General features: G+C 40.1%; 11 protein-coding genes, 4 long non-coding RNA genes, 6 other non-coding genes and 1 pseudogene across 35 annotated transcripts in view; 11 read left to right on the top strand and 11 right to left on the bottom strand.

Annotated features, from left to right (window-relative positions):
• Window positions 1–193004, bottom strand: part of LOC134209544 (calcium uniporter protein, mitochondrial) — a 567109-nt gene extending 374105 nt beyond the window's left edge. The window contains exons 1-3 of one of the 12 annotated variants that reach the window (XM_062685527.1): window positions 192298–193004; window positions 192182–192252; window positions 191638–192099 (exon numbers count right to left, since the gene is read on the bottom strand). In XM_062685527.1, coding sequence (XP_062541511.1) covers window positions 191638–191850 — 213 coding nt within the window. In that variant the 5' untranslated portion in view covers window positions 191851–192099; window positions 192182–192252; window positions 192298–193004. Of the gene's footprint in view, window positions 1–191637 lie in introns of all 12 variants that reach the window. The other 11 variants (XM_062685532.1, XM_062685528.1, XM_062685533.1 and 8 more) reach the window with 11 other exon arrangements.
• LOC134214624 (ranBP-type and C3HC4-type zinc finger-containing protein 1-like) lies at window positions 95748–97729 on the top strand. Its single transcript, XM_062693947.1, has 3 exons — window positions 95748–95877; window positions 96227–96990; window positions 97047–97729. The coding sequence occupies exons 2-3, from the start codon at window positions 96229–96231 to the stop codon at window positions 97356–97358; spliced, it is 1074 nt and encodes a 357-aa protein (XP_062549931.1). The 5' UTR covers window positions 95748–95877; window positions 96227–96228; the 3' UTR covers window positions 97359–97729.
• Window positions 105039–106887, top strand: LOC134214623 (ranBP-type and C3HC4-type zinc finger-containing protein 1-like). Its single transcript, XM_062693946.1, has 2 exons — window positions 105039–105966; window positions 106036–106887. Exons 1-2 carry the CDS (start codon window positions 105199–105201, stop codon window positions 106345–106347), a joined length of 1080 nt encoding a protein of 359 aa, XP_062549930.1. The 5' UTR covers window positions 105039–105198; the 3' UTR covers window positions 106348–106887.
• Trnah-gug (transfer RNA histidin (anticodon GUG)) lies at window positions 120284–120355 on the bottom strand. Its single transcript has one exon. It is a non-coding gene; the product is annotated as a tRNA-His (tRNA).
• Trnah-gug (transfer RNA histidin (anticodon GUG)) lies at window positions 121221–121292 on the bottom strand. Its single transcript has one exon. It is a non-coding gene; the product is annotated as a tRNA-His (tRNA).
• Trnah-gug (transfer RNA histidin (anticodon GUG)) lies at window positions 121505–121576 on the top strand. Its single transcript has one exon. It is a non-coding gene; the product is annotated as a tRNA-His (tRNA).
• On the bottom strand, window positions 163068–163139 carry Trnah-gug (transfer RNA histidin (anticodon GUG)). Its single transcript has one exon. It is a non-coding gene; the product is annotated as a tRNA-His (tRNA).
• Trnah-gug (transfer RNA histidin (anticodon GUG)) lies at window positions 163352–163423 on the top strand. The gene has a single exon. It is a non-coding gene; the product is annotated as a tRNA-His (tRNA).
• Window positions 177497–178360, top strand: LOC134214622 (uncharacterized). The gene is made up of 3 exons (XR_009979857.1): window positions 177497–177699; window positions 177765–177875; window positions 177934–178360. It is a non-coding gene; the product is annotated as an uncharacterized LOC134214622 (long non-coding RNA).
• Window positions 181600–184727, top strand: LOC134214982 (uncharacterized protein K02A2.6-like). The gene is made up of 2 exons (XM_062694250.1): window positions 181600–181866; window positions 182805–184727. Exons 1-2 carry the CDS (start codon window positions 181864–181866, stop codon window positions 184725–184727), a joined length of 1926 nt encoding a protein of 641 aa, XP_062550234.1. The 5' UTR covers window positions 181600–181863.
• A 37856-nt stretch (window positions 193005–230860) lies between the features above and the next one.
• On the bottom strand, window positions 230861–232224 carry LOC134214621 (uncharacterized). Its single transcript, XR_009979855.1, has 3 exons — window positions 231542–232224; window positions 231329–231475; window positions 230861–231258 (listed from the first exon to the last, which is right to left on the bottom strand). It is a non-coding gene; the product is annotated as an uncharacterized LOC134214621 (long non-coding RNA).
• A 5573-nt stretch (window positions 232225–237797) lies between these two features.
• Window positions 237798–239817, bottom strand: LOC134209515 (uncharacterized). Its single transcript, XM_062685496.1, has 2 exons — window positions 239776–239817; window positions 237798–238191 (listed from the first exon to the last, which is right to left on the bottom strand). Exons 1-2 carry the CDS (start codon window positions 239777–239779, stop codon window positions 237821–237823), a joined length of 375 nt encoding a protein of 124 aa, XP_062541480.1. The 5' UTR covers window positions 239780–239817; the 3' UTR covers window positions 237798–237820.
• A 580-nt stretch (window positions 239818–240397) lies between these two features.
• LOC134209513 (bifunctional heparan sulfate N-deacetylase/N-sulfotransferase) lies at window positions 240398–853232 on the bottom strand. 3 transcript variants are annotated; one of them, XM_062685493.1, is made up of 9 exons: window positions 852277–853232; window positions 712818–712849; window positions 502531–502597; window positions 378260–378875; window positions 371637–372590; window positions 311564–311767; window positions 261181–263026; window positions 260760–261112; window positions 240398–242042 (listed from the first exon to the last, which is right to left on the bottom strand). In XM_062685493.1, exons 5-9 carry the CDS (start codon window positions 372353–372355, stop codon window positions 241940–241942), a joined length of 3225 nt encoding a protein of 1074 aa, XP_062541477.1. In that variant the 5' UTR covers window positions 372356–372590; window positions 378260–378875; window positions 502531–502597; window positions 712818–712849; window positions 852277–853232; the 3' UTR covers window positions 240398–241939. The 3 variants fall into 3 exon arrangements, with proteins under 3 accessions (XP_062541477.1, XP_062541476.1, XP_062541479.1); XM_062685492.1 differs by lacking the exon at window positions 502531–502597; XM_062685495.1 differs by lacking the exon at window positions 502531–502597 and having other exon boundaries at window positions 852489–853232.
• On the top strand, window positions 343796–345519 carry LOC134214620 (leucine-rich repeat-containing protein 15-like). Its single transcript, XM_062693945.1, has 2 exons — window positions 343796–343942; window positions 344002–345519. Exons 1-2 carry the CDS (start codon window positions 343932–343934, stop codon window positions 344957–344959), a joined length of 969 nt encoding a protein of 322 aa, XP_062549929.1. The 5' UTR covers window positions 343796–343931; the 3' UTR covers window positions 344960–345519.
• LOC134214619 (uncharacterized) lies at window positions 627005–627791 on the bottom strand. Its single transcript, XR_009979854.1, has 3 exons — window positions 627652–627791; window positions 627351–627587; window positions 627005–627293 (listed from the first exon to the last, which is right to left on the bottom strand). It is a non-coding gene; the product is annotated as an uncharacterized LOC134214619 (long non-coding RNA).
• Trnaa-ggc (transfer RNA alanine (anticodon GGC)) lies at window positions 661207–661281 on the bottom strand. The gene has a single exon. It is a non-coding gene; the product is annotated as a tRNA-Ala (tRNA).
• Window positions 771609–776147, bottom strand: LOC134214618 (uncharacterized). 2 transcript variants are annotated; one of them, XR_009979852.1, is made up of 5 exons: window positions 775989–776147; window positions 775491–775931; window positions 775329–775418; window positions 775055–775193; window positions 771609–772043 (listed from the first exon to the last, which is right to left on the bottom strand). It is a non-coding gene; the product is annotated as an uncharacterized LOC134214618 (long non-coding RNA). The 2 variants fall into 2 exon arrangements; XR_009979853.1 differs by lacking the exon at window positions 771609–772043 and adding an exon at window positions 774632–774824.
• Window positions 853233–857596: 4364 nt separating the features above from the next.
• On the top strand, window positions 857597–860242 carry LOC134209498 (uncharacterized). Its single transcript, XM_062685479.1, has 4 exons — window positions 857597–858307; window positions 858405–858994; window positions 859058–859238; window positions 859296–860242. Exons 1-4 carry the CDS (start codon window positions 857777–857779, stop codon window positions 860151–860153), a joined length of 2160 nt encoding a protein of 719 aa, XP_062541463.1. The 5' UTR covers window positions 857597–857776; the 3' UTR covers window positions 860154–860242.
• Window positions 860243–869106: 8864 nt separating this feature from the next.
• Window positions 869107–872077, bottom strand: LOC134214614 (intraflagellar transport protein 88 homolog). Its single transcript, XM_062693944.1, has 5 exons — window positions 871644–872077; window positions 870776–871588; window positions 870370–870714; window positions 869357–870299; window positions 869107–869301 (listed from the first exon to the last, which is right to left on the bottom strand). The coding sequence occupies exons 1-5, from the start codon at window positions 871782–871784 to the stop codon at window positions 869156–869158; spliced, it is 2388 nt and encodes a 795-aa protein (XP_062549928.1). The 5' UTR covers window positions 871785–872077; the 3' UTR covers window positions 869107–869155.
• Window positions 872078–904066: 31989 nt separating this feature from the next.
• LOC134214613 (DCN1-like protein 3) lies at window positions 904067–906553 on the top strand (annotated as a pseudogene).
• Window positions 906554–926877: 20324 nt separating this feature from the next.
• On the top strand, window positions 926878–942545 carry LOC134214611 (cuticle protein-like). Its single transcript, XM_062693942.1, has 2 exons — window positions 926878–926978; window positions 941455–942545. The coding sequence occupies exons 1-2, from the start codon at window positions 926961–926963 to the stop codon at window positions 942007–942009; spliced, it is 573 nt and encodes a 190-aa protein (XP_062549926.1). The 5' UTR covers window positions 926878–926960; the 3' UTR covers window positions 942010–942545.
• A 161686-nt stretch (window positions 942546–1104231) lies between these two features.
• LOC134209068 (uncharacterized) lies at window positions 1104232–1107032 on the top strand. Its single transcript, XM_062685049.1, has 3 exons — window positions 1104232–1104665; window positions 1104708–1105985; window positions 1106030–1107032. The coding sequence occupies exons 1-3, from the start codon at window positions 1104232–1104234 to the stop codon at window positions 1107030–1107032; spliced, it is 2715 nt and encodes a 904-aa protein (XP_062541033.1).
• The last annotated feature ends 46401 nt before the right edge of the window (window positions 1107033–1153433 follow it).

Raw genomic sequence — 1153433 nt, 5'->3', positions numbered from 1 at the left:
CATCGCTTACGGAAGTGAGTCCAGATAAATTATATTTTGTAACTAAAACGATATGCTATCCCAAGACAATCGTGGAGATGCAGAGGTATACTCGGTCTCTAGTAGCAACGAGAGTCGGACTAACAGTGCTTACCTTCCTATATGACGGCCGGCACCGTTATTGACTTTAAATATTTGAGCTCCCGAAAACGTGTACTTTGAGAATGGGTAGCAAATACCAAACCTAATGTATTGTGTTCTCTGTCCAACTTTGCAATTTCTAGTCAATCACGGAATAGCAACTCACACTACGAATTGTCCGGTGATGCTTATGCTCATGCTGGGGCGCCATCAAGTATATCCACTGAATTGCAAAATAAACTTGCCTCCATCACAATGGTTTTTGTCTTCCATACTAGACCTGTACACATCGAATTGAAATCGATCTAGGTAGAGTGCGACGCTGCAATCAAACAAACGTTTGACAGTTAGATGAAAAATTATAATCCGAGCGAGATCGGGCAAGTTGGTCTAGTATTCAATAAAGTCTAGACCCAACAAAATTAAAAGTTGACGCAGGACTTATTCAATTGAAAATATGCTGTTTCAGCTGAAAAAGAAGCTTATTCAGCCTGAATTGTTTGCTGGGGAACCACTAGATCCTCCGTTGTACAACGTATGCTCGGCCAAACAAAACAATATTTGTTCAAACAAAATGCATCCGACGATTAATTATTCAGAAAATAAGGGAATTTTTCTTCAGGAATTCAAGAAATTGCTCCTAGAACTTCTTTGGCAGTAGGTACTAGAATATTTCAGTCTGAAAATATTTCAGAACTTCATTTAAAAATTGTTTGGAAACTCGATAATAATTTTTTAAATTCTTTATGAACTAATACGTCTACTTCTAGAATTTCCACAGAAAATCTTTTTGGAAATCGTTCGAAAATTCCTTCTGTAAACTCATCGGGAACTCCACATGAAATTCGAATTTATATAAATTTTTCTTTTGAGTTACAAATCAGGAATTCCTTTGCGAATTTCCCCAAAAATACTACATGCATTGATCATTAAAATCTTTTATGAACTCTTTTGGATATTCCAAAAAAAATCCGTCATGAATTCTTCAGCAGTTCCTTGGAGAATTCTCTAGAGCAGAGGTTCCCAAACTGTGGGTCGCGACCCCCAGGGGGGTCGTGGGCTATTCAGAGGTGGGTCGCGAAAGACAAATCTTAATTCATAATTTTGTTACTATTTTGTCCCACAAATCTAATCCATATTTAAAATTAGGATCTAAGTAATGATTGGATGATTAAAGAACAACAAATCTGATGAGGTCAACGACCTCGACCGAACTCAATCCAAAACCAATCCTTATCCAATTCGAATCCAATCTAAATAAAATCCAAATCTATTTAAAATCCAATCCAAATCTAATTTAAATCCAATCCAAATCTAATTCAAATCCGATCCTAATCAAATCGAAATCCAATCTGAATAAATTTCAAATCCAATCCAAATCCAACCCAAATTCAATTCAAATCCCATCCAAATCCAATCCACATCCAATTAAAAAAATTGACGAAATTTTGACAAATACAATGATGGGATAAAAAGCAATTTATTATGATTTGTCCAATCTAACGCGAACTCATTTTTATCTAATTTCACAAAATCAATACATTTGGTACCTGGTGGGTCGCAAGCAATATGGGATTCTGCTAGGTGGGTCGCATATCCAAAAGTTTGGGAACCTCTGCTCTAGATAAATTTCCAGGAGAACATATAAAGATATTTCTGGAAGAGTTTTTGAAGAAATTTTGATGTATATTCCAGTAGGTATTTTTGAGAGAATTCTTGGAGAATTTCTAAATAAGTCTGAAGAAAAAGGGGGGTAATTTTCGAAGGAAGAAGTTCTTTTTTTTTCGGAGGAATCCCTAAATAAAGTTCCCTAACAATTAATTTCCCCATTTTTGAACGACCCTCCGAAAAAATCCCAGGACGAATTTTGGGGTAGGAATTTCTGTAAGAATTCCCAGAGGAATGCGCGTAAGATTTTCTAGATGTCAGGGCTGGTAGCGATGAATGCCGTTCAAAATAGTGACTTAAGTGACCAACGATGACGAAAAAGTGACCAAATAGTGACTTTCAATTGCAGAAAAAGTGACCAAATAGTGACTTTTGAATGAAGGTTTGAACCGGCTATAGAGCTACAAGTTGAATTAGCATTGTTTCGGTATAATTCGTAGATTGCAAACTAGTGTTTAATTTTTGAAATCCTAGAATACTATCAGAAATCAAGAAAAGGCAAAAACAACAAAAGCATGAGGATTACTGCTACTGGTCACGCCGATCTTCATCATAAGGAGGGAGAGGAGGGAAGTAAGAAGCCAATGACTGCGCCACTCTCATAAGTATCTCGGAGTTGGATATAGAGGATGGTATTCGTTAGATCAGCCAGAAGCTAGCAGTGCGGTGCCTCATATTAAGTAACACACCACCCGGTGTCATGGGAACGGGTAGTTAGTTACAAGTTGTGTCACAAAATTATGTTGATAATTACAACAATCTTTTTTAGATTAATATGAGCTCAAAGTTTTCTGTATAACAGCCAATGAATGATATAAAATGAGCTAATTGATTCCTAGACCGTGAACTATTTGAACTCACAAATCTTATAAATCTTTGGTAGGACTATTTGTTTGAAAAATATAAAGTAATTAAAATAATGCCTGAAAAATACGATTTTACCTGGTTTAACTGGTCTATGGTTTAATAACAAATTTAAATAATGTTTTTAGATTTTAAACTCTGAACTTTGAATTCTGAGGAAAATCTTTTATTAGAACTACAGAAATTCTGATGAACTTTAAATTTCTAAAAAGCAGACTTTGGTATTAAAGTTGATTAAAAATGTGCGAGTTAAAAAATCTTTTAAATCTAATTAGTTTTTTGTTTTATTTTAGATTTAAGAAAATTGATCATTTTATATACCTTCACACTTGTTTTTTTGGGTATCTATTTTTAATTGTTAATAAACATAATATTGTTATAGAAATTCTATATTTCTGAAATTCAAGCCACTAAAAGTTTTAAATTTAGTGGCTAGAATTACTTCTGACATAACTTGTTCAGTAGTCGTTCGATAACTCCAACATGTTTACTTTTCAGTTAGCGAATGCCGTTCGATAACTGCAACGCATTCTAGATGTTGAACGGTTGTCAATCGACGGCAGATGCACTAGAAGTGAATCCGATTGGGCAGCGCAATGCAGCTGTCATAGAGTTTGACATTGTTCCAACTATCGCAAAACTGTTCCAACTGTCGAATTGAAGTTAAAAAGCATTTCAGTTAAATGACTTGCAGTTATCAAACGTCTACTGTTCTACAATGTTTTTTGCGAGACTTATCACGAAGGGTCGCAAGGCGACTTTTACAATCATAAACGGATTTAACAACCATTTAACAATCATAATGTACTTTCTGTCATCGTTCATTACTTTCCCTGACGTTCAGATACATCAAACATCATTGTCATGTGATGTAACTGAGGCTGCTCATTATTTTTATCACCGGAGGGTATTAACGCTCACCAACAGACGTGGTTCTGGATCCGCTACTCCTCAATTCTTTAATTGATGTTAAAATTTCGCATTGTAATAATTTCCATTCGTGAAGAAAAAGATCATAGTTGATTTGAATCGGAAATAACCTCACGATTTTCACAACACACTTGGAACTTCTTTGATGCATATTTCCCAAATTTAATATATTGCTATCAAATTCTCATTTGATTTGGTTGATGGTAATAGGTAAAAATAATTTTTATTTTGAACATTTACAACAGGCAATGCAAAAATAGTGACTTTAGTGACCATTTTCCGAAAAATATGCAAATTGAATGCAAATAGTGACAAATAGTGCAAATAGTGACTTTTTAATGACTAGACTCAAAACAGTGACCAAGTCACTAAAAAGTGACTCGCTACCAGGCCTGAGATGTAGATTTCGCAATTCAATTTCCATAAGAAGTTCTTCTGAAATTGGACAATTTTCCGGAAGAATTCCCGGGAGTTGGGTTTAGTGGAGCTCTATGTGAATTTCAGAAGGAATTCAGAAGAAATATCTGAAGAGCCTCGTGATTATTTCTGTAGAGTTTGCGAAGTGATTTATGAACTGTTCTTGGAGGAGTTTCTGGAAGAACTCCAGAGAGAATTTAAAGAGAAATTCAATGAGTAAATATTTAAGAAGTTACAAGTCTTCACGGTGAGTTCTTGAGCAAACATCTTGAAGCATTCGTATAAAAACTTCCGGAGGAATTCCTGAAATATTTTTAAAGGAATTATCGGCCAAATTCTTTGAGACGCTTCCAGAGAAATTCCTAGAGGAACTTCCGGACGAATTCATGGATAAACTTATGGAGGAACTTTCGGAGGAATTCCTGGAGGAACTTCCTGAGGAATTCCTGGAGGAAATTCCGGACGAATTCCTAAAGGATCTTCCCGAGGTATTCCTGGAGGAACTTCTGGAGGAATTCCTGGAGAACTTTCGGAATCCCTGGAGGAACTTCCGGAGGAATTTCTAGAGGAACTTCCCGAAGAATTCCTGGAGGATGTTTTGGAGGAACTTCCGGGGGAATTCTTGGAGGAACTCGTGGAATTAACGGAGGAATTTGTAGAAGAATTTCAGAAAATTTCTATTGCTTGAAATAAGCTCACGCCGCCGCCGATTTCCAACGGTGTACCGCCACCACGCCACCGCAGCTGGCTGATCTATCACGCCGACGCCGACAAATTTTCAATCGGCACACAGGTCTATTCCAAACACCTTTGTAGAAGACGTTAACTCTCACAGATTGCGAAGTATCTCACCTAACCGGTAACTCCTCATAAACTAGCGCCACCAAGCAGATTAATTCCTAAATAAACCTGTTTCTACATGACTTTTAGCAGCCGAACAACTTTGTAGAAGACGCCCGGGTAGACGATGAAAGCTCAATAAGTTGAAACTCGCTAGCTCACGTGAGGGTATTCTACCGGGTCGTTAACGCTACTTCAATCACCCCTCTACTCAAGGTGAGGATGATTCTGTACTTCGCAGGAGGGACCTAAGAGCTGTCGATAAATCGATAAAAGGTGTCTAATGTGTAGGATGGGCAAAGCTATTTGATGTAGAAAGAGGGGGGGGGGGTATCTATACATGCAGTGATCCAAGAAGGACGAGGCTTGATGGTCCCTTCGTGGACCCGGGAGGACGACGCAACGAAAATGGTGAAAGACCTTTATAATTCAGGGCTGCTCTTTCCTTCAATGGCTACACCTGAGGTTTACGATTTTAACAATTTATTTGTGACGTCACATTTGGGGGTACTTGCGCTTTGTTGGAATTGGTTTTTTTTCTGGTGGAGATGTGGAAAGATGGCCGATCAGTCTTGATCTAGCCGGCTTGGTGTTGTTTGATGAGCCGATTCAGTCCGGAGATCATTCCACGGACGGGACGAGTGTGGCACTGGGAGATTGATGACGTGGCTTTTCCGTACCGGTGTTGAAAGATGGCGGCCACACTTCGGCCAGCGATGACCCTGCTTTATCGAAGCCAACTGGCACTCGCCATATTTTTCCGGAAATCTCCGTGGCACTGCACTCTCGAGACCTTGGAAAAACGGTACAAAATAAAAAGGTTCCTTTGTCGTGGACCTTTTTCTAAAAAAAACGATTAAAAACTAATCGCGGAGCGAATGTAAACACCGCGGTGCACCGGCACCGGCAGCAGCAAACTAATAAGTAGGGTGGTTCAAAAAATAATTTTGCTTCGCCACACTCAGTTGATTATGATTTATAATTTGGGTGTCATCCAATGGTTTGGGCTGATTTGAATAGAGGCTTACCGTGCGCAGGTCGTTTCAGGTTTGTATGACAGTTGATATTTTTTTTCCTTGAGCAAGGGTAAACGGAAATCTGCAACCAGACACCTGAGGAGGTACTCAGGTAGTGTGGGGATGGGTATGTAATGTAACTCTTACCCGACCCACTAAAACCAAAACCCTTTCGCCAGTCCGTACCCCCGGCCCGCAATTAAGCAATACATCAGGGGGGGACTATTGAGAACGCTCACGCCTATGCTAACGCACTTGATGTTAATACACACAACATCGACTTCAAGGGTGGCTACCTCACCACCCGTCGATCGCAAGCTATGATAGTAACCTAGCGGTCCGTATCATAATCTCACGTTGGAGACGAGCACCCCGACAACAACCACCGCGCGCGAACCGCAATGACCTCTATATCTACATACTGAGGTCCCCGCAGCCCACCCGCGACATGTTGGTTGTCGGGGTGAGCAAGTGTTCACTGCATCACAGGTGCCCTTACTGCACTCGTTGGTTTTGTTCAAGACGCCACCACCGCTGCAGTTTCGACATAATCTGTTGAGATGCTGTGTTCACCGCATTCCATATAGCTTCTTCCCGGCACATCCTCTCGACGAGGTTGTCCGGGGTTGTATCCATACCACTAATAAGCAGCATGGTATTGCGTTCTAGCTCGAATCGCGGGCATGCGAACATCACATGCTCTGCCGATTCTACCTCACCTACACATTCAGGACACTCCGCAGAATCTGCGAAGCCAAACCTGTGTAGGAATTTCTTAAAGCAGCCATGTTCAGACAACACCTGTGTTAGGTGGAAGTTGACTTGACCATGCTTCCTATCAACCCAGTTGGACACATCTGGAATCAGTCTGTGGGTCCAACGACCTTTGACTGCGGTGTCCCATACTCTTTGCCATTTAAGCAACGAAGCTGCTCTCTTGACACGTCGCACTTGCACCGAGTCCCTTTCGTTGTAGCACTCCACATCCTCCTCTAAGAGTGTGTCGATCGGCATCATTCCAGCTATAACGCACACCGCCTCATATGATATGGTGCGATATGCGCTCGCGACACGTAAGCACATCAGCCGGTGTACTCTGATCAATTTCTTTACATTGTACTCGGCTTTTAGTGCTACGGCCCATGCCGGCACGCCATAACGGATGATAGACAATGCTACGCCAGCTATCAGCCTACGCACTTGACTATGCACCGCCGATCTGTTGGACATCATTCGTGATAAAGATTTTATCGCCAATGAAGCCCGCTGACATGCATAATCGACGTGGCTCGTAAAATTGAGCTTATCATCGATCATCACGCCCAGATGCTTGAGAGACCTCACGGAGTTAACTGTGCAGGTCCCTACTCTTATCCTCGCCTGTTGCAGCCCATGACGGTTATGCACTACCACGACTTCTGTCTTGTGATGTGCAAGGGACAACCGCCTCGAGTTGAGCCATTCCTCCACTCTGCCAATCGCGTATGAAGCCTTCAGTTCGACTTCGTCGAGAGTGTCACCTGCTACTTCTAGCATTACGTCATCCGCGAAGCCTTCTATCTTTACTCCGGCCGGGAGAATTAAGCGCAATACTCCGTCGTACATAATATTCCACAGAACCGGTCCGAGGATCGATCCCTGTGGAACACCCGCGGACACTACGATCGACTTTTGACCGGCATCAGTGTCGTATAACAGCACCCTATTCTGAAAATAACTTTTCAGTATCCTGCACAGGTAATCCGGAACTCTCAATCGGTGCAGGGAGTCAGCAATTGCTGCCCAGCTAGCATTGTTGAACGCGTTTTTTACATCGAGTGTAATCAACGCGCAGTACCTAATACCTCTTCTGTTTAGACCTCTCGCTATCTTGGCCGTATCCGTTACCGCTCGAATTGCTTCGATGGTAGAACGGCCCTTACGGAAGCCATACTGGTTGCTAGATAAGCCACCAGCACACTCTGTATAGGCCGACAATCTATTCAGAATGACCCTCTCTAGCAGCTTCCCAGCTGTGTCGAGTAGGCAAATTGGTCTGTATGCCGAAGGATCTCCCGGCTGTTTGCCAGGCTTCGGTAATAGCACCAATTTCTGCCGTTTCCATCGATCTGGGAAGTTTTCTTTCGTCCATGCATCTCTGGAGGCAGCTCCTGAACATATCTGGATCAGCAAGAATGGCATGTTTAAGGGCCAGGTTTGGAATACCATCCGGGCCTGGCGCCTTATTGAGCTTAAGTTTTCTTGCTGCTACGATAAGCTCTTCGTTAGTCACTAGCGGTACCACGTCAACTGACTCGTACGGGGTAGCGGGCCAGTTCGATGATCCATGCCTCGGAAACAACCCGTCGACTATTTTGGCCAACATCCCCGGAGATTTCTCAGGTGGCGTGGTATTAGTCCTAGCCATCACCATCCTGTATGCATCTCCCCATGGATTGTCGTTTGCCATCCTGCACAGCCGCTCGAAGCAGGCTCTCTTACTACATTTGATCTCGTAGTTCAGAGCTCTGCTCGCTGTCTGGAACACCCTGCGTCTCTCGACCTTATCAGCATCTGTTCTGGCACGTCGCAGCCTTCTCTTTGCTCGAAGACAGGTTCTACGAAGGTCTGCAATTGTGTCAGTCCACCAGTACGCAGGTTGCCGATTTCCGGGAGGTTTGGTCCTCCTAGGCATCGTCACATCGCATGCACGGGTTAGTACATCGATTAACTCGTCGCCACTTAATCCCGTTGTTCGCGTCTCCCATCGTAGTGATTCCTCCATGAGTTCTGGGTTGAACTGCGAGGTGCGCCATCCTAGATCGGCTTTGCCGATCCGCCTTGTGGTTGCTACGGGGGTATACCGGATCATAAAACGAATTTCCTGATGATCGCTGGAGGTATTCCCCTTCATGAACCTCCCATTCTGGCTCCACCGTCCATCCCGCGCTGCAGAAGGTCACATCGATGCATGAATCACCGCTCGGTCCCCTGAAAGTTGGCACTTGGCCTTCATTCAGCAGGACTACGTTTAGTACCGCTAGCGACTCTAGCAGGGTATGACCTCTGGCGTTTGTGGACCGGGATCCCCAGTCCACTGCCCACGCATTGAAGTCGCTTTCAGGTTCGCCTCCTGCGTAACCTTACTCAGCTTCGGGGTCGCTCCCGTTACAGCCATCCTTTTGCGGAGTTCCTCGACCTGGCTCTCCGCCAGTCGTTTGCCCTCGGACAAGAGACGAATTTTCAATTCCGCCTCCTCTTTATCCTTATCCGCCTGCTTCCGCTCCTTGACGAGTTTGCGGAGCTCTTTCTCCGCACTCTTACTGGCCTCTAGTAGGGACCTCCACTCCGTTTTGGCCTCAACTACTAGGGCACAGAGTGCCTGTACAGCAAGTTTCAAGTCCTTGCTGTAGTTAACCCGGTTGTCTAGGAAGGACATAATCACGTCGGATACCTCCGTGACTACTTCCATCGTGTGACCACCGTGTTCTTCGTGGTTCGCCATCACAGATTTGATGACGCGGGTCAGGGTAGGGCCGTCCATCTTTACTTCAACCGGCATCTCCTCAGACCCTCCACGGGCTTCACCATCTCCTTCCCCCGGCGATCTTTGGGGAGACCTTTCCAGGCCACTGCGTCTGGTGAAAGGGTTCTCCTTACCACCATTCGCTTCACCTCCTTCCTTCGTCGATTTTATTTTAATGGGATTACTCATGTCTGATGGGTCCCCCTTGTGGCTGCTGTCGAATCCTGCTGGTGTAGTCGCCTTCACGATCCCATGGTTATCTATACATACCTTGCGGCATGCAGGGAGGCCATGCGAGGGTTGACACTTTCGTGTTCAGAGCCAGATCAGCGCTAGTCAGGGAAAGCATCTGAGCCTACTCCCACTCAGCTGCCAGCTGAGCGACAGAATTGTACCGCGTGCTGCAAGGCCAGCCACGGTTTTAGGGGACGGAAGACAGCCTGGCCATTAGCCCATTCGCCGTTTCAGGTCGGTGTCACCCGGCCTTACTAAGAGAATAGAATAACCAGACTACCAGCCCTCGCGTTCACAATATCTCAATATCCAAAACAAGACCAATAAAATGCAACCAGTATACCATAATCAGGATCTTACTGGAATCAATCCTGATGTGCCAATGGCACTCCCTGGGCTTGTGCTTTTGAAGCGGCACACAGTCGCTTTGCTAGAGTCTGCTTACGGGCACTTGTGGTTTTTTGGTAGGGATTTTAGCAGAGCCCACTGCTAAATCCCACCACGCCCTAGGCAGTTCTCCCTGACTCGCAGACAGCTGGGGAGGGGTCGTCAAGCCCTTGGACATGGTCCATGCTGTCACTACTGTCCCTGCTGCCCCCAGGGATATGACGTTGATATGGCGAGGTTGAATTTAACATTATTCTGATTCTTGCACTCCGTCATTGGGCGATGGCGAGGGGGGAGACCATATGACTGGATGAAATATTTAAGAGCTTCAACTCCATAGACAATCCATATTGAATGGTCGTTCCAATACTTGGGAGTCAATTTTAATCGAGGTTGCGATTCTTTCGCATGATAATTAGGCTTATCAGAAGGCATCAGTGAAACGTGCTATTCAACAAAATACCCAGAATTTGCCTGTGCTATCTATCGCACTAGGGGCAGATACTTCTAGTCTAGTCTAGTCTACACTATCGTACCAGGGGCAGATACTTCATACAAAAAGTGTGACATAAGGGTAAGTGTATAAAATGCTATATTTGCGTTACGTAATCAATGGATCTTTCCTGCGGTGCGGTTTTCGTTCAAGTCTCTGGAATGTTGCTTTCAGCTATGTGGGTTCTCTTTTCGCCAGCGTTTGGAGGGGAGGCGCCGTAGCCAGTGTAATAAAAGGTTTACTAGTTTTCATACAAACTTGAACCGGCTTGCGCTCAACCAGTTTTTGTTCAAATCGGTTTTTTGAGGACACTCGGAGCATGGGACGGAATCGAGTGAGCGTGGTGGTGCTGGGTCGTTTTATGAACCACCCTACTAATATTCTTTGTTTTTTTTTATAAATACGACACCAATACTACTACAGTATATGAAAGTTTTTATTGTACCAATACTATCAAAGCTTTGTTTTGGTACTCAACCCACCTTCACCTTAAATGAAACAGGGCTGTGTATCTTTTACCCGAACTCAAACTGCTCGAACGTCTATCGCATCTGGTCACACTTGGTATGACGTGAAAGTGAAACACGCATTCACTCGTGAGACGATCCTCGACCAGTGAGTGTGACAGTTCCGAGGGGCAATATTTGGATAGGTCGTATCGGGAGGGATTGGTGACGGAAATTCACTTGTGGTGGGGCCAACAAGTCCATATTGGAACCGAACGGTTACAAAGTAAACCGTGATATTGATAACACAGCATTATATGAACTTGTTTGAAATAAGAGTAAAAATAACAAGGGGAAATAACAAAAAATCGCACCGAAATACAGGTAAACTTCGATATAACGTACATATCGATTTCAAGTTTGTACATTATATCGAATTGTACGTTATATCGAAGCATGAGTGATCATCCTTATTTTGCACTACATAAATGTTGTACTATCATGTACTTTATGGGCGAATTTTATTTTTCATCTAATGCTCAGCTAGCAGTGTGAAACAGCTTTTCTTGTGAACAATTCCTACAAACTTCTTCGTTGCTAAGAAAAATGACCCGAAGAATTGTATTCGTCATTTTATTTCTATATAAAGTACAGGAAATAAGAGGCTGGGAGGCACTGGAAACACAAGGCTTGCTTTTCGTTGCACCGTTTGTTTTATTAGTTGTGTATCCGCGATCTTTAGTGGATTTAAACTAGGGCACGATGGGGCACGTGACTCGCCAAATTGAATATTTTCAAAAATATTTAATTATATACGCCAACATTTTTCTTTAAAAAATTAGTTGATATCACGGTAATTTTTATCAATTTTATTCGAAATTTACGATGGAATTTCTAGAGAAGTTCCTGAACAAAAGTCTGGAGAATGTTATGATTTTTTCATCGGAAATTCCTTTGATATTTTATTCAGATTCTTTTAGGAATTCTTTTCTTCAATTAAATAATACAAAATACCTGAATTCTATCCGATATTTTGTTGGATGTATTCTTACAGAAATTTTAAAACTTCCTTGAAGGAATTTTCAACAAAATGTTTGAAGGAATTTTTGATGGAATTTTCAACGAAAAAGTCAAAGATTTCCTAAACGGATATGCCAAGAAATTCCAAACGGCATTTTCAAAAATCAAAAGAATTCTCCGAAGAATTTTTCGCTGGTATTACCGAAAAACAAATTTACTGAGAAATGTTTAAAGAAATTCTGGAAATTCTGAAGAAACTTCCAGAGGAAATTCCGAAGAAATTTCTGAAAAAGTTGCTGGAAAAACTGAGGAATATTGCAAAGTAATTTCCTGCAGAAATATTTGCTGGAGAAAGTTCTAAACGAATTTCTGGAGGACTTTTTAGAAAATCCTGATTTTTTTAAAAAAAATTATTAACGTCTTTTTTAATTTAGAAATTAAGTTCGACGCTAACAGGAATTTCTGAAGAAATTTCCTAAGGTATTTGCGAAAGAATCTCCATAGGGATTTCCGGTTGAAGGAACTCTTAAATGAATTCCTAAAAAAATCCTCCCGAAGAAATTCCTAAGCGAATTTTCAAAACCCTAATAATTTCCCGAAGGAATTTGTAAAGGAATTCCAGAACGAATCTCCAAAGGAATTTTTGAAGGAATATCCGAAAGAATTACCAAAATATTTTCCGTAGATCTTTATAAAGGAGTTTCGGAAGTTTTTTCCGGATAATGTTTAAAAGGAATTCGTGAATATATTTTTAAATGAATGATTCGAAAAATTTCCTAAAGAATTCCAGGAAGAAGTTTTGAATTCCGAAGGAACTCATTAGGTAGATTTTGAAGTAATTCTTAAAATTCATTCTTTTCGAAGAAACATTGAGGACGAATTTAAAAATGATTTTTAGATTTATTTCCGAAGTTGTTTCCGGATGATTTGTCAAAGAAATCCCAGCTAGTTAAGCTGTCTTCAGAGCCCTGGCCTTCATCGCAGCACTGCATCACTCTTTCCTTCCTCTTCTTCCTTCCTTCCTTTTGTGGCTGTGCGGGCTTATCGGTGGTATCGCCGGGTGGCTTGGAGATCTTTCTCGCATCTTGCTTCGTTACAACTCGACCAATAAAAACCAGATTAATCCACCTAGCGTTGGTGGTGCCTTTCTCGCATTTAGTTGAGACACCAACCTTATATGGGGTTTATATGGTCCGATGTACCATTTTCTTCATAACTTTTAAACGCAATGACCGATCGTTATAAAATTCAATAGTGATCAACAAGGCTTTGTCCCCTGTCGAATGAAACTTGTTGCGAGAAAATCGGTTAAGGATTACTATACGAAAAGTTGTCTAATGTTTTTTATAGCTTTTGTGCACACACATACACACACACACACACACACACATACACACGGACAGACAGACATGTGCTCAGCTCGTCGAGCTGAGTCGATTGGTATATAATACTATAGGTCTCAGAGGCTTCTATAAAAAGTTCGTTTTCGGAGTGAAATGATAGCCTTTCGGTACAACTTAGTTGTACGAGAAAGGCAAAAAGGCGATCGACTATCAGCGGAAACAATGCCAGATTGGGCCAACTATGAAACCAGGGAATTACGGCAGTTCTTGCTGGGGTTTTCAACGTTAAGACCGTGGGGTTGTCCTCAACGCCTTCTCTTGTCGCAAGTCCTTTCTCTCTACCCTTCAACTTCCAACTTTGGCAACTTTGTAACATCCGTTCGCTTTAAAATACTTTGGAATAGTGACCGCATCTCAGGATCAAGACCTACTTTTTCGTCTCTTTTTCGTCTCATAGTATCGACCCAATTACGCCACCCCTTAATGGCTACTTAACGAAGGTACTTCTGGCCTTCTGATGTTGGGTTGGAGGACTATGGCGAGTGGTTGGATGCGGTCTTATAGGGTGGTGGAGGCTAATCATGCCCTGCTCTACTGCAGTTGCTAGAGTACTGGGAAAACCTACGAGACGAGTTTTACCTGCCATTCACAAACAATTAACGCATTAGACTACATTTTCAAGAATTTACTCAACACTCATCACTTTTATTCTAGAATTTTTTGAGAAATTCCTAGGATGATTTCTAAAAGTTTTGCTCAAAAAGTTTCCGAAGGGGGTCCGGAGGTCTTGATTTTCTTGAAAGAAATTAAAGAAATAATACGATGTGAAAGTATGGACCTCATGTCTAAGGGAAATTCCGAAAGAATTCCTGGAAAAATTTCCGTAGGAATAACTGGATTCATTTCAGGATGATGATTCGAAGAAATCCCTCCGGGAATTTCCGGAGGTCCTGAAGAAATTTCCGAAGGAATTCCTGTAAAAATCTAGGAATTCCTTCGCAAATTCTATTTCGAGTTCCTTCTTAAATACCTTTAGGAATTGCTTGAAAATATATTCAGGAAACTCCTTCGGAGATTCTTTTCAGAATTCCTTCGAAAATACCATGGGACATTCTTTAAAATATTCTTCCAGAAATTACTTTACGAATTTGTTTCGAAAATTTATTCAGTTTCTTTTAATCCCTTCATGAATTAACTTTGAGATTCTTTTCGGAACTATTTTAGAATTTGCTACAGGAATTCCTCTAGAAAATTCACCAGAAATTATTTTGGGAGCTTCTCCAGGAATTTCCTCTAGGATTAATTTTAAAATAATCTGGTACACATTTCAAGTCTGGATCTACAATACCAATACTTCACTCGACATTAGCTGACTTAGACCTGAAAACAAACTGTCATCAATTCTGACTTTGACATATATCAACTAGACATGCCTAAAACCTCATTAACTCAATATCATCCAATACCTCGGGAGAATTCTAAGGATAGTTCGAACTGAGGAAAACAGTAATTAATGCCTCTAGCTGATAAAATTAGACTCCATACAATAATGTTATCCCTACATGAATGATCATAACAATTTAGTAAATTATTTTGTAATAACTACCCAAATTTAAATTATTTTTCAAAGTGTACGTTATAACGGGGAAAAATGTACGCTATATCGAGTGACGTTATATCGAGTGTACGTTATATCGGGGGTACGTTATATCGAAGATTACCTGTATCATCAAAATATTAGGTTTTGCCATTAATAAAAACTTATCAATATCTTGAGCTATTATTTTGTCCTTGTTAATAGCAAAAACTTATTTTTTATGATATTTTGGTGCAAATTTTTGTTATTTTCGCTTGTTTTTTTTTCTTCCTTTATTAATGTGAATTTTTAAATTTTTAGGTTCTTCACTCATTTTCGCTTGTTATTTTTACTCTTATTTCAAACAAGTTCATATCATGTTTTGTTATCAATATCACGGCTTCACCCTGACCGGTATCTAAATCTAAAAGATTGCGATATAGCTCACCTTGCTTGTTGCCCTATTTACTAGCGCGCCAAGCGGATGATTTCCAAGCTAATTCTGCTTCCATATTGGATATTACCACCCGAACACCTTTGTAGAAGACGACAACTTCCCCAATCTCGCAGATTGCGAGATATCTCACTTTACAAGTAATTATCATACACTAGCGCCGCCAAGCGGTTTTATTCTGAACTAATTCTGCTTCCATATTGGATATTACTACCCGAACAACTTTGTAGATGACAGTAACTTTTTAAATCGTACAGATTCCGAGATATCTCACGTAAAAAACAATTCTTTATACACTCCCAGCAAACACAAGATCGTATATCATAGCGAATAAGTGTACAAAGTGGAGGCCATATACGTACACTTGGCATGCAGTTAAATTGAAAAAATGCGCCTATATCGCCTCAACCTTGTATACTTATTCGCTATCATATATGACTTTGTGTTGGCTGGGCTAGCGCCGACAAGCGATTGAATTCCAAAATATACTTGCCTCTATCGCAATGGTCCTTAACTCTCAAACAACTTTGTAGAAGACGGCAGCATTCTAACTCCCACAGTTTGGGAGATAGCTCACCTGACAAGTAATTCTACATACACTAGAGCCGCCAAGCGGATGAAATTCAAACTAAAGTTACCTCTATCATGATGGCTCTGACCGCTTGAACGACATTGTAGAACACGCCAGTTTACTAAATCTTACAAATTTGTAGATATTTGGCCAAAAATCAGCCGTATCATCGAGCTTCCGGAAGTTGCTTCAGTAAATTGTCCCTTGGTCAATTATGGTGGCAGAAAATTTACATGTGTTGCTCAAAATACAATCTTGAAAAGTTTGTAAATTTTGTAGTTTTGTTTTTTTTTCTCCTAAATTCAACTAATGTTGTAATATTCTAAGACTTTCAAAAATTATGCATATTTGGAATCTTTTAAATAAATTTGAAAAATTCTGTTGGTTATGTCAGTTGTAATCATTGTGATTTTTTTACATTTATATTAGTCTAAAAGTCAGATAGTCAATGTCTCGAAAGGTAATTGGTACTGCTCCTAGACTCCATCTCATAGCTCCTATGTTTGTCCCATGAAAAACAAAGCAATGATAAAGAATTTGATTTGTTTCTCTTTTTTGTAATTTTTTTTTTCAGCGGTGAGTTCGCATGTAAGCAAAAAGATGCGATGAAATCGGTGCTGTGTTTCTTTGGTTCACGATGAGATGCATGTTCACTCAATGATATGAAAAAAAAACGGGACCATTCCCTTATATTGCAAGCCACTACCAAAAACAAACTCCTCAAAGCCCCAAATATCAAGAACTGCCAATAACACATTAATAAAGTTAAAAAAAAAAAAAGAACTACCAATTCATCCACAAAGTACGTCACGCATTTAGGGGAAAGCAGCATGACGGTTCATACAAAAGATCTAGATGTTTTATACAAAAAGTGTGACAATCGCTCATTTTCGCGTGACGTACATTATGGATCTTCCCAAACGAGAATGACACGTGTCTGCACTTTCACTAAATACGACCGAATTTGACCGTAATTACCGGTATTCTGGCTCACACACGAGGTTCTTCCGCCCACACTCCAACCCTTTTCGATTTGCTCAATATTTAATAACCTCCACTTGCACGCCGGATCGATGAACCAATCACGGCGAGACGCGATACAACGCTCGCACAATTTTCCTAATGGAAATGTAACCACATTTCCATACGCCATCAGCCACCAACAACCACAACGCAATCAACCACCCACCCACACGGTGGAGCGACCCGTTGAACGGCTACGATGATCTGCGGCTGCTGGAGGGATGGTGTCCACCAGAACAATAAAAAATTCCGTGGCCAAATATTCATGGCCAGATTTATGCAAATGAAATATTTTCATGGGTCGTAACCGAACCGTGCAGAAGTGGTGCATTCTGCTAAACATGAGCGAAATAGAAGTCTTATAAAAATGTAGAAATATTTGATATTATTGTATGTTATGAGAATTCAAATTTGAAATAGAGGAATGGGGAACAGTTTGAAGCGAAAACTTGCACTGGATTTACTTGTGGGAATTATAAATGATGCATAAAAGACTATGTATTCTGCTTAATGCACCCAACCGGTAATTGTATAAGCACCTACCAAAACCTTTATGAGAACTGGCCATGTGCGAGGATGCTAGATTCTTATACAAATATTGTATGAGACCTTACGATTTTGATAGCTTTTCTTACAATATTTGTTTATGTATACATTCTTTGTATAACAATTTCGCATATGCCCAATTCTTATATAGGTTTTGGTAGGTTCTTATACAGAATTGTTAGAAAATCTAACAGTCGCACTCGCTGGTTGGGTGTGTTATTCATTAATTGATATTTAAGCGAATTTGGTCATGATCCGTTGCTTGGTTAGGCAGTTATGACTTAATCAAAAATGATATTTCGATGTGCAGATATACCTTTCGTCACCCCCACCCCATATAGTTTTTAATCAATTCTTCATGATGACTTCTCCATGGGGTTTTGAAGACATGATGATTGGTAGAAAAATGACATTCGTTTGGGCGAAGATGCTTTTTAGGATGAAGACTTAAAGAAAAAAAATCACATTCGATTGAAAACATAATAACGGGGCGAACACATTTTAGTAGCCGATGGTAACCACCACCGAATTGAAAGCTCGCGAGGGCAAAAGAATCTCTAGTTTATGAAACAGCCATGTCTGGAATTTTTCCTATTTTGCATTCTTCGGTTAATGGTTGTGCTCGTTCACTCGGTCAGAACGAGTTGATTGCTGCTGCTTCAGATTTCAAGTGGCGCTCACAGCTCACAGTCCTCGTTATGGTGGTTCATAGGAGAACTGCACTCATCGCCACGAAAGAGTGTGATGGGGAGGTTTTAGCAACCGCCCAGCCCCTTCACCCTCAGTATCAAATGGGAAAAACTCGAATGCTGATAATGATAGAACTTTGGAGATTGTAGTAAGAGTTCTAGAAATGTGAAGAGATTGAATGCAAATAAGTATTTAGAAATATTGTTAGCTATTTGTGTGCCTTGTTAGTGTTTAAGATATTGAACATGCAGCGAGCATTAAATGAAGCTCGAAATCGATACATTTATGGCGGATTCAATTTTATTGTAAAGAATCAATCAAACAAAAATTTTCTAAATGAAAAAAAAAAAATCAAAGCGCATGTCAATCATTGAATTGCTGAACCGTCATCATTCATCTTCAATCAAAGGATAACCTTCTTGAATCTATTTCCATCTTGAAAAAGGATGTGTTTTTTTAGAAAGACATTCCTCATTTTCCCACAGCTTTCCATGCATAAGGACTTTTTTCACACGACAGTTTTCCTCCTCCTCGAAGGAAAACCGGCAAACAGGATTTCCAAAACCGTAACTCGATTCCCAATAAGGGCAAAAAGGATGGGGAACGGGAAACTTGAACAACATTTTCCTTAATCTTTTCCAGATTGAGCACTTCGAACTTTGAAGCTCCATCTATTATTATTGTAAGGGGTGACATTTTCCTCCCTTTTCAATACACGGCGGTGCCAACCCCCGATCGCGTCGCCCACGATACTCGTTTCCAGCACGCACCCTTAACGAATTATTCATTTGCAATGCGACATGGCGTGTGACACGGTCCTAAGGAGATGGCACACACGAAACCGCAAACCATCATAACATCCGGGTGGCGGTGTTCGGGTCAAAAGGTCGAACTGATATTAGACAACAAAATAAGAAGAAAAATCTAAATGATTTCGCACTGTACACTCTAACTTTCACCTACTCAGTGACTGAATAAAATTGTATTGCCATATCTTTTCTTCCCACGGATATTTTACTCAATTTCCGTCAAAAGCAGGATTACTCATAGTTTTGAGTTGTCCTGCTTTTAACGGAAATTGAGTGAAATTTCCGTGAGATAGAAAGAGAGAGCAATACAATTTTACTCAGTCACTGAGTACGTGAAAATTGGCGTGTATGTATATTTAAACACATTTGTCATTAGAAATTTGAAAAAGTGAAACTATCTTAAACATTATACTTGCATCTTAACACCCAATTGCGTTATAATGATCTTCAAAATCTGATTCATTGTAACTCGCAAGTTTTCGCCAAGCTTTGGATATGATGAAGATTAAAAGTATCCTGAGAACATCTGATTTTAGCATCGTAATCTAGATAAAGAAGTTCAATTTCGACACACAGAGTTTTCCATTATGATTTATTTTACGACAATTCTTAATTTATTTACTAGGTGCATTGTATATGAGTTCCAATATCATTCTAATAGCAACGCCCAGACGTACAAATATTAACTTATTTCCAATTTTATTTTCTCACTTCCGTTCATTAGGGTTGAAGCACTATATTTCACCCCCCTAAAATCACGTTTGTCTCGAAAATTGTCGCAAAATGCAAAACATCCTAAATATTATGTAGATTTTGGAATTATAAGAGGCTCCCGAGCCCCTTGAAAGGAAGTTTGCGAGCCTCTTGAAAGGATACTCCCCGGGCAGAAGCCATGAACAGAATAACAAAAGATGATATGGACTTGATTGATTTAAGAGATAAAAGAACAGGCAACAATATCAAAAATTTGCACCGAAATATCATTTAAATATCGAGATATGCTATGAATAAGAACAAACTAATGGCACATGATATATATACATGATCTTACAAATAGCGTAAGTTGATGTCCTCATGATATTTTAGTGCAAAATATTGATATTGTCGTCTGATCTTTTATCTCTTATATCAGTCAGGCTCATATCTCACTTTGCTATCTTATCATCATTTGATATTAATGAGCTATTTTTGTCCACTCGGGTCCCGGTCCCGGTTTGAAATGTGGCTTCCGAGCCTCTTGAAAGGAGGCTTCCGAGCCTCTTGAAAGGACGCTTCCGAGCCTCTTGAAAGGAGGCTTCCGAGCCTCTGGAAAGGAGGCTTCCGAGCTTCTTGAAAGGAGGCTTCCGAGCCTCTTGAAAGGAGGCTTTCGAGCCTCTTGAAAGGAGGCTTCCGAGCCTCTTGAAAGGAGGCTTCCGAGCCTCTTGAAAGGAGGTTTCCGGGCCTCTTGAAAGGAGGCTTCCGGGCCTCTTGAAAGGAGGCTTCCGGGCCTCTTGAAAGGAGGCTTCCGGGCCTCTTGAAAAGAGGCTTCTGAGCCTCTTGAAAGGAGGCTTCTGAGCTTCTTGAAAGGGGGCTTCTGAGCCTCTTGAAAGGAGGCTTCCGAGCCTCTTGAGAGGAGGCTGGAGCCTCTTGAAAGGAGGCTTCTGAGCCTCTCGAAAGGAGGCTTCTGAGCCTCTCGAAAGGAGGCTCTCTGAGCCTCTTGAAAGGACGCTTCTGAGCCTCTTGAAAGAAGGCTTCTGAACCTCTTGAAAGGAGGCTTCCAGGCCTCTTGAAAGGAGGCTTCCAGGCCTCTTGAAAGGTGGCCTGAAGCCTCTTGAAAGGAGGCTTCTGAGCCTCTTGAAAGGAGGCTTCCAGGCCTCTTGAAAGGAGGCTTCCAGGCCTCTTGAAAGGAGGCTTCCAGGCCTCTTGAAAGGAGGCTGAGGCCTCTTGAAAGGAGGCTGAGGCCTCTTGAAAGGAGGCTTCCAGGCCTCTTGAAAGGAGGCTTCTGAGCCTCTTGAAAGGAGGCCTGAGCCTCTTGAAAGGAGGCTTCTGAGCCTCTTGAAAGGAGGCCTCCACGCATCTTGAAAGGAGGCTTCCAGGCCTCTTGAAAGGAGGCTTCCAGGCCTCTTGAAAGGAGGCTTCCAGGCCTCTTGAAAGGAGGCTTCCAGGCCTCTTGAAAGGAGGCCTGAGCCTCTTGAAAGGAGGCTTCCAGGCCTCTTGAAAGGAGGCTTCTGAGCCTCTTGAAAGGAGGCTTCCAGGCCTCTTGAAAGGAGGCCTGAGGCCTCTTGAAAGGAGGCTTCTGAGCCTCTTGAAGGAGGCTTCCAGGCCTCTTGAAAGGAGGCTTGAGGCCTCTTGAAAGAAGGCTGGAGCCTCTTGAAAGGAGGCTTCCTGAGCCTCTTGAAAGGAGGCTTCCAGGCCTCTTGAAGGAGGCTTCTGAGCCTCTTGAAGGAGGCTTCCAGGCCTCTTGAAGGAGGCTTGAGCCTCTTGAAAGGAGGCTTCAGGCCTCTTGAAGGAGGCTTCTGAGCCTCTTGAAAGGAGGCTTCTGAGCCTCTTGAAAGGAGGCTTCAGGCCTCTTGAAAGGAGGCTTCCTGAGCCTCTTGAAAGGAGGCTTGAGGCCTCTTGAAGGAGGCTCTGAGCCTCTTGAAAGGAGGCTTCCGAGCCTCTTGAAAGGAGGCTTCCTGAGCCTCTTGAAAGGAGGCTTCCTGAGGCCTCTTGAAAGGAGGCTTCCAGGCCTCTTGAAAGGAGGCTTCAGGCCTCTTGAAAGGAGGCTTCTGAGCCTCTTGAAAGGAGGCTTCTGAGCCTCTTGAAAGGAGGCTTCCAGGCCTCTTGAAAGGAGGCTTCCTGAGCCTCTTGAAAGGAGGCTTCCAGGCCTCTTGAAGGGAGGCTTCGGGCCTCTTGAAAGGAGGCTTCCAGGCCTCTTGAAAGGAGGCTTCCAGGCCTCTTGAAAGGAGGCTTCCAGGCCTCTTGAAGGAGGCTTGAGGCCTCTTGAAAGGAGGCTTCCAGGCCTCTTGAAAGGAGGCTCTGAGGCCTCTTGAAGGAGGCTTCCAGGCCTCTTGAAAGGAGGCTTGAGGCCTCTTGAAAGGAGGCTTCTGAGCCTCTTGAAAGGAGGCTTCCAGGCCTCTTGAAGGAGGCTTCCTGAGCCTCTTGAAAGGAGGCTTCCAGGCCTCTTGAAAGGAGGCTTCCAGGCCTCTTGAAAGGAGGCTTCAGGCCTCTTGAAAGGAGGCTTCAGGCCTCTTGAAAGGAGGCTTCCAGGCCTCTTGAAAGGAGGCTTCTGAGCCTCTTGAAAGGAGGCTTCCAGGCCTCTTGAAAGGAGGCTTGAGCCTCTTGAAGGAGGCTGAGGCCTCTTGAAGGAGGCTTCCAGGCCTCTTGAAAGGAGGCTTCTGAGGCCTCTTGAAAGGAGGCTTCCGGGCCTCTTGAAGGAGGCTGGGCCTCTTGAAAGGAGGCTGGGCCTCTTGAAAGGGCTTCGGGCCTCTTGAAAGGAGGCTTCTGAGGCCTCTTGAAAGGAGGCTTCCGGGCCTCTTGAAAGGAGGCTTCCAGGCCTCTTGAAAGGAGGCTTCCAGGCCTCTTGAAGGAGGCTTGAGCCTCTTGAAAGGAGGCTTCTGAGCCTCTTGAAAGGAGGCTTCTGAGCCTCTTGAAAGGAGGCTTCTGAGGCCTCTTGAAAGGGAGGCTCTGAGCCTCTTGAAAGGAGGCTTCTGAGCCTCTTGAAGGAGGCTGAGCCTCTTGAAAGGAGGCTTCTGGGCCTCTTGAAAGGAGGCTCTGAGCCTCTTGAAAGGAGGCCTGAGCCTCTTGAAAGGAGGCTTCCAGGCCTCTTGAAAGGAGGCTCTGAGCCTCTTGAAAGGAGGCTTCCAGGCCTCTTGAAGGAGGCTTCCAGGCCTCTTGAAAGGAGGCTTCTGAGCCTCTTGAAAGGAGGCTTCCGGGCCTCTTGAAAGGAGGCTTCCGAGCCTCTTGAAAGGAGGCTTCCAGGCCTCTTGAAGGAGGCTTCCAGGCCTCTTGAAAGGAGGCTTCCGGGCCTCTTGAAAGGAGGCTCTGAGGCCTCTTGAAAGGAGGCTGGGCCTCTTGAAAGGAGGCTTCCGGGCCTCTTGAAGGAGGCTTCTGAGCCTCTTGAAAGGAGGCTCTGAGCCTCTTGAAAGGAGGCCTGAGCCTCTTGAAAGGAGGCTCTGAGGCCTCTTGAAAGGAGGCCTGAGCCTCTTGAAGGGCTTCCAGGCCTCTTGAAAGGAGGCTCTGAGCCTCTTGAAAGGAGGCTTCTGAGCCTCTTGAAAGGAGGCCTGAGCCTCTTGAAAGGAGGCTTCTGAGCCTCTTGAAAGGAGGCTTCTGAGGCCTCTTGAAGGAGGCTTGAGCCTCTTGAAAGGAGGCTTGAGGCCTCTTGAAAGGAGGCCTGAGCCTCTTGAAGGAGGCTTCCAGGCCTCTTGAAAGGAGGCTTCCTGAGCCTCTTGAAAGGAGGCTTCTGAGCCTCTTGAAAGGAGGCTTCCAGGCCTCTTGAAAGGAGGCTTGAGGCCTCTTGAAAGGAGGCTTCAGGCCTCTTGAAAGGAGGCTTCTGAGCCTCTTGAAGGAGGCTGGGCCTCTTGAAAGGAGGCTTCCAGGCCTCTTGAAAGGAGGCTTCCAGGCCTCTTGAAAGGAGGCTTCCAGGCCTCTTGAAAGGAGGCTTCTGAGCCTCTTGAAAGGAGGCTCTGAGCCTCTTGAAAGGAGGCTTCTGAGGCCTCTTGAAAGGAGGCTTCTGAGCCTCTTGAAAGGAGGCTTCCAGGCCTCTTGAAGGAGGCTTCCAGGCCTCTTGAAAGGAGGCTGAGCCTCTTGAAGGAGGCTTCCTGAGCCTCTTGAAGGAGGCTTCCAGGCCTCTTGAAAGGAGGCTTCCGAGCCTCTTGAAAGGAGGCTTCCAGGCCTCTTGAAAGGAGGCTTCCAGGCCTCTTGAAAGGAGGCTTCCTGAGCCTCTTGAAAGGAGGCTTCTGAGCCTCTTGAAAGGAGGCTTCTGAGGCCTCTTGAAAGGAGGCTCTTGAGCCTCTTGAAAGGAGGCTTCCTGAGCCTCTTGAAAGGAGGCTTCTGAGCCTCTTGAAAGGAGGCTTCTGAGCCTCTTGAAAGGAGGCTTCCAGGCCTCTTGAAAGGAGGCTTCAGGCCTCTTGAAAGGAGGCTTCAGGCCTCTTGAAAGGAGGCTTCTGAGCCTCTTGAAAGGAGGCTTCTGAGCCTCTTGAAAGGAGGCTTCCTGAGCCTCTTGAAAGGAGGCTTTGAGCCTCTTGAAGGAGGCTTCCGAGCCTCTTGAAAGGAGGTTTCCGAGGCTCTTGAAAGGATGCCTTTGAGCCTCTTGAACGGAGGCTTCCGAGCCTCTTGAAAGGAGGCTTCCGAGCCTCTTGAAAGGAGGCTTCCGAGCCTCTTGAAAGGAGGCCTCCGAGCCTCTTGAAAGGAGGCTTCCGAGCCTCTGGAAAGCAGAGATGCATCTTGAACAGAACATGAGCCAAGAGCGTGCCTTGGTGTTCTTAGTTTTGAACTCTGAACACAGTTCAGTGTGCACTGGGTTGGTACGCAAGCAAAACGATCATGGTAACTAAGATTCCTAAGATTCCTGAAAAATGTGTAGCATGCCGTCGCTTGAATTTGTTTTCCTAGGATACAAGTTGCTAAGTTAGGTAAGTGCTCTTGAACAGTGTGCAGTGTTCAGAACATTTTGAACACGAACACGCGTTCTCGTGTTCAGATGCATCTCTGCTGGAAAGGAGGCTTCCGAGCCTCTTGAAAGGAGGCTTCCGAGCCTCTTGAAAGGAGGCTTCCGAGCCTCTGGAAAGGAGGCTTCCGAGCCTCTGGAAAGGAGGCTTCCGAGCCTCTGGAAGGGAGGCTTCCGAGCCTCTGGAAAGGAGGCTTCCGAGCCTCTGGAAAGGAGGCTTCCGAGCCTCTGGAAAGGAGGCTTCCGAGCCTCTGGAAAGGAGGCTTCCGAGCCTCTGGAAAGGAGGCTTCCGAGCCTCTGGAAAGGAGGCTTCCGAGCCTCTTGAAAGGAGGCTTTCGAGAGAGGCTTTCGAGCCTTTTGAAAGGAGGCTTCCGAGCCTCTTGAAAGGAGGCTCCCGAGTATCTTGAAAGGAGGCTTCCGAGCCTCTTCAAAGGAGGCTTCCGAACCTCTTGAAAGAAGGCTTCTGAGCCTCTTGAAAGGAGGCTTCCGAGCCAAAGGAGGCTTCCGAGCCTCTTCAAAGGAGGCTTCCGAGCCTCTTGAAAGAAGGCTTCCGAGCCTCTTGAAAGGAGGCTTCCGAGCCTCTTGAAAGGATGTTTTCGAGCCTCTTGAAAGGAGGTTTTTGAGCCTCTTGAAAGGAGGCTTTCGAGCCTCTTGAAAGGAGGCTTTCGAGCCTCTGGAAATGAGGCTTTCGAGCCTTCCGAAAGGAGGCTTTCGAGCCCCTGGAAAGGAGGCTTTCGAGCCCCTGGAAAGGAGGCTTTCGAGCCGACCGTTTATTTGTCTCGATCAGATAGATTACATTGAAGATTTTTAAAATTTGTTCATTCGACGCTTTGTCCTTTTGTTCCACAGCCCTTCATACAATGTACTGTTTGGGGTGGACAGGATTCAAAAGTATTTGATTTACTGATCCTCGTGCATATTATGTAAAAAACAAAGTTTTCGAATTAAAAAATATTAAAACTTTATCAATGTGTTTTTATCGCAATTGTAATACATCCGCCATCATGCTTTTTTGTTCCAGGTGACCAGCAAAGGTACCCCCAGGTTAAGAACCGCTGATGGCCTTCTTTTCAGGGATTTCTTGGATAACCACGTGTTTACGCACCAGTTCATGTTCAGTTCATGCACCAGTCTAGAGTAGATTACCGATATCAGTTAATAACGATAAGATTTCACTTCAATTGCCCGACTAGTATGCAACCGCAATTACTCAGAAATACTTCCAGTATTTTCCCGCCAATATGGATAAATGAGATTTAAGACACAGAAGACCAATGACCGATGTAAATAAGCACATTGTAAGAGAAACAATTAGCTGTTAGATTCCATACATTTCGAAGGGTATTTAACCCTATTTCGTAACTAAGAAAGGAGATAGTTCGTAAAGATAGTTAGTAAAGATAGTTCCTAAATATAGTCCGCATAGATGGTCCATCGTAATAAACGAGTCATAGTGAAATAGATAGTCATCATTGTTAGTTACTGTAGTGTCGCGCCGCAGTTATTCCGTCAAGTGTTACAGTCCAAGTTTATGAAATACAAGTCAATGTTCATATGCCAAGTTAAGTAACTGTGTTCAGTAAGAATTATAAATAGACGCAATCTGTTCTATGTAAAACCGTGTAATTCTGACCCGCAAACCATTTAAACAGACTAGTACCGCTATCGTTATTCAATCATCATTTGTGGAACTCCAGTGATAATCAGACACCGACAATCCACCAGAGACGCTCTTATGTGCGTTAACACCACGGCACATAACATATTTAAAACTGGGTCAAAGATCCTATCTAGATCTACGCGTGTAGATCTAAAGTCCTTTATTTCTGGGATTTCTTGGATAACCAAGAACATCGTCCATACATATATTCTCTTCTGTGTTCCACAATGGACACAAAACATATTCAGAACAGAACCATATTTTATGAATTTATGTCTTTTTGATTTAACACGGTGTATACTGCCGCTAACCGCAAGTCAGACTTATCTGTATATGGCACCCATATACAGATAAGTCTGACTTGCTGTTAGCGGCAGTATGTATACCGCATAAAAAACTAATTTGGTGTACTTGTTGAAATCAAAAAAAGATATTCGTAGAACAAATTTAAAAAACGGAAGGGTATTTTTGATTACCAATTTCTAATAAACTACGATTTGTTTATTGTGCTAATTGTACGCAAAGGAAAGTAGGAACTCTAAAACACATGTTACATACAACTTAGCTTGAGTCAGTAGTTGGGCTAGCGTTTAAATTAGATTTGAAAACCAAGCAGGACAAATTACGATGGGAATCAGCTCACTGCCCCATATAGCGAAAATTAATACATGTTTAAAAAAAATAGTAAGATAAAAACGTGAACTATTTTATTTAAAAAAATCGCATTTTTTTAATAATGCTTAAGAATGTGTACGTGTATTGGTCCTAAGTTTGAGGGTTTGATAAATTTTCCGGCATTTGTTTATTTTGCCCTTTTCTACAAACGGACAAAAAATGGCTTGACATTGAGACTATTATTTTCAGATGCATTTTTCATCCGAAATCAATGATTTCTAATAAGAGTATTTTAGGATATCGTATGGCGTATGGATGCTTACTGAGTGTATGATTATTGAATATAAAGAGATAAAATATTGCACTAAATCGTTAAAAAATCTATTTGTTTTTCCAAGGTGGCGAAACATAGTACATCTACCCTTTAACATATTTCTTATTTCGACTTAGACCCCTTCGACCTAACGGCATTCATCCGCATCACGTTGGCGTGGAGTGCGTCGTCGTTCATCGTTCATATTCATAATTCAGAGAACGTGCTATCACGATCAGCGCGTCCCCGGGACTATCACCGACGGAGGCGCCGCGGCAAAAACGTTTCTAAGTTGTATACATTCTGATGTTTAGGTGGTTTTTCCTGCTGCTCTCTGAACTAACTTCTGTTGATATCCCAGAAGGTGTAACCCGAGCGAAGAGTGCCGGAAAACAGGGAAACGTTGACAGAGTGCGTGTGCGGTGGGTCGAACGCGATTGATTTAATGATGGAAATCCTCCACCACCAAGGTCGAAAGTTCAAATACATAATCTTTGTGCATGTGGGGGGAAATTGAAGGAGTTGGTAAGAGTACTCGAACACTGTGTGCTTGCACTGATTGTTGTTATACAAGCCCTTAATGATGATGTCTCCGGTGTGGAAAATCGGCTAAATGTTGCAGCTGGTATCAATTAGTGAGGAGAGGAGTGATCAAACGGAATGCAAAATGGAATGGAAAAACAAACTTCATCATGCTCCATTTGTTTTTCGAAAGAACCCATTAAATAAATTGTGAATATTTTCAAGCTTATTTGGAACTCGGTTTCACTTCTTACTTTGCGTTTTATCCAAATTAATTTTAGGCTACTTTTCCAAAATAAAAAATTGCAGAACGCCAATTGCAAGCAAGAAACTAGCAACGCTATATAAAAAGGTGAAATGCACCCCGAATGAATTTATTAACTGAGCACAAACTTCACCTGACCCGTTGGCACCTACTTAGCATATAATTCATTATATTTTCTCGGGGCACCTACTTTTGAACCTTCGCTGATGTGTTCGATAAGACAAACAAACCACTTCGAACGATATCGCAAAATGAAAATTTTATGTTATCACGGCAGTAAGACAAATTGGATAACCCTCGGTCCGGTTGGGTCCGGTCCGGTCGAACCTCTGTTTCAGTTCAGCACAGTTCAGCGGAAAACCTCCGAGCCCTGAATATATAATCCTTTTGTGTCGCCCCAACCGACCGGGTGAGCTGGAGAAAAGGGCGCGTCTCGCCCGAGCAATGACCGTAATCAAAATGGAATTGTATTGCGGAGTGGCGGCGGCGGCGGCAGCACTAAATCGAAAGCGTTCAGTCTGGTACTCATGTGAATTGATAACGACACCCGGAGCACGAAGGGGAAACGTTAGGTCCCGGGTCCATTGGAGAAAGGGTCGATCTCTTTCGTTCGGGTGCCAAGCCCGGGTGAAATTATTAACGGAGTGGGGTCACAACAAAACTATGTGTGCGGACAAATTTGAAGAGCAGGTAAATTCCTGTGGGACTATGAATATAAAGTGGTAAAATTGGGTTTCCAAGGTATGAGCCTTTAGTAATGTTTGTGGGCGAATGTTGAATTCCGGGATTAGATACGGGAAAAGGATTCGACGGTTTATTCCAGGAAAGGATTTAATTCGATTATTCAGTAATTCCTAGACTGAATGAAAAATAAAAAAGATTGATTTTGTGAGGTGGATTATTGTATTCGATGATCGAAATTTCATTTTCATTTTGCAGCATTTGGTGGGGCAATGAGAACGCAAGTCAATCCAAGGCCGATAAAGGAGAGGGTAATGAAAGAAGAGTCCTTGCAGATCTCTTGAACGCCATGGAATAGGATAAGGATGAGTTGCAGTGAAGTTCGGATCTGGAATCGACTCGACACTAATGCAAAATGTAAGTGAATACAAACTAGTCAATGTCTCAAATGATAATATCGAAAATTTAAATGCAACGTTTTTCTAGCTTTCAAATAACTGTTTAAAAGCAATTTTGACGTAGTTTGAAAAGTCATATAGTCTATTTATTAGGTTATTTAGTTTGTTAACGTTATGTGACCAAGTTTAAAAATTAAAAAACTTATTGCGTATTAGTGTTCTATTTTATAACTTTTATCTGTGCAGGATAAGAAATAATTAATTCTGTTTGATGATGATGTTCCCGCCACAATAGCAGTCAAACATGAGTCCTAAACTTGCGAGAAAATGTTATAAGAAATATGTTTTAGCTTTTGGTGGAATGTCTTCACTTGTCATAAAACGAGTATTATAATAATAGAAAATGTCACTTGATTGTTGCTGCTGGCTGATCGCACGATGATTTACCACTAAACTGCAACAGACGCCATTGTTAAGGTAAGATTGCGTCTGCTTTCCGCGAAGTTCTAACTGAGGATTGTAGCCAAACATGCAAGTTGCTTAATGCGATGCACGATGCTTACGATGCACGCATCCCGGCTAGAAGCCATGAACATAACAGAATAACAAAACATGATATGGTCTTGATTGACATAAAAGATAAAATAACAGGTAGTATCAAAAATTTGTACCGCAATAAAATTTAAATATCAAGATATGCTATGGATAAGAACAAACTAATGGTATATGACATTGATCACTTCTTACAAATAGCATAACTTGGAGATCAAGTCATAATATTTTAGTGAAAAATATTGATATTGTTGTCTGTTATTTTATCTCGCATATCAGCCATGTTCATATCTCATTTTGCTATCTAATCAACATTTTATATTATTGATTTACTTATTTGTTCAGACTAATGCAGAAGTGGCCTGTGTGGTATATAAGAGTCTTCTCCATTCGGCTCGGTCCATGGCTACACGTCGCCAACCACGCAGTCTACGGAGGGTCCCCAAGTCGTCTTCCACCTGATCGATTCACCTTGCCCTTGCTCAGTCTGATGTAGGCTTCCTCCATCTTCTCAAAGTTACGTGCCATTATATCTATGTCGTCGGCGAAGCCAAATAGCTGGACGGACTTATTGAAAATTGTACCACTCATGTTAATCCCTGCTCTTCGTATTACCCCTTCCAAAGCGATGTTGAATAGCAGACACGAAAGACCATCACCTTGCCGTAACCCTCTGCTTGTTTCGAAGGGACTCGAGAATGCCCCTGAAACTCGAACTACGCACATCACCCGATCCATCGTCGCTTTGATCAACCGTGTCAGTTTATCCGGAAATCCGTTTTCGTGGATTAGCTGCCATAGCTGGTCCCGATCGATTGTATCATATGCGGCTTTGAAGTCGATGAATAGATGATGTGTGGGCACGTTGTATTCGCGGCATTTCTGCAGTACTTGGCGAATGGCGAACACCTGGTCCGTGGTGAAGCGTTCGCCCATAAAACCCGTCTGGTACTGCCCCACGAACTCCCTTGCAATTGGTGCTAGTCGACGGCATAAAATTTGGGAGAGTACCTTGTAGGCGGCGTTCAGCAATGTGATTGCGCGGTAGTTGCTACAATCCAGCTTATCGCCCTTTTTGTAATCCAAAAATTCCCTGGAGTATAGGTCTTGAGGTCTACCCGCGTGTCCGAAGGGCTGTTTATCTCTTTTTAAAAATGCCCTTTATGATCTAATCAACCAAATTCAATACGCATTAAGCAGCCGTTCCTTTCCAGGTCATCCAAGGATTCCCTATGCTCCTCAGCCGCGATTTCATCCCAAATATGTCCTCCGAGTATTTGTCTTTCACTTGCGTCTCAAATGTAGGCATATGAGTTGTTCTAAGATCTCCAAATTGTCCTGGAGTTTGAATCAAATGGTCTACCGAATCAACCAAGTCTTTCCTGATGTCCCCAGCCGCGGTAACAACCCAATTATGTCCTCCAAGTATTTGTCTTTCACTTGCGTCTCAAATCCAGGCATATGAGATGTTGTAAGGTCTCCAAATTGTTCTGGAGTTTGAATCAAATGGTCTACCGAATCAACTGAGGCTTGCGTGATGTCTCCAGCCGCGGTATCAACCCATTTATGTCCTACGAGTATTTGTCTTTCATTTGCGTCTCAAATCCAGGCATATGAGACATTGTAATATCTCCAAATTGTTCTGGAATTTGAATCAAATGGTCTACCGAATCAACAAAGTCTTCCATGATGTCCCCAGCCACGGTAACAATCCAATTATGTCCTCCAAGTATTTGTCTTTCACTCACGTCTCAAATCCAGGCATATGAGTTGTTCTAAGATCTCCAAATTGCCCTTGAGTTTGAATCAAATGGTCTGCCGAATCAACCAAGGCTACTATGATGTCCCCAGCCTCGGTAACAACCCAATTATGTTCTCCGAGTATATGTCCTTCACTTGCGTCTAAAATGTTGTAAGGTCTTCAAATCGTCCTGGAGTTTGAATCAAATGGTCTACCGAATCAACCAAGGCTTCCACGATGTCCCCAGCCGCGGTAACAACCCAATTATGTTCTCCGAGTATCTGTCTTTCACTTGCGTTTTAAATCAGTCATTCACTTGCGTCTCTAATCTGGGCATATAATATGTTGTAAGATCTCCAAATTGTCCTGGAGTTTAAATCAAATGGTCTGCCGAATCAACCAAGGCCTTCATGATGTCCCCAGTCGCGGTAACAACCCGAGCAGCACAAGTCAGAAAAAGATGGTTGTAGCAATTTGATTGTGACTGAATCCGGTCACATATGAATTCGGCCATGCCCTTTTTGATCCGTTGCAGATCATCCATGAATATCATCTATCCCTGAAATATAAGCCTTACGGTCAACACGCGTAATCAAAATGCTGTTGGTTTCAAATTCCAGCACATTCCGTCCTGAAAGGGTTGAAATGCTTTTAAAATATTTTTATTAGTGTTATACTGAAAACTTTTTAATACGTAGGGTTATAATCAGGGTTCATAATGCTCACTCAATCTCAGGAGCACATGATTTTCCCTCACGTAAGTTTTCGGGGAGAAAACGCTTTTCGGGAAGGAAAAACAGCCTGGAGAGTGATAACAATTTTTCGCTCTCTTCGATTGCCGCCAAACGTTGATTTGCTCTTTTTCTTCCATATTCGAGTCTTATCGTGGCATCATTAATGCAATTGCTAGTAGCTTATGTGGAACAAATAACTTAATGCTTTCATACAGATAGCGTGATGATGTGGCTAAAGTAAGCGCATCCCCAGAGCTATTGTTGTTACTATTCTGTGTTCGAATCCCGGCGCGACCATACAATTTTGTAATTGTTCTGCGATAATTCTCGCGAAAAGTGAGTGAGAGGTGAAAGTAATGAAACGAAAAAGGATTTTCATCGTATAGGCAAGACTTTCGTTTATTTTCCAATGCTAATTCTAGAGAAAAGATTGATGGGTGAAAGATGATCCTCAACATAAACTACGAAACAAGATTTTCCCTTGGCCCGTAAAACGCTTGCTTTGGTCTCATTGAAACGAAAAATCGAAACCCTGGTCATAATTTTTAAATACTACATGCTCAGCACCATTTAGGTCCTATTTCTGTTCCCGATGTTTTATAAGATGCTGAATCATTAGGCCGAAGGTCATTAGGCCGAATCGTCATTAGGCCGAATGGCCATTAGGCCGAATGAGAACTGGGGAGTAAGAAGTGACTAGTGCGAAGTGAGTAACAAGTAGAACGGAAGAAGAAAAAAAGAAAAAGGAGGAAGAAGTAAGAAGAAAGAAGAAAAAAGGAAAAAGAAGGAAGAAGTAAGAAGGAAGAAGGAAAAAGGAAGAAAGCAGAAGGAAAAATGAAGAAGGAAGAAGGAAGAAGCAAGAAAGAAGACGGAAGAAGGAATAAGGAAGTAAAGAAGGAAGAAGTAAGAAAAAAGAAAACAGAAGAAAAAATAAGGAAGATGGGAGAAGCAAGAAGGAAGAAGAAAGAAGGAAGAAGAAAGTAGAAAGAAGGAAGAGGGAAGAAGGAAGACGGAAGAAAGAAGAATGAGGGAAATAAGAAGAAGGAAGAAGGAAGAAAGATGAGGGAAGGAGAAAGAAGAAGGAAGAAGGAAAAAAGAAGAAAGGAGAAAGAAGATAGAAGAAGGAAGAAGGAAGAAGGAAGATACAAGAAGGAAGAAGGAAAAAAGGGGTAAGGTGAAGAAAGAACTTCTCATTTTTCACTTTTTGCTTCTTTTTGCTAATTCGGCCTAATGACCATTCGGCCTAATGACCTTCGGCCAAATGGCTTTCGGTCTAATGGCCTGACATCGTTTTATAAATGGACGCAATACAACACAACCAAATAACTTCAGTTTTAGCCTTCAGAAAACATCAACTAATTAAATTTTCTCTAGTTAGTGAAGTTTGATTTTAGCTTATGAAAGGATCGATCGAACGCCAACATAAAGTTTTCCTTTGCTTAATGCAGAAAGTATAAAGAACTTATGTTCATGAAACTTAAAAAAAAAATACCGAACATACTCATTTAATATCTAATTCCAAAAATAAATTTTTATTTTATAAGTTGAATTGATATATTCTTATCTATTGGAAATTTATACATATGACACTTACACGTAGAAATTGAAATGAATTTCTGGTAGAATTTTACATAGAGAGTTAGGCAAGTTGAATTGCATTTCCCGTTGAGCTCACTCAAACTGATACATATATTCCGTTGAATTGGTTTCTCATTTCTGATGAAGTTCAGAATGAATTTTCCGTGAAAATTGTAGGATTCAATTAGATTCGTATGGCTATATATCCAAATCCAAATTCAAAAATACCACGTCAATTCACGCCGCTACCGACTGCTATCGAACATACGCTCAACTATGTTCCCGACTTATTTGCCCTCTTAGTCTTCATTGTCTGTCAACACTATTCTCGTTATCTTCTCTACTTCGTCATCTTTATCTTCTCTGTTTTGTATGGCTTTTCTTCGCCATTGTCTTATATTTCATCGCTGTCACCTGTGTCTTCCCTGTTTTTTGTCGATTTGATTTCTTCTTCTCTCTATTTTGTTTGTCTTCCTGACTTCTTCGTGTTCAAAATCCGTCCTCTCTTTCTCTTTTATCTTTCCATTTCTCTGATATTGTATTTATTTCGTTTTGTCGTCTTCGTTTCTCATTTTTTTAATTTTGTGACTTCTTTGTCCATATTATCTTTTCTGACTGCTTATTCACTTGACCTCTCGTATTTCTAATTTCCGAATATCTGATCAATTCAAATCAACTATGCATGCTTGTTGCTACGTGACAAATAATTAGATTTCAGTCTTTCCAAACATCACACTTTTTCCCACATTATTTCTCATTAGGAAATAGGTCTTTGTTCTTTTTGTTGCCGATAGCAATTGTCATAGTTCTTCTCCATCTCCCTGAAAATGCTTAAGTTGCACTCATAACTTAGTCTGTTATCATGCCCAAAAAAAGGATATTCTCACTACAATCTTCGAAGCCTTCACTAACAATGCCAAACTAAACGGTGCCAGCAGAACGTGTTCCGGTATCATTGTAGCCGACGGGAAGATGAAATGATGTGTCAGAAAGGATATTCCGACGACGACGGTGAACGACGCTGATGATGGGGATAGCAGAGGGCGGATCGGGTTTTCCCCTCTCGCACACCAAAGTTGTTGACGTGTATACTTTCGCAGTAAATTGGTTGCCGCGTTGGGCCGTACAGTTTTACGATCGCTGCACGTGCGTGTTTGCGTGCTCAGGATGAGCCTACAGCCGCATGAGGCGGTTGTAGTTACGATTCCCAGGGGAGCAAAATGTTTATTAAAGACACGTAATCTCGGACGAGAAGACGTTTAGTCAATCATTGTGCTACGCATTGGAAAGGTAAACCACGCGGACTACTGACGGGACATTCCAAGGTCAAACTGGGGAGCTTTTCGATGAACTCCTCACCACGGACGATTTATGAGCTGCAGAAAAGTTTTTCTTTCGACGAAATCATAATCCGGTAGGAAATGATCTACTCCGAACATCTAGCGCTCCCCGTCACCAAAAGACATAAATTTCTCCGATAAAAGCTTCATCTCGATGAGTGGCTGAGGGTGGTTATCAGCTGTGGTCCTCTTACAAGTATGGCAGAGAAAAGCTATAGGTCCAGTGGAAGAAATTATCATCTGCCGTAAAAAATAATAATACAGATGATTCGTAGAATTCATATGTGTATGACCAAAATTTCATATGAAGAAAAAAAAAAGTAAAACGATGCATTGAGCTAAGAGCCATCGTTTTCTAGATGAATTGATAACTCAATCGACAAAAAAACGAGAGCTCGGAAGACTACATTCAGGCGAATTCGTTCACACTCCCAGTGGCATCGCAGTTTGGTGTGGTATCACAGCTGTCACTTCACTCAGTCCAAACCGACCAGACAGACAATGATGGGAAAAGCAAGATTAGAAGCGTGGCGGTATGCAAATGAACTGAAACAATTCAGTTGTCTCTTTTCGAAATTTTGTTCAGCAGACCGTGTGAGACCATCGTTTATGAGTTAATTTCAAGTTTTTTGTTTTGTTTTGGATCAGGTCTGTTATTGATCTAGAACATAGACGCATAGATGCAAATTTAATTATCGTGGTAACTATCGGACTAACGATCGACACCCGGAGTAAAATTTATGTCTAGTGACTGCCAACGAACTTTATTTAATTTCACCAAACAATTTGCATATCTTGGAACTGATCCTAATGAATTTGAGCATAAAATTCAATTATCCATTCTAATAGGGGAACTGTTCGGCACTTCATCGTATAGCTCCCATTTCCATCCCATCAAAAACAAAGCAATGAAAAGAAATTTGATTTGTTTTTTTTTTTACTTTTGTGGTTTTTTTTAGCAGTTAGCAAAACGAAGAGACCAGATTGATGCTTTCTCTGTTTTGCGATGAGATGAATGCCAGTTCAGTGAGATGGAAAACGGAACAGTTCCCTTACTTCGAACAAACCTACGAATATTAATCAAAACTATAATTTACCGAAAATGTTGTTGGGACTAAGCCACCTTCAGCACGGTTTGTTAATTCATCTCCTTACTTACTATTATACAATAGAAGGGTCCCACAAACGCATGGAATAATTTCTATTTAGTGCAACTAGCTCGTCTTTAAAACAGAATAATTTGAAAATCAAATAATAATTTAATGTGTTATAATCGACAATGCTCGGGTACTTATTCAAAAGGACGTATGTGATTTTGTAAACAAAGATTCAAACGTCGATTTGTTTATTCTAATGGCCCTCCCACGCAAACCATCACCACAGACAGGTATGGGAAGCCTTCGGCTACCTGTTGGTGGTGTTGGTTTGCGTGGGAGTGCCATCAAATTGGACAAATTGGGGTTTGAATCTTTGTTTACAATATCACATACGTCCTTTTGAATAAGTATCCGAGAATGGATATATTTTGTGAAATTGTTTGATTCATAATATAGGATAACTGAATATTTCAAAAAAGCATTTTCCCATGATACAAAATTGATTTTAATGCTGAGATTTCGTGTATGTACATTGTGTCTCCATCTCCATTTAATGTGAGTCGCCATAAAGCCGCCGACATTTAATGCGCCAATTTGTGTGTCTTCCCTTCCCGTCCCCCTGCAGCAGGCAGCAGAGTAAGAGATAACATTCCGGATGCCGGCCCTTTCTGGCGAACAAATTCATGCAAATGTATGCATGCGTTCCGGATGAATGAACTTACCGCTGGCGAAAGCTCCACTGTTCAACTGTTCAAGGACGACCCCGCCGGAGACGTTATGCAGGACAATTTGATCCCTCCGTGTTTAGACCGCTGGATTTCTTGGAAGTCCGCCATGTCCTGATTGGAATTTCGATCGGAAAACAGTTTTTCCGTTCGACGGGAGGGAGCCGCTGACGTGTGTTCATTCAAAAGTTTACTCACGCAACAACCATCCGGTTTTCGTTCGACGAGGGTAAAGGCAAAAGTCGGAAAACTTCTCGCGCGCTTTCAGGCCAGCAAACGATCAAAAGGAAATACCCTCCGAAAAAGGTTGCGTCGCGTTCGTTGGTCGTCGCCCGTCCCGGTGTGTAGGTACTTATGACCGAGTCGTAAATGTTACGAGTGCCCATTAAATAAGGCTTTACGCTGTTGCTTGAAGCGCTTTGAACATTGGACTTCCTGAAGCAAGCACGCCGAAAGAACCGACCAACTGTAGGAGAGAAACAGTTTTACAATACATTCATAACAGGGAGATGCCTGGATTCGTCAAAGTGCCCTGGTCGCAATGTTTAACGCGTCGTTAAACTACTTTATATGCCGGAGAATCGATCGCTAGTCTTTGGTTCTTGTGTTAATCACTGAATTAAGAATTCATGGAGTAATTTGAATTCTTATTTTCTAGAATAATAATCTACCTACATTGAAATCCAAACAATCAGATATAATTTGATAATTTTTTAATTGGAATCCCTTTTGAAACAGCTACATTTGTTCGTCGGATTGAAATTTCCGATTTTGTCATCTGCCTGCTACTCCCACTAGTCGATTGCTCATCGATTGGGATTTATAGTGATTATGTGCTGTTCTTCCGTGATACTGATATATACAATATGTGTTTATATCTATTCCTTATTATAAGGCATGATCCAATGAAAAGTTTTTCTATTTTTTTTCTAATTTTACGATAAAATTACTAGTTTCTCCTTAATTCAATCTTTGAACACTTTTACAACACACATACAGCAATCTAAAGACCAAGGTCTCCCAAGAATTCCCAGGATCTTAGGCTTTTATTCCTTTACGCGTAAACTGACATCTTTCGTGGGGTGTGGGGTAGTACGGATATCAACAGTAGAGGTGAATGGTTACTAGAATATCTCTCTTCCAATAATAACTGGGAACAATATGAGCAATATTTAAATTCAGACCCATTTACAAATGGTGGAAAAATTGATTTAGTTCAAGAACTGAAATGTTTTCCCAAAAGGTAAATGATAAAATTTTAAATGCGTCTCTAACAGAGACGTTCCGTGGTGGAACTCAAAATTGGAAAAACTGCGGAAGACTTTTTGTAAAAAATTTTAATAAAGCAAAAAGAAACTCGAATTGGACTCCGTATAGGAGTGCACTTGCTGAGTACAATAACGAAATAAGAGAATCAAAAGAAGATCTTGGGCTCAAAAGCGTGAAAATATTAGCAATACTCCAGAAGTCGCGAGACTCCAGGGGGCACTTACAAAAGATCATACTAATGAACTAAGGAATCTAAAAAAAGAGGATGAATTTTCCACACAAACTTCTGGTGAAATTTTATAGTTGATTGTGGAAACCCATTTTCCTGGATCGTTTATGTGTGTAAGTAGACCCAACAACAAGTGGTTCGTTTGAAATTCAAAGATGTTCGGCTAGACCAACTAAAATGTCAGATGATTGAAAGATCCGAGTGTGCCTTGCCTGTGAACAGACGTACCTAATTTTCACAAGTTGGGCTGTCAATTTTTTTGTTTTTTCATGGATTTCACCTAGAGTTTCATCAAATAGTAACATTGGTATCGGTGAAAAAACGGCTAGCTAGGACAATACGAACCGTAAAAGTATGGTTCTACAAGGGAAAAGCGAAATCAGCAAGCGTTCCGGAGCTTAAATTTGATTTGAACCTCAACCATTTTCGAACATGCATCTGAAAAAATGTCGGAGGGATCGCGGATCAAGATATATTACGATTTTTACGAGATCTGCTCTTGGATGTGCAAGGAATGAAGTGGAGTACCTACACGTAAAAAAATAACCTTATATGTTATGGCAAAAAACCATTCGAAAATACTTATACTCTTCATTATGCCACCTAATGAATGATCCCATATCAAAAAGCTAATAACATTCATAACTTAATGAAAAGTATAAGTTTCCGAATGTATGTGACTAATGCGATGTATAAGTTTTTTCTTATACATGTCATTAAGCGCCTACTTTGGCAAAAAAGTATTAGAAATATTAATAATAAACAACATTAAATTTTTTTACGTGTAATTTTAAAGTGGCTTTTTTATGGAAATTTAGAAATCCGGTGATGTTGTCCAATCATTCGATTGTCTATCTATTTTTACTGTTTCTGTTCGGAGGATGGCTTTTTCAGTCTAAAGTATCAAAACGATGGTTTATTTACTTGCCCGACGTTTCGGCCGATGGGTTGTGGCCTTTTTCAAGGGTCGCTAAAACATGTAATTACATTTAACATATAACATAAAACATAAATGTTGAACTCACTATAGTCTATCGTCTATCGTAAATTATTGTAAACCACGTTCGATCAGTGGTGGATAGGGTGCTTTTCATGCTTGCCTGAATGTTGAGTTAATGAGTGATTACAATTCGAAATGTGTGGTAAATTATGTAACTTACTTTTTGTAATTTTTTGAAAATAAAATGTTTAAAACTGGGTTTGTTTGTTAACATACAACAACTGTAACTGCTATTTCAAAATGGTAGGCACATTAATAATGGGTAATGGTCATCGTTGATGGTTGTGTGTCGTGATCATTATTTTGGGTAATTTGATCATGGTTGCATGCAACATTTGGCATATTGATATTGTTCGGATGTGTGAGTGTTCTTCTTAATGTCGACTTTTGTATAGTGTGCAACAGACCAGCGTAAGTGGTACTGAGACCTTGCACATCTGTACGATGGTTAACAGTATTGGTGTTGTAGGAAATATGACCCGTATTAGGGGAGTGATGATGATCTGTTGGTCTTATCTAGAATTTTGGGATGTGTTAGGTTGAACGTATGTTTTCTTCAATGACATGTTTCATAAGAGCTGTTTTGGCACCCGATACTAAATCTTCTTCTGTATGTGTGTTGCTGTTTTGGACTGATTTTAAGTGTTCGTTTATATTGCTTTTGTGTCCACTAATACGTGTTTTGAGCTGATTTCTCGTCCAATGTATGTTTTTTGGCAGTCTTCGCATGATAGACTGTAAATAACATTGCATTGGTCGAGAACATCAACGGAATCTTTGACTGGTCGTAGGATGTTTTGGGTTTTACAAAGTGTTTTGTATGCGATTTTAACATTTTTATAATCATTTTTCAGGATGCTTGGACTTGGACTAAGGTGTGCGATGTATGGAATGCTTCTATATTCTAGACGGGTTGCTGTTGACTGCAGAATGTTGTTTTGCTGAGGGATGGTGGGTGGTATATTGGTTGGAGATTCCAGTTGCGGTGTTGTGTGGGTGGTGTCATCTGTGTGGCTATGGTTATGCTGTCGATTATGAGGTTGTAGGTTGATCATGGTAGATTTGACTCGTTTGATAAGTCTATTGATGAGGGCTGATGGATAGTTGTTCTGGCGTAGTTGTTGGAAGATGGTGTTGGAACCTTTTTGTGTCGATGGATCTGTTGTTAGGGTCATAACTAAACGAAATAACTTCGCGAAATTTTCTGCAACGTTGAGCTTCATTGTGATGGGATGATTTTGTATCAACATTAGAAACTTGTTGGTTGTTCATGACCCTCGAGACCCGCATGATCGAAAAATTTGGCATAAAATTAGCTTTTGTTCAATGCAGAATTAGTGAAACACTCTTGAAAACGATTCAATTAGCGAACGGCATTTGCTTTCCGGAATGAAATTGTGCTACTCATCTGATCACCATCCTAAGTTCTAATTCTCATTAGCAACAAAGTTTTAAATATATTCATCTCGTTGCCGGTGCATTTAATCTAAATATTTCATGTTTTCATAGAATTCCATACATAAATTTTCATATATGAGGCAACCAAAGGATTTTGCATAACGGCTTTTCATATGCTACAACATATCCTAGGATTTTGCGCGCTAGGCGTGTCCAAATATTATTTTAATATAGTATATAGTAGTATAGATCAGAGATAAATCAGTGAGCGTGGGCTGATTTTCTATGTGATAAAGAATAAAAAATGGCATATATTTTATTCTTAAAGTTAATTGTTATTCCTATTTATCATCAGGTTATTTGAATGAATGGTCTCCTAATTTATCTATTTTCTATTTTTTGTCTATTATATAACAATATTGTAATGAATTTCTATAACTTTCTTCTTCTTTTTCTTCTTATTGGCATTACATCCCCACACTGGGACAGAGCCGCCTCGCAGCTTAGTGTTCATTAAGCACTTCCACAGTTATTAACTGCGAGGTTTCTAAGCCAAGTTACCATTTCTGCATTCGTATATCATGAGGCTAACACGATGATACTTTTATGCCCAGGGAAGTCGAGACAATTTCCAATACGAAAATTGTCTAGACCGGCACCAGGAATCGAACCCAGCCACCCTCAGCATGGTCTTGCTTTGTAGCTGCGCATCTTACCGCACGGCTTAGAAGGGCCCCTATATCTAAATGTAGGTAGTTTAAAACACCGTAAAAAATAACTGACAGTTTTAATTATTTAAATTATAACTATTATAAAACTGAAACAGTGCGCTTGGGAAATTTGCCTAAGGAATTTTGTCTCTCTCGTCAGCTGCATAACATATTTTAAGCAACCTCGCGTCTTCTGTTTAAAAAAAGAAAAAAAAAACAGGGCAGGAAAAAAGAAACACAGAAAAAAAAGACAGGAATACCGTCTTCCAGACCAGAGGTCGTACAAACTGAACACTTAACACCTAGCATGAGACAACGGACAGGACATTTACACAACACCCAGTGGACCAGTGGAGAACTTTTCGCTTTAGGAGAAATTTTCTCCTTACTGGGCGGGGGGGGGGGGGGATCGAACCCACACTCCATAGCCCATGCGTTTAGACGATTGACGTTGCTAACCGCACGGCCACGAAGCCCATCCAGAAAAGGATAAGATTCAAGAAATAATATGCCTGAAGACAAAGGCAAAGAAGATAGGTTTCCTAGACAAAACGACAGAAGAGTCAGAGACGATAGAAGGCAAACGAGTAAAGATTAGACAGAGAAAAGTAGAAGTCAAACGACGGAAAATACAAAATGACAATACAAGAAGATACAAGCTATAGAGAAGGCAGAAAAACCAGAGAAGAATCAGAAGGCAGAGAATGTAATACAATGAACATAAAGGAGAGAAAAATCCTCGGGAGCTGACATCTGATATTCACGCAGTTCCAACCGCGGCAATTTGCGCCGGAAGGAGTTATTTAAGGTAAAAGTTAGTTTTAAAATAATGGAAAAATTGAATAATTTTCATAACCTACGCAATGCCGTCTGAGCTTGACGACCGACTGGCTAATAGCTTACACAACCTCACTTGATCAGTACCGTTGCTGATGAAGAATGTGTGTAGCCGCCAGACATTCTAAATACTCACGCTCCTCTAATGTGAACGTGTACTATACGTGTACTATATATGGAAGTGTTGGCTTGACAAATGGATTGCGAGTGCCACGGTGTGTTTGTCCGAAGAAGCTTATTTTCAAAAAAAAAAAACAGTATCTCTAAAACACTTGTGGGGTTTGAGTATATTACCATCAGCGTGCGATTATACATTAACACCTCAGCGTGTCGATCAATCCGCAGCAAGCCATGACTCGTCCTCTTCTGGTCAGACCTCTGTGGCGTGCACACGCACCCACGGAGAGCTGCTGTCATAACATCCACACATTTTTGGCGATCCTGCCAGGTTATTTGTTGGATCCTGACGCTGATTTCCAAAGGTGGAGTTGAATTCAATTGGTAATGCGCTAATGTGCTAAAATATCTGATGATTAAAAATAACACAAGGCAATGGGTTTGTATTGCTACAAAGCGCGTCTGAAGGACCGCTGGAAAATGGATTGTGGTTTGGAAAATCACAAAGCGCGTCAGGAAGACCGCTGGAAAATGGATTGTGGTTTGGAAAATCACAAAGCGCGTCTGGAAGACCGCTGGAAAATGGATTGTGGTTTGGAAAATCACAAAGCGTGTCTGGAAGACCGCTGGAAAATGGATTGTGGTTTGGAAAATCACAACGCGCGACTGGAAGACCGCTGGAAAATGGATTGTGGTTTGGAAAATCACAAAGCGCATCTGGAAGACCACTGGAAAATGGATTGTGGTTTGGAAAATCACAAAGCGTGTCTGGAAGACCGCTGGAAAATGGATTGTGGTTTGGGAAATCACAAAGCGCGACTGGAAGACCGCTGGAAAATGGATTGTGGTTTGAGAAATCACAAAGCGCGACTGGAAGACCGCTGGAAAATGGATTGTGGTTTGGAAAATCACAAAGCGCGTCTGGAAGACCGCTGGAAAATGGATTGTGGTTTGGAAAATCACAAAGCGTGTCTGGAAGACCGCTGGAAAATGGATTGTGGTTTGGAAAATCACAACGCGCGACTGGAAGACCGCTGGAAAATGGATTGTGGTTTGCAAAATCACAAAGCGTGTCTGGAAGACCGCTGGAAAATGGATTGTGGTTTGCAAAATCACAAAGCGCGTCTGGAAGACCGCTGGAAAATGGATTGTGGTTTGCAAAATCACAAAACGTATCTGGAAGACCGCTGGAAAATGGATTGTGGTTTGAAAATTCACAAAGCATGGGAGACCGCTGGTTTGCAATACCACAAGGCGTGTCTGGGAGACTGCCGAGAAAAAAATTGACAATCTAGAAAATCCCAAGGTGGGTCATGGAAGCATTTATTTTGGTTAAAATAAATTTAGTTTGAAATGTATAACTTAGCGACTTTAGTGTACATGAGACTACCAGTCAAGCTAGTTCTATCGAAATCTGAGAGATATGGAGATCTATAGTATGCTTCAAAGTTGTTTGGAAGGCTTAATATATTATCTCGAAGTTCATTTTGGAGTTTACTGACTTAGTAGTCGTAGCGGAATTACCCGTTGGATGAGATATCCAACATTCACGAAGCTCAAAAACGTTGCCAGCATTCACAAAGTCATAAGTTTGGAGTTATTGGCTAATAGTACTGGTTAACATAAGTCTAAAATTTAGGTATATACTTATGCTATCTCATTTAAGTATAATATCTCTGCGAAATTTTAGATAAATATCATATCCTAGGCCAAATGTTCCCTAACTATTTGTACATGCGACCCACCTAGCAGAATCGCATATTGCTTGCGACCCTCCCAGATTGGCTTTTAGAATTTGGATTAAAATGAGTTCGCGTTAGATTGTACAAACCAATATGAATGGCTTCATATCCTACCATTATATTACTTTGAATGGATTTGAAATTATTTGAAATTCTAACTGATTTAGATAGGATTTAGATTAGATTTTGGTTGGAGTTGGACTTGATTGGAATGGATTTGAATTGGATTTGAAACAGATTTGGATTTGGAACGGATTCAGATAGGATTTGGATCGGATTTGGATTAGATTTTGATTGCATTGGATTTGGAATGGATGTGGATTGGATTTGGATTGGATTCAGATTGCATTAGGATTGGATGTTGATTAGAATTGGATTGAATATGGCTTGGACTTTTATTGGAATTGGATTGAATTTGGATTGTTTGGATTTCATTGTATTTGAAAAAATCTCAAATTGTTTAGTTCTCCATTTACCACATAGATCCAAATCTGATGGCTATGATAGATTTGTGGGACAAAATAAGGACAAAAGTATGAATCAAGATTCGTCTTTCGCAACCCATCATTGATCAGCCCACGACCTCCCTGGGAGTCGCGGCCCACAGTTTGGGAACACATGTTCTAAGCGGTTGTTAGCAAGTTCAACATCGATATGTTGAAGGTCAGCTTACTGGTATTACTATTTATGAAGCTGATAAATGGATTTAATGGACGGTATAAGATATTTAGATTATTGCTACAATATAAAATGTTTCTTGTGAGATCAAAACCATAACACTAGGTACCAATTTAGTTTAACATTTAAACGATACAACCTATTGACTTGCATTTCGTTATTCTGCGATTGAAAACCACGATGATCAGACAAGTTTATTTTGGAGTTCAGTTTTTAAAGGAAATTATCGCTTTCTCGAAAGCAATATGTTCATCTTCGTCTCGTGTAAATAACTTAAAAAACTCAAAGGTGCAGCTCAATCGGGTTGTACGCAAAGATGACGTTGAACTACGTAGCTGTATATAATGTACAGGTTTTCGACTTCACTGTTCGATTAGACCAAATAAAGCGTTTTTTCAAGCCCAGGGTGAATCTATTTTCGTTGTTTATCCTGTGCTCCTAAGATTGAGCGATCACATATCCAAATTATCAATTGAAAAAAACTGGTTAGAGAGTAAGTATTGTTCGATAATTGTATCTCGATTAGAAGCATTGGTAAGTGCTACTTTTTGAACTTATTTTTCTACATAACACCAAAACACAATTCCAAACATCCGATTGAACTTCATTGTTGACATTAAATTGGTATTAGTTAGGTTTACATCTGAATGATAATCAATTCCAAAAGTACCGCTGTACCGCTGCAACCGACGCAAACTGGAACAGAGACTAAGCACTAAGTCAGTCTTAAAGCTCGGTGCCTCATTACAGAAAAACCCATCGTAAAAGCTGGGCTGTCAACGGCGTTTCTTGGTCAGGTCATCCTATGGAGGAAGTCAGAGTTGACGCGACAAAGAAGTTTGACGGCTGTCGTCAAACGCCCCCAAGTTTTGAGAAAAAACGCGCGTGTAACTTAGAAATGAACTGCATCAGCTAAAAGCCCTCTAAGTTGCAATAATTTGATGTCTATGCTGACTTGAGGTTTCCAATCAGCCTTACGAACAATGGCGCAGAATCCAGAGATGGCGAGATCGATTCTTGATCCGATCTAGGATGTTTTCGGAAGGGAAACATTCTCGAAATAGCGTATCCATTGACTTTGCGACACAAGATGGCAAAGATGCAAAGGCAGGCATAAAAGCTTTCAATTAAGGTCTGAGGGAAGGGTTTTCCGTTAAAAAAGCACGTGGTAGCACTCTCTGAGAGAAAATTGCCCAATTCATCGCGCCAGAATGACGCTGTCAGTGTCGCCAAAATTATTTCATCATTATGCAGTTTACAATTGCTTGAGAATTTGCGGTAAACGGAGAACAGCAGCAGCGCCGACCAATCACACAATGAGGAAATCAAAATAAACAAACTCCAGCTGGTTTTGGAAAATGAAAACATGAGCCGTTTCTAGAGCAACATTAGAAAATATCGTGGGAGGATTTCTGAACAAGGTTTCCACACAAGCTTTGAAAAGTATTTGGGTGATAACAGTGGTGCTGGTGTAAGTAAGACAAATAAGACAAATAAGACAAATAAGACAAATAAGACAAATAAGACAAATAAGACAAATAAGACAAATAAGACAAATAAGACAAATAAGACAAATAAGACAAATAAGACAAATAAGACAAACAAGACAAATAAGACAAATAAGACAAATAAGACAAATAAGACAAATAAGACAAATTAGACAAATAAGACAAATAAGACAAATAAGACAAATAAGACAAATAAGATAAATAAGACAAATGAGACAAATAAGACAAATAAGACAAATAAGACAAATAAGACAAGTAAGACAAATAAAACAAATAAGACAAATAAGACAAATAAGACAAACAAGACAAATAAGACAAATAAGACAAATAAGACAAATAAGACAAATAAGACATATAAGACAAATAAGACAAATAATACAAATAAGACAAATAAGACAAATAAGACAAATAAAACAAATAAGACAAATAAGACAAATAAGGCAAATAAGACAAATAAGACAAATAAGACAAATAAGACAAATAAGACAAATTAGACAAATAATACAAATAAGACAAATAAGACAAATAAAACAAATAAGACAAATAAGACAAATAAGGCAAATAAGACAAATAAGACAAATAAGACAAATAAGACAAATAAGACAAATAAAACAAATAAGACAAATAAGACAAATAAGACAAATAAGACAAATAAGACAAATAAGGCAAATAAGACAAATAAGACAAATAAGGCAAATAAGACAAATAAGACAAATAAGACAAATAAGACAAATAATACAAATAAGACAAATAAGACAAATAAGGCAAATAAGACAAATAAGACAAATAAGACAAATAAGACAAATAAGACAAATAAGACAAATAAGGCAAATAAGACAAATAAGACAAATAAGACAAATAAGACAAATAAGGCAAATAAGACAAATAAGACAAATAAGACAAATAAGACAAATAAGACAAATAAGACAAATTAGACAAATAATACAAATAAGACAAATAAGACAAATAAGACAAATAAGACAAATAAGGCAAATAAGACAAATAAGACAAATAAGACAAATAAGACAAATAAGACAAATAAGACAAATTAGACAAATAAAACAAATAAGACAAATAAGACAAATAAGACAAATAAGACAAATAAGACAAATAAGACAAATAAGACAAATAAGACAAATAAGACAAATAAGACAAATAAGACAAATTAGACAAATTAAACAAATAAGATAGATAAGACAAATAAGACAAATAAGACAAATAAGACAAATAAGACAAATAAGACAAATAAGACAAATCAGACAAATAAGACAAATAAGACAAATAAGACAAATAAGACAAATAAGACAAATAAGACAAATAAGACAAATAAGACAAATAAGACAAATAAGACAAATAAGACAAATGAGACAAATAAGACAAGTAAGACAAACAAAACAAATAAGACAAATAAGACAAATAAGACAAATAAGACAAATAAGACAAATAAGACAAATTAGAAGGAACTTCCGGAGGAATTCCCGAAGGAACTTCCGGAGGAATTCCCGAAGGAACTTCCGGAAGAATTCCCGAAGGAACTTCCGGAGGAATTCCCGAAGGAACTTCCGGAGGAATTCCGAAGGAACTTCGGAGGAATTCCAGAAGGAACTTCCGGAGGAATTCCAGAAGGAACTTCGGAGGAATTTGAAGGAACTTCCGGAGGAATTCGAAGGAACTTCCGGAGGAATTCCTGAAGGAACTTCCGAAGGACTTCGAAGGAACTTCCGGAGGAATTCGAAGGAACTTCGGAGGAATTCCCGAAGGAACTTCGGAGGAATTCTCGAAGGAACTTCCGGAGGAATTCCTGAAGGAACTTTCGGAGGTAATTCTGAAGGAACTTCCGGAGGAATTCGAAGGAACTTCGGAGGAATTCGAAGGAATTTCGGAGGAATTCCTGAAGGAACTTCAGGAGGAATTCCCGAAGGAACTTCCGGAGGAATTCCAGAAGGAACTTCGGAGGAATTTCGAAGGAACTTCGGAGGAATTCCGAAGGAACTTCGGAGGAATTCCTGAAGGAACTTCCGGAGGAATTCGAAGGAACTTCCGGATGAATTGAAGGAACTTCCGGAGGAATTCGAAGGAACTTCGGAGGAATTCCCGAAGGAACTTCGGAGGAATTTCGAAGGAACTTCCGGAGGAATTCTGAAGGAACTTCCGGAGGAATTCTGAAGGAACTTCGGAGGAATTTGAAGGAACTTCCGGAGGAATTGAAGGAACTTCGGAGGAATTCTGAAGGAACTTCCGGAGGAATTGAAGGAACTTCCGGAGGAATTCCCGAAGGAACTTCCGGAGGAATTCGAAGGAACTTCCGGAGGAATTTCGAAGGAACTTCCGGAGGAATTTCGAAGGAACTTCCGGAGGAATTTCGAAGGAACTTCGGAGGAATTCCTGAAGGAACTTCGGAGGAATTTGAAGGAACTTCCGGAGGAATTCCGAAGGAACTTCCGGAGGAATTCGAAGGAACTTCCGGAGGAATTCGAAGGAACTTCCGGAGGAATTGAAGGAACTTCGGAGGAATTCGAAGGAACTTCCGGAGGAATTCGCGAAGGAGCTTCCGGAGGAATCCCCGAAGGAACTTCCGGAGGAATTGTCGAAGGAACTTCCGGAGGAATTTCCGAAGGAACTTCCTGAGGAATTCACGAAGGAACTTCCGGAAGAATTCCCGAATGAACTTCCGGAGGAACTCCCGAAGGCACTTCCGGAGGAATTCCCATAGGAACCCCTGAAGGAACTTCCGAAGTAACTCCTGGAAGAACTTCCGAAGGAATTCCTGGATGAACTTCCGAATGAAGTCCTGGAAAATCTTCCGGGTAATTCCTTGAGGAACTTCCGAAGGAATTCCTGGAGGAACTTTCGAAGGGATTCCTGGAGGAACTTCCTAAGGAATTTCTGGAGGAACTTCCGAAAAAAATCCTGGAACAACTTCCGAAGAAATTCCTGGAGGAACTTCCGAAGGAACTCTTGTCGGATTTTTCGAAGGAATTCCTGGCGGAACTTCCGAAGAAATTCCTGGAGGAACTTCCGAAGGAATTCCAGGAGGAACTACCGAAGGAATTCCTGAAGGATCTTCCGAAGGAATTCCTGAAGGATCTTCCGAAGGAATTCCTGGAGAGGATTTCTAGAGGAAATTCCGGAGGAATTCCTAGAGGTACTTCGGAAGAATTCCTGGAGAAACTTCCGAAGGAATTTCTGGAGAAACTTCCGAAGGAATTCCTGAAGAAACTTTCGAAGGAATTACTGGAGAAACTTCCGAAGGAATTCCTGGATAAACTTCCGAGGGAATTCCTGGAGAAACTTCCGAAGGAATTCCTGGAGAAACTTCCAAAGGAATTTCTGGATAAACTTCCAAAGGAATTTCTGCAGTATCTTCCGAAGGAATTCCTGGAGAAACTTCCAAAGGAATTTCTGGATAAACTTCCAAAGGAATTTCTACAGTAAGAAATGGAGAAACTGGAGAAACTTCCGAACGAATTCCTGGAGAAACTTCCAAAGGAATTTCTGGATAAACTTCCAAAGGAATTTCTACAGTAACTTCCGAAAGAATTTCTGGAGGATCTTCCGAAAGAATTCCTGGATAAATTTGGGAGAAATTCCTGGAGAAACTTCCGAAGAAATTCCTGGAAGAACTTCTGAAGGAATTCCTGGAGAAACTTCGAAAGAATTTCTGGAGGAACTTCCGAAGGAATTCCAGAAGGAACTTCGGAGGAATTACTAGAGGAACTTCCGGATAAATTCCAGGATGAACTTCCGGGGGAATTACTGGAGTAACTTCTGGAGTAATTCCTGGAGAAACTTCGAAGGAACTCCTGGAGGAACTTCCAGAGGAATTTTTGTAGAAACTTCCGGAGGAATTCCAGGAGGATTTACTGTAGGAACTTCCGGAGGAATTACTGGAGCAACTTTCGGAGTAATTCCTGAAGGAACTTCAGAAGAAATTCCTGGAGGAACTTCTGGAGGATTTCCTAGAGGAGTTTCTGGAGGATTTCCTGGAGGAATTTACGGAGGAACTTCCGGAGGAATTCCCGGAGATACTTCCGGAGGTACTTCCGGAGGAACTTCTGGAGGAATACCTGGAGGGACTTCTGGAGGAATACTTGGAGGGACTTCCGTAGGAATTTGTCTTGATTATCTTATTTGTACTGTTTGTCTTAGTTGCTTTATTTGTCTCTTTTATTTTGCTTATTTGTTCTATTTGTCCTATTTGTTTTTTTTATTTTCGATTATTTATCTCATCAAATTCCAATATTTGATTTCAATTTATATATTTCGTATCCTCGTGTTCCCAAATAGGAATACGCTTTTTTCTAGTGTCACGCTAGATACAAAGTTGACGGACTTTCTACCGCTCTCATCGCTCCTTTCCTGCCGTGCGCCACAAGAAAATGTGCTGTTGGCTGCTCTCCCGAAATGGTAACTTTTGTATGGAATTTAAAAAACTTGGTTGAAGTAAAAAGAGCTTCCTGCAAAATTTATTGCGGTGACATATACTTTTTATTACATCAAAATGATCGTTGAAAAAATTCAAAACTTTTGTCAGTTGGGTTCTGCCAAATTCGGTTCCTTTATGTCTCAAATCATTGGAGAGGGGTACTGAGAAGCGAAAATTTCAGTTGTACAATAGTAAAGTATTTAGAGCTTAATTCAAATTTGGGAAAAAGTAGGTCCATGGAATTTTGTTGGAACATTCCTTGATAAATTTCAAAGAGATTGTCAGTTGGGATAAGCGAAATTCGTTCCCAATTCCGAGTTATAGACATTTTAGTACGAAAATAGCGCTCTACCGCGAGAGAGCTTCCCTCAGACCTTAATAGCTAAACAAATGCTTATGGATTGTTAAGTTGAACAGCAGGCCAAGTTTCAGTTGGAATGTAGTGCTATGGAAAAAGAAGCTTACGATACACTTAGGGTTCTTTCACTAATTTCGTAACGCTGAGGGGGGAGGGAGGGGGTCCAGCTGACCGTTACGATCCAAACAAAAAAAATTAAACCTTCCATACAAAGTGTTACGTGGGGGAGGGTGGGGATCTAAAATCACCAAATTTAGCGTTACGTTATTTTAGAAAGAACCCTTACGAGATTGACTGATTCGCCGGAACCGATTGCTAAACTGTTAGCAAGTTTTCAAAAGTAAATAATTATACATGTAAATATTGTAACACTGGAGTCTTTTTTCACGCGGAGGATATAAGCCGCGTAAATTAAAACAACGTAAAAAAAACTGTAAATCCCAAAATTCAAGCGAAATATAATCGCATAAAAAGTGTATAAAAAACTGCGTAAAAAACGACTTCAGTGTACATCGGGTATGAAGCGTTGACTCTTTGAAAAAAATCGAAAATCCGTCGGAAACGGCTAAGATATAACCAATTAAAGTCTATCATATTTTCATGACGTTTTTCGAGTTTTTACAATTGTGAAGTGTATCCCAATATAGAAAAGTCAGACGTAGCTCCACGTAAAAAAAAATGCTTTCTATGCTAGAGGATTTTTTTTCCTTTTTTAATGAGAGAAGAAGGGAAATGTGGGGTTTGAGTAAGTCACCATCAGCGTGCGATTATACATTAACACCTCAGCGTGCCGATCAGTGCGCAGCAAGCCATGACTCGGCCTCTTCGCGTCAGACCTCCGTGGCCTGCACAAATACCCACGGAGAGCTGCTGTCATAACAGTTCGCTCCGGCCATTTGGGGCCGCACACTTTGGAATATTTAAACAAAGTAATCGTAAAAACATTGAAAACTTTTTTGGTCAGTTGGATAGATACAGTTTGTTTATGGAATTATAATTTTCGATCTGTTTTTACCCATTTATAACAAAAATAATAATTAAATGTGTAACATTTTTTAAACTAAATTTCACATTTTACAGTTACACCTTTCAAGCTGTGTTTAATTGGTTTGATTTTTTTAGTTTATGCTCGCAGAATCGATAATCGTAATTAACAAAAAAAATCTATTTTTCGACCTTGTGCCAAAATGACGCTCATCCGCAGCTATCCGCAGCTGGATTCTCGTCCCGCAGATAGTATAGACCCCAAACTAAACTGTGGTGATGGTCTCTTGAGACTGCTCGGCCCTGCTTGTTAGATATAGTCTAACTTAGGCAAAAAAGACTTTTTTTTAATAATTGCCCATTTTTAACTAATTTTTATTAACCGTGCAACCTTAACAACGTACCCTTTTTAAAGTTTAGACAATTACCTTTCCAACGGTGTATTAATTTTCAAAATTGGACAGTTATTCGCTAAGATTCGGCTATCAAATAGTATACAAGACTCGTCGTTCAAAGCAAATTAATATTTCTATTTTTGGCCATTACTTTCCCCATAGTGGATTGGTTGGGCACCTACATAAGAAAGGTGCAGAGAACTCTACGACCTCTCATATGTGCAACGGGAGGTTTTTTTTAATTGCTAGTGTGGAAGGTTATACAGTAGGAATCGTTTTGGGAGAATGTGAAACACAGAAAAAACTAAGATACACCCAACCGGCAGTTGTCAGATTTTCTAACAATTCTGTATAAGAATCTACCAAAACCTGTAACTGGGCATATGAAAAATTGTTAGATTTTTATACAAAACATGTTAGAAAAGCTTACAAAATTGTTAGATTCTTATACAATATATAGACTAAGAATAGACTAAGAATCTAACAATTTGTTGGAAAATCTAACAACCGCCGGTTGGGTGTAGAAATACAAAGTAGGAAAGGGACGAGCCTGAAATTGAACCCACGACCTCCTGCTTATAAGACAGAAGCAGTAGCCAGTAGGCCATAATTTCCCAAAGTGGTGGGTCGCAACCCCTCCAGCCTGTGTAAATCTTGTGTATAATCTCATCTCACTTCTAGGTGGATTAATCATCAAACTAATAACATCAAAAGATACGTCTTTTCATGTCCAAAAACTTTGTAAAAGACACCAAACATTTAAAATCAACGGTTTCAAAGTAATTCAATCGACGAAATTTCACACTGTGCGCTGTAATCATTTTTCGAGGATCATCTACAATGTGATAAATGCAGCATCAAAGCGAATGTTTCATCCAACCACTTCCCATAGGAACGCAATGAAAAACAACTTGCCAATCTTCAAAGTGAAACATACCTTTGCGTACGACAAACTAAAGTTGGAAACGAGCAAAAGTAACCGGGAATTGGGTTTTCGCCACATGAGACCACCACCGCCACCACCTTTATCGTAGGGTTGAAACATTTTCCACAACGTGATAGGCAAACCGCAAAACCCGGGACGCATGTGCGTCATTCGTATGGCAAGAAAAAATGTGGAAATGCTAATGCTTGGGTTTAATCTGAAAAATAAAATGATAGGAATCTAGGATTTGCGTCGAGAATTGTTCCGTAATCATTTGAATAATTTGCTCGAACGTGAATAATTTTCTGATTTTCGTTCGTCATTAAACTGAGGCGGCATACGTTCTAAGATGCGTGGAATATTTTCCTAATAGAATTCGTGCTTCAGAGGCAGCGTCAGCTGTTTTAGAAATTTTAGGGGAAGTTTTTATTTAAGAAAGATATTTACTCTCAAAACATATAAAAAATCGAAAACTCCAATGCTTGAGATGATTAAAAAAAATCTCCATCAGAAGTTTCTAAAAGCTGCCAAAGAAGCTTTGTTCACAAAGTTTACAAGAGAAATCGTAAGACGTTACAATTGATAGATTGCAAAATTGTTGATAACTTCAAAAAACACAACTACCTGTCTAAGCGATCCCACAGGTAGCAGTCAATTTACGTTGCATCATCATTCAACCGGAACCCTCCAATCAATCACATTCATCTCTTGGGGGACCAATCCATCAGCGGCGGAACCCGCCGCCTTGGAGGAAAATCGATACAAGTACTGCCGCGGGAATTGCTGCTATCCTATTCAAACGAGCGCCCGCCGCTTGCTGGAGCGAAGGCACATCATATCCGGCAGCCACCATACAATGATGACTGCAGGCAAGAGCACACCCGGTAAGGTGTGCTTTTTGCTCAAAAAAATGCCAAAGGCATTTCCGACAGTTGGTCGGATGGTTGGTGCGACCCGGCAGTGCCAACCGGAACCAACAGACAACGTCGATTTTCCATACCACACATCCGACGCCCGTGTCGCAACTTTTCTTTATCAGCCTTGGTTGCTCATCGTTCAAAGCTTCATTCACGGGCCGTGTTTGTCTTCTCAGTTTCTGAAATTTAATCGGGTGGAAAATTTTTGTGTATTCTCCGACCGGTGGCGTTGGGTGGGCGTACGATGGTGGTCCTAAAATGACGCCTCGAATAGGGTAAATTAAGTGCGGGAACCCTTTTCAGGGCCGGAAATTCAAACAACCGACTGAAGTAATTTACAAAGAAATTCATCTCAATTATTGAATAATCTCGGAACTGGTGGTAAATGTTACTACCGGGCCCCTTCAAGGGGCGACGACATCAGGAGCCTAAGTCTAGGGAGGACGCAGGTGTTGCTCCCATCGCTAACTGGGAAATTTACGGTAGGGTGGACGATTTTACACAGCACTTTATGACGGGTCATGAATATTCATGCTAAATCACCGCCCGGCTGCCAAGGAGTGGAGCAATGCTGGAGCATGACATCGAGATCTGGCGGTACTTCACCGACGCGGCCTAAGAGTGTCGATGAGAAGACCGCCATAATTTTGTGTGAACAAAGAACTTTTCGTAATAAGAACGTTGGTGAGGATGTGACATTTGAGTTTACTTTGGGTAGAATAATCGAAAGCGGAAGGAAGGTGATTTTCATCTTCATTATTTTAGAGGATCAATTATGTCACTGTTCGGTAAAAAAAATATTAACAGAATATTTCGAAGTCTGAAATACTAAAAAAAAAAGTGAAGTAGTAATGTTGTGGTCAGATTTCTGTTAATCCAATCAGATCCTTGGGATGCAAGTTTCTGAATAGATAAGTTTTTGAATAATAAAGTTCATTGAATCACAGTTTAATGAGAATTCATTCAAACGGTTACTTCAAAAACAGAAAATTTGATTATTGAGACTCAGACTCGGCATAAACTCATCAAAAAGTTTCAATGTTTAACTTAAATAAAAAAAATATGATTTTTTTTTTTAGGAATATTTGGTACCAGTTTTGCGAGATTGTATTGGCATGAAGTCGTTTGGCATAACGGCCATTAGGCATAAGCTTAGTTAGAGCTGTGTGATTGATGAATAAGTTTCTGTCTCACGCTTCCACGGGCGACCGATGAGATGACTGCTAGCTAGGGGCTTCCTATTTTTAACCATACATGGAATACTAAGGTGGCAGCCCCACGAGCGCGATGTAGGCAATGCGACCCCATTAAGGTCGACAAGACAAGCTTACTGAAGCCTTTCAAATACCACGAAAAATGAATAAAGAAGACAAAAGAAAATTAATTTATGGCAACCGACCCGGCCAAAGAAGAATAAAGAAGGTTTCTGCAAAAGCGAAAAAAATTTAAATGTTACACATCCACTAGCAAGATGATTTAACTTCCTTATTTTCCATTTAAGGGTATGCAGAAAAACTTGCTCAGTATGCATTTCTATCTTTTATTAGGAAAAGGATTCTTATTTGCCCATGCGTTATGAAAAGTATTTTTTAAGTATCTCATACTCATACGCACATATATGCAGACATCTTTTCTATTTGCCGAACTTAGTCTATTGGTATTATGGAACTCTGGCCTTTCTTTCAAGTCATATGTTCTCTTCTCAGACAAGACTGATGGATTTTTTTAAATAAAGAAGGAAAGAGTGGGAACATACATGCGTCATATCCTATCTTACCATCTTGTAATTCCGCAAGTCGTGCCGCACTTGTATGAAAGCCGTTCGAATTGAAGCATTCAACATTTGAGGCCAAAATCAACATAATGTTATATGGTTGTGAGCTTCTAAAAATCCAGTTTTTAAAAATTAAGAAAGAAAGTAGGAGAAGTAATTTTATATACCCGTTTTTACGGAAATAGGAAATTGGATCATTTGTATACGTAGTTAATAAAATTATGGTTGCTGAGGAGAACTAAGTTGGATCACAGCAAATAAGCGCTGGCAAAGCTGAAAACCGAAATCTGAACTGATTTAGAGTCAAGTAATAACGATGTCTCAAATTTGAGAATTTATGAATTTGGGAATTCAAGAATATAGAAATTTAGGAATTTGGGAATTCAGGAATATAGGAACAAAGGAGATTAAGAACTTGGGTATTTAAGAGTTCAGGAATTCAGGAATTGACGAATCTACAGAATTTACGAAATTAGTAATATAGGAATTAAGGAACTTAGGAATTCAGAAATTTAGAAATTTAGGAGTTTAGGGAATTTGGGAACTTAAAGTAATTTAAGAATTAGACAATATAGGAATTTAAGGATTTGGGAATTAACGAATTCAAGAGTTTAGGAACATAAAACGTATGAACTTCGGGGAATTTAGGAATATAGGAATTCAAGAATTTAGAAATTTAGGAATTCGGTATTTACAAATTAAGGAATTTAGGCATTTTTGAGCTTACTAACTAGAGAATTTAAGAACTTCGGAATTCAGGTATTCATAAAATTTAAAATTTATGAGTTTATAAATTTAGACATATATGCAATTTGGAACTTAGAACATAGGAATTTGCTAATTTATTATATCAGGAATTTAGGAACATAAGAACTTAGAAACTAAGAAATTCAGAAATTCAGGAATTTATGAATTTAGGAACATAGGAATCTGAGAATTTAGACACTTAGGAACTAGGGATCTTAGGAATTTAGAAATTTAGGAATTATAGGATTATAGGAACATGGGAATTTAGGAACTTAGGAACTTGAGAATTTAGGAATTCAGAAATTTGGGAGTTTAGGAATTTGAGAATTTGATAATTAAGAAGTTTAGGAATTCTTGAATTTGGGAATTTAGGAATTAAAGTATTTAGAAGCTTAGGAACTTGTAAATTTAAGAACTTAGGAATTTATGAAGGAATTCATAAATTTGGGAACTTAGGAGTTCAGGAATTTATGAATTAGGGAATTTTGAAATTTAGGAATTTATGCATTTAGGAACTCAAGAATTAAGAATCTTGGGAATTTAGGAATATAGGAATTCAGGAACTTAAAAACTTAAGAATTAAGGAATTCAGAAATTTAGGAGTTTATAAATTTGAGAATTTGGTAATTAAGAAGTTTAGGAATTCTTGAATTTGGGAATTTAGGAATTGAAGCATTTATAAGCTCAGGAACTTGCAAATTTAGGAACATAGGAAATTATAAAGTATGTAATTCATAAAATTAGGGAATTTTGAAATTTAGGAATTTAGGCATTTAGGAACTTAATAATTAAGGAATTTGGGAATTCAGGAATATAGGAATCTAGGGACTAAGAAATTCAGAATTTAAGGAAAAAATGAATTCAGGAATTCAGAAATCTAAAAATTTATGAGTTTAAGAATTTAGACATAAAGGCAATAAAGGAACTTAGGAATTTGGAAATTTATGAATTCAGGAATTTAGGAACATAAAAACTTAGGAATTCAAGAGTTTGAATTTAGGAGAATAGGAATTTAGGAATTTAGACACTTAGGAACTTTGATCTTAGGATTTTAGAAATTTAGCAATAACAGGATTATAGGAACATGAGAATTTAAGATGTTAGGAGCTTAAGAATTTCGGAATTCAGGAATTAAAGTGTTTAGGAGTTTATGAATTAAGGAACATAGGAATTTAGGAATTTAGACACTTAGGAAGTCAGGATCTTAGGAATTTAGAAATTTAAGAATTATAGGATTATCGGAACATGAGAACTCAGAAATTTAGAAACTTAGGAATTTAGGAATTCAGAAATTAAGTAGTTTATAAATTTGAGAATTTGATAACTAAGAAGTTTAGGAAATCTTGAATTTGGGAAAAAAGGAATTGAAGTATTTAGAAGCGTAGGAACTTGTGAATTTGGGAGCTTAGGAATTTATGAAGGAATTCATAAATTTATGAATATATTTTAGGAAAATATGAATCTTGGAACCAAGGAGTTCAGGAATTTGTGAATTTTGGAATTAAGGCCTTTAGGAACTTAAGAAGTAAGGAATTTGGGAATTTAGAAATTTAGGGATTAAGAAATTCAGAATTTAAAGAAAAACTGAATTCAAAAATTTGGGAATTTAGGAAATCTAAAAATTTATGAGTTTAGGAATTTATAAACATAGGCAATTAGAAACTTAAAACCTTAAGAATTTAGAAGTTTATGAATTCAGGAACTTAGGAACATTCCCGTTACGCTGGGATATGGATACTATGAAGTAGTGCGTAACGGCGTAAATCCGGTCATATCGCTAGGCTCGGTACAACACTGAAGCTGACAATATGACGTCCCTAACCCCGAATCCCAAGGTGTCAGGCGACCCGTGCTGAGGGGATGAATGACCTGGGGGTGAAACAATTACCCAGGCAGTTAACGGAGCCTGTAATGGTGGGTAGACACTCTTCGTGTTGCATTACGGAGTAAGATCTACCACACTGTGCTCTAGTTCTTGCTATTCTTGTAATACTTATGAGTGATGTACGGAAGAGTATGGAACGACTAAAATTTGCTTTTAGATGGCCCATTTTTTGCTCCTTTTGGATGGAGTCAATGGAGTAAATTGTAAAATTACGATCAATCTTAGGCTGGTTTCGAAGCCGACGACATGAAACTCCAAGCTCCAGAGCGCTGATTAATTAGGAAAGAAGCGGATACGAATTTGGTGGATCTGCTGAACCCTCTGACTGATTAGAGTTCTGTGTAAAGGTGAGATTAGGAAATGCCAAACGCAATGAAATCAGATCTCTATACAAAAACGAATTCGGAACTCATAAGAAGCAGCAAAAATATGTATGAACTTCAGTACCAATGCATGGTCAAAATCAGTATTATCCCACTTATTGTTGAGCCGAAACTGATTGAGGGGCGCGCCTTTGAGAGTTGGTATAAGCCATTTTTCGAAGGGTATAAATAGCGGTACCTTAATCTAAAGAGGCCTTACATTAAGCTTGAGAAATATATGAATAAAAATGACTACTTCATTTCTTCTCAATAGAAATGGAGCAGAAAGACATGCACTAAAGATATGACACGGGTATACTACAAAAGTTCAATGAAATGGACGCAGTGGTTCATCCCGAAAAAAAAAAATAAAAAAGGAACATAAGAACTAAGGAACTTTGGAATTCAGAAATTCAGGAATTTAAGAGTTTATGAATTAAGGAACATAGGAATTTAGGAATTTACATACTTAGGAACTTGGGATTTTAGGAATTATAGGATTATAGGAACATGGAAATTTTGGAACTTGGGAACTGAAGAATTTCGCAATTCTGAAATTAAGGAGGAAGCATTGAAACTTGTGAATTTAGAAACTTAGGAATTTATGAAGAAATTCATAAATTTAGGAACCTAGGAGTTCAGGAATTTATGAATTTGGGAACTAAGGAATTTAAGCATTTAGGAACCTCACCATTTAGTATTTTGAGAATATAGGAAATTTAGGGATTAGGAAATTCAGAATTAAAGGAAAAATGGGTTTAGGAAGTTATGAATTTGGGAATTGAGGAATTAAGAAATTCAGGAAGTTAGGATAAGAAATTTCTTCTAGACTTACTTCGAATTCCTTCTGGAGTTTCTCCTGAAACTCCTCTCGGAGTTACTCTTAGCATCCCCATGCAACCTAATAGTTCAGATAACAGTACATTTCTGGCTTAATCAGCTCCAAGGAGGATCTTGAATAGAATTCTATTCAGCTCACTTTTTAAGTAGTTTACCGAACTATCAAGTTCACATTAAGTTATTTTCAAGCTCCCACGTGGACATCAAAGTTCACAAAACAGTTCGGTGAGAGTCCTGTATAACATGCTATTCAGCTAGACAATGAACTTACTGTGTACTTTACGAAATAAAATAAAAACCACAAGGCGATGTACTGTAAGAACTATTTTCATTTTATTTTTCAATGATTGTTCGCTAGAACGTAAATGCTGTTCTTATTTAGGATGCGAGACTTTACGTGACGATGCGCCACAAGTATTGAACTCCAGTCCTCTTCTAATCCGGGATGCGTACCACTGTTCCATACGACCGACATGTAAAGTGTCAAAATTTTACTTCATAAGTTGATTTCATATATGACACTTGTGTCAAAGTTTACCATAAGTTCAATTAGGATACAATGTGAACTTGAAAGTTCGTATAATGTCAAGGTGGCACTAAATGTGAACTTTATGTCACAAAAAGTTCATACCGAACTGATTCTGAATTTGAAAGTTCACAAAAAGTTCGTACGGAGCTTGATTCTGAACTTTAAAGTTTAAAAAAAGTTTATGTGGACCTGATTGGCGGCTTTGAACAATTTGACGGTTCATATTGTTTTCTTTTTGTAACAGTTCACCTATGCTCAAGTTCGTACAAGGCATTATTCAGAACTTTTTTTTGTACTTGTGAAGTGAAAAAAAGTACATCAAAAATTATTTTGTGAACTTTTGTGCTGACAACAAGTTCGGTTTGTGCTATCGTGGAACTTGATATTAGAAGTTCGGAACAAGTTCCAAAGTAGCGTGATGTGAACTTTATAGTTCGGAATAATATTGATTTTTCAAGCTGATTAGAAGTTCGGTTAGTACTTGAACCGAACTTCTTGTTAGAAGTTCGGAACAATAATTTAAGTAGCATGACGTGAACTTTAAAGTTCAGATAAAGAGGAACGAGCAGTTTTTTTTTTAACTTTCAAGTTTATTAATAGTATTAATTTAAAGTTTAGTTCGGTTTATGAACAATGGAACCATATTCGAACTAAATGTGAACTTCTCAATTCAATCCTCAGGTGTAATCTGAACTTTTGGTTGCTTGGGTACCTTCTAAAATCATATTGAATCTCCTCCATGAATTTTAACAGAAATTCATTGTAGAGTTCCTCCAGGAAACCATCTAGGAGTTCATACACGGTTTCATTCTGGAGTTCCTATAAGAATTTTTCTTGCAGTTCCTCCAAAAAATAACTTCTAGAGTTCCATCCGGAAATCTTTTTGGAGTTCCTCCAAGAACTATACCAAGAGATCTGAAGCTCGTCTAATAATTTTACCAAAGATTTGTGCCATTGCCTTCACTGGCCTTTCTCATCATTTACCTGACGGAAAAGGAAGTGAAAAGGGGAAAGGAAGAGGAAGTGAAGTTGAAAAGGAGAATGGAACCATTTATACGAAAGCCAATTATGTAGACTCACACGCATTCAGCTAGGAACTAAAGAGAGGTGTCACAAAAAACACAGAGGACGTAACCATGGACGAACGTCAAAGACGAAACACAGAGTGCACTGTGAAAAACGCATAATGCAAATCCATACAGGTGACAATCACAAAGTACATTGTAAAAATCGCATAATGCGAATCCATATAGGTGGCAATTTGTTGAAAACTAAGTAAAACACATATTCATAACCCCATTTTTATTGAACCTCACGTTGAGATTGAACAAGAGTAGCCGAAGCCGTACGTCAAGGACGTGACACAGAGTACACTGTGAAAAACGCATAATGCGAAACCATACAGGTAACATACACAAATTACATTGTAAAAAACGCATAATGCGAATCCATGTAGGTGATAATTTGTTGAAAACTAAGTACAACACATATTCATAACCCCACTCTTATTTAACCCCACGATGAGGTTGAATATAAGTAGCCGATTATCTCGGAGAAGTAAAAAGTCAACTACGCCATAGCTCCGGTTAGCGCAGCGAGGGCTAAATACTGTGAAGGGGGACCTGATGCTTCACAGGCTCCGTTTGCGGTTAGGTTCTTATTAGAACCCCCTAACCATTCATTCGTAGGCACGGTAAGCATAAAGCCGCATCACACCGAGAATTAGGGGTAACCTGTATGGTGGACTTTAACCACTGGAACAGGCAATCCGTAATATTATTCTTAGCCAGATAACCAGCTGCCGACACCACACGGCTATCTAGGCTGTTCGTGGAGAGAAGTTGACATTGACTTTACGTCAACTCTCAATGTGGCCAAACAGCCGATTAATAACTTCTGAAGTTCCTCCAAAAGATCTCTTAGGAATTCCTCCTGGAGTTCCTCTAGACGTTCTTTCTGTTGTTGCTCTCAGTAATTCCTCCTTGCTGTTCATCTACATTTTTATCTGGAGCTCCTTCTGGAAATCGCAATGGAAAACCTCTAGGAGTTTCTCATGGAGATCCTCCAGGAACTTCTCCTAAAGTTACCCAAGAAATTCCTCCTGAAAATACTCCAGGAGTTCCCGCTGAAGTTCATTCAGGAATATCTTCTGGAGTTCCTCCAAAAAATCCTGTAGGATTTTCTTCAGGAATGTCTATAACAAAACTTTTATTTTATACAAACATAAAGATGCTCAAGCAACATGAAACAAATAATAAATTAAAATAATGCACGTTCTCTCGTGGTGCCCTTTCTAGAATTCCACCAAAAATTTCTTCTTGGGTTCCTGCAAGAACTCGACCAACAGATTTTTTAGAGATTCTTCAGAAATTCTTCCTGGAACCCCTCCAGTGATTACTTTCTTGGGTTCCTTCAGAAATTCGTCCTGAAGTCCGTTTAGGAATGTCTCCGGGAATTCATTGTGGAGCTCGTCCTGTGGTTCCCGCCAGGAATTTCTTTCAAGTATAACTCCTTGATTTTTTTTCAGAAGTTTCACCAGGAATTCCTCCTGAGAAATCCCAGGAGAAATATTTGGAGGAACTCCAGAAGCAATTCCTGGAAGAACTTTAAGAGTAATTTCTGTAAAATCTCCAGAATGGATTCCTGAAGGAACTTCAAGGTGAATTTCTGGAGGAGCTCCTGAAGGGACTAAGAAGAAATATGTGGAGGAATTCAAAAAAAAATATTGGAGTGACTCTATGACAAATTCCTGGTGGAATTCCGGGGGATATCCAGGTGAAAAATTTGAAGGAACTCCTGGAGAAATTTCTGAAGGAATTCCTGCAGAGTGTTAGGGTGGAAGTAGAATTTCTGGAAGAACTCAATATGTCTGGAAGAACTTATTGTTAATTGTCGACTGGAAATAAAGATGCCTATGTATGTGGCTTTCTCAGCTTGAGGATAATCAAAAAAATATCAAAATCTAGCCGATTTGATTATCCTCAGAAAATATCCTGAGAAAGCCACATCCATAAGCATCCGGAAGAAATTTAGAAGAAATATTTGGATGAGATCCAAGCGAAATTCCGGGAAGAACTCCAAAATGATTTCCAGGAGGAATCCCAGCAAACATGTTTTGGAGGAAATTCAGTAGAAATACCTGGAAGAACTCCAAAAGGAATCCCTGGAAGAACTTCTGGAGGAATCCTTAGAGGAACTTCTGGTGGATTTCCTGGAGAAAGTTTTGGCAGAATTTCTGGTCCCAAGGAATTTTCAAGGAGCTCCAGGATTCCAAAAAGAAAATCCAAAAGAAATTCCTGGAGGAACTTCAGGAGTATTTTTAGAGCAACTCCAGAAGGAATTCGTGGAGTAACAACAGCAGGAATTCCTGGGGCATCATCAGGAGGAATTCCTGGAGCAACTGAGGCCATCATGTCTCCAGGCATCCCCTCACTGGGAACATTACCGCCACGCTGTTAAGTGTCCATTGAGCACATTCGCGGTTATTAACCTGCGATACCAAGTTACCATTTTTGAATACGTATATCATAAGTTTAACTCGATGATATTTTTATGCCCAGGAAGGTCGAGGAAGTCCAGCCAGAAAATTTTCTAAACCGAACTGGAAATCGCCCAGAAAAGCCCATCCACCTTCAGCATGGCCTTGGCTTGCATAATAGCCGCGCATCTAACCGTACGGCTAAAAAAAGCCCCTTCAATATCTATGGATTTTAATTAAAGATTATTGTGGTTTACAAAAAATCAGGATTTTCCAATTACTTTCCGATTTTTGCATTGAACATCTAAAACTGTTACACTTCTAGAAATGCTCCTCTTTCATAGCATTACGATTTTTTTATGCACCCTTGGATATTTTTTTCCGAATTCCAGCTTCCCCATTATTCTTTCTCGCGTTCTACAGGGTAAATGCATTATTTGAGAGAAGAGATCATATCTGCCCATGCCTTACCATGAACCAATGCCTGATTTGGAAGGAGGAATCATAGCCTCTCTTGCCTTCTGCCGGGAAAATGCATCCTTCAAAGAAAGGCTCATACCTTCTCATGCCTTAAATCGAGCGAACGCCTGAAAAAAGCAGCCATATCCTCATCAATATTTCAATGAACTAAAACTTCTACATAATACATCAATGTCGAAGCACTAACAGCGAAAAATTTTATGTTGGGTAAAATAGCCGATAGGGGAGGAACAACCCGCTCCCACACTAATTTCTCGATTACACCTAATATATACCTACTTTATTTTCCTTACCTTGAGAGTGCATTCGGAAACTAATTAACTCTGTTTTTTGCAAAGCATGCCAACAAAATCCATTATTGTTGCTTAAAATCAGTTATTAGTGCAGTGTTCCAATAGTTCCGGTATTTCGTTATTCGTGTTAATACCATACCGTATACCGTAATACCGTACCACCGCAACTATAGGAACACCCACGACTAACGGCACTTTTACCCTGGTAGAAATAAATATGAAAAACTGTTTTAAAGCATTATAAAAAGATCTTGAAACCGGCCTCATCCTCTGCTATAATTCAAATAGGAAGATCCCTCCGGAAAACAAATTTCCTCTATTGGATTGTCCCATCCAAAAACCACTGTTCTTTAAACTCGTAAAAAACAAAAGGAATGCCTCGGACAAGCAAGCTAATGGTGCGATGATAAAAAAGAAAGCAGGGACCTGTTCAAATTTCCCATAGCAAATCCTCCTACTGGCGATATGAATACGCATCACTCAGTTTTTTTGCCTTTCTTGTACACACGGGCCTAAAGGCTATAGGATCCCTTACAAACAATGTTTTTCAAATAGTGAGATTGAGTATCATATATCAACACCATCGCAAAAAAAAATGATATGATGCCAGCTTTATACCCTTTTTCAACCACGAGTAAGATACCATGATCGATAGGTGCATTAATATTTTTTCAAGATTCCTAGCCGACCCTCGGTCTTCCAAAGACTGCGAAGGAATTCCGCACGAATCCTTGGAATGGAATTACCGGCTTGCTTTTCCGGTTTCTTTCACATCCAGGGGGTACTTTTTTCCTCCCTAAAGTTGGAGATAAAAGAAAGAAGCAATATTCCTACCGCAGCGCAGGAGAGAAAATGTGGAATGTCGCTTTCTCTTATGAACGAAAAAAATCTTACGTGCACGATTTCCCATTTTCATACCGCTCGTAGGCAGCGACAGCTAATTTAAAGGAACACATATTTTCCTTTTTGCACTCCAAGTAGGATATATTCTCACTAAGTAGACGGCACTCGCTGTGCACTCCCGGCGAATTAGATTGTCGAAAAGTTATGTCGTTCTACAGCGTAAATCGAATTCCGGCATCCGGCCTAATACGACGCGCGGTAAATCAACTCAGGTGAACGAAATAATTTGGCAGTCGCTCACTCTTCATAAGACGGTTGATGGGTGGCAGCTACCTGCTGCTAGCTTTTGGCCAGTTGCCAGTCACACAACGGAAACACATGTCCCCCGCAAGACGGTGAAAAGCGGTTACGGTTCGCGGGCGGAAATAGAGAAGGGGGTTTGTGTTTCCATCAGTAGTGAACCGGATCGAAAAGAAATATACCTACATGTATCACCGGTATCACAGGTTTGAGTGCGTCATACGAATAGGGCAAATAGATTCTAACCTGATTGACGAGGGAAACATTAGGGTTTCGGTAAAAAAAAAACAAACTATTAAGGACTTACTTATTGGCGTTCAGTGACTTACGACACGGGTTTCTATTTGTAGAATTGCGGTAGATTTACCTGAAACGGAGACAAAAAAAAATGCAAATATTAGGACGTGTTTTGATTAATACAAATGGAATAAATAAACACTGGGATCACTATTTACGTAAATCGATTTCTCAATTTACATTAATTTACATTTTCTCGCTCCCCTTAACCAATTTCAATGTACTCAACAGTTTTTCTAAGCGGTATTACGCAGTAATTTTGATATTTTCTATTTGTTTTCGTGATTAAAAATGAAGAACTAACAAAACAAGTTGAAAAATATTTTTCCGATGTATACTGAATTACCCAAACTGCCCTTTAGTCCGGAACATGCGATCTACAGTAGACTGGCCCAGATTACTATGGGGAGAAAAAATGTTGTCGAATTCCACGGGGCACCCCCCAGAATTGTGTCTTTGGGTGAGAAAATCAATCTCTGAAAATTTCAGCTCAATCGCTTGTTGCATAAGCTGGCGCATTTGATTTGAAGTTTTTATGGGGATTTCAGCCAAAATGTATAGGAAAATACACCTCCGTCACTCATTCGATCTGGAAATTGGTTCTGTTTGCTCGATTGACATCAGAATTGCAAACACGGCAGTTGGTATGCTACAGAACAATTTCACAGAACATTGCATGATGATTAAATGAACTTTTATATAATTTTCGGCTGATTTATTAGGAGCTGATTTGTGTATTTTTGGGTTTTTTGATCGAATCGCATCAGCCGAAACCTATATAAAAGTTCATTTAATCATCATACAATGTTCTGTGAAATTGTTCTGTAGCATACCAACTGCCGTTTTTGCAATTCTGAGGTCAATCGAGCAATCAGAACCAATTTCCAGATCGAATGAGTGACGGAGTTGTATTTTCCTATACATTTTGGCTGAAATCCCCATACAAACTTCAAATCAAATGCGCCAGCTTATGCAACAAGCGATTGAGCTGAAATTTTCAGAGATTGATTTTCTCACCCAAAGACACAATCCTGGGGGGTGCCCCGTGGAATTAGACAACTTTTTCTTTCCTGGGCCAGTCTAATCTACAGTTACCATGCGAGCTTTTTTCGTCACTATAAGCTTAGCAAAATATTCACCAATTCTATAACATATTCCTGAAGATCAAGAGACATGTTCAGATGGTTTTGGGATATCCCGGATCATCGAAACCGACCTTGAGTTCAGAACTTGTAATCTACAGCCACGAAACTAGCTTTTTTCGGCACTAGAAGCATGGATGGATATGTATTCAACTATGTCCATAACATATTCCAGAAGACCAAAAGACATGGTAAGATGGTTTTGGGACATCCTGGGTTATCCAAACCCCCCTTGAGCCAGAAACTTGCGATCTACCGCCACCACTTTAGCTTCTTTCGTCGCTTCAAGCTTGGATAGGTATTCAACTATATTCATAATATATTTGTCAATAGAGAAGTCGACAAGCTGGCCACCCTGCCATCCACCGTTCTGACAGCGATTGTGACAATCTGTGATAACGTTTGACGTCTAGACCTGTCGGCCATTCAGTGATAGACACGAAGCAGAAACACAAAGATAACTGCGATAATTATATTGAATTTATCTTATTAAACTATAGTTAATTGTTAACATCTAAATTAATTGTTTGAACAAGTTCAAGTGAATTAGTGGGTTACGAAAAACAATTTATATCTGGTCAACAGGTGGATTTGAACTGAAAGTTGCCCCGTAGTAACTGTTCAAGGTTAGTTGAGGTTATATCCGTAGAAGCCCAGGTAGCTCATGTGTCGATATTCCCGTAATTCACTCCGTAGCATAGTCTGAGGTCGTAGTCGTGTCCGTAGCCCGAGATCCAGTGAACTGCGTTGATAGAGTACCTGAAAGAAGGAAGGAATCGTGAAATTTGTACCAATGTAAATCAATGAATAAGATCAATTAGGTCTCCCGTGGTGTGGAGGTTGTAATCCATCATTAGGGTGCATAGGCAAAGACAGGCCTACCGAATTGTAAGATTGCATTTGATGAATTCAAACACCTATATACTTACTGTTAGAATTTATTCTTACAGTTGAAGCACTTCGGTCGTATTTTTGATCGTGTGGCGTAAATTTACGATCAAAATCCATGCATCATGTTCCTGAAACCCCTAAATAACCCCGATAAAAATCAAATGGTTATTCATATACGATAAACATTTTAGATGGGGGCAAAACTGAGAAAATGTAAATCGTGTTGAAACAGAAACCTGTGCATTTCTTTGAAATATATCAGTTACGGCTTAAGGTAAAACTGTCCAGAATCCAAATTAATTTTGCCTCGCATTTTCAGTGGCACCATTTTTTTTGTCTTTATTATCGAGACTTTCAGCCCGAGACTGGCTCGTCTCGAAGGAGGCTCCATTCTCAACAAAGAAGCTGTAATCTAATCTAATCTAATCGAACACAAACGCAGCCAGTACAAAGAAAGCATCCTGGACGCCCAATAATTTTTCTTGTCAATATTGAGGCTCACAGCATACCAGTGGTATGACATAAACTTCAAAGCGGCCAGGCCCACTGCGTTGTGTTTGCCGCAGAGATGATTCTTCGAGATGTATCGTGTTCAAGCAGTCACTTCAACATGATACATATCACGAATCTACAGGGGTTGAAGGATGCGTGGACATACCGTACCATACGCACCGCGTTCTTTTTAAGTTCTTATTTTGGTAGTTGTATATAAATATGTAGTGAACTGAATAACATTATAATAAGAAATTATATCAAATTTTATATATATATTTGTAGAATATAAGATCAACTAGGAGCCGAAGTTAACTCGGGATGTACATCTCTTGTAGAAAAAGCTAGAAATTGTAAAAAATTTAATAATTATTTAGAATGTTATGAGTATCAGATAGCAGGTCATGTGCCAGGACGTCGTCTGCATAAAGGTTACATGGCAGGTTGTGAAGTTTTCCTTCCTGGGATGTTTTGTAATGGCCTATGAAAATGTTAAATCATGAAAATATGAAGGAACATAATATAATAATATAAATATATAAAAGCATGAAAATATGAAATTTTTAGAATACGAAAATAAGAAACATAAAAATATAATGTAATCTATCTATCTATTCTATCTATATATATAAAAATCAATCTATGTATGTATGTTCGCTAACTACTTCTGAACCACTGGGCCGAATTCAACCAAATTTGGTACACACGTTCTCTATCCTCAGGGGAAGTTGACAAAGGGGGTGGGCCGGTCATTTAGAAAAGGGGGGGGGATTTTGTTTAGAAAACGAACAATTATGTGTAACTTGCATCTCCTAGGACCGATTTCAACCAAATTTTGTACACATATTCAATATAAGGAAACAATCATATGAGAGTGTAATCTTTGAAAGGGGAGGGGTCTGGAGGAGGGGTATTGTTCAGAAAACGAGCAATTCAGAGTAAATTATGAACCGATTTGAACCAAATTTGGTATACACATTCTCTACCCTAAAGAAAGATAACAAAGCGGGTGGGGCGGTCATTGTAAAAAAGGGAGGGTATGGGGGGAGGGGTTGTCTTTATAAAACGAGCAATTCAGTGTAACTCCCAACCCCAGTACCCATATCAACCAAATTTTGTACACATATTCACTAAGAGTAGTCGATCATATGGAAGTGTAATTTGGGAAAGAGGGAGGGTCTGAGGGAGGGTATTGTTCAGAAAACAAGCAATTCAGTGTATATTTTGAACCCCTGGACCGATTTCATCCAAATTTGGTACACACATTCTCTATCCTAAGAAGAAAATAACAAAGGATGATCATTGGGAAAAAGGGAGGGTAAGGGGAAGGGTTGTATTTAGAAAAGAGCAATTCAGTGTAACACCTAACTCCCAGGACCGATTTCAACCAAATTTGGTGTACACATTTTCTATCCCAAGGAGAAGATAACAAAGGAGGTGGGAGGGTCATTGGGGAAAAATTATGGGGAAGGGGTTGTCTTTAAAAATGAGCAATTCAGTGTAACTCCCAGGATAAATTACAACCAGATTTGGTACACTTATTCTCTATTTTTGGAAGATGTTTATTGAAAAGGTAGAGGGCCAAACAAATATATAAAAATAGATTGATACAAAGGAACAATTCTATGAGCGGTAGATCTACCTCTGTGGGTTTTGTGCTACAGCATTGGACATTTTAATTGAATAATTTACTTTTCAGTCCCTAGCAAAGCCGGATACATATAGCTATTAGCTATCTATATATCTCGGATACTTATTCAGTGATGTGACGTATGTGATTTTGTAAACAAAAATTTAAACGTTGATTTCTGCAATCTGATAGCACTCCCACGCAAACCATCGCCACATACAGGTAGGGGAGGTTTCGGCTACATGTTCGTTGTGTTGGTTTGCGTAGGAGTGCCATCATATTTGACAAATCGACGTATGCATCTTTGTTTACAAAATCACATACGTCCTTTGAATAAGTACCCGAGATATATAAAACTCAATGTTTGTATGTTTGTGTGTATGCTCCAGCCTAACTTCTGAACCCAGTACTGTATTGTTTAGTTATCGGTCAATTTAACCATTTGTCGAAATTATGGGTGGCCCAGTGACAAGCAATGGTTAATGTGTTTCCTTCTGGATGGTGGATGTGATCCCTTATTCTTTAGAAATAGACGTTTGCCCGGAATAAGGCATCGGTGGATGTTTTTCCTTCTTTAGAAATAAACGTTTGCCCGGAATATGGCGAATATGGGTTTGCTCCCTTCTTCAAAATCAGTCAATGTTTTCAAATGAAATCTGCCTTCTTCTGATCAAATGATGAAGTATCGATAAGAAAACGCAATTATCCTGTTGACCAATTGGTTTATTCATTTTCCGATTGTGAAAAAAAACTGCGAATCAAACTGGCAATTCCGAGCAAGGCCGGGTACATAAAGCTAGTAGAAAGAATAAAAATTGCCTTATGAAAAAAAATGTAAACATGAAATTAAAAAATGAAGATACAAAAATATGAATATTTTTTTTAAGCTTTATTCATGTGTTTTTTTAATTCTAGGATTAAGTTCAACACAGATAAAAAAATATGTATACAAAAAACATAAAATATTGAAAATTTGAAAATATAAAGAGTGATATTAAAGAATAAAATTTTGAAAATATGACAATATGTATGAAGATCTGAAAATAAGATAATATAAAAAAACACATAAAAACAATATAAAAAAGAAACACAAAAATATATAACATGGAAGTATGAAAGTATAAAAAATTTAATAATAAAAATATAAAAAGACAAAAATATGAAAACAGAAACATGCAAAATATAGATATATGTAAATATGCAAGTTAAGTTATAACAACATGAAAGTATGAGGATATGAGAAAGATAAAAAAGTTAAAATATTAAAATTAAATATTAGAAATTATAACAATATGAAAATATGATATGAAGTATGAAAAAAGAAAATACAAATTTATGAAAATACAATAGAATAAAATATGAAACTTGAAATTTAAAAATACAAAAGTATAAAAATTTGCACATATACAGGTATAACAAATGTGAAAGCATGAAAATATAAAAATATAAAAGCATCATAATGTGAGCATATAGAAGTATAAAAATAAGAAAAATATAAGAATATGGAAAATATGATAATATGAAAGTGTAATAACATGAAATTATATAAATATGAAAATACAAAAATATGAAATATAATAATTTAAAAATATTAAAATATCAAATAAGAAATCGTAATGTTAAATTCAAACAAATATGAAAATATGATAATATAAAACCATAATAATATGAAAATTTTAAGACACAAATATAATAAAACATGAAAGTGTAAGATTAGGAAAGTATAAAATACGTAACTAAAAAATAATAAAATGTAAAAATATGAAATTATAAAAATATGGAAACTTAAAAACTTAAAATGTTAAAATATGAAAAATAAATATAATGAAATATGAAAAATAAAGTATAATGAAATATGGAAAACAAATAAATTACTATAAGGTACACTGGGGGAAGTGGAAAAGGAAAAATCGATAGCGCATGTTTGAATTAGTGTCAAACCAGTTTAAATGATTTAAATGCGTTCAATCAAAATGGGCTATCAAAAACAGTCAATTTTGCACCAACTGTGCGGTAATTCATACCATTTTGGTCGCTTGAAATTTATGGAAATAGATTTTAAAATTAGGAGTTGTTTATCCACTTACCCTAGTGGGATGGGGTAAGTGGAAAACCCATGTTGCCTTGACCTTGACATATAACTAAAATCAATACGATAATTGCTCTGAGTATCTTTTGTGGAATAATTTCATTACCTTAACGGAATAGATCCTCAAAGAATTCTCGTAATAGCTAGGGGAGGGCTGGTTTTGCCTTCTCGGACACTAAGTGTACGTAAAGTCTATATGTTCGTCTCAAAGATGAACATTTTAAAGAAAAAATGGGACTTACAGGGTTATAAACTAATCAACTTAGCTTAACGAATTGAGATGATGTTTGTATGTGCGTATTTGTATGTATGTGTGTGCGTAAAGCACGTACAAAATTATCAGCTATTCTTAAAACCTTGTCCTTAACCAATTTGTTCGCAAAAAAATTGCATTCAACGGTGAAACTTGTTATGAATAAAAATTAATGTGAATTATACAATATATTTACCTATCAGTGCTATTTGTAACTTTCTTATACATTTTTTACATATGTAAAACATGTGAAAAGCATCAATACCGATACGTGGATTGATCAGGCATTTTCTCATTTATATTAGTCCAATCACCACTGGAATCCCAATGATAACCAAGAAGGAACATATTAAGATTCACAGCTATCGAAATAAACCCTGGAGGGAAGAAAAAAATTGCGTAATTAGAATATTATCCACTTCCCCCGCAGTGTTTGATACCTGGGGTAAGTGTAAAATCTTTGAATTATTTGCTTTCTTGGTACAAACCACTACCAATTGAATGGGATTAGTTAAATTGTATTGTAATGGTCACCTGTGATATAAATTCACTTGAAAAAAGAACAATTGGTGCAAATAAGAATTAATTTTATGAATGCAAATATCAATTTTTCGCCGAACCTAAAATTACAGTTCAAGCGTTAACCGTGTTAGTGTATGTGTTATAAAAATTTCAACATAGTTTTAGTGTGAGCATCAAAGTATAGCATTGCATGATGCTATGATGTGGTAAAAACTGTAAAGTATGTACAATTCCAATTTTCGAGTCGATTTTTACACTTACCCCCTTTTTCCACTTCCCCCAGTGTACCTTACCTACTTTTCTTAACATCGACTGGTTCACCTTATGAGCTACGTATTAGTCAAGATGAATACACTACTAGGTGCTCCAATCTGCCAAGAAGGCGGGGGTGAAAAATTCATTTTCAGTGCAAAACGATAACAAACCCGCTGGCTCTCCCATACTAAAATCCAAGATGGCTGAATCGTGAATTTGGCAGATTGGAACACCTAGTGGTGTATTCATCTTGGTATTAGTCCTGAGCAAGATGAATACACATTAGGGCAGCAGGGACTATTTCCAAGGGCTTGACGATCCCTCCCCAGGCCATCTGCGAGTTGTGGCGCCTGCCTAGGATGTGGTGGGGTTTGACAATGGGCCCTGTTAAACCTCTATAAAAAGCTGCATGAATCCGCAAGTAGGCTCCGCCAAAGCGACCGTGTGCCGCTCAAAGCGCACAAGCCCAAGTCCTGCTGTTAGGTGGGAGGTGGGACGCTAAACAGCCCTGACACGACGGCCTTCCGACGAGACAGGAGGTTTGCGCAGGCCCAATAAGCCGCCTTTAAAAACAACTGTTACGAACGACATAGAAGATAAGGCTTCACAAGTTGCGACAGGATAATCTACGATGAATTACATCCCCGCAACTTCGATGTCGTAGCGCTGCAGGAAATCTGCTGGACAGGACAGAAAGCATGGAAAAGCGGGCATCGAGCGGCTACCTTCTATCAAAGTTGTGACACCACCAACGAGCTGGGAACCGGCTTCATAGTGCTGGGAAAGATGCGCCAATGCGTGATTAGGTGGCAGCCAATCAACGCAAGGATGTGCAAGCTGAGGATAAAAGGCCGTTTCTTCAACTACAGCATCATCAACGTGCACTGCCCACACGAAGGGAGATCCGACGACGAGAAAGAAGCGTTCTATGCGCAGCTGGAGCAGACATACGATGGATGTCCACTGCGGGACGTCAAAATCGTCATCGGTGACATTAACGCTCAGGTAGGAAGGGAGGAAATGTATAGACCGGTCATCGGACCGGATAGTCTGCATACCATCTCGAACGACAACAGCCAACGATGCATATACTTTGCAGCCTCCCGCGGAATGGTAGTCCGAAGCACTTTCTTCCCCTGCAAGAATATCCACAAGGCCACATGGAAATCTCCTAATCAAGTAACGGAAAACCAAATCGACCACGTTCCAATCGACGGTAAATTCTTCTCCGACATCACGAACGTACGCACTTACCGCAGTGCGAATATTGAATCCGACCACTACCTCGTTGCAGTATGCCTGCGCACAAAACTCTCGACGGTATACAACACGCGTCGGAGTCGACCGCCGCGGCTAAACATTGGGCGGCTACAAGACGGTAGGCCAGCCCCAGACAACGCGCCCAAGCCGGGAGCGGCACCCCCCACCGAAGAGCAGCTAGGCGCAGCATCTCTTGAAAATGGCTGGAGAGATATTCCATGCACCATTGGTAGCACCGCAACCGCTGCACTAGGCACGGTGGCTCCGGATCAGAGAAACAACTGGTATGACGGCGAATGTGAGCAGTTAGTTGAGGAGAAGAATGCAGCATGGGCGAGATTGCTGCAACACCGCACGAGGGCGAACGAGGCACGATACAAACGGGCGCGGAACAGACAAAACTCGATTTTCCGGAGGAAAAAGCGCCAGCAGGAAGATCGAGACCGTGAAGAGACGGAGGAACTGTACCGCGCTAATAACGCACAGAACTGTACCGCGCTAATAACGCACGAAAGTTCTATGAGAAGTTGAACCGTTCACGTAAGGGCCACGTGCCACAGCCCGATATGTGTAAGGACATAAACAGGAACCTTCTTACAAACGAGCGTGAGGTGATCCAAAGGTGGCGGCAGCACTACGAAGAGCACCTAAGGGTGAAGCCAGAGTAAACGCGACGAGCGATGCGACGCGACGCGACTCACGTAAAAGAATAACAATCATTATCAACAGGCTGTCAAATTACACTGTCGCGTCGCGTCGCATCGCACGTCGCGTTTACTCTGGCGGGCACCTAAATGGCGATATGGCAGACAACGGTGGCGGTATGGTAATGAACCTTGGAGCACGCGCGCAGGACATGTGACTTCCGGCTCCAAATCTCCAGGAAATCCAGGAGGAGATCGGCCGGCAGAAAAACAACAAAGCCCCTGGAGTTGACCAACTACCAGGACAGCTGTTTAAACACGGTGGTGAGGCACTGGCTAGAGCGCTGCACTGGGTGATTACCAAGGTTTGGGAGGATGAGGTTCTGCCGCAGGAGTGGATGGAAGGTGTCGTGTGTCCCGACCAGAACAACATAACAGAAAAATAATAAAATTATAACTTGTTATGATATGTATAACTTATTATGATATAATTTTGTTATAGATCATCGTCGACAGAAAATAATGCAACTAAAATGTATCAAATTATGTTATGAGAATTTTTTATTTCTTCGTATGATTTTTTATATCTAATTCATATCAAAATTAGTGACATTTTTGCGGCATACGACTATTTGTATAATTTTGCTGCTTACGATTATTTGTATAATTATTAACTTACCCATATCACTTTTAGGTTATGTTTGAATTGATTTTATGCGAAAGGCGTTAATCGATTTGAGTTCTTGATTTACACAGCGAAATGAATTTAGTTATGCGTTTATCTTCCTTATGACAAATTTCAACATTAACACATAATCGAAGCGAGTCATTGATACCCCTTAAGACTTGAATGTCTGATATTTCATAAGAATACATGTTTTCGTATATTTTTGTAGCTATCAAGACTGTGCCTAGAACATAAGCATTTTTATTCGAATCAACCAATAGGTGATCGATATTTATGAAATCTCCGTTAAGAGAAACAAATGAATCATCATATCTAAAGTTCTTACACAAATATTTTGAACAAATTTTAACGCCTTTGTGATAATACTTCCCAATCTCGAAAAAATCGAAAAAATGTGTTTCTTTTATTTTCAGGAGAATAAAAGTAGACAAATTTCGGAATTCCGTTTATTGTATCTCATTTTGTTATAATTTTCATTTAAATCATATTATGATATGTAACTTGTGATTAGAGATGGTCGGGTTTCGGGTTTTCAAACCCGAACATTAACACAAACCCGGCGAGGTGGATCGATCAGGTGGAGGACGATTTGCGGACCCTCCGCAGACTGCGTGGTTGGCGAAGTGCAGCCATGGACCGAGCCGAATGGAGAAGACTTTTATGTGCAGCACAGGCCACTCCGGCCTTAGTCTGATAACAAAAAATAAAAAGATGAATACACCACTAGGTGTTCCAATCTTCCAAATTTACGATTCAGCCATCTTGGATTTTAGTATGGGAGAGCCAGCCGATTTGTTGTTGTTTTGCACTGAAAATTGAATTTTTCTTCTCTCCCATAAACTTGGCAGATTGGACCACCTAGTAGTGTATTCATCTTGGTCCTGAGCACAATTTGAAATATTCTCGGCGCAGCAAGCTGCGAATTTCATTCGAATAGGTTACAGTAGGTCTTCCTAGGTGAATCCTATTCGGCGGTGCTCAGCCATTCACAGCTACTCACAGTTTCGATTATGGATTGGCGATTACACTATGGGGACTATGGCGGACTTTAATCGGAAAATCGACTTTCACCAATCATTTTTTCACAATTTATTTTCGAAAGTAGATACACAAGATGAGAAAACCCCAAAATTTCAGGTCCCTAGGAGTTATAGTTTTGGAGATATTAGTTATTAAAGTTGAGAAAAGGTAAAAAACGCGGTTTTTCTTTTTTAAATCTTGCTTCACTTCATACCAGTTTTTGAAAGGTTTTTTTCTGATGCGATACCGAGGTTTATATATAGCATTGTAAAGATAATTAAAAGAGCTATCATATCGTATTAACAAAAATCGTGATAGCATGAAGGAAAAATATTTAAAAAATCAAAATACGTAAAAAAAACACTGACAATTTGAGGTATTTTCAACTTAAAAAGTCAGCCACTTTTTTTCCCCGCGGAGATATTTAGTTGGGGATCATATTTGGGATGTGTACTTTCAGATTCCCACGGAAAATCTTGCGCAAACTTGCGCCATTTTTAGAAAACGCGATTTGAAAAAAAAACGCGTGTGCTCCAAAATTTGTCTTTTTTTCCTTAGCAACACTTTTTTTCCTAGTGCATCACAGCAACACAAATTTCAATATTCTACTATAATAAACGTTCTTTACTATTTGTTCTTGATATTTTGTGAATAAAAATTCGATGTCGTTTGGAACTTTATATATATTGAATAAAGAGTCAAAATATTAAGCCCTTTTCAAAAGTTAGTCGCGAAATGACTGGAATTGTTACTTAACAACATTTCCCTGTTATGAAAACATTAAAAATATCTTATAAGCTCGAAAAAAGGAAGAAAATATTTTGGTCCGCCATTTTGGGGGGAGGCCCCATAGTGGATTGGTAGGTGTCGGAATTGGTGCTTACTCCGATGATTAGATGGACGGAAAGTTGACTTCGAAGATGGTCCACTGGCTTGCAGGACGGCGTGTAGATGTGGAATGGTGGCGACGAATACCCAACGGATGGCGGCAAGACGGTGAAAGGTCGTAGACAGCAGTAGTAGCAAAGGTAAGTCTCCGGTGGTTGCTTCAAATATGCTTCCAACCGACCCCGTCCTTGCTACGGCTCCATGCTTGGCCGAAACGGAAAACTTCAGCTTCTTGAAAGGCTTGGGGTTTACAATTCGCACACGTTTCACACCATAGCCACTTGGCTTTTACTCTATTTTTTAGCTTCATCCCTTTGGATACAATGTGAACGAATGGTATCAATTATTTATTTTGTATTATTATTTATTATTATTACAATCTCATCTCATTGGGGTTTTTCAATTAGGATGATTGTTGACGTTCTTTTAGTGGATATCTTCGCTGGCTCGGTTCATCTAATCTGTTGTTCATAGCTGGGGCAAGTTGCCGTGCGATGAATACGAGCGATCTCCAAAGCGTCGAGTATCATGTTGCATCTTTCAGCAGCATGACGAGAGGTTGTTTGGGGGACACATACAGACATCACCTCAATTCGTCGAGCTGGTTTTCCAAGCTTTCTGTCAAAGGTTCCGTTTTCAATCATTCTATAGCCTTTACGTATACTTAGTATACGACGAAGGCAAAAACATTTTTAGATGGCTACCATGTTTTGTTTGGTCGTGCTCATTCGAATGAGTGCAACCAAAATCAGGAAATCATACAAATTGAACAATTTCATATCTATGTATTTTGCTACAATCGCAATGGATCGGGTTACAGGTCGCGTGTCCATGCGGTTCGAAATTGCCAATCCTCGCATCCACGTTCGTTCATTCAGGGGCTAATAATCAATTTCCATTCCAGTAAGCAAACAAGCGAACACGAGGGATAATTTCCGGTTCAGGGCTCTAATTGAAATCCAATTTCATACCAATAAGCCGGTCGATGTGCAGCACGAGACTACCGCCGTTAAGCATACAAAGCAGGACATGTTCCTTGAACCTTTACAGGGAAGGTACGGTTCCGTAATATCAAGGGTGATGTCTTCTCATCAAAACAATTTTCACCAGGTAACGTGTGTAATTAGTTCCGACAAGTTAACGCTCCGCTCGTTGTTCACCAAGCCCCGTTTTGAGATCTATGCACCGATAACATACCGCAGTTGTACTGCTCATAAAAGCATAACTACCACATATAGATAGGAAATCAAGCATAGATGGGACAGTTATGCTTGCTGCAGCAGTATTGCGCTTCTATGACGTAATGCAGGAGAAACAACCACTACGACCAGTGAGCTTTAGCTCACACATGGAGATGCATCATCGCTAAAGAAAACGACTTTGAGTCTACAGGAAATGGGAACTATTCTTTAACCCGTCAACTGGAGGGCTTCCTCTCATCCAGAAGAAACGGAAAATGGCATTTTTTCACTTTCGCCACATACATAGGTCACAGCTTGAACCTGGTGGCTAGAGGATGAGTCCGACAGGAGTGCTATTTATGCATCCGACCGCGCCGTCGCCACGTCAAGTCCTGCTATACCGCTGGCTGTAGCCGTCGCCACTTTCACCATGACTTCAAGGGTTAACCACGTAGTCAGAGCGTACCTTCAACCTGCACAAGGTTAGTCATGTCAACCCCTCCACCATCACCAACATGGATTGGATGATGGTGTTATGGTTTTGTAGCGACAGTATGATATCAAGAAGGCAACGGGTGGCACTGTTCTAATGTAACTTTTTGGCAACGTGACATATATTCGCCCGGTTTGTTCCTACCCACATTTTGTGGAGTAAGAAGCTATATCTACCCGAAGCGTCGTACTCTGGAACAACAATAGTAACACACTGTGGTACTTTTACCTATTCAACTGCCAGTATGGGGCTGTGAAGTAGTATGAATGCAAATCTACATTAGATGGTTGCCAAAAATGAAATTCGGATTTGCATCGTAGATTGGTGCAATGAATCTCCTCAGTGTGAATTCCTGAGCATGGCATTTGATAGGTAGTTATTGGTTTGGAGATTGGAGGACCAAGTATGTCTTTGATTTAGTGGAGAATATCCCGTTTTCAATAAACACATTTTCATCAGTATCATTGCAAGGGATTATGTGATTACAATTGAAAGAGACAAGGACATCACGATGGTCTAAATGACGTACTTTCATAATCCTATTTCGATTCGGTGAAAAGCATGATTGCCGGGCACGAATGACTAAATCGAAATGGCCGACTGTGTGACCTGCTATTATTACTTGGTTCCATGTCAGACTTAAGAGTGACAAATCAATAGTCAGTCAGATACAATGTTGCTTATGGATAACCTGTTTCTAAAAACGAATCATTCCAGTTCGAGACAGCAACACGTACGGACGTGTTTTTTGCTCGCGCATTTTTTTCGAAGTGTTTTTTCTCGTTCTTTCGCTGTTTACGTTTTCGCTTGTCGCGTTGGCGTTATTTTCTCCCGGACCCGTCATGGGAGACTCGGTGGCCGATTCGGTCGCTGGAAAAGTGCCTAAGCGCACTGCTCTTGGAGGCGCGGGTAACCCCTCCAAGCAGCTTTTGCAGAGCAACGTGTTCTCGCCGTTGCCGCTTGATGACGCCGGCAATCCGCCGAAAAAGAGGAAGAAGCAGCAATCGCAGCTGCCGCAGGTGCAACCGGAGCGGAAGGAGAAGTGCCCGCCCGTGTTTGTGAAGGGCGATCCGCCGGATTTACGACCAAAATTCGCCAGCTGATCGCTAAGGGGCTGAAATGTACTTTTCGGCTCTGCAGCGAGGGCGTGAAAGTGATGCCGGCCAACAGGGACCATCATCAATCCGTCGTGGAGTTCCTCGAGGTCCACAAGTATGAGTACTACACTCATGACCACCCCGGCACGAAACCGCTCAAGGCCTTGCTGCGAGGACTTCACGACATGGAGGAGGAAGAGCTCCAAGCAGAGCTTGAAAGTTGCGGACTGAAGCCAGTAGCCGTCCACAAGATCGCTCGTCACGACAAGGCGAGGAAATATCGCGACCAGCTTTACCTGATCCATCTGGAGCACGGTTCCACTACCTGGAAGGACCTGAAGCTGGTTGGCGTTATAAATTACACCGTCGTTGACTGGGAGCGATATCGGCCAGTGCACCGCGATGTCACGCAATGCACCAACTGCTTTAATTTCGGGCACGGCACCAGGAACTGCCGCATGAAGCCGCGCTGCAACAAGTGTGGCGAACCCCATCCGACTGACGAGTGCGACAAAATGGAGGTGGCCGATCCCAAATGCGCCAACTGTGGCGACAAACATCGGGCCACCACAAAGGGCTGCCCAAAGCGAGCCGAGTTCCTGGAAATCCGGAAGAAGGCTTCCACCAGGACCATTCCGAAGAAGAACCGTGTTCCTGTAATCAACGAGGTGAACTTTCCAGCTATCCCGGCTCCCCGTCGTGTGATTCCAATACTCCCACCGCTACAGCCGCACAAGCGACTGGCAGCGGCAGCTGCATCGGTCCAAGCTCCAGCATCGTCGGCACCATCCACCAGCGAATGGCCCCGCTTCCTCCTCCTGGGTTCCGTCGGCAGTCGGAGAACGAAGCCGTCCCACCGGAAGAATCTGCCCGCTGTACACTCCGGAGCAACTGATGCCGATCTTCGCGCAGCTTGCCACTCGACTGCGCGGCTGCAAAACCCGATTCGACCAGGTCTTCACACTTGGCATGTTCATCATTGAAAATGGCTGCTAGGGTGGGCCTGGTCAACTGGAACGCTTGCTCGCTAAAGAGCAAAACAATCGAGCTGAAGGATTTCCTTGAGGAGAAGGAAATAGACGTGGCGTTCATCACCGAAACGCACCTAAAACCGGAGGTGAACATCAACATCCCGGACTTCCGCATCGTGCGACTCGACCGGCCGACCAGGGGAGGTGGTGTGGCCATAGCTCTTCGCTACAACATCAACTGTCGTCTGCTTCCAAGTTTCCAGCTCAGTGTCATTGAGGCCATCGGTGTCGAAATCACCACTTCGGTCGGCACAATCGCACTCATCGCGGCGTACTGTCCAACGCAAGCCAAAGCCGGCGATGGATCATCGGCTGCCCTTCGGAGGGACATCGTCAAGCTGACGCGGAGGCAAGGCCAGTATATCATTGCCGGCGACTTGAATGCCAAACATCAAGCCTGGGGCAACAGTCGCGGCAATCGAAACGGCACCATCTGAAGCAACGACATGGAGGAAGGCCACTACACGATCCTGAGCCCGGATTCCCCCACTCGGCTGAGTCGGTCCGGTGCCCACGCAACGCTCGACCTCTACGTAACAAACCTGAGTGACCACGTCTCGCAGCCGGTTGTATACCAGGAGCTCAGTTCGGATCACTATCTGGTGGTGGCGGAACTGGGCTCCTCGGTCAATCGGCACCAGCAGTTACGGCGGAACTACCACCGAGTGAACTGGCAGCGTTTCCAGCAGTGCGTCGATAACACCGTCGACTACGAGGTGCGTCCGGAGACGCCGGAAAGTATCGACCGCCAGCTGTGCGCTATCGAGGAGGCGATCACGGCGGCCCGAGAGCAACACGTACCGACGGCTCGGCAGGTAAGCAACTCCTTAAACATCGATACACTCACCAAAGATTTGATTCAATTGCGGAATGTTACTCGCAGGCAGTTCCAGCGTACTGGACTGCCTGAGCTTAAGGCATGCTGCAAAAATCATCAAGGCCAGAATGGTGGACCTCAAAAATAACGACTTCTCGAATAAGATCCGCACTCTCCCAGATTATGCTAAGCCGTTCTGGAAAATGACCAAAATTCTAAAATCCAAGCCTCGGCCCATTCCACCTTTGATCCCACTAGACAATAATGGCTCTAAGGATCGCTTGATAACTCCTGCAGAGAAGGTCGCTGAAATAGGTCGTCACTTCGTCAGCTCACACAATCTTGGGCAGAACATCGTCAGTCCACACGAAGCAGCCGTCAACGAGCATGCTAACAACATCCATTTGATTCCCAACGACTTCTCGGAGGAGTTGGAGATCTCAACTGACGAATTGACGGCCTATATCAAATCGTCGAAGAACATGAAGGCCCCAGGCTTCGACAGCATCCTGAATCTCGAGCTCAAACACATGAGTGCTCCGTTCTTTGAGCACCTCTCGCTGATCTTTAATCAGTGTCTCCGGCTTAGCTACTTCCCATCGTCCTGGAAGTCAGCGAAAGTCATCCCCATCCGGAAGCCTGGGAAGGATCCTTCCTCCCCAAAAGTTATCGACCCATCAGCCTTCTCTCAGGGTTATCCAAGCTATTCGAAAAAGCTATTCATCATCGGTTACTTGAGTCTGCCGAAAATCTCAACATCTTGCTCGAGGAACAGTTTGGTTTCCGACGCGGTCGGTCAACTGTACACCAACTGACCCGAGTTACCAACGTCCTCAGACGGAACAAGTTTGTCTCGAAAACATCCGCCATGGCCTTACTCGATGTCGAGAAGGCATTTGACAATGTATGGCATGATGGCCTGGTGTACAAACTACAACGCTACAATCTTCCCAGCTACCTGGTGAAAATCATCAACAATTACCTGTCGGCAAGGACATTCCGGGTCTCAATCAGCGGAGCGAGTTCCAATGCGCACAACATCGTCGCAGGCGTTCCCCAGGGCAGTATCCTCGGCCCCTGCTTTTCAATCTGTTCACCTCCGACATGCCAGAACCTCCAGAAGGCGGCATTCTGTCTCTGTTCGCAGATGACACATCCATCGTCTACAACGGTAGAGTGATCAGAGCGCTAGTGGCAAAACTCCAACGAGGCCTGGATGCCCTGACAGAGTACCTCACCAGCTGGAAGATCTGTATCAACGCGGCGAAGACCCAGGTCATCATTTTCCCCACTCCAAATCCCTAAACTTGTTCCGCCTGGGGACTGTAAAATCATCCTCAATGGCACGACCGTGGAATGGGCCAACGAGGCCGGCTACCTTGGCTTGACCCTCGACAGCAAGCTTATTTTCAGGCAACAGGTTGACAAAACGGTGACAAAGTGTAACGTCTTGTTGAAACTACTGTACCCTTTGATCAACCGCCGGTCGTCATTGTCCCTGAAAAATAAGCTTGCTGTCTACAAGCAAATCATCCTCCCTGTTATCGAATACGGCATGCCGGTCTGGGAGAGCTGCGCTAAAACCCACCACCTCAAACTTCAATGGGTCCAAAACAAATTCCTGAGGATGATCCTCAACACCCCTCCCAGGGCAAGAACATCCGAGGTCCACCGTCTGGCTGGGATAAAACCTTACATGAACGCTTCGGTGAGTGTAAAGAAAAGTTTAAGGTCCGTTGCTTACAATCGAATCAGGCTCCAATTAGGCCGCTAGTTCCAATCTAGGTTATCAAATTTCTTATTGTAAATATTAGTGTACATAGTAGTTAGGTTATCAAATTTAAAAAAACACCTCAGCGCCTCCTAAAGGCCGTCATGATATATCATATTAACACTTAAATAACAATGTAAACATAAAAATTTAAAATTGAAGTTGGAGGGCCAAGCCGGCCGAGCACTGTACATGTAAAAAATAATTGTAGAACAGAAAATGAAACAATAAAGAAGAATTTTACTACTTTTTACTACTAAAAAATAAAAGAAACTATTGCAAAAACAGGAATCTTCCGAACTTTATTCTAAATTTAAATCTGATTATTTGACAACTCAATTTCACTACCAGCGTTCTTAAACTAAGTACGAAAAAACAATAGAAACATGTTCATATTTTTCATCAACTAGATTTATTCGCTTTCGGATCAGTCATATGTCTTCTTTGCCGGGTGCAGCTTGCGGGAACGGAGCCTTCTTTGGCGGTGCTACCAACCCGCCGCTTTCGATGGGCATCCCACAGCCACTGGAAGGTTCGCCTTTCGCGCAACATATGCTGGGTAGCGCCGTGGCCCAGCGACATGGAGAAACTCGTCGGGACGGGCACCGGCATAGCCGTCAGGTCTATCGTTTGAATCCGGATGTCGCGCCGTTGGTCCTCGGTGAAGCAGTTGAGCGGAATTCTTACCTTGCAGGTGCCGTTTTCTCGGGTGAGTAAGGCTACATCGCGCCTCCGTTCGTCCGAGTGGACACGTACGTCCGCAAAGGTATGCGCCATTCGACTTTTGGACATTTGACGGCTGTGATAGAAAACGAGGAAAGAGACTCAGCCAGCTTATGGTTTCGATTGTATGGTAAGGAAACGTGTTTTATAATTTCTCTCAACTCTTTTATTTTTCATGATGGGTAGAATTCGTACATGATATACCATTAGGTACGATCCACTAGAGAAGAATGGGTAGAATAGTAGTCTGCTTTTCAAGAAGAATAAAGTAAATCTACTCAGTAGAATAAAAAGTTCATAAATTCATGTTTCGTGCATTTTTTCGGAACGTTCAATAAATCACTACACAACATTATTCCAATTACTACTACGAAGTTCTATATTTCTAGTGGCACTCGATCTGAATTTCAACACATTTTCAAACATAATAAATTATGCTGTTGTAAAGACCATTCCGATAATTATAAATACACTAAGAAATAGTCGACACATGGAATGGCGTTTGATATTTCATGGAAATGCCTTAATGAGTGCAAAACCCATATCAAATGGATTAAGCAGAAATATTTATGAAAATTTTTAAGCAATAGCTGAAAAATAGATTGTGCTAAATCCTCAAAACAATAGGAAGTAAAAATTCATTGAACATGACAAATATTCGAAACATTCTCGAATACTCGATGCTATATAAAAGTTAATAAAATTTTGGGCCATATGTAACCATAAAACAGTAGATTACTAGAAACAATTGGAACGCCGTCGGGACAAGTTCTGCGGCATCGCGGAGCTGGCTTCGTACTAAGCGCTCAGGCACACTCTGCGCTTATGAAGTGGGAACCTATGAGTGAGAGGATAATCGTTGCCAGATTTAGAACACGGGTCCGAAACCTTACTATAATCCAATGTTATGCGCCAACCGATGCTGCCGATCTGCAAGACAAAGAAAACTTCTACAGTCAACTCAATGTCGTCGTAGATAGAATTCCGAAGGGTGATATCAAGATCTGTTTGGGCGACTTCAATGCGAAGATCGGATCCGACAACTCGAACCATGAGCGCATTATGGGACGCCATGGTCTCGAAGAAATGAGCGAAAACGGAGAGCTGCTCGCAGAATTTTGTTGTAATAACGACATGGTGATCGGGGGATCGCTCTTCCCTTATCGACCGGTTCACAAGGTCACGTGGGTCTCCCGTGACGGCTTTACAGAAAATCAAATCGACCACATCTGCATCAGCCGAAAATGGAAACGAAGCCTTCTTGATGGACGGAATAAACGTAGTGCCGATATCGCGTCTGATAATCACCTCCTCATCGGCGAAATACGCCTGCGCATTGCGCGGATTCGTCAGCAGGAGGAAAGGGTTGGACGACGATTCAACACGTTGGACGACGAGATGCAACGGTGAAACGGTCCTTCGTTGAAGAACTGGAGACGCGTGCTGCAGATATTCCGGAAGGTGGCAGCGTGGAAGACCAATGGACCGCCATCAAGAATGCCTTCATCGCCACCAGCGAGAACAATCCGGGCGAACAACGCACCCAGAGAAAACAATGGATCACCGATGAGACCTGGAGGAAGATAGAGGAGCGAAGAGAAGCCAAAGCCGCGATAGAGCGATCGAAAACCAGAGGAGCCAAAGTCTTAGCCCGTCAACGATACGCGGCTCTTGAGAAGGAAGTAAAACGCTCATGTCGACGGGACAAGCGAGCGTGGGCAGACTCTCTGGCCGACGAAGGAGAGAGAGCCGCCGCAACCGGGGACATTCGCCTCCTCTACGATATCTCACGACGCTTAAGCGGGGCGAAGATGAATGTAACGATGCCTGTGAAAGACGCGAATGATCAGTTATTGACCGACCCAACTGACCAGCTGAAACGCAGGTTCGAGCACTTCGAACAACTTTTTCAAGTGCCAGCCAGGCCATCACCACCTCGGCATGATCTGCCTAGGATCCGACGTATAACACGCGTCAATACCGAAGCTCCATCACTGCTAGAGATTCAAACAGCCATCCACAGCATGAAATCGAATAAAGCCCCAGGGGTCGATCGCATATCAGCCGAGATGCTCAAAGCTGACCCCATGACATCCGCTCAACTACTGCATCGTTTATTTCGTAATATCTGGGACACCGCAGCTTTCCCGGTCGACTGGATGCAAGGTATCTTAGTAAAGGTTCCCAAAAAGGGTGACCTGACTGTATGCGATAACTGGCGAGGCATTATGTTGCTGTGTACCGTTCTCAAAGTTCTGTGCAAAATTATCCTAGCCCGGATTCAGGAGAAGATCGATGCGACTCTCCGGCGGCAGCAAGCCGGATTCCGTGCCGGAAGATCCTGTGTGGACCATATTGTCACGCTCCGCATCATTCTGGAGCAGGTCAACGAATTCCAAGAGTCCCTCTACTTGGTATTCATTGACTACGAAAAAGCTTTCGACCGTCTCAATCACGAGAATATGTGGGGCGCCCTGAGACGCAAGGGATGTCCTGAGAATTTCATCGGCCTCATCGAAGCACAGTACGAGGCCTTTTCGTGTAGAGTGCTGCACAATGGGGTCCTGACCGACCCTATCCGGGTCGTAGCTGGTGTGAGGCAAGGATGTATCCTATCACCGTTATTGTTCATCATCGTAATCGATGAGATTCTGGTAGGTGCGATTGACCGTGAACCAAACCGCGGGCTATTATGGCAGCCTATAATCATGGAGCACCTAAACGACTTCGAATTGGCTGATGACGTTGCACTCCTCGCGCAACAGCGCTCTGATATGCAGAGTAAGCTCAACGACCTTGCCGAGCGCTCCTCTTCGGTCATCAACGTCAACAAAACATCAACTTAGTCATCAACGTCAACAAAATCAAATCGTTGGATGTAAACACGGTGACTCCTTCCAGTTTCATAGTAGCCGGGCAACCAGTGGAGAATGTTGAAGCTTCCAATATCTTGGAAAGCAAATGGCGTTAGACGGCGGTATCAAGATCGATATACGCGCACGGATCAAGAAAGCAAGGGCTGACTTTGCGAGAGTTTAAGAAATATCTGGAAAAACAGGCAGATAAATGAACGCACCAAAATACGAATTTTCAACTCTAACGTGAAATCTGTGCTGTTATACGCTAGCGAAACATGGTGTGTATCAGTGGAGAACACTATCCGGCTGCAGGTGTTCATTAACAGATGCCTGCGGTATATAATTCGGGCCTGGTGGCCTCACAACTGGATCTCAAACAACGAGCTCCATCGTCTTTGTTACCAGAGGCCGATAGCAACAGAAATTCGGGATCGGAAGTGGGGCTGGGTCGGCCACACTCTACGTAGGGGCGAAAACGAAATCTGTAAACGAGCCTTAGACTGGAACCCAGCGGAACATCGCAGCAGAGGCAGACCCAGAGGCTCATGGCGGCGAAGCCTCAATGAAGAAATAAAAGAAGTCGACCGAAATCTAACATGGCAATAGGTTAAAGCGATAACTGGACTACGCTCTGGGTCGAGATCTTTCAAGTCGGCCCTTTGCATCACCGGATGTGTACAGGGTCCATAAGTAAGTGGAAATTCATTACTATGTGTGAAACTTTTAAATACATTCACTTGCGTCTTACATGAGATATTGTAAGGTCTCTCAAAATCCAGGCATATGAGATGTTATAAGATCTCCAAATTGTCCTGAAGTTTGAAACAAATGGTCTACCGAATCAACTAAGACTTCCACGATTTCCATAGCCGCGGTGTCAACCCAGTTTTGTCTTTCACTTACGTCTCAAATCCAGGCATATGAGATGTTATAAGATCTCCAAATTACCCTGGAGTTTAAATCAAATGGCCTATCGAATCAACCAAAGCCGTGGTATCAACTCAATTATGTCCTCCGAGGATTTGTCTTTTGCTTGCATCTCAAAACAAACAATATGAGGTGTTGTAAGATCTCCAAATTGTCCTGGAGTTTGAATCAAATAATCTACCGAATCAACCAAGGCTTCCATGGTGTCTCCAGCCTCGGTGTCAACCCAGTTTTGTCCTCCGATTATTTGTCTTTCACTTGCGTTTTCAACTCTTGCATGTATGAAGTTGTAAGATCTCCAAATTGTCCTGGAGTTTGAATCAAATGGTCTACCGCATGAACCAAGGCTTCCACGATATCCACAGCCGCGGTGTCAACCCAATTTTGTCTTCTGAGTATTGATCTTTCACTAACGTCTCAAATACAGGGGACATCATGGAAGCCTTGGTTGATTTGGTAGACCATTTGATTCAAATTCCAGGACAATTTGGAGACCTTACAACATTTCAAACGACGATATTTAAGACGCAAGTGAAAGACAGATACTCGGAGAACATAATTGGGTTGATACCGCGGCCGTTGACATCATGGAAGCCTTGATTGGTTCGGCAGAACATTTGATTCGAACTCCAGAACAATTTAGCGATCTTACAACATTTCATATGCCTGGATTTGAGACGCAAGTGAACAACAAATACTCGGAGGACATAATTCGGTTGTTACCGCGGCTGGGGACATCAGGAAAGACTTGGTTGATTCTGTAGCCCATTTGAGTTCAATCAAAGTTAATTGCCTATTTCCGGTGATTAAACCACCCGACTTGGACGTTAATTTACAATGTTATGAAAACTCATATGTGAATATGTACGTTATGTGGAAGATATTTATTTGGAGGTAACCACTTTCCCTTCGATGGGACTTGAACCCATGACCCTACAGTACGCTAGATTGGTGCTTTAACCAACTAGGCTACGAAAGACCTCCGTCGGCCTTCGCAACCTAGCGGCTACTGAACGAGCTCGAGATTCCCATATTGGACGCATAGTCAAATCACTCGCAATCCATTTCTGAAGCCAATACTTCCACATGTGTTTGGTACACGTCCACATTAGAGGAGCGTGAGTATTTAGAATGTCTGGCGGCTATACACATTCTTCATCAGCAACTGTACTGATCAACTTGATTGATAACTTTGATTGAACTGAACCTGAGTTGCGTGCTCTTGCCTACGCAATGCGGTCGGGTCTGAGCTTGACGACCGACTGGCAAATAGCTTACACAACCTCACTTGATCAGTACAGTTGCTGATGAAGAATGTGGTTTAATATATCAAATAGAGCATGCACCATTCTTAAAAAGAGATAATAGCTCGTTCGTTACGCTTGTAGACCTTAGGTCTTTGGCTACGCGTGTAGACTCCAGGAAATTCTTTGATTACCTGGAATGGAACAATAGTAGAAGGCAAATGATGAATTTACAAAGCATCTACTTTGTTCTTTGAGTTTCTAAAAGTGCCTTCTTATAGATTTACTTTTGGATGTCAATAATGTTTTAAATTTTTTTTACGTCACGTCCGTAAAAAGGAGGCCGTATAACGAAGTGACGTATAAAAAACTGCCGTAAAAACAGGGTTGAGCATAAATAAAAAAAAACCCTACTTAATTCACCAAGTAGTGATACTGCCTTTCTCGCATTTAGCAAAGACACCAACCTTATATGGTGCTAATATGGTTCGATGTACCATTTTATTTATAACTTTTAAACGCAACAGTCAATCGTTATCAAATTCAATAGTGATCAAGTAGGCTTTGCCCCCTGTCGAATGAAACTTGTTGCAAGGAAATCGGTTGATGATTACTATAAGAAAAGTTGTCTAATGTTTTTCTTAGCTTTTGTGCACACACATACACACATACATACGCACGGACAGACAGACATTTGCTAGTCGATTGATATATAACACTATGGGTCTCCGAGGCTTCTATAAAAAGTTTATTTTCGTAGTGAAAGGATAGCCTTTCGGTACAACTTTATTGTACGAGAAAGGCAAAAACGATTTGCAGAACAATTTTCATTCAAATTTCCCAAAAAGTGAAAAGAATCTTGTCTTGTGAATCTTGTCAAATGCGAATAAACAGGGAAAATCCGGGTGAGATGCCACGTTGGTATAAATGCCGCATTTTAGATATTTGGTAGAATAAACTTGACAAATTGCCAAAAATAGTACAAATGTAAATAGTACAATCCTATTTTGTTTGCTTATGCAAATGATTTACACTATGTAGAAACTATGAAAACTATTGAAAACTATTGAAAACAGTAAGCAGATTTTCTTTTAAACGGATTGATTCCAAGAAATATAGATTTTTAAAAATATGTTGCTTCTCACCTGGATGTTGAAAAATTCCCAGGAAAGAAATTATCTAAAAGTCGGTAAAAAAATACCGATAATCGAACTAAAGTGCACATACCTAAAATGTAGGTAATCATCGATTACCTAAAGTTAGGTAATGGTGGTGAACAAGGATGATCGTTAAAAATCACCGATTTCTGGACGTTACTTTTTACCGAAAAATAGGTTAATGTTGTTTGTTTTGGTTTCGTGGAAACGTTAAAAATTACCTATTATTAGGTTTTTATTCGGTGTTTTGTTTAAAGAAAAACAAATTTCATTCAATTATTCATGTTTTTATTTTCTTATCGATCGAATATTTGCAGCACAACACAAGAATTTCTCCTTACGGTAGCCTCATACCTTGACAAACTTTTCCGCTGGAATCCGGTTACATAGGATTTAAAATGGGTCGTATTTTCGGGTTTACGTTCGAAACACCCCCTATAAAATAAATGGGAATAAAATCCGTGAGAAACATTCCAGAGAAGTGAGGCTTTCCGGAATTTTAGGATAATACATGTTCTACAACTATGGTCAAACAAGATTCATGCCCGCATCAAATGTATCATTTACAAAGGGCTCTTAAGTGGTCCTCCACGAACATGAATCTCAGCCGCCCCAAAGTTTCAGGCGGAATATTATACATGGAAACCATTTTCAGGAATTCTGTAAATAAAAATAAGTTCCTGTTTTATCCTCAAAAATTTGTCCCTAAACAATCAACCACTTACCATCAGCTTTGAATCGCAAAATATTGTCTAAATAATGCAAATAATACAACAGCAGGAAAAATGCAATGGCGATAGCCGGAGATTTTTGAGCAATCAGCAGCAGCAAACATATTTTTTTACAAACGCAAGAAAAATCTAATTTTAGGTAAAAAATAACGTCCTTGCCTGAAAACGTCAAATACCTAGAAGTCGGTTAAAACTAACGTTAATTATCGTTAATTTTTACCAATATTTCAAGTAAACATCCAATACCTAATTTAAGGTAAAATAAAAACGTAATTTTAGTAATCTAATGTAAGCGTGTACAGTAACAAAATAATAGGGAAATGTACTTAACAGACTTAATAGGACATCATCAATCGCGTCTTCGGTAACAACAGTCATCCAAACTGGTAGCTCTTCGCCAGCTCCACAATATTTTTTTTAGCGACACTCCAGCCACTTATGGACTAGCGGGTGAGGAAAATAAAAAAAATTTTTTGGGAGAAGCGGAGAAAAACAATTTTTGTTTAATAACTCCAGAACGCAATGGACGATTGAGCCAATTTTTAATAGCAAAAAATTAAGAAGGATTGCGCGTCGATTGCAACCTGTTGCATAAGGATAAGGATAAGTACAGAAAAGTGTTTCTCACATTTTTTTGTACACACACATACAGACATCACCTCAATTCGTCGAGCTGAGTCGATTGGTATATAACACTATAGGTCTCTGAGCCTTCTATCAAAAGTTCGGTTTTGGAGTGATCATATAGCCTTTACGTATACTTGGTAATATACAGTAATATACATTAATAAATAGAGAAGAGCGTATTATAGAACCTAGAATATTCCACCTGAACTGTTGTGCCTTTATTATTGAAAAACGTAATAAAAATACATGAGAGAATAAATAACACAGATATGTGTTTGCTTCACACAAAACGGACCTAATGCAGAACAACACCAAGATGAGCGACAGTTACACAGCCACAAAAATAGCTCGTATGGTTTTACTGAAGCTTGGATTTCAATATTTTCAACAGTATTTGGTTCCTCATGAAACAAGGAATCTGTACAAATGTTTACATGTTAAAAAGGACCGTTATCACGATCGTACGAGGCATTTTTGTGCCTGTGTAACTGTCGCTCATCTAGGTGTTGTTCTGCATTAGGTCCGTTTTGTGTGAAGCAAACACATCTCTGTGTTATTGATTTTAAGCGTGTATGTGGAAACAACGTTGCTTCCGTCTTCTATGCTCGCATCAATATCCGATAATTCTCCACTAAGCCTTCACACGATGAGTAAATTTCAACTGGGCCAGGAGCACGTATATCTCCATCCAATATTAGTTCCTCATCGGCGGAACTTTCGTCGCTGGATCGTTCTGGTACTGGTTGCAAAACAACTATCTCCCGTTAAACCTTTTCAATGGTGATATGATCGATGGCAACTTCAAATGTTTTGAATTTCATCTCAAGCTATCAGAACCATCATCATTTTAGTAATAAATATATACTGTCGATAATTATTATTATATAAAACCTATCAGTATACCGGTCGGATGAAGAAAAATAATCATATTATACTCCACTGCACAGTTCAAAAGATCCTTCCACAAACAATCTCGTTGTGAAACACCGAAAGTGGCGAAAGACACATCCCAACTTAATTCACCGAGTGGTGATACTGCCTTTCTCGCATTTAGCCAAGTCACCAACCTAATATGGCGCTTATATAGTTGGATTCCATTTTCTTAATAACTTTTAAACGCAATGGTCGATTGTTATCAAATTCAATAGTGATCAACAAGGCGTCCTCTGTCGAATGCAACTTGTTGCGAGAAAATCGGTTAAGAATTACTATATGAAACAGTGGCTAATGTTTTTCGATTTTCGTGTGCACACACACACACACATACACACGGACAGACAGACATTTGTTCAGTTCGACGAGCCGAGTTGATTGGTATATAACACCATGGGTCTCCGAGACTTCTATAAAAAGTTCGATTTTGGAGTGAAATGATAGCCTTTCGGAACAACTTTGTTGTACGAGAAAGGCAAAACCATTTCGCTAATACGCCTACCAATTCTTATTGACCGATTTCGTAAACATGCTCAAGGAGGGATACACGAAATCGTTTTGTTAACGCTATGGAGGTACCGATTGAATGTGATATGATGTTCCTAGTTTGCAGTCATATGTCATATTGGTTTCAAAGCAGCCATATTGAGTCATGAACGCCAAAGCGTCATGAGTTTATTTCGTTTATTTCCGTGAGTGTGCGTGTGTTTAGCTGTTAGAACCTTTTTCAACAATGTGCGTCGCACAAAAAAAAAAGAATGTGACGATGAATTAATTTGCTCCTTTATGCAATGTGCAACCAAATGTTGTAGGGAAAAGTGTGGGGGAGGACGAGAGATAGAGTGAGTATGAGAGAGATAGAGTGAGAGAGTGAGAGAGAAAGAGTAAGAGAGTGAAAGAGAAAGAGTGAGAGAGAAAGAGTGATAGAGTGAGAAAGAAAGAGTGAGAGAGTGAGAGAGTGAGAGAGAAATAGTGAGAGAAGAGCGAGAGAGAGTGAGAGAGAAAGAGTGAGAGTGAAGAGCGAGAGAGAGTAAGAGAGGAAGAGTGAGAGATAGATAGAGAAAGAGAGCGAGAGAGAGAGAGTGAGAGGGAGAGAGAGAAAGAGTGAGAAGGAGAGAGAGAAAGAGTGAGAGGGAGAGAGAAAGAGTAAGAGGGAGAGAGAAAGAGTGAGTGAGAGAGAGAAAGAGTGAGAGGCAGAGAGAGAAAGAGTGAGAGCGAGAGAGAGAAAGAGTGAGAGGGAGGCAGAGAGGGAAAGAGTGAGAGGGAGAGAAAGAGTGAGAGGCAGAGAGAGAAAGAGTGAGAGGAAGAGAAACAGCGAGAGAGAGAGAGAGTAAATTTTCCAATTACTTGATTCGTTCTCGAGTCAGGCACAAAAATGTGGTTCATTTGCGTGGGAGCATTTGACCCTCCCCCCTCCACCCTAAATATAGAAGGGATAAGGAAGGATAAGAACTTTCCCCGGTATCCCTGTATCTCTCAAAAACTATATGATGCTTGTGCCGATTATAATTGCTATCGATTATACTGCTCAATTGGTTCAATCATTTTTAAATCATTTTTAGCACAAATGGCCCACCGTGCTAAAAAAAATTGTTTATTATTTTAATATGTTGAGTTCTTCCTGAAAAAATCAAGTGATTATCATGAAAGTGAGTTAATTCGGGCGTTAATGGGTTTAAATAATATACCGACATTGGTTAACTATTCAGTTGAAAATTCGATAATCTTGATTTTCGCAGAACGAAACATCGCTGCGCAGTCTTTTTTGCACTCAATCCTAATCGTCCGGTTCAGGCCCCACTTGCCATGCTCGTCATACGCCATATAGGGTAACTGTACCAGTTTTGGCCATATTCTTCATTTGGCCAGTTTCTTGCATAACTCCGAAAATAAAGCAATTTCCGTGGGATTTATTAGCTGTAACAAGAGATACATATATCCCTTATGCTTCTTCACTGAGGAAACTGATCGATAGTTTTTGGAAAATATGCATTTTTCAGGGTTGGCCAAAACCGGTACACTTGCCCTACTGCAGTAACAAGTATTGACAAAAAACGAGGGGATCATAAAAATAATCTCCAAATATTTCTCGCGAGAGGTTCAATTGATTGAGGGGGTCAACCTGGTTCTTTCATATATTCAATAAAAGCTGCATCTAGGTAACCTACCCTAACATTCGTAATCTTATCAATTCTAAGAATTATTGATATCTTTCAAAAGCCGGTCCGTCATACCCGGATTCAGTTGTGCCATTCAACCGAATCACATTCGATAGCAGCCTTTTGGCAAGAACATATTGACTGTTCAACAAATATCGTGTTACGTAAGTCTCGGGCGCTTATGGCACCTCCGAAGAAGACATAGAAGGACTAATACAGAGGCACCAATAGACGGTAAGCATCAATCGGCAGGCACGTAGGTGGTGCGATTAATTAGTTATATTATGTTGTTCATGAATCTATGGATTAGTGCATTTTTTTTTCAATCAGTTGTGTAATCGATCTATGGAGGCAGATAAGTCAGTTTTGTTTAAATTGAGTTTTTGCCTATTTCGAGCACGAGAATGAATTCAGTCTCATTGTTTGCTATTGTAAAACGAATGGTCTTTAAGTTCGGAAGTTATAGATGAGATTAATAAATAGGGCAAACTCGTCGAATAAATTGAAAAAATTCCACTGAACAAGCTTCTAACTAATTTTCAAAAACTTGAATGATTCTACATTTCATATTTTTGTTACACAGTGATGAGCTGGCAGGAAGACCCGGATGGAGCTGCAGGGTTCGGAGTGTTCGACAACGGGATTGATTTAATTGCAGAACCATTCAAATGTAGCACTTGCTTCGATTCAACAGACGCAATTGGAGTACTCTTGTTTGATTGTGCACACTGCGTTTGTATCACTTGTGTTACTGATTTATATTTCAATACCGATGATGAGATCATTTACTGCCCCAGTCTGGTAGATGATACGACATGCAATACAATAATATTACGTGAAAATGTTGAAAACCTTCTTGGCGAAAAGCTTTACAATCAGTTTGGAGCGACACCAGAGGACCATATGCAGACATTGGCCGACACTTTGAAGTTGATGGAATTGAGTGACGCCAATATAGTGCCAAATAACGAACCGTTCGAGTGTCCCATTTGCTTCACCGACATTGCGAAGGATCAAGGTGTGCTTCTACGTGACTGTTTCCATTCTTTCTGCCGCGAATGCCTCAGCCGAACTGTTATACATGCCGAAGATGTGATCGTGCGCTGTCCTGCCATGGTGAACAATGAAAGCTGTGAAACCTCAATCCGGGATTCTGAAATAAAACACCTACTCGGTGAGGTGCAATACAACGCCTATCTTAGTCGATCGCTTAGGACAGCAGAAGCTACTAATGACAAATCTATCCATTGTAAGACGCCGGATTGCATATTCTGGTGCGAAACTATGGACGGCGTCACGTCATTTGACTGCCCTGTATGTAGAAAGCACAATTGTCTAAAATGCAAAGTAAGTAATTAGATACATATGTGAAGCAACAGGCCATTCAAAACCCTTATTTGCAGGTGATACACGACGGAATAAGTTGTAAAGACTACCGGAACAGACTGGTCCAGGACAAAGCAAACAATCTCTCGGAAAAGGAGTTAGAAAATCAGTTGGCCGCCGGTACTGTTATGCGTTGCCCAAAGTGCAGCGTTTGGTTGACAAAAACAGCAGGATGTGACTTCATGCGGTGCACCATATGCAAAACCGGCATATGCTGGGCTACGCGGGGTCCTCGATGGGGACCAGCCGGAGAGGGTGATAATAGTGGAGGCTGTGGCTGCAAAATTACTAGAAGGTGCCATCCCAAATGCGGTGGATGTCATTTTTGACTGATTGACTGACCCCTAGCTATATTTCAACACTCGATTTGCATATGTATAATAGGTGTAAGATTCAATACGAGAAATGTATTGCACTTAACCATTTTCCTTTGTTAGGAGTCGATTCCACGACCATTACGATTTTTCTGTGATAAAAAATATGCATTCGCCAAAGGATGACTAAATGATTTACTTGATTAATTTATATAACTATTCTTACGTTGTAAGCTACCTGTGTTGATATTTTCGATGAATTTCAAATACACTTACTCACACTCATTCTCAGTCAGATGAGACTTTTATGGACAGATATGGACTATTTACCTCGATTGTAAGGATTTTTTGATCAATTTTTTTCTTTGTATTTTAGGTTTTGAAAGGCTGCTGTATGTGAAGCCATATTATAAATTGATATTTTAAATAAATTAAAGTACATTGGGGCAAATACAGGCCAGTAAGATATGTTTTAGAAGTTACTTAAGATACCGCACACTAAATCACATGATCAGCTAACTGGATTGATTGACACGGCCACGTCTTAACAAACAGGAAGGGAGAAATAATGAGCATTAGTAGGTGATCTCTGCTGTGTATTGGGGGGATACGTGAAGTGCGAATGGTCGATCTTTCACTATGAGAAGCAAGTGGTAAAATGAGGTTGCTGCATCTAGTTGTTAGATCATTGCTTCCAAACTATTTTTAGTGTGAACTCAAGTGTAGGAGAGTGTATTATTCATGAACATCCCGCAAATCAATTTGTACTGCACGTATTGGATTATAATTTAAACTCTGTCGGTATTACCGGTTCCGGCAATCCCGGTAAACAAACCCTATTCCAGACTCATCGTTTGGTCGAATTCATACAACCTAACGCGCAACGGAGACAGCGGTACAGAATCCGTTGAAGCTTCAGAATATGTGTTTTATCTGCTGACTTGAAGCATAAACTGCCGTATTCGAGAACCGAATGGTTGGTCGGAACAATGTGATAAGATCTTTGGGGTGCACTCCTCCCCAAGTTCCGGTTATGAAGTTTATCCGTTTCAGGCATTTCTATGTCAAACACACAATGTGCTTCTCGAAAGTGAATTATTTAGAAGTGAAGTATTAGGATTCTCTAAATTAGAAGACAGCGAGAGAGCGATTGTCTTACCCATTAGTTGGAGCGGAAATTTAACTGGCTTAAGTTATTTTGAAAAGACAACCATTTCAGTTTTCTCCGGAAAGAATTCGATACCGTGCTTCAAAGCCCACGTAGACAAATTGTCCAGGGTTTCTTCCAACGGTTCTTGCAGATCAACTGCGTTTGGCCCCGAGATGGATACAACGCAATCATCTGCAAGTTTCATCAATCTCTCTGACGTACAAATTGTAAAGAAGGTGGCTTTAACATGACCCCTGAAGAAGACCCATGTAGCTAATTTTTGTGAAGTTGCCATGTCACCATGAGAAAAACTCATACGCTTCTATGACAACAGATTGTATAAATAATTGGTCAAAATGTGTGAGAGTCCACACGAGTGAAGTTTGTCGGATAAGACATCGACGCAAACTAAAATAAAAGCTCTCTTAATGCCCAAAAACACTGAGCCCATTTGCTTTTCTTTCAGCAAAAGAAAGCTGAATTTCTGAAGGAAGCAACGCAAGACAGCCGTGCGTTCCTTTGCCCCTACGGAAACCAAATTGTGTATCTGACAACAATCCATTCGATTCAACCCATTTGTCTATCCGGAAGAGAATCATTTTAGAGAAGGAAGGACGATGGGGCGATATGAATTAAAATCACCCGACTATCGGATGGTAGATTTCAATACAGATTTGCATAAGAACCTTACAGAAACTGTATACAATTTTGGCATATAGGAAGATTTTAATACAATCGTTGTACTGAAATCTCACAATTTTGAATTATTTTTATCTGTATAAAAAGCTTACATTTGTTGTATTAAAACCTTGCAGAATTGTATATGCAACGATCTTATACAATAATTGTAAGATTTTTTTTTTGGGTGATTAAACGCAGGTTTCACGGGCTTCTGGAGTGCCTCACTCCAATCATACGACGCGACGTCTGGGAAGTTTTTAAGCGAATTGTACTTGATTCTAACCATCCCCTGAGTAAAATTGTTACATAAACGAAGGGGGCAAGCTAGAATTATTTATCCCTGTCACATTCGTTATTATGGCGCATAGAATGACGAATTAACCTATGACTATTTTGATTTTTTGCTTTCGATTTTTTAAATATTTAGAGGCATTCAAAAATATGAGTTCTTTAGGAAAGTTGATCTTAATTAAGTCGAACAATCGACTGAAATAATCAAACGAGTTTTTTTTTGTTGGGAAGGGAAAGACTGAAATTAGAACATTTTTGGTTCAGGTCTTGTGATAGACATTTAGATGTGTTGAATTTTTGAACCAATTAAAGTGGAATAGTTTAACGTACGCCAAGCTTCGGTAATATATCTTAATTTAGCTGTGGAATTAATCCGGAAATACTTTAAACACATCAGTTTTTCTCCTCCTTGTAATATTTTATCCGGAAGCTACTTTATTTACTTATTTAAAAGTGAGAAGTGATGAGTGAGACGTAACAAGACAAAAGTAAGAAGTGAAAGTGAGAAGGGAGAAGTGAAAAATGAGAAGTGAAAAGTAAGAAGTAAGAAGTGAGTAGTTAAAAGTGAGAAGTGAGTGAGAAGTGAATTAAAAGTAAATAGTGTGAAGTGAGTAGTGAAAAGTGATAGATGAGAAGTTGAAAACGAAAAATTTGAGAAGTGATGAAATGAAAAGAAGTGATAGAAATGAAAAGAAGCGAGAAGTGAAAAGTGAGAAGTGAGAAGTAATAAATGAGGAATTCGAAGTAAGAAGTGAAGAGTGAGATGTGAGGAGCGAAAAGTGTGAAGTGAATAGTGAGAAATGAGAAGTGAGTAGTGAGAAGATTGAAGTGGGAAATGAGAAATAAGAAGAGAGGAATGAGAAGAGAAAAATTAGGTGAAGATTGAAAACGTTTAGCCTAATATTTATTCCTTCCAACTTTCTTCTCCCTTTTTTCCTTTCTTTCTTTTGTTTTTCTTCCTTCGTTCTTCTTCTTTTTTCCATCCTTATTCTTGCTCTCCCTTTCTTCCTTCATCATTGTTCTTCTTTTCCTTATTCTTACTTCACTCTTCTGCCTTTCTTCTTTTTCTTTATTCTTCCTCTTTTTTTTTTCTTTCTTTTCCATTATTTTTCTTCTTTCTTCTGTCTTATATATCACTATTCACTTCTCGCTTCTTAACATCTCGCATTTTACATCTCTCATTTCTCATCTATTCCTTCTGTTTTCCTCACTTCTCACTTTCAACTTTTCACTTCACAACTAATACATCTCACATCTCACCATTAATTTGTCACTTCTTATTTCTCATTCTCCCTACTCACTTCCCACTACCCTAGCAGTCCAAATCAGACCGATTTGGTTGCAGTAGCTCATTTATGACTAAATTTGGTCGTACATGAGTGATATTAACTCCTCTACAACATATGTGCGACTCGGGTACTCAATACTCATTTCTCACTTTTCGCTATTCACTTCGAACATTTCACTTTTCACTTCACTTAATAAGGAAACCAATTTAAACTATTCTGCCAAACGGCGTTCAACCAAATGAACCTTTAGTCCAAATAGCATTCTGCCAAATGGCCATGTTCCTAGATGTTAGGAAAAGTATTTGATATTTTGGAAAAAAAAACCCTGATTGATCCACCTAGCGCTGTTTGTGCCTTTCTCGTACATTTAATATACTAAAAAAAATTAGTGAGAATTTCTTTGTGTGCTTTTTGTATATAAATCGTATTTTGGCCATAACTTTTTATTCCATAGTTCGATTTCACCAATGTTCAATAAGAAACAATGGGACAGGATTCCCCGTCGAATTGCAATTATTGCAAACCAATCGGATAAAGATAAGTGCCTAAAAGATGAGTGAGTTTTATTTAACGCACATACATGCACACCGAGCCTCTTGAAAGGAGGCTTCCGAGCCTTTTGAAAGGAGGCTTCCGAGCCTCTTGAAAGGAGGCTTCCGAGCCTCTTGAAAGGAGGCTTCCAAGCCTTTTGAAAGGAGGCTTCCGAGCCTCTTGAAAGGAGGCTTCCGAGCCTCTTGAAAGGAGGCTTCCGAGCCTCTTGAAAGGAGGCTTCCGAGCCTCTTGAAAGGAGGCTTCCGAGCCTCTTGAAAGAGGACTTCCGAGACTCTTGAAAGGAGACTTCCGAGCCTCTTGAAAGGAGGCTTCCGAACCTCTTGAAAAGAGGCTTCCGAGCCTCTTGAAAGGAGGCTTCCGAGCCTCTTGAAAAGAGGCTTCCGAGCCTCTTGAAAGGAGGCTTCCGAGCCTCTTGAAAGGAGGCTTCCGAGCCTCTTGAAAGGAGGCTTCCGAGCCTTTTGGAAGGAGGCTTCCAAGCCTTTTGGAAGGAGGCTTCCAAGCCTCTTGAAAGGAGGCTTCCGAGCCTCTTGAAAGGAGACTTCCGAGCCTCTTGCAAGGAGGCTTCCGAGCCACTTGAAAGGAGGCTTCCAAGCCTCTTGAGAGGAGGCTTCCGAGCCTCTTGAAAGGAGGCTTCCGAGCCTCTTGAAAGGAGGCTTCCGAGCCTCTTGAAAGGAGGCTTCCGAGCCTCTTGAAAGGAGGCTTCCGAGCCTCTTGAAAGGAGGCTTCCGAGCCTCTTGAAAGGAGGCTTCCGAGCCTCTTGAAAGGAAGCCTGAGCCTCTTGAAAGGAAGCTTCTGAGCCTCTTGAAAGGAGGCCTGAGCCTCTTGAAAGGAGGCTTCTGAGCCTCTTGAAAGGAGGCCTGGAGCCTCTTAAAGGAGGCCTGAGCCTCTTGAAAGGAGACTCTGAGCCTCTTGAAAGGAGACTTCCTGAGCCTCTTGAAAGGAGGCCTGAGCCTCTTGAAAGGAGGCTTCCGGTTCTCTTGAAAGGAGGCTTCTGAGCCTCTTGAAAGGAGGCCTGAGCCTCTTGAAAGGAGGCTTCTGAGCCTCTTGAAAGGAGGCTTCTGAGCCTCTTGAAAGGAGGCTGAGGCCTCTTGAAAGGAGGCCTGAGCCTCTTGAAAGGAGGCTTCTGGGCCTCTTGAAAGGAGGTTTCTGAGCCTCTTGAAAGGAGGTTTCTGAGCCTCTTGAAAGGAGGCTTCCGAGCCTCTTGAAAGGAGGCCTGAGCCTCTTGAAAGGAGGCTTCTGAGCCTCTTGAAAGGAGGCCTGAGCCTCTTGAAAGGAGGCTTCTGAGCCTCTTGAAAGGAGGCTTCCTGAGCCTCTTGAAAGGAGGCTTCTGAGGCCTCTTGAAAGGAGGCTTCTGAGCCTCTTGAAAGGAGGCTTCTGAGCCTCTTGAAAGGAGGCTTCTGAGCCTCTTGAAAGGAGGCTTCTGAGGCCTCTTGAAAGGAGGCTCTGAGGCCTCTTGAAAGGAGGCTTCTGAGCCTCTTGAAAGGAGGCTTCTGAGCCTCTTGAAAGGAGGCTTCTGAGCCTCTTGAAGGAGGCTTCTGAGCCTCTTGAAAGGAGGCTTCCGAGCCTCTTGAAAGGAGGCTTCCGAGCCTCTTGAAAGGAGGCTTCCGAGCCTCTTGAAAGGAGGCTTCCGAGCCTCTTGAAAGGAGGTTTCCGAGCCTCTTGAAAGGAGGCTTCCGAGCCTTTTGAGAGCAGGTTTCGAAGCCTCTTGATAGGAGGTTTCCCAGCCTCTTGGAAGAAGGCTTCCGAGCCTCTTGAAGGAGGCTTCCGAGCTTCTAAAACGAAGGCTTCCTAGCCCCTTGAAAGGAAGCATCCGAACCTTTTGGAAGGAAGCTTCTGAGCCTCTTGAACGGCCTTTTGAACGGAGGCTTCTCAACCTTTTGAAAGGAGGCTTCCAAGCCTCTTGAAAGGAGTCTTTCGAGTCTTTTGAGAGGAGGCTTCCCAGCATCTTGAAAGGAGGCTTCCCAGCCTCTTAGAAGAAAGTTTCCGAACTTCTTTAAAGGAGGCTGCCGAGCCTTCCAAACGTTTAGATTCTAGATTTTAGTCATTCAACTTTTTGTCCTTTTGATCTTTTGTTCCACAGCTCTTTATACACTGTGCTAGATGTAATAAGCCGGAATCAGAAGATTTTGATTCGCTGGTCTCCATGCATATTACGTACAATACAATTTGTTGGAATCGAATATTACACATTTATCAAAACTGTTTCAATAAGTTTCAATTAGAATTTTAATACATCTGCCATTACGCACTTTGAGTCGAGGTACCCCCTAGGGCCGGCAAAGGTACCCCCAGGGGTACATGTTGAGAACCGCTGTTCCATAACATACATTATTAGGTAAACTACCGACATGTAAACCAAATCTAAATATAGTTAAAAGAATACATATAACTATTGTTTCGATCGGAATTGGAAACTGCAATTCAATTTATCGAAAATTGGATTTACTCCGCCTTTTATGATATCACAGCTGCATGAGGATATCGCAATATGGCGCATGTCAATGTTACGTCAAGAAAATTTAAGACAACTGGGAATAATTGAAAGCATAATTCTACCCCCCAAAACTCCATGGCAACCTAGCTTAGCTAACTTGCTGCCGTAAAAGGTTTTGACTGGTTGAAAATTATTTCCATGAACTACCGTTTTGACTCAAATTCCGAACACTCGTTTTCAAATGGCCATTTTGGCTTTATTCGATCAATTTTCTCTACAGGATCTCAAATTCGATTGTAATCTTGATTCTCAGTACGCAAACCCGATGAAAGTTTTAGTTTTAGAGCGCTAAAACGGAAGTGTTTGGAGTCATGTTTGAGATTTGAATCAAAACGGCATGTAACCTAAGAAATCATTAAAATTAAATTAAATGCATTTATGTTACATAAAACTTCAGCTTGGACTCATATCCTATTATTAGATGTAAAAAAACGTTAACATTGTTGAAATAAACCAAATATTGTTGAATTTTGATAGATTAGAAAATATTCATAGCTTTTAAGGTTTACTAAAACTTTAATATCTCAGCCCCGTTACAGTATTTTTTCAATCTGTTTTCACGAAAACTTACCTTATAAAAAATACTTTTTGAATACGCGAAAAATTATTTTACGGACACATGGTGAATTTCTGCGAAAATTATGTAGAAATATTGCATTTTTATGATATTTAAATTGTTCTAGTGCTAATAATATTGCATAATACCAACCGTATTATCATGTATGATATTCACCATGGTCCACACAAAATTCAAAAAATGTTATACTATTGTAAAAGTAAATAAAATCTCTGTCGGACCCTTTACATTTTTTTTAAGAATTTCGGGTTGCTCTACATAAATGCTCCTGATGCAAAAATCTTTCATATGACGCTTGAGCACCATGACTTTTCGAACATGGTGTTTTTTTGTGACATCCTAATTGTCTTGCATTAGTACTACAAGGTGAATTAAACATGTAACAACACGACTCATGGTGAGCCAAGTACGATGAGTGAACTAACAATGAAGTAGAGTAATGGAAGTAAATAATTTACTCATGATGGTGGTACACATTGCAATGAACAAAGCCTAAAAAATACCCCATTTTCTGTTTCTGAATTCAGTTTGCCCCTTGCTCTATTCAGAGTGTTCTATAATCTTATCAATGCTTGTTGAGAATTGCCACTTATAAATATACGCGCAGAAACGGAACGTCATATTATGCCAATTATTACAAGCGATAGTGGCTTGTAGAAATTCGATCCATTCGGATGTGCAGAACGTATGTTTGAGATATTAAAATAACATTCATAAAATTGTTGAAGACACTGCATTGGAAAACCACTAGGGCAAGTCGGTGTTACGTGAAACCCGGAAGCCTTCGGCATTTGAGACAGACACAAAATATTAGCATAAAAATGAGCTGCCAGGAAAACGAGGAGGAAGCGGAAATCATCGAATCGCTTAACAACGGTATTGATTTCATTGAAGAACCATTCGAATGTAGCACTTGCTTCATTCTAACAGGACCAACTGGAGTATTCCTGCTTGATTGCGCACACTGTTTCTGCATCAATTGTGTAACGGATCTATTTATCGGCACGGATGATGAGATCATTACCTGTCCCAGTCAGGTGAACAATGCAACATGCAATACAACAGTATTTCGTACGGATGTTGAAAATCTCCTCGGCGAAGAAATTTACAATGCTTATAGAGAATCGAAGCGTTCAGAAGACCACATGCAAGCAATGATTGATCATTTGAAGTTGATGGAATTGAGTGATGCCAATATAGTGCCAAATAACGAACCGTTCGAGTGTCCCGTTTGCATCACCGACATTGCGAAGGATCAAGGCGTTCTTCTACGTGACTGTTTCCATTCCTTCTGCCGCGAATGCCTCAGCCGAACTGTTATACATGCCGAAAGTGTGATCGTGCGCTGTCCTGCCATGGTAAACAATGAAAGCTGTGAAACTATAATCCGTGATCCTGAAATTAAATGCTTACTGAGCGAGGTGGATTATGAAGCTTATCTGAGCCGATCGCTGAGGACAGCTGAAGCCAGTAATATCAAATCTGTTCATTGTAAGACGCCGGATTGCATTTTCTGGTGTGAACTAATGGATAACGCTACGTCATTTGACTGCCCTGTTTGTAGAAAGGTCAATTGTGTAAAATGCAAGGTGTGTTGCGATCTATTTTGTTACACATGTGAAGCCACATATTTAATATCCAAAACCTATTTTTTGTAGGTGATACACGACGGAATAACTTGCAAAGACTACAGGAACAAGCTTGTACAGGACAAAGCTAACAGTATTTCGGAAGAGGAGTTGGAAAAACAGCGGGCCGCCGGTACTGTTATGCGTTGCCCAAAGTGCAGCGTTTGGGTTACGAAAACAGCAGGATGTGACTTCATGCGGTGTAGCATATGCAAAACCGCTATATGCTGGGCAACACGAGGACCCCGTTGGGGACCAGCCGGAGATGGCGATAACAGTGGAGGCTGTGGCTGCCAAATCAGTAAAAGGTGCACTCCTACGTGCGGGGGATGTCATTTTTAATTGATTTACTAACGACCTCCAGGGATCGCAAATCGCTGGAGATGACAAGGTTGATCCTTGGTCAGTTTTTTGACGCTATTTGGAGAATGTTTAAAGTGCATACCCTAATAATGCCAGAAATAGTGATGATACCGGTCCCAAGCATGTATGCTTGTTCAAAAGGACGTGAATCGTGAATGTTTATACTTTGTTATGCCTGTAAATTAAAGTACAACTCATGATTTCGCGAGAATTTTGTATACGTTGTTGTCGTGCGTCTTATCGTTGGGCTATTCATGGGAAAGCCATCATACTAATATGATATTCTAAAAATGTTGAGCGTTTGTATTTAAATCGATATAACTTAATCTCAGTAGTAGTTTTTTGTACCATAATGATAATGCTGTCAAGTTAGTACAATTGTTATTCGAATCAACTAACAATTCAAATCAGTACAAGTGAAGAAGTTTTTAGATACACACCGAGGCGCTGCAGGTTCGCCATACTACAGCTTCTGAAAAAAGTTCTGGGCTATTTATACAAATGAATGCCAATGAAATTTTACAACACATAGTAGAGTATCAATTGTATATAAGTCAATGATTGCTATTTCGTCAGAAAAATATATTAAGCTCTTTTAGTGGAATGTATTCAACCGTCTAAGACGAATTAAGTACTGTCCATTTAATTCCACCAGTTAATTTTCGTTATCTTTGCAGATACGTATTTCGACCACAACTGTGTGGTCGTCTTCAGTGTCTCGTACTTGACTCGACTTCAGTCTTCAGTCGAGTCAAGTACGAGACACTGAAGACGACCACACAGTTGTGGTCGAAATACGTATCTGCAAAGATAACGAAAATTAACTGGTGGAATTAAATGGACAGTACTTAATTCGTCTTAGACGGTTGCTATTTCGTGCTTTCTCGAACTGGATAAAATCGATTGAATTTGTTCTGAGAATGGTTTGAATCTATGAACGGTTCAACGGCTCGTGTTTTTCAAATTCAAAGATCGACTAGATGACCTCTTTCAATGAACCTGACTATAAATAAGACGAGTTTGTACTACTCCAATGATTTCAAATTAAATGTGTCATGCTTACTTAACACTTATTTGTTCTGCTAAGGGCGACAGACCTCATTGGCCGCTCCTGGAATATCTCCGAGTGCTTCTGGATTCTGCAGGAGTGCACATTTCTGTGTCGACCAAAACATGTCGACAGCTTCTTTTATAAGTAAATTTTACGAATAAACTGTCAAGGGCGAAAGCCCTCAATGGGGGAGGTTTCTTCATCAGTGCTGCCACCTGGAAAAGTTTAGAGAAAAAGTAGAACCATGGAAATTTGACATGGCATGATATAGAAAATGAGAATTAAAATGTCTTTAGAACGTTATAGAAATTTTTTTGTCAAACAGTTTTTAGTTTGTGGGGTTAGAAAATCAACAATTTCAAGCATTAACTGCTTATCCGAAAACAATATAAAAATCGAGATATCTTGTCTATTCTGTGTGCTTTTAAAATTCTAACCCCGTAAACCAAGATTATTTTGAGAAACGTCCTTAATTTTTGTTTTATAACAAAAATATACTTAATTTCCTATACCACACCGTGTGAAATTTCAATGATTCTACTTTTTCTCTTGATGACAGCTGGTGGTCTTCTCTTCCCCTATGAACAGTAATCACGTACAGGCGAATTAAGTTACCAAGGAAATTCGAAGGAGGGATCAAATCCGTTTTCATACGACGGCGCTGGGTTCATAGTTTCTCACGAATAATCTAACCGGTAGGAAGAGATACATATTTTCATCTGTAGACCAAAATTTGCCACGCGACAGCTCTATTTTCATAGTTTCTCGCAAATATTCGTTTACTGAGCCTGTAAAGAACTATAGACTTCAATCACCGCTCCCAGTACCCACCGGAGTGCTCCGGAGGAACCTTTAGAAGAGGATATTTCCTGAGAGATAACGGGATTGGCCAATGATGTTTATTACAATCTGCATCATACGTTTGTTTTCAAGAAACCATGAAGAAAACGCTGAAGCATGACAAGTTTTGGTCTGACCATAGAAATATCTTCTCCTACAGGTTCCTCCGGGAGCAACCCGTCAGCTGCAGGAAGTGGCCAATAAGGCCTGTCGCCCTTCACAGACTTATTTATAGTGAATTCGTGGAAAATCACGAAGAAAGAGCAGTCGCAGAATACGGTTTAGAAAAAACAATAGATCATATCAGTTCGATCAAAGTTAATTGCCAATTTCCGGGGATTGAACCACCCGACTTGGACATTAATTTACAATGTTGTGAAAACTCATATGTGAATATGTACGTTATGTTAAAGATATTGATTTGGAAAATGTATTGGAGGTTGGAGGTAACCACTTTCCTTCGATGGGACTCGAACCCATGACCCTACAGTACGCTAGACTGGTGCTTTAACCAACTAAGTTACGAAGGACCTCCGTCGGCCTTCGCAACCTAGCGGCTACTGAACGAGCTCGAGATTCCTTAATTGGACGCATAGTCAAATCACTCGCAATCCGTTTCTCAAGCCAACACTTCCACATGTCTATAGTACACTTTCACGTTAGAGGAACGTGAGAACTGTACTGATCAAGTGAGGTTGTGTAAGCCATTTGTCAGTCGGTCGTCAAGCTCAATATCTTCAACATAACGTACATATTCACATATGAGTATTCACAACATTGTAAATTAATGTCCAAGTCGGGTGGCTTAATCCCCGGAAATAGGCAATTAACTTTGATCGAACTGAACCTGAGTTGCGTGCTCTTGCCTACGCAATGCGGTCGGGTCTGAGCTTGACGACCGACTGGCAAATACCTTACACAACCTCACTTGATCAAAAATACACAAAAATACGAAAAAAAAAGTTATGTTCGGAAACGTATGATTTTTTTTACTTTATTTTAGAAACTACATAATATGTTCGCGCATATTGAAGATCAGTTATGGAGTACTGCTTGCAGTTTTCGAGCTGGAAGTGCCCAAGGGCGATGAGTTTTGCCAAAAACTATTTAGCTGTATCGCAGAAAGGTTCGATGTCAATTCGTTCAAAAACAGTTTAAAATGGATATATGCAGTTTTCAAACAAATTATTCAAAAGTCTTGGCATTCTTTATAGAGCTCCATATGACAGTCCCTTAATAATTCTCTCTGAAATTCCGTTAAAGTTTCCGTTGAATTCCGTTGGAATATATTATGGAATTCTTTGTGTAATTCCGTTCGAATATATTCCGTGGGAATTCTTTTCAAAATATCGTTGGAATTTGCTCTGGAATTCTGAGGCCAATCCCTTTGAAATCTCGTTGATATTCCTTTCGGAATTCTGTTAGAATTCCCTTTTCGGATTTAAAGATACTTTTGACATATCTTTCAAAATTTCATTGAAATTACCGTCGCTAAAATCGCTTTATGAATGCTTTTGAAGTGTCCTTAGGAATTCGCTTGGATTTTACTTCGAAATAGTGTTGGAATTTGTTTCGGAATTTCCATCGAAGTTCCGTAGGAATTCTACTCAGAATTTCGTTGGAATATCCTTCGGAAAGCCGTTGGAAATTCCTTTCGAAGCCGTTGTATCTCACTTCGAAATTTCGTTGAAATTTCTTCAAAATTTTCTTCGAAATTTCGTTGGAATTTGTTACGGAACTACGTTGGAACTCATTTTGGAGTTTCGTTAGAATTCCCATCGAAATTCCATTGTAATTTACTCATAAGTAACGTTGGAATTCCCTCCGGAGTTGTTTTGAAAATCCCTCCGGAATTCTATTAGAGTTTAATTCAGAATTTCGTTTGAATTTTCTTCGTATTTCCAATGTTATTCCCTCCGGAACTGAGAATTGCAAAATTCACATAGAATTTCCTTCCAAAATTGTGTTGGAATTCCTTTCCGTTATAATATAATTTGGAATTCCATTGGAATTTCCTTTGGAATTCCGTTGCCATTCCCTTCAAAATTCGCTTGGAATTTCTTCCGGAATTTCGTTGGAATTTCCTTCGAAAAACCGTTGGTATTTTGATGGGATTTCTATAAAAATACATTAGAAATAACTTAGACATTTTCTTAAGAATTCCATTCGAATTTCCTTCGGAATTCCGTTGGAATTTCTTTCTGAATTCCTTTGGAATCCCCTTCGGAATTGCGTTGGAATTCCCTCAGAAATTCTGTTAATGTTTCCTTCGGAATCTAGTAGGATTCACGGTCTCGATCTTCCTGCTGGCGCTTTTTCCTCCGGAAAATCAAGTTTTGTCTATTCCGCGCCTGTCTATATCGTGCCTCGTTCGCCCTCGTGCGGTGTTGCAGCAATCTCGCCCATGCTGCATTCTTCTTCAGTTAGTAGAACTGCTCATATTCGCCGTCATACCAGTCGTTTCTCTGATCCGGGGCACCGTGCCAAGTGCAGCGGTTGCGGTGCTACCAATGGCGGATCGGATATCTCTCCAGCCATCTTCAAGAGACGCTGCGCCTAGCTGCTCTTCCGTTGGAAGTGCCACTTCCAGCTGCTGCGCGTATTCTTGGGCTAGTCTACCATCTTGTAGCCGCCCAATGTTAAGCCGCGGCGTCCGACTTCGAAGCGTGTTGTACACCGTCGAGAGTTTTGAGCGCAGGCATACTGCAACGAGGTACTAATCGGATTCAATATTCGCACTGCGGTAAGTGCGGACGTTCGTGATGTCGGAGAAGAATTTACCGTCGATTAGAACGTGGTCGATTTGGTTTTCCGTTTCTTGGTTAGGTGATCTCCATGTGGCCTTGTGGATATTTTTGCGGGGAAAGAAGGTGCTTCGGACTACCATTCCGCCGGAGGCTGCGAAGTTTATGCATCGTTGACCGTTGTCATTCGATACGGTGTGCAGACTATCCGGTCCGATGACCGGTCTATACATTTCCTCCCTTCCTACCTGTGCGTTCATGTCACCGATGACGATTTTAACGTCCCGCAGTGGGCATCCATCGTATATCTGCTCCAGCTGTGTGTAGAACGCTTCTTTCTCGTCGTCGGGTCTCCCTTCGTGTGGGCAGTGCACGTTGATGATGCTATAGTTGAAGAAACGGCCTTTAATCCTCAGCTTGCACATCCTTGCGTTGATTGGTACTATTGATACTTCTTACCGTGATTAATTTTAGTGATTTAGTTTTATGATTTTTGTAGTACTAAAAAAGCGCAAAAACGATTGGCTTATGAGACATATTCTGCCATCTGGAAACTTCTGTAATACGAATTGAGAACAAATATTCATACGTTTAAAAAAAGTTATTTTGACCCTCAGAAAACAAATAAAAAATACTACGGTTGTAACTTCAAGTGGATGTAATCCGCACGAAAAACAATAACAAAATTTACTTTGATACCACTTTAAAAATTTAAAATGGATGGAAACCTCGAAACAACGATAATGAAAGAATTCGACATTATCATTTTAATCAAACAATATGAACCATTGGAAATTTCTTTTGATAAATTTCATTTGCGATTCAAAATTCATGGTGAAAGTAAACATTTCAACATCACAAAATTCATGCGCCGTTGAAGCGCTTAGGATTTATGAAAAAAATGTTTCATAATTGCAAAAAATTTGCAAATAATGTTGTTACAGTTTCATTTTAAAATGCAGCCAGCGGGCTCGGTCAGTCTAAAGACAAGCATATCGTATTACCTGATAATATCTCGAATGTATTGGGTACTATAACTTGCGTTATTATGACGAATAATGATTGCGGGTACTAATTGTTTTTATTGCATTTGATAACTGGCTGATTGCGGAGGAACCAGAAAGTTGTTCTAAAACAATTGTGAAACAAAATCGATACATCGAAAAGAGATGATTTTTGTTCCACCTTCGCTTCACGATTTGGTATGGCTTTAGCTAGATTTAGCGCCAATTTTGCTCGCCAAATGTTATTTTAATGATTGCTTACCGGCAGATTCTGGAATTTTAGTCCCATTGAATACAAATTTCCAGAGATTTTTGCGTCCAAAGGAGGTGGAGAAAAAATATAAACAAAATGTTCCATGCAGAACCAACGATTGCAAATATCCTCTTGGAATGTGTTTTGGAAAAGTTGTTGCAAAACATATTTAAAACAAAACCTATGCACTGAATGGACATGATTTTTCTTCTATCTCCACCTCACGATTCGGCATGGCTTAATTATTGGATTCAACACCAATTATGCTCACCAAATATTATTTTTGTGTTTGCTTACTGTTTTAGGTGCCAGATTTAAAAATTTATGTTCCATATTTCCAGACATTTGTGCGTCCAAAATTATTATTTTGAACGGTTTAGGGTCATTTGGCCGAATGTCGTTTGGCCGAATAGTTGAAATACACAGGGAGAAGAAAGAAAGAAGAAGAAAGAGAGAAGGAAGTAAAAGAAAGAAGGAAGAAAGAAGAAATAGGAAGATGGAAAAAGGAAGAAGGAAGTTTTCAGTTCTCACTTCTCATTTCTCACTATTCACCACTCTTAATCTGAAGTCAAATTTTGGGTCGATAAAATGGTGATTGACGCATCATAATAGACTTTTATCTTGATGAAAATGGAAGAAAGTGTTTTAATATGCAAACCTTAACCTAACCTCACTTTACATTGCTAAAAGATACCACAAAGATAGAAAAATTCTTCGAAACTCACGACAAAAATCATTTTTGGATATATGGAAGCGTTATATGGAACATTCAGTGGATCGTTTTTATTTTTTTATGGATAGTTCTTGTACATTAAACGGTACAAAATAAAGGCTTTCATTCTGAATCCTCGTTCAAAAATCCACAAAAATACGAAAAAAATAGTTATGTTCGGAGGGGCCTTCCTTAGCCGTGCGGTAAGACGCGCGGCTACAAAGCAAGACCATGCTGAGGGTGGCTTGGTTCGATTCCCAGTGCCGGTCTAATCAATTTTCGGATTGGAAATTGTCTCGACTTCCCTGGGCATAAAAGTATCATCGTGTTAGCCTCATGATATACGAATGCAAAATGGTAACCTGGCTTAGAAACCTTGAAGTTAATAACTGTGGAAGTGCTTAATGAACACTAAGCTACGAGGCGGCTCTGTCCCAGTGTGGGGATGTAATGCCAATAAGAAGAAGAAGAAGAAGTTATGTTCGGAAATGTATGAATCCTCTTGAAATCTCGCTGATATTCCTTTCGGAATTCTGTTGGAATTCCCTTTTGGGATTTCCTTCAGGATACCTTTGCAATATCCTTCGAAATTTCGTTGAAATTCCCGTCGGAATTAAAATTTTATTCGGTTTTCCTTCAGAATTCCCACCACAATTGCGTTGGAATTTTCACCGAAATTGTATTGGAAGTCCTCCCGGAAATGCGCAGGAATTACCATCGGAATTCCGTTGAAAATTGTTTTGCTATTCCGTTGTTTTTTTTAGAGTTTCATTAAAATTTCCTTTTTTTGTGGAATTTCGAAATTTTCTTCGGAATTTCTTGCGGAACTACGTTGGAACTCGCGTTGGAATTCCCTCAGAAATTCTGTTAATGTTTCCTTCGGAACCTAGTAGGAATTTCTTTAGGAACTCCCGTTGGAATTTCTTTCGGATTTTCTTTGAAGTTTGTTTCGGAATTCCGTTCAAGTTTCCTTCGGAATTTCGTTGGAATTTCCTTCGCCATAGCAATTTCCTTCGCAATTCCGTTGGAATTTCAAAAGAATTTCTTTTCGAAGTTTGTTGGAATTTTTTTGTGAATTCCGTTCAAGTTTCCTTCGGAATTCCGTTCGAATTTCTTTCGGAACTCCTTTGGAATTCTTTCCGGAATTACATTGGAATTCTTGTCTTGAATTGTGTTGAAATTTCCTTTGGAAATCCGTTGAAGTTGGTTTCGGAATTCCTTTGAGGTTCCCTTCGAAATTTTGTTGGAATTTACTTCAGAATTTCGTTGGTATTTCCTTAACGTTCGAATTTCTTTCGGAACTCCGTTGGAATTATCTTCAAAATTGCATTGGAATTCCCCCTAGAATTCTGTTAAACTTTCCTTCGGAATTCCGTTGGAGTTTCCTTTCGAAAGTTCATTGGAATTTCTTCCGGAATTGTGCCAATAATTATGGAAAATCAGGGGTAGCATTGCGCATCTAAAAGTAAGTAAAAATGTTTACGACTTTCGTTTCGATCTCGAAACCAAATTATCGTTCGAGGAGGTACAAAAATAGCGAGATGTTTTGGCATTATGGATACTCGATAGCAGACTGGAAATCGACTCAATTCGAATGAAAAACGCTCGTCACCTTTATTGCTTTCGTATGTTGTTCGAGAGTTATTTCTTGATAAAAATTTATAACAATTAAGGCAATATGCTATTTCTAATTAGATTTATTTCGAATGCAATTTAAGTGTGGTACGTATCTGTTGATACAAAAGTGAATATAGCGGAAGTAAATGGAAGAGTGAAGTATTTTAAATGGTGGGACGCTAACCAGACCTGACACGACGATTTCTGCAATAGGTACCAGATGTTCGGCGAACACCTGGTCTGTGGTAGAGCGTTCACCCATGAATCCCGCCTAGTACTGCCCCACAAACTCTCTTGCGATTGGTGTTAGTCGACGGAATGAAATTTATGAGAGTACCTTGTAGGCGGTGTTCAGCAATGTGATTGAGCGGTAGTTTCTTCTCCAGCGTATCGCCCCTTTTGTACATGGGACACACGACACCTTCCATCCACTCCTGCGGCAGAACCTCATCCTCCCAAAACTTGGTAATTACCCAGTGCAGCGCTCTAGCCAGTGCCTCACCACCGTGTTTAAACAGCTCTTCTAGTAGTTGGTCAACTCCGGGAGCTTTGTTGTTTTTTAGTCGGCCGATCTCCTCCCTGGATTTCCTGGAGATTCGGAGCCGGAAGTCGTATGTCTTGCGTGCGTTCTCCCAGGTTCATTACCATGTCGACACCGTTGTCTGCCACATTGCCATTTAGGTGCTCTTCGTTATGCTGCTGTCACCTTTGGATCACCTCGCGCTCGTTTATAAGAAGATTCCCGTTTATGTCCTTACACATATCGGGCTGTGGCACGTGGCCCTTACGTGAACGGTCTCATAGAACTTTCGTTTTTCGCCCTCATGCGGTGGTGCAGTAATCTCGCCCATGCCGCATTCTTCTCCTCAACTAACTGCTAATATTCGCCGCCATACAAGCCGTTTCTCTGATCCGGGGGCACCATGCCTAGTGCAGCGGTTGCGGAGCTTCCAATGGCGGATTGAATATCTCTCCAGCTATCTTCAAGAGACGCTGTGCCTAGATGCTTTTCTGTTTGTGAGTGCCACTTCCAGCTGCTGCGCGTAGTCTTGGGTAGTCTACCGTCTTGTAGCCGCCCAATGCTTAGCCGCGGCGGACGACTCCGTGGTCGGATTCAATATTCGCACTGCGGTAAGTGCGTACCGTCGTGATGTCGGAGAATAATTTACCGTCGATTAGAACGTGGTCGATTTCGTTTTCTGTTTCTTGGTTAGGTGATTTCCATGTGGAAACCCTTGCGGAAGAAGACAGTGCTTCGAACTACCATTCCGCAGGAGGCTGCAAAGTTTATGAATCGTTGGCCGTTGTCGTTCGAAACGGTATGCAGACTATCCGGCCCGATGACCGGTCTATACAATTCCTCCCTTCCTACCTGAGCGTTCATGTCGCCGATGACGATTTTGACGTCCCGCAGAGCTGCCGTAATCTGGCAAAGTGACGTATACGCCATTTTCCAAAAATGGTGTTAACGAATAGTACTTATCGTACTCTTTAACAGAAAAATGGAAAACATGTATGTTGTAAAATGGCGCATACATCACTTTTTCAGATTACGGCAGAGTGGGCATCCATCGTATGTCTGCTCCAGCTGTGCATAGAACGCATCTTTCTCGTCGTCGAGTCTCCCTTCGTGTGGGCAGTGCACATTGATGATGCTATAGCTCCCAGCTCGTTGGTGCTGCCACAGCTTTGGTAGAAGGTAGCCGCTCGATGCCCGCTATTCTATACTTTCTGTCCTTTTCAGAAGATTTCCTGCAGTGCTACGACGTCGAAGTTGCGGGGATGTAATTCATCATAGATTATCATGTTGCAATCTGCAAAGCCTAGCGACTTGCAGTTCCATGTTCCAAGCTTCCAATTGTGATCCTTTATTCGTCGCCTAGGTCGTTGCCGATTGTATCGAGTCGTATTATCTTCTATGTCTTTCGTGTCTGCTACTCAACATCGCTTTGAAGGGAGTAATACGAATGTCAGGGATTGACACGAGTGGTACGATTTTCACGAAGTTCGTCCAGTTATTTGGTTCCGCCGACGACATTGATATTGTGGCACGTAACTTTGAGAGGATGGAGGAAGCCTACATCAGGCTAAAAAGCAAAGCTAAACGGTTTGGACTAGTCATCAACACGTCGAAGACGAAGTACATGATGGAAAGAGGCTCACAAGAAGACAACATGAGCTACCCACCAGAAGTTTGTATTGGTTGTGACGAAATCGAGGTGGTTGACGAATTCGTGCACTTGTGCTCACTAGTGACCTCCGGTAATAATATCAGCAGAAAAATTCGGAGACGCATCATGGCAGGAAATCGTACATACTTTGGACTCCGCAAAATGCTCCGATCGAATAGAGTTCGCCGCCGTACCAAACTGACTATCTACAAAACGCTTATTAGACTGATAGTTCTGTACATGAGACCTTGATGATGCTCGTTGAGGATCAACGCGCACTGGGAGTTTTCGAAAAGAAAGTGCTGCGTACCATCTATGGTGGAGTGCAGATGACGAACGGTACGTGGAGGAGGCGAATGAACCACGAGTTGCATTGACTGTTGGGGGGAGCATCCATCGTTCACATCGCGAAATTCGGAAGACTGTGGTGGGCCGGTCACGTGGTCGCAATGTCGGACAGTAATCCGGTGAAAATGGTTCTCGACAACGATCCGACGGGAACAAGAAGGCAAGGTGCACAGCGGGCAAGGTCGCAGAGCAAAAATTAAAACTTCAATTGTGAATACAAAATAAATGTCTGTGCTAACTAATTAATTTTGGGCGAGACGAAGTGCGACGGGTCTGCTAGTAAATAAATAAATAAGTTTCCATCGAAACACCTCAAACGCCAAATCGTAAGAAACCATCAGGTAAGTATTTCAGGAAACATCCGGAATTCAGACATCACATTAAGTGGAATTGAATAAAAACGAAACTACACCCAACCGGCGATTATTAGATTTTCCAACAATTCTGTATAAGAATCTACCAAAACCTGTATAAGAACTGGGCATATGCGAAAAATGTTAGATTCTTATACAAATATTGTAGAAGAATCTAACAATTTTGTAAGCTTTTCTTACATTTTTTGTATAAGAATCTAACAATTTCGCATATGCCCAGTTCTTATACAGGTTTTGGTAGATTCTTATACATTATTGTTAGAAAATCTAACAACCCCCGGTTGGGTGTAGTTAGTATTGATCTGTATAGGGGCCTTTCACAAATTACGTAACGCTAAATAGGGAGGGAGGGAGTCAAGCTAAGCGTTACGAACCATACACAAAAAATTAAACCTTCCATACAAAAAGTGTTACGAGGGGAGGGTGGGGGTCCAAAATTACAAAATTTAGCGTTACGTAATCACAAATGAATTCGAAAATCAAAAGTCTTTGTCATCATCACATATGACGTCCACCAGTTATTGAGATTTTAAGACCCCCTCCCTTCTCTGTCACGCTATACCTAGTATATGTACTGTCACCAAATCTTAGACCCCCTTCCCCCATCAAACCTGAGACATCATTTTGAACGACCCCCCAGAACACTACCTATGTTTTGTTTTCACGAATCTGTAAAAAATGGACTTGTAGTTTTTCGAACAAACTATTCAATTGTATATCTCTCGATAAGCACTTGGAATCTTCTTATCCATTCAATATTTATATATGATACCGTAGAAAATGCTCATATCTTTTGTGGAACATGTAATCCATTACCCGAAAGGAGAAAATGGAGTTCACCCGACGGCGGCGGTAGCAACTGAAACCGATGTAAAAAAAACAACGTGAATAATTCAACCAAAAAGAACCGACCTAGCTTCGCCGAAGCTGCACAAAAATTTATCTGTCGCCTGAATGTATGCAGTTCAATGGCAGCCGGCTTCCCAGCAAAACTGCTGCTGCCGACCAGAAAATGCTTGCCAATGCTGCAGCAATAAAACGGACAAGTTTGCTTAATACTAACTACCGCTCAGATGCTAGGTATGTGTATGAATAAAAATGGCACCGCGACGAAACGGTAGGAGGTCCCCTATCTTGAACAGGAGCGACCTTCAGGAATTGGAGAACTAACAAACTTCCTTGTGTATTGTATCAGGAACACACACAAAAAAAAACATTCGCGCATCACTTGAGACTTGAGATGCTTCCTTGCCGAAAGACGAATCCATTTTCTGGCAAACAACGTGCTGCTGGTTTGGGGAAGCATCTCCAGAGACCAACCAGCACAGGAACGAGGCAGCATAATTTGCTTTATGTTCGCCGACTTCGTCTGTACGGCGACGGCGCTGGTAGGAAACATAACCTAGTTTTCGTAACCGATCGGAATACTCCTTTATACGACATTGAGTGGAGGAAACAAATAATCCACTTAGTTTGGTGCGAAACGGCGAAATGTTGCTAAACTATGCTATGCCGACCGTTCATTCTGTGTTGAAAATCACAATTAATTGGAATAGTTTTACGAATAGAGTGACGTGACGTTCGAGGAGAGAAAAATTGTGGGATGCATCCTTTTAAAATGAACCGGCGAATGGAGATTCAAATGAGAATAGTCGAAATCGAGAATTTCAGCATCATTATACCTACTTAGTAGACACAGCCCAAATTAAAATCAGTGGATGGATATAATGTCTTGACGACTTTACTCGTCGAAACACATCAAACAGCATGAAAAAATGTATTCAATTTATTGCAAGGATATTATATGAAAGAATGTTTCATCGCAATGTGCCAAACATTCCTTGATCGAAGGACTCCTGTGCTCTACCTCTTTTCAATATGAAGCATCCAATAAATGGTACATACCTGCAAAGAAAAAAGAAAAGGAAAATAGTTGAATAAATAAACGAAAACTTCGACAAATCTTTAAAAACTCTCTTAAAATAAGAACTTTATCTAAGGAAACATAAATATGTTGGCTACCTTCTCTACCATCAATTAAACAAATGACCTTTAGTACAATCACTGTAGACAGTAATGACAATATCAAAGACATAAGGACAGTATCGATTTTCTCCTATCGCAGAGATCATCAAATTCTTCCACTTGCTGTGTTCCCAGCCGTCTGGAAAAGCCTAATTAAAAATTAAATTCAATCACAATACACCAACCAACGACGAGATAAAAAAAATCGACGTATTGTATTAACAGATGACACAAATACCAGAATTGAATATGCCCTTTGCCATTGTTTGTTGCTTCGAGCAGAGGAGGAAGAAGCTGATAGTGTCAACCGAACACAATAAAGCAATTATTGAATAATTTTGTATAATTTGCGATTACCATCGCAATTGATCGAATGATTCGTTTCATTGTTCGGATCCAGGATAATAGTTTCAGCGCAATGCCATCAGATTGGCGATAAAAAAATGCGGCAAGCCACGCATAGGGCCAACACATTGAATTATTTAAAAGGTGTTGAACAGATGTGGAGCAAAGCAGGCGAGCACCAGACGTGATGGAAATTTGTAGATGCAAGGTGGATAGACTTAAATGAGGACGACACCCGGAAAAATCGAAGAAAATTAAATGGAAAACTGGCAATCAATCTGGGTGAAACTTGAATTGATTGATACATAACACAATGGATATTCAGCCCTATTATCAAAAGCTTGTTTTGTAGTCATCCTATCTTCTCTACTTAGTGTACGAATAATCCAAAAAATCACTCCTCTCCGTGACAATGTCCACCATTTGGGCATTGCCGTGACCAGGATTCGAACCTGGGTTACTACGGCCACAACGTAGGGTCCTAACCACTAGACGATCACGGCTTTCGAGGAGATATTTTTGAATGCGCTCACCTGTCGTATACCTTCTACAGTATTTTACCATCGAATGCAATACAACACGGTAGAAAGAGCTTCGCGCACTGAACCTAGGTAAAATAATTCACCCATCCATACAGCCACACTACTGGTTGAAACCCAGTTCGTAAAGCCGATAACAAATGAAAACGGCTAGAGGCAAAAACCATCGACGATTCATTTTATTATCGTATGCTCATATTTATTGGTAACTTTTACATAAACACGAAATTGTTTCAAGAAAATGCTTTTCAAACCTTTATTACTATGGCGATATTTTTATGAGTATTATTGCAGTTATATCTTGACTCAATCAACCAGATTTTCTAGTAAGACATTTTCAAAAGAGCATTCGTGATTGCAACTTAACTGAGGAAAAAAATTTCTCAGTCAGCATTTCACCATTTATTGACAACGGTTATATTTAGCCAATATGTTGTATTCACGCTGAAAGCCAGTCAGTCGCGGAGCAGCTGCTGGCCGAACCGGAGCAAAACTGAAACTCGATGCATTTTTGTACCTTCCTCATTCCCACATACGTGTGGCGAAAGGCAATACAATATAAACCATGAGCTTTTGCATACTTGAGCTACGCTCTACAAGCTAAGCCCAGTAAGACCTAAACAAATATTGTGAATGTACGAAGATAAAGTACTGATGCATCAAACAAACAAATGAGATTTGAAATGTTTTGTTGTCACTAATTGAAATTAAGTGAATTGCTCACATTTATTGATTCAGAAATAGCTTTATTGGTCCGATGGATAACGAACTATTTTGAACAATAAAAAAGAATACATCCCCTTCCGTGACAATGTCCATCGTGGGACATTGCCGTGACCAGGATTCGAACCTGGGTTACTACGGCCACAACGTAGGGTCCTAACCACTAGACGATCACGGCTATCGAGGATTCGGTGGAAATAAGCCGTCTTTTCTGATGCATGTCAATGAGTAATGCGGGGTGTAGTAAATCACATGTATTGCCTTAATGCATTATTTACTTAGTTGGATCAATTTCAGACAATGCAATGAGTGAATACATATTGCTTTATCATATGTAAGGCCTTCAAATACATACAACTATTGAAAGCAAATTAAAATATCTCCTCGTTAGCCGTGATCGTCTAGTGGTTAGGACCCTACGTTGTGGCCGTAGTAACCCAGGTTCGAATCCTGGTCACGGCAATGTTCCATGGACATTGTCACGGAAGAGGATGATTTTTTGCCTTTCTTGTACACCAAGGTGTAACGAAAGGCTATATCTGTTTCATCTACTTCTTCTTCTATAGCACTACATTGCAACTGTAGCTTGGCCTGCTTTTCAACGAAGTATTCTATTAGCATTTCTTCAATTAATAATTGCAAGTTTTTCTATGCCCGCCATTGCATGAGATGTATCTTGTGTGGCAAGTACAATGGATACACTATGCCTAGGGTGTCGAGAATGTTTCTCACCCGAAAACATCCTGGCCGGGCCGAAAATCGAGCTAGCCATTTCCGGATTGGCAATCCTACGCCTTGGCTCGCAAAACCAACTGGAGACCAACCAACTCGAAATGTTCACTCTAAAAACGAATTATATGGAGAATCCTGTGCCATTGTTCCCACAATCAAAATGTTCCATGGAAAAAAATACAAAATTTCCAAAATCAATATTTGCAATGAACAGTTGCGAAATTTCCCACAAAATATATTTTTTTATAAGGAATTAAAATTTTTCCACAACTAGTCAATAAAAAGCAATAAAAAAAGAAGATTTCCATATATAAAAAAATCAAAAAGCAATGGTCGAAGCTTCATGGTACACGTAATTTAAAATTAGTCCAAAAAAATATTCAAAATGTTACCTAACAGGTACAAAGCCTTTGTTTTATCACAGACAAGCAGACGTACTGGGCTTGGTCAAAATGATAGGGCAGGATTTTTTTCAATATTCAGTTGACTATTGCTCAGTGAAATATTATCAGGTTCCTTTGGTTTTGGCATTATTCGGCAGGAAATTCAAAACATCTGAGATATGGATGTTTCCATGAACGAGGTGCGTTGTATGGAAATATTCGCTCAGAAATGTAGAAATTGTACGAAAATGTGTGTGTGGAGCGTAAATGACCAGATCCCCCTTTTCTTCACCCCCTGATTGATGATCCGACTGTCAACCGAACCGATTAGGGTTAAAATTTGAGCTAGTTTGTGTCCATTTATCTGTCAGAACATTGCTCACTTTACCCCCAGGCGACATGACCAATTTACCCCGTAGCATGTTTTTCAAATAACACCTAAACTAATAGAAACAATTAAAAAACTATCTTCCATCAACCAGTTCCGCTTCATAACAAGCAAAATGAACGATGTGAACGATATTTTGGTTTAGAACTACTAACTCAGAATTTTCATGGCTTAAATGCAACAGTGCCGAAATTACATCAAACTAGCATTTTGCGATAGCGCGCAGATTTTTGCTAAAATCTAGCTGTTGAATAGATATTTCATTATTTGAAATAGCTCGGAGAGCATTAAATGCTTAATTTATGGTGTAGCATGGGACATCATACGAGAGATCCAGAAAAAGGGGATAAAGAAGCCGTTACCCACTTTACCCCGCCTGTTCACTTTACCCCCGCTACCCCTACTCCACATCGCGATCTCCCAAATCACCTATAGGGAAGATGCTCCCTGAAGAACCACAACTCGAGCACGACGTTAAGCTACACCGTTAATGACGTCAAATACTCGGATGAGCATCTGAAATATCCCAAACCTAAGTCCCAACCCCGTCCATCCTGAAATTACGCAATCTAACCTTGAGTTGCCACGAGTATCTTGGTCTATGTCCCTTTCCCTTTACTAACTGTTGATAATAATGATATAGTTTGTAAATGTGGCTTGTTGAAGTTAATGCTGTAATGCATCTCCCGAACAAATTTGTATAGAAAAAAGAAAGTTTGAAGTTTGTTTGATAGTTTTTGAAAGTTTGATTAAAGTTTTTTTCGGGAACGATTCGGAACGATCTGGTATCATGTATTGAAACCAGGGTTTGAATCCAAAGGAGAATGAGAAAATATCTTACTTATTATGCCTGTATACTAGACCTCTTCATGTTTTCAAAACGTATCAAAATTTCAACTGGTCAACCCAGAATTACAATTCTTCTTACAATTACAATTCAATTTTCTTATTACAATTATTATTCTTCAAACAAGTTTGATAGTTTTCGGCTGATACGATTCGATCAATAAATCCAAAAATACACAATTCAGCTCCTAATGAATCAGCCGAAAGCTAAATAAAAGTTCATTTAATCATCATACAATGTTCTGTGAAATTGTTCTGTGGCATACCAACTGCCCTTTTTGCAATTCTGAGCTCAATCGAGCAATCAGAACCAATTTCCAAATCGAATGAGTGACGGAGGTGTATTTTCCTATACATTTTGACTGAAATCCCCATACAAACTTCAAATCAATTGCGCCAGCTTATGCAACAAGCGATTGAGCTGAAATTTTGACAGATTGACTTTCTCACCCAAAGACACAATCCTGGGGGGTGCCCCGCGGAATTCGACAACATTTTTTTCTCCCCATACTAAGCTGGGCCAGTCTAATGCACGGTCATCATGCTCATGCTCATGCTTACAAGCTCGAAAATCACTTTAACATGGTCAAAACGTGAACGGAACGAATCGTAATGTTCACAAGACTTGTAGAGTACACCAAAAACTTCCGTATAGAGGTTGTTGCGATAGTTTTCGGCGTTTATATAACTTGTTAGATTTTTTTCAAAATTGAAAATAGCCCAAAAACACTAAATCGACTTGACCCACCTCGAAATCTTATCCGAATTAGCTGAAAAATTGACAGGAGGCTTATTTTAGCATAAGATTTGTCATTCTGGGTTGACCAGTTGAATTTTTGATACTTTTTGAAAACACGAAGAGGTCTACTATAGGTAGCATACCGTGAGAGATGTTTTTCGGTAGCTGTTACGATAATGAACTGATGCGGGGGGCTACAACCCATGATAAATTTCTTTTAATAAGCCCCAATTGCGGGGGCACCTGTTCTGATGATGCATTCCAACTTGTTTTACACAGCTATGCGAAAAAATATGGTCCCCAACATGAAATGAGCGAGAACAACGCGTTTTATCAAACCCCATCGGTGGGGCCGCCTATCTGAATCAAATGTTCTTCCAACTTGTATACAAGTGCGATAGTTTTGTTTTCATGGCTTGTTATGAGTCGTAGAGATTTTTGCCTCTTTTTTATCGTTGTTCGTTATCTATTAAGAGCGATTTCTGCAATCCCTGATTGAAACCTATTTTTGGTCTACTTTCCGGTGGTTAGTGTGGTGATTTGCTCCTATCTGCTCTAATGCTGGAAATTGACTGCTTCAATGTTAGAATGAGGAAGCTGTTAATGCTTCAGACGAGTAGCATAGTATAAGTTGGATAACAATTCTAACCTCAAAATGATTTTAGCGTTCCAAAATTACTTTTTGGTGAAAATTTGAGCAACATACTAGTTTTTGTTCGGCATTTGAATGGGGACCCGCCACTGAGAGGCCCACCGTGCAAGCTTGAAATGGGAGACTATTCATAACTCATCGTCAATCAGATTAATCAGTGATGAATAACATGATCAACGAAGAGTTCACGAAGGAAAGAAACGGGGACAGTCGAGTACCAACCGTTTCAAATACAGGCGGTATATGAAACAGTGAAGTTGGGAGTGGCATTGCTAAGAAGATAAGAGTCCCTACTTAGTAATCAAACTTCTAGGGTTGGAACACAGATATTTCTTTCAAATGTCCTAGCTCTAATGCCTAGGCTAAGCGCCATCACTCGCTCTGTGAAACGAGATAAAATAAAATACAAAAAAAAAGAATCATAAACGAAAACTAGAAATCTTGAAGAATACTTACTCATTATTATTGATTTAGAAAGCAATAAAATGTTTTTTCTTAATTTGTTACATATAAGTCACACGTCATCACTTTTTCTAAAATCTAAAATCTATTGTGTCACTTGCAAAGATTTTTAATTATTCTTTTTAATAATGAATTTGAAGTAACGTATGAAGACGTTATAAATGTTATCGAAACATTTATGTTACCAAAGTTCGTACTATTTGTTTATTTGAGACACCATTATGTTTTTAACCACTCCGTCTATAATGACTTTTGGCTGCGCGACTATCTTCATGGTAGGCATGCGGCGCGAAGAAACCGAATAGATGCCGCGTCGTGCTATGTTAAGACGAAGACTATATTTTTTCGCTTTCTTCACACGACGAGAATGACTATTGTCAGCCCTGATTTTTGAATCCAATATAATTTGCTCATGCCCTTGAAAGTAGGCTTCCACGCCTCTTGAAAAGAGGCTTCCTAACCTCTAGATAGGAGGCTTTCGAGCCTCTTGAAAAGAGACTTCCGAGTCTTTTGAAAGGTGGTTTTCGAGCCACTTACAAAAGGCTTCTGAGCCTCTTGATAGAGAAATTCCGAGCCTCTTGAAGGGAAGCTTTCGAGCCTCATGAAAGGTGACTTCCGAGCCTCTTGAAAGGAGCTTTCCGAGTCTTCTGAAAGAAGCCATCCGAGCCTCTGGAGAGTAGGCTTTCGAGCCGCTTGAAATGTAGCTATCGAGCCATTTAAATGAGGCTTCTGAGCATCTTGAAAATACGCCTCGGATCCTCTTGAAAGTAGGGTCCTGCGCCCCTTGAAAAGCGGCTTCCAAGCATCTTGAAGGAAGGCTTCCGAGCCCCTTGAAAAGTGACTTCCTACCTTCTTGAATTGAGGCTTCCAAGCCTCTGAAAAAAGCTTTCTTAGCCTCTTGAAATAGCCTTCTGTGCCTCTTGAAAGGAGAGTTATAAACCTCTTGAAAGAAGTCCTCCGTGCTTCTCCGAGCACTCCGAGCCTATTGGGAGAAGTCTTTCTAGCCTCTCGAAAGAGCCTTCAGAGCCTCATGAAAGGAGGCTTCCGGGCCATTTTTTGTATCTTTATTAAGGAGACTTTCAGCCCTAGGCTGGATCGGCCTCTCAAATGGAGGCTTCCGTTCCTTCAGACTCAATATTTTAATTCAAAGAGCTGCAAAATGGTGGGTTGACATCAAGGAGGGAGCGCCCAACAGAGCTCTGGTCCCCACAAGTCCCTATCTCACGCTTCCACGGGTCGTCCGATGACAAAAGACCGCCAGCGAAGGGTTGTCTACTTAGCTGGTAGTGCAGCCTGGGCACTGTTAATTTTCTGACATCAGCAAGAGTGAGAAGGTACGCCTCGAGCGTCTGTTAACCAGGAGGTGCGGCTTAAACAGCGTCTGCCTGATACCCCGCGGCTGATTAATGAACCGTTGTATCGCGTCAGCTATACCTAAGGTGGTAGCCCCATCATCGCGATGCAGGTAAAGCGACCCCGGTAAGGTAGCTTACTGAAGCCTCTCAAATACCACGAAAAATTGAGATAGAAGAAAAAGAGAACGTTATTTTTGGCAACCGACCCGGCAACGAAATAAGGACTATGATTGGAAACTCGGTACCTGGAATGTCAGGACCCTAAATGAACCTGGACGAGTGAGCCTTCTGGCTCGTGAACTGCAGAAAGTTGGAGTGAACGTGGCTGCTATTCAAGAAGTCCGATGGCCTAGATCCGGAGAACGTGAATTCCGAGCCGTGGACCCCACGACCAATACTGCATTCAAGTATAACATCTATCACAGCGGCGGTGAAAAAGCAGAGCATGGAGTTGGTTTCGTAGTGATGGGCAAGCATATGAAGCGAGTGATGCGGTGGAAACCCATTAGCGAACGAATCTGTGTGTTGAGGATACGGGACAAATTTTTCAATTACAGCCTAATTAACGTTTACACACCGACAAACGATAAATCCAACGACGTGAAGGATACGCTTTATGAATGTCTTGATAAAGCCTATGGAAAGTGCCCAAAGCATGACGTGAAAATTTGTATCGGAGACGCTAACGCTCAGGTCGGTAGAGAGGACTTCTTCCGTCCCATAATCGGTAGGGAGAGCCTTCACTCCGCTACCAATGACAACGGCCTACGGCTAGTAAATTTTGCTGCTGCCAGAGGGATGGCCATCAGTAGCACCTACTTTGCACGAAAGAACATCCGAAAGCACACCTGGAGACACCCAAATGGTGAAACTTGCAACCAGATAGACCATGTTCTGGTGGATGGGCGCCATTTCTCGGATGTTATCGATGTGCGGACATTCAGAGGTCCGAACATTGACTCTGATCACTACCTCGTTGTCAGTAAAATTCGATCACGGTTGTCAACTGTATCGAACGAAAGATCACAGCGAACGATGCGTTACAATATCCAGCGATTGTCGGCGGAAGGAGTATCGGCTGAGTACCGCCAGAAGCTCGACGAACGGATAAGTGCAATCAACGTTAGCGACAACATCAACGATCTATGGGAGTCGATCCATGGAGCGGTGAGCACAACAGCACGAGAAGTGGTAGGCACTGCACAGAGGCGACCCAGGACGGGTTGGTTCGATGTGGAGTGTCAGAGAGAAGAACAGACGAGAAGAACGTTGCCAGAAGCCGGATGTTGGTGTCAGGTACCCGATCGAATAGAGATCGGTACAAGGAAGCAAGAGCAGCCGAAAAACAAACCCACCGCAGGAAGAAAAAAGAGTACGAAGAACAAGTTATTAGTGAGGCGCAGGAAAAAATGGAGCAGAACGATATGCGGAGGTTTTATGAGTCTGTCAATGGCGTGCGGAGAAAGACAGCGCCATCTCCCGTCATGTGCAAAGACCAACAAGGGAATTTGCTGACAGATAAAACTGAAGTGGCTGCCATGTGGAAGCAACACTTCGAGACTTTGTTGAATGGAGAAAGTGACGGTGCATCGGTGAACAGAATAAATATTAGCGACGATGGACAAGCTGTGGAGTCACCTACACTGAACTTCTCAAACATGGCAGTGAGCAGCTTTATGAAGTTCTGCACCATATTATGTCGAAAATATGGGAAGACGAGGAAATACCTGCTAGCTGGTTGGACGGCCTCATTTGCCCTCTCTTTAAGAAAGGACACAGACTGGAGTGCGCCAATTACCGAGGAATAACCCTCCTTAATTCGGCGTACAAAATTATGTCCCGTATTCTGTTCAACAGATTGAGACCGCTTGAAGAGTCCTTCGACGGCGAATACCAAGCGGGTTTTCGTGAGGGCCGATCAACGACGGATCAAATGTTTACCCTGAGACAAATCCTTGATAAATTCCGGGAGTACAACTTGCAGACACATCATCTGTTTATTGATTTCAAGGCGGCGTACGATTCAGTGAAACGGAATGAATTATGGAAGAGGCTTTTGCGCCTATTAAGAGGGAGACAGCGAGGATTGGACTCACGATCAATATCAGCAAAACGAAGTACATGGTCGCTGGCAATCAACGTGGGTTCATTAGTGGTGGTGGTAGCGAAATAGTGCTGGATGGTGAAAAATTTGAAGTGGTAGAAGAATTTGTGTATCTTGGAACATTAGTGACGTGCGATAATGATGTTACCCGCGAGGTGAAAAGGCGTATTGCATCTGCAAATAGGGCTTATTACGGACTTCGTAACCAGCTTAAGTCCCGTAGTCTGCAAACGAAAACAAAACTGGCGCTGTATACTACTCTGATTCTTCCGGTGGCTTTATACGGCCATGAGACATGGGCGTTAAAGGAGGCTGATCGGAGAGCTCTCGGAGTGTTTGAGCGTAAGGTGCTGCGGACAATACTCGGCGGTAAACAGGAGAACGGTATCTGGCGGCGTCGCATGAATCACGAATTGTACCAGGTGTATAAAGGGCTGGATATTATTAAGCTTATACAACACGGCAGACTACGGTGGGCTGGTCACGTTGCTCGTATGCCGGAAGAACGTCAAGCAAAGATAATATTTAGTAGAGAACCCGGAAGAGGCCGCAGGCTTCGTGGAAGGCCGCGTACACGATGGCTTTTTGCAGTCGAAGAGGACCTGAGGGCGCTCAATGTTCAGGGCGACTGGAAGCGATTGGCCCAGGATCGAGTCCAGTGGAGAAGGATACTCCATTCGGCGTAGGTTCATCGAAGAGCTGTAGCCCATCAAGTATCAAGTATCAAGTAAGTATTTTAATTCAAAAGCAAATTTCTAACATATTATTCAACATTTTGTTTCGAATAGATTGCATTGAACATTTTTTAAATTTGTTCATTAGACGTTTTGTCCTTTCGATCTTTTGTCGCACAGCCCTTCATACACTGTTTTGGTTGTGGAGGGCAGGATTCAATAAGCTTTGATATTTGTAATTGTAATACATCCGTCATTGTTGTCCGAGGTACCCCCTGAGGCCAGCCCGAAAGTACCCCAGGGGTACATGTACCCCAGGTTGAGAACCGCTAGACTAGGGAAATGGCAGGTTACGTCATATAACGTCTTATAACTGAAAAATGCAGCGACAGCGGGACCATCAGCAACCGCTGCATGGATGCTGGAAGAAATTCCGTAAAGTTCTCTAGATTATTGATACAAACTACAGTTGCAAATCACATGATGTACGGAGTTGTGAATATCGTATTCTTTGCAACTTCTACTGAAGGACCGATTCTTCACTGTTGTATACAAATCTATACAAACGCCATATGTCGTCTCCTCTACAGAAGCTATTTTGTATTCGACTTATTATGTTTTGTCGGGTTAGCATAAACTACGCGCTACGTATACAGAGGAGCCTCATTTGATCTGAAACAAAGCATACATATAAAAAACGACTTTGCTGTAGAAAAGGAAGAATTTACAGTTGTGCTGAATATAGACGGTACAATATTAATAATATGGTAAATGTACCGCGATAATAACACACGAAAGTTCTATGAGAAGTTAAATCGTTCGCGTAAGGGCCACGTGCCACAGCCTGATATGTGTAAGGACATAAACGGGAACCTTCTTACGAACGAGCGTGAGGTGATCCAAAGGTGGCGGCAGTACTACGAAGAACACCGAATGGCGATGTGGCAGACGAAGATGGCGGTATGGTGATGGACCTGGGAGAACGCGCGCAGGACATAATTCTACCGGCTCCGGATCTCCAGGAAATCCAGGAGGAGATTGGCCGGCTGAAGAACAACAAAGCCCCTGGGGTTGACCAACTACCAGGAGAGCTATTTAAACACGGTGGTGATGCACTGGCTAGAGCGCTGCACTGGGTCATTACCAAGATTTGGGAGGAGGAAGTTTTGCCGCAGGAGTGGATGGAAGGTGTCGTGTGTCCCATCGACAAAAAGGGCGATAAGCTGGATTGTAGCAACTACCGCGCAATCACAATGCTGAATTCCGCCTACAAGGTACTCTCCCAAATTTTATTCCGTCGACTAGCACCAATTGCAAGGGAGTTTGTGGGGCAGTACCAGGCGGGTTTTATGGGCGAACGCTCCATAACAGACCAGGTGTTCGCCATTCGCCAAGTACTGCAGAAATGTCGCGAATACAACGTGCCCACACATCATCTATTCATCGACTTCAAAGACGCATATGATACAATCGATCGAGACCAGCTATGGCAGCTAATGCACGAACACGGATTTCCGGATAAACTGACACGGTCGATCAAGGCGACGATGGATCGGGTGATATGCGTAGTTCGAGTTTCAGGGGCTTTTTCGAGTCGCTTCGAAACCCGCAGAGGGTTACAGCAAGGTGATGGTCTTTCGTGTCTGCTATTCAACATCGCTTTGGAAGGGGTAATACGAAGAGCAGGGATTAACACGAGTGGTACAATTTTCAATAAGTCCGTACAACTATTTGGCTTCGCCGACGACATAGATATTATGGCACGTAACTTTGAGAAGATGGAGGAAGCCTACATCAGACTGAAGAGGGAAGCCAAGCGGATCGGACTTGTCATTAACACGTCGAAGACAAAGTACATGATAGGAAGAGGTTCAAGAGAAGACAATGTAAGCCACCCACCGCGAGTTTGAACCGTGGTGACGAAATCGAGGTGGTAGAAGAATTTGTGTACTTGGGCTCACTGGTGACTGCCGAAAATGATACCAGCAGAGAAATTCGGAGACGTATAGTGGCTGGAACCTGTACGTACTTTGGACTCCGCAAGACGCTCCGGTCGAATAGAGTTTGCCGCCGTACCAAACTGACAATCTACAAAACGCTCATTAGACCGGCAGTCATCTACGGACACGAGACCTGGACGATGCTCGTGGAGGACCAACGTGCACTTGGAGTTTTCGAAAGGAAAGTGCTGCGTCTTACCGCGCGGCTAAAGAGGGCCCCTGAAGGTCTGAATAAATGAAATGAATGAGAGAAAATTGTATAAAATTTCCTTCAAAACTGTGATAGATTATTTTCTTTATTTCCCATGATTGTTATCGTTATTTATTTTCGCGCCGTTTAAGCGCACAAACATATATTTTCCAGGGGTCTGCATTTTGTTTGAGTTGAAATTTTTTTTTGTTGATTCTAATACGTACAGAGCACCTCTTGCGCTCAAAATATTTCAGCTAATTTGATACTCACTGAGAAATGTTGGGAGCAACACTCCTGCTCAAAATATTTCAGCGATTTTGAATATGCACTGAGCACTTTTGCGAGCACCACTCACTCTCAAGATTTTTTAGCGATTGTTAACACGCATTGACAACTTTTGCGAGCACCACTCGCGCTCAAAATGATTTAGCGATTTGGATACGCACTGAGCAGTTTTGCGAGCAAGTACAAGTACTTACGTGTCGTCCGTAATTAATCAGGGGTAAAACTGTTTTTTTTTTTTGCAAAATGCAAACGTGTTGTAAGTCATGGCCTACCAATGCTCGATTTAAATTATGCCACGTTGACGCGGTTGCGTATGGCGAATTCAAATAATTATAAATTCATGGTACACAGGTTTAAGAGATTGCATTAGCATTAGCATTAGCATTAGCATTAGCATTGTTACGGTGTAATTCGTAGATTGGACACTAGTGATACTCATGTTTTACTTTTGAGATCCTAATCTAGAAACAATAGCATGAGGATTACTACTCCTGGCCACGCCCATCTTCACCGTAACTAGGGAGAGGAAGGAAGTGTTGATGTAGTACTTACTTAACGAGAGGCCACCGACTTAGCGACACCCTCATAAGTACCACGGAGTTGGATAATGAGGAAGGTAATCGTTGGGTCAGGATTTGCCTGTAGCTGACAATGTGACCTTGGTAGATCTTATCCCGTAACACACCACGCAAAGGTGTCTACCCAGCATTACGGGTTAGGTACACAGGTTTAAGAGATTGTCGCTAAAACTCAACACCCTAAACTTCAAAATCCAAAATAAGTTTCTGCAGATGATCCTTAAGGCCGATGACATGCTCACGCGTGGGCGTGCGCGAACGCGTCCAAGACAAGAGAATTTTTCTTGCTAATATTCTGCTTTACGAGTGCTTGGACGCGTTCCGCATCACTCGACGCGTCAGTATGTCATCGCCCTAATACTAGGACAAGAACATCTGTGGTTTTGGGAGTAATTTTAAATTTCCGCAGGTATCTACACAACCAGCATATATGAAGTGGAGGATCCCTCCTTTCATGGAATCACATAATTGATTTCAAAACCTGGCATTTCTGTGCAAGATTAGTATCCCATCACATTCACATATCTTGTAATTATTTTCAGGAGACTCAAAATAACTAAAGATTTCTAACTAAAGTGTTCATCCGACATTTATTTTCGTTGTTTTCCCCCACGATGGACACACTCAATTCTGAGCAGTTATGCTTTCTGCTGTTCAGCGGAGAAATAGGGTTCGGCACTTCATCTCATAGCTCCCATTCACGGCATACAAACACAAGGCACTATCGACACGTATGTAAACATCAATTTTCGTTGTAAACAATTGACGTCACTGCTATCGCTGTTCGGGAAGAAGCAAGCCAACGCTCTACGATTCTATTAGGCCTTCTTTTTCACTCGTTCATGCTGCGATAGCAATCACGTCACTTTTGAACTGTCATTTTCTTTACGAGCCTACCTTGATCCTGTATACCGTGGCTCCCATCAACATCCCATCAAAAACAAAGCAATGAAAAGGTATTTGATTTGTTTTTTTTATTTTTGTGATTTTTGTCAGCAGTGAGCACGCATATTAGCAAAAAGAAGTGACAAGATTGGTTCTGTATTTTTCTGTTTTGCGATGAGATGAATATATGTTCAATGAGATGGGAAACGGAACAGTTTCGCCATCTGCTAAGAAAACATTGCTGAAAATTCAACGTAACTGTTGCAGAAATTCAGTTTTTATTCTCGAGGGCTCGCACCGTTGTAAAAAGTACAACCCTATCGAAAAAAGCACGCTTGTCGTACATTACGAAGGCGAGACTGCATAAATGATTCAGGACTAAGCGAGTTCCGGAAGGTTAAAATTAACTCTCCCGATGTTGTCAACCTAAAAAAAGCAGAGCTCAATGGTGCAGCTGCTAACCTGAAAGATTATTCTCACATGTACGCTGTACATGTTTACCATAATGGATAGTGCACCTGCAAACATACGCTCACCACCCACCAATTTACTCCAGATGACGAATGATGTTTGCCCGGGAGAAATATATTGACCATAACATTGACTAACGTCGGAAGACGACTGAACAAGTGGTCCGTTGCTTGTTCAGTGTGTGTCCGGCCATACCTACATGCGTTGTACTAATCCAAACAAAATTATTTTTAGAAGATATCACTAGAGGCTTGGGTCGAGTTTTCTCAGTTAATATTCGGAGAAAAAACGCATACCGTTAAATGGAGCAGCGTAAGACTTGCACCAATTCTGTTGTATCGAAATATTTAAATCAATTCACAAAAAGGATAGAAAATCTAATAAAAACTCATGCACATTATCAAAGTTACCCCAATTTTCGGTACGCAAATAAATATTTTTATTGGGTTCCTGGTGAATTCTTATTTGCACCGATACGTGTTTTCTTGATTTACTAGTGGAATATTTCAACTAAGTAGACAGCTCCCTGACTTTTTATTCAGTTCAGCAACCAAAAAATGGTTGATTTCAAAACAATCCCACTCGCAGTCGCACCACATCGATGACGCATTTGTGGGATTATGTCTCCCACTGCAGACAATGCCGTCTCGATGAATGCTTCATGAATGCTAAATGGGCAGTCAATTCTGTGTGCGACTTCAGATGAAACATAATGTTACAATCATTAATCACTGTTGGCTGAATTCGACATTGACTTTGACGATGAACGAGTATGATTATGATAGACTGAATAACTAACTGTACACTCAATGGGTTCTAACATCAAAACTGATTCAACAGCTCGGTAATCATTCTCTCACATTGTACATTGGTACATTGACAGCAGTCAAATCGTAAATCAGTAATGAGATTATGGAATTCTTCAACGTCGTTCTTATCTTGCAAAACAAGCAAAACCGGATTTTTTAGCATTCCTGATAGGAACCATTTCTCTTTTGCGGCTTTACGTTCCTATTGAAGTTTGGCACGGCTTTCAGCGTAGTCTTCTGAACAGAATCTCCACACTAATTATTCATGGAAAGCTTTTTATTGCTACCATCGAATTAATTTATATTCACCATAGCCGAGCTGGAAACCGAGCGTCTTTGCTAACAAAGCTACCTCTGCAATCCCATAACAGAAATCTCAAAGATTATCAGTGACGTCGATTCGGCGTTGGACGATACCTGGCGGCAGCACGTGCTACGCGACGGTCGCCAACTTTTCCCGATCGATATCAAAGCTCGCTGAGTCTCACGTCCAGCAATTAAATCTGCTATGAGATGCCTGATTTTCACAACCGCATCAATGATTTGTACTAAACGGCAAGGCCAGCTGAAGCATGACTGATTCACGTTTTATCAAAGTGACATCATCCAAGAGGCGGCGGTGGCGGCGGTAGAAGATGTTGTTAAGTTTATTGAAGAGAGTTACAAGGAAAAATGTATACCTAGATGACATTTATAGCATTTCTCAATTGTGACGGTTGTGTAGTGCTTTTTTATCTGGTCGCCGAAATTTGAAACAGTACAAACTCATCAGAACACGTGTTTTCATTTCGTTCGTAGGAAATGAGAGAAACAAGAATCTTTTAGAGGTGCTTTGAAAAATAAATTACATCATTTCTTAACATTTATGTTTCGTATTATTCTTTCCGGTTTTTGATTACAAAAATAAGTGCCATTGTTTGCACATCTATAATGATGTAATCTAGAGAACCAAAAATAAAATAAAATATTTGCATTTATCTGAGAGTTGAGGTTTCACTGTTGAGTTGAGGCTATACCAAGGGCTATACTGTTTTGACTCAAATCCCGAACATGACATTACGTTTTTAAAAGGTTATTTCAACTTTTTTATAGATTTTTTCTCCATAGGAGCCTGAATTCGTTCACAATGATCATCCTTCTTACGAAATACAGATACAATACAGATTACAGTTTTAGTTTAGGGCGCTACACAGATAGAAAATGTCACCGAATTTTACACTAAAAATCATGCATATAAGTGGAACGCTATTTACTATTATCAGCGTAATTCCACGAGTGACATAGCCTAAATGTATACAATATATGGCGTGAATCGTCAATATTGCTTGCAAGTTGTGAGCAAACTTGTTAGAAAGAGGATCATTTCAGCGTAGAATAGCAAACAAATTTGCATTGGTTCTATTGCTTTTCTCACCGAAGAATAGACTACCGTGCAAATTGGAACTACCAAAACAAATGCTCACACATCCAATTGTTTAAAAAATAGCGAAAGCACAATCCAAAACATCGTACAGTGATACATGCATCTTTATTCACACCCCAAAAAGCTCTTTATTGCAAGTAGAGACGTCATCCATCCATATATGGAGAAACTGGTGAGAACATATTTTGGTGGGACAATATTATTTGAACGGGAGTCGAACACGGCACCAAATTTGCAATAAATGGAGTAAATAAGCTAAACACGACCCGCGTTTTCCCAAAATGACCTGAATTCGGATATAAATAAATCCGAGTAAGTGGTCATGATCATTAGAAGTACTACAGCGTTGAGAGAAAGACTGTTCATATACTGCGTATGACAGGCGTATCAGCTCACTAGGTTACAAACTGAGTTAAAATTTACTTTGATAAAGCGAACAAACAAAATTTATACGAACTATATCCACATGAATGTATTCATAAACGGTAAATAAACAAATAAAGCTTTCCTCAATGCTAAACAATGTGCTAAACGTGTTATTTACTGTGAAGAAGTGTGAATAATTGTCAAATCAAATAAGAGAGAATACCGTTGCCAAAATGCGCCCCGGTGTTATTTATCGGCGTGAATCTAAGGCGCCGGAATGCTGCCAAAATTTTGATTGACTTCGGCGCCCAGAAACAGAATCGCCACACAGTGCGACGAATGTAAAAAATTGTGGAACAAAAATTATAATCTGAAGATTTGTTGTTAAGGACAAGCATCTCGGAGTCCAAAACAAAATTCACTCGCGCTTTTCAATACAATATTTGTAAATGCCGAAATTGTATATGCCAAAATTGTATACAATTTCTGAAACGGTAATGCCAAACATTATCGAAATCCTTCGTCTCTGAGATCATCTTAGATTGCTTGATACAGATTCCTCTAGAGATGGAACACCGTCGAATAACCACGGAAGAAACCAAAATGATCTTATGGGAGGAAATTGTTCGAGTCAGTGTGGAATTAAATGGAACATTACTAACTCGTCTTATGACAAGTAAAGATATTTCACGAAACGATCTGTTCGAGTTCATAGGCAAGTACTGTAGAAAACTCTCTATTGAAAGTCTGTCAAATACGAAGATGACAAATAATGACTGAAATAAAAACTATCCCTAAATAAATAAAAAAAATCATAAGAAAATACCAATAAAGAAATCAGGGTATAAGCAATAAGTAAATATAAGCTTTCCCCAAATAATTCAATATTCCCATAAATAATTAAGCATTTTCCACAAAACAAAAATAAATTAGCGCTTTTAAAAGCGAAAATTGCAATCAGGGGCAGTAGAGGCAATATGTACATACGGGACAATATGATCCACCCTCAATTTGAACGTTATTGACAAGTTTTATCGTGTAAAAGTTTCATGATCTATAAGAGAATGCTCCACATATGCTTCAACATAAAAAGCGCATTAAATTTCAATTCAAATATGAAAATACATTTGAAAATGTAAATTTTCGCTGCATAGGCAGAATTATTATAAGATTTGAAGTTTATAAATAAGGTTTTGACACACAATTGATTAAAACACAGGTCGAAAATGCATCTCAATCAAAAGATCTATTATAATTGAATGTTGTGCACACATGTTTGTACTGATACGCATCTTAATTTATCATACAACTTGTTTTTTTTTTTCAAAAACTGTGGGTCAATTGGGCAATAAATATGGGCAAACCAGCACAGAGCAAGATAGTAGACCTTAATATTCTAACAAGTTCAAATTGCAGTTGCCGAATACAAGAATATTATTATCTTTGTTAGATTCATTACGGATAAATTACAGCACCGCATTACTGCGGTCGGAACAGAAAAAATGGCTATTGACCAACTTAAATGTGTCTGTGCAAACGATGAAGAGTGGCAAATCGGTTCGGTCCACTGTTGTGCGGTTTATTAATCTCATTTTGTATAGAATACTCTAAACTGTTGTAGGAGTATGATATTCATCGATATTACAACACTTTTCTCTCCCACAAAAACATTTTGGATGGGTGGCCCATACTGCCCCAAATGGTGGCTCATTTTGCCCCGTATAGTCGGGAACACACAATAAAATCAATACATTTTCAAAAATGCAATGCAATTTCCAAACGTATTTTTCATCATTTATCGATGTAATATGAAAGGTAACACTCCCTAGTAAAAGTCAACTACATTTGAATGTTAAGAAAATTATTTTGAGCTTTTGTCGGTTTGAGTGTCTCGTACTTGACTCGACTTGACAAGTCGACAAGTCGAGTCAAGTACGAGACACTGAAGACGGCCTTACTGTTGAGGTCGAAATATGTATCTGTCAAGATACAATTAAGTGGTGGAATTAAATGGGATTGTACAAACTCGTCTTATGACAAGTACATTTGAATGATGATTTCTTGAGCTTTTCCGCGCTTTTCGGAACGATTTTCTTTAGGTGACCAATTATGACCCGATCACCTCTATAAATGAAGAATTTTCCATAAAGAAATCAAAATTCTTCAATGAAAAAAATATAAAATTTTCATAAATAGTATTAGCAATTAGGTCCTTCGTAGCTTAGTAGGGAAAGCACCTGTCTAGAGTACTGGTTTCGTGGGATCAAACCACCGGATGAAGTGGTTTGGTCACCCTCCAATACCGCTTCCGAACTAAATTTATCACATGAGCATATGCATAAATCGAGTTTCAGACATAGTAGTTAATAACAACTCCAGGCGGCTTAATACCCGGAATATATCCCGCTACACTGGGGATATAGATACTTTTGAGCAGTGTGTACCCGAGCAAAGTTGGTTAACAAAATAAGAGCAAATTGATATTAAGCTCTGCTGTTGAGATTATGTTGAAAACAAAATTTGGTGTCAATGGTTATTTAATATAAATTGATATCGCAACATGTTTCCAATATGCATTCCTCAGTTATCATAATGATAGCAGCTTTACATCAAATTATGCTGTCTATTATTTAAAATGTGTTTTACAAAAATTGAAAGCAATCTGCAAACAAAATATGCTGTTGTTGTTATGAATGCTTATAAAAATAATCTACTTGAATACTCATTTTGATATCAAATTAAAAATCTTATGATATCAAATATAGTAATCATGTTGATTTCATTGATGGTAAAATTTGTTTTCAGTATGATTTCACAGTGCAAAAATTTTTCTCATTTCTGCTGTGTTAACCGTTATTCCATACAAAACGAGATCAACAGGAGTAATCAAATAATTGACATCATGACAGCACATTTTGATTTCAAATTGATTTCAACCTTTGCTCGGGTAGCGGTGTAAATCTGGTCATATTATCAGGAGCACTTCAGCGCAGCTAATAATTCGACGTCCCCTAACCCCCAATCCTACGGTATCAAGCGACTCGTTGCATGGTCTGAGGGGAGAAATAAATAGCAGGCCGCTAACGGAGCCTGTGGGGTACCTGGGCACCCCCCACAGTATAACGTTCCTTTAATACGTTATTGCGGAGCACTGGCGTGGTAGACCTATTTTCTCGCGCGACTCGTGGGACCAAAATGTCGACCAAACCAAAAAAAAAACAAATTTGAGTGGAGAGAAAGAAGCATCTGACGAAAGGGTGGATCCCTTCGCCAGACGAAGTGGCCTTAACAGGTCGCCCCACCGAATGCCAGGGACAGGCGATACAGAAGAGCGTGGCAGGTCGGAGGAGCCGCCCATTGAGATCAAGATGGACGGAGCTACCATGACCAGTCACAAGGAGAGTGGAGGCCAGAAAATGGACGTAACGGACGTAATAATTTCCTCTCTGAACAACGGCGGGAAGTACAGCAAGGACCTTAAGAAGTCAGTGTTGACCCAGTCAACACAAGATCGTATAGGATGTCACATAAGATGCTAAAGTGGAGGCAATATAGGTACTTCCCCATATAATATGTACGTATATCGCCTCCACTTTAGCATCTTAAGTTGCATGATATACGATTTTGTGTTGACTGGGGACCCTCTGCATCATGGTTGTAGAGGCAAAGCAGGGGTGCGAATTCTCAATCTCATTAGCTGAGATTTGTAAGATATTGATACCATTTCCTTTTCACACTCACTTCCTAGTACTGAAAACTGAAAATAGTTAGCAGCAGCAATCAACGATAAAGTAAACAAAAGACCTCTTCTCCCATCGCACACGCAGCCCACAGTGATAGCAGGGGCGTCTAGTAGAGTTTTGGTACACATGTTCTACCAGCCTGGTAAAAAATATGCATCGAGCTGAGTGGTTTCGAATGAAAGTTGTGCATTTAACCTAATATTACAACCTTTTCTTGTACAACTCAACCAAATAAAAGAAAAGAAACTTTACAATGTTATGGAAACTCATATGTGAATATGTACGTTATGTGGAAGATATTGATTTGAAAAATGTATTGGAGGTAACCACTTTCCCTTCGATGGGACTCGAACCCATGACCCTACAGTACGCTAGACTGGTGCTTTAACCAACTAAGCTACGAAGGACCTCCGTCGGCCTTCGCTACCTAGCGGCTACTGAACGAGCTCGAGATTCCCAAATTGGACGCATAGTCAAATCACTCGCAATCCATTTCTCAAGCCAATACTTCCACATGTGTATTGTACACGTCCACATTAGAGGAGCGTGAGTATTTAGAATGTCTGGCGGCTATACACATTCTTCATCAGCAACGGTACTGATCAAGTGAGGTTGTGTAAGCATTTGCCAGTCGGTCGTCAAGCTCAGACCCGACCGCATTGCGTAGGCAAGAGCACGCAACTCAGGTTCAGTTCAATCAAAGTTAATTGCCTATTTCCGGGGAAAGTGGTTACCTCCAATACATTTTTCAAATCAATATCTTCCACATAACGTACATATTCACATATGAGTTTCCATAACATTGTAAATTAACGTCCAAGTCGGGTGGTTTAATCCCCGGAAATAGGCAATTAACTTTGATTGAACTGAACCTGAGTTGCGTGCTCTTGCCTACGCAATGCGGTCGGGTCTGAGCTTGACGACCGACTGGCAAATGCTTACACAACCTCACTTGATCAGTACCGTTGCTGATGAAGAATGTGTATAGCCGCCAGACATTCTAAATACTCACGCTCCTCTAATGTGGACGTGTACAATACACATGTGGAAGTATTGGCTTGAGAAATGGATTGCGAGTGATTTGACTATGCGTCCAATTTGGGAATCTCGAGCTCGTTCAGTAGCCGCTAGGTTGCGAAGGCCGACGGAGGTCCTTCGTAGCTTAGTTGGTTAAAGCACCAGTCTAGCGTACTGTAGGGTCATGGGTTCGAGTCCCATCGAAGGGAAAGTGGTTACCTCCAATACATTTTTCAAATCAATATCTTCCACATAACGTACATATTCACATATGAGTTTCCATAACATTGTAAATTAACGTCCAAGTCGGGTGGTTTAATCCCCGGAAATAGGCAATTAACTTTGATTGAACTGAACCTGAGTTGCGTGCTCTTGCCTACGCAATGCGGTCGGGTCTGAGCTTGACGACCGACTGGCAAATGCTTACACAACCTCACTTGATCAGTACCGTTGCTGATGAAGAATGTGTATAGCCGCCAGACATTCTAAATACTCACGCTCCTCTAATGTGGACGTGTACAATACACATGTGGAAGTATTGGCTTGAGAAATGGATTGCGAGTGATTTGACTATGCGTCCAATTTGGGAATCTCGAGCTCGTTCAGTAGCCGCTAGGTTGCGAAGGCCGACGGAGGTCCTTCGTAGCTTAGTTGGTTAAAGCACCAGTCTAGCGTACTGTAGGGTCATGGGTTCGAGTCCCATCGAAGGGAAAGTGGTTACCTCCAATACATTTTTCAAATCAATATCTTCCACATAACGTACATATTCACATATGAGTTTCCATAACATTGTAAATTAACGTCCAAGTCGGGTGGTTTAATCCCCGGAAATAGGCAATTAACTTTGATTGAACTGAACCTGAGTTGCGTGCTCTTGCCTACGCAATGCGGTCGGGTCTGAGCTTGACGACCGACTGGCAAATGCTTACACAACCTCACTTGATCAGTACCGTTGCTGATGAAGAATGTGTATAGCCGCCAGACATTCTAAATACTCACGCTCCTCTAATGTGGACGTGTACAATACACATGTGGAAGTATTGGCTTGAGAAATGGATTGCGAGTGATTTGACTATGCGTCCAATTTGGGAATCTCGAGCTCGTTCAGTAGCCGCTAGGTTGCGAAGGCCGACGGAGGTCCTTCGTAGCTTAGTTGGTTAAAGCACCAGTCTAGCGTACTGTAGGGTCATGGGTTCGAGTCCCATCGAAGGGAAAGTGGTTACCTCCAATACATTTTTCAAATCAATATCTTCCACATAACGTACATATTCACATATGAGTTTCCATAACATTGTAAATTAACGTCCAAGTCGGGTGGTTTAATCCCCGGAAATAGGCAATTAACTTTGATTGAACAGAAAAGAAACAATTTAAATGGAAAGGATTTACAAAACAAAATTTTAAACACTCGTAAGTCGTCCGAAATCTAATTTGTTAACAGTTGACGATAACTAAATATTGCTCATAATAGAGATCTATCAAATCGACTCTTTTCACCATTCGGGTGCACAGGACCCATCGCTTCTAGCACTTAAAAATTCTCACATATTTTGTTGTTATGACAGAAATATAATTAGCCATTATTATTTAGTATCTTCATTTGATGCTAGCCCAGATTGAGACCACATTTAGAAGCTGACATGAGTCACATTTAGAAGCTGAAATGTTTTCCAGTTATTTAATTTTTCAAATTTAGTGAAAACTATACCTTTTTCTCTTTGTTGATTGATTTTGATTATTCGTAAATAAAAGCATGATGTCTCTTTTGAAAACTCAAATATTAATTCAATATTGTTCTTGATGCTGAATTGTTTATAATGCATATTCATCAGGAGAAAAAAGAAAAACAAACCGTTCCCAATCATCGCAGTATAAACGAAAGCGTGCGCGGTGCGCCTTTCGGCAAAGCACAGCCCGACACTCCGACCGAGTCTAATCGAAGGTACGTCGCGCCGTTGATTGTTCTCGCAGCGCGTCGAACGGGTTGGACTCCTGCGCAACATAGCAGAACTTGCATCTAAACGTGCCTGCTCCGCATGCGAAAGAGGATGATGTGAGGAAACGAAGAATGCTGGCAACGCTCACGCTGGTTCTCCGCGCGCGTAGAACGAGTGAGCATACCAAGGAGGAATTTTTTTTCAAAATATTTGTCATGGCGCAAAAGTTTAAATTTGACTTCTGGCAGCGCTGCTGTTGGTTCTTTATTATGAATCATACGACTGGCAAAAGCTGTCTATGTGATGTGGTGTGGTGTTATTCGTCGGAAAACACATATTTAGCTGCAATTCGACTATACGCTAAGCATTTGGCGTTGGGGTGATCTGTCTACGCAATATTTTGTTTCGGTAGATATTAAACCATCATTGGAAATATTACGTGAAACTTTGTTTAAAAAATTTTACTGATTAATTATTTGCCCTAATAATTAATTATAAGTACATTAAGTTTCCTACTTCTAAACTAAAAATCGTTACCTATTCCATGAACAGGTAGAACGTATGGACGAGGCGCCTCTGAGTGACAGTCCATTCAGTTCACTCGCTCACAGTGACGGCCCTATATAAATGCATGGGTGAATACTATCACTTGAAAGAAAAAGACAGGAAATTTGTGCCGAATGATCATCAGCTTCAGGCCGCTGCTGGCAAACCGAGTTGGCTAAGCTATTCCTGCTTTGTCGTTCTGACTGAAAGGCGTCATCATTTGCGAAGAGGAGCAGAGAAAAATACAAAACAAAAGAATCGCAGTCAGCAGGCATTGTTGATAAATTGCACCACTGAGTGGAAGTCCTTGCTGCAGGCATGTAAGGAGGCGAAACGAAAGATCACCTAACTTACCGAAGAGAAAGAGTTGGCAGTGAGCCAAGCGGTGGAGGCCAGGAAGGAAGCCGAGTCGAAGATTCGAGTCCTTACGGAAGAAAAGCAGCTGGCAGAAAGCCAGACTGCCGAACTCCGCAGACGCATGGCTGTTACTGGAGCAACTCCAAAGCTTAGTAAGGTCAGCATGGCAACCGACCTGAAGGGAGCTAGCCTGCCGTAATCTGGCAAACTGACGTATATGCCATTTTCCAAAAATGATGTTAACGAGTAGTACTCATCGTACTCTTTAACAGAAAAATGGAAAACATGTATGTTGTAAAATGGCGCATACATCACTTTTTCAGATTAAGGCCACTCCTTACGGAGTCCAGGTTTCAAAGTGCTCGCGTTTTCGGGGGCACACTACTCGATACGGAAGCAACGCACAACTGTCATTTTTATTTTATTAAATCAACAAAAATGACAATTGTGCGCCGCCTCCGTATCAAGTGGTGTGCCCCCGAAAATGTGAGCACTTTTAAACTTGGATTCCGTGAGGAGTGTCCTTAAGGCAGTAGCGCCAAAACTAGGATAGGATGTGACAAGTAGTCAGTAAAAATCGTACCGAATTGCTGTCACAATCGTACCGGTTGCTGATTGGTTGAAAATGACAATCGATTACATCGATTGGTGGCGGCGCGTTTTTCGTAGGGCAGCATGTTGTTAGTTTGGCCGTGTTGCAGGTTTGTAAAGTTGATATTAAGCAAATTACGAGTGTTTTGTTTCGAGTTCCAGTTTTTTGGTAAAAATAAATTTATATTGAACTGCAAACGCCATATAAATTATTCTCAAGGGCTGTAAAGGTTTAAAACTGTTGATTTTAAGCACTATGATTCACCTTTCTGTCATTTTCGATCTCAAAGTCATATTTTCATTAGCGAAAACTTCTCTCTGTTGGTCTTTCGCTTCTTTTACACAAATGATGGATGTAACGGAAAGAAAAACATCAAGTTTTGATACATGATATTTGGAAGATTTTGTACTAAATTACTTTGGCTGCACTGGCGACCACCTCGTCAGAGCAACCGACTAAAAACAACAAGGCCACTTGAGTTGTCACAACCTATCCTAGCACCAAGCCGGTATTGCACGAGAAGAGGGCTACTAAGATCCGTCGGGAGAAGGTTGAGCAGGTTGCCGGCCTTAAGGAACGACGGAAACCAGTTCCTCCTTATACGAGGACTACCGAAGTGCGGGAGGAAGGCCTACCCTGAAGGGAAGTTGTGAATCCCAAAAATCCGTTCTGAAGGCTTTGCGGGGCGATAGAAAGCTCACTGGCCTAGGAGATTATGTAAACTGCATCCGCAGAACGCAGAAGGGCGAGATGTTCCTCGTCCTGAAGCGGGATGCTGTGCGAAAGAGTTTCGCGTATAAAAAGTTGGCAGAAGAGGTGCTGGGTGATGCGGTTCAGTAGAGGTAATCCAATGCAGAGGCCTGGATGAAATTATCGAAGCCGGTGAGCTGGTAGCTGCACTGAGAGATCAGTGGGGCGTTGAAATCCAGGATACCACGATTCGGTTACGGAAAGGTTATGCTGTGGCTGACACCAAGAAGGTACTGGATAAGGCTAAGCTGAAGGTCTTATGTTAGGTGAGCGCAAACCTACAACCTCAGGCCTGCTTCAAGTGGTCAATGGTCCTAATCGGAATCGGCTTTGCCGGAGGTGTGGAGCTGAAGGTCACAAGGCTCACACCTGCCAGGGCGCAAGGCTCACAACTGTGGTCCTGGCACAGACAACAAACACCCATCCGGTGGACAGACCTGTCCGGCCTCCAGACGGGCTCGGTCATGCAAGTAGCGCAGCTAAATCTCAACCACTGCGAGGCACGAGAATAAGACTGAGGTTGCCTTGCTGTCGAACCCGTACCACATCCCTGCTAAACATAGCAGTTGGGTTGCGCATAAGTCCGGAATAGTGACCATCTGGACTTGCGGAAGGTACATCATACAGGAGATAGTGTCATCTCCTGATAATGAGGGTTTTGTTATAGCAAAGGTAAACGGAGTTTACTTTTGTAGTTGCTTTTGTAGACTAGGGTGTTAGATAATCTTGTAGCGAGACTAACTGGTCTTAAACCATTAGTTGTAGCAGGTGACTTCAACGCGTGGACAGTGGATTGGGCCTCTCGGTTCACTAACGCTAGAGGCCATATCCTGCTAGAGTCTCTAGCGGTACTGAACGTAGTCCTGCTGAACGAGGGCCAAGCGTCAACGTTCAGAGGACCGAATGGCAAGTCATGCATCGACGTGGCGTTCTGCAGCGCAGGATGGACGGTGGAGCCTGAATGAAGGGTATACTGCTAGTGACCATCAGAAAATACGTTTTATGGTCAGCTATGCCCCCAACAGAACCACAAGAACTGCCGGAAGAATCACTACGGTGGGAAGATCGGACTTTAGGCCTTAGTGGTGATGAGTTATCCGATGCCCTAACACGAGCATGTGACGTAACAATGCCCAGGAGGACTATGTCAACAGGCAACCACGAACCAGTGCACTGGTGGACGAGCACGATAGCTGATCTTCGCAAAACCTGTTAGAGATAAGAAAATTATTTTGAGCTTTTAGTGGAATGTCTTCACTTGTCATAAGACGAGTTTGTACCATCCCATTTAATTCCACCACTTGATTAGTGGTGGCAAGTGGTGGAATTAAATGGGATGGTACAAACACGTCTCATGACAATTGTCTTAGAGCTAAAAGAAAGTTGCGACGTGCTAGAACCGAAGCGGACAGGGTAGACAGACGCCGGGTGTTCCAAACAGCGAGCAGAGCTGTGAACTACGAAATCAAATGTAGTAAGAAAGCCTGCTTTGAAGAGCTGTGTAGAATGGCCAATAATACTCCATGGGGCGATGCATACAGAAGAGTGATGGCTAGGACCATCAGCACACTTCCTGGAAAATCTCCGGAGATGTTAGCCAGGATCGTTGAAGGTTTGTTCCCGAAGCATGACTCATCGGACTGGCCCGCCACACCGTACGAGTCAGTGAACGTGGTACCGCTAGTGACTAACGATGAGCTTATCGCCGTTGCAAGAAAACTTAAGCTAAACAAGGCACCAGGGCCGGATTGTATTCCTAACCTGGTCCTTAAGCACGCGATTCTTGCCGCTCCAGATATGTTCAGGAGCTGCCTCCAACGCAACGTTCCATGGACGGAGGAAACTTCTCAGATCGTTGGAATCGGCTCGGCAGAAGTTGGTGCTATTGCCTAAGCCTCCCCGGGAGAGCCTTCGGCATACAGTTTGCCTACTCGACACAACTGGTTAGTTGTTAGAGAGGGTGATCCTGAATAGATTGACGGACTATATGAGTGTGCTGGTGGCTTATCAAGCAACCAGTATGGGTTCCGTACCATCGAAGCAGTTTGGTCGGTAAAGGAAACGACTAAGATAGCGCGTGCTTTGAATAGGAGAGGTATTAGTTACCCAAGCAGCACAAGTTGAGCAAATCCGAAATCCGGTCATATATAAGTTACTTCGATCGATTTGCAATATGTGTGTTGCTCGGGTACTGTGCATTGATTACACTAGAAGAAAAGAATGCATTTAAAAACGCTAGCTGGGCAGCTATAGCTGATTCCCTGCATCGCTTGAGAGTCCCGGATTATCTGTGCAGGATTCTGAAAAGCTATTTTCAGAACAGGATATTGTTAGTCGACACCGACGCTGGTCAGCAGTCGATTGAAGTGTCAGCAGGTGTTCCACAGGGATCGATCCTCGGACCTCCTGTGGAATATCATGTATGACGGAGTATTACGCTCAAATCTCCCGGCCGGTGTGAAGATAGAAGGCTTTGCGGATGATGTGATGCTAGAGGTGACAGTCGACACTCACGACGAAGTTGAATTGAAATCTTCATACGCGATTAGCAGAGTCGAAGAATGGATCAACTCAAGGAGGTTGACGTTAGCACATCACAAGACTTAGATTGTTGTGGTGCATAACCACCATGGGTTGCAGCAAGCGAGGATAAACGTAGGGACCTGCACAGTTAACTCCAAATCATTAAAGCATCTGGGCGTGATGATCGACGATATGCTCAATTTCACGAGCCACGTCGATTATGTATGCCAAAGGACTCCATTGGCAATAAAATCTTTATCGCGAATGATTTCCAACGGATCGGCGATGTATACAAAGTCAGGTTCGTAGGCTTACAGCGGGTGTAGCATTGTCTATTATCCGATACGTCGTATCAGCATGGTCCAAAGCACTAGAGGCCGGTGCAATGTTAAGAAATAATTCAGGGTTTTTTTTTTTTTTTTTCTTTTTTTTTTTTTTTTTTTACAAGGGGGAATGCCTTTACACCCTAACCCAGTACACTTGCTTTTTTGTTTCCAAACTTCCCCCCGGAAGTTTACTGGAGTGTCGGACTCGCCCCCACCGGTAATACCGCCTAAACTCCTTGGGCTCCACCATCGTTTCCCCAGGAACTACCTCGCAGTACTACTTCTGGGGGGACGGCAGTACTAAGCGTACTCACTCATTATCGCTCACACAGGCACTCGTCCCACGCGAGACTGACTCGCACCCCATTCACTCCATTTGAGTCTTACTTGGATGCTCTCCCGGACGCTCCGCTGCCATGCCTCGAGGTGTCAATAGCGGTAACTGCCTGGGCCTACAGATATTGCGCTACGACACTCTGCCTCAGCACGAGCAGATCAATCACACCACTGCCGAAGCAGACCATACGCTACCCTGCCGAAGCAGGGACACTCCCCATGCACCACATGTGCACAACTGTAGGTGTGTGGGTACAACCCACTGCTACCCTGCCGCCGAAGCAGCTTCTCCAAAGACCATTCGCTCCATGTGACCCTTTTCAGGTGCTCACTCTAACACTCCACTGCAATGCCTCGAGGTGTCGATGGGATACCTCGACTCCTGCCTCAGCATGTGCAGTCCATACTCAGACTTCTGCTGCGCTTTGAGGTGACAATAGCGGCGGAGACACGCTATGACACTCCTGCCTCAGCACAACCAGATCACTCACTCCCTGCCGAAGCAGCTCACGCGCTACCCTACCGAAGTAGGTACACTCCACAACTTATTCTAACACTCCACTGCCATGCCTCGAGGTGTCGATAGCGGTAGCAACGCTACGACACTCTTACCTTAGCATGTGCAGTCCATACTCAGACTTCTGCTGCGCTTCGAGGCTGCCATAGCGGCGGCGACTCGCTATGACACTCCTGCCTCAGCACAAACAGATCACTCACTCCCTGCCGAAGCAGCTCACGCACTACCCTACCGAAGTAGGGACACTCCACATGCCAGTTGGCACTCCTCCCTGGGCTTGTGCTTTGAAGCGGCACACAGTCGCTTTGATAGAGTCCGCTTACGGGCACTTGTGGTTTTTTGGGAGGGATTTTAGCAGAGCCCACTGCTAAATCCCACCACGCCCTAGGCCGTTCTCCCTGACTCGCAGACAGCTGGGGAGGGGTCGTCAAGCCCTTGGACATGGTCCCTGCTGCCCCATAATTCAGGGTACACCGGCTGATGTGTCTGTGGGTTGCAATCGCATACCGCACCATATCTTATAAGCTGGTGTGCGTAATTGCTGGGATGATGCCGATAGACATACTTCTGAAGGAAGATGTGGAGTGCTTCAACGACAGGGACTCGGTGCAAGTGCGACGTGTCAAGAGAGCAGCTTCGTTGCTCAAATGGCAAAGAGCATGGGATACTGCAGTCAAAGGTCGTTGGTGGGCTGCGGGGACCTTTGTATGTAAATATAGAAGCCATTGCGATTCACGCGTGGCGTCTCTTGTCGGGGTGCTCGGCTCCTTCGCGAGTTTATGATACAAACCGATAGGTTACTATCATAGCTTGCGATCGACGGGTGGTGAAATTACCATCCTTGAAGTCGCTGGCGTCGAGTGCGTAAGCATTCTCAATAGTCCTCCCCTGATGTATCGCTTAATTTCGGGTCAGATACGGACTGGCGAAAGGGTTTTGGTTTTAGTTGGTCAGGTGATCCCATCTCCACACTACCTGAGTTAACCTCCTCAGGTGTCTAATTGCAGATTTCCTTTTACCCTTGCTCAAGAAAAAAATACCCGGAATATAGGCAATTAACTTTGAATGAAATATTTTTGTCCAAGTTCGTTTATTTTGAAGGCTCAGGCGTGTATAATACTTTACGGAGCCGCCGTTCATTGTGATATGTGCAATTCAAGACAAAATTTTCAAAACGACTTATCTGCTTTTGTAAACAAAGATTCAAACGACGATTTGACGAATCTGATAGCTCACCCACGCAAACCAACACCATAAACAGGTAGCGGAAACCTTCACATACCTATTGATGTGGTTGGTTTGTTGGCTATCAGATTCGTCAAATCGTCGTTTGAATCTTTGTTTACAAAAGCAGATAAGTCGTTTTGAAAATTTTGTCTTGAATTGTTATCATCTTATTATTAAGTTAGTAAGATAGGGTTAGATTTACAATATTTTAGAAAGGACGGATCTCAGGACTCGAGATCAGGGAAGCATGGAAAATAATACCGGAAATCCACAAATTTGGGACGAACAAGCCCTTTACTACTTCTACCTCTAATAGGTTCTTGTTGGTTACGGTGAGGAACAAAATGGTGATAAGGTACACCGGGGCAAGCTAAAATGTGGGGTAAGTTGATACGGAAGCTGTAATTTAGATCGGAAACGACCGAATGCCCTGATTATTTTTTTTCAACAAAGTACTCCTCAAAACGCACCTTCTGACAGACATTCCCGGAAGATTGCAGCTACTAAATACAATCACTGCCATTGTTTATTTATCGCCAATGGCAAAATTCAAACCAACTTTTTGACGTGCCAATGAAACAGAGAAGAGTTTTTTCATCAAAATCTCACGCGAGGTAATTAATTTTTCTCGGAAAAGTATACGTAAGTAAAAGTAGGAAAATATACATTTTTAAGGGTTGGCCAAATTGGGCACTAAGGTGGCCAAAACCGGTACACTTTCCCTAATCGTTTTTTAATCAGATATTTTCTCAATCTTAATGTAAGGCCTCTTTAGATTAAGATACCGCTATTTATACCCTTCGAGAAATGGCTTATACCAACTCTCACTTGCCGCAATACAAGTTAGTACTATTCCAGTCACCAGTTGGCTTTGCAGGCAAAAGCGTAGAATTAAAAGAAGAAGAAGAAGAAGCAGAACTATCCCATTTGATTCTACCCAAACTCTTTTTCTCAGATTTCTCAAATTCAAATTCTCAGCAACAGTCGAATGAATGAGTGGAAGGAGGAGTAGTCTGACTATGTTATTCTATGTTTTGAATAATCATGCGATGTTTGTCGAAAATCGGACCGAAGTAGCTTCATGAAGTTAAATATTACAAGCTCTGCTTATGAAAAGTTGGACCATTCTACAGAAAACTTCATCGTGTTGCCCTTTTTCCGTACAACTACGTTCTAGGCATCCTAGACACTGTAATTCTTATGACTTATGTCAAGGAGGTACAACCTCCTGACGGCCCACAAAAGCACTGTCCATCAAAATGTTAATCGATTACACAGGATTAACCGTTTGGCAATAGATGCAAATGTATGCAGCATGTGGCTATTTCGTGAGCGGCTTAACTTCTCGTAGAACTTTAGTCAGTCATTAGCGCGTTACAGCTGTTCCATCATTGTCTTGATTTTCCCACTGTAGTTGGCAATTGTCTAGATTTTCACAATAAATAACCGTCTTCCCAATATCGGTGCGAACGACAAATTGTGCAGTCCAATTAATTACGATAAAGTTCACTACAGACTTTATGGCAGCTGCTGCTACCCATTTTCGTTCAGTTAGTCGACATTATCAAGCGACCGTTTATCACCTGCTGCTCTTTTTGTATGCATCGATTACGATTGCACTGGGAGAGCTAATAAATAACGCAACGCAAAGCATCAGAAAAGAGTAACTACCAACGGCAACACGTTCGACCACTGGTGGTGGATAGATGCGAACATTTTGATGTCGAAAGACCGATGTCACGAGAAATGGAAAAGTTCGAGCACGTGGTGATGATATTTTCCGAGCGAGCATTACCTCTATGTAAATCCAAGACAAAAACAAATTTAGTTTTTGTCATCTATTTTAATTATCACAACTCATTAGTAAGTGCTTTTTGCGCTAGAGAGGGATTGTAATGAACTGACCAAATAGACCAGAGAGTACCGGATAAACTGCGTCAGAACCAGGAAAAACAGGTCCTGACCAGTTCAACGGATTCGTTGACAAGAAAATTGTTACCTTCCCTTCTCATAAGAATAATGCAGCTATCTCGGGGAGGAAAATTTTCGATCCGCCGAAAATGAACGCGCTATCAACGAGATATTTTCATGTACACTCATATAGGTGACAATCGAGTGGAAGACGATTTTCCAACACAGCGACAACTTAGTAGGGGATCGGAAAAAGAAACCCAAGTGAAGTTGCTATAAATAGAAGTCTCATCATCATCCACACCGAGACGAAAAACACAGTCAGTGTTTTCCTAGAACGAGAACCCGGCGCGATGACAGCCAACGTTGTTATATTGTTGCAATTCTATGTATGAATGAAGTACAAAAACCCAGAATAATTCATCAAGAGGTGATGGTGCCAATCTTTTTTATGTTTTACATCTTATTTCTAGAACATATAATTTAATAGTTGTTTATCTGCTAACATGCAATAAGTGTGATACTGGTATTTTAGAGGTTTTGATTAAGTGCCTTTGATGATGATACGAATTAAAGTCATGATGAAGCGCTGTGCTGTGTGTTCGAAAGGTATTTTACGATTCTGACTCTGAATTTCCCTTTTGACCAACTTTTTGCAAACATAAAATCGATTCCGAATTTCTTGAATGATAGTCACATGCTTTAACCAGAGATCTTAACGAAATTTGCGGCGATGATCTCAGTTGACATAAAACTTTCCTATCGGTCGTTTTTTTTTCTCTTTTCCATAAATCCCAAACACCAATAACCATCCCGACGTGACCCCATCCCGTTCGCTATTGTATGGCTATGATCATACGAGCTTCGGTCATAACACACCCATTGACTGATGATGGCCCATCATTATATTGCCTTCATTTGAGACGACGAGTTACGGAATCAGCAATGTTTTTGCTGCGCGCTCGTTACACTATTCCTTGAATCGTCCCATCCGCGCGTAGCCTATCGCATCGAATATGCTTTGCCGACACTAAGACGCCTTAATCCTTCCACCGCGACCAGAGGATGTAGACGCCAAGACGGCGAAATCGGAGTGATGCTGTCATCGCACACTGGGCCCGAAACACTTTTCCAAATTTGAGAACATCTTACGAGCTTTGAATGCCAATTGTTGAGAACATGCTTAGAGATTGAGAAATAACTGGTAAGAGGGTCTCGTTTTGTTACTCAGGTCTATTCAAAACTTTAGACCAGGGCGACTAAAATATAATCTAACCCTGAAAAATTCAACCGTCTAAGACGAACTAAGTACTCTCCATTTAATTCCACCAATTAATTTTCGATATCTTTGCAGATACGTATTTCGACCACAACTGTGTGGTCGAAATACGTATCTGCAAAGATATCGAAAATTAATTGGTGGAATTAAATGGAGAGTACTTAATTCGTCTTAGACGGTTGAATACATTCCACTAAAAGAGCTTTATATAATTTTCCTGAAAAATTATAAATTCACTATAAAAAAATAGGAAATTTCCAAAAAAGAAATCAAGGTATGAGCAATGAAAAAAATTACGAACTTCACCAAAAATCACCACTTAATTGTACATTGACAGATACGTATTTCGACCTCAACAGTAAGGTCGTCTTCAGTGTCTCGTACTTGACTCGACTTGGTGTTAAATCTAAAAATTGACCCGTGGCTTCAAAAGATTGGGCAGGTCTGCTTTAGACAATCTCCTAGAAATAGTCTATGTCTAGAAATCTCGAAAAGTAGTGGACGTCATATTTGAATCGCCCCTACCTTCTTTTATTTGTTTTTCTTTGCCAGCGGCTCTCAACCTTTTTCTTTAGAGGTACCCTTCGAATGTATCATTGAGGTACCGCTTATTTTTATCGCTGTGAATGAAAATAAGCATAACGCATAAGTATGAAAAACGGACCTGAAAGCTGTCTGAAATTTTCGCTGTTCCGTGAAGCTTTCCAATTCAAATTAAGGTCTGAGGGGAGCTCTCGCGCGGTAGAGCGCTATTTTCATACCAAAATGTGTATAACTCGGAATTGGGAACGAATTTCGCTTATCCCAACTGACAATCTCTTTGGAATTTATCAACGAATGTTTCTAGAAAATTTTGTATACCTACTATTTCCCAAATTTGAATTAAGCTCTAAATACGAAACTACATTACTGTATTATACATCTAAAATTTTCGCTTCTCCCTACCTCTTTCCGATGATTTGAGGCATAAAGGAATAAAGCAAAACCCAACTGACAAAAGTTTTGAAATTTTTCAACGATCATTTTGATGTAATAAAAAGTATATGTGATCACATTAAATTTTGCAGGAAGCTCTTTTTACTTCAACCAAGTTTTCCAAATTCCATACAAAAATTAGCATTTCCGGAGAGTAATCAACACCATATTTTCTTGTGGCGCACGGCAGCAAAGGAGCGATGAGAGGGAAAGCAAGTCCGTCAACTTTGTATGTAGCGTGACGCTAGAAAAAAAAGTATTCCCATTTTGAAACACGGAGATACCAAATAAATAAATAGAAATCAAATGTAGGAATGGAACGAGATAAATAATTGATGGTAAATCAAAATAGAATTTCTCCGGAAATTCCTCCAGGAACTTCTCCGGAAGTTCCTCCAGGAATTCCTATGGAAGTTCCTCCAGGAATTCCTACAGAAGTTCTTCAGGAATTCCTATGGAAGTTCCTCCAGAAATTCCTCCGGACGTTCCTCCAGGAACTCCTCTAAAAGTTCCTCCAGGAATTGCTTCGGAAACTCCTTCAGAAATTCCCGGAGGAACGTCCGGAGAAATTCCTGGAAGAACTTCCGGAGGAATTCCCGGAAGAACTTCTGAAGGATTTCCTGGAGGAACTTCCGAAGGAACTTCTGAAGGAATTCCTGGAGGAACTTCCGAAGGAATTCCTGGATGAACTTCCGAAGGAATTCCTGGATGAACTTCCGAAGGAATTCCTGGAGGAACTTCCGAAGGAATTCCGGGGGGAACTTCCGAAGGAATTCCTGGAGGAACTTCCGAAGGAATTCCTGGAGGATCTTCCGGAGGAATTCCTGGAGGAGCTTCCAAAGGAATTCCTGGTGGAACTTCAGAATGAATTCCTATAGAAACTTCAGATAGAATTCCTGGAGGAATTTCAGAAAGAATTCCTGGAGGAACTTCCAAAGGAATTCCTGGAGGAACTTCCGAATGAATTCCTGGAGGAACTTACGAAGGAATTCCTGGAGGAACTTCTGGAAGAATTCCTGGAGGAACTTCTGAAAGAACTACAGGAGAAACCTCCGAAGGAATTCCTGGAGTAACTTTAGAAATAATTCCTGGAGGAACTTCCGAAACAATTCCTGGAGAAACTTCCGAAGGAATTCCTGGAGGAACTTCCGAAGGTATTCCTGGAAAAACTTCTGGAGGAATTCCTGGAGGAACCTTCGGAGGAACTTCCAGGGGAATTCCTGAAGGAACTGTATTGTTTTGTCTTCTTTGTCTTATCTATCTTATTTGTCTCATATGTCTTATTTGTCTTATTTGTTTTATTTGTTTTCATTCGTCTTATTTGTCTTATTCACACCAGCACCACGTTATTACCCAAATCCTTTTCAAAGCTTGTGTGGAAACCTTGTACAGAAATCCTCTCACGATATTTTCTAATGTTCTTCTAGAAACGGCTCATGTTTTCATTTTGCAAAACCAGCTGGAGTTTGTTTATTTTGATCTCCTCATTGCGTGATCGGTCCACGCTGCTGCTGTTCTCTCGCCGAACCACTGCATGATTGATAAATTTCTTCCCCATTGTTGCCTATTCTTTTTGTTCTCCGTTTACGGAAAATTTTAAAGCAATTGTAAACTGCATATTGATGAAATAATTTTTGCGACACTGATAGTGTCATTCTGGCGGGTTTGATTGAGCAATTTTCTCTCCCAGAGAGTGCTACCACGTGCTTTTTTAACGGAAAACCCTTCCCTCAGACCTTAAGTTATTACCAGGGTTCGGATTTCTCACTCACTCACGCGACAACTGATCACTCCACCATGCATTTTATCCGGATAAATTACAGTGCGATAAACTCCGGCACAAGCGATGGTGCGAAAAATTGTTATCCTTCTTCCCATGCTTCGCGAACATCAAATGCTGCTTACTTTGCCTCTCCAAGCTGATTGAATCTGACGATGCGCCACGATAAGCAGAAGGTTCAATACAGCAGTTTTTCCCATCGCTTTCAATCAATTCATGTGGCGGTGTGGTTTTAGTGGGCGTACTAAACATTTTAAAATTGTTTTGGGTTCGAATCCCGTTGCGGTCCTAAATTTTTGTAAATATGCTTGTAAAATTTATCTGGTGAGGCGACGAGAAGGAAAATTTGTGGATTAAAATTAAATTATCCGGCGATCCGGCGCTCACGAATTTATCACCCGAATACTTCCTCACATGGGGACCATGAAAAATCACACTCCGCTTAATGGATTAATCGCAGGTTTTTATTCATATGAGTGAGAATTCCGAAGCCTGGTTATTACACACCTTGAGGACTTTTGCCTCTTAAAGTGAGCCGAGTCCCTTGAAAGTACACTTCCGAGGTACTTGAAAGGATGCTTCCGCGGTTCTTTTAATTATGCTTCCGAGTCTCTTGAAATGACTCTTCGCAGCCTCTCGAAAAGAAGCTCATGAGCCTCTTGAAAGAAGACTTTCGCGTCTCTTGAAAGGAAGCTTCCGTAGGGCTGGTAACGATCACTGCCGCTCAAAATAGTGACTTTAGTGATCAACGTTGTCGAAAATAGAGACCAAATAGTGACTTTCAGTCAGTATTGAAAAAAAATATTAAATCCTTAAACCAGCTTTTTACGCTTTTTTTAAGTTCGATGTCGTCCGCAAAGTCCAGGAGCATATGCGACCGTGTGATGATAGTGCCGTTCCTCTGCACGCCAGATCTCTTAATAGCGCCTTCGAGTGCAATGTTGAACAATAAATTCGAAAGTGCATCAACCTGCTTCAATCCGTCTAAGGTCACAAACGAGGTGACACTTCGTCTGCAATCCGAATACTTGATTTCGACCCATCCAGCGTTGCACGTTTTCGCCGGCAAACCACGTTCGGACATTATCTGCCACAGCTAATTTCATTTCACTGAATCGTACGCTGCTTTGAAATCAATGAACAGATGGTGAGTCTGCAAGTTGTACTCCCGGAATTTATCAAGGATCATCCGCAGGCTAAATATCTGTTCCGTCGTTGATCGGCCCTCACGAAAACCTGCCTGGTATTCGCCGACAAAGGAGGAGTCTCAGTCTGTTAAACATGGTACGCGACAGGATTTTGTACGCCGAGTTCAGAAGGGTGATCTCTCTGTAATTGGCATACTCTAGTCTGTGACTTTTCTTATAGATTGGGCATACGGGTACGAGCCACTAGCATTCGACTCCTAGCAACATTTTTCTCGCCCGTCGCTGTGCAGTTGTAGTCACAGCTTCGTGGATATTTTCTCACAATCTGTTGATGTCACCAGATCCGGTGGCATCTCCTATCCGCTCGTCCAGCTTCTGGTGGAAGTGTTCAGCAACTCCTTCAACCGATAAGCGTTGGATATTGAAACGCATCGATCTGTTATTTCGTGAATTCGTGACGCTGGAAAGTCACGTCCGAGTTTTTGCAACTATTTTTATTTTCAATTCTTTATTTAGGTGTTTTGCCGTTCTCGTATACAAAGTATACGTAAAAGCTATAGGATCATTTCAAAACCAAACTTTTGATAGAAGGCTCGGAGACCCATAGTGCTATATACCAATCGACTCAGTTCGACGAATTGAGGTGATGTCTGTATGTGTGTATGTATCTGTGGGTGTGTGTGCACAAAAATGAGACACACTTTTTGGTACTTAGCATTATTCATTATTTGCTCGCAACAAGTTGCAGTCGACGCGGATTGCGGTCTAGTTGTTTCCTATTGAAAATTAGCCCGATCGGTCATTGCGTTCCAAAGTTATTGAAAAAACATTGTTTTTCTGCCAAGGGTGGGAATTTTTTTTTCAAAAACGAAAAAAAAATTTTTTTTTCAAAGACTGCAGCAATGCATTCAAACGTCCACAAATGCATATGTATTGATGGAAAAAGTAACATCTATCCACCTAAAGTGCTATTTCGACCTCTTTTCTTATTTTTTATAATGCGCGAGAAAGGCACCACCAACGTTAGGTGGATTGATCTGGGTTTTTTAATTCTAGATTAAGTTCAACACCGGATTTTTGCAACTACAAGGTAGTGATCCGAGTCGATGTTCGGACCTCTGAAGGACCTTACATCTATAACATCCGAGAAATGTCGTCCGTCGACCAGCACGTGGTCTGTCTGTGAGCAAGTGTGTCCACTCGGATGTTGCCAGGTGAGTTCGCGGATATTCTTATGTGCGAAGTAGGTACTGCTTATTGCCATCCCTCTAGCAGCAGCAAAGGTTACAAGTCGCAGACCATTATCGTTGGTAGCTGAATGAATGCTTTTCGTACCAATGACAGGGCGAAAGAAACTTTTCTTCCTATCTGCGCATTTGCATCTCTTTACATCCTGTGTTGGGCACTCTCTGTAGGCCTTATCAAGGCTCACATAGAACTCATCCTTCACATCACCAGGCTTATCGTTCGTTGAGGCATAGATGCTGATCAAACTATAGTTGAAGAATTTGCCCTTCATTCTCAACACGCAAATTCGGTCGCTTATCGGCTTCCACCGCATAACACGCTTCATCTGCTTCCCGATCACCATGAAGCCAACTCCTCGTTCTGCTCTGTCACCGCCGCTATAGTAGATGTGGTACTTGAATGAAGTGTTCGCTATGGGATCCACCGCCCGGAATTAACGTTCTCCAGTTCTGGGCCACCGTATTTCCTGAATTGCTGCCACACACACGCCGATCTTCTGCAGCTCACGAGCCAGGATCCCAGCACGTGCGGGTTCATTCAAAGTTCTCACGTTCCAAGATCCGACTTTCCAATCGTTGTTCCTTATTCGTTGCCGGGTCTGTTGAATCAATCCATTTGCTCTACTTTTGCCTTTCATGGTAACTGTAGAATCTTCGGTAGCAGGGTTGCGCTACCTACATCGCGTTGAAGCGGCTGCCTTCTCGATGCTGACACGATGCAGCATGATGTGCACATTTTAGTTTAGTGTCCTTCGCTGGCACTCGGGTGATGATCAGCCGCCCCTAACATGGGGAACAGACGCTCGAACAGATTATAATTTCATAAAGTGTATGAAAAACACATTTTTGGCAGGAGTCCGATTTGCTCGCAATAAGTTTTATACGACGGGGATTTTAGCATTGAATACAAATAAACATGAATGATGGGACATATCCACCTATCAGTGCTCTTTTTGGCTTTTCTTATAAGAAATTACCTCAAATTAGACTTTTTTTTCAAATAGCTCTAACTTGGAAATGTGCAAATATGTGCAAACTTTCTCGACGCTCCCTGAAAGATACTTTGACACGTGGTATATGTTAAGTAGCGGCGACAAAAGACTTTTTTCATTGTCAAAATCGTCAAATTTTCAGAAATTTTCAATCAAGTGTCTAAAAACAACAAAAGTATTTTTATATGAATGTAAAATGTGCCATGAGAAGGTTTTAGTATGACTATTAATATAAGGTACACTGGGGGAAGTGGAAAAAGGGGGTAAGTGTAAAAATCGACTCGAAAAATTGGAATTGTACATACTTTACAGTTTTTACCACATCATAGCATCATGCAATGTTATACTTTGATGCTCACACTAATACTATGTTGAAATTTGTTTAACACATACACTAACACGGTTAACGCTTGAACTGTAATTTTAGGTTTCGCGAAAAATTGATATTTGCATTCATAAAATCAATTCTTATTTGCACCAATTGTTCTTTTTACAAGTGAATTTATATCAAAGGTGACCATTACAATACAATTAAACTAATCCCATTCAATTGGTAGTGGTTTGTACCAAGAAAGCAAATAATTCAAAGATTTTACACTTACCCCAGGTATCAAACACTGTGGGGAAAGTGGATAATGTTCTAAACACGCAATTTTTTTCTTCCTTCCAGGGTTTATTTCGATAGCTGTGAATCTTAATATGTTCCTTCTTTGTTATCATTGTGATTCCCATGGTGATTGGACTCATATAAATGAGAAAATGCCTGATTAATCCACCTATCGGTACTGATGCCTTTCACATGTTTTCCTTATGAAAAAATATATAAGAAAGTTAAAAATAGCACTGATAGGTAAATATATTGTATTATTATTATTTATTCAGACTAAGGCCGAAGTGGCCTGTGCGGTATATAAGAGTCTTCTCCATTCGACTCGGTCCATGGCTACACGTCGCCAACCACGCAGTCTACGGAGGGTCCGCAAGTCATCTTCCACCTGATCGATCCACCTTACCCGCTGCGCACCTCGCCTTCTTGTGCCCGTCGGATCGTTGTCGAGAACCATTTTCACCGGGTTACTGTCCGACATTCTGGCTACGTGCCCGGCCCATCGCAGTCGTCCAATTTTCGCGGTGTGAACGATGGATGGTTCTCCCAACAGCTGATGCAATTCGTGGTTCATTCGCCTCCTCCACGTACCGTCCGCCATCTGCACCCCACCATAGATGGTACGCAGCACTTTCCTTTCGAAAACTCCAAGTGCGCGTTGGTCCTCCACGAGCATCGTTCAGGTCTCGTGTCCGTAGAGGACTACCGGTCTTATTAGCGTTTTGTAGATTGTCAGTTTGGTACGGCGGCGAACTCTATTCGATCGGAGCGTCTTGCGGAGTCCAAAGTACGTACGATTTCCAGCCACTATGCGTCTCCGAATTTCTCTGCTGGTGTCATTTTCGGCAGTCACCAGTGAGCCCAAGTACACAAATTCTTCTACCACCTCGATTTCGTCACCACCGATGCAAACTCGCGGTGGGTGGCTCACATTGTCTTCTCTTGAACCTCTGCCTATCATGTACTTCGTCTTCGACGTGTTGATGACTAGTCCGATCCGCTTAGCTTCCCTCTTCAGTCTGATGTAGGCTTCCTCCATCTTCTCAAAGTTACGTGCCATAATATCTATGTCGTCGGCGAAACCAAATAGCTGGACGGACTTATTGAAAATTGTACCACTCGTGTTAATATATTGTATAATTATATATTGTATAATTCACATTAATTTTTATTCCTAACAAGTTTCGCCGTTGAATGCAATTTTTTTTGCGAACAAATCGGTTAAGGACAAGTGCTTAAGAATAGCTGATAATTTTGTATGTGCTTTGCGAACACACATACATACAAATACGCACATACAGACATCATCTCAATTCGTAAAACTAAGTTGATTAGTTTATAACCCTGTAAGTCCCATTTTTCCTTTAAAATGTTCATCTTTGGGGCGAACATATAGACTTTGCGTACAATTAATGTCCGAGAAGGCAAAACCAGCCTTCTTCTAACTATTACGAGAATTCCTGTAATTGTAACTACTCATCACTATTGAAGGTCAAGGCAACATGGGTTTTCCACTTACCCCATCCCACTAGGGTAAGTGGAAAAACAACTCCTAATTTTAAAATCTATTTCCATAAGTTTCAAGCGACCAAAATGGTATGAATTACCGCACAGTTGGTGCAAAATTGACTGTTTTTGATAGCCCATTTTGATTGAACGCATTTAAATCATTTAAACTGGTTTTACACTAATTCAAACATGCACTATCGATTTTTCCTTTTCCACTTCCCCCAGTGTACCTTAGCTAATAAAATACAACATATCATACGGTGTAGATGTGTGTTATTTACGCATTTTTGGTATTCAACTCATTTTTCATTAGTGCCACTTTGACGCCTCTAGCAACAATAAAAGCCACTTTCAAATTAGTTTTGAATCAGTGCACATTAAAATGCGGTAAGACGCGCGGCTACAAAGCAAGACCATGCTGAAGGTGGCTGGGTTCGATTCCCGGTGCCGGTCTAGGCAATTTTCGGATTGGAAATTGTCTCGACTTCCTTGGGCATACAAGTTAGCCTCATGATATACGAATTATATCCGCGATTATCGGCCCTCCTTAGGCTAGCGATAAGTTGCGCGGCTAGAAAGCAAGACCATACTGAAGGTGGCTGAGTTCGATTCCCGGAGCCGGTAACGTCGATAACAAATGAAAACGACTAGAGGTAAAAACCATCGACGATTCATTTTATTATCGCATGCTCATGTTTATTAGTAACTTTTATATAAACACGAAATTGTTTTAAAAAAATGCCATTATTGTATTATTGAAGTTATATCTTGTCTCAATCAACCAGATTTCCTAGTAAGACATTTCAAAAGAGCATCCGTGATTGAAACTAAACTGACGAAAAAAATCCCAGTCAGCATTTCACCATTCATTGACAACGGTTAAATTTAGCCAATATGTTGTATTTACACTGAAAGCCAGTCAGTCGCGGAGCAGCTGCTGGCCGAACCGGAGCAAAACTGAAACTCAATGCATTTTTGTGCCTTCCTCATTCCCACATGAGTGTAGCGAAAGGCAATACAATATAAAGTATGAGCTTTTGCATACCTCAGCCACGCTCTATAGGCGAAGCCCAGTAAGGCCTAAACACATATTATGAATGTACTAAGATAAAGTACTGATGCATCATACCAAAGAGAGTTGAAATGTTTTGTTGTCACTAATTGAAACTGAGTGAATTGGTCACATTTATTGATTCAGAATTAGCTTCATTGTGCCGAAGAATAACGAACAACTTTGAACAATAAAAAAGAATACATCCCCTTCCGTGACAATGTCCATCGTGGGACATTGCCGTGACCAGGATTCGAACCTGGGTTACTACGGCCACAACGTAGGGTCCTAACCACTAGACGATCACGGCTATCGAGGATTCGGTGGAAATAAGCCGTCTTTTCTGATGCATGTCAATGAGAAATGCGTTGCCATGATGCATTATTTACTTGGTTGGATCAATTTCAGACAATGCAATGAGTGAATAGGCAGACAACGAAAACAATTACATATTGCTTTATCTTATGTAATGCCTTCCAATGCATACAACTATTGGAAGCATATTAAAATATCTCCTCGTTAGCCGTGATCGTCTAGTGGTTAGGACCCTACGTTGTGGCCGTAGTAACCCAGGTTCGAATCCTGGTCACGGCAATGTCCCATGGACATTGTCACGGGAGGGGGTGATTTTTTGCCTTTCTTGTACGCCAAGCTGTAACGAAAAGGCTATACCTTCTTCTACTCCCCTTTGGCACTACATTGCAACTGGAGCTTGGCCTTATATTAGCATTTCCTCAGTTGATAATTGCAAGCTTTCCTATGCCCGCCATTACATGAATATGTATCTTGGATACAGAATGAGGTATTATTGAGTTAATATCTCTTGCTGAGGAGGTACGTCCAAATTTTTCTACATTTTTTGTGGATTTTTTCGTGGCGTCAATTCAGTGTTTTAATAAACCCGTCGAAAATATCCAAAAACCAAACCACGTAAATAGCGACTCCAGTGTAAGTAGATTAAATGTAGTAAGATCAATCGAATGAGATTGAGCTTTTTCAGTCACCACAATCACAAACTCAAAAGCCAATATGTTTTCCCTCATATTCCGCCGAATATTTTCTCGCTAGCTTAGCAACAAAACATTTTTTTCGGCAGTTGAACCGAAATGCAATAGTTTGCTACAAAGGTTATGATGTTATCCAACAAAAACAGGGTTACGTTCCTATGTGAAACGCTAGCTCCTTACTCGGTTGAATCCGCCGTGCGTTAGCTCGGTCGATGAAATCAAAATTGTTCCTTTCCATAAGCTTCAGTACTCTAATGCCCTAGACCTGACTGGGCTGATAGCAAGCCGTAGATAGAGAGAAGACTGGCTTTGCCATTGCCACCACAAACAGTGTTGATGTGTTTCGGGCATTGCATACTAAATGTCTATTCGCGCACACAGTGTACGAAGTTATCTGCAACGTGAAAAATTTCAGCTATGGGACCGGCTGCGCCACACTGCTTGGACTCTCGACGACTGTATGTGTTTTCCACATGGCGCGTCGCGACTCGACGGTCGTTGCTCTCTCTCTCTCTCTCTCTCTGGTTCTACAGTACAGTGTCCAACTCTCCGCCGAGTTCCGATGGCGGGCATCATCAAAAAAGACGATAGAAATGCGATAGTCACAGTTCATGCATACTCCATAGGTCAGGCGCTCCACCGACTGGATTGATTCTGTTACTTTACTTCGCCGGGTGACAATCGCTTTGGTATAATCTTCATGGTACTGATACTTTGTGTACAAAGAATGGTATCAAACTAAGCTTTAAAATAAAAATGAACAGCAAAAAAATTAAAAAATTTCCGGTTAGAAATCCTAATATTGTTATTAGAAACTTTGATTTATCCACCTAGTAGTGTTGAAGCTTTTTTCGTGTGCTAAAAAAAGAAAAAATGTGCATATATAACAAAAGTCTTTTATGGCACAGATAATATTTTTGTTTATTCAGACTAAGGCCGGCGGCCTATGGAGTATATAAAAGTTGTCTCCATTTAATTCGGTCCATAGCTGCACGTCGCCAACCACGCAGTCTACGTCTACAAATCATCTTCCACTTGATCAATCCACATGGCACGCTGCGCACCTCTTCTGTGCCTGTCGGAACGTTTATACATATCGACAACCATTGGGTCGATACTATGAGACGAGGTCACTGACCTGGAAAAGGAGGTCATGACCATGGGATGCGGTCACTATTCCAAAGTATTTTGAAGCGAACGGATATTACAAAGTTACAAAGTTACCAAAGTTGGAAGTTGAAGAGTAGAGAAGAAAGTGTTTGGAACAAGAGAAGGCGTTGAGGACAACCCCACTGTTTTTGGGTTGAAAACCCCAGCAAGAACCGCCGTCATTCCCTGGTTCCGTAGTCGGCCTAATCCGGCATTGTTTCCGCCGATAGTCGATCGGCCTTCTTATTGGTCGAGTTGCAACGAAGCAAGGAGCGAGGAAGATCCCCAAGCCACCCCGGCAATACCACCGGTAAGCCCGGAGCGAATAGAGTTGCTCGCTGCCGGGTCGTCGGCCACAGAAGGAAGGAAGGAAGAAGAAGAATGAAAGAAATGGAGTGGTGCAGTGCTGCTAGGAAGAGGGGCTCTAAAGACATGTTAGCTAGCTTCAAAAATTACCCCAGGGATTACTTTGAAAAACCCTCCGGAAACAACTTCGGAAATAAATTTAAATTCCTACTCAATGTTTCTTCGAAAATTGAAAGAATGAATTTTAAGAATTACTTCAGAATATACCTCAGGAGCTCCTTCGGAATTCAAAACTTCCTCCTGGAATTCTTTCGGAAATTTTTCGAATCATTCATTTTGCTTTTAAACATTCTCCGGAAATACCTTCCGAGACTCCTTTAGAAATATCTACGGAAAATATTGTGGTAATTCTTTCGGATATTCCTTCGAAAATTCCTTTGGGGATTCGTTCTGGAATTCCTTTACAAATTCCTTCGGAAAATTATTACGGTCTTGAAAATCCACGTAGGAACTTCTTCGAAAGTTGCTTTAGATTTTTTTTTTTTTAATTCATTTAAGAGTTCCTTCAGGAATTCCACCGCAAACCCCTATGAAGATTCTTTCACAAATACCTTAAGAAATTTCTTCAGAAATTCTTTCAAAAAATTCTGTTAGCGTTAAACTTAATTTCTAAATTAAAAAAGACGTTAATAAAATAACAATAAAAATAAGGATTTTCTAAAAACTCCTCCTTAAATTCCTTTAGAACTTATTCCAGCAAATCTTTCAGAACTTTCTGCAGGAAAATACTTAGGACATTCCTTAGTTTTTTAGCAGCTCTTCCAGAAATTTCTTTGGAAATTCCTATGGATTTTTTTTTTTCAAATTTTCCAGGATTTCTTTGGACATTTCTGAGCAAATTCCATTAGAATGTTTTTCGCTAGCACCAGCTTTTCTTTCGATTTTTTAAGAACTCCTTTGGGAAATAGTTTGAAAATACCATTTGGAAATCCCTTTAGAAAATCTTTGACTATTTCGTTGAAAATTCCGCCAAAAATTCCTTCAAACATTCTTTTGGTAATACCTTCAAGGAAGTATTAAAATTTCTGGAAAGTACATCCAACAAAATGTCGGATAGAATTCAGGTATTTTGTATGGTTTTATTGAACAAAAGAATTCCTAAAGGAATCTCTGGAAAAAATATCAAAGGAATTTTCTATGAAAAAATCCTACATTTCTCCAGACTTTTATTCAGGAACTTCTCTAGAAGTTCCACCGTAAATTCGAATAAAATTGATCAAAATTGGCGTGATATTAGTTTTTTTAGAATAATCTGAGCGTATATCAATATCAATTTGGCGAGTCACGCGCCCCACCGTGCCCTAGTTTAAATCCACTAAAGATCGTGGATACTTAATAAATTAATATTCATTCAAACCGGGCAAAGAAAAGCAAGCCTTGTGTTTCCTGTTCACCTTAGCCTCTTATTTATTGTACTTCATATAGATATACAATGAAGAATTCAATGCTTCGGGTCATTTTACTTAGTAACGAACAAGTTTATAGGAATTATTCACAAGAAAAGCTGTTTCACACTGCTAGCTGAGCATTAAATAATAAAAATAATACTCGCCTATAAAGTACATGATAGTACAACATTTAAGTAGTGTAAAATGAGGATGTTTTTTTTTCAAATTTTCCAGGATTTCTTTGAACATTTCTGAGGAAATTCCTTTAGAATGTTTTTCGCTAACACCAGTACAACATTTGAGTAGTGTAAAATGAGGATGATTACTCATGCTTCGATATAACGTACAATTCGATATAACGTACAACTTTGAAATCAATATGTACGTTATATCGAAGTTTACCTGTAATTCTATTTTAGTTTATTTCTTTGATGAATCTTTTTTCCGAAGGGCTGTTTTCATACCACGTGGACAGATGTCGAACAGTTTTAGATGTGTACTTCCCTCCATCAGCGTACACATCTGATCATGCATTTTTTTCTTAATTTGTGTTAAACTGTTAACCATGGACATTTTTCCTACCCCTCTACCCGCTCAGTTGTCCACATGGTATACGAATAGGTTTTGGATATTGGATTTGACGAAAAAAATCATCATAAGCCATAATCCCAATCAATATGAAATATTAAAACGCTTGTGATCTAATGTGCTTATTCAAAACCAGGGATTGAACTGATCATTTCATTATCATTTAGTATTCAGCCAATAACTCATTTCAGAAGCGAAATTTTGAAAAGTGTTGTATTGCGGACTTCTAGCGTTGATTTCCCTCTACAACTTTGTCTAAAGGTACATTGCTCTATGTTTAATATTCACCTCGGGAAACGCTAGCATCGTTTTATATACTAAATGATAATAACACTTATTATCATTTAGTATATTGAGTGTTCCTTGCGTTTCACGCTGTTAGTATTAGACATAGAGCAATGTACCTTTGTTTAGACAAAGTTGTAGAGGGGAATCAGCGCTAGAAGTCCGCCATACAACACTTTTCAGAATTCCGCCTCTGGAATGAGTTATTGGCTGAATACTAAATGATAATGAAATGATAAGTTCAATCCCTGTTCAAAACCGGACTTTCGCCATGGAACGCTTAGAGAGACGAGAGAGCAGAAAATTCATTTAATCACCGCCTCTTTTCTTTTTATATTTTGTTCCGATTGCGCGCTCTTCAACCAAAGGCCGATGACATCACGCGGCGCGTAATGCAATGCGATTGCGGTGCGGAATGCGACGCGTCTGCGTTCAAACTGTTTGTTCAAGCGTTAATGCAAAACGCATGATGACACGCGTGTACCTGCCAGAGTGAACGCGATGCGTGACGCCGACAGCAGCGTCAAACCATTCCGTTAATACTTGTGACAGATATATGATGCGGAAATCACTGTACAGCATAAAATCATATATCTGTCACCCAGAATCACGGTGGTATTACCCAAGCAATGATGATTCTACGCTGATACGTACCCTGCTCTGCGCCCGTTGTATACAACGTTACAGGTACAGCGCAAAGCAAATTTGAATGCAAGCAATGCTAGTAACGCATACAATGGTGCCATCTGGTTGCGGTCACTACCAATTATTGACGTTAAAACATAATAAGAAAATGTTTTTTTTCTTGTTGGAATATGAAAGCGACCAATGAACGTTTACGTCGGCGATTTATTTGTATATTACATTTTTATTCAAACTACTTATTTTACAAATTGATATCACTAAATTTACTAAATGATTTATTCAGTAGGCATATATTTATAAAAATATTGTAACTATTTGTCCTGGTTATACTTGATGACCTTAAATCATGTTCTTTTGCCATTATCAGCTTTTTAAATTCTGAGTTTAAAACAAGTTTGGGACGCTGATGTTTTTTTTCTTAGTTTGTTGTAATTATTTATTATAAAAAGGAAACGTCAACATATTTTCTATTTATATCTGAACTAATTATTTCCGAACAATTAAATGAATATTTCATCACGTACAAGAACACTTCTTAAGTGTTTTATATTTAATTATCGATCAAAAAGGAAGATATTTTTTGTGTAAGTAATACTTAACAGCACAGATAAATCCAACAATCCTTTTACTAATTTTAACATGAAGTGTCCAGACGTCTTGGATTATAAAGGACAGTCTCGGACTCAGCCTGCTTGACCCAAATTGCCCGGAAAATGTCCCGCATTCCCACATGATGAATCTGTAAATTCTGGATAAGTTATCGAATTCGTAAGAAATTGGATTAAAAAAATGGTCCAGATCCGAAAAACCAGAAGAAAAAATCTTGAGCACTCTAGAGGGTCTACTGAACTTGGAGAATGGAGGTTTAAATAATTTTGACAATCTAGGACATTTCCGTATATATGTACTGAAAAATCAACAAAAGTTGAAATAATGTGTCAAACTCTGAATTACGAAATCTAAGGAATCTGAAGTAGTACCCGGGAGGTTTTAAAGAATGTGGGAATATTAAGAATTTGTAGTTAAACGTATCTGAAGATATTCTGTAAAGTTTAGATCATGACAATGATCCAATCGAAGCTCTAGTATCTAAAAACATGGGAGAAAATGTGAGAAATCATTTTGAAGTATCCTTAAATCTGCAAAGATCTACAAATCTACAAAGTCAGGAAAACGTCTTCAAAATCCGAAGAATGCGAAAATGCACAGTGATTGTTCAGACTGAACATATTTTGTAAGACAACGGACAATGCCTGGTAGACTGGTGAAGAATATTTGCATATCGAAGAGTTTCCACGATTGGAGCGGGAATCGAACCCTCACCTCATAACAACACAATACACTCAGACGGCCGCTGATAGCACAGCCACGAGGTCTAGGCTAAAAAAAATCACATTTAAAAAATATTCGAAAAATCCCAAGATTATAGGTTATTTTTTTATATCGAGTTTATATGTAAATGAGCAGTTAGTATTCACTGGTTGTTGTAAATTGAGGGAGAAAGGCTCTTTTCTTTCTAGGAAATTTAGGCGTTTTCTTAACTTTCCAGGACTCGCTTGGTCCTAAACCGCTCACGCAGTCCCGCTTCTGTTGTGAACGATAAGCGTGCTTTTTTCGAAGGTGTTGTACTTTTTACAACGGCGCGAGTCCCCGAAGGTTAAGTGATTTTTTTGGGGCATAAATAGGGATTTTGCGTTTTTTGTCAATCCCAATAATCATAAAAAAGCGGTACATATTTGTAAAATAATTTTTATACTGACAAATTTACTTTGTTAGCAATTTTACAGATAGTAGTGTTTCTTTACATAAATCGAAAATTCACCAAGTGTGTTTCGAACAACAATAAAAATAATAATATAATCACCAAAAGGCCGGATTTTAACGAAATATTTATTTAATATATTTAAAGGCTATGCAAAAATAGTAAATGCATTTTTATTATTTTGTTAGAAAATCTATATATGTAACGCAGATAATACGATAGTAACACAGCGAATGGTGAAAAAATATGTGTGTCATCCTGCTGCTGTACGCGGACAACATGATACGTGTATCAGTGTACAGAAATCATATGTCTGTCGATAGTATAAGTGCTTTCACGCGCGTGCATGCAGGCAAGAGTTTCTGGTGTGTGTTTTGATAAAATGGCGATTGACGCGGAAACATTGATTTCACTGTTTTTTGCGAAAAAGCCGCTGTGGGACCAAGCAATGAAGCTGTACCGGAACAGAACCATCGTGGACAAGCTCTGGAGACAGGTTTCGACGGAATTAGGAAACGCTACAAGTAAGTTCAAAACAAAATGAAAACTTTCCATTTGAGCGATTCCAAGCAACAGCATCAAAATTTAAGAAAATTTTTAATTCATGATTTTCTATTGAGTTGAAACTTTGCACAGTTTTTCAATTTCATCTAAATCGTCATTTTTCGATATCAAATCTTCATATTGAGTCACGACTAACTTTTCAAAAGGGTGTATGTGAAAATGGTTCAAAAATATTTAAAAAGCTGCACAGCAAAAACGGAATGTTCGATTGTTATGATTTTTTCAGCAAAGTTAGACAACTAAATGGTGATTCTTAAGAAAATGTGCACAGTAAAAAAAATTTTTTGCCTTTAAAAATATCATTTTTGTCACAAAAACTCAAATATCTCAAAACCCTATCTTTTTTCGAACGTAATTTTCTAGGGAAAACGGTCCATTATATTAGCTATCTACCATAAAAATTTGGTGATGGTAAACTAATAAACAAAAAAGTTATGACATTTCAAACATTTCACAATTTTCACATATAGTAAACAAAAAAATTTCCGTGTATTTTTTTTTTCAAGAATCGCAGTTTGATGCTGATTTTATTGTTAAGGGCCTTGCGTGAGTTAAACAAGTTGTTTGTATGATATTCCATATTTATGTATTCATCGATATTATGTATATTATATGTATAAATATTATATGTATAAATAAATAAAAATGAATTAATATTATCCTAAGTATTAAATTAAATGTGGCAGTTACACAATGTTGTTATAGAAACTCTAAGAGTTTTGGGTTTGAATTTTGGTATGGGTTATGAATCATAACTTATGATATCATGAAAACAGTTTATTAATACTTATTTTTTATTTATTTTTATTCAAATTTTTTAAAATATCGAACACTTTTGAATTATTATCAGCACAGTTTGAGTATAGTTTTGCTTTAATTTTATTTTCCGACAATGGAATGAAACAGTGAAATTTTTGGGTTCCTTGGATCGTTTTCGCGTTATTAAATTGCTCGCTGAGCTCTGAAGCCTTTATTTCGTACTCTTCAGTAGTAGTAAAACAAAATGATAATTTGGTTAAATCTTTTTCTTTTCTACGATTTGCCCAATCAAAAGTTCTTTCGCAGTTTTAATTGGATGCTCACGTTCTTTGGCTAAACTTGCTCTTGTGGCCATGCGCTTTATTGTTCCTCCAATAGCATCACAAGGACCTTTGCCATGTGATGTAGCAAAAAATGCCATTCTGCATCAATTCCGTACATTGATTTAAATTGACATAGGCTCGAAAAATTCTTACGATTTTTGTACTGCGACGCTGCTCCATCAGACATGAAATATATCTTTTTGACTTCTTTATGCTTATCAACGCGTAAAAAGTTAATCATTTTTTCAATGAACAAGTTTACGGATACTGAATCGTGTCTTAAATCTTCGAAAATTATAATAAAAATTATAATAAAACTTAAGTGTTCAATTTGCGTACTTCCATTAAAATAAATAACGAATGGATGAATTGTAGCTTGTTGTACGTTCCAGTGATGGGACTGCACTTCATCTTGCAATACAAAGCTGTAATTTTCAGAAAAATCACAAATGACTAAAAATTCACCATTTTGTAATGTATTTTTCGTATTTTTCAAAAAGCTGGATTGTTCTGTTTTAATGAAATCGTGAGGATTAAACTTTCTAATTTCAAGCAAAAATATGACACAAACTCATCTACAGGTTTTACAATAGTTTCTATGTCACACCTATCCGTGGTCACCCATTGCTCAAATGATAACTGATCAATATATTTTTCTTCAAACTCAGCGAATAAAGTATTTTCCAATGATGAAGAATCTGGACAATCCGAACAAGATCGTAGATAGCAATTTGATGTTGTATTTTCACACAAAAGACTACCAGTTAACATTTTAAAATCCTTTTGTTAAATTGATTCTTTTCAAACTATGTAAAATAAGATTAATATTCTCATGGGTTGTGCACACACACATTATGTGTTCCTGAATTGGAAAGAAGCTTACATTGTCTTGGCCGAAGGCTTGCAAATGAGGAAAAACCTATTTTAATATTATCGTGAATTTCCTTGAAGCGTGTGTACGCTTCTTTCAAAGTCGTCATCATTAATCGTTTTGGATTGCTTGACGCTTTCCATCTTTTTACTGATACATAATCTTTTTGACCAGGCATAGCTCGACTTACTTCATCATCTTCAAAATATTGAACTACTATTTCTTTTGTCTCATCTGTTAATGCAGTACTAGACCTAGTATTTTTGGTTGAAAGACAGTTATTCTTCAATTGTTTTGCCTCTTTTACTGTATTTCTATTGGTTTTGAACTCATCAATGGCATCCTGAATAGACCACGAACTTGGCAGCATCGACAAAATCAATAATTTTTCTTTCCTTGTCGTGGCTGCATTCGAGAACCTTTCCTTCATATTTATAATTACCTCATCGTAGTCTGTATTTTCCACATCATCAGGTCCTAATTTGAAGAGGTTTCTTCGTACAGCTTCGTTTATTTCACGGTATTTTTCTCCGGGTAATAAACGTAGTCCATCTTACTCCATTTAATCGGAGTCACTTTTATCCCAGCTATGCCCTCGTTAAAGCGTTCGATGTTGACCTTTTGGATACACTCATCTTCCGATTGATTTGTTGAAACAGATTTCGCTGATGGTACGGTGGCAAGGCTCTCAGCACTTAATACTTCTGGTGATTCCTCAGTTGTTGTCGATACATCTGGCAATTGCTCAGTTGCTGTCGTTTTCGAACTTCCTGCGCTCTGCTCAACCGATGATATACAGATTGCTCTTTTGTCAACGTTTAGACGGCAGGACGTGCAAATGCGTAAATTTGTATTCAATGTGGACATTGGAGCATAACCAGTCGCTTTCAGTTTATCTATGGTGCTTTCGGTGAGATTTCGTAACTCTTTTGAACACTTTTTTCCATCAAACGGCCTACAACAGTTGAGAAAGCGGCTACTCATGTTGTTCGTAATATTTCAATAAACAAAATCACTTTTAAGTTTTACTGACTAGTTTGGTGTCATTTGCTTGACTGAAGAAAAAATTACTATAAGATCTTTAACAACCTTAGTAGTAGTAATTTTTTGCTTTTTCGTGAGCATTGTCATGGTATGTACCTATCATGCATTTGTTGTTGTTGAAGATACCCGTTTCCTCCCGATCATAAAGTCTATTCTCTAAGAGGTATATTTTTGCAGGTAAACTATAGACGTACACGTGTATATAAATCTTTGATTTTGCAGCTTTTGTCTTAAAATAACATTTCTGATATGTTTCTATCAACGTTATTATCAACAGGTTTCAACACTATTAAAAGAATTTTTCGCCAGTCACGTGCAATGAAAATTATGACACTATCAATACTTTTGATCACAACACTGGATCGTGTCTAAGTTTCTTATAGATGCTATGAATAATTAAATCAAAATATCATGAAAACAACTTGTTTAAATCACGTTCCTTAACAATAAAATCTGCATCAAACTGCAATTCTCGAAATAACTTACACAGAAAAAATTTTTTTTACTAAGTGTGAAAATTGTGAAATGTTTGAAATGTCATAACTTTTTGTTTATTAGTTTACCATCACCAAATTTTTATGGTAGATAGCTAATATAATGGACCGTTTTCCTAAAAAATTACGTTCGAAAAAGATAGGGTTTTGAGATATTTGAGTTTTGTGACAAAAATGATATTTTTAAAGGCAAAAAAATTTTTTTTGCTGTGCACATTTTCTTAAGAATCACCATTTAGTTGTCTAACTTTGCTGAAAAAATCATAACAATCGAACATTCCGTTTTTGCTGTGCAGCTTTTTAAATATTTTTGAACCATTTTCACATACACCCTTTTGAAAAGTTAGTCGTGACTCAATATGAAGATTTGATATCGAAAAATGACGATTTAGATGAAATTGAAAAACTGTGCAGAGTTTCAAATATTTTCGAAATGGTCGCTCAGGATCGACTGACATGCCCCCGTGGAATGCCTCATTTGACATTTTTTTTAATTTTTTTTTTTCTAGCGGAAGAGACCAAAAAAGTGGAAATCGCTGCGGGATGCATTTGGCAAGGAGCTAAAAAAAGTTCCTGAAAAGCGATCTGGAGATGAAGCACCGTTAAATTACGAAACATACACCACCTGGCCGTATTTCGATTCGATGCTTTTTCTGAAAGATCAAATGAGACCCCGAAAATCCGGAGGAAACTTGCGAGTGGGAGACGCTGAAACGGTCGAGAACGAGGATCTGCACGAAGGCGAGCCGGGGATGAATGGGAGTTATCAGAATGACGTGATCGATACTCCTGAAACACACGACATCGAAGGCACCGACGAGACTCTCCCGCCAACCCCTCATAAAAATGGAAAGAGAGGAAGAGCACAACAGCAACTACTGGCTATCGAAGCAAAAAAGCTGAAATTATTGGAGCAAATGGTCCAGAAAGCAGTCGGTGGTGATGACGAAGATGAAGCGTTCTTCAAGAACCTTCTGGCGCATGTGCGAAAGCTGCCACCTGAGCAAAAGTTGCTATTTCGCATGGACGTTCAGAAAGCGGTGCACAAATATGTGTATTCAAAAAACGAATTGCTCAATAACCCGAATCGGACGGTAGATTTGTTTACAGCTTCAAGTTCAGCTGATGCGGTTGCGTACCAGCATTCTACGCCGGTGCGAAATTCAACTGCAATCCTCCCGACACCCGGATTTATGAGTTGCCGCCTGAACATAGTCAAGCTGAAGTGGTGGCTATTCAATTGGAAGGGCAACCACTGCAACGCTCTACAATTATTTCGTCCGCAAGAAAATACTATACAGTGATTACTTCACCAATTTCCAGCGCTGGAACTCAAAATTAAATCGAACGTCGAACGTGTTGTTTTGTTTTTGAAAAATTTATTTGCTTACGACATTAGTTTTAAGTTGAATTTCAATAAAATGGATTAGCATATAAACCAGCTTACAGCTTATTTGCGTTGAGAAAATTCATGAAATAATTTCTCACAAAGGTTCCAGTTTTCGTTGAAATTCTATTGATCTCGTTTGTAGTTCTCCGATTGACCAGGTTTAGCTCAGCAGCTTCCTCTACTTGTAGATCCAATCCTTCATGGTCAATAATAACATTCTGTAGGATACAAACTGCTTTCACTATTTCATCGGCAAATTCCGGCGTTGTTTCAATGGATTTCATCAGGAGTCTCCATTTGGTGGCCATAATACCGAAAGCGCATTCAACACAGTTCCTTGCTCTGGAGAACCGAAAATTGAAATATTCGCTCAGAGACAGGTTTGATCTAGGGAACGGCCGCAGCAGGTTCCTTAGTAAAGGATACGCTTCATCTCCGATAAACACGTGAGGCATAAGTGTAGAACGTTCGGGGTCCGGTAAACAGATATCTGGAGGAACATTTAGTTTCCCTTCGTTCATCAGTTTGAACATGTCGGAGCCGTTGAATGTTCCTCCGTCACTCTGCTTACCGTATCCTCCAGTTTGTATCATAAGAAACCTACTATTTGCGTCAGCAACGGCTTGCAGCACAACGGAATGAAATCCTTTGAAATTATAAAACATCGATCCAGATGCTGCCGGGCATATGATCCGAACATGTTTGCCATCTATTGCCCCAACGCAATTCGAAAAATTGAATTTTGTCCAGAACTCCTCAGCCACCGTCCGGAACATTTGTTCGGTGGGTTGTGGCATATAGATTGGTTGCAGAACTTCCCAAATCACTTGGCATGTTTCACGCACGATGGCAGAAACTGTAGACCGACCCATTCGGAATGAAAATCCAAGCGTCGTAAACGAAGACCCGGTAGCCAGATGTCTGTATGAAAGGTATTGAATAATTAGAAAACATAGCTCATAAATTGGTTCACGTATGGGTTACCTCAAGGTTACAATTAATCGTTCGCATGGTAAAATTGGCTCCTTGTTAAAATTTGTCCAGTCCTTCATCAGCTTAGTTCTGATCATATCCAGTATGTAGTCGAAAGTAGTAATATTCATTCGTGTGTATGAACGAAACTTGTCCGGATATTCACGAAGGCCTTGATAGAGTCTGTAAAACTCACCATCACTCCGTCTATTGGTGTTTAGTGGATGAACCGAAAAATCTCTTGGGGGATTCATGATGAAATCAACTGTACTGGGAGAAGCTAGAAATTCCTCGTCGGAAGAATCCATGTTTGATAACGGCCCGTAAACTGAAGACACAACCTTCGACACAACACTAGAGTTTGATTATTTTGACAGTTGCATTGCATGAGTTGTTGCACTGAACTATGGGTGACTTCATACCAGTTTACGGCCATAAAAATCAGTACCAAATTCGTTCCTGAACAAACTCCGTATATGCGCCATGTTCAATAATATCAAGAATGGCAAGAAAATTTTAGCTACAGATTCCATACTTATAATCTAATAGTAATAATTCACATTTTCATCCCGATTTATAACAAATAATTTATTTTAATTATTAAGCATTTTCCAACAGATGACGAAGAAAAGAAACGAAGATCAAGAAAAAGGCATTCAATGAATACGTTTGTCCCTCGAAGCAGGATTTTTTGCATACCTAAGGCGCTTCAAAAGCGCGTCACCACGCGCGTCACTATGCCATATATCGCATTGCTTGACGCTTGTATAAATTCGACCAAGAGACGCGTTGCGCATCGCATCACGCGCCACGTTATTACGGAGAAAAGAAAAATTTGGATAGCTCCGCGGAAATAACGCAGAGGACAATCCCCGCATAGAACAAATCTAGAGGAACATTTCTAATGGTCCTAACTAACATTTGTAAACAAAGCGAGATATTAGCGTGTTCACTCAACTGGGCACTCAATCTTAACGGTCAATTTAAATTGACATGTATTTATTCATTATTTTACTATTTTTTTCTTCCAGTGCAAAACGTCCAATCTGCATTATCGACAATATCGCGCAAATCTGTTGTCTGGACCTTTTGCAACTTGACGGTCCCATCTGAAATCTGTCAAAACATAATCAAAATTTCAGATGGGACCTTTGGTAACAATGTTGAAATTCTGATTTTTTTAAAATATTTAAAGTATTTTCTAGTGCAAGTATCATAAGACACCAGAGATATCAGTGCAGGAACAAACAAGGAACTTTTGAAGTAAGTAATACCCCAATTTGGTTAATCTGGTAGCTGTATTCATGTGATATAATTTGCTGTTTCAGATTCCATACTTCAGGGAACTACCAGTGGGGCGTGCCAATGCCATCAGAGTACCCAGGAAGAACATCCCGAATGAAATGGATAATTTCCCGTTTTATTTGGATACACATTCGGTAAGATTCCTATATGCTTCTTATTTTTTGTAGTTCTCATGATTCGTATTCTTTTTAGATCAATCGCACCCATTCTACAAGCAAGGTAAACCACATTGAGGAGTTAAACTCCGCTCTTTTAAGACAGATATAAACCTTCAATTCCACGGAGAAACTTTGGAGGACTTCATAGTTATAACCAAATGACCTCATTCGATTCTACCCCGTGTACTCTGCTAATGCATGATGTGCTTTAGATACGAACAAATTGAATCGAAACAGGAAGCTCTGTGTTGTTGCGCTCATCAAGGAAATTAATGGAAAGGATCATATAGTGCCGTCGAAGGTACACCGAAGCTTGGAATGTGAAGTTTTCGCGGAAACAAGTGTCTACCGCCACCGATGAGTTGTTGGCCGAAAGTGTTCCTGTACATAAATAAAACCAGTTCACAAACGTATTTCTGCTGCTAAAGCTTAAAAAATGTCCCTTGATGTTATATTTTAGTTGGAGCATTAATAAAATTGTAATTTATTATGTTTTCAATTGTTTATTGGATTTGTTTTATCCCATACTGGTTTTCAAGTTATCAGTACCATATATCATAGTAGTATTCATTACAGACTGCCTTTATCTTACAGAATATTATAATTGCTTGACTGTTTGCCGTAGATTGCTAACAAGGCCAACACTTTGCGAAAAGATTGATATTTGACCATTCACTCTTATGCAACTTGCTTAGTACTCTTGGTATTCTCTGGTTGTCGACAAGCCAAAAGAGATTTTGGAGACGGGGTCAGATGTGTTTTTACATATTGTTATTTCAATGTTTACTCCACGTTGCATATGGGTTTCACATAACTAATCACTAATCAGATTACGAGTTCTATTACGTGTTGAAGAGCATTCGCAGCAAATTACTCTTTACCATACAATAAATGGCGTATTCTGAATAGGCTATAATGGGCTATAAAGACATTCGCGAAGTGAAGCGTACATATATTTTACAATTTTTAGCGGAAGGTTACTATGTAATATAACCACTATTATACTGATTCAAGAAACAATAATTGGCCGAATTCTACGGAGCAACTGTCTGTTCTGCCAATCTAGGCTCGATCGAATAAATTTCTTGGACGAACGAACGTTGGAGCAAGCGTTGGAGGTGTATTCGCCCATAACATAATTGTTGCTGAAATGCATATAAACATTAAATCGAATGCGCCAGCTTTTGTAACAATCAATTAAGCTGACTATTTCAGAGGATTATGCTCAAAATGCACTTATTACATGCGAAAATCCAAAATATATCTTAATTTCACTGAGGTCCAAAGTAACAGTTATCATTGTATAATGTCCTATTTGACAAGTCCCAACTGATAAAATCAAAAGCAATAGGTCCCAAGTAACAAAATTGATAATAAACCATATCCACATTATGAAAAAGGCAAAACAGATATATTATTCGAGTTCTATGGCTGTTTTTACGTCTGAGAACCATTTAAAAACTGATATATTGTTTTTCGGTTAAAATTGGTATTAATTTTCACATTTGAATTTTCATTTCGAGAATTCTCAGCTCGAGGTTATTGTCAGATAGGTCCATTTGAAATGTTTGTCTAGAAATCATGCATAGTGTGCGTTGAATTGAGCTCAAATTTTTAAAGCAAATCAACTGTCATGCAATCCAATCATTCGATGGAGTGCCCATAAACATGAAAAGTTCAATTATTAGTTCTCTGTCTGGGTTTTGAATTTTATTTTCAGTGGTCCAGTTTCTTAGGGAAGCTAATCAGTGAAGTATTTTACATAATCTCAAATTTGAAATAATGCTTCCATATAGTCACACGTGCTAAAACGCTTACACTATTCGTAATAATTGGTTTTACGGCGTCTCATTGAACATGAAATGACCTTCCCTTTCGCCCGAAGGTCTTCGTGTCGGTTCGGTTTAAGAGACCCACCCAATACCAAGATTTGTACTAATGCGTTCTGAGCGAAATTATATCGCTTTAGTTGAGCCAGTTTGCAGATACATACACAAACACCCTGCAAAAGGTTACCAGAGCCCGCAGTCAAACCCCGCCACAAATCGCAGTACTTCTGCTGACCCCTGAGACACATACAATTTCAAAGCTTTTCAACATTTCATTGAATTATGTGTTTTCCGTTCAGTAAAGCATATTTTCTAGGAATCATGATTATAAATATAAACAAAACATCGTAAATATAGCATTAGTTGCTTTGATCACTAGCCTGGAAAATATTCATTGGAGGCGCTTTGGATTTTCCAGGATTCCAAATTTTTCTTGCAATGCGTAATACTATGTCATCAGCCAAACGCGCATGCGCTGTTTGAAGCGGTATGGGTTACTTACTCGATAGACGAATCCAAGTAAAAATAAGAAGACACACGACGGTGTTAACTTTGACAGATCCTACAGCGCAGCATAGGAAGATCATTTTAAAATGCTTATAATAAATTCTAGACAAAATGTAATTAAAATCTGATTGATGTACGATACGGAAAAAGTTCTCAGGTACTTATTTGGAAGCTTATCTCATTTTTTTGTATATTTTCCAAAAATGTATCTATCATAAACTTCGAAACTTTTTCCGTATCATACATTAATCAGATTTTAATTACAATTTGTCTAGAATTTATTATAAGCATTTTAAAATGATCTTCCTATGCTGCGCTGTAGGATCTGTCAAAGTTAACACCGTCGTGTGTCTTCTTCTTGTTTTTACTTGGATTCGTCTATAGGCACCAAACCGATGTGCTTTTCTGCATCGGCACCAAACCGTGCACTGCAAACGATGAACGCTTTGGCTACCTATACATCGCCGATTGCGGTTAGGGGAAGAGGCCCCAAAACGCCCCCCCGATGCAAAACGCCTTTTGTGGTTTCCGTCATATTTACCGTCATTAAGATGGCCGTAACAAAACTAGATCTAAAATTATGTAGGTTAGGCGAAAAAAGTTTCAAAATAGTGTATGGGAAGGTCGGAAAAACCGAAAATTTCCACATTTTGGAGAAACATCTAACATTTTGGCGAGGCAAAACGCCCTAGTGGCGCTAACCTACAATGTACTTGCGTCTCCACGCACTATCCATACCAGAATGCTGATTCGCCGACGCATGGTACTTTGCCAGCTAAAAGCTAAAAGGCGTTTTGCCTCATGCGTTTTCCGACATCAGAATATCACCACTTTTTTTAAATGGGAATATTATCAATATGATTGAGATTTTTGACAATTTTTGAATGACATCAACTAGCTATCTTGTTTAACTGTTGCATAATGTACAAATACCCATGAATAGCGTTACAAATGAGACAATAAAGCAGTGTTTGCTTAGCTAGGGCATTTTGCCCCCCCTTCCCCTAAAGCGGATGGCCTACACATACAAAATAATGCGTGTATGATGCATGGCAAAACGTTCTCTGCTAAAAGTGCACGTGTAGGACAACATGTGGCGGTGCGTCATCGTTTCGGTATCGTGGAGTAAAATATAACGCGCCCCCATCGTAGCGTTTCGGTTGCCTCATATCACATGTCGCCTGTAAAAATTCCGTGCATATTTTACGATCATGTATTTATTTATACTCAATCGTTAAATTTGTACTAAACACATGACAAATGCACATGATCCAAGTATTTGTATAAGAATGACAAGAAATCTATTGAGAGTTTAAATGTTAGGGACAAAATTGCTACCTGTGTGTAGGGTTTAGTGTCATGACCCTTTACAGTTGATGTCCTATCCCCTGATAATAAGTGACACATGTCTTTGACAGTAGGAGAAAGAGATGAAGGGAGAAGGTGATAGGGATGGAAAAAAGAAGGTGGTCAGTCAGTGTGTACGGGTTGCAAGATCAGGAGTGTACCGGTCGTGGAAATAAACGTGGAAATAAACGTTCTGTTAAATATATTAGAAAACCGATTAAAGTGTGTTCTCGTTTTCAACCGAAGTGCCCCTCACAATTTGGCGACGAGGTAATCGGACCATGGTGAGTAGTAAGAGGAAAAAATAAATAGTCATAAAATTGTAGCGTACCGAATTTTTTTTTTTTTCAAAATGGCGAAAATCAAGTGTGGGTATCTGATACGAATGCGTAGTGTGTCATTTAGAGATGAAGCAGCCTAGGGCTGAGTGAAGACAGCGATAATAATAATAAGTGTGTTATTTTGTATATCGGTAGTTGTAAATTGAGCAACCAGCAAAAAAAAAAGGGAAACGAAAATGAACGAAAAGGAGAGTACATGATACACGGAGGAATAGTGTATAGAGGATAAGAAATATGATGACAGTATTTCAGCAAGGGTATTGTTTTTTTGTTTTTTTTAGCTTTGGTTAATATATGCATGAAAGTTGAGAAACTATGTGTTTATGCTAAGCTGTGTGATCACGAGGTCCTGTGTTTATATTGTGTAAATATGTTAGAGACGGTGCCAGTCAGTAGTGGTTGTTGCTACTGGAGGTGAACAGAAGTGCTGCTCACGGGAACAAATTATATACGTACTTTTAGTAGTTGCTAAAAGAGGTGGTCAAAACATGATCACGGGTAAGATATGTCTATATCAGTTGCTATGAGAGATGACCAAATGAACTGAAGATGTGTGTGCCTATAGCAGTTGTTATAGGAGGTGATCAAATATGATCACGGGTGGGTGATTGTACCTATAGTAGTTGCTGTAGGTGGTGGTCAAATGAAGTGACCACGGGCGAACAATATGTCAGTACATACATGTTGATTAGTTATTTTCACAGAAATAAGGGTATGGGGACGGAACAAAATAAATTGAAACTTGAAACCCAATTATTGAATTTGTTGTTTTATTATGACACATTGTTTGATGGGTTGATTTTTATTAAAAAAAAAATAATAATAAATCTTTTGGAATGGGGATTATTGATTTAGGTTTTATTCAAATGAATTTATTACAGATGGATGATAGTCGTCCCGTTCCACAGTTTCGATGTGATGAAATCGAAAAACACCGTTTGTATAACGAGTGGAGACTTTGGAAAGGAGCACTCGAATGCTATTTTGAAGCGTACGATATTGTGGACCAACGAAAGAAGCGTGCAAAGCTGTTGCATTTGGGTGGTCCACAACTTCAGCGAATTTTTCAGAACCTTCCGGACCGTGAAAATTTTCCTTTGGTATCTCTGGAACGACAATGGTATGATGTGGCCATTAATGCATTAGATGGTTTTTTCCAACCATGTCGGCAAGATTGCCTTGAACGACATAAGCTCAAGCAGATAAAGCAGAAAGATGGAGAGCGATTTGCCGATTTTATGCTTCGCTTGCGCCAGCAGGCATCAGATTGTGGATTTGACAAATACTCGAACGAGATCAAGGATGTTCTAACGGAAATCTTTTTGACGGATGCAGTAATCGAAGGTTGTGCATCAATGGAGTTACAACGTCGGATTTTGCAACAGGATCGTTCTCTTACTGAAATTGAGTCTCTAGGAGTAGCTTTGGAGAGTATCGAAAGTCAAGTGAAAGACTTGAACGTGAAGCCAAAGGAATTTTCCAGCAGTCAACAGGCTTTCAAAATCACCACATCTGATAACAGTGACCGTCATCGTATGCAACCGGCTGCCCGTCGCGATTTTAGGCGGCCCAAATATCAGCAAGACAGTTCGTTTAGGCCGAAAATTTATCGGTGTTATAATTGCGGCCGTCGTGATCATATCTCTACTGACAGAAGATGCCCGGCACGTAACGTCGTGTGCCATGGATGCAAAGTAAATGGACATTTCGAAGCATGTTGCCGACTGCGGAACATAAAGAAGAAGCCATCGAATGACCAGGGTCGCATACGAGCAGTAGAAGAGGAGAAAACTTCTGAACCGTCTGTTCAGCAGAATGTTGAAAAGACGTATTATGCGTTCTATTCTGGTAATGATACCAATGTTCTTTCATGCGAAGTGGGTGGAGTAAGTTTGGATCTACTGGTTGACTCGGGTTCCGATGCCAACCTGATTCCGGATACAGTTTGGGATAGTTTGAAGCGGGCTAAAGTCGTCGTTCGTCAATGCACTAAGGGTAGCTCCCGAATCCTAAAAGGCTACGCAAGCGATTCGCCATTGCCCATCGTTGGTACGTTTATTACGGACGTTAAGGTTGGAAATAGATCAGTTTCTGCAGAGTTTTATGTCGTAAAAGGCGGTCAACGATCTTTACTTGGAGACAGCACCTCTAAACAATTAGGCATTTTGAAAGTTGGGTTAGATGCTTACCAAGTCTCGAGTGAAGTTAAGCCATTTTCCAAGATAAAGGACGTCCAGGTACAGATTCACTTGGACCCAAATGTGAAACCTGTATTCCAGCCTATCCGACGAGTTCCAATACCCTTCGAAGACGCTGTAAATCGCAAATTGGAGCAATTACTGCTCAAGGATATCATCGAGATAAAGGAAGGACCTGCTTCTTGGGTTTCTCCGCTGGTAGTCGTTGGAAAGAGCAATGGCGAGCCAAGAATCTGCTTAGATCTTCGTCGTGTCAATGTGGCGGTCCTACGTGAGAGGCATCCGATGCCTGTTGTGGATGAATACTTAGCCAGACTGGGCAAAGGGAGATACTGGAGTAAGCTGGACATCAAAGATGCTTTCCTGCAAGTTGAACTGGCGCCGGAGTCACGGGACGTTACCGTATTCATCACGAACAAGGGACTGTTTAGGTTCAAAAGACTTCCTTTTGGTCTCGTTACTGCACCCGAGATGTTCCAAAAGGTAATGGACCAAATATTAGCGGGATGCCAAGGAACTTCATGGTATCTAGATGATGTGATGATCGAAGGTGCCACACTAGAGGAACACGATGAGCGGCTGAAAGAGGTACGTTATCCATATTAACGATTCGTTTCATGATTTCAGTGAAAATGTATGTTATAATATCGATACTATGGTTTTCATGATAATAAAAATTTCTTGTTTACTATGTTATGTTGTCAGGTGTTGAAACGTTTTGAAGAACGTAGAGTCGAGCTGAACTGGGATAAATGCGTATTCGGGGTAACAAATATTGAGTTTTTGGGACACAAAATATCACCAGAGGGAATCGCTCCTGCGGATGATAAGGTAGTTGCTATCCAATCATTCCGACAACCGGAAAATGAGGCTGAAGTACGCAGTTTTTTGGGCCTTGCAAATTACCTAAACAAATTCATATATATGAATAACCAAAGGTTATTTAGGGTATACCCTATTTTTGATGAACCCCTTCGTATGCTGACAAAGAAAGAGTCAACGTGCGAATGGTCTATGCGACACCAAATGTCTTTTGAAAGTATTAAGGCTGCGATCACTGAGGTTTTGCGATTGGGGTGTTTCAATAAACAGCATCGAACTACAGTTATGGCCGATGCAAGTCCTACGGGATTAGGAGCAATACTGATGCAGACTGACCCAGCAGGTAACAGTAGAGTTGTTACTTGTGCGTCAAAATCTCTCACCGATACCGAGAAACGCTATTGCCAAACAGAGAAAGAGGCCCTAGCAATTGTTTGGAGTGTTGAAAGATTTCAAATATATTTGTATGGCCGCCAATTCGATATCTTAACAGACTGTAAGGCATTGGTTTACCTGTTCACTGAACGATCGCGGCCATGTGCAAGAATAGAACGGTGGGTTCTTCGGCTACAAGCGTTTGATTATTTAGTAAGTCATATATCGGGTGAGAGAAATTTGGCAGATGTTCTTTCTCGATTGAGTATGCTTACACCAGTTCCATTCGACCCGAGAGAAGAAATGTTTGTAAAACAAGTTGCTTTATCATCCGCAACCTCCGTTGCTCTTCGTTGGGATGAAATCGTTAAGGGATCACTGGAGGATTCAGAGATTCAGGAAGTGCTAGAAGCGATTGAGAAGGGAGTAACAGAAAGATTACCACTATCTTTTCGAGTAATTGCTAGTGAATTGTGTCGATATGGAGATGTTCTGCTACGAGCTGATAGAATAGTTATACCCACTTCGCTGCGTGATAGAGTAATCAAGATTGCCCATGAAGGTCATTTGGGGATGCGTACAATGAAATCTCATCTGCGGGGTGCTGTGTGGTGGCCAAAAATGGATGCCGCCGTAGAGGCATTCGTAAGGAAGTGTCGAGGATGTCTCCTAGTTTCAACCCCAGATCCTCCACAGCCAGTGATCCGAAAGGAGCTGCCAAGCGGTCCTTGGGAGGACATCGCGATAGATTTTCTTGGGCCGCTTCCAAACGGAGAAACTCTATTTGTTGCTGTAGATTACTACAGTCGATATGTCGAAGTCTGCGAGATGCACAAAACCACTACAAAACACACAATTGATGAACTAGGAAAGATCTTCTGTCGCTATGGCGTACCAGTTACCATCCGAGCTGACAACGGTCCACAATTCAACGCAGGGTGCGAGGAGTTCAAGAGTTTTTGCGATGAGTTCGGAATAAGGTTAGTCAATACTATTCCATATTGGCCTCAGCAGAACGGAGAGGTCGAAAGACAAAACCGATCGATCCTAAAAAGATTGAGAATCGCTCAGGAACTTGGCCAGGACTGGAGACATGTTTTGTGCCAATACATTCTGTCTTATCATGCTACACCTCATCCAACCACAGGTAAATCACCGTCGGAGTTGATGTTCGGTCGAAGAATACGCTCTAAACTTCCACAACTTCCTAGCAGCTCTCAGGCGGACGAAGAAATTAGAGATTGTGACCGAATGCAGAAAGAAAAGGGGAGAATAGCAACCGATACAAAACGTCGTGCACGCGAGAGTGTGATTGATGTTGGTGATAAAGTTTTGGTGAAGCGTATGCGTAAAGAAAATAAGTTAAGTTCAACATTCGCTCCGGAAGAATATATTGTTATTCGCAAAAATGGTGCTGACACAACAGTGCGTTCCAAAGAGGATGGAAAAGAATATCGTAGAAATGTGGCTGACCTCAAGCGGATTATACCAGACGACGAGCAATCAGTCCAGAAGGAGCAACAAGATTCAAGCACATTACGCCTGGAAGAAGTACATCGTCAACAAGCTAAAGCTAATCCAACAGACACGCCGAATCGCCCAACTTGTTCCAAGCGTGTACGAAAAGAGCCTGTTAAGTTCATGGACTATATGCCACATTAACATCGTTTCAAATAAAACTAAGGAGGGGTTGTAGGGTTTAGTGTCATGACCCTTTACAGTTGATGTCCTATCCCCTGATAATAAGTGACACATGTCTTTGACAGTAGGAGAAAGAGATGAAGGGAGAAGGTGATAGGGATGGAAAAAAGAAGGTGGTCAGTCAGTGTGTACGGGTTGCAAGATCAGGAGTGTACCGGTCGTGGAAATAAACGTGGAAATAAACGTTCTGTTAAACATATTAGAAAACCGATTAAAGTGTGTTCTCGTTTTCAACCGAAGTGCCCCTCACACTGTGCAGTGCACAGGTTGCACATGCGGACGCGACTCCTCTGTTATACCGATAATGGCACCAATTTCCAGGGTGCAGAGAACGTGTTGAAAAAGCAGATTACAGAAATACACGAAGAAATAGCGGCAACGTTTACAAACACAGATACTAAGTGGATCTTCATACCGCCAGGAGCACCTCACATGGGCGGTGCGTGGGAAAGAATGGTGCGGTCGATCAAGACAGCCATGCAAGCCGCGTACAACAATAATCGGAAACTGGACGACGAAGGTCTGGAGACTTTGGTCGTTGAAGCAGAAGGCATCGTCGACCGCTTACGTACCTGCCGCTGGACGCCGAGGAAGCAGAAGCTCTTACCCCGAACCACTTCCTGATGGGAAGCTCAAGAGGTGTACGACAACCTACAGTGGCCTTCAGTGATCCAGCTTCTGCGGTAAGAAATTCCTGGAACCAAATCCAACACCAATTGGATGTGTTCTGGAAACGCTGGGTACGGGAATACCTCCCCATGTTGACGAAGCGGATGAAATGGTTTGGTGAAACGAAACTCATTGCTGAAGGAGATCTTGTCTTAATCATCGATGACACCCGCCGGAATGGCTGGATCCGAGGACGGGTTAAGCAGGTAATGACCGCGAAGGATGGGAGAGTTCGTCAAGCCGTGGTGCAAACTGCGAGGGGAGCTTTAAGAAGGCCAGTATCTAAATTGGCTGTATTAGAGGTTGAGACGGGGTGTAAAACATGGACCGATGGCCAGTGTTACGGGGGGGAGGATGTTGCCGCTGGGCGCACTGACTCAGGCGGGTCATCCGAGGTGTTTTTTCGAGCTGAACTCCAGAGACAGCTGTCAACGGATGACTGACATCGGGGAATGACAGCGAATAATAAAGCCGAGTCATCGAGCATTGTAGAGTGTAAGGTACACCGGGGCAAGTTGAAACGGTTTTTTCAAAGTTGAACTTTGAAGAGCTGTAAAAAAATCACCCTTTGATAAATTTTGAATCCGTTTGTGGTGTTTGCTAGTTCGGGCCAAAGATTATGCATAAAAAATAAGCAAACTTACCAAACTTTTTTTTAAATCTTTTGTTTACTGAAATCATTTTTTATATACATTGTTTCAACTTGCCCCACATATCGGGGCAAGTTGAAACACTGCGCTATATACAGACATAACCTTATTTTGCCGTATTAAAAACAAAATATATGTACTCAGCGAGACTCAAGATGCACCAGGTTATAAAGGTGATTATACTGGCAGGATTCGCATAAGAGTCCCACGTGAATATTTTGATTTTCTTTCAAAAATTAGTTCAAAATTGTCTCTTGTTTAAGGGAAACTGATAGAATAGTAAGCTTTGTTCTAGAAATTTGAAAATCAAATCCCACTTGTGTTTTCTCATCTCAATATTTACTCTAATAAAAGTCACATTCCAGATTTTGATACTCTTTTAAACTAAAAAAAATAAATATGGTCAATTTTCCATTGAGTTCTCCAAATGAATAGAAGTGTGCGTGATTCGTTGTATTCCTCTCGAAGTGTTTGTGATGTTTTGCTGCAACTAGATTATCACCCACTTTTATTTTATACATCGTACACAGTGACATTAGTGTTGGTGATTCTTACTTTGGAGAACTCAATAGCATTATGTGGGTGTGGGGGGTGGGGTGGTGGTCTGTCGTTCTCTTACGCACCATATAAATAAAAAATCATTTATAATAAGTGTACGACCCCTATACACAGATAAAGAACACAGTAATATCTTGATTTCATCACCCCTTGTGAATTTTGGGTGATAAAATAGGACTAGTGACCAAATCGGATATTTTTTAAATTTCCGGTTTTATAATTTATTTCACAAGTTTGTGCCTTGGAAAGGCAAAACGAGTGCTCAGTACTCGTTATTTCTTGTTGAAAATGCTTACAGAATCTTTTACATGTACTCAGAAGTCATTCATCATAAACTACAGGCGGTAAAATTTATTTCATGAAAGTCGTTGTTGTTTGTGGTATTATTTCCGGAAATAAAAAGAACGACTAAAATTTTCAATTTTTTTTTGGGTTACAAAATCGGGCTGAAAACGTGTTAAAATCGGGGTAGACTAAATCAGTGAGTAAAAAAACGGGTCAACACTGTATAATGTCAAATTCTGTTTTTAAATCATTAATTTTTTTTTTGTGTTTCTCCATGTAAAAAAAGTTTAAAAAATATCAACGGCAAATTACTCAAATCAAAGAAAACTGACATAGGACTCTTATGCGAATAAGGTCAGTATTCAAAAAAGTCATAAACGTAATTTTCTGGGACCACTCTCCACTACGAGGAGAAGTAGAATAGAATCTCAAAACTTTAATCATGACCCCTTTTCATCCTATTTTTTAGTAAAGATTGTGGGTGGAGGATGGGCAGAAATTTATTAAATTTATTTTCAGAAGTTTGGACCTTTTTATAAATTTATGTTCTCCGAATGTATTTACGAACCATGTTGAATTCTGGGAAAAAATATTACTTTTAATTGCGAGGGTGTGGTTTTGAATCGTTGTTTCAACTTGCCCCGCACCACGCATTTCTATTTGCCCCGATGGGTTAAAAATGCAGAGCAATTTCAAACGACCATATTTTGAAAATTAAAACGGGTTTCCATCGATTTTTTATAATCATTATGCTTATTCAACATTGAATGATTGCCTACCATGCAAATTTGATGAAAAAACTCAAACAAACATCATTTTAAGACCTGTTTCATTGGCACGTCAAATAGTTGGTTTGGATTTTGCAAAGGGCGAAAAATAAACAATGGCAGGGATTGCTTCTAGTAGCTGCAATCTTCCGGGAATGGCAGTCAGAAGGTGCGCTTAGGGGAGTAGTTTGTTGAAAAAAATAATCAGGACATTCGGTCATTTCAGATCTAAATTACAGCTTCCGTTTCAACTTACCCCGCATTTCAACTTGCCCCGGTGTACCTTATACCGATTTCCAAACCTACCTAAACTAAATTCGTTCTTAAATCTGTTGAAGTTTGTTGCTACTTATTCTAGTGAATTCTACCATATTTCCTAGAAATAATACGAGTGCAACTGAAACCTTGAGTGGAGGTATTCCATGCACGCTTGTACACCGATAGTTTTAAAGCTGCACTATACCCAAAATCAGTGCTGCTAAGAACCCGGTGGAAGAAGTGCCCTCCCTCTCGTTCGTCGTCACAGTGACTTTAGTAACTTTAGGTCGAAAAAAGAGACTTTTTAGTGACTTGCCCAAAAAAAGTGACCCGCTACCAGGCCTGCACCAAGGGAAGATCCATAAAGTACGTCACGCAAAATTTGGCTATTTTCAACCCCCCCCCCCCTCCTTCGTCACTTTTTGTATTAAACCTCTAAAATTTTTGTATGATTCGTCACGCTGTTCGGAACCCCCCCTCCCCCCTAGGAGCGTGACGTACTTTGTGGATGGCCACCAAGAGAAAAACACTTTTCTACGTTTATTGTTTTCCATATGACGAATTTTGCGCCAATCCTTCTCTGGGGCTGGCAGCACCATCTCAGAATGAATTAAATGAATTAATTTGAATAGCGCAATCAACAGAACAACATGGAAGCTATTGATTGCTGTATTCAAATTAATTCATGAAAAAAATGTTACTTAGGTCCTTTTGAAAAGTTAAGCGAGAATTGTCAAAAGTAAAATTTGATAAGGACCTAATTTTGTTTCATTGATTTGTTTTAAAAATCGACGTAACTCTAAAATGACAAGACCTACAAAAAGTGTTGTAAGGCGGACTGCCGTAAAAAGAAGTTTTTTGGAAAAATATCCAAAAAATAAAAAACCAATTGCTACACTGAAAAAAAAAAAGTTTTGCAAAATTAAATCGATATTACAAAAAACCTCATCTCAGAAATCGATGAAATTATTTCTGCAGATAGGTATTTCATTTATCTAACTTTTCTGTGTTTCAAGTGTAATATAAGAAAATAAAATTTCGAATGGAAATATTGTGTTTATTATACAGTAGAAGAAAAGTCCAACCCCTTACTGCTTACCGTTTTTAAATAAATTGCTTTTAGAATTTTTGAGAAGAGTTTTGAAAACTTCTTCGTATGGTTCCCGTGGGGATTTTTTCGATTATCATCTTTCTGCTTTTTCTTCTTCATCAAAGCGCCAATACGTTTGTCTTATAGTTATGTAGCATGCTTTTAGGTCAAATAAGCTGATAGTCGTTTTCTCTCCTGATACCAACGGGTGATTGATTAGTCCTGTTATCAGTAACCGTTTATTGTGCAACATAAGTTTTGGGGTACACTGTATTAGATTTTGTTTGTTTTGGTGCACCAATCTTTGGCAGAGGGCGCGACCCCTTCCAACAAGCACTTACCTTGGCCACGACGATTCCGAATCCATTCGGCAGCTGTTCCGGATTTTTCTGCTGATTGCAATACGTCAGCAGTGAACCATGCCGAAGATGCAACGGTTGTTGATTCAACAGCTGGTGGAAGCTGGCCGCAAAGGTCTTCGGACTTAATCCTCCGCGGGACAGGTCCAGCTTCAACAGCATCTGACACTTTCTAACACAGACACCGGGCGCCATATTCCCGTACAAATATGTATACAAAACTGAACACAATAGACAACAAAACTGGCTCCTGAACAAAGCACTAAAACTGGAGAATTATTTTCAGCAAAACTTTGCTGCCGATCACTGTAACAAAATTTTAAACTTTTTCGGGAGATAAGCGCTTTTCCTTTCTACACCGGAATCACGCTAATTGACTCGCTTCAATTATCAACGAACTTGAACAATCACTATGACAGCTTCTTTAAATCACAAAAGAAAACACTGATAGGAAGATTTATTCCCGCGAACTCCTTTTTCCGGCTTGGCTCGTTTCTAATTAGAGCAATTATTACTCGATACTCACAGCTTCCTTTACAGGCGCCAGGAAAGGATACAAGGTAATACGAATCGCGTTTTTTAATCCACCGGAACCTGCTTGAAAATAAGGAACTTTCCCCAATTTACGACACGCAAAATTACTATTGAAATACCGATTCTTCGGTCAGACAGGAACGCACGATTCTCCCTTCCTCCACTATGTTGGCAGCAGAAAAAACTTCTCGTCACACCTTTTTAGTTCCGTTCAATTGTAGGTCTTTCAGCTGTCCCCTGTCTACCAGATCAGGCACCGCACAATCAGTCAGGATAATGAACGCACAAGCTCACGCACGGACCGCGACACGGCACCGGAGTTCGAACCCTTTTTGGTACCCGAACAGGCTGGACTTTTATCACTGCGGTTTTTCAATCGCAGAAATTCCAGACCATCACTGGCACCGCACAGAGAAGAAAAAAACGACACGACCGAAACGACACGACACTCGCAGGAACAACGGCGGCGCACCTTCTTCTGGGATCGGCGGACGATGATGGGATGATCAGCACACTCGAGTCCCGAATCCGAAAGAAGACTGAAGCTCACCGTCGGTGGGCGCACAGGATTAGGTCCGCAGACTTGCTGGCGCTCTTACTCCTTGCTGAGACTAAAATTTCCTCCGGGATATGAGGACGAAGTTTTCGGAAAATTCAGGAGAGCGAAGGATTCACAACCAGAAGGTTCACGACAACGACCGACGACAGGCAAACCGATTCTCCCGCAGGGTTTTGTTTTGCTCCTCTCCCGGATTTAGCGCACCGACAGACACTATATAGAGCCAAACGGCTTGAGACCAACACTACTCTATACTAAAATATCGAGGAACGCAGTGAAACACGCGGACGATGAGCTCATCTACCAGCGATTCCGATGTACTCGCAGTGTTTTTCTGTGCCTGTTTTGTCACCACCAGCTGATTGTTTTGATGGGGCCCTTGATGTGGCCGGGGGTTGCTGACAGACTCGAGTTGAGCGTCGGTGTGTGCGTGAGAGCACCGCACTTTGTTTTGGATTTTGATAACAGCGCGTGATGACAGCTAGAGTGTAGCTTACACTGCCTGATTAGCAATTGCGTAACGGTTATTTAAGGTTAGGTACGTTATATTCTATATTATCAAAGTAACGGTAATAATGTATAAAGAGCTTGTGTGCAGAGGTGTGCGCCGGTTCGAAAATCGGCAATGTTTGTCAGAATTTTGGAAAAATCATATGAACTTCCACAGAAAATTGATTTGAATATTATTTTCGGTTTTCTCACGTAAACTAATTTGACGTTTCGAGAATTACTTGGAATTCCCAAGATTTTTGGTCTCGAATTAGCAATTATTTAATTTATGTGTGGTTCTATATCGATTATATTAGGGTGGAGCTATTGCAAAAATGTATAATGGCGATACATAGATATTTTTTGGCAGTGTGGAATTTGTCGGGGAATTGTTCTAGATTTCTATAGGTTGATGCTCGGAATATAATATCCAAGGGAAGTTCCTGTTGAGTATTCTGTCGTATTCATCACTTTTGCAGCCGAAACACCTCACAGAACACTAATCAACGCGGTACAGTCCGTGTGTATCCGCGAGAAGAATCGTCAATAGACTGAAGAGTTCTTCTCCAAGCGAACCAAAGATCCTGTCACACACTCTCTTTGTCGCACTACATGCCAGCAGATCGGATTCGTCGTTCTTTTCTGGCGTGCACAATGATATACGATCATCATCACGCGCATCATCGAGACAGGTGGATTATATAAATATTTACATTATATAGCAGGAAAGCTACGGACAGTGGGTTAAACTCGTTCAAATATAATTAAAATAGAGTTTCGTTTAAGTTCAAGTCAATAGTCATCCATAAAATTTTAAGTACCCACTATATTCACTACATTCGCCTCCTTCTCTAATCTGAGCCAAACCAACATAGAATAAAATTATTAGTTTTCAAAACGTGAATCGAAAATCTAGGAAACATTTGATGAATGATCCAAATGTAGTCTAAACCCAATTCAAATCCATTTAATGCCTAAACTAAAGTCGATTCTACAATACAATTAAAATTTAAAATCAATCAAAATTTACATCCTATTCCAATCTACTACAAATCTATCTATATTCAAAACCAAATCTAGCAAAAATTCTATCGTTATCTAAACAAAATTCAAATCTAATCACAATCCCAATGCAAATCCAATCTATAGCCAATTCAATCAAACTAAAGTCTAAATAATATTCAAAGTCAATACGAATTCAATCCAATTCTAATCATGGTCCAATCCCCTTTAAATCCACGCTAAATGCCAACCTTGTTAAAATTCAATTCAAATTAAATCTGAATGTAATCCATTTATTTTATTAAATTCATTTAATTTCTTATGCAGATTCAATCATAATCTAATCCATTTCCAACTTCAACCAAATTCAATTTGAATCCAATCAAAATTTTAACCCAATCTAATTTAAATCTGAATTCAATCCAAATCCAAATTAAAATCAAACACAAACCGAATGAATTCCAAATTCCAATTCCAAAACCACATCCAATCCATATCCAAGGTAAATTCGAAACCAAATCCAAACCAAATTCATTCCAAATCTACTCCCATCCGATTCCAATTCGAAATAATTCCAAATCTTTTCAATCTGAATCCAATTGAAATCTAAACCAAATCCAACCCAATTTCTTTTCAAATGCAATCTAAATCCAATCCAATCCGAATCAAGTTGAAATTCAATCCAGGTTCAATTTAAAGTTAATCTAAATCGATTTTTTCAAACTTTATTTTCGTGTTTTTTTTTAAATTCTAGGATCCAGTTCAACACAGCTTAAATCGAATTAAAATCCATTCAAAATCCGGTTGATTTTAAATAAAATGCAAATTTAATCCAAGTTCAACAAAGCTAATCCAAATCTAACTCGAATCTAATGTAAATTTAATACGTAACCAGCTCAAAGTCCAATCCAATTTTTTTTCCACTTAAAAGCAATCAAATTTCATTCCAAACCCAATCAAAATTCAATCAAAACACAATCCAAATCTAATCCCAAATACAATACAATATAAATACAATCATAACTTAATCCAAATCGAAATTAATTATATCCAAATTTAATCGAAATAAAATCCAAATCCTATTGAAAATCCATTTCAAATCCAATCCAAATCAAAATAAATTCAAATCAAATTAAAATTCATTCCATTTGCAATCCATCAATAAAATCAATTCCAATTATAAGCTACTCCAAATCCAAGCCACATACAATTCAAATCCAACTAAATTTAATTTGAAACCAGTTCATCAATATTTTCCAAATAAAATACAATCAAAATAAAGCCAAATCAAATTAAAATATATTTCAAATGCAATTCAATCCAAATCAAAATCCAAGTTCAACGAAGCCTACCCACAACCAAATCAAATCTAATGTAAATCTAATTCAGAATCAGTCCATTCAAAATACATTCTAAATCAATTCTATTCATGTCCAATCAAATTTCATTCCAAATCAAATCAAAGTCCATTCCAAATCTAATCCAAATATAATAAAATTCAAACACAATCAAAATTCAATCCAAATCAAACTCAATTAAAATTGTAAAACCCATTGTAAATCCTAAATACAATCAAATCTGAATACAGGTTAAATCCAAAATTCAAGCCAAATGCAACCAAAATTTAATTTAAATCTAATCCAATCCGAATCAAATCCAAATCCCCATCCAGTTCAAATCCTAATCTAAATCAAATTCAAACCCAGTCCACATCAAAACAAAATCCAATATAAATCATTTCCAAATTCATTTCCAATCCATATCCAATCCGAATTAAAATAAAATGCAAATTCAAGTTTAACAAAGCCAATCTACATCCAATTCAAATCCAATCTAAATCATTTCCAAATCAAATTAAAAAAATAATGCAATCCAAATCCATTCCAAATCCAATCCAATCCAAATATTAACCAAATCCAAATCCAATTGAAATCCATTCCAAACCGAATCAGAATTCAATTCAAAACCAATCCAAATATAATCTAAACTAAATCAATTCCAAATTCAATCCCAGTTTAATAAATTCATTTTATTCAAATACAATCTATATCTAATTCAAAACCAGGCCAAATACCAACTAAATCTAATTTGAAAGCCAATTCAAATGCAATTGAAATCCAAATTCAATCCAAATCCTTTTCAAATTAAATCCAAGCAATCCATATTCAACCCAAATCTAATTCCGAATCCAATCCAAGCTCAATCTCAAGCTTATCCATTTCAAACTCAATTCAAATAAAATTCAATGAAATCTTAATCTAATCCAATTCAATTACAGTCCTCTTCTAACCTGGATCCAATGCAAATTCAATAAAACTCCAAACCAAATCCAATGCAAATTCAGTTCAATGTAAATCAAATTTTCATGAAAAATAAATGCAAACTAATAACGAGCGGAAACGATTCGAATTCAAAACAAATTCAATCCAATTCCAATCTAAATTAAACTCATTCCAAATCAATTTCAAATCCAAATTCAATGAGTTCCTCATCTAATCCTAGTTTAACAAGGTCAATCTACATCCAATTAGAATTCAATTTAAATCATTTCCAAATCAAAACCAAATACAATCCAATCTAAATATAATCAAATCCAAACAGTCCAAAACCAAACCAAATCGAATACAAGTTAATTTTAAATCCATCCAATCCAGACCGAATCCAATCCAAACTCAATTTGAGGTTAATTCATTCCAAACTCAATTCAATAAAATCTTAATACAATTTAATTCAAATTCAATTCTCTTCTTATCTGAATCTGAGGCAAATTCAATACAAATCCTATATGGAAATGCAACAATAAAATATTCACGAAATATAAATGCAATATGATAACAAGCGAAAAATGATTCAAAATCAAAACGTATTTAATCCATATCCAATCCAGAATAAATCCATATCCAATTAAAACCCATTATGCATCCAATCCGAATCCAATTTAAATCCAATTGAAATCCAAATCTATACCAATTTTAATCAATTCTAAATTTAATCAAAGTTGAACAAAGCCAATCTACATCTAATTCAAAACCAATATAAATCATTTCCAAATACAATATAATCAAAATTCATTCCAAATCCAATCTAAATCCATTCCATGTAATGTGAATGTAATCCAAATACAATCTATGCCTAAATCATTCCAAATACAGTCCAAAATCTTATCTGAATCCAACGCAAATTCAATCCGAATGCAATCTAAATTCAATCGGAATCCGATGAAAATCCATTCAAATCCAATCTAAAACAAATTCATTTAAAATTCAATCCAATTTCATTTAAATATTTTTGAAAATTGAATGTAATCGATTGGAAATTCAATGTACTTCAGTATCAATAAAATCCGTTCCCTTCAAAATTTTATCCAAATCCAATTCAAACACAAATCCGATCCAAATTATATTCGTATCTGGCCCCAATTTATGCCAACTAATGTTTTTGGAAAATACTAATTTTCGAGAATCAATACAGAATTTCAAGTTTGGATGTACGTATATATCGAAATTAGGAGACAAATATCATTTAAAAAATACACAATTTAAACCCTATTCAATCCAAATTTTATTAATAAAAAAACGAATTAAGAATCTTTACTTCGTAACTACTTCCAATTTAATCTTCATTTATTGTGTTTTTTTTAGTGAATATTATTAAATGTCAACTCAAATTTTATCTATGTTATGTTATATTAATTTCCATCAATTAATATAAAAACATCTTGAAGACCATCAACATTTACTTTAATTTTCGATCTACCATACAAAATTACCAGTTTTGTATGGTAGTCGAAGATTAGGCTTGTGTCTTACTCGTGCATTATTCGAAAAGATCACCCAACACAAAAAACATGTCAATTCAAATCAAAGCTTATCAGTCTCCTAAATTATTACAACCCTTTTTTTAGTACAGAACCACTCATCCACGCATTTGTTAAACACTGTTTTTTTTTCAAAGCTGGTAACCACACCACCTGTTTTTTTTTATAAGAATCCAGTTGGCACATCACGTAACTAGTTTTCATTTACCAAGCACTCGTCCTGCGTTAGAAGTGCCAAATGCCATCCGCACTTTTTTCATCTTATTTCTTTTTCTTTTGGCATGCAGGTACCCACTCGTCCTGCATGTACATTTTGTTTTCACGAACAGGTACCCACTCGTCCTGTTTACATTTTCGTAACGGAACCCAGTCGTCCGCACGTTATTTGTTTTTTTTATGTCTACGCGCAAGGAACCCACTCGTCCTGCGTTTGTAAATAGTGCCAGAACCCAAACGTTCGCACTTTTATTTTTGGCATGCAGGTACCCACCCGTCCTGCATGCATTAAAACTTAATCTTTTAAATGTCTTTTCGTTTACCACAATTTGCCTACCACAATTTTACCTACCAACTTCGCCATGTCGTATCCATCACTTTTGCAGCCGAAACACATCACAGAACATTACTCAACGCGGTACAGTCCTTGTGTATCCGCGAGAAGAATCGTCAATAGACTGAAGAGTTCTTCTCCACGCGAACCAAAGATCAGGAAAGCAGGAAAGCAGGAAAGCTACGGACTGTGGCACAGTGGGTTAAACTCGTTCAAATATAATTAAAATAGAGTTTCGCTTAAGTTCAAGTCAATAGTCATCCATAAAATTCCAAGTACCCACCATATTCACTACATATTCTTCGAAATGCACACAGAAAATGCTTCGGAATATTCAAAGGAACTCTATAAAGACAATGGACAATTAATTGCACTTGTCATAAGACGAGTTTGTACAATCCCATTGAAATTCCACCACTTAATTGTATCTTGACAGATACGTATTTCGACCTCAACAGTAAGGCCGTCTTCAGTGTCTTGTACTTGACTCGAGTCGAGTTGCAAAAATTTATAACGGCGACACATATTTCTTATATAGATATTTTTGGCAGTGTGGCACAGCAGAGTGTGATTGATTCACACTCTATACAAATCCGCCCAGCCCGTTGTTGGGGGCATAGAGTTTGAAGTTCTCGATAATAGAAAATGTGGGCTCGCTTGACTGTGGATATAAAACGGTAAACCACATGTGACGATTGGACAAATCAAGCATCCGAAAGATATTCAATTTGCAGAAAAGAGCTAACCGCGGTGGAGGTTGGTACTCGGATCTTGTTGTGTAGGAGTTATTACGCCAGATCACGCCTATCTAGAGAGTATGAGACACGTGAATTCTTTTTCGAAAATTTCATATCAATTTGTCCATTTCGAAACATGTTCTGTACTTATGTACAGCCAAGATATTTAACACAAAAAAATGATTTTGGTACGGCCGAGTTGCCGAATAATGTGCAACTAATTGTCCTTAGAGTTCCTGCAAATATTCCGAAGCATTTTCTGTGTACATCTAGAAAACAAACTCAACAGAAACTTCCCTCGGATGTTCCGAACATCAACCTGTAGAAAACTGGAACAATTCCCCGCAATTCTCATGTAAATTCCAAACACTTTTGCTTGGGAATTCCAATGACTTGGAACTCAAATTCGTGGACCAAATTCCCGAGGTGTGAGGCTACCTTAATCCTCGAAACCTCAAAGCAGTTTCCGTTGGGAAATCGAAAATATTATTCAAATGAATTTTCTGGGGAAGTTCATCTGATTTTTCCGGCGAAACTCAGACAATTCAGTCCCAAACGCAATACAACGAAACGGCGACGGAAACAGCAAATTTGACAGAAAATATATGGGCTAACTGTCTAATTTTCCGTTTCCGTCGCCGTTCCGTTGTATTTCGTTTGGGGCTTTATTCTCCCGTTAATTTCTTATGAATATAGCACTATTCAGCTATTTAACTATTTTAGTTAATACTATTGAGGCACTGGTGGTATAAGCGAGGGGCAATCAACTGCATAAATCAGTTGAATTGTAAATACTTGCATCTAAAAATACATTAAAAAATACATAAAAAATACAAAAATTCTTTTTAATACTTCAATTCAAAATAATACATCAATACGCCGACAATCCGTCAATACATCTTAAAGTACAATTTCAATACCCGATTAATACGTCAGCTCACCAAAAATACGTCAATGCCTGTCAATACCAATCAGTTTATTTTGACAGCGATGGCATTATTGTTTTGAAATGAAAAATCGCAATCCACATGATGAAACTGGAAGCAGTTCGACGAGCACTGTCGGGGGCAAATCAGGAATGGTGAACATATTTTTCTATTGGATATATTCATCATTCAGAAAGTCTCCGTGCATTGATCTCCCTAAAGTTATGGCAAAATAAGCACCCGGCTTTGGCTGTGGAATAATTGATAATTTCGATTTCGGGCTGCCTAGATTTCAAACGGACCAGGTTTTCACCCAAATAACCATGAAACAATGAAGGTATGCTTGTAAATAAAAAGCCCTTAAAGTGGAAAGGGCACTTTTACGAGCGAGCGGTTCATTACTTTGGCATGTTGAGCATCAGTAATGCATTGCTGATCTATAGTGTATGGTTGTCTGATAGCAGATAAATAAATGTATCTTCACATCGATAAAAACGATCTAATGTAATTTGCATGCTGATTTGTGATTGATTGTAGTTGTGCGTTAATTAATGCTTGAGCAAATTAGTATTTCATTATAGAATTTCCTCAGCTATTAATTGAAAGCTTTTCTATGCCCACCATTGCATGAGTATGTATCTTGTGTGGCAAGCACCGTCGGTGTGCGGCAAGTACAATAATAGATACGCTATGCCCAGGGAGTCGAGAATGTTGCGCACTCACAAACATCCTAGGCTTGACCGGAATCGCACTCGCCATCTCCGGATTAGCAATCCTACGACTTTGTTCACAAGGTGACCCAAACATGATCTTCACGCCTTTGTTTTGAAAACAATTCGATAATTTGACAGATATAAACATCAAATGAAAAAAATACCTTCAATAATACGCAAAAAATACATTTCATATAGTAAAAATACGCGGAAAATACAATTAATGATGAATTTAATACACTAAAATACAAAAATACTTCAATACGCCAAAAAATACGGAAATTCAAAATAATTCCTCAATACGCCTTTTCAATTCAGGCAGATGAATCGTAAATACGTAAGTTGACAGCCCCTCGGGTATAAGTAACAGTGGTACAAAATTTTTGAAAAGTAAGTCATACCTATTATATATAATTGTCTTCACCAAAGATAGTTGTTCTCGTCTTATAATAAAACGCACGTTTATGGATTTACGAGAATTATATTTTAGCGAACTTAACTACGCGACGGACTGCAGTACAATGATTCCATCTCTCTTGACTCTCAGTCTGTGTGTGTGATCTAACCAGAATACGAGGGGTATGCCGATATGACAACAATAGTTTTGGAATTATTTAGAAAAAATACCATAGGTGTATCTTTAGCTACCTTCTGGATGCTGAGTTCGCCATAGAGCTGAGCGAGCTCGTGCTTCATTCTTCGATGCAACAGACCATCTTCTCGCCACAGATGGTCTTAAGCACCCGTCTCTCGAATACTCTGAGTGCTTGCAACTCCTCCTCGAGCATTGTCCAAGTTTCATGTCCGTAGAGGACTACCCGTCTTATCAGCGTTTTGTACACTATAAAAAAAATACACGAGAGGACCGTGTGTTCTACACATGAATTTGCGCATGTTGTCAATACAAATCAATATCACGTGTAAAACAGATGACATGGCTCATTCAAAACTGAGCATTTTTTTATAAACAAACCACACGGTATTAACGTGTAAAGCAAATCGAATTCGGTTGCTCGACTTGTCATAGTCGCTTGTATGATATATGATATCTAAGAATAATTGTGTTGATTTTCATTTGAATTGTGAGTGAATTTCGTGTTTTCTTTCACATTTTAATAATGATAATGATTGCATATCCGTCCGGATTCCGATTTCCGTCATCGGATCGAAATCCATTTCAAGAAACATAGTTTTCCTATAACTTCGACGAATCAACAGTGGAAGTATAGAAAAACGTCTCGTTGGTTTTCGAACCTCTGACGGAAATTGATATCCGGACAGATAGAAAAAATCAAGTTGGTAAAATGTAATATCCACAGTGGGTGGTTGCATTTATTATTTTAAAAGAAGTTGAACCACACCAACTAATACTATTTTATGAGCTGAGGCCGGCGATTTTGTCTTCGAACAGGTAAGTGCTTTTATTTTCCGAAATCTGCAACCGGTAAATAAGGTTTTATTATCCACACAGATCACAAAAAATTCAAGTTACCTACATCTAAAAGAGCTGCTGCCGGAGAACATGATCGGTTCGGTGCTTATTCATGCTAGCAAGAAGCCGCCACGAAGTACATACGTCGCAAAGGATAGTCGGAAGAGGCCAGTATTGACGATGCGTCTTCGCCGTTTTGAGTATAATTCCATCTTATTTGATCCTGCTGCTGCTAAAGCAGGAAGTGAACATGCAATCAATTAGAAGTACCAAATTAGTATGCTCTGATGCGATTCAACATAAACGAGGAGCCACAGCAGGTCAGCCAGATTTTCCAGAGCAAGAAAATTTATTTTAAAATATTAATATATATGTATTAAATTAATGGGATTCAACCGTATAACGAAAGTCGTACTCCGGATAGATTAAATTAAACGAAAACAAATTATTAAAAAGAAGTAAAAAATCTACATTTCCTGTCGTTTAATTACAGTTCCGAAAAATATGGATTAATTTTTTCGTAGTTCCTTCGTAGATTTATAAATCAAACATTATACTATACTTGTTTTTACTTAAGATAGCAGATGAACTTCACTTTTTTCATTTATTTGGCAGGGTTGCATGTTTCACACATCTTCTGCCCTCCCGGTCACTCAACAATAAAATATCCCTTCTTTTTTATTCATAAATTAATAAGTGCAAATTAATATAAAATCAGTTCACTATTTACCTATAATTGAAATTGAAAATGTTGCGGCCTTTCGAAACATGCATGAACATGTTCGTTTTATTGAAATAATGACATATGGAGGATCGTCTGAATCGTCTGAATGCATACTCAAATTCGTTTGAAGTAATTCATAACATGTTTTAGATAAACATATGACATCGTGGTGTATCAATTATACAATTTGCTATAAACATAGTCATTTGAACTGAGTTTGTGAAGAACATCTCAGTGATGTGAAATACATCAGACTTGATGGTGTAATTTGGAATGAAATATCAACATTCTGAAACACACGAGTCGAACGTGTATTTGTTATGGTTATTCATGGATGTGCATATCATATGGTAGTGTATCAATAATGAATTTGGATGTATACAATGACATTTGAACTGAGGATGTCAAGAACATCGTAGTGATGTGGATTGCACTAGAATTGATGGTGTAAGCTGATTGAAAATATCCATATTCCGAAAAACATGAATCGAACGTGTATTTTTTATCAGTGTACATGACATATTTGGTGACACATTATTATCAGCCGTTAAAGGTACCCTCACACCTCGGGAATTTGGTCGGCGGATTTTTTCCCCATGTGCTTTTGCATATGCGATGTTTTCGGGATCAAAAACGGAAACGGGCACGGAAAATCAAAATCCCGGCGTCATTTAAATAACACGGGGACCAAAATCCGGCGGAAAATTTTCCCGATGTGTAAGGTAGTCTTTAGTAAGGATCCAAGGTAGACGAATTCCTCGGCCACCTCTAATATATCTCCGTCTATCATAACACTGCTTCCCAGGCGGGCCCTGTCGCGCACGGTTCCTCCCACAAGCATGTACTTTGTCTTCGATGCATTCACCACCAGTGCAACTTTTGTTACTTGACGTTTCAGGCGGGAAAATTTCCCATGGAAAATAATTCAAATTTGCTGCCCACGACGCCATGATGAAAAATCATCGAACACTACCGCCACCCCATAATGGCTCGCGAAGTTTTTGTAGCTTAGCCACCAACCTACGTATATTAACATTGCAGCGGAGTTGTGCCTTAGCTCATTTGATAGGAGCGATTGCCCGCAAAAGCGAATGACCGTTACTCGTTTCGGCCCGGGCTACAATTTCAAATTATAAAATCCACCGTTCTCTTGTTTTTCGAGCGATTTGTATGAAATTTAGAGAAAAGATGCATTAAGCCCTTTATTTTTGTGTAGCTTATTAATTTGGTTATTCTGTCCTTGGGGACGGTTTTATTGAGGGGGTCCCCTGGATCAAATGGGGTCAAAAATAGGTCAATTTCCTTTTAATCGTAGATAACTATAGTAGTACATACATGCTCTCAATAATGATGCAATCGTTTCCATTCATAATTTTGCAATAGTGGGAATGGAAACTGCACGTTTGGAGTGTTTGGACTTCCATAATCCGGTTACAGATGTTCTAGGAACCTGGTTTCCCCAGGGAAGTGTTAACCTAAGTAACCAAAAGTTCCTTTAGGAGTACGTTTTTCGCTTAAGCAGCTCAGTGAGGCTGATTAAGCGAAAAACGTTCTCTTAAAGAAACTTTTAATTACTTGCGAACGTTTTGATTTATTCTGAAACTAAATCGAAATTCATGATTTTGCAACGCAAATGCAATACCTAGAAGACATTTGCAGAACATCTGAGCGCATTGGCCACTTCCGGAGGTTCCCTGGGAAGCTGATGCCATAAGGGAAGTGGTCGCTTTTTGAGTGATTGTTAAACCCAGCTTGCGGCACATCAAACTTCATGATTTTCCAACACAAATATAATAAAAAATATTTGCAGAGCACTTGTGCACATTGGCCACTTCCGGAGGTCCCCTGAGAACCTGGTGCCCTAAGGGAAGTGGTTTCTTTTTAAGTCATTCTGAAACCCAGCTTGCAAAACATCAAACTTCATCATTTTGCAACACAAATTTCATAGAAGCCATTTGCAGAGCACCTGGGCACATTGGCCAATTGCGGAGGTTCCCTGGACACCTACTGCATTTAACAACCTTGGGTGGTTTTGAAACCCAGCTTGCGAAACATCGAATTTGATGATTTTGTAACATAAATTAGTAGAAGGCATTTGCACATTTTCAGAGCATCTCGGGACATGGGATCATTCACTAGAAACCTCCCCCTGGGGAAGCGATCACTGTTTGAAAGGTCCTGAAGCCCAGCTTGCTATATATCATGGCATCACTACATGATTTTGCAGCATGAATACAATAGACAGCATAAGCAGAACATCAAGACAAATTACATACTTCTTGAGCTTCGCGGGATGCTTGTGCAGTCAGAAAAATGATCACTTTTTTATGGTTCTCCAGCTTACGACATATCAAGTTTCTCCTGAAACCTGGTGTCTTCGGGTAAGTGGACATAGTTAGGTGGTTTTGAAAGCTATATAGTAGAGTGGGGCAAGAGTGCGCGTGGGGTAAGAGTACGTTTTTGATTTTTTGAAGTAATAAAAGAAGATAAACTAGCAGCACTGCATCAGTTTGACAGGTATTCTGGCCAACTATTATCATGCGTAATTGTGAACGATTTGAATAAACAACAAGGGAGATATGGAGTTAGATATTTTTTGCTCATTTTGCTAAAAATAATTGTGTTTCCGCAACTATAATTTCATTACCATACATACGTTCAATCAGGTGAACATTATACCATTTCGATAACCTATCGTGTAGAGTACCATTACTTGAATAAATTATTTTGTTTACGCTACGCGAAACCTAATATATTTCTGTCGTAGCCAAGCAAATCCGTCTTCCGATTTGCCTCTCACCAACGAAAACAAGCGCGGAACACCGAAGGATAATTCGCATGTTCACGCCTCAAAAACAGAACACTGAATGATTTTTATTTTCACCGTTCCTGTCAGCCTACTGAGATTGAATTTCAAATTTCTTCTCATTAGCTTCTTAGTATGCTGGCATTTCAAATGCCAACTACGATTGAATTTCAAATTCGTTATCATTTTTTCTATTAATGTCATTTTTAAATATTTTAGTTTATTTTATTATTTTTATCATGAAATAAGAAATACGTTCCACTTTATCCATCAATGTAACCAACAAATGCAAATGCATTTTTCGGACTCACTTTATTCCCCACAATATTCACCGTCTCTACTCTTTTTTTTTCGGTTGGGATTTTTTTTTTTGGGCTGTTAATACGAAAACATGAATTTAATTGTATTCTTTTTTTCATACCGGCGCAGTAGTTTATATATCAATAACAGCTGTTAATTTATTATTTATGGCTGTAACGCATTGACACTGTCCTTAAATTCTGTTGAAACTATTGATTTACTAAACCATTAACTAAACCAATCTTACCCAAATCTAATCCACATTCTACACAAATCCAAATCCAACCCAAATCCAATCCAAATCCAATCCAAATCCAATTCAAATCCAATCCAATCCAATTTCAAATAAAATTCCATCCAAATCTAATCCAAACCCAATCCAAATCCAATTCAAATCCAATCCAAATTAAATCCAATCAAAATCCTATCCATATCTAATCCAAATTCAAACCAAATCTAAACAAATCTGATCCAAATCCAATTCAAATCCAATCCAGATCCAATCCAAACCAAATCCAAATCCAATCCAAATCCTTTCCAAATCCAATCCAAATCCAATCCAAATCCAATTCAAATCCAATCCAAATCCAATCAAAATCCAATCCAAACCAATCCAAACCAATCCAAACCAATCCAAACCAATCCAAACCAATCCAAACCAATCCAAACCAATCCAAACCAATCCAAACCAACCAATCCAAACCAATCCAAACCAATCCAAACCAATCCAAACCAATCCAAACCAATCCAAACCAATCCAAACCAATCCAAACCAACCAAACCAATCCAAACCAATCCAAACCAATCCAAACCAATCCAAACCAATCCAAACCAATCCAAACCAATCCAAACCAATCCAAACCAATCCAAACCAATCCAAACCAATCCAAACCAATCCAAACCAACCAAACCAATCCAAACCAATCCAAACCAATCCAAACCAATCCAAACCAATCCAAACCAATCCAAACCAATCCAAACCAATCCAAACCAATCCAAACCAATCTAAACCAATCCAAATCCATTCCAAACCAATCCAAACCAATCCAAACCAATCTAAACCAATCAAACCAATCCAAACCAATCCAAACCAATCCAAACCAATCCAAACCAATCCAAACCAATCCAAACCAATCCAAACCAATCCAAACCAATCCAAACCAATCCAAACCAATCCAAACCAATCCAAACCAATCCAAACCAATCCAATCCAATCCAAATCCAATCCAAATCCAATCCAAATCCAATCCAATCCAAATCCAATCCAAATCCAATCCAAATCCAATCCAAATCCAATCTAAATCCAATCTAAATCCAATCCAAATCCAATCCAATCTAAATCCAATCCAAATCCAATCCAAATCCAATCCAAATCCAATCCAAATCCAATCCAAATCCAATCCAAATCCAATCCAAATCCAATCCAAATCCAATCCAAATCTCATAGATGTCAACCGAACTGCGAAGTAACTGTCAATCTAACGCACTGCATAGCGGATGAGTTCCAAACATAACTGATAACTGATCTTGAAATGGTAGACCACCTTCGTTTTTTTTATATTTCTCAATATTGCTTATTTTGCTCATTGAAACACAATCTATTTTTTTCTTTATCACTATTCTGTCAAGAATCTCTCTCGCCTATTGACACCCCTTTTTTATATGTGTGTAATTTTTTTCATGACTTTTCTTATTTTTTTTGCCATATTATTTTCTCGCGTTCTCTCTCTCTCTTTCTATTTGCCCTTAGCTTATCTTTTTTTTTTGCCTTTCTCTTTTCCAACTTAGGCTTACCATTTTTTTTTTTGCCTTTTGTATGGCTTACCATTATTTTTTGCCATTTTTTTCAGACTGAGGCTTACCATTATTTTTTGCCATATCTCGTCTGGGGTTTACCATTTTTTTTTTACCCTTCACCAATCATAGCTTATCTTTTTTTTTGCCATACTTTTTTACGTCGGGGCTTTCCATATTTTTTGCCTCATTCAGCTTTTCTTCTACTGCTGAACTCTCTTACCTTGTAGGGAGCAACGACTACGTCATTGTCGTAGCCAAGCAAATCCGTCTTCCGATTTGCCTCTTACCAACACGAACCAACACGAAAACAAGCGCGGAACACCGAAGGATAATTCGCATGTTCACGCCTCAAAAACAGAACACTGAATGATCGTTTATTTTCACCGATCCCGTCAGCCTACTGAGATTGAATTTCAAATTTCTTCTCATTAGCTTCTTAGTATGCTGGCTTTTCAAATGCCAACTACGATTTAATTTTAAATTCGTTATAATTTTTCTATTAATGTCATTATAAATATTTTAGTTTATTTTATTGTTTTTATCATGAAATAAGAAATACGTTCCACTTTATCCATCAATGTAACCAACGAATGCAAATGCATTTTTCGGACTAACTTTATTCCCCACAATTTCTACCTCTGTAATATTTTGTATATAAAAAAAGCAATGATTTTTCGTATGAAAGTGCACATTTCTAGGACCTCCTCCCCCTTTAAGAGTTACGTAATCTTTAAACATTCCCTAATAAATGTTCATTAAACATCAATTAAATGTTATTAACTCTTATTTGTGTTAATATATACTTAAAGCACATGATTGGATAAATGCGTACTCTTACCCCACCGGTGGGGTAAGAGTGCGTTTTTCACTTGTCTTGCAATAATGGTTCTACTAAAACGAATCTCAATAATTTCAATATTTTTTCCGCTGGGTAACATATAGGAAGAGTATATATAGGAAGAGTATATATCGGCATTGATTTGATATGCAGAATATGCATTTTTTTGCGTGTAGCAGTCAGGGTAGAAATATTTCACAGTCAATGCAGTGAAAAACGTGGATCTCAGTATTATCTGCAGTCGCCTTCATCGCCGCCGTGGTGAGTGCGACTGGGTGCAGCCGAAAAATCATGTCCAACACCGACAGTTCAATTTCGCATTCAGCCACTCACAAGTCGCTCTGACAGGCTGCTCAGTTCGCGCCTTACCGTATGACTGTGAGTGGCCCATTTAAACGCGTGGTGATTTTTTCAATTTGCTGGGTGAATGTGTACATTTTGCTGTGGTAAATTTCATCTTCGCGGCGCAGTGGGTGATGTGAGTTCTGTTGTTTACTTTTCTGCCTCTCCGGGAATGTGAGGTTGATTTCAAAGCAGGAAGAAAATAAAAACATGATATAGAAAAACATCACCTTCATCCAGTGCTGCCGAAAATTTACAACCTTGGTAGCAGTTCCCCCAGAATAGTTTTAGGATTCCTTCCACAATCTTTTGGATTTTTTTTACTGGAATTGCCCCATAATCTCTTTTGTGGTTTCAAAAAACGAACAGTGGGTAATGTCTGTGACATAACCGCTAAGTGGACGTAGGACTTGACTTTACCATGCCTTTAAGATACTTAATATGTCCAAATTTCTCACATCAACTATTTTGGATAAATAATAGGCGTTGCATACCATTCCTTGGCAAAATCTTCTCATCAAACCGACACAGAAATCAAATCTACCTCGAACAAGAATCATCAAAAACAATTCAGAAAGTATCTGTCCGGTCACGGAATATTAGCCTCGACAGTGGCAACCTTCTCACTGAAGGACTGCCTGAAATAAGCCACAAGTTGGCCCAGCAGGGGATGTAGGGCCTCCTACACGTAAAAAAAAGTAATTATTTTATTTTTTTAATTGGATACATACCCTTCATTATGTATAGCAGCATACATTTCACTAAACTGAATATAATCTTTATACCATATTTGCATACACTGTATTTAGCGTGTTCATATGTCATATTTCGCTTCGATGTGAAAAGTATAAGTTATTATATATATATAAGTTATAAGTATATTTAATGTATTAGTCTAAACTTATACATTCGATTAGAAACGTATTTGAGAAAAAAGCAGCGGCGCTGGAGCCTCGGCTGGAGCAACATGGACGATTTGGATCCGGTCATTTTTTTCTCTATAAATTATATTTAGCCCCGTGATCGTTTCCAATTTTTAGTTGGATAATTTATATCGAAAATGGTTATGCCGTTTAGTAAAATAGTATAAAAACAAATACTACCCGAGAGAAAAACAGGTACGTAGCATATGATAGAAATTTAATTCATGTCCATGCCAACACAATTTTCATGTTTCAGTGATTATGGAGGATCTCGCGCCGGAAAAATCAACATAATTCCCTAAACGGAACCCGCATCTATACGATAGTGATTGCGTCGGCCAGCAATTTATTTCAAATGAATGTTTTAGAACTAAAGGTAAGCTCACACCTCGGGAATTTGATCCAATTTTTTTTCCGAATTTTTATATTTCTAACACTACACGGTAACCGCAAAATACTCAATAATTAGTACAAAATACGCATTTCGGTGACCAACTGGGACTACCCAATAAATGAGTAAAACTCTTTTACTCAATAATGCGCATTCAAGCTTTATGTCAAAAATTGCGTACTTTTAATCCCACCAATAAATAAGCTCATGAGTGAAATAAACGCATTTTTAGTAAACAAATATATGGGCGGGAAAATGTTATTTTTTCAGACCGACTATTTCAGACGTAAAAGGAAATAAAACAAGTTTACATTGTATTCTTTATTAAAACATAGTTCCTATTTGTGATTTTTTCATCCTTCGTTGCGTTCGAATTCCATATCTTTGCCTTCCGGATGTGACGGGTTATCAACGTCCGATCATGGCTGTAGTTTTGGTAGGTGACATTACAATATGTGTTCCAAACGCTTGAAGTACGTAGGAACTAATGATTCACAGTCGGTACTCCGTAAGGAACCGGATTCTTCATTCTTGTTAAATAGTGAAACTGCTTGACATGGACTTTCATTTAATCCACATAACCTGGGAATGTGAGTTTAGCAGCCGGTCACCAGGCAAAAGATACCTATTAATGATTAGATAATCTATCAAAAACAAGGGAAATTTTATATTCAAAATAATAGTTCTTACCGAAAGCTTAAGAATTCCCAACTTTTTCCTTATCCAAAACTTTTGGTAACTGAACTGCAAAGTGGCGAGCACGCACGAATAGAAAACGGTTTGGTACTATTTTTTACGCATTTTTAGGTTGATGGTAAACTTATGAAAATGCATATTTTTTACTCCCTATTGAGAAGTAAAAAGAAGTCATTTTGTGACGTATACAGTATAAACTAGAAATTGCGTAAAATGTACTCATAAAAAGAGTATTTTGCGGTTACCGTGTATGATGTTTTCGGGATTCGGTGACGGTGAATCAAAATAACGGCCCCACTTAACCACACGGGGACCGAAATCCGGGGACAAATTTTCCCGAGGTGTGAGGCTTCCTTAAATATGTAAGTGTGCAATGAAAAGAAAACTTTTAATAAAAGAAAATGTTTGTTCTTTATACAAATACAAGTGTTTTAAAAAAAACCAAGAAACCTAAAAATGAAAGAAAACAACGGGAGAATCACCAGACATAAAATTAATTTATGAACCTAATCATTTCGTTATTGTTTCTCAAATGACGACCATAAATTTCATGTATGCAGGTTATTAACAACCCTAATCATGCATATGCACATATGACATGAAATGTATAAGTTTCATGTTATGTTAATCGTATGCAGTGTCGCATAGTATTCATTCCAATTAGACATATTTTTCATTACGAAATCGCAATGGCAAAAATGTATGTGTTTTGCCGAATACATTCGTTATGAAAATTTTTTTTCGTGTAATCCGTGCGATAGCGACTGAAGGAGAACATTATTTTTAACTCTTAGAGCCTTGAAAAAGGCTGTTTGCTTCGGCTAAGTCCAAAAAGTAAGAAAACGATCTTTTTAAATAATCGCGAATTTCTAGTGGTTGTATAAAAAAGACTGAATGCTCTGCGAGCGAATGCACTTTTCTTTTATACCTTACTAGCAGACCCGACGAACTTCATTTCGCCTAAAATTAATTCTTGAGTTATTAAGAAATTGATGTTTCATTTGTATGGGAGCCCCCTGTGCAAAGGAGGGAGGGGTCTCGAACCATCTTAAGAACCTTCCCCGGCCTCAAAAGCCTATGCATACAAAATTTCATGCCGATCGGTTCAGTAGTGACGTAGTCTATAAGGTTCAGACAGACAGAAATTCATTTTTATGTATCCAGTTTTCCGCGAGCGGTAATGGCCGCCAGCTTGCCTGTGGGTCAGTCTCTGATTTGACGTTTCTGGAGGTCAACTGCACCCACCGCTCCGAGCATTCTGACCAATGTTGCATATAAGAAGGTGCTGATTCAGTGAATTCGAGCCTTATTATATACCTCATTGACCAAAATGCTCGAATGATGGGTGCAGTTGACCTCCAGAAACGTCAAATCAGAGACTAACCCGCAGACAAGCTGGCGGCCATTACCGCTCGCGGAAAACTGGATATAGATTTTGAATCTTCTCTGCTTCCCAATTGGTGGGCTAATCAGCTAGTGTCTTGTATCCCGCTTCTTTGTCAGCCAAAGCGTCATCATCATCAACGCGTTCGAGAAGGGCTTCTTCTTTTTTACGCTTGTTGCTCGCTGCTGGCGTCTATTTCCTAACGGGACTTTTCGCTAGATACAGGCCAATAAGCCGGGCAAGCGAGCTTAGAATTGCAGTTCAGGTGGGAAGTACGTGTTCTTTTCTGAGACAACATTGTTAGTAGAAGGAAGGAAACACCCGGACATGGGATTTCGGGTGATAAGATTTAGAATTGGTAGCATGGGACGATCATTCAGTCACGTTCGCTTTATGTGCGGTCAGTATCAAACAATGTTTATCTACATTTTTTTTTATCAATGCCAAAAAATTCAACATTTGATGAAAAATCGATTGATAGTTTATTATTGTTTGAGCTGTTATCGGTGTTTTTTTATCCAAATAAGATTATGTGAGAGATTTGGACATCTTATGAATCTTTAAAGGCATGGTGAAGCGAAGTCCTTCGTCCACTTCGCGGTTAAATCAGAAAAATTATCCACTGTTAGTTTTGACACTATTTATGAAAATCACGCATAAAATTTTATCTCTAGAATATTGGATTTGGCACCCAAGTACAATTTGTATCCCGAAGGGTATTGAAAGCATTGATATTGATCTCTATTATTGGCTCTCTGAAGAACCGTTTGTTTTTTTGGACATACATGCTGCATCATGTGGCTTTTCTTTAGCCTGTCTCGGCTCAGCACCGATGCCGGCCGGTCTCGGCTCGACTCTGCTGCTGGTATCTGCTCAGGATTGCTGCTTTGTCGGGTCTGTAGGGTGGACTGCTGATGTACTGGCTAGGTTTCGGCTGATGATGGTGGCTTCGATGGTGTCGAGCCGAAAAAGCGGTCGGTGCAGACTTCATTCCCTGCTTAAAGGTGTGAGTGCTGTTCAATCGATGATGCGGTTGCTTCGCTTGTCCCGGTCAGAATGAAAGGAAAAAATCGCGTTGCGCTATTTTATGGCTTCTCGGCAGACCCAGCGGCTGCTCATTCGCTGGTGTCTGCACCAATGAGAACGTGGTAATGAAATTATGCAAGAATTATGTGGTACCCATATTTATAGGTTCCCTGGATCTCAATGTTTTTCGGGTCTTATCAAGCATGGACATGAAAGGCATACTTGAAATCTGTCGATTGAGGGGCTTACCGCAGAAATTCGTCCATTGAGACGAACGCTATTAACGTTTAAAATCTTTCAACACAGCGTAACGCGGTCGATTTGAATATTTTGGAATGACACCCGGTATAGTAAAGAGAGACGTAAGTCCTACGTCAAAACTTTGCAAGAGAACTCAGCGGAATATTTCGGGAGTTGTTTCGAGGTATATTTCCAGGAGGAAGGAAATCCAGAAGGAATGACTGTAAAAAAATGAATAAAAGCTTGATATAATATATTTAAGTACTATGACGGGTCTTCAGTTAGCTTTGCGAGCAAAAGCTTAGGATTAATCAAAATTGCCCTCCGAAGATGGCGAGTTCTATTCCCGATTCGGTCAAGGATGTTTTGAGTGGGCACAGTGTATCCATTGTGCCTGTTACACAAAATACATACTCATGCAAAAGCGGGCATAGAAAAACTTTCAATTAATAACTAAGGAAATGCTAATAAACAGTTCCAGTTCAAATGCAGAGCCATTGAAAAAGAAGATGACTACTTTTAGCAACGCCCGGTGAGAACTTAATATGTTTATGAAGTCACTATACCTAAAATAGAAACTACCGGTGGGAAGATGGGGCGCTATCCTAAAATAGCACTCGGGAAGGAGCGCTATTATAAGAATAACGATGAGGCCTCTCGTGGAGGTGCTCTTTTAGAACAGAAAATATGTGTTCCAAGTTTTGTGTAAATCGGTCAAGAGTTTCAGAAGTTATTTAAATTGAATTGTTCGTTTTCTAAAGAATGGGCTTTTCTACCAACCAACAAATCTTGAATATCAAAAGGGTAAGAAAACTGTAATCAATCTGAAGGTGGTGGATGATCACGCGGAGCGAGTTATTATTATGCATCCCAAGATATTTAAACACTCAGATCATGAGCGCCTCATCTACGCCCATTTACTTTACACATGGTGGCTATTCAGCTATGGCAACCCCATTCGGCGGCTTATTAAATTTTAAAGGCACAGATACACACCCTGTGTAAAAGCTTATGGGCGCGCTGCTACGCAATCACTGCTTGCGCGTTACCACTGAGAAGAGCTGAGCGTTTTAGAAGAGCGCGACAATAAGCTCATGCATGATTGCATAATAGGCATATGAGCACATAAAAGACTTGCTACTAAACACAGCAGACTTTTGAAAGCAGCGAAAGAAGCCACCAAACAAACAAAAGGCAGCACTAAGCAATTATGTCAGCAATCCATAGTTACTGCAACTACATTTTTTTTTCTTACAAAAATCGTGATAAATGCTAATCATTTCATGCCAAAACCATTACCTATAAAAACAAATCACGTTTGATGATACTTCGGGGAACAGCATATCGATACCTATGATGCGTACACAAGAGCAGCGTACTTGACCCGATACTAAAAATTAATTGGACAATCCAGCTTTCCACGCCCGCCATAATGGCGGATGCTATAAAAAGTTTGACATTAACTGTTCCCCGACACTGAACTGAAATTATCTTCTAAGTATGCGTTAATGCTCTCTGTCGCCAACGACAACCCAACATTTGTTATTTTTTCGACAACAATCTACTCGAGTATCCAACTTCAACATTTTGACATGTATCGAAGAGTACATTTTAATTTTTATTTTTCAGAAATAAATTATTTCAGAAATCTTAGTTTAGACATGGCAGCAATAGTCGAGGCAATAGTAGTTCGAGGTTATTCTTAAAATTACTTACGCATTCCCTTGCCCGTCAAGCTCGCCTTTAAGTGATGGTCAGAAAAGTATTCTACATCCGTTCTCACTATCGCACGACAGCTCACCATTGATGTAAAGAACCTACATTATATTTACGAGAGAATGATTTTGTTGAGGTTTGCTTTCGACCCCGGGAGATCTGCCCAGACCCAGAAGAAGAACTACCCAAGCCCCAAGCGCATAAGTTAGTCTCCAACAGCTTGCTATCTTCGGTGGTTCACTGAAAATTTGAATAGCTCTCCATTGTCGGAAACGTATGAGCCTTATCGCTACACCGGCTCATAAACATCATGAACACTATCGGCATGAAGCTCGTATGTAACATTTGGTTCTTGCGGCGGCTGTTGCAACCTCAGACCCGGGGCTTCGACAATTACTGCCTCCGCATGTTGCATCGATGAAAAGGGGGGCATTCTTTTTCAGCGAGGAACATCCGACAAGTACGACGTATTTCGGGATAAAACCTACTCCAAGTTCCCGTGACAAAACACATTTCCCTCTACGCCACTCCGATTTGTCTAAAAACTTCTCTCATCGTGAGTCAATAAATTCTATACAAAGCAGTACTTTTGATAATATTCTCATAATAAACTGGATGACAACGGTGTGTGTTCTTATGCTCCATGCCGATTATAGTTTGTAGAAGTTGAGTGTATATTGGGGTGGAAGAGGTAGCAACTCACCAGCTACGAAAGCTGAAAAACGCAAAACGAGAAGACAGACAACATACGACTATAGGACAGTGCACTGTCCCATGGGTGTTCTGCTGGGAAGACGAGCAGTCGTAATGACTCACGATTTTAGGCAAATCTGAGTAGCGTGGAGTGAAATGTGTTTTGCCTTAAAGAAAGTCCGGGTCCCAATTTGGAGTAAGTCTTATTCCGAAAGATGTCGTACTTGTCGGATGAAGCCCTTACACAATTCCTCGCTGAGACAAGAATTAACGAAGCTGCTGCGGCGTATCCTGCGATTCCAGTCAACTACACGCAACAGCCGGTCTAATGGCGACGACACACTGACGCGTCGAGCGATGCGGAACGCGTCCAAGCACTCGTAAAGCAGAATATCAGCAAGAGAAATTCTTTTGTCTTGGACGCGTTCGCGCACGCACACGCGTGAGTATGTCATCGGCCTAAAGCCGCATGCCGATAGTGTTTATGATGTTTATATACCGGTGTTGCAGCGAGGCTAATACGTTTCCGAAAATGGAGAGCTCTTCAAGCTTTCAGCGATTCGATGTTGACAAAATTAAACCGCCAAAGTTCGCCAGCTATTCGAGAATGACTTACGCGCACACCTCAGAAGCTGCCTTTTTCTTAAAACTAGGGATCCTATATTAAGAGATGTGCGAATACTTTTCCAGACGATTTAGCAACGCTGTTACTTTCGTCAACAAACGCTGCCAGCACTTGCCATGGCGCAAAATGTTGGAGCTCGAACATGACTTTGCGCATAATAGCATTTTCAGACTTCGTTATCTAACGTCCAACAGTGTATTATCACTAAAATAAATGTGCAATACAAATGAACAAAGTACCATGCATGAACTAGACTACTTCAACTTGCCAATGTAAAACAAATTGTTTATTCGACAAAACTTTTCATAAAATCTTTTTCATTACAATCGCAATACCTTTCAATCCGCAACAATAACGATGTTCATTTGGCTCAGATTCTGACAGCTCTCAATGCTCGATTGGCTCAAGATGGCCGCTTTCGCATATCTCTGAATGTAGGATCCCCATCAGCTTGGGGCTTGGGTAGTTCTCCTTCTGGGTTTGAGTAGATCTCCCGGGGTCGAAAGTAGTTTCAAATCAAAGCAACAAAAACATGCTTTCGTAAATATAATGTAGGTTCTTTACATCAATGCGATAGTGAGAACGAATCCAGAAAACTTTTTTCTGACCATAACTTAAAGGCGAGCTTAACGGGCATGGGAATCCGTATTTTTTTTAAATAACCTCGAACGGCTACTGCTGCCATGCCTAAACTAAGATTTCTGAAATAAAGAATTAAAAATTAAAATGTATTTACTCTTATGATAAATGTAAAAATGTTGAAGTACTCGTGTAGATTGTTGTTGAAAAAATAACAAATGTTGGGTTGTCGTTGGCGACGAAGAGCATTAACGCATGCTTAGGCGATAATTTCAGTTCAGTGTCGAGAAGCAGTTAATGTCAAACATTTTATAGCATCCGCCATCATGGCGAGCGTGGAAAGCTGGATAACCTTAGAATGATTAATATATGTTTAATCTTTGGCAACATCATTCGATGATTATTTATTTTACAATGAAGATAGCAAATTATTCATACTGAGCTTGATTGTGGTGGCCATTAGCGCTCGTAAAATGCTGGATAAAATGCAGAAAAAATATTTTGAAATATGGCTGCCACCTACCTAGCAGATATTTACAAGTCCGAAGATTAATCACGGTATGCAAATGAAGAATAAATTTTGGAAAAGCATTGTAATGCATAAAATAAAGAATAATTTATAAGCTTTGAAAGAATTAAAAGTAGATAAGGGTTAAAAAAGATTAAATATTAAGCTTACTATATAGGGATTCTGTTTGAAATATAAAAAGTCTCTTCGCAGCTTCCTAGAAGTTATCTTATTCTCTGAATTGTCGTCTGTGTTGACGACTGACATCAGCAGCCTGTTAAAAGTCTCAAGATGCTTTCTGCATTTAGTAATTGAATGAAACTTTTTGTGTCATCAAACATTAAAAATTAAAAAAGGAACAAGGTGTGAGTACGCGGTTTCCCCAAAGGCAACCTTAAAAAAACAACCTCCAAAAATATACTTAAATTTTATTAATAACATTTTTAATAACATTTTGGTTGTGGATTAAGCCATGTATTGAAAATAGTGTCTCTTATCGCGATTCTCAAATAAATTGAATATCTCTTCAAGATAATCTGTGTTTAACTCCGTTAGCTATTACAAACTTAGAAAAAAAATTTACATAAAAACAGTGACAGTTTAAATTAGTTGTCGACTCACCAAAATCGTAGCTCCAACGCCTATATCATATTTGTCTGAACCCGTACTCTAACTTTTTTTCTTCTCGAGGTCGGGACTTGATACCAGCTTTTGACCAAAGATTTCCAATTTTTTGGAAGCGTTATGGGTCCGCTCCCGTAGTTGGCTGACGCTACGGTCATTGGAATAATGATTCCAACGAATAACGCAAACAGCACAAATATAATGTAGTTAGACAACATTAGCAGAATATTAATCAGAGTAATTTGCGATCTGAACTGTTCGAGAGTTTACATCTGCAGTTATGGCTGCAAGTGTTGTTTGGAGCTAAACGCGCGGAACGACAATAATGTGCATTCGAAATCAAACTTCACCTATATTAAACGTTTCTGATAAAATTAGCGATACTACGTTTTACGATACGTAATATTGCTCGTCGAAACAATCATAATTCATAACCGATCATAACGAGAGCAAGACCTTTAAAAAAATCAACTCCACGGTGAAGATGGGTGGATTTGGTTCACGGGCCCGGTCCGGCAGGTTTTCAGGGTGTTCGCTTGCATCAATGCTGACACGGTTTAGAAAACTCGCAGAAAGTTTTGCAAGTCCCTAATAAACACATCTTCCTGAGGGATGTAATACTGGCATCTAAGAACCTGAACCCGAAAATTATCCAGACCGGACCTGAAATCGAACTTAGCCACCTTAGCATGATCTTGCTTAGTAGTCGCGCATCTTACTACACGGCTGAGAAAAGCCCAGTTATTCTATAAAGATCAATCACATGAAAATCTAAGAACTAGGACTGAAAGCCGTATGTGTTAATTGTTATAAATCTATTAGGTATATGGGAGCCAGGAAGAGAGCGATAAAATAAATTTTGATATGTTTGAAGCATGAACTCACTTTTGAGAGCCACGTCTATGTGATTAAAGAATATTCGCGAAATTGAAATTATGGAGAGATCAACAGATAAGTCCCAAATTATTTTTGGTCTTGCCTTGCTTGCCTCTGCAATCAATCGCAAATTTCAGTGCTTCTACAGTTCTATTCGAGTCAACATCACCATCAGAATATAAAATACAATGACTCCACATTTGATGCTGCTGTTAACCATATTGGCCATAACGTTTCCTGTTCAGATGCAACCAATTACGGCTGACCAAAGTGAGGACGATGTCTTCGTATATACAACGGATTCAACAGTGCCGGATGAAGGCGAAACATTTCAATCTTATGATGCTACAGCGAAAGTGGAACAGCACGATTTGGATTTGTCTGCAACAACGAAACCTTCAACAAACGCGATAGGCTTATCTGTACTGGACAACGTGCCCGAAACTAAGAAAGGATTTTTCACGAAGCTTTGGGAAAAAATAACGACATGGTCTTAATAAATAAATAAACTAAAATAATAAATATGAAATATAGCTTTGAAATATCTTTGTGAAACCGTTAGAAATGTTCAAATTGCAGAACATGTTTGAGTTTATTGAGAAAACTGCTTTATTAAAACAGAAGAGGCCGCTTACTGTTAAAAACGTCTAGATAACCCTTTTCTTCAAGTGTAACACAAAGATGCTTGGAAGACTAATAAATGGATTGCACTTTCTTCCGATCGCCCGCTACTCCGGTGAGTTTGAGGAAAATTGACACGAAATTCTGACTTAGAAACCTCGCAGTTAATAACTGTGCGAGGCGACTCTGCCCCAGTGTGGTTATGTAATGCCAATAAGAAAAAGAAGAAGAGCCTAACACGATGATACTTGTATGCCCAGAGAAGTCGAGACAATTTCCAATCCGAAAATTGCCTAGACCGACACCGGGAATCGAACCCAGCCACCCTCAGCATGGTCTTGCTTTGTAGCCGCGCGTTTTACCGCACGGCTAAGGAGGGCGAATAGTTCTAAGTTATGCAAATTAATTGTGAACACTTTTTAGTTTAATGAAATTTGAAAATCATCAAAGCCTTATCACATTTGTATCGAATTCCTCGATCATCATTAGCAAAACATGTTTAAATACCAAATTTTCAAAACGACTTATCTGCTTTCGTAAACAAAGATTCGAACGTCGATTTGACGAATCCGATTGCACTCCCACGCAAACCAACACCATCAATGGGCAGGTGAATGCTTGAACTACCTGTTGGTGGAGTTGGTTTACGTGGGAGTTTTTTTTTAAACTAATTTTATTCGCTAATTATCTAATACATGCATTCATCTTTTTTTTTTTCTTGTTGGGTATTTTAATCACTGCGACCATTTGTTAGATCCATTGTGATATATGCCCCATTTGATCTAGCTTTGTCAAGTTGACGCATCATTACTATTTAGAGCAATTGCATTACCTTGACCAGAGTGTATGTAATTAAGAGTGGCGACACTGTCAGAATTGGAACAAAATTCATCTGTCATTCCCATACAAAATCGCGTTCCAAACGAGCAGGAGACCTGTCAAATGCGGCACATGTCGCCACTCTTAATTACATACACTCTGACCTTGACTACCAGCGTTATCCCAATGCGGTTTCAAGGTTCTGATGAATCGTACTACCATATTGGGACTTGTTCCCCAAACTTCTGAGGGTTCTATCAGCCCCTTGTTGAAGAACTGTAATCTCTTTCTAAGAATTGCCGGACAATGGCATAACAGATGTTCCGAGTCTTCTACATGTATACCGCAGAAGCGACATACATCATCTTGAAGTCAGGGATGCCAGACATACAGACATGTCTGTATTTATACAGACTTTTGGTCTTGCATACAGACATCATACAGATTACAGACATTATACAGACTTTTGATTGAAGTTACAGACTTTTACAGACATTCAGTTTTTAAAAACTTTGGGCTGCCAAACAGAATCCTGTTGGCTTTCCAATTAAACCATTTTAGGTTTTCAAACAAAATCGCTATGAGGATTTCTTATGGAGTTCTATAAAGTTTCCAAGCGGTATCATTTTGAAATTCCGAGCGGAACCTTTTAGGCTTCTGAACGGGATCACTTTTGGATTCCAAAAAAAATCCTTTGAGAACTTCAAACGGAAAGATTCTTTGATTCCTTTCGGAAACCTAAAAAGATTCAATTCAGAAGTCCAAAATTGATTCATTCAAAGCCTAAAATGATCCCATTGAAAAGCCCAGAAGAATTCCATTAGGCTTAAAAGATATCCGTTTGTACGGATTTCCGTACAGAATTATGTGAACTTCTGAACGTAATCCTTCTGGGTTTACTAACGGAATCCCTTTGGAATCCCCTGAACGAAATTCTTTTGGGCTTTCGAAAGGAATCACTCTGGGCTTCCCAAAGAAATCTTTTTGGACTTCCAAACGCAATTCTTATGGGATTCTGGACAAAATCATTCTAGATTTCCTAACGGAATACTTTTGGTCCTTAAAAGTAAAATAAAAAAAAACTGATATTCCGGCAAAAATGATGTTTGTTAGCTGATTTTCGGCAAATTATTTGCTGATTTCCAGTAATTTTGACAGAAATCTTCTCAAAAAACATGCTTGCTGGGGCACGGCTGTGCGAATTTCGGTAAAAGTTGACCATTTTGCTGAGATACCGGTAAAAACATTAAGTGTGAAGGCCTTTCGCTGGGTTTCCGAACTAAATAATTTGGGATTCTGGAAAGAATTCTGTTATATTTCTGAACGAAATTCTTTTGGGCTTCCAAAACAGAATTTTTTTGGATTTCCGAACGGAACCTTGTTGGGTTTCTGAACGAAATTATTTTGTGCTTCACTTTCAAACGAATTCGTTCTAGGCTTTCGAAAGGAATACTTTTGGAATTCCGAGTGGAGCCATCTGGGCTTCTGAATGATTTTTTCATCTATTTCTGTACAAAAGATATCTTTTGGGATTCCAAAGCCTAAAAAGATTCCGTTCAGAAGATAAAAGGATTTTGTTCAAAAGCGCAAAAAGAGTTTCGTTCGGAAGCCCAAAAAAGTGTGAAGGACCAAAGGTTCTCCGTTTGTAAACCCAATAATGTCCGTTTCGTTTTTTGGGTTTCCAAACGAATTTATTCCTTCTGTGACTCACCTCCGAACCGAACTCTTTTGAACTTCCCAACGGATTTTCAGCTAGAAAATTGCGTAAATATTATCAATTTATGCTAATGTAACAACATACATATTGATAAGAACATTATTCAGAGCTTTGTAGTGGAATATCTTCACTTAGCATAAGACGAGATAGTATTATCCCACCACTTGATTGTAACTTTACAGTAACTTCCAAAATACGTATTTCAAGCTCAACAGCAACCTTACCTGTCTTCAGTATCTCATACTTGACTCGACTAAGCCTTACACCGACTTTTTGATTATTGAAACCTCGATATTCTACGCTGTCAAAAGTGCATGATTTTTGAATATTTTAATTCCTGTACCCAGTACAGGTTCACTTTGTTACGACTACCCAAGGTTTGGAGTGACTGAACATATTCCCAAACCAGTTTAGATCTGCATGTTGCTGATTTCAAAGCATTCAATGTTGCTTGACTGTCAGACATTATGAAAATATTTGAATGCCTATCATTTCTGCGTAAGCATAATTGAGAGCATTCAAGAATAGCCTGAACTTCAGTTTGGAAAACAGTTGGTCATTGGCCCATGGGAATAGGAATATTTATCTCTGGGCCAGTCACGCCTGCTCCAACTTGATTGTTCAGCTTTTAACCATCGGTGTAAAATACAATTGATTCGGAGCGAAGATTTGGTCCACCGTTTGCCCATGTATTTCGCTCAAGATTAATTATATCATAGCAACAATAAAAATTGAATCTTCTCCTAATCCAGTCACCATTGTTTGTGATAAGTGAGTTGACACTTATTTTGCTTAGAATACTAAGATGTCCTTTTCAGGTCACCTTCGAAGATGTTTGAATTTGCTTCTAACTGAATAAAATAATCTAATGGTTGCACGGGGAGCAAAGCATCTAGCGCTTTATTCGGCGTGCTTCTCATTGCACCAGTTATTGAAAGAGTAGCCAATCTTTGAAGTTTTTCCAACTTTTTCTGAACCACCCTTTCTTTTGTTTTTGGTCGCCATATTAATGCGGCATATGAAATTCTAGGTTTCACAATCGCCGTATAAATCCAATGAATCATTTTTGGCTACAGTCCCCACTTTTTACCGAATGTCGCCTTACTTATCCATAAAGCATTTGTAATCTTACTCAATGCTTCCTCAAGATAAAAGTTCCAATTCAGCTTACTGTCAAGTCTAACTCCAAAATGCTTGACTTAGTTTGAAAGTTTTAAATCTGCTCCTTTCAATTTTAAAGTAGGAAAAGAATAATTTCTTCTCCTTGTAAACGCCACCAATGTGGCCTTTGAAGGATTTATGTTTAATCCTTCTTTTTCACACCATAGTGTGATGAAATTTAGGGTAATTTGCATTCGGTTAGAAATAACACAGTCATATTTTCATCTCACCGATATAACTACACGGTTAGAAAAAAGTACCTAATATTAGGTACTTTTCATTCAAATCGGGGGTTCAGTGTGGGAACCCAAAATTAAGTAATTTTTTCTTGGAATTAAGTGAAATTCACTTAATATTACGCAAAATATACTTAATTTTAAATAGAAACTAACCAAAAGTTATGTAAATTTCACTCAACTTTTGTAAACATGAGATTACTCAACGTTGGGTTCCCACACTTTAATGCCCTTGTTGAGTGGTTTTGCTCTTCATTTTATGACAACAAAGGGAAGAGGAAGGGAGATGCAAGAGAAAAAAGTACCTAAAATTAGGAGCTTTTTTCTAACCGTGTATATCATCCGCGAAGCCAACTTTTTCGAAGCCTCGAGCCTCGAGTTGTTTGAGAAGATCATCAACGATTAAAGACCACAATAGAGGTGATAGTACGCCTCCTTGGGGACACCCTTATACGAATCTGTGTCAAAAGGTCGAATGACAAAAGGTCGAAAGGACAAAAGGTCGAAAGGATAAAAGGTCGAAGGGACAAAAGGTCGAATGGAGAAAAGGTCGAAGGGTCAAAAGGTCGAATTTGTATCATAACGTCGACGGTCAAAAGGTCGAAGGACAAAATGTCGTAAGGACAAAAAGACAAGGAATGAGTAGTGGAGGAGTAATGAGGAAAGACGGAAAAAAGAAATAAGTAAGAAAGAAGGTAGAAAGAAAAAAGAAACAAGGAGGAGGAAGGAAGAAGGAAGGAAGAAGGAAGGAAGAAGGAAGGAAGAAGGAAGGAAGAAGGAAGGAAGAAGGAATGAAGAAGGAATGGAGAAGGAATGAAGAAGGAATGAAGAAGGAATGAAGAAGGAAGGAAGACACAATGAAACAATAAAAGAAGGTAGACAGAAGAAGCAAATAACAAGGAAAGACGAAAGAAAGATGTGGGAAATAAAAAGGAAGAAAGAAGGAAAAAATAAGGAAGAAAGAAGGAAAAAAGAAGGGAGAAGAAGGAAGAAAAAATGAAAAAAGACGGAAGAAAGAAAGAAGGCAAAAAGAGTGAAGAAAGTAAGAAGAAGGGAGGAAAAAAAACTGTTTCCTGAAAAACATGAAAAAGAAAGAAAGAATTCCTCCCTTCTTTCTTTCTTTTTCAAAAGGGAGGAAGAAGGAAGAAAGAGAGAAGAAAGAAATTAGATATAAGGAAGATGAAATATGGAAGGAAGAAAGAAGTAAGAAAGAATAAAGAAGGAAGGAGAATGGAAGGAAAGAAGCATATGAAGTAAGAAGGAAGAAAGAAAAAGAAAGAAGAAATAAAATAGAAGTTAAAAGGGAGACAAAATAATAAAGAAGGAAGAAAAAAGAAGGGTCTTTCTTCATTTCGACCTTTTGTCCTTCGACCTTTTGACGCAGTTTTTTTGTTTCGACCTTTTGTCCCTTCGACCTTTTGACCCTTCGACCTTTTGTCCTTTCGACCTTTTGACCTTCGACCTTTTGTCCTTCGACCTTTTGACCTTCGACCTTTTGTCCTACAACCCCCTTTTACTGCTCTTGCACTAATTGATGAGCTTCCAAGGTTGACTGATATTTCTCTTTTTGATAACATCTCGCCAATCCAATCAACAATACATACATCGAAACCTCGTTTCAACATAGCATTCTTCATTGAACTGTGAGATGTGCTATCGAATGCTTCTTCAATGTCAAGGAGTGCTGCAAATGAGATTTCTTTTGCTTCAAAAGATCTTTCCAACTTGGTAGCTAGCTTGTGAAGCGCTGTTACTGAAGATTTTCCCTACTGATACGCCAACTGATTGCTGCTTAGAGGAGTTTTCGTTAAATAGGATGATTTTATATGCTCATCTATTAGTTTTTCCGCGCGGCTACAAAGCAAGGCCATGCTGAGGGTGGCTGGGTTCGATTCCCGGTGCCGGTCTAGGCAATTTTCGACTTCCCTGGGCATAAAAGTATCATCGTGTTAGCCTCATGATATACGAATGCAAAAATGGTACTGTGAGATCGCGTCCGCCCGCGGCTGCGACTAAATAAGACTGAGCTGTCACCATCTCAACAGCAATCATCATCATGAACAGTGTTGCTGAACACATAACAAATGCAAGAGCTACACATTTAATGACTGTTTACATATTGTGCATTTCATCATAAATTGTACGGTAATGCGCGTCTAATATACTACAATCCCCCTTTTGATATAAAAATGGCCAACATGTTTGGGTTATACATATTGAATTACTTAACGGTTTCACACCAACTCAAGATATCATCGCAAGTTATGCCAGACGAACTTCAGGCTAAATTTAAGTAAATGGTCATTGTATCTACTGTTGTCATGTGGTAAATGTCTCTAGTATAAATTCACCACCATTTGATTGAACTTGTTACCATATGATACATTATTATAGTCCAAACAGACTTGAATAAACTACAATGCACGCGTTCTAATCATTACTGCAATCCCACAAAGATTTCAAAATTAATTTCAGTGTCTTGATAATAGATTCCATCTTTAACTTCGCTTCACTTCAAATCACCAACTGAATTTCGATACAAGAACTGTCTTAGTCACGACTTATTTTTACCAACCCTTATGCCATGAATGACTGGCACTATATATCCACCTTTTACAGTATAATCCTATTGCTGCATGCCCTTCCTTCCTCTTCTTTCGAAATTGGCGACCATGTCCGGTGATTTTTCACAATTAGCATCTATTTTTGAAAATTACCCCATCATCTGAATGTCTCATGAAGCGCCCAGATGCTGATTCCTGCACTATTCCTGTAGATGAAACTTTCGAATGGATCTTTCAAATCTTTTTCTGAAATTATTCAACTTTCGCTACATAAGCCTGCTTGTGATACAAAACATCATAGTTTAATCAATAATGTTCACCGCTCACCACAATCCAATCAATAATGGTCATAATATTGTTAATCCAGATATTGTTAACTATTTCTATAAGTACTAGTATACCTGGCATGTTTCCATGTACTTCTACAAAAACCGTAAATAGCATTCAAAACATATCAGTATATGCGGCTTTTTGTGATTATCTTGCCTAGGGTATGAACCCAAAAGCGCTATCCAACGCAGACCACTTTTCGACCAAACAGTATCCAATGTAGTCTGATTCGATATAAAGGAAAGGACTTCTGATGAAGCAAACGTTTCATGCAACGTCTTCGACATTTAAACTTGTACCCACATTTCAAGTTATTGATGACCTAATAATTATACACAAACATAGCACAACGTGAAAATATGCTCGCCTCAGGGCGAACTCAAGGGCAAGTATAAACACCTCCTCTTCACAACTTCATATCTATCCTCCTCGAATAGTGCGTTTCGTCAACCTATCACACAATAAATCGTCAAGGGTATGGATTCAATAACAGTCTCCCACCTACATTGCGCACACATCAAGCCTAAACCTCCCTCTAAACCTCCGGTCATATGAAGTAAATCCGTACCTTAACCCTAACTTTGCCGTTCAAAAGTCGTACTCGACCGATGTAATCTCTTTCTTTCTTAGCTTCTCTTATGTCGACCGATTTATACACGAACAAACATGGTGAACAAGTGTTTATAGAATAATTGCCAATATTGGAATGAATCCCCTGCTAACGTGAACTGCCCGGCATTCAATCTCATTATTAACAAACACTTGTGTAGGTATATACTACACAAACCAAGAAACTCCAGAACTGAGTGGCAATTAGTGAATTTTAGCGCAAAACAGTAAAATGTGACGAACAAACCATAATCATACTAACACCAGCGGGCATACCTCCAACATACTACAAATTAACCCTTACACCACGACCACACACCGGTTCGAACTACTATGAATTTTTATGCATCGACTCTCATTATATACAGTTCCACGTATTTTAAAAGAAACTTTACTATATTATGACAAATGCCCTCGGATAAAGAATTCGACCCTTCTTCTACAGGGCTCAAGCAATTGCAGACAGAAACTGTCTTCTTCACAGCCACCAACAAAAATGTACCTCTCATGTGAAACTACCGAATCCAAAGATCACATTAAATCACAAATAGTCAGGTCTAGCCTCTTCGTTGCTACATCACAACCCATCTTATAACACACTTCTTCTTCTTCTTTTTCTTCAATGACTCAATATTCCAACTGGAACTTAGTATTCTATGCCCACCATTGCATGAGTATGTATCTTGTGTGGAGAGCACAATGGGTATACTATTCCCAGGGATCGAGAATGTTTCGAATCGAACTCGTCATCTCCGGACTGGGAACGGTACGCCTTCGCTCGCAAGGCTGTGTTGTTTCACTACATCTTCTGAATTTTCAATTAGGATAAAACCAGTCTGACCAGCCACATAGTCGGAAAAGAACTCTAAACGCACAAATCAGCATGCCTTATCACACCTACCAACGCCATGTATCAACCGTCTCGTTGAAATGCACAACTGAAGCCACTCCCATCGAAACCCAGTCCTCATCAAGTATTTCCACAATTTCCAAGCATGAAGTTATTGCAAAATAATGATATTCACCTGCTTTTATAATACATACACTCATCGTGCAGCCTACACGATGGGGCATTACTTTACCTGAAGAGCGTGTATTACAAAGTGTCGACACTGTCAGAATTAGAACAATATTCATCGTCCATTCCCATACGAAATTGTGTTCCAAACGATCAGGAGACCTGTCCAATGCGGCACATGTCAGTACTCTTCCTACTCCTACAGGACTCTACCTTTACCCACCGATGAATCTATCATTCTGGAATCCTTTACACCGGAACAAGAATCAAACACCGCCCACTCGCAAATTGCAGCTGCGTATCATATTCCTCAGCCAAAGAAGAAGCGCAATCTCCCTCTTTCCACTTTAATGACTTTACATCTCAAACCGGGACATCGTTGCCTCCAGCACTTTTCAGATATCTACATGGCGATAGTCAAGAGTTTGATAATTTCCAACCTCACAAATCTCAAGATAGGGTCATAATAGAATCCAGCCGCCTTCAACACATTCAACGTTGTAGCCATACATCTTACTGGTAATCCAAGCGAAGTTCCGAGGGTCTCAATAAAGACTAAACTCAGTCGAGAAACTTCCGATTAATCTAAATATCACTTTACTTCCGAAGTGCATCTTGAATCATGCACCTCCAATCCACTTATCTTACTGCGACGACAAAGCTACCATCGCTCTTAAGCAACTAGTCACGGCACAACACTCTCCACCAAATCAAATAATGTCTACTATGCACCAAACTAAAAATTGGTCTTCAGTAAGTGAATACATCACTGTCAATTCATGACCATATTTTCTCCAAATTTCCAAAATTTAGCTTCTTAGCATTCGATGCTCGGCAATACCTTAGAAAAGAACTTTGCGAAACACACCGATAAACACCCATGAGTGCACCTCTGCACACTCTGCCATCTCTTCTTTTTTTAACCTCCAACTAATCTTTCCTCTTAAATGCAACCAAATGTCAAGAAGGCTTGTTATGCAACAGGAGCATCTTTTAAATACTGATCTCTTCATTTTCATTGTAGTGCCAACAATGAACTTTTCCGTATGAATACTGATCCTCCACTTATCATAATTCATTCATTATTTTATTTCTTTTCTCTCCGAGGCCGACACTCACTGTCATCAACATGTATTACTCCTCTAACTTCCAAGTGCTCAGAGGAAATCCATGTAACATTTGCATGTCATTCTCATCAAAATTTTACATTTTCCTGCTTCAGTAAATCTCATTAACTCCGCGCTCTCTGAGAAAAACAACAACTATCCAAATCAACGAAACTTCATCCGGAAAACCAGAAGTCTTCCGCCCTCTCACATTTCAGGGAAACTCTCCGCACCACAATGACTACTGCAGAAATCACAGATACCGCCTGACAGCTCATCGTCCGGGAAATCCTATAAACTTCCGCTTGCTCCGCGAAAATGCCAAACATTTTCTCTATACCTTCAGAATCCACAGATTCTGCCAGATTTGCTTCATCTGGGAAATACTGAATATTTCCGCTTCTCCACGAGAATGTCAAACATTCTCTCGAACTTTGCCCCCTGGAGAATTCTTAAAATTCTCGCATCTAATACTAGGGGAATCCTGATTCCCGCCTACTCCAAGAGAATCACTCTGATTCTCGCAAAGTTCGCCCCACGGAGAATTCTCGCAAATTCTCGCGTCTTTTTTTTTCATCCAGTCGGCAGTGAAACTATCATTTTCACTCCGCAAAATCCAACCAACCAATATAACGGCTAACCAGTATCCACTGGTTCTTTTTTCGAAGAAAATCTGCAATATTTACCTTTTACGATCCCATCCTCGTCGCCAGTTGTGAGATCGCGTCCGCCCGCGGCTGCGACTAAGGGCCGATGTCCACGTAGCGGTTTTTCAAGCTGCGTTGACGCAGCGTTACTCGGCGTTGAATCAGGCTATGAATGCACACGACAAGCGGTAATTTGCCGCAAAACTTCTAACGTCAAACCAATCTGTCACGCCAAATGTCATCCGCCTGCCAGCTGTTGTCAGTTTGTCATTTTCCATTCTGTTCCAATATGAATCGAGTTATCGATTCACATAAAGACATCAAACGTGAAATATGTAAAGAATTACAAATTTAAAAGTTTGATTTTGATTTGTATGAAGCTCATTGCCCTCGAACAAGAATCAATGGGTAATGCTATTAAAAACATGTCATTAGCTTTTCCCTACATATATGATGGCAGACTAGAGCAAGTAACTCAGTATTTTCCCAAAATAAAAGTTCCATTGATACTATCTAGTAGAGAGTAGAAAAATCAATTCACTGTCGATTCAAAAGTCACCCATTATCTACTTCTAAAATGAAAAGTTCGAACTTCCGAAATTAATTGTAGAGCTGTGAAATTGAAATCATGCCACACAATCCGAAAACACGTTTTCAATACAGAGAGGCAAAAATTTGGCATTGCTTTGCTTTATCCCAATGTATTTTCTACAATTATAATAAATAATTATTGTTATAATTTCATAATGTTCTTTATTCTTTATTTCCAACTTAAATTTATTACTTCATTGGGTTAGATTAATCTTGAATAATTGTGGATCCAGACATTTAATTGTTCTTATCTTGAATCCATCATATGTTGTCTATGGGGTACGATTCTTTAATCATTTAATATATCGGCTAGATAGGGACGAATCATTATTTTGTTCTGGAATAAAAATTCAATAAACATTTTGGTCAGATACTGCAGCCGATTTTCACTCCACTGTAACACGGACCGACCGCAATAGCGTTGCCCCACAACACTAGAAGAGTCGCACAGATCCCGGAGTCTTACTGTGGCTCGCTACCATCTCATCATGTGGTCCCGTTTCTTTTTGCAATCGCAATCCACATTGTTTGACGACATCCTTCCGTCAACATTCCTAAAAACATGTTTATCTATCAGCAATAGAAAAGCTAACATATAGGAATCTCGGTATCGAACTTACATTTATTATTCTTCCCATGGAACTGGTATCGCCTGCCTTGGTGTAGGGTCCCGCGGAATACACTTTGTTGGTTGAATTTCGTCTGCTCCGTCATTCAGTCCAAAACTGTCACATCGCTGTCTGTTCGGAAATCAATTTATTCTGATAAAGTTGGTACAATCAACGTCACTATCGCACACATATTTCGGTTGACTTTAACACTATTCGCCAGCCTGGGATGTTTGCTTGTCACTTCTTTCCAAAGGTGTGTTGATCACGGCTGGTATTAACATAGGAGCGAAAGAAACATTTGCTGCTCCGAACTATTACTAGCACTATTATTTAAAAAAGTTAGATTTGAAACGTTTTGTTATTTGCAAACTAATTTGCGAAACCAAAATGAACTGATTTGCGAAGTATTTTTGTTTGTTTTGATTTCGCTCTGACAGATTCTTTCTGCAGATTTTCCCATTAGAAATCTTGTTGGAAAGAAAAAGAATAGAGAAATGTCAAAAACTACTCGCGTGCACGCTGCGTTCCTGTGGGGAAAAGCGGTGACTTTGCGGTAACTTTCGCCGCAAATGAGACGCGAGTCGACGCCGCGTTAACGCAAGTGCGTGTGCATGATTCTATGTGATGTTGGGTACTTCCTGCCGCAAATGCGTGGACGCCGCGTGCACGCAAGTTCAAAACCGCTACGTGGACATCGGCCCTAAATAAGACTGAGCTGTCACCATCTCAACAGCAATCATCATCATGAACAGTGTTGCCGAACACATAACAAATGCAAGAGCTACACATTTAATGACTGTTTACATATTGTGCATTTCATCATAAATTGTACGGTAATGCGCGTCTAATATACTACAGGTACCTTGGCTTAGAAACCTCGCAGTTAATAACTGTGGAAGTGCTTAATGAACACTAAGCTGCGAGGCGGCTCTGTCCCAGTGTGGGGATGTAATGCCAATAAAAAGAAGAAGAACACCTGGCGCCTTGAAGGGTGCAAAAGAATCAATCGCCCATTCTACTTTCTGTTCAGTAAATATTTCACTGGCCAGAGTACTAGCATCACTCCTAGTGCAATTCATCCCAGTGACCTTATTCGTTTGCTGAATATCTCGCCTGGCTTCATTTACACTAGTTTGCGATACAAATACATTCTGGTCTTCATGTAAATTGATGATAGAAAACGGGAAGTGTTTTTCAATGTTTTTGCATCATTACTTCTAATGTTTCATAAGTTGTCTTGGTGAAAGAACCATCATCTTTTTTAATAGTCCCAAGACCATTTGTGATTCTTAGCAAGGACTTTCTGCAGTCTGGCAGCAACTGGAGTACTTTCAATGTTTTCACAAGTGTGCCTCCAGTTTATCCTTTTGGATCTACGAATTTCTCTATTGTAAGTAGTGAGGTATTCTCTGTATTGATCTCATTGTTGTGTGCGTTTAGCCCTGTTAAAGAGTATCCGGGTTTTCTTTCGCATCGTTTGAAGATTGGTATTCCACCAAGGAACGTCTCTATTTGAAGAAAGCTCCTTAGCAGTGCAGCTGTCTTGAAAAGATTGCAGTGTCAAGCAGGAAAGTTGCTTCGAACTTTCTTCAAGTCCATCACAAGAGTTTAAAGAGGTGCTAACGTTTTCCGCCTCTATTATTAAATTTGAGTTATACAATTCCCAGTTAGTTTTCCAGGGATCTCTTTTGGTTTCTATGAGTTGATTTCCAGCCTCATATTCGAATAATATGTGCATGTGATCAGCCGAATTAAATTCGTAACTCTTAATAACTGATGGGTGGTTGAATGCCCATGGTGAAAACCAAATTGCTCATCAGCAAAAATAGAATTGTCATTAATATGAACCATCATTCTATTTAAAATAATCTTTTCAAATAGTTTGCTTATTGAAGAAAGCAAACTGATTGGGCGATAACTAGAAGCCTCAGCTGGATTTTTGTCCGGCTTCAAAATTGGAACAACTTTGGCGTTTTTCCATTTATCTAGAAAGTATGCCAATTGGAAACATTTGGTAAATAAATTAACCAAAAAGGATAAAGAGCTCTCAGGAAGTTTTTTGATAAGTATGTACAAAATACCATCTTGATTGAGAATGTCTTCGAAGCTCCGTGTAACCTGAATCTCAATTGGACTAGTGAGACCTAGACTAAGTTTTTAAGCCTTTTCGCCATTTGTTAATAAAATTTTATTTCCCTCTTTAAGCGCTGGAATTGGATTTTGAGGTTTTTTAAGGTCACTCCTTACGGAATCCAAACTTCAAAGCACTCGCGCTTTCAAGAGCACACCACTCGATACAGAAGCAACGTCATTTTTATAATTTCAAGCATGCTAAGCAAGCTAAATCAACAAAAATGACAGTTGTGTGCCGCCTCCGTATCGTGTGGTGTGCCTTCGAAAACGCGAGCACTTTGAAACTTGGATTCCGTGAGGAGTGCCCTTAAGAATTTTCGTTAATTTCCAAAAGGGTTTCGAGACATTATTCTCAAAGTTGGTATTTCTCAGAATAGCGAAACGTTTTTAAATTTCATTTTGCCAATCTCGCCAAATAACTTTCAACGCGGGATCGCGAGTTCTTTGGTATTGCCTTTGCCTCACATTTTTAAGACGGATCAGTAGCTGAAGATCGTCGTCAATAATAGTGGAGTTGAATTTAATTTCACATATAGGGTAATCAACTTGATTTGGACCCCTACACATTTTGGACCCTCCTGGCGACATTTTTCTGATTTCTGAACTAAAAACAATGCCGCTGATATTTCCCCCATTGGATTCAAGAAATTAACATTGATCAGCATTTGTTTCACTGGTTTCCCGTGCGAAAAAGCGATATTTAGATGACATTTCGAGGAAATGAGTTTGCAACAAGCGAGTAGAAGTAAGCACCGTAATAAATATACCTAGATAAGTACCTAGATAAATTATTAAACCTACGCATAGTATAAATAGTGTAAGCTGCGATCATTTTCTTCAAGTCGAGTTAAGTACGAGACACTGAAGACGGCCTTACTGTTGAGGTCGAAATACGTATCCGTCAAGATACAATTAAGTGGTGGAATTCAATGGGATTGTACAAACTCGTCTTATGAGTATCACACTTATTCTCGACTCTCGTGTTCGGTAATTTTGTTTACGGTTTTGCTCCGTAAACCAGAAAAATTACCGAGAAAATCAACAGTTCCATTGGATATGACTGATTTTCTGTAATTGTTCTGATCTACAGTAATTTTTAGTACTGGGTTTCGGTAATGCTTGTTATTTACTGACATTTCATCAGGAGTCAGTAAAAAGAAGTACTGAATTTCCGACACAATTTTTTACTGAGTTTTCATAAAAAAAGAATGACAACTTCAATCAAAACATTTTAAGCGCGTTTCGAAGTTCATCACGATGGCATCATGTTTCACAGTTTATCAACGCCACTAGAACGAAAGAATTTAGCCAATTTGGGATTATTCATCTGCTATAGCAACCCTATAACCAGAGACCGGCGAAGTGAAAAACTGTCGAATTGGCAACGTATGAAAATGCATCAAATCGCGAAAATAATACTGGCAGCACTTGAACTTTTTGCTTGCTTCTTATGGATGCCAAAAGTAAACAAGTCGAATTGGAACCGCTTTGGACGGTTCGATTGGAAACAAGATGGCGTCTTCGCCGATCTCTTATTCTAGTATTTCTAATCTGCTATTCATTGTTTGGCAAGAAAGTCAGAAAGTTGTATGCCAGTGGAATCTGCTATATAGGATAGCGCACCGGAATATTGCTGCGAAGAGCTTTTTTGGGAGGAGTTTTTTTGTTATTCTGGGACTCCTGTTTGGGGCCCAGAACTTAAAACTAATTTAACGTAACCTTAATGGCTCAGTGAAAAAAAATTAAGTACCAGGGAAAACTTTTCAAACATCTTTTCATTGCGCTGCGTTTCCAAATTCGCAATCAAATTAATGCTCTATAGATTTTTTCAAGTTTCGAAACATTTTTCTTTTATAATTTTGGATCATAATTTAGAAAATATTTTTCACTGAAAAATTCAGCAAACGAAAAGTAAACAAAAAGTTTACCGAATAACTCAGTAATAACATGTACTGACTTAATCGGTACTTTTTGACAATTCCGGACCAATTTTGTATTACCGAGTTTTCAGTAATTGAACTAATTACCGACTTAAGTCAGCTGTTCAAAAACTCAGTAAAATTTTACCGAGTTCGGTGATCAAAAGTTACTGTGTACCTATTCTATCAAAGCACTGTTTGTGTATATTAACTTCAGCAAATATTTAGGGTCTGTCTCATTTTGAGAATTAAACTTAAAAGTGGCAGTTCGAAAATTAAAAAATCACCCCTTTATAAGAATGGCTGGTGCTACCCAGCATTCAACAATTCCAATAGGACATCGATGGAAAATGATTCGATATCTGTCAAAAGTAATCTTGCTCTGCGAGCAGGGTTATTCGATAATTATTGAAATGACACTTTTAGGTTTAATTTCAGTTTAAAGGCTCCCCCAGACCTAAGCGATTTCATCGCCGCGACGGCGACAACTAGTCGCCGCGATTCTATCGTTGGGTCGCTGCAGGCAATGTTTGATTTACGCTTCCATATCAACGGCGACAGAATCGCTGTCGCCAAGCGATAGAATTAGAGATGGGCGCTCCGCTCAGGAGCTGTTCCAAAGATACGCTTCCTTACATTGAGCTGATGAGCCATGGATCTTTTTTTAAGAAGCCCAGCTCAGCAGCTCACTTTAAATTGATGAAATCATTGTCAAACACGCACCTAGAGAAACTCCCTCGAACGTACGCACTCGAGTACGCGCGCTGTTGTATTTTGTACAGCACAAACGAAAATACCACGCTCGCGGTACACAACACAAGCGAGCTTGTATGAGCATTCCAGTCCAGTACCACGCACGTGCTGATCGTTTATTATTTGCACCTCAAGCACCATCAAGCCAAGCGACAGCACCATCTAGTCAAGCAGCAGAAATCATTTCTGCTGCAGAGAGGAATAAGAAATACACAAGCAAAAATAATCTAGCTTGCCGTCTATTTCTTAACCCATACCCATATACTCGGCGCAACGAACGGACACACAAAAGATACCTAGTAGTGCGGTAGCGAACGAACCGTACCAAGCAAAAGATCCGAAGATCCGAACAACTCTCAGTTCCGCTCATGTCGTCGTCCAGCTCGAAATTGCTGTGACATGGAAGCGAGAGCTGCGTCACTAGCTCAGATCCGTGCGACACGGTTCTCGATCCGGATCAGTCGCGACCAATTCTAGCGAGCGAACCGTGTGGTTCAAACGAACCGAACTGGGAGCTGTGTCTTGCACGGAGCGGATCTTTTGCTTGCGACGAGTTTTCCCGCTAACATACTGCTACATGTGCACTCTGTTTGTTTGTAGCACCATGCTCTGTATTTTTTTACTCTCTTGTTTTTAGTTCTCTCGCATTTCGGGAACCAATATAGATGAATGGGCTCGCTTGTATGAAAATGTCAACTACGCATGGTTAGAAGGGTTAGAAGCGCGCGCAAACAAGGCATTGATTTAGGTACTGTACCCAGTATGAATAGAAAACTTATGACACGTGATATGGTTCATATACATATCAGAGATTAGGCACTGAATTATGCAAATAAACGATTTGAGAAATGTATCAACAAAATGTAACTTAGAATTATTAATAGAAAATAATGTTGAGTTAGTTTTTGTATAGAAATAAATGTGATGGTTCTAAATGAACTCCTAGACGTCAAAACTAGACGGTCAGAAAAAGCGTAATAAATGTTATTAGTTTAAAATTGTCGGTTTTTCAATAGAAATTATTACCTCACTGTAGCTTAACATTTTAAAAATTTCAAAGTGAGGTAAATAGATGAATGATGAATGAATGAATAAATTAATGAATGACATCAATTTTTCAAATTTTTGAACAATAATTAAAATAATAATATTAACAATTATGTTTTAATATATGTAGCATTAAAGAACTGAAGAGCTGATCCAAGGAGCTGACTCTTTTAAATGAGCTGAACGGATCAGATCCGCTCACTGCAATGAGCTGTTTTGCCCATCTCTAGATAGAATCGCGTCGCGTGTGTTTGGGGGAACCTTAATTATCCAATTGAGACAGACCCTTAGAAATAACTCCCTCTTTTAGTCTCTCCCAGTTTCGAATAGTTTTTCAAGAAGATCATTGTAAATAATATAAGCAAAATAAAAACAATGTAAAAATATTTTGCACCAAAAATTACACTGATTCCTAGGAATAGAAAACAATTTTATTTCATGCCTTATTTCCACCCACCCATTTGACCATCGAGTTCCATTTATTGTTAATCTTTTGTTTCATCTTCTTCCAAAGACTCTGCTCCTCCGGAGTGGGCGGCTTTTCTTTGGTTTTATTTTTCTGCTCATTTTCCATAACGGTCACTAAGTTATTGTGGAAGCCCTGCAACTTATCCATGGCGGATGCAAGAGCATCCATGAGAGACTCCTCTTTTTTAATAGTGGTGATGACGGTAGGTGTTTCATTTTCGGCTTTAGTAGGGCTCACGAGAAGGATGGCAATGAGGGCCACGCTGGAGACGCAAACCACGGCCACCGTAGACGGATGAAGCAACATGATTGACTTTCGCGAAGGCAGCTGCGCGAACCCTTGGGAGGTTATTTAAAAAATCGTTTGTTTTGAGAAAGTAAAAAAGCAATTTAAGAATTTGTTACGGGAGATGGTACTTCCTATTTACCACTAATTGCCATAACTGTGTGTTTGTATAAACAATTTTAGAAGTGATCGGATAGAGGAAACCAAGGGCCTTACAATACTGCATTAGTTTTTAGGCCTCCATTCTCATTTTCAACTAGGAAACTAAATGACTGGACAGGACGACTGGCACAGTGTTCGGAGGAGCGATGAGATAGCGAGGTTTGCATACCAAGCAGGAGTGTTGGAATATGTTTTTATCAGGTAGTCCCGGATAAAACAGTACCATAGGCTCAATAGTGTAAATAATTGAATTACCATATGCTCTACGGTATACAATAGAATATATTGTTTCTTGATGGTTGCACATATTGTATCAACACCGTGGATATAATACGTCAACATAAATAGTTCTCTAATGTAACAATACTTGCAATTGTTTTTGGAACATTGTTAATCGAAAATTTGTGCAAACATTTTGTATCAGTGTAAACTTTTCAACCCCACCCCTGAACGACTATCTTGAAATCAAAACCAATGTATCACCGGAAATAAAGGAAGTTTTTGAGTTTAAATAAATTTATCGCACATTACACACGCGTTTTTTAAATAATCGTATACAGTCCACAAGCTCTTTTTCGCGCTGAACTATCCGAATGACCAAACATTTTAGTACATAAGTTAAATCATTAATCACGCACTCTTGCCTTTTCCACGGTCCAGGTCAAAATGGACGAGAAGTTCTTGAAGCCCTTATAATAAGCAAGGTCTTATGGCTTCGTGACCGAAAGTACGTAAAGTATCCGAAGTAATTGCACGACTTTATCAAACGACGATTCTCATCAACCACGAATGTGGACCGCTTAAAGCGATATCGCGATATCCAACCTCCACCTGAATTTAAAACTTTAAGATGTTTCCAAACATTTCGTAGTAAAGTCACGGCATAGTTGTCGACAAGAAGCTTAATAGTTCTAGTTATTATATGAGCTTAAATTAGTTAAACGGAGCAAGAGAGATAATATGATAGAGTTATATGCCAAAGCTAATTGTAGAATTAAATAAGAAGAGTTCCTTACTCTACATGTATTAAAATAAAATAAAATAAATAAATAAAGTCAAGATGGACCACTTTTGGTCTAAGCCTGAAAGAAGCAGCAGACAAAAAATTAACCTGAAATGTGACAGTTGGATTGGTGATGAATGCCTCGAAGACATAGTACATGCTAGTGGGCGGAACCGATTGCAACAGAGCCCTCCTGAGAAGCAGTGTTACGATAGACGGAAAACACGTAAAATCGTACCATGATTCAAATTGGCGCGTCAACCCGTAGTACACGATTATCTGCACCACGAGTCTGGTGGGATTTACTCACACATGATTTGAACTATGCATGAACTTTAAAAATATCATCTTTTCTTAACACTGCTGTTATCATTAAAAAGAAATAAACATATTCAAACAGTCAAACACCCATCCCTAGATGAGGCATAACAAAACATGCCAGTCCTTATCAATTACTACATTGAATACTCACTCATCTCCGTTCCATTCTCAGTTCGGTTCAAACTTCCATCTAATAATCACCAACAAAATCAAAATGGTTCATCGAGTGCCAGCGTATTTGCTCCTGTTTGCAGCACTTTTGTTCGGAAATAATTTTCTGAAAGCTGACCCTATCCCAAACTACGATGAGCAAGACGACATGATTCTCTATGGCACGGATCCGTCGACGGATACAGAGACAGTCACGGCGATAAATTTCGATCGCTGGACATGGAAACCGTTGAACTCGACGGCCGACATCCATCCCGAGCCCGAGCACGATGGGTTCATTGATAGGATGCTGAACAGAATAAGTAGAAAGCTGAATTCTTCATACAACAAAGTGCGATCTTGGGGTCAATCGGCTAAGAAGAAATTTTGTTCCTACGAGTGTTTTAAGCAGTATTCCAGGGTTGCTAAATTTTGTAACAGCCAGGTGGAGCAGCAGTCTGCACAAGATGAATAGCGAAGGTGATAGCTGATGTTGTAGATCGATGGTCAGAATGTCCTAGTTTGTAATTTGTCATTTTAAATAAATGTTATGAAGCTTTTTTGAGCCCATCAAGTGTATCAACGAGGAATGTTTTCTCTATAAAAGAACTATACTAAACGAATCAATTTTACATGTTATATATTTTTAGCTCAGTAGTCTGCTTCGGTTCGGCTCTTACATTCAACACTGCAATTTCTATGCAGCTTCGGACTTCGATTCTTCCCTACTCTCTATATATACTGTTGTTGGTTGATGTTATATGAATGTACAATGACATTCCTTTTTTTGCCATACTATTTACAAGATTCATACTAACCATCGCATTCCAACAAAGCTACTTTTAGTGGGACCACGTTTTGTGTTTCAACAGATTGTTGTCTCCTGAAGACTTGTCCGAATAAGAGTGAAGATTGAAGAATAAAATTAAAGCGTTTGTTAACCCTCCAGCTGCTCTTGATACTCGCGTTTCCTCAACTTATTTTACAATTCGTAATTTTAGGGATTTTAAAAATAATGATTAACTTTCTTTTTTATGTGGGATCAAGATTCGCTGGGACGTAATTTTCAATGAGTTTCTTTGTTTTGGTAGATATGTAGAATTTTGCTCTTCCATTGCGTCCGTAATTTGCTTTATGATTTCTTAACGTTAATCGGATTTTCTTAGTAAGTACACAACTAGATTTCGCTTCAATTTGCATAGATTTCCATGATTTTGTTTGGAATAAGTACAATTTTGTTGGTTTTAGGAAAACATCTAACCTAGAGTTAAATATGGCAACCAAGGTTCAATTAACTCCTGTGGATACACGAAAAGTTTTATTTTTAAACACATCGTTTAAAGACAGCAATAAGATAGCGTCCGATCTAATTAATTAAAATCAATCCCTTTTTAAATAAGCGTATTGCTAAACTAAACCCGTTATTAGTTAAAGATAACTGCTTAAAATTATAACTTTGCATTGTTAACTAGTTAAAATCCTTGAGGGATGTAATGTACATCCCTCTTGATAGAGCTTTCAAGCGTTTTCCGTTGTGAACTGAAAGCTTTGCCTAGCGAGGACACCAACCAAAACTATTCATCGGAGGTAAACGGTTGAAAGCTCGAACGTTAGCACATTTCTAAAAAGAACAATACTTGATTTCGTTTGATTGGCTTCTCAAACTAAGCTCGAACTTATGGCAAAATACACCTAACCATGCTTAAGATTATAAGCTTAACATCGTTATTAACTTCAAGGAATGAACCACCTTCTTCTGATGTTCGAATTACTAAATATGGTCCGATGCGCACCTACCCATCCCACACTTGCGTCGTATTTTCATGTCTACCTGGAACAAAGAGGCATGAAAAGGCAGATTCAAACTATTCCCATCAACTTTGTACAACTTGCATTAGCGGGGGTGACCCTTAGTTCAGCCTATATCCTAAATTTTACATCTACAATTAGGTATAATCGCGCTTCCTTAGCAAACTAGCACTTGTTTCAACCATGACATGACTAATGTTTAACAGAACTGGGAACTACTATCGCCGTTGGATGCACTGGACCATCATCAGCTGCTGTTGCTGCTCGGGTTGTTTTGGTGGGGGCGTTTCCGCCGCTGCCTCTTCGTCAGTGGGGTCTTCCTCCTCCTGACGGTTGTGCTGTAGGTGCCGTAATTGTTAGGATGTCGTAGACAGGTCGTCCTTCAACCATTGCGGAATGGGTCGGGAACCGAGCTTCTTTAGCAGTTTGTTCAGGGCACTGTTGTGGTTTTGGTAGTACCTGTTGGTGGATAGAAACATATTTGGAATTACCTCATCTGTTCAAATTTATTTAGTGTAACTATTTTGTTTTAACATTGTAAATGTAAACCGAACATAAATGTAAAAAAAACATTTTTTGTGGAATCGGATTCATACTTGTCACAAGTAACTTGTGTGGAACACATTTTTATCGAGTCGAAACACTTAGGTGCTAATGAATTGCAACACTGTTGATTTGAATTTTCGTATATCTGGTTTTAATATCAACAGGCATTCTAGTGCCCCATAATGTTTGGTCTTATTTTAATCTTAATTCTATTTGTCAAGTCAAATCGATACACAATTAGGGCGTGTAGGCTATAGTTCGTGCGTCCAAACGGTAGACGGAGCATTATGTTGTTGCGTAACGATCGAGGCGACATTAATGTTAATTTGTTCAAGGATTCTTGGGCAGTCTACGCGACCTTCTAGAACATCAGCGAAAAACAAAGCCTTTGGCACGTTCCTTCGTAGGTACGTGGAGCGGTTCCAGACGAATTAAAGACAACGGGGCCTCCTTAGCCGTGCGGTAAGGGAAGATCCATAAAGTACGTCACGCAAAAAATGGCGATTTTCAACCCCCCTCCCCCCTTCGTCACACTTTTTGTATGAAAATTCTGAAAAAATTGTATGAGTCGTCACGCTGCTCGGAACCCCCCTCCCCCCTAGGAGCGTGACGTACTTTGTGGATGGCCCCTAAGACGCGCGGCTACAAAGCAAGACCATGCTGAGGGTGGCTGGGTTCGATTCCCGGTGCCGGTCTAGGCAATTTCCGGATTGGAAATTGTCTCGACTTCCCTGGGCATAAAAGTATCATCGTGTTAGCCTCATGATATACGAATGCAAAAATGGTAAACTGGCTTAGAAACCTCGCAGTTAATAACTGTGGAAGTGCTTAATGAACACAAAGCTGCGAGGCGGCTCTGTCCCAGTGTGGAGATGTAATGCCAATAATAAGAAGAAGAAGGCTTTCATAATTTGGAAGTCGGAAAGGATTCTTCCATGGGAATCTACAGAGCGCAAAGCGTAGAAAACGTCGCTGAACAGATTCAATCCTCTCGACGCCATTCATATAGTTCGGACTCTAGACTTCCGAGCAGTACTCTAAGATCGATCGGGATAGCGAGCAGTACAACGATTTCAGGCAGTAAAAATTTGTAAAGTTTTTGCTCATCCTCAGCGCCGTAGCGTGTTGTAATTTCATTTAAATTCCAGTAGTTTCACTTAAAAATTGGCTTTCTCAGTCTAAAAAATCAGGACGATGGTTTTTTACTTGCCCGACCTTACAGTTGTTGTATGTTAGCAAGCAAACCCAATCTTAAAATCTCTTCTCCAAAATTTTACAAAAATCAAGCTTGAAAAGCAACCTCTCCACCACTGATTAAACGTGGTTTACCTGTGGTGTTTTTACACTTTTATAATTTATTTCCAAATATTTCTTCGATATAATAATCCAATTTATTTAATTCCACGTATTTCATAAAAAAACTAATTCAATCTTTTCCTCCTTTTCCGAATCCTCACTCACTTTTCCTCTTTCACTCCAGTCTCCAGTGGTCTCCACTCTCTTACGGAAGTTCCATCACAACAGCCCCCCAGCAAAGGCAGCGAGGGGGGGGAGTCGGTGCGGTTGCTCATGGTATTCCTTCAATTAACCACGAAATGGTTTCAGTAAGCTGATATGGAAAAATCCCCGTTCCTTTCCAGTTGAAGGATTCTCCAATACAAATACATCAGGACGTAGGACTTTAGAGACAACAAACGGCCCCTCATAGACGAAGAAAAACTTTTTGGTTACTGCATCTATTGTGGACGATGAAGGGTTAGCTTTTACTAACACATAATCCCCAGGCTTGAAGAAGGTTGTCTGTGGCGGGGTATTCCTATTTCGTTTCTTGGCAGCCAGCGTCAAATGAACACGTATCTGATCCAAATCGACCTGTATTGGGTCGTTTGGTGATATGCGTAGGAAATCTTGAACCGCATCATTTGGTGTTTTTCCTAGTTGAATTTCAATTGGAGCATATCCCGTTGATTCATGTTCGGCTCCGTTAATCCAGTTGGCAAATTTCGTGAGCATTGTTGACCATGCTTTATGATTATGCTGACAATATGTACGACAGAGTCTGGAGAGTTCTCGCATTGTTCGTTCCACCGGATTTGCTTGTGGATGTCTTACAGAGGTGTGAATTAACCGTATGCTCAGCTTCTCCATCGTTTGAACCCAATAACTGGATGTAAATTGACTGCCTTGATCGCATAACACCGCCGAAGGGGTTCCGTAAACGTTGAAGTGTTTTTCCATCCGACGACACAAAACCTTGGCTGTTGGTGCTTTGATCGCATACAAGGTGACGAACTTCGAAAACACGTCGATAACCACTAGTACATGCCGTACTCCTGCTACACCGGGTGGAAGCGGTCCGAACAGATCGATAGACAACAATTCATTCACTTCAGAGGGAAGAATACTTCTTGTAGTTCCAGCTAAAGTGTTATTAGCTGGTTTGGACAATTGGCAAATCCGGCAATGACGAACATATTCCTTGGTCTGTTTCCTCATTCCTTTCCAAAACACGGACTTTTTCATTCGACTATACGTTTTGTTAACTCCAAAATGTCCCAGATGATCATGAAAATATCTTAGAATTCCTTCCGTAGACGCTGCTGGTATAAGCAGTCTCCAAACATTCACATGTTTCACTAATAGAAGTCCGTTTTCTCGACGATAGGTACACATGGGTCTATCTCGTAGGTCTCCTTCCACCATATCGCTGAACTCTTGAAGCAGAGGATCCTCCTTTTGTGCCTTTTCCAGTTGTTTTAACACTGATCTTAGTTGTTGTTCTTCCGGGGTAAGTCTGGCCAGGATAAAAGTGTACTTCTGTCTCCCGATTCCAATTGACCTTCCGGATGTCAGGAAAGCACATCAGCCCACGTATTCTTGCTGCCTTTGCAATGCACGATTTCGAAATCAAACTGTTGAAGAAACAAAATCCACCTTGTGAGCCTAGCGTTGAGCAAACGACACTTCTTCAAGAAGATTAAAGCCCGATGATCGGTAATGATCGTGAAGCGTTTTCCCAATAAATACTGGCGCCACTTCGTGACAGCCCAGCCGTGGCTGTATAGTTGATCTCTGCAGGTTTTAGAATGCGGCTGGCGTAGCTGACTACTCGAACTTGATTGCTCTCACCATGTTGGAAAAGGACAGCCCCTACCCCGGCGTATGAACTGTCGGTTTGCAAATTGAACTGTTTCCCGGAAATAGGGTACTTCAAGATTGTGTGTTCCAGAAAAAGTATCTTTACTCGATCAAAAGCACAAGTTTGCTCCTCTTCCCATTTCCAGCTGACACCTTTCTTCAACAGGTCATATAGTGGCTTTGCAGTAGCTGCAAAATTGGGAACAAAACGAGACACATAACTGACTACACCCAGAAAACTTTTTAAGTCCTTTTCAGACTTGGGCCTTGGAAAGTTGGTAATCGCTGAAACTTTTTTTGGATCTACTGAAACTCCATCTTGCCCTACAACATGTCCAAGAAAATCAACTTCCGATTGCGCGAAAATTGACTTACTGGCGCTAATAGTCATATTGGCTCTTCTTATCCTCGTCAGGACCTTTTCCAAATGTTGCAAATGTTCTTGAAAAGTTGTTGAGCTGATCATTACGTCGTCCAAATATTTTTCAATGAATTCGAGAACCTCAGTTCCCAGTACTATGTCCATCGCTCTGTTGAAACTGGCAGCCGATGTACAGAGTCCAAAGAGTAGCACGTTATACACGTAAGTACGAGAATCAAACATGAATCCGGTATACTTGCGGTGCTCTTTTTTAATGGGAATTTGCCAATACGACGCCGTAAGGTCGATTGTTGAGAAAATTTTGGCCCCTTCAAACTTTTGCAGAATCCGTTGCACTTCCGGTGGCTTTTCATTATCCTTAACCAGGACTTTATTGAGCCTTCGGGCGTCCAGGCAGGTCCGCACCTCGCCATTTTTCTTCGGTGTAACCACCAAAGGATTTACATACGATGTCGGAGCTCGAGAAATAATGCCCCAATTCTCCATCTGTCGAATTTGCGCTGCTACTTGTTCCATATAACAGTATGGTATCGGATAGTGTTTCACGTTGAAAGGAGTCTCATCCGTTAAAAAGATCTCATGTTCGTATAGTGCTGTACACCCCGGGGTATCCGAGAAAACGTCTTGGAATTCCTCGAGTAGTGTCCTCAGATCCTTCCTCTCTGATTCGGTCAAGTTTGCGTACTTCACACCATTCTTATCCTGTTCCTCGATCGTCTTCAACTGACTAACCAGCGACTCATTGTTCAGCCTTTGCTCCCGTTCAGAAAATGTCACTAAGACCTCATCATTCTCGGAACGTAGCAAAATATCTTTAGACTGGTGACAAATTTGGGCTCCTGTATCGTGCAAAAACATTTCTCCAAGAATGAGGTCACAATAAAGGTCCTTGACGATCACCAAAATAAGGTCAAAGAATAGCTTTTGTATTTGACCTGTGACAAAAATTTGCGATGATATTTTGCTGCTTTTCTTTCCCATAGCTCCTCGAACCAATGTGTTTGTGACAGGAAATTCTTCCATTTCTACCTTTGCTGCGACCAGGCGGTCAAAGAGGTGCTGTGATATACAGTTGATTTCACTGCCCGTATCAATCAGGCCCAGTACGGAAACTTCTCCAAAACGAACTCCAATCTTCGGCGATGGCCGATAAGGAATTTCTTCATTCGCGTCGTCTTGATCATCGTCCTCCAGTAGTTCCTTCGATCCCACAAAAACGCTTGCCGCTGTACGGAAGTTTGCTGCATTACCGTGACCCACTTCTTCTTCAACATCCACTACTGCTGTACGAATTTCCCTGGTATTCTGTCGACCGTTATTGTAAGCTGCATTGTTGTTACGTGTTGCGTTCGTGTGTTCCTCTGGTCGGTTGCGCCAAGAATTCTGCGAAGAACGATACGGTCCGCTATTTCTACCCCCTTTATATTGATCCTCTGTTTGCAACAGTGAATAGGCACTAGCAATATCCACGCACGTATGTATCAAGTAGGACACGTTGCGAGGGAAGTGTCTACTCAACTGTATTACTAGATCCCGTTCCGGAGGGGCCTGGTCAAGATATCGTGCTTTGGTGACCAATGTTAAAAAGTATTCGGTCATCCTCAAACCAAGTCGAAAATCGTATGACCCATACATTAATTCATCTCGAACGAGTCGTTGAGCACGTTGTCCCCAATATTGTTCTCTGAAGTATTGTTGGAATTTTCCGTAGTCAGCTAAGAGGTATCCGAACCCTCTAGCCCATGTTCTTGCTTCTCCTTCCAGGCATGACAATGCCATTTGTAGTCGTTCAGCCGCTTGTAGTACAAGATTATCACAATAGACGTGAAGTTCCTGTAAGAATTCCACTGGGTGGCAGTCATCGAAGTTTCCGTTAAACCTTGGTTTCAGTAGACTATTAGCAGTAATACCTCTGCCATTCACTGGAATCGACATTCCCACTGATCCGTAGCCAAATCCACTGTTCCAGCCGGGCACTGTTCCCATCGGAACCCCGGTGTTTCCGGGCCAGGCCGAGCTATTGTTGGTGGTTGGCATTCTCCCAGTCGCTACGTTTCCCGGTGTCAAACCCGGCGTCGCCATTCCCGGAACTCCTCCTGACATCACCAGTCCATTGAACTGAACACTTTGAATATCCGACAAGCGCCGGCCCAAGGATTGTACGGCTGTTGTTAATTGTTGAATGGATTGTAACACGGCCGGGTCCGTTTGTATCGCTGTACGCCCATTCTCCTCTTCTCCGCCTTCATTCACATTGTCTCCATCTATGTCGCCATCGATGTCTCGTCGCTGTTGATCGTGTTCCTCATTGGATTCGTTTGTTTGAACCTCCGTTAGTGCAGGTTGTGTTCCCTGCTGACGTGCCCTAGCGTTGGTGTAACCACTTAAATGTTGATGTGCATTGGTGGACTGGTCCTCATTTCCCTGCGACAAAGTTCCCGCTAATAGGTTCCGGTAATCGGATCGTGCTGGCATTGGTGGCCGTAAAACTGCTGGTTCCACACCTTGAGGTACGAAGGGAGGCGGCAGTATGGGTTCCCGCGGTGTGGAATTTCGATCGTTCATCGGCAGGTTTTCTTGCATGTTGCCATACGCCCACGGGGGTATGCCGCTAATGTTAAAGTTGGGATTCGGGAACATTTTGCTGATCCAAGGTTCCCTGTAAACCACAGACCAGGTAGATCCAACGACGACGTTTATAAACTAAGGAACGCTACTAACCTTTTCTGGCTTTCACATTAGCCTTGGATAAGTAAAATTTGCTGCTCAATATTCCAATCGTTGTGCTTGTCGATGTTCTATATTTGTTTTGCTTTCGTCTTTCTGTTTTTTTTATTGTTCCATGTCACATTGACAGTTACCGCTGTCACTGCTAACTCCGAATGTCGCTTCACATCTTTTAACTAAACTGGTATATTTCCAGGTTACGTCTATGATCGCACATGTAGTCCTTTTACACTTTTTAACCGTTTTCAGTACTCAATTATCTTTGTAGCATACTTTCAACTAAAACTCCTGCTTTTTTCGAGTTTTTAGTCTCAAACTCCAAATAACTGTCAATCACTCGATACAGTTCGCCTTATATTGCAGTCGATCCGTCTTTTAACGAATCATCTCGCCGGAGCCTCCAACTGTGGTGTTTTTTACACTTTTATAATTTATTTCCAAATATTTCTTCGATACAATAATCCAATTTATTTAATTCCACGTATTTCATAAAAAAACTAATTCAATCTTTTCCTCCTTTTCCGAATCCTCACTCACTTTTCCTCTTTCACTCCAGTCTCCAGTGGTCTCCACTCTCTTACGGAAGTTCCATCACATACCATTATTAACGATAGACGATAGACCTTGAAAAAAGCCACAACCCATCGGCCGAAATTGCGTATATGCGTACATTTATTTAAATTTTCAGAAAATCGTTGAAATTTCTAGAAAAGAGTTTAAGAAATGCTCTGGCCTTTTTAATACTCCTTACACCTATTAGAAGATATGCAGGTTATAGAGGCTTAATTAATTATGTAAAGCAAACATTTTATAAATTTACCACGCAAAAAAAGTATAATTTTGAAAATATCCCAGCTTTTATCATGGCTATTTGTTTTGAACATGCTATTTGGGCTACGAAATGGTGAGTTGACATCCGGGAAGGGGCGGCTAACATAGCTCTGGCCCTCACAAGTTCCAATACTCACGCTTCCACGGGTCTTGCAATGACTACTTACCGCCAGCTAAGGGTTGCGTACTGGTAGTGCGCTGGTAGTGTAACCTGGGCACTGTAGTCCTTCTGACATGAGCTAGAGTGAGATGGTGCGTCCTGTGGGGTCTGCCTAGGATGTGGTGGGGTTCGACAGTGGGCTCTGTTGAACTTCTATAAAAAGCTGCATGTGTCCCCAAGCAGGCCCTATCAAAGCGACCGTGTGCCGCTCAAAGAGCTCTAGCCTAGTCCTGGTGTTGGGTTGGACTTTAAACAAATTTGACCCGACTGATCGAACGTCTGTCCACCAAAGAGGTGGCGTCTGTTCACCAAGGAGCTGCCATCCGACGTATAAAACGGGTCAATACCGAAGCTCCATCACTGCTAGAGATTCAAACAGCCATCCAAAGCATGAAATCGAATAAAGCCCCAGGGGTCGATCGTGTTGGGTTTGAGTAAAGTGTCTTCAGCGTGTGTTAATAGATTCACATTCACACATCAGTGTGTCAATCGGCGAGCAGCAAGCCATGACTTTTCCTCTTCCAGTCAGTGGCGTGCACACGCATCCACGGGGAGTCGCTGTCATAACTTCATTCCGGCCATTTAGGGCCACACATTTTGGCGATCCTGTCAGTCTATTTTTTGGATCCTGTCGCAGATTTCATGAGGTGAGTTGAATTCAAGTGGTTAAATTGTGACGAGTGATATATTTCAGTCTGCAAAATCACAAGGCGCGTCTCGAAGACCGTCGGAAAATGGTTTGTGGTTTGCTAAATCACAAGATGCGTCTCGAAGACCGTCGGAAAATAGTTTGTGGTTTGCAAAATCACAAGACGCGTCTAGAAGACCGTCGAAAAATGGTTTGTGGTGGTGCATCTGAAAGCCTCGCCGTGGAAGACCGTAAGAAATTGGTTTGTGTTTTGAAAATTACATAATGCGCGCCTGGAAGATCGGTGGAAATGGTTTGTGGTCTGGAAAACTATAAAGCGTGACCGAAAATAATGTTTTGTAGTTTGTGAAACTACAAGGTGCGTATGGAAGACTAACGGAAAATGGTTTACGATCTAGAAAATTTCAAAGTCCAGCGAGCATTGATTTTAATTAAAACATATTAAGATTTCAAGCCACTTGGCGATGTACATGAGACTACCAGTTGAGCTATGATATAACGAAATCTGAGAGAAATGGAGAAATATTCAATGCTGTACTGTTCGGAAAGCCAAATATATTATCTAGAAATTGATCTTGGAATGTACTGACTTAGTAGCCATAGCGAGATCACCTGAAGGAGCAGATATCTTGGAAATTGAAAAATTAAAAATTAATATGGTTGCCGGTTTTTACAAAGCTATTCGGAAGTTCGAATTTATTATGCGTAAGATTAGTTTGGAGTTATTGGCTAGCAATACTACTTGATGCCAAAGGGTTAATAGTGTACTGCGAAACTAAAAATTGGATTAAGTGTACGGATATGGAATGGATTTGAATTGGATTTGGATTGGCTTTGAATTGGATTTGTATTGGATCGGATTTTGGTTTGGATTTGAATTAGAATTGAATTGGATTTACATTAGAATTGGATTGGATTCGGATTGGATATGGATTGGATTCGGATTGTATTTGGATTGGATTTCGATTGGATTTGAATTGGATTAGGATTGGATTTGTATTGGATTTGGACTGGATTTGGATTGGATTTGGATTAAATTTGGATTGAATTTGAATTGAGTTTGGATTAGATTTGGATTGGATTAGATTGGATTGGATTTAGATTGGATTTAAATTAGATTTGGATTGAATTTGCGTTGGATTTGATTTGGATTGAATTTGGATTAACATGGATTTTCTCATCTTTATTATGTTGTTCTTAAATCTTCTTAGTAATGAAGTTCAACACCGCTTAGTTTTGGATTGCATTTGGGTAAGATTTGGAAAGTTTTTTGGAAGAAATTGTCATTGTATTTAACAAACAAAAGAAGCCCATTGTCTTCGTAAATTTGTTGTACTCTAATTATCCAACGAAAGTATGAATCACGTTTTATCTTTCGCGACTCACGGTTTGGGAACTCACACTCTGAATCATTGTTCTGGTATTGAAACCATGATGTTGAGTCAAGTTTATTTTGGTGTGCAGTTTTCAATTTAGTTAACCGGTTGCTCAATTGCATCCAATGTTCACCTTCGTTTCATTTAAATAACCTAGGAGAAAAACAAGCATTGCATCCTATGCTGGAAGATTTTTTTTTGCGTTTTTAATGAGAGAAGAAGGAAAATGTTGGGTTTGAGTGAAGTGCCTTCAGCGTGTGTTAATAGATTCACACATCAGTGTGTCAATCGGCGAACAGCAAGCCATGACTTTTCCTCTTCCAGTCAGACCTCCGCGGCGTGCACACGCATCCACGGGGATTCGCTGTCATAACTTCATTCCGGTTATTTAGGGCCACACAGATCGCATATCAGCCGAGATGCTCAAAGCTGACCCCATGACATCCGCTCAACTACTGCATCGTTTATTTCGTAATATCTGGGACACCGCAATTTTCCCGGTCGACTGGATGGAAGGTATCTTAGTGACGGTGCCCAAAAAGGGTGACCTGACTGTATGCGATAACTGGGAGGCATTATGTTGCTGTGTACCGTTCTCAAAGTTCTATGCAAAATTATCCTAGCCCGGATTCAGGTGAAGATCGATACGACTGTCCGGCGGCAGCAGGCCGGTTTCCGTGCCGGAAGATCCTGTGTGGACCATATTGTCACGCTCCGCATCATTCTGGAGCAGGTCAACGAATTCCAAGAGCCCTTTACTTGGTATTCATTGACTACGAAAAAGCTTTCGACCGTCTCAATCACGAGAATATGTGGGGCGCCCTGAGACGCAAGAGGGCTCCTGAGAAAATCATCGGCCTCATCGAGGCACAGTACGAGGCCTTTTCGTGTAGAGTGCTGCACAATGGGGTCTTGTCCGACCCTATCCGGGTCGTAGCTGATGTAAGGCAAGGATGTATTCTATCACCGTTACTGTTCCTCGTCGTAATCGACGAGATTCTGGTAGATGCGATTGACCGTGAACCAAACCGCGGGCTGTTATGACAGCCAATAACAAGGGAGCACCTAAACGACTTCGAATTGGCTGATGACGTTGCACTCCTCGCGCAACGGCGCTCTGATATGCAGAGTGAGTTCAACGACCTTGCCGAGCGCTCCTCTTCGGCATGTTTAGTCATCAACGTCAACAAAACCAAATCGTTGGATGTAAACACGGTGACTTCTTCCAGTTTCATAGAAGCCGTGCGACCAGTGGAGAATGTTGAAAGCTTCCAATATCTTGGTAGCCAAATGGCGTCAGACGGCGGTACCAAGATCGACATAGGCGCACGGGTCAAGAAAGCAATGGCTGCCTTTGGGAGTTTAAGAAATATCTGGAAAAACAGGCAGATAAGTGAACGCACCAAAATACGAATTTTCAACTCTAACGTGAAATCTGTGCTGTTATACGCTAGCGAAACATGGTGTGTATCAGTGGAGAACACTCAACGGCTGCAGGTGTTCATTAAAAGATGCCTGCGGTATATAATTCGGGCCTGGTGGCCTCACAACTGGATCTCAAACAACGAGTTCCATCGTCGTTGTCACCAGAGGCCAATAGCAACAGAAATTCAGGATCGAAAGTGGGCTGGGTCCATTTTTACACTCTACAAAGGGGCGGAAACGAAATCTGTAAACAAGCATTAGACTGGAACCCAGCGGGACATCGCAGCAGAGGCAGACCCAGATGCTCATGGCGGCGAAGCCTCAATAAAGAAATAAAAGTCGACCGAAATCTAGCCTGGCAACAGCGATAGCCGGGCAACGCTCAGGATGGAGAGCTTTCAAGTCGACCCTTTGCACCACCGGATGTGTACAGGATTCATAAGTTGTAAGTAAGAAGAACACAGCTCGTATATTAACAGAACACACACTGAAAATAGTGAACCACAACACACATGAAACCACAGACAAAATGAAACTAACATTATTTAGGAATTGAAAGACAAACCAGTTTACTGCACAAAAGCCAACAAGGGCAATTCAATTGTCATTTTAGATAAAATTAGTTACGATAACCTTATGATTGAAAAACTTAACAATGGTTGCTGCAGGAAAAAAAGAAAAGATCCTTTAGCAGATATTGTGAAAAAAGTAGACAAACCCATCTAAGAATTCCTTGTTTATGAGGTTTCATCACCGCGAGAAACTTATTGATTGATTTTCATTGGCTTGGCCATGGCCATCTAAGAATGTAAAACGAAGCTAGGGATTTATTTTGCTACTACACCTCAATCTTTTTCCGATATTTATCTGGACCGTGTGAGAATCGATTATGGTGATGCCTGTAACTAGGAAGACACCGAGCCTCCGTGCATTGCAGTTTAATCTGAAGCAGATACTTTCTACGATACGATCCTAAGGCCTTCTTGATAGAAAAATTAGAACGTATTCAACATGTGAACGTTGAGCCCCAGAACCAGCCAAACCAAACCAAGCCAAACATGATGGAGCATGTAAGATTACCGCAAATTAAGTTGCAGACTTTTAACGGACATTTGAACGAATGGATTAATTTTCGCGATTTATTAACGTCTCTCATTCATTCGCACGGTGATCTGCCGGACGTTAAAAATTTGCACTATTTATAGGGCTTAAAGGGTGAGCTAAATGAATTGATCGATCCTCTAGCAATTACCGCTGATAATTACCATGCCGCATGAAAGTTGGTCACCAAACGATACGACAATAGCAAACAGCTTAAGCAAAGACAGGTTCAGTCCTTATTTAGTTTATCACACTTGGCTAAGGAATCTGTTTCGGAGTTGCAAGGATTGATTGAAGGCTTTGAAAGGATCGTTCATACACTAGATCAAGTTGTTGAGTTTCAGGAATACGAAGATCCACTTTTGGTCAATATGCTGTTTAATTGATTAGATCCGGTTACGCGTCGATCTTGGGAGGAACATTCTTCAACAAAGGACAAAGACAAGGTCGATGAAACGGTAGACTTCATATAAGCGTCGCAAGTATTGGCATCGATACCGACCAAAACAACGCAATCTAAGGTTGCTCAACCAAACGCTCCAAAGCAATGAGCCTTGGTGGAGCATAGCTTCAACTCTGCGCATGTTCCAACGCAATCATTTTCCAGTTGTGTATGCTGTTCGAAAAGTCATTTCTTGTTTGGTTGTCCGGTGTTCAAAAGACTGTTAGAGATCGCGAGGGAGTGCTTCGGAAACATTAATTTTGCCGCAATTGCTTTTAAGCCCGGACACCAAGGGAAGAGGAAGAAGAAGAAGGGTGACCAAGGTAATCAGTATGGAGCACGCACTCTGTTGGATTCGGGATCCGTATATATATTTGTTTTAGAAAGGCTTTGTCAGCTTTTGAGAGCAGTTCGAGTTAGAGCTAACACCAAGGTACATAGCATCGGTCAAACATCATCATTGGCGAAACATCTGATTCAGATCCACCTTCGATATAGAAGCCGGTTGGTGAAATTTCTGGTTTTACCTGAGGTAACGGTTAACCTTCCTACATCCACGGTGGATACTCAGGGATTGGTCATTCTTGAAGATGTACGGCTAGCAGACCCGGGTTTCTTCAAATCAGCTGGAGTGGATATGGTTCTAGGCATAAACTATTCTTCAATTTTTTCAACGTCTGTCGAAAAATGGCACTCGGAGACAACATGCCCACATTGATCAATTCGGTGTGGCGATACCCAGGGCGATGAATCTTGTTAACTGTAACATGTGAGTAGCTGATCGCTTGAAAGATCTGCTCACACGGTTTTGGGAATGCGAAGAGGTGGCAACTCCAATCAAATCTACCCCCGAGGAAGTCATTTGCGAGGAACAGTTTCTACGAACGGTCCAAAGAACAGAAGAACGACAAGGGACAGACTTCTGCGTTCTGAGGTGGATCACTGCAACTCCGGTGACCTGGACAACCTTTGCAGCTAACAGAGTGTCCAAAATTCAACCACTATCGGACGGATGCTATTGGAACCACGTTAAAGGCAAGGGAAATCCAGCGGACTTGATTTCGCACGGTTTGCAAGCTGCGAATAATCGGTGGTTGTCGGGACTCGACTGACTGCAGAATTCTCTAAAGAATTGGCCGATATGGAGTGTAGAAACCAACGAAGGAGGGAAAGAATAACGGCGTCGCTGCACTGTCGTTAACACCGCGTAGGAATCGTTCAAAAATTACGTCTATCGTTTTTCGGCATTTTCAACCCCCCTCCCCCCTCCTGTCACAACCTGTCACAAATCACTGATCCCCCTCCCCCTGTATGTACAACTGTAAATTATATAACGGTTCGTCTTTTTCGTACACTACTTTTACATGTAACTTAGTGAGAACTCTCTGACTCTCTTAATAGTTAATTAAAATATTTTTCTGCTTATCAAATTGTTTCTAAAATGTAATTAGATACTTTTTCTTGTTGGACGTAACATAAGACGAGACCCCCCCTCTCTCCCTGACACAAACTGTCACAAGTTCTAGACCCCCTCCCCCTCAAACTTTGGACGTAATTTTTGAACGATCCCGTAGACATGCGACGAGTTCAACCAATGGTACATCTCTGAGTTCGATTCTTACAAAGAATTAGTCCGTCGTACTGTGTACTGGTGGAGAATGATGGATCTACTTAAGCTAAGAGATAGAAGATGGAATAGGGAGTTTCTAACCACGGCCGAAAATAAAAGAGCTGAACAAGTACTAATACGCAGAGTCTAAATGAACTCGTTTCCGGAGGAATGGAAAGCTTTGTCCAAGGGATCCACATCTCCATTTAAATCGTCGCTTAGATGGTTTCACCCTTTTATTTCCAAGGTGGTCTATTGCGTATTGGAGGAAGGCTAAACTATTCCGAGGAGCCTGAAGATATGAAGCACCCTCCAATTTTTCCAGGTCGGCATACTTTCACTTTTTTTTATGTTACCAAGAAAGATTGTTGCACGCAAGCTCTCAACTGTTGCTAGCAACTAAGTTGCTAAGATGCTATCGGTCTAAGCCTTCCACAGCAATTTATGGGTGACTTGCCAGCTATAAGAGTGACTGTTTCGAGACCCTTTTCACGCGCTGGAGTTGATTATTTTGGTCCGGTATATGTTAGACCTGGCCCAAGGCGAGCAGCTATGAAGGCATATGTGGCACTCTTTCGTTTGTTTCTGTACGAAGGCCACACTAATGGAATTATTGTGCATTTAGACCAAAACTGTTTGTATGAAGGGGGAAACGCAATGGAGTGCGGCAACGGAACGGCAACGGCAAGCGGATTGTCGACGGTTTGTACTAAAAAATTCCGCATCATTGCCGCTGTTGCAAAACGCAATGCATGCGGATTTGCCGGACAGGTTTCATATGACGTTTCAAGTTTTGAAGAAATTCTTATTTTTTTAAAAGATGATTTTGATCATTTCTAGAGACGATTTAATTTCAATTATTTAAATAAAATTAATTCTAGTTGATTCAGTGACTGCTTTAAATATATCAGAGCCTCGATCAGAACAGTAGGAATCCTATTTTTTGATGTCTTGAACAGCCGGAAGTTCCTGCAGGAAATGCAGAGGCTCAGAAGTGTTACTCCTTCAGGAATTGCACCGGCAGTTCATCAAGAAATTGTTTCGGAAGTTTTTGCTGAAATCGCTCCGGATGTTCCTCTGGAGAAACCTTCAGAGTTTCTTCGAAGTTTCTTCAGTAATTCCTTCGGAAAATCCTCCAGGAATTCCTTAAGAAGTTCCTTCACAAATTCCTTCAGAATCCAGGAAGTTCCTCCACGAATTCCTCCGTAAGTTCCCCCAAGAGTTCCTCCGGAAGTTCCTCCAAGAGTTCCTCAAGAAATTCCGCATGGAGTTCCACCAGGAATTCCTCCAAAAGCTCCTCCGCGAATTCCACCGGATGTTCCTCAAGATTCTTTCGAAAGTTTCTCCTTCGGAAATTCCTCCAAAAATTCCTCCGGAAATTCCTACAAAAGTTCTTCCAGAAGTTCCTCCAGCAGTTCATCCGGAAATTCCTCCAGGAATTTCTCCGGAAGTTCCTGCAAAAACTCCTTCGGAAGTTCCGTAAGTTCTTCCAAGAGTTCCTTTGAAAGTTCCTCCAAAAGATCTCCCGGAAGTTGCTCTAACAATTCCTCCTAATGATTCTCCAGGAATTCCTCCGCAAGCTCCTCAAGATTCCTTCAGAAGTTCCTCCAGTAATTCCATCGGACATTCCTTCGGAGGTTCCTCCAGTAATTTCTTCGGAAGTTCCTTCAGGAGTTCCTGCGAAAATTCATTCGGAAGTTCCTTCGTAAGTTTCCCCAAGAGTTCCTTCGAAAGTTCCTCCAAGAGTTCCTCTGGATGTTCCTCTAAGAGTTCTTCAGGAAATTTCTCTAAAAGTTCCTCAAGAAATAATTCCTAATAGAGTTCCACCAGAAATTCCTCCGAATGCTCCTCCACAAATTTCTCCGGAAGTTCCTCAAGATTCCTTCGGAAGTTCCTGCAGTAATTCCTCCAAGAGTTCCTCCGGAAATTCCTACAGAAGTTCTTCCAAAAGTTCCTCCAGAAATTCCTCCGGAAGCTCCTCCGGAAGTTCCTCTAGATTCCTTCGGAAGTTCAGGAGTTCCTTAAGAAGTTCCATCAGGAATTATTTCAGAAGTTCCTGCGAAAATTCCTTCGTTGGTTCCTCCGTAAGTTCCCCCAAGAGTTCTTCCGAATGTTCCTTTAGGTATTCTTCCGAAAGGTTCTCCTGGAATTCCTTCGGAAGTTCCTCCAGGAATTTCTCCGGAAGTTCCTCTAGGAATTCCTCCGGAAGTTCCTCCAGGAATTCCCCCGAAAGTTCCTCCAGGAATTCCTCCGGAAGTTCCTCCAGGAATTCCTCCGGAAGTTCCTCCAGGAATTCCCCCGGAAGTTTGTCCAGGAATTCCCCCGGAAGTTTGTCAAGGAATTCCCCTGGAAGTTCCTCAAGGGATTCCCCCGGAAGTTCCTCAAGGAATTCCCCCGGAAGTTCCTCAAGGAATTCCCCCGGAAGTTCCTCCAGGAATTCCGCCGGAATTTCCTCATGGATTTCCACCGAAAGTTCCTCCAGGATTTCCACTGGAATTTCCTCCAGGAATTCCTCCTGAAGTTCCTCCAGGAATTCCTCTGGAAGTTCCTCCAGGATTTCCCCTGGAAGGACCTCCCGGAATTCCTCCTGAAGTTCCTCCAGGAACTCTTGAAGGATCTTTCGAAGATTTTTTCCGGAAGTTCCTCAAGGTATTTCTACGGAAGTTTCTCAAGGAATTCCTACGGAAGTTCCTTCAGGAATTCCTACGTAAGTTTCTTCAGGAATTCCTACGGAAGTTCCTTCAGGAATTGGGTCCTAAAATGAAGAACCGATATTCGATTTTATTTCAGGGAACGATGAAGTTAATCATCCTGAACGCGTCAGTTTCTAGGGATTTAGTTTGGATGAACAGTGGATGTTCTCTTGAAATTGGATTTACTTGTTGGACAAAGACAAGTAGAACGACGATTTTATTATTAATAATATAATCATTATTCATTAATGTTTCTTCGAAGTTTTCTCGATTCCCATAAATAATTTTATTCGTTTTCAGCAACCCAGGTTAATCAAGTGGTCCTGATTATGCTTTCATTTTGCATTCTCTGCAGTTCTCTGCTACTAAAAATAATACAAATTTGAATAAAATCATTTCATGCTAAAAGTAAACAAATCTTTCCGCAGCTAGGCATACCTCCGACGAGATTCACCCGGGAAAATAAAATTAATATTCAGCACTGCACGGTATTATCTGTCACAAAATCGAGCCTATTTTGTCGCCGACAATGTCGCTGGCACCAAATTGAAGTTCGGAAGTCGATTTCCACACTTCCAAACGCTTTTAGCATTAGCATTAGCATTAGCATTGAGCAATTCGCACAAATTCGTAGGTGGTACAAGCCAAGACTATTGTATGAGAGTAGCATTACTTTCATCCGTTACCTCAGATATTGATTTGGGACTAATCACTATCTCTTAGATGGAAGCATTGCACTTTCCAATAGTCAAGATCTGTCCTGGCCACGTCCTTGCGAATGCTGAGGAAGGGGAAGGATGGTTAGTTGGACGCCTACTTAAGAAAGATGCAGAGAACTCTACGACCTCTCATAGGTGCCACGGGAGGTTTTGGGATTGTGTGGAAGGTTATAACAGTAGGAATCGTTTTGGTAGAACGTGAAACACAGAAATAACTAAGATAGAAATACAAAGTAGGAAAGGGACGAGCCTGGAATTGAACCCACGACCTCCTGCTTATAAAGCAGAAGCGGTAGCCACTAGACCACCGAGCTCGTCACACTTCCAAACGCTTTTCCGACAATAAATTTTATTTTGACGTTCATGATATCGGAAGTAAAACGTCGGAAGTCGGAATTCAATTCAGTGCTGGCGACACAATAGTTACGGATTTATCCGCTGAGCGTTTCCTTCAGGCTTTAAGAAGGCTTATCTCGCATCGAGGAAAACCAAGCTACATTTTCTTCGACAACGGAACATATTTTGTGGGAGCAAATAACCAGCTGACTGAGCTGAGCAACTTCCTACCGAACCGAGACATCCGAGCAGGTATTACGAAAGGATGTACTGTGCAGAAGACGCAAAGTGGCATTTTATCCCTCCCAGTGAACCCCACTTTGGTGGCCTCTCGGTAGCAGGAGTACGGTCTGATAAAAAGCACTTATTGAAGGCCAATTCAAGACGAAACCGTTTTGATCGTGTGGAAAATGGGGCTCAGTGGAATAGATAGAGTTAGTTATCCGTAGATAGTCAGGTCGTTTTAGTTTCGCTTAAATAAAAAGCTTTGTACGTCGCAAGTGTTAATTATTGGAACCGGGAATCGAGGAGGAAACGCCGTAATTGTGCCAGAGTTCGTTTGAGTCGGGACTGTGATCACCTCATACAGTCCACCCAATCCCACCCGCTGAGGAATAGCGAGTTGAAGGCACCTCGCTAGGATAAGGATCCGTTTGGCAGGATCGTCATCCATCCACAACCCCGAAGAAAAGCTTGTTGGTCAGGCGCGCGGAAGTATTGTTATCGCCTAATGATTATTATGGCGAATCAATACGCAAGAACCAAAATGCATTAGATTTGTTTTAGAAACAACTCAAAAACACATCAATATATCCCCCAATAAAGTAGTAACAAGAAACTTAATTAATGATTTGAGTGTGTTACTTCTATGTGAAGTTAAGCGATTTACAATGATATGGAAATGCTAATATCATCTTCCAAACTTAGACGTACATGTTAATGATAGAATTAGAGGCGAAAGTATAGAATTGATAGTTTCGTTAGGATACGGCAGGCATGAAGTCGATTTGACAGCTGTGGAAATATATCAGCTTCCACTTACCTCTGTAGCCACTTGGCACTTTTGTCGTCCATTGGCGGGTACTGGCGGCCCTTGGACTTCCCTAGACACTTGTTCTTGTTTTCGTTCACAATCTGGCAGTAGAAGCCCTTCTTATTGTCGAACCGGAGGTGTTCGCTGTAGTCGAACGTCGGCGAGAGCTTCAGGAATCGCTGCAGTTCCATCATCACCTCCACCGGGTTGGATTTGAGCTGCTCGCCGTCGATTATGTGCAACTGCTGCTGCGGGTAGTAGGCCAACCATCGCTCCAGGTGCTGGGCATACTTGCCCGGATTGAGACACCGGTTACGAAGATCCCGCAACGGTTTTGGCGCCGAGTCGCTTGCCATGATGACCTGAAAAAATGATAATCAGTTTTTTGCAGACTTAACCAAGTTATTTATCGAAAAGAAAGAAATCAAACCTGATAGAAGCTGTAATTGTTAGCGATCGGATCACCGTGAGCCTTGATGTGCTGATACCATGAGTAGGCCCGCTTCGCGGGTGATATTAGAATTGTGACTAGTTTGGCGTGGGCGAGTAGAGCGTGCGCTCGGCGTGGGACCAATTCCCCGTCGAAGTAGGTTGCCGATTTCTCGAACATGTAGCGACCGTTGGTGCCGTTCGGTTGAACGGGGAAGAAGTTCTGATACCAGTCCAAACCGCGGTAGTAATTGTTTCCATTAAAGAACTGTATTTCTTCAAATGTATCCGGATTCGGAAGGTTACTGGCGACGGCGGGATGCAAACTAAGGAAGGTGTACAGGGCAGTGGTTCCAGTTTTCTGGGGTCCTATGACCAAGAACTTGGGCAGTGTTTCACAGCTTTTGTTGCGGGACCAGATCTTGATGTGGCGCGGATCATCACAGGGGTTGCCCCAGATAGGGTCCGTTTCATCAGGATGAAGTTTGAAATAGGTTTCTCCGAGCTGGAGTGGTGGGGCTGAGGTCAGTTTGAGATTGGTCCAACAGCGGATGAATTTTATGACGGATTCGAAAGTGTAGAGGGCAAGACGATCGCTACCGTAGTTCGACATATGGGTCATGAAAATGTTGATCGGATTGTAGACAATGGTTTGAAACAGTTCACCGCCTTGTATGGACTCATCGAGCTTGTCGCGACCTCCGGGGTAGCGATCGATGTACATGGTGTGAGTGAATAAGCCGCAGGTTTGACGAGGGAGGACCATGATGTTTCGGTGGATAAATCCTCGGCGTAGTCTAGCTGGTCGAAGGTGTGGATATTCTTCGGTAGAGGTTACTTTGATGTTCCAAACTTTTTTCCAAGCCATGTATAGAAGTTCGTGCGCGGGGTACACTCCAGAGTGATGAGGGGAAACCGAATATCCGGAATCACTTGGAATGCCCTTCTCTTTAGCGAAGTCTTTGTTAAGGATCATGTCGTTCATTAGGGTTGTCAAGTTATCATACAAATGTGGCTGCTGGTGGTTCCACATGTGTGAAAACCAAGTAAAATGCTGAACATTTCGTAGAAGCATGTCATCGCCGAGATTTTCATCATGAGTTCCATGATGGAAATACTTTCCAGAGAATCCTAAATTGAACCTGAATCCAGGAACCATACTACGAATCCGATTCTGGGTGGCAATCAGTGCGTGAACGTCATCAGGTTTCAACCGTGTGCCCTTCTCTCCGACGAAAATGTCATCGACATCGATCAGTATTCGTCTCTCCAAATTCAAACTCAATTGACCATGACTCAAGTAAGAGAGTGCATCCAGAAATAGAAGCCTATGCAACCAGAACTTCAACCCCGAGCCAAACAACACCCTCTGGATTCCATCAACCCTTCCGTGATCTTGAATAACCGTTGCCAACGGTGGTTGCACTCCATCGGTAGGATAGTCCTGAGTATTCCTTTGAGCCCATTCAAGTGGCTCATACGAACTGTGATTATGCTGGAAGATAGCCCAATCACCGCCAGGTAACGGACCCCATGCTGTATCCCCTGCCCTGGTCAATCTCAGCACAGGTGATCCCGGATTTAGACTAGCATCTCTCAGTCGAAGATTCGTATGTACAAATAGTGGAAACCCACGAAGTTGAGCTCCTACCAGGGTCTCCTCGCTTGGCGCTACGAACCCAATGATTCCAACCGAATAGTCCCTACAATACTTATCCAATAGCTGCCGGTTCCAATTGTCCATCTGTAGATACTTTTCTAGATTCTCGAACACAATCACTCCGTAACGTCCTTTGTCCTGGATGGTGAGCACCGGAACGTTCTTACCGGCCACTTCCACTTTATATCTGTAAAGATGAGAAGAAAATTATAAAACCCATTAGCGTCGAAACGACAATGTTACAGGCAGCAAGTTCATTCCGATCTTACTCAATTAACAATATCATAAATCATAAGTTTTCCAATAAAAGCCGGAGAAAGGGCACACGTTTTCCGGAAGGACAAGGTATCGAACCGCACACACTATCTCTCGATTACTTCCCTCACCTTCTCCAACATTGGAGCGCTCGAACAGATGGTGCGTTGTAGAATAGAAACATAGGAAATCGGATGGCATTCCCCTGCACCGACCGATAGTTCGATTGAGGCGAACTTTTCCAAGCTGGTTCTACCATTATATCATAAAACTGTGGCTTGTGAGCTCTCTTGGAAACTTATTCTCGGTCTGGGTAAACCCGGAAAGATGAAAAGCAGCAAAAGGGCAAACTTGTCTTGTGAGAGCTTTGTGGCCAAGCGGGGGCCATTTCTTACACACTCGCCTTCACTTTTCTGTTGCAGTTTCGGTTTCAAAGGGAAGACTAATTTGTGGGTTGCGTGACTTTCGATTCCTAAGAGGGGTATTTGTCAGGTGCTACCGAGTCTATCTTTGTATCAGTTGTGCAGTTGAACCGAGAAAGGTCGGGAAGTGCTAGGTTATAAAATAGGTAAGCTCGTTGATAGCAATAAATATTTTTCCAGAGTTCTTATAAAGTGATTTATTTGTCAATTATTACGATTATTTTTGTTTTGAGATAGAAACAGAAAGTTATTGAAATAAAGTCATGAGGATTCCCATCCGATACAGCTAGTGATGACAAATGACATATATGTCAATAAACTCATTTAGATGTATAAGCTTAATTGACTTAACTGATTCTCCGACTTATAATCACTGGCGAAGTTGAGCTGGGGCACGGTGGGGCACGTGACCACCAAATCGAATATTTCCCCAATAATTCAGTTACACACGCCAAAGTTGTTCTGAAAAAAAAACAAAGAAGGAAACTAAGAAGGTGTTCCAGGAATCCTTTGGAAAATTCTTTTATGAATTCCTTCAGTAATTCCTCCGGAAACTCTTCCAGAAATTTCCAAAAAACCTTGGGATTTCATTTGGGAATTCCTTTAGAAATTCCTTCAGGAAATTTGGAAGGAATTTTATATTGTTTGGAATTTCTGGAAAAAATTTCAAAGGCCTTTCGGGAGGTTTTCCAAAAGAATCCCTGGAGGAATGCTCAAAGGAACTACTGAGAGATTTTGTAAATTATTCCTGGAGGAGTTCCTGAAAGAATTTTCCAACAAAAATTGGAGACAAATGAAGCGCTTATACAGCCAAACAAATGCATTTTCGTCTGAAACACTAGCTTATTCAGCTTGAATTGTTTGTTGGGTTCTAAAGGGTTTTCTTCTCGAGAAATTTTAGAAGAAATTCCTGGATGAATTTCCAAATGATTTCTGGAAGGAATTTCCGTTAAACATTCTGAACAGATTAAAAAAAAATGAGTGAATTTTTGAAAGATTTTCCTAAATAGTTATGACAGGAATCCACGGAATAATTTGCCTCCAAACAAATATCTATTGAAATTTCATATAAATTTCTAAATTTCTACAGGAATTTCTTCAGAAACTCTTGCAAGAAATCCTTCAGGAACATTTGAAAGAATTCCTTCGGGAATTTCTCCGGGAATTCTTTCGAATTCAAGCTGAATAAGCTAGGGTTTCAGCCGGAAATGCCTATTTTTGACTGTATAAGCGCTTCATTCGTTTCCAGTTTTGTTGGAAAATTCTTTCAAGAACTCCTCCAGGAAGTATTTACAAAATCTCCTTTGAACATTCCTCCAAGGATTCTTTTGGAACAATATAATGGATACAACAATAAATGGAACAATATAAAATTCCTTCCAAATTTCCTGAAAGAAATTCTACGGAATTCCCAAATGAAATTTCCGGAGGATTCACAAAAGAATTTAATTTACTCTACAAGAGTGTTATAAATCCAATATACCAAAATGTTACTAGGGTAGTGAAACAGTATTGTTCTGCCAAAAAAAACCCGAAAGTTTCGGGATTGCAGTCCTCCATTTATGACAAGCAGTGCCTTTGTCATAAATGAGTTATTGTGGCTTATGTATAACCAAAACCTGTCCTATATGAGTTGACGCAACTAAATCGGTGTAAATTCGATTAATTTGCTCATAATACTGCTTTGGATATTCTGAAGCATAGTTTGGGACTTTACTTCAGGGATTGCTTCGGATTTTTTTTTCCAGAAATCCAGGTGATTTTTCATTTATCCAAAAGTTCGTTCGGAAAATTCTCCAAACATTTTTTTCGTAAAAACCTATAGGAATTTATTCGATTAGTCATCCAGAAATTTATTCAAGCATATCTCGCTTAACTTTTCAAAAGGACCTAAGTAACATTTTTTTCATGAATTAATTTGAGTATTGCAATCAAAAGCTTTCATGTTGTTCTGTTGATTGCGCTATTCAAATTAATTCATATTATCTTTCTAAATTTCTACAGGATGGAAAATCGCAGCTAGCCATGCGCGCGGATGGTTGCTTTTGAATTTGCTGTCACGTTTTTTTTTCGTTCCCTAAGAAATAGATTCGGCTGATGTTTATATTTTGTATATGTAAAAGAAGAAAAAAGTTTAAGTGATCTGAAGTTTGAAACTTACGCAGAGACCTTTAATAAAGTATATTTCTTAATTCAGTGCGCGAAATCGTTTGTGTTATTATTATGCGGGACAGTCCCGGATTGAGCCTTCTTGTCCCGCATTGCTATGCGTCCCGGAAAACGTCCCGCATTTCATTGATGAATCTATGAAGTTTGAAGAATCTATGGAATTCGTAGGAAATTGGATCTCGTGAAAATCTGTAACAGATTCGAATATTATCAGAAGAAAAAGATTTGGTGGCTTGTTCATCGGGTCGCGCTACATGAGCATGAAGTGCATATCTTACGAACATTCTTGAAATGGTTCCTATTCAGGCGATTCAACTGACATGGGATGGGCTCCATATGACAGCATCCGACTCCAAAACTTTCCGAACAGTAGAAGGTTCTGAGACATAATGAAGCCCACTTGTCGATTGGTTCTGGGGATGATGTCATTGTAGAGAACTTGGAAAGTAACTCAATGTCCGGAAAAGATATAGTCGAAAATGATCGGTTTGATCCTATACTGGTATGAATGATGTTGCATTTTCGACACTGAGGCACAACAAATTAGGCGAACACCAATCCGTGAAGGTACGCACCATATTTTGGAGCTCTAAGCAGTTCTATTTTGATGTTTATAAATTTCTGTAATATCTGCACACAGCGAGACATCGTTTATAAAAATCGAGAAAAGCAATGGAACAAGGTTACTGCACTGCGGAATTCCCGAACTGTTAAAAGTTTTGCAGAATATTTATAACAATGACGATCCTCTTAACTCGAAACAGACTGATAAATCGCCGAGTTTCTCCAGTTCAGCGAGGATAGCATGGTTCACTACATCGAATATCGCCTTTAGATTTATATACTCAGCATCAATCCCGGTTTCAGATGCATATACACCCGAGTCCTTATGAAAAGTTAAAAATGGGTAAAACCGGCATCGATGTAGTTTTTGTAGCAGGGTAACAGTGACTTCTGTAAAAAAAATATTCAAGCAGCATTGAACAGGGGCACTTTTTGCTGGTAGAAAGGATTTGTAAGATCTACGGATTCAAAAATATTTGAAGATATTCTGACGAGCTTAGGTCATGCCGGTCGAAAGGATTTAAGTCAGCTGAGGTTTAGATTGTGAAACATTTAAATTTTTTTAACTCAGAGAGTTTAGTGTATGTAATTGTTTCTATAAAATCGAATAGTAAAGCATCATACTGGGTGTTAGGAGAGAAATCTCTTTTGAAACGATTTGATATGTTTCAAACTATATAATGCATAAGGTGTCCCGGATTGGCCCCAGAAAAATATGGTCACTTTAGTATACGGGGATGTCTTTAATTAAATATGTGTGGCTCTGTGAAAATATCAGAAATTGATTTCGATTCATTTATTTATCTAAACAGATAACACTGAATCAACAATTTGACGCCACAATACACAGTTCGAGGCCGCATCACTCCATCCTCGAATACGCCACATGCCAAGTCGTTTTGCACCTGGTCTGCCAAACTCGCTCGCTGCGCTCCACGCCGTCTCGTACATGCCGGCTCGGGAGCAAACACCATCTTTGTAGGGTTGCTGTCCGGCATTCTTGTAACATGTCCTGCCCACCGTACCCTTCCGGCTTTAGCTACCTTCTGGATACTGGGTTCGCCGTATAGCTGGGCGAGCACGTGGTTCATTACTCGCCGCCACACACCGTCTTCTTGCACCCGTCTCTCGAATACTCCGAGTCCTTGCAATGCTCTTCGAGCATTGTCCATATTTCATGTCCGTAGAGGACAATCGGTCTTATTAGTGTCTTGTACATGACACATTTGGTGCGGTGGTGAATCTTTTTAGACCGCAGTTTCTTCTGGCGCGATTCGAATGAACTGGTTTGTTCGCCTGAAATCTTCACACAGTTTTGCACACCATCCACCGTTGCTTTGATCAGTCTGGTAAGCTTCCCAGGGAAGCTGTTTTCGTCCACAATTTACCATAGCTCTACGCGGTCTATACTGTCGAATGCCGCCCTGAAATCAATGAACAGATGGTGCGTTGGGTCCCAGTATTCACGGCATTTTTGAAGGATTTGCCGTACAGTAAAGATCTGGTCAGTTGTCGAGCGGACGTCAACGAAGCCGGCTTGGTAACTTCCCACGAACTCATTCACTAATGGTGACAGACGACGGAAGATGATCTGGGATATCACTTTGTAGGCGGCATTAAGGATGGTGATTGCTCGAAAGTTCTCACACTCCAGCTTGTCGCCTTTCTTGTAGATGGGGCATATAAGCCCTACCACTCCTCCGGTAGCTGTTCAGTTTCCCAGGTGGGGGCTGATTGGCTTCCATCGTCCACTGAACTGACGTAGCCATTTAAATGTTACACGTAGTGCTGCTCCCACCTTTCGATCACCACACGTTCGTCCGTCAAGATGTTCCCATCCTTATCCTGGCACATTTTGGCTCGCGGAACGTCATTGCGAGATGCGTTGAGCTCCTGATAGAACTTGCGTGTTTCTTGAGAACGGCACAGTTGTTCCATCTCCTCGCACTCCGCTTCTTCCAGCCGGCGTTTCTTCTCCTGAAAAGGGCAGGTCTGCTGTCTCCGCTTTCGTCTCTAACGTTTTACGTTCTGCCGGGTACCTTGCTGTAGCGCGACCGCCCAAGCTGCGTCCTTCTCCACCAGAACCTATCTGCACTCTTCGTCGAACCAATCGTTCCGTCGACTTCGTCCCATATACCCGACGTTGTTCACCGTTGCGTCGTTAATGGCTGCTTTGACTGTATTCCAGCAGTCTTCAAGAGGGGCCCCATTGAGCTCATCCTCTTCCGGCAACGCTGCCTCGATATGCTGCGCGTATGCAGTGGCGACATCAGGTTACAGGTACCGAACATTGTTGATGACGTATGGTTTTGGGCGCAGTTTAACCATCACCAGATAATGGTCAGAGTCGATGTTGGCGCCACGATATGTCCTGACGTCGATAATGTCGGAGAAGTGCCGTCCATCAATCAGAACGTGGTCGATTTGTGATTCTGTCTGCAGTGGTGATCTCCAGGTGTACCGATACGGAAGGCTGTGTTGGAAGTAGGTGCTACGAATGGCCATATTCTTGGAGGCGGCGAAATCAATAAATCGTTGGCCGTTTTCGTTCGTCAGCCGGTGAGCGCTGAACTTTCCAATAGTCGGTCTAAACTCCTCCTTTTGACCAACCTGAGCGTTCAAATCTCCTATGATGATTTTGACGTCGTGGCTTGGGCAGCTGTCGTACTCACGTTCCAGCTGCGCGTAGAATGCGTCCTTATCATCATCAGTGCTTCCGAAGTGTGGGCTATGGACGTTGATTATGCTGAAGTTGAAGAACCGTCCTTTAATCCTCAACCTGCACATTCTCTCATTTATCTGCCACCAACCGATCACGCGCCTTTGCATATCGCCCATCACTAAGAAAGCTGTTCCCAGCTCGTGTGTGTTGCCGCAGCTCTGGTAGATGGTATGATTACCTCTAAACGTTCGCACCATCGATCCTTTCCAACAAACCTCCTGCAGCGCTACGATGCCGAATCCACGGTCCTCGAGCACATCGGCGAGTATGCGTGTGGTCCCGATGAAGTTGAGAGATTTGCAGTTCCACGAACCGAGTTTCCAATCGTTAGTCCCTTTTCGTCGCAGTGGTCTTCGCCGATGACGGTCCGTACTCTCTTGTTGATTCTTCGTTGCGTATGTTTTTTTAAAGGCTGGCTTGCTGGCTGGCCTGACACCAAACCCCCTAAATATCTGGAGGGCCATTCCTCCTTATTCCCGGTGAACCATGGTGCACAGTTTCACTTAGAGCCCCTCGCTGGCACTCGGGCGATGATCAGCCGCCCCTAACATGGAGAACTGACGCTCAGTAAGATTTGCACCTCCGGAGAATAGCAAATTCCCTTTTCCTTGTCAGCATACGATCATAGTTCCCACCAGGATTGTTTACCCGATCTTCCTTAACTCATCACGGAATTCAAATTTCGAAGTACTCGCGTTTTAAATGGCACACCACTCGATACTGAAGCATGCTAAGCTGAAATTATAAAAATGACAGTTGTGCGTTGCTTCCGTATCAAGTGGTGTGCCCTTGAAAACGCGAGTACTTCGAAATTTGGATTCCGTGATTAGGATTCCGTGAGGAGTGTCCTTAAGGTTGCTCGTATTCCGGCCAGCGCCACGAGGGGGTAGGGATAGGAGTTGCTGGGTAAGAGGTTAGGCACCGCGAGATGGGCTCTATTGTATTCCTTCAAGTACGCGAATTACCAATGGTACGCTTTACCCAGCATTTGACGTGGTCATCATTCTTCTTCTTATTGGCATTACATCCCCACACTGGGACAGAGTCGCCTCGCAGCTTAGTGTTCATTAAGCACTTCCACAGTTATTAACTGCGAGGTTTCTAAGCCAAGTTACCATTTTGCATTCGTATATCATGAGGCTAACACGATGATACTTTTATGCCCAGGGAAGTCGAGACAATTTCCAAGCCGAAAATTGCCTAGACCGGCACCGGGAATCGAACCCAGCCACCCTCAGCATGGTCTTGCTTTGTAGCCGCGCGTCTTACCGCACGGCTAAGGAGGGCCCGTGGTCATCATACTGCTTCAAATATTCATATATTCGGATTCAGGGCTTGCTTCGAAAATTTATCCAGATGTTTGAGAATATTCATCCAGGTGATATTTCATAAATTTATCCAAAAGCTCGTTGAGAAAATGCTACAAACATTTTTCATAAAAAATACCCCTAGGAATTTATTTGATTAGTTATATAGCAATTCTTCCAGACAAACCTTTAAAAAAAATTTTCGTAAATTTCTCTAAGTATTCCATCACAAATCCCTCCAGTAATTCATTAAAAAATTTCTCAAGGAATTTCTCCGCAAAAGAATCTAAAAGTACATTCAGAAAATCATCCAGGAATTCTGTCGAAAATCCCTTAAATTTTTTTCAAGAATGCTTTTGGAATCTTCTTGAATGTTTTTGGAATTTCCTTTAAGAATTCCAGTAGCTTTCAGAAATTCTTCCAGGAAATTACATTCCTTCGGCTCCCGTTATTCCTCCAGAATTTCCTTCTGACATTTCCGAACGCCTTCCTAAAGGAATTTCCGAAGGCAATTCTGAAGGAATTTTCGACAGTCTTGAATTTTTCTGAGCATTCCGTCGAGAATTCTTTCGAAATTTCCTTCGGAGATTTTTACGGAAAATTCTCAGCAAATTACTTTGCAGAAAGAAACTCTTCCGAAAATACCTTTAGTATTCCATTCTTTAGTAAATTTCCGGAAAAAAATCTTATAAAAAAATGTCCGGAATAACTCCTGCTGGAATTTGGAAAGGAATTTTATTTTACTAAAAAGGTTACCTGAAGTAATTTTCTTAGGAATTTCTGGAGAATTTTCCGAAGGAATCTCTGGAGGAATGTCAAAATTAATTCGTAGTGTAATTTCTTGAGGAGTTCCCAAAGGATTTTTTGAAGAATCTACTAGGGGAAAAGACGGCTTTGGCAGGTTTTGTTCTATTATTGTTAGGGGGGTTTTTGTCGACCAAATTTTATGAAATTTGGCCACAAATATTCTTTGATATTTGGAAATAATCAGTCATAAAAAAACCCTGACAATAATAGAACAAAACCTGCCAAAGCCGTCATTCCCCCTAAAACATTCCTAAATAAATTTTCGAAATTCTAAAAAAAAATGAAGGTTTTCTACTGAAGGAATTTCGGAAGGTATTTCTAAAACATTTTATGTATGTATTCCTGAGGGAGTTTCAGAAGGATTTTCCTTAGGTATTTCCGAAGAAATTTTCAAAGGAATTTCAAAGCAATTCCTGATGGCATTTCCATAGGAATTTCTGAACGAATTTCCGAAGAAATTCCGAAAAGAATTCGAATTTTCTAATTTTTTAAATGTAATTTTCTTAGAATTTCTTCTGTGAATTTCCTTAGGAATGTTTGGTTTTATCTCCGAAGTGATTTCCGGATCATTTTCTGAAGAAATCTCTGGAGGAAATTTCGTAAGATCTTTTGGAAGAATGACCGTTTATCTAAATAAAGCACTTTCTCCTCTGATCGCCTTATACGGTGCAAACGCGTTCATTTAAATAAGGCATTATTTCCTATGTTCGCCTTATACCGGGCAATTGCATTCATTTAGAAGGCATTATCATCTATACTCGCCTTAAACCAGGCGAATAGTTCATTTTAAAAAGACGTTATGAAGTTTATCTGTTATTGTTCGAGACCTAACATAGTCCTACAACTGGTTACTTAAGCTGAACGTAACCTTATTCGCAGTAGAAATGGTTCACAGGAAACGTCATTCTCTGTTTTCCAAGCATTTTAAAGGTAAACATTTTGTCCTTTTGTTCCCTAGGAGCTGTCTTCATGCGTTTTTCGACAATAGAATATGCCCACTTATTATGTGAATATTGTGAATATTATAATATTATTGCGAATTTCTACAATGTTGAGATGGCATTCAACAAAGAGCCAACCGCGATGGAGGTTGGTACTCGGATTCTTTTGGCTTTCCTGTAAACGTGACCTTTAAGTGGTCTTGTTGTGTAGGGGTTATATCGCCTATCTAGAGAGTAGGAGTTTGTGGGTTCGAATCACACCAAAACACGAGGATTCGATTTCGCAAAATTAGTATTGATTTGTCCATTTCGGAAACATGTGCTGAGATTTTTTGTACGGCCGAATCACCGCATAATATGCAACTAATGTAAGTTCATTAAACCAAACTCAAGCAGGTTACAAAACTTTATCAGGTGAAGTCTTTCCGATTATTGAAATGTTTTACTGCCATCGGTATCCATGTATCATCGGTGAAGGTACTGAAATCCGAAAGCATCGTCTCGCGCGACTCAATTACCAACGATGATGATGGATGATGAATAATATGAACGAAATAAACTTCACAACCTCGAACAGGATGCTTTTTATGGATTATTCCCCCATTCCTCATAGTTTAGTTCATATTCTAGCAGCATGCACAGCAACTTTATTGAATCTGCAGCTGCAGTAAATGGGCTATAGAACTCAGCTAGGAAGCCATTGCGCCAATTCTTGTTTGTGGAAGTTCTTTCGTTTTCTTGCCTCACCAACTAGCTACGATTCTTGAAGTTTGATTCACAGACGCTGGGAAGTCAAATTATGTCCAATCGTATTTTCTTTGCTTTCGGGAACGGATAAAGTTTATTAGAAATAGTTGATCTGAAAATATTTGTATTCGACCAGTTATTGACGTTCAGTTCGTTTATAATGAACACAGCATTAGCTCTATGAAACGAGATTAACTGGAGCCCAATCAATCCTGGAACCAACATCTATTTGCCTCTAGCACTCGGAACTATTTGCAAATAGGGACGAACCCTACGTTATCTGCTGGATGACAACAAACTCCAGTGGTTAGTCTCAGAGTTATGCAGTCGGAAGATGATAGAAATTTGTACTCCTGGCGGTACGGGTGGTGAAAACCATATTTACAAGCTGAAAAGTCGTTTCGTTCGCAAGCAACGAACGAGTAAATGTGCAACGCATATATTCTCCCCCTGGGCTCCAGTCAACAGCTTGGTCGACGTAGACATTTTGAAAGGAGTTCCTTCTGTGCGAATCTTTTGGTACAACATAACTAAAGAGCACGGAACGCTTTTACGTACGGATCTGTAAACGGGCATCATAAATCTTCGGTTGCTTACCGGAAGCGGTTTATAGAGACTGTCCATGATAGAGTCGTAGGACGGGGGTGTTTCTCCACATTTTCCACTAGGCTGTATTGGCTGAATAGATATGTTTTGGAGCTCAGGCAACACTGATGAACTGCATGACACACACTTCACAAAATTACAAAGTTTATAATACTGCATAATTCACTAACCAATTCTACATATTCTGAAACAAATCAAATATACAACCATGTTGGCCTAACTACATCCCTGGCAGGCTGTTGTTGAAGGCTGGGGATGCAAAACCACAATAAGCATGTATTTGGTAGACAGGAGCATACAATTATTTCGTAGTTTCGAATCCAACCTATGCTACTGCAGGAGAATAACGACTTGTAGATTGAGGTTAGAATTGACAGACTGCATCGTTCACTCGCCAGTGCCAGTTTTTCATGCTGCTCAACTGGAGCATCCTCAGCAGGATGAATTAACATTTTGCTGATATGAGAGCATGGCAGTCAATAACAATTACTACAAACTCCTTCTGTTCTAATAAACGCTGATGCGGCGACTTTTCTTCCTAAGACCAACCGCACAGAGGCAAACAAACAAACCTTCCGTCGCAAACATGATACGATGCTGAAGCGTGACCCTGAATGTTGGCGTTTAATGATCTTTGCTTCGTAAGACGTGTCACCCCATGAGCACGAGCGAACCAGGTCAACGTATGTTCAAATTATCTCGCCCGAGTTAAGTTCAATTTAGCCCGGTTTGCAATAACATCGCATTATGAAGCAGGCGGTAAACGACTGCGACCGACATCCAACCAACCAACCAACCAGGGCAAGAAAAGCTTCTACAATGTCCACCTACTTGTGGTCCCTAAGTTGAGTATGTGTTGTAAGACAAGAAGTACTTTCCGCAGTCCGGTGCCCACTACTCTCTTCCTCTTGGACTGAATAAGCGACTCGGCAACGACGACGGGAGAATCGACTTCTTCTGGCAGCGAATCGTGGTGGAGTGTTGCGCGACGGGAAGTGCATCATAGTTTGTTCAATCCGAAGGCGACTACCGTTTTGCGGTGGATGTAGAAAGGTGGTCCCTCTTAATGGGCACGTTGTTGTAAACAATTCAATTATGTACATTTCGCTTCTGTTTTTATTCTTCCTGCGGATGTACCGTTTATGTTATGTTGAATGAGTATCCACTCTTCCTATACGCTTCGGCTTGTATCCTTATCGGAATTTATTGCGAACGAATAAATATTTCCAAGGTTACGGGTCCGCGAAGTTAAGCATAAGTACGTTAGGCATATTTTTCTCTTCTTAATGTCATGGGCTGTGTTTTAGCCTAACGTCCATTATGTCTAACGGGGTATACTCAAAGGTCACCGACGTGGGTACATCCCGTCAAGTATAAACTACGTTAACAAAATGATGTGGGACATACATATTTTAGCATAATGGATGCCACTTTACACTTCGGTAAATGGTCGGTTAAAGCTCTCAATCACAAATAGTAATAATTATAGGGTAAATGCATTGGCGTATCTAGCCTCTAGCCCCTCCATATATTTTCTATATTTTGAGCTCCTTTTTTAAAAAAAATCCAACGTCTTACCACTCTTAAACGAATAAATCGTTTTGACGGTGCCCTACACCTTGACATAAAAAGCACTTGTTCTTCAATCCGTCATGATAAACTTTAACTTTCCGGTAATTCACATTCCCCTCACACCAGTGTAAACATGGTCTAAACTCAATTTAGCGGGAACCTTTTCACGAGTCGTACGATGAATTTTTCCGTACTGTTTGAGAACCACTGATAGATCATTGTCTGAGATTTCTGGTGGCAGATCGAACACTCGAACGCAACGAGCAGTGCAACCAGCTACCATCATACAGACCTCCACAGTTCTCCCACCCGCGTACCTAAATTTCCGTGTTTCTGTATTCAAAGAGATTCTATCATTACCGTCTCCGAAATAAATTTGATGCAGATGCTACTGTTCTCTGACAATTTATAAACAGCCTCCACGTCCGATACATCGCATTCCAACTGCTTTACGAAATCAGCAATTTCTATCCACGATGGACGGGGTGAATCTATCGGGAAGCGGAATTCAACTGTATTGCAAAACACCTCACTCGTAACTCACGTCCTCAGATGCTTTATAATGATTTCACGGAGTTAACTGTGCAGGTCCCTACTATTACCCTCGCTTCCTGCAACCCATGGCGGTTATGCACTACAACGACCCCTGCCTTGTGATGTGCAAGGAATAACCTCCTCGTCTTGAGCCATTCCTCGACTCTGCCAATAGCATACGTAGCCTCCAGTTCGACTTATTCGAAAGTGTCGCCCGTAAGCTCTAGCATTATGTCATCCATTTATCTTCACACCGGCCGGGAGACTTAAGCGTAATACTCCATCGTAAATGATGCTCCACAGAACCGGTCCGATGATCGATCCCTGTGGAACATCCGCTGAGACTTCGATCAAGACCCTATTCTAAAAGTAATTTTTCAGAATCCTGCACAGGTAATCTGGAACCGTCAAGCGACACAGGGAGTCAGCTATAGCCGGCCAGTTGTTAAACGCATTCTTTACATCAAGTATAATCAATGCGCAGTACCTTGCCTATTCAAACCACGCGCTACCTTAGCAATTACCGACCGAATTGCTTCGATGATAAAACGGCCTTTACGGAACTTCACTGGTTGTTGGATAATCCATCAGCACAATCTATTCAGGATTACCCTCTCTAGCAAATTTCCAGATGTGGTTAGATAGATGATGTTTAGAAAGATACATGAATCAACGCTCGGTTCTCTGAACGTTGGCAGTTGGCTTCCGTTCAGCAGGACTACTGTTAGAGACTCTAGCAAGATATGGCCTCTAGCGTTGGTGAACCGGGATCGTCAGTCCACTGCCCACGCATTGAAGTCACCTGCTACAACTAACGATCTTAACCTTAGTAAGATGTTGGGGTCAATATGACCCAAAACGAAACTTCAAAGTAGAATAACTTTTTACCTGATAATCCGATCGTTCTGGAATTTCTTGACTTTTAATATTTTGTGGAAATGAAGCATCTGACATGAAAAAAGCATTTTAAGGTACAACAGGAACGACCCCACAAAAAAAGTTACGAATAAGATGTTAGGGTCATATTGACCCAGAAATGTAAGTGCTTATAGAACAGTCAAATTATAACCGAATTACAAAGTTTATATACCGTTTGAAAGATTTTTTTTTTTTTTTGGCGAAATTCTGGTACATGCACGGTGCCCCCGGGGAACCTGTAGGAGGGGACATTTCCGTTCTAGCACCAAAATATGCCGTGCGACGGCTCTTTCGTCATGATTTTTCACAAAATATATGATTATGCGCTCGAAATCGATGAGTGACCACATTGGCCACTCTTGGAACCTATGAGGTACCCTTGGGGAACCCGTAGAAAAGGACATTTCCGTTTCAACACCAAAATATGCCGTGCGGCGGCTCTTTCGTCATGATTTTTCACAAAATAGATGATTATGCGCTTGAAATCGATAAGTGACCACATTGGCCACTCTTGGAGCCTATGAGGTGCCCTCGGGGAACCCGTAAAAGGGGACATTTCCGTTTTAACATCAAAATATGTCGTGCGGCGGCTCTTTCGTCATGATTTTCCACAAAATAGATGATTATGCGCTTGAAATCGATAAGTGACCACATTGGCCACTCTTGGAACCTATGAGGTGCCTATGAGCCTATAAGGAGCCTATGAGGAGCCTTATGATTTTGCACAAAATAGATGATTATGGGCTAGAAATCGGTAAGTGACTGCATTGGCCACTCTTGGAGCCTATGTGGAACCCGTAAAAGGGGACATTTCCGTTTTAACACCGAAATATGCTTAAGTGACCACATTGGCCACTCTTGGAACCTATTAGGTGCCCTTGGGGAACCCGTAGAAAGGGACATTTCCGTTTCAACACCAAAATATGCCGTGCGGCGGCTCTTTCGTCATGATTTTTCACAAAATAGATGATTATGCGCTCGAAATCGATAAGTGACTGCATTGGCCACTATTGGAGCCTATGAGGTGCCCTCGGGGAACCCGTAAAAGGGGACATTTCCGTTTTAACACCGAAATATGCTGTACGGCGACTCTTTCGGAGTGTTTTCTCACCAAAGAGATGGTTATTCGCTCGCAATCGATAATTGACCACATTGCCCCCCCTTGGAGCCTATGAGGTGCCTTCGGGGAACCCGTGAAAGCGGACATTTCCGTTTTAACATTAAAATATGTCGTGCGGCAACTCTTTCGTCATGATTTTCCACAAAATAGATGATTATGCTCTCGAAATCGATAAGTGATTACATTAGCCACTCTTGGAGCTCCGAGGTGCCCTCGGGGTCCCTTTCTATGGGTTCCTCAAGAGTACCTCATAGGTTCCAAGAGTGACCAATGTGGTCACTTATCGATTTCGAGCGCATAATCATCTAATTTATGGAAAATCATGACGAAAGATCCACCGCACGGCATATTTCGGTGCTAAAACATAAATGTCCCCTCCTATGGGTTCCCCGGGGGCAGCTTGCATGTACCAGGAGTGGCCAATGTGGTCACTTATCGATTTCAAGCTTATAACCATCTGTTTGGTGGAAAATCATGTCAAAAAACGCCGCCGCACGGCGTATTTTTTTTGAGTTGAAACATAAATGTCCCTTTTGCGGGTTCCCCGAGGGCACTTCGTAGGCTCCAAGAGTGACCAATGTGGACTATTTTCGATTTCGAGCGCATAATCATCTATTTTGTGGAAAATCATGACTGAAAAGCCGCCGCACAGCATATGTTGGTGTTGAAACGGAAATGTCCCTTTCTACGGGTTCCCCAAGGGTATCTCATAGGTTCCATGAGTGGACAATGTGTCACTTATAGATTTCGAGCGCATTATCATCTATTTTGTGAAAAATCATGACGAAAGAGCCGCCGCACGGCATATTTTGGTGCTAAAACGGAAATGTCCCCTCCTACAGGTTACCCGGGGGCACCTTGCATGTACCAGATATGGCCAATTTCGTCGGAAGCTCTCTTATGCACCATACATTACCGTTTTAAGAGAATCTATGAAGAATTAGCGATCGAAAGGCATATATGGAGCGATTTTTGTGCTCCCCTTATATGACCGACAAGGTCCCCGTGGGAGTCGTTTCCCTGTGGCAATTGTCTCCAGAACCAGCATATCACCACATAGCCACAAAATTGATGAGTTTATCTTTCGAACGGTATATAAACTTTGTCATTCGGTTATAATTTGACTGTTTTATAAGCATTTACATTTCTGGGTCAATATGACCCTAACATCTTATTCGTAACTTTTTCCTAATATCCAAAGAAGGTTAAGCCAATTAGTTTCGCCGCAAGAATATCAACTATCCTAGAATACACCTGGTTAACCTGAACTTTCACAACTTTATAAATACCACCTGAAGTATCTTTGATTTTTTGTGATTTTTTTCGTGGGGTTAACTTATAGTTTCATTGACGCTAAAGGTCTTAATCGACTGAAACCCAACCTGTAAAAAAAGAACTGGGTGTACTACTTTATACTCCATCTAAAAAGGCAGTAGAAACTACAAAAGTATACTTCGTTTACCTTTGCTACGACAAAATGTACATCATCAGGAGATGATATCTAGACCAACATTTGAAAAGGGCGTAATAGCCAAAATTTATTCCTTATGATTCTTCGTCTACATATATCTAGATATGATGTCCTTGATGTCCAAGTCCAGATTGCCACCACTCCGGACTTATCCGCGATCCAACTGCCGTTTCCAGCAGGAATGCGGTATGAGTCGGACAGCAAGGCTACATCAGCTTTACACTCGATAACCGACTGTTGTAGCAGCAGTTGAGCTGCCTCGCAGTGATTTAAGTTTAACTGTGTTACCTGCATGTCTGGACCCTTCTAGAGGCCGGACAGGCCTGAACACCGGATGGGACAGATCAGACATCTTGGTGCGGCCTGAATGGTGAGAGCTTGGTGGCTTTCAGCTCCATACCTACGGCATAGCTTACTGCGATTAGGTCGCTTACACTCATAGAATTTATGACCGTGGCCAAGATAAATATTACGGAGAAAAAGAAAAAAACAATGGAAGGCTACGCGGAAATAACGCGCAGATAGCAATCTTCGCATAGAACAAATCAAACATATTTTAATTTACTTATGGATCCTGTACACCTCCGGTGGTGCAAAGGGCCGACTTGAAAGATCTCCATCCTGAGCGTTGCCCGGCTATCGCTTTAACCTGTTGCCAGGTTAGATTTCGGTCGACTTCTTTTATTTCTTTATTGAGGCTTCGCCGCCATGAGCCTCTGGGTCTGCCTCTGCTGGGATGTCCCGCTGGGTTCCAGTCTAATGCTTGTTTACAGATTTCGTTTCCGCCCCTACGTAGAGTGTAGCCGACCCAGCCCCACTTCCGATCCCGAATTTCTGTTGCTATCGGCCTCTGGTGACAACGACGATGGAGCTCATTGTTTGAGATCCAGTTGTGAGGCCACCAGGCCCGAATTATATACCGCAGGCATCTGTTAATGAACACCTGCAGCCGTTGAGTGTTCTCCACTGATACACATCATGTTTCGCTAGCGTATAACAGCACAGATTTCACGTTAGAGTTGAAAATTCGTATTATGGCCTCGTACTGTGCCTCGATGAGGCCGATGATTTTCTCAGGAACTCCCTTGCGTCTCAGGACGCCCCACATGTTCTCGTGATTGAGGCGGTCGAAAGCTTTTTCGTAGTCAATGAATACCAAGTAAAGGGACTCTTGGAATTCGTTGACCTGCTCCAGAATGATGCAGAGCGTGACAATATGGTCCACACAGGATCTTGCGGCACGGAATCCGGCTTGCTGCCGCCGGAGAGTCGCATCGATCTTCTCCTGAATCCGGGCTAGGATAATTTTGCACAGAACTTTGAGAACGGTACACAGCAACATAATGCCTCGCCAGTTATCGCATACAGTCAGGTCACCCTTTTTGGGCACCTTCACTAAGATACCTTGCATCCAGTCGACCGGGAAAGTTGCGGTGTCCCAGATATTACATAGTGTGCGTTGAATTGATTTTAATAATTAGAACAAATCGATTGTCATTAAGTTCCAACAATTTTAATGCGGTGTAGGTACATAAATCTATATAATAAAAATGAAATGGTCTGTGTTCGTATCCGCATAACTCGAAAACGGCTGGATGGATTTTCTCCATTCCTTCAGCAGATATCTTCATTATCGTTCCCGACGAGTTTATATAATATTTGCTGATGAGAAAATCACGGGTAAGATGGGGTAAATCGTGAAAGACTAAAACTAATAATCGTATGGAAATTTCGCATGGGAAGTTCACAATGCGCATTTTCGCCTACTATGCAGGACAACGTCTGCCGGCTCAACTAGTATGGAATAATTATACCAACACCAAAGACTAATTAGTCTTTGACAGTGCGCTACCAATGTGTTAACAGATTCAAAATGTAGTGAATTGATCCCTTGGTCCGTTGTATTATAAAAACCATTATATTAAAGTTAATTTTACCCCAAAAGTGTTCCTGATTATGCTGGTGTTGACTGCATAAAAATATAATAATAATGTTTTCCTATAGTTGCATGCACTAAAACTATTGTATAATGATTGGTTACGGGTGGCCTAATGAACCTGGATAGACCTTCTGCCTTACCATGAGGCCATCGTATCAGGTCTGTTAGAGAGAACTACCCAGCACAAGGATTCGGGCTAATGCGCTATGACCGAATCACAGTCGCTTTGGTAGGATCTGCAAGCCGATACTTACTAATTTTCATATAAGTCCTCTGTCAAACCCCACAGCTTAGACAAGCTCCAAAACCCGTAGTGGCCAGGGGAGGGGTCGTCAAGTTCTTGGGCATAGACCTCGCTGGTCCCTCAAATCCACAATCTTTACCTATCAATTTAATTGAATAAGTCTCTTCCTTCCAGATAATATTCATTGGAGGCGCTTTGAATTTTCCAGGATTGATTTTTTTTTGTTATGCGTAATACCTATAGTAGGTAAGCAGTTGGCTTATGTTCAGGCCTCAGCCAAAGAAGAAGAGAAAGAAGAAAAAGAAGTTAAAAATTTTATCTCAAAATGTAGTGGGACCACCAAAAATAATAAGCTTTGACTTTGCTGAAGACACATTGTTCCTAAAATATCATCTTCAAGGTGAAAATATTTTTTTCCTCCTAATTTCCCGGCGTGTCTCATCGTGCAATTGGATCAGCTACACAAAAACTTAAGCGGCAAAATTGGCAATTTTTTAATGACACGTGGTAGATTTACTGCAGATTCCCTGATTATTAAATATTAGGATTTTTGTTTTTTCACGATTTCGATTTTCTTACTTTCTCTGACATTACAAGACCTGATCCAAATTCTCTGACTTTTTCTGTATTCCGGTTTTTTCATGTTTCATTCAGTAAAATAACAAATCTATCAATAATATTCCAATTAAATGTGTAAGAAGGAGGCTGGGATCGAATCCTAGGGACATGTAACATGTGCTTGAAAAATGATAAAATGTTTAAATGATATTGTTCTAGAATACTTGTTAAATGTAAGCTACGAGGCGGTATACCACCTATACCACCTACGAACTTCGCAATAATTCATGAATACATACATCGACCTTTTCAATATAGTGTTTCTTACCCCATTCCAGGCCTAACATGCATACGACTGCATTAATTTATTGATATTTATAACAGAAAGCAACTTTTCCTGAATTTTGTGATCCGTGCAATACTGCAATGGGGTTCACTTCTGCTTAAAAAAATATTCTTGCTTCTTCTTCTTCTTGCGCTTTGAAAAAGCTTTTATTTTATTTAAATTAACGAGGTGCAGCACTCATTTCAGTCATAGCAATTGCATTTCCGGCACACTGAAGTTCCCGGCCTAAGCAAAATTTCACCCAATCTCTCAACATCTTACTCTCTTTCTCTCTCGGGACGGTAGAAAATATGACGTAAACAAAAATATGCACGTTCTACGGCAACATGATGCCAGATGGTATTATTCATAATAATTTTTATTTGGTTAAAAATATATTCACTTATCCAAATTCTTCCCAAACACTTAAAAAATATATTATTTCACTTTTTGAAATCGAGAGAATTATAAATAACAACGTCAATAGCGTCAACGTATTAGACAGTTTTCCAATTAACGATGAAGGATTATTTTCATACTAAAAAAGACTCCTGGTCTTTTGGCAGCACGGTGCGGCTAGAAGTTCTTATACCGAGGTGAATCTTTGTTCGGTTTGAGAATACATTTTTAAATGTATTCTAAAATGTTTATATAAGTTCTAGTGAAACGAAGAAATATCAGTGTTTATATGATAACACCGTTTTGTAACAAAGAACGAATGTTCGGACTCTACATTTTTATTTTCTACTAGCAGACCCGACGAACTTCGTTTCGTCTAAAATTTATTTATTCTCTGCTTAGTTCTCGAGTATTTCTGAAAATTTCTGTTTCTTTTGTATGGGGCCCCCCTTTCCAAAAGAGGGAAGGTTTTCTAACCATCTTAAGAACCTTCCCCGGCCCCAAAAACCTCTGCATACAAATTTTCACGCCGATCGGTTCAGTAGTTTCGGAGTCTATGAGGTTCAGACAGACAGAAATTCATTTTTATGTATATAGATAATTGGATCAATTAGGAGTGAAATGAATGGTTAAAAAACATTGAATATTGTGCGAAATTAATGGGAGACTTCTTTAAAATTATCAATCATAAACCTACGGCTTCCAAACAATACAAATCCTTAGTTTTCTGTGCAGTGAGCCGGGAATCGGATCCATAGGCCCAAGTAGTGATTTGCCCTAAATGCAAACAGATTTTGCAAATACCTACGAACTGGAAAATTTCAAAAGCATTGAAATCCTCATCCAGAAAGCTTTGAAATCCGCCATTCACTCGCTAATTACTGATTAATGAATGCAAAACCCAAAAAGTGCATTCGACATGGTTACCTGTAGAACTGTTGACTGATAGTGAACCCTCGCTCTAAGTGCTTCGATGCTGCACATGCATAGTGCAGTGATTTGGTTTCATTTACTCTGAAAAAGGCATGCATTGAACATAGTTTCAATACACGGATGTACCAATGGGATGCATACCTTCCATAGAGCGCTTTTCATAAACATAGATGAACCACTTTCTTTGTAGTATACTACCTACAGTAATTTAGCTGCATAAAGAATTATCCTTGCTAAATAAATAATCCTTTGAATATTTTACTTTCATTACAATCCCGTTTGGGTCTGTTCACAAATTACGTAACGCTTTTGGGGGGAGGGGGAGGTCCAACTTGCGTTATACTTTGTTACACTAAGGGATGGGGGAGGGGGTGGGACTACCAAATGTTACGCATAACACGAATGAAAATTTATTTGAATGTCTTTTTTTTAATCACTGATTGCTGTTTATCGTTATCGTATATTAGTCGTTATCGAAATCAAGCATTCTGACATAGCGGGACTGATATGCGTAAAATACCATGCGAATATTGTATTTCTCGTTCCGCACAGTTCCGCAAAACTATGTAAATGGTTATGATCGCAAATTCTATTTTCGTTTGTACTAGCTGCATTCTTGATATCCTTGATTTTTTATCATGTGCCGTCCCTATTCTAATAGTGTTCAAAAAAATACCAAAACCCAAATGCTTTAGAGAAGGAAAAAAATATGCCTTTAAAATTTTCTCAGTTACGGAGGGAGGGAGGGGGTACCAAAAATGTTACTTTTTGTTACGAGGGGGGGGGAGGGGGTCAAAAACTCGGATTTTTGCGTTACGTAATTTGTGAACAGATCCTTTGGTTATTATAAACCATTATATTATCGGCACCCCATCGATGAATAGATTTTCCCAAATGAATTCATTTAGCACCATTGAACTTTAATTGCCCCTGTGGAAGGCTGTACTGACGGGTCACGCGAGCGCTATCCATCCGCCGGCCGTTTTCATCGGTGGCTCCATTTCACTATGGTGCACCGATTTTCCAACCGAGTTGGTCGGTGTTCACTTCACTTCGCGAGAGCGTGAACATTAGTTACGACTAGAGCCGCTCCGATCTGACCTCATGAGGACGCATCATCTGCTAACTGGATCTCTACGGCAGAAGCCTATAAAGGCATACTATCTAATAGAATCTGGTTGCTCGTTCCTAGCTGGTTGGTTGGCTCGGTCAGCATGCGGGATTCCTGTCGTGGTTTCCCAATTGGCTTAGATTTTCCCTACCGAGCCGGGCCGTGCTAGCGAGCGTTTTCATTATTATGCAATTTAGCAGCAATATCAGCGTCATCTGAACAGTGACTCATCAGAATGGCCAACTTGAAATGACGATATTCCGTTTCCCAAATTGAATCTAGCTCAAAAGCTGGACTGTGACACGAGCTCGTTGCCTTTTTAATATGTAGCAAGCCCTTAGCTTGGAGATCTCGATATTAGAATGTTCGTGGAACCTATTTATTGGCCACTTACCAGTAGAAATTCACCGACAGTGCCCACGTGGTCCTTTGATCAAATATAGTGTAGAAGTAGGTAGACCATACAAACACCGGCCAGCCCAAAGAATTTAATAACAGCACGCCAGTGCCGACGCAGCCCGCCACTGGACCTCAGCAACGCAAGCTTCACTAAGAAGCTCAAATTTGGCTTGGGTTTGCGTGAAGGCGGGTCGAGCGACGGGAGTCAATTGTGAAGGATACGTACACTGTAATCTCTCTGTCTACAGAAGCTACAGGAGATTATGTTGCTACCGGAATTTGACTCAGCTTGACAAGATGCCACAAAGTGTGTCTTGCGGTTCGCAATGTGTTCTGCTGTCACATTCATATCCCGCGTCGCCAGGTGACGGCAATGAAAGACATTCTCCATTATTATGGTGTTGCGCGTGTTCATCTTATGCCAGCGAACGGAAGATGGTTCTTTGGTGGTCGAGGGAGATGGAGTTGGAGACGTTTGTTTGGACTAGTTTTCGGACTGCTGTATATTCAGGGCCGTCAGTAGCGGTAATATGCGAGGCGAGCTCAAAGTCCGGATCAGTCTAGAAAATTTTCCTCGACTTTCTTTGGTATAGAATATGTCGCTTCGTAATACACGAAAAAACGTTAACTTCTAATAAAGCAACTATTTTTATTTTCAGTGACCCCTTGGCCAAATATGAGGAGGACCTTCATCGCTACTACACAGTAAATACTTTTAAAAATTCAACGACGTGTAAATTTACAGTTAATCCTAACACACTAGTTAACTATCTATAACCAAATAAATTTGACTGAATTTTACAAGCAATTACAGTTCAAATGTATTTTGATTTAAAAGAACAGTAAGATCGAATGTTACGTTTATTTGTACGCACCAAATATGCGCATGAAAATACATTTTAAATCGCAACATTGTTTTATCTGTGTAGGTGAATCAATTTTATTGTCTAAGTACAATTTAGTCGTTAAGAATTAATAATGATTTTATTTTCTAAAGAAACACAGCAAATATAACTTAAACAATTCAAACATAATCATATGGATTCCATCAAATGTTGCATGCTTGATTTCCGATTTTCGAAGTATTACCCTCTATGCGTTGCTGAAACAAGCTAAAAATGTTGATTGTTATGGGATGATTCTGCGGTTTTATCTAGAAAAATAATGACAAAACGATGTTTGGTTATTCTACGTTATTTTTGGTTATTCTGGTTATTCTATTTATTCTACGTATATGCACTCGATTGAAGCTTATTGAGAGCTGACTGTAATCTGTACCCTGAAGAAAAATGCGAATACTAATGCAGCGCACAATGGGGAGAATGTTGCATGTTTCGGGCAAAATTCAATAACTCAAAAGGCCGCTGAACGAAAATTGTGACCAAGAACTTTTCTTAAACAAAATTTTCTCAGGAATCGAATGGGGGTAATTTCGGATTCGGCACGCCATTCCTAATAGGACTTTCTGGACGTTTTCCCCCAACTTCCCCTAGAACTTTGGTATTATGAACGGAATACAGCCGTTATAAGCAGTTTACGGCATATTTCTGATTGAATCTGAATGATTAGAATACTGTTGGGTAAGCGCAGTGTTATTCTATCTGGAGAGTGTGTTAGTTTTAGGGGAATACGGGGTAAAATAGTCTCATATATTATAATATATAAAAATGAAATGGTCTGTGTTCGTATCCGCATAACTCGAAGACGGCTGGATGGATTTTTTTCATTTCTTCAGCAGAAACATTCGTCATAGTTTCCGACGGGTTTATATGATATTTCCTCATGTGAAAATCATAAGTAAAGTTGAGTAAATCGTCAAAAACTAAAATAAAGATTCGTATGGGAATTTCGCATAGCCAGTTCACAACGCGCATTTTCGCCTACTATGCAGGACAACGTCTGCCAGGTCAACTAGTATTACATACATACAAATGGATTTCTGTCTGTCTGTCTGATCATTATTATATTATTGATTAGTTTCCGAATTATGCAGACATCTATGTTTCATTTATATGAGAGCCCTCCCTTCCAGAAGGGGGAGGGGTCACGAATCACCGCAGAAATATTTCTTGACTTCAAAAACCTTAACATGCCAACTTTGGTTGCATTTGCTTGATTAGTCCTCGAGTTATGCTGCAATATTTTTATTCATGTGGAAGCCCCCCATTCAGGAGGGGAGAGGTCTCCAAGCATAAGAATATTCTGGACTCCAAAAATCTCTTCATACGAGTTTTCACGCCGAATGGTCCAGTCGTTTCCAAGTCTTTAATGATCAGACAGACAGACAGAAATCCATTTGTATGTATGTAATATATGAGACTATTTTACCCCGCGTGCCGAGTCCGAAATTACCCCCATTCGATTCCTGAGAAAATTTTGTTTAAGAAAAGTTCTTGGTCGCAATTTTCGTTCAGCGGCCTTTTGAGTTATTGAATTTTGCCCGAAACATGCAACATTTTAAATTCGGTATCGATATCACACGGTGCCCCGATAGACCGTTATCTGCTTATTATTCTTATTTCTTATTATTAGACCTGTGTGCCGCCGCCGCTGATCATTTTCTAGCGCCGCCGCCGTCAAATATGAGTCGGCGCGCCGCAATTCTATCAAGTTCTTGCCCGAAATACACATTTTCAGCCACTTTTTATGACATTTATCTACTTCCAAGTACTTCTTCTTCTTTTCTTCAATGGCATTGCATATCCCACTGGTTTCTAAGCCAAATTACAATGTTTGCCCTTGGATGTCATGAGGTTATCAAGACACGATGATACTTTTATGCCCAGGGAAGTCGAGAAAATTTTCTAGACCGGACCAGTCGAATCAAAACCAGTCACCCTCAGCGTAGTCTTTCTTTGTAGCCGCGCATTTTGCCACACGGCTAAAGAAAGCTCCGGCTTCCAAGTGTGGAGAATTGTCGATTAGACGGATATAGGAGCGAAAACGCTACTTACTAAGGCTGCTATCTCCAAATAATCCAATGGTCAATGCTAATTATCGGGAATATTTCATTAAATAATTTGAAGAGAACTTTCCGGGTGGATTCTCAGAAGAATATCCAAAGATGTTTTTATAGAAATTTTTGGAAGAATTTTTGTAACATTTTCTGTAGGAATAATCGGAAGAATCTCTGAAGGAACTCTTTTAGGAATTTTCAGAATAAATCCTGAAGAAACTTAGAGAATGTTAAGAAAATTATTTTGAGCTTTTTAGTGGAATGTCTTCACTTGTCATAAGACGAGTTTGTACAATCCCATTGTACAAACCAAATTGTACAAACTCGTCTTATGACAAGTTCTAGAGAATGACAAAATAAAAATTCGAGTAGAGTTCTTGGATTTTTTTCTGGAAAAATACCTGGAGGAATTTCCAGTAGAATTCTCTAGAGCTAAATGGGTATAAAGATGGGTATGGGTATAAAGGATTTCCATCTGAATTTCGAAAGGAATTCAAACGGAATATAAGGAGAGTTCTCGAGTCTCTTATCAAAAGTTCTTGTATCTGTGAAATAATGTAATGGAATTCTCATGTGAATTTCTGGAGCAGCTCCTAGTGGAATTCCTGGCGGAGCTTCTGTTAGATTTCCCGGAGTAAATTCTAGAACAATTACTGGACGATTTTCCGAAGGAATTCGGGGTTAAACTTTCAGAAAAAAAAACTGAACATATTTTTGGAGGAAATCCTGGAATGAATTACTAAGGGATTCCTAAACACCTTCGTAGGAACTCGTGGAAACAATTTCAGATAAATTTCTCGATGAACTTCCGGAGGAATTCTTAGAGGAACTTTAGGAAGAACTCCTGGAAGAATTTCCTGAGCAATTGCTGGAGGAACTTCCGGAAGAATTTTTGGAAGAAATTCCGAATTAATTCCTGGAGGAACGTCCGGAGAAACTCTTGCGGGAACTTTCAGAGAAATTCTTGAAGTAACTTTTCGGAGAAATTCCTGTAGGAACTTCCGGAGGAACTACCGGAGGAAATTCTGAAGGGATTTTTGGGGGAACTTTCTGAGGAATTGCTGGAGGAACTTCCGGAGGAATTCCAGGAGGTGCTTCCGAAGGAATTCCTGGAGGAACCTTCGGAGGAATTCCCAGAGGGATTTCCGGATGAATTTCTGGAGCGATTCTTGAAGAAACTTTTGAAGAGATTCTTGGAGATTCTTTCGGAGAAATTCATGAAGGAATTTACGAAGAAATTCTTACAGGAGCTACCAGAGGAATTCTTGGAAGAACTACTAATAGAATTTCTGGAGGAACTACCGGAGGAATTCCTGGAGCAACTTTTCTGGAGGACCTACCTGGAGGAACTTCCGGAGGAACTTCATGGAGGAACTTCCTGGAGGATTCTCTGAAGGAACTTCCTGGAGGAACTCCCAGAGGAACTTCCTGGAGGAACTTCCGGAGGAACTTGCTGGAGGAACTTCCTGGCGAAACTTTCTGGAGGAACTTCCTGTAGGAACTTCCTGGAAAAACTTCTGGAGGAACTTCCGGAGAAACTTCCGTAAGCAACTTCCGGAGGAACTTCCTGAAGCAACTTTAACTTCCGGAGAAACTCCATGGAGGAACCTCCTGTAGGAACTTCCAGAGGAACCTCCTGTAGGAACTTCCGGAGGAACCTCCTGTAGGAACTCCCGGAGGAACCTCCTGTAGGAACTTCCGGAGGAACCTCCTGTAGGAACTTCCGGAGGAACCTCCTGGAGGAACTTCCGGAGGAACCTCCTGGAGGAACTTCCGGAGGAACCTCCTGGAGGAACTTCCGGAGGAACCTCCTGGAGGAACTTCCGGAGGAACCTCCTGGAGGAACTTCCGGAGGAACCTCCTGGAGGAACTTCCGGAGGAACCTCCTGGAGGAACTTCCGGAGGAACCTCCTGGAGGAACTTCCGGAGGAACCTCCTGGAGGAACCTCCTGGAGGAACTTCCGGAGGAACCTCCTGGAGGAACTTCCGGAGGAACCTCCTGGAGGAACTTCCGGAGGAACCTCCTGGAGGAACTTCCGGAGGAACCTCCTGGAGGAACTTCCGGAGGAACCTCCTGGAGGAACTTCCGGAGGAACCTCCTGGAGGAACTTCCGGAGGAACCTCCTGGAGGAACTTCCGGAGGAACCTCCTGGAGGAACTTCCGGAGGAACTTCCTGGAGGAACTTCCGGAGGAACTTCCTAGAGGAACTTCCGGAGGAACTTCCTAGAGGAACTTCTGGAGGAACTTCCTAGAGGAACTTCCTAGAGGAACTTCTGGAGGAACTTCCTAGAGGAACTTCTGGAGGAACTTCTGGAGGAACTTCCTAGAGGAACTTCTGGAGGAACTTCCGGAGGAACTTTCTGTAGGAACTTCCGGAGGAACTTCCTGAAGGAACTTCCGGAGGAACTTCCTGGAGGAACTTCCTGGAGGAACTTCCTGGAGGAACTTCCGGAGGAACTTCCTGGAGGAACTTCCGGAGGAACTTTCTGGAGGAACTTCCGGAGGAACTTCCTGGAGGAACTTCCGGAGGAACTTTCTGGAGGATTTTCCGGAGGAACAAAAACTTCCTGTAGGAACTTCCTAGAGGAACTTCCGGAGGAACTCCCTCGAGGAACTTCCTAGAGGAACTTCCGGAGGAACTTCCTGTGGAACTTCCTGGAGGAACTACCTGGTGGAACCTCCTGGAGGAAATTCCTGGAAGAACTTCCTGGAGGAACTTCCTGAAGAACTTTCTGTAGGAACTTCCTGGAAAAACTTCCTGGAGGAACTTCCTGGAAGAACTTCCTGCAGGAACTTCCTGGAAGAACTTTCTGGAAGAACTTCCTGAAGGAACTTCCTGGAGGAACTTCCGGAGGAACTTCCGGAGGAACTTCCTGGAGGAGCTTCCGGAGGAACTTCCTGGAGGAACTTCCTGGAGGAACTTCCGGAGGAACTTCCTGGAGGAACTTCCTGGAGTACTTCCGTGAGGACCTTCCGGTGGAACTTCCTGGAGGAACTTCCGGAAGAACTTCCTGGAGGAACTTCCTGGACGAACTTCCTGGAGGAACTTCCTGGAAGAACTTCCTGGAGGAACTTCCGGAGGAACTTCCTGGAGGAACTTCCTGGAGGAACTTCCGGAGGAACTTCCGGAGGAACTTCCTGGAGGAACTTCCGGAGGAACTTCCTGGAGGAACTTCCTGGAGGAACTTCCGGAGGAACTTTCGGAGGAACTTCCTGTAGGAACTTCCTGGCGGAACTTCCTGGGGGAACTTCCGGAGGAACTTCCTAGAGGAACTTCCGGAGGAACTTCCTGGAGGAACTTCCGGAGGAACTTCCTGGAGGAACTTCCGGAGGAACTTCCTGGAGGAACTTCCGGAGGAACTTCCTGGAGGAACTTCCGGAGGAACTTCCTGGAGGGACTTCCGGAGGAACTTCCTGGAGGAACTTCCGGAGGAACTTCTTGGAGGAACTTCCGGAGGAACTTCCTGGAGGAACTTCCGGAGGAACTTCCTGGAGGAACTTCCGGAGGAATTTCCTGGAGGAACTTCCGGATGAACTTCCTGGAGGAACTTCCGGAGGCACTTCCTGGAGGAACTTCCGGAGGAACTTCCTGGAGGAACTTCCGGAGGAACTTCCTGGAGGAACTTCCGGAGGAACTTCCTGGAGGAACTTCCTGGAGGAACTTCCTGGAGGAACTTCCGGAGGAACTTCCGGAGGAACTTCCTGGAAGAACTTCCGGAGGAACTTCCGGAGGAACTTCCTGGAAGAACTTCCGGAGGAAGTTCCTGAAGGAACTTCCGGAGGAACTTCCTGGAGGAACTTCCTGGAGGAACTTCCTGGAGGAACTTCCTGGAGGAACTTCCTGGAGGAACTTCCTGGAGGAACTTCCTGGAGGAACTTCCGGAGGAACTTCCTGGAAGAACTTCCGGAGGAACTTCCTGGAAGAACTTCCGGAGGAACTTCCTGGAAGAACTTCCGGAGGAACTTCCTGGAGGAACTTCCGGAGGAACTTCCTGGAGGAACTTCCGGAGGAACTTCCTGGAGGAACTTCCTGGAGGAACTTCCTGGAGGAACTTCCTGGAGGAACTTCCTGGAGGAACTTCCTGGAGGAACTTCCTGGAGGAACTTCCTGGAGGAACTTCCTGGAGGAACTTCCTGGAGGAACTTCCTGGAGGAACTTCCTGGAGGAACTTCCTGGAGGAACTTCCTGGAGGAACTTCCTGGAGGAACTTCCTGGAGGAACTTCCTGGAGGAACTTCCTGGAGGAACTTCCTGGAGGAACTTCCTGGAGGAACTTCCTGGAGGAACTTCCTGGAGGAACTTCCTGGAGGAACTTCCTGGAGGAACTTCCTGGAGGAACTTCCTGGAGGAACTTCCTGGAGGAACTTCCTGGAGGAACTTCCTGGAGGAACTTCCTGGAGGAACTTCCTGGAGGAACTTCCTGGAGGAACTTCCTGGAGGAACTTCCTGGAGGAACTTCCTGGAGGAACTTCCTGGAGGAACTTCCTGGAGGAACTTCCTGGGGAACTTCCGGAGGAACTTCCGGAGGAACTTCCTGGAGGATTTTCTGGGGGAACTTCTTGGAGGAATTTCCGGAGGAACTTCCTGGAGGAACTTCCGGAGGAACTTCCTGGAGGAACTTCGGAGGAACTTCCTGGAGGAACTTCCGGAGGAACTTCCTGGAGGAACTTCCGGAGGAACTTCCTGGAGGAACTTCCGGAGGAACTTCCTGGAGGAACTTCCGGAGGAACTTCCTGGAGGAACTTCCGGAGGAACTTCCTGGAGGAACTTCCGGAGGAACTTCCTGGAGGAACTTCCGGAGGAACTTCCTGGAGGAACTTCCGGAGGAACTTCCTGGAGGAACTTCCGGAGGAACTTCCTGGAGGAACTTCCGGAGGAACTTCCTGGAGGAACTTCCGGAGGAACTTCCTGGAGGAACTTCCGGAGGAACTTCCTGGAGGAACTTCCGGAGGAACTTCCTGGAGGAACTTCCGAAGGAACTTCCTGGAGGAACTTCCGGAGGAACTTCCGGAGGAACTTCCGGAGGAACTTCCTGGAGGAACTTCCGGAGGAACTTCCTGGAGGAACTTCCGGAGGAACTTCCTGGAGGAACTTCGTGGACGAACTTCCTGGAGAATCTTCCGGAGGAACTTCCTGGAGGAACTTCCGGAGGAACTTCCTGGAGGAACTTCCGGAGGAACTTCCTGGAGGAACTTCCTGGAGGAACTTCCGGAGGAACTTCCTGGAGGAACTTCCGGAGGAACTTCCTGGAGGAACTTCCGGAGGAACTTCCTGGAGGAACTTCCGGAGGAACTTCCTGGAGGAATTTCCGGAGGAACTTCCTGGAGGAATTTCCGGAGGAACTTCCTGGAGGAATTTCCGGAGGAACTTCCTGGAGGAATTTCCGGAGGAACTTCCTGGAGGAACTTCCGGAGGAACTTTCTGGAGGAACTTCCTGAAGAAACTTCCGGAGGATTTTCCTGGAGGAACTTCCGGAGGAACTTTTTGGAGGAACTTCCGGAGGAACTTCCTGGAGGGACTTCCGGAGGAACTTCCTGGAGGGACTTCTGGAGGAAATTCCTGGAGGAAATTCCTGGAGGAACTTCCGGAGGAACTTCCTGGAGGAACTTCCGGAGGAACTTCCTGGAGAAACTTCCGGAAGAACTTCCTGGATAAACTTCCGGAAGAACTTCCTGGAGAAACTTACGGAAGAATTTCCTGGAGGAACTTCCTGGAGGAACTTCTTGGAGGAACTTCGTGGAGGAACTTTAGGAACAACTTCCTGGAGGAACTTCCGGGGGAACTTCCTGAAGGAATTTCCGGAGAACTTCCGGAGGAACTTCCTGGAGGAACTTTCAGTCTTAATAGGATCATAAACGGATATCCATTCTAAACTTGATGTTTCGGTCACATTTCTATCAAAGGATAGAAAACAGTCCGTTCACTCGATTGATTAATGCCCTCATCATAATCGTTCGTCAATATCATCGGTGTTGCCAATCCGTTTTGAGTTGACGGTCTTTTCGAATTTAAATTTTAAAAATAATAAATAACCTCCTACACTTCTTCTGGAACGGCATTTGCTCGTCAAATATTTTTTTAGTTTTAGAGTTCTTTTTAGGATAATTTTCCTTATTGGCAAATTAACGAATTCGCTTGATTACCAATTCAATAGTTGCTCATCATTAACTTCCCTTCACATTTCAGAATCATCACGTTTACTAAAAAGCACATTTCAAACAATAAGGCATGCGAAAGAAGGATATGGAGTTAGACAGTAGCACAAATCAACAGTTCCCTTCGTTCTCCGGGTACTGGGGTTTTATTTAGTTCTCATTGTCGGGGTAAGTCAATCAGTCGAGCGAAACAAGATTTGAAAAAGCAAACACAACTATTGAACTCCCCTGAAGCGTAAATGTGTTCGCGTGGAACAACTTCAATCAGATCGATCTGCTAGCAGTGGCAGATAAGATAGAACTAGCAGATATAACGAAAGTTCCGGTTGTAAAACTTGCTCATTTCGTGCGCGATAGGGTTCGAACAAACATATCCGTCGGGGGTTCAATTCCTGTCTGAAAGTTGCTTTCATGGGTTTCCAGTCCTTGTCGTAAATTGCGTATGTTCAAACCAGATATCCATTCACTGCTAATTACAACTCGAATCGATTTTCTTTCCTCTTTAATCATAATTACGCTCACGGCGAGCCTTGAGACAAGTAAACTGAATGCCACTGCTTTCCATGTTCGACGGACTAAGAAGCTTTCAAGATATGCGAAAGTAAAGCTGTGAGTGAACACGTGTAACACCTCAACGGAAAACACGTGTAGATTTTCCGGTATCGTCCTTCTTGAAGCTCTCGGTGTCATTGGGACGTGTCCATAAAGTACGCCATGCCTTCACGAGGGTGCGAATCCATACACACATTTTTTGGGGCCCTGTTGAAAAAGCTTGATGATGATACATTTTTGCGTATCGTACTCAATGGGCCCTCCCTGATGAATTGGAAAGGAGCCCCCAAAGGGGAAGGCGAGTTGTTCTATGGTTGTAAACAATATATATTCAGCACTAGGTCGGATCTAATCTTCTGCAGTATCAGCTGCGAAAAGCACCAGTAACCGAAGTGAACAGAGATTTACTCAGTGTTGCATTTTGAACTGAACGCGTGCTAAGAAAAGCCGGTTCGTTCTTTTAATCTGAACTTGATCACAGCAATCTTGGATCATCGTTCAGAATTTTCATTTGGCTCTTGAACTCTGCGTTCAGTTCTTATTTTTGAACGCGTTCAAAATATCACGTAAGTAAAATTAAACAATCTGATGCCTTTATAAAGTCTTATTTTATTTATTTTTTTTTCAAATATTATACATATATAAGAAAGACTGAAATGAATCATAATTCAATCAAAGTAAATAAACTTATAACTAAGAGGCTTTAGTCAACAGGTAATCCAGAATTTCAATGGAAATTAGGAAAATGTTATGCAGCTTTGTACTTTCCGTAATAACAATATGAAAATGTGACTCAGAACATAACGTAGGTCAACTTTCTCGTGGTTTACAATAATTAAGGAGGATGCACGGCGGGGCTTTGAATTTGAAATCAGAGAATTTTAGCTGCTTATCCGGAAATTTGCTTCCCGGTCCTTAATATACGAAAAAAATTACTCAAAAGGACTACAAACAGTGGAATTGAATTGGATAGGACTAACTCGTGTCAAAGGCAGGTAAAATAGCTTCGATTTTTGAACAGCAGCCCTTCTTCCAGTATTTTGTATTGCTGTCTGAAATACTTTATCTCTACACATGGCTGTGAATACCAAATTGTTTCGTAGAAACTTTGGCAGCTTTAATCGGCCTATTTCATCGATAATTATTGGCTGATTGTCCTTGGTTTATGGGATTTGTAAATGGCGTGGGTCAATTATTCGCCCTATTAAATAGCATTCAATCGAAACATGGTCACCAATCCGAATACAATCGGTACTACCGCCTTAGTATGGTTGATCGGCCAAATCCTGAGTTAAATTTCCATAAGAGAAGGCGAACGAGGATGAACGAGTTCGATAGAATGCGGAAACGAGCCGTAACCTAATAGTGGTACCGATATCAAACTGATAAACCGCCAAAATGCGTAAGAGATTCAAAGCATGGAAACTTTACAATGGCATCTAAACAAATCATTTATTTTCTGTATTAAAACATGAAGTAGATAAAATCAGAAGAACGTTACGGGTGCTTTTTCTTCATACGTTTTCTCGAATCTTGACTCGAGGAAACATAAAGTTTCATCAAGTTCTAAAACTATTTTTTAAATAAAAAAGTCAATATTAGTTTTTTTTTGCAATTATTAAAAAATATATGGTTCGAATAGGAAGACACATGTTTATGGACTCTACTTGGATTATTTGGTTTAATCTCAGGGTTTGATTACATAGCGGGCCGAACAGAAAACCGGAAGCAGTGGAGTGAACGAACTGACAGACCTTTGAGCGAATAACAAAGTTCATACTGTGTTCAAGCAAAGCCTCCTTGGAGTTCAATTTTTTGAACGGAACGCGCGTGCTGTTCTTATGATCACGGGTTCAGTTCAATATTTTTGAACGCAAACTGAACGCGTTCAAATGCAACACTGGATTTACTTTCAGTATTTACAACACCGGTTGAGTTGAAGGTACAGGAAATGCAGCATCCTTGCGAGAAGAGAGGGTGTGTCAGAGGTTGATTACTTAACACTAAATCATCGTTCTGTTTCAGTGTACTGATTGTTTGTATACGTTTATCTACATGTGCCTCAGTCAGTCAATCAAAGCCAAACAACCGTAGCAGTTATATAGGACACAGTGTGTTACGGATTTGTTTAACATCTTTCGGCAGTATTTGCGATGCTACGTGTTTTAACTCACAGAAACTTTATTTTGTTTTGTCGATTTCAACTCTTGGTTATTGCGGGCTTTTGCAAAGCTCAATGATATTTTAGTATTCGCCACAACTAGTGATACGAACTCTCGAGGGTTGCCGAAGCTCCATTTCAATTTTGTGCCAAATAACCACAACGCATAAAGCCCATCGCTACTAGGAAACATCGTGCTTGTTAAAGGTTCACCAATTGAAGTGTAGATTACATAAATATGCAATCTATATCCCCCAGCCAAATAATGCTTTCGAACAAATGGACCCGGTATTTGCATTGCCATGATGCTTTTAGTCTCGAAAATGCTTTCCCCAATCATACCCATCAAACAAACCGAAAACCCAAAAATCTACCGATATCAATCAATCAACTACAATTCTGGCGAGAACCAATTCGAACGAATCCATTTTCCGGCAAAATATTGATTAATGTAAAATTCCACTCCGTCGAAGGCAAGTCGACCGGCTGGTGGTTATCCTTCTTCTTCCTTCCCGGTGGTTCCAACCAAGTTCCGTCCAAAACGAAACGGTACGAACATATTGACTCAAATTAGTGCACAATGGAACCACACTCGGTGCTCGATTATACTTTCCAGCTTGTCTATAAATGGGAATCTTCCCGCTCGATCCGTTGCTCGGTTGCAGTGTGATTGTTTGTTCGAGGCCGGAGTGCTAATGATTGGTTAAACGACCCGTCCGTTCGACGTACAACATTGTCTGCAAATAATTGCAGTTCCTTACTGCTGCTCGAACTAAATGTCAATGTGGCACATAGTTGCAGTTCTATATGGAAAAGTTTTTGATGACCCGATTGAGGCAAGTGTGCCAGCACCGAGTGCAGCTGACCGTATTCTAGTTGAGGTCTGCTGCAATTTGAACTTTTCACATCACGAATATGGAATTGATCAATAATAAAAAATCTTCTCGCCGCACAGTGCTAACATTTTTAACTGTCAATTAAGCATATCATGTGGACAATGTACATCCGACAATGAATAATTGAAACAGTTTTGACACTTTCTGTTTTCATTGCATAGACTGACTGAAATCCGCATCGATAAATCATGGATAAGAGTGCAATTTATAACAAAGAAAGTGTACAGCAGCTCAAACATTAGACAGGTAACTGTCACTTGAAAAAAAAATGCATTACTGAAAATGTATACGGTTACAAAATTGAGGGGGAAGTTTAGGAAGTCCGTTAGAGTTCTAATTCAGCAGGGAATATTAGACAAAAAATATCCACGAAAAATTTCACAGGATTTTGCTATAAATTTTGTGTGGGAAATATTCCTGAATTTTCAAGCGAAATAAGAAATGTTTTTCAGTCTTAGTAGGTTTTCTAGAAAATAAAAAAAATATTTGAATTTGAACCCAACTACCAATCACACTGCTATCAAAGCCCTGTCACTAGCAATGCTTTGTCAAATCACTAAACCCTATATAGGACAAAATACGCTTCTACTGTTCTCTAAAACTAGCCAAAAACGATTAAATTGTGTAATCCCAATACTAGACACACTAATTCTCCTCCAGAACATAACGTCAACAAAAGCACCAGATTACAGTTGCTTGCCTGAGACCACAAAGATTTGCACGCTTTCTTGCTACTTTGTATTCAGAACTCTCCCTCACCAAGCTGTGATTCCGGCGGCTCGAAATCCCAAGCAACTTTCACATTTCTCGTCGCAAAATCGTTCCAAATTAATAAAGGACATGAGCTCTTTACACGTTGTCCCACTCACTGGCCGTTTACAGCCACCACGCTCCTCGAAAACCACATCCTCTATTATATTCCGGAATCCGGACGATTCGGAAACCAATTGAGGGGCAGATGTAACCGACGCTAAGAGACAACGACAACGGCGGTGGCGAAAGAGCGCGGGTGGGTTCAAATGAGCTTCGGAAAACTTCTTCCCCTGTTTGCGTAATGGACTTGATTGCCTTTCCGGGCAAATGCAACGGAACAAGAGCCAAGCCCGGGTGCAACGGTCCTTGTTGCCGTGCCATTTCGCAAAGTGTGTCGTTGGGTTCTGTTGATCCAGGGGACTTTGTCCGCTTGAACGACTCGACTGGACTCGATTCGACTCAATGTCCTCACCAATGAACTGGGAACAAGTAAACATGCCCCGGTCTTCCAGCAGTCCGTGGTCCCCATTATTTGCGTGGGTAAATTTTCTTTATCTTTGCACCGAGGAGTTAGTTCACCCCGCACCCAGTCAGGGGGGAAGCAGCCTCTTGTGCTTTCGATTGGCCGTCGTTTGCAGCGCAGCTGGAACTGGAAGTGCATGACGGTATTTTGAGCCCCCGCTTCTTCTCGTGCACAACATGTGGAATTGCCGACGGTCGTTTTCATCGTCGTCGTTTGAGTTTGAATCAGTTGGAGCAACGTATTCCAGTGGCAATCGAAAATGAGAGGCTGGAGGTTTAGGATGAGGCCACGGGAGGCCATTATGTTACAGGCTAGGAAAACAGCGTTCTGGTACTTGGGCTTTGTACAGGAATAGAACAGACAGAAGGAAGGATTCTGTGACCGTAACTTACTTCCGAGGGCTCAAGGCAAATAACGGGGCAGGATTAAATATCCATATTTCCTACTCAAGCGAGATTCTGTTCGTATCCGAAAGATGTTTGCAATTCAAATGTGGAAAAATGTTATGTGTTCGGGTTGTGGTCTCGTTTAGTTAAAAAGAGTGTTTTGTGAATTTTCAATTTGTAAGAATATAAACTGGTATTTAAAATACACTCGATTATTTTTATACACAGGGTATGCGTTCCGTGTAAAAAAGTCTTCAGTTCAAAATTCGGAAATCCCTAAAAATCTATTTTTTATGATTTCTTGTCGAATCATGCGAAATTGATCCATTTTGCAAGCATTTTGTGTGGGATTTTTATTTGTATTTTGATAAAAATGAAAGATAAGCAAAGATAGAGGCTATCCTTAGCGGCTATTAGAGTTTCCATTTCCCAGCCATTTTCGTTGTCCCAGGATTCGGGATGAACTTGTTCGTATATCCCGGGAAATCCCGGGATCCCGGGATTTTTCGATGTTTCCTCAGAAAACTCATTTTTTTTTATTTAAAAACGATTTTATTCAATGTTCAGGTGTAGAGTTCATATTTTAGAAAGGCCAGATAGTACAGAGTTCAAATTGGAACTCTATTCAATTCTAATTTGAAACGATTCTTTCGAAAAAAAAATACGACTTCAAGAAGCAAATAATATTCACGTTTCTCTCGGAAGCCGTGCGCCAGCAAAATAAAAAAAACTGATATCCCGTTTGTTAGCTGATTTACGGCAAATTATTTGCTGATTCTCAGCAACATTGACAGAAATCTTAGCAAAAAACATGTTCGCTGGGGCTTGACTGTGCGAAAATACTATACTATGGCAATATGGGTATCAATCTTAACCGTTTTGCAAGACAATGTCATCCGGATATGATTTTGGGGATATTAGCCAACATGAAGGCAGTTCCGAGGCCCTCGAAGGAGCATCAGTCCGGATGTCATGATCCTACTTGTTTTGCAAAATGCTGAAGTTTGATACCCATATTGCCAAAGTTTGTGACATTTCCAGGGGATCAATATTCGAGCAACGCCTAACAATATACTCTTTGTCATCAACAGAGTTTTATACTGCCAAACGCACCTCGCAACTAGCCTTTATCAGAACCAGAACACAATATGACAAGAATTATTTGTCTTGCATCCACTGACATTTCCGAGAATACGATGCTATTTTTTAATCAGTGTTAGATTCTCGAATATTTCCATAAAAGCAGAAACTACGACAGCATAAAACCGAAGTTTGCTGTAGAGATAATGTAAAATAACGGGATGAAAAGTTTGCAACAAAATTGTCTTCTTTTTTTGTAGCTGACAAAACATTTCTAATCTTTGTCATTATTATCTCCGACAAAAACAAAGCTTTGTCGTTGCTTCTCCTTTGTCATTTGTTTCGCATGCCAGAAAATGACTGATGTTGATGCTTCCGGAGGCTTCCTCAAGGGCCTAGGAACTGAAGGTGGCCAATGTCCCCAGAATCAAATCCGGATGTCATGATTTCACTTGTTTTTGCATTTTTCAGCTGAAGTTTGGATATCAATGTTTCCAAAGTTTGTGACATTTTGAAAATGGCTGATTCTGATGCTTCTGGAAGTTCCCCTGAGGGTCTCGGAACTGACCTCAGAGTGGCCAATGACCCCAGAATTATATCTTTATGTCATAATCCTACTTGTTTTACAAAATGCTGAAGTTTGATACCCATATTGCCGAAATTTGTGACATTTTGAAAAAGGCCAATTTTGATGCTTCGCTAACATCCTCTCAGGGCCTCGGAACTTACACCAGAATCATATCCGGGTGTCATCCCGAGCAGCACACATGTGACATGTGACAATAAATTTTCGAATTGTGAATTGTCTCGACTTCCCTGGGCATAAAAGTATCATCGTGTGGTATGATATACGAATGCAAAAATGGTAACTTGGCCAAGCAACCTCGCAGTTAATAACTGTGGAAGTGCTTAATGAACACTAAGCTGCGAGGCGGCTCTGTCCCAGCGTAGGGATGTAATGCCAATAAGAAGAAGAAGATAATCTCTATATACAAATCTGCTAGCTGCGTTCCCGTCGGCTCGTTGTCGAGAAACATCTTCACCCGACATTCTGGCTACGCAGTCGTGTGATTTTCGCGGTGTGAACGATGGATGGTTCTCCCACCAGCTGATGCAAATCGTGGTTCAACCGCCTCCTCCACGTACCATCTGCATTCATTCGCCTCCTCCACGTACCGTCCACCATCTACACCCCACCATAGATGGTACACAGCACTTTCCTTTCGAAAACTCCTAGTGCGCGTTGGTCCTCCACGAGCATCGTCCAGGTCTCGTGTCCGTAGAGGACTTCCGGTCTAATAAGCATTTTGTAGATAGTCAGTTTGGTACGGCGGCGAACTCTATTCGATCGGAGCATTTTGCGGAGTCCAAAGTACATACGATTTCCTGCCATGACGCGTCTTTGAATTTCTCTGCTGGCAACGTTTTTTTTGTTCGGGATGAACCACTGCGTCCATTTAATTGAACTTTTGTAGTATATCCGTGTCATTTGTTTAGTGCATGTCATTCTGCTCCATTTCTATTGAGAAGAAATGAAGTAGTCATTTTTTATTCATATATTTCTCAAGCTTAATGTAAGGCCTCTCTAGATTAAGGTACCGCTATTTATACCCTTTATACCCTTCGAAAAATGGCTTATACCAACTCTCAAAGGCGCGCCCCTCAATCAGTTTCGGCTCAACAATAAGTGGGATAATACTGATTTTGACCATGCATCGGTACTGAAGTTCAAACATATTTAGAGATCTGATTTCCTTGCTTTTGACAGTTCCGAATCTCACCTTTACACAGAGCTCTAATCAGTCAGAGGGTTCACGAAGAGTGTCTACCCAGTATTACAGGCTCCGTTAACTGCCTGGCTAATTGTTTCACCCCCCAGGCCATTCATCCCCTCAGGACTTGTCGCCTGACACCTTGGGATTCGGGGTTGAGGACGTCATATTGTCAGCTTCAGTTTTGTACCGAGCCTGGCGATATGACCGGATTTACACCGTTACGCACTACTTCAGAGTATCCATATCCCAGCGTAACGGGACGCTGGTATCGTTATCGGCGGTCACCAGTGAGCCCAAGTACACGCATTCGTCAAGCACCTCGATTTCGTCACCACCGATAGAAACTCGTGGTTAGTGGCTTACATTGACCTCTCTTGAGTCTCTTCCTATCATGTACTTAGTCTTCGACGTGTTGATGACTAGTCCAATCCGTTTAGCTTCGCTTTTCAGTCTGATGTAGGCTTCCTCTATCCTCTCAAAGTGCTCTACGTCCTCTACGTGCCATATCAATGTCGTCGGCGAAACCAAATAACTGGACGGACTTCGTGAAAATCGTACCACTCGTGTCAATCCCTGCTCTTCGTATTACCCCTTCCAAAGCGATGTTGAATAGCAGACACGAAAGACCATCACCTTGCCGTAACCCTCTGCGGGTTTCGTAGGGACTCGAGAATGCCCCTGAAACTCGAACTACGCACATCACCCGATCCATCGTCGCTCTGATCAACCGTGTCAGTTTATCCGGAAATCCGTGTGCGTGCATTAGCTGCAATAGCTGGTCCCGATCGATCGTATCATATGCGGCTTTGAAGTCGATAAATAGATGATGTGTGGGCATAGGCACGTTGTATTCGCGGCTTTTCTGCAGTACTTGGCGAATGGCGAACACCTGGTCCGTGGTGGAGCGTTCGCCCATAAAACCCGCCTGGTACTGCCCCACGAACTCCCTTGTAGTTGGTGCTAGTTGACGGTATAAAATTTGGGAGAGTACCTTGTAGGCGGCGTTCAGCATTGTGATTGCGCGGTAGTTGCTACAATCCAGCTTATCGCCCTTTTTGTAGATGGGACACACGGCACTTTCCATCCACTCCTGCGGCAAAACTTCCTCCTCCCAAACCTTGGTAAGAGTTTGTATCAAATGGTCTGCCGAGCGTCTTTAATCCAGACATATGAGATGTTGTTTGATTTTTGTTTCGAACTGTGTAACATGGTTAACGTCGTGATGGGAATGATGTAGTCTGTTTATCAGTATTGCAAGATCTGTTCTTTTCGTACGCTTAAAATTTTGAATTTACTATTTTTCATGGATGTCATTACGTTTATCGGGATGGGAACGTTTATGGGTCAAACACAATTGATACGTTTGCGTGCGTTTTGACAGTTTTCCCATGGGAAAACCCTCTGGGTCTGCCTCTGTTGCAATGTTCCACTGCGTGCCAATCTATAATGCTTGTACTAATTTCGTTTCCGCCCCTATGGTGTGGCGTGACCGACTTATGTTGCTTTCATCATCTGATGACAACGACGATGGAGCTCCAGTCGAGTTGTGAGGCCACCAGGCACAAACATGTACCGCAGGCATATGTTGAAGAACACCTACAGTCGTTGAGTGTTCTCTACTGATACACATAATCTTTCGCTAGCATATAACAGCACACATTTTGGATTTAAGTGCGTTCACTTATCAGGTTTTCCAGATATTTTTAGAAAAAATATTTTAAGCTCTTTTTAGTGGAATGTATTCAACCGTCTAAGACGAGTTAAGTAACTCCATTCAATTCCACCAATTATTTCGATATCTTTGCAGATACGTATTTCGACCCTCCTTAGCCGTGCGGTAAGACGCGCGGCTACAAAGCAAGACCATGCTGAGGGTGGCTGGGTTCGATTCCCGGTGCCGGTATAGGCAGTTTTCGGATTGGAAATTGTCTCGACTTCCCTGGGCATAAAAGTATCATCGTGTTAGCCTCATGATATACAAATGCGAAAATGGTAACTTGGCTTAGAAACCTCGCAGTTAATAACTGTGGAAGTGCTTAATGAACACCAAGCTGCGAGGCGGCTCTGTCCCAGTGTGTGGGGATCAAGGATGTTATCGATCATTTAGTAATCTGCCTTCGATCATTTAGTAGTTTGTCAATAACTAATTTCAGAGGCCCAATTTCAAAATGTGTAGTATGGTGGACGCTTAGCACGATGTTTTTTCTACAACTCTCTTTAACAGGTGGATGTTCGAATTCCACTATTAAAGGAGTTACGGTGCTAGTTGCTATACTTATACTAAATGATAATAAAATATGCAATCATTTAGTTTAAGTTACTGCTACTAGCGCTAAAGCTCCGTTATTAGCGAAATTCAAACAACGAACTGTTAGGCAGAGTTGTAGATAAACCTTTGCACTAGAAGTACACCATACAACACATAATGAAATTTAGCCTCTGGAATGAGTTATTGACAAACTACTAAATGATCGAAGGCAGATTATTAAATGATCGATAACATCCTTGGTGGGATGTAATGCCAATAAGAAGAAGAAGAAGATTTCGACCACAACTGTGTGTCGTCTTCAGTGTCTCGTCCTTGACTCGACTTCGACGGTCAGATATTTTTCACAAAGGCAGCTGTTGCTTTCATGATCCGTTCGCCTATGTCGATCATGATACCACCATCTGACGCCAATTGTCTACCTTGATATTGAAAGCTTTTAACATTATTTTAACATTTATGAATAAACCTGCCGAACAGGAGCTCTCGGCAAGGTCGTTGAGCTCACTCTGCGTATCAGAGCGCCGTTGAGCGAGAAGTGCAACGGCATCATCCAATTCGAGGCCGTTTAGGTGCTCCATGATTATAGCAGCCTGCGGTTTGGTTCACGGTCACGATCGCAGTTAGCAGAATCACGTCCATTGCGATGAATAACAGTAGCGGTGTTAGAATACATCCTTGCCTCATACCAGCTACGACACCAATACGGTCGAGCAAGACCCCTATGTGCAGCACTCTACACGAAAAGACCTCGTACTCTGCCTCGATAAGACCGATGATTTTCGCTGGAACCCCCTTGCGTCTCAGGGCATCCTACATATTCTCGTGATTGAAACGGTCGGTAATCAATTTGTAATATTCATTGATTATAGTAGAAGTATACGGAAATGGCGAGTTCGATTCTCGGTCCGTTCTAGGATGTTTTAGGGTTGGAAACTTTCTCGATACCCTGGGTATAGTGCATCCATTGTACTTGCCTCGCAAGATATATACTAACGCAATGGCGGGCATAGAAAAGCTTTCAATTAATAACTGAGGAAATAGTAATACAATCCCAAGTTAAAAAGCAGGCCAAGTTCCAGTTGGAATGTAGAGCCATAGAAGAAGTAGAAGGGCGGTAAAACATCAGCGTTCGGAGTCATGTTCAAGATTTGAGTCAAAACGGTATGAGCTTGAGCTTGATTGATCGTCCGTGGTTGCGACTTCGTAAGGACCAGATCAGCACATCTTGTAAAGAGAAACAGCAGATTATTGCATAGAACTAGCATTCATATTCAATGTACAAGTACTGGTGATCTAATTTGTTAAGTCATACTGGCGCCTGCCAAATCAGAATGCAAGTCAATGTGCAATGTAGGGAGAGGAAATTATGATGCAATCACTCGTCCACTGCAGGTCCGCTACACTTACCACGAGTTCAAGCGGAATGTTTTGGACACAAGTCAGTCAAAAATTCGCTGGCTCGGTTTTGCAGAACCCCTACCAGTTGACGCACCAAGCGTCTCCATCTGTTAGAATGTTGATGTTCATATGATGATGAACATATCTACGAATCTCACACTACTGCCTCATAGAAAACTTGTGTGGACAAAAACAAACATGGGGCCGTCCAGAAACCACGTGGTCATATAGGGGGGAGGGGGGGGGGTTGGAAAATGACCACGATAAGCCACATGGGGGAGGGGTGTTGCTCTCGAACCACGTGGTTTTTTTTAACACGAAAATTTTTGGTAAATAACAATAGCGGTGTAAAAAATACAAATCATCAAAATTTAATGATTTATTCATTAAACGCAAAGCGCATCTTAGGGCCGATGCCCACGTAGCGTCTTTTCAACTCAGTGTTAAAAAGAATTTAGCATTAAGCATCGAGAAAACCCGGTAACGCAGCGTCGGTCGCAACGCCGATGCACATCTGAGTTATTTGGCCAACTTAGCTTTAGATCCTATTTCCATAAAAAAAAAAAAAATAAACGAAAAAGCAGGTTGCGTTTCAGTCTCAATTTTCACCAAAAAAATTGGGAAAGAAAATGAAAAATATTTTTTAAAACTCCGCCGCAGATGGTTTTGGCATCACGCCGCCGACACTTTTGCATCAGCGGACTGCAGCTACAATTTTAAAAACTGTTCAAGTTTTTACAATAATTCAAGAAAAATCTTCAAAAAAATGTCTTGTGGATATTCAGGAAAAATCCCGTAAACAAAAATCCTGTAAAAACTTTGACCTGATAATCCTGATAAAGTGCTAGCATTCAGAATGTTTTTGAACAATTCTCTCTGGAAAATTTTGCTTGTAAATTTTGCTACAAATTGGTCATGAAAAAAAAACAAAACATCTCCAGTGTAAATGCCGAAAAAATTCCATGTGAATTCTGTCTGAAAATTCAAAACAGTCTCGTGGGAAATACATATAATTTTCGGTGGAAAAAATGTTCATATTTTCATATTATTTTTTACATTCTAATGAATTTCTTCGACAAGTTCTTCCGAATCTTCACCAGAAATTCTATTTCATTTCCAAAATAAGTTTTTCGAACATTTTAGGGAGTGCACTTCAAAATGTTCAGTCTCCAGTTAGCCTTACGAGCAAAGGCGTAGGATTGCCAATCCGGAGATGACGAGTTCGATTCTCGTTCCTGTCTAGGATGTTTTCGGGTTTCAAACATTGTCGACACCCTAGGTATAATGTATCCTTCGTACTTGCTACACAAGATATATAATCGTACAATTGCTGGCATTTAAAACTTTCAATTTATAACTGAGGAAATGCTAATAGAATAAACTAAGTTGAAAAGCAGACCAACTTCCAGTTGGAATATGGAGCCATAGAAGAAGAAGAAGACTTCTAAATTTTTCAAGAAAAAATCTTCTGAATTTTCATGAGAAATTAAATAGCCAATGCCACATGAAACACTTTGATATTACCGTTGATTTTTTGTTTTTGGATTTTGTTTTCAAATTTGGAATTTTGAAAAAAAAATTTTACGCTCTTTGTGAATTCTATCACATTTTTAAATTTTCCAAATATTTTTTTTATTCGAGGCATTATTTAGAATTTCCACGGAAGAGTCTATGGATTATCTTCAAAAAATACTTTGGATTTTCAAAGAATAAATCTTTAGAATTCTCAAGGTTCGTGTTGATTTGGCACCATAAGTTCTTCCAAAATTTCATGGGAAATTCATTCTTCTTCGGAAAGTCATTTTGATTTCTTTGTAGGTTCAGCTAAACATTGCTTTAAATCTTCACCATGCAAAGAAGCACAAGAAATAAATTTTCACATCAGAAAATCTTTAAAATTTTGATTTAATTTTCTAAGGAATTCCTATTGGAATTGCTTCTAAAGTACAACCTTCACAAGTACTACAAAAGTGCAATTTTTTTCGTTATTTCCACTTGTAAAAACATCGAAATATCCTCGGGAAATTCATTATTGGTGTTTTAGATGAACTTTTTTTCGATTTTCTACTGGAAAATCTTAGGAATTTCCATCGGAAATATTTTGGTATACTCCAAATAATTTCTTTTGGAAATTAAAAAAACTGCTGAAAATTTCTAAGATTTTTTTGAAAAACGAAAAAAATTTCCATTGGAAATTTAGAAGAATTTCCTTTGAAGATTCATTAAATTTGCCCAGGATTTTGAAAAAAAATCTTTAGAGATTCTGTAAAAAAAGTAAGCTGGATTTTTTTCTAATTTATACCGGAAGTTCTTCGGAATTTGATGTTTATTGGAATTTTCATCGTAAATATGCATTTAGGATCCTTTTACGGATTCTTCTAGCTCTTCAAAATTTCTACCGAACCTTTTTTAGGAACTTTTCCACAGAATTTCGAAAAAAAGTCGTTGAAATACTGAAGATTTTTCCGTGGAGACTCCGAAGAATTTCATCTAACTATTCTGAAGGGTTTCCCTTGCAACTCCAGAATAATTATTCTTGAAAATTAGGAAGATCTTGGAATTTAAAATTCATCCAAGCAATAAATGTAGGCAATTATTTAGGATCAAGAAGCCTAGTTCTTATGATATTGAATAATTAGGCTAATTGATCGAAAAATTTAATAATGCACCTAATTAGAACATTTAGGTGCATTTTTAAATTTTTCGATCAATAATGCACAAAATTCTAGTAGTGCGTATGAAAAAGGTTATGACATAGAGAAGTTTGCATTTAAAAATCAACATGAAATTCTAAATAAAATGCTTTTAAATTCATAAAAGGGTCTTAGAACTAAGAAGAGTCCGGCGATATGAAAAAAGTGGCAGTGTTCCAGAGAAAACACTCCAATTCCTAAAACAATCTAGGGTAATAAATAGTGTTATAATAACGATTGAAATTGAATTCCAAAACAAATCTCAACCCTTTCAGGACGGATGGGTCATATATGTCCAGCGTTTTAGATTGTCTATTAAATCACAAAAGAGAGCTAGACCACCATTTTCTTCAGTAAAATTGTTCATCTAGATATTGGTTTTACAGAAAAAAATATGGGAGCTCAAATTTGACTGACCCTGAAAACTCAGTTATCCGAAACTTTGGGAAGATTTCGATTCTAAGAGCATGCAAATGAAGTTGAAATGTTTGAACCATTCTGAACACTCACATAAGATGGGTCATCCTGAACGTTAAGCCAGTGATTGCTCTCGGGTGATCAATCATGACATTTGTAATGTCCTCATCATCGGTATGTACCCAATCCGATGAAATAAGCATATGATCCTTTTTTCCATTAACATGAGATCTAAGAGACAAGGTACCCAAAATTATCTTGAGTCAACAAGTTGCACAATGACAATGAGGTTTGTTCGCAAACTTTTTTGGTGGGGCCTTACCCGAGCAGCACAAGTCAGACGAAAATGGTTGCAGCAACTTGAATATGACTGAATCCGATCACATATGAGTTGCAGTAACCTATGTGGAATATGTGTGCTGCTAGGGTAGAAGCACTGGGTTCACGGACTTGAATGATTAAGTAGTTCAAACATTACGACTTCCAGGACGTTTTTTGAAACCTAAAAGTATTGTATAACCTAAGTCGAGTCAAGTTCGAAACACTGAAGTCGACCTTACTGTTGAGGTCGAAATACGTATCTGTCGAGGTACAATCAAGTGGTGTATTAAATGGGAAGGTACAAACTCGTCTTATGACAAGTGAACACATTCCACTAAAAAGCCCAAAATAAATTTTTTGAATAAAAAGTCTGTAGTAGCTTGTACAAATAACAATTGTCATATCAACCAAATGGACCTAATGGGATATTATATCATACATCATTTTTAATTTGGTTAATTGGATAAATCGAATGATCCGAACTCCAAAATGATAATTGATCTATAATACATTCATTCTTCTATGAGTCGCTTATGAAAGGACCATTGACTGAAGCATATTCGAGATATGGAATAGAAGTTCCTTGGGAAATTATTCGAAAGACATCAGAGTTACCGAGAAAACATGTTTAGTATGGCATCATTGGATTCCACTAGTCAATATCAAAATAAAATTTCAATGAAGAATTAGAAATTTTGAGAGATGAGCCAGCTCTAGATTATTTATTAGAGAAAAAATAGAAATTTTCCATAATAGAATTGGAAATTGCCAATAAAGAAATCAGGGTATGAGTATTAAATAAATATAGAATTACTGCAAATAATGCAAAATTTCCATAAACAGTTGAAATTTTTCCACAAAACAATAATAAATTAGCACTTGTAAAAGCAAAAATTGCAATTATGTATTTAAAAAAATCACCAATAAAGAAATTAAAAAATATAGGGATATTTTGGAAAATTTCTAAACCATTACAATTTTTTCTCGAAATTTTTATAACATATTCGCGAGTCCGCATTTTTTTGTATCCTCCTGATGCATCGAAGGTATGCGAGTTCTAGATAACCTAATACCTGATACACATTACAACATGATAACATCATAAAAATCTTCGAAATAATGAAAATTTATAATTTCCATGCTGGGTTTTAGTTTAATTTTGAATCAGTTGAAATTGTCCATCTTCAAAATTGATCGGATTAACCATATGTTTTAGTTACATAGGGTTTTTTATTTTGTACTTGAAAAAAACCACGTGGTCAAAGGGGGAGGAGGGGTCTGACAAATGACCACGATAGACCACATGGGGGGAGGGGGGGTTGAAAATCTTCAAAAATATGACCACGTGGTTTCTGGATGGCCCCCATGTCAGACTTTCATATTCGCTGGGTTTTTATGTCATAAGCAAATGGAATATAAAACAGAAAACAACTACACCCAACCAGAGGATGTCAAATTTTAACGCAGTTCTGCATTTTTCACATGCTGGGTATTGCATCAGAACTTGGCATATACAAAAATTGTATAAGACTTAATCGCAGTACCCTGCATAATATTGCTTTGAAGAATTACGATTATTCATCACACAGTAAATTTAGTTTTTATTGCACCCTGTTATTCTTGTTATGTTATTATTTTAATGAAAAAAGTATTTAGGTCTGGCTTCGAATCAAACCTAGGCTTGTTTCAAGCATCGTCACAGTGAACCCATGCGCTAGCCACCAATTTCAATTTGATTACATATAGGAGTGATGGCTGAAAGCCAACGGATTAGAAGAAGTTTTCACGTAACAAATGAAACAAATTCTTCTAGATATTAATTTAAAAAATGTAAGCTTTTTTATACTGATGCTGTATTCAAATAATACAAAATCCAAAGATTTTAATAGAACGATTGTATTGAAATCTTCCGAATTTGAATTTGCCAAAATTTTATACAGTTTTTGCAAGGTTTTTATGCAGAACTGTATTAAAATCTGCCATCTGGATAGGTGAACAAACAACAATCATCAGTCAATTTCTGTGGTCCTGTAGGTCCATAAGCTCAAAACATTCTTTTCATAGTTGGCCAGTATAATTATTTTGATGCTGCCTCCGGTCATCTTTCTCACATATGTGTGTGTGGTTAGTGGTGTGCTTTATTTTAAGCATTAGTGTTATATGAAGTATACTAGTATCACATGTCTAATATACGAGTAATCAACCAAACGTTAATGTGGTTTTTTCTTATAATTGTGATTTGAAGTCTACTAAGATGCTCTTGTTGGAAAAATAATAATACGATGTTTAGACAATCCAATCAGACTATTACAAACTGCCACTTACTTGATCCGATTGTACACCAGCAGCTCCGCGATGTCCTTTCCCAGCCGGGAGTAGGTCGTTTCAACAAAAACTAGCACCTTTGGATCGATCCGCAGTCGCGCCTCGGACCGATGGTCGGGCGCTGCGCTGGCCTCGATGGTGGCCTTCCCATTCAGCATCCGGCAGTGTATCAGCGGAGCCGGTCGTGTGTCACGATGCATAAAGCTAGAAAGGAGATAAAGCGAACGAGGTTAGTATTCTTCTCAAAGCGATTTACTCGGCAGGCTGCTGAATGTCCAGATAACTCCGTTGATGTGAATAGGATTAAAATCTGGACGGCGAGCGTTTCTCCAGTGGAAACTAAACCACCAGTTGTGAATTTGTCACGCACAGGGATCTGTTCGAATCCAGCTAATTAAATGCTTTTCCCAGTGTTTCCGGCATGCAATTGTATGATGCCACAGAATGAACAAAGAAGTAAGATAATCCTTCCTCAGAGACAGATGCGAGAGCAACTTGCCTCACAATCAAGTTTCTACAAAGGTAAATCTTACCCAGAAGCTCTGGTTTTGGCACACGAGTAACCACACCTTACTGCACCATAGACTACAATTTAGCCAATCATAAAATTCCACACTGCACAGAACAGTTGATTCGATGTTGCTATGTTTCACAGCAGGAGGAATTGTGTAAAAAGACTCCAAAACTACAAATTTATTATTTTTAGTACACAGAAAGAAATAATGAAAAGTAATCGACGCGTAAATAATAAAGACGCGGAAAATTACACTATTCTGAGCGTACATGAATCTTTTCCAACAAGTTCGCCCTAAATGTATGCAATATACATAGCATTATGACACTTATTCGTATAAAAAGTGTCATAATGCAATACAAATTGCATACATTCAGATAAATTACATTTACGCTCTTTTTGGCATTCCCTTATGTGCATTACTTTCGTGTAAATTTCAACAACTTTTTCTATCTGTGTAGCACTGTAAAATTCGTATAGTCATGTATAGTCGTATAGTCATTCGTATAGTTAATGTAAGGCACATATGAATTAATTTGGCTCATCGATTGAACTTCCATCTAACTGGGAAGCAAAATATACTTAATTTTTGTGTCAAGAAAACAGCCGAAAGGCCGAAACCCTGAAAGATGATTAACTTCTTCATTTTCAGAAAATTATTAGCTATTTTATCCACACTTTTTCAATTATGCGCTCCTATTGTGTGTCCGTCGGAGGACACATCATTCTTGAGGGAAACCGGATAATTAAATTCCTACCTGACATTAAATGCATGTTAGGAATAATTTACAACTTATTGATCGACCTATTCGAGCTTCTGCTTTGGAACGGTCGATGTCTTAGGCAGAAAACCGCACAAACGAACATATCCATATGAAAGAAGCTGCACACCCATCCGCAGAACGGACAAGTACAAGTGTCTCACTTTCAGTTTCTCAGCGCCGCACTCAAATTCCTGCCGCATCATGTCATCTAATTGCATTTTATACGGCTGTCTTCACTCTCACCAGGCGGTCGTTTGGCTGGCTGATACCCATCCCGGAAGTCTTGACCAGTTCCGTGTATGTTTTGGTACCGATGGTCATAATCAGCAGATGCAGCTTCCAACCAACGCAACGGAACGGATAAATGTGTACGACGAGACCGAATCGCTCCGGATGGTTTTCACTGCCTTGCTTGGTTTATGCGATACGGCCAAACCGCAGAGATGGGGACATGACGCAGCCCGAAAAGTATCAGAGAAGTTCCCAAATCCGGGCGAGTTTACCATCCGGATGGGGACAAAGCGTTAAATGATTTGTTCGATAATTTGGACTTTTTTAATTTAGCTTTTCAGAGTGAGACGGAATCGGTATATTTGCTCACAGCGTAAGTTAGATAGATGGTAAATGTGATTTAAAAACGCGGGCATGTTCAAAGTAAATGGTCGAAATTCTGTGTTCATCATGACTATGAACAAAAGTTCACCTATGACTAATTGAACAAAAAGAAATCATAAAAATTATGGCAATCACTGAAAAACAAAACCTTAGCTCATTTTAAGAGGGTCCAAAGAACATTCTACCGAGAAAATTCCGAAGAATTTCCAGAAAAAAAACCCGAAGAATCGACTGAGTGAAATTCTGAAATTTTGCAGAGTAAATTCCGTAGGATTGTCTAACGGATGTTTTGGTGAATATTCACGGCATCGCATCGTCGACATTTACTAAAATTATCCCGGCGGGACGCCGAAAACGCCGCCGCCACCGAGCAAAATTACGACAAATGACGCCGCCGACGATTTCTGAACCGGCGGACAAATCTGTTCATTTTATTGGGAATGTGCCATATGGCTAAAAGCCAAAGGCTACTAGGTCGAAAGTAATCTGTCAGAATATGCTAGTTGACCGAACTAACCATAAAGCCGAAATCCATCTAGCCAAAAGTCATTTTGACGGAAATATCATTTGACCGGAATGGACATTGGGTCGAAAAAGTCGTTAGGCTGAATTGGTAATTTGGACGAAATTGTCGTTTGGCCGACATTTTCGGCCGTATGGCCAAAGGATATTTTCGACCAAATGGCCCTTCTACCAAAGAACTGTTTCAGCTAAATAGCATTATCATCCAAATCGCCTGTTCGGTTAAATTACTCTTTCTCCCAAACGAACAATTCGGGCAAATGACCTATTCGGTCAAACGACGCGAAATTACCAACTCGTCCGAAAGACATTTTCGACCTAATGGCTATTTTTGCCATCCAACTGTTCCGGCCGAGCGGCATTTTCGGCCTATAGAGTGCGCGATCGAACGTTTTCGTACCGGCACACAACTTTCGCGACATCCAGGCGATTAGTGCTGTTTCTTGTGTTTGGAAAGTAAATTAATATCTAGCTGATTTGTGTCAAACGTCCGTTTCAGAAAACTTGATAAAAACACCCAGAGGTTACTGTCAGCACTTGAATACATTTCATTCGTTGCAAAAATGTTCTTTTCAAAAAAAAAAAAAAAAAACACCATGAAAAAAAGATTTTGCCTGTTCAATGCTTACTCGACCCCGCTTCAAAGGTCGGATTTCAAAAAGGTCAAAAAGGTCTTTCATAATTTCTTGAAGCAGTGCATTTTCTCATCCCCGAAGACGATAACATAGGAAAATTAAATAATAAAAATACAGAATAATGGGTACAGAGCATCATGGCTGTTAACCAGTTGGCTGACAAATCCATTAAACTTATTATACACTGGTGGAAATAAGTATAAAGACAAGCTCGGTTTCCATACAAAATGGCCATATTGGGAAGTCGATATCTCGATTCTTAGCGATTCGATTGGGCTGATTTTTTGCCTACAAGCCTAAAATGACTTGAATTTTTATTCAATGATAGTTACATTTATGCATATATTCTGGTTATACGCGTTTCTGTTGGAAATAATTATAAAGACAGTTCCGTTGTATGGAGCTCCATATAAAAAAGTGGTGTCTTTATAATTATTTCCAGATTTTGAGGTCAAAATCAACAGAGATGTATACAATTTACTCAAAGATCGAAAGTTCAAGTTAAAAACAGGTGCCTAGTAAAATTTCAGCCAAATCGAATCGCTACGAATCGAGATATCGTTCCTCAATCATGATGAAAATGCATGAAAATCATGCTTGTCTTTATACTTATTTCCGGCGGTATATGAGCTCGCATTGAAGTTTTCGATTTCGTGATGGAATTTTATTATTATTAATATATTTACCGTCACAACTAGGTAAGGTATATTAAAAAGTATATCATCGGTTTAGACTCCGCATAAATAATTGTAAATTAGGACTACTAAGCTTTATAGAGAACGAGAGCACAAGGCTTCTTAAAGTTATTTTCTTCACTACCTCGAAGATTATATTTTTCGTGCTTTTCCCTACTAGAACTGACTTCATATTCTGCAATCATTGGAAACCCCTGTCTAACCATCCCCATTCCGAGCAGCCAGTGCTTGTTGCTTTCGTGAGTTGTGGTCCGGTTTGGTTCCGGTCCTGCTTCGATCCGGTCGATCGGTGATGCATTTTGCATGGAACATTTTCTTCCACAGATACAGACCACCACACCGGCAGACCGTGCCCGGCCGGAGTCGAGGAGAGTGTGCAGTACCGACTAGGAGTGTCTAGGCAACATGGTTGCTGTATCAACCGAACGGCCAACCAACCAGCCGACCAAATTTCATTGCATCTTGTTTCGGGGTTTTTTAATCAAAATTGATAGCTTAAGTGGAGTAAAGTGTGTGATAAATTTAATTAAAATTCGATACGTTTGCAATGTGTTCAGGAACAAGGAGTCCCATGCGAGGTGCATGATGTGCATGAGAAAAGCTTCATATTGAGTTTATTACTAGCGGTAGGGATTATTAGAAGAAATGAGAGTTTCATATGGGCATTTTAGTTATTATCTAAGAAATGGTTGTATAAATTAAAATCATCTCGAATTGACCGAAGATTTTGATCTGTGTGCAATGGTTTAAAGAGCATACAATTTCAACTAGATAGCATCATTTCGTTGAAAACATTTCGCTTGATATAAACGAACATTATATACAAATAACTTCTACGTGTATTTGCCTTTTCTACTAGCAAATCTATCCGAGTTTCCAATGCAAAGAAAATTAAATCTTCCTTCGTTCGTTTCCTCGCAATATAACGTTAAAAGATTTGATAATTCATGCAGCCAAGATTCTCTCGTACCACCTGGAGAACAAAATAACTATAGTATGAACTGAGTGTTGGATGTTGTAGCATAGTGAAAATTTGAATTTGCATGTTGAGGCCATGACTTGGTATAGGCAACAAAAAGAATTGAAACAATATTGTTTCGAGTTCTGAAAGAGGCGCAACTTCACATCTTTCTATACATAATAACGAAGTTATCGACAGAAAGCCTTTCTCCTGCATCCATCAATCTCCACCGGTATAGTTTGCTTTCAGTTTTTGTATCACTCCGGTATTTGTAAATGTACGGTTCGGAAAAAAAGAACGCTTTAAAATTTATTTTTGCAGTTTCCGTTTTTCCTTTTTGAATGAGGAAATGCAAAACCAGCAAAGGGACAGGAAAAAATTATAGTCAAAAACATGATTTTTTTTCTGTTGCGAGCACTGAGTGACTGCAAGTGTCTGACTGGCTGACTGACGGGTGGTTGTACATTTGAGAGCCGCGCCAAACAAGCTTTTCACGATGCCGGCTTTCCCGGTCGAGTCTGCCTCAGTTTGGTGGATTCAGTGCATTTTCGACGGTAAATTTGATTTGCTTTTCTTATTCATTGAAATAAAAAATGGGAACTTCAAAGCGAAATACACCAGTGATAATGCAGTCCGCATAGACAGAATGAAGATCTCATGGCTTATGAATGTAGTTCATGCTTGTTGTGAATGAAATAAATTTAAGCTTATTTTCTAATTAAACATTGAAGTTGATCAATTAATTGCATATTATTCGGCAACTCGGCCGTACGAAAACCATTTTTTTGTTAAATATCACAGCATATGTTTCGAAATGGACAAATTGATATGAAATTTGCGAAAAAGAATCCACGTGTCTTGGAGGGACTCGAACCCTCAACCTCCTACTCTCTAGATAGGCGTGATAACCCCTACACAACAAGACCACTTAAAGGTCACGTTTGCGGAAAAGCCATCAGAATCCGAGTACCAACCTCCACCGCGGTTAGCTCTCTTTTTTGCAAATTGAATATCTTTCGGATGCTTGATTTGTCCAATCTCCACATGTGCTTTACTATTGTATACCCACAGCCAAGCGAGTGCACATTGTTTATTAAACGAGAGGATCGCACTCCATGCCCCCCAGTAAGTTGATATTGAAATTAGCATCGTCAAATTTTTGCTGCCATTTTATCGGCAATAATAATGGGGAAAGATTTGTTAAAAACAAAGGCAACCGGTTCAGCAACAGCAGTAGCACGACGAAGTATAACAGTAGGAATGCTATGTCCGGCCAAGAGACAAAGGGTCAGCTCTTTGACGGCTTGGATAACCATCGCAGGCGATAATATAAACGTAGGGCAAATGATCGGATCAAACGCAGAAACCCACTACGTCCAATAATAAATTGATATGTCAGAATACAAACAGAGTGAAAACAGCATTGATTATCTTGATAAACTGGTAAATATCTTCAAAATACCTTACTAATTTTTCGCCTTTGCTCCAATAGTTGTGGTAGTGTTCCTATAGTTGCGAGTCCCATAAGAAAACAATGGGATTCGCAACCATAGGAACACGAATTAAAAAATACCGCAACTATTGGAGCAGTGTACCAATAATTGGAGTTGTCATTTTAGGGCGGAAAACATGGAATGCATGCGACGGAAGCATATTTCCATTAAAATAGATGGGGAAAACTATCGAATATATATCCAAGGTAAGCGGAATAAGTATTGGAATAATTCTGGGAAAATTAATAGTGTTGGAACGTGCTTAGTTCCTCCACTATTGGAACATTTACCCTATTCAGATTTACAACAATCAACATTTCACGTAGCAAACTCAGCCTCAATGTCAGAAGATGATTCTGACCAGTACTGAATTTTCAATAAGAGATGTCACGCGATGTTTACATATCTGCCCCTTTTAATATCTATAGAAACGCGAAGGATGAATGCTGCAAAAATTTTAAAAAATATTTGTTCCGTGAGAGGGCATGAAAGTATGCAATATCTGCTTTATTTCTGTGTTCATTACCATTTTCAACTCGGTGAATTGAGGAATATGTATAATCAATTTATCAACTGGTCACTACATATTCTTCGCAAGCATCTTTCTAAATAATTTAGAAATATTAATTTTTAAGTAAAGCACAACATCCTTTCATGACTGCCGTTCATGCAAAATTTATCAAAGAACCCACGATTCTTTCATTTCTTCTTCTTCTTATTGGCATTACATCCCCACACTGGGACAGAGCCGCTTCGCAGCTTAGTGTTCGTTAAGCACTTCGACAGTTATTAACTGCGAGGTTTCTATACCAAGTTACCATTTTTGCATTCGTATATCATGAGGCTAACACGATGATACTTTTATGCCCAGGGAAGTCGAGACAATTTTCAAACCGAAAATTGCCTAGAGGTCTAGAGGTCAAAAGGTCGAAAGGTCAGAAGGTCGAAAGGTCAAAAGGTCGAAAGGACAAAAGGTCGAAAGGACAAAAGATCGAAAGGACAAAATGTCGAAGGGACAAAAGGTCGAAAGAACAAAAGATAGAGAGGACAATAGGTCGAAAGAACAAAAGATCGAGAGGACAAAAGGTCGAAAGGACAAAAGGTCGAAAGGATAAAAGGCCGAAAGGGTAGAAGGTCGAAAGGATAAAAGTTCGAAAGGACAAAAGACCTAAAGGATAAAAGGTCGAAAACAAAAGGTCGAAAGGATAAAATGTCGAAAAGTCAAACGATCGAAAGTCAAAAAATTATCTCTTCAAAGTCAAAAAATTGAAAGTACAAAAGGTCAAAATGACAAAATGTCGAAGGAAAAGAGGGTCGAAAAAATAACAGAAGGTTGAATGAAAAAGAGGTTTCCCGTCTGAAGGCGGTCTTGGGCGTTAGAGGGTTACTAGTTGACTTCAAAATGAAACACAAACATTCACAAATCACGAAAGGGAGAGGGTTGAGCAAAGTGTGACGACCTATTCAAAATTTTCAGATGTTTCTTACAAAAAGTCAGACATTGGGGGAGCAGGAGGGAGGGTTGAAAATTCCCTATCTTTGCGTTACGTAATTAATGGATCTTCCCTAATGCAAATTTTGGCAATTCCATACCCCTCCCAACTTAACAGCGTAACGTACTTACTTGATACTTGACAGCGTAACGTAACGGTTTCTAATAATGAAAAAAATGTACATTTTGTACATTCGCGCATAGTTACATAAAAACAAATTTTGTGAACCAAAACGTATTATCTTTTGAGCACATAAAAATAAAATTACTGTCATTAGAAGATGGTATGTTAAGCTAAAATTATAAGTTTGAATCATCATTTTGATGAAAATGAGTGAAGAACTATTTTCATGAATTAAAATGGAAGTTAATAAAGCCTAGCAATACTTTGATAAAAATAAGAATACCCTATGTTTCAACAAAAAGAAAATTTTAGAATGAAATGTTTTCAAGTGTTGGTATTTCATATGCGGTATAAAAATGCGAAACTCGAAAGAAAAGGTTATGAATTAAAGAATGGAAAGAATCAACAATGAAAATAAGGTTAAACACAAATAAATATTAATGTGCGAAACTCGAATGACAAGCCTTTGATTAAAAGAAGGAAAAATTCAACAATAAAATATAATCAGGCGAAACACAAATAGGGGTAATGACGGCTTTGGCAGGTTTTGTTCTATTATTGGCAGGGGGTTTTTTATGACTGATTATGCTCAAATTTGGCCCAAACATTCTTTGCATATCAAAGAATATTGTGGCCAATTTTCATAAAATTCGGTCGACGAAAACCCCCTGCCAATAATAGAACAAAACCTGCCAAAGCCGTCTGTTCCCCTAAATATAAATATGTGAATCAAGAAAGAACGGCCTATGACTAAAAGAAGGAAAAATTCAACAATGAAATATCAAGGAATGGTTGATCAACACTCGACGTTTTGCCCAATTTTTTCGACCTTCGACCTTTTGTCCAACAACCGCAATTTCTATCTTTTGTTCTTTCAACTTTTTGTCTTTCGACTTTTTCACTTCCGACCCTTTGTCTTTCGACCTTTTGTCCTTCGACGTTTTTACTTTCAACCTTTTGACCTTTCGACCTTTTGACATTCGATTTTTTGTCCTTCGACCTTTTGGCTCAGATTTTTTTTGTTTCGACATTTGACCTTTCGACCTTTTGACCTCTTGGCTCAGATTTTTTTGTTTCGACCTTTTGTCCTTTCGACCTTTTGGCTCAGATTTTTTTGTTTCGACATTTGACCTTTCGACCTTTCGACCTTTTGACCTCTTGGCTCAGATTTTTTTGTTTCGACCTTTTGACCTTTCGACAATTCGACCTTTTGTCCTTTCAACCTTTTGACCTTCGACCTTTTGACTTTCGACCTTTTGTCCTTTCAACCTTTTGTTCTTTCGACCTTTTGACTCAGATTTTTTGTTTCGACCTTTTGTCCCTTCGACCTTTTGACCCTTCGACCTTTTGTCCTTTCGACCTTTTGTCCTTCGACCTTTTGACCTTCGACCTTTTGTCCTACAACCCTTATGACAATCACGACCTTTTACAGTACTGATTCTGACAAAAAAACAGATGCTCACGAATAAATCGCACGCTTCAAAATCACTCGTCGACTCCTTTTGTTCTTCAATCACCCCCTTACCACAGACAAACAGACATAACGCATTGAACATTCATTCATCAAATTAATCATCGTACATACTTTAACGACATCTGTTGTTTTCACTAAGTTTGGCAAATCAAGAACCAGATAGCGGTAGTTACCGAACGTCAAACTAGAGCAAATCCGATGTGCGCGACACGAGTGATCGGTTAGCCAATCAATGATTATTTAAATAAAGTAAATCATTCAACGATGAGAATTTCACAAGTGTTATTTCTGTTTGTCTGTTCTTTTACTATTTACGAAGCTCCAGAAAGAGTTATCACCATGACCTAAATTATTCTGGACTCTTAAAACATGACTTTTATAAAGTCAAGTCGTCGCTAGCGCGTTGCAATGGTCGAATGATGAACTATCAAGCAACGGTGACAACACTTTCGGTTGGCTTTAGATTCTTGAGTTCAGGAGGAGGTCGAAGTCGAATGTGCAATAATTAAATTGTTTTTCAATTCTATTCGCTTTTTGGAGAGGCAATGCGCCGGGGTCCAAAGGAACTGTGGATTGCGTAATCGGCGGCTAGGTGCGTTGAAGTTGATTTTCCGGAACACGCTACTGCAGTCAATGTTATCATGGATCATGTCAAAAATAAAAAGTCGTTGTAAATATGTTCGGCGTTTGGAGAGTGTTTACTAGCCAATGAGCGTACATCTGTGCTCATACGGTGGCAGGTTATCGGGATTGGTCCATGGCAGCTGTCGTAATGCGAATCTGACGAAACGTTTCTAGATGCTTTCTATGCGTGATGCATGAATCGCATGGTAAGGAGCCCATATTTGAACTCCGTACTCAAGAATGCTTCGGACCAATGAGCAGTATAATGTTTTCAAAGCATAAATATCATCGAATTGTGCAGAGTTGCGGCGCAGGAAGCCAAGCATAGTGTTGGCTTTGGAGATTGTCTTTGAGATGTGCTCGTTGAACCTAAGCTTACTGTCCAAGGTAAGGCCAAGATCCTTTATGGAGTTAACTCTCATAAGCCGTAACTGGTCCATCGAATAGTCAAATCTGATTGGTGAGTGAACACGGAAAAAAGTAATGATTCTGCATTTGGTTGCGTTGGCTTGCATTCCGTTTATCTGGCACCACGATGATAAGCGCACAATGTTGGCTTGAAGTGCACAGCAATCTAAAGCTGACTTCACGACTCGGTAAATTTTCAGGTCATCCGCAAAAAGCAGCTTGCACGAGTGTAGCTGATCGCAAACGTCGTTGATAAATAGCGCAAAAATTAAAGGTCCTAGGTGACTCCCTTGTGGAACGCCAGACGGAATCTCGAATTCATCGGAAGTGGCGTCACGAACCTTGACGAAGGCTTTTCTTGAAGTCAAGTACGAATGAATCCAGTTGATGATCCACGACGGTAGACCAAGACGGTTCAGTTTCAAAATAGCAAGATCATGCAGAACTTTATCAAATGCCTTCAAAAAGTAAATATACACAGCATCTACTTGTTGCCGCTTCTCGATGCATCCAATAACACTATTGATGAAGCTCATCAAATTAGAGATCGTCGAACGTTTTTGCATGAATCCATGCTGGAATTCTGATATAACGGATTTGACGGCTGGATAAAGCTTGTCATGCAACAGTCTTTCGAGTACTTTGGCCAAACAGTTCAGGTTCGAAATGGGTCGATAATTTTCCACGCTATGTATGTTGCCAGATTTGAAGATCGGTGTAATTGATGCGTGCTTCCAGGCATCAGGGAACACGCCATCCGCGAGTGATCGGTTGAAAATTGTCAGGGCTGGGACAGCCAGCGAGGCTGCACAGTTTTTATGAACGACGGTGGAATCTGATCTGGAGCAGGTCCCTACGAAACGTCAACTGCATTAAGAGCGTTAAAAACCGTGTCAAAACTGAGGTTTAGCTGCGGTAGATGGATGTTGAAGCTTCGTAACTCATCTAAATATTGTTGTGGCGGTGAATGGTAATCTAACTCAAATACACTGTGAAAGAACTCAGCAAAGAGATTTGCAGAAGTGTTGTCGGCGGAAGAATTATGATTACCATAGAAGACGATATTCGGAATGCCAGCTGACCTTTTGCGAGTATTCACAAAAGACCAGAACAATGAAGGGTTCTTTTTGAGGTTTCGTAGCATTTGTTCAATGTACTCATGGAAACGAACTTCATGCACGCTGTTATACATACTCAGCTTCCGCAAGTTGAACAGAATACTTATTCTCAGTTGACCTGGAACGAAAATAACGTTTACGGGCCTTACGTAGACGGTTCCGTAGTCTGCGCAGCTGCGGGTTCCACCATGGTTGTTGGCATTTTGTAGAATTCCCAGGCCAAATTAGGAAGGTTGTAATTGCCCATGTCTATCATGGTATCACGAGGGTCAGCTGACTCGAGGAGACGCATAAGGGATTCACCGTGCTAAGCGTAAATATCGGCGGGACTGCGCGGTCTAATATAGATGCAACACAGACAGATGGACTCATGTGGTAGCATAACTTTCACAATAACTTGCAAATACGACGCTGTATAGGAGCAAAAATTTAGTCGAGTCAGCGTTTGCTCTCAATTTCTATTCGACGCAGAATGATCATACGATCATCGAAATACCTAGTTCTGCTTTTCCCATATTAATAAGATAATCCATAAGCACAACTGTCCCTATGCATCGGCGGCAGTTCATTTCATCCGGATCGATATCTAACGTTAAACTTAATCATCATAGCAGTCATCATAGTAGCATCATCAAGTGGCCAACACGGTTTGTACTTTGTAGCAGACCGGGCCAGTCAATAGGGTAATTTTTTTCGCTGAGAAAAAAGCATGATAATAACGACCGTACATTTCGTATATATCGAAATATTATCGAGCCAAATCACAACTGTCACATATGACGAGCTATCAGCTTTCACTTTGTCCCCTAGAAAAAGCTGTCCGCGGTAAAGAAAAAAAAATGTGGAAGATGAACCAACTTACGGATCTTAGAAAAATCACCTTACGGACAAACAACAATCCAGAATTAAATTCGGAACAACAAAATTGTGCCAGGTAAGATATTCACAGTTACACAAAAGTTGGAATAAATTTTCAATCGGACAAATTACATTCTCTTTCATACGACCCGTTCGGCCAAATCATCCTGTCTGCAGAACGACCAAATTCGACCAAAAGACCTGGGGTGGCATTGCGCATCTCGATTCGAACGAAATTCTATCGAGTCGAACATGTTTGGTATTACGACTTTCGATTCGATCTCGAAAACGACTTATCGTTCGAGTATGCTCGAGGAGGTACAATAATAACGAAATGTTTTGGCATTATGGATACACGATAGTACACTGGAAAACGACTCAAGTCGAATGAAAAACGCTCGTCACCTTTGTAGCTTTCAAATGTTGTTCGAGAGTCATTTCTTGCTGAAAGTTTTTAATTATATTTGTAATTATTTCTGTGTCTGAAGAGAATAAATGTTTGAATGAATAAATAATGTCATTAGTATACCTACTTCTATAGTTTCTAGACAATATGCTATCTCTAATTATCCCTAAATCCGCGTAAAAACGACTTCAACGAAAATCGTTGTATTTTTGACGATTTCGATAACCCACTTGAAAAATATATAAAATCCGCGTAAAAAAACATGTTTATCCGAAAATCTACGTAAAAATAGTTGCGTAAAATTAACTCGCGAAGGGTGCATTTAAATTAAACACATGGAAACATCAAAGTAATTTATTATTGAATCCTTCTTTAGCTTTAAATTATTTATATCAAAATTGGATCTAGGGCATAAACTCAAATAAACTTTAAATTTAACGATTGTAACAATATATCAAAATCTTGAATCCAAAAAATCTAATATTTTAAAAATCCAAACATCTAATTCAAAAATCAAAACTCAACAACCTGCAAATCTAAAACAATGAACATTTAAAAATCTAAGATCTATAAATCTACAATTTCAAAAACACATAAATCAAAAAATATAAAAACAAAAAAAAATCAAAGATCTATAAATTTAAAAATTTAAGTTTCTAACAATCTTAAAAAATATCTTAAATTTCAAAAATACAAATATGTAGAACATAAAAATGAGATGAAATAATAATCAAAAATCTAAGAATTATTTTTTTTAAACCTTATGTGTTTTTTTTTTTCATTTTATATTAAGTTCCAAAAGTCCTCAAATCCAAAATTTAAAAATCTATAAATCTAGAAAACATATATTTAGAAATATTTAGCACATCTTTATGGTCGCATTGGATAGCTTCTTCTTCTCCTTCTTTTTCTTTGCTTGGATAGCTTATACAATCAATTTTGCGTTAAAATAATGAACCTATTGAAAACAATCGAGTAACAAATGATTTACAATCAAAAAGTATTTTTTCGTTTTCCACTAATTTTTGCTATGCCAAATAATTTTTGTTCTACCATTTTTCACATTTCACTTTCTATTGAGATCCTTGAAAAAAAGTCGTGGGAAGAAAAGGGTCAAGATGATTCGAAATTCCGCACTAGAGGGGGGGGGGGTGTCTACCATACAGAAGAAAAACACATTTCTGCATAACTCGAGAACAAATCGAACAAATGGACCCACAGTTGGCATGTGTAGGTTTTTGAACTGATTGTAGGCTTGTTCAACACCCCTCCCAGCTCTGCAAGGGCGGGGGTCTCATGAAAATGAAATACATTTCTGCATAACTCAGGAACTGATCAAGCAAATGAAATCAAATTTGCCATGAGGAGATTTTTTTAATACTATCTGATGAGACTTCTATGATGGTTCGAGACCTTCCCGCTCTAGAAGGGGAGCCTCCCATACATACAAATATAACAAACATTGCTGCATAACTCGAGAACTAATCCAGCAACTGTGTTTCAATTTGCAATAAGGAAAAACAGAAGTTTTGACGTTTGCTCTGCGATTACATTTGCCCCTTCTGAATACTTCATCGTGTTAATTAATTTTGAGCGAGACGAAGTTCGACGGGTCAGCTAGTTAAAAATAAAAAATACAAATTTAAAATTTATAACTAAAAAATTAAAATTCAAAATTTAAAATTTTAGATTAAAAAAAAGAAATTAAAAAAATATAAATAAAAATTTTAATTCAAAATATAAAAATTACAAACAAAAAATTAAATAGAAAATAAAAAATTAAAAATTTAAAACAGAATAAAAGGAATTAAAAATTAAAAATTGAAAAGCCAAATTAAAAAAAAAAATTAAAAACTGAAAGCAAAAATTAAAAATTTAAAATTCTTCTTTTTATTCTATGGCTCTACATTCCTTCAACTGGATCATGGCCTGCTTTTCAACTTAGTAGAACATAAAATAGCATATCCTCAGTTATTATTTGTAAGCTTTTTTGTTCCCGCCATTCATCATCATTTCATCAAAAATTACAAATAAAAAAATAAAAATTAAACATTAAAGTTTTCTGAAAATTCATATGTGAATATGTATATTATGTGGAAGATTTTTGATTTGAAAAATGCATTGTAGGTAACCACTTTCCCTTCGATGGGCCTCGAACCAACGACCCTTAGTACGCTAGACTGGTGCTTTAACCTACGAGAAACCTCCGTCGGCCTTTTCTCAACTTAGCGGCTACTGAATGAGCCCGAGATTCCCAAATTGGACGCATAGTCGAATTATTCAATCACTTCAGTAGCCGCTAAGTTGCGAAAACGTCGACGGAGGTCATTCGTAGCTTAGTTGGTTAAAATACCAGTCTAGCGTACTGAGGGTCGTGGGTTCGAATCCCATCGAAGGGAAAGTGGTTACCTCCAATACATTTTTCAAATCATAAATGTTCTTAATACGTGTTTACGTTGTGTATATTTGAAATTCTGATGTATCTAATGTAGTTATGTTTTCAATATCTATTATTTTGTTACTATTATTTTATAAGCAGTAGTCTGTACGACTTTGTCGAAGACAGAATAAATAAATAAATAAATAAATAAATCTTCCACATAATGTACATATTCCCATCTGAGTTTTCAGAATATTGTAAATCAATGTTCAAGTCAAATTTAATACAAAAAATCTTAAAACCGGAAAAACTAATAATCTAAAATCAATGGATTTGATCCAAATCTATAAATCTATGGAAAATCCAAAAATGTAAAAATATTTCAAAAACTGTAAATCTAAAAATTCAAATGTCCAAAAATTGAAAAATATAATAAAACTGATTTGATTTGATTTTGATGGGCTAAAGCTCTTCGATGAACCTACGCCGAATGGAGTATCTTTCTTCACTGGACTCGATCCTGGGCCAATCGCTTCCAGTCGCCCTGAACATTGAGCGCCCTCAGGTCCTCTTCAACTGCAAAAAGCCATCGTGTACGCGGCCTTCCACGAAGCCTCTTCCGGGTTCTCTACTAAATATTATCTTCGCTTGACGTTCTTCCGGCATACGAACAACGTGACCAGCCCACCGTAGTCTGCCGTGTTGTATAAGCTTAATAATATCCAGCCCTTTATACACCTGGTACAATTCGTGATTCATGCGACGCCGCCAGATACCGTTCTCCTGTTTACCGCCGAGTATAATAAAACTATTAAAAACAAAAATTCAAAAATAAAAAAAACTGAAAGTTTTACAATTCAAAATACATATATGTAAAATCTTAAATTCAGATATCTAAAACTTCAAAAATTGCAAAATAAAAAAAACAAGAAAAACTAAAAACTAAATAGCCTGAAAATTTAAAAATTTTATCTAAGCACCTGAAAATCAAAGAATTTTTAAATCTATGGATCCAAAAATCCTAAAATATAAAAGACTAAACATGAAAAAAATTAAAATAATCAAAATATTTAACATCAATTTAAAAAAAATGAAATTCTTTAGATCTGTAAATCTAAAAAATATCCAAAATCTAGAGATTTAAAAATTATGAAATCAAAAAATCTAAAAATTCAAAAATATAAATCTAAAAACCGGAAATCTAAAAACTTTAAAATTTAATAAATTAAAATCGAAAAAAAAATTAAATTAGAAAAGTCTTAAAATCCAAAAAGAAATAAACTAACAATTCATTGGTTTTGGGAGCGAAGACGTAGGATTGCCAATCCGGAGAAAGAGAGTTTGATTTTCGGTGCGGTCTAGGATGTTTGCGGGTGGGAAACATTTTCGGCCTAGTTCCCCAATTGGGATGTAGAGCAATTGAGGAATAAGAAGAAGAATTAATTTTAAAACTGCAAACAACTAGAAATTTTAAAATCCAATTGGAAAAATCTAAGAATTTGGAAATCTTTATATTAACGTACAAATTGCTGGTGTTGAACTTAATTTTAGAATTGAAAAAAAAAACATAAATAAAGATTTTGAAAAAAAGTAAGCAATGTTGAGGAATAAAGCATAATTTTTCTCTAGAACGTTTTTTTTTTGTATAAATTTATTGGACACTCTTAACCCAGTTGTCAAGAGCGAGTTTTTTGGTCAAACGTATTGCGTCGCAAATTGGTTACATCTCTTTATTTTGAGGCAGGAAAGGAACGGGTTTGAAGACTTAGAAATGCAGAAAGTCTTAAGATTCTGAAGATATTCATCGAACGGATAATGATCACAAACTTATATTTCTGAAAAGACACCTTTCAATCGCCGAAAGAAAAAAAAATGCGCTATTTGATAGATACTGGGAATAAACTACCCGATTTGAGCATGTTGATAGCGGCGTAGTAGCAGGTAACTTTTTACGAGCGTCACTTTTGACGTAAAATTAGGTGGTACTTTAATTTTACGTCACAACTTGACAAAAAAGTTAATGGATCTGAACGAGAATCGAACATAAGTCCACTGAGTGAGAGCCCAAAACGCTACCACTCAGCTATTTAAGTTTCTTGAAAGAGGAGTGATCGCAGTAAAACAGGTTCCACGGTTTGCACTGAACAAGTATTTCACTGCATCAAATCATCGACTGCTTGTGCGTTAGGTGCGTTGCACCGGTTGCTGTGTTTAGGTTCCCTGCAATGTAATTTTAAATCATCTGGCATTGAAGAATATATGATTCTGTTTATGTCATGTGGTTTTGTGTCATTTTATTGAAATGCGTCACCTGTAATATTTATAATTTTTTGGTGTGTATTTAATTGGTATCAAACAACTTTTCCTGAAAAGTTCCTACTTTTGAGAAAACCCGCGTTTGATATTCTGACGGTTAACTTTGCTGCTGTTCGCGAATATACTTCTGCGGATGAATAGGAAATCAACCACTGCATTTGATTCATTGATTCATCTTATTCTTCTTCTTCATTGGCATTACATTCCCCACTGGGACATTGCAGACTCGCAACTCGCAATAACGGCTATAGAGGGCCCCACATTGATTCATATAAACTGGATATAATTGTATAATTGGTAACACGTTCATATACAGCCGATACTTTTTGTGTAACATTTCATAAACAACTCTTTCATGGGCACCTCACTTTGTGTATTAGCTTGCACTTCTTTCCTAAAAAACTATAAATGCCAAAATTCCAAATTATTCCGCATAAATTCTCATTCGGAAAATTGTGCTAATTCGAAATTCTTCGTCCTCGCTCTCGATTCTGTTAAAACATTCAAGACAATGCCGAACCTGGTCACCGTTGATGCCACCTTCATACACCTTTTCCCCCATCGCATCGTTACGAAGCTCCACATTTGGCACCGATCCAATCTAGAACTGCACGGGACTTCATTATCTGTACGCTGTACATACATTGGCGTTAACATCGACCCCCGGACGACGACGACGTAGCGGAAGAACCGTAACAGGAAAAATGGATAAAGAAAAGCTCATTCCAACTAATATGGAAATCGCGGAACCAATTTCCTAAGAGGATTTCCAACGACGACGATGACAGCAGCAGCATGGCGAAGACGACGATCAACTTTGCAACTTTGCGCGGGACTTTCAGTTTCGATGATTTTTGGCGGCTGTTCACAATCAGCCGCTCCATGTAGCTGTGTGTAGATTACTTTTTGGCACAATGTTCGGTGGTGGCCAATTTTTACCTTTTTCGGCGCCACTAGTTGTACCGAAAGGTTTCGAGATCAATGAAAAGGTTACATTAGCAGTAGCACATTAGCGATTCCTGAACTTTTACTGACTGTACCAAGGTGTAACTAAAAGGATACTTATTTTGAATCTTGAGAAAAAATATTAAAAATGAAGAGAAATGACTACTTAGACATTTTTTTCTTTCTATTATTGGCCGAGGATTAATAGAACAAGTTCTTACAGAATTTGTGGATTGGTCCATTATAAACCTAAGCAATAAATAAAAACAAAATGTTTTAAATTTAATAACAAGTGTTTTTTTTAAAGATTTTAATGCATCGAGAATCTTCAAGAATAGCTGTGCCTCACTCTCCGCTGACTTAATTTGATTCTCTCACATTACCCCAATTCCACAGGAAAAAAAAACTGCGAAAATTCAACAGGGAAGCCGTGCGCTCTGTAATGACTTTCATGGGAATGGGTTATTACGGTCGGTGCATCTGCCGAGAGTAAAGTGGATTTTAGGTTTAATTTTGGAGAGATTATTTTGCATGCTGTTCCAGTAGGCAATTGTCTTTTCGGCATATTATAAGGGTGCTTCATGCTAGGAAATTGGGAGCACTCTTGAGGGTAGACTCAATCAAAGTGGGAGGTAAAAAAGAAAGATGGAAGAGAGACAATTATTAAGCTCTGATAGATGGGGCTTTTAGGAGCATGCTGATTATAATTTATTTGATTTTTTTTCCAATTTTGGGATTGTATGCCTTGTTTAGCAATTGGTCGAAGTTAGTAGATTGAACACTCGTGATGCTTATATTTTTCAATCAAAAATCAAGGTGGGTGTGGTCCTTGATTTAATTCTAGGACAAAATCACGAAAGCATGAGGATTACTGCTCCTGCTCATCTTCACCGTAACTTGGGAGGGGAAGGAAGTGTGGATGTAGTACTTACTTAATGAGTACCACATTGTAGCTGACAATGTGACCATGGTAGATCTTATATCGTAACACACAACGCACCAGACACCAGCGTTACGGGGGTTGGTCGAAGTTCTCAGGATCAACATCGAAAAATTTTAGCAATTTTTAGTAACTTCCAAATAAAATCTCGTAAAATGGGACAGTATTCTGAAATTTTACATAAATCTTCTATACTCCTATTACTTAGCATATTTTTGATAGGTATATTTAAAGAATTAAAGTAAAAGTTAATTAGACTTCTCTTCATGGTGAACTGAGTTTTTTGATTTCTACTTGAATTTCCGACATTTCCCAGAGATACATTTGATTGTTTATCTTCAAATTATGAGGAACGTTAACATAGTAGAGGAGCTTGATGAAAATCATTTTCAAACTACTAAAATAAACTTTTTTTTATTTCGATTATTATGTGCCATAGGAGTTAACTAGAATCAGTCAGTTTAATTAAGCTTATATATGCCAGCGCTGCCTAACTGATTTTAATTTTCGCTCGTTTAAACTTTTCTCCGCAACTTCCCCCCACGACTAGCGCTGTACTAAATACAATCTACGGCCTTATGCTGCTGAAACGGTGCATCTTGTGTGAAGCTGCGACGACAACGACGACGAAACCCGGTAGCGGAAAAGTCAGAAATTACTTGCACACATTATCGCTCGTTCTCCAGTATAGTAATCGCCCGTTTCGTGGTATAAACTAAACGAGTTGGCCAAAACCAAATTATTTTCGGTGCACCCTCGTTGCCTCTTTCATCACAAGAACCGTGTAAAAAACTTTAGACTGCCGAAAAGATTCGGCGGTTTCCTTCTGCGTGAAAGTAGGGGGAGCGAGGGGGCAACCTGACGGAATTAGTTTTTGTTTACCCCCCATGCCCCTGATTTACTCGAGTACGAATATGGCTTTTTAATACGGAGCAGTAAATGTAATTTCTGACTCGAGAGGGACGTGTATGGGAGGCGGGTCGGAGTGTAGGCGAAAATGGCATACTCTTGCACTTTTGTGTAGCTTCGTTTGGCTTGAAAATGGAGAAGTTTCCCACTGCCGGCGTCCAACCCCCTCCATTGAATGCTGAGTTTCGTTTCCGGAACGACGAATGCTTGCTGGATGTTATTAAATTCAATTAAAAATAGTTCCAGAATGGAATTTCCCAGATTGTTACAATGAAAGAGGTTTGGGTGGCAATAATTTTCGGCGAGAGCGTCCAACCGCATTGAAAGTTTCCGAAGAGAAGCTCTGTCAGGTGAACAAAGGTAAATTGAAAATATTTCAAGGAAGAAGAATAGAATATATCAAAGAATACGGTAAGTTTCTTCATTTCTATTGTTTTTTTTTGTTTGGTTGGAAATATATCAATTGGTAAAGCTTATGAAATCTTTGGGAATATTAGGCTGTTATGCTAATCATACACATGATAATATGCCAAATCCTCGAAGTCTCTTAGAAAACGTTGGTATGTACGCATTTAACAAAAGTACTTAAGTATTCCGAAAGAAGTTTAAAAATAGTTAAGATTTTTAAAAGAAGAGCGTTCGACAGAAGTCGTATGTTTGTCGGATGTATGTCGGATGTTTTCAGAATTTTCGACAGAAATCTTCAGGGCGCTAAACAAAATTTCCCGATGCTTCAAAAACATACAAAGTAAGCTCAATGACGTTAGCGAACGCTCATCATCGTCAATAAAATCAAATCGTTGGATGTGAAAACGGCAACTCTTTCCAGCTTCACAATAGACGTGCAAACACAATAGAATATTGTAAGCTTTCTAGATATTGGTAGCCAAAAATGGCCACAGACGGTGGTAAATACCGAGATTAGCATAGGCGCACGCATCAATAATGCAAAGTCTGCCTAGTTTGGAGCTTAGCTGATCATCGCAGCAGAGACAGACCCACAGCCTCAAGGTTACGTAGCCACCATTAATAAATCTCGCGCCTAGTTTCATTCATTTCTCTTCGTCGATATTTTCTTTTTATTATTGTACCGAATTGCGCTAGTTTGTCGATGATTTAAGGGTTTGGTATGATAAAGGATTATTGTATCTTACACCAGAATCAATAATCACGGTTGTAGCTTTTGAAACAATTGAGTTATAAACAAAATATAACATCGATTAAGAGAAATCGATCCATATAATTACGTCTCTGAAAAATAGAGGCGAAATTCCATTTCAACATCGGAATAAATGTCCGATCTAATCCATTTCAAACAATAGCAAAAAAGGACCATTTCGATTCGATTTTGATTGAGTATACTAATATTCCACTGCTATATTAGGACGGGAAATATTTTCGAATAGAGTGGTGATTAAAAAAGATGACGCCACAACATTTGTCGTAGAATTAAAATTCTTCTACGGATAAATCATCCGTCCTCGCTAACTAACACTCAACAAAACACTTTTCATTTTTTTGATGGGCCGCCTTCTTATTCGGCTCTACTTGACGCCCTGATTCTCTGGACAAAATTTCAGCCAAATCGGTCAACGTTTGGGCGGAGCTAAACTCGATGGAAGTTTATATGGAAAAATGTATGCGAAAATCAGTGATTTTCAGTTGGACGGTACAATTTACGATGAAGAACTATGATACTCATTCAGTTCTTGTAGAATTAAATGCAGAATGTTATGCTAAAAATATTAGAGTTCATTAGGCAAAGATATTAACATTTTTTTGGAGTGTTGTATGGGTGAATTTATTTCTTTTCAAAGGTAAAAGAAGAGAAATTTGCTCAAACCCCATTTCAGAGAAATGCAATTTCGCTTAGCTTAGCTTAGCTTGATTGACTGTACCCATCGTAGTTGCTATTCGTGATTGGCCGAGAAACAACAAATAATGCACAGTTCACCAATTGAATAGTTTTCTCGGGACTTGCTCTACATGCTTCTGAGTTTCTTTATTTCAAGACGAATAACGATGCCGGCCACGTTCTCACAGTCAATTAGGATAAGGGGAGGAAAATTAGTTCGACACATACCGGCCGCACATTGCAGAACACAGTATTTCGGCAGATCACGCGATCGTTCTGCTTTCCGAAACAACAGAAAACACGCACCGAACTCACTTCAGAGAAATGCAATTTCGCCGGGAAAAAACTAATCTTTTCGCGTTTAACATTCTTTATTAAATTCTTCATGTTCTGAATGAGTATCATAGTTCTTCGTCGTAAATTTCGCAAATCGTTGTTTTTGGATGTTTCTGCATACATTTCTGCATATAAACTTCAAACGAGTTAAGCACTGCCCGATTTGACTAAAATTTTGTCTAGAGCATCAAGGCATCAAATAGAAACGAATCAGATGGCGGCCCATCCAAAAAATTGAAAAAAGTTTTTTCCATTCCAATTTAAGCAACCCTACTAAGGAAATTGTCCGAAATTCTTTGGAAATTCTTAGGAAAAATCTATGGAAATCCTTGGGAAATTCTCTGAAATTTTCTCGGAAAATTCTTCAGAATTTCCTCGGAAAAATCTTTGAAATTTGCTTGGGAATATTTTTGGAATTTCCTCGGGAAATTCTTTGGAGTTTCTTCGGGAAATTCTTTGAAATTTCCTCGAGAAATTCTTTGGAATATCCTCGGAAAATTCTTTGGAAATTCTTGGGGAAAATCTTTGGAACTTCCTCGGGAAATTCTTCGAAATTTTCTCGGAAAATTCTTCAAAATTTTCTCGGGAAACTCTTTGAATTTGCTTGGGAAATTGTTTGGAAATTCCTCGGGAAATTCTTTGGAATTTCTCCGGGAAATTCTTTGAATTTTCCTCGGAAAATTCTTTGGAATTTCCTCGGGAAATTCTTTGGAATTTCCTCGGGAAATTCTTTGGAATTTCTTCGGGAAATTCTTTGGAACTTCCTCGAAAAATGCTTTGGAATATCCTCGGGAAATTTTTTGGCATTTGCTCGGGAAATTCTTTGGAAATTCCTCGGGAAATTCATTGGAATTTTCTCGGGAATTCTTTGGAATTTCTTCGGGAATTTTTTTGGAATTTCTTCGCGAAATTCTTTGGGATTTCCTCGCAAAATTCTTTGGAATTTCCTCGGGAATTTTTTCAGAATTTCTTCGGGAAATTGCTTGGAAATTCATCGGGAAATTCTTTGGAATTTCCTCGGAAAATTCTTTGGAAATTCTTGGGGAAAATCTTTGGATCTCCTCGGGAAATTCTTTGAAATTTTCTCGGAAATTTTTCCTAAATTTTCTCGGAAAAATCTTTGAAATTTCCTCGGGAAATTCTTTGGAATTTCCTCGTGAAATTCTTTGGAATTTCCTCGGGAAATTCTTTGGAATGTTTTCGTGCAATTCTTTAGAATTTCCTCGGGAAATTCGTTGGAATTTCCTCGGGAAATTTTTTTGGAATTTCCTCGGGAAATTCTTTGGAAATTCCTCGGGAAATTTTTTGGAATTTTCTCGGGAAATTCTTTGGAATTTCCTCAGGCAATTCTTTGGAATTTCTTCGGGAAATTCTTTGGGATTTCCTCGCAAAATTCTTTGGAGTTTCCTCGGGAAATGCTTTGGAATGTCTTCGGGCAATTCTTTGGAATTTCCTCGAGAAATTCTTTGGAGTTTCCCCGGGATTTTTTTTGGAATTTCCTCGGGAAATTTCTTGGAAATTCTTGGGGAAAATCTTCGGAACTTCCTCGGCAAATTCTTTGAAATTTTCTCGGAAAAATCTTTGGAACTTCCTCGGGAAATGCTTTGGATTTTCCTCGGGAAATTCTTTGGAATGTTTTCGGGCAATTCTTTGGAATTTCCTCGGAAAATTCTTTGGAAATTCTTGGGGAAAATCTTTGGAACTTCCTCGGGAAATGCTTTGGATTTTCCTCGGGAAATTCTTCAGAATTTTCTCGGGAAAATCATTTAAATTTGCTTGGGAAATTGTTTGGAATTTCCTCGGGAAATTCTTTGGAATTTCCTCGGGAAATTCTTTGAAAAATCCTAGGGAAAATCTTTGGAATTTTCTCGGGAAATTCTTTGCAATTTCTTCGGGAAGTTTTTTTGGAATTTCTTCGGGAAATTCTTTGGGATTTCCTCGCAAATTCTTTGGAGTTTCCTCGGGAAATGCTTTGGAATGTCTTCGGGCAATTCTTTGGAATTTCCGAGAGAAATTTTTTGGAAATTCCTCGGGAAATTCTTTGGAATTTCCTCGGAAAATTCTTTGGAAATTCTTGGAGAAAATCTCTGGAACTTCCTCGGGAAATTCTTTGAAATTTTCTCGGAAATTTCTCCAAAATTTTCTCGGAAAAATCTTTGAAATTTCATCGGGAAGTTCTTTGGAATTTCCTCGGGAAATTCTTTGGAATGTTTTCGGGCAATTTTTTGGAATTTTCTCGGGAAAATCTTTTAAATTTGCTTGGGAAATTGTTTGGAATTTCTTCGGGAAATTCTTTGGAATTTCTTCGGTGAATTCTTTGGAATTTCCTCGGGAAATTCTTTGGAAATTCCTCGGGAAATTCTATGGAATTTCTTCGGTAAATTCTTTGGAATTTCCTCGGGAAATTCTTTGGAGTTTCCTCGCAAAATTCTTTGGAGTTTCTTCGGGAAATTCTATTATGCATTCTTGATCAGCCACTAGTTGCAGAGAAAACAAAAAAACGGACGCCGAAAAATGTTCGTGAAGCTTTGCGAGTCTTTCGGGTTAATTTACAAAATGGCATAGGGGCCATCCAGAAACCACGTGGTCATATTTTTGAAGATTTTCAACCCCCCCTCCCCCCATGTGGCTTATCGTGGTCATTTGGCAGACCCCCCCTCCCCCCCATGACCACGTGGTTTTTTTTAAGTACAAAAATTTAAAAAAAAAACTTATGTAACTAAAACATATGGTTAATCCGATCAATTTTGAAGATGGACAATTTCAATTGATTCAAAATTAAACTAAACCCAGCATGGAAATTATAAATTTTCATGAAGCCGAAAATTTTGATTATGTTATCATGCTGTAATGTGTATCAGGTATTAGGATATCTAGAACTCGCACACCTTCAATGCATCAGGAGGATACAAAAAAATGTGGACTCTATATTTTTAATTTTTTTATTAGTGTTTTTTTTTTAAATAACTATAAAGCTCATCACTGAATATCCCTATATATTCCTTAGAGTGTTTGGGACCTTCCATAGCTCTGAAGCTACTGGAAATTCTTAAAATATTAACCTCAGCGAAGCATCTGAACTGAACACCTACAACGAAAGGTTTATCAGAGAATCACAAAGTTAATATGCAATCTTAGAGATGCAAGTAAAACCTCCTACTGTTGTTTCTTTTGAGTAGCATTCCTGTAGAAATTTCAGTATTGTTTTCAGAGTCATCAATATTAGAAATAAATTATTATATATATTTTTTTTGATTGTTCATTGCTAATATTGATTTATTCTTGAAAATTTTGCATCTTTTCGTTGAACACTTTGATTTCTTTATGGAAAATTATTATTTCATAATTGCAATTTTTGATTTTACAAGTGCTAATTTATTATTGTTGTGTGTATTATTGTTCTTTATTGGCAATTGCCTATTTTATTATGGAAAATTTCAATTTTTTCTCTACTAAAGAGATTTTCAATCCAGAGCTGGCTCATCTCTCAAAATTTCTAATTCTTCAATTTTTATTTTGATATCGACTCGTGGAAGCCAATGATGCCATACTACAATTATTTTCTCGGTCACTCAGATGGTTCTTTCGAATAATTTTCCAAGGAACTTCTATTCCACATCTCGAATATGCTTCAGTCAATGGTTCTTTCATAAGCGACTCTTAGAGGAATGGATGTATTATAGACCAATTATTATTTAGGAGTTCGGATCATTCGATTTATCCAATTAACCAACTTATGAATGATGTATGATGTAATATCTCAGTAGGTCCATTGGGTTGATATGACTTCAATTATTATTTATACAAGCTACTACAGACTCTTTAGGTTATACAAAACGTCCTGAAAGTCGTAATGTTTGAACTACTTGAACCGTGAACCCAGTGCTTCTAAGGCCCTACAAAAACAGTTTGCGAACAAACCTCATAGTCATTGTGCAACTTGCTGTTGACTCAAGATAATTTTGGGTATCTTGTCTCTTGGATCTCATGTTAATGGAAATTAGGGTCATATGCTTATTTCATCGAATTAGGAATATACCGAGGATGAGAACATTGCAAATGTCTTGATTGATCTGGTAGATTCGTGGGTTGAACTTGAGAGCATTTTGAAGTACCTTGAGCATCTCGTATTCCTTGGCTTAACGTTCAGGATGACCCATCTTATCTGACCACCCATCTGTTTAGAATGATTCAAACATTTAAACTTTATTTACACGCTCTTAGAATCGAAATCTTCCCAAGGTTTCGGATATCTGAGTTTTCATGGTCAGTCAAATTTGAGCTCCCATTTTTTTCTGTAAAGCCAATATCTAGATGAACAATTTTACTGAAGAAAATGGTGGCCTAGCTCTCTTTTGTGATTTTATAGACAATCTAAAACGCTGGGCATATATGACCCATCATTCCTGAAAGGGTTGAGATTTGTTTTGGAATTCAATTTCAATCGTTATTATAACACTATTTTTTAACCTAGATTGTTTTAGGAATTGGAGAGTTTTTTTCTGGAACACTGCCACTTTTTTCATATCGCCGGAATCTCCTTAGTTCTAAGACCCTTTCATGAATTTAAAAGCATTTTATTTAGAATTTCATGTTGATTTTTTAAATGCAAACTTCTCTATGTCATAACCTTTTTCATGCGCACTACTAGAATTTTGTGGATTTAGAACATTTAGGTGCATTATTAATTTTTTCGATCAATTATGATAATTATTCAATATCATAAAAACTAGGCTTCTTAAGCCTAAATTATTGCCTACATTTATTGCTTGGATTTATTTTAAATTCCAAGATCTTCTTAATTTTCAAGAATAATTATTCTGGAGTTGCAAGGAAAACCTTGGTAATATTGATAAGAAATTTTTCGGAGTCTCCCCGGAAAATCTTTACAATTTCAACGACATTTTTTTCCGAAATTCTGTGGAAGAGTTCCGAAAAATGTTCGGTAGAAATTTTGAAGAACTAGACAAATCCGTAGAAGGATCCGAAATGCATATTTACGATAAAAATTCCATTAAACATCAAATTCCGAAGAATTTTCAGTATAAATTAGAAAAAAAATCCAGCTTATTTTTTTTACAGAATCTCTAAAGATTTTTTTCAAAATCCTGGGCAACTTTAATTAATCTTCAAAGGAAATTCTTCTAAATTTCCAATGGAATTTTTTTTCGTTTTCCAAAAGAAATTCTTAGAAATTTTCAGCAGTTTTTTTTTTAATTTCCAAAAGAAATTGTTCGGAATATGCCAAAATATTTCCGATGGAAATTCCTAAGATTTTCCAGTTGAAAATCGAAAAAAGTTCATCTGAATCACAAATAATGAATTTCCCGAGGAAATTCCGATGTTATTACAAGTGGAAATAACGAAAAAATTGTACTTTTGTAGTACTTGTAAAGGTGGTACTTTTAAAGCATTTCCAGTAGGAATTCCTTAAAAATTAAATAAAAAATTTGAAGATTTTCTGATGTGAAAATTCCTTAAACTTTCTAAATCATTTCCTGTGCATTTTTGCATGGTAAGGATTTAAAGCAATGTTTAGCTGAACCTACAAAGAAATCAAAATGACAACCCGAAGAAGAATGAATTCCCGATGAAATTTTGAAATGATTTCGGGTTCAAATTCAAAAAACACGAACCTTGAGAATTCTAAAGATTTATTCTTTGAAAATCCAAAAAAAATTGTAGATAATCCTTGATATGATAATGCCTTGAATAAAAACAATAAGAAAATTAAAAAAAAATGTGATAGAACTCATAAAGACCGTAAAAAAATATGCCGAAAATTTTTCATTTCAAAATTCCAAAATTGAAAAAAAAGAATCAACGGAAATATCAAAGTGTTGTGGCATTGGCTCCATATTCCAACTGGAAGTTGGTCTGCTTTTCAACTTAGTATATTCTATTAGCATTTCCTGAGTTATAAATTGAAAGCTTTTATATGCTAGCCATTGCACGATTATATATCTTGTGTAGCAAGTACGATGGATACACTGTACCTAGAGTGTCGAGTGTGGGAAACATCACCCGAAAACATCCTAGACAGGAATGAGAATCGAACTGGCTAACTGGAGACTGAACATTTTGAAGTGCACTCCCACGGGACTGTTTTTAATTTTCAGACAGAATTCACATGGAATTTTTTTCGGAGTTTTAAGGAAAAAATTTTCAAAATTAACATTGAAGATGTTTTGTTTTTTTTTCTTTCATTATCAATTTGTAGCAAAATTTCCAAGAAAAAATTTTCAGAGAGAATTGTTCAAAAAAAATTCTGAATGCCAGCACTTTATCAGGATTGTATGAAGTAATGTCAAAGTTTTTACAGGAAATTTCTTTACTTGATTTTGCCTGAATATCCTCAAGAAATTCTTGTGAATTTTTCTTCTTAAGATTTTTTCTTGGATTATTGTAAAAACATGAACATTTTTCAAAATTGTAGCTGAAAAAGTGTCGGCGGCGTGATGCCAAAAGCCATCTGCGGCGGAGTTTTTTTTTAAATATTTTCCATTTTTCCTATCCAAATTATTTTAGACTGAATCGCAACCTGTTTCTTCGTTTATTTATGTATGGATATAGGATCTTAGGCTAAGATGGTCAAATAATGCAGATATGCATCGGCGTTGCGACCGACGCTGCGTTATCGATTTTTCTCGATGCACACCTACGTCTTTTTAACGCTGAGTTGAAAAGACACTACGTGGGCATCGGCCCTTAGATGCGCTTTGCGTTTAATGATTAAATCATTGAATTTAAATGATTTGTATTTTTTACACCGCTATTGTTATTCACCAAAAGTTTTTCGTGCAAAAAAACCACGTGGTTCGAGATCACCCAAACCCCTCCCCCATGTGGCTTATCGTGGTCATTTTCCAAACCCCCCCTCCCCCCATATATGACCACGTGGTTTCTGGACGGCCCCATAAAACAACCTCAGAACATGTTTCCCACGAATGTTCGAACAAGAATACACTTGTTTATTGTTATTGTGTTTATCTCAAGTTAAATTTATTCATTCTATTTGAAGAAAGCTTGAGCTTGATTGACTGCTCGTAGTTGCTACTCCATTATGACCAGATCAGCTGTTCTTGCACAGGGAACCAACAGATGTTTGCTTGGGACTAGCACACATCTTCAATGTACAAGTACTGGTGATCTCATTTGTAAGGTCATACTGGCGCCTGCCACGTCAGAATGCAAGTCAATGTAGGGAAGGGGAGGAAATGATGATGCAACTCGCCCACTGCAAGCCGAATATACCTTTGCACTTGCCACGAGTTCATGCGGAATTTGTTGGATTTTCTGGGTAAGGTTGAAGGGTCCGTCTTGGTTAACGAGCTGCCAATGTGATAGATAGGAGAAGGTAACTGATGGAATTTCTAATTGGATGTAGGAAACGAGCTCTATAGTTCATTTCCAATTCTAGCAGATTACTGTTAGAATACTCAAGTTGAAGGTATAGGAATAGTAATGGAAACGGTATGGAAGTCCATTTCCAGTTCTAGCGATTGCTAGAACATGAGAAATAAAGAGAAAGATACAAAGTAGGAGAATGGAACGGACCTGGGAATGAACCCACGACCTCCTGCGTATGAGGCAGAAGCAGTAGCCATATGACTACCAAGCCCGCTTATTCATTCTATTTGAAGAAACCACAAAAACTCGCGATCATGATTTTTACTCGCGAACAAAATACCGCCATAATTTATGTCTTTGCTCTGCCCATACTCTTGAACAAAGCAAGCGCCGGAAAATTGTAGGCAGTAGGTTCGCGCGTATGCAGCGTTTTTTGTAGGCCCAATTATACTCTTTTCTTACTTGTGAAGCGAGTATTTCCACGACGGCTTATAGTCTCGTCATCGCTAAGCCGTGCCCCACTTCTGGAAGAAGGTTAGGCCCTCTCGGTAACTGCACCCTGGAATGCCTCAGTTCTTTGAGGTCTTTGCAGCAGATTCACCAATTTGCCGATGAGAATTGCCTCAAAGCTGTTCGAGATTATTCGATCTCCAGATCTGATTGTTGTTGTAAGCATCCTATGTTGCGACGGATACATCCACTGAGAAAAGGCAACTGAAGGGGCTCTTCGTCAGTGGATTCGAAATGAAATTCAACATCGGAGCCGAATCAGGGAAGGTACGAGCCTTGTGCGAAATGTCTTTGTTGAATGGAGGAAACTATACAGCGGACTTCGATGACACGACTAACTCTGTTGTGCTTATTCGTGCGACTAACGCTGCGGCCAACGCTTGGATCGATGATCTTTTGGTCCTGACTGACGTTCTTCCCAAGAAACACCGCACAAATACGAATGAAAAGAGTGTTTCGACAGGGAAGCAGATTGGATGACATTTTCTGCTTGAAGCTATTCTGCTGGAAGTCGGCCGCCTTTGGCAAGGCAGATATAGAACTATCTGGCTTGCCGGAATTGAGTATACGCACGCGCTGATATAAACAATCGACCAGATCATCGTATCTTACATCGTCTTTCTTGCTAGTCTTCTCCTACGAGGTAGATGAGCTGCAAGTCTCAACAATACACCAATTTTCTCAGTTTGGATAGGGCGCGAACATGCGATAATCGTCGACCAAACCGTGGATGCGTGTTGCACAATCCGCAGGACTTTGGACAGAAGGCATCCATTAAAGTGACAAATACATTTACTATTATCTTAGTAGATTGTGATAACAAACAACGTTCTCCGTTCTGTATTGCAATAATCAGCTTGAAATTATGGGGCACACAGTTTGCAACATAGAGATCAATTACCCACACAAATAGACGGTTTCCTGTACTAGAACCGGCCCATTCATATTCCTACCCAATATAATAGCATTCCGCACGCACGAATGCACCGCAAAACGGCTTCCTGCCCACACACGGACCATCAACTTTGTAATATCTATTCATCAGGCGGCTCCTGTTGACCCGGGGCCAGAGTGTCATTAATTATTCAGCACCACTGAACGACCCAGACAGTAGTGCGTGTCCAGTCATGCCCGGCCAAATTGGCTTCAAAATGCGCAAATCAGAGCCAATCACTAAATTGCATGATTCGACGCCTCGGCTTCCCAACATCAAAGAGATGCTGTGCCAAAGTGTGAGTCTCCGCAACCATCCATCCGTCCGTCTGCCTCCTGACATAGACCTACATAGCTCGATGGTGGTTGCATTTCTATGTACCCGCCCCGTCGTATGCTGATTAATTCACACAACTGCATAGAATGTATCACGTCAGTGCCACAGTTTGAACCCGAGACCAGCGATGGTGATAATGAACGAACGACCTCGATGGCAATAATGAATTTGCGTTCCATTCTCTTTTTTTCGGTAAAGGGCGTTAACCACACAGTGCTTCAAGCGAATTGATCCGACGGACAAAATTGTCAATATGAGAAAATCCGTTAAAGCTTGTTTAGTCAATTTTTTATACAGGTTAAAAAACGAGAGATAATTGTTATTTCAGCGGAAATAAATTATTAAAATTTTAAATTATTGCTTCAAAATTGTAATACATAAACTAATTTTCCAATTCTACTATTTTTTATTATCTGACAAACTCAAAATTTCTGGCTGATAAGATAATCAAATTGAGTTTCTAATAATAAAACTGTTGAAAAGTAGAAAATTGTTCAACTGTGAGGAATCTACGACGAGGCTAACACTAGTTATTGGTAACAAAAATTGTATAAAAATCAATCACTTGATTCGGATTTTCCACATTTGCCCAAACGAGGCATTACTGTGCGGCACTGCTCGGCGCAACCGGAAGCTGTAGGGATCCATCACTCTTCACTGCCTCCGCTACTGCTGGGAATAGAGCAACAACAATGATTATCAGTTCAGTAGAACGTAAAGCTACTGATAAGAACCAGGCGGATCTGTGGATTCTGTGCGTCTGGGGAAAAACATTCCATTCTTTCAGTCTTGCTTCATTTATCATTTGAAACTGATCGTTCGCTTCACTGTGTGCTGAAGTCACACGCTTCACTATGAATTATTGGTAAATTGTTGAGAATATTGACTTGAAACCATTTCTAATAGAATAATACTTTTAACCAGGGCATCAACTATCCTGATTGTAATCTATCTGTCGCTAGCATCCTCAAAAAGCTACAAGTGCTCAATCGTCAACGAAGCTGGTTTCTGTTTCTTAGAGAATGTCATCGTCAACGATCCCATCAGTGCCCAGCACTTGGAATTTCCGAAACAACAAATCCTGCTCATAAAATCCGGTTCAATTCCGAACTTTTCAAAGGATATGTATACCCACTTTTCCGGAGTGCGGCTACTCCACATGTACAACAATACCGCCATTCGGAAGTTTCTGATAGCCGTCAGCAATCTCACAGAAATTAATCTGCAACGAAATGGTCTTCTCGAGTTCGAAGTTGAACCCACCGAATACCGAAATCTGAAGACGCTCACCATCGTTCACAACGCCATCAGCGTCATCCCGAAGAACATCCGCTATCTGGAAGGTCTGGAAAAACTCTTCCTCTACAACAACTCGCTCGAGTACGTTGACCTGGAACTGTTCACCAACGCCACCAACCTCAAGGTTCTCTCACTGTACGACAACTTCATCAAAACGCTAGACTCCAAGCTGGGGCTCCGCTTCGCCCACCTTCAAACCCTATCGCTCAGCAAGAACAAACTATCCTTCATCCCGTACTTCGCGGAAGCCTTCCCGGCCTTGAACGCCATCTCGCTACGCAAAAACCCTTGGAACTGCCGCTGGTTGGAGTTCTCAATGGGCCACATCGAAGCCCGAAGCATCCAGATCGCCCGGAAGGACACCGTCTGCCGGTACCTTTGGGTGGGGGACATCTGCTGCTACCGGACGGTTGTCGATTTTCTGTTCCAAGCACAGGGCGAAGAGCTGCGGCACGATCGGGAACAGCTGCTGAAGCTGGCACAGGAGAACCGGGAGCTTAGGGAGCTAGTGCAACGGTTGAATGAGAGTGTTATCAAGTTGGAAGAACGAGTGGTAGATAACAAAGTTCTTGGTGGTGTGTGATTTGTTGTGATCATTAGCTGGCGATGGATGATGTGTTAGTTATTAATAAGTGATTATCTCATTGAGTGACGAGGAAAGTGACGAAAATTTTGATGAATGACGATCTTCCTTGACCTGTGGACTACATTGTGCTGAACAATATTTGGAACGTTACTTTCATGTCAAATATAGTATTTACTAACTTTTTCAAATGAAATCATTACTCTATTTCAAGCACTGAACGAGTGGAAGACAAAAGGAAAGTATCAAAGATGCACAGCCAAGCTAGAAAACAATCATAAATATGTCGACGTTTGTAGTGGAAGTATAGATAATAATAAATGAAAAAGAATAAAACTACAAGTGCGTAGGCCTTGAGTGCTTGTTGTTCAATCCATATAAATCTTTTAACAAAGCTCAAACCGTATTTTTTGTCAAAGAGAAAAAAATCACCAAGCTTTAGAAGGGCAACAACGGACAATAGCGCCCCTAAGCAAATATCAGAATTTGAAAATGATAAATGTTGAAATGTATGTACTTTCGGTATACGGAATAAAAATGTGGACGAAAAACAAATTTTATTACTAGAAAACGACTTCATTTGAAAGTGCTACCTTCTCGTGTGAATTCAAAAAATGATGCGTGAAACGCGCCAGCCTCAAAAGGTAATCAAACAGCAATGTAACTGACAAAAGAATCAACTAACAATTAGAAGAAACAAAGTCCTATTCTCGTTTTATTTCAAATGAAAGCTTTGTTTTGTAAAGTTGTCGTGTAAAAAGCTAGAGTGTGGATACAAATTATGTGCATAGTATAATTAATTTGGTAAATTAGCGGTTTTTCCTCCGGATTCTTGAATGACCAGGAAAATATCTTGTAAACTCATTTTATTTTGTGAATCCCAATGGACATGTACCATTTTAAATCAGTCTGATTGATTTTCGGTAACGCGTGAAGATATAATGAGATAACCAAGAACACAAGCTTATAGGGGAACGGTTCGGCATTTCATCCCATAGCTCCTATATTCATTTCATAAAAAACAAAGCAATGAAAAGGAATTTGGTTTGTTTCTTATTATTGTGATTTTTTTCAGCAGTGAGCTCGCATGTTAGCAAAAAGTAACGACGATATTGGTGCTGTATTTCTTTGTTTGGTGATGAGATGAATATATGTTCAGTGAGATGGAAAATGGAACAGTTCCCCTACATCAAAAAAGCATATAACAGCTTGGCTTGATCTTTGGTTACTCATGTAGATCTTAAGGCCTCTCGATTTTTATTATTTGCTGCGACGCGGCAAAGCTGGAATAATAAAAATAACAGTTGTGCGCTGCTTTTGCTTCCGAATTGAATGGGGTGCCCTTGCTTTTTTGTTTTGGATTCCGGGAGGCTTGCCCTTAAGACTCAATTGTAGGGATTTCTTGGATGACCGAGAACCCATGTCATTAATTCTATTATTACTTCAAAGCGAGCGTATGCCATAATTAAACCAGCTCGATTGATTTTTTGTGACGCGGATAGATCTTAAAGCCCTATCCACGGATTTCTTGCATGATTAAGAACTTGAGAACGTTTGAGAGACGCGCCTTTCCGTCACGACCAGGGCTGACAATAGTCATTCTCGTCTAAAGCGAAATCGAAAAAAATATAGTCTTCGTCATAACATTGCACGACGCAACACCTATGCGGATTCTTCGGATTCGGATCGTCGTTTACTGTGGCATTTCGTGCTGCGACGATGATTATTGTCAGCCCTGGTCACGACTGACAACTTGTTCTTCTCGGAGGCGTTCCTCCAACGTTACCCGGATAAATGGCAACCGAACAATGCAACGATCATTGAATACACGGCATCGACAAACGGAAACAATGGACTCACGATGAGATGGACTGGCAAGGACAACAATAATGATAATGGAAATCTAAAAATAGATTCTGTGTGGATTCTGTACAGCAGAATACCACAGTAGATCTCAACACATTAGCGGTCAAGTAACACGAAGTGCCTAATAAATAAAGAAATAAAATAAAACACATCCCCATCAAGCACTACCACAGCACCAACACCACTAGGTTTTCCCTTATCTCTACAAGCCACCATGTCCTTTGTCTGGGTAGAGTTAATGGGTTAAGCTTATCCTCGCCCTCTCCCTCTTCAGTGGGATAAAAGCCTCCACTACAGCTCTGCGATCGATTCCAAAAAGGTCGATGTCGTGCACAAAGCCCAGGATCATATGCGACCGTGTGATGGTGGTGCCGTTCCTCTGCACGCCAGATCTCTTAATGTTGAACAATAAATTCGAAAGTGTATCATCCTGCTTCAGTTCATCGAAGGACATAAATGAGGTTGACGATTCGTCTGCATTCTGCAATCCGACTTGATTTCGAGCCATCCAGCATTGCACTATCAGTCTAATCAGTTTCGCGCCTAGTTCAGAAAGGTGATCCCTCTGTAATTGGCACACTCCAGTCTGTGCCGGCAGGCAGTTCTTTATCCTCCCATATTTTCTGGTTGATGTGGTGGATCGATTAATGCAGCTGCTCACTTCCGTGTTTGAGAAGCTCGACCGGGATCTCGTCCTTCCCAGCAGCTTTACTGTTTCTCAGCTCGTTTAGAGCCTTCTTTACATCGTCCAGCGTTGGTAGTTCCACAGCATGACCGTCGCCGACTATGTCCATCCTGCATCTTAATACATCTTCACTTTCACCGTTCAACAAATCTTCAAAGTCGTCCTTCCAACTGGCTGCCACCACAGTTTTGTCTGTCAGCAAATTTCCCTCTCGGTAATTGCACATGGCGGGCACTGGCGCAGTCTTATGCCGCGCACCATTGATAGTTGCGTAAAACCTCCGCATATCGTTTCTATTCATGTTCTCCTGCGCTTCAGCTATCACATTCTCTTCGTGTTGCCTTTATTGTGCGGTGGATTCGTTTCTTTTCTGCCCTTGCCACACTGTACCGCTCTCTGTTGGAATGGGTACTAAATAGCCAATAGTATTCGACTCCTAGCAGCATTTTTCTCGTCCATCACTCGCTGGCACTCAAGTTCTTACTGCTTGAATGGCGATTCTCGCTTTTCAAATCTCATCCTTACTTGTCGCTTCGCCCATTTCACCTCTAACTTCCTATGTCTTAATTTTCAGTTTACAATTCCCGATTGATTTTAAAATTATTTGGTGCTTTTTAGTGGAATTTTCGATTACTGCTTCGATTACTTGTCGTCTCTCACTTTCAACTTCCCACCACTCATACCTTCTCACTCGTGATTATTTTCTCACATTCCAATTCTTACTTTTCTTACTTTTTGAGAAAATAATTAGGCTATTTTTACTTTTTGATTAATGCTGATTTATAAATAAATCATTTATAGCACACGCCGTAATCAATCTATAAAATGCACAGTCAAGCATTAACTGACGAAAGCAGTCGCGTTGTCGCAATGCAGTTCGAGCACACGACGCGACTAGCCACGAAACGTTTGACGGCGTTTATGCAGGCAACGGAGGACAAATCTGTGACGACTTCAAGGTGCACAGCTTTAAGGCTCCTCCAGACCTAAGCGATTTCATCGCCGCGACGGCGACAACTAGCCGTCGCGATTCTATCGTTGGGTCGCTGCAGGGAATGTGCTATTTACGCTTCCATACCAACGGCGACAAAATCGCTGTCGCCAAGCGATAGAATCGCGTCGCGACTGTCGCATCGCGTGTGTTTGGGGGAACCTTTAGTCATGAGGCACACGAATAGTCCGACGCACACTTTTACCGACGCGCCCCGACCACTTAACGGACGTACGAAAAACGGTCCACAGTAATCCATCTCTGAGTGTATGAACGCGAACAGATGGAAGAGGTGCCATTATTTGTTGACCTAGTCATGGTTGATACCGGAAACAGGTAACACATTGACGTACCACTTTGCGTGCTAGTTGTCGACTCCGGACTGGCCAGAATCGCTGACGAATGGTTGCGAGTGTGAGCGTGGGACCGCCGTGATGTGTTCGAATATATCACGATCGGGCGATGATCCAACTGAGTCGGTGATCAGATGGGAGCAGTATCGGAAAGCGAGTGTCGAAGCAGGTCTTCATGTCCGCAAGTCTTCCGCAAAATCTGAGCAATCCAAACTGAACAATTTTTAGGTCTTTGAGTGGTGACTTCGACATTGGCAAAACTGTAGCAGCGTACCTTGTATGCGGCTATAATGACGAACTTCCATCGGGAAATTATCCCGTTGGGCTTGTCGTACGAGGATCTTGAGTGCATGTTCAGCTTCTTCAGGGTTCAATGAACCATCGATCCGATCACTTCGAGGGAGTTTGGCATTGTTAAAGAATCGATAGCATCGTGCTACTACCCGCACCAGCTTGACTAGGTGCGAAAAACGATCAAAGATTGTTAAGTCGATAATGGTACTGTGCACAAAGTGCACTGGACAAGCTTCTTTCTGCAAATGATGAGCATCCGGCATCAAAACCACACACTCGGGCCAACTGTCGACGGGGTCCTTGAGAAAACTTGGTCCATGCCACCACAAATCGCCGTCATTACTCGAAAAATACGATGAGCTGGATTCAGTTCCGACGAGACATGCCTCCACTTGGAGCCATTCGTTAGGCGCTGGATCTCTGCGATTCGATTCGATACGAAGACTTTCCAGACATTCGACTGAGATTTCAACCAGTGGAAAACAAGGCTGGAGTCCACCCAAAACGAAATCGGTTTCCCTCCGAAGAGTGTCAGCCAACCGGCTATCGAGCAGAGCGGCGAACAGTTTAAGTCGAGGAATTGACTGCCCACGTAGGGGAGCGACACGAGATTTGGCTGTCAGTAGATGGCTATGGCATTGTCCGAATTCGTCAGTTGAGACAACGTAGATGCAGCAGCCATATGCTGCTTTCTATGCATCGCAGAAGCAGTGCAGACATGGCTGTACTGTTGGTCCGACAAAAAGAACGATCAAACTGGTAGAGCTACGACAGGATCCATCGAATACGATTCGTATTTTCGTAGTGGAACTCTCAGGACGGTGGATGGCATGGCGGACGTGAATTCACCTCCTCCATGTGACCCAGACTTTCGTACTCCTGCAAAAACTCGTGATATGCGACATGAAGACATTCATCAAGAGCGAACCCTTTCTCCATAGACTGGAGACGATTAAGTGCGAGTTGGTAGGAATCGCCTAACATCGGCAGCATTTCCTCTCGCAGCGGAAAACGGACGATGTATCTCCCGTCTGAGTCTCATCCAACGGTTTGATTGAAGTGATCTTCATAGTGTTTCTCGTCGGAAGTGTAGGCTTTCTCGACGTCGAAGTTGTCGATTTCCCAAAAACGTTCGAGTTGTTTGTCGAGGAGGTCGTCTGTGCAAGCGTGACTAGTCTGGACTCCTTGGTTGGATCCGCGACTTTCCCACAGACGATGTAGCCCAGTACGGTTTTATGTAGGAGCGGGTATCCTGCAGCGAGCATAATTTGCTGTTGTCCCAGCAAAGAGAAGAACAGTTCACCACCGATGATGAGGTCGATCCTTTGGCTTATATTGAACTGAGGATCGGCCATCGAGAGATGGCGTGGAATATGCCAACGTGTGACGTCGACATGGTGACTGGGCAGTGACACCGTTAGCTTTGGCAGTACCAGAACGAAACGATGATCTCCGAAGCGTGATGCAAGCGAAATGGTAGCACCGAAATGAACGTTTACGGTGGACTGACCAATTGCACTAACCGGTGAATTCAGTTTGACTCGCTTTAATCGGAGTTTCTGGCGGAGTGATTCAGAGATGTAACTAGGTTGGGAACCACTTCCCAGCAAGGCTCTGGCGAAATGGTCATTGTTGTCGGCATCCTTCACCTTGTTCACTACCGTTGATAGCACGACCGTTTGTTGGTGCGAATGGCCAGTTATTTAGCACTTTGACAGGAATTGGAGGAAGGCGAATTAGTTTCGACGAAATAATCAACCGACGACGGAGTGGTGGAGGCAATACCGACCGAGTACGATTGTGGAAGCAACCGAAACGACAAACTCGCGAGTTGTGTGGCACTAGACATAACCGAGGGTTGGCGTACTGCGGTGTTCACATCGCGTGGCGAGATTTGGTATGATGGCGAACCGATTGCTTCAGCCGATTGACCAATTACAGCTGGTGTTGATTGGTTTGGTGCTGCTGCAGATGTCCCAGGAACCGTAGAAGACATAAACGGTGGGAGATGCAGCAGGGAGTGGTGCTTCTTGAAGCACTGTTTACAGGCACTGCTGGAACAATCCTTCGCTATGTGTGTACCCTTCAAGCAATTTATGCAAAGCCCATGCTTATTGACGAACTCGAATCGTTGTTGCGGAATCAGGCCTTGGAAACCACTGCACTGAAACAAGAGATGCGCTTGCTTGCAATAGGTGCACTTCTTCGTGTTATCTGCGAGATTTTGACGATTTGGGTTCATACTGGGTATTGGTTGGGTGGGAGAGCATCAGTGTTTTTATAATTCGCGATCTTTTGTGAATAAAATCAAGGAGTTCTTTGTAAGTTGGTCGCTCGCCTTCATCCACATGGGTTTCCCATTCTCGCAGTGTGCCAGGATCTAGGCAACTGCTCAAACGCTCGACGAGAAACGAGTTCCAATGCTCTTCAGCTGTCTCGAGTTTGTTTAGTAACTGAACATGACGATCGAAACTATCGGCCAACTCTGACAGTCCCAAAGCGGACTCCTTTTTCAATGGGTTGATCGCCAGTAGATCTGATATATGTCGCTTAATGAGCATATTTGAATTCTCGTAACGATCTTTTAACAGATTTCACGCAACTTGATAATCGTCGGCAGAAATATCAAGTGCGGAAATAACACGAGCGGCCTCGTCTGTCAACGATGCTCACAAATAATGCATCTCCTGTACTGCTGTCAATTGCTGATAAGAATGATTCAGCGAAACAAAAAGATCGCGAAATGCGACCCAATCGCCAATCTTGCCACAAAATACCGGAATCTTGATCTCCGGCAGCCGTACGTTTGTTATCGGCGGAGCCGGTTGAGCGCAAACTGACGATGATGCGCGGGGTGATGGGGGAGGAACAGTGGGAAATTTACATTGTAAAGATCCCTTCAGTTCGAGGTACAACAATTGGAACTCTCGCCTTTGTTCCGAAAAATGTTCCTCATTGTCCTCTAAAACTTCAATTTCCTTCTGTGTGGAAAGGAAATCACGCCACAACTCATCAAGGTAAGCAATTTGTGTTGCTAACTGGTCCTGTTGAGTGGGCTCATATGACCGATTAAAGTCATTAATCATCATCGCCGAGCCCAAAATGTTCGAACGGCGACGATGCAACAATTTTAATTTTGCCGCCGAGCTTGCGGCTTTACTTGCGCTTGCTTCCTTTCCAGCCATATCAATTCCAATCAGTCACCACCACCAAAATGGACATGTATTCTGCTTATTATTACGACGATCTTACTGTTACACAAACTGTCTTTGGAAACACATTTCAATTCATCGTCTAGCTTTTCTAATTATTTTGAGGGAATTTTCAGTTTGTTAATAATTGATAATAATATTCAATTGGTGTTTTACCAATAAATGCTTGTTGGCAATTCTCATTTCACCGAAATTTGAATGACACCAATGACACCGGATAGCACTCAAAAAATCGATGCATCTCTGGAGCTTATCGAATTCTTACTGTACAGATCCTAAAGTTTTATACTTTCACCAAAAACTAATTATTTCGCTGCTTGGATGCTGTCGAAGTTCACTAAACAGTTTGGCCCAACAAAGTGCAATAAATTCAACTGCCATCGACATCTGCGAATAATTATAAACGCCATTTTCCTTTTTACGCATTGTTGCCCTACTGTGAAAATCTTCGATGTCCTTTCCGTGGGGTGGAACCAACTTGATTACGGCATAATTAGTTTAAATTCATATTTTACTCTCTGCTCTCTCGCTGGTCGTGCTGTCATGATCAGCAATTAGCACCACCATGAACCCATTATCAGTCTTTCAAGTTTTAAGATTCCTCCCACAACTTGGTGGATACGCTCGGTTCAGTCCAGTCTCGAGAAAGCACGAAGCGCGCAAGCATAACGGATGATGGTGAGGATAATCAACTGGGGCTAGGCTATATCAGAGACGTCTCATCCAAGCCCACCGACAGCTCCGCCGCGGGAATGACTTCTTTGCCTTTGGTAAGTGATTTTCTCGCGATGGTTCAGTTTCTTGTGAGATGGTTGCCAAGCAATATTTTTATAGATATAATAAATTGAATCCAAGTGAATTATCGTCACAATCAATATCGCACATGATACAACCCTCATCATCGTCGTTCGGTAATTGAAAAGTGCAGACAAATCGCCAAATCTACTGGGAAAAAATAATTTACGAGTTATTACCCCCATCATTTTTGCGCCCTCATCCTCATCCGGAACAATATCCGATAAAACTTTAATCAGTCCATTTCCAGGACAAAAATTTACGATCAATTTCCTCGGCGACGAGCTCGGCATGCTTCATGAGCCGCCAAGACGCCACCCCACCAGCAAGCTGTTGCCCTCAGCTACAGCCGATCATCCAACATCGTCGTAAATAACCCCGAAGCGGATGAATAATAAATCCGAGATTTCTTCCTCCTGGGCCAGGGTCCCTGGGCAACGAACAAACGACCGGAGAAGGCCGTCACCCGGAAATATCGTTTCTTTTTGGGAAAGAATGCACTCACTCCTCGTTCCTCGTTCTGAACACCACTGCCCCCCCCAAAAAAGATGACACAAATCTCCACAAATGCAACAAGACGTACAATATGTGGATGGAGATCGTTCAGTTCCTCTCTGGCTCTGCTGCAGCAGCTGCCTGCTCAAAGCTTTTTTTCCCAGGAAGCGGAGAAGCACCCATTTTTTTTGTGCATACTTCCCCATCTAGGAAGGGAGAACCAAACCTTGTTCCTAAAGCGGTGCTTCCTTTCCGGACATAATGTAAATTTGCACATGTATTATTTATTTCATTCACTTTGTTACCGCCCCCACCGCACCGCACCGGCCAGAAAGCAGCTTCAACGATTTGCCCCATTCAACCGATTTGTCTCTGTGCATCTATTTTTCAATATTCGGGTGCACTCTCTGTCCCGGGGAGAAGCACTTCCGTTTAGTATTTCATTTACGATATCTGCCTCGATCCGCCACGGCATCCTCCCTCCCCGGAAACAAAACGAGGTTGCACAAGGAATGCTCCAAACGGAAAAAGATATAAAGAGCATTTATTGCATACAGCGTGCTGCGAGCTTTCGGAGCGCGGCGGGTCCTGTTGCTAGATCTGTCTGGTATACTCCGCCGGGGTACTCCGTTTCGGGATTGAAAACGCTTCCAGGTTCGTTCGCTCGATGTCGTCTTGCATTTTTCGTGAAAGATGCAAGTGAGTGTAGAATCGTGTAAGGGGGGTTTGGTACCTACCGAGGAATTTTGTGTTGTACATTTATTGTCTGCTGGAGTGGAATTGGAGTGCTTTATCATAGATATCTATGTACGTTCTGAAAGAAAAGTTTGGAGTGGATATAGGGTAACGATGGAATTAACCGGCAGGGTTTCTATTTCCGTCAATGACTGATTGGGAAGGCGATGAAAGCAATATCACTGTCCCTAATAATAATGCCGAGTTTGTGTTTTCCCTTTAATTACCTTGCATAATGCGCTCCTCGTTGTGGCGTGCAAATAAGAAAATGTTCATAAAAAAGGCTCATGAACTATGAACCATTAGAAGATGAGAGAGCTACCACCTATTTTGACCAAACTACGAAGACCAAACTTTTTAAAGCTCGGAAGCCTCTTTTCAAGAGGCTTGGAAGCCTCCTTTCAAGAGGCTCGGAAGTCTCCTCTCAAGAGGCTCGGAGTCTCCTTTTTCAGGAGTTTCGAAAGCCTTTTTTCAAGCCCTCTTTTCAAGACTCGGAAGCCTCCTTTTAAGAGACTCGGAAGCCTCCTTTCAAGAGGCTCGGAAGCCTCCTTTCAAGAGGCTCGGAAGCCTCCTTTCAAGAGGCTCGGAAGCCTCCTTTCAAGAGGCTCGGAAGCCTCCTTTCAAGAGGCTCGGAAGCCTCCTTTCAAGAGGCTCGGAAGCCTCCTTTCAAGAGGCCTGGAAGCCTCCTTTCAAGAGGCCTGGAAGCCTCCTTTCAAGAGGCCTGGAAGCCTCCTTTCAAGAGGCCTGGAAGCCTTCTTTCAAGAGGCCTGGAAGCCTCCTTTCAAGGGGCTCGGAAGCCTCCTTTCAAGGGGCCTCAGGCCTCCTTTCAAGGGCTCGGAAGCATCCTTCAAGAGGCTGGAAGCCTCCTTTCAAGAGGCTCAGGAAGCCTCCTTTCAAGAGGCTCAGAAGCCTCCTTTCAAGAGGCTCGGAAGCCTCCTTCAAGAGGCCTGGAAGCCTCCTTCAAGAGGCTCAGAAGCCTCCTTTCAAGAGGCTCCGGAAGCCTCCTTTCAAGAGGCTCGGAAGCCTCCTTTCAAGAGGCTCAGAAGCCTCCTTCAAGAGGCCTGGTGCCTCCTTTCAAGAGGCTCGAAAGCCTCCTTTCAAGAGGCCTCAAAGCCTCCTTTCAAGAGGCTCAAGCCTCCTTTCAAGAGGCTCAAAGCCTCCTTTCAAGAGGCCTGGAAGCCTCCTTTCAAGAGGCCCGGAAGCCTCCTTTCAAGAGGCTCGGAAGCCTCCTTCAAGAGGCTCAGAAGCCTCCTTTCAAGAGGCTCAGCCTCCCTTTCAAGAGGCCTCAGAAGCCTCCTTTCAAGAGGCTCAGCCTCCTTTCAAGAGGCCTGGAAGCCTCCTTTCAAGAGGCTCAGAAGCCTCCTTTCAAGAGGCTCGGAAGCCTTCTTTCAAGATGCTCGGAAGCCTTCTTTCAAGAGTCTCGAAAGCCTTCTTTCAAGAGGCCTGGAAGCCTCCTTTCAAGAGGCCTGGAAGCCTCCTTCAAGAGGCTCAGCCCCCTTTCAAGAGGCTCGGAAGCCTCCTTCAAGTTGCACGGAAGCCTCCTTTCAAGAGGCTCGGAAGCCTCCTTTCAAGAGGCTCAGAAGCCTCCTTTCAAGAGGCTCAAGCCTCCTTTCAAGAGGCCTGGAAGCCTCCTTTCAAGAGGCTCAAGCCTCCTTTCAAGAGGCTCAGAAGCCTCCTTTCAAGAGCTCAGAAGCCTCCTTTCAAAGAGGCTCGGAAGCCTCCTTCAGGCTCGGAAGCCTCCTTTCAAGAGGCTCGGAAGTCTCCTTTCATGAGGCTCGGAGCCTCCTTTCAAGAGGCCTGGAAGCCTCCTTCAAGAGGCTCAGAAGCCTCCTTTCAAGGGGCTCAGAGCCTCCTTTCAAGGGCTCAGAAGCCTCCTTTCAAGAGGCTCGGAAGCCTCCTTTCAAGAGGCCTCAGAGCCTCCTTTCAAGAGGCCCGGAAGCCTCCTTCAAGAGGCCCAGCCTCCTTTCAAGAGGCCTGGAAGCCTCCTTTCAAGAGGCTCGGAAGCCTCCTTTCAAGAGGCTCAAGCCTCCTTTCAAGAGGCCTGGAAGCCTCCTTTCAAGAGGCTCAAGCCTCCTTTCAAGAGGCTCAGAAGCCTCCTTTCAAGAGGCTCGGAAGCCTCCTTTCAAGAGGCTCAGAAGCCTCCTTTCAAGAGGCTCGGAAGCCTCCTTTCAAGAGGCCTGGAAGCCTCCTTTCAAGAGGCTCAAGCCTCCTTTCAAGAGGCCTGGAAGCCTTCAAGAGGCTCGGAAGCCTCCTTTCAAGAGGCTCGGAAGCCTCCTTTCAAGAGGCTCGGAAGCCCCTTTCAAGAGGCTCGGAAGCCTCCTTTCAAGAGGCTCGGAAGCCTCCTTTCAAGAGGCTCGGAAGCCTCCTTTCAAGAGGCTCGGAAGCCTCCTTTCAAGAGGCTCGGAAGCCTCCTTTCAAGAAGCTCGGAAGCCTCCTTTCAAGAGGTTCGGAAGCCTCCTTTCAAGAATCTACTGTCTACACGATCCTACAATCATCCATCATTTTGCGCTGATACATCATGGCTATGTCACGTTTTGCTGATGAAAACCTTAACCTCATTAGTTTGTTATTATCTATAGCAAATCTTGATATTTTTTAAATATTTCTGTGGAAAATGTTGACACTGTATCTTATTGTTTTATCTTTCACATCAATCGAATCCATAACTTATTTTGTTATTCAGCTTATGGCTTCTAGCCTTGTATTAGACCTGAAATTATAAGTTCCTAATACATCTGGTGTTTAAAAATTTCTCCGGCCAATCAAATGAAATGTAGAACGGGGATTTGCACGGAGTTCTAGTCATAATGTCCAGCTCCATACTTTTATTATCGTTGAGATATGGAAGATTCTAACTTAATTCCTACAAAAATTATTATAGTTAATTGAAAGCTCATTGAAAGCTGAGGTGAAATGAAATTGAGAAATGAGTTGAGCATTTTTGCCATCGAATTATAGTTATCCAAATAAACTAAGATGCTAAAACAACGATGAATATAGAGGATAAGCTTAAACAGTTCCCCATTCCAGCTTAACTGTCGTCGCCTACGGCAATTACTCAAAAAAGAACATAAAAATAACACTTTATTTACACTCATAAATTTCCATAAAAATCAAAAGACCCCATATTTCGTGCCATTTCCTGAGTTGTAATCCTTTAAACGGTCTACAAATTACTCTGGAGCTTATCAGTTAATCACCGAGCCGTGGCACACATCATGCAAATGGGCGCCTACAACCTCCTTTCAGCAACATGTTTATAAATAAACCAGCAAATAACAGAGAAAAAATGCCTGCTATAAGCTTTACGAGACAGGACAATAAATATTTTCCGATTCGAACCATTTTTTCCGTCCCATTTGTTTCGCACCATTATGCCACTTTGCTCCGATCGTCGGTCATCTGTTAGTTCATTGGCGACACCCCACCGCCCCCGTCAACGCAGCAGCAGCAGCGACGCTCGGTCGCGGGGAATCGAGGCGGACCGAGTTGAACCAATTTTTCATCACGCTTAGTGAATAATCGTGGTCTGTCATAAAATAAAAACAAACGGCGGTCATTTATTTGCGTTGTGAACTTTCGCAGCTCTATTGCCCCCTTCCATCCATCGTTTCACTCCGGACGATAGCTATATCCGCCCCCTATTTATGATTGAGTTCAGAATGCGCTGAAATACACAGCCCACAATAATAAACCGAGCCGAACTCTGTAACTTGTAAATGCTGGCCGGGAAAAGCCGAGGTAGGTGGTGGTGAATTTTCCAGTGCACTTAATGGCCTCCCCGACGATTTCGCACCGACACTGAACAGTGCTCGGGATGGTCGTATACAGTTTTAGTTATAAATAGTTAGGATTGTTTGCTTGGCGCGATTCCACCCCTTCGCACGGGCTCTCGGAGATTGAACACTACGCTACCGTCCAGCGCAGACCTACACTAAATGGTCACCGGTCACACAACCCTCCACCATCACGCAATCCTCGTCCAACGAAGCTTGTTGATTATTTTATCAACTCCGGAGAACTATAATCGACAGACACTGCCCCACTGATATATATCGGACGGGTCATGGTGGGATATCATTGAAAATAGTTGGCCAAAATTGTCCACACTTACTATTAGATCTAGAGGTAATATATTTTATAGCGATTGAACCTTATTTTAAGAACAAATGTTCGCTATTCAGCGAACCTCACCGGGTTGAAGTCCGAATATTGTCCTGGTTTCAAAGTGTGAAGAGATAAAAACAATTCGACAGTCGACCATTACCGCCAGCTGTACTGACAGGGGAAACCGGGAACGGTTTTATATTTGTGTGTAATTGAGTGAATTGTGTAATGCGCCCAAGACAGAGTTGACATTTGTGGATGACAGCGACAGCTCGGTCAGTTTGTACCGTCGTTATCCTTCCACAGTTCCAAACCGCACTGCCATTCCCGGAAAATCTGTCCGAATATTTAGTGATGCAAATGGAGCACATTTAGAAATGAAAATGGTCACGATTTAGTTTGATGGAGGAGGGGGCAGGGGTGGCGATATTAGTTGCAGTAATTGGATGGGAAAATAGCAATTCGGAACCGATCGATTGTTTTTGTAAATCTATTGGTCGGCAACGAGTGCGCATACCTTTTTGATTACCTCTGTCGAATATGTTTCATGCGGTTTATTAGCGGTATTCCGTGAAAATAGTGCTAGGCAACTATCATCTGACTATTATTCATACTTTGTTGAAAGCTGAAGAGAAACTAGTTGTGACAAATTCGGCATAAATATGAATTTCCAGACCAGCGGTTAGTAAAGGCGATGATGGATCAGGAATGTGCGTAATTTGGATTTTAGGAACATGAATCGGGTTGCGTGGTAATAGAATTTCACGAGTGTTCTGCACAGATACTTAGCATCGTTTACAGTATGGTACGTAATTTAGACAAGATAATAACAGTTTGCCTCAGAATGAAAATAGAAGCTTAAATTGGAATGGTCTGATCAGCAATACATCCAAAACAAAGTACTTACTATAGAGTGTCGAGCAGCCAAGCACGAAAGGGACGGAACAGTCTAGTTTTATTTGAATCCTTCACAGAAATCTTAATGTGAGTAGTCAACAATTTGATTCGAATCATAATCCCCTGATTTGGTAGTAGTTTTATTTAATGAACAATAATGGATTTCTGATAAGGATGAAGTGGAATCGAGAGTGAAACAATCAGAAGTGACGAAACTTGATGTAATTCCTGTTTTGCTGATGTCGTTTCGGTATCCAACAATTAAGTAAGAAGTGTTCTTCCCGGGATTTATGAAGTATAGTTACGAAAGTTGAATGTTGGCTGATATTTCCCCTATTTTTTAACGCCCATATTGCTTTGTTCGCCATTAGTCTATTTTGCTAAAGGCGAACGTGAACCAAAAAGCGGCACTCACTTAAGCAAAATAAAATGTTTGATTTACAAACTAATTCATTCCACTCATCCGCCCTGCAAATCAATTTGTTCATACACAATGGGCAAAACCAAAACAAACGCACATTCTGCATTAACGTGCGAGTCAAAATCCAATCCTCTAAAGAAGATTTGGATTCGTCGGACGATCACGTTGAAAACCTGGACGATATTCTATCTCGGATGCAGCTGATGTTCAATGGAACGAACTCTAAGATCTGACCTGCGGAGTGAGATCGCTGAGCTACGTGAGGAAGTGCGTCAATTCGAGCAAAATTGTTAGAACAAGTTACAGTTGTGGTGTGGTGTTTCCTACAAGCCGAATGAAGACTTGACTTCCTACATTACACTGGTTTCTATGGTACTAGGATTCGCGGAACACGGAATACCGCTTTATCATGCGAAACGTTTGGCGCGTCTTACAATAGAAGCAGGAGATTTTCCACCAGTGGTGCTACAATTTGCCTTCAAGAACGTACGAGACGACTTTTATCAAATGTATCTCTCTTCACGCTGCTTGTCGCTGATTCATCTAGGATTTAATGTCAATAAGCGCATATAAGGTACACTGGGGGAAGTGGAAAAGGAAAAATCGATAGTACATGTTTGAATTAGTGAAAAACCAGTTTAAATGATCTAAATGCGTTCAATCAAAATGGGCTATCAAAGACAGTCAATTTTGCACCAACTGTGCGGTAATTCATACCATTTTGGTCGCTTGAAATTTATGGAAATAGTTTTTAAAATTAGGAGTTGTTTTTCCACTTACCCTAGAGGAATGGGGTAAGTGGAAAACCCACGTTATCTTGACCTTCAATAGTGATGAGTAGTTACATATAACTCAAATCAATATGATAATTGCTCTGAGTATCTTTTGTTGAATAAGGGAAGATCCATAAAGTACGTCACGCAAAAATTGGCGATTTTCGACACCCCCTCCCCCCTTCGTCACACTTTTTGTATTAAAACTCTAAAAATTTTGTATGAGTCGTCACGCTGCTTGGAACCCCCCCCCCCCCCCAGGAGCGTGACGTACTTTGTGGATAGCCCAATTTCATCAACCTAACGGAACAGATCCCCAAGGAATTCTCGTAATAGCTAGGGGAGGGCTGGTTTTGCCTTCTCGAACACTAAGTGTAGGTAAAATCTATATGTTCGCCCCAAAGATGAACTTTTTAAAGGAAAAATGGGACTTACAGGGTTATAAACTAATCAACTTATTTTAACGAATTGAGATGATGTCTGTATGTGCGTATTTGTATGTATGTGTGTGCGCAAAGCACGTACAAAATTATCAGCTATTCTTAAGCTCTTGTCCTTAACCAATTTGTTCGCAAAAAAATTGCATTCAACGGCGAAACTTGTTATGAATAAAAATTAATGTGAATTATACAATATATTTACCTATCAGTGCTATTTTTAACTTTCTTATACATTTTTATTCATATGTAAAACATGTGAAAGGCATCAATACCGATAGGTGGATTATTCAGACATTTTCTCATTTATATTAGTCCAATCACCACTAGAATCACAATGATAACAAAGAAGTTACATATTAAGATTCACAGCTATCAAAATAAACCCTGGAGAGAAGAAAAAAAATGTGTAATTAGAACATTAACCACTTCCCCCGCAGTGTTTGATACCTGGGGTAAGTGTAAAATCTTTGAATTATTTGCTTTCTTGGTACAAACCACTACCAATTGAATGGGATTAGTTTAATTGTATTGTAACGGTCCCTTGTGATATAAATTCACTTGAAAAAAGGACAATTGGTGCAAATAAGAATTGATTTTATGAATGCAAAAATCAACTTTTCGCGAAACCTAAAATTACAGTTTGAGCGTTAACCGTGTTAGTGTATGTATTATACAAATTTCAACATAGTATTAGTGTGAGCATCAAAGTATATTCTTGCATAATGTTATGATGTGGTAAAAACTGTAAAGTATGTACAATTCCAATTTTTAGGCTCGTTTTTTACACTTACCCCCTTTTTCCACTTCCCCCAGTGTACCTTACTTGAACGAGAATCTATCTATTCTGGCCCGTAAAATCAAAGCACAGGTTATCAAGCTTAACAAAAGTGGTCAACTGAATAGTGTCTTTGCAGGGATGGATTCATCTTCATCAAAAGGACGCCGGATGATCAACCGCATTTGAAGTTGACCGTTGAAGAACTGGAGATTTTAGTTACAATCACAAATTAAAATTATTGCATTCCTTTTCTACTCACAATGACCCATGTATCACGTTCCAAATTTTCCCATGTTACATTCCACTCCTAAAAATTCAGAATTCAGACTTAACCTTTTCTTTTTTATTTATTACCAGACTAAGGCCGGAGTGGCCTGTACTGCACATAAAAGTCTTCTCCATTCAGCTCGGTCCATGGCTGCACTTCGCCAACCACGCAGTCTGCGGAGGGTCCGCAAATCATCCTCCACCTGATCGATCCACCTTGCTCGCTGTGCACCTCGCCTTTTTGTTCCCGTCGGATCGTTGTCGAGAACCATTTTTACCGGATTACTGTCCGACATTCTGGTTACGTGCCCGGCCCACCGCAGTCTTCCGATTTTCGCGGTGTGAACGATGGATGGTTCTCCCAGCAGCTCATGAAACTCGTGGTTTATTCGCCTCCTCCACGTACCGTCCGCCATCTGCACCCCACCATAGATGGTACGCAATACTTTTCTTTCGAAAGCTCCCAGTGCGCGTTGGTCCTCCACGTGCATCGTCCAGGTATCGTGTCCGTAGAGAACAGACTCTTGCGGAGTCCAAAGTACGTACGATTTCCAGCCTCTATGCGTCTCCGAATTTCTCTGGTGGTATCATTTTCGGCAGCCACCAGTGAGCCCAAGTACACGAATTCTTCTACCACCTCGATTTCGTCACCACCGATAGAAACTCGTGGTGGGTGGCTTATATTGACCTCTCTTGAGCCTCTTCCTATCATGTACATCGTCTCGACGTGTTGATGACTAGTCCAATTCGTTTAACTTTTCAGTCTGATGTAGGTTTCCTCCATTCTCTCAAAGTTACGTGCTATGATATGTCGTCGGCGGAACCAAATAACTGGACGGACTTCGTGAAAATCGTACCACTCGTATCAATCCCTGCCCTTCGTATTACTCCCTCCAAAGCGATGTTGAATAGCAGACACGAAAGACCATCACCTTGCCGTAACCCTCTACGCGTTTCGAAGGGACTCGAGAATGTTTCTGAAACTCGAACTACGCACATCACCCGATCCATCGTCGCCTTGATCAACCGTATCAGTTTATCCGGAAATCCGTTTTCGTGCATTAACTCCCATAGCTGGTCCCGATCGATTGTATCATATGCGGCTTTGAAGTCGATAAATAGATGATGTATGGGCACGTTGTATTCGCGGCATTTCTGCAATACCTGACGTATGGCGAACACCTGGTCTGTGGTAGAGCGTTCACCCATATATCCCGCCTGGTACTGCCCCACGAACTCTCTTGCAATTGGTGTTAGTCGACGGCATAAAATTTGGGAGAGTACCTTGTAGGCGGCGTTCAGCAATGTGATTGCGCGGTAGTTGCTACAATCCAGCTTATCGCCCTTTTTGTAGATGGGATACACGACACCTTCCATCAACTCCAGGGGTTTTATTGGTTTTCAGCCGGCCGATCTCTTCCTGGATTTCCTGGAGATTCGGAGCCGGAAGTCGTATATCCTGCACGCGTACTCCTAGGTTCATTACCATACCGTTGTCTGCCATATCGCCATTCAGGTGCTCTTCGTAGTGCTGCCGCTACGTTTGGATCACCTCACGCTCGTTTGTAAGAAGGTTCCCGTTTGTGTCCTTACACATATCGGGCTATGGCACGTGGCCCTTACGTGAACGGTTCAACTTCTCATAGAACTTTCGTGCGTTATTAGCGCGGTACGGTTCCTGCGTCTCTTCACGGTCTCCATCTTCCTGCTGGCGCTTTAAACTGGGGAAAATCGAGTTTTGTCTGTTCCGCGCCCGTTTGTATCGTGCCTCGTTCGCCCTCGTGCGGTGTTGCAGTAATCTCGCCCATGCTGCATTCTTCTCCTCAACTAACTGCTCACATTTGCCGTCATACCAGTCGTTTCTCTGATCCGGAGCCACCGTGCCTAGTGCAGCGATTGCGGTGCTTCCAATTGCGGATCGAATATCTCTAAAGCCATCTTCAAGAGATGCTGCGCATATCTGCTCTTCCGTTGGGAGTGCCACTTCCAGCTGCTGCGCGTAGTCTTGGGCTAGTCTACCGTCTTGTAGCCGCCCAATGTTTAGCCGCGGCGTGTTGTACACCGTCGAGAGTTTTGAGCGCAGACATACTGCAACGAGGTAGTGGTCGGATTCAATATTCGCACAGCGGTAAGTGCGTACGTTCGTGATGTCGAGAAGAATTTACCGTCGATTAAAACGTGGTCGATTTGGTTTTCCGTTACTTGATTAGGTGATTTCCATGTGGCCTTGCGGATATTCTTGCGGGGGAAGAAAGTGCTTCGGACTACCATTCCGCGGGAGGCTGCAAAGCTTATGCATCGTTGGCCGTTGTCGTTCGATACGGTATGCAGACTATCCGGTTCGATGACTGGTCTACATTTCCTCCCTTCCTACCTGAGCGTTCATGTCACCAATGACAATTTTGACGTCCCGCAGTGGGCATCCATGGTATGTCTGCTCCAGCTCTGCATAGAACGCTTCTTTCTCGTCGTCGGGTCTCCCTTCGTGTGGGCAGTGCACGTTGATGATGCTATAGTTGAAGAAACGGCATTTTATCCTCAGCTTGCACATCCTTGCGTTGATTGGCTGCCACCCAATTACGCGTTGGCGCATCTTTCCCAGCACTATGAAGCCGGTACCCAGCTCGTTGGTGGTGCCACAGCTTTGGTAGAAGGTAGCCGCTCGATGCCCGCTTTTCCACACTTTCTGTCCTGTCCAGCAGATTTCTTGCAGCGCTACGACGTCGAAGTTGCGGGGGTGTAATTCATCGTAGATTATCCTGTCGCAACCTGCGAAACCTAGCGACTTGCAGTTCCATGTTACAAGCTTCCAATCGTGATCCTTTATTTGTCGCCTAGATCGTTGCCGATTGTATCGAGTCGTATTATCTTCTATGTCGTTCGTAATGGTTGTTTTTAAAGGCGGCTTATTGGGCCTGCGCAAACCTCCTGTCTCGTCGGAGGGCCGTCGTATCAGGGCTGTTTAGCGTTCCACCTAATACCAGGACTTGGGCTTGTTCGCTTTGAGCGGCACACGGTCGCTTTGGCGGAGCCTACTTGCGGATTCATGCAGCTTTTTATAGTAAACCTCTATAAAAAGTAAACAGGTCCCACTGTCAAACCCCACCACATCCTAAGCAGGCGCCACAACTCGCAGATGACCTGGGGAGGGATCGTCAAGCCCTTGTACATAGTCCCTGCTGCCCCCAACCTTTTCTTGCTAGCTTTTGAATGTTCCTTCCAAATTATTCCTTTGTCTTCTCTCATTATGTTCCAATGATTCCTTCCTTCCTAATCATCGGTACGATGATGCATTGTTTAACGATATGGAGGTGTAACGTAATGCTGCTACTGCCGGTGGAATGTTGCTGTCGTTGGATTCTTGCTGTTGTTGGGCTGCTGCTGAAGATAAATCCTGCTTTGTTGGATGCTGACCGATGAATATAATCTAGTATGATACTATGACTGACTTTTACGATTTTCTTCAAGTTAGTCATGATAATGTTTATTTTCGATTATTTTTTATGTCTATATTTTGAAATAAAGCTTCATTTACTAATTCCCGTTATTTTATATTAATTTCAATTAATTATATGGGTATGGATCTGATTCCTCTACATTTTATTAAATTATTACCAATTACCAATTCTTATTTCTTAAATTCGGCATATATTTAAGGGCCGATTTCTCACCTCCGCTTAGTGCTTAAACCCGGTTTAAACGTATGGGTAAGCACCGCTTAAGAGTTAAGCGGAGGTGAAGAAAACGGCCCTAATTTGATTTTAACATCCTCAAAGTACCCGAAATCTTGAAAAAATAATTTCAATTAAAAAGAAACCAAGATCAAGTAGTTCATATATTCAATACTTTTTCGAAACTTGTTTCCATTCTTCCGCAAGGGTCAATTTTAGGGCCCCTTCTGCTGTCAATGTTTATTAATGATCTTCCATCCGTTTTGCGTTATTGTAGCATTCATATGTTCGCTCATGATGTTCGTTCAGTTGTACTTTTATTCTACGGATCAGTCTCTTGATGCTATGTCCAATTTAAAAAATGAAGATTTGAATCGTACTCTTGCTTGGTCAATACAAAAGCTTCTACCGATAAATTCCAAGAAAACTAAAGTAATGCCTATATCAAGAAGAACTCTAAATTGTACCCTACTAAACACCTGGGGCAGCAGGGACAGCAGGGACAGCATGATGTCCAAGGGCTTGACGACCCCTCCCCAGCTGTCTGCGAGTCAGGGAGAACTGCCTAGGGCGTGGTGGGATTTAGCAGTGGGCTCTGCTAAAATCCCTCCCAAAAAACCACAAGTGCCCGTAAGCGGACTCTATCAAAGCGACTGTGTGCCGCTTCAAAAGCACAAGCCCAGGGAGGGAGTGCCAACTGGCATGTGGAGTGTCCCTACTTCGGTAGGGTAGTGCGTGAGCTGCTTCGGCAGGGAGTGAGTGATCTGTTTGTGCTGAGGCAGGAGTGTCATAGCGAGTCGCCGCCGCTATGGCAGCCTCGAAGCGCAGCAGAAGTCTGAGTATGGACTGCACATGCTAAGGTAAGAGTGTCGTAGCGTTGCTACCGCTATCGACACCTCGAGGCATGGCAGTGGAGTGTTAGAATAAGTTGTGGAGTGTACCTACTTCGGTAGGGTAGCGCGTGAGCTGCTTCGGCAGGGAGTGAGTGATCTGGTTGTGCTGAGGCAGGAGTGTCATAGCGTGTCTCCGCCGCTATTGTCACCTCAAAGCGCAGCAGAAGTCTGAGTATGGACTGCACATGCTGTGGCAGGAGTCGAGGTATCCCATCGACACCTCGAGGCATTGCAGTGGAGTGTTAGAGTGAGCACCTGAAAAAGGGTCACATGGAGCGAATGGTCTTTGGAGAAGCTGCTTCGGCGGCAGGGTAGCAGTGGGTTGTACCCACACACCTACAGTTGTGCACATGTGGTGCATGGGGAGTGTCCCTGCTTCGGCAGGGTAGCGTATGGTCTGCTTCGGCAGTGGTGTGATTGATCTGCTCGTGCTGAGGCAGAGTGTCGTAGCGCAATATCTGTAGGCCCAGGCAGTTACCGCTATTGACACCTCGAGGCATGGCAGCGGAGCGTCCGGGAGAGCATCCAAGTAAGACTCAAATGGAGTGAATGGGGTGCGAGTCAGTCTTGCGTGGGACGAGTGCCTGTGTGAGCGATAATGAGTGAGTACGCTTAGTACTGCCGTCCCCAGAAGTAGTACTGCGAGGTAGTTCCTGGGGAAACGATGGTGGAGCCAAGGGAGTTTAGTCGGTATTACCGGTATGGTCGAGTCCGACACTCCAGTACACTTCCGTGTGGTAGTTTGGCAACTACAATGCACGTGTACTGGGTTAGTGTGTAAATGCATTCTCCTTGTAAAAAAAAAAAAAAAAAAAAAAAAAAGGTACTACAAGTTTTATGCCTTTGACTAACACCAATTGCAAGAGAGTTCGTGAGGCAGTACCAGGCGGGTTTTATGGCCGAACGCTCCACCACGGACCAGGTGTTCACCATTTGCCAAGTTGAAGAAAATTCACGAGAAGTTATCCCTGTCATCTACTTTGCATGCACTGCGGAAATTGTGTTCGTTGCGGTTATCAGAGGAGGGAAATTTGTTAGAACACCTGAATGATATGACGACATTGCACAATCAGTTGGAGGTGATGGGAGAAGGACTGAAAGACAGAGTGTTCATGGCATGTTCTAGTTTTCCGATGTCGTATGGAATTCTCATTAACGTGATTAACGGAGGCGGAGGTAACAGTGAAGTTTTTAAAAAGCAAATTGCGCGAAGAGTGGCGTTGTCGTCAAGTGTGTGGGAGCGATATAGAGAGCAAGGAACAGGGTGTCTGAAGACCATAAGTGGTAAAAAGACATTCGAGAAGAAGAAGAAGAAGGAAGTGGTTTGTCATTACTGCCACCAATCCGGACATTTCCGGTACAACATCGCATATGACAAGTGAAGCAAAGATGCTGACCAACGTGAACCGAAGCAAAAGTGTGGAGATCTGTTTGGCTGACGATACTCGCATCAAGTCCGGTGGGTCAGATACCGGGAAGGTAGTATCCTGGAAGTGGTAAGCAGATGAACGTGACACTCAACGATGTCTACCATGTGCCATCTCTCACAGGAAATCTGTTATTCGTAGGTAAGATTTGTGATCTTGGGTACAGTGTAGTATTCGAGAAAACTGGCTGTCCAGTCCTACGCGACAAGGAAGCAGTATGTACTCGTAGGCGAGAGAAGTGGAGGATTATATCGTTTAAAACAGTTTCCGAAGCGAGTTCTTGCAACCACTCTGAATCATTCAGAGCTGTGTGAACATTTGTGGCATCGTAGGCTGGGTCACCGGGATCCGAAGGCAATTGCAAAGATTGTGCGTCAAGAGTTGGTCTTCGGTCTTAAACTACAAAACTGTACTGTTGTACGCGTTTGCGAAGTTTGCATGCAAGGCAAAATGAGCCGAATTTCGTTTCCGAAACAGTTTCAGAGCAAATCGTCTACGGTAGGAGATCTTGTGCACTCGTACGTTGGAGGTCCAATGGAGGTTACCACACCCAGCGGTAATTGTTTCTACGTGACTATTTCAGCGGTTACACAGTGGTATACTGCCGTGAATCGCATATTTGTCCCATTTGAATAGGAAACCCAGCAAAGATGGGACAGATATGCGATTCACGGCAGTATACCTGCTGAAAGCGAAGGCAGAGGTTGACACAAAAGTTCGCGAATATTGCAGTATGGTAAAGAATCAATTCGGACGGTATCCTCGAATCATTCGGTCAGATGGAGGAGGAGAATATTCCAGCACGGCGTTCAAGAGTTTTCTGGCTGATAATGGGATTATTTTGCAACAAACTGCGCCGTATTCACCACAGCAAAACGGCAAAGCGGAACGGAAAAATCGCTATGAAGTAGAAATGGTTCGATGTTTACTTCTCGAGTCAGGATTGGACTGGGGTGAGGCTCTATGCACGGCAAACTACCTCCAAAATCGTCTTCCGTCATTAGTTCTGGAGAAGACACCATACGAGTTATGGCATAGCAAGAAACCATCGTATATGCATTTGCGTTATTTTGGCTCGGATGCGTACGTTCATGTACCGAAAGAAAAACGCAGGAAGTTAAAAGACAGTGATGGAGAAGTTGAAGTCAGTGATGAAGAAGAAAATCGTTTGGATATTTCTGACTATGCTAGTACATCCGAAGTAAGTTCATCATTCCATGGTTTTCCGATGGATGAAATCGCAAGGCGATCATCAAGATCTACGAAAGGCTTAGCACCTCGGCGGCTGATAGAGGAGATTTTTGTGACAGACACTCTTCCACTAGAGGAGGAGATTGAGTCCCGAACGCTTCGTGAAGCTTTCAGCTGTGGCAAGAGTGCTGAATGGCGGAAAGCCAAGAAAAAGGAGCTACGATCTCACGTGGAGAACGGAACATGGGAGTTAGTAGACCTCCACGCTGGGCGTAAACGAAATGAAACGGAATGCTGCTGGCGACATTGTTAAGTACAAGGCTCGTCTAGTTGCCCAAGGTTTCTGTCAAAAGTATGGGCAGGACTATGACGAGGTCTTCGCTCCAGTAATAAAGCAGAAATTACGAACACTACTGGCTATTGCGACCAAACGGAATTTGATCTTCAAGCAGTTTGATGTGAAAACTGCATACCTGTATGGAAATCTAGAGGGGGAGCTCTACATGCGACAACCAACTGGATTCGGGGTCAAAGGAAAGGTTGAAAAGAAGCATTTATGGGTTGAAACAGTCGGCTCGTTGCTGGAACCATAAGCTGCATGCCGTTCTCCAAGGGCTGAAGTTCAAGCAGAATCGAGCTGATCCATGCCTATGCACCATGATTGTGAACGGAAAACGTTTATATTTTCTAGTATATGTCGATGACATCATGATTGGATGCGAGGGCGAGGAGGAGATCGAAAAGGTTTACTTGGTCCTGAGGAAAGATTTTGAGATGGTACCAATCTAGGAGACGCGAACTATTTCCTTGGGATGGAAATCTTCAAAGAAGATGGCAAATACGGAATTTGTCTGGAAAGCTATATTGGACGAGTTTAAATGATCTAGTTTAAATTGGGTGACGCCAAGAATGCAAAGACTCCAATGGAGAATGGATTTATTAAAACTCGGGAGGACAGATCTCTACTAAAAACAAACACGCAATATCGGAGTCTAGTGAGAGCATTGTTGTACATCGCTGTATGTGTTAGACCAGTCATCTCAGCAAGTGTGTCTATTTTGGGAAGAAGTGTATGTTCACCGACAGAGGCTGATTGGGTAGCTGCTAAACGTGTGGTTCTCTATCTGGAAGGAACGAAAAAGTGGAAGTTACAATACGGAGATCCTGAAGGTGAGCTGACTGGATACTCAGATGCGAATTGGGCGGGTGATTTGAAAACTCGGAAGTCTACCACCGGAGTTGTATACATGTATGGCGGAGGAGCAATTTCGTGGACAAGCCGTCTACAGGATTTCGTAACTTTGTCATCGATGGAGTCGGAATATGTGGCGCTAAGCGAGGAAAGCCAAGAAGCGGTTTGGTTGTTGAACCTATTTGAAGATTTTGGAGAGCCGTCGTTCAAGACAGTCACGCTGTGGGAAGATAACCAGAGTTGCATCAAATTTGTAAGTTCAGAGCGGACAGCGAAGCGATCGAGACACAAAGAGACACGTCAGTGTTATGTTAAAGAGTTGTGTGATGAGAAATTGTTGGAGTTGCTGTATTGCCCCACCGAAGACATGGTTGCAGACATACTTACCAAAAGCGCTTGTACATATAAAACTGTGGAAGTTAGACGGTATGTTGGGATTGACCGTCGAAGATCGTTGAGGAGGAGTATTGGAAGGAGCAACGATCGAGATGCTCTTACCAACAGAGCTGTGCTGTCATGTTGGCGGTTTGCATCTGGCATCTGTGGGCTCGTTACATTTTTCTGTTTTTTCATTATTGAAATCATTGTTCGCGTGTTAGGATGCGTGTTTCAAATTTAGTTTATTTTAATAAAGTATTCTTGTTTAGTTGCTATAATTCCTCACATACTAGTTTCCAGTATTGAAAAAAAAATTCCCAAGACTACTATGCATAGCAAAGTAGATAGTTGTCTTACCCCTAATCGTAATTATTTCTCCGCGATTTTCGACACAAAAGCGTAAAACAATTCAATGCAAAAACAAAGATTTCTAAGCACAACTCGGATTTTCGATGATTCAGAAAGCTTCGGAGTAAGCATACATGAGGGGGGAAAATTAGCAATAAATCACTACATAAGTTCGTATCTCGAATTTTTCGGTGTTGCTCATGGCCCCAATGTATTCTATTCGCACGTGGAAAACGATTTGGAATTTTTATTTATGACCAAGCACTGAAGTTAAGGTGGTAATTCAAGAGAGCAGAGCAATTCATAAATTGTATAATTTATGTTTTGATGAGTTTTTATATGTGAATAAAGTTTCGCCAAACAACTTTGAATAACCTTATCAGTAAACCCATAGACTCGGCTTCATAAAATCCCTGCTCGTGACACTTCTGGGTTAATCGCTCTGTAACCACAACCATTTTTACTTACCTCGCAATCGGCGAACTGTCCATATAGTAATTGTAGCACAGCATTGAGACTATCGTAACTATAACTAGCGCACCGGCACATAACCGCAGGTTCAATCCCTTAGTCAGGTACAGGCAGCAGCGGGCCAGCACTGTCGCACTCCCGCCGGAAGAGCCGTGATGTTGCTGATGATGGTGATGATACTGCCGCTGCTGCGAGTGATGATGGCATCCGGTGGAATTCCCGCCGAAAAAATAATTTCCCTTACTGCTGCCGTTGTTGCCTCCGTTCGCGAAATGACTACTGCTACTATTACTACTGCTATGACTATTTACAGCACTGCTACCGATTTCCGATTCACCGCTGAAGCCGTGAATCGTGCAGGACGCGCCGCCGCCGGACCGTAGGGCCCCATATCCTCCGCTCGATGGGATGTGGTTCGTTTTGTCAGCTCCAGTCGTCAGTTTCAGGCCTCCACCGCCGCCGGGCCCAGGAGGGCTCCCACTGCGTCCCGCCGGCAGCAAACTCACAGCGGATCCCGTCCTGCTGTCCTCGTACTGCCCGGCGCCGTTGGTACTGTTTCGACTGTTTTCCATTGCAAACTGTTGCTGCAGATGGATACTGTTTGTCGTGGTCGACGTCGTTGCGGTTGGAGTCGTTGCTAAATCGAGTTGACTGCTGCTGCTGCTGCTGGCTGGTGAGGCGCTCCATAGTTTCGCACTGGAGTCGGATCCTTTCATGGTGGCCTACGATGGCCGCGTGTGACCTGCCGACGTCGTTGTCTTTCTCGGGGAATCGTTGACGTTTTTAGGCGGTTATTTTTCGGTCAATAGAATGTAAGTGTCTACTCGAGCGCCCCTTGGACGCTGTCCGCCAGTGGTCGATGGACGACGACGGGTAGTGAATAATCCGATGATGTGATGTAATTTTGGATTACATTTTGACTGGCTGATGACAGAGGATACGAAAGGATGTCTGGAATAGGAGAACGAATAGAGAGAATGTTGATATTAGGTTAATTAAGATTTCATTGACTGGCAGCTCAAACGCCGAAAAATCATCTTTTTGTTAAATAACTGCACAGCACATGTTTCCAACATGGGCAAATTGATACTAAATTTGCGAAAATGAATTCACGAGTCTTGGAGGGATTAGAATCCACAACCTCCTGGATTGGTATTCGGATTCTGATGGCTCTTTTTTTTTTTTTTTTTTTTTTTTTTTGTGTAACCCGTTGGCAGTCTCTCGACTCAAACTCTACTCCAGGTCCATCCCTGTTTTTCCTCACGGTAATTAAATTTGCTTCTATGAGCCGCTATTTTAGATCAATAACAGACGTTCCTAAGCCACGTTGCTCAAATGGTCACTATTAAGGTCTGATCCAAATAGTTTTATTAAATAGTCCCCTTCAATAACATGATCACTGTTTTCACCATTATAACTATCACTCATCACTCCAACTTAACACTAGGTCTATTCCCTGTTGATCCGGTGATTAAATTTGCTTCTACGAGCCTCTATTTTTGATCATTAACAGACGTTTCTAAGCTACGTTGCTCAAATGGTCACTGTTAAGGCCTGTTTTAAATAGTTTTCTACAAAATAATCTCGGTAGTATCACTTATTATCGTTTTCACCACCATACTATCATAATTACTATTGTCCCTGTCATCACCAATATCTTATTTACAGTCATGAACACACACACAATGAATCGATCTTCGAGCGCTGTTATATATCATATAAGAACCGACACTTCTACTAGCTTTCATTGGACATGTACCGAATATTTTACATTATTTCTAGTATAATTATAAAATAATTCCCACTTCTAGCACCTCAACTCAATATTGATTTTCATTCTTCATACTCACTGCGAACATGTTCCCATCCCAAATCAACTCTATCTTTTACCTAGCTTCTTCTGTCACTATGTCTACACCACCAATACCAACTTGTGTATAACCTTTTCACTAACACTTGCATAACCACACAACATCACCATTTTCATATCAACCATTTTTTCACAATTTCACCGAGATCAGCAATTATCACTACTATCCCTATTACAATGTTAACGCAAACTAAAACTAGTCAGTCATTTTTTTCTAAATTTACAGTTTCCATCAAACAAATGAAGCTCAAAAAATAATAAGCTTAAAATCTATCGCGAGAGTCAGTCTTATTGTAGATATGATGACAAAGAGAGAAAACTCGAATAGAAGTGCATTTTGAAACAATAATAACGCACTAGATTTTGATAAATATGACTCGTTTAAAATTTAGTTTGGAATCTATTTAGTCTATTTACCAGGCCACACTTCAGAACCGTGCGCCCAGCAATCATCAAAAATTCTCAACTTAACAACACCGAATACTGTTGCTATGGGCTTGTTGGTCTTCAAACGCTTCGAAATCGCCTCCGAAGAAAAATTCAACAGGTAGTAATTTTACAGACATGTCTTGAGCTTCGAATTTTGATAGGCTTAGGAAGGCCTATAATATATCTTTATGTCTATGGATCTACTGTTAATCTAGTCATAATTATGTCGAATGTTTCGCACTGTGTCATTATTACTCTGTCTGTCTTAGTTATTTTATGTTTCCTACGTTATTCAGTTCAATTCTATACTCATTGTAGATTATGTTACGTTTTGATGTCAGTTCATTATCTCTATTGCTAAAGGTCACCTCCTCTATCCTAGTTCAAGCGTATAAGTAAGCATCGCTTAAGAGTTAAGCAAACGTGAAAAAATGCAGAATGTCTTGTTGATATTTTCTACTGGTTAATTCCTACTTAGCTATGTTTAAGCGTGGCTACGACTCAGCATCATCAGGGAACGCCTCAGAAAAGTATTGCCGCATAGCAGAGATCATTATCACTGATGAAAAGGACCTCTACCTGTCTGCACCACCTTTCAAGGCCCCAAGATACGATGTCCGTTGAATCACATGCACATGCGTAAAATCAGTGCATCAATGCCAGATATGTGACGCGGCATCAAACAAAAATAGTCAACATGTGATATCACCATGACAGGATATGTCTTTGCTTGCCATCTCAGTACTAATGGGGTAAGCCCACCCATCGCGGCAAGATAACCTATCCGAGGGAGGGAGAAATAATGTAAGTCAAATGCTTGAGAATATCATTTCAACACCAAAGTCTCAAAACTACCCATACGCTGCTGCAAACAAAGACCCAAACGACGACCCGACGAATCCAACAGCTCTCCCATGCAAACCAACACCATCAACACGCACGCGAGGGTCTCTGCTACCTGTTGACAGTGCTGGTCCGCGCGAAAGCGCCACAAGACTCCCGAAATCGACACTCGAGCTCGAGTCCCCGCCCACAAAGACAAGTCACTGTTCAAACGAATGTTGCCTTAATTGACTCCCCCATCCTGGGCACAGATTCTTTCCGAAGGATACTCAATATAAGTTCCACCGGGACCGGGCCAAGCATCAGAGATTAAGGAAAATCAGATAATCCAGCATCAGGCGTCTCGCGTCTGTTATTTAAGCAGAGAAGATGTTATAGGTGATATTCTCAATACGGCCGTTCAGAATGGTTCAGCGGATGTAAATTATGGATCATTATTAGGTCTTGTAATTTTAAACAAAACATTCTGAATACACGCGATAAACTATGAATATTATTATATCGGAGTTTTTAATAAGGATCGCGAATCAAGTAAAAATACTGATAAGTATAAGTTTGTAATTACTACCGACATTGTATTTGTGATCAAAACTGACATTGTGTTTTAGTTAAAACTCAAGTATACTAAATACGTAACGGAATAAAGTAGTGTTATTAAAAAAATTATAATAATTTACATTATAAATTCTGATTAATATCAAGATACTGATCCAACATCACATCTTCAAGGGCTCCTCACAAGCTACACATTTCATTCAGGCACTTTAGAACGTCCATGTAGTAACTTGTTCACACTTGAAATCTGCCTCGACCAAGTTGGCAGAACGCGCCCTTACCCTTTCTGAACTCCTAATAAATCATCCGAAACTTAATAAAAAGTCATTTGATCATCGTATAATGTTCTGTGGAATTGATCTTTAACATATCAACTGCCTTTGTTGCAATTCTGAGCTCAATCGGGCATACCGAACCAATTTCCTGAACGAAAGAGTGACGGGGGTGTATTTTCCTATGCATTTTGGCTGAAACCACCATACAAACTTCAAATCAATTGCGCCAGCTTATGCAACAAGCGATTGAGCTGAAATTTTCAGAGATTGATTTTCTTACCCAAAGGCACAATCCTGGGGGGTGCCCCGTAGAATTCGACAACCTTTTGTTTCCTGGGCCAGTCTATTCACCACGATTCACAGAAAAATTCATGAATACTGCTTATGAAGGCCACGAGACGATGATTCTGCAACAACACGCCGACGACCACTAGAGATGGTCGGGTTTCGGGTTTGGAAAATTAGAACAATGTCGGGTTCGGGTCGGGTACGGGTTTGTGAGATGATAAAATGTCGGGTCTGAGTTGGGTGATTCGTTGCTAAATCTCAAGAAATAAAATATTGAATATTTTTTTGTTCACTTGTGGTTATTTTAAGGCTTATTCGTTGTTTGGGCCTGTAATATAAAATATCTAGTTTGAGTTTACAGCCAAAAAATTAGTTCGGATCCAGCTCGGGTCCAGCTCGGGTTTAGGACTGCAAAAAATGGGTACGGGTCGGGTTTGATAAGGTTTTTCTTTCCGGGTTCGGGTCGGGTCCGGGTTTGAAAAGAATTTATAAATCGGGTTCGGGTCGGGTTCGGGTTGATAAAATGTGAAACCCGACCATCTCTAACGACCACCACCGATGCCCCTACCGAGCAATAGAAGGGCGTTTGTACATAAAGTTGTGACAAAAACGTTCTACGCTAAGAACAAATGTAAACAATAAAACGGGACTTAGTTAACTCCTTGATGAAGGTACAATATATGGAACAGAAACGTCGGATAAAAACGTAAAACCCGTTTTTTAGCCAAAAAAGACTGAAAGCCATAACCTCTTATTTCATTAGATACAAAAAAGCAGTCCAGCGCACGCGAGCCATTTCGTTTGACATTTTACAGAGAGCGGTCCAACGCGGTACCAGCACCGCAACCAGCATTCAGCGCGCGCGAGCCAGTTAGTTCGAGATTCTTCGGAGAGCAATGCCATCGTCGACCTAATTGGTTCTATGGCGTAATTGTCGGTTTGCTGTAAATAATGATGCGACCGTCGTCAGCAATATCATAAAGATTTTTTCGAAATTCATCCAACAATGATGGCCATCGGCGGTGGTAGCAGTACTGAAGCGAAATTTTCTCGCATACCAATTCCGTCGTTTTTCAGGACCATCATTTTATGAAGAAGAAGGTTTTGTTTGTCGTATTGAAAATTGTAGGACAAATTCTATTTTTCGTTTTGTTGCTGTTAGTGACTGGAAAAGAATTTTTGCCAGTGGCGGCTGTCAACGAGTAGTTGCTGCAGAAAATTATTCACAAAGATGGCGTCTGTAATAAATAAGCGGCAAATCATTGAGTGGCTGTCGTCAGTGATAGCAGAATTTTGCAAGTGTAATTTTCTCTCCAATTTTTCACACGCTGCCGACAAACCTGCTTCACTAAGATTTTTAAACGCTGATTTCCATAAAAAAGGCAAACACGCGTGAAAAAACAGCTTTCTGAATTGAATTGAGAAGATGTGGTGGTTGAAGGGAATTTTAATGCCGAGAACATGTTTTGTTTACAAAACACAGCACAGAACAGATTACGATCTGTTTGTAAGGTAAGTATTTTACACTTCACATAATTTTGATTAAAATTTGTGAATGTGTCATGTATAGTATACAACCTTATATTGACATGATGTTATGATTCTCATTGCACTAAGAAGTTTTACGTGGTTTACGTATACAACCCCTCTAAAATTTTTACTGGTCCAAGATTTACAGCAAGAATAGAGCTATTGTGTTTGGTCCGGCCTTAATTGTTATCTCATTCATTTTTTAGAACATGCCATTTAGGAATTGTATGGGAATTTATTCTTCCATTAACAACCGGTCAGTAAAAATTAAGTTTAAAAACGGACATTGTGGGATTGAGCCGACAACAGTCTACTTAGACACGGGACGGAAGCTGAATTCGAGGCCTTTTCGTACACTACTATTATACTATGTATATAGCGATATTAAAAACTGAAACTGAAACAAGTAAGTCGAATCAAGTACGAGACACTGAAGACGGCCTTATTGTTTAGGTCGAAAAACGTATCTGTCAAAGATACAATCAAGTGGTAGAATTGTACAAACTCGTCTTATGACAAGTATAAAACTGTTTGTTTACTGGTTACTGCCAGTAAACACATAAAAATGGTAAAACCATAAACCCAGAATTTATATCAAATTGAAATTAGGCTTGAGATTAATAAGCTAGGATAAATTACTATTTCTCAGAATGTGCATTAATGCCCAAGTTTCATAATGTTGATCTACAAAACTTCTTGCAAAAATAGAAATAAATTTAAAACAGCAATGATTTCCCCTGTATACAAAAACCGATTCAAAATTTAAATTCAACATAACTTTCCAAAAATTCCCACACCCAATCCACAAACAATAAAATTACCCAACTCACCTTTCCCTGTACTCCGAAAAAGCTTCGAAACACTATGTTCTGCGAAACGCTTCACCCGGGACGTATATTTAGAAAACAGCTTCCAGCAAATTGAACCGGAAAAACTTTATCCTCCGATCTTTCCCCCAACCCACTCAGTGTCTGTCGAACTTTGCGTGATCCGTAATTTCACCGTGTCAAACAATACAGTTATCCGCCTCAGCGCGCTACCACCAGCAATGTGCACCCGCCGCGCACTTTTCACCCACACTGTCAACGTTCATCATCCTCGAGTGCCGGGTCTGCTGCATTCTTTGCAGCACGATGCGGCGACCACTTTTCCGAAAGTTTTCGCTCGATTGTCAGATTTCTTTTCAACACTTGGCTTCACGGCTGGAACAAACAAAACAAAGGCGTTCACACACACGGGCACCGGTTTCTGTCTCCACCGAGCTTAGAGCTTCCGACGAGGCAATGTTATGCGACTTGATTCTACGGGTTTTCCGGTCAAACTTCATCCACTGATTTAGCTCAAACTAGTTTCGTTGTTGCTGCCGCCGTTGTGTTGTCTCCGCATAAAGGGAAGTTGCTCCGGTTTTCACAACTTTTCCCGTCCATTTTTGACAAGCTTGTTGGTCTGGAAAGGAAAATGAAGAAAAAAATGTAAACGTGTTAAGAATGTTGAAGGACCACAGTGCAACCAGAGTAGAATTACAAGAACATTAGTTGTAAATAGCAATTTTGAAAATAATTTTAAAAAAATGTCATGAGTCACAGAGTTTTTGCCAATTTTAGATCCGCTTAGGTATACATTGAAGATACAAATTTATACATCATTTCTGGATTGAACAAACAGTAACAGACTTAGGGTAAGATGCGCAGCAACAAAGCAAAGCCATGCTGAAGGTGGCTGGGTTCAATTCCCCATCCGGTCTAGAAAGTTTTCGGGTTAGAATTTTTTTCGACTTCCCTGGGCATAAAAGTATCATCGTGTTAGCCTCTCATGATATACGAATGCTAAAATGGTAACTTTGGCTTAGAAATCTCGCAGTTAATAACTTGCTTCATGAAGACTAAGGTCCGAGGCGGCAATGTACCACTACTGGGGAATGTAATGCCAATAAGAACGCTTGAAAAGTCCTTTGTCAGCGAATACCAGGCAGGTGAGGGCCGATTAACGACGGATCAAATGTTTACCCTGAGACAAATCCTTGATAAATTCCGGAACTACAACTTGCAGATACATAATCTGTATGTTTATTGATTTCCCGCGAGGAGAAAAGGCTTATTGCTGCTGCGGATAGGGCTTATTGCGGACTTCGTAACCAGCTTAAGTCCCGTAGTCTGTGAGCGAAAAAGAAATTCACGCCTGTATAGTACGCTGATTCCTCCGATGGCCTTCTACTACCATGAAACATGGACATTAGAGCAGGCTGATCGGAGAGCTTTCTGAGTATTTACATCGGGGCAAGCTGAAATGCGGGGTACGGTGAAACGGGAGCTGTAATTTAGATCGGAATAAAAACCGAATGTCCTGAATATTTTGACGTAAACTACGCCTAGGGGGAAGACTCGGATACAGGGTGTGAAAGGGAAATTTCCAAATTCGAGACTGTCACGAAATTAGGAGAGATTCCAAACGCTAATAGCGTCTTTTTCTTTCGATGGATTTTTGAGATCTTCTTATCAATCGATTCAGAAACTCTTCAGCAATTTGCAAATTTTATCGATACTATTGATTATCAACGTTAAACTATTGAACATGTTATTTCTAATCTTTCCGAACCCGGTAAAAAAATCAAAATTAATCAATCCCGTTCATGCATCCCCAACACGGACATCAGTTTGATATAAGATACGGGCCTTTTGGCCCACTGCTCCGTTTTCCCTGTGTATAAAAAGACCCGTGTTTCGCGTACGCGCGTCATTTTCATTCAGAATTTCACGGAGAGCAGACCGGGGCATCCAGTGGTGGTGGTGCAGCAGAAATTTTTTCGCTACGGTGGTGGTGGAGGTCGTGACAACAGTAGTGCATCGTGGTCCAGTATTTGCTGTTAGTGGAAATAAATTGGTTCTTTTCAGAACCATCATTATATTTGGAAAGAAGGTGCAACCGGTAGGAACTGGAAAATTCCCCAATGAAATTTTCTAGCGTTATTCTGAGTTCGGTTACATGATGTTAGTGATTGAGAAAGTTGATTTTAGACGAACTTTCGTTATAGAACAAAGCATAATTGTTTGGCGTCGGTAGCGGAATCAAAGCGTCAGTGCCGGTCCGAGCATCGAGCTCTGATACAGGATGTAAAATGAAAATTTCAGAATAGGGAACAGCCATGAAATCATGTAAGATTTTGAACGTTAATAATGCATATATCTTTTGATGGATTTTCAAGATTAGGGTAAATCATGGATTTTAGACACCTGAATATTTTTTGTACTTTTTGCTATATTTAGCGAATTTTTTTATAAGATAATTATTTTGAGCTTTTTAGTGGAATGTCTTCACTTGTTATAAGACGAGTTAATACAATCCCATTGAATCCACCACTTAATTGTATCTTGACAGATACGTACTTCGACCTCAACAGTAAGGCCGTCTTTAGTGTCTCGTACTTGACTCGACTTGTCGACTAAGTCGAGTCAAGTACGAGACGCTGAAGACGGCCTTACTGTTGAGGTCGAAATACGTATCTGTCAAGATACAATTAAGTGGTGGAATTCAATAGGATTGTATTAATTCGTCTTATGCCAAGTGAATTCTTTTATTTACCTTTCATTAAACAAATACACCTGTGTTCAGAATAATAGCAGCGGAAGCCGTTTTTCATACAAAATGGTCAACTTTGACAAGCTGTAATTTTGTACCCCAATGACCGATTGAACTGAAATTTAGGCAGTGAACTACAAATATGTTGAAATTTACACATACCAAGCATAATTTTTTTTCGAATGACGCGTTCAAAAATTACGCACTAGGTCAAATTGTTCAAAATAATAGCAGTTTTTGTTTTGGAAATATCAGGAAAACAATTGTTTGGAATGTTATCAATTTGAATTCAGGTGCTGCGAGACACTAAGTATATTATTCAAAAAATATAAATTGGGGAATCTGACATTTGAATTGGCCAATATATCAAAAATAAAAACTGCTATTTTTTTGAACAATTTGACCTAGTGCGTAATTTTTGAACGCGTCATTACAAAAAATTGATACTTGGTATGTGTAAATTTCAACATATTTGTAGTTCACTGCCGAAATTTCAGCTCAATCGGTCATCGGGGTACAAAGTTACAGCTTGTCAAAGTTGACCATTTTGTATGAAAAACGGCTTCCGCTGCTATTATTCTGAACACAGGTGTATGTCTATTTCGCCTCATTCATAATCACATGTCGAGCTATATTTTAGTAACAAAATTAACAAAAAATATCCAAAAGTCCAAAATATATTCAGCTGTCCAAAATACCATGTCACCCTAAATATTAAACGGACTCGGAAACTCTCCATCAATTTGCAAATTTTATTGAAAATTTTGATTGTCAACATTCAATTGTCCTTTCCAAATCCAATACAAAATTCAGAACTAATCCCGTTCATGCATCCCCAACACGGATATCAATTCGATGTAAGTTACGGTCCTTTCGGCCCATCGCTCCATTTCTCTATGCATAAAAAGATCCGTGTTTCGGAAGCGCGCGTCATTTTCGTTCGAGCATTCACGGAGAGCGGACATGACGGTCCATCGGTAGCCATGAGCCAACATCGCAACATCGGAGGCGATTGTCGGGCGAAGAGCAGACTATGGAGTCGTTTTTAGCGACAACAACTTTCCGCAGTGATAGTGAAATCGAGTGAAATTTTCGTCCGGTTGCGGTCCGATAGGAAATTGGAAATAAATCGGTTCTTCCGAGGACCATTATTACATTGGGAAGAAAGTTGTAAGGCTGAGATTGTTTGTTCCAAGTGCAACCACTAGTGACCGGCAAATTATTAGCGCCCAGTGAAAGTTTGACAAGATTTTGAATTTGGTTACGTGCTGCTAGTGATTCGAAAAGCGTATTATTGAAAAAGCGTATTAATGGAAAATTGACTCGAGAATAACTTCCTTCAAAGCAGATGAGCTCGGACATACGCTTGACCCCTCCCCAGCGATTGCGGGCTTGGAGATGCCCTGGATGTTACAACGCTACACCTTCCTACACCTTCGCTTGACATCTCCTTTCCCAAGACTCTTGCATCATTTGCCAAGGCCAGCCATTATGATGTTAGGGGACTGGTGGGTGTGCGTGTCTGGTCTATCTCTATCCATATCTCTGCCTAATATCGCGTGCGACGCTAGTGTGAACAGAAATAAGGCACGCGCGCGCCAGACAGCAGCTTTCTTGTATCCAATAAAGTAAAACCATTAGCCCCGCCCCATTGGTAAACGTTACCGGCGAACATTTCGATTCACTGTTAGGGCGGAGCCCATCCCATCATTTTCTCCGTGCATAAAAAGGTTTTTCGGGCGCGCGCCATTTTCAATCGAGCATTCACGGAGAGCGGACACGACGCTCCATCGGCAGCTAGCACCGTGGTGATTGTTAGGTGGAGAGTTGACCATGGCTCCAACGATAGTGGAGCGTTAGTCAGAAAATGTATTTTCATGATTGGCATCAGTAGCAGTCAACTAAAATTTTCACTTTTGCTATTAGGGATTGGAATTGAGCATTCTATTTCTTCTTCTAAGGCTCCACATTCCAACTGGAACTTGGCCTGCTTTTCAACTCAGTATTCCACCAGCATTTCTTGAGTAATAATTGAAAACTTTTCTAAACCCGCTATTGGATGAGTATGTATCTTGTGTGGCACGTACAATGGATACACTATGCCCAGGGAGTCGAAAATATTTCCCACCCGAAAACATCCTCTGTATTTGCGATCCGCCGAAGGTTAATCGTTTTTTTTCTCAAAACCAAATTTTACACAAGATTTTTTTTAATGCTAGCAATCTATTCGGTTTTGAAGACTAAAAGATTGTTTTGGCAAGGGAGAATAAAAATCAGACAGACAGACACCGGAGAAGAAAACCCAGCTACCCAACCCACTGAAACCAAAACCCTTTACACTATATAGTCTAGTACGACTTCCTCGAGAGTGTCTCCAGCGACATCTAGCATTACATCACCCGTAGACCTGTCTATTTTACATAAGGTGGGACATTCTGTCGTAACACTCTATCGAAGATCGATCCCTGTGGAACCCCAGCCCATACTGTAATCAATTTCCGACCAGCATCGGTGTCGTACAATAGTATTCTATCCTAAAAGTAACTCCTCCTAACTTTTATACACTTGATTGCAGTACATTTTTAAAGATTTTTTCAGGATTTAATTTTCTGGAACTTTTTTAAATATGAAACATATACCCTTTTTTGAATAGTTCATCGTTTTATATTGAGAATTTCCTTGAGGAAATTATTTTGAATTCCTTCAGAAAGTTCTTTAGTAATTTTTTTTGAGATTTCATCGGCAAATTCTTTTAACATCTTCGGTAAATGCTCTGGAATAGCCTAAGAAAGTTTTGAAATTTTCTCGGAATATCCACAAGAATTTCTTCTGGATTTACTCAGCAAATTTTATGAGATTTTCTCGGGCAATTTTTCGGAATTTCCTCGAAAAATTCTTCAACATTTCTTTGGAAAGTTATGCAGAGCTTCTTCACCAAATTTTTCAAAATTACTTCAGGAAATTCGTCACAATTCCTTCGAGAAATTCTTCGGAAGCTCCTCGGAATACTCTTCGAAAACTCTTCGTCAAGAAATTCTTTGATATATCCGCAGACAGTTCGACAAATTCGTTATAATATCCTCGGCAATTTTCTCGGAAAATTCTTCGTAATTCCCTCGGCAAATTCCTCGTGTAACTCTCCAGGATTACTTTGACAAATTCCTCAGGATTTTCTCGGAAAACTCTTGATTTAATCATTGAAATTTGATCGAGAAACTCTTCGAAATTTCATCGAAATTTCAGTTTCATTCGGGAGTTTTTCAGCCTTCGGCAACAGCACCAATTTCTTTCTCTTCCAACATTCTGGAAAGTTACATTCGTCCAGATAGCGTGTTGTAGGCAACTCCTAAACATATCCGGATCAGCAATTATCATTTGTTTTGAGGACAATGCTTAGGATCGCATCTGGACACGCCATGCCCAGTTTCAAGAACGGTACTACATCGGCGGACTCGGTGTAGGAGGCCAAATCGATAAGCCATGTGGCGGTTCTTTTAGTTCACTATTCTACATATCTCATGGAAACGGACTCGCTTCGGCGTCTTTGAATATCTTCCATCACCCCAATCTGCACTCATCTGTCCTGGTACGTCGCTGCCTTCTTTTAGACTTTAGCTGAAGGCATGCAATCGTGTTGTTCCACTCCTATATTACGTGCTTATGAGCATGGACACTTGGACACACTCTCTTAGTAGCTCAGTATAGCGGTCAACTCCTCATCACTTAGTCCTATGCATGGTAACCTCCAAGCACACGGCTTCTACGAGTAGCTCCGGGTTACTAACTGGGACGTCCTCCATCCTGAATCAACAGCCCATTTCTGCCTTGTGATTCCACGAGTAGTATGGTCAATATAGAAGCAAACCTCTTGATGATTGCTAGACGTATACTGCTCTCCAATCCTCCATCCAGGCTCGGACGTCCATCCTACACTACAGAACAATACGTCGATATACGACTCGCCCCCTGATCCACCGAACGTCGATGATTGGCCATCGTTCAGATGAACCACATTCAACCTCGCTAGCGTTTCTAAGAAGATTTCACCCATGACGTTTGTCAAACAACTGTCCCAGTCAAACGCCCAAACGTCGAAGTCACCTGTTATAATGACCGGTTCTTTGTCAAGAAAAGGGTGAACTGTGAACACCGCTTGGAGGTTTTATACATTTTTCAGAAGTTTGTGGATCTTTCAAATTTACAATCTAAAAAGGAAAATTTAATCCACATTTTTTTTATTTAACTGAGAGTCATCTGTATAAAATGCCCTGGATCGGGTAAACGTGCCACCACATTTTCTAAGTTATAACTCAAATTTTGTCGCAAAATGGAAAGTAGCTGAAACCAATAATCATTTGTGAGCCCCCGCATTAAAAGAACTCGGTATACACAAAATAATTATAAATTTAAAATAAAATGTTTATTTTACAAGATGATGCAATTTGGGAAGTTAGACTCTTCTTCAAATATATGAAATCCTACTTATTGACGTTAGTCTGAAAAATTGACTAACGAGAAAAATGTTTTTTTTTTATTTAAAAGACATTTAATTTTAAAGAAATTTTTTCCCGGCTATTCATGAACCAAAACAGATACGGAATTCATTCAACTGTGTTGAATCAGAACAAACTTGTACTTTTACAACAATTTCTTTCCACCATCTGGAAGCTTTTTTGTTCAGTTCTTACCAGCTACTACCTACATAGTAGGAAGAAGAAAGCAAAAAAAACCAGCGAACATCTGCTGCCAGTTGTGGACAAAAGGTAATGAAATGCAGACCAACTGTGGACAGCAACAATCACGGATGGAATTGACAGGAAAAGCTGGGGCGGTAGAGACACTAAGGAAGCAGAAGTACGATAAAAATGCGTCGGAGTTTGTTTGCAAAAGTGCAAATAAATAACTTTTATTTTCTGGTTAGCATTACTCGAGAACGGGGCGGAACCATGTCGGGGGCTGAGAAAGTTTGAACAAAAGTTGTTACTCCCGGATAAGAGATAAAAACTCAATTGCGTTTGAAAGTGTACTCGGTTTACCACAGTGAGAAATATGATTAGGTACACACTGGATACTTGAATAAAAACTGGATGCTCAGTTTTATAAATGGATTTATAAATTCAATTGACACTGTTTATATCTGATATTTCAAAAGATTATAGATAAACAATAAGTCATAAAACGGTTGATTTGAAAGACTCAAATTGTAATTTGAATGGAACTCTGAGGCAACGAATGTGAAATCAACGAATAAACAATTTACAAATCTTTCACTACAGATTTTAGGGTCATTCAGAGTAATATTTTTCTAACGAAAACTTGAGACACACCACTACACTTCTTGCAAAAATAGTTTCTAGAAGCTCGAAGAGAAATTTAAGGTTGGCATAAAAAGTCGTTCAACTCTATGCTCACCACCTCCAAAAATAGCTTATGAGAACGACACAAACCTTTTCTACTAAACGACACAAGGCTTGTTTCTACTAATCACTGAATACCACTTATTTTGTAATGACGGCCAAGTAATGTGGTTTCTTGAGTTGCTACTTTGAATCAAACAAATCACAAAAAGCTAATGGTAAGCCACATCCTCTATTAGAGGCTGCTATCACTAAACTAAGCCATCAATCAATTCTGATAAAATATTTCTTGTCGTATCTGATTCAAACACATAAAATTCAACAGTTAAATCCCCCAAACAGCGGACACCATAATTCGGGTCTTTAAATCCGAAATGGACAATCAAAGCGTACCTATCGAGTTAATAGAAAATTAGCATCAATTTTATGGCACGGCGACACAATCAGACTCGGACAGCACCCACTACATTCCATTTTTTACGATCAATTAATCTCCACCACGACAGACGACACTCTCGAATTGAGTCTTGAATAGCCAAATAAAACTCGCCGTAGTTGTTCGATATTGGTAATAAAATTCATCACCGTCGTGATCTTGGTTGAGACTGAGTACGAAGTCAATCAAACAGTGAATGAAAACTTTCAATACCATTGAGCTTGCAATAAATTCCGCTCTGTCGTTTCCCACTAAGTTATAGTTTCCAAATGAGCTCAAATATTTAATACAGATTTCACTCGCCTTGTTCGGTTCTGAAAACTCACACTTCTATCACCATGTAACAGCTACACTCGACAGCTTCATGGAAGCCCCAAAGCTGCGATTTTAATTGCCAAAATCTCGCCTCCCAATGAATCGAATCCATGTGCTTCTAAGGGAAGCAAGGGAACCATTTTAACATGCACGCAAATTCCGACAGATGATTTGAATACCCAATTGCCTCTGCATGGTGTGTCAGTTCCGACAGCTATGGGTGCTAACTAGCCGATGGCGCGACGGAAGCCCAACTAGGTACGACGGTGGCCGTCATCATCGGAGCACATGTCGCGCCAATGGGGCATATGAAGCAGGAGCTTTCTGGAAATTTAATTACGAAATATGGTGTTTGATTCTGTGAGCACCATTACTATCAGATGAATTCTAATGGGCACCTTTTGAAACGAACAATAAATGACCAGATACAGCAGAATTTTGTTAGAATACTATTATTCTTTAGTGGGACTTATGGGCATATTTAATAATGCATGAGCGTGAAGCGATTCTTCGTGAAAGTAACTCGTTCGAGAATCATTTGTTGTTTTTTAGCATCAATGATGCACAATATATGAGTAACATATGAATTACTTGTTAGCGAGATTCTCGAGTTACTTGTAAATAATATGAACGACTATGGTGCTATACTTCGATACTTGATAGGCTCGAAGATTCCAACAAGAAGCACTGATGAACAAATGAACGAATCACTTCAAAGTGTTAACTCGTGCTCGCTCTTTGCTTTCAGTGTCATTTATAACAAGAACTTTTTAAACCCAATTATCAGTTTAATCACAAACGAGTTATACTCATCGAATTGTATTGTATATTATTTGAATACATTTACAGGCGGCGTATGAGTAGGGCCTGCTCGATTATAAAGAAAAAGCTTATTTTTATTTTGTTTGAAGAAATTTCAAGCTTGAAGTCTATTGATATAAAAGCAGATCCTGTGTTTACAAATAAACTTAACGTGTAATTCTTAAATTGTTTTGTTTCACAACAATTCACGCATAACCATCAACCTGATAAACAACAAATTCTAGCCCAAAAGCCAATGACGATGGTTAGTCGTGCAATCCGCACGCACAAAAGTCACAAACCTAATTCCCAAAAGCGTTGTTTTCGCCATTCTGATCCTATTTATTAGAATTTGCACGTGAACATGAATACTCGACACAAATGCATACTGGCGTGATTTCTGTTGCCTTCGATTTTGTTCTAGACTCTGGTATGACGGAACGGACTGAATGACCTTCCCTGTGAACCATATCCGGACGCTGGAGTTGTGACTGCACGATAGGCACCATAATTTCAGTTGGCGCGTCGCGTCGCCGGACCGTTCTCATTTGCTTTGGGGGAGGCTGTGCGAAAAGCATTCTACGAGGTGATACGGAACTATTTGAGCATGGGAATGGAATGCATCTGTTGGGACCAGGATCTGGCGTAAAGGGGTCCAATTGAGAGAGCTTTCCGATGGCACTACTAAACACCATAAGCTCGTGGGAATTATGATCGCCAATCTGTTTAGTGGCGGTTCGCTGGTTTTTGGGATTTAGGGATTTGGTCGCAGAAGCCACAATGTACCTTTGTCACTGACTTACGGAGGGGATCATGTAATAATGATTGATGCTCCGACTGAGTAACTGTAATTGACAGTAAATTGTAGACATGACGTGGTTAGACACGTTCGAACGTAATTGTTTCTATATTTTCATGCTAGTCAATTTACATGCTCAATTGTAGAGCAACTGGCTAAGACATTTCTTATTTGCATTTCAAATCAGTGATTTGTAGCTGTTAAAATTTGTTTACACTATTTTCAAGAGTTGAATCTCCCTTTGGTATAAAGCAGGACTGTATTTCACTCCGGCAAAAAGCCGTCACTCTACGTATTTGACTTTCGAAGGGTTATCCGTATGTAAACCCCGTTATGAATGTAAAGTTCAAAATGATTCCCTGTCTGATTTTCTGTGTTTTTTACAAGCTGAGCAAAAAGTAGATATGTCGAAGGCCATTTTTCTAGACATATTTATTGTTTTTACGCTTCCTGCTAGGTTGCAACAAAAGTGAAATATATTACAGGTGTGATGCGTCGGCGGGGTATTGGTTCAGGATCATCAAAACTTAAATTAGGAGCCATTTTTCTAGCAACTTCAACATGCACCGCAGTTTCGGAGGCACAACATTTGAGTAGCTAGAAAGATGGCAACAATGATGCAAGTTCGTCAAACTGTTCACTTGAAACATGCTTTTGCAAGGCGCTTCCAGACTTGTCGAATAGCAAACGCGCAATAACCATGTTGGATACGAAGCCTAATTTCAACGAAAATCGATAATATAAGATTCATTGGATTCACTACTAACTGGTGGAGACGCGTGATACGGCATCTAAGCCAAATCACACCAAACTCCAAAAAAAAAATAACCCATTTTTTGATCAAGTTTTCTTCTAGCAGATACACTCCCGGCCAAAAGTTTGGGTTCACCTTCGAAAAATACAGGCAAAAGTTTTTGGTCGTATTTACGCCGTCTTACATCCGATTTCGCGTATTGTTATCTCAATATAAAGAATATGAGTAGATCTTGCTAACAATTTTAAACTAACTAAACTGAAAAAACTAACAATTTTCATTTTTTATATGCTAAAATATTACATTAAGGTACAATTTTTTCTTATATTTATGTTGTAAAAATATGTGGATTTTTTCTCAAATTGAGCCCACAAAATATCGAAATAAAAAGTGGAACGAAACCCAATTTTAATCATCTTTGAGATTCATTGATAAAATTTCGGCGAAAAAATTTTGTTTTATTTAAAAAAAAAAAATTTACTCAAGTGCATGGTATGCATCGGCCAAAAGTTTGGGTTCATCCACTATATGGTAAACCGGTCATAACTCATAAGTTTGGGTTCACTCTCCGGATATGCGATTTAATTGAATTTTAGCCAAATATTGTCTGAAGAACAGTTCTTGACGTTTTGTTTGCAAACTTTCTTCAATGTTTATTTTGCCTAAATTTAAACTTTAAAAAATCTGAACCCATACTTATGACCGATGCATACCATGCACTTGAGTAAACATTTTGATTTTTTAAAATAAAACAAAATTTTTTCGTTGAAGTTTCATCAATGCATATCAAATAAGATTAAAATTGGGTTTCGTTCCAATTTTTATTTCGAAATTTTTTTGGGCTCAATTTTGAGAAAAATCCACATATTTTTACCACATAAATTTGAGAAAAATGTGTATCTTTATGTAATATTTTATAAAATTGTTATATAAATTGTTTTCTTCGAACAAAATATCGCAAGTCTGTCCGCTTGGTGTGGTTTTGCAGAGCCCGGACCATATACAGTTCTTACATTGTGTTGGCGAGTCCATTGCGTAGCGGTAATCAGCGGATTACGTTTACAATAAGAATGCACAGATTGAGGAGGGTTCATTTTAAAAACCACACTGGTGATGAACGATTGATTGATGGATTGATTGCAAGTGAAAGTCTTTAGGTTAATGATGTTGTTCGGCCAAACTGGTTATCTGGCCGAAAATTATGTTTGAAAGAACATGTTATTTGGCTGAGAAACTCGTTTAACTGAATATGTCATTTTTGCCGAAATGATCGTTTGGCAGGAAGGTCGAAAATGTTGTTTAGCCGAGCAGGTCAGATGATCGAAAATGTCATTTGACCGAATGAGTCATACGACCGAAAATGTCGTTTGATCATATGTCTCATTTCTCACATTTCATTTCCAACTTTATCCTCCTCATTTCTCACAGTTGGAGCATAAGCAAAGCATGCTTGAGAATGATTATGACCGTGCATTCCGTAGTTGCTTCTTCGTGATTCTCCTAGTTCTCACAGTTAGAAGTCAGTGAAAAGAAGTAAGAAGTGAGACGTTATTTTGACGTAGGACTTACGTCTCTCTTTACTATACCGGGTGTCATTTCAAAATATTCAAATCGACCGCGTTACGCTGTGTTGAAAGATTTTAAACGTTAATAGCGTTCGTCTCAGTGGACGAATTTCTGCGGTAAGCCCCTCAATCGACAGATTTCAAGTATGCCTTTCATGTCCATGCTTGATAAGACTCGAAAAAATTGTTTCAATAGGCATGAAACTGTTTTCAACGAAAAACATTGAGATCAAGGGAGCCTATAAATATGGGTACCGCATAATTCTTGCATCATTCCATTACCACGTTCTGATTGGTGCAGACACCAGCGAATGAGCAGCCGCTGGGTCTGCCGAGAAGCCATAAAATAGCGCAACGCGATTTTTTCCTTTCATTCTGACCGGGACAAGCGAAGCAACCGCATCATCGATTGAACAGCACTCACACCTTTTAGCAGAGAATGAAGTCATCGAAGCCACCATCATCAGCCGAAACCTAGCCAGTACAGCAGCAGTCCACCCTACAGACCCGACAAAGCAGCAATGCTGACGCTGAGCAGATACCGGCAGCAGCAGCAGAGTCGAGCCGAGACCGGCCGGCATCGGTGATGAGCCGAGACAGGCTGAAGAAAAGCCACATGATGCAGCATGTATATCTAAAAAACAAACGGTTCTTCAGAGAGCCAATGATAGAGATCAATATCAAAGCTTTTAATTCCCTTAGGGATAGAAATTGCAGGGTTGTTACGGAGATCCTGAAATATTTTCCGCGCCAAATCCGCGCCGACTAAAATCAAATCCACGCCATTTCCGCGCGACATCAAAATCCATTCTGCGCCAAATCCGCGCGACCTAAAACTAAATTCTAAGCAAATACACGTTAAATATCAATGTATTGATCAATGCAATATTGGCATTGATAATAAAATATGTAGAAAAACATTGATACTGACCGCACACAAAGCGAACGTGACTGAATTCTAAATCTTATCACCCGAAATCCCATGTCCGGGTGTTTCCTTCCTTCTACTACTAACAATGTTATCTCAGAAAAGAACACCCTACTTCCCACCTGAACTGCAATTCTAAGCTTGCATGCCCGGCTTATTGGCCTGTATCAAGCGAAAAGTCCCGTTAAGAAATAGACGCCAGCAGCGAGCAACAAGCGTAAAAAAGAAGAAGCCCTTCTCGAACGCGTTGATGATGATGACGCTTTGGCTGACAAAGAAGCGGGATACAAGACACTAGCTGATTGGCCCACCAATTGGGAAGCAGAGAAGATTCAAAATTAAGTAGTATAAAAGAAAAGTGCATTCGCTCGCAGAACATTCAGTCTTTTTTTATACCATCACTAGAAATTCGCGGTTATTTGAAAAGATCCTTTTCTTACTTTTTGCACTTAGCCGAAGCAAACAGCCTTTTTCAAGGCTCTAAGAGTTAAAAATAATGTTCTCCTTCAGTCGCTATCGCACGGATTAGAAGGCCCTTCAGTGGAAGGGCTGAGATACAGTCTACATCCCCTGCTCAGCCAACTTGTGGTTTATTTCAGGCAGTCCTTCAGTGGGAAGGTTGCCACTGTCGAGGCTAATATTTCGTGACCGGACAGATACTCCCTGAATTTTTTTTTGATGATTTTTGTTCGAGGTAGATTTGATTTATGTGTTGGTTTGATGAGAAGATTTTGTTAAGGAATGGTATGTAACGCCGATTATTTATCCAAAATAGTTGATGTGAGAAATTCGGACATATTATGTATCTTAAAGGCATGGTCAAGTCAAGTCCTACGTCCACTTAGCGGTTATGTCACAGACATTACCCACTGTTCGTTTTTTACTTCTCATTTCTGACTTGTTACTTCTAGTTTTCATTTTCACTGTGAGAAATTAGAATTTGAAGTAATAAGTGAGAAATGAGAAGTAAGAAATGAAACATCTCACTCCTTATTTCTTACTTCTCACAGTGAGTAGTGAGAAAGGAGCATTGTGAAGTGTGAAGTTCTACGTCTTATTTCTAACTTCCGATATTTCACGTCACACTTCTCATTTTGTACTTATCACTCCTCAACTATGATTAATTACTTTTTCACATTCACTATTGTTCAGCCAAACGACATTTACGACCATTTCGGCCAAATGATTAGTTAAGCCGAACTATATTTCCAACCCTATGTTTCTTTCGGCCAAATGACATTCTCGATTAATCAATTTCCCGTCTAATCGTTTTGGTCAAACGTTCAATTCGGTCAAATGGAATTCGGCTGGATGATTTTTGACCACACGTGTTATTCGGTCGACAAGCACACGATCAAATAGCTTTCGGCCGAATGACTTACACACTTCACTTGCGGTGAAGTAGATGATAACCGTTACAAATGAGAGTTTCACTTGTCAGAAGTGCATCATAAGTAAAAACACAATCGCCGCTCCTTCGCCTCTGCGTTAGTTCTAATAATCTCATTCTATTAACATGAGTAACACGAGCGCAATTCGTTTATCGATAGGGATGAAACAGCTGGAAAAAGTGTGCCAAATTTGGTTGAACCAGTTAAAGAAGATGCGGAAAAGCGCCAGCTTATAACGAGTCAGATAGATGCAGGTTTTAGAAATCAGAAGTTTGAAGTGCTAGAGGGTAAATTGGTTGCGTTCGATTCTCAAGCATTCGAAGCCGAGTTGCAGTCGTGTATTACTTTTTATTTATTACTTCACTTTTATTATATCTCACTTCTCAGTTCTCAGTGCTCTCTTCTCATTTATCAATTTCCTTTATCATTTCTCACGTTTCGCTTTCCTTTTCACACTTATTGCTACTCATTCTTGCCTTTACCTTCTTACATCTCACATCTAATTTCTATCTTTTGGCAACTCGCTTCTTAAAAGTGTTTAAGTATAGAAGATGCTCAAATCCGCTATATCTACTTCTCAAATATCCATTTTAATGCTTTCAGTAAAAAAAAACACGTAAAATCACGCCCATTAAGTATGATGATGATTCTATTATGAGTTCAGTGTCGCGTTTGATTTAAAACTTGCATGAATTTTGAGGAAATGAGTTTTCTTCATTACTATTTCTTACATATCAATTCTTACATTTTGCTCCTTGCTCCTAATTTCATTTCTTGATCCCACTTTCTCGTCTAAAAAGTCGCTTCTCACTTCTTACACCTCATTTCTCAATCCACAAATTTCACTTCTTGCTTTTTATTTCTATTTTTTTATTTCTCACATTTCTCACATTTCGTATTTCTCACTCCTCCTTTCTCATTTAGCTGCTTGCGTTTAATTCCACATTTTTCAGTTCTAATTCTTACCTATCATGTTCTGATTCTCATATCACAAATATCGTTTCTCACTTTTCACACACCATCACTCATAACTTCTAGTTTTTCATTTTCCACAATTCTTCTCTCACTTATCATTTTTTAAAATTATGAATAAAATTATTTATGGCACACGCCTTTATAAAACCGTTGCTCCCACAGACAAGCATATGTAATGCACGTTTTGGCTTGCAAACAATGTAATATTATAATGTGTGCTTTATTATGAAAAATTAAAAAAAAAACAACTTTTGATTAACTTGACACAATCCTTACTAATGTGCTCTCCTAGACTTATGTTAAGATTACTGAGAAACTGTTTTTATCTACAACCAAACCGAAGATTGCTTGCAAGAACTGCAGGGGTCTAATTTATACAATCTCTGCCTAAGCACTATACAAGCAATGCTATTTTAGCAGCACCATGGCCAGTTCATTGTATAAGATCGTTTTATTCAATATTAGCAGACCCGACGAACTTCGTTTCGACTAAAATTGACTAATTCTCTTATTTTTTTTTTACATTCGCCTTTTATTTAGATAATGTTTGATCATTTGATTCTTCGGGGGAGGGGTCTCGAACCACCATAGTAACATTTCTTGTCATCGAAACAACTTCATAAACCAAATTTGGTTCCGTTTGCTTGATTAGTTCTCGAGTTATTCAGAAATTTCTGTTCTATTTGGAGGAGGAGGAGGGCTCTCGAACTACCACAAAAACATTTCTTGTCTTCCAAAACCTCCTGCCTAATTTGGTTCCATTTTCATAATTAATTCTTAAACTTTGTATGGGAGAGGGTTGGAAGTCCCCTTTAAAGCGGCTCGTAAGCTTCCTTTCAAGAGCCTTGGAAGCTCCCTTTCAAAAGGCCTTTCAAAGGTTTCGATGGCTCGAAAGTCTGCTTTCAAGAGCCTCCGAAGTCTACTTTTAAGAGGCTCGGAAGCTACTTTTCAATACGCTCGGAAGCCTCATATCAAGAGACTTGGACGCCTCTTTTCAGGATACAGGAAGCCTCCTTTCAAGAAGCACTGAAGCCTCCTTTCAAGCGGTTTGGAAGTCACATTTTAAGAGGCTCAGAAGCCACCCTTTAAGAGGCTCGGAAGCCTCCCTCCAAGAGATTTGAAAGCTTCTTTCCTCGAAAGCTTTAGGAGCCTTGAAAGCATTCTTTGAAGAGTCTCAGAAGCCTTCTTTCAAGAGGTTAAGGATCCCGTTTCAAGAGGCTCAGAAGCCTCATTTAAAGTTACTTATACGCCTCTTTTTAAAAGGCTTGGAAGCCTCCTCTCAAGATTCTCATAAATCCTTTTTTAATAGGCTCGAAAGTCTCCTTTTAGGAATCTCGGATGCTTCTATTCAATAAGGCTCAGAAGCCTCCTTCAAGAGACTCGGAAGCCTCCTTCAAAAGCCTTAGATGCCCATTCTAAATGTTCAGAGGCCTCCTTTCAAGAGGCTCGGAAGCCTTCATTCAAAAGTCTCAGAAGCCTTCTTTCAAGAAACTTGGGAGCCCTTTTCAAGATGCTCGGAAGCCCCATTACTCGTGGCAACTAAAGATTAGATTGCGTAATTTCAAGATGGATGCTTCTTTTCAATGAGGCTTGGAAGCCATCTTTCAAGAGACTTGGAAACCTCCTTCCAAAAGCCTTAGAGGTTCCAATTGTTCCGAGGCCTCTTTCCAAGAAGCTCGGAAGCCCCTTCCAAGAGTCTCAGATGCCTTCTTCTAAGAGGATCCGAAGTGTCCTTTCAAGAGGGTTGAAAACCTGTTTTCAAGAGGTTAGAAAGTCTCCTTTTAAGAGGATCGAAGTCTCCTTTGATGAGCCTTAAAGGCCTCCTTTCGAATGGTTTAGAGTCCTCCTTTCAAGAGACTCGAAAGCATCGTTTAAGAGGCTTTGAAGCCTCCTTTCAAGATTCTCAGAAGCCTTCTTTCAAGAGGCTCGGAAGCATACTTTTAAGAGGGTCGAAAGCCTTCATCAGGAGGCTTAGATGCTTCCTTCCGAATGATTCAGAGGCCTCTTTTCAAGAGGTTCGGAGGCCTTCTTTAAAGATTCTCAGAAGCCTTCTTCCAAGAGGCTCGGAAGCATCGTTTCAATAGGGTCGAAAATCTCTTTTCGAGAGGTTCGAACGCGTGCTTTCGAAAGGCTTGGAAGCTTGATGTATAAACTTAATTTGAATTGGAAAGTTTCACGGAATAACGAAAATTTCAAACAACTTTTTGGATAGAAACCATGTGAATAATGAAGAGCCATATATGCCTTTAGTTTTCAGGTCCGTTTTTTCATATATCTTATTAGTTATTATTTTCATAACGGCGATAAAAATAGGGGGCAACCCCAATAAATGCAAAAGCTTGAAAGGAGTACCTTTCAAAAAAAAAGGTTGAGAACCGCTGATCTAGATTAAAAATACAGTCGCCTCTCCACATCTCGATATTGAAGGGACCATCGAGATAGGGAGAGATCGAGGAATGGAAGGAAAATTGAAATGGATACTAGATCTAAAAAAGGTCGTTGCCATGAAAAACGACAACAAAACAAATGTCATTTCTTGTTGTTGATGTGTTTGTTATTGTTCAAAGATGGTCTAGTAGCCTAAAAAATTCAACACATCGAGATAAGGAGAGTGAATCCAGAACAAAATATGATCAGAACACATCGAGATAGAGAAATATCGAGATAGGGAGAATATTGAGATGTAGAAAGCAAAAATGTATGTAGATTGAAGGGACCAAGCAAACCATCGAGATAGGAAAAGATATCGAGATATAGAACATCGAAACGTAGAGAGTCGACTGTAACACATAAACAAAAATTAAAAAAAAATTCACGCCGATCGGTTCAGAAGTTACCGAGTCTATAAGGTTCATACAGACAGAAGCTCATTTTTATGTACACTGGCCGGCATAATAAAGTGCCCACTTACCGTTTTTTATGCGCCAACTTTGGAGCTTGTGGACCGATTTTGCTGAAACTTTGACCATATTGATTCAGAGTTTAAAATTGTTATACAGTCAAACCTCCATGAGTCGATGTTCTATGACTCGATATCGACTCAAGGAAGCAAATTATTCCATATCAAAAAAATTTTTCTGGGTTACTGTGATGGTCCCTCCAAAGAGCTTTCCAAAGATTTCCCATTCCACATCTCGATATTTCCATGAGTCGATGGTCCCTTCAATATCGACTCATGGAGGTTTTACTGTAACAAGGTGTTTTTTGGCAAAAAAATGATTTTCAAATATTTTGAAAACTAAAACTCCTAATGTATAGGTTTCTCCAGCAAACATGTCATCAGTATACCTATAGAATTCAAAATATTTAAAAAATATTTTTTTTTACAAAAAAATCATAGAGTTAAAAATCAATATGATCGAAACTTAGGTATGGCAAGATTCAAGTTATATGAACTTTTATCAAATTTTCAGCAAAATCGGTTCACGGGCAGCCGAGATCTAGAGCTCCAAAGTTGACCATTTTGTATGAAAAACAGCAAGTTGGCACTTTGTGTATATATGTTGGCGGCCAGTTTAGGCCTCTTCATGTTTTCAAAAAGTATCAAAAATTCAACCGGTCAGCCCAGAATCACAATTCTTATGCTAAAATAAGTCTTCTGTCAAATTTTCAGCTAATTCGGATAAAATTTCGAGGTGGCTAAAGTCGATTTAGTGTTTTTGGGCTATTTTCAATTTTGAAAAAAATCTAACTACAGATATAAACATCGAAAACTATCGCAACAAGATCTATACGACAGGAGACTTATTTTAGCATAAGAATTGTGATTCTGGGCTGACCGGTTGAATTTTTGATACTTTTTGAAAACATGAAGAGGTCTAATGTACAATGATTAACGAACAGCCGGTTTCGGTTTCGGGGTCATTTCATATGAAAGAATCCCAGAGAATTACAAACATTTTCAAAAACCTTAAGTTTAGTATTCAGGATTCATCATTGTAGTCATAAATATTAGAAACAGAAACTCAGATATGTATTATGGAAAAGCCTTCAAAGTATTTTTTTCAAATAGTAGATGATGATGACTGATGAAAGTTTCATTTGCGATACGTTATTTCATCCTATTTATTTGAAACTACAGCTTCGGCCCAGTGTTGCCTGGATTCTATTAACATACCACAAGCCTCCTTGAATGGAAAACAAAGGGGAAATTTTGCACCACAATCCATCCGAAAAGATATGTTCGAACTTTCCTCCAGAGAAAACCGGCTTCTCTGTATGCAAGCTTGTTCAAAGATGAGAAGTTTCAGTCTTAGGCATTGAAAGTGATGAATGCAATATTGCTGCACTATCGAACAATGCAATAATGGTAGAACTCACTTGCAAACACTGAATCGTCACAATCGAGCGGAAAAGTGCCACTTGAGCATAACTGCTGGCTATCGATTCGCTTACACTACGGTGGCAAGTTGGTCGTTATGGAAGAAAATCGAATCCTTCCGCCAGACAGTATTAACTTTGCTTGAAAGGTTTCATTCATATATTGGAAAGTTTCATTCATATATTAAATACTATATTTAAATATATAAGATGATGTAGGCTAAAGTTAAAGAAAACCGCACATGTATCTGAAACTCAACTTTTCCTAAATAATGACATGGAAAGGTGAAACTACGTGCAACTTCCATCCCTAGGATGCTTAAAAGCATCGCTGGGCAGAGGAAAATGCACTTTTGAAAACCGCATTTATTTCACCTTGATTGCCTGTGTAGCTGCTGCGATGATGACCAACATCTCGTTCTTGTGTCCAGAGACCGCAGCATAGCGCGCCGAGCTCGGAAGAAATCTCGAATGGAATTCATGACTTGCTTGAAAAAATAAACCACCACCACCACAGCAGCACGCAGCGCAGCGCAAGCAAGTAAATGCAAATTCCATCACTAACTGCATTTCATTGCATCGCAGCAGCAGCAGCAGCGCAGCGGTGGATTGCAAGTTCATTTTTCTTCCATTACTGGCAAAGTGGAGGAAGTTTTTCTTTTTCCATTTTCCAGTTTTCGCTACTGCGATTATGCATTTGGCTTGGTGGCGGAGGGAAGAGATCGTTTCCGCTGGAAGTAACAACGGCAAATTGTTGCTGGATCATGCAAAACAAGTGGAATTCCTTCGGTGGCATACGAAAAGTTATTGCGAAGTAAGTGGTTGTAGCGAAGTGGTGGCAGCGACATTAAGTAGGAATGATGGAATAGTGATTTTTGAATTCCGAATTCTGAATATTTGTGGGGAAATTATGCAAAAGTGGCGTCATCGAAAATCATCAGCTTGTTATTACAAATGTTGAAGGAAGTCAAACTTAAAAAGAAAAAAAAAACTGAAATACAGATTAACTGTCGACTGAAAGGCATTTCAAAACCCAGATTGTTCCACCTCGAAGTGATATTGCAATATTATACAGAGAAACTCTTGTTATTTTTCCGCAGTATCAAATTTCAAACTCATCAAACTTTAAAGGGAGCTTTACGTACCGTCCAATGAAGTCAACAAGAATACCACACAGCATCGAACAAGGCTCGCAAGAATTCATAAACATAAAATGATAATCTAAATTGCATAACCTCAACACACCGACCAGCAAAACCGCCCGGGAAACTAACCAACTGAAGGTATTCGAACGGAAGTATAGTTTTCCTACTCTTATTCCCGGGGAGTCCTGTGCCAAGGCCCAGACATGCAATGCACTGCCACCCAAGTGTGCATATGTTTGATGGTTGCAATTTGCTGTTTCTGCTGCTGGTGCTATCTGCCAACGAACGAGACGCACACAACATTGGCACGTATTGTTGCACACCAGATATGCAGAATATACTGAGGTAGGATGCACTCTGTTAGAACCAGCATCCATGAGATGTTGGAATGCTGCTGCAGTCAGAAAGGTTCATATTCTACCTATTAGAGCTCCAACCGACCGACCGACCGACGAATCCAGGCGACACTGAGAAGGAAGTGACTTAGGTGCTAGGTGCATGGCGAAACTCAGCAAGACAAGGTGTACAAATTATGAGTTTGTCGCCAGGGAGTTGTAGCACGGATGAAGCAATTCTTTCTCTTGCTTCGAAAGCAGAACGTATCGAGCGAGTGTTGAAGCGGAAATATATCTACATTTGTGGGAACGAAAAGTTAGTGACAGCAGCGTTCGAGCAAATCATCACTATTTTACCGTAGCTCGACACAATTGGAGCAGGACAGAAACGTGTGGTGTTTCTAATGAATGCTATCGTTTCATCTGAAATCAATTTTAGTGCAGCAAGGTACAAGTCAGAGAATGCAATGCTAATAAAGAAATTCATGCCTACATTTTTTTCACTAAATAAATAATGCATGCTTCTTTATAATAAACCTTCCGAGACTCGCATAACCCTTGATCACTCTCACAGTCTCGCTGCCCTTGTGAACGTTAAGCGTGCTTTTTTCGAAGGTGTTGTACTTCTTACAACGGTGCGAGTCCCGGAAGGTTAAAGAACTAGCCTCGTAACTTCAACAAGTTAATGGTTTCTCGGGAGCTCTACCGCCTGCCTTAGACACAATGTTCTACGACAGGCGACTGCTTCACACTACTTTTGTTGAATCCTTCCATTAATAAGAAATTGGCAATGTTTTTTTAGAACTTTATTAAAGTGATTTTTTCATCACTTTCGTAATGGGAGTTCGACTGATCGGGGTAATTATGCTACGTTTCTGCAATGCAATCAAACGATAATTTTGATTTTATTCAAACGTTTCGAATACTTTTCGGGTCTTCTACAGGGGAAAGTCAGTGTTATCGTTTGATCACCAAGACTGCATAGCCGAAACGTAGCATAATTCGTCACTTTCTTTAGATGCCGGTGTGTGTGTGTGTGTTATTACAATCTAACTCCCACTGTCTGGCAGTGGCATTATGGATAAAATATTCGTGCAACCATTTTAATTTAATATAATTGCAAGAATCTTAGATCCTGGAGCAAGAAGGTGATAGCTCTATTGTGACTCCTAAAGCCCATTTCAAGAACGCAAGCATTCCGAAGCTATAGTCGTATACAATAAGCCCCGCGTGATTACACCCACATATCATATGGATATCTGAAGTGCATTCATACTTCCTGGATCAAAAATCAATTATTTGATCCTGGCGCGTATTTAGTAATGAAATCAATCAATATTTGGAAATGCATTTATGATTCATCATAAATTACTTACCATTTTTCCAACATTATCCCTACACTAAACATGTTTGCATTTGCATTCCTTGATCACATTCGAAAGACAGGATCATTCTCCTATAGCAGAATTCGTAAGACTGAACAAATATTATACGAACATAGAAAAGTGTTAACGCAATACACTGATTGCAAAAAACATCATAAGATGCAGAAATGATGAAGTTCCGTTCCGTTTCCGTAAGTAACGCCGAGTCGACACTATCAGATTAGAAGTGTAGATTCAGCTATCTATCTATCAGCTATCAGTGCCGCGAATTTTAAACAGCCAAACGAAGAATAAGTTTTTAAAAATCCAATCTACTAATAAAAATTTTCTTTATTTAAACATTGTTTGTTCTAAAATTATTTTTAAACATGTAAAGTGATCGGACAAGCCCCTCCAATTTTATTTTTTATCTTTTTAAAGTGATTTTTCAACATTGGAAGAGTTCATCACTTGGCCATCCAACTTAGATTTTAATTTTTTAATGTTGTTTAATTTCAGAACTCCGTGTCCTAGAAGGAGTGTTCAGGATCATCCTCAAGAACTTGTTTTGCACTTTTCGGAGTTTCAGATGATGAGTTTTAGTACAGCTCTTCCAGACCGGCATTCCATATTTGATCACAGGGAGGATGATTTGCTTGTAGACAGTAAGATTATTTTTCAAGGACAATGACGATCGACGGTTGATCAAAGGATACAGTAGTTTTAACAAGACGTTACTGTGACATCCACGAATTTACACTTATATCAAACAACGAAACACTACCGAATGTTTGGGTCCGGTGTACTTCAAGTGTTACTTTTCTCGCTCCAGCTTCTCGTTCATCATCTTCTCGACGAGCGATTTCTTTATTCGCAGCCTTTCTTCTTCAAGCTTTTCCCGTAAGCACCTTTCATCTTCCAGTTTTCGGAGTTCCCGGGCAATATTGGCTCTCCGAGCGCTTAAAGATCTGGAATCAACAGTCAGAAAGCTACCAGAAGGCACCCTCGAACTGTAGTTTTGTCCACACCTGCACACGATAAATGGAACCAACTCTTGCAGTTTACGCATTGGGCCATAAACAGTTCAGCTTTGTTGGGATGCCTACATACCACACAATCGACATCATCTCCGTGCTCGAGATCAATTTACGAAGGCTCAAAGTCATCCTTCTCCTCTGACTCTGGTACCACAGTCATCGCTTGAGTACCACTAGGGCGGGAGCTGGATCCACCCGTATCAGAAGCTGCTCAGGGTTTGGACCAAGTCTTCTGAACGAAAGGTCTCCGTATCTTGGTAACGATTCTTTGGAAATGTTATAGGGTTGATCTTTTCGGAGCTCATTGAAGCAAATATACACCGCTATACACCTTTATTCCCGATGTGATTAGCTCAAAGCAACGGTCTCGTTACTAAAGATTTACTTATTTTGCATTGGTATTCAACATCTCAACTGATATCAATGTTTGGCAATGAGCTCATTAAACTCTACGTAAGTTGCATATAAGTTTACAAAACATATATTGGCTGTAAGCTTTTCTCAGCGCAATACATGAACTGGAATTGGAATTTTTCTGTCTCTCATGCTTGGTAATGAGCTAAAACTCTACGCAAGCATTTTGTTTTTCTCGAAATTTTGCAGTGGCCATGAGTTTTACTCGGCGCAATGCTTCTACGTCTTCTTCTGCCCCTTCGACACAATGCATATACTGGTTTGTTCCGATTTACTGCTTGACAATGAGCTGGAACTCTACGCAAGTATTTATTTTTCCAAAATTTTGCTTTGGCCATGAGCTTCACTCGACGCAATGCATATATTGGCTTAACCCGTTATAGAGTAGAGTGGGGCAAGAGTGAGCGTGGGGTAAGAGTACGTTTTCGATTTTTGAAGTTACAAAAAAAGGTAAACTAGCAGCACTGCATCAGTTTAACAGGTATTCTGGCCAACTATTATCATGTGTAATTGTGAACGATTTGAATAAACAACAAGGGAGATATGAAGTAAGATAATTTGTTGGTCATTTTGCTAAACATAATGGTGTTTTCGCAACTAGTATTCCATTACCATACCATATATACGTTCAATCAGGTGAACATTATACCATTTCGATAACCTATTGTATGGTTCAGAACATCAATTGGGTTGGTTTTCCAAGAGGTCAAAATCATTAACTGTATATATATTGGGGCTGTGGAGTAAAAGTACGCAGGAACGTGTGGGGCAAGAGTACGCATATGAAGCTTCAAGTTCTGATGTCAAACCCGTATTTTCGTCCGAAATAAAACTACATGCGAAGCGAAAAGATCCACAACAATGAAAAAAAGGATAGAAATCGGATATTATTAAGTTCTCCTTCTAAGGATAAGCTGAAACCATTTGGTGTTAGAAGCGACTTAGCGAACAAAGCGCAGAAATGAAATCATGCAATTGTATTAGTTATTGATTAGTTTGAAAACACAATTTCATCTAAATGATTATTTCATTTCATCAAAAGACACATCCATAAGTTAGTCACTTTCTTTAGATGCCGGTTTCTCAAAAATCTGCTCCCATCTCTGCTTCGCATTACAAATTCATCCGAAACCCCTCCAGACTTCGCAATCAACTAGAACTCTCTCAGTGTCTTCCGCGTTAGTCACCCCAACTGTATTCTCGATTCAACCGGCGGACAAATCGTCGTAAAATCACTCTAAAACTGAAGCCATGGAACCACCAAAAACTTACGTTGTCTGTGCCCTGGAGTCATATTGATGATGATGATGATACTACCATCTATTGTAGCAAGGCACCTGCCGATAGCGCCATAAACTAAATAATATAAATAAATCTGATAAACGATTTGATCATGATTATACTATTGTTTGTATTTCATCATACTCCTATATGAAGGGTCAAAAATGGGTGGGGTGGTTCCATAAGCAGAGACACTTATGCGAATCCACGGGATGACTAGAGAATCTCTTTCCAGAAGAAAGTTCGTACATACACTAATACAATCTAGCCCTCGTTTGTCTTAAGAGCTGGAAAGGAAATAGTTCATCAAGAAATTGCCTTGTTTGAATCGGGGAATATGCTTCATTCTAGTTCAAAGATCGAAAAATATGCTTCTAGATTTCATGCTATATCTGATATCTGTGCCCTGGGGTCATATTAACCCAAAATTGAAATAACTATAGCTTTTTTATTGTTTGGCCAATTTTTGATTTTTGGGCTGTTGCAAACCATAATTTAATCATCTTTCAGGACGTTACCTAAGATTGATAATAGGTGGGTTGGTATCTCAAGAGGAGGGTTTTTTGTAAAAAAGGGTACAAAAACAGTTTTTTTTGCTGATTTGCACCTTTTCAAAAAGATTATGCAGGAAGGCGTGTGTTTTGACATGAGGCATTGATTATTTTTAGAACTTGGTCGCTAGGTGGTGGTATATATGAGATCATTATTTTAGACTTACTGAAGATATTTCGATTTATGGAATTTACTACATTGTAAATATGCCCTCCTCAGCCGTGCGGTAACACGTGCGGCTACGAAGCAAGACCATGCTGAGGGTGGTTGGGTTCGATTCCCGGTGCCGTATATAAAGTTTTCGTATATAACTTCCTGCAAAAGTGCAACATCTATGTCATGATTCTGCAGAAAATCTTTCAATAAAGACTTATGAATTGGGTTGTTAGTTTAGTACTGTTTAAGTTAATTGTTACTACATTGAATGTGTAATCCATTGTGTATCGGTTTGCAAGTGGAAATTATTGTTTGTTTTTTGCGAGTCGAGAAGACTGCATCGCTGTTAGGTCCTTCTCTGGAGTCACAAGAACTTTCTTAATCACCGGAACCATGTCATCTGACCCAGAGCCAGACGAGTCTGATCCAGCGATTTCTTCCGCTTTCGTTGATGGCTTTTTTTGTTTCTTAGCCTTTTCTTACCTTTTGGATCTTCCTCAACCTTACCCTCATCTGCTTCCATGTCCTTGCCCTCAGGTACGTCTTCAGTGTTTGCTCTGCATTCGGATCGACTTGATTCACTTCTGGTCCTGTGGCCTACCTCTGCAATCGACGGCTATTGCGATGGACTTCTTATCACACTTTGAGCGTATGATCTACCTGCTGCTACCTCAAAGCGATCGTTCACAGTGACGCGTTTTGGACAATTCGTTTTGACATGTTCAGTGTTTAGGGATCATTCAATAACTACGTAAGCACATATCGGGGGAGGGGGGGCCTGTAATTCTCTTACTCTTCATATAAACAAAAAAAATGTATGGGTAAAAAACTTACTAGGGGAGAGGGGGTCCGAAAAACTAAGAAAAATGCTTACGTAATTAATGAACGATCTCTTACGCAGACGAGACACTTACTTCTCAATCCGTCATAAAATACTCTGGCCTGAAAATGCTGAAAGGAAAATCTGCGCTGGAATCTCTGATGTGAGTTCAATGTGTATGCCGCGCACTCTGTTTAGGATGGGGTATCCAGCGTCAGCGCCGTATCGCTCTCATATCATGTGCTGTATCTTTCCATACTTGGATATGGCGGATGCCACGTGTTTATCCTCGATCTCGACTGGGAAACCAAAAACTCGTACATACTTGAAATTTCCCCGGGCTGATTCCAAAGCTACCGATGTAGTTTGTCCCTTGTCATACTGGAACGGATATGGTCTCAGACTTCGAACTAACTCCTGTTTCATTTGCTCATCTGTCCACTACTTAGACTGAATATTCCTTCGGTTCCCTGGCGTTCAACATGTCATTGATCCAATTTCGCTTTCGAAAAAAAGCAAAAATCTCCTGATCTGCAGGCATTTTGAATTTTGCCTCAAAAACAATCTTAACAGTTACCTTGTCTGGATTCCATTTTGCCAGGATGCGGAACTAGCCAGTTTGTATTATATTAGAACAATAGACACAATCGACTCAATTATCAGTTTAATTTCTATCTCCGACCACTTGAACCATACGTGTGTTAATTTCGGCTTCTGGACACGAACTGGATACGCATGTAGACCCAAAGGGCATTAACTACAAGGTTTTCTTGGAGGACCTAGAACATATTTTGTGATCGCATTCTATTATTTTGAATCGCTGGAGCAGGTTGAATACAAAAAAAAACTCTACCACAACATTAATGTTTGCCAAAAATACTACGCATCAAAATAAGGACTGTTCAGTTTATAAAGAGGACACGTTGTATTATCGATGTTTTTTAAACCATAAATCTTTTAAGAAATCTGTTTTGGTTCGTAGAATATATTATCTGACTTTCTAGACATGAAATCGAATTATCAACGAAACAATGCTAACTCAGAAGTTTGCGATATTTATAACAATCTCAATTTGTTGGATTTTCAACAGCTAAAACCGTTTATATCCCGTTTTTGGGCTGCCACAGGCTCTAATGTTTCTGGATATCGACAAATCAATGACAGTGTGTTTCTTACTGATACTTCTTAACTGTCAATTTAGCTTATACAAAATGTGTTGGGAAACTTATGTTTACGCGAAATTCGAGAAGCTTTGACAATAGGCATCATTTTGTTGGATTTAAACTGTTTTACCTCTTTTCAAAAATTACAGTTGATTGACAGTGTATTATAATAGGCTAGATGTACCAGTTGTGGCTATAGCACCAGTTGTCGCACTAGTGCTTTATATGCCAAATGGCCAATCAAACCACCGCAAACCAAGTTCACATCGATAAAGCATATTCATATGATACGATAAAACCTTTGATCTCCTCCAATTTTCGGATTTGAAAATGTCTCGACTTCCCAGGGCATAAAAGTATCATCGTGTTAGCCTCAGCCTCAGTGGAAGTGCTTAATGAACACTAAGCTGCGAGGCGGCTTTTTCCCATCCAAGTGTGGGGATATAATGCCAATAAGGAGAAGCTCGCAGCTGCTCGTCCATCAGGACCTCAGCTCGGTTCACTATCCGGTGGTGGCGGGAAGCGGGCTCTGCGCTGAACCATCATCAACAAGAGAAAAACTGTTATCGAGTGGATTGGCAGCGGTTTCGACAATGCGTTGATTCGTTCCATTTGATCGTCAGGTAAGCAACACCCCCAAATTAGTGATACACACACCAAAAATTTGATCCGTCTATCACTCGCAGGCAATAGGGTAACCGTACCCTTGGTGGAAGTAGCACCAATAGAGGAGGTACGGGAGTTTTTATTAGATTTTTCTGAATTATACACTTTATGAAAGTTTCAGTTAATGCGTTGTGCTATAAATATACTTTTTAATCAAACGGAACAGTGATCAGCGCCAGACTGTGCCAAGCCGTTCTGAGAAGTGAGAAGTCTGTTCTTCCTTTTTCTTTCTTCTTTCCTCTTTTTTATCTAATGCATACTTCCTTCTTCATTCTTCTATCTTCCTGCTTGTCTCTTCCTCCTTGCATGTTCTAACTATTTTCTTTTTTCTCCTCTTTTATGCCTCTTGTATCTTCCTACTTTCTTTTCTTCTTCTTTCTCGTTTCTTTCTTCTTTCCTTATTCTTTCGTTTTCCTTCTTTTGTTTTTCGTTCTGATTTTTTCCTTCTCGTTTTTCTCTCCTTCCATCTCCCTTCTTCTTTCTGCTGAATGAAATCTGCGTCTTCCTTCTTTCGTCTTTCCTACTAGAAGGTCATATCTTACACTAAGTTCCTATAACAAAATATTCCCCGTTACGCTGGGATATGGATACTCTGAAGTAGTGTGTAACGGTGTAAATCCGGTCATCTCGCCAGGCTCGGTTAAACACTGAAACTGACAATATGACGTCCCTAACCCCGAATCCCAAGGTGTCAGGCGACCCGTGCCGAGGGGATGAATGGCCTGGGGGGTGAAACAATTAGCCAGGCAGTTAACGGAGCCTGTAATGCTGGGTAGACACCTTTTTTCGTGGTGCATTACGGAGAAAGATCTACCACACTGTGCTCTAGTTCTTACTATTCTTGTTAATACTTATGAGTGATGGTCGGAAGAGTATGGAACGACTATAATCTGCTTTTAGATGACCCATCTTTTGCCACTTTTGGATGGAGTCAATGGAGTAAATTATAAAAACGTAACTCAATCTTAGGCTGGTTTTAAAGCTGATGACATGAATCTCAAAGCTCCAGAGCGCTGATTAATTAGGAAAGAAGCGGATACGAATTTGGTGGATCTGCTGAGCCCTTTGACTGATTAGAGCTCTGTGTGAAGGTGAGATTCAGAAATGCCAAACGCAAAGAAATCAGATCTCTATACAAAACGAATCCGGAACTCATAAGAAGACGCAACAATATGTTTGAACTGCAGTACCGATGCATGGTCAAAATCAGTATTATCCCACTTATTGTTGAGCCGAAACTGATTGAGGCGCGCCTTTGAGAGTTGGTATAAGCCGTTTCTGGAAGGGTATAAATAGCGGTACCTTAATCTAAAGAGGACTTACATTAAGCTTGAGAAAATATCTGAATAAAAAACGACTACTTCATTTCTTCTCAATAGAAATGGAGCAGAAAGACATGTACTAAACAAATGACACGGGTATACTTCAAAAGTTCAATGAAATGGACGCAGTGGTTCATCCCGAACAAAAAAAAATATATATCTTATAAACTTGGTGCAGGACGTTGTTCAAATAACTAAATTTAAATCAAAAATAACACTTGTTGTAACAAAAAGCTTTCAAATTGGGTTACAATTTTATCACAAAAATAACATATTTTAATAGAAATTTATAACAGAATCAGATACAAAATATATTGTTTACTGTGCAGTTGGAAATTTTTATTTTTGTTAGATTATTTTTCAAGAACATGAAACTAAGCCCGTTACAAATTAGGCAACCTTTTCAAATTATATCAGCGTTGTGATATATCTATGGCTGGAATACTTTGCTACACTCTTTTATTAAGTAAGCATTGTTAAGGTGGTGTTAAGCATTTTATGGAGCTAATCATATTATGATAAAATCTTGTTACAACATTTGAAAGATAGTGGCTACTAAGAACAAAATGTTATCAAAATAAGTTATAAATATGACATTGTGTTATAATTGTGTTCAGTTTTTTATGTTACGTCGGGTTATTTCCTCCTTTTCTTTCTTCTTCCTTCCTCTTTCTTATGTCTTTCTCCTTCTTTCTTCTTCCTTTCTTCTTCTGTCCTCCTTTCTCTCTTTTTCTTCTCCTTTTTCAGTATTCCTTTATCATTTTTCATTCTTCATCTTTTTTCCTTGTTCCTTCTTACTTCTTCTAGAGGTGTGCGCCGTCACCGCCGACAGCTTTAGATATTACTCCGATAGCGGCGCGTCGCTGTTAAAATTTCTATTAATTTCCCCACCGGTCAATTTTTTAGGCGTCTGCATTGTTCAATAACGTGTTCTATCAACACCAAATGAGAAATTTTGAAAATAAATTTCGGTAGAGATTCAGTAGAATTCCCGAAGAAATTTCAAAGAATTTCAAACAATTTGTCGTGGAAATTTTGAAAACTCTCTCCTGAATATTCCACAGAAGAATATTCATCGCAAATATTCCAAATTGACCTGATCATTCAGTCCTTCATCTTCACCCTCGTTATGCCGATCCGACAACACGGATTTACGCATTCTATGCCGCTTTCTCGAAATCAGGTATCTTCAGTGATGGCCACTTCCTCTGCGTCAAAAGTCCGAACGTCGTAGTCCGCGGTAAACAAATCCACCCTCTGATACTGAACCATTTTATTTAGCAGCATGGTCGGCACATTTTTTTGGCTCCAAAACCACCTTGTAAGAGTCCTTGATTGGTTTACCCATCTCCTTCAAGAATGTCTGCTGTATGCTCTGCAAGATTACCCTCTAATAGGTGACACAGTTGAATGAACTTTAAGTGAACTTTAAAGAAAAGTTGGAAGATTAATAAAATGCGATTCATGCTTATTAGTTCCTATTGTGTTCATATGCGTGATTTTATCAATAATTATTTTTATTATTTATTTAGTTTACATCTAAACAGATAACATTGTCCATGTTTCATGTCCGTAGAGGACAACCGGTCTTATAAGCGTCTTGTACATGACACATTTGGTGCGGTGGCGAATCTTTTTCGACCCAGTTTCTTCTGGAGCCCGTAGCAGTGCACAGTGTGCAAATTCGAGCCAAAAAACGGACGCAATTCAACCACGGTATGTACATTTCTGGAGATTACCTTAAAAAAATCACAAAAATCCAAAGAATCTGATGGTGCCGACCCCTTTGCCGTTAGAATACTGGAAGTGTCCTATTTTGTCCAATTTCCCCTACAAATAGACGTTTTTGCTAATGCATATGTTCACATCAATCGAAAAGACAGGGAAAACCTTGACTTGTGTTATGGAAATATCATAATAGGCCTCCCATATATTTTTGAACATGGATAAGTGTCTCATTTTGTCTAATACCCCCTATAAAATGCTTCAGATGATACACATTTAAGATTCGAGGAGATCATCAAATGAGTTCCTGTCAGTTATGGAATTCCGGACGATGAAGTAGTGTTATCCTCGGACAATTCACTGGGAATCTGTTTAGTGTCTGTTTTTGTCTGATGCCCCCTATAATTTAAAAATATTTTCAAAAGATAACATCAAATTCATTTTCATTTTAAGAAAATGTACTAAGATCCTTGAAGACTATTGTAGGCATATCAAAAAGCTATTCCTTTTTTGCAGGGTCCCTTCAGTGTCTCATTTTGTCCAATATCCCTTATACGTTGATCCATTTTTTTTTTAATTTATCAGAACACACAAATTTAAAGCTCGAGAAAATTTTGTGAAAATCGGCGAATTATCTGGAAAAAGAAATGTGGCTTTCCTAGGGGGTTGAATAGTGTCTGATTTTTCCAAATATCCCCTACAGTTGAATGAAATTTTAAAATCAGATAGAGCAAATCAATTAATAACTATGAAAATTATATTAGCATCCTTGCTTAATTAGTGGACATATTAAAGAGAGGTTTTTTTTTCCTTTTCAGAGTGCATCGTCCAGTGTCTCATTCTGTCTAATACCCCCTATACATTGAAATTCTTTTAATGCACAAAAACATCAATTACAGTTCGAGAGAATTTTGTGAATTGTGCTAATTTTAGCAAATCACTTGAATAATAAAATAAGGCCTTAGCCTCGGCCTTAGCTAATTAACGGGGAGCTGAGTAATGTCTGATTTTGATCAATATCCCCTATATTTAAATGAAGTTAAAATATATAGTAGAGCAAATCAATAAATAACTTAGAAAACTATATCAAGACCCTTGCGTGCTTGCTGAGTGTGATTCTTTTGTTTTGTATTTTTCTCTACTCCTCTTTGCCTATGACGGTGCCTTTCAGTCAGAAAGACAAAGCAGGAGTAGCTTAGCCAACTCGGTTTGCCAACAGCGGGCTGAAGCTGATTATCATTCGGCACAAATTTCCTGTCTTTGTCTTTCAAGTGATAGTATTCACCCATGCATTTATATAGGGCCGTCACATTCACGCAGCAGCGAGTGAACTGAATGGACTGTCACTGCGGGCTGCGTGTGCAATGAGAAAAGAAGTCTTTTGTTTACTTTATCTTTGATTGTTGCTGCTAACCATTTTCAGTTTTCACTGCTACGAAGTGAGTGTGAAGAGGCAATGGTATCAATATCCCACAAATTTCAGTCACTGAGATTGAGAAATCGCACCACTGATTCCAATAAAAACAACTCCGTAAAATTTCCTGAATACATTTTAAAGAATTCGGATAAAATCTCAAAGGATTTCACCAGGTTCCAAAGAATTTACCGATGAAAATTCGAAGAAAAATCGAAGGGAACGTTGAGAAATTTGCCGAATAAATTTCGATGAATTTCTCGAAGAAAATTTCGAAAAATTCCGAAGAATAGCGAACATCTTCCCAGGAAAAGAATATCCCAAGAAAAATTCGAAGAATTTGCAAAACAAATTTCGAAGGATGTGCCAAGGATATTTTGATGAACATTCCGAAAAAATTTTGAGCAATTTGCCAAGGAAATTCCGAACAAATTCCCAAAATATTTTTGCAAAAATTGCCCAGGATATCCCAAAGAATTCGACGAGGAAATTTCGAAGTAATTGCCGAAAAGAGTTTTGACGAATTTGTCGAGGAAATTTCGAAAAGTTTGCCGTGGAATGAAGAAGAATCTTCCGAGTAAATTGCCGAAGAAATTGCCAAATAAATTTTGACGAACTAGTGGAAGAAATGCTGAAGAATTTCCTCACAATTTTACGAGAAATTTGTCTAGGAAATTCCGAAGCATTTCGCGAGAAAAGTGCAAAAACGAACAGACCCAATTCGATGTTGGCAACATTCGGTTTTGGCAAAAAAAAACATTCAATATTGACAACACAATTTTTTTTTAGTATTTTTTATTTTAATATTGTTCATAAACCACGTAAATCTCATAGTTCCTGTAAAAAATAGGTTAGAGCCCTAAGCCGATAAGAAAAAAAAACGTAAAAAATCGCGTAATTCATTTTCAATGAAAACGATCAAATCTCAAAATTCTGATAAAACCCAGATTAATCCACCTAGCGGCGATGATGCCTTTGTCGTGCATTATATATCTAATGTATTAAAAAAAATTACATTGGAAAGGTCAAAAAAGCACTCTAGGGAAATATATCGCATGTTTTTTTATCGTTTTTCATGTTTTCGCATTAATGAATATGCATTGCCACCAATTCAATTTTTTTTTTCGATTCCTAATTTTTTTTCCCAAGGGAGGATTCGTAGGAAAACACAATGATATTTCAATAATTCCGAAATGCAATGTACGATCGGGCCAATTTTCAATAGTTAACAATGGGACCACATTTCCTGCGAATGCAATTTGTGGCGAGTAAATCGAGTAATGCTAAGTTCCAAAAAGTGTGTGTACAAAATTTGTACACATACACATACAGACACACACACACATACAGACATCACCTCGGTTCGTCAGGCTGAGTAGTTCGGTATATGGGTCTTCGGACCTTCTATCAAAAGTTCTGTTTTGGTGTAATCCTATACCCTTTCGGTACAACTTTGTTGTACGAGAAAAGCAAAAATTGGCGATTCATCTACTTGAGCCTGCTAGTTTTAATAGTAATGAACATAATTCGAAATTTATAAAAAATCACTCAAATAAAGAAAAAAAGCTTGATTCTGCCGAACATCACATCTCGCTTGAGAAACAGTTTAGCTACCGAGGAGGTCGTTTAACCGGACACCAACCGTTCCGAGTTACCAACGTCCTCAGATGGAAAAAGTTTGGCCTGGTGTACAAAGTACAACTGTACTGGATTTTTTTGGTCACCATTGGATATGATGATTTATTTGCATACGGCATGATCAGTGATGATTCGACGTCACTGACGAATGATCAAAGGAGGATAGCGTGCAAGAAAGGGCAAAACTGTAACTCATTTAAAAACTCAACTAGAGTCATATGATCAACAGGTAATTGAGTCTCAATTCGGCGGATGGTGCTCTTCAATTTTTATCACTCAAAATATGCAGGAAAAAACATTGTTCAGAAATTCGTTATGGTTCAGTTATCGGGACGATAATTGCATTCTCTGCTTTAGATAAACTATAAACAATAAAATGGCTGCTTTTTAATCAGCCATACATATTATTTTCGATTGACAACAGTTCAGTTTAACATTGGCATTTATGGCGCAATCCATAAATCTATCTTTCACTATCAATTTTCCTCCATTACCCTTTCCATTGACCAAAAGTGCATTCATTTTACTTTATTGTGCGGTACAATATTGCTCCCATAACAAAAAACACAAACAGTTTTCCAAACTATCCAACATAACAGTTTCAACTGACAGATAACATGCAATAAAATTTTATCACTCACCAGCATGCTGACTGCTGCTATGTGAACTGGCGATGTAGTCGTAGGTTGACGACAACTGTGGCGGGCAATTTCGCTACAATGGAACGAACTTTTCCTGTGCAGCACAGCATTATTGTAACGAACTGACTGTCGGATGAGTTGTTGCCGCGTACCTATTTATCATTTTACTCTCATCCCTGCTCAACCGTGTGATTTGCTAAAAGCATCGTAACAAGCTTTCAGGCAGGGGCAGCAAGGTCCAACTGAATTTCAGATGGTTTTTACACATTTTTTTAATTGTACTAATTGAAAGTCAACACTTATATGATGCATGAATAAGGACAGGAGAAAATAAAGTACAATTTATATGCGTTCTACTTTGCGCTACCTTCGATATCTGGAACGTTCTAATGCAGAATTTCTGATTCGAGTAACGCACATAAAGCTATCCGAATTCCCCAAATCCATTAATGCTGGCGGCCATCCTTTACTTCCATCAAACGTAACGGCAAATTCCAGTCACGTGCGAGGGAAAGTTTTATCCCACGCCTATATCCATTGTTTTATTATCCACTGCCAGCATGCCTAACCCGCCTATTTTCCGTGCTCCATCCGTGGCCGTGTCCGCAGTGCGATTGGAATTCCACTTCCGGGCGAATTCTGGTGATCCGAAAAATTGTGTTGACTCGAACAACGCCCGCAAATCAAACATGCAATCAACAGCATTCGGACCTGCTTGCGCGCGTCCCACGCTGTTAGTGACTGGATACTATGTAGATCTGCTGAATCCTGAATTTATGCAATTTATGCTGCACGTTCGTTCTTTCCGCGCTCTATCTCTAATCATCGTCGTGCTGCGACACGACGTTTGCGGCTGGAGAAATCACCACACCTTGTCATAACGATCGCCCTCGAAACGGAACGGGATGCGTGAGTTTTCCGAAACCGCGAAAGGCACCGAAATGTGACAATAGGGTGGAAGGAAGTATTTTGAAAAAAGCATAAATCATTTACACAGTCTATATTCTTGAAAAAGGCCCAATTTATCGTCCGAAACTTAGAAAATACAGTGACCGGCATAATAAAAAGCCCCCTTGCCGTTTTTCATACAAAATGGTCAATTTTGGAGATCTATATCTCGATTGCGTGTGAATCAACCTCGATTAAAAAATTTTTTGCTGATGCGCGGCTACAAAGCAAGACCATGCTGAGGGTGGCTGGGTTCGATTCCCGGTGCCGGTCTAAGCAACTTTCGGTTTCGGAATTGTCTCGACTTCCCTAGGCATAAAGTATCGTCGTGTTAGCCTTATGATATACGAATGCAAAAATGGTAATTGGCTTAGAAACCTCGCAGTTAATAACTGCGAAGAAGACGTAGAGAATGAAGACTTAGATGAAAAAGAATCTGTGATTCAATAGAAGATCTTCAAATAAAATTAAATTCAGCATAAAAATAGTTTTAAGAAATCGGGAGATTTAGAAACAATTTATGTATTTTGTTAGAATTTATTAGTTTGAAAAAATGCAGACACTTCATTTACGGATACGACTGGATACGACGTTTCGTGTTTTTTTTTCATATTATTGAATTTATTCAAATTCTGACGAAATACCAACAAACAGCATTGCTGCCCACACTTTCATGGAGAACGTGTTGCAAAGCAAAAATACAAATGCTGCTGCTCAGCCAAAACACAAATGTGCATCATACTTTTAACAGCACACCCTATAATCGATGGCTTGCGCACGCTTAGAGAACATTAGAAAGCAAGCATCAATGTTTTGAATACACTTCATTAACAAGCTTGGCGAAGGCATTCGTAAATGTTCTCGCCATCACCGTCGAAACCACGCTGCCGGCGGAATTTTCGCTTTTTGCTGTCGGTAAATCGCGGAATGCAGATTTGAAGCAGGCTGCGGTTGATTGCAGTTTTTATGGCGAAACGATGCACGAACGAAGTATTAAGCTGTGCGGTACGTGTTTCACGGGATTTGATTCCGTTGAAAAGATTCGTAATTATCGCTTGAATGCAGTGGAATGTAGATTAAGGCATCGGTACGAAAATAGAAATCAAAGGCAGTCAAATTACTTTTCATGGCATGACAATTATTTTTTTAATCGAATTTCAACCATTATTCTCTATTTTGGCGTAATACAATAGTTTAAAATTGAAAACACATTCATGAAATACTGGTATTGGTATGTTCACACATTTTTGAAAAAAAAAATAGCTTTATATACCACAGAATCCCATACAGATAGTTTTCCATCCCATATGAGATAAAAGCTGCAACTAGTATACAGCAGAAGCATCTCCGAGGAACCAAGTGCAAAAATAATTAAAGAAAAATCATGACTTCCATCCCCATCGCCTGCTTCGCGGGATCGTCAACGTGTCGTATCTAACCTTCCGTGCTGTGCCGTGCCGTCCTCGCAGCAAAATGAACAGAAGAGCATACCGTCCCCGATGCGCGCAAAGTGACGGGGGACCCACTCTCGAAGTTTTCCCGCTCATTTCCTAGTTTTTCATTTTGATGATCACTTGTTTCCTGGCAGTGCCATTATAATATTCGAAAACGAAAAAAAAAACGAACTGTCACTGGCATAGTGTGCCTGTCTGTCTCTACGTTTGCCTTTATAGCTGTCATTATCTGGGAATTTTCCTCATTGTGTTCCACACTGTGTGACATGCAGCTTACTCGTCGTTATCCTGGTGCAGTAGCTTCGACTAGAGGAAAGAAAACTGACATCTACTACGTGCAGCGAATTTCGTATGCAGGCATATGTTTAATGGGATTGTGATATTCCGCATTGAGGCTTGGCTCCAAATAAGATGGGAGAGCCGAGCATTTGTTCACATAAAAATTATCAAATCTACGTCAATTCTGGAAGAAACTTTATATCGTTTTTTTCTAAGCAATATTTGTCTTGAAATTTCCGTATATCCAAGGTGGTTTTTAATTCTATTTTTTCATCAAAAGATAGGTCACCTTAACAAAAATAATCGCAGTTTCAATGATGTTGTACTTTTTAGAATGGCACGAGCCTATGAAACAGAAAGCTTGATTTGTCTGCTGTGGAAAATAAACTCAAGACCGTTTTCAATTGTCCTATTTCATTTTCATTAGAATCACAAGATTGATTGTTTTGGAAGATATGTACCTAATAGAGAAGGATTGTGATTTATTGCAACACAATTTCCGTAGAAATAAAAAGAATTTTCTGTGAGAATTCAGAAGATATTTCGACAAAATTCAGGAGCGAGTAATTCTCGCTGAGACCGGTCCACTATTTGCACGAGGTTCTCAAAATGCCTAATTTTATGTTCATTCGAAAGCTTTTAACGAGTATATGAAGGATCTGAGTTAAATTCCTAAGAAAGATGGACCCCTCGCTAATTATGTAAGAAATCACTCCCCAAAACTGTCATAACTCCAATATTTCTCAACCAACCGTTGGAAAGAGAAAGAGTGTGGCCTTTGGCCGCCATCTCGCAATTATTTTTGAAAACTATTTTTTGCTACGTTCGCAATCACCGATTTCGAATATTAATTCATCGTTGGCAAAGCTTCGTGTCCAAAAATCTCAGGTGTATAATATTTCTGTCAAAAGTTATGTACGATTTACCACATTACAGAAGCGTCTCGTAAACAATTCTTCAACCTGTGCACCGTTTGATTAAAGTTAAATATTTCGAGAGAAACACGTATAAAAGAGACCTGAAATGGCATATCCCATATAAATGATCCATCTTCAAGCGTGATTCCCGTATGTTTCCATCCCACGTCCCATTTATCGAAACTAAACTTTAAAGTGACAGTGCGTAAAAAAAAATACCACCATGAGAATCGTTATGCTTTTTAATATAACAGATAAGACATCTAGCTTCTATCTATTCAATGGAACGGATACTTTTAATTCAAATTTTTTTATGGTTAATATAATATTATGACGTCAGCTCCTTGATTTCATACACTATTCCACGCAAAATATATTTTGAAAATTAAATTTTATTTGGAAAGCTCAAACCAATTAAGAGGTGAGCCAGCCTAGGGCTGCAAACCTCTATAATAAAGATATATAAAAAAAAAAAAAAAAAAAAAATATTAAAAAAAATTAAACCAATTTCAATATTTATATTCATTGTTATACTTTCTTGGTAAGCGATACGCTCTTTTATATTTCAGATTTTGCAGTTCAGACAAATTTACAATAGTCCATCAAACATCACAATTTTGTAAATCTGGTCATTTGTGTGTCAAGAAATCTAGGAAAATATACGCCCATTTCAAATGTTGGTTCATAAATATATTAGATTATGCTAAATTGCTTCCTAAACAATGTTTTATACGTCCAAAATGTGTAGTTGGTTTATGATAGGCTGCTGAACCTATATTTGACGCTGTAGGCATAAAACACGCTGATAATTTTTCACTCAATATGGTCATGGAAAAAGTTTTTGTTGGTGTTTGGTCAATATGGTTGTTTTTGTTGTTTCTTTTTTTCCATAAAAATGTCACAGGAACATTATTCCCAGAAAAGTTAGATAACTAAAATATCTATATGCAGAAAAAATTTCATCGATTTCTGAGATGAGGTTTTTTTGTAACATCGATTTTAATTTTTAAAACTTTTTTTCAGTGTAGAAATCGTTTTTTTTATTTTTTGGATATTTTTCCAGAGAACTTCAGAAGACGAGCTCGGTGGTCTAGTGGCTACCGCTTCTGCCTTATAAGCAGGAGGTCGTGGGTTCAATTCCAGGCTCGTCACTTTCCTACTTTGAATTTCTATCGTAGTTCTTTCTGTGTTTCACGTTCTACCAAAAACGATTCCTACTGTCATAACCTTCCACACAATCCCAAAACCTCCCGTGGCATCTATGAGAGGTCGTAGAGTTCTCTGCATCTTTCTTAATTAGATGTCCAACTAACCATCCTTCCCATTCCTCAGCATTCGCAAGGACGTGGCCAGGACAGATCTCGACTATTGGAGGGTACATTACTTCCATCTAAGAGATAGTGATTAATCCCAAATCAATATCTGTCTTAAGTTAACGGATGAAAGTGATGCTACTCTCATACAATAGTCTTGGCTTGTACCACCTACGAATTTGTGCGAATTGCTCAATGCTAATGCTAATTTTTCCAAAAAACTTCAGGGAATTTCACGACAGTCCGCCATACAACACTTTTTCGTAGGCCTTGTCATTATAGAGTTACATAGATTTAAAAAAATATATTTAAAAAAATAGGCCCTCATCAAATGTTACTCTTGAGAATTTTTGAAAAACTAAGTATGCAGAGTGGCTTTAGAAATGCCCACTTTATGCCCACCAAGTTTCATTCGATTCTGAGATGGGTTGGCGCGAAATTCGTCATTTAGCATATTGTCCACAGCTATGGGAAAACTCACTCACACGAACCACACCGATTTAAAATCCCAATCCATCAGCGAACACACGATTGCAAAATGAATGCTATGTACCATGGTACAAGAATCTTGAAATGAGTACCATACCATTTATTGTCTTTATCAAAGATAGTCTTGGAATAATTTTCTTGTTCTCTTGTACCATGGTACAAGTACCACAGGTGTGTCCTTAGTATAACCCAACAGCGAACCAACAAACGATTCATACCTACTGAGTGAACTTTTGAACGGCTATTAAAACGAACACGGTTTTGCCGAAAATGTCATTTAACCGAAAGCGACATACTGATAATATAGCCGAAAAGGCCGTTTGGCCGGTATGGCCATTTGGTCTCAATTGCCGTTTAGCCGAAATGGTCGATCAGCAGGAAGAATCATAAGCTGGACGAGAGTAATATGGCCAAAATATACGATCCGTTCGGCCAAATGGCTTTCTGCCAAACGACCATTCCAGCCACATAACCTATTCGACCAAATGATCGGTTCAGCCGAACGACATTTACGGCCGTATATCCGTTTCGATTAAATTACATTTTCGGCCAAATGACCCTTTCTGCCAAACGTGCATTTCGGCCAAACGACATTATCAACCGTATGCCAATTTCGGCTATTTGATATTTTCGGCCTAAGGCTTTGTTCAGCATAACGACATGATTCAAACAACTATCGGAAAACTTCGGCCAAACGGCCCTTTTTGTCATTTGGCCGAAAGTTATTTAGCGTACAGCCATTTGTTTCGAATGCCACTTGGCCTAATAACACGTTAAGCCGAAAATTATGCAGCAGAATTCCATTTAGCCGAAACGGTTATTAGGACGAAAATAGATTGGCCGAAAATGTAATTAGGCCAAAAACGACATACCGTCGTTAGGGGTAGGGTTCTTAGTACCGGCTCCTTTTTGTGGTACCGGTACTAAGAAAGTCCAGTACCGGTAGTACCGGGAAAATACCGGTACAAGAGTATTTTTTATTGATGTTGTATTATGATCTGAATAATTTGCTCCTTTTACCTTAAATCTAGAATAACTAAGAGGTACGTCCAGTCATGTATGTTATACTGTTTTCCGCAAGCGGTAATGGCCGCCAGTTTACTTGCGGATTAGTTTCAGATTCGACATTTTTGGAGGTTAACTGCACCTTTATTCTGTCCAAAGCAGTAAATAAGAAGGTGTTGATGAAGTAGATCCACACCAAATATATTCTAGTTACAACATAAAGATTGTCGTTTCTGTTCGCCCTGTTCCGCTCTTCGAAACAGCTTAATAATAATTTGGAATCACTTTAATAAAGTTACACAAATATGTTGGGTACTAACTGTTAAGTCGTAGATCAAAATTTAGGGCGCTCGCCAGCAAAAGAAATTCCGGACAGCGACGACAACGACAATCTTTATCTTGTAACTAATTTATCTTTTATCCACACTTTATTTAATTCATTGCTGAGAATACTCTTCACATCATGTGCAGTGGACCTCCACAAACGCCAAATCAGAAGCTCGCGCGGAAAATTAGATCGAACAATTTTTTTTTAAATTTTTCAACGGCACATAATAATTTATTCAATAGTATAATTTAGGAAATTGATTGCCAACCCAAGTAACATTTTAAGTTTTATAACGCTCTTGAAGACCATAAGTCACTCTACAAGAGGGTGATAAAACCAGTATAAAACCAAAATGTTACTAGGGAAAGGCCATTTGTTTGAGAAACCGCAGAGGAGACATTTTTGACCAAAATAATGCTTCGAGATATTCTAAAACTTTGCTGACAAAAGCACAATATATACTGAGGCACAATCACCATGCATGAGCTAAAACACATAAATAAGTGAAAAAAAAACCAACGGGGTTCGCTCTTGGTCCTCTTCGAGAAACGTCTATCAATCAAATCCCGTAAACGTATCTCATCTAAAACTTCATTCTTGGTCAACTGCTGCAGCGCCACTTTAATTATAGCAAAAAGTTGGATTGCGATCCTATTTGGGCAAATTGACATACAACTGCTCAATTTTCCATTGAAAACATAAGTCAAAATCATGTTTTTCTAGAAATATTTGGTCACTTTCAAGCATTTCTCCATATTTATATTTTATTCCAAATACTGGTACCTCGGTACCGTAAATACCGGTTCTCATTTGTGTTTGGTACCGGTATTTTCGGTACCGGTACCCAACCCTAGTTAGGGGTGACAATGGGTCAAATGGGGGTGAGAATGGGTCATGGTTTCAACAACTTGAAATGCTTGTAGATTAGCTTGAATGTATCTGAGGGGAAGAAGGCCAAAATATAAGACAACTTTTCGAATGATTTTGCTATCCGACCTCCAGGCTGCCGGTGAGAGCGATGACTCATGCTCACCCAAAACCCATAGTCACCTCCGATGGCGGTATTGTCGAATGAACATATGGCCGAACTGATATTTCGGTCCAAAAGGCGTTTGCCAAAAGGCAAATGCCGTTTAGCCGAAACAGTCCGTTGGCCGAACAGGTCATTCGAGATTGAGCTTGATTGATCGCCTTTAGTTGCTACTCCATTATTGATGATGATTGCTTGGGATTAATATTCATCTTCAATGTACAAGCGCTGGTGATCTAGTTTGTTTGGCAATACTGACGTGTGCCACGTTTGAATGCAGATGAATGTAAAAAGGGAAGGAATTGAAAAGACATTTGCCCTCGGTCAGTGGCCGAACATACCTCTGCACTTGTGCGGACTCATGCGGTTTTCTATAGGTTTAGGAAACTGGTATTTTATGGCAAAGGTTCGTCGGTTAACGGATTGGCGCTAAAAAGGTGTTGAAGTGAGGATAAGCTTGAAGGGTTATGAAAAGAGTATGGAAATGGTTTCGCATCCCTTTCGGTTCTAGCGAGAGCTAGAACCAATATGACAAAGCGGTGATTGCTGGAAATGGAAAAGGAAATAGGAAATAGGAAATAGTTTTAGCTAAGTTTCAATGACTGTCGCCAGTCGTGATTGGCCGAGAAACAACAAATATGCACAGCTCATCAATTGAATAGGCTTCTTGGAAATAGAAAACTATCCTCACTGATCTCTCACTGGAAATTCTTTGATTCAATACCAAAAACGATGTCGGCCACGTCCTCACAATTAATTTGGAGGGTTGGAGATGAAAATTAGTTCTACACTCATTGCTACAAAAGACCGAAGAATCCTCTGCATCCCCGTGAGTGCCACGGGAAAGGGAGAGTTGGTTAGATGAGAAGATAATCTATAGGAAGTCGCATTGGTAGATGACTGAATAATTGTTTTGCACGACGTCAAAGTAATTTACTCACCCGCACAAAGAAAAATTAAGCATTTCGAAGATCGCGCGATCGTTCTGCTTGGAAAACACGAGCAAACGCGCACTCTTCACTTTATGACCACACCAAGGGGTCGTACACTAATTACGTAAGCACTTATAGGGGGAGGGGGGTCGGTCATTTTCTTACGCTTCATATAAATAAAAATCAATTTGTATAGGGGGGTTGAAAAACCCAGAAAAAATTGTTTACGGCTCCAAACAGAACGAAAAACACGGATTTGCGTCCGATGAAGGCACGCCCTTGACAATAGGAAATCAATCTTTTTTTTGAGAAAACAGAACAGTAATACTGTTATTTGGCCATGCATCGGAGCCCTAGCCTGTCTGTCTTGCTTTTAGAATATCACCGGTACAACGCTGACAACCCGGGATTAAGATCTGTCTACAAGCCCATTTCAAGATAGAGAATTTGCTTAGTAATAAGAACTTCGGTGTGTTCCTCTCACTACCATTGCTCCAGTTCATGAAGAGTTAGTACGTATTTAAGCCCCTAACTCAATTTTTCCAGCAGTCAGTTCAGCCTAGGACCGGGTACCGAGGTTTTTTTCTCAACTAATTGCTTAAAAAGCTGCTTCCGCTGCAAACAGTTTAACCTCAAACGAGAGCTATTCGAGTCTTGCAACTGCCTGCATTAATTATGTTTTATCTCTGAGACTGCTGTTGGTAACGGGGTCTAAATACGAAACACGTTCAATCACGAATTAATTGATTTATTTTCCGACCGCACAAAACAGCACTTAAAAAATCTGCCACGAAACACGTTCAATCGCAACTCAGTCGGTTGGCCGAAAAGACCGTGAAAAAGTCGTTTGGCAGAAGAAAAAATAACTGGAAAAATAAAAAAAATTTAGAAAAATGAACAAATTAAAAAGAAATTGATAAAAACGCGAAAAAAAAATCTGGGAAATTACAAACATTTTACAAATTGCATAAGAATTTCCCTAGCAATTTCAGAAGAATTTCTCTTGCTAGATCAAAAGAAAATTTCTAGGAAACGATGAATTTCCCAGAGATTCTGAAAAAAAAACTGTTGTAATTAATGAGGATTTCTCAGAAAAATTCGTGCAAAAATCCTGGAAATATATTTTACTGAAAATTTCTCGGAGAAATTCAGAATATTCCTTCGAACTTAGGAAGAATTTCCTGGTAATGTTTGGATCAAGTTTCCTAAGAAACTTAAAATGTTTTTGCTTGGAAATTTAGAATAATTTTTCTTAGAAAACGAGAACAGTTTTTCTTGGTAACTCAGAATAACGTATGTAGGAAATTCTGAGAAATGGTGAATTGGTTAATGGAAGTAACTGTTGAAACTCGGAAGAATTTCCCTAGAGAGTTTAAAGGAATTGCTAATTGAAATGAATTTTACAGGTAAATTTAAAAAAAAAATCATCGGAATTCAAAAAAATCCGCAGCAAAAATTCGAAAAACTTTTCCGAGGGAATTCAGTAGCAAAAAATTTGACAACAATTTTACGGGGTAATTCAGAACAAGACAATTTAGAAAAGTTATCATTTTAATTCATTTTGTTCATCTATGGTTCAAAAGCACACATCCCTAGCAGCACACATGTTCCACATAGGTTACTGTAACTCATATGTGACCAGATTTGGTCGCAATCAAGTTGCTGCAACCATTTTTGTCTGACTTGTGCGGCTCGGGATACTACAGTTTAATTCTATTTTTGAAGAAAAGATAACTTTAATTAAAATCAAACATATCACATAACGTCATTATGCAGCAACTGTTAAGAAGTCTGTTGTAACCGTAAACAATTGCGGAGTGGGCAGATCTGTGCATATAAGTTGATTTCCCGGATATTATCATTGCAGTCAATGCTGTCAAGGAATAATAAAAAATATATAAAAACAAAAACACAAATAACAAATAAATCGTTGTAAATATATAAGTGAATTTTAAGAACAACAACGAAAAATGTAACTCAGGCGGGATTCGAACACACATTCGCTGAGTGAGAGTCCGTCGTGTTACCACTCAGTCATTTCTACTAGTTGAAGATGATAACAATGTTTTCAAAATTACAACCAATGTCCATGTTTTTTATGTAAATGCGTTTATAGAAACAATCTTGGACATACACGGTCGCTTTTTATATGATTTATCCTTTTTTTGCTGGCCTTCGGAATTATTAAAAAATTGAGCAGACCTCAAAAAAAAAATCATAAAAAAATGAAGAAAAATCAGAAGGTATTAAAAAAAGATGTGGGAATTGACAATACTGATAAAAACTAATCGCGAAAAAGGCGAAAGGCGCACAATGGGAAACAATTGTCCACAGCGCGAATAAATTCAATATCTCGGTTCGGTATGGGCATGAAGAACTTTCTGGGGAATCGTGCAAAGGTGGTTAAGTTCACTGCACAAAGCTGCAAGACTTCGTTTTACTCCAATGCCGCTTGATATGAACTTGTTTGAAATAAGATTAAAAATAACAAGCGAAAATAACAAAAAATGCACCGAAATGTCATAAAAATATCAGATTTTGCTATTAATAAGAACAAACTAATAGCTCAAGGAATTGATAAGAAGCAAAACCAAATATTTTTTATGAAAATTCGGTGCAATTTTTTGTTATTTGATAATCTTATTTTAAACAAGTTCATATCATGTTTTGTTATCAATATCACGTTTTACTGTTAATGAGCTATTATCGTCTACCCGTGTACGATAGCAAATTTCTTTAGTCATGTGCTTTTCCTCGAAGCATATGAATATCTATTATTAGCTCTTGCTTTGATTTTATTCTGTTATGCTCCTCTACCCAGGGTGTTTGCAAACCAATAATGAGTGGCACTTCGATGTTCACCCGAAGGCAGATTATCTGGATAGTTTTAGAAATATATCAGGATATAGTATTAGCCGCCATCAATATGGTCTTTATAGCTGCGCAGCTTTCCCCTAGGCAAATGAGGGCCCTCTTTTTTATTTGTATCCTCTTTCATTATATGTATAGTTCGGTCGTGGCAGAATTCCTAAATGTCAACATATTTTTAATCGAGCATTACTCATTATGTCACAAATGCCTGCAAGCATCCAGATAATAAGCGATCTGCACGATATTTCTTTGAATACATCTTGATTAATAAGTTCGAGTACACTTCCAGAATGCAATAAAATAGCGTAAAGAATTTTAATTTATAACTGAGGAAATGCTAATAGAATACATAGTTGAACAGCAGGTCAAGTTCCAGTTGGAAGGTAGAGCCATAGAAGTAGAAGAAGAACAAATTTAATATGTTTTTCAAACTTATGCTGCACCTCTGAGGTAAAATTGAAAACAATGAGAAGCCATAAATATTCAGTTTAGCTTAATTCGTAAATTTAAATTTATGTATGTTAAATTTATATAAATGCATTGAAAATAATCAAATTTTAAAAGCACCGTTTATATTTTTCACTCTTCGTCATTCAGATAGTGGTGCAATGATAAACCTTGAAAGAAAAATTGACGCTTCCATTCTCTTTCTATTTTTGGGAATGAAAGCTAATGTGCTCAATTTCGAAAGGTTTTTTTTATTTGCAATTTAATTAAATCCCATTCCGGGCTGTGTCATTACTAGTCAAACAAATATTTCTATGATCTCATCCTACATAGGGCGAGTATGGTGAACCGAGTTTCCACTTCCGTACCAACAGACTTTTATTCCTTGGCTTGAACCAATGCAGTTCCGAGAGCATCCGGAAGCAACAGGAACCGCAAGATAAACTTTGCTCTGGTATGCGATACGATATGCACCGTGCTATAAAAGCGAACTACTAAATACATCGAGAGCCACCACAGACAGTCTGCCTCATTGCTCAACAGATAGGAATATAACGAAGAAGGACCTCTGATCGTACTGTGTGCAAGTTCGTCAGTTAACTAAAGTTAGAGTCAATGATAGCAAAGTTGAATAAAGAGCCACGAGCATGTGGCGATAAAAAAAACTATTTGCAAGAAACAGTTTGCGTAAAATCTCGTCAAGATTTTGATTAATTACACTTTGCCTCCCCTTTGGGAAAATTTCAAAACATCTCCCTGCTGATTGAATGGTGCTAGAATTCTAGTGCGGTTAAGATTAATTTAATTTCTTAAAGCACAAACAGCTATTTAATTATAGTATCAAACACTTCTCGAAAATCGATTCATAGTTATTTCACAATTTCAATCGGGACACCTTCAATCCACTTAAAGGCCGTTCAACGGTCAATTAATTAGCCTAATTTAGAACAGCTCAGGATTACTCACGTCACATTATTCTCGCATCAGGACGCACAGTGCAAGGCCATTATTTTTATTTATTACGCTGACAGCGAAATAAACTGCCGCGAATCGCAAATCTGTCTTATTCAAGGTTGCATATTTTACCTAATTGATGGAACAATTCAATTTAGTTAATCCAATAAAGATGGAATAATTGATTCTCGTTCGAGAAATACTCGAAACAACCTACCAGTCTAGTCCAGAAGTTCATATCAATCCCATTTAGATATTTGTTTGTATCTGCCAACTGTGCAAACAGAAAGCTACAGGAAGCAAAACCAGAAAACGATATATGTTCAGCTGGTGTTAAGAATTGGAATGATTCAACTTTGAGGTTGAAATACTCTGTTTTTGGAGTTCTTATATTTTGTTCGAATAATGTGCCGTAGTTTTTTCGCATTTCAATAATTTGTGCAATAACACAAATTTGTTTTGTTTAAGGCATGAATTGAAAAATATGTTACCTGACAATTGATTATGAGTATTGAAACAAATGTATGAAATACTAACTTACAAAGCGTAGCATCGAACAGTGCAATTGAATACGGCCAACCGTTCCAATTCCAAATGGGACCGACATGTACATAGCTCAGGGCAGACAGAGCAAATGCATCAATTACCGTTGGGGGAAGCACATGTTTGATCAAAGGCCACACAAACCGGGCCAAATGCAAACACTGCAAACAGGAACGGCGGTTTGAAGGGAGGATGCGTTCACGAAAATCGATACAATTTATTACAGAGCTGAACACGTTGCGTGTGATTGTCAGGGCATTGTATTCGGATGTATGCAGTTCATCTACCACCATCGGCTTCATCATCACCTTTTGCAGTCCCGGTGGGACATATTTAACGTTTCGCTTGTTTGAACATGTTGGCTGAATAATACAAGGAATACGTGCACGCTTAAAATCAATAACACAGAGATGTGTTTGCATCACACAAAACGGACCTAATGCGGAACATCCCCTAGATGAGCGACAGTTACACAGGCACAAAAATGCCTCGTACGGTCGTGATAACGGTCCTTTTCAACATGTAAACATTTGTACAGATTCCTTGTTTCATGAGGAACCAAATACTGTTGAAAATATTGAAATCCAAGCTTCAATAAAACCACACGAGCTATTTTTGTGGCTGTGTAACTATCGCTCATCTAGGGGATGTTCCACATTAGGTCCGTTTTGTGTGATGCAAACACATCTCTGTGTTATTTATTTTAAGCGTGTGGGGTATGTGTGAATGCAGAGCGCGAGATTGTTCGAGGAAACTTTGTGAGACAGATTATATATTTATTGAACACACTTCTCCATCAATTTGCGATTAGGCCTACCATCATTGATTCGAAATGCGTGTCTAACATCAATCTTTGTTCACCCAATATAGACACACACACAGCTGTGTTTCGGTGTTATCTTGGAATTTGGAATGACTAACTAACAGGTTCTAAAGTTAACTAACATTCCTAAAGGTTCACTTTCCTCTGAAAAGGTTTAGAGACATACCGTTCCACACACCGTTTCTTTCTCCAAGATCATGGAAATTGTTATTTTCTCCTTCTTCTTCTTATCTTTTTTTTTTCTATATTTAAAAATGTCGAGTCAAGTACGAGACACTGAAAACGGCCTTACTGTTGAGGTCAAAATAGTGGTGGATTTCAATGGGATTGTACAAACTCGTCTTATGACAAGTTTAAAAATGTGTTTACATTTCCTTTGAGGCAATATAACTCCCAAACGATTTTCTTATTTTTTCACCAATCGATTCGTCTTGAGCTCGGCTGTGTTTATATATAAACAAAGACAGATATTTCACCTGAGATAGTATAGTTTTTTTTTACAAATTGTCACATATATGGATTCGCATTGTGCGTCTTTCACAGTGCACTCTGTGTTTCGTCTTTGACGTTCGTCTATTGTTACGTCCTCAGTGTTTTTGTGACACCTCTCTTAAGTCCCTAGTTTAATGCGTGTGAGCCTACATAATTGGCTTTCCTATAAATGGTATATCAATGCATTCGCATTGTGTGACTCATCCAGTATATTTTATGCTTCGCGTTTCATTGCGTTTTACAATATGCATCGTATGTATGCATTATTAAATGTATCCTCCTTCTCCAGAAACCTGTTCCATTATCATTTCCAACTTCACTTCCTCTTCCTTTCCTTTCTTCACTTCCTTTACCGTCAGGTAAATGATGAGAAAGGCCAGTGAATGCGATGGCACAAATCTCCCAAATTGAGGGGAACGCGCCTCCTGAGCGGGCTACGAAATGGTGAGTTGACATCCGCGAAGGGGCGCCTAACATAGCTCTGGTCCTCACAAGTTCCAATACTTACGCTTCCACGGGTCTTCCGATGACAATTGACCGTCAGCTATGGGTTGCGTACTTAGCTGTTAGTGTAGCCTGGGCACTGTCCTTCTGACATCAGCTAGAGCGAGAGGGTGCGTCCTGTGGGGTCTGCCTAGGATGTGGTGGGATTCGACAGTGGGCTCTGTTGAACTTCTATAAAAAGCTGCATATGTCCCCAAGCAGGCCCTGTGTGCCGCTCAAAGCGCACTAGCCTAGTCCTGGTGTTGGGTGGGACTTTAAACAAATTTGACCCGACTGATCGAGCATTTGTTCACCAAGGAGGTGCGGCTCCAACAGCGTCTATTCTGGCATCCAGCGGCTGAGTTTGAAATGCTATTTCCCAGAAGGTATACCTAAGATGGCAGCCCCATCCTGGTGAATAGGGAACCTTGAGCCAACAACCTACTGTTCCCGAAACACCAATTTGTTCGAGAATCCGATAATGAAAGAATACGGACTGATTTTACGGCGACGACTCTTAGCGCGAAACAACGGACACGAATAGGAACATGGAACGTTTTAACCCTAGCCCAGCAGGGTAAATTGCCAATGAGGCACGCCGCATGAAGCTTGAGATCCTGGGACTGAGTGAAGTCCGTTGGCCAAATTTTGGTGAACAGAGAACGCCGTTCGGGACAAGTTCTGCTATACTCTGGTTTACGAGGTGAACACGCTCCACAGCATCGCGGAGTTGGCTTCCTACTAAGCGCTCAGGCACACTTTGCGCTTATGAAGTGGGAACCTATAAGTGAAAGGATAATCGTTGCCAGATTTAGAATACGGGTCCGAAACCTTACTATAATCCAATGTTATGCGCCAACCGATGCTGCCGATCTGCAAGACAAAGAGAACTTCTACAGTCAACTCAATGCCTTCGTAGATAGAATTCCGAAGGGTGATATCAAGATCTGTTTGGGCGACTTCAATGCGAAGATCGGATCCGACAACGCGAACCATGAGCGCATTATGGGACGCCATGGTCTCGGAGAAATGAGCGAAAACGGAGAGTTGTTCGCAGAATTTTGTGGTAATAACGACATGGTGATCGGGGGATCGCTCTTCCCTCATCGACCGGTCCACAAGGTCACGTGGGTCTCCCGTGACGGCTTTAAAGAAAATCAAATCGACCACATCTGCATCTGCCGAAAATGGAAACGGAGCCTTCTTGATGTACGGAATAAACGTAGTGCCGATATCACGTCTGATCATCACCTCCTCATTGGCAGATACGCCTGCGCATTGCGCGGATTCGTCGGCAGGAGGAAAGAGTTGGACGACGATTCAACGCACGCCGACTGAAAGATGCCACGGTGAAACAGTCCTTCGTTGAAGAACTGGAGACACGTGCTGCATATATTCCGGAAGGTGGCAGCGTTGAAGACCAATGGACCGCCATCAAGAATGTCTTCATCGCCACCAGCGAGAACAATCTGGGCGAACTGCGCATCCAGAGAAAACAATGGATCACCGATGAGACCTGGAGGAAGATAGAGGAGCGAAGAGAAGCCAAAGCCGCAATAGAGCGATCAAAAACCTGAGGAGCCAAAGTCTTAGCCCGTCAACGATACGCGGCTCTTGAGAAGGAAGTAAAACGCTCATGTCGACGGGACAAGCGAGCGTGGGCAGCCTCTTTGGCCGAGGAAGGAGAGAGAGCCGCCGCAACCGGGGACATTCGCCTCCTCTACGATATCTCACGACGCTTAAGCGGGGCAAAGATGAATGCAACGATGCCTGTGAAAGACGCGAATGATCAGTTATTGACCGACCCAACTGATCAGCTGAAACGCTGGTTCGAGCACTTCGAGCAACTTTTTCAAGTCCCGGCCAGGCCATCACCACCTCGGCATGATCTGCCTAGGATCCGACGTATAACACGCGTCAAGCGAAGCTCCATCACTGCTAGAGATTCAAACAGCCATCCAAAGCATGAAATCGAATAAAGCCCCAGGAGGGGTCTATCGCATATCAGCCGAGATGATCAAAGCTGACCCCATGACATCCGCTCAACTACTGCATCGTTTATTTCGAAATATATGGGACACCGCAACTTTCCTGGTCGACTGGATGCAAGGTATCTTAGTGAAGGTGCCCAACAAGGGTGACCTCCCTAGCAGCACACATGTTCCACGTAGGTTGCTGCAAGTCATATGTGACCAGATTTGGTTACAATTAAGTTGCTGCAACCATTTTTGACTGATATGTGCTGCTCGGGCTGACTGTATGCGATATCTGGCGAGGCATTATGTTGCTGTGTACCGTTCTCAAAGTTCAAAGTTCTAGTTCTAATTATCCTAGCCCGGATTCAGGAGAAGATCGATGCGACTCTCCGGCGGCAGCAGGCCGGATTCCGTGCCGGAAGATCATGTGTGGACCATATTGTTACGCTCCGCATCATTCTGGAGCAGGTCAACGAATTCCAAGAGTCCCTTTACTTGGTATTCATTGACTACGAAAAAGCTTTCGACCGTCTTAATCACGAGAATATGTGGGGCGCCCTGAGGCGCAAGGGGGTTCCTGAGAAAATCATCGGCCTCATCGAAGCACAGTACGAGGCCTTTTCGTGTAGAGTGCTTCACAATGGGGTGTAGTCCGACCCTATCTGGGTCGTAGCTGGTGTGAGGCAAGGATGTATTCTATCCCCGATACTGTTCCTCATCGTAATCGACGAGATTCTGGTAGATACGATTGACCGTGAACCAAACCGCGGGCTGTTATGGCAGCCTATAACCATGGAGTACATAAACGACTTCGAATTGGCGGATGACGTTGCACTCCTCGCGTAACGGCGCTCTGATATGCAGAGCAAGCTCAACGACCTTGCAAAGCGCTCTTCTTCGGCAGGTTTAGTCATCAACGTCAACAAAACCAAATCGTTGGATGTAAACACGGTGACTCCTTCCAGTTTCACAGTAGCCGGGCAAACAGTGGAGAATGTTGAAAGCTTCCAATATCTTGGTAGCCAAATGGGGTCAGACGGCACGGATCAAGAGAGCAAGGGCTGCCTTTGCGAGTTAAAGAAATATCTGGAAAACCAGGCAGATAAGTGAACGCACCAAAATACTAATTTTCAACTCTAACGTGAAATCTGTGCTGTTATACGCTAGCGAAACGTATCAGTGGAGAACACTCAACGGCTGCAGGGGTTCATCAACAGATGCCTGCGGTATATAATTCCGGCCTGATGGCCTTACAACTGGATCTCAAACAACGAGCTTCATCGTCGTTATCACCAGAGGCCGATAGCAACAGAAATTCGTAGGGGCGGAAACTAAATCTGTAAACAAGCATTAGACTGGAACCCAGCGGGACATCGTAGCAGATGCAGACCCACAGGCGGCGAGGCCTCAATAAAGAAATAAAACAAGTCGACCGAAATCTAACCTGGCAGCAGGTTAAAGCGATAGCCGGGCAACGCTTAGGATGGAGATCTTTCAAGTCGGCCCTTTGCACCACCGGAGGTGTACAGGATTCATAAGTAAGTAAAGTAAAAAGGGGGTCTAAGGTATAGAAATCTCAAAAAGTAGTGGACGTCATATTTGAATCGCCTCTAAGAATAAATAAGAATTATTGGTCGTATTCATTATGACCAGAAACGTGCCTCAGGGCTCTTCTTTTGTGTTTTTTTGCAGTTTGAATGCAGTGCGCGAAGACCGGGATCAACCAACCCAGTCTGGGGAAGCAAGCGCATAACGAATACTCCAAACAATGCACCGAGAGGCGTTGGCAAACGTGGTGAAGGATCGTTCAAGGCCCTGAATGATCAGGGTAAGGATCAATTACTTAAAAGAAAAAGAGACAAACCACGCGACAGGAAGAGGTCTTTGGTGTTGGTTGGCGGGAGGCAGAGACGAGTGCGGTGGACGTGATTGATAACATTAGGAAGATGAGAATAGAATACGAAAGAAGAAGAAGAGCATGCACAGTGAGCAGGAGAATAGGGAAGTAGAAGAGGAATGTTGCTAGCCGGACCGACTAATCCTCTTTTTGATACGGAGAGGTTGTTTCACAACACTGGCGCCCAACGTGGGGCTTGTTACACTGGCGCCAACGTATAACATGCTCCACGTCACAATCATTTTATACTAACATAAAGATACGCAATTAACATGACACAAATAACAAATTAAAATAATGCACGTTCTCTCTTAGCGCCCCGAAAGCGATACGTCTAGGTGGTGCCCACTACGGGATATGACAAGGTTTCATATGATATCTTCGGTCCTTGTTTGTTTGCTGTATTCATAGCTGACCTTTTGTGTGGTATTATTATCCTATTTGGGCACCTCGAATCAATTAGTGGCATTTGGCATTAACGATTCGATGTCTGTGTCTGGAGCAGAGATTATTTACCATTTAATTGCAATCTAACACAAATGACTCAGACTCAATCGAATGTTAATAACTATTCAAACAAAAGCAATCGTAACACAACTTCCAACAAGGCACAGCATTTTTCATGGATCAATTCCGAGATCCATGAAAAATTCTTTAAGCCCCGTAACACTGGCTAGAGCGCTGCACTGGGTAATTACCAAGATTTGGGAGAAGGAGGTTCTGCTGCAGAAGTGGATGGAAGGGGCGATAAGCAGGATTGTAGCAATTACCATGCAATCACATTGCTGTACGCCGCCTACAAGGTACTCTCTCTTTCCTACATTGACATGCATTCTGAGGTGGAAGGCGTTAGTGTGACCTGACAAATGTGATCACCAGTACTTGTACATTGAAGATGAGTCCAAGCAAACATCTGTTGGTTCTTTGTACAAGAACAGCTGATCTATGTAGTTATAATGGTGTAACAACCACGGGTGGTCGATTAAGCTCAAACTCCTGCACATTATCATGAGGGCGTAGCTGCATTGATCGAAAAACACTTACGGGGACATAACAATGAACAATGACTGTTAAAATATCATAAATGTTGCAAATAAGTTTAACGAAAATGAAGAACAATCACAAGCGACGAACCCCCAAATATTTTGTAATCAAATAATCTTGGGAATAAACGTCGTTGCAGTAACCAGTCGATTTCTGAGGTCATGAAGTATGAATGCTGCAAGTAAGCCATCCGAAAACTTTTTTTACTGTCGGCCAGAGCAATTTTTAAAAATTTGTCCGCCACATAATGGAGCGAGGTGATGAATGCTTTGATGGCACGTGCTACTTGTATCGCGGAGAAATTTTATATCGTCTATGCTAACTAACGCAGTGAGATAATGACTCTCTCAGTGTACCATGGAAACTCCATATGATAACAAGATTTACTTGCTGAGGCATCGAAAATTAGGCTCGCCGTGTGAATGATAGAAAAGAATATGGGATCAAAAGCCAAATGTCCAAAACATGAATTTCAAAACCTATATACGAAAAACACTTTGTTTGCACTTTATGCTCATTAGATTTGCTTGGATATGATAGCTCAATCTCTTCGCTTTACTGCTGCTTTCAGCATGTCTTAGATCCTGTTAAAATTTATGAAATGGCGACAATTTAATTGAACATTATCTAAGGGGTCGTGCACAATGCACATATTACGTAAGTATTTTTTCTGGGGTTTTCGAATCCCCCTCTCCCCATGTAAGATTTTTTTCATACAAATGATTTTTTATTCATATGGTGCGTAAGGAAATGACGAACTCCCCATCCCCCATAAGTGCGTACGTAATATATGCACGGCCCCTAAATATCGAAAATTTAACGTGGGCAGGCTTTATGTTGTGTTCAGCAGAAAATTTTACAAGGAATAAAAACAAATGTGAAACATAAAACCTATCCACCTTTAAGTGCTATTTTACACTTTTCTTATATGCTTCTCAAATCTTTTGAACGAACGAGAAATGCACCATCACAACTAGGTGGATTTTTTAGGCTTTCGCAATTTCGGAAAACATCTAAGAATTGATATAAAAAATCTTCGAAAAATGTTTTCGTTTATCTCTCTAGGATTTCTTTTGAAAATTCCTTCTGCCATTGAAAAAAATCTCTGGCAATTACGTCAAGTATTTCTTTGGAATCTCTGGATTCTTGTGTACATTATTTAGGCAATTACATCAAAAATTCAATCCATGAATCCTTAATTCTTTCGAAATTTTCCTTGAAAAATCTTCCGAGAGGTTCAGAGTAAGTCCAATCACCTACTGAAATTATTGTTAACGAGGTAATCAAAATTGATTTAAAAAATCATCTGAGAGGTGCTGCGAAGGCTTATCTAAGAAAAATTCTATTTTTCTGAATATCTCCGGTCGGTGAAGAGAATCTGCGGATTTTTTTAGGAATACTCTGTGGAAATTTGGGTTGGGTTGTTTAGCAAAGAAAAATATGAGGTTTTTTATAGTTTAACGAACAGAGCAAGCTTTTCTGATCTCCAACATATTTTTATTTTGTTTGTAAACGTTTTATTTACATTTTTATATAGCAAACTATAAGCCATTTTAATCGTTAGAATGACACATAGAATGACAGTTGGCCCATGCAGCATAAGAACAAATTTTTAGCCATATACATTTAAAATGCAAATTAAAAATAGTTCCGGGGCTCCAAAAATTCGGAAAAATTGGGGTTTGGCTCAGTTTTTATGCAGGTTTAGAATATGTAAAAACATGTATACGCCTAAACTACCCAATTCTTGCGAAACTTCTCTGAAAAGGTATACAATTCTTACTAAAATTCTGGCAGAAATTCCTACATAAAATCTTTCGGAAAATCTCTACGGAGCTACTCCGCAGGAGTTCCTGCGAAAAAATCCTCAAGAATAATATATCGTTTAATTCCCGCAAATATATCTTAAAATTTGTGTTCCGAATGCTCTTCAGTAAGCCCTTCGTAAGGAATTTCATAAAGAAAGTACGAAAGTACGAAAGAACTCTTCGTGGAATTTCTTTGCGAATTCCTTCAGAACTTTTTTCAGGAATATCTTCGGAATTTTGCGGGAAAAACCTCGGAAATTCCTTCGGGAATTTCTGCGTAAACTAGTTTCTATTTATTGAGGAAATAATTCATCAACTCCTGTGGCATTTTTCTATGTGAATCGTGCAAACCTTCATCTTTATATGTAGATTTTTCTGAAAATTATCTCAAAAATTTCTGCCATTATTCCCTTTATAATTTCTGCGATAATCCTCTGACAAGTTCTGCGGTTTTTTATTCGGAAGACCCTTAAGAAGTTTTTTAGGGAATATCAGCGGAAGCCTGTCTGGAAATTTCTGGGTTTCCAGTTAGCCTTGCGAGCAAAGGCATAGGATTGCCAATCCGGAGATGGCGAGTTCGATTCTCGGTCGGATTTGAGGAAATGCTATTAGAATAATAAGTTGAAAAGAAGGCCAAGTCCCAATTTATATGTAGAGCCATAGAAGAAGAAGAATACCTCCGGGAACTCTTTAAGAAATAGGGAATTCAAGCAGATTTGGCATCTCCTGAAAATTTCCAGCAGGAACAGTGTTCTTCGGAGGATTTCCGCATGATTTTCCCAAAGAATTTTGTGGATGGAATTATAACAGAGAGTCGTTTCAATTTTCAAATAATCAACGTAAGTTGCCTCGAAGGGATTCGTGGTAGGTACAGACAGAAAAATATTGATATGGATCACCCATCCACCCACCCGACAATATAACGCCGTGTCGCTCGATACGAATTTGAGCACGTTTATCACTCAAACATTTAGTGCCATAATAAAACTATTACCGTATTCAGATAATGAGCAACATGACTAAGTCTTAATCTAGAGTAATTTTGTTTAAAATTTGACTTAAATGTAATCCGAAAAATAGACAATTACTATCCTTCGGTAAGACTAGAACCTACGTATCCAGTGAAACATTGTTTATTTTTTATGTAAATATATGGAAAAAATATCAAATGTAAATTAAAGGCCGTCATTACCACGTTAAACACTCGCTCCATTGCGTTCCATCGCCAGTATTTTCCTAGCATCTATTTTCCAGAGTCTATTCCAAACAAAAACCCATGCAATTTGCTCAGCACTTGGGTTCATTTGTATTCCCACATCCTTCTCCGATGGATCGTTTCGTTACCGCAACCACCGCCGTCGAGGATTCCTACCCATGAAAATGATTTATTCGCCGAAACGCATACGTATTGACCTCTCTCCTGTTCGTGCCCAATCCCCATTGTATCCACCAGCAGGGCAGCTTCAGCACCAGCACAACAGTTCAATCTGGATGGGTTGTGGTGAATTGATTCGAACTGAATTACGACCAGGCAGGGCAACTAATGGGGCGAGAGATAGAGAACATTTTCTGTGGGGAATTCATTCAATACGTCACGCAAACTTTTGGCTAGTCTTTGTCCAAAGTGTCACGCATCGTATTGTTGTGTTTTAAATATTTTTACTGATAAACGAATACAAACACACAGAATGGAAGGCCTTCAATATTTATTATGGATGCATGGAACGTACTAAATGGATGGATCCTTGGGGATGCACTTTGGGAGTAATAAATCAAGCTGGGCGGGTGGTTGGCTGGCTGGCTTACACAATGGATTTTCATTGGCCACCCAAAGTGAGATGTATTTAGAAACTGTAAATAATTCTAAATTACCATCGGGTGGCCAGGCGGGGTGGCCACCCGATGAAGCGTACTTGGGATCTGTTTCGGTTGGATTCAGTAGTTAACATTGGGATGGTTATGATTCAATTTCGGGAAAAACAGTGCCAGTGTTGGTTTATGAACGAGGGTTATAAACTGGGTGCTATTTGATTCCATGCAACAGGTAAAAATATGAATATTTATTTCCTCCGGCAAATATGACGCATTGAATTCTCAAGGAATCGCTATAAAACCTGTAACAATATTAAAAGTTTTGGATTTCAAAAATCAATCTTTTGTTTCACATTACTAATGAATTATTCAGGACGAGCATACCATTTTGAAGGGTCAACAATTAAATTTCTATTTGTTTCCCTTTATTTATATTTTTACTTTCCAGCCGCTTTATCTTGGAAAAGCATTATGGCATAATTGAAAAATATATAACGGCCTTACTTAGATAAACTTAGGTACCAACATGATAAACGAAGGTAGCCTATAGAAAAAACTCGACCCTGCTTCCATTCAAGTCAGTTTCTTCTTTGTAACAATGACAGCTCCAATTGACACAAGTTCAGAAAAGTGCTCTCATTGAAAAGCATGAATTGTACTTCTCGCGCGCATTTCGAAGTCGATTTTTCCATTTTCATTCCATTCCGGTTTCGTCATTCTCGACAGGAGGAAGAAAGAAAAACGGGGCAAACCTTCAATTTTATTCAAATAAATCACCTACCCTGGATGATGGGGCACTTAGTGCGATGCAGGCGTGCAGTGCACTGCAGCAGGTCCACCACATTCAATTCCGGAAGCAAACTAAGCTGGGCAAAAAGCAGATCAGGAGTCAGAAGTGGCCTCCGGGCGAAGAAACGAGAACACGATGGAGAAGCCACTTCTATTAACGGAAATGGATTTTGCGAGAAATGTGCGAAAATTGCACGGAGCTTTGAAAGGGTTAGCAATTTGTCAATCCTGGTCACACCGACGACGCGGGAAACTAAAAAAAAAGGTACGTTTTAGAGAATAGAAGAAGATTTCTGGCTGATAAATGACATTCGTTCGAAATCAATTTGAAGACCTAGTGAGGACATAAATTTCCAATTCGATCAAATATTTATTATTCTTGAAAAATTCTGCGGTTTTTTCGATTACCTGTTGAATTCTGATACTATTCTGATTGATGCATTACCTGTAATGGAGGAGAAAAATAAATTTATTAGATATTATCCAATGATGGAATGAGAATGTGAAGATTCAGATTACTTTATACCATTATTTCGTTTGTAAATCATTCAGATTCACGAATTGCAAACGAATTAGGATTTCGTAGGAAAAAATAAAAACTAATCATTACATTCATTTCAGTTGGAAATTGTACCCATTATCCAGCAGTATTTTAATTTCTCGAGATGAAAATTATACCCATTGACCTTTCGTTAGCAGTGCCATGTGCCAACAGCAGTTTATTCAACTGTGTAATTATCTTCGTAGAACTTAGCAATTTTCAAATGACCGCCCGGGTCTCCGAGTGCTAACCCTGTGGCAACAAGGTGTCAAGTTAAATTAGTTCTATTAGGTAGAAGAGTTTGTTCGTTCTTTTATCTGGCGCCAGGGTTAAAACATCTCATCATCATGATGGGTATACCTACCGAGTAGCAGAGATGGATTTCCCCTTTTCGAAGAAGTGCTAACGTGGAAACTATGAAACTTTGTTTTACTGCTTCGAGTTATAATCTCGTATTATTACATTAACAGTCCGAACGGATTAGTTCTTTGGAACGAGTATTATTGCTATTGATTTTAAGTAAATGGTCGTGATCTGTTTTTAAGTATGATTAAACGGGAGATTTATTTGGACTGGAATTCAAAATTTCCAAATTCCACTTTACGAATTATCATAGAGGATAAGAACAAAACGGAGCTTCAGAATTAGTTCATATTTATAACTATCAATTACATTACTTTTGTTAGTTTTCACATCTGCTTTAGATTTCCGCCCAACAAATGCATTTTCATGCAATTTCACATAAAAAAAGCAATCGATGCATCGTAAATAAAAGTCGCCAACAAACATAGAACAGAAGCATAAAAGCGATACCCATCCATTTTGATCGCCAGAACACGTGGAACATACGTGAACGAGCATTGAATTGACTTCCCCCACTGAGGCAGAGACCGTACGAAAGCGTGTACGTCGGAATCGGATTAAAGGATAATTTGGATGGGTTTAAATGGATTTCAAGGGTTTCAACCCCACTTCGCTGGATATTGGTGGTAATGATGTTGATCCGACAGAGAGAGAACGAAAAAAGGAAACAGATTGATGAATATTATTGGCAGTTTTTACCACACTCGCGCTGTGAGTGACCTCTTTTACTGCTTACGATGGGTGTCGTACCCACTTTTTTTTGTGTCAATGGTACATTGGAGCCCTCACAGCTGGAATCGAGAGGTGCCATCATGGGTGCGATAATCCAATTCAATGAGGCAATAAGTGCATGCATAAGAGTCCCTGGAAAATTGGTTTATTATGCCAATAGGATGGTAAAACGATAAAAACTATCTTAGTGTCAAAAGCCCAGATTGAAGAGCAACATGACAACTTAAATTTGTCATTTAAAAATAATTAGATTGGAAAACGTTTTGATTTTTTATTATTTTGTATTAGTTGCACGCTCCCAGTCTTGCCTGGAATCGCCAGATCGATTTCGCAGTCGCTGTTACAATCACAAAATTATTGAACCAGTTGCTCACCGCAGAAATGAAATTCTCGGATAAATGAGAAATGTTATTTTCGGGGAAATGTCATATTCGGAGAAAGGTATCGTAGGTCATTTTCAGTGAAATGTCATTTTCATGGTAACGTATTTTCGAGATGTATTTATATTCGGTGAAATGTCACTTCCGGGGAAATGTCATATTCGAGGATTTGCTTGCACCTCTAGCGTAGGAATTCCTAATGCGTTGGCCAATGATTGCGTTCTAAAACTAACTTGTGAACCACAATCCAGCATAGCTCTTCATTGATATAGTTTTCGATTCTGATCCAAGATTCGGAGCACTTGTGTCGTTTGTAGCACTGGATATTAGGTCGAATAGTCATTTGGTCGAAATTAGGTTTCCGATTGAATACCTACTAACAAATTAAAGATTGAAGTGAATTTTATACACGATACACTGTATACACGATCGGTTTTCCCTAACTTCGTTTCGTTTCATATTTGACGTTTTCACGACAACAATCATCTTTAATGTGCCTTCAATGTGGAGATAATTAATCACATTTTAAGTCAGAAAGAGATTATGAGTCTGCAGAAAAAATCAAAATTAATGCAGTATGAAATTCACTTTAAAACCGCCGCCGTATACTTCGCCATGGACAATTTTGTTGTTTCTCACTATCCTATGTCTTCTTCTTTTTATCTATTGGATTTGTCAATTTCGTCGTGTTTCTGCTCAGTAAGCAGATAGTTCACGCGGTCGAGTGAGTAAATAATTGGTGCGCGATCGGACGTTTTTAGGACGGTTTTTAGGTAGGACGCAGAACCAAGATGAATACACCACTAGGTGTTCCAATCTGCCAAATTCACGATTCAGCCATCTTGGATTTTAGTATTGGAGAGCCAGCCGGTTTGTTTATGTTTTGCACCGAAAATGAATTTTTCACCCCCGCCTTCTTCTCGTCCATAAATTGGGCAAACTGCAACACCTAGCTGTGTATTCATCTTGCGCAGAACATTCGTGAAATCCGAGTTTGTGGTTCTGTTTTTAAAGGTCGGTGAATAAGTGTGCGATTTTACGTGTATTGCATATGATGTGAAACATTTGCAAGATCCGGATTACTTTGTTCTGCTTTGGGCGGTTCGTAAGTAAATTAATGAATATATGATATGGAAATGCTAATATCATCTTCCAAACTTAGACGTACATGTTCATGATAGAATTAGAGGCTAAAGTATAGAATTGATAGTTCCGTTAGGATACGGCAGGCATGAAGAATGTTTTTATAGAAGTCGATTTGAAAGCGAGCGGAGGGCAATATTTGTGATGGCACATTTCGCACTACCTTCCCTCTGCCAAGCTCCCGTATGAAGGGGGAGGGAAGAATATCAGTGTGGAAGCTGAATATATTATTTTAATATTTTTTCAGCATATACTATTATTGAGAAACGCTCTATATTGTCGAATAGCCTTACCCACTAACACAAATTTTCCTTCCCGAGACATCTATGAAGGTAGTATGGGTTCCCTGCACTAGTAGATGTTGAACTAACATTCCTTCCCTTCCTTTCGTGATTGTAAGGACGAGGCCAGGTATACAACTGTTACTATATGAGAAAAGGTACTAATCCCAAGTACCAATTTGTGACAATATAAGGTACACCGGGGCAAGTTGAAACGGTTTTTTCAAAGTTGAAATTCGAAGCGCTGTAAAAAAATCACCCTTTGATATATTTTGAATCCGTTTGCGGTGTTTGCTAGTTCGGGCCAAATATTATACATAAAAAATAAGCAACCTTAACAAACTTTTCTATAAATATTTTTTTATATTTAAATTATTTTTTATATGCATCGTTTCAACTTGCCCCGCAAATCGGGGCAAGTTGAAATATTGCGTTATATTCAGACGTAAGCAAATTTTGCCGTATTAATAACAAAATGTATGTACTCAGTGAGACTCAAGAAGCACGAGGTTGTAAAGGTGACTATAATACTGCAAGGATTCGCATAAGAGTCCCATGTAAGTTTTTGACGATTTTGATTTTCATTCAGTAATTAGCTTAAAATTGTCTCCTGTTAAAAAAAAACTGATAAAATAGTAGGCTTTGTTTTAGAAATTGGAAAACAAATCCCACTTTTGTTGTCTCATCTTGATATTTACTCTCAAAAAATCAGATTCCAGATTTTGATAGGATTTCTTTTACACAAAAAATAAACTTAAGTATGGTCCATTTAATTGTGGGACAATTAACACGGATAAAGAATATTATGTAAACTTTTTGGAAAGATACCATTTTTTTTCAATTTATTAGATTTTTTTTTGTATTTCTCCATGTAAAACAAGTTTGATAAATTCAACGGGAAATTACTCAAGTCGGCGAAAATGACATGAGACTCCTATGCGAATAAGGGCAGTGTACAACAAAACCACAAGCGTATTTTCAGAGACCAAATTCTGGAGAACGCACTACGCTGAAAATTTATCAAATTAATTTCCTCCTACTGGTGACCACTCGGATTACTATTCAGGATGCTTCATTATTTGATTCACTTGTATATTGCGCAGTTGATTAATTCGGCTGTCGCTTCCTCATAAATGCACATTAATTAACCAGCCATCATATCTCCCATACACTCTTCGATTAGAGAAATAGGCAGCTGGGGAAGTGAAAGGTGGAGTTAACGAAATGTTTACATATTCTATGTTTTATTTTTCTGAGAGTCAGTGCTCAGTAGATTAAGAATATCAAAACTGCAGTTTAAACATGACCCCTTCTCATTCTAGTGGAGATTGTAGGAGGGGTGCATTCATGACGGACTGGGCGGAAATTTATTAAATTTATGTTTAGAAGCTTGCATGTTTTTATAAATTTATCATTTTCTAATGTATGTATTTACGGACCATGTTGAATTCTGAAAAAAAAATACTTCTAATTGCGAGGGTGACGTTTTGAATCGTTGTTTCAACTTGCCCCGCACCACGCATTTCTATTTGCCCCGATGAGTTGAACATACAAAGCAATATCAAACAACCAAAAAACAAAAATTAAAACGGGTCTTTCATCGATTTTTCATAATCATTATGCTTATTCAACATTGAATGATTACCTACCGTGAAAATTTGATGAAAAAACTCTTCCAAACATCGTTTTGAGACCTGTTTCATTGGCACGTCAAATAGTTGGTTTGGATTTTGCAAAGGGCGAAAAATAAACAATGGCAGGGATTGCTTTTGAAAGCTGCAATCTTTCGGGAATGGCAGTCAGAAGGAGCGTTAAGGCGAGTAGTTTGTTGAAAAAAAATTACCAGAGCATTCGGTCGTTTCCTATCTGAATTACAGCTTCCGTTTCAACTTACCCCGCATTTCAACTTGCCCCGGTGTACCTTACAGTAGATTGCTCAATTGTACAATTTGCGATTTGTACAATCACATATGCTATGCTATTCTTTTAAAATAAATTCGTTCACCATCAATATTTGGTCGCTTACCAAGGTTAATTACCATTTCAACTCACCAAATAATTCTTTTCCGTGGCGCTCACGGAGATGCAGAGGATTCCTCGATCTCTTGTAGCAATGAGTTTCGAGCTAATTTCCGTCTCATAATCCTAAATTGATTGGAAGGAGGTGGCCAGCATCGTCCATGGTGGGATGGTTGAATGATCTGCGGTTGCTAGATTTCCACATGTTGTGGCTGAAGAGTTGGTGTAGTGTTGAGTTTCTCTGATCAGTTCTTAAGCAGAATGGACACTTTTTCGTATAGAATTCGAATTCGATTTATATAGGGGAAATGTTCCGATCTCCATCTCACTGTACATATATCCATCTCATCGCTAAATAAAGAAATACGGCACCAAATTCGTCGCTTCTTTTTGTCAACATGCGTGCTCACTGCTGAAAAAAATCAAATTCCTTACCATTGCTTTATTTTTGATGGGATGGAAATAGGAGCTATGAGATGAAGTGGCGAACCGTTCCCCTATATTCCTGCTTTTCGCATTCTACTGGAAGAACCTGTGAGATGATTGCCTTATGAAGCTTGGCACACTTCGTTGGTACACTTTCATTTCAGCGTTTCCGGCATTCATTTTTCCAGGATGGTTTAAAATTAACTCACAATGCGCTTTGTCAATCCACGATTATGAACTAACAGCTGAAGTTCCTGGTCTGCAGCATCACCACGCTTGTTGTCTCAAAAGTTTTTATCACTGGCGTTCTTTTAGGAGGCATTTTGGTACACTTTGTTGTTAAGGTTTACTTGTGTTCAATAGTTTGGTTAATGGTTGATTTTCAATTTAGGATTCTCTCGTTTCCTCGTTTACTGGATTCATTTTCTGCAGGTTTCGCTTCTCTATCAAGGACACTTCTTCTTCTTCTTCTTGGCATTACATCCCCACACTGGGACAGAGCCGCCTCGCAGCTTAGTGTTCATTAAGCACTTCCACAGTTATTAACTGCGAGGTTTCTAAGCCAAGTTACCATTTTTGCATTCGTATATCATGAGGCTAGCATGATGATACTTTTATGCCCAGGGAAGTCGAGACAATTTCCAATCCGAAAATTGCCTAGACCGGCACCGGGAATCGAACCCAGCCACCCTCAGCATGGTCTTGCTTTGTAGCCGCGCGTCTTACCGCACGGCTAAGGAGGGCACAAATGCTTACTGGATACCGGACAGTACTGTATTGGTAATTACTTTGCTGTTCATCGGCTTCCAGGTTCGAAGTACAAACAAAATAGTGAGCTTCGAGGCCGTGCGGTTAGCGTCCTCAATCGTCTAGACGCATGTGCTGTGGAGTGTAGGTTCGATTCCCACCCCGGTAAGGAGAAAACTTTTCGTAAAGCGAAAAACTCTCCACTGGTCCACTGGGTGTTGTGTAAATGTCCTGTCCGTTGTCTCATACTAGATGTAAAGTGTTCAGTCTGTGCGACCTCTGGTCGAAGACGGTGATTCTGTCTTTTAAAAATGTTGGAACTCTCAAAAGTGGACTGTGTGGGTGCTTTTTGGATAGTATGAAAGCTGATCTGTGTGTTAGGATTTTTGCTCGCGTCACTGCAGTAATGGAGCCGGGTTGAAGCAGAGTACAGTATTGGACTGAACCAGTCTCGCTCGATTGGCAGAACCTCTATTACACTAAAAAACACTCTTCGGAAGGATTGACGTCACAAACGAAATGGTTTGCGGCCAACGCCGTTTCTGTTACTTGTTCTCCAGGCCGACGTACTTCAACGTGACCTTATCCTCACACTCACGTCCTCACTCGCCGTTCTGCTGTTGTTTGTACTTCGAGTTTTTCTTCCATCTTCGTCCGCATTTCGTACGGTTTCTTCTTCGTATTGTACTCTAGGCACATCTGATGCAAGTTTTTGTCCTTTTCCGGTTCCTCCTGTTGCTTCTTCTTCTTTTCAAGTTCCTTCAACTTCTCTTGCAGCAGGAACCGGAGTCATCATTTTCCTCCTCCATTGCACATTTGACAGCACCAGAAAATGTCCTTTTATTCGCTGTGACACCATCACAGCCAAAATGATACAACTGCTGATAGTGGCCAATAAAACAATATTTGCAACTCTGCTTCAACTGGACGGTCACAGGCCACACAATTAAAACTTTGCAAATTGAGATTAGGTTGGAATATTATTAAATTATTTATTGTTGGGCACTGCACAGCGACGCCAACGAAATGTTTTTTTTTTCCTCGTTTGTCGGGTGAAGATCACTGCGTCCAGATTTTAGGACTATTGTGATATACCCTTTTACTGTGAAATACGCAAGTTATCTCAGTAACATGTTTGTCACTGAGATACCTTGGTATCGACTGAACTCAAGACCATCTATTATTGATGAATAGAGATCCTGAGTTACAGTATGTGACTCCCCCATTCTGGCGAGACTAGCTTTATGAAGCCAACCACGTCCTTGGGGGATAAGATCCATATGTCAGCAGGCCCTAAAAAGGGCTTGCTGAGAACATTGAACCAACGTTGGGTGAGTGCACTGCAATAGCAGAGGATGTGTTCTGATGTTTCTCTCTCCTCGTTACAGAAGCGGCAATTTGAGGTTTGGATTGCTCCGATCTTTTGTAGATGGTATCTGCAGGGGCAGTGTCCAGTTATTAGACCGGTGTAGATGTTGAGATCCCTTTTGTTGAGACCTAATAGTTGTTGGGTTTTCTTGGGGTTAATCGTTACGAGCCTTTTGGATTGGCTCGTATGGGGAAGTGCATTCCAGTTTGATGTGATTTGACTGACCATATATTTGTTCAGTTCCATTTTTACAGAGCAGTCTGAGATCCCGCAGAAGGGCTCAGGGCCAATGAACCTTTCATTAGATCCATTCCTGGCTAGCTCATCAGCAATCTCGTTTCCCTCTAGACCCGTATGTCCTGGGATCCAATATAGGTAGACTCGATTGCGTATGGATAAGTTTTTCAAAGCCAGAATGCATTCCCACACTAGCTTTGAGTTACAAACGAAATGGTTGGTTTGATGAGGAGTGCCAGCGGGTGACGGACGAGAAAAATGTTGCTAGGAGTCGAATGCTAGAGAGCGGTACAGTGTAGCAAGGGCAGAAGAGAAACGAATCCACCGCAGAAAGAAAAGGCAACACGAAGAGAGTGTGATAGCTGAAGCGCAGGAGAACATGGATAGAAACGATATGCGGAGGTTTTACGCAACTGTCAATGGCGCGCGGCATAAGACTGCGCCAGTGCCCGTCATGTGCAATGACCGAGAGGGGAATTTGCTGACAGACAAGACTATGGTGGCAGCCAGGTGGAAGGAGCATTTCGAAGATTTGTTGAACGGTGAAAATAAAGGTGTATTAAGGAGCAGGATGGACATAGTCGGCGACGGTCAAGCTGTGGAACCACCAACGCTGGACGAGGTAAAGAAGGCTCTAAACAAGCTGAAAAACAGTAAAGCTGCTGGTAAGGACAAGATACCAGTCGAGCGGACGGAAGTGAGCAGCTGCATCAATCAATCCACCACATTATCCAGACAATATAGGAGGATGAAAGGGCACAGACTAGAGTGTGCCAATTACAGAGGGATCACCCTTCTGACCTCGGCGTACAAAATCCTGTCGCGTATCCTGTTTAACAGGTTTAACTGTTTAACTGAGACCGCTTGAGGAGTCCTTCGTCGGCGAATACCAGGCAGGTTTTCGTGAGGGCCGATCAACGACGGATCAGATGTATAGCCTGCGGATGATTCTTGATAAATTCCGGGAGTACAACTTGCAGGCTCACCATCTGTTCATTGATTTCAAAGCAGCGTAGATTCAGTGAAGAGAAATGAGCTGTGGCAGATAATGTCCGAACATGGTTTTCCGGCGAAACTGATTAGACTGATACGTGCAACGCTGGATGGCTCGAAATCAAGTATTTGGATTGCAAACGAAGTGTCAACCTCGGCTGCCTGATGACGACTGACAACTTGTTCTTCTCGGAGGAATTCCTCCAATGTTACCCGGATAAATGGCAATCAAACAAATGCAACGATCATGGGATGCACGGCATGGACAATCGGACACAATGGACTCACGATGAGATGGACTGGCAACGACAACATTAAAATAATAATGAAAATCTAAAAATAGATTCTGTGTGGATTCTGTACAGCAGAATATCACAGTAGATCTCAGCACAGTAGCGGTTGAGAACACAGACTGTCTACCAAATAAATATACGAATAATAAAAAAAAAAGATTTATTTATGGAATTCTTTGTATTTTTTCCGTCGAACATTGTTTGATTTTTTATTGAATAAATCACATTGATTTCGCGTTGGATCGGTTTCCGCCTTCGTGTATTTAAAAAAACTTTGCTTACAATAAATATATAGTCGCTTACCACGGTGACTTCCCATGAATTGTCTTCTCAACTATTGCTTTCCTGTGGCGCTCACGGAGATGCAGACTATTTCTGTATGTCGAACTATTTTTCTTCTCTTTATCCTAAATCGAATCGTTATTGGCCTTGAATTAATGGAACCCCAAATCATGTACAGTGAGAATAGCTTTCTAATCCCAAGGACTATTTATCTGTGCATATGTTTTGTTTCTCGGTCAATCACGACTAGCAACTACGATGTGTGCAGTGAACCAAGCTAAGCGAAATCTTTTAGAATTTCTTCCAGTAACCCAGTAACCAGTAATTTCATACGAGAGTCTTCGTTAGTTTTTTTTCAGATTTTTTTCTCGAGGATTCTTCCAGATTTCTTCAGTAATTCAGTAATTACGGATCTTTCAGTAGATCTTCTAGGTATTCCTCTTGAAGTTCCTGTAGGAATTTCTCCTGAATTTCCTCCAGGAATTCATCCGGAATTTCCTCCAGGCACTCCTTAGGAAGTTCCTCCAGGAATCCTTCCGGAAGTTCTTCCAGCCATTCTTCCGCAAGTATTCTTTAGGAATTTCTCCGGAAGTTTCTTCGGGAATTCGTCAGGAAGGTCCGCAGAAATTCTTTCGGAAGTTCCTTAAGTAATTCCTTCGGACGTTCCTTCAGGCATTCTTCCGGAACTTCCTTGTGAAAGAACTTCCAAAGGATTTTTTATTTTAGAACTTACTCGAATGATTAGCTGAAGTAATTTTATCAGGAATTGCTGAAGGAGCCTCTGGAGGAATACATGGAAGAACTTCCGCATTAGGAAGGAATATGCTACATGCATACATACATACTGTCGGTTATCCATTTCATAAAATGTAATGCATCAAAATTATTAGCAATCAACGAAAACTAGCATTTCAAATAAATTGAAGGGAGAAATATGGGCAATTACCATGTGGGCAGGAACTCTATTCCAGTCTTCAACGTGTACTATTCCATTGCAAATAAAATGGATAATTTTTTGTATGTAGTATATTAGAATAAACTTACATAGACTGTTGTGAAGTGTAATTTACGTGTCAATTTCTAAACTTGCTAATATGGAAAAATTGAAAATGCTTTCAACTCCTTCCAATTCATACTTCATACTCTGCACGAGGGAAGTTCATCATTCGCAAACATTTCCAGAGAATCATAAAGTCATTCGAGTTAACCAAAAGAACCACTTGCACAAAGGCCATAAAAAGAAAAGGATAGCCAGCTACCGGCGGGCACAAACTTGACCCAAACACGATTAAAAAGTCCTCCAGACAATGGCTGTTCGTTCGCTCGGTTCGCCATCCATCCACTCTCTCTTGCTGGCAGGCAGTCCGGTTTAGTGTTTGCTTCGAAACACATCAAGCAAGCGGTTGCTCCGGGTCCGGAATGGGATCTTATAGTTTATGTCTTCCGGGTTGAGCAGTTTCCTAGCAGCCAGCAGACGAAAATAAAAAAAAACTCCATTTCCAGCCCAGGCACAATGAATTGCTTTTCAGCACTAGCATGCGATTATTTCGAGGCAGCGAAGGGAATGTTCACTGAGATTAGAAAAAAAAAAAAGAAAATTAGGACTAAGAATGAAGAATTTTAATTCGGATTAATTACGTTAGAAATAAAATTACAAATTGAATAAATTCAGTTTCCAGATAGGGGAATGTTTCGGCACTTCATTTCATAGCACCCATTTCCATCCCATCAAAAACAATGCAATTAAAAGGTATTTGATTTGTTCTTTATTTTTGTGATTTTTTTTCAGCAGTGAGCACGCATGTTAGCAAAAAGAAGCGACAAGATTGGTGCTGTATTTCACTGTTTTGCGATGAGATGAATATATGTTCAGTGAGATGGAAAATGGAACAGTTCCCCTACATTATTATGTTTCGACGCAATATATACATCTACACTACATGTTATCCATTTTACTTGTTATATTCATAAAATTGAAAATCTATGCAAATGGAACATTGTGAGTCCTTTTACCTTTCTTCGCTTTTCACTTGCAGACGCTGAAATCGAGTCGAGACGGGTTGTCCCGGCTTCTTTCAGCTTTCCGGCTCCTTTTTTTCGCGTTCGCGAAACATCCGTCGGACAGCAGGAACTTATTCTTCGCGCCCGTGTTGGGCCACCACCACTCCAACCGAGAAGAAAAGTGCCAATTTAAATATTAATGACGATCGGGGGGCTGCTCTATTATTCGAAAGCGTACCTGCCCCGCCACGGTGGGAAGTTCCAGGAATAGATGTCAGCTATCCCGTCCTGTGAGAGGAATGACCTTGGGAGGGCGCCAATTTAACCGTTCGCCAACAAATGAGATTAAATTGTGCGGAAAAAGTGGCTCAACCCTTTAAAAAGAAAGCAGATTTCGTTTTGAAGATTGAAATCTTGCAGGAAAATGCACCACGAAAAGAAAAGAGATGCCGAGTCCCAAAACAACAGAACATTTGTACGTCACTACCGCCGTGGAGGAGTGAGTGGTGTCTATCGGATTTTCGATTGAGAGCTTTACAAACGTTTTTCATTCAAACCGTCTAGACGTCTGGTGGCCATAAATGAAGTTTTTGGTATGGAGTTTGTTTGTCAATGGTATGTTTTATTTGTTCGACTGTATTCTCTCTCGTGTTTGTGGATTGATGCCAAAATAGAAACGTTATTATGTATCAAAATCTCAAAAGATGATTTTTGAAAAGAAAGGCTGTTATCTTTACGTCGGGAGCGTGGCAATTTTGCTTTTTTTTCCTGATCATCTAAATTATTCAACACATATTAATTGCTTATATTCACTTATTATGTTTTTCACATATGTTGGTCATACATTGGTGCCACTCAATCAAAAATACGTCAAAAATAGTTGTATAAAAACAGAATTCTGAGTAAAGGTAAAGAGGGTAATTAATTGTATTGAGCTCCTAAGGGATAATTCTTACAAATGATGGGATTAGAAGCCGAGGACCACAAGTACAATTTCGTCAAATATCAGTTAAGTATAGCAAAAAATGCTTTGGTTTAAAAAATTTGCGGCAATATGTTGATATGATTTGTACGGTATTTACATATATTAAATGTAAAAAATCACAAAAATTCTGATTGTTTCTATCGTACGTACAATTTGTATACAGTGTTGTCCTACACTTTCTGCTCTTTGATTTTGCTGTTTGTATGAAACGAAAAATGAAAAGATTAAACAACTTTGCAATCCATTTTCTCAAAACCTTGTTTTTGTCACCTACATCCATTTGCGTTTGATTCCATTAATTGTTGTTCTGCAAGATGCCATAGAGTCAGAGTGTAAAATAATCGAAAATTTTTGGTGAAGTCCATTTTTCTTCATTTGTCAGTTCACTTCCGACACATTCATAGTCGGCTCTGGACAGTCAATATTCAGTTGAATATTAGTCATTGAATATTTATGCACATTTTACAAATTGATAAATTATCTGAAATCTGAACACGTTTCAAATGAGTAAAGTAATGTATTACATAGAACTGAATCCGATTTTCATCCGCGAGGCACTTTCAACGGTAACCATCAACATAAACAATGCTAATTATGTTTTTTTCTGCACATAGTAAACACACTCAGTGACAGTCGAATGAATGAGTTCTTGGAGTAGTCGTCTGACTATGTCATTCTATGTTTTGAATATTCATGCGATGTTTGTCAATATTCGGACCGAAGTTGCTTCATGAAGATGAATATTTTAAGCTCTGCATAGAGTTTATCACATTTCAGCAGAATCGTAATTATTTGGAAAGTCGGAAACAAATAACAAAAACAACCCATCCATTCTCACGAACAGTGAATCAAACATAAATTTGCAAAATCTCTTAGCACTCCCACGCAAGCTAACACCATTATCAAGTGAAGCACCTTGCTTTCCTGTTTGGGGGTGTAACTTTGCGTGGGTGTGATAGATTAGACAAACTGTAGTTTGTATCTTGCTTGCAGTAGCAATTAGGAAGGATTCCACACAAATTCGTTCTCGGAAATGGCAGCACCCTCTCTAATTTCAAAGAACTGTTGTGGGAGTAAAAACCTTGTACGATTAGGCAACTTTGAATATTCAAATATCAGAGCTATAATCGATCTTCCTTCTGTTCACTAGTTGAATATGTTCGGTGGTGATCTCTATTACAGACGCGATAAAAATTGCAAATAAACCGAAAAAAACGCAAAGTAAACTGTGCGTAAAATTTGCAGAAGTTTACTGAAATGGTAGGGACCAGAGTACATAACAAGTTTGCTTACAATATGGACTGTGGAATTACGCTGATAATGGCGTTACTTTCATGTGCATTATTTTTTATCATAAATTTCAATGAACTTTTGCATCTGCGTAATATAGTAATATAATGGGTTGAGTGCAACATCTTACTTTCCATTAGTGTACCCTCTTATTAACTTCAGCAATGCATCGGTTTAGCTTGCTTGTCTAGTTCTATCGGATGGTGAAAATTGTCTTCGCTAATTTTTCAAATTAAACTAAACAAAACATGATCAGTTTCCCAAATATTAGGGGAAACCAGGGCTGATTAACTGAGTGAATTTGGTGAAGAGGCCTTAAGGCGCATTAGGGTAAAGCCGAGATGCAACACCTTTTTGCCTTTCTCGTACAACTTAGTTGTACCGAAAGGCTATCATTTCACTCCGAAAACGAACTTTTTATAGAAGCCTCTGAGACCCATAGTATTATATACCAATCGACTCAGCTCGACGAGCTGAGCACATGTCTGTCTGTCCGTGTGTATGTGTGTGTATGTGTGTGCACAAAAGCTATGAAAAACATTAGACAACTTTTCGTATAGAAATCCTTAACCGATTTTCTCGCAACAAGTTTCATTCGACAGGGGACAAAGCCTCGTTGATCACTATTGAATTTTATAACGATCGGTCATTGCGTTTTAAAGTTATGAAGAAAATGGTACATCGAACCATATAAACCCCATATAAGGTTGGTGTCTTAACTAAATGCGAGAAAGGCACCACCAACGCTAGGTGGATTAATCTGGGTTTTTAAAATCGATATTTCTTCAAAACAAATTGAAACTCTAATTATTGATAGGGATCCAACTACATAGTGTAGAAGTCATTTGCAAAACAAAAAAGATTGGACTGTACTATTTATATTAAAAAAAAAAGTCAAATTCGAGTGAGATGCCGCACGTGGGATATGTTGGAGAAATGGCATTGTAATTTTTGTTCGGCGATGAACGATATTTTTAAGAAAGGCATTTGTTGTGATGTTTTCAATAGTGAGCGCGCATGATAACAATAAAAACGACAGATATTAAGCTGGAATCATTCCTTGTGCAAATATCATTCCTTTTCTGCGGTATTCTGGCAAAGCGACGAATATGCCATTTTCCAAAAACGATGTTAATGAGTTGTACTCATCGAGATCTTCAAAAGAAAAATGAAAAACATGTGTTGACGCCACTTTCCCCTAATTTGAGTTCCATTTATTATAAAGTCCTTTGAACTAGATATCTCTAGTGTACCAACAATAGGTCAAGAACAAAAAATATAGAGGCATCGCAAAACCCTTGTATTATAATGCCTATATATAATAATCCTTTGTAATCAGATCCATGCCAATTCCTACGAGTGAACCAGTATAAATAAGCTATCGAATGTAATAAAGAGAGAGTTGTATCGAATCGTTACCAGAGAACAGACATCTATCAGTGTTTTATTTGTCCAGTGTACAAGTCCAAAAGGAGATTACCCACAGAAGCCAAGGTGCCTTCCAGAACCAGCAATCGTTAGTTATTGGCGTCAACATTGGTCCTTGGAGCCGGATTGCGAAGGCACCTGTTTTGTGATAGATATATGAACTGTACCCAAAGTGCGCGAAAAGCAACAGTTTTTGTGCTAACATTTAGCAAGCGCTATTCAGATACTCATACCTGAACACGACACACAACCATATGATCGATTGTGTTAAACCATCATTTCGATCATCATGAGTCAGTGAGAAGCGTACGAAGCAGTACGAGCAGCAGAAGACAGCAGTGCAAGTTTGATTGTCTCGGGGTACGGACGCGTCGCTTTCTGCAAAGCATTGTTCAGACAAGTGAATACCGAAGTCAAAAACGAATTCCGAAACCAGTTACAATGGAAGTGATACCACAAGTGAGCAAGCTGGAAAAATCTCTACCATCGGCACTACGGCGTCATTTCCAACTAGTGCGATTATTGGACGCAGAAGTTAACCTACGGAGAACTAGTGCGAAATCAGATTTGATGCACATCGCTGACCGGTGCGAAAATTTGCGGCGTGCTTTCTTGGATGGCATTCGTTTGTTTCAACCGAACACTATGGTCAGACTCATCAAGATGGAGTTTCTGCGTGTTTGGTCGCAAGTATCCATCAACATTTACCGTGATTTGATGGTTGCAGAAAAAGTGGAGGATCCAGATGCCGGAAACCTTGTTGAAGCAGACTGTAAACCCGTCGTTTCCAGTGCACCAGTGCAAAGTACGAATTCTATTGCGAAGAAACCACCGACAGAGAAAGTAGTGAAGTGCTCAATTTGTCCTGAATTTCACAGCCTCACACAGTGCATCACGTTTAAGCGAATGGAATCATGGAAAAAGCGCCATTTCATGAGGAATCATGCCCTCTGTTTTTTGTGTCTTCAGTCCGGACACAGCAAAGCCGAATGCAGAAGTGAACAAGTGTGTGTGTATTGTGGTAACCGACACGCTTCCATTATTCACGACGTTATGAAGGCGATTGGATTGGCAGCTGAAGCATCTCGACGTTTGTCATGTGTAATTTGTAAAAGCGGACATCTATTGTTCCAGTGCGACCGATTTGGTGAACTGAAACCGGTTGATCGGAAAAATCTAGTGGATCAGAACCATTTATGCGTGAACTGCCTGCACTCGGGACACACAACCAGGGAGTGTCAACATCCCGAGAACTGTCGTCATTGTGGAGAACGACACCATTCGTTGCTGCACCTAGTATTTAGACCATCTGTACTACGCAAGTAATGCAAGAGTTTACAAATCATTGCTTTCAACATTATTTTGAATTTGATTAGGCCATAATCATGACCTTTCATTCTGCCAAATTGAATTGTGGCAATTTTTTGTTATTATTTTCTTTGGAAATAAATTTGGAGTTTTCCTAAATCGCGACACGAACATTCATTGATGTACTACCACCAAGATCCCTGCTCACTTGCCACAAGGTTATCTACGTCCTAGACCGTATATCAAGAGCGTAGTATCCATATGCTGAAAGGTCCGATCATCACGTCATCAAGTAAGAAGCTACTAGTGCTACATTTGGATCGGATTCACCACATTGTTCATCCATTTTGAATCATCATGTCTTTATCGATTGCTCCAAACGTCTGGAGTTCCATTCGACCTCTTTTTACCAAAGTCGAGTATAAAGAGATGGTTATGTGTGCACCAGTGAAAGCATGCAATATTCTTTCCGGGCACTCACGGGAAGAATTAGAGAAGGTTTGTCTGACGGCAATAGGCAAAACACCAACGGTCAAGTGGCTCCCATTCCAAACCAGTTGTTGGATGGGTTGTATGTTTCCTTCCAGTCACTTGGGATCCATTATGAGTGTACTAGGAAAGACATGATTGATACCAACATGGCCAGAAACAAGACTTCGAAGAACCACTAGTTTAGGAGGCAGTCAGCTTCCATCAAGTATTCATTGCAGTGGCAAAATGTGGAGCAGGGAATACACATCGTTCAGAAAATAAATAAGAATCAATGAAAAACCAGTGAACACTACCGTTATGTTAGAAATAAGCGCTTTAAAAACAAATAGTTGAAGTAAAAACAAACATAAAAGTTAAATTTGTTGGAATATACATATTCCAAGGGGGGCGGTCTATGTTGACGCCACTTTCCCCTAATTTGAGTTCCATTTATTATAAAGCCCTTTGAACTAGATATCTCTAGTGTACCAACAATAGGTCAAGAACAAAAAATATAGAGGCATCGCAAAACCCTTGTTTTATAATGCCTATATATAATAATCCTTTGTAATCAGATCCATGCCAATTCCTACGAGTGAACCAGTATAAATAAGCTATCGAATGTAATAAAGAGAGAGTTGTATCGAATCGTTACCAGAGAACAGACATCTATCAGTGTTTTATTTGTCCAGTGTACAAGTCCAAAAGGAGATTACCCACAGAAGCCAAGGTGCCTTCCAGAACCAGCAATCGTTAGTTATTGGCGTCAACAACATGTATATTGTAATTTGGCGCTTACGTCACTTTTTCAGATTACGGGAGTTTTGTAGCATGTTACAGTCAACTCTCCTTTACTCGATATTGAAGGGACCATCGAGTTAGGGAAGTATTGAGATAGAAAAGATTTTTTTTTTTTTTTCCAAAATATCAAACACTTTTCCTAACATGTCACAATAGGACGGCCCTATATGAAGGAGTGGCCAAGACTATCAAAAGGCCAGTAAGCGTGTAAAATGTGTTGAATACACAGTTATAACCTATATTTTTATAATCAAGACAGTTTTGGTTTTCATATTTTTTTTGTAGGGAGGGGCAAGGGGCGTTCAAACTGGTCCCTCCTAGAAATGACATTTTTACGTTTTTGGGAAAACGGGCAGCTTTGCCATATATCCGTCTCAAAAGAAACATATTTATATATCGTTACAAAGCTCTTAAACAGATCTATGCAACAGTCTTAATAATGTAATAATAGCTCCGTTCAGAATTTAGTTTTTAGTAGTTTTGTAAAAGCATTTTTTACGCAATATTTAACGAACAAAACAGTTTGGTACCCCGCAGTAAAACATCATGCACTACACTGTTGAACTCTTAGGCTTCGAGAACCATGAAGAAAATTTTGCCTAAATTCACCAATCATTTTGTGAGATACATGAATTTGAAAAATTCCCATTTATTTGCCTTTCTTGAATACAAAGTATACGCAGAAGCTATATGATCGTTTCAAAAACATTTAAAAGAAAGCGCGAACACCCATTGTTGTATATCTATCGACTCAGTTCGTCGAATTGAGGTGATGTATGTGTATAAGTGCGTTTGAATTTCTGTATGAATGTGAGCAAAAATAATCTTAACTTTTTTTAGGTACTTACCCTAAACCGATGTACTTGCAACAAGCTTCATTCGTTCCCTATCAAAAATGGGCTGGATCGGATTATAGGCTCAAAAGTTATAACCAAAATACATTTTCTTATAATGCAGGAGAAAGACAACATTACCACTAGGGGATTAATCAGGTTTTTTGGTAAACTTTTTTTTTCAAATTTCATCTGAGTTACTTAATAATAAACACCTTTCATACAAAAAGGTTTACGCAGTGAGAAGGGAAGGGGCTCAAAATTACAATTTTAACATTACGTCATTACTACACAATAGAAGCGAATTATAGACTTAATCATAACGTGTAGGATGAATAGTGTGAATAACTCATTGCAACAATACCTTTTATAATTTAAGTAAATCTTATCGAAATCTATTTAAATAAAAATGAGTTGAGATTTCCTTCCTGACGATTTACCTCACGAACGGATTGACCGATTTGCAATATTTTTTCCCCAATTGATTCGTTTGAGGTTCACAATGTTTGTATATACAAAAAGTGGCTGAATTTAACGGAGAAAGGTTAAAAGTTATTAAATACAATTTTGGGGCGAGTGTTAAGGAAAACAAAACAATCGCACGGAAATTGATCTAGAGTGCGGTGCTGCAAATAGTTCAGAATATGACATTTGCATCACAAATACCCAGGCAAAGCTGGGTGATTTTCGCTAATATCAAATAAATTAAATTCTATTTCGTTGATATCACAATATGAAGCTTAATGAATCTATTCTACCTTCCTTGTTAGTTCTACTCAGTGAATTTTCAACACCAGAAGCTAATAGTGCTTTTTTGATCATTTTAGGAAATCTGTGTTGCATCAATTTGTCTGTGACTTTAATAAACTGTTAAAACCTTCATATGGCCGTTAGTATTTTATTCAGCATCAAACATCAAGTCAAAAAGTTACCAAATTCCGTTGGTTTTGTAGAATATGACAAAAATCGATACTATGCGAAAAATTGGCCCCATACTCCATTAAAGCCACAGAAAACATATGTTTCTTATCTATCTATGTTTTTATGATGAATACCACCATTCATTGCATGAATAATAAAAATACCTCCTTTTTCCTATTGTGCATGTAGAAAAATGGTTCAGAATCATTTGGCCGAATGCCATTTGGATGAAAGGGTTATTTGGCCGAATGCTGTTCGGCCGAATAGTTTAAATATGTTTCCTTATTAAGTGAAGTGAGATGTTCGAAGTAAATAGTGAAGAGTGAGTATTGAGAAGTGAGAAATGAGATGTTCGATGTGAGTACAGAGTAGTGAGAAAAGGAAGAGGGTACTGAGAAGTGATATGTGTACAATAACTAGTGAGAAATGAGAAGTGACGAGCGAATGATGAGAAGTGAGATCTGACACTTGTGAAGTGAGAAGTAGGAAGTGAGTAGTGAGGAGAACAGAAGCAAGAAGTGAGAGATGATAATTGGGAAGTGGAAGGCTGGATTTTGATAAGTGAGAAATGAATGGTGAGATATTAGATAGCAGATAGAAGAAGAAAAAAGTAAAAAAGAAGGGAAGGGAATGAATAAGGGGTAAGAGAAAAGGAAAAAGAAAGAATAATAAGGATAAAGACAAAATTTAGAACAAACTAGTCGACCCGGCAGACGTTGTCCTGCATAGTAGGCGAAAATGCACGATGCAAAATATCCGTACGAATCTTTATTTTAGTTTTTCACGATTTACTCAACCTTACTCGTGATTTTCGCACAAGAAAATATCATATAAACCCGTCGGAAACGATAACGGACATATTTGCTGAAGAAATGAAGAAGATCCATCCAGCCGTTTTCGAGTTATGCGGATACGAACACAGACCATTTCATTTTTATATATAAGATTAGGAAGAATGAAGGAAGGAAGAAGACTAAAGGAGACTTACAGAAGAATGAAGTAAGAAGAAGGAATAGAAAGGAAATGACGAAGGTGGAAGCACAGAAGGAACGAAGTATGAAGAAGGAAGAAGGAAGAAAAACGAAAGAAAGGAAGAAGAAGAAAGGAGAAGAAAGTTATAAGGATAAAGGATTCATTAAACAATTTTCAATTTTCACACCTCACCGATTACTTCTCACTCTTCGGTCCTCACTTCTTGCTTTTTATTTCACATTTCTCACTTCTTACTTTTCAATTTTCACTTCATACTTCTCACTTCTTTATTTTAACTTCTCATTTCGCTGTTGTAGCTTCTCAAATATCTTACTTCTCGAGTTGAGTCACTGTCGTCGTTGGGTGCAGACGGAAGAGTTGTGCTCTGTGCAGCTTTTGTGGTTTTGTAGCTATCAGTATAGCAAACAATAACGCGCATTTGCTTCCTTTTGCGCGGTCGTACGCATTCTTTTCGCTTGTTGGTGGTGCACCGGCATCAAACCAACGTAATGAGTGACAAAATGTTTGTTAATACTATTCATTTTCGTTTCCCAGTGGGCAGTCGCCGGCTATCGTGGGCTGAAATCGCCAGCTATTTGAAGAAGCTGGATACAGCACACGACCGTTCGCTGTACGTTAAATTCGTTTCCCGCGATGCACTGGAAGAGTCGATGAATAAGAACACGGAGCCGAAGAAGTTTGTCTATTCGAGTGGGACGTCGGTTGAAGTACGGATGCAAATCGCAGGAATCAATATGCGGTACGTCCGTATATTTGATCTGCCTCCGGAAGTTACAGACGAAAGTTTATCCCAGGTTCTCGGATTGTTTGGGAAAGTCGATCGGCTCGTCCGAGAAAAGTTCCCCTTGGGGCACCTATGCACTGGAGTCCGTGGTGTATACATGTGTATACAAGTCGGAAAAAGTATAGTAAGTAAGTAAGTTCCAGAAGAAAATCCGAAATCAGAAAACCAGAGGTAGTCGGTGGTTCGTGAAAACACACATCCAGGGAAAAAATGGAAGGAAGAAAGATGATGTTACTTTAGAAAAGGTGGCAATCGCCATAAAGGAAGCTTTGGCTCATCCACCAGCGACGCAGCGACGGGCTCAACTGTCTGCGTCGGGCTCTGGTTCAAGTGCCGGTTCAACAACACACCCGAAGAAAAAATGCGTTCGTAAATCATATTATTAATTATATTTTATGTTACATTTGTATAATTTCTTTTGTTCTTGGCTCCGTAGAGTTTTAATAAAACAGCTGAGCCTCATAAATAAAGACAATGAAAAAAAAAAATCTTACTTCAAACTTCTCAGTTAAAACTCTTTACCACAGAGAAACAGACCTCCCACTCAACACAGGTTCCATCGTTTTCCTTTTTAACGGTAGATTCATTTTTTGTAGGTGGTCAATCGGTCACTCATGGCACTTCCGGTTGTATACTATTTAACCGAAAAACACTCCGCGGAATTTTTTTCGCGGTACGACATTCCACGGAATCAGTGGCGTAGCCAGAAAATTGGTCTGGGGGGGTGGGGTGGTTCTGAACATTTTTCTTCTCGAAAAAAAAATGTTGTCTCTGGGGGGGGAGGGAGGTTATGTCCAAAACCACCCCGTGGCTACGCCACTGCACGGAATGTATCAACTCTCCAAAACACATTCCGCAGAATGCACCTTTTTGCGAAAGACATTCCGCGGAATGCCATTTGGCGGAATTCAGTTAGAATAATTATCATTGAAATATTTTCCGATTGCCGAATAAAAGAAGGTAATGCTTTCTATGAATGACCGCATCCAGTCCTTAGCCGTGCGGTAAAACGCGCGGCTACAAAGCAAGACCATACTGAGGGTGACTGGGTTCGATTCTCGGTGCCGGTCTAGGCAATTTTCGGATTGGAAATTGTCTCGACTTCCCTGGGCATAAAAGAAAAGTATCATCGTGTTAGCCTCATGATATACGAATGCAAAAATGGTAACCTGGCTTAGAAACCTCGTAGTTAATAACTTTGGAAGTGCTTAATAAACACTAAGCTGCGAGGCGGCTCTGTCCCAGTGTGTAATGCTAATAAGAAGAAGACGATTCAGTCGGTATAACGCACAGTGAGTAAACAATTCCTTCTTGAAATGGACACGTTTGCTCGGTATAAAGAAAAGAATGGAGGTAGTCCCTTCTATGAACTAACGCATCTGCCCGATAAAGGGAAAAGATAATGCCTACTTTGAATGGATGCGTCTGTCTGTCTGTTTCACATTTTGCAAACCCGTAAATTTCCTTCATACCCGGACCTGAACCCCGAATAATTTTTTTATCTAACCCGAACACGACACGTACCCGAGAATTTTTGCATTTGTAAACCCGTACTCGACCCAAACCTGACATAATTTATTTATTTAAGCCCGCACATAAGTTTTGCCCGAAAATTCAAACTAGAATTTTTTTGTTCTTTTAAATCGAAAAAAATGTAAGCACAAATAACAAAACTGAATAAATAATATTCAGTGTTTCATTTCTTAAACCCGTACTCGACCCGGACCCGATTTTTTCATCTCACAAACCCGCACACGACCCGAACCCGATATTGTACTAATTTTTCAAGCCCGAACCCGTCGGGTTTAGGATTTCAAAAATCCAAAACCCGACTACCTCTATTCTGCCCCGGTATAAGGCGAATTTTTTTAAAACTTTATCAAAGTGTTTTTTTAATCTACAGATTAAGTTCATAATAAGGCGAAAGGAGTTGATAATGTCTTTTTTAAAAGAACGCTTCTGCCCGGCATAAGACGAAGAGAGAGGTAACGCCTTCTATTAATGGATGCATCTGCCCGGTATAAGGCGAAAGGAGTTGATAATTCCTTCTTTAAAAGAACGCGTCTGCCCGGTATAAGGCGAAAGAAGAAGTAACGCCTTATTTGAATGGATGCATCTGACTGGTATAAGGCAAAATAAGTTGATAAAACCTACCCGGTATAAGGCAAAGGAAAAGGTAATACTTTATTTAAATGGTAGCGTCTGTCCAGTATAAAGCGAAAGGAGGATGTAATGCCATATTTAAATGACTACGTTTTTTTCGGTATAAGGCGAAAAGAAGAAATAAAGGATTATTCATAAAAACGTCTATCCGTAACAAAGTAAAGAGAGGAGATCATCCCTTTATAATATCTGGCCCATCTGCCAGATAGTATAAAGGATTTGTAAGGGACAATTGAAATTTTGAAAACTACTCCCACATATTTTGGGAGGCCTACCTTAGCCGTGCGGGATGATGCTTGGGTGCCAACCCAGCTGAAGGAGGCTGGGTTCAATTTCTAGCCCGGTCTAGGAAATTTATCGAAACAAATTTTGTTTTCGACTTTTTAGGTGTAAAAGTTTCAACGTGTTAATCTCGTGTTGTACGTGTGGCTTAGAAACTTTGCTGGTTACAATTGTGGAGGTGAATGAACACTACCCTAGCAGCACAATTCAGACTGATCTGGTTGCAGCAACTCTATTATGACTTGATTTGGTTGCACATAAGGCACATAAACTCGTCTATGACAAGTATGTTGCTCGGGTAAGCTATTATTATTAATATTCCGCGAAATTATTCGGCGAAAAGGTAGCTACAAACCGCCAAATGTCGTACTGCGAAAAGTTACAAACCGCCAAATGTTATTCCGCGAAATTTTCAACCGTGAAAATGAATTCCGCGAAATAGTTTTCGGCGAAATGTTATACAATCGGCGCTTCTATCGGGTTTACTTGTGTTTGACGTTTGCACACTACCGCCATATGGTTGCTGCTTGGTCACACACAGTGTATTTAGCATTGGGCGATAATGCTTCCGTGACGATGATTTTGATTGCATTTTGTGCTAAGTGAGGCGTCTGTTTCTTTGTGTCTTCACTTCTCACTTTTCACGTTTCATATATTATTTCTCTCTTATTTCTTCTAATACTGGCTAAACGCTTCTCATTACTTTTCAATTTGGTATTCGACCAAATGGCATTTAGCTAAATGGCTCGACATTGCCCGATATCGTATATATTGCGCATGTGAAAGGATTTTGGCAACATCAAGCTAGCGATGTGAAAATGTATTGGGTAATTACTTCAACCTAGAGAATGTCGAGTAATAAATCAACATTGAAAGAAGAGAAATTGATATCAATTGTAAGCATACATTGGCGGAGAAAAATAAAGTAGCGAGAGTTATAAAAAGTTCACTAAAAATGTGAAAAAAAGAATGAGAAGTAAAGAATTGAGATTTTTTTACGTGCCCAAATATTACAAAATTATAAATACTACCTATACTACCTCCCATACAAATTTTATTATTAGGGATATAAAATGACCAACCATGACATAAATATTAATTTAATTTAAGTTAAAAATGAAGAATTTGTCATAAATATAAGAAACAGGAGCCTAATTTTGAATATTACCTTTCAAGACTAAAAATAATTCAGTATAGGAGAATATTAACAAATAAAATGATTTGTCACCTTGACACAAATATGGGAAAGTACTTCCAGAACCAACCTGTAAGAGAAAAAGAGAAATACAATTAATGTGATTAGTAAAGGCTAATGATTTATATCTGGGCTATCAAAGGATTTGATATAGTAAGATTTAGAGATGACCGTATCCTTGACAATTAAGCATAGCATAGCACAGCTAGAGTGTACTTAGTAGAATGAACACTAGTAATAATCTACCCAGATTGCTATCAGACATCAAGGTGGGTATATTCTTATATTTCAATCTAGGACAAAAATGAAAAAAAAACTTGTAGACTACTACTCCTGGGCACGCCCATATTCACCGTAAATTGAGAAAGAAAGGAAGTTTTGATGAAGTACCTACTTAACGAAAGGCATCCAACTCTGTGACTCCTAGAAAAAGTACAACGGAGTTGGATATTGGGGAAGGAATTCGTTGGGTCAGTATTTGCTGCTGCTGTAGACGACGGCACTCATAAGATTTACCGCAAAATCACCGCATGCGCCATCAATGCAAATAAAATTGCTGCACCAACCACCGACAAAAAGCACTGATTCCATATAATGAACTATAGTCTTTAATAATGGTTTTGAAATGGACCGATTTAATTTTAACAAAGCGCCTTTCCAATCACTAACAGTAATCAAGCTGCCACGCCAAACAACCGATGCCACCGAAACAACCATAGGAAAATCCGAATTGAGTGGCACTTGGGGAGGAAAATTTTGGAGCTCCGGTGAAGTAAAACTAGGAGTTTTTCTAAAAGAAATCCAGGAAGTGTAGTTGGCTGTAATTCTCCAATTAGAGATTCAAGAAAGATTTTTTTTAAGAAACGTGTAACTATAGGAATTGTACAGCAATTAACAACAAAAAACATTGAAGTATATTTGTGGGGAAAATTCAAATATATGTTCTCTTGGTTCGTGCTTTAACAGAATCACTAATATAACTTGAATTCGCCTAAGATGAAGTATTACGGGAAATTAAAAATCACCCCAAAAGACTAATTAATTATGTGTTGTGAAATTCCGTTCCAGTCAGCGATTATCTAACAACCATACAAAGAAAAATCTTGAGGGAAACCCCCTACAAACGCTCAGTCAAAGACCATTGAACCCCTTTGGTAAACATAAACGAATGTCGTCAGAAGAGAACTCGTTTGAAGCTGCACTTCTGCTCGCAAGTTCTTTTACACGCTTCATGGTTCGGAACATCTTTTGTGCCAATGCTAAGGATCCGGAGTATCGCATCGTTTTCTGCCGAGGAAAAAAACGTCTACCTTTCTTCGCGTGTGACATTGTTGGTCGTCGTTACGATTTCTGACACGTTGTTGATACCTACTCGAAAAATAATAATAAAAAAACTGGGGTGTAGCTTTCAGGCAGGATAAAACCGAGCACAGCATTGCGACAAATGTCTTTTCATCTTGGCATTTTTGTTCTTTGGACTGAAGCATGGAACAGCTACGACATCTAATATTTAAATGGGTAAATGTGAAACCGTCTACAGTTGGGTGCTTTCTTGGTTGGTTGGCCGATGAGCACCAGCAGACGAAAAGCATTGAACCAAAGGAAGCGGAAGCTTCGAGTTAAACTGGCAGAAGGTTCTCACCTCAACTCAACCGATCCCCGATTGTCCCGGGACGGGGACGCCGACGCGACGGGAGGGGCCATCTGGTTAAAGTGCCAACATTATTAGACACATTTACCGAAGGATGAGACGTGTTTCTCTCGTTTGGGTTCTCCATTGCGAACCGAAGACGGTTGACACCAACGACGACAAAGGGCACCGGAACCGGGTGAGTGTGAAAACCAGAAAATGCATTCCACCTGTGCCATTCGCACTCGTTGCTCGACACAATACAGAAACTCAACCGAACAGAATGTCGCCCGAGCGATTTCGACAGTTCCGGCTACCGGTGACCCACCTGAAACGATTCATAGAGCCAAGGATCGAGGTTGTGTATAACCGGGTGAGCAAAATGCGGAAGGAAATTCTTTTCGAATTACCATCGTCACATGGACTGCTAGGGAATCCGATGACAATGGGATAGGATGTCACTAAAGTGGACCCAAATGGTGCCAAATTTATTCGTCATTTAATTTAGCTTACTGATATCTGCTGATCTTTGCAAACGCAAATTTTGGAATATTGATCTAGGAATGTGGTCTTGATTACTAAAACATGAATGACCAGAGAACTTGAAAGATAAGATCGAGAAATTGATTTACAAATTTGGAAGAATACAAGAAATTTGAAAAATTATTATTATTAAAAAAGACAACATAAATTGTAATTATAATTCATCATTACTTAGACATAATAAAATGCACGTAATTTCAGATTGCTCTAAATCTACCGAAAAGAATCCTTTGAATGTATACAATTTTCAGCTGGTTAGATGCCCTCATATGTCCCACCTACAAAATAGAACGCAGGTTACAGCTTGCCGATAACAAAACAGGCGTACAAAATATTGCTACGCATTAGGTTAATTAGGATGAGGTCGCATAATGAGTCACTCATCGGCAAATATCAAATAGGTCGTGTGAGTGTATGAACGACAGAGCAGATGTTCACCCTTCGGATAATTCCAAATTCAATTCTAGGAATAAAACTTGCCAAATCCCCAACTATTTATTGATTTCAAGCAGTGTACAATTAAATGCAATAAAATGAGCTGTTGCGAATAATATTTGAAATCGGAATTCCGATGAAATTGATTAGATTGGTACGTCCAGCATATGCTGCACGAAATATCAACCTTGTTTGTGTGCACTCCTCCTGTGCGCATATGTTCTAAGGCTAGGCCTCTAGGCATATAACATACGCTAGAGTAATTCGAATTTCGGTTGAAAGAATTCAACAGGAAACCGACGATATCGTGTAAGAAACACGCCAATTGCCCGCGATGGAAGAGAACGAATTAGCGATATAATTTTGAATTTATTTTAGTCGAGTCAATTATGAGACATTGAAGACGGCCTTATGGTTGACGATGAAATACGCATCTGTAAAGTTAAAAGCAAGTTGTGAAACCAAATAGAATGAATATTTAAATTTAAGAAGTACCAATATTCTTTCAGTATATATGCCTCGCTTTCTTCTCGAAACATATTACCGAAGTACTGGTAATATCTGAGCTTGTTTACATTCAAAATTTCGTCGAATTTCGGAAGAGATTGAAAGCGATGGAGTTTTCCTGAAAACACCCGCCCTAAAAACTTCCGAACATCAATCTCAAGAACACACCGATAAGCACTTGAAAAGTTTGCAGCCCAAGTTCAGCACACACACACATGCACACACCATGACAAACTCAATTTCGGCGATGAGTTTCCCCTTCTCCAGCAAAATTTCCATCTGCTATCCTGATGGTAGAATATTCCATTCAATTGCTGCATTAATTGAAATGGAAGTGGCGCCGGGTTCTTACACTTCTCAAACCCTTGGATGCCATCTTGCATGCGGGAAACTTGTTTGCACGGCTGTAGTTTCACTGGATGGGAAACGCGGGAAATGTAAATATGTGGGTCGGTAGTTCATCGTTCGTGGAAAACTTCATTGTTTTGCAGCATCCACTTGACGTCAACGGTGGGCGATTCGACTATGCCGCTACAGCCGTCATCGGAGGAATTTACAGTGCATGGGATTCGTGCCATTTTCCAACTATTGTCCGGGTTCATTGTTTAGATTAGCAGTATTGTGTTAGTTATTGTTATTGATAGGATGTGTTCTTCGGAATTCATTGATTCAATAATTTTTAGCCACAGGAATACAGACATTATACATTTGTGAATATTTCGTCATACAATACAATATTTGTTATTTAACTTGCAGCGCGCGTATCATTTGATTGGAATATATTTGACGATCCAAGTCAAATTGAATAACTAATGCAATCAGTGCCTTAGGGACGATTAATTAGATCACTTGGCTGGCTCGAATTCCAATAAATTTTAATATTTCATATATGTAACTGAAATATAACTTTGGAGGAAAAAAACAATAACGAAACAAAAACATTATCAATAAATTCATGTGATAATCTGAGTCCTTCTATATGTTTCACGTATTGAACATTTAAATCATTTTATATGTATTTTGCCACTTATGATAAATTTCGCTTTCGTATTATGAATAACAAACCACGTTGCATTATTGGTTGCTGCATTAGGAAAAGATTTCAAAAAAGATAAATCAAACCTTAGCTGCACTTGCCTAACAATGAGAAAGACTTTATCACCACCAGTTGATTTATGTTGAGCTTTTTTTTATAATCAACAAGGAATAGGTGTGTCCGCAAACGGGACCTACAACAGGATGTAACGGTTCAACCAGAACCGAAAGACAACAGATTCCGTTCCGTCCGTTTGCATAATGTTCTTTTGCAAGGGGTGTTACACGTACAAAGCTTGTGTATGTTGTTGTCCAGCTGTTCCTGTCGTTTGTTACTGTCACCTGTTTTGCCACCATTTTTTATTCTCAACTATTTGCACTATACCAACTGAAAAGACGAGCATCAAAACGGCTGTACCGTGTTAGGGCATTTGTGCGGAACAATGGATAAGCCTTTTGTCCAAGAATTGCTTTACTGTACTGGGGACTGTTTTGTTGGTGAAGGGAGGACGATCAAACGAAAAGAACCGTGACGTTTGAATATCAACATTGCGAAAACCGAAGGGGTGATGCGCTTTGAAATGTTAGTAGCACAGATGGAAAACTTATTTATTTTAGCCTGATGTAGTTGTTGGGATTCGGAAATAAATCTATATGGAGGCGCATGGTATTTGAAGAAACTTGCAGGAATTAAATTATTAGAGCACAACTTGTTTACAATACTCTGGTACTCTTTCATGAAACAAAAATCTTTGAAAATTTTAAAAATCGTTGTGCCTGATTCCAATTACAGCAATCAGGAGGTATACATAAATTTCGCGTGACATCTCTCTACGAAAATTGAAAATTGCAGCGCAGGACGTTAATGGATTAAAAACAGCTCCAGGGTTTTAGGGACAATCACGATAGAGTCCAAAAATAGCTGCCCCAATGGCCGCCCTAACCTAACACTTACCTCATGTATTGGGGGTTCAAATCTCAAGAAATGATGGCCAACAAATCTAAAAATAATTTATTGGGGCGTGCTGTAACGCAGCGAAATTGATTTTTCGCAGGCTCTTGTATCTTGCTTCTATATTTATTTAAGAAGGCCCCTCGCACAAAGGCCTCTGAAGGGTAATTAGTGCGGTAATATTCACGGCTACAAAGTAAGACCATGCTGAAGGTATCGTGCGCAGTTTGAATAGATGCTTTCCAGTTATTCGTTATCGTCCGTGAGTGATGAACCAACGTTCTTCACTCACAACAGAGAGACAACCAACAACAGAGAGAAGGTTTTGCGGTTCGGACAGGTCAATTTTCCTGGTTTATCGCAACACGACCTGATTTTTGCGTCGGTTGACTTCGACATTTCACGGACCTCCAGTCAGTACCTACACATACCGTGATTATGTCAATTTTGATCCGCACCTTCTGGAAAATGCTATTCTCTCTGTTCCCTGGAATATGTTCTATGACATTGTAAATGCAAATGATGCCTCGGAATTTTTCAATGCTCACGTTAAAACGGTGCACGATTTATGCATCCCCCTCCGTGTTTGTTCCGGACGTCGGCGGCAAAATTTTTGGTTTTCTGACAGTGTACGTCAGACCCTTCTCGAACGTGACCTGGCTTACAAAGACTGGTTGCAAGCAGCCGATCACTTAAAGGATGAAAAACGACAGCGATACAAAATGATGAGGAACCGTGCAAATACAAAAATCGCGCAAGCCAAACAACAGTACCTGAACCGCTTCTTGGATGACCGAACTCCTTCTAAGACTCTTTGGAAACGTATAAAAGCCTTGGTATCGGCAAGGATAAATCGTCGCAACCGTGCGGCTTTCATCCGGATGAAGTTAATCGTACATTTGTTGCTAACTTCACTGGTTCGAGTGCGCAATGTAGGGCAAGACCAGTGCGACCGCCCTCACCATACAGTTTTTCATTTCGACCTGTGCATGATTGGGAAGTCGTCAACGTCATCTGGGATATTAAATCAAATGCAATAGGGTATGATGAGTTGCCCATTAACTTCATCAAGATCATCCTACCACTGGTTGTCCAACAATTAACGCATTTGTTTAACTTGCTCATTCATACGTCTACATTCCCGGATTGCTGGAAACATGCAAAGATTCTTCCATTGAAAAAGAAACCTCATCTAAACTGCATCACTAATCTGCGTCCAATCAGTATACTATCCGCTTTGTCGAAAGCTTTTGAGAAGCTTCTCAAACAACAAATGACAGAATACATTGAAGATAACAAACTTTTGTCGGAACAGCAAGCCGGATTTCGCAGAGGGCAGAGCATTAAAACCGCTGTGCTTCGAGTGTACGATGATTTGGGAAGCAAGATCGATAAACGAGGCTCTGGTATATTGCTGCTGCTGGACTTCTCTAAGGCTTTTGATACCATCCCTCACAACAAACTAGTGAATAAACTACAAGACCAGTTCAACTTCTCCTCTAGCGCTGTGAATCTGATGGTGTCGTATCTCCACAACCGGAGACAAACGGTTTACTGTGGCGATTGCTGCTCAAGTAGTGTTGGAGTGCCATCTGGTGTACCGCAAGGCTCAGTCCTTGGTCCTCTACTCTTCAGTTGTCATATCAACGATCTACCAACGGTACTGAAATACTGCTCAATACAAATTTTCGCTGATGATGTAGAGCTTTATATAGCTCGGCTTGGCCCTTGCACGCGAGAACTCGTCAGGATGGTGAATATGGACCTTGAACATGTCGCAGAGTGGTCACGGAGAAATAATCTTCATGTTAATCCAAGCAAAAGCAAGGCATTGTTTATCACAAGTAGACGTCGTACTGCTGGTGATTTTACCCCACCAGTCCCTGGAATTGAGATGGATGGTCAGAGCATTGGTTGGTCAGAAAGAGCAAATAACCTCGGATTCGTCTTTCAAAATGATTTGCAGTGGGATGGACTTGTTTCGCAACAGCGTGGAAAGATCTACGCCAGCCTGCGCACGCTGTACTGCTGTACCTCCGCGTCCCCGACATCTATAAAACTGAAGCTCTTCAAATCCTTGATCCTGCCGCATTTTATGTTCGGTGATATATTGCATGTCTGTCCTAGTGCGAACTCTTTAGACCGACTTCGAGTGGCGCTCAATTGCTGTGTACGCTATGTCTATCGGTTAGACCGCTATGATCATGTAAGCCATTTACAACAAAACCTTATTGGATGTCCACTACAAAGCTTTTATGCGCATCGCTCCTGCATTTTTCTGAGAAATCTAATGCTTACACAATCTCCAGCGGTTCTTCATGAAAGGCTTATTCAGTCCCGTGGTCGTCGTTTACAGAACCTAGTTGTTCCAGCTAACAGAACGTTATGTTATGGCAGTTCACTGTTCGTCCGAGGTGTGGTTTATTGAATTCGTTACCGTCCGCGGTAAAACGTTCTACGTCGGAAGCAAGTTTCAAGAGAGGCTGCATCGATTTTTGGAACCGCCTTAGATAATTGATGTTACAAATAATTAAATTAGTATGTAATGATTATGTTTTTATTAGGAAATTATTTTTGTATCGTTTGCCAAATCGGAGGTAGTAATTATCAAAAGATTTATATCTTACACTACTGGACAATAAATGAAATGAAATGAAATGAAATGAAGGTGGCTGGGTTCGATTCCCGGTTTGATCAGGAGAATTTTCTCGATTTCCTTGGGCATAAAAGTATTATCGTGTTAGCTTCAGTGACAATGGTCCAGTGGGGAATGTAGAGCCAATAAGAAAAAGAAGAAGCACCTGAAAGTGTGAGGTTGATTTGAAATCGGATTTAACTTTGTGAGCAAAGACGTAGAATTGCCAATCCGAAGTGACTATTTTCTTCCCGAGGAACAGCGAAGCTAATTGATTAGTGTTTGGAGGATCGTGTGTTAGTGTAACGCGTCGTTTCGGTCGTCCATAAAGTGATCCTTCATTTATTGCATCTGTCACCAGACATTCATGGTGTGGATTGCGCGTTCGATCGTGTACACGCTCGGTTCTTATCCGGTATCATTGTGCTTTGCGGTTGAAAAGTAAATCAGTTGGTACGCGTTTGATCGTGTTCCTGCTCGTTATGCAGGTAGTTTGTTCATCAGAAAAATATATTAAGCTCGTTTAGTGGAATGTATTAAACCGTCTAAGACGAATTAAGTACTGTCCATTTAATTCCACCAGTTAAGTTTGTTCATGTTCTGATATGTGCGGCCTATCGTTCGTTAAAATCATTGTAGAAAAACTAGCATGGTAGCATCACTAATCAGAGGGAATCCAGATCCAATGATGCCTACCAACTAACTGATAATCCTTCCTGTGGTTTTTGTGGAGACGTGTCTTCAAATAATAAAAAAACACCTACTAATACTCCCTCTTCCGAACTGACTACAAGGACGTGGCTGGCGCCGTTATTGATCATTTGAACATTTTAGTCACTTGCACAATTAGAATGCTTGAACAATCCCAGTCAATCATTCAGTTGATTCCTTGTGCAATTTCACTGATCTGGGTCAGTCACGGAGTAGCAACCATAGACATGTGTAGTCAGACAGAGCTAAGCTACGCTAAGCTCTGTTTCCCATTACAAAGTCTCATCGTTCAGCACATCCTCGAAGTTCCACCTGGCTGCGACCGTAATATTATTTGACAGCAAATGTCCCTATCGGTTATTGCAGGTGGTGGGCCTGGACACTAAAGCAGTGTTTTACAACGCGCAACTGACAGTCCGTAGAATATCGGCATATCGTTCCGATCCACGTTCTCCGTTCCACACTACACTACGGCACCAGAGCTCTGGTAATAATGGGGCAACAGAATTTTTGGCGTAATTGATTCATCTATAACTTGGTGTCAGTAGTAAGAACTACAATTGAGGGCTTAATCAGTCTAGCGATAAATCAATTAAAAAATGGTCAGGAAATTTAAAATATTTCGATTTTTTTTGCATTTTAACCTTTATAACGTGCAAAACAATCGTCTAACTCATTAAAAAGGTTTCTAGAAAAAATCTTTGATTTTTTTTTCCAAAAACATCCAGTTAAAAAAAATATTACAGGTATTCCGTATTCCGGAGGAATTCCCGAAGGAACCTCCGGAGGAATTCCCGGAGGAACCTCCGGAGGAATTCCCGGAGGAACCTCCGGAGGAATTCCCGGAGGAACTTCCGGAGGAATTCCCGGAGGAACTTCCGGAGGGATTCCCGGAGGAACTTCCGGAGGAAATCCCGGAGGAACTTCCGGAGGAATTCCCGAAGGAACTTCCGGAGGAATTCCCGAAGGAACTTCCGAAGGTATTCCCGGAGGAACTTCCGGAGGAATTCCCGGAGGAATTCCTGGAGGAACTTCCGGAGGGATTCCCGGAGGAACTTCCGGAGGAAATCCCGGAGGAACCTCCGGAAAATTTCCGAAGGAACTTCCGGAGGAATTCCCGAAGGAACTTCCGAAGGTATTCCCGGAGGAACTTCCGGAGGAATTCCCGGAGGAATTCCTGGAGGAACTTCCGGAAAAATTCCCGGAGAAACTTCCGGAGGAATTCCCGGAGGAACTTCCGGAGGATTTCGTGGAGGAACTTCCGAAGGAATTCCTGGAGGAACTTCCGAAGGAATTCCTGGAGGAACTTCCGAAGGAATTCCTGGAGGAACCTCCGAAAAAATTCCTGGAGGAACTTCCGAAGGAATTCATGGAGGAACTTCCGAAGGAACTTCTGGAGGAACTTCGGAAGGAACTTCTGGAGGAACTTCCGAAGGAATTTCTGGAGAAACTTCCGAAGGAATTTCTGTAGGAACTTCCGGAAGAATTTCTGGATAAAATACCGGGGAAATTCCGGAAGGAACTTCCTTAGAAACTCCCGGAGGTATTCCCGTAGAAATTTCCGAAAGAATTCAAGGAGGAACTTCCGGAGGAACTTCCAGAGGAAATCCTGGAGGAACTTATTCTATTTGTCTTATCTATCTCATTTGTCTTGTTTGTCTTTTTTTTTTTTTTTTTTTTTTTTTTTAACTAATTTTATTTGCTAATTATCTAATACATGCATTCATCTCTTAGACTAGGTGTTCCGTGTTTTCTTAACACTATCATCCTTATTTGCTATGTTACTTTTTAGTTATTATTAATACATTTCAATTGCCTCTGGCAGTTAGAATTTTTCCTCTGGTTGAATTGAACCATGTAGGAATTACAATGTTTTCAACTTAAACTAAACTTAACCTATTTTATACTAAGGGTACAAGGAGTTAATCGTTGCAATAGAAGATTGCAACGATTTTTGTTTAAAATTGGAAATTATTTTGTTGGACATTTGTTGCAATGTCTCAATATTAGAAATTCTATGAAGTCCATTGGTACCTATACCACGGAGGCAACTTCAAAATCATTTTCAAAATTTTATTTTGAATCCTCTGGAGTGCCTTCTTTCTGGTATTGCAGCAACTAGCCCATATTGGCACAGCATACAACATGGCAGGTCTAAAATTTGTTTGTAAATCAAAAGTTTGTTCTTAGGACAAAGTTTTGATTTTCTGTTTATAAGTGGGTATAGACACTTAATATATTTGTTACATCTGGCTTGAAGGCCTTCAATGTGATTTTCAAAGTTAATTTTTGATCTAGCAGAAGTCCTAAATATTTAACTTCGCTAGACCAATTAATTGGAACCCCATTCATAGTGACAATATGTCTGCTAGAAGGTTTCAAATAAGAAGCTCTCGGCTTATGTGGGAAAATTATAAGCTGAGTTTTGGAAGCATTCGGGGAAATTTTCCATTTTTGCAAGTAAGTGGAGAAAATATCCAAACTTTTTTGCAATCTACTACAAATGACACGAAGGCTTCGCCCTTTGGCTGAAAGGCCCGTGTCATCTGCAAACAAAGATTTTTGACACCCTGGTGGTAAATCAGGTAAGTCAGAAGTAATATGGGCCCCAGTATGCTGCCTTGGGGACACTATTCTTACAGGTAATCTATCAGATTTAGTATTCTGATAGTTTACCTGCAGTGAGCGATCTGATAAATAATTTTGGATCAGTTTAATGATGTACAGAGGAAAATTAAAATTCATCAATTTTACAATCAAACCTTCATGCCAAACACTGTCAAATGCTTTCTCTATATCAAGAAGAGCAACTCCAGTCGAATATCCTTCAGATTTGTTGAGCCGAATTAAGTTCGTAACTCTTAATAACTGATGGGTGGTTGAATGCCCATGGCGAAAACCAAATTGCTCATCAGCAAAAATAGAATTGTCATTAATATGAACCATCATTCTATTTAAAATAATCTTTTCAAACAGTTTGCTTATTGAAGAAAGCAAACTGATTAAGGATAACTAGAAGCCTCAGCTGGATTTTTGTCCGGCTTCAAAATAGGAACAACTTTGGCTTTTTTCCATTTATCTGGAAAGTATGCCAATTGAAAACATTTGTTAAATAAATTAACCAAAAGGATAAAGAGCTCAGGAAGTTTTTGATAAGTATGTAGAAAATACCATCATCACCCGGGGCTTTCATATTTTTAAATTTTCTAGTAATAGATCTCACTTCATCCAAATTGGTTCCCAACGAAGGGTCAAAAACATTCTCTTGATTGAGAATGTCTTCGAAGCTCCGTGTAACCTGATCCTCAATTGGACTAGTGAGATCTAGACTAAAATTATGGGCACTCTCAAACTGCTGAGCAAGTTTTTGAGCCTTTTCGCCATCTATATATATAAAAATCAATCTATGTATGTATGTTCGCTAACTACTTCTGAACCACTTGGCCGATTTCAACCAAATTTGGTACAGACATTCTCTATCCTCAGAGGAAGTTAACAAAGGGGTGGGATGGTCATGTAGAAAAGGGGGAGGGGTGGGGGGAGGGGTTTTGTTCAGAAAACGAACAATTCTGTGTAACTTTCAACTCCCAGGACCGATTTCAACCAAATTTGGTACAGACATTCTCTATCCTCAGAGGAAGTTAACAAAGGGGTGGGATGGTCATGTAGAAAAGGGGAGGGTGGTGGGAGGGTTTTGTTCAGAAAACGAACAATTCTGTGTAACTTTCAACTCCCAGGACCGATTTCAACCAAATTTGGTACAGACATTCTCTATCCTCAGAGGAAGTTAACAAAGGGGTGGGATGGTCATGTAGAAAAGGGGAGGGGTGGTGGGAGGGTTTGTTCAGAAAACGAACAATTCTGTGTAACTTTCAACTCCCAGGACCGATTTCAACCAAATTTTGTACACATATTCACTACGAGGAGGTAATCATATGGGAGGATTTGGGAAAGGGGAGGGTCTGGAGGGAGGGTTTTGTTTAGAAAACGGGCAATTCAAAGTAAATCATGAACCCCTGTACCGATTTCAACCAAATTTGGTACACACATTCTACATCATAAGGAAAAGATAACAAAGGGGATGGGATGGTCATTGGAAAAAAGGGAGGGTATAGGGGAGGTGTTGTCTTTGGAAAACGAGCAACTCAGTGTAACTCCCAACCCCAGGACCGATTTCAATCAAATTTTGTACTCATATTCACTATGAGGAGCCGTACGGGAGGGAAATTTGGATAAGGGGGTAGGGGTCTGAAGGAGGGGTATTGTTCAGAAAACGGGCAATTTAGTGTAACTTATGAACCCCTGTACCGCTTTCAACAAAATTTGGTACAAACATTTTCTATCCCTAGGAGAAGATAACAAAGGGGTGAAATGGCCGTTGAGAAAAGAGGAAGGGTAAAGGAAAGCGGTTGTCTTTAGAAAACGGGCAATTCAGTGTAACTCCTGACCCCCAGGACCAATTCTAAGCAGATTAAATGATTAAATCATTCAACTCTATGATTAAAGATTATGATTAATGAATTATAATTTTTGAAAATGATGACTGATAATGATTAATGATTAAATTCATTTTGACAATAATTAACGATTATGAATAATAGATGAAAAAACCGTTGGATTATGATTAACGATTACCGATCGTGATTAAATGTTGACACACTATGTGTATGGTTAATGATTAACGATCGATATGATTAATGATTGATGATTATGAATGATCAAATTGCATAGTGATCCATAATCGAGTAACCTTTATTCCAAATTTTAAAAGGTATGATAATTATATGATAATGATTCAAGATTAATAAATAAAAGCAAGGTATGCAATGATCCAATGTTCCAGCATAACTTCTGTACCCCTTGCCCGATTTCAACCAAATTTGGAACAAACATTCTTTTTCTTAAGAAGGCGAAGATGACAGGGATCGATCAACTCAACACTTCATCGAAATCATGGTTTGCCCAGAGAAAAGCAATGATTAAAGTGTTTCCTTCTGGACGGTAAATGTGATCATTTCTTTAAAATAGACGTTTTCCGGAATAAGGCATCGGTGTATGTTTTTCCTTCTTTAGAAATAGACGTTTGCCCGGAATAAAGCGATTTTGGGTTTGATCCCATTTTCAAAATCAGTCAATGTTTTCAAATGTAATCTACCTTCTTTTAATCAAATGATGAAATATCAATAATAAGACACAATTATCCTTTGACCTATTCCAATTCCGATGGTGAAAAAAACTGCGAATCAAACTGAAAATTCCCAGCAAGGCCGGGTACATAAAGCTAGTTTGTTAATAAAATTTTATTTCCCTCTTTAAGCGCTGGAATTGTCTTTTGAGGTTTTTTTAAGAATTTTTGTTAATTTCCAAAAGGGTTTCGAACTGGGATCCAACTTCGAGACATTATTCTCAAAGTTGGTATTTCTCAGAATAGCGAAACGTTTTTTAATTTCATTTTGCAAATCTCGCCAAATAACTTTCAACGCGGGATCGCGAGTTCTTTGGTATTGCCTTCTTCTCACATTTTTAAGACGGATCAGTAGCTGAAGATCGTCGTCAATAATAATGGAGTTGAATTTAATTTCACATTTAGGAATTGCAATGCCTCTGGCTTCGACAATTAAATTTGTCAAAGATACGAGAGCATTATCAATATCACTTTTGGTATCGAGAGGAATATCAACATCAAAATTCCTATCGATATACGTTTTATATAAATCCCAATCAGCTCTATGATAATTAAAAGTAGAGCTGATTGGATTATAAATGACTTCTTGTGAGATTTCAAATGTCACAGGAAGATGATCAGAGTCAAAGTCAGCATGAGTTACCAATTGGCCACACAGCTGACTTGAATCCGTTAAAACTAAATCAATTGTAGAAGGATTTCGACTGGAAGAAAGTAGGGCCATTGGGATATTGAATAGTATAATATCCCGCAGAACAATCTTCAAATAAAATTTTGCCGTTGGAATTGCTTTGAGCATTATTCCATGAACGGTGTTTGGCATTGAAGTCACCAATTACGAAGAATTTTGATTTGTTGCGAGTCAGAATTTGAAGATCAGCTTTCAACAAATTCTTTTGCTGCCCATTGCATTGAAAAGGCAAGTAGGCTGCAATGAAGGAAAATTGTCCAAAATTTGTTTCAACAGAAACTCCCAAGGTTTCAAACTTTGGTTTCAAACGAAGAAAATAATTTATGTTTGATACGTCTATTAATGACAATGGCGACCCCACCACAGGCACTGTCAAGACGATCATTTCTGTACATAAAATAGTTTGGATTTCTTTTAATGGAGAGTCCTGGTTTTAAATACGTTTCAGTTATAATGGCAATATGCACATTATGAACTGAAAGGAAGTTGAATAATTCATCTTCCTTACCCTTTAGAGAGCGGGCATTCCAATTTGGAACTTTCACACAATTATTTGGATCCATTGAAACGGAGTCCGATAACAATTTTTTGTGTGTACTTTATACCAACCTGAACAGCTTCAGGAATGGTATTTGCTTTGAACATTGCATCAATCATGTGATGCAATTGTTCAGTTAAAAAATCAAAATCGGAAGCAGTCACGCTACCTGAATCGGCAACATGACCGTTATTTTCCGTTGGGACATGGGTATAAACCTCATTTTGAGAAGAGAAATTTTGTCTACCAGCAGCGATGTTTGCATACGTAGGTACATTGGAAAAATTGGAATTTACTGAAGTGCTTGCTACCCGTTGACGAGCGGCAAAATTTGTTTGTGAATTGTGGTGGGTATGAATTGCTCGACCGGTAACCGGTTTCGAAATTTGAGCGTTTGAAAAATTTCTACCCGTCGAATCTGGGATCCGATTGGAATTTCCGTCATCAATTTTGCACGGGAATTCAAAACTTTTGCGTGAAGGGCATTCCCAGAAATTGGATTTATGATTGCCCCACAATTAGCACATTTAAATTTATTGGAATCTTCTCTCACAGGACATGCGTCCTTGGCGTGAGAGGTTCCACCACAAATCATGCATTTAGCATCCATGTGACAATGTTTGGTTCCATGACCCCACTTTTGGCAATTACGGCACTGGGTGGGGTTTTGGAAATTTCCCCCCATGGGACATAATACAGGCCTTTTCCAAACTTTTCATATTATTTAGTTCACTTTTGTTAAAATGAACTAAATAAAATTCTTGAGAAATGCCCTCTGGGAAGTACCAGAATGGGATTTCTTTTTCATCTTAATTACTTGGACTGGTGATAATCCAAGTAATTGAAATTTCAATTTTAATCTCATCCAGTGATTTGTCATCACTGGGAGACCTTTCAATACGACTTTGAACAATCGCTCAGTTTTGTCGTCGTATGTGAAGAATTTATGGCGCTTCTCAGTTAAATACTGAAGAAGACGTTTGCGATCGTCAAGGGATCCCGGCAAAACGCGGCAGTCACCTTTCCGGGCAATCTGAAATGAAACCTTGACCCCCTGAAGGTTACACAAAATCTCATTCGTAAAGCCAGAAAACTCGGCAACAGATACCACAATCGGCGGAATCCTTTGTTTTTTCGCATGAATCGAATCACCTGGGCTAGATTCGATTTGCTCAATATCATCATTAATCAAATCGAACTGATTGCTCAGTTCGATAGGAGAAAAAATATTTCCGACATTAGAGTTTGAAGGAATATCTGAATTCACCAGCTTCCTTCTACTTTTTCCGCGCTTTGGCAGGACGGTCTTGAAACCTTGTTTCTTAGAAGGAAGTGGAGAATTCAGAGACTCCCCCTTCCTCTTGTTTTTGTTAATACTCATTGCTGAGCGTGGAGACGTGACCTTCTAAGAGGGTTTTTCCCAGAACGGTGTCCCTGCAGGATTACCACCGCTTGTCGGAATTTTACTTCCGCAAACGGGTCCAACGTAAAACGAAGGCACGGGTCCTTGCAAAGATCGTAACGGGATCAGTGGGTACAAATAGCGCTGAGAAGCACTGTTGAAATTAAAATAGCTTCGGGTAGTATTAAAAACTTCCTTCCGCAAAGAGAGAAAGAACCGCACAGCACGAAAGCACGATGCGGTCGTCTTGTTTGTCTTATTTTTCTTATTTACACCAGCACCACTGTCATTACCCAAATCCTTTTCAAAGCTTATGTGGAAACCTTGTACAGAAATACTCTCAAGATATTTTCTAATGTTGTTCTAGAAACGGCTCATGTTTTCATTTTTCAAAACCAGCTGGAGTTTTTTTATTTTGATCTCCTCATTGCGTGATTGGTCGGCGCTGCTGCTGTTCTCTCGCCGAACCACTGCATGAGTGATAATTTTTCTCCCCACTGCCAAATCCTTTTGTTCTCCGTTTACGGTAAATTCTAAAGCAATTGTAAACTGCATAATGATGAAATAATTTTGGCGACACTGACAGCGTCATTCTGGCGGGCTGAAATTCTTGTAGAAATTTAAGAATGTCGGAAGTTGCTTCAGAATTTAATATGGAAATTCCGTTAAGAATTTCCTTTACGAATTTGTTTTAGAAATTCCTTTGGAAATTCCGTTTTTTAAAAAATTCTTCGGAAATATCCATGAAAAACCCTTATACCCACGAAAATTGTTTTTTGGAATACCTTTAGAAATCGTGTTATGAGAAATCTTTCGTAAATTTCTTCAGGAAATCCTTGGAAAGTCCAAATTATTTTCGAAAATACCTTGCGAAATTTCTTCGAAAATTCCTTTAGAAATTCCCTCGGAAACGCTTCTAGAGATTCCTTTATAAATTCCTTTGCAAATTCTTTTAAAAATTGTTTCCGAAATTCTTTTAGAAATACTTTCGAGCATGAGCATGAGCATGATGACCGTGCATTTCGTAGTTGCTACTCCGTGATCGACCAGAACACAATCGCAATTGCACAGGGAACCAATGGATGGAAGCATGGGATTTGCACTCCAACCTCAATGTGCACAGTCCGAGAGCTCTAGTATTTTGGAAGGTCGATAACGGCGCTGGCCACGTCCTCGCGGTCATCGGGGATGGGAAGGAATTGATGATGCAGTCACTCGCCCACTGCAAGCCGAGAACACCCGTGCACTCGCCACGAGTTCCTGCGGAATTTTATTGGAATTTGGAGTTAGGTTTTATGGCAGAGGTTCGTCTTGGTTAACGGGTTGCCAATGTGATAGTAATGAAGGGGTGGTGTAGTATTCTAATTGGATGCCGAAACGAACTTTTTCGCTCATTTTGAATTCTAACAGTTCCTGCTAGAACCAATCAAGTTGTAGTTATAGGGGATAGAAGATAGAAGCGGTATGAAAGCCCATTTCTAGTTCTTGCTATGTCTAGAACATGAGAAATATATGAAAAGATACAAAGTAGGAGAATGGAACGGACCTGGGATTGAACCCACGACCTCCTGCGTATGAGGCAGAAGCGGTAGCCATATGACCATCAAGCCCGTTGTTTCCAAAAAATTTTTTAGAAATACTTTCGATAATTTTTTTTAGAAATTTGTTTGGAATTCCTACGGAAGCCTATTCAGAAATCTTTTTAAGAATACAAACGGAAATTGTTTCAGAAAAACCTTCCAAAACTTTTTTAGAATAATTCTTTTTTTGAATTTCTTTATGAACTCTTTTGGAAATTGCTTTATGAATTCATACCGAAATTTAATAAGGAGCCCTTCCAATTTTTTGAATTGATTTTCATCAGCAATTATTTCAGGATTTTCTCAAATTCTCAAATTCTTCCAGTAATTCCTTGAGAAATGCCTTTCTAGGAAACTCCCATCACAAACCAAGCAATGAAAAGGAATTTAATTCGTTTATTATTTTTGTGATTTTTTTAGCAGTAAGCACGAAATGGGTGCCGTATTTGCTTGTTTAGCGATGAGATGAATATATGTTTAGTGAGATGGAGATCGGAACTGTTGCTCTTATTCTCGGAATAACTTCGAAATATCTTTTAGGCATATTTTCATAAGAGAAAATTAATTAAAAATTGCTCATGAAAATTAATTTTAAATTCCTTAAGGCTTTCGAATATTCATTTACAAATTATTTTGGAAATCTGAAATTCATTCAGACATTCTTTTAGGAATCATTCAGAAATTCCTTAAAGAGTTCCGTCGGAGATTTCATCTGGAAATTCCATTGACATTTCCGTTAGAAACTCTTCTAAAAATTCCTTTAGGATTTTCTATTCAATTCTTTAATAAATTTGAGGAAAACAATTTCTAACACAATTTTCGGTATAATTGCTGCAGAAATTGTAAAAGGAATTTTGTATGGTTTTACTAAAAGCAAGAGGAAGTTACGAAGGATATCCGGACGAATTTACAAACGCCTTTTCAGAGGATTTTCAAAAAGAGTTAATGGCGTAATTTTCTATATTATTCCTGGAGGGAATTCCTGGAGTGGAAAGAATTTCGGAAGGATTAAAAAAAATCGAAGAAATTTCTGGAGAAATTTCAGAATGAATTCTCAAACAAATTTCCAAAGCAAAACCTTAAAGATTTCGGAAAGATTTTGCAAAGAAATTTCTAAAGGAATTTCTAAAATTATTTCCGAAGGAATTCTTACGGGAATTTACGAAGGAATTTCCAATAGAATTTTCGAAGAAATACCTATCAGAATTTCTAAAGAAATTCCAACATTTATCCAAAAATTCTTTATGAAAAAAACATAACAGAACACATTCTCGGAAAACCAGTTTTTTTAAGCAATTTTGGCGTATATAATTAAATTTCAGAGAAAATATTCGATTTGGTGGGTCACATGCATCATCGTGCTCCAGCTTTGACCGGCCAGTGCCAGTCCACTCTGCTGTGGTTACTTTTTTCTTCTACCCTGGTACCGTTCCTGTTGAATCGGGAACCAGTCACCGGTTCCACACAGAATGGTTTGCGATTTAATTTCAACGCAAACTACGCACAACATAGCCGAGGTTGACATTTATTTTAAACTTTGAATAATTTGTTGAAACATAATTATGATTTTTACACTGCCCTTAAATTCGATCAAAAGTTATAGCCACGCCGTAGTAGCTTTATACATATTTTGACTTTATTTTGCGATACGTTCAAATGTTTTTGCCTATCTGCGTGCATGACTGATGTCAAGGCTACAAACTACATTTTTGTCTTAGGCCAGTTTTTTTTATTGAGGTTGGCAAATTAACCATTAAATGCGCAATGTTGTTTTAAAATAACCAACCAAAAATACGTTTAATGTTAATAATTTTAATGGTAGTTTACGTTGAAAATATTTACGACGATTTCTGAAAAAAAAACTCGCCTTGTGACTTTAAGGGTTAACAATTTTATTATCAACAATTGAAATTGCATTGCTAATAAAAGGAAGAGCATACAAATGTACACAAGATTCTGTCTTAACACGATATTTACAATATATGCATTATGTTTTTAAAAATCATAAATAATGCAAAGAAAAATCAGGGGATAATTGATATACGGTAAACATTTAGGAATAGCGTCGAATTGAGAAAATGTAAATTGTGTAAAAACAGAGTTCTGTGTATACCAGTTGAGTCTCATCCTTGTTTTAGGATGAATATTCATTTTATTTATCTTTCAATTTGGTGGAAGGCTAAGATTGTCTACAATTGATGTTTTCCACTAATAAATCCACAACAAATATTGGAAAATCTTGACGAAACAAACCTCCTCTAGAGGTGACCTAGCCTCTCTAAGGATACACAAAACAAACCTCTTCCAAAAAAGTTCTTGATTCCTAAAACAATTTGTTGAATCAAGACACAATCATTGAAATTAACTTTGCTCCAATCTCGGTGGGTAGTCCGACGAAGTTCACTTCCTCAAACATTCCCATAAAGTGTTTACAGTGAAATCAGATACGTCCATTTGCCGGGGTATAAAATGAAGCACAATAAAACGAAACAGTTCGATAAACGTACAAATAAATCGGCCGTAAAAATGATGATCATCAGGTCCATATTGACACCGGTGTTGCACGTGATAAAAGTGAAATCGAGCACTTCTTGGCGGCAATCGCAGCCGCCGCAACCTCGTGTTCACATGTTTTAGTGCTATAAAACGCCAGTATTCCGAAAAAAAAAATGGAAATCTCTCTGCACTGTGTGTGATGGCGATGAGATTTATTGACTACAGCCAGGGGAAAACAAAAAAAATGGCGTTAGTCCGCTTGAAAATCCTTTCGAATGCGATTGCATGCGTTCGGGCAATATCATTCAAAGGAACAAATTTTGAATCGCGTGTAACCTGCCCGGTTGGATAAGCGGGGAGAAAAAGTTCGACGATCAAAGCGAGGAATAGGTAGCAACATAAAATTATCATAATGGGAGTCCCTTTTTCCTCCACTTTCAGGGGTTCCATTATACAGACCCTCGAAAATCGGGAAACCGTAGTACGACATAGGATGTGTAAATGCAATTGCTAATGTCGGATGAAAGGGGAAAATGAGGAAAAAAACACCGGTGGTAGCACGTTAAAAGCTTGTGGCATTTTCGTAAATGTGTGAATGGTCTACGATCATGTCAAAGTGAAAGAAATTGTGATTTAAGTGGACGACATCATTTGTAACAGTTGTGAAGCTGATTGGGGCACGGTATACGTGGGTTGGGATTTGTTCAAGAATTGTATTTTTTTTTACTTTTTCAAAGAATTGCTTCTCAACAGATTATTTGTGCATGTGCGCAGAAATATCATAACCACCAAAATTCAATAAAACTAATGAACTAAAACTACCTTGATTCATATAGTTATAACACTTAGTAGTATCATAATCATTACAATTGTCCATCACTCCGATTGCCGTATATCAATCCCTTATCAAATGATCTATAAGTATACTTTGATTATTATAGGTGTCTATCGAAAAATAGGTGATTCACATTGTCACCAAGTATTCTCACAATATATCAATATCATTATTCGTCTTATATTACTAATTGAGGACGACTTGTGCTTTCCCTGATTTTATCATTACAAACTCCACTATTTAAATATAAAATTCTTACATTACGTGTACGAGAAAGGCAAAACAATAGTCTACCAACTAAAACAGATTAGCGTTGTTGTTGGAGCCAATTTTGGACATCTATGGCGTTCCATGTTTGACTAAAAGGGAAACGAAGCACAGAATTTTCACATTATTATTTCACCTAGACCCATATATTTTCTGACAAGGGAAAATCATCATTAAGCTCGGATTCAGGAAAAAATCCCATCATCAATAAGGCAGAAATTCAAAGTGCGCTCGTTCATACCGCAGATCGGATTCATATGTGCACTGGACACACGAACCCATCGGAAAACATGGTTTCCATTATCCAACCTGTCCGGATCAGGTGCGCTAATATAAATGAAGCGGAAAGTGCTTTCATCTGCTTTACACGTGACATCGACATGGCTATGCGATGGCGGTGCGGTGGCATATGATCCAGTTAATGAGAAAGGCTGCGGACGGGAGATTGGTCACTCAAAGTGTGGAAAGTGCATTTTAGTGTCATGAATCATAGCGAAAAAAGAAAAATATAACATTCGATTGCAGATATTGAAGAGAATGGATCCACTTTAAATTGAATTTTCGTGCAATCAAATCCACCACAATTAAAACACAATAAATTAAGCAAGGATTAGTAGCACGGAAGGTTTGAATCACAAATTAACTTAACAAAAACACACTTAGCGAAAGCACTTTTTTCATAATTCATTCCAAAAACTTTCATGCCAAAACTTATGAAACGAAACTTCGTGTTGTGGTGGCAATCGACACTATTTCTTGGGCCATCCGCAGCCAAATCAACCGACAAATCCTGGCCTAATGAACTGCTGCTTCTGACACCGAAGGTATTTCCGTATTGCGCCCAGTTCGAAGAAAATAGGCAGATTGCCGTCACGCAAGCCTCAAATGGATGGAACACATTTGCGTACCCGGCAATATCATGAGGGAGGATAATTTTTCAACATAATGCCACGCAGCCATTGGTGACAGGCGTTTTATCGGATTTACTTTGCCGTAGCCTTCGGTATTAGCACTTGTGATCCGAAGAAATGAGGGGCTTCATCCAGCTGGGTCCAGCCCCGACCCCCCAAGCCTGTGGGTTGAAAGCGAGCCAGCAGAATGTTGGGTTGGGCTGCGAGGATATCTAATAGGATTATCGCACAAAGTGATGGCTAATTGGTTCGATGGGAATTTGCGTGACTTGGTAGTATTAGGGACATTCCGATAGGAAGGACCGTTCATTTTCAGAATCGGTTGGTTTCCAAGCGTGGAAGCATCGTACAAATGTAAATTGCTGTAGAAACAAAAACCATAATACTCGGGAGTGACCAACTTAAGTATGATGAATGCTTTTTGATGTCATTTTTTCACAAAATTGTGCAAGTTTGTTCGTACTGTCAGATTGACAAAAGCAATTATCACGCTGAATTTAATTAGTAGCGGCAGTTTCCAATTAAACTTCTTCAATGTGCTTGTCATAAGACAAGTTTGTACAATCCCATTGAATTCCACCACTTAATTGTATCTTGACAGATACGTATTATATACGTGTACGGCCTTACTGTTGAGGTCGAAATACGTATCTGTCAAGATACAATTAAGTGGTGGAATTCAATGGGATTGTACAAACTCGTCTTATGACAAGTGAAGACATTCCACTAAAAAGCTCAAAATAATTTTCTTAACTTCTTCAATGTGATTTTTTTCTAATTAGGCAAAGGTAAAACTAGGTTTTTAAATGAAATATATGTGTACTTGATTTAAAAATGGAACATTTTTTGTTAGCAAGACAATTTTTTTTTCAACCGGGAAAGCTTATAAAAAAGTATAATTTACATTCATTCAAAGTCAAAATTGCAATGAGAAATGGAAAATTTTCTATTTAATAAAATTCAAGTTTTGTATAAATGAATCACAATTTGAATAATTATGTAAATTTTCCCCAAATTCAATATAGTTCGAAATCGTAGACGTCAACCAGGCAATCGATTTCAGTTGGTTTTTATCCCATCTGCACAACAACGAATCATCTTCAAGAACACATCAAAGGGAGGATTCACGTCAGCGCGCAACGGCCCCACTGAATCGTGGTTTCTCTGCGGTTCTCTTCACCTCGTTGGCTGCTTTATCCACTGGGTTTCAGTTTCTGCTGCATTTGAACTTTCTTGCTGAGTGGAAAACGAAAAAAAACGTGGATAAAAAAGAGAAACAATCTTTTTTTCCGCACTCTGTGCACTGTCATGAAAAGTGATCTTGTCCCAGAGCCGATTCGGTACGGTCCGGACTCCGAACAGGAAACCACAATGTTTCAAAGTTTAATTAATGAAAAGTCATCATCTGTGGGGTGCGGCATTCTGTTGCAGTTTCTTCTGCTGTGTATGATACTACTAGTTGATTTTATCCTCCTTCATCTCATTTTTTGTGAACTGGGCGCAATCAAACTGAGTAGTTTGATTTAAGAAAAAAAAATGTTTCGATTATGGTGGACACATGCACATTGATTGATAAACTTTGATTTTTTGTGCCAAGACCAAGCACTGTTCACCAAACAGCCAATCACCGAACCCATCCATAACCTTTCAATTTAATTGAAACTTATTTAACCGCATTGAAACGGAATCGTCAAAAGCTCATCAATTCTGAGCAGGTACTCAATTTTCCACCGCTGTGATCTTTTTTTCCTTCCGCCTTTCGGTCAATCAACTTCAACCTATCATCAAAAATATTATAACCCATGAAACAATCCTTGGACTACAACCGGTGTGCCACATCCGGTCCGGTCGGGGCGTCCGCGTGTGAGTTGTGGTTGCAATATCAAATGCTCAAATTGATTTATATCGATGGATTTTTTTTGCCTTGATCCTATTTTTCAACTATTGACTTTTTGAGATAACGCAAGCCCATGAAGGATGGACGTTGGCGAGGGGGATGTGCAATATGCATATTTCCGATTTGCTGTTTTCCCTTTTTGCGACGACGGCTGTTGGACGAGCGAAAACAAAAATTGGAAATCATAGATCCGTCGAAACGAAACGAATCAATTCAACGACGTCAATAAAATGCAGTTCGCTTTTTTCGGTATCCAGGCGGATGCAAATATTTATTTTTAATGTTCGGGATCTGAAAGGTGAATTTTCAAAGGAAAATGTGAAAAATGTGGGCGTGACGTGAGGTCTAATGTATGACAGGCATAGGTTAATATTGTCATTCATTTTATATTATACGAGTTACTTTAGAATCGTACATTTATATTATTCTATCTATTTTCCCGGAATGACGTAGGGGGAAAGACGGCTTTGGAAGGTTTTGTTCTATTATTGGCAGGGGGGTTGTCGACCAAATTTTATGAAATTTGGCCACAATATTCTTTGATATGCAAAGAACGTTTAGGCCAAATTTGAAAAAAAAAAACTCAAAGGTGCAGCCCAATCGGGTTGTACGCAAAGGTGACGTGACGAATTTTTTGGCAAGATTCTTTGGTTTCGTTTCGTTAGTCAATAGAAATGATATTGATTTGTTCCGGGCTACCATCGCTTGGCGACGATAGAAAGTTGCCCTTTGGCAGTACAACACAACCACAAGCGCGTCGTAGGGAGATGATGCAATGAGTTTGTTCAAATGGATGGCGTCAGTAGCAGTCAAATGGAATTTCCCACAAGATTTTGATTTGTTGTTGAGGTTGAATGACGACCACCAACGCAGACTTCAACCACCAATTCGATGATTTTCCTTTGAAAATGCTACCATAGCGCCTTCGTGCAGCTGTGTTCGCTCCGCTGCGACAGCTCTGCGTAAAATCTTATTCAACCGCTCTCTGCGAAATCCCGATCAAAATGGCTCGCACGCGCTGGAAAGCAGCTTTATTGTATTCAATAAATTAAGTCCGTTAGCTCCGCCCCTTTGTGATCTGATATAGGTGTAAATATAATGTGCACTCATAACGATTAACGAAGGGTAGCCCCGCCCCTTCGCCCCACTTCATTAGATATAAGAAAGCTGTTTTCGACGTACGCGAGCCATTTCGATCGGGATTCCGCAGACAACGGACCGTTCGGAGGATGACAAATTCTAGGAATCCTATGAAATTTTTTCGAAAGATTCTGAATTTGGTTATGAGATGTTGTTTATCTAAGATGCGTATTGTTGCGAGGAATGACAACAGAAATTTGACTCAAGACGAAGTTTCTTCATATTACAAAACATTATCTTTCGGCATCTGTATGTCCGAGTGACGTTCACCGATGGGTGGTTGCTGTAGATAGTTTCCACTGAGGTGGCGTCTTCATTGATTTTATACAAAAGCCACCATTTTATACAAAAGAAGGTTGATACGACTATCCGAAATAAACTTTCATCGAAGTGCAAAACTCAATCGTAAATAGCGAATTTGATAGCGCGTCGGAAGGAGATGATGCAGTAAATTTTAATGGATGGGATCACTAACAGCAAACAAGTTACCACGCCAAACCCGATGCCACCGAAACAGTCCATTTTCGCAATTAACTCTTTCTTTTCATAAAATGTTGGTCCTGACAAGAACCAATTTTTCTTTTCCCAATGCTTCTTTCTAACTAGCTGACACCACAATTTGTAATAAATTTTCAGCATCGGCACTGGCGGTGCGGGATCGCCACTGTGCTATTTTTATGGCCAACCCTTTCTTCATATGAAATACTGGTTCGTTGAGGTTGAATGATCTGCAGCAACACATCGAGCACCACCACCAATGCGATGGATTTCCTTTGAAAATGTTATTAGCGCCTCCGTGATGCTGTGTCCGCTCCGCAGCGATCGCTTTGATGCGTCTGCTCTGCGTGAAACCTTGTTCAAACTGAGGATTAGATCCAAACCAGCAAGTGATTGATTTTTGATGTCTGTGCTAGTGATGCATGTACGTGATTGGCTGGTGGACCTATTTCCAAACTTTTTATCATTTATCGATAATAAATATTTAAAAATCAGTATTTTCAAATAAATACGAAGAAGCGTTGACTCATCCTTGATCGAATGGTCCAAAAAAATTGAAAATCCATCGAGAAACGGCTTAGATATTAAAGTTTAAAGTCTTTCATATTTTCGTGACGTGATTTTCGCAATCGTAAAGTGTACCCCAATATAGTAAACACAGACGTAGTCCTACGTCATAAACATAAAAAACCCCTGCATATAATAGAACAAAACCTGCCAAAGCCGTCATTCCCTCTATCTCCGAAAATGAGACTTTGCCGAAAAAGACGTTTTCCTGCAAATAACATTTGAGCAAAAATAGCATTCGTGCAAAAATCGCAAAAAAAAAAATTTTCCCAAAAAAAATCATTTTTTTACAAGATATTGTTTCATCGAGAAATGAGTAAAATGTATTTAAAAAATCGACCAATAAAAACAAATTAAAAAAGGACCACAAAAGAGGTGAGAAGGAAGAAAAAAGAAGGAAGAAAAAAGAAGGAAGAAGAAAGATGGGAAAAATATGGAAGAAGGAAAAATGAAGAAGGAAGAGAAAATAAAGCAGAAGAAAGGAAGAAAAAAAGAAGAAAGAAAAAAGGAAAGTACACCCAACCAGAGAATCCATGGTTTTATTACAATCTTGCATTAATTTCATGCACAGATGGCATTGAGTCAATTTTGCAAGCAATTGCATTAAATCTCCGGTCACGAGAAAGTCCCTCTATCTAGCTTAGCGCTTTTCGTCTGACGAAGATTAATAGAGATAGCAATGGGTGATGTTAATGGTTTTGGCGCTATGGTTATTTGGGTCCTTGTCCGTCCTCAAGTTTAACGAATTCGGGAAGATCGTGTGAGTCAAAGTTCTACTGCCGTACACGAGTCATATATTTATTGCTGGTGGAACCAATGAGAGCAGGATGTATTGATCGAAGCCAACTAAACCGACTTAATGCAATGAGCTAGCATAACCAATATACCATTCGCTGAGCGGCGTGTATGAGAGATTTGAAAGAATGGCTATTGCAAAGAATGTCACAACATATTGTTTTGGGTTTAGAAGGAGAAAGCAGGAAGAAAAAGAAAAATTGTGAAAGGAGTATAAAAATAAAGGATGAAGAAATAAGAAAGGTGGAGAATGGAAGGACATAGAAAAAATGAGAAAGAAAGAAGAAAGAAGAAGGAAGGAGGTGGATGAAAGAAGTAGGAAAAATGTGGAAGAAATAAGAGGAAAGAAGGAAGGAGGAAAAGTAAGAAAAAATAAGGAAGAAAGCATAAGAAATAAAGAAAAAGGCAGGGGGAAGATGAAAGGAGAAAACAGGAAGAAAGGATAAGTATTAAGAAAGAAAGTAGAAGAAAGAAGGAAGAGCGACGAAAGAAGAGGTAGAAAGAAAGAAGAAGGAAAAACGAGGGAAAAAATGGAGGATGGAAGCAGAAGAATGAAAAAGGAAGAAGAAAAAGGGAAAAGTAAGAAAAAAGAAGGAAGAAATCGTAACAAAGAAGGTAGATGGAAGGAGAAAACAGGAAGAAGAAAGAAAGACGAAAGAAAAGGAAAAACGAAACAGGAAGATGAAGGATGGAAGCAGAAAGTATGAAAAAGGAAAAAAAGGCAGAATGAAGTACGAAGAGACAGGAGGGAAGGAATAAAGATACACTGTTTTAAATTTTTTTTTATGTGTTTTTTTAATTCTAGGATTAAGTTCAACACAGGGATGAAAGGGAACTTGAGGGGTTTCCTTTGCGGGCCAACCTTGGGTCTTGCCGATGGTGATGTAGCAGAGCTGAATTTAAGAGAGGGTCGGCCAGAGGGGCCGCCCTGCGTGTCAACCAAGGGCATTGCCAGTTGGCGTTATAATTTTACTAAAACTAATTATTCCTAACACTTTTTTAGCATAACAGTAAAATAATAAAAAAAAAAACAAAAAGCACGGTTGAAAACAATTAGAAATAAAATGATGACACACTACACAAAAGCCGAGCTAGACACGGGCGTTCCGACGTGGATAGGGTCATTTTGGTGCTGGTCAATCCTGTGAGGGTTAACCTCCTGCTCTGCTCTCCTACGACTACTGCATTCGCCTGGTTCCTTTAGGGCACCTGCTGATATTTGGTCGTTTCTCAATGTCCTGCTGTGGTCCCTTTTGATGCGCTGTTCTCCAGTGGTAACGTTTGCCTCTGAAGGATTGAGGTTATGGTGAGGCCATTATCCATAAGATCCTCGCCAAATTTTGCCAATTTACAAGAAATCCTTTGTTTTTCGACATTTCTTTTTGGAAAGGATCAGAACGCCACTTTGTAATGTGGCAGTATTCAGATTCCGAAAAATTCGGAAGGAGCCTGCGAAAATGCTCGATGATTTTTAATCGATATCCTTCGATGAAGGAATGACAAAATTTCGAATACGGATTGGCGTGTCTAGCTGTTGGTTTGGCGAGGTTCAGTTGTGGATGGGGTAGGTCGAAGCCCCCCCAGCCGAATCGGAGTGACGATCGCTGGGGGGTTGGAACTTATATTTTGGAAATGCCTGTTCGCCTGTGTGTCCCATCTACAAAAAGGGCGATAAGCTAGATTGTAGCAACTACCACGCAACCACATTGCTGAACGCCGCCTACAAGGTACTCTCCCAAATTTTATGCCGCCGATTAACACCAATTGCAGGAGAGTTCGTGGGGCAGTACCAGGCGGGATTTATGGGTGAACGCTCTACCACAGACCAGGTGTTCGCCATACGTCAGGTATTGCAGAAATGCCGCGAATACAACGTGCCCACACATCATCTATTTATCGACTTCAAAGCCGCATATGATACAATCGATCGGGACCAGCTATGGCAGCTAATGCACGAAAACGGATTTCCGGATGGACTGATACGGTTGATCAAGGCGACGATGGATCGAGTGATGTGCGTAGTTCGAGTTTCAGGGGCATTCTCGAGTCCCTTCGAAACGCGTAGAGGGTTACGGCAAGGTTATTATTATAATCTTTATTAAAGAGGTTTTTAGCCCAAGGCTAGTTCACCTCCGATGTTACGGCAAGGTCTTTCGTGTCTGCTATTCAACATCGCTTTGGAGGGAGTAATACGAAGGGCAGAGATTGACACGAGCGTTACGATTTTCACGAAGTCCGTCCAGTTATTTGGTTTCGCCGACGACATTGATATCATGGCACGCAACTTTGAAAGGATGGAGGAAGCCTACATCAGACTGAAAAGCGAAGCTAAACGGATTGGACTAGTCATCAACACGTTGAAGACGAAGTACATGGTAGGAAGAGGCTCAAGAGAGGTCAATGTAAGCCACCCACCACGAGTTTCTATCGGTGGTGACGAAATCGAGGTGGTTGAAGAATCCGTGTACTTGGGCTCACTGGTGACCGCCGATAACGATACCAGCAGAGAAATTCGGAGACGCATAGTGGCTGGAAATCGTACGTACTTTGGACTCCGCAAGACGCTCTGATCGAATAGAGTTCGCCGCCGTACCAAACTGACTATCTACAAAACGCTTATAAGACCGGTAGTCCTCTATGGACACGAGACCTGGACGATGCTCGTGGAGGACCAACGCGCACTGGGAGTTTTCGAAAGGAAAGTGTTGCGTACCATCTATGGTGGAGTGCAGATGGCGGACGGTACGTGGAGGAGGCGAATGAACCACGAGTTGCATCAGCTGTTGGGAGAACCATCCATCGTTCACACCGCGAAATTCGGAAGACTGCGGTGGGCCGGGCACGTAGCCAGAATGTCGGACAATAATCCGGTGAAAATGGTTCTGGACAACGATCCGACGGGAATAAGAAGGCGAGGTGCACAGCGGGCAAGGTGGATCGATCAGGTGGAGGACGATTGCGGACTGCGTGATCTCAAGATCTGTGATCTCTTATTTAAAAGTAGGCGCTTTAAAAGTGATCCCTTCTTACAGAATACGCGTTTGATCTTATTATAACAAAGTCAGATGCGATTCCTTCTTCAAATATAGGCGTTTTCCTGGAATAAAGCACTGATGAATTTAATCCATTCTTTTAAAATAGGCGTTGGCCCGGAATAAGGCATTAGTTTGTGTTATTGCTTCTTTGAAAATAGGCATTTGCCTGGATTGAGGAAATGATGGTTTTGATACCTTCTTCTGTTTGACCGGCATCAATCAACGAGAAATAAGATTTATTTTTTGGAAGTAGCCCTTTGCCTGGATTGATGGATGTGATCCTTTCCTCGAAAGTAATTCTGCTGTTTCATTTGCCGTCCTTTCGTAAAATGTCTACCATCAGTCTAAATTTATCAGAACATATCCTCGTTCTACTTTATCTATGAGAAAAAAAATATATCGATGGGACGGTATTCCGGACGCAATCGAAGATTGAAAATCGGAAATCTTCCGTCCAGCCACCACTCCCTCCGCACCGGAAACCATCCGTCTTCGGCACCCCGCCTGTCATCGCTACAAAAATTCTGCGCAGGTAAGAGGAAACATTGTTATCATGGCCATGCAATTTTCCCAGGTTTAGCATAAGCGATAACGATATCGATAGCGATATCGTCCAACCCGAATAAACTCGTTTATTTTCAGCAATTATTATTGATTTTATTTTCAGTAATACGTTTTAGAATACACTATTCTCGTACGTTTTCGATCATTTCGTTGGTAGATTGGTTGTTTCCGACTTTTATTCCTCTTCGGTAAGTGGGTATTGAGTAGAACAAAATTAAGGAAGTACGAGGGGCACCAATTGAAAAAGAGAAAGTCAAGCAAATCAACAGACTGGTCATCTCTCACACGCGAGAGTGGCGCTAAAGCCACTTTCGTTACAACCTAAAGCAGTAGATAATAAATCAGTGCGCGATCGAACGTGTTATCTTTCGGAACTTTGGGTCGTCTGCGAAGGGACAAAATCTGCTGCGAAGAGCAGATAATTAATTTGGCTCAAAGCGCAGATAATCAATCAGTGCGTGTTCGAACGTGTTATCAATCGGAACGCCGGGTCGACCGCGAAGTGAAAGAAAAACTGCTTCGAAGAGCTTAGTGCGCGATCGAATGTGTTATCATTCGAAATGTCAGTGAAAATAAATCTGCTTCGAAGAGGAGATAATTCTAGACCAACATTTGAGAAGCGCATAACAGTCAAAAATTATTCTGTTAGATTCCTCGTCTACATGTCGACCCCGGCACTTAGTGTACGAAGAAATATCCAGCAAGAAAAGCCTGTCTAGGTGCAGAATACCTCCAGGCGCTCGAGAATTAGACACTTCCCCTCTGCAAGTCAACTGTCAAACGCAAGGCTTCAAGTCACTGCTTGTCCGGAGGACTCAAACGCTTCCTGTTGGGCGTGCTCGGGACACATTACTTTTCACCGATGGACGACGGGGAGATGAAATACCAAATCTGGACATGTACGACTCTCTCGTCGATTTCGGGGAGCAATAACCCAACGCATCACCCAATCACGCCTTGTCGCATCTTGCCCAACAATTTGAAGCCGGTTCCCAGCTCATTTATGGTGCCACAGCTTTTGTAGAAGGTAGCCGCTCGATGCCCACTTTTCCACACTTTCTGTCCTGTCCACCAGATTTCCAGCAGCGCTACGACAGCGAAGGTGCAAGGATGTAATTCATCGTAGATTATCCTGTCGCAACCCCCGAAACCTAGCGACTTGCAGTTCCATGTTCCAAGCTTCCAATCATGATCCTTTATTAGTTGCCTTTAGGTCGTTGCCGATTGTATCAAGTCGTATTATCTTCTATGTCGTTCGTAATGGTTGCAGGCGGCTTACTGAGCCTGCACAAACTTCCTGTCACATCGGAGAGCCGTCGTGTCAGGTCTGTTTGGCGTCCCACCTAACACCAGGACTCGCGCTTGTGCGCTTTGTGCGGCTCATGGTCGCTTTGGCGGATCCTGCTAGTGGTTTTTCTAGAAGTTTAACAGAGCCCACTGTCAAATCCCATCACATCCTAGGCCGGCACCACAACTCGCAGATGGCCTGGCTAAGCCCTTGGACATAGTCCCTGCTAGCATTGGCATTAGCATTGTTACGGTGTAATTCGTAGATTGGACACTAGTGATACTGACGTTTTACTTTTGAGATCCTAGAATCTTATCCATCCTTATCTAGAATGCTATAAGAAATCAAGAAAGGGAGTGGTCATTGATACCAGTCTAAAACAAAAAATAACAAAAGCTTGAAGATTACTATTCCTGGCCACGCCCATCTTCACCGTAACTAGGAAAAGGAAGGAAGTGTTGATGTGGTACTTACTTCACGAGAGGCCACTGACTTGGAGACACCCTCATAAGTACCACGGAGCTGGATAGTGAGGAAGGTATTTGTTGGGTCAGGATTTGCCTGTAGCTAGCAATGTAATCATTGTAGATCTTACCCCGTTTCACACCACGTAAAGGTGTCTACCTAGCGTTACGGATCAGCCCTTGGACATAGTCCCTGCTACCCCAAAATACATCCATAACTCTTCCCAATTCATCGAGAACGAAGGCCTTCTGAGCGGTGCGGAGACTTCCCGCTAGTTATCTCAACAAGGTAAGTGCCCTCCAGGACTAATAAGAGAAAAAAAACTATGAATGCAGGTCGTTGATTCTAGAAGCAAAGAGAAACCAGTGGGAAAATTTTCTCGACTCGGTCAATCTCGACCAATCTGCGGTCTACCTCTGGGGAAAAGTAAACGCACTTAGTGGTAAGCCCATCTATCTCGACACACTACCGGTTTGTACCTTTCTCCAATCTCCCTGATCATCGCTATCGGAGATTATTTTGTCGGTTTAGTCTTCGCCAACAAATATCCAGCTGAGTTTCAGCGGACCATCACCAGCAGATCTTCGTCTCTGTCCAATTTTCGAGCTCCTACTAGATTTACAAAACGCCGATATAATTCTCCTCTTTTCGCTCCTGAGCTGTCCTTCGCCCTTTCAAGGAGCAACGGGAAGTCAAGAAATCATCAGGTCCCTATGGGATTGGTTATCCAATGATCAAAAACCTTCTTCCCTCCGCCAAAATCCAGGTTTCTGGAGTTGATCAACCAAACATGGTCTGATCAAATCTTTCCGTACAAGTGAAGGAAAAGCCTCGTTGTTCCCAAGAACAACCTTTCCTCCCGATATGTCACAAAGTACCGGCCTATTTCACTGACCGTTTGTTCCTCCAAGGTCATGAAGAGGTTTGTGAAACGGCGGCTCATGGACAAATTAGAAGCCGATGCCGGGATACGACACGGGCACATATTGCCCATACCTTGGAGATGAAGAAGGCTCGTTTCATATTATGATTGGTAATCAAAGCTTGAGGACCTTTCCGGAGGAACCAGAGATCCACGAAGCTCCACTGCCGGTGTCATTCTCCGTTGGGCCAACTCAGTAGGCTTTACTATGACAGTCTGCACATCAGCTATCCGGACCGGGCATTCACAAAGAGATTGTGGAAGTTCTCGGAGTCTCCGTTGACCGGAGCCTCTCGTTCAAGTCAAAGTAAGTTGTTGGCTTGTCGGACCAACAACAGGAAGTTCGTAGATTTAAGATTTCAACAATTAAAGATTTCATATGCAGTAGTTCATTCATACATTTATGTATACAGGCGCAAAAGAATTACACCTATAACGGAATAAAATATTTAAAAAAACACGAATTTACTTCCATATGAAAATTATTCATTCGAAAAAAAAGTTTTTTCTCTAGCCACACTTCTTTTCGGTCGCAGCCGTTCTCGCTTCAAGTGGTTACACTTACAATCAATCAGGATGTCTTTGACGACAGTTTCAAGATGTGGCTATCAAAGCAAGGGATGTAATACCTACTTGAGCAAATCCAATATGACATCCGTTCGGATGCCATTGGATCAGAATCAGAAATTAGATCGCGGTTGTCGCCGTCCGTCGGTGCTTCATCATGCAAAATGATGGAGTGTCATCGAAAATTGAATGAAGCTCTCGTGGGGACAGGTTTTGCTGAAGAGTGACATATATTGATGTGGAGTTCTATATGGGACGACAGGGTATAAATAAATGTAAAACTTTTTAGTTCGTGACATCGAAGAGTATAATTAAGAGGGTTTCAACAACTTTTTGTTTTAACCACACTCTTCAAACATGTTCGATATGATTCGCACTGAGATCATCAAACTTCTTAATTTAATTCTATTCGAATAAACCGTGGGCCCCGAAAATTGGAAGCTATTGACGGACAATAATTATAAGATAAAAAAAAATTTCTAGCATTTACTTCTACTATATCAAACTCGACCAATAAAAAAACAATGAAGAAATTTTCAAATAGGGAAATATTCAAATATTTTAAAATAAACTAAAAGAGTAAAGTAGACAACACACAAAGCTGAAAATAGTCCAAAGGAACCAAGAGATGCCCTGCTGCCTGATATCTGGATTTGCTTCGAAGCGATTCTCTACGGAAAGTTTCCATTAAGCAAAAAAGGGATTCATCACCGCCGGAGTAACATCACCACCACAAAAATCCAATGAATTTTCACCCCAGATAACCACAGATCCTTCTATCATCATCAATATCGCCCCGGATGCCAATCCCGGTCAAATTTTCACGTTCTCTGCTCAACCTGTTGCGTGCCGCCAGTTATTCGCTCACCAGACCGACCAGTCAAACCTCCGCCCAAACCCAACCGAAGTGGTAAGTATCAGTCCGACCCTACAGCAAATAATTTGCCTACCTATCGACCCAATCAATCACCTTTCCGGTAAGCGGACACCGCATCGAACATTCCACAACCACCGCCACCGCCACCCGCAGCGGGCAGCAGCAGCGTCCGAACGTGAAACGAAGCAAACCGAGGGCGGATGCCTGCCAATCTCAATCTCAGCCAACTTGCACCATTCGGATCGGAAATAGATTTTCCATCCGAGGCGGAACATGCATAAATCAGTGGGGAGAAAACCCTTTTTCCACACAGCAAATCAATCAACGGAAAGATGATGCAGAGCGAAAAAAAAGGATCCGATTTAGCCGTTTAGTTAGAATTGACGGATAGTTCAAGGTTTTCGATACTCTTGAAATAGGAAACATATTGCAACACATATGTACAATAAGTTTGTTTTATCTTAGATTTCATTATGTTATGAATGTTGTTCATTTCATTATTATTATCATTGCTAAAGAGGGTTTCTCTAATGAGTGAAACGTACTGAAACGATGAAAAAAATGAAACTCAGGGATGATACAAATCAAATACGAGTAGAAACTCGACAAAGTCATGAATCAAAAATCAGACACGATATCATCCGTTTAAATGACAGTGTGATTTGAATGAGTTTTCGTTTCGCTGATGATCATTGCATAATAGAATAATGGATATTTCTCTTGATTGATGGCTTGTGAGTGAAGTCAGATCTTTACTTTTTTTTGAAAAGATGTTTAATTTTGATACACATAGTTGAGTTTGCCATTTTAGGGTGTTTTTATGAGATATGTATTGAGAAAAAAGATTCGGCTGCCGGTGGGACTTGAACCCACACTATTCCATTAAGTACACGGACGTATTACCAATTATACAACAGCAGCCCTTGCGAGAAGTTGTTCCATAACCAGCTAATAACGATGGGATAACAGTCAATTCGCCATATCTATCGAATCTGCTTTACAAAAACGTGTAATTCATCCGCTAGATGGATGAATTACACGTTTTTGTAAATTCTGTCAATTCAGATTCATTTGTTAATTTACGTGAAGTAACCTTCTTTTGGGGTTTACAGTTAGCCTTGCGAATAAAGGCGTATAGGATGCCAATCCAGAGATGGCGTGTTCGATTCTCGGTCCAGTCTAGGATGTTTTCGTTTGAGAAACATTCTCGACTACCTGGACATAGTGTATCCATTGTACTTGCCACACAATATACATACTTATGTAATGGCGGGCATAGAAAGGCTTTCAATCAATAGCTGATGAAATACTGATGGAATGCTAAGTTGAAAAGCAGGCCAAGTTCCAGATGGAAGTAGAGCCATTGGAGAAGGAGAAGATGTAACATCCTTTGCAGTAACTTTTATGGTGCTTGCCAGAATCCGCGAAAACTCCGAAAATCGTTATAATCGTGCATAAGAACATTGTACTACAATCATTGTGTGCCATAAGCCGCCTCAACGGAGGATGCTACCATAAATCACATTGGAACCAACTAACCGAGGCTAAATTAAAAACCACTCCAGTACACTTGTTCTGAACTTCGGCATTACGATCAAATACACTTTCTCCCCAACTCTCACGCTGGACGCTGCGAAACTAAAATGCAATAAATTTGCCTTTGACAGGCTCACTCTGTGTGAACCCCAAACTATCCTCGCATATGTGTGCGATAACCAAACCAATCCAACAAGTGAGACCGGCGACCACCATGGAGAGATATGATACCGACAGCAGCGGGCCGAACCGCTGTTGTTGATCCTGATTTCGATACCGACCACCATCATCATCGCTATCATAGAGAGAAAGACGAAAAAAATAACTCTCGTTTGATTGAACCACCACCGCCGAGCGAGCTCGCCGTTTCTGGTTCTGGTCCATACGGAACACGGGTGTAGAACATGACACCCAACATGGGTCAGCGCAGAGTAGAGTAGTGGCACATTGGTCGAAACCCGGGCACCAGAGTGCAGTCAGAAACAGCAACTTGCCATCAACTGCAATCCGGTTCGGTCGTTAATCATTTCTCACGGATAGCGGGCCCCGGCGAACGCTGCCAGGGATCCCCACAACGATCGCAATAGATTACTATTTGGAAGCGGCTCCCGAGCGTTAAAATTTATGACGACCAATTGAGTCTGCTGCGAGGGTCGATGTAAGTTTCATTTCAGGATACGCGGCGCGGTCGAGTCTGACAGGCTCGGAATTTGAATATTACCTTCGGAAAGCCTGTAAGACAGTTTAATTAATTTTAAATCCCGGTTCGGGTGCCGCAATTGAGCGGACCAACGAGCACAACGGGATTCCGGAATCCGGAAATTTACTACAATTGATGGAAGTAGTTGGAAAATATTTTCAAAACATCAAATATGTAATTTTAAAATTGTCAATGATATTCACATTCGTAAGGTAAAGATAAAGGACGTAACATCAAAATGTAATCATTTCTGTTGTTCGTCTATGTATAAAGCTTTGTATAAAGTCGAAGATTGATTGCATTCTGGCTGTTGGCCCTTTTAAATTTTTGTTCTAGAAATGAGCTTATTACCCTGAATGTAAACTTAGTCTACGTAAATCTCAATTGGATGTGAAATCGAAAATCGAGCAGTTGCTGTCTATTCAATTGATCATGTCAGTTCGAAAACTTGCCTTAAAACTATTTTTTAGAGCAACATTTGCCGCAATTGACACAAGCATCAATTCTATAGTAATATATTCCATGGGAAATCAGAAATATTTTTCGCTGCCATTTTCGGTTTTATTCCACCACCTGTCATTCGAATGACCCATTTATCAATTGACAGATTAAAATCTCCTAATTGGCTAATTGGCTGATTATTCAGCGTTCAAATTAAAAGACGAAATTTATTAGTACAGGAAAACACCGACAATAAAATAAACTTGATTTTCTGTAGTGCAAGCAAACTATAGATTGAAAGCACATTGCTTTAATTTGACTGATATGTAAACAGTTCTGTTGCTATCGGTAAGTCAACTCACAAAAAAAATTAAGGTGTGCTTTTTAAGAGAACTATTTAGTAGTTACTTGTTTCTTTTTCAAAATTTAAGCGAGATATGAAATTTAATTTTCTGAGTCTTGATAGATCTAAACGCATAACTTTTGACTTTATTATTATTTTACTCATTCGTAGATTTGATGGCGTCATAAAACAATAATAACATATATTATGGCATCCTCTTCGCATGATATCCCATAGTGCACTATGCTGTGAAAGGATCGAAATAGATTCATTTAACTCAAATGGGGAAGTCAATATATTCTCTCACAAATCTGTACAGCTAGCATACCTTGTAGGGACCTCAATCTCAGTTAATTCATGCTTCAAATTGAAAATGTATGGCAGTGCGTGCGAACCTGGAAATAGAGATAGTAAATTGTTAAGTTGATTTGTTGTTGGAGTAAGTTGGAATGACAAATGTGTGGAATAAGCAATAATTTTCAATAGATTCCAATCGTAGAATTGGATAAATTACCAATGGAATGTGGGCGACTTTATACGAGAAGTTTCGAAAAATTTCCACGAGAAATGCAAAAATAAATTTCCACAGGAATTGCAAATAAAATTTTCCTGGATAATTCGAATTAATATTCGCAAAAAATGCGAATCTGAGGAACATTCAAGGATAATAAGGGTGAATTACGAAGGGAAATTCGAATGAATTTGCAGAATAAATTTGAATGAATTTCCAAGGGAAATGAAAATAAAATTATTCATGGAAAATGGGTATGAATTTCCACGAAAACACGAATTAATGTTCAATTGGAATTTGAATGAATTACCAAAAGGAATTTGAATGAATTTCTAAAACGAAAATCGAAAGAACTTCCTAAGAAAATGTAAAAAAATTCCAAGGGAAATAAGAAAAAAGGCAAAAAATCCAAATAAATTTCACGGGAAATTCGAAATATTTCCCCTGTAATTTCCACGCGAAACATGAATAAATTTCCGCGATATATAATTCAAATAAACATCCCTCTAATGATTTTCTACGGAGAATTGAAGTTTCAAGGGTAAGTCTGATGAATTGCCAAGGGAAAATCGAATAAATTACCAAGGTGAATTCAGAAGAATTTCCAAAGGAAATTTTGAAGACTTCCAAGAAATTCGTATGACAAGGATGACAAAAGAATATCGAATGCATTTGGCCGGGAAATCCGGATGAATTTTAATGTTAAACTTGGATGAATTTCATAAAGAAATTTTTGTGAATTAGAAAGCAAAGGAAATTTGAAGGTATTTACAAGTACAATTTGGATGAATTCCCTAAACAAACTTTGATGTGTTTCTAAAGCAAAGCATGAGCATGAGCATGAGCATGATTGACCGTCCACGGTTGCTACTCCGTTATTGCCAGGTCAGCTGCAGTTACACAGAGAAACCAATAGATGAAGTTTGGGATTCACATTACCTTCAATGTGTAAGAACTGGTGGCCCAAAAAATAAGCAATACCAGCGCCGGCCGTGTCCGTATGCAGGTCAATTGGGGAATAGGTAGGAAATTGTTGACGTGATACTCGCTTTGATAGAAGCCGACGAGTCATCTGCACTGCCACGAGAGATCACTAGGATGTTGGATATATGGGGTACACGCTTAAAATCAATAACACAGAGATATGTTTGCTTCACACAAAACGGACCTAATGCAGAACAGCACCTAGATGAGCGACAGTTACACAGCCACAAAAATAGCTCGTGTGGTTTTATTGAAGCTTGGATTTCAATATTTTCAACAGTATTTGGTTCCTCATGAAACAAGGAATCTGTACAAACGTTTACATGTTGAAAAGGACCGTTATCACGACCGTTATTTTTGTGCCTGTGTAACTGTCGCTCATCTAGGTGATGTACTGCATTAGGTCCGTTTTGTGTGAAGCAAACACATCTCTGTGTTATTGATTCTAAGCGTGTAGGGAGTGTAAACGGTATGCCGTGTATAGCGTGTAGTTTGATCGATGATAACAATACTCATTTTTTTAAAGCCGCAAAAAGCAAAACAAAATTTCGGTGATCGGCTGATCGTTCTGCTTTCCGCACAAAGCAGAATAAAACTATGATGACCGGCCGATCGTTCTGCTTACTGAAGAAAACATGTCTAGACGCGATTAAAACTTTTACTTTCTAATTAATTTACACACACGCACGAAGCTGAACAAAATTTCGGTTACCGGCCTATCGTTCTGCTTACCACACAAAGCAGAACAAAATGTTGATGACCGGCCGATCGTTCTGCCTACTGAAGAAAACATGTCTGGACGTGATCTCCGATCGTTCTACGTCCAATAAATAACACGAACAAATCTGCACTGAATTGATTGTTTCACTTTCCAGTTTACTCGCCCATACACTGGAAACTGGGTCCAAGTCCAGCACAAAATACGAACACACTTGCACTTTTTACGATTTATCAATTTATATTTATTCCGTGGATTATTCCGCAACGCAGAAAAAACTCAGAAACCGGTCGCACTTCAACACGATCTATCAAGCTAGGATGTGTTTCTAAAGCAAAGTTGGATAAACTTCCAAAAGAAATTAATTTCAAAGCGAAATTCAGATGAACTTCGAAGTGAAATTTGGATGAATTTCAATAGAAATTGGAGGATTTTTAAAATGACGTGTGGATGAATTTCCAAAACAAAATTCGAATGAACTTCACAGCAAAATGTGCGAACGCACTGCCATGAATTACAAACCGAAATTTGGATGAATGAAAATTTAGCAAATGAATCTCCTAAATTGAGATGAATTTCCAAAGGAAATTCAGATGGTCATTAAAAGGAAGTTTGTATGAAATACTAATGGAAATTAAAAGAATTTCAAGAGATATGCGGACGAATGTAAAGGCAAAAGTTGAGCTGATTTTCAAAGCAAATTTTAAATGAAATTCAAGGGAAAATTCGGGCGGATTTCTAAGGTAAAATTGAATGAGGGCAATTGGATCCTCTTATTCTTATTGGCATTACATCCCCCACAGGGAAATTGCCGCCTCGCAGTGTTCCTTATGCACTTTCACAGTTATTAACTGCGAGGTTTCTAAGCCAAGTTACCATTGCTGTATCCGTATATCATGAGGCTAACACGATGATACTTTTATGCCCAGGGAAGTCGAGACATTTTCCAATCCGAAAATTGTCTAGACCGGCCCCGGGAATCGAACCCAGCCACCCTCAGCATGGTCTCGCTTTGTAGCCACGTATCCTACCGCACGGCTAAGGAGGGCCCCATGAGGGCAATAGGATTTCATTTCATTTATTTAATCTACATCTAAACAGATAACACTGAACCAACAATTAGACGCCAGAATACACGGTTCGAGGCCGCATCTCTTCATCCTCAAATACGCCCCACGCTCGCCAAGTCGTTTTGCACCTGGTCTGCCCATCTCGCTCGCTGCGCTCCACGTCGTCTCGTCCCTGCCGGATCGGAAGCGAACACCATCTTCGCAGGGTTGCTGTCCGGCATTCTTGCAACATGCCCTGCCCATCGTACCCTTCCGGCTTTAGCTACCTTCTGGATACTGGGTTCGCCGTAGAGCTGGGCGAGCTCGGGGTTCATTCTTCGCCGCCACACACCGTCTTTTTGCACACCGTCAAAGATGGTCCTAAGCACCCGTCTTTCGAATACTCCGAGTGCTTGCAAGTCCTCCTCGAGCATTGTCCATGTTTCATGTCCGTGGAGGACAACCGGTCTTGTACATGACACATTTGGTGCGGTGGCGAAGCCCGTAGTAGGCCCGACTTCCACAGATGCGCCTTCGTATTTCACGATTGACATTGTTATCAGCCGTTAGCAAGGATCTGAGGTAGACGAATTCCTCGACCACCTCGAAGGTATCACCGTCTATCGTAACACTGCTTCCCAGGCGGGCCCTGTCGCTCTTGGCTCCGCCCACTAGCATGTACTTTGCCTTCAATGCATTCTCCACCAGTCCAACTTTTGTTGTTTCACGTTTCAGGCGGGTGTACAGTTCTGCCACCTTTGCAAATATTCTGCCGACAATGTCTATGTTATCCGCGAAACAAATGAATTGACTGCATCTGTTGAAAATCGTACCCCGGCTGTTACAGTCGGCTCTCCGTATGACACCTTGTAACCGTTCGCGAATGGTTTCGAGGTGATTTTAAACACGGTGGCTTAAGCGCCACTCTCGAAGAGAGACCACCGGTCGTGTTCCCTATTTGCCCGACTTTTACAGACCCTTTACCTCTGGGGACTCTCGAACGGTCGCTGGCTCCAAAATTACTTACGCTTAATATTCTTTCCCCACTTCCCACCTACCTGAACTCGCTCAACCCACTGAAAAAGAACGGAAAGCAACTTTCGAAGACAACTTTAAACTGTAGCCACGGCAAACGCAATGGGAGTGAATTCTCCCAGCCCCGTGAAACGCAATACAACTAAAACTCAAGCTAACTTCTTCAAATTACTTAACGGAATTTATTCTCTAATTCGGGTTGGACGTATCGGTACGGAATGGAAAAAGAGAGCTAATCATGGCCATGAAAATACAAGCTCACATACCTGCGCAGGGTTTTGCTTCTCGATGCACTGATGCGAATACTCCGCCGGGAAGATGGCGACGATGTCCTCCGACCAGGTTGTGGCGATGGCGGCCGATTGGCTTTGCCGCAGATGCTGCAGATTGGCGCGCAGCGATGGAGGTCGAGCTCGAGCGATATGGCCGAAACTAAAGATGCGGAGGGAGTGGCGGCTGGACGGAAGGCTTCCGATTTCGGAATCGAGAGGAATAACCGTTCCCTCAAGTTAGTAGCTTCCTTTCTCTAACGACCCGGCTTCGCGTACCTTTTCGGTTCACCGAGCGAGGACTAAAAGGAAGACTACTAACCGTCGGTTCGGGTTCGGTCCAGCGTACGATTAATGACGACGTACGGGGACCGCACTCTCGGGACTGATCCACGGGAATTGGCTTGGGGATCTTACCTTCGACGGTTGATTGGCGACCGCCGAGTTTTCGCTTTTAGACGAGCGACTTCACTCCTCCTCCGTTTAACTACCTTTACAGGCGGGCCTTAACGCACGCTCGAGCTCTCGATGTCCGTTGGACGAAATGGCGGGCCCTGTAGACGCCACACGTATTCCCGTACCCGACTCCGGTCGAATACACGAAATCCAGCCCGTACCAAAAAGCGCAATGCGCTGGAAAGTCCAACGCGAATTCGTTTTATTAACAAAACTTTACATTAAACATTTAAATTCGTTTTACCTTTTTGTACGTTTCACTAAACTAACTCGGTGTTCGCGGAATTAAAAAAACACGTCCTAATGACGTCTGCTACGTTAACTGTTAATTTTAGAAATTTGATTAAAATAGACACAGAATAATTCACTCCAATCACACTTTACCTATTAGTCAAACTAGCCAAACTCAACTTAAAATACTGAAAAACTTCGTAGCCTACTAGCAAACACTTGTAATCACCAGCCGTTCACTTAGCGAAATGATCGAGTTCTTGTCTGAATTTTATAAAGAAACTTATCCTTTGAAAAGTCGTCAATTATTTTAAATTTGCGCCAAATAAATTTGAAATGGCGACAAAGAGTGCGCGCCTTCGGTGAGTCGATAAAAACGAGCACATAAGAACACTACAACAGTACATGGTCAATTTCTATTTGGATAATAATTTAGTCAAGACACAAACCTCGTAATCGACATACAAATAAAAATTCAAATTTCTTTTCGTCCGGTCTTCAAATTATTAACGTAACGTAATGTTTCACTATTTAATTAATTCCAAATAATTTTAATTTATGATTTTACTTAAAAAGAGAAAAACGTCATAAATTCTTATTCTGACTTAATCGAAAATTGATCGCAAAAACGTAAAACGTTACAACCTTCTAGCGAAATGTTGAACAACAGGCACGAAAGCTCATCACCTTGTCTAAGCTCCCGGCGCGATTCGAACGAACTGGAGTGTTCGCCCGAAATCTTCACACAGTTTTGCACACCATCCACCGTTGTTGTTTTGATCAGTCTGGTAAGCTTCCCAGGGAAGCTGTTCTTGTCCATAATTTTCCATAGCTCTACGCGGTCTATACTGTCGTATGCCGCCTTGAAATCAATGAACAGATGGTGCGTTGGGACCTGGTATTCACGGCATTTTTGAAGGATTTGCCGTACAGTAAAGATCTGGTCCGTTGTCGAGCGGCCGTCAACGAAGCCGGCTTGATAACTTCCCACGAACTCATTCACTAATGGTGACAGACGACGGAAGATGATCTGGGATATCACTTTGTAGGCGGCATTAAGGATGGTGATCGCTCGAAAGTTCTCACACTTCAGCTTGTCTCCTTCCTTGTAGATGGGTCATATAACCCCTTCCTTCCACTCCTCCGGTAGCTGTTCAGTTTGCCAGATTCTGACTATCAATTTGTGCAGGCAAGTGGCTAGCTTTACCGGGCCCATCTTGATGAGCTCAGCTACGATACCAGCTGCTTTATAAGTCTTTTGCTGTTGGATGGCATCCTTAACTTCCCTCAAGGTGGGGGCTGGTTCGCTTCCATCGTCCGCTGAACTGACGTAGTCATCTCCTCCGCTGCCTTGACTTTCACTGCCTGTACTCTCAGCGCCAATCAAATGTTCCTCGTAGTGCTGCTTCCACTTTTCGATCACCACACGTTCCAAGACTTTGCGGCATGCGTTGAGCTTCTGATAGAACTTGCGTGTTTCTTGAGAACGGCACAGCTGTGCCATCTCCTCGCACTTCGCTTTTTCCAGGCGGCGTTTCTTCTCCTGAAAAAGGCGGATCTGCTGTCTCCGCTTCCGTCTATAACGTTCCACGTTCTGCCGGGTACCTTGCTGCAGCGCGACCGCCCGCGCTGCGTCCTTCTCCTCCAGAATCTGTCTGCACTCTTCGTCGAACCAATCGTTTCGTCGACTTCGTCCCATATACCCGACATTGTTCTCCGCTGCGTCGTTAATGGCTGCTTTAACTGTATTCCAGCAGTCCTCAAGAGAGGCCCCATCGAGCTCACCCTCTTCCGGCAACGCTGCCTCGGGAAAGGGAAACGGGAATAAATTTCCAAGGTAACTTCAGAGAGAGAGAGATTTAAATGAATTCCTAAGGGAAATTTGATTGAGTTTCCAAGGGAGATTCAAATGATCTTCCAAAGGGAAATTCGAATGAATTTTTGAGCGAAACTCGGATGAACTTCTAATGAATTTCGAAGAGAAATTCGAATGAATTTCTAAAAGAAATTCAAATGAAATGCTAAGCATAATTTGGATGAATTTCGAAGCATCTAAGTTGGATAAATTTCAAAGCAAAATGTGGATGAATTTCCAAAGCAATTACGGAATGAATTACAACAAGAAAATCAGATGAATATCCAAGGGAGCTTTGGATGAATTTTCAAGGAAAACATGGATGTATGCAAGACATACACCACTATAGGTGTTCCAATCTGCCAAGTTCACGATTCAGCCATCTTGGATTTTAGTATGGAAGAGCCAGCTAGTTTGTTTACGTTTTGCACTGAAAATTAATTTTTCACCCCCGCCTTCTTGTCTTCTATAAATTTGGCAGCTTGTATCACCTAGTGGTGTATACATCTTGGATGTACACACTCAGTTTTTATTTCCGCAGCTCGGCAAAAATCCGCACAGCCGTGCGCCAGCAAAATAAATAACTGATATTCCGGCAAAAATAGCGTTTGTTAGCTGATTTTCGGCAAATTATTTGCTGATTTCCAGCAATTTTGACAGCAATCTAGGTAAAAAACATGTTTGCTGGGGCACGGCTGTGCGATTCTCGGTAAAAGTTCAACATTTTGCTGAGATCCCGGTAAAAAAATTAAGTGTGTAGGTCTAAGAAAAAATCCAAGGGAAGTTTGGATAAATTTCCGAATGATCACCCAAAGGTAAATTTGAATGAATTTTCAAGGGAAACTCGGATGAATTTCCAAGAATAATTTGGATGAACTGAGTAAAAAAACCCAACTTAATTCACCGAGTGGTGATACTGCCTTTCTCGCATTTAGCCAAGACACAAACCTTATATGGCGCTTATATAGTTCGATTCTATTTTCTTAATAACTTTCAAACGCAATGGTCGATCGTTATCAAATTCAATAGTGATCAACAAGGCAAGTCAAACAACAAGTCGAATGCAACTTGTTGCGAGAAATTCGGTTAAGAATTACTATATGAAAAAGTGGCTAATGTTTATCGGTTTTCGTGTGCACACATACATACACATACACACGGACAGACAGACATTCATTTGTTCAGCTCACCGAGCTGAGTCGATTGGTATATAACATCATGGGTCTCTGAGACTTCTATAAAAAGTTCGATTTTGGAGTGAAATGATAGCCTTTCGGTACAACTTTGTTGTACGAGAAAGGCAAAAGGGCATTTGAATGAATGTATTCCAATTTTGTTATTACCAGTATGATCATTTTTTCATATCGAATTTTTATTCTTCGCGACTTTTGGGTTTACAATGGTACTTTGTACTTGGAATTAAAAAAAGTTAGACACCTAGCATTTTTTTGTATTTTTCTGTGCCTCATGATATCCCTAGTAACATTTTGGTTTCATGCTGGTTTTATAACACTCTTGAAGAGTAAATTATGGTCTTCAATAGCATTATAAAACCTCGGAGGTGAACTAGCCTTGGGCTAAAAACCTCTTTAATAAAGATTATAATAATAATAAGCATTATAAAACTTAAAATGTTACTTGTACCAGTAAAAAACTTCAACTTGAACTAGGTTTCGATTGACACCAGTCAGGGGTTCTACAACGACAGAATAGCCATGTATTCTTCAAATATATCGGCAACATCGGTCCCTATCACGCCAGAACGCAGAATAATTTGAGAAATATGTCTTCAATTTGTAGGCACTTTTCGGTGAAAATTAAACACACACTTTTCGGTTCACACAGTTTGAAACCCACACTGGTGGTAAACGACTGCTTTAAACGCTAGGAGAAGGATGAACGCTGCATTCAAGAGGAAAAGTAGAATCCTGAAAAAAAAAAATCCAAAGCTGGATATGGGATGCGATTCTTCAAATAGTTTTTAAAATTTCAAAACAATGTTTACTTGATATATTTAAAAAAAAATCAACAATCTAAAAATATAAAAATTCACGGTGACCAAAACCCTACTAAATATTTACTTGAAAACAATTTGATACACGAGGTTGGACTTTTGATTATCTATATTGTACAATTTACATACATTTATTTGACTGATATGTTTTCTTGAAATGATCCCAGAGAAACCACTACTTTTGATGTTTACTGAAATTCTATCTTCGTGTTATAAATCATTTCCAAAAAATATCTCAATTCGTTTTTTAAATTATTTTATATTTAATTGGCTAAACTTTGACCTTTAAAAATGTTCATGTTTCTACTTTTCCTTTGATGACAACGTTTATTCCTAGTGTAATGCAAATTTGAAGATGGTTGAGAAGCAGTATGCTTAATGTCATGTAAAATCAAATCAAAGATATAAAAATACCAAACCCAAACCCTACTGTAATACCGAACACTGGGGAAATCTGGATACACAATCACTTGTCACTACTAGGCAACGCAATATATTTATTGACACTTTCATAGCTAGACTCCTTCATAATCAAAACTCTTGTTTGCTCCTCATTCATGGCTTACTTGATATTCTCCCGATATCACACTCCCCCCTTACAAATAGTGTTAATCTAGTAATAATGTTTGTATATAGTTTTTCAGGTGATCAGGACGTTTAGTCTACGGCGGATGATTGATGGCTCTTCAGTTTGATTTTCCAGAACCGGTGGTGATGGTTGTGTCTCCTGATCGGGTCCTAATGTTTGTGATCCAGCTGATATTAGCTAGCACTTCTCCCAGCTTCCGATGAATGCTCTCACAATGTCCTCTTCCTGTAGTTGATTTCACTCTGCTTTTCTATGACTGTTGATTCTGCTGCCGTTACTTTTACTGTTACTGTTACTCTCCCAATTGTTGACCTTTAGTTTCTTCAACCCCAGATCCATTTCAGAATTTTGTCTCGAGATTTCTTTCGAACACTACACCAGGTAGGACTTTTCCTGTCGGAGAATGTTGGGAGGAATAATACAAGTACGCAGATCACACTTTAATCGCTTTAGGATTGTACAATTCATCTGCTCTACTCCTCCATTTGCCTGAGGCCAATAGGGCGTAGTTTTCTTATGGTCAATACCAAATTCCCGAAAAAAAAGTCTTATTAAGTCGTGCACATTATCAAATCTCAAAGTTTCAGACCCTCCGAAGCGAATAAAGATTTTTTTTTCCAATTTCGTTTATTTGGTAGGCTCAGGCGTGTATAACACTTTACGGAGCCACGTTTCTTTGAGATATGTACAATCGACATAATCTTATTATTAAATTAGTAAGAGAGGGAAATAAGCCAACGTACTCGTGGTGACTCGAGGTTAGGTTTACAATGTTTAAGGATGGACGGGGATTAGGATTCGGGAATCAGGGAATCATCATAATCAAGGAATTTCAGCAGCTCATCCGGTCATTTGGCGTCGGGGACGATGTGGTGTGTCGTCGTGCTCGAAGAATGATTCGAATGGGAGCATCTTCCGGACGGCCAGAGCTACGGCGCTCTACGGGACAGACAGACAGAGACAAAACAAAAAAAACTTTGAAGAAAAGAAAAAAAACAAAAGTATTAGACTTTTATGTCAGAGGAACAAAGAAAACTATAAATGGCTTGCATATAGACCACATCACGATCCCCCAAAACACCTCTTATCTCCTGGAAGGGTTGTTTACCTCGGGCCACTAGGGTATCCAATAAATGCTCTCTGGAGACGTCGTTTTCCGAGCAGAACCAAACTACGTGATCGATGTCATCATAACCGGCTCCGCACCTACATAAGTTGCTATCGACAAGGTTTATTCTGTACAGATGTGCGTTTAGTGAATAGTGATTAGACATAAGTCTCGACATCACGCGAATGAAGCCTCGACTTAAGTCCTCACCTCTGAACCACGCTCGCCCAGAAACTTTTGGAACTATAGAAAATAGCCACCGTCCAAGTTCGTTGTGTGTCCAATTTCTTTGCCAACTTTGAAGAGTACTCTGACGGACTAATGGGAAAAACTCGTTGCTCGAGAATTGTCTATCATAAACCTCACCTTCCTGTGCGCCCACCTTTGCCAGCGAGTCTGCCTTCTCATTGCCGTAGATTGAGCAGTGAGATGGGACCCAAACAAAGGTAATCTTGAATGATCTTTCGACCAAAACACGCATCTGCTCTCTTATGTTTGAAAGAAAGTAAGATGCGTGCTTAACAGGTTTCATCGACCGGAGTGCCTCGATAGAACTAAGACTATCCGAGAAGATGAAATAATGGTCTACGGGCTGATTGGAAATTATCCCCAAAGCGAAGTTAATTGCTGCCAGCTCAGCAACATAAACCGAACACGGTTCCTGAAGTTTTCGGAAGGTGGTTGAAGTTACATTGAAAACACCAAAGCCAGTGGATCCGTTAATGCGAGAACCATCAGTGAAATATCTGTTGTTGCAATTGACATGTTCATATTTTTCAGAAAAAATGGAGGGAATTGAAAGACTTCGAAGATGATCTGGTATTCCTTGAATAGCGTGTTTCATGGACAGATCGTATTCAATTGAGAAACTGTCATTGGTGAAGTCAACTCGAGGGGGAGTATAACATGGAAGACAAAGATCTGACGATATGTAGTTGAGATAAACTCTTAAGAATCTTGACCGATGAACCAGTTCAAGCATATTATCGAAGTTGTGTAAGACAAGTGTGTTACTTGTTCCACATTTGATTAGTATTCTTAATGAGAGCTCCCAGTAACGGTGCTTTAAAGGAGTGACTCCAGCAAGCACCTCCAGGCTCATGTTATGCGTTGAATGCATACAGCCAAGGGCAATACGCAAACAACGATATTGAATTCGTTCCAATTTGATAAGGTGGCAATCAGCTGCTGAGAGGAAGCAGAAGGAGCCGTACTCTAAAACAGAGAGAATAGTCGTTCTATAGAGTTTGATGAGGTCTTCCGGGTGAGCACCCCACCATGTTCCGGAGATAGAACGTAGAAAATGGATCCTTTTCCGGCATTTCTCTATCAAATACTCAATATGAAGTCTCCATGTGCATTTAGAATCAAACACGACCCCAAGGTATTTAGAAGATAAAGATTGGTTGATGTCATCATTCAACAGCTTTAGTTTCAGTTGAGCAGGGTACCGCTTCTTAGTAAACACAACCAACTGAGTTTTTTGCGGTGAAAACTCGATCCCCAAATGTCTGGCCCAAACAGTCAGATTATCTAGGGTACTTTGCAATGGTCCTTGCAAGACAGCTGCACTTGGACCTCTTAGAGAGACCACGGCATCATCTGCAAGTTGTCTGAGCGTGCATTGTCCTTCCAAACAATTGTCAATATCTTTAACATAGAAATTATAGAGCAAGGGACTTAAACATGATCCTTGGGGAAGGCCCATGTAGCTATTTCTGGAAGTTGTCAGAGTGCCGAGTGTGAAATTCATTTGTTTTTCTGACAACAAATTGTACAAGAAATTGTTCAATATAACGGGTAATCCACTACTGTGCAGATTGTCTGACAGTACTTCTATGGAAACTGAATCAAAAGCGCCCTTAATATCCAAGAATACTGAAGCCAATTGCTCCTTGTGCGCAAAGGCCAGTTGTATATCTGAAGAAAGCAACGCTAGACAATCGTTTGTTCCTTTCCTTTTTCGAAATCCAAACTGAGTATTTGAAAGCAATGCATTTTCTTCGACCCAATGGTCGACTCTTGAAAGGATCATTTTCTCCAATAATTTTCTCATGCATGATAGCATGGCAATCGGTCGGTATGAATTGTGATTAGACGCTGGTTTCCCAGGCTTTTGAATAGCTATTACTTTGACCTGTCGCCATTCAGGTGGCACAATGTTGTACTCCATGAAACAGTTGTACAGGTCAAGTAATCGTCTTTTTGCGATATCTGGGAGGTTTTTCAGAAGATTGAATTTGATGTTATCGCATCCCGGAGCAGAGTTATTCGATTAAAGAAGAGACATAGAAAGTTCCAGCATTGAGAATGGTCCACACAAAGAACCGGGATCAGTGACTGATTCTCGAAATAGCGGTTCTGCTTACACGGAATCTGGACAGATCTTTTTGGCGAAGTTGAATATCCATCGATTGGAGTATTCTTCACTCTCATTGGTGGAAATGCGGTTCCGCATGTTGCGGGCCGTTTTCCAAAGTGTTGTCATTGAGGTTTCTCGTGATAGTCCCTCAACAAAACGTCGCCAGTAGCTACGTTTTTTAGCCTTGAGAAGATTTTTGAGCTTTCTTTCAAGCCTCAAATACTCTTCAAAAAGCTCGGACCTTCCGTGTTTACGAAAGGCCTTGAAGGCATCAGATTTCTCAGAATACAACTTAGTACATTCATCATCCCATCCAGGAGTGGCTGGTCTTCTTATGACAGATGTACTTGGAACGCGTCGTTTCTGAGCTTCCAGTGCGCTTTTATGAATCAATTCGGTAAGGAATCGATACTCATCCAGTGGCGGAAGAATATCAGTTGATTCAATACCAATTTTACCGCCGATGCAAATTTTTGCCAGTCAATGTTCTTCGTGAGATCGAAAGGAACATTAACTGGCTCAGATTCTTGATAGCCACTTTTAATGGTGGTGGCTATCGGCATATGGTCACTACCGTGGGGATCTTGGATAACCTTCCACGTGCAATCTATCGATAGTGAATTAGAACATAAAGACAGATCAATACGGCTTTGTTGACCATTTGGTCCTATTCGAGTTACTTCACCAGTGTTCAAAATATTCAAATTGAAATCGTCACACAAATCATAGAAAATAGGCGCTCTATAATCGTCATACGTTTCGCCCCATCCAATACCATGTGCGTTCATATCACCCAATATCAATACTGGAGATGATAGAAGGGAGACTGCGCTCCAAAATGTCGACGATTAATAGAGGCATTTGGAGGAATGTACACTGAAGCTATGCAAAGATCTTTATTCTTCACATTTACTTGGCAAGCGACGATTTCTAAGCCGGGAACAGTCGGAATGGAATTCTGTAGAAGGAGTAGCATTTTTGATCCCCAAAAGAACGCCACCATAATGATCATCCCGATCTTGGCGAATAATGTTAAAATCGTGGAAGTTGATTTCTTCTTCAGAAGAAAGCCATGTTTCACAGAGAGCAAATACATCACAATCGGAATTGCGAATCAAAAACTTGAACACGTCCAATTTATTTTTAGACTATGACAGTTCCACTGCAGCACAGTGATTGTATCTTGTATGGCCGTATTATCCATCGAAAGATACAATTTCTGCAAGAAGGGCCATGAAACAGTCAATTGCTTCAGATAACTTTCTACTGTTGGAATAAAGAGGTCAATGATTGGCCTCAATGAATCCGGAATATTGAAAAGATTCAAAAAGCGGTCCACGAGGTCCTTAAAGGATATCAATCCTTGCTTGGACGAGATTCTATTTTCGGAAGTGCGAGTAGCATTTTCCTTTTCATTGATAATCCTAGCCGGATGTTTCTTAGGTACATCGGTTTTAGGCAATGGCGGGAATGTCTTAGAGCAGCAGGGATCTGCAGTGACAACTGGTTGCTTCGGGATTTTAAATAATCCCCCATTACCTTCAGATTTTGCCAAGCCTTTATGGATGACTTTTGTTTTCTTTCGGCGCGATCCTGGGGAAGACGGTTGCTTCCTCTTTTCGGGCGCGTGTACCTCCGAAGAATCATCCATGTCGGCTGCGTCAGAGTCCGATTCATCAATGGAGATGGAATCATAATAGTCACTTACTTGAACGGCAGCTGAAAAAGCAGTCTTTGCGGTGGCAGTGGCGGATGTGTCTTGCGCTTTAACCATTTCCGCATAAGACTGCTTGGAGCGCTGTACCAACGAGCGCTTCACTTTTTGGGTGCGTCGTTTGTACACCGGGCAATCTTGCAAACCATGGGCAGGATCCAAACCACAATAAGCACATTTTGTGGCTTGTTGCTGGTAGGTATCCTCCCGATGTCTTTTGGAAACATTTACCACAAAGTGGTTTGTTGTCACAAAACTCGGCAGTGTGACCTAATTGTTTGCAGTTGGTACAATTAAATACCCTTGGTACAAACAAACGCACCGGAAACAACATATTCTCGATATCTACATATTTTGGGAGCATCGAACCGGCGAACGTCACCCGAAGCGAGCCTGACTTAGCATATACCTTTTTACCATCTACTGTGGTTGCTGAATGCAATTCCTTGCAGTCCAGGATATCCACGGTAGATTGCAGAACATTCTTTAAGCGACCTTTCCTGCAAGCACATCCTTGCAAGTTAAGCTCGCTGCGTTGATCACACCTTCTATTTCGACCTCCCGCGAGGGACATAAACTAAATATTCAATGTTGTACGCCCTGTCGCCAGCAATTTCATTCGCCACCTGGTATGTAGGTGCGGTGATGCGTAGCTTGTTTCTGTTGATTTGATTGAATTCAAGCTTCGTAAAACGACGCGTCAAGTCTCGTTTGATGCCGAGAAAATCTAGGCTTTTCGCTTTCTGCCGAAAGTAAACAACCCAAGGGCCAGGCGAAGATGCCTGGTAAAACCGTGTGCGAACCTCTTTTGGTGGCTCACCGCCTCCCATAGTCTCTGCTTCCATTCTCACCCCGAGAGGTGGAAGGACAATTCTGTCTTATACTAACTTAAAACTATTAGCAAATCAGAAAAAAAAAACTAATTCAATTGATTTCAATCAGTCCCGCTCCAAAAGGGAGAACAATAAAACAAAATCTGCCACTTATCTGTGCTGCTGCTGTAGGTAGCAGCAGAAACAATAGCCTGCTTTACTGGCGTCGCCAGAAGCAGCTACTTCGCTCGCCGACAGTGATCGCCTTGGATCCGTAGGTAGGCACCACACAATAGACTCGCACTACCGAACAACACCCGCGATGAGACACAGCACACACGTCTGGCTCGTTCGAACTATCGGCACGGAATGAATAAAGATTTCATATAATGTTTTTGCTCGTGATTCTGCTTATATAACCAATCCGTACTAGAAGAGTCAATGACCACATCACACCTAGATGTTTCTGGAGGCATTCTGGTACGAAGCTTTGAGTGGACGCCAGTGTGCCTCATTCGCAGTGTTTTACGATTTTCTATACACTTTTATCTATTCTTGGCCACCAACATTTCTACCTGAAGCGCTGCTTCAATAATCATTAGTCAAACTGGCTGAGACTATTTCTGATTTGAAACATTCTTACCCTTCATTTAGCTTATGGTTCACCTTCCATTGTCGATTTCGCTATGAGGGCTACAGCTATCGGAAATGAATTATCCAATAAGTGGTTAATGTAAGACTCCGCTGTGTTATCGTAAATATTCTTGTTATTTCTAAAAATCGTCAGCTAAATTTGTAGCACTAAGTTCGTACTCGATTCGTACTTCACCTCGCAATTGAAGGATTCATTAAGCAAGTTGATGCGAAAGTGTTATATTGCCAATGAAACATCTAACAGCTAACCAATGTCACCTACTACTTCCTTATCGCCTCATATACCCTACGCTAGTTATCCTTCCTTCAAAATAAAAACCCCTTACGAAGGAGAGATCTCAACTGTTCTGCGTTAGCTGCTAAGTTTGGAACACATCTTCCTACATTAGCTTAGCTTAGCTTAGACTGACTTTACATATCAATGGTTGCTACTCCGTGATTGATCAGAGCTGGTGCGATGGAACACATCTTCCTACAATAGTTATTATAACTAAAGAAACTCCTCAACTCTGCTTCGATACTCGGTCCATGACTCGGCTTACGGTCGAACTGACACTATTTTCGCTTTGTAAGTGTCTTGAAAACTCAATCTCCTTCGCGTCGAATATTTATTTCATCGTTTAAGAGAATATTATATTGCTGTAACCTACACTGAACAGCTTGAAGTCACCTCTCATGCTGCTTGTAATAACCCAAAATCTACTATATCACTCAGATGACTCCGTTAAACTCTGTCAAGAATAATTTCATTGTCTTATGAACGATTTATGGGGCACAACTAAAACTAAACTTAAGTTTCCTATATCTGCCGCTATATGTTTTATAAATCTATAGGTCGTTTTTTTTAAGTAGTAATGGAGCGAGATCTTTCAGGTATTTCTAATCACAAAATCCAGATGACGCGATTCGAAAGGGTCCAACGCAGTTCGTTCGTTTTGTCGTCAGACGATTACCGTAGAATAATCCATTGATCCATCCATATTACCGCACTACGAAGAGCGATGCCAACTGATTAGACTCGAAACCCTTTGACAGCGACGCGTATATTTGCGGAGGGTTTTTGTATTTGACATTCTAAACAGCCACCTGGACTGTCCAGAGTTTTTGCAGAAAGCCAACTTCCTGTTCCAGCTCGTTGCTCTCGGCAACGTCAGCTCTTCCAGTATGTCAGGCACAATGTTTGGGCATCGGTTTGGGCTGAATCACCCGCTTGAACGTTAAATCAACTTAAGGCAAATTTTAAGTTAGCTTTTAAGTCTTAAACCAGTCTGTACAGTTAATACTGGAGATGAAGTTGAATAATTAAATACATTATTGGTGGAATGTGCTCTAATTTGAAATTTTGGAAAATGATATGGAGCACGACGGTATGCTTCCTGAACTGATACTGTATTTTCACGGAATTTTGGTGATTCAAATTGTGGACATTTGAAGACTGTACTGATATCGAAACCAACATTTAAGACCTGTAACGCCTTGTAATTTCATTGCCAAAAAGATATTGATGTCCGTCCTTTGCAACATTAAATTCGTTTCAATGAAAGCGAAACAATTCAAGTTTTTTGTTGGTATCAACAATCATGTCCCATATACGGTTCTCCAACCGTTAGTGATGATAAAAACGGATCAGATTTCTTCTTCTTTATTTATTTATTTTTTTAATTTTAATATTAAGTTCAACACCAAAACGGATCAGATCTTTAGATTTAGATTTAGATCTTTCAATTGTATACGATCTTTTAATCGATTCAACGACATTTAAGTAAAAAGGATTAAACAAACGCTTCATCAGCATACATTTATATTTTTATTCCATAAGGTCAACCAAGTTCGTATATATTCTTCCAATATTTTTTTGTTGGCACAATGGAAAACACTTTCACATTTCAGGACTGACGCCGATCTAACTGGATGACTATGAACCCCTTACATGCCTACGTTTTGTACGTGCATACTGGAATTATACGATGTAAAAGCTGCTGTTTCCCAGCTAAACCTAGTCCATAATAGTAAATCCTGATTTGATAATAAAATTATTGTTTATATCAATCCAATCACGTTTCCCGTGCTCTGATTGGCATTCTGATCGAAAACATGTGAAATTTGTTTCATAAATTCCTGCATTTTTCGATCGCTTCTTTTCAAACTTGTACTAAAGATTTCATCTTCATTTAGCAACAAATCTCTACTATGTACTCTACTATCTGACGAAACAAATGCCGTTCATAGATAAGTCTACGATACGGCTTGAAATGCCCATCTAGAGACGTGAGGCACCAAAACGAAGCAATTTTGAGTGTTTCTCATGATGCCCCTGTATTTTCTCAGATTCAGAATAATATTCAAGATTGCGCTTCCATACATTCCTTGCTAAACTCGAATACTTTACAATTTCAGTATTTTTTTTAAAGAACAAAAAGCTTCATTAGTGATAAAAAATGTTTCTTTTCGATCAAAAGACTAGAACCGCCATCCATCAGTGTATGACGAAATTCGCTTCCACAGTATCGTCAAACTCTATTTTTTTAACATCGCCGTGTTGCAATAATGCAAAGATCTACCATGTCTGACTATAACAAATACCTCCTTATCTGATAATGCGAAAACTGGTTTTTCTGAATTACGACGAAAACTACCTTCCAGATATTATGACGAGTGCCTCCTTTTTTGTTTATGACGAAAACCGCCTTCATCGAATTGTGACGAGCACCGCCATCTATTTTGTTTTAACCCATTACTGCCCAGGTGTACAAAAACTTGATCCAAATGGGATGAAACTATCTAGTCCATCTAGGTATGTCTTAAAATAGGGGGGAATTGTTAAATTTCCGTTTAGAATTCTTTGAAAGTTGAGATATCTTACGTATGAAATTTCATACGCTGGGCAGACACAGTACCAAAAATTGAAAACATTTGAAAATCCAACAAAATGGTTTTATTTAAAAAAAATCAACTTCAAAAATTATATTTATGAATTATTAACACTTTCGAACGCTGGATTCAGTGACACGGAGTGTGGTACTGGAAAAAGCACTCCGAAGGGTGCAAGCCAACGTCACACTTCAAGCAAATGTACGTCGTGCAGCGGTTGCAATATGCACACCTTCGTTGGGTCCTAGTCGGATTCGTGTTGATGAAATGATGTATTCCGTCGAACCTAGCCTCTGATGATTTCGAGTGTTTAGGCTTGATCTGCATGAACTCGATCCTTGCTGGATTGATGTCACTTAGAAGTCCTTCGCAAATAGATCTGACAAAATTGATCAATGGTCCGTTTCCATGACTCTTTCTGTAGATATGCCAAAGATTTACAACTCCACCATTCAGTCCAAATCGAATGAAGGGCCAATACCACTTCTTATTACGTATGGGACAGCGGTATAGCCCTTGTTGAGCATCAGAGATCAACACCACCCATACCTTTATTGTACATTTTACAAAGATGGGGTTGGAATAAAACTCCTCTTTTTTTCTCAGCCCTAATGTATCTGCTACATGTTCCTCCACGTAGGGCAATGTTATCGTCTTTCACATTTGTAGCCATATTGACAACATTATTATCATTCCAACGACAAATAGTAATATTTGTTTTGTTGTCACGCACAATGTCGTATGATCCTCGAGCCTCTTTTTTCAGGGAATCTAATGGCGCCTTTTCAATTCTATTGCCACGGATGGTTCCAATAATATTTATGTTCCTTCTGCCGAAATCTTCGAGAAGGGGCAAGCTGGTAAAAAAGTTGTCCATATACACATAACTTCCTTCAGTAACAACATCTTTGCTCAAGTTGGATACAACCTTCGATCCCAATGGTTCTCCAGGATCACGATCCGTTTTCCCTACAAAGTATGCCAAAAAACATTATTGATCCAAACAAATAGAATCTAAATGAATTTTCTTATCTTTATACGGGATGAAGTTGATGAGATATCCATCATGAGTACAAATGCACCAAAATTTGTAGCCAAACCGAATAGGCTTTCCTCGGATGAATTGCTTCATAGAGTTCCTGCCATAGTAAGGCTCCATAGCTTCGTCGATAGAGAAATGAGTTCCCAATGGCTGTCCCATGTTTAGAAACTTGTCATTCAATCGTTCTATCAAAGGTCGCACTTTGTATAATTTGTCTGACCCATCATCGAGTGAGTTGTCATTGAAATGCAGATATTTCAATATTTGCTCAAATTTATTCCTCGGCATAGCGTTGGCAATCAACATATTGTATGTATCTTCTTTTGCTTCCCAGTAGAACCGCTTACTTGGTACTTTTACGTATCCGGAAGCGAGCACGATTCCCAGAAATTTGTACATTTCCGGTACGGTCACAAGGAATCGTGTGTCTCCTTTTTGCAGTGCGTACTTATTTGTCTCTGTAGTGATAAAACCAACGAAATCTTCATCGAATAGGTAACGGAACATTTGAACGGCAGACCATTTATGTTTTGAGCAAAGATCACTGAGCTTAGGCGAATGTCGTTCCAGAACAACGGTTGCATTCTCATTCGAAGAAAGTTTCATTTTTTCCCAGTGTCTGGCCCTTCGCTTTTTGCTGCTGCTCGCGGAGCAGCAGCGAAAACCGCCTTCATCGAATTGTGACGAGCACCGCCTTCTATTTTTTTAATGACGAAATCCGCCTTCTTTCAATGGTGACGAAAACCGCCTTTTCCAAATTATGACGAACACCGCCTTCAGATATTATGACTCTATTTTTTTCATTGACGAAACTGTGTTTCAAAGCTGTAGTAAATATTTTACATTCTACGTGAAACTAACTATGACAATGTCATACAAAATAAATCTATCGTCAATTTCAAATGCATCTAATAGAATTTCCATTCAACAACTTATTCGTGTATCCACCATGAACACATAATATCTCATCCAAACATTCTTTTGTAACACTTTTGCCTTTCTCGTATTTTTTTTACTAACTTTACAGTACATCAATCACAAATATTGTGTGGACGTGTTGAATGAAAAACGAATTGATTCGAATATGGGGCCGTCCAGAAACCACGTGGTCATATTTTTGAAGATTTTTAACCCCCCCCTCCCCCCATGTGGCTTATCGTGGTCATTTGGCAGACCACCCCCCTCCCACCCTTTGACCACGTGGTTTTTTAAGAACAAAAAAAAATAGAAAAAATACCTTATATAACTAAAACATATGGTTAACTCGATCAATTTTGAAGATGGACAAAAACAAGAATTTCAACTGATTCAAAATCAAACTAAACCCAGCATGGAAATTAAAAAATTTCATGAATTCTAACATTTTGATGATGTTATCATGTTGTAATCTGTATCAGGTATTAGGATATCTAGAACTCGCACACTTGCGATGCATCAGGATACAAAAAAATGTGGACTCGCGAATATGTTCTAAAAATTTCTAGAAAAATTTGTAATGGCATAGAAACTTTCCAATTTATCCCTATATTTTTAAATTTTTTGGCATAAAATGCTAGTTTTCATTTTAAAACTAGAGTATTTAATATCTTTGGGTTCCTTTTGGTATTCTAGAATTTATTGTTATATTTTGGTATTTAACCCTTTCAGGACGATTTTTTTACATGGATTTAACGTACATATTTAGGGTTTTCCACTCGATCTTGCCAAAACCAGTATAGAAAGAACTGAAAAGTCGTATTTTTTTCGGGTGTCATAGGCCAAACTGCTCTGAAGTACATATCCTAGAAAGTATCAAAAATCATGCCAAGAAACAAAATGTCCTAAGCTGAGAATATATCCACAAATATCTATGTAATCATGAGACATGATATTACGGAGTTTTGAAACGACCCGATCAACCAAGTGCTGAACGATGTATCCGTACATCGCTAAGCATCCAAGCAGGTCCATTGAGCCGATGCGATTTCATTTATTACTTTCACAATCTACAATAGATGTTTTAGTGTTTTAGTAGTCGATGTTTTAAGATACGATATCATCTGAAGTAGAAACCCTGCTTAAAAATTTATAAAAAATTTCCATAACAATTAGGAAATTTTCAATAAAGAAATCATGGTATGAGCAATAAAAAAAAATTTCTACAAATAATGCAAAATTTTCATAAGCCATTAAGAATTTTCCACAAAACAAAAATAAATTAACACTTTTAAAACCAAAAATTGCAATTATGAAGGAAGAATTTTTCATAAAGAAATCGAAATGTTTCACGGAAAAAAATACAAACATTCCATAAATAAATCAGTATTAGCAATAAATAATTACAAAATTTTCCACAAAATAAATATTTTTTTACCAAAAATTAAAATCTTTCCACGAAAAAATCAATAAAGAGCATTAAAAAAAGGAAATTTTCCATTAAAGAATATAAAATAATATATAAATTGAGCATTTTTCCATAGATTACCTCTTCTTTAAAAGCGTTTGAAGTTCATGGAGAATGTTATCAATTTGATTACTTTTTAGTATTTTCCTTATGTAAATTTTCTTATTTTTTCATTGCTCTTTATTGATGTGAAAGAAACCCAGCATTGCCCAGGTGTTGCAAATGTCACAATGAACTGTTTGCAGCACCGCACTCTAGATCAATTTCCGTGCGTTTGTTTTGTTTTCCTCAACAGCTGATCCAAAATTGTATTTTATTGACTTTTTACATTTCCCCGTGGCGGTGGCGCACTATAGGATTTCGGGCGGTCATTAATCGAAAATGTCATGTCTTCCGAATTATTTTAAAATATTTTCTCTCCATTGTCAATACTCTAATTAAGAGAAATTCTGAATTTGAAGTCTCTAGGTGCACTAGTTCCAAAGATATAAGGTGGCAAAGTCAGAAATGGGTAAAAAAGTTAGCAAATTTTCTGAAAAAATATTTTATTTTCAACTATTTATTGAAATATTTTTTAAATGTTTTTTCTTCAATGTTAATACATCATTACAAAGGTTATTGTATAAGCTTTTAAATGGTGTGCAAAAACTAATGGTTACACTGTGAAAAAATTGAAAAAATGCGGAAGCAATATTTTTTCCAAAAACGACGCTATTTTCAACTTTGATAGTGAAGAACTTTTTTCCTCAGGAATCCCCAGGTTCTTTTATGATACACATCAAGGACAAAGCTTCGACTAAAATGTCCCGAAAGAATTTCTTGCCAGTATTTGCAATTAACAGAGTTAAGTCACTCTGATTTTTTTTCATTTGTTTTTTTACCGTGTTTTGCCTCTCTGTACTCCAAGGTTAATGCTCATTCCAAAACGAATGTTTGATAGAAGGCCCGGAGACCCCTAGTGGTATATATCAACTAACTCAGCGCGAAGAATTGAGGTGATGTCTGTATGTGTGTGCATGCGCGTCTGTATGTATGTGCGCAAAAGAACGCAATCGCCATTTTGACACTTATTTGTGTCCGATTTTCTCGCAACAAGTTTCATTCGACGGAAATCTAGTCCCATCGTTTCCTATTGAAAATGGGTCAGACTGAACTATGCGCTCAAAGGGTATGGTCAAAATACATTTATTGGTAATAACTTCGACTTTATTTATAACCATTTGAGCTCATTTAATTAACTTTTCAAAGGAGTAAATGAATAAAACCCCAATGCAATGCAGCACAACGGTAACGGAAGGATTTAACAGTTCGCTCATATTTCCTGTCAAATTTTACCGTTTCCGTCGCCATTCCGCTGAAATGCGTTTGGGGCTTGAGTGGTTTGAGTCATTCTCTAAACCTAATTTTCTGAGCTATTCATTAGCTACTGATGGAGAACTAAATATGAGATTTCATAATATGTAAATATTTATAAATCTCCTGGAATCAATAATTCCCGACATGTTTATTGCAAAAGTAAAGACGAACAATATCTTAGTTAGAACGGAGCGTATGAAATTCCTGCTAGTGTTCATGAATGTCTGGCTAATGGTAGGGAAATATTTATTCACTCATCTACACTTTGAGGTTCACTGGCTGAACAACCAGCGGAAAGTCAATATAAACAGTTGAAGAAATTTAGAACTCATAATGCAAGAAAATGATCAAGAGAGGCAAATGTTGACATTTTCCTTCGTGCCTTACATGAATCAGATCCATTTTAAGCTCGATTTGGATAACGAGGAGACGTTGGAAAAAATTTTTCACTTAGTTATTCTTATGCCATGCGTAATTTTGTAATATTTGAAGATTTTCAAAAGTTCTTTATCTTCTAATACTTTAGATGAATTTATCTCATCTTCCATCGTTGATGGAATTGAAGAAAATATCATTGAAGACTTAAACCTTGACACAGAAAAAGAATGATGCTGTATATAACTTGTAGAAATCATGAAAACAAATCAAAAGTAATTCAAATAGTGTTGTTATTTAAATTAAAAGAATTTTGCTTTTCGGAAGAATGGAGCATTCTTACATTCCACAATGAATGTCCACATTTTTTGAGAATATATTAATCTCATTTTTGAATAACTTGTACACGTAAAAATGTCATGGGATTGCGATTTCTAATTTGCTAATACCCTTTTTCAAAAGTTATTTTCAATTCTGATTATTTGATTAACATTTAATGCTTTATGATCCTTCAGATCCTAGTACTTTGTCAAACAAATTGTTCTAAATACAAATTGTGAGGCATGAGAGTGAGAACAAAAAATATCACGGAATGTCATGAAATTAATGTCATTTAACATGATCGCCGCCATAATGTCCATAAATTGCTGAACTTAGTTTTTGTACAGCCCCCTTCCTTCTCCTTAAGAAAACGCACGAAATTTCAACTTCCCAAATAGGTTTGCTTTGTCACGTTAATCGAACCTATGAAAAAAATAATTACGTAATTCATAGACGATCCCCAAAGGGGGGGGGGTTGGAAATTGTATATTCATGCTATTTCGACCATACACAGCTAAAACTAAGTGGAAAATCACTTTAAAAGTCCAATTTTATTTTTGACCGCTCGCTTGTATGGGGATCCCCCATAGTGTGGCGTGGCGCGGCGAAATTTTTTAAAAATATTTTTCCATTTTTACTTTCCAATTTTTTTTGTGGAAATTAAGACTGAATCGCAACCTGTTTTTTCGTTTATTTTTTATGGAAATAGGATCAAAGGCTAAGATGGTCAAATAACGCAGATATGCATCGGCGTTGCGACGACGCTGCGTTACCGGTTTTTCCCGATGCACACCTACGTCTTTTTAACGCTGAGTTGAAAAGACGCTACGTGGGCATCATCTCTAATATGTGCTTTGCGTTTAATGATTAAATCATTAAATTTTAATGCTTTGTATTTTTTAAACCGCTATTGTTATTCACCAAAAGTTTTTCGTGTAAAAAAAACCACGTGGTTCGAGAGCAACACCCCCCTCCCCCCATGTGGCTTATCGTGGTCATTTTCCAACCCCCCCTCCCCCTATATATGACCACGTGGTTTCTGGACGGCCCCTATGTTGTTTTACTCAAAATTATCTTTTAGAAAATATCCGGGCCAGGACGTATAGCAGCGAATTGTTTGATAATAAATTTCATTACCCACTAGCACTTTCACCTTTTCACAAAAATGAAATACATAGCACTATAAAACACGATCACTTACAGAATGAAAATCGAAAGCAAACTGGATCCTTTGTAACTGCCAAACTGGATCCTACTGTAACTGTAATTAGTCCAACAGAATTACAGATCCCAGAACTTGAGGTACACACTAACCTTGCTTTCAAACCTAATCATGAACTGACGGCAATTCTATCGGGTGCAAAATCATCAGTTGCCATGGTAACCGTGGAGTTTAAAATTTTTCACCGTCAAGCCTTTGCATGGTCTAGCCAAAATTTTTAATATTTTCATTAAGGGCTTGCATTAATTTTGCAATACTTTGTGCATTTCCCAATTATTATACAAGTGTACTCACATTTTCCTCGTCGCCAATGTAATACCGAAGACTGGGGAAATCTGGATACACAATCACTTGTCACTACTAGGCAACGCAATATATTTATTGACACTTTTCATAGCTAGACTCCTTCATAATCCAAACTCTTGTTTCCTCCTCATTCATGGCTTACTTGATATTCTCCCGATATCACACCTACCAAGTGAAGACTTGGGGAGTGAAAAGAACATAGGTTTGCTGCCGAACTGAGAAAGCATTTGCAAATCGAGAAGTTATTGGCGCTCTCAACAAATGTAAATTATGACGTGACGGGTTCATCTTGATATTTTTGTTTGTTTTGGAATTTAGAAGCTCATTTCTTATGAATTAAATCCACGACATCCTGCATATGGAGCAGAGCAATGCCATAAAAATCTTCGAAATAACAAAAATAAATGTCGTCATATTCGAAATTGCACAAGAGACCATATTCCCTCTATCCTAATATCGCTGTTGCCTATTATATTACTGCTACCAAAAATTTCGGACATCATTTGCGACCATCACACGTTTCACGTAATTGGAAAAGTTTGAACGCCCTCTGGAGACTTCTATACCGTGGTGCCAACCAACTAGCCTCACAGTTTTCCACTTTCGCTCTCACCACTGGACTGTTCCGATAGAAAAATCATCTTCCCTGCAGCGATCGAGGGTGGCAGCCTGCTGGAATCCTGCAGAGAGTTTCGGCTACCCACTATTTCGCGAAAACTACTATTTGTGTGCAACCAACGTTGTTGTCACGGTTTCCGTCGGGTCATAACTTTCCACGATGGAACCATTGCCACAAAAATCGTACATACATACACACACATCACCGGACAAACTCGTGGTCTGGAGTGGTGACGGTGGTAAACACACAAGTGAAAGTTTTAAAATGAAAATTGTCCCAAAATGAGATGAAATATAGTTCCTGTTGAACTGCGCCCGGTGCTTAACAAAATGTGAAAACTCTTTCCGAGGGATATGGCGAAGGACTCGAGACATTGAAAATAAAAAAAAACACATCTGATGACTAGAAAACGCACACCAATATTCCTGCAGGTTGGCCGGACGAGCGGCGCGATGTGCAAAAGTTGGTCGTTTGCACCTGGGAAGGGTGTTTACTGCAGCGTGGAAATTGAATAACATTTTCATTAGCAACTTATGTAGCTCGGGGAGTGCTGTTTTGTTGGCATGGCCGTCGGTGAATTCGAGCGAATAAACGAGGGCCTTCGAACTTAGCCGAATAGAACGGATTTAGTGATTATGTTTAAAGAAGTTTCGCCACAGATTAGACAACATTTTGAATCGTACGCATAGCAAAGAAGATCGAAATAAGAAGTATATTATTTGCAGTATAAAAAATGACCTTGGATGACTTCAAAAGGTGTTTAAAAAAACTGCCACCACTTTTGAAACTGAATTTGCCTTACGAAAGACTTGTAGTGTGACTTCGAGCTATCGATATGCAAATATACTTTATGTGTTTTTAACGACGATGCAACGAATTTTAAATAGACGGAACAAATCGTTTTTGTTTGTTTTCAGTTTGGAATTTTGTTTTGCTCATTGAGTTAAATTTGTATTGCATACAAATTGACATAAGTACTCCATTATTTGAGGAAAACATCATCTCCGTATTATATAATGATGCCAAATGAAGTAGTACTAAAGCAAATATCAAATATTTTTGTAAGATTCTCTATCGACAACAAACCAGAAATTACAAAGATGTCATAAAACATTTTCCATACATTTAAAAGAAATAAGTACTCTTATGAAAAATTCAGTTTTTCACCAAAACAAAATAATTTTTTTCCACGAATCAATCAAAATAAGCAACAAACAAAGTAAGCAAGATAAATACATTCTTCCTAGCATATGCATTTAACATTGAACATTGCTAAATTATTACTACCACCACTATTTCTTAATATGGAATTTCCTAAATTTGACTGCCTATCTGCAGCTTAAATTGCATTTGGTTTTGAATAAAGCCACTGAGCTATGGAAGATTCGCAGCCACTCATCTCAATTTTGGAGGAATAAATAAACCATCTTATCTCACCATATCCATTTTTTTTGTTTTCAAAAGTAATCCTTATAACAGCAACCATCGCGTCGTCGTTAGCCATCCAATGGAACCAATTTTTCACGATTGACTTTATCAGCGTGATTTACTGCATTCGCTCACTTCCCGACTGCACTGCTTCTTTATCCAATTTATCATTGTCGAACTAATGAACTGAAAAATCTGCTCCACGTTTCATTCCGGGCTTCTTTCGTCGGGCTCCATTGTTTTGTTATCCTGTTTTTCGGTGCTTTCCTCCGATCGAAAGATAGACCCCGTATACCAGAGCTCATAATGTACCTTCGTACGTCTTATAAATTTCACATAAATCGTTCATAGTAGCTCGACTTTTCTGCCGGTCGCCCTCCACCCCCATCCATCCGGAAGAACCAGCAGCACCTTCCCTGATTCGGAGATTTATGACAATGCAGTTAACGCTCTCGGCGCGTCCTTTACGTCACATCAACCTTACGACACCGAAGATATTCAATCTATCTTCTTTATCGTCCTCGTAGGGCGAGCTCATGAACCGCCACCGTCGACGGTCGGAACGAAGTACATAGATTATGACGTCGAAGCCAGGAGAGGGTCCAGGTCTCCGCTTTCATAATTGAATGAATATATCAATTTTCCCTTTGTAGACTGTACCGTGCTGTGTTACGTCCTTATCGGGATTCCTTCGGTTCCGGATGCGATGTGATGGCAGAAAATGCACGGTGAAAAATTTTCAAGCCCAGGGTCACAAGTTACAAATTACCGAAATCTCCGTTAATTTTTTTACGGTGTATCCTGTGTTATTCTCAACGCTCGATTGGAGACCAGTCCGCACTTTGCTTTCTTCCGGCGATCGGAACATACCGGGCCATCCTCGAACCCTTGAGGGCATCGTTATATGCGCTCTCCTCGATAAGATGCGTTCCAGATTACGTCCTCTGCCGGTACGGTCGTTCGTTCATCTATTCACTTGACTATCACCACCACCGTTGGGGATGGGAATGATTTTTGCTTTGTGGGGCCTTTTTCCTACATTTTTCAGCGCACCATACATAACGTACCTTCCTGCACTTGGTGTTTGTGTGATGGATACAAGCCAAAAGTCCCTCCGGTGGTGTTCCACTTTGTTCGTATATTTGCTGCAGCATGATACATATAGCAAGCTGATGAAATTTCCACAGGAGGGGAGGTGAAAGCATGAACCGTAAGATTGAGTACACAATAAAATGCAGTGCACAATCAAATTGAACACTTCTCATTCATTGTAATTTTTTCATATGTAAGAAGTAATTCAAAAATAAAGTAATTTATGAATACCTACAATTTTGAAAACCGGATCATAAATCCAATACCTATTAAAGCTAGAACAAATAACTTTTTTAATAACGGTTTCTAATCAAATAAACCAGTTTCTCGAAAAAAATGGTGTAAATGGGTTGCACTTGCAGTTCAAGACTATATAAATTGATTGTATAACGAGGTTTATCATTTAATTGAGATTTTTTGACGTAAACTACGTCTAAGGGGAAGACTCAGATACAGGGTGTAAAACCGAAATTTCCAAATTCGAGACCGTCACGAAATTAGGATAGATTTCAAACGCTAATAGCGTCTTTATCTTTCGATGGATTTTCGACATTTGCTTATCAATCGATTCAGAAACTTTCCAGCAATTTGCCAATTCTATTGATACTATTGATTATCAACGTTAAACTATTGAAAATGTTGTTTTTTTCCAAACCGGGTGAAAAATTCAATTCCGTTCATAAATCCCCAACACGGACATCAGATTGCAGTAAGGTACGGGCCTTTTGATCCACTGCATAGTTTTCCCTGTGTATAAAAAGCCCCGTGTTTCGCGTGCGCGCGTCATTGTCATTCTGGATGTCACGGCGAGCGGACCAGGGCGTCCAGAAGCGGTCCCAGTGACAACGGCTGTCTCAGCGGTGTGGTGGTGCGGATGAAATTTTTTCGGTCGGTGGTGGTGGCGGTCGTGGAAGCAGCAGCACATCATTTTCATCCGTGTCCCATCTTCGGCGGATCTGGCAATCGACGGCGTTCGTTGAGCCGAATCATCGGATGGCGGTCGCGCAGCCCAGTGGCTGCTGTTAATAAGGCACATAAGTGGCAATTAATCGGTTCTTCTCAGGACCATCATTATATTTGGGAGGAAGGTTAAGTTGAAATAATTTTCCTAAAGTGCAACCGTTAGGAACTGGAAAATTCTTCGGTGAAATTTTCTAGCGTAATTCGGAGTTATATGATTTTAGTGATTGAGAATGCTGATATTAGATGAACTTTTTTCATAGAACAAAGCATAATTGTTTGGCATCGGTAGCGGAAACATAGCATTAGTGCCGGTCCGAGCAAAGGCTGCCATCGGAAGATTGCTACAACAATTTATTCACTAATGTGGCGTTTGCAACGATTTGGATGTTGTCGGCACAACATGAAATTTTCCCGCGAGACTAATTTTGTATTTTTCCTGTTGATTGAAAAAATAATCGGTTCCGAGATGAACTTTATTCAAAGCGCAACGCTAACGTTGGTAGTTGAATCCCAAGCAAGTATCGGAAGGAGACCATGCAAACAATTGATTCGCATTATGACTGAAAAAAATGTATGGCGTCAGTATTGATGTTTGCTACAGATTTTTTGACGTAAACTTCGTCTAAGGGGAAGACTCAGATACAGGGTTTAAAACGGAAATTTCCAAATTCGAGACTGTCACAAAAATTAGGATAGATTTCCAACGCTCATAGCGTCTTTATTTTATTTTCGACATTTGCTTATCAATCGATTCGGAAACCCTTCAGCAATTTGCCAATTCTATTGATACTATTGATTATCATTAATGCTTAATTTTTTTTTTACAACAAATATGATTTTGAAAAAGTATCACCGGCGCGTGCTAACTCGCAATCTACATGCTGATACATTTACAGTTACATCAAACAACTGAAAACCGAAATACGCCACTCCAAAATTACGAGGTGACAATGTTAGAAAGAGTCAAAAGATAGGAAAAATAACACGGTGTGTAGTGCCTCCCCGAGTCACCTGAGCCACTTTCATTGATGGTAGCCGATCGTTAGTACTTCATATCAAATATCATATCATATCATTGCATATCAAAGAATATTGTTGTAAACAAAAACCCCCCTGACAATAATAGAACAAAACCTGTCAAAGCCGTCATTCCTCCTACATCATACAATCAAATTTAAACTGAGCGCTGCTAATGTTAATGACGACGACCGCGCGACCCACACCATCGCCGGGAAGAAAATTTCCGGTAGGAGCTCCGCCGATGCCGAAGGTGGTACCACAGTCTGCTCTCCGCGACATCTCGAACGAAATGGCTCGCGCGCGCGGAAGAGCTGCTTTCTTGTAATCAATTAAGTTGAACCTGTAGCCACGCCCCTTTGAGGGGTGTGTGACGGTTACACAATATTTGCAGCCATACCGGACAACAAAGAGGCGGGACTAATGAGCCATCTTTATTGATTATAAGAAAACTGCTCTCCCGCGCGCGCGTGTCCCGTTCCAGTTCGAGACAGCAGCACGTACGGACGTGCTTTTTGTTCGCGCATTTTGACGTTAACTACGGCTAAGGGGAAGCCTCGGATACAGGGTGCAAAACCGAAATTTCCAAATTGGGGACCGTCACGAAATCATGTCATATTTCAAACGGTAATGGTGACTTTATCTTTCGACGGATTTTCGAGATTTTGTTATTAATAGATTCGGAAATTTTCCACCAATTTGCTAATTGTATTAAAAATATTCATTATCAACGGTAAACTATTAAAAATGTTATTTCTTTTCAAACCGGGTGAAAAATTCAATTCCGTTCATAAATCCCCAACACGGACATCAGATTGCAGTAAGGTACGGGCCTTTTGATCCACTGCTTCGTTTTTCCTGTGTATGAAAAGTCCCGTGTTTCGCGTACTCGCGTCATTTTCATTCTGGATTTCATGGAAAGCGGACCAAGGCGTCCAGAAGCGGTCCTAGCGACAACGGCTGTGGTGGTGCGGATGAAAATTTTTCATTCGATAGTGGTGGCGGTCGTGGCAACAGCAGTACATCTTTACATCCGTGTTACAAGCAGCATTTTTGGATCTGGCAATTGACGGCGTGCGTAGAGCCGAATCATCAGATGGCTGTCGCGCAGTCCAGTAGTTGTTGTTGGTGAGGCACATAATTGGGAATGAATCGGATCTTTTCAGAACCACCATTATGTTTGGGAGGAAGGTTAAATTGAAATAATTTGTCTATAGTGTAACCGCTAGGAACTAGAAAATTTTTCAGTGAAATATTTTAGCGTGATTCTGAGCTCAATTATATGATGTTTGTCTAGCACTTAACTACTCTTCTTGCTGTGGATTTAATTTTGAACAATGATTCAGTGATTGATAAGTGATTGAGAAAGTTGATATAAGACGAACTTTTTTCATAGAACAAAGCATAATTGTTTGGTATCGGTAGCGGAATCATAGCATTACTGCCGGTCCGAGCGCGCGTCAGAAGGAGAAGCTGCAAATATGTATTCGCATGGATGGAAATAAAACCTTAAACAAGTAGCAGGCTACCTACTAGAATTATAATCTTGATGGGAAATTTCACTTGACAGTTAACGCTATCCACGCGAATAATTATCGGCAGCGTCTTTTTATAACGCGCGCTTGTGATTCTGCTACCGATGGAAAACAATCTGCCATCACTAAGCAATTAAGTTTTACTTTGAACAAAATTCATCTCGCCTCAAGTTGTGACTTAAGAGCTACTTTCTCTGATGGTAGCCAATCATTAGTACTTCAGACAAGAAAATTTAATCTGAGCGCGAACGACCGCATGAACCACACCATCGATGAAATTTCCGGTAGCAGCTCCGCCGAAGCCGATGGTGGGACTACGATGTGCTTTTCGCGACATCTCGAACGAAATGAGATGGCGCAAATTAATCGATTATTTGTTGTGATAATCGATTAATTTTAAAATCGATTACTTCCCAACGATTAATCGATTCACTAATCGACAAGAATCGAGAGTAATCGATTAATCGGGATTTTACGACAACTATTAGATTTCGATTACTTCAATTAATCGATTCATCGTTATGATAATCGATTAATTTTGATTCGATTACTACTCAACGATGATTCGATTCAATAAGCGTCAAGAATCGAGAGTAATCGATTAGTTACTAATCGATTAATCGAGATTTTACGAGATCTCTACCCGACTAGAACAGCATAACAAAAATTGAACACAATTTTAACATATTGTGATATTTATAACTTATTTTGATACAATTTTGTTCTCAGTAGCCTTTATCTTTCAAATGTTGTAACAGGATTATATCATAATATGATTTGAAAAATGCTTAACACCGAATTGCCCAACAGTAGGCAATTAAAATAGATGTAGCTAAGTCTCCCAGCCATAGATATCACAACGCTGATATAATTTGAAAAGGTTGCCTTATTTGTAATGTCGTTAGTTTCCTTTTTTTGGAAAATATTCTTGCTCAGACAAAAACAAAAATTTCTGATTGTTGATCACAATCTGGAGACCAATCACGATCTGTAAAATTTCCAACTGCACAGAAACAATATATTTTGTATCTGATTCTGTTATAAATTTCTAACAAAATATGTTATTTTTATGATAAAATTGTAACAAAATTAGATAGTTTTTCGTTTCCAGTAGTGTAGTATTTGATAGAAATTTAGATATTTTAACAACATCCTGCACCATGTTTCTAACCAATTTTGTTATAAAAATTTAGTATGACATAACAACATAGGATGATATAATTTTGATATGACCTTCTAGTCGGGCAAGCATCGGCGGAGTTGCTGAGCAAATTTTATTCCAAATACATATGGGATATTGGAAAAATTGGTTCTTCTCAGGGCTTCCATTCTTTACAAAGGAAGATTGAGGCGGAGCGAACTTTTCTCAAAGTGCAAATTAACCGCTTGGAGACGCCATAAAGTTGCCTGGCGTCCGTAGCAGAATCACGAGCGCGCGTCGGAGGGAGATGCTACAATTTCGAAAGTTTAATTCTTTCAAGATTCTTATTTGGTTTTGTTATTCCAGCCTATGGCGTGGCTCGTGTGGTCGTTAGTGATTCGAAATATGCATTATTGGGAATTAATCGATTCTTCTCATGGACACCATTTTAAACATAGGAAGATTGAGGCGAGACGAATTTGTTCGAAGTACGACGTCGAAGCAGAATTACGTTGCCGTTCGTAGCAGAATATCGAGCGCGTATTGTAGAGAGCTGCTGCAAATATGTATTCTTGCACTGGCACTAGATTCTTCATTTCACCAAACTGTTTTACGTAGTTTACGTCGGGCGGTCGTGTCTTGTACACAACCCTTATGATTTTTTGAAAATATTTACGAGAATATAATGTAGGGAGCCAAGAATTTTTCACACCCAAAAGCATCATGGAGCGGATCAATAATCAAACTCTCCATCTTAGGATTGGCAATCCCAGGCCTTTGCTCGCAAGGCGAGACCCAGCACATGTTTAAATGGACAAATTGATAATGATTTAGTGAAAAAGTGTCGACGTGTCTTGTTGTAGGGCTGGAAGCGAGATAAATGCCGTTCAAAATAGTGACTTTAGTAACCAACGATGACGAAAAAGTGACCAAATAGAGGCATTCCACGGGGGCATGTCAGTCGATCCTGAGCGACCATTTCGAAAATATTTGAAACTCTGCACAGTTTTTCAATTTCATCTAAATCGTCATTTTTCGATATCAAATCTTCATATTGAGTCACGACTAACTTTTCAAAAGGGTGTATGTGAAAATGGTTCAAAAATATTTAAAAAGCTGCACAGCAAAAACGGAATGTTCGATTGTTATGATTTTTTCAGCAAAGTTAGACAACTAAATGGTGATTCTTAAGAAAATGTGCACAGTAAAAAAAATTTTTTTGCCTTTAAAAATATCATTTTGTCACAAAACTCAAATATCTCAAAACCCTATCTTTTTTCGAACGTAATTTTTTAGGGAAAACGGTCCATTATATTAGCTATCTACCATAAAAATTTGGTGATGGTAAACTAATAAACAAAAAGTTATGACATTTCAAACATTTCACAATTTTCACATTTAGTAAAAAAATTTTTTCTGTGTAAGTTATTTCGAGAATTGCAGTTTGATGCAGATTTTATTGTTAAGGGACGTGATTTAAACAAGTTGTTTTCATGATATTTTGATTTAATTATTCATAGCATCTATAAGAAACTTAGACACGATCCAGTGTTGTGATCAAAAGTATTGATAGTGTCATAATTTTCATTGCACGTGACTGGCGAAAATTCTTTTAATAGTGTTGAAACCTGTTGATAATAACGTTGATAGAAACATATCAGAAATGTTATTTTTAAGACAAAAGCTGCAAAATCAAAGATTTATATACACGTGTACGTCTATAGTTTACCTGCAAAAAATATACCTCTTAGAGAATAGACTTTATGATCGGGAGGAAACGGGTATCTTCAACAACAACAAATGCATGATAGGTACATACCATGACAATGCTCACGAAAAAGCAAAAAATTACTACTACTAAGGTTGTTAAAGATCTTATAGTAATTTTTTCTTCAGTCAAGCAAATGACACCAAACTAGTCAGTAAAAACTTAAAAGTGATTTTGTTTATTGAAATATTACGAACAACATGAGTAGCCGCTTTCTCAACTGTTGTAGGCCGTTTGATGGAAAAAAGTGTTCAAAAGAGTTACGAAATCTCACCGAAAGCACCATAGATAAACTGAAAGCGACTGGTTATGCTCCAATGTCCACATTGAATACAAATTTACGCATTTGCACGTCCTGCCGTCTAAACGTTGACAAAAGAGCAATCTGTATATCATCGGTTGAGCAGAGCGCAGGAAGTTCGAAAACGACAGCAACTGAGGAATTGCCAGATGTATCGACAACAACTGAGGAATTACCAGAAGTATTAAGTGCTGAGAGCCTTGCCACCGTACCATCAGCGAAATCTGTTTCAACAAATCAATCGGAAGATGAGTGTATCCAAAAGGTCAACATCGAACGCTTTAACGAGGGCATAGCTGGGATAAAAGTGACTCTGATTAAATGGAGTAAGATGGACTACGTTTATTACCCGGAGAAAAATACCGTGAAATAAACGAAGCTGTACGAAGAAACCTCTTCAAATTAGGACCTGATGATGTGGAAAATACAGACTACGATGAGGTAATTATAAATATGAAGGAAAGGTTCTCGAATGCAGCCACGACAAGGAAAGAAAAATTATTGATTTTGTCGATGCTGCCAAGTTCGTGGTCTATTCAGGATGCCATTGATGAGTTCAAAACCAATAGAAATACAGTAAAAGAGGCAAAACAATTGAAGAATAACTGTCTTTCAACCAAAAATACTAGGTCTAGTACTGCATTAACAGATGAGACAAAAGAAATAGTAGTTCAATATTTTGAAGATGATGAAGTAAGTCGAGCTATGCCTGGTCAAAAAGATTAAAAATGATGGAAAAAAAGATGGAAAGCGTCAAGCAATCCAAAAACGATTAATGATGACGACTTTGAAAGAAGCGTACACACGCTTCAAGGAAATTCACGATAATATTAAAATAGGTTTTTCCTCATTTGCAAGCCTTCGGCCAAGGCAATGTAAGCTTCTTTCCAATTCAGGAACACATAATGTGTGTGTGTGCACAACCCATGAGAATATTAATCTTATTTTACATAGTTTGAAAAGAATCAATTTAACAAAGGATATTAAAATGTTAACTGGTAGTCTTTTGTGTGAAAATACAACATCAAATTGCTATCTACGATCTTGTTCGGATTGTCCAGATTCTTCATCATTGGAAAATACTTTATTCGCTGAGTTTGAAGAAAAATATATTGATCAGTTATCATTTGAGCAATGGGTGACCACGGATAGGTGTGACATAGAAACTATTGTAAAACCTGTAGATGAGTTTGTGTCATATTTTGCTTGAAATTGGAAAGTTTAATCCCTCACGATTTCATTAAAACAGAACAATCCAGCTTTTTAAAAAATACGAAAAATACATTACAAAATGGTGAATTTTTAGTCATTTGTGATTTTTCTGAAAATTACAGCTTTGTATTGCAAGATGAAGTGCAGTCCCATCACTGGAACGTACAACAAGCTACAATTCATCCATTCGTTATTTATTTTAATGGAAGTACGCAAATTGAACACTTAAGTTTTATTATAATTTCCGAAGATTTAAGACACGATTCAGTATCCGTAAACTTGTTCATTGAAAAATGATTAACTTTTTACGCGTTGATAAGCATAAAGAAGTCAAAAGATATATTTCATGTCTGATGGAGCAGCGTCGCAGTACAAAAATCGTAAGAATTTTTCGAGCCTATGTCAATTTAAATCAATGTACGGAATTGATGCAGAATGGCATTTTTGCTACATCACATGGCAAAGGTCCTTGTGATGCTATTGGAGGAACAATAAAGCGCATGGCCACAAGAGCAAGTTTAGCCAAAGAACGTGAGCATCCAATTAAAACTGCGAAAGAACTTTTTGATTGGGCAAATCGTAGAAAAGAAAAAGATTTAACCAAATTATCATTTTGTTTTACTACTACTGAAGAGTACGAAATAAAGGCTTCAGAGCTCAGCGAGCAATTTAATAACGCGAAAACGATCCAAGGCACCCAAAAATTTCACTGTTTCATTCCATTGTCGGAAAATAAAATTAAAGCAAAACTATACTCAAACTGTGCTGATAATAATTCAAAAGTGTTCGATATTTTAAAAAATTTGAATAAAAATAAATAAAAAATAAGTATTAATAACTGTTTTCATGATATCATAACCCATACCAAAATTCAAACCCAAAACTCTTAGAGTTTCTATAACAACATTGTGTAACTGCCACATTTAATTTAATACTTAGGATAATATTAATTCATTTTTATTTATTTATACATATAATATTTATACATATAATATACATAATATCGATGAATACATAAATATGGAATATCATACAAACAACTTGTTTAACTCGCCCTTAACAATAAAATCAGCATCAAACTGCGATTCTTGAAAAAAAAATACACGGAAATTTTTTTTTGTTTACTATATGTGAAAATTGTGAAATGTTTGAAATGTCATAACTTTTTTGTTTATTAGTTTACCATCACCAAATTTTTATGGTAGATAGCTAATATAATGGACCGTTTTCCCTAAAAAATTACGTTCGAAAAAGATAGGGTTTTGAGATATTTGAGTTTTGTGACAAAACGATATTTTTAAAGGCAAAAAAATTTTTTTACTGTTCACATTTTCTTAAGAATCACCATTTAGTTGTCTAACTTTGCTGAAAAAATCATAACAATCGAACATTCCGTTTTTGCTGTGCAGCTTTTTAAATATTTTTGAACCATTTTCACATACACCCTTTTGAAAAGTTAGTCGTGACTCTATATGAAGATTTGATATCGAAAAATGACGATTTAGATGAAATTGAAAAACTGTGCAAAGTTTCAACTCAATAGAAAATCATGAATTAAAAATTTTCTTAAATTTTGATGCTGTTGCTTGGAATCGCTCAGCTTCCTTATTGTACATACAAATGACGAACATTTAATTTATACTTTAGAGTCATCCAATCAACGTAAGCTAATACTGAAGCGCGGTGCCATTCTGAAGTTGGCAATACAGGATATCAGAACGGAAGGAAAAGAAGATCAGCGCTTCCAGCTCCTACACGAAGATCACAGAGTGCAAACGGAAGCGACGGCCGCTTGTGGATTGTCCAATGAATGGCAGGTCGAAACATCTGGAAATCATGATATATTAGTGGAACCAGTGCGTGTTGAAACACAAGATGCCTCCATTCAAGTTGATACTTTTCTTGAAAAAAGTTCGAAATGTTATCGAAATTCAAAGTGAGGAACAATTAACTGCTTGGACAGGAATAAGTAATTTCAAAATGATTGATGTGATAACTGAAGCGCTGCAGATGGTTCCTGAATCATCAATTTTGTCGAAATGGGTAATATCGCTGAAAAATGTGGTAATGTTGGTTTTCATAAAGCTGAAAATGAATCTGTCATTCCGCTGCATTTAATCTATGTACGACCTCTCGCCAAGAACTGCATCTCGATATTTTATTACAGCTGTTCCAATCCTAGCAGATGTTTAGCGGATTGCTATGCCCTGGCAAAGCACTGAAATGGTTTCAAACGATTTACGATTTCGATTTCCCTATCATTTCGCTAAGTATAAACACGTTCGGGCGGTGCTGGATTGTACCGAAGTTCCGATACAATGGTCCTCCTGTTTGCATTTTACATATTAACATATTCTCACTTTAAAGGAAAATAAACTGCCAAGTACTTAGTATCGGTAACTCCGGGAGGATGTTTCAGCTACTTCAGACCTGGGTATAGAAGAAAAGCATCGGACAAGTTCATATTCAATGGATGTGACATGGCTTCTATTTTTGAAGAACACGATGCCATGATAGATAAAGGATTTGCTATTGCTAAGGAATTATCTGAACACAACTTGCACCTGATTCGACCACCAATACTATTCGAAGACCAACTGACTACAAAAGAAGCACGCGCAAACGTCTCCATAGCTGCAGCACGAGTGCATGTTGAAAAAGCTATTCAACGATTGAAAAATTTTAGCATTTTGACGGATAAAGTGGACAGTTTGCTGGTATTTTTGTTGGACGACATTTTAATAATAGAGCGATTCCAAGCAACAACATCAAAATTTAAGAAAATTTTTAATTCATGATTTTCTATTGAGTTGAAACTTTGCACAGTTTTTCAATTTCATCTAAATCGTCATTTTTCGATATCAAATCTTCATATAGAGTCACGACTAACTTTTCAAAAGGGTGTATGTGAAAATGGTTCAAAAATATTTAAAAAGCTGCACAGCAAAAACGGAATGTTCGATTGTTATGATTTTTTCAGCAAAGTTAGACAACTAAATGGTGATTCTTAAGAAAATGTGAACAGTAAAAAAATTTTTTGTTTTAAAATATCGTTTTGTCACAAAACTCAAATATCTCAAAACCCTATCTTTTTCGAACGTAATTTTTTAGGGTCCATTATATTAGCTATCTACCATAAAAATTTGGTGATGGTAAACTAATAAACAAAAAGTTATGACATTTCAAACATTTCACAATTTTCACATATAGTAAACAAAAAAAATTTCCGTGTATTTTTTTCAAGAATCGCAGTTTGATGCTGATTTTATTGTTAAGGGCCTTGCGTGAGTTAAACAAGTTGTTTGTATGATATTCCATATTTATGTATTCATCGATATTATGTATATTATATGTATAAATATTATATGTATAAATAAATAAAAATGAATTAATATTATCCTAAGTATTAAATTAAATGTGGCAGTTACAATAATGTTGTTATAGAAACTCTAAGAGTTTTGGGTTTGAATTTTGGTATGGGTTATGATATCATGAAAACAGTTTATTAATACTTATTTTTTATTTATTTTATTCAAATTTTTAAAATATCGAACACTTTTGAATTATTATCAGCGCAGTTTGAGTATAGTTTTGCTTTAATTTTATTTTCCGACAATGGAATGAAACAGTGAAATTTTTGGGTTCCTTGGATCGTTTTCGCGTTATTAAATTGCTCGCTGAGCTCTGAAGCCTTTATTTCGTACTCTTCAGTAGTAGTAAAACAAAATGATAATTTGGTTAAATCTTTTTCTTTTCTACGATTTGCCTAATCAAAAAGTTCTTTCGCAGTTTTAATTGGATGCTCACGTTCTTTGGCTAAACTTGCTCTTGTGGCCATGCGCTTTATTGTTCCTCCAATAGCATCACAAGGACCTTTGGCCATGTGATGTAGCAAAAAATGCCATTCTGCATCAATTCCGTACATTGATTTAAATTGACATAGGCTCGAAAAATTCTTACGATTTTTGTACTGCGACGCTGCTCCATCAGACATGAAATATATCTTTTTGACTTCTTTATGCTTATCAACGCGTAAAAAGTTAATCATTTTTCAATGAACAAGTTTACGGATACTGAATCGTGTCTTAAATCTTCGGAAATTATAATAAAACTTAAGTGTTCAATTTGCGTACTTCCATTAAAATAAATAACGAATGGATGAATTGTAGCTTGTTGTACGTTCCAGTGATGGGACTGCACTTCATCTTGCAATACAAAGCTGTAATTTTCAGAAAAATCACAAATGACTAAAAATTCACCATTTTGTAATGTATTTTTCGTATTTTTTAAAAAGCTGGATTGTTCTGTTTTAATGAAATCGTGAGGGATTAAACTTTCCAATTTCAAGCAAAAATATGACACAAACTCATCTACAGGTTTTACAATAGTTTCTATGTCACACCTATCCGTGGTCACCCATTGCTCAAATGATAACTGATCAATATATTTTTCTTCAAACTCAGCGAATAAAGTATTTTCCAATGATGAAGAATCTGGACAATCCGAACAAGATCGTAGATAGCAATTTGATGTTGTATTTTCACACAAAAGACTACCAGTTAACATTTTAATATCCTTTGTTAAATTGATTCTTTTCAAACTATGTAAAATAAGATTAATATTCTCATGGGTTGTGCACACACACACATTATGTGTTCCTGAATTGGAAAGAAGCTTACATTGCCTTGGCCGAAGGCTTGCAAATGAGGAAAAACCTATTTTAATATTATCGTGAATTTCCTTGAAGCGTGTGTACGCTTCTTTCAAAGTCGTCATCATTAATCGTTTTTGGATTGCTTGACGCTTTCCATCTTTTTTTCCATCATTTTTAATCTTTTTGACCAGGCATAGCTCGACTTACTTCATCATCTTCAAAATATTGAACTACTATTTCTTTTGTCTCATCTGTTAATGCAGTACTAGACCTAGTATTTTTGGTTGAAAGACAGTTATTCTTCAATTGTTTTGCCTCTTTACTGTATTTCTATTGGTTTTGAACTCATCAATGGCATCCTGAATAGACCACGAACTTGGCAGCATCGACAAAATCAATAATTTTTCTTTCCTTGTCGTGGCTGCATTCGAGAACCTTTCCTTCATATTTATAATTACCTCATCGTAGTCTGTATTTTCCACATCATCAGGTCCTAATTTGAAGAGGTTTCTTCGTACAGCTTCGTTTATTTCACGGTATTTTTCTCCGGGTAATAAACGTAGTCCATCTTACTCCATTTAATCGGAGTCACTTTTATCCCAGCTATGCCCTCGTTAAAGCGTTCGATGTTGACCTTTTGGATACACTCATCTTCCGATTGATTTGTTGAAACAGATTTCGCTGATGGTACGGTGGCAAGGCTCTCAGCACTTAATACTTCTGGTAATTCCTCAGTTGTTGTCGATACATCTGGCAATTCCTCAGTTGCTGTCGTTTTCGAACTTCCTGCGCTCTGCTCAACCGATGATATACAGATTGCTCTTTTGTCAACGTTTAGACGGCAGGACGTGCAAATGCGTAAATTTGTATTCAATGTGGACATTGGAGCATAACCAGTCGCTTTCAGTTTATCTATGGTGCTTTCGGTGAGATTTCGTAACTCTTTTGAACACTTTTTTCCATCAAACGGCCTACAACAGTTGAGAAAGCGGCTACTCATGTTGTTCGTAATATTTCAATAAACAAAATCACTTTTAAGTTTTTACTGACTAGTTTGGTGTCATTTGCTTGACTGAAGAAAAAATTACTATAAGATCTTTAACAACCTTAGTAGTAGTAATTTTTTGCTTTTTCGTGAGCATTGTCATGGTATGTACCTATCATGCATTTGTTGTTGTTGAAGATACCCGTTTCCTCCCGATCATAAAGTCTATTCTCTAAGAGGTATATTTTTGCAGGTAAACTATAGACGTACACGTGTATATAAATCTTTGATTTTGCAGCTTTTGTCTTAAAAATAACATTTCTGATATGTTTCTATCAACGTTATTATCAACAGGTTTCAACACTATTAAAAGAATTTTTCGCCAGTCACGTGCAATGAAAATTATGACACTATCAATACTTTTGATCACAACACTGGATCGTGTCTAAGTTTCTTATAGATGCTATGAATAATTAAATCAAAATATCATGAAAACAACTTGTTTAAATCACGTCCCTTAACAATAAAATCTGCATCAAACTGCAATTCTCGAAATAACTCACACAGAAAAAAATTTTTTTTACTAAATGTGAAAATTGTGAAATGTTTGAAATGTCATAACTTTTTTGTTTATTAGTTTACCATCACCAAATTTTTATGGTAGATAGCTAATATAATGGACCGTTTTCCCTAAAAAAATTACGTTCGAAAAAGATAGGGTTTTGAGATATTTGAGTTTTGTGACAAAAATGATATATTTAAAGGCAAAAAAATTTTTTTACTGTGCACATTTTCTTAAGAATCACCATTTAGTTGTCTAACTTTGCTGAAAAAATCATAACAATCGAACATTCCGTTTTTGCTGTGCAGCTTTTTAAATATTTTTGAACCATTTTCACATACACCCTTTTGAAAAGTTAGTCGTGACTCAATATGAAGATTTGATATCGAAAAATGACGATTTAGATGAAATTGAAAAACTGTGCAGAGTTTCAAATATTTTCGAAATGGTCGCTCAGGATCGACTGACATGCCCCCGTGGAATGCCTCAGCTTGAACTTACTGATCGTATGGAAATCGGTTATATCGAAATGGTCACTTTAGCAGATGCTGATGGTTTACATGTCAACTCTAACGCAGAACACCATTCATTGTAAATGTTTTGATCCGTTTTAATATCCGGGAATATCCGGGTGGAGTGAAATTCCGGGTCCTTTTTTCTTGGAACATGACCGAACTGCACATTTTACGTATGAATCTTTGTGAAACTATCATATTGTGATTGTTGTTGTTAGGAACAATATCTTAAAAACACGAATTTACACCACTCACGAAACAAATATTTCTTGGATTTAGTGAAAAAAGCAACTACGAAAGCTGTTTTTTGTGTTTACGGAACATTATATGGGACTTCAAGTGATTTTTCTAGTAAAATCAGCGAAACAAAAACGAACATTTTTGCACGACTTTTGTTTACGTTTATCCTATTTTTCTCTAAACTTTTGAAGGTGGCGCCACTGTTCCACGACGGTCCCCAATTTGGATTCTGGTCAGGCAGCCACAACCTTGGCTCCACGGATTATTCGGATCATACGGCCAAAGATAATCATCCTTCCAATCGGAAACCTAATGGCCACACTGGTTAGCCATCAAGAATGCTTTTATTAATATTTACTGCCATGAACTGGAGCTAGTTTTGTAATTGGAATCGCCTGCATCTGCTGGAACAACAGTTGATTATCGCCTTGTTTTGCTTATGAGTTTGATTTTTAATTTTTGGAAGAGTGAGAATGGTTAAATATCTACTTTATTCTAGAGAAAAATGTGTGATAAGGTAATTCACCTAATTTGCAAGTCGAAGTTAAATGAAAATCGGAGAAATTTTACGAAAAGGTTGCTAATTATCGTCTATGTCGTCCGAATTATAGACACTATAGGTTCCATAGACGAGCTGAGGCGAAGGCGAGTGTAGCCAAACGAACTGTCAGTTAGTGTAGCCAAACGAGCATGACTTCACTATTGCAACCCAAACAACGCAGCGTGTGACGTCAAATTCGCGTGGTACACTGTGAAAAAGTGGAAAAACACACTTAATCGAAATAACCCAACCGTGCCTGCGCTCGTCTATGGAACCTATAGTGTCTATAGTCCGAATGGGTACGACACAATTGGAAAGCAGCTGCAGCTCTAACTGTTCCTGCTATAACGCGATTGAAGAAGGTTAAAGGACCCCGGTGAAAATCTCTGAACATACAAAATCAATGAACCAGTACAACAGTTGAGGGAAGCACATGCGAAGAAGCAGTTTGAATGAAGATAAAAATACATATTTATAGAGATCAAATTTATAGAAATTAATAAAAATTCAAATAAAATCCAATTTGCTGTGATCTAAATTCAGACTACAAGTTGATAAAGACTGCAGACCTAGCAAGGAACATCATATGCATAGTTTTCAGTGAAAATGATATAGGGGAACTGGGGGTAGGACGCCCACGTTAAGGAAAATGCCATTTTTATCAATGAAAACCACCATTTCAGCCAGTTTTCATCAGCGCATACTAAAGAACAGCATATCTGCGACTGACTACCGATGACAGATATCTAATTGTACATTTTATTGCACAGAAATTTGATTTTTAAAAAGCACCCGAAAAATATTGATTTTGAAACCATGCGGGGTGAGATGCGCCAGTGGATGGGTTAAAACGCGCATGTGTTTATCGTACTGATTTTCATTTTAATTGCCTACATTAAGGCAATTAACCGAATGTTTCAGCTGTTTCGGTCATACGAAATGAGCATGGGCGTACTGCCCCACACCGACCTCAGAAGTTTGAAGGCCCATCAAATCGTTTTAAGACCAATTTTGACGACGATTTCGTGTGGAACATAAAGAACACGAGTAAGCAGCATGGCTCATGGCTCAATTTTCAATTTACCAATGAATAACAGCGATAGAAAGACTAAATTTCACCGAGCTAGAATTGCATCAAAACACGCAAAAATCATTTTTCGAGTTTTTCATGTGTAACTAGAGAAAAATCATGAAATATATGTATCCAATGGCAATATTTTTCATTGATTCATCGTATAGACTATTTAAAATAATCACAATGGGGATATTTAACCTTATTCAGGGGTGGCGCGTTTTAACCCCTATGGGCGTGTTACCCCCACTTCCCCTACCTACTGAATCTGGTTCTACCGGAGATTTTTCAGCATTTTAGAAGTGTGAGCATAACTGAGATGTCCCTAGATACACCCGGGGAACTTGTATTGTAAATTATCATAACATTTTGCAGCAAACGTTGATTGCTTTATTCGATTTCTAAACAAAAACTCTTTCAGAAATTCCTACGGTAATTCTTTCAGAATTTCCTCCGGGAATTCCTCCAGAATTCCAAAATGACTTTCGGCAGGAATTCCTCCATGAATGTATCCAGAAATTCTTCTAATAATTCCTTCCTTAGAGAATACCTCCGGCAATTATTCCAGCAATTCCTTCAGGTATTCACCCGGAAGCTCATCCGGGAGTTCATTCAGGAATTTCTCAACGACTTTCTCCAGGAACTCCTGGAGTCGTTCCAGGAGTTCCTCCGGGAATCCTTCTAGAACTTCCTCCGGGAATCCATTAAGGAAATCCTCCTGAAATTGCTCCAAGAATTCCTCCGAGAATCATTTCAGGAATTGCTGCGGAAATCGCTCCAGAAATCTTTTGATAATACCTCTGAAAATTTCTCCGAGAATCGGTCCAGAAATACCTCCGGCAATCGCTAACGGAATTCCTCCGGAAATCGCACCAGGAATTCCTTCGGAAATTGCTCCAGGAATTCCAACAAGAATTGCTCTAAAAATTCCTCCGGGGATCACACCAGAAATACTGTACACTAATTCCTCCGGAAATCATTCCAAAAATTGCTTCGGGAATCCCTCCAGGAATTGCTTTGGAAATCCATCCAGGAATTGCTCAAAGAATTCCTCCGGGAATTGCTCCACGAGTTCCACCGAGAATCGCACCGGAAATCCTTTCATTATTTCTCTGGTAGTTCGTTCGGGAATCCCTTTAGAAGTTCTTCCAAAAATCCCTCCAGGAATTCCTCCTAAAATTCCTCCCAGAATTTCTCTCAAAATTTCTCCATTCTGGAATGCCTTCGAAAACTCTTTCTGGAATTCTCCAGGGAATTCTTTCGGGACTTCCTCCAGAATTTCTTCCGGGAATTGCCACAGGAATTCCTCCGGGAAGAATATCCAGAAGGAATTCCTGAAGTAATTTTTGGATGCATTTCTGGAGGAATTTCCGGAGGAGGTGCTGGAAGATTTCCGGAGCGATTTCTGGAGAAACTTCCGTGAAACTCGTGAAATTTTAGGAGGAATCACAGGAAGCATTCCTGGAGGATTTTCGGATGAATTCTAGGAGAAACATCTGGAGGAATTTCTGGAGGAGATTTCGTAAATGTTTCTGACGGAGAAATCCCTGTAGAAGCTCCTGGTAGAATTCTTGAAGGAATTTCCGGATGAATCCTCAGAGAAAATCTCGGAGGAATTTTCGAATATTTTTTTGTTGTAACTCCTGGAGGATTTCATGAAGCAATTTATGGAGGATATCCCGAAAGAATTCCTGGGAAAATCCCGGAGCAATTCCTGGAGAATTTCCTGGAGGATTCCATCGAGGAATTTATGGTGGAAATGCGGAAGGAATTCCTGGAGGAAATGAGGAAATCACAAATGACCTCCTGAAGGAAATCTTGGAAGAAATCCTGTAGTTATTTTCAAAGCAATTTTCAGAGCAATTTCAGGAGGAATTCCCGGAAGAATTCTCAAAGGAATTCCTGGAGGAACTCGTATTGGAATTCCTGGAGAAGTTCCCAATTCTTGGAGGAAATTCCGGATGAATTTTTGGCGGAACTACTGGAAGATTTCATAGAGGAATTTATGGAGGAAATCCCGGAGGAATTCCTTGAGGTAGTCCCGGAGGAATTCCAGGAGGAAGTCTCTGAGGTACTCTTGAAGGAAATTCCAGAATTCCTAAAGAAAATCATGGTGGAATTTCCTAAAGAACTGCTATTGGAATTCTCGGACGAATTCATGAAGAATCTTCCGGAGGAATTCCTGTAGGTATTTTCGGATGAATTCTCGGAAAAATTGCAGAAAAATTTCATCGAGGAATTAATGGAGGAAATCATTTGGGATTTCCTGGAGGAAATCCCGGACGAATTCGTGCAGGATATCCCGGATGAACTCCTAAAGGAAATCTTCCAGTAGGAATTGTCGGAGGAATTCCCAGAGAAATTCCTGGAGGAATTGGTGTTGGAATTCACGGAGGAATTCCTGGGGTAGCTTCCGGTAGAATTCTTGGAGGAATCTCCGGAATAACTCCCGGAGGAATTCTCGGTGGAATTCCTGTAGCAATTACTAGAGGATTTGTTTCCATTTGATGGTATTCAGCTTGAAAGCCTGTTCTTGATTCTTACGATCATCGATTCATACTGCAACCGTTAAGTTAAATAGGTTCGTCGTTTAATTATTTTGGGAGTTCTTCTAAAAATTTCTCCATGAATTCTTTCGAGAGTTCCTCCATGAATTCATTTTGGACAAGTTGCGAGAAGAATTCCTGTAGGAATTCTCGGAAAGAATTATGAAAGAATATTCATAGGAATTCCCGAGGATTTATGTTACCGTTTGATGACGATCCTCTCGAAAACCTGATATTGAAAGTCAATGTGAAAAATTATATTAATTTGTTAATTGCTGCGACCAGTTGTAAAGGACTCAGGACGAAAAGGCCATCAATAACATTGCAATGCCTGTTGCTGAGGAACTTGATCGATTAAAAAAAAGGTGTGAACAGAAGGGGATCAAAAACAGGGAGCCACGAACATCTGTCATTATGCGATGGCATCTGACAAAAATCAAAGTCAGCGGATATTTTAGATTATTTTAGAGAAAATAATGTAAATTGATTAACCTCTGTGATTTTCGCTGACTGCGCGAGTGAAAAACAAACTGTCATATTTGATAAGAGCTTTCATCGCTCACGCATACATTCACTAACAAAAAGTATGCTACTCACCGGGCTGCAACCGGGGAAACAAAATATCGTATGACACCCCCAGTGTCGCCCTGGGCACGGCACGGCGGTTTGATGTGAACGATTGCATTGAAAAAGCATGTAATAAATCGAAAGCTTTTCCCGGATGGGGAACCTCTCCCGTTGCGGACCGGATGCGTCATTTCAGGTCCCTTTTATATGCGTTTTTCTCGAAATACTTAACTTCAATCAAACGGTGCACAGGTTGAAGAATTGATCACGCGACGCCTCTGGTTTTAATATTGAGATGTAGAGAGTCTCGACTGTATGTATTTCGATTTTTTTTTCGTACATTTGTAGTTATCTTTTAAAAAAATCCCGAAATTCACCTTTCCCAGGCATCCAGAGTATATTAACCCCTTAACATTTGTTCACATTCATTTATAAGCAGTACCGCTCTTCTTGAAAAATCTTTTTTGCGACTGAATTGAAATGCGACTTAATGAGAACAAGTCAGATACTAATCAAGTTTCAGCAGGAGCATTGATACATAACACAACTTACGTTTTCATAAATGAAACTCTAATGCAAGTAACACCAAAATCTGTGAAAAGCTCAGCAAACTATGACAGCTTTTAACATCTCGTTAATTTTGCTTATGGAAATGGGAGTATCCGCTAAATAAAGCAATTCCAAGAAATTCATAACAACGTGATGATGGATGCCGTTGCCTCAAGCGGCACTTGAAAGGTTAGCTTTGCGTAGGCATGAAGAGTTATTTTGATTATGCGTGCTACCTATTCCAAACTTCGCGCCTTTTTCGAGCCGTTCGTAAATATCATCCGTTCTTCGCTACTTTATTATGCCAAGTGGTACCTACAGGGGATCAGTCGGCAAATGAACTAAACATTCATGTCTGCATGCCCACAATAATCCATGCCTTTCCATTTCTACCGAATAAACATGAAAACAGTTTCGGCATTTGGCGTTAAGGTGTGATTATTTCTCCACATCAAGAATTGTTTCTTTGTTTGTTTGCTAAACATACGAAACTGAATGGTTTCATTCTCTCCGCCCGACAGGGCATGAATTGATTTTCGCGAGCAATCCGAAGATTCCTACTCTGGAAGGACCTGATATTTCTTCTGAAGAACGCAGAAATTGAATCCTTTATTGCGGTCGTAAAATGCTGGATCCAAGCAATTGCCGACCTCTGTTCGCTAAAGGTCCTATTTGCGCTCGCACAAGGCAAGCGCGCTAGGGCCTAAATTGATACACCATTGTAAAGATGTCAACCGGGTCCCTTCTCGCCATTAGTTTTGTTGGCTGGTCGGAGGAATTGAATTCTCATTGGTGCAGATTACGATCCGCAGCAATTTTCAACCTCGTAGCTCGTTATCACCGAACAGCAATGGTAGAACAGCCTGTCAGACGAGGGTATATTTTATGATTTCCGCCTGCTGCAGCGATCCTTGACTTGTGGGGCAGCACCCCGGCGGCGTAGTCAGGGGTTAACAAAATCTGCTCATGTAATCGCGGCCAACCTAAAGCTAACCCTTGCAAAAGTTGATTGGAAGAGGAAATTATAAGCTTCTTCCATCGTGTTCGTACTATCTTTTGCTGAAGGGACGCCTATCGGTGCCGAACAATCTTCCAACACCCCGATGGAATCTCCTGAAAGTGCGCCGGCTCAGGGCTACGCGATATCAGTTGGACGGTCGGTACACGTTTTGTCTTAACAAACGGAGTGGCGGCCAAGCCGCAGCGGCAACAACTTGATTTCTCTCCGGATGTAGACCGGGATGGATGGGGGCCACCCATCTGGAGGGGATATTTTCGCTGTTTCCGACTCCAATTTCGACTCCACCGATACCAACCACCGAGGCGAAGTAAAGAAGAAACGAGCTTTTATTTCGCACCCTTCTTTATCCGCGCTGTTGCTTCGTTCCACGTTCCGGAGTTCTTTCACCCTTCACCAACCCGCGCACGAAACAGAGATAGGAAAACCCTCCGCCGGGCATCCGTTTTGAATATTTGAAATTGAGAAACAATGTGAAAATCATAAATTAAGTTTTTATTCGTTCAGACAGAGCGAAGAGCAGCGACGTCGTTCTTGTAGTGCTTCTGCCTTGGAATGCCCGGAGGGGGCCTCTCTCTGCATAGCGATACAGAACGGTGTACAACATCGTGATGTTGTTCCATCCCTTATCCACTGTGAAGTAAAAAAAGAGGGAAAAGTCGAACCGAGAAAGCGAAACGAATTTCCTCAGCCGATTTCCAGTGAAGTTTGCGTTGCGGCTGGCGAGCAGAAGCAGACGTAGCCGTCGGTGGGGTGCAGTTGGGTTGACCGGATACGAAAAAACGCTTTCTGAATTGCTTCTTTTCCGGGAACACGCTAAGCTGACGATCGATGGTGATGTTTTTGTGCGCGTGATTTCATTTCGGACGTGAATGGGAATGGATGCCTTCAGGCTGGCTGATGAAATGAATGATGATTATTATGAGAGGCATTGATATGACAACAATCTCGATCAATTTTGTGTAGGATAGGCGGAAATTTTGAAAGAGATTCTGTTCTCAGAAAATACTACACTTCGCATTTTCGCGATGAAGACATACCAAGAATTTATTATCACTTGAATTGTAAAAGAGACTTTATTGATATTCAAGATACTTTATACGATGCTAAGATATTGATGAACTGAATAACAAATATTAGTTTCATCAATTCATATTAGCTCATCGATATTGGGTTCATGTGTTTGTCATTTCAACGAAATTTGTTTAGAGCCGATTAACATCACAAATCCATTATCAAGTCCACTGAACAAATTGCCTTCGATTGCCGCTCTCCGTTCCTGGAAAGTCAGTCATCATGTAACTCGCTTTATTGACATCGTCAAACATTTACCTTGATGTGTTCGAGTGATGTCTCCTCCACCCACTTTTACCACCTAGCTCTGTGCTGTTGGTTGTCATTCAGCTCTTCTAACCACATAGTGCCCAATACCTCAAGAGAGGCCAGCGTCAAATGACTGTTTTATGTTGGTACTGAGCTACATCCCACCTTCGACACCGTCGTGTCTGGTGGATTGCAGAGTCAATCTCATTTCCCCGACGATGATGGTTGCTCACTGGGCTGCACTGGGCGAAGGTCACCTCTTTACCTGGCTGGTTGGCCCGACCGTCGCACGTGGCAGCGTCTGTTAAAAGCATCGAAGATGATTTATTTACCATCTGGAGTGGGACCCACTTGGGTCCACCACTAAAGCCGTTGTAAAGCCAGGTCTCATAAAATATTTACCGTCCCCATAAGCGAGCGAGATGGTCCGACGCGACAACGACACGTGCGAATGTGACTGCGACTGCGAAGGCGGACGGGTGAAAGCTGATCTCCGGCTGCAGAGCCGACTTCGGCGACGACAAAGATGGTTTCGTGTTCTTACGGCGGAATCTCCTTCACTTTACTCATTAACTATTTAACAACGGCGTAGGGGTAGGAAAACAGTAAACACAAACCGACGACGACGGGCTCTCTTACGCGAAACATCATCAAAATCAACAACAACCGCCGGCAGCGGCACTGCCGCCTCGCTACACTTCTCATTTTTAGTGCAGCTGTCAGGATGTGTTTCAAAAGCAGGCAATTGCTCTAATTAGACTGAAGTATCCGGCGCTAGTGTTTCTGCACTAACTCTTATCGTCGCTGGTCGGAGTGCTTGTGGTGTGGCATGTTCTACGTATACATCGACTCATAAAAGCTTCCCGCCTCCAACGACCAGCTTCCACGATCTTCCTCGTGGTGGTCCTTTGATGCGGTTGTTGCGAAAAAGCAGCAAGCCATCTTTGTAAAGAACCGTGTCTTACAGCATGAATAAATCTTTTACACCCACCTTCTCTGGTGAGGTGGCTTTTTTGTACTCTATTCATTTATCTACGACACGGAACGATACTCGAGCCTCGTGCTCACCCAGGTGCGTTCCGACAGCGAATAATTAAACAATTAAGTTTACGTCATTATCAAAAGTGAGTTTGGCATGCTGGAAAACTAGAGACGTGCCGGCGGTTTTGATTGATGTCACGCCATCAATTACCGTACTTCTGCGAAAAGCATTTTTTATCATTTTTCTTTTGGAATGTTTAGCAACACAACTTTTGAGAAGTTCAAACTAATTGTGCAATGATATGCCCTTTTCAAAGTGTGTTGCATCTGATCTGTGTATTGGTAGTTTTTTTTTATAAAAGCGCTAACCAAATAAGAAAAACATGTATGGATTTTAAATCAAAAGATTTATTCTGAAATGAGAAGAAATTTGAGAAATGTCAACGCCAAAGTGTTCTTTGATACCTAATCGCTTTCTTTTGGCTTGCTTGACGTCTTATGGTATATCTGCCTTTCCATTGGGTTTGTTTTGTTAAATATTTACAACGATATAAAAATATATCAAGCTACATGAACAAACCAGAAGATCAACAAAAGTCATGTGATGTGCCACTCTCCGTTTACGATTTTCTGAATTTATTTCGTAGCGCGACGGTCAACCGCACTCGGAGTTGAGAATCTTCCGTCCGACGACAATGTGCGGAATGTTGGTCCTACGAAAAGCAGTACGGATATAACTTCATCCTTCGTCCTTTGCCTCGTTTATGCAGTAACACCGTGGAGTAGATTTTTACAGCGAACGAATGAATAAACAAATCTCGCTTAACTTTTCAAAAGGACCTAAGAAACATTTTTTTCATGAATTAATTTGAATAGCGCAATCAACAGAACAACATGAAAGCTATTGTTTGCAGTATTTAAATTAATTCATGAAAAAAATGTTACTTAGGTCCTTTTGAAAAGTTAAGCGAGAAATCATCAAGAGTTACGGTGGGAATAAAATTGTTAGAAGTTTACTTAAATAGCTTTATGTCATCGCGCAATCAATATAGGGATCAGTGTTGGTTGAATCATACTCAAATCTTAATCATCAAGATTTTATGTGCGAGTTTTTCGTACAGGATCGCATCGTTTTGCTAATTTTCCGAAACATGATTTTGCTCTAAAAGGCGTCAAACCAAAACTCAATCGAGACGCACTATCTTGTTTACCTAGTCAATACATTGCGTTTGACAAAGAAGAACACATATCTTGCAATAATGCAAATCGTTCGTCAAATCATGAAGTTTTTTTTTCATACATTGTTAGGGATACTGTTTTTAAATGGTGATTAAAGAACGAGTATACTTCTTGTAACTCGAACGCCGTAAAAAATGGCCTAAGAACGGAACACTAAGGCATAGGGTTACCATTTCGGAGATAATTGGTTCAGTGAAGTTCTGCACATGGAATGGTAATGTTGTGCTAGCTAAGATTCTTGGATGTTTCTAAGCAATAAATAATAAATAGAAAAGCCATTCTTGCTCCAACCGTACTGATAAACAGATGTTTTATTAAAAATATTTATTTCAATGTGTTGCATAATCAAGCATTTAACATTTAGAAGAAACTGATGGTATGTATGGAGTTTCTACCATTATGATAGCATTCGGATCCTGGATCTCAAGAATGGAGCTTCTACAGGCTTGTGATAGCGGTCGGATCTTAGATCTACATAATGGAGTTTCTACTTAAAATGTAGCGAAAGTATTATTTTTCTGGAGAATCCTCCTGAAAAAGTCGAGAGCAAAATCTGTTAGCGGCGAAATCTGTTAGTCGAGAGCAAAATGACTATGCGGCCGACGGGGTACCCGTGTTCCTTTTTCAAATTCAAGTGGTGATATTTCAATGAATTTTTATAGCTGAAAGCTAAAACTCGGTGACATCTAAGAACCATAAAATGTAGCATCTGTGAGAAAATCACGTTGATACAGTGAGGAGGGACGTGGGGAGGGGCATCTGATTTTTTTACCACGTGGATGGCCGACAGGGTACCCGTGTTCCCATAAATTGATATTTTCATAACTTTAACAATTTTCAACCGATTTAGATAATTTTGACTGTTTTGGAAACAGAAACTCATATACTTTTTGCCCATTGTCAAGGTTTACAACTTTTGTTCATGGTTATGCAAGAAATCTTTGAAGTAAGGCTTAAGAGTCTACACACGTAGACGAAGGACTATCAACCAGTTTCAAATATATAACATGCTCATTGCGCTTCTTAGAATAGTCGGTGTTCACAGTATATATTCTGGGTCTCCAAAAACCCCTGGAGTAAGGCCTAAGTCATCCAAAAAATCCCTGGAATAAGATCTTATGGTCTGCTAACGTAACCAAAGGTCAATCGTGTAAAATCAAAAACGGTACATGATCTTCATGGTGCTTAGCATATAATGCTTCCACAGTATATGTATGTTCCGGGTCATCCAATGACCTTTTCTTAAAACATGTTTGCATTCCAAGTAGTTCTTGTTGCTGTCATTAATTCCAGGTAGTCTACGAACTTAGGGCTTAGAAACCTCGCAGTTAATAACTGTGGAAGTTCTAATTGAACACTAAGCTGCGAGGCGGCAATGTCCCAGTGGGGGATGTAATGCCAATGAAGAAGAAGAAGAAGTCTACGAACTCCATACAGTCAAGGTCTTCGCATCAATCTCCGTAATGGAGGCAGTTAACGAAGAATAAACAAGTTGCGTGACCCCTTCTTGGTATATGTTTGTATTCTAAGTAGTTCTTGTTGTTTTCGTGGGATACAGGTAGTCTACGAACTCTATAGAGTCAAGATCTGTGGATCAACCTCAGTAACGGAGGCAGTTATTGAAGAATAAACAAGTTGTGTGACCCCTTCTTGGTATTTGTTTTGTATTCCAAGTAATTCTTGTTGTTGTTATTGGTTCCAGGTAGTCTACCATACCATTCATTCCATAAATTCAAGGTCTGTGGATCAACTTCCGTAATGGAGGCAGTTGATGAAGAATAAACAAGTTGTGTGACCCCTTCTTGATATATATCTGTTTTTCATGTAGTTCTTGTTGTCGTGAGTTCCAGGTAGTCTACGAACTCCATACAGTCAAGGTCTTCGGATCAATCTCCGTGATGGAGGCAGTTATCGGAGAATAAACAAGTTGCATGACCCCTTCTTGGTATATGTTTGTATTCCAAGCAGAGTCTCTTAATTCTCGTATATACATGGATGAGACAGTGTGCCATGAGCTACAAAAGCTCACGTAGCACCGATTCTGTGCGACGAGAGAAGCTAGCGCGCATAAAATAACTGAGTGAGCGTGTCTCAAATTACGTCTCATGAGACTCATCTCATGCGCTAGGAATGCATAGTTGGCGTTACTTAGGCGACGATATTATTGAATGAAAATTTCCCGCCTAAGCTGTTTTACGCACCTCCGCTGTTGTTTGCAAAGGTTTGCCATGGCAAACAGCGCATGAGCTGATCGCATTGAGATGTCTCAATGCGACTCATCAATGTTAATGTGAGGTACACAAGCTTCGTGAGACACGCGTGCGCTTAATTTTATGTGCGCGTAGACGTCGTTGCTCAATCTCATCCTTTTTTGTACGCGTGCATTATGTCTGATTCCAAGTAGTTCCTGTTGTTGTCGTGAGTTCCAGGTAGTCTACGAACTCCACGCAGTCAAGGTCTTCGAATCAATCTCCGTAATGGAGGCAGTTATCGAAGAATAACCAAGTTGGGTGACCCCCATATGTTTGTATTCCAAGTAGTTCTGGTTGTTGTCGTGGGCTATAGGTAGTCTACGAACTACATAGATTCAAGGTCGGTGGATCAACCTCCGTAATGGAGGCAGTTATTGAATAATAAACATGTTTTGTGACCCCTTCTTGGTATATGTTTGTTTTTCATGTAGTTCTTGTTGTTGTCGTGAGTTCCAGGTAGTCTACGAACTCCATACAGTCAAGGTCTACCGAACAATCTCCGTAATGGAGGCGTTTATCGAAGAATAAACAAGTTGCGTGACTTCTTCTTGATATATGTTTGTATTTCATGTAGTTCTTGTTGTTGTAGTGAGTTCCAGGTAGTCTACAAACTCCATACAGTCAAGATCTTCGGATCAATCTCCGTAATGAAGGCAGTTATCGAAGAATAAACAAGTTGCGTGACCCCTTCTTGGTATATGTGTGTATTTCAAGTAGTTCTTGTTGTTGTCATGGACTCCAGGTAGTCTACGAACTCCATAGAGTCAAGGTCTGGGATCGACCTCGGTAACAGAGGCAGCGTTTGAAGAATGAACAAGTTTTGTGACCCCTTCTTGATATATGTTTGTTTTCCAAGTAGTTCTTGTTGTTGTCGTTGGCTCCAGGTAGTCTACGAACTCCACAGATTCAAGGTCGGTGGATCAACCTCCGTAATGGACGCAGTTATTGAAGAATAAACAAGTTGTGTGACCCCTTCTTGGTATATTTTTGTATTTCATGTAGTTCTTGTTGTTGTCGTGAGTTCCAGGTAGTCTACGTACTCCATACAGTCAAGATCTTCGGATCTATCTCCGTAATGGAGGCAGTTATCGAAGAATAAACAAGTTGCGTGACCCCTTCTTGGTATATGTGTGTATTCCAAGCAGTTCTTGTTGTTGTCGAGCACTCCAGGTAGTCTACGAACTCCATAGAGTCAAGGTATGTGGTTCGACCATGGTAACGGAGGTAGTTATTGAAGAATAAACAAGTTGTGTGACGCCTTCATGGTATTTGTTTGTATTCTAAGTAGTTCTTGTTGTCATTAGTTCCAGGTAGTCCACGAACTCCATAGAGTCAAGGTCTGTGGAACAATCTTCGTAATGGAGCCAGTTATTGAAGAATAAACAAGTTTTGTGACCCCTTCTTGGTATATGTTTGTATTTCAAGTAGTTCTTGTTGTCGTGGGCTACAGGTAGTCTACGAACTCCATAGAGTCAAGGTCGGTGGATCAACCTCCGTAACAGATGCAGTTATTGAAGAACAACTGGGAGGAACGGAAGGTAGTGGTTTTCCTCCAATACCTTTTCCGAACTTAATCTATCACATGTTGTGCATATGCATAATCGAGTTTCAGACATAGTAATAAATTTCCACTCCGGGTGGCTCAATACCCGGAAAATGGGCAATTAACTTTGAATGTACTGAACTCGAAAGGCGATCTCTCTTCGCTTATGTGGTCGGGTTGGGATCTGACGACAAACCGGCACAATCTCACACAACCCTACTTCATCGATCGCCGTTGATAATACTAAATACTCATCCTACTTGGTTGGCATTGTACACAAACATATATGAGAGAGTTAGTTCTGAGAATGTATTGCGAGAGTTCGGCTACATGCCCGGTGCTGTGAATTTGGTTTCATCAGTACCCGCTAAGTAAAATTTTACCGAATTCGGCGATTTATTTTAAGTGTGTAATAAGCTACAGGCAGTTAAAGTTATTTAATGAAAAACTTTATTGTTTGCGGCAAATTGGGTCGAAAACGTGATAAAATCGGGTTAGGCAAAATCAGGGGTAGACAAAATCTGGGAGTGACAAAATCGGGTCAACCTCATCTGAGTGAATGTACGCATTCCTAGTACAGTAGCCGTTTGATAACTGCAAAATGTTTACTTTTTAGTTATCGAATGCCGTTCGATAACTACAACGCACTCTAGACGTCAAACGGTTGTCAATCGACGTCAGATGCAATAAAAGTGCATCTTAATGTGTAGCGCAATGCAGCTGTCATTGAGTCTGACATCGGTTTGAAGTTTAGCGGTCCGATAACTGTTAAACTGTTGCAACTATCGAATTGCGGTTAAAAAGCATTGCAGTTAAATGACTTGCAGTTATCGAACGTCTGCTGTAGTTTTTGTTTTTGCCATGGTACTAGGTAGTCTATGAACTCCATATAGGAATGATCTGCAGATCAACCCACGAACGGAAGGCTATTGGTATATGTTTGCATTTCAAGTAGTTCAAGTTGTTGTCATTAGCTCTGGGCAGTTATTGAAGAATAAACAAGATGTGAAACCTCATCTTGATATATTAGCATTCCAAGTAGTTATTGTTGTCTTGTTGTTGTTGGTTCCAGGTAGTCTACAAACTTCATTCATATCACTAATATGAAGTTGTCTATTCTTTGGAAATGCAAAATGTAAATAAATTGGAACGATACAACTTCACGCCGAGAACGTGAGGGAAAAACGGGCTAATATCGCAAAGATCATGTACCATATTAAAATTAGATTAAGGACACTCCTCACGGAATCCAAGTTTCAAGGTGCTCGCGTTTTCGGGGGCACACCAATCGATATGGAGGCGACGCACAACTGTTATTTTTGTTGATTTAGTTTTGCTGCGTCGCAACATGCGTGAAATAATAAAAATGACAGTTGTGCGTTGTTTCCGTATCGAGTGGTGTGCCCCCGAAAACGCGAGCACTTTGAAACTTGGATTCAGTAAGGAGTGACCTTAAAGACCTTCTAGATATTCGTGTAAGCCTAGAAGTCTTACTCAATAAATTTCTAGGATGACCATTAGCATATGCCATGAACGCATTTTATTCATGGACCCCAAAGTCATGTACCAAATTTAAAACAGGCTGATAGATCTCTGGTGTAGATCCTAATGCCTTACTTCAGGGTTTTCTTGGATGACCATGAATATTTGAAATGGGTGCATTTTATTCTAAGTACCATAAAAGGCATGTATAACTATTCAAATAGGCCGAAAGAACTCTGGTTGCGCGTGAAGTTGTTGAGGATTGTTCAAGTGTTCTCTTGGATACCCATGAACATATGCAATGAAAGCGGTATATTCTATGTGCCACAAAGGGCATATGCCACTTTTGAAACAATCCGAAAGGTATCTGGTTACGTGTGAAGATCCTGAGGCCTATTCTAGCATTTTCTTGGAAGACCATAAACATATGCAATGGACGTATTCTATTCTATGTACCACAAAGGGCATGTACCACTTTTCAAACAAGCCAAAAGATCTCCGGGCACCCATGCAGATTTAAAGCCCTATTCCAGGGTTTTCTTGGATGACCATGAACCTATGCAATGGATGCAATCTATTCTATGTACCACGAAGGGCATGTATCACTTTTGAAAACATCTGAAAGATCTTTGGTTACGCGTGTAGATCTTAAGGCCTTTTCCAGGGTTTTCTTGGATGACCATGAACATATGCAATAAAGGCGTTCTATTCTATGTACCACAAAGGGCATGTACCAGTTTTGAAACAATCTAAAAGATCTCTGGTTACGCGTGTAGATCTTAAGGCCTTTTCCAGGATTTTCTTGGATGACCATAATCATATGCAATGAAAGCGCTCTTTTCTATATACCACAAAGGGCATGCACCACTTTTGAAACAATCTAAAAGATCTCTGGTTACGCGTGTAGACCTTAAGGCCTTACTCCAGAGATTTCTTGGATGACTCGGAACATATACTGTGAACGCATTCAATGCTAAGTACCACAAAGAGCATGTACCGTATTTGAATTTGCAAAATAGGCCTTTGGTTACGCGAGTAGATCTTTAGGCTTTACTCCAGAGATTTATCGGATGACTAATACCTCATTTCAGGGATTTTTGCATTACCCGAAGCATATTTGAAACTGGTTGAATGGCCTTTGGTTACGCGTGTAGACTCTTAAGCCTTACTTCAAAGATTTCTTGTATAACCATGGGCACAAGTTGTAAACATTGACAATGGGCAAAAAGTATATGAGTTTCTGTTTCCAAATCTGTCAAAATTATCCAAATCGGTTGAAAATTGTTGAAGTTATGAGAATATCAATTTATAGGAACACGGGTACCCTGTCGGCCATCCACATGGGTTTTTTTTTTGTTGGCCGCATAAGGGTTAATATTTTTGTTTTTTGGAAATGTCTAGTTATTATACACATACTTATTGCAACGACGCCGAATCCTTTCCCATTGGTCCTATTGAAAATTGGTAAGATCGGACTATGGGATCAAAAATTTTGGCCGAAATATTATTTTTTGTAATGAACGAGAAAGGCACTATTGCCAGTAGGGTGATTAATCAGGATTTTTTTGACTGTGATGCATACCAATAAGACGTTAATCAATAAAAAATTTAAACCAATTTACCTAAAGTGCTATTTTAGACCTTTCTTATGTGATTTTTTTCAACATCCTCCTTAATGCACCGAGGGAGGCATCCTCACTGCTAGGTGGATTGATTTGAGTTTTTTAGTGTCTCCTGGCTATTAGAATGAATAAACTATTCATTGTCTTTAAAGCTGGGTGGTTTTTATTCAAGCTTCTTTATTTTTAGCTAAGTTTTCAAGGGTGCCCACAACCAAACCACAAAATGGAAATGTCCAAAAATGTCAAATTTTCTAAATTGTCAATATTGTTTTTCAGTTCGATGAAATCATACAAATTTCTTTGCTAGTAGTAAGGTTATTCGTCTAGCTTTCCATTGCTATTCAAATGTCGGCATAAGATCAACCAGGGCCAAAGTTATGGACCAAACACAAAAGGATGCCCACAATCGAACCTCCTCCCCTATGAAGGCGAATGTGAGCAGTAGGTTGAGGAGAAGAATGCAGCATGGGCGAGATTGCTGCAACACCGCACGAGGGCGAACGAGGCACGATACAAACGGGCGCGGAACAGACAAAACTCGATTTTTCGGAGGAAAAAGCGCCAGCAGGAAGATCAAGAACGTGAAGAGACGGAGCAACTGTACCGCGCTAATAACGCACGAAAGTTCTATGAGAAGTTAAACCGTTCATGTAAGGGTCACGTGCCACAGTCCCAATATGTGTATGGACATAAACGGAAACCTTCTTACAAACGAGCGTGAGGTGATCCAAAGGTTGCGGCAGCACTACGAAAAGCACCTGAATGGCGATGTGGCAGACAACGGTGGTGGTATGGAAATGAACCTAGGAGCACGCGCGCAGGAAATGCGACTTCCGGCTCCGAATCTCCAGGAAATCCAGGAGTAGATCGGCCGGCTGAAAAACAACAAAGCCCCTGAAGTTGACCAACTACCAGGAGAGCTGTTTAAACACGGTGGTGAGGCACTGGCTAGAGCGCTGCACTGGGTAATTACCAAGGTTTGGGAGGATGACGTTCTGCCGCAGAAGTGGATGGAAGGTGTCGTGTGCCCCATCTACAAAAAAGGCGATAAGCTGGATTGTAGCAACTACCGCGCAATCACATTGCTGAACGCCGCCTACAAGGTACTCTCCCAAATTTTATGCCGCCGACTAACTCCAATTGCAAGTCAGCGTGGGGCAGTACCAGGCGGGATTTATGACGCTTCGATCGAATAGAGTTCGCTCCCGTACCAAACTGACTATCTACAAAACGCTTATGAGACAGGTAGTTCTCTACGGACACGAGACCTGGACGATGCTCGTAGAGGACCAACGTGCACTGGGAGTTATCGAAAGGAAAGTGCTGCATACCTGAGAGAGAGAAGACAGCTCGCTTTATTTACGTTCATCCTAATGTCACCGCGAACCAGTCACTGCAAACCGAAAAAGTAAACACTGCGATGTAACTTCAAATGGTCGTAACCAAAATTATTTATTTGTAAATTTATGTTCGCAACTTTTCTTATATCTGCTACACTGCCGTGTCAAGCATATCTGTCCCATGTCGAAAAATATGCAACTGAGAAAAATGCAATTTAAGGTGGAAACATATTTTTCAGTTTGTAGCTAAATTGCCCCATGAAATTTTGATTAATAAACGTATATCGATGAAAATAGTGTATTTCTAATGGCTTAGTATGTTTCAAAGGATAAACACTGTTTTTTAAGTGGAATTTATTCAGTGGGACATTTATGCTGCGAAATTGAAGACAAAATTGATAATTCCAAGCATATTTGTCCCAGTGCTAGAGTATCATCAGATTACTTTGCACTTAGCAAAAGTTTAGTTGGGTCTGGATAATAACCTGTTTCAAATTAGATGCATTATAAGGTCTTTTCAAAGCATATTGTTGTAAGGGGCCGTACAGTAATAACGTAAGCTTTTGGGGGAGGGGGCTCGCGCTCCATAGAAAAAAAATATGTATAAAAAATCTGACATGGGGACGAGTGTGTCTGAAAAACCCCAGAGATATTATACCTTACATAAGTATAAGGACAGTGAGAATTGGTTCAGGTCAGTGGCGTAGCCAGGGGGTGGTTTTGAACATAACCCCCCCCCCCCCAGAGACAAATTTTTTAGAAGAATTTTATGAAGAAGCATCAAAATCAGGTTCCGTGGTAACTCAATACCGCAATACTGCGAAGGTGTTTGATGATTCCTATGAAATTTATTTCAGATTGTATTACCACCTTAAAAAATGTGCGTGTCAAGCTGAGCCGAGATTTAGCTGACAGTCCAAGCCAATTCTCTAAGGCAACATAACAACGCAGAACAAAATTTGGCCTTTCAGGTGGCGCACACATTGATTGTTATTTTCTTGTTTTTAATTTAATTGTTGTCTGACGACAGTATTTATTTAATTTTATGCGTTTCGAGAGCTTCTCTCAGGTACTGTCGAAGCCGACCCTAGTGGTTTGTGTGTTAATTTGCACTCACTGAATCATCCCACCTTCAAACCATAAAGTAAAAACTTTCTAAAATGTGCCTGACATTGTGTCCCGGTGTACCACCCTCTCCCTTATACGCATCTTATTGGAAAATAGTGTATTTTTCTAAAGAAAACTCCATATTTTTGTTTTACGCCAATTCTTCGTTTATGAATTGGCACTCACGAAACTTTCACTACTTTATAGTATGAAGTCTGAACTTTCAGAAGAGTACTTGACATTGTGATTCGGTTTGCCACCTTCTCCCCTATACGCAATTGAAATCAGTGTGAAATTGACTTTAAAAGCTTCATAACTTTTGATATAGTTGTCGTAGCAAAGTTTTATATTTATCAAAACGCGTAGTTTTTTAGTGCTCACATTTTTGTAGAACATCACAAATCTGAGTTTTGTTTAGAAAAAAAGTTATACCAAAAATTCTAAATTTAAGGGAGTTTCCATAAAAAACGCTCATATCTCCAAAAGTATTCATCGTAGGAAAAAAGTTTCTATAGCAAAATGTCATATTTTTGCTAGATCTACAACTTTGCCGAAGAAACTTTTTTTTATCACGTTCGTGAAAAAAGTTAGATTTTCAACTTTTTCAATAGTAGGTACTATTGAAAAATAAAATCCACTCAAATATGGGCAATATTTTTGTGATTTTTTTCTCTGAAGACACTATTTAGATCACATCAGCCGTTTGGGCACAAAACAATTAAGTTCATCAAATCACGGGTTCCGACCATTGTGCAACGCCCGCTCCCACTGCCCACTCCCAAATACAAATAATCCTAAAATTGAATGATGTTTCATTTTTAACTGTTTTATTTTACGCTTAAATTATAATAAATGGTTTACAAATATTTACAATCACATCAAATATATCAATTGGTTCAATATGATAATATATATTATTAGTGACCCAGTTAAATCAGGCAGGAATATCTAATTATCCAAAACACATTCGCGGAAGAGGCCCTCCTTAGCCGTGCGGTAAGACGCGCGGCTACAAAGCAAGACCATGCTGAGGGTGGCTGGGTTCGATTCCCGGTGCCGGTCTAGGCAATTTTCGGATTGGAAATTGTCTCGACTTCTCTGGGCATGAAAGTATCATCGTGTTAGCCTCATGATATACGAATGCAAAAATGGTAACTTGGCTTAGAAACCTCGCAGTTAATAACTGTGGAAGTGCTTAATGAACACTAAGCTGCGAGGCGGCTCTGTCCCAGTGTGGGGATGTCATGCCAAGAAGAAGAAGAACATTCGCGGAATGGTCTCAAACCAGAATTCAGAGCCGTAAGGTCAAACGAATAGGCTGCAAAATAAATATTAAATTATATTTGTCAGAAATTAAATATTAAATATTCAACATGTGATAGATTTAGTTCGGAAAAGGTATTCGAGGGTAACCGCCCCTTCGGTGGGGTTTGATCCCACGACCCCAATTCGCATGACAGGTGCTTTCCCTACTAAGCTACGAAGGACCTCCGTCGTCCTCCGCAGCTTAGCGGGTACTGATGAAACCAAATTCCCAGCACCAGGTACCAGCCGATCTCTCGCAATACATTTTCAGAACTAACTCTCTCAAATGTATTTTTGTACACATGTCAACCAAGTAGGATGAGTATTTAGTATTGTCCGGCTCCTACACACTTGCTTCATCAGCAACGGCGCTCAATGAAGTAGGGTTGTGTGAGGTTGTGCCAGTTTGGTCGATGGAAAGTTCAATCGAATAACGAATTCAATTACTGCCTTTTCGCGACTGAGCCTGTTTACATGTCGTTGAAATTTAAATATATTTTGCTGTGTAGTATGTATACTATCACATAATCTTAACGACCCTCCCTTCTCCCTTCAACGTGTGACGTCATTTTTGAACGACCTCTTTGAAAATTCTAATTCCGTTTGCTTCAACATACCTATACAAGATTGGGTTTTAAACACATCTCCAGATGAAGACCAAAGGAAGAAGCAGATTGAACAAGCAACATTCTAAACTGGTATAACAAATACAAGTACAAACATCACCCCCTAAAAGTATTATTGCTGGAAAACTCAATATTGGAATGAAAAAAGATATTGAAATAAAATAACTTAAAAAGGTATATTTGTTCTTGATTTTAGCATAACATATCAAGGGGGCAGTGGGCCACAGGATAATGGTCAAGGGAGTCGCGACATTGAAAGGTTGGGAAGCACTGCTTCTCAGAATCCCGGGTAGTAATCGGGACACGCAACCAGACGATGCTCATCTGCTTTTTAAAGGATACAGGACTATATCACGTAGTTTAATATCTTCAACTTGAGCCACCCGAAAATTCCTGTTTCCTGTTTCGAGCAGGGGCGTCGCGTGGAATAATTGGGAACCTGTTCAAAAATGTTCATTAATCAAATAACATTCTTATTAACCCTTCAGCATGTGCGCGGTCCTGAAACGCCCGTGCAGGCTCGCTCGTATGAGGTTTTTTCGTTAGTGTTGTACACCAGTGGTTTAAGAGGTGGGGCGCTACCACGCTTTGTTTCAAAAGGCAACGTTCTTGCACCAAGGTGTACCCTACCAAATAACTATGACTGGCACTGGCGCCACCAGTGATTATCGGAAAAATATCTTTATAAAGCTCACTTTTCGTTGGTGGCCATTAGCAAGGGAAAAGCATCATGTAACCGATTATATTTTCATTGAAAAAGTGAGGTTATGCAGATCATTACACCTATATTTGAGCCACATATTAAACAAGATACAATTTTATTGCAGATTATTAGTAAAACAATGTTCCACATGCACAGACATCCTCGTAATGTATGAACTTGAACAAGCATTATTGAAATAGAAGAGCAGCAACTCGGCCACGTAATATGCTGAACAAAATCAATCAACTACCTACGTTCAAATAAACTATGCTGAACCAAGCTGCTCCCCACGGACTAAGTCAAATATGTACTGTTGTTACTACTGACATCCGTATCATGTGTAGTTTTGTATTCCGCGCATTCCATATTAGTTGAAGCGACAGAAGAATCTGTCTTTTGCTCGTTCAAATTTGAAGTTGAACAAGTTGCAACGAAATGTGAGAAGGCGTCGATATTATGCTCGCATTGTGTTGCAGCGGTTCGTTCCCAAACAGACGAACAGAGAGAAAATGTTCCTCAACATTCTCTCTCATATTTTCTCCTTCGTTCACGTCGTAAACTTGAACGAACTGCGACGCCGTTTCGTTCCAAGGTTTGTTGCATCGCTTCGTGTTCTACATTTAGACGGGCAGAGACAAAAAAGCACGTGTTTTGATGCAAGAGTATCTTTTTGTGCATTGGAATGATACAAACACCAAACGTCTGAATACAAAAAGGATGGCTACCTATTAGCCTATAATTCAAATGTGTGGACTGGTTCAGAAACAAAATTGAACGTAGCTGTTGCAACAGCTCTGTTTTCTGCTAACCAGTGCAACTATGTTTTTGAACACATGATCAAAATATAATCTTCATTAGTTTGCCTACCTGTGCAATGAACAGGTTGAACAGGCCGACCAGACGCCACTGGTGTCGAGGATAGATTTATCAGTCCCTTTGCCAAAGGCGAACGGGTTTTAGACGGATCTAAATCCTTATTATTCGATACAGTCCTATTCTCAATTCCTTTCGCTCACTTTTCTGAGTATACCTCGTTACCGTTAGGCATAAGTACTGTAGGCAGAAAGACATAAAATGACCCAAAGAACAGCCTATGACATAAAGAAGACAGAATTATGCCTAACGTCTTTTTGCCTAATGTCTAACGTCGCGGATCCCACATTTCTAACTCTCTATTTCTTTTTCTCGCGTACACCCAACCGGCGATTGTTAGATTTGTTTACAATTCTGTATAAGAACTTACCAAAATCTGTATAAGAACTAGGCATATGCAAAATTGCTAGATTCTTGTAAACATATTGTATGCGACCTTACAGTTTTGCATGCTTTTCTAACAATATTCTAACAATTTTTAGTAGGATCTTATTCAGAATTGTAAGCAAATCTAAAATCGATATGAAGGTTTTTATCTATTTAAAAATAGAACCCTCGAATTGTGCACATTGGTGATAAGAAGCAAATCCCCTTTCAACTGCTAGGACAACTTTGATTGATCTGTCAATCACAGAGTATCAACTACAAACTGTGTGGCCATCCTGCTTATGCTCATTTGCTGAATTTTTATAATCGTCTACGAAATTTGTTCAAAAGATTTCTCCAAATTTTGGAACATTCAAACACTGACGGCGCAAGATCGCAATAAAAATTCCGTTATTGAAACATATCGACCGTTAAGCGAGCTTCAAGTGAAGTTTTTTTTTTCCCTTTGCATCTCCGGATCGCAGATTAATAAGCGTCGACAATTGGTGAATTATTAGGCGCAGAGCAATAAATTTGTAGTCGCTTGGATGCGCACCAACAACGAAAAAAAAAGTCGACTCCAACAGAAGAAGCACGACAGATACGCTGGTGGTAGGTCCGGAGTCACGCGGGTGTGCTGAGAAGTCAATTTAGATCCGACCGACAGATTGGGCTGGTTCGTAAAAATGTCTATTCCGTGTTTATGTCCTTGATTGCCTTCCAGGGAAATGGCATGGAAAGTTGAGTTCGCCGCCCGGAAGGACTGGGCTTTTTTTTCAATCGTTCCTGGGACGGACTTCACAGATGGGCAAACTTTAAATTGAGGAGGGAATTCCGTTTACAAGTTGGAATTTGTTGTTTCAGTCGTTTGTTTGTTCGGCTGGATGGAAAGTTTGGATGTGTTTTAAATTGTGATTTACAGGTGAGTAAGATAGAACTTAATAGGAAATTATGACATCTTGTAATTGACATCGAGTGGCACATGGAAGCAACATAAAGGAAATTTCAAATTGACAAATCCATAAATCTGACTTTTTATGCGGAACCTTCGAGGTATTCTATCCCGAAGCTAAGTTAATTCAAACAGACCAGCAGACCGAAAAAAAATTGATTCAAACATACTTAGAAAAGTCATAGTTCATCGATAACATCGTTCCAGATTCGTTTCCTTACAGGCCGCATTTGCAACCAACACAAGCGTCAGAACATCTTCGGGGAAATGGAAATGTCTGATCTCAACACCACCCGAACTCATAAATAAAGATCCCGCACTTCGACGACGACGACGAAGAGAACGTTCGTCACATTGCCGGCTAGCCATGACGACTCCGTGTGTCAGACGCTATACCAGTTTTATCTCTTATAGCACACAAGAAGGACAACATCGATGTACATTACACACTATAAGGTAGTTACATGAAGTGAATGGAAAAGCAGTTATGTTACGTTCTTGCACAGATGAAAATTCACAAGAAATAGACGTCAATTGTTGACTAAGACAATCTTCAAGTATTCCTCCGAACCAGAGGTTTTCGAAATCGAATAGCTTACAAATATGTTTGCAATAAAATCAAAGTTAGGCTGTTGCCGTACGGGTGCAAGATACACTGAAGAAAATTCTGATAAAATTTTAATTTGTGCCCTTGTCGTGTCAGAGATTTCTTAAATACAAAGATCGGTAGAGCAATGTGATTGTAATTAATTTCTATTCCTCTGTAAAATATTTTCAAAGAGTAGTTTTTGATTTACAAAATTTCTCGTTATTTTTTATCTGTGTGTAAATACCAATGAAAAAGAGAAAATTGAAAACATCAACCTTATTTCACCAGAACCATATTCGACATACCGAATATGGAATGTCAGTCTCCCCAGGCTCAACAATCCCTGGGGTAGAACATATCCTTGTAAAGCTGCCGGTTCCGCTGAAATACGTCACTAAAGGGTGCAGCAGCGGGGGAACAACCACCAGTGGGAGATGGAAATCAATGAACCAATATTCGATCAGTTGCCTTCCAGATTTTCGGTTTAGGATTTTCGCCGTCGTCGCAGTGTTGTCCTTGTGAAGACGTCGGTGCCGTTTTGTGACTGCACTCAATTTCACTCGATAAAAGAAGAAATGCTAACCCTTGGACCACATCCATTCGAAAAGCCAATCCGAATGTTGCTGGGGGGAAAACATGTGGATTCCTTGTTGGTAAACGCAAGAAACTTCAACTTGATTTATTCGACCGAGCTTATTTTCGTGCTATTTTCCATTACGTTTACGAAATATGTGGAGAGTTGCTGCTATTTCGTGGCCGTAGTATTGGCGATGCCACTGGAGCGGTGAGATTTTGCGGTATAAACCGCAGGTTTCGTGACAAGAGGTTATTAAACACTGCAAGATTGCATCTTGTCGAGTTCTGAACACAGAAACAAGCTTAAATGCTGCCACTGGGTTGAATTTGTACAGATCGATTTTTTATGTTAATTCAATTAGAGCATTTGTAAATCCGAGAGATATGCAAATATCATATTGCTGTTTAACTATATTAATTGCTTTCAAATTGTTCTTATTATATTAGGATGTTAAGAAAGAATAAACACTTCTTAGTCAAACATTTTTCAACCAAACAGTATTCGAAAATGATGGATACTTCAACAAAGGTAAAAGTCGTCAATTAAACCAGTGGTAATTGGTCGCAAAAAAAAAAATGCAATGGAACAGTCGTGATTTTTTTTATAGCTACAAGTCATTCCAATCCAACTAAATTTCTATAAATTTTAGTAGTTAAAATACACCGAGTCATGAATAACGCTTATTACATAAACGATATCGCATTTCCAGCCCGCACTATGTGCAACACCACATTTCCTTAAGACCGAATGCCCACCAGTTATCAAATACGGCTAAAGCAAATTATGATGAACCTCACATATCTAATACCAATCCAATGGATTCAATTAGCAAGTAAAAGCCACTCTATATCAATTTCTCATGCTGTACTCCACACCGCACATCTTACATAAAACTGTGCTCCGCTACCATTTTTTTTTTCACTCAACAAAGTTGATTAAATAGAATATCTGCCAAAAGGAGCAAACAGCAGCCAGCGGTCAGCAATTAGACCTGCACTGGATCGACACCGGCATCGCCGCCACCGTCGATAAATCCGGATTAAATGCCACTCAATAAAATCTAATTACTGCGCTCTTGGAAGCGCGCAAAGCTTCAAAGCTGGGTTGGAAAAGAGCGCCAATATGAACGAGAACCATACCTTGTTGGTGGTGATTGCAAAAGCCGTTGCCGGTTCGGTACGACGCGTGGTCTATAGAAATCCACTAATGGTGCACGTTAGTTTCACCTACCTGAAACAAGATGAAAAAAATGGAATAAAAATGGCATTAAAAATTGGCGATTGAAAAGTAACATCATAAAAAAGCTATGATAAACTCGTTGCAGAGTTGGACTTGTATTTCAATTTGATTAGGATCTAACCATGTGTAGATTTAATGTGGACCCAATTAGGTAATATAATCAATATTTTAGAATTGCAGTTGAACTTGTTAAACATTTAAAAAGTAGATACTACAATGGATACTGAGTTGACTTTTTTTCTAATTTCATTTTACAATTATGGTATACGGGTGTGGGCTGTCCGGAGGGTCCGCAAATAATATTCTACCTCATCGATACACCTTGCCGCTGCGCCTTTAGCCTTCTAATAACCGTAGGATCAAAAACCATTCTCACCAGGTTATAGTCCGACATTCTGGCTACGTACTGGGCTTGACAAAGTCGTCCGATTTTCGCGGTTCAACGAAGGATGGTTCTCCGCCACCGATAATTCACAGCACCTTTCTTTCAAAGACTACTTCCAAAGTGCACGTTGGTCCTCCGCAAGTATTGTCTAGATCTCGATTTGGATCGACTTTGGACTGAATTTGGATTGGATTTGAAATGGAATTGCGTTGAATTTGGATTCGAAATTGAAAAAATAAATTTGGAATAAATTGGATTTGGAATTAAAAAATTGGATTTGGAATTGAAATAAATTTGGATTGGATTTGAATTGCATTTGGATAAGGTTTGAATTGGACTACGAATGGAGTTGGATTGGATTTGGATTGGATATGGCTTAGATTTTGATGTGGATTTAAAATTACTTCAGATTGAATTGGATTTAGATTGTATTTGTATTGGGTATGAAATGCATTTGAAATGAGTTTGGAATGGGTTTGAATTGGATTTAGATGAAAATTGGATTTGAATCACATCTGGACTTGACTTTGAACTTGAATTGGATTTGGATCGGAATTGGATTGGGTTGGATTGAATTTGGATTGGATTACGAATCGATTTTCATTGAATTAGGATTGTGTTTACAATGGATATGGATTGGATTGGATATGGCTTTGATTTTGACATGAATTGAATTTGGATTGGGCTTGGAATTGGGTTGGATTTGGATTGAATTTGGATTGGATTTGGATATGAATTAGATTTGAATTTGAATTTAATTTAGATTGGATTTGGATCGGAATTAGATTGGGCTCGGATTGGATTTAGCTTGGACATGAAATTGAATTGGAATTGACCTTAGAATGAATTTTTATTGGAATTGGAAATGGATTGAACTAGTATTGGATTTGTATTAACTTTGGATTGGATTTGAAATGGAAATAAATGAGATTTGGATTAGACCTGTGCGCCGCCGCGCCACGCCGCCGCCGCCGACACTTATTGACGTACGCCGACGCCGGTCAAGCTGTCGGCGGCGCGCCATACGCCGATTGGCCCCACGCCGCCGAACTTCGTATTTCACGCCGATGATTGGCCAACACAAAAATCACAGTATGTAGTGCGTTTGCATCTACCGGACCAAGGCAACCTATCAGGCATTGATTAAAAAGTTGTTATACCTTTAGCAGATTTGTTTTTATCTCTGTCACTTTTACCGGCATTGGCGTGTTAAATGCTAGGCCATCCAAGAACTTCTTGGCAACAGACCTACAAATCAACGAGCGTAGCAATGAACTTCTAATCTCATATGTAACTTCATGTGGAATAACCTCATTCTGGTCGCATTGGGTGGTTCATCATCTTTTCAAAGATTTGAATGTTACATATCTTAATTGGTCTAGTGCTTATATTTGCGGCTACAAGTCATAGTGTTGAAAGTTGAATTTGGATTCCCAGTCTGGTAGAATTTTTTTTAAATTCCCTGAGCATGGAGTATCATTGTGATAGCTTCGTGATATGCGAATGCAAAAATGGTAACTTGGCTTCTGGAGCACGATGGGACACGTGACCCATCAAATTGAACGTTTCCTTCACTCCTCCTTGTATACTTAAATTACCAGATTTGTTCTAAAAAACGGGTTTAATTTATTTTTATAAAAAATCCCAAAGAAATTACTTGGTTTTCCTGAAATAATGTACGAAGGACATCCCGGAGGAAGTTCTGAAAGAATTATTGAAGAAAATTCTTAGATTTTTTAGAAATTTTTGGATTTATCCCCGTGGATGATTGTCTGGAGAAAATTCTGAAGGAATTCTTGGAGGAACGTCAAACAAAATTCTTAAAGAAATTTAAGAATGTCGGCAATTTCTTTAGGAGTTCTCTTGGAATTCGTACGGAGATATCCGAAATTTCGTCCTAGAATTTTGGAAGCAAATGGCGGAGAAAATTCCGAAAGAAATACTAGATGAATATCCGAGGCAGAGTAGAGACACTTACGCGAAGATAGAGAGAATCTCCTTTCAACAGTGTAATCCAACAGACTAATAAAAAAATACTCAATACTTTATTTTGATAAACAATACTCAAATAAATTTCTGGGTTTTCTTGAAATAGGTTTCGAAGGAAGTCCTGGAGAAAGTTCTGAAGGAATGAACCTGAAGAAATTTCTTAGAGTCTTGAGGAATTTCTGGATCTATCTTCGTAGTATTTTTTGGAGGATTTTCTGAAGGAATCCCTGAAGAAAATTCAGAAGGAATTCTTGGAGGAATGTAAAAAATAAATCTTGAAGGAATTTAAGAATGTCGGTAATTCCTTTGGAAATTATATCTGATATCTGAAAATTTGTCCTAGAATTTTGGAAGGAAATGGCGGAGGATATTCCGAAAGAATTACTAAATGAATTTCCGGAGGAATGGAATGTCTTATGGAATACCTGGAAAAGTTTCAGAGGAATTATTAAAATAATTTCGGATTTTTTTCCAAAAGTTTGCGTGTTTTTTAACTTTATTAATGAAAAGTATGTGTGTATGTACAGTTATCCATCATTCTGGCTTGAGTCTTGCCCTGCATACGGCTTCTCCCAATATTACAGTCGAATTTAAAGAATTCTGCTTTCAATGCACTACTGTATGAAGGGCAAAAACGGAGGCGGCAGACCCATAAGCAGAGACAATTACGCGAAGCCCGCGGGATCTCCTTTCATCAGTGTAATCCAACAGACTAATAACTGAATTCGTAATCCTTTTTGAGCTTTTCGAGGGGTAGCTTCAAATCCATTACAACTGTGGGGAGTGTACCCATCTACATGGGTAGAAATTTTTATTTCGAATTCCAAAAAGAATTTTTGAAGGAATTCCTGACGGAATTGTTAAAATCAATCCTAAAAGATTTTTTAAAAGAATTTCCAGAAGAATTCCTTAAGATATTTCCTATGGTCCTAAGAAGTTCCGAAGCAATTCCTAAGGGAAATTTCAAAGAAAAAGCAAGTTTCATTTGTGGACGTTTTTTGAAGGAATTCCTGAAGAAATTCCCGATGGAATTCCTGACAGAATTTTTGAAGGTATATTATAATGAGTTTTTTGATGTCTTACCGTCTTCCTGAATATGTTTTCTAGGGAATTATTTAAGGTATTTTAAAGAAAATCTGTAGAAATTTTCGATGGAACTTCTGCAGTAAATTCTCAAGAAATTCTTTACCCGTAACGCTGGGTAGACACCTTTACGTGGTGTGATACGGGGTAAGATCTACCACGGTCACATTGCCAGCTACAGGCAAATCCTGACCCAACGAATACCTTCCCAATATCCAACTCCGTGGTACTTATGAGGGTGTCGCTGAGGGAAGAGCATCTCTTTAAGTATCATATCAACATTTCCTTTCCCTCCTCTAGTTGCGGTACAGATGGGCGTAGTACGGAATAGTAATCCTCACGCTTTTGTAATTTTTGTCTTAGATTGAAATCAAGGACTACACCTACCTTGATTTCTGATAGCAATCTGGACAGTAATTTCAAAAGAAACATGAGTTTTACTCCACTTTCATTTTTTCATTAATTTGGAATTTGAATAATTTCTTATTTTCGTATAATTATTTCCTCACTTTTCCATATTTATATGTTCTATATTTAATTAATTTCATAATGTCATATTTTTATACACCCATATTTTCAAATTTTGCTATTTTTTTATCTCCATCTATTTTTTTATGTTCATGCTTTCATAATTTCATTATGTTGTATTTTTATGCTGTCATACACTATTTTTGACTTATATATTTTCATATTTGTATTTATATATTTTTCAAATATGTATTCATACTATCACGTTCTCATTTTATCATTTATTCATATTTTCGTTTCTTCGTGCGTTCATATTTTTATATGTTTATGTTTTCATTTAGTTATATTTTCATATATCTTTATTTTCATATATTTTTATTTTCATATATAATTTTTTTCATATACATTTATATTTTCATACTTTCGTTTTCTCATATTTTCATTTTTATAGCATTTGAATATAATAGTGGGAAAGTGTGAAGTTATTTTCATATTTCACACTTTTTTATTCTTATGCTTTCATGTGTTATATTCTCATAATTTTGCTTGTTTCACTGTTTACTTCTTATATTTCATATTTCAGTTATATAACATATTTCCATATATTCATGATTTATATTTTCATATATCCATATTGTCATATTTTGATATTTTTATTTACTATCATATTCATTATTATTTATATTATCAAATGTTCATATAATTTTTTTTTAAATATTTTCATATTCTCATATTTTCATATATACATATTTTGATCCCTTCATATTGTCACATTTTCTAATATCTATTTTTCCACATTTTCGTTAAAATATTTATTAAAAATTTACTAAAAAATACGGGAAGATCGAGAGGGCACCATTTGCCTAAGACGTTATTATCTGACAAAATTTTAATACGTTTTAATACGTACTTTAGAAAAACGGGAGGAACTGACAAGATACAAAGGAAAGGTAACATTTCCAATACAATAGAAGAAACATATTTATTTTAATAATTTTTACCATTTGTATTTTTATAATTTTTGACACACGGTGATCTAGTGACGCTGAGGTCCTTCGGTCAGGGACACTGTGAACTATTTTTCAAATATTGTAATCCCAATCTAAATATTCATATTTCCTTTTCAGCTGAAACAAGTGTTGCTGGTGAAGTTTGTTTCACACCAAGGATCAATTTGCTCTCCTTTGATTTTCATAAATTTCTACGTTTTTTATACACTTATTCTTAATATTCCCATACATTTTCTCAAATTATCATGGAGCTCCATATATTTTAAATAATCTCGCATAAACATTTATAAACAATCTTCTTGTCATAAACGATTTACCTAACCAAATGACAATTATCTTCACTTTCAGAAACATTGGGTGCTGACGTAGATTCTGAAGACGCATCACATTACATCACACTCTAATATTACTGCAATTTATTATTTCAGTTATATGCTGCAGAATGCAAAATCAATGGAATTGTTTTGCCAAAATCTATTCATTCATATTACATTCAAGAACAAAACACCACCATTTACAATATCAATACCAATAAAAATATAATCACGCTTTTTCGCCAAGAAAAGCACCCCTTAATAACCCATCCAAATTCCAACTCCAGATACCTATGAAGGTCGCGCGAGTTCTCCGCATCTTCTTAAGTAGGTATCTAATCAACACTTCCCACTCAAATCCCCACTGATCGTAAGGACCTGGCCAGGTATTGAACAAAGGGATCATTGAATGAAAAACATGCCAAGCCCCAGGCTGTTTTTCTGGCGCATCTAACGTCCCTATCGACAGCCAACCCAGGATAGTGTGCGGTCAGATATGCTCTGCTATGCTAACTCCTGCAGTAAATTCTCAAGAAATTCTTGAGCATAGCTGAATATCCACAATCTCGATATTTTTCAAGTTTATCTTGGCATGTAGTCTTGATTATAGAGTCAAAACTGAGTTTGTTTTACTACTGTCCAAATTTTCGAAGAAATTCTCAGAAAAATATAGGAATTTCTATTTAAATTTCAATAGCTATTCGTTTAGAACATTCACTAAAAAATTCTTTCATTTAAAATTCTGTTAGAAAATCTCTCCAGGTTCTCTTTTAGTTAATCCTTCAAGAATTGAGTCGGAAGTTTCTCCAGGAATTTCTTCGAAAATCTCTTTAGAAAAACCACAGGATTTTATATGGACATTCATCCAGGGATTCCGTCAGAAAACCTTCCGGAAAGGCCTTTTATTTATTTTTCAGAAACTCCTTTGGAACATCCTCCAGGAAGTCCTTAGAAAATTCCTTCAGTAAACTATACAAAATTTCTGCAGGGATATCTCCGGAATGAATTATAATATGGAGGAATTTTTAAAGGAATTTTCGAAGAAACTCCTGAGAGAATTTGAGTGTAAGACTTATTTTAAATTAAAAAAAATAACACGTAAACAAATATTTAAAAAAAATGAATGAATTTACAAACAAAATTTCCGAAGGTTTTTCAAAAGAATTTCAGAAGAGATTCCCGAAAGATTTCTTAGAGGAATTTTAAAAGAAATTTTCGGAGATCTACAGGAATTTCTGGAAAAGTTGCTAAAGGAATTTCAGGAGGAATGTCCGGAGGAATGAAAAAAAAAATCCTAGAGAAAGTTCTAAATAAGTTCCAGAGGGAAATTTCGAGAGAATACCAAAAATATCTTCCTAGAGTTTCAAAAGAAATTGTTGAAGAATTACTGGAAGAATTTTTATAAGAAATTCCAAAAACAAAGTCCAGAACGAATTTCTAAGAAAAAAATCCTAAGTCTGATTTCAAAGGTTTTTTTCCAAAAGGGATTTTCGATTGTATTCCTAAATCAGTGTCCGTAGGTATTCCTATAGAAGTTCTTGAAAGATTTTCCATGGGAATTTTCTAGGGAATTCTTAAAGGAATTTTCAAAGGAACTACTAAAAAAAATTCCAATGAATTTCTAAAGAAATTCCCAAAAGACTCCGTAAAGGAATTTCCGAAACAATCCCTAAAGTAATTTCCAAGGAAATTCCTGAAGGAACTTTTGAAGAAATTTCGGAATGAATTTTCGAAGAAATACCCAAATAAATTTTCAAGGGAATTCTTAGAAGAAGTTCTGCAGGAATTCATTAGGGAACATCTTAATTAATGCTTAGAATTCCTTTTTCGAATTTTCTGAGGAATATCTTGAGGAATTTCCAAAAGAATTTCTGGATCCAAATTACTTTCCAATGTATGCTATTCCAATTATGTGCTGTGATGCGGCAATGTCCTAGTGGAGGATGTGATGTAAACTTTTGCTATGGACATACAAGCTACACCTATTAGGATGTTCACCCCATCAGTCTGACTGTAGCTAGTTATTGTACAAAAAAAAAAATAAAAAACATCATATGGCTTGCTGCGTGAAACTTTTTTTCTGAGCTCAAAATTCTTCACGCCGACTCACGCCGCCGCCACCGCCGAACATTGCTTACGACGTGACGCCGCCGACGCCGCCGCCGCTGGTGTAAAAATGGCTTTACGCCGCCGCCGTTCACAAATACTTCGGCGCACAGGTCTAATTTGGATTTGAATTGAATTTGGATTGGATTTAGATCGGAATTGGATTCGATTTGGATTGGATTACGAATGGTATAAGATTGCTTTTGGACTGGCTCAGTATTGAACATGGATTGGATTTTAATTGGCTTTGTATAGGAGTTGGATTGAATTTGGATGGACTATGTATTGGATAAGGATTGGATTTTCGTTAGAATTGGATATGGATTGCATTTCGATTGAAATTGGATCGGAATTGGATTGGGTTTGGGTCGGATTTTTATTGGAATTAGATTGGTTTTGAATTGAATTTAGTTAGAATTAGGATTTGAATAGTATTTATATTTGGATCGGATTTGGTTAAGATTTTCGAATTGCATTTGGGTTCGATTTGGATTGGATTTGAATCTGGATTAGATTCGATTACGAATGGAATAGGATTGGATGAAAAATTAGTTTTGAACTGGATTTGTATTGAATATGAATTAAATTTGGATTGACTTTGTTATGCATTTGATTTGAATTTTGATTTGGATTGGATATGGATGGAATTTGGATGGACTAAGTATTGAATATGGATTGGATATGGATTGTATTTGAATTTTGATATGAAATGGATATGAATTTTATTTCGATTGAATTTAAATCGGAATAGGATTGAATTTTTATAAGAATTAGATTGGTTTTGGATTGGAATTGGATTGAACTTTGATTTGAGTTGTATTTGGATTGGATTTGGTTCGCGTTTCAATTGGATTTAGATTTGAATTGGCTTTTGAATCGATTTGGATTTGGATTGGAATCAAATGGAAATTTAATTGAACTTGGATAAAAATTTGGATTGGATTTGGATTGGATATGGGTTGGAATTGGATTGGATTTGGTTTGAACTTGAGGAATTGGATTTGGACTGGGTTCGGATCGAATTTGGATTGGATTTGGATATGAATTGGAATCGAATTGGATTTGGATTGGATTGGATTCAGATTGAATTTGAATTGGATTTGGATTGCATTAAATTGAAATAAGAATGGATTTGAATTTGAATTAAGTTTGATTTGGATTGAATTGAGATTTGGAATGAATTTGGATTGGAATTAGATCGGTTTTGGATTATATTTGGTTAGAATTTGGATTTGAACAGTATTTATATTTGGATCGGACAAGATTTATTTTTGAATTGCATTTGGGTTCGATTTGGATTGGATTTGAATCTGGATTAGAATAGGATTCGATTGCGAATGGAATAGGATTGTATTGAAATTGGTTTTGGGCTGGATTTGTATCGAATATGAATTGGATTTGTATTGACTTTGTATTGCATTTGATTTGAATTTTGATTTGGATTGGATATGGATGGAATTTGGATAGACTATGTATTGAATATTTGAACGCTCAGGTTGGCCGACTAGAGGTTAGACCGACTATTGGAAAGTTCAGCGCTCACCGGCTGACGAACGAAAACAGCCTACGACTAATTGATTTCGCCGCCTCCAAGAATATGGCCATTCTCAGCACCTACTTCCAACACAGCCTCCCGTATCGGTACACCTGGAGATCACCACTGCAGACTGAATCACAAATCGACCACGTTCTGATTGATGGACGGCACTTCTCCGACATTATCGACGTCAGGACATATCGTGGCGCTAACATCGACTCTGACCACAATCTGGTGATGGTTAAACTGCGCCCAAAACTATCCGTCATCAACAATGTTCGGTACCAACGACCGCCGCGGTACGACCTAGAGCGACTGAAGCAACCTGATGTCGCCACTGCATACGCGCAGCATCTCGAGGCAGCGTTGCCGGAAGAGGGTGAGCTCGATTAGGCCCCTCTTGAGGACTGCTGGAATACAGTCAAAGCAGCCATTAACGACGCAGCGGAGAACAACGTCGGGTATATGGGTCGAAGTCGACGGAACGATTGGTTCGACGAAGAGTGCAGACAGATTCTGGAGGAGAAGGCCGTACCCGGCAGAACGTGGAACGTTATAGACGGAAGTGGAGACAGCAGACCCGCCTTTTTCAGGAGAAGAAACGCCGCCTGGAAGAAGCGGGGTGCGAGGAGATGGAACAGCTGTGCCGTTCTCAAGATACACGCAAGTTCTATCAGAAGCTCAACGCATCCCGCAAAGGCTTCGTGCCGCGAGCCGAAATGTGCCGGGATAAGGATGGCAGCATCTTGACGGACGAACGTGTGGTGATCGAAAGGTGAAAGCAGCACTACGAGGAACATCTGAATGGCGCTGAGAGTACAGGCAGTGAACGTCAAGGCAGCGGAGGACATGACTACGTCAGTTCAGCGGACGATGGAAGCTAACCAGCCCCCACCTTGAGGGAAGTTAAGGATGCCATTCAACAGCTAAATAACAATAAAGCAGCTGGTAAGGATGGTATCGGAGCTGAGCTCATCAAGATGGCCCCGGAAAAGCTGGCCACTTGCCTGCTCAAACTGATAGTCAGAATCTGGGAAACCGAACAGCTACCGAAGGAGTGGAAGGAAGGGGTTATATGCCCCATCTAAAAGAAAGGCGACAAACTGGAGTGTGAGAACTTTCGAGCGATCACCATCCTTAATGCCGCCTACAAAGTGATATCCCAGATCATCTTCCGTCGTCTGTCACCATTATTGAATGAGTACGTGGGAAGTTATAAAGCCGGCTTCGTTGACGGCCGCTCGACAACCGACCAGATCTTCACTGTACGGCAAATCCTTCAAAAATACCGTGAATACCAGGTCCCAACGCATCATCAGTTCGTTGATTTCAAGGCGGCATACGACAGTATAGACCGCGTAGAGCTATGGAAAATTATGGACGAGAACAGCTTACCAAGGAAGGAAGCTTACCAGAATGATCAAAGCAACGGTGGATGGTGTGCAAAACTGTGTGAAGATTTCTAGCGAACACTCCAGTTTGTTCGAATCGCGCCGGGTAATAAGGTGATGGACTTTCGTGCCTGTTGTTCAACATTGCGCTAGAAGGTGTCATGCGGAGAGCCGGGTGTAACAGCCGGGGTACGATTTTCAACAGATCCAGTCAATTTATTTGCTTCGCGAATGACATGGACATTGTCGGCCGAACATTTGCAAAGGTGGCAGAACTGTACACCCGCCTGAAACGTGAAGCAACAAAAGTTGGACTGGTGGTGAATGCGTCAAAGACAAAGTACATGCTTGTGGGCAGAACCGAGCGCGACAGGGCCCGCCTGGGAAGCAGTGTTACGATAGACGGAGATACCTTCGAGGTAGTCGAGGAATTCGTCTACCTCGGATCTTTGCTAACGGTTGACATCAACGTTAGTCGTGAAATACGAAGGCGCATCATCTGTGGAAGTCGGGCCTACTACGGGCTCCAGAAGAAACTGCGGTCGAAAAAGATTCGCCACCGCACCAAATGTGTCATGTACAAGACCCTTATAAGACCGGTTGTCCTCTACGGACATGAAACATGGACAATGCTCGAGGAGGACTTGCAAGCACTCGGAGTATTCGAGAGACGGGTGCTTAGGACCATCTTTGGCGGTGTGCAAGAAGACGGTGTGTGGCGGCGAAGAATGAACCACGAGCTCGCCCAACTCTACGGCGAACCCAGTATCCAGAAGGTAGCTAAAGCCGGAATGATACGATGGGCAGGACATGTTGCAAGAATTCCGGACAGCAACCCTGCAAAGATGGTGTTCGCTTCCGATCCGGCAGGTACGAGACGGCGTGGAGCGCAGCGAGCGAGATGGGCAGACCAGGTGCAAAACGACTTGGTGAGCGTGGGGCGTATCCGAGGATTAAGAGATGCGGCCTCGAACCGTGTATTGTGGCGTCAAATTGTTGATTCAGTGTTATCTGTTTAGATGAAAACTAAATAAATTAAATGAAATGGATTCGCATTATGCGTTTTTCACAGTGTACTCTGTGTCTCGTCTTTGGCTACTCTTGTTCAATCTCAACGTAAGTGTGGGGTTATGAATATGTGTTTTTCTTAGTTTTTCAATAAACTGTCACCTATATGGATTCGCATTATGCGTTTTTACAATGTACTTTGTGTTTGTCACCTTAATGGATTCGCATGATGCGTTTTTACAATGTACTCTGTGTTTCGTCCTTGACGTTCGGCTTCGGCTAATCTTGTTCAATCTCAACGTGAGGTTGAATAAGAGTGGGGTTATGAATATGTGTTTTACTTAGTTTTTCAACAAATTCTCACCTACATGGATTCGCATTATACGTTTTTCACAATGTACACTGTTTTGCGTCTTTGATGTTCGGTTCCGGCTGCTCTTGTTCAATCTCAACGTGAGGTTAAATAAGAGTGGGGTTATGAATATGTGTTTTACTTAGTTTTCAACAAATTGCTACCTATATGGATTCGCATTATGCGTTTTTTTACAATGTACTTTGTATTTGTCACCTATATGGATTCGCATTCTGCGTTTTTCACAGTGTACTCTGTGTCTCGTCTTTGACGTTCGGCTTTGGCTACTCTTGTTTAATCTCTACTTGAGGCTAAATAAGGGTGGGGTTATGAATATGTTTTATTTACTTAGTTTTTCAACAAATTGTCACCTATTTGGATTCGCATTATGCGTTTTTCACAGTGCACTCTGTGTTTCGTCTTTGACGTTCGTCCATTGTTACGTCCTCAATGTTTTTGTGACACCTCTCTTTAGTCCCTAGCTTAATGCGTGTGAGTCTACATAATTGGCTTTCCTATAAATGGTATATCATATGCATTTGCATTGTGTGACTTATTCATTGTGTTTTACAAAATGCATCGTATGTATGTAAGTATTATTGATTTAATTCTCCTTCTCCAGAAACCAGTTCCATTCTCCTTTCCAACTTCACTTCCACTTTCCCTTTCCCCTTTTCATTTCCTTTTCCGTCAGGTAAATGATGAGAAAGGCCTGTGAAGGCGATGGTACGAATCTCCCAAATTGAGGGGAACGTGCCTCCTGAGCCGACGTTCTGATACCTGATACCTGGATTCGATTTATTTTCGATTTAAATTGGATTTCTTTTGGACGTGGAATTAGGATTGGATATTAATTTGCTGTTGATTTGGGTTTGATTTAGATATGATTTGAATTGAAATCGGATTGCATTTGGATTTGATTGGAAATGGGTCAAATATGAATTGGATTTTGGGCTTGGTATAGATTTTGATTAGATTTGGATAGAATATGGAGCGTTTTGGGATTTGGGTTAGATTCGGATTGCATTTTAGACGGCCATAGAATGGATTTAGATTTAATTTGAATTTGTGTCGTTTTGGATTAGGAATGTCTTTTTTTATCTATTGCATTTATTTGACAGGCTCATGCGAATATAACACTTAACCAAGCCGAGATTATTTTTGATATTTACATTTACAATTGATATCATTATTATTTACAGTTAGTTTGGGGAATTCAGGTTGGGATTCAGGTTTGAGGTATTTCCAGGGCCGTAGCGTACGTTTGGCCGGGTTGGCCCTCGCCAAGGACGCCAGGCCTCAGGGGGGCGCCGAAATCAAGAATTACGGTATGGGAAACAGAACAGTTTTATTCGTTACATTACCAAATAATAACAAACCAACCACAAAGTCCAAAGGTCTATGGCGGAGATACAGGGGTTAGACAAAAAGGTTGAGATAGGCAAAATTTTGTCGAAGTTCAAATCAGCATAACTTTGCGTAGAATGATCCGATTTCGATGAAACTAGGACCTTCGGACGCGGAAACTCTTCTAGTATACTGTCCACATGCAAAACCTCAGATCGACCCTTGGCCACCGGAGATGTTCCGGGTTTTCCGAGGATATGTTAAAAATGCATTTTTTCTTCTGCTTGTCGTTTTATCTGACGTTTACTGCCATCATGTTTTATACTCTCCCTGGAAACTAGAACTAATATGCTGACCAATGCTGGCTGCAGATCGAAAATCCGTTAGGTATACGCAAAGATATGGCCATTTTCGTAAAATCGGTACGGGATTGGCCATACACCCTGAACAAATGTCACTTTCGCAGAACACCCGGAACCTGTTACAAATTAGCCAGAGAGTCTTACAGTCATCATAATGTATCTTTAATAAAGTATAGGATCTTCATCGTCTTGGGAAAACATGAATTTTGACACCCATATATGCATAGTTCAAAACGGTCCCAAAACCGGCACCTCCTGGAACGCCCTTGGAACCTGCTATAAGGGTGGCAGTGGACACTATCATTCTGGAAATGTTTCTGTAATCATCGTCTCGCAAAGCCATGAAGATAGATACCCATATTTGCATTATTCCGATCTGTTATCATTTCATCATGTTCCCGGAACCGTTTTTACGGAAATGACCATTTCTCTACGTAGTTTTGATGGATTCTTGATCTACAGCCACCATTGGTCGGCATATTAGTTCTAGTTTTTGGAAAAAGCATAAAACATGATGAAAGTAAACGTCACATAAAATTCCAAGCAGTGGAAAAAATGCATCTTGAACATACCTTTGGAAAACCCGGAACATCTCCGGTGGCCAAGAACCAATCCGAGGTTTTGCAGAGGGACAGTATACTAGAAAAGCGTACGGTTCTGATGGTCCTAATTTTATCAAAATCGGATTATTGTACGCAAAGTTATGATGATTTGAATTTCGACATAATTTTACCTATCTCAACCTTTTTGTCTAACCCCTGTATTTCAAGAAATCTAATCTTTCTACTATTTCAAATAAACAAGTCGAATGATTTGGTCTTAGCTTTGACTGCCATTCCGGTTTGTCTGAGCCTTTCGGAACCGGTTACAAGGGGCTAAGAAAAAGTCTAGAAATTTCATATTCAGAAAGTTATTTGCAATTTGTGGATCGGATTGTTTCCACTTTCGGGCACAATTACTGTTGACCAAAATTGCGAAAGACCTTTTGCTCTAATGACTTATATCGGCAAATTTGCTCATTTCATTCAGAAAATTTCATTTAGTCCGAAAATTTTTAATCATGGTCAAGTGACGGCCTCCTGCTTCCGATGTCGATTCCGCCCACTTCAAAGTTGGATTTTATCGACCCAAAAACGTACCTCCAAACCACTGACAAACCCATTCTTATGTTGGATCTTACTTGATCCAAAATCCGATAACGATTTCGATCATCGACCGATCCATTTCAGAGTTGGATTCTCGTGTTCCAACCATTTAACATATGTATATGATTTGTCACGATTTTCAAATCCCCCTTCTCTGCGAAGTACTTGCAAGTACGTCAGTTCCTTCCATTAAAAGCAAGAAACAGCCGTTAGGACTGTAAGTAAATTACTTTCAGCCATTTTAATGATCTTCCAGCCTGGATGCTTCAACAGATTCCATACGAGGATCCAGAAATGCCCACGACTCTGCGAAGCTCCTAACATATCTTACCATATTTTGCAAATAGTTACGGCTCTACGGCTCTGATTTAAGCTGCTCATCCGGGTATTTAACGTCATGACTAGTTTGGCGTAGCGTCGTGCTCGGGTTAAGGTTCTTCAGGGAGCATCTTGCGGGTGGCTTTGGTATATAGAACAGTTAGACAGAGACAAGAAAAAAACTGAGAAAGCAAAAAACAAATGAAAAAACATCGCGATCTTCCAAAACGCCTTTTACTTCGTATGCCACGGGCCACACGGGTACCCAAAAGTCGCTCTCTGGAGGCGTCATTTTCCGTGCAATACCATACTATGTGATCGATGTCATCGTGACCGGCTCCACACCTGCATAGATTGCTAACGAGCAGGTTCATTCTGTAGAGATGTGCGATTAGTGAATAGTAGCCTCGATATCGTGGGAATGAAGCCTCGACTTACGTCCTCACCACTAAGCCACGCTCGCGCAGAAACTTTTGAAACTATGAAAAAACAGACACCGTTCAATGGATTAGGATGGATTTTGTATTAAATAGTCTAAATAGTAATCTTAGTCCGTCGTACGAGTACGGAGATATGTTTTTGCCCCATTTTCAGCGTTTTTTTTAACATGTGCCATTACATCAGGACACTATTTATGATACAAAATTTGTTTACAAATTCAAAATTTTGCTTCTTCCATATTATTTAAATGAATAAAATAGTGTTTTTATTTCAATGATATCGTTTCATAACATGTAACCAGAAGAACAGCTGTTTGGTTCGTTTTTACCTTCGTGTACGACTCTAGTTATGCAATTATTGTTCCTCCGTACCTTTGTCGAGCATTTTTAACAACCTATCACAGAGCAAACTGCAAACCGGCACATAACCATCATCGTGCAGGGTTGTCTGCCTTCATATTTTACACCGTGGCGAACGCTTGATTAGCTTGCAACATTGTAGTAACGAAGTTAATTAGCTGAAGTTGCTCGGGAGAAAACTTTTTCAACTGTTAGTTATCGACATGTTTCAACCGGCAACGTGTCTGGAAGCCGCCATTTCAGAAAAATCGTGGCAATCTCTTCCTACGCATTTTATTTTTCACTCGCAAACTCGAAACAAAGTGACCTTTTGGAAACGATTTCGGCCCATGCCTCACCGAGTCCCAGAATCGAACGATATTCCCATTAGAGCTAATTAAAATGTTTTACACGTTCTCATCCCGCCGCTCGATCCGCGAACATAAACCTTCAATCCATGGACCGGTAGGTAGTAGCCGGAATGTCAGCAAGAAATGTTTGTTCAACGCGAACCACGGTTCGCCCCCCTGATGGACCCGTTTGAACAATCGGCGTGGCGGCAATGGCGCGGTGCAAGCGGAAACGAACGATAATGCCCGGCTACCAGGTGCGAAGAAAACACCGACACTAATTAATTAGATGCGAGCTCGGCCATCCTGTTCGCTATGGTGTAGCGAGCGATAATTATGGCCGTGAGGAAAGAGTTTATGCTGTTCGTTTTTCTGATGATTTATTTGGGTGATTGTTTTCTCGCAATTCTTAATAGACTCAATATAGCCGGAGCACTAATAGGTGGATTAATCAAGGTTCGGAAAACGAACGTTTTGAACGAGTTTTTCTAATTATTGATTCATAAATCAATGCCAGCGATGAAATAATAATGTTTTGAAAAGGTTTCATTTAATTAAATGCACAATTTGATTATCTCGCATGTTTATAACCTTTTCTGGAACTTGCATCGAATGGGAAAAGAATGCATGAGGTAATATCGATCTGAATCGACTGCTTCAAAAACAAAATCAAGTGTGAGCTTAGCAGTAGGAAGAGGATTAATATATGTATAATAATCTGTGATGTAATCGATGCGGTATCATAAGTATGTATAAAAACATGTTTCTAGAGCATGACAAAACTTTAACTTAATGAAATAATTTCATCTACTTAACCAATGATGAATTATTTTTTGTATCAATGTGTAAAAGTATAGTCATCTATCTGGATTATCTTTGTCAGAATCAGACCACCGTGATAAACCAAGATCGCAATTCTAAGACACATTCCTCGAAGACGCTTCAAAACTTCCATTTGATGTAGTTTGATGAATCATCATAGATAAAAACTTTCGCACTATACTGTACCATTTTCAAAACTAATATGAATAAATTTACCTCACTACCACCGGGGTGGTGGTACGCCTCCATATGAAACAGGTCCTAGAGCGCTGCATGAAATCCTTTTCGCTGTCCCTCCCAGACGAAGCTTCAATCGTGGGAAACACCACCAGCTGGCTGTTGCCGTCGAGTTAGTCTCGAAATGCGACCCAGTTGAGAAACAAATAAGCGTAATAAAAACATCAATTTATAAAACATTTCACCGCCGGGTCGCAGCGAACCGTCGCCGGTTCGGTGGCGTCGATTGCTGTTGATTGTCGGTTAGGTGTTATAGTAGGTGGAACGCAACCCCAGTTGTGGGGGTGAACGAGAGCAATTTTGAAACATAGGCACGTACCGGTTTCGAGATGGATGGAAATTGTTCGGTACAGTTTATATTAAAGGGAAGAAAATCAAATTGTCGGAGTGTTTTTTTTTGTGACGATTGCATTGCAATCGATTTCATTCCGGTTATTTTAAATATGAATGTTTTATAACTGGTACGGTTCAATGTGGTGAGTATTACTTTAAATAATAATGCCTTAGTTGGAATAAGAACAGCATAAAATAACACAAAATGACATTATCGAGATTGCAACGAGCTGCTTGATTTATTTTCCGTGCTGTCCTATAAACGAATCTCTTTTTAGGAGATAATGAAATTGCATTTAAGAATAAAATAAAAGGAGGGAAGGGAAATCATGGTAAATTGGCTCCGTGATGCCTAAATGATGAATGAGCCTATCAAATACGGATCCATTGGAAAAATTGTGTAAACACTTTAAAAAATCTCTATTTGTTTGTTGAAGAACAAAATTATCGAAATCAAGCTTCTAATCTTTTAATCTTCACGTCATATTTAGAAATTTGATTATTTCTAAATCATGTTTGGACATTTATGCTCCGTACTACTAAACACAATTCATATTTGTTTTTCTGTGAAGGCCAAAATAAAAAGAAAACAATTTAAAAAACAAACAATAACCCTCAAAATGTCAACTATAGCTTCCATCTACTTGTTTGGAGATATGTTCGACACCATTTATCCTACTTGTCAGGCACGACCTTCGAGAATGGGCTTAGGTCCCAACGGGACAAACATAATAGGATGTTAGAATACATCGATCAATCACCCATTTCCATTTCGAGCAGCCAGTGCGTCGGATGTGAGGAACACCCGAACCAGTCAATCTATCAAGTGAATAAATTAACTTCGCAGAGTCACGTCCGAAAGGAAAGAAAAACACAGGCTTGGGCCTGAACAAACTTGTTGAAGGGGTTATAGAGAATTATCCGATTCGGAGGAACAAAGGCTAACTTTGGTGGAACGGAAGCAATGTTCTGTGAAAAGTACGAAGCTCTGAATGCAAAACACACTGCGTAAGAAATATTTAGCATGCTAACCAAATTGAATAAGAAGTTACTTAATCAGAGAAATACTTTTATGGTAAGCAGCCATCAAGCCTATTCTGTCTTTCTTTATTTCTAGGTGCTGTGAAACTTTGCCATCACTACGAAATTTGGGTGAAATAAGGTTACATTTGAAATGGTGCAAATAAAAAAAAAATATGGTACATTGGGCACTATTCATTATCCGTTATGATCGAAATTAGTTACATTCAACGAACTACCAGCACTCTTTTTAGACTGTGTATTCCGATTAACACAGCTCAAACATATTCGTATATAATGCCGCAGAAGAGTCGCACTCGTAAGGATTACAATTTGAATCAGTACTGATTAGAATTTGAGCTAGGATAAATAGACGTGGCCAATTTCGAATTTTTTTATCCGAATTGTTTCTCAATTTGAGTTTTGGTTGAAATCCAAAAGCCTCTTCAAATGTACAATCTGAACTCTGTGATGCCATAATCTGGGCACTTTTTGAGTCGTGAACAGATTTATTTGTTTTGAAACAAATCCTGGCTAGTAGTGATAGTACACTTCACTCTTTCTCTGAAGTACTAAACAGCGAACACGTTTAACACAAAACGGCAACAATTTGTCAGAATTTCCCAACATCCGCCCGGCAACGGCAACTAGTTTTCCGAGAGCTAATAAATTCCCCCTAATCCTATTCGACCCGCTTCTGGACTGAGTTTTCCACAGCAGTGTTGATATCGTTGTCGGTCGGACACAGAATAGAAAAAAATGCAAAATATAACGCTAACACCCCGAAGAGCCCACTCGAATTAGGATGCAAAAATTGCAACCATTTTTCAGCCATATTTATTGCCACAGTCCCGACCGCGGACAAATGCGGGCACACGAGAACCGTTTGTCGCATCTATTTCATCTTTTTTTTTTTCGTTTTTTTCCATCCGAAACACCACCCTCAATTTGGAAGAGGGTTTTATTTTTCGCGACGAGGCGAGTTAAGAAGATTACCTATTCTACAGCACCCCGAACCGAGTCGACTAGTTCAGACAGACTGTATATAGAGTCGAGTTCGTTTCCGTTCTCGCTTGGTGATTGGCCTTCTTTGGCATTTGGGAACACATTTTAATAGAACGTGAAAAAAAATGGATTTAGCTTTGTTGTTGTTGCATGGTTGTTGTCTAGTTGGCAATCAGTCGAGCATCCGGCTCCCCTACAATGTCGAGAGTTCGAAAGTTCAAGATGGGAAAAAATTCCACAGCTGGATTAGCGCAATTCAGTTCATCTGAAAAGAACAGAACAGAGTAGGTCATATGCTTCCGGTTTGATTAAAATGGTAAGCATATTTTCCTATTCGAAAAGTTATACTTAATTTTTGCTCCTGATTGGCATTATTGTTGTTACTGTCGACAACAATGAAGAAGAATAACGACGTAATCCAAGTATGTACTAACATAAATAAGAAAGCCAGATTAATCCACCTAGCGGTGATGATGCCTTCCTCGTGCAATAAAAAAATAGTATTTTGGGCATTACTTCTGAGCCCATTGTCCGATCCGGCCAATTTTCAATAGGAAATAATGAGACAAGATTCTGCGTCGAATGCAATCTGTTCTGTTGCGAGGAAATTGGTTTAGGGTAAATGCATTAAAAGTGAGTTAGACTTTTTCTCGCGTTATTTTATGAGAAAAAGTATTTTGGGCATTACTTCTGAGCCCATAGTCCGACCCGGCCAATTTTCAATAGGAAATAATGAGACAAGATTCTGCGTCGAATGCAACCTGTTGCGAGTAAATCGGTTGAGGGTTAGTGCATTAAAAGTGAGCTTCACTTTTTTACGCGCTTTTTTATGAGAAAAAAGTATTTTGGCCATAACTACCAAGTCCATCGTCCGATCCGTCTAATTTTCAATAGGAAACAATGGGGAAGGATACTGCGTCGAATGCAGCCTGTTGTGAGGGAATCCATTTAGGGTAAGTGCATTAAACGTGAGCTCGAATGCAACCAGTTGCGAGTAAATCGGTTAGGGCAGCGGTTCTCAACCTGGGGTACATGTATCCCTGGGGGTACCTTCGCTGGTCCTAGGGGGTACCTCGGACAAAAATGCGTAAAGGCGGACATATTACAATTTCAATCAAAATTCATTGATGAAGTTTTGATAATTGTGTATTTTCTATTTCAAAAATTTATATTGTACATAATATGTAATGCGATCAATAAATCTCAATTGAATCCTGCCTTCCACAACCAGCACAATGTATGAAGGCCTGTGGAACAAAAGATCAAACGAACAAAACGTCGAATGAACAAAATGATTTTTTTTTTCACTAAAACTCGGTTGCTTCGGTTGCAAGAGGATTAGAAGCATCCTTTTACGCCTCTCGGAAGCCTTCCTCCAAGCAGCTCGAAGGCTTCCTTTCAAGAGGCTAGGAAGCCTTCTTTTCAAGAGGCTAGGAAGCCTTCTTTTCAAGTGTTTAGGCTGCCTTCTTTCAAGAGGCTCGGAAGCCTCCTTTCAAGAGGTTCGGAAGCCTCCTTTCAAGAGGTTCGGAAGCCTCCTTTCAAGAGGTTCGGAAGCCTCCTTTCAAGAGGTTCGGAAGCCTCCTTTCAAAAGGTTCGGAAGCCTCCTTTCAAGAGGCTCCGGAGCCTCCTCTCAAGAGGCTTGGAAGTCTACTCTCAAGAGGCTCGGAAGCCTACTCTCAAGAGGCTTGGAAGGAAGCCTACTCTCAAGAGGCTCGGAAGCCTACTCTCAAGAGAATCGGAAGTCTCCTCTCAAGAGGCTCGGAAGCCTTCTCTCAAGAGGCTCGGAAGCCTCCTCTCAAGAGGCTCGGAAGCCTCCTCTCAAGAGGCTCGAAAGCCTCCTCTCAAGAGGCTCGGAAGCCTCCTTTCAAGAGGCTCGGAAGCCTCCTTTCAAGAGGCTCGGAAGCCTCCTCTCAAGAGGCTCGGAAGTCTCCTCTCAAGAGGCTCGGAAGCCTCCTCTCAAAAGGCTCGGAAGTCTCCTCTCAAGAGGCTCGGAAGCCTCTTTTCAAGAGGCTCGGAAGCCTCTTTTCAAGAGGCTCGGAAGCCTTCTCTCAAGAGGCTCGGAAGCCTCCTCTCAAGAGGCTCGGAAGCCTCCTCTCAAGAGGCTCGGAAGCCTCCTCTCAAGAGGCTCGGAAGCCTCCTCTCAAGAGGCCTGGAAGCCTCCTCTCAAGAGGCCTGGAAGCCTCCTCTCAAGAGGCTCAGGAAGCCTCCTCTCAAGAGGCTCAGAAGCCTCCTCTCAAGAGGCTCAGAAGCCCCTCTCAAAGGCTCCAAGCCTCTTCTCAAGGGGCTCAGAGCCTCCTCTCAAGTGGCTCGGAACCCTTCTCTCAAGAGGCTCGGACGCCTCCTCTTAAGAGGCTCAGGAAGCCTCCTCTCAAGAGGCTCAGGAAGCCTCCTCTCAAGAGGCTCAGAAGCCTCCTCTCAAGAGGCTCAGAAGCCTCCTCTCAAGAGGCTCAGAAGCCTCCTCTCAAGAGGCTCAGAAGCCTCCTCTCAAGAGGCTCAGGAAGCCTCCTCTCAAGAGGCCTGGAAGCCTCCTCTCAAGAGGCTCAGGAAGCCTCCTCTCAAGAGGCTCAGAAGCCTCCTCTCAAGAGGCTCGGAAGCCTCCTCTCAAGAGGCCTGGAAGCCTCCTCTCAAGAGGCTGGAAGCCTCCTCTCAAGAGGCCTGGAAGCCTCCTCTCAAGAGGCTGGAAGCCTCCTCTCAAGAGGCTCAGAAGCCTCCTCTCAAGAGGCTCAGAAGCCTCCTCTCAAGAGGCTCAGAAGCCTCCTCTCAAGAGGCCTGGAAGCCCCCTCTCAAAGGCTCAGGAAGCCTCTTCTCAAGGGGCTGGAAGCCTCCTCTCAAGAGGCTCAGAAGCCTTCTCTCAAGAGGCTCGGACGCCTCCTCTTAAGAGGCTCAGGAAGCCTCCTCTCAAGAGGCTGGAAGCCTCCTCTCAAGAGGCTCAGAAGCCTCCTCTCAAGAGGCTCAGGAAGCCTCCTCTCAAGAGGCTCAGGAAGCCTCCTCTCAAGAGGCTCAGGCCTCCTCTCAAGAGGCTCAGAAGCCTCCTCTCAAGAGGCTCAGAAGCCTCCTCTCAAGAGGCTCAGGCCTCCTCTCAAGAGGCCTGGAAGCCTCCTCTCAAGAGGCTCGGAAGCCTCCTCTCAAGAGGCTGGAAGCCTCCTCTCAAGAGGCTCCGAAGCCTCCTCTCAAGAGGCTCCGAAGCCTCCTCTCAAGAGGCTCCGAAGCCTCCTCTCAAGAGGCTCAGAAGCCTCCTCTCAAGAGGCTCGGAAGCCTCCTCTCAAGAGGCTCAGAAGCCTCCTCTCAAGAGGCTCGGAAGCCTCCTCTCAAGAGGCTCAGGAAGCCTCCTCCTCAAGAGGCTCAGGAAGCCTCCTCTCAAGAGGCTCAGAAGCCTCCTCTCAAGAGGCTCAGAAGCCTCCTCTCAAGAGGCTCAGAAGCCTCCTCTCAAGAGGCTCGGAAGCCTCCTCTCAAGAGGCTCAGGCCTCCTCTCAAGAGGCTCAGAAGCCTCCTCTCAAGAGGCTCAGAAGCCTCCTCTCAAGAGGCTCAGAAGCCTCCTCTCAAGAGGCTCAGGCCTCCTCTCAAGAGGCTCAGAAGCCTCCTCTCAAGAGGCTCGGAAGCCTCCTCTCAGAGGCTCAGGAAGCCTCCTCTCAAGAGGCTCAGAAGCCTCCTCTCAAGAGGCTCAAGCCTCCTCTCAAGAGGCTGGAAGCCTCCTCTCAAGAGGCTCAGAAGCCTCCTCTCAAGAGGCTCAGAAGCCTCCTCTCAAGAGGCTCGGAAGCCTCCTCTCAAGAGGCTCAGAAGCCTCCTCTCAAGAGGCTCAGAAGCCTCCTCTCAAGAGCTCAGAAGCCTCCTCTCAAGAGGCTCAGAAGCCTCCTCTCAAGAGGCTCAGAAGCCTCCTCTCAAGAGGCCTCAAGCCTCCTCTCAAGAGGCTCAGGAAGCCTCCTCTCAAGAGGCCTGGAAGCCTCCTCTCAAGAGGCTCAGAGCCTTCTCTCAAGAGGCTCGGAAGCCTCCTCTCAAGAGGCTCGGAAGCCTCCTCTCAAAAGGCTTGGAAGCCTCCTCTCAAGAGGCTCGGAAGCCTCCTCTCAAGAGGCTCGGAAGCCTCCTCTCAAGAGGCTCGAAAGCCTCCTCTCAAGAGGCTCGAAAGCCTCCTCTCAAGAGGCTCGGAAGCCTCCTCTCAAGAGGCTCGGAAGCCTCCTCTCAAGAGGCTCGGAAGCCTCCTCTCAAGAGGCTCGGAAGCCTCCTATCAAGAGGCTCGGAAGCCTCCTCTCAAGAGGCTCGGAAGCCTCCTCTCAAGAGGCTCGGAAGCCTCCTCTCAAGAGGCTCGGAAGCCTCCTTTCAAGAGCTTTTCTAGAGGCTCTAAAGCCTCTTTTCAATAGGCGCAAAAGCCTCCTTTCAAGAGGCCCCGAAGCCTCTTTCCAAGAGGCTTGGAAGGATCCTTTCAAGAGGCTCGGAAGCCTCCTCCCAAGAGGCTCGGAAGCCTTCTTTCAAGAGGCTCGGAAGCCTTCTTTCAAGAGGCTCGGAAGCCTCTCTTCAAGAGGCTTAGAAGCCTCTAATAAAAAGGCGCGGAAGCCTACTCTAAAGGGACTCAAAAGCTTAAAAGAGCTTCCCTTCAAAGGGCTCGGAATTATGTTTTCAAGAGGATTGGAAGCCTACTTTCGAGAGGGGGTACCTCAAATCATGCAAAAGTTCGAAGGGGTACCTCTCAAGAAAAAGGTTGAGAACCGCTGGGTTAGGGGTAAGTGAAAAAAAATGAGCTAAAGTTTTTGCTCTTTTGGTGAGCACACACACACACACACACACACACACACACACACACACTCGACGCCTCCAAGGTAGTCAAGTTAGGGAGCGTCAAGGTGGGGTGGTCGGTATGCCCTGTGGGCATATACGAGCAACCCGAAGTTTGCTTCAAGTGCCTGGAACCGGGGCACAAGCAATGGGACTGCAAAGGCCCTGACAGAAGCAAGCTCTGTCGACGCTGCGGATTGGAGGGACATAAGGCACAATGCTGCACGAACCCTCCCAACTGTTTGATTTGTTCCAGCAAAGCTGTGAACAGCAAGCACCCCATGGGGAGTTCGAAGTGCCCGGCGTTTAAGCGTGCTGCAAAATCACAGTGCAGGTAACGCAGCTAGACCTGAACCACTGTGATGCAGCCCAGCAACTGCTGTGTCAGACAGTTGCTGAATGAGGGACGGATATCGCCATCATAGCAGATCCTTACCGGGTACCCGCCAGGAACGGTAATTGGGTCACCGATGAGTCTAAAATGGCGGCGATATGGACAACGTGGAAGCATCCAGTTCAAGAGTTGGTGTCTTCGACACACGAGGGCTTCGTCATTGCCAAAATCAACGGGGTCTTCTTCTGCAGCTGCTATGCGCCTCCTCGATGGTCGATCGAGCAGTTCGGTCGAATGCTAGATTGTTTGACGGCTAACTTGATGGGGCGTAGGCCGGTGGTGATAGCGGGGGACTTCAACGCTTGGGCCGTGGAATGGGGAAGCCGATCCACGAATCAACGGGGCAAATCCTGCTGGAATCACTGGCCATGTTGGATGTGGACTTGGCTAATGTCGGTACCAAAAATACCTACAGCTGGAACGGTGCCGAGTCGATTATCGACGTTACGTTCTGGAGCCCTGGCCAAACGAGTAGTTCGAACTGGAGGGTAGATGATGGCTACACTCACAGCGACCACCTGGCGGTTCGCTACAGTATCGACTATACGACCAGCATTCAGCGGACGGAAGAAGGGCGAGGCCTAGTCCTCGTATGTGGAAGACATCATACTTCGACGACGAGGTGTTTAAGGAAGCGCTCCGCCGCGAGCACAATACTCTCGGTCTGAGTGGCGAGCAGCTGGTAACAGTACTCTCGCGTGCATGCGATGCCACCATGCCTAGGAAAGTCCACCCTAGGAATGGGAGACCACCGGCTTACTGGTGGACTCAAGCAATTGCGAACCTGCGCCGCGCCTGCCTACGGGCAAGGAGGCGGATGCAGCGAGCACGCACAGAAGAGGAGCGTGTTGAACGACGGGTGGCGTTCGTGGCTGCTAGAGCCGCTCTGAAGACTGAGATTAGATCAAGCAAAAAGCCTGCTTCGAGGGCCTGTGTCAAAGTGCCAACGCGAATCCATGGGGTGACGCCTATAGGGTCGTAATGGCCAAGACACGTGGGGCGATGGCCCCTACAGAGCGGTCTCCAGAGATGCTGGAGAGGATCATCGCGGGGCTCTTCCCACGTCACGACCCAAGCCCCTGGCCTCCCTTCGTGGAGCTGCCAGGAGCCAGGGTGGTCGACGAGGGAAGAGTAACTGTGGCGGAACTTGCGGGGATTGCACAGTCCCTTAGTGTAGGTAAGGCGCCTGGACCGGATGGTATTCCGAACCTGGCCATTAAAGCGGCCATTGCCGAGGCTCCCGAGATGTTCAGATCTGTCATGCAGAGATGCCTGGACGAGGGAGTCTTCCCTGATGCATGGAAAAGGCAGAGCTTGGTCCTATTGCCAAAGGCGGGAAAACCCCCGGGGGATCCGTCGGCATATAGACCAATATGCCTGCTTGATACGGCAGGGAAGGTACTCGAGAAGATCATCCTCAACATGTTGTTGATACGCACGGAGGTGCGGATGGTCTATCGAGTAACCAGTTTGGCTTCCGAAAGGGTAAGTCGACCGTAGACGCTATCTTGTCGATTACCAAATCCGCGGAGATAGCTATCCAGCGTAAGAGGAGGGGAGTTCGCTATAGTGCAGTAGTGACTCTCGACGTGATGAATGCTTTCAATAGTGCCAGTTGGGCAGCTATTGCAGATGCGCTCCTGCGTCTTGGAATTCTCGAGTACCTGTACAAGATTCTCGGAAGCTACTTCCAGAATCGAGTACTGGTATACGACACGGAGGCGGGTCGGAAGTGCGTTGACATAACCTCAGGGGTTCCGCAAGGTTCCATACTGGGTCCGGTGTTATGGAACGTCATGTATGACGGTGTCTTGAGGTTGAAGTTCCCGGTGGGCGTGGTAATCGTCGGCTTCGCTGACGATATTACGCTGGAGGTCTACGGCGAATCGATCGAAGAGGTGGAGTTGACTGCAGCCCACTCGATCGCAATTGTGGAGGAGTGGATGAGTTCCAGGAAGTTAGAACTGGCTCACCACAAGACTGAGGTGGTTGTTGTTAACAACCGAAAGTCGGAGCAGCAAGCGGTGATAAGGGCAGGCAACTGCACGATCACCTCTGAACGCTCCATCAAACTCTTGGCGGTAATAATCGACGATAAGCTCACCTTTGGTAGCCACGTCAATTACGCCTGCAAGCGTGCCTCCACAGCTATAGTGGCATTGTCCCGGATGATGTCCAATAGCTCTGCGGTTTATGCCAGCAAGCGCAAGCTTCTGGCTAGCGTTGCTCTGTCCATACTGAGGTATGGGGGCCAGCAGGGCACGGCCCTGCGTATTAACTGCTACAGAACGAAGTTAGAAAGTACGTATAGGCTCATGTGCCTAAGAGTTGCGAGCGCGTACCGTACCGTGTCGCACGATGCACTCTGCGTCATCACCGGTATGATGCCTATTGACATCGTTATCGGTGAAGACATAGAGTGCTTTGAAATGCGCGGCACGAGAGGCATCCGCAGGACTGTCAGGTTGGCCTCAATGGTCAAATGGCAGCGTGCGTGGGACAGTTCCACTAAGGGTAGATGGACACATAGGTTGATACCGGAGATAGGTACGTGGGTCAAGAGGCGCCATGGAAATCACTTTCCACCTGACCCAGGTCCTTACAGGCCATGGTTGCTTCAGACAGTACCTACACCGGTTCGGACACTCGGCCTCGCCTGAGTGTCCGGTGTGCGTTGGTTTAGAGGAAACGGCGGAACACGTGTTGTTCGTGTGCCCGCGTTTTCGCACAATGCGTGACCACATGCTTGCCACATGTGGTCTGGACACTACCGGACAACCTAGTTCGGAGGATGTGTAAAGATGAAGTTGGCTGGAACGCCGTTTTATCGGCTATCGTCCAAATCGTCTCGGAGCTACACAGAAGGTGGCGCGTGGACTCGAGGGATGGCTAGTTCACGCGCAAATAAGAGGTGGTCCAAGGGTTCGGAGTCGGCTTCATGGGTCATACCGGTGCCCTGTGGTCGAACTCGATCCTTTTATCGAACAAGTGGCCGCGTGAAAAACAACATGGTATCGTCGCTTTCGCGAGCCCGAGGACGGAAAGGGGTCCTCGTCAAGGCTGGGGCAGGCGTAGGCACCGCGTCGGCAAGTCCCTCTGTGTGCTGGCGAATAGGCCCTATCGCAGAAAGGTCAATTTGGGGTGCACGCGGCATCATCATTCTTGATACCAGTCGTGCAGAGGGAAGCAGGCGCGAAGTCGACCCTGCCCACCTTCCGAGGACATAGGGCGTGGTAAGGCCACCTGGAAAGCCGGCAATGCGCTGGCACGATACCATGGTGTTCTTCTAAAAAAGCGAGTCACGATGTTCGATGCTGCAAGGACACGCAGCTAACCTCGAGGGTGCGTTATGCACTGGCCCCTTTGAAGCATTACTTTCTGGTTGTACCGAAGGGACGATGGGCAGCGGCAATGGAAACGGTTTAGCTGGTCAGGGATGCAGTCCTGCCTCCCTCATTGGAGGTGGCCCCTAACCCAGCACTTCCTGGTCAACCCAGGATGTCTGTTGAGCAGATTCCCCCTCCATTGTTTAGGAAGAAAAAAAAAACACACACACACACTCGGAGCAGCAGGGACGGAGCAGCAGAGTGATAATTTCAGGTGTCTGTAAGCAGATTTGCCTTCACCCCTATATAAAAAAAAAAAACACTCGGGGGCAGCAGGGACTTTGTCCAAGGGCTTGACGACCCCTCCCCATGGCCACAGCGAGTTAGACCGTGACCATCGCCCCTAACCCCTAATCCCAAGGCGTCAAGCGACCCGTGCCGAGGAGATGCATGGCCAGGGGGTGAAATAATAAGCTAGGCCTTTAACGGAGCCTGTGGGGTACCTGGGCACCCTCCACAGTAATTGTCCCTTATCGCGTCATGCTGGGCTCTGGCGTGGTGGACCTCTTTTCCCGAGCAACTCGTGAGACCAAAATGGAAAACCAAGTCAATTCTTCAATTAGTGGTAGTAGTGTAGGCGACAACTCCTTCGCAAGAGGTGGGTTGTTCAGGTCTCCGCCTAGGAGGCCAGAGGCAATAGTCGGCAGCTCAGTGCGTAGCGTCAGCGTGGGTGGCGACGGAACAGCTGGACGCCATCATCGACTTTGCGTCATTGAAGCATAATATCAGTAAGGACCTCAAGAGGAGCTTGCTAAAACTTCGAAAGTCGATGTTGGACGCCAAGCTGGAGAGGGCGGTCGGGACGGCCAAGTCTAAACCCGTGAAATCCGTGGAGTCGAGGTCTACCCAGACTGAGGCCCAAGGATTCGCGGACTCGGGCAAGGTCGAATCGACCGAGGGCGTGCCAGCGAAGACGGTGGTGCCAAAGTCTACCCAGACTGAGGCTCAAGTATTCGCGGGCACGTCGGGGGTGACTGCTCCAACGGAGCAGACACAAAAACGGGGGAGACAGTCTCCAGGGGATGAGCTCCCTGGGGGCCGCTCCAAAACGCGGAGGGTTACTACCCCGAACAAGGGTAGTGGGGCTGGGATGCTGAACCCCGGACAGGTACCTCCAAAATCGGGGGAGGAAGGACCTGGAAAGGTCCGTCCACCTAGGAAAGATGGTGGTAACGGATTACGGCAGGCTGAGAGCTCTCAGCCGCCTCAGACCAGGGAAATAGAGAGGGATGACGCCTCCTGGACCCTGGTCAAGAACAAGAGGAAACCGAAGACGTCAAGGGCCGAAAAGGAGGCCCAGGCGAATGAGGGTAGCAAGAAGTCTAGGCTTGGCGCCAATCGCTCCAGGGGCGATGCCCTAGTCATCAAGACGGACGAGGCTAAGTACTCGGACGTCTTGAAGGCGATGAGGAGTGACGTCTAGCTCGGTGAACTCGGCGCCGACGTACGTCGAATAAGACGCACCCGGACGGGCGAGATGATCCTCGAGCTGAAGCGGGGAGTCTCGCAAAAGGGCACCGCCTACAAGAAGATGGCGGAGGAAGTCCAAGGCGAGACGGACAAGGTGAGGGCACTCACGACGGAGGTGAATCTAAGGGTTAAAAACCTGGACGAGATCACCGGAGTCGAAGAGCTCGTCACGGCACTGCGGTGACAGTGTGAAGTGGAGACGCCCACCGCAACCGTTCGGCTACGGAAAGGTCTGGCAGGGACACAGGTAGCATTGGTTCGGCTATCTGCAGCGGACGCCTTCAAGGTAGTCATGTTAGGGAGCGTCAAGGTGGGATGGTCGGTATGCCCTGTGGGCATATACGAGCAACCCGAAGTTTGCTTCAAGTGCCTGGAACCGGGGCACAAGCAATGGGACTGCAAAGGCCCTGACAGAAGCAAGTTCTGTCGACGCTGCGGATTGGAGGGACATAAGGCACAATGCTGCACGTACCCTCCCAACTGTTTGATTTGTGCCAGTAAAGCTGCGAACAGCAAGCACCCCATAGGGGGTTTGAAGTGCCCGGCGTTTAATCGTGCTGCAAAATCATAGTGCAGGTGACGCAGCTATACCCTAACCACTGTAATGCAGCCCAGCAACTGCTGTGTCAGACAGTTGCTGAATGGGGGACGGATATCGCCATCATAGCATATCCTTACCGGGTACCCGCCAAGAACGGTAATTGGTCCACCGATGGGTCTAAAATGGCGGCGATATGGACAACGGGGAAATACCCAGTCCGGTCCCTTTTGGGTTATTTTCGGTAATTCATGAGGTCGTATCGGTCCATTGTTGGTCATCTCCGATCACCGTTTTATTTTACATCAATGTTGGAAACTGAGACGCACAACTGCCCAAAGTCCCCCATCACAATTGAGCCATTCCATTCAATGACCAGCACCCGTTCTGTGTTTGATGTCGGTGAAGAGGTCTTCCAAAAACCATATTCGGAAGAATCAAACCCTATTGTTTACATAGAGTCACCGGGGGACGCACACTTGCACACTTTTTGTAAATTTCATTAATCTTTCATTTGAAATTCCTTCCGAAAGATATGCCATTGTAATTGATTTGAAATTCTATATAGCATGATCGCCAATTAAAAATTCAATAAAGCTTCATTTTTACATTCCATTTTTGTCAATTTCAGGAATTCATTTGGCATTCCATTTATTGTGGCTTTCAATTTATGATTCTTTTGGCATTCGATTTCACATTTAATTAGGCAAGAAAAATCGTATTGAAACTTCAATTCCGCTCTTTTTCAACATAATTGTGCCATCATGAAGCGAATTTTGACACGGTGTTTCCCCATTTAGCTCGAGAACAAAACGCATTTCGGAAAGACATTCGGAAACGGCAGCAACAATGGAGACGGGTGGTTGTTCAACTGGAAGTGCGTTCGGGCTACGCGCGTCAAATAATTATTTCCACCTGCTTGGCGACGGCAATGCGTAATCAATCGTGTGCGTTTTCATAATTTTAATTGAAATTTCTGATAAATTAATCACAATGAGGCTTTGCACAGCACAAACGTGAGAGCCCATGGAGACGACGACGACGGGTACCGATATTCATAATAATTTCGAATGGGAATTCCGAGTGGCATCTATTAATGAGCGCGTAGCCGTGATAAATATGTGCGTGCAAATTGCAGTGCTCCATATTTTGAAGTTGGGTATTTTTTCTGTTCCGAGCCAAAGGGCCTGGGATATCGAGGTACAGGTGGTGGGTCGGAAAATCTGCTTCCTGACCTGGTGGCTCATGTTTCAAACATAAATGGGTTTGGATTCCGCTGCGGTTGGCCACACAAATTATGCTTCCCATTGAGTGTCCACCGGTGGCAATCACTCCAGTGTGGGTGTCAGATCTGTGGGTCAGTGCATTCAGAGCATGCCCCAGTGGCCATTCACTTGTTTGATACGATTTAACGAGGTGGTGTGAACAAAAAATGCAATTGAGTTCGGATAACTGTTAAAATGATTAGAGGTCTCTTTAATATCAGTTTCATATTCTACACACACAATGGATATCATTAAAGGTTGAATCTAAAATAATAGACATGAAGTCAATAAGGCAATAAAATATATTGATACTATTAACATCGATTTGCTCGATTCAATTTGAAATCAAACCCAATCAAATCTAATCCAAGGATAATTGAAAACTAAATGCTACTAGAATTTATTTCAAATAGTATTCAATTCCAATCCAAACCTAGCCGAAACCAATGCAAATGTTACATAAATTCTATGATTCAAATAATTCAATCCAATCACATTTTAATTTCCAATTAAAATTCAAAATTAAATATAAAACAAATAACAATCAAATTCAAATATAATTCATAATCAAACCGAAAAGCAAATTTCAAAATAGAGCCGACATTAAAGCACTGTTTGCTTTATCCTGTGCAAAACAAAATCCAAATTAAAAAAAGAGTAACACCTTTCAATTAGGGGCCTTCCTTGGCCGTGCGGTAAGATGCGCGTCTACAAAGCAAGACCATGCTCAAGGTGACTGGGTTCGATTCCCGGTCCCGTTTAAGAAATTGTTGGTTTAGAAATTTTCTTGACTACTCTGGGCATAAATGTACCATCGTGTTAGCCTTATGATAAACCGATGCAAAAATGGAAACTAGGCTCAGAAACCTCGCCGTTAACAACTGTGGAAGTGCTTAATGAACACTAAGCTGCGAGACGGCAATGTCGGGTGATGTAATGCCAACAACAAGAAGAAGAACACCTTCCGATTAGAATCGTTCTATAACAAAATCCTGCTCCATGCCGCACATAATTTACGCATCGTTACCCCTGCAGAATGGAACAACGGTCGTGCCGGCACCGTATAATCCAAAAATCAGCAGTAATTTGTCAAAACAAGATTTCTTTCACGGTCCTTTCGATCCACCACCGCAAGCCATCCATGTAGCTGCTGTACACCGTTACGAAGCCGTTGTCGCTGTAATTCCAGTACCGCATCATTCAATTCTTGTAAGGTACGGCGACACAGAAAGTTGGAAGGCAAATACAAATTACCACCCATTTCGACGAGAAAGCACGGTTCCGTTCCGTACACGGTAAGTTAGCAATATTGACGGTAAGCCTGTACGCAACCTCTATAGCCATGGCTGGCAGCCAGAAGCGAGTGCGTCCATCAGTAAAGTCGTCTTTGTCGACACTGCCGTCGTCGTTCTCCCATCGACAGATTGGTGAAACAAGATTGCGTTCATGGTAAACGAATTTTCTCGGTAGGCTTTTCGCTGACGAAAATCGAGTTTCTGACCTTTCTTTTCGCCCACGGAAAGGATAAAGTGCCATACAGTAAGCTCTGATTAATCCACGTTACATTGCGCTGAGACAGTTTACGATGGCGTAATTTAGAAAGCACTATTATCCAAAAAGTGGATTCAGCACAGTTTCCCGGGTGCGGGATCGCTACTAGTAGCGCAAAAGTGCGGACGATGATTGATAATCGCTCCTAAAGCTAAGCTTCCATAGTAGAACAACCAGCGTCGTCGTCGTCTTCGAGAGTTCTCTCCTGGGACGACTAGCAGGAAAAAAAGCCTACCGGTGCTGTTGGCTTTGTGAGGACGACCCGATGCGATGCTCTCCATGCTACTTCAACCGCGATGAACCAGACCAGCCCAAATCCGGGCTGAAATCCTAACCTAATCGTAATAATTGATGGCTCTTGAAGCTGTTGAAAAATGCGGCGAGTGAAGCGGGATGGGCAATGGGAAGACTTCTTGCTGAATTTTTTTTCTCCAATTCTCTGGCAGGACGGTCTCGACCCGGTCGTGCCACTTACATAAATCAAATTTTCCAAACGACCTCTACTTACCGGACTGAACCGTGTAGCCAACGGTCGGTTGTCATAAAACTCCGCATTAATCGGTACACTCTGATGGTCTTCCACTGAAAACGAAGACCCGATGGCAGCGTGAATGAAGTGAGTGATGGGATATTCTCGTGGAAATTATTATGATCGTGCTGACAGTTGCTCTTCGTTGTGCTGAAAGCAGATGGCATGCATGAATAAGCACAAATGAAAGCAGATTGGCCATCCAAATATTAGTTCGACTCATGAAACTGAACATGCTTATTTTGTTAATAACGTTTGGATGACGACGCTTGTAGGCGATACAACGAGCGATTGGCAAAATTCCTGTAAGGTGTAGGCGTTTAGAACAAATGAATCAGAACTTTGTGTAAGCGTTAGATTACGATTGAATAAGACACTAAATTCCATATAAAGCTTGCAGAATGACTGAAAATTAAGACAAAAACTTTCTGTTCATTAGATAAATTTATGAAGAGCAAATAAACTTGACTTGACCAGAAATAGCGAAACAGCACAGAAAGTATAAAAATTCACAGAATCAATAACGACGCCGTTCGAGTCCTTACTATCAACGATGAGAAAACGTCGCAAAAATGCACTATAAGCAGAGAAAGTTGTCATTCGGACATAATTTCCCGCAGAAATGCAGACAAATTTCCCGTGAAAATTCAAGAGAGTTGTCCCAGTAAACTTGTCAAGATACTCGAAACATTCCCTAATGAAATTTTAAAGAACTTACCGTGAACATTCAAAAAACTTTATTGTGGATGTTCAAAACACAACTAGGGGAACTCCTAAAAAGTTGTTCGTGATAATTGTAGAGAATATCACATGAACATTTCATAGAATTACCCTCTGGAAGACACAAACAATTTCTCATGAAAACTCCAGAAAGTTTCATGTGATTTTTCGTGGTACTTCCAGAGAGTTTTCTGAAAAAATACAAACAATTTGCCGTGGAAATCGCAAACAATATCACGGAGAAAACATTAACGAGGAATCAGCTTTTCAATCCGAAGTTTTTAGAATGGCCTTTTGAGCTCTGTCCCAATATTTCGGCAGGTTGGTGTTGCTTTTCATCAGGGATAACATGACGAATGAAACATATCAGTTTTACGATATGAAAATTTTAATTTATGAAACATGTCACAAAAGCAAGTATGCGGGTGGAGAAGACGGTGTGTGGCGGCGAAGAATGAACCACGAGCTGGCACAGCTCTACGACGAACCCAGTATCCAGAAGGTAGCTGAAGCCGGAAGAGTATCTCTTTTAAAAACTGGTTGATGTCATCTTTGATCTATAGAACCAATTTGGATATGTCTTCAATAACTGTTCAGTTTCAGGTCATCTAAGAATTTACTGGAGTATAGGATCAAGAGTCTACGCGCGTAACCAAAGGACTATCAACCAGTTTCAAATATATTACATGCACATTGGGCTTCTTAGAATAGTCTGTGTTCACAGTATATGTTCTGGATCTCCAAAAACTCCTGGAGTAAGGTCTCAGCCATCCAAAATAAGATCTTAAGGTCTGCTAGCGTAACCAAAGGTCTATTGTGAAAATTCAAAAACGGTACATGCTCTTTTTGGTCCTTAGCATATAATGCTTTCACAGTATATGTTCCGGGTAATCCAATAAATCTTAGCCATGACCTCTTTTTAAAACATGTTTGCATTCCAAGTAGTTATTGTTGTTGTCATTGATTCCAGGTGGTCTACGAACTCCATATAGTCAAGGTCTGTGGATCAACCTCAGTAATGGAGGGAGTTATTGAAGAGTACTTAAACTAGTTGCGTGACCCCTTCTTGGTATATGTTTGTATTCCAAGTAGTTCTCCCAAGTAGCACATGCAACATCTTCCTAACAGCACCTTGTTTCTATTCAGTTTCATTAAAGGCATTGGAAAAACATCAAAGCACGAAAAAGTTGCATCAAGATGTCAAAAAAGTTCGAATTCTGATCAATGCTTCATTAAAATTGCATTGCAGTACGTGTTTGACATTTGGAAACAAACAAACAAAGAATACTGCACTTCATGTTGCAAACACGAAACAAAATCATCAAGTTGCATATTTTTTACCATGTGACTTCAATGCGGCTTTCAAAATTTAATTGTTTGTTTTAATTAAGTTGCAGATAAGTTGAATGCGTCTTCATGTTTAATTAAGCATCGTTCGACGTTTTGAAAACTTACATTGGTGCAATCGAGTAACAGAAAACCTGAGTACAAAACTTCATAACCGTATGGTTTTTATGGTGAGTCAACATGCAGTCCCTTTGAAGTGTTGAATGGTGCTGTGGTAGAGTGAAGGACTATTAATCGCAATATCCATAAATCGAATCCAGTTTGTCCAGTGTTTTGCAACAATATTGCAATTCTACTGCAATCGAAGGATGTTTCGGTAGGTTCCACCTCTTGCGCTTTTCAGATTGCAAGAGAGTTATATTTGATGGCACATACGCAAAGATTGTTTCTTTCCGAATAGTTACAACACAATGAAATGTTCAGTAGTGAAACAATTTGTGCTGCTTGGGCTTGTTGTTGTCCTGGGCTCCATGTAGTCTACGAACTCCATAGAGTCAAGGTCTTCGGATCAATCTCTGTCATGGAGGCAGTTATCGAAGAATTAACAAGTTGTGTGACCTCTACTTAAAACATGTTTGCATTCCAAGTTGTTCTTGTTATTGTCATTGATGCCAGGTAGTCTACGAACTCCATATAGTCAAGGTATGTGGATCAACCTCCGTAATGGATATGGATATTGAAGAATAAACAATTTGTGTGACGCCTTCTTGATATATGTTTGCATTCCAAGTATTTCTTGTTGTTGTCATCGGTTCCAGGTAGTCTTAGAACTCCATAGGTTCAAGGTCTGTGAATCAACCTCAGTAATGGAGGGAGTTATTGAAGAATAAACAAGTTTTTTTTCCAAGTTCGTTTATTTGGTAGGCTCAGGCGTGTATAACACTTTACGGAGCCAAGTTTCTTCGTGATATGTACAATCGACATAATCTTATTATTAAATTAGTAAGAGAGGGAAATAAGCCAACGTACTCGTGGTGACTCGAGGTTAGGTTTACAATGTTTAACCTTCTGTCTGTGCTCAAAAAAACTTACGTTGTCTGTGCTCTGGGGTCAAATTGACCCCAAATTGAAATTGCTATAACTTTTTTAATGTTTGGCCGATTTTGAATTTTTGGGGCTGTATCGAAAGATAATTTAATCATCTTTCAGGTCGTTACCTAAGATTGACTATAGGTGGGCGGGTACATCGCGGGGAGGGGTTTTAGTGAACAAAGGTACAAAACCAGTGATTTTTCATGAAAATTTTATTTATATCCGAAAATCCTACCCATTTTGAACTGCACCTTTTTAAAAAAAGGTTATGCAGGAAGGCGTGTGCTTTGGCATGAGGCGTTGATAAGTTTAGAACTTGGCTGCCAGGTGGTGGTATATTTGAACTCATTATTTTAGACTACTCAAGTAATTCCGATATATAGAATTCTCCTCAGTGTAAATATTCTTATCGCACAAATTTAAAATTTAGTCAAATGGCGTCTTAATCAAAGGTCGTCTAGTGGGAATGGACTGTCTTGTGACGGAAGTAATAATTGAAAATTTTTCTAATAGGCGGAAAATTGACTGATCTTTGGTTACGTATGTAGACCCAAAGGCCTTAATTCTAGGGTTTTCTTGGATGACCTAAAACATATTCTATGAACACATTCTATTATTTGCAGCATCATTGGAGCAGGTTGAATACAAAAAAACTTTTGATGAGCTCTACCACAACATTCATGTTTGTCAAAAATGCTACAAACCAAAATACATCGAATCTCACATGGAACAATATACTCAAATATAACAGCTCGCTAGCGCCGCATCTTGGAAGAAGTGCTCATTATATTAAGCACCGCTTTGTAATTTTGAACATCCTGAACAATGTTGCCGAATATAACTTGGGTGTAGGTATGAGGGATCTTAAGCTAAAGCAATATTTCAAACATGCAAGAATATTGCAAATACACTAGCGCCGCCTATTTGTAAATTTCCTAATTATTTATTCCGTCCCATGGCAGTCCATTCCTACCAGACGAACTTTGTCAAAGACGTCATCTTAAAAAATTTCAAATTTCTGCGATAAGAATATTTACAATGAGGAAAATTCCATATATCGGAATTACTTGAGTAGTCTAAAATAATGAGTTCAAATATACCCCCACCCAGCGATCAAGCTCTAAACTAATTAATGCCTCATGTCAAAGCACACGCCTTTCCGCATAACATTTTTGAAAAGTCGCAGTTCAAAATGGGTAGGATATTCAGATATAAGTAAAATAAGCATGAAAAATCACTGTTTTTGTACCCTTTTTTACGACAACCCCTCCCCGCGATGTACCCGCCCACCTATAGTCAATCTTTGGTAACGACCTGAAAGATGATTAATTTATCTTTCGAAACAGTCCCAAAAATTCAGAATCGGCCAAACATTAAAAAAGTTATAGCAATTTCAATTTGGGGTCAATTTGACCCCAGAGCACAGACAACGTAAGTTTTTTGAAAAAAGTACACTGTAGCGCATATTTTCAAGATTTTTCGAACAAATTTGCACCTACGAGACAGATCTCGGCGAGTTTTAACAAACTACCAAAAATTAGGAGAATCGGTTGAAAACAAAAAAAATGGCAGCCACTCAAAGTGGCCTGGGGTCATATTGACCCCAGAGCACAGACAAAAGGTTAAGAATGGACGGGGATTATGATTCGGGGAATCAGGTAATCATCATAATCAAGGAATTTCAGCAGCTCATCCGGTCATTTGGCGTCGGGGACGATGTGATGGGTCGTCGTGCTCGAAGAATGATTCGAATGGGAGCATCTTCCGGACGGCCAGAGCTACGGCGCACTTTGAAGAAAAAGAAAAAAACAAAAGTATTAGACTACTATGTCAGAGGAACAAAGAAAACTATAAATGGCTTGCATATAGACCACATCACGATTCCCCAAAACACCTCTTATCTCCTGGAAGAGTCGTTTACCTCGGGCCACTAGTGTATCCTGAACAAAAAAGTTATGTGACGCCTTCTTGGTATATGTTTGTATTCCAAGTAGTTCTTGTTGTTGTCATTGGTTCCAGGTAGTCTACGAACTCCATATAGTCAAGGTCTGTGGATCAACCTAAGTAATGGAGGCAGTTATTGAAGAAAAAACCCAGATTAATCCACCTAACGGTGATAGTGCCTTTCTCGCGCAAAAAGGTAATAAATGTAGCCTTTACGCTTACACCTCGATGATGTACAAGAAAGGCAAAACAGTTACACCGTCTAATGTTATGATAGAAAATTTACACTAGTAGACGACAGATGGCGCTGCCAAAAGCTTCTCGAATTTCCTATGTTCGAATTTTGACTTTCGGACAATTTCATAGTACTATGAAACTGAACGAAGAGCATACTTACGCCTAAATGCGTGCAACACGAGCATCTTTATAGTGCGATGAAACTCTTAATGGGAAGCCACGGATAAAATATTCATAGATGCATAGATTATTGTTCTATGTGACTATGTCTCATCACTATTTTAATATTATCTATTTTTTGCAATTTGCAATTATTATGAAATTCAATAGTGATCAACAGCGTTTTAGTCTCTGTCGGATGCAACTTGTTGCAAGAAAATCGGTTAAGAGTTTCTATGTGAAAATTTGGCTAATGTTTTTTATGGCATTTTGTGCACACACACACGCACACACATACACACACACACACGCACACACGGACAGACAGACATTTGTTCAGCTCATCGAGCTGAGTCGAATGGTATATAACACTATGGGTCTCCGGGACTTTTATCAAAAGTTCGAATTTGGAGTGAAATGATAGCCTTTCGGTACAACTTAGTTGTACGAGAAAGGCAAAACGAGTTGTGTGACCCCTTCTTGGTATATGTTTGTATTCCAAAATTCCAAAATTGTCGTGGCTTTCAAGTAGCCTACGAACTCCATATAGTTATGGTTTTCAGATCAATCGCCGGAATGGAGGCAGTTATCGAAGAATAAACGAGTTGCGTGACAACTTCTTGGCAAATGTTTGTATTCCAAGTAGTTCTTGTTGTTTTCGTGGACGTCCACGAACTCTATGGATTCAAGGTCTGTGGATTAATCTCCATAATGGAGGCAGTTATTAAAGAATAAACAAGATGTGTGACCCCTTCTTGGTATATGTTTGTATTTCATGTAGTTCTTGTTGTTGTCGTGAATTCCAGATAGTCTACGAACTCCATACAGTCAAGGTCTTTGGATCAATCTCCGTTATGCAGGCAGTTATCGAAGAATAAACAAGTTGCGTTACCCCGTCTTGGCATATGTTTGTATTCCAAGTAGTTCTTGTTGTTGTCTTGGGCTCCAGTATATGAACTCCATAGAGTCAAGGTTTGTGGATCAACCTCCTTAATGGAGGCAGTTATTTGGGAATAAACAAGCTGTGAGACCCCTTCTTGGTATATGTTTGTATTTGAAATAGCTATTTTTATAGTCGTGAGCTCGGCAATGAAGGCAATTATTGAACTTTACAAACCTTTTGTGACCCCTTCTTGGTACAGTAATATCCCGATCTTATCACCCCCTTGGTGAATTTTGGGTGTTAAAGTAGAGAATGTGACAAAATCGGAAGTTTTTACTTCAAATTTATTTGTTTGGCAAATATGACTTGGAAAGGCAAAAAACGTGAATGGAACCCGTAATTTATTGTCGAAGAGACTTACAAACTTCTAGAAAGGTACTCATTCAGTGAACGATCACATCTCGATCGGACAAGTCGCATTTGTTCACTCGCGGTATATTTTTTACAGTTTTGTGTTTGATCGAAAACAGTTTTTTCTGATCAAAATGTCGAGTGAAGTCAAAGTGACGAATACGCTGGCCTTTGTGTTTCCTGCAAATGCCACACCACCTGCAGTAGCAGATATGGTTCGATTTATTAAATCGCTCAACGGTGACCGATCAGCTATGGAAGCTGCATACAAGATCTCGGATGAGAAATCCGTTTTCATTCGCTTCAAGAGCGAGGAAGCAATGAAATTCGTGTTTGCGAACAATGAGGAATCGCTTCCTTTTCATTACACAAATGGAAATAAAGTGATAGTACGTATGTCGGTTGCGGGAAGCACTCGATATGTGCGTGTATTTGATATTCCACCCGAAGTATCGGATGCCGATTTGGTAGCAGTTCTATCAACATATGGTAGGATAAAGCGCGTGGTACGAGAACGGTTCCCTGCTGAGTTTGAACTCGAGATGTTTACCGGCGTTCGTGGTTTTCACATGGAAATCGAAAAAGTGATTCCAGACATACTGTTCTTCCTGGAAATCGTACGTACTTTGTACGTAAGACGCTCCGATCGAATAGAGTTCGCCGCCGTACCAAACTGACTATCTACAAAACGCTTATAAGACCGGTAGTTCTCTACGGGCACGAGACCTGGACGATGCTCGTGGAGGACCAACGCGCACTGGGAGTTTTTGAAAGGAAATTGTTGCGTACCATCTATGGTGGGGTGCAGATGGCGGACGGTACGTGGAGGAGGCGAATGAACCACGAGTTGCATCAGCTGTTGGGAGAACCATCCATCGTTCACACCGCGAAAATCGAAAGAATGTCGGACAGTAATCCGGTGAAAATGGTTCTCGACAACGATCCGACGGGAACGAGAAGGCGAGGTGCACAGCGGGCAAGGTGGATCGATCAGGTGGAGGACGATTTGCGGACCCTCCACAGACTGCGTGGTTGGCGAAGTGCAGCCATGGACCGAGCTGAATGGCGAAGACTTTTATGTGCAGCACAGGCCACTCCGGCCTTAGTCTGAAAATAAATAAATAAAAAATTCTTATCGTCAAGGGCTCAAAATAGTCTACGAACTCCGTAAAGTCAAGGTCGGCAGATCAACATCCGTAGTTGAGGCAGTTGTTGAGAAATAGGCAAGTTGTGTGACCGCTTCTTGCTATATGATTGCAAGAGTAGTTCTTATTGTTGCCATTGATTCCATGTAGCCAACGAACTTCATACAGTTAAGAACTGCTGATCAACCTCCGTGAGGGAGCCAATAGTTGAAAAAAAATAACAAGTTGTGCAACCTCATCGGAGTGAATATATACATTCTAAGTAGTTTTTGCCATGGTACTAGGTAGTCTATGAACTCTAACAGAACTCTAACCATATTGAAATTAGATTAAAAACGCTCTAGTTATTTGTGTGAGCCTAGAAGTCTTATTTATTTATTATCAGACTAAGGCCGGAGTGGCCTGTGCTGCACATAAAAGTCTTCTCCATTCAGCTCGGTCCATGGCTGCACTTCGCCAACCACGCAGTCTGCGGAGGGTCCGCAAATCGTCCTCCACCTGATCGATCCACCTTGCCCGCTGTGCACCTCGCCTTCTTGTTCCCGTCGGATCGTTGTCGAGAACCATTTTCACCGGATTACTGTCCGACATTCTGGCTACGTGCCCGGCCCACCGCAGTCTTCCGATTTTCGCGGTGTGAACGATGGATGGTTCTCCCAACAGCTGATGCAACTCGTGGTTCATTCGCCTCTTCCACGTACCGTCCGCCATCTGCACCCCACCATAGATGGTACGCAACACTTTCCTTTCAAAAACTCCCAGTGCGCGTTGGTCCTCCACGAGCATCGTCCAGGTCTCGTGTCCGTAGAGGACTACCGCTCTAATGAGCGTTTTGTAGATTGTCAGTTTGGTACGGCGGCTAACTCTATTCGATCGGAGCGTCTTGCGGAGTCCAAAGTATGTACGATTTCCAGCCACTATACGTCTCCGAATTTCTCTGCTGGTATCATTTTCGGCAGTCACCAGTGAGCCCAAGTACACAAATTCTTCTACCACCTCGATTTCGTCACCACCGATGCCAACTCGCGGTGGGTGTCTCACATTGTCTTCTTTTGAACCTCTTCCTATCATGTACTTCGTCTTCGACGTGTTGATGACTAGTCCGATCCGCTTGGCTTCCCTCTTCAGTCTGATGTAGGCTTCCTCCATCTTCTCAAAGTTACGTGCCATAATATCTATGTCGTCGGCGAAGCCAAATAGCTGGACGGACTTATTGAAAATTGTACCACTCGTGTTAATCCTTGCTCTTCGTATTACCCCTTCCAAAGCGATGTTGAATAGCAGACTCGAAAGACCATCACCTTGCCGTAACCCTCTGCGGGTTTCGAAGGGACTTGAGAATGTCCCTGAAACTCGTCCATAAGCTGTTCTCGTCCATAATTTTCCATAGCTCTACGCGGTTTATTCTGTCCTATGCCGCCTTGAAATCAACGAACAGATGGTGCGTTGGGACCTGGTATTCACGGTATTTTTGAAGGATTTGCAATACAGTAAAGATCTGGTCCGTTGTCAAGCGGCCGTCAACGAAGTCGGCTTGATAACTTCCCACCATTCACTAATGGTGACAGACGTCGGAAGATGATCTGGGATATCACTTTATAGACGGCATTAAGGATGGTGATCGCTCGAAAGTTCTCACACTCCAGCACTCCAGAAAGGCGACAATCCCTTCCTTCCACTCCTCCGAAAGCTGTTCAGATTCTGACCATCAGTTTGTGCAGGTAAGTGGCTAGCTTTTCCGGGCCCATCTTGAGGAGCTCAGGTCCGATACCATCCTTACCAGCTGCTTTATTGGTCTGTAGCTGTTGGATGGCATCCTAAACTTCCCTCAAGGTGGGGGCTGGTTGGCTTCCATCGTCCGCTGAACTGACGTAGTCATCTCCTCCGCTACCTTGACTTTCACTGCCTGTACTCTCAGCGCCAAGCGTAATCCAAAAATTCCCTGAAGTATAGGCCTTAAGATCTACGCGTGTAACCAAAGGGCTGTTATCTATTTTTTAATGGTTCATGCTCTTTTTAATCCGTACGCCTGGAGCCGCTTTCAATAACCGTTCCGTTCCAGGTCATCCAAGAATTCCCTGAAGTATGGGTCTTACGGTCTACACGCGTAGCAAAAAAAAACAGTTATCTCTTTTAACAACCCTTTTTGATTTGAAGAGTCTAAGTGATGGAGTTTATACAAATTTTGAAAAAAATACTGTTATAAAGATATTAAAAAAATTAAAATGGTCATTCAAGAATTCCCTGTAGCACATGAGCCCATTAAATCCCAAGATGTCTCACAATCGGATTTTGGTGCTTTTCAAGTTTTGAATGGTGATTTTTATTAAAATAGGACGTATTCCACCGAAAATTGAGATTCTATGGTGCCGTTCCGAAAAAAATCTTCAATGTGTGTCGTCAATATCTGAATGACAAAACTCAAAAACTCAAAAATATTTACGCTATTAGACCAAGGAGTTCTTGAATGGCATTCAAACCTTGGAAATGATTATAAACCACCTAGTTTGCTTCTATGGACCAGAATCGGGGTGTTTCGCTAGAAGTCATAAGTGAGAAGTCACATTGTTACGCTGGTTGATCCGTAGGTCTATACTCCAAAGTGTTCTTGAATTACATACAAACCATGAAAAGAATAATAAAACAACCAGCATGCTGCTATGGACCAGAATCGTCCTATTTCACATTTCATATGGACCAGATTGGGGCTACTCCGTTAGAAGTCACATATAAAAAAACATAACGCTGGATGATCCGTAGGTTTATACTCGAAGCAGTTCTTAGATGATCTACAAACTTGTAAATTATAATAAACCACCCAGTGTGTTTCTACGGCTACTCCACTAAGAAATTACACATAAAAAGTGCATAGTTACGCTGGTTGACCCGTTGGTCTAGACTCCAGGAATTTCTTGGATGATCTACAAACTTGTGAATGATAATATTCCACCCAGCGTGTTTCTATAGACAATAATGGGGCTACTCTGCTAGAAGTCACCCATGAAACGTCCATCGTTACGTTGGTTGATCCGTAGGTCTATGCTCTAAGTAGTTTTTGGATGACTTACAAACCTTGGAAATGATTATTAACCACGCAGCGTGCTTCTAAGAACCAGTTCTAAGCGAGAAGTCCATCGTTACGCTGGTTGTTCCATAGGTCTATTCTCTAAGGAGTTTTTGGATGACCTACAAACTTGTAAACGATTATATCACCCAGCGTGTTTCTATGGGGGCTCCATTAGAAGTCACATATAAAAAGACCTCCGTTACGCTTGGTTGATCCGTAGGTCTATACTTCAAGGAGTTCTGTTATACTGCCTATAAGGCTGAGCTGGCCCTTATACACACAAATTCATGCAGATTTTGAAACCTTGTGCTTGAAATGACAGTATTGTAGTGCTGAATAATTCGACATTTTACATTTTAACATACAAATAATTTAATGAAACCTGACAAAAAACTCGTTTTGGTTTGTGTATGTGCACCACCTGATGGTGACTAAATTCCAAAACAAAATGCCCACTGAGTCAAACGTATGGGTCTAGAGAACCACTTAGTGAAAACCGCTTCTTGAAATATTGTGTCAAACCCGTGAAATCAGCATTACAAGTACTGTTCTATATACAGGACGCTGGGACTTTGAAGCATCTGTCCTATATTTAGGACGCTGGGATAATATGGATTAAGTTTTACACGCATAACCAGAAGTCTCTAATAACATTAAAAATGGTTGATGCCCGTAGACAAAAAAAGGATACACCTTCAACTATTGTGTTAGCTTACACCTAAACAGATAACACTGAATCAACAATGCTCATGCTCAATATGGGAAGACGAGGAATTGCCTGCTAACTGGATGGACGGCCTCATTTCCCCCCTTTTCAACACCCAAACCAAAAATTTCTGTCATGCTCTGCATAATTCGTTTTTATACAGTTTCTGCATATGAATAATGCAAGAAATGCATAAAAAAATCTGCAGGGTCTTGTATAATAAGTTTCATACATCATTTCAACTACCACATTCATCTTCCGCACTCTCCACTTCATGTAGCAACAAATAAAGAACAAGCGAAACATGCAAGAATCTCTCCATGCCGGTTTCGAACCCACACTCTTATAATATAATTACGTGTCTTACGAAAAATCAGCCGTGTGCAATATACACTTTGTTATTGTGGTAGTGAGCCACATAGCTGCTTTATTTCAGAAAATCGGTTCGTCTTGTTTGTCTGGTAGTGACTGGCAGCGCGGTCAACTTTGAGTGCACGGTTTCAGCGGAACGACGATTTTCCCCAGTTCTCGCATCAGTGTGAAGTGACATAAAAGTGACATCTGCCGGGTCGTCGTTGTCGAAGCGGATAGCAAACAAATGAGGTGTATTTTTTGGCCTGCTGCGGAATTGACCTCAGCTGGGCGTTCCGTTCGTGGCGGCCAAATTCGGAATAAAAGTTAGCGACGAAATTGCGACGGAGCTCTTGGAAACTGTTCTGTGGTTACGGATGCTGTAATATGCTGGTGATAACATCACGTACCGTATAACGCTGGCTTAGCGCTGGAAAGCAAAACAGGCGACGTTTTTATGCAGCAACAAGCGGGGGATGGCATAGTGAACAAAATGGACTGCGAATGCCAATGGCAACAAAAACGTGGGCTTAATTATGTAGGACAGTGAAATTTTGTGACGAAAAGGAAGTGCTGCAGATGATTAGTGGTGATGAGCAGACCGGATAAATGATTCTCTTTTAGGGAGCCGACGGACAGGAACAGTTGATTCATGCTCAATTTTGAATGCCGACGGTAATCTAGTTATCCGGCATTCTCTAGAAAGTGAACTCGACGCCGAAGGAACACAACAACACATCCCAAGTAACCAAAAGTTTCTTTGAAAGTAGGTTTTTTGTTTAATCAGCTTGACCGAACAGATTAAGCGAAAAACGAACTTTTGAAGAAACTTGGTTACTTGAGTGGGCTGCAAATTCCAATGTCGGTGGCCTTACAACTGTCACATCAATAGCAGAGTGGAAGCGAAGTGCAACACCATATGGAATACGCCGACGGAAGCAAGCCATCTTTACTGATAGTGGTCACAAAATTCTTCAGGTGTGCAGGTGTGGCGGAAAGCAGTACCACCGGAGGAAGCACGGCTAGTTCAGCAACAAGTTCGATTAATTTATTCAACCATTCAACCACCAATAAAGCAACAGGTAAGGCAAGATTGATCTGAAGACCAAAATTTACAGATACGGATGAAATTATATTTGTTTGGCTTAGTTCATTTTGTGTATACAGTGCAGTTGATGATTCATACTGCCTCATCACTAATGCAAACGCCTAGGTTTGTAAAACCAACATAAAGCACTGCAGCGGGTCTTGTTTTTTTAATGCACGAACTGTCACCTCAGTTTGTTTTGTTTTGTCCGTCTGCCTCACCACTACATATAACGTTCACGCGAAAGGAGTTATCACACATGCATACACAGTTTCTAAATCAGCACCAACACATACAACCATTAGATTTATTTTTTGTCACGAACACACATGTAGTCTTGAGTGACTAATACATGCAAAATGTCTCCAAAACACAAATCTCTTCCTTATACAACGTGCCGCAGTTCGAACATATGCAATTTTTGCATATGCCCAATTCTTATACAGTCACTGCATATGAATAATGCAGTATTGTATTAAAATCTAGCAGACTCTGGTTGGGTGAATGTAATGCGCTAATTGCCGAGGAATAACCCTCCATAATTCGCCGTACAAAATGTCCTGTATTCTGTTCAACGAATTGAGACCAGACGAATTGAAGATTTCTTCGTCGACGAATACCATACCAGGCAGGTTTTCGTGAGGGCCGATCAACAACGGATCGAATGATTACCCTGAGACGAAACCTTGATAAATTCCGGGAGAACAACTTGCAGACACATAATCTGTTAATTGATTTCAAAGCAGTGTGCGATTCAGTGAAATGAAATGAAGAAATCTGTAATCTGTTGCTGGCAATTAGGTAATAGGGAACGATATACCTACCAGACGGTATTTCCTTTCGTTAGTCAGAGCGTGGATGCATGTGGAGACGCGTGGTACATTATAAGTCAAAGTCACTGAAGATTAAAAAAATGCAGTTTCTCACACCTTCCTGTGTAAGTTCATTACTGCTCTAACCTAACTACCAGTTTATGGTCTAGTTTTATTAAACCTATCTCAAATATGACAAATATGATGGAATACCGAAAAAGCGTTTTACCCGGGAAGCCCCCTCCGTAAATAAAATTTCAGCTAAAATTACGATTGTTAGCAGCGCACAAATTTTGAAAAGTTGTCTTACTTTGTAAAACTGAAAATTACCCAAAATTTTGGTTGAAGGAGTTGAATAAAATAAAGCACGTTTTCGTAAGCCACAACCAAAGTTTGTATGACGAACGAATAATGTTCAACCCAGAAAATTAATCAAATGTAGCTTACTGCTGCTGAAAGCATCTTTGCTTGATTTCCTACCTATTCTGCTTTCATGGGCATAAGACCTTTATTTCTATATACGTTTTCTAGGTCCCTATTAGACAATCGCTCAAGTATTTAGTATTCAGTAGCCAGTACTTTAATGACGAATGCCAGATTCGTGGTATGCTTAGTCATTCATACTTGACCGACAATCAAAGCTATAATGTGCCCATTCAGTCGGATATCGAATAAGAGAAATACCCACTGCGACACAGAAACCGACTTGTAACTTCAAATGCTTCGATATGCTACAGCCACATTGCATTGCAGACAGATATTCCTTTGATTTCCAGCTTTCCCACTGAATACCAGTTGGTTGTTTCTTCTGATTACCGTCCAAGAAAATCTCATTTCACCTAGCGGAGAAATCCACAAAACCCGATCCCGAACAACGCTTGGCATATCCAAAACGATGCCCGTTCGTTCGATGATGGTAAAGTGGACTGGTGGTTTCCAAAAGCTTCTGTATCTCATTCGATGGGAAGGACCCACATGGTAGTTGTTGGCGGTTTTTGAGAGTCCGAGTCCGAGAGTTGCATCGCAGCGAGAAATGACGACGACGGATGAATGGACGATACTCTGCACAGAGCCCATAATTCAATATACGATCAAAATAAGTAGCGTACGATGCAAACATCGACGCGCGGACCCATTGGAAAGCGGGAGCAAGTCCAACGGTGCTGAATAAATTGAAAGCTTTGGTGAAACATGAGTGTGCGGTAATGCTTGTGCCGCTCCGTTCTTTCGCCTTCGTGTATATATTTGTATCCTGGGAAGTGGACGCAGAGCGTGGTGGTGGTGGAACACCGACCAGAACATACACGTCAATAATATGGGCACGGAAATGTGTATAAGCAAGCGAATAACATGCAAATAAACACACACGTAGCTCGCGAATGGGCGACGTCGGGGCGTGCGGTGGGGCGGAGCGACTGATGCCGCAGCAGAGAGCTATCCTTGTTGATTAAACTGGATGCTGCTGCTGGAGGGGGACACGCGACACGAACAATCGGTGCACTATTTGTCACAGAACTCGTTGACCGTATGTGACGCTACTGCTGCTTCTGGACGCGCTGGTCGGGAACCGTAACGGCCGAGGGTATCACGGAGTCCCCCATCTGACCGCACGATTTGGAATGGTTCGTTGGGTTCGAACAAGTGCATAAATATCAAATACGGGACGACAGCGATCGAATGCTGTTGAAGTTGCTGCCGTACGGAATCCGTGCGCGCAATGGAGAGGTACTTCCGTTCCGACCGGCGGAATATGCCTGGAGCTGGATTGGCCTTAACGGGCAATGGGAACGGCGGTGGTCGATGGACAAACGGGAGACCGCCGCTGGTAGTCCGATTGATGACTGCTGTCGATGGCATGTTAGGGATAATAGAGCGTGAATAAAGAAAAAAAACACACGCCGGGACCTGCACATGATGATCCAGCTTCCTACAAGGTTGGATTAGGAAAGGATGACATTTAAGAGCGGGACATGTTATGATGCTGTTACAGTGACGAACTATTATGGCATGGTGCATCATCAATAACGAGAATGAATTTGCGTTTTTTCTATGACATGCTTCCACAGCTTCAGAATACTGGTTAAAAAATGTTTGCAAAACACTTCATGTGCTTCCAATTTGATGCTCTGTCGAATATGGAATTATTATAGAAGACGACTACTTATGACACTACAGTCAGTTGAAAAGTTGAATGGAATGATAGTGCGTAAAGCTATGTCCATTTGGAATCCGGAATAATAAAACATCTGTAGCTAGGTTACGGATTGACATACAAATAAGGTTAATACCAGTGTTGCGAAACTCTTACTCGTGAGTAAAAAAATACTCACTCTTTACTCATTTTGTGAGTAGTACTCAGACCGTGAGCTACTCACTAAATACTCATACTCACGTAGTGAGTAGGATACCAAACTCACAGCGAGTATTACTCACGCAGTGAGTAACTCGCAGGTGAGTTTGGATGCCAATACTCACATGTGAGTGAGCATAATTGCTCGTCAAAGTATTGTGAGTAAAGATGGTAACACGCATTTTGGATTTTTTTAACAATCTTACACAAAAATGAACTATGTTTTACCCAATGATGGAAGTGGAATTAAATTGTAAAGAGCCCCGCACATAGGAGGTCTTAACTAGCTGCATAGTAAATTCTGAAGTAGGTACAAAGCGTTAATGCGATTACCGTCAAGATAGTTGTGCGGTAGTTTTGAGCTGGGTGGTGCGAATAGAATCGATTTGGTTGTCAAACTGAAGCCGAAAATTCTATTGTGCCGGAGCCAAATAATGAAGATTGTGGTTATGTTCGTTTCTGATATAACTAGTTTATTTGTGGACGCAGTAGCGCCCGTGGCAAGTGTTTTTTTTTCAATCAAAATTTTCAACGTCTGTTGTCTGTGTTTTTTTTCATCAAATGCTGTGTCTGGTTGTCTAAGGTTGTCACTGGTTTTGTTTTCTGCATCTGATAGTAAAAAAAATTGAAGTGTCAAATATTTTATTTTTTGTGAGAATTTCCCCGCGTGCTGCGTCTGTTTGGCTAGTCAACGGACAGACAAACAGGGCTATTATATATATGATATTGAGAAGTATTGTTATTATATTTGGGGCAGAAATAAAAATAAACTTTGTTTGAGTTTTGGATTCTTTGTAACAAAAATTTTCACATTATATTTCGAATGGAAAATTAGTAGGAATGCAACTAAAAAGCACTCGTTACGAAGTTTTACGAGCTTCAGCGGGAAATGTTTGACAGCCAAGTAACTGCAAAATAATTTTGTTTATGGGAGTGATTTCAAAATATTCATCTACTCTCTAGAGTGCAGAAAAGCGGCTCTATCCGCAGCACCATCCGGTGAAAATATATATATATATATATATATATATTTTGAATCTTGCACATGGGGGAAAATACTGCTTACTTACGGAAAGAATATTAATCATATAGGGTCGGTGTACCAATTGTCGCCATACATAAGAACAACTTTTTTTTTAATATGTAAAAGGCATGTGGGTGGACTTTATATATCAAGCGAAAGGTTTTATTCCTGGAGATCCGAGAGTGCCTTGCATAAGAACTGACGTGCTTGACATTTTTTCCCGTTTCCTAATATCCGCGAATCCTGTTTTTTTTTTTAATTTTGGCTGTTCAATTCTCAGTCTGAAAAATTCAAAAATTCAACCCCGTTCGTGTTTAGTGAGGTTAGAAGCGAACACTGTTGCACCGTGGTGAGCTGAGTTAGAACCATAGATGTCGCGAAACCCTCTTTTGGATGGAATGGATTCTGGAACCCTTGATTTCAAGAAATTTAGAGAAGTTGATCAAGAATGACAGAATCGTGCAATGGAAAAAAGCAGTGTCAATTGGAGCGTCTGAAGCTCGAGAAAGAATGGCAGGACTTCGAGGACAAGCTAAAATAACAACAGCAACGAAACGAACAGATGTGGAAACCAGGCAACCATCAGATACGCTCAACTAACGACCGGTAGGAACACAACCCATTGCACCTTCACTGCAGACGTCTATCAACAAGAGGCAGAGCAAGTAGCGGATGTATCAACAGAATGCCAAGCCTGGATCCGGATCAAAGGGGCTATTTCTAAGACCATAGCGACAGCACTTAGCTTTTCAAAAATCTGAATGAATGATGCAGATAACGGTATGTAAATTGGTGCACCAAATCTCTCCCTCCCCAGCGAAACCCTATCGAGTAAGTACATTTCAATTTACAATCATTAGATACAAGACTTTACTAAGAACTTTGAGTAAAACTAAGTGTATTTTATTGGGGTTTAACTCGCGACTGCTCGTTAGAACTTCCATTTTCTGTTTTCGATTAAAGCAGAACGATACTTCTTTGTCGAAATCCAACGTCGCTTATCATGATCTAGACAATATATAGAGTACAGTGTCGGTGCAATTCAACGCATAATTCAATCAGTATCCGGTTGATGATGCCTGGTACACCATGGACACAAAATATAATCGTTTGTAAATTCTACGCACCATACTCCAGCATTAATAATCCGACGACTCGTTAGTCCGGATCTCGCTGATTCGGAATTTTCCGGATTAAATAGTATCAACACTTGTTTGAACACATTATACTGTCAGTTTTCAGATTTTTGCTGTGATTTTGTTTTGGTTTTTTTGTATGGATTTGACGGTCGGATTAACGAGAGGAACCTCGATAGTCCGGCCATACATTTATCGGACCAGCGGGGGTATATTGTATTAGATAGTGTTTATATAGGTGTGGAGTTGCATAGATCGTATCACATACCAAAGTGAATCCAGACCTATGTAACTGTTTTCCCTACCCATCCCTACTCGCAAAAATCCTTCCTGTGACAATCGTGGAGATGCAGAGGTATACACGGTCTCTAGAAACAACGATTGTCACACACTAATATTCCTTCCCATCCCCGATAGACCGTGAGGACGTGGCCGGCGCCGTTATTGATCATTTAATTTCTAGAGCCCTCGAATTGTGCACATTGAGGTTGGAAAGCAAATCCCATGCCCCACCCACTGGTTCCTTGTGCAATTTCGATTGCTCTGATCAATCACGGAGTAGCAACTACGAAGTGTACGGTCATCATGCTCATGCTCATGCTCATGCTCAAGCGAAAGGTTTTATTCCTGCTCCTTAGAAAAATCAGGAAAAGTTATAAATAGGCCTTTTCACGAGACGTTTGAAAACAGCTGATTTTACTGTCAATTGACTGTTCTACTATGAAAGTGACAGCTTCGGGGTTGTGAGCCTGTTCAGCGGTTGTAAACAAGTGCAGTCTTGGCAGTGTCACATGAAAAGGCCTATGAAAGAGACGATTCTGTTTTTACACAGAACGCATCCCCCGTGTAAAAAAAGAATCGGTGTACCTACTTTTGTGATTTTTCACCCCTACCTACATTGAGTATTATGAGTGAGCATCATGCGTCGGGCATGAATTTATTATTTAAGCTACAGTGTGGTTCAGTGTGTATTAATAGTATTGAGTCATCTTTATTAATACAATGTGATCGCATAGCTCCTATTTTTTAAGCTATCAGTCTTGTCACTTTTGCCAATCAGTAGCTTCAACGTTATTCTAAAAAAATTATAAACGCTTTTAACTGATTGAGTTTAAACATAATTTTAAAGTGCGTCAAATTAGGAATGACCGTGTCAAATAGTAAGTAAGTTAGCGTCAAATAACACACATCAGCGTCAAGTAGTTAGGCACCTCAAGTACCACATAAAAACTTATTATTAATCTAAGAAATAGACCTATCTTGAAGTTTTATTATTTGTACTCGCTCTATAACATAAAGAAGCTAGCTATACTATAAAGAAGCAGAATATTTTGTGAAGCAATTTTGTCCCATGTCCCATTTGCCTCAAAATTGATCCTGTGTATCCAGTAGGGATATAGCAAGTAGGTAAACGATCTACATCATGCGTAATACCCAAGTAACCGTAAGCATTAACCGACTGCATGCTAATGGCCTTATATTGGCATATGAGCAGCATGTAGGCCAAATAATAGCATTCTACAAGCATACATGTCTTATAATAGCATCGCTAATGCATTGAAGCACACACAAATATGGCATTAATAATAGCATTATATTCGCCCACAGTGCTCATATATAGTGCATTGAAACACTGAACAATTTCAAGGGCATATTTGCTGTTAATCTGCATTAACAATGCTATCCTCAAATCTATTTTTAGACATTGAAAACTAAGCTGACAATCATCAGCTACAAAAATAGCAAGGTCGTGAACAAAACTCGAAACAAAACTTTAAAAAATATTCAGTGGTACATAATTATAAGCTTTTTATTATTCTGAAATAATGCAATATGCATTATAAAAATAATTTGGTCCAGCAATTCATTGGCAAACCATAAGCATAACTCAGCATAAACCCTTTACGTTCTGAGGAAAAAGTTCACACGGAGGAAGGACTCGGTATTCTTCTGATTCCTCCTGATAAATCACTAAATTAAACCGAAGATGAGGTTGCTGGTTTGTATAGAAGTGGAACTCTGCAACTGAGGATTTGTTTATCTTTTCTTCCGGATTATAGGGTAACGGTACCAATAGTGGAGGTATTAGTAGATCCACAAAAGAAAATATTTTTTTAAAATTGATAATTATGGGAAATTTACTGCTTTAATATCTTAGTCAACAGATAAACTAATAAATTTGCTAACAAAAATGAGATATATGTCATTTAACATCAAAAATTACCAAATATTGCTTGCACCACTATGGGTACACTGTTCCTTTAGTGACGGTAAAATTAATTTTGGTTCCCATAGTGGTGCTATCCATTGGTTTCTTATGAGACTCGCCACTATTGGTGCAGTTGCACCACTATAGGTGCAAGGAGTCAATTTTGTTAAGGAAAATAATTGTTTTCAATAGTTTTTCAAGCGAAATCTTAAGACAAGTTGCATTTAACAGGATATTTAAAGCACGACGCATCAACTGAAACCATCGTTAACTATATAAATATGATAAATCTCATTAAAACCCCACTACCTCCACTATTGGTGCTACCTCCACTAAGAGTACGGTTACCCTAGTACCGTGTCGGAGAAAAGAGTCTTCACAGCCTTTTTACATCGTCGCATTTTGATTTTTGCCAGCATTTGGGATGCAACGAAACCCCGTTGGTTATTTAAAGGGTACACAATCCATAGAAATATTTCTCGACGTCTGACGCCGCCTCAATTTCCCGTTTGTTTCGCTCCAAAATTGTCTGTGGGAAAACAAAACAATTTAATAAATAATTCAGTCAGATGTTAACCAAACTTACATAAGTCAAACGACAGTACATTTTTTTTCGCTTCAATTCAGACCGGTAGGCGCTTAGCTTTTTGGTATTCGCTGGCATGTTTGGACCTTGCTTTACCTAATCCAAGAACCAGAAATAAACTTCCCACTTGCCTGTTAGGTGTCATAGTAGCCCTTATCGCGCTAAATGTTCAGTTCTTCCTTTCTCCAATGGTTTTAACCGACGCACAGTGAAGGAAGCTCAGACAGCTCATTACGCCTGCACGAAATGAAATGTATTTTCGCTATAACTAGGTATTTCACTTCGTCGTAAAACAACTTACCGAAAACGCAGGAATGATCGAGAGCACCAAATGATTCAAGAATAGGTTTTAAAATCGAAATGACTATCAGAATTGCCGCAGTTTATAACGGAGACTGAATCAATAAGAATCCATCAAAGGAACTTTAATGATTTGTTTTGAAATTGATGACGTTTCGTCTATCGACTTTTTAAAGCAGAGTTGCCAGTTTTACATTAAATAAAATTGAAGCATTTTCAGCAATATAGATATTATTAAATTTATCACAAATAATAATAAAATTTATAAATAAATAGCTTATAAGGATCGTGCAATATTTATGTGTTCATATATATGGTTATATTTTACGCCTGTATATGATAAACGTTATCTTGAAATATTTCAAAATGGAATGGAAATTTAACATCAATTGAAATCATTGTCACGGCTACAACATGCATACTGGCACCGCTGTTAATGAGAGCTTGATATAAATTGAATCGGTTTAAATTGGTCACATTTCACCGTATTCATACATATCCCGTATGGCCCAGGCAGCAAAGGAGTACTCCAGAGAAGAACAACTATACACAAGAGATACCTCAGTTCGAGACTAGAAGGAAGCTAAGTTAAATTACGATAAATTTAAGCCAATTCATATACCGAAATATTGTAACGAAGTGGCAAAGAAATATTGAAATAAGTTCTATTTTAATATTTCTTTTGCACGTCAATTGATAAAAGAACCGCTCATAATACAAAAAAACATTTCCCACAAAGGAGCTTGGAAAACATCAAATGCTTTCTAATAGCATTACCAGTGTTATAAACGGGCCGTCAGACTTGACAGGATCATTTTGCTGCATTATAATAGCATCAGTGGTGCTACAGAAGTGCTTTCATTATTGCATTATACTGGCACGCTATTTCGCCTTTTGTGGCTTTAAGATAGCATTATATTGGCATAAACTGCTTGCTTGCTTTAAAAGGCTGCACTGTAAATTAATTTAAAGCTATTGTAAAGCATGTTTATAATGCTTATGGTTACTTGGGTATTTATTACAGTACAAAATCAAAAGAAAATTGGTACAATTATTTTGCCTTGAAGTATTTTGTGAGTAAAAGTTACTCGTGAGTGAGTAAATAATTTCTTCATACTCACTCGCGAGTATGAGTATTACAGTTCAAACTCACGTGTGAGTATACTCACAGTGAGTTTGAATTGGAATACTCATACTCGCGAGTGAGTGAGCAGGTTTCAAGCGATGCTCACTCATTTCTCAACACTGGTTAATACATCGAAACAAAGGTAATTTACTGTACTTTAAGGAAAAAATATGAATGCAAATCATTTCTAGTTTTCTAGTGACAATTCGCACTTTCCTCTTTATTCCTCTCATCAAACGCGGCACACCTCCGGAGACAACTTCCTTGGCACATTTGTTCCACATTTTGGTCATCTGAGTCGCGTCCTGAGCTGTTTATCCACTTTTATTAGGCTTCCGCTTCATTATTGCCCAAAATGTATCGATGGGCCGGAACTGCAGGCAGTTGGGTGGATTATGTTGTTATTGTTGAAATCTACGTTATTATCACGGTACAACTGGATGACTTCCCGGCTGTAGTGGTAACTCGCCAAATCTGGCCAAAACTTCACGGGACCTTTATGGGCTTTCATGAAACTTAGTACGCGGTTTTTGAGACATTCTTTCTTGTACAGCTTAGTGTCCATCGTCTTATTTGTCACGAACACTTTGGTCTTTGCTATGCAGCTGCATATCTCTCGTCAAATCATCAGTTTTTTGGCAAGTTTGTCTATAAAAGCAATCCTAATCTCGCAGGAACAACTCCTCCTGCCGTCGCCATGGTGAATTTTTGGCCAGGAAGCTGTCCTAAATCCATTTTGACGTAGGTTCCACCGTCGATGAGCAGGATTATCAACGGTGTGCAGAATTTTTTCTTTCCTCTCGGCTCCCATCTGGAATAATTTTTGACTCGCTGCACGAAACACCATGAAATTTATACAACAGAAAGTATAGGTAGACATACCGCTGTAAAATAATTCTTGCAGCGTTCACTTTCCGTGCCGCTGCAATACAATAAATGATTCCGGATTCTAACTGGACAGAGCTTTAATATGGGGTTTGGGAGAGGTACGTCTTCACAAACATTAAAAAGTAGACAACAGTCAAAGTTAGATGGTGAAGTTTTGAAGCAAATGTGGTAGCGGTAACATGATGCAAAAGTATTTCAAAGAGCAAATTTGGGTTGATTTTAGAAAAATCAATTTCTGATATTTTTTCGGCAAGAGATGGGCCAGCCATATAATAAAGACATAAAAAATGCTGCTTTGAAAATTAAAAAAATATACTGTTAAGTGTTAACAAAATCAGAGAAAAAACTTGTATTCGCGATGCACATGTGTTCCATTTGTAGTTCTCGACCTCTAAAATGGACTAGTTACTGGCGTTTGTTGTTTGATTGGGAAACTTCCGAGATTATTTGGTCACAAAATAGTAAAGGATTCATCGTTTTACCGGTGCGAAAGCCACTTGCATGTTTGCATGAGTGCATATTTATATAAGTTTAAATACTAAGTTATTACGATAGGGGAAGTGTACCGGTTTTGACCACCTTAGTACCTAATTTGGCCAACCCTGAAAAATGCACATTTTCCAAAAAATATTCATCAGTTTCAACAGCGAAGAAAGATAAGGGATATATCTCCTGTTAGAGCTAATAAAACCCTCGGAAAGTGCTTTACTTTTGGAGTTATGCAAGAAAATGGCCAAATTAGGAACATGGCCAAAACTGGTACAGTTACCCTTTATCTGAAAGTCCCCATGAGTGTTGTTCAGGCAAAAATGGGCCTCCCCAAGGAAACGATAGGCAGGGATATTGAAAACTGTTCAGCAGCATATAAGCATAAAAGCATATGGAGACGCATGGTACATTTGTACGATGATTCATATTGTGAGCTGAACTGAACTTTTTATCATATTTCATCACATCCGTTTTATTCAATAAATTAACAGGTGTGCAAACGTTTGTATGGAACATGCATTAAGGGAAACCTGAACTCAATTGCATGTTGGGAGAAATAAGTTCTTGGTTAACATGTCGAATACTGCGAAACAGCGGGTTCCCGGGCATCTTCTAAACGATTTTTACAATTCTTTTATTTTTGTATCTTTATTTAAGGGATTGTTGGCCCTTGACCGCTTCATTTTTTTTTACAATTCTTTCAAGGTTGTCTCATCCACCTAATCTGCTAGTTTGCTCGTTTGTTATGTTTCTAGAGATCCTCATTTGTTTAAGCAAGATCAGCTGTAATACGGATGCTGTCATTTAGGATGTAGACAATTTCGATTTACCAAATTCAATATGAGTAAAAATTACCGATTCTGAAAAACTTCATAATGAGAATCAACCCAGCTTGTTCATGCAAGCCGTTCAAGCCCTTGCGTATTATATTGGTTTGTGGCAGATTCTCTTGGTTCATCAAATTGTTAAGGAGTTCAGATCAATAAGTCTACCAGGCAAACTTCGGTAAATTATATGAACGTTAAAAAATATACGGTATACGTCTCGAAAAAATGATTTTGAATTCTTAATTTTAAGAGTGGTCCACCGTAATGAACATTCTGGGTTAATTATGGTTTGATTCCATGCGGAGTCGAGCTTGTAGACCAGGGCTGCCCAAAGTACGGCCCACGAAACGGATGCGGACATCGTTTCCATTTTTTGTGACCCGCAGCGTGTAAGATCCCTCATTCGGTCCGGAGAAGCTTTTTTTTATTATTCATGATTTAAATACGTAAGTTTTAAATCAAACCTACCGCTGCAAAACCATTCAATGTAACGGTATCAATAGTGGAGGTATTAGTAGATCCACAATAGAAAATATTTTATTCAAAAATAGATAATTATTGGAAATTGACTGCTTTAATTCTTCTTATTGGCATTACATCCCCACACTGGGACAGAGCCGCCTCGCAGCTTAGTGTTCATTAAGCGCTTCCACAGTTATTAACTGCGAGGTTTCTAAGCCAAGTTACCATTTTTGCATTCGTATATCATGAGGCTAACACGATGATACTTTTATGCCCAGGGAAGTCGAAACAATTTCCAATTCGAAAATTGCCTAGACCGGCACCGGGAATCGAACCCAGCCACCCTCAGCATGGTCTTGCTTTGTAGCCGCGCGTCTTACCGCACGGCTAAGGAGGGCCCCTGCTTTAATATCTTAGTCAATAGATAAACTAAAAAATTTGCTAACAAAACTAAGATTGATGTCATTTAACATCAACAACTACAAAATATTGCTTGCACCTATAATGGGTACACTGTTCCTTTAGTGGCGGTAAAAATTAATTTTGGTTCCCATAGTGGTGCTATCCATTGGTTTCTTATGAGACTCGCCACTATTGGTACAGTTGCACCACTATAGGTGCAAGGGAGTCAATTTTATTAAGAAAAATCATTGTTTTTATTATTTTTTCAAATGAAATTTTAGGCTAAGTTACATTTAACAGGATATTTAAAGCTCAGCGTAATGTAAATTATGATAAATCTCATTAAAACTCCACTACTTCGACTATTGGTGCTACCTCCACGAAGAATGTACAATTATCCTATTTGAATTTAAAACGAAAAATAATATTCTACATAATTTGAAATGGGCAAGAGTCCAGAGCGTAAAATATTCATTTTCATGAAGTTACTTCAGTCCGAATTTTGACAAACATCGCATGATTATTCAAAACATAGAATGAAATAGTCAGATGACTACTCCACGAACTCATTCATTCGACTGTCACTGAGTGTGTTTACTACGTGCAGAAAAAAACATAATTAGCATTGTTTATATTGATGTTTACCGTTGAAAGTGCCTCACGGATGCAAATCGGATTCAGTTCTATATGATAAATTACTTCACTTATTTAAAACGTGTTTAGATTTCAGATAATTTATCAGTTTGTAGAATGTGCATAAATATTCAATGACTAATATTCAATCGAATATTGACAGTCCAGTGCTGACTATGAATGCGTCTGAAAGTGAGCTGACAAGTGAAGAAAGGTGGACTTCACCAAAAAATTTCGATTATTTTACACTCTGCAAGACACAGAAGGTTGATGTGGAACATCGCGTTTTCAATAAAGATTGATCAGAGTAGTTAATGTTCACGTTGAAAAAAAGAAGACTGGTTTGCTTAATTTGTTCGGAAATTTTTGATATACCTATTGAAGGAATAAAATAAGAATCCAAGCATTCTATGAAATATGAAATTTGAAAAGGCCCAGTTGATAGAACTTCAAAGGCGCAAAGCTGAATCAATTTAAATCTCCATTTAGGACGGAACAAATATTTATTTCTTCTTTCGTCCCATTGACCTTTCGATAATGAAGTGGGTGGGAAATAAAAATTAAAAGCGTAAATTGATAAAATCGAAAAACTCATCAGTTTTCTTAAAGAAATGTCTATGAAAGCTCAATATTTTTTTATTTTCCCGGTAAAACTTTGTAATCCCCTCTCAAATAATAAAATTTGGCTACAAAATTGTGAGGTAGCAATAGTTCGCGCGGAAGACGGTGAAGAGAAAAGTTCTCGCAGAAGATTTGAAAGCTACGTTACGTGAAAAAGCCGCTATTCTACTCTCTCGCAAACGTTGAAAATACTGACGTGAACAACGTGGCGAAGGTGGCTGTTTTCATAAGAGGAATTGATGGTCATTCTCGAATGACAGAGAAATTGGGAGCTTTGATCCCAATGCAGGGAATAGCTAACGGGAAAAACCTGACGGTTGTTAAAACCTGTATGAAGGAACTTTTTTTCTTCTTCGAAAACTTAAGTGACCTCACGATTGATGGAGCATGGAGGATGTGCCAAGAAGTCATTAAAAATCGAACCGATTTTCTGTCACAATCGTACCGATTGCTAATTGGTTGAAAATCAATCGATTCGGCGGCGGCGGTGCGATTTTGTAGGGCAGCACATTGTTAGTTTGGCCGTGTTGCTGGTTTGTAAAGTTGATATTAAGCAAAACACGTAACACGTTTTTGGCACAAAATTAATTTATATTGAACTGCAAACGCCATATTAACTTATCTAAAGGGTTGTTAAGGTTAAAAACTGCTGATTTTAAGCATTATCATTCACCTTTCTGTCATTTTCGATCTCAAAGTCATATTTTCACTAGTGAAAACTTTTCTCTGATAGTCTTTTGCTTCTCTTACATAAATAATGGATGGAACGGGAAGAAAAACATCATTTGTTGATACAAGATATTTGAAAGATTTTGTACCAAATTAATTTGGCTGCACTGGCGACCACCTCGTCAGAGCAACCGAATAAAAACCAACAAGGCAGTCTCAATTGAGTTGTCATATCCTATCCTAGGTAAAAACAATCACATAGGTATGGCGATATTTCCCATATTCACCAAAAGAATCGATATGCAAAACCGATCAATATTCCTCAAGTATTGACACTCGTTATTAAGACAATCAACTTTATCAACGTAAGCGAACTCAACCAAAAACAGCCACATTTGTTACGTTTTTCACGTCAGTATTTTAATCGTTTGCCAGAGAGTAGAACAGCGGCTGTGGCCGCGGGCCACAAAAAATGGATTCGAGGGTCGCATCCAGCCCGCGGGCCGTACGTTGGACAGCCCTGTTTTGAATGGATCTCAAATACAACGACGAAAACAAAATAAACAAAAAAGATTGTTTGAACGCAATAAAAATAATGAAAATATTTAAAAAGTTATATTTTATGCCCCCCCAGCAAGTGTGAATTCTAAGAATTGCCCGTGGCTTAAAAAGTTTGGGCAGGCCTGTTGTAGACCAATTGATCTGAACTCCAGAACATATGGGAGAATTTAAAACAACCGCATTTAACTAACTTGCACTGCACACTAGGGTGCCAATGAAAATCGTCTTTTAGAATTTCAAAAAATGCTTAACCCTTAAAGGCGCAAGGCGATTTTTTTAGAAATCGTCGGAAATATTTTTAACGTAAATAACCATTGAATTTTTTTTTCCAAGTTCGTTTATTTGGTAGGCTCAGGCGTGTATAACACTTTACGGAGCCATGGTTCTTTATGATATATACAATCAATATCATTTAATTTTTCAGTTAGTAAGAGAGGAGTAGAAGCCAGCGTACTCGTGGTGACTCGAGGTTAGTTTACAATGTTTAAGGATGGACGGGGCTATGGATTTGGGATCAGGGAATTCCAGCTTCTCATCCGGGTATTTGGCGTCAGGGACGATGTGGCGTGTCGTCGTGCTCGAGGAATGGTTCGACTGGGAGCATCTTCCGGATGGCAAGAGCTATGGTGCACTACGGAACAGAAAGCAGAGACTATTCACAAAAAAAAAAAACTTTGAAGAAAGACAACCATTGAAATTATTAACATTGAACGTATTTTCGGTTTGTTGTTTTAAACCAACATTGCGCATTTAAGGGTTAAAAGTTTCATCTCCTCGGAAAAGGCCCTATGCAAAATTTCAGCTCAATCGGACTTCGTTAGGTGTTTGACCAAAGCGTTCAAAGGTTGACTTTTTTTTAGCACGAATTTTTTTCAAAAGGGGGGGGGGCTTCCAGGAAAATTTTGAAATCGATTTTTTTTTTGTGTCTTTAGGGAGACTTTCAGCCCGAGACAGGCTCGTCTCCGGATCGAATTTTTATTGTTGGTGCCAAATGTCTTAAAAATGCATAAAACGTCGAGTGCGATCTCAAACAATATTTTTTAGAAAGACTACATGAGAAACAAATTGATCTTGGAAAAAAAATGTAATTCCCAAAAATTTTTGAAGTCCCAAAAAGTGCCAAAAGTTATGGCACCTGATCTCGACGTTGTATGCATTTCTAAGACCATTGGCATAAAAAAATCGATTTCTGGAAAAAAAAAATCTAAATCCCAAAAAGTAATTTTTCTTCAATTTTTTTTTCGGCATGACACCAGATCTAGACGTTTCATGCATTTCTAAGACATTTGGCATAAAAAAAAAATGATTTCGAAATTTTCCTGTAACCTCCCTCTTGGAAAATTTTCGTGTTCAGGGTATGAGCAGTAAATAAATATAAAATTTCCACAAATAATGCAAAATTTCACAGAACAAAAACAAATTACTATGACTGAAACTCGATTTGTGCAATTGCACATCATGTGAAGGATTTAGTTCGAAAAATGTATTGGAGGGTCACCACTTCCTTCGGTGGTGTTTGATTCCATGAAACCAGTACGCTAGACAGGTTCTTTCCCTAGTAATCCACGAAGGACCTCCGTCGTCCTCCGCAGCTTAGAAGGCTACTGATAAGATCAAATTTACAGCACCAGGCAAATAGTCGAACTCTCGCATTATATTTTTAAAACCATCTATTTCTCACGCATTGTTTTGTGCAATGCCAACCGGTTTCATGGGTTCCCCACTCCAATATTTGTGAACTAAATATTTCGAACGTTGTGTTTCAGGCATAGTAATTAATTTCCACTTTGGGTGACTAATACCTGGAATACAGGCAATTAATTTTGATTATACCAAAAACAAATTCACTTTTACAAGCAAAAATTGCAATTATAAAACAAGAATTTTCCATAAGAAATCAAAATGTTCCACGGAAAAAATACAAAATTTCCATAAATAAATCAATATTAGCAATAAACAATTACAATATTTTCCACATAATAAATATTTTAGTTCATAAAAAATGAGAATTTTCCTCAAAATAATCTATAAAGAGCAATAGAAAAAAAAACAAAAAATGCAATAAAATTGATTAATTTTTTCATGAACGCTTTCAAAGAAGGGGTCATCTATAGAAAAAAAAGTTTTATTGCTTTTTCATATTTCTTTATGAAAATTTTTATTACTCTTTATTGATTTTTTCTAGGAAAACTTTTTAATTTTTTTGTGGAAAAAACATTTTTTTTTATTGGAAAATTTTGTAACTGTTTATTTTATTTTTATTTTTTTTATATCTTTATTAAAGAGGCTTGAACTGTTTATTGCTAATATTGATTTATTTATAGATATTTTGTATTTTTTCCGTGGAATATTTTGATTTCTTTATGGAAAATTCTATTTTTATAATTACAATTTTTGCTTCTAAAAGTGCTAGTTTTATTTTTGGAGGTCATTTTGTTTAAACCAATTTTGAAAAAAATAAATATAATAAAAAAATAAATATAATAAATATAATATAATAAATAAAAATATAATCTCACTTTTAGGTGAACTAATAAAAAATAAAATGTTTTCAAATGATACCCCTTGATGTATGCAACATTCTTGCTGAACATATTATGTCATTTAAAACACGATTTCATACCGAAAAAGCTGACGATCACGTTTTCGGGTTTTTAATCAGGTTTTCGAAGCGCAGAAAAATATTTTTATAAATAATTGAATTCGAACAGGAACTATGTAGAGTAAATATCAACTAATAACTATCTGATTGGTGCAACGAGGACCGTAACTAGAAATCTGAATATCAATTATAGCAGGAATCATAGATTAAATTAAATGTACACAAATATCCAACTAACCTTGCTTTCACAAACGAAACCATCACAAAACCAATCATTTATATTTCGACATAATAGCGACAAATTAATTTCTTATTGATACCTCGTTTCCTGAAATTGAACCGCGTTCAGCGAAATTGGTTACAAAACAACGTTCCGTTGAACCACCCAAAGCAACATGTGTCCAATCAAATTCAATTTGTTGGAGGAGCTTCACGTCGATGCCACACATTTTCCAATCGGAATAGGGGACTCGCGGAGCACATCCTGACGCATACCGCTCGTTATTGTTTCTGTGTGGAATGTGTGAAACGCGACAGGAGCCAGCACTGGGGCCGTCTACCGAAGCAGAAATCGAGTGAAAAGTTTAATCTTCTAAATGCACTTTCCAGGCGAGCCATCCAACAAAACAAACAAACGGAACTGGTATTAAACAAACAAACAACTTCATTGTTACGAAAAGATGGGGGGCTTAGCTGATTTTTTACACTTCAGTCATTTGTCAAGGGGGGTGTGTGTGTTGTGTATGTGGTTCGAAGTGGATACATCGTGACGGGATTTGTTTTGTAACTTCTGGGAAGTAAAAGTGATGGAATGCTTGGAACCATTCTCGACAAGTGCTATTGTTTATTGGAGGATTTCTGCTGCTATATGGTGCGAAGGTACGCTGTTGCTGTTGCGGTGAAATGCGAAAAGCGGATTGGGATTTGCGGAATCATAATGATGCGACGGGGGTAGGGGAAATCCTACTTTAAACCACATGGCATCATGGCGTTGCGATTACCGCGCTTACGACAATTCTTCACGATGTGGAACCTTCGTTTTCTAAGACGAAACAGATATTGTCTGCACAATCCAACTTTTATTCTCCCATATATCTTTCACATAGATACGTTGTTTGTTATTTAGAAAACATATTGTACATTTGCAAATTGCTGTGATAGGAAAATTTAGAATAAATCATGAAGCTGAAAGAAGAATAATATTGAAGTTTACCTAAAGGATTGTCGTGTCCACAATGGGGAGGTAGTTACCTGCAAAAATAGAAAAATAATGACATTAAAATGCGGTTTTAAAAGTTTTTATAGTAAGTGATAACTGATAATCTGCATGTGAAACGCATGATTTGACGTGTTAAAAATATCAAACACAGTAATATCGTATGTCCAAACCATCATAAATGATCGTCGCAAAAATGCACCAACGGAAAACTCACAGTCCTCCGATTAATTTATTGCTCCCTATCCGTCACTTTAACAAACTTGCTCCACAGCTCATTCTCCAGAGGAGACATACCGCTACCGGAAAACTCATTCGAGGAAACTTGCTGCCATAAATATCAACACCTCTAGAGTTGCCTGTCACAAACACAGAGCACCATCACCAATCTGCAATGGCATCTAGCCGAAGCTGAAAGAAATGGCACTTGCTACAAACAACTGCTACTGCTGCTGCTGCTGCTGTGGTGCGTGGGAAATGACAGCCGGGTAACACACCGCACACGTACCTACACATTCGATGGAAAATGACAACGACGATGTCCTCCTCCGCGTGATGAATGAGACACACATTCCACATCCGTTCGACGGCGACTGCCTCCGGTAGACACTCGTCAATCAACCCATCAAGTAGGGGAATGGGGGGAAATTTTCATCGGCAGCACTAGACTAGCTTTTCATGCGCACATTGTACCCATTACAGTTTACTTCCAATCAATGAGTGCAATCTATTAGACGACTGAAGTCCTTGAAAAGAGGTATCATAACGCTACCATGGGAAGGACTGCTAGCTAGAAGGAGGTTTGCCGCCATAAGTTTTCCGGCAAGTATCTATGTTATTTTTTAACTGTTATATGGGGTAAAAGTTTCAATGGAAATTGTTAAAATAATGATGTTAGTTTGTTGTTGGGTATGACATATTGAATAACATTTCTATTTAAATTCGAACAAGTAAATCTTTAATCTTTGTCTCAAGCTATTGCTAGGTGTTCTGCCGGTACGACCTATGGTCGAAGACGGTGTTCTTGTATTTTTTGTTAAATCAATAGAAATTCCTATGAATACTAAAAAGAAATTGAAACATGGAAAAACTCGGATGCATGTTCCGCGGAAATTTGGATGAATTTCCCGCGGCAATTTGAATGAATTTCCCGTGGAAATTTGAATGAATTTCCCGTGGAAATTTGAATGGATTTTCCGTGGAAATTCGGATGAATTTCTTGTGGAAACTCGGATGAATTTCTTGTGGAAATTCGGATGAATTTCCTTTAGAAACTCGAACGAATTTGCGGTGGAAATTCGGATGAATTTCGGAATTTTATGTGGAAAATCGGATGAATTTCCAGAGGAAAATCGGATGAATATCCCGTGGAAAATCGAATGAATTTCCTGTGGAAATTCATATAAATTTCCTGTGGAAATTCGAATGAATTTCCTGTGGAAATTCGAATGAATTTCCTGTGGAAATTCGAATGAATTTCCTGTGGAAATTCGGATGAATTTCTTGTGGAAACTCGGATGAATTTCTTGTGGAAATTCGAATGAATTTCCTTTAGAAACTCGAATGAATTTGCTGTGGAAATTCGGATGAAATTCGGAATTTTCTGTGGAAAATCGGATGAATTTCGGAATTTTCTGTGGAAAATCGGATGAATATCCCGTGGATATTCGAATGAATATCCCGTGGAAATTCGAATGAATTTCCTGTGGAAATTCGAATGAATTTCCTGTGGAAATTCGAATGAATTTCCTGTGGAAATTCGAATGAATTTCCTGTGGAAATTCGAATGAATTTCCTGTGGAAATGCGAACGAATTTCCTGTGGAAATCCGAACATTTCCTGTGGAAATTCGAACGAATTTCCTGTGGAAATTCGAACGAATTTCCTGTGGAAAATCGAATGAATTTCCTGTGGAAAATCGACGGAATTTCCTGTGGAAATTCGAATGAATTTCCTGTTGAAATTCGAATGAATTTCCTGTTGAAATTCGTTTGAATTTCCTGTGGAAATTCGAATGAATTTCCTGTCGAAATTCGTATGAATTTCCTGTGAAAATTCGAATGAATTTCCTGTGGAAATCCAAACGAATTTCCTGTGGAAATCCGAACGAATTTCCTGTGGAAATCCGAACGAATTTCCTGTGGAAATTCGAACGAATTTCCTGTGGAAAATCGAATGAATTTCCTGTGGAAAATCGACGGAATTTCCTGTGGAAATTCGAATGAATTTCCTGTGGAAATTCGAATGAATTTCCTGTGGAAATTCGAATGAATTTCCTGTGGAAATTCGAATGTATTTCCTGTGGAAATTCGAATGTATTTCCTGTGGAAATTCGAATGTATTTCCTGTGGAAATTCGAATGTATTTCCTGTGGAAATTCGAATGTATTTCCTGTGGAAATTCGAATGTATTTCCTGTGGAAATTCGAATGTATTTCCTGTGGAAATTCGCATGAATTTCCTGTGAAAATTTTGAATGAATTTCCCGTAAAAAATTTGAATCAATTTCCTGTGAAAAATTTGAATCAATTTCTTGTGGAAATTCGAATGTATTTCCTGTGGAAATTGAATGAATTTCCTGTGGAAATTCGAATGAATTTCCTGTGGAAATTCGAATGAATTAATTTCTGTGGAAATTTGAATTGATTAATTTCTGTGGAAATTCGAATGAAAAAACTTCTGTGGAAATTCAAATGAATTTCCTGTGGAAATTCGAATGAATTTCCTGTGGAAAATCGGATGAATTTCTTGTGGAAACTCGGATGAATTTCCTGTGGAAATTCGAATGAATTTCCTGTGGAAATTCGAATGAATTTCCTGTGGAAATTCGGATGGAATTCGAAATTTTCTGTGGAAAATCGGATGAATATCCCGTGGAAATTCGAATAAATTTCCTGTGGAAATTCGAATGAATTTCCTGTGGAAAATCGAATGAATTTACTGTGGAAATTCGAATGAATTTCCTGGGGAAATTTGAATGAATTTCCTGTGGAAATTTGAATGAATTTCCTGTGGAAATTCGAATGAATTTCCTGTGGAAATTCGAATGAATTTCCTGTGGAAATTCGAATGAATTTCCTGTGGAATTGAATGAATTTCCTGTGGAAATTGAATGAATTTCCTGTGGAATTGAATGAATTTCCTGTGGAAATTGAATGAATTTCCTGTGGAATTCGAATGAATTTCCTGTGGAAATTGAATGAATTTCCTGTGGAAATTGAATGAATTTCCTGTGGAAATTGAATGAATTTCCTGTGAAATTGAATGAATTTCCTGTGGAAATTGAATGAATTTCCTGTGGAAATTGAATGAATTTCCTGTGGAAATTGAATGAATTTCCTGTGGAAATTGAATGAATTTCCTGTGGAAATTGAATGAATTTCCTGTGGAAATTGAACAAATTTCCTGTGGAAAATCGAATGAATTTCCTGTGGAAATTCGAATGAATTTCCTGTGGAAATTGAATGAATTTCCTGTGGAAATTGAATGAATTTCCTTTGGAAATTGAATGAATTTCTTGTGGAAATTCGAATGAATTTCTTGTGGAAATTCTAATGAATCTCCTGTGGAAATTTGAATGAATTTCCTGTGGAAATTGAATGAATTTCCTGTGGAAATTCAAATGAATTTCCTGTGGAAATTGAATGAATTTCCTGTGGAAATTGAATGAATTTCCTGTGGAAATTGAATGAATTTCCTGTGGAAATTGAATGAATTTCCTGTGGAAATTCGAATGAATTTCCTGTGGAAATTCGAATGAATTTCTTCTGAAAATTCGAATGAATTTCCTCTGAAAATTCGAATGAATTTCCTCTGAAAATTCGAATGAATTTCCTCTGAAAATTCGAATGAATTTCCCCTGAAAATTCGAATGAATTTCCTGTAGAATTTCGAATGAATTTCCTGCGGAGATTCGAATGAATTTCCTGTGGAAATTCGAATTAATTTCCTGTGCAAATTCGAATGAATTTTATGTGGAAATTCAAATGAATTTCCTGTGGAAATTCGACTGAATTTCCTGTGGAAATTCGGATGAATTTCCTGTGGAAATTCGAATGAAATTCCTGTGGAAATTCGAATGAAATTCCTGTGAAAATTCGAATGAAATTCCAGTGGAAACTCGAATGAAATTCCTGTGGAAATTCGAATGAAATTCCTGTGGAAATTCAAATGAATTTCCTGAGGAAGTTCCTATGAATTTCCTGTGGAAATACGAATGAATTTCGTGTGGAAATTCGAATGAATTTCCTGTGGAAATTCGAATTAATTTTCTGCGGAAAATTGGATGAATTTCCTGTGGAGAATCGGATGAATTTTCTGTGAAAAATCGGATAAATTTCCTGTGGAAAATCGAATGAATTTTCTTCAGAAGCTCGGATGAATTTCCTGTGGATAATGGGGTGAATATTACGTGGAAACTCGGATGACTTTCCAGTGGAAAATCGGAAGAATTTCCTGTGGAAAATCGGATGAATTTCCTGTGTAAATTCGGATGAATTTCCTGTGTAAATTCGGATGAATTTCTTGTGGAAACTTGGATGAATTCCTTGTGGAAATTTGGATGAATTTCCTTTAGAAGCTTGGATGAATTTACTGTGAAAAATCGGATGAATATCCCGTGGAAACTCGGACGAATTTCCTTTGGAAAATCGGATGAATTTCCTATGGAATTTCGAATGAAATTCGAAGGAATTTCCTTTGGAAATTCGGATGTATTTCTTGTGGAAGTTCGAATGAATTTCTTGTGGAAATTCGAATGAAATTCTAGTGGAAATTTGAATGAATTTCCTTCAGAAACTTGGATGAATTCCCTGTGGAAATTCGGGTGAATTTCCTGTGGAAATTCGAATAAATTCCCTGTGGTAATTCGAATGAATTTCCTATGGAAATTTGAATGAATTTCCTGTGGAAATTCGAATGAAGTTCCTGTGAAAATTTGGATGAATTTCCTGTGGAAACTCGGATGAATTTCCTGTGGAAAATCGGATGAATTTCCTGTGGAAAATCGGATGAATTTCTTGGGGAAAATCGGATGAATTTCCTGCGGAAAATCGGATGAATTCCTTGTGGAAATTTAGATGAATTTCCTTTACAAGCTCGGATGAATTTCCTGTGGAAAATCGGATGAATATCCTGTGGAAACTCGGAAAATTGGACGAATTCCCTGTGGAAAATTGGATAACTTTCCTGTGGAAATTCGAATGAATTTCCTGTGGAAATTCGAATGAATTTCCTGTGGAAATTCGAATGAATTTCCTGTGGAAATTCGAATGAATTTCCTGTGGAAATTCGAATGAATTTCCTGTGGAAATTCGAATAAATTCGCACCGTTCAATATCCTCTGGTGCATTAATGCTTAGCTACGCATATGGTCTAGGGCCACCAATGAAAGTGCATCTCTCTTTTTCATCCTAATATTTTTGCTCAGGTTCAAGTTGTCAAGCTTTTCTTCGCAAGAAAAAAAATTGATTGCAAATTCGCACTACTAGACAAACGCTGACGCGCTAGGGATGACGAATAGCCGGCGATAGTTGGCATCGTCACCGGCACGAGCGAAGATAGTTCGGATACGAAAGTGAAATGAAGTGTGGCCTATTCTTTTCTGACTTCTGCTTTGTCACTAGCCCTTTTAGAAAAAAGGGCGCAATTCGCTTGAAAGATTTTGTCGTTCGTTAATCTTGTAAACAAAAAAAGCCGGGATGGTAGGTAAAGAGTTGGCTTGCGCTTCATCATCTTAGAGCGAGAGATAACAACGGAATGGTAAAATTAAAACAATTTAATTTATTGTCGACAAAGCGATTCACTTTTGTGACTCTAACACTTATTCCTGAAAGAGCATGATATGCCCACTAGAAAAACGAAAAGCGAGAATTGCGTTTGAAGAAACGACGGAAATGTTTGTTATTATTTATATCAGTATCTTCTCGATTTGTGAGATGATTTGTAAATTGTTTGCTGTCAAAAAGAGAATTTCTCCACAGAAAACAAATAGAATGATCAGAATCACAGCAAATTTATCAAAAAAAAAACTGGAAAAACTTTTTTTATATTCATGCTTTTAATTTTCTTTCCTTCTAACTCTAGATTTACAGATATTTGAAGAATTATGAAATTTAGAAACGAAGCAGATGTCTTGCAATTACTGTCAACTGGGGGGAAGATAATCATTTTTAAGACAAAACATGCTATAACAATGTGTGTTTACATTTTAAATCGAAACAAATATTTTCAAAACATGTACTGCTATACGTTGCAATAATCAACAACTTTAGTTTTCTGAAATGCGTTCGCATTTATTAAAATAAATTAAATTATCACACATTTTTTGAATAATCTGGTTTGGGGTGAAGTTGATCAAGACAGCTCTACTAAAACCATTATGACCTAGTAGTCAAAATACATTAGGTTATTTGTATGAATGTTGAATTTACTACGTAAAGAAGTCTAAGAAGTCAATATTTGAAACGAAAATAGTGTCATTTATGACTATCTCTCTCTTTCTTCCACAAAACACATTTTCATGATTATAATCGAAAAACTCGGATTTCTACCTAGCGGTAACATTACTTGAACGGAAAATATTGTTGACTACCGTTTCATTAAAAAATTTGGCACTTTTGACTGACACATCAAATGATCATCTTCACCTCAATGATCATCTTCCCCCCAGTTGACGGTACTGACTTAGGTTAGATCTAAAGCTATTGTGACGTGCACTCCTAAAAATCCTACCAAGAGAAACCTCTTGAAAACCGAGATGAATGTTCGGTGAATAAAATTCCAATTTTCCATAAACCATAAGACAGCCAAGTGTAGCTTGAGCACAACACACGCAAACTACGTAGCAGTGCTCACAGTCAGTGACACGAACAGCACCGTTTTGTGCACTGTGGCGACTGACTGGGGTGTTGGGGGAGAGTTCGATTGGTGATAGCTCAGCGAGCACAGCGCTACTGACTGACTGGTGGCGTGGAAAATGCAAACCAAACAAGGTGACAGGAGTTTGCATTTCTGCTGTTTCCGTGCAAATAGTTGTTTCGAAAGGACTGAGTTTCAATACAGAATTCAATTTTCGATAGTTATTTTAAAGTTCTTCCAAGTCAGTTCGAAGGATTGATGAAACGTGTGATAGCCCATGCGTGCATACATTTTGAATTTCCCGAATTGTGCAAGGCACAATTTTCATTGAAGTAGCTATGTTGAATGCTAAGCATAATATGGCCAAGTTGGCCATCGATAAAAGTATGCCAAAAAATGATTGATCATTAGTTGGCCCGCACGTCAACCAAAATGAAATATCGCCGCTAGGTGGATTACCCAGGACTCCGTGAAAGCAACTACTATTTTACGTGCCTAAAGCAGGACACAAAGGAAAGTGGATGACAGAGAATCTCATTTCAATTTATTTAATTTGATGCGAAATCGGTTGACGGCTTTGCGTGACGATGCGCTACTTGAAGTGATTGTTTTTTTAGTCGTTCCCGGCTATGATCGGTTTTCAGATTTCCCACTATCGTTTTCAGTTTTTCGAGCTATTACGGAGGGTGGTGGTTGTTGTGTTTGCATTTTTCGCTATGCCATTTCGAGGATTATGGATAATGGATCGGAAACGAGAGCCGTTGCAAGTGGACAGGCTGTGGTTGCGTTGACGATTTAAATAAATCAGCTCAGCAGAGTAAACATAGCAGAGGAGGGTTATTGAAACTGATGGATTATCACTAAATGAAATGCGAAGTGGTAATTGAGTGAGTTTTTTTTGTCACGCAGTAGCATAATAATGAAAGGCGAAATAATACAGTCCACCCGTTCGGAGTGACAAAGGACAAATGTGCCAACCAGAGCAACCTGAAGGTACGACTTATCAAATCAAATTTAGCTACAAACTCAAACAAATCAAACCCTCGTTCATTTCCCAGCACGTCGAGCGCTGTGCAAAGTTCACAATCACGATCCATAATTCACGACTGTAAATACTGCGACGCTGACCATTTCCTGCTTCTACTACTATTATTTGGGTACTACTGCGAGCTGAAGCACAAACCGCCGAAAAAGCTCTCGTATTTCATTCTAATGAAACACGTTTCATATCGCAACAACCGCAGTCCACTTGACTCACGCACAAGAGTAAACGCGGTGGCCAAATATTTACCAAATGCGACGCCATTTGCCTCCATCGGTTCGGTTCCGCAGGTAGTTGGATTCAGGCGCGAGTTGGCTGGTACTTACTACTAGTACTAGTCGACGAGTCCCAACGGCGCAGAGGAAAACTTTGTTCGAAACCACGGATTATTTGGCAATGGTGTTACTTTTTCATCGCGAGTAGTCACGTACAAATGAGGTGGTTTCTGCCTGCCAGGTCGAGTGGTGTTTAGCGTGGGCACATGATTGTGATTCAAGTCGGATAATTCGCGGAGATCATTTTAGCGAATTGAATGTTCTAGGAAAAAAATAAATGATTTTTCCAATTTAAAGCAGAGTCAACAATGCGGGAGTTTCCGGCCCAGCTACTGGAATTAATTATTAACCGTTCATTTAGTTTCAATGCGTGCACTGTTTGCTACCCTACGGGTTGTGCAGAAAATTCATCGTGATGGTCATAATTATTGTAATTACTACAAATCAACATGGTGATGATGATAATAATGGTGCAGCTCACTTCCTCTCGGTTTTTTACTGTTTGCCCCCCGCTTCTGGGCAATTTAATGAAAACTAATGTGGTGTTAATTAGACTGTCGGATGCAAAACATTTGCCGAGAACAAATTCATTGTCTCCGAATACCGGTATTTAAAAGCATCAGGATAATAATCACAATACTATTTTCAGTTGGGAATTCCGAGTAGGTGAAAATAAACACTTAAATTCAAGAAATTTTACACATTTATGAAAACTTAAAACACAGATTTCAGTACAAAACAAGCAGACATGCCAAGGGATGGAGAGGACAAACCAAGACTACCTATGCAATGCGTTGCCGTAGCGGTCATTTGGCCGAATGTGTCATTGGGTCACAAACTGGATCTTAAACAACGAGCTTCATCGTCGTTGTCACCAGAGGCTGTTAGCAACTAAAATTCGGGATCGGAAATGGGGTTGGTTCAGCCAACGTAGGGGAGGAAACGAAATGTTTAAGCAAACATTTGACTGGAACCCAGCGAAACATCGCAGCAAAGGCAGACCCAGAGGCTCATCGCGGCGCAGCCTTTATAAAGAAATAAAAGAAATTGACCGAAATCAATCATGGCAACAGGTTAAAACAACCTGACCCGTTATGATCATGTGAGACACTTGCAACAACAGCATATCGGATGCCCGTCTTCTTGAGCAATTTAATGGTAACACAATCCCCACCAATATTGTTTCAAAAACTCATCCAAACCAGAGACCGCCGCTTGCAGAACTTGGTTGTCCTAGTTAATAACTCTGCCCGTTACGCCAACTCATTGTTTGTCAAAGGTGTGATACATTGGAACTCATTACCACACGCAAAAAAGCGTTCCTGAATTCGTGAACCAGCAAAAATACACCGTGATTTAAATCATGGATTCGGGCACACCAATCACGTTTTCCAGAACGTTCCAGAAAACGTGACTGTATTCCCGAATCCGTGACTGTTGTTCCCAAAAAAATACACAGTGAACTCGTTAGTTCACGAATTCATGAACACTTTTTTTGCGTGCAACTGCTTTAAAACGTTCTTCATCGGGAGCAATTTTCAAGAGAGGCTGTATCGAATTTTGGAATCGTTAACAATGTAACTATTTAAAACATTATAATAAGACATTAGAATAACACATTAGGCAGATATGATATCGTGATTTGAAACTGAAGTAGTAATTTAAAAGATTTGTATCTTACGCTACTGGACAATAAAACAAACAAACGAACAAGCAATAGCTGAACATCGCTCAAGAGGAAGATCTGTCGAGCCGGCCTTTTGTACCATTTGGGTTGCAGAGGAACCAGAAGTAAGTAAGTTAAAAGGAAGTTTGATAGTTGAAATGTGAAATGAAAGCTGAGAAGTAAGAAATGAAATCAGAAAAAATATTTAAAGCTCTTTTTAGTGGAATGTATTCAACAGTGTGAGACGAGTGTATTACTCTCCATTTAATTCCACTAATTATTCTGTTATCTTTGCAGATACGTATTTGAAGTCGAGTCAACTACGAGACACTGAAGACGACCACACAGTTGTGGTCGAAATACGTATCTGCCAAGATAACAAAATAATTAGTGGAATTAAATGGAGAGTACTAAACTCGTCTTAGATGGTTGCACAATAACTTGTATAAAAAAATATCAATTACAAATTAATCCCATGAGAATAAAAAATAAGATTTCCCGTCACTGACGAATGAATTTGGTTGCGAGTGAATCGGTGTAGGGTAAGTGCCTGAAAAATAGTTAGATATTTTTGCACACTCACATACCCGCATTCACACACACGAGAAAGGCAAAAATGTGCTATTTTTCAAATTCATGTATCTCACAAAATGGTGAATTTGGGCAGAATTTTAATCATAGTCCTGAAAGCTTAAGAGTTCAACAGTGTAGTGCATGATGTTCTACTGTGGGGTACTGCGGGTACCATACTGTTTTTTTCGTTGAATATTGCGTAAAATACGCTTTTACAAAATTACTAAAAACTTAATTCTGGACGAAGCTATTACTAAGTTATTAAGACTATTGCGAAGATCTATTTAAGATGTACAAATATGATACTTTTAAAACGAAAATATGGCAATGCTGCCCATTTTCCCACAAAACGCAAACATGTCTTTGAAGTTTGACCGCCCCCTCCCCTCCCTAAAGAATCTTGAAAATGAAAACCATCCCGATTATAAAAATATAGGTTATGAGCTGTGTATTCATCGCACTTTATACGCCCAAATCAAAAATTGGTCTTTTGGTAGTTTAGACAACTCCTTTATATGGGGTTGTCCTATTGTTAAATGGTAATGAGAAAAGCAGAAGCAAGAGTTGAGAAATGAGAGATGATAATTGATAAGTGAGGAGCAAAATGTTGAGTTTTAGGATATAAAGGTGAAAAGTGAGTGGTGATATAAGACAAAGAGAAAAAGGAAGAAGAAAAAAAACAAGTCGGAAGTAAGGAGAAAAAAGAGGCAATAAGTAAGAAAGAAGAATAACGATAAAAAAGTGATGAAGAAGGGAATAGGAATTAATAATAATGAATAAGAAGAAGAAAAGGAAGAAGAAAGAAAGACTAGAGGAATAAAAAGGGAAGGAGGAAGTAGCAAGAAGGAAGAAGGAAAATGGAACAATGAAGAAAGAAGAAGGAAAAATAAAGAAAGACGAAGGGAGAATGAGGAAGAAAGAAGAAATAAAAAAGAAGAAAAATGATGAAAAAACAGAAAAGAAGGAATAATAAGGAAGAAGAATGAAGCAAGAAGAAATAAGGAATTCTATTTCAGTTCTCGTTTTATCTCACTGCACATTTTTAACTTCTTACTTCTCATTTCTTACTTTTCAGTTCTTTTGCACTTCTCACTTCTCTTTTCGTACTTTTCCCTTCTCATTTCTCATTTATCACTTTAAATTTCTCATTTCACCTTTTTCACTTCTTTAACTAGTCACTTCTCCCTTTCAATATTCCATTACTTATTTCCCATTTCTCACTTCTAACTTCTCATTCCACGCTTCTCACTTATCACTTTTCTATTCCCATCTCTCACGTCCTATTTCGAATCTGTATCGAAAGGTCGAAGGACAAAAGGTCGAAGGAAAAGAATGTCGAAAAAATGACAAAAAAGTCAAAAACCAAATTGAATGGACAGAGACAAAAAAAAATATAAATTTCATCAATTTCACCTTTTAAAAAGTTTTGTGTTTTCTAGTTTAGAATTAATTTTTATTAAGATTTGAACAAGCATTGAAGTTTATATTTTAGATCAACATTAAAAAAAATTGAACAATTGAAAATTACAAATACAAATTATCAAAGTGCCACGTTTAACCTTCTGTCTGTGCTGAAAAAAACTTACGTTGTCTGTGCTCTGGGGACAAATTGACCCCAAATTGAAATTGCTATAACTTTTTTAATGTTTGGCCAATTTGGGATTTTTCTGGCTGTTTCAAAAGATAATTCAATCATCTTTCAGGTCGTTGCCAAAGATCGACTATAGGTGGGCGGGTACATTGCGGGGAGGGTTTTAGTGAACAAGGGTACAAAAACAGTGATTTTCATGATTATTTTACTTATATCCGAAAATCCTACCCATTTTGAACTGCAACCTTTTAAAAAGGCTATGCAGGAAGGCATGTGCTTTGGCATGAGGCGTTGATAAGTTTAGAACTCGGCCGCCAGGTTTTGGTATATTTGAATTCATTATTTTAGACTACTCAAGATATTCCGATATATAGAATTCTCCTCAGTGTAAATATTCTTATCGCACAAATTAAAAATGGGAAGAAGTGCTCATTATATTGAGCACCGCTTTGTAGTGCTAGACATCCTGAACAATGTTGCCGAATACAACTTGGGTGTAGGTATGAGGGATCTCAAGCTAAAGCAATATTTCATATATGCAAGAATATTGCAAGTACACTAGCGCCGCCTATTTGTAAATTTCCTTAATATTTATTCTGTCACATGACAGTCTATTCCCACCAGACGAACTTTGTTACAGACGTCATCTTTACAAACTTCAAAATTGTGCGATAAGAATATTTACAATGAAGAAAATTCCATATATCGGAGTTACTTGAGTAGTTTAAAATAATGAATTCAAATATACCGCCACCTAGCGACCAAGCACCAAACTAATCAATGCCTCATGTCAAAGCAGACGCCTTCCTGCATAACCTTTTTGAAAAAGTGCAGTTCTAAATAGGTATTATTTTCAGATATAATAAAATAAGCATGAAAAATCACTGTTTTGTACCCTTTTTTACGAAAACCCCTCCCCGCGATGTACCCGCCCACCTATAGTCAATCTTTGGTAATGGCCTGAAAGATGATTAAATTATCTTTCGAAATAGCCCCAAAAATCCAAAATTGGCCAAACATTAAAATAGTTATAGCAATTTCAATTTAAAGGTCAATTTGACCCCAGAGCACAGACAACGTAAGTTTTTGAAAAAGGACACTGTAGCGCATATTTTCAAGGTTTTTCAAGCGAATTTGCACCTAGGAGACAGATCTCGGCGAGTTTTACCAAACTACCAAAAATTAGGAGAATCGGTTGAAAACTAAAAAAATGGCAGCCACTCAAAGTGGCCTGGGGTCATATTGACCCCAGAGCACAGACAAAAGGTTAAAGGCGGTCTTTGGCATTAGAGGGTTACTAGTTGTCTTCAATAAATAAAATAATAATGAGGGTCCGTTCACAAATTACGTAACGGAAAATTTGGGCAATTCCATATCCCTCCGTATTTTACAGCGTAGCGTAACGGTATCTAATAATAAAAATAGATTGATGTATGTATCATCAATGTATCATCTCTTAAGTACATGTAAATAAAATAATATCATTAGGACATGATATGTTAAGCCAAAAATTAAACATTTCGAATGATCATTTTGATGAAAATGGGTGAAGAACTAGTTCCAAGAACTAAAATTTAAATAAATAACACCTAGCAACATTTTGATTAAAATATTGATTCGTCAATATACCTCTGGAGAAAACTCTATATTTAAACAAAAGCTAAATTCTAGAATGAAATACTATCAGATGAAATACCAATAAATACAAATATGCAAAACTCAAATGAAAAACTTATGATTAAAAGATGGACAAATTCAACAAAAAAAATTATTTTTATTTTAAAAAATAATAATAAATGATGCCCGACAGAACAGCCTATGACTAAAAAGGAATAATTAAACACTGAAATATTATCAGGTGAAACACAAATATAAATAAATATGCGAAACCAAAAAGAACAGCCTATGACTAAATTAAAAAAAAATCAACAATGAAATATCAGATTAATCACAAATAAACATAAATTTGAAAGAGAATGGTTGATTAACACTCGACATTTCGCCTAATTTTTTTTTAATTCGTCCTTTTATCCCATCTCACCTTTTGAATCTTCGACCTTTTGTTCTTGAACCCTTTGACCAATTTTTTTGTTTTGACCTTTTATCCTTTCGTCCTTTTGACCTTCGATCATTTGTTCTTCGACCTTTTGTCCTACAATCCGTATTTCTTATGAGATGTGAGAAATGTCTCATTCCTCACTTCTGGCTGCACACTTCAAGTAATTCTCACTACTTACTTCTAATTACTCACTCTTCACTACTCACAATGTAAGCATTTTTTTTTCAACTACGTATTCGACCAAACAGCACTCGGCCGAAACGTCCGACACCACCGTCAATATGTGCAATATGGCGATCGAACATTAGAAATCAAGCTCCCAACTGTGACCAAAGCCCCTAACAGAATTTTAGTGGGATCGACATATTCCTCTGTTTAATGTATCTTGAACAAGGATTGAATCCTACAGAGAAAGAGCAAGTCTCTCACTTATCATCTCTGTATACTTATACGATATGTACTATGTGTGTTATACCCCATGATAAATTTCTTTTAGAAAGCTCCAAACGTGGGAGCACTGGCTCTGACGATGCATTTCAACTTGTTCTACACAGCTGTGCAGTAACCAACATGAAAGGAGCAAAAACAAAGCGAGAATCACAATTTTTCTGTGGGGGCTGCCTACCCGATTCTGATTTTTCGCACTTGTATACAAGTTTTATAAATTTGTTATCATGGCTTGTTATGATTCGGAACAGTTTTTGCCTCTCTTTAATCGTTGTTCGTTATCTATTGAGAGCAATTTCTGCAAACTCTGATCGTGAAGATGTTACCATATTTCCGGTATATCGGACTATCGATATCCAACATTTTAGCATCGATATTTTTCCTTCAATATATCGGTCATATCGATATCGCTATATCGAAGCAGGAAAAGGAAACCAAAAGTAACAATAACATTTTTTTGCCAGACTCAGGCGTGTATAAAACTTTACGGAGCCACGATTCTTTATTATATCTACAATCGAAATAATTTTATTTTTTACTGTTAGAAAGGGGGAAAGGGGTACTTGTACTTGTACTTGTAGTGACTCGAGGTTTGGTTTACAATGTTGGAGAATGGATGGGGCTTAGAATTTTGGGTCAGGGAATTTTAGCTGCTCAACCGGACCTTTGGTGTTAGGGACGGTGTGCCGTGGCATCGTGCTCGAGGTATGGTTGGACTGGGAGCATCCTCCGGATGGGATTCTCCGAAAGTCCGAAAGTTTATTTAGCAATTCCACAGTTTTCTAATCCAAGTTCCAATTTTTGCATTCATCTATATCATGAGACTAACACGCTGATACTCTTATGCGATGCAATATTGGAAGCCGCACGTTGACATGGGCTACCTAATATAATTACCAAATGGATTAACCAGATGCTTAAAAACCAAGATCTCTACTCGACATTACGTCAAGCAACGAATAGGAAATTAAGTGTCTGCGGATGCTCTCAAGGGAATCTCGTTGCAGATACGCTATTGAGGTTACTTAATAATGGCGGTTTTCCTACCTATGGATTTGCCGACGACTATCTAACATTGATAGTGGGTTTGTGGATTACTACCTTATTCGACCTGATGCAAAACGCTCTTCAGGTAGTTGAAAGTTGGTGTCGCCAATATGTCCTTTCGGTCGATCCGAATAAAACATCTATTGTTCTTTTCACGGAAAAACGTGACCCTAATGGTATTCGTCCATTACATCTTTTTGGTTCTGAAATCAATATAACAGATCAAGTACAGTATGTGGGTCTAATTTTGGATTCAAAGCTTTCCTGGACTCCTAACATTAAGTTCAGAATCAAAAAGGCGTGTATGGCTTTCGGCCAATGCCGACGAACCGATGGGTTTACATAACAGTTGTACGACCAATTTTGGCTTATGGATGTCTTGTGTGGTGGCAAAAGGGGGAAGTGGGGACAATTCAGTCTAAATTAGGCCATCTTCAAAGGATGTGCCTAATGGCAATGGCTGGTGCGTTCTCTTCACCTCCCACGGCTGATCTCGATGTTCTCTTCGACGTGGCCCCACTACCCATACATTTCAAAAAAGGAGCATTTTCTTGTACTTACTGACTATGGGTACTCGGTTTTATGGAAGAGAATCCTGTAAACCGCAGTTCTACACACACTTCGTTGTTACCGCTTATGGTTAATTGGGACAAAATTTTCCTTGCTTCCATCTCACACACGTTAGTAGTTTCCTTATAGGGCATTTTCAACACAATTCTCCTCGCGGGATGAGTGGACATCTGGCTATTTGGAGAGAAGTATGTCGGACAGTCGGGGGCCCTCCTTAGCCGTGCGGTAAGACGCGCGGCTACAAAGCAAGACCATGCTGAGGGTGGCTGGGTTCGATTCCCGGTGCCGGTCTAGGCAATTTTCGGATTGGAAATTGTCTCCACTTCCCTGGGCATAAAAGTATCATCGTGTTAGCCTCATGATATACGAATGCAAAAATGGTAACCTGGCTTAGAAACCTCGCAGTTAATAACTGTGGAAGTGCTTAATGAACACTAAGCTGCGAGGCGGCTCGTCCCAGTGTGGGGATGTAATGCCAATAAGAAGAAGATGTCGGACAGCATTATTTGTTACACTGACGGCTCCCTCCTCGAAGGTAGAGCAAGTGCAGGTGTCTACTCGCGTGAGCTAAGATTGGAACAGTCCCACTCACTGGGTAGACACTGCACTGTCTTTCAAGCAGAAATATTTGCCATCATGTGTGGAGTGCAATCTGCACTGCAGCAACGCATTATGAGCAAAGTAATATACTTTTGTTCAGATAGCCAAGCAGCTATTAAAGCTCTCGCCTCGGCCAACTCAAGGTCGAAGTTAGTAATCGCCAAGGATGTTAACGATCATTCAGTAATTTGCGTTCGATCATTTAGTCGTTTGTCAATAACTCATTCCAGAAGCTGAATTTCAAAATGTGTTGTATGGTGGACTTCTAGTGCGAAGGTTTTTCTACAACTCTGCCTAATGGTTCGTGGTTTGAATTCCTTTAGTAACGGAGTTATAGTTATAGTTTCATTAACTTAGACTAAATGATAACAAAATTCCAATCATTTAGTTTAAGCTACTGCAACTAGCGCTCTACCTCCGTTATTAGTTGAATTCTAATAACGAACCATTAGGCAAAGTTGTAGAAAAACCTTCGCACTAGAAGTCCACCATACAACATATTTTGAAATTAAGCTTCTGGAATGTGTTATTGACAAACTACTAAATGATCGAACGCAAATTACTGAATGATCGTTAACATCCTTGGTAATCGCATGTCTTACTCAAATTGAGGAACTGAATTCAGTTAATACTTTACACCTTATATGGGTACCTGGCCATTCTTCCATAGCTGGAAACGAATTGGCTGATGAGTTAGCTCGTAATGAAGCATCACATAAATTTATTGGTCCTGAGCAAACTATTCCAATATCCAAGTGTTGGGTGAAGCTTTTGATCAACTCTTGGGCTGTCACTCAGCACAAATGGCATTGGAGTAGTCTGGTTTCATGTCATCAAACAAAATTGTACATCCGGGAGTCATCTCCGGTAGTAGCAAGCTATTGGTGAACGTGCTCCCTGGAGCCGACGTTTCGATACTTTATATGGTTGGACTGGGAGCATCCTCCGGATGGTCCGAGCTACATAGGTCTACGGAACATGAAAGCAGAGACAGAACAAAAAAAAAAGCTTTGGAAAAAGAAGAAAAAAAACAAAGTATTAGACTTTGATGTCAGAAACGCAAAGGAAACGCAAAGGCATCCCCCATTGGAACATTTCCGCCTCGCAGCTTAGTGTTCATTCAGCACTTCCACAGTTTTCTAAGCCAAGTTTCTATTTTTGCATTCATATATATCATGAGACAAACACGCTGGTACTCTTATGCGCAGGGAAGTCGAGACAACCCGAGTAGAAGAAAATAGCTCAATAATATCAAATGTTGATAAAATAGCAAAAGAGATATGGACATGATTGATATAAGAGATAAAAAATCAGACGACAATATCAATATTTTGCACTAAAATATCATAAGGAGATCAAGTTATGCTATTTGTAATAAGTGATCAATATCATGTGCCATTGCTTTGTTCTTATCCATAGCATATTTTGATATTTAAATGATATTTCGGTGCAAATTTTTGATATAGTTGCCTGTTATTTTATCTCTTATATTAATCAAGTCCATATCATGTTTTGTTATTCTGTTCATGGCTACTACCCGGGAATGCGCAAACGAAAATTGCCTAAACCAGCACCAAAAATCGAACCCAGCCACCCTCAGCATGGTCTTGCTTTATAGCCGCGCGTCTTACCGTTAAGCTAAGGAGGGTCCTAATAGACTACACCACGATCTCCCAAAACACCTCATATTCCCCTGAAGGTATGTTTACCTCGGGCCACAATCCAATATCCAATAATTGCTCTCTGGAGGCGTCATTTTTCGAACAGTGCCAAACTACGTGATCAATGTCATCGTAATCGGTTCCATTCCTGCATAAGCAAAAAAGGTTTATTCTGAAGAGATGTGCGTTTAGTAAGTAGTGATGGGACATGAGCTTCGACATCACGCGAATGAAGCCTGGACTTAATTCGTTACTTCTGAACCACGCTCGCCCAGAAACTTTAGGAATTATGGAAAATAACCACCGTCCAAGTTCGTTATGTGTCCAATTTTCTTGCCAACTCTGAAAAGTACTCTGATGGTCTAATGGGAAAAACTCGTTGTTCGAGATTTGTCTATCATAAACCTCACCTACCTGTGCGTCCACCTTTGCTAGCGAGTCCGCCTTCTCTTTGCCGTAGATTGAGCAGTGGTATGGGACCCAAACAATTGTAATCTTGAATGATCTTTCGACCAAAACAAGCATCTGCTCTATTATTTTTGTAAGAAAGTAAGAGGTGTGCTTAACAGGTTTCATCGACCGGAGTGCCTCGATAGAACTAAGGTGGAAGGGCCGTTTGGCCGAATACCGTTCGGCCGAATGCCATTTGACCGAAGGCCACTAGGCCGAAATTGTTTGTCCGAATATACCATATGGCCGAACAGACCATTAGGCCGAAAGGGTCATTTGGCCGAAAAGGTCATTTGGCAAAATAGGTTTGACGCTTCACTACTCACTTCTCACTGCTCACTGTAAAAAGTGAGTAGTGCGAATTGAGAAGTGAGACGTCTCTCTACTCACTTTCCACAGTGAGAAGTGAGACGTCTCATTACTCGCTTCTCACTTTTTACAGTGAGCAGTGAGAAATGAGAAGTAAGTAGTGAGACGTCTCATTTCTCGTTTTTCAAATGACATGTTTGGTCAAATGTCCTATTCGGCCGAATGTCCTATTCATCCAAATGTCCTTTTCGGCCTCATGTCCTATTCAGTTGAATGTCCAATTCAGCCAAATGACCTATTCGGCCGGATGACCCGTTATGCCAAATGACTTTCGGCTAGATGGGTTTCACCCAAATAGTTTGATCGGTCTACTGGCATTCGGCCAAATGGCTTTCGGCCAAACGACCATTCCCCGCTGCCAGCTCAGCAACCTAAACCGAACACGGTTCCTGAAGTACTCGTGAGGTGGTTCAATTCACATTGAAAACACCGAAGCCAGTGAAACCTTTCATGCGAGAACAATCAGTGAAATATCTGTTGTTGCAATTGAAATGTTCATACTTTTCGAAAAAAGGGGGGTAATAGTTATTTGGCGAAGATGATCTAGTATTCCTTAAATAGCATGTTTCATGGAGAGATTGTATCCAATTGAGGAACTGTCGTTGGTGACTCGATATGGATTATAACACGGAAGAAAAAGATCTCAAGAAATGTAGTTGAGGAATCTAGACCGACTGATCAGTTTAAGCATATTACACAGCTCAGCAAGATTTTGTCCTCAACACCAAATAATGTGTCCCTAGTAGATTTTGGCTCGCTGAATCCGAATCAGCTTTGCTCTAACACGTCGAGATTTTGAGATATACCTCAATAAATGTCGTAAAATCAATGATTTTGAGCATTTTGGGACAACCATCGTTAACCCTATAAAAAGAATTACTAGTCAATCAAGGTCCAAAATGGATCACAAACATCTAATCTTTCGAAATGTGCGTTGCGTTGCGTTGCGTTGTAACGGAGTATTTCGTAGATTGCATACTGATAGCTGTCATGTATAATCTTTAACTTTCTTACCCCAACTGCTTATGGATTACTATTTGGGAATTAATAGCAACCCAATTGGAGGTCCAAAATGATAAAGCATGAAAACTACCATTGCCGGCCACGCCCATCTTCTCCGTTACTAGGAAAGGAAGGAAATGATGATATGACATCTACTTAGTGAGAGGCCAGCGACTCACCGACGCCCTCATAGATGTCAAGGAGTTGGATGGTTGGTAGGAATTTAGTTTTGGAATATCATCATAAGCAAATGATATGATAAGTTTATTCAAACGTTGGGAGTGACCATGCTAAGAAATTTATGTCACTCCGTTTTCCTAGATGTTTAACTTCCTGGGATGGGACAAGGTATTAGACTTGCCCTGGCTAATAAGCCTAGGTTTAAGCGCCATTACTCGCTCTCTGAAACGAGAAGAGAAGAATCATATATGGAAAACCCCTCCCCGCATGTGCTAATGTTAAATTCAAATGTTTTGTTTTCCTCAACAGCTGACCTAAAATTGTATTCAAATGATTTTTTTTACATTTCCCCGTTAAGTTCACCAACTGTTTATATATACAAACCTTGCGGATCCCAGAACGAATCGATTAAGAATAAAATCTTGCAAATCGGTCAACCTGTTCGCGAGTCAAATCGTCAGGAAGGAAACCTCAACTCATTTTTATTATATAGAATACCAAATATTATTGATTAAAAGATGATAACTGAAATAACCAAATATTTAGTTTATCGTTTTAAATAAAAATTGATGAATATAAAAATACACACGTTGAAAATAACGAGAAGGTATAGTCGAATACAGTTGACAGGATATTATTCAAATAGAAGTGCATTGTAAATTGTGAATAGTATGACGAAGAGGATATGTGAGGATATGAAGACCAATAACGATCAATAAACAGTGTGCTAAATCTCGAAAAATTTGCCACACAAAGGGTGAGTTCAACAAAATGAGTAGCTTCCACGTGACGTACCTAAAAGATTCATAAGTAACTTATATAAGAAATTCGTTACTTATCTTATTATTTAGTCTTGTGCCAGCATCTTTCCCTTGATCCTCACAAAGCAATCGGCAGGTAACAGCCGGAGAGAAGTCCGGTGGAGTAAGTGAATTTAATTGAATATCCACTGTCGGACAGAAGCATAATTCAACTATCCCATTTTCACATGTTCATCCTTGATCCGAACCGAATCCTCTTCCCAGATCGCGAAAATTGCAGCTCTTAAGTTATCTTTTTTCTTGGGTTTCTTGAGATTGGTAGTTATTAAGCTAAGATATTTTCTTGAAAACTTTGACACTTCCACACAAACTCAATACAAGGATGCAGTAATACTTCTTTCATTATCCCTTCTGTTCACCACACTTCAAAGACTTTAGTTTATAAAATACTAATTATGTTAACATCCGCACAAATCCGCCAGCCGAATCGTAAAGAAAAATGACATAAATTTCGACGCAGGAAAAAAAAGCACGACCACTCGCGAGTCGTGTTTTATGCAAAATATGTTTTATGCAAGCCACTTCCGAAGACTTATATACAAACCTGGTTATTTTCTGTGAACGGTTTTGAGAGGAAAGTAACAAGAATTCAATATTATGGTTTGTCTAAGCAAAAAAAATAATATGTTTTCATTGAAGTAAGTTCTATTGAATGTAAATATGATATTGTATTTCCTCTGGCGCGATAAATTTCAATAATTGCTCAAGTGATATGGTGTATTTACTGTCAATTGAAGCTCCTTTATCATGTTCATTCGAATAAAGCAAATACGCGGCTCTATACCTATATTTTGATTATTCCTGCTATTTATGATTCCTATATTCCTATGGTAGAAATTTGGGCGGAAAACTATCAATTAGCAAAATCAATCAACGAATCGATAAGTTGCATTCGATCGTTCTTGTGTATGATTGCATACAAGCTGAAGCGACATTGACGGCTACGCAACAGAAACCGGAAAACGTCAACAACCTAATCGTGCGTGGGGGACTTTTCATTTTATTCGCGTTGAAAATGCTGCGGGGATGTTGCAATAATCCCAATGCAATTTCTTCTATCTATGGCCAGCTTATAACAGTGAAACGGGAAACATGTTACAGTTACCCGAGCATATGGTTGGATGATCCGCCAATTGATGTGATCAGATCAGATGTGCTTATACCATTTCGGATATTGATTGACCTAAAATAATGTTTATATACTACATGAAAGTCTTTCGAAAAATGCTAATTTCTTCAAATAAGCGGTATTAATCTAGCTATATCTCAAAATTTGGACGTGTTGGAGCATATCTGAGGACAGTTTCGAATTCAGCGAACCAAAATCTACTGAAGACACATCAATTGGTTCTGAGGACCCGCAAAATGTTAAATTTTGTTCCCCTGTGTTATCGAAGACCAATAACATTTAATTTTGTGAAAGAAAGTACTTCGAATGATAAAAGAAATATGCAATCCTAACCAGAGTAAGGATCTGAAATGCCGTATTTTCAATAGAAAAGATACTTTTTCTCGGAAGCACGGATGATATAGAATGAGGTGTGCACAGACAGTTTTGGCAATTCTACGCCGCTAAAAATGTGTCATAACCGAGCCAGTATACAAATTCTGTCCCAATGTTGATCCTTAACTTCTCATCCCAATTCAGTTGATCTTTCCCGTCAAAAACATCATCCCATTTCAGTTAATGCTTTGACTTCATTCAAGTGGATTTACCCAAAGAACACATATTTTTCAGGCCTCTGTTGGTTCAAATTGTTCTGAAAACTCAGGAGTGAATATGCACGTTATACGGAAGAAATGTATTGGAGGAAAAAGGAAAAACGGAAAATGTATTGGAGGTAACCACTTTCTTTCGATGGGACTCGAACCCACGACCGTCAGTACGCCAGACTGCTGCTTTCAACCAACTAAGCTACGAAGGATCATCGGCCTTCGCAATTTAGCGAAAACTGAATGAGCCCGAGATTTCCAAATCGGACGCATAGTCGAAGTACTTACAGTTCATTTCCCAAATCAAAGCTTCCACATGTGTGTACACATTCACACACAGTGAGCGTGAGTATTTATAATGTCTGGCGGCTACACACATTCTTCATCAACAAATGCATGATCAAGTAGAGTGTGCGCTTTGCCAGAAGGTCGTCAAGCACAGACCCGACCGCGTTGCGTAGGTAAGAGCACGCAACTCAAGTCCAATTCAATCAAAGTTAATTGTCTATTTTCCGAGTATTGGACCACCCGACTTGGACATTAATTTACTATGTTCTGAGTTTTCAGATATTTTCCACGGCTATTAGGTGTAATTTTTTGTAAACATTTTATATAATAAATTCTATAATTTCACTTTGTATGCGTTACGCAGGCGTGTTACGTATCAACCTATAAATAAATCTCCTAAATTATGAAATAAAATGCATGGTATTTGAAACAAATTCACTTTAATATTGAAAATATAATTATAACAAATGATTTGATATGAAAATATGCCTATTATTCTGATTTGTTTCAAAGAAACAATTGATCTTAATTGAGGAACAGATAGAAGCATGTGCCAAATTTTGATGATACTCATATGCTCAGGGAAGACAAGACAATTTCCAACCCGAATATTTCCTAGGACTATAACAGCCACCCTCAGCATATGCTAAGGATGGTCTTTCCTGCTCACATATTCTGGTTAATTTTCGTGGAAGACATATAAATTATAAACCAAGCAATAATACGAAGTGGTTCTAAAAGCTCACTAAACCTATCATCTAAGAAAAAACACCAAATTCCATGAACCAATTCACCTTCTCTCTGAATAACACCAATATCGGCTTAATAATGTACGAAAACTGACGGCACTGCCGTCCAGCCTCTTCCGCACATCGGTCGCCGAGTGGAAACTTTATCTTCTCAGTCCATTTTGCGCCTGACGTTATAAGAGCCTGATTCGATCTTTCGAGCTTTGACTTTTAGACTGTTGCACTTGCAGCATAATTGGGAACATTTCTGGAACTTCGAACACGATGGAAGCTTAAAACATAATTTTTAAGTATCCTATTATTTCAATACTTGCCGTCGAGAGGGAACGGAAACGGAAGGACCCATCCGAGCGGGCAAGGATTATTTTTCATAGTTTCATAAATAATTCTAATTAGAGTGAAAGTTTTCCACAGCGATGTGAAACGACGACGACGACGACGACTACGTGGCCGTCCATCGTCGTTCTCGCGTGACGCCGATCGATACGTTCGATGGCGGATGATAGTTGACGGAAATTGTGGGCTTCCTCTCTTGGTGTAGCAAAAGAAGCTTGATAGGACCGAGGACGGTTAATTATTATCGTTTAATGGGATTGCCACTAGCAAAGCGCATTGGAGTCAGCGGAAAACATTGTTACGAAGGGGTTCTGAAGAGAAAAAGTCAGCGTAGTACTTATTGTTATCAGACCGATGGAACAAAATGTACCTCAAACTTGTACAATGGAATTATTCATACACAACGAATCAATCATAAGGTTAATAATAGCATAGAGTTTATTTTTCAAGTAGTAGCAGTAGTTTGAAATGCAATTCCAGTTCATTAGAATCAATCTTCAACAACATCTAAACCACTTTGAAATTCAATTATGTTACCTGCAATCAATCGTAAAATTAACTGATTAGTATCAGTCGAGACAGAAGTGAATGAAAATGATATATTCAACGAAAATCCATCCATCAATTTACACAAACAAACAGCGTAAACCACATTATCACGTTCGATTGTCATCGTTGGACGTCATTTCCAATATCCGACCGTTTCCCAGTCCTAACTTCCATTTCGCAGAGCATACCCTTCGGCCTCGTCAGCGTGATTCCCAGGTAGAATCGATGGGTGCTCTCATCTTGACACGGATTGGAAAACGGATAATGCAATCACCTCTTCGGAGGAGTGCTCTTCAGGCACCACCGTATCACCACACGAGCACGTCATCATCATTGATACCAGACGTTTGAAAAAAAAGTACATTAATCCTCCTAAAAGTGATATGGAAGAATGACAGAAAGTATCTTATTTTTTTAATAAAAACTTAGTATAAGTATTTTGATCAGCTTGGTAATAATATTCAAAATTTGTAATAAATAAATTTTAAACTGATCTTAAAGCTTTTCAAAACATCTAGGTGTACGAGAAAGGTGAGATGGAAAGTGACAAAGATAACTAAGGAACAAAAAAGTATGAATCCCATGCTACGTGACAAATCTGTTGGATCGAATTCGCAACGCGCACGACTCACCACACATCATCCGCAGTTTGATTCTGATTCTTTGATATTGGAAATCCGATTTAAAAAGAATGACTGTTGGGTAACGAAGTCCTTGACTGGACGACATCAGAGATCAAAAAGCGAGACCATGATAAAGGGGGATGTACTGCAAGACAAGCTTTTTGATACTTAATAGAATTAGTCATGGATTTGAATTAGAATATTATAAGAATGAACTTTAGGCTTCTTCTCAACTGTAAGAACAAATTCGTTGTAGTATTTCACTCTGAATTCAATTTGAAAATAAAAGAAATCTCTGCCTTGAAATTCTAATAGAAATGTGAAAAATATGATTTTTTATAGGGCTTAGAAATTTTTCAACTGAAGCCGATAAAAAATGAATATGCATTATGCACCATCTTCACCTGTACTCTGACGACGTACTGTCAGCCGCTAGGGGAATCATAAACTGCAAATATCTGCCGAAAGCAAGACTCCATTGTCAGTACAACAGAAATGCCAAAAGGACGTTCCTTTTCCCAATAAAAATCTCCTGGTTTCAGGTGGTACGCTATTATTGCTGTTGTCGTCAACGTACTTCCCCCCCACACACACACTTTCCGTTGGAAAAGCAGCAAAATCTGAGCAGTCGTCGCTCGGCGGGCAGCATACCTACCTACCCTGCCAGAGTGTTGTCATCCTCGTCAGAGCCAACCGAACCGTGAGATTGGGGATGTGAAAATGCTCCCAAAGAATGCTACCGATGATGATGCTGCTCTTGAAGCTTTGCGCACTGAAAGAGGTGTGAAAAGACACTTGGGACAATTGTCACCGTCCGTCCGTGCAAGGAAAGTGAGCATTCGATGTCGTTGTCGTCGTCTTGAGTGAATGAGGTGGACAAGTGGAAGTCAGAATCTTTAAAATTAAGCGCACAATTGTGCATCGACTTCGCAACAGTTGGAACGTCGGAAAATTTGCAGCATCTGGTTTATATGGTGTTATACAGTAAGAGAAATATTACCACAAATGTGAGAAATATCACTATCATGGGTACTGTTATCTGTTTTTCCTTTTTATATTTTCCGTCGACCTGTTTCATTACGTGTAACACTCACCGACTCCAAGAAGACAACTTCCACACCTGGACTCTACTTACCGTGGGCCAGTATCAACGGTCTCACTACCTATCCAAGGGAAGGCGTGATCAAATAATTTTCGTCTTCGAAAATGCCAACAACGCAGGCTGGGTCGAATTTAGATCCACTGAGGTAAGATGCAGGCACGCGCATTATTTAACCACCAGCTTCCTCTTCATTGACATTACATCCCCCACTGGGACATTGCCGCCTCGCAGCTTAGTGTTCATTAAGCGCTTCCACAGTTATTAACTGCGAGCTTTCTTTGGCAATCCTACTTCTTTGCTCGCAAGGCTACTTCAAACCCAATCTCCAAACCGAAAATTGCCTAGATCGGCATCGGAAATCGAACACAGCCAGCCTCAGCATCGTCTTGCTTTGTAGCAGCGCATCTTACCGCACGGCTAAGGAGGGCCCTAACCACCAGCATCGTACCTGTATTTCTAATTTTTTTTTTGCGATCATTTATACACGTTTTAAATATTTTCTCTAGGCCTAGCTTGGCCTGTTTTTTTTTTGCTTTTATGCAAACCTTTTTGAAATAAGGCAAACATAAAAATTGAATGCTATCATTTCTATACGTAAATTTTATATATTTTATATTTATAAAACTGTACTCTAGGGCAGCGGTTCTCAACCTTTTTCTTGAGAGGTACCCCTTCAAACTTTTGCATTAATTGCGGTACCCCCTCTTGAAAGTAGGCTTCCGCAGCTCTTGATAAGAGGCTTCTTGTAGAGAGGCTTTCGAGTCTCCTGAATGGCGGATTTGAGTCACAGGAGGATTACTTTACATCTTGAAAGGACGCTTCCGAGCCTATTGAAAGAAGAATTCCGAGCTTCTTGAAGGGAGGCTTCCGAACCTCTTGAAAGGAGCTTCTTAATCTATGAAAATAAGGTTTTGAGCATCTTGAAAGGAGGTTTCTGAGACTCTTGAAAATAGGCTTCCGAGCCTCTTGAAAGGAGGCTTCCGAGCCTTTTGAAAGGAGGCTTCCGAGCCGCTTGAAAGGAGGCTTCCGAGCCGCTTGAAAGGAGGCTTCCGAGCCGCTTGAAAGGAGGCTTCCGAGCCTCTTGAAAGGAGGCTTCCGAGCCTCTTGGAAGGAGGCTTCCGAGCCTCTTGAAAGGAGGCTTCCGGGCCTCTTGAAAGGAGGCTTCCGGGCCTCTTGAAAGGAGGCTTCCGGGCCTCTTGAAAGGAGGCTTCCGGGCCTCTTGAAAGGAGGCTTCCGGGCCTCTTGAAAGGAGGCTTCCGGGCCTCTTGAAAGGAGGCTTCCGGGCCTCTTGAAAGGAGGCTTCCGGGCCTCTTGAAAGGAGGCTTCCGGGCCTCTTGAAAGGAGGCTTCCGGGCCTCTTGAAAGGAGGCTTCCGGGCCTCTTGAAAGGAGGCTTCCTTCTTCTTCTTCCTTCTTATTGGCATTACATCCCCACACTGGGACAGAGCCGCCTCGCAGCTTAGTGTTCATTAAGCACTTCCACAGTTATTAACTGCGAGGTTTCTAAGCCAAGTTACCATTTTTGCATTCGTATATCATAAGGCTAACACGATGATACTTTTATGCCCAGATAATTTCCAATCCGAAAATTGCCTAGACCGGCACCGGGAATCGAACCCAGCCACCCTCAGCATGGTCTTGCTTTGTAGCCGCGCGTCTTACCGCACGACTAAAAAGGCCTCTTGAAAGGAGGCTTCCGAGCCTCTTGAAAGGAGGCTTCCGAGCCTCTTTAAAGGAAGCTTCCGAGCCTCTTGGTAGGAGGCTTCCGAGCCTCTTGAAAGGAAGCTTTCGAGCCTCTTGAAAGGAGGTTTCCCGAGACTCTTGAAAGGAGGTTTCCGAGACTCTTGAAAGGAGGTTTCCGAGCCTCTTGAAAGGAGATTTCCGAGCCTCTTGAGAGGAGGCTTCCGAGCCTCTTGAGAGGAGGCTTCCGAGCCTCTTGAGAGGAGGCTTCCGAGCCTCTTGAGAGGAGGCTTCCGAGTCTCTTGGAAGGAGGCTTCCGAACCTCTTGAAAGGAGGCTTCGAGCCTCTTGAGAGGAGGCTTCCGAGCCTCTTGAGAGGAGGCTTCTGAGGCCTCTTGAGAGGAGGCTTGAGGCCTCTTGAGAGGAGGCTTCCAGGCCTCTTGAGAGGAGGCTCTTGAGCCTCTTGAAAGGAGGCTTCCGAGCCTCTTGAAAGGAGGCTTCCAAGCCTCTAAAGGAGGCCTGAGCCTCTAAAGGAGGCTTCTGAGCCTCTAAAGGAGGCCTGAGCCTCTTGAAAGGAGGCCTGAGCCTCTTGAAAGGAGGTTTCAGGCCTCTTGAAAGGAGATTTCCGAGCTTCTTGAGAGGAGGCTTCTGAGCCTCTTGAGAGGAGGCTTCCGAGCTTCTTGAGAGGAGGCTTCCGAGCTTCTTGAGAGGAGGCTTCCGAGCCTCTTGAGAGGAGGCTTCCAAGCCTCTTGAGAGGAGGCTTCCGAGCCTCTTGAGAGGAGGCTTCCGAGCCTCTTGAGAGGAGGCTTCCGAGCCTCTTGAGAGGAGGCTTCCGAGCCTCTTGAGAGGAGGCTTCCGAGCCTCTTGAGAGGAGGCTTCCGAGCCTCTTGAGAGGAGGCTTCCGAGTCTCTTGGAAGGAGGCTTCCGAGCCTCTTGAAAGGAGGCTTCCGGGCCCCTTGAAAGGAGGCTTCCTTCTTCTTCCTTCCTTCTTATTGGCATTACATCCCCACACTGGGACAGAGCCGCCTCGCAGCTTAGTGTTCATTAAGCACTTCCACAGTTATTAACTGCGAGGTTTCTAAGCCAAGTTACCATTTTTGCATTCGTATATCATGAGGCTAACACGATGATACTTTTATGCCCAGGGAAGTCGAAATAATTTTCAATCCGAAAATTGCCTAGATCGGCACCGGGAATCGAACCCAGCCACCCTCAGCATGGTCTTGCTTTGTAGCCGCGCGTCTTACCGCACGACTAAGGAGGGCCCCCTAAGGAGGCCTCTTGAAAGGAGGCTTCCGAGCCTCTTGAAAGGAGGCTTCCGTGCCTCTTGGAAGGAAGCTTCCGAGCCTCTTGAAAGGAGGCTTCCGAGCCTCTTGAAAGGAAGCTTTCGAGCCTCTTGAAAGGAGGCTTCCGAGCCTCTTGAAAGGAGGTTTCCGAGACTCTTGAAAGGAGGCTTCCGAGCCTCTTGAAAGAAGATTTCCGAGCCTCTTGAAAGAAGATTTCCGAGCATCTTGAGAGGAGGCTTCCGAGCCTCTTGAGAGGAGGCTTCCGAGCCTCTTGAGAGGAGGCTTCCAAGCGTCTTGAAAGGAGGCTTCCGAGCCTCTTGAAAGGAGGCTTCCGAGCCTCTTGAAAGGCGGCTTCCGAGCCTCTTGAAAGGAGGCTTCCGAGCCTCTTGAGAGGAGGCGCCCACGCCTCTTCAAAGGTGGCTTCTGAGCCTCTTGAAAGGAGGCTTCTGAGCCTCTTGAAAGGAGGCTTCTGAGCCTCTTGAAAGGAGGCTTCCGAGCCTCTTGAAAGGAAGCTTCCGAGCCTCTTGAAAGGAGGCTTCCGAGCCTCTTGAAAGGAGGCTTCCGAGCCTCTTGAAAGGAGGCTTCCGAGCCTCTTGAAAGGAAAAGAGAAATGTTTATATTTAAAACAGAACCGAATAAAAATTGGAATTCATAATATAAAAAATAGTTTTTACTTGAGCCAACTTTAGCAGCGAAATTTTCATATGAACAATTGTACTGCAAAATAAAAATGCATAAAAGTTATTTCATTTCTCTCCAAAAGCGATACAAAACAATCAAGCCGCTATTTACTGTTTACGCTGACACACGATAATCCTCATCACATGTTCTCTGCAAAAACGTAAAGTCCTGGCTTTTTTCTTCATTTATTTTTTTTCTTTTATTTGAGAGACTTTCGTCCAGTACTAGCTCGTCTCTAAATCCTTGTTTTCAGCACAAGATCACACAGAAATCATGCAACACAAATGAATAAGTCGAATTACACATGATTTGGTTTGAATCCTGCATGAGTTTTGAGATTTTCAGATTTTATGAACATTGTGACTTTTTTTTATTTTGGCTGATATTTTTAATTGAAATACAGATAATGTAATGGATTTCAAATTTCAATCAAATTATGTTGATATTTTTAGTAGCTATGCTTATTGTTTGATTATTTCAGTCTAGCTATTTCAGGAAACTCTCAGGAAACTTCGCTGTACAAATGTGAACATATAGGGGGAATGACGGCTTTGGCAGGTTTTGTTCTATTATTGGCAGGGGGTTTTTTATGACTGACTAGGCTCAAATTTGGCCTGAACATTCTTTGCATATCAAAGAATATTGTGGCCAAATTTCATAAAATTTGGTCGACAAAAACCCCCTGCCAATAATAGAACAAAACCTGCCAAAGCCGTCTTTCCCCCTATTTCAATCAGAAACTTATTCCACATTGCAAAATTTTTGGCAGTAATTGTAAACAAGACTTTGTGGTTTGGTATGAAGGATAATTTTCTAAAATCGTACCAAAAATGTTCTTTGGTCAAAGTGAGAAACGAACTTCTTGGTTAAATCTAAAATTATTATTTTATTCAAAACACTTTTCTACAACTCTGCCAAATGGTTCGTTGTTTGAATTCCACTAGAAACGGAGTTATAGCTATAGTTTCAGTAACTTAGACTAAACGATAATAAAATTCCAATAATTTAGTTTAAGTTACTGCAACTAGCGCTCTACCTTTGTTATTAGTTGAGTTCTTACAACGAACCATTTGGAAGAGTTGTACTTCGCAGCATACAACACATTTTGAAATTCTGCTTCGGAATGAGCTATTGACAAACAACTAAATGATCAAATTTAAACGCAAATTACTAAATGATCGATAACATTCTTGGTAATAGGAAAGCTAATTGTACTTATTCTACGTCTCGCGTGACTCGAGAATTATCGATTTTGACTATTCTCGCTTGGGACGATCGTATAATACGGTATACGATAATGGGAGGTATCGACAATTGTTACTTCATTCGAAACTCCTCACCGCATACGAGACGCAGAAAAAGCACAAATGTCAATAAGCAACCCTTATTTGATTTCAATTTGAGGTTAAATCTAGACCAACATTTGAAAAGGGCGTAACAGCCAAAATTTATTCCTTCTGATTCTTCGTCCACATATATAGCTATATATGTGGACAAAGAATTAGAAGGAATAAATTTTGGCTGTCACCCCCTTTTCAAATGTTGGTCTAGAAATAAGAATGCACAGCCAAACATATTTTGTTAATCTACGTTTATTATAAATGTCGTTTATTTTTTCATTATTTTCTTTTGTGTGGGTTATGATGAGTATGTTTTCGTTTAGTATTTCAACTATTGTTCACTCTTATTCTTATCGATTCCATTATTGCAATTGAAATGCAATGTCCAAAAAGAAAGAGCAAGATTTATTACCGGTTTCATAAAAGTAAAAGTGTGTTGAAGCAAAAACATAACTACAGCAACAGCAAGTTTTTCAATCGCTGAATGGCTAGCAAGGACTAAGATAAACTGTTACACTTGTTGTTATTCATTATTATTATTCACTAGCAGACCCGACGAACTTTGTTTCGCCTAAAATTGATTTATTCTCCGATTAGTTCTCGCGTTATGCAGAAATTTCTGTTTCATTTGTGTGGAAATCCCCCTTTCCAAAAGGGGGAGAGGTCTCACCATCTTAAGAACCTACCCCGGCCCCAGAAACTTCTGCATACAAATTTTCACGCCGATTGATTCAGTAGTTTCAAAGTCTATAAGGTTCAGACAGACAAAAATTCATTTATATATATATATAAAGATTGAACGACTGAAAAACTGAAAGACTAAAAAACAGAAAGACTGAAAGTCTGAAAGATTGAAACACTTTGAGGCTGAAAGACTGGAAGACTGAAAGATTTAAAGACTAATAGACTGGAAAGCTGAAATATCAAAAGACTGAAAGTCTGAATGATTGAAAAACTGAAAGACTGCAAGACTGAGGGACTGAAAGGCTGAAGGATTGGAAGACTGAAAGAATGAAAGACTGAAAGACTGAACCTCTTATAGATTGATAGGGACTGAAAGGCTGAAGGATTGGAATACTGAAAGATTTGAAAGACTGAAAGATATAAGAAGATTGAATTTTTTTTAAGAACTCAAGAAGAAAAAACTGAAAAATTAGAAGATTGAAATATTGAAAGACTGTAGGCTGAAAGATTGAAAGTCTGAAAGATTGAAAGACTGGAACCATGAAAGAGTTTTTGAAAAGAATAAAAAAGGAAAGACTGAAAAACTGTAAGACTGAAAGACTGAAGGACTGAAAAACTGATAGATTGGAAGACTGGAAAACTTAAAGATTGAAATGTTTTAATTTTTCCGCTATATTGGATTTTTTTTGGTGATAATGAACAGAAACAGCATTATTTTCCGTGACGCGTTTCGGCTTACTGACCTTCAGCGATCATCAGACGTCTATAAAAAGACATATATTCAAATTAACATTTTTTACAAACCTTTTTACACAAACATTTTGTTAACAAAAATTGATATTAAAAAAAAAAATCACAACGTGCTGGATGTAACCTGTCAGCATGGCCAGGCAAATTACACTAAATAGAATTTCCTTCCCAAGCTCTGCAAAATGGTCAAACTCTGCATATGGTCAACACCTCATCTCGTTTATCGCGTCATCGTTGTTGTTGTTATTCGTGTTCGATCTCGTCTGCAGTTCGCCACCCAGTCGATACAACAGTCCGTTGTATATGGAGTTAAAATTCCCACATTCTCGTTGCAGGTTCACCGCTTTGCTTTCCCCTTGCTGCTTGATGTGGAAGACCTTATCACCGAGAAAAGCCAATATATCGAAAAAATTAAATGAAATCCCGCGATGATTAAATCAAACAATTGAAGATTGAAAGACTAGAAAATAAAAAAAACAGAAAGGCTGAAAAACTGAATGGCTGAAGGATTGAACGACTGAAAGACTAAAGGACTGAGAGGCTTGAAGCTTGAAAGAGTGAGAAACTGGAAGACTGAAAAACAAAAAGACTGATAAACTGAAACATTGCAGACTGGAAGAATAAAGGAATTTTCAAAAAGTACTGAAGTATCAGAATAAAATCGAAGAATTCACTATAAGACTAAAAAGGCTGAATATGTAAATATTGAAAACCTGGAAGTATGAAAACTCGAATTACGATAGATTAGAAAGCTGAAAGAAACTTAAAAATTGAAAGACTGAGAGATAAAAAAAAAGAAAAGAATTAAAAACCGAAAGACTAAAAATCATGTAGATTGGAAGACTGAACAATCGTCAGTATTTGGCGCTATTCCTCCAGTTTCTCTGAACGTTTAGGGTCCCCAGGTTTCGATTCTAACGCTTGCAGCCAGCGTGTTCCACGAAGTCGCCGGCGTCTATCTGGTTCTCTGTTGAGAGATGTTTTCGCTATTCTTTCTTCCGAGATTAGCACTAAGTGACCAGCCCACTGAGGTCTGCCGTATTTTATACGATTCACATTTTTGCCTTTCTCGTATAACAAAGTTGTACCAGAAGCAGTCTTGCAAAATGTCGCGACCATCACCAGATGATCAGATATGAAAACAAAAACCACCACGCTTTTAAACGATGTTCTTTACTGACAATCACTGCAAGCGCATCGTGACATGTAGAAGCTGACACGTGAGTACCTTCGGTAAGCGTGACACCCAGATTGACAACCACAAGCTGAGAGCCATAAAGAGCATCAGGTCGGTCAGCTGTCAAAAGTGCAGGTGAGCACCGTTATTGATTGATTTTGTTGTCGTTTGATTGGACTGACGTCGATTTTAATTGATAAATTGGATAAATCAATAGTTAAATTAAGGGTTCATTCACAAATTACATAACGCTAATATGGACCTGGGGGCTGAAAGCCCCCACCCACCCTCTCGTAACGTATTTTGTATGGGAGGGTTCTGAAATTTGTATGGGCCGTATTTGTGAATGGCTCTAACTAAGTTTTTACCAATTTGATCCAGACTATCTTTTGAAAAAGGCCAAATTTTTTTTATTGATTTTTTCAAATGGATACAATCAAAAAACGACGCATCCTACAAAAAAATGTTATATGGGTGACTATCGCAAAATCAGTCAATGTTTCTAATAAAGATATCAGAAACAATTCAAATTGAGCCCTACACTGAAAAAAAATCAGTTTCAACAGTTTCAAAAATTAAAACTCGATTTGTGAAAAAACGCTTTTTTTGATTTGTATGAAATTGTGTCTCAAGATAGGTGATTATGTTCCCTACCAACCGTCCATACATGGCAAGCTGGGCACTTTGAAGGAAAAAAAGTTTTTCTAACAAAAACTTTTTCTTATCGAAATTATTTTCAGTGTATTTTTATCCGTTGCGATTAGTTACGACCTAAATATTGTACTCTGCTTGACTGTACAGGAATATTTAAATATATGTATGTATGTGTTAAATCCACTGGCACTCCTTGACACTGAGAAAAAAAATCAATTCCGACAAGAAAAAAAATTTGTTAGAAAAACTTTTTTCCCTTAAAAGTGTCAAGCTTGTGATGTATGGACGGTTGGTAGGAACATAATCACCTATCTTGAGACACAATTTCATACAAATCAAAAAAGCGTTTTTTTGCAAATCGAGTTTTAATTTTTGAAACTGTTGAAACTGATTTTTTCAGTGTAGGGCTCAATTTGAATTGTTTCCGATATCTTTATTAGAAACTTTGACTGATTTTGCGATAGTCACCCATACAAGATTTTTTGTAGGATGCGTCGTTTTTAATTGTATCCATTTGAAAAAATCAATAAAAAAATTGGCCTTTTCAAAAGATAGTCTGGAGCAAATTTGGAGAAACTGTGCAGGTACTTTTCTTTTAATAGCACCTCTTAAAATATTGCACAAAAGTCAATATAAACAATAAGAACACTTAAATGTTCCCAAAAATTCTATTTTGGCTTCATGCATTTTTATCACAGCAAAAATCCATTAATTCCGCTAAGTGCATTATTCCATTGCTGTCGAGCGTTGATTTCGAACCAAACACCGCATAGGTCAAGCGATCATCACGATAGTCAAGATGACATGGATATGACAACCACAACATCAGGAAAGTTTTCCTATCATTCATGCTGGTGATCACAGGCAGAAGAAGTGAAGACATGGTGAGTGACCAAGCGCTAGTTGCTAAAATGTCACTTTCATGGTGATCGTTACACCAAGCATGTGAGATCCACATTGAGCATCACAATTGAGTACTTGACACATGACCTGGATTTTGTTATTGTCACGCTTTGCGTGACTTGTACGGTGACACTTTGCAGCACTGACCAGAAGGCTATAATTTCACTCCAAAAGTGTGTATGTGTGTAGCCCATAAAATTTGTTTTTGTTAAACGGGTTTCATATAGAAGGGCTTGACAGATTCGAGTGCAACTGGTTTCATTCGACGGAGCAAATTTCCTAGTTGGACACTATTGTTTTTGTTTTTTAATAAATCAAGCAGTTTGAATTATATTTTTATTTTTTAATCAACAAAAACACAAATGCACATTGAATCATTAATCATTTTAGCCGTGGCGCAACCCACGGTAACCCACGGTAAGTAATTTTTAAGCAACGTACTAGAATTGCACCAAATCTTTTTATCGCCGAAATGTAGGCAATAAGCACTGCATTTACAACATTAATTCGAATTCAACATATTGAATCGAGAAAGGCATCATCACCACCGGTGGATAAATTTGGGTTTTTTTTGTATACTTGATACAGCTCATGATTCATGCGTCTGCGCCACACACCATTTTCTAGTTTCCCTCCGAGTATTGTACGCAGCACTTTTCGCTCGAAAACCCCAAAAGCTCTCCGGTCCGCCTCTTTTAACGTACATGCTTCATGTCCATAAAGGACCACTGGTAGAATCAGCGTTTTGTATAGAGCAAATATCGTTTCCGTCTGCATGTTGCGGGACCAAAGCCGGTTACGTAATTCATGAAAGGCCCTATTCAAAGCTGCCATACGTCTTTTTACTTCAAGGGAAACATCATTGTCACATGTCACAAGTGGTCCAAGGTAAACAAATTCTTCAACAACTTCAAACACATCCCCATCAAGCACTACCTCAGCACCAACACCAATAGGTCTTCTTCTATCTCTTGGGCTTGACTTGACTTGACTGAAATTCTAACTAAAATACTGTAATATGAAGAATCGTTAAACGCTTTCATACCTTCCTATATTTGTAACTCTCAATTGTTCATCCATAACACGAATCCCCATCAAAGTAATTCTTTCTTCTTGGTCCTCACACAAATTGTTGCTTCAATCCAAAACCCATTTTTCTGTTCATTCAAAGTTAGATGCCTAGGGAGTGAGTGCTAGTAGTGGACCTTTAACGACTAAAATTTACTTCAGTTGCTCCTATAGAGCAAGCCTCTTGACAAATTGTCGAAATCGAAATTACCACATTTAATTTCTTAGAATTTCTCCAGGAAATATTTAGGAAATAATAGGAAAATTTAAGGCGATTTTCCAAAATTTCTTCGGGGAACTAAAGGGAAAGAAAGGCAAAAATATCCCGACGAAATTCCAAATAATTTCGCTTGTAAATTCCGAAGAATTTTTGAAAGAAATTTCGAAGAATTTTCCAAGGAATTTTTTTAGCAATTCCTCGAAGAATTTCCGAAAAATTCCCCGTGAAAATATCAAAAGAGTTTTCCAAGGAAATACTGGACTATTTTTCGAAGAATTTTCCGAGAATAATCCGAAAACTTTCTTTAGGAAATATAGAAAATTTTGCGGATTTTTGAAGAATTCCTTGATGAAATTTCGGGATATTTTCCTAGAAAGAATTATCGAGAAAATTGAGCAGAATTTCCTGAGGAATGTTCGAAAGATTTTCCGTAGAAAATTCTAAAAAAAAAATTTTTTTTGTTAAAATGCCCGAGGAAATTCCGAAGAGCAAATAATTCATGAGGAAATTTCAAAGATGATTTTTATGCTCTGAAAACGCTACACTGCTCATAGGCCCGAAGCATCTTTCAGTACGGAGTTCAAATATGGGCTCCTTACCAATTACCATGCGATTCATGCATCACGCATAGAAAGCACTCAGAAGCGCTTCGTTAGATTCACGTTACGGCGACTGCCATAGATTGATCCCGATAATCCGTATGAGCACAGATGTGCACTCATTGGTTTGCAAATACTCTTCAAGTGCCGAATGTATACTACTTTTTATGTTTCACATGATCCGTGAACACAATACACCGTACTACTTACAGTTACAACCTCCTAATACATGCTGCAGATTGTTCAATGTATGTCATATGTTTGAATTTTATGTTGGTAAATTTTTCTCAATAAATAGGATTAAGATACATTAGTGATGTGTGGTATTAAACCAAAGATGAACAAATAAACAGAAATTCCGAAGTATTTACAAGAATTGGAAACTCCGAATAATGTCTATAGGATTTTTAAACAATATACTGAGGAAATTCCGAAAAATTCCTAAGGAAATTCCTGATATTTTCCCAAGTTACATGCAAAGATTTTCCCGAGGAAGTTTTGAAGGATTTCCAGATGTGTTACACTTTCTACATAACTCGAGAACTAACCAATTAAATGAAACAAAACTTTGCATATGCTAGATTTTTAAAACAAGGAATGCTCCGATGGTGATTCTAGACCCCTCCCCTTTCTGGAAAGGAGGGTTCTTATTCAAGGACAAGAATTCTCCAAAGCAATGCAGAACAATTTTGCGTGGAACGTCCGAAGACTTTCCCGACAAACTTCCGAAGAATTTCCCGAGGAATTTTAGTAAAATTTTCCGCATAAATTGGGTGGCTCAATACACGGAATATAGGCCAATTACATTGAATGAACTTATTTTTTTGTATTCAGAATTTAATTTTAAACGTTTAATTTGCGATTCGGTTTCTTTTGAATGGGCAAATATAATCGCAGAGCAAACGTCAAAGCTTATTTTTTCCCACTTGCTGAATTTGATTCCATTTGCTTGATTAGTTCTCGAGTAATGTAGAAATTTGTATTTCATTTGTATGGAAACCACAAACATGAGAAACACATCAACATCGGTCAATAACCGTCAAAAAAGCATCAAACATAGACTGTATCCCATTTTTCTAATCTGCAACACCGCACCACTTATTGGTATGAAAATTTCATGAAAAGCTTATCCTCCTAAAACAAATGTTTCCCACTATTTTATCTCCTCCTCAAAATCGCCATGCCAAGCAAGACAGTCTCTTATCGCCACAACCACAACCGCATCACCAGCATCATCATCATCATCTTCGGAAGCACCGACGACCGATGATGGAACACTATAAGCTTCCGGTCCCTTCCTATCATCGCCCGCATTCTGCTGCACTGCCTCCCTGGCTGGTGTCTCAAAACCAGACGATGTTGCGCAAGATGTGTGTGTGGGTGCGTCTGTGTGTATGTGATTATCTCCGAATGCACATCACCATCATCGCCGTCGGAACGTAGGTAGGTATCGGAACACATGCTTCGAACTCGACTCAAACAATGGCGCACACACAAACATACTCACACTTACCGTTCCCCAATTGCCACCCCTTAGCGAGCGCAACCAGTTTGGGGTTCCATTAGAGTGAATTATTGTTATGAAATTTCCGGCAAACTTCCCCATTCCAGGATCAACATCCGGGAAATGGTTTTGTGTGGGTACTTCATGTGCACTAGGGTATGCCAACAATAAACTGAACGCTTCACGGTGGAAAAATTATAACTAACAAAAAAGGTACCTATCTACGATAAATATAAAGCTTTTGATTTCCGATAAATCGACTTTGGATTTATGTGAACCAGATAATAGGGTCTTAATGTTCTGCATCGGTTCAAATTAATTCACTGAACGGATTAAAAAAAACTTTGAATCATCCCCCAAGCGGTGATAGTACCTTATCGTGCCTAATAAAAATAATATATTGGTCATAACTTTTGATTCCATAGTCTGATCTGGTGTCAGTGTTCATAGGAAACAATTGGACATGATTCCCCGTCGAATGCAACTTATTGCGAGTAAATCAATTAAGGATAACTTTCTAAAAAACAGCACGTTTTTTGCGCACATACATACACCATACTCAATCTCAATTCGTCGAGTTGAACCTGACTGGTATATAACACTATGAGTCTACAGGTCACTTATGAAAAGTTCGTTTTTGAAATGAAACCAAATAGCTTTTACGTACACTTAGTATACGAGAAAGGCAAAAATGGTGTACCCAGCATCCACTTTTCGCGAGTTACAGTTCTAGTGGTTTGAACAGCGAACGAGTAAGTTCGTGACTTGTGCTGCAGGAAGTTTTTTAAATAAACTCACAGACACAACCGCAAAAACAGATTAAACCGGACGTTTCGTTCTCAAGTTGTTCTACGTTCTTCACTTTGTTTCACATTCTCGCAGATGGAAACGACTTTCGGAACACTTTCGCCACTAAGGGCACCCTAACGCACATACATACCCATATGTATACTCTTAACTAACTCTAAGGTTGTTGATGTTTATCGTCGATTGCAACAGGCGGCAACCCGAGGTTTCCACTCCGAATAAGTTATAAAATAAACAATAGGTAAGTAGGTACATAGGTTTGCTGAATTTGCCGAAAGCATCAGGCACGGCACATGAGACAGCACCACCGCCGCGGCGGACGGGAAGCAAGCAGCTTTAGTTAGGAATTGGCAATCCTCTTAACGACACGTAAACCCGAGTAGGACCAAGATAAAAGCCACCAAATTGTCTTCCCAATAACCAATAATTTATGGCAATGGCACGAGATAAGAGAATGGGCGGTTTCGGCTGCATGAAAAAAGAAAAACAAGAAGTCGGAAGATTGGGAAAAAGATATAGTCAACATACAGACCACTAGACGATAGAATGAACATGTTGGTCGGGATTTATTCACACAAGAAGCGAATCAACCATTGACAAAGATCGATGAGTCTTCACTGCACGAGGCATTCTTTTGCAAGATACAAATTTATGTATGTCCGTCTTGCAGGTGATTGATGACTTGATTAAGGAACGTGAAAATACGATGCACTAAGCCTGTTGAAAACTAACGGACTAAAACATTTTTTTTTGGGATTGTGTGAAAGGTTATAACAGTAGGAATCGTTTTGGTAGAACGTGAAACACAGAAAGAACTAAGATTGAAATACAAAGTAGGAAAGGGACGAGCCTGGACTTGAACCCACGACATCCTGCTTATAAGGCAGAAGCGGTAGCCACTAGACCACCGATCTCGTCGAAATAGCACACCTTTTTAGAGATAACTATAAATGTATGACTAATTAAAGATGTATACTTATAGTAATATGATTATTCCGCCGTTTTCGGTTACAAAAATTAATATTTAAGCCTACGTTAAGGCAATGCCTTCGGCTGCTAGCATATGCAGCGTGGCATATTTGACGACATCCTGATGATCGGCGGACATCATGTCCAAGCCGTTGGAGTTAGAACAAAATCGTTATGTTTCCCTTAAAATCCGATAAATTCCCTATCATCGATTTTTTGGTTGTATTGAAAAATGAAAAACTGACAACGTTTCGAAAACAAAATCAGGTTTTCAGACACAAAAATAAGATTTGTATCGAAGCTATTTTTTAAGATAAAGAAAAACGACTACGTATGATAACAAAAAAAGTCTAGAATTCATAAAATGCAAACCGCCAGCATACAAATCTGACGAACCGATTTTGTTTTTTTAGATAGCGACGAGTTGTAATGTCTTCATTGCTGCTCGACGCATTGTCGATGACGCACACGACGATAGCTTTCGTTGTGCAACCAAATCGTCATAACGACATCGAAGAACGAAGACTTTATACCATTAGTCTTCAAGCGACAGCTGCCATGCGAAGATTTTTATTAATCCTTTGTAATAATGGATTTCAGTAACGTATGAAAGCGTTATGACGTGCAATCAATTATGTGGAAAAGTGACGACGAAAATCGTCATAACTTTTGACTGCGCGACTATCTTCGTGGTAGGCATGCGGCACGAAGCAACCGAATAGGTGTTGCGTCGTGCAATGTTATGATGAAGACTATGTTTTTTTTTTCGCTTTCTCCATACGACGAGAATGACTATTGTCAGCCCTGAGTCTAATCATTCCGCTATTGCGAAATTTCCTTGGTCGAACATTCAAATCTATCTGCTCCAGAAGACTTTCGCAGTCTATTTGTCCCTGTGGTATATTACCGATCGCCATCGCCCGGGTGGTGTCTCTCCTAGCGGTTGTAGGTCAAAAGGTCGAAGGACAAAAGGTCGAAGGTCAAAAGGTCGAAAAGACAAAAGGTCAAAGGGTCAAAAGGTCCAAGGGACAAAAGGTCGAAAGGACAAAAGGTCAAAGGGTCAAAAGGTCGAAGGGACAAAAGGTCGAAAAAAAAATCTGAGTCAAAAAGTCGAAGGGTCAAAAGGTCAAAAGGACAAAGGTCGAAAGGACAAAAGGTCGAAGGATCAAAAGGTCGAAGGACAAAAGGTTGAAGGATCAAAAGGTCGAAGGGACAAAAGGTCGAAAAAAAAAACTGAGTCAAAAAGTCGAAGGGTCAAAAGGTTGAAAGGACAAAAGGTCGAAAGGACAAAAGGTAGAAGGGTCAAAAGGTCTAAGGGACAAAAGGTCGAAGGGTCAAAAGGTCGAAGGGACAAAAGGTTGACAGGTCAAAAGGTCGAAAAAAAATCTGAGTCAAAAAGTCGAAGGGTCAAAAGGTCGAAAGGACAAAAGGTCGAAAGGACAAAAGGTCGAACGGTCAAAAGGTCGAAACAAAAAATCTGAGTCAAAAGTTCGAAGGATCAAAAGGTCAAAAGGACAAAAGGCCGAAAGGACAAAAAGTCGAAGGGTCAAAAGGTCGAAAGTCGAAAGGACAAAAGGTCGAAACAAAAAATCTGTGCCAAAAGGTCTAAGGACAAAAGGTCGAAGGTCGAAAGGTCAAAAGGTCGAAACAAAAAATCTGAGCCAAAATGTCGAAGGTCAAAAGGTCGAAAGGACAAAAGGTCGAAAGGTCAAAAGGTCCAAGGGTCAAACGGTCGAAACCAAAAATCTGAGTCAAAAGGTCGAAGGACAAAAGGTCGAAAATAAAAACGTCGAAAGACAAAATGTCGAAAGTAAAAAGGTCAAAGGACAAGTAAAAAGTAAAAAAAAGTCGAAAGAACAGAAGATAGAAATTGTGGTTGTTTTTTTTTTAATTCTTTATTAACGTGATTTTTTCAACGATGAGAAGTTCATCACTAAATTGCGGTTGTTTAACAAAAAGTCGAAGATCAAAAACTTTAGGGTCAAAAGGTCGAAATTAGGCTAAACGTCGAGTGTTTTTTTTTGTTCGGGATGAACCACTGCGTCCATTTCATTGAACTTTTGTAGTATACCCGTGTCATTTGTTTAGTGCATGTCTTTCTGCTCCATTTCTATTGAGAAGAAATGAAGTAGTCATTTTTTATTCATATATTTCTCAAGCTTAATGTAAGGCCTCTTTAGATTAAGGTACCGCTATTTATACCCTTCCAGAAACGGCTTATACCAACTCTCAAAGGCGCGCCCCTCAATCAGTTTCGGCTCAACAATAAGTGGGATAATACTGATTTTGACCATGCATCGGTACTGAAGTTCAAACATATTTTTGCTTCTTCTTATGAGTTCCGAATTCGTTTTTGTATAGAGATCTGATTTCATTGCGTTAAACGTCGAGTGTTAATCAACCATTCTTTTGCACATTTATGTTTTACCTGATAATATTTCATTGTTGAATTTTTCTTTCTTTTAGTCATAGGCCGTTCTTTCGAGATTCGCATATTTATATTTATTTGTGTTTCACCTGATTATATTTTATTGTAAAATTTTTCCTTCTTTTAATCAAAGGCTTGTCTTTCGAGTTTAAAAAAAAGTCAAAGAAAATTAAGGTGGTATTTAAAAAGCTGTGAAATTTCGGGTTAACCAAGAAATTAATAAATACCAACCGCTTAAAAAAAGCCTGGGTGTAATACATTTATTTTTATTAGAAACCATTATGTTACGCTGTCAAGTTGGGAGGGGTATCGAATTGCCAAAATTTGCATTATACGTGATTTTTAAACGTTTGTGTTTCATTTTGAAGTCAACTAGTAACCCTTTAACGCAAAGGTTCCCAAACTTTGAGATATGCGACCCACCTAACAGAATCCCATATTGCTTGCAACCCACCAGGTACAAAATGCATTGATTTTGTGAAATTAGATATAAATGAGTTTGCGTTAGATTGGATAAATCATAATACATTGCTTTATATTCCATCATTGTATTTGTCACAAATTTCGTCCATTTTTTTAATTGGATGTGGATTGGATTTGGATGGGATTTGAATTGAATTTGGGTTGGATTTGGATTGGATTTGAAATTTGTTCAGATTGGAAATGAATTGGATTTCGATTTGATTATAATTGGATTTGGATTGGATTTGAATTAGATTTGGATTGGATTTTAAAAAGATTTAGATTTGATTTAGATTGGATTCGAATTGGATGAGGATTGGTTTTTCATTCAACCTTCTGTTAATTTTGTCGACCCTCTTTTCCTTTGAATCTTTGTTATTTCGACCTTTTGTTCTTTCAATTTTTTGACTTTCGACCTTTTGACTTTCGACATTTCGTCCTTTAGACGTTTAATCCTTTCGACCTTTTATCCTTTAGACCTTTTGCTCTTTCGACCTTTTTATCCTTTCGACCTTTAATCCTTTCGAATTTTTATCCTTTCGGCCTTTTGTCCTTTCGACCTTTTGTCCTTTCAACCTTTTGTACTTTCGACCTTTTGTCCTTTCGACCTTTTGTCCTTTCGACCTTTTGTACTTTCGACCTTTTGTCCTTTCAATATTTTGTCCTCTCGACCTTTTGTCCTTTCGACCTTTTGTCCTTTCGACCTTTTGTCCTTTCGAACTTTTGCACTTTCGACCTTTTTGTCCTTTCGACCTTTTGTCCTTTCGACCTTTTGTCCTTTCGACCTTTTGTCCTCTCGACATTTTGTCCTTTCGACCTTTTGTCTTTTCGACCATTTGTCCGTCGACCTTTTGACACAGATTCCTCCTAGCATGCAAAAAGATTGATCAACTGGCGTCAGCTCTCATAGCTCGGTGGGCAAAACGGATCTCTCCATGGCAACTTCCGATGTGGAAATCGCAGGACGTTGGACCGATTCGATTCGTTCCGCGCCTGATGTACGCTGAGCTCCAAACCACAAAGCAGTACAACAGGGTAGAACGTATGCACAAGCGAACAGTAGATGACTTTCAAGCAATAAATGTCGGACAAATTTTTGGCAATCCTAAGTATCCTAAGTTTCGAGTGCCAAGTAGGTTGTAGTCGAAAGTGATCGGTTGTTTCATTCGAGTTATCATTATGACGGAGCACCAGGCTGGGTTTACGACCATTTTTGAGTTATGTGTGATGTCCGCTAACTTTGAAAACATGGATTCGAGATAATCGAATTACGCTCGGAGCGGTGGGGCACTGCTTCGATTTTGGCCTATAACATTGAAACGGAGTGTCTCATGAACCAATCGGGTAAAGTTAACGATAATGGCGACACTCCAGTTGGTTCAAAATTAATATTTACCTCCGTATTTGATGAAACAGCATATATACAGCATGATTCTTTACCTGTAAATAAGAGATAAAAGAAATAAAATGATAAGGCAAAAGTCAAACAAAGCTAAAAATAATAGAAAGCATGTCTTAGAAAACTGAAGAAGTTAATATATCGCAAATCTATGTTTAACATAGAATGATCGATCATGATATTATAATAGATGATTGAAGCATTATCTTACGAAAAATAATGGTGTACCAATCTACACTTTGATAGTTATCTACTATCGTACCAAAGATATCTTCAGTTGGATGCGAAGTCTTTATTTATAATTAATAATTTTAAATAAAACAAATTACACGAGTTATTTCTGTTTATTTATTTTTATTTCTTTGACAAGATTTTCTCAATGGCTTTTCCGTATACATATCACATTTTTTTATGATGAGCAAACTTTATATTTACATGCTCCTATATCAATAACATTCGCGAGACAGGCAATTTAGGCTTAGTTTGTGTCGTGTTTTGTTGTTATCCGGCGTGCTCACTGCTGAAAAAAAAATCACAAAAATAAGGAATGAAACAAATTGCGCACCAATTCTTTGTTTCATTGATCAGAATTTGAACAGAAAATTCTCCGCAGCTTCCGAAGAATAACCTTGAATATTTTCTCGGAAAATGCATCGGAATTCCATCAGGAAACTCTTTTGAACTTCCGTGAGAAAAATTTGGGGAAATTATTGGTACTCCACGGGAATCTATTCAAAATTTTCTTAAGAAAATCTTTGAATTTTTTTCGAGAAATTCTTCGGAATTTCCTTGGCAAGTGAATATTCTGGAACTACAAAAAAATTGAAATTTCCTCGGTAAAATCGGAAGTACTTCGTTGAGTAAATTCTCGGAATATGCTCGGGAATTTATCATAATTTCCACGGAAAAAATGTTTGGAACTTCCATGGGAAAATGTTGAGAAAAAAATCGGAATTTTCTCAGAAAATTCTTGGATTTTTTCTTAGAGATTTTTTTGAAGAAATTTCAGAAAAATTTCCTTTTGATATGGAATATCATCTTCCAAACTTAGACGTACATGTTCATGATAGAATTAGAGGCGAAAGTATAGAATTGATAGTTCCGTTAGGATACGGCAGGCATGAAGAATATTTTTATAGAAGTCGATTTGAAAGCGAGCGGAGGGCAATATTTGTGATGGTATATATCGCACGGCCTTCCTTCTGCCAAACTCCCGTATGCAGGGGAAGGGAAGAATATCAGTGTGGAAGCTGATATATCTCCACTGGCAAAAGAAAGGTGGTTTGATTTGCTCACATGCCATCGCGTGCGGAAGAGTTTTCTATCGACGAGTACTGTCTCTAAATTTCTAATATGATATCAGCATCTAGTCGAATGAGATTTTTTATTGCGCAGTTCTGTTTTCGCCATGCGTCCTCCAATTCCTTTGAAAATATTACCAAGAATTACTGAGGAATTTTCCGAGAAATTGACGGTGGATTTTTTTTTAGAATTCCTCAATTTTAACCAAAGAATTTTTCGTGGAAAATTCGAAAAATTTACGATTAATTTTCCAAGGAAGCCCTGAAGCACTTCTCCGAGAAATTTTCTAAAATTTTCCTAAGAACATTCCGAAGAAAATCTCGATTAATTTAATATCTGCTCAGACTAAGGCCAGAGTGTAAACGATAGATGGTACCTTGTAGGCAGCTTATCACCCTTTTTGTAGATGGGGTACACGACATTTTCCATCCACTCTTGCGGCAGATCCTCTTCTCATCCTCCCAAACCTTGGTAATATCCCAGTGCAACGCTCTAACCAGTGCCTCACCACTCAGTCAACACAAGATCGCATATGATGTCAAAAAAGATGTTAAAGCGGAGGCCATATAGGTACTTCCCCATACAATATGTACGTCTATCACCTCCACTTTAGCATCTTATGTTGCATCATATACGATTTTTTATTGTTTGGGCACTGTGTTAGCTGAATAGCTCTTCTAATAGATGTTTTTTAGCTGATTAATCTCCTCCTCCTTCTTCTTCTTCTATGGCTCTACATTTCAGCTGGAACTTGGCCTTTTTCAACTTAGTATTCTATTAGCATTTGTTCGCAAGGCTACCGTACACCCCTAATCTCCTCCTGGATTTCCTGGATATCTGGAGCCGGAAAACGTCCTACTCTCGTGCTCCCATATTCGCCACTTGCCACCATCGTTGTCTGCCACCACCTTTGGATCACCTCACGCTCGTTCGTAAGAAGGTTCCCGTTTATGTCCTTACACATATCGGGCTGTGACACGTGGCCCTTACGTGAACGGTTTAACTTGTCATAGAACTTTCGTGCGTTATTAGCGCAGTACAGTTGCTCCATCTCTTCACGGTCTCGATCTTTCTGCTGGAGGTTTTTCCTCCGGAAAATTGAGTTTTGTCTGTTCCGCGCCCGTTTGTATCGTGCCTCGTTCGCTCTCGTGCGGTGTTGTAGCAATCTCGCCCATGCTGCATTCTTTTCTTCCTCTAACTGCTCACATTCGTCGCCATACCAGTCGTTTCTTTGATCCGGGAGCACCGTGCTTAGTTCAGCTGTTGTGGTGCTTCCAATGGCGGATCGAACACTCTCGAGCCATCTTTAAGAGAAGCTGCGCCTAGCCTGCGCCTCTTCCGTTGGGAGTGCCACTTCCAGCTGCTGCGCGTAGTCTACCGTCGTTTGGGCTTACCGCCACGAGCCTCTGGGTCTGCCTCTGCTGGATTCCAGTTCAGCGCTTGCTTGCAGATTTCGTCTCCGCTGTTTCGTAACGTGTGGCCGACCCACCTCCATTTTCGCTCTCGAATTTCTGTCGATATCGGTTTTTGATGGCATTGTCGATGGAGCTCAGCATCCCGAATTATAAAACGTAGACATCGGTTGATAACAGTTTCTGCATAATCTCAGCTGATACACAACAAGTTTCACTGGCGTATAACATCACTGATTGCTTGAATATAGGGACTCGAAAAAGGATTAATTTGCAGTAACTAACCGAATATAAATATGTGCGCATTAACGATTGCGCCCTAACACTGGTTCTAAGCTTCGATGCAGAGTACACGGGCTTTGTTCGCCAGTGACAGGCTTATGAGGCCCTTGATCCGGAGTGATAATACATATTAGATTTTATGATTTCTTTGAAAAATTATTGCATAAGATTCATTCTAATTTGTATTTGAGACAAAAAGTTGATTTCCATCGACAAAATGATTAGAACAATATCTCACCTCAATTGAACGTCTGTTCTCTCCCACTACAAAAATCATAAACGATTGCGATTAATAATGTTATCTTTTTCCATCGGATCCCCTTGTCACCAGTCACCTGATAATGCAGCATCCATCCTGCAAGAACTGAATACAACAAAATACAGTACAGCACCGAGCAGGGTGCTATCCAAACCAAAAGGTACGTCAAACTCCCGGTAATTGTAAAGCTAGCCGTGATGGCAATCGGAGACCAGCAAAACAGCACCCCATTGTGTGGAGAGTGAACGAGCGGTCGGTAGTGGCAGCCATCTATCCCAGGATCCGACAGATATCTACACCCCGCTGCTGAATAGAGATGGTGGAATGGTGATAATAAAAATGAGACCGAATCCAGATGGAAAGGTGCACGGTACCATTAGTTGCCATAGTGACACCCCCCAAAGTGGAGTGTCACCGACGACACTGTATTAATCGATGGGGTGAGTGGCAATGTGCGAGCCACAAGCAGGACTAAATGATGGTTGTGCTTATTCTAGCTTAATGTTTCAAAGTATGGATGGCGGCAGTTAGCCTCCCTTAGTTGTTGGTTGATGAGGTCAAGTGAGCTAGATGGACTTTGTTGGAAGGTAATGGAATTGGTGTTTACGGTTACGGAGTCATTCGAGATAACTTGGCTATTAACCTGAAGTGCATAAATCGTGTCTAACAACTTGACTTCACAATTAGCCGTGTTTTTCACGCGTTGAACGCTTTTAAAGATCGAGCGACAGATCTTGTTTTCATTTCCGAAGAAGAATCTCAACGAATGTTCACACTTAACGGCTGCATGGGTGTCGACTTATAAATGATTGCTCTCACGGTCTCGCGCCGCTATATGTTGACAAGACTGCAGAATATCTGTCCGTCTGCATCTGGCAATAATAATGGTGGAACAAGAACCGTCTTTACCGGTGCCGCTGCTGCGCCCCGTGGAACGAAGTCGCATCGACATTGGCAACCAACAACGATGATGAAAATGAAGACAACCAAGACGTTGACGGTGACACTTTGGAAACACTTTCTTATATATGCAGTTCTTATCGCTGATATGCGATGCCATTCAACCATGCATGAATGAACGAACAGACAGGCAACTGCCAGTAGTGGGATTAGGTCCAATCTGCGACGCTCGAGCTGCGGCGACGACACGGTTCCACTGCAGAGACCTGACACGAAATGCATGATAGATGACGATGATGCTGAGAAATAGTTGGAAGAAGGGGATAACACTGTTATGAAGTTTTGATTTCTTCAAATCATGACACGAAAATGAAAAGTTGGTCCCATAATTCGGGGAGTAAAATTTGAAACTTTTTTTTTTATCTTTAGCATGCATTTCTAAATAATATGATCTTTTCGATTTTTCTCGAATTTAAGTTTTAAAATTTCCGGTTTTCTTGGGAGACATTTGGAAATCATCCAGGCTGAGATAGAGTAAATCGCTACTTCAGCACATATGTGGTCCCGTTCCCGGCACACTGTATGGAAAATTAATGTGTTGTGTTATTGCGAAGACGTAAGATTACGATAAATAATTTTTAAAAAGTTCCCCAAAAGTTGCACAATCTTAAATATTAATCCGCCTCTCAATCTACAACTGATTCGTTAATTTTAGAAATAAAAAAATGGATTCCAAACTTCCTCACTTCGCCTAAACGCAACTGTGCCGATGTCAATATTTTAACTTTTCCAAAACTGCTATATTACACCTACATGACATATTCTGATTGAAATTTGGTTTCTTTGTTCTGCAAGGATGAATTTCATTTCACTTCAAGCACAAACTTTGTATTATTATTATGCATTCTGCAAGGCCTTTTCAAAGAGCTTTGCAGAGCAGAAAACCAAATTTCCATGAAAGTATGTACTTTTATGTATTAAATTACATTTTTCACAACAAGTAAAATCCAAAAACTTTTGTTTTTCATTATATATATAGGGTAAATCACGACTTGGGCCTATGGACCCGATTCCCGGCTCACTGAGCTTGAGCTTGATTGACTGCTCGTAGTTGCTACTCCATTATGACCAGATCAGCTGTTCTTGCACAGAGAACCAACAGATGTTTGCTTGGGACTAGCACACATCTTCAATGTACAAGTACTGGTGACCTTATTTGTTAGGTCATACTGGCGCCTGCCACGTCAGAATGCAAGTCAATGTAGGGAAGGGGAGGAAATGATGATGCAATCACTCGCCCACTGCAAGCCGAATATACCTCTGCACTTGCCACAAGTTCATGCGGAATTTGTTGGAATTTTTGGGTTAGGTTCGAGAGGCAGAGGTCCGTCTTGATTAACGAGCTGCCAATGTGATAGATAGCAGAAATCAACTGATGGAATTTCTAATTGGATGTAGGAAACGAGCTTTATAGTTCATTTCCAATTCTAGCAGATTACTGCTAGAATACTCAAGTTGAGGGGGGTATAGGAATAGAAACGGAAACGGTATGGAAGTCCATTTCTAGTTCTAGCGATTACTAGAACATGAGAAATATAGAGAAAGATACAAAGTAGGAGAATGGAACGGACCTGGGATTGAACCCACGACCTCCTGCGTATGAGGCAGAAGTAGTAGCCATATGACTACCCAGCCCGCTTTATGGACCCGATTCCCGGCTCACTGCACAGAAAACTAATAATTTATACTGTATGGAAACCGTAAGTTTATGATTGATAATTTAAAAAAGTCTCCCATTTATCTCGAACAATATTTAATATTTTTCAACGATTTATTTTACTCCAATTGAGCCAATCATAGAAAATAAAAATGTAGATATCAAACATTCGTTCTTCGTTGCAACACCACTGAGCCGAAGAGAATCTTTCCACTTTTACAAAACGGTATCATCAAATAAACACCTGAAAATCGTCAAAGTGCTCCATACAATTATTGCTTGAAGCTGTTAATCACCACACAATAATGCTAAACTCACGCACTTCAATATCACTAGAACTTATCTAAACATATTAGAATACATTTAAAAATGTATCCACAACTCGGCCCAAGAACTTCTAGCCGCACCGTGCTGCCAAAAGGCCAGGAGCTTTTTTTAGTATGAAAATAATCCTTCATAGTTAATAGAAAAACTGTCTTATACGTTGACGCTATCATGTTATTTATAATTCTCTCAATTTCAAAAAGTGAAAAACAAAAATGTTTTTAAGTGTTTGGAAGGAATTTGGATGAGTGAATATATCTTCTCGACCAAATAAAAATTATTATGATTAATACCATCTGGCATCACGTTGTCGTGGGGCGTGAATTAGGCATCACGTCGCATTTTCTATCGTCCCGAGAGATAATGAGAGATTTATTTGTTGAGATATTGAGTGGAAATCGCTAATGCCGGGAATTGAATTTAAGTATGCCGGAAAAGCAATCGCTGTGACTAAAATGCGCGCTACACCTCGTTAATTAAAACCAAATAAAAGCTTTTTCAACGATGTTTTGTTATTTTTATAACAGAAGTTAACCCAATTGCAGTATTACACGGCCAACAAAAAGAAGGTAAAGTTGCTTCCTGACATAAATATCAATTAAATAATGCAGTCGTACGCATGTTAGGCCGGGAATGGGGAAAGAAACCCTAATTCAAACCTTATTCTCAAAATTAGAGACAGAAAAAAGCCTTCCAGTACAGTGAAACCGAATATCCATCCATCCTTAGTCTTGTGAATTAAAACTCTGAATACATTTCTGAATTCAGCGAAGAAAATCTTCAAGGTATGCTGGAAATGGCTGAAGGGTGCTGACTAATGTAATAAACTGTGTAATAAACCCTCGCGAGTAGGGACAAGTGAGATGTGACACGTGAGAAGTAAACAGTAAGATGTGAGAATAGAAAAATGTGAAACTATACCTTTTCTTTCCTATTTCCTTCTTTTATCTTCCTTCTTCTTTCTTCTTGCTCTATTTTTCATTCTTCTTTCTGCATTTTCCATTCTTCCTTCTTCCTTATTCTTCCCTTCACTATTTTTCTTACTTTTTCCTCCTTCTTTCTTTCTTCCTTTCTGCTTTTTTCATATTCCTTATTCCTTCTTCTTTCTGTCTTATATCTCACTACTTACTTCACCGTTCATAACATCATGATTCTCACCGCTTTCTTATTACATCATCTTACGTCTCATTTCTCACTTGTTACTGCAAGCATCTCACTATGTACTACTCTATGTAGCTCTCACATCTAACTACTCTGTACTCATTTTAAATATATTCACTACTTCCGTTCTAATTTAATATTATTCACTTCTCACTCCAAACATTTCAGTTCTCACTTCCCCCAATAAAAAAAACAAATTTTAAATGTATTTATTGCTCAGTCAGGCTGCTCAGTCTTACAATTTTATAACGAGTTTATTTCTTTATCCAACGTTACGGCACAGAAATTGTGTCTTCTACTAGGGGAAAATATTTTGAGCTTTTTAGTGGAATGTCTTCACTTGCCATAAGACGAGTGTGTGCAATCCCGTTGATTTCCACCATTTAATTGTATCTTGACAGATACGTATTTCAACCTCAACAGTAAGGCCGTCTTCAGTGTCTCGTACTTGACTCGACTTAAAATGTTTTGACTTAAGTCGAGTCAAGTACGAGACACTGAAGACGGCCTTACTGTTGAGATCGAAATACGTATCTGTCAAGATACAATTAAGTGGTGGAATTCAATGGGATTGTACAAACTCGTCTTATGACAAGTGACAATTTTCGTGCCGAAACGTCGGGTAAATAATAAACTTGTTACTCGATTTAGTAGCCGTTTAATAGATATAATTAAAGTGAAAAGTCGATCCATAATCATTAAAAATTCAATTTCAACTATTCGGCCAAATCGAAAAAAAAAACACAATTATAAAGTTTAAAAAATATACAAAACGGTATTCGGCCAAATGGCGTTCGACCAAATGATTCTAAACCATTTGATTCCAGTTCCATATTTTGCTCCTCGTGTTTGCGTGGAATGTGTTTCACAGCGTTATAAAATGTAAATTACTACGCTCATAAGCAGCGAGTTCATAATAAGAGACTTAATTTTGCAAAAAAGGCGTAATGTTGTCATGATAGTTACGCTACTGTCTTCTGGCTAAACAAGCGAAGCGTTGAAATTGCAAGAAAAAAAATCAAGAATAATTGCCAAAATTACAGTTTTGCAGGTTTTCCTATTCTTAAATTTTCATATTTTCGATGCTTTGTTTGGTTTGCTTTTGATTCTACAGTGAACGATCCCTTACTGGATATTGAAGGGACCATCGAGTTAGGGAGGTATCGAGATAGGGAACACAAATAGTAGAAATTTGTTGTGAAGTGAAAAATGTGAGGTTTGAAGTGCACAACAAGAACCAAGCAGTGAGAAATGAGATATTCTAAATGAGTTTGACGGTATGTCCATGGAACCGACTATAGCCACCGGACTCCGGAGATATTTCGGTTTTTTCGGAGGTAGGTTCAAACCCGTAAATTTGCGGTGGATATTAGGAGAAGTTGTGGTTAAAAATTGAATAATATTAGTAATCACAAATGAAGTAGGGCTCTTGTTGATTGGAACCATCATCATCATAAATATAATAGCCCTGTTTGTCTGTCCGATGACTAGCCAACCAGACGCAGCACGCGGGGAAATTCTCACAAAAAATAAAATATTTATAAATATATACTTCAATTCTTTCTTACTATCAGATGCAGAAGACAAAACCAGTGACAACCTTAGACAACCAGACACATCATTTGATGAAAAATATCACAGACAACAGACGTTATTTTTTTTTTATTTTTTTAATGCATGAATTAATGAACCCTTTATATTAAAGCAAAATACTTGCCACGGGCGCTATTGCGTCCATAAATAAACTAGTATACTGAGATTTGGAATCGGACCAGAATCAATTGAGATATGGCCATTTCTTTATAATCGGTTCCGATCGATACTTATCAAAGGGGTCAGGCCAAAACATCATTTTAATCTCGCTTTTTGATAAATCGTTCACTATGATTTTATTCTAAAAGGCCTCTAATGTGTCAAGAATGAAAAACCAATTGAATAAACAAATCCTGGAATCGCTGGGATGTCCCCGGAGAACCTGTGAATGGGGACATTTAAGTTTTAGCACCAAAATCAGTCATTCGACGGCTCTTTTTTCATGGTTTTCGATCAGGAAGCAAAATATAAATATAAAATGGTCCATTGACGGCTCTGACCGCTTCCAGGATCTACGGATTGGCCCCGGGGAACCTGTGGAAGGGGACATTTTAGTTTTACCACCAAAACCGGTCGTTCGACGGCTCTTTTTTCATGGTTTTCGATCAGGAAGCGAAGTACGAAAATAAAATGGATCATTGACGGCTCTGACCGCTTGCAGGACCCAAGGATTGCCCCCGGGGAACCTGTGTAAGGGAACATATAAGTTTTATGAGTTTTTCAGATAGTTATAAATCAGTTATTCGACGGCTCTTTTTATAGGTTTTTGATCAGGAAGCAAAGTATAAATATAAAAGGACCATTGGCAGCTTTGACCGCTTCCTGTACCTGCTGGTTGCCCCGGGGAACCTGTGAAAGAGGACATTTTAGTTTTAGCACCAAAATCAATCATTCGACAGGTCTTCTATAATAAAAGCAAAGTATGAATATAAAATTGAACATTGATGACTCTGACCGCTCTCAGGACCTAAAACTTCCCCCCGGAAAACCAGTGGAAAGGAATATTTAAGTTGCAGCACCAGAACCAATGACCCGACGGATTTTTCTTCATGATTTTTTATCAGAAAGCGAAGTATAAGTATAAATTGGACCATTAATGGATCTGACCGCTTCCAGGACTTACGGATTGCCCCCGGGGAACTGTGGAAGGGGATATTTTAGTTTTAGCACAAAAACCAATCATTGAACGGCTCTTTTTTCATGGATTTCAATCAGAATATGATGTATGAACAATAAATGGACCATTGACGGCTCAAACCGTTTGCTGGACCTACGGATAGCTCACGGGAAACCTGCCTACTTCATACTTTGCTTCCTGATCCAAAGTCATGAAAACAGAGCCGTTGTATGACTATTTTTGGTGCTAAAACTAAAATGTCCCCTTCCACAGGTTTCCTGGGCCAATCTGTAGGTCCAGAAAGCGGTCAGAGCCTTCAATGGTCCTTTATATATTCATTTCTCGATTCCTAATCGAAACTACTAGAAAAGAGCCGTCGAATGACGTTCCCCGGAGCCAATCCGTAGATCCTGGAAGCGGTCAGAGCCGTCAATGGACCATTTTATATTCGAACTTCGCTTCCTGATCGGAAACCATGAAAAAAGAGCCGTCGAACGACTGGTTTTGGTGGTAAAACTAAAATGTCCCCTTCAACAGGTTCCCCGGGGCCAATCCGTAGATCCTGGAAGTGGTTAGAGCCGTCAATGGACCATTTTATATTCATACTTCGCTTCCTGATCGAAAACCATGAAAAAAGAGCCGTCGAATGACTGATTTTGGTGCTAAAACTTAAATGTTCCCATTCACAGGTTCCCCGGGGACATCCCAGCGACTCCAGGATCCGTTTATTCAATTGGTTTTTCATTCTTGAAACATAAGAGGCCTTCTAAAATAAAATCATAGTGGACCATCTATCAGAAAGCGAGATTCAAATGAAGTTGTGGCCTGACCCCTTTGATAAGTATCGATCGGAACCGATTTTAAAGAAATGGCCATATCTCACTTGATTCTGGTCCGATTCCAAATCTCAATGTATGGTTCCAATCAGCAAGAGCCCTACTTCATTTGTGGTTTCTAATATTTTTCAATTTTTAACCGCAACTTCTTCTAATATCCACCTCAAATTAACCTACCTCCAAAAACCCGGAATATCTCCAGAATCCGGTGGCCATAGTCGGTTCCATGAACATACCGTCAAACTGCATTAATTTTCTAGTTCAGGCATACCTGAATTGTCAAAATCGGATGATAACTAAGGTAGTTACAACACATCTAATTTTACCCAAAATTTGCCTATCCTAATATTCAAACAAATGCAAATGACATTTTACAACACTGGTGGAAGTGCTTAATGAACACTAAGCTGCGAGGCGGCTCTGTCCCAGTGTGGGGATGTAATGCCAATAAGAAGAAGAAGTGAGGAGTGAGTATGGAAAAACAGAAGTGAGTATTATTAAGTAGGCGAGTGGTGAGAAATGAGTAAAGAGAAGTGAGATGTGATAGTTGCAATGCGAGAAGTAGGATGTGAGTAGTAAAATAAACAGAAGCAAGGGGTGAGAAGTGAGAGATGATAATTGAGAAGTGAGAAGCGAGATGTTGAGTGGTGAGAAGTGAGTGGAGAGATATAAAACAGAAAAAATACAGAAGAAGGAAAAAAAGTATCTCGTTTCTTACCTATCGTTCTTTGGTCCACACTTTTCTTACTCCTTCCTTCTCACGACTCATTTCTCATTTCTCACTTATCTCCTTGCACATCTCGCTTCATACCTTCCTCTTTTCATTACTCACTTCTCACAATTAATTTTTCACTTCTCACTTCACACTTCGCCCTTCTCACTTTACAATTTTAACTTTTTACTTCTCATTTCTCACTTATAACTTCTTATATCTTCTTATATCTAATTTCGCACTTATCACTTCTAGCTTCTAGCTTTTTACTTTTCACTTCTCCTTACTACTTTGCATTTCAAATTTCTCGATTCTAACTTATTACTTCTCATTTCTCACTCTCTTCTACTCATTTTTCTCATCTTAATTCACATTTCACATTCCTCATTTATCACTTGGAATTTCTCACTTCGAACTTATAACTTTTTATTTCTCACTTCACACATCTCACTTCTCATCTTCCAATTTTTACTTCACACTTCTCAAATAGAATTTTTTATATCTCAATGACTTCTCATTTCTTTCTCTTATAACTTTTCACACCTTACTTTTCATTATTCACTGCTTACTTTTCACTACTTACTACGCACTTTGTATTTCTCATTCCTCACTTCTTACTTCGAATTTCTAACTTCTCATTTCTTACTTTTCATTTCTTACTTCGAATTGCTCACTTCTAACCTTCTATGTCTTATTCTCACTTTTTATTTCTCACTTCTCGCTCATCACTTTTCACTTTATATCGTGCATGTGAACCGATGCTGACAACATCATGATACGCGCCGTGATACGTTAGTTTTCGTCACATTTTACCGTTCCGAGAGATTGTGAGAAAGAAAGAAATTTTTTTTTTAATATATGCCGAGAAAACTTGAAGTATGCTGGAAAAGCAATCATAGCGACAGCAATTATTATTATTACATATTTAGGAGACTTGCAGCCCGAGGCTGACTCGTCTCCGGATAACTGCAATTAGTACTGGCGGTCTTTATATCATTGAATAACGTTTTTAAACTATGATGAACAATGATTACTTATTTTTAAACATGTGATAAGCCCATTGGAATATTGCATGCCTATAAACATACAGGTAAAGATGCTTACTGTGAGAAATATCGATTGAACAATGCAACTCTACGCATGTTATGCAGGGAATAGGGTAAGAAACCATATATCAAGAAAGTGGTAAATGCGAACTTCAGTGATGTCCGATAATAGTTCCCATTTCAAAAGGAGTCTACTTTTTACGTTTATCTGAAAAATATTGCGATATGCAGAATAGAAAGCTAGAAGATACATAATAATTTCCTCGTGTTAAAAAAACAAAATAAAAAAATCGCTCCACGCTGCCCGCGTCTAATTAGTGTCGTTTGTAACCGTCCTGCATTTGTGTTTTATTTTTCCATCCAGAATATCTGAATCCGAGATCAATTGTGTACCGTGGTAAGGTACGAGGAATAGATGGATGAACAAATAAATCACTCGAAATATGATCAGATTATGAAAAAACCTGGCCTGGCTTTACATCCCCAGAGCCACGAACTTTTCAAACTTCTTCGCTGTTCGCTTTTGTAGCGTTGAAGTTAACATTAAAAACCCAACTTCATCCCAAATGAATCACCGGATTTTTATCATTATGACCAAATTTTGAAAAGGTAGGACTATCCCTTGTACAGTGTAAAAAAAATATAATTATGGCACAGAACAACAGCTACGTTTTAAATTTCTGGAACTGGCGGTGGTGGTGCAAAATCAACGCCTCTTTTCATACGGACCCAACGTGCAAGGAAAAACGGCTTACATTGGCCGGGACGGAAAAATTTCCTCACTTAATTTCGATTCAATTATTATATTGGTGTAATTATTGCCATGGAGCTCTGGAAAGCATCGCAGCTCATCAGCAGCAACAGCAGTAGCAACGCCATCAATAATGAAATGATGATAGCATTAATCGAAAGCAATGCGCTGGGAAAGAGCTTTCCCTGCGGTCGTCGCAGGACCAACGAGCGAACGTAAAAATTGCGCACAAACAATAAAGATAATTGAATTTCATTTCCGAAGGGTGAATCCAACTTCCAACAGTGGCACGTGAATGGAAGCAGATTCGCCGAGTGTGGGTGGGTGCGTGTGCTTGATTGAATCCTTGAATTTCCGACGTGATTTTTAATTTTCCGATGAACTGATCATTGCTACCAGACGGACCGGAGTCATTCCGGAATGCGATACAATTAAATTATTCCAGTTGTCTTGCTCGAACAACATGTTGTACTCATTGAGAGAAGCTATCATTTCACCCGGACAATTTTCGATAGGATTTTTCACACGAACTTAATTCGATCAATTCGAACTACGGCGAACTCATCGAATTTGTTTGGTTCATTTGTCTAAGGTACGAGTTTAACAGTACATATCATGCAGCGACTGTTGAAACCCACAAAAGTGAAATATTATGCGCCGTATAATATACAGCTAATTATAAAATTATTAAGGCAGATCCAATTTTGTTTCTAAAGCTTTGACAATTGTTTCAATAGAAATTCAGTAAAATCGCTTTGACTTGAATGAAAATAAAAAAAATAACTGTTCTTGATATCACAAAAAGAAATGATTCGCTAAGAAAGTCTTCATCAATATTACTCTCTCCATTATTGTGAATTATTCAAATTAGTACAGAAAACAAGCTCCAATAAAAGAGCTAAATCAAGTCTAATCTAAAGTTCTGAAGCTGTTTCTTGGAATCCAGTTCCATTCTGTTGCTGGCATTGTGGACCGTTATTGTTGCTCGCTCATCTGGAAATCCGAAATTACAATGCAACATCGCCACCGGCGCTCATTTAGAAAGTCAGCAAAGAGGGAACAAAAGTCAGCAAACATAATACAGTCCGATGGGTACCGAGTCCAAGAAGGGCAACGAATGGGCACGCCAGAGATTAGCACAGTGGTAGACCCCCGCCTCCCATCAATGTAAACATCATCAACGACGACATCGCGACGTTCAATCCGATCCAGGGAGCAACGCCGAGCTGAGGCCTATCACACTATGGTGATTACCATTAGGTGAGACACTCGGTCTGTAATTTCGTAAACGACGTCGGTAGGTGGTCCGTGTCCTTTCTGTTTGTATTTCTGACTTTCTCCTGCCGGTATCGACAATGCGCAGGAAAAGCCTCCGATTGATTCGTTCGGTTTCTGATGAAATCGATTTTCTCGCATACTCGGGCGTGAGGAAGTTCAACTGAATGTGTTGATTGGATCGAGGCACGTCTTTGTTTTCGTTTCTCATGGCATGGCATTCCGCCCCCTTGGAGAAGAGCCTGTCCTAAAATTTTTCATAGATATTAAGGGAGGAAGAAGAAATATTTTGGCTTTTATGAATGGAAAGAAAGAAATAATTGATTAACTATAGAAAAATAGGTTAACTTTTCTAAACATTGGCACATATCATCTGAGATTCAACATTTGTTGCAATAAATTATAATTCTATTTTCTAAGAAAGGGTTCGCTACGTTATCATTTTGATCAGACTATGCTTCCACTTAACATTAATTGAATGCTTTCGTCAACATCTTAGCCCGCGGCACTGATAGCAGCGATTTATGATTAATAACCGAGATGATCACCGTGAAAGCTGATTCAGATTTCTCGGACCGCGTTGTTATCAGTATTTGCCAACAGTAGCTTTAGCAAACATATGTTCCACTCAAAGCCACATTCCGCATCTCCACCGGCAACAAATCTCATCAATATTGGATTACCGTACTTCGACGAAGAGGTCAACTCTATTACAACAACACGTCCTGCGGCTGCGACAGTACGGTGGTGGTTGGTTGTACGGTGTTGCCCAGTATAATGGGAGTTTGGTGCTGATGATCGCTCCGGGGATTTCGGTCCCAATCAAAATGAAATTATAATTAATTTCCATAGCCAGCAGTCAGTGGCCGAACCCCATCCCCCTCCCGTCAACGTTCAATGCCCGAAAAAGCAATCAGCACTACCGAACTGGAAGCGCGAAACGCCTTCACCTGCCACCAACGACGGCAGACCAGACCATGCCGCACCGCATCCCGGTGTCCGGGGATGGATATCGAGCGCCAACGGAGCTATTATGACGACGCAATTACCACCAACCGAACGCAGTCCGTTGCTAGGACGAAAAGACTGCTTTAAAGGAGCTTAATTAATGGACACATTTTTTCCAGCGGCTAAGTCAATGATATTGGCCCATAATGAGAGAGGGAAAAAATTGCATGGTTGCTATTGGGGCGGGGAGTACTTTTTCACACGATCGAAGCGCATTGCTATGAATAAATCACATTCCGATGGCATTATGAATGTTAATCGAAACGATTATAATTAGTAGGAACACTGCGATGTAATAAAAATTAAAAGGTAAGTTCGTAGCTATGTATTTTAGCGACGGTGAAGGAGTCCTTACAGTATATAACTGTTCGGAGGTGCCTTTTTAAAAGTTTTCAGAGCAGCAATTGGAGAAACCAATAATAATAACGACAAGCCTTGATGGCAAACAAAGCCATTAGAGTCTTTTTGGACAAAAAAATTTCAAAATATTAGAAATTTTGCGGACAAAATAGACTTTTTACATCCTGATGGCGAGAAAAAAGTGTTAGAGCCTTGAGAGTCTTTATGGCGAACATAACCTGTAGAACCTTTAAGAGCGAACAAAACCTTTAAAACCGCAACCTTTCGGCATCTTAAAGGCCGTCAAAAACTTCAGAGACTTGAGGGCGAACAAAGCCTTTAGCACAACGAAAGCTTTTTAGACGAAAAAGAAACTGAGGGCGAACAAAAACTTTATAGTCTTGAGAGTGAACAAAACCTTCATAGCCTTGAGAGAGAACAATACCCACAGAGCCTTGATGGCGCACAAAACCTTTTGTGCTTTGAGGACGCAAAAACTCGTTAAAACTTGAGCGCTTTGCGGACGAACAAAACTTTTAGTAACTAGCGGGCGAGCAAAACCTTTTGAGTTTTGCAAAACTTGTTTCATTAAGGGGCGAAAATAACTTCATTTTTGTTTGTTTCTTTATTAAGGAGTCTTTCAGCCCTAGGCTGGCTCATCTCCGGAGGAACTTCAAAGTCTTGAGAGCAAACTAAACCTTCAGAGCTTTGAGAGAGAACAAAGCCATAAAAATCTTTGAGAACGAAAAACCCCTTTGAAACCTGAAGGGCTTTGTAAACAAACAAAACGTTGAGCACCTTGGGTGCGTGCAAAATCTTTAGGGCTTTGAGGGCAAAAATTGTTTATAACATCAAGAACTGTGGAAAAAAATAAACAAAACATACTGAGCCTTGAACAAGAACAATACAAACCGACATTTGATGGCAAGCACAATCGCCAGAGCCTTGAGGTTTTTCGACCTTTGAAACCTTGAGGGCTTTGCAGCAGATAGCAGCTTGAGGGCGGAGGGAAAGCAAACAAAACAAACAGAGCTTTGAGGGAGAGTAATACCCACAGAGCCTTGATAGCCATTCGTCTTTGAGGACGAAAAAACCTTTGAAACCAAAAGGGCTTTGCAGACGAACAAAACTTTTAGTACCTTGAGAGCGAGAAAAATGTTAAAGCCTTAAGGGTGAACAAAACCTATAGAACATGGGAGGAACAAGTCAAAACCTTTAAAGCCTTGAGAGCAAACTTTTCGGACGAACTAACCTATCAGCACCTTGAGGAGAGCAAGCATAAACGTTTGAAGCCTTGAAGGCGAATCGAACCTTTAGAATATCAAAGACGTTTTGGACTAAAAAAAATATAATAATATAAATATAAATAAATATAAAATATAACTTGATAACAAGTAACAGCCTTGAAGAAGAACCAAATTTGTAGATCCTCGAGAGCGAACAAAGCCATTAGAATCCATAAGGAGTTAAAATACTTTGTATACGAGAAAGGCAAAAAAAAGTTGAAACCTTGGGAGCTTAGCTGACGAACAAAACTATTAGCACCTGGAGGGCGTGCAAGCACTTTAAAGCCTTGAGTTCAAGCAAAACCTAGAACATCGAGGGCTTTTTAGACAAAAAAAGGTTCAACGTCTTGTCTGCGAACAAAAACTTTAAAGTCTTGAGCAGGGTTTGAATCCAAAGGAGAATGAGTAAATCTCTCACTTATCAAGTTTGTATACACTCTCGATAGGTAGCACACCGTGAGAGACGTTTTCTGGTAGCTGTTACGATAATGAACTGATTCGGGGGGCTACAACCCATGATAAATTTCATTCAATAAGCCCCAATTGCGGGGGGCACCGGTGCTGATGATGCATTTCAACTTGTTTTACACAGCTGGGCGAAAAAATATGGTCCCATCTTAAAATGAGCGAGAACAACGTCTTTTCGTTTCAGTTTTTTTCCAACTTGTATACAAGTGCGATAGTTTTGTTTTCATGGCTTGTTATGATTCGATGAGGTTTTTGCCTCTCTTTTATCGTTGTTCGTTATCTATTGAGAGCGATTTATGCAATCCCTGGTCTTGAGAATAAACAAAACATTCAGATCCTTGAGGGAGAGAAATACCCACAGATCCTTGATGGCGAACAAATCCTTTAATGCCTTAAAAGCGAACAAAGCCTTTGAAGTCTTCAAGGACGAAAACAAAACCTTTGCAACCTTGAGGCCTTTGCTAACGAACAAAACTTTTCGTACCTCGAGGTCCAGCATAAACATTAGAGCCTTGAGGGCGAACACAACAAGTAGAGCCTGGAAGCCTGGAAGGCGAGCTAAACATTTGTAGCATTAAAGGAAGAAAACCATTAGACATTTGAGGGCGAACAGATCTTGGAGGAAGAACCAGTTTTTCAAGGCTTGGGAAAAAACAAAAAAAATTGTGAAATTTGTGGACGATCCTAACCTTTCTAACTAGAGAACGAACGAAACCTTTTTTACAAGCTTGAGGACCAACAAAACTATTTAACCATTGAGAACAAACAAAACCTGAAGCGAACAAACCCATCGGTTCCGTCAAGCCGAACCAAATCTCTTGAGCTTAGAAGGGTAAATAATACCTGACGGTTTGAGGGAAGCTTTCTCGCAGTAGAGCACTATTTTCGAACTAAAATGTCTATAACTCGAAATTGGAGAGAATTTCGCTTATCCACGCTGACAATCTCTGGAATGTTCCTAGAAAATCTCGTGGACCTACTATTTCTCAAATTTGGATTAATCTCTAAATACCTACTAAACTATTGTACAACTAAAATTTTTGCTTCTCAGTACCACTCTCCAATTATTTGAGGCATGTAATAAAAAGTATAGTAACCGCATGAAATTTAAAAGGAAAATCTTTTTAAATATATCCCTCCTGGAATTCATCCAGATGCTCCTTTAAATATTCCTCCAGAAATGCCACTGGATATTCCTCCAGGAAATCCTCTGAATAACCAAACAGTAATTCCTCTGGATATTTCTCCCCGAAGTCCACTAGATATTCCTCCAGGAATTCGTCCGAATATTCCTCCAGGAGTGCCTTCGGATATTCCTACAGGAATTCCTTCGGATATTCCCCCAGGAATTCCTCAGGATATTCGTCCTCCGAATACACCTCCAGGATCTTTCGGATATTCCTCCAGGAATTCTTCCAGATATTCCTTCAAATATTACTTCAAATATTTCTTCGGATATTCCTCCAGGAGCTCCTCCGAATATTCGACCGAAATTCCTCCAGGAATTCCTCAAGAGTGTCTCTGGACATTCCTTTGAATATTTTTACATGAATTCGTCCGGATATCCGTCTGAGGATTCCTTCGAATATTCCTCCAGAAGTTCTTACGGATATTTCTTCAGGAATTCCTCCACAAATTACTCTAGAAATTCCAACAGGAATTCCACTGGATACTCCTTCGAATATTCCTCCAGGAATTTTTCAGGATATTCCTCCAAGAATACTTCAGATACTCCTCCGGATATTCCTCCAGGAATTCTTCCTGATATTCCTCCATGAGTGCCTCCGGATATTCTTGCAGATATTCCTTTTGATATTCCTTCAAGAATTCTGATAGATATTCCTCCATGAACTCGTCCAGATATCAGTCCAAGAATTCCTTAGACTATTTCTTCAGAAATTCCTCCTAGAAAAATATCTGGTGGAGTTCCTGAAGAAATATCCGGAGGAATTCCTCAAGGAATATTTGAAGGACTTCTTGGAGGAATTTCTAGAGGAATACCTGAAAAAGTATCTAGGAGGATTCCTGAAGTAGTATCCAGAGGATTTTTTGAAGGAATTAAACAATAAATAAATAAACAATACAAAATTCCTGGTGGAATATACGGGAGAGTTCCTGCAGGCACATCCGAAGGAATTTCTGGAAGCACTGCTAGAGGAATATCCGGACGAATTCCTAGAGGAATAGCCAGAGGACCTGGAGGAATATGCGGAGGAATTCCTGGTCGAATATTCGGAGGAGTTTCTGGAGAAATTCCGAAGGAATAATTGGAGGAACATTCAGAGGAATATCCGGACAAATTCCTGGTGGAATATCCAGTTGAATTCCTGGAGACATATCTGAAGGAATATCTGGAGGAATATCTGGAGTAATTCCTGAAAAAATATCCGGAAGAATTCCTGAAGAAATATGCGGAGGAATTCCTAAAGAAATATCCGGAGGTATTCTTGAGGAATATTTAGACAAATTCCTGACGAAAAATCCGCAGGATTTCCTAAACGAATATCCGGAGGAATGTTCAAAAAAGTTTCTGGAGGGATATCCGGAGGAATGTCTGAATGAATTCCTGGAAGAATATCCTTACAAATTTCTGAAGTAACATCCTCGGGATTTTCAAAGGTAATATCTAGAGGATTTCCTTAAGAAGATTGCTGTAGTAATCTTTTATGGTATTTTCCAAAGTTGTTTAAAAATGCGCATATGTTTTTATATTCCTGAATCAGCTGAAGTTTGTTTATTTTGATCTCCTCAATCCGTGATTGATCGTTGCTCCTTTTTTCCTCTCGCTGACGCGCTGCACGAGTGATAAAGCTCTTCCCCATTGTTGCCAGTCTCTTTGTTATACGTTTACTGCAAATTCTCCGATTGAGATTGTAAACTGAAAAATGATTAAATAATTTTGGCGACACTAACACCTTCTTTCTCTTGTCATAAGACGAGTTTGTACAATCCCATGAATTCCACCACTTAATTGTATCTTGACAGATACGTTTTTCGACCTCAACAGTAAGGCCGTCTTCAGTGTCTCGTACTTGACTCGACTTCTTCTTGACGACCTTCTTTCTGGCAGACAGAATCGTGCGATTTGCTCTCTCAAAGAGAGCTAACACATGCTTCAACGGAAAACACTTCCCCCAGACCTTTAGAGTATGCAGAGTGAATAAAACCTTTCGGCGTGAGCTAATTTCATACATTGAACAATCTTCCGAATTGCTCCTGTTGAAAATAACAGGATGATTTGTTGCAGCATGTTAGTGTGTCCCGAGCTCCCCATTGTATGCGGTTTGACTAGTTGTCAAAATATGAAATAGAACATATAGTAGATATCTAGTGCATAGAAGTTCTGATGCTATATTATAGAATTTGTTATGTGAAGCATAGTTAGCGGAGTCGAAACTTGTAGTGGAGCATGAAACTTAAATGTAAGTAGATTTGTAATTACAAAATCGTAACAATTATTTAAAGCAATAAAGTTGCAGTCTTGAAGCTGCCAAAACCACAAGCTGCTATCAAGAAGTATTCATTGCTCCAGAGAATCAACGCTAACAAACTTCAAGAATTTAATTTTAACCAAAGCTGAAGCAGCTATGGGGCATCCCGACGGTAAAAGTAGTATCCGTAAAGAACGGATGATGCATCGATTGAAGTTACTGGAGGAACAACATCAGCAGCGAATGTCACAGTATGAGGAAGAGAGTCGGCGTTCACGGGAAGAATACCAACGGAAGCTGGAAGAATTGGAGCAGGTTGGAAAGCAGTCTATCAGTAGGGTACATCTGTTCTACAAAACCAAGAAAGGTACGAAAGCTAGGTACGATATTAACGGAGAAGACATCATCGAAAAACCGCTGGTTGAAGCAAATTTGATGGATGAAAAAGTTGTGTCTAACCTTCAATTCGATATCAGGTGCTCTGATATTCCTATCAGAATCCCACAAACTATTCAACCTTACAGTTCGCCTCCCTCTACGGCTGTCATAGACGGTAATGAACAGATTCCACCTTCAACACATGTGAACAAAGTACGGTTAGCACCACCCTCCCAACTTGAAGTAAAAGTGGATATGGTGTCTCCCGTCTGTGTCACTTCTTTGCAAGCTGAAACAGTGTGTCTAGTTTCAGAACCTAATCAAAATAACCGACAGTTTTATCATCAAAGTGCAGAATTATCAGCAATGCGAGTAAACGAAGATGACAAACGGCTTCGGAGTATGGAGCCGCTTGTTCTGTATGTAACACCAGCAGTAGGGTGGCTCAAATTAGTATGGGAAAAACTTTTTTCCTTTTTTTTTTATGGGCCGCCCTCTCATTCGGTTCTATTTGATGCCCTCCCTGATGCTCTGGACAAAATTTTCAGCCAAATCGGTCAAGGTTTGGGCGGTGCTGAACTCGTTTGAAGTTTATATGGAGAAATGCATGCAGAAACATCCAAAAACAGTGAATTGCAGTTGGACGGCACATTTTACGATGAAGAACTATGATACTCATTCAGATCTTGAACCGCAAGAAGATTAGAGTTTGCCCGGCTATCTTATTAACATTTCTCTGAAGTGGAGTTTGAGAAAATTTCGTTTCTTTTGACTTTGAAAAGAAATTAATTCACCCCTACCATACTCCAGTAAAATGCTAATATCTTTGCGCAATAAACTCTAATCTTCTCGCGGTTTTCAGCATAACATTCTGTATTTAATTCTACAAGAGCTGAAGAGTATCACGGTTCTTCATCGTAAATTGTACCGTCCGACTGTAAATCACTGTTTATCGATGTTCCTGCATACATTTTTCATTATAAACTTCCAAAGAGTTTAGCACCCCTAAAACGTTGTCCGATTTGGCTGAAATTTTGTCCAGAGCATCAAATTAAACCGAATAAGAGGGCGGCCCATCAAAAAATAGAAAAGTGTTTTTGAGCCACCCTAACCAGCAGTGATGGTTGATACTTCCAGGGGTAGACGAAATTCTAGTGGTATATCGAAAAATTTCGTTATTAATTCCAAGTCGGCGACATCGAGATCGAACACAGTAGTGGTAAGCACGATCGCCAGTAGAGATCACATTGGCGGGCACCCAGCAGATAACAAGCTACCCGAAAGTATTTGTAAATCAACTCCTATCGATACTCCAATCCAAGAAACATTGTTTTGGGTTACTAATACCATGCTAGTCACTCAAGACAAATTAGATACCATGAGCGAATCCACGCATTTCAGGTCCTACAACAACAGTCTTTTCTTAGTTGATATTGCCTTACACACTAGAAGGTGCAGGAGAAACGAGAGAATAGAAATTTCGTTAAGAGAAGCAGTAATAATACGATGTGGATCGTTATCAGACGAGCCACATGTATTGGTCGTAGGAAGACTACATGATGTATTTGACTGCATTTCTCTCTACGCTGGGTGTCGCACGGGTTTCGATCCAGGAGGATCGTGTAGTGGTACTCGTAAGCATGACGTGATACATAGATTGTTCATCGGAGAGGAATACACATCAAGGAAACGGTCAGTGGATCACTCCACGCACTATCGAAGATTTTTTCTGCATAGTCAATAGTATTATCCAGTGTTGTTATCCAAATTATGAATAACATATCTAGAATTGGAACAAGAGCAGTTGTGTCCTGTAAAATGATGTGATCATGTTTATGATTGGTAACACAATGAATTAACTGGCATCTTGCAGATGCATCACTGCAAAGGGACAAAATTACTGATGCAGAAACTTTATTTCATTGTTTATTTTTAGAGAACCAGAAGCTTCTGATATGATGTTGAATATTAATCATGATCACATTGTTGCAAGAAACTAAATTATGTGCCTGCGAGTGCAAGTTCATCTATGTGAGCCATGCAAAATATACTAGGGTAGATGGCTATATGTTCATTTTTTTATTTTTATCAAGTTTGTTTAAAGAACGAATGCTTATGATCCCTACTGAACTTATGTTCTTTTAAAGGGTCGTGAAGTTCGACTTAACTTACTATGGTATCCTAACCACTAACGTACTATATAGTTATTTATGTTACACTTTATATGAATTCGCAGACTTTTCTTAAAGCTATGAATTGAATTCGAGTTTCTTATGCTTTCGGGGAACAGATTGAACATTCTTGGGCCTAGATTAACAAATCTTCTTCTTCCGATCTCCGTGCGGAACCCAGTTTGTTGTAAGAGGTGAGCGTATCTCGTGCGATGTTCATGGGGGGCAGCGTTGAAGGTCCAGTTATGATGAAGATTTACATTATTCACTACTTTATACATCGTAACTCCTGTTTGGAACGCATACAGTCCTAATATGGGTAGAATATTATTCTCCAGGGTGGTGTACAGCGTATTTGTTGGTTGTAGGAGTGGAAGTTTATAAATAGCCTTAATGCACCGATTTTGTTGAATTTGTATTTCCTTGAGGTACGTATTATAGGATGTACCCCACACCGCTATACCATACTGGTATCGGCTATGTATGAAAGCAAAATACATCTTCAGTAGTACATGTTGTGGAACAAAGGATGACAGCTTCCGGATGATTCCGCATAACGGTGAAGAACTGGCTATCACTTGACGGATATGGACGTCCCATTTCAAACGATTATCGATGTATACGCCCAAGTATTTAAAACTGGTTACTACTTCTATTTTCACTCCATTTATGATCAAATCTGGATAGCACGAAGTGTTGTGCATGCCAAATATCATAATTTTAGTTTTTTCCAAATTTAACGACAATAGATTATTTTCAAGGTATTCCATCATTAAATGCAGATCATATGACATATCTTGGTACAACTCGGTTAACGTAGAAGCTTCATATGAAATTGATGTATCATCTGCGAATAATCTTGGATGTCGTTTCAACTGTATATAGCTTCGCAATATCGTTCACATACACAAGAAACAACAAGGGTCCGATGTTGCTTCCTTATGGTACGCCGCGTTTCATTGGGGAGGCCTCACTTTAATTCCTGACACAAACACTTGTTGCTGACGGCCAGTCAAGTAGTTGTAAAGGAAATCATTCACAATTCCATGAATCCCGTATGCATCGAGTTTTTTCAGCAAGATCTGGTGGTTTACTGTATCAAATGCCTTAGAGAGATCCAGAAATATAACTCCTGCGGACTTTTTCTGATCCACCGAGCGAGCAATGTCATCAACAAGTTCCAAAACTGCTACCTCGGTTGACGACCCTTGTCGAAACCCAAACTGACGCTGACAAAGCAGCTTAGTAGTATCCAGGAAGCTGTTGATTCGTGTGCATATAAGCTTCTCAAAAACTTTGTTCATCGACGGGAGTACAGATATTGGTCTATAGTTATTCGGGTTTTTTGGGTCTCCGCTTTTGAAGACGGGATATACAAGTGCCTTTTTGAGGCAATCAGGATATACACCTGCAGCAATACTGTCATTAAAGCACTTACATAGTATGTGGGACAATGGTGCACAGTGTTGTTTCAATGCAGCAACAGAAAATCCATCTATTCCAGTAGCTTTGGAAGCGTCTAATCCAGTTATGATGTTTATAACTTCAGCCCTTGATGCTGGACGTAGATACATAGATCTGTTAGATGTCTTCATTGTGTTGAACTTATTGATGTTTCCATCCGAGGTTAGTTGGCTTGCCAGATTATCCACAACTGACGAGAAAAAGGAGTTAAAGATGCCTCCAATATCAGCTGCGTTGGTGTTTTCAACTCAATTTGTTTGAAGAACAAGCAGCTTTTCGTTTCTTGTTACGCTGCCTATTAGTTCATTAATTCTACACCACATCTGCTTGCGATTGCTTGAAGAGTACATTCGTTGATAAAAAGCCGATTTATCCCACCGTTTGGCGTCCGAGAGCTTCAGGTTTGCATGCGATAGAAGACTTTTGAAATGTTGATTCAGTGGATTTCTTTTCCATCTTTGGCGCTTCACAAAAAAAAACGACGTTTGTTCGTTGACTATGAGCTGATTGTCAAACCTAACCCGGACAGTAACGAGAGAGTAGGTGTACACTTATTTACACACTTACGTAGTGTAGGTAAAGATGTTGCGATGAAGAGTTGGCGTGGCGGATGATCACAATCACTGGAGCTTGTATGTGTACAGCTGATGTAGCAAATTATGAAGCATGTGGTGGTGAAGGGTAGCGGATGAGGCTGTGATGGCGCAGCGTTGGGTGAATAAAAACAACCAGCAAAAATATCCGTTTATTGATGCAGAAACAGCATTAATTTACAGTCGAACAGCCACAGCAAGGCTTTTTATGGTCTGCAGATTTTCAGCATAGATCAGTCAACGAACAGCAGCAGCAGCAATAAAATCATACAATAACAGCAGCAGCTGGTGGCTTAGAGGTGTTGGTGGGTATTTTCAACAGACTTTCAAGTGGCAATATGGCGGTCAGGCTCAGCAGCAGCAGCACAGCGGTGGAATTTCTTTGGAGGTCCTACGTACTTACTTTACGCACGCAGATGATTTTAGGTGGCAGACGGTAATTACCGTTCATGTAGCAGCAAGCAAAAAGCAGTGAGTGATTTTTAGTGGTAATTTGCGACTATTATTTGTAGTTTTCAGTCGGAGCACAAAGCTAAACAACTTATATGCAACAGGGTTGCCGGATTCACAGCTATATGTAAAAGGCATGCAAGGTATCGAATCATAGCTTAGGAATTATGCAAAAGACAATGAAGATTTCGGGACAACACGGGTCGGGGTATGTTGAAAATAACAGGATGATTTGTTGCAGCATGTTAGTGTGTCCCGAGCTCCCCATTGTATGCGGTTTGACTAGTTGTCAAAATATGAAATAGAACATATAGTAGATATCTAGTGCATAGAATGTTCTAATGCTATATTATTTGTTATGTGAAGCATAGTTAGCGGAGTCGCAACTCGTAGTGGAGCATGAAACTTAAATGTAAGTAGGTTTATAATTACAACATTGTTACAATTATTGAAAGCAATAAAGTTGCAGTCTTGAAGCTGCCAAAACCACAAGCTGCTATCAAGAGGTCTTCATTGCTACAGAGCATCAACGCTAACAGCTCCGGACGCACGTCCAGGAGTTTATCCGGAAGTTCTGCCAGGAGTTCCTCCATAAATTCGTCCGAAACTTCCTCCAGGAATTCCTCTGGCAGTCCCTCCAGGAATTCCTTTAGCAGTCCCTCCAGGAATTCCTCCGGAAGTTCTTCCAGGAAGTCCTCCGGAGGTCTATTTTAATTTTAATCCATTTTAAGCTACTGCTTTAACAGTTCTCAAATCACCATGTGGAAAACATTTTATTAAAGTAAAAAAAACATCATCGGCATTTTAAAAAATATTCGGCGGCATGGTAAATAAAAGGTCTAGAAAAAAATGAGTGATGTTACCGGATAACAATCAGTATTGACTCAGTTGACTCCGCTGTACGTCTCTAGATCCAGTCCCAACTCCTATCGATCAGTATAACAATACTCCATCCGTTCCGGAGCTTCCTTAGCGTGCCCGTCGTATCTGATTATGTTTTTTTGCACTTGTTTTCATAGCTTGCAGTGATTCGAAGATGTTTTTACTTTTATCATCGTTGTTCATTATCTATCAAAAGCGATTTCTGCAAACCCTTCCTTCGTTTCTTTCTAGTATAATAGAGCAGAGAAAGCTCATTCACTAATTAAAAAATCTGCGTATAGACGTGTTTACGCAACGAATGCATTTTCACACAATTTGTCTTTTTGCGAACATAACACAGGGCGGACTCGATTAACCGGAGTCATATATTTACCCATCATCCAAAGATAAAACAGCTGTAACGTACCCAATATGTGCCAGACTTATATTAAAGAAGCCAGATTGATCCACCTAATGATGGAAGTGCCTTTCTCGCTTTTCAAAGGGATCCAAAATCAAACATTTATAAAATTGGCAAATTCATGATGAAGTTCATCAAAGCACCGAGATTTTTCAGAAACATTTGTAAGTTCATTCTGAGTACGGCATTGATATTGGGACAAAATTCCACCAAATGCCTCCGGAATATTTATCTGAAAAAAATGGATAATCACCATAAATAGGCCATGTATGAATTACAACACCAGCTCCATACTCATAGTAAGAAAATTTGTGCTTGTCCTCACGATGAAATGATGATCCGGATTTTTTAAAAGATCACTGCAGAGACCACACTGGCCTTAGTTTGAATAAATGATATGAAATAATATCCATTCGAATAATATCATTGCAAATGGTGCTTTACAATGATATTTATTAATTTGGCATTTCCCGGATGTTCCGGATCTTCCGTAGCGTCATAGTAAACATGTTTAGACCTCAACATCAAATCCATACTAAGAATATGAAAACAAATGCATTTTAAAAATCCTGGTGCTTTTTCGATAAAATTCGCCGATTTGCCTTTTTGTGGAAAAAAAATATCCGTGCAAATTTTGAACAATTTCTTGTGGAAAGGCTGAAGAATTCCCTTTGGAAATTTTATTAAATTATCCGTGGAAATCCTCAAGGACTTCCCATTGAAGCCCAAAGAATTTCACTTTGAAGTCAAATTTTTAAGGTTTTGTTTGTTTGACCGAATAGTTCATCTGACCCAAAAGCGATATTGGTCGAAATGCTCAAATGCAGAGAGGGCCATTTAGCCGAATGAGGTTATATTTCTGTCCATATGACGATATGGCAAATGACATTTTCAGCCTTTTGGTCCGTTCGGCCTAACGACATTTTCGGCCTAACCACATTTTCGGCTAAACACCATTTTCGGACAAATGATCTGTTGGGGTTCGTATGACCACTTCGCCCGTTTTCAGCCAAATGACTTTTTCGGCAAAACCGTTTTCGACCTTATAACCGTTTCGCCCTAATGGAAGTTGGCTAGATAACTCTTGCCCTAACATGTTATTCGGTCAAGTGGCATTTGAAAAAAAGGATTTCCACCGAATGACTTCGACGAGAAGGACCGAAAGGCCACAAACCCTCCTGGTCGACATTTTTTGACCGTATTACTTGTTCAGCATGTGACATTTTCTGTGGAAATTCCGAAGAATCTGAACCATTTTCCTTAAAAATTTGAAACAAGTACAAAAAATCCTTGAAAGTACAAAAAATCCAATACCAATTTTTATGTGGAAATTCTATAAAATCCACTTTTGGAAAAAAATACTCTAAAGAATTTCCGTGAGAAGTTTAAAGAAATCTCCGTTGAAACTTCAGAGTATTTCCCGTCAAAATCCGAAATGCTTGAAATAATTGGCTAGGGATTAGATTTTTCCGGCGAAAATAAAAAATTCTTCTGTTAATGTCTTAAAAATATTCTGAAAAATCTTTAGGTAACAAACGCAATAGACAAAATCGCCATGGCGCTTCTCACTGCCGGTGGTTAAATAGTATTCGGCTTGACGCCGAAAACGCTGCCGACCAAAATTATGACAAACGCTGCCGCCGACGATTTGCGGATCGGCGCACATCTCTAAAGGTTACCAAAACCGTCAGAACCCATGCACGAACCAACTGGATATTTTCTAAGCTTTCATTTTACTGGAATAAGAATTATTTGAACAAAGGTTATATTTTCAGCAACATTGGCTAGATTATCCGAATGGGAATTATCCAGAGTGATTTTTTTTTTTCAACACTCCGGATAATTGAGTCCGCTCTGTAGCTTCTCACAGTAACTCCTTGAATCCAAAACAAAATAACAAAATAATCAATTCATGCAAAAAAAAAGTGGAACTCACCTTGTATTAGATTAGTAGTTGTTCTTCAGGATCTGTAAAAAAGAAAAAGAAAAAATTAGCTAGATTTTTTTTTATTTTCCACATGGTCATATTTTTCAATTTAACATTAAAAATAAACTTGTTTAGTAAGTTTAGTGTAATATCTTTACAAGGGTAGTGTATCGTTCATTTTGATTATTCAATTCAGTGCATATTTATATCCAGACAGAAACACAAATTCTATACTGCCTTCTGAGTTCCATGCAGAATCCATTGCTTGCCAATTGTTAAACTCGATTTCACAATTGCCATATGAAACGCTGCTGCTCATATTATTTAGAATGAATTTGATTATTTTTATCATAAAACGAATTCAATTTACAATATTTTATACGATCTTGCTCATAATTATGTTAATTCAAAAGAGCAAGTCATAAAATATCTTTATTTAATAATCTCCGAATCCATCCAACACCCACTCGCGGTGCTCAGCGGTTTAAGTGTATCCATCATTCTCATTTCAATGACAATCGTAATCTCTAATCCTCGACTCGCAACCTGCCTACTCCAAGCTTACCCAAATCGGATCAGATGATTTGACAACTAACAACGAGCACGAGCGCCCACTTCAGGCGGCCATAAAACTAAGACATTCTTGATTGCGCGGTGCTTCGAACTGCATAAATTACCTTTCCCAGCAGATAGCTACTCTTGTAAGTGATTGAAGTGCCTGCAGCTATTTGAAAAGCTCAAATCATTCTACCGCAGTTCAAGTGAACGCCATCAGCACCACCGATCGACCGCCGCACTGTTGATGCTGCTGCTCCGGCTGCAGCGCTCTGGCAGACATTAAATCATCACTCCAATTGGTGGAGCAATTTTTCACGTACCTACATGCGAAGTACCTCTCGAAAGCAGCATGAAAGTGCGATTGGGGGGAAGAGTCGTCTGCTGGGGCTGAGACCTTCTCGGCATGACAGAGCCGGCGGCGAAAAAAAAATGTATATAAATTACCACTCATCGATAATGTGCGCGTCGTTCGGGAACGTGGGTCGTCGTTTTAGAATAATGCTATACCCTTTCGATCACGGGAAGGATATTGCTATCGGTTAGCACTGAGTTTATTGGGAAAAGGTATGCCGTGGATATCATTCCCGAATACTTACTCAGTTTATCGATTTTAAGACATATGACGATTGTATTGACTTTTGAAAATGAAAAACGAGAGTACATTTTTCCGGAAGTTGAATCTGAATCGATGTCCCGTTTGCTTTGCAGGTGAAAAGATTGAAAATATTTTTAATCAATTCAAATATGTACCAGTTTTCCAAAATCACTAGTTAGAAAGATAGTGCCACTCGGAACGTGGATCTGTTTGAATTTTTCCACCGAAAAAGGTGTGGGATGCACAAAAAAAACCAAATAGTATGCAGAATGGATCTCCGAAGAGAAATTATGTTTATAAGATGAGATTTCGGGCAACAAATGCAATCTACGACTCCAAGCGAAGCGTGGATGGAGGCGACACACTCGAAAATGCGGTGCCCAAACTCCCACACAATACTCGATCCACAGTCGCCCGTCGATTGGTTCCTGCTGGGCTGTAGACGCACCGCAGAGCGACGGCCGACGTAGGAAAAGGGTTTATGGTCGTTTTATTTTTCGTTTCGAAGAAAAATGAACTTTCAGAAAGGTACCAGCGGGACAAATGAAACAATAACTGCTTTTTGAGACAATTAATAGCATACCCACACGGGACACGGGTTCGAAGAGTTCCCAGGAACGACAACCGGGTGCGCGGGTGTGGTGTCACAACTCTGCCGTTGAAGTTGTTAGGCACGCAATGCCCGGGCCCAATGTAGGTAGGCGCAGAAAGTTTTTGTCGTTCGCAGCACAATCTGCGGCATTGATGTGATTATATGCTATATTGACTCTGGTTGATGGTTCCTCGCCAACGTAATGAAGCAGCAGTATAATTAATGAAGTATCGGAAATTTCCAGTTCAAAAATATGTTCTTTTATTGATGACTGAAACATTTTCTACCTACACAAATTGGGATCAGAAATCATAAATTATCGAAGCCTCTCAGGCTGGAAGCTTTTATTCGGAATGGAAGTCGTTGAATTATCTATTAGCCAAAAAATGACAATTATAAAATGACTTGATGGGAGCAGTTTTCACGGCGACTAGCTTGTTATTGATAAAACTTCACATGAATGAAGAAATGATAATGACACTAATTAACATGTACAAGCATTCAACGCGAAATAAACTAACAATTATATTTGGGATCATTGAAACTTGGACCAGAATGGAGATGAACTCAGTGCTGCTATCAACTTGGGAAACATCGACGGAAGAAAACACTCATTCGCATGAGAAGTCATATACCCCGAATTACACAACTACCGACACTCCTCCTTCATTACCACGCACATACATTTCATAAATACGTTCATTTATTCCTGGAGTACATTCTTACATAGAATTCATGTGCACAGAACTTAAACACCGTTTATTACTATTCAACGCCAAGAAAATCTAGTTCTACAAATGACGCAGTCATAAAACCCCTCAATTTATTTCCCAACGGAGAATGCCATCGTAACGGGCACCCAATCTCCACAAACCGCATATCCCCCATCATTCCCCGAAGCTTAATTTTAAGAGCATTAAAAATTCAAGACCCGTCGCTCCGAGTCACATCCTAAGTACCTCAGGGGATGCACCGTGAAAATAGCACCAATTTAGTCCTCGAAACGTTTCCCCTCCTCCTCCAACACCGCATATCACGATTAAAACCCGGTCCGGGAAGCAGCAATTAAGTTTTCCCGAATGCATGTAAATTCCTCGGAAGGAAACAGGGAAAAAAATGTGCACCAACATTCCATTGCATCGTGTCGACGTCGCTGTCGTAATCGTGCCGTACCTACCTCACTCTAACTTACTGCATTTCTGCAGTCCCACAGCCCTAGCCGTAGCCGAGCTGTTATTATTGGTATTAAACTGTTGCACAGTAATCTCTCACACTCGTCCAGCGTGACATATTGGACAGAAGGACCGACCGATGTGACGGACGGGCACATGGTGCGGTACCGATTCGTACCAACGGGGAAAAAATGTGTGAAACATAATAACATGGGTGTAGACTGTTGTAGACGGAATGAATGAATGAATGGTGACGGTACGATGAAGACACATTTGCGCTGAATGAGAGACAACGAAAAAAATGTAACATCAAGAATGCTCATATATGTAAATTGAGCAGCGCTTCCACGCGACAAAGTCGATGATCAGCGGCGGCTCTGGAATGGCACGTGGAACGGAAGGAGCAACAGCGATAAAGACATGCATAAATTTGAATACATGCTACTTGGTACTGGGAAGATCGACCGACGATGGACTACGGCCAGGTCGGTGACGCAAGGGCTATCGCCGTTCGCTGTACTATCCAGCTTGTACGGGTGTGCGATACAATTAAGAGGTTGCCAAGTTGAGTCAAATGCGAAACACTTTTGTTAGTCGGTTTCGAACAGGGGTTTCTTTGCCACATAATTCTTGAACTTTACAGAAGTGGACTTCGCCTTTTAAACATCCGTGTTCATCATTTGGTTGCCGACAAAGTACTGGAATATCTCGACGTTGCTCGACTTTCAGAAATTTTCTAGCTACAGTAAATATGCAGTACCAGAAATAAATATGTCAACGCACCATGGAAAGAATCATTTGCCCTCGTCATGCAAAGTCAATAATCTGCAAAACAATGCACTGTTTTTTTTTTCTTTTTTTCCGCCGCTCTCCCCCACACCAAGAAGCTCTAATTTGAACTTCCTGGTAATGGACGCAACTATCTCAGCTTATTAGCTGGCAACAAAAAAAGCAAAAAATATTCGAATAATTTAAATTTTAAAGCTGAGAAGATAAGCAACTATGAATCTAAATACGAGAGTGAAAATAACTAATCAAAATTTCATAACAGAATCCCAGTGGAGATATTCTCCTTTTAAGGGATCCAGATGAATGACAGTAGCAAACGAAAAACTAAAAAACCAAATCATAACTCAAAATAAATACATCTACATAGAAACTAACTCGTTCGTAATGGCTTTTACATTTAAATTAAGAATTCATTGATTTTTCCTTCAAGATACTCCTTTGCTTTTAAACAGGTGTGGATTTGAGACATGTTTCAATTCATTAGGTAAAGCATTATGTTTAAACCGGTAGTCCTTACGTACACGAAAGCTGGACTACTGTCGACAACATCAGCTGTTCAGGATGCGCTTAACAATTGGAACCTTATAGGTCAACTAAAAAAATGGATTGCTTATGGGTCGCAAAAAGCAGTTCACGGCCACATAAATCGACTGGAGATGGAGACTGCCGTTTGTTTAAAGATTGAAAAAATCGCCATTGTTTGGTCACAATATACAGAATTGCCGACCAGGACTGCCGTAATCTAAAAAAAAATCAGAAGGGTTGTGTATAAGACACGACCACTCGACGTAAACTACGTAAAACCTCTTAGTGCAATGAGAATTGTAATATCCTGTCAATATTAGGCTGACACAATCTCAAAATTTAACAAAAATTATGTGAAGTGTAAAATATTTGCGTCACAAACAGATCGTAACCTGTTTTAGCATTAAATTTATGAATATTATGTCGAATTCGTTTTTAAACCTGGGTCAGTGCCAACCCGAACCCTGAATAAAAAGACGTTTTCAGTTCCACCTGTCATTGGATATGGTGGTGTGCGTGGCATCGTGTTTGTCTTGATTCGAAACATATGATCACCATACCGGACTTTACCAGGGCACTGGCAGTTTGTGGGCCACAACGAATCAGATCATGATAAAAACGATCATGTACGCGCTCTGATTTTCGCGAATTACAAAATTTACTTTTGGATGGATATATCTACCCCAGATTCTCTATTCCTTTCTGCTTCTTCAGGAATTCCTCCACTAGTTCATTCAGGCTTGTGATCGAAGTTTCTTTCCGGAATTCCCCCGGAAGTTTCTTCGGAAATTTCTTCAGGAATTGCTCCAGAAGTTCTTTCAGGAATCCATTAAGAAGTTCCTCTTCTTCCTTGAAGTTACGTTCGGAGCTCGGGACTTCGTTAGAAAAGTTCCGAAGTTCCTTCAAAAAAATTTTCGGAAGTTCCTTCAGAAAATCCTTGTAACATTCCTTCAAAAATTCCTTTGAAAATTTCTTCAGGAATTCCTCCCAAAAATCCTTCAAAAATTCTTCCGGAAGTTCCTTCAGTAAATCATTTGGAAATTCATTCACGAAATCCTACTCCATTCATTCCTCCAGGAATTCCTCTAGAACTTCCTCCAGGAATTCATCCGGAAGTTCATCCAGGAATTCCTTCGGCTGTTCTTTAAGGAAATCCTCTGGTGGTTCCTCCAGGAATTCCTCCGGAAGTTCCTCCAGTAATTCCTCCGGAAGTTCCTCCAGTAATTCCTCCGGAAGTTCCTCCAGGAATTCCTCCGGAAATTCTTTGTCCGGAAGTTCCTCCAGTAATTCCTCCGGAAGTTCCTCCAGTAATTCCTCCGGAAGTTCCTCAAGGAATTCCTCCGCATTTCCTCCAGGAAATCCTCCGGAAGTTCGTCCGGAAGTTCCTCCAGGAATTCCTCCGCATTTCCTCCAGGAAATCCTCCGGAAGTTCCTCAAGGAATTCCTCCGCATTTCCTCCAGGAAATCCTCCGGAAGTTCGTCCGGAAGTTCCTCCAGAAATTCCTCCGGAAGTTCCTCCAGTAATTCCTCCGGAAGTTCCTCCAGGAATTCCTCCGCATTTCCTCCAGGAAATCCTCCGGAAGTTCGTCCGGAAGTTCCTCCAGAAATTCCTCCGGAAGTTATCCTCAGCTGTGGTCAGGATTTTTCCACATAAACGAGAACGGTTCGAGCACCGCGTTTATGGTAAAACCCTTTCCGTTTATCGTTCGTTGGAATTCAGTGCCTGGCACAAGATCGATCCTAAAGCAATGGTTTATGTGGGAAAATCCTGACCTCATGACAATCAATGGTTCAGTAGAACCACAGTTGAGGATAAACCTGTAAGAATTGAGTCCCTGTGGAACGGACCGAAACGTTGGACAAGATTAAATGACAGTGTTTTGTTTTTGTCAAGACTGAAAAGCCATCTCCGAAGCAGAAAAAAAGGTCCTGAAAAAGGACCGATTAAGTGCGCCATTCATTCATTCGTGTACCATGAAGCTAACTCGACGGTACGGTTTCCTCAGGGACATCGTGAAAGTTGGACCAGATCGGGAATCGAAGAACCCACCAACCTTTTGCATGGTCTTGGATTATAGCCGTGCATTTAACCATCTAAATAAGAGAGCGAGTAGGAAGCGATTGGAGTGCGAGTCGAGTAGAGAGATAAGAGATAAGATAGTGAGTAGAATTAGATTAGAGAGCAATAAAAGAATAATAATAGAGATGTGAATAAATTGGGGCGTAATAAAATAAAGACGTGATAAAATAAGGACGCAATAAAATAGGAACGTGAAGAAATAGGAAAGTGATAAAATAGGAACGTGATAAATGCGATAGAACATGGACGTGATAAAAGAAGACGTTATAAAATCGTTACGTTAAAAAAAAGAAACGTGATGAAATAAGGAAGTTGTTTAGTGATAAATGATAAAATAGAGACGCAAATAAATAGGGGGTGAAACAATAAAGACGTGATAAAATAGGAACATGATGAAACAGAAACGTGACGAAATTGGGGCGTAATGAAACAGGAATGTGATAAAGCAGGAACGTGATATTATTGGGACGTGAATAAAAAGGGGCGTGATAAAATTGGTTCAAAACGTTATAAAATCGGTTTGAAAACATAATAAAATCGGCTAGAACGTGATTACCTCGGTTTCAAAACATAATAAAATTGGTTTGGAAATGTGATACAATCGGTTCAAAATTGTAATGAAATTGATTCGAAAACAAAACAAAAAACAAAAAAAAATGTCATAAATTCAACTTGAAAACATGATAAATCGGATCAGAAATGACTCATAAAATTACATTATAATATCGGTTTGAAAACATAATAAAATCGATAAAAAATGATCAACTCGGTTCCAAAACTAGACCAAATTGGTTCGAAAATGTGATAAAATCGGTTCAAAAACGTGATGAAATTGATTCGAAATCGTAATTACATAGGTTCAAAAACGTCATAAAATCGGATCGGAAACGAGATAAAATCGAGGATAACACCAGCCTACAAGGGGCCCTCCGTGCGGTAAGACGCGCGGCTATAAAGCAAGACCATGCTGAGGGTGGCTGGGTTCGATTCCCGGTGCCGGTCTGGAAAATTTTCGGATTGGAAATTGTCCCGACTTCCCTGGGCATAAAAGTATCATCGTGTTAGCCTCATGATATACGAATGCAAAAATGGTAACTTGGCTTAGAAACCTCGCAGTTAACAACTGTGGAAGTGCTCAATGAACACTGAGCTGCGATGCGGCTCTGTCCTAGTGTGGGGATGTAATGCCCATAAGAAGAAGAAGACCAGCCTACAAACGCAATAAAATCGGCTCTAAAAGGTGATAAAATCGGCTCGAAAATCTGATAAAGTCGATTCGAAAACGGGATAAAACTTATTCGAAAAGGTGATGAAATCGATTCGAAAAGTAATAAAATAGGTTCGTTAACGTAATAACATCGGATCAAAAACTCGATAAAATCTAGTCAAAAAGCGTAATGGAATTGACTCAAAAACTAGATAAAATAGGATCGAAAATGTGATAAAATTGGTTTGTAAACGTAATAAATCTGCACAAAAACGAAAATGTGACAAAATCGATACAGTTGGTTCGAAAACGAGTTAAAAACGTGATAAAATTGGTTCAAAAACGACGGCGTTCCACATCATATTAGTCGGCGTCGGCAACGGCGTGAATCATGGTATTTTTTATAGCGTTCGATTTTTTCCGGTATTCAACAGGAAATACCCTGAAATTTTCAAGGAAAATTCTTTAAAATTTCCCAAAGAAGCTTATTAGATTTTTTACGTGTTTAGAATGTACACGAAGGAAGTTTGACAGAAAAATTAGGGGCCCCCGCAGAAGATTTTTCAAGTTGTGGATTTTTTTCGGATTTCAACAGGAAATTGTTCAGAATTTCCAAAAACAATTCTTCGGAATTTCCACGGGGACATATTAAGTTTCACGAAAAACTGTTTTTCAATGAATTTTTTTTCGGAATTTCGAAGGATTTTTTTTTTGTATTTTTCATAAGAAATTCTTCGGCAATCACAAGGGAAATTGGTCACAAAGGGGAAGAATCGTTTGACAGAAAGTCATTCGGCGGATAGCCATTTATTCGAATGACACTTGGTCGAACAACATCCGAAAGACATCTAGCTGATTTCCATTTGGCTGAATTGAACGTTTATCCGAAACGGCTAAGGCCGATACAAATATTTAAAATCTATTTTGTCTCCCCCTCCCCCCCTTGGATTTTTTTTGCCAAATAAAATTCGGATAATTTTGAGGATTTTTGAAACATTCTATAACAAATTCGAGGAGTTATTTTTGATTATTTCATTTTAATATTTTTTTTTATTATCCCCCCCCTTGACCTTCCGGAGACCAGTAGGATAGAAAGTTTATTAAATATTTGTAACGGCCTAATTAGGTCGAAAACAGTCTGGCGGAAAATGTTGTTTGGCCGGAACACAACAGAGCTGGAAAATTGGCCGAAACAAGCCGTTTGCTATAGCAGGTCATTTGATCGAAACGGATTGTAAAGACTATTTAATCGAATGCGGCATACGACCGAACATGTAATTTTCTGAATGGCTAATATGGCCCAAAATTTGAACCCATTCGGTCAAATGACATTTTCGGCCAAATGGTTCGTTCTGCTAAACTACCATTACGACCAAATGACCAATTTCAGCCAAAGAATTTTTCGGCAAAATTACCTGTTCGGCCAAACGACACTTTCAACCACATGTCAATTTCGGACAAATGAACGACCATTTCGGCCAAACAGCACTTTTGACCAAATAACCTATTTGACAAAAGTATATTTCGGCCGTATGTCCTTTTCGGCGAAAGGACTTTCGGCCAGATGAACTTAAGCCTAACTAAGCCTAAGCTCGGCCTAATGACATATTCGGTCAAATAACTTTCGGTCTTGTGGTCATTTCTCGTTCAAAAGTTTGATTTCAATGAGAAATTCTACGGACATTAACGAGAAATCCTTCACTTGTTATAAGACGAGTTTGTACAATACCATTGAATTCCACCACTTAATTTTACCTTGACAGATACGTATTTCGACCTAAACAGTAAGGTCGTCTCCAGTGTTTCGTACTTGACTCGACTTACTGTTGAGGTCGAAATACGTATCTGTCAAGGTACAATTAAGTGGTGGAATTAAATGGGGCTGTACAAACTCGTCTCATGACAAGTAAAGACATTCCACTAAAAAGCTCGAAATAATTTTCTTTAGAGAAATCCTTGATAATGTCCACGGCTTGAAAGTGACAAACGTTAATCTAAGGGAAAAACGTGAGCAAATTTTATTCAAGTACGTGATAAAACCGAGTAGAAACCGTGTTGAAAAAGAGTTAAAAAAACTGATGAAATCGCTTGAAAAACATGATAAAATTTGTTCGAAAACGTGATTATACAATCAGTTCAAAACGTATTAAAATCAGTTTAAAAACGTTTAAAAGTCGGTTAAAAACGTTTAAAGGGATAATGGAAAATTTGATTAAAACATAGACAAATTTTCCTTGAAAACGTGATAAAGTCGACGGAAAACGTGATAGAATCGGCTCACAAGTGCAGACAAGTTTTGTTCAAAAACGTGATAAAATCGAGTATGAACCATGATGAAATGGACTTAAAAACGTTATAACATCGTTTCAAAAACGTGAAAATTTGTTCGAAAACGTTATACAATTAGTTCAAAAATGTGATAAAATATTCTCGAAAAAGTGATAAATAGGCTCGGAAACATGGATCGAGAGAAAAAAACGTGAAAGAAACGTGATAAAACCGTTTCGAAAACGAAATTAGACCGGCATTTTATTTGGCTTTGGCTTTTGGCCCCTAAGAATTTAGGAAATAATGAATTAAGGTTTTTTAATCATAAATGATTTAATGAATTAAAGGATGTGAACGTTTTGTACGTTAGCGCGCTTAAGAAAACCGATAGTGCGGTTTGTGTTTTCTTCTTCGCACTGCAGATATTTTAAATTAATGCATGAAGGATTTTGCTTTGCTCGGCAGGTCTGGTTGGAAAAGCCACAAAGGCAGCATATTTTTACTGTTTTTGACACAGCAGTAGTCATCATCAATAGTAGCGTGTTAAAACGTCGTTCGTTTTGCACGTCAGGGCGCTTGAGAATATTTAAAGAGCGGCTTGTTTGTTCTAAACGGATTGGACTAGTCATCAATACGTCGAAGACGAAGTACATGATAGGAAGAGGCTCAAGAGAGGTCAATGTAAGCCACCCACCACGAGTTTCTATCGGTGGTGACGAAATCGAGGTGGTTGAAGAATTCGTGTACTTGGGCTCACTGGTGACCGCCGATAACGATACCAGCAGAGAAATTCGGAGGCGCATAGTGGCTGGAAATCGTACGTATTTTGGACTCCGTAAGACGCTCCGATCGAATAGAGTTCGCCGCCGTACCAAACTGACTATCTACAAAACGCTTATAAGACCGGTAGTTCTCTACGGACACGAGACCTGGACGATGCTCGTGGAGGACCAACGCGCACTTGGAGTTTTTGAAAGGAAAGTGTTGCGTACCATCTATGGTGGGGTGCAGATGACGGATGGTACGTGGAGAAGGCCAATGAACCACGAGTTGCATCAGCTGTTGGGAGAACCATCCATAGTTCATACCGCGAAAATCGGAAGACTGCGGTGGGCCGGGCACGTAGCCAGAATGTCGGACAGTAATCCGGTGAAAATGGTTCTCGACAACGATCCGACGGGAACAAGAAGGCGAGGTGCACAGCGGGCAAGGTGAATCGATCAGGTGGAGGACGCAGACTGCGTGGTTGGCGAAGTGCAGCCATGGACCGAGCTGAATGGAGAAGACTTTTATGTGCAGCACAGGCCACTCCGGCCTTAGTCTGATAATAAATAAATTGTTTGTTCTGTATCGAAACCACAAATCAATTAATCAATGTGTGTTAGATAGGAATTTGTTCCGCTCGTCAATTCAGTTGACGTTATGCTTAGTCACCGTGGAAGTCGATATTTTTTTGCTGCTGAGAGCTAAAATGATTATTTGTAAATTAGAAATACAATATAACACCTATCAAATTTAACAGAAGAGCATTTAATATATTTTGAAATATTAAACTCGGGATTTTCTAACTAAGGAACCTATTTTGTACACTAAGTAAAAATAAGCTAAATCGAACTACACCTAGTATTTTTTACACGGTTGGTATTATTTAATTTTCCGGATAACCTGATTTTCACAGCTTATTAAATACCACCTGAATTTTCTTTGATTTTTTGCGGTTTTTTTTCATGGGCTTTACTCATAGTTTCATCATCGCTAAAGGTCGTAATCAACTAAAACCCACCCGTGTAAAAAAAGAACTGAGTGTACAAGTTATTTATAATGCACGATAAGGGCACCATCGCCCCTAGGTAGATTAATCAGTATTTTCTATTGTTGCAAATGCTCTAGTAGGTTGTAAGGACTTGAAAGACAAAGAAAATAATTACCAATGTATTCTAATTGCAGCTTTCTAAACAACGTTCTTCCATTTACAGTTGTGATTCCCAGGTTGGGAACCGGTGGTAAAGTCAGTTCCTAGCCTCTGGTTAAATGCACAGGCACGAATTCTACCAGACTTGGACGATTCTGCAGCGTCAGAAGTATCTGCAATAACAACATCAACAACAGCAACCACCCCAGTCGGTGACGATGATGAGGATTACATGTATTTAGCTTAAGTGAAATGGAAAACGATTTTAAATTGCAAATTGGTAGAATAAACTAGTACCGACCGAGTACAAATCTTAGCCCGAAGCTGCACTGCTGCTGCTGCTGCTGTTGCACTGCACTACAGACTGCCCATCTTCATTAAATCAGGTTCTGCCGACAGTAGTGGCACGAGACTGGCAAAAGCAGCGACAGACTCTGCGCTCGCCCTCCGGGACAGACTGCAAAGGCCCAGTCAGTATAGCGTTCCCGGACCGGACTTGGACGATGGCTAATGAAAGAATTTCTCCGGAAGGAAGTGAACGAGAGAAAGTCGAGAATATTAAATTACCATCCCACGCTCCGGCGGAGGAGCCCGGTCCAGAAGTGAATTTATTATTATCGTAAATTCAGCGTTGTCCGGCCAGGATAAGACAAGGTACGTACGTGAATAGCGAATTAGGTTGGTTGGTTGGTTGGATGTAAGCCGCCCACATAGTGAAGGCAGTCAGTGTGATAAAGTAAAAGAATTAGTTACAATTGGAAGGACTCCACTAATCAAATTGATTAGTGTTGCGGGAATTTGTCACAATGGAAAAATATTGCGTTGGATAGAATTATGACGTTATTATGTCGTTATCTCATAACAACTGAGTGAGATACAGTACAGTAATCATTCTACAATTAGACTTAGATGTGTCTGATTGTCACTGATTAATCAAGCGAAGGAAAAACGGTTTAGGAAGAATTCATATGAATAATTATGGCCGAATATTTCAGCCTTGGACCAAATTTATTTGTAGTACGTTTGACCCCATGACTATAAGTTAGTTGATGGTTTAGGAATTGGTTCATACATATAGTAGCACAGGAATAACCCAATAAAACGTGGAAAATTCAACACCATGGAAAAAATAATTAAAATATATTTAAACACTGAACATCCGGCTCCTCCCGCATTATCTATAAGCAGTCAGTGGTACTCCCACAGCTACACTTTTGGCACTTAGCAAATATTTGCTAAAAAGCCATTAATTCCTCCCCACCGATTTTTTCGACATTTCCAATCGATATGCTTGGGCATTATCCAAAGGCAACCAACCGGAAAATAGCCCGTCTGTTTACTGCCAGCACGCCTTAGGCATGCACGTTCAGCGTCGACGACTTGATTTATGATGTGCGAGTCATTAAGAAGAAGTGTGAATCGAAACTAACCCACCGCCCCACCACGTAATCTTTCCGCACTTCATATGTGCCACACATGCAGCTCCGGCCGGGCATGTTTACAAATTTTACTCCTCTACGTCCACATCGTAGGTATTCGATTACGATGACAGCGTCTTTTCTTCATGTCGTTGGATTTGCGCATTGCTTCATTCATCGGAAACCCGAAATGTGAACGATCGTAAACAGCAAACCCAAAACAAATGTTGACGAAAAATTTGCGATAACAGCTGCTTACATTCTGAAAACCATATGATATTGGCGATAAAATGCCACATAATAATATGGATAGAATTTAGGAGTCATTTTTTTTTTAATTACTGTATAAATGCTATTTCTAAAAGTAGGAAATAAGATAATTTTCTAAACCGACTATATTATATCAATCAAAATTGGGACTGATTCTGTTCCAGTGAAACCTTCATTGATACAGTTACTTACTTTACTATGAAATGGTAATTGCCGTTGTGTGTACAAACGACGACACTTAGTCGGCAAATTTATGCTGCTCCATTACTTGACAACCTAGCTACTGCTGACTTACGTTCTGCTGCTTGCGCTATCGCTAAATAAATGGAGAACCTGGTGTTACCCGTTTCAATGAAGATTCTCCAGAATAATTAAGTGTCGTTTTATGCAGAGTGACACAGCAGCGTAGACTTGTTTGCCTTTTTGGCGTTTTTCTTCTATCTTTAAGAATTTCAAGTGCGAGAAAGCAAAACACGATGTTTTTTTGTTGGAATGCAAAAGTGAAGCATCCGCAGCATTTAAAATTCGTTTTTTATTGGCTCATTTAGAAGCGGCGAAAGGTTAATGCACTTTATTTGTGGGGCTTCATTTCACAGCTCTTGTCTTCTTTTTATTGGCCTTACATTCCCCACTGGGACATTGCCACCTCGCAGCTCGCAGCCATTAAGTGCGAGGTTTCTGAGCCATGTTACCATTTTTGCATTCGTATATCATTCGTATAAGAAGAAGAAGATCTTGAGGCTAACACGATGGAACTTTCATGCCCAGGGAAGTTGAGAGAATTTCCAAACCGAAAATTTCCTAGACCGGACCGGGAATCGAACCCAGCCACACTCAGCATGGTCCTGCTTTGTAGAAGCGCGTCTTAACGCACGACAAAGAAGGCCCCACAGCTCTGATATTCATCCTATTCAAAACAAAGAAATAAAATTAAACACAAATTAGTCTGTTTCTTTTTTGTATGAGTTCTGCAGTTTTGAAACATTTGCAAAGAAACCGACGAAATTCGCGCTTCATTCTTCTATTCCAAGGTGTGATTATATTGTTACAAACAGGTGGAAAATCTAACAGCTTTTCTAGGAAAATTGGTATATGAGGTCGGAAAAACCTGGTTTTCCAAATTCTTAGTTATTATTTTTAACCTGTTGGAATCCTGGAGAGATTACAGTGAGGTTCCAGTGGGAATCCTAGGGGGATCCCAGGGGAAATGCTGGAGGGATTACAGGGGGATTCCAGGGGAGATTCCAGGGGGGATTCCAGAGGGAATCCTTTGGGAATTCCAGGGGAAATCCTGGGGGTATTCTAGGGAGATCCTGGGAGGATTCCAGGGAGAATCCTTAGGGGATTCCAGGGAGAATCCTTAGGGGATTCCAGGGGCAGGCCTGGAGGGATTCCAGGGGAGGCCTGGAGGGATTCCAGGGGGAGTCCTGGAGGGATTCCAGGAGGAGTCCTGTAGGGATCCCAGGGGGAGTCCTGGAGGGATTACAGGGGGAGTCCTGGAGGGATTCCAGGAGGAGTCCTGAAGGGATTCCAGGAGGAGTCCTAAAGGGATTCCATGGGGGAGTCCAGGGGGAATCCTGGGGGATTCCAGGGGGAATCCTGGGGGATTCCAGGGGGAATCCTGGGGGATTCCAGGGGGAATCCTGGGGGATTCCAGGGGGAATCCTGGGGGATTCCAGGGGGAATCCTGGGGGATTCCAGGGGGAATCCTGGGGGATTCCAGGGGGAATCCTGGGGGATTCCAGGGGGAATCCTGGGGGATTCCAGGGGGAATCCTGGGGGATTCCAGGGGGAATCCTGGGGGATTCCAGGGGGAATCCTGGGGGATTCCAGGGGGAATCCTGGGGGATTCCAGGGGGAATCCTGGGGGATTCCAGGGGGAATCCTGAGAGTTCCAGGGGAATCCTGGGGAATCCTGGACGGATTCCAGGGGGAATCCTGGACGGATTCCAGGGGGAATCCTGGACGGATTCCAGGGGGAATCCTGGACGGATTCCAGGGGGAATCCTGGGGAATCCAGGGGAATCCTGGGGATTCCAGGGGAATCCTGGGGATTCCAGGGGAATCCTGGGGATTCCAGGGGAATCCTGGGGATTTCAGGGGAACTGGGGATTTCAGGGGGAATTCTGGGGGATTTCAGGGGGAATTCTGAGAGGATTTAAGGGAGAACCCTGAGTGATTCCAAGGGGAATCCTGAGGGAATTCCAGGGGAAATCCTGGGAATCCTGAGGGAGTTCAGGGGAATCCTGAGGATTCCAGGAATCCTGGGGAATCCTGGGATTCCAGGGGAATCCTGGGGATTCCAGGGGAATCCTGGGGATTCCAGGGGGAATCCTGAGGGATTCCAGGGAGAATCTTGGGGGATTCCAGGGGGAATCCTGGGGGATTCCAGGGGGAATCCTGGGGGATTCCAGGGGGAATCCTGGGGGATTCCAGGGGGAATCCTGGGGGATTCCAGGGGGAATCCTGGGGGATTCCAGGGGGAATCCTGGAGGATTCCAGGGGGAATCCTGGACGGATTCCAGGGGGAATCCTGGACGGATTCCAGGGGGAATCCTGGACGGATTCCAGGGGGAATCCTGGACGGATTCCAGGGGGAATCCTGGACGGATTCCAGGGGGAATCCTGGACGGATTCCAGGGGGAATCCTGGACGGATTCAACGGGGAATCCCAGATTCCAGGGGAATCCTGGGGATTCCAGGGGAATCCTGGGGATTCCAGGGGAATCCTGGGATTCCAGGGGAATCCTGGGAGTTCCAGGGAATCCTGGGGATTCCAGGGGAATCTGGGGATTCCAGGGGAATCCTGGGGATTCCAGGGGAATTCTGGGGATTCCAGGGGAATCCTGGGGATTCCAGGGGAATCCTGGGATTCAGGGGAATCCTGGGGATTCCAGGGGAATCCTGGGGATTCCAGGGAATCCTGGGGATTCCAGGGGAATCCTGGGGATTCCAGGGGAATCCTGGGATTCCAGGGAATCCCAGAGTTCCAGGGGAATCCTGGGGATTCCAGGGGAATCCTGGGATTCCAGGGGAATCCTGGGATTCCAGGGGAATCCTGGGGATTCCAGGGGAATCCTGGGGATTCCAGGGGAATCCTGGGGATTCCAGGGAATCCTGGGGATTCAGGGGAATCCTGGGGATTCCAGGGGAATCCTGGGGATTCCAGGGGAATCCTGGGGATTCCAGGGGAATCCTGGGGAGTTCAGGGAATCCTGGGGATTCCAGGGGAATCCTGGGGATTCCAGGGGAATCCTGGGGATTCCAGGGGAATCCTGGAGTTCAGGGGAATCCTGGGGATTCCAGGGAATCCTGGGGATTCCAGGGGAATCCTGGGGGATTACAGGGGAATCCTGGGGATTACAGGGGAATCCTGGGGATTACAGGGGAATCCTGGGGATTACAGGGGAATCCTGGGGATTACAGGGGAATCCTGGGGATTACAGGGGAATCCTGGGGATTACAGGGGAATCCTGGGGATTCCAGGGGAATGCTGGGGAATCCTGGGGAGTTCCAGGGGGATCCTGGGGATTCCAGGGGGAATCCTGGGGGATTCCGGGGGGAATCCGGGGGATTCCAGGAATCCTGGGGATTCCAGGGGAATCCTGGGGCATCCTGGGGAATCCTGGAGGATTCCAGGGGAATCCTGGGGGATTCCTGGGGGAGTCCTGGGGGGATTCCAGGGGAATCCGGGGGGATTCCTGGGGGAGTCCTGGGGGGATTCCTGGGGAAGTCCTGGGGGGATTCCATAAGCAGGGAATCCTGGGGGGATTCCAAGAGGAACCCTGGGAGGATTCCAAGGGGAATCCTGGGGGTTAGTAGAACTGCAACATGGTTTTCGTCTCCGGGTTTTGGTCTTAATTTTCTCCAAAATAAAAATTTAGACGATTACCAAGGTAACTTCTTATAGATTTGAGTCCTATAGGCAAGGTCTACCAACCGATTATTTCTTTTCCGAGACGCATACGGAGGTGCAAAGGATTTCTCGTTTTTAAGTAGTTAGTGTCCTAATGAAACTCCAGGCAATGTACAGTTAGAAAGGTTTTCTAGTTTCAAGCAGAATATTCAATCTGTAAGCTGTGTTGTGTGCATATTCGTTGTTTTAGCCAATCATGAGTAGTAGCAACGAAGTGTACAGTCAATCAAGCAAAGCATCACGGCCTTGTACCTTGTAACGCAATCATTGTGATTCATTCGTTCGTGTTACTATACCAGAAAATTGAATTGAATTATCTTTATTTATTTACGAGATTTTCGGCCCTAGGCCGGTTCATCTCGAGCAGAAAAATTCTGAGACGCATCGGGGCAGGAAATCGTACGTATTTTGGATGTCGCAAGACCCTTCGATCGAATCGAGATTACCTTCGTACCAAACTGACTAATTACAAAACACTCATTAGATCACCCAGTCAACACAAAATCATATATGATGCAACATAATATGCTTAAGTGGAGGCGATATACGTACATGTTGTATGAGGAAGTACGTATATCGCCTCCACTTTAGCATCTTATACGGCATTATATACGATATTGTGTTTACTGGTCAGTAGTACATTTCGGTGACGAGGACCTGGAACATTATTGTGGAAAACCAACGTCTTCAATATAATAGTGCAGCTTACCAGCTGCAGATTCCAGTGCAGATGAAAGACGGTATGTGCTGGAAGCGAAAACGTGTTTCGGTAGGCCGGGTACGTAGTCAGAAGGTCGGACGATAACCCGGTGAAAATCGTTCTCTATAGTGACTCGATACGGGCACAAGAAGGTGAGAGGCACAGCGAGCAAGATAGATCGATCTTGTGTAAAGCGATTCACGGATCCTCCAAATGGCATGGTTGGCGATGTGCAGCTATGGACCGAGTGGAATACAGACATTTTTCATGTAAGACAAAAATGAAATAAAAACAAATCTATGGAAATGTTGCGTCTCCTATGATAGTCAAACTATTTCTGCCTCGAAATTTCAGATCGATATAAGGTCGATTTGGAAGACTTCCAAAATTGAAATACCGGCCCTCCAAAAATTTGAACGGGAGCGGATCATTTGGTATTGAGACAATTTGGCATAACGGAAAATTGGCATTTTTTTGTACTTACAAAATTAATTTTTAGACTTAGTACTGGGATAAATGTCATACTTGAAAATAGATATGAGCTGAGTACTGTATATGTTAATCCGTTTTGAAACGATATTACTCTTCTACTACATAAATAAGGTGCCCGCCAGAGTAAACGCGACGTGCGATGCGACGCTAGACGAATATGATTCTTTATTTAAAAGTAGGTGTTTGTTGGTGAGCCCTTATTCAGGGATAGTATTGGTGCTCGAATAACCCTGTCTCTTTCATAGTTAAACATTATACCAACTTTCCATTATACCAAATGACCCACACTTCTGATGCAGTTCAGAATAATGTCAAATGTACGTGATGCCAAATAATAGTGATGTAATTTGACAAACAAACATACACTTAATATACCGATAGCATATAAGTACTGTGCAAGTTATGCTAAAATTCGGGCCTTGGATATTTATTTAGCATGGCATGATAGAGTAACTTAAATTGAAAATAACACAAAACTCTCAAAAGAATTCCAATTCAAAAATGTATGGTCTGGGAAATTCTCCTCGTTTGTTGGCATTACATTCCCCGTGTCGCATGTAGCTTAATGTTCATTAAACTCTCTCCTACAGTTTTTAACTGCGAGGTTTCTAAGTTCAACCGCCATTCAATTTTCCACCTGTCACGAGACGAGTTGGTGCTATGCAATTTGATTCCACTACTTGATAATTTAAGAGTCTGTTTATTGACAACAAAAATAATAACAAATCAGACAGTCAACAAAGCATATTACATTGCATCACAGAGTAATTCCGAGGAAAATAACTCACTTGCTGCCTATAATCTGCCATCATCTTCCTCTTATCACGAACAATTGCTGCCGGTAGCCATTATTAAGACATCCTCCGATAACCCACCCACATCGCGTTGAATGCAGATTGCACTGCACAGAGCTAGAGCGCAATCATTCAACAGCCATAATGTGCACTGCTGCAATGACGCCCCCATGATGTGCTCCGTTCGCCTCATTTGCGAACACCTTTGCCAACACAAGTCATTATCGCGTGTTTAATGGCATGCGTATGTAGCTCACCTTACTGTTGAGTTGTTGGAGCGGGTTGGTAACTGCAGAAAAGAATCCAATTTCCTTCGGCAAGGTTCTTCTATCATTGGGATCATCACCGGGTCGCCCGTTCTGGTGCCACACTCCACCGGGAAGATGCTGCTTCTGATGCTGTATAGAAACAACATCCACAGCATCACCACCCAGCAATAACTAGCAAGCTCGTTACCCGGCGCGCGGAGCAACACTCGATGCGGTTCGAGTTCGACTTGCTGTTGTGCTGACAGAAGGAAAGGAGGAGGATTCCTTGCTTTCACACGTTTGTATCTCCGTGTAGTACTCAGCCGGCATCAACGACGGTCTTCCTCTGGCTGTCGAGGGATCCTGCAGTTTATATTTCACTTATTACCGTACTGCCTTCTACAGTCGAATAAGCGCAGCACCACTGGTTGAAGTAGAGAAGACATTTCTTTCGTGGCACATGGTAAGTGCGAGGCGAGGAGAATCTATTTTCCATACGACAAAGGGGAGGTTGGACGGAGCACACATTTGGTACGGTTACACGTTAAAGCTCAATTTGTGTGTATTCGGACATTTAAAGAGCGAGAAAATCAGAACTCGAGCATGAGATACCGACCTAATCAATCAGGCTGATATAAACAATTTAACAAGAAGCGCCCGGGGCAAATAAATTTGCCATTTATACTACAAACATTGAGCGGTCATACCGAAAATATCAAAAATAGTGAAAATAATCCAGTTGCTAGGCTAAATGGTTGGCGACGTGCGACTTTTCAGATAAATATTCTACGACGTTCTAAAACTTTTTAAGCAAGTGATGGCAAAACCTCATTTTTTTAAATTACATCCCGATTATAACAATACTCTTAACCAACAGTGTAGGGGCAATCATTTCCCTCTAGCACGCGTTTCGCGCTCGATTTCTTGGATGCGGTTTTCGGTTTCCATTATTTTTATCTCGTGCATCACATAGCTCTCCCCATGTGGGGTCGTGCACTAGAACTCGGGAAAAATTACTTGCGAGTTCTCGGGTTGGGAGGATATCGAATATACGAGGCAGCATCAGTTTACACCGCCACCGCATCATCATCTGCGTGTCTACGCGGTGACGGAACGCTGATAAGGTTCAATTTCCTCCAAGGAGCTGAACCAGAAGCGTTCGTTCTTCGGAATTGTTTGTGAAGAATTTGTATGCAATAAATCAGCCCTCACTCGTAGCAGCAGCAGCAGCAAGTGCCTGCCAGAGGTGGGAATCGAATTCAAATGAACGGCACCGTCGTCTTCGTTGCCGTCATCGATCAGGAATTCAAGCAACGCAACCTTCCAACTGGAGAACCATAGCCATCAATTTGTTCAAGTGCAAATCGAAGTAAAGCTGTTGCGGATCGAAATACGGACTGGGTGTGGCCACTCCCTGCTGATTGAGAATGGAGAATTGATCACTTCAGTTTACGAGAATGCATTACCCGATTGACGAAGCTGTAAATTGCGCAATTGAAAGTCAACACCATATGGAGGGAAATTGGTTCCAGCGATTGAGCGAGTGTCTAATGGATACATGATACTGGTGTGTTATCAATTTCGATAAGTAGCTACAACTGTTGGAGATATTCAGTTTCTTATAACCGTGAATGGTTTATAAGATAAAAAGTTTGCATTCTATACAGATGGCTTCGTAAATTTGTAAAAGGTTTGTTACCTACTCACGATTTGTGTAGTCATTAAACTCCTTTATATTCAACAAAAACTTGTATAAACTGAAGCGAAATACAAATCAGCGCGAAGGACTTCGTTCAGAAAAACAAACCAAGCAAGTCCAATTTGATGGAAAATTCTGTCGAATTAGCTAACAAGAAACTTTCTTTTTTTCCTTAGCGCACAAAAAACGCAAACCCACTTATTCTAGCTGTTTTTATTCTTCATACTTCTACACGCAAAAAGTGGTAGCAAAGACACGATTGAAAACACCTTTCTCGGTGTTTAGTAACAAGATTGCTTCCACCTTGACTTCAGTAAAAAAAAGGCTCACTAACTGGTAAATTGGTGGAAAAAGGCTTGCATTAATTATGCGAACGATAGCATAACCAGCTAAACAGGCGAGGCGTCCGATGTATAGCAAAAAAAAAAAGTGTGTGACTTGATTGTACCTCACTGCTCTACGAATTCCGGTATTTCATCTTGCTCATTGTGACTTGTGGTTGGTATGATACGCTATCAGGCCCGAAAGTCACGTCTAATTACTCACCTGGAACGAAAGGAAGAAAGCAAAAAAAAAAATCAGTATGGTGGTTTATGTCTTGAGAAAAGGATGGAACTGGATTGTTCGTAAATATGTAATATTTTTATTGATTAAATAAATATATCAAAGAAAACATTTTACTGAATTTTCCACAGTCTAAACATAATCAAATTCAAATTAAAGCAAAAATATAAATAAAGGAAAAAGTCAGTCATCAGATCCAAATCCAATTCAATTAAAACTCAATTCAATACAAATCTGAACCATTCGAGATTTAATTCGATGCCAATCGAAATCTATTCCAAAATCAATTATAATTTTTAATCAAAATTTTATTAAAAACCAAATCAAACCCAATATTAAAGTGGAAGTTTAAGTGAAAGTTTAAGCAAGTTTAATAATAGCAATAAAAACTAATCCGAAGACGATCCAAATCCTAGTTAAAGTCAACCCAAATCAAATCAAACTGAAACAGGAGAAACTGGGGAGAAAAATTTGGAATTAATTTTTGGAGAAATATCTAAATAAATTAAAGACAGAACTCCAAGAAATGGCTTGAGGATTTCCAGGAAGAATTTCTGAAGTAGTTCCTGATGGAATTTTCGAAGGACTTCCTGACAGAATCTCCAAAGAAATTCCTGACGGAATCTCCAAAGAAATTCTTTAAGAAATCTCCAAAAGAATTCCTGACAGAATTTTCGAAGGAATTCCCAACGGAATCTCCGAAGGGATTTCCGACGGAGTCTCCGAACGGATTCCCGACGGAATCTCCGAAGGGATTTCTGACGGAATCTTCGAAGGGAATTCCTGACGGAATCTGCGAAGGGAATTCCTGACGGAATCTGCAAAGGGAATTCCTGACGGAGTCTCCGAACGGATTCCCGACGGAATCTCGGAAGCGATTCCCGTCGGAATCTCAGAAGGGATTCCGTCGGAATCTCGAAGGATTCCGTCGGAATCTCAGAAGGGATTCCCGTCGGAATCTCCGAAGGGATTCCCGTCGGAATCTCCGAAGGGATTAACGTCGGAATCTCCGAAGGGATTCACGTCGGAATCTCCGAAGGGATTCACGTCGGAATCTCCGAAGGGATTCACGTCGGAATCTCCGAAGGGATTCACGTCAGAATCTCCGAAAGGAATTTTTGACGGAATCTGCGAAGGGAATTCCTGACGGGATTTCCAAAGGGACTTCCGGACGGAATTCTCATAGGAAACTTATTTCTATTTCTAAAGGTAGCTTTCTATTGGATCAAATCTGCTCACTTTGTTGGAATTCATTTCTTCTGGTTATAAAACCATTGGCATGATGTGGAAAATAAGAAGATAAAACATACCTTGCTTCCTACAGCACAATTTCCAATATTTAAATATTCACCGAGCATCGAACACCAATTACAACGTATACCCGACTTTTATTGAACGTTCGAGCTTTTTGACACGCTTCAAATCAGCCAGCCCAACATGCCACGCTTCAAATGCTTCGAACCAGTAAAACATAATGAATAATTAATGAAACAAAGAAGCATAATGGTCACAAAAGTGCTTCCATCACAAGACCAGAAGCAGGAGTTAGTGCTTCCCCCCAAAAAAAAAGTCATACCATGGGAAAACCCTTTCACACGAGTGGCATCTGGGTGGGCTTCAAAGCTGGACACCAAAAAAAAGCCTCACCACCCACTACTGTGTCACTTTCACCATACGCCATCGTCATCCGGCGACTGTCTGTCTGTCCAAATTGTCCGTAGGCAAACTTTCCAAGGACCGCCAACTAAAAACAAAGCAAATTTACTCTCACTGAGTGCGGCGGCGACGGAGGCGGTACCAGCGCCTTGAGCACACAAAAACACAGAGAAAGCGAAAAAATTCTTCAAAAGTGGTCATCCGGGTGGAAAGTCATGAGTGCTTGGTCGGAACCGTACCAGCAGCAGCATAGACACAACGAACTGGGGTGACGACACGAGCCCAGGGGCGGGACGGGTCGGCGTATTGCCTGGCCCGGAAAATTTTCGTGGAACTTTTCTTTGCTAAAGAATTTTTTTGTTTCCATCCATCCGAAAATCGCTTGTTTTCAAGGCAGGGGAAAGGGGGCAAAAGGTTCCGTTTTCGTTCCATTAGTTCGAATTGTTCAACATTCCATCTTCCATTGGCGTTTCGGCTTTTCCTTGCGCTCGGTGTTGGCTTCATTATTTTCCACATCGCCTGTTCAATTGTGTCGTTAATTAAGTCTAATCTCGCGTACCGAAATTTTCCATCGGCTGATTATTTTCAATGTGCATTGGATTTCGTGCAAAAATGAAGCCACCCGACGAAGGGTGGGCTGTGATGAAAAGTTTAAGGATTCGGTAGGAAGAAGACGTTTTGGAGGATTGGACAATAAAATGAAGGATGAATTTATCAAGTTACTATTTTGGTTCTACAGCTTATAGCTCCTATATTGACCTTATCGATAACAAAAGAATGAAAAGCAGATGAGCTTTTTTCATGTTATAATGATTTTTTCAGTCCTCGGCACATATCTTAGTAAAAAGAATTGACGTTTTATTCTTTTATTTGAGATGAGATTGGAGTTTTTGCCTTTCTCGTACACCAAGGTGTAACGAAAAGGCTATATTTCACTTCCAAGACGATTTTGTGATTTTGTGATGTGTATGAGAATGGAAACTTTGAGATCGAAAAAAAAATTAGAATGGATTATTTTCAAGATATTTTAAAGATCTCGAATATTTTTTTTAAATTACTTTCAACAATACATTTCGTCGCATAAAAGATAGTTTTGAACTTGAAAATTTTTGAAAGACGACTTAAGACACAAAAAAGTTATTCGGATCCAACATTTTCGCTATTATCAAGCGTTGCAATTGAATGAAGTAAATTAGTAAAGTCACGACATCGCGTCAGATGCTAATTAACTCGTTCCATGAATAAAAGATAATACAAGATCTACACTAAGTTTGTTTTGCGATGACAATTGGAACCAACACGCACTACAAACCGATGAATATCAACTGACAGAGAGATTATGTTGAATTCTCACAAATTTGAATTCATTTTATGAGCCTATACATCCGAATACATAATTTGGATCAATAGGTCAATTGACTGAATGATACAACTGAACTGATCGGTAGAATGGCTGATTCAATAAAAGCTTGTAGCAGGAGAAACAGATAGAACCGACCGAATCCGGCTAATTCTGCAAGTGGAGTGATGTGGCGCTAGTCGAGTGAGATGTCATCGAGGTGAATTGCGATCGTTAGAATTCCATTCTTACACAGTCGTGTGGAATATGCCGACTTATCGAATAAGTCGACTGTAGTATGTATTAGTCCGACTATATGAAAGATTCATTAGGCTCAATTCTTCGCTTGATATTGTTAAATAGTCATCATTGAAACTCCAACTTTCACCCCAATGCTCAGTACGTTTCATTATTTCTTTAAGTAATTTGAAACCCTTCGCATGATTCTTAGTACAAAGTACTTTTCAAACTATTGGTAATGTTTTCTTTTATAACCAATCCAATCCCGTATATTCCCATATATTGGATATTACGATCCATATTTGGACCTTTTCCATTATTACTGATTTCTTTCTTGCCCAGTATCCAACCGAGCACTAAGCCCCAACCAAATCAGCAATGATTTAGGGTCTCATAATGAATTTATTTTGTCCATAACCCCACGCAACGCTTGGTTTCAAACGAAGGCCAGCCCGAGAGAAGGCACAAGGGGGTAAACACGATGTAAGGTTTTGCGAAACATTTTTATTTGTTTTCGTTTCATTCCTCCTCGCCACCCGAAAAATGGAATGTGTCTTCCATTTCCGAGCACCAGAGATCTTCCTTCTCGCAACGGACAGATAAATGAACGAGGACAGGAAAAAAACCAAAGGACGACGACGTCTAAGATGGGCTCAATAAAATTTATATAGGAACCCAACAAACCGTACAAAATGACCCCCACCCCGTTGGGACCACTTGGGACAGGGAAGCAAACTGCGAACATACACAGACAAAACGACCAAAGGAGCATGTGGTACAACAACGTATGCGTCAGGCACTCTCGACGGCGATGACGACGACGACGACGACTGCGACTCGTAAATAACTTTTGTCCCTTTGTTCTTCCCGGAGAGCATCCAGTTTCGAAGAAATGGAACCGGGTTCATGTTGGCACCATTGTCGGTGTTGCTCCTCGGAAGCCTATAAACAATGTACACAATAAATTATACAACATTGTCGCGCTGATACATACTTTTCGGGTTTTTGGGTGTTCGAGTGCGAATTGTTAATCCCTCTGTTCTTCTTTATTTGGGGGGAAGTGTCAGTTCGTGGAGTCCATCTGGGTAGTCACTTCTTCCCATTTTTTGATTTGAGAAAACTTAATTAGGAAATGATCATTTTACGATAAGTCTGATATACTTGTTGAACGACCTTAACTTTTTTAATGTCATTTCTTCTATTGATATCTCCTATCTATCTTCTAAGATGTATTTGTACGTACGGAAATTTAAGGAATAATTTTAAGCGTTGATGAGAAGGCAGCGTATTTATTATAAACGACACCATTTGATTTTCTTTAATGGAAGTAAATCCTCGACACGATATTAATAGACCAATAATGAAAGACGTTTTGAAACCAAAAATACAAGAAGCAGTCGGCAAATAAGCTTCTTTCTTGCGTTATACCAACAAGAGCGACGAATTTTGCACAAAAGATAACTGCCACTACCACCTTTGAATACGGAAGAAATTGCCGGCAAAAGCGGATCAAATATTCCACCGCCACGCCGCTTCCATTTGCAATTCCCACCTACTGGGGTTGAAACGATTGTATTGTGTGCCCCAACAAACGGGGGCGGCGGCACAGAAAAGCAAGCCGATAATGATGTTCCTCGCGCTATTCAGCTCTGTTGGGGTTGAACGGAAGCCTATCAGTCTTGGATTTTCATCCCCCACTACGATTGGGTCGATGATTTTTTTTTTGCTGTCAGTCCAGATGGGTACGAGAGCGCGATAATTAGGTCGATGATGGTTCCTACCATCGGTACCTTTTTTTACTCGAGTTTACGTAACAGAACAAGTAACGAGAAAAGAAGAAATTCTTATCAGTCGTTCGCCCATATCGTATTATAAACCAAATATTTGAGATTCGATCCGGCAGCATGGCCGTGGGACTCTTTCTTGCCTAACCTGGCGCCCTGGAAGCAATCAGATGGAACGGCTTTGCTGTGCGGGTATTTATTCGCTATCTGCTACCGAACAACAGAGCAGATATGCGGCTCTGCTACCAAGTACCAACACAAAAGCGATACTATCGAACCGAAGGGAAGAGCTGATGGTTCGTAGGCGTGCTCCGGGAGCCAAATCGAGAGTCTGCCGCTGAATTTATCTTCGTAGGTCATCAGTTATCTATTATTTACATATGCCCGAGCTGTACACATATCTTGAATAAGTTTGAACATTTAATGCTGAATCAAATCGGCCTGATTTATATGTTAAGGAAAAAATATCGATTAATGAATCGATTTGGACTGGATAAGGATTAGATTTGGATTAAAATCAGATTAAGCGTGGATATGAAATGGATTTGTATTGAAATAAGGTTGGATTTGAATAAGATTTTGATAAAATCTGTGTAGGATTGGAATAAGATTTGGATTGCACTGGGATTAGATTTGGATTGCATTTGGATTTGATTTAGATTTGGAAAGGTTTTAGATTGGATTTGGATTGGATTGGATTTAAATTGGATTTGGATTGGATTTGCATGGGATTTAGATTGGATTTGGATTGGATTTGGATTGGATTTGGATTGGATTTGGATTGGATTTGGATTGGATTTGGATTGGATTTGGATTGGATTCGGATTGCATTTTAATTGGATTTGGATTGGATTTGGATTAAATTTGGATTGCATTTGGATTGTATTTGTACTGTATTTGGATTGGATTTGGGTTGGATTTGGATTGGATTGGGATTGGGTCTGGATTGAATTTGGGTTGGATTTAGATTGGATTTGGTTTGTATTTGAATTGGATTTAGATTGAATTGAATTTCGATTGGATTTGAATTGGATTTGGATTGTATTTGAATTGGATTTAGATTGGATTGAATTTCGATTGGATTTAAATTGGATATGGATTGAATTTGGATTGGATTTGGATAGGAATTGGATTGGATTTGGATTGAATTTGGATTAGATTTGCATCTGATTTGCACTGGATTTGAATTGGATTTTGATTGGATATCGATTGGATTTGAATTAGATTTTGATTGGATTTGGATTGTATTTTAATTTGGATTGGATTTGGATTGTATTTGGATATGGATTGGATTTGAATTAGATTTGCATTGGATTTGCTTCTTCTTCTTCTTCTTATTGGCATTACATCCCCACACTGGGACAGAGCCGCCTCGTAGCTTAGTGTTCATTAAGCACAGTTATTAACTACGAGGTTTCTAAGCCAGGTTACCATTTTTGCATTCGTATATCATGAGGCTAACACGATGATACTTTTATGCCCAGGGAAGTCGAGATAATTTCCAATCCGAAAATTGCCTAGACCGGCACCGGGAATCAAACCCAGCCACCCTCAGCATGGTCTTGCTTTGTAGCCGCGCGTCTTACCGCACCGCTAAGGAGGGCCCTATTGGATTTGCATTGGACTTGAATTGGATTTGGATTGGTTTTGGATTTGATTTGGATGGGATTTGGATTGCATTTTATTTAGATTTGGATTGAATTTGGTTTTGATTAGGATTGGATTTAGAATGGACCTGGATTGGATTTGAATTGGAATTGGATTGGATTTGGATTGGATTTGGATTGGATTTGAATTAGATTTGGATTGGATTTGGAAAGGACCTGGATTGGATTTGGATTGGATTTGGATTGGATTTTGATTGGATTTGGATTTGGATTGGATTTGGATTGGATTTGGATTGGATTTGGATTGGATTTGGATTGGATTTGGATTGGATTTGGATTGGATTTGGATTGGATTTGGATTGGATTTGGATTGGATTTGGATTGGATTTGGATTGCATTTAAATTTGATTTGGATTAGATTTTGATTGGATTTTGATTAGATTTGCATTGGATTTGAATTGGATTTGGATTGGTTTTGGATTTGATTTGGATGGGATTTGGAATGCATTTTAATTGGATTTGGATTTGGATTGAGTTGGATTGCATTTGGATTGTATTTGGACTGTATTTGGATTGGATTTAGATTTGGATTGAATTTGGATTGGATTTGGATTGGATTTGGTTTGGATTAGGATTGGATTTGGTTTGGATTAGGATTGGATTTGGAATGGACCTGGATTGGATTTGGATTGGAATTGGATTGGGTTTGGATTGAATTTGGATTGGATTTGGATTGGAATTGGATTGGATTTGGATTGGATTTGGATTGGATTTGGATTGGATTTGGATTGGATTTGGATTATATTTGGATTAGATTTGGATTGGATTTGGATTGGATTGGATCGGATTTGGATTAGATTTGGATACAGATTTGGATTGGATTTGGATTGGATTTGGATTGAATTTGGATTGGATTTGGTTTGGAATAGGATAAGACTTGGAATGGACCTGGATTGGATTTGGATTGGATTTGGATTGGATTTGGATTGGATATGGATTGGATATGGATTGAATTTGGATTGGATTTGGATAGGAATTGGATTGGATTTGGATTGGATTTGGATTGGATTTGGATTGGATTTGGATTAGATTTGCATCTGATTTGCACTGGATTTGAATTGAATTTGGATAGGATATCGGTTGGATTTGGATTAGATTTTGATTAGATTTGGATTGTATTTGGATTTGGATTGGATTTGGATTTGGATTGCATTTAAATTGGATTTGGATTGGATTTGAATTAGATTTGCATTGGATTTGCATTGGACTTGAATTGGATTTGGATTGGTTTTGGATTTGATTTGGATGGGATTTGGATTGCATTTTAATTGGATTTGGATTGAATTTGGATTAAATTTGGATTGCATTTGGACTGTATTTGGATTGGATTTGGGTTGGATTTGGATTGGATTTGGATTGGATCTGAATTGAATTTGGGTTGGATTTAGATTGGATTTGGTTTGTATTTGAATTGGATTTAGATTGGATTGAATTTCGATTGGATTTAAATTGGATTTGGATTGTATTTGGATTGGATTTAGATTGGATTGGATTTGGATTAGATTTGGATTTAAATTTGGATTGAATTTGGATTGGATTTGGATTGGATTTGGATTGGATTTCCAGTTGGATTTGGTTTTAGATTTGGAATGGACCTGGATTGGATTTGGATTGGATTTGTATTGGATTTGGATTGGACCTGGATTGGATTTGGATTGCATGTGGATTGCATGTGGATTGTATTTGGATTGGATTTGGAATGGACCTGGATTGGATTTGGATTGAATTTGGATTGGATTTGGATTGCATTTAAATTTTGGATTTGGAATGGACCTGGATTGGATTTGGATTGGATTTGTATTGGATTTGGATTGGATTTGAATTGGATTTGGAAAGGTATTAGATTGGACTTGGATTGAATTTGGATAGTTTTAGATTGGATTTGGATTGGATTTGGATTAGATTTGAATTGGATTTGCATTGGATTTGAATTGGATTTTGATTAGATTTGGATTGGATTTTGATTGGATTTTGATTAGATGTGGATTGGATTTGGATTGAATTTGGATTGGATTTAAATTGGATTTAAATTTGAATTGGATTGGACTTGGAATGGACCTGGATTGGATTTGGAATGGATTTGAATTGGATTTGGATTGAACTTGGATTGAATTTGGATTGGATTTGGATTGGATTTGGATTAGATTTGCATTGGATTTGGATTAGATTTGCATTGGATTTGGATTAGATTTGCATTGGATTTGCGTTGGATTTGAATTGGATTTGGATTGGATTTGGATTGGATTTGGATTGAATTTGGATTGCATTTGGATTGTATTTGTACTGTATTTGGATTGGATTTGGGTTGGATTTGGATTGGATTGGGATTGGGTCTGGATTGAATTTGGGTTGGATTTAGATTGGATTTGGTTTGTATTTGAATTGGATTTAGATTGAATTGAATTTCGATTGGATTTGAATTGGATTTGGATTGTATTTGAATTGGATTTAGATTGGATTGAATTTCGATTGGATTTAAATTGGATATGGATTGAATTTGGATTGGATTTGGATAGGAATTGGATTGGATTTGGATTGAATTTGGATTAGATTTGCATCTGATTTGCACTGGATTTGAATTGGATTTTGATTGGATATCGATTGGATTTGAATTAGATTTTGATTGGATTTGGATTGTATTTTAATTTGGATTGGATTTGGATTGTATTTGGATATGGATTGGATTTGAATTAGATTTGCATTGGATTTGCTTCTTCTTCTTCTTCTTATTGGCATTACATCCCACACTGGGACAGAGCCGCCTCGTAGCTTAGTGTTCATTAAGCACAGTTATTAACTACGAGGTTTCTAAGCCAGGTTACCATTTTTGCATTCGTATATCATGAGGCTAACACGATGATACTTTTATGCCCAGGGAAGTCGAGATAATTTCCAATCCGAAAATTGCCTAGACCGGCACCGGGAATCAAACCCAGCCACCCTCAGCATGGTCTTGCTTTGTAGCCGCGCGTCTTACCGCACCGCTAAGGAGGGCCCTATTGGATTTGCATTGGACTTGAATTGGATTTGGATTGGTTTTGGATTTGATTTGGATGGGATTTGGATTGCATTTTATTTAGATTTGGATTGAATTTGGTTTTGATTAGGATTGGATTTAGAATGGACCTGGATTGGATTTGAATTGGAATTGGATTGGATTTGGATTGGATTTGAATTAGATTTGGATTGGATTTGGAAAGGACCTGGATTGGATTTGGATTGGATTTGGATTGGAATTTGATTGGATTTGGATTTGGATTGGATTTGGATTGGATTTGGATTAGATTTGGATTGGATTTGGATTGGATTTGGATTGGATTTGGATTGGATTTGGATTGGATTTGGATTGGATTTGGATTGGATTTGGATTGGATTTGGATTGGATTGGATTGGTTTGGATTGGTTTGGATTGCATTTAAATTTTATTTGGATTAGATTTTGATTGGATTTGATTAGATTTGCATTGGTTTGAATTGGTTTGGATTGGTTTTGGATTTGATTTGGATGGGATTTGGAATGCATTTTAATTGGATTTGGATTTGGATTGAGTTGGATTGCATTTGGATTGTATTTGGACTGTATTTGGATTGGATTTAGATTTGGATTGAATTTGGATTGGATTTGGTTTGGATTAGGATTGGATTTGGAATGGACCTGGATTGGATTTGGATTGGAATTGGATTGGGTTTGGATTGAATTTGGATTGGATTTGGATTGGAATTGGATTGGATTTGGATTGGATTTGGATTGGATTTGGATTGGATTTGGATTATATTTGGATTAGATTTGGATTGGATTTGGATTGGATTGGATCGGATTTGGATTGGATTTGGATACAGATTTGGATTTGGATTGGATTTGGATTGAATTTGGATTGGATTTGGTTTGGAATAGGATAAGACTTGGAATGGACCTGGATTGGATTTGGATTGGATTTGGATTGGATATGGATTGGATATGGATTGAATTTGGATTGGATTTGGATAGGAATTGGATTGGATTTGGATTGGATTTGGATTGGATTTGGATTAGATTTGCATCTGATTTGCACTGGATTTGAATTGAATTTGGATAGGATATCGATTGGATATCGGTTGGATTTGGATTAGATTTTGATTAGATTTGGATTGTATTTGGATTTGGATTGGATTTGGATTTGGATTGCATTTAAATTGGATTTGGATTGGATTTGAATTAGATTTGCATTGGATTTGCATTGGACTTGAATTGGATTTGGATTGGTTTTGGATTTGATTTGGATGGGATTTGGATTGCATTTTAATTGGATTTAGATTGAATTTGGATTTAATTTTGGATTGCATTTGAATTGTATTTGGACTGTATTTGGATTGGATTTGGGTTGGATTTGGATTGGATCTGGATTGAATTTGGGTTGGATTTAGATTAGATTGGATTGCATGTGGATTGTATTTGGATTGGATTTGGAATGGACCTGGATTGGATTTGGATTGAATTTGGATTGGATTTGGATTGCATTTGGATTGCATTTAAATTTTGGATTTGGAATGGACCTGGATTGGATTTGGATTGGATTTGTATTGGATTTGGATTGGATTTGAATTGGATTTGGAAAGGTATTTGATTGGACTTGGATTGAATTTGGATAGTTTTAGATTGGATTTGGATTGGATTTGGATTAGATTTGAATTGGATTTGCATTGGATTTGAATTGGATTTTGATAAGATTTGGATTGGATTTTGATTGGATTTTGATTAGATGTGGATTGGATTTAGGTTGAATTTGGATTGGATTTAAATTGGATTTAGATTTGAATTGGATTGGACTTGGAATGGACCTGGATTGGATTTGGAATGGATTTGAATTGGATTTGGATTGAACTTGGATTGAATTTGGATTGGATTTGGATTGGATTTGGATTAGATTTGCATTGGATTTGGATTAGATTTGCATTGGATTTGGATTAGATTTGCATTGGATTTGCGTTGGATTTGAATTGGATTTGGATTGGATTTGGATTGGATTTGGATTGAATTTGGATTGTATTTGGATTGGATTTGGATTGGATTTGGATTGGATTTGAATTGGATTTGGATTGGATTTGGGTTGGATTTGGAATTAGCATTAGCATTACCATTAGCATTGAGCAATTCGCACAAATTCGTAGGTGGTACAAGCCAAGACTATTGTATGAGAGTAGCATCGCTTTCATCCGTTACCACAGTCCTGGCCACGTCCTTGCGAATGCTGAGGAAGGGGAAGGATGGTTAGTTGGACACCTACTTAAGAAAGATGCAGTGAACTCTACGACCTCTCATAGGTGCCACGGGAGGTTTTGGGATTGTGTGGAAGGTTAGAACAGTAGGAATCGTTTTGGTAGAACGCGAAACACAGAAAGAACTAAGATAGAAATACAAAGTAGGAAAGGGACGAGCCTGGAATTGAACCCACGACCTCCTGCTTATACGGCAGAAGCAGTAGCCACTAGACCACCGAGCTCGTCTTGGATTTGGGTTGGATTTGGAATGGACCTGAATTGGATTTGGATTGGATTTGGATTGGATTTGGGTTGGATTTGGAATGGACCTGAATTGGATTTGGATTGGATTTGAATTGGATTTGGATTAGATTTGGGTTGGATTTGGATTGGACCTGGATTGGATTTGGATTGCATGTGGATTGTATTTGGATTGGATTTGGAATGGACCTGGATTGGATTTGGATTGGATTTAGATTGAATTTGGATTGGATTTGGATTGCATTTGGATTGAATTTAAATTTTGGATTTGGAATGGACCTGGATTGGATTTGTATTGGATTTGGATTGGATTTGAATTGGATTTGGAAAGGTATTAGATTGGACTTGGATTGAATTTGGATAGTTTTAGATTGGATTTGGATTGGATTTGGATTAGATTTGAATTGGATTTGCATTGGATTTGATTTGGATTTTGATTAGATTTGGATTGGATTTTGATTAGATTTGGATTGGATTTGGATTGAATTTAGATTGGATTTGGATTGGATTTGGATTAGATTTGCATTGGATTTGGATAAGATTTGCATTGGATTTGCGTTGGATTTGAATTGGATTTGGATTGGATTTGTATTGGATTTGGATTGGATTTGAATTGGATTTGGAAAGGTATTAGATTGGACTTGGATTGAATTTGGATAGTTTTAGATTGGATTTGGATTGGATTTGGATTAGATTTGAATTGGATTTGCATTGGATTTGAATTGGATTTTGATTAGATTTGGATTGGATTTTGATTGGATTTTGATTAGATTTGGATTGGATTTGGATTGAATTTAGATTGGATTTGGATTAGATTTGCATTGGATTTGGATTAGATTTGCATTGGATTTGCGTTGGATTTGAATTGGATTTGGATTGGATTTGGATTGAATTTGGATTGGATTTGGATTGGATTTGGATTAGATTTGCATTGGATTTGGATGGGATTTGGATTTGGATTGGATTTGAATTGGATTTGGATTTAATTTGAATTGTATTTGGATTGAATTTGGATTGTATTTCGTTTGGATTTGGGTTGGATTTGGATTGGAATTGGATTGGATCTGCATTGAATTTGGGTTGGATTTAGATTGGATTTGAATTGGATTTAGATTGTATTTTGATTGGATTTAGATTGGATTGAATTTGAATTGAATTTGAATTGTATTTGGATTGGACTTGGATTTAAATTTAGATTTGGATTGATTTTGGATTGGATTTGGATTGGATTGAATTTGAATTGGATTTGGATTGGATTGGATTTGGATTGAATTTGGATTTAAATTTGGATTGAATTTGGATTAGATTTGGATTTGGATTTAGAATGGATTGGATTTGGATTGAAATTTGGATTAAATCAGAACCACAGTTTGTCATGAGTCTCACTCTATGGAAGCACATGATCCCTATTTTTCGCAAATTTTCCATTGAAATATCTGAAATATCGATAAATAACGATGAAATTCTTATAAATATGCTGCCGAATAGAAAAAGAAAATTTCAAATTGAAGAGCAAAAATCCCGTTGAATGGGGATTTTTAACATTTTTTTTTGTTTGCTGAAAACAGGCTCGAATGCAAAACTGTGTTCACTTCGAGAGGTAATGGTCAAGTCGATAAAAAACCACTACCAGAATTGCACAGTGGTTGTTGACCTTAGCACGATTTTGCATTGTGGTCGCAAATCTTTCCCAACAACGGGACAAACAAAAAAAATGATCAAACGATATCCCTTTCCAGAAACCCCAACTACATGACTGCCTCGTTCTGTACCATTATTGAACGCAACCTCTTCTCGCAGGATGCAATCCCGGGTCAAAGCTGAACGCCACTGAAGCGCATCGATTCCTAAAGGTTCGGTCACAGAGCGCTATCGACACCACCATCCCTTTGTCCGTGATCAACCGGAACGTAGCCACCCCACCCCCTCCATACACACAGACCCATTCGCCGTGTGGGCAATCAACCGTTCAGCGCCGATATCGATATCCTCCCTCGTCGGGTTCTGTTTATGATTTATTTAGGCCAAGCGTTCGCTAAGATCCTACGAACGTATACCAACGATGATGCTGGGACTTTCTTGGTCAAGAAGGCGGCCGCTCGAGATATGCGATGAAGCGTATGTTTGCTATCCTCATTAAATGGAGTATGCTGCGGCCTTCGCCTATAGTCGTCAGCCCCTGTATGGCGTTGGTGTGGTGGCGGGGCTACCTTCCCAGAAGTGCACGCCGCCGCGCCGCCAAACAGAACGGCCTGCGGCGGGCGAGGCGTACCGTGAGATCAAATCAAATTAGCACCCTTCAGAGCACTTGGTTGGTTGGTTGGGCTCCTAAAACCCATAACACCCTTTCCGAGCTCAGATTTAATGACTGTTTACAAGGACCTCCCACTGCTGATGCTAACTGGCTATGGGATGCGATGGCGGAAGAAACCGGAGAATGGAGATAAGCCGATCAAAACCTATACTTTCGTTGGTGCTTAATTGCCATCGGTTTTTTTTCTCTCGCGCTTCGAACTATGTATGCTGCTGCTGATGTCTGCTCTCACCGTGTGTCATTCGCTTTGGTCCACGTTCCCAGCGCACGTATCATATACCTACTCCTACACGTGTGGAGCGGCGGCCGGCATTGATATATTTTATTGCGATGCGATGGCTGGCACCAAACATGAAACGATCCACACGAATTGTTGAGTTGATGGCTATCTTTAACGAATTCGTTCCACCCACTTTTGGCGCACCGCACGCGTGCACACTGTTTCCTCGGGTGCATAAAACGTGATCGAAAATGTTTTGAACGAGACAATGCAGTAATATCGAATAAGTTAATTTACTTGAGACGACTTTATACCTTATGCTTCTCTCACAGATATTGTATAACAAACTCTCAAGATTGGAAGTGCTTTGCTGTTGTATTTGTGCAAAACTTTTATACTGATTTTTATAAGTTCTTATACAGAATATAATTGTATAGAAAACTGACATTTGCTCGTTGGATATGGTACACTGCCAAAAATATCTATATAAGATATATGTGTCGCTGTTATAATTTTTTTCAATAGCTTCACCCTAATATTACTGTGAAGTACGAACAGGATTCTGTGAATTTCAAATTAATTTCGATCCCGCTTTGAAACCATTGAAAACAACGCACGTCAATGTGCACCGAACTAAAAGGCGCACGTGAAGCTTTTGAGTAGGTACAGATGGAGGTATCAAACATAAACGAATCTGAATGATAGCGAAGCAACACCGTGCTGCATAGTGAAAAAAAAATCAGCCCACGCACTCTGCATAGGTACCGTAACCCAAGGTGTGGTTGATCAATTTTTAGCTACATTAGTGTATACCTTGCGAATATCCCCCAAAACATACTTTGAAGCAGTACCAGTGTTTCAATAATTGTGTGCTTTGTAAGTTTGTCATTAGTGAATCTGAATCAAGCATTCATTCACTTCAAATTAGTATTCCATAAAAGATTAAGCCTACACAATTATCTGGAAAAACAACACATTTTCAAGTGAAATATCTGCTTCTTTACAATGAAAACAAGGAAAACTTAATTTCGTTCGAAGCTCTCCGCTGATTGAATTGACCCCAGTTGCCGGTACCGGGAACGGCGGACGACCGGCTTAACGGAGAATAGATACATTTTATTGCGCCCGGATACATTGGCGTTCGGCGGATGCGACGGAAGAGTGGAATAGCTTCATCAAGAGCAATGATACTGTCCGAATTTTTCTCCAGCGTTGAATATTGGATACCAAGAGAAGTGGAATGTCTTTGTGATAAAGCTCAATGGGATTCGGGGAATGGCAATGAAGCCAGAACCGAATAGCGGTTCGTTCGTACGATTGAGCGGTTCTTATCTGGCGGGTGTAGCAAATATTCGGGACAATGACTTCATGATATTCCGGCATTTTTCAATGATTCACTCACATTTTTCAAGAAAAGTTAATTAATCGTGACGACTTAAATTTTTTATGTTCAATTATTGAGCCCATTCATTACCACGGTTACATGCGTTGGATTTCGGCTGATTACCACGAGTGTTCTTGTATTTATCATATGGAAAAGACAGCATTTTTTTCAAACAGTTCTCCACCTAATATTGTGAAGTGAAAAGGCAACAATTGTGCGATGTCAGCACAGAGAAAAAAAATGGTAGATATAAATTCTAAATGGTGTTCTGATTAGTTTTCATTGGTTTCATTAGTTTTCATTGGAATGATTGTGATGTGATAATAAAATTCAGATGAGTGTTCAAAGTAAGACAAATGAGGAGAAATAGGAGTACCGGACAGGGTACATTTATTGGAGATCAAGACCCTCAAGAACTTCCTTTTTAGGATGCTGTTGTTTTCCTCAAATCTGGAATAGTTCAGTGAGCTATGTTGTGAGACGCAAAGGAGTAGGATTGCCAATCTGGAGATGGCGAATTCGATACTCGGCCCGGTCTAAGATGTTATCGGGTTGGAAACTGTCTCGACACCCTAGGCATAGTGTATCCATTATACTTGCCACACAAGATACATACTCATGCAATGGCGGGCATAGAAAAGCTTTCAATTAATAACTGAGGAAATGCTAATAGAATACAAAGTTGAAAAGCAGGCCAACAAACATTGAGATTACATTACGAGAAACACATTCTCAGGGCTGGTAGCGGTAAATGCCGCTCAAAATAGTGACTTTAGTGACCAAAACTGACGGAAAAAGGGACCAAATAGTGACTTTCAGCTGCAGAAAAAGTGACCAAATAGTGACTTTTAATTTCATTTGCAGTGAAAAAAATTGACTTTTATATGAAGTTAATAAGGCCGATACAAATAATTTTCAAAAATTATGTCTCCCTCTAATATCTTTTGACCAAAAATTCCAATTTGAAGGGGCAATAAATTCCGCAAAAAACACGAATTGACCTTTCGGGCTTCTACCACTGGAAAAACACAATTTGAGGGCAGTCCAAATAATGGGCAATAATGTTTGAGCTTCGTGGCCGTGCGGTTAGCGACGTCAATCGTCTAAACGCCTTGGCTATGGAGCGTGGGTTCGATCCCGCACCGGTAAGGAGGAAACCTTTCGTGATCGGTTCTCCACCAGTCCACTGGGTGTTATGTGCCCTGTCCGTTGTTTAGGTGGTAAAGTGTTCACTGTTCAGTCTGTACGACCTCTGGTCGAAGACGGTGTTCCTGTCTTTTTATATTGGTTCGAACTTATTCGAAAAATCATACAGAAATTTTATTTTTTTAATTTGACTCACAAAGTTTATACATCTGAAACCAAAGAATCATTTTGAAACTTAAAGGATTTTGTTCAGAATTTCAAAAAGCCTAAACAAGAAGTTTGAGCTATCAACCGGTGAGTCAAACTCAACATAACAAAAATCTTAACAAATTCACGATTTTTCTTGATGGAATATCCAAATTTTATGCAGTCTCAAATGTCTAAATTGTCATCAGAATATATTTTGGAAAATTCTACTGTATCTATCAAAGCAGATCTCGAGAGACCATTCAATTGCTCCTTACGGAAAAAAATATGAAATAAATCTTTCTATGAGGGATCCCCTACGTAAGAAATGTTCCACTCATAAAGTCCTTTATCTCCATTTTGATCCTAAAAAAATCTTATGTTTCAAAATATATATGTTTGTGAGTAGAACATATTTATTATAAAAAAACTAAAAAGCTTGTTAGTTTTGGGTATGCACTAATGAGCATTACAACAACAGGAAATGTATCTACAATTATGTAAGACTGAGATAAAAACATCAGAATTTTATTGAAAAGATGCATTGAAATACTCAACAGTTCAATTGATAAGGTGTAGAGTTTAATAGTTTTTAAAAAAGATTTTAAAATAAGCAAGTTCTGCTATTAGTCTTGTGAATATATTTAGAATCTCAATCCCCTGTGCCCATCCTGCTTGCATCACATCACTATATACACAATTGTATCACAGTGACACAAAACCCCTTCAATTAAACGCTGTTTTAAATCTAATCTTCTTCTATATACATAAAAATGAATTTCTGTCTGTCTGAACCTTATAGACTCGGAAATTACTGAACCGATCGGCGTGAAAATTTGTATGCAAAGGTTTATGAGACCGGGGAAGGTTCTTAAGATGGTTTGAGACCACTCCCCGCTTTGGAAAGGGGGCTCCCATACAAACGAAACACCAATTTCTTCATAACTCGAGAGCTAATCAAAGAATAAATCAATTTTAGGCGAAACGAAGTTCGTCGGGTTCGCTAGTAATTAATAATAGATTCAGAGCGAATTTTAGGTCACTAAGAAGTTGCGAACAGATTTCGGCCAAAAAATATTAGTCATTTTTTTCTAAATCCGTAATTTCATTTTTTTTCTTCTTTAGTAAAGAGGCTCTCAGCCCTTAGCTGGTTGACCTCTGCCGTCATTTCATGTCCGTCATGAATAAAGCATCCAGTGCTGCAAAGTGTCACCGTTCAAGTCACGCAAAGCCTGACAATAACAAAATCCAGGTCATGTGTCAAGTACTCAATTGTGATGCTCAGTGTGGATCTCACATGCTTGGTGTAACGATCATCATGAAAGTGACATTTTAGCAACTAGCGCTGGGTCACTCACCATGTCTTCACTTCTTCTGCCTGTGATCACCAGCATGAATGATAGGGAAACTTTCCTGATGTTGTGGTTGAGCGATTCCAAGCAACAGCATCAAAATTTAAGAAAATTTTTAATTCATGGTTTTCTATTGAGTTGAAACTTTGCACAGTTTTTCAATTTCATCTAAATCGTCATTTTTCGATATCAAATCTTCATATTGAGTCACGACTAACTTTTCAAAAGGGTGTATGTGAAAATGGTTCAAAAATATTTAAAAAGCTGCACAGCAAAAACGGAATGTTCGATTGTTATGATTTTTTCAGCAAAGTTAGACAACTAAATGGTGATTCTTAAGAAAATGTGCACAGTAAAAAAAAATTTTTTTGCCTTTAAAAATATCATTTTCGTCACAAAAACTCAAATATCTCAAAACCCTATCTTTTTTCGAACGTAATTTTTTTAGGGAAAACGGTCCATTATATTAGCTATCTACCATAAAAATTTGGTGATGGTAAACTAATAAACAAAAAAGTTATGACATTTCAAACATTTCACAATTTTCACATATAGTAAACAAAAAAAAATTTCCGTGTATTTTTTTTCAAGAATCGCAGTTTGATGCTGATTTTATTGTTAAGGGCCTTGCGTGAGTTAAACAAGTTGTTTGTATGATATTCCATATTTATGTATTCATCGATATTATGTATATTATATGTATAAATATTATATGTATAAATAAATAAAAATGAATTAATATTATCCTAAGTATTAAATTAAATGTGGCAGTTACACAATGTTGTTATAGAAACTCTAAGAGTTTTGGGTTTGAATTTTGGTATGGGTTATGATATCATGAAAACAGTTTATTAATACTTATTTTTTATTTATTTTATTCAAATTTTTAAAATATCGAACACTTTTGAATTATTATCAGCACAGTTTGAGTATAGTTTTGCTTTAATTTTATTTTCCGACAATGGAATGAAACAGTGAAATTTTGGGTTCCTTGGATCGTTTTCGCGTTATTAAATTGCTCGCTGAGCTCTGAAGCCTTTATTTCGTCCTCTTCAGTAGTAGTAAAACAAAATGATAATTTGGTTAAATCCTTTTCTTTTCTACGATTTGCCCAATCAAAAAGTTCTTTCGCAGTTTTAATTGGATGCTCACGTTCTTTGGCTAAACTTGCTCTTGTGGCCATGCGCTTTATTGTTCCTCCAATAGCATCACAAGGACCTTTGCCATGTGATGTAGCAAAAATGCCATTCTGCATCAATTCCGTACATTGATTTAAATTGACATAGGCTCGAAAAATTCTTACGATTTTTGTACTGCGACGCTGCTCCATCAGACATGAAATATATCTTTTTGACTTCTTTATGCTTATCAACGCGTAAAAAGTTAATCATTTTTCAATGAACAAGTTTACGGATACTGAATCGTGTCTTAAATCTTCGGAAATTATAATAAAACTTAAGTGTTCAATTTGCGTACTTCCATTAAAATAAATAACGAATGGATGAATTGTAGCTTGTTGTACGTTCCAGTGATGGGACTGCACTTCATCTTGCAATACAAAGCTGTAATTTTCAGAAAATCACAAATGACTAAAAATTCACCATTTTGTAATGTATTTTTCGTATTTTTAAAAAGCTGGATTGTTCTGTTTTAATGAAATCGTGAGGATTAAACTTTCTAATTTCAAGCAAAAATATGACACAAACTCATCTACAGGTTTTACAATAGTTTCTATGTCACACCTATCCGTGGTCACCCATTGCTCAAATGATAACTGATCAATATATTTTCTTCAAACTCAGCGAATAAAGTATTTTCCAATGATGAAGAATCTGGACAATCCGAACAAGATCGTAGATAGCAATTTGATGTTGTATTTTCACACAAAAGACTACCAGTTAACATTTTAATATCCTTTGTTAAATTGATTCTTTTCAAACTATGTAAAATAAGATTAATATTCTCATGGGTTGTGCACACACACACATTATGTGTTCCTGAATTGGAAAGAAGCTTACATTGCCTTGGCCGAAGGCTTGCAAATGAGGAAAAACCTATTTTAATATTATCGTGAATTTCCTTGAAGCGTGTGTACGCTTCTTTCAAAGTCGTCATCATTAATCGTTTTTGGATTGCTTGACGCTTTCCATCTTTTTTACTGATACATAATCTTTTTGACCAGGCATAGCTCGACTTACTTCATCATCTTCAAAATATTGAACTACTATTTCTTTTGTCTCATCTGTTAATGCAGTACTAGACCTAGTAATTTGGTTGAAAGACAGTTATTCTTCAATTGTTTTGCCTCTTTTACTGTATTTCTATTGGTTTTGAACTCATCAATGGCATCCTGAATAGACCACGAACTTGGCAGCATCGACAAAATCAATAATTTTTCTTTCCTTGTCGTGGCTGCATTCGAGAACCTTTCCTTCATATTTATAATTACCTCATCGTAGTCTGTATTTTCCACATCATCAGGTCCCTAATTTGAAGAGGTTTCTTCGTACAGCTTCGTTTATTTCACGGTATTTTTCTCCGGGTAATAAACGTAGTCCATCTTACTCCATATAATCGGAGTCACTTTTATCCCAGCTATGCCCTCGTTAAAGCGTTCGATGTTGACCTTTTGGATACACTCATCTTCCGATTGATTTGTTGAAACAGATTTCGCTGATGGTACGGTGGCAAGGCTCTCAGCACTTAATACTTCTGGTAATTCCTCAGTTGTTGTCGATACATCTGGCAATTCCTCAGTTGCTGTCGTTTTCGAACTTCCTGCGCTCTGCTCAACCGATGATATACAGATTGCTCTTTTGTCAACGTTTAGACGGCAGGACGTGCAAATGCGTAAATTTGTATTCAATGTGGACATTGGAGCATAACCAGTCGCTTTCAGTTTATCTATGGTGCTTTCGGTGAGATTTCGTAACTCTTTTGAACACTTTTTTCCATCAAACGGCCTACAACAGTTGAGAAAGCGGCTACTCATGTTGTTCGTAATATTTCAATAAACAAAATCACTTTTAAGTTTTTACTGACTAGTTTGGTGTCATTTGCTTGACTGAAGAAAAAATTACTATAAGATCTTTAACAACCTTAGTAGTAGTAATTTTTTGCTTTTTCGTGAGCATTGTCATGGTATGTACCTATCATGCATTTGTTGTTGTTGAAGATACCCGTTTCCTCCCGATCATAAAGTCTATTCTCTAAGAGGTATATTTTTGCAGGTAAACTATAGACGTACACGTGTATATAAATCTTTGATTTTGCAGCTTTTGTCTTAAAAATAACATTTCTGATATGTTTCTATCAACGTTATTATCAACAGGTTTCAACACTATTAAAAGAATTTTTCGCCAGTCACGTGCAATGAAAATTATGACACTATCAATACTTTTGATCACAACACTGGATCGTGTCTAAGTTTCTTATAGATGCTATGAATAATTAAATCAAAATATCATGAAAACAACTTGTTTAAATCACGTCCCTTAACAATAAAATCTGCATCAAACTGCAATTCTCGAAATAACTTACACAGAAAAATTTTTTTTTACTAAATGTGAAAATTGTGAAATGTTTGAAATGTCATAACTTTTTTGTTTATTAGTTTACCATCACCAAATTTTTATGGTAGATAGCTAATATAATGGACCGAATTACGTTCGAAAAAAGATAGGGTTTTGAGATATTTGAGTTTTTGTGACAAAAATGATATTTTTAAAGGCAAAAAATTTTTTTTTTTACTGTGCACATTTTCTTAAGAATCACCATTTAGTTGTCTAACTTTGCTGAAAAAATCATAACAATCGAACATTCCGTTTTGCTGTGCAGCTTTTTAAATATTTTTGAACCATTTTCACATACACCCTTTTGAAAAGTTAGTCGTGACTCAATATGAAGATTTGATATCGAAAAATGACGATTTAGATGAAATTGAAAAACTGTGCAGAGTTTCAAATATTTTCGAAATGGTCGCTCAGGATCGACTGACATGCCCCCGTGGAATGCCTCGGTTGTCATATCCGTGTCATCTTGACTATCGTGATGATCACTTGACCTATGCGGTGTTTGGTTCGAAATCAACGCTCGTCAGCAATGGAATAATCCACTTAGCGGAAATTAATGGATTTTTGCTGTAATAAAAATGCATGAAGCCAAAATAGAACTTTTTGGAACATTCAAGTGTTCTTATGGGTTATGTTTACTTTTTGTTCAATATTTTAAGAGGTGATGTAAAAAGAAAAGTACATACGGAAGAAATAAACTACCCAATAGTGAGTTTAATTCACCCAACCTCGAACATCCGTACGGGAAGCCAAAATTGAGTAAGTGTGGTCGAAGTAGTTTGCCTTTACTCCCATGTTAAAAAAGTACCCAACGGAAAATTTATTCACCCAAATGTAAGTTTAATTCACTCAATCTCGACCTCAGGTAATAAAACTCAAAATTGGCTTCCCGTATTGAACTGGCGTCGTTGGATTGTTTGGCTCTTTTGTTTTTGACAACAAAAGAAAGAGTGGATGAAAGAGAAGAGAAAAAATAACTCAAAAGTAAGTTTAAAAATACTCAATTTTGGGTACTTTTTTTCTTCCGTGAGTTTTACCAAATTTGATCCAGACTATCTTTTGAAAAAGGCCAAATATTTTTTTATTGATTTTTTCAATTGGATACAATTGAAAAACGACGCATCCTACAAAAAAATGTTGTATGGGTGACTATCGCAAAATCAGTCAAAGTTTCTAGTAAAGATATTGGAAACAATTGAAATTAAGCCCTACACTGAAAAAAATCAGTTTAAAAAAATTAAAACTCGATTTGCGAAAACACGCCCTTTTTGATTTTAATGATATTGTGTCTCAAGATAGGTGATTATGTTCCCTACCAACCGTCCATACATCGCAAGCTTGACACTTTTAAGGGAAAAAAGTTTTTCTAACAAAATATTTTTCTTAGCGGAATTGATTTGTTTTTCAGTGTCAAGGAGTGTCAGTGGATTTAACATATACATACATACATATATTAAAATATTCCTGTATAGTCAAGCAGAGTACAATGTTTAGGTCGTAACTGGTCGCAACGGATGAAAATACACTGAAAATAATTCCGACAAGAAAAAGTTTTTGTTAGAAAAACTTTTTTCCCTTAAAAGTGTCAAGCTTGCGATGTATGGACGGTTGGTAGGGAACATAATCACCTATCTTGAGACACAATATCATTAAAATCAAAAAGGGCGTGTTTTCGCAAATCGAGTTTTAATTTTTAAAACTGATTTTTTTCAGTGTAGGGCTCAATTTGAATTGTTTCCAGTATCTTTACTAGAAACTTTGGCTGATTTTGCGATAGTCACCCACACAACACTTTTCTGTAGGATGCGTTGTTTTTCGATTATATCCATTTGAAAAATTCAGCACAACAAAGTTTGGCCCTTTTCAAAAGATTGTCTAGATTGAATTTTGAAAAACTAAGTAATAATATATCCACAGACAAACAGACATAACACATTGAACATTCACTCATCAAATTCATCGTCGTACAAACACTAACGACATCTGTTGCTTTCACTTAGTTGGGCAAATCACGAACCAGATGGCGTTAGTGAAGAAACGTCAAACTCGAGCAAATGCGATACGCACGCCACTTGTGACCAATTGGCCAACTAATGATTATTTAAAATGACCGGTAAATCAGTCAACGATGAGAATTTCATGAGTGTTATGTCTGTTTGTCTGTGATATATCTATTGATTTCTCGCTTAACTTTTCAAAAGGTCCTAAGTAACATTTTTTTCATGAATTAATTTGAAAAGCGCAATCAACAGAACAACATGAAAGCTTTTGATTGCAATACTCAAATTAATTCATGAAACAAATGTTACTTAGGTCCTTTTGAAAAGTTAAGCGAGATTTATCAATAAAAAAAAGGACGTCAGTCCAATCAAACGACAACAAAATCAATCAATAACGGTGCTCACCTGCACTTTTGACAGCTGACCGATCTGATGCTCTTTATGGCTCTCAGCTTGTGGTTGTCAATCTGGGTGTCACGCTTACCTAAGGTACTCACGTGTCAGCTTCTACATGTCACGATGCGCTTGCAGTGATTGTCAGTAAAGAACATCGTTTAAAAGCGTGGTGATTTTTGTTTTCATATCTGATCATCTGGTGATGGTCACGACATTTTGCAAGACTGAAAGCATCTTCCGATCGAAGAAGCTTAAAATTTTTCAACATTTTTTTTCTTTCCGCTACGATGCTCTTAACGAAACCTCGTCAATAGTTTCAAAAAACTTGAAAATAGTTATTTTTTCCGAGAAAAAGTGACTTTAGTGAACTGAGGTCGAAAAAAGAGACTTTTTAGTGACTGACCCGAAAAAAGTGACCAAGTCACTAAAAAGTGACTTCTTTGTCAGAGAAGAGAATTGGAAGCATCCTTCTACGCTTCTCGGAAGCCTCCATCCAAGTAGCTCGAAGCCTCCTTTCAAAAGGCTCGGAGGCCTCTTTTCAAGAGGTTCGGAAACCTCCTTCAAGAGGTTTGAAAGCATCCTTTCAAAAAGCTCGTAAGCCTCCCTTCAAGAGGCTCAGGCCCTCCTTTTAAGTAGCTCGAAAACCACATTTCAAGTGGCTCGGGAGCTTCTGTTCGAGTAGCCCGGAAGCCCACTTTCAGGTGGCTCAGAAGCCTCTTTTTAAGTGGCTCGAAAGCCTCTCTTCAAGTGGCTCGGAAGCCTCTCTTCAAGTGGCTCGGAAGCCTCTCTCCAAGAGGCTCGACAGCCTCATATAAAGAGGCTCGGAAGCCTCTATTTAACAGGCTCTGAAGCTTGGAAGCATGCTTTCAAGAGGTTCAGAGGCGTCCTTTCAAGATGATCAGAAGCCTCTTTTCAAGTGGCTCGGAAGCCTATTTTCAAGTGGCTTGCAAGCCTCTTTTCAGAAAGCGCGGTAGCCTATATTTAAAAGGTTTGAATGGCTCCTTTCAAGTGGTTCGGATGCTTCCCTTCAAGAATCTGGGAATTCTTCTTTCAAGGCTTGAAAGCGTACTTTCAAAATGCTCAGGAGCCTCCTTTTAAGTGGCCCGAAAGCTGCCTTTCAAGAGGCTCTGAAGCCTCCCTACAAGATGCTCTTAAGCCTCCCTTCAAGAGGCTCAGAAGCCTTCTTTTGAGAGGCTTGAAAGAATCCCTCAAGAGACACGGAAGCCCCTTTCAAGAGGCTCGAGAGCCTTCTTTCAAGAGGCTCGAAAGCCTTCTTTCAAGAGGCTCGGAAGCTTCCCTGCAAGAGAGGAAGAGAAATTCTTCTTCCAAGAGGCTTGGAAGTGTACTTTCAAAAGGAAGAGTGGCTCGAAAGCCGCTTTCAAGAGGCTCTGAAGCCTCTCTTCAAGATCCTCGGTAGCCTTTCTTCAAGAGGATCGGAATCCTCCTATCAAGAGGCTCTGAAGCCTCCTTTCAAGAGCTCGAAAACCGCCTTTCAAGAGACTCGGATACCGCCGTGCAAGAAGCTTGGAAGTAAGCTTTCAAGATGCTCGGAAGCTTTTCTTGAAGAGGCTCGGAATTCTTCTTTCAAAAGGCTTGGAAGCATACTTTCAAAAAGCTCAGAAGCTTCCTTTCAAGTGGCTTGAAAGCCGCCTCTCAAAAGGCTCTGAAGCCTCCCTCCAAGTGACTCGGAAGCCTCCTATCAAAAGTCTCTGAAGCCCCTTTCAAGGGCTCGAAAGCCGCATTTCGGGAGGCCTGGAAGCCTCCCTTCCAAAGGGACGGAAACCTCCTTTCAAGAGGCTCGGAAGCCTCCTTTCAAGAGGCACGAAATTTATTTTCCAAGAAGATTGGAAGCGTACTTTCAAGTGGCTCGAAAGCCGCTTTCAAGAGGCTCTGGACCCCTATTTCAAGATGCTCGGAGGCCTCCCTCCAAGTGGATCGGCGGACTCTGAAAACATCTCTCAAAAGCTCGAAAACCGCCTTCTATGAGGCGCAGAAGTCTCTCTTCAAAAGGCTAGAAAACCTTCCTTCAAGAGGCTCGGAAGCCTCCTTCCAAGAGGCTGTGAAGCCTCCCTTCAAGAGGCTCCCTATAATAGGCTTGGGAATCTCCCATCAAGAGACTTGAAAGCTTTCAATAGACAAAAAAGTCCTGTAGGAAGCGACCCTGAAAACTAACGGGATATATGACGCTCCATGAAGTTGGCTGAAATTTGCATTATAATGCAAAATCGGGTCGTTTTTCATATATCCTATCTACGCTTATTTTCATTTACAGCAAAAGAAAAAGGTGGTACCTCAATTAATGCAAATGTTTGAAGGGGTACCTCTCAAGAAAAAGGTCGAGAACCGCTGGTCTAGACGCATGTGCTACACTTTTCGTGATCGAAAAATTTGGGTGTTATGTGTCCTGTCCGTTGTCTCATGCTAGGTGTTAAGTGTTCAGACAGAGTTCCTGTCTTTTTAAAAAGCTCAGCATTTAAAGAGTATTGCCAGTCAGCAATTGGAACAGCGTTCACCATGTCATGGCAATGTCGCAGCCGTCAAAAATGAATCGGCGCGCCGCCGTAGATTGGATTAAAATTGCATTTGGATAAGATTTGGAATAAGTCTCATTGGCCATGCCGCCGCTACTTGAGAACGGGGCTCGGGGAAGCTTGAGCTTGAGCTTGATGTCCGTACATTTCGTAGTTGCTACTGATCAGAACAATCTTAATTGCACAGAGAATTAGTGGATGGAGCAAAGGAGTTGTTTTCTAACCTCAATGCGTACAGGCCGAGACCTCTAAACTTTTCAATGGTCAATTACGGCGCCGTCCACGTCCTCACGGGCATCGGGGATGGGGAGGAAATGATGATGCAGTCACTTGCCCACTGCAAGCCGAGTATACCTCTGTACTTGCAACGAGTTCATGCGGAATTTTATTGGAATTTGGGATATAGGTTATATGGCACAGGTTCGTCTTGGTTAACGGGTTGCCGGGTGATAGGCATGAATTAATGGAATATAAAACGAATTTTACGTTCATCTCTGTTTTGCCAGTAATTATTATCAATGTGCGAACTAAATTGCCTGATGACAGCAGTACGATTTCATAGAGGGATTTCTGGAACAAATAAATTCCGTGTGGATTCCAGGAAGAATTTTTGAGAGAAGTCCTGAAGGAGTTTGTGGAAAAAAATTAAATTGAAAGTATTTCTTAAGAATGAAATTTCAAAAGGAATTTCGCAGAAAAAATCTGAAGTATTTTTAGGTTAATTGTTTCCCATGAGGGAGAGAGAAAGTATAAAAAGTATTCGACAGGAATTTCTAGAGAAATACGCAGAGGAAGGAGTCGAGTGCTTCTTAAAGAAATTTATAGATTTTTTAGAAAAGAAGGGGTAAAAATTTCCCGAGGACTTTTTTTAGGAACATGCAGGTCCATTCCTACAGAACATTCTAATAGTCTCCTGAACTATTTTTCGGGAGAATTTTGGGAAAATACCTGAAGGAGTTTCCCGATCTATTTAAGGAAGGGTTCAGAGGAATATCAAGTGCATTTCGAAAGGAATTCAGAAGAAAATTCTGTAGAGATCTCGAAGTAATTTATGAAAAGTTCTTGGGGGAATTTCTGGAAGAACTCCTGAGAAAATTCCAAGGAAAATTTCTTATGAAAAGTATCCGTGAATAATTCCAAGGAAATCTCCATTTACGAAAATTATAGAACTTTTAAAAGGAATTCTTGGATGATCTACCGGAGAAATTCCTGCAGGAATTCCTGGAGAAACTTCTGAAGGAATTCCTGGAGGAACTTTCGGAGGAATTCCTGGAGAAACTTTCAGAGGAATTCCTAGAGGAACTTTCGGAGGAATTCCTGGAGGAACTTCCGAAGAAATTCCCGGAGGAACTTCTGGAGGAATTCCTAGAGGAAGTTTCGGAGGAATTCCTGGAGGAACTTGCGGAGGAATTCCTGGAGGAACTTCCGAAGGAATTCCTGGACGAACGTCCGGAGAAATTCCTGTAGGAACTTCCGGATTAATTCCTGGAGGAACTTCAAGAGGAACTTCGGAAGGAATTCCTGAAGGAACTTCCGGAGGAGTTCCTGGAGCAACTTCCGGAGGAATTCCTGGAGGAACTTCCGAAGGAATTCCTGGAGGAACTTCCGGAGGAATTCCTGGAGGAACTTTTGGAGGAATTCCTGGATGAACTTCCGAAAGAATCCCTGGAGGAACTTCCGGAGGAATTGCGGGAGTAACTTCCGGAGGAATTCTCGGAGAAACTTTCGAAGGAATTCCGGGAGGAACTTCCAGAGGATTTCCGGATGGAAATTTCAAAGGAATACCTGGAGGAACTTTTAGAGGAACTCCTGGAGGAGCTTCCGGAGGAATTTTTGGAGGAACTACCGGAGGAATTCCTGGACATATTTCCAGAGGAATTCCGTAAGTAACTTTCAGAGGAATTCCTGGAGGAACTTTCAGAAAAACTCCTGGAGGAGCTTCAGGAGGAATTTTTGGAAGAACTACCGGCGGAATTCTTGGACACATTTCCATAGGAATTGCCGGAGGAACTTTCAGAGGAATTGCGGGAGGAACTTTCGGAGAAACTTTCAAAGGAATTGCGGGAGGAACTTTCGGAGAAATTTCGGGAGGAACTTTCGGGGGAATTCCGGGTGGAACTTCCAGAGGAATTCCTGGAGGAAACTCCGGAGGAATTCTGAGAGGAACTTTCGGGTGGAACTTCCAGAGAAACTCCTGGAGGAAATTCCGGAGGAATTCCTAGAGGAACTTCCGGGGAAATTCAACGGAGAAACTTTTGGAGGAATTCCGGAAGAAAATTCAGGAAGAAATCCGGGAGGAACTATCGAATGCATTCTGGGACGAAGCGTCGGAGGAATTCCTGAAGGAACTGTCACCTGAAAACTACTTGTCCGAAAAATGGAAACCAAGAAAAAAATGTACTGTTTTTAAGGAACACTCTAATCCAAGTAACTGAAATAGTGTCAGTACATCGAAAAAAATCCCCTGTCATAAGACGAGTTCAATACAATTCCATTTAATCTCAACACGTTGTATTTTTTTACAGATACATACTTCGTCGAGTCAAGTACGAGACACTGAAGATGGCCAATACGAGACACTGAAGAACATGAAAATCTTAAAATGGGCCATCCTATTCTTCTATAGCACCATAATGATGACCTTACTATTCCGAACGACTTTGCAGAACATGTTTTCTTTAAAAAAAAATAGTGTTGGCGTAAAATGCATCTTTCCCCGTAAATATGTATACTTGACACCATAATGAATTTGTACCTATTCTCCAATCTCCATGGTATTTTTATAATATTTACCACCTACTATCTTCGCAAATGGCAAAATAGTTAGAGATTAGGAACAAAAACCATTTGACGACGGCAGCGAGAATCAGCGTTGGTATATTTTTATTGCTTTCAATTCCCGGAAAACTATTGTTTTTCTACTCTTTATTTCTGTGAATGTTGAAATGAATTCAGTTTTTCACTTGCAAAGTTATTAATGGCTTCTCCGGTCTTTGTATGATGAAATTAAACGTATAATAAAAACCCATTTTAATTCACCGAGTAGTGATGCTGCCTTTCTCGCATTTAGTTAAGACACCATCCTTATATGGGGTTATATGGTTCGATGTCCCATTTTCTTTATAATTTTCAAACGCAGCGGTCGATCGTTATTAAACTCAATAGTGATAACAAGCCTTTGCCCCCTATCGAATAAAACTCGTTGCGAGCAAATCAGTTAAAGATTACTATATGAAAAGTTGTCTAATGTTTTTCTTAGCTTTTGTGCACACACATACACACACACATACACACGGACAGACAGACATGTGCTCAGTTCGTCGAGCTGAGTCGATTGGTATATAACACTATGCTGCCGTAATCTGAAAAAGTGACGTATAAGCCATTTTCCAAAAATGGTGTTAACGAGTACTACTCATCGAGCTCTTTAACAGAAAAATGGAAAACATGCATGTTGTAAAATGGCGGTTTCGTCACTTTTCCAGATTACGGCAGTATGGGTCTCCGATGCTTTTATAAAAAGTTTATTTTCGAAATGAAATGATAGCCTTTCGGTACAACTTCGTTGTACGAGAAAGGCACAAAAATTGAAGGGAATTCTTCCAAAATGCTTAGAAAATTCTAAACTATTTCAACTATCCGGAATTTTCTGGCGAATTTTGTTCACATCTTCCACGAAAATCCTTAGGAATTTTCACGAGAAAATCTTCTGAATTTGTCTCGAAATATTTAAAAAAATCCCTGAGAAATTGTTCAAAATTACATCGAGCAATTTCTCAGAATTTTGCAAGAGCATCCCGAAGAATTTTCACGGATAATTCTTTTGAACATTCTCAATAATGCTGCCTGTTATTTTTTTTTTTTTATTCCAAGTTTCAGAATTTTTCAAGGAAGAACAATTTAGGCAAATTTTTCAAAATTTTCATGGATAATTTATCAAATTTTCTTCAGGAAGAATTTCCGAATTTCCACAAAAAATCCTTGGAATTTTCTCGAATAGCATAGCATAGCATAGTAAAGTTGTACTTCGTAGAATGGACACTAGTGATACTCATGTTTTTCTTTTCAAATCTTTATCCAGATTGCTATCAGAAATCAAGGTGGGTGTGGTCCTTGATTTCAATCTAGGATAAACATCACAAAAGCATGAAGATTACTACTCCTGGCCACGTCCATCTTCACCGTAACTTGGGAGGGGAAGGTAATGTTGGTGTAGTACTTACTTAACGAGAGGCTCCCGACACAGCGACACCCTCATAAGTATCATGGAGTTGGATATTGGGGTAGGTATTCGTTGGGTCAGGATTTGCCTTTAGCTGACAATGTGACCGTGTACACCGTAACACACCACGCAAAAGTGTCTACTCAGCGTTACGGGGGAATCCTTTGGAATTTTCTCGAATTGCCTAAAACATAGAGAAATGAGAAGTAGGACATGATAAGTGAGAAGGAAGACAATTTCGACCTTCTTCGTTTCCTTTGTTTTGCGAATTGATATCTCATTCCAGGCGCCATTTACTTGATTCTATGCACAATTTCGCAAGTTCTGGACCAACAAGAAGTAGGCAAATTAAAAAGAACTGTCATTTCGATTCGAAAGTTACAGATCGAAAGTTTTTTTTTGTAATGGCTCATGGAAAATGCAGAGATGAAAATATCCGCATCACGAGAACAACATTTACACTCTTTCGACTCCCAAAACTATTGCATTTTGGCAAACCTACTGCTTGTATTTTATGGCACCTACCTTGTTCTCGAGCAGGTGACAGAGCCAAAACAAAACGTGTGGTTGAATTTCATTTACGAACACTAATCAAGTTTTGCGAGTTTTCATAAGTTGTTCAAAAAGGTTGATTACATTTCAAATAAAAGCAATAACAATAAACAATGCATTTTTACTCGAAGTTACGTGTGAAACATATACTGTAGCCGATTTTTATTGAAACTATCAAGATTCGCCTCTGATGATTGAACGATTATTTGAGCCGCTTAACATTCGGCAATTCCAGCCACTGTATAAACAATTAATTGAAAAACTCGGTGTAATACCAGACTTAAGGCATCACAGAACTATAGTTCAAGTTCAGATAAGTGTATTGAAAGAAAAAGAAAAATAATGTACTGCAATTGTAGGAAGTAGACGTATTTTGTTGTAAATAAATATATTGTAGCATAAATGCTAAATTATCGACAAATCATTTAGATTTCATAACACCGTTATCTATACTATGAGATTAATTAATACTCAAGAAACTATGTAAAGCTGTAGCTTAATAGAGATTGTCTTCTGATTTCTTCAAAACATTATATATTCAAACAAAAAGGTGATAATCTTTTTCCCAGATTGTAATCGAAACCGAAGGCACATATTTACCCAACTCATTACACATCTATCTTCACTAGCCAATACAAACTCTTATCCGTCTGAACGTGATCACGGGACCGAGTGGTCATCGGACGACTTCTCAGAGCAGATCGTCGCACACGAGCTCAAGTAGGAGTGATAGGATGTCGCAGACATCGGCACCATCGTTTCTCATCGATAAGGTCACCACCACCAACATCATCGCCCACGGACTACGCAGCGAGCGCGAAGTTAATCGCCGGCGAGAACAATCAATTTGTTTGACAAGTTCAGGTCCATCAAAGCGCGCAACAACGGCGGCAGCGGCAACCGACAGTGGTGCAGGGTCACGGATGGATCGTCTCTCCGGTCCCCGCCTATTTCCAGCAATGAATAACATCACCTCATCAATCAAGCTATCAATCACGCAGCAATGCGAAGGTACTGCCTTGGATTGGTTCTCACTGGCTGACGCCAATTTTAGCGATGTTTGATTTTTGTCACTGTTTGCTAAACGGTTATGCTATCAGTCATTCGTTGCGAAGAAGGAATGTTGATTATTTGGACCCCAGACACGGTATGTAATATTAACTGTGGTTGTGGACACTAAACATTGAATACGCATAGCTGTTGTGGTATTATGGAATTTGTTGCTAATAGACAAAACAGAAACTTCTGTTTTTTTGGATTTCTATTTTTGAAACATAAAGTCCATCTCTTAGATAGGAGATTATGTGATTCATTTGTCTGAAGAAACTACCATTCACATGTGTAGTTCATAGTTCAACTTAAGGTGAGTTACGGCGGCATCCAAAAATGGCAGCCACAATGGCCGTGCTATCCATCACCTCGCGTTTTTGCTCGCACAAATGTGAATATTTCGGCGGTTAGCACATCTGGAAACCATTTTTTCTTGTATGCTGCAAGTGAGCAAAGGTGAAAAACTACTTTTTACTTTTGTCTGTCGCTTACTTTTCGAGTTATGTGCCCTTAAAAGTGCTATGTAGATTTTAAATTGGACTCCAACGCGATTCACCTTAAAATCGCTATACATATACGTAGATGCACAGAAAAAAATTAATGTTGAGTTTTAAATTGTTCCTCTCCAGAATGCTTTAGCTCATGTTTGGAGATATCTCTTTAAGCGCTATACAGCGGTATATTTTTCTGGTTCCAAAAATGATTATGCATATGAATATCGAACAAAACGATTACCGGGGAAAATAAATTGCCGAAACAAAAATCTATCTCCGGCGTCACCTGACGCGGCCAAATCGCTCGTAAAAAAAGACACCTATTCATGCAAATTGGGTTCCGTTGAAACACAAGAGCGCACGAAGCGATCAGCTGTCGCAAAACGAAATGCTAATATCGAACGAGTATAGTGGGAGTAGATTCCGATGATGCGCTTGCTCGCTGCTCGGTTGGTTGTTCTGGGACAATTTTATGTGCGGACAACATATTCCCACCTGGGTGAGGCAACAAAAAGCAAAACGCGAAGATAAAAAAATAAACACCAATTCATTCGGAAATGTAGGTAGAAAAACACCGATCGGATCGGCCATAAGCATCTCCAATTTCAATAAATAAACTTGCAAATTCGCTTTCAATAGTTATAGGGGAGCTGTCCTTGTTCACATCTCACTGTCTGAAAATTATAAAAGAAATAAGCACCAATTTGTCCGGTTCTTTTGGCAAATATTTCATTTTCATTTTTCATTTTCATTTATTTCATTTCTTGAAATAAATGTGTGGAAAAATCACCATAATGGGACACAAATTCAGATGAAACACAGGAGCAGTTACCCTATCTACATTTTTTTCGCATTCGATCGTTAGATTAAATGACTCAGAAAATTCGACACACATGGCCAGGATACCTGTTGTGCTGAGCGAATAATGGTTGGACGTCGTTGGATATTTAGGTTGAAAGCGGTTTCCCGACAAAAATCGAACATCACACCTGTTAGCAAAATGGACAAAAAATGAAACGCAAAAAACGGGACTCATAGCAGCGTCCATTATGGATTCTAAATCACTGCTTTGGAAGTATTATTTAAAAGTACAGGATGCAATCAGAAAAAAAAGTCAAACCATTGATATCAAAGGGTATGATGACGATGAGTATGAAACTTTTCTCATGAAATTTCAGCAGAATTCCTCGTGAAAAATCTAAGGAATTTCTCGAATTAAAAAAAATCCTTGGAAATTTCGAAAAATTACACGTAGAAGAAGTGCTTCGAATTAAATTCCCTTAAGAATTCGGAACAATATCTCCTGAAAGTGACAGTCAATTTATGCAGCCGCCACTGAGCATAACTGGGAAGAACGCTGCCCACGATTTTCGAAATTGCGCTTTGTATCCTTCAACAATTCAACATCACAAATCGGCTATTGCAGAAAAACCTTTTTCAATATTTTATTGACACATCCTAAATGAAAAAGACTGTAAACGTGTTGTTCAACCCCGAATGAGATTTCCAATTTCCCATAACACAACACTCTTTCATAATCGTTTACATTCAACGATTTAGGTCCTAGATGCTGGCTCAATAGTATTCGAGTTCGACCCGAAACCTATAAAAGAAAAGAGCTCATGGACGACCGAAAGTACATATGCAGCAGCAGCAACAGCAGCAGCCAACGTTCGATAAATCATAACACAATAATGTGATTTTTATTCAAAAGCGAACCTTTCTTACGACCGGGTGGATGGTGGTATAACCCATCGAGCTTTGGGATGTCAAATCAAAACGCGGGAAGAAGGTGGAATGTGATCGAGAACCGATATCGGAGTCAGCAACTCAGTCTCGGGCAGTCGATTTTTTTTCTCTCTCTGCGTTTTCAAAGGGTTCAATCTACGTAGAACAGAAAAGCGATGAGTGGGAGCAGTGCGCTTGCATAATCGGACCGAGAAAAATTCGTTTTCCTCGTCGTGTCGGACTGGCTGGCTTTGGTGGTACGCTCCGGGGGGGTTCCTCCAATAACTATAATCAAGCGCTTTGATTTGAATCTATTGGCAATTTTACTATGAAATGGAAATGAAAAGGAAAATCGGAATAAAAATGCTGGATTTCATTTGCCTGCCCGGGAGCAAGAACGGATATCAATTTAGGGAGAATTGGTATTCATATCGAAGACCGTGAATTGACATCGATGAGGCGGTGGAAAAGTGAGTACAAATTGCATATTTTTGTCTAATGACACATATGTTTAGAAATGTATCTTTTACAACGAAAAAAATCATAATTTATTGGCGTGATTGCTAGGATATAACTAGAGGTGTGCGCTGCCGCCTGCATGTTTGCATAGGCATGACACTGGCTACAATCTGCCATATCGCTTTTACACGGATCTTAGCAGATCAGCACAGATCGATCCTTGTGCAAGTTCTCTTCAATGCATTACGACAGTTCCGACATCTACAGGACGCACCGAAATCTGGCTCCGGGCGATATGGAGAAAGCTAAATTGTCACCCTGTTTTGCTGTGCTCGAAGAACTTCAACTTCCGGTGCAAGGATAGTTTGCCGTCGAATTGCAAAAGTCTGACCGGATCCGAAATATTCCCTCATCGACACCACGTTTGATACTGACCCGCTGCAAGTCAATGGTATACTGAATACTAATGGTAGGCTACTTGATATGGTTTTCCACTAGTTCACCGGAGCATCTTGACCTCATTGAACCTCCAGTCTTGTCCAATGATAATAATCACTATACACCGTTTGCTTTACTTCTCGGCGTGAGTGACAGTGACCTGATCGCATTGGATAATTTCGCCAACAATTTCAATTATAATTTCAGCGCTTATGATTTCAATCATTTCACGAATGTCACTATCTGAAGACTTTTGGGGCTTTTCAAGGCTATAAGAACATCGTCTGTATCTTTTTCCGTTGTCGAGTTATATCAATTTATTTTTTAAAAAATATGACATTAGTGAAATTGATAAAATTTGAGATAAAACTTGAGATAAAAAAAATAACATATCTCCAATTTTTCTACACAATAAATAAAATGAGTTGCTTTTTCAAATGCCGTATAAACATATTTCATATAATTTAATATTTTTATATAATTTAATAATTTTATATAATTCAATATAATATTTTACATAATTCTGCCCCAATCTAAGTTTACCTACACAGCAAAAAAAGTTGTTGAATATTACATCGAAATCGATGCAACCCGTCGATTCCATCGCTTGGTGAATATTACACTGCGCGATGTACTCGACAGCCTTCTGTGTAATAAACAGAAGCGATGTGATTATTTCTCGATGTACATTTTTTCCGACGTAATGCAAGCTATGTGAAAAAAAGCTACGTAAAATAGTGCGATGTACATGACATTTGTGACATTGAGTTGTTTTATGTTTTCTTGCTTAAATAAGTTTTCAGCTTAGTTTTTTTTTTTTAAATATTTGTATATTCAATACATCATGTCGGTTTAATAAATATAATCATTTTTAGCTCACTATATGCTCTGATCTATTATGAAGGCGTTCGCCTTGTATCCAGTCGCCTCCAGGGGTCGGTTCTCATGCAATGGCGATACACCTTGAACCGGTCAACTGATTCATCTTCTTCAGTTCTAAATAAGCCGATGATGATAAGTTTCTCCACGTTTTCGTCATCGTCGGTAGGTGCTGAGTCATCCTTGGGCCACGGCAGAACTTTCCGCAGATTGGGCGAGTCGATATTGGGCAATTTCCTTGCAGGGCTCGGTTCCGGATTACTTTCGCTGGAGTGATGTTAAACAGAGCGGCACGGAAGGCTTCAGCATTCGGAGGAACTTCGAAACCGCTGAAAAAAATGGATAAACAATTTAGCAGGAATCAATAACGGAGTTCACGTTGTTTTCATCTTAAAGTTTTTATCTAGTTTTGGCAGAAATTCCAAATGCAAATAACGAAAAAAAAACTCCCTGGGATTCCAAATATAAAAATCATAGGTTCTCAATCTAATCCTTCTGAGATTTCAAATTAAAGGCTTCTTTTCGGGATTTCAAATGGCTCCTGAGACATTAAAGGGAATCCATCTGGGCTTCCAAATACAATCCTCCTAGAATTCTAAATAAAATCCTCCTGAGATTCCAAATAAAATTAGGAATCATTAGACCGGTAGTCCAGAAGGATTTCCTTAGGAATATTAAAAGGAATTCATCATGAATCCTAGGAGGATTCCTTCAGAATCCCAGAAGTATTCAATTGGAAATCCCAAAAGAACTCCTTCAAAAATACCAGAAAGTTTCCCTATAGAACCCCAGAAGGATTCCCTCAGGAATCCTAGAAGGATTCTCTCAGGAATCCCAGAAATATTTTCTCAGGAATCCAAGAAGTATTCCCTCATCAGGAATCCCAAAAGGTTTCCTTCAGGAATCCTTCGGTAGTCCCAGAAGGGTTTTTTAGGAAACCAGAAGGATTGTTTCAGATTATCCAAAAATCTCAGGATTTCTTCAGGAATCTCAGGAGGGCTCTTAAAGAAACCCTAGAAGGACTCCATCAGAAGTCCCAGAAAGATTCCCTAAGAAATCATAGAAGGATTCCTGTGGAAACCCATGAGGATTCTTTCAAGAACCCCAGACATGGACAATGCTCGAGGAGGACTTGCAAGCACTTGGAGTATCCGAGAGACGGGTGCTTGGAACCATCTTTGGCGGTGTGCAAGAAGACGGTGTGTGGTGGCGAGCAAAGAACCACGAGCTCGCCCAGCTCTACGGCGAACCCAGTATCCAGAAGGTAGCTAAAGCCGGAAAAATGACGATGGGCAGGGCATGTTGCAAGAATGCCGGACAGCAACCCTGCAATCCTGCAAAGATGGTGTTCGCTTCCGATCCGGCAGGTACGAGACGGCGAGGAGCGCAGTGAGCGAGGTGGGCAGACCAGGTCGGGGACATTTGAGGATGGAGAGATGCGGCTTCGAACCGTGTATTGTAGCGTCAAATTGTTGATTCAGTGTTATCTGTTTGGATGTACACTAAATAAATGAAAATGAATGATTTCAGAAATCCAAGAAGGATTCACTCGGGAATTTCTCAGGAAACTCAGAATCCCAGGAGGGTGTCATCAGAAATCACAGAAGGCCTCCCTCAGGAGTCCCAGAAGAATTCCCTTAGAAATCCTTAAGAAATTTCAGGAGGGGTCCTTAAGGATTTCTTCGAGAATCCCCGAAAGAATTTATCAAGAATTTCCTAAGGATCCTCTTGAGAAATCCGGATAGGTTTTAGTCGGAATCCCTGAATGATTCCCTTCGAATCCCAATCCTTCTGAATTCCAGAAATATTCACTTCTAAATTTGAAAACAATTTTTTTTACAATTTCAAACAATTTTAGATCCAGGTATAATTCCATTAAAAAATCCAGGCAATTTGTTTCGAAACGCCTGGAAGATCTCCTTCATATTTATATAAGAATCTCTAAAGAATTCCCTTCGGAACAACTTAATCCTCATTATTAGCAGATTTCAGTTAGATTTCCTTCCGAAATCCCTCCCGACTCCTTTCAGAATCGCAAAAGAATTCTTTCTTGAAACCTTACGAAATACTCAAATAATTACTTCTTCCATATCTTGTAAAATTCTAAGGATTTACTTTCAAAGTATTTCTTTCGAAATGCAAAATGATTCCTTTCAGAATTCGGTATACCTATCGATAGGATTCCTTTCGGGATTTTTTTAGCCTTTTAAAATATTAACAAAACCGTAGGATTCGGTTCCGACTCTTATTAGGATAACATTTGACATATCAAAAGCATCGCGTCAGGAATCCATGAAGGATTTTATTCGGAATCCTAATAGGCATCAGTTCGGAATGCCAAAACAAATATGTTTGGAATCCCAGTAGGACAACTTTTAGATTCCTAAAAGGATTTATTCCGGAATCCCGAAAGGATTGCTTCCGGAATACCAAAAGGATTATTTTCGTAATCCCGGAAGAATATCTTTCAAAATCCCTAAAGTGTTTGTTATAGAATCCCAAGATCTTGAAAGGAATCTTTCCCGAATACCTAAAAGATTCCTTTCGCGATCTCGAAACTTTTTTTTGGAATCCCAAAAACGAAAATCCTTTCAGTATCCCAAATAGATTCTTTTCGGAATTCCAAAATTATTGCTTTCCAAATCCCCAACCGATTCCTTTCGGATCCCAAAAGGATTAAATTCCAAAAAGATTCTTTTCGGTTGTCATATAAGTAATTTCAGAATCACAAAAGCTGAAAATGAATACAAAATGATTTCACTAACTGACTGTTGTGTTAAAAAACACAAATTGGAATAAAGTCAGTTCAAAATAATAAGTCAATTCAATTCTACAGACCAATTCAGATTGCTACCTAAATAATAAATAATAATTATAATACATGCCTTCGCCATTCAGTTTTACAGGCAAAGTAAACAAATAATAACTGCCGGTTCAGAATTTGAGCGGTGTGCCGATATCGGGAATATCTTGTATTACTTGCACCGTCCAAATAAAACCTGATTGCTTCTGTTCACGAATTTTAACAACGCCTGCACACGATGGCTAAATATTGAAACAACCGGAAGGTAATGCTCTTCATTTCAATAACCTGTTCCAGGAATTCCGTGCTGAAATTTGAGAATTTCAACGTCGCGTGCACGCTCTGAGGCTGGCTCACAGTTCGGAAACCGTATCACGGGATTTGGTATGTATTTTTCAAAGGGCGGGAATTTCATTTTCCGTGCCCAAATCCCTTAAGTCTCACCTCTTTAAAAATGCATAAGTGACCAAAACCCGCGACGCGTTTTCCGAACTGTAAACCAGCCTTAATAAAGAAAAAAAGCAAAACTCAACTTACTGTTTATGCGTTTCGAAATAGATATCAGGCTGGATGGTGCTGCGTGATGGACGGTGTTATTCATCACATTATTCTTCATCATTTTCCTGCCGAGGTGTCTGCTTGCCTCGCTGCTTGCATAAGAAAACAAGTTCCGGTTCTGGATAAAAAAAGACATGAATAATTAAATTAGATAAGCTATGACAAGAATAACTAGTATATATTTATAAACTTATCCGAAACTATATTCGGACTTCGGTATATAGAATCTACTCTCATCTAAAACTGTACTCACCAGATCTCAACTCAATCGGCGGCCACCAATGGCGATTTTGTACGGCGAATCATGCCTCAGTGTACTAATCACTACACTTATTACGTTTTTCTGCAAAACGAGAAAACATCATCGTTAACTTATTTGAAACAAAATCAACTATTCCATAAAAAAAGTCTTCACCTGGCTGGCACAGTAGAGTCGGTCGTATCTGGCATGGGATAGTGCAGGATACTGCCCTAAAGTGCCCTTGAATAGGTTGTTTCAGCAATCGAACGGAACTCTACAAAAGCGAAATTGTTGTCGAGATACATCGGACAGGCTAAAACCAGGTTGTCGAAACCGGACAGCAGGTGTTCGCATGTGGGTGACACAGAACGAAATGTAGCTCATGTACAATCGACCAGCCAGTCGCAGGATAGTCGACACATTGTCCGGTACGCCCGTCTGAAATGTTGGCCAGTCGGACCGGCCGCCTCCATAAACCATTTAATGCACTGGCACGAAGTGATGTGTCCTAAGCCCGGTGGCGGTACATCCGTGTAAATAAAGAGTTTACAGCGCCGAGAACTTCGTTCACGGTATACTTATACCTACCATATGGGCGTCAAGTGTGATCTCGATCTGCGGAACGGGAAATTTTTAGAAACATTGTCGAAAACAAAATTCACAATTACTTACCAAAGTTTAGGAAAACCCGCAGAAAATTTACGCCAGAATGAAGCACTATAGAATAAACGCACTAATGTTGGTAGATATTTTAATTAAAAACGCTGTATAAACAGCATTTAACTTTAATTTATATAAATCTAAACTTTGTGACACTTTGCGATTAACAAATATGGCGCTCGATCCTCATCGATGACACGATGCAAACGAAAAGTGAGAAGTGTTGCTAGATTGAAAATTATAGCATTATCAAATACAATATTACATTCAATTTGTGTAATATGACACATACAATTTAGAACCAACTGGTTGCATCTGATTCTACGTAATATTCACTGTTCCAACATTTGAATATTACACAGCTGCAACGTAATGGAACTTTGTGAATCTCTTTTCAGTGTAACTTTGAGCTGATGTAGTATTACATCAAAATGGATGTTAATAAGCATTAAAATTCTGACGTTACATCGATTTCTTAGTACATTGCTTCGATTACGTCGATGGACATTACATTATTTTTTGCTGTGTACTCTAAATCAGCTAACTTAAGAGCTACAGAAAAAGTTTTTTTTAGCTAAATTTATTAGAATAAGCTGCGCTACAACTTTGTATAACATTACATGTCAGTATTCCGTGAAATATAAAGGGTCACCCTATTTTTTGATAGCACCATAATGATGGCCTTACTATTCCAAACAATTTTGTAGGACAACATTTTTTTCTAAAAAATATAGTTTTGGCGTAAGATGCATTTTTCCGCGAAAATCTGTTTCGTGAACATAGTGCGTTGCAAGTAAATCACTCATGTGAGTGAATGATTTCTGAGAGCACTCGCAATTGCAGTCACACATAGCAGCTTTTCACTTTTAGCAAATGTCAGCTTTACTTTCTTGCAAGTATAAACAAAAAGAAAAATCACGTTTTTTGACGATAAATTTAAATTTTATTCCGATTTTCGCAGTGCGGCACTTCAGCCTGAAAACCTTTTCACTTTTGCGATCGAAAAATTTGCTTGTGCTGCACTAGCAAGAGCAATTTTGTTTCTGCGAGTTGAACATTTTGACCGCTTAGCAGTCACACGCAGCAGTCAAGCGTTTGCTTGCGAGTTGCCATTTGTTTGCATTCAATTACTTTCAGTGTAGTCAGACATGCAAATATTTGACATATATCACTTTCTGTGAGCAAAATGCTCGCTGCGAGTGGTTTGCTTGCAACATCTGACGGCGCGTGATGACAAACTGTACTCGATTTGCAAAACGATTTTATGCCTAAAAAAATTAGCTTAAACCCAACAAGCCGGAGTTGTGACATATGCTTCAAAAATCGTCACAGTAGGGACGTTCCGATACTTCCGATATATCGGAATATCGATATTTTTGTTTCGATATCCGATATTTCTGTATCGATATGTTGCTTTCAATATATCGGTCATATCGATATTTTTGCTTTCGATATCGATATATTGAATCAGAACAAAGAAACACTAGAATAATAATAATTGCATTGTAGTTTGTGAAAGAAAATACTTCAAAATGAATCTGAAATGCCGTATTTTTAATGGTTTAGAGCTTCCCAAAGTTGGGGGGTCGCGACCTCCTTCCATAAGATTTACACAGACTGGGGGGTCGCGACCCACCACTTTGGGAAACTGTGATTTAGAGGATTTTTTCGGTAGCGTGGATGGTGTGAGGTTTGCTCTGCAATCGCCCATCACAAATAGTTTTAGCAACTCTACGCACCGTTGTGCAACATCTGTCATGCCGCCGTCCTTAAATCTATATGCGAATCCATTTACATATTTGACGTGTTCCTATGATAAATTAGATAAATAAACTTTAGAAACTAGGTAGAGCTTTGTGGAAATGGAATTTTAGAAGAATTGGAAAACATGAAAATTTCCTTCAAAATAATGCCGTAGGAATTGAAGAGTATTTCCTTTAAATATTTCTAGGGGTTTCCAGATGAAAATTTAGAGTTTTAACTTTTTGCGTAAATTTTGATGAATGGCCGTGGAAATCGAAGTGAATTTCCTGGCGAAATTCAAAAAAAAAATAATTTGAAGCAAAAAGATAATTTCTCGTGAATTTTTAGTTATAAATATTCTAATGGAATGGATTTTCTGAAAATTCCTAATTTTCTTTGATAATTGAATTTAAACTTTTAAACACTTCCTTGGAAACGGACAGAATCAGAATAACCCGAGGATAAATACAGAAAATTTGTCATTGGAATTTCAGCAAATTTCTCTAAACTTCAGTTGATTTTTTCGAGCGGACGGAAAATAGTTAGGTCAGTATCATACCGAAAACGCCGCCACTACTGGTTAAAATTACGACGAACGTTGCCGCCAATAATTGTTGAACTGGCACACTCTAGAGGCAAATTGGATTAAGTAAAAGAAATAAAAGTCATTTCTAATAATTATTGTGAAGGGATTATACGGAATACGATGATTGAATAAATACAACAAATATATTCTAAATAGGGGGAAAGACGGCTTTGGCAGGTTTTGTTCTATTATTGGCAGGGGGTTTTTGTCGACCAAATTTTATAAAATTTGGTCACAATATTCTTTGATATGCAAAGAATGTTTAGGCCAAATTTGAGCCTAGTCAGTAATAAAAAAAAAACCCCTGCCAATAATAGAACAAAACCTGCCAAAGCCGTCATTCCCCCTATGTTCATTTTTGAAACATCATATGATTTTCCGATATATCGATATTCTCATTCCAATATATCGGTGATATCGATACTTTGATTCGATTATCGTATCGAATCAAATATCGATATTTCGAAGTATCGGAACGTCCCTACGTCACAGCGTTAATTTCTAACAATTAACACAAATAAGAGGCCATAAGCAGATTGGACGTGTTGTTAGGTCCTGTGAGCAAGGCAGCTGAGCTCAAGTCCTGATAGCGGTCTAAAGCTTTATTCATTTAATATTGGGACGCACTGTTTATTTTACTGTAGCGCTCATAGTGGTCGGAACTGGAATGTTTTGACAGTAGTTTGTCTCCTCTTTTAGCAGTGGCGTCGCGTAACCTCACTTTTTACCTGTGCATTGAAACGAAAAATGAAAATTTTAATATTTCCACAGCCCAAATGAAAAATAAAATTATCAGAGTCGTTTTAACTAATCAAAATTTAGTTATTCTATAAATTTCCGCACAAAAATTCCTTAAATTTAAGTCCAGTGCACAGGTAGATTGAGGTTAGGGAAACGCCTTTTAGTACAGAAAATTTCGTCGCGATTCATTTTGCTTGCAGGAAGTTATACGCAATGGAAGCCGCGAATCGAAAATAATTTTGGACACCGGCTTCGACAATACAACGTGGCCAGGTTAATAAATCGCAAAATCGTTGAAATTGGATTTTGTGTTCCTGGACAAAAGTTTTATAAAAGTACTGGACGAGGTGATGTCCCGAGCAAGTTTTTGTCGATAAATTCGTAAGAAACATGATCTTAAAACATGATCTTTCAAGGTATTTGCTGTTGCGGACAAAAATCCCAGATTTTCGTGACAAACAAGACTATGAATTCCCAAGCAGAAGTGTCTTAAACAGCGTATTCTTCCGTACATCAAAGCCCACAAATAACCTGTTTTAGCATGATTTGGCAAGCTGTCATTACAGTAGAGAAGTGCTGCAGTGGTATCGAGATAACGGGTTGGATTTCTTCGAACAAGACGTCAATCCAGCCAACTGCCCTCAGTTTCGCCCAATTAAGAAATATTGGGCAATTGTCATGCAGAAGTTAAAGGAAATTGTAAAGGTGCCCTCCTTAGCCGTGCGGTAAGATGCGCGGCAACAAAGCAAGACCATGCTGAGGGTGGCTGGGTTCGATTCCCGGTGCCGGTCTAGCCAATTTTCGGATTGAAAAGTATCATCGTGTTAGCCTCATGATATACGAATGCAAAAATGGTAACCTGGCTTAGAAACCTCGCAGTTAATAACTGTGGAAGTGCTTAATGAACAATAAGCTGCGAGGCGGCTCTGTCCCAGTGTGGGGATGTAATGCCAATAAGAAGAAGAAGAAGAAAGGTGTCTAAGGATGTGACAGAGATGAAGAGATTGTCGAAAAAAGGCCGCTCAGGTAATCCAATAGAGTGTCCAAAAAATGATGAGTGGTGTTCGAAGAAAAGCTCGAGATTTCATAAAAACAAAATCGGAATAATTTTTTCGCAATGTTTCCTTTAAAGATCAAGAAATAACTTTCATTTTCAATACCTAACATTTTTATTTTAATAATTTGGCTCTGAAATAAATCAGTTTTTTTGCGTACCAATATTAAATGACTCAAACTTTACTGTCCGCTATCACTTGCCCTATGAAGCATAGCTTCTGTATTATAATGGACCATGGATCACCCAACATCGAAATTGGTATCGATCGATACCTCAAGTACCTTGGCGATCTTCCGGTTGTGAATAAATTGCCTACCTAGTCCGACGTTAGGACCTGGCAGCTGATGTCTCCCTTAGTATAACTGTCCACGAGCACACAAGTTGTGATGGTGAGCCCTACAGATGTAGCTCAGTATAAAACTGCTCGGATATCGGCTTGTGTCCAGGTTCGCGTAATTCTTGGTGACCGTTGGTCACCGATAAGCTCGTGGACAGGCTTTAGCACACCACGCTTTGATCCTATGTTGCCACCCAAAAAAACTTCTGATTTCGTCCTAGAGACTTATGTCTTTATCCAGTTGATTTCCTTAGGGTGGCCATGAAGTGTTTTCCAAACAAAGCTTCTGAAGAGGCAGACCATCAGCAGAAGCATGTTCCTGATTTTGAAGGCAACTTTCTGAGATGGTTTTTCTTTTACTCTTGCTGGTTCGATGTCTGAGAATACAATTTCCCTTTTTTTAGGATTAACCATACTTTATATAGTGTTCCGAATCTTTCGGAAAAAAATTGGAGACCTACCGGGGCTAATGCCTAGTCACTTAATAGGCTCTAATGCAGATTTATTGCTCTGATGCAGATTTATTACTATGATGCAGATTTAGATTAGATTATTACCGTCAACTGGGGGAAGGATGATCATTTTTAAGACAAAACATGCAATAACAATGTGTGTTTACATTTTAAATCGAAACAAATATTATCAAAACATGTACTGCTATACGTTGCAATAATCAACAACTTTGGTTTTCTGAAATGCGTTCGCATTTATTAAAATAAATTAAATTATCACACATTTTTGAGTAATCTGGTTTGGGGTGAAGTTGATCAAACCAGCTCTACTAAAATCATTATGACCTAGTAGTCAAAATACACTAGGTTAGTTGTATGAATGTTGAATTTACTACGTAAAGAAGTCTACGAAGTCAATATTTGAAACGAAAATAGCGTCATTTATGACGATCTCTCTCCTTATCCACAAAATACATTTTCGTGATTATAATCGAAAAACTTGGATTTCTACCTAGCGATAACATTACTTGAACGGAGAATATTGTTGACTACCGTTTCATAAAAAAAATTGGCACTTTCGACTGACACATCAAATGATCATCTTCACCTCAATGATCATCTTCCCCCCAGTTGACGGAAATGGTAGATATCTAGAACAAATTTAAAAAAAGTGTCACTTTTCAGGACTTTTAGGAGCTTACGGATAATCAATTACTGCGTACGTAGGGTCATAGAATGGTCCTTGTGGCGTTCAAAATCGTCCCTCTTTGTAACCAGTTGGACCACGTCCTGTAGATGGGCAGCATCGAACCCGAAACCGGTCGACAAAAAGGTAGGGCACGTCAGAAGAGATTTGGAAGTTATCCGAGGTCATGGTTCTACTGTCGATAGATCTAAGACATTGCATTGGTGAATACCCCTCATTCACTAACCGCGACAAGAGACGTAGAATACTCTCCAACTGCGTTGGCAAACTCATGAGATGGTCCGAGTTTGAACGTTTAAATTGATGGGGCTTCGAAGGCCATTTTTTGTGCTGCTGGTGGTGGGCGAAGGAGTGACTCAAGGAGGTTGTGGAGACGCCGTTTCCCTCCTGTAATGAAAGTTTCCTATGATTGTCTTTTGGAAGCACCAATAACAGATTGAGCATGAGATCGTGCTACATGGGGAGCTTGTAGCTCATTCGAATGTTTGAGATTAGTCTTGGTTCCCGTAAAGGTTTGCTTCGTCGTTATCTTAATTTTTATTACCGGGATCTCAGCAATTTGTTCAACTTTTACCGAGATTCGCACAGCCGAGCCACAGCAAACATGTTTTTCGCTGAGATATCTGTCAAAGAGGCCGCATGCTTCGTGGAAGGCCGCGTACACGATGGCTTTTTGCAGTTGAAGAGGACCTGAGGGCGCTCAATGTTCAGGGCGACTGGAAGCGATTGGCCCAGGATCGAGTCCAGTGGAGAAGGATACTCCATTCGGCGTAGGTTCATCGCAGAGCTATAGCCCATCAAGTATCAAGTAAGTATCTGTCAAAGTTGCTGAAAATCATCAAATAATTTTCCGAAACCCAGCTAACAAACCTCAGTTTTTATATTTTGCTGGGCACACGGCTGCCGAGCTGCAGAAATAAAAAATGAGTGTGTAGATTTTTTTCTTTATTAATGTAAGTTTCGACTCGATGGTTAGTTCTTCACTTCGCATGGTGATGTCGAGGCCGGAGGGGCACTCAGCATAAGGGAAAAGGGCCACAGAAGCCACCCTCAAATCCAACTCAGGGACCTTCGGTATGGAGGATTTTTGAAAAAAACAACAGTTACAGGTTTAAGCAACGAATTAAAAAACGGAAAAAACAGATAGCCTTAGCAATGAAAACATTCAAATTAAATAAAATTTGGTCCATTGGTAAAACTGGTCGAAACAGAAACGGGACATTACACGAAAGATATTAACATGGTAACCGTCAAAACCAGTGGGGAACACATCATTCGGTTGAAAATCAGCCAATCCTTTGGTGTTGTAGTCGGGATCTTATTGTGCTTGCTGCGCTGCTCTCCGGAGATGAATATTCTTGCTGGATGCGAGGGTGTCAGAATTTAGCCCGCGCGCTCTTCTCTGATCAAAGAAAACAATTCAGAACGAACAAGGAATCCGACGGTAACTATTATTCAGTTCGCCTGTTTAGCAGGACGATATGCGTATCGAAAATGAAATCCACTCAGAACGCTGCACTTCAGTGATAGTCTTTCGCCTATTCTGATAAACAGAAACTTGCTCAGCTGACGAGGCTTGACCAGAAAATACGGAGAGGGGTGAAATATTGTAGACAATGATTAATTTTGGGGGGCCCAACTGATCTATTGTAAAAAAAATGCAGTGTTGAAGAAACGCAAAGGTACTTAAGGCCCGGATTGGGGCTCCCGGGCTGCCCGAATACGGGGGAATGGGACTTACAACCTTGGATGAAAACAAGGAGTACCCGTGCGCCTCGGATACTCGGGAGACCCGAAAGAAAGTTGTGTCTAGATGTGACGCTATAGGCCTCCAGCTTTCAGAAAGCAGATGAGAGCGGTGGTACTGGCGGTAACGTCTGCAAGAGCGTCTCTAATGCTTGTGGGTATCACATACATCTCCCTGGGGCCTTGGTATTTGATTTGGGGTACTGGTAAAGGCAATGTTCTACTGAGTAAGGAAGATCGCAGACTTCACAGTATATTCGAAAGGGCCCTCATCCCAAAGTCGTGGGAGATCCTGGTGTGATAAGTTCGGAGCCGGGAGATGACCTGCGCGTCCATGCCTTTTCCTTTGCGGAGTTGCGTGTAAAATAGTCTCAAACTGCGGTCTCAGTCTTCCCACGATACCTTTTTATCCTGGTTTTGGTATCGTCCAGAGGGACGCATGTTGAGAATCGCTGACCTTGGTGTCCAGTTCCCGCAAAACGATCTGCGGTAGTATTGCCAGGTACTCCACAGTGCAAAGGATCGTGTTAGGGCGCTTGTTGGCAAGGATGCTTTGGATCTAGGGGTGTTTAGGCTGTTCGCTCTGTAAAGCAGAAATTACGCTGCTGTATATGTCCGGGAGGCTGTCTGAGACTGCTAGGTTTGTCCCTGAGACCTCGAACCAGACTTCACGGCCCGAAACCGACCTATCCGTAAACCTATGTTCGTGGTTCCTGTGCTCCCTATATAAAAGTTCGGACAACGACCTCTTGAGCGCCTCTGAGTTATTACCTTTGCGGAAGTTTCTAGCTTTGGAGCTGTTCATTGAGGCTATAGAGAAGTGCCAGCTCCTCGCTCCATGCACAGATTTTTATTGTATTTGTAATTTATGTGGTTCTTCGCAAAAACGTGGAAATTACATTACTTTTTATGGAAAATTTAGAAATGGAATTAAGAAGCTTCTGAACATAAAAAACCTTGTTGATTTTTGAATTTTTTATATTTTTTATTTTCGTTATTAAAAAGACTTTCAGCCCTAGGCTGGCTCGTCTCCGGATTTTTGAATTGTTTGGAAATCAGTAATGATGTAAATTATAAAACCGGAATTTTGTAAATACAGCTCGATTGTTCGAAACCCATGCTTCCAAGAATACAATTGTTCCATAAGATTAAGCACAACTTTGACCCCGAATAAACATATTTCTCACAGTTGTGAGTTTTATCACATACCGCGAGCTCCTCCATCGAGACTCGAACATAAACTCAATCTCCCCTTTCGCTGCGTGTCCGGCAGTCAAAACAAAATGTTTCTACATTGTTGGCATCCCGCCCGTCGTCGTCATTCACGGTACTCGTCCCGCACTGGAAGCAACTGAACTATGAATAGGAGTTCAAGCGCGCGTGTAGCGTTTTTCACTCCAAAACAGAACCACCTCGTGCGGAAATGGAATCAACAGAGAGCAGCAGCCAGCAGCCACAGCCAACAATATAATGGTTGCAAGATGGGAGTATGATGTTATGCACAGAACTATTTTTCCTTTAGTCTACGGTGGAGGCTAAAAATAGCCGTTCCATGAATACACAATTAAAAGACCGTGACCCAGTTATCAACCCGTATGCTGTGGTCGCGTAAGATGAGTTGGAAAATCAATTTCGGTCGCAATCAGGGTTGGTGCTCACTACCAACCCGATCCTAGTGGTCGATAAAAACGATCGAATGATGTTACATTGACTGGTGGAAAAACAATTACGAAACCATATGATAATTTTATTATTGCGTGTGACACAACACTAAATACGTCAATGTCGCTTAATTCCGATATAATTTGCTCCGGATATCGATTGGATGTGATAATTAGGATGGAAAAAGCGGCGATTACCTGAGCGACCCTTCGGCCGGGACCGTAATTTATGGCAACAATTCGAAACTAATTCCTTCGAGGAAAAGCAAACCCAGCTGGGTGCAATCAAAGTGTAAACAATTCCACCGGTCGGTCGGTCCCGGGTGCCTGCTCACATGCCTTTGATCCAGCCATAAACGGAGCGGGCGCGATAAACTCACGACACGTTTGATGCATTAATGATGGCAATTATAAATTAATTGCTAGATGATAGCCTCTGACAAGAGGGGCCGTCCCTAGTAGGGGAGCCCGTCGTGTAGGTACAAGAGAGGCGCCTCCGGTTTCGCATTTTTTCAATGTTCTACTTGTTGTTGTTGCTGTCATGCCGTCGTCGTGCGGTTGGAGATTAAACGGAAGCAAAGCTTCTCGCTCATTTATGTCCAGTCCAGTGCGGCCCCAGAACTGTGTGTACTTTTCTGGTTGAAAATATTTATCTTGAACCGTTGTTGTTTGCTTGCGGTACAAACCACCCGTATTCCTTAATCGCCTCCGCCTTGGCCGGGACAGACCACAGATCGTCGCCCGGGTATAATCCCTTTCGTTTGAACAAAGCATGGGTCTCTGTGGACCGGATCCGATTCCAAGTGAGAAAAATGCTCAAACATCGGAATGACGACGACGACGAACGTGATAAGGCGCTTTCAAGCGCACGAGAATTTAGATTCCCAGTGCGGCAACGACAAAAACCGGTAGAGCGGGGAACAACTCGGATTATATAAGTGGGTTGCGTCGCCGTCGTCCGGGAGCTGTCTCACCTACAACGGTCCGTCTGTTCCGGAACAGGGAAACATCAACAGCCGAGAAGATTTGTCGTGCCGTTCTGGATTATCGTTTCGCATCAAAGTTGCGACGCAGCGTTGAATGTTAATAAATTCGTTGAATCGGACCGGTCATGGGGCAGCAGGAGGAAGCTGCGCTGCTGTTGGAGCGATATAGGAGACGTAGTTGTTTGTTCTTTTGTCGGAGGCTTTTTCGAGGGTGACATAATACACTGGGAAAAAGCAGCGACGATGAGGACTGTGATCTGCCGCTGCGCGCTGGCCATGAGAGTGCGGGAACGACGCGTGGGATTAGAGCTTCGAGGGATCACGTACAGAGTCGTTCGTCGTTGTCACAGTTGGTGGTGATGCTTTCGAATAATTTCAAGTTGTGCCATTTGATGGCCGAAGTTCTATTTTATGGACCCTTTGTTCGACTCGTCCCGCTCGATCTGTGTCGCGTTGGTTTGGGTGTTGCCTGAGAAAGAGCTTACTTGTGAAAGGCTCTAAATATTCCAGGTGCGTGTCCCACAATTCAGAAAGATGTGAATTGTCTTGTTAATGGATTACATCTCATTCCAAAGGTACGAATGAGGAATTTTTATATTCACGATGACGAGAAACTGGATAATCAGAAATAAATGGTTCGTGCTATCGGATTAGTAGTTATGAAAATGCGGACGAATTTTACGTTTTGGTATGACTGAAAAAAAAGAATATTTTTGCACTTTCTTATCTTCAGTTATTAAAATAAGTATTGATCTTCTTCAACGGCTCTACATTACAACTGGTACTTGGCCTGCTTTTTAGCTTGGTATCGTATTAACATTCCCTCAGTTATTAATTGAAAACTTTTCTGTGCATAAGTATGTAAACCTGAAAACATTCTAGGCCGGATCGAGAATCAAACTCGCCATAACTGGATGATAATAATTCGATGAAATGCCTTCAAACAAAATTAATTCTTGAAATGTAAACTTTTAAAATTAGATGTGGAGTGTAATCGACGATCATTTGCAAATGAAATCTGTGGGGCCTACCGATTCTAGATTTCGCTTAAAACTAACCAAGCAGTAAAACCTTTGAAAATTTAAGAAAATTTTAATTTTAATATATTAAAATTTTAAATATTTTTTTTTATATTTTGAAAAAAATATAAGAAAAAAACATAGGGTGGGTGTACCAATGGTCGCCATACATAAGAACAACTATTTTTTTAAAAAATAAATAAAAGGCATTTGGGTGGACTTCTATATCAAAGCTCCTCACAACAGCTGTGAAAACCACAATAAGATTTGTTATAATCCTCAAAATTAATTAATCCATAACAGGAACGCATGCATAAGTTGTGGCACTATTCTTAATTTTGGTTTCTTATTTGGCAAATCCCATTGCTTTCTTATGGGTTGGCCAAGTTGGGACCACTAGTGCGACAGCTGGTGCAAAGGACGTCAAGGGGATCAAAAATTAAGGAAAATCAATTTTTACAATTATGCTTTGCTTGTTTTGGAGGAGATCAAATGTGTTATCGTATCATATGAATATGCTTTATCGATATGAACTTGGTTTGCGGTGATTTGATTGGCCATTTGGCATATAAAGCACTAGTGCGACAACTGGTGCTATAGCCACGACTGGTACATCAAGCCTATTAGAAATAAATAAATTCAGAGTTGTCAAATATCAATATTTTTGAATTTGCAAAGTTCTAAAAATAAAAATTTTAAAACCCTGAAATTGAGAAAAAAAAATGCATATTTGTGGTTGTTACTATTTTGATTTACCAGAATAAAAAATTAAATTGAAATTGAAATTACAAAAATAAACCACTGTATGATTGAGTGGGGTTGTTAAAACATTCTCAGTCGCAATATCGGCGCCGGCCACGTCTTTATAGTCAGGTAGGATGGTGGAAATAATATCAGAAGGCAGTTTTTACTATTTGAAGACCGTATTTACCTCTGCGTCTCCACAAAAACCACAGAAAGAAATATTAGTAAGTTGAAGAGATTCACTCTGATGAGTGATGCGATCGTGCCAGCTTTTTTCTTTCTTTGTTGGGAACATGATACCACTGCGACCATTGATGTATTATGGTGTGTGTCACACAATAATTTTAACAAACTACAGTGAACTCTCTCTAACTCGATATTCTGTAACTCGATATTTTCTCTAACTCGATGAAATTGAAAGTCCCTTGAATCTAGCATATTGCGCTCCCTCCGTAAGTCGATATCTCCCTTACTCAATATTCTTTAAGTCGAAGTAATTTTCCAAGGCATTTTCTCCTCGCTAACTCGATGTTTTCAGAAACAGTACATGCACGACATAATTAGAAGTTAGAAGTGAGAAATGAGATATGAGAAATAAGAAGATGAAAGTGAAGAATGAGATGTGAGATTTGAGACGTGAAATATGAGACGTGAGATATGATAAGCGAGCAGTGAGAAATGAGATATGAGAAATAAAAAGATAGAAGTGAAGAATGAGAAGTGAGATATGAGACGTGAGATATAAGACGTGAGATGTGAGAAGTGAGAGAGGAGAAGTTAGAAATGAGAAATTAAAAGTGAGAGATGGAAAGTGAGAAGTGAAAAATAAGAAGTGAGAAATGAGAAGTGAGAAGTTTGAAGTAAGAAGTGAGAAATAAGTAGTGGGAAGTGGAGAATACAGAGTAAGAAGTGAGAAATTCGGAGTGCGAAGAGAAGTGAAAAGCATGAAGGTAGAAGTGAGAAGTGAAATGTGATAAGTGAGAAGTGATATGTCCGAAGTAAGAAGTGAGATGCGCGAAGTGAGAAGTGAGAAATTAAAATTTAAAAGTGAGAAGTGAGAAATTCAAAGTTAGAAAAGAAAAGTGAGAAATGAGAAGTAAGTGAGGAATCAGAAGTGAGAAGTGAGAAGTTTAGAGTACGAAGATCAAAGCGAATAGTGAGAAGTGAATCGTGAGAAGTGAAAAGTGATGAGTGAAAAATGAGAAATCAGAAGTGACATATAAGAAATAATAAGTGAGAAGTAAGAAGTGAAAAATGAGATGTGAGAAATGAGATGTGCGAAGTGAGAGGGGAGAAATTAATAGTGAGAAGTGCAAAGTGCGAAGTGAGTAGTGGGAAAAGGGAGATGAGAAGCTAAATGTGTGAAGAGAGAAGTAATAAGTAGTGAGAAGTGAAAAGTGAGAAATTAGGAGTGAGAAGTAAGTTATGAGAAGGGAGTAATAATAAGTGAGAAGTGAGGACCGAGGAACAAGAAGTGAAAAACGATATTCTTTATTTTTCTTCTATCTTTTTTCCTCTTCCTTCTTCTGTCTTCCTTCTCCTGTCTTATATCTTTCCACTCACTTCTCATTACTTAACATTTCGCTTCTAACCTCATAATTATCCTCTCTCTTTCTCACTCCTTGCTTCTGTTTTCCTCACTACTCACATCCTTTTTCTCACTTCGCAACTATCACAACTCACTTCTCACCACTTTCTTCTCACTTCTCATTTCTCACTTCCCACTACTCACATGTTACTGCACGCATCTCACTAATCAATACTCACTTCCGTTTCTCAGTACTCACATCTCACTACTCTGTACTCATTTAAAAAAATCTCATTTCTCACTTCTCAGTTCTCGCTGTTAAACATTCACTTAAAACATCTCTCTTCTCACTTTACTTAATAAGGAAACAAATTTTAACTGTTCGGTTAAACGGCATTCGGCCAAATATAAATGTGTTCCCTATCTCGATACCTCCCTAACTCGATGGTCCCTTCAATATCGAGTAAGGGAGAGTTCACTGTATTTTTCGACCGCACAAAGCAGTACGATACCGGATAGCATGAACTTATTGCATAGCAATCAGAAACACAATCACACTAAATTATGAAAAAAGGCAAAAATATTATGCGAGTTTAAATATGTTTTAAAATAGGTTTTAAGTAACAAAAATGAAGTTTTGCAAAAATCCTAAAAAAATATATCTTGGAATTTAAAAATATACAAATATAACATTATGAATTATGGAGAAATTCAAATTTTCGAATAAATGAATATGTTAATATGCAATGTAATATAAGGCCGTTACAAATATTGTATAAAATTATAAGTAGTAAAAAATTAATATGAAAAAAATAAATACTCCTCGGATTAGTTACAGAACGTCGGTCAAAATTGTTCAATTTTTTTTGACTCTCTCAAAATATTATGTTTTGAGAAGAAGAAAAATCAGAGGTGGGGACATATTTTGTTTTTAAATACCGTCATCGGGGGTGACAATGTCTCTAGTAGGGAGTGAAAATGGGACATCGCTCTCCCTGACAGTCTGGAAGTCGGATAACAAAATCGTTCAAAAAGGTCTTTTATATTTTAGTTGTCTTGCCTTCAGATACATTCAATCTGTCCTACAAGTCTCGCTTAACTTTTCAAAAGGACCTAAGTAACATTTTTTCATGAATTAATTTGAATAGCGCAATCAAAAGAACAACATGAAATCTATTGATTGCAGTATTCAAATTAATTCATGAAAAAAATGTTACTTAGGTCCTTTTGAAAAGTTAAGCGAGAAGTATTCTAAGTACTTGTAACAGTAACTCAAACTCACAATCATTTGACCAATTGCCAACCCCGATGGCGGCACTTGTATCGGCCTTATGGAAATGTTTAAATTTTGAAATTAAAAAGGTAAAATTTGAGGAAGAGAATTAAATTTCCATCTAATTTGAACAGAATATTGGTGCAAAATATTTTGAAATCCTGGAATTTGATGCAAGTTTTAAATTTGAAAATATAGATATTGGGAAATCTACTAATGAAAGTTTAGAAATTTCAAAATTTAGAATGATGGAATTTTGATTATAAAACATTTTAAAATACTACGATTTAGTGATACCCTCATTCGATTTTGGCAACACGTTCGCAACATTTATGTTGCCGTAATAAAATGGTTTGTTTCTCCATTTTTTTTTTAAATCTTTAATAAGGTGTTTTTTTTAAATAGGATTAAGTTTGAACTGGTTTCTCATCATACTTCGCATAAATTTACTTATTGTGAAGCTAGATATACTGTGACACTTTTTTACGCGAATTTTGAAATCTAAGCGTTTACATTTTTTTACGTCGGTTTCGGGGTCTAACCAATTTTTTTGAAATTCAGACGATTGTCGTAAAAAAAATTGAAGGGTTTTTTACGTCGGTTTAGGGGTCTAACCAGTTTTGTACGAGGATTATGATATGTGGTTAATAGACAATATAAAAAAAATGTGCTGTCAAAATCAAAAGGGGTCTAAAAAATAATAATAATTTAAAAATTTCAATCTATTTGTAATTTGAAAAGATTTGAGCTTGAAAAAATTAGAAAATATGAAAATTTGAAACACTGAAATCTTAAAATTTTGAATTATTGAAATTTTAAATTTTTAATGTTAAACTTTAGAAAGTAAAAAAAAAACTAAAAGAAAATAAATTGAATTTTTAAGCTTTCAAATCTAGCAAACTATTTTTTTTTAATTTTGAGATTAAGATATAAGAAGATTATTAAAATATTAGAATTTTGTAATTTTGAAATTTTAATATTTTGGCGTTGCCTTTTTTTCAATTGAAAATTTGAAATGAAAAAATATAGAAATTAGGCTATTTTGGCCCCTGCATTTAAAATTAATAAAATATGAAAATCAAAAAATTTTCAAGTTTTAAAATTTCAGAATTGAAAAATGAAATAAAATTTAAAAAAATGAAACTTTGAACAGCCTGAACTTTGGAAACTAAGCAATTAAGAAGTTTGTTGTTAATTTAAAAACTTAAAAATATTAAAAATTTGAAAAATACAAATATGTTTAAATTCTAATGAGTTAAAATTTGGGAGTATTAAAACTTTCAAATTTCAAAATTATCAATTTTTATTATTAATAATTATTGAAATTTCATGACAATGAATTAACAAAAAAAATACAAATATTTGAAATTTAAAATTATGAAGCCTTGAAATTTTGGTAGAATGGAATTTTGAAATTTTACTTTTACAAATTATTGAAACTCTAAAAAATTTCTAGATTTTGAAAAAGTTTAAAAATGAGAAAAATCTTCGAATTTTCGGATATCTACATTATTAAGTAGGGGGAATGACGGCTTTGGCAGGTTTTGTTCTATTATTGGCATGGGGTTTTTTTATGACTGACTAGGCTCAAATTTGGCCTGAACATTCTTTGCATATCAAAGAATATTGTGGCCAAATTTCATAAAATTTGGTCGACAAAAACCCCCTGCCAATAATAGAACAAAACCTGCCAAAGCCGTCTTTCCCTCTATTGAAATAACAAAATAAAATAAAAATTACACTAAAATTAAGAAATTCTAATATGTATTTGCATCTTTGAATTTTGAAATTTTTCAAAATTATCAAACATTGAAATTGTGAAATTTAAAACATAAACCATAGAATTCCAATTCAAAAATTATTAAATTTTGACAGAACTGAATAAAACGTGCGATATAAAAAGGTGTCAGGTCAAGAAGTGAATAGTTAGTAATGGAAGTGAGAAGTGAAAAGTGAAAAGTGAACTCGGAACAGAGAACTTCTTCCTTCGTCCTTCTTCTTTCTTCCTTCTTCCTTATGCCTTCTCCTTTCTTCTTTCTTTCTTCTTCTTTCTTTCTTATTTCTTCTTCCATCTCCTTTCTTCTTTCTTCCTTCTTTTTTCATCCTTCTTCCTTCTTTCTTCTTCCTTCTTCTACTTCCTTCTTTCTGTCTCCTTCTTCCTTTTTCCTTTTTCCATCTTACTTCTTCCTTTTTTCTTCTTCCTTCTTCCGTTTTCTTTCTTCCTTCTTCCTTTTTCATTTTTCCTTTTTTCTTTTTCCTTTTTCCTTTTCCCTTCCTCCTGCTTCCTTCTTCCTTTTTCCTTTTTACTTCTTCCTTCTTCCTTTTTACTTCTTCCTTCTTCGACCTTCCTTCTTGTCTTCTGTCTTCTTCCTTCTTTTTCTTCCTTCTTCCTCCTTCCTTTTTCTTTTTTCCTTTTTCCATCTTCCTACTTTCTTCTTTCTTCTTTTTCTTCCTTCTTCCTTTTTCATTTTTCCTTCTTCCTTCTTCCTTCTTTCTTCTTCCGTTTTCTTTTTTCCTTCTTCCTTCTTTCTTCTTCCTTTTTCCTTTTTTTTTCTTACCTTTTCCATTCTTCCTTCTTCTTCTTTCTTCTTTCTTTTTCCTTCTTCACCCTTCCTTCTTGTCTTCTGTCTACCTATTTTCTTCTTCCTTCTTTCTTCTCTAGTTTTACAAGTTGAAATAGCTCCAGGATACCTCGTAACATCATTACAGACACACCACAGAATTCGTACGACATCTGCGACACTCCAAACTCTCCTTGAGTACAGATCCTAATGTTCAAATCGATCAACATGCAGATCTTCGATGTCACAACTAGTTTTATGAGTTGGAATAGCTCCAGAATACCTCGTAACACCATAACAGAATTCGTTCGACACTTACGACACTCCAAACTATCCTTGAGTACAGATCCTAATGTTCAAATCGATCAACATGCAGGTCTTCGATGTCCCCACTAGTTTTATGAGTTGGAATAGCTCCAGGATACCTCGTAACATCATTACAGACACACCACAGAATTCTTTCGATATCTACGACACTCCAAACTCTCCTTGAGATCAGATCCTAATATTCAAATCGATCAACATAGAGATCCTCGATGTCCCCACTAGTTTTATGAGGTGGAATAGCTCCGCGATACCTCGTAACATCATTACAGGCACACCAGAGTTCGTTCGACATCTATGGCACTCCAAACTATCCTTGAGTACAGGTCTTAATATTCAAATCGATCAACATGAAGATCTTCGATGTCCCCACTAGTTTTATGAGTTGGAATAGCTCCACGGGATTTCGTGACACCATTATAGACACATCACAGAATTCGTCCCACCGCTGCCACCAATGTAATAATTTAGGCCGGCCTAACATCCTGAAGGATGCCAGCCGGCGGTAACGTGGTCGGTGATATATGAATAATCCGTCTGTACGCTTTAGCTCTCGATTCAAGACTGTCTTTATTTTACATTTTGTTTTATAAAGAAATCTTACATCTACCTCCCACGATACATAAGCATACTTAAAGATAAACGTTTTTTTTTTGTTTACCTCCCTTCGGGTATGCTTCTGCCTGTTTCGGTTCGCCGCGACAGGCAGACAGCATTATTTCCAGTGCATTTTATTAGTCAGGCGGCGCAACCGCTTTGGTCCCTTTCGTTGATACCATTAGTTTCAGGGTGAGAGTGGTGAATCACCACATCTACGACACACCAAACTTTCTTTGAGCGCAGATCCTAATATTCAAAACGATCAACATGAAGATCTCCGATGTCTAAACTATTTTTACGAGATGGAATAGCTCCACGTAACTTCGGTACACAGTAAGATATACATCATATACATCACGATATACCATTATAGATACATTACAGGATTCGTTGAACATCTTCGACACTCCATACTGTCCATGAGTACAGATCTCAATACTCAAATCGATCAACAAGAAGATCTGCGACATCCCATTTATTTTTATGAGTTTGGATAGCTCCACAGGACTTCGTTACACCATTATAGACACATTGTAGAATTCGTTGAACATGTACGACAATACGAATTGTCCATGAGTTCAATTCTTTATATTCAAATCGATCAACAAGAAGATGTACGATGGTCTAGCATGAATTTACCGCCAAAAAATTGTATGGTGAAGGACATCTAGGGATGATCAATATAGTACGTACAATTACTATTTTCAGCACCCCTCTCCCCTTCGCCACTTCTTGTAATGAGCCTCTAGTTTTTTTTTTATTATTCGTCACGCACTTTGTGAATAACCACCTTACACAAATTTCATCAATAATGAGAGCATTTCTCAAAAAAAAAATACAATGACCTGTTACCTGTTAGTCTACTGAATACTTTTTCAATGAAGAAGATTATTATTGAGAAACTTAGCTATTGATTCCTTTTGGTACACTGCTTTCAAAAAGTTTACTCCTAGTGTGCTGCATGTTTGCAGCAGTGCACCAGAGCTTAACATGTCGATTCGAAAGTTTTACTGAAACGCCTTCTGTTGACGATCTCGCAGAATCACATTAAATGGTTGCAGAGGAACTGAGAGAGAGATTTTTTTAGCAACATGATTTAGCTATTACATTTAATTCATTTTGGGATAAGTATGGAGAAAAGCATTTGACATGAAATTTTGTGATATTATTCATACGTAAATTACTTTACTCTTACATATAAATGTTAGTCTTAGTAACATCCACTTCCGTGCAATACTGAAACCAATTATATTGTCGATTGAATGTATTGCGAGCTTTATTCAGTTCTTGGTACGCAATCCTCATTTATTGGTTAGACTGTCATCTCATGATACCCCTTGGTGGTTTCAATACGTATAGAAATGGTAAACACTTGGGTAAACATATCGTATAAAATATATAATATGTATAATAAGTATGAAACAAGTAAGTATGAGAGTACCAACGCCTTCAGGGTGCAACTTACTCTAATTCTGATCGATTATGGAGTAGCAATAAATCGCTTGTATAGCCCAGCCGGTCATCAAGAGACGCCGTGGTACCAAGCTTTATTCTATAACACTTCTTTTTCTTCTTCTTCTTCTTATTATTGGCATTACATCCCCACACTGGGACAGAGCCGCCTCGCAGCTTAGTGTTCATTAAGCACTTCCACAGTTATTAACTGCGAGGTTTCTAAGCCAGGTTACCATTTTTGCATTTGTATATCATGAGGCTAGCACGATGATACTTTTATGCCCAGGGAAGTCGAGACAATTTCCAATCCGAAAATTGTCTAGACCGGCACCGGGAATCGAACCCAGCCACCCTCAGCATGGTCATGCTTTGTAGCCGCGCGTCTTACCGCACGGCTAAGGAGGGCCCCTCTATAACACTATAGATGATAAAAGGAACGAAAAAATTGTGGATGCGATGTTTGTGATCACAATAACACGTTTTTTTTTCGTACTTACGTATTGTGTACGTAATGATGTCCATTTGAGCAATTCCAACTAACAAGATTTTTATATAATGGTGTAATGATGTTCCATGACGGTTCTCCAACTAACAAACAAGCTTCAGAATCCATGAATCACCATGTTGGTCTTTTAGACCTCCAATATCTGAACTCATGTATGGCGCCGTAAATATTCCGGGAATGTTATGATTTGTATATACTGGTATATTGATGTCCCATGGGGTTTCTACAATTGACACACACGCTCAGGATCCTATCCAGATCCTATCTGAACTCAAATATCGTTTGGAGTACCGTAGATATTCTTGGAATGTTTCAATTTTCATATACTGGTGTAATGATGTCTCATGGGGTTTTTACAACTAACACATAAGCTGAGTAGCCTTTGAATCACTCTATTGGTCTTGTAGACCCCCAAGATCTGAATTTAAAAATGATTTGGAGTACCGTAGATACTCTGGGAATATTGTATTTTGTATATACTGGTGTAATGATGTTCCATGAGGCTTCTCCAGCTAACACACAAGCTCGGAAATCAATGAATCACTCTGTTGGTCTTGAAGACCTCCAGTATCTAAACTCAAGAATAACTTGGATTACCACAGGAACTCTGGGAATCTTGTGATTTGTGTATACTGGTGTAATGATGTTCCATGGGTTGCTCCAACTAACGTACAAGCTCAGGACCCTATGAATCACTCTGTTGGTGTTGTAGAACTTCAAGATCTGAACTCAAGAAAGGTTTGGAGTACCGTAGATATTCTGGGAATGTGGATGTTTTTATATATTGACATAATCTCGTCCCATGGGGTTTTTAGAACTAACACACAAACTCAGGAACCTATCAATCACTCTGTTGGTCTTGTAGGCCTCTAAGATCGGAGCTCAAGAATTGTTTGGAGTACCGTAGATATTCTGGGAGTCTTGTAATTTGTATATACTACTGTAATAATGTTCTATGGGGCTCCTTCAACTATTACACAAGATCGGGAACCTATGAACTGCTCTGTTGATCTTGTAGACCTCCAAGATCTGAACTCAAGAATAGTTTGGAGTACCGTTTATGTTTTGGTAACACTGCGATTTGATCAAAATAGTTTAATTATGCCTCAAGTAGCAATGCCAACTTCAAATAAGGATTGAGGCCCGTAAAACGCTTTGTTGTTTATGTAGATCATCAAGATCTGAACTCAAGGAAGGTTTGGAAGCCCCAGAAGAATTAAAAAAATATTTCTACTATTTCATGGTTTGCATACGTTTTTGAAGCAGAATGTCCAAAATTTATGTTGAAATACAACGAACAAAAATCCGGATTGAATCGGTTAAAGCAGAATCTAAAATTTTAAAAGACATAGTAATACAATTATTGAAATTTAGGAATATTTATATTAAAAAATTCTACAGAATAAAAAATTTAAAAACCTGAAGTTTTAGAATTTCTAAATTTCAAAATTATGGAGCCGTAAAATTTGAAAAAAATCTTTAAATTTCAAGTACCGTTTTGATTCATATTTCGAATACTTAAGCAGATTTTTCACTTCGGAGGTCTTTATGGCATATGAATTAAAATATTTGAATAGATCAATAGTTTACATCAGCTTGATATTCATGGTTTATTGATTGTAACTATCAATACTGAATGATTTTATTCTGCCAAACTTTGTCTCAAATGCCGAACACCCATAGTAAAAATTGTCTTAAATTCCGAACCCTTTGATTTTAATTCCGAACACCACCAGCACTAAAATGCAAAATTTCAACGTTATTCCGTTGTTGGACAATTAGAATGTCTTTGATCTGTATGCCTGTCAAGAAAATTCGTTTATATATGTCTGTTAGGGATTTGAGTCAAAACGGTAATAGAAATTTAAAATTGAAAAAAAAAACCTCAAATTGGAAAATAATCAAAAATAAAATTTTAAAACTTTCCAATTTCATTAAAATCTTGATTTTTTTTTAGAAAATATCAAATTTTATAAATTTTGAAAAAGAAAATTTTTATTTTTCGCATGTTTTAAGTTGAAAATTGAAACCCAGCTATTCGAGATTATCCAGAATTCAACAATTGATGGCCAACACGTATTCTTGTCATGAACGTTTACTCGAACGCATTACAACTGAATTGTTAATCATTTCTGAATTTGGTATGAAAATGTACAATCCATTATGGATCTTTATACTGGTGTCGGCTTCAAATGGTTGCATCATTATCTAATAAACAGGATCTCAAGGAATCAACTTGACATAAAGCTAAGTACTCACTAACGATGGATATTTCTCGTTGTATCCGACAAGCTTGTTCTTACCTGAAAAGAAAAAAAAAAACATAAACAAACATCAATTCAACTGTCGTACATTGAAAAAATAAGGAATTATCATATTCAAACATAATCCCACAACTTCCGGGAATAAATAGAACAGTGTAATCTTCTCCCAGAACGTGCACAACGATGTTTGATTTTACTGCTTTTGCTTCTACTGCTATCGTCCTTCATTCGGTTTGTTTCCTCACTTGCACTTGCACATCTTCAGTTCAAGTACGTACATACTTCTTGGTCGCACGTATAACTCGCTTTCATTCGCTACCACTACTCGAACTGCAAAACTTCAGTTCAGAAAAGGAAATATTCCACCACTAGCCCTTCCGGCTCGCGCGCAAGCAAATACGTGCCAATTGAACCCGGAGAACCCAATCCGGTCGCGCAGGAATCCTACTACGACTGTGGACAGAAAAGTGTGGATAACGAGGAATCAAATTATTACTGTTTGCCCAGACAAAACGGAATCTGTACTCGCTCGGCCGTCTTTGCTGCTAAGCTGAAATCAGCAGCAGCAGCAGCAGCTCCACAAAATCCTCAGGTTTATGCGACAAGAAATGCCGAAAACTTTGTCCATACATCCCGGGAATTTATTTGCCCTGTCGGGGGCGATTGAAATTTGCATTAAAACTGAAACTCCGCCGGGTTGGGTTATAACGCAAATTTGCAACTCAAATGCACGAGTGACAATATTTCCAGGGGGTATCAATTTATATTAAAAAAAACCTCTCCTATGCAGATTACAAATATGGAAGAGAAGCAAAAAAAAACACATAACACGGAAACTGAAAGTGTATCCAAACATAAACACAGCAAACAGGCAGCAACTCCGACTCTCGGTGATTGAGCTGAAATGATGAAAAGTTAGCACCATTCAACGTCGTTCCAGCAAGTCGGAGCCCTAAAAGAGGTGGATAACAGAACAATAACAAAATAAAATTATGCAAAACGAAGTATTAAATTGAATTTTGAAAATTAATGTTTTAATAGATCAATTTGAAAATTACGTCTTTAAGGCGAATAAATAAAAAAATAAACAAATGCAAATTCAAAATTCACACAAAATACATTTATTTAGATTTCGTCCCTAATTCACTATTTATGAAATGACGCAACCATTTAACACTTTGCAACTCCCTTCTACTCGGAACAGTTACCGGCGATAAACGAGAAACGACCGGAACGACAGGTTGGAAGTAAGTTTATTTACATTTTATGTTCGAGTCCCTCCGTCCGCTCCGATCCTAACCCCAACCTACCCCGTTGTGTCATGCCTTGTGTCCCGAAAATAAAACAACCACACATCTATATCAGCATTTATGATTTTATGGAACAACGCCTGCGTGGTGTTCCGTACCCCTTCCTCCCTGGTTTGGTTTGGTCGCCATTCGTTGGATAATTTATTCGGATGTTTTTGGAATGCGTTCGATTCAACTGATTGGACAGGAAGGATGGGAGTGCGACGGAGCGAATGTCGCCAGATCAATTCGGTTCAATCAACGGAACGTTCCGTTGCTGTCCGAAACGCAAAATTAGAACCCAACAATAACGAAAAAAAAATACTGGGGGAAAAAATACTTTCTCCCACTGATGGTGTTAAAAAATACTAACATCGGTATGGGGATTTGTCGGATCAAGCCGGAAATTGCCACTTCCGTTGCAACTAAACAACGCTTCTAATCGATTAAATATTTCATGTGGCTGAATGTTTTATGGAGAGTGAGTTTGCAAGAGCAGGAACTACTTTGCCTCAGCGGAATGAACTTGGTGTGAACGCTTGGTCATTTATTTACTTTTGATTTCGACACAGGGTTTATCTATGGCATGAGAGGTAGGAGAAAATGTAATTCCTCAACTCATAGTTTGAGCGCTAATACCTACATAAATTATGAAGAGGCTTCAACTTGAAATGGATCAATCAATAGAAACCACGTTTTGTAGGGTTGTAATTAATAAGACAAGCTTAGGAGAGTTCAAGTCAGTAGGCCCCTATAGTGAGAACATTTCACAAGAGACTCGGTGATTAATTTAATTAAAAAACTTAACTAGGACGATAATCAAACCCATAATCATGTTACTTATTTTAAAATCATCTCATTTACCAGGGGGCTTGACCAACCAACCGATCAAATTTCAAGTACCGTACGTAATTCCTAATTGGCCAACACATGTGTTGTTGTACACGGCGAAACAAACTCAAAAAAAATCGACTACATTTCCTGTTTCCTTCCGAGAGCGCATAAAATTTTTCGATGTCCGTGACCGCAAACCTACCTCGGTGCGATGCGGGAAACACATGTCATTCCATTCGTTTACCTTTTTTCCACTCCTCGCAAGAGGAACCATTCCGGGGCGAAGCCAAATAATCTAGTCGAGCACGAGAGGCACGCTTCTAGCGTTGGAAACTCGGACGAAGGGGTAGCCGAGAATAAAGGTCATGAACCCTTGGGTGTGGAAGCGTGCTGCTGGCCAACTACCTGAGCACCACGAGTCGAATTTCTCGTTACCGTTCGAGTGCGGAAACAGACGATGACGACCGATGACGACGACGACGACGGTGCGAAGTGAAGTAGGATTACCCTCGTATTCGTCATTGAACGTCGGCGAGGTACCGTGAAACGGGGGTTGATTGATAATGTTTTCACTAGTCACAACATCACCCATTAAAGCGTAAAAAGCGTAAAACAAAATTATCTTAGAACGGTTTCACATGTAAATGTTTATAAATTCATTATTAATCTATGAGCAAAACACGTGCACTCTTGAGTTCCCGCCTCAATTGTTCGATGATTTGAGAGATTTTTGTACAAAAATACAATAACACGCTAGTAGGTTTTGACTGTGAATTTGTAATTTTAATTTTTAGATTGACTGTTAGTCACGGGAAATAGCATTGACACTTTCAAGTCATCGCCGACGTTTCGATCCGGGAATGGGATCTTCTTCAGACCCCGATGTCAGTCAATTTGTTAATTATCGCTACCATCTACCAAGGATATTTTCGATCATTTAGTATTTTGTCAATAACTCATTCCAAAAGCTGAATTTCAAAATGTGTTGTATGAAGGACTTCTAGTGCGAAGGTTTTTCTACAACTCTGCCTAATGGTTCGTTGTTAGAATTCAACTTATAACGGAGTTAAAGCACTAATTGCAGTAACTTAAACTAAATGATTGGAATTTTGTTATCATTTAGTCTAAGTTACGGAAACTATGGCTATAACTCCGTTACTAGTGGAATTCAAACAACAAACCTTGAGGCAGAGTTGTAGAAAACCCTTTACACTTGAAGTCCACCATACAACACATTTTGAAATTCAGCTTTTGGAATGAGTTATTGACAAACTACTAAATAATCGAACGCAAATTACTAAGTCATCGATAACATCCTTGACCGCTACTTTCTTACAGGGGTTTGTCTTATTCTGTTTCATGTGAAATGTGTCTGGCCTAATGGACAAAAAATGTAAATCACTTTTTGGGTTTTGTTCACTATCTTTTGTTACACACTATAGTGAGTCAGTAATAATAAGACAAACCACTGTAAGAAAGTAGCGGAAATTAACAAATTGACTGCCATGGTGGCCTGAAGAAGACCCCAATCCCGGATCGAAACGTCGGCGATGAAGTAAAATTGTCAACGCTATTTCCCGTGACTGAAAGCCAATCCAAAAATTAAAATTACAATAGCACGCGTACTAGTGCATGTATTTAATGAAAAATACAGCTTTACTGCTCCGGACTTTTTATCTAATAGTTTCAATGTTTATTCTATAGAAACAAAGGAATAAAAATCCTTATTTTGTGATTTTTTACAGCAGTTTATGGATTTCCCAGCATTGAACTGATGCTTTATTTCATTATTCCAAGACGAGGATCATTCGTTACAGTTAGATTGATAATGGATCATTTTTTCATAAAATTCTTTACTGTTTGCACCTTTTATTGCGCGTGATTTTTATATGTTCAAAATAATAGTAGCGGAAGCCGTTTTTCATACAAAATGTCCACTTTGACAAGCTGTAACTTTGTACCCCGATGACCGATTGAGCTGAAATTTTGGCCGTGAACTATAAATATGTTGAAATTTACATATACTAAGTAGCATTTTTTTCGAATGACGCGTTCAAAAATTAGGTCAAATTGTTAAAAAAAATAGCAGTTTTTATTTTTGATATATTGGCCAATTCAAAAGTCAAATTCCAAAATTTGTATTTTTTTAAATTATAAACTTAGTGTCTCGCAGCACCTGAATTCAAATTTATAACATTCCAATCAATAGTTTTCCTGATAATTCCAAAATAAAAACTGCTATTATTTTGAACAATTTGGTAACATATTTGTAGTTCACTGCCAAAATTTCAGCTCAATCGGTCATCGGGGCACAAAGTTACAGCTTGACAAAGTTGACCATTTTGTATGAAAAAAGGGCTTCCGCTGCTATTATTCTGAGCACAGGTGTATGTATGTCCTGTTTTGAAAGAGCTACAGAACTTATGACTATAGAATATTATCTGTTACACATAAATGTGCGCTAGAAACTAGGTAACTTTTCTGGAGCTTGGTGTGATTCAGCACAACCATGACCTAATCCACAATCCACATACGTTGAATGGCAAAATAATAAACACGTCACAAGCGTGTAGCTAACGATTTACAATGAGGTTTTTATGTTAGAATTTCTCGTGGAAATTCGGAAGAACTTCACGAGGAAATTAGAAAGAATTTACCAAAATAAATCAAATGTGGTAATTCAAATCAATTTACCAAAGAAATTCGAATGGATTTCACCAGGAGACTTGAATGAATATTCCGAGGAAATACGAATGAATTTTTCGAAGAAGTTTCAATGAATTTCCCGAGGAAAACTGAATTAACTACCGGAAGAAATTCGAATACATTTCCTAACGAAGTTTGAATGAATTTCCTTCTTCTTCTTCTTCTTATTGGCATAACATCCCCATACTGGGACAAACCGCAGAGCGTTAATGAATAAAGCTTCCAATGCATGATTAAATTTGTTATGATTAAATCATTCAACTCTATGATTAAAGATTATGATTAATGATTTTTTCATTTTTGACAATGATTAATGATTATGATTATCGATTAAATTATTTTTTGGTCAATGATTAACGATTATGATTATTGAATAAAACGTTTGGAGTATGATTAACGATTACCGATCGTGATTAAATACTGACACAATATGTCTATTATTGATGATTAAAGATCGGTATGAATAATGATTAATGATTATGAATAATCAAATTGAATGGTTTGCGTATTGATCAATTATCAAGTAACATTTTTACCAAATTGGGTTATTAAAAGGTATGAAAATTAAATGATTATGATTTAAGATTAATGAATAAAAGCGATGTATGCAATGATTAGAAGAGATGATTAACACCCAAAAGGCCAAGCTCTTTGAGAAAGCGATTTTTGATTTTAAAAAAATCATAACTTTTTTATTTTTGTCCAATCTTGATGAAATTTTGACACAAGGTCCAATTTTTATTCTAGTTTTGGCTACACACTGAGTTTTTCGGAATTTCTGGATGGTTCCGGAATTATTCCAGATTCCTTGGGGTACCAGCAAACTGGTGTTTGGGGTAGTTCGTCAGTTACGCAATTTTTCTCGGTGGAACCCAGATAAAACAGTATGAATCAATATTGCCACACTAATAAGGACTCTCATAGCGATTTTTCCGAAAGTAAGTCTTCCATACGGACATCCCCAGGAAGCTTCCAAATGTCCCCAGGAACCTGTAATGGGGACAATTTCAATTTTGCTACGAAACATGTCGTGCGACGGCTCTTTCTTCACAATTTTTCATGAATATACTCGCTGTTGTTATAAAAGTGGTCTATGGTCAATTTGGCCACTCTTGTGACGCCCGGAATGCCCCCAGGGAACCTGTAAAGGGGACAATTTCGATTTTGCTCCGAAACATGTCGTGCGACGGCTCTTTCTTCATAATTTTTCATGAATATACTCGCTGTTGTTATTAAAGTGGTCGAGGGACGATAATTGGTATCACTCCTTGCAGCAGCTTACGTATTTGTGTATAGCATTAACCTATCAATCATCTCCTCGTCGAAAAACTTCATAAATGCTTTTTTAGGTGAACTTATTTTACTTAAACTTAGATTGAAATTTTTGTCACGTTCAAGTTTTGCATCATTTTTACGAACTTTCCGCTTTGTTGACCACTTAAAATCTACTGATTTGTTAAAAAAATGTCGTTTCATCCTCTTCGTATGCAAACGGATGCTCTTCAAAAAGCTCTTCGTCGCTGTTCAGATCACAGACGAATTCGTTGACATCAGAATGCACGTTGACTAGATCCGTCTCCAATGAGCTCTACATTTTTACAACAGGTCAATCTCAATATCGCTTGACAACTGGATTTGAAAATTGTATCGATACGAAGAAAAGTAAGATTTAAAATTCAGATAAAAACAAGCCCTTTTGCATCTATATACTGTCGCAACCGGCTTCTATTTGCAAAAGGCTGTAAATGATATATCACCGAATACTTTGTGTTTCATCTATGCCCACATAATACTATACAATGGGATTATAGAATTCCAAGAATTTTGACGATGACAGTCATTGATTTTAATGCGGCACCAGTCAAAATAGGAACAAATAGAAACAGGCTTTGCTATAATTCACGCTTGACATCGTGAGTATATATGAAAGCAAGTAGAATTACGGTATTCGTTAGAATGTTTAAAGTAAAATCACAGCCAATGGCTGATTATTTCATAGTTACAAGTGATGGGTGTTTTGAATAAGTAATGAAGCATTCTGTCATTTCTACCTGATATTCCGTATATTGTCCCTTACGATATCCTACTAGCCCTTCGCTGCTTGCAGTAGCCTCGGAGTAATCTAAATGTGCACACATAGAAATAGTTTAAAGAACTAGTGAAGCTGTCTTGAAGTCGGAGGAAAAGTAAATTTTCAACCAGGACTTAGGAGCTGTTCACAAATTACGTAACGCAAAAATCCGAGTTTTTTACCCCCTCCCTCCCCCTCGTAACAAAAAGTAACAATTTTGGTACCCCTCCCTCCCCCACTTAACGCGTAACTGTAAAATTTTAAAGGCAGATTTTTTCCTTCTCTAAAGCATTTGGGTTTTGGTATTTTTTGAACACTGTTAGAATAGGGACGGCACATAATCAAAAATCAAGGATATCAAGAATGCAGCTAGTAGAAACGAAAATAGAATTTGCCATCATAACCATTTAGATAGTTTTGTGGAATTGTGGTGTCGAGAAATACAACGTCCTTTTAGTATTTTTACACATATCAGTCCCGCTATGTCGCCAATATACGATAACGATAAACAGAAATTACTTCAATCAGTGATTAAAAAATACACATTCAAATAAATTTTTATTCGCGTAATGCGTAACATTTGGTAGCACCCACCCCCTCTCCCACCTTTTAGTGTAACAAAGTATAACGGAAGTTGGACCTCCCCCCCCAAAAAGCGTTACGTAATTTGAGAACAGACCCTTACTGGGGAATTTTAGAAGCAGAATTATGATGTTTCAAATATTCAAGAAAAAACAAAACTGTGTGAAAGTTTATTGAAAATAATGATGGAATTCATACATACATATATTTTTTTTCCCTTAACACGGTAATCACTTTGACGTAGTGTGTTACGGTTTACGATATATCGTATTTAGTCCTCACTACCAACAGCAGTCTCAGAAATAAAATATAATTAATGTTACCCTGCAGATAATTGAAAGACTCGAATTCCGAATCCCGTTGGAGGATAAACTGCATGCAACGGAAGCACCTTTTCAAGCAATGAGTTAAAAAAAACCTCGATGCCCGTATCCGCTGAACTGACTGCTGGAAAATCGAGTTGGGGTACGTACTAACTTTTCATGAACTTGAACATATTATTACAGAATTTGTTTTCAGTCTATGTTACATATTACAGAATATTGTGTATTTGGACAACATATTTTATTCCTGTGAGGCTTTTTCAAATAAATTATGTACTTGTGAGGACATTATTTCTACAGGTTTTATCGCCTTAGCTGATTTTCAGTCTATTGCTGGAAGGTTCGAATAAAATCGATTTGTCGAGTATCGCGTATTTGTGCGCCCTCATGCAGCATGAAAAGATAAATCTTAAGAGCGAGAAATTTTTGACAACTAAGTATGTAACTGCAAAATATTTTTGCTCATGGGAATATTTTCAAAATACCCCTTCACTCGCTTGAGATCAAAAAGACGACTCTTTCAGCAGCACCCAGGTCTATAGTACATTTTTTTCAGTAGCAGACTTGACACGAGAAATAAAGAGCTTAATATATTTTACGAGAAATTGTTTTTTTCGCCATAGCACCTTTCGCCTCAGTTGACGACATGTTTCGGAGCAAGATCGAAATTGTCCCATTTAAATGTTCCTTGAGAGCATTCCGGGTGTCCCAAGAGTGGCCAAACTGTCCAATGACCATTTTTGTAAGAACAGCGAGTATATTCATAACGAATTGTGAAGAAAGCGTCGTCGCGTGTTATGTTTCGGAGCAAAATCGAAATTGTCCCCTTTACAGGTTTCTTGGGAGTATTCCGGGCGTCACAAGAGTGGTCAAACTGACCAATGGCCACTTTTATAACAACAGCAAGTATGTTCATGAAAAATTATGAAGAAAGAGCCGTCGCACGACATGTTTCGGAGCAAAATCGAAATTGTCCCCTTTACAGGTTCCTTGGGGGCATTCCGGGCGTCACGAGAGCGGTCAAACTGACCAATGGCCACTTTTATAACAACAGCGAGTATGTTCATGAAAAATTATGAAGAAAAAGCCGTCGCACGACATGCTTCGGAGCAAAATCGAAATTGTCCCCTTTACAGGTTCCCTGGGGGCATTCCGGGCGTCACAAGAGTGGCCAAATTGACCATAGACCACTTTTATAAGAACAGCGAGTATATTCATGAAAAATGTGAAGAAAGAGCCGTCGCACGACATGTTTCGGAGCAAAATCGAAATTGTCCCCATTACAGGTTCGCCGCGGACATTTGGAAGCTTCCTGGGGATGTCCGTATGGAAGATTAACTTTCGGAAAAATCACTATGAGACTCATTATTAGTGTGGCAATATTGTTTCATACTGTTTGATATGGGTTCCATGGAGAAAAATTGAGTAACTGGCGAAATACCCCAAACACCAGTTTGCTGGTACCCCAAGGGAATCTGGAATAATTCCGGAACCATCCAGAAATTCCGAAAAACTCAGTGTGCAGCCAAAACTAGAATAAAAATTGGACCTTGTGTCAAAATTTCATCAAGATTGGACAAAAACAAAAAGTTATGATTTTTTAAAATCAAAATCGCTTTCTCAAAGAGCTTGGCCTTTTGGGTGTTAATGATTACACTCAAAACAATTATGAATATGATTAGTGATTAATGATTAAATATGAAATTCTATGCTTAACGATTAGTGATTAATGATTGAATCATATTTTTTGTATGAATCTGATTAATGAATAATGATTAAATAATCCATTAGTCATTATTTATGAATAAATCTATGATTAATCACTAATGCTTTGGGACAAAGCCGCCTCGCAGCTTAGTGTTCATTCAGCACTTCCACAGTTATTAACTGCGAGGTTTCTAAGCCAAGTTACCATTTTTGCATTCGTATATCATGAGGCTAAAACGATGATACTTTTATGCCCAGGGAAGTCGAGACAATTTCCAATCCGAAAATTGCCTAGACCGGCACCGGGAATCGAACCCAGCCACCCTCAGCATGGTCTTGCTTTGTAGCCGCGCGTCTTACCGCACGGCTAAGGAGGGCCCCTAAAGAAATTCGAAAAATTTCCCAAAGAAATTCAAATGAATTTCCCGACAAAATTCGAATGCATTTCTCAAGGGAAATCGAATGAATTTCCCGAAGTAAGTAAAATAAACTTTCTGAGGAAATGCAAATAAATTTCTCCAGCAAATGCGAATGTATTTCCTGAGGAAATTATGAATTACCCGAAAAAAAAAAAGATTTTCTCGAGAAGATTCGAATGAATTTCCTCTGGAAATTTAAAGTAATTTCCCGAAAAAATTCAAATGAAATTCTTAAGGAAATTCAAATAAGTTTCCCGAGAAAAAATGAATGAATTTCTTGTGGATTTTTTAATGAATAAACCGATGTCATTAGAACGGCAAAAGGAATTTGAATGAATATCCGGTAGAAAATGGATTGGATTTCCCGAAGAAATTTAAATGAGTTTCCCTAAAAAATTATTTTAATGAATTCCCGAGGAAATTCGAATGAATTTTTCAAACAAATTCGAATAAATTTCTCAAAAGAAATTCAATAAATTTCCCCCAACGAAAATCAAATGAATTTGCCGAGAAAATGCGACCGAAATTTCCGAACAAATTCGAATGATTTCCCGAATGAAATTCCCAAGGAAATTCGAATAAATTTTACGGAGATACTTGAATGAATATCTCGCGAAAATAATGAATTTCCAGACCAGAATTTCCAGCTCGAATGAATTCCTCTAAAGAAACCGAATGAATCTCTCCAGGATAGTCTTATGATTTTGCCAAAAAAATGGGCATGAATTTTCCGAAGAAATTTGAATGCATTTCCCGAAGTATTTGGAATAAATTTACAAAAGAAATTCAAATTAATTCAACGATGACATTCCAATGAATTTATTGAGGAAATTCGAATAAATTTCTCATAGAAAATCAAATGAATTTCCCTTGGAAATTCGATTGAACTTCAACAGGAAATCCTAATGAAGAGGAAACTCGAGTGAATTTCCCGAAAAAAATGTGAATGAATTTTTCGAAAAAGTTCGAATGAATTTCCTGAGAAAATTCTAATGAATTCCCAAAAATATTCGAATGAATCCCCAGAAGAAATGCACATGAATATCTTAAAGAAATTTGAATGAATTTCCCATAAACTGCGAATGAATATCTGATCGAAAAAATATGAATGAATTTTTTTTGGAAATCAAACGAATTTGCCGAAGAAAAGAGATCCTGACGAAATGCGACTTCCTAAAGAAATTCGAATGAATTTCCTGAGTGAATTCGGATTAATTTCCCCAGGAAATTCGGATGAATTTCTAAAAAAAAATGAAAGTTCTCGAGGAAATTCGAATGAATATCTCAAGGAAATTCAAAACGATTTTCCCGAGGATTGATCAAATGGATCAAATGATTTTCCTGAGAATATTGGAATGAATATCTCTAGGAAATTTGAATGAATTTCCCGAATAAATTTTAATAAATTTCATAAATAAATTCGAATGATCTTCCCGAAGAAATTTGAATTAATTTCTCGAAGAAATTCAAATGAATTTCCCTTAGAATGAATTATGAATGAAAATGAAATTTTGAATGAACTTGCCGATTAAAATCAAATGATTTTCCGATGAAATTAGGATTAATTTTTTGAGAATAATTGTGAGATTTTTTCGAAGACTTTGGGATGAATTGAAGTTGGAAAGAATTTTGGAGGAAAATGAAGTAGTTCGTAATAATTTCTCGATGAAATTTGAATGAATTTGCCGAAAAAATCCGAAGAATTTCTCGCGGAACTTCGGAAAAAAATCGCGTTTAAGTTCTTCACATTTCCCCGAGATAAATCGAAAGAAAAATCTTATCAAAGTTCTGTAGAATTTCATGTCAAAACTCCGAAGAAATTCCCATCGAAATTTGAAAAAAAAATCTACGAGAAAATTCGGAAGAATTTTACGAGAAATTTTGGAAGCATTTTCCGAGGACATTCGATAGAATTTCTAGTGAAAATTCCAAAGAATTCCGTTCTTCGACGCAACAGCCTTTTATATCGAATAACAGAGAGCCACTATGCCAAAACGGAAAATCAGACGTCAGTGGTGATGACGGGCAGATTTTAATGAATGTTGTATGCAGATAAACAACGCTAACTTGTTGATAGGAGCGATATAAGGCTTGCAAATATTGAATATTTGGATAGTTATTTTTGATAATTGAGGGGGTTAGAAGCAGGGGGGTGACATTTTGGTCAAAATTAAGTTGACTATAGCAAAAAATGCTTTGGTTCTCGAGCTTTGCGGAAATATGTTTACATTGTACAAATTAATGTTTAGGGAAGATCCATTAATTACGTAACGCAAAAAATGGAATTTTTCAACCTCCCCTCCCCCTCCTATGTCACACTTTTTGTATGAAGCATCTGAAAATTTTGTATGATCACACTCAACTCAACCACCTCTCCCTCTTTAAGCGTTACGTAATTTGTGGTCGTTCCTGTCCTTGAAAACGCGTGTAGATTCAAATTTGGATTCCAGGACACTTGTCGTCAATGAATTTACTTGAACAGCGAATATTCACCAAACCCGTTTGCGGACCAGCGGTTAGGAGGCGGATGTCAACCTTAGCCCGGTAGACAATGGTAAGCTATAGAGTTCGTCATCAGAAGGTTCGATAATTCCCTGATATCGACGAAGGTGAGTTGCATGATTGTGGTGGATGCAATCGTGCTAATAACTCCGAGCGAAAAGGGCCTCAATATGCTCGTCCGACTTCGATTGCATAGTTTGTACGACATGAGGGATATCAAATGTACTAGAATTGAGTAATAATGAGTGGTACTTCGGAAACGCCGAGCGCCCGGGCAGGGAAGATAGATCGGGAACAGCAGCATCTGAAGGAAGAGAAGAATTTGCTCTTCGATCTCAACCGAGAACGGGTACAAAGGGAGCGTTCTTTGAACAAACGAGAGCTACAGGAGAAGCTGAAACGAGTACGACAGTTTATTTCCCGGACACAAATTGTTGAGCTGGCAGGACGAGGAAGATAGTGTAAGCAGTATGCGGATTTGTCAGAGGAGTGCGAAACGAACAGCAGATTGGGTAAGGCGAAATAAGAGCTCCGGTGAGGCCGTCGTTACACAGATGCCTGCGCCAACGTTAGCTGTTACTCAACTGGAAGAAGCAAATCCTGGGAGCACACAGAGTGTACATCCATCGTCGACACCGCTGAAGACTGTTGGTATTGTGGCTCCTCAACCCTAGTGCCTAGCTAGTGCCGACCAAGTCGGTACAGGATCAGAGGCGAAATCGATCTCTTGAACGGTTCAATGAACCTCGAATCAAGAAAAATATGAAGATTCGGTTGAAGGCGGTGTTCAAGTAGACGCGATTGAATCCAATAAGGACAAGATGCCGATCGATCTTCCTTTCGTCGATCTCCAAGCTTATTCGAATCTACTAAACGTTGAAGACGTTTCTAATACTGGAATCAGACAAAAATAAATCATTTTGGTGCGCACTGTTCACTGTTCACGGCAACGTGAAGTGGATTTGGTGCATCAGATTTCTTGTGCATCAGATTAAAAGTTTGAAAATGCAGCACGCTCACGAGCTAGAGCTACTTCGGGAACCGGAAGCAGATTTGAGAACTCAACTGAAGCAACATGAGCCTGATCGAGTAAAACTGCAGGTGCCGACAAAACTTGAGAATGAAATTCGGGGTTTGCGAGGGATAGACGAGCCAGCTAGCACCGCACTAGGGAGCGGAAATGCGAAGCGACTCGCCTGCTGAATGAAATGGTGTCCAATTATTGGGATAAGCTCAACGAAGTGCGACAAATAATCAATCGTTATAAAGTCAGAAGATGGCGAATGTTCTACTCCGTTACTCCCTCCGCTGACATCTAGGGTGGAACCTGATATTCATCCTCTATCTAATGCTTTGATAGAATTTTGTTTTGATGAAGGTCAGCAAGAATTTGTAATTACAGGGTGTTCAATAAGTTCGAATACACTTTCAAAAAATGTTTAAAAATTGAGATTAAATTATTTCTTTTCCCGGTTGCATTTTATTGGAAGTATTGTTTATTAGGAACGTTTGTAACATTTCTTTTGGAATGACCTCTATTTTGTACTTTTTCACGAGCTTCAAACGTTTCTAAAACCCATCGCAAGCGGCACGCACGGTCTGCATGGGCATTTCGTTCCAGATTTTGAGAATTACGTCTTGAACTGGTCCAAGTTACTGTCCTTGTATTCGTACAGCTTTAACATAATAAAGGACCAAACAAAAAAGTTAAGAGGGTTCAAATCCGGGAAGCTGGGAGGTCGCAATGTTTTGTCCAAAAAGTCGATGAAATTGTCCCCATATTAGGCTAAAATCGCAATTTCCGTATATAAAGGGTTATCGTCCTATTGGAACACGTAGGGCTTATCCCCGTCTTAGCACCGGGCCACTGGAGGTCAATCGTCCCATAAACCTCAGTTTTGTAGTACGCCGCAATGATTTTGACCTTCAAAAACGGCTATTTATGATGCCCCAATCCATTTTCAACGCGCGTAGTAAACAAACAACAAGTGACAGAATGTCAACACCACACACATGCGATAGCGTATATATACCGCTAGCGCTGACACCAATACCAATACAGAATATGTACATTGGGCTTACAAACACAATGATCAACAATTTGTATTCGAACTTTTTGTACACCCTGTAATATTTATTTGCGAGCGTCTTAGGGAAAAATGTTACACGGTTTAAAAAAATTTGTCTTCCTTTTACTTAGTGGATAATCGATAAACTTATCGATAAACAACACACTGAAGATGTCCACAAGTGGTGGATGAAATACGTATCTGTGTAGATACCAAAAAACGAATTGGTTGAAGTAAAAGGAAGACAATTTTTGTTTAAACCGTGTAAGAATTTGTAGCTTTATCCGGAAGGAACAACATCTCCGCATCTCCCAGCTCCGAATGCGTCTCCTTACATGTCGAGCATCAATCCACAGTTGGGTTTCTAGGCTCCAGCACCTAAATGAGTGGGCTCACACAGCAACAGACAGCTGCTAGACAAGTAGTGAGAACTTCCGACTTTCTCCGAAGATCCGATCAATTGGTCCTAAATATATTGTTATCAGCATTCGTCGGCAGCTTGCGGGTACGCCGATTCGGAGAACCTTCTACGCCTTCAGCGCAGCCTCAAAGGCACCGCCGGCAGCTTCTTATTCTACCCGTCTGCCATATCACAAGGGTTGACTACTCTGCAGCCGGCCGTCCGGAGCAAATAGTCAACAATATGATTGCGAAGGTTCGAGCTACCTCTCCTTCAGAGCCTGACCTAGTTAGCTACAGTCTAGTTGCGCAGAATATTTGCGGACACCTGAAAGCAGTTGATCGGAAAAACACTTGGTCAATCCGATTTTGCTCCAAGAGCTGATGAATGATCTGCCAGCGACAGTGAGGTTTAGTTGGGCTGTCTTCCAGGAACAAGTTGCGGTGGTGGATCTAAAGGGTATCTGAAGGAAACTTCAAATTCTCGAACAAAATCGGAAGGGTAAACAGGTCTGCAACTCGAAGCGTCTTCATAGCGTTAACTGCCCCATGAAGTTGTTGCTTTTAGAGAAAAGTGCAATATAAAAAAATAAAATTATTTCAAGGTTGATTTTCTTTCGCTTTCTTCAACTTTCAGGTAAAGAACAGCTAGTTTTTGGTTCGGTGTATACTTTAGTTTTATATTAAGTTTTCTCTCAATAGCTTAATACCTGCACCTTGCCATGGTGGAGCACTCATAAGGTTTACGACAATGTTAGAACCCACAGGAACTGACTTCTTCTGCTATTTTACCCAACGTTTCTTCAATTTCAGCACGATGTACTTTCGTGTTGTACGAGGTCTGTCCTTCAAGGGGACTCAAAACTACTCAATCTGCTGGAAGTATTTTGATGCAAACAACGTTAATGCCATTGACACAGTGAAAAGCAATAGGCGTTTCTAAGAGGCACTCGTTTCGGTAAACGGTATCCGACATGACATAATCCCACAAATGACAAATGCTGTAAGTGGGCTTCGTGGCCGTGCGGTTAGCGACGTCAATTGTCTAGACGCATGTGCTGTGAAGTGTGGGTTCGATTCCAGCCCCGGTAAGGAGAAAATTTTCCGTGACGCGAAAAGTTCTCCACTGGTCCATTGGGTGTTGTGTAAATGTCCTGTCCGTTGTCTCATGCTAGATGTTAAGTGTTAAGATGTTAAGTGTCGTCTGAGATAGAAAAAGGCGCTTCGCTCTCAGTCTTATGACGATCACGACATTGGACGTAACACCATCCTGGCCTTCATCAGGTCGCCTTAGCCTACTCGACCCTAGTGGAACATCATCCATTGTTTGAATCCCACACACTCAGTTCAGCTCGGCATATTTTGATTCTTTTGCCGAGAGCCGCACCGCCGAGCGCTCGGTTCGTGACTTACTGTCGATATCTCAGTTGAAAAATAAGTTTGTTTACTGCGGCACTCAAAGGAGCGACCGTAAACAAACGATCATTCAGCCGATATTCCAGTAAACGAACTTAAACCGAGATTTGCACAGCCGAGATCGGTGGAAAAATTTATATGTGCATGTGTCCGATTTTCTAATTCGAAAACCTTTTGATATATTGTGAAGACATTTTACCAATGAAAATATTACAGTTTTAGCTATTTTCAGATGCAATTTTATTAATCTAATCGGACACTGAAAACCTACGAACTTATCAATGTTTTCCATTTTTTTAAGTACAAGGTCTTATGTGAATCAATTAATCGTTTGCAGATGTATAAAAACATAAATAAGGACTGTATCGAAAATAAGATATCCACATCATTTTATTCGAATAAAATCAGATAAATTTTAAAAATTTATTAAAATTTGTCTAGCAATATATGTTTATTCTGTTTGTAAAGTTTCATAAAAAAATATAATACTGAATGAATATTGCGCTATTCCAACATTTATTCGAGCATTTTTCTTCCTGGACACAAATCGGCATAAAATTGCCTCGTTTTATAACATGATTACTTTCTGGTCCAAACTCCGGTCACTTGATTTAGATTTTCTTCCTTTTCCGACAGGTTAGCGAACGTGTAGTATTCCCCAAGCTTGTTGACTATGAATTTTTACCTTTGGGATGGATTGCGAAACGCTTAGTCAAATCATCCATCTCGATGCCCTTCTTACGGAGCCATGTGTCCAAAACTCGAATTTCAATATCACTTTCAATTTGCGATACATCGGAAACAACAAATTTTCAACAAACAAATTCTGACTTGAAACTTAACATATGAATACATCGATTGCAGGGTAAAACAAATCAATACCTTGCGGAGCTTCTGAGTAGTATCACTTTGAAAGTGGATAACTTATTTTCGATACAGTCCTTATTCTCCCGCTAGAATGAAACTGATCTAAACTCTCAACCGTTGATCAACCTGACGCCGGACTACGGTCCGTATGCCATTACCACGTTGCGGTCGGTTTTCGGGCTAGGCAAGGAAACGAGCGGTACTTGTTGAGAGGCAACTAGGGAAGGAGTGGTGCAAAGTCGGAGACCGGGCCGGTGGTGACGACGGACGGTGAGCCGACGCTGATGATTGGCAGACGATTGAGTTTACCGGGCAGCCAAAGTGGCGACAGAATTGGTTCCTGGGGGCGATTGTGCGTTGCGTACGGTTGCGGCCCATACGGTTGCCGTCTGGAAAATGAGGATAATGTAATTTAATTGGTTCTGAATGAAGGAAGGGATTCTTTGATGAGTCAGGGGTTTGGGAGATAACATTGTTGGGGAAATTGGATTAATAGGCGATTAGGACATTGAAAATGAGGAGTTTCAAGTTTCGTAGGCAGGACTGGCGAGTTTGTGACTTGATTATTCAGCTGCTATAAAACATCGTGATTAATATCAGTCCTGTTATCAAGCTAAAATCAAAATTCATAGATTCATTTACTAATTACTATATATGTACGTAAATCTATTTGTGAGTTTTGACAGCTGAACAAGTTCTCAAATAAGGCTACTGTTTAGAGCTCTTTAAATTTCTATGAAAAATATGTTTGTCTTTTGAATCTTCTCAGATACCCATCTTAATTACATTAATAACGATCTCACAATGTCACAAACTTGCTCCTGTACCAGAAGCCAAGAAAATTTCAATCCACCTGTGCTGGAAAAGCGCCCGAACTTTGTGAATGTTAAACACGCCACACGTATTCGAGAGCACACAACAACATCGACTATAACAATAGCCGATAAACTCGTGCCAACAGAACCACCATCATTGATCGGTGTCGTATGGATTTCATGTTCATGAATTCCGCCCACGCCGCTCGGGTGCCATGACAAACGAAAACCAGGTCGAATATAAAACTCTGGTTTATGTGAAAAGGACTGGACACGGGGTCATTACAAGGGGTTAATAGCTTGTCGGATGACAGTCAGGTGCGACAAGGCTTGTAATCTTCATTAGGGCGCTGTCCATTCCGCTGAACGGCCACATTCATGTCGAAATGCGAAACAAGAATTTCGCAAAAACAACACATTTGTACAGTTATACATCATTTATTTCCTAGTTTTTGTTTTTTATCTTTTGTAAATAGCAACATGTGTAAGCTACCCTTTATTTAAAATCCAATGAAACCAACTGATTCCCATTCCCTTATTTAACTATTCGACGTGCATCTTTTCAAACCGCATCAAAATGTCACTGGAGAAAGAATCGTCTGACATTGCGTTCCCGTCTGACGCAGTATGACAGAGATGTCATAATTTCCGAGAAGGTGTACCTTCCCAGAAGAAGCGCAAAAACCCATTCGAAAAAGATAGCCGCCTTTTCGACCGTGTCCCTGCTCTTCTCCTGAATGTCGGGCAAAAGGTTCGCCAATAGAGTAATGGAATTACGTCCACCTACTTGAGAAGCGTAAGAGTGTTCGACGATTTCTTCTCGTGTTGATTTTTTTTCGCTTTGTCACAGCCGAAAAAGTAATCATATCAAAACGGGCCCGAAGCCAGATCAGATGATGTTGAGGTACGGGCGGACTGCGCCGAGCGGATATAGAACAAGAGGACTTATCGCCTAGTCATCACCTAACAGCCCATAATGTGACATCCGAAAACGATCAGCTCCGGGTTAGGTTCTCGAACGATATTAAGCGATGGGTGTTGCGTGACGCTGCCGAAGGCTGGTAGGTCATTATGTCTCGTTGTTGAGAGTGGAAGAATGGTTAAACGATTTCGTTCAAAGTTCGATAGGTTTTATGACGAATTAATGTGATTCAAAAGAAATTAATTCATCATAAATCTACCGAACCTAAATCGAAATCGTTTAACCATTCTTCCACTTTCAACTACGACATAATGATTCACAAGCCTAGGATGGGCGAATAACGGTTCTAGCAAGTAGTTGGAATAGAAAGAAAAGAGCTACAATTGATACACTTGAATATTTTGAACTGAACAGGATTTGAATCTAGATAGAAATGAAAAATTGTGAATTGCGAGAGACATCAATCCCATCCCATCCAAATTCAATCCAATTCCAATACGAAAGCAAATCAAATGTACCCTAAATCCAAATAAAAATCCAATCCAAATTAATTCCAAATTCAATCCAAATCAATTTCATTCAACATTCGATTCAATAAAGATTAAATTCAATTTAAATGTAATGCAAATCAATCCAAATTGATTGCAAGCCGATCCAATCCAAATGCAATAAATATGCAATTTAAATCCAATTCCAATCCAAATCGAAGTCCAATCCAAATCCAATCCAAATGCACTCTAATTTAAAATCAAAATCCAATCCAAATCCATTTCGAAGCCATTCCAAATGCACTACAAATTCAAAACAAAATCCAATCCAAGTCAAATTCAATCAAAAATTGATTCAATCAAGAACCAATTGAATACAAATACAATGCAAATAAATCCAAATCCAATGCAACAAAATGAATACAATGAACTTTGCCGAACCAATCCGAATTCAATCCATATCCAATTGAAATCTGATCCAAGTTCACTTCCAAACAAAATCTAAAATAAATCCAATGCGAATCCAATCCAAATCCAATCCACAACTAATCCCAAAATATCCGAATCCAATCTGAATCATATTCGATTGAAAATCGTTTTAATTAGGAACAAATTGAATCCAAATTCAATGCAAATCAATCCTAATCCCATCCTAATTCAAATCAAATCCGTACCCAATCCAAATTCCACCAAAATTCTAACCAAATGCACTCCAAATAAAAATCAAATCCAATCTAAATCAGAATTCAATCACAACTAAATCCAAATTCAATCCCAATCAAATTCAATTAGAATTCGATTCGATTAAGATCCAATTGAAGTCACATCCAATGCAAATCAATTCAGAAGAATCACAAACCCAAACCGAACCCAATCTAAGTCCAATACGAATCCAATCCAAATGCACTCAACCCAAATCAAATTCAATCCTGATCAAAATCCGTATCCAATCCAAATGCACTCCAAATCCTATCCAAATTCAAACCAAATTCAATCAAATCAATTGAATCCAAATCCAATACAAATCAAATCAAAAGGATCACAAATCCAATCCAAATCCAAACCAAATGCACTTCAAGTCCAAATACAATCCAATCCCTTCGCAATCTAAACCAAATACACTCCAAATACAAATCCAATCCAAATCCATTCCAAATTCAACCCAAATCAAATTCAATCTTAATCAAAATCCGAATCCAATCCAAATGCAATCTAAATTCAATCAAGATCCAATTGAATCCAAATCCAATAAAAATCAATTCAAAAGGATCACAAATTCAATCCGAATCCAGTCAAACTTCAATCATCCATCCATCATCCAATTTAAATCCAATCTAAATCCAATCCAAGTAAAATCCTAATCAAAATCCAATCTTCATACAATCCCAATCCAAATCCAATCATAATCCAAACCAAATGCACTGATCCTGATTCAATCAAGATCCATTTGAATTCAAATCTAATGCAAATCAAGCTGAATCTAATCTAAAAAAAACAATCCTAATCCCATTTCAAAACAAATGCAAATTCAATCCAAATCAGAATTCAATCACAATCCCAATCCAAACCAAATGCATTTCAAATCAAAATCCATTCCAAATCCAATCCAATCTCTATCCAAATCAAATTTAATCTAAATCGAATTCAATCAAAATTCTATTCAATTAAGATCCAATTGAATTCACATCCAATGCAAACCAATTCAAATGGATCACAAATCAAAGCCGAATCCATTCCGAATCCAATCGAAATCCGAACATAATGTACTCCAAATTCAAATCCATTCCAAATTCAACCCAAATGAAATTCAATCTCAATCAAAATCCAAATCCAATCCAACTGCACTCCAAAACCAATCCAAATTAAAATTTAATCGATTCAATCAAGATCCAATTGAATCTAATTGAAATCCTATGCAAATCAAAGTGGATTACAAATCCAATCCATCTCCAATCCTAATTCAATCCATATCCAATCCAAATGCAATTCAAATCCAATCTAAACCAAATCCAAACCAAATCCAATCATAGTCCAATCCAATTTAAATCCGAATCTAATCCAAATACAATCCAAATGCACTTCAAATCCAAATCAAAATTCAAAGAAAATCCAACCCACTGCACTTCAAATCATAATCCAATCCGAACCAAATTCCAAATCCAATCCAAATCAAATTCAATCCAAATCGAATTCCATCAAAATTCGATTCAATTCACATCCAATGAAAATCAATTCAAAAAAGATCACAAATCTAAGCCGAATCCAATCAAAATCCAATCCAAATCTAATCCAAATCCCTTCCAAATCCAAACCAAATGGACTCGAAATCCAAATCCATTCCAAATTCAACCCAAATCAAATTCAATCTCAATCAAAATCGGAATCCAATCCAACTGCACTCCAAATCCAATCCAAATTCAATTGAAATCCAATCCAATACAGGAATCATTCGTAAAGTTTCTTCAAAAATTCTTCTTGGAACTCCTCCAAATCCAATCCAAATCCAATCTAAATCCAATCCAAGTCCAATCCAAATCCAATGCAAATCGAATTACGAATTCAAGCCGAATCAAATCAAAATTCAATTCATATCAAATTTAATTCCAATCTAAATCCAATTAAAGTTCAATCCAATCCAAATTCAAATCCAATCCATTTCAAATCCCATCCAAATTCAATCAAAATCCAATTCGAATCCAATCCAAATGCACTCAAAAACCAAATCAAAATCAAAGTTCAATCCAAATCGATTCCAAATCCATTCCCAATTGATTTCAATCAAAATTTCAAACGAGATCCAATTGAATCCAAATCCAATGCAAATCAATCCAAGTGGATTCAAATCCAAGCCGAATTCTATCAAAATTCAATCCATATCAAATTTAAATCCAATTCAAGTTCAATCCCAATCAAAATCCAATCCTCATTCAATCCAAATACAAATCCAACCCCAATCCAAATCCAATCAAAATCCTATTCGAATACAATCCTAATTAAAATCAAATCCAATCCAAATCCAAACCAATCAAGATACAACTGAATCCAAATCCAATGCAAATCAATCCAAGTAGATTACGAATCCAAGCCGAATCAAATTAAAATTCAATTCATATAAAATGTAATTCCAATCTAAATCCAATTCAGGTTCAATCCAATCCAAATTCATTGCAAATCTAATCTAAATTCAAATCCAATCCATTTCAAATCCCATCCAAATTCAATCAAAATCCAATTCGAATCCAATCCAAATGCACCAAATCAAAATCAAAGTCCAATCTAAATCCATTCCAAATCCAATCCGAATCGAGATATTGAAGAGTTAACTTACTGTTAAGATCAAAAAAGGTATCTGAAAAGATTACAACGTGGTGAACTTAAATGGAATAATACTTAAATAATAATGTACAAATCGAATCCGAATGCAATATAAATCTTCATTAAACCAAATCCAAATGCAGTAAAAATCCCAAGGCTAGGCAAAATACCAACCCAAGTGAAATTCGAATCGAAATAGATTTGAAATGCAATCGATATCTAAAAAAGCTTCATTAGAAACCTTAGACAAATATATTCTACACAAATCTAAATCAACTAAATTTCAATTCTATTCAATTTAAAAAGGATCTAAACCTAATCAAAATTCCATTTGCATCACCACAGATAAAAATATGTTGGTTTGTTTGTTCCATTCATGAACAGCATATGACTCAAACCAAATAGTCATTAATTCAAAGTAGTAATTGATGCCGCACTCTCCAACCGCAGTGGTTGGTAATTGAAAAAAAAAAGGAATTTCATCAAACGAAAATTTCCTCCACATTTTGTATGCAAATTTAATCTGATTAGCAGTTTGTTTGCCATATTCGTGCCTTATTTCTGCCGCTGCCGGGCCGATGTTGCTCTGGTAGGACTAATTGCAAAGTTCTCTCGTACCCTTCCTGATCAAATTACTTGGCTGCCGCCGACCGGGGCCTAAAGCAGCCCAACGTCAACATCACAAACGTCAGTACATGACGGCGATAACGACGACGACAGCAACACTTGAGGATTTGCACCATATGGGGGATCTACGTTGGGTTCGGATTTAATAACCGCTTCATAATGCTGGGGAAAAAAAGCATGCATTCACTAATGGAGAATTGGGACCTTTCTAAATTGTTGATAGGCGAAGGGCCTCAAGATTCTCTGATAGAGGAAATAACCTTTGTAGAATGAAAAAGAATGATGGAAATTCAAAAACTGTCAAAGAAGATAATAGAATGAAAACAGTAATCAAAGGAATGAGCTTCGAGCTTCACATAGACTGAGAAAAAATAACTTTTAGCGTAAAAATGGCAAAGCCATAAAGAATCAAAATTGAAAAATTGTAGAAATATAGAAATGTGTAAATTTTTAAAAAGTGGAGACTTAAAAGTGTAGTAAATCCGAGAAAAATTAAAAAAAAATCGAATTAGTACTAAAAATTGAAACAGAAGTAAGAACACTACAAAACCTTAGAAATATTTATAGGCATTTGTGTAATTCTTGGCCATTTTTTTCGGCTGGGAAAATCAAATGCTTCCTGTAGAAAAAAAATGAATTGAATATAATTTATAAGAAAAAAAACAGTATCTTATACCTTAACAATCTTACATCGGTGAATATGGATTCCTTCCATTAATTTTAATACCTTTCCATAACTCAGCAAAGACCCCATGCTCGGGATTCGTTTCTGTCCTCACCAATTGAATTCAACGACGCCTCACGTCGAACGCCACCGCGTAGAGAGTAAATTTTCACTTGATGGATTGCAATACTTGCCGCAAGTGCCATCGACCGGTCTTCCCACCTTGGATTTTTCCTCGTGTTTTGAATCTCAAACGTCCCGATTCAGCCGACAACAACGACACACCGACTAGCGGGCGAGTGGAAATACAAATTAAAGCTCCAGTCGCCATCGCCACGATTGCCGTTGTTTTTATTTTCCCTTCTGTCCCTACTGCTGAGAACGACGGAGAGCGTCCTGACCTGACCTGGTTCTTGATCCACCAAACAAACGACACTCCCCCCAACATGTTATTCTGGATAAGAGGGAAAACGGTAGCCCTGCCACCACTGGCACTGCCGAGCCAGCGGGGAGAACTTTTTTATGATTATGAAATGGGGAAAAATGCCAGCCAGGATATGTGCTTGTCATTAAAAAGAACGAAGCATAATCACTAGTTGGTGCAGTGTGGGCGAGTGCGAGTACGAGCGGTGGAGGGTGATGATGAATAGCACAGGGCCAAGGGCTCTGTGCTGAACAGCCCGAACTACGTTGGTCTGTTCTGAATTACGAAGTTGGTTTGGGTGTTGGGCGCTTTATGATTCAGTAGCAGGTACGTGAGTCCGGACCGTTTGGTGGACTTGACGGCTTTCGGTATTGGGGGATGATTGGTAAGGTCGTGAGATGGTTGCTAATGTAGGGAGGGAAAAGCATTTCTTGGGTGTGGATTGTGGAATAGCCTTGACTCACCTTTAGGAAGTTGTGGAAGGACTACGGATGCCGAATGCAAGTTGGGCTGAATGAGGGAATGAGTCATCCAGCGGAAAGGTGTGGTCGAGGGTTGTTATAATTTGGTAATGGAAGTGGAAGAAATAATCGAAATGCTTATTATAGCTATTCCATACTTACCCTCTAATAACATGAAACACCAAACTATTCACTTTTTAGTGATACTGTGTTTTTCGTAATCAGCTAAAACACGAAACTGATCCAATTCTTATTCAAATCAACACCAGTTCAAATCAAATTCGAATCAGAAAAGAAACCAATCGGAAAAAAATCCACATTAAACCTCACCCAACAGTCATCAAAACAAAACCTAAATAGTACTCAAATCGAAAATCAACTAATATCAAAAATCCAATTCAGTCAAATTTGAATATAGTCCAGATTGAACTTCATTGAACTTCCAGTTCATTGAACCAATTCAAATAAAAATCAAACTCGTTGCAACTCACTTCCAAATTTGGTCTTGAACTAAAACAAGTCTAATTAAATTCCAATCCGCAACTAATTCACAATAAAAATGAAAAAAAAAATCTCAATCCAATATAAATCCAAGACTAATTAAATTTCATTCTAGTTCAAATTCAAACCATATTTATTCTAAGACCAATCCACATCCAGTGAAAATCCCATTCATTTCCGTTCCGAATCTAATCAAAACTCAAAATAATTCAGAATCAAATTATTTCGAAATCTAATTCAAATATCATTTAATTCAGTTCAAATCTAATTAGATTTCGAACCGGAATCTAAGAAAAATCAAAACCATATCTCATTGTCATCCACTTCAAAACCAATCAGAGTTTAATTCAAATCCAATCCATATCAAATCAAATCCAAATATATTCAAAATCAATCCAAAATTTATTCAAAATCAAAACGTAACTCAAATCCATTGTAATCCTTACGCTATCCATCCGAATCCAATCCGAGTCCAAATCAAATCCACATTCAGTACAAATTCAATCCAAATAAAATTCAAATAAAATTCAAAAGCTGAACCAAATGTAAATACAATTTAAATTCAATCGAAATCCCATCAAAATGCATTTCTTCAACTTAATCAAATTTTAATCCAATTAAAAACCAATTCAAATCCATTTAAAATCAAAACAAAATCAAAGATTAATCGAAATCCATTTCAAATTAGTTTCAAATCAAATCCAATTCAAATACAATCTAAGCCCAATCCATATCTAATACAAATACAATCCAATCCATTCAAAATTTAAATCAAATCCAATCCACACCCGATCCACATCAATCCAATACAAATCCAATCTATATCGAAATCAAATCCAATCCATATCTAATCTAAATCCATTCTCGACTCTATCCAAATTGAATCCAAATTCAATCTAAATCAAAAAGAGATCTGCTAAAATTAAATTCGAATCCAATCCAAATTATATAAATGCAATCGAAGTCCAATCAAACCGAATGCAATTCAAATCCAATCCAAATCCAAACTAAATCCAATTCAAATTCAAAATTCGATTCAACTATAATCTAAATCCAATCCAAGTCCAACCGTAATCCAGATTCTAATTGAATCCAAATCCAATCTAAATTCATATGAAATTCACTCAACATCAAATTCAAATCCAATCCTAATCTAATCCAAGGCCAATCCAAATCAAAAATCCAACCCAAATACAAACAAACTCCGAATCAATATCGAATCGAAACCCAATCCAAATACAATCAAAATACTATTTAAATCCACTCTGAATCCATTCAAATTTCAATCGAAACCAAAATCTAATTCAAAACCAACCCAAGTCTAATCCGAATCCAACCATATCCAAAGAAAATCAAATTCAAATCAATTCCAAACTCAATCCAATCCTAATCCAATCCAAATTCAATCCTAAAGCAATCCAGAACCAATACAAATCCAAGCCGAATAAAATCTAAAGTAAATTCAAATCCAATATAATTCGAATACAAATCCAATCCCAATCCAATCAAAATCCAAACCAATTTAAATTCAAATGCTATTTGAATAAATTCCAAATTCATATTAATTTTTAACCAATGTCAATCCAAACCCAATCCAAATCTAATCTAAATCCAATCCATACAATCCGAATCCAATCGAAGTTCTTTCCAAATCCAATTCAAAATCAATCCAAATCAAATCCTGATTTATTCCAAATTCTATCTAAAACCTAATCAAATCTACTCAAAATCAAAATCAAATCCATTCTAAATAGAACTCAAATCCAAATCCAATCCGAAAGCAATCGAAGTTCTTTCCAAATTCAATTCCAATCAAATCCAATCCAAATCTAATCCAATCGAAACCAAATCCAAAACCAAATCTAATCAATATCAAATTAAAATCAATTCCAAAACCAAATTCAAACCGAATCCAATCGAAATTCAATTCAATTCCAATTCATATCCATGCCAATTCAAACCCAATTAAAATCCGATAAAAAATCAATCCAAATCCAACCTCAAACTAACCCAAATCCTATACAAATCCAAGCCGAAGCCAAAACAAATCACATCCGAAGAAAAACCAAATTCAACCCAAAACAATCCAAATCCAATGGAATTTTTTTTTTTAAATCTGATACCGTTTCTGGTACGGCCTCTTGCCCTCGAGGAACCGTCGACAGGTCCTAGAAAAGGAACCGTCCTAAACCCCAGACTACTGGTCTATAGCCAACGGTAGTCAACGGGGTGGGCACGCAAGGCCTCCTTTAGTCCTCCAGTCCCAGGGTCGATGGAGGTAATGGGGAGGTTTTCGGACTTGCCAAAAATCGGAAGCTTGGAGGTTAGGTTACAAACAGTTTACAATGTCAGACTACCTACAAGGCCAACTTGCTGCTCGACGGCGTGCACAAATCGTCGATGGCGATGTGGGTCTCGGCTCGATGGATTAGCCGACGGGTGGCTTGGATTGACGGTTCGGTCGACTGATGGCAGGACAGCACGTGCTGGCGGATGACGATAGTCACAAAACTAGCTTGACTTGGCTTGCTGGTCCGGCCGTTGGAGGGGCGGACAGGTGACCTTGTCCTCGATTTGTTGTCGGATGCCCAAGATGGGTCGACGGGTGGTGGAACTTGTTGGATTGGCGATGGTTTGGCCGCCGGTTAACGGATTGCGTTGTAGTCGGTAGCTATGACCAAAAAGATGCTGGCCGAACGTCATTAGGCCGAATGGTCATTAGGCCGAACGGTCATTAGGCCGAATGGCCATTAGGCCGAATGGCCATTAGGCCGAATGAGAAGCGAGTAGTGCGATGTGAGGATGAAGTATAACAGAAAAAGAAAAAAGCAAAAAGGAGGAAGAAGGAAGAAGGAAAATGGAAGAAGGAAGAAGGAAAAAAGAAGAAGGAAGAAGGGAGAAGGAAGAATGAAGAAGTAAGAAGGAAGAAGGGAGAAGTAAGAAGGAAGAAGGAAGTAGGAATAATGAAGAATGAAGTAGGAAGAATGAAGAATGAAAAAAAAGAAGGAAGAAAGAAGTAAAGAAGTAAGAAGGAAGAAGAAAGAAGAAAGAAAGAAGAAGAACGAAGGAAGACGAAAGAAAGAAAAATGAAGATAGAAGAAGAAAGAAGGAAGAAGGAAGAAAGAACGAGGAAGAAGGAAGAAAAAAGAAGAAAAAAGAAAGAAAGAAGAAGAACGAAGGAAGACGGAAGAAAGAAGAATGAAGATAGAAGAAGGAAGAAGAGTGAAGATAGAAGGAAGGAGGAAGAAGGAAGAAGAAAAAAGGAGGAAGAAGGAAGAAGAAAGAAAGAAGAATAAACAAGGAAGAAGGAAGAAAGAAGAAGAAACAATGAAGAAGGAAGGAGGAAGGAGGAAGAAGGAAGAAAAAATAATGAAAAAGGAAGAAGGAAGAAGGAATAAGGAAGAATGAAGAAGGAAGAAGGAAAAAGGTACAAGGAAGAAGGAACAAGGAAGAAGTAAGAAGGATGAAGAAAGAAGGAAGTAGGAAATAGAAAGAAGGAAGAAGGAAGGAAGGAGGAAAAAGGAAGAAGGAAGAAGAAAGAAGATAGAAGGAAATAAATAAGTAAGAAGTAAGAAGGAAGAAGGAAGAAGGAAGAAGAAATAAGAAATAAAGAAGAAGGAATAACAAAGTAAGAAGGACGAATGAAGAATGAAGAAGGAAGAAGGGAGAAGGAAGAAAGAAGTAAGAAGGAAGAAGGAAGTAAAGAAGTAAGAAGGAAGATGGAAGAAATAAGAAAGAAGAAGGAAGAAGGCAGATAGCAGAAGGAAGATGTAAGAAGGAAGAAGGGGTAAGGTGAAGAAAGAACTTCTCATTTTTCACTTTTTGCTTCTTTTTGCTAATTCGGCCTAATGGCCATTCGGCCTAATGACCGTTCGGCCTAATGACCATTCGGCCTAATGACCTTCGGCCAAATGGCCTGACGCCGACCAAAAAGGGTCGACGGATGGCGGAACTCGCTGAATTGCCGACGGAAAGCGTGACTTGTTGGGATGGCCGACGGGTGAAGCAATGCGGGACTCGCAGATTTGCCGATGAATGGTTCGGCCGACGGATGATGTGGCCGGTTGGAGGTCTGACGGGTGACGTTGATGGAACTCTTCGAATTGCAGATGGAGGGTTCGCCGGAATGGCCGACGGATGGCACGACGCGGAACTCTCAAGTTTTCCGATGAATGGTTCGGCCGACGAAAGGCGTGGCCGGTTTAAGGGCTGACGGATGACGGAATTCTCCAAATTGCCGATGGCCGGAATGGCCGACGGATGGCGCGATGCGTGGACTTGTCCAACTGACGGTAAAATTCGCCCAATTTAGCCCAAAGCAACCGGTTTCAGAAGGAGTGCAGGCTCTCCAGCCAACAAAACTTTTAACACAATAACTTTTCGGGGGGAAATCGCTAGAGAACTATCCACTTTCACTGCCGAAAACCAAGAGGGCACCGCTTCGCATTGTTTCCTCTCCCGGTACCTCATTTCGGCTATCGTCCACATTCCCATCCGTTCCGTATGCCGTAGCATTAGCATCCCAGCTACCAACGAAAGCCTTCATGCTGCTACCACGCAAAGTTGCACCCACCAGAGCAAACAGTGTTCTGAACCGACCCTCTTCGCTTTGGCAGTTAGCAAGCATTTGAAAATCGCAGTCAAAATTCTTCTCACCCATATATTTGTTCCCATAATCCAAACCAAATGTTACACAGTTGAAGGACTTTACAATTCTTCCATTTACTCACATTATAATCAACTTTGTTTCAATCAACAGTTACGCATTTCGTTTTCTACTTTAAAACTACTTCATTGTTTTGTTACCGACGTAAATGGAAGAATTGTAAGGTCTTATAGCTGGCTGCCAAATCCAATCCTTATCCAATCCAAATCTACATTCAATCCAAATCCAAGCCAAATTTAATTCTAATCTTATTTGAACCCATTCCAAATCCAATTCAATTTAAATCCAAATACAATCCCAATCCTAATCCAAACTAAATATAATCCAAATCCAATCCCAATCTAATCTAAATCTAAATTAAATCCAATCCGAATCCAAACTAAATCCAATCCAAATTCAGTCCAAATCCAATCAGAATCCAATCGAAATTATTTCCAATTCAAATCAAATCCAATCCAAATTCAATCCCAATCAATTTCGAATCTACTCGAAATCAAATTTAGATCCAATCCAAATCCAATCTAAATCTAATCCAAATCCAAACCGAAACCAATCGCAATTTAAACCAAATCCAATCCAAATCCAAAACCAAATCTATCAAATTCAAATCCATTCCAGAACAATCCAAACCAAATTCAAATTCAACTTAAATCTTATCCGAAGCCAATCAAAATTCAATCCAATCTAAATTTAATCCAAATCCACATCCAATCCAAATCCAAAATATACCCAAATCTAATCCAAGTCCAATCAAAATCTAGTCCAATCCAAATCCAATCTCAATTCAAACAAATTCAATTTCAATCTAATCCAAATCCAATCCAAATTCAACAGAATGGCTATACAAAACCAAATCGAAGCCAAACCAAATACAATCCAAATCTAATCCAAATCCAATCCAAATTCAACCCAAAAACAATCGGAACCCAGATTTTTTTTTTCAAATCCAATCTAATCAATATCAAATTCTAACCCAATTAAAATTTAATCAAAAATCCACACCTCATCCAAATCCAAACCAAATTCAATACAAATTTAATTTAAATCTATTCCAAATCTCAATCAATCCAATACAAATCCAAACCCAATCTAGATCTAATAAAAATGCAATCCCAATCAAATCTAAATCTAATACAAAGCCAATCGCAATCTAATCCAAATAAATACCAAATATAATGCAAATCCAATCCAAATCGAAACTAATTCTAATGAATATCTAATTCAAATCCAATCCAATTCCAATCCGGATCCAATCGAAATTCAACTCAAATCTAATCCAAATTAAATCTAATTCAATTCGTTCCAATCCCAAACAATCCCAATCCTCAGCCAATCGAAGTACAATTGAAACCCAATTTAAATCTGATACAAAACACAATCGGAATCCAATCCTAGACGAATTGTAATCAAAACTACATCCTCACAAAATCTCATCAAAAATCGATTCAGATCAAATCGCAATTTAAAGCCAAGTCCAAGTTCTATTTCAATCCAAAGCAATTCGAAACGAAATCTAATCAAAATTCAGTCCAAATATAATAAAAATTCCATCGAACTCAAATTTAAATTCAAATCTAGTTTAACGAAACTTAATTAATCTTGCAGTCGATTATATATTGATTTGATATTCCGTAAAAGGGAACTTATTTATAATTAGATTCTTATCATAATTTTAATCATAACTTTGTGGTTCTCAGTACAAAATTGAACCACAGCGCTGCAATCGTTAGATTATCAAAACGTCGTTGGGTATCATTTTTTCCCATTCGTTAAAACCGTCAGATGGGTGTTCCCCATTGAAGGAACGCTGATTATGTTCTGTTTGGGGCTTTATGTTAATCCAAGAAGATTATTTTGAATAATGAACCGAGAAACTAAGCGCTTTGATACCAATGACGGCATCATGGTGCGAAATATTATTGTCATTAAACTGTTATTTATGTATGGTCCTGATACTGAAAAAATAACTGTGTTCGTTAAGTACACACAATTAATAAATAAGAATAGAATAGATCAGAGGTTCCCAAACTGTGGGTCACGACCCCCAGGTGGGTCGCGAAAGACAAATCCTAATTCATATTTTTTTTACTATTTTGTTCCACAAATTTAATCCATATTTTAAATTAGGATCTAAGTTATGATTGGATAATTAAAGAACAACAAAACTGACGAGGACAACGGCCTTTTTTTGTTATACGATATTCGGGCAAGTAGTAAGAAGTCCTATACAATCCAAATCTAAGCCCCAAACTCAATCCAAAACCAAATCTAATCCAATTCGAATCCAATCTAAATCAAATCCAAATCAGTTTAAAATCCAATTCAAATCTAATTCCAATCCTAATCAAATCGAAATTCAATTCAAATCCAATCTGAATAAATTTCAAATCCAATCCAAATCCAACCCAAATTCAATTCAAATCCCATCCAAATCCAATCCACATCCAATTTAAAAAAAATGACGAAATTTGGACAAATGCAATGATGGGGTAAAAATCAATTTATTATGATTTGTCCAATCTAACGCAAACTCATTTTTATCTAATCTCACAAAATCAATACATTTGGTACCTGGTGGGTCGCAAGCAATATAGGATTCTGCTAGGTGGGTCACATATCATCTAGAATAGATTATTGAGCTATGTTGAACGAGCATAGAATCAATCTTTATTGGCACGTAGTTCAAAAAGCATAAAACAAGGAAACATATTTAAAATAATGATCCTATCTAGCAGTTTGTTTGTTTACAATGAAGCATCTGCAATTTCCAATCTCTGTTGCATTTGGCTAAATCAAAATTAAATATTTTATTGATTTCAAACATTCGTTACTAATTTTTGAATATACCTTCACAATAGTCTTTGTCAAAATATTTCCCACAGCTAATAATTTCCAATTTACAGCAAAATCTTCTTCTTCTTATTATTATTGGCATTACATCCCCACACTGGGACAGAGCCGCCTCGCAGCTTAGTGTTCATTAAGCACTTCCACAGTTATTAACGGCGAGGTTTCTAAGCCAAGTTACCATTTTTGCATTCGTATATCATGAGGCTAACACGATGATACTTTTATGCCCAGGAAAATCGAGACAATTTCCAATCCAAAAATTGCCTAGACCGGCACCGGGAATCAAACCCAGCCACCCTCAGCATGGTCTTGCTTTGTAGCCGCGCGTCTTACCGCACGGCTAAGGAGGGCCCCACAATTTACTAGAATTAAAAAAATATTTTAGAACTTAACACTTAAAAAAATGTTTTCGGCTGTTCTACCAATTTAAAGGATTTTTTTTAAATGTTACCTCGAACCATCTTTACTTTCATAACTTTAAATTTGTCATATTCTAACAGATGTATGAAAACCCCCAAGAATTTTCAGAGATCGCCATGACACCAGAATTTCTTACAAACAGTCAAGAATATTTAAATTCATTTTTAATAAAAGCACTTACTTATCAATCATTTTATTTTCAACCAAACTCCCGGTTATTTTCCGATTTTTTCCGGTTCAAACAAAGAAATTTTAGACGAAATGACGAACTCGAGTGCAGATTGCGATTGTATCAATTAAAAACATTACTCAAGGAACTGAATACATAAATCTCTTATCAAACAATAAACCAGTCATCTTAAAGCATATTTAATCAATCGACTCTGCTCAACGTCTCACAAAATTTCTTGCCCAGGCCATTTAGCCGAGTAATAGTCGTCTTCGTCGTCATCCACATCATCGTTCCATTCAATTTACTCACAATTCAGGAGTTATTTTGCGATTAGAGCGCACATTAATTTGTGAACGTGTGGAAAGCGAGTTCCTACCTAAAGAAGCATTTTGTGAGAAAATTCCTCCATAAAACATTGCCATTAAATTTTCCGAACAATGATATCATTTTTGTTTACAAAAATATGTACGCCCCAGTCACGAATGACTCCGGAATTTTCTTTTTTTTTTCGTGCCTCGAATCCTCATCGCAAGCAAAAATAATCATCGTTAAATTTAATTTGTGTAAAAAGTAGTACACGACAAAAATAAACAAAGCCACTGAAAAAGTGTAGGCACGCGATCAGCAGAGTCAGACGCCGGCGTTTCCAAGCTTATGTTTTGTTCGTTTTTTTTTCTCTCTCTCGGATAGCTCTCTTTCATCGATTTCAATTAAAACGTGCTGAATCACAATCCCGTCGTCGTCGTCGTCGTTGTCGTTGTCGATGCTTGTTAGAAGTCCGATTACTCGACAGGAATTTCTCTCAACCAAAGCTGGGAAAACAGGGGAAATAAAGGAAAAATACTACAGAAGGTTCTTCTCGAACACAACTTCATAATGGGAGTGTGCTGAAGGAATTCAATCGAAAAACAATCCCAATTAGTCGAAATAGCAAAAGCTTCGAGACCCATACAAGACCGCTATTCGTGTTTCAAAGTTCAATATTTTGGAATTCGTGTAGTGGGAATCTCTGTGAAAGTCGGTAATTGTGAAAGTGAAATGCGAGGAATGCGAATCTGCGATCATCGAGTTTTTTACTTTTCTATAATGCGAATTCAAAAATCAACAGAAGAATGGGGAAAAAATTCACTCTCATTAGGTCCGAGCGGGTGAGAAGAAGAGGCGTACAGGGTACAGATCCGCCACAGATCAAACTGACTCGGGTCGGTTGGCGGCGACGGGAGAACCATTCAAGGTCGCCGGTCAATTCGAGTTCGCATCGCAGTTTGTCGGTTGCTTATGTAAATACATACACAAATGGCGAGAGATGAGCAAAATGTGCGTACCGAGCCGAGCCGCTTTCGACAAGTGGCTGGAACGAATGTGTTGCGGCGAGGAGAGCCAGATTTGACCAGATCGCGCACTGTAATGGAATGGCGTGGCCAGATGTCGGTCAATCTTAGCGTTGCCGTTTGTTAGCATAGTTAGCATGCCGGCAATGACGTTCGGTTAGGAACGCAGTATGAGGCGACACGCAAGGAGATCTGTAATTTTAGTAAGACTTTTCGACATTGTTTAAATAGTACCCAACGCAACGGTAATACTGTTTTCTTAGTTGTTTTTGAAACAATAAAACAAATAATTTCTCGTTGTTGCACAGTTTTGGAATACGGAGAAGAGGCCATCCACAAAGCACGTCACGCTGTTAGGGCGAGGGGGGTTTCCGAGTAGCGTGACGATTCATATACATATATTTTTTTACAGGTTTAATACAAAAAGTGTTACGAAGGGGAGAGAGGGGTTGAAAATCGTATTTTTTTTGCGTGACGTACTTAATAAATCTCCCCAAATAGGTAATCCAATTCTGTATGGGCCATCCTTAGCCGTGCGGTAAAATGCGCGGCTACAAAGCAACACCATGCTGAGGGTGGCTGTGTTTGATTCCCGGTGCCGGTCTAGGCACCGTGTTAGCCTCATGATATACGAATGCAGAAATGGTATGGTAACTTGGCTTGATTCGCTTGATTCCATTCCATTTAAAAAATTCGTTTCGGCATCTAATTAGAATATATGTACCACCCTTTCATTTCTATCACATTGGCAACTCGTTAACCAAGACGAACCTCTGCCATAGAGCCTAACCCCCAGATTCCAATAAAATTCCGCATGAACTCGTGGCGAGTGCAGAGGTGTTCTCGGCTTGCAGTGGGCGAGTGATTGTATCATCAATTCCTTCCCACCCCGATAGACCGTTATCGGCCATTTAAAGGTACTGTGTAGAGCTCTCGGACTGTGCACATTCAGGTTGGAAAGCAAATCCCATGCTTTCATCGATGGGTTCCATGTGCAAATGCTCTCTAAATTTCTAAGAATTAGGGCTCGTACACTTAGGATGATTCATTTGAAATATTCGACGAGTTTTTTTTATAATCTCACAGCGATTTCGTTTTTTGAAAAAAAATTTAATAAAAAATTTAGTTTTTCAAAATGGTAAGAATTTTTTATCTATTTTTTTATTCTTCTAAATATTGTTTAAAAATTCAAAACAAAAATTCTAAATCGAAGATTTTAGAAAAAATATTAGACGTTTTACGTCGAGTTTTTTTTTCAATTCCTACAAAATTATCGATCAATTTTTACAATTTTTACCTTTTTGCCTTTATATACAAGAGTATTCGTAAGTATACGTAAAGGCTATAGGATCACTCCACTCCAAAACCAAACTTTTTAAATACGGCTCGCAGACCTACTGAGGTGAAAACATTGTTTTTTTCTCCATTGAAAAAAAATGAAAATCGAAAACATATTTTTTTCAGAAACAACTACTACTGCTAGTATAAATTGATGAAAATACTAAAATCTATCCCCATAAAGTGCTAATTTGACCTTTTTTATGTGTTTTTTCATTTTTATAATGCGCTAAAAGGGACCACTAACGCTAGGTGGATTAATCTGAGGTTTTAATCAACTATTTTTCACAATTTCATTTGTTGATATACTAATATTTTACATTTTTAAAATTTTGAAATATTAAAAAGTCGAGGACGTGAACGAAAATTTCGTTCTCGTCCTCGACTTCTTATTACATTTTTGGCGTCATTTTTTAAATTTCGTGACTTTATTATTTCATTTAGGGTTTCTTACCCCATTCCCGGCGTAACATGCATACGACTGCATTATTTGATTGATATTTATGACAGGAAGCAACTTTTCCTGAATTTCGTGGGCCGTGTAATACTGTAATGGGGTTCACTTCTACTTTAAAAATAGCTTTTCTTGGTAAACATCGTTTGAAAAAGATTTTATTTGATTTAAATTAACGAGCGATTGCATTTCCGGCCCACTTTCAATCCAGTTTCCGGCCAAATCAAAATTTCGCTCAATCTCTCAACATCTTGCTCTCATTCTCTCTCGGGACGGTAGAAAATGCGACGTAAACAAAAATAGGCACGTTCAACGTCGACATGATGCCAGATGGTATTGTTTATAATTATTTTAATTTGATTGAAAAGATACATTCACTTATCCAAACTCATTCCAAACACTCAAAAACTATATTTTTTTACTTTTTGAAATCGAGAGGATTATAAATAACATGATAGCGTCAACGTACTAGATAGTTTTTCTATAAACTATGAAGGATTTTTTTCATACTAAAAAAGATTCCTGGCCTTTTGGCAGCACGGTGCGGCTAGAAGTTCTTATGCCGAGGTCAATTTTTGTTCGGTTTGAGGATACATCTTTAAATGTATTCTAATTGTTTATATTAGTTCTAGTGAAACGAACAAATAGAACAGATTAAAGTGCGTGAGTTTAAAATTATTGTGTGGTGATTTACAGCTTTAAGCAATGATTGTATCGAGAACTGTGACGATTTTCAGGCAGATGTTTATATGAAAATACCGTTTTGTAAAACTGGAAAGATTCACTCCGGCTCAGTGGTGTAGCAACGGAAATCGAATATTCGGAATCTACATTTTGTTTTCAATAATTGGACCAATTAGGAGTGAAATAAATGATATAAAGTATTGTGCGAAATAAATGGGAGACTTTTTAAATTATCAATCATAAACCTACGGCTTTCAAAAATATTAATCCTTAGTATTCTGTGCAGTGAGCGGGAATCGGGTCCATAGGCCCAAGTAGTGATTTACCCTATGGGATTTTTGCCAAATCGTTTAAAAAAATTATTTTTAAATTTTCAACCATTGTTATAAAAAGTTCAATGTTACGACAACTTAAAATCAGTATTATATATTTTTTTAAAATGTACAAATGTTTTAAAATTGCTCGATCATCTTTTCGAATTTTTGTCACTAAATACGAGTAAGGGCTATGTGTTCGCTCGGACTCGCTGAGACCCATAGTGTTGCATACCAATCGACTCAGCTCAACAAACTGAGATGATGTCTGTATGAATATTTGCTTATGTATGTATGTGCGCAAAAATTCACTCATTTTTATGCATTTATCCTTGAACAATTTGCTTGTAACAAGTTGTAATCAACGTAGAATTCGGTCCCATTGTTTACTATTAATTGTTTACTAAGAATTGTCCAGATCGTTAATCTGCGTTCCGCAGTTATTGCCAAATCACTGAGTTAAAAAAAAGTTTTCAAAACAACAAAAAATACTTGTCATAAATAATTAATAAATAATAAATAATTTTCTAAATAAAAAAAAATAAAAATCAGAATAAAATGTTTTAAAAATTATTTCATATGTTTCAGGTTTTTAAGGATTTTTTAAAAGTGAAATTTCTACTTTTTTTACTTTGACAAAACAGTCGATGAAATTTTGCTATTTTTGACATTTTTGCAGTTATTGAAACTAGTGTTATTTCTGGCATGAAATGTTTAAGCACGTGATTAAAATTCTAAGATTTAAAAAAACTCCAAGCTTTTTTTTTTCAATTTTCGACGAATTTTTGTTCTTGAAAATTCAATTCATCAATCATTCAATTTTCTGACGAAAAGTATAAAATTTTCAATGATGTGTTGTTGTTGATATGTTTCATGCTGTTGAATTTTCTTTTTGATTTTTAATTTCACGCTAAATTTTAACATTTTTATATACCGTCGTCGGGGTGACAATGTGTCAAATGGGGGTTAGAATGGGTCACTGTTTCAAGTACTTAGACTGCTTGTAGAATAGATTAAATGAATCATTTGTTTGAGAATCTGCATAAGTCCATTTTACACAATTTCGAGAAAGCAAAAAATTGTTTTTGAACAAATTTGCACCGAATCTTTTGATTTCTTCGATACAGATCAATAGTTTATGGCAAAACTCAACACCCTGGGGCACTTTCAGTGCAAAAAATGTAAGCAGTACTCCACAATTGCTCTTCAAAGTACGTGGACATATGTAGTTTCTCAAACAAACGAAAAAAGTTTCATACATTCCTGAACAAAAATTTTTTTTTTCGTATTTTTTGACGAGTATTTAGAATATATAAAAATCTCATTTTGGTCAAAAATGTTACATATGCAGTTTCTCAAACAAACGGTTCAAATGTATCTGAGGCCAAGAAGACTAAAATATAAGAGATAATATAGATCATATTTTCGAAGCTTTTGATTTTTTTTTTAAATAAATTTGGAGATTTTGTTTAAATTGACTTTTCTGTGGACGATCTATCATTTGTTTGATACTTAAGTTTAATTAATTGAAATTTTTGGCTATTTTTGGGATTTTTTTTTTAATTTTGACGGTTTTGTTTATGCTTGTTTGGCTACGTTTTCCTTTTTTGGAAAAGGTGTGTTTTTTTTTCGACGTAACCGATTGGCAATTAAAAGTGAGGTTAGGTTTCGAAAAATCTCAAAACTGGAATCAAAATTCACACTCTCTTAACACTTAAATTGTAAGAATCAAAGCAGGGGTTTCACTATCAAACATTTTCTTCCATTTTAAACACAAGAAACAGTGCATAGAACGCGTCAATAAACAATTGATTGAATGATGATCCTTTGTTTTTAACCTCACTTTTATCAGCCAATTGAAATTTTCTAACATTTTTTTAAATTTTTCTATTTTGAAATTCTTGATGATATAAAACCAGGGTTTAAATCCAAAGAAGAATGAGGAAATCTCTCACTTATCATGTCTGTATACACTTTCGATAGGTAGCATACCATGAGATACGTTTTTCGGTAGCTGCTACTATAATGAACTGATTTAGGGGGCTACAACCCATGATAAATTTCTTCTAAAAAGCCCCAATTGCGGGGGGCACCGGTTCTGATGATGCATTTCAACTTGTTTTATACATTTTTTTGTTAAATATCTTGGCTGTGCATATGCACAGCACATGTTTCGAAATGGACAAATTGATATGGAATTTGCGAAAAAGAATCCACGTGTCTTGAAGGGACTCGAACCCTCAACCTCCTACTCTCTAGATAGGCGTGATAACCCCTATACAACAAGACCACTTAAAGATCACTTTTGCGGGAAAGTCATCAGAATCCGAGTACCAACCTCCAACCACCACGGTTAGCTCTTTTTTGCAAATTGAATAATTTTCGGATGCTTGATTTGCCCAATCTTCACATGTGCCTTACTGTTCTATATCCACAGTCAAGTAAGCCCACATTGTTTATTGTCGAGAAAATCACACTCTATGCCCCCAACAATGGGCTGGGCGGATTTGTATAGAGTGTGAATCAATCACACTTTGCTGTGCCAAAGAATTGCTTGACTAAGGCATTTGATGAGTGTAACTGTTCCAAGCATGCGGTCGCTTGTGCTCAAACAACTAATGACGGTGGAAGACCGACACTTGATCACAATTAATTGCAATTATTCGGCAACTCGGCCGAATTACAAATATTTCAAATCGTTCAATATTTCTCTCCTTCTCCTCGGATTTTTTTACTCAAAAATAATAACTTGAGGGGGCAACTATGTTTTTAAAGTTTTTAAAATTTTGACGATGTTTAAAAAAGATTTTTTCACATTTCATTACATTTTTCGACGAAACTTCCGATATAATGTTTTAAAATTCCTCACAAAAGTGTTGAATTTTTCGAAACTTCAATTTTTTTTACAATATTTTTAAATTTTTAACAAAGTTTTGAAATTTTGTCTGAAACTTTCGACGTTTATTATGAAATTTTCGTTGGATTTCGTTTGATGGATTTTCTTGACAACTTTTTTTTCTATTTTTACATTTTTGTCAGGCTTACTATGGTAAGAACTCGAAAAATATCCTTAATCGGGATTTGAACCCACGACCCCAGTACGTTAGACAGGTGCTTTCTCTACTAACCTACGATGGTACTCCGTCAGCCTCCTCAGTTTAGTAGTTACTGACGATTTGAAATTTTAATTTGAATTTAAGGATAAAATGTTTGCAGATGTTCTTTTTAATTCTCGAATCTAGGAATTTCCTACAATTTTTTTTCCGAATACCCGAATAATTTTTTCTCAAGTTTTTGTCGATACTTCTTCCAAATATGACTCAAATCCCGAATATTCGCATTTAAATGGACATTTCAATCTTATTTGGGTAGTTATTCCCATTGGATCTTGAATTCGTTTGTAATCTTGGTCCTACGCACGGTAAATGGATGAATGTTTTAGCTTTAAAACGCCAGTGTTCGGAATATGAGTCAAAAAGGTACATATTTTTCAAAAAATCTTCAGGCTTACTAAGCCCTTTTTCCAAGTTGAAGGAAATGGATCAAAACTAGTGCTACGCTGTTCCTTGAACTGTTATTCTATTGATACTGTACTGGATAAGATTGTCTTATCCAATATTGGAACTTCCCAATTTCAATGTCCCAACCTTTAGAGATAAATCAGCCTTGGGCTGAAATTCTCTTTAATAAAGAACAAAAAATGAGATATCACGCTTCCGTACGATATTTTTATTTGGTTGCTTGAGATAGAAAAAGGCACTAATATAACAAGAAGCACTGATATTTGGTTGAGAAAATGAGCAAGTCTTGCGAGATATAGGAAATCATGCCAAAGACTTCACAAATCAAATCGAAAAGTTTGTAGTAAATTCTGAGAATAGCGTACTACGGTAAAGCAAACGCCAGAAGGGCTCTCAGTGAGATGAATTGGTTCTGGGAAAATGGAAGTAGAGTTGTCTCAATCAGCGAGACATCTACTTGTGATTTGTTCTCGTTAGGCTGTGGCAAATTTGACAATACGTTTTCAAATTGTGAGAAGCGTCAAATAAAAATCAGTTATTTTTAAGTTGTTTAAGTTATGCATTGTTCAGAATTCTATCCCGGCTTCCATATCCCCGCTTATGTAAACAAAACCTATGCACCAACTCATGTGTATGTTCTACCTGTTTATGGAACAGGTAACTAAATTTAATCAAGAACAAACCTCATTCTCCACAATTAATTATTATTTTAACAAAATTTAATTTTCAATTAAATAAACACTTATAATTATAATTGCAATTATAATTACGTCATACTATCCATTACGAATATATGCAATGCAATATCTACTCAACGCCATATACTTTTCGTACTGTCAAGCAGTAGCTGTTTCTCTGACGGAAAGCGTCATATTTCGCCTGTCACACCACTAGGTGTTCCAATTTGCCAAATTCACGATTCATCTTGGATTTTAGTATGGGAGAGTCAGCCGGTTTGTTTTCGTTTTGCATTGAAAATGAATGTTTCACCCCCGCCTTCTTCTCTTCCACAAACTTGGCAGATTGGAGCACCTAGTACTGTATTCATCTTGGTCGTACGATTCATACCACAGAACAATTTTTTCGCGTTATTAGAAATGTGTTGATGAATGACTCACTACTTACTTACGCCAGGCGTTCAAAGCGTGAGTGAAGCGGACGAGCATAGATCTTATGCAATCATATCATCCTAAGCCAGTGAGTGAACAGCCTTGCTCAGATGGATACCAAACAGCGATTTTGAGCGATCGTTGTTGTGTTAACGAGCTACAAAGTTCCCCAAGCCAAACTAGGTATGGTATCCATGAAAGCTACGACTTAAGTATTCGTGTTACGCTTGCTCTACTAGAATAAAACTAAAACATTAAAACACATCACGTGTTCTGCTTTATTCGCTCTGCTTACAAGCGGCTGGGATGGAGTAGAGAAAGTATCAAAGCCTCCCATGCAGTGTATTAGAGTTCCATACTCAAAGCAGGCTAATTTTTCCTAATGTCTGAAACGATTTTTCTAACAGCGCGCGTGTGGTAACAACACTCATTGTTAGGCTACCAAGTGATTTGCTTCGCTCATTTGACTCCCAATGATGAGCGATGAAAATATTTAAACTTTGAATCAACAAACGCCAAATTTCAATAATCTAGAAAGCTTCATCGATTAGGCCGCAGTAGAGAGCATCAAGTTGGCATGAATTTAGTTGATGTTTACGCATGATCTGATCTTTTTGTATGCCTGGACACTCAATCGTTCCGAGAGTCTCCGTTTGGAGAATGGCTTTATCCGTTTTTCCCACCATCCTCTTTTGCATCGCATGCGAAGCAAACGCATTATGAGCACGATCCTAAATGATCAACGCGAATCCGTTCCATGCGCGGTTTGTTTTTATTTTTCCTCCTGATGCTTATGAACTGTATTCGGCATCTTCGGTGAATTATATTTGAAAAGACATCAAAATAATGAGAATAACCCAAACCAACCACCATTTGTACACAGAGGATTAATAAGCGCAAAACATTTCAGTTTTTCAATGTAACACATTGGTCGGCATAATCTGGGGTTGTATCAAATAATGATAATTTACACATTCTAGGAAAACATATCTTGGCGTTTGGCACCTCAATTTTATTTCTTGTTTGATAAATCCTCGCTTAACTTTTTAAAAGGACCTAAGTCACATTTTTTTTCATGATTTATTTTAAATTTACCTGACTTTCGTTTGAAATTTCTCTGCTTGATGAATTAGATATTTTTAGCAGAATAATTAAACAGGTTTACCAAAAATCTAAGAGACGCCCTGCTTGCAATAAGAATGAAGACCTCGCTTAGTACTTTCCATTGTCCGTTTTGATCCAGTATTATTGTAAACGTGTTTTCTCCTATATAGTATTTTGCAAGTTACAAATTCTTCATAATCTTGAACATTAGGAACTCATTTTCACGGAGATGACTACCTAGATAAGATAAATGCCTTCGGTAGTTCCTTAAAACTGAACGGAGGTTTTTTATTAACTCTAAAGCTATTTTAATCAACAGCTTCTCACACAATAAATTCTATTAATTTTCTGTTCAGATTAATTTGAAACATGATTTTCGTTCACACGAAACAATGTTTCCAATCAAAACATGATTTTCCTCGTGTCATTAACTTTCTGCACACCGATCAAATTTCATATGGATTCTAAAACAACCACCCTTCAAATGTCAAAGTCACTGCCGGAAACCTACCATGGCCATGGTTTGTAAACCTTTGCCTCCATGCCTTCAGCATGAACGCTTTCCAATCCTCGGCCACAAATCACACATGTTGTACATCATCCCACCAGCACCGACCGCGACCGCACGCCCGCCCTTTCGTTTTCCAATCGATTAGGCCTCCTACGATCCTCAAAGCGTTCCGCGGTCTTCCGCTCCGATCCGATCCGATGGGGGAAGCCTACGCAGGGCACGCGTATCGCCGGCTCTAAACGCGCACAGAAAAGAATAAACCGGTCCCAACCAGCAGTCAGCCCACCTAACAGTTCGCATAAACAGTGCCAACCCACTCTCAACTCAATACCGTTCGTAACCATGCTGCGAGCTCACGCTGCTGGTTGGTTAACCAAGTGCAGTGCCGCCGCCGTAACAGAGACGGAATATTAAGACAATCGACGACCAGCAGCTGAGCAGCTGGGCGAGCGCAAAACGATTGCTACTGATTAGGGCAAATAGCCCCCTAATTACGCGAACGCCGGCTCCAGCCAGACAATCGAACGCGCGCGATAATTGGAATTGGGAGAAAATCGAAGTGCGATGAGCTTCTTTGTCAGATTTTTTCTGCTGTCTTGTGTGCATGTTCCGAACAATCCATGACAAAGGTAAGCACCATGAGCTGATTAGAGGTTTGCGGTCGACGAGATGATAAAGGACCGCCGGCCGGTGTCCGGTGCAACCTGCAGCGGATTCCAATTAAAGAATTTCGGAAGTGCTTCGATGTGTGCGAATGCTTTTTATGTAGCTGGCGAGTTAATGAAAAGATTATCGAACAAGAGCGCATATCGAGTTACAAGAGTCAATCTCTAAAATCGATGTAGTGCGATCAAAATAACTATTCACATTACTTTACTATTACTCTATTATTATTACTTCTTTTTCTTCTTTTCGGCATTACATACCCTACTGGGACATTGCCGTCTCGTTGCTTAGTGTTCATTCAGCACTTCCGCAGTTATTAACCGCGAGGTTTCTAAGCCAAGTTACCATTTTTGCATTCCGGGAATCGAACCCAGCAACCTCCAGCATGGTTTTGCTTTATAGCCGCACCGATAGGCTAAGGAGGGACCCTAATTACTATTACTATTGAAAACACAAAAATCATCTTGGTAAATAAGCATAATAAATATGTGAGCATAATAAAATATCAGTCAGTAAATAAGGTCCGTTGAAGGGATGGCAAATCTTTTTAACTTTTTTAAGCTTCTAGTCTTTTGAAAAAAAGTTGAAATAGATTTGCATCCAAAGTGCAATTAGCGATGTCAAAAGAAGGAATTGGGTTGTTTAGGGGTATTGATGCTTTTACATATTCTGAATCTGCATCAAAAACTGAAAAAATATTTTAGGCTCTTTTTAGTGGAATGTATTCAACCGTCTAAGTCGAGTTTTGTACTCTCCATTCAATTCCACCAATTATTTCGATATCTTTGCAGATACGTATTTCAACCACAACTGTGTCACGTAGTTGACTCGAGTCGAGTCAAGTACGAGACACTGAAGTCGACCACACAGTTGTGGTCGAAATACGTATCTGCAAAGATATTGAAATAATTGGTGGAATTAAATGGAGAGTACAAAACTCGTCTTAGACGGTTGATCAAAAACTGATTCAAACTCCAATTTTCCAGGATTTTTGGAGCACCGGAACTATTTTTAATTTGCATTTTAAATTTATATGGGACTAAAAATTTGTTCTTATGCTGCATGGGCCAACTGTCATTGTATGAATGTTAGTGTTATTCTATCGATTGAAATGGCTTATTGCTTGCTGTACAAAAATATAAATAAAAGGTTTACAAACAAAATAAGAGATCAGAAAAGCATGCTTTTTATGTTAAACTATGGAAAACCTCAATTTTTTTTATGTCTATTAGCGAGACTTTCAGCCCGAGGCTGGCTCGTCTCGTCCAACGAAATTTCGTTATTGTTGCAGATTGAGAGATATTGCGATTTCAAAGAAAAAGATTTCACAAAAAATTAATCGAATAAACTTGTTTAAATTTCGCAATGTTTTATTGGAATATGTATTCGGCCTGCACAGAAGACTGTGCATAAACAAGCTCTGAATGATAAGTGTGTCACTTTGAGCTTCTTTGGTCTGAGATACTGACGGATCTAAAATCTTAAATCCAGACGAAATTCGCCAAATTAATGAACTCTAACTCGCTCACCCGCTATTAAAATCTCGGTTTACGAGAAACGCAGTCTCTTCAGTGTGACCAACGATTCTGTCCCGGATGTGAAACCTAGTCTCTTTCCTTGGAAATCAAGACCGTCCCTAAATCTCAGCCCTAATATTGGCTTTATTTGTCACGGATTCCACCAAAAATTTTGATTGATCAAATCGGCACAGTGGAAATATAAGCGTTTGGAATCTAAGGAGGTGCAAGTTGCTCGTTTGATCCTAAGGAGAAAGCAAAAGTTTGCTATTCTTTGTGTTATTCAAAATTGTCGAACTGAAAACAAAAGCGCTTTTAAGTTCGACATGGCCTGAAGGAATTTTTTTACCGCGAATTCTACAACGACACGACAAACTTCCACCTGCGACAAACGATTCACTGGGCATCTCGGTAGAAACAGAAATGATGGTAATCGAATAAACTTAGCAACTTCCTTCACCATTTCACCAGGACTCACATTTGCCGCTCGAGCTCTTTCTGCCAGCGACCTACAGCCGTGTCGGTCCTGTGTTTGAGACCAGAGAGGGGATTTTCCAAACATCATCCCTCTAAGCAAGTGTGCTTCTGTTTCCAACATGTTGCTTCCAGTCGAATGTTCACCGAAGAACTGCTCTTAATTCCAACTGTTTCGACAACGGCAACAACTCTGGCCCCCAACTACGAGGAAATCCGTATCTTTCTCATAGCAGTCGAGCCCCTCCAGCCATCGATCATCCCGATCACCCGGCCCTGCGTTTGATTTCAGAGGCGCAGTCTTCCAAACTATTGCAAGCAAGTACGCTGTTATTTCCTACAATTCTTCCTCTCAATCGGCTATCGTTTTCAGTTGAACTCTATCAAACCAAGCCAAGTCTGGTGCTGATTGAATACCAGGACCAGTACTGCAAAAGGTTGTGATCTTCATGACAAAGAACAAAGCGCCTTTTTCTATCCCGGGCGACCAAATGAAAGTACCGTGGGTTCATTGATCAATTTCGCATGAAAAGCAGTCAAGAAAGGATGTTGTGCTTCGTTTTAAAATTAAAATTTCTAAATTTAAAAAAAAATGTTCCTTTGATTCACCGAGTTCAAAGTGGTAATAAACACACAAATAAAGTCCTGTCACGGAATATTATTTTTAGATTTTTGTGACATGCCTTTCATCCTTCGCTTTTCTAAAGAGATTGAAAGGGGCAGATATGTAAACATCGCGTGCCATCTCTCATTGAAAATGTTAAATTGCTAAGTACTGCAGGACGCAGGACGCTTCTGTGTCACAAGTCTTGAGATTTTTTGAATATTCCTCCTATCGCAGTCGAGCCGCTAGGCCAGCGTCCATCAGCCATTCCAAGTGCCTTTATTTTTGCCATTATCCACTAACATACGGTGGGTGGAATGCATGGCCGACTATAAACTTTTCTCAAAAGAAACAATCGATCGCCTTTAATCACAGCCTTTTCGGAACGGAGTAAACTGTGTGAAAGATCTTGGTGTTCTATTGGATTTCAAACTGACATACTTGCATCATATTTGAAGATAAATAATACATGTCACTTTTGGATTCATGATCAAAGTGGAGAACGAATAAACAGACATCTACTGTTTAAGGGCATCCACGCTGAAATACTGCTCTGAGGTCTGGAAATACAATCCAACTCCAATTCGAATCCAACTCCAATCCAAATATAAACTAAATCTAACCTAACCCAAATGCCTTCCGAATCCACACCAACATCATTTCAAATCCAATTCAAATACAGTCCAACTACAATCCACATCCAAATTGAACCCAAATGCCATAAAAATTCAGATCCAATTCAGCTCCAACCAAAATCCCAAATTCAATTTAAATGAAAACCAATTCTACTCCAAATGGACTCCAACACAAATTAAATCCAAATTCTAATCAATTCCCAATCCAATACAAACTAAATCCAAATTCAATCTAAATCGGCATCAAATCACATCCGAATTCAATTCAAACCCAAAACAAACAAAATCCAAACCCAATACAAATACAATTAATACCGTGGACCCCCGATAATTTGAACGGCACCTCATTCAAATTAACGGGGTTCATTTGTAACTTGAACTTCTGGTTACTCTATTTGCATTTGAAAAAACTTGATTCTGGCTGCTCTCTTTGCTGGTTTGTTTTGATTTTGTGTTCCGTTTCACGATGTAACATTTTTATTTTCGCGATTCCTCGTGCTAAATGATATTTGAACCATTTTCAAATTTGAACGATGTTCAAACACCCCGTTCGTTCAGATTAAAAACGGTCGTACAGTGAACTCTCCCTAACTCTCCCTTACTCGATGAAATTCCAAGTCCCTTGAATCTAGCATACTGCGTTCCCTCCGTAAGTCGATATCTCCCTTACTCGATATTCTCTAAGTCGAGGTAATTTTCCAATGTATTTTTACGTCGCTAACCGATGGTGTCTGATATAATAAGAAGTTAGAAGTAAAAAGTGATAAACGAAGAAGTGAGAATGAGAAGTGAGAAATAAGAAATAAGAAGTGAGAAATTCGAAGTGAGGAGTGAAAAGTAGTAAGGAAAAAGTTAGAAGCGAAAAGTGAGAAATAAGAAGTCAGAAGGAAAAAGTTAGAAGTTAGAAGTGAAAATTGATAAGTGAGAAATGAGAAGTCATAAGTGAGATATAAAAATTATATGTGAGAAGTGAGAAGTGAAAAGGGAAAAATGAGATGTACGAAAAGAGATGTGTAAAGTAAGAAGTGAGAAATGAATAGTGAGAAGTTTAAAATGAGCAGTGGGAAATTTGAAGTCAGAAGTGAAAAATGATAAGTGAGACGAGAGAAGTGAAAAATGAGAAATGAGGAGTGAGAAGTGCGAAATGAGAAGTGAGTAGTGGCAATTGATCAATGAGAAGTGCAAAGTTAGAAGCGAGAAATTCGAAGTGAGAAGTGAAAAGTAAGAAGGCAATTGAATGGATGTTAGAAATGAAAGTAATAAGTGAGAAATGAGAAGTCAGAAGTGAGATATGAGAAGGTATAAGTGAGAAGTGAAAAATGAGAAGTGTGAGTGAGAAGTGAGATGTGTGAAGTGAAAAGTGAGAATTGAGTAGTTAAAAGTGAGCAGCAGAGCTTGAAATATTCATCTTCATGAAGCAACTTCGGTCCGAATTTTGACAAACATCGCATGAATATTCAAAACATAGAATGACGTAGTCAGACGACTACTCTACGAACTCATTCATTCGACTGTCACTGAGTGTGTTTACTATGTGCAGAAAAAAACATAATTAGCATTGTTTATGTTGATGTTTACCGTTGAAAGTGCTTCGCGGATGAAAATCGGATTCAGTCCTGTGTGATAAATCACTTTACTCATTTGAAACGTGTTCAGATTTCAGATAATTTATTAATTTGTAAAATGTGCATAAATATTCAATGACTAATATTCAACTGAATATTGATTGTCCAGAGTCGACTATGAATGCGTCGGAAGTGAACTGACAAATGAAGAAAAATGGTCTTCATCAAAAAAATTCGATTATTTTACACTCTGGCGAGTAGTAAGAAATTCGAGATAAGAAGTGAGTAGTGGGAAGTGAGAAATGAGAAGTGAGAGGTTAGAATTGCGACATTTGTAGTGCGAAGTAGTAGTGAAGTGAGCAATGAATAGTGAAAAGTGCGAAGTGAGAAGTGAATAGTGGAAAGAGGGAGGTGAGAAGAGAAAAGTAAGAAGCATGTAGTAAGAAATGAGGAGTGGAAAGGGAGTTGTGAAAAGGGAGCAATAAAGTGTAAACTGACAGCCTAGGATCTAGAAGTAAGAAACTATTTTTTTCCTTTTCCTTCTTTTTTATCAACTTCCTTCTTGTGTCTTCCTTCTTTTTTATGTCTTATGTCCCTCCACTTCTCACTACTCAACATCTCAATTCTCACTACCCAATTAACATCTCTCATTGCTTACTCCTTGCTTTTGTTTATTTTGGTTTGTAGTAGTTAACTCATATCCTACTATCCTCACTTTGCAACCGGTGTTGAACTTAATCTAGAATTTAAAAAACACCTAAATAAAGAATTTAAAAAAATAAACTTTTCAACTATCACATCTCACTCCTCACTTCTCATGTCTTACTTCCCACAACTCATATGTTACTGCACACATCACACTACTCAATACTCGCTTGCTTCCGTTTCTCAGTTCTCGCTCTTCACTATTCACTCGGAACATCTCACTTCTTACTTTACTTTATAACGATTTAATAACAAATTTAAACTATTTTGCCAAACGGCATTCGGCCAAATATAAATGTGTTCCCAATCTCGATACCTCCCTAACTCGATGGTCCCTTCAATATCGAGTAAGGGAGAGTTCACTGCATTACCGGGGGTCCACGGTAAAAACTAAATCCAAATTCAATCATTTCAGTCTAAATCCGCATCAAATCCAATTCAAGTTCAATTTAAAACCAAACAAAATCCAAAGCCAATACAAGTGCAATCAATACTAATCCAAATCCAACTTAACCCAAATCCAAATCCGAGCCAAATCAAATCAAAATCCAATCCAAAGCCAAACCGAATATAAATCCAATAAAATTTACATCCAATTCCAATCCAAATCGAATTCAATCGACACCGAAACCATTTGAAATTCAAATCAAATGCAGTCTTAATCCAATTCTCAAATCCAATCCAGATTCAACTCATATTTAACCCAAATGGAATCAATTGAAATCAAATTCAAATGCAATCCAAATTCAGTCAAAAGCAAATCCAAATACAATCGAAATCCAATCCCATTCACAACTAATTCCAATCCAAATCTAATCTAATCCAATCCAATAACAAACCATATTAAACCCAATCCACACCAAAACCATTTGGAATGCAAATCAAATTCAGTACCAATCCAATCCAAAAACAATTGAGTTCTCCAAGCGCAGTTTTTCGCACACCAACGCTACTGTATAGGATATATAAAATAAAAGTGGGTGGTAATCTTGTTGCGGCAAAAATATCACGAATACTTTTGGAGGAAGACAGCACACATTGACAGGAATACAGCAAAGTCACGCACACTTTCATTTATTTGGAGAAGTCAATACAACTACATTCCAAACCAGATCCAACCTAAATCTCAAATTCAATTTAAATCTAATTCAAACACAATCCAACTCCCCTCCAAATCAAAATCCAAAGCAAATCTAGCAAAAATTCAATTCAAATCTAAACTCCAATCCAATTCCTACCAAATCCACACTAAATCCAATATAAGTTCAAATTCAATTGAAATGAATCCAAATCTAACTCAGTTCAACTCCAAATTCACCAAATCCAGTCCAAATTCCATCCCATGCCTAACAAATTCCAATCCGAATCCAATTCAAATCTAACCCAATTCAAAACCAAATCTAACTCGAATCTAATCCATTTCAAATCCACACCAAATCCAATCCAAATCTGACCCAAATCCAGATCAAAAATTCAATTCTAATCTAATTCAAATGCTATCTAAATCGAATCCAATACTAATCCATTCGAACTCTAATCAAAATCTAAGTCTCATCCAATTCCAATCTAAATCTAATGAAAATCCATTTCATATTAAACCCTAATCCAATGCAAATTCAATTAAAATTCAATTCAAATCCAATCTTGAACCAATCCAGATCTAGCTTGATCCAATTCTACACCAAATCCAATTCAAATTCGGTCCAAATCCAATCCAGTTCCAATCCAAGTTTAATCCAACTACAATTCAATCCTCATGCAATCTAGATCCAACCCAAATTAAATCCGAATCTAAATCCAAATTAAATTCAATTCAAATCCAATTCACATCTAATCTTATCCTAATCCAAAACAAAACCAAATCCAATCCAGATCCAATTTAGATTCAACCCAAATCCAATCCAAATTTAATTCAAATCTAATTAAAATGCAATCAAACTTCAATGAAAATACGAGATTTCTTGCCTAACTTTTCAAAAGGTCCTAAGTAACATTTTTTTCATGAATTAATTTGAATAGCGCAATCAACAGACCAATATGAAAGCTTTTGATTGCAGTACTCAAATTAATTCATGAAAAAAATGTTACTTAGGTCCTTTTGAAAAGTTAAGCGAGATTTATTCAATTCAAATTAAACCCGAGAGCAACGCGAATCCAAACTAGATCTTATACTAATCAGATTAAAGTCCGATCCAAATGCAATCCAAATCCATTCAAAATCTAATCCAAATTCAATAAAATCATAGCCAAACCCGATTCCATTCATTTCCAATACCAATCCAAATTTAATCCACCTTTCATCTAAATTCAACTCGGATTCAAATCGAATAAAAACCAGAATCTGCTCCAAGTCTCAGTCTCCAAGTCTCCAAGAATCAAATTTTAATTCAAACCAAAATGGATCTGATTATAAAATGCAATCGAAATTCAGTCTGAACTTAATTTCAATTGACATCTAAGTTTAATGAGTACAACATTTCTTGAGTACTCCCGCTCCTTTCTCTATCTCCTGCTCTTCTACAATATCATTGTTTTTGTTTGTAATCCTCTCCTGCCCATGCTTTCTGTAGAGCACCATCAATTTGTGCACCTTCAACCATCATCGAATTGTTTCAACAACAACAACAACAACAACAACAAATATAATCAATTTTGAGTACAAATAGTTAAACTATTGAAAACAATGAATTAACTATTGATTTACAATCCAAAACTTTTTTTTTCGTATTCCACTCATTTTAACTTTGCCAACTAACTTTTGTTCTAGCATTTTTCTCAAAGATGATTCCTTTCTATTGAATTCTTTGAAAAAAGTCGTGGGCTGAAGAGGATTAACTTAGAATCCAAATGTTCCTTATCCACCAAAAATCATATCGCTTTAGAAGTCTAACAGCCCTATTTCATCCTGAGAGTCCCAACGCTTCTTCATCATTTTTCTTATATTGAACCCAAATGTTCCTTTTTCCGATTCGTATTTAAACTTCATTTCAAGCTTTGAACTCAATATTTGTCAAATATTTTTTCAACATCCTCTAATTGTAAAAACACAAAAAAAAATGTAAATTAATTCATTTGACATCATATAAATTTTCATTGCTTTTAGATTCTTTATGCTTTGTATCAGATTATTGTTAAATGAATAAATTACTAAAAACTCCATTCCTTTGCCTAACATAGCCGACAAAAAAATTCGAAGGCTGTAGAAATAAAATTTTCTAGTTTTATAACATTTGTGGAAATTTTATAATTTATGCAAAAAATATCCAAAATAAATACAAGCTTTGCTGACCCTTTTGATATATGAAGTAAAAATGATACAATCAAATATGTTTTGCCAGAACTCACAGTGTTCTAAGATAAATTTACTAAACATTTAGAAATTCGTTTAAAAATACTATTGACTATAATATTACACGTTGAATATTTGATATTCCATATAGAATCGAGACTTATTCCGGAATCATCTGAAATCTGAACTTTTACTACAACTGATAATCTTTAAAAATATAGATCCTTGTAACAATTGTTTTAAATGATTAGCTTATGAAGCTAGTAAGATAGTTTTTTTTATTTGATTGCAATATTGTCACTTAATTTAAGCTTCTATCGGCTTAAGATATGATGACCGACTACTAAGCAAAACTATGCTGGAGGTGGCTGGTCCGGTCTAGAAAATTTTCAGGATAAGTTGCATAAAAGTCTGTGTTAAGAAACATTTCCATTGGGACTTTGGGAGATAATACTTTCCCTTTTTAAGAAAACACTAAAAATGAAAAGAAATTTGCCATTTCTCCGAGAAATGTTATTAAACTGCTAAAATGCTATTAGACGCCTAATTTCATTGTAATCTTCTGCAATTTTCCTTCAGTATTCATTCAGAATGTGCTTTAATTAATATCGGCATGTACTTCATGAAAGCCAATCCAATCTTATTAGGCAATAAAAATAAAACAAAATACCACCACACTCACATTTTCTTCAAAGCATTCCTGAGCGGAGCTGTCAGAATCGATCCGGCTCTGGCTGGGCTGGAATCATTCTCCTTCGGTTCCTTTTCGCGACGTTCTTGTCTGCCCTCTCGCCTTTTCCACTGCGATACAACGGGTGCGACGTTATTTTGCTTCTTTTGTTTATATATCGCCGTTCCGCTTGCTCCTACGGAAAACTATTATTGGATTCTCACCTTGATGATCTGCAGAAGAAATTCACATCACACTGATTCCATTGCCAGATTTCACTACTTTCAGACTTCCTTATTGCTTCTCACTGCACAATCTTTTAGCAGAACAATAATCAATGATTTCTGTTGAATTGATGCAGAATTTCACAAAATTATTTTCGTTCCCATGCAAACCTCTCCCGTACCAATAACTTCGTTAGAACACCAACACTTTCTTCAAAACATTCTGAAGATGACCACAGATACAACACTGAATGCTAATCTCCCGGAATGCGTAGGAATGTCCTATGCTTTATTACTTCTAAAATTCCTTTCAGAACTAGAATCTATTCTTCCGGAATGGACATTAGTTTCCTTTCACGCCGCAGCACAACTCCCAAAAACTCGGACACAGCCTCTGTTTTATTTAGACCACTCGCCAGCTATCACCAGCGGAACATCCTGGACGGGGAGGCGGAAGCCTCCAACTTGAACTTGGATTACGCTGCAATTATTATTGGTCAATCGATTGCAGTTGAATACCCAATCGCACAAAAACAACACGCACAATAATCAAAAATCGAAGCACACCGCGTTGTCGACCGAAACAGAACCAGCTCTTCCTTCATCAAGCGACCGCGAACCGTACCTACACGCAAGATCCGCACGTCCGGACGAATCGCGTTCTCTACCGAAAGTGAGATGAGAATCGGTTCCCGCAACAAGAGCACTCTGCTGGCGAAGCAACCCACGGACAGACAACCATCCAGCGAACACACGCGCACCCGCGATGAAAGGATCCGTTCTGTCGCCTCGGGCGATGATTTTTGTTCGGTGGTGTGCGTGTAATTTTGCTTATTTTTGTTTTCAAACACGCTTCTCGCGGTTACGCGCAGCAAAAACATGTCAACAAACGTCTGTTTGTGTAAAAACATCGAATTTGTTCCTGACTTTGATGGTTTTAATCAACTGTGAAGAGGTATGGGTTTTGATGCCGAAATCCAATGTGAAATTTAAAGTGATAACTCGCCGAAAATTACATAAGTATTTCAATGTTTCAATATTTGGGCCGAAAAAAAACGATGTTTTTAAGAACCCCCCACCCCCTCGTAACAATCTGTAACAATTTTCAGAACCATATCCGAACATCGATCCTTCGAATATGTTAGCCGATTTGATTTCGTACCCCGCAAGTACCGTATTATGCGCTTGACAGCATTCCAATGGCTTCGTCCCGGATTTGCATTGAATTGGCTGACTTGATTGACCGCAAAACTGATATCCGGCCGCGTTGCTTGCGCAAGATAAGTGAGGCAGCCCACTGCTTCCTGATAAGGAACTTCTTTCATCTCCAAAATTTCCTCCGGCGTTGTTGGCGACATCGATTTATCCAGCTTGATACTCGCCTCCGCTGGTGTGGAGACAGGATTGCAATTCGCCATGTTGAACCACTGTAAAATGCTATCGATGTAGTGCTCTTGATCTACCCACAGCTTACCGTTCTTCCGGTCTCGTGTGATCCGCAGTCCTAAGCAAAAAGTTGCTTGACCAAGATCCTTCATCTTGAAACGATTCTGGAGAAACGATTTTAACGCGCTCTGCAGTTTGTTGATAAAAATCATGAAATCGTCCACATAAATAGTGACGAAAATTATTTTGTCACCATAAATTCGGAAGTACAAGCGCGGATCCACATTGGACTTTCGGCAAACACGAATCGTTCAGCATGCTTCTTGCTTTTTCGATGAGTGTCCGGTTCATTCTCTCCGCCACACCATTTTGCTCAGGGGTGTACGGACAAGTTTTCTCGTGGAGCACTCCATCTTTTGCCATACTGCTCTTGAACAATTTATTCACGTACTCGGTGCCGTTGTTCATTCGTAGGACATTTAATTTCCTACCTGTCTGGCGTTCTGCCATTGACTTGAATTTTTCATATGCTCATACTGAGAACTCGGTAGTTTTATCAATTTTTACTGATGATCAGTAATTATTTTGAAAAATTACTGAAGTACTGTTCTAGTTTGGACTGAGTTATCGGTAAAGGCTACCTTACACATCGGGAAAATTTTCCGCCGGATTTTGGTCCCCGTGCATTTTAAATGGGGCCGGGATTTTGATTTTCCGTGCCCAAATCCCGAAAACATCGCATATGCAAAAATGCATGCACGGAGAAACACGTTTACTCATTAATGGGTACTTTTTCTTTTCTATCTCTTTCTGTCTGCTGAAAATTTTACCCATTTTGGGAGAATAAGTGGATCTACTCATTTAAATGAGTAAATCCACTTATTCTCCTAAAATGGGTGAATTTTTCAGCAGAAAGAAAGAGATAGCAGAGAAAAAGTACCCATTAATGAGTAAACGATTTTTACCGGGTGGGGAAAAATTTCGCGAATCAAATTTCCAAGGTGTAAGGTAGCCTTAAAGGTAGCCTCACACCTCGGGAATTTGGTCAGCGGATTTTTTCGGATGTATTTTTGCATATGCGATGTTTTCGGGATTTAGGCACGGAAAATCAAAATCCCGGCCCCATTTAAAATGCACGGGGTTCAAAATCCGGCGGAAAATTTTCCCGAGGTGTAAGGTAGCCTTAAATGAGGGTAAAAGTAAATTTCCACTGACTGAAGGCAAAAGTCAGTAAATGCGATTACCGAGTTCTCTGTATTTTTTTATAGTTGTACCGAACGACTCTGCAAAATCAAATGTCAGATATTTGTCCCGCGTATTTTGCATTATCATCTCAACCAATTCGTTCTATACATTTTGGAAATAACATCTGCAGCATCAGTGTTTTATTCGGCAAAAACATTTGGACGCCCCAGGAAGCAAATCAAGACGAGGATAAAGAAGATAAAGAATGACCCTTTTATCAAAGATAATGATCAAAATAGTTTTGGAATAAAACATTTAAAATATTTAGATTTTTGGAAACAATAAAAAATTAATTTACTGAAGATTTCGGTAAACCACAGTAAACAAATAAATTACCGAAAAAGACAGCAATAAAATTTGCTGACTATAATATATTATCAGTAGTTCTTGACATTTCAAACATTTTCAACTTTACTGACTTATCAATTTTTTTTTTACCGAGTAAAGTCAACTATTCAAAAACTCAGTAAACTTTTACCGACTTCGGTAATTGTAACTGGCGAGGCATTATGTTGCTGTGTACCGTTCTCAAAGTTCTATGCAAAATTATCCTAGCCCAGATTCAAGAGAAGATCGATGCGACTCATCGGCGGCAGCAGGCCGTGCCGGCAGATCCTGTGTGGACCATATTGTCACGCTCCGCATAATTCTGGAGCAGGTCAACGAATTCTAAGAGTCCCTTTACTTGGTATTCATTGACTACGAAAAAGCTTTCGACCGTCTCAATCACGAGAATATGTGGGCGCCCTGAGACGCAAGGGGTTCCTGAGAAAATCATCGACCTCATGGAAGCACAGTACGAGGCCTTTTCGTGTAGAGTGCTGCAATGGGGTCCTGTCCGACCCTATCCGGGTCGTAGCAAATGTGAGGCAAGGATGTATTCTATCACCGTAACTGCCGAAATAATGCTTCATTACTTTGACATGTTGAAATAAAACATAAGTAATGCATCGCTGCATTTGTAATGCTGAACTTGTGCATCGTTGCTTGGCAGTTGATGAATAAATGCATCTTTACATCGTTTAAACTGATCTAATGCGATTAGCATTTAATATGCTGATCTGTGATTGATTACCTGTATCAATTAATGCTTGGTGGTCATATGGGTGTTCCTCATCGTAATCGACGAGATTCTGGTAGATGCGAATGACCGTGAACCAAACCGTGAGCTGTTATGGCAGCCTATAACCATGGAGCACCTAAACGACTTCGAATTGGTTAATGACGTTGCACTCCTCGCGCAACGGCGCTCTGATATGCAGAGTAAGCTCAACGACCTTGCCGAGCGCTCCTCTTCGGCAGGTTTAGTCATCAATGTCAACAAAACCAAATCGTTGGATGTAAACACGGTGACTCCTTCCAGTTTCACAGTAGTCGGGCAACCAGTGGAGAATGTTGAAAGCTTCCAATATCTTGGTAGCCCAATGGCGACAGACGGCGGTATCAAGATTGACATACGCGCACGGATGAAGAAAGCAAAGGCTGCCTGTGCGAGTTTAAGAAATATCTGGATAACAGGCAGATAAGTGAAGGCACCAAAATACGAATTTTCAACTCTAAAGTGAAATCTGTGCTGTTATACGCTAGCGAAACATGGTGTGTATCAGTGGAGAATACTTAACGGCTGCAGGTGTTCATTAACAGATGCCTGCTTCATATAATTCGGGCCTGGTGGACTCAGAACTGGATCTCAAACAACGAGCTCCATCGTCGTTGTCACCAGAGACCGATAGCAACAGACATTCGGGATCGGAAGTGGGGCTGGGTCGGTCACACTCTACGTAGGGACGGAAACGAAATCTGTAAACAAGCATTAGACTGGAATCCAGCGGGACATCGCAGCAGAGGTAGACCCAGAGGCTCATGGCGGCGAAGCCTCAATAAATAAATAAAATAAGTCGACCGAAATCTAACCTGGCAACAGGTTAAAGCGATAGCCGGGCAACGCTCAGGTTGGAGATCTTTCAAGTCGGCCCTTTGCACCACCGGAGGTGTACAGGATCCATATGTAAGGTAATTGAAACTAATTGTGTTTATTTTGATTTTTTTTCCCCAAATAATAACAATACTTCTCAATCCAGCTTTCCACGCTTGGTAATGGCGGTTTGTCGGTGTGTAAAAATCAATCGGTCACTGTACTGTTTGACACTAGCTGGAGGAAAGCTCACTGGCGTTCCTGGGTGAGGGGAAGGGAAATACGAGAAAGGCAAAAAGGTCTTTTCGCCAGTGAGTTTTCCTCCAGCTAGTGTCAAAAGTACAGTGACCTATTGATTTTACATACTGACAAGCCGCCATTACCGAGCGTGGAAAGCTGGATACCTCAAAAAGTGTGCCAAAAAGTGTGGGCAGTTTTATGAAAAGGCCTATTTAAAAAATATTTACATTCGAACTTCAACGCATTCGACATATTCTGCCAAATCCTCTTCCACAGTTGATATATGTATAGTACACTGTGGGATTATTTCGAAAATAAAAAATCATCGAATCGCTTCAAGCAAAACAAGTTGCAACAGGAATTAAATTTTGTAAAACAGTTTTTAGTAGCGGTAGCGATTTCTGAGTGTCGTAAAAATTAATAACGCAGTGAAGACCGTATAAAACTTCTTTTAAATAATATTTTCAATCTGGGATGTCCAAAAGCGTCCCAATTGTGCAATATGCCGAGACATCGATCTAAAAGACGATGCGCTGCCACAACTGTCAAACGTTGCGAATCGGCTGGTGGTGTAGATGGTCACGGTGGTGGTGCTCCAGTCGTCCAGCTGGGGAAGCGCTCCTCCGACGTTCTCCTGTCAACAAACTTATCGTACGAGGATGATTCAGAGCAGCAGCAACTGGTGAAGAAGTTCCGCTCGGAATTTCGAATCAACGAGGAAGAGTGTTCGGCGCGAAGACTGAAAAATATTACCAACACGGTCGACCATCAGCAGAAGCAGCAGATGTCAGGCGAAGAGACGGGGACGAAACGTAAGAATCCAGTGGGGGGTGAAGCGCTCGGTGAGTCAAAGCGAGCGAAACAAAGGGACGTTGATGCGATAGCGGATGGTGAACATAAGCTCCGGAATGTGCTGGGAAGGCATTATTTTGAGGTGAATCATCGGATCAATCTGGAGCATATTCCGTTCTGTTTGAAGAATGCAGAAAGGTGTGCACGATTACACGCCAGGCGAAAGAATCAGGCTAAAAAGGTATGAGCAAAAGTTTCTATTTCAACTATGTTTATCAAAAATGCTGGTTTTGTTTTGATTTTTACCGTTCCATGTTTTCGATCTAATCTCGTTATAGGTAAACCAACGCATCCAGCAGGACACTAAGGAGATGCTTGTGGAGAACCGTCCTTTACAATTTCTGGATCATCTAGATCAAGCATTACTACGGAACGAATTCATCGAAGCACCGCTTTTCGTGAAAGCTTTGGAACTGATTTTGACCATTACTGAGCCATCCGATCAGCTGAATGCGAACTACAGCGTCCGGACGGTGCTGCTCCAGACGGTGGATGTCCTGGATCGTACGATAGACCATTTCCCCCCCTGCTGGTTGGATCTGAAGCGGGCATATCTGGGTGTAGTCTTTGGCGTTTTGGAAGAATCGTGTTTCGCGAGATACGATCGAAGCGAAGGTCTGCTGAAAGTGATATTGTTTCTGCTGGAGCAAAGTGTGGAATGTAAAGCCAGTCAGGATGGCACCAGTTTGTGCAAAACGCTGAGCAATAACGAACGTTCGTTGGCCAATTTTTACTTATGGGAACAGGAAAATACCCAGAAGTACGATTTTGATTTGCTAACCCGCGAGGATAAGTTGGATCGCTTGTTCTTGGTGCTACAAATATTAGTTAAGATATTGGAATACGATTTAGTGATGTGGATTTTAAGGTAAACGAACATGAATATGATTTAAAGTTAATATTGTATACAATTCATTTGATTCTCTTACAGGCATCCACATAATGCTAAGGAGAACATGTTCAACTCCAGTCGAATGCCTCTGATAGCAGTACTTCTTTGGAATGAAAACTCAACTGTGGGTGAAATAAATCCACTGATAAAACGGATTATCGTTCTCTACGTAAATGTTTGTGCAGTCCATTATCCCAAAACTGCTATTCAAACGCTATCCGTAAGTCTAATAAAAGTCGTTCAATCTAATCATTTATTTATGGAGTTTTTATTGCAGCGTTTGTTATCTATCATTGGAACAGCCATCAACCTAACCGAAATCCAGTATGACGGATCAGTCGAATATCCATGTATAAAACAAAAAACAAATTACTTTGCGCAACAAATAATGCGCCAGCTGGAGATCTCCGACTATTTCAGTGTGTCGCTTTGTTTGCGTGCCATCGAACAAATGCGTTCACCACTGCTCCGTATGCTCCTAGCCGGCGAACTCCTCCAGAAGCATACCCCACTAACGATCAACATTCCTTCCGCTGCTTCTTATCTGAAGCACCTGGTCAAAGGAGATTGGAAGGCTTTTCCGAAAGATAACCCCCCGGAAGCAGTCTCTCCCGCCGGTCGGGATCGTTTTCCTTTACTCAATCACCAGCAGCAAAGGCAATCTGTTCAAGAAATTGGACGGACTCAGTACGTAAACCTTTTGCTAATAGCATTTCAAGCCTACATGCAAGTGTACCCTCTGAAAACCTACTTTCAAGGATTGAAGCCCCCTCCAGAACCGGCTCAAATAGCTTCAACGTCGTATGCTCCGAATTCCCGAACTGCCAAAAACCATCACAGCATGGATGCCCTGGAAAAGGGACATTGCTCTCAGGTGCAACAATTGGAATCGTGCAGAACGCGACTGATTCGTCGCTCGACCGATGGTTCTGTCGGAGGTTTGGACCCGCTAGTGCTAGAGGAAATTAGTGTGACCCCGTCGTTACTGCTGCATTACCGAGAAGAAGTGAAGCACCTGTTGCTAATGAAACGATGGATGCAGACCAAAACCGGGGCAAGGGATGAGGAACGGGAAATGTGGGCACCTTGGCGAAGCTATCTAAGCACGATCGATGAAACTTTGGTTTGCGAATAGTGCCGTGTAAATTTTTGAGAGCATTCCATTTGAAACCAAGAACTAGTTTTTTATACTTTGAATATATGGAGCTATTTATTTGACTAAAATATTCGTAGTTTTTTTTAATGATTTATTTAAGACCTGCAACAATTGTTATTTAGGTCCGATAGTCAATTATTGTATTCGAAAGAATTTCTTGTTTCGGGCTACGATATTGTCATAGCTCTGGTTCTCTCAAATCCCAATATGTACTCACGCTTCTACGGATCGGCCGTAGCTAAGCCTTTCCTTCCCATGGTAGCTGTACTGCCTGTAACCGCATTTTTGTCCCATTTAGACCTGTGCGCCGCCGCCGCCGACACTTATTGACGTACGCCGACGCCGGTCAAGGTGTCGGTGGCGCGCCATACGCCGGTTGGCTCCACGCCGCCGAATTTCGTACTTCACGCCTAGACCGGCACCGGGAATCGAACCCAGCCACCCTTAGCATGGTCTTGCTTTGTAGCCGCGCGTCTTACCGTACGGCTAAGGAGGCCCCTTCTTGGCTACAGATGCAATAATGGTAACATGGCTTCTGAAGCTGGAGGACGATGGGGTACGTCACCCACCAAATTGAACATTTTCTTCACTCTCCTTGTACTTAAATAGCCAGAATTGTTCTTAAATTAACGGCTTCGATTTATTTTGATAAACAATTCCCAAAGAAATTTCTTGGTTTTCCTGAAATAATGTCCGAAGGAAGTCCTGTAGGTAGGAAGTTCTGAAGGAATACCTGAAGATAATTCTTAGAGTCTTGAGGAATTTCTGAATTTATCTCCGTCTAGAAGATTTTCTGAAGGCATCCCTGGAGAAAATTCCGAAGGAATTCTTGGAGGAATGTCCTAAGAAATTCTTTAAGAAATTTAAGCATATTGGTAATTCCTTCAGGAGTTCTTTTGGAAATCTCTCTAGGAATTCGTACGGATATATCTGAAAATTCGTCATAGAATTTTGACAGAAAAGGGCGGAGGAAATTCCCAAAGAACTACTAGATGAATTTCCGAGGGAATGGAATGTCTTACCTGGAAAAATTCCAGTAGAATTGTTAAAATAATGTTAGAAGGAATTCTGTAGTTATCCCTCATCCTGATGACTTGAGTCTTGCTCTGCATACGGCTCCATCCAATATTACAGTCGAATTTATATAAGTACCATTATGCTTTCAATGCACTGCTGTGTGAAGGGCAAAAAACGGAGGTGGTAGCCCCAGAAAAACTTGCGCGAAGCCCGGGATTGAGAGAATCTCTTTTCAACAGTGTAATCCAATAGAATAGACTAATAAATAGAATCGCAATCTTTTTTTTAGCTTTTCAAGAGATGGCTCTTTTGAGGAAGGGCGCGTTAAATCCATTACAACTGTGGGGAAGCATAACCATCTACATGGGTAGAAATTTTTAAAGGTATTCCAAAAAGAATTTCAGAAGGAATTCGTGATGGAATTGCCAGAATTATTATTAGGAGAGTTTTGGAAGAATCTCCAGAAAAATTGGTTTCATTTGTGAAGGTTTTTTAAAGGAATTCCTGGAGAAATTCCCGATCGAATTCCTGACGGAATTTTTGAAGGTATACTAGAATAAGTTTCTTGATGACTTACCGAATAAATTCCTGAATGTATTTCCTAAAGAATTGTTCAAAGTCGAAAGTTATTCAAACTGTCGATATTTTCGAAGGAACTCTTGCAGTAAGTTCCCAAGAAATTGTTGAGAATATTAGAATATCTGCAATCACGATATTTTGAGAGTTTTTCTTGGCATGTAGTTTTGCTTCTATTCAAAACTTTGTTTTTTTTTACTACTGTTCGGAATTTTTAAGAAATTCCTAGAGAAAATAAAAATTTCTATGTAAATTAGAATAGCTGTTTGGAAAATCAATTTAAAATTCCTTCGAATATTCCTTCAGAAACTCATTTAAAAATCCTTTTCAGGTTCTTTTTCGGTTATTCCTTCATCAATTGAGTCAGCAATTCAAACAGGAATCTCTATAGAAAAGCCACCAGAAAATAATTTGGAGATTCATCCAGGGATTTTTTTCAGAAATTCTTCTGAAACTTGCTCTAGGGAGTCTTTAGAAAATTCCTTTAGTAAACCATACAAAATTGCTGCAGGAATAGTTCCGGAAAGAATTCGAATTTGGAGAAATTTCTAATCGAATTTTCGAAGAAATTTCTAAAGCTATTTGAGCATTAAACATATTTTCAAATAAAAAAAAAACACTTGAACGATGGTGAAAAAAATGAAGGAATTTACAAACAAAATTTCCGAAGATTTTTCAATAGAATTTCTGAAGAGATTCCCGAAAGAATTCTTAAAGTAATTAAAAAGGGAAGTTTTAAAGGTCTACAGGAATTTCTGGAAGAGTTGCTAAAGGAATATCCTGAGGAATGTCGGAAGGGATAACTATAAGAAATTCGGAAAGAAGTCCTGAAGAAAGTTCAAAATAAATTCCTGAGGAAAGTTTCGAAAGAATACCAAAAATATATTCCTATATAGAGTTTCCGAAGATTTTTTTGAGGAATCCCTGGCTTCCTCTTAAAAGGCGCAAAAGCCTCTTCCACGGAACGGCCATCAATCCCGATAATATCGATATCGTCCGCGAATCCCAGGAAGGAACATATGCGATCTTGTGATAATGGTACTGCTTCCTTGCAGACCAGCTCTCCTATTCGCTCCCTCGAGCGCCAATTGATTCGAGAGTGCATCACCCTGCTTTAATCCATCTAAGGCTCGATGTCCACGTAGCGTCTTTTCAACGCAGCGTGCACACAGCGTTAAAATAATGCAGGTGTGCATCGGCACGGTGACGCTGCGTTAACGCTTTTTTCCAATACACACCTGGGTCTTTTTAACTCCGTGTGCACGCAGAGTTAAAAATACGCTGCGTTGGCATCGAGCCTAAGGTAACAAATGACGTCGATGTTTCATCCGCAACCCTTATGGGCCAAACACAATTGGTACGTTTGCGTGCGTTTTGACAGTTTTCCCATGGGAACGTATCAATTGTGTTTGGCCCATTACACTTGATTTCGATCCGTCCAACGTTATACGAATCAGTCGTATCAGTTTTGCCGGAAAACCATGTTCTAGCATAATTTCAAATATATATAGACCACTCTGGCTGATTTTGAAAGACAACACAGTAGCGCCGCGGTGTCACAAAAGGCCTAGGATAGGATATGCCAATTAGTCATTAAAAATTGCTGATTGGGTGAAAATGACAATCGATTACTTCGATCGACGGTATCACATTTTCAAAAGGGCAGCTTGTTGTTAGCTTGGCCGTGTTGCTGGGTAATTAAATTCAATTTTATAACAAAATTCAAAAGTTTGTTTTTTGATTTTTTGGGCAAAATGAATTTGTACTAGACTGCAAATATGTGTGCATGATTCTCAAGGGTTATGCTGATTTGAAACACTCGATTTGAAGCATTATTAACCAACTTTTTACCAATTTCACTGTAAAATAGATGAGTTTTGAGATTCAATGTAAAAACTTTTTGCGTATAGTACGTGGCATCTTTTATTTAAAAATATGGAAGAAATGAACGAGAAAACATGATTTTTTTACATATATTATTAGGAGGGTTTTGCATAAAAATGTTCGGCAGCACTTGACACCACCTCGTCGAAGCAATCGACTGAGGAAACAACAAGGCAGTCGCAATTCAATTGTCACATCCTATCCTAGCAAAAGGCAAGCAATGTAGTGAAAAGACATGTCGAGTGGGGTTCAAACATATATGATGCAATATTCAGTATGACATCAAGATGATAAAAAGAAGGTGTGGAGGAAATCCATACTTGGTGGTATTAGTAAGCTGAAAAAATAAACATAGTTTGAGGGGAAAGTATGTGACGTAACACCGTTCCATCCTTAAATGAACCTTTATGGGCCATGTTCAAGAAAACATGTTTTGCCGGATTGTTTGCGGCCCGCAAAATGATGAAAATATTTGCGTAGGAGCAAATTGAGAACCGCATCAGCAAATTAATATAAATCTTCTCAAATTATAGCAATTCACTGCTCAAATTACAAAGCATTCTATACACGCACTTCTGCCATTATCCACGAGGCATACGGTTTTCAACACTTTTCAGTATTTAATAAAAAATTCCACATTATCATACATGTTTTGCTTTCTGGGCAACAAGGAAAATAACAAGATGTTTAATATCATCGATATCCTCAGTCACTCGCTCAGTTATCTGTAATAAGATCAAACATTATTTGAACTATAATGAACTTGCCTCACCGCTAAATATTTTCCATGTTATTGTTTGGATAACAAAATACTGGTTGCCCTTGATACGATGGTGCGCTGTGAGACGCTGGGAGGGGAAATCGAAGAAAATTTTATAACAAACTCTGTGACGTCAGCCGTCGTCATGTAGTTGAGAAGGTTGCTAAGACGCGAAAGAAACGACGCACTACTACTTTCAAATGGCTATGTAATACACCAAATGAATCACCTCACCTTTCTTACACCATATTGGTATGACATGTCTAAATGATGTGCTAGAAATCATCATATGATTCCATTTTGATATCCGAATTTAAAAATAAAATTTTGAAAAATGTAAATCAAATTGTTAAAAATTTGTTAAGAAAATTATTTTGAGCTTTTTAGTGGAATGTCTTCACTTGTCGTAAGACGAGTTTGTACAATCCCCTTTAATTCCACCACTTAATTGTACTTTGACAGATACGTATTTGTATTGTACAAACTCGTCTTACGACAAGTGTTAAAAATTGTTAAATTATTGTATTTTTTCAATTATGACACCTCTTGGCTATCGTTTTCAGACGTTAGTTGCCTTTTGTGACGCAAGATGGTATGATTGTACTGTCCGTCTAATATATGCATATGGGGATTCTCGAAGGGGACTATATTGGTAATAGAGTATATTGCGTCTGCAATTTGTACTCCCGGAATTTATCAAGGATTTGTCTCAGGGTAAACATTTGATCCGTCATTGATCGGCCCTCACGAAAACTGCTTGGTATTCGCCGACGAAGGACTACAGGACATAATTTTGTACGCCGAATTAAGGAGGGTAATTGGCACACTCCAGTCTGTGCCTTTTTCTTAAAGAGAGGGCGAATGAGGCCGTCCAACCAGGCAATTCCTCGTCTTCCCATATTTTCGCCATAATATGGTGCAGAACTTCATAAAGCTGCTCACTGCCATGTTTGAGAAATTCAGCCGGGAGCCGGTCCTTCCCCGACGTCTTATTGTTTTTCAGCTCTTTCATAGCTTTTCTAACCTCATCCAGTGTAGGCGGCTCCACAGCTTGTTCATCGACGCTAATATTTATTCTGTTCACCGATGCACCGTCACTTCCACTATTCAACAAATTCTCGAAGTGTTGCTTCCACCTGGCAGCCACTTCGGTTTTATCTGTCAGCAAATTCCCTTGTTGGTCGTTGCACATGACGGGAGATGGCGCTGTCTTTCTCCGCATGCCATTGATAGTCTCATAAAACCTCCGCATATCATTCTGCTCCATTTTTTTCCTGCGCCTCGCTAATCACTTGTTCTTCGTAGAGGCCTGAATAAGAGAAACGCGGATAGGTATGTGCCGCCAATCGAACCGTCAAAAACAGCAGCCAATCGAGCAGGAGACCTGTCAAGCAGCCAAAATGTTGGCTCAAATACTGAAAACGGCTAAATTCGATTTTATGCCATTTTTAAATAAGCAAATTTTACATAAGTTTGCAATAATATATGCAAGTTATTTATAGATTATGAAATGAAATTGCATTGTTTATTGGATTCTATTGTTTAGTGATGTGGACACATTAAATAGCGGATTGTGAGACTTTACCTACATAAACCATTTCTTCCTTTTCATGTGTTGTTCTTTGATGAAGAAAAATGAATGCAGTGTTGGCAGAGTCATATTTTCTATCCGCGTTTCTCTTATTCAGGCTCTAGTTCTTCGTACTCTTTTTTCTGGTAGCGGAGTGAAGGATCTCCCTACCGATTGTAGGACGGAAAAAGTCCTTTCTACCGACCTGAGCGTTTTTTGACGTAGAATTACGTCCTTCGGTAAGATAGGGGGGTCATTCCAAAGTTTCAAATTTGGGACCGTCACGAAAAGAGGTCAGGAAGTACAAGCCAATAACTCAGCCAAACGTTCTAAGATTCTATTTCATCTTCTTCTTTTTGGCATTACATTCCCACACTGGGACAGAACCTCCTCGCCGCTTAGTATTCATTAAGCACTTCCACAGTTATTAACTGCGAGGTTTCTAAACCAAGTTACCATTTTTGCATTCGTATATCATTAGGCTAACAAGATGATACTTTTATGTCCAGAGAAGTCGAGACAATTTCCAAACCGAAAATTGCCTAGACCGGCACCGGGAATCGATCGAATTTCGCATCCACTATACGTAATTCTATGTTCAATTCAGTATCTTTGATACAACCCTCTACTTTTTATTACCAGACTAAGGCCAGAGTGGCCTGTGCAATACATAAAAGTCTTCTCCTTTCAGCTCGGTCCATGGCTGCACTTCGCCAACCACGCAGTCTGCGGAGGGTCCGCAAAATCGTCCTCCACCTGATCGATCCTCCTTGCCCGCTGTGCACCTCGCCTTCTTGTTCCCGCCGGATCGTTGTCGAGAAGCATTTTCACCGGATTATTGTCCGACATTCTGGCTACGTGCCCGGCCCACCGCAGTCTTCCGATTTTCGCGGTGTGAACGATGGATGGTTCTCCCAACAGTTGATGCAACTCATGGTTCATTCGCCTCCTCCACGTACCGTCCGCCATCTGCACCCCACCATAGATGGTACGCAACACTTTCCTTTCGAAAACTCCCAGTGCGCGTTGGTCCTCCACGAGCATCGTCCAGGTCTCGTGTCCGTAGAGAACTGCCGGTCTTATAAGCGTTTTGTGAATATGTAGTCAGTTTGGTACGGCGGCGAACTCTATTCGATCGGAGCGTTTTGCGGAGTCCAAAGTACGTACGATTTCCTGCCACTATCAGCGGTCATCAGTGAGCCCAAGTACACGAACTCTTCAACCACCTCGATTTTGACACCACCGATAGAAACTCGTGGTGGGTGGCTTACATTGACCTCTCTTGAGCCTCTTCCTATCATGTACTTCGTCTTCGACGTGTTGATGACTAGTCCAATCCGTTCAGCTTCGCTTTTTAGTCTGATGTAGGCTTCCTCCATCCTCTCAAAGTTACGTGCCATGATTTCGATGCCGTCGGCGAAACCAAATAACTGGACGGATCTCGTGAAAATCGTACCCCTCGTGTCAATCCCTGCCCTTCGTATTACTCCCTCCGAGGCGATGTTGAATAGCAGACACGAAAGACCATCACCTTGCCGTAACCCTCTGCGCGTTACGAAGGGACTCGAGAATGCCCCTGAAACTCGAACTACGCACATCACCCGATCCATCGTCGCCTTGATCAACCGTATCAGTTTATCCGGAAATCCGTTTTCGTGCATTAGGTGCCATAGCTGGTTCCGATCGATTGTATCATATGCGGCTTTGAAGCCGATAGATAGATGACGTGTGGGGACCAGTGACGGGAAATGTCATATCGATGTCATGGGACTAATTTGTTAATAACTTTTTTCACAAGTAATTTACAATCGTGTGTTTTATATGAATATAAAGCCTTCAAAGGATACTAAAACTTTTTCTAATAGGTCATTGCTCTAAAACTGAAATTGGCGCCGTGAGAGCCAAATTAGTGTCAAATGACATTAATGGCATGACATTCCATGACATTTTTAAAATTCGTTATCGTGCCTCATACTGTGTATTTAGAACATTGACCTGTTTAGCAAACTTGTAGGATCCTTTGAGCATTACATGTTAATAAAAAATCTGAATTGTACATAACTTTTGAAAAAGTTATTAGCAAATTAGTAATAGCAACCCCATGACATTTTTTTGACATTTCCCATCACTGGTGGGCACGTTGTATTCGCGGCATTTCTGCAATGCCTGGCGTACGGCGAACACCTGGTCTGTGGTAGAGCGTTTATCCATGAATCCCGCCTGGTACTGCCCTACGAATAAAATTTGGGAAATTACCTTGTAGGCGACGTTCAGCAATGTGATTGCGCGGTAATTGCTACAATCCAGCTTATCGCCCTTTTGGTAGATGGGACACACGTTGATGATGCTATAGTTGAAGAAACGGCCTTATATCTTCAGCTTGCACATCCTTGCGTTGATTGGCTGCCACCCAATCACACGTTGGCGCACCTTTCCCAGCACTATGAAGCCGGTTCGCAGCTCGTTGGTGGTGGCACAGCTTTGGTAGAATGTAGCCGCTCGATGCCCGCTTTTCCAAACTTTTTGTTCTGTCCAGCAGATTTCCTGCAGCACTACGAAGTCGAAGTTGTGGGGATGTAATTCATTGTAGATTATCCTGTCGCAACCTGCAAAGCCTAGCGACTTGCAGTTCCATGTTCCAAGCTTCCAATCGTGATCCTTTATTCGACGCCTAGGTCGTTGCCGATTATATCGAGTCGTATTATCTTCTATGTCGTTCGTAATGGTTCATTATCCAATCGAGTGAAATTGTTAAAACTAATATTAGAATTGAAGTAAATATTGCTACCGTGAACTACTTGAATTAGTTGAGTTTATATTTTAAATTGCTTTACCTACATATTGTTGAATTCAAGTTGGTGCGAAGTGTAATCAGATTATAGTAGGAGACTAAATGTAAGGTAAACTCTGATTCACATGGTGCTGTTTACTAACAAGCAATAAGCTTACAGCTTTCAGCAATCTTGGTCGGGAACACATGAGTTGCTTCATTGACCTCCGAAACTACTTCAACAACAGAAATAATCGAACTGCTTTTCTTATGATTCTTGGAAAAGATACAGAGAGGATTTGTGAAGCTAGGATCTAGTGAATGAAAAAAAAAACAATAAAATTTGTTTGTAAGCATTATCAGTTTATTAAACCGTCAAAGTATTCAAATATTCTTTCCAATCCTTAAACTGGCAATAAATCGTAAGGATTTATATCCTCGTCGGAATCGTCGTCAAGTGTGAGATTTTTCCGAATTCCGGTACGTGGTCGTTCCTGCGGTGGTCCTAACGGATCCGCATAACCGTATGCGGTTGTTAATGTGTTGTAGTCTGAAATGAGCGAGTGGTTAGTCTCGATTTTAAGGAAAAATATCGTTTAACATACCTGGTGATACGTCGGAGCTTTTCGTACCTCCGGACGCTGTTCCGGGTGGTTGATAACTGTCCGGACCTCCTCCCGATCGAGCACTCAGCTCGCCACTGGAAATGCGAGAACTGCTCGCCGTAGTCGGCGGTCTACTTGTGTTGATTCGTTGACGAACTTCCTTTTGCTTTTCCAGCTTTTGAAGTTCGCTCATGTAACGTTCGCACAGTTCGTTGTTGCCCTGTGTCTGGGTCAGATGGATCAACGCTCGCAAGCAGTCTACGTTCTCCGGGTAGATATCATGAATAGTCTTGAACAGATTAAGCGACTTTTGTTGGTTGCCGATGCGGCGATAGCATCCGGCGATCCGTAGCAAATAGTACGGATCTTGGGGGTTCTTCAGAACGGCCTTCTCGTAGAAGCCGATTGCCTTCTCGACCACTTGTAGTTCGATGTAGTGCGAGCACAGCCAGTTGATTACGCTGGACTCAATTGGGAAAATGCGGTAGGATTCGTGATGGTAATGGTAGGCTTGCTGGCGTTCCCCGTCCGTTTCGTACAATTCCCCGATCTTCTGTATGATCTTGTTGTCTTGCTGAACCAAACTTAACAGCTGCAGATGGTACTCCAAAGCAGTTCCGACGTCTCCCAACAGATCGTAAAGGTTGGCAATCTGGTACAGGACCTCCGGATGTTGTTCATGGCCAAGGTTGGATATGATCTTACGGAAGTAGAGCAGCGAGTTGTTGTGATCGCCGAGTTTCTTAAAGATTAGTCCAATGTTGTAAAGTGCCTCGAACGAAGTAGAGTCAATGTCTAAGGCATTGAAAAACATTAGCTTTGCCGTTTCCAGGTCATTTTTGAGCATGTTACAGACTCCGCTGTTGATGAAAGCCGCCGGGCAGTAACTGTCGATTTTTTTGGCCGTCTCAGCGTAGTTCTCTGCTGTTGTGATGTCCTTTTTCTGAAATTCGGAGAAAACATACTTACGCTTATTTATTCTTATGCAACGATGAAAAATGCATAATAAATACCAAAATGTGGATAAAACTAAGATTGATCGCAGCGTTTATGGCAATGTTGGACTCCTTCTTCTCGAAGTACTTCAAAGTTTCAATCGCCTGCTGGATATCGTCTTGTTTTAGGTAGATAACGGCCTTCTTTAACTCAAGATCTACGGCCAACGATGAAAAATATGAGTTCTTTATAGTTTCCACACACCAACTGTACCCATCGTTAAAATAATCGTCAATGATCGTTGAAATCAGGTTTGCCGAGATGAGAATATTCTTTTCGGCAAGGTGTCGTATCTTTTGCTCGTAGACGTGCAGCTCATCGGATTTGATCATTTCGTTGATATACTCGTACGATGGATTAGACTAAAAGACATAATCTATTCAATACGAGGAATGAAAATCATTTGAATATTAATTCACTTACGTTTGTCTGGAAAATTTTATCGTCTTCCAAGTAGTCGATTTGAATGTCCAGCAGTAACTGGAAGGCGTGCTTGATCTTATCTACGTCACCGAGGGCATAGTAACACAAAATTAAGTGTAACCCTGTCTTCAGATCACTTTTCTCCGACATGATGAACTCAAAACTTGTTGCGGCATCCGAATATTGACCCATTTTGATGAACAGTATACCAATGTTGTGAGTGATCTTCAATCGAAGTTCTTTTTGGTTGCTCGGAACCTGATCCAACGCCATCCGATACATTTTGATTGCCTTTGTGTAAAGCCCCAGCTGAAAATAAATATTCCCCATATTGATCTTCAGCCGGTTGACGTTGGGAAACATTTTATTCTTAGTCATCAAAGTGTACGTATTTAGGGCTTCGATGTACATCTCGTTCTTTGCGTACACATTCGCTAGATTGAAAAGCACAAAGAACGTCAAATCGAAATTATGGGTGTACGTTCCACCATCTTGATCCCGCATACGTAGCAACGTGCGATCCATGGCGGAAGCTTCCTTCGCTTTGGCCAAACCGGCAGACATGTCCGGCTTGGCACCGGTACTAGCAATAATGGACTCTTCCAACAGGGCGTAGATTTTGGTTTCCATGTTTTTGTAGCGCTGCTCGGGAGTCTCCTCTTTCTTGCTCTCCATCACAACGATCTTCTTAGCTGCTTGATTCAGCGGATCAAATAGTTTGCTGCTCTGCGACGAATATCCCACCGGACGAATGGCCGTCGAAGGACGGGCCATTGTAGCGGACGCTTCGGCGGATCCCAGTTTGTCCCCATTCTGAAAGTAGGATAATGAAATATTGTTTCTCTATATCAGTGCAGCAGGCACGTACCCAGTAGAACTTTGGTGTCGACGTTTTCTTGCCATAGCTCGAGGTTTTCACTGCATTTTGGAACGCCTTGTCCTCTTTAATATCGTAATTGAATAGTTTATTAGTAACACCGGAAAATCCACCGTAAATGTCGTCTTCCATCGTGGAATCAATGGTTCAGTACACCGTACGACACATCCAGGATAGCGAAAATATTTATCCGTGTGTTTGTTTGGCCACTGCTGGTTCCCGTAGTAACCGGGCGATGTTGGGAATTGCGCGGGATCGTGGACAAAATAAATTGCATAACTGCGCATGCGTTGGTATTGAATGACCGTTGGTTGCATTTCTTTCATCACACGTGGCAACAAGCACGTGCTGCATTTAACATAATAATTAACTGCACGGACTGTCTACTCATAATAATGATTATTTAGACTGCAGCTTTTTATATGTATTTTATTGCCGAAGAATGGTATCGTTTCACGCCTTTACCCCTTTGTTACCATATCAAGCAGCCAATGCCAGCGATATAGCATCATCATCATCATCATCATCAATTTCAGTTTATGCCCCATCACCAGCCTCAAGAAAGATACGGACCATTTCCAGATTGTGGGGTTTTAGTAAGTTATCTTCAGCGTGTGATTATTAATACATTAATACCTCAACGTGTCAATCGCTGAGCAGCAAGCCATGACTCGGGCGCTACTTGTCAGATCTCCGTGGCGTGCATACGCATCCTGGTGCCTGCTGTCATCGCATTTCGCTCCAGCCATTTGGGGCCACATATTTTGGCGATCCTGCCAAGTTATTTTTCGGATCCTACTAAAATAATTTATGGCTTAAAAAAAGTCACAAGGCAAGGTGGTTTGTATTGCTACAAAGCGCGTCTGGAAGAACGCCGGAAAATGGATTGTGATTAGGAAAATCGCAAAGCGTGTCTGGATTGTGGTTGGGAAAATCACAAAGCGTGTCTGGAAGGCCGCTGGAGAATGGCTTGTGGTTTGGAAAATCATTAGGCGCATTTGAAAGACCGTTGAAAACTGATTGCGTTTTGGCCCGTCTGGGATACTGCCGAGAAAGAGATTGACGATCTAGAAAATCCCAAGTTGAGTCTGTGGGGAATACGATGGTATATTATGCTGATTGCAGAAGCAGAAGAAAATTGAAGCATCTACATAATTTCATATACAATGAGCTTGCTTGAACACGCTCTCTTATTTGTATGGTCTCGATGGTGATAAATTTAATTAGGGGAAACAGCCGGATGTTGAACGGCTAATTATGTCGCCTATTGTTGAATTCCCATAAGAAATGCACGTGCGTTAAACAATAGGCGAAGAATTTAGCCGTTCAACATTTGGCGAATTACCCTATTTTTTGGGTGAAAAATCGCAGTACACTATGGCTAATTAGACAGAAAAAAAATCAGTTATGAACGGAAGGACTCAAAACAAAATGGTAACGAAACAACCACGAACACAACCTGCCAAGTATTCCCAAACCAAGCTTTCAAGTTTTTGGTTACTACATGGCGTAGTGGAAGTTCCCGAGGGAATTGTGAGTATTTCAAACGACATGTGGATCATTTGAAATTCAACAAAATGGAATGCAAAGTAATGCATTTGTCGATTATTTTAAAAAAAGAAAATAGCCGGCAAGAAATATTCAGAGCGAAAAATCTCTGTTGCCTAAAATAACTGGAGCCGAACGTCTGCGAAACAAACTCTGGACTCAGTGCAATATAAGATTGTTGGCGCGAAATGTCTACAACCAAAAAAAAACCAGAGTAAGAGGTCTCCAAAACTAAACGGTAACTTTATGAGTTTTGCCTTTCTCGTATACTAAGTATACGTAAAGGCAAGGGGCAACCAACTCTAAACTTTTCACATTTTTTTATTTCTTTATTTATTTATTAGGCACTCTTTGTTACTTAACCGCTACTGTGCCGAGATCTACTGTGGTATTCTGCTCTACAGAATCCACACAGAATCTATTTTTAGATTTCCATTACCATTATTGTTATTTCCATTACCTTGGTGGGGCTATAGCCCCCCAGCCCCCCTGTAGTAACGCCAATGTCTTTAAAGGAAAATCTGTTTCATATTTATGTGCAAATCAAGTTCTGGATGGTGTGCTACGATAATATTGCAAAACAGTTTAAATTCTTTTTAATTTTTCAGGGATCCTTTTGGACATTCTGGAGCAAATCTTCAGATGTTTTTAATTTTTGTACGTAATTAAAAAAAGGAATTTCGGCTGGATTTGTTTCTAATAATCAGAATTTCCGGCTTTCAGTCACGTGAAATTGTTCATAATTTCATATCATTGCCAACGTTTCGAAACTGTGACTGAAAGCCTTAATTGCTGATTTTAAGATAAATATTGTTCCATCATTTAAAACATATGAATAATATTCACAAAAAAAAAGAACTGTTCCGGCTCAATTATTCATTTCTATTAGCGACATTTACGGCCTGTTGTTGATTATATATGGGAAAACCGCCCTCATCCTTTCATTCCCATAACTTTCATTTCCATTATCGGTATCTATCCCTTCTACACTGTATTGAAATGAATTCTTTAGAATATTTAGAAGTGCAATAGGCATACCTTGTTAGAATGGTTTGAAATTTGATACCTTGATTGTTGAATTGAACATCGTTACTGACGCTTTAACCGTTTTTATTTTACCGAAAAATTCTTCAAACTTAGGATCGTTTAGCTCCCTGCAAAATGATAACATAAATATTGTTCACTTTGAATTAAACTAAGCAAAGCACAACAGACATTGACAAAGACTGGAAGTTTAAAACGATCTTGTCTTGAAGCTCCTTCGCTTCAGATAAAAACTCAAAACTTGTGTTTACTTTGTCACTTTTTCACTTCGTCACATACACTTCTGCCAGACTCTGCATATCAACCTCGATTTCCGGAATAATAGCCGGAGACAGATTCTCCATGTTCAGACTTCCTGAAAAGCCTTGAAGGTCTAAAATCTTCTGGATCTTTATGGGTACAACACCAAAATCCTTCTGAACAGCGTGCCAGAAATCCTTGAAACAGCCTGACTATAATTTATATATTATTAAAAATAGGCAATGGAATATAAATTATTGATATTATTTTGTGTACTTACTGTTGAATTCTCCATGTTTATTCACTGAAACACAAGCGTGAACGGAGCGTTGCGTGCTGCACCCTGTTAATAACAAATTGCAAAATGCCATGGCAACCGTTTCTTTGGCCTAAGAAAATCATTGATACTAGGAATACTACTAAATATTATTGCGGAACAATGGTCGACTCGAGACCAAACACTGCTCAGTGTGCTGGATTTTCCTCCAAACCGACGCTTACTTGCTGGTCCCTTCTCCATCGACGCTGTAGCTCTGACATTATTTGTGTCACGACTCTGGTTACCGCATGCCACGTACCTTCATCGCGACACATTCGCTCTGCGATGTTGTCCGCCCTTATGGCAGGCATTCTCCTACGTGCCTCCGCAAACCTCGGGCAGTTGAATATCACGTGCTCTGGAGTCTCCTCTACGTTGATGCACGCCGGGCAGAATGGCGATGACGCATGGCCACACCGTTGCAAATATTGGCGGAAACAACCGTGTCCGGACAGGAACTGTGTGAGGTAAAAGTTCACCTCACCATGCTCCCTGTTCACCCACGTCGACACATTGGGGATGAGCCGATGGGTTCACCTTCCATTATCCGCATTGTCCCACTCCTGCTGCCACTTCACCATAGAGTCCAGTCTCACCGCCTTCCTCACATTTCTGGTATCCCTCCGTTGGTAGCACTTGATGTCCTCTGCTAGGGTTATGCAGACTGGAATCATCCCTGCGATAACGCAAACTGCCTCCGACTAAATAGTTCGGTACGCACTCGCGACTCGAATGGCCATTAGACGAAACACGCTATTCAGCTTCCTCCGGTTAAGTTTCGTCTTGAGCGCAGCTACCCAGGCTGGAACTCCGTAGCTTAGTATCGAGGATGATACTGACGTAAGAAGACGCCTACTGCTGCCTTTTGGACCGCCGACGTTCGGCATGATCCTTACTAACGCACTGTTCATTTGAGCCGCCTTTTCACAGGAATAGTCCACGTGGGTGCTGAAGTTCAACCGGTCATCAATCATCACACCTAGATGTCTCAGAGTCCGCACCGACGGAATGTCGTGCCCTCCGATGGTAATCTGCATCCGCTGGATTACTTTGCAGTTGCTGACCATCATCACTTCCGTTTTGTGATGAGCCAGTTGCAGCTTGACTCCATTCATCCAGGTTTCTACTGCGTCGGTCGCTTCCGCCACCAGCATTTCCACCTCCTCCAGTGACTCACCGGATATCGTTAGGACGACATCATCCGCGAATCCGTAAATCTTTACACCTTTGGGCAACTTTAGCATCAGCACCCCGTCGTACATCACATTCCATAACGTCGGGCCTAGTATGGACCCTTGTGGAACGCCCGCCGGAACCCAGATCGACTTCTGCCCCGAGTTCGTGTCGTAAACCAGAATCCGGTTCAGGAAGTAGCTCCTAAGGATCTTACACAGGAAGTCGGGGATTCGCATTCCATGCAGCGCTGCGGCGATGGCCTCCCAGCTGGTACTATTGAACGCGTTTTTGACGTCAATCGTCACTACCGCGCAGAACCGATTGCCGCTCCTCTTATTCTTGAACGCCCTCTCTGCATCTTCAATGACTGTCCTGATTGCATCCACAGTCGATCTGCCTTTGCGGAATCCGAACTGTTTTTCCGATAAGCCAGTCTCACCCTCCGTGAACTGTGTAAGCCTATTAAGGATAACCCTTTCCAGAAGCTTCCCCAGTGTATCCAGCAGACATATGGGCCTATACGATGCAGGATTCACCTGCGTTTTTCCTGGTTTCGGCAGCAGCACCAGTTTCTGGATTTTCCATGTGTCCGGAAAATTACCGTCTACTAAACACTTCTGCAGCGCCATCCTGAACAGATCCGGGAACGCCAAAATCGCGGATTTTAGAGCCACATTTGGAATTCCATCCGGACCCGGAGCTTTTTTCATCTTCAAACCTTTCGCCACTGATAATAGCTCGTCATTGGTGACTTGCATACCTGCAGCGGTTACTAGGTCTTCATCTTCGTACGGCGTACGCGGCCACGTCGTAGAACCATGCTGCGGGAAAAGACCGTCCACGATGATCTTCAGCTTGTCCGGACACATTTCGGCTGGCGTCGCTGGACCCCTGATCTTCTTTGTCACAACTCGATAAGCGTTACCCCAAGGATCAGCGTCAGCTTCCCGGCACAATTCCTTGAAGCAGTTAGACTTGCTGATTTGGATCGCCCGTTTGAAAGCCGCTCTAGCTTCACGGAAAACTATCTTCCGCTCCTCTCTGACCATTTCAGACCGTGCCCTCTGAACGTGTCTCTTAGCTCTGAGACAGGCAGCGCGAAGGTTGGTAAGATTTTCGTTCCACCAGTAACTTGGCCGCCGGCTATTCGTTGGCTCCAATTTCCTCGGCATCGTCGCATCGCAAGCCCCCGCTAGTGTTTCCGTCAGCTGGTCTGCGTCAAGGTTTGTAGCGTCGCCGTCCGCTCGAAGTGCTTCGATAAAAAGATCCTTATCGAAGTCCTTCGTCTTCCATCTTCGCCAACTAGACCTTACCTCCCGTCGTACCGTCGGCGTTCGCGTTCCGACACTATATCGGATCGCCTGGTCATCGCTATGGGTATATTCTTCACAAACTCTCCAGTTCATGTTCCTCGCCATCGACGGACTGCAGAACGTGACATCGATGATGGACTCCCTGCCATCTCTGCGGAATGTACTAACGGTACCTTCGTTACCCAATCTTACTTCCAGCTTAGCCAGCGCCTCCAGCAAACTGTAACCTCTGGCGTTAGTCAGTCTGCTCCCCCAATCCACTGCCCAAGCAATGAAATCGCCTCCGATGATCACTGGATTTCGGCCGATCAGCTTCTCCGTGAGTGAGTCCAGCATCCGGTTATACTGCTCCAAAGTCCACCTTGGGGGTGCGTAACAGCTACACATAAAGATCCCGTTAATTTTGGCGATTACGAAACCCTCGCTTGAACTGTCTACCACCTCTTGGATAGGAAATCTGCCCATCACTTGGATAGCCGCAATCCCCCTAGCATCCGCCACCCAGTTGTTGTTGTCAGAAGGAATCCGGTACGGCTCAGCAATAATTGCCACGTCGCACATTGCTTCTGTTGTCGACTGCCACAACAGCTGCTGTGCGGTGTCGCAATGGTTGAGATTCAACTGGATGATCTCCATTAATCTCGGCCCGCCATCGCCTTCTTGTAGGCAGGGCATTGGAAGCCACCCGTCATGTGGTCGTTTCCATCCTCCGGTTTGCAGAGCAGGCATCTTGGTTGCTTCGTGCAGTCCCTAGCAACGTGTCCTTCTCCACCACATTTCCTACAAAGACCGGATCTGTCTAGGCCACTGCCTGCAGTTTCGCGCCTGGTGTCCAAATGCCATACATTTGAAGCATCGCTCCATTTATTTGGTGATTCGAAGAGCGAATCTCAACGGGCACATCGACCATCCTATTTTCACCTTGCCCGCCTCCACCATTTTGTTGGCAGCCTCTGCTGGTAGTCGTATCGCTGCTACTTGTGTGCCACCGTTCGCTCTCCTCAGTCGAATCGTCATTTGCACTTCCCCCAGCTTGCATTGTGAGACCAGTGCATCCCTCAGTTCGTCTTCCGTCGTGATCTCGTCCATGTCTCTGCACTCGAGCACTGCTTCCTGCGTTAGAGCTCTTACGTTACCGTCACTGCCCAATGAGTTGGCAATGAGCTCCCGGAAGGCCGAGCTCTTGATCGTGGGTGTGTGTGTGTCTGTGCGCATCCACCCAAAAAAGTGTCACTCATTTTTCAGGCACTTATCCTTAACTGATTTACTCGCAACAAGTTGCATTCGACGCAGAATACTCTCCCATTCTTATTGAAAATTGGCCAGATCGGACTATGGGCTCAAGAGTAATGGCCAAAATACATTTATAATGAACGAGAAAGGCACCATCACCGCTAGATGGATTAATCAGGGTTTTTTTAAATTTATTTATTATCAGACTAAGGCCGGAGTGACCTATGCAATACTTCTCCATTCAGCTTGGTCCACGGCTGTACTTCGCCAACCACGCAGTCTGCGGAGGGTCCGCCAATCGTCCTCCACCTGATCGATCCACCTTGCCCGCTGTTCACCTCGCCTTCTTGTTCCCGTCGGATCGTTGTCGAGAAGCATTTTCACCGGACTACTGTCCGACATTCTGGCTACGTACCCGGCCCACCGCAGTTTTCCGATATTTGCGGTGTGAACGATGGATGGTTCTCTCAACATGCAACTGCAACTCGTGGTTCATTCGCCTCCTCCACGTACCGTCCGCCATCTGCGCCCCACCATAAATGGTACGCAGCATTTTCCTTTCGAATACTCGTCCAGGCGTAGAGAACTACCGGTCTAATAAGCGTTTTGTAGATAGCCAGTTTGGTACTGCGGTGAACTCTATTCGAAGCGTTTTGCGGAGTCCAAAGTACGTACGATTTCCTGCCATTATGCGTCTCCGGATTTCTCTACTGGTATCGTTGTCGGCGGTCACCAGTGAGTGAGTTGTATTCGCGGCATTTCTGTAATACCTGACGTATGGCGAAAACCTGGTCTGAGGTAGAACGTTCACCCATAAATCCCGCCTGGTACTGCCCCACGAGCTCTCTTGCAATTGGTGTTAGTCGGCGGCATAACATTTGGGAGAGTACCTTGTACGCGGCGTTCAGCAATGTGATTGCGCGGTAGTTGATGCAATCTACACACTTAATTTTTTTCGCCGAGGCCGGCAAAATATATTACCGAGAATCCAACAGCTGAGATGTCGGTAAAAATCTCGGTAAAAGTTCAAATTACCGACTGGTCGTAAAATGTGTGAAAACATCCAGCTGTCAAAATGTACCGTGCTGTTCGGCACTAGGTTGCCGAAGTGCTCGGCAGAGTGCTTTACCGAAATAATGTAAATGATTGCTTTCATTTGTTTGTTTTTTAATGAAATAAGAAAAACAAAGCGTAATGCAGCATAAAATCACAAAAAATATTTATTCACGGATAATACGTACATAAAATGAATTTATAAAGAAAAAGATTTTTTTTACAAAATACCGGTATAAAGTTGTTGAAAGATGGCGAGCTGGGAACCTCTTCCATGTCACGAAAATCGTTGAAAATTCGTGTTACTCAATCATTTCGATGGTATGCCCTAAAATAAAACAAATATTTAAGCCCGACATAAAGTAAATTTAGATTGCAAGACTTACTTGAAGATATTTTTAGCAGCCGTTGTCGAAGAAGTTGTTTGTTTCTTTTTTTTTGTTCAACACGTGCTTTTACGGCGCTTTGACGTTTGACAAATCTATTTCTCCGAAACTCGGTAAAGTGGATGGTTTACCGACGATGATCGCAAAATATTCTGCCGAATTTCGGTAGTACATTTTACTGATGTAGGTAATCTGATTTTCGGCTGATTTTCGGTAATTAACTTTAAAATAATTCGGTAAAACAATATTTTTTGACGATATTCGTTAAATGATTTTACCGAAATAAAATCTGGCTTTTAAGGGTCTGTCTCATTTGGAGAATTAAACTTAAAAGTGACAGTTCGAAAATTAAAAAATCACCCCGTTATAAGAATGGCTGGTGCTACCCAGCAATTCCAATAGGACATCGATGGAAAATGATTCGATATCTGTCAAAAGTAATCTTGCTCTGCGAGCAGGGTTATTTGATAATTATTGAAATGTCACTTTTAAGTTTAATTTCAGTTTAATTATCCAATTGAGACAGACCCTAAGTGTGTAGCTTATCGCCCTTTTTGTAGATGGGACACACGACACCTTCCATCCACTCCTGCGGCAGAACCTCATCCTCCCAAACCTCGATCTTCCTGCTGGCGCTTTTCCTCCGAAATTCTGCCTTCTTCTCCTAATTGCTCACATTCGCCGTCATACCAGTCGTTTCTCTGATCCGGGGGCACCGTGCCTAGTGCAGCGGTTGCGGTGCTTGCAATGGCGGATCGAATACCTCTCCAGCCATCTTCAAGAGACGCTGCGCCTAGCTGCTCTTCCGTTGGGAGTGCCACTTACAGCTGCTAGTCTACCGTCTTGTAGCCGCCCAATGTTTAGGCGGACGACTTCAACGCGTGTTGTACATCGTCGAGATTTTTAGCGCAGACATACCTACTGCCACGAGGTAGTGGTCGGATTCAATATTCGTACTGCGGTAAGTACGCACGTTCGTGATGTCGGACAAGAATTTACCGTCGATTAGAACGTGGTCGGCCGGGGGGTCCCGTAGCGTAGTTGGCTACACATTCGCCTTACAAGCGAATGGTCATGGATTCGATTCCCAGTCCCTCCACCAAACCCTCGTCAGTCGTTGGATCCGCAGCCCATACGGTGGCGTTTGGGGTACGCGCCTTACCGTCACGGCTGCCTGATGACGACTGACAACTTGTTCTTCTCGGAGGCATTCCTCCAACGTTACCCGGATAAATGGCAACAGAACAATGCAACGATCTAATGGATACACGACATGGACTACGGACACAATAATGGTAATGGAAATCTAAAAATAGATTCTGTGTGGATTCTGTACAGCAGAATACCACAGTAATCTCGGCACAGTAGCGGTTAAGTAACACAGAGTGCCTAACAAATAAAGAAAGGAATAAAAAAAAGAACGTGGTCGGCCCTCCTTAGCCGTGCGGTAAGACGATGATATACCAATGCAAAAATGGTAACCTGGCTTAGAATCCTCGCAGTTAATAACTATGGAAGTGCTTAATGAACACTAAGCTGCGAGGCGGCTTTGTCCCAGTATGGGGATGTAATGCCAAAAAGAAGAAGAAGAACGTGGTCGATTTGGGTTTCCTTTACTTGATTAGGTGATTTCCATGTGGCCTTGTGGATATTCTTGCGGGGGAAGAAGGTGCTTCGGACTACCATTCCGCGGGAGGCTGCAAAGTTTATGCATCGTTGGCAGTTGCCGTTCGATACGGTATGCAGACTATCCGGTCCGATGACCGGTCTATTCCTACCTGAGCGTTAATTTCACCGATGACGATTTTGACTTCCCGCAGTGGGCATCCATCGTATGTCTGCTCCAGCTATGCATAGAACGCTTCTTTCTCGTCGTCCGGTCTTCCTTCGTGTGGGCTATGCACGTTGATGATGCTATAGTTGATGAATCGGCCTTTTATCCTCAACTTGCACATCCTTGCGTTGATTGGCTGCCACCCAATCACGCGTTGGCGCATCTTTCCCAGCGCTATGAAGCCGGTTCCCAGCTCGTTGGTGGTGACACAGCTTTGGTAGAAGGTTGCTGCTCGATGTCCGCTTTTCCACACTTTATGTCCTGTCCAGCAGATTTCCTGCAGCGCTACGACGTCGAAGTTGCGGGGATGTAATTCATCGTAGACTACCCTGTCGCAACCTGCGAAGCCTAGCGACTTGCAGTTCCATGTTCCAAGCTTCCAATCGTGATCTTTCATTCGTTGCCTAGGTCGCGCTTTGAGCGGTACACGGTCGCTTTGGCGGAGCCTACTTGCGGATACATGCAGCTTTTTATAGAAGTTCAACAGGGCCCACTGTCAAACCCCACCACATCCTAGGAAGGCACCACAACTCGCAGATTGCCTGGGGAGGGATCGTCAAGCCCTTGGACATAGCCCCTGTTGCTTTATGAGTTTAAAGTAATTAAATAATTAAGAACAACAGCCTTATACATTTTACATGTAGCAGTAATAGTTTTAAAAATGTGAAAAAAGCCATGATTTTACTTACGGAAGAAACATTTACAAAACAATAAAAAATGATCAATCTTCCTCCGGATTACGGTATCATAGGTCTTGTCCAACAAGATCAAAGTTTCACACTATTTATGGATGCATACCATCGTTGGATATTTTTTATGGGGATACCGAGTTCAGAATAAAAAAGAATCAAGGTGCATCAGCCAACCGAACGAACGCTGACGACGTGTATTCTTCGTCCACTTGGCGTATGACTACAGCCAATTAATCACAGCACTGATTAAAATTATCAATCATCGCTCGCTCGAGGATGAATTTTTAACTAGTACTCATCTGTTTCGCACCTCGTAGCTTCAATTCAACTCTTATCGGTCGTCCGATCCTCATACCGATATTGCAATTTGCACTTTAATAACATCGACAAAACACGTGTTGGTATAACTCGCGGCCAGACAGCCGCAGGGAATGGATGGCTATTAAAACAAAATGTTGCGCGCTCGTTGGTTACCTACCGTTGTTGGGTTTGGTAATACATATCAAACTGTTTTTTCTTTTGTTTTCATATCGGCTACAGACCTGCTAGCCAGTCCGATCTACAATACAACGCCCAACACAGAGTTTCGCACCGCGATCTGTCTTCAAGCTTCGAAGAAGCGAAACGCATGTACAACTGAACGGATCATTTAATCCTACATCGATCACAACTAATTCGCGACGAGAGCGGCAGCAATTTATTACAATATTTCTATCCAACCGAAAAGTGCTCGAGCCATGCTAAAATTGAATAAGGATTTTCTATATTAAAATTATCATTCAGTAATAAGTTCTCCACGTAAGTTTTAATTTTGTTTTCCAAAAGCACATCTTCCAATTGTGAACCAATAATCTCTGCTCCTGTCATCGTAGGATTTTAATGTGAGATTTTTTTCACAATATTTTTTTTATAACTTTTACATTAAATTTATTAGAAACTATTGAATTCCTTGATTTATATTGTGACAAAACCATAATACAAGATGAAAAAAGATTTTTTGTAAATCAAACGGCTTCGAGTTTCAATAAAATTATCTATCAGTTATTTGTCGCTATATTGAAGCATGTATGTAACTATTATTTCAATTTTATCTCAGTGCGTTTATTCAGCTACCACTGCAAATCCACTTTGTGGTTTGCGGGAAATCGAAGGAAAGTTGCAAAACCAAATCAACGTTGAGAAACAGTTCTGGTTAGGCACTAGATCGCACGCTGAATTTATTTTTTCCTCAAGTTACTGATTAATAAACAATCGTCGAAGGAAATAAAAACCTTGAGGTTTTTTTTACCAAGTCCAACTGCTCTAGTTTCATCTGGTGCCAATTAAGGGGTGATGCGGGGTTCGAACAATAAATTATTGCGCACACGATTAGAATTGCGGTGGTTATAAATTCCAATGATTCAACGTGCAATGCCATTGCTGCTACGAACAATAAGTTAGGCATGAAAATTGTGCTCTAGTGGAACAATTTCAGTACGGCCCAAAAAAGAAATGACTTAGAAAATCATACTGCGAAACGGCTATTATTCAATAATTCAATTTGTTTCCACCTCTCACACACATAGGTTGGGAGAGACGAGATGACGCGAGGCTTCCATAACCGCCACGCTCAGCTTTTGGGGTACACCTCAATCAAATTTAATCTAAATGACGAACTATTTCGAATAATGTCTTGACTCGTGACGATTGCTTTGTAAGTAAGAAGTGCACATATGAGACTTACTTTGGAGTCATGGTTGGATTAAGACATGATGAGGGCCGATACCAAAACGTACGTGGGGGCTCAGATTTCACACAATATCAAAATTTATAATTGAAGATAATAATGTTTGATAAATGATTGGAATATGAATTAGACAGATCCTACGATCCAACACTCCTATCGATTTCCCGTGGTGTCGAATGAGGCATGCGAGCCGATGGAAATTTCTTTTGGGGCATTTACATTTGAGAAGGCGAGGATTTTCAAAACAATACAAAATTCTTTGTTTTTAAGGGGAAATCAAGGAGAATCAGCCAGTATAAACATTCGTAATAAACATAAACACGATTCAGAGATATACATTTTTGTACAATATTATGTCCAAGTATACTCTCTATAGAGACACTGGACTATGCGAACGCCTAACATTAGGACTTGATTCGCTGCTGTACCCGACACCTTTGTAGTAGTAAAGGGTCTTCTTCTTGATTGGCGTTCCATTTTCCACTGGGATGTTGCAGCTTCGCAGCTTAGTGTTCTTGAAGCACTTTCACAGTTATTAACTGCGAGGTTTGTCAGCCTTTTTGTTCACCATTTTGTCTTTCTCGTACAACAAAGTTATACCGAAAGACTATCATTTCACTTCAAGCCGAACTTTTTTATAGAAGGCAAAGACAAAGACATATGGCAATCATCTTGGGGTTGTGGAACATCAGAGGTATAGATGATGTACAAAATAGGTCCTAGTAAGCTCCCTTGCGGAATTCCCGCTGGGATTGAGAGAGTCTGTGAGGGGACATTATTTATTACAACCCTAAAGCACCTATCGACAAGGTAATTTTGTATAATTTTAGTCAGGTATATTGGAAAATTGTACCTATATAGTTTATAGAGAAGGCCTTCGTGCCACACGTTGTCAAAGGCCTTCTCTATGTCGAGTAGAACCATGACCGTGGATTTGGCTACAGTCTTATTTTTTTTTGGATAAATTGAGCAACACGTTGTAGTTGATGCGAGGTGGAGTGGTTTTTTCTAAAGCCGAATTGTTGATCTGGGATTATTCTATTATTACTAATGTGTTCTAGTACCCGGTTTAGTATAAGTTTTGCCAATAATTTACTGGGTTGACGACAAGAGGCTGATTGGTATGTAACTGGAAGGCGATGTAGGGTCTTTCCCAGGTTTTTAATAATCTTGGCGCATTTTCATATGGACGGGAAGTACTGAAGGTCCATGCATTTATTTAGAATGCAGGTCAGGTGGGTCAAGGTACGAGTGTTGAAGTTTTTCAAAACAAGGTTAAATATGGCATCGAAACCTGGGGCTTTCATATTTTCCTGACTTCGTCTAACGTTATCTTCTTATTGTTTGGGACATAGCACAGTGTATTTCTTTGTGTGGTCATCGTTTCCTGCACTACTGTTTTCATGGGGCTGATTATGTTACTTCCTAATTTATGTGATGTTAAAAACTGTTGTGCAATGGCATTTGATTTTTCAGTGGGAGAAACCAGTAAGTTATCACTCACTTTAAGCGGTGGGATTTGTTGAGGTTAGGATTTTAGTATTTTTGTAAGTTTCCAGAAAGGATTGGAACAAGAGTCTAATTTATATAAATCGTTTCGGAACTTGTGGTTTTTAAGCCTAGTTACCCTTTCACGGATCAAATCTGTCAGCTTAGCTGCGAGCTTTTCGTTGAGATTACCTGCCCGTTGGTATCTTCTTCTGACTGTGTTTCTCTTGGAAATAAGGATCTTCGCTACTGCGTCAATTTTGATGGAGTTACTTACATTCGCAGAAACTGCATCTTCGGATGCATCTTCCTTCGGCAGTTGAGATGGCTGCTTGTAGATTCGCTAGTTCTCGATCGTCGTCTTCGGTGCTTTCCAGGCGGGGCTGCGTGTGCACAACGCACCCTCGAGGTTAGTTGCGTGTTCTTGCAGCACCGAACATCGTAACTCGCTTTTTTAGAAGAACACCATGGTATCGTGCCAGCGCGTTGCCGGCTTTCCAGGTGGCCTTACCACGTCCTATGTCCTCGGAAGGTGGGAAGGGTTGACTTCGCGCCTGCTTCCCTCTGCACGACTGGTATCAAGAATGATGATGCCGCGTGCACCCCACGATTCGCCAGCACACAGAGGGACTTGCCGACGCGGTACCTACGCCTGCCCCAGCCTTGACGAGGACCCCCACGATACCATGTTGTTCTTCGCGCGGCCACTTGTTCGATAAAAGGATCTATTTCGACCACAGAGCATGACCACCGGTATGACCCATGAAGCCGACTCCGGTCCCTTGGACCACCTCTTATTTGCGCCTGAACTAGCCATCCTTGAGTCCACGCGCCACCTTCTGTGTAGCTCCGAGACGATTTGGGCGATAGCCGATAAAACGGCGTTCCAGCCAACTTCATCTTTACACATCCTCCGAACTAGGTTGTCCGGGCTAGTGTCTAGACCACATGTGGCAAGCATGTGGTCATGCATTGCGCGAAAACGTGAGCACACGAACAACACTTGTTCCGCCGTTCCGCCTCTAAACCTGCTCACACCAAACACTCGGGTGAGGCCGAGCAAGCCAGCTGCGTTACCTGCACTTTGATTTTGCAGCACGCTTAAACGCCGGGCACATCGAACCCCCATGGGGTGCTTGCTGTTCACAGCTTTGCTGGAACAAATCAAACAATTGGGAGGGTTCGTGCAGCATTGTGCCTTATGTCCCTCCAATCCGCAGCGTCGGCAGAGATTGCTTCTGTAAGGGCCTTTGCAGTCCCATTGCTTGTGCCCCGGTTCCAGGCACTTGAAGCAAACTTCGGGTTGCTCATATATGCCCACAGGGCCTACCGACCATCCCACCTTGACGCTCCCTAACTTGACTACCTTGGAGGCGTTCGCTGCAGATAGCCGAACCAATGCTACCTGCGTCCCTGCCGGACCTTTCCGTAGCAGAACGGCTGCGCTGCCGTAATCTGAAAAAGTGACGTATACGCCATTTTCCAAAAATGGTGTTAACGAGTACTACTAATCGAGCTCTTTAACAGAAAAATGGAAAACATGCATGTTGTAAAATGGCTGTTACGTCACTTTTCCAGATTACGGCAGTGCGGTGGGCGTCTCCACTTCACACTGTCGCCGAGCACACGAGCTCTTCGACTTCGGTGATCTCGTCCAGGTCTTTAACCCTTAGATTCACCTCCGTAGTGAGTGCCCTCACCTTGATCGTCTCGCCTAGAACTTCCTCCGCCAACTTCTTGTAGGCGGCGCCCTTTTGCGAGACGCCCCGCTTCAGCTCGAGGATCAGCTCGCCCATCCGGGTACGTCTTATTCGACATACGTCGGCGCCGAGTTCACCGAGCTTGACGTCACTCCTCATCGCCTTCAAAACGTCTGAGTACTTAGCCTCGTCCGCCGTGATGACGTGGAGTTTGAACACTGCTTTGGGCAATAGGCTGCAATGATGAGTAGTGCGCCGTTGTCCGTTGTGATTTCGATTCCCAGCGCCTCGATAATGGTGGTCTTATAATGCGGCTGGATGGTAAACTTGATGTTGTTTTTAACAGAAATCAGCACTGCACCTCCGTTCGAATGAGGGCGGTCCAACCGGATGGTAACGTACCCCGGTGGATAAAATTTCATACCTGTTTTGAGATGGGTTTCGGTTGTTACTAAGATGTCAGTGTTGTGACGCGTCATCAAGTCTAGCAGCTCGGTGTTTTTCCGCGCATTTGCACGGGCGTTCCAAAGGAGTGTTGGGGGACCCGCCACCCAGCGGTGCAGCAACTTGAGGCTGAGCTGTTCGCTGGAAACCCTGGGGAGGACGAGGGGAAACCCAGGAGGTAGGGAAACCCAGACGAGGTAGGTCTAGTACTTTGTGCTTATCTGGATAGAAGCGTTTGCCATACAGCCGACAGTGCCTGCTGATTACTGTTCTGAAGTAGCGCAGGAAAGTCTTCCATCCAGATTGGGCACGTTCTATTCTTCTGCCGGGTTGGTTGGAAGAGGACTAATGTTGTCTGATTTGTTTGTAATCGGCACGCTTCGGGCAAGTGCGATCCGACGTGCGATGTTTGCCACCGCAATTGACGCATTTAGCTTCAAAATCCACAGTGTCCTTGGAGGGGCAGGAGTCCGTTTGGTGGTCTAGCGAACATAGGTTGCACCTAGCTCCGAGCTGACAGTTGCGTATGCCGTGCCCAAAATTCAGGCACCGCATGCATTGTATGACGTCCTTATTTACCTCTCGATATGCTTCCCACGAGACGCTGACGTCGACGATGACGTCCACGATGACACGAGCGGCCTTGAGTGCACCTAGTGTCACCGAGCCTTTGGGTAGCAGTATTCCAAGTCCGCCTTGATGTCGTCCTTGTCAATGATGGGCAGGCCGCGAACCACTGCCTTGAATGGCTTCTCCGACGACATGTCGAAGGTGTAAAATTCCGCTTTGCATCTTTCCAGGTATTTTTTGGCTTTCTGATAGTCCACTTTTGAGGCAAGGACCACCTTGATGCCAACTCTGCAGAGTTTGTAAGCCGCACTCACACTGATTGATTTCATTGTTGCTTGGAGTTTGGCGAGTTTGGCCTGGCCAACGGATTTCACCATCAGCGGGGGGATTTTTTCTGCAGTCAAGCGTTGCTGCTGTTGTCCTTCTTCTTCTTCTTCGTTTTCTGGTACATTAGTAAAATCACCGAGATCGCAGTCGTTGATTGCTGTGCCGCCGGTAGAGAACCGGTTGTTAGACAGGATTGTGTTGAGAACGGATTTTCCGAATTTTCTTCGCAGTTTTGAGGTCTGGTGTGCTGACCGTGGTGTTGGCTGATTGTTCGGCAGATGTCATCTTTTTTTGCCGGTGTGGTATTTTGCGACCAGCTGTTTCTTTCGCACGATGTTTTGCCACTACTTTTCCGCTCGCGTTCGTTTTTTTCCAATCCAAATTAAACCGCGTCCGTCTCGGATTTTCCGCACGTTCCGGCGCGCGCGCTCGAAACACGTGCAGGGATTGCAGAAATCGCTCTCAATAGATCACGAACAACGATAAAAAGAGAGGCAAAAACCTCTACGAATCATAACGAGCCATGAAGACAAAACTATCGCACTTGTATACAAGTTGGAAAAAAAACTGATTCGGATAGGCGGCCCCCACCGATGGGGTTTGATAAAACGCTTTGTTCTCGCTCATTTTATGTTGGGGACCATATTTTTTTTCGCACAGCTGTGTAAAACAAGTTGAAATGTATCAGTGGCGTAGCCAGAAAATTGGTCTGGGGGGGGGTTTCTGAACATTTTTTTTGGAAAAAATTTCTTCTAAAAATTTTGTCTCTGGGGGGGGTTTTATGTCCAAAACCCCCCCCGTGGCTACGCCACTGAAATGTATCATCAGAACCAGGGACCCCCCTAAATGGGGCTTATTGAAAGAAATTTATCATGGGTTGTAGGGCCCTCCTTAGCCGTGCGGTAAGACGCGCTGGGTGGCTGGGTTCGATTCCCGGTGCCGGTCTAGACAATTTTCGGATTGGAAATTATCTCGACTTCCCTGGGCATAAAAGTATCATCGTGTTATCCTCATGATATACGAATGCAAAAATGGTAACTTGGCTTCGAATCCTCGCAGTAAATAACTGTGGAAGTGCTAAATTAACACTAAGCTGCGAGGCGGCTCTGTCCTAGTGTGGGGATGTAATGCCAAGAAGAAGAAGAAGAAGAAGAAGAAGAAGAAAAGAAGAAGAAGAAGCCCTCCGAATCAGTTCATTATTGTAACAGCTACCGAAAAACGTCTCTCACGGTATGCTACCTATCGAGAGTCTATACAGACATGATAAGTGAGAGATTCTCTCATTCTTCTTTGGATTCAAACCCTGAATACGGGTCTTTTTTATGCATAGAGAAAATGATGCGGTGGGCACCGCCCTAACAGCGTTTACCAATAGGGCAGGGTTAATGATTTCAGTTTATTGGATACAAGAAAACTGCTGTTTGGCGTGCACGTTATTTCAGTTCGCATTAGCGTCGTGCGCGGACTGCAAGCAGTCTGAGAGGCAAACCAGACACATAGACACGCACACCCACTAATTCATTACCATCTGAATGACAGGCCGTGGCAAAGGGGGTAAGGTACTCAGCAAATGAGGAACCATTGCGTCTTAGGAAGGTGTTGCCCGACAACACCCAGGGCAGCTTCCGCAATCCGTCTGCTGACTTGCCGTGAAGGGGTCAACCGTATCTTCGAGCTCATCTACGAGGAAACCCGCGATGTGCTGAAACTGTTCCTGGAAAATGTCATCCGGATCGTTTGTACGGCATTGGAGGTTGAGCGCGCTTATTCACACCACCCAAAAATAATACAACGGCTCTTTTTAGGGCCACCAAAAACGTATCCAAGGAGTAAGGGGGTTGCTCGAGAGAGATAGAGAGAAATATGCCAGCCTTAGATTTATTGTGGTTTTATAGTTTATAGTAGACAAATTTTCTGCGGCTATCATCTGCCGACGACCACCTCTCGGACCTATACTGACGCAATGATTCCGCTACTGATGCCAAGCGTTCATGTTTGGTACTTTGAAGAAAGTTCATTTCGGGTCAATTTTCTATTGTTAATCTTCTCAATAATACGCTTTTTAAATCACTAACAGCACATAACCAAACTCAGAATCTAACTAGAAAAATTTATTGGACGCTAAGCATTTTCCGGTCATTAGTGATTGCACTTTGGAAAAATCCTCCCAGCATAACAACTTTCTTCTCAATATAATAATGGTCCTCCAAAGAATCGATTGATTTTCAAATTGCTATCGGACCACAACCGGACGAAAATTTCACCTCCCCGATCTTCGCTCCACCATCATTGACAGTCGCCAACGCTATCGCTGTGGATAGCTGTTATTGCTGGCTGGGATCGCTAAACGACACCATGGTCCGGTCTCCGCCCGACAACCACCTCCGATGCTGGATCACGTCTACCGATGGAGCGTCCAGTCTGCTCTCCAGGAATGTTCAAACGAAAATGACGCGCGCGCCCGAAACACGGGTCCTTTTATGCATAGAGAAACGGAGCGGTGGGCCAAAAGGACCATAACTTTCTTCAAACTGATGACCGTTTTGAGGATACAGAAACGGGATTGGGTGGTTCTGAATTAAGGGCGTTATTAACGTTCAAAATCTTTGATTTGATTTGATTTTGTGACGGTCTCGTATTTGGAAATTTCCGTTTTACACCCTGTATCCGAGCCTTCCCCTTTTTATGATTTTTAGTTATCTATAGAGAAACAGACCAACCTGGTAAAGAGCAAAACTAATGATAGAAACTAAGAGGGTAACTGTGAAAGAGCCAATCTATAAAGCAGAGTTATTCGTTTGAGAGTTCAGAACAGACTGAGGAGTCTGGTTTATTTCGATTCGGTTTTAGCCCATTGGCTCTTCAGATTCGTTCAATGCAACGAAGACGTCAAATGACGTTTGACCTTGCGCTAGGGGTGCGCTAGTAAAATACAACACCCCTTACGTCCAAATTATAATCTCCTTTCTCCATCATTTCACACGTGCGGCGTCTCCTCCGGAGGTGTGGAATTTCTCCCGGGTTTGACTTTTTTTTTCAAATGTAAATAGTACAGTCCGATTTTTTGTTTGTTTTGTAAATGACTTCTACACTATGTCGACTCCAAGGTATTTTATTTTATTTTAGATACCTTGGTCGACTCTCTACATCTTGATGTTCCATATCTCGATATCTCTCTCTATGTCGATGTTTTGCTTGGTCCCTTCAATCTTCTTACATTTTTGCTTTCTACATATCGATGTTGATCAATAACGGTGCCGGCTAAGTCCTTTCAGTCAGTTGGGAAAGAGAGGGAATGTTAGTATGTGGTTATTGTTGCTACTAGAGACCGAGAAAACCTCTGCAATCTGCATGTCCACTATTACCACGGGAAGGTAGTTGTGTTAGTTGGGTGGGGTAATCAGTAACATAGATCGGGATTCACCATGGAAAGTGATGTGACCTATGCAACTTCTACACAACAGTATTAGCATTTCTTTAATTTGTTCAATTTTTCATCCTTCGCGAGAATAAGCAATCAATCGCTCTAAGTTAGTGATTGTTCATGTGATTTTCAGATTAGGCGCCCGCGTCATCATTTCTTTAACGTAAGAAAAGTAAAAAAGAAACGGATTTGAAAACAAAGTAATACTCTCGGCTGTTCAATCACATTGATAGTAATCGGAAAGGTAATGTCTCAGCAACGCTTATTTTATCTCTATTTGAGGTTAAATAAGAATGTTCACATATTTTGTTAATTTACGTTTATTTTACATGTCGTTTATTTTGCATTACTTCCGCGCGCGATATGTGTATCGCTTGCCGTAACCAGTATACCGTAATCAGGATCTCAATGGTATTAATCCTGATGTGCCAGTTGGCACTCGTGTTGGGCTTGTGCGCTTTGAGCGGCACACGGTAGCTTCGCAGTCAACATAAAATCGTACGTGGTGCGATACAAGATGCTAAATTGAAGACGATATACATACATGTTGTATGGAGAAGTACCTCTACCACCTCCACTTCAACATCCCACAAGACACCATATACGTTCATGTGTTCATTGGGTTTAATAGGGCCTGCTTACAGACACGTGCGGGCAGCAGGGACTATGTCCAAGGGCTTGACGATCCCTCCCCAGGCCATCTGCGAGTTGTGGCGCCTGCCTAGGATGTGGTGGGGTTTGACAGTGGGCCCTGTTAAACCTCTATAAAAAGCTGCATAAATCCGCAAGTAGGCTCCGCCAAAGCGACCGTGTGCCGCTCAAAGCGCACAAGCCCAAGTCCTGGTGTTAGGTGGGACGCTCAACAGCCCTGACACGACGGCCCTCCGACGAGACAGAAGGTTTGCGCAGGCCCAATAAGCCGCCTTTAAAAACAACTATTACGAACGACATAGAAGATAATACGACTCGATACAATCGGCAACGACCTAGGCGACGAATAAAGGATCACGATTGGAAGCTTGGAACATGGAACTGAGAGTCGCTAGGCTTCGCAGGTTGCGACAGGATAGTCTACGATGAATTACATCCCCGCAACTTCGATGTCGTAGCGCTGCAGGAAATCTGCTGGACAGGACAGAAAGTGTGGAAAAGCGGGCATCCAGCGGCTACCTTCCACCAAAGCTGTGGCACCACCAACAAGCTGGGAACCGGCTTCATAGTGCTGGATGGCAGCCAATCAACGCAAGGATGTGCAAGCTGAGGATAAAAGGCCGTTTCTTCAACTTTAGCATCATCAACGTGCACTGGCCGAAGGGAGACCCGACGACGAGAAAGAAGCGTTCTATGCCCAGCTGGAGCAGACATACGATGGATGCCCACTGCGGGACGTCAAAATCGTCATCGGTGACATGAACGCTCAGGTAGGAAGGGAGGAAATGTATAGACTGGTCTTCGGACCAGATAGTCTGCATACCGTATCGAATGACAACGGCCAACGATGCATAAACTTTGCAGCCTCCCGCGGAATGGTAGTCCGAAGCACTTTCTTCCCCCGCAAGAATATCCACAAGGCCACATGGAAATCACCTAATCAAGTAACGGAAAACCAAATTGACCACGTTCTAATCGACGGTAAATTCTTCTCCGACATCACGAACGTACGCACTTACCGCAGTGCGAATATTGAATCCGACCACTACCTCGTTGCAGTATGTCTGCGCTCAAAACTCTCGACGGTGATCAACACGCGTCGGAGTCGTCCGCCGCGGCTAAACATTGGGCGGCTACAAGACGGTAGACTAGCCCAAGACTACGCGCAGCAGCAGGAAGTGGCACTCCTAACGAAAGAGCAGCTAGGCGCAGCGTCTCTTAAAGATGGCTGGAGAGATATTCGATCCGCCATTGGAAGCACTGCAGCCGCTGCACTAGGCACGGTGCCCCCGGATTAGAAAAACGACTGGTATGACGGTGAATATGAGAAGTTAGTTGAGGAGAAGAATGCAGTATGTGTGCGATTGCTGCAGCACCGCACGAGGGCGAACGAGACACGATACAAACGGGCCAAAAACAGACAACACTCGACTCCCCGGAGCAAAACGCACCAGCAGGAAGATCGAGACCGTGAAGAGACGGAGGAACTGTACTGCGCTAATAACGCACGAAAGTTCTATGAGAAGTTGAACCGTTCACGTAAGGGCCACGTTCCACAGCCCGATATGTGTAAGGACATAAACGGGAACCTTCTTACAAACGAGCGTGAGGTGATCCAAAGGTGGCGGCAGCACAACGAAGAGCACATGAATGGCGATACGGCAGACAACGGTGGCGGTATGGTAATGCACCTAGGAGCACAATGAGGTTCTGCCGCAGGAGTGGATGGAAGGTGTCGTGTGTCCTATCTACAAAAAGGGCGATAAGCCGGATTGTAGCAACTACCGCGCAATCACATTGCTGAACGCCGCCTACAAGGTACTCTCCCAAATGTTATGCCGCCGACTAACACCAATTGCAAGAGAGTTCGTTGGGCAGTACCAGGCGGGATTTAAGGGTGAACGCTCTACCTCAGACCAGGTGTTCGCCATACGTCAGGTATTGCATCATCTATTTATCGACTTCAAAGCCGCATATGATACAATCGAACGGGACCAGTTATGGCAGCTAATGCACGAAAACGGATTTCCGGATAAACTCATACGGTTGATCAAGGCGACGATGGATCGGGTGATGTGCGTAGTTCGAGTTTCAGGGGCATTCTCGAGTCCCTTCGAAACGCGTAGAGGGTTACAGCAAGGAGATGGTCTTTCGTGTCTGCTATTCAACATCGCTTTGGAGGGAGTAATACGAAGGGCAGGGATTGACACGAGTGGTACGATTTTCACGAAGTCCGTCCAGTTATTTGGTTTCGCCGACGACATTGATATTATGGCACGCAACTTTGAGAGGATGGAGGAAGCCTACATCAGACTGAAAAGCGAAGCTAAACGGATTGGACTAGTCATCAACACGTCGAAGACGAAGTACATGATAGGAAGAGGCTCAAGAGAGGTCAATGTAAGCCACCCACCACGAGTTTCTATCGGTGGTGACGAAATCGAGGTGGTTGAAGAATTCGTGTACTTGGGCTCACTGGTGACCGCCGATAACGATACCAGCAGAGAAATTCGGAGGCGCACCCAACAAACATTCACTAGTTGAACTAACATCAGTGTGATGATTTTATTCAGCGCTGTGTTGAAATATGTCTGTACTATTTCTTATCACAACATCTGTTCAAGCTTTGTTCAAACAATTTTGGCGAAGTTATACAACTACAACATCTGATTTTGAAAAACAAATTTCTTAACTGATTCATTAAACCTTTAAAATGCAGTTTACTACGCCTCCATACAGCAACACGTGAATTCTTCGAAAACAATAACGCATAGAAGGTAACATCATCAAGATCTTCAAAGCAATTGCTATTTTCATATAATCATTTTAAAAACTTTCCAAATCGGGTCTCAAACTGCTGTCATTTGATCATCCGCCGGTAACGTTGTCATCCGCGCCATTTTTGATTTGTTAGATATGGCTCACTCAATGCATAACATAAATAATCCTATTGCTGAATATGAATCATAATTGGACTCTTATTCAATAAGTCGATCTGTCAAACTACAGTTTGTTAATAACTGAACAAGATTTTTATTTCAACCATTGTTCAGCCAGTCATAATCATCGCACACTAGGAAAAATACGTAAAAATAATATCGATAATCGATAAAATAAAATCCATCTCCAATGCTACTTATGAATTTATGAAAATAAAATCAATGTATATTCGGCCTTCCTCAGAACCTCTTAATAAACGGTTGGGATATGATTGTCAAACGCTGAGATTATATAAATTTCGCCACAATAAAGATTAACATCCATGCGATAATATGGGATTCCACAAAAGATATTTTAGTTACCCGATAAAGATTGTCGTTGTCCGGAACATCTTTTCATGGCGAGGATAGTGAATCTAAATGTCAATGATGGAAAAATACATACGATTTGACAGTTAGGTACCACACATGTTTTGGACAGCAGAACAAAGGGAACCGAAGCGACAATCTTTATCTGGTAACTGAAATAACTTTTGATTCCACTCATCAAAGATTCAATAATTTTCCGACGTTATTCAACGGCGTTATATCCGGCTTTTAGTAAATTTATTTCCGCATGAATGCATGTTTTTTTATTGCTCCAGCAGTTTTGTTCGTTATAATCTCCGATAGCTTAATAAATCACGAATATAAAAAGCATGTCTTGAAAATAAATAATTATTTTATTGTCTTAATTGATTTTTTTATGTCTATTTGTATTATTCAGTATCCATTTTTCCTATAAATCAAATTTTCCAGATCTAGAATCCAGATTTTTTCTCAAACTGAAAAAGCATGTTTTTTCCACTGTGCGATAGATCAGATAAACGGGAAATCCAATGGTAAAAAAGGACAAAGGTTAAGAAGGATGTCTAAATGCTTGCTTATTAACTTACTATTCAAAACTCAATTCGACCACCCTTTCAGAGCATCACATCATAGTCGAACAGAGAACTTTAAAAATCATTAGTTCAGCACACTGTTAAACTTCCCCAATGTGCTGAAATGTGATACAACGAAAACGTTAGTTTGACTTCAAATAAAGATAGTAAACAAATAAACAGGTCATGTCAAATATTAGTTAGATTAAATGCTGAAATGAAATCTGTCTAGCGAATTATTCAGCATACATTTTATTCAGCTACGAAGATCACAAATAAACAATAATTCAACCTAGATGCTTATTTGTAGCTAGTCGTTGTTTGTTGGGCATAGTGGCTGGAAATCGTACGTACTTTGGACTCCGTAAGACGCTCCGATCGAATAGAGTTCGCCGCCGTACCAAACTGACTATCTTCTTCTTCTTCTTCTTCTTCTTATTGGCATTACGTCCCCACACTGGGACAGAGCCGCCTCGCAGCTTAGTGTTCATTAAGCACTTCCATAGTTATTAACTGCGAGGTTTCTAAGCCAGGTTACCATTTTTGCATTCGTATATCATGAGGCTAACACGATGATACTTTTATGCCCAGGGAAGTCGAGACAATTTCCAATCCGAAAATTGCCTAGACCGGCACCGGGAATCGAACCCAGCCACCCTCAGCATGGTCTTGCTTTGTAGCCGCGCGTCTTACCACACGGCTAAGGAGGGCCCTGACTATCTACAAAACGCTTATCAGACCAGTAGTTCTCTACGGACACGAGACCTGGACGATGCTCGTGGAGGACCAACGCGCACTGGGAGTTTTTGAAAGGAAAGTGTTGCGCACCATCTATGATGGGGTGCAGATGGCGGACGGTACATGGAGGAGGCGAATGAACCACGAGTTGCATCAGCTGTTGGGAGAACCATCCATCGTTCACACCGCGAAAATCGGAAGACTGCGGTGGGCCGGGCACGTAGCCAGAATGTCGGACAGTAATCCGGTGAAAATGGTTCTCGACAACAATCCGACGGAAACAAGAAGGCGAGGTGCACAGCGGGCAAGGTGGATCGATCAGGTGGAGGACGATTTGCGGACCCTCCGCAGACTGCGTGGTTGGCGAAGTGCAGCCATGGACCGAGCTGAATGGAGAAAACTTTTATGTGCAGCACAGGCCACTCCGGCCTTAGTCTGATAATAAATAAATAAATTGCAGACACGTGCAGCTTTTTGTAGAAGTTTAACAGGGCCCACTGTAAAACCCCCACCACATCCTATGCAGGCCCCTAACTCGTAGTGGCCATAGGGAGGGGTCGTCAAGCCCTGTCCCTGCTGCCCCTTCCAAATGCATTCAGTTTTGATAGAAGCCAGAAATAGTGAAGATATTTTTGAACAAACTGCTAGAAAATTTGAGTAAGTTAAGTGCCAAAAAAAAAATAGTGAGAAATTTTTACGCGCTTTTGGTATGAAAAAAAAGTATTTTGGCCATCACTTCCAAGCCCATAGTCCGGACCGGCCAATTTTAAATAGGAAACAATGAGACAGGATTCCTCGTCGATTGCAACCTGTAAATCTATTAAGGGTAAGATTGCAAGTAAATCGGTTGAGGGTAAGTACAAAAAAGTGAACTAAACACACACAGTTCGTCGAGTTGAGTTGATTGGTATATAACACTATGGGTCTCCGGGCCTTCTGTGAAAAGTTTGTTTTTGGAGCGAACATATAGCCTAGACTACGTTGGTTGACGAAATAAATAAATAATTAAAAAATACTCGATGCCTCTGTTCCTAACCTTTGAAGCTTTGTTCGGAGGATTCTTCGTCTTCTATCAGAAATCGCTCTCAATAGATAACGAACAACGATAAAAGAGAGGCAAAAACTGTTCCGAATCATAACAAGCCATGATAACAAATTTATCAAACTTGTATAGAAGTGCGAAAAAACAGAATCGGATAGGCAGCCCCCACAAAAAAATGGTGATTCTCGCTTTGTTTTCGCTGATTTCGAGCTGGTTACTGCACAGCTGTGTAGAACAAGTTGAAATGCATTATCAGAGCCAGTGCTCCCCGCATTTGGAGCTTTCTAAAAGAAATTTACTATGGGGTATAGCCTCTCGAAACAGTTTTCTATCATAACAGCTTGCGAAAAAAGTCTCTCGCGGTATGCTACATATCGTATATGTATACAGAGATGATAAGTGAGAGACTTGTTCTTCCTCTTTAGGATTCAATCCCTGTCTTCTATCCATCTCTTCTATCCACCAGTTACCAGGGACCACCAAGGGCTTCCGGTCCTCGTGTGCCGTCGCTATATCGAACGCGGATAACCTGCGCCGTCTCTGTTCCTTCCCAAGCAAAAAAAATATTCTAAAAATATTTCCTTTGCGATAACAAATGTATTTGCAAGGAAAGAAAATAAAATACTAAAGATCAAATTTACAATTTTTTTCACCAAGATGCAGCTTTTTCCGCAAACTGTAAAACTGTTAATCTTTATCTTCAACTGCTGTTGGGTTCGTCACTTAAACATTTTTTTCGAATCCGTTGAAATCTCTTGTATATTCCATTCGCAAGCGATGTAAAATTTATGGAAATTTCTACATTTTGGATTTATATCTCCAAATTCCGAAGAGAAGTGTCTGAAAATAAGCATTTTTGTATCAAATTCGTTTAAAATTTACAAATTGTTTATCTACACCTTCGATTTGCTTTAAATATGAACCGGTGCCGGTGCGAAAGTGGTACATGTCACATAGAGTAAATTTTACAGGAGACGTAGGATTTTCCCAAAAACTTCGAATAATAAATTCAAATTTTCAATTTTCTGCAACAAAACTGTACCAACATGTCAAGACTGATGTGTCTAAAGGTAGTATGTAGTGGAAAATATGCGAAGTTTCTTGACAAATTTCAAGTTTATTGGAACAAAATGCTAATTAATGAGATCAAAATGTAAGACAAACCGAAAATCGTTGCCAGAAAAAGTGGTAGAATATGTACATCAAAACGGCAGTACACCTTCTTGAAATTCAAAATAGGGTTAAAATCTTTTGCGACAACATCCATGTTGCCGAATTTTCTAAGCTGATTTGTACCATAAGACGAGATGCACTATCCCATTTCATTCCACCATATGATTGGAACATTATAGATACGAATTTTGACCTCAACAAATAGGCCGTCTTCAGTGTCTCGTACTTGACTCGACTTTCATTGCACTTCTTTTTGTAAAGGAGAAAGGCAACACCACTGTGAACTAATTTATTTTATTTTTAGAAATAAAAAGCTGCTAAACAATTAAAAAGAGCAATTAAAAAGGCGAAAAGTGTTCGATCAATTTTAGCAACAATTTAGTTTAAATTAAAAGTCATTTTAATCACTGAGCTGATTTTCGAATCAAAATGCTAAATCATTAATTTTAATTGTCCCATGCACGTGTCGCTAAGAAACCCCCGATTAAAGGAAAATATAAACATAATCCAATAGCGAAGGAAAACCCATCTTTTAGTTGAACAATGCGCATATAGTCAATGGGCGAAATTGGTATGTCTATCATCCGTTGCACCAGCGCAGCAGCAGCAGCACACCGACAATAATAGTCTGCCTAGGGTAGGTTCGATGGCGGGTGCCGGGCGACGGCAAAGTCATCACCGAATGAAGCCCCGATGCTCTATTATAGAGGGCCATGAATGTTGCAAATATTATAAATCCACGCACTCCTCTGCCGTCTCCGGTTGCCATCAACGCCAGCTGATCGACGGCTGCGCGCGCGCGGCTTGCACTTTTCGGTAACGAAGAAAGCTCCAAGCATCCATCCAAGCATTTCCATTAAACTGCCGCCGGCTGTCATGGTTTTGCATTGCTCACTCATTCTGCCCCTGTGGTTCGTCGTAGGGTGCAAACATATGCTGAAAATAACTATGATTTGATGCATTATTATTGCTGCAACAAATGTCGGCATAGACACGGTTACGCGCCCGCACGAACTGGCGTAGATTTTTCTTCATTAAGTTTTGGGTCTATAACCATAATGGAAACCTATAATTGTATAAGTATCGTGTCAGTACTATTGTATCCATGACTAGTAATTTTAGCATTTCAAACGTATCAAAAAAACTTCAAATTAGTGTATTCTTAAAATTTTCCATTTTATAACAAAATTATAACATATTATAACAATAAGAATTATAATAGAATTAAGTAAATTACAATTGATTGAAAAAGTTGCAAACGTATATAATACTTGAATCACAAATCTCAAAAACGTCTGAATTAATTTATTTTAAAACCTGATTGAGTTAATGCAACAAATTAAACAAATAAAACAAATCCAAGAAAAGGAATATGACTTGTTTCTTATTTTTAGCTGTTAGCACGCATGTTAGCAAAAAGAAGCGACAAAATTGGTACCGTATTTCTTTGTTTCGCGATAAGATATTACCCTTATCGCGAAACAAAGAATGTTTAGTGAGATGGAAAGCGAAACAGTTCCCCTATATGTATGTCAAATGGTTGTATACTATTTCGCCGAAAACCATTTCGCGGAATTTTTTTCGCGGTACGACATTTCGCGGAATGTATCAACTCACCGAAACACATTTCGCGGAATGCACCTTTTTTCCGAAAGACATTTCGCGGAATGTACCTTTTCACCGAAAGTCATTCCGCGGAATGCCATTTGGCGGAATTCAGTTAGAATAATTATCATTCAAATAATTACCGATTTCTGCTTAATTACATGAAATCCGGGCTATTTTTTTTGGATTTAATGCAAACCCGAACCCGACCCGTTCCCGAGAATTTTTGCATTCGTAAACCCGTACTCGACCCGAACCCGACATAATTTAATTATTTTAGCCCGCAATTTTTTTTTCCCCAAAACATTCAAACTAGATATTTTCTGGTTCTCTTTGAATTGAAAAAAAAATGTAAGCCCAAACAACAAACTAGCTTCACAATTAACATAACTGAATAAAATAATTTGCAGTATTTTATTTCTCAAACCCGTACCCGACCCGAACCCGATATTGTACTAATTTTTCAAACCCGAACCCATCGGGTACGGGTTCGACTCGGGTGCGGGTTTCAAAACCTGAAACCCCACCATATCTACCGCCCGTTATAAGGCGAAAGGAGTTGCTAATGTTTTCTTTCAAAGAACACGTCTTCCCGGCGAAAGGAGCTGATAATGCCTTTTTTAAAAGAAGGCGTCTGTCCTGTATAAGGCGAAGACAAGGGTAACGCCTTCTTAAAATGGATGCATCTGCCCGGTATAAGGCGAAAGGAGTTGATGATGCCTTCTTTGAAAGAACGCGTCTGCCCGGTATAAGGCGAAGGGAGAGGTAACGCTTTCTTCAAATGGATGCATCTGCCCGGTGTCAGGCGAAAGGAGTTGATAATGCCTTCTTTGAAAGAACGCGTCTGCCCGGTATAAGGCGAAGGGAGGGGTAATGCCTTCTTTAAATGAACGCGTCTGCCCGGTATAAGGCGAAAGGAGTTGATAATGCCTTCTTTAAAGAACGCATCCGTCCGGTATAAGGCGAAGGGTGTAACACCTACTTCAAATGGATGCATCTCCCAAGTGTACGGCGAAAGGAGTTGATAATGCCTTCTTTAAAAGAACGCGTCTGCCCGGTATAAGGCGAATGGAAGGGTAACGCCTTCTTTAAATGGATGCATCTGCCCGGTATAAGGCGAAAGGAGTTGATAATGCCTTCTTTGAAAGAACGCGTCTGCCCGGTATAAGGCGAAGGGAGGGGTAACGCTTTCTTTAAATGGATGCATCTGCCCGGTATAAGGCGAAAGGAGTTGATAATGCCTTCTTTAAAAGAACGCGTCTGCCCGGTATAAGGCGAAGGGAGGGGTAACGCCTTCTTTAAATGGATGCATCTGCCCGGTATAAGGCGAAAGGAGTTGATAATGCCTTCTTTAAAAGAACGCGTCTGTCCGGTATAAGGCGAAGGGAGGGGTAACGCTTTCTTCAAATGGATGCATCTGCCCGGTGTAAGGCGAAAGGAGTTGATAAAGCCTTATTTGAAAGAACGCGTCTGCCCGGTATAAGGCGAAGAGAGGGGTAACGCCTTCTTTAAATGAACGCGTCTGCCCGGTATAAGGCGAAAGGAGTTGATAATGCCTTCTTTGAAAGAACGCGTCTGCCCGGTATAAGGCGAAGGGAGGGGTAACGTTTTTTTCAAATGGATGCATCTGCCCGGTGTAAGGCGGATGGAGTTGATAATGCCTTTTTTGAAAGAACGCGTCTGACCGGTATAAGGCGAAGGGAGGGGTAACGCCTTCTTTAAATGAACGCGTCTGCCCGGTATAAGGCGAAAGGAGTTGATAATGCATTCTTTAAAAGAATGCATCTGCCCGGTATAAGGCGAAGAGAGGGGTAACGCCTTCTTTAAATGGATGCATCTGCCCGGTATAAGGCGAAAGGAGTTGATAATGCCTTCTTCAAAGAAACGCGTCCGTCCGGTATAAGGCGAAGGGAGGTGTAACGCCATCTTTAAATGAATGTATCTGCCCAGTATAAGGCGAAAGGAATTGATAATGCCTTCTTTAGATGAACGCGTCTGCCCGGTATAAGGCGAAAGGAAGAGTAACGTCTTCTTTAAATGGATGTATCTGCCCGGTATAAGGGGCAATTGAAGTTTTGAAAACTACTTCTAAATATTCTGGGAGGCGTTCCTTAGCCGTGTGGGAAGATGCGTGACTGCACGGAGAACTTTGAATAACCTTTATTGATTACATTTTAATACTATACTTGCTTATTTCTTTTTTATGTATTACAAAGATTAAATAATAAGCACTGCGATATTAGTTTATAGGCTATCTAAAATTATTAATAAAATAATCATTTATCGGCTTACCCCTAAACGTCAAATTTGGACTTGCACATTTTTCGGTCGTAATAAGTAGAGCAAGTGGTCGTTTCAAAATAATATTTGATGAAAATTCCCGGCGCGAAGAGTAAGTTTAATTAACAGAATTTTTCTAAATTAAAATAGAATTAATTTACCAATTCCATTTTTCTACAGCTAAAAAGTACAGTTGCTGCATGGAGAATAGCTCGGCCGATACCGACCGGGCAATATTTCCAGAAGATGCAAGATCCAGAAAAAATCGGAAATCGAAGAAAAAATAATAAAATAAAAAAGCGTGCTACAATGAAAGTGATTAGCGCAGTGCATTGGTCAAATACACACAGAAAAAAAAAATTGTGCTTTTAAGAAAATTGCACTGTCATTTCAAAAGTTACTCAGTTTTGGTAATTTTGAGTAGCGAAACTTTTATTTTGAAAATAAAACTTTCAATTTGAAAGTTTTTTTCTGAACGAAAAATTGTGATTTCCAAAGTCAAAATTTTTCATTTGACAGATAAAATTTTTTTAAATAGTATCCAAATATTCCTGAAGTTTGGCAACACTTGCTAGAAATAATATCCATTTGGCAACTAACTGTCCACCATAAAAATAGTTCCCGCTTCGGGAGAAAATTTATTTCGATCCACTCCATGTTGTATAGTTCGGTCTAGTTTTTTGCCTTATTCAAAACGGCAAATCAAAACTGCAGTCCCATCAACACAGATTATACCGGTGTGCAGTTTCTCCCAGTGGAATTTTAATAATCGCATCCGCCGTAAGGACAAGGTAAATAAACTTGAAAAACAAAAAATGACGTGATTGAAGACGGATTTCCCATTCGAGAATCTAATTATATCATATTTTTATTGTCTCTACAGTGAATTAAAACCCTCATCGGCACTTCAAGTCTCCGATCGTACATTGGAACTCCATTCATCGGTAAGACTATACTTCCGTAAGACTACACTTTCAGCAGTAATTGATAACAAATATGTCTTTCAGCTCAATAACAAGTTTTCCATCTGACGGGAAACTCATCAGGATAGTTCACTATATGTACATAACAGCACCACCGACTACATACAAATGCCGGAGCGTGAAATTTGACACATTCCATCAAACCTGCTGCGAGGTGCCGAGTACCAGTGCTTCTATTTCGGTTTCTATGTTGGGATACAAGGACACACTTCTACGATATGAAGCTGTTACGCAGGAGCGCCGGACATTATTCATTTGATAAGGTAAATAAAAACTAGAACGGGTAGACGTCTGAATGTAAATATTATCAATGCAGTAGAAACCCAAAATGTACGATTAGCGAAGTTGGATTTTTCTCACAATCCGTACGCTAAACCTAACTTCGGAAGTGGTGCGCTCTTTTCATCTCATACAGCGTATCAATTCGGCTAATTCGGTTTTCTACTGATTTGATAATAATCCCTTAAAACTCTGTTATTGACTGTCTTAAGCAATCTGTTGCCGTAAACGGAACAAGGAACCACAAAGTACTAATCATAATCGATCAAATTTGCTCTTATTCTTTCAGGTGGCACGGCCCCAACGAAACGGAAGCTGTCTGACGTGCTTCAAATCGCCAGCAAATGCAACGGCGAATAACGTGGAAGAGATCTCCGGGGTGGTAGCCGGACCGGAAACGGCTATCACCGACACGGAAGCGGCTGTTAACGGAACGGATTATTTACTAGCTACCAGCCCAATACGTTTGACCTCAATGGGTTCTGAAAGGAAAAGCGGGAGTTTCAAAAAAACGAATGGATTACTTAACGGGAACATAAACGCACTACCGGATCGTGGCAGTTTTCCAGGCAAAGATCTCGCGACGCAAATCTCCGACAACGATCTGAACAAGCTGTTCGAGGAGTACAAGTATGGCCAGGAGGACGCAATCTTATAAGAAGGCATCGAGCGGCTGTGCTATAATATAGGTTATAAGCCAGACGACTCCACCATACTGGTGCTGGCGTGGCCTCTGGACGCATCCCAGATGTGTTAGTTCACCAAGTCGGATTTCATCCAGGGCCTGCAGAAGATAAACGACGCCGACATCGACGACATCAAGCTCCGGCTGGAGCAGATGGTGGAGAAGCTGAAAACCGACTCCGAGGACTTCAAGCATCTGTAAAGATTCACATTCCGGTTCGGTCTGTGGCGGTTGGTGTTCACTTTGTGGATACCTGTGATATTACACAGTACGATGATACCGAAGCGTGGCCCAGTTTATTCGACGACTTTGTCAAGTACGAACAGGAACAGTTGAAGCTGGCCAGCTCAAATAATTTGGAGGGTGGCGGAGTTGACGGCACCGATGGAGTAGAAACCAGCGTTAGGGTCCCGGAGTACGACAACAATAATTCATAGTTTCGCAGTTCGAGGACAGCGCCATCAGATGCAAATCCCCGCACACAAAAAATGCGTTTTAAAATCTTTATTGCCTTTTGCTGAATTTCGTAGTGCTCGCGCGTGCGTTTAATGATCTTATATTTTTTTTATGTTTTCACCAACCTTAAGCTTTCTGCACTCATGTCCATTGCATTTCGAACACACTTAAATTACTTAGAAAGGTTATGTTTTAGATATTATTTAGAAGTCCCTACAAATGAACAAGAAGAGGTTACAGCAATGCACAGTATGATTAATATTATTATTTTTGTGTTTACTCATATAGATCGAACATTTCGACTACGAAAATTTAATGTTGAAGCAGCAGAAAGCATGCATTTTCTGCGTTTGTTCTGTGTACAGTAAATTTTTTTGCTAAATTCTGTAAGAAAACAAATTTCATATCAGCTCACTAATGTTGAAGACGATGATAGAGAAGATCGATACAGTATCGAGTATAAAAAATATGTACTTACTATGTAAGCGGTTCATGCTTATTTGCTATTTATATTCAGGAGAAAAAACCTCATAAATAAATGTTTCGAATGCTTGTTTATTATTCGTGCAGTTCCATTTAATTTCACTATACTTGAAATCAAGTATATTGAAATTAAATGGAACAGTGAATTCGTTTCATAAATAACATTTTTGATTGAAAAGAAAATTATGAACCTAAATATACCCATAACTTTCATTCTGAAAGCGACAATATTCAATCTGAATAGCAAAAACACACTTAAATTTAAGAAGAAAACTTGTAATTTGCTCATCGTGGAACAACATTTTTTGTTGGTAAATTTAACAGTCGATTACTTTCTACTGAAAATCACTAACTAAAATTCTTATTTTTACAAACGTTTCTCTTAATTTTACCAACGATTTTTTTTTGTGTAGCGGTAATTTGAAGTTGCCATTCTTGCTTGCTATCCTGCTTTGACAAGTAGGAAGCAGTGTTACGGTACGGTGTTCTGCCAGCGCCACTTTAGCGGAATATCATCCAACGGAACCTTAATCTTAGTTTTTAATGATATATTTATGCAATAAATGTCTAATATATTTCGAATAGTTCACTTTGTTCTTTTCTGAATCCGATTTGATTTTTTTTTTTTGCTTTTGTTTACTTGGAAAAACAAACCTGTCAAAAAACAAGACTCACGAATATTAAAATGGGAATAAGCATTTGAAAGGAATAAACGCTGTTTAAGCATTGGAAAGCTTATCCTAAAAATAATCATTAGAGTGAGTGGATAGACTGAATATGGTTTTAGATTAGAGTTTAATCAATTTAGATTATTATTTTTTATCCGTGTGCCAAGCAAGCCTATGCTGAAGGATAGTCTCGTTAATCTCGTGTTAAACGAATGCAAAACAAAATGGTAACTTGGCTTAGAGACCTCGCAGGTGGGAATGCTAAATGAACAAAGGCTATTATTATTAATATTCCGCGAAATGGTGCATTCCGCGAAATGGTACATTCCGCCAAAAGTCATTCGGCGAAAAGGTACAATCCGCCAAATGTCGTACCGCGAAAAGTTACAAACCGCCAAATGTTTTTCCGCGAAATGTTCAACCGCGAAAATGAATTCGGCGAAATAGTTTTCGGTGAAATGTTATACAATCATGTCAAATGAGCCTCGAAATTATATAATTTCCGGATGATATGAAAAAAAATGGGGAGAAGTAGGAAAGTTAGTTTTGTACTTGAACTCCTGGTAAATATCAGATGGTAGAATTAACACTGTGAAAGTTGGTTGCCTAGATATGAAACTGAAAAACCGATGTTAAAGGTATCTAATTACTCTTAAAATGCGGTCCTATCATCTAATGACAACATTTGTATAAAGAGCTGTAGAACTAAGTAGAATAAAAAAGGTTGATGAGACGGAAATTTGATGAAACAATATTTCAACATACACATGAAAAATAAAACTGAATGATATTTTAGGAAATATGCTACTGAAGTTAAATTTAGCTAATACAGTCGCCTCTCTACATCTCGATGTTCTACATTTCGATATCTTTGATGTTTGATGAAAGAAACAATCTTTTGATGGAAGAACAATACCACGGTGAAAAGGTCCTTCTTAGAAGAACTGGAGGAAGATAGAGGGGCGATGAGACGTGACAAAGTCGTGATAGAGCGAACAACAAGAAGAGCCAAAGTCTTAGCCCGTAAACGTCAACAGCAGGCCGGTATCCGTGCCGGTAGATTCTGTGTGGACTATATTGTCACGCTCCACATAATTTTGGAGCAGATTAACGGATTCCAAGAGTAGGCAAATGCAAATCCAAGAGTTGACAATTGCTGGGTAAAGCGTACCATTGGTACTTCGCGTACCTGAAGGAGTAAAATAGATCCCATCTCGCGGTCCTTTGCCTCTTGCCCAGCAACTTCTATCTCTACCTCCTCGTGGCGCTGGCCGGGATACGAGCAACCTTAGGGAAGATCGTGTAACCAGCCCCGGAGGGAATTATGGTCGTCTGCTGACAGGGGAGCGGGGGTTTACTCCTCACCGAAGGTTTCATGTTTCATGCATTTTGCGTCCTTTGCCATCAAAAAACAAAAAAATTATTTCCCTCTTGTAAGAAAAAAAATAAGGTTTTGATTAATTTTGAGCACCCCTAAATCATGTCCTTTTTAGCTCAACTTTTGAATAGGGGGTTTTTTTTGGCTACGAAAACGTTTGCGTATCGTCCGGTGTTAAAATTTGATGAAAACAAAATTATCAAAAAACCCAAAAATGTTCCAAAAGAAAAAAAAACGATTTTTCCAAAAAAAAAAATATTTTTTGAGATCTTTAGATCTCGACGTTTCATGCATTTTTAAGTCATTTGGCATCAAAAACAAAAATTTGATTTTCGACTTTTCCTTTGATCCCTTTTTTTTCTTTGGGAAAATATTCATGGGAAAAAATTTCTAAACTTTGATGAATTTTAGGAACCCCCAAATCATGTCCAATTAAGCTCAAATTTTACATGGAGTCATATTTTAAAACTTGTGAGCAATGTGTTTTTATTGAAATTCGAAAATGTTATTTTCATTGGCACCCTAATATGCATAGGTGCGTGATCGTGGTGGCCGATCAATGAGAGAATGTGCAGGTTGAGGATCAAAGGCTGGTTTTCCAACTTCAGCATAATCAACGTCCATAGCCCACACTCCGGAAGCACTGATGATGATAAGGACGCATTCTACGCGCAGCTCGAACGTGAGCACGACAGCTGTCCAAGTAACGACGTCAAAATCATCATAAGAGATTTGAACGCTCAGGTTGGCCAAGAGGAGGAGTTTAGCCCAACTATTGGGAAGTTCAGCGCTCACCGGCTGACTAATTGATTTCGCCGCCTCCAAGAATATGGCCATTCGCAGCACCCACTTCCAACACAGCCTTCCGTATCGGTACATCTGGAGATCACCAATGCAGACAGAATCACAAATCGATCACGTTCTGATTGATGGACGGCACTTCTCCGACATTGTCGACGTCAGGACATATCGTGGCGCTAACATCGACTCTGACCACTATCTGGTGATAGCTAAACTGCACCCAAAACTATCCGTCATCATCAACAATGTTCCATACCGACGACCGCCACGGTACGACCTAGAGCGACTGAAGCAACCTGATGTCGCCACTGCATAAGTGCAGCATGTCGATGCAGCATTGCCGGAAGAGGGTGAGCTCGATGGGGCCCCTCTTGAGAACTGCTGGAATACATTTAAAGCAGTCATTAACGACGTAGCGTAGAACAACGTCGGGTATGTGGGACGAAGTCAACGGAACGATTGTCCGAGTAGCACACATGTTTCAAATGAGTTGCCGGAACTTACATGTGACCGAATTAGGTTACAATCAAGTTATTGTAGCGGATAAGGATGGAAGCATCTTGACGGACGAACGTGTGGTGATCGAAAGGTGGAAGCAGCACTACAAGGAACATCTGAATGGCGCTGAGAGTACAGACAGTGAAAGTCAAGGCAGCGGAGAAGATGACTACGTCAGTTCAGCGGACGATGAAAGCAAATCAGCCTCCACCTTGAGGGAAGTTAAGGATGCCATCCAACAGCTAAAGACCAATGAAGCAGCTGGTAAGGATGGTATCGGAGCAGAGCTCATTAAGATGGGCCCGGAAAAGCTGGCCACTTGTCTGCACAAACTGATAGTCAGAATCTGGGAAACCGAACAGCTACCGGAGGAGTGTAAGGAAGGGGTTATATGCCCCATCTACAAGAAAGGCGACAATCTGGAGTGTGAGAAATTTCGAGCGATAACCATCCTTAATGTCGCCTACAAAGTGATATCCCAGCTATGGAAAATTATGTACGAGAACAGCTACCCTGAGAAGCTTACCAGACTGATCAAAGCAACGGTGGATGGTGTGCAAAACTGGGTGAAGATTTCGGGCGAACACTCCAGTTCGTTCAAACCGCGCCGGGGACTAAGACAAGGACTTTCGTCCCTGTTGTTCAATATTGCGCTAAAAGGTGTCATGCGGAGAGCCGTGTTTAACAGCCGTAGTACAATTTTCAACGGTTCCAGTCAATTTAATCGTTTCGCGGATGACATGGACATTGTCGGCCGAACATTTTCAAAGGTGGCAGAACTGAAACGCCTGAAACGCGAAGCAACAAAAGTTGGACTGCTAGTGAATGCATCGAAGAGAAAGTACATGCTTGTGAGCGGAACCGAGAGCGACAGGGCCCCCCTGGGGAGCAGTGTCGCGATAGACGGGGATATCTTCGAGGTGGTCGAGGAATTCGTCTACCTTGAATCCTTGCCAACGGCTGATAACAATGTTAGTCGTGAAATACGAAGGCGCATCACCTGTGGAAGTCGGGCCTACTACGGCCTCCAGAAGAAACTGCGGTCAAAAAAGATTCGCCACCGCACCAAATGTGTCATGTACAAGACGCTTATAAGACCGGCTGTCCTCTACGGACATGAAACATGGACAATGCTCGAGGAGGACTTGCAAGCACTCGGAGTATTTGAGAGACGGGTGCTCAAGATTTTCTTTGGCGGTGTGCAAGAAGACGATGTATGGCGACGAAGAATGAACAACGAGCTCGCCCAGCTTTACAGCGAACCACGCATCGAGAAGGTAGCTAACACTGGAAGGGTACGATGGGCAGGACATGTTGCGAGAATGCCGGACAGCAATCCTGCAAAGATGGTTTTCTTTCCGGATCCGGATCTTTCCGAGACGGCGTGGAGCGCAGCGAGCGAGGTGGGCAGACCAGGTGCAAAACGGCTTGGCGAGCGGGCGCATTCGAGGATGGAGAGATGCGGCCTCGAACCGTGTATTGTGGTGTCAAATTATTGATTCAGTGTTATTGTACGGCGTGCAAAAAAATCTACCGTGCAAATTCAAACTTCGGACGCTTAAGGTCACTGCTGACGGAGTCCAAGTTTCAAAGTGCTCGCGTTTTCAGGGGCACACCTCTCGAGGAGGCGGCGCACAACTGTCATTTTTGTTAACTTATTGTATGATGCTGTCAAAACGATACGCCGCGCGGCTGTTGTAATGTTTCCAAAATTGCATTTGCACGACATTCTACACGGCGTTCCATAGTCGAAAGGAGCAACCGCACCTTACGAAACGCTGCAATGTTAAATATCGTAAATATCTCTCCATAAGAATTGAGTATACTGGCAGCAAATAGCGTGGTGCATCGTTTCCCAAGGAGAGCGCCGCGTGTAATTTTGGGCAAATGCGTTAATAGCTTTGGTGCGTCGCAGCACGCGTGAAATAATAAAAATGACAGTTGTGCGTTGCTTCCGTATCGAGTGGTGTGCCCCCGAAAACGCGAGCACTTTAAAACCTGGATTCCGTCAGGAGTGACCTTAAGCACTTTTTGCTATGAACTGAAGTCTGTTAACACACATTACAATCATAAAGTATATCGCTTATATTTGTATCACGGGATTAACATGTGCGAATTATTGTGTAGAATCCTTGCGATTAATAAAACTGTCCGGCTTCTGTTATACTCAAACTCCGGACAGCAGCAACATTGGATTCATATTTCGGACACAACGTTTCAAACTTCGGACAACAAATTACACAATATTGAAAATAAATATTGCAAATAATTACCACTAGATAGCACAGACTGACATTCAATTATTTCATCATATTGAATTAACATGGATTACTAGATTGAAACTATCCTAAATAAAGCTGAAACTATGAGCTGAATTGAAACAGAGTCTATTATATATAGAGTTACGCAAAGAGTGAAGCCAAATCTACCTATTGAACTGTCAAACCGTCTACCTATCGAGCAAAGTAAACAAATGATTGTTGGTAAGGCGGAAGTATTGTTATCGCCTGATGATTATTATGGCGAATTAAAACTCATGAATTGAAATGTATTAGATTTGTTCTAGAAACAGCTTCAAAAAACTTCAATACACCCCCCCAATAAAGTTGCAACAAGAAACTCACGTGTTTGCACTCTGTAGGTGACTTTGGTTATCGAATTAAAAAGCTTTAGAAGTGATCACTCCCGTGAAGTCACTTGAAGGGTTGAACAAAAATGAAAGTTTTCAACATAATAACAAGAGCATCATTCGGAATAAGAGTAAGAAGATCCTCTTTGCGCAACTCTACACTGTTAGATGACTTTACCCATTAATGGGTACTGTGTTGTGTTGATATTATTCCACCGTGAATTCACCCATTTTCTTGAAAAAGTGCCACTACCCATTTTAATGAGTAGTGGCGCTTTTTGAAGAAAATGGGTGAATTTTTCACGGTGAATAATATCAACAATAACACAGTACCCATTAATGGGTAAAGTCATCTAACCGTGTATCCAGCTTTTTACGCAGCTAATGCTATAAATTTTGAAACACCCCTTTTGACATTAGCCTCGTCCACTATAATTTTCATGATTTGATCGAAGTGTGCTCTGTTATATTTTAGAAAAAGTTGTGTATTTAGATAAACGTCAAAAGTTCACGATTGATGTTGATGTTTTCGTATTGTTAAAGATATTTTTTCAACATTTTCAGCATTTTCATTTTAATTCTAATACATAATTACCAACTTATTTCAGTTCTCAAGGTCGGCCGGTTATGGAATAGCTATCTCTGCTGGGAGGATCGATTGTAGTTACTTCTCAGGCGTTTTGGATTTAATGTTAGACATTACAAATAAGTTGTGTATATTTATGCGTACTGGTATCTTATTCGCATGAGATTGGGGATTGGGGATATTGGGGTTGGCGATTTGTTATTCTATTTTTGTTCATGGTCACAACAATTTTACAAATTGTAGGTACCTATTCAAGATGGTTTAAAATAAGATGCCCTTTTTATTAGTGTTTTACTTGCGCTAGGCTTCACTGGAAGTCTGGCCTAATTTTTGTCTGAAGGATGTTTGTCATAGCTGACGTGCTGTCGTGATGCATAATTAATGTAATTTATTTCTAATTTACTTTTTTTTCAACATGAAAAATAATCAAGAGAAGTGAATTTGTTTGTTGCTTTACAAAGATAAAAATAAAGAGAATATGATGATGACAGGTCGAATAAGAGAAAGACGCATACATTATTTTTGATCGGTTGTTCAGAGTAAGGGCCTAGAAACCCAGTTTCAAAACCAAAAACGACATGAATTTCCTTTATTCTGGGTTAGTTGTTGGGAATTGGGATAATATTCGCAAAATGCTGAGAAGGATAACAATAGACATATATCTGGATTTTTTTCATTTAGAATTTATGATTGATTGATGATGAATCATACGTGTGAAGCTGATGGAAGTTCACTAGCTATAGGAAAATCTTTATCTCATTCAATTCACCTTAGTTTACTCCACTTGCAAAAAAAAAAAAAACATGATTATAGACAAGACAATTATTAGAAAAATTATTAAGCTCTTATATACATTATATTCTTGAAAATGAATCGCAATTTAGATGTATTTTCAACAATAAAATCTAATTAATCTTGAAAAACTTGCAAGCGTGATTTCAAAACATTTCCAAGTGAAAAAAATTGACAACTTCATCAATATATAGACTATTGGTTCATGGCTACTGAGACAGAATTAAAATATTCTGTACACAGTATATGTCAAAATCGGTTCACCCCTTGTTATTTTATAGCTAGCGTAAAAAGCTGGATATAATAGACTCTGAATTGAAACAGCTGGATGAAACATTTCAATGACATATTTCTGAAAACCTCCCATACAAATTGGAATGTCCGAAGTTAAAGTGTGTCCGAATTTTGATTATCCACGGTAGGGGAAGAGGCTTCAAAACGCCCCCCGGGGCAAAATGACTTTCAGGTATTTACTTATATTTACCATGTTTGAGATTGCCTAAAATTAACCAAAACGTGAAACAAACGTGTCAAAATAATAGATAGGATTGTAGGAAAAACTGAAATTTTCCAACGACATATCACCACTTTTTTAAAATGTGAGTAGGTATTATCAATATGATTGAGATTTTTTCTAATTTTAATATGGCATCAGCTAGCTATATTGGTTAACTGTTGTGTGAGGTAGAAACACCCATGAAAAACGTTAAGGTGGTTATATAACAAAGCCACAAATCGGCCATCTTGGAAACCACGTGCTTTTTCTAGTGATTTTTCCAGAGCACGAATTGGAAGAAGCACAATGCCCATGGGGATGAAACATCCGTAAATTGCTTCCGTGTTTGCTTACTCATGCTTAACAATCGACTTTAATTTCAGCATTGTACAAAAATTAATACGCTAGGTTTGAACTTTTGATAATAGGAGTAGAAAACCGTGTGGTGAATTTGAAATTCACCACATGGCTTGATTGTATAATCACCATTGATATAATTCTCAAGATGTTGGAGTCAGAGTAAATTAGTACTCATTTTATGGTTCCAGTGTTCTAAACTTTGCGGTACCAGGCGGTACCCAGTAAAACTGAGCAACCTTTTGGTTGAATTTGAATTTGTGCTAATTCTTAACTGTCGTCATGGGGACTTTTGTAGTTGTTAATTGTTTATTATTTTGCGGTGTAATACGGGAAATTTTAATGATTTAAAACATTTTTCTAAAACTTTATAATCCATTTTTCTTGTTTTTAGGGTATATTTCGGCACTATATTCCATATTGGATAAGCTTGCTAGCTTCTTTCAGGAAAGGAGATAAGAGTCATGTCACGAAATGAAAAGGGAACCCCAGTCTTGGAAGCGCTTCAGCATGAATGTCCTAAGGAATTTTGGAAAGCATTTTCAGTTTTCTCGAGAAGTTTTTGGAGGGTTTCCTTGGAGAATTCCGGAGAAATTGTAGGATAAATGTGATTTTTTTTGAAGAAGCACTTCTCGCCGGTTAATGACCTTGAGTTCGCTGCTTCATTCGTTACATTTAGTGATGGTAGATGTTGCCAGCGGTCAGCGCCAAGTTTGAAGACCTTTGAACTTGCTGCTCGGTTTACTTCTTAAGTGATGATCAATGATGCCGGCAAATAACAATTTTGAAGGGTGTTTTAGACAATTTGCCGGATTCGCGGCTCGGTCGGACGAAGATAGGATTTCTGATAGAATTCGATGCAAGAGATGCGTTCTTTGCACTGAAATAGTCTATAGTCTATGTTCATTCTGTCCACAGGGGGCACGAAACGCATACCACCGCGGTGCACCGGCGGGTTTGAAACATGTAATTGCTGAATTGGGCTGGTTCTGGAATCGGACTCGGCTCTTCCCCATTTCACCCCTCTCCACCCAAAACGAACCTGAATCCAGCAACTAATCACCCTTCCTCATCAATGACCGTCTCTCTGCCTTTACTAGTAATAATTACTTTTTCTTTTGCATGGAACACGTGGTTTTAAGATTTATTCAAGATGTGTAGTTATTCTTTATTCATAAATGTTTACACATATCATTGTTTTACAAATATGTCTCACTATTGCCGTACCATTACTAAAGAAAACCATGATTTGGCCCTTATGCACCGTAGGAAGTATAGATGTAATGTATACTGCCGTTCTACGCACGGTTGTACCAAATTCAAAAAAACGACAATTGTGAAAATGGCATTTGAAATTGAACACAAATTTTCATTGCTGGCGTATAACCATAATGCAATATAAGATTATTACATCACAGAACCATTCAGAAGACTTAATTTCATTGAAATTATTCTTATTTTTTACTTAGAAATAGAATTTGCGTCAATGATCATGAAAATAGTTTGGCGGGACAGTTATGCCGAGAAATAGAGCACTTGTTTTATGGTTTCTACGCATATCAGTCCCGTTCAATGCACGATTTCGTGAATTACTACCTGCGATTGATACAAGTTTCCACATGCTTTATCTATGGAAGTGAACCTGCCACGTGGTTGAAGTGATTATGTCGCTTAGAATAAGTATTGTTCAAATTGCCCATATTAAGCCAGTGCAACAGGCTAAGATTGCAAGATCTAAACAGAAAATGCTATTTCAATGTGTGTTGCTCCATAAAATAACAGAATCCGCCATAATGATGAATTTAATCACCGCGAGACAATTATGCGTAGAAATTAAGCAATGGAACAAATAGACTTGATGTTGTTTTCAATGATTTTCCGAAATCTCGAGTTCGAAATCTGTTAGAGTTTTCTAAAAGTATACATCAAAATAGACTGCTCTATGATGAAAAGTCAAAATCCACAAAAACTAACATGGGACAACTATGCGTAGAAGGGCAGTATATGTCTGAATTGAAATGGTTTGTATAACATTACAATATGTTCGTGTGATTGAAATTTGTTCTTGATTTAGTGCTTGAAGAGCTTCTTTCAAATGTGGCCTAAAAAGTCTTTAGCGTCCATAAGTATCAGTATCAGTCGTCCATAAACAAGATTACGGGTGTATGTCAAAGCACGGATATCGAAAGAAAATCAGCACTGCACTCAAGGCGAACGCTCAAAATGCCCCTTTGATATGTTTTTCAGAGGTTTTTATTTCAAGTGTTACTGCCTAGCATGAGCATTGTGACACGGAAGAAGTGCAGAACGTTGGTTTCCTGGTACTCGACGGGTACCGCTAGACAGGATCATCAGCTCTAGGAATTGACGCACGCTTTACCTACTGGACATCCAAGCGTACAGTATTTCTGTCGGCATCTGCCTAGTTATACTACAGGTTCCCACGCTCTTCCTATAAACGGAAGAAGGCCGATCACCCGATCATCCAACTCATTCGATCCGTCTTCAGCCGCGTGGTGCTTACCGCGCGCCAGCCGTACACTACCATGCTTCTGCCAAACTTATCAAGCTCTTACCGGCCCTGAAACCATGTATGACGACACTTTGACTTCAGATAGCTTTTCCTATATTTATCCATCCTGCCCCACCGCTGATTATAGCCAATAAATCACAATAAGTCTAATTTTTATTTGATTTTCATAACGCTTACATCCGAGACTCTAATCACGCCCTAGAACTCGGGAGACAGGAGAAGGTTTTCGGTGCCCATTTCGGCTCAAACCCAGCTGCTAGGGGCATAGCCGAGTTCCTTTCATAGCTGAAAAAAAAAACGTTGAATAAAAATGGAATATAACAAAATAATGCGACGGATTAATCTTATCAAGAGTCCGCAAAAATTTTCCATGTTTGTTATTGTTTGGTGAAAAAACCAAAACGAAAATGTTGCCATGACATCAGTGCTAAACCTTGTTCTAAAGGTCGTTCATAGATTACGTATTGTTTGCTAAGATGACATAACTGGGTACCGAGGATTGTTCATAGTGTGCGCAACTGGAACCACAAAATAATCACTAGTTTCATATTGATTGTTGTAATCACCTTAAAGCTAAGGCATAAAAGCAGTCTATGCTTAGCTAGGGCATATTGCCCCTCCTTCCCCTACTTCTCCGCTTATTTTTGGTCGCTACGAAAAATAAGCGCCAGATAGTCGCCTAAGAAAAACATACCTGAGGAAAAAAGCTACTTTGATATTTTTGAAAATTTGGCCGCATCGTGAGAGATTGTGGTAATGAATGCTTTGATAGCACGTGCTTTTTTGTACTGTGGAGAAATTTTTCACATCTATGAGAGCCTTGGAAAATGATTACAAAAGTTGTTATTTTGTTGCAAGGCACAATATCTGTTTAGATGTAAACTAAATAGGGGGGAATGACGGCTTTGGCAGGTTTTGTTCTATTATTGTCAGGGGTTTTTTTATGACTGATTATGCTCAAATTTGGCCTAAACATTATTTGCATATCAAAGTATATTGTGGCCAAATTTCATAAAGTTTGGTCGACAAAAACCCCCCTGCCAATAATAGAACAAAACCTGCCAAAGCCGTCTTTCCCCCTAAATGAAATGAAAATGAATATGAATATGAACATAACAATTGTGACCTACCGGAGGAATTGGAAAAGATTTTGGTTGTAGTCTAATTCTTTGGAAGGCCTTAAGAAAATATGCAGCTCCGCTCATTTTCCACTGAAAATCCACTCATTCTGGCTAGGTTCTTCAAATGGCGATCTGGAATGCCCTCAAAAACATATTCCATAAATCCATTTTTTTTAAATTTAAGTGGCATGGACAGGTTTCTTTTATCAATAAAGTACTCCATGAACCATTCTTTCGGTTTCTACTTTTAAAATTTTAGTTTTCTTCTCGTCGCAAACGTACTTGTTTTGTAAACAAAAAAGGTGGTCTGGATCAATGCAATAACTTTTGATTAACAAATCCGGTTCACACGATAGCTAGGTGTTAGCATTGCTTCTGAAATAATTAACTTCTGCTTTTGAAAATAATCAACTTTATTACTTCTTCGGTATAATGATAAAAAAAAATATCTTCATCCGCTGCTCCAGAAAAAGTTACGAATATGGCAGATAACTCATCAAGTTTGATAAAACGGTTAGTGTTAGTGTTGCAGTGATTTGCATTATTAATATGATCTCCAGATCTGTTGACGACATTTTCAATTTTATATTTACCATCAGTACTTTCACAGCTTGATCCAGAATTCAGCGCATCAGGTTGATTGACTTCTTGAGAAGGAAGAACTCTTCCAACATTCTCTGGAACTTCATCATCTGACCGTAAGTGAGATCGAAGGAACATTTTTTATTTGTGTTCTCCCACCTCTGATGTTTTAGTAAAAAATAAGACGTTTTCTCTACTTGGACATTTATTGAAGAATGTCCTCGGTTAGTTTATTTGTCAAAGTCTACTAAAGTCAAGGCATACTCAAGATTGGGAATATATTAGTAACAACATTTATATACTACTAATTTGGTTATGATTTGAAATTCGAAATTCCGCCCGTTTGATTGAAAAAAAAAAAAATTAATATATTACTTCACACCTTGTGTCAAGCGTAAATTGACTTAAGCTTTTATCCACAGAAGTTACTATTTTCATGCAAACTTTGCCTTGTCAAATTACATCTAAATTAGTTTCAAATTTGAGAGGCTTTGGCAAATGTGATCCTTTAAGTATAATATGCCCCCCTAAGGCAATACCTACAGGGGTTAGACAAAAAGGTTAAGATAGGCAAAAATTTGTCGAAGTTCAAATCAGCATAACTTTGCGTGGAATAATCCGATTTTGATGAAACTGGGACCATCGGACGCAGAAACTCTTCTAGTATACTATCCTCAAAACCTCTGACTGGCTCTTGGCCACCGGAGATGTTACGAGTTTTCCGAGGGTACATATGTTTAAAATGTATTTTTTCTTCTGCTTGTCATTTTATATGACGTTTACTGCCATCTTGTTTTATAATTTCCCCAGCAACTAGAACTAATATGCTGACCAATGATGGCTGAAGATCAAAAATCCGTTAGATATGGCCTTTTTCGTGATAACGTTACGGGATTGGCCATAACCCCTTAACAAATGTCACTTTCGCAGAACACCCGGAACCTGTTACAAATTGGCCAGAAAGTCTTACAGTCCTCAAAATGTATCTTTAATAAAGATCCTACATTCATCGTCTTGGGAAAACATGAATTTTGACACCCATATATGCATGGATCAAGATGGTGCCAAAATCGGCCCATCCTGGAAGGCCCATGGAACCAGCTGTAAGTGTGGCAGCGGACAAAATGTTTCTGCAATCATCGTTTCGCACAGCCATAAAGTTAGATACTCATATTTGAATTATTCCGATCTGTTATCATTTCATCATGTTCCCGGTACCGTTTTTACGGAAATGGCCAAATCTCTTTGGTTTGATTTGATCATTTGGTTCATGATTGGTTTGATCAAAATCGGATGATTTTACGCAAAGTTATGCTGATTTGAATTTCGACATAATTTTAGCCCTTCATCAGTATTATATCTATCCCATAATGAAAAGGTTACAAATCCTTATGTGCTTGAGCATGAGCATGATGGACCGCCCACGGTTGCTACTCCGTTATTGCCAGGCCAGCTGTAATTACACATGGAACCAACAGATGATGTTTGGGACTAGTATCATCTTCAATGTGTAAAAACTGGTGACCCAATATAAAGCAATACCAGCACTGGCCGTATCCGAATGCAGGTCAATTAAGGAATGGGTATGACAATGCAATGATGACGTGATACTCGCTTCGATGGAAGCCGACGAGTCATCTGCACTTCCACGAGAAATCACGGGATTGGATATATATGGGGTAGGGCATGTAGCGCGGTTCGTCTTGGTAAACGGCATGCTGTGTATAACGTGTAGTTTGACTATCACGCACTAATTAGTTCCATTACTGACCGCAAAAAATAGAACAAAAATCGAGACCGTTCTGTTTTAAACAAACACGTCCGATCGCGCACTTCATTATTATTATTATTATTTGAGTAATTTACCGCACAAAGCAGAACAAAAATTCGTGGCCTCGAGACTATTTAAACGAACACTAATTTAAATACTTTTTTACCTTGATGGTCCCGCGACGAAGAAAAGACTTACACAATGCAGGTGGTTTCTGCATACTAAGGATCTCGCTTCTACGACCGTACCGACGTATTCTAATGAACACTCTATCAACTTTTATTTATTACCTGGATTGTCCCGCACTTGAGAGAAAATCTCGCACAATGTAAACTCGGTAAACTATGCATACCGAAAAACGCGTAAATTCGACCAAACCGACGCGCACTTTACCACGATCTTTCAAGCACTATTCCAATTATTATCATGATTTAGGGATGGAAATGGTATAGACATTTTTTATGCCATTCATTCCGCAATGCAGTCAAAGAATCGATTTTTTTTCTTTTGTTGGGGCGTAGAACCACTGACTGCGTCCATTGAGTTGAACTTTTATGGTATACCCCTGATTACTCTTATTCGCATCTTGTAGGTTAATCACCAGGGACCCTCCTTAGCCGTGCGGTTAGACGCGCTGCTACAAAGCAAGACCATGCTGAGGGTGGCTGGGTTCGATTCCCGGTGCCGGTCTAGGTAATTTTCGGATTGGAAATTGTCTCGACTTCCCTGGGCATAAAAGTATCATCGTGCTAGCCTCATGATATACGAATGCAAAAATGGTAACTTGGCTTAGAAACCTCGCTGTTAATAACTGTGGAAGTGCTTAATGAACACTAAGCTACGAGACGGCTCTGTCCCAGTGTGGGGATGTAATGCCAATAAGAAGAAGAAGAAGAAGGTTAATCACCATTTGTCATTTGTCAACCTAAGACGCTTCTTTTCCCAGTTCTGTATAATTGAGTTAACGAAACCCACTACCTTTCCAGGATTTGCAGTCCAAATATCTCCTGGTTGCATAAAGCCACTATTTAGAAATTTAGATCTACCCTTGTATAATGCATCACAACTGCAAAGCAGATGTTCCGAGGTTTCACGTTCCATGTTACAGAAACGACTGAATCTGGCCAATATTTTTCAAGTGATATCTGCTCGGGCAGTGTCCGGTTATTAGGCCAGTGAAGGTGCAAAGAGCTCTCTTGCTGAGCTCCAAGAGCTTTTCGGTTACTTTAACATTGGGAATTATATATGAAATAATGAGTATAAATAATGTACATGTAATCAATACAATTAATGAGATGAAAATGGTAAGTTTTATCAATAGAATGTAATAAATATAGTACACCCGTGTGAGCAATTTAATTGATGTATTGAATACAACTATATTACTAGGAATAATAGTAATGAATATGATATGAGCACTTTCCATAAATTGCGCTGAATCATAAATCGGGACCAATTTGCGATTAGGGCGTAACTTATTTTGTAAACAAACATTGTTTTATTGATTCCGTAGAATGCAATCATTTTTCTCCACAACTAATTCCCCTACCCGATAAAGGAAAGCCTATTCTGTCGGATACGTGCCTTGGTTTTCTCAGGAAATACTTGCTTTAGCAGGAATTTGCCTTCCAATGTTTGTTTACAAAATAAGTTACGCCCAAATCGCAAATCATTCTCGAAATTTGACACAAAAGATTACAATTTGTTACCGAATGAGGTAACAATATGGTCAACGATACTGATTCCATCCAAACAAAAAACCCATCCCCTCCAAAAAAGTAACTAACACACCCCTGGACATTTTCCACAACCGGCGAAATAAAATCGGGCAACCCACATTTTTGGAGCGAAAAAGCGACAACCTGAGAACTGAACGAAAGGGGCAGCGAAGAAAGAGGAGAAAAGAAGTTTAATCGGGAGTCAGTGGCAGAGAGTGGACGCGAGCGGTTGTAAACGTGTAAGTTCTGGATATTCAACCTCAGCTCCGTGGTGAAACGTGCTTGCAAACCCGTTGGACCACAACCAAGCCAATACCAAGTCTGCGAGTCCAACATCCGCTCCGGGAAACGGGCCAGCGAACCCGTCGGACGCCAATCTAGCCACCATACGACTGCGTGTCCAACCTTTCCATCGAGAAACGGGCCTACGAACCCGTCGGACGCCTCCAAGCCACGTGACCCCAACCAAGCCAATACCAAGTCTGCGAGTCCAACATCCGCTCCGGGAAACGGGCCAGCGAACCCGTCGGACGCCAATCAAGCCACCATATTTCTGCGTGTCCAACCTTTCCTTCGAGAAACGGGCCTACGAACCCGTCGGACGCCTCCAAGCCACGTGTAAGTTGTCGATATCTAACCTCAGCTCCGTGGTGAAACGTGCCGGCAAACCCGTAGGACCCCAACCAAGCCAATTACACGTCTGCGTGTCCAACCTCCCCTTCGGGAAACGGGCCTACGAACCCGTCTCACCAATCAAGCCACCATATTCCTGCGTGTCCAACCTTTCCTTCGAGAAACGAGCCAGCGAACCCGTCGGACGCCAAGCAAGCCACCAATACTTCTGCGTGTCCAACTTTTCCTTCGAGAAACGGGCCATCGAACCCGTCCGACGCCAAGCAAGCCACCAATACGTCTGCGTGTCCAACCTCCCCTTCGGGAAACGGACCTACGAACAAGGATGTTATCGATCATTTAGTAATTTGCGTTCGATCATTTAGTAGTTTGTAAATAACTCATTCCAGAAGCTGAATTTTCTAATGTGTTGTATGGTGGACTAATAGTGCGAAGGTTTTTCTTCAAATCTGCATAATGGTGTGTTGTTAGAATTATCTAATAACGGAGTTATAGCGCTAGTTGCAGTAACTTTAACTAAATGATTGGAATTTTGTTATCATTTAGTCTAAGTTACTGGAACTATAGCTTTAACTCCGTTACTAGTGGATATCGAACAAAGAATCATTAGGCAAAAACCTTCACACTAGAAGTTCACCATACAACACATTTTAAAATTCCGCTTTTGGAATGAGTTATTGACAAACTACTAAATGATCGAACGTAAATTACTAAATGATCGATAACATCCTTGCCTACGAACCCGTCGGACGCCTACCAGCCACGTGTAAATTGACACGACCAACATCTGCTCCGGGAAACGGGCCAGCGAACCCGTCGGACGCCGACCAAGCCAACGAACCCGTCGAATGAACCCAGCCACGCAACGAGTCTATGAACCCATTGAACGCCTCCGGCGACCTACTAGGTGTCGCCACGTCCTCGCATGCATCCTGCCCCTTGTTCCGGCACAGCCAACTCTACAAACGCTTCCGGCGAACAACCAAGCGACGCCACGTGTTCACCGTCGGCTTCATCTTGGCCCTCCTTCCGGGCCAGCCAACCCATCGAACCCATTCCATCGTTCCGGGCGTATGAACCCGTGGAACGCCACCCAAGGTATGTCACCAGCGCATCTCCTTAGTCGCATGAATACACCATCAGGTACCCAACGTCAGTAAACGGCCGCACCGAATTCCAATCCTTCCCAAAACTAACCCTACCAAATGAACCTACAATAAACAAAGTAAAATGTATTAAAAAAAAACTTTTAAAGCCCTAGGTAGCATGCCAGTCCGTTGACTTTCTTGTCGAGTCCGCTTCTGCAAGGTTTATGTGTCGTGTGTTTCCCCAGGCAGGTGTCGTGCCGACCCTGGGAAGTTATTAGCATAGAAAGCTAGTGAGGGAGACGTAAGGACGTCCACTCCGCAGGCGTACGGACGTCATAGGAGATTGTTACAAATTTCAAACAAACAACCTCACAGATAACTGTGTGATCCACAATGCAGTTCATCTCATTAACTTTCTTTTTATGAAATCTACTATTTCTTTAAAGAACATGTAAAAAATAAATTCATAATGTGCAAAGCAATCGATGCACTATAAAATAAATTCATAATGTGCAAAGTGATCGATGAACTATTTGAAGTATGAAAAAATAATATTATATATGAAGCGTTGCACTATGGAGGAACGCACGAGTCCATCTAATTCTGTGACATGTACCTTTTAGATCACAATCACTGCAGAAATATGTTGGGACGGAAGGTTAACTACATGGATTTTACTGTATTTTTCTATCCCCTTCCCCTATGGACAGATTTTTGTCATACAAATTATTTCTTATCTTGTTTGTTGCGTGAAAATATGGAATACTATTTTTTCCTTATAAACTACACGACAGAAAGATATATAAAGTATAGATCGAAACGTGCTCACCGGAGATTCCAACTTCTCACATTATCTGCTTCGGCTGAAAACCATGAACATAAATTGCCACATCACTAGTACTTCCACGGAAACCAAAAAAAAATCGGTCTGAATTGCCAGTCCTACGAGAAAACATATCAAATATAAAAAATCAAAGGCATCAGCGCGGTGAAGTTTTTCTAAAAATTATTTCTCTTCCAGCTCCAGTTTCACACGCAAAAACTGAAATTTGACGGAAGCTCCATTACAAATCCTTATGTGCTTGACATTAAAAATCTAACATAAGTCCATTTAGGCAGGTGTGAATTACATTTTAATAGTTTCCATATAATTTGGAAGCAGCTGCTGCAGGCTCGCTGCGCTTGTGTCCTGTTGGTAAGGGCATATCGTCCTGCCTAGGGCGTTTTGACTAGTGAAAGATATTTTCGAAAATCGTTTTATTTTTGAAGATGGAAGCATTTTTATATTATATTAACCAATGAAAAAAAAATTTTTTGTTGCCCAACTGAGTGTTCCAGTATGCTAGCGTCGCTCCAGAATGTTGGGCAAACAATCATTAAAAGTTACATAAAAACTGTAACTTTTTGTATTTTGCTATTATTTTAATTATGTAATACAAAAATACTTCCACATTCACATAATAAAATGGTTTTACAAATATTTAAAGGTACCAACTGATTTTTAACCTTAGTTAGTTATAGTTTTCGAGAAATCAAAGAAGGGGTGTTTTGGTCAGGTGGGGCGCATTATACCGTCTTACCCTATAGGGTAATAAAAAAGTAAAATTTGTTTTATGTTTTTTGGTCTTTTCTTTCATTCCAATAGATATTCGTATTTTCGGAATATGTGTTGCAATAAACCTTCAAGAATTAATTTCAACTCTATCAAAAATGCCATTTTTCATGCCACTTCTCAGAAACTATCGGTTTCCGCTTTTTTCTCTTACCCTTAGACAAAGATAGCCATCACAACAAAAGAAGCTTTACGATGTCGCATTCGACATCCGCGAAAAGCCGATGGGAACATTCACCCAAACTCGCAGACAATAGACAATAATGAATCAGTTTTGCCTCAACGGGTTTTCCTTCTCTGCTCGCGTTCACTTTTCGGTTACTTTTATTGAACCAACTGACATGGACTGGATGCACAAATTGCACATGTGGGTAGATGTGGCTAATGGATCCGTGCTGAACACATATGCGAGCAGCAAGCCACGAAGGCTTGAGATTTGAGAAACCTGATCAACGGCCCAAAACCCACAAAACAAAACAATGCGGAGAAAACGCGCGACGACCGCAACGGAATTGATTTTATGGTTTTGCGTGATCTTTTTTCAAAGATTTGGTGCGTTACCGGTTTTGGATTTTGGAAAATTGGTTTGTATTGGCTTCCAGCTGTTGCCAATAATAGGCTGCAGATTGGACGACGTGTCTATTAGGCTGCCCTAACGAATCTTTATAACTTCTATGAGAAACATGTCGAAAGTCTGGTCCAACCGAAAAACTATTTCAACAAGAGTCGATTCCACTAGTTAATCTAAAGCGTAATCGATTCATGCACCGGCTATTATTTATTTCATCCATCGCTACCTGCGGCAATTTTATTCGCTTCTCGCCATCATCGCCCGCAACGTTTGTTTGATTTTCGCACATTTTCCTTCGATACGCTGCTTTTCTCGTTCCTCCCGGGTTACTTTGTTTCAATTAACAATTTTGTTTCGGACCCTGGACCCCGGTCCCATGTGCCCTGCCCGGTCGGCCCATGGTGCGCCTTTTCCTTCGTCTATAAGCCAGCGGCAAACGGCGCGAGGCTGTCAAATTACGCCATCCCCGTTTTGAATTGTGTTTGATTGACCGCGCCAGCAACAACGGAGCCCGCCGATTGGAGCTGTTCGCCGCAGAGCGGCGCCACCGTACAGCGTACAGGAGGGGCACATCATGACGATGGAGAAATGCCGGCGGAGGCCTCCGGTTATAAATATTGTTGATTGTAGCTACGTAAATCACAGTCGTAAGTTTTCCATCGGTGTAGAAACAATAGTCAGCGGCTCCGACTAAGCTGAGCAATCCCAAAAAATCGAGAAATAATGGCGTTCCTGTTTAAAGTAAGTGGACTCCGGTAGTGCAGTACTAGAATGCGGAAGACCGTGACTAAGTGAAAGCTGCTGTGTCAAGACCTGCATTTTCAGAGGAACATAAATACATGATGGAAGAAAGTGAAACAGATGATAATGGACATTATTGTGGGTTGTTTCTGTGTGGGAAAACATTGTACATGCTGATGCAGGTGCAACATGGACTAGCAGAATTTGAGGTGGAAAAAAAGTGAAGAGATAATTACGGATTGTGGGGGTATGGGCTGCGCGCATTTGCATCGCTTAATGGACTGCGTTTGGTTGTTGGTTTTTATAATAATCATGTGAGATGCAATATAGGAAGAAGTCAGTGAGAGTTAAATGGAAAATCTTATGTTTTTACGGGCGATTATGCAACTCGCAATGATCGATGTTGCATTTTATAAGCAATGAAGATTTATTGTTGCAATGAAGACACGAGCAAGGGTTAATAAGTAGGTACATGGAAGTACGGACTGATTATGCAACAAAAAGAAAAAAATGTTTCAAGTATATGGTGATGTTCATCTATGTACAAGAACTTTTACGATCAAAGAATACTCTCATATATCTATTATGCCCTTGCTAAGTATTGGAAGAAAATCCAGGGCCCTATTGTGTTTTTCTACTAAACGTTGCTTCTGTATGACATATGATCGAGTCGATTCGAGTAATGGCAGTGCTACTCCAGTTCAGTTCGATAAGAAGATGTTTCTAGCTTCTGTTGTGGAAGTAAGTTCTAACACGAACTTGACTAATCTCCAGAAACATATTGAGAAAACTGGTCAGACTGCCAATCTGGAAACAACAGTTTTGAGTGTTAAAACATCGATATAAAAAATATCGTTGCTGAAACATCGATATGCTTCGCATAACCACGAACAAATAAGGAAAAACAAATGGCTATGACAATATTGGCAGCTGAAGTGGATTTAGACACGGGAAATATCGATACTCCAAATATCGTACCGATATCACCTATTCCTGAGATGTTTCCGATTAGACAATTGCAAAGCATGAAATAAACTATCACAATAGATTGTCATCAAAATAAAGGTCACATCGAATTGCAGAAAGGGAGAATTTATCATGAACATTTATACCATATTAAGCACAAGGTATTACAATTTTAATAAAGTCAGGATACAAATGGTCTAGAATACAAATTCACGCCTGGACTATTTTGCCTAATGCTGACATGCAATGTTCTTCAAAGTTGTAGCAAAGCTTATTCCGATAAATGTGGTTCAAAATAAAAAAATCCTATAGCTCTTAAGTTAGCTGATTTAGAGCAATTTTACATACTTGGATCAGGGTGGTTCCCAAAAAAAAACATAATTTTCATCTTGTTTTTTTTTCGATTTTTTGAACAAGTCGTTTCGTCTTATGTTTAGAGCTCAAAAATATGCAACTTTTTATGTGAATATAACTCAATATCATTTGTCTATTAAAAGTATGCAAAAACCCTGATTGATCCACCTAGCGGTGATAGTGCATTTCTTGTTAGTTCAAAGGGTTAAGAAATATATGAGTTATTTTTCATATTTCTTCATATCTCGCCGAACGCAACTTGTTGCAACTAATCGGATGAGCATAAGTGCCAAAAAAGTGATTTTGTTTTGTGGTATTGAAGTTAGTAGTTTTGCCATAACTTCTGATCCCATAGTCCGATCCAGTAAGTTTTCAATAAGAAACAATGGGACAGGATTCTCCGTCGAATGCAATCCTTTGCGAGCAAATCGATGAAGTTGTAAGTGCCAAAAAAGTGAGTAAGACTCTTTTACACGCTTTTTTCACAATAAATAGTAACCAAGGGGCAACCATTTCTAAACTTTGAGATAGTTTTACTCATTGTCCCGCAATAATATTTTGTATACAAAATAGTATAGTATATTCCTAGTATATAGTATTCCTAGTATCGATGATTTTCTTTAGTCAAAGTAGCAATTGTTATGTCGGTTGCTATGGAGTGTGCAAAAGCACCGTTTGTTTGAGAAGGTGCATATGTGACATTTTCGGCAAATGTCATGAAAAAAAAAACACGAAACAATAACTTTCGTTAAGAAAGAACTAAAAAATTCTCGATTATTTGGAAAATTTAACATGTCCTTGCACTTTGAAGTGCAATTGTAGAGCATTTGTTAAAGCTTCCAAGCTGCAAGTGTCCCTGGGCTTTGATTTTGCCTACAGCAATTGATCTGTATCGAAGAAATCAAAAGATTCGGTAATAATTGGTTTGAAAACAGATTTCCACGAAAAATTGATAAAAGGACTTATGCTACTTCTCAAGCAAAAGATTCAATTGTTCGGCTTTCGTAATCAGGGCTCCCTGTGATTATTCCACCATAGAATCGGCGTAGCTTTTCGCTAGTATTGATTAGTGTTTTTGGATATCATGGGAAGTTTAGAGTTGGTTGCCCCTTGACTTTAACACTTTTTATTCGCTAATTAATGGTTTTAGTGTATTATTTTCTACATGAAGTTAAACGATTTACAATGATATGGAAATGCTAAAATCATCTTTCAAACTTAGACGTACATGTTCATGATAGATTATCATGAACTATCATGAACATGTACGTCTAAGTTTGGAAGATGATATTAGCATTTCCATGTCACTTTTTATTCGATTTATTATTATCACCCTATCGCAATGTTTAAGTGTTCTTACACTTGCTCTAAAGATGAAACTATTTCCAAGACAAACTAGTGAGCGTATTTTTCGATAATATATTAATTGTACTTATGGCCCATTTTACAATGGTCCGGGATGCAGCTTTACGAGAAAAAATGCATTGTCTGCCAAAACTATACTATTAAGAAAAAAAAGTTCAGCAAAGTTGTTAGGTCCTTGCTATAGAGTTATCGAAAATTAGAGTAACCCATTTTATACATATATATACAAAAAAAAACATTCTGCGGAATATTGACAAAAAACGTTCTACAAAATTGTAGCGCAGCTTATTCTTACAGTTATTCAACAGTTTTGCTGTATACACTTAGCTCTTAAGTTCACTTATTTAAAGCAATTTTACTTACTTGATCAGAATATTTTTGGACTGCTTTTTTAATTTTTTACTTTTGTGGTGATTCAAATATGACGTTAACTTTTTTTAGATATCTAGACCCCCCTCTCCTTCTGTCACGCTTTTTTGTATACCTTGTATATGTACTGTCACAAAATCTTAGACCCCCCCTAAAACCTGTGACATCATTATAGAACGACCCCTTTCACGAATGTATCTTTCGTCGTTATTCGTCGTTTATTCAAAAAAGTATGACATTAGTCAAATACATATCTCCAATTTTCTGATACAGTGGCGTAGCCACAAAATTGGTCTGTGGGGGGATTTCTGAACATTATTTTTTCGAAAAAAAAAACTTCTGAAAATGTTGTCTTGGGGGGGGGGGGGGGGATAGGGGGGGGGGGCTTATGCCCAAAACCACCCCCGTGGCTACGCCACTGTTCTGATATAATAAAGAATATGACTTACCGTTTCAAATGCCGTGTGAACATATTTTTTTGTTTGCCCTAATCGGAGATAACAACTTTTAAAGCAAACGTATTTTTGACAGAAAAACTGTTGATCGGCAAACGATATTGAGCATATTTACACATCAAAAGTTGCATTTTTTAGCTCTATAACTCATTAGGAGAAGATTCTCCAAAAAATTGAAAACAGAAAAAGGAGATCGAAAATACTGTTTTTTAAGGGATACCCTCATCCAAGTAGGGTAATTGCTGTAAGTTAGCCAGCTTTTAAAAGCTACAGTAAAAGTTTTTTTTTCAGCAAAATTCATTAGAATAAGCTGCACTACAAATTCGTGAAACATTGTATTCCACAAAATAAAAAAAAATCGCTTTTTCTATGTACTATGCTCTATGTACTACTCTATTCTTTGATAGTACCATAATGATGGCCTTCCTATTTCGAACAATTTTGTAGAACAAAACTTTTTTTTCTAAATAAATATAGAGAATTTCGAAGGAATTCCAAGAATTTCTCCCTAAAGTTCAGGAAGGAGAAATTTCAGAAATAATTGCTGAAGTAATTCTTAAAAAATAAGAGAATTCCTAATTCAGTTTTCGCAAGAATTTTTAAAGCAATTTTCAAAGGAATTCATAAAGAAATTCATAAAAGCAATTCTCCCAAAGGAATTTCCATTTTTCTCAGGTATTTTCGAAAAATTTTCAAAGAAATTCCTGAAAGAGTTCGTAAAGGATTAAAGCAAGGGGGGGGGGGGTATAATAAAAAATATATATTAAAATGAAAAAATCCAAAAAACTCGGATTTGTTAAATAATATTTTGAAAATCCTCAAAATTGTCCAAATTTTATTTTTTAACCCCCTCAAAATTTTATTTTTGGCAGAAAAATTGAAGGGGGAGGAGACATAATTGTTTTTAAATATTTGCACAGAAAAAAATAATGAAAACTACAAAGCGCATAAATAATGAAAACGCGGAAAATTACACTATTCTGGGCGTATATGGTTCTTTCCCAACAAGTTTGCCCTAAATGTATGTAATTTTCAAAGCGTTATGTAAATTGCATGAGCATGAGCATGATGACCGTGCATTTCGTAGTTGCTACTCCGTGATCGAACAGAACAATCGCAATTGCACAGGGAACCAATGGATGGAAGCATGGGATTTGCTCTCCAACCTCAATGTGCACCACAGTCCGAGAGCTCTAGTATTTTGGATTGTCGATAACGGCGCTGGCCACGTCCTCACGGTCATCGGGGATGGGAAGGAATTGATGATGCAGTCACTCGCCCACTGCAAGCCGAGAACACCTCTACACTCGCCACGAGTTCCTGCGGAATTTTATTGGAATCTTGGGGTTAAGGTTTTATGGCAGAGGTTCGTCTTGGCTAACGGGTTGCCAAAGGGATAGTTATGAAAGGGTGGTGCAGTATTCAATTGGATGCCGAAACGAACTTTTTCGCTCATTTCGAATTCTAACAGTTAGCTGCTAGAACTAATCAAGTTGTAGTTATAGGGGGATAGAAGATAGAAATGGTATGAAAGCCCATTTTCAGTTATAGCGACTGCTAGAACATGAGAAATATATGAAAAGATACAAAGTAGGAGAATGGAACGGGCCTGGGATTGAACCCATGACCTCCTGCGTACGAGGCAGAAGCGGTAGCCGTATGACTACAAAGCCAGTTTTCAAAGCGTTATGTAAATTTCAATAGCATAAGTCATTTAAAAAGTGACATAATGCAATAGAAATTACAAACATTTAGGTGATAAAATCGTATAAATTTACACTCTTTTTGGGATTCCCTTTATGTGCATTACTTTCATATTCAAAACGACATCCCCGAGCAATTTGAATTTCCGATTTTTCGAAAAAAGGAATTTCCAACATTCTTTTCCTCCAGGGATTTTTCCAGAAAATCCTTCGCAAATAACTTAGGAGATAAATCCAGTAGTTTCTTTGAAAATTCCTCGAGATATTCCTTCGAAAATTCAAAGAAAGAATTATAACAAATTTCGAAAATTTATTCTGAGATTTCTTTCAAAATTCCTTCAGAAAATTTGCAAGGAATTTTAAATTGTTCCACTATAAAAAATCTGGAGAAATTTGCAAATGACTTTCGAGAGGTTTTCCGAAAGAATCTCTGGAGATATGTTCAAAGGAACTTCTGTAGGAATTTAGTAAATTATTCCTCGAAAGAATGTCTGGAGAAACTTTAGAAGAAATTACTGGAGGAATTTCCAAACAATTTGCATGATGCATTCTTAAAGGAATTTTCGAAGAACATGCTGAATAGATTTTCGTAATGTATTTCTAAATGAATGTCTGAAGGAATTTTTGAAGGAATGCTTGAGAATAATTAAAGGAATCCACGAAAGAATGTCCAATGAAATTTGCAAACAATACCTATTGGAATTTTCATATCAATTCTTAGATTTATTCAGGAGTTCCTTAGAAAATTATTCCTGAATATCTGAAGGAATTCTTTACAAAAATGCGGACAGTAGTAAAACAAAACCCTGTTTTGAATTTGGAGTTCAGACCTCCGTGCCTTCCTTTATGCCAAAAAAAAATCGGGATTGCAGTTCATCCATCATCATACTTCTTCGGATATTCTTAAGAGTTCCTTGGAAATTTACTTCAGGAGCTGCTTCGGAAATTTCTCCAAAAAGTCCTTAGAGCATTTATTCATGTGATATTTCATGAATTTTCCCCGTAACGCTGGGTAGACACCTTTGCGTGGTATGTTACGGTGTAAGATCTACCACGGTAACATTGTCAGCTCGTGGTACTTATGAGGGTGTCGCTGAGTCGGGGGCCTTTCATCAATTAAGTACTACATCAACGCTGCCTTCCCCTCCCAAGTTACGGTAAAGATGGGCGTGGCCAGGAGTAGTAATCCTCATGCTTTTCTGATTTTTATCCTAGATTGGAATCAAGGACCACACCCTGATAGCAATCTGAATAAGGATTTCAAAACAAAAAAAACATGTGTCCAATCTACGAAGTACACCATAACTATGTTATGCCTATTCATGTGATATTTCATAAATTTATCTAAAAGTTCGTTCAGAAAGTTCTCCTCTAATCTAATCGAGTTCGTTCAGAAAATCTATCAGGCATTTTTTTTCGTAAATTTCTCTAAGTAATCTATTGTTAATTTCTCCAGTGATCCATCTCGAGAGTTTTTTCCGATAGTTTTTCAGAAGTTGTTTTTAGAAATTCCTTTAGAAAAAACTGGAAATTTGTTCGGAATTCTCACAGAAAATACTTTGGAAATAATAACTTCCTACAGAAATAGTTTCAGGAAAATCTTCCGAAATTGCTTTAAAAGAATTTCTTCAGAAATGTCTTTATGAATTCCTTTGAAAATTGCTTCAGGAATTCTTGCGGAAGTTCGTTTAGGAATTTCTTCGCACTTTTTTTTAAAGAAATTACTTTAGGATTTTTTTAAAAGAAATTCTTTTTGTAATTTCTTATGAAATCCTTTCCTCAACTCTAGGAAGAAACTCTTGAGATTTATTCATAATTTCTTTAGAAATTCATCCAGTAACTTTATCGATTTTTTAATGCCTTCCGATATTTCTCCGGAAATTTAATTAGAAATTCTTCAAGACCTTCGGATATTGCTTTATTTTTTTTTGAATCATTCGGAAATAACTTGAGATTTTTTTTTTCAGAAATTTCATCTGTAAATTCTTTTGAAATTTCCTTTAGAAACTCTTGCGGAAATGCATTTAATATTTCCTATTTAGGGTAACCGGCGGTAATGTTGGCCCTGGATGTAACATTGGCTCATCACGCAAATTAATCAATATTTCAGCGATAATACGTCGATTTGTAGGGAGATATTAACCATTGCTTCTTTAGAAAAGTGTATCAAACATATATCTGCCTCATAACTCTAGATTTATACACTTCTTAAACTATTAAAAGCAATTATCTTGCGTGAAAAATCACTTTGACTCGGTTTTTTTAGCAGCCATGTTTCGTTGACTTATGCAGGCTGGCTGTGCTAGAGTTTTTCTTTTGCCCAATAAAGAGTTTTATGAATGAACATACCTGCTTTCGCATATCAGATAAATGGATAACAACCACACTATGTCAGCTATCATTTTATTTCACAATTTCCATCAGTATAGCGACATAATTAACCAAAACATTTTTGGACAATACTGGGGCACCTGTAGCCAAATGGTGGCATGCGCTTTCGATTTGTAGCACTACGTTAGTATAGGTGAAACTCTAAAATCAAAACATTCTCACCAATAACCCGTACTAGAGAAAATAACCGAAAGCTGCAGATGGAATATCCGATGGTCGCGATTAGTTCGCTAAGATTTTTTGTAAAAACAGGTTAATCCACTCAGCCAGCGGTTAAGTTTCATTCGCAAATAACATAACGCTAAACTCAACCCACACCAAGCCTCTAGTAATGCTTCATGTATGGTAGGTTTCAGAAATTTATAAAGTCCTTAACGCCCAGACAAGTACCTACCTTCCCACAACTAGAGATGTCGTTAAATCCCGATTAATCGATTAGTTACTAATCGATTACTCTTGATTCTTGTCGATTATTGAATCGATTAATCATTGTATAGTAATCGATTCAAAATTAATCGATTATCACAACGATGAATCGATTAATCGAAATAATCAATTAATTTTCGACATCCTTATGATGTCGTAAAATTCTGATTAATCGATTACTCACGATTCATCTCGATTATTGAATCGATTAATCGTTGGGTAATAATCGATTCAAAATTAATCGATTATCACAACGATGAATCGATTAATCGAAGTAATCGATTAATTTGCGACATCTCTACCCACAACCTAAAACGTCTTGTAGTTTGTAAATGGGCCCCCATGATGCTTTTCTGGAATCACGATATAATCGCTTTCATTCGCAGAACATACCAAAAATAATTGCCTACCTTACGGCTTTCAAACACGATTCAAACATCAACCTTTCGTGGTTCGATACACCATTTTTTTCATAATTTCGCAAATAAATGATTCAATTAGTATAAGAATATTTAGTTTTATCATCTTTCGCACGAATCCATTTCTCATTTAATAATGGAAAAATACAATGAATCGTATGTTTCATTAGATAAACTTTCAACGTCATTTCATGGGAATAATTTCAAGTCAAATTACTTGACAAATACCTTCATCATAATTTAGATTTATTATTGCTTGCAAAAAGTATTTTGATCTGTAAAATGATACCGAAAAAGTATTCTCTCAACTCGGGAAGTTGAAACACGTGAGAGTTTTGAGAGGATTCACAACAGCTGATCGATATAGAGAGGAGTGGAATCAAACGCACGTACCAATCATGAAACTTCAATGCAGGCAGAGTTAAAAACAAGCATCCAATAATTGTATTTATGAATAATTGTGTAATAATATCAGGTAGTTGGCACAGTTATAACTGTTTATGCACAGTACAAAGCAAGGAATTGCCTAGAATAAGTTTTACAATTGGCTTTCTTCAGTAGTGCGTTATGCATCATCCCCACCTAAAGCATTGTTTACGTTTTGGAAAAAAGTTTCTTTGAGAGTATCGCGAGAGCGAAAGCAACACAACTGCCATGGTTTCAACTAGCAGTAAATCTCAAAATTATGCGGCAGCCAATAATTAACGTATGCAATTTGTTTGAAGGCACAACATGAGGACTAGAACATGTAGCCTTTTTGCAATTGCAGTTTTTAATACAGTTTTCATTTTTCTAAACTTCTTCACTTGCAAATATGGTAAATATTTGGGAAATAATTGATTCATTTAATAGTATTTTCGTTAGCACGTCCTTGGTAAGCGTGCTATTGGGGAATCTGAAACGCACTCTCACAATCAGTGTGGTAGTATTTTACATGCCAATTAGAATTCACGCTCAATAAGATGATTTGATTTTCTCTGTTTGCTTGCATGCTGCCTTTATTCAACGCAAGCAAAATGACTGGTACTATAAACAGCAACCCATCTTTATCTCTCGTATGTTCGAAATCAACAATCACTCGTCCCAAGTGGGCTGAAAAATTATCCACCTGATAGGTACAAGGATGCCGACGTTTTGTCCATTTCTCTCGAGACTTTCGCTGGTTTTAATGAGATATTGCGGACATTCATCGTCGTTTTTTGCTATTTGGCGTCAAAACCAAATGTAAGCAAGCCGGCTGGTGGAATAATTCTGGTTGGAAATGCAATATATGAAGATTTATAACGATAAATGTGCTCAATCGTAGCATAATGGGCCAAGGTTTGAGCCGTTACCCCTATTTTGTATTTATACTAAAGGAATTTTCTGGAGGTAGTTTTTAAGGAATTTTGGAAAAGAGAGATTTTTTTTTCAAAAGGAATTAGTGGCGTAATTTTCCCAAAGGATTTTTCGTAAATAAATTTCGGAAGGTATTCCTTACAATCCATTAAAATTTGCCTTAGGTATTTTCTAAGAAAATTTCAAAAGAATTGCAAAGCAAGCCCTCCTTAGCCGTGCGGCAAGACGCGCGGCTACAAAGCAAGACCATGCTGAGGGTGGCTGGGTTCGATTCCCGGTGCCGGTCTAGGCAATTTTCGGATTGGGAATTGTCTCGACTTCCCTGGGCATGAAAGTATCATCGTGCCAGCCTCATGATATACGAATGCAAAAATGGTAACCTGGCTTAGAAACCTCGCAGTTAATAACTGTGGTGCTTAATGAACACTAAGCTGCGAGGCGGCTCTGTCCCAGTGTGGGGATGTAATGCCAATAAGAAGAAGAAGAAGAAGAAGCAAAGCAAATCCTGAAGGAATTTCAATTGAATTCCCAAAGGAATTTCTGAAGAAATTTTACAAGGAATTCGTCAAGAAAATTTTCTTTGAATTCCTTCCTTGAATTTTCATAGAAATTTTGGGGTTTATCTTCCAAAGAAATTCCTAGGGAATAACATTTCTAATGGTATCCGAAGGAATTCCTGAAATAATTTTCAAAACAGGAATTTCTGGAATTGTTCTGGAAATTTTCTGGAAAATCGTGAAGGAATTTCCTAAAGATTTTTTTTAGATATTAACGAAAAAATGTCAAGGTAATTTCCTTAGGGGACATTCTGTACAGAGTCAAACATAGTTTTGGCTCTAGAATTGCTTGCTAGAAAATCCCACATATTTTTTATTCACAGTCGATCACAGTCTATCTATTATCATCATACTTTTAGGATATTCTCAGGAATTACAGGAATTGGAAGTTTTTGGAAAAATATTCTCAAGAATTCGTAGAGCCCTTTTCAATAAATTAATGATTAATTTATAGACGATAAAATGCAATAAAAGTTTTGTAATATTTGAAACTCCCTACTTTTTTAAAATTGATATCTCGCTTGACTGATCAACCCCTACAATTTTGGTTCTTACTTCTGACGCCAAATTATATATTACACCAAAAATGCTAGTGCCCCACCATTTCCAAAACTCAGGCGCCGCCAATGGATAGATATTATCCATTTGATGAAAGCATTTTTTTTCTGAAATCCAACAACCGTAGTAGCAGTTGTCTTACTTGACAACCTACTAATTTTCGCACACCGTTGCCATTCACCGTTGCGCATTGGTCGGATTCAGCGGCGGGAGTAGGGGATTCGGACGGTGATTCAACACACGCCGAGTAGAAGATACAGCTGTGAAGAGATCGTTCGTTGAAGAACTTGGAACTCGGAATGTTCTGGAAGAGCAGTGGACGGCTATCAAGAATGCCTTTATCGACGGGCCAAGCGAGCGTGCGTGGACTCTATGGCCGACGAAGGAGAGAAAGCTGCCTTCGTCTCCGCCACGATATCTCACGATGCCAGAGTGGAGCAAGGATGAATCCAAGGATGCTGATGAAAGATGCGAAAGGTCAGTTACTTACCGACCCAACTGATCAGCTTATACAGGTTCGAGCACTGCGAACAACTTCTTCAAGATTTGAAGCCCGACCAACCATCAACTTCGAAGCTCCATCATTGAAGCAGCCATCCGAAGTATGGAATCCAACAAGGCTCCCGGGGTTGATCGCATTTCAGCAGAGATGCACAAAGCCGACCCCATGCTATCTGCGCAAATGTTGCATCAACTATTCTTCAATATCTGGGAAACCGGGACTTTTCCGGCCGACTGGATGCAGTGCGTCTTAGTGAAGGTCCCCAAAAAAAGGGAATTTGATTGTGTGCGACAATTGGCGGGACATCTAGTTACTGTGCATTGTTCTCAAATTTCTGTGCAAAGTTATTTTAAATCGGATACAGGAGAAAATAGACACAACTCTCCGACGACAACAGGCAGGATTACGTCATTTGTGGACCTTCGCTCCGTATCGTCTTAGAGTAATTCAACTAATTCCAAAAGTTCCTCTTTCTGTTATTCATTGATTACGAAAAAGCCTTCGATTGTCTGAACCACGAAACGACGAAACCACGAACCACGAAAATCGGCGTCCTTAGACGCAAGGGAGTTCCAGACTAAATCGTCGGCCTCGTCGGCCTCGTCGAAGCGCAGTACGAAGCTTTTACGTACAGAGTCCTTTATAACGATGCTTTATTTGACCCCATACGGGTAGTCATTGCAGTAACTTTGGAGATGGCTTTTCAGGCTTGATAAAATTACAATACTGTTATTTAATCTTGTCCACCGTTTCGGACCATTTGAAACCTTCTTTAGGGGCTCAATTCTTACAAGTTTATCGTCAACAGAACCACAGTTGAGGATAAACCTGTAAGAATTTAACCTTGGACAAGAATACATAACAGTGTTTTAAATTTGTCAAGGCTGAAAAGCCATCTACGAAGCATTAAACTACAGTTGAAATTAATAGATCATTGGAATGAGGCAAGGATTTGGCAACCAATTATCGTTACCAACTTACCAAGGTCAACATAGCAGGAGCAGGAGCACGGATCAGATCAAGAAGGCTAGGATGGCCTATGTGAATTTACGAAATATATGGAGATCCAATCAGATTAGTCAACGCATCAAATTTCTAATATTCAACTCTAACGTGAAATCTGTGTTGTTGTAGGCCAGTGAGACTTGATGCGCATCAGCAGAGATCACGCAGAAACTGCAAGTATTCATCAACCAAATGTCTGCGTTTTATAATTTGAGCCCGGCGGCCACACAACTGAATCTCGAATGCTGAGCTGCATTCGAGATTCAGTTGTGAAGTCACCGGGCCCATACATCGGCGATGCCATCAGGAATCGATCAACAGAAATCCAAAAGCGTAAATTGTGGTGGGTCTGTCCAAATAATAATTACGTAGTAGTCACATCCACAAGCAGCCGGAGAGAAAGAGCCCACCACATTGATTGGATGGATGATATAATAGCAGACTGCTCGAGTTTGGAATTAGTGTCTACTGGCTGCTTCTGGATGAGACAGGTGTTACCGAAAGATAACTATTGGGAATAAGGTTGTACATTCCTGCAATAACGGTTTAGAAGTCCTCCGTATCAGACTCAATCATACGAGGGCCTGACTGCGATGAGGGGATTGAGGGCTCTTATTGAGCATCGTGCATCATCGTGCAAGTCGTGCATCTCGGTAAACTGTTGAGTATTGACATTAGTATCGTGCAGTTAATCAGCAGCTTCAACGAGCAGTGTAGAGGAGATACATTGCCCGGAATTCGGGACTGTTGACGCTTATTGCTGGGATACAGTCGATTATGTTCAAAGTACATATTAGAGACTTCCAAAAGGATTGGCATGGGCACCGGAGATAGGATTAGACGATTCTTTGCTCGAACGGTGACTGTAATCAAAAAATGGTTCACGAAAGCAAGTTTTTATAAAAGAGTCGTCTTTGCATGAGAATCGATGTTGAAAGAACTCACCTACCCATTCAAACACAGGACCAGGCCACAGTTTGATGACTGGGAGGACATGACTGTGTTGAAAAGTGGGGATCTTCCATTAAGCTTTTGGCAGGTTGCCACATATACTACAAATCCTTTGATAAATGATTACTAGTATCGGAAGATACCAAATACTTGCATGGGAACATATTTCGGAAAGCCCCGTTTCCGGTCCTAAACATAGGATCGGGACGTGAAAGGCGTCATTTTTCAATCGCGATAAATCAGAGCAAAACATTACAAAGTGGTGCGCGCTATATTCTATAATTTAGTACATTAAGTGCAGTTTGATGTGATATAAAATTCCAGTGAAATGGTAGTATAGTATAAATTTGCTGAACAAGAAAGGAAAAGTGTCTACCATTCGTTGTTGTGGGCTTCTCAATGTAGGCCACTGCAAACTCCATTCATTACAATGGTTATGATCGTGCCGTGCATTTGAAAGGTGCTGGCATGAGAATCAGCTGTTTCACATGCAAGATTTTTTTCATTTTTCCATTGAAAGCTATTATTTTTAGATTTTGTGTCACAGGTTTCTTAACGAAATATCATCAATTCAAATAAATTCTACTTTATATTTTTCTTTTTCTAGTGACTTAAAAAGATGCCTCATAACCGGGTACAAAATTGTGTTTGGCCTGCGTATAAGTAGCTGCATTTTTTTACGTTTGGTTTACATGAAAAAAAAGCTATGACTGAAACACGCAACTAGGCCCAAAAATGACTGTTTCCTACTGTTTTTAGAACTGGATTAGGAATAAATTTGTAGAAGGGATAAATTTAGGCTTTAAAGTCATCTGTTAGTGCACAATTTTGCCGACAACAGCTAGAGTTTATCGTCAAGACACGGTATTTTTTGGACATTGTATTTCCTATTGAATTGCACTTTCTGTGGTGACCCTCGAAGTTTTGACGAATTAAATTATAGTATCGATGATTTATTATTTTAACCAGGTTAAGCTAAGAAAAGCGAAAACCATTATGTTAAACAACCAAGAAACATGCAAACCAGATTCTCAATTATAGTAAAATAACATAACATGTTTCTAAATTTAATAGAATTCCAATAATTTTACGACCTCGTTTTTATTCCCCATTACAGTCCATCATTTGCGCTACCCTGCTGTCGCTGGCAGTGGCCGAGTACGGCGTCGAAGAGGACATCCACGAGCATCACCAGCCGGGATTCTCGTACGCTAAGTTTAGCGGCCCAGTCAGCGGGCCGGCCCACGAAGTCCACATCGTAGACAAGCACGGCCACGGGCACACGATCGATTATGTGGCCAAGCCGGACTACCACTTCGAGTACGGAGTTGAGGACCCCAAGAGCAAGGTTTCGCAGAGTCGCAAGGAACAGCGCCACGAGGATGATCTGCACGGCGAGTACGCGGTACAGCAGCCGGACGGCAAGCTGCGCGTCGTCAAGTACACCGCCAACAAGCACTCGGGATTTCACGCTGAAGTGTTGATCGATGGAAAACCGCTGCACGAGGAGGAGCTGGCCAAGCTGGCGCACGAAGCCCAGGAACAGGCAGCCAGAGCCCACGAGCAGCAGCACGAGGAACCAGCCTCGTACGGTGGCCACGAAGAGCAGACCTACGAAGGCGGTGAAGCATCCTACGGTGGCGAAGAGGGTGGTGAAGAGTACTACCATTGATTTTCTACAAATGCTTAGAACGTTCCGTTCGTTTCCTCGCCGATAATACTCTATTTATTTGTAAGAATCGTCACTTTTTAAGAACGTCTAGTCGACACTTTTAACCAAAACCGACAAGCAAAGCACTAGATGGTTTTAGAATGCTACTTCGCTACGAAAGCTATGCTTTATAGTTCTTTATTGGGAAAACCTGCCCAAATACTTTTAACTGATGGATGCAATCCGCTCATAATGCTCCGAATGTGATAATTTGTGAAAGTTTCTCATATCAGAATACTAGAACCGAACGTGCGGTGTACTCATGAAGCCACCCTCCGAAGGCCACCAAAAACGATGTTGTTGTTTTTTTTAAACCATTTTACCACTAGATGAAATTTAATAAGCCGAAGAAAACCTCGAAACCGAATTGAATACATTCATTGTTAATTAGTTTGTTACGCGCCTGTGCATAGAATTGTAGGAAAAAAGACTTTTAAACACGAAAAGAGAGCCCGAAGTGCTCCAAAAAATAAACAGAAAGATTAATGAGTTTTAAATTTGTAGTTTGAATCATAATTTAACCTTTTTATATTTGAAATTTTTAGTATCTGTATATTTGGGATGTTGTCCTGTAAGCTGAAAAGTGCTGCCCAAACGGGTTGATGTACGCAAAGGTGACATAGGACTTCGTTGCTCTTCTCCCGTTAAGCGTTGTGGAGCCGAGGTCAAGTTTTATAATACACTATCTTGCTTCTATACGTAATGTTAGTTTTGGGAAACCGACAGACTCGCGGTTTAGTCGAGGTTAGGAAATACAATACACTTAACCCTCTTTTTACGGCACTTCTTTATACGTCACTTCGTTATACGGCCTCCTTTTACCGGCAGGTAACGTAATTTTTATTTTCAAATTATTGACAGCAAAAAGTGATTCTATAAGAAGGCACTCTTTGAAACCCAATGAACTACATTTGCCTTCAACAATTGTTCCATACCAGATCATAGTGTATAACATGCGTAACCTAACGGCTGATATATCTTTTTTTAAAACGATTCATGCCCTATTGTATTATAAAACCAAATTTGATACGGCTTCAACAGCTGTTCCTTTCCAGATCATCCAAGAAATCCCTGGAGTATAGGTCTTAAGGTCTACATGCGCAACCAGAGGGTTGTTATTTCTGTTTATAAATGGTTCATGCCCTTCCTAAACCTTAGAATAAAACCGGATACGGCTTCAATACAAGGTCCGTTCCAGGACATCCAAAAACTAACTGGAGTATAAGCCTTAGGGTCTACACGAGTAACCAAAGGGCTGATCACTGTTTTGAAAAATTATTCTTACTCTATTTGATCTATTAAATCAGATAAGATGCGCCTTCAATAGCTGTTCGTTTCCAGGTCGTGCAAAAATTCCCTGAAGTGTAGGCCTTGAAGTCTGAATTCGCTTTCAATAACTTTTCCATTTCAGGTCATCAAAGAATTCCGTGGAGTATATGTCTTGAGGTTCATGCGTATATATGCATAACTGAAGGGTGGTTATCTTTTTTAAAATGATCCCTACCCTAGTCCTTAAGCACCTTGAGAATTGTTAGTCTTTTTTAAATCACTTATGCTTGAAATGGATTAGCATTCATCAATTGTTCCATTTTAGTTCCTTCAGAAATTTCTTATAGTATAAGGCTTAAGGTATATACGCGTACCCAAAGGGCTGTTATATCGGAATAATCGGCTACTCTTATTCAATCTCAACTTGAGGTTAAACAAGGGTGGGATCATGAGTATGTTTTTATTTAGATTTTCATCTAATTGTCACCTATATGGATTCGCTTTATGCGTTTTTCACAGTGTACTCTGTGTTTCGTCTTTGACGTTCTTGATACGATACCGACTTGGTTTCATCGTTGCTGTTCACATAAATGTTGAAGTTGTGGAGTGTATTATCGTAATTCGCAATGGCTACAGTTAGGTAGCTCAAATCAATCAAAAGAACAGCAACGATTAATCTTTGTAGACTTATGCAAAATGCCAAATCCCAAGTGGCTTTGGTGCAGGAACTCTATTTTCGCAAGGGTAGCTTTTACCTAGGTAACCTAGTGAACCCAGATTTTGCTGCTTTCAGTAATGAAATGGCAAACTCTCGATCAATGCCGCGTACATGTATACTTGGTAACAACGCTATCGTTGTTACACTTATCTCTTAACTAACAACCAGACATGTACACATGTGCTGTCACAATTGATGCAACTGGCGGAACCCCGTCAGGAAATACGTCTATTGTTCGATTTATTTACCACATGATGAACCATCCCCTACGGATGCTTTCAAACAAGTGGTCAGTTATTGCAGGTCAAAAGGCCTTCCGCTAATTGTCGGCAGTGATGCTAATGCTTATCACATCATCTGGGGTAGCTCGGATATCAATCTGAGAGGCTCCAGCTTGATGGAATACTTAAGTAGTACCGAACTTGGTTTACTTAACATAGGCAATCGCCCAACCTTTATGGTATCTAAAAGAGCAGAAGTATAAGACACAACTCTCTGCTCCAATTGAATCAGTCACGAGTTGACGAATTGGCATGGATTCCTCATCTGACCATCGCTACATCTATTTTGATCAGTTGAATGTTTCTTCGCAGACCTTGCGTTTTAGAAATCCCAGTAGAGCCAACTGGGATCTCTATACAGAGTTGCTATCGACAAAATTTCATGGATATCTACCTTCTATAGAAACTCCTACTGACTTGGATGATGCAGTTGATACTACAACGTTGCACATCGTGGTTCAAAGAAGCTTGCCATTTGCGTTCGGTAAAAACCTCAAGAGGAACCCCGTGGTGGAATTCCGATTTGGTTTAGCTCAGTAAGTAGTTTAGAAGGAGTTGGAACAGACGCCATTCAGCAGAGACGGATTCTTTCAAGGTGGCTCACAAAGCTTACAAGAAGGCTCTACGATCTGCTGAACGATCCGACTGGAAAAACCTTTGGGCAAATGTTTCCAATTTGAGTGAAGCCAGTCGATTGAATAACATTCTTGCGAGATCCAAGGATTTCCAAGTTGGCGAAATTCGCAAGCCAAATGGCGACTACACTTCTTCTGACGAAGAAGCGTTAGAGCACTTATTTGATACACACTTCCCTGAATGTGTAGATATAGCATCTTTGGATGTTCCTGCTGTCTTTCATGTAGTTATGAATCTTGGGCTCAGGCTCGTAGAATCATAACTACTGAATCGATTCAATGGGCTCTTAATAGTTTTGCTCGTTACAAATCTCCAGGGGAAGATGGGATCTATCCCGTTCTTCTTCAGAAGGGTTTTGAGCATATCAAACATGTTTTGAAAAAACTTTTAGTATGCAGTTTTGCTACTGTGTATACTCCCATATACTGGCGGGATGGCACTGTAAAGCTTATCTCAAAAGCAGGGCGTGCTTCGTATAAAGAAGCAGAGGGTTTTAGACCCATCAGTCTGACTTCATTTCTTCTGAAATGCTTAGAACGCATTATCGATCATCGCATTCGTGATGACTGTTTGGCAAACATGCCTCTTCATGTTAATCCACATGCTTACCAATCTGGAAAGTCTACCGTGACTCTTCTACACAAGGTTGTGTATGATATCGAGAAAGCATTCGCTCAAAAGCAATCGTGCTTGGGTGCTTTCTTAGATATTGAAGGTGCTTTCGACAACGTGTCTTTCGATGCAATATTGGAAGCCGCACGTTGTCATGGGCTACCTAATATAATTACCAAATGGATTCACCAGATGCTTAAAAACCGACATCTCTACTCGACATTACGTCAAGCAGCGATTAGGAAATTAAGTGTCTGTGGCTGCCCCCAAGGGGGAGTATTATCTCCACTTTTGTGGAATCTCGTTGCAGATACGCTATTGAGATTACTCAATAATGGCGGTTTTCCTACCTATGGATTTGTAGACGACTATCTAATATTGATATTCGGTTTGTGTATTACTACTTTATTCGACCTGATGCAAAACGCTCTTCAGGCAGTCGAAAGTTGGTGTCGCCAATATGGCCTTTCGGTTAATCCGAATAAAACATCTATTGTACTTTTCACGGAAAAACGTAACCGTAATGGTATTCGCCATTACATCTTTTTGAATCTGAAATCAATGAAATAAAGTATGTGGGACTAATTTTTGATTCCAAGCTCTCCTAGACTCCTAACATTGAGTTCAGAGTCAAAAAGAGAATGCTCATTTCCGCAGATTTTTGCCGAGAAAACATTTCCAGGAAAGGAAAACAGGTCTTATGAATGATAACCATGTTTCGCTCACTTCCAGTGGCGCAAAAACTTCCGTGAGCAGCCAGAGGTAAGTCAGCTAAGCGCTGAAAGCCTCTTAAATAAAGAGAATAATAATAATAAATTTCCGTGGGATTAAAAGAAAAGGCATTACAATTTTGCTTAGTCACTGAGTAGATAAAATTTAGTTATTACGTTATTCGTTATTCCTTCTTTTTCAGATTCCTTCTCCTTTATTGCTTTGTTCCTCTTCCTTTTTCTTTCATTATTATTTTTTCCTCTTCTCTCCTTCTTCTCCCCTTTCTTCCTACTTTGTTATTCTTTCATTATTAGTGTTCCCAATTTCCTCTGCTTTCTTTCTTCTTTGTTATTCCTCTATTTTGCATGTTCTTTCTTCCAACTTCCTTCTTTCTTCTCCCTTCCTTTTTCTTCCTTCTCTCTTCCTTCTTATTCTTCTTTCTACCTTCTTTCTTCTCCCTTTTACCTTCTTCTTTCTTCCACTCCCATCTTCATTATTACTTTTTTCCTTTTTTTTCCTTTCTATTCCTTCTTCCATCTTCTTTTTTCCTTCTTCCTTGCCTGTTGCTTTCCCATTACTCCACCATTATTCATATTCCTCCTTTCTTTTTCCTTCTTCCCAATTTCTTCGATCTTCTTCCTTTTTCATTATTCATTCTCACTTCTCGCTTACACTGAAAATATTATACACGTTCACACAACGTTCTTTTTCATGTGGATCGAACGTGTTTCATCGACCGTCATTTTCACTAGCCATCCACGTTTAAGCCGCAAGATATACATAAATATGGATTGATACCATAGGTAAAAACTGTGCATATTGACGTGTTTTAAACATTGTTTTCCATAGCAATGATAGATGAAGAAAAGAATATGGCGCTGAAAGAAAAAGTTTGTGAGTGAACCAACCGTCTGAATATTGCGAGCATCTTATTATGAAGGAAATTATTTATTATTAATTTTACTTGGTCCAATAATTCAAGCAGCAATTTTAGAAACCTTCACGTCTTCGGAATCTCCTACGCAGAATTTTGCTGGTAAACATGAAAAAATACAAAATTATCACCCTGTTTTAATGATTGACCCGAGATTATATTGTTTTGTTTAATTTGCGTTGCGTTGCGTTGCGTTGTAACAGAGTATTTCGTAGATTGCATACTGATAGCTGTCATGTATTTTCTTTAACTTTCTTACCCCAACTGCTTATGGATTACTATTTGGGATTTAATAGCAACCCAATTGGGGTCAAAAATGATAAAGCATGAAAGCTACCATTGCCGGCCACGCCCATCTTCTCTGTTACTAAGGAAGGGAAGGAAATGATGATATGACATCTACTTAACGAGAGGCCAGCGACTCACCGACGCCCTCATAGATGTCAAGGAGTTGGATGGTTGGTAGGGAATATAGTTTAGGAATATCATCATAAGCAAATGATATAATGCGTTTAAACAGACGTTGGGAGTGACCATGCTAAGAAATTTTTGTCACTCCATTGTTAATTGTCCTGGGATGGGGCGAAGCTATTAAACTTGCCCTGGCTACCCAAGTAGCACACATGTCCCACATAGATTACTGCAACGGATAGATTTGGTCACTATCAAGTTGCAACAACCATTTTAGTCTGACTTGTGCTGCTCGGGTAATTAGCCTAGGTTTAAGCGCCATTGTTCGCTCTCTGAAACGAGAAAGAATATAAAATATATTAATTTTCCCTTCCCCTCATGCGATCCCAATTGAAATTATGTCATCACCCCATTCCAAAAATGCCAGCATTATTAGAGGTCTTCGCAGATTCTTAATACAACCCATAACATTTCTTTGCTCATTCTTAAGCAGCTTGCAAAAAAAAAAAAAAAAAATTATGTTCTACATGTTTCTTGAATAGTTTCCAACCGTTCGTTTTTAATATCCTGACTAGTCCGACTATATCCGACTAGGCTAAAAGCAGTGATAAAGGTGGAAAATGAGCAAAAGTGTATGTCTTCTCTAGCATAACAATATAAATAACTGGTCATGAACCATCCATATATGTGAACATATCTAAATTATTAATAAATTTGTGAACTTCGCTACGATTAGTTACAGGTAAGGGGATAAACTAAATAAAATTTGCGGACACTGTAATATATTGATGGTACCATTAGATGTGCTTAAACACAAAAATCATATGCAGTTGATAGCCAATAGCCTCATGGTATGTAATATAAATGAAGTATGGTGACCGCATAGCTCAGTAAAAACTGTCCACTTTAAGTCAATAAAAGTAGAGGCACCAAACCAACCAGAGCATGTATCTCGAGCTATTGTTCCACTTCATGATGAAGTTAAGTGAAATTGCACTCACCTTTCTGTTTCGTTTGAAGCAACTTACCTCAACCTGATGTTAACTGACCTACCGTCCATATCGCATTCCTGGACATCATATTCCCTAAATGTGAGCTTTTTAACTGCAATCCCACACGTCTACGCCTCCACCTGGACCTGTGACGCTTTGCTCTGTGACGGCTCCATCACCCTCAGAAAAGGGTACCTTGTCAACCTTTTCGGCAACAACAGACGGACAGCTGTTCGGTTTTTGCCGGCGGCTGCACTGCGAAAGATCGGAAGTCCCAATTCCGTTAAAAGACATCGATGACGAAGCTGTTCGAAATATTCATGAACTTCGACGACTTATCGGAATCCGGATGGATCTACTTCCGCGCCTATTGGATGTAGCTAGTGTGAAACTCCGACGCTCCTCTGAGACGCGACTCTCCAGAATTATTCTCGGCTTTTCCAGCGAGTTTCAATATCGCTTTCGAATCATTTGTTCCGAATATTATTTAACTAGCCGAAATTTCTAATTGGCGTATTGAAAAAATTTGACGCGGAAAAACTATGACTTCACTAAAGCACGACTTACTTCGATCTCCCTCCCGTTCAAAAATATTGTTCCACCAAAATAAATGCTTTAGCTTGTTTCCATCCATTCGGAAGTGAGAACATTTGTTTTGGTACTTCAACACGGTAGTCTATTCCTCGGTGAAAAAAGCAATAGATAGATTTCTCAAAAAGTATTGCAAGCTGTTACTACCCAAGTACTACTTCTTAGCAAACCACACCTTATGGTTGGTTGGAAATATGTTCATATAAGGCTAGTAAAGATTTCAAGAGAAAAAGGCTGATATTTAAAGCATCATTTTTACAATTAACTACACAGTCTTGTTGAAGTAGTCAAGCACTTTCAGGTGGTGAATAAAACAGTTTTGCTTGGTAATCTTTTAATTAACTGATTAAGCGATCTACAATTTATATACTTTATCTATGAGTGTAGAAACGTGTATCCTAGAATTTGAAGTATTTTCATGAGGGGTGTGTTTTCAAATCATCAGACAATTGATACTCTATCCTATTCAATAGTATACACATTACATTGTTACGCTCGAGAATATATTGTTTTGTTTAATGTTCATAAACTATTATTCAAAATTCAAGATTGATATGTTTCATATATATATGTTGATATATTTGCATGTTTTGCATTTGCGTGTTCGAATCATTACTTTCATTTGTAAATTAGAAAGAAAAAAAATCCCGGATTCTGACATTTTTCACAAAAACAATCCATGAAGATTGACCGTGTTTTCCATTTTAATTATCGATGAAATTCATCTGTACCAAACGTTCCATTTTTTGACGTATGCGACTGGAATTCCACGTTATTTAAATATGGTTTACAAGTAGTGAAAATTCACGTGTGAAACCAGTAGCATGAGTGTGTAGAATAATTTCAGTGTAGTTTTTCTTACTACTCGCTTCTCACTTATCACTTCTCACCTATCACATTTTACTTCTCACTTATCACCGCTCACTTATCACTTCTCACCAATCATTTCAATTCATTTCTCATTTCTCACTTGTTACTTCTCACTTCTTACTTTTCACTATTCACTACTTACTTCGAACATCTCATTTCTCACTTCTCACCTTGAACATCTCACTTCACACTCTTATTAAGGAAAAATTATTTTAACTATGCTCGGCCAGTTAGTCACTACAAAATTATATCATAATCAGTACTGCAATTTTAATTAGAGCTGTCACGCAATGTTTACATATCTGCCCCTTTCATTCTCCCTAGAAACGCGAAGGATGAAAGGCATACTACAAAAATCTCAAAAAATATTTATTTCGTGGCAGGGTATGGAATTTATACTTAATTTTTGTGTTTATTACCACTTCCAACTCGGTGGATTAAAGAAATATGATTACCTGCGACCAATATGCCGCGTTTGGCGACAGGCTGCACATGTGCGGCGGGGAACCGCATCACGGAATTCCGGAATCCGGCGATTACTCTATATTTGGTGAGATTGTTTCAATATGTTCTTACGTTGTTTCCATTTACAAAACTAAATACGCCCTGGATTAGAGAATCCAGAAGTTTGTTTATGGGTCCATTATCCAATTGATAATGGTAGCATAAACAGGCAGGGGCTTATTGTAAGCAAAAGTTACCTCGGACTGGTCATGAAATACAAGGCAGTCTGAAACGGGTCACTGGAGCTGCAAAAGAACTAGCACTTTTTAACTCCCGGATAAAATCTGACTGTTGAACGTGGTTGAACTATGTAATACAGACAGCTTTCTTGCATAACATCACTGCCAGACAGTGGGGGTTAGTTTGGACACACACACACACACACACACACACACACACACACACACACACACACACACACACACACTTAAGTATCCCAGTATATGAAGAGATCTCCACAAAATTGGAATCGAATGCAAATCAAACGTTTTTTATTGATACAGATTCTCTAAGGCCTCTACTTTTAAAGTTTTCAACATTTAAACATTAAAAGCTACCAAAAACATGATAAAATAATGAATTAAATCAACACCTCCTGAATCGGAATCCGTCCACCGTGCCCGGATTTCGAACAAATGGCTCAAAATCCGTACAACTATTTTTCAAGTAAATATTTAAGTTGAAACAGACTGATTGACTACCACTGTAAATAGTTCAATACGCACCTTGAGAAGCGATCCCTTAGATTTGTATTCCGCTTATCTTACTTTATGATTCGCAGGTTGAAATTAAAACACAAATGGCGGCAGAAACTCCGCGTTTGGTAGGTGGCCATTTGTTTTTGATTAATGTTTTTTAATTTCAAAGCCTACTGTTCATCTCACTGATTTGAATGCTTACTGTCAAGTATATGAACAGGATTAGATAAATTATTCATAAATTAATTATCCGAAACTCTTCAATTGATTTATATCATGAAGTGGACGGACTTCGGTGCTATACGGATTTCGGTCCCCCACGGTAGTCATTATTATTTGCATATATCTATTCAAATAATTTAGAAATTGTAGTTTCAAAACAAAGTCTACATCCTGTCATGCAACATTGATCAAAGAACCCACGATACTTTCATTTGGTCGCCTGAGATAGAAAAAGGCGCTTTGCTCTCTGTCTTATAATGATCACGGTCTTTTGCCGTACTGATTACAATTATATCAACATGTGTAACAAATAACATTATCTGCAATTATTTTGTTATTAATTCTCTGAAAATCAATGATTGTCTTAACATGATTATAACACAGTGTCCTCCTTAGCCCTCCTTAGCCGTGCGGTAAGACGCGCGGCTACAAAGCAAGACCATGCTGAGGGTGGCTGGGTTCGATTCCCGGTGTCGATCTAGGCAATTTTCGGATTGGAAATTGTCTCGACTTCCCTGGGCATAAAAGCATCATCGTGCTAGCCTCATGATATACGAATGCAAAAATGGTAACCTGGCTTAGAAACCTCGCAGTTAATAACTGTGGAAGTGCTTAATGAACACTAAGCTGCGAGGCGGCTCTGTCCCAGTATGGGGATGTAATGCCAATAAGAAGAAGAAGAAGTGATATAATTATTATGAACAGCAATATTTGTAACACAACCAGTGAAAACTTTGTTCATTTCAATACCAATATGTATATTTTGTAATAATTTAAGTTATTTTCATCACTTTTCATTTAACACTGCGGGTTATTTTTTTGTTCAAATGAAAACATACAGTCGACTCTTTACATCTTGATGTTCTATATCTCGATATCTCTCCCTATGTCGATGGTTTTCTCAGTCCCTTCAATCTACAACTACATACATTTGAACCGTTTGTTTGAGAAACTGCATATATAACATTTTTGGCCAAAATGAGATTTTTTATATATTCTTAATCCTTCTCCAAAAATACGCATTCTGGCAAAAATGCGAAAATTTTTTGTTGTTGAATGTATGAAATTTTTTTAGTTTGTTTGAGAAACTATTTATGTCCACGTACTTTGAAGAGCAATTATGGAGTACTGCTTACAGTTTTTGCACCAGAAGTGCCCCACGGTGTTGAGTTTTGCCAAAAACTTTTGATCTGTATCGAAGAAATCGAAAAGTTCGGTACAAATTTGTTCAAAAACAGTTTTTTGTTGTTTTCACGAAATTGGGGGTTGTACACTTATTACGTAAGCAAATTTCCTGAGATTTTCGACCTCCCCTTCCCCCATACAAGATTTTTTCATACAATTGATTTTTTTTATTTATATTGTGCGTAAGAAAACGACCCCCACTCCCCTAAGTGCTTACGTAATATGTGTACGACCCCTTGTGTAAAATGGATATATGCAGTTTCTTAAAAAATGGTTTATTTAGGCTTTCTATTTACATCTCGATATCTCTCTATCTCGATGTGTTCTGATCATATTTTGTTCAGGATTCACTCTCCTTATGTCGATTTGTTCAAATTTTTAGGCTACTAGACCATCTTTGGACAATAACAAACATATTTACAACAGGTAACGACAATTGTTTTGTTCTCGTTTTTCATAGCAACGAGCTTTCTTGGATCTAGTACCCATTTCAATTTTACTTCCATTACTCGATCTCTCCCTATCTCGATGGTCTCTTCATTTTCGGGATGCGGAGAGGCGACTGTATTTATTAAGGTTATTGTTTAAACTAGAAGAGACCTTTGTTATAAAAAATACTCTACAAGTTCTGATATATATCTGTTACTATCCACTGGTCAGGTGCGGCCAAACGGCTTTCGGTCAAATTCCATTCTTCCAAATGACCAAGGGCGTAGTGGAAAGATTGAACGGGTACTGAAATGAATTCCCTGAAACATGTGCACTTTACGATCCAATCATATACAGAAATAGGTGGTTGAAATTCAAAAGATTCCCTATTAGTTCAAAACAACTCGAAACGTTTCGGACTCAAAAATTCTCCTTGAAATCCTTCTAGAAGCTCCCCTGGGAACTTCTGAATTCCTCCGGAAAGTTATCCACAAATTCCTCTGAAAATCTTTCGAAAATCCTTCTCATGCAATTGTAATTCCTCCTTATCTAGAAACCCCCCACTCAATTTTTTTAGGAAATTCACGAGGAAATTCCTTGAAGATTTTTTTTCTTCTCTCCAAGATTTACTTCTAGATATTTCTTCGGCTATTCTCTCTTCAGGAAGAATCCGGCATTTCCTTCAGGCATGCATTCGAGAGTTCCGTCAAGAATACATACGGAATTTCTTCCCAAAATTCTACCAGAAGTTTCTTCAAAAATATATGACGGAAATCAACCGATTTAGCTCCATAATTTCACTTGTAAATCTATAAGAAATTCCTTCGGAAATTCTTCTAGGAACTTCTCCGGGCATTCCTCTCGGAACTCTTCCCTCAATTCCTCCGGGATTACTTCCAGGAAATTTTCTGGGAATACCTCCAAACATTCAATAGCGAAATCATCTAGCATACCAATCTGGAATTCTTCTCGCCATTACTTCAGAATATCCTTCAAGAAATCCTCTAGAAGTATCTTCATGAATTTCTCCTGGAATTCGCCCAAGTATTTCCCCAGAAATTTTTACAGGTATTTTTTCGGGAGTTTCTTCTGGTACTTCTCCAGTAATTCCTTCAGGAATTTTCCTGGGAGATTTTCCGCGGAAGTGTACTAGAATTCCTTCCGGACTTCCTTCCGGATATCTACCAAGAGTCTTTCCAGAAATTTCTTCGGAACAATCCGCAGGGATTTTTTTCAGCAATTCATCTGGGAATACTTTCAGGATTTCATCTGGGAATTTCTGCATTAATTCCTCCTGGTATTTTTCTGGGAATTCCTTCAGATATTTTTTTCGGAAATTCCTTTAGGAACTTCTCTAAGAATTATTTCAGGACTTCCATGTGGGAATTCCTCCGGAAGTGCTTGTGGGAGTTCCTCCGGGAGTTCTTCCAGGAGTTTTTCCAAGAAATTCTCCGGTAATACCTCCAGGAACTTTACAGGGAATTCCTGGACGATATTTGGCAGGAATTTCACGGGAAATGGGATTTCGGAAGTTCCTTCAGAAACATTTTTTCTCTTCCTCTAGGGTATTCCACCGGATGTTCCTCTGAAGTTCCATCAGTAGTTCCTTCGGGAATTCAATCAGGCTTTCTTCCAGGAATTCATTTAGCATTTCTTTAGGCATTTATCTACAAATTCCTCCAGAAATTCCTCAGAGAATTTCTCTGGGAGTTCTAACGGGAATTTCTTCGGGAGGTTCTTTTAAGAATTCTTCCAGGAGTACCTCCTGGAATTCTTACGGAAGTTTCTTTAGGAGTTCATCCTAGAATTTTTACGAGAGTTCCTCCAGGATTTCCCCCGGATTCCTAAAGTTCTTCAATAAATTCCTCCAGAAGTTAAACCGGCAGTTCCTCCGAGAATTCCTCTGATAATTTCTCCGGAAATTCCTATAGAAAATCCCCGGGAGTTACTCCGGAAATAACTCTGGGAGTTCCTCCGGAAGTTCCTTTCAGAGAAACACCCGGAGAAACTGCCGGTGAAACTCCCGGAGGAATTCTCGTAGAAACTGCTGGTGGACCTCCCGGAGGAATTCCCGAAGGAACTGCCGGAGGAGCTCCCGTAAGAACTCCCGGAGGAGTTTCAGGAGGAACTCCTAGAAGAATTCCTAGAGGACCTCCTGGATGAGCTCCCAGAGAAACTATCGGAAGAACTTCGGGAGGAATTTCCAGCTTAATTTTTGAAGAAAGCCTAAACGATTTCCTGAAAAAAAACCTGAATAATTTCCTGGAATAGAAACTCCCGGGAGAATTTTCAAAGGAATCCCGGGGAAACTACCAGAAGAATTCTCGGAAACAAGAGAATTCATCTTATAGACAAATCTTGTCTAGCTGAAACCTTTGTTGGGGTTTGTAGCTGGACCATCATCATCATCAGAGGACCTCCCGGAGAATTCCTTGAGGAGCTCACAGAGAAATTCTCAGAGGAGCTTCTGGTGGAAAATCTATATAAATTCCTGAAGAAGCCTAAATAAATTCCAATTCTGCCAAAATTCCCGGAAGAATTTTCAGAGGAACTGCCGATAGAACTACAGGAATAATTCTCGAAGGAAATCATAGAGAAATTGGAAATGCCGGTGGAACTCCTGGAAGAATTCCAGGAGGAATTTCGGAGAAACTCCTGGAGGATCTCCCAGGGGAAATCTTGAAGTTTCCGCCGGAATTCTTTCAGGATTTCATTGCGAATTAATCTAGAAATTCCTCCGAAAATTCCATTGTTGATTTCATTTCGGTATAATTTCTGTATAAATTTCCGGTGGAATTCCTGGAGAAATTCTTTGAAATTTTCACAAGAAATTATTCGAAACAATTCACGGAAAATTTTATGGAATTTACACAAGAGATTCGAAGATTTTTCGTGAAATTCTCAGGAATGTTTACTGGCAATTCTGCGGAATTTCCACGGAATATTCTTATTCTTAAAAATTATGGGAAACAGCACGATTTTTTTTGAATTATTGCAGGGAATTCTGCAGAACTTATAAAGAAGTTCGTGAAGATTTTCTTGGAGTAAATAATGGTGGAATTTTCGGATCAATTCCCGGCAAAATTTATGGTGGAATTCTTTAAGACACTGTCGAATAAGTTGCTGGAGGCATTCCTAAAGAATCCCTGATAGAATTTCGGATAGAATGCCAGGAGCAATTGTCGAAGGAATTCCTGGAGAAAGCTTGCATATTGATTATTCTGCCTATTTTATAATAAATATCATTTCAGAGAGGATTTGTTTAGAAATTCAGATGTATGGTTCTAGTTTTCTTAAACTTATGGAAGAATGCATAAGACAAGACTTATGGAAGAATGCAGGATTTTTATAATAATTGTTATAGCCGATTTTATATTCTTTCTGAATACTAAGTTCGTTAATGTTTTTCTCACTTTATTAAAAATTTGTGAAGAGCAATAAATCACGGATTTTTAAATCCATTATTGTTTTAATCATTATTGTTTCGATTTGGTTTGGATTTGGTTTCATGTGTTAATATTCATGTGTTTTTATAAAACTACTATAAAACTACGATTTAGAAGACAAAAAAGTTGCCCCCCCCCTTCTCGAAATCCTGGCTACGCCCATGCAAATGACCCTAAACCATTCCTAATACCCAATTTAATTTCTATCATTCGTCGTTGTTATTAAGTAATATTATCTATATCTTTAATAATAAGCCTGATGCTCGTATGATGATATGTTAATGTTATGCAAATGATAGGTTCACAGATCTTCCTCTCACACCATTACTTATTAGAATTTAAAATTGGAAATGACTTTTCACGCTTGTGGAAGATGTGGTCATTATGCAACTACACTACCTTGTCTTGGAGAAAAAAGGGCAAAATAATTGAACAAATTTTGGACTCGAAAACATAGCCTACAAATGACTAGTTTCCCCTATTTGAGCTGGTAGTGTGATCGGTGGTTGAATAACCATACCAAAGTTGTCCAACTGGCGTCTGGCAGTTGCGATAAGTACGAAAAAGCGCCGGGCTTTTCGCCTTTCAGTATGCTGCATGCTGCTCTTGGTATAACTATTTGAAACGCAATACAGTGATGCTTTTCGGTATGATACGGACAATTAATTTATGCCTATAAAGTACTTCATTCATTCAATCGATTCTTTCACTTATTTAAGGTAAACTTTACCAAAAATCCACTTTTGAACACATCTAATTCTTCTTCTTCTTCTTCTTCTATGGCTCTACATTCCAACTAGAGCTTAACCTGCTTTTCAATTTAGAATTCTATTAGCATTTCCTCAGTTATTAATTGAAAGCTTTTGTATGCCCATATTGCATGAGTATTGAGTATGTATCTTGTGGGGGATGTACAATTCTATGTTCAGGGAGTCAAGAATGTTTCCAACCCGAAAACATCCTAGACCGGACCGAGAATCGAACTCGCCGTCTCCGGTTTGGCAATCCTACGCCTTTGCTCGCAAGGATACTGGAGACCCTACACACATCTAATTTTTACAGGATTTTTTATTACTGTCCTTAATTAAGTAAATTATTGAAAAACATTACGCCATTATTACACTTTTTTGTATTTTGAACACTTATGTGTGGAAAAACAAATCATTATTTTTCTTCATGACCTTACCTAATTTTTTCTCCAAATTATTTTCGATTCTCACTTCGAGAGACGTTTTTCCTTTTTTTTTCAATATACAATAAAACAAGTTTAAAACTATCAAATAATCAAGAACGACAGTTTTAAAAATCTGAAAAAAGCCATGATTTCACTTACGGGGGAAAGGAAATATTTACAAAGCAATTGAAAAAATGATCAATGTTCCCCCGGATTACGGTAATTTGAAAATACTTCCACATTTGCATAGTATGATGGTCTTACAAATGTTCAAAGGTAGTTTGCTAGAAATCGAATGGGGTGTTTTGGCCAGGAGGCACAATATCTTATCCATAATAATGGGCGCTGTACCCTATCGATATCTTGTAGACATACCCCAACTTTTTCCAGCGCTGGATAGTTCAGACAAGCGCTAACCCAGCACAAATTACAACGCAAGCATGCACAATCCATTCGCATCGCAAAATAGAGCCATTTTCAATCCAGATTAATTGCTACCAGCCGCTGCTCCCGGTCATACACCGCATTCACCATGACCGATTCGAAGGATGAATGGCGGCCGGCTAGCCCGACCAACCAGCGAAAGACTTGCAAAACCGTCTAGAATTCTTTCGCAAAACCGCAAAACGTCGCGCAGCCACCAATTGTCGTCGTCGTTCGTTACACATTTCAAACGCTGTTTATCCACTTTCTCCTCCTGGTACCCGATCCGCCCAGGGTGACATGGGTTAATGCGACACCACATGTGAGGGTATGCGGCGTTTTTTCTTTTAAACGACTCGAAATATTATTAATCTGCATGTAAATTAGTACAATCTGAGCAACACGGTCAAGTCTGAAATTCTGATGAGTCTTTTTTCTGGAAAAGTATAAAAACAGTGAATTTAGGCGAATATCTACGATCGTTCAAAACATCAGGGACTTTTTGTGACAGGGATGAATGACTCGAATAGAGAATTATATTCCTTTTCGCATACCCTCAATGCTAGTGGTGGTATTTATGTGGTGCACAGCAAATGATTTGAAGGTAGCCGTCCATTCCTGCGTGGTGGCAGCGCCGGCCAGCATTCGTGAGTTTAATACCTTCGATTCAATAAAGGATAAATCAGACTTTTGGAACGAACACCACTCGCGGCTACGATTCGGCTCGGCTGGACCTGATCTACGCCGCTGCACGGCTACAAAGTTGGGAAATCGGTCAACTTTGCAAATACTAATTACCGTGTCAGACGGGTTATTCGGTGGTTTGGATCTTCGCTGAAAATCATCCGAAATGCCCCACGCTGATTGCGCCATTCCCGCACAAGAAGCAGCGCTGCCAGAGTCTAATTACTACCTTATTTGTCCAACTGGCTTCTAATCAGGTTGGTTGCTCAGCAAGGTTCACTGTACATGCATCACCACGGTCGGTTCCGATCTGCTGCTGTGGAGCTGATAGAGATCAAAGAGATCACCAGAAGCGCATATTTCATTCATGCTGAACATACACGGTCTCCGATCTGTTGGCGCAAGAAAGCTCCCAAACTGTAGGCTCTAATAAGCATCAACTACCGCCTTAAGTAGTGTAGGGCCCCTCAATAGTTCGTCGGTCGCACAATTAGGAAGTTCAGTAATCAGAGATGGCCAAAATGTGTCCACCTTTCATTCCGTAGATATGGTTAAAAATGCTCAAATTCTTGTAACTTTCCAAGGGTCAACTAGAATCGAGCATTAAGACCATTTTATTCACTTTTAGCCACCATGGGTACCCACAGTGGGTCAGGCGGTCGATCGGTGGCACCATAATTGTGGTCGAACAAAGTAGTTATGAATCACTTTCAGCCCCTTAACTCTGAGGGCGCGCTTTGATTGACAGAAATGTAATAACGCGCGATCGCGCTAGTTGAATAGAACCATATATCCATATAGAAAAATCAATTGCGGCACACATGAAAAAAAAAGCATCTAGAAGAAAAACTCATCCGTGTATGTGGTGCGATTGAAAACGAACAGCAGCATGTTGCATTTGGGCTAATTAACGGCGCGTTCCGTTTCTGGGCAATGAGAACGACTGCGACGACAACGGACGAACGAACGAACGAGCGATTATGATTGAGGAAAATCGCTTAAAATTCCAAGCATTTTCGAATGGCGTTTTTCATAGCGTGCTCTAGTTCGGGCCGTAAGATAGCAGCACCATTAATCGGCGATATGAACAAAAAAGTGCGCCTTAAAAGGCGCAGACAAGATTTATGGAATCCGCTAATTATCGCCTGTATCAGTTTTGCGTTTTCCCATAATCTGCAGTTAGGTAGATCAAATATTATTTCCTAATCCTGATTTTAAACAACTGTTGAAAATTAACTGATACATTTTAAAAATTGTTTCACGTACTTTATGAATTACGAATCTATCTATCTATATTTATAAAACCCAGATTAATCCACCTAGCGGTGATGGTGCCTTTCTCGTTTTTTTTTCGAGTGAGTAATTTCTACGCACTTTTGGTATGAAGAAAAACATATTTTGGGCATATCTATCGAGCCCATAGTCCGATCTGGCCAATTTTGAATAGGAAACAATGGGACATGTTTTTGCGTCGAATGCAACCTGTTGCGAGGAAATTGGTTGAGGGTAAGTGCTAAAAAAGTGAGCTATAAATTTTTACGCGCTTTTTTATGAGAAAAAGTATTTTGACCATAACTTCTGAGCCCATAATCCGATCCGGCCAATTGTCAATAGGAAACAATGAGACAGGATTCTGCGTCAAATGCAACTTGTTGCCAGCAAATCGGTCAGGGCTAAGTGGCTGAAAAGTGGGCTAGACTTTTCCACTCGTTGTTGTCTAAAAAAAAGTATTTTGACCATAACTTCTGAGCCCATAGTCCGATCCGGCCAATTGTCAATAGGAAACAATGGGACAGGATTCTGCGTCGAATGCAACTTGTTGCGAGCAAATCGGTTAGGGCTAAGTGCCTGAAAAGTTGGCTAGACTTTTCCACTCGTTGTTGCCTAAAAAAAGTATTTTGACCATAACTTCTGAGCTCATAGTCCGATCTCCGGCCAATTGTCAATAGGAAACAATGGGACAGGATTCTGCGTCGAATGCAACTTGTTGCGAGCAAATCGATTAGGGCTAAGTGCCTGAAAAGTTGGCTAGACTTTTCCATTCGTTGATGCCTAAAAAAAGTATTTTGACCATAACTTCTGAGCCCATAGTCCGATCCGGCCAATTATCAATAGAAAACATTGGGACAGGATTCTGCGTCGAATGCAACTTGTTGCGAGCAAATCGGTTTGGGCTAAGTGCCTGAAAAGTTGGCTAGACTTTTCCACTCGTTGTTGCCTAAAAAAAGTATTTTGACCATAACTTCTGAGCCCATAGTCCGATCCGGCCAATTGTCAATAGCAAACAATGAGACAGGATTCTGCGTCAAATGCAACTTGTTGCGAGCAAATCGGTTAGGGCTAAGTGCCTGAAAAGTTGGCTAGACTTTTCCACTCGTTGTTGCCTAAGGAAAAAGTATTTTGACCATAACTTCTGAGCCCATAGTCCGATCCGGCCAATTGTCAATAGGAAACAATGGGACAGGATTCTGCGTCGAATGCAACTTGTTGCGAGCAAATCGGTTAGGGCTAAGTGCCTGAAAAGTGGGCTAGATTTTTTGCGCACATACACACACATACACACACACACACATACACACACACATACACACACACAGACATCACCTCGATTCGTCGAGCTGAGTCGATCGGTATATAACACTATGGGTCTCCGAGCCTCCTATAAAAAGTTTGTTTTTGGAGCGAACATATAGCCTTTACGTATACTTTGTATACGAGAAAGGCAAAAATGAGTCGAGGTTTCCTCTGAAGCCTTTCCTTTAGCCCACGGAAGGAATCAATTTGCAAGATTTTCTCACTAAATGAGGTTTGTTTTGGGATTTGTAGTGTTTATATATGCCAGCGGTTCTCAGCCTGGGGTACATGGACACCTGGGGGTACGTTTTGGTGGAAGTTTTGTTATTATTGCAAAAGTATTAATTTTATGATTGACCCTGAAATATGAAACGACTAATACTCTTTTTACACTGTTTATTTTGTTCATGTTACTATAAAACTCAACACCAATCCAAACTAAATAAAATTATTCAGATTTATTCGGAATTAATCTAAATCCAATTATTATTATTTATTCAGACTAAGGCCGAAGAGGCCTGTGCGGTATATAAGAGTCTTCTCCATTCGGCTCGGTCCATGGCTACACGTCGCCAACCACGCAGTCTACGAAGGGTCCGCAAGTCATCTTCCACCTGATCGATCCACCTTGCCCGCTGCGCACCTCGCCTTCTTGTGCCCGGCGGATCGTTGTCGAGAACCATTTTCACTGGGTTACTGTCCGACATTCTGGCTACGTGCCCGGCCCACCGGCCAGTCGTCCGATTTTCGTGGTGTGAACGATGGATAGTTCTCCCAACAGCTGATGCAACTCGTGGTTCATTCGCCTCCTCCACATACTGTCCGCCATCTTCACCCCACCATAGATGCTAAGCAGCACTTTCCTTTCGAAAACTTCAAGTGCGCGTTGGTCCTCCACGAGCATCGTCCAGGTCTCGTGTCCGTAGAGGACTACCGGTCTAATAAGCGTTTTGTAGACTGTCAGTTTGGTACGGCGGAGAACTCTATTCGATCAAAGCGCCTTGCGGAGTCAAAAGTACGTACGATTTCCAGCCACTATGCGTCTCCGAATTTCTCTGCTGGTATCATTTTCGGCAGTCACCAGTGAGCCCAATTACACAAATTCTTCTACCACCTCGATTTCGTCACCACCGACCGATGCATACTCGCGGTGGGTGGCTCACATTGTCTTCTCTTGAACCCCTTTCTATCATGTACTTCGTCTCCGACGTGTTGATGACTAGGCCGATCCGCTTAGCTTCCCTCTTCAGTCTGATGTAGGCTTCCTCCATCTTCTCAAAGTTACGTGCCATAATAGCTATGTCGTCTGCGAAGCCAAATAGCTGGACATACTGATTGAAAATTGTACCACTCGTGTTAATCCCTGCTCTTCGTATTACCCCTTCCAAAGCGATGTTGAATAGCAGACACGAAAGACCATCACCTTGCCGTAACCCTCTGCGGGTTTCGAAGGGACTCGAGAATGTCCCTGAAACTCGAACTACGCACATCACTCGATCCATCGTCGCTTTGATCAACCGTGTCAGTTTATCCGGAAATCCGTGTTCGTGCATTAGCTGCCATAGCTGGTCCCGATCGATTGTATCATATGCGGCTTTGAAGTCGATGAATGGATGATGTGTGGGCATGTTGTATTCGCGGCATTTCTGCAGTATGTTACCGTATAAGGTAACAATAAGTCATCGAACAAACACGAAATGCGGTACCATATATAAATAATAAACAAAAAATGTAAGACTTCGCATGTAGTATTTTTAATACCAAGAATACCCACATAAATCTTCAATTTATGTGAGTATTCTGGCTTGAGAGTGCATGTACTACTAAAGCCTCCCCCACCCCTGCTTGAAGGCACAAATCTACCAAGGCAAATTTCTCGCGACAATACCAAATCTGGGGCGAAGGAAGAGAAGGCAAAACCGAGGAAGAACGAGCAGGATCCGAAATCGTGGCAGTCTAGCAAGTACCGACCGAGGAGTCAGATCGGAAAAGAAGTCTAAAAAAAAAAAATCGTTTCGACAACCAACCCGCTTGTGCCAAAGAGAAGAAGGTATCAAGAATCAGCGCTCAACGGTGCACACTTCGCTAATCGGAAACGGGAGTTTACGGGTGCAAAACTAAAAACAGCAGGGGGCGGGGGTGGGGGGGTCTGTCGTTACCAGACACACCACCGTTATCTTTCCACGGAAGAGCGGAGAAGAGCGTCCGAAAGTGGTCTAAATAGCCAACGATGCCAACAATTACCTCCATCAGTCTTCCGTTCGTGGTACCAGCGTCCCTCGGCATACTCATCTTGCATCGGTTGGAGCCGAATTGCCCTCCGGCGACAAAACAACTCCCATCATCCAGTTGTCATCCGTTACCGACTCAATGCCATACCTGGTCGTCATCGTCATCCCGATCCTGCTGCCAAGACCGTGAGCTAAGAAACCAAAAGTATGCAGGCAAGGTATGTGAACATTTCTCGCATGTCAATACTAACCTTAATCACTAACCCTAAATCGATTCTGAAAAAAATAAATATAAAATGTACCATATATCTTTACTTTTTTCCCTCAATTTCCCGCATGTTCGTTGACTCGTCCTTGTTACGTCCACTTCGTTTGAGATAAGGTTCGTGTGTTCTCCTAAGCAGGTGTCTAGCCGACCCTGAGCACCCCAAAAGCAAATAGAGCTAGTTTGGACTACGTAAGGACGTCCCCTCCACAGACGTGAGGACGTCAAAGGAGGTAGTTACAAGTACTTGGCGAATGGCGAACACCTGGTCCGTGGTAGAGCGTTCGCCCATAAATCCCGCCTGGTACTGCCCCACGAACTCCCTTGCAATTGGTGCTAGTCGACGGCATAAAATTTGGGCGTTTAGCAATGTGATTGCGCGGTAGTTGCTACAATCCAGCTTATCGCCCTTTTTGTAGATGGGACACACGACACCTTCCATCCACTCCTGCGGCAAAACTTCCTCCTCCCAAATCTTGGTAATGACCCAGTGCAGCGCTCTAGCCAGTGCCTCACCACCGTGTTTAAATAGCTCTCCTCGTTTTTGGTCAACCCCAGGGGCTTTGTTGTTCTTCAGCCGGCCAATCTCCTCCTGGATTTCCTGGAGATCCGGAGCCGGTAGAATTATGTCCTGCGCGCGTTCCCCCAGGTCCATCACCATACCGCCATCTTCGTCTGCCACATCGTCATTCAGGTGTTCTTCGTAGTGCTGCCGCCACCTTTGGATCACCTCACGCTCGTTCGTAAGAAGGTTCTCGTTTATGTCCTTTCACATATCAGGCTGTGGCACGTGGCCCTTACGTGAACGGTTAAACTTTTCATAGAACTTTCGTGCGTTATTAGCGCGGTACAGTTCCTCCGTCTCTTCACTGTCTCGATCTTCCTGTTGGCGCTTTTTCCTCCGGAAAATCGAGTTTTGTCTGTTCCTTCCCCGTTTATATCGTTCGCCCTCGTGCGGTGTTGCAGCAATCTCGCCCATGCGGCATTCTTCTCTTCCACTAACTGCTCACATTCGCCGTCATACCAGTCGTTTCTCTGATCCGGGGGCACTGTGCCAAGTACAGCGGTTGCGGTGCTACCAATGGCGGATCGAATATCTCTCCAGACATCTTCAAGAGATGCTGCGCCTAGCTGCTCTTCCGTTGGGAGTGCCACTTACAGCAGCTGCGCGTATCCTTGGGCTAGTCTACCGTCTTGTAGCCGCCCAATGTAAAGCCGCGGCGTCCGACTTCGTCGCGTGTTGTACACCGTCGAGAGTTTTGAGCGCAGGCATACTGCAATGAGGTAGTGGTCGTATTCAATATTCGCACTGCGATAAGTGCGTACTTCCGTGATGTCGAAAAAAAAGAAGAACGTGGTCGATTTGGTTTTCCGTTTCTTGGTTAGGTGATCTCCATGTGGCCTTGTGGATATTCTTACGGGAGACGAAAGTGCTTCGGACTACCATTCCTCGGGAGGCTGCGAAGCTTATGCATCGTTGGCCGTTGTCATTCGATACGGTGTGCAGACTATCCGGTCCGATGACCGGTCTATACATTTCCTCCCTTCCTACCTGTGCGTTCATGTCGCCGATGACGATTTTGACGTCCCGCAGTGGGCATCCATCGTATGTCTGCTCCAGCTGTGCGTAGAACGCTTCTTTCTCGTCGTCGGGTCTCCCTTCGTGTGGGGAGTGCACGTTGATGATGCTACAGTTGAAGAAACGACCTTTCAGCTTGCACATTCTTGCGTTGATTGGCTGCCACTCAATCACACTTTGGCGCATCTTACCCAGCACTATGAAGCCGGTTCCCAGCTCGTTGGTGGTGCCACAGCTTTGGTAGAAGGTAGCCGCTCGATGCCTGCTTTTCCACACTTTCTGTCCAGTCCAGCAAATCTTCTGCAGCGCCACGACGTCGAAGTAGCGGGGATGTAATTCATCGTAATTCATGTCCCAAGCATCCAATCGTGATCCTTTATTCGTCGCCTAGGTCTTTGCCGATTACATCGAGTCGTATTATCTCTTTCATTGTTCGTAATTGTTGGTTTTCCCGGCGGCTTATTGGGCCTGCGCAAACCTCCTGTCTCGTCGGAGGGCCGTTGTGTCAGGTCTGTTTTGTGTCCCACCTGACACCAGGACTTGGGCTTGAGCGCTTTGAGCGGCACACGGTCGCTTTGGCGGGGCCTACTTGCGGATATATGCTGCTTTTTATATGAATTCAACAGGGCCCACTGTCAAACCCCACCACCTCCTAGGCTAGCCCCACAAATTTCACAACTCCAGATCGAATTTCCAAACGGGATCTTCAAATCTTCCCGAACCCGATTTTTTGTATATATATATATATATATATATATATATATATATATATATATATATATATATATATATATATATATATATTTTGTTTATTTGAGAGGACTTAAATCAAGGAATTCATTCGCCCCCGTTATTGTATCAAGTGAACTTAGCAAATTTACATTTTGTCATACAAATCGTTTTTCTTTAAGAATTTTAACAATTTTGTTTCTTGTGATTTGTGATTACTTAACGCTATTTGAATATTGTTGCTGATTCCTATCTCGTCGCGTATATAATCAAATTTCTACAACTAATGATAATGTGTTCTATCGTCATCTCGGTTTGGCAGACTTCATATATTGATGTTGGGAGGGAGACAGTAATAAAGATGCTCTTGGTGAGTTTGGTGTGACCGATCCTGCAACGAGTTAGGGTCCTTTGTTTTTGGCGAGGTCAATCATTTTTGATACGTTTCCTTCAATTTTTTGGAGAAATGTTCCTGGGTGGCAGTCCAATATATGTTGGAAACGGTCATATAACAGTTTGGTTGTCCATTTGATCACATCGTGAGCAGGAACCGAGTCGATTAACAGTTCAGCTGATCTTCCCCTATCGGCTATACGGTCGGCTACCTCATTCCCAGGTATTCCTGCATGGCCAGGGATCCAACAGAAGTTTATGTCTTTTTTGTATGCAGCATTCAATATTGATTGGGTGAATGGGTGCTCAATTTCTTATTTTTCTAATGCGGTGATACAACTTAAGGTCACTCCTGACGGAATCCAAGATTAAAAGTGCTCGCGTTTTCAGGGGCACACCACTCGATTCAGAGGCGGCGCACAACTGTAATTTTTGTTAATTTAGCTTTGCTGCGTCGCAGCATGCGTGAAATAATAAAAATGACAGTTGTGCGTTGCTTCCGTATCGAGTGGTGTGCCCCCGAAAACGCGAGCACTTTTAATCTTGGATTCCGTCAGGAGTGACCTTAATGAGTCACTGAATATCACGGTAGGAAGACTGCTTGCCTGTTGTATCGCAGCTGCTATAGCTGCGGCTTCGGCGGAAAATACACTGCATTGCGCTGGTAGACTAGCCTCAATTTGTAGTTCTCGGCTACAAACTCCTAACCCAACATTATCATTTGATTTCGATCCGCCATTATCCCTGTATTTGTTGAGTAGCAATTCACTTACAATTGTTCTAGCATAGCTTGGGTTACCGCTTTTTTTGAAAGCTCTTTTACAGACCAATCGACTTTGACTCGTGGAATATTCCATGGTGTTTTTCCACTCCACAACAGTTTGGCTATGTTTGGAATATGCAACCCGGTTTCCTCCTTGAATAGTCTCGTAGCTTTCTCGTAGATATACTGATGATCGAAACTAGGCTTCTCTGCCAAATGCGCGTCTTCTTTTTCTTCTTCTTATTGGCATTACATCCCCACACTGGGACAGAGCCGCCTCGCAGCTTAGTGTTCACTAAGCACTTCCACAGTTATTAACTGTGAGGTTTCTAAGCCAGGTTACCATTTTTGCATTCGTATATCATGAGGCTAGCACGATGATACTTTTATGCCCAGGGAAGTCGAGACAATTTCCAATCAGAAAATTGCCTAGACCGGGACCGGGAATCAAACCCAGTCACCCTCAGCATGGTCTTGCTTTGTAGCTGCGCGTATTACCGCACGGCTAAGGAGGCCCCCGAATGTGCGTACCTTCGGATAAAAGTATCGACTAGCCGGAGGTGTAGTGGATGGATAGTGTAGTGATCAACTTCTACAGCTAAGCTGAAGGTGGGTGATGACAGTAGGGCTCCGGATGAGATCCTTAAAATTTGATTATAGATTGTTTGGAATGCATTGAGGAGGTCGAGACAGAACAGAGCTCAATACCGTATACAAGCTTTGGTATGCAGGTAACGTTTGCTAATTTTCAGATGGTGTAACGGTCTGCTTTGAAAGCTATGGCTTTCAGTAGGTTGATACGACTTTGGAGAGCTTCTTTGGTTTTGACACCGTGGATGGAAAAAGTTCCTTTTCTGTTCATCCATACTCCCAGAAAACGAGCAGTTTTGACTCCTGGGATGGGATCCCCTTCTATCTATATAGGCTTTCGTGCATTCCGCCATCTGTGCATCGATTTCTGACATACATAGAGTATGCAAAATTTCGATGCAGATAGCGAAAATTTAACACTGTTCGCCCACATGTTGACTGCTTCAACTTGCATTGCATTGCATTGGCCAATTTGATGCGAACTCTTGGAAGATGCTTAGATATGGACTATGTCGACTGCATAAACCAATATCCGTATGTGTTTAGGAATGACTTGGAATACCGGTGTTCGATCAAAACATGATGGTCATTGCCGGTGCAGAGCTCTTCTGTCTACAGCACAACTAATACAGTGCCCATCTTTTATACAGCAGTTGTTCTTATTCGTCTTCTGGATCCTGGAGAAAGTGAAACACAACGTAGGGTCGTCCCACCCTGGACGAAACATTGGTGCCGTGACCAGGATGATACTTGGAGGATTCCTGGACGACTATAGAAGCAACCGGTGGTGGACTACACTACAACCCGTCGGACAGAAAGCATCAACCGATCAGTTCAATCATCGTTTCGCAATTTGGACTCGCAGCGATTGAATCGGACTGTTGCATTCTCACCAGTGCGCACTTTGATTCGACGGAGAGAATCCATCAGAAGTGAAACACAACGTAGGGTCGTCCCACCGGATTTATAGCAATCAAAAACAGCTCGACTGCGAGTACGGAGCCTTGAGGGACTCCGATTTCCTGTACTCGTTGTGATGAGAGACAGCCACCGCAGGAAACCTTGAAACGCCTAGGCGCGCCTATTCGTTACAAAATCACTTATACAATGGTGAATATGTTTCCCGACATTGATTTTAGTGAGTTGCTGCATAATGTGAGGCCTCCAAGCTTGATCGTAGGCTTTTATAATATCCAGTAGTGCAAATTAAGCGTGTGCATTGGATCGCTTTCTTCTTCTTCTTCTTCTTCTTCTTCAATGGCTCTACATTCCAACTGGAACTTGGCCTGCTTTTCAACTTAGTATTTCCTCAGTTATTAATTGAAAGCTTTTCTATGCCCGCCATTGCATGAGTATGTATCTTGTGTGGCAAGTACAATGGATACACTATGCCCAGGGTGTCGAGAATGTTTCCAACCCGAAAACATCCTAGACCGGACCGAGAATCGAACTCGCCATCTTCGGATTGGAAATCCTACGCCTTTGCTCGCAAGGCTACTGGAGACCCCAATTAGTGATGGCCACGACCAAAGGGAGCTCTTCACCCTCTGAACGGTCCCCGGATAATTTGGCGAGGATTATCGAGGTACTATTACCGTCTCGAGCCACAAGTTCCTGGCCTCCTGCACCACAAGGCAATATGGGTGCGCCCGAAATGGTGGCTCCGGTGACGAACGAAGAGTTACTCGCGGTGGCCAAATCCCTGGTAACGAACAAAGCTCCAGGGCCTGATGGAGTTCCGAACGGCGCTCTCAAGGCAGAAATCATAGCGAACCCGAACATGTTCAGGCTAGCTATGCAAACATGCCTAGATGAGTATAGATTCCCCGAAAGATGGAAAAGACAGAAACTGGTATTGTTGCCGAAGGCCGAAAAGCCGCCGGGCGACCCATCGGCGCATAGACCAATCTGCAGAGCCGTAGCGTGGACTCTCTGCGCCGTTGGCGAAACCATTGTTGTGCGCCCTTCATTTACAAAAAAATATTAATTTTTTATATTTGTATCGATTGTAACAAAAGCTTAAAATTCCTAAAAAAAATAACTCTTGATATTTTTACAAATTTCTCAAAGATTTAAAAACCATACACAAAGAAAGAGATTTCGTATCGATGAAATCCAATTCGGAAATGCATCGATCGAATCGCTAATGGACTCGACTCATTCCAGCTAAGAAAAAAACAACTCTAGACCTTTTTTTTTTGAAAAATAAGGGGCTACTTTGGACATTTTAAAACAAGAATTATAACGAAAATTACTATAAAATTGTCATTATCACCAATCGGGTGTCTTGTTGATAGTTGGACGGTAACTTTCTGTTACAAATTTGGTATTTTTTCCGTTTAGTTTTTTCAAAAAATTAAAAATCCAAAGTAGCCCCCGGAATCAAAAGAAGCCCCGCACGACGGTATTCGAAGTTTTGAACCACTATTGGACCTAGTTGGACCAATAAAATCCAACTCTGAAGTGAGATGGTTGATGCATGATGGTAAGAGTTGTTAGTCGGTAAGAGACCTAGTCGGGCCCTCCTTAGCCGTGCGGTAAGCCGCGCGGCTACAAAGCAAGACCATGCTGAGGGTGGCTGGGTTCGATTCCCGGTGCCGGTCTAGGCAATTTTCGGATTGGAAATTGTCTCGACTTCCCTGGGCATAAAAGTATCATCGTGCTAGCCTCATTATATACGAATGCAAAAATGGTAACCTGGCTTAGAAACCTCGCAGTTAATAACTGTGGAAGTGCTTAGTGAACACTAAGCTGCGAGGCGGCTCTGTCCCAGTGTGGGGATGTAATGCCAATAAGAAGAAGAAGAAGAAGAAGAAGAAGAGACCTAGTCGGATCAAAAACCCTGTGGCCGGAACCGCCAGCGAACCTATTCAGATAAACAAAAATCCAAAGCCGGTCGATGGTTTGAAGGAATATTACTGGACTTCGTTGCGTCAAAATAATCCTACTCTGACATGAGTCGATGAAAGGAACCACAATAACCCAGTTACCCGTCCCTGGAATGGGTTAGTTATTTCAATGAAATCCAGCTGTGAAGTGAGAAGATCGATGATCGGAAAGTCCATTGGATTAAGGAGGCACTACTGGTCTCTGGAAATAGTTGGGTTAAGGAAATTCAGCTCTCAAGTGAGTAGGTTGATGGTCGGAGTTGCTATCGGTAGCAGCAGGGCACATAACTTTCTAATCATCTAATAGCAGCCAACAATTTTACAAAACAAATATTTTGTTGTCAAAATCCTTCGCTTCGATCTTTTTTGATGTTTCTATTTGGCAAAATTGTCAGATGAGTACCACTAGTTCAAATACGCATTCTCGTTTTAAGCTTTTTAACTCTTATTGGTCCCAATGAAGAAGCCAACTTCTAACTATCACTGCTAATCTAATATTCAACGGCTTTGCTTTGTTTTTCTACTAGTTCGTCGGAGGTGCTAGTTCAAGTTTCTGGTTTGCTGGGGTCGAAAAGTTAAATGCCCCCGGAATGATAAATTTTCGGATCACTTAAAGATTTTCTTAGCTTAGCAAACTTAGCTTGAATCAGTGATGAGCAGGCCTAGTTCCGCTAGTCTCTATAATGAACGATTCCTGGTATTAGCTATTAGAGCAATATGATCCTTTAGAATTTGGTTAACCAGCTGATCATTGGTGAGTTATCTCAAACTAAATTGAGAATAAATTCTTCTCACTGCTGCATTATATTACGGTTCCAGAGCTTCCGGGTGATATTGACAAAAATGGAACTAATCCGATCACGCATATGGATATCAAACTTCATTTAAAACTTAAAAATCCAGTACATATGACATGTGGAAGTGGAATAGATGAAATATTTTTGTTTGCTCAACATTACTCAAAATATCTCTTCTATAGATCTGAGAACTAAACCGTTTTCTTATTTTTTTGGCCCTTTAATTCATACAACTGTTTTCTTCTCATAGGGTGATTCTTGATTTTGGCGCCCCCTTAAAGCTGGCGCCCTTGGCGGGGGCCAACCTGGCCAACCGCACGCTACGGCGCTGCCAATCTGCCTTATAGACACGACGGGCAAGTTGCTAAAGAGGATCCCCAAGTAGCACCTGCAACTTACTCCCAATAAAAAAATAAACAGAAATGTTGTACATGAATTATATACTTGTTTCAACTGTGACTTTGAGTTTAGATTCGGTTATACTTAAGTTCTACATGTTTTGGGTTTTGGAAAGCAATATTCCTGAAAGTTTTCCATTTGCATCTTGTGTATGACTTAAGTAAAACAGCAACAGAATGTTTGATATAATTGCGTTAGATCGAGACCTCTTTGTAACCTTCTGCTTGGCGTTCAAAAGTTCAGAACACGGATTCGGCATTTTTGGTATGAATAGTCAATGATTTTGTAAAACATATTTTTCTTACCTTTAAAAATTTGTTGGCAATAATATGAATAATGTCCATCACTACACAGCGAGAGCAAATAAATCGTAAAATCACAATTTTATTTTGAAAGTTATATTGTTTTTAGATGCAACTTGGAAGAGTTGTTTATAACTGTATGTTTTTATGCATACCGATTTACAACGGCGTTATAACAAACAGCATTTATTATTAATGTTTACAGTTTCATGTGGTTACATTTGTGTTGTATATTAGTTTTCGGAACAGTTTTATTATTTCTTGTTGCATGCGATACTTTTGACAGATCTATGTACAGTGCCGGGCAAAAATTAGATTTCGCTTTCTAAATAATTAATTAGAATGTTCCTTTCAATCATATCTCTCGTTCAAGCACATAGAAAACATAGGATTTATTATCTTTGAGAAACATTTTCCGATAAAAACAAATCCTATGCCCTTGAAAGATAAAAACAAATGATAAGGCATCAGCTCTGCGGAGGAATTTAAATTGGATAAATCCACATTTTCATTTCATCGAACCAAACTTCTTTTGAACCGGAATTCTATAACTTCTGTATCAGTATTTAATAATTAACTTGTATTACCGATTCAGATGCATTGATTTTTTACATCCATAGATGATTATTTTGAGTTTGGGTAACTCGAGGGGTTCATATTCTTGATCTCGTATAGCTCCAATATTCCCTTTCATAATAGGAGAAATAAAAGCAGTTTGACTTGTTTAATTTTATTTTCCAACAGTGAACTAGTATGTTAGTAAAAAGAAGCGATGATGGATTGATGGAAATGGGAACAGTTCCCCTGTTTTAAATTTCCCTAAAATTGACTTGTTATGTCCGATATTGGTTTTCCAGTTTATTTGGTGGTTCGGTAAGATATTTTTTTTATAATTTGACAATCTTTTACCATATGTTGCGGATTCCGTTTGGCTATTTTTTGCGTTTCGACAGTCCTGAAACAAGATCCACTACAAATGCATTGATTTGAGTACACTCTGCATACGGATCTATTAACCACGTATAACCATAATTTCAAATACGAATAACCATTGTATCCTTGATAGTATCTAAATAACTTAATCTATTTATACAGCATTGTATATTTTTCCCGACAAAAGTTTTTTTTTTCTGAAGGTAACAAAATATTGAACCGTCAGTGTACGATGAAGATGGCGATCTGAATTATGAAAATTAGTGATGCCCTTTGTTGGCGCTTGAAGCGTAGGATACATATGCAATGTTTTCTCCACAAACTCATCGATAATATGATTAGTTTCTCAGGGCGCACCGAAAAATTAAAGCTACATGAGTGTGTTTCACCATAAATTCTGAACCGCTTGTGGAATTGCAATATATGTTTGTGGTATGAAGAACAATCATAAATTTGGCATTAAATTTTCATTACTTGCATCATGTCTTCTACAGTATACATTTTCAAAATAAATTGAGCAAAACATCTCATCGAAATAAAATGACAGCTCGGTTTTCATGAGTGTTATGATTCAGTTATAATTGATATTCACAATCATTTCATATGAAACCTGAGAAATGTTATATATTGACTCCACCTCTTGCGCTTTTTTCGTTGTAAACAAGTCGTATATAAGAGACTGGGAACGAAACTAAGGCTTGTGAAACAGTCATAATTGTATTGCTAATACTGAGTTGGAACAAATTGTGTTGCTTGGGTCATCCTCAACAGGCTGACCCCGTACTCAGAGGGTACGAACGGCCTGTCTAACAACCAGTTCGGTTTTCGCAAGGGTAAGTCCACGTTGGACGCTATTAACTCGGTGGTAAAGACCGCCGAGATAGCGATCCAACAGAAAAGGCGAGGTATTCGATACTGTGCGTTAGTGACACTTGATGTGAAGAACGCATTCAACAGCGCAAGCTGGGATGCCATCGCGCTCTCGTTACACCGGCTTAGCCTGCCGGTGGGCCTGTACCGGATTTTGGAAAGCTATTTCCAGAACCGTGTACTATTATACGAGACCGATGCCGGTCAGAGAAGCGTACCTATTACCGCAGGAGTTCCGCAAGGTTCAATACTGGGCCCGGTACTATGGAACCTTATGTATGACGGGGTTCTGAAGCTAAAGTTCCCTCCTGGTGTTAAGATCGTCGGTTTCGCAGATGACGTAACCTTGGAGGTCTACGGGGAGTCAATTTCCGAGGTAGAACTGACCGCAGCACAGCGATTGGAGGATTACTGTTGACGATATGAGATAGGGATGGATAGTTGCTCCAGAGACTTCTTATATTCCATTGTAATAGCAGCGTTTCTTCTTTCTGGTTAGTTTCGCTCGGGGCGGGGCTTGTTGGAGAGGGGTCACATAGACGCGGTATCTCTTGGTCTGAAACATCGTTGGCGGTAGTAGCGTGGGAGTGATATCTATTTGAAGATGATAAAAGAGTACTTGCCCGGTATGAAGGGTGAGCCACGCCGACTGCCGCCAGGGGCTCGTCGAGCAAGCTCGGAACATCCCTGGTCAGGGTCGACGTGGGAGGCCTCGCGCGTGGCGAATCATTTGGTGTCACGTTGATGCTTCTCGAAGATGTGGATGGTTGTGGGTAGTAGTTGTTCAGTCGATGGTATTCGTCGGAGTTTGATAGATCGTAGGTTGCTCTGAGTTTCTTGAAAATAGCGGCCGAACTGGAGGTTCGGCGGTCAACAGGTAGGATGATAACGTTCTGGTTCGATGATATTAGATATTAGATGATATTAGCATTTCCATCTTCTTCTTCTTATTGGCATTACATCCCCACACTGGGACAGAGCCGCCTCGCAGCTTAGTGTTCATTAAGCACTTCCACAGTTATTAACTGCGAGGTTTCTAAGCCAGGTTACCATTTTTGCATTCGTATATCATGAGGCTAGCACGATGATACTTTTATGCCCAGGGAAGTCGAGACAATTTCCAATCCAAAAATTGCCTAGGCCGGCACCGGGAATCGAACCCAGCCACCCTCAGCATGGGTTTGCTTTGTAGCCGCGCGTCTTACCGCACGGCCAAGGAGGGCCCCTTTCCATATCCCCATTTCCATATCATTAACAAATTCTTGATTAATTCCGAGAGTACAAGAGTACAGGCACCGTATGACTCAGTGAAACGGAACGAACTGTGGCTAGAACGTCGGACCAATTTTCTCTTCAATAACAGCTAACAGCTGAAATGGTAGTTTGGCCGAATAGGATGAACTGCCGGAAATGTCGTTTGGTCGAAATGGATGTTTGACAGAAATGTCATTTAGTCCAATAGCCAAATGTTGATTGCTGAGCGGTTAACCCACGCGTTTGGCCATATAATATTTTCGGCCAAATGGCCTCTTCGTTAAACGACCATTTCGGCCAAATAACCTTTTCGGCCAAACGACATTTTCGACCGTATGCCCATTTGGGCTAAATAAAATTGTCGACCAGATAGATTTTGGCCTAATTATTTTTGTTCGATCAATTGAAATATTCGGCCAAACACTTTTCGGCCTCATGGCCCTGCCTGTCGTTTAGCCGAAAGTCATTCGGCGAAAAGTCATTATTTTCGGATGGCACTTTAGGCCGAATGCCATCTAACGAAATTCTATTAGGCCGAATTGAACATTTGTCCTAAACGGTATTAGGTTGAAAATGGTTTGACCGAAAATTACATTTGGCCATTAATTTGGACAACAACAAACAACCGTGCCGTTCGGCCGAACTGGTAATTTGACCCCTAACAGTTCATTTGGCTGGAATTGTCATTTGGCCGAAATGGTCGTTTTACCGAAAAAGTCATTTGACCGAATAAATCACTTGGCCGAAAATGCTGTTTGGTAGAAATGATGATGAAAGAAGTTTTTTGTTCATTGTTTGGCTCAATTATTAAACTTGGATGCACAAGACACCATCACTATTCAATTTCGTCTGGGATTCTGTTTCAGACTTTCAAATCAAATGATACCACCTATCTAGGATCACTTTTTCCAGTAAGATGTCCTGGCGAACTATACTGGTTTAGTTGAATTTTTCACAACTTTGTCTGACAATGATGATTCCTTCAACGCGGTTGATGGTCCATCGAGATATGTTTCTGCAGTTGTTGTTTGAATGTACAAAATCTGCTGGAAGCGTTTCAGATATCGTGGAACTACAGGAACAACCACATTTGATAGATCTTCTGCTAAAATTTGTCAAGTCTGTGTCCAGTATGGGACAACAGCGACTGAATTCCATATCTCTACTGCACTTTAATAAGGACATGACAAATAAATTGAATGTGGATGAATTTAAAATCAATTTATTTCCAGAAATAGCCAGAGAATTAAAAGTTTTATATGCAAGTAGGGCCTAAGGTTTTTAAAAATCGATAAAATAGATGTTCTAATTGTTGTGATGTTTTCATTTCCCAAATTGAATAATTTTATTCCTCCACCAATGCCCCCTCAATAATTTCATGAAGTTGGCGCTTCTGCGCACAGAAATTATAAAATTTGTGAATATTTTGAATCAATGAAAAAAAGTAATTAAATGGTAGTGAAAAAAATAATAATAAAAAGAATTAGTTGAAAATTATGAATATTATGAAATGTAACACGTGTAGACAAAACTCGAAGGCAGCGAAATAAGGTTTCCATAAAGAATTAGAAATTTTCCTTGAAAAACAGGAAACTACCAACAAAGAAATCAGGGTATGAGCATTAAACAAAACTTCCACAAACAATGCAAAACTTACATAAACAATTAAGAATCTTTCACAAAATTAGTACAAATTAGTACTTTTAAAAGCAAAAACTGCAACTACAAAAGAAGAATCCTCCATAATGAAATCAAAATGTTCCACAAAAGTTTGACAGAAAGAGCCATTTGGCACGAAAATGTCCTATCTGCATAATAACCATTTCGGCCAGTTGAGCTATTCGACCTACTGTTTTTTTTACACAAAGGAACTGATTGACAAAATTGATATTTTCGGCAAAATAGTTTTAGACTAGTCGTCTAAGTCGAGTACAAGTCGAGTCAAGTACAAGACACTGAAGACGGCCTTACTGTTGAGGTCGAAATACGTATCTATCAAGATACAATTAAGTGGTGGAATTCAATGGGATTGTATAAACTCGTCTTATGACAAGTGAAGACTCCACTAAAAAGCTCAAAATAATTTTCTTATCAGTTTTAGACTAGCCAAACATTTTCAGCTATATGTATAAGCTATAGAGGACTATTATTGGTCATATAAGCGCTTTAGTCACCTCCAATGTTTGCTGGATTGTGGCCTTCGGCAAAATGACTTTATGTCAAATGACTCTTCTCCGTTCAAAAATGGGAAATCCTTCGAAATCTACACTCGAAGTTTTTCTTAGTTTTTACGGATAGGTTTTCTAAATTTCAACGGGAAATTGTCGGCGGCGGTGGCGTGCCAAAAGCTGTCGACGGGGGCGCACACCTCTAGTGGCACGTGGCCGGTTCAACATCTTATAGAACTTTCTTATGTTGTTCTTCCTCTTCACGAACTTGATCTTCTATGTATGCATCTTTCAGTACAGTAGTATTCTTTTTGATCAAATTAAAACCCTTTGCTTATTACTCTTTTCTGAAACAGAATTCACAACAGAGTAAATAATAAAGCCTGAGTAATTCGACAGTTTTATTCTGAGCGATTCCAAGCAACAGCATCAAAATTTAAGAAAATTTTTAATTCATGATTTTCTATTGAGTTGAAACTTTGCACAGTTTTTCAATTTCATCTAAATCGTCATTTTTCGATATCAAATCTTCATATTGAGTCACGACTAACTTTTCAAAAGGGTGTATGTGAAAATGGTTCAAAAATATTTAAAAAGCTGCACAGCAAAAACGGAATGTTCGATTGTTATGATTTTTTCAGCAAAGTTAGACAACTAAATGGTGATTCTTAAGAAAATGTGCACAGTTTTGCCTTTAAAAATATCATTTTTGTCACAAAAACTCAAATATCTCAAAACCTATCTTTTTTCGGACGTAATTTTTTTAGGGAAAACGGTCCATTATATTAGCTATCTACCATAAAAATTTGGTGATGGTAAACTAATAAACAAAAAAGTTATGACATTTCAAATATTTCACAATTTTAACATTTTGTAAAAAAAAATTCGCGTAATTTTTTCGAGAATCGCAGTTTGATGCTGATTTTATTGTTAAGGGCCTTGCGTGAGTTAAACAAGTTGTTTGTATGATATTCCATATTTATGTATTCATCGATATTATGTATATTATATGTATAAATATTATATGTATAAATAAATAAAAATGAATTAATATTATCCTAAGTATTAAATTAAATGTGGCAGTTACACAATGTTGTTATAGAAACTCTAAGAGTTTTGGGTTTGAATTTTGGTATGGGTTATGATATCATGAAAACAGTTTATTAATACTTATTTTTATTTATTTTATTCAAATTTTTTAAAATATCGAACACTTTTGAATTATTATCAGCACAGTTTGAGTATAGTTTTGCTTTAATTTTATTTTCCGACAATGGAATGAAACAGTGAAATTTTTGGGTTCCTTGGATCGTTTTCGCGTTATTAAATTGCTCGCTGAGCTCTGAAGCCTTTATTTTGTACTCTTCAGTAGTAGTAAAACAAAATGATAATTTGGTTAAATCTTTTTCTTTTCTACGATTTGCCCAATCAAAAAGTTCTTTCGCAGTTTTAATTGGATGCTCACGTTCTTTGGCTAAACTTGCTCTTGTGGCCATGCGCTTTATTGTTCCTCCAATAGCATCACAAGGACCTTTGCCATGTGATGTAGCAAAAATGCCATTCTGCATCAATTCCGTACATTGATTTAAATTGACATAGGCTCGAAAAATTCTTACGATTTTTGTACTGCGACGCTGCTCCATCAGACATGAAATATATCTTTTTGACTTCTTTATGCTTATCAACGCGTAAAAGTTAATAATTTTTCAATGAACAAGTTTACGGATACTGAATCGTGTCTTAAATCTTCGGAAATTATAATAAAACTTAAGTGTTCAATTTGCGTACTTCCATTAAAATAAATAACGAATGGATGAATTGTAGCTTGTTGTACGTTCCAGTGATGGGACTGCACTTCATCTTGCAATACAAAGCTGTAATTTTCAGAAAAATCACAAATGACTAAAAATTCACCATTTTGTAATGTATTTTTCGTATTTTTAAAAAGCTGGATTGTTCTGTTTTAATGAAATCGTGAGGGATTAAACTTTCTAATTTCAAGCAAAATATGACACAAACTCATCTACAGGTTTTACAATAGTTTCTATGTCACACCTATCCGTGGTCACCCATTGCTCAAATGATAACTGATCAATATATTTTTCTTCAAACTCAGCGAATAAAGTATTTTCCAATGATGAAGAATCTGGACAATCCGAACAAGATCGTAGATAGCAATTTGATGTTATATTTTCACACAAAAGACTACCAGTTAACATTTTAATATCCTTTGTTAAATTGATTCTTTTCAAACTATGTAAAATAAGATTAATATTCTCATGGGTTGTGCACACACATTATGTGTTCCTGAATTGGAAAGAAGCTTACATTGCCTTGGCCGAAGGCTTGCAAATGAGGAAAAACCTATTTTAATATTATCGTGAATTTCCTTGAAGCGTGTGTACGCTTCTTTCAAAATCGTCATCATTAATCGTTTTTGGATTGCTTGACGCTTTCCATCTTTTTTACTGATACATAATCTTTTTGACCAGGCATAGCTCGACTTACTTCATCATCTTCAAAATATTGAACTACTATTTCTTTTGTCTCATCTGTTAATGCAGTACTAGACCTAGTATTTTTTGTTGAAAGACAGTTATTCTTCAATTGTTTTGCCTCTTTTACTGTATTTCTTTTGGTTTTGAACTCATCAATGGCATCCTGAATTCTTAATGATATCTACAATTTCCTCCACATCTACTCTCAAATTATAATATGTTGGAAACCACTACGATAGTATTGCTATACTGGGATACCTAATTATTAAAACAATTGTTAACCGTTGATTATAACAACAATTGACCAAGCATTTTTTTTTTTCGGAGAGAGAGAAAAAAAAACTTATCCATTAGGGTCTGTTCAAATATTGTTGTATCAAAACCTCTCGCGTGTAATACTCTCGTACTGTAGCGCCATTGTAACGAAGTAAAATGAGTTAACTCAAGGTGATACGGGAAGCACGAACAATCATCAAATCGCCATCATTTTTTATCATTGAATGATTATTATTATTATTTTTTTTACTACGATTATGATTTTGAAAAAGTGTCACCGGCGCGTACTTAGTCGCGATCTATATGTTGATACGTTAACATTCGATACGACGCTTCGAAGTTTCGTGATGATGATGCTTTACTCCTGTGTTGAATTTTTTTGCGAACTTAATTTTGTTATTTTCACTTCCCCCTGTACTATGGTAAAAACAACTCAAATTTGACTCCTTTCACGGAGCAGTAGTTTTTATTTTAGGTACTTTTTTTTTTGTGTATAAGCATAACGCATGCTAACGCTCTAGCACTTTTTGATGTTTTTTCAAACCCATAAACTAACGTCTCATATGCCCTTCAACTGACAGACAACGCAGCATCGCAAGGTCGACCGATGTTTACTCAATGCAGGTTATCGGCAGAGAACTATGGATGATTGCATCATGACGTCATACGTTTTTTTTTTATATGAAGGTTTCTTTTTTTTTTTTGTTTTTGCTCGTGCAATCGTCTATTACATGTCTCGAAGTACACATACACACGGTAGTAAATCGCGCAGTGGAGTGGTGCTGATGCTCTGGGAGCAATAGATCGCTGATCAGGGATGTTTACGATGCTTACGGTTGTTGGCCTTTGAACTACCAACACAAGCTAAAGTCACGCTCTATCGCACCTTTATAAAGTAAAAACATTGAGATCCAGCTAGTGAATTGATCTGAACCTGAGAATCTGAACAGATCTGGAAAAAGTTTAGGGAAAAACGTTTCAAATTTTTTTCACTATATTAAAATTTAAAAAACTAGATCTTGCGAAGAATAAACTAAGTGACGCTAGTAACCTGACATCTCAGTCCCATCCGCGCAACTTATCGGAATCATGACGATTGAATGTCCTAACAATTTTGCTTAGCCGTCGTCAGCTCTCCAAAACGTAAGAAATTAGGGTGGGTTACGGTTTTTATATTTTTTTATTAAAAAGTACTTAACATTTTTTTTCATTTTAAGTATTTGAGTTCAGTTCTTACATTTAAATGATGTTCTGCCCGCTTGATTGAATAGTGACAGATAACAGTAAATTCTGTAGGTTGATATCACACTTGGAGTGCTCTGCAAATAAGTTTCATTTAGAAAGTACAAATTAAAGAAATCGTAATTTGCTATACAAATGTGTAATTAGTTTATTTCATTACCTGATTATTAGCTTGTTGCATGTTTTACTGATATATACGGTATAAAAACATGTCCTTCAATCGCTCTGGCTTTCGAATATTGCGCTGAGGCCTTTGGCCAATTCTGTCAGGATTTGGTGTTAATTCCGTTGAAAATTCGGTCGATTCTGTGTTCCACTCTGTATCAATCTGCTCATCGTCAGACAACTCAATTTCCTGATCGCTATTTTCAGGTATTTGCTTAACATCCTGCACGTTGCGTGAATAAACAACTCCCCGATCGCTGCGAATTACTATCTTCGCTCCATTCCTGGAGATAACTGTATAACGTTCTTTGGAGAATGTCGGGTCTGTCTTGTTCTTTTTTGGAATCGCCATTAGCACCACATCACCTACTGCAATATTAGATGGCCTAGCGCCGCGGTGAGTATCTGCATAAAGTTTACTCTGCAACTTGGCTGCTGTGTCTCTTTCACGAATTTCGTCTCGATCAATACTTTCTCTCTTGGAATTCCAAAGTGCCGGGAACGAACCTCTGTATTTCCAACCTACTAATAATTCGAATGGAGTAATACAGAGTCTCGCATGTGGCTTCAATGTGTTGTGCACATGCACATATTTTTCAAGTGCTTTCCTCCAACTAACTCCTTCTAACTTTGCCGCAGTGACTGCTTTGGTGATGCCTTGATTTTGGCGCTCTACCATTCCGTTGGTTTGTGGACAAAGAGGAATAGATTTTCTGATTTTAACTCCTTTTGCTTCCCAGAACTCCACAAACTGGTTGCCTTGGAAAGGGGGTCCATTGTCACTTTGCAACACCAGAGGGAGGCCCCATGTGAAAAATATTTGCTGTAATGCTTCGTTCGTCGTCTTGGCATCGATTGATTTCATTTCCACCACTGAGATGAATCGAGAGTAGGTGTCTACAAGTACCATAAATTCTCCGTATCCACATCCAGGGATGGACAGAAAATCCACCTGCAGGATTTCCCATGGACCTTCTGGCAGCAAACGGCTTGACAAGGGAATGGGTGGATTTTTTCTCGACATCGAGATACATGCTTGGCAACTTTTAACGAATCGTTCCACATCTGTACTTAATCCGGGCCACCAGAAATAATCACGGAGGATTCTTTTCATGGCTGGGCATCCTAGATGGCCCTGATGTGCCTCTTCCAGTGCCAAGTTCCGTAATTTCTGCGGGAGTACTATTTTGTCTTCCTTGAATACCATGCAATCTAACTTACTTAGATCCTTAGCTTGGGTGGAAAAACGTGAATATTGTTTTGGCCATACACCAGATTCCATTGCGGTTCGAACATCGCGAAGTTCTCCATCGTTTTCCGACTCCATCTGAATATCTTGCCAAGTTATTCTCATACAAGCGATGTCCACTGTGTATAATAAATGCTTTTCGTCTCCTTCCTCGAATGGCTCGTCCACTTGGGATTTAGAAATTAGACGTGATAAAGCGTCAGCCACATTCAGGTGACCAGGGATCCGTTTCATGGTGAAGTCATAAGACTGCAAACGGAGCGCCCAGGCTTCCGCTCTCGATACAGCTCGTTTCGTTGTTTTAAGACCATCTCCAAATATAAACTCGTTAGCCTCTGAATCGGTGCGAATTACAAATGCCTTGCCCGTCAAATAAAAAGTGAATCTTTCGACTCCCCAAACGATGGCCAGTGCCTCTTTCTGAGTTTGAGGATATCTTCGCTCTGTGTCAGTCAACGCTTTAGACGCACAAGAAATTATTCTTGGGATCCTTCTTTGCAATATTGGACTAGAACTGCTCCTAGTCCAATCGATGAAGCGTCAACGAAGAGTTCTGTGTCGTCCTGAATGTCAAAATATCCTAGAGTAGAGATCGTTTTAAGCGCCTCTTCTTACAAACAAACATACAAACTCCTTTTCCAAATCTTCGTCCCAATAGAAAAAATCCGATTTAGCCAGCTCTCTGAGTTTCTCGGTTTTGTCGGCCCTATGCGGAATGAACCTCTCAGCGAAGTTCATCAACCCTAGGAAACTTTTGACCTCTTGTTGGTTCACTGGTTTCCGAAACTCGCGGATTGCTTTAAGTTTTTCTTCTTCCAGTCTTAATCCTTCCTGGCCTACTTGGAACCCAAGAAACTTGACTGATGGCTTACCGAAGACGCATTTTGCCTCGTTGATACAAACATTATGCTCAAGAAGTCTATCCATCACCGCACGCAAATTTTGGTCATGCTCCTCTTTAGTATTACCGAATACTAAAACGTCGTCAAGATAATTTCGTACACCATTGCAACCTGCCAATATCACGGTTTGCATGATTTCTTGAAATGTATCAGGTGCATTTGTGAGGCCGAATGGTAGCCTTTTGAAACGATATATCCCGTCACCAGCAAAGAAATTAGTGAGATGCCGTGACTTCTCATCAAGCACGACATGAAAAAATGCGCTCGTCAGATCTATGGTGGAAAACCATTTACATCCTGGAAGGTCAGTCATTATGGACTCGAGCGTTGGCATTTTGAACGGTGTACGTATTATAGCCTTGTTGGGACCCCTCAAGTCAACAACCAACCGAATATCGTGTTTTCCTTTGGGCACGACAAGTAAGGATGAGCAGAAAGATTTATCCATGCCGTCAATAACGCGTTCAATGATTCCAGATACCAACAGCTCGTTGAGACGCCGCTCTGTCTCAGATTTAAACGCCGGTGGAATGCTAGTGAATATTCTTCTAGTCGGAGCCATAGTTTTGTCATAATTAAGGACAATTGGAGCCACATTGAACTTGGGAAATTCCTTATTTGAAGATAGCATGAGAATTTCCCCAGGATAGTCGAATTGCGATTCTGTCTGTATAGGAACATCGAGTCCGAGCTGCAAAATACTATATCGAATAGACGTATTTCTGCCCAGAAGTGATCGTGCGCCGTTCACTGCATAGAATTTTTCCATGTAGCGTGGTCGGTCATCGCTGATGACCAGCTCCGCCACAAAAGTTGCCAAAACCGAAATTTCGTCCTTTGACGCGTAAGCTTTAAGCGGTCTGTCTGTGCCTTTCTTGACGCAGAACATAGCACATTTTGTCTTATCGTTGCTCATTAGCTCTTCGAATGTTTCTCCACTAACCGTGTTTACATCCGCACCCGAATCTATGAGAAACGAAATCTTCATTCCAGATATGCATCCCACAATTATCCCATTTCTGGTGGGCGATCCTCCAATGCTCCAAACAGATGGTTCGAACATCTAGAACATAACAAAATTTGCATTGTTATCGTGTTTTCATATTTGAATAAAAAAACATTGAGACCCACACTCTTGATTTCGCTATCTTCAGTTGTAATATTCTCAATCTGACTATTGGTTGGTACGCTCTCATCGTTCAGGCTCACTATATGAGTCGACTGTGTATCCTGGAACCCACACAAATGAATATGAACATATTTAAATTCATCCAAGTAATTCTGCATTTTATTTCGAATTCATGTTTAGAAAATCATAGGAAATTATATATATATATATCGTATAAAAAAACAAATTGGTTTTGAATAAACGAAACAACTTAATTTATCCCGTTGCAGGTTCACTTACGATTTCTTCCGATGGATTTCCTTCGTCTTTTACCGTCGCAACCTTCTTAGAAATTGATGAATCCTCGTCATCGGTGCTGTTACGACGCTTTACCGCACGTTGGGATGGTTTATGGTGGCACGCTCGTTCGATATGGCCTTTGATATGACAATTGCGACATACCTTATCAATTGCATGACATGTTGATGGCTGGTGATACCTACTGAGACATCGCCAACATTCCATACGTGACGTCACAACTCTGGTTAGTTCTCGACGACCAACTCCTCTTCTACCTCGACTTCCTCTTGTTTTATCGAAAAATGGTCGCTGAGCAGTTTGACTGTACCTGAACGTACCTCCGCCATATGTGGCTGACATGGGAGATCTTGACCTGTTATCAGAAACAGCAGCCACTACTGCTGACGTAGTTCCGTGGTTACGAGCAAACATCTCTTCATTCAAATGTTCCATCTCGTGAGCTCGTACCTTCTCAATAAGATCAGCAAGTGATCCACCTTTTCTCAGGATTTTTCTACCGATTTCTCGCACCTTCCGGTTGACGGCATGTGACTGAATGGTATCAGCTACTTGTTCAGCCACGTTTGAGTCTCCATAATCACACAGCTTGGCTACTGATATGACTCGCTTCACGTACTTCACGTCCGATTCTCCAGGTTTCTGAACTAATGCTCTCAGTCTCTGTCGTTGCATGAAAACGTAGTCTCGTGATCCGAAGAACGTATTGAGCCTGTGTATTGCATTTGAATACGGATGAGACATGGTATCCGGGGAGTCAAAGTTCGTTTCTGTATCATCAAGCACGTCCAACAGTTTACTACCAGCTTTGATGCGGAAGATATTCATCTTTGTTCGTTCATCAATAACTCCGGCTAACTGCATAGAAGCTTCCAATAATCGTTTCCACTGTTCGTAAGAGTTGCGGTCAATTTCTTCCTCTCCTTCAACAGGTTTACACTCCGGTACCTGAAGGGAGGCGAACGACAGGTTGCTCATCGACGACATAAGCATGGAATTGTGTTCGCTGGATGAGTTGTCTTCCCGCATCGTAGAGTGCATTCGTACGAAGCTACCTTCTCCCGATGACTTATCGGACAGCCGATTCCCGGCTTTAGCTTTTTTTAACTTAATCGTCAGCGTTGCGTTACGTTTTCTCTCCTCTGCAAGTTCTCTCATCAAAAGAGATGAATCCTTAGCCGACTGTCTCGTGATTTTCCTATTAACAGAATATTAACGAAACCTCCATTACCATTATTATTACAGACCATTATTATATATGTGTTAATTAAATGGTATTTTTCAGCACATATTCTTGTTTCCTTCTACGCATTTATTAGGAATCATGCAAGCCCAAACTATTAAAATATTTAATGTACTAATTTATTTATACGTGTTCTTTTTTTTTTTAGTTTCCCTTACTCCGATTGTATCGTTATCTCAATCGCTGATACTATTTTTTGGATTTGGAAGTAAATCGGATTCAGCTAAATCAAATTTCAATGACTGACCACGTTACAGGATCTTGGCAGTGCCAAATACCTGGATTATTGAAAATGAGCCCAACTTCCTGTCACCCATGTCAAGTTACTATAGCTGAAGGATGCACTCATACTCGCGGAGACTGTCAGGTAAGTAAATAGAAGCCTATTACTCAATTCAACCGCACTTAGTCAAACCGTAGGATATTTGTCTGATCCAACCGAATCAAGTGCCTTTTACCAGCCACACCAACCCACTCGAAGGTTGGATTTATTACCCTCGTAGGATCCTTCCGGTCAAGTTAAGTCAACACGCTAAACATAAGGCCAATTGTATAATGGAAGCTTATCAGGCTAACATTATTCAATCTATGTAAAGCTTCTGCACTTAGTTAAACCGCAGGATATCTGTCTGATCCAACCGAATCAAGTGCCTCTCACCATACACACCAACCCACTCGAAGGTTGGATTTATTACTCTCGTAGGATCCTTCCGGTCAAGTTAAGTCAACACGCTAAACATAAGGCCAATTGTATAATGGAAGCTTATCAGGCTAACATTATTCAATCTATGTAAAGCTTCTGCACTTAGTTAAACCGCAGGATATCTGTCTGATCCAACCGAATCAAGTGCCTCTCACCAGACACACCAACCCACTCGAAGGTTGGATTTATTACTCTCGTAGGATCCTTCCGGTCAAGTTAAGTCAACACGCTAAACATAAGGCCAATTGTATAATGGAAGCTTATCAGGCTAACATTATTCAATCTATGTAAAGCTTCTGCACTTAGTTAAACCGCAGGATATCTGTCTGATCCAACCGAATCAAGTGCCTCTCACCAGACACACCAACCCACTCGAAGGTTGGATTTATTACTCTCGTAGGATCCTTCCGGTCAAGTTAAGTCAACACGCTAAACATAAGGCCAATTGTATAATGAAAGCTTATCAGGCTAACACTATTCAATCTATGTAAAGCTTCTGCACTTAGTTAAACCGCAGGATATCTGTCTGATCCAACCGAATCAAGTGCCTCTCACCAGACACACCAACCCACTCGAAGGTTGGATTTATTACTCTCGTAGGATCCTTCCGGTCAAGTTAAGTCAACACGCTAAACATAAGGCCAATTGAATAATGGAAGCTTATCAGGCTAACATTATTCAATCTATGTAAAGCTTCTGCACTTAGTTAAACCGCAGGATATCTGTCTGATCTAACCGAATCAAGTGCCTCTCACCAGACACACCAACCCACTCGAAGGTTGGATTTATTACTCTCGTAGGATCCTTCCGGTCAAGTTAAGTCAACACGCTAAACATAAGGCCAATTGTATAATGGAAGCTTATCAGGCTAACATTATTCAATCTATGTAAAGCTTCTGCACTTAGTTAAACCGCAGGATATCTGTCTGATCCAACCGAATCAAGTGCCTCTCACCAGACACACCAACCCACTCGAAGGTTGGATTTATTACTCTCGTAGGATCCTTCCGCTCAAGTTAAGTCAACACGCTAAACATAAGGCCAATTGTATAATGGAAGCTTATCAGGCTAACACTATTCAATCTATGTAAAGCTTCTGCACTTAGTTAAACCGCAGGATATCTGTCTGATCCAACCGAATCAAGTGCCTCTCACCAGACACACCAACCCACTCGAAGGTTGGATTTATTACTCTCGTAGGATCCTTCCGGTCAAGTTAAGTCAACACGCTAAACATAAGGCCAATTGTATAATGGAAGCTTATCAGGCTAACATTATTCAATCTATGTAAAGCTTCTGCACTTAGTTAAACCGCAGGATATCTGTCTGATCCAACCGAATCAAGTGCCTCTTACCAGACACACCAACCCACTCGAAGGTTGGATTTATTACTTCCGTAGAATCAATAGCTCGTTCCAATAAGGCCGCCATTTTGAAAACATTCAAATTGCACCTAAAAATCGCCATTTGTAAACAATACGCTTTCAATGCAACCTTTTTTTTTTTAGATTTCCAAATATTGGTTTCTCTTTCATTAGTAATGCGCATTTAAAATAAATTATATAAACCAGATATTACTGCGCTACCGACGTATTGTCATTTAATTCAAATGTAAGTGGAAAGGAAATTTTTTTCATTATTATTTCTTAGTAGCTTGTTCCAATAAGGCCGCCATTTTGAAAACATTCAAATTGCACATAAAAATCGCCATTTGTAAACAATACGCTTTCAATGCAACAATTTTTCTAGATTTCCAAATATTAGTTTCTCTTTCGTTAGTAATGCACATTTAAAATAAATTATATAAACCCGATTTTACTGCGCTACTGACGTATTGTCACTTAATTCAAATTTAAGTCAAAAGGAAAAAAAATTCATTATTTTTCTGGCATTTCCACATCTGATTAATCAAATAGCACCCTTTTTTTTTTTTTTATTAATATTGGAAAAGCGATAATAATAAACTTACTTGGCCGCGGGAGCGTTTTTCGAATCCTTGACTGAGCCATTGTCGGCGGAAGCCATCTTTACTTTTTTCTTTCACTGCCACTCACGACCGTTCGTCACAACTTTCTTCTATAAACTGACTCATGTCGGTTCCACGCCAAGCGGCGCGACACAATTTTTTGAATGTATCTTTTGCTCCGTTATTCGAATGTCATTTTCGAACTTCCGCTTTATAATTTCCGTTGAAAGATTTCAAGCTTATAATGAACAGTGTTGGCAGTAATAATAACTTCATTCAATATCGAATCAATTAACCGCTGTTCATTATATCTGTGCAGTGTTTTAATATTATTTATTGCCTAAACAAATAATTCTAAAATTATACGTTACGTTATCTTAATGATATCTACAACCACGAACTTGGCAGCATCGACAAAATCAATAATTTTTCTTTCCTTGTCGTGGCTGCATTCGAGAACCTTTCCTTCATATTTATAATTACCTCATCGTAGTCTGTATTTTCCACATCATCAGGTCCTAATTTGAAGAGGTTTCTTCGTACAGCTTCGTTTATTTCACGGTATTTTTCTCCGGGTAATAAACGTAGTCCATCTTACTCCATTTAATCGGAGTCACTTTTATCCCAGCTATGCCCTCGTTAAAGCGTTCGATGTTGACCTTTTGGATACACTCATCTTCCGATTGATTTGTTGAAACAGATTTCGCTGATGGTATGGTGGCAAGGCTCTCAGCACTTAATACTTCTGGTAATTCCTCAGTTGTTGTCGATACATCTGGCAATTCCTCAGTTGCTGTCGTTTTCGAACTTCCTGCGCTCTGCTCAACCGATGATATACAGATTGCTCTTTTGTCAACGTTTAGACGGCAGGACGTGCAAATGCGTAAATTTGTATTCAATGTGGACATTGGAGCATAACCAGTCGCTTTCAGTTTATCTATGGTGCTTTCGGTGAGATTTCGTAACTCTTTTGAACACTTTTTTTCCATCAAACGGCCTACAACAGTTGAGAAAGCGGCTACTCATGTTGTTCGTAATATTTCAATAAACAAAATCACTTTTAAGTTTTTACTGACTAGTTTGGTGTCATTTGCTTGACTGAAGAAAAAATTACTATAAGATCTTTAACAACCTTAGTAGTAGTAATTTTTTGCTTTTTCGTGAGCATTGTCATGGTATGTACCTATCATGCATTTGTTGTTGTTGAAGATACCCGTTTCCTCCCGATCATAAAGTCTATTCTCTAAGAGGTATATTTTTGCAGGTAAACTATAGACGTACACGTGTATATAAATCTTTGATTTTGCAGCTTTTGTCTTAAAAATAACATTTCTGATATGTTTCTATCAACGTTATTATCAACAGGTTTCAACACTATTAAAAGAATTTTTCGCCAGTCACGTGCAATGAAAATTATGACACTATCAATACTTTTGATCACAACACTGGATCGTGTCTAAGTTTCTTATAGATGCTATGAATAATTAAATCAAAATATCATGAAAACAACTTGTTTTAAATCACGTCCCTTAACAATAAAATCTGCATCAAACTGCAATTCTCGAAATAACTTACACAGAAAAAATTTTTTTACTAAATGTGAAAATTGTGAAATGTTTGAAATGTCATAACTTTTTTGTTTATTAGTTTACCATCACCAAATTTTTATGGTAGATAGCTAATATAATGGACCGTTTTCCTAAAAAATTACGTTCGAAAAAAGATAGGGTTTTGAGATATTTGAGTTTTTGTGACAAAATGATATTTTTAAAGGCAAAAAATTTTTTTTTACTGTGCACATTTTCTTAAGAATCACCATTTAGTTGTCTAACTTTGCTGAAAAATCATAACAATCGAACATTCCGTTTTGCTGTGCAGCTTTTAAATATTTTTGAACCATTTTCACATACACCCTTTTGAAAAGTTAGTCGTGACTCAATATGAAGATTTGATATCGAAAAATGACGATTTAGATGAAATTGAAAAACTGTGCAGAGTTTCAAATATTTTCGAAATGGTCGCTCAGGATCGACTGACATGCCCCCGTGGAATGCCTCATATTCAATATCTAAAGATGTAGGCGCAAATATTCATCAATAATGTATTTTATTAAACAAAATTTTGAAAAAGCTAAAGGGCCATAAGTTCATCAATCATCACCAATGCATTACGCAAAACAAAATACGCTATTTTTATCAACAGAGTAAAATTATTGGTTTTCAAAATGATGAAAATTGCCGTTGGTGGATTGTTTTGCCATGCAAGTACTATCCACACTTACTTAATATACAAACATACGATCATTGTCCTTTATTTTAGATTCAAGTACATAATGTCTACAATAAATTTATGCTCGTTCTGTACCTTCTGGTGTGCTTGCACATTTAGCCTTTCAACAACGAGCATCAATTTACAAATTGTTTACTGCTATCTCTGGCGATAGGCTGCCATTATGTTCGCTTAACCACTTGTTCCCGAGTTGAAGCCTCTTGAATGTGTTGTATTGGAACTGTAGCCGTCTATTATTGACACGAACACCATTTGATGAGAATCGTGACTGACATCTCCTCCGTCGGGTCGGGTGGCTCCGACCGAATTCAGGCAACTGGAACTCCAACATGCGGGGGGTCAATTTAATAATCACCAGTTGGATCGACCTCCGTTGAGGCCCATGGCCAAACGATTCTCACCGCCGCGCCGCCGTACCACGTCGTCGTCGCTGGCATCGGTTGCAGCTGTGGAGTTTTGGATGAATTTTGCACAGGTATGCAGCGAAACGAGAATTCTCCTGAGGGGATACTCCGGCTTGCGAGAAACTTATGCCCCCACGAGACTAGCGGAGAGGTTAGGATGGCGAACATAATGTGCACACAAATCTTCTCAGTAAATAGCCCTTCCCGCAACATGAATGACTAGCCGAGAAGTAATACTCGAAGCTGGTTAAATACAAGTGTTCCTACGGTTTATAGGTCGTGGCGGTTAGGCAGTTCTCAACCAAGTGCGAGTTATTGCAGCGCGCCACATGACTTTTAATGATGGCTATTCTTTCATGCTAATTTATGAGTTGAATATTTTTATGCTACGGATCAAGAACCGCAGCAGCATACGAGCCAGAGGACGACAATTCTGTCGGCGTCGGTTTATGTTTCGATTCAATTTGAAAAGAAACCGCAGTACCTATGTTCTGTGCTTTGATGCATTCAAGTTTCATCGGAAGGCATGCAAATGAGATCCGATTGGAGCACCCCCTGCCAAGGAATCAATCAGAGAAACAGAGTACGCTATTTGTGCCGTTTGAACATGACGAGTCGCATGAATAAACAGATAAATATTCTCCACTTGCAAATGACTCTATTCAGAGTAGCTGTGATTAGTGAGGTACCACCACCGTGACTTTAGCGACCAGGTTGAAGTTCCAACTTCAAAGTGGAACACTAATGATCTGCTCATTAGAAGTTTATTGAATCATTAACTTCACCAATACTGTGGAACGATGGTGCGAGAGGGTGGGTGGAAGGTGGAGAAGAACTGCAGCATTAGAACATTGGAGACGGCCGACGGTTTAGGACTTTGTGTTGGTACTAGACGTTTTTCCCTGAGCCAAGGTACCATCGACATCGGCGACTTCTTGATTTATGCTCGAGCAGCAAAATTGGCACAGTCACGATATGGGTGCACGTGGTTTGTTGTCCTACGAAATGTCAAACACGGAGGTGATTGAATGTTGCTCAATGTGCCAGTGTCACGCGGCATGTGCCGATATTTTCGTCTCTGGAAAATTTCTTGTGCCAGTTAATATTTAATATGTTATTTATTGGATGACTTCTAGTGGGTGGTTTAAGGTTTATGAAAATTGAACGAATACAAAATGCCCAAGTTCGATCCCTCTTTAGGGATATGTAATTGAATCACGTGATTCTATATGGTTATTCGAGGTGGGGGTGGGTTGGAGTGAAGCATGAGTGTCAGAGACTTACTACAAAAAACAGCGGTCAATATGCGCCCTCTAAGCAAATTCTCGAATTTGACGATGATAATGATCGAAAATTTATAGGATAAAAATTTGGACGAAAAACGAATTGAATTGTCAGAAAACGATTTTATTTTTAGGTGCTGCATTTTTGATCGAATTCCCGCATCGTTGGGTTGAAACGCGCCACCCCGAGGCTAAAACGCACCAGTCAGAAAACGTAAACAAACAGCAAAGAAACTGACAGAAGAATCAAGAATCAATTAAAAAAATCCTATTCTCGAAATGAAAGCTGATAAAATTATAATTAAGTTTAGCTAAAGCTAAAGTGTGCATATAAGATATGTTGATTTTATAATTTATTTGGTGGGCACAAGTAACCTTGTGCATTACGGAGCCAAATCATTATTTTCTTCAGCAAATTTAAAATTCAATAAAATCCTGGAGTAAGGCTTTAAAATCGCGTAATTAAAGATCCATCGAACGTAATGTCCTCTATGATACAAAGAATGGAATGTGTTCACATCATAGGTTCTTGGTCATCCAAGAAATCCCTGGAGTAAGACCTTAAGGTCTACACGAGCAATTAAAGCTAGATCAGACCGTTTATATGGTACATGCCCTTTATGATGAGAGAATAGAAATTATCCACAGCATAGATTCGCGGTAATTCAAGAAATTCCTGCAGTAAGGGCTTAAGATCTATACGAGCAACCGAAGCTCAATCGGACTTTTTCAAATATGGTACATGACATGGTGCATAGAATAGAATGTGTTTCAAATAGGCAGCTAAATAAAATTTCCATTTAAAATTAGAAATTTTCCATAAACAATTAGGAAATTGCCAATAAAAAAATCAGGGTATGGGCAATAAATAATTATAAAATTTCCACAAATAAAACAAAATTTCCATAAACTATTAAGAACTTTCCACAAAACAAAAATAAATAAGCACTTTTAAAAGCAAAAATAGCAATTATAAAAGAAGAATTTTCCATAAAGAAATGAAAATGTTCCACGAAAAAAATACAAGATTTCCATAAATAAATCAATATCAGCAATAAACAATTACAAAATTTTCCGCATATTTATTTCCATAAAAAAATAAAAAATCCACAAAATAATCAACAAAGAACAATTGAAAAAATAAGAAAATTTCCATGAACAAAAATACAAAAAAGCAATAAAGCTGATGAAATTTTACATGAACTTTAAACGCTTTTAAAGAAGGGGTCATCTATGGAAAAAAAGCACAGTTTGATTGCTTTTTTATATCTCTTTATGGAAATTTTCTTATTTTTTTATTGCTTTTTATTGATCATTTCGTGGAAAATTTTTATTGAAGTGTCACAATTTTTCAAGTTTCCTAATTTGTATAATTTATCACCTTGAATTTGCTAACACTGTATTCCGGATAATATGTGATTTGCCGAGTTGCCGAGAGGTTGCCGAGTTATTATAGTAGGACAATTGTGGAGCTTAGATGGTCGTGTTAAAAATTATTTTAAGAAAAAAATCGGCCTGGTTTTGCTGAACGAAAATGGCTCAATTTAACAATCGGAGAAACAGGATCTGAAGGACTCAAACTCTTTGGGTTTGCAGCTAAGTACATCATATTTTGTCCCTTCGTATAACATCAACATTACCTCAGTTATATTATCTGATGGTTTTGTCAAACAGCTTTACTTCGGTCATACGCATGTGTGTCTCATGTCTGCTGGGATTCCTTGGAACATGGGACGGTTATGCGTGTGGCTTACTATTTTGTTTAATTTTTTTTTCAAAATTTTCAATCTTATTCCAACTCATAAGTTTTTAGTTTTTTGTTTACTCTATTAGTATAATAATATTATTCGATCAAATAATAGTTATTGATGCGGATTTTTCTAAATTATTCCTTATCATAACCGTTGAGATGAATTTATATAAAGTGAATTACACTGTTGTTATATACCGTCGTCGGGGGTGACAATGGGTCAAATGGGGGTGAGAGTGAGTCACTGTTTCAACTACTTAGAATGCTTGTAGAATAGATTTAATGTATCTGAGGGCGGGAAGACTAAAATATAAAAGACCTTTTTGAACGATTTTGCTCTACGACCTCCAGACTGCCGGTGAGAGCGCTGACCCATTCTCACCCCCCAGACCCATTGTACATAAATATAAACGCTTGGAAATAAAAATATGTTCAGTACCAATTAACAGTATCAATAAAAAACAAAGATTCAAGTCTTGTTTACAGTAATAACTAGAAACAAACCAATCAAGATTACTATCGATGTGGTTGAGCAACCGTAAATATTTCCTTATTTTCAATTTCAATCCCACTTTTTTCTACTTTCCTTACGTTAAAGAAATGATTACGCTGGCGCTTGATCCAAAATTAAAATGACCAATCACTCGTTTTGAGCGGGTGATTGTTTGTCCTCTCGAGGGATGAACAATTGAACAAAATAGGGAAATGCTAATACTTTTGTATAAAAGTTGCATAGGTCACATCACTTTCCATATTGAATCCCGATCTATGTTATTGATTGCCCGACCCAATTAATGCACCTTCCTTTGCGTGGTAAATTGTGGAGATGCAGAGGTATTCTCGGTCTCTAGTAGCAACACTCGCTCACTTTGAGCGATTGATTGTTTATCCTCGCGATGGATGAACAATTAAAGAATCATAAAAAGTTTTAATCACAGCAAATCGTTCAACATAAAGACCACCAACGACAAACCTGTCCCAATTCCCAGCACCTGTTCATGTTCTAGTCCACTTTATCATGCTTTATCTCTATAATTCGATTGCTAAATCCACACGAAAATAATAACCATTATACACACATTTTTTCACTTGGTTTGCGTGAGAGTTTTTCGCTTATGTGCACTGGGGGACCATCTCCTAATAGTAGGGACATCTAGCGCTCAAAACGATCACCAAATTGTTTTGTTCTGTGTTGTGCGAACGAGTAATTTAATTTTCAAATTCAGAATGATCACGCGATCTTCGAAATATTTTGTTCTGCTTTGTATAGGTGCATTAGTTAATTAGCAAATGAAACATTGGTGCGCGTCCGATCGTGTTTCTTCTAATAAGCAGAACGATCGCACGATCATTGAGATATTTGGCTCTGCGTTGTGCGGGTAATTAAATTGATTAACAAATAAAAATTAAGTGCGTGTTCTATCGTGTTTGTATTAGTACGCAGAGCGATCGTGTGCTCATCGAAACCTGTTGTTCTGCTTTGTGCGGTTATTAAGTCGATTTATCAGTGCGCGTTCGATTGAATCTTTGTTTAAACCTCATCAACCTACCCGCTTCACACGGCAAACCGTTTACCAAAACGAACCCTGCTACAATACCTACCCTATGTATCCAACATCCCAGTGATTTCTCGTGGAAGTGCAGATGACTCGTCGGCTTCCATCAAAGCGAGTATCACGTCAACATTCTCCTACCCATTCCTTAATTGACCTGCATTCGGACACGGCCGGCGCTGGTATTGCTTAATATTTGGGTCACCAGTTCTTACACATTGAGGATGATGTTAGTCCCAAACATCATCTGTTGGTTCTCTGTGTAATTACAGCTGACCTGGCAATAACGGAGGAGCAACCGTGGGCGGTCAATCATGCTCATGCTCATGCTCATCATTTCGTGGAAAATTTTTATTTTGTTATGGAAAAAATATATTTATTTTGTGGAAATTTTTTTTATTTTTTATTGCTAATATTGATTTATTTATGGAAATTTGTATTTTTTCCGTGGAACATTTTTAATTCTTTATGAAAAATTCTTCTTTTATAATTGCTAGTTTTGCTTTTAAAAGTGCTCATATATTTTTGTTTTGTGGAAAATTTTTAATTGTTTATGGAAATTTTGTTTTATTTGTGGAAATTTTATATTTATTTATTGCTCATACCCTGATTTCTTTATTGGCAATTTTCTATTTTCTTATGGGAATTTTCTAATTGTTTAGGGGGAGTATTTATTTTAGTCGTTTCAAATATGGTACATAGAACAGAAAGTGTCTACAGGACAGGTTCTTGGTCATCCAAGAAATCCCTGAAGTAAGGCCTTAAGATCTATACGAGCAACCAAAGCTCAATCGAACTGTTTCAAATATGGTACATGACCTTTATGATGCATAGAATGGAAATTGTCAATAGCACAGGTTCTTGGTCATCCAAGAAATCCTTGCAGTAAGGCCTTAAGATCTATACGAGCAACCGAAGCTCAATTGGACATTTTCAAATATGGCACATGACCTTTATGATGCATAGAATAGAAAGTGTCCACAGCACGGGTTATTGGTCATTCAAGAAAACCCGGGATCAAGGCTTTACACACTTAATTTTTTTTACCGGGATATCAGCAAAATGTTGAACTATTACCGAGATTCGCACAGCTGTGCCCCACCAATCATGGTTTTTGCCGAGATTTCTGTCAAAGATGCTGAAAATCAGCAAATAATTTGCCGAAAACCAGCGAACAAACGTCATTTTTGCCGAAATATCATTTTTTTTATTTTGCAGACGCACGGCTGTGCGGGTTTTTGCCGAGCTGCAGAAATAAAAACTAAGTGTGTAAGGTCTATACGAGCAACCAAAGCTTGATCAGACTGTTTCAAATATGGTACATGCCTTTTATGATGCATAGAATTGAAATTGTCCACAGCACAGGTTCTTGGTCATCCAAGAAAACCCAGGAGTAAGGCCTTAAGATCTATACGAGCAACCAATGCTCGATCAGACTGTTTCAAATATGGTACATGACCTTTATGGTGTATAGAATAGAAAGTGTCCACAGCACGGATTCTTGGTCATCCCGAGAAACACACTCGTCATAAACGAGTTTCTGTGACTCATTTATGATCAAATTCAGTCATATATAAGTTGATACAACCAGATCAGTCAGAACTGTGCTACTAGGGATCCAAGAAAACCCAGGAGTAAGGCCTTAAGGTCTACACGAGTCACCAAAGCTCAATCGGACTATTTCAAATATGGTACATGTCCTTTATGATGCATAGAATAAAATGTGTCCACAGCATAGGTTCTTGGCCATCCAAGAAATTCCTGGAGTAAGGCTTTAAGGTCTACACGAGTAACCAAAGCTCGATCAGACGGTTTCAAATATGGTGCATGCCAAATGACTCTTTCGGCCTAATGACCATTTCGGTCAATCGACCATTTCGGCCAAATGAACATTACGGTCAAACGACCCTTACGGCCGAAAGATCCTTCCGGCCAAAAGACCCTTTCGGCCAAATTAGCCTTTCGGCCTAATGACCGTTTCGGCCAAATGACCCTTTCGGCCAAGCTACCTTTTAGGCCAAATGACCCTTTCGGCCAAACGACCCTTTCGGCCAAATTAGCCTTTCGGCCTAATGATTCGTGAGGCCAAATAACCCTTTCGGCCAAATGACTCTTTCGGTCAAACGACTATTACGGCCAAATGAGCCTAGCGGCCGCATGACCCTTTCGGCCAAACGACTCTTTCGCCCATTCGACCCTTTCGGCCAAATGACCCATTTGGCCAAACAACTTTCGGCCAAGTGGAATTTGGCCAAAGGATCCCATTTATGCCCCTACACTTGTCAGGCTGTGCACGTGGCCCTTCTGCTACGCCCCACCAAGGTGGCCGATAGAACAATTCACCGAGATGGTCGATCGGCTAACATCAGACCTAGTGGGTAGCAAGCCAGTAGTAATTGCAGGAGACTTCAATGCGTGGGCGATAGAATGGGGAAGTCGCTTTACTAACCGGAGAGGGCAAACGCTGCTAGAGGCTTTCGCCAAGCTGGATGTCGTGCTGTGCAACGAAGGCTCCAAAAGTACCTTCCAGCGAAACGGAGTGGAATCGATAATAGACGTAACGTTCTGCAGTCCAAGTTTGGTCGGTGATATGCAGTGGATGGTCGACGACGGTTACACCCACAGTGACCATCTAGCTATCCGGTACAGGATAGGCAGCGAGGCAAGAAGAGAAAGCCGGAGAGCTACTCCCACAACCCGGTCGTGGAAGGTCGCCCACTTCGACGGTGGGACCTTCAGTGAAGCTATGGGTCTGGAAGAAAACACGGGAAGTTTAAGCGGCGACGAACTGGTTGCGGTCCTGTCTCGAGCTTGTGACGCGACCATGCCGAGGAAGGTGCGACCACGGAACTGCAGGCCACAGGTATACTGGTGGAGCGATGAAATTGCAGCCCTTCGAGCAGCCTGTCTCCGGGCTAGAAGAAAAACGCAAAGGACACGCTTGGCGGAAGTGAGGGAGGAACGCATCGAGCAATTCAAAGCAGCGAGACTGGCTCTAAACAAGGCCATCAAAGAAAGCAAGAAAGCCTGCTTCGACAGACTGTGCCAGAGCGCCAACTCGAACCCATGGGGAGACGCCTATCGGGTGGTGATGGCCAAAACAAGAGGAGCACTGGCTCCTCCCGAGCGATGTCCAACGAGGCTGAAGACTATAATCGAGGCACTATTCCCGCACCACGGCCCAACCCACTGGCCGCCAGCAGCGAGGGTAGCAAATGATGAAGCGGTGGAGAGGGTGACGGTAGAAGAGATATTGACGGTGGCAAAGTCCCTCGACCCGAGTAAAGCACCTGGTCCGGACGGGATCCCGAATATGGCATTGAAGGCAGCCATAACGACTAACCCGAACATGTTTAGGTTGGCCATGCAGAAGTGTCTGGACGAGAGGACATTCCCGGATATATGGAAGAGACAGCGTTTGGTCCTGTTACCGAAACCTGGCAAGCCACCAGGAGACCCCTCAGCGTACAGACCAATCTGTCTTATAGACACTGTAGGGAAGCTACTGGAGAAATTAATCCTGAACAGACTGTCGCCGTACGTCGAGGAGGTAGGAGGATTATCGAGCGAGCAATTCGGCTTTCGGAGAGGAAGGTCCACTCTGGGTGCCATTAAATCGGTGGTTGACACTGCAAAGGTCGCCATCGAATGCAAGCGGCGCGGTATACGTTACTGCGCAGTAATAACACTCGACGTGCGGAATGCATTCAACAGTGCGTGCTGGATGGAGATCGCGAACTCGTTGCTTCGGCTGGGAGTACCGGTAGGGCTGTATAAGATTCTGGGAAGCTACTTTCAGAATCGATTATTGATATACGAGACAGACGAAGGCTTGGCTACCGCCCCTATCACGGCAGGTGTCCCACAGGGATCAATTTTGGGTCCATTGCTGTGGAACGTGATGTACGATGGCGTGCTGCGGTTGAAGCTCCCGCCAGGAGTCAAGTTAGTGGGATTCGCCGATGACGTAACCATGACCGTGTACGGAGAATCCGTCGAAGAGGTCGAATTGAATGCAGCCTATTCGATCAGCCTAGTGGAGGAATGGTTGCGCAGCAAGAAGCTACAGTTGGCGCATCATAAAACGGAGATGATAGTCGTTAACAATCGGAAATCGGTTCAGGAGGCGACAATTAGAGTCGGCGGCTGTGACATCACCTCCAAGAGATCTCTGAAACAATTGGGGTGATGCTCGACGATAAGTTGAGCTTTAAAGTCATGTCGACTACGCCTGCCAGCGCGCGTCGACGGCGATAGCGGCACTATCGAGGATGATGGCGAACAACTCTAGGGTGTGCTCCAGCAAGCGCAAGCTGCTGGCAAGCGTGGCGGTTTCAATACTACGATACGGAGGACCAGCTTGGGTGTCAGCGTTGAGCGTAAACTGCAACGTGCGAAAGCTGGAGAGTACTCATAGGCTAATGTGCCTGAGAGTTATCAGCGCATATCGCACCGTATCTCGCGAAGCGGTATGTGTACTCGCGGGCATGATGCCTATCAAACTGGTGGTAGAGGAAGACGAGGAGTGCTACGCCCTCAGGGGCACCGATAACGCTCGAAGGAATATAAAGGCAGCAACGGTAGCCAAATGGCAGAGAGAGTGGGACAACTCGCCTAAGGGAAGGTGGACCCATCGCTTAGTCCCAAGTGTGTCGGCATGGATTAGCAGACCTCATGGGGAGCTAAACTTTGGCTTGACCCAGTTCTTAACAGGCCATGGATGCTTCAAGTGGTACCTACACAGGTTTGGTCACGCGGCTTCTCCCACCTGTCCGCAATGCCCAGACGTGACAGAAACGGCTGAACACATCCTGTTCACATGTCCTCGGTTCGAAACGGAGAGGAGTGCGATGTTGGGGGCATGCGGAACGGACACCAACACCGATAACATCGTCATAAAATGTGCCAGAACCCAGAACAGTGGAGAGCGGTTGCAAGAGCGACGTCCAGGATAGCCGACATCCTGCAACGAAGTTGGCGCATAGAGCAGCAGCAGGCAGCCGTTACGGATAGCGGACCATGAGTCGTGGAAGTCGTGAATATATATGTCGATAATGGATGGGAACGACAGCGTCGCAACTGTATTCAGCTTGCGGCGAGCGCGTAGCCGCAGAACGTGGCGAAACGGCCGGGTTCGGAGGAGCTCCCGCTTTCGGGGAACTTCTCGTCGGAGTAGGTTAGATCCGCCGTCGGGGACTATCCGAGTCGTTCGCGATCGCGACCGAGGCGGGAGCTAAATGGCTCAATGAATAAGGTGAGAGCTGAATGGCTCAAGGCAAATGAAACTCGGTTATCGGAGTAGGCTAGGTCCACCGCCGGGGATCAGCTGAGTAGACCGTGGCGTGCGAATGTACCGGCTTCGGGTCGTCGGGGCACCATTGAACTGGAAGTTATCTCCACCCGGAATCTTTGGATTGACCTCGGCACTCGCCCGGTCACCCGTTGAGACGGGTCGTCGGTTACGGGGAGCTTCCGACGTCGGGGAACTCCCTGTCGGAGTAGGATTGATCCACCGCCGGGGACTATCCGAGTAGTCCGCGACCAAGGTGAGAGCTGAATGGCTCATCGGTTAAGCAAGAAGCTGAAAGGCGCAGTTCATGGGAAATCGGTTAATCGGAGTAGGCTAGGTCCACCGCCGGGGACCAGTTGAGTAGATCGTGCCGCGTGAATGCACCTGCTTCGGGTCGTCGGGGCACCACTGAACCGGAAGCTATCTCCACCCGGAATCTCTGGCCTGACCTCGGCACTCGTCCGGTCACCCGTTGAAGTGAGAATGTGCGTAGGACTTGAGCGGATCTATGAACATGCATACCAGGTGAATGTGTAATGTTGGTAATGTAACAGCCTTCCATGGATGCGCGTCGTCGGTATCGGGGGAGCTTCCGCCGCCGGGGGACTCCACGTCGGAGTAGGATAGATACGCCGCCGGGGACTATCTGAATAGCTTGCGAGCACGTTGAGAGCTAAATGGCTCTAAAAATAAAGAGGAAAGTAGATGCGTTGCTGAATGGCACAAGGAAAAAAAGTAAAGGGCTTAAGGGCCCACGCTTTTGTGTGCTTGCTGGCACCAATAAGGGAGCCAAAGGGCTCAGACGTATGAAAAAACATCGAAGAGAGGCACTGTGAAAGGTGTTGTTTTGGGAGGAGTACTCTTAGTACTGCTTTTCCCCACAGAAGAAATACTGACAGGCCGTCCCGGGGGGACTTGTGCATTAGAAGAGCGGGTAACTCAAGTAACCTTCAGCAGCCAGGGTGGGATTAGTGGGTCCGGCGGTCCGGCCTCATGCCAACCGCGCCAACCCCACTCCTGAGTGATAATTTCAGGTGTCTGTATGCAGATTTGCCTTCATCCTCTATAAAAAAAAAAAAAAACACGTGGCCCTTCTTCTTCTTCTTCTTCTTCTTCTTCTTCTTCTCCAATGGCTTTACCTTCCAGCTGGAACTTGGCCTGCTTTTCAGCTTAGTATTCTATTAGACTTTCCTCAGTTATTAATTGAAAGCTTTTTATGTCCGCCATCGCATGAGTATTGTGTAGCAAGTACAACCGGACCGACAAACATCTCTGGATTGGCAATCCTTCGCTTTTGGTCGCAGGGCTACTGGTGACCCAACACGTGGCCCTTATCTACCTGGATACCTGGTTGGCTACAGCGTCGATACACTTATGCCTGACGTATTGTAGAGCTCCATAATCGTCGGTCTAGGATGATGTTTCTCCAGTTTCACCGAACGTTCAGCGTCCCCAGGTCCGATTCCACCGCGTGCAGCCTGCGTGTTTGGGGCCTTCTATGAAGTCGCTGGCCCCTATCTGGTTCTCTGTTGAATATTGTTTTCTCTATCCTTTCTTACGACATTCGCACTAAGTAACCAGCCCACTGAAGTCTTACACGTGGCCCTTACGTGAATGAATTATCCTCCCAAAGTGTGTTATTAGCACAGTAATAGTTACTTCATTTCTTTAATGTAGAAACACGAGGTTTCTGTTTTGTATTTATTGACATCAAAAGCTTCTAGCGAATAACATTTATTTGTCTTATGAAAAATATACATCATTGAATTAATAATTGATATGAGATTTTCGAAATTTTAAGTTGACGACTCTTGAAGGTATTCTGGAAGTTCAAGAATAAATGGCAGTATAGCGAACTAAAGAGCATAAGAGCGTTGAAACAATGATATCTTTGCTTAGACTCGACTATTCTCCTGATTAAAATAGTCTAATAAAGGTCCGAAAATATTATTGTTTAAATTGGACGTTTTCACGACTGTGCAGATTTTTTGTCGAAAATACTAAGTCGATCGTTTACCTCGTTTGTAATGTATATGAGGTTAACGTTTCGTTTGTAATAAAATTAACATGAGGTTAACTGCAAGCAATCAAATACGAAATATTTGCTCGTATCGTTACCCGCAACTTATCTCAACCGTCATTGTTACTTACACCAATAACATGATCATTCCCATTCTAATGTACATATGTTTAATATCTGATGGCTAATTGGTAGTTAAAAATATTTACGGTTATGTACGCAGAAAAGGCTGCACTTGGAAACACTAGGGATGGCGAAATGGTTCGATAATTATTACCATCTTACAGTACACCAGAACGCCAAAACGTCAACCTAATAATATAACCATATTGCTGTATTCCGAGCCACCCAAGGCCGCTTAAAAAGTAAGCCCCGTTCCATGGCCTAATGCCATACATTGCTATATTTTGTGAACCATGCACATTTCGCCCACCTAATTCAATAATTCAAATCGAGTCGTATATGACTGTGCCGGCCCCGCACCGATTGAGAGCTAAATTTCCAATAAGAGTAGGTTTTAAGGTTCGGAACGGTGACAGTCACGTGGTGGGTACCGACATCCAAAACAGGTTTCAGGGTGCATGTGGCCCGGCGCAGAAAACGGCTCTTGCTAACTGCCCCAGAGCCGAACTAACTGCGGCAGCTGCGTTTGAGCTTTTTAGAGCAAAGTGTTGCAATCCGGACGACGACCGCGACGTCGTCGATCGGCTTGCGTTCAATCAACCGATCCGCACCGCGCGCGCGTTCAGCAAGATGGATGCGTGTGTCGTGGCCATACAGATAAGGTAACCATTAATTTTTATAACGGAATCGTAGAACGGGTATGTTGCCAAATATCCGATCCGGCCGGGTAACATGGCTACATACATATAAGTCCGCCTGAAGGAGCGTGAAAGTCAGTCAACCGCGTGGTTGTCGACCAGCTGGAGTCTGCATGCGCGCGCATGGAGGAAGTCGTAACGACCAAGTGACAAGGTTAATCAACATTCGACAACCGGATTGGTACAGATTAGATCTCAGATGGGTGACAGCCAAGAGGTCGCCCTTAAAGCGGAGCTGCTAATGTGAAGCAATAGGTGGATTAATATGGTGCCGACTAATGAGGGCTTGGTGTTTAAGTTCTTTTGTAAACGCTTTTAATGCGGTTGTTTACTTTACAGGATATTTTTTTCTTTTGAATCCTAATTATGCCTAGAAAATATTCCGGTAAGAAGGAACAAAATTTTACCCAGGGAAGAATACATTAAAGAATGACTTTACATTAAAGTCTGTTAGGAAAGATCCGTAACGCAAAAATTGGCCATTTTCAAACCCCCTTCCTCTCATTATGTAACACTTTTTGTATACAGCATCCAAAAATTTTGTATGGATTGTCACATTACGGGCAACCTTCTCTTCTTCTAGACGTTGCGTAATTTATGGGTGCTCCCTTATGTGGTATTGATTTTTGGTTGAGTTACCCAATGGTGTGATATGGAAATGAGAACTGTACCTTTAATTAATTTGCATTCGGACAAACCGAAACAGTGCAAAACCGTTCGGAAGTCGCGAACTAGCGTGTATGCTGAACGAAAAAAAAATTCTGAGGTGTCGTTCTCGTGTGAGACTTTAGGATCCTGTGCACTATGTTACAATTCGGGTACTTCACCCTACAATGCAAGTTCGAGCTGAAGGAGAGAGATGCTATAAAAATAATAACTTTTTTAATAAGAACTCAGCTCAGTAATATGATACAAACCATATCGGATATCATATTCTAAATCTAGAAGTAATCCTATCAGAAACCACAATAAAGCGAATTATAAATTGAATAAAACATACTATGAATTATCAAAATGTAAACCAACATTCAGAATCTAAGTTTATATAAAATAATTAGATGATTATACTGGAGTCGAATTGAAAAGTTTATATTTTTAACTGACATACACACTTACACTTTATCAAAAAACCACTCTGCGGGATCAGAAATGGGAGAACGGAAAAATATTGAGTTGCTCGAGAATAAATAATGGGGATATTTAGAGTATATGGGGTACTATGAGGTTGGCTGCCATCTCTGAGAAGAAATTGCGGTCTTTTTCACTTCAGCTACCAAGCCATACGGAGCAGTGCACAGTATATTTTCGAATTGCAAGTTTTCAGTTACAAGTGGAGAAGTTAGTATATTATCCCACATTTAAAGAATCAGGACCCAGCGGTATAGGACCGCATAAAGCCCTCCAGTGGCCGTCAACTGCTTGAGGTCCTCTGGTGGGCGTTTATTCATGGCCTATACGTGAGAAGGCCCATCGACAGCAGGTATCGTCCATAAACCGTCGTCGAAGTCCCGAGTTCCAGTTGCGAAGAGAAAAGCTTGGAAAAAGAAGCTTCCCCGTAAGCACGTGTCATCGTTTCGAAGGCCTGAAACGAAGCTTTTGAGAAGTGACTGTCCCTCAACACATCGGTCACGCATATCGGCTCGCCTGAGCCCGGATTGTTAATTCGGTCAACCGATTACGACGTCGCATCGTGCACGGAGAGTGAGTACTACTGCCGTTGCCACCGGAGCCGACCGTCCGTCCGATCACACTGTAATTACCTAGCCGCCATTGCTGAATCAGAGCGAGAGAAAACTATCCGGTGAAGCCCATCCACCATTTGAACGACCCCTCGTGCGTCGAGACCAGGGAACCCACGATCCAAAGCTTTGGTATCAGTGAGTGCTACTGAGTCGCCCACCCAACCCTACCGACCCCGCCATCGTTGATCCCGACGAAGCCGGCCGGTCCCAGCGCTTTCTACACAATTCCACACACATAAAACACATGTAAGTTTTAGTTTAGTAATAAAGTGAGTAAAAGATATAAAGCGATTTGGTTTTGAATATCCGATCCGTGTCTCCATCGGTGCTTGAGCCGACCTGTAAAGATAATCATCTTCAGTTTGATTTAGTCGGCCCTAGTAGATAGACCGCAGAGAGCGAGAGCTAACAACCCTGAGTGGGGTACAAGGCGGCCGAGTTATGATTTAACATTTCTGCATCCTGAGCGATGTCCAGCTATCGCCTTGAAGCTTTTCCAAACCTAAGCAATTTTATCGTCACGACGGCGATAACTGGTCACTACGACTGTATTGCTGGCTCGCTGCATACATTAACGCTTCCATACCAACGGCGATAGAACCGCAAACGCCAAGCAACGGCGACAGTCACGTCGTGTTTGTTTGGAGGAACCTTAAATCTGTTATCAGGCTAGATTTCGGTTGACTTCTTTATTTTTCTCTACTGCGATGTCCAGCTTGGTTTCAGCTTAGTGCTTGTTATCAGTTTTCGATTCCGCCCATACGTACCTAAGGTGTGACCGACTCTTTGATGCAAAAATTCGGGAGCGACATTCCAGCGTCACAAATTCACGAAACAACAGAACGATGCGTTTCAATATCCAACGCTTGTCAGTTGAAGAAGTTGACACTGGATCTGGCGACGTCAACAGATTGTGGGCAAATATCCACGAAGCTGTGACTACAACAGCGCAGGAAGTATTAGGCACTGCACAGCGACGCCAATGAAAAAATGGTTGACTCCTCATCAAGAGTGCCAGCGAGTGACGGACGAGAAAAATGTTGCTAGCAATCGAATGCTAGCGAAAACCGGCCCGTGCCGTGCATCGTGACGTGACGCAGTAGACGAAATGTTTCAACTTCGGGCATGGCACCCAAAATTGCCACATGGCCGCGCGCTGCAACAAGTGTGGCGAATTGCACCTGACAGATGAGTGCGACAAGTTGGAGGTTGCCGATCCAAAGTGCGCAACTTACTTGATACTTGATCGGCTACTGTAACAGCTCTTCGATGAACCTACGCTGAATGGAGTATCCTTTTCCACTGGAGTCGATCCTGGGCCAATCGCTTGCAGTTGCCCTGAACATTGAGCGCCCTCAGGTCTTCTTCAACTGCAAAAAGCCATCGTGTACGCGGCCTTCCACGAAGCCTGCGGCCTCTTCCGGGTTCTCTACTAAATATTATCTTCGCTTGACGTTCTTCCGGCATACGAACAACGTGACCAGCCCACAGTAGTCTGCCGTGTTGTATAAGCTTAATAATAACCAGTCCTTTATACACCTGGTACAACTCGTGATTCATGCGGCGCCGCCAGATGCCGTTCTCCAGTTTATCGCCGAGTATTGTCCGCAGTACCTTACGCTCAAACACTCCCAGAGCTCTCCGATCAGCCTCCTTTAACGTCCATGTCTCATGGCCGTATAAAGTCACCGGAAGAATCGGAGTAGTATACAGCGCGAGTTTTGTTTTCGTTTGCAGACTACGGGACTTAAGCTGGTTACGAAATCCGTAATAAGCCCTATTTGCAGCTGCAATACGCCTTTTCACCTCGTGGGTAACATCATTATCGCACGTCACTAATGTTCCAAGATACACAAATTCTTCTACCACTTCAAATTTTTCACCATCCAGCACTATTTCGCTACCACCACCACTAATGAACCCACGTTGATTGCCAGCGACCATGTACTTCGTTTTGCTAGTATTTATTGTGAGTCCAATCCTCACTGTCTCCCTCTTAAAAGGCGCAAAAGCCTCTTCCACGGCACGGCGATCAATTCCGATAATATCGATATCGTCCGCGAATTCTATCACCCTGCTTTAATCCATCTAAGGTCACAAATGACGTCGATATTTCATCCGCAACCCTTACACTTGATTTCGACCCGTCCAACGTTATACGAATCAGCCGTATCAGTTTCGCCGGAAAACCATGATCAAGCATAATTTGCCATAATTCATTCCGTTTCACTGAATCGTACGCCGCCTTGAAATCAATAAACAGATGACGTGTCTGCAAGTTGTACTCCCGGAATTTATCAAGGATTTGTCTCAGGGTAAACATTTGATCCGTCGTTGATCGGCCCTCACGAAAACCCGCTTGGTATTCACCGACGAAGGACTCTTCAAGCGGTCTCAATCTGTTGAACAGAATACGGGACATAATTTTGTACGCCGAATTAAGGAGGGTTATTCCTCGGTAATTGGCGCACTCCAGTCTGTGCCCTTTCTTAAAGAGAGGGCAAATGAGGCCGTTCAACCAGCTAGCAGGCATTTCCTCGTCTTCCCATATTTTCGACATAATATGGTGCAGAACTTCATAAAGCTGCTCACTGCCATGTTTGAGAAGTTCAGCCGGGAGCTGGTCCTTCCCCGCAGCCTTATTGTTTTTCAGCTCTTTAATAGCTTTTCTAACCTCATCTAGTGTAGGTGACTCCACAGCTTGTCCATCGTCGCTAATATTTATTCTGTTCACTGATGCACCGTCACTTCCTCCATTCAACAAAGTCTCGAAGTGTTGCTTCCACCTGGCAGCCACTTCAGTTTTATCTGTCAGCAAATTCCCTTGTTGGTCGTTGCAAATGACGGGAGATGGCGCTGTCTTTCTCCGCACGCCATCGACAGACTCATAAAACCTCCGCATATCGTTCTGCTCCATTTTTTCCTGCGCCTCACTAATAACTTGTTCTCTTTTTTTTTCCTGCGGTGGGTTCGTTTTTCGGCTGCTCTTGCTTCCTTGCAACGATCTCTATTCCATCGGGTATCTGACACCAGCATTCGACTTCTGGCAACGTTCTTCTCGTTTGTCACTCTCTGACACTCCACATCGAAGCAACCCGTCCTGGGTCACCTCTGTGCAGTGCCTACCGCTTCTCGTGCTGTTGTGCTCACCGGTCCATGGATCGACTCCATAGATCGTTGATGTTGTCGCTAACGTTGATTGCACTTATCCGTTCGTCGAGCTTCTGGCGGTACACAGCCGATACTCCTTCCTCCGACAATCGCTGGATATTGTAACGCATCGTTCGCTGTGATCTTTCGTTCGATACAGTTGACAACCGTGATCGAATTTTACTGACAACGATGTAGTGATCAGAGTCAATGTTCGGACCTCTGCCTCTGCGCCAACTTTATGAAAAACATCGGGCCACTACGTAGGACTGTCCCAAGCGCGCCGAGTTCGTGGAGATCCGGAAGAGGGCTTTCTCCAAAAGTCAGCCTATGCGTTCCAGATCCACCCCGGCGCTGAATGAGAGGAATTTTTTCGGCCATTAGGCCTCCCCGTTGACCGATTCCGGCTCTTCCACCGCTGCAGCCACACAAACGGCTTGCTGCTGCCGCTGCATCGGTTCCATCCGCGGCACCCGATACCCAAGTACCATCGGCTCCCAGCCAGTGCTCCCTGCTTCCTCCTCCTGGATTCCGTCGTCAGGACAACGAGTCCTTTCTGGCTGAAGGTGACCCACCGCTCTACACATCAGAGCAGCTAGTTCCAATTTTCAGCCACCCTCAGCATGGTCTTGCTTTGTAACGATTTCTCGAATAAGATCCGCACTCTCCCAGATTTGCTACGCCGTTCTGGAAAATGACCAAAATACTAAAATCCAAGCCTCGGTCCATGACACCTTTGATCCCACTAGACAATAATGGCTCTAAGGATCGCTTGATAACTCCTGCAGAGAAGGTCGCTGAAATAGGTCGTCACTTCGTCATCATCAAATCATCGAAGAACATGAAGGCCCAGGCTTTGACAGCATCATGAATCTCGAGCTCAAACACATGAGTGCCCTGTTCTTTGAGCACCTCTCGCTGATCTTTAATCAGTGTTTCCGACTCAGCTACTTCTCGTCGTCCTGGAAGTCAGCGAATGTCATCTTCATCCGGAAGCCTGAGAAGGATCCTTCCTCCTCCAAAAGTTATCGACCCATCAGCCTTCTCTCAGGGTTATCCAAGCTATTCGAAAAAGCTATTCATCATCGGTTACTTGAGTCTGCCGAAAATCTCAACATCTTGCTCGAGGAACAGTGTGGTTTCCGACGCGGTCGGTCAACTGTACACCAACTGACCCGAGTTACCAACGTCCTCAGACGGAACAAGTTTGTCTCGAAAACATCCGCCATGGCCTTACTCGATGTCGAGAAGGCACTTGACAATGTATGGCATGATGGCCTGGTGTACAAACTACAACGCTACAATCTTCCCAGCTACCTGGTGAAAATCATCAACAATTACCTGTTGGCAAGGACATTCCGGGTCTTAGCGGAGCGAGTTTCAATTGGCTCAATATCGTTGCAGGCGTCCCCCAGGGCATTATCCTCGGGCCCCTGCTTTTCAATCTGTTCACCTCCGACATGCCAAAACCTCCAGAATGCGGCATTCTGTCTCTGTTCGCAGATGACACCTCCATCGTCTTCAACGGTAGATTGATCAGAGCGCTTGATCTGTATCAACGTGGCGAAAACCCAGGTCATCAATTTCCCCCACTCTAAATCTCCTAAACATGTTCCGCCTGGGGACTGTAAAATCATCCTCAATGGCACGACTATGGAATGGGCCAACGAGGCCGACTAAGCTTATTTTCAGGTAACAGCTTGACAAGATGGTGACGTCTTGTCGAAGCTACTGTATATTTTGATCAACCGTCGGTCGTTATTGTCCCTGAAAAATAGGCTTGCTGTCTATAAGCAAATCATCCTTCTTGATCGAATACGGCATGCCGGTCTGGGAGAGCTGCGCTAAAACCCACCACCTCAAACTGCAACGGGTCCAAAACAAATTCCTGAGGATGATCCTCAACACCCCTCTCAGGACTAGAATATCCGAGGTCATAGTAGTTAGGTACATAGTAGTTAGGTTATCAACCTAAAGGCCGTCATGATAAATTAAAATTATTATTAATAAAATGCTAATTACCATTGAAAACTTTTAAATCAAAGTTGGAGGGCCAAGCCGGCCGATCACTTTATATGTAAAATCATAATTGTAGAGCAAAAATGTTTGAATAAAGAAGAATTTTACTGGTCAACATTGCACTCGATGGCGCTATTAAGAGATCTGGCGTGCAGAGGAACGGCACTATCATCACACGGTCGCATAATATCATAAGATTTGCGAACGACATCGACCTCATTGGAAACGATCGCAGAGCAGTAGTGGAGGCTTTTGTCCTTTTTTGATGAAGTAGATGGCGAGGATAGGCTTAACCATTAACTCTACCAAGACAAAGTACATGGTGGCGGAGATATAGGAAGACCAAGTGGTAGTGGTGCTGAGGTAGTGCTTAATGGGGATGTGTTTGAAGTTGTTGAAGAATTTGTTTACCTTGGATCGCTTGTGACTTGTGACAATGCCGTTTCCCGTGAAGTGAAAAGGCGTATTGCTGCTACGAATAAGGCCTTTTACGGATTACGTAAGTAGCTTAGGTCCCGCAACATGCAGACGGAAACGAAATTTGCTCTATACAAAACTCTGATTCTACCGGTGGCTCTTTATGGACATGAAGCATGGACGTTAAAGGAGGCGGTCCGGATTTCCGAGTCAATAGCGCTGCGTACAATACTCGGAGGAAAACTAGAAAATGGTGTGTGGCGCAGACGCATGAGTCGTAAGCTGTGTAAATTATAATCGTATCAAAGACGGCAGACTTTAGTGGGCTGATCACTTAGTGCAAATGTCAGAAGAAAGAATATCGTAAAGAACATACAGCAGAGTACCAGATAGAGACCACGAACACGCTGGATGCACGCGGTGGAATCGGTCCTGGGGACTCTGAACGTTCGGGGAAACTGGAGGAACATCGCCCAAGACCGACGATTATGGAGCTCTACAATACGCCAGGCATAGGTGTATCGACGCTGTAGCCAACCAGGTATTCGGGTCGCAGAAAACTTTCACAATTAATTGCACAGACATTTCGTTGGTATAATTGGTTATTGTGGGGTTTGAGTAAAATGCCTTCAGCGTGTTATAATAGATTCACCCATCAGCGTGTCAATCAGCGAGCAGCAAGCCATGATTTTTCCTCTTCGAGTCAGACCTCCGCGGCGTGCACACGCATCCACGGAGAGTCGCAGTCATAACTTCGTTTCGGCCATTTAGGGTCTCACATTTTGGCGATCCTGCCAGTCTATTTTTTGGATCCTGTCGCTGATTTCATGAGGTGAGTAATTAAATTGTTACGAGTGATATATTTAAGTTAGCAAAATCACAAGACGCGTCTCGAAGACCGTCGGAAAATGGTTTGTGGTTTGCTAAATCACAAGCCGCGTCTCGAAGACCGTTGGAAAATGGTTTGTGGTTTGCGTAATCACAAGACGCGTCTCGAAGACCGTCGGAAAATGGTTTGTTGTTTGCTAAACCACAAGACGCGGCTCGAAGACCGTCGGAAAATGGTTTGTGGTTTGCTAAATCACAAGACGCGTCTCGAAGACCGTCGGAAAATGGTTTGTGGTTTGCTAAATCACAAGACGCGTATGAAACACCAACGGAAAATGGTTTACGATCTAGAAAATTTCAAAGTCCTGCGAGCATTGATTTTGATTAAAACAAATTTAGATTACATGAAGCCACTTGGCAACGTACATGAGACTACCAGTAGAGCTATTATATAACGAAATCTGAGAGAAATGGAGAAATATTCAATGCTGTACTGTTCGAAACTGTTCGGAAAGCCAAATATATTATCTAGAAATTTATTTTGGAATGTACTGACTTAGTAGCCATAGCGGGATTACCTGTAGGAGTAGATATCTTGGAATTTGAAAAATTAATAAGGTTGCCGGATTTTACAAAGCAATTCGAAAGTTCGAATATATTATGCGTAAGATTAGTTTGGAGTTATTGGCTAGCAATGCAATACTGCTTGATGGCAAATGGTTGATGTTGTACTATACGCGAAACTAAAAGTTGGATTAAATGTACGGATTTGGAATGGATTTGAATTGGATTTGGATTGGCTTTGTGTTGGATTTGGATTGGATTTGGATTGGATTTGGATTGGATTTGGATTGGATTTGGATTGGATTTGGATTGGATTTGGATTGGATTTGGATTGGATTTGGATTTGGATTGAGTTTGAAATGGATTTGGATCGAGTTTGGATTTAAATTAGATTTGGATTGGAATAGCATTAGATTTGATTTGGATTGAATTTGGATTAGTATGAATTTTCTTATCTATATTAGGTTGTTCTTAAATCTTATTAGTAATGAAGTTCAACACCGCTTACACAGAAAAAAAAATAATGAAAAGTAATCAGCGCGTAAAAAATAAAGACGTGGAAAGTTACACTATTTTGGGCGTACACGGATCTTATCCAATAAGTTCGCCCTAAATGTATGCAATTTACGTAGCATTATGATACTTATTCGTATAAAAACTGACATAATGCAATATAAATTGCATACATTCAGGTGATAATATCGTTTAAATTTACGCTCTTTCTGGCATTCCCTTTATGTGCATTACTTTCGTGTAAATTTCAACAACTTTTTCTATCTGTGTAGTTTTGGATCGCATTTGGGTAAGATTTGGAATGTTTTTTGGAAGAAATTGTCATTGTATTTGACAAACAAACGAAGGCTTCGTAAATTTGTTGTTCTCTAATCATCCAACGAAAGTATGGACCACGCTTTATCTTTCGCTGCCCACAGTTTGGGAACCCACACTCTGAATCATTGTTCTGGTATTAAAACCATGATGTTGAGTCAAGTTTATTTTGGTGTGCAGTTTTCAATGGAGTTAACCGGTTGCTCAATTGCAACCGATGTTCACCTTCGTCTCATTTAAATAACCCAGGAGAAAAAACAAGCATTGCATCCTATGCTAGAAGATTTTTTTTTGCGTTTTTAATGAGAGAAGAAGGGAAATGTGGGGTTTGAGTAAAATGCCTTCAGCGTGTTATAATAGATTCACCCATCAGCGTGTCAATCGGCGAGCAGCAAGCCATGATTTTTCCTCTTCGAGTCAGACCTCCGCGGCGTGCACACGCATCCACGGAGAGTCGCAGTCATAACTTCGTTTCGGCCATTTAGGGTCTCACAGTTATGAAGAAATCTCGAAGCTCTGGGATGTATTTTTGAAGTTGGCCTCTTTTACGTATGTTCCGGATCTTTTGGAGAACCGTTTCGGGAGCTTTTTGGGGTAAGGGAATACTGTCACTATGAATTGCATCCAGAATTCGTCAGGATGGATGATTGCGAAATAATGCGAATCTCTCTTTGGAATTGGCCATTTTTACGGATGTTCCGATTCTCCGAAGCACCGCGGTGGAGTATGGAGCAACTTTTCCCCGAAGTCACTGAGACTCTCAAATCAACTTTTCATGGCCAAAACATTTTCGATCACCTGGGTTAGAAAACACTGTGCACCGTTTTGGGAGCATTTGGTCTCAGAGCACTTTCACTATTGATTACATACACATTTCGCCGATATGAATGGTTTCGAAAAAATCGCGAAGCTCTGGGATGAATTCTTGGAATCAGCCACTTTCACGGATAGATTAGACGCCACTGAAGACTTCAGTATTGATTGTACCCACAATTTGCCAGAATGGATGGTTACGAAAAAATCGCGAAGCTCTGGGATTAACTTTTAGAATTGGCCAGTTTTACGGATCTTCCAGAGGGCTTTCCGATGACCGCTCAAGGGATAAAATTGCCAAGAAATGACGAATAAAAGATAGCAAATACAGTTGGGATCATCGGAACACATATTTGCAGCAGTTTTATGTTTCATAACACGAAGTTCGAAAATTAGGTGCCAAATTGAAAAGCTCAAACAGTACCTCTTTAGTACAGGTTCCCCGGGATCTAGATAGCTCAATTTGAATAAATCACTTCATGAGCTTGTTCTAAGAACCTACAGCTTTAGTTTGGTGCCTGAAGATCAAAAATCGGTTGAATTTGAGTTTTTGTGATCGAGATGAAATCTTCGGTCCAAATGGAACCCAATGCACGATGTGTAACTTTTCTCTAATGCATTAGGAAGGTTAATCACTATTGGTAATAATCGAACATTGCGTTCAAAAGTTATAAAGAAAATAGTACATCGAATCAAAAGATATTTTGGTTGCAGGATAAAGATTGTATGTTGGGTACCGAACTGTCAAATCGTATGTATTTTTCCTTCATTGACATTTAGCACACCCCATCCTCGCCAGCAAAAGATGTTCCGGACAGCGACAATCTTTATCTTGTAACTAAAATATCTTTTATCGAGCCATATTAGCACCATATAAGCAATATCATTACTCGGTGAATTAAGTTGGGTTTTATTTTTCTCAAACATTCCTCAAACTAGCAAAGGCAGCGCATGACTTCTTGATCTTGATACCGTCTGATGCCATTTGGCTACCAAGGTATCGTGTGGTACAAAAGGTAAATTGTAATTCCCGTGTCGAAACGTGGGGCAAATATCAAACTCGTTGTGTAGCCGTTCAATAAATGTACATAATCAGAACGTATACCCGGGTAGAAGCCATGAACAGAATAACAAAACATTATATGGACTTGATTGATATAGGAGATAAAAGAACAGGTAACAATATCAAAAATTTGCACCGAAATACCATTTAAATATCAAGATATGCTATGGATAAGAACAAATCAATGGCACATGATATTGATCACTTATTACAAATAGCATAACTTGATCTCCTCATGATATTTTAGTGCAAATTATTGATATTGATATCTGATCTTTTATCTCTTACATCAATCATGTCCATATCTCATTTTGCTATCTTATCAACATATATCAACATATCAACACATTTCTTCTACTCGGGTAGTCGATCCATAATCGGGAAACTGTGGAAGTGCTGTTCAAAAAGTGAGTTGAAAAGCAGGTCATGTTCCTGTTGGAATGTAGTACCTTTGAATAATAAAAAGAAAATGTTGTCATAAAAATTGTAAAAAGTACATAAATCATCTATTTTTAATAACAATGTTTCCTCGTCGAATAATCTGTTCACAGCTGTATCAGATAAATGAAATTGAAAATTATAGCTCACGTTCACCGCCTACAAAAGAAAAGACAGCAAAGAAAAAAATACCACATGCATTGCATCGTAACATACCTTGTGAACCGACAAGATAAAGCATTTCTTCTAGAAGCAATTGGCATAAATGTTCCTACTCTGCTTTGCGCGGAGACCTCTCGGTGGTCACTCGTATCGAATGCTGTTCAATTTTATCGCTTGCAATTACCCCGTACCGTATCCCATTACCTTCTGCGCGGTATGGAATTCCTTGTTGACACTTTGCTGTTGTCGTGCGCACCGAGATCTCGCCACAAGTGAAGGCCCAGATAGGTATGATGAATAACGAGCCATAATTTAGGATAATAACAATTAACGGTACCGGCGGACGCTGTTTTGGATATATTCGGCGAGCTCTGTGCCTCAAGCCAATTAGCACTGAACATGCAATCAATCAATTTACCAATCTAAATAATTTAAAAAACAGACCCAACCTGCCGCGTTTATTGATTGGCTGTAGCAGCCCATGTGTGAAGTGGATGCTACAATGTCAACAATCTCGTGATATCAAGGTCTCTCTGCGACTGCCCCCTAAAAGATCAATTCCCAGTCGACGAGAGCTAATTTCAAGCACACAAAAGCGATCTTCACACGCACCCAGCATTGGTAGTCGTCGGCGGATATGACCCATGTTGGGTCTATTTTTGGACGGTCACGTTTCTTCTCGTCGTTTTTCGTTCGCCACCGACGATCGTGACCGTTGCGCAATGGGTCGCTGCCTTCCGTTCAACGATACCGCGATGGACCATCCCACTCGAGGAGGCGAACATAAGGGTTGCGTGTTTTTACTCGTATATGAGGGCAAGCATTGTAGCCTTCTCGAAAGGACCGGCGGGGCCATAAAAGCCGTTTCTCGCCGAGGGGGTCAATTTTCTTCTCTGCCTTCGCATTGTCGTTAACCTTGGCGCAAGAATGACCTTGAACGCACAGCTTAGAGTTGGCTGTTATTGTTGCTCTACAGTGGGGTTGTTTGGTTGGGTTTTATTATGGTCAAGGGCTAGATGCCGTTTGAAACGGGTTTCTTTGATGTACTTTGTTGATGTAAATGTACTTCCATTCCATTAGTGGTTAACAATTTCTGCCAATCAAATTTAGGAGAATACTTTGTATGTGGTACTTTCTCTCGTGATTGCGCCTCAGCACGCTTTTCAATTGTAAGGCATAAAGCAAGATTCAGAAAAGTCGAGAATGCTTTAGGTAAAGTTTCGGAAAAATGATGATGCTCTCATAGGATTTTAAATCTGTTCGGAAATATTCAACATTACTTTGATATTTTGTTCGGTTGAATCAGAAGTAGAAGAATGGTAGGGACACGGCAGGTATTTCCGTCCACCGTCGTAGGGGTTAAAACCAACGAAAGCAACGTACATTTGCTAGAACTCCACTATAGCAGAACGTTTCTCCTGAGCTTACGATTTGGTACGTATGAGTTTTACAAAAAAGCGTATTTTTTATTGGTTTTCGAGACTATGACGAACAGACGAAAATACCTGCCGTGTCCCTATTTGCTGCCTTTTATCTTGCGTGTGGAATAACTTTTATATATAAAGAATGAAATTAAGAAAGAATAAAATTTATATGAGCAATCGTCCACGCTGGGAGATCAAAACCTGAGGTGACATTGCGCATCTAGAATCGAATCACTCGATTCGTACGTTTCGAGAAAATTGCGGCATTATGTCTTTTATGTATTTCGTTTGACTTTACCCAGTCGCAGTATTGCGAGAACAGAGAAAACTTCTAATTTTGCGGAGCAAAAAAGAAGAAGACTGAGTGTCGGAAACTTCAAATGACATGCACTGTGCGAAAGGGTTGATATTCCTTGACATCAAGAAATTCGAGAAGTCTAAAATGTTTCAAAATCGCATAAATACGTTCCGAAATGCCTTGTAAGAACCATAAAACTTATTTATAATATATAGCGGCATGTAATACTAAGGACACATCTGTGGTACATGTACCATGGTACGAGAGGACAAGAAAATTATTCCAAGACTATCTTTGATAAAGACAATTATCGGTATGGAACTCATTTCTTGATTCTTGTACCATGATACTTATACCACCAGTGTGTCATTAGTATAACACTCGTTTAAAGTTACATATTTTCTTTGATTTCAATAATCAACATCCATACACCGAAAGAATCAACCAACATTATTTTCCGTGCATCAAGTGATTTGACGTTTGCGGATCAACTTTACGACGGTCGACCATCGGACACTCGTTCGAATTTTTCTATCTTCTAGCAATACAAAATTTCGAATGGTGTCGTACCGTGGGGCATCGAAATCCGTACACTTAAGCACCTTAGTGTATGAAAAAGTCATTAGAAAATAGGAATTTAATCATTAAAAACTACGATAAACATGATAAAATAATGAATTTAATCAACTACTCCTGACTCGAAATCCGTCCACCGTGGACGGATTTCGAATCAAAGGATCAAAATCCGTACAGCTATTTCTTAACTAAATATTTAAATTGAAACAGTCTGATTGACTAAACTAGCACTGTAAATAGTTCGATAAGCACCTTGAGAAGCGATCCCTTCGATTTGCATTCCGCTTATCTTATGTAATGATTTGCAATTAGCACACAGTTACTTTTGGTTATCCTCTACCCGAAAACAAAATGGCGGCACAAATTCCGCGTTTGGTGGGTGGAGATTTGTTTTTGATTTTTGTTGTTTTAATTTCAAAGCCTTCTTTCGAATTCTATGCCCTAAAAGCTTACTGTCAAATATCTGAACAGGATAAGATTAATTATTCCTACATTAATTACCTTTAACCCCCTTTAATTTATTGATATCTCATGGGGTGGACGGATTTCGGTGCTGTACGGATTTCGGTCCCGTACGGTACTAGCTCATCGAGTATGCTCTGTCAAACGGAATTAAGGTCACTCCTGACGAAATCCAAGATAAGTTCTCGCGTTTTCGGCGGCACACCACTCGATGCGAAAGCAACGCACAACTGTCATTTTTATTATTTCACGCATGCTGCGACGCAGCAAAGCTAAATCAACAAAAATGACAGTTGTGCGCCGCCTCTGAATCGAGTGATGTGCCCCCGAAAACGCGAGCACTTTGAAACTTGGATTCCGTCAGGAGTGACCTTAAACAGAGAGAACAAAATATCGCTGTCTCCGTGTTTAGTACCTATGCTGCTCGCTCGAGAGACAACTTACAGACCGGATTAAAGACACTATAAACAAAGACGGGAAATGTTCCAATTGGAATTCCAAATTTACTGTCAGTGTCATTCCAATCGAGCAAAAGACCTGTCATTCCAAAATATCGCGAGCAACATTTGGCAAAGGTTCATTTGAACCAGCACGAATAAATATGTTTGTATTATTATTTGAATATTTTTTCATGGATTTAGGTAAAAAAGTGTTCGTATGTGGTTGAAAATCAATTAAACATGTTTATAGTGAATTGTGGCTTTTTATTGGGTGGTTGAACACGATACAAATCAAATATTTTTGAATTATGAAATTCGTATAGACCAATGTGGAAAGTATATCCAGCATCAGCAGTGTTGCGCACGCAGAGTTGCCTGGTGATTTATTTGTTCAGGGATCAGACTTCCCGTCTTTGTATATAGTGTCTTTAGACCGGGTGTAAGCAAACAAAGAGAAAAAAAGATAATTTCAATCGCGTGTAGCATGTTGCCTGTTTGAAAGGCATCTTCCAGCGCATAGATTAGCAGTTAATTTATATACAAGCAAATTTATGTCCAATGGCTATAAAAAGCAAATACATATACTAATTTAGTTGCAACCAATTTAAACTATAAAACTATAGACACTATAGGTTCCATAGAGAAGCGCAGGAACGGTTGGGTCATTTCGAATAAGTGTGTTTTTCCACTTTTCCACAGTGTACCACGTGAATTTGACGTCACACGCTCCGTTGCTTGGATTGCAATCGTGACGTCATGCTCGTTTGGCTACACTAACTCAAGACAAAATTTTCATAACGACTTATCTGCTTTTGTAAACAAAGATTCAAACGACGATTTGACGAATCTGATAGCTCTCCCACGCAAACCAACACCACCAATAGGTAGGTGAAGGTTTCCGCTACCTGTTGATGGTGTCGGTTTGTGTGGGAGAGCTATCAGATTCGTCAAATCGTCGTTTGAATCTTTGTTTACAAAAGTAGATAAGTCGTTTTGAAAATTTTGTCTTGAACTGACAGTTCGTTTGGCTACACTCGCCTCAGCTCGTCTATGGAACCTATAGTATCTATAATTTAAACAAATGCCGATATTTTCTGTCAATTGAGATATTGTTATAAAAATAATAGGGCATGTAATATTGCAAATTTCTTCCAAAACGCGAAATGCAAAGATCTTGCAAGAAGTTTCCAACCAAAATGCAAGCAACGAGCCAACTCAACTTTTTGGTGTCAAATCATTTCCATCCTATGAGCTTGAAAGAGAAGGACGATTTGACGTCAGCTGAAAGCTGTCCGTTTGTTTTTTTTTCGAAGCGCGCCAAAAATCGTGATGCCAGACTTTCAGGAATGACTTTAATTGTATAATTACGACAATCAAAAAATATGTTTTTGAAGTGAAATTTGTCTTGTACATGATTAAGTATTTTACTGTTTTGAAAATTGGATATTTCTTGGAATATAGTCTGGCTGAAAACCAAAGATATTATTTGACTCCTCCAAGACTGTAAAAAATGTTTTTGCGAAGTACCAAAACCTTTTTATTTTCATTGCCAACAACACTGGTTGCAAGATTTTCAGACGTTCCTCAACATTAGCTAGTCAGATTCCATGCATTTTGACATTCCGCTGCAACCTGCAATACTAAGGACACATCTGTGGTACGGTTGGTGGTTCGGTTGTGGGCACCCCCACGTATCTTTTGACAGAAAGCAGATACTGTTAAGGCCCCCCAGACCTAAGCGATTTCATCGCCGCGACGGCGACAAATAGTCAACACGATTCTATCGTTTGGTCGCTGCAGGCAATGTCCTATTAACGCTTCCATACCAACGGCGACAGAATCGTTGTCGCCAAGCGATAGAATCGCGTCGCGACTGTCACATCGGGTGTGTTTGAGGGATCCTTTATTCTGACATTTGCTATCGACACACGATGTTTTGTGCAGAATACCGAACTAGATAGACGCCTCTACTTTGAACAATAAACAACTTTTTTTTTTCTACATAAAAATCAACAGGAAATTTTTGTTTGACCTTTCCAAAGTGTCATAAAATTGTGAGATTGAATTGAAAAAGTGAATTCTAATGCGTATTCATACGGTAAATTTAGTCTATTTTATGGTTCAATAACGATTGTTATCAAAATTCCAGCTCGATTTTTTTTCATCACTTTTCTGAAACACTGCTAAATTCGGTTGTGGGCACCTTTATTGGTACGGTTATGGGCACCCTCTTTCTATTGACAAATAGTTCAATATCACTGAGTTTATCAACAAACATATCAACAAACTTATTTTTATGCTGTTTTTATGCATTTTCTTCGAATTATTCAGTCATAATTTATTGTAATAATAAGTTTTATTATTTATTTGTTTTTTAGGCGCATCTAACCATTGTATATGCGCTTTTTGGAACTAAGCGTTGACCGATTTACACGCAACAAGTTGCATTCGACGGGGAATTCAGTCTTATTGTTTGCCATTTAAAATTGGACCTTTTAGACATTGCCTTCCGAAGTTGTTGACAAATTATCATTTATTTTCATAGGGACCCCTCATTGAGAAGAAAAACGCGAAATTAAAAAAATATTTTTGTTTTGCCTGCGATGTATATAAATGAATGCAATATATGGGGGCAGCAGAGACTATGTCCAAGGGCTTGACGATCCCTCCCCAGGCCATCTGCGAGTTGTGGGGCTTGCCTAGGATGTGGTGGGGTTTGACAGTGGGCCCTGTTAAACCTCTATAAAAAGCTGCATGTATCCGCAAGTCCTGGTGTTAGGTGGGACGCTAAACAGCCCTGACACGACGGCCCTCCAACGAGACAGGAGGTTTGCGCAGGCCCAATAAGCCGCCTAGAAAACCAATCATTACGAACAATATAAGAGATAATGCGACTCGATATAATCGGCAAAGACCTAGGCGACGAATAAAGGATCACGATTGGAAGCTTGGAACATGGAACTGCAAGTCGCTAGGTTTCGCAGGTTGCGACAGGATGATCTACGATGAATTACATCCCCACAACTTCGACGTCGTGGCACTGCAGGAGATTTGCTGGACAGGACAGAAAGTGTGGAAAAGCGGGCATCGAGCGGCTACCTTCTACCAAAGCTGTGGCACCACCAACGAGCTGGGAACCGGCTTCATAGTGCTGGGTAAGATGCGCCAACGCGTGATTGAGTGGCAGCCAATCAACGCAAGGATGTGCAAGCTGAGGATTAAAGGCCGTTTCTTCAACTATAGCATCATCAACGTGCACTGCCCACACGAAGGGAGATCCGACGACGAGAAAGAAGCGTTCTACGCACAGCTGGAGCAGACATACGATGGATGCCCACTGCGGGACGTCAAAATCGTCATCGGTGACATGAACGCACAGGTAGGAAGGGAGGAAATGTATAGACCGGTCATCGGACCTGATAGTCTGCACACCGTATCGAATGACAACGGCCAACGATGCATAAACTTCGCAGTCTCCCGCGGAATGGTAGTCCGAAGCACCTTCTTCCCCGCAAAAATATCCACAAGGCCACATGGAGATCACCTAACCAAGAAACGGAAAACCAAATCGACCACGTTCTAATCGACGGTAAATTCTTCTCCGACATCACGAACGTCCGCACTTACCGCAGTGCGAATATTAAATCCGACCACTACCTCGTTGCAGTATGTCTGCGCTCAAAACTCTCGACGGTGTACAACACGCGTCGAAGTCGGACGCCGCGGTTTAACATTGGGCGGCTACAAGACGCTAGACTAGCCCAAGAATACGCGCAGCAGCTGGAAGTGGCTCTCCCAACGGAAGAGCAGCTAGGCGCAGCGTCTCTTGAAGATGGCTGGAGAGATATTCGATCCGCCATTGGTAGCACCGCAACCGCTGCACTTGGCACGGTGCCTCCGGATGCCTCCGACATTGATATTATGGCACGAAACTTTGAGAAGAGGGAGGAAGCCTACATCAGACTGAAGAGGGAAGCTAAGCGGATCGGACTTGTCATCAACACATGATAGTACATGATAGGAAGAGGTTCAAGGCATCGGTGGTGACGAAATCGAGGTGGTAGAAGAATTTGTGTACTTGGGCTCACTGGTGACTGCCGAAAATGACACCAGCAGAGAAATTCGGAGACGTATAGTGGCTGGAAATCGTACATACTTTGGACTCCGCAAGACGCTCCGATCGAATAGAGTTCGCCGCCGTACCAAACTGACAATCTACAAAACGCTCATTAGACCGGTAGTCCTCTACGGACACGAGACCTGGACGATGCTCGTGGAGGACCAACGCGCACTGGGAGTTTTTGAAAGGAAAGTGTTGCGTACCATCTATGGTGGAGTGCAGATGGCGGACGGTACGTGGAGGAGGCGAATGAACCACGAGTTGCATCAGCTGTTGGGAGAACCATCCATCGTTCACACCGCGAAAATCGGACGACTGCGGTGGGCCGGGCACGTAGCCAGAATGTCGGACAATAACCCGGTGAAAATGGTTCTCGACAACGATCCGACGGGTACAAGAAGGCGAGGTGCGCAGCGGGCAAGGTGGATCGATCAGGTGGAAGATGACTTGCGGACCCTCCGTAGACTGCGTGGCTGGCGATGTGTAGCCATGGACCGAGCCGAATGGAGAAGACTCAAGGGGTAACCAACTCTAAACTTTGCGATAGTAGGGGAAGGGGGCAATATGCCCTAGCTAAACAAACACTGCTTTATTGTCTTATTTGTAACGCTATTCATGGGTATTTCTACATTATGCATCAGTTAGACAAGATAGCTAGTTGACGCCATTCAAAAATTTTCAAAAATCTCAATCATATTGATAATATTCACATTTCAAAAAAGTGGTGATATTCTGTTGCCGGAAAACTCATGAGGCAAAACGCCTTTTAGCTAGCAGCTCCTAGGGAACAAAGCACCATGCGTCGGCGAATCAGCATTCTGGTATGGATAGTGCGTGGAGACGCAAGTACATTGTAGGTTAGTGCCACTAGGGCGTTTTGCCTCGCCAAAATGTTAGATGTTTCTTCAAAATGTGGAAATTTTCGGTTTTTCCGACCTTCGCATACACTATTTTGAAACTTTTTTCGCCTAACCTACATAATTTTAGATCTAGTTTTGTTACGGACATCTTAATGACGGTAAATATGAGGGAAACCACAAAAGGCGTTTTGCCTCGGGGGTGCGTTTTGGGGCCTCTTCCCCTATTACTCATTGTCTCGCAATAGTATTTCTAGTATTCTTTATTTTTCTCAAATAACAATACGGTTGCTAGTTTGGTTGTTATGGCGTTCGTCAGTTAGTTGACGAAACACAGTAGTCCCCCGTATTTGGAAGCACCTGATTTCTACTTCTTACAATTCTAGAGAACTTTCGAACCGTATTTTATATTTCTAATGCCATCGAACCAATACGGGAGCCCCTAAGATTGCTCAGAAAGTATTAGTAATAGAACTAATTGTTCAGTAATTGATTAGGAATTTAAATTTAAAGAAACCATGTGTTGCCTAAAACGGGGTGGACTGTATTGACTGGGTGGCGTTGTGTTTCATGCTTTCCCAACCAGAGCTCTTTGATCAATTTGCAATAGAACCAACGTAGTTTTTTGCTAGTATTTGATGGTATTGCTGGGTACTGTAGAAAGTTTAGAGTTGGTTGCCCCTTGAGAAGACTCTTATATACCGCACAGGCCACTTCGGCCTTAGTCTGAATAAATAATAATAATGAGCCAAGTAACCTTTTCAGCTAAACGACCTTTTCGAATGTAGGACGCATTCAGACAAATTACATTTTCGAAAAAATTAAATTTTCGTCTGAATACATATTCGGAGGTATGATCTGTTCGGCCGCGCGGCATTATCGTCCAAATGATTTGTTCAACCATTTTCGACCGAATGATGATTTCTTCGGCCAAACCACTTATTTGGTTGATCGAAATTTGGATTGAACGTATCCAGATATATAAATTTGGATTAGACCATCAGGTCTATTAAAAAAAACTTTTATTATTCTTAATAAACACTTTTACACATTTTTGCTTAGCTTATCACTACTGATCACTGCTAGAACGATGTTAACTACACAGATAGAAAAATCCACTGAAATTTACGCTGAAAATCATGCACATAAATGGAACGTCATTATTAGCGTACTTCCACACGAGAAGTAGCCTAAATGTATACAATAATTGACGTGAATCGTCGATATTGCATACAAGTTGTACGCAATATTGTTATGAAGAGGGCCATTTCAGCGTAGAATAGCGTTAATTTCCGCATGTCAAGTTATACGCGCTGTTTATTTTTCATTATTTTTTTCTGTGTACTTAATTGCTGATAACTGAAAGAGGCCGATCGAAGGTTCGATCGGGCTTTGTAACCTAAACTTGCTGACAGGGCAATCCTATGGGCACGTTGGTCGGCTTGGACTTTGGACTCGGATGGTGTGACTTGATAACTGCTGATCTGGTAATTTGGTTGGTGGTGATTGAACTGGTGCGTCACGTAATTCCTCCGGGGGGTAAGATCGAACGTCCTCGTCCTGTTAACTGAACTGTGCTGCTGAATGTTTTCTCTGAAGTGAATGTGTTGTTTGCAATGGTAAGAGTGCAATTTTGGAAATGTTATAGGAAATTTCCGGTCAGTTTCCTATCATGGGGTCCACAGTTTGAACTTAAGTGTTCATTTATTGCATTGTTTACAAGTACCTTGTTTCCAGGTAGTGCTATGAAATCGGTAGAGTTTGTCTGCAGTACTGTGCAGTGACTTTCTAGCCCCATTATAATTGGGAAGAGGCATACATCTGAGAAGGGGTGTATGTCGTGGAATTGTTGGATAACATTCTCGGGATGAATTGTGCTGTAGAGCTTCCTCTGCGATTTCACGATAAAGTTGGGTATTTCCGTTATAAGTGTGTTATTAACCGTTAGTGGTATGACTCTAATTGATTCGCAATTTTTGTTGGTTTTCGGGACTTCCAGGATATAAATCAAAATGTCGGGTTTGCTAACTATTTTTGGTTTCGTATAGCTTAGTGCTTCCTCGGGGAAATTAGTCGTTATTCCTTGCTCGTTAATAATAGTTTCAATCAGGAAAATTTCCTTAAGAGTTAGTAATTTACTGTTCGACAGTGATACTCGAGCTCTCAGGAGCTCATCGTATCCAGGGATAGGAGAAGCGTGATGGCATCAGTCTCTTTGAGAATAATGTTGTTGACTGATGTGAGTTGGTTAACGGTGTTGGTCATCCTTGAAATCCTTTCGTTGATGACTTGATTTACCTTGATTTGTTCGTTTGACTGGTCAATCAGGGTGTTGAATGTGGTGTTGATTATCCGTAAATCGTCTGCGTCCGGTGTTCCCGCGAGCCATTTCCAACCTTTGCCGATGATGTCCCATCGTTTTGGTCTGTTGTTCCTAACTGGTTTTAATTTATATAGATTGTCGGCTAACTGTCTACTTTTCCTAATGATTAGATTTGACATTGGTAGGTCTCGATCGATTTTCCTTGAAAACTCTAAAAACAAGGCAACATTTAACTCTAACATTGTTAAATTTATGGGATGTAAAATTTTGATAATTCCTGTTTGAATATAGCAATTTTGTTCTTTTGAGTAATAGTAACGGATTTTGATGAAGATCATCGATTTCTAAATACTGGCCTAACGCCTGTCCTATTAAGAGAAGCAATAGAATTCTAAACATGTTCAAACTTTTTTTCAACCTTTTTATTTTATTTTTGTGTCTCTTTATTTTTCCTAGTATTTTTGAATGTTTTCTCTTCTACTTGGCTAGCTATTGTGGGGACTGCTCTTGGATCAAGTTTTTCCTAATATTTGGCTTTACAAATACCCTTTGGCCTTCTTCTATTATGGGCGGATCTTCCTTATTATGATTACTTCTGGTTTGAACAAATCTTGCTTTTTCGATATTACGTTTAACTTTGGAAAAAATGTCTTTGGCTTCTCTTGAAATATCCTGTGGATTAATTTGGTTGCGCTGGTTAAAGGACCTCGTTCGGTGCGAACAGAGTTGCTGAGTGTATGCTGGAATTATATAAGCAAATACAGATTGAAATTAGTTCTCGCGTATTTAGGTTAGGAAATTTATGTTTATTGGTGTTATAGATTTCTATTATAGTTGAGTGAGTTTTTCGACTTGTCCATTACTCTCTGATGATGAGGCGTAAGTCAAAGAAACTCCTAAATGAGCCAAAAAGTCTTTCAGTTGAAGTGATCTGAAAGTTGTCTCGTGATCCGTAACAATTTGTAATGGTGTACCGTAATTTCCAAAATATCTGGCGAGAGCGTTTTTAACATCTACTAGGTTTTTCGAGTCTATTGGGCTCATCTGTGCGAATTTAGAAAAGGAGTCAACCATTGATAGAAAGCTATATGAATTGATTGAAAAAATATCCATGTGCACTCTGTCCATCGGTTTTGTTGTTGCTGGCCTTTATGAAATCTTGATGTTGTATGGCTTACGCTCATACTTGTGTGTGTTGCAAACCGTGCACGTGTTTATCGCAGTCCTGATCCTGTTGTGCATCCTCGGGAAGAAATAGGCTCTTTTCAACTGATTCTCCACCTCCGTAATTCCGCGATGTGCTCTTTCATGTTCTTTGGTGATGAGCAGGTTTTGTCTTTCTTCGGTGCAAACATCTTCTACTTGAAAATAAGTTATAACAAAGTATCCGGAGCTACTGAAATGATTTTTGTAACATTGTTGAATGAGGTTTATTAGATTTTCAGGGGCTAAAATGGCTGTCTGTTTTCCGTTATGGTACTTTTTAAGAACGCTGTCATCGTGGTTTCATCATAGCCTTGCATACTGATTGTAGATATCCTGTAGTTTGTGAAAGGTGATTCGGTTGCTTCTATATTCAGTCTTGAAATATTGAATATGATTTGATTTCTATAATAATTGATAGGTCTTTCCGTGGAATTGATGAAGTAATCATCGGAAGTTTCGGCGGAGTGTACCGTTTCCAGATCTTCAGATGTGTCGTCAGGTGTAATGTCTGCGTCTGCGTTTGAAGAGGGGGAATGATTTGCCATTGAATCCGAATCTGAATTGTCTAGTTCGTTTGCATTGAGTTCATGTTTCCTGCTGAGCGCGTCAGCAACTATGTTGGTTTTACCTGTTCTGTATACAACGTCGTATTTGTATGTTTCAATTCTAGTCGCCATCTTATAAGTTTTGCGTTTTTAGTCGAATTTTTAATGAAAGTGAGTGGTTTATGGTCTGTAACTAGAGTGAATTTATTTCCGTGTAGGTAGTTTTTATATTTTTCAACCGCCCACATTATAGCTAAAGCTTCTTTTTCCGTAGTGGAGTAATTTATTTCTGTTTTGTTTAGGGTTCTACTCGCAAAGGCAACAGGTTTTTCAATTTTATCGAACATTTGAGAAAGGACAGCACCAAGTGCGTAATTACTGGCATCTGTTGTTAATATGAATGGGATGTCAAAATTAGGATATGCTAGAATCTGGTCTGAAGCAATAATGTTCTTTAGTTTTTGGAATGATTCTTGATATTCTTGATTTCCAAAGTCAACTTGTTCACCCTTTTTTAAATATTTTGTGAGAGGTTTTGCTATTTTAGAATAATCTTTTATAAATCGCCGGTAATACCCTGTCAACCCCAAAAATTGTTTGATTTCTGTTTGAGTTCTTGGTAAAGGCCATTCAAGGATTTTAGTAACTTTATCCGGGTTAGGTTTAGTTCCGTCTGGTGTAATTATGTGTCCTAGAAATTCTGTTTCACGTTTCAAAAATTCGCACTTGTCAAGCTGAATTTTGAGATTGTAATTAGCCAGTCTTGTCAAAACTTTGGAAATGTTTTCCAAGTGATTCTCTAAGTTGTATCCCACTATTATAATATCATCCAAATAAACATAACAAATAATGCCAATGAAGCCAGCAAGAATGTGATTCATTGCCCATTGAAACCCAGATTTCAAATCAATTGTCGTAAAGTATATCGATTTTCCCAAATTGTCAAGTATTTCCTCTATTTGGGGAATTGGAAATTTGTCATCTATCGTCTTTTCGTTAACTTTTCGGTAGTCAATTACGACTCGTATTTTCTTTTTACCAGAAGCGTCCATTTTTTTGGGAACCACCCAAATCGGGGATGAATAGGGGCTTATCGAATGTTGTACAATTCCATGATCAAGCATTTCCTGAATTTGTTCTTCTACGTCTTTTTTGTAGTGGTGTGGGTACCTGTATGATTTTGTGTAAACTGGGTTATTGTCTCTGGTATTAATTCTGTGTTTAATGGCAGTGGTTGCTGTCAGTTTTTCGTCTGTTTTTAGTAGTGTTTGTTGGTTTTTCAATATGACGTCTATTAGTTTTTCTTTTTCAAATTTTGAAAGATGTTCTATCCTTAAGAGTTGTTCAATTGCTGTTCTGTCTAGTTTGGTCTTTGTGTCCAACGGTATAGGTGCTAATGCCTCAAAATTGTTAACGTTCAATGATAGTTTTCGATTTGTTTAGTATTGGGAGGATCTTTGGAATTGGTGTTAACTGCAATGGTCGTCTGAAAATTTTGTGACTGATATAAACCGGGTTCCAGAGTTATGTCTTTTGATAGCTGAACTGGTTTCCCTACAAACCAATCACCATTTTTGTCGCTTTTCAGAGTGATCAGATGGTTGAATTGTTCTGAATTGGATGTAATAAAATGTTTCGAAAATGTTATTATGGTATTGTTGATTTCGAGTGTACCTAATTTGTAGTTAAGCTTTCCATTGTACTTTGAGAGGGTTTTGGAGCCAATTAGTCCATCGAAGAAATTGTGAAAATCTAACTCATAAAACAAAAGTGGTGGTAAACAATCAATTATTGGGATTTTGCCTTTCGATGAGATAATTTTATCATTTTTAGCGCATTTTACTGTCAGGGGTTTCGTTTTCACAGGGTCTTTAAGAATACCAGGTTTTAATAAATTCGTGTTTGCGCCAGAGTCGATAAGCAATTTCAAGGTTTTGTCGCCATATCGTAGGTTTAGGTAAGGTAGGTAATTGTGGTCTAATCGTCCGTGTCGCTTGGGGCGTTTATTGTCAATTTCAATTTCGTTATCTTCGTCCTCGCTTTCGATTATTTCGTGGTTATTCAATCTTTTATTAAGTGTCAATTTGGATCTGACAGACCCTATGTCCATTCCTTCAGTCGACGTTTCAGGGGTATCGGTATTCTGCTGTCTAGTATTGGGTTTTTGATTCTGATAATTTTCTTGTCTCGTGTGTTTGGAATTTTGGTCAAATTTTTGGTCAAATTTTTGGTCAAATTTAGGTTTGGATGAAGGATGAGTTTGAGTCAAAGACCTATTCGACTCATTTGAACTGAATTTGCATATGAATGCATACGCATTTTCTATTGTTTTTGGTTCTGCCGCCTGGACATAACCAAAGTAAGGTTTTTGCAAACCACTAATGTACGCGGCTAGGCTGTACTCATCGATGAAATCGTTAATCGCGTCCCAGTGCTGGTTGTATTTAGGATTTTGCTTTGCTAATGATTTAATGTTGTAAACTAGTTGTTTACTTCGCTGGTAATGCTTACTAACACTCCCATCCATCTTATTATGCCAAAGTTGGCAGTTGTAGGTAGAGAGTTCTTGCTTGTCACCAAGCGCGGCTGTTAAGATAATCTTAACTTCGTTAAAAGTTGTGAAATTCCCATTTGTACATAATACATCTTTCGCGTGGCCTTCTATTTTGTTACTGATCGCCGTAAGGTAAATTTCTGGGCTAACTAGGTTCTGATAATTGTTCAGGGTTTTTTCGGTGGTTTCGAGCCACCAATTTAACCGGTTTTTATTCCCGTTAAATGTCGGTAATATTTTATTCGGATCGGGGATCCGACCCCAACACTCTTGGTTCATGAACCTGTGGGTTGGCATTAGAATGTGATGCCTGGTTAACGTTTCGCTGCTGTAACATGATATCCTGCTGAGCTTGCTTAGCAGTAATTCCTTCAATGGCTTGCATAATGATAGCCAATTGTTGGTTTATTCCCTCCAGCGGGTTAGATGTGCCTGGGTGAGGTTCCATCGTTAAACTTTGCAAGGTTAATTCTAAGTTTTGTACGGGTATATGCGAATACTCTTACGATACGTCACTTGTGTCTGAATCAGAGCTTGAATCGTTTTCCCTCTGTATGAATAAATTGCGTGCTTTCTTAATTGCACTTTTAACTTTCGGCATTAGTCGCCGTGTGAAAAAAGACTTGGCTTGATCTCTATCTTGTAGTGGACCGTTGCGACGGGAGAATCGTCTATCTTGTAGTGCGATTTCCTGTAGAGAATAAGCGCCTATCTAGTAGTACGCAGATCTCCTCGTAAGTAATTCTTGGAAGGAAGGTAGAAATAAATTAAAAAAGGTAGAAATAAATTAAAAATTACTCACGGTTGCTGTCGTGTCCGTAGGTACTCGGTTGACGATGCTGGTGCTCCAGGTGGCTAACAAGGGGGGGTCCTCAAGTCCAATGACGGCTACGCCTTCAGTCACTGATGCGTTGAAAATTTTCACTAGAAAAATGTTCTTCCGCGGAACCACTTTACAAGAGTTTCTTAATCACTTGCTTCCACTGTTATCTCGTTAGTTCACTCAACCGGTTTCCGGACGGCTGCGCCAAATTTGGATTAGACCATCAGGTCTATTAAAGAAAACTTTTATTATTCTTAATAAACACTTTTACATATTTTTGCTTAGCTTATCACTACTGATCACTGCTAGAACGATGTAAACTACTTAATTGCTGATAACTGAAAGAGGCCGATCGAAGGTTCGATCGGGCTTTTGTAACCTAAACTTGCTGACAGGGCAATCCTATGGGCACGTTGGTCGGCTTGGACTTTGGACTCGGATGGTGTGACTTGATAACTGCTGATCTGGTAATTTGGTTGGTGGTGATTGAACTGGTGCGTCACGTAATTATATGTTCCCAGCAAGTGCCCCGGAATCGGTTCTGGGTACTCAAAACCGACCAAATGACATGATTATGTTTTTTCGATATGATTCATTTTATTTTTGATGTTGGATATAAGTCCTATAAAACTAACTTCAGACTAACTTCCTTTAGGTTCCAGATTTTCCAGGAAATGGCCAGAAATAGTCTCTATTTATATAAAAAAATGTTATCCTACATTTCTTCCATGTAGAGTCATGAAGATTGTTATGTCGCATGCTATGCGGTTTTCAAAAACCGGATTCATGTGATCCACAGGGTGTCCGGAATCGATTCCGGGTGTTCTGGGATATTTTCTATGAATCATAAGGGGTCAAAATTGTTAGTAGAACTCGAAATTTAGTTTCAACTTGTCTTTCGAAAAAAATCCGAAGATTGATATGGCTCATGATACATTTGAAAGTATTCTGATGCATGACTCTAGCTAGAGCCGTGGAACTGGTTCCAGGGTGTCCAAAACTGACCACCATGCTTCTAAATTCATTCAGAGACAACACAAATAAGTTTTCTCCACGATAAGGTTACGGAATGCGAAAAGATGTTGGTACAAATAGCAAGCAAAAAGTAAAAAATATCCAGAATGGCCGCCCGACAAACCTCACTGTGATTTCGTGTTAATCCGGAGCTGTTGAACTCACACGTCCAATCAACTGATCCTATAAAACTATGATATTTTCTGGTTTATGTCTGAAAATTTCAACCAAATCGGTCAAAAATTGAATGAGTTAGGACAAAAATATTATAAAAATTTGGTGGCACCAAGGGCACAAATTTGGTGGGGATGCAAAGGTTAAACTTAACATCGTCCGATACGTAACATGGTCAGTTATGAACTCGCCTCTGAACTGTTCACTACGCGAAGGTATAAACGTTCATCTCTCATGTTCTGGACTGCCGTAATCTGAAAAAGTGAGATACCTAAACGCCATTTTCCAAGAAAAAGGTGTTAACAAGTAGTACTCATTGAACTTTTAAACAGAAATATGAATAACATGTAGGTTGTAATGTCCCAAATAGCACTGGGACGTCACTTTTTCAGATTACGGTAGTGAATAATTTTTCAGTATTTCTCAAATCTTTAACGATAGCCATTTTGACGCTTACAAAAATATTTAGAAAAAAGAGCAGAACATTTTGTAAGTAGACTTAAGCGAAAGAGGAAAACCTTTACTTTCGTATAGTGGATGTTCCGATGAAACCTACCATGAAGGCTATATGATCACTCCAAAACCGAACTTTTGATAGAAGGCTTGGAGACCGATGGTATTCGACTCAGCTCGACGGATTGAGGTGATGTCTGTTATGTGTGTATGTATGTTATGAGTATTTTTAGGTACCGCCATCGGGGTGACAATGGGTCTGGGGGTGAGAATGGGTCATCGCTCTTACCGGCAATCTGGAGGTCGAAGAGCAAAATTGTTCAAAATGTCTATTATATTTTAGTCTTCTTGCCCTCAGATACATTCAATCTATTATACAAGCATTCTAAGTGGTTGAAACAGTGACCCATTCTCACCCCCATTTGACCCATTGTCACCCCCGACGACGGTACACAAGAACAAAATGTGTAGACACACTATTTTGAACTTAGCACTGACCGATTAACTAGCAACAGGTTCCATTCGATAGGGAATACTGTCCCATTATTTTCAATTAAAAATTGCCAGACTATGGCCTTAGAATTATGGCCAAAATACTATTTCCTATGCACAAAAAACGCTAGAAAGAACTCACTTATATTTTTCAATATTTTATAGCACGAGAAAGACATCAACACCGTGGATTAATCACACCGTGCCACCTAAACGCCAAATAACTGAACCAGTTCAGCGTGTTCAAGCTAAATGCAATGCGATCATATGTTCCATAAGGCTTTGAACTCTCGAGTCAAACAGCCTGCGACACATATTATCATTAAGCGAGTTGTAGTTACACTCTTTATGCTTTACGACAGTGGCACTGCTTGGCCTCGTCGAATGACATCGTGTAAATACAAAACCAAACAAACTCCTACGACGACCGATGGCATGGGGAATCAGATGAAGCTGAGCTCGCTGCATGTTGAATCTCCTCTTAAGCTGGTAAAAGCTAGGTGAGGTGGGTGGCAATCATCATAAATGGATCCCCTCTCCGTAGTCGATTTCATACATCTGGAGAACTTGGCAGCTACCAACCAGAAAGTTGACTCAAAAGTCGAGGGGAACCGCACGGTAGTACTGTCAGGGAGAAATCAATTATTCCTGCGATTATTACTCAACTGGAAATGTGCATGGTGTTGTGTGAATTAATTCGCTTTTGTTCGCAATGTGGAGACACTTTTCATTGGCCGGCTTTCTTGCGATTCTGAAGAAGTGGGTTCGGCAACTTGAGAAATCTCGCACAGGTTCGTCGCTTGATGACGGTTCAACTTACCTGTGCGCGGATCACCGAACGCGTCTTTTGTTTATTTGGCGTGTGCGCTTGTCACCGAACGAGATTCGAAAAATCTACACAAATGATGAAGAATGAATGGAACGAGGGTGGGCTATTAAAATGCAGCGCAATCGCGTGTCGCCTCCTATTGGCGGTGCTCTAAGCTACCGTGCGCTGGAAGGTTAAAATGAACATTGCTACAGCGGTTTTGTTTTGTCTATTTTTAGCAATATGAATTATAAATGGTTTAAAAAAAAATCAGGGGCGTTTATCGTACATCAGCCGTATAGAAAAAATATTAGATGGGGTATGAAATAGTAAAACATTGTATTTCAGTATTATGTCAAGCCCAATAATTTTGTTTTGATTCTAGCTGCTAGATGATCTGTTCTTTACTTATTATCTGACCACTTTTCAACACTGCCGATACAAACAGTGCATCATGTTTTGTATCCTGTGACTGATTTGCTTACCAATCCTATTCTAAGTTCTACTGAATCGCAATGGTTGAGAAGAGTAGATTCAGACAGCGTGACAATCCATACTCATATTTCAATGTTTCTAAACAAAAGGAGGAGTGGCGCGTGACATAATTAATGAATGTTCTCTATTTGGTTTGTTTACTTTGGTGGGCACTGATTTATTGTTTAAGACAGCAACAACAAACGATGTGTGGAACGAAATTTAAAAACTCAATAAATCTTTGTCACGTAGATAGACGTTCAAGTTGGACCGGCATGCAAGTCTGTTCATTGGCATCAACCTTTGCTGGAGAAGTTATAGGTACCCGCACTGACAAACCTTCGGCTGGCGCCTAACATAGAAATTGATACCTTTTTGCCAACTGATGTCATGTCATGAAATCGACAGAAAAAAATTTGGGGGACAGTGAAAATTGGCAAGTTCATATAACCAAATAAGGACCGAAAACCAGCTGCCTCCGAGTTGTGCTTCCTTCAACGGAACGGATGATGCTAAAAGTGTGCACGTTAGAAAAAAAAATCCATTAAAGCAGAAGAATGCTCGACCTGAGTACCGAAGAATATTGTTTCCAAACTCATTGACCTGTGGCCCCATCTCTTCGAGCTGAGCCGAATGCAGCACGGGTTTTAATTCACCTTTTGCTGGCTATGGTTGATGCAGCTACTTCGCCGTTTCAGCGCAGCTATGAAACGGTACCGCTCGCGCACACCACACAGTGCAGACAGCTACCGCCAAAATGACGACTACGACGACCGCGCGATGGTTTGATCTTGCTGACTCGCGTTGTTGGGCCGTCGTGGATTGTGGAAATGCCATTAGACCGTGGGAAAAAATTAATACAGTTTGTCGATGTTGATATCTGGAGAAACCGAACAGGTTCGACGCGGATAGTGAGGGTTGTAAAAGGCATTTTATATTGGTTGGCGGATCAGGCGCTTAGCTCTATATTCTACGCTAGTCTATTGTAAATAAGATAGAAAAGTGATGATTTCGGGTCTCCTACAGCAAGGCTCTGAAATGCAAATATATTTATTTTGCTTACGGCAACTGAAAAAAATCAACTTAGTTGGCAGTGTTTCTGATTTTTAAATAGGGGGAATGACGGCTTTGGCAGGTTTTGTTCTATTATTGTCAGGGGGGTTTTCTATGACAAATTATGCTCAAATTTGGCCTAAACATTCATTGCATATCAAAGAATCTTGTGATCAAATTTCATAAAATTCGGTCAACAAAAACCCCCCTGCCAATAATAGAACAAAACCTGCCAAAGCCATCTTTTCCCCTACTTGATCAGGAATTTACGCTCAGAAATCTAAAAGATCCGATAGTCGTGGGTATTCCTATAGTTGCGGTAGTGTTGTTTTTACAAATTCTACGCATTAAACGCAGCAACCCATGTAATCCATCAATTTGTTGACGAAATAAAAGCAAATAGGTTTGGATTTCCCTCAAAATCGATAAAGTATCACTAAAATACCTTATCTTTTTTCGGCTTTGCACCAATAGTTGCGGTAGTGTTCCCATAGTTGTAAGTCCCATATGAATACAATGGGATTCGTTGCTATAGCAATATATTGCAACAAGAATTAAAAAATAACGCAACTATTGGAACACTGCACCAATATTTGGAGTTACTGTTTTAGGTGGAAATAATGGATGCTGCTGCAATTGCAACACTTTTCGGTTGAAATTTATTCTACGATATTGCACTCTTGAGGTTAGTGAAATGAAGTATAGACTTAATGTGAAGTAACAAATAGTGGCGGAACATGCTTAGTTCCTCCACTATTGGGTCTTTACCCTTAATGGAATAAACCCAACCTAGGTGAACTGTTCCGTTTTTCATCTCACTGAACATATATTCATTAGCCTGGGACATGGATATATGAAAAAAATAAATTTTCGTTCCCTCATATTTTTCAGAAGCCTTTTGGGTCTTACAATGCTTGTGCGAAATTTCAGATCAATTGGTGAAACTATATTTTAGCGCCGGCGATTTTAATTTTCCATAGGATTTACTATGGGGAAATTTATCTTTACAAAGAAAAAATCCCCAAGGTGTCCCATTATTCTTTAACGATAAATCGATCCAAATACATCATAGGAAATTTTACCAGCAAACTTTCATTGGAAGACCGCAAAGTGATCCGACGCTCGTGAAAAATGTTATTTACATAAAACTAATTGCTGTATGAACGCAAGGATCATTGTACTTTTTGTTCCAGCATCACTGCCGTCTGCTGCTTGCTGTTGTTTGTACGAGGCACCACTTTGCGTGGAGGATTCGCTTAGCATGAATGAAAAGCGGGTTACTAGGGGATACGTTTATTGGCCTTGCTGTTTGAGTCTTCGTCCTTCTAGGTGGAAGAAATTCAGCCAAATTTCAATGAAGGTGTGATTAACAAAAAGAGGCATGTAACGAACACTTTCCATACACAATACAACGAAGCGACTATAGATGCGAGGTATAGGTTGGGGCCTTTCATTCTCGACATCAATAGTTCGAAGCTGGTCTGAGCGGAAATTTTTTTTCGATACTGGTATTCGATACTGGAAATTCTTTATATTTCCACCTTCTTACTTTCGAGAAGCTTTCTGTTATTTCTAAAAGACTGAGATAAGATTCTTGTGATACTGATTTCAGAAGAGAATAATTTAATGAAGTTGATTTGCTTCTTTAATATTCAAATCAAAGACTTAAATTATAACTAATTTTCTATTTTCATACAAACTATTCTGTCGGCCGTGTATTTTTTTTTTCAAATTATGAAGTGATGATTTATTTATTTAGTTTACATCTATACAGTAATGATGTTGATAGTTAATGATGTTGATTGTTAATAGTTATATCTTAAAATCCTGAACAATTGTACAAACAATTCTTAATATCACCGTTGATGTTGTACACGAATATTTTGAGTTCATATGTAGGAATGTGACATAAAATAGATTTAATAAATATGCTTTAAACCAAAATTCAAAAAAAATCACTTATTTATTAATATACTTGAGACAAAAGAGCCATTTCAAAACAACCTTTCAAATAGATTCATTTTATGTACTTTCAAATTATTTTCTATGGGAAAATATATTATCCATTTCTATAACATCGTTATAATTCAATTTTTTTAGTTTATTTATTTATCTAGTTCTTTTCCATCAACAGGCTTAAAATAGCCCCAATGATGTTGGTAATAGTTTCAGAATTATATAATTGATTTCTTTGCTAAATTTGTTTGATTAAATATCCATGATGTGACGTTGATTTAAAATGGGATGTGATGTAAATTTTACATACAATCTACATTTTTTCTATAATCATTATAAAATAGATTTCCAACTCGAGGCAGAACAAATCTAGGAATCTCCTAAACTATTTCACAATTTAGAAAATACACAACTTTACAAAAAGTGTATCTAACCCGGTAGTCTTTGATTTGAATAATCGGCATGTCAATCAAGTATCAACGCAGCAGAGCAAGTTCATTAAATTATTCTCTTCGGAAATCAGTATCACAAATACACAGCAAATAGTTTTGAAAATTCAACGACTTGTAAAATTGCTGCTAATTCCATCACTCGAATTAACATTTGATATTCAATTAAATTTGACTGAGTTATACAAGCAGGCACAGTTTGAATTTAATTCGATTTAAAGGAAAAATAAGCTCCAAATATGTTTTTCATGCACATTTAAAATCCCAACATATTCTTATCTGTGTATCTTATCTAAATCTGTTAGAAATACTGGAAATCTTCTCAAAAATTGGAATTCGGAAATATAAATATAAATATCAAAAAGATTACCAGTACCAAAAAAATCCCCGTTCAGACCAGCTTCGAACTATTGACGTCGCGATTCAGAGGCCCCAACTAATACATCGCATCTATAGTCGCTACCTTGCATGGTGTGTGGAAAGTGTTCGTTACATGCCTCTTTTTGTTAATCACACCTTCATTGAAATTTGGTTGAATTTCTTCTACCTAGAAGGCCGAAGACTCAAACAGCAAGGCCAATAAATGTATCCCTAGTAACCCGCTTTTCATTCATGCAAAGCGAATCCTCCACGCAAAGTGATGCCTTGTACAAACAACAGCAAGCAGCAGACGGCAGTGATGCTGGAACAAAAAGTACAATGAGCCCTGCGTTCATACAGCAATTAGTTTTATGTAAATAACATTTTTCACGAGCGTCGGATCACTTTGCGGCCTTCCAATGAAAGTTTGCTGGCAAAATTTTCAAGGATGTAGTTGGATTGATTTATCGTTAGAGAATAATGGGACGCCTAGGGGATTTTTTCTTTGTAAAGATAAATTTCCCCATAGTAAATCATATGGAAAATTAAAATCGCCGGCGCTAAAATATAGTTTCACCGATTGATCTGAAATTTCGCACAAGCATTATAGGACCCAAGAGGCGTGCGAAAACCCTGCAGGAAGTGAAAATAAAATTTTGTCCCACCCTAATATTCATCTCATCGCAAAACAAAGAAATAAAGCACCAATCTCGTCGCTTCTTTTTGCTAACACGCGTGCTCACTGCTGAAAAAATCACAAAAAATATGAACAAACCAAATTCCTTTTCATTGCTTTGTTTTTGATGGGATGGAAATAGGAGCTATGGGATGAAGTGCCGAACCGTTCCCCTAGTTCACCGAGTGATGATACTGCCTTTTTCTCATTTAGCCAAGACACCAACCTTATATGGTCGGGGTTCGGCCAAATCACACCAAGCGCCAAATTAATCACAAATTGCATCGGACATTATTCAACGCCATAACTGAGGATATTCTACAACAAAATGTACACATGAATTGTGTAGGTATTGAATGTGCATAGAGTTAACATTCGTAAGAGAGTAATAATTAAGTCAAATATACTCTTTTCCACTTAGTGTGGAAGGAATGATAGCAGCCCAGTGTAAACGTATAAAGAAACTTCTGCATTGGCTCGTATTCGAGAGGAGGAGAGACTCTCCACTGAATAGTTGCATGGAGAGATTTCTCTGAGAAAACAGGATCCGAAGTACAGTTCCGGCAGAGTTGAAAAGAAAAAGTTCACCAGTGAAGTCAGTTTCTGAGATAGATGTTGAAATGGTAAGTGGTTCATAAGATTGTGTGTACCGTGAAAGAAAAATGGCTACATCCGACAGTGACGCAGGATGCGAAAAACGCTCCCACCAAAAAGTAAGTGAACATTTTTATCGGCATAGAAAGAAGCGCATATTTGTGGTTGAAAATGGTAAAAATGGTAAAATAAATATGATTGGAAGTTTCTGAGTTACGAAAATGGCGTCTCCAGCGAGACCTTCAGTATATTTCAAGATGGCGACTTAAATATTCAAGCATATATAAAATTCGATTAATTTGGCAGAATACCCCAAAGCCTAATAAGCTTATAAATGGAGTATACTGTCAAAATTATTATGGAATACAAGAGGAATATTAAACAAAATCTGGATTGGTGACAATTGACAACAATGGCTAATTATTCCAAGCAGCATTTACTTACAGAAGACAGTAAATTGTTTTAAATGAATTATTTAGCGTTAATTTTGAAACCAAAATTTAACTTTCCAAGTGGATCAACTTAAAACAAAGACAATCCCTGTGTGGGTTCTCGAGTGTCTGGATGTAGAAGGACACTTGGTTGAAGTGAATCAGTTTAAAACAAAGTCAACCTCCGAGTGGGTTGAAGTGTCTGGATGAAGAAGGACACTTGGTCCGTGTGACCATCTTAGAGTTTAACTACAACCTCTAAATGGGTTGGAATGTCGGGAAGCAGACCAAGTGGATCAGCTTAATACGAAAACCAATTTCCTTGTTGGTTGATGTTCCTGGATGAATGAGCACTATTAATCCGTGTGATCATCCTAAAGTTCAAATACATCTTTCCAGTGGGTTGGAGTGTCTAGATGCAGAAGTACACTTGATCCGTGAAGCTCAACTTGAAAACATATTTATTCGAAGTATCCAGATGTAGGATGACCCTTGGCCCAAGTGTAATTTCTTAACGTACCTCCGATCAGCTACAAACACTTGATCTGATTGAGCATACTGGAATGTAGTAGCTTAGAACACATAATTGAAATCATCAGTGCATCCGGATTGAAAATTTCCAGTTTGCCATTTTAAAAACCATAGAAATCCTAAAAAAAAAAACAATTAATAAATATATATTATTGGTCGATAATAGTACTCTGTTAACTAAAAAATTATATATACATATATAAATTGTATTGGTTCGACGTGTTTGGACAAAGGAAGACACTAGATCTATTTTTGTCCGCTTGAAATCATTGGATTGATTGATTTTGATAGAATACTCTAGAGCCTGATAAGCTCAATAGGCGTATTCTGTCAAGAATTAATCTGTAAAAAAAGGTCTGTTTATTAAAAAAGAGTGCAACCATTGCTAATAAATAGTTAACCAAATGTAATAAGATTAAGCTTCAAACCTAACATTCATTATGAATTAAAAAATGCTTATGGACAGCATTGATTTGGATTAACAGAATAATATAGAGCCTTATAAGCTCAATAAGCGTGCTCTGTCAAAGATTATTCTATAAAATATAAAATGTTATGTTTAACATGACAAGCGGTTTTGAAAATAATATTTATTTAATAATGGAAATCAAAAAATATATACAAATTAATTATTTATTTGCTCAAATAGCGTGTGCACGTGGATAAATGGGGGAATGAAAATCAACTGAAATCTAACAGTGATTTTAAATAAACAAATATTGTTAAGAAAAAGTATTGATGCCTTCATTCTATGAAGGAATCAGAAATGTTTGAATATAAAGGACACTAGATTTAACTAAAATGCCAGCCGTAACTAGTTTGTGAATGTAAATAGTTCATGAAAAATAAGATATATCAGCCAGCGAATATTAAGTAACTAAAAGGTACTCTCCTCAAATTTATTCGATAGGAAACTTACAAGACAAGCGATCAAGGATTCTACGATGCTGGAAAAGGAACTAGAGGAAGAGAGAAAACGAAATGCTTCGTTGGTGATTAAATTGAAAAAGCGAAGGCGAACAAACGAATTGAGAAGGCCATGGGAGATGACAGTTTGGTTGGTCTACACTCAACAATGCGAGAAAATAATTCAGTCACTGCGCAAAATTCAATCATCATGACATCCATGAGCAATTTGTCTTTCGCGTCTCTACAGGTCCCAGAGTGCAAACCTGTTGAGGGTGAAGAAGATGTTGACAAAATCGTACGAGCAGTGGAGGCAACTGTTAGAAGCATCGATGCAGCTAGCTGGAGTTGTCGACGAAGCGACAAAATGAACATTTTTCGAATCAAGGCAGGACATAAATTATTGGATGTTCTCGATGGCACAGTATCAAGCGCAGACTCTCCTGATATCACAACATTTCCATACTCAAATGCTACACATCGTTTGGGTAGTTTCTTTAACTCTCAGGACTACGCATTCATGCAACGTCAAAAGTTAAGATCATTGATCCAACAATCTGGTGAAACGGATATGAAATATGTGAAACGAGTAATTGCAGTTGCCAAACTCTGCGATTACGCTGATGCAAATTTAGCAGAACAAGTCGCAGATACGATTCAGACTCATGCCATGAATCGTAAAGTTCGTGAAATCGGAAGGAAAATTTTAAGAAAGGGTGGTTCTCTCTCCGATCTTCTGGAAAAAGTTCGCGCCGCCGAAATGGAACAACTAAATGAGGACATGTTTGCTGCAACTCATAGAACTCCGAGAGCGGAGATCGCTGCTGTTACACATGGTCAACCAAGAGGCCAATCACCAAACCAGAACACAAACGCACTGAAATATCATTTCAATACGCAGCCAAGGTACTTCGGAAACTTCAGAGGCAGCCGAGGAGGTAGAGGGTTTGGCCGACGCGAGTTCACCAAGAACATTGTTCAATGTTGGCGGTGTTTGAGCAAGCAGCATCATCCATCACAGTGCCACGCTATGGACAAAATCTGCCACAATTGCGGACAAAAGGGCCATCTGCCGCATGAAACCTGTGTCGCGCCCAATGAAGCGTCGTACCAGTAATGATGACAGGAACGTTGCCCACGCGAAGAAGGTTGCACTTGTTGCTAAGGACGAGGAAGATTCAACAGAAGAACCTTAAGCGCATCTTCTTCGGTATAACTCGTTTATCTGCAACGCAATATTGAATTGCGATTTATATATTTTCATCTGATTTTAATTTTTACTTTTGAACTTGTAACATTTTCTACTAACCCATGCTAAATAGGAGATACTTCAATCCAACTTGATTATAAGGGTTTTTGCGAATGAAAATGTACCATCACTTGATGATAGTCGAGAAAGGCAGCCTCTATTGATAAGATAAATGAAATTGAAATAAACGAGAATGATAACATTAAACCTGAAATAGCTTTGGTTGGTTAATTTATTTTAAACAGCATTATGGAATTTTTATTACATTTTATATGTTTTAGGCAACACCAAAGTTTATTCGAAGATTTCGAGAGAGCTCTAGTGGTGGAAAAGGCATAGGACTAATTGTTGGTAAAATAGCAGGTGTAGACGTCACGTTTCTGATTGATTCCGGAGCCGATGTTAATACCATCGGGGCAGATACATTTGACATTCTAATGAACAACAACGAATCTAGACAAAAGTTCTGCTGCATCAGAGAAGGAAGTGACATTCCTCTTAAGGCCTACGATACATCAGAGGAAATTAACGTAGTAGCAACTTTTGAGACAGAAACTTTCCATTGGTGAAGATCGTCCCCAATCATGGAGAAGTTTTACGCAATTCAAAACGCGCGTGCGCTTCTCCGCGGAAATACCGCGATTTGATACAGTGTACTACAACTAGGACTGGATGTTCCGATACGTTATGAAGAGGACTGCTTTTTTCCAGGAGAAATTTTTGCATTGAGTACGAACAAAGAGTTTCAAAATTCAATATCTCCCTGGTTGTCCCTCGTCCCGATGAAAGCATGTCACCCTCAAGAAAAATTTTCACTAACATTCCACCAGCATTTCGCTCTGAAGCTGAACGTCGTTTGAACGATCTATTGGAAACCGGAATCATTGAACGAGTCGATGATAGTATGGATAAATCATACTGTTCGTCGCTTTTAGTCGTTCCGAAAGGAAAACAAGACATACGCCTGGTGGTGGATTTAAGAGGTCCAAACAAGGCAATCATCCGAAGTCCTTTCAAGATGCCAACATTGGAATCTATCATTGCTGATCTTCCTGGTTGTTCATGGTTTTCAACAATTGATTTGACAAGCGCTTTTTTTCATGTAGTACTGGACAAAAATTCACGTCATTTAACAAATTTCTTTGCAGGAGACGGAATGTACCGTTTTAAGAGACTGCCTTTTGGACTCACCAATGCTCCTGATATTTTCCAGGAAATATTGCAGACCGTGGTTCTAGCCGGTTGCAAGGGAGTCCGGAATTATCTAGACGATATTTTTGTATTCGGTAGAACGAGGGCTGAACACGGTGAAAATCTAGAGTCGGTAATGAAAAAAACTACGCGAACACAATGTATCTATAAACGAGAACAAATACGTTTTTGGCCAGAAGTCCGTTAAATTCATTGGATTCATGATTGGTCAGGATGGCTTGAGGGTGGAAGACGTAAAACTCATGGCTATTCGTGACTTCAGAAGGCCTGGAACACAGCATGAAGTAAAAAGTTTTCTCGGTTTAATGAACTTCGCTGAAAGATTCATACTGTGCAGGGCCGAACGAATAGAGAAATTGAGAGAACTCGCTAGATCAGTACATTATTACTGGAACGCAGAGCTGGAAGAAGAGTTCTTATATATGAAACAAGAGGCATTGAAGATTTCGAAGCTTGGGTTCTTTGACATTCATGATGAAACAGAACTATTCGTTGATGCTTCTCCGTCAGGACTGGGCGCAGTACTGGTGCAGTATAATAACGAAAGTGTACCCAGGATAATTTCTTGCGCATCGAAGGCTTTAACCGATACAGAACGGAGGTATCCCCAAATACAGAGAGAAGCCCTCGCGATTGTTTGGGGGGTAGAAAGGTTTACATTCTACCTGACGGCCAAAAAGTTTGTGATTCGTACGGATTCCGAGGCGAATGAATTTATTTTTGGAGAAGGGTTCAAGACGACAAAACGATCAGTTTCAAGAGCTCATGGGCGAATCATGGGCGTTGCAACTTCAGCAATACGACTTTTCAATAAAGAGGATCCCTGGACACCTTAACGTGGCGGATGCGTTGTCTCGGCTTATTTCCAAGTCTCAAATAGATGAACCGTTTGATGATCACGATGAAAAATATTTGCTGTACTCACTAGATATTGAAGGAATGAAAATAACATGGCAGGATATCCAGACAGAGTCTGAGATGGACGAAGAAATAATCAATGTTCGTAAATCCATGGAATCAGGAGTATAGGCAAAAGGGTACACAAGATACAAAGTGCAATCCAAAGATTTCCGTATATTGGACCCCATCGTGTTCAAAAATAATAAAGTCATACTTCCATTCAAGCTTCGGAATAAAGCGCTGCAGGAATCACACCAAGGGCATATAGGTGGTCCAGCTATGAAGCGTATTCTTCGTGACTACTTTTGGTGGCCAGGGCTTAGTAAGGATGTTGATAATTTTGTGAAGAATTGTATCACTTGCCTAACTATTTCCAGAAGGAACCCTCCAGTTCCACTATCTAATCGACAGATTCCAGAAGGACCATGGGAAATCCTACAAGTGGATTTCCTCTCGATCAAAGGGTGTGGATATGGTGAATTCATGGTTTTAGTCGATACTTATTCCCGTTTTATCTCGGTGGTAGAAATGCGGTCGATCGATGCCAAAACCACGAACGATGCTTTACTAAAGATATTTTTTATTTGGGGACTCCCACTCGTCATCCAAAGTGACAACGGTCCACCCTTTCAAAGCGTCCAGTTTATTAATTGCTAGGAAATGCGTGGTGTGAAAATCAGGAAGTCTATACCACTTTGCCCCCAGACAAATGGAGCTGTTGAGCGCCAAAACCAGGGCATTATAAAAGCGATCTCGGCTGCCAAGGTCGATGGGATAAACTGGAGGAAGGCGTTGGATGAGTACGTGCATGTACATAACAAGATTAAACCCCATGCAAGGCTTGGCGTGACGCCCTTTGAGTTGCTTGTGGGGTGGACATATAGAGGAAGCTTTCCCGCCTTATGGGATTCTAAGCTGGAAAAGATTGATCGAGAAGCCATTCGAGAAAAGGTTTCCGAAACTAAATTTCATAGCAAAATATATGCCGCCTCTCGTCGAGGTGCAAAACCTTCTAATATCGTTGTTGGAGATGTTGTATTGATGACTGTTCCACAAAACAGTAAGACAGATCCAGTTTTTTCGACGGAACACTATACCGTTTTGTTCAGAGATGGACCTAAATGCATGTGTAAGCAGTTGAGGTGTCAAATACAGCCGCAACGTCAATGATCTAAAAAGGGTACCGATAACTGATAATGATCCGGATCTGGAGGATGTACTAGTTGCATCTGGTACTGAGGAACTGGCAGATATGGAGGAAATAACTGTGCCTCCACTTTCTAATAATTTACATCCCGGATCCGAAATAGCGAAGAAAGATGAAACATCTGAACCGCTAACTTCAAGACCTCAGCGATCGATCCGTAAGCCAGAAAAGTTTAAGGACATGTTTATGTACCACATTTTTAGCGACAGTTTTATCGGGTACGTAAAATAGTCAAGTTTACTAATTTCTTGAACTCACCCATCATGTATAACTTGCTGATTAACTATATTGTAGGTAGTTCTACCGTTTCATTTAGACGTCAGCAAAGAACATCCGGAAGAGAGTAAGGCTTGTACGCGACAAAATCTGGACACCTTTAAACACGTATAACTTTTGAAATAGCTCATCAACGAGTGAAATATTTCGTAGATTGATGAATCTATGTCTGTACTTTCTGAAAATATATTTTTTATGAGTGGTACAAGTACGTAGTGAATAATGGCGTCGAAGGAATTGCAGGTTCGGAAAGAATTGTGTGCAGTCGCAATTGAAATTCGGGTCTCTCGATCCAGAAAATGACTAAAAACATTTTGTTTTCATGTGAACACTGCTCAAAGCGTTTTAAAATTTGTCGATGCTTGTTCGACAATATCTAAAACGTCAGAGAGTGGAACAAAAACGGATTTTATGAGCCACCAGAAGGATACGAGCTCGAAACAAATTTTACTGAGGATGCCAGATCATTCGGCACGTATTATTTCTTAGAAAATTCAAATGTCACCATGTTTCGTGCATACATCGAAGCATCGATAAGGAATGAAGCCATTTGAAGTGAAAAACGTACCGAATTAAACCAACAGCAGTTTATTTTTATTATTAAAGTTATGTGTCCAGATTTTGTCGCGAACAAGCCTTATTCCACACATTAGTTTCAACATTGCCATCAGAAAATCAAGTGCGAGAGTAATTTTACTCTATTTATAGTCTATAAGCCCAATACGTATGCTAATTTGATTTCTGTAAAAAAAAAGAAAAAAGAAAAGGCGTTGAAATGAATTATTGGAACAAAAGGAAACCAGAGTAAATCATACCTACCAAACCAGCTATTTTAAAAAAATGTTTAGCTTGTAAAAAAGACAAATACAACCGTGGCACAATGCTGAAAATAGTTTTTCAAATTTGACTTCTTCTACTTTTCATAGGCTTCAAGGCTTCTTCTGGTCACAAAATCTTGATTCGCCCCCTCTTTCCATTTTTTTCTGTACTGGAAGACTCGTTGGAAAAGAGGCCTCGAATAGTCGAATACCAAGAATTTTAAATAACAGCCACATTATTTTCATGCTGCTGTCGTTCACGGCTACGGAAATGACACTGTGCGGTGAACAGAGATTTTTTTCTGGTGGCCAACAGGGACTCTAGTGACAACCATGAGGGTAATGTTTTTACAGCTACATAAAAACCCACGTTTAGAAACGGATTTCGTTAGGGCAATGTTTATTTTTGTTTTCTCTCGTCGCGGTTTACTGTCATTTGAAAATAAATTGATAACGTTGACAATGTAATAGGGATGCACTATAGATAGTGGAATATATAGATGAGCGAAGATAAATCCTCTGTCTCCAAACGAACTGTCAAACGTGTCTCCAAACGAGCATGACGTCACGATTTCAATGGAAACGTTAAGCGCTGTGACGTCATATGTGCGTGTGCACGGGCAAAAAAATCGACTCAGCCATGCTTTCGCTCATCTATAGATTCTACTATCTATAGGATGCACACGATATAGGGCACTGCACGGACTGCTTTGTCTCTTTCTCGCTGCAAAGAAATTTGAAAACAACAAGGCCAGTAAATGTCAAAATTTAAAAAGAACGAAAGAGAAAGAGATTCTTTCGTGCAGTGCCCTATTAGGCTTTCAGCGATCGTGTACGTACACGCACGTTTCACTCACACTTTTACTCGGTTTGTTTGCAACCACGAGCAGCTGTCACGGCAAAATCAAATGGGATTGTTTGCAACCACGAACCTGCGTTCGTGTTGGTGAGAAATGTCGGCGAGACCCTAATTGTCATTATCGAAAAGTTATTTGCTCGAAAAGGCCTTTTTGTATTTTGAGATGCTCGACATGTAAATACGAGAATTGATTTTCAATTAAACGTTATTTACATGAACTGAAACAGTAATGCATTTGTCTGAAATAATAGTTAATTTTATTGAAAACTCATATACTATAGTATTGTTATAAACAGGATGTAGTCTGCAAAACAGTATTTTTTCTGTGTGTGGGTATATTTGCTTTGAACTTATATATATAATGCAATTAGATTGATCACAACTAAGATTGGCAAAAATGAGTAAATTATGTCTGTACCAAAACCATATTAGAATAAAATTTAATAAATGTTCTAAGATTTCAGACAAACGAGTAGAGGTGAAGGAGAATGTAGGTATTGAATGTGCATAGAGTTAAAATTCGTAAGAGAGTAATAATTAAGTCAAATATACTCTTTTCCACTTAGTGTGGAAGGAATGATAGCAGCGGTGTAAACGTATAAAGAAACTTCTGCATTGGCTCGTATTCGAGAGGAGAGAGACTCTCCACTGAATAGTTGCATGGAGAGATTTCTCTGAGAAAACAGGATCCGAAGTACAGTTCCGGCAGAGTTGAAAAGAAAAGTTGTCACCAAAAAAAGTCACCAGTGAAGTCAGTTTCGAGATAGATGTTGAAATGATAAGTGGTTTATAAGATTGTGTGTACCGTGAAAGAAAAATGGCTACATCCGACAAATTGATACAAAAAACTTTCCGTTTTATTTTGGGAATAAAATATCATTCGTCATTCGAAAAACCGCTTGGTGCGGTTTGGCTGATCCCCGACCTTATGATGCTAATATGGTTCGATGTATCATTTCCTTTATAACTATTAAACGCAACCGTTGGATTCGTCTAATGTTTTTCTTATCTATTGCGCACACACATATACATACATAGATAGAAAAAACAATGAAATTTACGCTCAAAATCATGCACATAAATGGAACGCCATTATAAGCGTAATTCAACACGGGATATAGCCTAAATGTATACAATATTTGACGAGAATCGTCAATATCACATACAAGTTGTAAGCAATCTTGTTAGCAAGAGGTCCATTTCAGCGCATAATTGCGCAAATTTCCGCATTCCAAGTTTTACCCGCTGATTATTTTTCACTATTTCTTTCTGTGTATACATATGGGAGATACGTATGAAATGCCCCGGTTGGGTAAGATGCGCCACCACGTTTTCTTGGTTATTAACCCAAATTTTGTCTCAAAATCGTGAGCGGCTGGAGCCAAAAAAACACTTGCAAGTCATTACACAAAACAACTTTGTCAAAAATTCTGTCAACCGTCTAAGACGAGTTAAGTAACCTCCATTCAATTCCACCAATTGTTTCGATATCTTTGCAGATACGTATTTCGACCACAACTGTGTGGTCGTCTTCAGTGTCTTGTATCGACTAGTCGAGGTTTTTGGACGTAAAACCTCCCCCAGAGACAACACTTTTAGAAGAAATAGTACATACAGATCAGTTTTATTCGAGTTCCAAGAGATTAACTAGAAACATTGACATTGCTCCATCAAATGCAATTCAGAAAATCCCCCCAGAACAATTTTCTGGCTATGCCACTGGCCTCATATATGTAGGATCAGTGTACTACGAATAATTTGATCAGATCTCATGCTCCGTAATGGTACCCTTTTCATTATGAAGACTAGTACCACAATAAGGATTCACTTCTGAAGCAAGAAAGGTTTCTTCAGAGAGCGTAGGGAATGGGATATACTAGATGTTCATAACAGGTCATCACAAAACATCACAAGGACGCCCTTATTCATACTAACTACTCAGCAAGCGAGCAGAACAGTGGTGCTCAGCACTTTAGGGGTTATTTTCCTTAATTTGTTTCTTGCACAATTGAAATGAGTTTTGACCATATAAATTAGCACTTGGTCGAAGGCTTTTAAATATACACTATCTGCTAAGGGTAATAAAACGAATATTGGTAATAAATTCGCTCCGTACGAAACAATCAAAGTAAAACAAAATTGCGTAATTTTCCTTTGAACAAATCGTAGGAGTGATCTCAACATTCTCAACACCAATATTCGTTTTAAGAACCTCAGCTGATAGATATATTCAAAAGCTTTCGTCCAATTATAAACTTGTAAGGTGAAAGCTCATTTTTATTATGTGACATGCAAATTAAGCGAAAAAACGCCCAAAATGCTGAGCACCACTGGAGTAGAAGGTCGAGAAGAGACACCGTTGCCAACTAAAGCATAACAAAATAGCTGGGACCCCCACAACATCCGCGGTAATAGCAGCAAACGATGCCCTGTGCGGGTTGTACGACAAAAGGTCAAAGGTCAAAAGATCGAAGGACAAAACGTTAAAGTCAAAAGGTCGAAAGGACAAAAGGTCGAAGGGTCAAAAGGTCGAAAGGTCAAAAGGTCGAAGGGACAAAAGGACGAACAAAAAATCTGAGTCGAAAGGTCGAAGGTCAAAAGGTAGAAAGGACAAAGGGTCGAAGGGTCAAAAGGTCGAAGAGACAAAAGGTCGAAACAAAAAATCTGAGTCAAAAGGTTGAAAAGACAAAAGGTGACCCTTCGACCTTTTGTCGAGGTCGAGGTCGAAGGATCAAAAGGTCGAAGGGACAAAAAGTTGAAACAAAAAATCTGAATCAAAAGGTCGAAGGTCAAAAGGTCGAAGGTCAAAAAATCGAAAGGTCAAAACTTCGAAAAAGATCAAAAGGTCGAACGGGACAAAAGGTCAGGTCGGTCAGGTCAGGTCAGGACAAATAATCTGAGTCGAAAAGACGAAACGTCGAAAGAACAAAAGATAGAACTAACGGTTATAGGAGGAAAGGTCGAAGGTGATAAGGTCGAATGTTAAAAGATCGAAGGGTTAAAAGGTGAGATGGGATAAGAGGTCAAAATTATAAAAATATTTATAATTTTGACCTCTTTAATCTTTCTGATATTTTTATGATATTTCGGTGCATTTTTTTGTTATTTTCGCGTGTTACTCTTATTTCAAACCAGTTCATATCATATTTGCTATCAATATCACGTTTTGCTGTTAATGAGCTATTATCGTTTACCCGGGTATTAACACTACTATAGAATTCATTCGTTCAGAAATTGTTGTAACTAAATTTTCAAATGGTCATATTTCAATAATTTTTCAACCGATTTCCTCAGATTTTTCATTATTTCCAGTTTCTGGGCATTAAAAAATAGGCGGACATTAATGTCTAGGCGTGTTCAATTTTTTGCTAGAGCTGTGAGAGCAAAGCAATGGATTTCAACAAATGCAATTGTTGTGATATCTTCATATTTCATTACCGAAAATGATATGTATCCATCTATTGATGATGGTGATATTGTAACAATATATGAAAAACATAACCTGGTACATGGGAACCAATTTTGAGTATCTCTACACTGGTGGAAATAAGTATAAAGACAAGCTCGGTTTCCATACAAAATAGCCATGTTGGTAGGTCAATATCTCGATTCTTAGCGATTTGATTGGGCTTATTTTTTGCCAGCAGACCTAAAATGACTTGAATTTTTATTCAATCAAAGTTACATTTATGCATATATTCTGCTTATATGCGTTTCTGTTGGAATGAATTATAAAGACAGGTCTGTTGTATGGAGTTCCACATAAAAAGTGGTGTCGTAATAATTATTTCCAGATTCGGTGGTCAAAACCAATAGAGATGTATACAATTCACTCAAAGATCGAAAGATCAAGTTGAAAACAGGTGCCTAGTAAAATTTTAGCCAAATCAAATCGCTACGAATCGATATTTCGATCCAGAAACATCTTCTTCTTTTTCTTCTTATTGGCATTACATCCCTACACTGCACAGTGGCTAAAATCGTGTTTTTAGTGCGTTTAATTAATAGTATCTTTTTTATGTGATTTAGCGTAATGTCGTCTTCGAGACATTTTATCAGTAAGTCGACGCGCTTCTTTGGAGGTATTCATCCTTTTGATTAATCCCTTAAAAGAGAGATGAAAAATTTATTTTTGCAATGACGAAAAACGGGCTTTAATATGATAAATATGTACCAAAATGGTACAATTTTATTTACTTAACATGACCAATCTTGCCAAAAAATCATGTTACTTCAGGAAACAAACAGAATCCATGTTACCGTGCCTGATTGTGTGCTCGACAGACAATAAAGCGATAGATAAACCTGCCTTTGGAGAATTTGATGTCATGTCCATCAAATTATTTCATTTATTACATGACACCGAGAATGCACTATTTGAACACTCACCCAAGCCAATTTAGCTAAATATGGTCATGTAACTATTGTTCTAATGCTGGTTTTCCATTATAGCACCCAAATGAGTGCTTTAATGTATTTTTTGCAATTCCTGATCATAATACCTGGTTTACAGTTGTCATTTTAGTGATAAAACGGCCTACTTTTCCATACCAACAGAATGGGTGCTTTAATGACCATTATGCAACTCAAATGGGTTGCATAATATTCATTAAAGCAATCATTTGGGTGCTATAATGAAAAACCTACATTGGGACAGTAGTTACATGACTGCATTTAGCTGAATTAGTTTGGGTGAGTGTTTAAATAGTGTACTCTAAGCGTCTCGTAATAAATGAAATGGTTTGTTGGACATAACATCACAATTTTCCAAAGGCAATTGCATCCATCGCTCCATAGCTTTTCAAGCTATGCAATTTGGCACGATAAGATGGAATCTTATTGTTCTCTGCAGCAACATAATTTATTGGCATGAATGATCATGTGGAGTAAATTCGATTGTACAATTTTGGTAAAGATTTATCATATTAAAGCCCATTTTTCGTCATTGCAAAAAATAGCGTGTGCAACTCGTTGCAAAACTTGATTTTTTCAGCACTCGTAGTATTTATCCAACTCGGCAAGCCTCGTTGGATAAACGTACAACTCGTGCTGAAAAAATCATCTTTTTGCAACTAGTTGCACAAACTACTATTATGCAACCCATTTGAGTTGCATAATGTTCATTAAAGCACCCATGTCATTGGTATGGAAAAGTAGACCGTTTTATCACTCAAACGCCAACTGTAAACCAGGTATTATGATCAGGAATTGCAAAAAAATATTTTTTGCACTTCACAACATATAAAGTTTGATTCTTCATGAGAGTTGTAGCAAAAGTTCTCCTGAAAAACTTTGTCGAAGACACTAAGTTCGTAATTTCATTACTTTTGGAGATTTATTGATTTTTATGCCAACAAGTTTTGAGCATGCTTGATGTATAGGCATACAAGCACATGGAGACGCATGGTGTATTAGTTCATCAACTCTTTGAAGGGTGATTGATTTCTACCTTGCATAGTAGGAAATGGTTTTTGATGAAACATTCCTTACATTCGCTTACAACTCTACAGTTCAGGTATTAATTCCTAGTTCATTACTTAAACTTCGTTATGCATATTAGATTGACTGCCACAATTTCCAACTTGGCAAGGGTTGCAGTTATATCAAATATGACTAAAAAATCCAATAAAACTGTTATAACTTTTTTTTAAAGTTTTTAAGTCACAATAGTCACCAAACGGCGTATTTCAATATTATCTAAAACTTTCTAGAACATGCACAAAATGTAGAAATTAAAGTGAAAAAGATATGATGAAAAAACACATTTCAAGAGGTTGTTAGCAAAAAACGTAAAAAATCTCCAAAGGTAACGAAATTACGAACTTGGTGTATTCGACAAAGTTTTTCAGGAGAACTTTTGCTACAACTTTTATCAAGACTTAAACCTTCTATGTTGTGAAGTGGAAAAAATAAATTTTTCATCTCACTTTTAGGGGGATTGATCAGTAAACTGAATACCTCCAAAGAATCGCATAAACTTACTGATAAAATGTCTCGAAGACACCATTACGCTAAATTGCATAATAAAGATACTATTAATTAAACGCGCTCAAAACACGATTTTAGCCACTGTGCAATGAGACAGAGCCGCCTCGCAGCTTAGTGTTCATTAAGCACTTCCACAGCTATTAACTGTGAGGTTGCAATTGTTGCATTCGTATATCGAGGCTAAAACAATGATACTTTTATGCCCAGGGAAGTCGAGACAATTTCCAATCCGAAAATTGCCTAGACCGGCACCGGGAATCGACCCCAGCCACCTTCAGCATGGTCTTGCTTTGTAGCCGCGCGTCTTATCGCACGGCTAAGGAGGGCCCAAACATATGATAAAAATGTATGAAAATCGTTGTAAGATCAAAATTGTCGTGATGTTTGAATCAAATTGTCTACTGCATCAACTACGACTTATGTGAGGTCCTCAACCAGAGCAATTTGTTTTGTATTATCTTCATACAGCATCTGTATAAAAAGCTAACATTTCTTGTATTAAAACATTACAAAATTGTATATGCCAAGGATTTATACAATTCGTTTTTTGAGTGATCTCATCCAATTGGATAAATCCAATCAATGTTGTTATTAATGTTTTTTTTTCCTTTTTTCTCGATAAAATATATTTATTTTGTGGAGAATTTTGTCATTATGTAATGGCTCTATTTTTTTTTTCTTCCTAAACAATGGAGGGGGAATCTGCTCAACAGACATCCTGGGTTGACCAGGAAGTGCGGGGTTAGGGATCACTGAGGGAGGCAGGACTACATTCCCGACCCGCTAAACCGTTTCCATTGCCGCCAAGCCCATAGTCCCTTCGGTACGACCAGAAAGTAATGCTTCAAAGGGGGGCCAGTGCACAACGCACCCTCGAGGTTAGCTGCGTGTCCTTGCAGCACCGAACATCGTAACTCGCTTTTCTAGAAGAACACCATGGTATCGTGCCAGCGCATTGCCGGCTTTCCAGGTGGCCTTACCACGCCCTATGTCCTCGGAAGGTGGGAAGGGTCGACTTCGCGCCTGCTTCCCTCTGCACGACTGGTATCAAGAATGATGATGCCGCGTGCACCCCAAATTGACCTTTCTGCGATAGGGCCTATTCGCCAGCACACAGAGGGACTTGCCGACGCGGTGCCTACGCCTGCCCCAGCCTTGACGAGGACCCCTTTCCGTCCTCGGACTCGGAACCCGCACGGTTGACCAACGCCGCGAAAGCGACGATACCATGTTGTTCTTCGCGCGGCCACTTGTTCGATAAAAGGATCGAGTTCGACCACAGAGCATGACCACCGGTATGACCCATGAAGCCGACTCCGATCCCTTGGACCACCTCTTATTTGCGCCTGAACTAGCCATCCTTGAGTCCACGCGCCACCTTCTGTGTAGCTCCGAGACGATTTGGGCGATAGCCGATAAAACGGCGTTCCAGCCAACTTCATCTTTACACATCCTCCAAACTAGGTTGTCCGGGGTAGTGTCCAGACCACATGTGGCAAGCATGTGGTCACGCATTGCGCGAAAACGTGAGCACACGAACAACACGTGTTCCGCCGTTTCCTCTAAACCTGCGCACACCAAACACTCGGGCGAGGCCGAGCAAGCCAGCTGCGTTACCTGCACTGTGATTTTGTAGCACGCTTAAACGTCGGGCACATCGAACCCCCCATGGGGTGCTTGCTGTTCACAGCTTTGCTGGAACAAATCAAACAATTGGGAGGGTTCGTGCAGCATTGTGCCTTATGTCCCTCCAATCCGCAGCGTCGGCAGAGATTGCTTCTGTCAGGGCCTTTGCAGTCCCATTGCTTGTGCTCCGGTTCCAGGCACTTGAAGCAAACTTCGGGTTGCTCGTATATGCGCACAGGGCATACCGACCATCCCACCTTGACGCTCCCTAACTTGACTACCTTGGAGGCGTCCGCTGCAGATAGCCGAACCAATGCTACCTGCGTCCCTGCCGGACCTTTCCGTAGCCGAACGGCTGCGGTGGTCGTGTGAAGTGGAACACTGTCGCCGCAGTGCCGTGACGAGCTCTTCGACTTCAGTGATCTCGTCCAGGTCTTTAACCCTTAGATTCACCTCCGTCGTGAGTGCCCTCACCTTGACCGTCTCGCCTAGGACCTCCTCCGCCAACTTCTTGTAGGCGGCGCCCTTTTCGAGACGCCCCGCTTCAGCTCGAGTATCATCTCGCCCATCCGGGTACGTCTTATTCGACGTACGTCGGCGCCGAGTTCACCGAGCTTGACGTCACTCCTCATCGCCTTCAAAACATCCGAGTACTTAGCCTCATCCGCCGTGATGACTAGGGCATCGCCCCTGGAGCGATTGGCGCCTACCCTAGACTTCTTGCTACCCTCATTCGCCTGGGCCTTCTTTTCGGCCCTTGACGTCTTCGGTTTCCTCTTGTTCTTGACCAGGGTCCAGGAGGCGTCACCCCCCTCTATTTCCCTGGTCTGGTGCGGCTGAGAACTTTCAGCCTGCCGTAACCCATTATCACCATCTTTCCTGAGTGGACGGACCTTTCCAGGTCCTTCCTCCCCCGGTTTTGGAGGTACCTGACCGGGGTTCAGCTTCCCAGCCCCACTACCCTTGTTCGGGGTAGTAACCCTCCACGTTTTGGAGCGGCCCCCAGGGAGCTCATCCCCTGGAGACTGTCTCCCCCGTTTTTGTGTCTGCTCCGTTGGAGCAGTCACCCGCAAATACTTGAGTTTCAGTCTGGGTAGACTTTGGCACCACCGTCTTCGCTGGCACGCCTTCGGTCGATTCGACCTTGCCCGAGTCCGCGAATCCTTGGGCCTCAGTCTGGGTAGACCTCGACTCCACCGATTTCACTGGTTTACACTTGGCCGTCCCGACCGCCCTCTCCAGCTTGGCGTCCAGCATCGACTTTCGAAGTTTCTGTAAGCTCCTCTTGAGGTCCTTGCTGATATTATGCTTCGATGACGCAAAGTCGATGATGGCGTCCAGCTGTTCCGTCGCCACCTCGAAGGCCGAAAGCCCATCGCGTTTGCGGTTCATCGCCTCCACAAGCCATGGGCCGTCAATAACCCCTACCGGCGTTTTTATAGCCGAGAGGAAGGTTGAGTGACCCACGCTGGCGCTGCGCACTGAGCTGCCGACTATTGCCTCTGGCCTCCTAGGCGGAGACCTGAACAACCCACCTCTTGCGAAGGGGTTGTCGCCTACACTACTACCACTAATTGAAGAATTGGCTTGGTTTTCCATTTTGGTCCCACGAGTTGCTCGGGAAAAGAGGTCCACCACGCCAGAGCCCAGCATGACGTGGTAAGGGACAATTACTGTGGAGGGTGCCCAGGTAGCCCACAGGCTCCGTTAAAGGCCTAGCTTATTATTTCACCCCCTGGCCATGCATCCCCTCGGCACGGGTCGCTTGACGCCTTGGGATTAGGGGTTAGGGACGATGGTCCCGGTCTAACTCACAGTGGCCATGGGGAGGGGTCGTCAAGCCCTTGGACAAAGTCCCTGCTGCCCCCTAATGGCTCTATCTTGATTTCTTTAATGGTAACCTTTTAAATGGTAGTCTGCTTGATATTTGTAGACATTTCCTCTGAAAAAAAAAAACATAAACTAAGTTTTGCCTTGAATCCACCTCAAAATACCCGTAGTAATTAGCACAAGTACATACAATACATTATCGTCAAGAAAACAAAAATCAACTCAATGCTACGCCATCGACCAACCGAAGTTGAACTCTGTCTGACAGCTGATGATGCAAATAACCGAGAACTTCTGTCACCTCCCGACATCGCATCGTTTCGTTACGGCCGTTTAACTATTTTATCGTCTCTTCGTCACACTAATGGCCATTTAGTGTAATTTATGCAATAAACCCGTAATACATTTAGTAGCAGCGTGCAGCAGCAGCACACAGAAGAACGTGCGATCCGCCGCTAAGATTAATATCCCCCAACTGCCCACCGAGCTGTCATAAAAAAGATGATCCCCTTGCATATTGGTAGGTAGGTCGTAAGGCGGCGAGTAAAGTACGTATAGAGGAACATCATGTGAGAAGTTCATTACAAGGTGGCATTAGATGCATGGGTTCAACTGTTTGCATAAAGTATTTTGCATGTGTAGGCACACATTTTATGATCCGAGAAGATCGGGAGGGAATACGGCTACAAGATCTGTTGATTTATTTCAACAAATGCCAAAACTGATGACGGTGCTGACATGTTTTGCAAATTTATGATATTTTACTTTTTGATCACTGGTAATACAATAATTAAGAAACATGTATCTAGTAAAAACAGATGAATTCACTTAATGATAATGGTGGCTTTCACATTCATTTTATAATGTGATTAGTAAGGCCCATTGGAAGGATAAGAAAAGAAATATTCTTATTTTGAACCCATTCAAAAATTTCTACAAATTAGCAGCTTTTTTAAATCCCACGATTTCTCTGGGAACGATGATGTAAGTTCAAATATCTGACTCTTGGAATTTTCTCTCATAGCCTAAGATTTTATACCCAAAAAACAAATCTTCCAAATAATGTACATATGAAATTCTGGCATATACAGCTTTTATTTATTGGCTTTTAAACAGCTCATGCAAGTAAGCTTCAAACCGCGAGCAAACGCCCAACGATTATAGCATCTCCTATCCGCGGATCGAGTGCCCTATGACTGAATTGGTCCTATGTGGTTTTGATGAGTGCGGACCCAATTTACTCTGGTCTTGCAGCTGACTTTTCTCCTCGAGAATGGGGCAGGAAGGTTAGCCTTCGGTGATGGAAGCATTAAGATCATTCAAAATTTCCTGACAGATATGGCCACAAACACATTCGCTGGCGGTTACCGTTTAGCCTACCGAGATAGTATACAGGTGGGAAATTAAAAACCTCATTTCTGACGATAAGAAGGGTGCCGGCTAGGACTGGCCCTTGGTGTATCCAGGTTGTCTTTTGGAAAGTGCTTGAGATATGCTGTCCGATGAGGATTGGAAGGAGCGGCCCCATGAGGATGTTCTTCACAAAGGCCAGTGGCTCAAAAACACTTTTTCAATTTTTGATGAGCCGGCTCTATTTATTCGGTTCTAATTTCAGCCAAATCGGTCAACGTTTTGGCGGTGCTAAACTCGTTGAAAGTTTATATGGAAAAATGTATGCAGAAACATCCAAAAACAGTGATTTTCAGTTGGATGGCGCAATTTACGATAAAGAACCGTGATACTCATTCAGATCTTGTAAAATTAAATACAGAATGTTAAGCTGAAAACCGCGAGAAGATTAGAGTTTATTAGGCAAAGATATTAGCATTTCATTGGAGTGTTGTAGGGGTGAATTTATTTCTTTTCAAAAGTAAAAGAAACGAAATTTGCTCAAACCCCAATTGCTAATAACTTAGAATAATAATAACTAATAATATAGAATGCTAATAACTTAGCCGGGCAACCTCTAATGTTCTCGCGGTTTTCTGCATAACATTCTGTATTAAATTCTCCGAGATCTGAATTAGTATCATAGTTCTTCATCGTAAGTTGTGCCGTCCAACTGCAATTCACTGTTTTTGACTGTTTCTGCACACATTTTTACATATAAACTTCCAACGAGTTTAGCACCGCCCAAACGTTGACCGATTTGGCTGTAATTTTGTCCAGAGCATCAGGGCATCAAATAGAACTTAATAAGTGGGCGGCCCATCAAAAAAATTGAGAAAAGTTTCTTCCATACTAATATGAGCATATTGCCCAAGGCCCCCATTTGTTGAATTGTTGAATAATCAGAGACGTCGATGTATGATTGAACGCCTTCGAGATGTTGAGGAATACCAAGCCCGTGTGTTCATCCTGCTCGAAAGCGTCATGTAGGACGTCTCCTAAACTGGCTAAAAAGAGCCCGTTCTTTAGCTTCAGGTTTTTCGGGTAGCTGGCGGTTGGTCAACCTCTCGACGTCCTTGAGGAAGCAGAAATTGAAAAAAAAATCGTTTATTGACCGCAGCTTAGCATATTCACAAAAGATATTTTAGTTACTAGATAAAGATTGTCGCTGTCGTCGCTGTCCGGAACATCTTTTGCTGGCGAGGATAGGGGAGCTAAATGTCAAAGAAGGAAAATCCATACGATTTGACAGGTATGTACCACACATGTTCCGGACAGCAGAACAAAGGGAACCGAAGCGACAATCTCTATCTAGTAACTAAAATATCTTTTATATTCACCCATACTCACCTCCAGAACGTTGAAGTAAAACGCAAATGACTACTAAGTCGAAAGTGCGGGAAAGTGGACAGCGGAAAGCGGTAGTTTCGCGGACAATTGCGCGAAAATCACGGTGCATTACAAGATGAATACACCACTAGGTGTTCCAATCTGCCAAATTCACGATTCAGCCATCTTGGATTTTAGTATGGGAGAGCCAGCCGGTTTGTTCATGTTTTGCACCGAAAATGAATTTTTCACCCCGCCTTCTTCTCGTCCATAAATTGGGCAGGTTGAAACACCTAGCTGTGTATTCATCTTGGTGCAGTAGAAGTTCTAAGAAGTTGACAACCGGAAAATAAACCACAAAACAGAAAACCAAGAGCATCGGGAAGTTTCGGATTTGGGTAGAGTTTTTCATTGGCTGTGAGATCCTGCGGGGAGTGTACGAAGAGCGAAAGAATCGAGAACCGGAGAGGAAGAGATATCCCGATCGTGTTTGTTTGGTCTATTTTCTTTTGAGTTCTATCAACTATAAATTTTTGGTTGCACTCTAGCGGCTGCCTTCACAGCAGCGATGGCGGGAACGGAGTTCCCCCACGGGACTGACACTTGTATACCTCCACCACAGTTTGTTTCGTAGTCAACATTTGAAATTCCGCACTGACAGCCATAAGGATAATCACGGAAAGAAAAGAGATAGGTGCGATCCACACTGAAAGTTCCATAAACGAAAAGCAGAAGAAAAGACACTGCATCTATACTACGAAAACACAACCAAAACATCAGACCCCCGAGTTCCCCTGGCTGAATAACCCCCCTTCTTGCAGGCACCAGAACGATTTACGGCAGCTTCACATGTTTAGTTGGACGTATAGGGATAGTACCAATACTCGCGGGTCGTTATACGTTTTGAGAATATCCGATGTAAGTGGCTCTTTGCCTCATTCTCCCGGAATGAGGTAAAGTCGGTGCAGCAACACATCAATGGGGATCGGAAGGAAGCGAACACCATCTTTGCAGGGTTGCTGTTCGGCATTCTTGCAACATTCCCTGGCCATCGTACCCTTCTGGGTTTAGCTACCTTCTGGATTCTGGCCTCGCCGTAGAGCTGGGCGAGCTCATGGTTCATCCTTCGCCGCCACACACCGTCTTTCAACAGTATATGAAATGCATCAGGCGTGACCCCTTAGATTGGGCGCGGAAAATGATTGCTAATAAATTGATAATAATATAATAAATCCCTCTTCTCCCTAGATTAACGCTAATCTTAGTGATGAACCTAAATTATTAAAAAAAAAACAGAATAAACCTCCTAGAAGTGTAAAATAAGAAATTAAAAAAGAAAAGTTTTTTATCATTTTTTCTTATCTTATTTTGCGTTTATTCCTTCCTTGTACCTTCTTTCTTTTCCCTTTTTTCTTCATTTTTCTTTCCTTTTGCCTTTTTCTTCTTTCTTCAGTCTTTTTTCTTTCTTCTTTTTTCTTCCATCTTTTTTTTTTATTCTTCCTTCTTTCTTCTTCTTTCTTCCTTCATATTACTTCTACCTTTTTCTTTTTTTCTGGTCCCTTATTCCTTCTCGCTTCTACCTTCTTCTTTTTTCTTTCTTATTTCTTATTTCTTTTCGATTCGGGCCTGTAAAATGTGATGAATACATAGCTCATAAACCTATATTTTTATAATCAGGACGGTTTTTATTTGTTAGATTTTTAGGGATGGGTGTTCAAACTGGCCTCTCCAGAAATAACATTTTTACGTTTTTTGGGAAAATGGGCAGCTTTGCCATATTTTCGTCTCAAAAGAAGCATATTTATATATCGTTACAAAGTTCTTAAACAGATCTACGCAATAGGCTTGATAATTTAATTTAGTAGTTTACAATATTATAATATAATAATATTTTTTATAATATAATAATTAATTTATATAATAATTTTTTAGTAGTTTTGTAAAAGCATATTTTACACAATATTTAACTAACAAAAGAGTTTGATACCTCGCAATACCCCGCAGTAAAACATCATGCACTACACTGTTGAACTCTTAAGCTTTGAGGACCATGCCCAAATTCGCCATTTTGTAAGATACATGAATTTGAAAAATTGCCCATTTCTGCTTTTCTCGTGTACTAAGTATGCGTAGAAGCTATATGATTGCACCAAAAGCATACAAAAGAAAGCTCGAACACCCATAATGTTGTATACCGATCGCCTCAGTTCGACGAATCAAGGTGTTGTTTTTGTGTACGTGTGTGTAAATATCTGTATGTGTGTGAGCAAAAATGGTCTTAACTCTTTTTCAGGCTTTCACCCTAAACCTAAACCAATTTACTCGCAACAAGTTTCATTCGTTAGAGGATGTTGTTTCATTATTCCCTATTCAAAATGGGGTGGATCGGACTATGGGCTCAAAATTTATGACCAAAATATATTTTATTATAATGCACGAGGAAGACAACATTGGCGTTGGGAGGATTTATAAGGTTTTTTGTAATCTTCTTTTTTTCAATTTTCATCTGAGTTACTCAATAATGCCACTTTTATTGAATTTGGCGACGAACACAATTTACATAACATTTTGAGAGGGAGGGTTATGTCTTAACGTTGCGCCTAATTCAAAAAAAATCATCATCATATAAAAAGCATTACGCAGTGAAGGGGCTCAACATTTATAATTTTGACATTACTACATAATAGAAGCGAATTATAGATTTATCCATTTATTGATTGAATAGTGTGTTGAATAACTCCTTGCTACAATACCTTTTTATAATTATGAAAGAAATCTTAATGAAATATGAAATCAATGAAATTCTATTTCATTGATGTCACAATATGACGCTAACTAAATCTGTTCTACCTTTCTTTGTTGGTTTAATAAGTTCTACTCAGTGATTTTTCAACACCAGAAGCTAATAGTGCTTTTTTGGTCATTTTAGGAAATCTGTGATGCGTTTATTTGTCTGTGACACGAATATACCTGATACGAAAATTATTTTAGGCTTTTTAGTGGAATGTATTTACTTGTCATAAGACGAGTTTGTAAAATTCCATTTAATTCCACTCCTTTATTGTACCTTTGAAAGATACGTATTTCAACCTCAACAGTAAGGTCCAGAATCAAACAGGCTTATTGTAAGTCAAAAAGTGACCAAATTCCGTTGGTTTTGTAGAAAATGACAAAAATTGATACTATGCTGAAAATTGGTCCTATAGCCCATTGAAGCCTCAGAACCAGAAAAAAATATTTTTCCTTTCTATTTATGTTTTTATGATTTATTTATCATCAGACTAAGGCCGGAGTGGCCTGTGCTGCACATAAAAGACTTCTCCATTCAACTCGGTTCATGGCTGCACTTCGCCAACCACGCAATCTGCGGAGGGTCCGCAAGTCGTCCTCCACCTGATCGATCCACCTTGCCCGCTGTGCACCTCGCCTTCTTGTTCCCGTCGGATCGTTGTCGAGAACCATTTTCACCGGATTACTGTCCGACATTCTGGCTACGTGCCCGGCCCACCGCAGTCTTCCGATTTTCGCGGTGTGAACGATGGATGGTTCTCCCAACAGCTGATGCAACTCGTGGTTCATTCGCCTCCTCCACGTACCGTCCGCCATCTGCAACCCACCATAGATGGTACGCAACACTTTCCTTTCGAAAACTCCCAGTGCGCGTTGGTCCTCCACGAGCATCGTCCAGGTCTCGTGTCCGTAGAGAACTACCGGTCTTATAAGCGTTTTGTAGATAGTCAGTTTGGTACGGCGGCGAACTCTATTCGATCGGAGCGTCTTGCGGAGTCCAAAGTACGTACGATTTCCAGCCACTATGCGTCTCCGAATTTCTCTGCTGGTATCGTTATCGGCGGTCACCAGTGAGCCCAAGTACACGAATTCTTCAACCACCTCGATTTCGTCACCACCGATAGAAACTCGTGGTGGGTGGCTCACATTGACCTCTCTTGAGCCTCTTCCTATCATGTACTTCGTCTTCGACGTGTTGATGACTAGTCCAATCCGTTTAGCTTCGCTTTTCAGTCTGATGTAGGCTTCCTCCATCCTCTCAAAGTTACGTGCCATGATATCAATGTCGTCGGCGAAACCAAATAACTGGACGGACTTCGTGAAAATCGTACCGTTTTGACTCGAAGGCCGGACACCTAAGCACTGCTGAATTTTCAGTTCAATGTTTCAAACGGAATTAAGTATTTGACACTGAGTGATAACACACCCAGTCAAGATTAACATATCAAATTTGCTGTAGCGTACTGAAAATGACATTTTGTATGCACCAAATAGCTAATATTATCGAAAACATTGAACATCACTTGCTTCGAAATCCGGACACAGTATAAGGGATGCTTCAAATACCGGACAATTTTGCTTCGAATTTCCGGACACATCGAATTTGGCCTATATTGATTCTCAAAAAGCCCATTTTAATCCGTTCAAAGACAACTATAATATAGCATTCATATTTCTCGATTAACATAAATCCGTATGGTAAGATTTCTATACACATTTGTATGGAAATCTGTCATCCCCTGTTGTGTGTACCATCCGAATTTTTTGCTCCGAGATTGACCAGGACTAAAAAAACAGCATTTGAAACCAAACAGAAGCATTTAACTGCAATATACAACATTGGGAATCTAATAATTTCATACAATCTCCCACTCTTTCCTTTCAAGGTGTGACGTGTCTGTGGGTAATGAAAAATTTTCTACAAAACTACCCCTCAAATTCAACGTAGATAAGCTGCAATGGATCATGAGAATCATTAGAAGACCAAAATTCTTTTCTAATTAATGATACCAGAAGGGCGAATTGTGCCGTTTTCCATCTCACTGAATATATATTCAACTCATCGCGAAACAAAGAAATACGGTACCAAATTCGTCGATTCTTTTTATCAACCTGCGTGCTGACTGCGGAAAAAATCACAAAAATAAGAAATAATCAAATAATTTTTATTTTTTTTTTGTTTTTGATGGGATGAACATCGGAGAATTAAAATTATGCATTATCTTATCATTGTTAAGATATACTTACGAAGTATAGTCTATTTATGTGTCTTTTGATATCCGTTTCAGTTTGGTATTACAAATCAAGAACTGAAAGAAGCGATTGAAATAATGAATTCATGCGGATGTCCGAGAAATGTTGAGTTTTTTTTATTTGATGGGTGTCGCTCACAACGTGTCTTTTTGTACAATTCAAAGAGCTATTTTCACGAACTTGTTCATTTTTTTCTACAAAATGTGAATGGTTAAAATAATACTAATAGTTTTGCTACTTGTGTGCAATTAATAAAGTGATACCATTTACAATATGTGTATGAGTATATATCGATAAGCTTAGAGCAAGCAATGTTCCTTTTAGGGTGTAGCAACTCAAATCTAATGAGATTGTAACTTTTCTAGCCCATTACGAATCATTTGATTTCCATAAACTTAACTGATAAACAGTTATTTAACATCATTTCAGCATGTCCGGCAATCGAAGCAATTGGAAAAACTTGCTTCGAAGTCCGGACATACAGAAAATGTAATAAAAATTATAAATCCATGAATTCCCAAGCAATTTCTCTAATTCATGACAAAGAGTGCTATCATACTATGTTATTAAAATACTAATACCCGTTGCAAATGATAGAATATAGAAAATATGAGCTTCGTTTTTTAATGTAGAGTCTAAAACTGCATTCTAAGAAAAACGAAACTCACCGTTGAATATGACATGCCTTCAACTTTTACCTCTAATTTTCAAGTTTTTACCACAGATCACGGATTACTTACATTTGTTAAAATGGGTTTAAGTCTAAGAATCGTTCCCTGCATTGATAACCAAAAAAAACTTGTTGAGATGGTAAATAAAGTCAAATAACAATTCTAGTGTCCGGCTTTCGAAGCGTCCGGCAATTCGAAGCAAAACGGTACCACTCGTGTCAATCCCTGCCCTTCGTATTACTCCCTCCAAAGCGATGTTGAATAGCAGACACGAAAGACCATCACCTTGCCGTAACCCTCTACGGGTTTCGAAGGGACTCGAGAATGCCCCTGAAACTCGAACTACGCACATCACCCGATCCATCGTCGCCTTGATCAACCGTATCATTTTATCCGGAAATTCGTTTTCGTGCATTAGCTGCCATAGCTGGTCTCGATCGATTGTATCATATGCGGCTTTGAAGTCGATAAATAGATGATGTGTGGGCACGTTGTATTCGCGGCATTTCTGCAATACCTGACGTATGGCGAACACCTGGTCTGTGGTAGAGCGTTCACCCATAAATCCCGCCTGGTACTGCCCCACGAACTCTCTTGCAATTGGTGTTAGTCGACGGCATAAAATTTGGGAGAGTACCTTGTAGGCGGCGTTCAGCAATGTGATTGCGCGGTAGTTGCTACAATCCAGCTTATCGCCCTTTTTGTAGATGGGACACACGACACCTTCCATCCATTCCTGCGGCAGAACCTCATCCTCCCAAACCTTGGTAATCACCCAGTGCAGCACTCTAGCCAGTGCCTCACCACCGTGTTTAAACAGCTCTCCTGGTAGTTGGTCAACTCCAGGGGCTTTGTTGTTTTTCAGCCGGCCGATCTCCTCCTGGATTTCCTGGAGATTCGGAGCCGGAAGTCGCATGTCCTGAGCGCGTGCTCCTAGGTTCATTACCATACCGCCACCGTTGTCTGCCATATCGCCATTCAGGTGCTCTTCGTATTGCTGCCGCCACCTTTGTATCACCTCACGCTCGTTCGTAAGAAGGTTCCCGTTTATGTCCTTACACATATCGGGCTGTGGCACGTGGCCCTTACGTGAACGGTTCAACTTCTCATAGAACTTTCGTGCGTTATTAGCGCGGTACAGTTCCTCCGTCTCTTCACGGTCTCGATCTTCCTGCTGGCGCTTTTTCCTCCGGAAAATCGAGTTTTGTCTGTTCCGCGCCCGTTTGTATCGTGCCTCGTTCGCCCTCGTGCGGTGTTGCAGCAATCTCGCCCATGCTGCATTCTTCTCCTCAACTAACTGCTCACATTCGCCGTCATACCAGTCGTTTCTCTGATCCGGAGCCACCGTGCCTAGTGCAGCGGTTGCGGTGCTTCGAATGGCGGATCGAATATCTCTCCAGCCATCTTCAAGAGATGCTGCGCCTAGCTGCTCTTCCGTTGGGAGTGCCACTTCCAGCTGCTGCGCGTAGTCTTGGGCTAGTCTACCGTCTTGTAGCTGCCCAATGTTTAGCCGCGGCGGACGACTCCGACGCGTGTTGATCACCGTCGAGAGTTTTGAGCGCAGGCATACTGCAACGAGGTAGTGGTCGGATTCAATATTCGCACTGCGGTAAGTGCGTACGTTCGTGATGTTGGAAAAGAATTTGCCGTCGATTAGAACGTGGTCCATTTGGTTTCCCGTTATTTGATTAGGTGATTTCCATGTGGCCTTGTGGATATTCTTGCTGGGGAAGAAAGTGCTTCGGACTACCATTCCGCGGGAGGCTGCAAAGTTTATGCATCGTTGGCCGTTGTCGTTCGATACGGTATGCAGACTATCCGGTCCGATGACCGGTCTATACATTTCCTCCCTTCCTACCTGAGCGTTCATGTCACCGATGACGATTTTGACGTCCCGCAGTGGGCATCCATCGTATGTCTGCTCCAGCTGCGCATAGAACGCTTCTTTCTCGTCGTCGGATCTCCCTTCGTGTGGGCAGTGCACGTTGATGATGCTATAGTTGAAGAAACGGCCTTTTATCCTCAGCTTGCACATCCTTGCGTTGATTGGCTGCCACCCAATCACGCGTTGGCGCATCTTTCCCAGCACTATGAAGCCGGTTCCCAGCTCGTTGGTGGTGCCACAGCTTTGGTAGAAGGTAGCCGCTCGATGCCCGCTTTTCCACACTTTCTGACCTGTCCAGCAGATTTCCTGCAGCGCTACGACATCGAAGTTGCGGGGATGTAATTCATCGTAGATTATCCTATCGCAACCTGCGAAGCCTAGCGACTTGCAGTTCCATGTTCCAAGCTTCCAATCGTGATCCTTTATTCGTCGCCTAGGTCGTTGCCGATTGTATCGAGTCGTATTATCTTCTATGTCGTTCGTAATAGTTGTTTTTAAAGGCGGCTTATTGGGCCTGCGCAAACCTCCTGTCTCGTCGGAGGGCCGTCGTGTCAGGGCTGTTTAGCGTCCCACCTAACACCAGGACTTGGGCTTGTGCGCTTTGAGCGGCACACGGTCGCTTTGGCGGAGCCTACTTGCGGATACATGCAGCTTTTTATAGAGGTTTAACAGGGCCCACTGTCAAACCCCACCACATCCTAGGCAGGCGCCACAACTCGCAGATGGCCTGGGGAGGGATCGTCAAGCCCTTGGACATAGTCCCTGCTGCCCCCGATGTTTTTATGATGAATACCACCATTTAGGGCAGGTTTCATAATTTTGGCTAAAAATATCTCCTTTTTTACTATTGGGTGAAATAATAAGCTAGGCCTTTAACGGAGCCTGTGGGGTACCTGGGCAGGGGCACCCTCCATAGTAATTGTCCCTTACCGCGTCATGCTGGGCTCTGGCGTGGTGGACCTCTTTTCCCGAGCAACTCGTGGGACCAAAATGGAAAATAAAGTCAATTCTTCAATTAGTAGTAGTAGTGTAGGCGACAACCCCTTCGCAAGAGGTGGGTTGTTCAGGTCTCCGCCTAGGAGGCCAGAGGCAATAGTCGGCAGCTCAGTGCGCAGCGCCAGCGTTGGTCACTCAACCTTCCTCTCGGCTAAAAAACGCCGGTAGGGGTTATTGACGGCCCATGGCTTGTGGAGGCGATGAACCGCAAACGCGATGGGCTTTCGGCCTTCGAGGTGGCGACGGAACAGCTGGACGCCATCATCGACTTTGCGTCATCGAAGCATAATATCAGCAAGGACCTCAAGAGGAGCTTGCAGAAACTTCGAAAGTCGATGCTGGACGCCAAGCTGGAGAGGGCGGTCGGGACGGCCAAGTGTAAACCCGTGAAATCGGTGGAGTCGAAGTCTATCCAGACTGAGGCCCAAGGATTCGCGGACTCGGGCAAGGTCGAATCGACCGAGGGCGTGCCGGCGAAGACGGTGGTACCAAAGTCTACCCAGACTGAGGCTCAAGTATTTGCGGGTACGTCGGGTGTGACTGCTCCAACGGAGCAGACACAAAAACGGGGGAGATATTCTCCACGGGATGAGCTCCCTGGGGGCCGCTCCAAAACGCGGAGGGTTACTACCCCGAACAAAGGTAGTAGGGCTGGGAAGCTGAACCCCGGCCAGGAACCTCCAAAACCGGGAGAGGAAGGACCTGGAAAGGTCCGTCCACTCAGGAAAGACGGTGGTAAGGGGTTACGGCAGGCTGAAAGTTCTCAGCCGCACCAGACCAGGGAAATAGAAGGGGATGACGCCTCCTGGACCCTGGTCAAGAGCAAGAGGAAACCGAAGACGTCAAGGTCCGAAAAGGCCCAGGCGAATGAGGGTAGCAAGAAGTCTAGGGTAGGCGCCAATCGCTCCAGGGCAGTGCTGTAGTTGTGATCTAAAAGCTAGTTAGTCGGCGAAAATTGGGGGCGTTACCACACATAGGCAATAGAGGGGGCGCACACTAAAAAATGACTCAAATACAGTAAAAATTGAAGATGGTTTTCGAACTCCGCAGAAAGTGGGAACGTCATGAAGCGCTTTCTATGACCAAAATGAAATCTACGACCACAAATCATAAATAAAGACTTGCATTGAGCAATACCTCAGAGGGTGAGTGGGGGATGTTTTGTAGTTGCCATACTCCTAGCTGCAGGGGCCCATGGAGTGTCAATTGGCACATCAGGATCAATACCAGTGAAACCCTGATTATATCATTCTGGCCGCATGTTAACGACAAGATATCGCAGTAATAGTATTTGGATTTTGTAATATTAAGAAAGCGAAGTCGGACATTCTAATCTTTTAGTAGAGCCGGGTAACCCTGACTTGAATCGGCGAGTGGGCTAATGGCTAGCCTGTCTTCCGCCCGTCCGTGGCGAGCCTTGTAGCACGCTGTCTAATCCTGGCACCAAGCTTTTCCTGCTGGGTGGGAGTAGGCTCAGGTGCCGTTTCCTGACTTGCGCTGATCTGGCTCTGAACAGGTAAGTGTAAACCAATGCATGAACACCTTGCATACCGAAAGACATGCAACGATAACCATGGGATCATTGAAGGCGACTTCTCCAGTAGAATTCGACGACAGCCACATGGGGGGCCTAACAATAATAAGTGATTTAAAAATTAATTCTACTTTACAATAATGAGTGATTCAAAAATTAATAATTAATTAATTGCATATTATTCGGCAACTCGGCCGTACGAAAACCATTTTTTTGTTAAATATCTTGGCTGTGCATATGCACAGCATATGTTTCGAAATGGACAAATTGATATGAAATTTGCGAAAAAGAATCCACGTGTCTTGGAGGGACTCGAACCCTCAACCTCCTACTCTCTAGATAGGCGTGATAACCCCTACACAACAAGACCACTTAAAGGTCACGTTTGCGGAAAAGCCATCAGAATCCGAGTACCAACCTCCACCGTGGTCAGCTCTCTTTTTTGCAAATTGAATATCTTTCGGATGCTTGATTTGCCCAATCTCCACATGTGCTTTACTTTTGTATATCCACAGTCAAGCGAGTGCACATTGTTTATTAAGCGAGAGGATCGCACTCCATGCCCCCCAGTAACGGGCTGGTTGAGGGTTCGAGTCCCTTCAAGACACGTGGATTCTTTTTCGCAAATTTCATATCAATTTGTCCATTTCGAAACATATGCTGTGCATATGCACAGCCAAGATATTTAACAAAAAAATGGTTTTCGATTTCGATGGCCAAGATATTTAATAATAATTAATTAATAGCACCAGAGTTTCCCCAGCAGTGATGGGGTATAGCCCTAAAAACACGCTCGGCAAGTGACTACGGGATGCGAGTGGTCGCCGAGCAACTCGATAATATCATCGAGTTCGCGAGTGTAAGGCAGAACATTAGTAAGGAACTGAAACAGAACCTTCGGATGCTTCGCCCGAGTCGCAAGACAAGAACAGGACGCGTTTATCAGGGTGGTGGGAAGAGGCCGACAAAGGTGGCCGGCCCGACACAGCTAAGGCAGCAATCCGGCGAAGGCGCTCAGAGCAAAGCCAAACGACATGCGACCATAAAGGCCAAACGTTGTCTGGACGGAACAGATTGGGATACATAGGGCGTCGACCCAAGAAGGCGACTTCTCGGCCCAAAAAGGCGAAAGGCACCAACCAGACGAAAGTCGCCTGGCCGGAAGAGGGTACCAGCCGGCCAGTGCCATCGGCACAAGGGACCGAAAATCCATGGCAGCTGGTCAGTAGGGCAAAGCGGAAGTCGACCTGCAAAGAAAGCAAAGGATAAAGACGAGGCCTTGTTGGTGAAAACAGATAAGGAAAAGTATACCGAAGTCCTTAAATCGATGCGGGCGGCAGAAAAGCTTTCGGTGCTAGGTTAGGACATGCAAAGCGCCAGACGCACCAAGACCGGTGAAATGATCTTGATTCTGAAACGCGGAGCGCAAGCTAGTGGGACGGACTATAGGAAGTTGGCCCAAGAGGTTTTGGGTGACGACGTCCATGTGAGGTCGTTGGGGACGGAAGTGACCCTCCAGTTCAAGCAACTGGACGAGGTTACGAACGCGGACGACGTCGTCTCTGCCATCAGCGAGCAGTGCGGCACAGAGGTTGAAAAGACCTCTGTACGCCTAAGAGGCGGTACCTTTGGCACGCAGGTAGCCTACCTCAGATCAGTCACGGAAGCCAAAAAAAAAGTCATGGAGAATGGAAGTTGAAGATCAGCTGGTCAGTATGCCCAGTAAGCAAACTCCAGCCGCCATCAGTGGACAAGTGCTATTCGTACTTAGAGTCGGGGTACAAGTCCTACGACTGTATGAACCCAGACCGTAGTAACCTGTATCACCTTCGTGTCCTATCGGAGAGACAAACATTGGCCAATTTGTAACAGGTTCTGGGTGATCTGCAAAAGTTACAACTGTTCAGCGCCAATCCCAGACCGTTTGGCAATGACCATATTTCTGCGTATACCTTACGGATTTTGGATCAGCCAGCATTGGTCAGCATACTAGTTCTAGTTTCTGGGAAAAGGATAAAACATGATGGAAGTAAACGTCACTTAAAATAACAAGCAGAAGAAAAAATGCATTAACATACCCTCGAAAAACCCGGAACATCTCCGGTGGCCAAGGACCAATCTGAGGTTTTGGATGGGGACAAAATACTAGAAGAGTTTCCAATCCGCCAGCGTGTTGATGTCGTATGCTGCCACAGGAACTGAATCCCCGTAGACTTCTAAGGGCCGACGAAGCCGACGATCTTGACATCAGAAGGGAACTTTAGTTTCAGAATGGCCACCGTTCATAATATTCCATAATACCGGGCCCAATAATGAGCCTTGCAGTACTACTGCATTAATTGAAACACTTCTCTGACTGGCATCGGTCTCGTATAATAGTATACGGTTCTGGAAATAGCTTTCCAAAATCCGGTACAGGCCCACCGGCTAACACGGTGTAACGAGAGCCCGATGGCATCCCAGGTTACGCTGTTGAATGCATTCTTCACATCCAGTGTCACTAGCGCACAGTATCGAATACCTCGCCTTTTAGTTGAATCGCTGTCTCAGCGGTCTTTACCACTGAGTTGACAGCGTCAAACGTGGACTTATCCTTACGAAAACCGAACTGATTGCTTGAGAGGCCGCCCGTACTCTCTGAGTACGGGGTCAGCCTGTTTAGGATGATCCTGTGCAGCAACTTGCCCGTCATGTCAATTCGGTAACAACAGAACCAACTTCTGCCTTTTTCCATCTATCGGGAAAACTACTACACTCATGGGGGAATCTCTGCATAGCTAGCCTGAACATGTTTGCAATGATTGCTGCCTTGAGAATGGTGTTCGGAACTCCATAAGGCCCTGGAGCCACCATTTTGGCCTACACGCATCCGAATACTAGAATAGAACGACTGACTCATGTCAAAGACTTGGGCGTAATTTTGAATTTCCAACTGACGTACAAGATGCACATCTCGTACGTTGAGGCAAGGTTTTCAAAACCCTGGGCTTTATCTTTCTTTGGCCAAAGAATTTTCCGACATTTAGTTTCTGAAGTATCTGTTTTGCTTACTGGTGCGGTCTATAATGGAGTATTGCTCCGCCTCGTTTGGAATCCCCATGAACGGTGCAGAACAAAGCTGGAGCTGCTAAGGAATTACCGTAATACCGCTTGGGCCGTACTGATTACAGTTTTTTCGCAAGGTCGAATAGATTGTAGCGATATTTTGGAGCAATTTTATGTCAACGTACAGCCGAGGCGAGCCAAATAACGCTTTGCTAAGAATGCCATTTCGTCGTACTAACTACAGTATGAACGGTAGTATTGAAGGATTACAGCGGTTATTTCTTATGGTTTCAACAATTTTCGACTTCAACTTGCCTTGTCCGACGCTGCGTCGGAGATTCAAAGAATTTTTCTCATCGCGGTACCGGTTTTAGTGTTTGTGTCCTTTTTGGTATTTTCTACAGTTTTTTGACGATATGCAAGTCTGGAATCAAATTTTCACCGTATGCGCCTTCATGCTGTTTGATAAGTACTTGATCCACTATGAACGCCTTGACAGGCCAGGTTTGGACTCAAATATTTACTGCATGCGTCTTCATGCTGTTTGATAAGTACTTGATCCATTATGAACGCCTCGACCGGATTCTTTGCCGATCGCTCGAAGCAGCCGGTTGTGAAGGACCGTGTCTCATCGCAGGCAATTACTTTATTCCCAGTGAGTTTTTTTCTCAAATCAGTGAGTTTTTTTATATCCCGCGCTATCCCACTGCGGATATATAGTGGTTGCCGTAGGCGATTCGCGATCGCGAAGAAGCTGCACGTACGACAAGGGTTGTGCGTGCATTAAATATAGTGATTAATCTGTGATTAACCACCATCCGAAATCATCCATCTATCCATCGAGAAGAGGATCGACAACATCGACAACGACGGCTACCTACAGAACGGGGCCGTGTATAAGTATACCCAAATCAGTTTGCTATTATTTCATCATCCCTTTTGTGCTCACCACACAGCAGTGGTTGAACTGTTGTTTGTCTCCCGCCAGTTACTGTCGGCTGGCTTAGAGTGCGACAAAAACAGGGTTATCGTTTTTTTATTTTTTTTTCTCGCTGAATTTATTTTTTTATCATATATTTTTTTGATTTTGTCTTACACTAAAGTATTGAATTAGTTTAGTTTTAAGTTTTTTCACTCTATCTTTCACATTTTTTTTTACATTTATTATTGATTCAATCAGAGTTTGATGGACGTAGAAAACGGAGGCGAAACGCCTCCAAAAGATAACGTTGTCCGCACGCGTTTCTACCAAGCATCTTCTCCTGGGCCGTGGGTTGTTTACTTTCGGCAGAAAGCGAAAAGTATTGATTTCCTAGGAATCAAACGTGATTTGACGCGTCGTTTTCCGAAAACTGATTTTCATCAGATCAATCGGAACAAACTACGTGTAACCGCACCACCAGGATGCAAATGCTATCGCAAAAGACCAGAACTATAATGTGGAATATTTGGTTTATGTGCCCTCGCGGGAGGTCGAGGTTGAAGGCGTAATTAACGCAGCGAGCCTGACTTGCAAGGATGTACTTGCAGGAAAAGGCCGTTTAAAGAATGCCCTGCAATCTACCGTGGACATTCTGGACTGCAAGGAATTGCATTCAGCAGCCATGGTAGATGGAAAAAAAGTATATTCGAAGTCAGGTTCGCTACGGGTAACGTTTGCCGGTTCGATACTCCCAAAATATGTAGATATCGAAAATATGTTGTTCCCGGTGCGTCTTTTTGTACCCAGAGTTTTCAATTGTACCAACTGCAAACAGTTGGGGCACACTGCCGAGTTTTGCGACAACAAGCCCCGTTGTGGCAAATGTTTTGAAAAGCATAGGGAGGAGTCCTGCCAACAACAAGTTACAAAGTGCGCTTATTGTGGTTTGCAAGAATGTCCGGTGTACAAAAAGCGCACCCAAAAAGTTAAGCGTTCATTAGTACAGCGCTCTAAGCAGTCGTATGCAGAAATGGTGAAGTCGCAAGACACATCCGCAACTGCCAACGCAACGGCTGCTATTTCAGCTGCCGTTCAAGTAAGTGATTTTTATGATGTCATTTCCATAGACGAATCGGACTCTGACGTAGCCGATATGGATGATTCTGCGGAGGTACACGTACCCGAAAAGAGGAAGAAACTGTCTTCCCGGGATTGCGCCGTAAGAAAACAAAAGTCATCCCTAGAAGCTTGCCGAAATCTGATGGTAATGGGGGATTATTTAAAATTCCGAAGCAGCCTGTCTATACTGCTCCTTTTGACCCATGTTGCAGTAAGACATTCCCGCCATTGCCTAAAACTGATGTTACAAAGAAACATCAGTCAAGGAATATCTCTGAGCAGAAAACTGCTACTCGCACTTCCAAGAAAAGAATCTCGTCCAAGCGAGGATTGATATCCTTTAAGGACCTTGTGGATCGTATTTTGAACTTATTCAATATTCCGAATTCATTGAGGCCAATCATTGACCTCTTTATTCCAACAGTTGAAAGTTATCTGAAGCAATTGACTGTTTCATGGCCCCTTCTTGCAGGACTTGTATCTTTCGATGGATAATACGGCCATACAAGATACAATCACTGTGCTGCAGTGGAACTGTCATAGTCTGAAACATAAATTGGACGTGTTTAAGTTTTTAATTCGCAACTCCGATTGCGATATATTTGCACTCTGTGAAACATGGCTTTCTTCTGAAGATGAAATCAACTTCCACGATTTTAACATTATTCGCCAAGATCGGAATGATCATTATGGTGGCGTTCTTTTGGGAATCAAAAAATGTCACACTTTCTACAGAATTCCCATTCCGACTGTTAATGGTTTAGAAATCGTCGCTTGCCAAGTAAATGTAAAGAATAAAGATCTTTGCATAGCTTCAGTGTATATTCCCCCAAATGCCTCACTTAATCGTCGGCATCTTTGGAGCGCAGTCTCTCTTTTATCATCCCCAGTTTTAATACTGGGTGATATGAATGCACATGGTATTGGATGGGGCGAAACTACAGACTATAACAGAGCGCCTATTTTCTATGATTTGTGCGACGATTTCAACTTGAATATTTTGAACACAGGCGAAGTAACTCGAATAGGACCTCAAGGTCAGGAAAGTCGAATAGATCTGTCTTTATGCTCTAATTCACTATCATTAGATTGCACGTGGAAGGTAATCCAAGATCCCCATGGTAGTGACCACATGCCGATAGTCACCACAATCAAAAGCGGCTATCAACGATCAGTGCCAGTTAATGTTTCTTTCGACCTCACGAAAAACATTGACTGGCAAAAATTTGCATCGGCGGTAGTGTTACCAGATTCGGTTTGACTTAAAAGAGTACATTTACAAAAAGTGAAAATAGAGTACAAAAGAGTACAACCCATGATTTTATTTTTTCAATTTACAATTCAAGTTTGATATTGTACCGTTTTGGATGGATGGATGTTGAATTCGATTGTAAACTTGGTCCTTCTTACGGAAAATCGATGGAATTTTGAATTCCAGAACGCTAGATTCAGATTTTCGACCGTAGAATATTTCTTTTATATTTGTAGCATGAAATTGTATCGCTGAACGTGTATGTATTCAACAAAATTAATTATTTTCAACATGTTTTTTGTAATGAAAGTTTGAATAATGAACACAGAATATTTGAAACAAATTTCTCCTAGATATAAGAGAAGAAGTAGAACTATTCATAAAATAAAACCCTATGAAACTATCTAATATTCACAAGTTTATTGGGTAAATTGAAAAGATTGACATAGTAAAAAGTTTATTTGAAACCATCTGATATCTGAGGATTAGGTTTAAAAGCTTAAATGAACACAGTCTGTAGTATGAGAACGTACGTATACATAATGTTCCCATTTTCCATGCATAGTTATACAATGTTCTCAGTCCAACTTGGAGTTTGTAATTAGGTTTGGTGGTTTGTGTCATTTTCAGGGTTTGCAGAAATCGCTCAAATTATTCGCTTAAATTATTTTGCCAAATTATGCTTCAACAAGCTTCAATTGGCCATAATTTATGCATCATGTTGTATCGCATGTTTTGTTTTTCGGAGACGAGCCAGCCTCGGGCTAAAAGTCTCCTTAATAAAGAAACAAAAAAAAAATGTTTTGTTTCATCACCAACATCGGTGTGACACTTGTAGTACCAGTACTTTGGCTGCCAGGTCGAAGTAACCTACATTAGTCACGCGAATAGTAACGACATTAGCAATCTTATACATTTGAATCAACTGTAAAAACGTTTCCGAATCATAACAAATTTATCAAACTTGTATACAAGTGCGAAAAAAACAGAATCGGATAGGCAGCTTCCATGGAGAAGTGATGATTCTCGCATTGTTCTCGCCAGGGTTTGCAGAAATCGTTCTCAATAGATAGGTAACGAACAACGATAAAAGAGAGGCAAAAACTGTTCCGAATAACAAGCCATGATAACAAATTTATCAAACTTGTATTATACAAGTGCAAAAAAACAGAATTGGATAGGCAGCTCCCACAGAAAAATGGTAATTCTCGCTTTGTTTTCGCTCCTTTCGTGTTGGTTCCTGCACACCTGTGTAGAACAAGTTGAAATGTACATTAGAGCCAGTGCTCCCCGCGTTTGGAGCTTTTTAGAAAAAAAATATCAGGAGGTGTAGCCCCCCGAATCAGTTCTTTATCATGACAGCTAGCAAAAAAAAGTCTCTCACGGTATGCTGTATATCGTATATGTAGGGACACGGCAGGTATTTTCGTCTGTTCGTCATAGTCTCGAAAACCAATAAAAGAGACGTTTTTTTCTAAAACTCATACGTACCCAATCGTAAGCTCAGGAGAAACGTTCTGCTATAGTGGAGTTCTAGCAAATGTACGTTGCTTTCGTTGGTTTTAGCCCCTACGACGATGGACGGAAATACCTGCCGTGTCCCTATACAGAGGGATAACTGAGAGACTTTTTCATTATCTTTTGGATTCAATCCCTGGTCATGTTTGATGTGATCGTGCTGGCTTTCCAAATTTTTGGTATCTACATCCCTTGAAAAAAAAAAAAACTGGCGACCAAATCGTGACATACACAATCTTATCGTATTTTATTTGTACAAACTAAGAAAAATGAATTCATTTTACAATGTTAAGTTTGAAAATCAAATTGGTACTAACAATATTTAAAAAGAGTGCATATTACCCTTTTCTCCGAAAAAGAAGAGTACATAATTTTTCTGCCTCAAAAAGAGTACATGTACTCTTAAAAGAGTACGTCTGGTAACACTAATCGGCGGTAAACATTGGTATTGAATCAACTGATATTCTTCCTCCACTGGATGAGTATCGATTCCTTACCGAATTGATTCATAAAAGCGCACTAGAAGCTCAGAAACGACGCGTTCCAAGTACATCTGTCATAAGAAGACCAGCCACTCCTGGATGGGATGATGAATGTACTAAGTTGTATTCTGAGAAATCTGATGCCTTTAAGGCTTTTCGTAAACACGGAAGGTCTGAGCTTTTCGAAGAGTATTTGAGGCTTGAAAGAAAGCTCAAAAATCTTCTCAAGGCTAAAAAACGTAGCTACTGGCGACGTTTTGTCGAGGGACTATCACGAGAAACCTCAATGACAACACTTTGGAAAACGGCCCGCAACATGCGGAACCGCATTTCCACCAACGAGAGTGAAGAATACTCCAATCGATGGATATTCAACTTCGCAAAAAAGGTCTGTCCAGATTCCGTACCAGCAGAACCGCTATTTCGAGAATCAGTCAATGATCCCGGTTCTTTGGGTGGACCATTCTCAATGCTGGAACTATCTATGTCCCTTCTTTCATCAAACAATTCTTCTCCGGGATGCGATAATATCAAATTCAATCTTCTAAAAAACCTCCCAGATATCGCTAAAAGACGATTACTTGACCTGTACAACTGTTTCATGGAGTACAACATCGTACCACCAGAATGGCGACAGGTCAAAGTAATAGCTATTCAAAAGCCTGGGAAACCAGTGTCTGATCATAATTCATACCGACCGATTGCCATGCTATCGTGCATGAGGAAATTATTGGAGAAAATGATCCTTTCAAGAATTGACCATTGGGTCGAGCAAAATGCATTACTGTCAAATACTCAATTCGGTTTTCGAAAAGGTAAAGGAACAAATGATTGTCTAGCGTTGCTCTCTTCAGATATACAGCTGGCCTATGCGCACAAGGAGCAACTGGCTTCAGTTTTTTTGGATATTAAGGGCGCTTTTGATTCAGTTTCCATAGAAGTACTGTCAGACAATCTGCACAGTAGTGGATTACCCGTTATTTTGAATAATTTCTTGTACAATTTGTTGTCAGTAAAACACATGAACTTTACTCTCGGCACTCTGACAACTTCCAGAAATAGCTACATGGGCCTTCCCCAAGGTTCATGTTTAAGTCCCTTGCTTTACAATTTCTATGTTAAAGATATTGACAATTGTTTGGAAGGACAATGCACGCTTAGACAACTTGCAGATGATACCGTGATCTCCCTAAGAGGTTCATGTGCAAATGTCCTGCAAAGACCATTGCAAAATTCCCTAAATAACCTGACTGTTTGGGCCAGACATTTAGGGATCGAGTTCTCTCCGCAAAAAACTCAATTGGTAGTGTTTACTAAGAAGCGGTACCCAGCTCAACTGAAACTAAAGCTGTTGAAAGATGACATAAACCAATCTTTATCTTCTAAATACCTTGGGGTCTGGTTTGATTCCAAGTGTACCTGGAAAACCCATATTGATTATTTGTTAGAGAAATGCCGAAAAAGGATCCATTTTCTCCGTTCTATCTCCGGAACTTGGTGGGGCGCTCACCCGGAAGACCTCATCAAACTATATAAAACGACTATTCTCTCTGTTTTAGAGTATGGCTCTTTCTGCTTCCTCTCAGCAGCTGATTGCCACCTAATCAAATTGGAACGAATTCAATATCGTTGTTTGCGTATTGCTCTTGGCTGTATGCATTCAACGCATAACATGAGCCTGGAGGTGCTTGCTGGAGTCACTCCTTTAAAGCACCGTTACTGGGAGCTCTCACTTAGAATACTGATCAAATGTGGAACAAGTAACACACTTGTATTAGAAAACTTCGATAATATGCTTGAACTGGCTCATCGTTCAAGATACCTGCGAGTCTATCTCAACTACATATCGTCAGATCTATGTCTTCCATGTTATAATCCACCTCGAGTTCACTTCGTCAATGACAGTTCCTCAATTGAATACGATCTGTCCATGAAACACGCTATTCAAGGAATACCAGATCATCTTCGACAAATATCTATCCCTTCCATTTTTCTGAAAAATATGAACATGTGAATTGCAATAACAGATACTTCACTGATGGTTCTCACATCAACGGATCCACTGGCTTCGGTGTTTTCAATGTAAATTCAACCACCTTCCGAAAACTTCAAGAACCGTGTTCGGTTTATGTTGCTGAGCTGGCAGCAATTAATTTCGCTTTGGGGATAATTTCCGATCAGCCCGTAGACCATTATTTCATCTTCTCGGATAGTCTTAGTTCTATCGAGGCACTCTGGTCGATGAAACCTGTTAAGCACGCATCTTACTTTCTTACAACTGTAAGAGAGCAGATGCGTGATTTGGTCGAAAGATCATTCAAGATTACCTTTGTATGGGTCCCATCCCATTGCCTAATCTATGGCAATGAGAAGGCGGACTCGCTAGCAAAGGTGGGCGCACAGGAAGGTGAAGTTTTTGATAGACAAATCTCGAACAACGAGTTTTTTCCATTAGTCCGTCAGAGTACTCTTCAAAATTGGCAAATGATTTGGTCACACAATGAACTTGGACGGTGGCTGTTTTCCATAGTTCCCAAAGTTTCTGCGCGAGCGTGGTTCAGAGGTGAGGACTTAAGCCGAGGCTTCATTCGCACGATGTCGAGACTTATGTCCAATCACTATTCACTAAACGCACACCTCTATAGAATAAACCTGGTCGATAGCAACCTATGTAGGTGTGGAGCCGGTTACGATGACATCGATCACGTAGTTTGGTATTGCTCGGAAAACGACGCCTCCAGAGAGCAACTATTGGATACCCTTGTGGCCAGAGGTAAACAACCCTACAGGGAAGTAAGAGGTGTTTTGGGGGATCGCGATGTGGTTTATATGCAGGCCATCTATGCCTTTCTTTGCTCATATGACATCAAAGAATAATACTCCTATTTTTTTTCTTTCTCGTTTTTGTTTTGTTATTGTCTTATTGTTCTGTGTAATACGAAGCTATGGCCATCCGGAAGATGCTCCTGACGAACCACAACTCGAGCCCGACGCTACGCTATACCGTTAATGACGTCAAATACCCGGATGAGCAGCTGTAATACCTCAAACCTAAATCCCAACCTAGTCCGTCCTGAAATTACGCAATCTAACCTTGAGTCGCCACGAGTATCTTGGTCTATACCCTTTCCCTTTACTAACTGTTGATAATAAGATGATATCGATTGTAAATATCATAAAGTCTCGGCTCCGTTAAGTGTTATACACGCCTCAGCCTGTCAAATAAACACAATAGATAAAAAAAAAAACGCCTCGACAGGCCAAGTTTGGACTCAAATTTTCACTGCATGCGCCTTCATGCATTTGGACTCAAATTTTCACCGCATGCGCCTTCATGCTGTTTGATAAGTACTTGATCCACCATGAACGCCTTGACAGGCCAAGTTTGGACTCAAATATTCACTGCATGCGCCTTCATGCTGTTTGGTAAGTACTTGATCCATTATGAACGCCTTGTCAGACCAAGTTTGAACTCAAATTTTCACTGCATGCGCCTTCATGCTGTTTGATAAGTACTCAATCCACTATGAACGCCTGGACAGGCCAAGTCTGGACTCAAATATTCACTGCATGCGCCCTAATGCTGTTTGATAAGTAATTGATCCATTATGAACGCCTTGTCAGACCAAGTTTGAACTCAAATTTTCACTGCATGCGCCTTCATGCTGTTTGATAAGTACTCAATCCACTATGAACGAGTCTGGACTCAAATATTCACCGCATGCGCCCTAATGCTGTTTGATAAGTAATTGATCCATTATGAACGCCTTGTCAAGCCAAGTTTGGACTCAAATTTTCACTGCATGCGCTTTCATGCTGTTTGATAAGTACTTGATCCACTATGAATGCCTCGACAGGCCAAGTCTGGACTCAAATATTCACCGCATGCGCCTTCATGCTGTTTGGTAAGTACTTGATCCATTATGAAGCCTTGTCAGGCCAAGTTTGGACTCAAATTTTCACTGCATGCGCCTTCATGCTGTTTGATAAGTACTCAATCCACTATGAACGCCTGGACAGGCCAAGTCTGGACTCAAATATTCACTGCATGCGCCCTAATGCTGTTTGATAAGTAATTGATCCATTATGAACGCCTTGTCAAGCCAAGTTTGAACTCAAATTTTCACTGCATGCACCTTCATGCTGTTTGGTAAGTACTTGATCCATTATGAAGCCTTGTCAGACCAAGTTTGGACTCAAATTTTCACTGCATGCGCCTTCATGCTGTTTGATAAGTACTCAATCCACTATGAACGCCTGGACAGGCCAAGTCTGGACTCAAATATTCACTGCATGCGCCTTAATGCTGTTTGATAAGTAATTGATCCATTATGAACGCCTTGTCAGGCCAAGTTTGAACTCAAATTTTCACTGCATGCACCTTCATGCTGTTTGGTAAGTACTTGATCCATTATGAAGCCTTGTCAGGCCAAGTTTGGACTCAAATTTTCACTGCATGCGCCTTCATGCTGTTTGATAAGTACTCAATCCACTATGAACGCCTGGACAGGCCAAGTCTGGACTCAAATATTCACTGCATGCGCCCTAATGCTGTTTGATAAGTAATTGATCCATTATGAACGCCTTGTCAAGCCAAGTTTGAACTCAAATTTTCACTGCATGCACCTTCATGCTGTTTGGTAAGTACTTGATCCATTATGAAGCCTTGTCAGACCAAGTTTGGACTCAAATTTTCACTGCATGCGCCTTCATGCTGTTTGATAAGTACTCAATCCACTATGAACGCCTGGACAGGCCAAGTCTGGACTCAAATATTCACTGCATGCGCCTTAATGCTGTTTGATAAGTAATTGATCCATTATGAACGCCTTGTCAGGCCAAGTTTGAACTCAAATTTTCACTGCATGCACCTTCATGCTGTTTGATAAGTACTCAATCCACTATGAACGCCTAGACAGGCCAAGTCTGGACTCAAATTTCACCGTATGCGCCTTCATGCTGTTTGATAAGTACTCAATCCACTATGAACGCCTGGACAGGCCAAGTCTGGACTCAAATATTCACTGCATGCGCCTTAATGCTGTTTGATAAGTAATTGATCCATTATGAAGCCTTGTCAGGCCAAGTTTGGACTCAAATTTTCACTGCATGCGCCTTCATGCTGTTTGATAAGTACTCAATCCACTATGAACGCCTAGACAGGCCAAGTCTGGACTCAAATTTCACCGTATGCGCCTTCATGCTGTTTGATAAGTACTCAATCCACTATGAACGCCTGGACAGGCCAAGTCTGGACTCAAATATTCACTGCATGCGCCTTAATGCTGTTTGATAAGTACTTGATCCATTATGAACGCCTTGTCAGGCCAAGTTTGAACTCAAATTTTCACTGCATGCACCTTCATGCTGTTTGGTAAGTACTTGATCCATTATGAAGCCTTGTCAGGCCAAGTTTGGACTCAAATTTTCACTGCATGCGCCTTCATGCTGTTTGATAAGTACTCAATCCACTATGAACGCCTAGACAGGCCAAGTCTGGACTCAAATTTCACCGTATGCGCCTTCATGCTGTTTGATAAGTACTCAATCCACTATGAACGCCTGGACAGGCCAAGTCTGGACTCAAATATTCACTGCATGCGCCTTAATGCTGTTTGATAAGTACTTGATCCATTATGAACGCCTTGTCAGGCCAAGTTTGAACTCAAATTTTCACTGCATGCACCTTCATGCTGTTTGGTAAGTACTTGATCCATTATGAAGCCTTGTCAGGCCAAGTTTGGACTCAAATTTTCACTGCATGCGCCTTCATGCTGTTTGATAAGTACTCAATCCACTATGAACGCCTAGACAGGCCAAGTCTGGACTCAAATTTCACCGTATGCGCCTTCATGCTGTTTGATAAGTACTCAATCCACTATGAACGCCTGGACAGGCCAAGTCTGGACTCAAATATTCACTGCATGCGCCTTAATGCTGTTTGATAAGTAATTGATCCATTATGAACGCCTTGTCAAGCCAAGTTTGGACTCAAATTTTCACTGCATGCGCCTTCATGCTGTTTGGTAAGTACTTGATCCATTATGAACGCCTTGTCAGGCCAAGTTTGGACTCAAATTTTCACTGCATGCACCTTCATGCTGTTTGATAAGTACTCAATCCACTATGAACGCCTGGACAGGCCAAGTCTGGACTCAAATATTCACCGCATGCGCCTTAATGCTGTTTGATAAGTAATTGATCCATTATGAACGCCTTGTCAAGCCAAGTTTGGACTCAAATTTTCACTGCATGCGCTTTCATGCTGTTTGATAAGTACTTGATCCACTATGAATGCCTCGACAGGCCAAGTCTGGACTCAAATATTCACCGCATGCGCCTTCATGCTGTTTGGTAAGTACTTGATCCATTATGAACGCCTTGTCAGGCCAAGTTTGAACTCAAATTTTCACTGCATGCACCTTCATGCTGTTTGGTAAGTACTTGATCCATTATGAAGCCTTGTCAGGCCAAGTTTGGACTCAAATTTTCACTGCATGCGCCTTCATGCTGTTTGATAAGTACTCAATCCACTATGAACGCCTGGACAGGCCAAGTCTGGACTCAAATATTCACTGCATGCGCCTTAATGCTGTTTGATAAGTAATTGATCCATTATGAACGCCTTGTCAAGGCGCCTTCATGCTGTTTGATAAGTACTCAATCCACTATGAACGCCTGGACAGGCCAAGTCTGGACTCAAATATTCACCGCATGCGCCCTAATGCTGTTTGATAAGTAATTGATCCATTATGAACGCCTTGTCAAGCCAAGTTTGGACTCAAATTTTCACTGCATGCGCTTTCATGCTGTTTGATAAGTACTTGATCCATTATGAACGCCTTGTCAGGCCAAGTTTGGACTCAAATTTTCACTGCATGCACCTTCATGCTGTTTGATAAGTACTCAATCCACTATGAACGCCTGGACAGGCCAAGTCTGGACTCAAATATTCACCGCATGCGCTTTCATGCTGTTTGATAAGTACTTGATCCACTATGAATGCCTCGACAGGCCAAGTCTGGACTCAAATATTCACCGCATGCGCCTTCATGCTGTTTGATAAGTACTCAATCCACTATGAACGCCTGGACAGGCCAAGTCTGGACTCAAATATTCACTGCATGCGCCTTAATGCTGTTTGATAAGTAATTGATCCATTATGAACGCCTTGTCAAGGCGCCTTCATGCTGTTTGATAAGTACTCAATCCACTATGAACGCCTGGACAGGCCAAGTCTGGACTCAAATATTCACCGCGTGCGCCCTAATGCTGTTTGATAAGTAATTGATCCATTATGAACGCCTTGTCAAGCCAAGTTTGGACTCAAATTTTCACTGCATGCGCTTTCATGCTGTTTGATAAGTACTTGATCCACTATGAATGCCTCGACAGGCCAAGTCTGGACTCAAATATTCACCGTATGCGCCTTCATGCTGTTTGATAAGTACTCAATCCACTATGAACGCCTGGACAGGCCAAGTCTGGACTCAAATATTCACTGCATGCGCCTTAATGCTGTTTGATAAGTAATTGATCCATTATGAACGCCTTGTCAAGCCAAGTTTGGACTCAAATTTTCACTGCATGCGCCTTCATGCTGTTTGGTAAGTACTTGATCCATTATGAACGCCTTGTCAGGCCAAGTTTGGACTCAAATTTTCACTGCATGCACCTTCATGCTGTTTGATAAGTACTCAATCCACTATGAACGCCTGGACAGGCCAAGTCTGGACTCAAATATTCACCGCATGCGCCTTAATGCTGTTTGATAAGTAATTGATCCATTATGAACGCCTTGTCAAGCCAAGTTTGGACTCAAATTTTCACTGCATGCGCTTTCATGCTGTTTGATAAGTACTTGATCCACTATGAATGCCTCGACAGGCCAAGTCTGGACTCAAATATTCACCGTATGCGCCTTCATGCTGTTTGATAAGTACTCAATCCACTATGAACGCCTGGACAGGCCAAGTCTGGACTCAAATATTCACCGCATGCGCCTTAATGCTGTTTGATAAGTAATTGATCCATTATGAACGCCTTGTCAAGCCAAGTTTGGACTCAAATTTTCACTGCATGCGCTTTCATGCTGTTTGATAAGTACTTGATCCACTATGAATGCCTCGACAGGCCAAGTCTGGACTCAAATATTCACCGCATGCGCCTTCATGCTGTTTGGTAAGTACTTGATCCATTATGAACGCCTTGTCAGGCCAAGTTTGAACTCAAATTTTCACTGCATGCACCTTCATGCTGTTTGGTAAGTACTTGATCCATTATGAAGCCTTGTCAGGCCAAGTTTGGACTCAAATTTTCACTGCATGCGCCTTCATGCTGTTTGATAAGTACTCAATCCACTATGAACGCCTAGACAGGCCAAGTCTGGACTCAAATTTCACCGTATGCGCCTTCATGCTGTTTGATAAGTACTTGATCCACTATGAACACCTTGACAGGCCAAGTCTGGACTCAAATATTCACCGCATGCGCCTTAATGCTGTTTGATAAGTAATTGACCCATTATGAACACCTTGACAGGCCAAGTTTGGACTCAAATTTTCACTGCATGCGCCTTTATGCTGTTTGATAAGTACTTGATTCATTATGAACGCCTCGACAGGTCACGTTTGGACTCAAATTTTCACTGAAGGGCCTCCGTGCTGATTGATAAATGCTTATAAACGCCTCGAGAGGTTATGTTCGAGCTCAAATGTGCACTATGAATGCTTTTTTGATGCGCAAATTGGTATTCAAATATTAATTTTTCATCAAATTCTGTATGTAAACAATTCGTTCATTTGGAATCATCTCTAATTTCAATATTCCTCTTTGTGAATCACATCATATCCGGCAACGGAAAGTGCCTCACATCGTCTTGCATACATTAAGTATGCTAATGTTACAATATAAATGTTACACTGCTCTAGCACTTCAAAAAAAATTAAATTATAATTTTGAAAATAAAAATTAACTCGAAGCAAAATATAAAGCTTGTTAGTCGCCGACTAACCGCGACCCCCCGCAACTACAGCACTGCTCCAGGGCGATGCTCTAGTCATCAAGACGGACGAGGCTAAGTACTCGGACGTTTTGAAGACGATGAGGAGTGACGTCAAGCTCGGTGAACTCGGCGCCGACGTACGTCGAATAAGACGTACCCGGATGGGCGAGATGATCCTCGAGCTGAAGCGGGGCGTCTCGCAAAAGGGCGCTGCCTACAAGAAGTTGGCGGAGGAAGCTCTAGGCGAGACGGTCAAGGTGAGGGCACCCACTACGGAGGTGAATCTAAGGGTTAAAGACCTGGACGAGATCACCGAAGTCGAAGAGCTCGTCGCGGCACTGTGGCGACAGTGTGAAGTGGAGATGCCCACCGCAGCCACCGGCTACGGAAAGGTCCGGCAGGGACGCAGGTAGCATTGGTTCGGCTATCTGCAGCGGACGCCTCCAAGGTAGTCAAGTTAGGAAGCGTCAAGGTGGGATGGTCGGTATGCCCTGTGGGCATATACGACCAACCCGAAGTTTGCTTCAAGTGCCTGGAATCGGGGCACAAGCAATAAAACTGCAAAGGCCCTGACAGAAGCAATCTCTGCCGACGCTGCGGATTGGAGGGACATAAGGCACAATGCTGCACGAACCCTCCCAATTGTTTGATTTGTTCCAGCAAAGCTGTGAACAGCAAGCACCCCATGGGGGGTTCGATGTGCCCGGCGTTTAAGCGTGCTACAAAATCACAGTGCAGGTAACGCAGCTGGCTTGCTCGGCCTCGCCCGAGTGTTTGGTGTGCGCAGGTTTAGAGGAAACGGCGGAACACGTGTTGTTCGTGTGCTCACGTTTTCGCGCAATGCGTGACCACATGCTTGCCACATGTGGTCTGGACACTACCCGGACAACCTAGTTTGGAGGATGTGTAAAGATGAAGTTGGCTGGAACGCCGTTTTATCGGCTATCGCCCAAATCGTCTCGGAGCTACACAGAAGGTGGCGCGTGGACTCAAGGATGGCTAGTTCAGGCGCAAATAAGAGGTGGTCCAAGGGATCGGAGTTGGCTTCATGGGTCATACCGGTGGTCATGCTCTGTGGTCGAACTCAATCCTTTTACCGAACAAGTGGCCGCGCGAAGAACAACATGGTATCGTCGCTTTCGCGGCGTCGGTCAACCGCGCGGGTTCCGAGCCCGAGGACGGAAAGGGGTCCTCGTCAAGGCTGGGGCAGGCGTAGGCACCGTGTCGGCAAGTCCCTCTGTGTGCTGGCGAATAGGCTCTATCGCAGATAGGTTAATTTGGGGTGCACGCGGCATCATCATTCTTGATACCAGTCGTGCAGAGGGAAGCAGGCGCGAAGTCGACCCTTCCCCCCTTCCGAGGACATAGGGCGTGGTAAGGCCACCTGGAAAGCCGGCAACGCGCTGGCACGATACCATGGTGTTCTTCTAAAAAAGCGAGTTACGATGTTCGGTGCTGCAAGGACACGCAGCTAACCTCGAGGGTGCGTTGTGCACTGGCCCCTCTTTGAAGCATTACTTTCTGGTTGTACCGAAGGGACTATGGGCTTGGCGGCAATGGAAACGGTTTAGCGGGTCGGGGATGTAGTCCTGCCTCCCTCGGTGATCCCTAACCCCGCACTTCCTGGTCAACCCAGGATGTCTGTTGAGCAGATTCCCCCTCCATTGCTTAGGAAAAAAAAAAAAAACACTTCCACATCAGCATCAGTGTTTCTTCTGTTTGTGCAATGTTCCACGAAGCCGGGTTATCATGGAAAGCTATAGAGCGACGAGCGATTCAGATCCGAGCCGAGGCGCTTACGCGATTCGAGCAGGAATTGCCAGCAATTCCGTGGGATTTATACAATCTTATATTCTTAGACGAGGTATCGTTTGATAACCGTGACATGCTACGCCGGAAGGGATATGGGGTGATGTGAAAGAAAGTGATTTATAAAGGTGGATTTTCTTGTAATCCTCGTGAATCCTTTTTGGGCTTTCTTGGGATTGGAGGAATTCCGGATAGTTTCTTTGAATGCGGCCGAACTTTCACTCTTCAGCATCGGCAAGTATAAAGATAGCCGGTGTTTCACTCTGTTTGGGTAATAGATGGAGCAAAGATACAATACGATTCAAACCTAATAAGATATCTTCGTTCAATAGGTATCATACCCACATTCCTTTCAGCATACTGTCCACTCTTCAATCCAATTATATAATAAGAATATAATAAGCGATGTTTGGTAAAGTAAAACAATACCTACGTAGAATACATCGCGAGGGTGATCCTATTTGGCGTGATGTATGTAAAGCGATTAATCATTTCAGATTGCATTCGTGCTATAAATTGTTCCAGCATTGTGGCTATCTACCTGGGGTAGTTCTCTTCCAGATAAGGCGCTCGATCCTAATCGAGAGGATGTAGAATTCAATATTTTTCCTGAATATACATGTCAAATAAATATCAATCAAACGAATCGAAATAATTGTTATTAATATCATACTAGAATATCTCTAAATTACTCCATATTCATGAAACGAGCAACAGTCAATCCTCGGTGAACTGCTTGCAATCTTGATGGTTCAGATATCGCACTCCACCGGAAAAACTTTGACTTCTCAAGCGAAGGTGCTTGTTCCGACTTAAATTTCTCTTGTGAATTAGCCGGAGATGAATAATAAATGAATATGGTTCGCCTTTGGTCACAGTTGGCCACGGTACATGCGTCGATATAAAAGTCCCGTAAATGAAAATAATCAATGCTGAGAAACATCCTCGGCATCGACGTTGTCATCGCCTTCGAACAGGTCTTCGATGCTTTGATTTGGAAGTACCAAATCTTCACCATGTTTTGCGCTCAAATCTAAACACTCTTCGTCCTCGAATCTTTAACAAAATCAAGAAAATATATCACTGAATGAACAAATACACAAAGCAATACTCACACCTCAAATTTTTTTTCCGAAAACATGCGAGCGTTTTGATAAAATGCTTAAAAAATCAACAAAGTGGAAATTTGTGTACGTCAATCGAAAAATGGAATGCATGATGCATGAAAAAAACAAGACCATAGTTACGCTGCACTATGGTCCAGGATACAGATTTACGCGGAAAGATGAATTTTACGCCAAAACTATATTTTTTAGAAAAAACTGTTCTTCTACAAAATTGTTCGAAATAGTAAGGCCATCATTATGGTTCTACCAAAAAATAGGGTGGCCCATCATATAAAAAAAATTAGAAAATATTTTTTTTATTTCTCAGAATATTGACATGTCATGTTCTACAAAGTTGTAGCGCAGCTCATTCCAATCAATTTTGCTAAAAAAGCTTTTTCTGTAGCTCTTAAGTTGGCTGATTTAGAGCAATTTTACCTAATTGGATTAGGGTGTACCTAAAAAAAAACAGTATTTTTGATCTAATTTTTTTGTTTCCGATTTCTCGAAAAAGTCGTCTTCAGGTGACTTTTAGAGCTCAAAAAAATGCAACTTTTGATGGGTAAATATGCACAATATCTTTTTCCGATCAAAAGTTATAATCATTTTTCTGTCAAAATTACATTTTTTTCATAAGTTGATATCTCCGGTTAGGGCAGACCAAAAAAATATGTTTACACGGCATCTAAAGAGAAATTAATATTCTTCATTATGTCAAAAATTGGGGATATGTTATTTTTTATCTCAAGTTTCACCAATTTTACTAAAATCATGTTTTTTTCAAATAAATTGATATAACTCGACAACGGAAGAAGATACAGACGATATTCTTATAGCAAAACACGCGTTTTGAAAAGCCCCAAAAGTCTTCAGAAGGTGACATCCGTGAAAAATAAAAAAATAAATGAGCAGATCATAAATATTGTTTTTGAGAGACACCCTAATCCTGGTAAGTAAAATTACTCTAAACAAGTGAGCTTAAGAGTTACATAACAAGTTTATATAGCAAAGTTGATTGGAAAAAGCTGCGCTACAACTTTGTAGAACATTTCATGTCAATATTCCGCAAAATAAAAAAAAAGAAAATTTTACATTTTTATAAAATGGTCCACCCTATTTTTCGGTAACTCTATAATAAGGGCCCAAGTATCCAGAACAACTTTGTAGAACAAATATTGTTTCTTAAAAGTATGCAGACCGAAAATGCATCTTTTCTCGTAAATCTTGCAATACGATGATAATGATAAAACTTATAAAAAGTGTTAGAGCTGTAGATTTTTTATTTTTCATTTCTCACGAATGTCATCTTCTGAAGACTTTTGGGGCTTTTCATAACGCGTGTTTTGCTATAAGAATATCGTCTGTATCTTTTTCCGTTGTCGAGTTATATTAATTTATTTGAAAAAAACATGGTTTTAGTAAAATTGGTAAAACTTGAGATAAAAAAATAACATATCCCCAATTTTTTGACATAATAAAGAATATTAATTTATCTTTCAAATGCCGTGTAAACATATTTTTTTGGTCTGCCCTAACCGGAGATATCAACTTATGAAAAAATGTAATTTTGACAGAAAAACGATTATAACTTTTGATCGGAAAAAGATATTGAGCATATTTACCCATCAAAAGTTGCATTTTTTGAGCTCTAAAAGTCACCTGAAAACGACTTTTTCGAGAAATCTAAAACAAAAAAACTAGATCAAAAATACTGTTTTTTTGAGGTACACCCTAATCCAATTAGGTAAAATTGCTCTAAATCAGCCAACTTAAGAGATACAGAAAAAGTTGTTTTAGCAAAATTGATTGGAATAAGCTACGCTACAACTTTGTAGAACATAACATGTCAATATTCCAAGAAATAAAAAAAAAATCCTAATTTTTTTTATATGATGGGCCACCCTATTTTTTGGTAAAACCATAATGATGGCCTTACTATTTCGAACAATTTTGTAGAACAACAGTTTTTTCTAAAAAATATAGTTTTGGCGTAAAATTCATCTTTCCGCGAAAATCTGTATTCTGGACCATAGTGCGCTGTGGGCATTGGTAGTCGTTGTTCAGCCAGGCGTGTGTGAGAAGAAAAAGTTTAAATTTTTATTCAAAACAATAGTAAAATGTATTTATCTTATCATCTAAATATATTTTATTATAGCAAAAATAATTTAAGTTAGTGTAAAATAAATAAATAGCTTTATTGAAAAGATGTTTCAAATCGTATGAAACAAATTTACACAACCGAATATTAGTTAACTATGAACTTCGAAAAAATGTGAGGAAAATGTTGACCAAAGTTGATTTCCTAATTTTTATCTGGATAGACAATACCTTCTCAATGAGTGCTTTGGAAACGATGAATCTGTAACTTGTACTCATTTAATGTAGCAAGGATCATCCGAGTGCCGATCACCGGCAAAACCTGTCTGGTATTGGTCGACAAATAACTTTTCCAACGGTCTTAGTTTGTTAAACAGACTACGCGACACAATACATATCGCACGTCGATTTTAAAAGGGCAATCCCCTTGTAATTTGCACACTTTAGTCTGTGTAATTTTTTATATAAATGTATTCTGAATAGCGATATTCCAACATAGTTTGAAACATCTCCAGTGTTATCGAAATTCTTCAAAATCCCGATCCAATCCGAACTTACAGTCAAAACGTTATATTAACACTGGCTCGATAAAAACTAAATATTTTGGATTGTAGATTTGAACTAACCTTTCTTATGGTGACGTTTCATATATCTGTTTCCCCTTTCATACTATAAAGAAAATTCACTGTAACTGTTAGGTTCAGTTGTTCTTGTAAGCATCGAGAAAGGCTTTGTTCGTCCAATTAACAATTATGCAAATTTGTACTAAGGCTAAGTCTTTTACCGGTGTACTTCCTGGAAACCAATTCGCAAATCGCATTTTTTTTCTTCCTGGAACTTGTGCTTCTATAATGGAGTTCCTCCTACGTGGTACGCATTATTTGATATACCCCGGAGTTATTGTGGTTATGTACTTTTAAAGCGTGTCAATTATTAGATCTAACTGTTTTCCTGGAATCATTCTTAATGATTACTCTAGCTATTATTATTACGCAAACCTGTATCAATCTGAAATAAAGCACAGTTTTCGCAACACCTCAAACAACGCACATATGCGACCCTATCCGGCACCATAAACGTCCGATCCGATCTCCAATCGGCTGTTTGGATCGCTCAATTTCCATTTACTGATTCATTAACCTGATTTGTGCCTTCACCTCTGTCTGTAGAAGACCAGAATCATTTGAGATTTCTTTTGTACACCGGCTCCCTGCACTGATTCTGATTCGAACAGAAACAGCTGATCGCTTGCATGCATGCTCTTGGGAAGAAGAAGTTTGTGCCATGAAATAGCAAAAAAAAAATAGCCTGACCCATATTTAGCCTCAGTGGATCGACATTGGGCTACCGTCCGATGCAGTTGACTGGCAGTCAATAACCAAGCAGTCAGAGTGTACCTACCTTCAGTGTCTAGCCGCAAATTGGAGTGCCCAGACATCAGAGGGATACCTATCACAAAGCCTAGACGTAGATGGTGCGGCCGGTGAGAAACGGACGGAGACATGCGTGTTACGTAATAGCTGAGCACGTTTTTGCCCGGCTTGGGTACTTGAATCGAGGCACTCTAGTGCAATAATAGCCACTGCATTGGAAGTGGAGCTAAATGGATGTAAGAATGTGCTAGGTAGCACATTGAGACCGGTGGAACCAAATGGAAGCTGTGCAACGCTCTTTCAATCTGTCACTATGTCAGTAGGACATTGAATCTGATACTGAAAGAAAGATTGATAGAACCTTCAGAAGGAAATTGAAGCAATTTTGTTTGGCAGAGCTTGAAATAATCGAACTCTTGTGGATGCAAAATGAATTCAAAATTTAAACTTTATTCGTAGTACTCTTAACTTCAAATGTGTAACATTCTAACGCACCTGACAACAGTTAAAACCGAGTTGGTCAACCTCTTGCCCAAGCAAAACAACTTGTAGACCATGAGGTGATAGTTGCTTCGATTAAGAACTAGTGCAGAAATTCAACACCATCTATAAATTCAATACGAGGTCACCACGATCGTGATCTACAAGCTACAAACCCCTCATAAATGCAATGACAGAAACGTCCCCCCATCTCTCGCACGACGCACTCTTGTGTTCAATTTTGTCCACAAATTCAAACTGATTTATGAGATCAGCCACTCTGGTGCTCATAACCAGTCATCAGCGTTTGAAGGCAGTGGGAGAATGCGTCCTACGCAAATATAGAAGGCACGTTACAAATTATGGAACTGACCGCCAAACCAGAGTTGACAAATTTTGAGGCGTTGAAATCTCCTGATGGATTGCGTATCGCATCTATCCACATAAATCATTGTGGCCAGCAGGTACAGGCAGGTCGATATGCGGCTATAAATCAGCATCTTACGCGTTTGCTAATTCCCGTGCGACGAACTTCACGATGGCTGGTGGTTAGGTTTGCTATGCATGTGGCACTATTAAATTAACTTTAGAAGTAGACTGCGTGATAAATTGTTCCAAATTGCACGGATAACTGCATCATTGAATGCCAAAGAATAATATTTACTGAGCAGTTAGTTACGCCTGGTGGGTTTACTTTTGAACAACTCGTTCTTTGATAGTTTACCTTGGTGAGAGGAGTAGCACTTGTTTCAAATTGAAGTTAGAATCAAATTCTGTAAATCTCGTAAGTAAAACTTTTTCAAAAGGACGTATGTGATTTTGTGAACAAAGATTCAAACGTCGATTTATCCTATCTGGTAGCACTCCCATGCAAACAATCACCACAGACAGGTAGGGAAGCCATTGGCCACCTATTGCGTGGAAGTGCCATCAGATTGGACGAATCATCGTTTGATCTTTGTTTACAAAATCCCATACGTCCTTTTGAATAAGTATCTGAAAAATAATACTGTACTCGTCACAAGTATTTTTATTTCTAATGTAGCTTAGCGTCTCATGAGAAATATGTTTGTATGAAAATTGTTTCCCGCATTCACACACACATAATATTGAATTGTTTCAAGGTTTGAATCACACTCTAATCCAAAACGCTAGCTTGAATATAATAAACTTAATTTATTAGCATTACAGCTTTGAAACTAAATTCTTCCTTTTACTTATTACATTCGACATCAACATGTTTATGATGTTTCATGCAGTTGACATAATATGTAGCGTTACTACAGAGAAATCACTTGTCATAAAGACGAGTTAATACAATTCCATTTAATTCCACCACTCAATTGTACCTTTGACAGATACGCATTTCGACCAAAAAAGTTTCAAGAAATTTTCGGAGGAAATGATCCCTCTCCAACAACTTGCTTTGGTAAAAAATACGCAGATTTTCCGACTTGCTGTGCGGATTCATGAACAATTTTTGATATGGAATTCGACAACGCATGCAATCTTAGAATTTCTATGATATCTACTATACATATTTTTTGAGACAAATCTGTCAAATCTACGCAAGAATAGCCGCCTGAGAACAAATTTATATTTTTGTGAATTTTTTCGTCAAATTTTGACCCATCAAGTGTTCTTATATTGACGAGCAACTTGAATTCCAAATATGTGTGACAATCCATACAAAAGAATTAAATGATTCATACATACAATGGGGGTAAAATAGCTAATTTTTGCGTTACGTAATTAATGGATCTTTCCTAAGATGGAAAACGGAACAGTTTCCTTATATTTTAAATGACAAGCATTTCACAACGTATATTTTTGTTTTTGTTTTTCTCATACAACAAAAACGAATTTATGATAGGAGGCCCGGAGACCCATAGTTTTTTTTTTCTTCCTAAACAATGGAGGGGGAATCTGCTCAACAGACATCCTGGGTTGACCAGGAAGTGCGGGGTTAGGGATCACCGAGGGAGGCAGGACTACATCCCCGACCCGCTAAACCGTTTCCATTGCCGCCAAGCCCATAGTACCTTCGGTACAACCAGAAAGTAATGCTTCAAAGGGGGGCCAGTGCACAACGCACCCTCGAGGTTAGCTGCGTGTCCTTGCAGCACCGAACATCGTAACTCGCTTTTTTAGAAGAACACCATGGTATCGTGCCAGCGCGTTGCCGGCTTTCCAGGTGGCCTTACCACGCCCTATGTCCTCGGAAGGTGGGAAGGGTCGACTTCGCGCCTGCTTCCCTCTGCACGACTGGTATCAAGAATGATGATGCCGCGTGCACCCCAAATTGACCTTTCTGCGATAGGGCCTATTCGCCAGCACACAGAGGGACTTGCCGACGCGGTGCCTACGCCTGCCCCAGCCTTGACGAGGACCCCTTTCCGTCCTCGGGCTCGGAACCCGCACGGTTGACCGACGCCGCGAAAGCGACGATACCATGTTGTTCTTCGCGCGGCCACTTGTTCGGTAAAAGGATTGAGTTCGACCACAGAGCATGACCACCGGTATGACCCATGAAGCCAACTCCGATCCCTTGGACCACCTCTTATTTGCGCCTGAACTAGCCATCCTTGAGTCCACGCGCCACCTTCTGTGTAGCTCCGAGACGATTTGGGCGATAGCCGATAAAACGGCGTTCCAGCCAACTTCATCTTTACACATCCTCCAAACTAGGTTGTCCGGGGTAGTGTCCAGACCACATGTGGCAAGCATGTGGTCACGCATTGCGCGAAAACGTGAGCACACGAACAACACGTGTTCCGCCGTTTCCTCTAAACCTGCGCACACCAAACACTCGGGCGAGGCCGAGCAAGCCAGCTGCGTTACCTGCACTTTGATTTTGCAGCACGCTTAAACGCCGGGCACATCGAACCCCCCATGGGGTGCTTGCTGTTCACAGCTTTGCTGGAACAAATCAAACAATTGGGAGGGTTCGTGCAGCATTGTGCCTTATGTCCCTCCAATCCGCAGCGTCGGCAGAGATTGCTTCTGTCAGGGCCTTTGCAGTCCCATTGCTTGTGCCCCGGTTCCAGGCACTTGAAGCAAACTTCGGGTTGCTCGTATATGCGCACAGGGCATGCCGACCATCCCACTTTGACGCTCCCTAACTTGACTACCTTAGAGGCGTCCGCTGCAGATAGCCGAACCAATGCTGCCTGCGTCCCTGCCGGACCTTACCGTAGCCGAACGGCTGCGGTGGGCGTCTCCACTTCACACTGTCGCCGCAGTGCCGTGACGAGCTCTTCGACTTCGGTGATCTCGTCCAGGTCTTTAACCCTTAGATTCACCTCCGTCGTAAGTGCCCTCACCTTGACCGTCTCGCCTAGGACTTCCTCCGCCAACTTCTTGTAGGCGGCGCCCTTTTGCGAGACTCCCCGCTTCAGCTCGAGGATCATCTCGCCCATCCGGGTACGTCTTATTCGACGTACGTCGGCGCCGAGTTCACCGAGCTTGACGTCACTCCTCATCACCTTCAAAACATCCGAGTACTTAGCCTCGTCCGCCGTGACGACTAGGGCATCGCCCCTGGAGTGATTGGCGCCTACCCTAGACTTCTTGCTACCCTCATTCGCCTGGGCCTTCTTTTCGGCCCTTGACGTCTTCGGTTTCCTCTTGTTCTTGACCAGGGTCCAGGAGGCGTCATCCCCCTCTATTTCCCTGGTCTGGTGCGGCTGAGAACTTTCAGCCTGCCGTAACCCCTTGCCACTGTCTTTCCTGAGTGGACGGACCTTTCCAGGTCCTTCCTCCCCCCTTTTGGAGGTACCTGGCCGGGGTTCAGCTTCCCAGCCCCACTACCCTTGTTCGGGGTAGTAACCCTCCGCGTTTTTGAGCGGCCCCCAGGGAGCTCATCCCCTGGAGACTGTCTCCCCCGTTTTTGTGCCTGCTCCGTTGGAGCAGTCACCCCCGACGTACCCGCAAATACTTGAGCCTCAGTCTGGGTAGACTTTGGCACCACCTTCTTCGCTGGCACGCCTTCGGTCGATTCGACCTTGCCCGAGTCCGCGAATCCTTGGGCCTCAGTCTGGGTAGACCTCGACTCCATCGATTTCACGGGTTTACACTTGGCCGTCCCGACCGCCCTCTCCAGCTTGGTGTCCAGCATCGACTTTCGAAGTTTCTGCAAGCTCCTCTTGAGGTCCTTGCTGATATTATGCTTCGATGACGCAAAGTCGATGATGGCGTCCAGCTGTTCCGTCGCCACCTCGAAGGCCGAAAGCCCATCGCGTTTGCGGTTCATCGCCTCCACAAGCCATGGGCCGTCAATAACCCCTACCGACGTTTTTCTAGCCGAGAGGAAGGTTGAGTGACCCACGCTGGCGCTGCGCACTGAGCTGCCGACTATTGCCTCTGGCCTCCTAGGCGGAGACCTGAACAACCCACCTCTTGCGAAGGGGTTGTCGCCTACACTACTACCACTAATTGAAGAATTGACTTGGTTTTCCATTTTAGTCCCACGAGTTGCTCGGGAAAGGAGGTCCACCACGCCAGAGCCCAGCATGACGCGGTAAGGGACAATTACTGTGGAGGGTGCCCAGGTACCCCACAGGCTCCGTTAAAGGTCTAGCTCATTATTTCACCCCCTGGCCATGCATCCCCTCGGCACGGGTCGCTTGACACCTTAGGATTAGGGGTTAGGGACGATGGTCCCGGTCTAACTCGCAGTGGCCATGGGGAGGGGTCGTCAAGCCCTTGGACAAAGTCCCTGCTGCCCCCAGAGACCCATAGTGTAATATACTAATCGACTCACCGACTAAACTCCCTTGGGCTCCACCCATCATTTCCCCCAGTTACTACCTCTCAGCATTACTTTTGGGTGATAGGCAGTTCTTACTGTACTCGGTCATTCGCTTTCACACAGGCACTCGTCCCGTATGAGGCTTACTTGGGTGTTCTCTCTAACACACCCTGATACTCTCTCTGACGCACCATGTGAGTCTAACTTGGATGCTCATCACTAACATACCATGTAAGTCTAACTTGGGTGCTCACCCTTTATGCACCATGTGAGACTAACTTGGATGCCACCTACTCTACCACACCAATTTGAGATTTATTTGGGTGCTCACTCTAGCACTCTTCCTGCCACACATTCTGACACAGCATGTGGGACTTACTTACCCGACTTGTGGCTCGGAGCTGGAAGAGTACTTCGTTAATCCTCGCCAACTTTCACGGCGGTCCGCTCTTTCATCCTCGGTGCGGGCACGTTGCATCCTTCGTCTAGCCTTGAGGCAAGTTGATCGAAGGTTCGCAATCTCGGCACTCCACCAGTATACCGGGCGTCTGTCATTTCTCGGCAGGGCTTTCCTCGGCATGGTGACGTCGCACGAGCGTGATAGGAGAGCTAGCAACGAATCCCGGCTTAGACCTTCAGTCTTGGCTTCCAGTTCCAGGACCGCGGCGAAAACTTCGCTGTCGAAGTAATTGGTCATTCACCACGGACTTGACAGGGATCCCCGGACCTCGGATGTTGATAGTTGATCTTACGTGCTAGAACCATCATCATCACCAACCATCAGAACCATCACTGCGTCGGACTTCGCTAGCGCCTCTAGTAACGCTTGACCCCTTCGATTGGTGCAACGGCTGCCCCACTCCACTGCTCAAGCGTTAAAATCTCCTGCTATGACGACCGGCTTACGACCCACTAGGTCAGACGATAGTCTATCGATCATCTGGTCAAACTGTTCTGATGGCCACCTTTGTGGGGCATTGTAGCTACAATAGAACACACCTTGATCTTGGCTATCGCGACACCTTCAGCAGAGGAGTGTATTACCTCTTGGATCGGGTACCGTCCCGTCGTGCAAATAGCCGCCATCCTAGACCCGTCCGCCACCCAATTGCCGTTATCGACAGGGACGTTGTACGGGTCGGACAGGAGGGCGACATGGGTCCTCGACTCCGAGACCGACTGCCACAGCAGCTGCTGGGTAGTTGCACAGTGGTTAAGATACAGCTGTGTTGCTTGAACGGCTTATTCTTATTTTTCTCTCCGATGGGACACGAAGACCCACCCATAACGTGGTTACAGGCTTGCTTGTTGCTGGCGCGGATAGGGCACTTTGGTGCCTTATCGCATTCTTCGCCACAACGACGACACAGGTTACTACGGTCTTGGCCATTACAGTTGAAGGACTTGTATCCCAACTCTAAGCACCGGAAGCACCTGTCCACTGAAGGCGGCTGGAGTTTGCTCACTGGGCATACTGACCAGCCGATCTTCAACTTCCCTCGCTCCATTACCTTTTTGGCTTCCGCAACCGGTAACCTAAGGTAGGCTACCTGTGTGACAAAGGGATCGCCTCTCAGGCGTTGTCTGGAAATAACATCACACCCGCAGTCACTAAAACCCTGTACCGGCGCTAGAAATTTGCAATGTAGCCCCAACCAGCATCGATCCTCTGCGATTTATACAGATCGTTATATTGCATCGCTGTTTGTACCGAATCGATTTGAGATATAAACACGACGCAGCAGTTTCAGTGGACGACGACGACGTAGTTTACAGGATAGCAGTGGATGATGGAAAGATCTTCGTACCTGCATGTATGGTTTAACTAGTACGTTGCCCAGAATGATTGTACGTGATGTCGGCTAGTAACGAAAGATACGAGAGTGGACATGAGAGGCGTCGTACCCGACCGAAACCCAAATCATCGCACGGAGTGATCCCGATCAGATGATGACCGGTAGGTGTTAGGTGCACCAGAACCAGAAAGGCTACGGTAGAGCGTAGAGGCCGCGCGCGTATAATTTTTATACTTCGTTTTCGTGTGTTAGTTCTAAGCAAAACTGTTAATTTAAGATAAATAAATGTAGTGTCGTAAGGTGTTCTTTATTAGTTCAATAAATGTAGTTTTGTTTTAAAAACGATGTTTATGTAATCGAGTGTGTTCATTAAGTGGCAAAAGGAAAACGTTCCTAGACCTTTGAAAAATAGTGCCGGTGGAAATTAGCCTGTGTTTTTGGGTCGGCTTTTACATCGAGTGTTGGAGGGCTGGATAATAATAATCGAAGGCGGAAAGAAGGTAACCAGTTCCCTAACATTTTGGTCCTGAACGAACCGATTCGGACGGACCGGAAAGGGATTGAAAGGAACTTGGTTTTCAATCGGATTTGGAGAATGGATTGTGGAGGATTATTGCGCCATTGTGAAGCCATTGCAATTGGATCGGAACAATTAAGGGTAGCCATCATTTCACTCGCGGACAATTGGCGCGGTAGCCATCGAGTTGTGCACAGACAGGGGTTCTTCATCACAACGCTCGAGGTTTGAGGTCCATCTTCGCGGTTTAGAAAAGACGATCGGCTTGCTGTGGACTACTGAACCAGCGTATAAACTGATTTTCCAGGTAAATATTTAAGTTCAGTATATGTCACATCTTTCGACATTTTTCCCTGGACTTTGCTATATTGGATTGTGGTGATTGCCGAGACGATCGAATATGAATTGTGCATGGGTGCTAGGACACCGATCAATTGCTTTGGATCTAGGACACCGTTGGCATCCCGGAACATACGATCGATTCGCCATGGTTGAAGAGGTGGCAACGTATATCTTCTGTCTGGGTGAGTGCTTTGAATTGTATATGTCACCGAAGCGGGACGCAGAAATATACACTTTGTAATTTGAAATTATCCTCTTCAATTCATTGGCTACGAGTCCCTGCATAAAAACTGTTCATTACCAAAACAATCATCTCGATTTGCATACGCTTGCTTTTCTATTTGGATTGGTGCTGTTTATGCTGTTCCGGGTTAGTTGAACAGTATATGGGGGCCCTCCTTAGCCGTGTGGTAAGTTGCGCGGCTACAAAGCAAGACCATGCTGAGGGTGGCTGGGTTCGATTCCCGGTGCCGGTCTAGGCAATTTTCAGATTGGAAATGGTCTCGACTTCCCTGGGCATAAAAGTATCATCGTGCTAGCCTCATGATATACGAATGCAAAAATGGTAACCTGGCTTAGAAACCTCGCTGTTAATAACTGTGGAAGTGCTTAATGAACACTAAGCTGCGAGGCGGCTCTGTCCCAGTGTGGGGATGTAATGCCAATAAGAAGGAGAAGATATGTCTGGCCGAGACCTAAATCTCTGCATACTACATGCATATTTCATCTTCTTGGATCCATCCCTGATTATTGAGCTACTGTTGTACATTGGTTGCCCCACCTGTGAAGTTTGGAAGTTTGTAACGGTTTTGGAATAGAACCGTAAAGCTGTTAGTTCTCCTAGGTGAGTTCTACAGTATATGCCTGCCGAAGCCTAGGACTTCCGGAATATTACATGCCCTTTTCCTCTTCTCCAATTGATTATTACGAGTTGTGTTTCGTGTGATGTTGCTGTGTTTCCGTACCTGCTGTGAACTGAACGATCGTGATGTTGGATGTGGTGTAGCTGATCTCGGTGCAGCATATTGTTCTCCAGGTAGGCTTCTACAGTATATGTCTGCCGAAGCTTAGGACTTTTGGGTCTCTACACCATCCTATTTTTCTTTTGTCGGATCGAGTGACGTACACCAATGCCTCCCAAGGAAAAGAAGCCGCCAGCGCTGAAGCTGTTTATGGTCCAGCTCAAGAACATCCAGACGGCTTTGGACGACATCTTCAGATTCGTACAGAACTACCAGCCGACCTGTACTGTTAGCGCAATCAACATTCGTCTGCAGCGTATTGGTGAGTTGTGGGGACAGTACGAGGAGACTTTGAATGACATCCAGGCTCACGATAACTTTGAGGATGAGGAAGGAGAGTTTGATGAGGCTAGGTTAGGGTTTAGCGATAAGTTCTATGAGTGTAAGGCTTTTCTTATGGACAAGGTCAAGGGACAGGTAGGACCTGATGATGTGGATTCGTCGATGCGAGGGAACGAGACGTTACCGCACAGGCATGGTACACTTGATCATGTTCGTTTGCCTCAAATCAAGCTACAGACTTTCAACGGTGACATCGACGAGTGGATCAGCTTCTGAGACTTGTATACCTCCCTCATCCATAGAAAGACGGACTTGCCGGAAGTGGAGAAATTTCACTATTTGAAGGGCTGTCTTCAAGGTGAACCAAAGAACCTCATCGATCTCTTGAAGATAAGTAAAGCAAACTATCAGGTGGCTTGGGGTTTGCTGATTAACAGGTACGGTAACAGCAAGCTGTTGAAGAAGAGTCAAGTGAAAGCCTTGTTCAACTTGAAAACACTATCTAAGGAGTCGGTAGTGGACTTGCATACCCTGATGGACGGGTTCGAGAGAGTGGTTCAGAACTTGGATCAAGTGGTTAAACCCGAGGAGCACAAGGATCTTCTACTTGTTAACTTGCTGACAACTCGGTTGGATCCTGTAACTCGAAGAGGATGGGAAGAACATTCATCTATCAAAGAACAGGACACGTTGGCAGATCTAACTGATTTCATACGTCGTCGGGTACGAATCCTGGAATCACTCCCAACGAAGACTTCGGACAGCAAGGGATCCCATCAATCGCAACAGCCAATGAAGCAGAAGTCGTCAGCTGTGAAGGCAAGCTACGGCTCCGTACAATCGTCTGGGGAACAATGTATGGTTTGTAAGGAGAACCATCCGCTTTATCAGTGTTCTTCTTTTCAACGGTTGTCGGTGCGAGAGAGGGAGGCGGTGTTGAGGTCAAACTCCCTGTGTATGAATTGCTTCCGGCCGGGTCACATAGCGAAGAATTGCCCGTCTAAATATTTCTGCCGCAGCTGTAAAGGTCGTCACAACACATTGGTGTGCTTCAAATCTGGGAAAGATGGATCATCGAAGGTCGCTGCTGCTACGGAACGCAATAATTCTCCTCCGGATGCTGGCGAGCATTCGGGTTCGACATCCGCCCAAGTGGTGAACGTGTTCGCCACCGATTCTACAATATCTGGTGCAGCTCAGCAGTTCTCCTCCCATGTCCTTCTGGCCACGGCGGTCGTTATCGTGGAAGATGACGAGGGTAGCCGATTTCCGGCTCGAGCGTTGCTGGACTCCGGCTCTGAAAGCAATTTCATCGCAGAACGGCTGAGCCAACGACTGAGGACGCGTCGAGAAAAGGTGGACTTCTCGGTCCTTGGTATAGGTCAAGCAGCTTCAAAGGTGAAGCACAGGATTCAAGCATTGGTGTGCTCAAGAATCACGTATTTCTCTCGGAGCGTGAATTTCCTGGTTCTGCCGAAGGTAACTGCGAAGGTCAACATGAACGGATGGAAGATGCCTGACGGGATTAGTTTAGCGGATCCAGCCTTTTTCAGTCCTCAGTTCAGTGCGGTGGACATGGCGTTTGGCATCGAGTTCTTTTTTTCTTTTTCTTCGAATCTGGTAGAAGAATTTCCATCGGAAACCAAATGCCGACATTCAATGAATCGGTCTTTGGATGGGTGGTGTGCGGAGGTCAAACAAAACCCACGGAGAGCCTACGGGTTAACTGTAGCACGGCAACTACAGCAACTTTGGAAAAGTTGATTGCACGGTTTTGGGCTAGCGAAGAAGTTGGTACTTCGAAGATTCTTTCCACCGAGGAGCAACGGTGTGAAGAATTGTTCCAGCAGTCGGATTTCACAGGGAATACTGTTTCGTTGCCGAAGGATGAGGACGTCGTTTCAAGTATTGGTGATTTACGGGACATCGCCTACAGGCGTTTTCTAGGCACGGAGCGCAGATTAGCCAGGGATGCTAATTTACGGGAGCAGTATCATCAGTTTATGGCAGAGTACATACAGCTGGGGCACATGACCAAGGTGAAGGATACAACAGAGTCCGAAAAACGTTGTTTTCTGCCACACCATCCCGTCATAAAAGAGGCTAGCACCACCACGAAGGTTCGTGTGGTCTTTGATGCGTCGTGCAAAACGTCGTCAGGTGTATCGCTGAACGATGCTTTGCTGGTGGGTCCAATCGTCCAAGAAGACCTTCGATCGATTATGCTTCGAAGTCGCATGAAGCAAATAATGCTGGTGGCCGACGTGGAGAAGATGTTTCAGCAAATCTTCATTTATCCGGAGTATCGACATCTTCAATGTATATTTTGGCGTTCCGACACCGGTGCAGCTGTTGATGTGTATCAGCTGAATACTGTCACCTACGGGACAAAACCTGCGCCTTTTCTAGCGACACGCACTTTCAATCAGCTGGCAACTGATGAGATGCTACAGTACCCGCTGGCTGCTAGAGCAGTTACAGAAGATACATACATGGATGACGTTATCACAGGAGCGGATACGATTCAAGCAGCAAGCGAAATTCGGAAACAGTTGGAGGAAATGACCTCTAAGGGAGGATTTCAGCTGAGGAAATGGGCTTCCAACAAACTGGAGGTACTGGAATGAGTTGCCGAGGACAATTTGGCAATTCGTCTGTCAGAAGGAATTAACCTGGACCCTGATCCGACTGTTAAGACACTCGGACTGACTTGGATGCCGAATACCGATCAACTGCGATTCCAATTCGACGTGCCATCATGTCCCATCACCTCACAACTGTCAAAACGGCAAGTGCTGTCGGTGACTGCGTCGCTATTCGATCCACTGAGACTCATAGGTGCAGTTATTACCACGGCTAAGGCAATAATGCAGCTATTGTGGAAGATCAAAGATACCAACAATCAGGCATTGGATTGGGATCAGCCGTTGCCTTCGACGGTGGGTGAGTTTTGTGCCGATGTCACAGACTGGCTGGTACCCTCTTGCGGCCCGGCGACTTGCGCCTGGTTGGTGCCTTTCGCTTTTTTGGGCCGAGAATTTACTTTCTCGCGTCGACGCCCTTGGGGCTCCTCTGCACCCCGATCTGCTCCGTCCAGACGACGTTTGGCTTTTATGATCGCACGTCGTTTGGCTTTGCTCTGAGCGCCTTCGCCGGATTGCTGACTGAGCCGTTTCGGGTTAGGCGCAATATTTTCTTCATAGCCTTCTTCTATACCCTGTCACTGTTGGGGAGACTCCGGTGCTGCTAGTTGCAGCCTCCGTCGCTCCGCTCTCCGCCTCCCTGGGAGGAGACCTCACCAAAGGGGTCTACCATCTCCGTGCTTAACGCATCGTCAAAAGAATTATTTTGTTTTGCTTCACTCATTGTAGATGAGTCCCCCTTGTGACTGCCGTCGAATTCTACTGGAGTAGTCGCCTTTAATGATCCCAAGGTTATCTTTGCATGCCTTACGGCATGCAGGGAAACCATGCCAGGATTGACACTTACGTGTTCAGAACCAGATCAGCGCAAGTCAGGAAAGAGCATCTGAGCCTACTCCCACCCAGCAGGCAAAGCTTGGTGGCAGGATTGAACAGCGTGCTACAAGGCCCGCCACGGTTTTTGGGGGACGGAAGACAGCCTAGCCATTAGCCCACTCGCCGTTTCGAGTCAGTGTCACCCGGTTCTACTAAGAGAGTAGAATGTCAAATTGCCAGCCCCCTATTTCCCAATATTACGATATCCAAGACAAGGCCGTTAACATGCGGCCAGAATGCCATAATCAGGATCTCGCATGCAGCTTTTGTAGAGGTTTAACAGAGCCCGTCGAGAGAAATTCGTTGATATGAAATTATTAATTGACAAAGCTGAAGTTATTGTTTTTTCTTACGTTACCTACCAAATTATATAAAAATGTATCAAACATGCGAGAAAGGCAACAATTGACAAATAAGCGGTACTTTTTACAAAAAAAAAAAACTTTGGTATGTGTACCAGATGTTACCAAATCAAAAGCAGATGGCACATGTTACGGAAGACCCTCCTTCTGAGAAAATCACCTGGCATCGATTAGTTAAGGCCTTGAAGGATGACCCTTTAGAAAGACCAGAACCAATCGGTAGAAATGTCGGGAATGTAAATAAAAATCGTTACGGGTTCTCTACTAAATATTATCTTCGCCTTACCCTCTGCCGGCATACGATCAACGTGTTCAGCCCACCATAGTTTGCCGTTCTCCTGCTTACCGCTGAATAGTGTCCACAGCACCTTACGCTCAAATACTCCAAAAGTTATCCGATCAGCCTTCTTTTAAGGAAATGGCTACTAACCTGCTTGATTTCTGTTCAATCTGACTAAGGCAAGCTGGTTTGAGTTGTTTCTTTACGAACTCACAAAGATGGTCTCACGAGGATTTGTTTGCTGCCTGTGGAGGAAACATTTGAAGCTGGTCTTCAGTTATCGAATACAGAATAATTAGTGAAGACATAGACATTTGCGTGTTAGTTAGTAAGTTTCTTAAAATTAGATTGAAAATCATGGTGTGAAGGTGGCGACGATCTTTGTACACAAAATCAATCACACTACCAGCAAGTATTCGTCCAATGTGACTGAACCCTAGCTATAAGCAATGTGTTCACTACATTTACGATTGTTCAAAGTAAAGCTAAGCTCTGAATCTGATAACAGTAACTATTTGACGTAGGATAACGTTCTTCGGCAAGCTAGGGAGCCATTTTGCATATTCAAATTTGAGACCGTCAAGTAAAGTGTCTTTCAACTGATTTAGGAGATTTTGGTATCAATCGATCGACTAAATCTTTAAGACACAATGTTCGCCCATTCTGGTTTCTAGTCCCTCTCGAATGATTTTCTCGAAATGTGAATCTCTCTTTCAATAGTTATTTTCTCTCGTATGTCTTCCTCTTCAAACATCGGCAATGAACTGCATCGATATAAATTAAACTTTGTAGATATTTAAGTAGCTAAATTTCCCTTCCTTTTTTACTGTAACTTTGTATTCCAACTCCAGACCTCGACTACACCTTGAGTTTCTCGGCTTCCCAAAACTAGCATTGTTGTATAAGAATCAAAATACAAACTATAAACAAGTATTACAAAATTGATCTCGACTCCGTAACGCCCAACAGCATATTATTCTACCAAACAAACGAATGTTTGTACCAAAAGCAAATGTCCTTATTCTTTATAACATTATTTACGGATCAATTTAATAATAAGAACACAATCAGTATTTTTAGTTGTTTTCTCCGAGTACAACACATCATAGCCACGCATCATATCCGCTGAGATGAAGTACAAGAGGCAACATAATTTCAAAATCATATTATTCAGAGTGCCATTACATGTGCCGTACCATAATATACCACAACTAACATTTTTTTTCTCACGGTCATTACTCAACCTCCAACGAGCAGAGCAAAAAGCATTTACATTGAGACCTTTTTGGAGATGATTTTTAACAAAACAAGATGAAAGTGAGTCGTTGAGTGGTAATTGGTGTAAAGATCACTCCTCAAAATGGCACATCATTAATCAGCTAAGGATCTGCGGCTGCCTCGGTGCTCGTTGAGCACGATTGATTCAGAGCCTCTAGACTAGAAGATATCCGTCGCATCCCCCCATAGAAGTGCCAAACTTATAGATGGAAGCTGTTGTGTCTCTGTACCGCAACAGCCGCCATGGCCCCGGGGGTGCTGATCGTTTGATTAAATGGATTAAAACGAGCGCTCCAAACGATCGATCAGTGTACGATCGCCGCATGTTCTTCTCCGTCCCTCTGGCGCTGCTGACACTGGAATCACCGAGAAAATTACAGTAGCACTAAAGAGTTATACTCGCGAAACTTGTAATTAAATCAATTTGGGCATGATTGATACCATCTCGAGTTCGCTGTCGATCGTGCAGAGCGCTGCCTTGAGCGAGTCAGTTTGCGGTCTATGGTAGTGTAAAGGCCAAAAACCAGTCGCAAATATTCCTTTTGGTGTTTTTGGCAAGCAGAATGGTTTGATTTCTAAGTGCCCTACAGGGGCATGCCGAGTGATCACTTGTGTTCGATTGTCTGTGAATAGCTTGTAGATAATTAATTTTCGCTAGCTTTTTTGCACTCTGAGTTGAGTTGAGTTTATTTCTTTAGGGAACACCAATTTTCGCGTTAAAGGAGTGTGTAATTTTGCACGAAATTTTAGCCCCAAGGAAACAACGGCTGCACTGTCTGTTGGCGAATATATTTAATACTTACCGCATGACTCGAAGATTTGGACCCGGATCTGCCTTATTAAGTTGAAAGAAGTATGGCTTAAAAGTTTAAGTGAGATTTAGCTAAAACCGTTTAAGAAATAAAATCTTGAATAAATTATGCAGTTTCTTTAATACGTCCATAAACATATCAACGTGAACCATAAATCTGTACTGACCTAACGTGAAGAAAAAGCTCCTTGGAAGCGTCAAAACAAAAGAATAAACTGCCGACTTACTTCCATTACTTGTCTAAGCTTTAAAAAACGACATTTTGCCATAATTGTCGCGTGGAGCTGAAATCGTTTCTTTTGTTCGTTCTCGTACCTTGCGTGCCGAAACTCTTTTGTCTTTCAACTGTTTTTTTTCTCCTCCCCAACCTACGGAATTCCAAGGCTCTACTCTCAAATTTAGCAGCCACGATCAAGCGTTTGCAGCTGCGACCAAGCTACCCCACGAGTCACATATGTGCGAAAAATCTGCCTCCATCTGCCTCTTCGCACGTGTGCCGATAGGCTCTTATGGGACTTCGGTGTCCAACCGGTAAGTCAGTTGCTTTGAATGAAGCGTTATTTTAATGGTTTAATGGTTTCCCCTTGATTATCTGCAGTGCGGTGCTTGACGTGAAGGCTATTAAAGAATGCATGTCGGTTCGGATCAGTTTGTTCGTAAAATTTTGGACTAGGCACGCGGAGATCTGATGGCTTTCGAGACAATTTTAATTACCATGTCGGATTTTTAAATAAGATGTGTTCAAGGCAGAGCGTTAATGAATAAAGCTTCCAATGAATGATTAAATTGGTTATGATTAAATCATTCAACTCTATGATTAAAGATTATGATTAATGATTTATTCATTTTTGACAATGATTAATGATTATGATTAACGATTAAAATATTTTTTTACAATGATTAACGATTATGATTAATTAATAAAACTTTTGGAGTATGATTAACGATTAATGATCGTGATTAAATGTTGACACAACATGTGTATGATTAATGATTAACGATCGATATGATTAATGAATAATGATTATGAATAATCAAATTATATAATTTGCATAATGATCAATAGTCAAGTAACCTTTCTTCTGAATTGGGTTATTGAAAGGTATAAAAATTATATGATTATGATTAAAGATAAATGAATAAAAGCGATGTAAGCCATGATTAAAATTTATGATTAATGAATAAACTCTAAACATTTATGAATATGATTAGTGAATAATGATTGAATGTAAAAATCTATGATTAACGATTAGTGATTAATGATTAAATCATATTTGTTGTATGATTATGATTAATGAATAATGATTAAATAACCCATTATTCATTAATCATGATTAAATCTATGATTAATCACTAATGCTCTGGTTCAAGGGACCATTGACATGGTGCTTAGCAGATGATGTTAACTATCTACCGGTTTAAAACTTATAACCAACCGTGATTCAGGAGCAAATTTAACAGTGGAGGTAAAAATGATTACTGGGCTGGTGTAAAACTGTATCCACATTCGATATCGCTTTTTAACATTTTCGTAACATTATATCCAGGCGCAGGTGATTGCAACGACTAGTACTACGTCCTTCTGACTCGGTAAGTGAAGATATTGCAGAGTATTTAAAAACTCAAAGAGTAAGAAACCAATAAAAAAATCAATATTTCTTATATTGGTATGTTATAAATCGAAAAACTCAAGGTGGAGCCCAATGGGGTTCAAATGTCAAATATTGCCGTATTTTGGGAATTCGGATTAAGCTCTGCCAAATCAGTAGCTCGTGTAACAAGCGCGGGTGGTAAAGAATTTTGTCTTTTGTTGGTAATATCCGGTCGTTCATATTTTTTCATTTCATTCGGCAATCCTTTTGGTACCTATATTACGCACTCTGTGGAAGATACAGCCGCCATGCTCATCCTTGGATTTGCCACTGTGCCTAAAAAAAAAGAGACTGTAAGGATTCTTTTTCTTTAACTATGTGCCTCACTTGAGGTTGGGAATGTCAAATGTACGGGGGAGAGGCATTCTGCTGCTCGTATATCGTCGTTATTCATTGAGAGCGAATTCTGCAATCCTTGCACCCAAACACGTTCTATGGTGGGGTGGTTACATCTTCATCTGGCGAATGAGCGACTGCTTCGTCGGTTTTGGAACCACATTGGATTGATATAAATGGCAAATCTGATTTTGGCTCAATTGCAACAGCTTATTTAATTGACAATCGGTCAAATAATTGCAAAGAAGAAAAGAGAGTCCGTTTCCTTCCATGGGGAAGTTCTTGAAGCAAGAAGTTTGTGGACATGACTTGTGAGGGAAGTCAGATTGTTTCTGTTTTGAAAAAGATGTTCAATTTTGATCACAAGTCATTAATCAAGAATAATAGAAACGATGATACCGCACGGTCAGACGCACGCTGGCAAAAAGCCTCTATTGTCGTTGCAGAAGCATACCCGCCTCAATACGACAAATAGAAGCACATGTTTGTATTTCAAACGCAACCGACTCTTGTTCAATTCTAATTACACATTGTTTGGTAGAGAGAAAAGGTGTGAAATGTTGCCAAAGCAGATTCGATGGATACGGAGAATTGATGATATTTCATCGTTATTAGCTGGTTATGGAACAACTCCTCGCAGGGGCAGCTGTTGTATAAGTGGTAATACGCCCGTGTACTTAATGTAATAGTGTAATTGACTATGTGATTTCTCTACAAAAATACAAAGCGATTGTTACAATTTTTCCGATTTGAAGTAATTTATAGATTTTAAATATTATATGTTATTCGAAAAAGTTTACGGAACATACAGTTTTGACTCATATTACAACCATTCAAGCACATTTTTCAATTTGGAGGTCTTTATGGAACATGAATTAAAATATATCAATAGATCAATTGTTTCCATCGGATAGCGAAAGAATAGAACTATCATATAAGTGCTTGATAATCCTATTTTAGTTTTTGTAACTATCAATACTTGATGATTTTATTCTGCCAAACTTTGTCTCAAATGCCGGATCCACATAGTAAAAATTGTCTCATACTCTGAGCACTACATTTAATGCACTAAAATGCTTATTATTATCTTTTTGTTGGACAATTATGATGACATTTGTTTGTATGATTTGTAGACTTTGATGGGATTATGAAAAAAAACATTGAAAATAATATCTACCATTTTTATAATCGTAATATTTGCATTAATTTATTGATTTTTATAATCGCAGTACATGCACTAACTTTTGAGATTATTTCGGATTTTTTTTTCTATTTGTCTAACAAACATGTTTTGTTTCATAATTCTGGACTAATTCTAATTATTTTTGTGGTACTTGAGAGATTTGGAAGTGATTATTGGAGTACGCAAGTTCCAGGGATTCTGGAGGGGATTCTGAGGTTTTGTGAGGAAAATTCTTGGAAATTTTTGTGAGAATTAATAGGAATCGAAAAATGAATAAATCTTAGAAAAATTTTACTTGTTTTCGAGAGGACTATTCTTTCTTATTCCATAACAATTTCAAATATATGTCCTTCCTTAAATTCCTTGGGCTGCAAAATGGTGAGTTGACATCCGGGAAGGGGCGCCTAACATAGCTCTGGTCCTCACAAGTTCCAATACTCACGCTTCCACGGGTCTTCCGATGACAATTGCGCCAGCTAAGGGTTGCGTACTTAGCTGGTAGTGCAGCCTGGGCACTGTTGTCCTTCTGACATCAGATAGAGTGAGAGGGTGCGTCCTGTGGGGTCTGCCTAGGATGTGGTGGGGTTCGACAGTGGGCTCTGTTGAACTTCTATAAAAAGCTGCATGTGTCCCCAAGCAGGCCCTATCAAAGCGACCGTGTGCCGCTCAAAGCGCACTAGCCTAGTCCTGGTGTTGGGTGGGACTTTAAACAAATTTGACCCGACTGATCGAGCGTCTGTCCACCAAGGAGGTGCGGCTCCAACAGCGTCTGTTCTGGCATTCAGCGGCTGAGTATGAAATGCTATTCCCCGGAAGCTATACCTAAGATGGCAGCCCCATCCCGGTGGATAGGGAACCTTGGGCCAACAACCTACTGTTCCCGAAACATCAATTTGTTCGAGAATCCGATAATGAAAGAATACGGACTGATTTTACGGCGACGACTCTTAGCGCGAAACAACGGACACGAATAGGAACATGGAACGTTTTAACCCTAGCCCAGCAGGGTAAATTGGCACAACTTGCCAATGAGGCACGCCGCATGAAGCTTGAGATCCTGGGACTGAGTGAAGTCCGTTGGCCAAACTTTGGAGAACACAGAACGCCGTCGGGACAAGTTCTGCTATACTCTGGTTTACGAGGTGAACACGCTCCCCGGCAACGCGGAGTTGGCATCCTACTAAGCGCTCAGGCACACTCTGCGCTTATGAAGTGGGAACCTATAAGTGAAAGGATAATCGTTGCCAGATTTAGAACACGGGTCTGAAACCTTACTATAATCCAATGTTATGCGCCAACCGATGCTGCCTATCTGCAAGACAAAGAGAACTTTTACAGTCAACTCAATGCCGTCGTAGATAGAATTCCGAAGGGTGATATCAAGATCTGTTTGGGCGACTTCAATGCGAAGATCGGATCCGACAACTCGAACCATGAGCGCATTATGGGACGCCATGGTCTCGGAGAAATGAGCGAAAACGGAGAGCTGTTCGCAGAATTTTGTGGTAATAACGACATGGTGATCGGGGATCGCTCTTCCTCATCGACCGGTTCACAAGGTCACGTGGGTCTCCCGTGACGGCTTTACAGAAAATCAAATCGACCACATCTGCATCAGCCGAAAATGGAAACGGAGCCTTCTTGATGTACGGAATAAACGTAGTGCCGATATCGCGTCTGATCATCACCTCCTCATCGGCGAAATACGCCTGCGCATTGCGCGGATTCGTCGGCAGGAGGAAAAAATTGGATGACGATTCAACACACGCCGACTGGAAGATGCCACGGTGAAACGGTCCTTCGTTGAAGAACTGGAGACGCGTGCTGCAGATATTCCGGAAGGTGGCAGCGTGGAAGACCAATGGACCGCCATCAAGAATGCCTTCATCGCCACCAGCGAGAACAATCTGGGCGAACTACGCACCCAGAGAAAACAATGGATCACCGATGAGACCTGGAGGAAGATAGAGCAGCGAAGAGAAGCCAAAGCCGCGATAGAGCGATCAAAAACCAGAGGAGCCAAAGTTCTAGCCCGCCAACGATACGCGGCTCTTGAGAAGGAAGTAAAACGCTCATGTCGACGGGACAAGCGAGCGTGGGCAGACTCTCTGGCCGACGAAGGAGAGAGAGCCGCCGCAACCGGGGACATTCGCCTCCTCTACGATATCTCACGACGCTTAAGCGGGGCGAAGATGAATGCAACGATGCCTGTGAAAGACGCGAATGATCAGTTATTGACCGACCCAACTGACCAGCTGAAACGCTGATTCGAGCACTTCGAACAACTTTTTCAAGTGCCAGCCAGGCCATCACCACCTCGACATGATCTGCCTATGATCCGACGTATAACACGCGTCAATACCGAAGCTCCATCACTGTTAGAGATTCAAACAGCCATCCAAAGCATTCGAATAAAGCCCCAGGGGTCGACCGCATATCAGCCGAGATGCTCAAAGCTGACCCCATGACATCCGCTCAACTACTGCATCGTTTATTTCGAAATATCTGGGACACCGCAACTTTCCCGGTCGACTGGATGCAAGGTATCTTAGTGAAGGTGCCCAAAAAGGGTGACCTGACTGTATGCGATAACTGGCGAGGCATTATGTTGCTGTGTACCGTTCTCAAAGTTCTGTGCAAAATTATCCTAGATCGGATTCAGGAGAAGATCGATGCGACTCTCCGGCGGCAGCAAGCCGGATTCCGTGCCGGAAGATCCTGTGTGGACCATATTGTCACGCTCCGCATCATTCTGGAGCAGGTCAACGAATTCCAAGAGTCCCTTTACTTGGTATTCATTGACTACGAAAAAGCTTTCGACCGTCTCAATCACGAGAATATGTGGGGCGCCCTGAGACGCAAGGGAGTTCCTGAGAAAATCATCGGCCTCATCGAAGCACAGTACGAGGCCTTTTCGTGTAGAGTGCTGCACAATGGGGTCCTGTCCGACCCTATCCGGGTCGTAGCTGGTGTGAGGCAAGGATGTATCCTATCACCGTTACTGTTCCTCATCGTAATCGATGAGATTCTGGTAGGTGCGATTGACCGTGAACCAAACCGCGGGCTATTATGGCAGCCTATAACCATGGAGCATCTAAACGACTTCGAATTGGCTGATGACGTTGCACTCCTCGCGCAACGGCGCTCTGTTATGCAGAGTAAGCTCAACGACCTTGCCGAGCGCTCCTCTTCGGCAGGTTTAGTCATCAACGTCAACAAAACCAAATCGTTGGATGTAAACACGGCGACTCCTTCCAGTTTTACAGTAGCCGGGCAACCAGTGGAGAATGTTGAAAGCTTCCAATATCTTGGTAGCCAAATGGCGTCGGACGGCAGTACCAAGATCGACATAGGCGCACGGATCAAGAAAGCAAGGGCTGCCTTTGCGAGTTTAAGAAATATCTGGAAAAACAGGCAGATAAGTAAACGCACCAAAATACGAATTTTCAACTCTAACGTGAAATCTGTGCTGTTATACGCTAGCGAAACATGGTGTGTATCAGTGGAGAACACTCAACGGCTGCAGGTGTTCATTAACAGATGCCTGCGGTATATAATTCGGGCCTGGTGGCCTCACAACTGGATCTCAAACAATGAGCTCCATCGTCGTTGTCATCAGAGGCCGATAGCAACAGAAATTCGGGATCGGAAGTGGGGCTGGGTCGGCCACACTCTACGTAGGGGCGGAAACGAAATCTGTAAACAAGCATTAGACTGGAACCCAGCGGGACATCGCAGCAAAGGCAGACAAAGAGACTCATGGCCGCGAAGCCTTAATAAAGAAATAAAAGAAGTCGACCGAAATCTAACCTGGCAACAGGTTAAAGCGATAGCCGGGCAACGCTCAGGATGGAGATCTTTCAAGTCGGCCCTTTGCACCACCGGAGGTGTAAGTAAGTAAGTTAAGGTCGAAGGTACATGGGCCGAAGATTGAATAGGGAAACTAGCTTGTAAGGACACTGAAAAGCTTAATACGAATTTGATAACTGTTTTGCGACGTGCTTAAATCTCTTATTTCTAACATCTAACATTGGTAGGTTTTGAAAAGAAATGAATCATTTGTTTGAGAAACTGCATAAGTCCATTTCACACTATTTCGAGAAAACAACAAAAAAAAGTTTTTTTAACTAATTTGTACCGAATTCTTCGATTTCTTCGATACAGATCAATAGTTTTTGGCAAAACTCTCCACATTCTGGGACACTTTCAGTGCAAAAAATGTAAGCAGTACTCCACAATTGCTTTTCAAAGTACGTGGACATATGTAGTTTCTCAAACAAACGAAATTTTTTTCATACATTCCTGAACAAAATTTTTTTTTTCGTATTTTTTGCCACAATATGTATTTTTGGACGAGGATTCAGAATATATAAAAATCTCATTTTGGCCAAAAATGTTACATATGCAGTTTCTCAAACAAACGGTTCAAATATCGATTGAACTTTCATCAGCCGGATTAACGCGAATGCAACTCTGGAGCCAATTATAGATATATGGACACAGTTGTCGCCCATGATTTTCTTTTATAAGGTTTGAAAAATTTCTTTAAAACACGATTGCAGGAAGACTTCCTAATAGAACAGAAATGTTCACCCAAAAAAACTAATCTGACAATTATTGTTTAAAATCTTGGCATATACAAGCTAAGCGTTGATTCGCCGAGACTTTATAAAAAAATAATTTATTCACTTTAATTAAACTGAATTCTACAACGTCACACTAAAAACTAAAACTGGATGAGTTGTCCTTCTGTTGATTAACCGTTTTATCTGTTAATTTCTCGTTCGTTGAACTTGAATTGCTGCAAGATATGTGTAGAGCGGTTGTATGCCCATCTTTAGCACGAGGTTGGCTTCCGTATCTGCAAATGCAGAAAATGATTAGAGGTATCGAGCCGATGAGGACAACGAATACTCCTCCAGGTGTCTGTGAGCTGATTATATGAAATTTAAGCCTTCTAATCTCTTCCAGACTATTGAGATTCATTAGATGAAGTTCTTTCATGTCAATCTTTTGCTTGGTTAATAATATCTCTTTTCCAAAAGTTGGTGTGAAAAATTCTTGTTGGTCGGTAGGTTTGGGGTTGCTTTTAAAGGTGAAGTTCTGCACTGTAACTGTGCAGTTACCTGTTTCGATGATTGTTGGTGTTGATACTAGACGTGAATCGCCGCATGAATCTTATATGTACACTGCTGTGTCTGTGTAGATCAGTATGGTTCCCAGGCTGATTTCCTTGATGATTCTTGCTCCGGTTGATTGTATGTTGGACATTTGGCTTTCTGGCTGGTGAGTATGTTGAAGACGCAATCGTCATTTACTGGATAACTATTGTCGCAGATGAAACACTTTTCTTTCTGCTCGTAAAATGTGTGTTGATGATAGGCCACGTAGCGGATTCGTATCCATTCGCGTTCCTTTTGTATTGATAGGTTCCTGTTGCATCAGTCTGTACCGCTTCTGCTCGATGAATTTTGATGATTATGATTATATGGTTGTTTTGTAAAGAGGCGATCGATGAAACAAGCCAATACATTTCGTCTTCGAATTTCATGTTGATTTGTTGATCTTCTAAGAACTTCCAAATAAACTCTTTATCTTTTGGACTAAGAATGTTTTTTTAAGTGATTAGACCTATTCTATATCTCTGAAAATTTTAATTAAAATTGACCTAGTGTTTTGGAAACCTTGTTAACGGTTAATTGAAGTAAGTTATTTATACTGATTTGTTTTGATTGGTTTTCTATAATTTTGTTGTTGACTTGATCCTGAATTTCCTGAAAAAGTTTTGATTGATTAAATCCAAATCGTCCTTATCTGGGTCACCGGCTACGAATCTAACCACTTTTCCTGGAGCGTTTACAAGTCCTGTTTTGTATCTTCTAGGGTAAAAACTATTCATTTTTTCATATGCTTTCCTAATCTTGAATTGAAAGGTTTGCTCTAAGTGGTCTGTGATATTAAGTTTAGTGGCAAAGTTCTCTATATATTCGATGTTTTGCCTGATGTGCTCTAAATCAACTTTGTGGCTAATTGCCGTAATCTGGCAATGTGACGTATACGCCATTTTCCAAAAATGGTGTTAACGAGTAGTACTTATCGTACTCTTTAACAGAAAAACGGAAAACATGTATGTTGTAAAATGGCGCATACGTCACTTTTTCAGATTATGGCAGATAAGTCTCTCATAGCCTACTCGTATTCTGGCAGTGTCTAGTTTGATTGTCAATAGTCCAATTTTTGTCGACACATCGTGAAAGGTCGTCGCTGTAGTCAGTGGTATGAGTCTGAAAGAGTTCGAGAAAATTTATCTTATATGTAATTCGTTTTTTTGTGTATTTTTATTCCGAATGAATCTTTATAAGTGAGATCAGTGTTGTGATGCATCATTTTCAAACGAAAATGTTTGCAATTTTCATGTGAAAACTTTTCACGTGAAAACAGTGAACGAGTTGTCACCGACGACAACTCCTCAAATTTTGCACACAGAATTTTCATTCAAACATTATTATTTACTAATATCAGCTTATTGTCAGCAGTCGCGTTATATCTTCTGTTTGGCATTATGGTTTCATGGCAGTAAGAAAAAAGAGTTCAAAATGTTACGGTAAATGCTTCAAATCAAGATTTGATTTTCCAAAGATTTTTAATCGCTGGCGAGTTTTTATCACTTGGTAATTTAAAAGTAAGATCGCGGGTGAGTTTTGATCACCCTCGATTTTTTGAAAATTAGATTTTTCCCATCCCTGAGTGAGATCCTTATTTTCTTGTACTCGTGAGGTCTTGTAAGGTTCTTTGTCTTTTGTTTTTCGTTGTGTAACTTTGATATATACGCCTTTACCGTTTTTACGGTTCTGGTAATGATTTTCTTTTATTTTCTTCGTCTACTTGTCTTTTCCTTTTTACCATCATAACCAAAATAGCTGATTTAGTCTTATTGTAATTTTGAAAAATATCGTCAGCGTTAGTCTGGTTCTGGTGGTAGAAGATAACTTGTTTTGGTTTGTACCCTGTAGCTGAATGGACTGTATTGTCAACTAAGATAGTCATTCTGTCATGTAGTTCCAAATCTTTGTGTCTATGATTCAATGTCCGAAAAAGTTCTATTAACGTGGAGTGAAAACGCTCCACTATTTCGTTCGAGTTACTGCAACTCGCATGATGAATATCTATATTTAAGTCTAGTAAGAAGCCAATGAAATCGATAGAAGTGAAACCAGGTTCTTGGTGGCAAACTATAACATCTGGTCTAACGAAAACTCGGGTATGCTCTGTGATTGCCCTTTTCAGATCAATAATTGTTTTGGTTTCCAGAGCGATCGCATTTGCGAATTTCGAAAAAGCGTCTACTACTGTTAACATTTTCTTGCCTTTTATGAAAAAAATGTCGATTTGTATTTTTGGTGTAGAGCTACGTCTGTCTTTTCTATATTGGGGAACACTTGATGATTGCAAAAAATCGAAAAACGTCACGAAAATATGATAGACTTTGATCGTTAATATCTCAGCCATTTCTCGGTGGATTTCCACTCGGTTATTTGTACACGAATCGCTTTTTAAGTGATTTTATTCTTTCGAATTTCGGGATTTCCTCGGTTCATTCAGACATATTTTGGTTGTTTCAAATCACGCGGCCCATATCCTCCGCGGTAAAACCGACTCCAGTGTGTAACAATATTTATGTATGAAAATATTCACTATTTAAAGCTTGCTAACAATTTAGCAATCGGTTTACGTGAATCAGTCAATCTCGTAAGTAAGTAATCTATTAGCATTTCTTTAGTTATTAATTGAAAGATTTCTATGCCCGCCGTTGTATTAGTAGGGGAGGAAGTTCGGTCGTGGACACCCTTTTGTGTTTGGTCCATAACTTTGGCCCGGGTTAATCTTATGCCGACATTTGTATAGCAATGGAAAGCTAGACGTATAACCTTACAACTAGCAAAGTAATTTATGATTTTATCGATTTGAAAAAGAATATTGACAATTTAGAAAATTTGGCATTTTTGGGCATTTCCATTTTGTGGTTCGGTTGTGGGCAGCTCTGGAAACTTAGCTAAAAATAAAGAAGCATGAATGAAAACCGCTCAGACTTCAAGAGAAGGAATAATTCATTCATTCTAATAGCCAGGAGACAATTGAAACTCAAATCAATCCACCTAGTGTTGATGCCTCCCTCGGCACTACGGAGTATGTTGAAAAAAATCACATAAGAAAGGTCTAAAATAACACTTTAGGTAAATGGGTTTCAATTTTTCATTGATTTAAGTTTTATTGATATGCATCACAGTCAAACAATCTCGATTAAAGACCCTAACGGTAATAGTGCCTTTCTCGTTCATTCAAAAAAATAATTTTGTTAAGAAAATTATCTTGAGCTTTGTTTTTCCAAGTTTGTTTATTTGGTAGGCTCAGGCGTGTATAACACTTTACGGAGCCATGGTTCTTTGTGATATATACAATCAATATCATTTTATTATTCAGTTAATAAGAGAGGGGAAGGAGCAAGCGTACTCGTGGTGACTCGAGGTTAGTTTACAAAGTTTAAGGATGGACGGGGCTTAGGATTTGGGATAAGGAAATTTCAGCATTTGGCATTCAGTGACGATGTGGCGTGTCGTCATGCTCGAGGAATGGTTCGACTGGGAGCATCTTCCGGATGGCAAGAGCTATGGAGCTCTACGGAACAAAAAGGCAGAGACTAAACAAAAAAAACTTTGAAGAAAGAAGAAAAAAAAAAACAAAATATTAAATTTTGATGTCAGAAGCACAAAGAAAACTATAAATGGCCTGCATATAGACAACATCACGATCTCCCAAAACACCTCGAACTTCCCTGAAGGGTTGTTTACCTCGGGCCACAAGGGTATCCAATAATTGGTCTCTGGAGGTGGCATTTTCCGAGCAGGACCAAACTACGTGATCGATGTCATCATAACCGGCTCCGCACCTACATAAGTTGCTATCGACAAGGTTTATTCTGTACAGATGTGCGTTTAGTGAATAGTGATTAGACATAAGTCTCGACATCACGCGAATGAAGCCTCGACTTAAGTCCTCACCTCTGAACCACGCTCGCCCAGAAACTTTTGGAACTATGGAAAATAGCCACCGTCCAAGTTCATTGTGTGTCCAATTCCTTTGCCAACTTTGAAGAGTACTCTGACGGACTAATGGGAAAAACTCGTTGCTCGAGAATTGTCTATATCTTGAGCTTTTTAGTGGAATGTCTTCACTTGTCATGAGACGAGTTTGTACAATCCCATTTAATTCCAACACTTAACGTGGTGGACGTGGAATAACGTTAAGTCTTCTTCTTCTTCTTCTTCTTCTTATTGGCATTACATCCCCACACTGGGACAGAGCCGCCTCGCAGCTTAGTGTTCATTAGGCACTTCCACAGTTATTAACTGCGAGGTTTCTAAGCCAGGTTACCATTTTTGCATTCGTATATCATGAGGCTAGCACGATGATATTTTTATGCCTAGGGAAGTCGACACAATTTCCAATCCGAAAATTGCCTAGACCGGCACCGGGAATCGAACCCAGCCACCTTCAGAATGGTCTTGCTTTGTAGCCGCGCGTCTTACCGCACGGCAAAGGAGGGCCCCGAATAACGTTAAGTGGTGGAATTAAATGGGATTGTACAAACTCTTCTTATGACAAAAGGGAAAAAAAATCATATTTTGATCATAAATTTTGATTCCATAGTCCGATCTGACCAATTTTCAATAGGAAACAATGGGACAAGATTCCCCGTCGAATGCAACTTGTTGCAAGCAAATCGGTCAACGCTTTGTTCCAAAAAGTGTGTGTATAAAAACTAGACATGCCCAAAGAACAAAAATATGAAATAAACTCATTATTTCAATCAATTATGTCTAAGAATTATAAAAACTACATAAAAACGTTATTAAAAATAAGTTTAGGAACAACAAAAACGATATTGAATGATTTATCAATAAAATGGGGGTGCCCATAACCGAACTAATAAAGGTGCCCACAACCGAATTTCGTAGGCTTTTTGGAAAACGAAAAAAAAAATTCGCCCTAAAATTTTGATGGCAATCATCAATGAGCCTCGAAATAGATTAAATTTACTGTATAAATACGCATAAGAAATCACTTTTTGGATTGAATCACTTCAATTTATGACACTTTAAAAAAAGCCAAAAAATTTCTAATTTATTTTTAGTAGAGTAGAGAAGAAGAGACGCCCATGGTTTGGTATTGAGCACAAAACGTCATGCTTCTCTACACACATAGAATAAATCGCCGAATTCGGTAAAATTTTACCGAAATCTCAACAGCAGAACTGTTCGGTAAATAATTTTACTGATTTTCGGTGATTTTGACAGTTGAACAATGGAAAAATTACAAAAAAATCTGTAAAATAATTACCGAACAGATCTGCTGTTGAGATTTCGGTAAAATTTACCGAATACTGTAAAATAAGTTAAGTTTGTAGCAAACAAATGACGGGTTTCAGAATGACAGCATCTCTTATCTGTCAAAAGGACCATAGGGGTGCCCATAACCGAACGGTGCCCACAACCGAACCTCCCTCCAACCGAACAACGGATAAACTGTGCCCAGGGTGTCGAGAACGTCTCCCACCCGAAAACATCCTAGATCGGATCGAGAATCGATCTCACCTTTTACAGATTCTTCATCTGTGTTCGTAATGCCAACTGGAGACCTCAAGCCAGCAAAGACGCCAAATTAATTCTCTAGAAAGCTTGGGGGCGTTTGACGGCAGCTTCTCGCTTACTTGCAATGGTTGCGTTCTGAGAAACTTTCTTCGGCTCGTTTTTGCTGATTCCTAGGTAGGTATCTGCCGGAGTAAACTGAAAGTCCGACCCGTCTCACGTGAAGGAATAATTATTACTATCAACTAGGCGAACCTGCCCGATTCCCGTCGAATTGATCAAATATTAGTTTCATAAGACGAGTTTGTACGGTCCCATTTAATTCCACCACTTAATTGTACCTTGACAGATACGTATTTCGACCTCAACAGTAAATATTAGTACAGTCGTTCGGGGTGACATTGGGCCTAGGGGGTTAGATTGGGCCAAAAACGAAAAATGTTTTCAATCCTAATATCACAGAAACTGTTACGAATTTTGATGAAAACTTTAAACGGTTCGAAATTATATTAAAATTCACGTCTAGGAAATCACAAAACAAAATCCAAGAACTAATTGTGCCAAGCCTTTGCTGATTTGCCTTACATGGTTGGTAAGAGCCGTAATGTAGGAAATTATTTTTAATGAACGATTGAAACGTTGCATCGTCAGCACTGAACTCTATTGCATTTGGCCCAATGTCACCCCCTATGGTGTTATGTAGGAAAATAAGTTCAAAAGTAGCATTCACCAGTGCTTCGAATCGTGATAAAATTATCAAATGATCCTCACTCTCTAGCGAGTTTTTATCAATTGATAATTTGGATATGGGATCGCTTAAGTGTGTTGTTCATCCTCGATTATTTGGAAATTTTATTTTTATTTTCCTTTCCAAATGTTGGTCTAAAAATTATATATAAACTTTGAAGAGCAATTATGGAGTACTGCGTACAGTTTTTACACTAGATCTGCCTCAGGGTGATGAGTTCTGCCAAATACTATTGATCTGTATGTCGCATTTAGAGAATTAAACTGAAATTGAACTTAAAAGTGACATTGCAATAATTATCGAATAAGCCTGCTCGCAGAGCAAGATTACTTTTGACAAATATCGAATCATTTTTCATCGATGTCTTATTGAAATTGCTGGGTAGCACCAGCCATTCTTATAAGCGGGTGATTATTTAATTTTCGAACTGTCACTTTTAAGTTTAATTCTCCAAATGAGACAGACCCTAATAATAAATGGTTGAAAATCCGTATTCTCAGAACAATTTATTTACAACGTATTCACGTTAAGGCGTTTCCTGATCGAAAGGTCCAAAAATTGATATTGTAATATTAACGTTCAAAGTCTATCATATTTTCGTGACAAAAACGTAGTCCTACGTCAAAAGAGTAATCCATGAGTTTGAAGCCAACGTAGTGCAAATTTTCAACTTCCTAGAAGTTGCTTGTAAAAAAATAGTCGTAACTATGTAATCAAACAATTTGGCATTTATTGACGCGATTCTCTTTAGTCTCATATTATTTTAAAGTCTGTTGAGTATTGTATCCTATTAATTGTTTGGAAACTGGTAGTTTGATATCGGTTAAATTATTTTAAGGAAGGTCTTTTATCGTGTCGGGTAGAGTTTTGCAATGCTAATTGCTAATCAAACGCTAATTATTTTCTATGTTTGTGAGAAAAAATACCTAATATTGGGTTAACGAAACGGCAACGAAATAAAGACAATGATTGGAAACTCGGTACCTGGAATCTCAGGATCCTAAATGAACCTGGACGAGTGAGCCTTCTGACTCGTGAACTGCAGATAGTTGGAGTGAACGTGGCCGCTATTCAAGAAGTTCGATGGCTTAGATCCGGAGAACGTGAATTCCGAGCCGTGGACCCCATGACCAACACTGCATCTGTCACAGCGGCGGCGGAAAAGCAGAGCATGGAGTTGGTTTCGTAGTGATGGGCAAGCAGATGAAGCGAGTGATGCAGTGGAAACCCATTAGCGAACGAATCTGTGTGTTGAGGATGCGGGGCAAATTTTTCAAATACAGCCTAATCAACGTTTACGTACCGACAAACAATAAATCCGACGACGTGAAGGACACGTTTTATGAATGTCTTGATAAAGCCTATGGAGAGTGTCCAAAGCATGACGTGAAAATTGATATCGGAGACGCTAACGCTCAGGTCGGAGAGAGGACTTTTTCCGTCCCATAATTGGTAGGGAGAGCCTTCACTCTGCTACCAAAGACAACGGCTTACGGCTAGTAAATTTCGCTGCTTCCAGAGGGATGGCCATCAGTAGCACCTACTTTGCACGAAACATCCGAAAGCACAGCTGGAGACCCCCAACTGGTGAAACTTGTAACCAGATAGACCATGTTCTGGTGGATGGGCGTCATTTCTCGGATGTTATCGATGTGCGGACATTCAGAGGTCCAAACATTGACTCTGATCACTACCTCGTTGTCAGTAAAATTCGATCATGGTTGTCAACTGTATCGAAGGAAAATTCACAACGAACGATGCGTTACAACATCCAGCGATTGTCGGCGGAAGGAGTATCGGCTGAGTACCGACGAACTCGATAAGTGCAATCAACTCGACGAACGGATAAGTGCAATCAACATTAGCGACAACATCAACGATCTATGGGAGTCGCTCCATGGAGCGGTGAGCACAACAGCACGAGAAGTGGTAGACACTGCTCTGAGGCGACCCAGGACGGGTTGGTTCGATGTGGAGTGTCAGAGAGTGACAGACGAGAAGAACGTTGCCAGAATCCGGATGTTGATTTCGGGTACCCGATCGAATAGAGATCGGTACAAGGAAGTAAGAGCAGTTAAGTAATATGAAGAACAAGTGATAAGCGTGGCGCAGGAAAAAATGGAGCAGAATGATATGTGGAGGTTCTATAAGTCTGTCAATGGCGTGCGGAGAAAGTCAGCGCAATCTCCCGTCATCTGCAACGACCAAGAAGGGAATTTGCTGACAGATAAAACCGAAGTTGCTGCCAGGTGGAAGCAACACTTCGAGACTTTGTTGAATAGTGGAAGTGACGGGGCATCGGTAAATAGAACAAATATTAGCCACGATGGACAAGCTGTGGAGTCGCCAACACTAGATGAGGTTAAAAAAGCTGTTAAAGAGCTGAAAAACAATAAGGCTGCGGGGAAGGACCAGCTCCCGGCTGAACTTTTCAAGCATGGCAGTGAGCAGCTTTATGATGTTCTGCACCATATTATGTCGAAAATATGGGAAGACGAGGAAATGCTTGCTAGCTGGTTGGACGGCCTCATTTGTCCTCTCTTTAAGGAAGAGCACAGACTGGAGGGCACCAATTATCGAGGAATAACCCTTCTTAATTCGGCGGACAAAATTATGTCCCGTATTCTGTTCAACAGATTGAGACCGCTTGAAGAGTCCTTGTCGGCGAATACCAAGCAGGTTTTCGTGAGGGCCGATCAACGACGGATGAAATATTTTCTCTGAGACAAATCCTTGAAAAAATCCGGGAGACCAACTTGCAGACACGTCATCTGTTTAATAATTTCAAGGCGGCGTACGGAAGTGGAACGGAATGAATTATGGCAAATTATGCTTGAACATAGTTGTTGGGTCCCTTCTTGCATACATCCCTGACACAAACTGCACTCGCACCGTAGACGATTATTCTTCTGCTGACCAGAAAACGTTTCAATCGGAGAAGGCTAAACGACGGGCAAGTTGGGAATTGGAGATGATAAACACACCCGTATGCTCAGCTACCTACTCGATGCATGATGACTGAGAGATTGCTAATACGAATACGTCGTCGTCATCTAAGAGATAGTGTGAGAACTGGTCCATTGGATACTGCAGTGGTGAATATGCTGGCAGAGACAGGTCGGAAGAAAGAGAATATTGTGCACGCTATTCCCATTAGTTCACTCGATCTTTGCTGTTGGTGATAGATATCGTTAGAGTTTTAGTAGTTAGTCCAGTTGAATCGAAACCTCCAATCGAGAACAAGGTGCCGGTATAGGCCAACGCATGGCCTCGAAATATTATATGTCCGTGTTAGATAGTAAGAACATTGCTTGTTAGATGTTAAGATTTCAATAAATATATGTCCGTGTTAGATTTTGTTCTTCAGTAAAATAAAGTGCATTTAATAGTCCGCGAGTGTAACCATATTACAAAGGAAAGGATATGTCCCTACGGTGCTGATAAGACCTCGAATTCGCCCTGGATGGAGGGCTTAGGGAACGATTCACGGGATACGGATCACCCATTTACCAAGTCAGTGTTGTAAAGAACTCCCCCACCCAATCGAAGGAGGTAAATACGCAGTTCTGGAACAATAGTTTTCCGGCGAAACTGATATGGCTGATTCGTTTAACGTTGGACGAATCGAAATCAAGTGTAAGGGTTGCGGATGAAATATCTACGTCATTAGTTACCGTAGATGGATTAAAGCAGGGTGATGCATTCTCGAATCTACTGTTCAATATAGCGCTCGAAGGAGCGATTAGGAGAGCTAGTGTGCAAAGAAACGGTACCATTATCACAAGATCGCATATGCTCCTGGGATTTGTGAACGATATCGATATTATCGGGATTGATTGCCGTGCCGTGGAAGAGGCTTCTGTGCCATTTAAGAGGTGACAGCGAGGATTGGACTCACGATCAATACCAGCAAAACGAAGTACATGCTCGCTGGCAATCAACGTATGTTCATTAGTGGTGGCGGTAGCGAAATGGTGCAGGATGGTGAAAAATTTGAAGTGGTAGAAGTATTTGTGTATCTTGGAACATTAGTGACGTGCGATAATGATGTTACCCGCGAGGTGAAAAGGCGTATTGCAGCTGCTAACAGGGCTTACTGTGGACTTCGTTACCAGCTTAAGCCCCGTTAGTCTGCAAACGAAGACAAAATTCGCGCTTCATACTACTCTAATTCTTCCGGTGGCTTTATAAGGCCATGAAACATGGACATTGAAGGAGGATGATCGGAGAGCTTTCGGAGTGTTTGAGCGTAAGGTACTGCGGACAATACTTGGCGGTAAACAGTAGAACAGTATTTGGCGGCGTCGCATGAATCACGAGTTGTACACAACACGGCAAGCTACGGTGGGCTGGACATGTTTTTCGTATGCCGGAAGAACGTCAAGCGAAGATAATATTTAGTAGAGAACCCGGAAGAGGCCGCAGGCTTCATGGAAGGCGGCGTACTGGCTTTTTGCAGTTGAAGAGGACCTGAGGGCGCTCAATGCTTAGGGCGACTGGAAGTGATTGGCCCAGGATCGAGTCCAGTAGAGAAGGATACTCCATTCGTCGTAGGTTCATCGAAGAGCTGTAGCCCATCAAGTATCAAGTATTCCCGTAACACGGTAGATCACTTTGACGTAGTGTGTTGCGGTGTAAGATCTACCAAACAGAGCCCTAGCCTAATCCATTTTTCTAGCTAGGGCAATAAGTTGTGGTAATTAAGGATTCATCGTATTTAGTCCTCGCTACCAACAGCAGTCTCAAAAATAAAATATAGTTAATGTTACCTTGCAGACAGTTGAAAGACTCGAATTCCTCTTGTTTGAGGCTAAACTGTATGCAGCGAAAACAACTTTTCAAGCAATTAGTTAAAAAACCTCGGTACCCGGTTCTAGGCTGAACTGACTGCTGGAAAAATCGAGTTAGGGGTTTAAATACGTACTAACTCTTCTTGAACTGGTGAACAATGGTAGTGAGAGGAACACACGGAAGTTCTTATTACTGAACAAATTCTCTTGCTTGAAATGGTCTTGTAGACAGAGCTAAATCCCGGGTTTTAAGAGTTTCACTGGTGATATTCTAGAAGCAAGACAAGGATGTGGCTAGGGCTCCGATGTATGGCCAAAAACAGTATTACGGTTCTGTTTTCTCAAGAAAGGATTGATTTCCTATTGATAAGGGGCGCGCATTCAATGGGATTGCTCTCTATGAAGGGTCTAAATAGCGGGACCTTGTCATGGTGGTCTTGAGAAAACAAAACAACAACTGTATCGAAACCGATACTGCATTGCTTCTCAATAGCACTGGAGTAATTCGACATGCACTTAAGGACATAGTTGGAAGAGTACCACGATGGCAGTCAATATGGCACCGGACCTTCTACGGGTCAACCCCACACCTCCCGCACTCCTCTCCCACCAACATTCGAATGCTTCGAACAGCTTCGAACAAAAGTTTAATATTCAAATTACTAACCTGTTCACAGCATATTTATTCACTTCCCGTGATAATGAACATGTTTATCCAAAGAGTCCTATGTATTTCGGCTCGAATAATATCATAAATCAGCAGTTGCGTGCCAATTTATTAGCCGTTCGCGATTTGGTGGGTTTATCACTGCACTTCACTTCTTCTCAAAGGGCACTTGGTTGACATGTGTACAAAAATACATTTGAGAGAGTTAGTTCTGAAAATGTATTGCGAGAGATCGGCTGGTACCTGGTGCTGGGAATTTGGTTTCATCAGTACCCGCTAAGCTGCGGTGGACGACGGAGGTCCTTCGTAGCTTAGTAGGGAAAGCACCTGCCATGCGAACTGGGGTCGTGGGATCAAACCCCACCGAAGGGGCGGTTACCCTCCAATACCTTTTCCGAACTAAATCTATCACATGTTGTACATATGCATAATCAAGTTTCAGACATAGTAATAAACTGCTATTTTTGCCCGAAGAAAACGATTAAAAACTGATAGCGGAGCGAATGTCAACAACGGCACCGGCAGCAGCAAATTAATAACTAGGGTGGTTAAAAAAATAATTTTGTTCCGCCACGCTCAGTCGAATATGATTTATAATTTGGGTGTCATCCGATGGTTTGGACTGGTTTGAATAGAAGCTTACCGTGCACAGGTCGTTTCAGGTTTGTATGACAGTTGATATGGCGAGCTTGAATTTAACATTATTCTGATTCTGATTCTGATTCACTCCGTCATTGGGCGATGGCGAGGGGGGAGACCATATGACTGGAAGAAATATTTAAGAGCTTTAACTCCATAGACAATCTATATTGAATGGTCGCTCCAATAGTTTGGAGTCGATTTTAATCGAGGTTGCGAATCTTTAGCATGATAATTGGGCTTCTCACAAGGCATCGCACCAGGGGCAGATACTTCTAGTCTAGTCTAGTCTACACTATCGCACCAGGGGCAGATGCTTCAAACAAAAAGTGTGACATGGGGGTGAGTGGGGTATAAAATGCTATTTTTGCGTTACGAAATCAATGGAACTTTCCTGCGATGCGGTTTTCGTTCAGTGAAGTCTCTGGAATGTTGCTTTCAGCTATGCGGGTTCTCTTTTCGCCAGCGTTTGGAGGGGAGGCACTTTAGCCAGCTTAAAAAAAGGTTAACTTTCCCATACTAGTTTTCATATAAACTTGAACCGGCTTGCGCTCAACCAGTTTTTATTCAAATCGGTTTTTGGAGGACACTCGGAGCATGGGACGGAATCGAGTGAGCGTGGTGGTGCTGGATCGTTTTTGAACCACCCTACTAATATTCTTTGTTTTTTATAAATACGACACCAATACTACAACAGTATATGACAGTTTTTATTGTACCAATACTTTCAAAGCTTTGTTTTGGTACTCAACCCACCTTCACCCTAAACACTAAGGATATGGGTAACGCTACAATAGATCTAATAATTGGTCGCAGTGGCACACCCGAACAGGAAAAAAAAAGTATCAAGTAAGAAGCTGAACACGCTGCTGAACTATTTATGGGTGTAGTTTTGATTGATATGCAATTCAGTTTACTTGTTATATGAATTTAGAAAATTCTTTCTCTCTTCTGTGCATGAAAAATGCATGCATATCGACTCTTAATTCATTAATGTGTTCTAAAGTAAAACTAGAGACACTGAAGACGGCCTTATTGTTGAGATCAAAATATGTACGTATCTGTAAAGTTACGATCAAGAGGTAGAATCAAATGGGATAGTACTAACTCGTTTTATGACAAGTAAAGACGATCCACTAAAAAAAATTTCAAGAATGTGTATGAATCGGTCAAACTTAAACAGACATTTTCGATGTGACCGGACTTCGAAGCAAGGTTTTGAGGTTTGAAACATTTATATCACAGTGTTCGAATTTGAAGTGAAGAAATGGCAAATGCTTCTATTTTTTGCCATTTCCAATGCACTACATTAAAATTGATAAGCTCATCTTGATAGAGATCGAAATCACTTAGTTCCGAATTACTAATATTGTGATCTAAAATTTTCATGATGCTTAGAGTTTCGAGTAAAAAATTTGTAAACTGTCTGTCAGGTAAAAATATTGGCGTGTTTCGTTATATGTATTTTAACTAAAAACATGCTGAAAGGTTTTTATTATCTTTTATTAATGAAAACGTTCTTGATTCAATGTTTTGATCAACCTCTTCATGTCAATTAATAATTGGCAGAAATTAAAGGCACTTCAAGTATCAAACGGCGAGGCTAATGACCATCGAAAATCCAGCTTCTCTGCGGCATTCATTTCACAGCAGTCTGTAACGTCAACCACTGCAACCGTTGCTTCACCTAAGAAGCGGCATCCAGCAACACTCGTTTGGCAGTTTCGTCTCTACGGTCGAGTTGAAATCACTTGAATCGAAATCATTCGCGCCCCCCGCCTGGCTTCCACCGCGAAGAAAGATCCAGTGCACTTGACTAGCTTTTTGCGGATTGTCAGACCTGGTCTAGGCACGATGCGAAATATGATCCATTAGTGCAGTGCACCGAGCTAGCGTGTGTGTGTGTATGTGCGCGCGATTCTGCGGCGAAGTGCATCTGGGCAGCCTCAATGAAATTGTGCAATGTTCTACACGACAGCTTCGGTTCAATGCATGCAGTAAACGACGACGATGACATCGTATGCAGTTTGTTCCGAATCCAGTTGAGGGCCGGAGCAGAGGTGCATTCCTATATGCAAATAAACTCGGTCGACGACGTTGAGTTGCGTTGGTTGCGACTTGTTTTGTCCTCGAGGTTTTCGCACGACAACAGTTGCTGGCAGTTTGAACTCTCTTGATTGCGGTGTTGTCTTCTCTAGCCGTCCCTTCCCCAGTATCGGTGGCTTGGCTTGACCTGGCCGCTTTACAGGTCGCCGGTCGTTCCATTGACACAATTTAGTACCGACAAACATTGCATAATTTGAATCTTACGGTAGGAATGATTGAACGAGCCCAGTGTTCAGATGGGTGTTGAATGAGAGGACGTTGTGTTATATTGCATACAAATGATAAATTATGTTATTCTAAATTAGCAAGAACAATTAATGGATTATACAACCTGAAAACTTATCAAAAAGTTTCACACTCATATGTTGAAAAAAAGTAAGAATACCACGAAGGCGAAAAACCATATCTACTTTAAGAAATAACCATGAAGGTTTGAAATTTTTCATAGGCTAAAAACCGAAATTTGTACGTTATCTATTCACAAATGAGACTTCCCGTAGTTAACAACAGTTTCTAATTGTTAACGCTTTTTTAAAAAGTGAGTAGAATTAGACCCTAGATGCGAAGAATGCTTACGATTGGTCTATCATCATATAGCGTATGTATTATTAGCTGCAATTTAATAAAACGCCTAAGCTTGCACAGATCATAAATTTTCGTTATACATTTGAAGTCATAGAAATCATCATCCATTCCATCCGAACTTGACATATTAACCACCAATCATAAAATAGTACCCCCCAACAAAGGCTGGTAATTTTCGCGTTCCTAATGTAATTCTTCGGCCGGTCGTGAATTTCCCCTCGCCATCAGCCCTGCAAAGGTTCATCAACTGGTTCACGGTTGTTGGCTGATGCCCATAAATCGATAGCGATCTGCGCGCAGCCTGCCAGCTTCGATAGTTGTTCCGATTTTTTCGATCATTATTGTTATTAGCTCCATAAGCGACCGAGATCGAACAAGAAAAGTCCAACCCAAGGTCAACAGTCCACAAGCATACCGGATCGCCAATCCAGATGATCGCACTAAAGGCTGAGACCCACTCAGCGGACCACTAACTTTTACGACGATTCTTAATTAAGGTTTTTCGTTATGTTTATTTTTTTTGCGTTTGCCTCACTAATAATCGATCGATGTCCGTGATCGATTCCCAATAGGCCCCCGTTGCCTTCGTGCGAGGTGTCTGAAGGAGCCACTTTTCCAAAAGTAGCCACTTGACAGAATAGGGTTAGATGCTTGGTTGGCGGTTTGCGGTTTTTTGATCGACGTGATGCGTGGTTTCACAGCGACTCTGGCGGTTTTGCAAGAACGGCGTACGCGTACGATCAGGTTTGTTAGTTCCACGAAAAAGTCTACTTAGCATAAATGATAATTTAATCACTGTCGAGTTGTCGAGTTGTGTTGGCCAACGATATGCAATTTATGGAGTTAATAAATCTAATCTGGTATAAATTCTGTTATTATAGCCATGCAAAATGTGAAGTTACGGATAATTGAATATTTATAGACACAACACAGTACTTCCAGAACATCATAGTGTAGGGAATAAGACAGGTACTGTGAATGAGAAAAATATATTAGAAGACCGTAACAAACACTAGCCAAAATACCATTTTACAACTGTGAGTGAGTGTGGAACGAAGCGGAACAATACATCGTGAATTTTCTTATTCAAACCCATATCTTTTGGGTGATTTCCGATGTGTTTTTAATTTGTTTCCTATTTTTTATGGTGTATTAAAGTTTTATTGTAGCATTGACAATTTCAAATTTAATATATTTTCAGCTGTTGATATAGATAAAAGTTGTCTTCGAGACAAACGTGGTTTTTGTCGATATCAACAACCTTTTGTTATCAAAACGTCGGGAATGATAGCGAACTGATTTAACGATAATGAGCTTTAGCGTAAGAATTGGAACATGGAATGTATTAAAATTAACTTCACAGCTGAAAAAATATTAATATGCTGCGACGTAACTTTAGGAAATGTAGGTAGGGGAAAAGCCGTGAAAAAATGGATCTCAACAAGGGCCTGGGCAAAACGCCCCACACCGTAACAAAAGACGTTTCATATCTATCCCATAATAAAAAGCCCCTATGTACTTAACATAAAAAAAAACAAAGTAGGGGAACTCCTTGAATTCATACCATGTACCCAAATCAATACCATTCGAAAACAAAGAATTGGTGCGCTAATTGTTTTATTTCACATTTTTGTGATTTTTTTCAGCAGTGAGCACGCTGGAAAACAACAAAACACGACACAAATTGAGCCTAAATTGCCTGTTTTGCGAATGTTATTGATATAGGAGCATGTTATTAATAATGGAATAGATACCTAACTCCATTTAAGCAGATTTGAATTACATCTCGATAGTTTCTATATAATTTGGATGCAACTGCTGCTGGGCGCGCCGCGCTTGTGTACACTTGGTAAGGGCATATCATCCTGCCTACACTACGGGGGCGTTTTTATATAGTTTTATATAGTTTTTCATCGAAATAAAAAAACATCGAAATTTCGTATGTACAAAAATAGTGCGGGTAAAATGAACACTGCCTGGTGGTAAAATGAACATCGCTTTTTAAACCCTTTTGAAATATTTAATTTTCTTTTTTTTACTCTGGCACTGTATATACACTTAATTGAGATTACGAGAGCCTTTTAAAAAATCTGGTACAACTTTTGAAAAGCTCTTATTTATCAAAATAATAAAAAGAAGAAAAAAAGCGTTAAAATATCAATTATTTTTAAATTAAATTTACATATTCAAAGTTTTATCTTGGTTATTTGATATGGTTTGTTTCATGAACTTCCGCTTCACAATCACACAACTTTTATCATAAATTTGTGAAAGTTTGATACAAGTGTTCATTTTACCCCCATACGTGCCTTGTGATAAATAACTCGTCCTCTAACTATGCAAACCAATAATTTTACTATTTACCCCTGCAACAGCTTTGTGAAGGTTGTCCTATTTGCCGCTGTGGTTAGAACAGGTTTAAATCAATGTTATTATGAATTTGTTAAGAATTAAAGCTTGCGGAAAAATGTTTAAAAATTACATCAGACCCTATTTTTACGGCCTCGTTTGATATTTTGGATAATAATAGCTATTCGTTCGGTCTCAAAACCAAAATATTAGCTCAGGTATCTTATTATATTTTGTGGAAAACGTGTGCATGATGAACATACGCCTAAATAGTGTTTTAATATAAATATAGCCAACTGTTCATTTTACCACCTCTTCCCCTAATCATTTTTCATGCTTCGAAAGTTATGTTTTGTCATACGGCGAAGAGACGGGGAATTATATTACAAAACGATTTTTCGAATATTTCCAGTCCTACTCGGGAGATAATTTTGTTGGCCAGAAGGAAATGTGAGCCCGTGAACGCATCGAGAGCCAACCAAATCAATATGGTAATAATTAATCGATATCGGCGAAATAGTAAGATTTTCCGGAAGATATTTTCATAGTTTTCATTGCAATCGTGTTGGGTGACGAATCCAACAAAAAGAAGCAACAAAGGTTTAACCATCAAAATGCAGTACCAATCCAGCTAGTGATACTCTTGTTCTTCTCTTGAAATTCCTATCCAGATTGCTATCAGAAATCAAGGTGGATGTGATGCTTGATTTCAATCTAGGACAAAAATCCTGGCACCGCCCATCTTAACCGTAATTTGGGAGTAGTACTTACTTAATGTCAAATTGTTAATCGTCAAATTGTTGATTCAGTGTTATCTGTTTAGATGTAGACTAAATAAATGAATGACTTACTTAATGATAGGCCCTCGACTCAGCGACACCCTCATAAGCACCACGGAGTTGGATATTGGGGAAGGTATTCGTTGGATCAGGATTTGCCTGTAGCTGGCAATGTGACCATGGTAGATCTTACAAAGTTAGGCTGACCATACGTACCGTATTTAATGGGACAGTCCCGTTTTTTAGACCTAATTGTGCTGTCCCGTCGTAATCTAAAAAATCCTCAATTTGTCCCGTATTTTTATTGATTCTTTCAAAGAGCTCCAAAATATGATTCAAACAAATACATAAAATAATTATTGTTCATTTCGGCAATTAATGTTCATTTTCGATTATTATTTTTGAATCTTTCGAAGTAGGAAATTAATTTTTTTTTGTTCATGTGAAGAAAATCAATAGACAAGATTCCCAAGGTGTGAGGCTACTTTAAGCATAATTTAAATCAATTTCGATAAAAAAAAAACGTGAATAGATAAGATTTAACATCTGCCGGGTTGTTACGGAGATCCTGAAATATTTTCCGCGCCAAATCCGCGCTGACTAAAATCAAATCCGCACCATTTCCGCGCGACATGAAATCCATTTCGCGCCAAATCCGCGCGATTCAGAACTAAATGTTAAGCAAATACATGTGAAATATCAATTTTGGTTTCCACAATCTACTAAACGTCTTCTCTTCGAGATTGTTTTTTAATATTCTTGATTTTAAATATGATTAAAAGCTTCAATTTTGCACTTGTTTGTACCAAATTTAAAAAAGGACTAAGGAAATCTCAGTTAATTTAACAACCCTCACCGACCATCTAAGTTTTTACCACTAGAAATACTGAAGCTAAGAAAACAAGAACTAAACAGCCAAAACTATTTCAATACGCACCGCTTTTTAAATGAGATGATGATTTTGACATTTTGTGTTCCGTTATTGTTAGTGGAACTCGGCACAAAGATGCAGATCATAATTGATGAATAGATGAACTTGGCAAATAACAAATAACAAAAAATCTTCTAAAGTAAAAAATTATACAACTTTGTTGTAATTATAAAATTGCGTAGAGCTTCGAATATTCCCGAGAATATCTGTCGAAATTCATCCTGGTATTCTTGCAAAAGTTCCCCAGGGAACTTATGCGGAAATTCATTCTGGAATTTTGTTATAAATTGAATATAATAATTTGATGAAAATTCAAGTAAACTATTCAAAACAACCTGCGGAAAATCTTTAGAGGCTACTTGCGGACATCCCTTCATTAATTCCTGTGAAAAACGGTTTGGAAATTCATGCAGAAATTGACTGCGGGAGACTTGCTGCGTAAAAACTTCCGAAAAACTTTTCGTCAAATTCGAGGCGCAATTTATAAGGTTTTTTTTTACAGATGTTCCTGTTATTACCGCTAACAAAATGTTTGAGAAAATCGCAACGTGAATTCTTGCGGAATTTTCTCTGGGAATCTGGGAAAAAATCTTCCGGAAATACATTCGGAGTTTCCTTCATGAATTCCTGTGGAAATCGGTTTGGAAATTTCTGAAGACTTCCTCTGGTGAATGCCGGTGAACAACATTCCAAGAATTCTTTCGTAAATTCAAGGCAACATTACATTAATTGCTGCGGTCATTTACGCAGAAATTCCCCCATTTTTTTTATAATTTAACGGATTCTAAATGATGCAGAAATCCTTGTAAGGCTGTAGACATTTATTTATTAAATTAATAGAATCCTTGTTAAATTTCTTAGGAGGTTTCGTAATTTTTTTGTGTATATTCCTGTAAATCATCGGAGTTATCCGAAAACATTGCAAAAATACTCATGAAATTACCGCATTTTTACAGGAATATCTTTTAAAGATCTCCTTTTAATATTTGAACAAATTTCTGCGGAAGCACTTACCGTTTTGACTCCCTGCATTTGTTCTCATGCGCCAACAATATTCATGGAAATAATTAAAATTACATTTTCTTGTTTGGATTCTTGTTATTCTTATCTGCAGATTTTTCCCACTTATATTCATGATAACGAGATTTTCGCAAAACCTTAGGCAGAGTACTTTGACTATTGTTTGTTATTTTCAATTGTTCAGAATTGGAAAAAAAATTATATTGGTCAAAAATAAAATCCTTAATGCATGTCTAAGAGAAGATCAAAATAAAATTTCAATATTCTACTTTATTTTAAATATTGAAAATTGCGTAATTTTCTGTTCCTTTGTGTTTTTGTCCGCGTTCCTTTGAAGAGTGAAATATTTGTAGTTGCGTATTTTTCCACAACTAACTTAATTCAATAGAATGTTATGGTGGTGAATGACTCTAAAATATTTCTGATTTCTTAAACAGAAAATGAAAATTAAGCTCATAAATTTTCAAATTTCCACAACTTTTAAATTTAATCACAAGGTTTATTGAGATGCCCCGTTTTGCAAGCGCGTTTGTCCCGTTTTTTCACCTAAATGATCTGGTCAGCCTATACAAAGTAAAAACCACGCGAAGGCATCACGAGGACCTACCCGTCCTGCCGTCACTGAAAACCAAAAAAAAAAATCGCACGGGGTAAGAAAACACACAATTATCCAGAACAAATAGGATCAAAATCGAACGATTTAATTTACAAACTAAATTTTCTGTGGTACCTATCTGAAACGCCAACACTGCCGGGAATACAACCAATATAGCAACCCAGGGTTTGTTTTCTATAAAGAGAAGATCAGCGAAACGTTGTCTACATAAAATCTAAATCTTACTTAATATATCTTGGATTGTGATGTAGTTATTAAGTTCCTAAATGTTTAAATTTTTTAAATCTTTTATTCGTCAAATTTTAAAATTTTGATCTCTAATTTTTAATATCAATATTTTAAAAGTCAAAATTTTAATTTGAAAATTTAAAAGACTGTTAAATTATCCAACCTTTCAAATTTCAAAACTATTGAATTTAATTTGTTAAACTTTAAAACTTTTAAACGTTTAATTTATTTTTTATTTCTTTTTTTTTTAATTTATGATTATCAAAATTTTTACTCCATTTTTTTTCAAATTTTAAATCTAACAACTAATTTTAAATCTAACTCCTTAGCCGTGCGGTAAGACGCGCCGCTACAAAGCAAGACCATGCTGAGGGTGGCCGGATTCGATTCCCGGTGCCGGTCTAGGCAATTTTCGGATTGAAAATTGTCTTGACTTCCCTGGGCATAAAAGTATCATCGTGCTAGCCTCATGATATACGAATGCAAAAATGGTAACCTGGCTTAGAAACCTCGCAGCTCATAACTGTGGAAGTGCTTAATGAACACTAAGCTGCGAGGCGCTTCTGTCCCAGTGTGGGGATGTAATGCCAATAAGAAGAAGAAGAAAAAGAAATTTTAAGAATTCACATCGTTAAATTTTTAAGTGTTTTAAGGCTGTTACAAATATTTCACAAGAATTATTTTCTATTGGTCTCCAAAAGATTAATTGGAAATGAAAAAATAAAAAATCTTTACGGATTTGTTAAAGAATTGTAAAAGAATTCGAGGGGGCATTATAAGTTTGTTTAATGATTTGTATCGGCCTAATTTTTAAATTTTCAAATATTTTAATTGGTCAATTTTATTTTTCATATTTTCAAACCCCTACATTTTCAAATCTGTTAATATTTTTTTTTGTGAAATTTTAAATTAATTTTTTTTGTTAAATTATTAAACATTTTAAACATTTCATATTTTAAATCTTCATTTTTTAAATATTTGGATTTTTATAAATTGTATTTGAAATTTCCCAAACCATCAAATTCTTCTAATTTGTAAGTACCTCAATTAAAATTCTTAGTATTCTCAGTATTGAAATTTTGGATTTTCTATTTTCAAATTTCATTTGTTTCAATATTTATATTTATAAATTTAAAAAAAAAATCTGAATTTCTGGATATTAAATTTTCCATATTTTTTAAAATTCTCAAGTTTTATTTTTTTTTAATTTTCAAATTTCCTAATTCCATAAATTTTAGAATTTTTAAATTCCTTTGACTTTTTAATTCATAAATTCTCAAATTTTTATATTTTTGAAAGAAATTCGTCTAAATTTATATTTTCAAATCTCTAAGTTCGGCACCAGCATTTCAAAAGGGAAAAATTGCTTTTCAATTTTTGCATTTTAAAATTTCTTAAAATTTAAAATTTCAAAATTTCAAATTTTCAAGTTTTCAAATTTTCAAATTTTCAAATTTTTAAATTTTCAAATTTTCAAATTTTCAAATTTTCAAATTTTCAAATTTTCAAATTTTCAAATTTTCAAATTTTCAAATTTTCAAATTTTCAAATTTTCAAATTTTCAAATTTTCAAATTTTCAAATTTTCAAATTTTCAAATTTTCAAATTTTCAAATTTTCAAATTTTCAAATTTTCAAATTTTCAAATTTTCAAATTTTCAAATTTTCAAATTTTCAAATTTTCAGATTTTCAAATTTTCAAATTTTCAAATTTTCAAATTTTCAAATTTTCAAATTTTCAAATTTTCAAATTTTCAAATTTTCAAATTTTCAAATTTTCAAATTTTCAAATTTTCAAATTTTCAAATTTTCAAATTTTCAAATTTTCAAATTTTCAAATTTTCAAATTTTCAAATTTTCAAATTTTCAAATTTTCAAATTTTCAAATTTTCAAATTTTCAAATTTTCAAATTTTCAAATTTTCAAATTTTCAAATTTTTAAATTTTTAAATTTTCAAATTTTCAAATTTTCAAATTTTCAAATTTTCAAATTTTCAAACCATATTACCCGCCCAGTAATCAACATTTGGCCGTAAAATCAAATGACATTTTCGACCAAATTGCCCTTTATGTCAAACAATCATTACGGTCGAACGACATTTTCGGCCTTATAACCTATTCGGCCAAACGATCATTTCAACCAAACGACGTGTTAGAGAAAAATGGGCCAAATTACCAATTCGGCCTTATGTCGCTTTGGCCAAATGCGATTTTTGGCCAAACTGTTTTCCATTGTATAACCGTTTTGCCCAACTTTCATTTCGGTAAAATACAATTCGGCTTGATAATTTTCAACTTAACGTATTATCCGGCCGAACGGCTTTTGCCTAATGATTTTCGGACAAACGACCCTTCCTTTTTAAATAATTTCCCATTGAATTTCCTAAGATTTTTTTTATGGATTCAAAGAATTCCCTGTAGAAATACAAAAAAATCCTTCAACAAACTGATTTATTTTGTTGAATTACCGAACGGTTTCTCGTAATTTTTTTTAAATCTCTTAAAGTTCTGAATAATTTTGGTTAAAATTTCGCAAAAAATCACCGCGGAAAATTAAAAAAAAATCCATGCAAATTCCAATGAATTTCCTATGAAAATTTCGAACAATTTGCCGTTGAAATTCAATTTTTATGTTGATGTACTCATTTTGAGCAATCTCCTGCGGAAAATTTGAAGAATTTTCTGTGTAAATTTTAAATAATCCTCAACAGAAACTTTCCGTGGACTTTCCGAACATTTTCCTTAGAAATTCTTAAGTATTTCTTTGAAATTTCCAAATAGTTCTCATAACTTCATAGTAGTTGTCTTGAAAAATCCGAAAATAGTTTTCAAATGAATATTTTGGAGAAGCTCAGAGAATTTTCGGGAGAAGTTTATCAGATTTTCCGTAGAAATTCAAAAGAATCTTCCGTTGAAGTCTTGAAAAATATCCGTTGAAGCAGAAAAATATCTTCAAGAAATGATCGTAAAAAATCTCCACGCCGATTCACGCCGCCGCCGCCGCCGGCTAAAATGGCTTTCGGCGTGATGCCGAAAACGCCGCCGCCGACGACCAAAATTCTGACAAACGCCGCCGCCGCCAATTTTCGGACCGGCGCACACATCTAATTCCAGGGGCCAGTGAGTTGCTATTGATACAAATCCAAGCCCAATCCTGGCCGGCGACACTCTTAATCCATATTTTAACGTCGGCCGGCGGGACGGATCGAGTGTGAGGCAACCCCTAGTGCACTATACTGGCTAGGGCATCAGCTTGTGGCCGGGAATCCAGACAAAGAAGGCACCGGGGATCATACCTGCGAAAATTCCCTGGATCCTCGGATGTTTGGTAGTCTCACTCCGTAGGACAGCAATCACACTAGCGAAGTCCGTGAATGTCCACGATAGGTTTGTTCGCCGTAAGAGTGACCGCGACAAAAACTGCGGCAGCTTCGGCGGAAAAGATGATGCACTGGGATGCTAGGCTGTCAAACCTGCCAAGGTTTTGGCCGGATACTCCGAAGCCGACCCCTCGAGTGGATACGAGACCTTAAGTGTATCGAATTCCATGGTTCCGGAAGCTTGTGCTGGTTTATTCGATGACCTGCTTAGCTCCTCGATGTAGTCTCCTCTTCGGAACCGTGCAGCAATGGTTTTGTTTATCTTTGCTGGAGGCATCAATCAGCTTCTGGCTCAGTGCCAGTGGACCCGCGCCACTCATCAGATGCAGTGCCGCCAATCAGTACCTGGAAAGTCCGTCCAGTGAGAAAGTTTTTTATGAAAGCAAGCATGTAGCCAGTGATGCCCCATTCATGTAGTTTACGGAAAACCAGAGGTGTCCAGGTCCTACTAAATCGTTTGGCAATGTCTAGTGAAAACAGGTCAACATGCTTGCCATCGTTGCACGCTTCTTGAACCATGCTGCCCATGTTGGCGAAGTATGTGCTATTGCCATACCCTGGGCGAAAAACGTGTTGTTGAAAGCCGAACCTACCATCGACTTCCAATCCGCTTCATCATATTTTCAATGGCGTCTCTTAATGTCAACTAAAGGGGGCGTTGGTGAAAATCTGCACCGGGTAATGGTTGCCTAAATTTAAAAATGATTGGCGGCACTGCATCTGATGAGTGGCGCGGGTCCACTGGCACTGAGCCAGAAGCTGATTGATGCCTCCAGCAAAGATAAACAAAACCATTGCTGCACGGTTCCGAAGAAAAGACTACATCCAGGAGCTAAGCAGGTCATCGAATTGGCCCAAATGGTCGTTTGACCAAACATCGGCGTTGAACTTAATCTAGAATTAAAAAAACACCTAAATAAAGAATTAAAAAAAAAAAGTTTGACCAAAAAAGTCATTTGATCCACTAGATCACTTGGCCGAAAATGCCGTTTGGTAGAAATGGTCGTTTGAAAGTAAGAGTCATTTAGTCCGAAAATGCCCCTTCTGCAAACAAATAATATGAGCCAAACGGCATTTTCTACCAAATTACCTATTCAGCTAAACGACTTTTTTTTAGCAAAATGATCAATTCAACGACATTTGTCAAATGAACAAATTGCCAAATGGCAATGGGGAGCCCTTACTAGGAAAAAATTAGCCCCCTAGGATTTGAAAAGTTAGTTAGCACTTAGCAGTGATATAAATTTTCAACATATAGCATAATGAATAGACTGGCCCAGGAAACAAAAAGTTGGCGAATTCCACGGGGCATCCCCTAGGATTGTGTCTTTTGGTGAGAAAATCAATCTCTGAAAATTTCAGCTCAATCGCTTGTTGCATAAGCTGGCGCATTTGATTTGAAGTTTGTATGGGGATTTCAGTCAAAATAGGAAAATATACCTCTGACACTCATTCGATCTGAAAATTGGTTCTGATTGCTCGATTAAGCTCAGAATTGCAAAAACGGCTGTTGGTATGTTACAGAACAATTCCACAGAACATTGTACGATGATTAAATGAACTGTGGTCAACCATCACGGAGTGGAGTGACAGTTTTCCATCAGACTTCCGCTTGCCTCGCAGCATGATAACCCCCACAGATCCCATCAGCATCTGAGAAGAATTCTCATTGGAATCTCTAAACAATTCCTTTCAGAATAATCGAAATATTCCAACCGGAATCCAGAAGAATTCACACTGGATCCTTTCGGTATCGTTAAGGAATACCCTTGGGAATCTGTGGGGGATACCCTTCATAATCCATGGAGCATTTGCTTCAGAATCTCTCGTTAATTTGCTTTGGAATCCCTCTGGAGTCGTTCAAAGATTTGTTTCGAAATCGTTCGGAGATTCACTTCAGAATTCCTTGACAAATTGTTTCAGAATACTTCGATGATTTTCTTAAGAATATCTCAAATATTTGTTTCGAAGTATCTCGACGTTTTGCCTCGCAATCCCTGAATGATTTGCTTCGGAATCTCTCGATGAATTGCTTCGGAATACATCGACGGTTGGCTTCGAAATTTCTAGAAGATTAATTTCGGACTCCCTCGACGATTTACTTTGGAATCCCTCCATGAATTGCTTTGGAATCATTCGACGATTTGCTTCGTAATTATTCAACGATTGGCCTAAATATACCTGAATGATTCCCTTTGGAATCGCTGGAGAATTCTTTACGGAATCTCTGGAGGATTGATACGGAGTCCCTCGACGATAAATTCGGTATCCTTCGACGATTTGCTTTCACATCCGTAGAAAATTTCCTACGAAATCCCTGAACATCCACGTTGGAATTCCTGGAGGATTAGCAATCATTCATCGGCTAGTAAACAATCATACTTCGATACTATGGACTACAGCAAAAAACACATGCACATGCACATGCACATGCCCAAAAAAGAATATGGATGAGTGTGATTGATCCGCAATTGCCTTAGGTGATTGAATCGTCTTTATCACATTACCACTAAGGTTGCTTAATAAGGTGCTAAAATGTTCGAGAAGTTTTGAAAAGAAGCTCAAACTAGAGAAATAGTTTAATGGGCTATAGCCCCCCCTGGGCGTCGAGGCTAGTTACGCCAATGGGGAAAAATCTTCGGAAATTCCAATAAATTATCGAAATTTCCACGGAACATCCTGCAAACTTTTAATTTTGAATCGGCGTGGAAAATTATAGACCACCGGCGTGACAAATTTGAAACAGCGGCGCGCCGATGCAAAAATGCCGGCGGTGGCGGCGTGCCAAAAACTGTCGGCGGCGGCGGCGTGGCGCGGCGGCGCACACCTCTACCTGGAATCTTGCTTCTACCTTGCTTCTCAGATAGAGCAGGTCATCACATCGAGGCTTCGGACTGGTCAGACGGATTAGTGAACCGTGTAGAGCATTTTAATTGCCAATGCCTCTAAGCCATACAAAGCGGATTCCGGTCCTCACGGAGAAGCCGGAAGCGTTATACCCTCAATCGAAACCCTGTCATCACAATTTTTATCTATTTTATAAGTGTTTTTTTCATTTTGTTCCTACCAAATTTAATCCTTAAGACCATTAAGTTTATTCTAAAGTTCTAGTTTTAATTACAATCATTTTTGTGTGGTAATTTTTATTCAAAATAACTCAGTTCAATCAAAGTTGACTGCCTATATTCCGGGGATTAAACCTCCCGACTTGGACATTAATTTACAATGTTGTGAAAACTCATATGTGAATATGTACATTATGTGAAAGATATTGCTTTGAAAAATGTATTGGAGGTAACCACTTTCCCTTCGATGGGACTTGAACCCACGACCCTCAGTAAGCTAGACTGGTGCTTTTAACCAACTAAGCTATGAAGGAACTCCGTCTGAGGGTCGTGGGTTTGAGTCCCATCGAAGGGAAATTGGTAACCTCCAAAACCTTTTTCATATCAATATTTTTCACATAATGTACATATTCACATATGAGTTTTCACATGATCAAAATAACTGGTTGGCTCGCAAGGCAGCCCTACTGACGCAACCTTCCTTTTAATTCAAATTGCCATAACTTGCTATTAATGGGTGTTGGCCCGCGAAAAGAATACTTTCTGTATTGGTGTTGAAATCAATATTATAAATTAAAAAAAAAACACCTATGGCCAATACAAATATTAAAAACAATTAGAGTAATTTGCCAAATGTTGAACGGCTAATTTTGTCGTCTATTGTTGAGCGCACGTGCATTTCTTATGGTAGTTCAACATTAGGCGACAAATTTAGCCGTTCAACATTTGGCGGTTTCCCCTATGTCCCCCTCCTCGATTTTTTTTGCCAAAAATAGTACACCCAGGTTTTTTTTACGCGGTTAGAATTCATTAATTTCTCGGTTAACCTAAACTTTTACAGATTTTCAAATACCCCCTGAATTTTCTTTGATTTTTTGTGAATGTTTTGGTGGGGTTAACTCATTGCTTCATTGTCGCTGAAGGCCTTAAACGACCAAAACCAAACCGTGTAAAAAAAACCTGGGTGTATTTTGAAGGCAACAAAAAAAACGGGATTTTTTTTTCAAAACATTGTTTAACAAATCCGAGGAGTTTTTACCTTTTTTATTTTATTATTATTCTTTTTTCTGTTCGGGAGTGCCACTGCCATAGGCTGACCAGATCATTTAGGTGAAAAAACGGGACAAACGCGCTTGCAAAACGGGGCATCTCAATAAACCTTGTGATTAAATTTAAAAGTTGTGGAAATTTGAAAATTTATGAGCTTAATTTTCATTTTCTGTTTAAGAAATCAGAAATATTTTAGAGTCATTCACCACCATAACATTCTATTGAATTAAGTTAGTTGTGGAAAAATACGCAACTACAAATATTTCACTCTTCAAAGGAACGCGGACAAAAACACAAAGGAACAGAAAATTACGCAATTTTTCAATATTTAAAATAAAGTAGAATATTGAAATTTTATTTTGATCTACTCTTAGACATGCATTAAGGATTTTATTTTTGACCAATATAAATTTTTTTTTCCAATTCTGAACAATTGAAAATAACAAACAATAGTCAAAGTACTCTGCCTAAGGTTTTGCGAAAATCTCGTTATCATGAATATAAGTGGGAAAAATCTGCAGATAAGAATAACAAGAATCCAAACAAGAAAATGTAATTTTAATTATTTCCATGAATATTGTTGGCGCATGAGAACAAATGCAGGGAGTCAAAACGGTAAGTGCTTCCGCAGAAATTTGTTCAAATATTAAAAGGAGATCTTTAAAAGATATTCCTGTAAAAATGCGGTAATTTCATGAGTATTTTTGCAATGTTTTCGGATAACTCCGATGATTTACAGGAATATACACAAAAAATTACGAAACCTCCTAAGAAATTTAACAAGGATTCTATTAATTTAATAAATAAATGTCTACAGCCTTACAAGGATTTCTGCATCATTTAGAATCCGTTAAATTATAAAAAAATGGGGGAATTTCTGCGTAAATGACCGCAGCAATTAATGTAATGTTGCCTTGAATTTACGAAAGAATTCTTGGAATGTTGTTCACCGGCATTCACCAGAGGAAGTCTTCAGAAATTTCCAAACCGATTTCCACAGGAATTCATGAAGGAAACTCCGAATGTATTTCCGGAAGATTTTTTTCCAGATTCCCAGAGAAAATTCCGCAAGAATTCACGTTGGGATTTTCTCAAACATTTTGTTAGCGGTAATCACAGGAATATCTGTAAAAAAAAACCTTACAAATTGCGCCTCGAATTTGACGAAAGGTTTTTCGGATGTTTTTACGCAGCAAGTCACCCGCAGTCAATTTCTGCATGAATTTCCAAACCGTTTTCCACAGGAATTAATGAAGGGTATCCGCAAGTAGTCTCTAAAGATTTTCCGCAGGTTGTTTTTGAATAATTTACTTGAATTTTCATCAAATTATTATATTCAATTTATAACAAAATTCCAGAATGAATTTCCGCATAAGTTCCCTGGGGAACTTTTGCAAGAATACCAGGATGAATTTCGACAGATATTCTCGGGAATATTCGAAGCTCTACGCAATTTTATAATTACAACAAAGTTGCATAATTTTTTACTTTAGAAGATTTTTTGTTATTTGCCAAGTTCATCTATTCATCAATTATGATCTGCATCTTTGTGCCGAATTCCACTGAAAATAACGGAACAAAAAATGTCAAAATCATCATCTCATTTAAAAAGCGGTGCGTATTGAAATAGTTTTGGCTGTTTAGTTCTTGTTTTCTTAGCTTCAGTATTTCTAGTGGTAAAAACTTAGATGGTCGGTGAGGGTTGTTAAATTAACTGAGATTTCCTTAGTCCTTTTTTAAATTTGGTACAAACAAGTGCAAAATTGAAGCTTTTAATCATATTTAAAATCAAGAATATTAAAAAACAATCTCGAAGAGAAGACGTTTAGTAGATTGTGGAAACCAAAATTGATATTTCACATGTATTTGCTTAACATTTAGTTCTGAATCGCGCGGATTTGGCGCGAAATGGATTTCATGTCGCGCGGAAATGGTGCGGATTTGATTTTAGTCAGCGCGGATTTGGCGCGGAAAATATTTCAGGATCTCCGTAACAACCCGGCAGATGTTAAATCTTATCTATTCACGTTTTTTTTTATCGAAAATGATTTAAATGATGCTTAAAGTAGCCTCACACCTTGGGAATCTTGTCTATTGATTTTGTTCACATGAACAAAAAAAATTAATTTCCTACTTCGAAAGATTCAAAAATAATAATCGAAAATGAACATTAATTGCCGAAATGAACAATAATTATTTTATGTATTTGTTTGAATCATATTTTGGAGCTCTTTGAAAGAATCAATAAAAATACGGGACAAATTGAGGATTTTTTAGATTACGACGGGACAGCACAATTAGGTCTAAAAAACGGGACTGTCCCGTTAAATACGGTACGTATGGTCAGCCTACACTGCCACCAGTTATTAGATCTGTTATAGCATTCCCCGTATCCTTAGGGATTTATTATTATTTTTTATCATCCCCCCTTGACCTTTCGAAAGCCGGTAAGACATAATTTTAATTAAATATTTGTAACGGACTAAATAAAGACAAAAAAAAAATCATTTTTTGAATTTTCAACCCCCATCTTCTTCTACTTATTGGCATTACATCCCCACACTGGGACAGAGCCGCCTCGCTGCTTAGTGTTCATTAAGTGTTCATTATTCATAGTGTTCATTAAGTTACCATTTTTGCATTCGTATCTCATGAGGCTAACACGATGATACTTTTATGTCCAGGGAAGTCGAGACAATTTCCAATCCGAAAATTGCCTAGACCGGTAACGGGAATCGAACCCAGCCACCCTCAGCATGGTCTTGCTTTGTAGCCGCGTGTCTTACCGCACGGCTAAGGAGGGCCCCTTTCAACCCCCATACATTTATAATATTTCATAATTTTTAAATTATAAGCTACATTAGCTTACATTTTTATAAGTAACAAGCCGTTACATTTTTATTATATATATTTCTAAACGGACTTTTGGTAGGAAGAATAACTAACGGAGCTCCTATTAATTGTTCCAGTGGAACTTCTGGAATAATTTCCGGAGGAATTTCGAGAAAACTCGCCATAGGATTTGTGGGAGTTTTTTTTTGAGAAATAATCGAAGAAATTTCTGTAGGAATGGAGGACTTTTCGGATGAACTCCTGAAGGCATTTCTGAAAAAAAATCAAGAGGAATTTGTGGAGAAATAGCTAAAAGATTTTCCGAAGAAATTCGTGAAAGGGTTTATTAAGGAGCTCCCAGAAGGCTTTCCTGGATGAACTTCTGAAGAAATTTCCAGAGGACTTCTAGAGACATTTTCAAAGGACTTCGTGGAGTAATTTACAACGGAACTTCTGCAGGAATTTCCGTAGAAATACGAATCTCTCTATTTCATTAGAAGCTCAAGCGTACTCGCCGATGTGCTGAAGGACCTTGGATTCGGCATCGTAGAGCTGTAAGAAGTGGGAAAAGGATCAATGGTGCGAACGGTTAGAGATGCCCGAGCAAAGCTTGAGAGCAAATCGATAACTTGTTTTGATGTTGTGAAATTTCCGATTACGATTACTTAATTTGATATCATTTTGGTCGTTTTAACGGTTAAATAACAAAACGAATGGCAGAAAAATCTTACTGTGACATCAATTATAAAACAGCTGGTAAGGATGATATTGGATATTGGAACTCATCAAGATGGGCACAGAAATGCTGGCCACTTTTCCACATAGACTGATAATCAAAATCTAAGAAACAGAACAGCTACCGGATGACTTGAAGAATGCCCCATATATTCTTCTTATACAGGGTGTTCGGTTCCTCAGTGCAAATATGTTGGGGGCTGATAGATCATCATATTTGATGAAAAAAATTGTTCTACGCATATGCTCAAATCTCAAAGACTACTGAGTTACCCTATTTTTTACTGTTTTCGTACATAACTGCCTTAAATTGATCATAACTCTGAAATTATGCTAAATAACCTAAAGCTACTATCTCCATTGGAAAGCTTATGAAATTTTCTACATGTATGCTGCCTTTTAACTACGGAAAATTAGCTTTTTATAACATTTGAGAAGCGAAAATGTGAAAAATTGGTATCATTCTAATGGTTTTCCTTAATTTTCCGATAAAATACGTAGTTATGTGCACTGTTTTGTTTGACCAAAACATACCTTTTGAAATACTCTACCACTCTGTCTTTGATCCCAACTTCCTATCTCGTTTCAATTCGCTGCAATTTCAATAATAACATATCATGTTGTGTCCTGAATTAACAGTTCACAAAATCACGAATGTAGAACCACTGTGCTAATGTTGACGTCTCTATGCACCACGCACAGCACACTTGATCATCGCGCGGAATGTCTAGTACTGTGGCGGTTCGCATGTTACGACGGAGACAAGTATGCAAGTGGTACATGGAAACGATGAAACCATCTTCTAAAGAATGATGTACAAGTTAATGGTTAATTATGCTTTTGATATGTTTAATGGATGATTGGAATTGGTTTAGGGGATTTCATAGTAATTTGTGCCATATTCGAAAGGTTCATTGGAGTAATCAACAGTTAATTGTTATTTAGGACTTCCAGCGATAGAAACGAAATAAAATATTTTCACACAAATTGATAAAACTGTGTAACCACAACAAATTGTTCTTCATTGATGAGCTTTTCTCCCAGTATTTGATTCATTTGAAACAATATTTGGATATTCCTTGAAAAGTATGAGCATCATGAATAAATACCTTGGCAAACTGGTATTTCCTGGAGTTCATTTGAAGAATTTTGGAATCTTTTAACAGTTATGAAGATTCTTGTATTTTTTTATTCACTTATTAGTTAATTAGTGAACTTAATAGTTTGTCACACAATTTTTGTGTTAAATCATTTATTTGATAACTCGTTATCGATTGGTTTCGTTAATTTTCATATTGTTAAATTGCCAATTCCTTAGTTCCATAATTCAATAACCCGTTAATATGGCTGAAAGGATAACTGTCAGAAGAAATGAAAATTAAAAATTAACTTGCTATCCCGATCGTCATATCATTTATTCGTGATTTCGTTAATTCGTTTATTCTTCATTTATAATTTCCAAACATTTCTCCAGCATAATCCGTAAATAACTCCTTAATTTTCTCTAGCAATAAATCCAGGAATTTATCCGCTTATCCTTCAGGCATACCCCAGAAAATCTTTTAAAAATGCCTTCGAACTTTTTTTATTGCCCCAATATTCCTCCCGAAATTTCTCAAGGAATTCTCTCACATATTCCTTCTGGATTTCATATGAAATTCTTTCAAAAAATCTTCTGTAAATTTATTATTTAATTCCTTTAAAAAATATCCCAGAAATTGTTCCGAAAACTCCCCACAAAATTTCACCAGAAATTCACCCACAAAATTCACTGGAAATTACCCAAGGAACTTCCACAAAAATTCCTCCAATACTCCAATACTCCTCACTAAATTTCGCAATGAATTCCATCGAAAATTTCGCCAGGAGATCCACCGGAAATTCTACCTAACATTCTTCCGAGTTTCCCAATGATAAATCATTAAATAAATTCCGACATGAATTCTTTGATGAAATTGAAGGGTTTTCCGTTAAAAAAGCACGTGGTAGCACTCCCTGAGAGAGAAAATTGCCCAATTTTTTTTTATCTTTATTAAAGAGATTTTCAGCCCTAGGCTGGCTCATCTCTAATTGCCCAATTCAGATCATCCTTCGGAAGCTCCTCCAGGAATTCCTTAGGAAGATCCTCCAGGAATTTCTTCGGAAGATCCTCCATTAGTTCGGAAATTCCATCAGGAATTCGGAAATCCCTTCAGAAATTTCTTCGGATGTTCCTCCAGAAATTCCCTCGGAAGTTCCTCCAGGAATTTCTTAGGAAGTTCCTCCAGGAATTCCTTCAGAAGATCCTCCAGGAATTCTGAAATTCCTTCAGGAATTCGGAAATCCCTTAAGGAATTCGGAAATCCCTTGAGGAATTCGGAAATCCCTTCAGTAATTTCTTCGGAAGTTCCTCCAGGAATTCCTTCGGAAGTTCCTTCGGAAGTTAATCAAGGAGTTCCTCCGG

This window comes from Armigeres subalbatus, chromosome 2 (genome assembly GCF_024139115.2).
Source record: "Armigeres subalbatus isolate Guangzhou_Male chromosome 2, GZ_Asu_2, whole genome shotgun sequence".
In the NCBI taxonomy this organism is placed as follows: domain Eukaryota; kingdom Metazoa; phylum Arthropoda; class Insecta; order Diptera; family Culicidae; genus Armigeres; species Armigeres subalbatus.
The sequence above is the reverse complement of the archived record's forward strand: the minus strand, read 5'-3'. Positions and strand labels throughout refer to the sequence as shown.

What these genes read in the sequence shown, in the direction of transcription:
- LOC134214624 (XM_062693947.1), top strand. Translation starts at nt 96,229, where the DNA reads ATGAGCTGGCAGGAAGACCCGGATGGAGCTGCAGGGTTCGGAGTGTTC. An exon ending in ACAATTGTCTAAAATGCAAA is followed by an intron (nt 96,991 to 97,046) that starts GTAAGTAATTAG and finishes CCTTATTTGCAG; the next exon opens with GTGATACACGACGGAATAAG.
- LOC134214623 (XM_062693946.1), top strand. Translation starts at nt 105,199, where the DNA reads ATGAGCTGCCAGGAAAACGAGGAGGAAGCGGAAATCATCGAATCGCTT. An exon ending in TCAATTGTGTAAAATGCAAG is followed by an intron (nt 105,967 to 106,035) that starts GTGTGTTGCGAT and finishes TATTTTTTGTAG; the next exon opens with GTGATACACGACGGAATAAC.
- LOC134209513 (XM_062685493.1), bottom strand. Translation starts at nt 372,355, where the DNA reads ATGAAAGGATCCGACTCCAGTGCGAAACTATGGAGCGCCTCACCAGCC. An exon ending in CTGGTGTACAATCGGATCAA is followed by an intron (nt 263,027 to 311,563) that starts GTAAGTGGCAGT and finishes TCATCTTTACAG; the next exon opens with ATATAAAGTGGAAGTGGCCG. An exon ending in AGTGCCAAGTGGCTACAGAG is followed by an intron (nt 242,043 to 260,759) that starts GTAAGTGGAAGC and finishes ATCCACCAACAG; the next exon opens with GTACTACCAAAACCACAACA.
- LOC134209498 (XM_062685479.1), top strand. Translation starts at nt 857,777, where the DNA reads ATGCCGAGACATCGATCTAAAAGACGATGCGCTGCCACAACTGTCAAA. An exon ending in TTAGTGATGTGGATTTTAAG is followed by an intron (nt 858,995 to 859,057) that starts GTAAACGAACAT and finishes ATTCTCTTACAG; the next exon opens with GCATCCACATAATGCTAAGG. An exon ending in CTGCTATTCAAACGCTATCC is followed by an intron (nt 859,239 to 859,295) that starts GTAAGTCTAATA and finishes TTTTTATTGCAG; the next exon opens with CGTTTGTTATCTATCATTGG.
- LOC134214614 (XM_062693944.1), bottom strand. Translation starts at nt 871,784, where the DNA reads ATGGAAGACGACATTTACGGTGGATTTTCCGGTGTTACTAATAAACTA. An exon ending in CGACACCAAAGTTCTACTGG is followed by an intron (nt 871,589 to 871,643) that starts GTACGTGCCTGC and finishes TCCTACTTTCAG; the next exon opens with AATGGGGACAAACTGGGATC. An exon ending in ATAAAATTTTCCAGACAAAC is followed by an intron (nt 870,715 to 870,775) that starts GTAAGTGAATTA and finishes TATGTCTTTTAG; the next exon opens with TCTAATCCATCGTACGAGTA.
- LOC134209068 (XM_062685049.1), top strand. Translation starts at nt 1,104,232, where the DNA reads ATGCCTCCCAAGGAAAAGAAGCCGCCAGCGCTGAAGCTGTTTATGGTC. An exon ending in TTCAACGGTGACATCGACGA is followed by an intron (nt 1,104,666 to 1,104,707) that starts GTGGATCAGCTT and finishes CCTCATCCATAG; the next exon opens with AAAGACGGACTTGCCGGAAG. An exon ending in TTCAGTGCGGTGGACATGGC is followed by an intron (nt 1,105,986 to 1,106,029) that starts GTTTGGCATCGA and finishes CGAATCTGGTAG; the next exon opens with AAGAATTTCCATCGGAAACC.